Below are 1,152,182 nucleotides of genomic sequence, written 5' to 3' on the forward strand. Positions count from 1 at the left end.
TACTATCCGCCCTTTTGTGCTCCCTGTCCACCTCAATATTTGGGGCCGTGATTTACTTACAAAGCTGGACACCACCCTCGATATTAATATCTGATGGCTCAAAACCCTCCCTCACCCACATTGCCCTCCGCATTACCCTTGGTATGGCAATCCTTAGAGCCCGTCTGGATTGACCAGTGGCCCCTCCCTCTAGAAAAACTGAAAGCGCTTCATTCGCTTGTGCAGCAGCATTTGCAGGCACAGCGCTTGGAGTGCTCTACTAGTCCCTGGAACACCCCGGTGTTCGTTATTAAGAAAAAATCTGGTGCTTGGCGGCTGTTACATGATTTAAGGGAAATAAATAAACGCATCCAACCTATGGGCCCCTTGCAGTTTGGCTTGCCAAATCCAAATTTAATTCCTCAAACCGATCAGCTTTGTGTGTTAGATTTAAAAGATTGTTTTTTTACCATTCCCCTTTGCCCACAAGATCGCGAAAAATTCGCGTTTACGGTGCCACAATATAATAATCAGCAACCCTCTCAAAGGTATCAGTGGAAGGTCTTACCCCAGGGAATGCAAAATAGTCCAACCTTGTGTCAGCTTTTTGTGGATCGGGCCCTCGCCCCTTTTCGTGCCCGGTACCCTACGCTAAAGGTCTACCATTATATGGATGACATTTTGCTTAGTGGTCCCCAGGTCACGGAACAACAGATTGACTCTTTGTCTCAAATTCTCGGCCAAAATGGCCTGTTGGTGGCACCAGAAAAAATCCAACGCTCTTATCCCTACCACTACCTCGGCCATAAGGTTTTACAAACCTATGCTGCTCCGGTTCGTCCGGCACTAACTCTACCTCAACCCCTAACCCTTGTTAAATTACAACAGATTTTGGGTCATTTAAATTGGATTCGGCCCTATTTTCGTCTCCCCACCTCAATGCTGCAGCCGTTGTTCGAGCTCCTACGTGGAGCCCGGGCACCGGGTGCAGTTATTGCCATCACTGAAGAGCACATTGCCTGCATTCGACAAATTAATGCAGCATTGAGTCAGCAGTTTGTGGACAGACCCCCTGAGGTCCGTCCCCTACGGTTGATTCTTCTTGCCACCCCTCATACGCCCACTGCGGCTCTGTTTGTACCCCGTACGAATGCAGCCGTCTCTATCATAGAGTGGCTGTACCTCTCCTCCACTCCTCCTCGGAATATTTACCCCTATCTAGATGCCCTGTCTGATCTTGTTCGTAAAGCCCGCCACCGTGCAGTGCAACTCACTGGCACTGATTTAGTTGATATTGTGTTCCCCTTGTCCCGTAGTGAATTTGATTCCTTGTGCCACACCTCTTTGGCTTGGCAGGTTGCTCTTTGTGATTATGTGGGAGAAATTTCTTATAACCCCCCAAAAGATCCTCGGTTGGTAATTACCCAAAAGGTGCCTCTAATTGTTCATCGTCTTAGCCACTCTCAACCCATTGTTTCTGCTGTTACTCTTTTTACTGATGGCTCTTCACATCGAGGTGTTGTCACCTATCAGTCCGGTGACCCCCCTCGCTGGCATTCTCGTTTTACACTGCCTCAGCGTTCCGCGCAGCGCTCGGAACTGGCTGCTGTTATTTTGGCCTTTCAACTTTTTGTTGATTGCCCCTTTAATTTAATTGTGGACACCCATTATGTTTATCAAGTGATTGATCATTTACCCCTTACCCTCATTACCCCTCAGGTCGATGCGGACCTCCTTCGCTTATTTTTGTCTTTGCAATATCTTATCTCCACTCGTAATTTTCCTTATTTTGTTGCTCACATTCGCAGTCATACCCCTTTGCCTGGGTCACTCACTGAGGGCAATGCGCGCGCCGATCGCGCGCTACGTGGTCAGGTAAATTCCCTTTTTTCTGACCCCATTGAAAGCCATGCCTTTTTTCATCAGTCTGCCTCAGTTTTGGCCCGGCAGTTTCACATTCCTACTGATCATGCACGTTCCATTGTTCGTTCCTGCCCCCACTGTGCCGCTGCTGCCCCTACCTTTTCTTATGCCGTTAACCCCAGAGGTACCGCAGCGAATCAGCTGTGGCAAATGGATGTCACTCACGTGCCACAATTCCGCCCCTATTCCTTTTTACATGTTTCTGTTGACACTTATTCAGGATTTCTCTGGGCAACCCCACAGCGTGGGGAAGCCACTGCCAAAGTGATTCACCATTTGCTAGCCTGTTTTTCTGTTATGGGTCACCCAAGCCAGATTAAAACAGATAATGCCCCAGCCTACTGCTCCACAGCCCTCTCCACCTTTTGTGCCCGATGGGACGTCCGTCTTAAACACGGGATCCCTTATAATTCCACGGGCCAAGCCATTGTTGAACGTGCCAATCGCACGCTCAAAACCTTGCTTGATAAACAATTAAAACAAGGGGAGCTGCGTCTCCGAACCTTAGGAGACATTCAACAACAAATGCATATCCTTTTGTTTACTTTAAACAATTTAACGCTGAACGCAGATCAGCAGACCCCCGCGGATCGGCATTTTCACAAATCTGAGGTACTGGAAAGACCGCGTGTCTTTTACCGTCAGCTGCCTGATCCGCAGTGGCTGGGCCCAGTACCTCTAATCACTTGGGGTCGGGGATATGCTGCGGTGTCTCTCCCTGCAGGACCGTTGTGGGTTCCAGCCCGGTGTGTGCGACCGGCACTGAAACAGCATGGCATGGCGCCAGGGGCTGCCGAACCCCATACCGGAGTTTCAGCTGACCTTGGAGGAGAACGCAGTGCCTCCCGGGTCGACAACGGCAGGACGGAAACGGAGGAGGCGTAGCGCCCCAAGCCAGCCCGTGACATGGGGAGCAGTAAAAGCATTGGTCGCGGCGGCTCAACGAAGACTGGCAGCAAACCAACAGCCAGACTCCTGAGACTTTGTTTGTGGCGATTCTCGCCCAAATCACTGCTAACTCTGTACTGATTGTATGCTTTTTGTGCCTGCTATTTCCTGTAGGGGTTGGCTCGGAAGTGCATCCCCCGTTACGGGCCCGAATGACATATAACATATGGGAAAGATTGGCTTCAATAGCAAATGTTACCCACTTTTGCTTGTCTAATTCTGTAGAAGCCGGAGAATTGTTAGGTACATGCCTTATTCCAGTATGTCATCACCCTGAGGAGATAGGGAATGAGACGATGCTCGCTGCTTACGCGAATCTCTCTTCCCAGTACTCTGGCATGGCTAATTGGGGCCCGGCCTACTAAATCTTGCCTCACACGGCTATATCCCTCCACACACCGTACCCGGCCGGGGCCAATGATGTCACCTGTGCGCGTGTGGTTAACTGCACTAGTACAAGCCATCTCTAGGCTGGCTGCGACAATTTTTCGGTTATGCTGTGTTTATAATCATTGGGCTTAATTTTTGCTGCTGCTGTGTACAATGTATTCCCTCTTTGCTAAGGCTTTGTAGAGATTCGCCCTGGCAAGTTCCCCGAGTTATGTCCTTGTCTGTTTGGGAGTTAAATTGCTCGCAAAAGCAAATTGACGGCTCCCATGAGAGGGCCGAGTATAATTAAACAAAAAGGGGGAGATGAAGGGCCCATGTTTGGTCCATCCACCTGCAAACAGTCAGGGCACACCCTGACCGTTGTGAGGAGCAACACATTGCTCCGTCCAAGGACGAGGACCAGATATGAACCCTGGGAACTTGATTAAAGGTGGGAACTTGATTAAAGGACAGTAATCGTGGGAAGCTTCCTTGGCTTGGCCTTAAGGCCTGAGAATTAAGAATGTAGTAGATAGAAGCTGAAAAACAAGAATATTAATCAATGTCATGCATTCCTTTGCGGTGAAAGTAGGTAATGTGCAGGGGGGAGAAATATAATAAAGGAGAAGGTGGAAAGCTGACAGGCAGCAGCCCATTTCAGCTGACCAGCTTGCTTGCTTGAATAAATCTGTGTTCTGTCTCATCATTGAACCGCCACAACATGCTATGTTTAATGTGGAGCAGTACTCTAATAGTAATACATGTAATGAAATTGGGAATTTCAGTATAATGTACATTTCATGGTTTGCTTCACTGGAAATTATAATTGCATTTCTAATTTCTTTTTAAATAAATACAGAGTGAATTACTTCAAAATGATATATTATTGCTTCCTTACCACATACCAGGTCATTGAGTTCTTGCGGTAAGATGTTTTGTATTGTACTTCTGGATTATGGGCAATAAATGTGGTATTAAATAAGCGATTTGTAACATTTATAGCTAGCAGTGATATAATTTCCCGTGTTGCGGGTTTTCAGTGAGTTCAGTGCATGCAAAGGAAAGTGGAATGTGAACGATAAAAATAAAATGCTACTGTCAAGTTACGTTGTTAGTGTAACTTGGAAGAATACATTCTGTATTGAACTGATCAATGATTTCACAATATGCTTTCCTCTTGTGTGTTACTGGGACATTACAAACGAGAATATGCTAATTGCATAATTTTTGATAAATCAGTATAAAATTTTTGAAAGAATGACACTACCAATATAATTGGTGAATGTATTTACACTTACAGATAGCCTCGATGAAAAAAAAAACGAATTGTTAATAATTGACCCCTTGTGTGATGAGATGAGATATGAAAGAACATGCCTGAGGAATTGGAGGTGATTTATTAGATACTTACTTTTACAGTGGACATGAACTGTTCCGCTGAAAATTTTTTTAAAGGGAATATAACAATAGTGAGACGAATATCTTCCTGTTAGCTACAAATAAAAATTGAAACAACATGTGCTTGTACTAAATATGCTTAGTAATGGACTTTGAGTGAACTTGTGCGATTTGACTCTGGGGAACGACTTCACAGAATGTGGACACGAAACAGTAGCATGTTGCCTGATTGAGAATGTGTTATTATCAACATGGGGCATGGCAAATCAGGTGATACATTGTGTAAGAGTGAGACAATAATATGAAAGCAAGTGTGTATATATGTGAGCAATAAGTCATTTCAATCATTAATTAAAAAGAGAGAGAACTGATTTGTATCTATGTCCAAAAACCGGAGGGGGAAAAAAAAAGGAAAGAAAAGCTCATTTACGCAGTCCGCTAATGTACTCTCTAAAAATTTCAGAAACTTCATCAAATGATTAACTAGAAAATCCTCATCTGATTGGAATAGTAAAATTGTTCAGCATCCCAGACAAAGTGATGGCCACAACTGCAGACCACTCATCTTAAAGGTATTGAACACCAAATTGCCATTATCATTTGTTATGTATGTGTAATTATCCAGGGTGAAAGTAAATGCCAGAGATTACCAGTGGGCACTGCACCGGCGTCCTTGCCAAGGTGTGTAGGGTGGGCTTGTGGCCCCCAGAAGGGATGGGGTCTCTGGCGGAAGGTGCGGTGCTGGGGGGGCCAGATTCCATCAGACAGCCCTTCCTGACAGCTGCTGCTGCAGTGGCCAGGAGCACCAGGCCCTTGTAAATTGCCGGAACACAGGGCCCCTTTTGCTCCCCAACTGTCAGCAGCCCTGCTAGCAGCATGCAACAGCGTTGCCGGACCCTATGGCAGGGCCGCTGATGTGGGGGGGCGGGGCGGGGGAATGGGATAAAGGGGGCAGCGACGTTAAAGCATAAAGCACTGCCACAGCGGAAGTGTAACATCAGCCGTGTACGGGCCGGTACCGGTGGCCGGTTCTTACCGGTATGCTGGACCAGGCCACTCTCACCTATGGTAATTATGATGTTTATTCTAAATATCAGTGTTGTTAGTTTGCAGAAACGTATTTGCAGCACAAACAACACAAGAGGCTAATACTGCGTTTAGAAGACATATAGCAATTCTTCTAATGAAGGAGTCAGGTAATTACTTTCTACCATGTACTGTGGACTCATTAGGCAGATGTGAAGACAACAGGAAGAGTGGAATTATGTCACGTAGCAGACAGTTATCTTAATACCCCTAAAGTGGGATATCTCACAGGTTTGGTTCTGTAACGGTGACTATGAATCAATAATATCTTTAAGTACACAAAAATTTGAATGGGGTGAATGGTTGCTATTGATCGACCAGTTGAATGAAATTGGTATTTTTATATAGGTGCAGTAAAGTAAAAATTTGAGAAAATATGACTCCCAAAAAAGAAAAAGGTATGTTCAAACAAGTGACTGGATTAAAATATTGACATTAATTAATAAATCAAGATTTGCATTTTCAGTGTTGGTCGTAATGTATTCATCATTTCATCGCGCTATATTTATTTTTCAGAAAGCGTGGAGGACTCCTGCATCTACCGCAGCCTTGTCAACTGTGAAAAGGAAAGTGAGGATTGCACGATGGTAAGAAGCATAGAATTGTATGGGAAATAAATGCCATAAACTGCCTAAGGATCATGATTCTTGTAAAAATTCCACATCAGTAAACATTTTTATCATGCTGACATGTGGAAGGAATAGCATGAGTGAATGCAAAGTATGTGTAACCTTATAACTTCTGTGATTTTATTTTCTCAGTTGTTACATATCAAAGGTCCAGTGTGATTCTTGCAAGAGGTGGGCACATATGCCCTGCATTCCAGAAGGAACCAATCAAGACTACCTGACTGATGAGAAGAAAGAGTACAACTGCAAAAAATGTGCATAGTTCCCTTCTTTACCAGAAAAACAACAACAAAACAAAACAAATAAAAAACAACAAAACAACAACAACAAACCATTGTGTTTAAATGCCTCTTGTTCAAAACATAATGCAACCAAAATAAATGTGTTAATTTATATACCAGATTATAATAATAGTTTTGTATTTGAAAAAAATTATTCTCGGTATTTGTGTCCATGTGTATAATGCAAATTATAAAAGCAGCAAGGAGGAAGCAAATCGTGAGTGTTTTCGACCAAAAACCCCATCCCTCCTGATTCGCAACCATCCCTGGCTCAGTGACAGATGCATGGGCAGCAAAGGCATTGGAAATAAGCAAGGAGGAAGCCAGTGAAAAAAATCAAAGGGACCACTCTGGAATCACCTTGGGCTCATGGGCATGCTCCGGACCCCCAAACCTTACCTCCCTTTTCACATACTCACACACAAAATGAAGCAGCACGCCTCAATCATCCAATAAATCAATTTGGCACATTAGCAAGGAGAAAGCAAATCGTGAGTGTTTTCAACCAAAAACCCCATCCCTCCTGATTTGGAACCTGGCCCAGGTGGTAGCAAGTCCCGAGAAGTAGCCAAGATGGTCACTTTTGCTGCACAGAAAAGTGCACCTAGATGCAAAAGGGGAGAGTTACTATTTGTGTCGTCTCACCAGGGTTGCCACCTGCACTTGGGCTCCCTGGCGTCGGCTGGGAAAATGCCTGGCTGAGCCTTTTGTTACCAGCGCTTCCCGCGTTCAGTGAAGCGCAGGGTTCTCTGCTGGCCCTTGGGGCAGAGTCCGTGTCCTGCCCCTTTCCCCCTGGGCACTAGGGGATGAAGCTGGAGGCCTCCTTTCACTCCTCCAAAATGGTCCCCATGTGCTTCACAGCGCGTAGCTTTCCTGCCAGACTCGCTCCCACGCAGTGCAGCACGGTAATTGCTACCAGATTTTTTGATAGGAACAAATTCTTCTATTACCCGAACAAGGTTGAGCGTAGCTTCTCAAGTCCCTACCATAGTGATTTCCTCTCTTGAGATAAAGGGCATGGCTACACTTGCAGACGTAGAGCGCTTTGAGTTAAACCAGCCTTCAGCGAGCGCAGTAGGGAAAGCACTGCAGTGTGTTCACGCTGACAGCTACAAGCGCACTGGCGTTGCCACATTAGCAGCTCTTGCAAAGGCCACAGAGAGCAGTGCATTGCGGTAGCTATCCCAGCATGCAAGTGGCTGCAACGTGCTTTTCAAATGGGGGGGGGGCGTGGAGTGTGACGGGGATGTGTTGTGTATATGTGTGGGGGGGGAGAGAGTGGGTTTTGGTGGGGGCTGAGAGCATGTCAGCATGCTGTCTTATAAGTTCGGACAGCAGCAGACCTCCTTCTCCCCCACCTCTCTCTCTCACACTCAACATTCCACACTAATGGTTGCTTTGTCTCTGAGCAGATAAGCAGCCGGCTGTTAGAAATGGAGCTTTCAAAGGGCATATCCGCATTCCTAGAGCGAATTCAAAACAATGAGAAGAGTGGCCACTTGACTTAAGAGGATTATGGGACGTTTCTGGAGGCTGATCAGAGCACGGTAATGCAACACCTCGTTCACACTGACGCCCAGGCATTTCAGCCAAGGTGCAAGAAGCATTAATCTTCTTGCCCAGGTGGAGTACCAGGAGCGCTCTAGCCATGGAGTCAGAGTGCTCTACGTGCCTTGCCAGGGTGGATGGGTCGTGAGCTAGGGCACCCAGGGCTGCTTTAATGCACTCTAACTCGCAAGTGTAGCCAAGCCCTAAGTTTTGTTCTAGAACTAGAGTCTTCTTTAAGTGGGCAGAGGTGTCTTGCCTGTTTGTCCATTTTGTATACAGTACACATTGTTTCTGTTCTTTGTGCCTTTTAAGTACATGTTGGTCTCTCTCAGTGATTTGTGCATTTGTTATAGGTCTTTTGTCTTCTCTCTTTTTATTTATGGTGTACTTTTTCCTTCCTAAATGCTTTGAGTTAGATGGTGCACAACTCTTCAACAGGTTTCAGAGTGGTAGCCGTGTTAGTCTGTATCAGCAAAAACAACAAGGAGTCCTTGTGGCACCTGAGAGAATAACAAATTAATTTGGGCATAAGCTTTCATGGGCTAAAACCAACTTCATCAGATACATGGAGTGGAAAATACAGTAGGAAGATATATATATATAGTCCATGAAAAGATGGGGGTTGCCCTACCAATTCTAACAAGACAATTCAATTAAAGTGGGCTATTATCAGCAGGAGGAAAAATCACTTTTGTAGTGGTAATCAGGGTAGCCCATTTCAAACAGTTGACAAGAAGGTGTGAGTAACAGTAGGGGGGAAATTAGCATGGGGAAATTTAGTTCTTAGTTTGTGTAATGACCCATCCACTCCCAGTCTTTATTCAGGCCTAATTTGATGGTGTCCAGTTTGTAAATTAATTCCAGTTCTACAGTTTCTTGTTGGAGTTTGTTTTTGAAGTTTTTTTGTTGAAGAATTGCTACTTTTGTCTATTAATGAGTGTCCAGGAAGGTTGAAGTGTTCTCCGACTGGTTTTTTAATGTTATTCTTGACATCTGATTTGTGTCCATTTATTCTTTTGCATAGAGACTGTCCGATCTGGCCAATGTACATAGCAGAGGGGCATTGCAGGCACATAATGGTGTATATCACATTGGTAGATGTGCAGGTGAACGAGCCCCTGATGGTGTGGCTGATGTGGTTAGGTCCTATCATGGTGTCCCTTGAATAGATATGTGGACAGAGTTGGCAACGAGGTTTGTTGCAGGGATAGGTTCCTGGGTTAGTGTTTGTGTTGTGTGGTGTGTAGTTGCTGGTGAGTATTTGCTTCAGGCTGGGGGGCTGTCTGTAAGTGAGGACTGGCCTGTCTCCCAAGATCTGTGAGAGTGAGGGATAGGTTGTAGATCCTTGATGATGCGCAACTAAAACCTCTCCAGCACATCATCAAGGATCTACAACCTATCCTGAAGAATGATCCCCCTGCCAAAGAGATGCACCCTTATATAACCTCCTACTAATTTAGGTGTTGTGTAGTTGTCCGTTTCCTAGCAGGCCACGTGAAGCCTAACTCAAGGCTCAACTCTAATATGCTAGAAACCACAGGCTAAACAGATCACCAAATAAATCACTTGGAACTGTCTTGGGACCAGTATGGTCACTCTTCAGAAGGCCAGGTGTTTTCTTCATTGTTCTGTCCCTTTGGAGTGTCTGCTACCTGTTTATTTCTCCCTCATTGCGCACAATTGGGCAGAAACAGACACCTTTTAGATGCAGAAATGAAGCAGCTAAGGAACAGAATGTATTACTAAGCTGAGTGGGAGGAAAGGAAAATTAGGAAAATTGCCAACTCCCTTTCTCACATGGGCTAGCCCTACTCTGACATCTAAGGCCTTGTCTTCATTGGGGAAAAAAGGTATATTCTAAAGGTGAGTTAACTAACTCAGAGTAAAATCCTAGGGAAGACAAGTAAGTTTTCAGTTTTCACATGAGTTAGCAGGTCGACATGGAGATGCTATGAAGACTCACCTCTAGTTTCCTTTTAGAGCAAGCAGAACACTTCTTACTCTTGACCACTTGAAGGTCTAGGAGAGGTTCACTACTCATGATTAACTCAAAAGTGCACTTAAGGCCTAATCCAAAATCCACTGAAATTAGTGGAAAGACTTCCATTGACTTCGCTGGGCTTTGGATCAGGATTTTTAGTGGAAAAAATGAGTGATCATTGGAGATGACACTTGGTAAATAGCACTGTATATGATCTAGAAAATAAATCCACACATGGCAAATATAAAATCAGTTCAATGGAAGTGAATCAATTCTGGCTCCAACTGAAACTTTATTTTTATTTAGGGCTTTATCTATTGTACATACAAAATTGATTTGAATGACTAAAGAAGTACATTTAACATTGAGAGAAGAGTTATTGCATCTGATTTTGACACCAGAACACTGTTCTGTTTCCACACTTTAAAAATCAGGTTTTGAAGAAGACAAAACATCTAAAGACTTCTGAGTTGCATTTGTTTTCATGCAAAATGACCACTGACTTTTCAAACTCAATGGACATATTTTAAATACTAAATAAAACACCTTGTACTAAAAGATGCAGTATTTCTAATTTTGCTCGATAAGATTTTACTCTTGCCATTTTCATCAAGTGGATATTACATGAAAATGAAATTTCAAAGGATAACAGGATAAACATTTGTCTGCCCTTTTAGGGAATAAAAATTAATATATACTAAAAATCAATGGCTGTGTAAAATAAAGGCAAAATGGATTGATATTGGAGAAGTAATGTTGACATCACAGGACACTGGAAGCTGAGCAGGGAAAGGTTTTTAAGTCAAACTAATTAAAGCACTGGGGCAGGGTTGGGGAGCTGTTTGTTCTTTTTGCCTGCACCTATATAACAACATAATGGAAACACTCCAACAAGAGAACACCCCAAACTTCTAATGAAGAACTCACAGTACACGTCAGATATCCGCAAAAAGTTCTCCAGCAAAACCAGAACTGACATTTTATGACCTAAGGGTTTTTTGGTTTTTTTTTTAAAACCCAATAGATCCAAACACTTTTTGGTAAAATTAACTCTTCTAAACTGTCTACACCTCAAAGAAGCAAAAAGGGATAAAAACCCAATTATTTCAAAATGCTTTGCAGGAACTGATTTGTAATATATTTAAGCATTTTGAATGGTTAGGCAATTTGATTCTCTGTGCACAAAAGCAGGATATAAATGATTTGCACATTTAAGTTTGATAATAGAAACTGGAAAGAAACTGTAAATCGCTTTCTTTGTTTTAAATACATTACAAAGGAACAGCAAGGCCTTGATCTTCCTTCTTTCTCAACCCAAACTCATTCAGTCATGGGTACATAGGAATGCAAAACTGAGCCATAAGAAGACACTTTTGTGGTGGATAACATTTTAAAAATTAGTGTTAAAACCAAAGGTCTGGTTTTAGTAATCATTTTGGCAGACCAGGGGTAGGGGCAGTTGTTATTCCTACTTGTTTGGGTAAAATCTCCATAGAGCAATAGGATAATTGGATACTTACTATCTAATGTATTTTCTAACATTATATAGGTACCTGTCTTCCCTTGATTGGAAACAGACAAGTGACTGTAGTTAAGTTTCTTGCGATTTCTGCATAAAGAATATTGATCTTCACTGCTTAAATTCTAACCCTTCAAGTTTAAGTCAAAGACAAATAAATTACAAACTAGAAATTCACAGTAAGGAAAATCTTCTGCAACATAAATTACAACATTGCAGTAAAAGGCATTACCACAAGAATAATGGAAAAATATGAGCAAAAGAGCACTAGCCAACCAAATGCTGTTTCAAACATTCTTGCTAAATTTTAGTCTGCTCAGCATACTTATTTAGCACTCAGCTCACAAATTTTTCTGGAACAAGGTGACTTTTGGTCCAAAATAGAGCATCCACAAGTGGAGCTAATCCAGAAAGTTTCCCTGTGTAGACAAGCCTTTAGCAAAGGGGGGAAACCAACTATAGCTGGAAGTGATCTACTTTATATGGGGAAATCAACACCACACACACACAAAAAACTTTTTTGGCCTGTTTCTGCAGGTAGGAAAGGTACTGTTTATGTCCAGAGCACATCAGGTGAGACACAGCAATAATTATTGAAGAATTAATGATGATGCTTCTTAAAAGAAATCGCAAGTTATAGTAACATATGCAATTGTAAAGATCTTTTACTACCAAATGCGTAAATGTTTCAGCATATTTAAACACACTAGTCATCTTTCTGATGTTTATCAAATCGTTCCAATAGAGCTCTTAGTATATTTCCTGGTGTTTTTTGGTGCCTGTCTCTTAGAGATTGGATTGCAGTCTTTGTCTGTTAAGGGAAAGAAAGAAGAAGGAACAGAGAATTTTACTTCTTTATAAGAACACTGCAGCTCACAGAATCACTATCATACTTGCTAAAGATACATATTTTTAATAGGTTTCAGAGTAGCAGCCGTGTTAGTCTGTTATTAGTCTGTATTTTTAATAGTCTCTGGAAAATGCTGTTAGGAGGGAGAGGAGAGGAATCCCCCTCAAAATCCTTTAAAACCCATGATGAGAAAGTATTTCATATTTAGCTGTTAAAAGCCTCCAATGCTGATCCCAATCCTGCAATGGGGTATGCCCTCACGGAGCTCACTGTGGGATTGTGCCCTATATCCTGTTCACGCCCAGCGTTAGCTATGCATGTGAACTCTTTGTCAGGCCATACTAGCAAATAACCTAGGAGAGAATGGAGAAAGAAATTAAGTAAAGGGAGGCTTGGAAAGTCTGGAGGGAAGCAGACCATGCCTGTACTGAATTTACTGACTATCTGAAGGGAAGATAGAATAATGTATATTCAGATTATTTGTTGTATGGAAGTAAAAATTGTTAGAGCCATCTGTAAATAGTAGTAGTAAACATTTATACTATGTTAGTACCAAAGGCCCCAATCATTACTGAGACCTGTACAAACAGAAAAAGAGAGAACCTTTGCGCTGATTTATTATCTAAAGAGACAAACACATGAAAAGTAGGGGATGGGGATATGCACAAAGCCAAATGAATAACAGGAAGAATTGGTTCATCTTTGCTTACAGTTATGTGCATTTTTAAAATTGGTTTTATAGGAAGGATGTAGGAAAAGGATAGGTGAAGAGTAATAATCATAGCTTGTCATCTAACTAGCTATGATTAGCATGCTGGCTTTTGTAAGCATTGTGGCAGTGGAGAGTTTTAAGGAGGAATTTGAAGAAGGATGAGGTTGTGGCTGATCAAATTTTGTCAGGGAGTTATTCCCCCATGCAGAAGAGGCAACCTGGGAGGAAAAACTGAAATATTTAAGGGAGCAACTGAGTGGCAGACAGTAACGGTTGGGAATGCTGGAATTCAGTAGGTCCATATATTAAGAACTGAAAAATGTTTATCGTTTTCAGAGGTGTGATAGTCTATTTTTGAAGGCAAAAATAGACTATGGATTCTGGTCCTTTGCTACACATTTTGAAGGGCTCTGCTATGTATTCATGAGGTTTAGAGGTAGGATTTAAATAGTAGAAGTGTCAGATAGGCCAGTGGTTCTCAAAGCCAGTCTGCCGCTTGTGCAGGGAAAGCCCCTGGCAGGCCGGGCTGGTTTGTTTACCTGCTGCGTCCGCAGGTTCGGCCAATCGCGGCTCCCAGTAGCCGCGGTTCGCTGCTCCAGGCCAATGGGGGCTGCGAGAAGGGCAGCCAGCACATCCCTTGGCCCGCGCTGCTTCCCGCAGCCCCCATTGGCCTGAGCGGCGAACCATGGCCACTGGGAGCCGCAATTGGCCGAACCTGCGGACGCGGCAAGTAAACAAACCGGTCTGGCCCGCCAGGGGCTTTCCCTGAACAAGCGGCGGACCGGCTTTGAGAATCACTGAGATAGGCTGAGTTGTTATGAAACCTTTGCCTATTTCTGCCCTGTGTAGTTCCAATCCCAGACTGATGCCTCTGTCCTTTTATAAGGCTCAGGTGCTTAATAGAGCATCAGCTGGCTTCCTTATCTCTACCCTTCAGTCTGGGAAGATGCTAATTCATTATTGCACAGGTGGGGCTGGCCTCATCTCCCTTTAAAGAGGCCAGTTGCCTGCTGGCAGTATTCAAGTTGCCTGAAACTGACTGCCTTTGCATCATGTTTTCCACTCCACTGAATAGTATAAAATAGGTTTCCCAAACCCTTTCACTCTGAGTCATAATTATGTGAATCACCTCCCTTCTCTTTTGAAACCAGATAACTTGTCATAGGGATGTTAATAGCTTCCATGGAAAAGAAATTGGGAAAGCTTTTAATGAAATGTTTACTTCTTTCAACGTAATTTAGCAGCTGGTAACAAGTCCAACCAGCATTGGTGATAGCTCTGCATAAATAACCAGCAAGTACTTTGTGTATCACTGTTTGGAAACCTCTGGTGTAAATTATGAGGGAGAGTGGCAGGGAGGAGGGTTATGAGATTAAAACTAGAGCTGGTTGAAACTCAATTTCCATTCCACAGGAAATTATGACATTTCAAAATTGCCTTTTGTCCCAATTGGAATGAAGAAAATAGAAATTTCAAACTTTCCTGCCAAACAAAAATTTCCATAAACCCTTTTTCAGAAATATCAGCACAACCATATGAAAATGTTTTATAGCTATAGCAAAATAATCAAGTCAAAATGAATTGCTTTGAAAATATTGTCAAAAAAATTTATGAAATCGATACATTCCCACAAAAGTTTTTGATTTAGTTGAATCAGCATTTCCTATCACAAAACTGTTCCATCATAATTTTTTTTTACCTGCTCTAATTAAAACAATGTACAAATCTATGAAGAATTATGACAATTTAAGACAATGAGGTCAGGAGCCAATGGCAGCCACAGATTACCAATTACAGTCACTGGAGTCTGTTAGTGGGCAACAGTTCACTATGTAACAGATGACATGACTATAAAAAAGATTTACTTTACAAAAAACTAACAGACATTTTATTTTTGCCTTTTACCCTTGAAAAGCAACAATTTAAATACAGAATACTGGAGATTTGACTATTCAGAAAATCAAATTACTTTTCAGCTAGTACCTTTTCAGCTAGTTCCGCAGCAGTTACATTTGGATCATATGGTATGGGATCTCCAATATATGTGCGAAATTTGACTGGGAACCCTCCGTATAGGGGAACTACTGGCAGTCGAGAATATTCATAAAGCCACCTAAATGACCCTGTGAGTTTAAAAACAAATTGTAAATGGTAAGCAATAGGTTAAAAGCTAGCTGAGTCCCTGAATCCAAATAATGCCTGGATTGCTTAGTTTGCAAGTGACAATTTTACCAAAGCCATGACAAAATAAGCAAGACAATTTGCAGAGCATAGAATCTTGGGTGGTGGTGCTGAAACAAACCCTCTACTTACCCTTGCTTTATCTCATGCATATTTGGTATGCACCCATATTAATACAATAATAATACAAAAAAAAAGTTACCAGAGTTAAAACAGAACAGAAGTCTCCATAGTTTTACAAGTATATTTCTGACATATAGTAGATATTGCACATATTTAAAAAATTCTAAACTTTAAGGGATACATATGTATTATATCTTACATATTTTTCCAAGTGTCCTATATCCTTCCCGAAGATTCTGTGTGAACATAGGGATGATGGGCTAATAAACGAGAAAAAAGTGGTGAGCATTTGGACAACATTTCACTCTAATTTTTTTAAAAATTAGTTCATTTTTTTTTAATTTTTAAAAATTTAGTTCATTTCTGAACTAGAGAGGCATTCCATCTATATCACATGGTCATAGCAAATGTTATCATCTCACTAAATTGAAATGAAACTGGTAAATTTGTATTAGTAAATGAAAGTAGTATTGTGTTTGCTTAGAAAAACTACAGCTAGTTATGTACCATGGGCCTGATCTAACTTAAATGGGGAAATTCTGAATCAGAATCTTTCCATTGCTTTAAAGGGGTGTTGGATAGGGTCCCCAAGTACACAAACACTAAAACAACATTGGTTATCAGCATAACATTTAGAAGCAGAAAGAACAGATTCCATAAATAGCACAGAACGATTCCAAAGAGACTGCTTCAGAGATATAATACTGGTGGATTTTTTTTTTTTGGTGGTTTTGCCTAAAATGTCAAGACTATATAACAAATGAGACTATTGCTTTACAGGTAAGTAATATATGACTTGATTGGAGATCATTAATTGAAACACTGAAATGTTCTATTCAGATTGCTCTTGTGTACACAAAAGCAGTCTCAGAGTTTGACAAGCCTGCTGTTGTGCTTGCCGCAGAGTTGTGGTTGTGTATTTATCAAGCTATGTTGCTATCTCTGTTCAGGTTTGATATGAAAATAAAAATGTTAACTGAGTTTGAATTTCATTTATGTCACTGACATTACCCAGGGTATAATCTGGACCATGAACAGCTGTGTCCCCTCAGTTCTCCACCCTGGGGTGCCTTTTACACTACTTTGCTCTGCGAGTTACCACTTCTGGTCTGCTCACACACAGCCTACAGCATGTAAGTTACTCCCAGTTATAGTGTATGAGTACTATAGCCAGCCGCTCACGAATTACACTGCAGAGAAACACCAGCAAGTTCCCAGTCCTAGACTTTCCCAGAAATTACGTCTTGAACTGCCCACCTCGCTCTTTAACAATACATGCTCATATAAAGTATGTCATTTTATTAATAGAAAATGATATGCACAAATCCCGTTATCCCAAATGGAGTTTCCCAAACATTTCAGTCCAAACACACTGGTTTAGATCAGGGGTTCTCAAACTGATGGTCAGAACCCCTCAGGGGGTTGCGAGGTTATTACATGGGGAGTTGCAAGCTGTCAGCCTCCACCCCAAACCCCACTTTTCCTCCAGCATTTATAATGGTGCTAAATATATAAAAAAGTGTTTTTGATTCATAAGGGGGGGTCGCACTCAGAGGCTTGCTATGTGAAAGGGGTCATTAGTACAAAGTTTGAGAACCACTGGTTTAGATAAAACAAATTTATTAACTACAAAAAGATAGATTTTAAGTAATTACAAGTAATGAGGCATAAAAGTCAGAACTGGTTACAAAAAAAAAAAAGTAAAATGTGACTAATGCCTAACTTAACAAGCTAAGTGAATTCAAAGCCCAGGTCTCTCTCACCACATATTTCAGCAGTTTTACCAGCTGAATTTCTTTCAGTCCGGAACCTTCTCCCAGTCCAAAGCTATTTCTTTTTTTCTTCAGGTGTTGTGGATGGTTAGAGAGAAAGGGAGAGATAATTTTGGGCACCTGCTCTCCCTTCTTATAATTTTTCCCCCTCTTTGAGGATCATCTCCAGCTGAGGTTCAGGAGACAAAGTCTGGGTGGATAGGAACCCCCAGCTGTTTCTTTGTGAAGATATACATTTTTTCACACACCCTCTTTCCTGCCAAAGTATGACCACTTAACCAGCTGATGGTCCATTTGATTTTGTTGACACCCAGCTGAGGCATCGGCTAGCCTTTTGTCTCCGAGGAACTGGTTTGTGGCTGCTCCCCAGACATGGAACATGTCAGTGACACCACAGAGAGGAATCTTATAACTTGACATGCAATGTTGCCACACATATTTTACCAGGACAATAATGATCAGCAAACTGTGAGTTTTCAAATGATGCCTCACAGAGCATATTTGGTACAAAATTTATCATATTTTTGTAAAAGGGGTGAACATGAAGGTATAGACTGTGTGACTGCGTGCTGGCTGTAGTCCCCTGTTCACTGAAGGTGCTGCAGCACAGAGAAGGCTGCAGGTTTGACTGGAGTCAATCAATATGTTCATAGGGGGGATTACTGACCTTTGGTGGTAACTACTGGGCTAATGAGACAATTGACTCAGTAACTGGGTGGATATATATTTGGGAGGAACAGGCAGTCATGAAAAGCTCAGAGGGTGAAGAAAGCTTTTTGACAGGCTCCTCCTGCTCAATACCTGTGCTATGTCCAATACTGTTTAGAAAACAAGGATTAAAGGTTCATGTGGTGGAAAAGAAACAGACTGTCTGTGTGTTTTTGAGTGAGAGGCCATGAAAACAGGCTAGTCAGCGCTGCTCATGGGATAGCCGAAGAAGCGCCCTCTGACACTGTGGGCAAGAGAAATCCATTATTTTATAATACATACTTAAAAACAACTATTTTGTTAGTCTGTGGATCCCATGTTCAAGAAGAAAATATGTCTGTATGTACATGCAGGAGGTGGTACTTACCACTTTTGCATCTATAGCCACCTGAGCAAAGCCTTTGCGATTACCCCACAAGAGGTTGTAGTTTTCATCACTAAAGAATGCTTCTCGAACTCCGCCTGGCGACACACCCAATAAGTGGCCATTCTTCAGAATTTGAACACATTCTTCTCTTCCACCATGCATCACACCAAAAATATCTAAAAGCAGTTTAATACCTGTAAGAAATGTGTCCAGTTTACATTATAAAGGAACTCTAGACCACCTTACATTAAGAACTGCTTACCTTACCAAAAAAAAAAAAAGTGGCTAAACATCATGTGAAGTAGATAAGCCTGCATGTGAAAACTGAACCCCAAGCCATGATTTGTAAGAGTAACATACCTTTTTTTCTGATAGCATTAGTCTAATCTTTCCCCCAGATTTATGTCTTACGGAATTTTGTTAAAGTTGAATTGCTGATAGTCAATGAGAACCAAAATATAAAGAGAGAAGTTAAATACCTGTCTGTGGAAAAGAACAATTGCTTAGTCATAAAAAGGGATTTTCTTTTGTGTGCATGACTGACTGACAAAGTAAGTGAGGATGCCACGTGTTAACTAGACTGCACATGCGCTATCCCCTCAGAGCTATTTAGTATTCTCCATCCTGGAGCTGAGCAGAACTCTTCCTGGAGCTGCTCACTCCAGCTACTGGCAATTGTTGTGTTGCTAGGGATTGAAATTGAAGGCAAGGATATCGTCTTGCCTGTACTCTCAATCTCCCCACTGCTGGTGCTCAGGCAGCATGGAAGATAAGGAAGTTGCTGGACTAGACGCAGAGGAGTGAGGAGTTTGGGTGGGAGACAGACAGAAGCTGGGATGGAAAGGGAGCCGAGCGGGAAACAGGCTGGAAGGTGGAGAAGGCTGGGGAAAGGCTCGGCTGGAGGGGACAGAAATAGGAGGTTTCAGGCTAGATGTAGAAAGATCTGTTACCACTATAACAAACTCCTCACCAAAGCCTGGACTGAAATGTAAAATTCCTGAGTCTCAGTATGTCTCTGCTGTCAGCAAATATCTCTAAAACCACCTGGCAAAATGTATGTCTCATTTCCCTCTAGTGGCTTGTCCACTTAAAGGATGACAACCTACTACTGCTATCAGTTACTCTATTAGCTCAAGTGGCAGAAGTCTATACTGTAGATCTGAAGGATCCAACCATGCTGATGACCTGTGTGCAGAATTTGATGACTCCTAATGAAATTTCTATTTATTTTGAATTGTGCATTTGTAAAACCTCAGGGAATTACATACAAAAAAATGCTAAGTTTGCAAAGTCAAGCACTAATAAAGAAATGCCACACTTAAGGATGCCTCTGAAACCTTAATTTGCTCCCCACCATAAGTATACTTATGATACAGTCTCTAATTATGTGACCACAAACTATTTTTTTCCCAAAGGACTCCTGCCTCAGCATGTACAGCACAGACTCATTGGCTAGGTAATTATTCAGTATTTTGTTTTAGCTGTGTCATCATTCAGTTAATGGCCACATGACTTACTCATCATGCATTCTTCAGACCCTGCTCTGAATACTACATTATAAAAAAAGCCCTGGGAAAATTCATGGCATTGCTATTGGGGTTGGTCTCCCATAGTGCCCCCTTAGGGTGTGACAGTGTGTTGAATACACCCAGCCTTTGGTCAGCAATGCCTGGCTGGTCAACAGCATGGATCTGGGTGTGGGAGACTCAGCCCTCTGACTGAGTCCTGTGGAAGTCTGCTCTTTCCTGGGCTATCAATCAAACACAAAAGATTCTTTTCCTTCAGGAAGCCTCTGGCAGGTCATAGGCCTGCGCAGCCCCCACAGGTGAGTCATTGGTAATAGTGCCAAAGTAATCATTCTGCATCAGGCCCACCTTCCCCTCAGAGGGCTCCAGCAGGAAGTAATTGTTTGAGCAATCCCTGCTCTTAATTAAACTTTTCTCTGGTAGATAGTCTTCTCCCAGATATGCCACTACTTTAGCTATGGTTCTCCCCTTTAGGCCATCCCACTCATTGAAGATTGAGGTGGGGCTGAACAGTCTGGCCCAGAGCTGTTCATTAACCCTCACTTGGCCAGTGCCAGGTTTGTATACCCATCATAGGCATTCATCACTTCAGTATCTGAGTGCTGCACAGAATTTGAAGAATATATCTTCATAATAATCCTGTGAGATGAGGCACTATTATTATCCTCATTTTACAGATGAGGAACAGAGGTACAGAGAAATTAAGCTCTGAAGTGTCCACTAATTTGAAGTGCCCAATTTGGAAAAGATATGGCCTGATTTTTCAGAGTATTTAGCATTCTATATCACTTTATATGTTCAGAGCACAGTTCCCAATGACTTTAGATGAGCTGTGAATGCTCAGCACTTTTGCAAATCAGTCCTAGGATCTCAAACTGGGTGCCCTGAAAATGCAAAACACACAATTAGTGACCCCCTGTGAAAAGTTTGGTTTAAATGACTTGCCCAGAATCACATAGGAAGTCTGTGGCAGAGGCAGGGATAGAATCTAATTCTCCAGAGTGGTATTCAGCTGCCTTAACTAGGAGACCTCCCCTTCTCTTTCTGCAGCCCCCTGCCTCCTTCACAACACAACTTCCAACATCTGCAACAAATAGGGACAGGGTCTTACAACCAACAGCCTACACAACTCTAATGCATTTTCAGAGCATAATCTATTTTGTGCACTGAATAAGGCAGAGGTCTTGTGGGAAAATAGTATATGATCATATAATTAGAGACTGTATCATAATGTGTATACACAAGGAGGACAAAGTAACGTTGCATGAGCAACCTTAATCCTGACATTTCCTGACTTTTAACTGCTTGATTTTTCAACCTTAATGTTCTTTTAACATAGCTTTTTTACTGTAATATCAACAGGTCTCGAGATTGATAGTACCCTGTTATTTTAAGGCTGATAGCTAAAAAAGGTATGCCACCTTCCCAAATTATTAGATAAAGCAGATATGGAATGATTGTATTTGGCAGTAATTAACCTGATAATTGGTAAATTGATACTAACTTGATTAATCTTAATTTGATTTGTTTATATTTTATGTTATTGTTTGATTTTTGTTTATATACAATTGGAAAGTTGTGTGAACTGGATGTTTCTTATCCAGACATCAGTGCCTGGGATGACCAGACACTCAGGGTAGTAATGAAGACAAATCTAATAAGCCACCTGTTGGTAGTCCACACAATCTGCCCCTTTAGTCCTCACAGTCAACCAATTTTGTATAGTTGGCTACACTTTAAATATCGATCAAACAAGACATTTTGTTATAGTCAGTAGCAACAAGTCTAGCATAACAAAATCCTCCTATATAATTGGCACTGACACTCTGACATGTTCAGCCACCATTGTATGGAAAGGCATTTGCACGTCAAACTATAGCAAAGTTCTGGCTACAACCTGGGCATGAAGCCATCAGTCCTTAGGGAAATTCAACTAATATGGAATGCTCCAGCACATCTCTTCAGCAACATGGGCTACAGTGATCACGTCAAACCTATCCTCCACTCTACACTGGCTTTCCGTAGAATATCAAGTCACATTCAAGGACTCAGTTCTTATCTTCAAGGTGCTCAGTGGCACAGCTGAAGACTGTGGTCAGCAATGTCACTTCTCAGCACAATGAAACATTCCACCTTAAAGGTAAAACTCATCTGTGCAAACCAGGCTTTCTTGAGGGCTGGTCTGAGACTGTAGAATGAACTCTCATAGGAACTAAGGACCATTACAGACCTCCCCATCTTCAGAACCAAGTGTAAGGTGCATTTCTTCCACCTTGCTTTCTCTAATATAAACAACATAGCACTGTGTAGATTAAAAAAAAAAAGAGAGAAACAACAAAAACCCCTACTGCAACAGAACACTACACTGTACACAAAATTGTTCCCCTGAGAAGAGTGTGAGAGAATAAACGTGACAAACTGCAAGCGATGTTAGTCACACCACTTAATGCACTACTGGAAGGCACTTAGACACTATGGTGGTGGGGTCACTATAAGAACCTATATTGTATAGAACAGCAGAGATGGCCAATGCCTGCTGATGGCGGCGGGGGGCACAACCATGGAACAGCTGGAGTCACGCTCCTTGAGGCTGCATCCCCACCCGGAAAGCAGTGCCCCCCTCCCGGAAAGCAGCAGCCCCTCCTGCAGCTCCCAGGCTATTCTTTCACCTCTGCTTCTCCCTGCCTGGTGCAGCTCGCAGCTCACTGGCTCAGCTGCCCCGCAGGGAGGGGGCCTGGCTGCACCATGTGACTGAGTAATCTTGGGGGGGGGCATGAGACCCCCACTTCTCCTCCTCACATGTTGTTTCTGTTGAACAGTATACTATAGTATGATGGACAAGGTTACTGTCAAGAGAGGCCTTTGTCCTACAATGAATAAAACAGCTAAGATGGCTAGAATACTACAGAGGAATTTGGTAGTGAGCAGCACTGATCAGTGCAAGCTGATGTCTTTTAGAACATCAGCTGAAAGATACAATTCAACAAAACTTGAAATATACCTATTCCAGAAAAAGTGCTGACATATATAAAAAATTGCCAGGTAAATTCATCCCCACTCTATTACTGGTGGTTTCCAAAGACTTAGATGAGCGGTGAATCAAATGCACAACTACAAAATAGGGAATAACTGGCTAGGTGGTAGTACTGCTGAAAAGGATCTGGGGTTTATAGTGCATCACAAATTGAATATGAGCGAACAATGTGATGCAGTTGTGAAAAAGGTTAACATCATTCTGGGGTGTATTAACAGGAGTTTCTTATGTAAGACATGGGAGGTAACTGGCCCACACTACTTGGCACTGGTGAAGCCTCAGCTGGATAACTGTCCAAATCTGGATGCCACACTTTAGGAAAGATATGGATAAATTAGAATAAGTCCAGAGGAGAGCAACAAAAATGATAAAAGTCTCAGCAAACCTGACCTACGAGGAAGGCTAAAAAGACTGGGCATGTTTAGTCTTGAGAAAAGAAGACTGAGGAAGAGACCTGGTAATAGTCTTCAAATATGTTAAGGACTGTTGCAAATAGGACAGTGATCAACTGCTCTCCATATCCACTCAAGGTAAGACAAGATGTAATGAATTATCTGCAGTAAAGGAGATTTAAGTTAGATATTAGGAAAAACTTCCTAATGATAGGGGTCATTAAGTTTTGGAATAGGCTTCCAAGGGAGATTGTGGAATCCCCATTACTGGAGGTTTTTAAGAACAGGTTGGGCAAACACCTGTCAGGGATGGTCTAGGCTAACTTGGTCCTGCCTTAGCACAGGGTGCTGGAATTGATGATCTCTCAAAGTCCCTTCCAGCCCTACAGTTCTATGAGTCTATGAAGACCTGGCCTCAGTTATTCATGCGTTCATCACCTCCTGGCTGGCTAACAGAAATGCAATATACCTGGGCATGAAAACGTCAGTATTTAGGAAACTCCAACTAGTACAGAATGCCACAGTGCATCTCTTCAGCAACACAGGCTACTGGGAAGATATCAAATCTGTCCTCCACTCTCTAGACTGACTTCCAATAGCATATTGAATAGAATATTGAATCAAGTTCAAGGTCTCAGTCCTGATCTTCAAAGAACTCCATGACCTGGGCCCAGGATATGTGAAAGACCATCTAAAGTTCTCGAAGTAAGACCATGGCTGATGACTGCACTCCTCTGGCACAATGGAATTCTCAACAATAGGAGTAAAACTTGTCCGTGCAGGAGACAAAACTTTCTCTGGGGGGAGTCTGAGACTTTGGAATGAACTCCCCCAGGAACTAAGGACTATCATAAACATCATCAATTCAGGTGCAAGGTGCATTTCTTTGACTTTGCCTTCTCTAATATAAACACATAGTAACACGTATATGTGTGTGTGTGTGTGTGTCTGTGTGTATATATATGTTATGTATGTGTATATATATATATATATACACATACACATATATAAAAAGTCACACCCTACCAAAATAAGACACTCCGCTGCACGCATTTCTCCCTCTAGGGAGATGATGAGAGAACAAACAACATGTGACAGATATGAAGTGACATGGCTTAATGCACTGCTGGAAGGCACTCAGATACTAGTGATGAGTGCAGTATAAAAACATCTATTGAATAGAATAGAAAGTGAACAGTTAATATGTACACTTGGAGGACAGATGTCTGAAGGGGAAGAATGTTGATACATAGCACACATTCCTACATAAGTAAAATATAACATTTTATCATGCTGATACAGAAAGTTTATTTATTAGAATAGTTTCTATATAGGACCCTACCAAATTCACGGTCCACTTTGGTCAATTTTATGGCCACAAGATTTAAAAAACCATAAATTTAATGATTTCTGATATTTAAATTTGAAATTTAAAAGGAGGTTGTCGGGGGGGGGGGGTTCACAAGGTTAATATGAAATAAGGTGTGGTATTGCCACCCTTACTTCTGTACTGCTGCCGGCAAGGCACTGCCTTTGGCGCTGGGCGCCCAGCCAGAAGCTGCCACTCTCTGGCCACTCAGCTCTGAAGGCAGCGCAGAAGTAAGAGTGGCAATACCATATCCTGCCACCCTTATTTCTGCGCTGCTGCCTTCAGAGCTGGGCGGCCCCCTGTACATTAACCCTATGACCCTCCCCAAGACCCGCTTTTGGGTTGGGACCCCCAGTTTGAGAAACGCTGTCTCCTCTAAAATCTATATAGTATAGAGTAAAAGTATACAAAAGACCAGATTTCACAGGAGATACCAGATTTCATGGGCCATGAATTGGTAGGGCCCTATTTATATATAGTTTACAACTTTGAAAGTTAATAATAAAACTAGTTTAATAATAGATTCTTTTCACTTACAACAGCCTTAATTTTACCAAAAATATTAAGTGGGATACTTAAGAGAAGAAAGGACACTGCCTCTTCTTTATGTTAATGCCACATGCAAAGTTTTTGGAAATCTGTGAACCAATAGCTATTACAAACTTCAGGAGACCTCAGACTTCCTCAAACATTTGTAATTACACTATTTTTTGTAGTACACACTGGAAAGCAATCTGAATGCCTACACTGATGTACGTATCTCTAGTATTAATGTATGAATTTCTCCAAGTATCTTTGAATTTAAAATATTTTTAACTCTCCTCCCTTCCCTTCACCTGCCCAGTACAATGAAAGTGCTTTACCTGGTATTTTAAAGGTGAAATGATCAGCTACTGAGTGGCAGAGTCTGCCCTTCTGGTTACATAATCTAGCCATAAAGTACAAATAGTCTATAGGAGTGGCACCATGGTAATAAATAATCAGCCCTGGTCCTTCTGGGATTTTTTCCACACCATGAAGCTCATAACCTGTCAAGTACACAAAGTGCAATTAGTGTTCCACCTGTCATGCTGTGATTTAACATAAGTTCCTTACTAGATACCAGCAGGAAGTTTTAGAGGAAACTGTGCCAAAGATTAACTTCTCATTTGTTATGTCACTGATATCAAAGTAATGTTGATTATAAGGTGATGTTGTTACTGAAGGAACTGTGTAAGAGGGAAATAAACCTGCACAGCAAACTGTCTTGGCTTCACAATAGCTATTGTGAAGCCATCTGCTCAGTGCGCTCCAGCCTTTATGATTTAGTGAAGTGGGGAAGGATAGGAAACATGAATATGACCCTGAGATCATTGGGATAGAAGAGATCCTGCCTGAGAGACCTGGGTTTCTGGGAATCATGAACAAGATCGGGGGTGGGGGTGGGGTGAAAGGTTAACCATTCATTGCGAGAGGCAAAGAGATCTAGGTGGATATTGCCTTGCTTTTTACAGAAACTGGGGGTTTGGTGTGGTGAACCAGGTCGAAGAGCACCTTTCTTTGGGGCCCAAAGTGTTTGTACCACCCACTACATACCTCCCCACTTGGATGGCTGGTGTTCTACTCCCCATAAGCAATCTCACCAAGATGTCCATACCTGCACCTGGAAGGCATACAGCTGCAAAGCTAGATACCACTGGATCACCCAAGAATCGGTGTCCTTTGAAATATTAAGCTAATGCAATGGGGCACGATCTGTAAAAGTTGTCATTAAAAGACAGTACTGGAGGGATACCATATTAGCCCTAGGACTGTTAAATGCTCCTTCTCAATTCTGTAAAATTTAGTTTCTCAGGGAAAGTGATTTCAATTCAAATATAGCAGTGAGTGTTCACGATACTGAAAGGCTTAAGCATCAGTTTGGAACACAGATGTCTGAGTGAATGACAGGGCACTGACACAGGATTTTTTTTTATCATAAAAAAGACCTTGTCACACTGAACCAGCCAGTGAATAGTTAAAGGAGCAGCCAGCATGGCAAAGTTGGGTAGGAAGTAGCCAGCTAGTATTTGTTTGGAGAACCAGGGTTTTCTTTAGTGCCTTCACTTTATCTAAGAGGGTTTGGATTTATGTTTAAAGAAAACATCTTGCTTACCATGCCATAACTTTCCATACAAGTCCCAGAGGCATACCACCATTTGCCTCCCATTGTCCCATAACTTACTGGAATAATCCCCCTTTAGGTGATTCTTTCTCTTGTAAACATGAAGAAGAAGACTGGAAAGGTAGAGAACACCAAACAGAATGATATGAAATGCAAGCAGCATTATAAATGGAATTAACTGCGACAAGAAGTAGAACACCTAATCCAGATAGTCTTAAGGTACTCCAGACCAGTCAATTCTTCCAATGTGTAAGTCAGATAGGTCATATAGTTTACAAGTTTCTGCCCTGAAATACTGGATTTACTTCTGCTTAGCATCTCCTGGTAAAAAGAGAATGAAACAAACTAAGTCCAAAACTCTTCATAATCATAGCAGCTTTCTTAGCTTTTCCACTAGAAAAATATGACATTATCCTTTATTCTTACTACTAGCAAAGAAGTTCCAAACATTTTTATTTCATTTAAATGGTGTTCTTAACATTAACTGACTGTCCTATATAAACTAGGACTTTGAGATATGGCTAATACTATGGTTAATAAATACATGTTATTTTTTATTTATATTAGATAGCGTTCTATTGTACTGGGCACTGTAATTAGGCACATATTAAGACACTGTCTCTGTCCCAAGCAGCTTCCAGTCCAAAGCTCTGATCCCACAAAAATGTATGCTTGACTTCAATAGGAATACTCAGATGCTTAAAGTTAAGCATGTTCATAAGCATTGTCAGGATCAGAGTCTAAGACTACAAGTGATATACAAAATATGTTCCATGTTTATATATATTCTATACATAGGTGTTTGTTATTTAAAAATAATAGATAAATACATATTAACTGTATCTCTAATGCCCCCAACCTATCCTTAAATCTTTGGTAATTTCTTGTAGCTTTCACAAAAGAAGTGAGTGTTAGAGAGGGTTTTGAAAGAGAAGGTAATGAATAGACGTAAGGTGCAGTATGGGGATGGAGTCACACACATGGGAAGTGTGGGAGATAGTTGTGAGAAAAGCAAACAAAAGAATGGACAATGCTAGGATCAGTGGAACTGTGAAGGGGCAGTTGGTTGGCATGTGAGAAAGCCTGGTAGTGGGCTGGGTCAGAGGGTCTTGAGGCAGATTGGTGGGAGGATGTTAGTGGGCTGGGTGGGAAAGTGCCTGGGGCAGTTGTGGGGGAGGGGTGTTGTGGGAGTGGGACAGTTGGATGTAGTGGGGCAATTGGGTGGGGCTTGTGTAGTTTTGGGCTATCTGGCAGAAGACTGGGGCAGATGGGTGGGGTGGGGGTATTGGGACAGGCTGAGTTAATGGTGTCTGGGGTAATAGGGTGTTGGGGTAGTTAGGCAGTTGGGTGCGGGGTGCTGGCAGAGGCTGCTTTAGTTGAAAGCAAACTAGGCAGCTGCCTAGGGCAGCAGATTTCTGGGCACTCAAATTTGGCCTGGCCACCCCTCTATCATAGTGGAAGTATGGCCAGGCCAAATCTGCTGCCCAAAGCCTGTGAGGGAGGGGGGTGTTGGTGCAGATAGGCAGTTGGGTGGGTGTGGTTGGGGCAGGTGTGTTGGCTGTGTTTGGGCAGTTGGATGGGGCTGTGTGTGGTGGTGGGTTCTGGGACAGCTCGCTGGGGGTGTCTGGTTGTGGGTGGGATAGGTGGGGGTGTCAGGGTATTTGGGTGGTGGTGGTGGGTGGAAAATGTCTGTTGGTGTGTGAGGATGTTGGGGCAGTTTTGTGGGGGTGTTGGTGATGTGTGGGAATGTCGAGGCAGATGGATTAGGGGTGTCTGATGGTGGGTGGGTGGATGGGATGGATGGGGTTGTCTGTTGGAGCAGTTGGGTGAGGGTATCTGGTGGGACACTTGAGTGATGGATGAGGGTGTCAAGTGGTGGGCGGGTGCATTGGGGCAATTAGGTAGGGGAGGAGTAGTTAGGTAGGGGTGCCAGGACATTGGGTGGGACTGTCGGGTAGCTGAGTTGGGGAGCAGTTGGTGGGGTTTTGGGGCATTTGGATGGGGGATGCCAGGGCAGATGGATTTCAGGACACGTGGGTGAGGGTGTTGGGGTAGTGGGGTGAGGATGTCAGGGCAATTGGGTAGGAGTATTGGGGTTGTTGGGTGGAGGTGTTGGGGAAGTTGGAGGGTGTTGGGTGGGGGAGTGATGGGGTGGTTGGGATGTGCTAGGGCAGTTGCGGGGTCCCGGGGTAGTTGGGGAGTGCTGGGGCAGTTGGGTGGAGGAGCCGGGGCAGTTGGATGTCAGGACAATTGGGTAGGGGTGTCAGTGGCACTTGGGTGGGTGGTGTTGGGGTAGTTGGGAGTCAGGAGTCAGGACAGTTGGGTGGGAGTTTGTCGGGGGCAGTTGGGAGTCAGTACAGGTGGGTGGGGGCGTCGGGGGCAGTTGGGTAGGGGCGTCGGGGGCAGTTGGGTGCGGGAGTCGGGTAGGGGCGTCGGGGGCAGTTGGGTGGGAGGCGTCGGGGGCAGTTGGGTAGGGGCGTCGGGGGCAGTTGGGTGGGGGCGTCGGGTAGGGGCGTTGGGGGCAGTTGGGTGGGAGGTGTCAGGGCAGTTGGGTAGGGGCGTCGGGGGCAGTTGGGTGGGGGCATCGGGTAGGGGCGTCGGGGGCAGTTGGGTGGGAGGTGTCAGGGCAGTTGGGTAGGGGCGTCGGGGGCAGTTGGGTGGGAGGTGTCAGGGCAGTTGGGTAGGGGCATCGGGGGCAGTTGGGTGGGAGGTGTCAGGGCAGTTGGGTAGGGGCGTCGGGGGCAGTTGGGTGGGAGGTGTCAGGGCAGTCGGGTAGGGGCGTCGGGGGCAGTTGGGTGGGGGCGTCGGGGGCAGTTGGGTGGGGGGCGTCGGGGGCAGTTGGGTGGGAGGTGTCAGGGCAGTTGGGTAGGGGCGTCGGGGGCAGTTGGGTAGGGGCGTCGGGGGCAGTTGGGTGGGAGGTGTCAGGGCAGTCGGGTAGGGGCGTCGGGGGCAGTTGGGTGGGGGCGTCGGGTAGGGGCGTCGGGGGCAGTTGAGTGGGGGCATCGGGGGCAGTTGAGTGGGGGCATCGGGGGCAGTTGGGTAGGGGCGTCGGGGGCAGTTGGGTGGGAGGTGTCAGGACAGTCGGGTAGGGGCGTCGGGGGCAGTTGGGTGGGGGCGTCGGGGGCAGTTGGGTAGGGGCGTCGGGGGCAGTTGGGTAGGGGCGTCGGGGGCAGTTGGGTGGGAGGTGTCAGGGCAGTCGGGTAGGGGCGTCGGGGGCAGTTGGGTGGGGGCGTCGGGGGCAGTTGGGTGGGGGCGTCGGGGGCAGTTGAGTGGGGGCATCGGGGGCAGTTGAGTGGGGGCATCGGGGGCAGTTGGGTAGGGGCGTCGGGGGCAGTTGGGTGGGAGGTGTCAGGGCAGTCGGGTAGGGGCGTCGGGGGCAGTTGGGTGGGGGCGTCGGGGGCAGTTGGGTAGGGGCGTCGGGGGCAGTTGGGTGGGAGGTGTCAGGGCAGTTGGGTAGGGGCGTCGGGGGCAGTTGGGTGGGAGGTGTCAGGGCAGTTGGGTAGGGGCGTCGGGGGCAGTTGGGTAGAGGCGTCGGAGGCAGTTGGGTGGGAGGTGTCAGGGCAGTTGGGTAGGGGCGTCGGGGGCAGTTGGGTAGGGGCGTCGGGGGCAGTTGGGTGGGAGGTGTCAGGGCAGTTGGGTAGGGGCGTCGGGGGCAGTTGGGTAGGGGCGTCGGGGGCTGTTGGGTGGGAGGTGTTGGGGGCAGGCGGGAGTCGGGGCAGTTGGGTGGGGGAGGCGAAGCGTCGGGCTGGGAGTCAGGTGCTGGTGCCGGCGAGGCCTGCGCTCTCCTCACCGTCGCTGGCCATGGGTGTGCAGACGCCCCTCCCCACTCGCTGAACCCGGCATCAGCATGAGGTGAAAGAAAGGGGGCACCTAGCCACCTGTAGCTGTGCACTGCCACAGCATCCCCTGGTGTGCGGGATGACGTACTGCAGAGGAAATCTCATAGGACTGCAAGACGAGTGTGACATCCCAGCTGGACTGCAGGAAGGTGTGACAAGGCTGCTGACTGTATGAATGTTATGTGAGATTCATGAGACTTGGGAGCCCTGCTCATCAGCCCTCCTTGAATTCCTAAAGCAAGCCCTGTGCACAGTGGTACGGACAGAATGGACAGGTGTTGGTTATATTGGGTAGTGCAGGGCTCAAATTTGGTTAGGGCGAATATTTTTTAAAGCAGGTTTATCTTTAAAATTTACTTTCCTCGCCACTATTAAATCCACTAGAAAGGTAGGTGAAATAGGAGATATCCTTCTGTAAATATATCAGTGTTGAACAGTCCATTACTTTTTATGAAACAAAGGCTTTTTTCTAAACACAAGTTTGCACTAATTCAGGTATGGTCTCCACTAGGAGATTAGGTCAGTATAACTACATTACTCAGTTGTAGGAAAAATCCACACCCCTGATGTGTACCTCAGCAGTTCTGACTCTTGTACTAGAAATGTATCCCCTCTGGAACTGTGGCCCCTGGCTCCTTGGGAACAGTAGGCGTGGTACCAAGGGTATGTCTAACACCGCAAAGAAAACCTGCAGCGCTGAGTCTCAGAGCTCGGGTCAATTGACTTGGAAAGATGACCATATGTTTAAATTTACATATTTTGTTGTAAAATATTGAAAACTACATAATTTACTCTAACTTTTACTTTTAAAAGTTAAAATTTTTCTTCCCACAAGATATTACAAAATACATGCAGGAAATAATCATATAATTTTTCTTAAAACGTATGTCTTATCTAGTCTGGACATGGGCTGTCTTTCTGCCATCAACAAGGGGAAACAGATGTAAAACCAATTTTATGATGCTGACTCCCTCTATAAACTCCAACTATAATCAGCTTTCCACTCTGTTCTCCTAATGTTACATAAGCTCTAACTTTTTGTCAGGATAAAGTTGTCTGCTATCATGTGGTTAAGTATCTCCAATGGATTTCTCTCAGTTTAACAAACCTTTCCATCTCCTTTTATTATTTGGATTGAAGTTGCCTATTGGGGAGTTTTGCTTCTTTTTGACTTGTTTAGTTTGAGTGGTTTGAGGGGGAAGGGGTTCCCTTCCTGTCCTTCTTTCCTTCCCCCACCCCCACCCCAAAAAGATAAGATTTTGTTATTTAAAACATCTAAAGAAAGCTGGAAGTCTACAACTAGAGAGGACCTACCTGATATAGCCCTGGTGTCACAAACCTTTTTATGGTCTGTCTCCAGTTGCTGCTTCAGACCACGTCAAGAATGACTATGAGAAGAAAAACACACCTGATAGAGGAAATTAACTGTAGATATAGCCTTAAATAGCTGTTGGTTTGTGACCAAGGGGTGTCACAGAGTACCCTGTTGTCACAGTACAGCCCTGAAGGTGTGCTGCCCTCAGCTCCCTCTTCTGGCTCTTGCAAAGTGCTTCATTTCAATGTTATCATTCTGACTTTTATATTATAATATAAATAAAAGTTTTGATAAAGTAGTGTTGAAATTTCCAAAACAAACATTTCAAAAATTTTGTTGTGCAGGAAATTTTGAAATTTTTACTTTTTTCATTCTGATTCAGGACTAAAAGAGATTTTAAAATGTTGGAATTTCCTGTGGAATGGAAATTTTGAGATTCACCAGCTCTAGTTTTAATCTCACAACCCTCCTCCCTGCCCCTCTCCCTCAGTAATTTACACCTAAGGTTTCCAAACAGTAGTGCATAGAGTACTTGCTGGATACGAAGGGAGAGCTGGCTGGTCACAGGTACTGGTTCGACTTGTTACCAGCTGGTAAATTACACTGAAAGAACACTACAATAAAAGCTTTCCCCATTTCTTTTCCATGAAAGCAATCAGTTTAATTGTCACAGGGATGCAAAAGGGAAGGGAGGTAATTCACATAAACCTGACTCAGGGGGAAGCTGATCGTTGAGGCATTTATTAACATGTAAAGGGTTGGGAAACATTTTAGGCTTGGTGTATACTTAAAAGTTAAGTCAACAAAGTTACACCCCTGACGGATGTAACTATGCCAACCTCACCCCCAGTGTAGACACAACTATGTCAATGGAAGAATGCTTCCATACATGTAGCTATCATCATTCAGGGAGGTGGTATTCCAACACAGACAGAAGCACCCCTCTCATTGGTGTAGGCTGCATCTACACTACAGGGTTATGCTGGCATAGCTACTCTGACATGGCTATGCAGGCACAGGCTCTGTAGTGTAGGCACAGCCTAAAGAAAAGATTTGGAAAACCTCTCTTAGGCCATGTCTATACTAAAAACTTTGGTCGACGCAAGTTACATTGGCGTACAGCCACCAAAGTTAATAAATCGCTCGTGCGCAGGTATACTTGAGTGCTTAACATTGGCACTTCTAATATTCACCAGGAATGCTTGTGACAATGAAGTGTGGTGCATTATGGATAGGTTTCCCCGTGTGCCACTGTCTGGTGCAATGCCATTTGGGAAATTTTTGCAACATGTTGTAGGGTAGGAATGAGTCACAGAGGGATCTAGGCATCATGTTCCCATCATGTAACGTTTTCCATCCTCTAATGCCAGCCACATCACCTAATTTTCACAACTTTTTTTAAAGCCCACAAATCCGCCTGGCCCTCTTTTGTTGTCCGCCATCTGTTGTCAGGTATATGGGCCTGAGCAGTTTCAGGGTACCAGCAGCACAGTACCGCTCTCCAGCCCCAGCCATGGTGCGCCAGGAGTGGGGGGAAGGGGGTGCATGGGGGAAGAGGAGGAGGAAGAAGAGGAGGAGGAGGGGGAAAGATTTTTGATTGTATGAAACAATACAATTTCATTCCCTATTTCTGTAGGTACAAGTATAGGAAAATGGCACTGAATATTGGCACTATTTTCCACAAGTGGTGGTGATTCTAGCTAATCTCACTCCCGAGGGTAACAAAGGCACAGAGAGCACCGCTGCCGCTAGTGTGCCAAAACTACCAAGACCCATATGCCACTAACCTGTTTACTGACATGATGTCTCTACATTCACACTGCGTTGACCTCAAAAGATTGACCATGGTTCCATGTTTCTGTTAGAAATGGCAGACAACAAAAAGTGATGAGCAGGTTGGTGGGATTTAAAACAGAAAGATATACAAAAATCAAATGCAGTGTTTCTTCTCTCTAGATATTAAATACAGTTTCAGCTGGAGCCGGAGTTGATTCACTTCCATTGAACTGATTTTATATTTACTATGGATCGGTTTCTTCTCCAGGCTCTTTATAATGATATTTGCTTTAATGACTTTGGATTAGGCGTTAAATACACTTTTGAGTTAATCATGGGTAGTGAACCTCTCCTGTACCTTCTAATGGTAATGAGTAAGTAGTGTCCTGCTTACACTACAAGGACACTAGAAGTGAGTCTTCATAGAGTCTCTTCCCTCTCTTCAAGTTGATCTGATAACTCATGTGTAAACTGCCTTGTCTTCCCTAGGATTTTACCCAGAGTTAGCTAACTCATGTTCTAGTGAAGACAAAGCCTTAGAGATGTCAGAGTAGGGCTAGCCCATGTGGAGAAAGGGAGTTGGAAGCTTTCCTAATTTCCCTTTCCTCCCACTCAGCTCAGTAATACATTCTGTCCCTTAGCTGCTTTGTTTCCTCCTCTATAAGGTATCTGGTTTATGCCCAGTTATGAGCAGGGATCATAGAATAGCAGAGTTGGAAGGGACCTCAGGAGATCATCTAGTCCAACCCCCTGCTCAAAGCAGGACCAATCCCCAATTTTTTTTGCCCCAGATCCCTAAATGGTCCCCTCAAGGATTGAACTCACAACCCTGGGTTTAGCAGACCAATGCTCAAACCACTGAGCTACCCCCCAAGGGAGAAGGAAATAGGTGGCGGACACTCTACAGGGACAGAACAGTGCAAAAACTGGCTTGTTGATGAGTGACCATAATGGTCTCAGGACAGTTGAAGGTGATCTATATGGTGATCAATTTTGCCTATAGCTGCTACTGTATTAGAGGTTGGCCTTGAGTGGATAGCTTCATATGCCTGTTAGCAAACAGACAGCTACACATTGCCTAAATCCACTGTTCTCTTTGCGTTTCTTCTAGTTCAGATAAAAATGTTAAAAATTATGGACACAGATGACCATTTTAATGCACAAATACAAATAAATATGCCTATTAAAGTTTAGACTGTTGGCAAACATTGATTGCCCATGCATAAAAAGGTAATTACACCAAGAGTTTAGGGATGCCTAATTTTAATAATATCCTATAGGCTTTAAAATATCCAATTTCTTATTTTAAATTAAACTTAGAATGTGGCTGGCAGTGGCAAAAACAAAGTGAATCAGTAAATCATTCAGCTGTAATTCAGAGTAAATATATTATGTACCAGTAACTGTCCATCATCTTCCCTCCTCTTTTTCTATTCTTCCAAACAAAATTCCATATATTAAAGTGTAATAGCTCCCTCTTCCAGCAATCAGAGACTTCCAGTCACAGGTAGTGTGTATGTACCCTGTAGCCAAGCCCCTGGGCACTCTGTGGCAAACTGAACATCACCATGAATTGATCTCAGTATATGAAGCAACCTCAACCCCAGCTGCAGAGGGAGCTGCACCATTACTTTTCTGAACTCTTGTTGGCATCAGCTATGATCTCTCCCCCTGACACCCCCCTCCCCACCCCCCCGCTTGGTGCTTTGCTATTTCGCAGCCACAGTGAGTCAGAAATAATCATGGGACAGATGAATAGTTGTGGAGAAAGCAGGGATGAACAGATGGATAGTTTACAGGGTGGGGTGGAGCAGAGATAGATTAGACAGAATTAGTACATATCTGATGGTATGTAACCCACACACCTTCTGAGTGTGGTGCTCCATCCCATCTAGTGGCACCAAGACCACTTAAAGAGAAAGAGATTAATGAGTCTGCTCTACAGCTTTAGTTAACAGCAAGCTGGCTTTTAGCTCATGCAGTAGACGCTCATGCACTAAACTCCAGAGATCTCGGGTTCAATCCCACCCACTGATGACCAGAGTCTGTCGGTGTTACAGATACATTATAGTTCATGCAGGTATAATTTTGTCTCTTAAAAGAATCTCAGAATGGTGGCTCTGAAGATTTTCCCCAGGCTATCTAGGTCTGCTAAGTTGGTCTTGCTGAGAAATAATGCGAAGGCCACAGTGCTATGATCACAGTCTTTCCCCAAAACATTTGTTTTACACTGACTGGAAGTTCTACCTAAGCTAGTCTGGGCTTCTGAATAGGAAACAGTTTCAGATACAAGATTCTGTATAGGAACATATCTGTTGCACAAAGCAGTCATCTGGTACGATCAGAGCTTCAAAATCTGCTTTCTACATGAGTTTTTGAGTTGGGGTCCTGAGAACTGTGGCATTTAAAAATTGGTTTGACCTTGGAAGCAAGGAGAGCAGGAACTATCCATGGGGAGTGAGCACAAAGCAAGGGTGATGGGACTTGATAAGACCAAGGCTGAGGTATGGAGTCTGATAGTCTGAGCCTTTAGTTAAAGCTGAATAGAACATTAAGGGCCTAACCACAACCACCACCAAAAACAGTGATTTTGTGACTAGTTAGTACAGTCATATTATCTGCTCAGAAGTCATGGGTTCAGTCTGGGCCAGCGCAGCAGCTGATCTGTAAGGTCCTTAGTTTTCAGTTTTTATTTTATTTAATTTTTCCCAGGAATTTATCAGTGTTTGTTATCACCACAACAAAAACTGGTGAAAATCAGTGCAAAAAATTATTAATAATTTTTCTGGGTAAATATCAGAGTTTATTTTGGTGGATGGAAAGATGGGTTGGGGGGGAAGTATTCAGTAGATGAATACTTTGAATTCCATTAATCAATGTGGTTTGCTGCAGAACTAAAACAGAACTCAAAACACAATGCCACCTCTGAGTTTAAGAAAACAATATATCTCTGATCCCCAAATAAAACTTTTCATTTGAATAAACAGTTTACTGTTGTAGACTTAGAACTTTTAGCCTATAAATATTTACATTTAATAATTGGGCCACACCATTTGCAGCGCATACACTCAACTTCATCCTTTTCTTCTGTTTTGGGGTTGTTTTTTTTTTAAATTTCTGAATATTTCCTTGTGTTCTGAAATGTATTCTGATACAGATTTTTTTTCTTCCCATTTTAGTGTGTCAAATCTTTAAACCGTTATCTGCTAGCAGCTTGAAATGTATACATGGTGGGTGTAAGATTCATCAGTACATTCAGATGCACACACACTTCATAGATTGCGTGTGTGCCTGTTTGTTTATTGTGTGTATCTTCTAGACTAATACATAGCCATACTTCAACAGGCAGCTTTGCATCTGTACACAAATTAATGTATTATCGTTATATATGATGCAATGTATTGAATTTTCCTAATAAAACAAGTTATTTTTTATATATTTGAATGATACAAAAGTAGGGTGAAAATCAGAAAAAACTGAATAATATATTTGATAAAACTTGGGATTTTTTTGTAAAAATCAGTTTAAACTGAAAATGAAAGGGCTTACTTATCTGCCACCATATTTTACATAGGTGCATTTGTGGGAGATGCGATTGCTTTGCAGTGCCCCTTCAGGGTCACGTCTGGTATTGCAACCACTCCCCACCTTAATCTGCATGGTTTGGCTGCCTGCTTGGGGCAGCGTAGCCTGTGCCATAAACTTGGCATCAGCCTCTAAACAATCAAGTGTCAAAATAGCAACTCAGGATTTGGCTGTCTGCATCTTTAAACAAAGACAGGGGAAAATATCCCTTAAAAATGCAAGTGTGTAGGCCAAAACCCCGGTCTTGGCCTGGGTTAGCCCTGAGGAGATCTTCCTCTGTCCCAGACTCACCCAGCTCTGCCCCTGAGCAAAATCAGGCAAGTCTTCTTAACTAGCCTGATGGTGCTTGATTGGTCAATATTTCCTCCTGGCCCTTCTAGACCTCTGGAGGACTGTCTTGTTGGTCACCTGATCTGAGTGGATTTTCCTTGGTGTCATGGTGGTGATGCCTCCAGCAGGGATCAGAGGATGCCTGATAGACCCTGTCACATCACTACTTTCACCTCATTGCCAATCCATGTTTGTGCCAGTGCTTTTTAGGAAAGTTTGGGCAGCTAGCATATATTGCTTCAGCAGACCAGAACCAGCTGCACATGGGACGATGCATTATGGTATTTCTTACTGCAGGGAGAACTGGGAGAAAGGAAAGCCAATTATATGACCACTTAGGTCTATATATGCACACAGTGTGCACACAGGTGTGTCAGAACACACTCCTAAATGTTAGTACTGGAAGTCTATCAAAAAGTGTCAGAATGACATTCCAGCACGACTCAAGCCCTAATTCTGAGCCACAAACCAGCCTTGCCTCTAATAGGGGTGAAATATGATTAACTGCCAGAGACACCCATCCAGTATTAACCATGCCATTGTGAAATGGGGTTTACAAACCCCATGCAGAACACAGAGGAGAGCATCTGTAACACTGACAGACCGCGGTCGTCGGCGGGTGGGATCAAACCTGGGACCTCTGGAGCCAAATGCATGAGCCTCTACTGCATGAGCTAAAAGCCCCAGGGCCCTTAGCTAAGGTTGTAGAGCAAACTCATTAACCTCTCTCTAAGTGGTCTTGGTAGCACTCGATGGGACAGAGCATCACACCTAGGAGGTGTGTGGGTTAAACATCCTCCACTTGCAGGCCACTAGGCTGACCACATCTCAGCACAGCTGTCAGAACTGCTAATCGTGGAGAGACACACCACAGCTGAGATCAATAAGAAAAACAAGCCCAGCTATAAAGGAAGGAGAACAGAGAGTGATGGGAGGCAGAAGAGCCTGGGATGACAGAGGGGCAACAGCCCTGCACTAGGCTGCCTCCAGGGACCTGATAAAGTCCAAAGTGCAATTCCTGGAGTTTAAGGGCTGATTGATTCATTTTATCTTAAGTTGATGGACTGGGCTAGCAGGTGTTAAATAGAGGAGAGCCAGTTCAGTGAAAATGTGCCACCAAAAGGGACTTCACACAGACCCTGGACTTCAGAAAAGCAGACTTTGACAACCTCAGGGAACTGATGGGCAGGATCCCCTGGGAGAATAACATGAGAAGGAAAAGAGTGCAGGAGAGCTGGCTGTATTTTAAAGAATCCTTATTGAGATTACAGGGACAAACCATCCCGATGTGTAGAAACAATAGTAAATATGGCAGGTGACCAGTTTGGCTTAACAGTGAATCCTTGCTGATCTTAAACACAAAAAAGAAGCTTACAAGATGTGGAAGACTGGACAAATAACCAGGGAGGAGTATAAAAATATTGCTCAGGCATGCAGGAGTGAAATCAGGAAGGCCAAATCACACTTGGAGTTGCAGCTAGCTAGAGGTGTTAAGAGTAACAAGGAGGGTTTCTTCAGGTATGTTAGCAACAAGAAGAAAATCTAGGAAAGTGTGGGCCCCTTACTGAATGAGGGAGGCAACCTAGTGACAGAGGATGTGGAAAAAGCTAATGTACTCAATGCTTTTTTTTTTTTTTTTTTTTTTGCCTCTGTCTTCACGAACAAGGTGAGCTCCCAGACCACTGCACTGGGCAACACAGCATATGGAGGAGGTGACCAGCCCTCTGTTGAGAAAGAAGTGGTTCGGGACTATTTAGAAAAGCTGGACAAGCACAAGTCCATGGGCCTGGATGCACTGCATCCGAGAGTGCTAAATGGGTTGGCAGATGTGATTGCAGAGCCATTGGCCATTATCTTTGAAAATTCATGGCAATCGGGGAGGTCCCGGACGACTGGAAAAAGGCTAATGTAGTGCCCATCTTTAAAAAGGGAAGGAGGAGGATCCTGAGAACTACAGGCCAGTCAGCCTCACCTCAGTCCCTGGAAAAATCATGGAGCAGGTCCTCAAAGAATCAATTCTGAAGCATTTAGAGGAGAGGAAAGGGATCAGGAACAGTCAGCATGGATTCACCAAGGGCAAGTCATGCCTGGCTAATTGAATTGCCTTCTATGATGAGATAACTGGCTCTGTGAATGAGGGGAAAGCAGTGAAAGTGTTATTCCTTGACTTTAGCAAAGGTTTTGACACTGTCTCCCACAGTATTCTTGTTAGCAAGTTAAAGAAGTATGAGCTGGATGAATGGACTATAAGGTGGATAGAAAGCTGGCTAGATTGTTGGGCTCAAAGGGTAGTGATCAATGGCTCCGTGTCTAGCTGGCAGCCGGTATCAAATGGAATGCCCCAAGGGTCAGTCCTGGGGCCGGTTTTGTTCAATATCTTCATTAATGCTCTGAAGGATGGCATGGATTGCACCCTCAGCAAGTTTGCAGATGACACTAAACTGGGAGGAGAGGTAGATACGCTAGAGGGTAGGGATAGGATACAGAGGGACCTAGACAAATTAGAGGATTGGGCCAAAAGAAATTTGATGAGGTTCAACGGGGACAAGTGCAGAGTCCTGCACTTAGGATGGAAGAATCCCATGCACCGCTACAGACTAGGGACCGAATGGCTCGGCAGCAGTTCTGCAGAAAAGGAACTAGGGGTTACAGTGGACGAGAAGCTGGATATGAGTCAACAGTGTGCCCTTGTTGCCAAGAAGGCTAACGGCATTTTGGGCTGTATAAGTAGGGGCATTGCCAGCAGATCGAGGGACGTGATTGTTCCCTTCTATTCGACATTGGTGAGGCCTCATCTGGAGTACTTGTGTCCAGTTTTGGGCCCCACACTACAAGAAGGATGTGAAAAAATTGGAAAGCGTCCAGCGGATAACAAAAATGATTAGGGGACTGGAACACATGACTTATGAGGAGAGGCTGAGGGAACTTGGATTGTTTAGTCTGCGGAAGAGAAGAATGAGGGGGGGATTTGATAGCTGCTTTCAACTACCTGAAAGGGGGGTTCCAAAGAGGATGGATCTAGACTGTTCTCAGTGGTAGCAGATAACAGAACGAGGAGTAATGGTCTCGAGTTTTAGTGGGGGAGGTTTAGGCTGAATAATAGGAAAAACTTTTTCACTAGGAGGGTGGTGAAGCGCTAGAATGTGTTATCTAGGGAGGTGGTGGAATCTCCTTCCTTTGAGGTTTTTAAGGTCAGGCTTGACAAAGCCCTGGCTGGGATGATTTAGTTGGGGATTGGCCCTGCTTTGAGCAGGGGGTTGGACTAGATGACCTCCTGAGGTCCCTTCCAACCCTGATATTCTATGAACCTTTGACAGATGCTAATCTATATTAAAAGCCAACCATGTTACAAATTGGCTTACACACAGTTAAATGTTGGCATGTGGATGTGCCCTTAGACTGCAAAAAAAAATCTAAGGAATGGTGTAACTCACAGAAGGGGGAAAAGGTGTATTTACACTTCATGTGAAATGCAGATAAAACTTTTAGGAGAAAAGTAGAAAAAGAATCACTGGCTTTTCACCCAGGAGGTTATCTGCTAATTCACCTGTACTTCCAGTGCATGCAATAACTGCTAGGAAAGCAATTTTAAAAGTTAAACTGTCTAAAGAAAAAGTAGCTGCATTTTCAAGGGGGGGAACACAGAGGGTTTTTTCAAAGATTCCAAAGGGGAGAAGGAGAATTAAATCTAGACTTACCCCTGGGGGAAGGGCCGACCCTAGACATTGTGGTACCCTACGCAGCACCCCCGTGGGGGGGGCTGGTCCCAGGCCTCTGCGAGGGGGGGAGGGGACGGACGACTGCACCCAAGGTCTGTGGGGGCAGGAGCAGGCTTGGGGGGGATGGGGCAAACTGCCCCCAGCACGAGCCAGCGACATGGAGCGGGTTGGGGCCAGGTCGCTCCACTTCCTGCCACCTGATGATTGCAGGGTGGGCCTGACCCCACACTCACGGGGCAGCGGGAAGTGGAGCCACTTCCCCCTAAGTCCCAGCCTTGGGACTTAGGGGGCAGTGGGGAACTGCCCTCCAGCACCAGCCAATGGAGTGGAGCGGGCTGGGTCTGGGTCACTCCACTTCCTGTTGCCCAGTGAGTGCAGGGCATGCCCAACCCCTGCTGCAGTCCCCCGGGACATAGCTCAGGGGAAGGGGTGGAGTGGGGGCGGGGCTGGGGCAGGAAGAGGTGGGACGCGGGCAGGGGCTATGGGGAAGGGGTGGAGTGGGCGCAGGGCAGGAAAGGGGGGGAAGCTTTCCTGATTGGCTTAGCTGGCCAGGGGATTGGGCTGGCCGCTGGAACAGAATGCAGCTGCGTAGGGCACCAGGAAATTTGGGGCAATTTGGTGCCCCAAATTTCCTGGTGCCCTACGCAGCTGCATAGTTTGCGTATGGGTAAGGACGGCCCTGGCGGGGGTGGCAGGGTAGGAGGAAGAGACTAAAGCTTTCCTTGGAAATCACACCAAACTTCTTAAAGAGTCTTGGATCTTTAAGGTACTTGAAGAATTGGTGTTTTCTTAATTTAACCCTTCTTGCAATAAAGCTAGACTCATGAGCCCAAACCGATGGCTAGAAACATTTCTCTAGATAGAGAATTCTACAAATTCTGTAAAATACTTTAGAAGTGGTAGGGCATCAAAATTTTAGCTGAGCAGTAAGGACTTGAGGGAAATTCCTACTTTTCAATCTCTGTGGTCAACATCCATGCCAGGGGATTGAAGCGTTTAGATTGCTGTGGAACAGGAAATTTGAGGTTTTAGGAAGCAGTACTGAATCTCTTATTAAAAGCATGATTAGTTCATTGGGACAAGAAAGGCCAACCAAAAGCTACAGAGAACTATCTGGCCTTGTATAAGAGTCTATTGAAGGACCTTTAGGATCAGAAGAAGAGGAAAGGAGAGGACCATCTGACCAGGTCTCCAGGCCTGACGAAGAGCTCTTGGCTATCGTGCTCAAGGCGTTCAACTTTGTCAACAGGATGATAAACAGCAATCTAATGTCCTCAATCTGCTCCCTGTTCTCCGATGACCTGTTTGCAACCCAGATCTGCCAGACCCTGAACAATGTGGGTACCTGACCTGACTCCAAGTTCCGACTACAGAATGGCCTCCTGTATCACAAGGACTGTATTTATGTTCTGGAGTAACAACCTCAGCTTCAGGTACTTGCATCTATACCAAGATTCAAGGATAGCAAAACTGCCTCATCTGTGGAAATGGGTAAGGATGCTATCACCCAAATTCTATCCTTATTTACAGACTGTCCTTTTCCCACAGAAACTCCTAAATATTAGATTTGGCAATCTGTGGCTACTCTAGCAATCACAAATGGCACTCCACAGGAAAGTGTCATCATCCCTATCTTAGTGTAATGATAGATAATCTCCCACAAAGGATGAGTGCAGGAATAGGCATTGCCTTGTTTTCAAATGACTGTGCCATATGGGATAAAAACAGAAACCAGGAAATATCAGAGAAGCAAATTAATGAAGCACTTAGGAAGCATGCAGAATGGGGAAGTGTGGGGCTTTATATTTTCAATTCTCAAAACTAAAGGAAAATTTAAAAAGATTGTAAACTGTCTCTGTATGGACAGCAATTACGTAGTTAAAAGCTACAGATTTCACGTTGGAGTCTGGTTTTGAAGTTTTTTTGTTGAAGAATTGCCACTTTTAGGTCTGTTATTGAGTGACCAGGGAGATTAAAGCGTTCTCCTACTGGTTTTTGAATGTTATGATTCCTGATGTCAAATTTCTGATGTCACGAGGTGGATGAGGTAATATCTTTTATTGGACCAACTTCTGCTGGTGAAAGAGACCAGCTCTTCTTCAGGTCTGGGAAAAGTACTGTGGGCTTGGCTACACTTGCAGATGTAGAGCGCTTTGGGTTAAACCAGCCTTCATACAGTGCAGTAGGGAAAGCGCTCCCGTCTGTCCACACTGACGGCTGCAAGCGCACTGGCGTGGCCACATTTGCAGGACTTGCAGCTGCATTGGGAGCTGTGCATTATGAGCAGCTATCCCAGCGTCCAAGTGGCTGCAACATGCTTTTCAAATGGGGAGGGGGTGGGGTGGAGTGTGTTGTGTGTATGGGGGGGGGAAAGGAGTGGGTTTTTGGGGTTCTGAGAGTGTGTCAGCATGCTGTCTTGTAAGTACAGACCCCCTCTCTCTCTCTCTCACTCACTCAAAGCAAACATTAGCTGTTTGTTTTTTTCTCAGAGCTGATAAGCAGCTGGCACTCCCAAACGGAGCTTTGAAAGGGCCACTTCCGCATTCCTGCCGGAGTTCACAACAAAGACAAGAAAGGCCACTTCAGTTAATGGGATTATGGGACGGTTCTGAAGGGCAATCAGAGCGCTGTAACGTAACTCCTCGTTCACACTGACGCTGTAGTATCTTACCCAATATGCAGCAAACCTTATCCCTCTCGGGGAGGTGGACTACCAGCAGCGCTCTAGCCAGGGAGTCAGAGCGCTCTACGTACCTTGCCAGTGTGGACCGGGAGTGAGTTAGAGCGCTCTGGGTGGCTTTATTGCGGTATAACGTGGATGTGTAGCCAAGGCCTGAGTGTCACAACTAAATACAAGGTGGAACAGATTGTTTAGCATAACTAGTTAACATGTACTCTAAGGGACCACCCCTGCGGTCATAGGACAAAAAAAAGGGATGTTATTGGGTCACAGATTATTGTAATAAACCATAAATCCAACGTCTTTATGGCCATGATTTTTAAGGTCTAGCAGTTATGAATTCAAGCTCCCGGGCTCATCTTTAACATGTTGTGCAGGTTTCCTTTGAGGACTGAGAGGTCGGATATGGAGTGATTGTTTTGTGAAAAGTGTTCGCCCATGGGTGATATGGTGTTTTTGCCTTTTAGGATATTGCTGGGTGAGTTCATTAGAGAGCTTAGTGATTGTTCGGTTTCACCCACATAGTTGTAATGCACTAGATGAGGTACACCACACATTGTGATAGGCATGTGTATGACCCTGTCACAGGGCTACTCTACTCACCGCTGGGTGGTGCCTCCTTCTGGCATAGGCATAGTTTGACTGCTATATTTGGAGGTTCCAAGCCAATGGAAGCTGCGGAGTTGGCGCTTGGGGCAGGGGCAGCGATTGGAGCCCCCGTGACCGTCCCTATGCCTAGGAGCCAGAATGATGTGCCGGCTGCTTTTGGAAGCTGCGTGGAGCCGGGCAGGCAGCCAATTTGACTTTTAATGGGGGCGGGGCAAAGGTGTTTGGTTTTCTGCAACTAGAAAGTTGACAACCCTAGGGGCAGCATGGGAAGAACAGAGCTCCTTCTCCTCCCTGCTGGCTGAGCAGAGTAATGCACTACCCCTATAGTCCCCCAAACTATGCCCATGCCTTTGGGCCACATTTGGGGACTAGCTCTGAGAAGCCAATGCCCCTGCCTGTGTGGCACTCTGTCACTCTCTTGGTGTCTTGCGCTCTCAAGGCTCAACTACCTTCACTTTGTGGCTTGGCCCTCCGGTCAGGTCACTGTAGTCTTCCTCCTTCCAGGATATCAAAATCTCTCCAGAGTCACTGTCCTAGGAAGTCTTCCTATTCACTGCCCCTTAATGGTGCCATTTCCCCAGGGGCTGGTAGGGGAACCCAGGCCCACTCTGTAGAGTGGGTTCCAGCCCAGGGACCCTACAACCAGCAGTCAAGTCTGCACATTCCTGAACCTCGCTGCTGTATTCCTGGGCTATTTCCTACTTCAGCTTCTCACCTTGGTAGTGACTGCAGTGTCACTCTCTACAGTCCCCTTCTCTGCTCAGCTACTAGGCTTTATACAGGCCCCTCTTATTCCTGTCCAGCTGGGCCTTGTCTCTAATTAGTCCTCCTTGCTCCCTGGGTCCCCCTCCAGGTGGAGCAACTAATTGCCTAGGCCCCACATGGCCATCTTAACCCTTCAGGCCTTGTGTGGAGTAGAAACCCCATCACAGACCATGGATCTTGAAAGGTGTGTTGTAGAGATATTGATCACTGTAGCAGTGATATATGGCTGCAGATTTTGCCTCTGTTGTTATGGCAGTCTGGTGCCATTTTGTGTTGGTGGGTCCTGGTCTGTGGGAAACTTGCATCTGATGATGATCTTGATGAGGTAGGGGGGTTGTCTGAAGGCCAGAAAAGGGTGTTTGGGAAATATTTCTTTCAGGATGTGGTCCCACTTGAGTATACATAAAGGCAAAATTTACTGATTAAGCCTAAATTGGATGGACTTGTGACTCAGTTTCCCAATTTACCCACAACATTCCTCATAGCAGTAAATCTTGACAGTAACCGACTGCTCAACTGTACCCTCACTGCAATATCTGCCACTACATCCAACAACCACAGAGGAGAACATTAGGGTGATATTTTTGGTAAAACAATCAGCAGCCAAATATTTAATATAGAAATTTGAAGTGTCATCATTAGGATTCAAAGCTGACATTCCATTGTGATGCAGGGGGCAGTCCACAGCTTCAAGAGAAATTGTTTCAAGTTGTCTTCAAACTCAAGCAGATGCCCCTATATCACTGTACATTCAGTTCAGATTTTGAAAATTATCTTAGTACCACAAAAACTAGAGACTTCTTCAATGAAATCTTAGATTCGGTAACAAAATTATGCAGCAGTGTATGTGGCTGTATAATTCTATTACACAGGGGGCCTTGACTGTAATGTAATCTTGATGTAACAAAAGAATGGATATCTATGACCTGAGTGACAATGCATACAATGTGATATAATAAATTTATGGATGCAGTTGAGCCTGACTGTATGTTTACACATGGGACTAAAGTGGGAGTGGGAATTGCTCATACTCCCTTGCATGGATCATGTGCCTCATCAGACTTTCCATAGGGTGATGCAGAGGACAGTAGCTGCTGCTCCTCTTCTCACTGATGGGAGAGGAGGCTTGGCTCCACCACACCCAGTGCACCTGCCACTGCAGCCAGCACAGCTGAGGTGGCATGGAGGAGAAATGCAGGGGAAACTGCCTTCTCCTATGGAACAAGGGGGAAACAGGAGCTACACTGTGACTTTCATAGGTGCTCCTGGGGCAGTGCAACTATGTGCTGTCCATTACTTGCACAATCCAACCTCTGTGAAGGAGAGATTTGTAGGAGCCCATCTCACTCAAGGCTCAAAAAGCTCACTCAGTAAAACGAGTCATTGAGGCCCCAGTGGAGCAAAGCATTCAGGTATCCAGTAGAAATAGTTACCTGCTTAGAGTTACACGCATGCTTAAATGCTTTTTGGGTTGGAGCCCCAGGGTGTTTCTTAGCAACGTAACACTCTTCTGGCCATTTGGTAAGCAACTCCACATGACAGGATTTAAGTGTCAGTGCCAGAAAGCATTACAGGGGCAGGCAGTGCAGTCAATTCCCACAATTTAAATTGTTACTTTGCAAATGTCACAACAGTTTGTGTTTTTCTTAAAGCCTTAGCTCACACAGTCCTGCAATTGCATAAGAATCTGTTCTCATTTTTAATAAAAGCTTCTAGCACTCAAAGTTAAGGAAAAGAGCTTGAAAAGAGCATCATTATTAAATATAATATATCACAAATGGAAGAAAGGGGAAGTTGATAGTAATGAATATAAATCAGAAGCTAGGAGCTGTAGAAAACTGATAAAGCAAGCAAAGTGACACAAGGAGAAATCTTTGTCTAGCAGAGTTAAGGACAATAAGGCGTTTACGTATATTAGAAAGAAAAATAATCCTGACAATGGTAGTGACCCATTAGTAGATGGAAATGGTAGAACTAGCAAAACAATTCAGAAAAGGCAGATGTGTTCAATAAATAAATATTTGTTCTATATTTGGGGGGAAAAACAGATCATATAGTCTCATCTCAGGATTATGCTAAATAGCAACTACTACAGTTAGACATTTTTAATTGAGCAGTTCCGTATAACTTGCATCCAAGAATTTTAAAAGAGCTGGCTGAAGAGTTTGCTGGACTGCTAATGTTGATTTTTTTACTAAGTCTTGGCACATTAGGGAAGTTCCAGAAGACTGGGAGAAAGCTAATGTTCTGCCAATATTTTAAAAGGGTAAACAGGATGATCCATGTAATTATAGGGCTGCAATTACATCAACTGGGAGTGGCTGATAAAGAATTAAAAGAGGGGAATATGATTGATAGCAATAAACATGTGTTTATGGAAAATAGATCCTGTCTAACCTGACATCTATTTTTGATTAAATTATAGGTTTGGTTGATAAAGGCAATAGTGTTGCCTAAGTCTTACTTAGACTTCTGTAGGGCATTTGACTTGATACTGTATGACACTTTGATTAAAAAACTAGAACAACATAAAATTAACATGGCATGCATTAAATGGATTAAAAGCTGGCTAACTGATGGGTATAAAATGTAATCGTAAACAGAGAATCATCATCGAGTGGGTGTGTTTCTAGCGGGGTCCTGCAGTGATATATTCTTGGCCCTATGCTATTAAATATTTTTACCAAAGACCTATGAGAAAACATAAAATTATCACTGATAAAGTTTGCAGATAACACAAAATTTGGGGCACTGGTAAATAATGAAGAGGACTGGTCACTACTACAGAGCAATCTGCATTGCTTGGTAAACTGTGCTCAAACAAATAATAGGTGGTTTAATATGGCTAAATATGAATATATACATCTAGGAATGAAGAATGTAGGCCATACTAACAGGGTGGGGGTGAGGGGCTCTATCTTGGGAGGCAATGACTTTGGGAGTCATGGTGGATAGTCAGCTGAACATAAGCTCCCAATGTGATGCTGTGGCCAAAAGGGCTAATGCAATCCTTGGATGCATAAACAGGGGAGTCTTAAATAGGAGTAGAGAGGTTATTTTATCTCTGTTTTTGGTGGTATTGCTTCTGGAATACTATGCCCACTTCTGGTGTCCACAATTCTAGAAGGATGTTGATAAACTGGAGAGAGTTCAGAGAAGAACTACAGTTTATGAGTACCTACATGAAGAACAAATATTTAATAATGAGCTCTTCAGTCTAGCAAAGAAAGGTTTAATACAATTCAGTGGCTGGAAGCTGAAGCTGGACAAATTCAGACTGGAAATAAAGTGTAAATATCTAACAGTGAAAGTAATTAACCACTGGAACTATGTGCCAAGGGTCGTGATAGATTCTCCATCACTGATAATTTTTAAATCAAGACTGGATGTTTTTCTAAAATATATACTTTAGGAATTACTTTGGGTCAGTTCTGTGGCCTTTGTTATACAGAGGTCAGACTACATGGTGACAATGGTCCCTTCTGGCCTTGGAATCTATGAAAAGATGAGCAAAGTAACCTAAAAGCTCAGAAGGCAAAAAGAAAGGAACTCACAATGCCTTATGTTTTAAAAATCTCATGGATTTTTAAACTAATCGTGATTTCAGTATTGCCAACCCCAAATGTTCAAAAATCATGAGTCAGGCTCACCAAAAATCATGAGATTGGCTTTAAAATGATGAGATGATGTAAAAATAATAGACTTGGGGTCTTTAGTTGCCTTCTGCTTGTTGAAACTTTAGGGAACACTGGTGTCACATTTTGACGCTGTCTCCACAGCCACGAGGGCTAGAAACTTATTTTTTCTTTAAGAATGAAGGTTGAAAGCATTACATTTCCACTTGACTCCAGGAGTTGAGGCTTTAAGGAAAATAATAATTAGCAAGAGAATCATGACAAAATCATGAGAGTTGGTAACACTCTGATTTTGGAGGTGTCTGATTCATTATTTCTGAATGATTGGGGATAGCAATACAGGGGGCCAAGTTTTTATTTAAACAGTTTATTAGCACATTTCAAGAAAATCTAAAGAAAGGCATTTGGGTGTGTCATAAATATAAAGGGAAGGGTAACGACCTTCCTGTATACAGTGCTATAAAATCCCTCCTGGCCAGAGGCACAAAATCCTTTTACCTGTAAAGGGTTAAGAAGCTCAGATAACCTGGCTGGCACCTGACCAAAAGGACCAATAAGGGGACAAGATACTTTCAAATCTGGGGGGAAGGTTTTGGTCTGTCTGTTCTGTGTGCTTGCCGGACACATCAAGGAAGCAAGCAATCCAACTCCATTAGAATTAGTAAGTACTAGCAAGGGAATGCATTAGCTTATTTTTGTTTTGGCTTGTGATTTTCTCTGTGCTGATAGGAAGGTGTACTCCTGGTTTTCTTTTTGTAACTTTAAAGTTTGGCCCAGAGGGAAATCCTCTGTGTTTTTTAATCTGATTGCCCTGTAAGATTATCTTCTATTCTAATTTTACAGAAGTGCTTCTTTTACCTTTTTTCTTTATAATAAAGTTCTGTTTCTTTTAGAATCTGATTGGGGTTTTTTTTTAGTGTCCTAAAAAAACCCAAGGTTGGTCTGTGATCATCTTGTTTATTCTCAAGCCTCCCCAGGAAAGGGGGTGTGGGGGCTTGGGGGAATATTAGGGGGGAGTAGGAACTCCAAGCGGTCCTTTCCTGGAGTTTGTCTAAATCACTTGGTGGTGGCAGCGTTACCTAATCCAAGGTACAAGGGAGAATTTGTGCCTTGGGGAGTTTTTAACCTAAACTGGTAGAAATAAGCTTAGGGGGTCTCTCATGTGGGTCCCCACGTCTGTACCCTAGAGTGCAGAGTGGGGAGGGAACCCTGACAGGGTGTGACAACAAATGAATAAAATAAACATACAGTCACCCATGCCTTGCAGAATCATCTGGCCAAGGAAGCTTTTCCCCAGTCACTGAGGAAGGCCCTTGTGATAAAAATTCAAACAGATATCTTATTTCCACTTGTGATCAAATCAAAGCAAGGGTAGAAAAGCAGCTAACCCCTCAATTTTTGGCTTTATCAGCTAAATCAACAATGTTTCTTTTTTACAAAATGGAAAGTGCATTTCTCCTATGCCACTTCCAGCTGAGGAATCCAGTTGGTCAAAGAAGCCACTCAGCATTGACAGGTTGTTTTCCTTTGGTTTTTCAATCCCTCTTCTCAATGTTAATCATATTGCCAAGATTTTAGTAGTTCTTAGGCTGTCTCTGGAAAGAAGTACTGTAATATGTGTGACCATTTCCCTCTCTCTCCTTGCTTCAGCCAGAGTTGAGCCGTCGAAACAAGATACCTCACGCGGGGGTATGTCTACACTACGAAATTAGGTCAAATTTATAGGTCAATTTTTTAGAAATCGATTTTATACAGTCGACTGTGTGTGTCCCCACTTAAGACCATTAAGTAGGCGGAGTGCGTCCACAGTACCGAGGCTAGCGTCGAGTTCCAGAGCGTTGCACTGTGGGCAGCTATCCCACAGTTCCCGCGGTCTCCGCCACCCGTTTGAATTCTGGGTTGAGATCCCAATGCCTGATGGGGCAAAAACATTGTCGCGGGTGTTTCTGGGTACATATCGTCAGGCCCCGCCCCCCCTCCGTGAAAGCATTGGCAGACAATCATTTCTCGCCTTTTTTCCTGGGTTACCTGTGCAGACACCATACCACGGCAAGCATGAAGCCCACTCAACTCACCGTCACCATACATCTCCTGGGTGCTGGCAGACACAGTACTGCATTGCTACACAGCAGCAGCAACCCCTTGCCTTGTGGCAGCAGACGGTGCAGTATGACTGGTAGCCTTCGTCATCTCCTGGGTGCTCTTGGCCGACCTTGGTGAGGTCTGTCAGAGGTGCCTGGAAATAAATGGGAGTGACTCCAGGTCATTCTCTTAAGTTTTGTCTCATGGAGATTGTCTGCCTAGAAACGATGATGGCTACAGTCGTACTGCACCGTCTGCTGGCGAGCACCCAGGAGATGACGATGGCTAGCAGTCGTACTGCACCATCTGCTGCCAGCCTACCCCTTGCTCCCCCCTCCCTCCCTCCGTGAAAGTAACGGCCCTTTTCCGTGCAGGCGCCATATTGCTGTCAGCATCGTCATCCACCCGCTGCCACTCTGCTCTCCTGCAGGCGCCATACCATGGCAAGCATGGAGCCTGCTCAGATCACCGCAGCAGTTATGATTGTAAACACCAAGCGCGTTATCCAGCAGTATATGCAGAACCAGAACCTGCAAACGCAGGTGAGGAGGCGACGGCAGCGCGGTGACGAGAGTGATGAGGACATGGACACAGACTTCTCTCAAAGTACGGGCCCTGGCAATTTGGACATCATGGTGGTAATGGGGCAGGTTTGTGCTGTGGAATGCTGATTCTGGACCTGGGAAACAAGCACAGACTGGTGGGACCGCATAGTGTTGCAGGTCTGGGACGATTCCCAGTGGCTGTGAAACTTTCGCATGCGTATGGGCACTTTCATGGAACTTTGTGACTTGCTTTCCCCTGCCCTGAAGCGCAAGAATACCAAGATAAGAGCAGCCTCACCATTCACAAGCGAGTGACGATAGCCCTGTGGAAGCTTGCAACGCCAGACAGCTACCGGTCAGTCGGGAATCAATTTGGAGTGGGCAAATCTACCGTGGGGGCTGCTGTGATCTAAGTAGCCAACACAATCACTGAGTTGCTGCTATCAAGGGTAGTGACTCTGGGAAATGTGCAGGTCATAGTGGATGGCTTTGCTGCAATGGGATTCCCTAACTGTGGTGGGGCCATAGACGGAACTCATATCCCTATCTTGGCACCGGAGCACCAAGCCAGCGAGTACATAAACCGCAAGGGGTACTTTTCAATGGTGCTGCAAGCACTGGTGGATCACAAGGGACGTTTCACCAAAATCAGCATGGGATGGCCGGGAAGGATACATGACACTCGCATCTTCAGGAACTCTGGTCTGTATGAACAGCTGCAGCAAGGGACTTTCTTCCCAGACCAGAAAATAACAGTTGGGGATGTTGAAATGCCTATAGTTATCCTTGGGGACCCAGCCTACCCCTTAATGCCATGGCTCATGAAGCCATACACAGGCAGCCTGGACAGTAGTCAGGAGCTGTTCAACTACAGGCTGAGCAAGTGCAGAATGGTGGTAGAATGTGCATTTGGACGTTTAGAAGTGCGCTGGCGCAGTTTACTGACTCGGTTAGACTTCAGCAAAAACAATATTTCCATTGTTATTACTGCTTGCTGTGCACTCCACAATATCTGTGAGAGTAAGGGGGAGACGTTTATGGCGGGGTGGGAGGTTGAGGCAAATCGTCTGGCCGCTGATTACGTGCAGCCAGACACCAGGGCGGTTAGAAGAGTACAGGAGGGTGCGGTGTGCATCAGAGTAGCTTTGAAAATCAGTTTAATGACTGGCTAGGCTATGGTGTGAAAGTTCTGTTTGTTTCTCCTTGATGAAAACCCGCCCCCTTAGTTCACTCTACTTCCCTGTAAGCCACCCGCCTTCCTCTCCGCCCTTTGATCACCACTTGCAGAGGCAATAAAGTCATTGTTGTTTCAAATTCATGCAGTCTTTATTAATTCATCACAGAAATAGGGGATAACTGCCAAGGTAGCCCGGGAGGAGTCAGGGAGGAGGGAAGGACAAGGCCACACTGCACTTTAAAACTTATTGAATGCCAGCTTTCTATCTGGGCAGTTCTCTGGGGTGGAGTGCTTGGGTGCCCGGAGGCCCCCCCACCACATTTTTGGGCGTCTGGGTTAGGAGGCTATGGAACTTGGGGAGGAGGGCGGTTGGTTACACAGGGATTCTGTCAGCAAGCTGACACCATCTATCATCTTCAACCCGCCACTTGTCCTCGCGTTCATATTGTGCTTTCCTGGACTCTGACATTGCTTGCCTCCAAGCATTCTGCTGGGATCTTTCCATGTGGGAGGACTGCATGAGTTCAGAGAACATTTCATCGCGAGTGCGTTTTTTTCGCCTTCTAATCTTCGCTAGCCTCTGGGATGGAGATGATAGTGTGAGCGTTGAAACATTTGCAGCTGCGGGAGGGAAAAAAAAGAGAGAGAGTAGGAGTTAAAAAGACACATTTTAGAGAACAATGGGTAGACTCTTTCATGGTGAACCTTGCTGTTAACATTACATAGCACATGTGCATTCGGTACAAGGTCGCATTTTGCCTCTTATATTGAGGGTCTGCCGGTTTGGTGTGAGAGATCACACACGCAGGGCCAGGCAACAGAATTCGGCTTGCAGGCAGCCATGGTAAGCCACAATCTTTTGGCATCTTTAACCTTCATAACATGTGGGAATAGTTTCAAACAGCAGCGCCCTCATTTCCCATACCAAACAGCCATTGGGTTGGCCATTTAAAATGGGTTGGCAATTTAAAAGGAGGGCTTCAGTTTTCAGGTTAACGTGCAGCACAATTAAACAAACCCAATTAAACACCTCCCCACCCATACACCCAATTCTCTGGGATGATCGCTTCACCCCTCCTCCCACAGCGTGGCTAACAGCGGGCAAGATTTCTGTTAGCCACAGGCACAAAGCCCAGCAGGAACAGCCACCTCTGAATGTTCCCTTAATAAAATTACCCTACTTCAACCAGGTGACCATGAAGAATGACCATCCAGGAGAGCTTTATGGAGATGGCCCTGGAGGATTTCTGCTCCATCCCCAGACATATTAATAGACTTTTCCAGTAGCTGTACTGGCCGTGAATGCATCCCAAGTCTTCAGGGCAAATCAATCATTAAACACACTTGCTTTTAAACCATGTATTATATTTACAAAGGTACACTCACCAGAGGTCCCTTCTCCGCCTGGCGGGTCCGGGAGCCCACCTTGGTGGGTTCAGGGGGTACTGGCTCCAGGTCCAGGATGAGAAACAGTTCCTGGATCTCGGGGAAAATGACTTCTCTGCTTGCTTGCTGTGCACTATCTTCAACCTCCTCCTCCTCTTCATCTTCCTTGTCCCCAAAATGTGCATCCCTGTTGCGTGATAATCCATTGATGGAGTCAAAGCACAGGAGTGGGGTAGTGGTGGCTGCACCCCCTAGAATGGCATGCAGCTCATCATAGAAGCGGCATGTCTGGGGCTTTGATCCCGAGTGGCCGTTTGCATCTCTGGTTTTTTGGTAGGCTTGCCTGAGTTCCTTACGTTTCACGCTGCACTGCTGCAGGTCCCTGTTATAGCCTCTGTCCTTCATACCCTTTGGAGATTTTTTCAAATGTTTGGGCATTTCGTCTTTTGGAACGGAGTTCTGATAGCATGGATTTGTCTCCCCACACAGCGATCAGATCCCGTACCTCCTGTTCGGTCCATGCTGGAGCTCTTTTGCGATTCTGGGACTGCATGGTCACCTGTGCTGATGAGATCTGCACTCACCTGCAGCTTGCCACACTGGCCAAACAGGAAACGAGATTCAAAAGTTTATGGGCCCTTTCCTGTCTACCTGGCCAGTGCATCTGAGTTGAGAGCGCTGTCCAGAGCAGTCACAATGGAACACTCTGGGATAGCTCCCGGAGGCCAATACCGTCGAATTGCGACCACACTACCCCAAATTCGACTCGGCAAGGTTGATTTCAGAGCTAATAATCTCATCGAGAGAGGAGTATAGAAATCGATTTTAAGAGTCCTTTAAGTAAAAAAAAATGGCTTTGTTGTGTGGACGGATGCAGGGTTAAATCGATCTAACACTGCTAAATTCGACCTACACTTGTAGTGGAGACCAGGGCGCTGCTATCGGAGGCTTATGAGCCTCGGGACCAGGTTTTATCATTCGGGGCGGAAGGAAGAGGAATAGTGGTTGTCTACAATGTGACCCTCACAACAGCGCAGCTTTGGTGTTGCACCCACCCGGTTGTAAGGTGGATGGCCGCTCTTTATCGCTGGGAGCCAGCTCTCCCGTCCACAGAATAAAACCACCCCCAAGTGGGGTGCTAGCTTCCTCCAGCTCCCAGGCCAGCGCTCTTCATCGCTAAAACTTTTGTCGTTCCCGGGGTTTTTTTTTCATTCCCGGTTCATGCTCACTCCCAAGGCTGGGGGCCCCGGGGACCGGGCCCAGGATGGGGTGGGGGTTGGGTGGGGGCTCTCGCTTGTGCCTCTGGGCGCTTTTCACAAGCACCCGAAACTGGCACCAGCCCTTCTGCCGGGTGCCGCCCCCGCCCCCTGCTAACCCTGGCCGGGACCCAGCGGCGCTGGAGGCGGCCTGTGCTGGAGACAAAAAGGAGCTCAACGCCGGAGCTGCCGTCGGAGCCAGGTGAGGAGCAGGAATCGGACCCGCGGGCGGGCAGGGCTGAGCGCGGGGCCCGGCTGGTATTTACCAGCGCGGCGCCGGGGAGCGCGGGGGACGCTCGGTCCCGGGGGACGCGTGTGGGGACGGGCGGGCTCCACGCGGCGGCTGCTCCCCTGAGGCGAGCGCGCCCAACGCAGCGTGACAGCGGCCCGCGCAGCAGCCGCGGGGTTCCCGTTCCCCGGGCTGCGGCGCAGCCTCTGCCCTGCGCGGCCGCCTCCCTCCGCCTTGTGCCCTGCGCGGTGGTGCGGCTCGCGAGCTCGGAGCAGCCCCTCGGCAGCCTGCGGCGCCCCGGCCTCGGGGGTTCCCGGCAGAGCGTCACACGCGCTATCTCCGGTACCGTCTTCACCTGGCGCGGGGCGAGCCACGGCCAGCGAGCGGGCAGCTGAATTTGCTGAGCTACTTTCGGGGGCATTTTGTCTGAAAAATGTTTAGTGGTGGAGCTCAGATTACTGCTGGTGACAGCAACTGAAGACGCGGCTACAGCAGTTCCTTTAGTTTAGTTTGTGCATTTGACAGAAGGGGGGCTGAGCCAGGGGCAACAAACAAAAATGACGCTGAGAAGCCGGGGAAAGCTTGTGTAGGAAGAGAGGTTGGGAAGATTGGGACTGTTAGAGATGGAGGCAAAAGAGGCGATAGTTTGCTAAGCTTCTCTCAACCCTATCCTCTCTCATAAGGCAGCAAGGGGACTTCCAAGGAAATTAACAGGCTCCAATTCAAAAGGCATAAAAGGATCTTTTACCTAATGCATATTTAGCACGTGGAAACTCTGCCACAATATATCATTTAGGCCAAGAGTTTAGCAGGCCACCCAGACACACACAAGTTAGATGTTTATATGGATTCAGGGAACATCTGCTGGAAGGTTAGGTAATATTTAAGAAAAATGGAAGTGATCAACTCTTATTCTTCAAGGATTAACTAACTTCTAATTGATGGGCACTAGATTACCAGAATGTTGGGTGTTCTGTAGAGTTTAAAGAGAACAGAATAGGATCAGGTATTCCATAAATGCCCACTTCAGCGTTTCTTGCATCTTATAATGGTCACTGATAGAGACAGAACACTGGACCAAATTAAACACTGGCCCATCTGACAATTCCTATGTTCACATGATTGCATTTTGTGTATAGACAGTTTCACCAGTCCCCTTGTGCAGCCAATCAGGTTCTCTTGGTTGGGTTTTCCATGGAGCAAAGGGAAGAAAATATAATTAAAGACTAAAATGTGATTGAAAACTCACAAACAATGGCATATGGGTTCAGGTGCACAGCTAGGAGCTGAAACTATTTCTAACTGACTATTGTTGGGGCTGATATGATTTAAAGTTGACAGTGTCCATATAAGGATATTTGTCAAATACAATGGCAGGTTTCCAATTTAAGAGTTGTGGGAGTTGCAGTTTTATATCAGTTTATTTGGTTTATTTATCTTTCAGTCATTAGCTTTAGCATTTGTAGAAGCTTCTGACCATTGAATATTTGCTTTCCTGTAGTCTTAATTTTAGAAATATTTCCTATGACAAGACTATTAAATATTACCAGCCCAAAATTGCGGGGGGAGTCCTGCTCAGCCATATACGGGAACATGCTCAGTGCAGATATTATATTAGAGGAGTTTGGCTCCTAAACTTGAAGTCTCTACTGAGCATGGATGAACTATGATTTTTCAAAGGTTTATAACTTCACCAAATTTGGGTGGATTTTCATGGGGACAGCAAAAGGCACCTTACTGACACAAAGGCTGCACCCTGCCAAATTTTAATCCCTAGCGCTAAAGCATGGAGGGGGTTGGATCACCAGAATATTTTTTTTATATGGGAAAAACATCTTCCCCTGAACTCATTCTGCCATGGCAGATAAATTGTGTTGGCTGAAATTTTCCCAGAACAATTTAGCCTGAGGCAGATACCTGGCATGGAAAATTTCATCCCAAACTGTTTAAGTCTGGCAAAGTTATAAACAACCTAAAACAGGGTTTTATCATAGGGAGTGTCAGGCAACCTTCATAGGTGATACTGCCAGCCCCACCTTAGTAAACCATAAACACCTGGGGTTCTAATCTGTCTCCACAATCATAGGTGTTTTCTTGAAATGCAGCTGCAAGCCACTTTGTTATTTATCCTATTCTTGTGTGTTACCGGTGTATTGAATTTTGGATAGTACCACTGCTGGCACAAGAGAAGGAGAGCAAAGTATTCGGGAAATTAGCTACCTTTTGGTCTGATAATTACTATAATACAGGGCATGGCTCTGAATCTAGGGTGTTGTTTTTTTTAGTACCACTTCATATCAAAGTCCTTTGCAAAAATTTGCTAATCGGTCCTCACAATACCTAAAACAATTGTAGAACAACCTGATACCACTGAAAGTTGATGTGTTAAGCAAAGACTCAAAGATAGCTGTATTGACGCTGATATTTATTTCCTTTTATTATAGCAGCACCAAGCACTATAGTTAAGGTTTCATAATGGCTTCCAGTGGGAGGGAGAGAAGCAAGTGGGGAGAGGACCATCTAGGAAGGAGCAGGTTCCTTATTTTGGTACCTTGACCACCTTCCTCTCTGATTGCTAGTTTTCCCTCTGCCTCGATGCAGTCCTCCTTCATACTCTTTGAATACACTTTCCGTGTCCGTGTCTCCTCTGACCCATTAGTTGCTGCCTCTTCAGCCTCATTTCCTCAGCCTCCCCTCATTTGATCATCAGCCCTGGAACAGCTCTTTTGCTCACCAAGATTACCACTCACTGAATCTTGTTCTGAATAAAAACTCTTGCATCTCAGGTCTATTCTTTCAGCGCTCCCTCTCTCTAACCATCACCTAATGCCCATCAATGTTGCTCCTTATTCCCCTTGCACGGGCCTTCCATGACACTTCAGTCCATCACTGGCCACTGCCAGGATTCCTCTGCTGCGGTCAGTCCCTTCTTCTGCTGATTTTCCTCTGGCACTACTGCAATGTGTTTAAAAATAGTTCTATCGAAGTCCTACTTCACATGAGAAAAACAGGATATTAAGAACATCATTTAAATACATTGAAAGCATGTCTGCAACTTCTCTGGTAGTAGTAGGAATAAATGAACAATGTGTTCTCTCTTTCTAGGGGCAAGATTAAGAAGCTGCTTTGATTACAAAGAGAGTTTGACTCCGTTTGCCTAATATTTTTAACAGAAGATGTTAAGTAAAAGTGAATCCCTTACTTCATGGCAGGAATCAGTGATGAGTTCGACCTGGCTGACTTACGTATTAGAACAATGGACTGGTGTGGAGTACCACTATTTATACTATATCGCCTTCATCTTCTGGGTGTTAAACATAATATTCTTTGCACCTCTTTTAATTTTCATAAGCGTTAGTTGCTTTTTAAATCTTCTCCTGCACATTTACAAGAGAAAGAATGGCCTAGATGAGGATTTCTCCAGTAAGTCATGGGACAACGGAAGGTTCATGGTGGCATCCATACTTAGTATGTGTGGAAAACTGTGGCATGGTAAGACATTTTTCTCTCTGAACACTATTGTACTGTGAGATGCTATCATTTGATTATTAAAAACTGGTATCCTGAACTGTACTTGCACTCAGATAGGGATCACTGATAGATATGAGAATTTGTTGACATTTCCTGGGCATTTTGAGCCATCATAGATAATAGGAATGATGGAGGCTTTCAGCGAGGCCATTGGTTCTTCTCCAGCCCAAGTTGGTAGTAACAAAATGTACTTATTGTTTATGTGGCCCCCTTCTTGTAGCAGTGGTGGGAAATTATTAAGAAAAAGCCTACTGTAGAAAAGGAACATAAGTACTGGTATGGGTTTATAAATATTAGAACTGCCAGGCACATGATAGATTGTGGGTTTTTTGCTTAAATTAGAATCATAGGCATAGTGGATGAAGTTAATGCAGTAGATACAGAGCCTGAAAAACTCCCCCAATACAGAAAGTTTTAAATTTCTATGACTTCCCTTATCTAGAGGCTGATATAAAAGATGAAACCCACAAACAGAGACTACAGTCAGCATCCCAGGAGAAACCTCTGCATCCTCCCCTTTCCCAACAGCTTGGGGTTAGGGGGCCTGGCCTTCTCGGTAACACCTTACCTCTGCATCTCACATGCAGGGATTTAGCTAGTTGTTTATATTTATCTCTGGCTAGTGGGCAGCCAATAAACAATTTCAAGGCCTGCAATAGGTGCATTGGAACTAAATTCTGCAGTGGCAGCCCCTAAATTTGGTGCCAATATTAATAACTTATTCACTACTAGAAAATACTCTTCATTCTCCATGTCTTCCCCTGCTCTCCAAGGGCAGGTCTTCACTACCCACCAGATCAGCAGGTAGTGATCGATCCCCGAACGTGCTCCCCGTCGACTCCGGAAATCCAGCACATGAGAGGTAGAAGCGGAGTCGATGGGGGAAGCGGCAGTGGTCGACTCGCCGCCGTCCTCACGGCCAGTTACGCCGACTTCAGCTATGCTATTCGCTTAGCTGAAGTTGCGTATCTTAGGTCGACACCCCACCCCCGTTCCCCCCGTGTGGACCAGGGCCAAGTGACCCAGCTTGATTCCCAGGATTTTGGCTCCTACAATGTTGGCAAGGCAGTCTGAGTCAGAATGTCCCTCTCCCACCCCCAGTGTGTATCGGGGAAAGTGGCGCACATAGCTGGCTTCGTTGTGCCTTGGCAGTCAGCCCACCATCCTACACTTCTGTCTCCTTCCACTCCTGGGGATAGAAGGAGACAGAGTTCATGGGGCCCTGATTGAGATGAGCAGAGCAGGGATGAGATGAGCAGAGGAGAGAACACCTCTTACGGGTGTTGTTTCAGACTCTCTATAGACTCAAGAAGACATTACTGCATTGATTTTCTCACTTCACATTGTCAAGGTTATCTCTGCAAACATAAAGGCTACAAACAATTAAACAAGAGAGCGCTGAGATTCTGGAGTACAATTATGTTACAAGGAGTAAATTCTGCATCAGATTCTCTAATCATGGAATACACTGGACCCTGCTTGGGAGTGAAAGTGGGCAGCATATTTTGGATGTAAGTTTGCGATACAATATGGCAGCACAAAAGACCAATGCATCACATCTGAAACAGGGAATTGTTAATATTCCTTTCCTGTATGGTTTGGAGGGACTATTTATCCTATTACATGCTGCTCAAAATGCACAGGTTTTGGTGTGGGTGAGAGTGGAGTGTTGAAGCTTCCAAGAATTTCCAGACACACATTAATTTTGAGGGGTAAAACTAAGACACACAGGCATCAACACTTGGGCTCGGGCTCAGTGGCTGTTTAATTGCAGTGTAGACATTCAGGTTCGGGCTGAAGCCTGGGCTCTGGGACCCTGTGAGAGGGGAAGCCAGCACTTAGATTCTGTACAAATAGATGGGAAAGCCACTTATTCCTTTTTTCTAGTTTTAGTTTGTGAGTAAGATGCTACTTTTACATTAAAAAGAAAAGGAGTACTTGTGGCACCTTAGAGACTAACAAATTTATTTGAGCATAAGCTTTCGTGAGCTACAGCTCACTTCATCGGATGCATAAAGCTTATGCTCAAATAAATTTGTTAGTCTCTAAGGTGCCATAAGTATTCCTTTTCTTTTTGCGAATACAGACTAACACGGCTGCTACTCTGAAACCTGTATTTGTATAAAGTGGCTGCATCCTCTACTGGCAGTTGGGGTGAACTGCCTACATGTTATGTTACTGGAACTGTGTCTTTGTGGGCTGAGTGTCCCAGTCAGTCTGGGCAAGGCACTGAACCTATTATTTATTATGCACAGCCAGCTGGAACAGGATACAGAACAAACCAGATCTCTTATAAGCACCATGTAAAGTATTCAAGCCAGGGGACGCCAAAACAAATTAACGAAACAGATATGTCCTCTTCAAGAAGGTCACAGTGAAGAAGCCATCTTTTAAACAAAGTTCATAAGGCCCTTACCTCAGGGCCCTAATTCAGAGCTCCTAAAATTAGCATCAGACAAAATCTTTGTGCCCAGTCAGGCTAGTTTCCTGGTGCCTGAGAAACCTGCATGACTTCTGGTCTCCTGCTCAGTCTTTTTCCTATTTAAGTAGTCCAGGTCCAGGCCGGGGCAGGGGACTTCCTTGATTATACCTAGAGAATTTTGGTTGTAGGCGCCACCCTGTTCCTTCAAGGCTGGTACAGTCCTTCAAATACCTTAAGCACTGAGTGATCACTGAATGCTATACTTGACCACCAAGACGACTTCTTTGATGGGAGCAGCAACAGATCCTTTCCAGCAGTGCTGTGGAGTTTTGGTTCCTTTCCTCCTCCTCCATCAACCCCTATCTTTCCATCCTTTTCCTCTTTCATCCAGAAGAAAAGAGATCCCCCTGCTCCCAGGCAAGTTCAATAACTTAGCTATTAAAAAATATTGTCCCATTTGGCTGAATGAGTGTATTGTATCCACTCCATCTTGAACATGTCAAAACGCTCTTCTCCACACCTTCCCAAATAGCTTCATTTTGAAGGGGGTTGTCATAACCATATAGCTAAGGATAGTCTAGAATTCCTCCTTACTTGTAAGGGGTTAAGAAGCTCAGATAACCTGGTTGGCACCTGACCAAAAGGACCAATGGGGAAAGAAAATACTTTCAAATCTGGGGTGGGAGGGGAGAGGCTTTTTTTGTGCTCTTTGTTTGGGTGTTCTCTTGGGAAGCAGAGAAGCACCAGGTCAGAAAATTCCTTCTCCTATAAACCATCCAAAAGTGAGTCTCAGTATTGCAGAAAGAGTAAGTAAATAAGGCAGGGCGTGTTAGATTACATTTTGTTTTCAACTTGTGAATTTTCCTGCAGGAAATTAACTACCCTGCCCTCAGACAGAAAAAAAAAACTCCAGGTGCTCACAGCTTAAAAAAAAATCCTTAACAAAACCCCACAAAACCTCCCTGCTTTCCAAGCAGCCAAAAGGAAAAAAAAATTGTACTTTTAAAATCCGACTGTGCTTTTGGTTCAAAATGATCCCACCGCTCTGCCACCATGTCAGGGTTCCCTCCCCACTCTGAACTCTAGGGTACAGATCTGGGGACTCGCATGAAAGCCCCCTAGGCTTATTTCTACCAGCTTAGGTAAAAACTTCCCCAAGGCACACATCCTTTGTCCTTGGACGGTATGCTGCCACCACCAAGTGATTTAGACAAAGAATCAGGGAAAGGACCACTTGGAATTCCTATTTCCCCAAAATATCCCCCAAGCCCTACACCCCCTTCCTGGGAAGGCTTGAGAATAATATACCAACCAATAGGTAAACCAGATCCTTAAAAAACGGAACTTTATTATAAAGGGAAAAAAAGTAAAAGAAGCACCTCTGTAAAATCAGGATGGAAGGTAACTTTACAGGGTAATCAGATTCAAAACACAGAGGATTCCCCTCTAGGCAAAACTTTAAAGTTACAAAAAAAACACGGATAAACCTCCCTCTTAGCACAGGGAAAATTCACAAGTTGAAAACAAAAGGTAATCTAATGCGCCCTGCCTTATTTACTTACTCTTTCTACAATATTGAGACTCACTTTTGGATGGTTTATAGGAGAAGGAGTTTTCTTACCTGGTGCTTCTCTGCTTCCCAAGAGAACACCCAAACAAAGAGCACAAACAAAGCCTCCCCCGCCCCCCAGATTTGAAAGTATCTTCTTTCCCCATTGGTCCTTTTGGCCAGGTGCCAACCAGATCATTTGAGCTTCTTAACCCCTTACAAGTAAGGAGGAATTCTAGGCTACCCTTAGCTGTATGGTTATGACAGGGGTCTAAGAAGGTTTTCTCCTATTACAGCATCATTGGAGAAGACGTGGGTTAAATAAATCAAAGATCCATCAACTGAGAGTTACTAACGTGATACCAAGTCCAATAGGACTTGAAGCTTACACATTTTCTGCAGTTTCAAAGACCAGCTTTTCCTTCCTACACCTCAGCTGATGTAGCAGGAAGTCTTTTGGAGTTCCCGATTTGTGGCTGTAAAATTTGAACGTGTGCTCACAAATGAGAGTTTGGATCCTCCTCTCTTGCTCTGAGAGCTACCATTGCACACATAGCCATGGTCTGAACTGCCCTCTGTCATTCCTCAGCCCCAGCCCCAGAAGAAGTCATCAGCTAGGAACCCCCACTGCAGAAAAACATCACCAGCCAATCAAAGACAACTCCCAGCATTGTTATACAGCTTGGCCTGTGTTGCTCCCAGTTTCTTGGCTAACTCCTATGCAAAATTCTGGAATCTAAGAACACAGGGCAGGCAGCACCAGATAAAGATCCTACCAGCAGAAACAACCTCATCCAAGCATCCTTTGATGACACTTTTATTGTTTGGAGCATCTCTAGAGAGAGCTTTAAATGATTTGGACAGAGCTTTTAATGACTTCTTTGGATCTTAGTCAAACATTGTCTCCATTTCCATCATCTAGAGCAGTGGTTCCCAAACTTGTTCCGCCGCTTGTGCAGGGAATGCCCCTGGTGGGCCACACCGGTTTGTTTACCTGCCACGTCTGCAAGTTCAGCCGATCAGGGCTCCCAGTGGCTGTGGTTCGCTGCTCCAGGCCAATGGGAGCTGCTGGAAGCGGCGCAGGCCGAGGGACATATAGAAAAGGTACCAAGAAGGCTATTGCAGATGATTAGAGGCATAGAAAACTTCAGCATGATGAAAGATTTCTCAGATTATAGAGTTCTTCAAGTGGCTCTGTATATTCCCACTTATGGGTATTGCTCTGCCTAGTGGTATCTAAGTAGGACCCTCTCCTAGCAGTGTACCTTAGAGCACACTCACGTGTCCATTCCTCCCCCCCCCCCCCCCAACATATCCAAATGTTTTGAAAGTGAGGATATAAGGGGTGGGTTGACCTGAGCTCTTCACCACCTCAGTTCCTTCAAACCGCATGCCTGGATGGAATTGAACCGCTCCAGTCTCTTTGGATCTGGAGTCCTTTCTGCCTGAAGTGTTCTTTCTTGTAGCTAGTTAGTGTTAGTATAGGTATAGTCAGTTAGTGCATAGCTCGGTTCCAGGTTATGGCAGAACTGAAGGAGAAGATGGGATTCAAGAGGTCCACTTCATGTCCCACTGTCTTCCCTGTGTCTGACGACCACATGTGGTACCTCAAGTGCCTGGGAGAGGGCTTCTCTCCTTCTAGGTGTTCTATTTGACAGACTTTTAGACTCAGAGTCTGCAAGGACAGACAGGCTCAATTATAGCTCCTTCTTCTCATCCCTCTGGATCTGGACAGTTGTTGGATCCAAAGTCCAAGAGGCCAGTCTTGACTCCTGTGGCTTCCGGTAAGTCAAAACTGTTGAAGTGCTCCAGGAACTGGAGCCCCATCAGGTCCAGCTTTGGTTCCCTCTGCTACCTCTGAAGCTACCTATGTCAGAACCGAGGGCCACGTGGTTGGCTTCAGCTGTCTTGCGTCCCAAGAAAAAGTCGAGGGCTAAGATGACCACTCTCAGCTGTGCTGTATCCCATGCATCAGACTTCTCGGATCCATCCAATTCCAACGGAGCCTCCACAGCTTCGAAATCCTGGTTGTTTCCAGTCTCTTCTTCAGAAACTAGCAGCATGGATTTGAGTCTTGTATTGGATGTGATGCTGTCCATGTCTTTGGCTCTGACTGTTACTGTTATAAGCAAAAGAGGCCTAAGGACAAATCAGCCACTGTTAGCAGTGCCAGATCCCATGCCTCGGATTTATCAGATCCAGCCCATATGACAGAACTGCTATGATTCTAAAATCTAGATTTTCACCTTCAGCTCTGGCTGCTAGGGAGATAGATGGCACCAGATCCAATGCAGGATACAAATCTAAGTCTTTGGCTTTGGCAACAGTTCCATCAGTTTTGATTCCAGGTCCATCTTTGGTTCCAAAAGATGCAGTGATGGTGTTAGCTGAAGTTCACTGTTTAGCTTCTGATTGTTCCTTGGATCCAGCTGTGAAACAGAAGGTCTCCAGAAAGAGGCAAGAATCACCGGTGCTTCTTCTTCATCTGAAAGAAAGAAAAGAACAGAGGACATTGTTACTGTTTCCCCAGAATGTGGCTAAGAACTCAGGGCTTCCTTTAGTGCCTCGGACTCTGCTGCTAGAACATTGACTCCTGCTATGAGGAGACATGCTTGGGTTTGCTGCTCTTCTCTGGCCCTGGATACCAGACTTAAACTAGAGGATCTGTCCTTCAAAGGGGATGATCTCAGAGAAAAGACAGATGAGTTGCTGGAATAGCTAAAGGAGGCAAGATCAACAGCCCATTTTCTGGGCTTGATTTCTTCTGAGACGAGGAGACCTTCTACTCCTTCTTTTCGTTATCCTAGACAATTCTGTCCCAAGTCATCGTTATCCTATTTTTCGCCTAATATAAGATGTCAGCAGTACCACTAATTGACATCCTTCCAGAGCCAACATAAAAAAAAGGTCATTTAAGTCAAGGCCTAAATCTCAGCAACCTGCTGCCTCCATGACGTCTTTGTCTTGAAACACTGGGGCTCAGAATTGATGGGACGATTGTTGGAATTATTTTTTAGGCAGCGTATTACAACACTAATTTAATCATAAATTCCTTTATTAAATTCAGAGGCCAAATGGTATTGATACAATTGCTCTAAACATGCCTAAAAAGTCTAAATAATAAGCAATTTACTACATCCAAACAGTAACACAACATTTGTAAGCACTTAATCAAGATACTTACAATTGGGCTAAACTCAGGGGTGCTTAGGTCCATATTGGTCAGCTTCAATATGGTCAGGCAGGTATTGGCAATGAACCCTTTAAGAGTTTACTTTTTTATGTCCTTTCACAAACAAGGGATGTCATTGCCAATCACTGACTTCAGCTAAAATCCAGTTTGAGACAGTTCACCCTTATTTCCAGTTTTAATCCAGATAAGATTTACAATTTCCTTTCTCCCCAAAGGCCTTTCTTCCCTATCTCTTCCCCTCCTTCTTCCTGACCAACAGTTTTTCCGTTGCTCCTGGGTTCACATAGGCCCTAATTTCTGAGATAACACTGGTGTGTGGGGTGGGAAGGTCCATGCTGGCTCCTTCTACGACAGATTCTCTCTGTCTTGTTTAAAACCATCTGCAATCACCCCTATTGGTCAGAAGCCTTCTTTTTAGAAATGTCCCTTTATTTTATTAGGTTTCAGAGTAACAGCCGTGTTAGTCTGTATTCGCAAAAAGAAAAGGAGGACTTGTGGCACCTTAGAGACTAACCAATTTATTTGAGCATGAGCTTTCGTGAGCTACAGCTCACTTCATCGGATGCATACTGTGGAAATTGCAGAAGACATTATATACACAGACACCATGAAACAATACCTCCTCCCACCCCACTCTCCTGCTGGTAATAGCTTATCTAAAGTGATCATCAAGTTGGGCCATTTCCAGCACAAATCCAGGTTTTCTCACCCTCCGCCCCCCCACAGACAAACTCACTCTCTTGCTGGTAATAGCCCATCCAAAGTGACCACTGTCTTCACAATGTGTATGATAATCAAGGTGGGCCATTTCCTGCAGAAATCCAGGTTCTCTCACCCCCTCACCCCCCTCCAAAAACCACACACACAAACTCACTCTCCTGCTGGTAATAGCCTATCCAAAGTGACCACTCTCCTTACAACCTGCATGAAAATCAAAGTGGGCCATTTCCAGCACAAATCCAGGTTTTCTCACTCCCCCACCCCCATACACACACAAACTCACTCTCCTGCTGGTAATAGCTCATCCGAAGTGACCACTCCCCCTACAATGTGCATGATAATCAAGGTGGGCCATTTCCAGCACAAATCCAGGTTTTCTCACCCCCCCCCCCCCGGGGTGCTGGAAATGGCCCACCTTGATTATCATGCACATTGTAGGAGGAGTGGTCACTTCGGATGAGCTATTACCAGCAGGAGAGTGAGTTTGTGTGTGTATGGGGGTGGGGGAGTGAGAAAACCTGGATTTGTGCTGGAAATGGCCCACTTTGATTTTCATGCAGGTTGTAAGGAGAGTGGTCACTTTGGATAGGCTATTACCAGCAGGAGAGTGAGTTTGTGTGTGTGGTTTTTGGAGGGGGGTGAGGGGGTGAGAGAACCTGGATTTCTGCAGGAAATGGCCCACCTTGATTATCATACACATTGTGAAGACAGTGGTCACTTTGGATGGGCTATTACCAGCAAGAGAGTGAGTTTGTCTGTGGGGGGGCGGAGGGTGAGAAAACCTGGATTTGTGCTGGAAATGGCCCAACTTGATGATCACTTTAGATAAGCTGTTACCAGCAGGAGAGTGGGGTGGGAGGAGGTATTGTTTCATGGTGTCTGTGTATATAATGTCTTCTGCAATTTCCACAGTATGCATCCGATGAAGTGAGCTGTAGCTCACGAAAGCTCATGCTCAAATAAATTGGTTAGTCTCTAAGGTGCCACAAGTCCTCCTTTTCTTTTTTATTTTATTAGTTATTCTTTGAACCCTACTTCATTCTGTCTGGCCTTCTAACTCATTCTTTTCAAGGACTTTCTTTTACATGCAAATTAGGGCCCTTCTTTACAAAATATTCCCTTAACCAAACTTAAGATGACTTTAATTTTGTATTTATTCTACAATGATTGGGTGTCAAGATCCAACCAGTCAGGACCATTTCCTCCCTCAGTTTAGAGAAAGGCTAGCCCATTTTATAGACACTTGAAGGCAAATTACATTAAGTTTCACAGACTATGCCCTTCCAATTTTTCATGAGGCTATTTTACTTTCAGAGGTGGAAAAATTGCTTCTGATAGGGGGGAAGTCGAGGAGGTGCCCAAATACAAGAGAAATCAAGGGTGTTATTCCCAGTACTTTCTGGTTGTCTGGGCTGGGGCATGGGCACAAAGCTGGCACTAGGCATAAGCAGAGTAAACAATTTCTTAGGGTCTCAACCAGCTCAAGGGAACCCCCATTTCCTCTTTATTATTAGAATTAGCCTGTTTCAGTATTATGGGGGGATGCCAAAAATATTCCTGCTTAGGGCCTCCAATGGACTAGCACCGGCAATGCATGGGCGGCCTGTCCTAGGGGTTAGCATTGGGTGCGGGCCAAAGGTCCAGTGACCAGGAGGAAATTACCAGGAATCAGGCAAGTCTGGAATGCCAAGAGATCAGAACTGAGAGACAAACTGGAGGACAGGGATCAAGAGACAGTTACCAAGACTCAGGCCGAATCAAGATGCCAGGAAGTCAGGATCAGATGAGAAACCAGAGGGCAGGAAACAGGTGGCAGTTACCAAGAGTCAGGCCAGATCAGGAGGTCAGGATCAGGAGGCAGGAAGAGGTAAATATCAGACCAGCATTCCATGGCAGGGTGAAGCTTAATTGTATGTCCTGTTTCCTTCTCTCCCTCTGAAATAGGGGCTATGGCCCAATCAGGAGCCTTGGAGCTCTCCTCATCAGAGTGTAGGGACGTGGCTTATGCCGCCGTTGGGCTTCATGGACTCCAGTTCCAGCTGTTGTCTGTGAGCTGCTAGGTGGAGGACTGGAGTGAGATAATTCCCAGGACTCCTGGTTTCAATACCCGTGAGGCCTGACACTGGTACAGAAAAAGGATGGGGAATTCTGTCCAATTTTTGATTTAAGGAACCTTAACAAATACATTCAGAAGTTTTGGTTCTGCATGTTAACTTTGGCTTCCATAATTCCTTCACTTTCAGTTATGGATTTGTTGACAGTTCTCGATTTAAAGAACACGTAATTGCATATATTGATTCATCACATTCATCGCAAATACGTTCATTTCATATCCATCAGAGAATTAATTTGCCGATATCTTTCCAAAAGTCACTTTCTAATAAGGAAGAATTTATTTTACATACTTTGGATGTGAGAAAGGCCCTTGCTGATTAGCTAGATAGAACTAAAAGTTTTTGAAAATCATGTATATTATTTGTGTCTTATTCTAAGAATCATATGGGTTTTATGGTTTCTTCTCAGATTATTGCTAGATAAATTAAACAATGTATTGTTGAATGTTACATATTAGCAGAAATTCCTGTACCTACTTCAGTACAATCACATTCCACTAGAGCTGTAGCAACTTCTTTTGCTTGCCATAAGCAGGTCCCTGTTGCTGAAATATGAAGAGCTGCAACCTGGAATTCTGTACACACTTTTACCAGGCATTATGCTCTGGATTTGGTCAGTAGGGCTGATGCTACATTCAGGAGAGTCCTGCTTCAGTCACTGTTCAATGGGGATTCTGTTCATGCCTACAGATTATTATTAGCACTGCTTGTAAATTGAAACCATAAGTGAGAATATAGTAGAAATAAAATAGGTCCAAAAAAGGACACTGCAGATGATAAGCCATGGAAAAGCTTGGTGAAAGATATAGAATCATAGACTTTAAGATCAGAAGGGACCATTATGATCCTCTAGTCTGACCTGCTGCACAACGCAGGCCACAGAATCTCACCCACCCACTCCTGTTACAAACCCCTAATCTATGTTTGAGCTATTGAAGTCCTCAAATCGTGGTTTAAAGACTTCAAGGTGCAGAGAATCCTCCAGCAAGTGACCTGTGCCCCACGCTGCAGAGGAAGGTGAAAAAGCCCCAGGGCCTCTGCCAATCTGCCCTGGGGAAAAATTCCTTCCCGATGCCAAATATGGCCATCAGCTAAACCCTGAGCATGTGGGCAAGGCTCACCAGCCAGACACCCAGGAAAGAATGCTCTGTAGTAGCTCAGATCCCACCCCATCTAACATCCCATCACGGGCCATTGGGCATATTTACTGCTAATAGTCAAAGATCAATTAATTGCCAAAATTAGGCTATCCCATCATACCATCCCTTCCATAAATTTATCAAGCTTAATCTTGAAGCCAGATATGTCTTTTGCCCCCACTGCTCCCCTTGGAAGGCTGTTCCAGAACTTCACTCCTCTGATGGTTAGAAACCTTCATCTAATTTCAAGTCTAAACTTCCTGATGGCCAGTCTATATCCATTTGTTCTTGCATCCACATTAGTACTGAGCTTAAATAGTTCCTCTCCCTCCCTGGTATTTATCCCTCTGATATATTTATAGAGACAATCATATCTCTCCTCAGCCTCTTTTGGTTAGGCTAAACAAGCCAAGATCTTTGAGTCTCCTTTCAGAAAACAGGTTTTCCATTCCTCGGATTATCCTAGTAGCCTTTCTCTGTACCTGTTCCAGTTTGAATTCATCCTTTTTAAACATGGGAGACAGGAACTGCACACAATATTCCAGATGAGGTCTCACCAGTGCCTTGTATAACGGTACTAACACCTCCTTATCTCTACTGGAAATACCTCACCTGATGCATCCCAAGTCCGCATTAGCTTTTTTCACGGCCATCTCACATTGGCGGCTCATAGTCATCCTGTGATCAACGAATACGCCGAGGTCCTTCTCCTCCTCTGTTACTTCCAAGTTATGCGTCCCCAGTTTGTAACAAAAATTCTTGTTATTAATCCCTAAATGCATGACCTTGCACTTTTCGCTATTAAATTTCATCCTATTACTATTACTCCAGTTTACAAGGTCATCCAGATCTTTCTGTATGATATCTTCCTGTATGATTTTATGAAAGATTAAAATTATTAAGAGTATGTAGTTTAGAGAGAAACTATTGAACAGTATAAAGAAGGTAAATCATGCTTCTAGGTACATTTTCACCACAATACAAGAAGGGAGACACAAATGAAATTAAAAGCAACAAATTTAAAATAAATAAAGAAAAAATATTTTTAAACAATGCATCATGAAACTGGGGAACTAAGTGCCACAGTATTATGAAAGCAAAAAGGATCAGACAGTTTTATCTGAATAAGTATATCCACAATTCTATGATGCTGAAAATGTGTTAAGCACATAAACTTGTGTGCTTCAGGACACAAGCCAACTTTTAACTGCGTGGTTAGACAAAACACTTTCTCCAGATATGCTTTTTGGTAATGGCTCATTGTGGAGGTTTGGAGCATCTTCTACTGATCACTGTTAGAAACAGGATACCGAACTGGATAGACCATTGGTGTAGTCCCATGTGGCATTTTCTATGTTACCACTTTCCAGCAGCTCCACTCTTGGGATTAAGTTGTGCAAAAGGCTTGTGGAGGCCTTCCAAAATGAATTTCCCACTATGGGTACTGACATAAATGGGGCTTCTTATGTTGACTTCAAAGGCTATTGCATTAGGCCCCATGTGTGCAAAATTATCCTAAGAGTCATAATTTAGGAATAATGATCAGCCTAATGCAGTTATACTTCATGTTGCAGCAAGAAAAATAACTAGGATAGTACTTAATAAACTAAAGGATGTAAAAGAAAATAATTTTAGGTTTAGTTGTAAAAGTAAATTATTGGGGGGAAAATTAGCCACTTCAGAGTATAGACAAGTATAGTTTCAGGTTTCTAATGTGGAAAATACAATATAACTGTTCAATATAACTAATCAAAAAAGATATAGTAGTGAAAGCTAACAGGGAAACAATACCATAGTTTCTTTCTGATGTGGTAGATTTGATAAGCAATTTCCATGACAGCTCATTTTATTGCAACTGATCTGGATTAGCATCTGAGCCATCAACTGTGTCTCACTCAGTGACTGAAATTTATCATGTTAAACCATGATCTACCAAAAGCATTTTTTCCATCTATCCTCTCTATCTCTGAGTGAAGAAGGCCAGTTTTTAACTTGATGGGTTTTCTGTTTACATCACACTTGAATAGGCACAAGTGACCAATGAGATTACTGAATTTTTGAAAGCCAATTGAGACTTTGATATCAAGCCTCTTCTTAGCTCTTTATTCTCACATTGCTTTCCAGCGAATAGAGTGTGCAAGAGCTGAGCTCTTCCCCAGTGTTCCAGACCTCCTGTAGTGTATTTTCGTAAGGCCTCTCTGCAGTCATGAAAATGGCTGAGAAACAACTGAGACGGTGTAGAGGAAAACTATGGTCCTTCACATTTCTCTGATTGTCGCTGATCTCTGAGCTGTCATCCACCAATCTGAAGCTGGAGGAAATAACCCAGCATCTCCAAAGCCAATACTTGTGCTGGTGCATTGTTAGGTCAAGTCGAACAGTTAAAGATAGTTAATAGGACATGGTATTTTTCAGTTCACTAGGCCTTTCTTTGTACTTCCAGCCCTATAGTCATTCTAATTATGTGGTGATTTTTCTATTGTTTTATTACTGTTCTAGTCTTTGACATATCCTTTCAATGAACATTGGCTTCATGGTTATATTTTGTTTTGGGGTTTGTTTTTACTCATGATTTCACTTTCAAGTTCTAGATATATTTTTTTCCCCACTTTAGATTTTCCTTGAGTGCAATTTTTTTTTTAATCCCATCCATATGTGTCTCATCTAGGTTTGAATTGTTTTTAGTTTTCCCGATTTGTGTATGCTAAAGCTCTAAAAACTAGCAGACCGCTTATTCATTTGAATTGATGCTCAACATTCTGTAGTTTCATTGGTTGCTAATAACTATCTGTGACGTTCCCCTCTGGTGTTATCTGGACCGGTGATCTGCTAGGTCACTCCAATCCTTAACTCTGGGAACCAGCCTTACCCTGCTCTGTTGTGAGAACCCCCACTCCTGGGCTGTTCATGCGCAGCTTCTAGCATGTGAGCTGCTCCTTGGATTGTGCAATCGAATGACACTAGCCAATATCTCTGGTCCCAGACAACCCTAGGAACCCCCATCTTGCAGTGTCCAGTTATGTCCACTGGACGCTGCAAGCTTATACGAGCTTGACAATTTAACAAAGACATTGATATGTACCAGGCTCGTTATCTCAAGGGGAGTTTCAGACACACTTCAAACCAAACGCACTGCTTCAGGTAGAATAAATAAACATTTATTACCTATGAAGATAGATTTTAAGTGATTATAAGTCAAAGCATAACAAGTCAGATTTGGTCAAATGAAATAAAAGCAACACTGTCAATGCCTTTACAAACTTAGATGCTTCTCACCACAGGCTGGCTGGTACCAAACCTTCAGCCAGGCTCTCCCCTTTGATCAGCACTTCAGTCACTTGGTGTGATGTCTGTAGATGTAGGTAGAAGGGGGAGAGAGAGCGAGAGAGCATGGCAAATGTCTCTCCCTTTTATCCTGTTCTTTCTTCTCCCTTGGCTTTTCCCCCTCCCCCTTCAGAGTCAGGTGAGCATTACCTCATCGCAGTCCCATACTGACCAAAGGAAGGGAGGTGACTCACTTGAACAGATCCTTTTGTTGCTGCCTAGACCAGTGTCCTTTGTTCATGTGAGGCTGGGCTAGGTTTTCTCATACCTTTCCTGATGAAGTGTGAACTGCCTCTCTGTTCTTGGAGAGTTTTTGCCTGGACTTATTTTAAACCATGAGGATACATTTTCAGCCTCGTAACAATATAGATGAAATTAAAACCTATAACATTATTGTAACAATTACTATAACAACAACGCTCAGTGCATCATGAACCTTCTGAAGACACCCAACATGACAAACTTTGCATTGGATACCACACAGTCATTTTACAAGGATGAACATGGGAGTGCTGGGTGTTACCCCGAAGTACAGAGCGTCACATTATCCAAGTGTGACATGAACAAAAAACCCATCAAGTTAGAGAATAGCCTGGATCTTTAGTTGAATACTGTGATGGACTGTACTCCTGTATTTACACTATTATAATAATCTTTGCACAAAGTATGCCTTGTGAGGTATCATTTGAAAACTCATAATTTGCTGGTCATTATTGTCCTGGTAAAATATGTGTGGTGATATTGTATGTGAAGTTATAAGATTCCACTGTACGATGTTACTAAAACATGTTCCAAGTCTGAGGAGTGGTAAAACCAGTTCCTCAGAACAAAGGTCAAGCTAACGCATCAGCCAGGTATAAACAAGGTCAATGGGCCATTACCGGCTAAGTGGCTATTCATTGGCAGTCAAAAGGGCATGGACAGAAAATTTACAATTTAGCAAAGAAATAGCATGGGGTTCCTGTCTACGCAGTTTGCCTGGCAAAATGCTCCCAGGTAAAAATGCTTCTCAAATGGAGGACAGGACTATAAAAAAGAAGGGGGCATACACCCCACAGGAGCCCACCCAGCCTCCTCTCTCACCCACTCTGTCCATCAATTCACTGCATCAGAAGGAACAAAGGAAGCAGCCATTACACAGAAGAAGGGGTCCTAGCCTTAGGAGTTTGGTCAGTAAGACTGTTAAGAACACATGGTAACTTTGCTTTGAATTTAACAAAGTTTGTTAAATTAGGAACTATTTGCATTTTATTTTTCTTCTAACCATTTCTGACTGTTATGCCTTATTCCTTGTATTCACTTAAAATCTATCTCTTTGTAGTTAATAAACTTGTTTTATTGTTTTATCTTAACTAGTGTGTTTGAATTGAAGTGTTTGGGAAACTCCACTTGAGAGAACAAGGTTTGTGCATATCATTTCTGTTAATAGAATGATGGACTTTCTATAAACCTGTATTGCCCAGAGAAGGGTTGGGCAGTAGAAGACATACATTTCTGGGGAAAATCTGGGACTGGAAGTATGCTGGCGTCACCCTGCAGTTTAATTCAGGCTGGCAAAAGCCTAGGTGTGACTGGCAGACTGCAAGTGCACACATACATCGCTGGGAGTGACTTACATGCTAGAGACACTGAGCAGTCCTGATGGGAAGCTACAGCAGCAAAACAGTGTAAAGGAGGCTTGAGGGCAGGTGTAGCACAGCTACTCACCACTCTAGATTGTACTGTGGGTATGTCACAAATGCCATTTACAAGTAAGAATTTGTTTCCTTGATTTCTGACTCCTTTTAAATCAAGGTCACAATTACAAAAATAAGAACAATGACTCAAGACTGCACCAATACATTAGGCCTCTGTGGGCTGACATAGGGTTCAGTGATGCAGGAAATCAAGAATAGGGTTGCCATTTTCTCACTACATTTTGACTATCAAGTGAAATGTTTGACTATCAGATCCAAGAGTTAATTGTTATGCTAAAACTTACAGTGCAGTTTCCCCACATATCATCAAGAGTTTCCACAGCTCTAGTAAGGAGTTTTTTTTTTTTAAATCAAAGCTTGACTGGTATAAAGTTGGTATTGAAACTGTTGTACTTTGTACTCTTGACAGGTTATGAGCTTCATGGTATAGAAAAAATTCCGGAAGGACCAGGGCTTATAGTTTATTACCATGGAGCCATTCCTGTAGACTACGGCTACTTTATCAGTGATCTTTATATACAGACGGGAAGACTCTGTTACTCAGCAGTTGATCGCTTCTTTGCTAAGTTACCAGGTAAAGTATTTTTATTATAAATGAGAGAGTTAGTAATATTTTGAATTCAGAGATTCTAATTCATGCCATGTTACAGATAAATACATTATTACAAATATTAAGACTTAAACAAAATGCTTTCCAGGTATGCACTACAGAAAATAGTATAATTTCAAGCATTTGAGAAACTCTGTGGTCTTTAGAATTTCATTATAGCTAAAGGTTTCTAGATTTCAAAAAACTTTGCATGTAGCTTTAACATAAAAATGAAATATGTTCTTTCTGTTCTCTTATTATTGGTATGATTGACTGTTATAAATTGGAAGAATGCATCATTTAACTAGTTTTATTATTAGCTCTTTTAGAGCCAATCCTAAAATATAAACTATTTTCACAAACTTATTTTCTCAGTGTGGTAAATTGCTGCATTGTTCTTAAATAAAAATCCTATGAAGCATCCAATTCTCGTTAAGATTGTCATTAGGATCCAGTAACTTGCGTTGCACAAGCACATTTGGACTTGGAAGGCAAAATCTATCCTTGATGTAATTCTATTGAAGTTAATGAAGTTGTACCAAGGGTGAATTTTGCCTATAGTCTTCCAGGACATTTTCTTTAATAATTTTGTTTTCCTGTCTTCTTCTAATGGATGTTCTGAAAATGAAGACTGGTTACTTATAACTGAGATTCTTCAAGATGGACTCTGCATATTCACAGTCATAGGATGTGTGATAAATAGGGTAATTTCCTGAAATATCCTAGATGAACTTTACTGAATTAAGTTTTAAAATCTGTGGACTCTATTGTATTAAATGAATTGTTTATGTATCCTCGCTGGGCAGGGATTGGGTGTATTTCCACGGTAAGCATAAATATAGCTCCCCCCCAGAACTAAGAACAATATGGAGTGATTAGTCAAAGTCACACAGGTTCCAAAATCTCTAGAGAAGCACCACCCGCAGGAGAGATTTGCCTAAACTAGTTCAAACTGGATTCTTCAGGGACCAAGAGACAAAGAAAGGGTTTTTGGTTAAATAGTCTGGTGGTAAACTGACTCAGGGCCTTCTTTCTGATCCAGCAGACGGACAGGATCTGTGGTCCACGGAAGGTCCCAATCCTTAGGAAAGGGTTGGAAGGACTTTGGCCTACTTAGGCCCCAAAAGACTGGGTTTCTGTTCTGAGCAAAGGGTGTTATGAACTTGAAACCATAGGGAAACTCCTGTGTGCGGTTTGAAGGACTGCTCCTTGCAGAGCCCTTACTGGATTTGGAGTGATGTCCAGTAAGCTTATTAGCACATATGTAGGTCTTTTTCTGTTTTTAATGTGTTTTTTCTGTATCGCTTTTGTGTTAAGACTAAAACAAGCTTGTTTAAAAAGAGATGTTTGGTAGATTAATAGTGGTAATTATGTAAGCGGGGGAATAGTCCCGCTGTTGTGGGGAACTTTCCTGGCTTCTGCACTACCCCAGTGAAGTGGGCTAGGGAAAGGATCTGAGTCCTTGCTCCCACTTCCTTTACCAAGTGGCCTCCCTGCCCTTGAGGACTCCCCTTCCACTCTCCTGTCTGGCAGAGTCCTCGTAACCCCAACAAGGCTGGGCCCAGGATTCCTAGGGGGCTCAACCCCCAACCCTGCTGTCGTCACCTAGGACAGGGGCTAGGGTGTCCCCACTCTGGGGTACTCTCTCTGCACTGGGCACTTCTCTGACCCACTGACCATTACATACAAGTTAAAAGAAAAGGAGTACTTGGTGGCACCTTGAAGTGAGCTGTAGCTCACGAAAGCTTATGCTCAAATAAATTGGTTAGTCTCTAAGGTGCCACAAGTACTCCTTTTCTTTTTGCGAATACAGACTAACACGGCTGTTACTCTGATACAAGTTAAAGCAAATGCAAGTTATTAAATCAACAATTAATTTTAAAAAGAATAAGGAAAAATGGGAAAGGTTAAAGGAAACACATCAACCCGCTCTGCGGCAGGGAACATCACAAACAGTGTCTCTGGAATGTCAGGACAGTTCACAGTCTGTTCCTTGTAAGTCCCAGGCCGCCTTCTCAGGCCCTGGCTGTGCTGTAGGGATGCTGTGGGTTGGACACTTGCTCTGGTGGTGGCCACACGCTCTCAGGCTCTAAGCGGTAGGACCCTTCTTCCCAGTGTCACCCCCGCGCTGTCGGGGTTATGATCCAAGCCTGGCCTGCAGAGCCTCTTGGCTGATGCGTCTCCCTGTGCTGGGCCTGCTGCCCAGGGTCCCCCTCGGTCTCCCCAGCTGCTCACCGCACCCAGCTCCGGACTGCTCCAGCCCCAGCTCCAGCTCCATCACTCTGTCTCTGCGCTGCTGCTGCTGCTCTGCCTCCAGCTCCCTGGGCTGCTTCTTTGGCCCCTCTGGCTCTGGTTGCTGCAGCTCTGCTCCCAGGACAGGTCTGCTCTGCAGGTTGCTTCTGTGACTCTGCTCCCAGCACGGACCTGCTTCCTGGGCTGCTTTTCTGGCCCCTCTGGCTCTGATTGCTGCAGCTCTCCTCCCAGGGCAAGTCTGCTCTCTCTGGGCTGTATCTCTGGCTTTGGGGCTGCAGCTCTGCTCCCAGCACAGGGTCTGCTCTCTCTGGGCTGCTTTTCTGGTCCCTCTGGATCTGGCACAGCTCTCCTCCCCAGCTTAGCCTGGGCCCCTGCTTTCTCCTTAGCTCGGCCCCACTCTGTCTGACCCAGGCAAATCCAGCTGACACGGAGGATGGGACCCCCCTGGCCTCCTGACTCTCTGATTAGCCTGCCCACCCTGTCATTCATGCTGACTTGGAGCATTGGCCTCTCCCCATTGTTCCTGGGGACTATCAGTCTCAGGGTCCTGGTTTCCCATAGACCCTTCCCCTTTTTGTACTGGGAGCTAGCCAACCAAAACACCCCCACTGAATGTTAGTAAGGGGGCAACAGTCCCCTTACAATTACACTGTTAACCATCTCTGAAGAGAAGGCAAAACAAGCTGCTTAGGCTGCCTGTGTTTTGTCAGGGGTGATTACAGTAAAGACAAGGAAGGGTTGAGCCTGGAAATAACCTGATCAGAAAGGAGAGAGATGCATGTCTCCACCCAGTGGCTCAATCCAAGGGCAATGGCTGGGGAGCCGGAACCTCGAGAGTGGGTGCCCTTGCTGGACCACTGAGGGGATATACAGGTGCCCTGAACTGTGACATATATGATGGCAGTGTGTGTGTGGGATCTGTATCAGTGTGCATAAGTTTCCATAGCAGTGGAAGTAGGTACCCTAGAAAGGAGAAGTACAGAGAAAAGTCTCAATCTTTTCGGGAAAGTCTTTGTGAAAAGAGGCAGGGGAAGATGATGATGAATTATGAACAGCGGAAGAGACATTGGCTGGTTGAGCTGTGCACAGAAAGGCAGCTAAGCATTGAGGACCTGATAAAAACACAGCTAGTAGGTTTGCTGTATTCTAATGAACGGAAGAGGAATAATGGTTCAGGTCTGCAGGGAACGTCCAGGCCACTGGCAGAGGGTACAGCTGGCAGGGTAAACCTTGGAGCCAGCTCTTGGAGGGAAGCAGGTAAGAGACTGGCAGAGGCACTACCTCTTTTTTATGCAGTCTGAGTGCATCACTGCAACTGGGATCGGAGACGGATCTACAAATAGATCAGGAGAATCTGCAGCTGGAAAGGGAGAAACTGCATTTGGAAATGCAGCAGCTAGCAGACCGGGAGCAAGAGAGAGAAGACCAGGAGAAACAGCAAAAGTACAAAAGAGAAGAAAAGGAATAGTACCAGCATGAGGAGAGAGAGAAAGACAAACAGCTTCAAAGTCCTTATGCAGTAGGAAGAACTAGTCCTCAGGTACTTGTCCTGGTGGGTGGTATAGACTCCAGATTACTTCCTCATTTTAGGGAGGGGGATGACATAGATGTGTTTCTAAATGCTTTGGAAAGGGATTGTGAATTAATAGGTCTTAAAATGTAATTGTTAACAGGGATTGTCATTGAGTGGGTGTATTTCCAGTGGGGTCCCACAGGGATCGGATCTTGGTCCTATACTATTTAACATGTTTATCAGTGACCTGGAAGAAAACATAAAATCGTCCGTGATAAAGTTTGCAGATGACACAGATTGTGGGAGTGGTAAATAATGAAGAGGACAGGTCACTGACTGAGAGCAATGAGGACCACTTCATAAACTGGGCAGAAGCAAACAATATGTGTTTTAATATGGGTAAATGTATACTTCTAGGAACAAAGAACATAGGCTGTACTGACAGGATGGGAGACTCCATCCTGGGAAGCAGTGACTCTGAAAAAGATTTGGGGGTCATGGTGGATAATCTGCTGAACATGACCTCCCAGAGTGATGCTCTGGCCAAAAGGACTAATGCAATTCTTGGGTGAATAAACAGGGGAATGTCGAGTAGGAGTAGAGAGGCTATTTTATCTCTGTATTTGGCACTGCTGTGACTGCTGGTGGAGTACTGTGTCCAGTTCTGGTGCTCACAATTCAAGAAGGATGTTGATAAATTGGAGAGGGTTCAGAGAAGAGCCACAAGAATGATTAAACGATTAGACAACATGCCTTATAGTGAGAGACTCATAGCTCAATCTATTTAACTTAACAAAGAGAAGGTTAAGAGGTAACTTGATTATAGTCAATAAAAGTACCTAGATGGGGAACAAATATTTAATAATGGGCTTTTTAGTCTAGCAGAGAGGGGTATAATACAATCCAATAGCTGGAAGATGAACCTAGACAAATTCACACTGGAGATAAGGTGTAAATTTTTAACAATGAAGATAATTAACCATTAGAGCAATTTACCAAGTGTTGCAATGGAGTTTCCATCACTGAGAATTTTCATATCAAGATTGGGTGTTTTTCTATAATATATGCTCTAGGAATTATTTTCGGGAAGTTTAGTGGTCTCTGACAGCTCATGATGCCCCCAATATAATAACCTTGCGACCCCCCCGAGGGGTCCCGATCCCCAGTTTGAGAGCCTCTGCTCTAGCAATTATTTTCGGGAAGTTAAGTGGTCTGTGTTTGGTGGCCTGGATCTGAATGTCTTGTATCCGTATATGTTCCTCCTCTTCAGACAAAATGTTTGCTGTCACAGAAGGCAATTGAGGGTGATAATTACCTTCCATAGTCAGATCTGAGAACCTCCGATTCAGAAAAGGTAGTTGTAGTGACAGGGGCATGGCCTCCCTCTGAGACTGATGGGAATGAACCACTCTCCATCCCATGGTGGGAAGAGCTAGGTAAGCCATACCCACCCCGCAGGAAGCAGAGGGGCAGTACAGGAAGTTTAAAAGGCAGGTCCTGCAGCTCAGTTGCATGAGAACTGGAAAAGGAAGCAGACGTTGCTTGCCTGCTGCCGAGCCCTGTGCCTGAGATGGAGCTCTGCTGTGCTGAGGACCCAGAGGACGTACCAGGACTACTGACAGACCAGGACCTGGTGGAGCTACTGGGACTGCCATTGGCTGTGTACCCAGGAGAGATACAGGAATCCCAGGAGATAGAGGTACACGCCAAAAGGGTAGTAGGAAGTAGCAGAGGGACACCAGATGATAGTCCAGTTTTGTTGGCAGAATTCAGGTCAGCGTGTTTTGGACGGATCCCTGCTGAACCAGTGGCAGAACCATCCGCCACTGTTAGGACCCTGGCCTAGGACCTGGTGGAGTAGGGTGGGCCCAGGTCCCGCTACCCATGCAGCTGCCTCACCTTGGGGTGGCCGCCTACCCACTTTGGGCCAAGAGGGCAGTGTTTTCTCACTATCCTCCTGAGCCTGAGGGTAGGCAATAGACTACTTAGTGCTCTGCCCTGCCCAGAGGGCCAGAATCCTGAGACTGCTTCGTGCTCTGTCCCGTCCCAATGGCTAGAGCCCTGATACTGTTAATTCCCCAATCAGCCTTGCCTTTATAGCTATGTGGTAGTGTGGGGCACGTGGCATCCCTCCAAGACTGATGGGGACAGATGGCCACAGACCCCTACAGTAGTTATAGACATCCTTTGTGTGGTCTCTTGAGTTACAGGTAATATGGAGCCAAGCAATAGGGCTCACTCAGTCAATGCCATTCTGGCCAGGATTCAGTCATTGGATCTGATTAATACCCTTGACCATAATGCCGAAAGGATTTAGGGTTCTGATATTTCTTGTTACGATTAGGCAGTCGAGAAGGGGATGGCGGTATCTGCTGATCTGCCTCTGATAGCTGTTCCGATCTTGTATCCGATGGTGAGCATAGAGGTGACTGTGGTGGACCTGGTAGAACTGATCACAGAGATAATACATTCAGAGACCTGAAGGGTGTCTTGAGGGGCAGAACCGGTGGTGAAAATAGCTGTTCGTCTCTTCTCTTCTTATCCTCTGGAGGTAAAGAAGGGAGCATTGGAGAAGAGCTCCTCTTATTTGCTGTTTATCTTTTGCTGGATCCAAGAGTGATGAGGACTCAAGCAAGATGGATGTAAGCCATTACTGTGGGATAATGAGTAGGGGGTGGATTCAGAATGTTGCACAAGAGCAGTTCTCATTGGCTGTGGTTGCGCTCCCTAAATCGCAGGTTTAAGAGTCAGTTCCAAAGTACTGGGAACCTGGTTATGCACTGTTCCTGAATGGTCTCATATATGTGTCTTAGCTCTGCTCACAGAACTTCTGTGTGCCATAATCTTATTGAGATTTGAAAGCCCTGGATCTGATAAAGTTCTCATTCTCGGAATGATTCTGCTAACAGAGGCCATTTCCAAAGCACATTTCTCTCATCTTGATTCAGATCCACAGACTTGGAGAACTTCTTAGCCACATTCTTCCCTTTTTTTTGAAGGTAGCACAGCAGAGGCTGCTGGAGTTGAAGGTACCATCAGAATGGATGGAAATCCATAAGGTTTCTATTTATCCTGACCCCAAAGGACCTAGAACTGAGGATGGTCTCTGCTTATCCCCTGTATCTGATGTCTTTTCAGCTTCTGTGTTAGCTGGCTCTCCTTCTTAGCTCTTGGAGTAAACATGACACAGATTGAGCACTTTGATGAAGGGCATCCCTTCCCAAAGGAAGCAAGGCATCCAGAATGTGCAATTGATGTGGAAAACACCTCCAGACAGGAGACATGTTTGAATCCAGGTTTCCTCTTCAGAGCCACCATTTGAATTCTTCATTAAAATTCTTACTTTAAAACTAAACTGTCCTAACTGACTACACTATAAATTAACTCCTATCCTTAGCTCCACCTGACGAACTATGTGAGGGGTTTTAGCATCTGTATCAAATGTCCGGAGAGTCTGTTGTTGCATGTGTTGAAAGGAACTGAGGTGGCTGTCGCTCACCATGCCCCTTTTATAGCCTGGCCCCTAGACTGTTCAGGAACCAGGGAAAGGAAGGGTAGGAAGGGATAACGTGAGCTCTCCAATGGGCACTGCTAGTTATTAAGGCTGGAACTCTGCCACACTTGGAAAGTGCAAGTACATTTCCATTCTACTGTGGGTTGAACCTGTAACCCCTAATTATATCTGAGTATTTATACCGGATTTATTACTGATGACTATGACATCTCCAGTTTGATCAGATATGTAATATGCAGACACATTTAAAATTGCTGAAGGGGTGGGTGGGCGTGTGTGTGTTGGAGAGTTTTTGACTGGGTTTTATTTTGAATATGTGTAAGTAATAATTATGTAATGAAGTCTAATATACCATATTGATCTCTACTGGTTATGTTTATTGCAGGAATACATCTGCTTTTTAACCTGTTACCTGCAGTGCATAGTGGAAGAAATGAAAGTATTGAAATTCTGAAGAAAGGCAACTTATTGGGTGTCTCACCAGGTGGAGGTCGAGAAGCATTCTTTAGTGATGAAAACTACAACCTCCTGTGGGGTAATCGCAAAGGCTTTGCTCAAGTGGCCATAGATGCAAAAGTGGTGAGTGGTTTCTTGTGTGTGTATATAAATATGTTTAACCCACTGATCATTGTGTGTTACAGGCCCATCTCTGTGCCCAAGCCACGAAGAATGTGAGTCTATTACAGCTGCTAGCTACAGAGACTAGCTCTTTAAATGAGGCTTTCAATACTCATGCTTTTCGCTCTGGAAGGAGGCCAGTGGCAGGCCAGGGGGTGAGGAGGCAGGTGCCAGGCCGGGGGTTGAGAAGGCAAGTGGTGGGCGCAGGAATGCGGAGGGCCGCAGCGAGCCAGCAGCAGGTGAGGAGGTTTCACAGTGGTCGGTGGGGGGGTCTGGCAGTGGGTGGGAGAGTGAGGAAGGACGCAGCGAGCCAGCAGCAGGTGAGGAGGTTTCACAGTGGTCGGGGGCGGGGGGTGTCTGGCAGTAGTCGGGGGAGTGAGGAGGGATGCAGCGAGCCAGCAGCAGGTGAGGAGGTTTCACAGTGGTCGGTGGGGGGGTCTGGCAGTGGGTGGGAGAGTGAGGAGGGATGCAGCGAGCCAGCAGCAGGTGAGGAGGTTTCACAGTGGTCGGGAAGGGTGTGTGTCTGGCGGTGGGTGGTCGTTGAGGAGGGATGTGGTGAGCGACAGGTGGGAGGGTGAGGAGGGACGGTGCAAGCGGCAGCGGGGGGGCCGGGCCTGGGGTCGAATAGCAGTGGGGTCTGGGGTGGAATGGGGGTGGAGTATAGGCGTGGCTGAAGGTGGAAGAGGCAGGATAGACAGGTAGCATTCCCCAGGAGAAGCTTCAGCCACCACCAATGATTTTGCTGTGGTGTTAGGAATACCTTTACAAGACCCGAATAAGAGCTCTGTGTGGCTCAAAAGCTTGTCTCTCTCACCAACAGAAGTTGGTCCAATAAAAGATATTACCTATCACCCTCCTTGTCTCCCCAATGGAATAAAACAGTTTGTTAATCTTCCCTTAGGTCTGGTCTACACTACCGACTTACATTAGTATAACTGTGTTGCTCAGGGGTGTGGAAAAATCCATCCTAACTCCCAGTGTAGACAGCGCTTTGTCAGCAGGAGGGCCTCTCCTGTAGACATAGCTACTGCCTCTTGAGCAGGTAGATTAACTACGCTGTCTCCCATTGGCATAGAGTGTCTTCATTAAAGTGCTACCGTGGTGCAGCTGGCTTTACCAATGCAGCATTTTAATTGTTGACTTGCCCTTAGATCCCTACCCACGTGTAGTTTGTGATAGGGGTCTTTAATTGGGTCCTTGAACTAAAGATAGCTTAACTATTTTTAAAAAGAAGTAGAGAAATGTGAAAAAGAATACGCAAAAGCTAGCACTAAACTGCAATTAATGATGTTATGGTTCAAGCTACATTCTAGAGAGAGATTATAATTTTACTCAAATAGTCTGTATTCATGCTCCAGAACAGCGTTTATGTATACAAACCATAAGAGCAAGTGTGTGCATTCTGTGTATAAAAATATGATGAATAAAGTTGGTATTGACAATATTATTGTATCAAAACATGTCCTTGTGTGGGCTGTTGTAGAAGCAGTACAGATCTCCAATTTTGAGAATACTTGGTTTTCTATCTCAAAAATTTAAAGGGTTAGTACTAACAAATTTTTTAGTGGAAGGGACTAAAAAATAATTTCTTAAAGGGTCCATTTTTAATTATATTCTCATTTTATAAATGATCAGATTGGGTTTTCTGAGTTTTCAAGTCAATCTTTAGTCACAGTTACATGCTGTAAATTTGGGAGTTCTTCCTACAAATCAAACAGGTTGAATCCTTGCTTTAAGTGGAAAACTGAGCAGATGTCCTAGTGTCTGTGTCTCCATAACATAGATTCTATCATGCCCTACAGGACTGTTGTCCCTAAAATTACTGCCACATAAGTAGTGCAGTGTGGCAGGAGACTTCGAAAATATAATTTGGCATTATCTGAAAATACAGAATTATTGACAGAAAATTGTAAATGATACCGAAAACATTAATGGACCGAGAAAGGTAAGTTCTCCCTGCAGGAGGCAGTTTTAGGAATAAACAGTAACAATCTAAACGCAAAATCTCAAAACCTTTCTTAAAAATTTTGGCCCAGATCTTAGGCTGTATCTGATCTTTGCTCAGTGGATCTCAACATGGGAGGTGCAAAGGTAGATTTGTCATCTTTGCACTCTCCTGATCCTGGGGCTACAGGGCCTCGGTGTTGGTGAAGTTTTGAGGATACTCTATTTTAAGTAGGCTGCCCTTGGCCTCAAGGGACCAAAATGGCAACCATGGATCTCCAGGGTGTAGTCATGCTTCCTTTTCCCCAGCTACTTCCCCCCCGCCCCCAGCGCCCCCATGCTGGGGGTTGGAGAAGAAGGTGTAATGAGAGCTAACTGTTGCAAAAGAGGATTGGGCCTGTTCTTTCTAGCAGGCAAATATACTATAGTAAGAACGTGGAAGTTGTGAGTCTCCCCGCACCTTGTAGTGACTGGTTATGCACCAGTGGGCATGTGATGGAAATGGAGCATCGGACTTCTAACTTGAAATTTTTGAAAAGATTGTAGATTCCCTTCCCAAAAGAGCAAAGGGGACAGAGTGACTAAATTAGTCCAATTTCCAGTTTAAATAAATTCAATATTATATCAGTGGAGTAGAATGAAGAATTCTTCGGGTGCATAATTGTACAATAGTAGGTTGTCACAAGGTGCCTCTTCAGCTACCCAGTGGGCAGTGCTGCCCAGCCCGTTTTCATGGTCTCTGTCAGAAACTCACTCATGCTGTTTCCCTTTCACCATGTGTACATTTATTGTTCAGTTCCCAAGCAAAACAGAACATGACACAGGTATACAGGAGAGGGGGACTAATACACAGCCTTCTCTTCTCCCCACGGTCACCCTCTGAGCTCCCAGGCTTCCTGTTCCTCCCAGTTACTGAGCCATCAGCCCAACAGTTAGCACCCGGGTGTCATTAATCCTCCCACCAGAAACGGGTTATTTGCTTCCAGTTAAGTCAGCAGCCTTCTCTGTGCTGCAGAAACCTCCATGGTCAGGGCGCTTCAGTAGCGTTTTGTCACATAGGTGTTACAGTATTCAGCAAATGGTATTCTGGCTTATATTTTTTACTGCAGCTTTGTTTGACTAATGAAGAGTAGAGCTGTTATGACAGAAGAAAGGCGAAGAGCAAGATTAATGCACAAATTCAATCTGTCTTGGAAATATGAAATGTGGTCCAGGGAACATCATCCTTCCCCTCTGTTTATTAGTCAGATTTCTATAAAGCTGTATAGATATGACTTGAAAGAGATACATTTTAAAGAAATAAAAGCAGAAGAAAAGAAGGAGAAGTCATCTTAGCTGTCTCCACTATGGGCTGCTGCTTCAGAAGAAGAGAGGAAATGGGAGCTGCCTTCTGGGACCAGAACTACCAGCAGGAGTGGAACTGCTGGCAGGAGAGGACCTGGAAGCTGATAAATAGGAGTCCAGCCATCAGTGGTAGAACAGAGCCAAGCAATATTTGCAGGAGAGAGGGTGACAAGATGTTCTACAGTGTGAGAAAAGAAGGTGACCTAATGCCAGAAAAGCCTAATCAGGATAAGCGAGAGATTTGGAACAGATGGCATGATGATGAGATTAAATGAAAAGTTCAGATAGTGTGACTTTAAAAAAAATTAAATAGTTTAAATATAACTAATTTCCTGATGTTACTTTTCCCTCTGAGCAGTTGTTGTAGGGATGTTGCACAAGAAATACACTCTCTGTTAAGATGTGGTCTACACTATAAAAAAATGTAAGAACCCTACTCTAATTCATATCTCTGATAAACCTCTTGGCATGAGAACTAAAGGGGAAGCAAAATTCTGTGCCACGCCATGTACATGGTTGGCACTCGATCTATAATATCAATAATGAAGACACTGTCACAACATAAGGTTTAGGAAGAACCTCTACTGTGACGTGATGAGACCTATACTAGCTCAATATGTGCTTCAGAGAGACGATGATCTGTATCATATTTGAAGGAAAATAATTTTCTGAGAAATTACAGCTTCTTAAAGCTATTTAGTACTAAGGCATAAGAAAGGAAACATTCAGTTATGCATGATCATCCTTTCTTGTCCTCTGCCCCAACATTTGCAGGCGTTTCATAGTAAAAGTGGGATTCTTAAATTGCATAGTCTGTTTCTATAGGACTTTTGCAAGATTTTGTTACCAAAATAATACGTGTGGATGATTTTTTTGACTAACTCACTAGTACTCTGACTTCTTAGGCACTGAAAAAAATTGCTGAACAAACTCATGAAACTGATAATTCTGATATCTGTGGAATTATTTTTTCTGCTTCTAAATGTGATCCTGTCAGTGTTGTTTTGGTGTTCATCATGATAACAGCAACATGAGACAGAGGTTCTAAGAGATCTCAGAAAATTGAGCCTCACCTGGTACATAACTAGCTGTAGGTTTTCCTGACAAACATGCAGCTCCTTTGGAGTTTCTAGTCATGATAACTTGTCAGTCCCATTTTTATTTAATGGGATGGTAAAGTGGACTATAACCATGTAATATAGATGCAGAAGGTCCCTCTACAGAGATGATGAAATATTTAAAACAAAAACGGAGGCTGAACTTAAAGTCTTTCCACTTCTTTTTCCTCATTTCTTAGCCCATCATCCCTTTGTTCACACAGAATATTCGGGAAGGATATAGGATGCTTGGAAAAATAGGTAAGATTTACTTCATATGCATCTTTTCAAATTCTTGGAGTTTTTCTTTTATTTATATTTTCAAAATCAGCTGTTTCTGGGAAATACTAGTCTTGTGAATTTCTTTCGAATCTGTTGTTCTCTTTTAACTCTAGTAACTGTTTCTTTGTCATGTAAACCAAAGTGCACATGGGTTATCTAATCTAAATATGCATTTATTGAACTAAGCATTAATTGTTCTGTACATGGTGAGCCATTTAACCTGATATTGAATATGCAAGAGGTAATGAAAGAGTAGATAATTATTTTCAAGATTATGTGTGCAGCATATTGTTTGACCTACTTCATGTAGCCTTTTATCAAACACCCATATCATTTAAAATTTGTTTGTTGCAATCCAGACACCATTGTGATTCAGGGACTCTGCTGACTTCTAAAGGTTCTCTCTCAAAATGTAAACCTCCCCTCCTCTTTTTCTAATTCACAGGGTTTTTTAGGTGGTTCTATGAACGTTCTCGATTGTTACTCATTCCTGGATATGGAGGGTTCCCAGTCAAACTTCGCACATATATTGGAGATCCCATTCCATATGATCCAAATATAACAGCTACGGAACTAGTTGAAAAGGTAAGTTGGATGTTCTTTTTGTAATTTCAGGGAGTCTACGGTCTTAATTTAAATGATGTTAGTTAAGTCTGAAGTATTTGACATTAAATTCCATGTCTGTTGTTTCTTATGAAGTAAAACTTTCTTACAGTACATTGGCCATCTTACATAGTGTACTGTTATTCGATAACGTATCTCCGGCTGAAATATCTTTTTATCCTGATAACATTATCTTATACTGTTAGATTCCTCCACAGATTTGTGCATTGTTCTAATCTCATCACCATCCTCCCTGGCCTTCTCCCTCAATACTTTACACCAGAGGTTTCTGAACTGTGTTCTGTGGAGCACTTGCTGTTGGTCGGTGAAGAGTTGGCTAATCACAAGGTCCTGGCTGTGCTCCTTGTTTCCAGATGGGAAACTGTCTTAAAAGAAGCTAAAATACATTGCATTACATTACATTATTTAAACTGATGTAAATTAATAACTTTTATAAATGCCCACACAAGGCTCTGGTGCCTAACACATACTTAATATTACAACAAAACCCCAGCAGCATTAAAACAATCTTTCAGAGAAGAACTCTCCCAGCCAGCCACCCACAGAAGAGCTTCTTTCCACACATTCCTAGTTCCGGACGGTATACTTCAGCCCCCTCCAAAAACCCATCTAACAGATGTCTGGCAGCTATTTAGAGCAAGTTCTAAAATCTTAGAGCTCTCACAGAGAGTGCCCTGCTATCCACTACTCTCTCCTTTCTAGTGAAGGGGATTCAGCTTGAGTGCCTCTGGTGACCACAGCTGTGGCATTATGGCACGGGAAGAGAGGCAATTTCTCAGGTAGGCAGGTCACAGGCTATTTAAGGCTTCCTAAGTCATAGCCAACACCTTAAATTCCACACAGAGACCATTACACAAATGCCAGAGCACTGATGTCATGTGTTCCCAGAATGATGCCTTACTCAACCAGAGTTCCACTGTTTTCTGCCCTAGTGTTCCTCTCTGAATGCTTTTAATGTGTAGCTCTAAAGAAAGCACATTGCAACAGTCTACTCTTGGGTAATAAGGGTGCAAATGACAAAGGTGCGTCTTTAAAGGATACAAGGTTCTAATCAGACAAAGAAGGTAAAAAGCTGACCGGGTTACTACTGTCATATTATTGTTCAACAGCAGCTGAGTGTCTGCAATCACTCCTGAGTTCTGAACCCTGTGAAGATGCACTCCCTCAGTTAAAGAGATGGAAATACTTCTGTGAAGTTACTTTTGGATGTAAGCAATCAGCTGTGTTGCTAGTGGGATATTTTCTCAATCATCCCTGAAGGGGAAGTGGTCCATGAAAAAAATTCTCTGCTAAGGTGTGTCCTATCTTAGGGAAAAGATTGGGAACCTATGTCTTGAATCAAAAAAAAAAAAAAAGTCCTGGGTGGCACAAAGTAGGTTGAATTTAGGTATCTTGATTATAATACGTCTCATTTTATTTTGATCTGAGTGAAAATACTTCTTAGGTTCTGTCAGGGTTCCCTCCCCACTCTGAACTCTAGGGTACAGATGTGGGGACCTGCATGAAACACCCCCTAAGCTTATTTTTACCAGCTTAGGTTAAAAACTTTCCCAAGGCACAGACTTTGCCTTGTCCTTGAACAGTATGTTGCCATCACCAAGTGATTTAGACAAAGAACAGGAAAAGGACCACTTCGAGTTCCTATTTCCCCAAAATATCCCCCCAAGCCCTTACACCCCCTTTCCTGGGGAGGCTTGAGAATAAAGAAGATGAGCACAAACCAGCCTTGGATTTTTCAGACCCAAAAAAACAAATCAGATTCTTAAAAAACAGAACTTTTATTAGAAGAACAAAAAAAGATAAGAGAACAACTCTGTAAGATCAGAACGGAAGATAATCTTACAGGCAGTCAGATTCAAAACAGAGAATCCCTCCAGGCAAAACCTTAAGTTACAAAAAGACACAAAACCAGGAATACACATTTCCTCCAGCACAGCGAATTTCACAAGCCAAAACAAAGAAAACCTAATGCATTTTCTAGCTAGATTACTTACTAACTTTACAGGAGTTGGAGGGCTTGCATCCTTGATCTGTTCCCGGCAAAGGTATCACACAGACAGACAAAAGCCTTTTCCCCCGCTCCAGATTTGAAAGTATCTTGATCCCTCATTGGTCATTTTGGGTCAGATGCCAGCCAGGTTACCTGCGTTTCTTAACCCTTTACAGGTAAAAGGACTTTGCCTCTGGCAGGAGGGATTTTATAGCACTGTATACAGAAAGATGGTTACCCTTCCCTTTATATTTACGACAGGTTCCAATATCAGACCCCAGTCCAAACACACCTATAGTCATCTGAGCTGTGCCGCTCCTGAACGACTGTGGGTGTGAACAACCCAGGAGAGACTCATCAAGTTAGGATGAAGTTCTTCCTCTGGGAGATCCAAAGGAGAGAAGAGAAAAGGATCTACTGCTGCAGACTGTGGAACACAGTGGGCAGTGGAGAGCTAACACAGGCTTCTTATCTCTAACCACCTGCTCTTACTCCCATTCGACTCCTCACCTCTGCTCTGCCACACACAGTGCTTCATCTCCAAATAGGAACAGCACGACTGTGTGGCCAGGGATAGGTAGACAAGCTCAGCAGATGGGTTTTAGTTTTGTGGTGATGTTAATATAAAAAACGCCTTGCAGTGCTTTGGGGCATGAGAAGGGGCATAATTAATATGTGATTTATTTCTTTATTTTTTGGTTGCAAGTGGTTAAACTTGGAGGTCAGATACAGTTTCCCCCACTGCACTTTCTTGGCTAGTCACTCATTCAGGAAGTCGTTTAGGGCAAACATTAAGCATGACGTCCCCAGCAGTATTAAAGGGGTTTTTAATGGTCCATGGCTGCCAAGTCTCCTCTTTAACAGCTTAGAGAATGAGTGTAGAAGCCTGAAAAGAACAGTGCTCCTGTATTCTTCCCTCCCAGACTTTGCCTCTTCCAGCCCCCACCCCCGCCCAAATTATAATCCGTACAATAGGGAAGAAAAGACTTACCCTGTTGGGTTGTCTGGAATCTGGAAACTATGTGGCAACTGTATTAATGCAAGGAGGCAGTGTAGAATAGCTATATAGGCATTCCACAGCCATCAAGAAGGGATAAGCTTCCCTGTAGCCTACACCCCAAATCACAGATTACCTTGCAAAGGCTTTGTCTGCTTAGCTTCATCAGAGAGGCAGGACCTCATCCACAAAGCATGGAGGCAGCAGAAGTGTTGTTTCAGGATGTCTTGCATCATAGCACCTTGCCTTCAGGCAGCTTCTGTAATCTTTTTCTGTGGGGGCTACAAGGACTGTATAATTATTGCCTCTTTCCTCCTAGTTTTTTTATTCCTTTTCTATTTTGTGGTATCTTTTTGATTCTATAGTGATAAGTGAAGCGTAAATGCTTATCTGGATAGAAGATGGTTGAGGAACTTCACAAAGCTGTTTCTAAAACCAAAAATGACTTCAAATGCAGGCAAGCCTGACTTCCTGAAGGAGCAAAATACCTTTTCTGCTCCCAGGAGCCATTCATTTGGATCTGGGAATACAGGAACAGTTAGATTCCCACACCAGCATAAACATGATTTCGACCACTTACAAATTCAGAGAAGCATTTGTTTTCCCTTAGATTCAGATCATCAACGTCCTGTCTCCCCTTTCCCCTCACCACCACCACAGAGGGGAAGGGCATCCTGAGTGTACAATGGGAAAATCCAGGGATAAGGGAAAAACACACATTTTGCGCTTTTAAAAATTTTCAAAGAACAAATCATCTAATCATCACCTTGTTCTGTCCTGTAAAATAGATCCAGAAGCCAAAGAGAAGGTCTGAAAAGGAAAGGTGACTTCTTTTCAAAGGAACAAGGGGAAGGGGTAGAAGCCTTACTCAGACAAAATGACAAATCAGCTCCTGGACTTTAGGAGGTTTCCATGTTCTCCTCCTATATTTGCTTGGTAAAGGGGGACTCCTGCAGAAAGCTGAAGCAGCAGGCTTTCAGTGGTCTCTTCTTTGACGACAATGGGATTGCAAAGGTGTATCTGAGGGCATAATTTGACCTGCAAACTCTTTCAATAATGAGGATGCCTGAGAAAGGGACAGAGCTTGACTCTAAATCCAGGAGTTTGCAGGAGTGGCTATTAGTGAAATTTCATGCCATTTGTGACATGGGATTACTATTTATCCCAGATTAAGTTGTCCTGTGAATTTAAATTGCTGATGAATAGCTGACCGTACTATTTGATAAACATCACTTTGAACACGTAAGATCCTGCAGGCTCCTAATATTTGTAATACTTTAAGATTGGGCAGTGGCAGAGGAATATCTTAAAGGTTCTCTGCAGAGCAAAGGCAACTATTTGTTTTGCCCTGTACTTATCCCTCCTGCCTTGGAGGGATTACCTCACCGTTTTTTTCCAAAGATGCTTTTCAGTGGCTGTTAAATTTGTTTTGCAATAGAAATGATAATTGTCTATAGTCTTTTCTTCCCTTTCTTTGGTATAGGAACTGACTAATGATCTCTCACAAGGCTGTATCCTAAACTGAAACTCTTCAGACACAATCCCTATTTATATAAGAAAAAATCTAGCCTTTGTTTGATTTATGGGAGAGAGGAACAGAGGGAACAACAATTTGTGGGTAGTCTCGGGGACCGTTTGGAGGGAAAACAGAAATTTAGCTCAGGATATCACTTAAGGCTGCAATACTAATTTAATCTTCTAGTGATTTTATCAAAGTTCTCCTGTAAAGAATGGAAAAGTCTATTTCCAGTGAAAAATATATGGAAATAAAATCCCTGAGTCTGGTTTATTTACTTATCCTAGAGGAGCAATGTGTTAGGGCAATGCTCTGTTCCCATCCTGTGCTGCCCCAGAAACTCTCACACCCACTTTCTTTTAGAGTTCACTCTGTATTTTATTACAAACCATTCTCCCAACACCAGTGTAGTGCAACATCACCGTTTTTAATTCCTACAGTTTTTAGTCCCTCTTTACCAGGACATTAGGAAATGAGATATCCCTTTTTGGGAACTGTTTCAATCTGGCTCAACTAGTCCAGTCGTCTCCTCTTGTAACACTTCCTTCCTGGTTTATCAGGTTAGCCATCTGAGGCCTAATTAGTTCCTTACCTCCCCAGCATTACTTTCTGTTTAGCTGCTTACTCAATCAGCCATCAATGGGAAACGAATTCAGGCTACAGTGATCAGAGTGCTGATCCACCTGTCAGGCCTCAGCACTCTGTCGCAAGACACTAATAGCAAAAAGGTCTCGCTTTGCAGGTCATCTTGAAATATGTAAACTCAGAGGCAGTTTCTCTTGATTTTCCATTTAAAAAAAAATCAAGAAAATATATTAATACAACATGAAATTAAAGACAGAAAAATCAGGAAAAGGTGAATGTTTTCACAGTGACTTGGGGAGATCTTCCAAGAGATAAAAGGGAATTAGATGCCAGTTCCCATTGACTTGCATTGACTGCCCTTTGTGCATTTTGAAAGTCTGCCCTGATCCTGTACTACTATTATAGTCAAATCCTACTCTTCAGCCTCCTAAACATGAAACACCTCGCAGAGCCCTTCAAAATGTGTAAGAAGGAACCACATTCCAGTCACTTTTTCCCTTGCATGGACACATGCAAAATAGCGACAAGGTGGGTGAGGTAATATCTTTTATTGGACCAACCTCTGCTGGTGAAAGAGACAAACTTTTGAGCTACACACAGCTCTTATTCAGGTCTGAGAAAGGTACTCAGAGTGTCACTGCCTAATAAAAGGTGGAGCAGATTGTTAAGCATAAGAAGTTAACATATGTTGCAAGAGACCATTGAAGATGAAGTGGACAATTACCACATCTGCAGTCTTAGGACAAAGGAGAGTTAGTGGGTCATAGATTGTGGTAATGAGACATAAAACCAGCATCTCTATTGAGTCCACGATTTTTAGTGTCTAGCAAGGTTATGAATTTAAGCTCCATGTCTTGTCTTTTGATGATGTTATTCAGGTTTTCCTTTTATTACAAGGACAGAGAGGTCAGATATGGAGTTGATCATTTCAGGAAAAGTGTTCGTCCATGGGTGATAGGGTATTTTTGTCTTTTATTATTAGGACCAACACAGTTATAGCAACACTACATACAAGATATATAGTTAGACATCTGCAAATGATAAATGTTATGAGACAGATTTTCAGTTGGCATGAATTGGCTGAGGTTCTGGCCTTACTGGAGCACAGTGGGGGTTAATGCCACTATCAGAAATGTTTTTCATTTCCTGACTCTCATCCATTTAAATAATTTAGAAAATTTTGGCCAATATATGTGCCTAATCTTAGGCTCACTAATCCGTAGTTAGATGCCTAAATAAATAGTCTGATTTTTTTCCACAAGTGTTGAGCACCCAAGAGCTCCCATTGACCTCTTTAACTAAAACATTTTTTTGATGCTGAGGGGAAGCCGTTGTATCACTTTGGGTGGAATAAATGGGCCTAGAGAACAGGAGGTGTTAACATGATTGTTGTACAATATGAACCATTTTAAACAAGGTTTGGGGTCTTGAATACAGAGACCTTAGGCTGCTTAGTTATTGTGGCAAACAACGAGAAAACTCCTGGCAAAGGCTGAAATATATTGACTGATATACACGAAAGGAAAAGAATCAAAACAAGGCGAAAAGCATTGGAATTAAGTGATTATGCAAAACAAACAATCCCTTTTTCAGAGATAGCAGATATGAGTTAGAGTCTCTTGCTCTGTCAAGCAGCCCATCTTGGTGGGGAAGAGTTAGTTTTGCTGTTCAATTTTCAGTCCTGCTTTTTGACAAAAACAGACACAGGAGAAGAGATGGAATAGTATAAGTAGGTGGAAATACAGCTTTTGTTGATGTGCTCAGGATACAAAGAGGCTAGTCAGGGATATCATCTGATTGGTCTGTTTGTTTCCAGGTGTTCTTTCAACCCAAAGCTCTTGGTAACTTTTACTCTGTGCAAGGTGGTGTCAGGAAATAAATCAGGGGAGACACGGCTGTCCGACCGATAGATGGCTGGCACAAACAGGACAACACAAGAGTGCTTTCACTTAAAGCTAAACTTTACTTAGTCTCAAGCACTTACACACGTCTGCAACAGGTTAGTAAAACACCCCCAACCCTTGATAATTACCAAAGCTGAGTGTGGCTCTCGAGTGGCACAAAGGCAGCTCGTCTGCCAGTGGGGAACACAAGATGCATCCAGAGGGAGAGTCCAGTCCTGGAGAGTCCCTCTACCTCAAACTTTTTCCCCCTTATTTATACATTAGTAATAGAATGACATGTCCCTTAAAGCAAACTTGTTAAGTGTAAGCAGAGTCAGGATGAGCTCCACCCTGACATCTGGTGGTGAGGTGTGGCAAGTTGTGGAAAAATAAGATCAGGGGCCGATCTTATTCGCATAGGCACACCCACCCCGCCTAGAAATAGGCCATAGCTGCCCAAATGGTCACTTTGGCTGCTATGGGATCCCCAGTGTCTCTGTTATTGGGGCAGGAAGAATAAATGGTTATTACCCTGATTATGGGAATCAAGGACAGTGGAACTGTACTTGGCCTTTTGTTATGATGGAGGGACTCGCCATCAACTAAGTAGCACTCGCTAGGCAAGGGACATGGGTTCCAAAACTCTGTGAATGGAGAGAGGCTGGGGACAGGTATTAATACTTGGTGGCATGGGCCCCCTGGTGAGGGCCTTACATGCTAATTGCACTTCCTCCTCTCTCCACTGTGGAATATCAGAGCTAATTTTGATTCCATTAGGAGTCTAGTTACACGCTGCTGAGCTGAATTCACTTTGGGCTAATGGTGCACCAGCACTGAGGCTCCCCTACTACAAGCTGAAATCACAAAAGAGTGAAACTTACTAAGAGCTGAAATCACTGAGTGTTGTGTTAAGTAGTGGGGGAGCCTGAAGATATATGGTGGAGCAGTTTGCGGGACGTAGAGCAGTTTGCGGGACTGCGAGCAGAGCAGCTGGTGGAGCAGAGTAGTTTGTTGGATGCTTAGAGCAGCTATGGGGTGGCTGGCAGAGTGGAGCCCCATGGAGAGGTGGGGCCATCAGCTTTGGACCACGTAAGGTGCCCCTTAACCCTCCCCAATCTCCACCCAGTTTGGGAGGTAAAACTCTGCAGATAAACTTTCGAACTCTGGGGTTGCCCTGACCAGGGACAGAGACTTTTGGGTCGTTGGACTTTTGGGACTTTGGGTGATTTTGGGTTGATGGACTCAAGAACCAAAGGGAAAGGACATGCCCCAATTTGCTTGGGGTGGGTTTTTTGCTCATGGGTTGTGTTATGAATCCTGTTGGCGGTGTTTCCCCAACATAATGACACATTGTTTCTCTCTGTTATTAAAAGGCTTTTTGCTACACTCAGACTAGGTGCTTGCGAGAGGGGAAGTATTGCCTCTTGGAGGCGCCCAGCGGGGGTGGTATATATTTGTCCCAGGTCACTGGGTGGGGGCTCGAGCCAGTTTTGCATTGTGTTATTGGAATGGAACCCCTAGATACTGAACCCGGCCCTTGTTGCTGCCAACTCTGACAGGCAGAAGGGTTACATGAGTAAGCAGTTTCAATGGTCAAACGAGAGGTTCCTTCTGATGATCGATTAACCAGGTGTGGGTTTTTCCAGAGTTCGCAGCCTTGAGGCCCCAATAGACATTCCTGGGGCACATTCTGCTCTTCTAAAATGCATGTATCAGCAACTTCAACACAATTCTTATCAGGAAGGACGTGGGGTCAAGCTGCCCTCTCTGTGGCACCCAAAACCCCCCCTCCCCTCCTGCCTTGGTTAAACTGAGACTGCTGAATGGCCAATTTACAGCCTGCTGACTTGGCTGCTTTTAGCAATAAGCCATAGGGGTTTCAGGCACTTTACTGGTTTGCCAAAGTCTCCTTGTACAGGTTCAGGTCCCTTGCCTTTTCCAGTCGTTCTCTGACTGGCAGAGTTGGATGGACCATCTCACCTTGTTATGCTGGGACCGTGTGATGCTTTTGGTCTTCAGATTAGGCAGAAAGCTGAGAGAGGACAGGAGGTAGATGGTGAGAGACAGGAAGGGAGACACGAGAGAGGAGGACAGAGTTGGACCTCATGTATCAAGTTGGGGTCCTTGCTGGGGCGGTGGTGATGGTTAGGCACAGGGCCGTCCTTAGGGTTTATGGGGCCCTATGCAATATTATTAAACTGGTGCCCCTATGCCCGACCACAGCCCTGGCTCGCAGTCCGGGGGGGAAGGTGGAGGGATGAGGCAGCAAAGGGTACCAAGCTGCCCAGCCCGCCTCATGGCAGCAGACAGTCACAGTTCACAGCAGAGTCCCCTGTATCCTCTCCGTCATGCAGAATGCACCATGCTGACACATTCAGCTCTGTGAATACGGCCCCTGCGCACTCAGTGTGTGGGAGCCGACCTGCTCTTATCTGCTGTCATGGGTGGTGGGCGAAGCTGCGGCTTGGTGAGGCTAGCTCCCCAGCCCTCCAGTGGCCCCGCCCATACTCCACCCCTGCTCTGCTCCAGGCCCTACCCCACTCTGTTCAGGCCCCGCCCTCTCCCCACTGTCTCTCTCCTCTTCTCTCCCCCTCCCTGATCACCCCCTTCCAGCCAAATCCCTGAACCCAAATGAAGCAAATGACATTTGAAAAAAACACTCTTCTCCAATTTCTTTGTAAAAAAGGTGGAGCATGTTTTCCACTGCATGCCAGAAGGTGAAGACTGGACATGCAGAAGGGACCTAATTAAAAGCACTAAATTTGGGAATAAAAAATGTCAGTCATGGGTTTTTTGATATACACTGAAGTTTGTCAGAGATTTATTTGCAAAAACTGTGTATAAGGGCAAGTCAGCTGTTGTGCTGAATACAACTTTAAATATTATGGAATACATGGTGCAGCTCTTCTCCGCTTTATATTTTCTTAATCAGTATTTCTAAGATGATTTTATATTTTAAGTGTACTCTTAAGCCTTCATAAGGTAATAATTCCAGATTACTACATATTTAACTCACTAAAACAAAGACATGATTTTAAATTAATCAGTCATAGAGGGTTAGTGTGTTCATAGCAATGTTCATTGCTTTTAGAAAAAGGGAACACTAATTTACTTTGTGTGATCTCCATAACAATAGACATGTTTATGAAATTTCACCAACTTTAAAAAATATGTTTCTAAAGATGTTAGGCATAACACAGGATTTTATGACAGGTTTCAGAGTAACAGCCGTGTTAGTCTGTATTCGCAAAAAGAAAAGGAGTACTTGTGGGACCTTAGAGACTAACCAATTTATTTGAGCATAAGCTTTCGTGAGCTACAGCTCACTTCATCGGATGCATACTGTGGAAAATACAGACGATGTTTGTTTTTATACACACAAATCATGAAAAAATGGGTGTTTATCACTACAAAAGGTTTTCTCTCCCCCCATCCCACTCTCCTGCTGGTAATAAACACCCATTTTTTCATGATTTGTGTGTATAAAAACAAACATCGTCTGTATTTTCCACAGTATGCATCCGATGAAGTGAGCTGTAGCTCACGAAAGCTTATGCTCAAATAAATTGGTTAGTCTCTAAGGTGCCACAAGTACTCCTTTTCTTAAATGATTTTATATCTTACTTAGGTACTGATTTTGCTAGAGGGTTCTCTTAAAACTAGTTCCTCAAATAGTCAGAAGTAAAGAAAGGTAAACTTGTTTGTCCTGGTATCTCTCAGGAAAGGGGTGTTGTCCCTTGGGCTCTCTTCAACAGGGGTGTGAAGGGAGAAAGGGGTGGACAGAAAGGATAGGAAGACTTTGGAAGCAAGTTTTTTGTATTATAGTAATTAAAATTAAAATGTGTATTTTAGATAAGGGTGATCCTTTGAAGGATTTATTTAAAAAACTATGTCTGAAGATCCAAGCATTTAAGGCTAAAGATGAATACTCAGATAGTGCATCTAAAAATCTATGCAAGGATTTTTTTAGAGATGTGATTTTATCATCTTTAGCAACACATGAATGAAATATTTTTAAAGCAAATTTTAAACTAAGGTCCTGTAGACTAACATGTTCTGAGTAAATATGACAGTAATGCACAACTGTTTTTGTCAGTAAATTCAGAAACTGACAGTATATACCTGGGGGTTGGCAAATGCCTGTTAAATGGCTTCATTACCACTTGAATGGCTCTTTAACAGTTTCAGTGTTGTGCTAATCGGTCTGGCAGGCTGGAAGTCTTTGTTACTAGATCCCCTCCAGAGTAAGAGTCATCAGGCTGCAGCAGCTAGCTGTGGGAGCCTACAGGGAGGCTCAGAACAGAGATAGGAAGAGGCAGGTGGGTGGACTGTAAGACCCAGGGGTGCCCCAAATTTTCGGGTGCGCAGCCACATATGTCTAAGGACAGCCCTGGTTAGGCATCCCCACTGGTGTGCCAAGGTCCATGTGTCAGATGAAAATCCCCCAGCAGCAGCTGCAGTAGTGCTAATGGTTTTTCCTTTCTCTCACAAAGTCTCTAAAAGAATCCCAAAAGGGGGTGATGGGCAGAATAGCCCACCTTTATTTTGTCCACCAGTTAGGACTAATTTCTGAAGAACCAATTTTGGTCCATTGAGTTCCAGTCCCATACTCCTCTTGTTTACCAGACATGATGTTAAGTACAGCCCTTGGGTGCTATCAGTACATCCTCTCTGTTTAATTCAATCTCCTTTTTCCTTTTCTTAAATAATGTTCTACAGCAAGGGATTGTGACAATTTTGAACTTTTACCCACTTTCCACATGTTAAGCTCATAATCAGAGAAGGCCCTCTGGGCCCTAATCATTACAACAGAGCAAGGGAAAGGGTCGAGGCTGAATATTCATCAGATTTTAGTCTGAGCAAAATTATTCAGTAGATGACATTTAACATGTCTGAAAAACCAGGGTTTGTAAACTGCTTAAGGAACTATCCTTTTACATCCTACACCTCTCTTTATTTGATGCATATGTTTATGAATGGTAAACATTTAAAATAGGGGTTGAAAAGGTAGTAGCTGTTTTTGAAGGAGAAAACTGCCTTCTACACCTTGCATCAGAGGTTTTACATCTGAATAGGATTTCCGCAGTGATAGCTTTGTTAAAAGATCTTTATAACAACTCCAATTGAAAAACTGTGAAATTTAAATATGAAATTATATCGAGTCACACAGTTTAAGGACTCAAACCTGCAAATACAGGTGAATAATTTCACTTACAGCTATAGTCCTATTGAAGCTAATAAAATTAATCTCCTGAGTTATGCATATGCCTAAGGGTTTGCAAGATGGAGTAGTAGTGAGCTAATATTTTCATGTCACTTTTGCATATGTAGATCTGGCTGTTTAGTATGCTTGGTTATCACAGGGGAAAATACACAGGTGTGTGGGAATGAGACTATCCCTCAGCATGGGCTTCATGGGATCTTGTGAAGAATTTAGCCTTCCTGCCTTCTCCTCCCCCAACATTTTCCATAGAGTTTTATGTATATCTTTAGCATCCTTGGGAAAACTAGAAGAGAATGATGATTGAAGTGGTGATTCTTGAAATATAAAAGGTTTCCCCCTCTTTCTTTCTCTTAACAGACAAAGATTGCCATTGAAACGCTAAGAGACAGACACCAAAAACTACCAGGAAGTATACTAAGAGCTCTGTTGGAACGATTTGATAAACATCAGAAAGAAGACTAGTGTATTTAAATATATATGTTGTTGTTAAGTGTTAAAAACTGTTAGTGTAACTTGTGGGAAGAAAAATTGTAGTTTTCTTAAAAGGACAAGAGAATGCAAACTACATGCATCAAGCATTCAGTCATATCACTGCCTTAAAATCTCTCTCTCTCTCATCTGGTCTGACAACTTCATTCCAAATAATAAAAGAAAAGGAATTTAAGAGGATCATTATACTTAGAGAAATTGATTAGAGATTCTTAAACCACATGAGAGCAGACATTATTCTGACATAAAAGTTAGAGCTCATGTAACATTAGGAGCACATTGTGGGAAGTCAATTATACAGGGAATTGACATCAGAAAACTTTTGTGTTTGGTCTGTTTCCAATTGTTGATAGGAGAATACAGCCCATGTACAGACCAGATGAGAGAGAGAGAGACAGAGAGATATTTTGAGACATTCTGAGTATAACACACTTGTAACTATATTTTAATATTTAATAAAGGTGCACATAAATGTATAAAAGGTAAAAAAGTTACGATTTATCAATGTTGCCTTTGCATTAATGTTGAGTGTTTCCCTTACAGTTTTTTCCTTTGAACAAAAAGCCTTTGATTAATTTTTAAAAATTGCAATTGAATTATTGATTGAGGTAAACTATATGCACATATATTTCTATTGGAGGTCCTTATGCGCTCTCCAAAAAAATGATGGTACTCTGGTTAACACCCAACCATAATAATTAAATAGTGTGATACCACTGTGACACTACACCCCATATTCATCATAGTTGTATGATTGTGATATGATATATCTTATGAGCTGTCTATGGAAAAGTTATGATTTGCTGAATATTATTATCCTATTTGTGTGCATGTATCTTTTTTGTATCTAAAGTTATGAGTATTGACTATGTATCTGTATTTCGAATGTGCTTACTCTGGGTAACACCCACAACTAGCCTTTCGGGTATAACAATGAAGAAGCTATACAGTGCTGGTGGCTCATCAACAAAGACAATGGACAATGGAAGAACTTAGGCTTCCTGTGACTGTTTCAGCCAGGCTATAAGTAATAGCTGCTATGACTCAGCAAGGCATGGAAGGGCATGTGACCAGAGCACATGACACTGAACTCCATTTTGGTACCTGTATTTTTTCACAAACTGGGCTGGGACCTTAGCTTGGAACAAAGGGTTTCCACCATATGGAGAAACTATATAAGGTGGGGAGTGACATCATGATTTGTCTTCAGTCTCCTGCAACTCAACACCTGAAAGAAGCTCTGAAAGACAAAGGGTTTGTAATGGGGGAGGGGAACCCAAGCTGCACAGCAATTGTGATCTGTGCCTTAAGAATCTGCAAGCCTGCTTGTATCATCAGTCAGGGTGAGAAATTGCTAATCTGCATCCTATCTATCTAATACATTAGGTTTAGTTTGTGTTTTTGTTTATTTGCTCGGTAATCTGTTTGCTATAACTTATAATCACTTAAAATCTATCTTTCTGTAGTTGATAAAATTGTTTTATGCTCTATCTTAACCAGTATGTTTTGAATGAAGTGTCTGGGAAAATCTCAGCTCTGTGAACAAAGGCTGTTGCATATCTTGCCCACATCGAGGGGGAAGCAAATATATTAATAAGCTTACATTGTACAAATCCCTGTGCAGTGCAAGATGGTACAATTCTGGGTTTATACTCCAGCTAGAGTGCAAGGCTGGGGAACTGGGAAATTGGCTGTCTGTCCTTGAGTGGTTTAAGTAAAGCACTCAGGTAGCTCAGTTGGATGTGTGGTGGCACCTGCTGTCATGTTGGGTGACAACAGGGCCTGGAGAGGCTGGCTGAATCACCAGCAAAGCAGTGTGAGAGAGACCTGCCCAGCTGGGGAGTTAGGGGGCACAGTGGTTCCCATAGCTCCCAGACTGCACCCCAGAGGTGATAACCTGTCACAACCACTCCTGTTAAAAATAAATTATAATTGAATGTAAAACCTCCGAACATCTGAAGAAGAAAAGATAAAGTGTGTTGTACATAACAGACCAGTCAACTATACTTCAGCCTACCATATATGGACAATTGAGTATGCAATTGACTAGAGAGACATTATAAAGACCATTAGCCTGGCCAGGTCTAACTAACTTTATATTAAGTATGTACCTGTGGTTTTAAATCTCTCATTGGAATATAGCTGAATTTGGTTGGTGTGAAAGAGCAAATGTATCATTACTGTATACAACTTTCTTAATTAACATGATAGCATCTTATCAGGAATGTGCAGAAGACTCAATGGCTGGGCAAAAAAAGTATTCCCCAGTCTGGTACCTTTCAAAATAGGAGACTCCAAAGTCTAGATGGAATAATTGGTTACATTTCAGAATTATTTGGAACTGGAATGTCTATTCAGAAAATGGGTCAGATGAAAAATATATTTAAAAAACCCCGTTATCTATTTTGAGCACCAGACAGTGGAAACCATCTCTAAATGCCTAATTCATGATATTGAGGGCTAGCTACTAAAAAAAACAATAGTATATTGTGTATAATATGTATAACATTGCTAAACTGTTTAACCAAACACTAGCAAAACTTGAATAAATTAATTGCAACAAATAAAAAGGTAATGGAAAATCAGGAAGGTAAAGCAATTATTTGTATCATTTATGGGAGTTACATGTTAACTACTATAACGAACTCATTAGGAAACACTGAAAAGGGAAAATTGCTTGACCTTATTAGTGATAAACAATCAGCTAAATGTTGTCCTCTGTGCATAACAAAAACTGTGTTAAATTGGCAATGTGTTAAATTGTGTGGACAGATCTCCTTTGTACCATTCATCCGAATCGGGGCACATTTTATTCAAAACAGTCTTGCTCAGTGTCTGGTCCCAGGTCAATTTGTTTATGGTATCACTACCAATATTGGATCTTGACAAAGTGGTTACTGTCCATTCAGTAGGTTATCTGGAAGACAGCATCCACACAAAATAACTGGACTGAGGTCAACTACTGGTGTGTCACGCACCAATGCACACCTGAATACCTCTTCACATAGCTTCTTGTGCCAGGTTTGTTTTTGACATCACAACTCTAGTGTGTGGCCATGATGGCTCAGACCTGTACCATCAGATAGAGAAGCTAGCCACTGCTGTCTCTTACCTGGGGAAGCTTACCAAATGATGACAACCAGAAGTAAGGGTAACCTATAATATGAGTGGACTGTACTGTGTAATAACTACTTACAAGAAATTTATATATGGAGACCTCACTTGTAATGTTGCTACTCCAAATTTCTGTTATACTCCTCATGTATGCAGCACGGTAGGACATGCTATAATAATGTCTATCCCTGTTTTTCAGAATAAGTCTATTATCCAAAATGAGCCCCAATATCAGGAGGCAGTTGAAATTTACCTACTAGTTATTAACATGCATATTAATCCTCTTACTTTATATTTAAAAACAGTACTAGATCGGAAAGACACACACATTATTCAAATTGGAAATGAGGTGTATAAGGCAAAACAAGCCTTGAATGACCTTATCCATGATGGGGATCTTGAAATACTGGTTTCCTACACTTAAAGCAAAGTTGCATTTAAAGCTGTGTATTGATATTAGCTGTTTTAATTATATATTGTCACTTATATGTTTGGTAAAACACTTAAAATCACGTATAACCCCCCCCCCCCCCGTTCATATATTAATTTGGCAAAGGTGTCGTCTTAACTACAACATTACCAAGGCAACAAGTGGGGATTTGTTGACCAATATGCTGGTGAGCATACATACATATGTTTATATATATTATCCTTACCATTACACATTAGGATTTATTAAGCAAAATAGTATAGCAGTTATAAAACCTAAATTGTCCTATACCTTTACTATAATCCCATTCTTTTATGCTAAGTGTCTCATAACATCTTGCATTACCTGACATAAACTTTGGCTTAAGAAGCTTTGGCTTAATATCAGGGTCAGGACACATGATTATTTTACCATAGCAACAGGTAGGGAGTTATTTTCACATGCCAGCATTGGAATGTCCTAAGGAAGAGGTCAGGATTTAGGATAGTTCTACCTAGGAGGTGCTTTCACACCCGGAATGCATATGTTCATGGGTACACTATGGTACCAGAAAAACAAGATAGAAAGCTGATTGGTTAAATCTCATTTCAGATGACATGTACATGAACTTGTAGAAAGGTAGGATATGAAAAGATAGCTTTAGGGTAACTCTGGAAGCACAAGTTCTACATAAGGTGAATGTAATAACTCTGCATGAGATGGCTTCCCAGAGACTGATTCATATAGAATTTTTTTGGTACTATATTATTTTTGGCTTATAGCATCAGCCTGACTGACAATGGTTATTTGGTCTCTTAAGTATATTTCACAACAAACCAAAGTGTGGTCAAGAAACTGACTACGCAATTTATTAACAGTTTGAGAACCCAAACCACCAATATTCTATATTTTAATTGTTACTTTTCAAAGGTAAAAGGCAACAATAAATTATGTCTATTAATTTCTTATAAAGTAAAACTTTCTTACAGTAGCTCAGTCATCTCTTATATAGTTAATTGTTGCCCACTAACAGAGAGCTGGAGCTTTCTGTCATTGACTTATGATCTCCTTGTCTTAAATTCTCACAATTGTTTTAATTAGAACTGGTTGAAAATTTTTTGATGGAATAGTTTTCTATTGGAAAATGCTGATTCAATGAAATCCACACCTTTTGCAAGAAGAACTGATTGTGTTGCAATGTTTGATGAAACACTATTGAAGTGCTGCATTTTAATGTTATTTTGACTTTTTATTATAATATACGTAAAATGTTTTGATTAAATTTGTTTCAAAATTGGCAAAAAAAATTGGAAATTTTTTTCAGGAAATTTTGAATTTTTTTACTTTTTTCGTTCAGATTCAGAACAAAGGAAAAATTTAAAACATTGTCATTTCCTGGAGAATTATAATTTAATTTCAACCAGATCTAGTTTTATTCTAATAACTCTACTCTCTGCTACCATCCCTCAGTAATTTACATCTGAGGTTTCCAAACAGTGGTGCAAGGAGTAACTTGTTTATTATGTATGGAGAGCTGGTTGAGTACAGGCGCTGGTTTGACTTGTTACCAGCTAGTAAATTGCACTGAAAGAATATTAAAAGCTTTCTCAATTTCTTTTACATGAAAGGAATCAGTTGAATCATCACAGGGATATTATCTCCTTGCAAAAGGGAAGGAGTTGAGTCATATAATTATGTCTCAGAGGGGAGCTTCTACTTGAGCATTCATCATCAAAAGAAGGTTTGGGAAAACTATCTTGTACTATATTTTGTGGGGAAAGTGTGATGCAAAGGAGGTCAGTTTTAGGCAACCTGAATACAATGACCCCATTCTGGGTTGCCTGAAGCACTCTGGAAACACTCACTTGAGAATTCCCAACAGAAGGAGATTAATTGGGGGGTGTATGAGGCCCCACACCATGCTCTCAGCTCCCAGCCTTTATGGGTATGCCCAAGGTGTGGCTGAGATAAAGGTATGGCTGGAGAGCTGCCATGCTGTGGTTATTTCACTACCAAAAAACCCTCTGAAGCAGTTGTGTCCAGGGTCTAAATCAGAGTAGCTGAGAACCAGATCATTCCTTAGCTGACCCTAGAATCTGTGTGTAATGGGTAGTCTGCCCTTAAGGTTTGTAGGGCTTAGTGGTCAGCCCACCCTGCCATGTGGCATGACCTTTTAAGGATTTGAAAGGCCCAAAAGATATATATTTATACAAGTACCTATAGGGGATATGGACAGAGAGGAAGCAGTCCTGTGAATGACTGGTGCTTGGGAAGATATCCTGTCACTGTATCTTAAAGGACTTGGGGCCAGGTGCTTTGCAGAGCGGGTGGAGCAAGCTCCCTTCATCCCTCAACCACTTGGGGATGAACTGAGTGAAGATTCATAGAATCATAGAATATCAGGGTTGGAAGGGACCTCAGGGGATCATCTAGTCCAACCCCCTGCTCAAGGCAGGACCAATCCCCAACTAAATCATCCCAGCCAGGGCTTTGTCAAGACTGACCTTAAAAATTTCTAAGGAAGGAGATTCCACCACCTCCCTAGGTAACGCATTCCAGTGTTTCACCACCCTCATAATGAAAAAGTTTTTCCTAATATCCAACCTAAACCTCCCCCACTGCAACTTGAGACCATTACTCCTTGTTCTGTCATCTGCTACCACTGAGAACAGTCTAGATCCATCCTCTTTGGAACCCCCTTTCAGGTAGTTGAAAACAGCTATCAAATCCCCCCTCATTCTTCTCTTCTGCAGACTAAACAATCCCAGTTCCCTCAGCCTCTCCTCATAAGTCATGTGTTCCAGTCCCCTAATCATTTTTGTTGCCCTCCGCTGGACGTTTTCCAATTTTTCTACATCCTTCTTGTAGTGTGGGGCCCAAAACTGGACACAGTACTCCAGATGAGGCCTTACCAATGTCAAATAGAGGGGAATGATCACGTCCCTCGTTCTGCTGGCAATGCCCCTACTTATACACCCCAAAATGCCATTGGCCTTCTTGGCATCAATGGCACACTGTTGACTCATATCCAGCTTCTCATCCACTGTAACCCCTAAGTCCTAAGATTGCCTGCACAAAGGCTGCCTCCTCTCTCTGTAGCAGGGAAGACACCAGGAGTTATCAGCAGGAAAAGGCTGACTTGCTGAACACCCTGAACTGATGCCTAGTTAAGGAAAAGGGACAGGTGAAGGAGAAGCTGGCAAAGGCTCTACAGCTGGCTAACCCACTACTCAGGTCCAGAGAGATCTGGGAGGAATCCTCTTTCAGAAGAGAGTGAGGGACTAACTAACGCAGCCTACTTCCAAAGATGAGCTGGGGCAGAGGTGGGCAAACTACTGAGCACAGGCCACATCTGGCCTGCAGGACCATCCTGCCCAGCCCTTGAGCTCCTGGCCAGGGAAGCTAGCCCCTGGCCCCTCCCCTGCTATTCCCCCTCAGCTACACCACTGCGCAGGCAGTGCGGCAGTTTCCAGCAGGGCTGCGAGCTCCTGGCGCTCTGAGCAGCATGGTATGGGAATGGGGGGAGGGGGTGTTGGATAAGGGGAAAGAGGTCCTGGGGGCAGTCAGGGGACATGGAGCAGGGGGTGGTTGGATGGGTTCTGGGGGGAGGGGCAGTGGATAGGCATAGGAGTCCTGGGGGGCCTGCCAGGGGGCGGGGGTGGATAGGGGTCGGGGGGCAGTGAGGGGAAGGGAGCGGGGGGGGTTGGATAGGGGGTGGAGTTCCAGGGGGAAGTTAGGGGCAGGGGGTACTGGGAGGGGGCAGTCAGGGGACAAGGAGCAGAGGGGGTCGGATGGGTGGGGAGTTCTGAGGGGGGCAGTCAGGGGGTGAGGAGTGGGAGGATAGGGGGCGGGAGCCAGGCTGTTTGGGGAGGCACAGCCGTCCCTACCTGGCCTTCTATACAGTTTCGCACCCCAATGTGGCCTTCGGGTCAAAAAGTTTGCCCACCCCTGAGCTGGGAACTTCTGCTTTAGGGAGGATTGTAAAGGCACAAAAAGGAGTAATGCAGAGAAAGAACGGGGAAGTGTTCCAGAAAAAGAGATTGTTTCCCGGTGCAGAAAAGAAAAGTCTCCTGAAGGAAGGAGCCAGAGATTGCTAGTTGGACTAAACCAGAGACAACGAATGTCCCTGGGTGTATCTAAGTTTCTACTTATGCCTATGGCTCTTGTTAATAAATAAGATCCTTGGAAGGTGGGGAGCAAGGTCTGTCTGGATTTGTTTATAATCTGGATCAAGGGAACTGAGGCAGGGCGCACCTGCGGTGCCACGCTTGACCAAAAGTGGGTGAACCAGGGTGACTTCCAGCCATCACAATATGGTTCCAGGGCTGGGGCGCAAGATTTCTTCCCATCAAGGAGGGATAGCTGAGCAGCAAGACACAAACACCTTCCCAGGGAGTAAGACATTTACCCTCCTAAGTCTGCGTTTGGAGGGCTAGCTCCCGCTTTTTGCATGCATCATGCAATGGGAATGGGACAGTCATTGAAAACATTGAAAAGGAAGAAGGCATGGGCTCATGCAACTGTGTGCACTGACTGCAGGTAAAGAGGGCATGTAAAATGGATTGGTCTCTATGGGAACAATGCCTCTGTGGCATACCCCTTTGACCAGAGTACTGAGAGAATTGGGAAGTTCCAACTAATAGAGAGGCTGTGCCCCAAAGTAGTAGAACTCAGACTACTAGAGTCTAAACCAAAGGATGCAGTTTGGGGTAAGAAAGTGTGAGGCCCTAGTGGCCACACGTTTTGGGAGAGGTAGGCCTGAGGTTTTGAACTCCCCATTGCTCATGGGAGGTACCTTGACTCCATCCTCGCCCCAGTGGGTAAAAACTTCGGGACTTGAGCTACCTTATTATAGGAACCAGATCAGATGCAGGAACTGGGAGGGGCTCCATGCAATATGGGGATGGCCAACTGTTATAAAGGAAAGCAGGATTACAGGGCTGGGGGCACCTCAAAGGTGAGTGACTCCAAGGTTCTAAAGAGCCAGTGAATTGCTGGCAGCAAGATTATGAAATTGTTCAACAATACTAAATTGCAGGTCCAGAAGAAGCATTTCTACCTAGATTTGGATGGTTAGATAAAAAGGTGCAGGAAGTCCAAATCCAAGAGTTAAAGGAGAAACTCCTGGGCACTCCTGAAGGGGCTGACTGAACTGCACCAACAAACAAAGCAGATAGAAGCAGATCTGGAAAGGGCAAGACAGACATGAGAGAACAACTATTCTATGCTGGTCAATTAAGTGAAGATGATTCTACATGGCAAAGGAAACATTTTTCATGTATGGGGACAAGTAACAGAATTGCTACTCAGTTTGAAAAGGAGCTCAGGAAGGCCAAACCAGGAGAAGAGCAAAACTTTCACCCACAGACATTGTGGGGACCCAGCTACAGAGGGTTCATGAATTGTTACAAGAAAAGATGCACCAGAAACTAACTCTCAGGACCCAGATGGAGTGGGTAGTGGCTAAGAAGAACCACTTCAAAGAGAAGCTATGTGAAGGGGCTGATCTGAAAAGAGACTGTGAGAAGATCATCCATCAACAGACAGGAGATGGAATATCTGTTAGTTTTGGAGAAGAGCTGCTCTTCTCACCACACAAAGAAGTGGGAACATGCTGTAGCTGAAGTTTAGGAACTAGAGATGCTCAATCTGATCCTGGAGTAGCAGGTCACCAAACTGGAGACTAAGACCGGTGAGCTTTGGGGGTTGTCCAGCAAAGCAGTACTACTGCACCCCTTGGTAGAAGAAACTGGGTTCAGGGGAAAGTGAGTCTGGAACCTTATAAGAATGCGGGGACCAGGGCACTAGAACATTTGTGAAGACATGTGATAAGGTGCTGGGCACAAAGGTGACGTTCCGAGAAGTTGGTGTTAATTCAGAAGAGCTGATTAACATTTCATATCTTGAGGAAGACTATTCTGATGGGAGAGGTGATGGTTCAGCAAAAGACTGCATATTCCCAAGGTTCAAACACCAATATGGTATTCAAGTTAGAAGCTGCAGTATTGGCAGTTGCTTCTACAACTACACAGCAGACCTGTACAGTAATGGACTGGGGTGAATTAGAAGAGAAGGCAACTTCTGCAGATAGTCTCCAGGCTGAAACCTTATGCTACAATCCCAGATCCGGGAGTTCCAGTGGTAGCTACAGAAGACCTGTTTGTCTCTTGGAAAGATCCTAGCACAAGCTGTCCAGATACGTCAACAATGTTTCTTTCTAAGAATTTTACAGCATGGGAAGTTAAGTTCTCCTATGACACTTCCAGCTAAGGAATCCAGTTGGTCAAAGAACCCTGTCAATGCTGAGTCGCTTGTTTCCCTTTTTCTTAAACCCTCTTCTCTGTGTTAATTGCACTGGCAAGGTTTTAGCAGTTCTTAAGCTCTCTCTAGAAAGAAGTAATATTTGTGACTATTTTCTTTCCTCTCCTTGCTCTATAGAGCTGTATCCTAGAAGCAAGATACTTCATGCTGCTATCAGAAGCTAATGATTCTCAATCCAGGTTCTCTCATTCTGGGTGGGAGTGGAGTAGTGGTTGTAAGGAGCTAAGACACCTTTCTACATGTGTGGGGTGGGGAGGAGAGGAGAGGAAAGGAAAGGAAAGGGGGACAGACTGAGACCCTTTTCTCAGTTCATGTTGGGGATGGAGGGGTTGTAAGTGTAAGGGAGCTGAGGTTACTCTCCCAGTTCATCTGCGGGCAGGGGCTATAAATAAATGCATAATGGGTTCTGTTCAGTTTCTAAATCTGTGACACATCAAATAGTAAGTTCAACTTGGTTTATTCAGTCAGATTCTTCTTATTACAGTAGAACCTCAGAGTTACGAACAACTTGGGAATGGAGCTTATTTGTAACTCTGAAATGTTCGTAACTCTGAACAAAATGTTGCGGTGGTTCTTTCAAAAGTTTACAGCTGAACATTGACTTAATACAGCTTTGAAACTTTACTATACAGAAGAAAATGCTGCTTTTGACCATCTTAATTTAAACGAAACAAGCACAGAAACACTTTCCTTATCTTGTCAAATCTTTTTTTTCAAACTTTGCCTTTTTTTTTTTAGTAGTTTACGTTTAACATAATACTGTAAAATATTTGCCTTTTTTGGTCTCTGCTGCTGTCTGATTATGTACTTCTGATTCCAAATGAGGTGTGTGGCTGACCAGTCAGTTTGTAATTCTGATGTTTGTAACTCTGAGGTTCTACTGTACACCAAGTACAGCATGTACAGACAGGTGATGCTGACCACGCAAACTGGAGGCCAGTCTGCAGCTCACCCTTACCCACATGGGTTACAAAGCTTTTATAGACCACTTTTTAAAATCTCATTTTATACTTTGTGGTTAGTTACACACCTAACACCATTGAATCACCATCAAATGCCACCCTTGCAGTCCAGATAGCATTGGTTCCAAGTTTCCACCTTTATATACAAAAAGTAGGTATATATGTATGCTTTGGCCTGATTAACGAGACAGTACTAGGTTATGTAATTAGCTGTGTAACACTTTTTAACCTATCATTTCATTTTGTCCTTTACTGCTGGAACATCTTATTCATCATCCATTCTGTAATACAAAGTTCATCTGTTGACAATGTTCTGCTTCTCTTTGTTAGGGCTTCCATTACCACTTCATAATTTGTTATTCAAGGAGAACCAATCAGATTTTAACAAGCACATAGGCTTAAAAATACTGTTTGCAATTATGAAAATAGGTTATGAAAATAGATCACACGTTTCCATTCTATAAGCAGTATAAGCTTAATATACCCAAAGTCATATTTACTTTTAGTTTCTTGCAATAACTGTGTAGGATGCTGGGAAATGGAGGCTTATATGACAATAGTCCCTTAGAACAACTTCATAACTTTTTATGGACCTTTGGCCTAACATGGCTGAGCCATCTTTCCTGGTTCAGAGGGTAGGGTGCGTGTGTGTTGTAGGTGTAAAGGGCCGAGGACCCTTTTCTAATTCATGGAGAGGAGAGAGGAGCGAGGTCTAAAGGGCGTAGCCCTCTTTCCCATTTGTGTACCTTCTACTACTATCAAAGACATGGCTCCTTGTGCTAAGTTTTATAACTGAAAAAAGTCTGAACTTTGGTTTATGGAATTCTCAGAGCTCCCTCATTCCCATCTCTAGTATTTGCAATATCAAGGAGCAGTTGTCTTAGACCACACTCACCCAAACACACCTTCATTAGACACCATAGGTACATATATAACCTTCTGTGGACTCTGTACTTGGAGGGGGGCTTCTGTGTAAGCTTCTGGCATGTAAATCATCATGAGCCTGTACCAGAAACCTTTTAGTGACCCTTCTGCGAGTACTGCTCTGGGGGAGTTCCCAGTGTCCAGAAGAATGCAGAAGAAATAGGAAACTTTACATGCCACTCCTTTAGTTTCATCTGTTCCCCTATTAGTTCAGTTTTGTCACTCATTCTGTGTGTAAATGCTGAGAGGGCAGAGCATTGCTTTTACATGAGGTTTGTTTAAAACAAGCCAACAATTCTTGCATTGTATGATCTGTTTTATCCATGATCTCTGAGTGCAATAAAAATTGAACCTATAATTTCACCACTTCACCTCCCCCCTGAAGTGCTTAAGGCAAAATAGATCATAAACACAATTCAGAATACACTTCCAATAATTAAATTACAAGACTACCGTATAAGCCTCACCAGTAGTTAGCCTCTTTTTAAAGTTTCCGTAAGTACCATTTACCATAAATTGTTTTGGTTTTAAGAATAGCCAAGTCTCACCTTTTATATAAAGGAGGAGAGAAACAGGCAGTCACATTGTAACTGCACTGGTTATGCTTTTTGATAACTAAATCATACTCAACTTGATAATTCACTTCATGACTGAGAATTGGTTTAAATACAGTTTTGTTAATACACCTGGATCCTAACAGAATATGCATGAAGAACACCAACTATGTAACAAGTAAATCAGACATGTTTTTAACTGTTGGTTATGAATTAGTAGTAATTACGTACTGAAAAGCAGAACCAGGGTGCTAACACTCACTTCAATGTAATTTCACTGATTAGAATATGGTGCATTTTAAAACATTCTTTTTGGCTAATCTTTAAAATGGCTTTCAGGTCAATTAATTGAAACATTAGGAATATATTACTGAATCACTCTAAAATTCCTATTAAGATACTTATAGAAAGCATTTTCATGGGTAATAGATGGATCACAGTGTTTCAGACTACTGAGGGCCAGATCCTGCTCCCTTCAAAATACAGGGGAGATTTGCCACTGACTTAACCCAGGGGAAAAAAATGAATTTTGAGCTGGTGGTTCCAGGCTTAAATTCATGGTGCTCTATATGCAGAGCAAGACAATGTGCTGTCTTTTCTGACATGTCTAGCACAATAATTACACTGTTTTATAATGCAATTTCACAATATCTCAGGTCTGATTCTTATCTTGATGCCTGTAAAAGACACACTTTTCAAACAAAAAGAAAAGGAGTACTTGTGGCACCTTAGAGACTAACAAATGTATTTGAGCATAAGCTTTTGTGAGCTACAGCTCACTTCATCAGATGCATTCAGTGGAAAATACAGTGGGAGATTTATATACATAGAGAACAGGAAACAATCGGTGTTACCATACACACTGTAACGAGAGCGATCACTTAAGATGAGCTATTACTAGCGGGGGGCAGGGGGAAACCTTTTGTAGTGATAATCAAGGCGGGCCATTTCCAGCAGTTGACAAGAACGACTGAGGAACAGGGGAGGAGGAGCGGGAATAGACGTGGCGAAATAGTTTTACTTTGTGTAATGACCCACCCACTCCCAGTCTCTATTCAAGCCTAAATTAATTGTATCCAGTTTGCAAATTAATTCCAATTCAGCAGTCTCTTGTTGGAGTCTGTTTTTGAAGTTTTTTTTTTTGAAGAATTGCAACTTGCAAAGGCTCTCCTGCTGGTAATAGCTCATCTTAAGTGATCACTCTCGTTACAGTGTGTATGGTAACACCGATTGTTTCCTGTTCTCTATGTATATAAATCTCCCCACTGTATTTTCCACTGAATGCATCTGATGAAGTGAGCTGTATATCACGAAAGCTTATGCTCAAATACATTTGTTAGTCTCTAAGGTGCCACAAGTACTCCATTTCTTTTTGCGAATACAGACTAACATGGCTGCTACTCTGAAACTTTTCAAACACTTACTGGATTTTTTGCTACAGGGTGTTTTAATTAGCTTGTAAGGTGGGGTGTGAAATTCTTACTGCTTAGGAAGTTTGTTGTAAGGGCTTCCTTATTTGGAAGCTGGATACTACTGTGTAACAGCCTACCTAGTTGGTCATACAGGTCTCACATTTTGTGTTTTGTGTTTTTCTTAAAGCCCCTGTTCCTGGACTCCTGTGACTGAGAGTCTGTTTTCATTTTTTTAAAATAGTAAATCTCTAACCCCTAGGGTTGCAGAGAAAACCTTAACAAGGTGACCTAGACATAACCTGAAATCTCAAAACACAAAAGGCAAATAAAATGTTCACAAAACATTTAGTGTTTAAACTCTCATTATTTTTAAATCAGTGGCATGATTCTTAACACTTTAGTCAAGATTTTTGAACATGAGGTGATAATAATATTACAGATCGCTGAGAGAACAATAGCTTGATATCTCCTTTGCTTATTTGGGCCCCAGTGAACAGGGAGCCATGGTGGAGAACGGGGCCCTACGCCGGACCGGTGTCACCAGAAAGTCCCCTAAAAAGAGGCAGGTGTGATACAGCTATGTAGACTCCTGTGCTGCTGGGAAAGGCCATTTCCCCAGCTTAGGCACTGGACAGCACAGTGCATGTGAAGGACTGTGGCCCGTTCCTGGTTCATGCATGGGGGGGGGGGGCACAGAGGGTTCAAGCCCCTTTCCCAGTTCATGGAGGGGAGCAATGAGTATAAGGGGCAGAGGCCCTTTCCCAGTTCATACGAGAGGCAGAGGTCAGGAGGTTCCCTGGGGCTCCGGCCTCTTTCTCGGTTCATGCTGTGGGGAGGGCGCTGAGACCCCTGTCCCGTTCATGCGGGGGCGGGGGGGGGGAAGCACTTGCTCGCTCCCAAGTCCTAGGAGGGCAGGGCCCACGGTAGGGCGGGCTCCAGCTTGTGCCTCTGGGCGATTTTCACAAGCTCCCGAAACTGGCACCAGCCCTTCTGCCGGGTGCCGCCCCCGCGCCCTGCTAACCCTGGCCGGGACCCAGCGGCGCTGGAGACAAAGCGGAGCGCGGAGCTCAGAGCCGGAGCCAGGTGAGCTGCAGGAATCCTTGAGCGCGAGGGACTCTCGGTCCCGGGGGACACGTGTGGGGACGGGCGGGCTCCACGCGGCGGCTGCTCCCCTGAGGCGAGCGCGCCCAACGCAGCGTGACAGCGGCCCGCGCAGCAGCCGCGGGGTTCCTGTTCCCCGGGCGGCGGCGCAGCCTCTGCCCTGAGCGGCCGCCTCCCTCCGCCTTGTGCCCTGCGCGGTGGTGCGGCTCACGCGACTACAGCAGTTCCTTTAGTTTAGTTTGTGCATTTGACAGAAGGGGGGGGCTCAGCCAGGGGCAACAAACAAAACTGACGCTGAGAAGCAGGGGAAAGCTTGTGTAGGAAGAGAGGTTGGGAAGACTGGGACTGGTTTAGAGATGGAGGAAAAAGAGGCGTTAGTTTGCTTCTCTCAACCCTATCCTCTCTCATAAGGCAACAATGGGATTTTTCAAGGAAATTAAAAGGCTCACGTTTGAAACGAACAAAAGGATCTTTTACCTAATGCATAATTAGCACGTGGAAACTCTTTGCCACAATATATCATTTAGGGCAAGAGTTTAGCAGGATAAAAAAAAGTTTGACCTTCATGTGGATTCAGATAACATCTGCAGTAAATGTAGGTAATACTTAAGAAAAATGGAAGTGATCAACTCTTAGTCTTCAGGGATTAACTAATTTCTAATTGATGGGTTTTAGATTACCGGAATGATGGGTGTTCTGTGTAGAGTATAAAGAGAACAGAATAGGAGCAGGTATTTCATAAATGCCCACTTCAGCGTTTCTTGCACCTTCCTTGAAGCATCCTGTGGTTGGCTAGTGTTGGAGACAAACCACAGGACCAGATGGAACACGGGTCAATCTGGTAGTTCCTGTGATTGCACTCTGTGTATAGACAGTGTCATCAGCTCCCTTACACAGCTAGTCAGGTTTCCTTGTTTTGTTTTTTTAGGGAGCAAGATGGGAAAGAGAAAACTATAATAGTAAACTGTGACTGTAAACACACAAAAACTGGTATAGGGGCACGTCTGAGAGCTGAAACTATTTCAAACTCTTAAAAATTGATTTAATGTTGACCGTGTCCATTTAAGGATATTTGTCAGATATAATGGCAGGTTCCCAATTTAAGAGTTGTGGGAGTTGCAGTTTCATATCAGTTGGTTGTGGTTTATTTATCTTTCAGTCATCAGCCTCAGCATTTGTAGAAGCTTCTGAGCATTGAATCTGAGCTTTCCTGTAGTCTTAATTTTGGAAATATTTCCTCTGATGAGATTATTAAAGATAACTGACCCAAAATACCAAATGGCTTAATAATTGTGTATTTACTTTATTATTTTACTGGTTTTAATAATATAGCACACAGAGGCTGAAGTCAATGGAACTACTCAGTACAAAAAAATAAAAACATTCTTAAGACTTGATCTTGAAAAGACTTGTGTAACACAATCCTTTCAATTCTGGAATCTCTTCTTTTCCCCTCTTCTCCCCTCTTAAAATATCTGAGGTTCTGCACTGCATTAGATTGTAAACAATTTTTAAAAAAGAGAGAGGAAATGTTTAATATCATGTTAAAAGAACATTATTAAAGATGATAAATCAAGCATTCAAAAGTTAGGAAATGCTAGAATTAAGGTTTCGTATGCAAACTTAGTTTGGCCTCCTTGTGTGTATGCATTATGATAAAGTCTTTAATTACATGATCACATACTTTTTTTCCTCAGGACCCCTACCTCATTCAGTGCAGAGGATGGGTGATTCTCACTTAATGGGCAGCTGTTCAATATTTTATTTTATCCTCATTGTTCAGTGTGTGCCCCATGCCTTATTTACTGCACGCTATTCAAACACTACTCAGAAGACAGAATGATTAATTTCCTCATGGGTTTATCTGTGGTGTTCAACACTATAGTATATGAGTGCTTCACAAATGTTAATTTTCACAACATCCCTGTGAGATGAGGGCATAGTATTATCCCCATTCTAAAGATGGGGAACTGAGGCCCAGAGAGATTAAGGTAAAAAATTCCATTAATTTTGCGTTGTCAATTTGAGACACCCTGATTCATCCTCAGAACAGGTCTATCCTATTCACTGAATGAGGCAGGTGACTTATGGAAAAAAATTGCATATGGTCATGTAACTAAAGACTGCACCATAATGCATATACACAAAGGGGCTGAATTAAGGTGACACAGGCACCTTAATTCTGGCATTTCCTTACTTTTGAGTGGTTGAATTTGTAACCTTAATATTGTTCTTTTAATAGTTTGTGCATGTGGCATTGTACTGATGCCCACATGAGTCATCAGCAGGGTTGCAATCTACAGGTTACATCTGCTCTTGGAGCTAGAAAAGGAATACTTGTGGCACCTTAGAGACTAACAAATTTATTAAAGCATAAGCTTTCGTGAGCTACAGCTCACTTCATCGGATGCATACAGTGGAAAATATAGTGGGGAGATTTTATATACACAGAGAACATGAAACAATGGGTGTTACCATACACACTGTAACAAGAGTGATCAGGAAAGGTGAGCTATTACCAGCAGGAGGGTCGGGGGTGGGGGGGGGAACCTTTTGTAGTGATAATCAAAGTGGGCCATTTCCAGCACTTTACAAGAACAGTAGGAGGGGAGATAAACAAAGGGAAATAGTTTTACGTTGTGTAAAGACCCATCCACTCCCGGTCTCTATTCAAGCCTAAGTTAATTGTATCCAGTTTGCAAATGAATTCCAATTCAGCAGTCTCTCGTTGGAGTCTGTTTTTGAAGTTTTTTTTGAAGAATTGCCACTTTTAGGTCTGTAATCGAGTGACCAAAGAGACTGAAGTGTTCTCTGTCTGGTTTTTGAATGTTATAATTCTTGACGTCTGATTTGTGTCCATTTATTCTTTTACGTAGAGACTGTCCAATTTGACCAATGTACATGGCAGAGGGGCATTGCTGGCACATGATGGCATATATCACATTGGTAGATGTGTAGATGAACGAGCCTCTGATAGTGTGGCTGATGTGGTTAGGCCCTATGATGGTGTCCCCTGAATAGATATGTGGACACAGTTGGCAACCGTCTTTGTTGCAAGGATAGGTTCCTGGGTTAGTGTTTTTGTTGTGTGGTGTGTGGTTGCTGGTGAGTATTTGCTTCAGGTTGGGGGGGTGTCTGTAAGCAAGGACTGGCCTGTCTCCCAAGATCTGTGAGAGTGATGGGTCGTCCTTCAGGATAGGTTGTAGATCCTTGATGATGCGATGGAGAGGTTTTAGTTGGGGGCTGAAGGTGACGGCTAGTGGCGTTCTGTTATTTTCTTTGTTGGGCCTGTCCTGTAGTAGGTAACTTCTGGGTACTCTTCTGGCTCCGTCAATCTGTTTCTTCACTTCAGCAGGTGGGTATAGTAGTTGTAAGAACAGGATCTAATTCCCAGCTTGTGCAGATATACTACCACTAGTTTTCTTTGAGCTAGTGCACTAAAGATAGTAGTATAGTCATTAGGGTTGCCAGGTGTCCAGTTTTTGACCAGAAAGTCTGTTGAAAAGGGGACCCAACAGTGTCTGGTGAGTACTACTCACTGGACACTAAAAGTCTGGTCACTTGAGTAACTGTCCACAATTGGCTTCCATTCTCCCACCAGGAGGGTGGGAAGAGCAGCTGCTGCTGGAGCTGGAAGAGCATTCAGGAACTGCCGGCTCTGGCGCAGAGAGGTATGGCGGCTAGCGCTCTCAGGGAGGTATCCTGAAGCATGCGGCATTTGAGGAGTGGGGCCAGTGACTGGGTTTACTACCTAGGCCTCCTTCTCAGCCTCATTTGTGCTGGTCCCTGTCCTGACCTAGTCACCCCTCCACCCCCGGAGCGTGGCTCTCACTTCTCCATCCTGCCCCAATCATCCCCCACCATCTCCGGCGCGTAGCTCTCCCTCCCCCGTCTTGCCCCAGTCATTCCCCACCCCCAGAGTGCGGCTCTCCTGCCCCAGTCACCACCCACCCCTGGAGCGCGGCTCTCCCTTCCCCATTCTGCTCCCATCATCCCCGACCCCTGGAGCGCAGCTCTTCCTCCCCCGTCCTGCCCCAGTCATCCCCCACCCCTGGAGCGCGGCTCTTCCTCCCCCGTCCTGCCCCAGTCATCCCCCACCCCTGGAGCGCGGCTCTTCCTCCCCCGTCCTGCCCCAGTCATCCCCCATCCCTGGAGCGCGGCTCTCCCTTCCCCATCCTGCCCCGGTCACCCCCCAGAGCACGGCTCTCCCTGCCCCAGTCACCCCCACCCCTGGAGCGCAGCTCTCCCTCCCCAGTCTTGCCCCAGTCACCCCCCAGAGCATGGCTCTCCCTTCCCCATCCTGCCCCAGTTACCCCCCACCCCTGGAGCACGGCTTTTCCTCTCCCGTCCTACCCCAGTCACCCCCCAGAGCATGGCTCTCCCTTCCCCATCCTGCCCCAGTCACCCTCACCCCCACCCCCAGAGTGCGGCTCTTCCTCCCCTGTCCTGCCCCAGTCACCCCTCCACCCCCAAAGTGTGGCTCTCCATCCCTTATGCTGCCCCAATCACTTACCCCGGAGCAAGGCTCTCCCTTGAACGTCCTGCCCCAGTCACCCCTCCACCCCTAAAGCCCTGCTCAGCTTGTAGGGGGAGGGAGGTGGAGAGAGCAGCAAGCGATGGGGGTGAAGAGGTGGAGCAGGGGGAGGGCTTTAGGGGGAAGAAACAGAGTGGGCAGGGCCTTAGGAGGGAAGAGTCAGAGCATGGGCGGGGCCTCGGGGGGGAAGAGGCGGAGTAGGGGGCGGGAGAGGTTCCGGCACTCAGTGTCCATTTTTCACAAATTAGAAAGTTGGCCACCCTAGTAGTCCTGATAGCATGGGCAGAGGCTAGTGGTGGCACGAGTTAGCCATCCTGAGCACATACCCACAGGGTCCAGGAGGGTTTGTACTCTGGGCAGCTAGCTGTTTGCTGCTGCCTGCGCGACAGTGGCTATACTACTATTTTTAGCAGGCTAGCTTGACGAGAGCTAGTGTGAGTATGTCTACGTGAGTTGGAAATCGCACCCCTAGCTACAAGTATAGACGTACCCTTAGATCCACCACGCAGACCTCTGCCATTTTGAGCTAATGGACTAACTGATAGAGGATGATAACCAGTGTCTGCTATGTGGACCGGCACCAGAGCAGAATGGGACACTTGCTAATGGGTTTCACAGACATTTGCTGACAGCAGAGGAATGGTGGGACTCAGCAATCTTGGATTCCACTCTAGTGGGCACAGATTCTTCTGCCCATTCCCCTAGGTGTGACCCTTTCTGCCCTGTCCTCTCCAACCTATCTCTTCCCCAGTTCCATATTTTCTGGCATGGAAAATTTCAGCCCACAAAGTTAAAGTCTGGCAAAATTATAAATAGCTGAAACAGACTCTTACAAGGGTGAGTGTCAGGCAACCTGGGTGCTACCAGTCCCACCTTTAATGAACCATAAACCTCTGGGGTTCTAATCTGTCTCCACAATTGTAGGTGTATTCTCGCAATGCAACTGCAAGCCACCTTGTTATTTGTTCTATTCTTGTTTGTTACCAGTGTATTGAATTTTGCTGACACAGGAGAAGGCGGGCAAAGTACCTCACAAATTGGCCTCCTTTTAGTTTTATAATTACTATTATACAGATAGATATTACTATTATACAGAGCATAGTTCTTAATGTCGTTTTTTTTTTTAAGTAGAACTTCATATCAAAGTCCGTCGCAAAAATTTGCTAATCAGTCCTCGCAATTCTGGTGAGGTTAAGAAATATTATATAAAACAATTATAGAACAAAGGCACACCACTAAACGTTGGTATGTTAAGCAAGACTCAAAGATGGCTGTACTGACCATTATTTATTTCATTTCATTATAGCAGGACCAAGCACTATAATTAAGGTTTCATAATGGCTTCTGGTGGAAGGGAGAGAAGCAAGTGGGGAGAAGATCATCTAGGAAGGAGCAAGTTCCTTCCTTATTTTGTTACCTTGACCATTCCATGTTCCTCTATGATTCTTAGTTTTCCTTCTGCCTCTGCTCACAGTCCTCCTCTTTAACACTCTTTGATTTAATCTTCCACATTGATGTCTCTTCTGACCCATTAGTTGCTGCCTCCTCAGCTTCATTTCCTCATCCTCCCCTCTGCAGTTGATCTTCAGCCCTAGAAAGTTCCTTCACTCACCACGATGGCCACTCATTAAATCTTGTTCGGGATAAAAACTCTTTCTTCTCTGATCTATCAGTTTCAGTTCTCCCTCTCTGACCAACACCGAATCTCCATCAGTGTTGCCCCTAGCCCCATGGCACAGGTATTTCACGACAGTTCAGTCCATCACTGGTCAGGGATTCCTCTGCTGCTGTCCGTCCCCTCTTCTGCTGATGCTCTTCTGGCACTACTGCAATGTGTTTAAAAATAGTTGTGTATGTATCCATAACCATATGTCAAAGTCCTACTTCACATGAGAAAAACAGGATACAGTAGATGCTTGTTTGCAGCAACACCTTGTAAGCGCAACATTTCCCCAGGAAACACGTTTCCTACTATAAATTGTCAACACTCCCCATAACAGCAACAGCTGCTTAGAAGCAACATAGCAAAAGGGCACCGATACAATGAAATTAATTACATACAATGAAAGCATGTGTGTAACTTCTCTGGTGGTAGTAGTAGGAATAAATGACACAGTGTGTTCTCTCTTTCTAGGGGCAAAGTTAAGAAGCTGCTTTGACTACGAAGAGAGCGTGACTCAGTTTGCCTAATTCTTTTTTAAACAGAAGATGATAAGTAAAAGTGAATCCTATACTTCAGGGCAGGAATCTGTGATCAACTCAACCTGGCTGATTTACATATTAAAAGAATGGATTGGTCTGGACTACCACTATCCAAACTATATGGGCTCCTTCTTGTGTGTGTCACTCACAATATTCTTTTTTCCTTATTTACTCTGGTTTATCAGTTGCATCTTTTGTAATATTTTCCTTCACATTTACAAGAGAAAGAACGGCCTAGATGATGATTTTTCCAATAAACTATGGGACAATGGAAGGCTAATGGTGTCACGCATAATTAGTATGTATGGAAAGCTATGGCACGGTAAGAGATTTTTTTCCCCTTTAAACATTAAATATGTATTACTGCAACAGGTGACTACATGGCAGGGGTTCCTAAACATCGTTCGCGGCTTGTTCAGGGTAAGCCCCTGGCAGACCGCGAGACGCTTTGTTTACCTGAGCGTCTGCAGGTACGGCTGCTCACAGCTCCCAGTGGCCACAGTTCGCCGTTCCCAGTCGATGGGAGCTGCGGGAAGTGGTGGGTTGGCCCGCGCCGCTTCCCACAGCTCCCATTGGCTGGGAATGGCGAATTGCGGCCACTGGGAGCTGCGAGCGGCCATATCTGCAGATGCTCAGGTAAACAAAGCATCTCGCGACCTGCCAGGGGCTTACCCTGAACAAGCCATGAACCAAGTTTGGGAACCCCTGCTATATGAACATTTTGAAGACTGACAGGACCAAAGTTTGACCTACCTTTTCTTTTATCTGTTTAAAAATTCCATTCCATGTACTTTTTTTGTGCATTCCTTTTTCAAAGCAAATTTTATAGGGGAGTAAAAAAAATATTCCAATAGCTCAGCAATGAAAGAAGGAGGAAAATTCAGTTAGGAAACAAATTTCAGTTTTCAGGCTGAAGCAAGATAGTTTATGAATATTTTTGAAAGGGGTCTTTAAAATGCTGTTAACAATAATTTTTTATTGTGTATTGTGAGGTGCTATCATTTTATTATTAAAAACTGGTATTCTGAACATTTTGGGGCTGAACTATAGCTACACTCAAATGGGGTTCACTGATAGCTATGAGAATTGGTTGATATTTCTGAGGCATTTTGAGCCATCAAAGATAATACGAATGATGGAGGTTTTCAGCTCTAGCCCAGTGGTTCCCAACCTTTTCTCTTCTGCAACATACCTTGAATTATTTTGAGGAACACCATCATATAGTCTCCAAATGACCTTCCCTTCTTACCGCCTCGGTTTAAGCTGTTTACCACCCTTGTCACAGTCTGTAGTTTCCAAATCAGTTCTGCGCCCAGCCCCCATCAGTTCTGTCCTCACCCTCCACCAGTTCAGCGCCCACCTCACCCCAGTTCTGCCCCACCCCACCCAGCCCCCCATCAGTTCTGTCCTCACCCTCCATCATTGCAGCCCCCATCTCACCCCAATTCTGCCACACCCCACCCAGCCCCCACCGTTCTGCCTCTCCAGCTCCCCTCAGCCCCCACTAATTCCATCCCCCCACCATGGGCGGCAGTTGAAGCTTCCCCTTGGGGAGGCTAGCCCCTTCCCCGTCTCTTTCAGCCGAGGCCCCACTCCTTCCACATGTGGCCCCCCCCATGGCCCCTCCGCACCTTCCCTCACGACCCTACCCCCATTCTGCCACCACTCCGCTTCTTTCCCCTGAGGTCCCACCCCCAACTTGTTCCTTTCTACCTCTCCCCCCCACACCGCAGCTACAGCCCTAAGACTGGAAAAGCTCTGAGCCCCCACTGCGGCCCTGGGCTGCAGCAGGGAGCAAGAGCTCCTCCAGCCCAGGGGCTGTGGTGTGGGGAGATTTTTCCAGGGGCTCCAAACTGGCCAGGGTCCCTGGGCATGGGCCCCGGGGCCCATGGGTAATCTGCTTCTGCCCTCCCTTCCCCCCACCCAGTGGTGTGAGGTTTGGGGAGGCTTAGCTTCCCTCAGCCTCTGTTACGCACTACCCATACCCCTTGCCTCACCTCTGCTTCTCCTAGGGTTCTTCCCCACCTCCCAATGGTGGGGGGTTGCACTAGGGTCCCGTTCCACTTCCAGGCTGCAGCAGGGAGGAGCAGAGGACCCAACCCATTGCTCACACAGGATATGGGGGTGGGGAGAGGGAGATTGAGTTCTGATTGGTTGCTCTGCCCATGGAGGCGGTGAAGCAATGAGGAAGATAGCCAGTCAGAAGGTGGCTTTTCCCCCATTCCTTCCCTCTCTCCTTCCCCCACTCCACAGGACTCAAATTTGCTATCTTAACCTTGGTTTGGGGAATGGAATGTGACACATGCATAATATTTAAAAGGGGCCTTGCCCTGGAAAGCAAAAGTACAGAATGCGATCTGGCTCTGACACTACAATACAAGGGAAGGTATTTTTGTTCTCATGTGTAGTTTTTCAAAAAATTCCGCAGCACACCTGTTGGGAAACACTGCTCTAAGCTATTGGTTCTTATGCAGCCCAAGTTGGTAGTAATGAGCTCTTGACAGCTGATCCTGTTTTACTCCTTGGCTGTCTACACTTGCTTTTATGTAAAAATGTCTCACTGTTCTTATCTCTGATGTGGCTTCACCTATAGTACCAATGGTGGGAAATTTTCAAAGAAAAAGTGTACTGTAGAGAAGGAACATAAGTACTGGTGTGGTCTTATAAATTTTAGAATTGCCAGACACGTGATGGATTGTGAGTTTTTTGTTTAAATTGGAATTAAAAGCATAGTAGATGAAGTTAATGTAGTAGACATAGGCGCTGACTCCGTGGGTGCTCAGGTAAACATTTTGAAATTCTACAGTATGTGTAATGGAACTAAATTCTGAAGGGAACAACCCCTAAATTCTGTTCCAATGTTAACTTATTCTATTGCTAGGAAATATTCTTCATTTTCCATGTCTCCTGTCCGTTCCCCCTGTCCACACCCACCCCCCCCCCCACACACACACACAGAGTCATTTATAGCTGAATTGAACACACACACACACACACACACAGAGTCATTTATAGCTGAATTGAATAGTGATTATTTGAGGCTGTGATTTTGATGAATCCTGAGAGTGGACCCAGTTTCATTTCCAGATTTTGGCTCCTATGATGTTGTCAAGGTGGCCTGAGTCAGAACGTCCACCCCCATGAAAGTGGAGTATGAAGCTGGCTTCATTGGATCTTGGTTGCAGTGCCTTGGCAGCCCAGCTCACACTTCTGGCTCCTTTCACTCAGAATCCTAGAATCGTACAGATGTAGAGCTGGAAGGGACCTCAAGAAGTCATCTAGTCCAGTCCCTGGCACTGAGGCAGCAGTCCTTGGCTCTCATGGGGAGGGAAGGAGGCAGAGTTCATGGGGTCCTGATTGAGATGAGCAGAGCAGTTTACACCTCTTACAGGTATTGTTTCAGACTCTCTGTAGACTCTTGAAGACATTACTGCATTGATTTACTCACTTCACATTTTCAAGGTTTTCTCTGCAACCATATAGGCTAGAAACAATTTAAAAAAGAGAGTGCTGGGATTCTGGAGCAGAATTGTGTGCAGAGGAGTAAATTCTGCATCAGATTCTCCAGGCGTGAAATACACTTGACCCTGCTTGGGAGTGAAAGTAGGCAACGTATTTTGAATGTAAGTTTGCGATACAATGTGGCACCACAAAAGGCCAGTGCATCACATCTGAAATGGAGTTGTTAATAATACATCTCCTGTATAGTTTGGTGAGACTATTTATCCTACTTGTTGCCAAAGTGCACAAGGTTTGGAGTGGATGACAGGGGAGAGCTGAAGCTTCCCAGAATTTCCAGACATACATTAGTTATGAAGGGTAAAACTAAGACACACAGAAGCGAGAGGCATAATTAAATGAAGTGTTTCATTCCTTTGGCCTTGAATGTCACCCCACCCACGACTGTCTAAGACCTTTGTCGCGGAATGTACTTCAGCTTCTCAATGGTGGGGTAGGTTTAGGGAACCTATGTAGTGGATAAGAAGTGGAACTGCCATATCTAATTACTTATCTAATCCAGTAGCCCTTCTCTGACAGGGGCAACTACCAAATGTTTCAGAGGAAGGTGCTATAATGGATAATTATGAAATAACCAGCCCAGAGGGAAAACTTCTTCCTAAGATCATCACATAATGGTTGCCTTATTCCCTTAAGTATATATCGATCTATATCCCTTACTGGGGAATAATAAACTATCTTGTATAATAATACTGTAAGCTGTTCTCTTTATGCAGATGCATGTTGTCATAAATATAAAGGGAAGGGTAAACACCTTTAAATCTCTCCTGGCCAGAGGCAAAACCCTTTCACCTGTAAAAAGGCTAAGATAAGAAGCTAAGATAACCTCACTGGCACCTGACCAAAATGACCAATGAGGAGACAAGATACTTTCAAAGCTGGATGGAGGGGAAACAAAGGCGCTGTCTGTGTGATGTTTTTTAGCTGGAACCAGAGCAGGAATGCAGGTCAGAACTCCTGTAAAAAGTCAGTAAGCAATCTAGTTGGAGATGCGTTCGATTCTGTTTTGTTTAAATGGCTGATAAAATAAGTTGTGCTGAATGGAATGTATATTCCTGTTTTTGTATCTTTTTGTAACTTAAGGTTTTGCCTAGAGGGAGTCTCTATGTTTTGAAACTGATTACCCTGTAAGGTATTTACCATCCTGATTTTACAGAGGTGATTCTTTTACTTTTTCTTTAATTAAAATTCTTCTTTTAAGAACGTGATTGTTTTTTTCATTGTTCTTAAGATCCAAGGGTTTGGGTGTGTGTTCACCTATGCAAATTGGTGAGGATTTTTATCAAGCCTTCCCCAGGAAAGGGGGTGTAGGGCTTGGGGGGGGATATTTTGGGGGGAGACGTTTCCAAGTGGGCACTTCCCCTGTTCTTTGTGTAACACTTTGGTGGTGGCAGCTTTTCACCTAAGCTGGTAAGAATAAGCTTAGGGGGGTCTTTCATGCAGGTCCTCACATCTGTACCCTAGAGTTCAGAGTGGGGAAGGAACCGTGACACATGTCCAATATTTTTTATTCCTATTAAGCTCTTGATCAAAATTCTCTTCCAGAGAATTCCATAGGCTAATTATGCACAGTCTTTAAAAATGTCTATTTTCAGTTTCACTGTCTGTCTCTTTGAAAAGGTAAATAGAAGATTTACCTTTCCTATACAATTAATTATTTTGTATATCTTTGTTGTGTACCCTATTATACAATTCAGTCTCTTCTTCATGGAGGAGGGTTTAAGAAGTAGTTTTTTTAGGTCTTCAGATACTTTTGCCATCTGTTTCTGGATCTTTTCTCTTTCTGGTATATCCTCTTTTGTTAGGACGACCAAACTTGAACATAGTATTTTAGGTGAATGTACCATTGATCTACAGTGGAATTATAATATTCTCAGTATAATTTTCTATTTATTCTTTATGCAGTCTAATGTTTTCTTTTTTCACTATTGAGCTTTGAACTGAGGTTTTCATTGAGCTGTCCATATGATACTCAAGTCTCTTATCTGAGTGGTCACAGTTTACTTAGAACCTGGCAATATGTATGAGTAGCTGAAATAACATGCAACATTTGCAAGACATGGGGGCCAATTAGGGACTTGCTTCTACACAGCAGTAACTGGGGAAGTAGGGCTGAATATCAGCTGCGATGAAGATCTACAGATCATTCCACCCCACACAGAGTAGGCATAGTTGGCGAAATATAACTCCAACCTTGACGCTTCAGCAACAGCTAAAGAGAAGCTTTGCTGCCTCAGGAAGATCTGATGGAGGTGAAAGGATGATTTCTTCCCCTCACTTCTCAATCTATGAGGACCTTCCTTGTAAATTTACCATGTTATTTATATATAGTTGTGGCTAGGGCCAGGATTTGGACTTTTGACAGTTAATGCCTATTACTTCACGTTGTTTGTCTACAGATTTGGGAATATAACACTTGTCATGTTATTTGCAACAATAAGTGCCAGAATATTTTCTTTTGTAAATGAAAATGTAGGGCTGGTTTACACACAAAGTTGCACTAAAATATCAAACTTGGCTTTCATTATTTTTGTTGCAAATCTGTGTGTGGATGCTCTTATTCTGGAATAAGGGTATCCACATAGGAACTTGCACTAAAACAACAAAAGGTGTGAAATGAAGCAGATTTAATTATTTTGATTTAACTTTGTGTATAGACCAGCACTTAGATTATTCATAAACAGAGTGGAAAGCCCCTGAGTCACTTATTCCTTATTTCTACTTTGAATTTATGAGTTAGAAGCTGCCATTTTTATATAGTTTTTTTGGGCTAGAATGGCACTTTAGGATGAATGGAGATGCTTTTTTTTATTTATCAAATCCAAGGGAATAGTTGAGATTCTAAACCAATAACTAAATATATGCAAATACAATGTAAATTAACATAGCTGAAAAATCACTTCTTATTCCATATACCCATCTGGAACTCAGCTCAGTGTTGTGTATTTCTTCTGCAGTGTTTGTAACATTGCAAACACCTACAGCAGAAAAGGGAACTGAAATATTTAAAGAACTCTTGAGGTGCTGTCTGCTTTTGCAGGAGAAATGCAAGACTTTGAACCTACCCTTGGTATGTTAAAACAAGCAAAACTTCCAGTGTAGAGTGTGTTCCTTTATTAGGCAACCTCCTGTCTCAAGAAAACAGGCCTAAAATATCCCCACCCTTGGAGTATTTCTTTTATTAAAAGGCCATCTTTTGTTAAACCAACCAGCTTTTGGCAGATACTTGACTGATCGCTATATTTTAGGGCTGTCAATTAATTGCAGTTAATTAATCAAGCGATTAGCTCAGAACAAATTAACTTGATTTAAAAAAAGTAATTGCAATTAATCACAGTTTTAATTGCACTGTTTTACAATAGAATACCAATTTAAATTTATTATAAATATTTTTGGATGTTTTCTACATTTTCATATATATTGATTTCAATTACAACACAGGTTTCAGAGTAACAGCCGTGTTAGTCTGTATTCGCAAAAAGAAAAGGAGGACTTGTGGCACCTTAGAGACTAACCAATTTATTTGAGCATGAGCTTTCGTGAGCTACAGCTCACTTCATCGGATGCATGCTGTGGAAATCGCACAAGACATTTTATACACAGACACCAAGAAACAATGCCTCCTCCCACCCCACTCTCCTGCTGGTAATAGCTTATCTAAATTACAACACAGAAGACAAAGTGTACAGTGCTCACTTTATATTATTATTTTTATTATCTTTTTAGCGTAAATATTTGCCAAAAAAATAGTATTTTTCAATTCACCTTATACAAGTCCTGTAGTGCAATCTCTTGATTGTGAAAGTGCAACTTTCACATGTAGATTTTTTTTGTTACATAACTGCACTCAAAAACAAACAATGTAAAACTTTAGCGCCTACAAGTCCACTCAGTCTTACGTCTTGTTCAGCCAATTGCTAAGACAAAAATGTTTGTTTACATTTATGGGAGATAATGCTGCCTGCTTCTTATTTACAATGTCACCTGATGGCGTTCACATGGCACTGTTGTAGCTGTTGATGGGTTCTGCTCAATAACGATCCAAAGCAGTGTGGACTGACACACATTCATTTTCATCATCTGAGTCAGATGCCAGCAACAGAAAGTTGATTTTCTTTTTTGAGATTCAGGTTCTGTAGTTTCCGAATTGGAGTGTTGGTCTTTTAAGACTTCTGACATCATGGTCCACAAGAAGGACTTGTTGGCTCTAAAGTTTTATACTATTTTATTTTTTAGTGCAGTTATGTTAAAAAAATCTATATTTGTAAGTTTTATTTTCACAATAAAGAGATTGCACTACAGAACTTGTATTAGGTGAACTGAAAAATACTATTTCTTTTGTTTTTTATGGTGCAAATATTGGTCAAAAAATAAATAGAAAGTGAGCACTGTACACTTTGTATTCTGTGTTATAACTGAAATCAATATATTTTAAAATGTAGAAAACATTCAAAAATATATAAATAAATGGTATTCTGTTATTGTTTAATTGTGTGATTAAAACTGTGATTCATCATGATTTTTTAAATTTTGAGATTAATCATGATTGATTTTTTTAATCGTTTGACAGCCCTACTATATTTTAAAACATGTACTTTTTGTAAATTTAAAGTGGTATGTCTATTCTGTTAGTAATTTAAATCCTTAAATATTATTTTGTATTAATAAAATCATAGAGTCACAGAAGATTAGGATTGGAAGAGACCTCACGAGGTCATCTAGTCCAACCCCCTGCTCAAAGCAGGACCAACACCAACTAAATCATCCCAGCCAGGGCTTTGTCAAGCCAGGCCTTAAAAACCTCTAAGGATGGAGATCCCACCATCTCCCTAGGTAACCAATTCCAGTGCTTCACCACCCTTCTAGTGAAATAGTGTTTCCTAATATCCAACCTAGACCTCCCCCACTGCAATTTGAGACCATTGTTCCTTGTTCTGTCATCTGCCACCACTGAGAATAGCTGAGTTCCATCCTCTTTGGAACCCCCCTTCACTCTTCTCTTCTGCAGACTAAACAAGCCCAGTTCCCTCAGCCTCTCCTCATAAGTCATGTGCCCCAGCCCCCTGATCATTTTCATTGTCCTCTGCTGGACTCTCTCCAATTTGTCCACATCCTTTTTGTAGGGGGCCCAAAACTGGATGTGATACTCCAGATGTGGCCTCACCAGTGCCGAATAGAGGGAAATAATCACATCCCTCGATCTGCTGGCAATACTCCTACTAATGCAGCCCAATATACCCTTAGCCTTCTTGGCAACAAGGGCACACTGCTGACTCATCTCCAGCTTCTCATCCACTGTAATCTCCAGGTCCTTTTCTGCAGAACTGCTGCATAGCCAGTCGGTCCCCAGCCTGTAGTGGTGCATGGGATTCTTCCGTCCTAAGAGCAGGACTCTACACTTGTCCTCGTTGAACCTCATCAGATTTCTTTTGGCCCAGTCCTCCAATTTGTGTAGGTCACTTTGGATCCTATCTCTACCCTCCAGTGTATCTACCTTTCCCCTCAGCTTAGTGTCATCCTCAAACTTGCTGAGGGTGCAATCCATCCCATCATCCAGATCATTAATAAAGATGTTGAACAAAACTGGCCCCAGGACTGACCCCTGGGGCACTCTGCTTGATACCGGCTGCTAACTAGACATCAAGCCATTGATCACTACCCATTGAGCCCAACAATCTAGCCAGCTTTCTATCCACCTTATAGTCCATTCATCCAATCCATGCTTTTTTAACTTGCTGGCAAGAATACTGTGGGAGACGGTATCAAAAACTTTGCTAAAGTCAAGATATATCATGTCCACTGCTTTCCCCATATCCACAGAGCCAGTTATCTCATCATAGAAGGCAATCAGGTTGGTCGGGCATGACTTGCCCTTGGTGAATCCATGTTTACTGTTCCTGATCACCTTCCTCTCCTCCAAGTGCTTCAAAATGGTTTCCTTGAGGACCTGCTCCATGATTTTCCAGGGACTCAGGTGAGGCTGATCAGTCTGTAGTTCCCTGGGTTCTTCTTCTTCCCTTTTTAAAAGATAGACACTATATTTGCCTTTTTCCAATCGTCCGGGACCGCCCCCGATCGCCACGAGTTTTCAAAGATAATGGCCAATGGCTCTGCAATCACATCAGCCAATTCCCTCAGCACCCTCAGTGCATTAGATCTGGACCCATGGATTTCTGCATGTCCAGTTTTTCTAAATAGTCCTTAACCTGTTCTTTCACCACTGAGGGCTGCTTATCTCCTCCACATACTGTGTTGCCCAGGACAGCAGTGTGGGAGCTGCCCTTCTCTGTGAAGGCCGAGGTGAAAAAAGCATTGAGCATTCAATATTTTTTTAAAAAAAAACCTTGGTTAATCCTTTTTTAAAGTAAAAATCACTAATGAAAGCAGGTATCCCTGGTCTCTTTGTTTGGAATAAAATAGGAAGAGATGCTCCTTGAAAAACAGCATTTCTCATACACAAAGATCTACTACTCCGGCCATTATAGCTGGGTTATCCTGCCTGCTCCCCACCGTTGGGAGGCTGCTACCAAATGTTCCTCTGGCATATTTATTTTTGTGAATTGGCTATACCTTCTGCTGGCACTTGGAGGGAATTGCCTACACGATGTGGTGTTGGAACTGTCTTTCCAAACAGAGTCTGGGTAGGACACTGTGAAACTCATGTGCAGCCAGTTGGAATAGGACACAACAGATCAGATCTTTTATAAGCTACTGCGTAAAGGATTCAAGACAGGGGAAGTCAAAACAAATTAATAAAACACATATGTCTTCTTTAAGAAGATCAGGGAAGTAACAGTCTTTTTAACAAAGTTCATAACAGGGGACCTCAGGGCCCTACCTCAGAGCTCCCCAAATTAGAGTCAGCAAACAAAGTCCCTGGGCCCAGACAGGCCAGTCCCCTGGAGCCTGAGGGAAACCAAAAGCTTTCTTTTCCTGTTTAAATAACCCAGAAGACTTGGGTTAACTAAATCAAAGGTCCATCAACTGAACTTTACTAAAGTGATACCAAGTGCAATAGGACTTGATGCTTATGCATTTTCTGCAGTTTCAAAGACCAGCTTTTCCTTCCTACACCTCAGCTGATGTAGCAGGAAGTCTACTGGAGTTCATGAGTCAATGGCTGAAAATTTGAAAGTGTGTTCTCAGATGACATTTTTGGATCCTCCTTTCTTGTTCTGAGAGCTGCCTTTGTACGCATAGCCATAGTCTGCACTGCCCTCTATCTCATTCCTCATCCAACCCCAGAAGAAGTAATCAGCTAGGAACCTCCACCCCACAAAAATGACAGAAGGCAATCAAAGAGAACTCCCAGCATTGTTATACAGCTTGGCCTGTGCTGTTTCCAGATTCGTGGCTGATTGTCTCCAAAGTAAAATTCTGGAATCTAAAAGCACATGGTGGGCAGTACTAGATAAAGATCCTACAATGAGGAGCATCCTCATCCAAGCACACTTTGATGATACCTTATTGTTTGGAGCATCTCTAGACAGAGCTTTAAATGACTTCTTGAGACTTGGATCTCAGCAAAATATTCTCTCCACATCCGACATCCAGAAAGTCAAGAAGGACGTACAGACCCTTACCAAAACAATGAAAATTAGTGTGTATAACTAAAGATTTTTTCTTTGCAGATTTTTAAATTTTGAGATATGAGGGCTTTTAGTTAGGATTGTTTTTGTGTGCAGACCTCTTTTTTCCTCCTTTCTCTGAATTTACAGTTGATTTATTATTTGATATCTTCCTTCTGTGCAATTCTTGCTACTGATCCCTGCATATGCTAAACAAACAATTTAATTTGAATATATTTGTATTATTTAATATAATATATGTGATCCAACCCTTCCCGCTGCTCTTTTATGCCAATTCTATAGGGTGTTGAGTTCACCAACACCATTTCTTGTTCCCCTACCTGAGCCATTACCACAGTCACTTAAGCACTAGCCCATGTAAGTCCAGAATGGAGAGTTCTGCATAAACAAATGCAGAAGTTGAACTACATGAAAGATTTCTAAATAAACTGTAACTAGTGAAGAAAAAGGTGTCACTCTGGACATCTGGACAGAAATAGATGTGCAATGTTCCCAGGCTGGATGGCATACTCTCATTTTGAATATGAAGTTCAATTCCATCCACTGCTTCTTCTCAAAAATAATAAAGCAGAAACAAAATAGGCCCAAAGAAGGACACCGCAGATGACTAAAGCCATGGAAAAGCTTCCATATGATGAAATATTAAAATTATTAAGACTCTTCCACATTGAGGGAGGTTTCATGAGTTTAAGCTGTACAGTTCCCTTTGCAGCACAAGATGGTATAATTTTGGGTTTACCCTCCAAAGGGAGGTGCCTGCCTTAGGAACTGGGATGTGCGCTAGCTGTTTAGCCTTTCTATGCAGGAGCTGGTCAGAGATCCTGTTTGCATGTTACTACAGTTGGGTGTGTCCCTCCCTACCTGTGTGTATGCTGATTGAAAGAGCAAGGTTGGAAAGCCTAGCAACTTGTCACAGCAGAACAGTGTGAGAGGGAGCCCAAGCTGGTGGATCAGGGGGGCTCAGTGGTACCCCAATTCCAAGTGGCTCCCCAAGGGAGCCTGAACCCATCACAGAAAACAACACTGCAGATTCTTTCTGATGGGGTAGATTTGATAAGCACTTTTCAAATCAGCTCACTTTTATTGTGCTGATCAGGATTTGCATCTGAGCTATTGACTGTGTTTCACTCAGTCACTGAAATTTATCGTTTTAAAATCTGATTTACCAAGAATATTCTTCCCTATAGCCTCGCTGTCTCTGAGTGAACAAGGGCAGTCTCTAACTTGATGGGTTTTGTGTTAGGTCATACTGGACATGACCAATGAGATTACTGAATTTTTGAAAGCCAGTTGAGTCTAGATGATCTCAAACCCCTTCTTAGCTCTGCATTCTCACTCTGCCTTCCAGTGAGTAGACTACAAAAATACTGAGCTCCTCCACACTGTACCAGACCTCCTCTAATGTAACTCCTTACACTAGGCCTGTCTGGACTCATAAAAATGGCTGAGAAACAACTGAGAAGGTTTAGAGGAAAACCATGGCCCTTCACATATCTCTGATTGTCACACTGACCTCTCAGCTATCAGACTGAGGCAGGAGGAAATAACCCAGCATCTCCAAAGTCAATATTTGAGACAGTACATTGTTAAGTCAAGTTAAACTGTTAAAGTTAGTTCACAAAAAATTGTATTTTTCAATTAACTAGGCCTTTCTTTGCATTTCTGATCCTACAGATCATTCTGATTATTTGGTGATTTTTCTATTGTTTTATTACTGTTTCAGTCTTTAACATACTCTTCAATGAGCAGTGGCTTCATGGTTTTATATTGGGTTTTGAGGTTCCTTTCACTCATGGATTTCACCTCCAAATTCTAGATAATTTCCCCCTCCCCACTTCAGATTTTTTTAATCCCATCTATGGGCTTGTCTATGCTACACATCTTTTAGAGACAAGGCTGTGAATGCTCCTTTGTGGTATTTTGTCAGGACTTTTGCTGACAAAATACTTCCAGCCCTGCGAGCGGCATAAGCTTTGTCAGCAGGAGCCATGTTCACACTGCCGCTTGCGTCAGCAAAACGTTTGTCTTTTGTGGGGGAACTTTTTTAAGTACCCGCGAAAGACAAATTCCCTTGTTTGAAAGTATTTTTAGTTTTTAGTTTTTAGGACTTTTAACATATAAAAGCCTGGAAAATTAACAGACAGTCATTCCCTTGTTTGAAAGTATTTTTAGTTTTTAGTTTTTAGGACTTTTAACATATAGAAGCCTGGAAAATTAACAGACGGTCATTCCGCTGACCTGGTGCTCAAACTTCTGTAGATTGATTGGTTGTTAACTACCCAACTGTGACAAACAAAAAACCCATCAAGTTAGAGTGGGGTCGGCAAACTTTTTGGCCCGAGGGCCACATCAGGGTACGAAACTGTATGGAGGGCCGGGTAGGGAAGGCTGTGAACATGTCCCCAAACAGCCTGGCTCCCTCCCCCTATCCGACCCCTCCCACTTCCCGCCCCATGACTGCCCCCCTCAGAACTCCCCACCCATCCAACCCCACCCCCTTGCTCCTTGTCCCCTGACCACCCCCTCCCAGGACCCCCGCTCCTAACCGCCCCCCGGGACCCCACCCCCTATCTAACCCCCCCATTCCTCGTCCCCTGCCCCCCCAGAACCTCTGCCCTATCCAACCACACCCCCAAACCTCCGCCCCATCCAACTGCCCCCTGCTCCATGTCCCCTGACTGCCCCCCAGGACTCCCTGCCCCTTATCCAACCCCACGGCCCCAGCCCCCTTACCATGCTGCTCAGAGCAGCATGTCTGGCTGCCGCTCCGCCTGGCCAGAGCTAGACATGCCACCACTCTCCCCTGCAGGAGCACGCAGATCCGCTGCTCAGAGCACTGCCTGCGTGGTGGCGTGGCTGCAGGGGAGGGGGGACAGCAGGGGAGGGGCTGGGGACTAGCCTCCCTGGCCGGGAGCTCAAGGGCTGGGTAGGACGGTCCTGCTGGCCGGATGTGGCCCGCGGGCTACAGTTTGCCCGCTTCTGAGTTAGAGACTGCCCATGATCATTAGATAAATTGCATTTACAGGCAAGAACCTCCCTCCCCCTCTTCCTCCCCCCCCCCTGCAATTCCTGACTTCTTTTAAATCATGGCCACAATTACAAAAATAATAAATAATAACACTGACTCAAAACTGCACCAGTACTTTAGGCCTCTGTGAGCTGACGTATGATGCAGTGATGCAGGAGATCAAAAATAAGGCTGCCATTTTCTCACTGCATTTTTAACTGTGAAGTGAAATGTTTGATTGTCAGAGCCAAGAGTTAATTGTTATGCTAATCACTTCTTGACTAACATTGGATGTCCTAAAATTGACTCCTAGAACATCTTCCCCATATACAGGAAGGAGTTTCCTGTAGTGAGTAGCTTTATGTTAAATCACAACACGACTTATAAAAAGCTAATATTGAAACTATTGTACTTTGTATTCTTGGCAGGTTATGAAGTTCATGGCATAGAAAAAATACCAGAAGGACCGGGGCTTATTGTTTATTACCATGGAGCCGCTTCTATAGACTACCACTTCTTTGTCTGTAATCTCTATATACAGAAGGGCAGAGTCTCCTATTCAGTAGTTGAACGTCTCTTGTATATGATACCAGGTAAAGTACTTTTATTGTAAATGAGAGGGTTAGAAATACCTTAAATTCAGAGACACAAGTCTATACCACAATACTAGACATAAGTAGCTTATTACAAATATTAAGACTCAAACAAAATGCTTTCCAAGTATGCACTACAGAAAATAGTATAATTTCAAGCATTTGAGAAACTCTAAGGCAGGGGTGGGCAAACTTTTTGGCCCGAGAGCCACATCGGGGTGCGAAACTGTATGGAGGGCTGGGTAAAGAAGGCTGTGCTTCCCCAAACAGCCTAGTCCCCGCCCCCATCCGACCCCCCCCCCACTTCCTGCCCCTTGACTGCCCCCCTGAGAACTCTTCACCCATCCAACCCCCGCCCTTGTACCCTGACCGCCTCCTCCCGGGACCCCCGCCCCTATCCGCCCTCTGGGACCCAGTCCCCTGCCCCACCCAGAACCTCTGCCCTATCCAACTGCCCCATGTTCCCTGTCCCCTGACTGCCCCCCGAACCTCCGCCCCATCCAACTGCCCCCTGCTCCCTGTCCCCTGAAACCCCTGCCCCTTATCCAACCCCCTGGCCCCAGCCCCCTTACCATGCTGCTCAGAGCAGCATGTCTGGCAGCTGTGCCGCCCGGTCAGAGCTAGACACGATGCTGCTCTGCCCTGCAGGAGTGCGCAGCCCCGCCGCCCAGAGCACTGCCTGCACGGCGGCATAGCTGTGTGGGAGGGGGGACAGCAGGGGAGGCGCTGGGGACTAGCTTCCCCGCCCAGGAGCTCAGGGGCTGGGCAGGATGGTCCTCCCGCACACCGTAGTTTGCCCACCTCTGCTCTAAGGCCTTCTGAAGTTCATTATATCTAAAAGTTCTTTGAGCTCCTGGCCATGTGGATCCCACATATGGTGCACTTGCGCCCTCTGCATAGGAGTTTGGAAAGCTTTTCTCTAGCAATGTCCAGCAATGGGTTGCAGACGCACCCTGTATGCTCTCATGGTCCCTCATAAATCCCTTTTTAGCCACCTATGAAGAAAACCTTTTTCAATTTAACAGATAGTATTAGAAGTCTGCTTGGGCCTAATTTTAAAGCCAAACCCAGACCTGAACCTGACCCCAGCACAGCTGACCTGAATGAAACCTGAGAGCATCAACTTGTTTTCAGACCCAACCTGGACACAACACTCACCCCCGAACCTGTGTCAGTGCCACCGCCGCTGCCTCATCCTTGGGTCTCAGTCTCGTGGTGCTCCCTGCATCCTGTGCCCATGATCGATCTCCAGCCTCCTCCTGCTTGTGGGGTTGGGGAGCAGAGGTGGCGTGCCTCACTCCTACTGGTCACTGCAGCCTCACTGTGCTGTGTGTGCAGCGATTTGTCATCATACTCACTCCACTGCACATTGAGACAGTGGTGGCGGCTGGCAGGAGTGGGGCATGCAGCCACCACTGTGCTGACATCACAGGCAGGCGGAGGTGATAAGAGCTTACCTGACCTGAGTCCTAGAGGACTGGGTTGTTTTCTGACCTGACCTAAACTCAACCGCTGTAGTTGGGTCCTGTTAGGTTGCAAGCCTATGGACAGCATTTACTAGTTGTCTTCTTTTCTAGAGTTCATTAAAACAAGGTGCACATACGTCGAGAGAGACAATTCCAAGTCACTTAAAAATCTATTGTCCATGCTGTTAGGTGAAGGAAGCTTGGGTCTGGGTGGTAACTCCAGCCATTCTGCTGGGTTAATGAATCTAGAGAGACAGGAAGGGTCTTGAAATTCCTTGCTGAGAAGCGGAGCATAATTGGGAACCACTGTTGCTGGAGCCATGCCAGGGTGAGCAGAATAATCCTTGCCTTTTCCTGCTTTATCTGGATACCATTTTCTACACAAGTGGAAAAGAAGGAAATTTTTACAGTAGCCCTTGAGTCCACAGTATCAAGAATGCATCTGAAATTAAGAAACAATCCTTTCCTGCTCTTAACCATTACCTTTGGCATTTTGTGTTTTTCCTGGTGGCAAATAAATATACGTGCAGGTGACCCCATTGAAGAAAACTATCTCACGCCACTGACATTTTTGGGACCATTCATGTGAGTCTATATTAATCCTGCTTAGATGATCCACTAAGAGTTTGTCCTTTCCTGCTAAATGAATTGCAATTGGGGTTTTGTTGTGTGCTATACATTCCTGTAACATAGTCGCTTCCTTGCGCAGCTGGTAAGAATGAGCTCCTCCCTGCTTCTTTATAAAATAATCTGCTGTGGTATTGCCTAATACTATTTCAGCTTTTCAGGCCCATTTCAACTTTTCAGGCCCATTGAATTGCCGTGAGCTCTAGAAGATTTATATGAAATTTTGTTTTTTTCTGTGACCAGAGACCCTGTGCTGTGAGTGCAACACAGAGAGCTCTCTATCCAGTATTGCATGTATCTGTTGTGAACACCACTGGTGGAACTGGATATCTGAATGATACTCTCATCAGAATATTCTGTGGCTGAGTTCAGAAGAGTAAATCTGACAGAACCTTCACAGATTTTGATACATGGAGTGTTTTCCCTGTTTGTAGTTTGTTGACAACAGTGCTGGAAGAGGGTTCTCATTTTTAGACAGGTGTGCACAGTTACATAGGCCATAGACACTAGGAGATTCATCAACCTGAGGCAGAATAAATTTTTTTTATGAGATTGATGACTTTTTAATCTCTGTGGTCTTCTTGATATTCAGGAACCTATCTCACGGAAGCATAGCTTGTCCCAGACTGGAGTCCAATCGAGCTCCTATGAAGGATATGGTTCCAAATGGGACTTTTGATTTATGAGGAATCCCAAACTCCTGAAAAGAGTACATGTGTAGATAACAGCTTCACAAAGAAGATCTTGCAACTGTGCCTTAGTAACCAATAGTCTAAATATGGATACACACTTATCCCTTTCTTTCTCAAGAGAGCTGCCACCACTGATAGGTACTTTGTGCAAACTTTGGGAGTGGTAGCTAGGGGTCAAAATGAAGGACCAGTACCATTTCTTATTACAAACCTGAGGTTTTTGCGAAAGTATCTATGTGGAAGTAAGCGTCTTTTAGATCAAGAAATGAAAATCAATCAGTCAACTAAATGGAAGGTAGAATGGAGGCCAAGATTAACGTGAAACCAGAACTTCCTGATGAAGGTATTTAGAATCCTCAGATCTGATATGGGACATAAACCACCATCTTTTTTGACAATCATGAAATATTGTGAGTAAAACCCTTTCTCCCTGAATATTTTTGGGACTTCATCTACTGGTCTCATCTCTGAAAGTTTGAACTTCTGATCTTAGAAGACTTGCATGGGAGAGGTCCCTGACTAGGTGGGAGTGGGGTAAAGTAGAGTCTCAAACTATATGGCATACCTGCTGTGAAACATTTCCAATATCCACTTGTCCATAGTTATCAAACCCCAATGGCAGGAAAAACTGCACAGCTGGTTTTCAAACAGTTGATTTCACTTTTGTTGAAGTCAGACTGCAGCTGCCTAGCAAATTGTCAAATTTTACATTTAGAACTAGTCTTGAAAAGAAGGTGGTTTCCCTCTTGATTTAGGCTTAAAATTTCCTCTACAATGTTGAGACAAATGTTGGGATGGGTATTGAGGATAATATTGTCTCCTCTCTGAAGAGTGTGACAAAAAAGAAGAAAAGGGATACTGCTGTCTTTGATATCTGAAAAACGACATTCCAGTTCTCTTCCTCTGCTGTTGCTGGTAAAATCCCAGAGACCTTGCAGTATATCTTGTCTCCTTCATTCTTTCTAATACCTCATCAGGCTTAATATTAAAAAACACCTCACCCCTCCCAGGGGAGATCTTCAGCCCTTTCTTTAGTCTCTGGTTGGAGACAAGAAGATTTCAACTAAGCAAAGCATTTTAAGAAAATTACAAATGAAACTGCTGTTGTTGGAAAATCTGAAGAGTCATAGCATGCCCTCAAAACATATTTAACAATCTGTTGGCCATGTGAAGCAATAATATTTGCTAACTTTCTCTCATCTTCTGATAAAAATTTGATGAACAGCTCTAATTTTTCCCATGAATGATATTGTTAGCGGCAATGACTGATAATTTGGGGCCCAAAGTAGATGACCAAAATAGTTTTCTGGCTAATATATCAATTTTCTTATGCTCTTTATGAGAAGGAATAGAATGAGTGGTGTTGCAATTCTTCTCAAGACCTTAACCTCTCAGTTCCCAGAAACTCAGCTCTATTCTGGACTCATCACTCAGGTTTTTACTGTATGCCAATAAAGAACTGTAATGAGTAGATCAGGCTCAAGCTTAGAGGGTGGGTACAGGGTATATCACTGTCATCACAATCACAAATCCCCAGAGAATACAGTCACTGATTACTTTATATACAATTTTAACCATACACTGACACATATCTTCCAGCTGCAGCAGCACAGGAGCCAGCAAACAGAGCTGTAAACAGGGGAGTCTGAGTGGGAGTTCTGCTGGAGGAGAAGGTAGTTACGAACAGGACTTAGGTGAGAAGGCGATGACAGACACAGAGGCAGCAGTGGTAGTGACCCAAGCAGTGGAAGACACAATGAAGGTGACTGGATGTGGAAGCTGTGGCATGTACGTGATCCTGGAGGGGGTACCTGAAAAGAGTCTCATCTGCATGAAGTGCCGCCTGATAGAGCTGATGGAAGAAAAGATCCACGGATTGGAGATGCTGGTGGAAACTCTGCTTGAGTTTAGAAGGGGGTTCGAGCGGATCATGGAGCAAAGACATGAGGAGGCTGAAGGGAAAAGCTCAGACTTGCAGATGGAAGCAAGGTCAAAGAACTCTGAGAGGAGACTGCTGGGTGAGGAAAGTGGACAGTGGAAGCATATGACTAAGAGAACCAGACAGAGGAAAAGACGGGCAAGTGAAGGAGAAATAGAGCTCAGGAACAAGTTTGCAGAGTTTGAAAATGAAGAAGGGGCACAGCAGGTGGTCACTGAAGGTGAAAGGGCAAGGAAGAAGAGAAGAGCAGCTAATCCTATAGAAAGAGGGGAAGAGTCAATGGAGATAACAACACCAAATATGAGCCCCAGGTGGATACAGAATGGGTTGCAGAGGATTGGAAGGGACAACAGGAATTGAGAGGACCTGCAGCCAGAGGGAACAGGGGATAGACAGGAGAATTGCACCATCACCAGGAAAAGGCAGGTCTACATGACTGGGGACTCCTTACTGAGAAGAATAGACAGGCCTGTAACCAGAGCTGATCCAGAGAACAGAAGGGTGTGCTGTCTGTCAGATGCTATGATATGGGATGTGGACCTGAGGCTGAAGAGGATCCTAATGGGAGTGGGAAAGAATCCACTGATTGTCCTTCATGTGGGAACAAATCATATGGCTAGATTCTCGCTGGAACGTATCAAGGGAGACTATGCCAGGCTGGGGAAGATGCTTAAGGAAATCGAGGCTCAGGTGATCTTCAGTGGGATCTGCCTGTTTCTAGAGAAGGGCAACAAAGGTGTGACAAGATTATGATGATCAACAGATGGTTCAGGCAGTGGTGCTATAAAGAGGGCTTTGGGATGTATGACCACTGGGAAGCATTCATGGACAGAGGACTGTTCTCTTGGGATGGACTTCACCTGAATAGGGAGGGAAATAGACTTCTAGGATGGAGGCTGGCACAACGGATTAGGAGAGCTTTAAACTAGGAATTTGGGGGAGATGGTTGGGAGATGTCCAGGTAATCTCCATGCCGGATTTTAACATTGAGAGGGAAGAAAACGAAGTAAGAAAGGATACAGCCGTGGGTAGGAGAATGGACATAAGGAGGAAGGGTAGTGTAGATACCAGTCTAATAGGTGATACTGGCAGTAGAATGTCTGTGCCTAATTGGGTAAAGAATGTGAGCGAGGCCAAACAGCAAAAATTAAGATGTTTGTACACTAATGCGAGGAGCCTAGGTAACAAAATGGAGGAACTAGAGCTATTGGTGCAGGAAGTGAAACCAGATATTATAGGGATAACAGAAACATGGTGGAATAGTAGTCATGACTAGAGTACAGGTATTGAAGGGTATGTGCTGTTTAGGAAAGACAGAAATAAAGGCAAAGGTGGTGGAGCAGCATTATATATCAGGTAGACTGTAAAGAAATAAGAAGCGATGGAATGGATAAAACAGAGTTTGTCTGGGTAAAAATCACATTGGGGAAAAAGGCTACTAGAGCCTCCCCTGGGACAGTGCTTGGGGTGTGGTATAGACCGCCGGGATCCGATATGGATATGGATAGTGACCTCTTTAATGTTTTTAATGAAGTAAATACTAATGGGAATTGTGTGATCATGGGTGACTTTAACTTCCCAGATACAGACTGGAGGACAAGTGCTAGTAATAATAATAGGGTTCAGATTTTCCTGGATGCGATAGCTGATGGATTCCTTCACCAAGTAGTTGCTGAACCGACAAGAGGGGATGCCATTTTAGATTTGGTTTTGGTGAGTAATGAGGACCTCATAGAAGAAATGGTTGTAGGGGACAACCTTGGTTTGAGCAATCATGAGCTAATTCAGTTCAAACTAAATGGAAGGATAAACAAAAATAGATCTGTGACTAGGGTTTTTGATTTCAAAAGGGCTGACTTTCAAAAATTAAGGAAATTAGTTAGGGAAGTGGATTGGACTGAAGAACTTGTGGATCTAAAGGTGGAGGAGGCCTGGAATTACTTCAAGTCAAGGTTGCAGAAACTATCAGAAGCCTGCATCCCAAGAAAGGGGAAAAAATTCATAGGCAGGAGTTGTAGACCAAGCTGGATGAGCAAGCATCTCAGAGAGGTGATTAAGAAAAAGCAGAAAGCCTACAAGGAGTGGAAGATGGGAGGAATCAGCAAGGAAAGCTACCTTATTGAGGTCAGAACATGTAGGGATAAAGTGAGAAAGGCCAAAAGCCATGCAGAGTTGGACCTTGCAAAGGGAATTGAAACCAACAGTAAAAGGTTCTATAGCCATATAAATAAGAAGAAAATAAACAAATAAGAAGTGGGACCGCTAAACACTGAGGATGGAGTGGAGGTTAACCTTAATATTAATAATAATATTGGCCCAATATCTAAACAAATACTTTGGCTCAGTCTTTAATGAGGAGCTTAGGGATAATGGTAGGATGACAAACGGGAATGAGGATATGGAGGTAGATATTACCACATCGGAGGTAGAAACCAAACTCGAACAGCTTAATGGGACTAAATTGGGAGGCCCAGATAATCGTCATCCAAGAATATTAAAGGAACTGGCACATGAAATTGCAAGCCCATTAGCAAGAATTTTTAATGAATCTGTAAACTCAGGGGTTGTACCGTATGACTGGAGAATTGCTAACATAGTTCCTATTTTTAAGAAAGGGAAAAAAGTGATCCGGGTAACTACAGGCCTGTTAGTTTGACATCTGTAGTATGCAAGGTCTTGGAAAAAATTTTTGAAGGAGAAAGTAGTTAAGGACATTGAGGTCAGTGGTAACTGGGACAAAATACAACATGGTTTTACAAAAGGTAGATCGTGCCAAGCCAACCTGATCTCCTTCTTTGAGAAGGTAACAAATTTTTTAGACAAAGGAAACACAGTGGATCTAATTTACCTCGATTTCAGTAAGGCATTGGATACAGTTCCACATGGGGAATTATTAGCTAAATTGGAAAAGATGGGGATCAATATGAAAATTGAAAGGTGGATAAGGAATTGGTTAAAGGGGAGACTACAATGGGTCATACTGAAAGGAGAACTGTCAGGCTGGAGGGAGGTTACTAGTGGAGTTCCTCAGGGATCGGTTTTGGGACCAATCTTATTTAATCTTTTTATTACTGACCTCGGCACAAAAAGTACTAATAAATGTGCTAATAAATTTTGTGGATGACACGAAGCTGGGAGGTATTGCCAATACAGAGAATGACTGGGATATCATACAGGAAGATCTGGATGACCTTGTAAACTGGAGTAATAGTAATAGGATGAAATTTAATAGTGAAAAGTGCAAGATCATGCATTTAGGCATTAATAACAAGAATTTTTGTTACAAACTGGGGACTCATAACTTGGAAGTAACAGAGGAGGAGAAGGACCTCGGAGTATTGGTTGATCACAGGATGACTATGAGCCGCCAATGTGATATGGCTGTTAAAAAAGCTAACGCGGTCTTGGGATGCATCAGGCGGGGTATTTACAGTAGAGATAAGGAGGTGTTAGTACCATTATCTGGAATATTGTGTGCAGTTCTGGTCTCCCATGTTTAAGAAGGATGAATTCAAACTGGAACAGGTAAAAAGAAGGGCTACTAGGATGATCCGAGGAATGGAAAACCTGTCTTATGAAAGGAGACTAAAAGAGCTTGGCTTGTTTAGCCTAACCAAAAGAAGGCTGAGGGGAGGTATGATTGCTCTCTATAAATATATCAGAGGGATAAATACCAGGGAGGGAGAGGAATTATTTAAGCTCAGTACCAGTGTAGGCACAAGAACAAATGGATCTAAAGTGGCCATCAGGAAGTTTAGATTTGAAATTAAATGAAGGTTTCTAACCATCAGAGGAGTGAAGTTCTGGAATAGCCTTCCAAGGGGGCCAGTGGAGGGAAAAGACATATCTGGCTTCAAGACTAAGCTTGATAAGTTTATGGAGGGGATGGTATGATGGGATAGCCTAATTTTGGCAATTAATTGATCTTTGACTATTAGCAGTAAATATGCCCTGTCATAAATATAAAGGAAAGGGTAACCACCTTTCTGTATACAGTGCTATAAAATCCCTCCTGGCCAAAGGCAAAACCCTTTCACCTGTAAAGGGTTAAGAAGCTAAGGTAACCTCACCGGCACCTGACCCAAAATGACCAATGAGGGGACAAGATACTTTCAAATCTAGAGGGGCGCGGGGAACAAAGGGTTCTGTCTGTCTCTGTAATGCTTTTGCTGGGAACAGATCAGAAATGCAAGCCTTCCAACTCCTGTTAAGTTAGTATGTAATCTAGCTAGAAAATGTGTTAGATTTTCTTTTGTTTAATGGATGGTAAAATAAGCTGTGCTGGAGGGATTGTATATTCCTGTTTTTGTGTCTTTTTGTAACTTAAGGTTTTGCCTAGAGGGATTGTCTATGTTTTGAATCTGATTACCCTGTAAGGTATTTACCATTCTGATTTTACAGAGGTGATTCTTTTACTTTTTCTTTAATTAAAATTCTTCTTTTAAGAACCTGATTGATTTTTCATTGTTCTTAAGATCCAAGGGTTTGGGTCTATGTTCACCTGTACCAATTGGTGAGGATTATTATCAAGCCTTCCCCAGGAAAGGGGGTGTAGGGCTTGGGGGGATATTTTGGGGGAAGACATCTCCAAGTGGTCTCTTTCCCTGTTCTTTGTTTAAAACGCTTGGTGGTGGCAGCATACTGTTCAAGAACAAGGCAAAGTTTCTACCTTGGGGAAGTTTTTAACCTAAGGGGGTAAGAATAAGCTTTAGGGGTCTTTTATGCAGGTCCCCACATCTGTACCCTAGAGTTCAGAGTGGGGAAAGAACCTTGACATGGTGGCAGAGTGGTGGGATCATTTTGAACCAGAAGCACAGCAGGATTTTAAAAGGTTTTGTAAAAGGTGATTGCAGCTGTTGATTCTGTCTCTCTGCCTGGGGGACAGAGCATCAGGCATAACAAAAAGATTTTTCTGTAGGCTGAGAACAGCTATCAGAGACAAAAGGTATCAGGTTACAGGACAGCAAAATTTTACAAGCCAGGTATTTTTTTTGTTTTCTTTCTAACTCTCGGGTGTAAAGTTAGTTAAAAACAGAGAGGTTAGGATGACAGAATGCAATGTTCAACAGAAGCTGGAATTAGCCAGATTTGAGGCTGAGGAAAGACAAAAGGAACATGAAAGACGGGTAGAACTCAAACAGATGAAAATGGAGGCAAAAGAAATGGAGGCTGCCCACAGGAGAGAAATGGAGGCAAAGGAAAAAGAAATGGAGGAGAAGGAAAAAGAGAGGAAGCATGCACTGGAGATGGAGAAGGCAAAGGCTCAGCAGAATATACCTAATAACCCTAACAATTCTTCCCCAACAATCCACAAATGGGAGCGACTATGTCCACAGTATGATGAATCCAGTAATATTGCTGAATATTTTCTCACCTTTGAGAGATTGTGCACACTCCATCACATTCCTGAAGCTCACAAGATGACCACATTGGTCGCAAATTGACTGGAAGAGCTCTGGACATATTCAATAAGATGCCTATTGGGGAGGCTTCTGACTATAATACATTCAAGGATATGGTTTTAAAAAAATTTCAAGTTACACCTGAAACTTACAGAGTAAAATTTAGAGCCCTTAAGAGAGGACCTGGATGAAGTAATGTGGCTTATGTAAACCAGATGATAGATCTGTTTGATAAATGGCTCAACAGACAGGATGTAACTAGCTTTGGAGGAATACGGAATTTGATGATACAGGAGCAATTCCTGAATATGTCCAAGGATGATATAAAACAGTGTTTATGGGATAAGAAAATGGAGTCAGCAGGAAGTCTTGCTTCTTATGCTGATAAATACGAGCCGTCCCAGACCACCAGAGAGACGGGGCAAGCCAGAACAAAATGGGTGGAGGGAGGAGAGAGGAACAACCCTGGTCACAGTTGGAGTGGATACCAGAAGGGACAACCTCAGACCACACCCTACTACGGGGGGCAGCCCAAGGCCCCAACTACACCCCAAGAAACACTCCAGACACCTTATTGTCCCACCACACCATTCTCCAGCAACCCACCTCACCCCAGTGACCAGTCAGCTGGGTGATGTTTTAAATGTAACAAGCCGGGGCATGTAAAGGCCAACTGCCCCAAGAACCCCAACAGACTACAGATCATTGCACCAGAATCACACCAGAGGCCCTCAGGCCCAGATGCCTCCCAGATACCCTCAGAGCGGAGGAAAACTGTGAGTGTGTGCAGGAAGAAGGTCACAGCATGGAGGGACAGCGGAGCACAAGTGTCTGCTATCCATGCTTCCTTAGTGGACCCCAATTTAATCGACCCAGAGGTCCAAGTGACGATTCAACCCTTCAAGTCAAAGTCTTTTGACTTGCCTAGCCAAGTTGCCGGTCCAGTACAAGGGCTGGTCAGGAACGTGGACTTTTGCAGTCTATGATGATTATCCCATCCCCATGCTGTTGGGGGAAGACTTGGCCAATCATGTAAACCTAGCCAAGAGAATGGGAATGGTCACCCGCAGCCAGGCTAAGCAAGCTGTCACAACTAGCTCTGTTCTGGAAACTTCTACCAAGACCCGGTCGGAGGTGATGGAACCGGACCCCATGCCAACGTCTGCAACAGCAGTAGTGGATCCAGTCCCAGAGACCCAGATAGAGCCAGTCCCAGAACCGGTGGAACAACGAGCACCAGAACCATTGCCAGCACTGAATCCAGTACTTGCAACCCCAACACCAGAGGACCCCACCGAACCTGCACCGGCAGCAGCAGATAACCCTACACAAGAGGCTCAGCCGGAGCCTGAAACCCAACATAGTGCACCAGTGGAGAGCGGTTCAACCGAAACAGTCAACCCTATCACCTGCATCGCTTCCAGAAGGACCAAGCCCACATCCACAATCCAGTGAGGAACTGATGTCTCCAGCATCAAGGGAACAGTTCCAGACTGAACAGGAAGCAGATGAAAGCCTCCAGAGAGCTTGGACGGCGGCACAGAGCAACCCACCACCTCTCAGCTCTTCTAATCGATCCAGGTTTGTTGTAAAAAGAGGACTTTTATACCAGGAAACTCTTTCTGGTGGACACCAGGAAGACTGGCATCCTCAGAGACAGTTGGTAGTTCCAACTAAGTACCAGGTAAAGCTATTAAGCTTAGCCCACGATCATCCTAGAGGCCATGCTGGGGTGAACAGAACCAAAGACCATTTGGGAAAGTTGTTCCACTGGGAGGGAATGGGCAAGGATGTTTCTACCTATGTCTGGTCTTGTGAGGTGTGCCAAAGAGTGGGAAAACCCCAAGACCAGGTCAAAGCCCCTCTCCAGCCACTCCCCATCATTGAGGTTCCATTTCAGCGAGTAGCTGTGGATATTCTGGGTCCTTTTCTGAAAAAGACACCCAGAGGAAAGCAGTACATACCGACTTTCATGGATTTTGCCACCCGATGGCCGGAAGCAGTAGCTCTAAACAACACCAGGGCTAAAAGTGTGTGCCAGGCACTAAAAGATATTTTTGCCAGGGTAGTTTGGCCCTCTGACATCCTCACAGATGCAGGAACTAATTTCCTGGCAGGAACTATGGAAAGCCTTTGGGAAGCTCATGGGGTGAATCACTTGGTTGTCATCCCTTACCACCATCAAACAAATGGCCTGGTGGAGAAGTTTAATGGAACTTTGGGGGCCATGATATGTAAATTCATAAATGAGCACTCCAATGATTGGGACCTAGTGTTGCAGCAGTTGCTCTTTGCCTACAGAGCTGTACCACATCCCAGTTTAGGATTTTCACCATTTGAACTTGTATATGGCTGCGAGGTTAAGGGGCCATTACAGTTGGTGAAGTAGCAATGGGAGGGGTTTACACCTTCTCCAGGAACTAACATTCTGGACTTTGTAACCAACCTACAAAACACCCTCTGAACCTCTTTAGCCCTTGCTAAAGAAAACCTACAGGATGCTCAAAAAGAGCAAAAAGCCTGGTATGATAAACATGCCAGAGAGCGTTCCTTCAAAGTAGGGGACCAGGTCATGATCTTAAAGGCACTCCAGGCCCATAAAATGGAAGTGTCGTGGGAAGGGCCATTCACGGTCCAAGAGCACCTGGGAGCTGTTAATTATCTCATAGTATTCCCCACCCAACCGAAAGCCTAAGGTGTACCATATTAATTCTCTAAAGCCCTTTTATTCCAGAGAATTAAAGGTTTGTCAGTTTACAGCCCAGGGAGGAGATGACGCTGAGTGGCCTGAAGGTGTCTACTACAAAGTGAAAAGGGATGGTAGCGTGGAAGAGGTGAACCTCTCCATGACCCTTGGGCTTATGCGGCAACAGCAGATCAAGGAGCTGTGCACTAACTATGCACCGATGTTCTCAGCCTCCCCAGGACTGACTGAACGGGTATACCACTCCATTGACACAGGTAATGCTTGCCCAATTAGAGCCCAACCTTAACGGGTGTCTCCTCAAGCTAAAACTGCTATAGAATGGGAGATCCAGGATATACTACAGATGGGTGTAATCTGCCCCTCTGGCAGTGCATGGGCATCTCCAGTGGTTCTAGTTCCCAAACCAGATGGGGAGATACCGTGGACTTAATGCAGGAAGGACCGAATCAAGAGTTCCATCCTGTCGTGTTTCTCAGGAAGAAGCTGTCTGAGAGGGAAAGCCACTGGTCAATCAGTGAAAAGGAATGTTACGCCATTGTCTACGCTCTGGAAAAGCTAGGCCCATACGTTTGGGGACGGCGTTTCCACCTGCAAACTGATCATGCTGTGGTACAGTGGCTTCATACCACCAAGGGAAATAACAAAAAAACTTATCGGTGGAGTTTAGCTCTCCAAGATTTTGATTTCGACATACAATACATTTCAGGAGCTTCTAATAAAGTGGCTGATGCACTCTCCCTTGAAAGTTTCCCAGAATCAACTGGTTAAAATCATCCTTAAGATGTGGAAAATATTGTTAGTCTTTATGCAGTTAGTAGTATATTATGTTGGGTTGGACCAAATAAGTTTTGCAGGTTGTGGTAAACCAATCAACAAAGGTAGAGGAACTCTGGAGGACAAGTGGGAACCAAGAATATTCAGTAGAGAAGGAGAAATTTTCAAGTCAAGGTTTGTAACTTTAAAATAGCCGCCATCCTTTCAATCAATTCTTGGAAGCTACTGCTTCCACAGATGGAGAGTAAGTGGTAGTTTTTTAAGTCCTTTACTTGGTCTCATGTGTTCTCAGTAAGATGCATAATACAGATCCAGTCAATAAAGCCAATGTGACCAAGGCCATTCTGGCCAGGATTCAGTCATCAGATCCGATTCATACCCTTGACAGGATCTTGAGTCCCAATATCTCTTGTTATGATCAGGCAGATGAGAAGGAGCCAATGGTACCAGCTGATCTGAACTGGATATTACTCAGATAATGGTTCTGATCCTGGATCTGATAGTGAGAGTAGAGGTGACAGCAGTGGATCTTATAGAACGGATCATAGAGATAATATATGTGGAGATCCCAAAGGTGTCTTGGGAAGTGGAACTGGAGGTGAAATCACCATTCCTCTCTTCTCTTATTCTCTGGAGGTAAGGAAAGGCATGCTGAAGAAGAGCTCCTCTTATTTGTTCTTGATCTTTTTTGTGCATCTGAGATTGCTAAGGACTCAAGAGGGCTGGATCTGAGCTATTTCTGTGAGAGAATAAATAGGAGGATTGGAACCAGAATGTTGCACAAGAGTGGTTCTCACTGGCTACGGTTGCACTCTGTAAGCCGCAGGCTTAAGGGTAGCTTCCCAAGTACTTGAAACTGGCAAAGTACCTTGGTTACACACTGATTCCAAAGACTTTGATGCCTGTATCTTAGCTCTGCTCACAGAATTTTTATGTGCCATAATCTTATTCAGATTCATAGACTCTGGATCTGACGAATTTTCCATTCTTGGAATAGTTCTACTAACAGAGGTGGTTTCCATAGGTAGATTTCTCTCATCTTGTCTCAGATCTGCAGACCTGGAGACCTTCTTAGCCTCATTCTTCCCTTTCTCTGAAGGTGCCACAGCCGATGCTGCTGGAGTTGAAGGTGCCCTCAGAATGGACAGAGGTCATTATGTTTCTGTTTAATTTTCTGATCTGAAGGACCTAGAGCTAAAGATGGTCTGGACTTATCCCCTGGATCTGATGTCTTCTCAGATCCCTCTGAGCTGACAAATGCCTCCTGAAGGAATACATGCAATCTATTCTGTCTCCCCTTCTTAGTTCTCAGAGTAAACATGATGCACGTTGAGCACCTTGATGGAGAATGTCTCTCTCTGAAGTAAGCACGACATCAGGAATGTGCATTTGAGGCCAGAAACATCTTGGGTAGGAGACACAATGTTTGAATCCAGGGTTCTTCTTCAGTTCCACTGTTTGAATTTTTCCATTAAAATGTGTACTGTAAAACTTAACTACCCTACCTATGTAAACTAGAAACTAACTGCAATCCTTAACTCTAACTTCATAACTACTAGAGGGCTTTTAAAGGATCAGAGCAAAAGTCCAGAAATGTTCAGAGTCCATCATTGCAGGCCGCAGGAAGGAATTGGAGTGGCTATGGATCGCCATGGCCCTTTGTATAGCCTGGCCCCTAGAATTTTCAGGACAACTGAAGCAGGCTCTGAGCACTGCTAGCTAGGTTTCATTGTCAGAGTGGCTTGGCTGATACATTTCACAAGTGGTAATATGCAGAGGCCACTGGGAGGAGAACTGTTTTCTTTCTTTCTTTCTTTCTTTCTTTCTTTCTTTCTGAGATTGGCTTCTTACTTCACTGTACTTCTTTGGTGTATAAGGAATTATTTTATATAGTATATTTCTTTATTACTGTAAATTTATGGGTGAATGACCATACCTTTTAAAGTTTAATGCTTCAAAAAAATTTCTGGTCATTTTCCACCGTAATTTGGCTACCATTATTCCACTGGTAGCTGGAGGTTTGTTAATGCAATTCAAATTTACCTAGGAGCTAGTGGTTTGTTTGTCTATGCTATTCTCCTTAGAGGCTGTTTCAAAGTATAATCCCCACTTCCCATACTGCTCAGCATAATGTGGATGATTCAGTTTTTGTATTCATTTAAAGTTAAACATCTTTGTAAGAAGTTTCTTTAAACCAGCTGAAGATAGTTTGAGGAACTGAACTTTAGTAATCTTTATTTCATTTGCAACCCAAAATCTCAGAGCTACATTTGTGAACTCAGAAAGAAAAAAGGTAATAAAATTTCCTAATATACATCTGTAGTGTCAAAAATTCTTACTATCCTTAACATAATTTTGTTATTGGAGCAATTTGGAAAAACAAAAAACATTTTTAATCTTGGTATTGGTCTCTTGGTATTCTGATATATACCATGTTTCCCTGTGTTGTGACTCTTTGCCCCTGTCCTCAGACTACAAGAAGTTATAGTTTATAACCCACTCAAAAGTTCTTAGCTTCTCAATAGGGTAATGGTAAGTTAGGCTTATTTTCAGGTGTTGTGTATATATTCTGGGTAAGCAACTGTGACTTTTTTTAACTCATTCAAATTAAGTGAGGGTGTTACCCAGGATTCTCTCAACCCAAAGCTCGGAGTAACTGTACTCTTTCGAGATGGTGTCAAGAACAAATCAATGGGTGACACAGTGCATCCATCTGATTAAAGTCTGGCACAAACCCAAAGTGCTTTCATCCAGAATTACTATTTTATTAGATCTCAAGCACAAAGATATGCAAAATGTTAAAGTGCCCCTAAATAATAGTTACCCACGGTCTGAAGGGGTCTCGAGTGGTCAGATGACAAAGTTCAAGTGGCCAGTTGAATGCCTGTCACTTTGGATTCCAAGAGATGTCCAGAAGGTCAAATCCAAATTCCTCAGACCTGTCTACCCCTTTTAGGTTAGTAACTACTACAATTATATCAACAACATGTCAATCAAAGAAAAACCATTAAGCAAGCACGTTTTAAGCTGTTAGTCCTGCAGCTGTCTTTCACACAACAACAGTCCAAAGATATCTCTAGACTTCCTGTTTTTTTTAAAAGATACAATTTCAGCACTTTCAAAGAAAGCTTAAACAGGAAGGCAAGCAGGGTCATGCCCAACTCCCATGGTCACTCAGCTCCCACCTTCCAGCTCATTTAGTTATGCTAAGGCTGCTACAAAGGCCTACTGGCTAGCTTAGCTATTTTTAGCAATGAGCACATTAATTGATATTCCAGTTACTGGCAATTGCCTAAAAACATTAGGCATTCTGCTGGTTGACAAAATGTCTTCTAACAAAAGGAGCACACAAGAAAGGGCTGTTTAGTTTCAAGCTGTAAATTTATAAAACAATTCAGGCAAAGTCTCCGAAGTTTTTAATGTAAAAGTGAGAAAAACTATGGACCAAATTCTGCAACCACTAAAGTCAGAATTTGGCCTTAAATTTGTATCCATCAACAGATGCGGTAGTAGTGACTGAAAGAATACAAAGACCATTCAGCACAGTCATGTCACCCTGCAGTAACTTCCCTGGTTTTATTCTATCTACTTTGTTTGTTCTATGTCTGGATAACTCCATTTATTGTGAGGCTGTTGAAGTAGGGTGAGCTTGAGCCTGGGATGGTTTTGGGGGGGAAATAGAAAAGAAAAGAAAAAACAAGAGGGGAAGAGCAGGTGGCAGTTTCCTTTCTGGAGTGCTGCTGCAAGCAGGCTAAACAGACAGTGGTAGAAACAGCTGGTGGAGTCTGGAGGGAGGTTGGCCAGCACTGGGAGAGAGGCAAGTAGTGAGCAAGGCAGCAACCAGGACAGGAAAGAAGGGATGCAGTAAGTGGAGAGCCAGGGTGTACGGGGAGACTCTGGCAAAGCAGTAAAGTGCCTGAAACCACTATGGCTTATTGCTAAAAGCAGCCAAGTCAGCAGGCTGTAAATTGGCCATTCAGCAGTCTCAGTTTAACCCAGGCAGGAAGGGAGGGTTTTTTTTGGGTGCCACAGAGAGGGCAGCTTGACCCCATGTCCTTCCTGATAAGAATTGTGTTGAAGTTGCTGATACACTCATTTTAGAAGAGCAGGATGTGCCCCAGGAATGTCTATTGGGGCCTCAAGGCCTCAAACGCTGGGAAAACCCACACCTGGTTAATCAATAATCAGAAGGAGCCTCTTGCTTGCTCATTGGAACTGCTTGCTTAACAAGTTTTCTTTAAGGGACATGTCATTCTATTATTAATGTATAAATAAGGAGGAAAAGTTTGAGGTAGTGGGACTCTTCAGGACTGGACTCTCCCTCTGGATGCATCTTGTGTTCCCCACTGGCAGACGGGCTGCCGCTGTGCCACTCGAGAGTCACACTCAGCTTTGGTAATTATCAAGGGTTGGGGGTGTTTTACTAACCTGTTGCATATGTGTGTATAAGTGCTTGAGACTAAGTAAAGTTAAGCTTCAAGTGAAAGCACTCTTGTGTTGTCCTGTTTGTGCCAGCCATCTATCGGTCGGACGGCCGTGTCTCCCCTGATTTATTTCCTGACACCACCTCGCACAGAGTAAAAGTTACCAAGAGCTTTGGGTTGAAAGAACCCTGGGGAACAAGTGTATAGGAACTCCAGTGGCTCAGGTGTGTCATTGAAGCGGTGCTAGGAACAGAGCTGAAATGGAATAAGGCCCGTTCAGGAGGGACAGGAAAGACAGAGATACTAGGAAAGTAGGGATAATCACAAAAGGGACAGGACCTAGGAAAAGGAAAGACAGTAGTATAAGGGGAAAAGAGGAAATGTTAAAGGAAGAACAGTATAGCTAAACAAGAGGAAAAATAGCTAAAGAGTCTCTAAGTAATCTAAGAAATTATTAGAAAAACATTGTTAGAAAACTCTGAGAAAAGTAAAGCAAGAATGAAATGTGAACGAAATAAGATGTAATAAAAGAGAAACTGTAATTAAAGAGAAACAGACTTAAGAAATATGGAAAAAGTGAGCTGTAGCAAAAGTAAGAAAGTAGTAAGGACTTTAAAACAAAACATCCAGACAGAATCTTAAGGTGATGTGACAGGAATAGAGAAATTGCCAGAGAGGAAAGGAACTATAAGCCAGAAAGTAACAGAGGGATAATCAATCTTCTTCAATCAAAAAGCCAACACCACATCAAGGAACATAACCCTTTATTTAAGCTGGAACTCAAAACAGTAAACAAAGATTGCACAAGAGGATTGCTAAGGATATAACTAAACATCCTAAGAACTCTTCCTTCATATGCTGGGCTTCCAGAGGCTGAAAACTGAGAAACTGAAAAGTGAACTTATAACAGTGGGGTTTATGTTCTAGTGCATTGTATTTTCTAATTCAAAATTCTGCTATTTCATAAATGTAAATTATTACCTATACATTTAATTATGTTTAATTAAGATAATAGTAGTTAATATACAGGTAGATAACAGTAATAGTTTATGGTGTAATCCCAAGTAGTTCCTGCTAAAACAACTAACTCTGATTTACTAGTGATTATTTCCCACTTAACTGATTTCTCCTTTATCCCAGCCGATTGAGATAAAACATAATTTGGCCTCTGCCTCTCTTTGTTGCTCTGTTTCAGAGCTCCACTCCATTGAGCTCATTATACTGATTATGACATCTCCAGTTTTTTCAGATATGTAATATGTAGCCACAATTAAAAAATGCTGAAGATATGTGTGTATGTTTGATTGGGTTTAATTTTCAAAATATGAATTATATAATGAGTTTAATGTACCATAATGATCTGTACTGGTTATGTTTTATTGCAGGCCTACAACTATATTTTAAACTGCTTACTGCAGTGAATGGGGGGAGAGAACAATGTGTTGAAATTCTGAAGAAAGGCAACTTACTGGGTGTTGCACCAGGAGGAGCTCGAGAATCATTCTTTAGTGATGAAAACTACGGTGTCTTGTGGGGTAATCGTAAAGGTTTTGCTCAAGTGGCCATAGATGCAAAAGTGGTGAGTGGTCTCCTGTGTGTGTGATGTAAATGTGTAACCCATTGATTGTTGTGTGTTATATGACCCTCTCTGTGCCTGAGTCATAAAGGACGCAAGACTAGCTACAGGACCTGGTCTGACACTTTCTCAGGATGCCCAGGAATATGAGTCACCTTGTTACCTCCCTGTCTCCAGCTAGAGGAAGAATTGCTTGTGCTTAACTGGGTTTCAGATCCCTGACACCACCAGTCTGTCAGTCACCCAAACAGTCTTCTTGGGGCAATGGGAGCCCTCACTATGGTTTGCAGGCTAATAGTAGGTGCATCCCAGTTCCCGAGCTGTTTTGAAGCATTCCCGTGTGATATCCAGCCCCTGTAACTAACCATTAACAGCAATACCTGGTTTGCTGTCTTCAAGAGGACAGCGTACATGCCAACTTGTTTGATTCATGTGAGGATCGGCTCCTATATAATATCACAGCACCAAGATATATTTATAGTGAAAACAATCATACATTTACTATCAAAGGCTAAGATTTCAGGGAGAGTGAGTAAGGTTAATGATGGAAACAGAAAGGTTGCATATAAAAGAAAATCCCTATATGCTTTCTAGAGACTAAACTTAACTTTAACAGGCTAACCATCTGTCTAAAAGCAGTCATTTCTCACCTAAATGTCCTTTACAGTGTTCCCAACCAGGGCAGGTTGGGATCTCATTTTCATGAATGTAATCATACTGCCCAATTACATCCTCAGATGCAGGAAAAAGTGGTGTCCTTTTTCCTTCTCCTTATATCCCTCCAAATCCATTGTTTGTCCCCCAAGTATGGATGACCTCTCTTTTCCTCCAAGGTTTATTCCCTGGTGAGCTGACTTCATGTTAATGTCCTTATGTTGACTTGGTATGCAAACAGGGATTCCATTGTGTTGCTTCTAGAGATGTAAATTAATTGCAGTTAACTGACGCGATTAAAAAAAAATTAATCGCGATTAATTGCAGTTTTAATCGTACTGTTAAACAATAGAATACCAACTGACATTTATTAAATATTTTTGGATGTTTTTCTACATTTTCAGATATACTGATTTCATTTACAAAGTGTACAGTGTACACTTTATATTATTATTACAAATATTTGAATTGTAAAAAACAAAAGAAATAATATTTTTCAATTCACCTCATACAAATACCATAGTGCAATCTCTCTATTGTGAAAGTGCAATTTACAAATGTAGATTTTTTTTGGTTACATAAGTGCACTCAAAAGCAAAATAATGTAAAACTTCAGAGCCTACAAGTCCATTCAGTTGTACTTATTGTTCAGCCAATCGCTAAGACAAACAAGTTGTTTACATTTATGGGAGATAAAGCTGCCCCCTTCTCATTTACAATGTCACCTGAAAGTGAGAACAGGCATTTGCATGGCACTTTTGTAGCTGGCGTTGCAAGGTATTTATGTGCCAGATATGCTAAACAGTCATATGCCTCTTCATGCTTTGGCCACCATTCAAGAAGACATGCTTCCGTGCTGATGATGCTCGTTAAAAAAAAATGCGTTAATTAAATTCATTATTGAACTCCTCGGGGGAGAATTGAATGTCTCCTGCTCTGTGTTTTACTGACATTCTGCCATATATTTCATGTTATAGCAGTCTCAGATGATGACTCAGCACATGTTGTTACTTTTAAGAACACTTTCACTGCAGATTTGACAAGCCTCAAAGAAGGTACGAATGTGAGATTTCTAGAGATAGCTACTGCAATCAACCCAAGGTTTAAGAATCTGAAATGCCTGCCAAACTCTGAGAGGGACGAGGTGTGGCGCATGCTTTTAGAAGTCTTAAAAGAGCAACACTCTGATGTGAAAACTACAGAACCTGAGCCACCAAAAAAGAAAATCAACTTTCCGCTGGTAGCATCTGACTCAGATGATTAAAATGAATGTGCGTCAGTCTGCACTGCTTTGAATCGTTATCGAGCAGAACCCGTCATCAGCATGGATGCATGTCCTCTGGACTGGTGCTTGAAGCATGAAGGGACATATGATTCTTTAGTGCAGGGGTGGCCAAACTGTGGCTCGTGAGCCACATGTGGCTCTTTTACCATTAAAGTGCAGCTCGCAAGCCCGCCATGCAACCCCCCCCCTTGTGCACCTACCAGATTGGGAGGAGGGAGCTCAGGACCTCTTCCTTGCAGTGGGGTGGTGGGGTAAGCGCTTCTGTCCAGCAGGAAGGCGGGGCTTCGGGGCTTCAGCCCTGTGGGGTGCACCATCTCCTGGCAGATGTGCCCCGGCTCTCAAACTTCTGAAGCTTGTCTTATGCAGCTCGGAGAGCCAGTAAATTTAGCCATCCTTGCTTTAGCACGTCTGGCACATAAATATCTCACGATGCCGGCTACAAGAGTGCCATGTGAACACCTGTTCTCATTTCTGACGCTAAACTGGGAGGAGTGGTAGATACGCTGGAGGGTAGGGATAGGATACAGAGGGACCTAGACAAATTGGAGGATTGGGCCAAAAGAAATCTGATGAGGTTCAACAAGGACAAGTGCAGAGTCCTGCACTTTGGACGGAACAATCCAATTCACCGCTACAGACTAGGGACCGAATGGCTTGGCAGCAGTTCTGCAGAAAAGGACCTAGGGGTTACAGTGGACGAGAAGTTGGATATGAGTCAACAGTGTGCCCTTGTTGCCAAGAAGGCCAATGGCATTTTGGGCTGTATAAGTAGGGGCATTGCCAGCAGATCGAGGGACGTGATCGTTCCCCTCTATTCGACATTGGTGAGGCCTCATTTGGAGTACTGTGTCCAGTTTTGGGCCCCACACTACAAGAAGGATGCGGAAAAATTGGAAAGAGTCCAGCGGAGGGCAACAAAAATGATTAGGGAACTGGAACACATGACTTATGAGGAGAGGCTGAGGGAACTGGGGATGTTTAGTCTTCAGAAGAGAAGAATGAAGGGGGATTTGATAGCTGCTTTCAACTACCTGAAAGAGGGTTCCAAAGAGGATGGCTCTAGACTGTTCTCAGTGGTAGCAGATGACAGAACAAGGAGTAATGGTCTCAAGTTGCAGTGGGGGAGATTTAGGTTGGATATTAGGAAAAAATTTTTCACTAGGAGGGTGGTGAAACACTGGAATGCGTTACCTAGGGAGGTGGTGGAATCTCCTTCCCTAGAAGTTTTTAAGGTCAGACTTGACAAAGCCCTGGCTGGGATGATTTAGTTGGGGATCGGTCCTGCTTTGAGCAGGGGGTTGGACTAGATGACCTCCTGAGGTCCCTTCCAACCCTGATATTCTATGATTCTATGATTTCGAGGTGACATTGTAAACAAGAAGCTGGCAGCATTATCTCCTGCAAATGTAAACAAACTAGTTTGTCTGAGCGATTGGCTGAACAAGAAGTAGGACTGATTAGACTTGTAGGCTCTAAAGTTTCACATTGTTTTATTTTTGAGTACAGTTTTTTGTATATAATTTTACATTTGTAAGTTCAACTTTCATAATAAAGAGATTGCACTACAGTACTTGTATTAGGTGAATTGAAAAATACTATTTCTTTTGTGTTTAACAGTGCAAATATTTATAATAAAAAATAAAGTGAGCACTGTACACTTTGTATTCTGTGTTGTAATTGAAATCAATATATTTGAAAATGTAGAAAACATCCAAAATATTTAAATAAATGCTATTCTATTGTTTAATAGTGCTATTAATGTGATTAATCATGATTAATTTTTTTAATCATGCGGTTAATCACAATTAATTTTTTAATCACTTGACAGCCCTAATCAGAACCCTTTTAAATAAAAACCTACATTAAAACATTTACTCTATTGTAATCCCACAACAGTGTGAAGCTTTAGTAGAAGGTATATTTTGTAAACCAGATTATTGTATATAAAAGAAATAGAATGGATCTGCCCCTAGAAAAGGAACAGTATTGAGGAGAGACTTAATTTGTATGCTTCAAACAGTGTTCCTCCAAGATTTCATTTTAGGACGTAGCTAAGCCATTGAACAGTTTCAATGTATGCCCGGGGGGCCCTATGTGATCCCAAATGGAGCATCTGATTCTGCAGTGGTCTGTGTGTTTGAACTGTTGTCTACATCAGAGTTTCCTATACCACATTTCACAGGTCAGAGACAAACTGTACCTGCCAATAGTGTCGGGGGATGGAGTGAGGGTGGCAGCTTCAGCAGATGTTACTGAGCATGCTCAGTCTGCGTGAACATGCTCAGTACAAGCCAAGCAGCAACTCTGGTGGGGCATATGACCCCGCATGCCTCCTCACTCATCACCTCTGGCACACAGAACTGGTAAAGTGGGTGAGGTATCATCTTTTATTAGACCAACTTCTGTTGGTGAGACAAGCTTTTGAGCTATACAGACTTCTTCCTCAGGTCTGGGAAAGGTACTTAGAGAGTCATAGCTAAATTAAAAGAGAACATGATCATGCTAAACTAAGGGACCATTCAAGGTGAAGTGGCCCATTAACATCCTTGTAGTCAGTTGACAAAAAGGGGGCTAGTGGATTACAGATTGTTATAAACCATAAATCCAGTGTCTTTATTAAGACCATGATTTTTAGCGTCAAGCAAAGTTATGAATTTAAATTCAATATTATGAAAAACATAAAGAGTTTGAATCAAATGTCAGCGGAGTAGAATGAAAAATTCTTCAGATGAATGTTTGTTTTACAATGTACAACAGTAGGCTGTCACAGGGATGTTGCACAAGAAATACATTCTCTGTTAAAGTGTGGTCTACACTATAACAAAATTTCAGAACCTCTGGTCTAATTTATGTCTCTGATAAACCTCTTGGGATAGGAACTGATGAGGAAAAAAAGTTCTGTACCATCCCAGGTGGGTGGTTGGTGCTCAATCTGTAATAATAATAATAATGAAGGAGCTGTCACAACATAAGGTTTAGGAAGGATATTTGCTTTGAGGTGATATGATCTCAATGTGTGCTTCTGAGAGACAATAACTTATATCATAATTTGAAAGAAAAATAATTTTCTGAAAAATTACAACTTCTTAAAACTATTTTAAATATTAAAGGCATTAGAAAGCAAACATTCAATTAGGCAAGGTCATCCTTTGTTCTTGCCCCCTCCCCTAATATTTGCAAGAGTTTCATAATATAGATGAGACTCTTAAATTGCATAATCTGTGTATGTTTTATATAGGACTTTTGCTGCATTTTTAGAATCTGCTTGCAAGATTTTGTTACCAAAATAATATCTATATCTGGATTTTTTTTGTGTAACTCACTAGTATTCTGACTTCTTAGGCACTGAAAAAAAATTGCTGAACAGGATTCCTGAAACTGATAATTCCAATATCTGTGGAATTATTTTTTCTTCTTCTAAGTATTATTCTGTCAGTGTTGTTTTGGTGTTCATCGTGATGATAATAGAAACATGTGATTTAGGTTCAAAGAACCCTCAGAAAATAGAGCCTCACCTGGTACATAAGTAGCTGTAGTTTCTCCTGACAAACACGTGACTCCTTTTGAGTTTCTAGTCATGATAAATTAACAGTTTCATTTTGATTTAATGGGATGGTAAAGTGGCCTGTAACCACATGATATAGATGCAGAATGACTCTATTCAAAGATGATGCAAGATTTAAAAGAAAAAACTAAGGCTGAACTGTTGTCCATAGTCTTACCACTTCTTTTCCTTATTTCTTAGCCCATCATCCCTTTGTTTACTCAGAATATTCGGGAAGGCTATAGAACACTTGGAACAACATGTAAGATTTACTTCATATGCATCTTTTCAAATTCGTTCGTAGAGTTTTTTTTATTTATATTTTCAAAATCAACTGTTTCTGGGAAGTACTCAGCTTGTGAATTTCTTTCTAATCTTGCATGCATCCAGCGAAGTGGGTATTCACCCACGAAAGCTTATGCTCCAATACGTCTGTTAGTCTATAAGGTGCCACAGGACTCTTTGCCGCTTTCTAATCTTTTGTTCTCTTTTAACTCTGGTAACTTTCTTGTGATGTAAACTCTTCTGGGTTATCTAATCTTAATATGTATTTATTGGACTAGGTATTAATTGTGCTTTACATGGTGACACATCTTAAACTGGTAATTGGTATGCATGAGGTAATGGAAGAGTAGATTATTATTTTCAAGATCATGTGCCCTGAATATTGTTTGACCTTCATGTTGCCTTTAACCAAATCACTTAAGATTTGTTAGTTACAATCCAGACACCATTTTGATTCAGGTTTCAGAGTAGCAGCAGTGTTAGTCTGTATCCGCAAAAAGAAAAGGAGGACTTGTGGCACCTTAGAGACTAACAAATTTATTTGAGCATAAGCTTTCGTGAGCTACAGCTCACTTCATCGGATGCATTCAGGGACTCTGCTAGCTTCTAAGCTTATCTACTATGTCTCAAAATGTAATCTCCCCCCTTTTTTTATAATTCACAGGGTTTATTAGGTGGTTGGATGAACGTTTTCGATTGCCATTCGTTCCTCTATATGGAGGGTTCCCAGTCAAACTTCGCACATATATTGGAGATCCCATTCCCTATGATCCAAATATAACAGCTACAGAACTAGTTGAAAAGGTAAGTTGGCTCTTCTCTTTAAAGCTTCAAGGAACCTACAGTCTTAGTTTAAATGATGTTAGTTAGGTGTGAAATATTTAACATCAAATTCCATGACTACTGGTTTCTTATGAAGTAAAACTTTCTTACAGTACATTGGCCATCTTAAATAGTGTACTGTTATTCAATAACATATCTCTGTCTGAAATATCATTTTCTCCAGTCCAGACAACATTATTTTACACTGTTAGATTCCTCCACAGATTCGTGCATTGTTCTGTCTCATCACTATCCTCCCTGGCCCTCTCCCTCGATACTTTACACCAGAGGTTTCTGGACTGTGTTCTGTGGATCACTTGCTGTTAGTCTGTGAAGAGTTGGATGATCACAAGGTCCTGGCTGTGATAAAATACATTATTTAAACGGAAGTAAATAAATAACTTTTACAAATGTGCATGCAAGGCTCTAGTGCCCTAACACATAATTAATATTACAACAAACCCCCAGCAGCATTAAAACAATCATTCAGAGAGAAAATCTGCCTTCCACCACCCACAAAAGAGCTTTCCACACATTCATAGTTCTAGACAGTATATTTCAGCCAGCCCTCTCCAAAAACCCCATCTAACAGATGTCTGGCAGTATGCCTAGGTCACCAAATCTGTGCTATTTTTGACTGATGGAGAGCAAGTTCTAGAGTCTTAGAGCCCTCACAAAGAGCATCCTGCTATCCACAACTCTCTGCCTTATGGTGAAGGGGATTCAGCTTGTGTGCCTCTGGAGAGAGGCAATCCCTCAGGTAGGTAGGTCACAGGCTATTTAAGGCTTCCTAAGACATAACCGAAACCTTAAACTCGACCTGGAGTCAGATAGCACTATTACACAGCCAGTGCAGATCCCAGAGCACTTATGTCATGAGTTCCCAGAAAAATGCTTCACTGAGACAGCTGCTGTGTTCTGCCCCAGTGTTATTCTCTGAATGCCTTAAATGTATAACTCTATTTAGAGCACATTGCTATAGTTTAATATTAAGGTAACAAATGTGTAAATGATGGTGGAGAGGTCTGCAAAGGACAAGTTTCTAGCCAGACAAAAAAGGTAAAAAGCTGACTGGATTACTGCTGGGTTCACCTGAGGGTGAACACTTTTTACAAAGGTTTCAGAGTAGCAGCTGTGTTAGTTTGTATCCGCAAAAAGAAAAGGAGGACTTGTGGCACCTTAGAGACTAACAAATTTATTTGAGCATAAGCTTTCGTGAGCTACAGCTCACTTCATCGGATGCATTCAGTGGAAAATACAGTGGGGAGATTTATATACACAGAGAACATGAAACAATGGGTGTTACCATACACACTGTAACGAGAGTGATCAGGTAAGGTGAGCTATTACCAGCAGGAGAGCGGGGGGTGGAGAGGAACCTTTTGTAGTGATAATCAAGGTGGGCCATTTCCACAGTTGACAAGAACGTCTGAGGAACGGGGGGGGGGGGGGGGGGGAATAAACATGAGGAAATAGATTTACTTTGTGTAATGACCCATCCACTCCCAGTCTTTATTCAACCCTAAGTTAATTGTATCCAGTTTGCAAATTAATTCCAATTCAGCAGTCTCTCGTGGGAGTCTGTTTTTGAAGGTTTTTTTGTTATAGAATTGCCACTTTTGGTAATCGAGTGACCAAAGAGATTGAAGTGTTCTCCAACTGGTTTTTGAATGTTATAATTCTTGACATCTGATTTGTGTCCATTTATTCTTTTACGTAGCGACCTATCCTTGCAACAAAGCCCATTGCCAACTGTGTCCACATATCTATTCAGGGGACACCATCATAGGGCCTAATCACATCAGCCACACTATCAGAGGCTCATTCACCTGCACATCTACCAATGTGATATATGCCATCATGTGCCAGCAATGCCCCTCTGCCATGTACATTGGTCAAACTTGACAGTCTCTACGTAAAGCTTATGCTCAAATAAATTTGTTAATCTCTAATGTGCCACAAGTCCTCCTTTACTTTTTACAGAGTGATCCCTCTATATTTGACCTATCAGTCCTCATCCTCAAAGGAAGCCTGCACAATACTTTCAAAAGACAAGGCTGGGAGCTTCAGTTCATAACTTTGTTAGACACTAAAAATCATGGATTGATTAGAAAGATTGTTGTAATGAGCCATAAATCCAATCTATAACACACTAATAACTCCCCACCCTCAGCTGCTTTCCCCCCTCATCCTTCCTTTCCTCCCTATGACTAGAGGGCTGTTAATGGACCACTTCACCTTGAATGGTCCCTTGAAATATGTGTTTACTACTTTTGTTAAATGATCTGTTCCACCCTGTTTTTAGCTGTGACACTCTGATTAAGTTTCCCAGATTGGAAGAAGAGCTCTGTATAAGTGTGATAGCTTGTCTCTCACAAAAAGAAGTTGGGTCAATAAAAGATATCATGTCACCGATCTCGTCTCTCTGGGTTACTGCTGTCATATGATGTCCAACAGCAGCTGAGTTTATAGAATCACTCCTAAATTGTGAAGACTGCTAACTCAGGGCAAATACACTCCCTCAAAGAGGCTGAAATACCTCCCTGAAGTTACTTTTTGCATGTAAGTAATCAGGTTAGTTGCCACAGGGATAGTATTTGGATCATCGCAGAAGGGGAAGGTGGTCCATAAAACAAATTCTCTATTAAGATGTCACTTACCTTATGAATAACTTTGGGGACCCTAGTCTTTTACCATATTTATGGTGGAAAAGTTGTTGTGTGGCACAGAGGATCTTGATTTTAGGTATCTTGAATATGTTTCCTTTTATTTTGATCTAAGTGAAAATATTTGTCTTAGGTTCTGTGGTGGAACAGCTTCCCACCCCAGTCAGGAAGGGGTTAACGAGGGCTTATGGGCACAATATGGTCCAATCCAGCGTACCTGTGAGATCTGCTGCACCTGGAGGAGGGCAGCTCCTTAAAAAGAAGTAGCCTGTAATTGAAGTCTTTAAATCATGATTTGATGACTTCAGTAACTCAGCCAGAGTTTGTGGGTCTATTACAGGAGTGGGTGGGTGAGGTTCTGTGGCCTGCAGTGTGCAGGCGGCCAGACTAGATGATCATGATGGTCCCCTGTGACCTTAATCTCTGTGAATCTATGAGCCAATCTCAGTGATAGGCAGCACTCAGAGGGACACAGAGCTAGATCACAGAGCTCCTTGACTCCACACAATACAGGGATTGTTGGCTAGGAAAGCTGGTGAAGATCCTCTGCCTATGGATAAGTAGGGAGATCTTCTTTACTTTGTTTTTGTACAGCCCAAGAAGCTTAGCCTGGGTCCAATATCCTGACAAGAGACTAGAGAACCCAGCCCTAGCTCAGGAGTTGTTGACCTGTTTGCTTCACAAGAAGAGGGAGGTCAACCCTGTCTGTTTTTGGGTTGTAAGACTGTTCAACTTTACCTTTTTCACTTGGACTACTGTTAACCCCAAAATGGGGGGCAGGGAACTGTCTCCCTGATACTTGTAGCCAGAGAAACACAGCACATCTTCAGACCAACTCTATAGTAACTCCTGCTGAAAGAGAAAGCCACTGGGGACAAAGGAAGCACCTTAAGCTCCCCTCCTATGACAAACAGGAGAACATGGGCAGTTGCTCTCTGATACAACGATAAATTAGAATGAACTGGTAAAACCCCACAAGCATGAGTGACACTTAACACAAGTAGTATGGATCCAGAACAATGGTGCAAGTGACTGCTGAAGAGCAGCAACAGTGGGCAACCCAGCAAGAGCAGTTTCAGCAAAATAATTTGCAACAGTTGGCCACACAGCAACAGCTACAGGGGGTCAACAGCAACAGCTATTGCATGAAATGGCAACACAGCAGAAAGAATTACAACAGAACCTTGACCAAGAGTTGCTGATGAATCTACAGCCTCTTGGGATATCTAGTGGTCTGGTAGCAGGAGCTGTGAGCCTAGGGCCTCTGCCCACACCTGTATCTGTAAAACTGGCTAAAATAGGGCCTGACAGCCACTCTGAAGCCTTCCTGACTACTTTTGAACAGGTGGCAGTAGCCTCCAGTGGTTTCTGATGTTGGCCCCTTACCAGCCTGGCCCAGTCCGGGCAGTCTACTGAGGGCTTGACCCTATGTCTGCAATGAATTACAAACTGTTTAAAGCAGCCATCCTGAATTATCTGCCACCACTTCTAGATGGAAACATATCTCCAGGGAGCCTGACCATGGGTGATGACCCAAAGACAGAAGGAATATTGGTGATTACAGCCATGGCAGCAGATGGGAACCCAGCTGGCTAAGTTAATATTGACAAAGCAGTTCATACAAATACTTCCTCCTGGAGACCCACGTGGATTCTGAGGCACAGCCCAAGGTGGTGGTGCAGCTGATGGAGAACTTTATGGCTGATGAAGAGACCCCAGAGACAGGAGAAGGGAGACAACTTGTGGCTAAAAAGCTGACCCATACCTGAACCTCTGCCACTCAAGGATGAGTACCCTAGTTACCAGCCGCTCAACTGTCAGGACAACCACCCTAACTCTGGGCAAGCCACAGTAACCAGGCAGGAAGAGCCTGGATGAAACCTCACCAGGTCTTTAGAACCTTGGCCCCATCACCAGACTAAGCTAACACAGACGTGGATGCCAGACCCCTACGACGGCCAGGACCAACATTGTGTGAGAGAAGAGGCTCAGACCACAATATGGTGACCTGCTACTTATGTGGGTAACTGAGGAACGTCATAGAATCACAGAATATCAGGGTTGGAAGGGACCTCAGGAGGTCATCTGGTCCAAACCCCTGCTCAAAGGGAACACCCCCTTATGAAATGCCAATATGCCTGGTGTGGACAGCAGAAAGCAGGGGCTTCCAAAATAACCATCCCCATGTGGATCTGGGGGATGAAAGTACAAAATCTGTTGGACTCTAGGTGCAGTCAGGCCTTGGTGCAAACGCCATTGGTCAGGACAGGAGGGACACCCCCCAGACAGTCTTCCCCTAGTGCATCCACAGGGATGTAAAGGCCTACCCTAGCAGACAACTGAAGTTTACCATGGGATGACATATAGAGACTCTTCCAGCAGTTCTATCCCCAAAGCTAGCCTATCCCATTATTATTGGTCAGGATTGGCAAGACTTCCAAGAAAATATCAGTGAGTTGGGAAAACCAGAGACTGTAGTCACTAACCAGATTCCAACACCTGGGGAAATCCTGGACTGATTTGAAGTAGCTGGATGAGGAGAACCTGATGAATCTCTTGAGGGGGATTTGAAGACTATAAGACATTCACCTGGGTTGCAAATGGGAAGAGTATCTAGGAGGCTGCCGTTAGCTGATTTAGAAGCTGTGACCTAGAATTTGTCCATGAACAAAGGCAGGACCCTGTGCTGAGTGGAGTCCACAACCAATTTGCTGTTGTAAATGAAGAATCCCGATGGCATCATCGGGTGGCAGAATCCCGATGCCTGAAACAGTCACTCCACTTTATACTCAGGGGAGAGAGCTATATCACATTGAATGCAACAAACCAACCAGTGAGGTAAGGACACAATTACAGATACCCTGGTTGTCCTATGGCTAGGACATGGTATCCCTTGTGCTGGCCACTTAGGCCAAGAAAATACCTTGTCCTGCATATCTGCCAGCCTTTACTAGCGTGGTATCCACCAGGAGGTCAGAGAATACTGTGGGCATGTCTAAACTTACCTCCGGAGCGATCGATCCAGTGGGGGTCGATTTATCACGTCTAGCGAAGATGCGATAAATTGACCGCCAAGTGCTCTCCCGTCGACTCCAGTACTCCACGAGAGTGATAAGCGTAGGCGGAGTTGACGGGGGAGCGTCAGCAGTCGACCTACCACAGTGAAGACACGGCAGTAAGTAGTTCTCAGTACATCAACTTCAACTATGCTATTTCCGTAGCTGAAAAGTTGCGTAACTTAGACCGACTTAGCTTGCCGCCGCCCCCCACCCCCCCCCCGCCCCCCAGTGTAGACCAGGCCATGTGTCTCTTGTCAGCATACCAATTAACCACCACAAAAGTTGTCTCAAAGGCCCTTCCCTCCGATTGAGACTCCCTTCCAGAGGATTGAGCTGGATATTGTGGGACCCGTGGAGAAAAGAGCTGCACGATATCAATATATTCTAGTAGTTGCAGACTATGCAACCTGATATCTAGAGTCTATTCCACTGAGCTTCACAAAGGCAACATCAGTTGCTCCACAGCTCCTGGAACTTTTCTTAGGTAGGGATCCTGTGGGACATTTTGTTCAGGCAGTACACTTGTAGCTACTCGCTACAGTAAAAGGCAGACTGTGACCATGCTTGCACTGACAGAGCCTTTCCCTGCTGCTGGAGCCTTTCATATTGCTAAAAATAGCAGTGTAAACGTGGGAGGCACTGCTTGGGCATGTAGAGAGCCCATGTATGTAGTCTGAGGGTTCTGGAATGTAGGACACTCTACTCTATCCACCTAAGCTGTGCCTCACTGTCTACACTGCTGTTTATCTCCATGCTAGCTGGGTGTGCAGTGTCTGAGTTATAGGCAATACTTTCCCCACTCATGGGTACTAAGTCTGTGTATAATGAGAAAAAACTTTTAAGAACAGAAGGGAAAAATACCACAAAAATTATTCAAAAGCATGCAAACCATAAGTAAACCCCTACCCTACAGTATCTTGGACAGTAGTCCTTTGCCTCAGTTTTGGTGTGAAATTCCAACTGACAAATGTCCCTTTAACACATCACTCCCGTTTCCCTCTGCTGCACCCTACTCACTGGTTGTCTGAGGTCAGCCAAGTCCCAGAATTCAGGGGTGCGTTCCTGTGGGTTCACCTCCCTCCTCTGGGAGCAGAGTTGGGGGTCAAGCAATGCCTCTGCTTCTGCTCACCTTACCACTGTCACTTCCACCTTTGCTGCTGTTCACCGCTGTCTCACCGCTGCTGCTTGCCGCTCACTGCCACTAGCTGCAACGCCATGTTCTGAGATTTTACCACATAGCCCAGTTCTTACGGGTTTTAAATCTTAGTGATTTCACTGGGTAGTGAGGAACTCTGCTGCTGCATCCTCTGTTGTTCACTGCAATGCTGTCCCTATGTCATGTCTAAGATTTAGCCTCCTAGAAGTGCCCATCATTGATTTCAGCTCTAGTGATCACTGAGGAGGAACAAGGACTCTACGGCTATGTCTACGCATCAAACTTTGATTTACATATTATGTTGGTGTAAAGCCACCACAGTTAATATATCGCTTGTGCATACACACTTGGCTGCTTGTGGCAGCACTTTGTGTACTCACCAGGGGGTTCTTGTGTCAATGCAAACTGTGGTGCACAGTGGGTAGGTATCTGAGTGTGCCATACCACCACCCTCTGGCACAATGCTTTTTGGGAATTTTGGAAATGCGTCGTGGGGCATACATGAGTGTGACCAGGATCCCAAGGGGGCCATGCTGTGATTGCTCAATCAGGGCAAACTGCAAAGAATGGGGCAGACGATCCGCAAAACTGGTGGTTACTCTACTATTCAGATTTACCAAAACAGCGTCTACAATACCTTACTGGTTACCCAGAAGCCAAAACACAGTTCCCTTAAAGCAACCCAGCTTTGAGCTCTCACACAGACAGCCAAGTCAAGTATGATGAGGATTCCTGAAAATCTTGATCATCATACTAAAAGCTCTACCACTCCCAAAGGATCAGGCACATTACCCCCTAGGTCAATGAATATTTCAGACCTTACCCAAATACACTTACAGCCAATTCTTATTAATTAAACTAAAATGTATTTAGAAAGAAAAAAGAGTATTGGTTTAAAGATCATTATACATACAGACATGAATAGAGTTCTTAGGTTAGTTTCACAGTAGAGATAGAGAGCTTGAGAGTTGCAAAGAGTCCTTTTCAGAATCAGTTTATCAGGTTAATAGTCCAATGTCCATATTCAATATCAGGGTGATGCAGAATAGCACTGGAGACCACAGTTTTGTGACTCAAACTTCCGCTGATGAAGGTTAAGCAGATTTGAGATGATTTGGGACTGGCTAGCTTTCAGTGGAGTCTCTAAATTATCCTCGCTCACTGGATAACTGGATGCCCCACTTTCTTGACACGTCACTCCTCCTCTGTGCTGTTAATGGCAGGGGTCTGTTTATTGCGTGCATTGGAGATATCCACAGTGGTTTGCAGGGTGCTGGTAGGGTCCCCTCCAAGAATGGCATGTGGCTCATTGTAAAAGCAGCAGGTCTGTAGCTCAGCACCAAATTGACTGTTGGCCTCCCCAGCCTTGTGGTATGCCTGCTGCAATTGCTTCACTTTCATGTGGCTGCCGGTCCACGTTGTACCCCTTCACCTGCATCCACTGTGCAATCTTCTCTTATATGCCCATGTTTCTATGGCTGGTTTATAGCTGTTCCTGCACAGTCTTTTCTCCTCAAGGCCAGGAGATCCAATATCTCCTGTCTATTCCAGGCAGGAGCATGTCTAGAGCATGTAGCTGGTATGTTTGGTTGGGCAGTTGCACAGAATGAGGAAGACCTGTTATGTGTGCTTAACAAGTTGGACAATCAGGAAAAGGCATTTCAAAAATATGGGGTTTAAAGTTGAGGGGGAGGGGAGGGGAGGGCAGGGCTATGCCTTCCAGTCTCTATGACCCCCTGGGCAGTGGAATTCACAATTGTGACCAGAGTGGTCACTGTTGGGCATTATGGGATAGCTCCAGGAGGACAGTTAAGTTCAACATAGCTCACGCACTCTTTACACTTGCACTGTGTCAACCACGGCTCACCATAACAGGGTGCTTACATCAGTGGGATACAAATTTGAGTATAGACACATGAACAAATAGGTTGACACAAAGCAACTTACATCAACCTAACTTTGTAGTGTAAACCAGGCCTAAAGTGAGTCTGCTCTGCTCTGTTTTTAAACATGGAGGGCATGAGGGGCGGTGAAGGCCAAATGGTATCTAAGGCTCTTTAAACAGAGTCCTCACCATTAGACAAAAACACCTAACCCCGTTCCAACTTGCACTTGGATTTGACATCACTATCTCCTGCTTAGTGAGTGAGGTTCAGGTTAGGATAGTATCCCCTAATTGAGGGGGTTAAGTACAGTTCTGCTGCCCTTTGGACATACAATAAGAATAATATTTCATTATCCCATGCATTAAAGACTAAACTGAACTTTAATCCAAAACAGCCAAAACTGATCACTTTGGCAAAGCAAATCTGTCTTCTATGACCTAGGCAAAGTGTGTCTGTGCAAATCCGATCATCTCCCTCAGTTAATCAATGCCAGGGGAATGCTCATTCAGACCCTGGCTTACATTTGCATCAGAGTGCCTTTCCCTGAGGCAGTTTCTTGAATCTTTTTATGCTGTTATTTTATGTGGGGGCTAAAGGGACTGTATTATTAATAATTCTTTCCTCCTGCTTTTTATCCTCTTCTATTTTGTGGTATATTTAGATTCCACAGTGACAAGTACAGCATAAAATGTCTTGAATGGCAGAAGACTGCTGAGGAGCTGCACAAAGTAGTTTCTAAACTCAAAAATGACTTCAAATGCAGGCCTGACTCCCAGAAGGAAGAAAATACCTTTTCTGCTCCGAGGTTCCAGACTGAGCCACTAACTTGGATGTAAAAAGAAAAGGAATACTTTTGTTAGAGACTAACAAATTTATTTGATCATAAGCTTTCGTGAGCTACAGGTCACTTCATCGGATGCATTCATCTGATGAAGTGAGCTGTAGCTCACAAAAGCTTATGCTCAAATAAATTTGTTAGTCTCTAAGGTGCCACAAGTACTCCTTTTCTTTTTGCCGATACAGACTAACACGGCGGCTACTCTGAAACCTGTCACTTGGATGTGGGAATATCGGAGTGGGAATTCCTCCACCAACATAAACTTAATTTCAGTCACTTAAAAGTTCAGAATTATTTGCTTTCCTTTAGATTCAGATCACTAATATCCTGTCTCCTCTTCCTCTTCCCCTTCACCACCACCAAGGAGAAGGACCTCCTGAATGTACAATGGAAAAAGCCAGGGAGAGGATTACATTACATTAGAATCTCCCCTCTCTCTGCAGTACCTGCCCTTCCTCAAAACACATGAACTTTCCAAAGTCCCTCAGGCCTGAGCCCCCAGAGCCCCCTTGACATGCTGAGAAATCTGACTCAGGTGACCCAAGTATGGCTTTTGGCTCCATTACACAAAACAGTCATTGCTCCACTACGGTGGGAGACATGTAGCCAAAAAGAATATGTTCATCCATTCATCCACAGGAAGACACTTCCAAAAAGAAGGAGAAAGGAAACACAACTTACCCTAAATCCAATGAGAGGAATTAATTAAAGAGGACTGAAAATTAACAGTAATGTGAAAAAACACATTGTGCTTTAATAAATTTCCAAAGAACAAATCCAACCTTGTTTTATCATCTAAGAGAGATGCAGAGGCCAAAGAGAACGTCCACAAAGGAAAGGTGACGACTTTTCAAAGGAACAAGTGGATAGGGTAGAAGCCTTGCTCAGGCAAAATGACAAAACAGCCCCTGGACTTTAGGAGGTTTCCATTTTCTCCTCCTATATTTGCTGGTAAAGGATCATTCACCAGCTTCAAAGGCTGTAAGGACACAAAACTGAACCAGCAAGATTTCAGTAGTCTCCTCTTTGAGGATAATGGGATTGCACAGGAGTAAATGAAGGTAACTTGATCTGCAGAATATTTTAGTACTGAGGATGCCTGAGAAAGAAACACAGCTTGACTCCAAACCCAGGAGTTCACAGGTGTGGCTGTTAGAGACACTTCATTTGTGACACGAGAGAACTTAATCTAGGATAAACGGTACTCATGTGAATTTAAATTGCTAATGAATAGCTGACAGTGCTATTTGATGAACATCACTTTCAATACATAAAAGCCTGCAAGCTCCTACAGTTTGGAGAGGAATATTTTAAAGGTGCACTGCAAGCAAATGCAACTGTTTGTTTGTGTCCTCCATTGGTTCTTCCTGATGTAGGATGTGGATATGTAGGATGTAGCATATTTTTTTCATGACATATTTATCTCTGGCATGTTTAGGGTGGTTGTTTTTTTTTAAAAAAATAGAAATGACGAGTGGCTATAGTCTTTCCTTTCCTGGCTTTGCTAGCAGCCCTGACTAGTGATCTTTTACAAGGATGTATTCTAAGTTGCATCTCTCCAAACACAATCCCTTTCTCTCTAGGAAATAGAATCCACACTTTGCTTCATTTATGGTGGAGAGGGACAGAGAGAGTAAACAATAAATAGTGTTAAAAAAAAAAGTCTTGCTTTGCAGGTCATCTCTAAATACCAAAACTCAGAGACAGTTTCTCTTGTTTTTCTTAAAATGGAAATTAAATCCAAGAAAATACATGACAACAACATTAATTTAAATACATAAATTCTAGGGAAAGGTTAATGTTTCCATAGTAACCTGGGGAGATCTTCAAAAATATAAAAGGGAGTTAGATGCCCAACTCCCATTGACTGCTCTTTGTGCCTTTTGAAAATCTGTTCCTGGACCTATATTGTACACATTATAGTTCAAGTCGTACCTCTCAGCCTCCTAAATACATAAAAGAGCCCTATGTGAAACAAGGAACCAGACTCCAGTCCCTTTTTGCCTCACATACATACAAAACATAGTTACACCTCTGAAATTGATAAATATAAGTCAGATCCTTAGTAACTGTAAACTGGCTGAGGTTTGGGCCCTGTTGGAGCACTGTGGATGTTAATGTTAGTACGAGAAACACTTTTAATTTCCTGACTCCAATGCATTTATATGTATTAGCCAAGATTTTCAAAATTATGTGCCTAAATTTAGGCTCATTATTCCATCTTTAGGCATCTACAAAAATAGTCTGATTTTTCCCCCCCAAGAGTTTGAGCACCAAAGAGTTCCCATTGACCTTTTTAACTAAATTAAAGTTGACCTGGTTTATAAACAAATTCTTTAGCGTTGGTGAGGTGTAGAGGAAAGTGTCTTGGCTGATTACCATATTTTAGCTGGAGCAAAATTACCAGTATATAGTGGATGAGATTTAATAGACCTGAAGAAACATGATTTATTGGGGAGAGTACATTTGAATGCTGAAGGAATTGCCCTTTTACATCCTAAACCTCCCTTTTTATTTAGCCATGTCATGAATATTTTATGACTAGTAAACATTTAAAATAGAGTTTGAAAAGTTTATAGCTGGTTTTGAAGGGAAACTGCCTCTTGAACCTTGTGGCAAAGGATTTTACGCTGAATAGGTTTTCCTCAGTGCTGGCTTAGTTTAGAGATTATTACAATTGGGGCTTTAGTGCCTAGCTAGATATAATTGTTTAGTGGGCTTAGTTATCACAGGAAAATACACTAGCATCTGGAAATGAGACTCTGCCTTAGCAAGGGTTTGATGGGATCTTGCGAGGAATTTCCCTTTTCTGCTCCCTCTGCCCGCACCCTTACCGCTTTCCATAGAGTTTTAGACTTTTTGTATATATTTTGCAACACTGGGAAAACTTGAAGAAAACGATGACTCGTCATTCCTGTAATATAAAAGGTTTCCCCCTTTCTTTCCTTTTCTTTCATTCAGACAAAGATTGCCATCGAAGCGCTAAGAGACAGACACCAAAAGCTACCAGGAAATATATTAAGGGCTCTATTGGAACGATTTGATAAACATCAGAAAGATGACTAGTGTGTTTACATATGTGTTTAAAATGTACATACCTTGTTGTAAAAGGTATTAAAAGCTATGTTACTGTACTTTAAACTTTTTTTTAAAATTACAGTTTCTCCCAACAAGGGCTGTCTCTCTTATGTCTCCAATCAGCAAGTAGAAATGGGCCAAAACTCAAATTCTTAAAAGATAAAATTGCTTTACAAAGGATTTTGAAAAATTTAGGCTTGTGCTCCTTTTACTAGTTTATGGTACATGAAGATGGCCTTAATTTTCCACCCCACTCAGGCTTTGATCTTGGTACCACTGAAGGCCATGAACCTGATCCAAAGCCCATTTTAAGTCAATGGGAATAAGACTAGACATTTATTATTGGCCTAGTCTGGTTTTGCTAGAGGACCCCTTGGGGTGTCTCAGATATTTCAATTAAAGTGAGCCCACAATTACTGACAAGATGTTGTTTAAAACATAACTTTTAAGGAGGTGCTTGCAAAAACAAATGCTAATCCAGAGTTTAACAGCCTAAGAATTCTTTGACTGCTCAATAGCACAGCTCCCACTGTGCTAGTTCTCCAGTCATCACAGATTCTTCCAGGGTGGACAACACCTAAAATTTTCTAATATAAAAAAGAAAGAAGAAACCCAAACTCTGACAAGGAGAAAAACTCGTCAGGCCTTTCTTCAGAAAGAATAATAATAAAAAAAAAAGCACAAACCTATCTTTTCTCCTCTGCAGGTTACTTTTACATTTTTGGGGTTTCACCAAGTTTAACAGTAATTTGCTTGGCATAGATGCTCTGATACAGAACATCATATTAATTCTTTCACAGCAGAATTACTAACTTATTCAGACATTGTAAAAAGTTGAAGCACTGTCTAATGTTTGAATTGTTTAGATTGTAAACATAAGGAGTGAAAATCCTGACCCCGCTTAGGGTGACCAGATGTCCCGTTTTTAAAGGGACAGTCCCATTTTTTGGGACTTTTTTTTAAATATAAGTGCCTATTACCCCCACCTCCTGTCCTGTTTTTTCACAGTTGCTATCTGGTCACCTTAACCCCACTATACTCAATAGTAAAATTCCTTTGACTTTAATTGGACCAATGTTTTAGCCAAGAATGTTAGAAATGAACTCCCAGTTGGTAGCGTCAGAAAACTTCCCACTCAAAGATGCATTTTTTTCCTTTTATTTCATGCAATTATTGCGCTTATAGTATTTGCTCTTTAATGACTCCAAAAGACTGAGCAAACATTTATCCTTTTGTGCTTTAATCCTCTTGCAATAGCCACTTGTCTACTATTACAAGAGGAAAATCAGAGGAAAATTTGATCTGAAGAAACAACTCCAGTTGGTCTTTTTGTACAGCATCATGGTCTCCTTAATTTGGTATTAAAGTGTGTAGTGTACAAATGTTGGAATTATATCTATGTACATAAAAACAAGTGCACTGAAGCATTTAGATTTCTTGTCTTCTTGAAAGCTCAATTTTAAAAGTAAAGTATATTGAGTACAGAAAAGAATCAAAACTAAATGCCCTGTTGCTTCTCTCTACATATTCATGTATTTAGTAACTTAAATCTATATTTTAATTTGGTGTATGAAATCCTGGAAACAAATAAAATTGGAAGTTATACTTCCCACTCACTTTTAAAACTGACAAACTTCTGTGTGTGGATTCCTTCTTCAAACACTCTTTCATAATGGTACTTTACCAAATACGTTGCCACCAGTGCTCATACTCATGTTTTCCAGTTGTGTGCACTTCTGAACCTCCTCCCATACCGGTAAGTGGCCAAATTTAAGCTGTTTTGACAAAAAGAAACCAGAAGTAAGTCTTGTAGCCTCTCTCCCTTTTCTTTAGAGCTCCCAGCCCAAATGGAGATCAGTGGTTTTCCCCTTGTGGCTAATACAGTATAGCAGGTTCTCATCTAGTACCCTCAAGGAATCCAATAAATTAAACTCAAACTCTTCACTTCTATCCAAGCTCACTTCTCTGCACTCTTCTTTAGCTCTGCAGCATTGTCCTACTGCCCTTGTACAGAGCAACACCCTGTCTTCCTGGAGGCCTGTTTCCAAACTCAGTAGTCCTGCTCATCGTTGTCAGGTTGTTTATGCACCACCTTTTCCGGTGGCCACACCCTCCCATGCCGCTGGGTTCTAGTCCAGGATCCCAAGAATGAGTAGACGAAGTTGGCTCCATCAGACCCCTTGTTGCCATATCCCTGGACTCCTTCCCACCATAGCAGCCCCTTCCTGGGCTCTTTGTACCAGGCAGAAGCCTTCCTGTTCCCTTCAGGAATCTCCACTCTCTAAAACCCAGAGAATGACTACATAATTCTTCTCTTTCTCCTGTAGGCCCCCCCTTTTTTTTAAATAGCAAAGCAAACTTGACTGAATAGTCTACAGCAGTAATACTCAGACCTCACTGGTTCAGGAACCAAATTAGTAATCAACACTACCCAAAAGAGCTACAGTAGTGTGAATTCATTGTTTCACATATGAATAAAATAAAATAGTCTCACAGCAAAATGACTAAGTATTATTTTATCAACTGCAATTGGATAATAACTTAATAAAAGCATCCTGAGTGTGTGATTTAATTATTAACCAGATTTTTAATGTCAGGGGCTACAAAGAACCATAGGAAACACATTAAAGAGCTACTTGTGGCTCCCGAGCCTCACTCTGAATATCACCGGTCCGTAGCCACCACCAACTATAATTCCTAAATGCTTGTGGTGGTTTATATGCTCTTGCTCTGCCCTATCTTCCAAGTAATGTAATAACACCATTCTAAGAATACTCCATTTCCCTGATACTTTTACTAAATATCAGTGTAGCTTTTGTTACCTTAAGATATTTGAATTCCTCAGAAATCTTTTCCCTTTCTTTAGCAAAGGCTTTACATACCCATAAAAAGCAATCAACTGTTTCTTCCACCTTACTGAACACAGTTTGTCTTTATTTATTCTAAAAAAGATTTTTAAGTTACAATAGCCAGTTAGCATTCTAAACAAAATCACTTCATTTCTTCTATCCAGGGCCTGCTACATAGCATTATTTTCAACTCTAACAGTCCCCTTCTTTGTCTGAGTTTTAGCATAGAAGTGTCATACTACTACCCCCACTGCTTATCTTTATAATAACTATTCAGTTCCTCCCCAGCTGTGTTTCATCTTTCATTAGGCCTGCCAGATGCAACCAGGTGCTTTAATGGAGGCCTCCAGCCCACATTTATCCTTTCCTCACCTATGTTGGGCTAGATACTCTATCACATTCCTCAAAAAGGATGTCTCCCATTTCTATTCAGTTGTGTGATCAATGAGAAGGAAATAGGTAGCAGATACTCCACCTAGACAGAAGAATGATGGAGAACCTGGTCTGTTGGTGAATAACCAAGGGCTGGTGAGTGACTAAGCGTTATTGTGGTAACCTGCTTTAATCTTTCATTGCCACAGTATCAATAGCCTTGAGAAGATGGCTTCACATTGTTGGGTGAAAAGCACAATCCACACCAATACTAAGCTTAACTAATTTAAAGCTTTAATAGTAATATATTGTCCCAAAATTTTCTTATCTTAATTAAGCAAAAAGCATAAGTCCAGAAGATAGAGCAGACAACATAATATAGCATAGACATGAACAACAAATCTCAAAGAACAACAGTAATGAAATGTGAGTAACCGTTTCTTAACTTTTTCTGGAGTGCAGGTAGGATGTTTGCTAGTGTTTAGATGAATGCTGGTCCATTCTGGTGAAGGTCCTGCATTGCTCCACCTCCCTCTGTTAAATACATGTTCTTTATGTCTTGTTTTGTAACATTATGCAGCTGCACATTAAAATTCTCATTTATAACTATTTTATTCTAAATATAACCCCATCATAATCCAAAATCCTTTTAACTAATACATTTTTACTTATCCTGCTAAAATTGGTGCCTTTTTATTTATCTATTTTTAGCCATTGCTACCATCCTCAGTCCAACTGTCCTTTCATGCTTTCATGTATTCCATTTTTTAAAATGTATTTATTTATTTATTTTACAACACTAAATTATTACAACAATTATTCTTACTTCTTATGGCCTTGGAGTTGCAGGTTGGCTAGTTTTGTCCAGTCAGTATCCATTCTCTCTAGTCTGTTTTACTAGGGAGATTTGTACCTGGCTAGTAAATTCAGGGGTGAAAGTAAAATTGAAAACTTACTGGTATGGGGGCTGGGGCAGCATCTCCCAGCCAGCCCTTCCACGCTGCCCGGCCAGCGTTGCCCAGGGCTCCAGCGGCGATTTAACTTCCCTGTGCAGGAAATCTGCTACTGTCCATCATGGGTAGTATGAATGAACCCCACAGACAAGTCCCTGTGTATTGCATCTTGGTTGTCCAGTGAGGCCTTCTGGCTTCTTAATGGTGTGGAGATTGTGTAGCAGCTTCAAATAAACTTAAATATGGAAGTTTTAATTTTCACATTTGTCAGTAAACAGTACCACTACACTATTCCTTGGCCTATTTTGATATCGAATTCCCATTTATTAGTTATGCATTGCCAAGTCATAACTGCATAGTAGAAATTTTTTAGCGTGATAGAAGAGCTTGAGTTTTAATAGCTGGGTAAGGAGACATGTGGGGCCTTTTTGGCAGCCAGAAAGGTGATGGAGGCAGCTCGGGCTCCTGGCATCCAAGAGGGAATGAATCTCCTCTTTCCTTCTTCTGTAAGCAGGGTTGGAGTGACTTCAGTTTTTTGGGTGGGAGGCTTGGACTCTTAGTCCCCTACAATCAGCTGCTTCATTGCCCTCCGTGTCAATATCTCTACTTCATCCATCAGAGGGGAATAAGCAAGCATGCTTGTTGAATGTTTCTACTAAAATGGTCTGCAGTGAAATGGGTAACCATACCAACATTTATCATTAGGCTTTACAGTAAACACCCAAGGAGATGATTGGGGAAGCAAACACTGCTGATACACTATTATTTCAAATGAGCAATCTGCAAATCCAGTTGCTGCTGGTATAAATAACAGCAAAACTGTCACATTTACCCATTGTATGAAGTCTCACAAATAGGCTCATTTGAAGAGAAGAGGTTCTTTAGTTAGCAACAGAGAAGGACTATTTTTTTATGTAATAGGTCTACAGGTTGCAAAGTAATCTAATGGGATTACATTTATTGGGACAGGTTCCCGCATAGAACTTGTGATGGAAAGCAGGAAGTGTTACTACTGAATCAGGGTCAGTCTCAGGCTTTGCTAACCTGGCATACAGTACTATGTCTCAGTACCAGAGCAGATGAGAAGGAATCAAATGAAGTGTCTCTTTGCTTTCAAGAAAGATGTGCTGACCTGGACTAAATCAAATTAAACAAAACCCCTGAGCAGACTGATGATAAAGAAGTCCAGGTAGCTGCATAAATGAATCCCCTTTGACCAAATGAACACTGCCACCACTTGGAGAATGCTAGTAATTAATTCCTTCTGGGGAATTCAAAGTCCTTCTGGACCTGCTGTCTAGCTGGTGTCTCCAGTGCCCTTGCCAGTAGATAGTAAGGGAACCCAAGCCAGCCCTCTTCACTTGGTTCCAGCCCAGGGACCCTATAATAAGCAGCCACGGTCTCTGCACAGTCTGACCCCCTTGCTGCTGTTCCCCTGGGCTTCTTCCTACTCCTCTGACTCCCCCCCCGCCCTTGCCAGTCTCAAACTCCTTCCACTCAGGGAGCAACTACAGCCTGCCTTCCTGCAGTCCCCCTGCTGATCACTGCTCCTGGGCTTTATACTGGCCCTGCCTTCTGTTCAGATGACCCTATTTCTAATTAGTGGCATACTCCCTGGCTCCTCCTCCAGGTGCACCAACTGGAATTAATGGGCCTGCCTGACCACCTTAATCCCAATTAGCGCTGTGTGAGGCACATGCCCTATCACAGAAACTTAAATTAAAATAAATCCAGTCCAATCTTCAACTTATTCTGACATTATGGAAACACTCATGCTGTCCTGAGAAGCAGTACGTCTAGAATGACACTCTCCAAACACTGGACAAAAACTGCCTTTTAAAAATGCTTGTGTAAAACAAAAAATGAAAACAGGAGAGGTGTGCATGTACATATCCTTATTTAAAAATCCCCAACACAATAGTTAGACAACTTTTCCATCATTCAATGTTTTTGTTTTAGAATGCATGCTTTTTGGGGTCCGTGACTTGTCATATGCATGTACAGCTCCCAGCACATTTTTATACAGCATATAAATTATTGTAAACAACAGAATAACCTAAAAGGGACATTAAGGTTGCAAAGCAAAATTCTCAAAAGTCATGATATGACAAAGTTAGGGTGGCTGCTGCAACACTAACTGCTCCCTTGTGTATATGCATTACAACACAGATTTCAATTAAATGAACAAATACTATCCCTTCCCCACACAACATCTGCAGTGCACAGGTTCCACAGTACATAGTGACTTACACCTGTTTGATACTTATTTTTATCCTCGTTGTTTAGTGTGATCCTTGCCTCATTCCCTATGCAAAATTCAATTTCTGCAGTGACACATTCTCTATATACCCCCGTCTCACTTTCCATCCAATCTGTGCACTACAGTCCTGATTGAGAGCCCTTCAATGAGTTTTGGATTAGACCCTGAATGAGAAATGCCACACAGCTTTCATATGCACATGTGTCCAGTGCCAATAGTAAGAGATTATTTGCTGAATGAGAATTAATGCTCTCCTAACATACAAACCTGTAGTGCCAGTAGAATATTGGAAGATCTTTAGTTTTTAAAAAAATCCCATCATATGATAAAAATGTGTACATGCTCAAAGTTTCTTTTTAAAATCCTTATAATTCAGGCAAATCTAAATGGATTTTCATTAGACCAAGGAAAACAGCATCTAGATTACTAGTGTAACTCCCTGGTAAATTTGAAGCTTCTTTTCTCAAACCCCAGATGTGTTAAAGCTATTTTTTTTTTAAAGTCTCTCTTTTTTTTCCGAATGAACGAATGTATATTTAATACTTTATTATTGAAAATGGCTTACCTGGTTTTGCTCAATCTTTTAAAAAAAAAAAAAGAAAAAGGAAAAAAAAAGTCAGGCTGTAACTAATGGAATTTTTAAGCCTGAAAGATAAAAAATGTGAGGAAAACTTTAAATTTTTGAAAAAGACGATATAGAATGGAACCAGTTACAGATGTTGCTCTACCTATGATAATTAAAAAATAACATTTCCCCATCTGGGTGGAGATATGGAATGAGGTGGTAGTTTTGCACAATTTTGATTAATGTATTTCTTTACCTAATTGCAGTTCAATCATATAGTGCATACTCGGGTGAAAATCCTGTTGGCTTCAGTGGTGGTTTGGCCGAGTAGGGGTTGCAGTCGGGGACCCTAGATTTTAGTTCAATTAATGATTTGCTCTCTCTCACTCTCTTACCCCAATGATTCTGAGACCGTGTGCTTCAGGCCAAATTCCAGAAAAAGCAGACTGTCCAGGACACATTCACACTTCTGTTAGGGGGCTTTGCAGCCACACCCTATTATTGGGGGGGCATTTCTGACAGTGCCTTTAATTAGCATATATGTACACTACATTTCTGAAGAAGGCTTCAAAGCCACAGCACAACCTAACTGAATAGACTTGTCAACGGTCACTGTCCAGTGTTGAGGAACACTTTTAAGAGTGCCCTTAAGTAATAAACAAATATATGTATTTGTATTTATTTTGATTCATACACCCTTTCATAAAAAGGACCCTCTATCCTTTTCTCTAAACATTCCTTGCCACAATTATAGAAAAATAATTACCACCCTCTTCACCCAATAATTAGAATATATAATAACCGAACAATTACACATCTTTAGATCTTTCTAATGTCCTACCGGAGTCCTCTTACCCTTGAAATAAACAAATGGGCTTTTGCTGAGCAGAGAGCCTCTGAAAATCAATAAACTAGGACTATTTCAGACTTATGACATACACCACATCAAGGATGTAATTGCCCTGAGAACAAGCAAGGTCTCAAGATTCTAATATATATAATTTAAAATGGTTAAGGTAGTTAGACAAATGTATATTTAAACTGCATATATTTGATAGTCCCCTTTTCCGCCTCCCTCTGTATGTCACTTGTGACAGTGTAAAAGGCACACATATTAGAGGGGGGAAAAAAGGCCCCTTTATAATGCCAGAGAGGTGTATAGTGGCTCTATTGTAAATTCAAAGTCCTTGAATTTGATCAATTACTAAATAGGTATCTGATGTCGGAACAAGCACTACACATTGTGTATGTTGAACTGAGTTGATTAATCAGTGCTGCAGTGTATCAATGTACTTAGTCTGCTTTTGTCCTGAAAAGTGTCTACTCAAAAATGACACCTCTTACCGAGCAGAGATCCTCTTCTATCTATTCAGAGTCACCAGTGCTTAATTTAGTGACAAAAATAATTTGCACTAATATTTATTCCTGTTAAAACTGCAAAGTCAACACACCTAAGACAGTGATCTTGACTCTATCTCCTCTTATATGTCAACAGAATTCTTACTGAGCTCCAATCAATTACACCTGTGCAACCCTCTTGCCTTCAGTTTTCTTGCATAGATATTAAGAGTACAACCTGATAGTAATGGGTTTGAACAGGTGAAGGCCACTAATTGTGAAAATCTGTCAATTGAATGAAGATCATAGAGTGTAACTCAAAAAGAAAAGGAGGACTTGTGGCACTTTAGAGACACTAACACATTTATTTGAGCATAAGCTTTCGTGAGCTACAGCTCACTTCATCGGATGCATTCAGTGGAAAATACAGCAGGGAGATTTATATACACAGAGAACATGAAACAATGGGTGTTACCATACACACTGTAACAAGAGTGATCAAGTAAGGTGAGCTATTACCAGCAAGAGAGCTGGGGGCGGGGGGGACCTTTTGTAGTGATAATCAAAATGGGCCATTTCCAGCAGTTGACAAGAACATCTGAGGAACAGTCGGGGGGGGGGGGGGAGAGGAAATAAACATGGGGAAATAGTTTTACTTTGTGTAATGACCCATCCACTCCCAGTCTTTATTCAAGCCTAAGTTAATTGTATCCAGTTTGCAAATTAATTCCAATTCAGCAGTCTCTCGTTGGAGTTTGTTTTTGAAGTTTGTTTGTTGAAGAATTGCCACTTTTAGGTCTGTAATCGAGTGACCAAAGAGATTGAAGTGTTCTCCGACTGGTTTTTGAATGTTATAATTCTTGACATCTGATTTGTGTCCATTTATTCTTTTACGTAGAGACTGTCCAGTTTGGCCAATGTACATGGCAGAGGGGCTTTGCTGGCACATGATGGCATATATCACATTGGTAGACGTGCAGGTGAACGAGCCTCTGATAGTGTGGCTCATGTGATTAGGCCCTATGATGGTGTCCCCTGAAAAGATATGTGGACACAGTTGGCAATGGGCTTTGTTGCAAGGATAGGTTCCTGGGTTAGTGGTTCTATTGTGTGGTGTGTGGTTGCTGGTGAGTATTTGCTTCAGGTTGGGGGGCTGTCTGTAAGCAAGGACTGGCCTGTCTCCCAAGGTCTGTGAGAGTAATGGGTCGTCCTTCAGGATAGGTTGTAGATCCTTGATGATGCGTTGGAGAAGTTTTAGTTGGGGGCTGAAGGTGACGGCTAGTGGCATCTGTTACTTTCTTTGTTGGGCCTGTCCTGTAGTAGGTAACTTCTGGGTACTCTTCTGGCTCTGTCAATCTGTTTCTTCACTTCAGCAGGTAGGTATTCTAGTTGTAAGAATGCTTGATAGAGATCTTGTAGGTGTTTGTCTCTGTCTGAGGGGTTGGAGCAAATGCGGTTGTATCGTAGAACTTGGCTGTAGACAATGGATCGTGTGGTGTGGTCTGGATGAAAGCTGGAGGCATGTAGGTAGGAATAGCGGTCAGTAGGTTTCTGGTATAGGGTGGTGTTTATGTGACCATCGTTTATTAGCACCGTAGTGTCCAGGAAGTGGATCTCTTGTGTGGACTGGTCCAGGCTGAGGTTGATGGTGGGATGGAAATTGTTGAAATCATGGTGGAATTCCTCAAGGGCTTCTTTTCCATGGGTCTAGATGATGAAGATGTCATCAATGTAGCACGAGTAGGGGCATTAAGGGATGAGAGCTGAGGAAGCGTTGTTCTAAGTCAGCCATAAAAATGTTGGCATACTGTGGGGCCATGCGGGTACCCATAGCAGTGCTGCTGATTTAAAGGTATACATTGTCCCCAGATGTGAAATTGTTATGGGTGAGGACAAAGTCACAAAGTTCAGCCACCAGGTTTGCCGTGACATTATCGGGGATGGTGTTCCTGAAGGCTTGTAGTCCATCTTTATGTGGAATGTTGGTGTAGAGGGCTTCTACATCCATAGTGGCTAGGATGGTGTTTTCAGGAAGATCATTGATGGATTGTAGTTTCCTCAGGAAGTCAGTGGTGTCTCGAAGATAGCTGGGAGTGCTGGTAGCGTAGGGTCTGAGGAGGGAGTCTACATAGCCAGACAATCCTGCTGTCAGGGTGCCAATGCCTGTGATGATGGGGCGTCCAGGATTTCCAGGTTTATGGATCTTGGGTAGCAGATAGAATATCCCAGGTCGGGGTTCTAGGGGTTTGTCTGTGCGGATTTGTTCTTGTGCTTTTTCAGGGAGTTTCTTGAGCAAATGGTGTAGTTTCTTTTTGTAACCCTCAGTGGGATCAGTTTGAAACACCTAGCTGTTTTTTCTAAAGAAAGAGAGGATTTGAAGATATGATTAAAAGGAAAGATGGGATTGAGGGCAGCCCAAAATGGGCAAGCATTTTGTGTTGGATTGTTACTATTCCTAATATAGTTTATATTCTAAATATAATATTGTCTATACATTTCTTTCCAGCTCCTTTTTCGGATTCTTTTGTCTCCATGTCAATGTCATACTATTATTGTGTAATAGCATGTGGGACCTACTATTGTTTTTATCAACAAAGATTACATCCTACTGGCTGCTCCTTAATCACCCTAAATTAAATATTCTTTCATATGTCAAAAATTTAAAACTGTGGCACGGCAACTACACATATAAATGTGATCACTAATCATTTAAAAAAAAAACAGTTTTTCATCCACTCCTCTTCCAAATTTTGTTTTAAAATACACTTCTTTAATACTTTGCTATCTGTATGTTTCACAGAAGTGCTGTAACAAAATAAATGATAATCCTGTAGTGCTGTGTGATTAAAAACCATACTCTGGGAAACTGTTGTTGGATCATTCCCTCCATTTCCGTATGTGGAAGGGGCTCATATAGTGCATTTTCTTGTGGGAAAAGGAGCACCAAATGGGAGATCCACCATGCCCCTCCCCCTTCTTATGCCCCTCTCTAGATGCTTTATGTGAATTGGGTTGTGAGTTGTAAAGGTATTTAGATTTGGTAGATTAAAGATTGCAAACCCAAACTGCTAATGAAATGGAGCTAAAGGAGGGGGTAAGGGTCTGCTGATATTAACTAAGGCTAAACAGAGAGGAGCGTGCGTATACACTATATTTTTCAAATGTTTTAGTGATACTGGGTCAGATATCTGTTACACGGGTGTAAATCTGAAGTAATCCATTTATGCCATTGTAAGTATTACCCTAGTAAGAGTGTGCTGTTACAGTTCTTAAAGAGTCTGATCCAAAGTCACTGAAGTCTATTTTCAAAAAAAAAAAACTTCCATTGACTTCAGTGGCCTCTGAATCAGCCTAGAAGTGAATCATAGCTTGGAGTTTTTGTTTGTTTGTTAACAGTGTCAAGGTTCCCTCCCCACTCTGAACTCTAGGGTACAGATGTGGGGACCCACATGAAAGACCCCCTAAGCTTATTTCTACCAGCTTAGGTTAAAAACTTCCCCAAGGTACAAATCCTTCCTTGCCCTTGGATGGGTACTGCTGCCACCACCAAGTGAGTTAGACAAAGATTCAGAAAAGGACCATTTGGATTCATGTTTCCCTACAATATCCCCCCAAACCCCCTCCCCCCTTTCCTGGGGGGGCTTGAGAATAATCTACCAACCAAATAGGTAAACCAGGTGAGCACAGACTAGGACACTAAAAACCAATCAGATTCTTAAAAAACCAGAACTTTATTACAAAAAAAAAAAGTAGAAGAAACACCTCTGTAAAATTACCTTCCATCCTGATTTTACAGGGTAATAAGATTCAAAACACAGAAGATTCCCCTCTAGGCAAAACTTTAAAGTTACAAAAAACAGGGATAAACCTCCCTCTTAGCACAGGGAAAATTCACAACCTAAAACAAAAGATACTCTAACGCATTTCCTTGCTATTACTTACTATTTCTGTAAGTTAGATGTATCCTTCAGTAGGAGCTAGATTATTTGCTTGGTCTTTCTCCTTGTCTCTGAGAGAACACACACAAAGAGACAAAGCAAAAGCCTTCCCCCCATAGATTTGAAAGCATCTTCTCCCCTTTTTGGTCCTTTTGGTCAAGTGACAACCAGGTTATCTGAGCTTCTGAACCCTTGACAGGTAAAAGAGGGATTTTATGTTACCCTTTGCTGTATGTTTATGACACGCCCCCCAAATCACAGACAGTGCTGGACAGCCTGCTTCACACTGGCTGTGTTTTCTTCCTGGAGCTCTAGGAGAAAACAGAATTAATAAGACACATGCACCTCTAGATATACTACTGATTATATAAAAACTAACAATATTTTCCACATTTCAAGGACTATTTTAACCAGTTGATTCTGGGAAACTTTCAAGGGAGAATGCATCAGCCACCTTGTTAGAAGTTCCTGAAATGTGTTGTATTTCAAAATCAAAATCTTGGAGAGCTAAACTCCACCGAATAAATTTTTTGTTGTTGTCCTTGACGGTATGAAGCCACTTCAGCATGGTCAGTTTGCAGGTGGAAACACCGTCCCCAAACGTATGGGGGTAGCTTTTCCAGAGCGTAGACAATGGCGTAACATTCCTTTTTGCTGATTGACCAGTGGTTTTTCCTCTCAGACAGCTTCTTGCTAAGAAACACTACAGGATGGAATTCTTGATCTGGTCCTTCCTGCATTAAAACTGCTCCCACACCACGCTCGGACACATCTGTGGTTACTAGGAAAGGTTTGTCAAAGTCTGGGGCCCTTACCACAGGGTCAGACATGAGTGTCACTTTAAGCTGGTTAAAGGCCTTCTGACATTCTTCAGTCCACCAAACTGCATTTGGCTGTTTCTTTTTGGTTAGGTCTGTCAGTGGGGCAGCGATTTGGCTATAGTGTGGTACAAATCACCTGTAATATCCAGCCAAGCCTAAGAAGGATTGGACCTGTTTCTTTGACTTTGGGACAGGCCACTTTTGGATAGCATTTACTTTGGCCTGTAGGGGGTTGATAGTTCCTTGATCCACCTGGTGTCCGAGGTAAGTCACTCTGTTGAGGCCTATTTGAAACTTTTTAGCCTTAACAGTTAGTCCTGCCTCTCTTATGCGCTCAAAGACTTTTTGCAGATGCTCCAGGTGTTCTGCCCATGAATCAGAAAAGATGGTCACATCAAGGTAGGTGACTGCAGATTCTCCCAATCCCGCTAGGAGACTATCTACAAGTTTCTGGAAGGTGGCAGGTGCATTTTGCAGCCCGAAAGGGAGCACATTATATTCATATAGCCCTACATGGGTGATGAAAGCTGACTTTTCCTTGGTGGATTCATCCCGCAGTACTTGCCAGAACCCCTTGGTTAAGTCTAAGATAGAGATGAACTGGGCCCGTCCCAGTTTCTCCAATAGCTCATTTGTGCGTGGCATTGGATAGTTGTCTGGGTGAGTCCCAGCATTTAGCTTATAGTAGTCCATGCAAAAGTGTATTTCCCCATCTGGTTTGGGAACTAGAACCACTGCAGATGCCCATGCGCTTTTAGAGGGGCGGATTACCCCCATATGTAGCATGTCCTGGATCTCCCGTTCTATAGCAGTTTTGGTTTAAGGAGCCACCTGGTAAGGTTGGGATCTAATTGGGCGAGCATTACCTGTGTTAATGGAGTGGTATGTCTGTTCGGTCTGTTCTGGGGTGGCTGAGAACATCGGTGCAAAGCTGGTGCACAGCTCCTTGATCTGCTGTAGCTGCATACGTCTGAGGGTCATGGAGAGGTTCACCTCTTCTACACCACCATCACTTTTTTCTTCATAGTAGACACCTTCAGGCCACTCAGTGTCATCTCCTTCCTGGGCTGTGAACTGACAAACCTTTAATTCCCTTGAATAAAAGGGCTTTAGAGAATTAACATGGTACACTTTAGGGTTGAGGTGGGGGATGCTATGAGATAGCTAACAGCTCCCAGGCACACTCGGACCGTAAATGGCCCGTCCCACGTCACTTCCATCTTATGGGCCTGGAGTGCCTTCAAGACCATGACCTAGTCCCCTACTTTGAAGGAATGCTCTCTGGCATGTTTATCATACCAGGCCTTTTGCTCTTCCTGAGCATCTTTTAGGTTTTCTCTAGCAAGGGCTAAAGAGTTTCGGAGGGTGTTTTGTAGGTTGGTTACAAAGTCCAGAATGTTAGTTCCTTGAGAGGTGTAAATCCCTCCATTGCTGCTTCACCAACTGTAATGGCCCCTTAACCTCACAGCCATACACATTTTCAAATGGTGAAAACCCTAAACTGGGATGTGGTATAGCCCTGTAGGCAAACAGCAACTGCTGCAACACTAGGTCCCAATCATTGGAGTGCTCATTTACGTATTTATGTATCATGGCCCCAAAAGTTCCATTAAACTTCTGCACCAGGCCATTTGTTTGATGGTGGTAAGCGTGGCTCACCCCATGAGCTTCCCAAAGGCTTTTCATGGAAATAAGTTCCCGAATCCATAAGGATTCTGGAGGGTCAACCTACCCTGGCAAAAATGTCTGCTACTGCCTGGCACACACTTTTAGCCCTGGTGTTGCTTAGAGCTACTGCTTCCGGCCATCGCGTGGCAAAATCCATGAAAGTGACATTTCTGACAAAAATAACTCCTGAGAGAAGAAGGGATGTGAAAAAGGTTAGGTAAAGGGAAAAGACAGTGATTGACAGGATAAACTATGTGGGAAGAGTTATAGTAGAAAGTGGACCAAGTGGAAGAAGAGAGGGGAAAAAATAAGAGGCTTGAGGAAGTCATTGTGGAACAAGAGAATGGGAGAAGAGCTATAACACAGTAGAGAAGATTAGAGAGAAATCTTAAGAGAAGGAAGAGACAAAAGGAGATTGAAATACCAATATCTGACCAGGGCTTTACTGCTGGACCTCACTGGAGCCTAAACAGAAGTAATTCCTATGGTCAAACCCTCCCCCCCACCCCCACCCCCCATTTAATGTGTGCAGCTAAAGATCCCACATTCACAAAACTTATCACCGCTCCTGCTTGCCTCCTCCTGTGTTAGCTACCCTGACTGGCTCCATCATCTCTTTCTTGTCTGCCTGCCACTTGCCCACCTCTCCTGCTTCTGCTGTCTCTTCCTCCAGCCACCTGGATTACCAACTACAAACTGTTCCGATCCCTAGTTCTTTTTCCCATTGATCTTTTATGCTTACATATGTACCTATTTGGTGACTCAGCCCATCATCTTCTAGACCATTTAGCATTTGAGAGAGTTTTTAATGTAAGACTTTTTTAAAAATGAGGTGGTATCTGCTGATACTTTTAAAAGTGTTTTGCCTCCAGTGTCGCTTCCTGCTGCTGTTGTGAAGTGTCCCAGTTATCAGGCCAGCTGCCATCCATCACCCCATAGTGGGAATTTTCTGCCTAGTGCACTTTGTCCTGCTGTGATTCTCTGTGCATCTGCTTAATAGCTCTTGCACCAGGAGCATTATCTTCTCTTCTGCAATGCTGCGCCGCTTGCAGCAGTGAACCACTAGACTCTTATTACCACAATCCAGCTCTTTCAAGGAAACTGGACAGATTTCAATGGAGAGACTGCTTTGGCCAGAAGAGATTCTTGCATGTTTGGATTACTTGTTTCAGCCAGTGTTAAAGCATAGACAGTGCTAATCTATTTTCCAGTTGTGTGATTCAGTGACTGGAGCTTCAAGAACATAAGAATGGCCATACAGGGTCAGACCAAAGGTCCACCTAGCCCAGTATCCTGTCTTCTGACAGATTTCAGAGTGGTAGCCGTGTTAGTCTGTATCAGCAAAAAGAACGAGGAGTACTTGTGGCACTTTAGAGACTAACAAATTTATCTGAGCATAAGCTTTCTGGGCTAAAACCCACTTCATCGGATGCATGCAGTGGAAAATACAGTAGGAAGATTATATATATAAAAACACACACAGAGAGAACATGAAAAAATGGGTGTTGCCATACCAACAATAACTAGAGTGATCCGTTAAGGTGAGCTATTAAAAGCAGGAGGATAAAGAACCTTTTGTAGTGATAATCAGGATGGCCCATTTCCAACAGTTGACAAGAAGGTATGAGTAACAGCAGGGGGAAAAATAAGCATGGGGAAATAGTTTTACTTTGTGTAATGACCCATCCACTCCCAGTCTTTACTCAAGCCTAATTTAATGGAGTCCAGTTTGCAAATTAATTCCAATTCAGCAGTTTCTCGTTGGAGTCTGTTTTTGAAGTTTTTTTTGTTGTAGTGCGACTTTTAGGTCTATAACTGAGTGACCAGGGAGACTGAAGTGTTCTCCGACTAGTTTTTGAATGTTATAATGCTTGACGTCTACCAATGTGATATATGCCATCATGTGCCAGCGATGCCCCCTGCCATGTACGTTAGCCAAACTGGACAGTCTCTATGTAAAAGAGTAATTCTTGACATCTGATTTGTGTCCATTTATAACTCTGGCAAGGAGTTCCACAGGTTGACTGTGCATTTATGTGAAAAATACTTCCTTTTGTTTGTTTTAAACCTGTTGCCTATTAATTTCATTTGGTGACCCCTAGTTCTTGTGTTATGAGAAGGAGTAAATAACACTTTATCTATTTTCTCCATACCAGTTATGATTTTATAGACCTCAATCATATCCCCCCTTAGTCGTCTCTTTTCCAAGCTGAAAAGTCCCAGTCTTATTATTCTCTCCTCATATGGCAGCCATTCTATAACCCTAATCATTTTTGTTGCTCTTTTTCTGAACCTTTTCCAATTGCAATATATCTTTTTTTGAGATGGAACGACCACATCTGCACGCAATATTCAAGATGTGGGCGTACCATGGATCTATATAGAGGCAATATGATATTTTCTGTCTTATTATCTATCCCTTTCTTAATGATGCCCATCATTCTGTTCACTTTTTTGACTGCCGCTGCACATTGAGTGGATGTTTTCAGAGAACTATCCACAATGACTCCAAGATCTCTTCGAGTGATAACAGCTAACTTAGACCCCACCATTTTATATGTATAGTTGGGATTATGTTTTCCAATGTGCGTTACTTTGTATTTATCAACATTGAATTTCATTTGCCATTTTGTTGCCCAGTCACCCAGTTTTGAGAGATCCTTTTGTAGCTCTTAGTTAAATCCCAGGCAGACTGCAATCTTGAGTAGTCTTATATCCTCTGCAAATTTGGCACCTCACGGTTTACCCCCTTTTCCAGATCATTTATGAATATGTTGAATAGGACTGGGCCCAGTATAGACCCCTGCAGGACACCACTATTTACCTCTCCATTCTGAAAACTAAGCATTTTTTCCTACCCTTTGTGTCCTATCTTTTAACCAGTTACCAATCCATGAGAGGACCTTCCCTCTTATCCCAAGCAGCTTACTTTGCTTAAGAGCCTCTGAGGGACCTTGTCAAAGGCTTTCTGAAAATCTAAATATATTATTCTATTCACTGGATCCTTCTTGTCCACATGCTTGTTGATCCCCTCAAAGAATTCTAGTAGATTGGTAAGGCATGATTTCCCTTTTACAAAAACCATGTTGTCTCTTCCCCAACAAATTACATTCATCTGTGTCTGACAATTTTGTTCTTACTATAGTTTCAACCAGTTTGCCTGGTACTGAAGTCAGGCTTACTGGCCTGTGTAGTGGGGTGGTCACCCCCTCTGACCCTGAAGGTGTTAAAAGCAGCCTTGGAGAGGGCTGCGGCTGTGAAAGGCTAGGCTGGAGAAGCAGCTACAGCTGTGGCCAGCTCAATCAGGGCCCAGCTGGCCCTTATAAGAGGGCTGGGAGCCAGGAGCTGAGGGAGTCTCACTCTAGTTGTGGAGTGGGAAGGGCTAGCTGCCTGGGAACAAGGTACCTGAAGCAGTGCAGTGCTGGAGAAAAGGGCAAAGGGAACTGGGGAGCTCCAGCCTGGTAAACCTCCAGGCTGCAGGCCTTGGTGAAGGCCTACAAAGGTACTGGGGCTACAGAGGTGCAGCCTGGGAATAGGCAGAGGCAGCTGGTCCAACCTCCTTGCCAATTATAAGTGGCCATGACAGACTGCAGTCTGCCCCAGTGAGTGGGGGCTAGAAGATGACTGAGGCACTGTCAGTAGCCACTGAGGCAAGGTGGGGATAGAGGGTTGGGGGTTCCCTTGGGAGGGGAGACTCAGTGTGGGGGCAGGACTCCAAGGTAAAGGGGCACCAGGGTCCAGGAGGGACATGTGGGGCCAGTGGCAGGTGAGACACTGGCCTGGAGGAGGCGCTCTATATGCTGGAGAGCTAATTCCTGAGATTACCAGCAGGAGGTGCCACACCGGTGAGCTGTCATTTCGCTACAGCCTGTAATTGCCGGGGTCACTTCTGCAGCCCTTTTTTAAAAATGGGCATCACCTTAGCTATCCTCCAGTCATCTGGTACAGAAATGGATTTAAATGATAGGTTACAGATTCCAGTTAGTAGTCCTGCAATTTCACATTTGAGCTCCTTCAGAACTCTTGGGTGAATACCATCTAGTCCTGATGACTTATTAATGTTTAATTTTATCAATTTGTTCCAAAACCTCCTCCTAATGACACCTCAATCTGGCATAGTTCCTCAGATTTGTCACCTAAAAAGAATGGCTCAGGTTTGGGAATCTTCCTCACATCCTCAACCATGAAGACCGATGCAAAGAACTCATTTCTCCGCAATGGCCTTTATCGTCCTTGAGTGCTCCTTTAGCATCTTGATTGTCCAGGGATCCCACTGGTTGTTTAGCAGGCTTCCTGCTTCTGATGTACTTTGAAAAAGTGATAGCAAATTTTTTTAGTCTTTGGCCATCTGTTCTTCTTCAAATTATTTTTTGGCCTTCCTAATTCTATTTTTACACTTTATGTTCTGTTTCCCAAAAAATGGTGAGAAGCCAGAGTTTTGTTCCTACGTAGGATAGGCAATTAGCAGATGTTAAAGATCATTACTTATGAACCTTTTAACAGACTCCAAAAAAGCAATCCAAGTGCCTGGGTAATCTTTTAGGGATTACTACCCAAATATAGTCAGCTGGTGGAATTCAACCAGTAATTGCCAGACAACACAGAATAGACATAGGCGCTTGAAGAGTAGAGTTGAAAGGACAGCGTTTAGTTAATTGTCCCTCTCTTATTGCACCCCAAAATGACTGAAAACAAACTTTATTTTGCTGTTAGTCAAAGTCAAAAAGGGGCTTTTTTTAAAAAAAAAAAAAGCCTAAAAAATGTTAGGCCCAGATTCACAAAGGTACTTTGGTATTTAGGTACCTAAATATCTTTATGAATCCAGGCTTTAGTGCCTATAACAAATAATTCAATATAAAGTGGCAGTGAGAATTTATAATCCTAAAACTCAATCCAGCCATCAGATTGGTGTGGGCAGACCCCATTTGACTTCAGTGGGCTCCCTGCAGGTGTAAGGGTTTGCCCACATGGATCCAGTTGCAGAATTGAGACCAAGACCATATTTTAGATTTTTTTTTTTTTTTTTTTAAATGAGTATCTAGTTGGCAATGGCATTAAACTGATGTGGGTTACCTTTTTTAGGCCTTATAGATGAAAACAGCATGCAGTACTCTATAGTCAGAAGTGACGACATGCAATATCATCTTGTTTTATTTCTGAATATTAACCTTTACTTGTACATGACTCAAGTTTGAACAAAAATGGCGTCCTTCTCCTCTTCAATTTTCTAGTACAAAAAGCTGATAAAAACTGGAATAAAATACTGAGAAATATCAGTACTGTGGTGAAATTAATCAATAAAAATAAGTTGATTCTGTGACAGAATGGGGTATATCAGCTTGTGTTGTAGTGTAAACTCCATGTATGTGCTGAGCACGTCTAACCTTGCTCAAGACAATTATTGTAATATATTCCAGACACATGCCCTACCCAGGAAAGATGCTTGCTGTCCTGATGAAGGACCCCATAACTGAGCAGCCATCAACTCGATTTCTCAACTGGAGGCCCAATTCCATGGAACAATGGCATTTCTATACAGGGGAGACAGCCTGGTTAGTTGAACTGCAATTTCTCAGTTTAGGCACTTGGCAAAAGAAGACAGACTGCATTGTCAAGGGGGAGGATACAGAGGGGTAGATGTAAGCAGGACTGGCTGGAGAGAGATTAGACAGGAAGGATTCTGCCTAGTCTGAAATGCTGAGAAGCCATGGACTCAAGGAGGGGTGAGGTCAGACAATGGGAGGCTGCGTCTCAGGAGTTTTGTTTTTTTTTCAAATACTTAGCACTTTTAAAGAGTAAACTGTTAATAAATTCCCTAGCTAAGCCTGTGTTCCTTGCTTTCCTGCACTGTTTTCCACAAAAGGGTTAAACTATAAGCCCAGTGTCATCGCACCTGAGGTGGGACTCTTAAGGAGCGTTTGTAAGCAAGATGGCTCAGGAGGTTTGAGGGACTACTTTTCAGGGAGCAGGGCTTCTAGACTGCAGTCCTATGCCACAATGAAGAGTTCAGACAGAGAATTCTGCCCAGACCCCACTGGTTTGGAGGCCTGTGGAACCTGCAGTTGGGTCCATTTGCAATAGACTGCTGATACAGAGAGGTACTGGGAATATAGTTAATGGGAGAAAAATAAGGATAATGGAAAGTTAAGTAGCAATATGTTGGGTAAGATAGGCCTGGAAGTGGACAAGATGTTTTTATCAGGTTGGACTCCATTATCCTGATAGCAGCACTTCTGGTCCTTAACCAGTAAACCAATGGCACAAGTAACATGAATGCTGGCCGAGTGGGAGAATCCTAGGCTGTAATAACCTCTCTAGTAAGCCATTAAAAGCAACCTGGAAATGTAACTCATTAAACAGAGTACCAAGGAAGGTAATTGTCCAGTTTGAGCAATCACTAATGGATCACCCACTCACAGGAAACATTACAGATGGGGTGAGAAAGCAAAGTAATGCTAGCTCAGACCACAAAAATGCCAGGGTAGGGTGAAAATTTTTAGCATAATATGGAACTGCAGAATGAAAACTTCTTCAGAGTATCCCTGTAGGTGCTTCACTTCTGGTGAATGTGCGCCTGTGTGTTTGATCAGAGAATTTCAGCAGCAGTGCTTGCCTGGGTCACGCATGCGCTGTCCCTATCGCGCATCATTGTCGGCATCTATCTACCATGCCTGACCAGACGCCACTCAGTTCCTTCTCAGCTGTCCTCGCCCTGAGAAGGTACTTCCAGCAGTGTGAAAAATAAATAGCTTTCTTCAGTGCTTAAAATAGTTTTTTAGAGTGGTTTTAGAATACTAGTTAGATTTACTTACACTTTTTCAGTTTATTTTTTTCGTTGAAAAGAAATTAATACATATTCTCCTATCCCTCAAATAGTTCGTGTTCACCCTTGGGCTGAACCGCCATAATTTGATCCATGCCCAGTTCACTGGGCTTCAAGTGGTGCCCTTCCTGGTAGGAGGCAATCTTGGTATTGGATGGACACTCTCAATACGTCCGATGCTTAGGTAAGACACACATCCCACAAAAGTGTTCTCACTGCAGCAAGTTGATTTAAAGGCTCACGCCAGAAAGGACAGACGTGCATTTCAAACTTATACTTATGGAGAAGTACAGCATCCAATCGCGGCCAACACACTCCCTCTGGACAACAAGCTCCAGAGACTCTACCCTCTTCACAGAGGAAGGCTCACTTCACCAAAAAGGTAGCGAGGAAAAAAGCATCAACTTCCCCCTGAAAAGGCTCATTCTGTATCCTCAGTACTGACCACACCACAGCTGAATACATATGAAGCACCAGGATCCGCTGGTACCATGCGTATTGTGAAAGCCAGTGACCACAAGGAGGCAGGCTTGGAGTCAAGAGGCGAACGGAAGCCCACCTCCTTTGCTACGACATTGAGGGACCCGCCCAAAGCTGCAGCACCAAGGTGCTCCCCACAGGCTATGGCATCACCATCTGCTCCAGTAGCACAGAGCAATCAGATGTCTGCACCGATGCTTGTAACTGCAACAGCGTCATCAGCTCTGACCATTTTGGTGCTAAAACCACTGGATCTCTTGAGATAAACTTATGTGTAGTGCCGGGGAGGAGCTGGTGTTTGTGGTACATATAGGTACCAATGACACAGGAAAAGTCCTGGAGGCCAAATTTAGGCTGCTGGTGAGAGATTGAAGTCCAGGACCTCCATTCTCTGAAATGCTTCCAGTTCCACATGCAGGGCCAGCTAGGTAGGCAGAACTGTAGGGTCTCAATGTGTGGATGAGACAATGGTGTAGGAAGGAGAGGTTTAGATTTATTAGGAACTGGGGAACCTTTTGGGAAAAGGGGAGCCCATACAGGAAGGATGGGCTCTGCCTAAGCCAAAATGGAACCCGATGGCTGGTGTGTAAAATTAAAAAAACAGCTCTGACCTTTAAATTAAGGGCTGGGGGAAAGCCGACAGGTGCAGAGGAGCACGTGATTTGGACAGACATCCCCGAGGGGAGGATCTATTAATGGAGATTCTCTGTCCTAGTAAGGAGGAAAGGATGGAAAATAAAATACAGGTAGGATCTGATGAGACAGTCAAATGAAAGAATCCCATTTAATTACATCAGGTAATGGCAGCTTAAAAAGAAGACACATATAAATGCTAGAAGTCTAAATAATAAGATGGGTGAACTAGAGTACCTCATATTAAATGAGGATATTGATGGAATGAGGACAATCAATGGGACACAGTAATACCAGGGCACAAGATATATCCGAAGGACAGTACAGGTAATGCTGGTGGAGGAGTGGCACAATATGTGAAAGAAAGCATAGAATCAAATGAAGTAAAAAATCTTAAATGAACCAAACTGTACCATAGAATCTCTATGGACAGTAATTCCATGTTTGAATAATATCACCAGGGATATACTACTGACCAGGATGGTGATAGTGACTGTGAAATGCTCAAGGCACTTCAGCGAGGCTATAAAATAAACTCAATAACGGGGATTTCAACTATCCCTATATTGACTGAGTACATGTCACCTCAGGATGGGATGCACAGATAATGTTTCTTGACACCTTAAATGACTGCTTCTTGGAGCAGCTAGTCCTGGAACCCACAAAAGGAAAGGCAATTCTTGATTTAGTCTTAAGTGGAGCACAGGATCTGGTTCAACAGGTAAATATAGCTGAGCTACTTGGTAATAGTGACCATAATACAATTAAATTTAACATCCCTGTGGTGGGAAAAACACCATAGTAGCATTTTATTTCAGAAAGCAGCACTACACAAAAATGAGGAAGTTAGCTAAACAGAAATTAAAAGATACAGTGCCAAAAATGAAATCCTTGCAAGCTTCATGGAAACTTGTAAAAGACGACATAACAGAGGCTCAACTTAAACGTATACCCACAAATTAAAAAACACAGAAAACCAAAAAAGTACCACTGTAGCTAAACAACAAAGTAAAAAGCAGTGGAAAGGCAAAAAGGCAACCTTTAAAGTGGAAGGTAAATCGTACTGAGAAAAATATAAAGGAGCTCTTGGCCATGACTGCCTTTTTTCATTTGCACCTAACTACACTATATCCACTAGCTCACCCTTGTCCACATGCTTATTGACGTCCTCAAAGAATTCTAGTAGATTGGCGAGGAATGATTTCCCTTTACAAAAACCACATTGACTCTTTCCCTCAACAAATTGTGTTCATCTATGTGTCTGACAGTTCTGTTCTTTACTATGGTTTCAACCAGTTTGCCTGGTACTGAAGACAGATTTAGCAGCCTGTAATTGCCAGGATCACGGTTGGAGCCCTTTTTAAAAATTGGCATCACCTTAGCTGTCCTCCAGTCATCTGCTACAGAAACTGATTTAAATGATAAGTTACATACCACAGTTAGTAGTCCTGCAATTTCACATTTGAGTTCCTTCAGAACTCTTGGGCGAATACCACCTCGTCCTGGTGACTTATTACTGTTTAATTTTATCAATTTGTTCCAAAACCTCCTCTAATGCCACCTCAATCTTAGACAGTTCTTCAGAGTTGTCACCTACAAAGAATGGCTCAACTCGGGAAATCTTCCCTCACAGGCTTAGCTGTGCAGACAGGTGCAAAGACTGTAGTTAGTTTCTCCCCACTGGCCTTATCACCTCCCTTGAGTACTCTGTTAGCACCTTGACTGGCCAGCTGCCCCACTGGCTGCTTAGCCCCCTTTTCTGCTTCTTGGGCACAGAGCTGAGAACCCGGGCCACCTGGCGGCTGGCCGGGGCCTCGGGAGCGGAGCTGGGCAACGGCCCGCGCCCGGGCTCTGCGCACCGCGCGGCGGGGAACGCAGCGGTCCGGCCCCGTGCGCGGGGCTCAGGGGCGCCCCCGGAGCTCCCGCGATCGGCTCCGCCCTGCGCCGGCCACCGCCTGCAGCACCGCCGCGTTCCTTCCGCCGGAAGCGGCGCCTGCCGCGTGTCGCACCCAATGGGGTCCGGAGGATTTTGCCTCGGAGACCAGGTGGCGCTGATACTCCCCTGATCCGGCCCCCGGGGCGGGGGAGCCGCCCTGGCGGGACCCGGCCTCCGCGGAGGCGGCAGGTGGAGGAGAAACCCCGAAGCTCGGGACAGAAGCACGGCTAGAGTCGGAGCCGCTGCCGGAGCAAGGTGAGGAGGCGCCCGCGACCCGCGGGTGGGGCGGCTGGCGGGGCCGCCGTTGGGTCTCTCCGGGGGGAGCCGGTGCCGCAGCCCGATGCAGGGGGGCTCATCCCCCGCTTCGCCAGGCTGTGCGGCCGCTGCCTCCCCAGCCTCCCCGGGCAGCGGCCCCCAGGCTGGCGTGTCCCGGCCTCCTCCACCCTCTGCCGGCTGCAGCCAGTCTGGGAACGGCCGCGGCTTGGAGGGAGCCCAGCCAACCGGGGCCCGGGGCACATGTTCCCTCCGGGTTGGGGAGAGAGACAGGTGGAGGGTCATCGTCGGCTTCTCCCCACTCAGGCACTATTGACCTCGACCCTCCTCCTCCTCCGCACACAACGGAGCGGTGAGGTGGGATTTCCCCCCCTCCCCCCTTTCTTCAGTGTATGTGTGAAGAAGCCCAACCTGTGTCATGTTCCCTGGTGCTGGCCTGTGACCCGTACCGAAATCAACCGTAAACCCACTAACCCATTAAATGACCCCAGCACAACCTATGTAGGCCTTAAAATCTGGACATAATGTAATATTGAAACACAACTTTGAGTCATCCAAAATACTTCTGTTCACAAAAGTAACAGATCATTACACATACAGGAAAGCCAGATATGGTGTCCTATAAATAGAAGTATTTGCTAGGAGAGCTGCACAAGACCCGTTGTAGAATATTTTTATTGAGTCAAATTATTTAAAAAGAAAAGGAGTACTTGTGGCACCTTAGACTAACAAATTTATTTGAGCATAAGCTTTCGTGAGCTACGGCTGACTTCATCGGATGCATTCAGTGCATTCAGCGGCCAATGGGAGCTGCGGGAAGTGGCAGCCAGCATGTCCTTGTGGCCTGCACCGCTTCCCACGTTATTGCTGAAGTGCAGCACCCAAGATTGAACGCAGTGCTCCAGCTGAGGTCTCACCAATGGCAAGTAGAGCAGGACAGTTACCTCCCATGTCTTACATACGATGCTCGAGTAGGATTCTCGCTTAGGGTCCGAGAGGTCCCGGGTTCATATCCCGGACAAGCCCTCCCTGAGGATGTGTTTCAGGGGGGAAGGATAACTCAGTGGTTTGGCCTGCTAAACCTAGGTTTATGAGCTCAATCCTTGAGGGGGCCATTTAAGGATCTGAGGCAAAAATTGGGGTTGGTCCTGCTTTGAGCAGGGGGTTGGACTGGATGACCTCCTGAGGTCCCTTCCAACCCTGATATTCTATGATTCTATAAGAGTCCCTTTTTAAAATATGCATTCATTAAATATCTAGACATCCTGTATAACACAGGCCATAAAACTTCCTCAAAATTATCCTAGAGTATATTTCTTAGAAAAACATATAATCTTGTTGTTTTAAAAAATTGTCAGTGATGGAAAATCCACCTTGACACTTGGTAAATTGTTCCAGTGGTTAATTATCCGCACTGCTAAAAATGTACACCTTATCTACAGTCTGAATTTATCTAGCTTCAACATCCAACTGTGGATCATATTATACCTTTTCCCTGCTAGACTGATGAGCTCATTATTAAATATTTTGTGGTTATATATAGACTATAATCAAGTCACCCCTTCACCTTTCCTTTGTTAAGATAAATAGATGGAGCTTTTTGAGTCTGTTGCTATAAGGCATGTTTTCTTATCCTCTAATCATTCTTTTGGCTCGTCTCTGAATCTTCTCCAATTTATCAACTGATAATGATTTGTCATCACTTTAGATAAGCTTTAGATAATGATCACTTTAGATAAGCTATTACCAGCAGGAAAGTGGGGTGGGGAGAGGTATTTTTTCATGCTTTGTGTGTATAAAAAGATCTTCTACACTTTCCACAGTATGCATCCGATGAAATGAGCTGTAGCTCACGAAAGCTTATGCTCAAATAAATTGGCTAGTCTCTAAGGTGCCACAAGTACTCCTTTTCTTTTTGTGAATCCAGACTAACACGGCTGTTACTCTGAAACCTGATTATCCACCATGACTCCCAAATCTTTTTCAATCACTGCTTCCCAGTATGGAGTCCCCCAGTCTGCAAGTATGGCTTGCACTCTTTGTTCTTGGATGTTTACATTAACATATAACCATATTGAAATGCACATTGTTTGCTTGTGCCAAGTTTATCAGGCAATCTGGATTGCTCTGAATCAGTGACTTATCCTCTTCATTATTTACCATTCCCCCAGTTTTGTGTCATCTGCAAGCTTTTATCAGCATCAATGATGATTTAATGTTTTCTTCCATGTCATTGATAAAAATGTAAAAAATAGCATAGGACCGAGAACAGATCCCTGCAGGATGCCACTGGAAACACACCTGCTTGATGATTCCTCATTTACAGTTGCAATTTGAGACCAATCAGTTAGCCATATTTTAATCCATTTAATATGTGCCATGTTAGTTTTAGATCATTCTAGTGTATTAATCAAAATGTTGTGCAGTATCAAGTGAAATGCTGTACAGAAGTTTAAATATATTATGTCAACACTATTTCGTCTAATCAACCACATTTGTAATCTCATCAAAAAAAGATATCAAATTAGTTTGACATGGGTTCCATAAACCCATGTTGATTTGCATTATTATATCACCCTCCTTTAATTTTATGATAATTGGGTCCCATATCAGCCACTCCATTATCTTGCCTGGGATACATGTCTGACAGGCCTAATTTTTTTTTTTTTCCCCTCCCCACCTTGCCTCAGCCTATGGGCTACTGCCAGTCACCATCTAGCCCCCTTTCACTGTGGCCGACTGCAGTCTGTACAAGCCAGTCGTCATAGGCAAGGGAGGTTTTGACCTGCTGCCTTCCCCTGCAACCCAGTACCTCCAGGGGCCTTGTACAAGGCTTGCAGCCTGGGGAATTGCCAGCCCGGAGCTCCTCTGGCCTTTCCCCAGCCCCGCTTTACTCCAGTACCCCGGTCATCCTGTTTACCCTTTTTACCCAGTGCTCCAAGGATTATTGAAAATTTTGTAATACTCCTGGATGCAAGTTATCTGGACTATCTGATTTAAAAATGTATAATTTTGGTAGCTTGTGTTGAACATCCTCCAGAAATACTAGTGCAGGGAAAGAGTATTATCATCCGCATATGATGAGACTATATGTACTGTTTTTTCTCCATATACAGAATGGAAATAGGTTTCAGAGTAACAGCCGTGTTAGTCTGTATTTGCAAAAAGAAAAGGAGTACTTGTGGCACCTTAGTCTCTAAGGTGCCACAAGTACTCCTTTTCTTTTTGAGAATGGAAATATTTATTAAACACTTCTGTCGTTTCTACATTATTATTGCTAATTCTACCATTTCCTTCTAGTAATGGACCAATACCATTGTCAGGATTCTTTCTAGTCCTAATATATTTTAAAAACTCCTTCTTGTCCTTAACTCTGGTAGCCATAGATTTTTCCTTGTGCTGGGATGGCACTAATTGCACTGATGGATTTTGCCCATGGCCATGCTAATTTTGCTTGAAATATCAGATGCAGCTGATGACATCGTAGACAGCAAAATGCTGCTCTTTGCAGGTGTGGCTCTGAATATGTTAAGCTGTTTTAGCTAACTTCTCTTAGATTGATTCTAGAGATTTGTGAGGAGCATCTGCTGCTTCTCCTCTCCAAAGAGGAAATCTTAATCCTAACCTTAATCTTGTCACCAGTCTTATTCAACATCAATTAAAGTAATTTAGAAAGATTGTAAAAAGACAATGTGCAATACCATTATTGTGCAGATGACACGCAGCTGTGTGTATCTTTCTCATCCAATGCAGACAATGAGCTCTTCAAACTATTCCACTATATGAAGGAAATTGGAATCTGAATGAAAAACATGTGTCTGAGGTTAAATGTGGGAAATATGTAGATGATTCTAGTTAGAAGTGGAAAGCACTTCAAGGACATAATAGCTCTGTCGAGGAAACTTGCCCACAAATAATCAAGGTGTATCATCTCAAGGTCAGTTTGGACTCATTGTTGCAACCTGGTCAGAAGTAGCTGGCACTGTGCGACCTTTGAGTTTGCTATGGCTGGTGACCACAGGATGAAGTTTTTAGAATGGGATGTAGAGCATTCTCAGTGGAATGCTCTGGGCTTTGGAACTCTGACACTCATGGTCAAGACAGATCCTAGACTTGTTAGAGTGAAAAACAAGACTGTCGTTAATCAGGCTCTCTCACAAAAATGAAGTTGCAGAAGGGCCTGAGAATATGCTCCTGGATAACAGAAAACCACCCTGCTGGGTTTGGAGTTGGGTTTCTGCAAGGAGAAGTCTATGCCAGAGACCCAGTAGCCCCATATACTAGTGATGAAGGGAGTGGGGCTTAGGCACCAGGAGGGAAGGTAACAGTAAGGCATTTGGGTTCTAATATGAACAGAATTTGCAGTAATCCATAGTTTTGTAAGTAGCACCTAGCAAATTTGTGGTTGCAGCAGAAATATTACATATTATGTGTGACAAGGTAGCCAGATTTTTGCAAGGGTCACACATGCAGACAAGTCTTTCAGCTCAACCCATAAGAAATTGGGTTTGAAAATGCTATGAGTAACTGAAAGAGAGGTGTTGTAATGGAAGTTAGACCTCAACTCTTAAATAGACTTTGAATGGATGTAGCCACAGATAGGCTTTGACAGGACTTCCAGACCACTACAAGCCAGAGATGGATATGAAAGATGAGTTTGGGAGGGAGCATCAGTGAAGTCCAGGGGTAAAAATCTGGTGTGCAGCTTGACCATCTTGTGGTAGGGACTGTCTCTGGACACTGATGTGGTTCATAAACTTAAACTCTCTTAAACTAGGTGCAGGCTGACAGATATGTGATGGATACTGAAACCCTGCTTTGGCTGTTGGAAAGGAAAAGGAACTCTCCCTCCTTCTCTCCTCCTCTACCAGGGCCTCTGATCCCTTCAGTAAGGAGGTCTACAGCTACAAGCACAATTCCAGTACTTCGGTGCATGATAGCCTAAACCTCAGCTTGTCTAGCTGCACCATCTCTTTAGAATGCTGCTTTCTTAGTGGCTTGTGGTTGGTGACATGTTCTCTGAAATAACCATGATTTTAACTGTTTGGGGCCTTGCTAAATTAGGATTACAATTTTGAATTCAATCTAAAAGCAAACGTGGAGTTAATGGAGTATGCAGACCACTGGGGTGATGTGTTCACAATTTCTTGCATAAGAGGCCGGCTATTGTTCACGTACTCAGGAACTCCATGAAGAGTGGGTTGCAGTAGTCTCACTTCAAGGTGACAGGCCTGGATCACAGTGGTAAGGTCCTTTGCAGAAGAAACAACACATGGTAGAAAGCTGTCCTTTGCCACTGTTCTACCTCTTCCCTCTAGCACAGCAGACTTCAAACTTTTTTGAGCTGAGACCCCCCTTTGAGTTACAATTTTTGGTTGTGCCCCCCGGCCCAGACAAAAATAGACACTTGCAAAAGTATGCTTGATAGCCTACTCATAAACCTAACAAGACCTTAATATAACTTTAATTAAATTACCTACAACTGTAAGTTTCAAATACACAGACCTTTAATGGAACAGCCCAGATTTCCTCAGCTGCAGATTGCTTCTACCTTGCAGCCAGGCTGCACCGCTAGGACAGGGCCAGTACCTTCCCCTTCGGGTTTTCTGAGTGGGGCAAGGCATGTGCGATTAGACTCTGGGTGTGGAGGCTGCTGGAAGTGGAAAAAGGTGTGGCCGCAGTGGGTGTTGACACTGACTCTCAGGCTGGGTGGCCTGCTGAAATGAGTCGGGGTGGAGGTGGTGCTCCCTTCCCGCCCCCCACAGGGGGCTGGCCCATATCCCGCAGCACTGGCATGAGCCGCCTGGTGTCACCACTCCCCTCCTTCTGAATGTTCCTCCATGCTCCCCAGGAGGGCGTGCCCCACAGTTTGAAAACCACTGCTCTAGCTTCTAGATACAGAAATGGGGAGTTTCTGCTACTTCACTTATTCTCCAGTCTCTTATTTATTTTTTTAAATGGTCTTCTATAGAAAATAGTTCCAGTACCTGCCTCAGATGCTCACAGCTGTGCCAAGCAAAAGCTGAATGAAAGTGACCTGTATTTTTTGGCCCTCAGGATTCTGAATAGCAACCATGAAACTAGCTAGCATGTTATAATTTCAGTCTGTCACTTGGGAAAAGCGTGAGCAGCAGTGGAGAAAGGTTGGAATGATGTCTCTTCAGGCTTACTAATTATTGTACATTGTAACTGTATGTGCTGTAAACTACTTTAGTAAAAGCATACATTCTTTCAGAACTGGTGGATCAGGAACAACCTCTCCCCCACTGTATCTATATTTTACATGACAGAAACAGTTTCTTACTTGCCACTGTCAAGTAGATTTATTTTATTTTCCAAGCTGTTGTCACTTATGGTTTGTCTAGACTTGGATAAAAGGTATATTTTAAAGATGCTAGCTAACGTGTTTTAAAACACTAGTGGAGATGAAGCAAGTGGTATTTTAGCATGTGCTGGCTGAATGAAGTGAACCCTAGTCTTCCCCTTATATACGCTAAAAATTTAGGGCTGTGGTCTCCAATCTTTTTAAGACAATCACTTTTTGAATTTAAGTGCAACCCAAGACGTACCTCAAAGAAAATGTAGAAATAACAGTTTGTTATATAAAGCTATGATCAAGTGCATAATATGCATAATTATACATTTTCCCTACTTACCGAGTCTCAGTATGACACTTGTGACTGCACATTATCTGCCAGTGTCTTGAAATTTGGGTTGTAATTTGTCAGATGCAGTCCTGCAGATGAGCATCTGTAAAGTGGGCGCAATACTTGATCATCTTCATTTGGGAGAACGCCGTCTCACACAGATAGGTGGAACCAAAACAAGCTTTCACTTTTAAAGCACAGCACAGTAGAAGGGGGTTGTGACGAGTTGGGTCACAGAGACTCCCTCAAGACTGTCACTAGATGTACTGTGATGCCACTGAGAACAAACCCCCCTGCCAGAAAAGGCTTCCCTCCACTCCTGTCTTGCTGAGCTAGTCACAGCTGTCGGCTTCAGCACAGACCCAGAGGTTGGGCCATGCCCCCCCCCGTTCACAGAAATTAAGATTCACTTAGCCCAGCGGCTTCTCAGTTAACAGGGACTTTCCCTGCACCCAGTATTCAGTCTTTCTGGGAGCCTAAACTCCGAATAAATCCACACTGTCTGCAAAGTCCCCAGATAGTGCTGGAGTTTGAGACAGCAACTCTAGCACTGTTTAGCTGCCGCTTAACCCTATAAGTGCCTAAACTCACTCATTGCTTAAGTTTTTGTGGTAAAAGTAACTTGCCTCTAAACGTGTCCACTGCTGTCTCGCGGTAGGTGTCCAGGCACTTGTCTCTTGCCTATGCCCCCAAGCAATCTGTGAACCAGGGGAAGATAAATGTTCCTGTACCTAACTCATGTGCTGGGTCTGATCCAGTAGACATGCTCAGACACCTGACTCCACGCACAACAGCTGGGCGATTGGAGAGGAGGACCTCTCTTATAACTTCTAGCCTAGTGGTTAGGATACACACCTGGGATGTGGGAGTCTACCCATTCTGTTCCCCTCTTCTGCCTATTGAGAGGGGATCTGAACAGAGAGCTGCCACCTGTAAGGTGAGTGCTCTAAATGCTGGACTGTGGGATATTCTGAGGTGGGTCTCCCCCATCTCTCCTATTGAAGTTGCACTTTTTAGTTAAATATTGGGCCAGAGAGAATGAGAATCATTCTAGAGCTCAGCAGTTGGCGCTCTCACCTGAAATGTAGCAGATCCCTTGTCAAATCCCTTCTCTTCAGGGTGGGGAGGTGAGAATTGAACCAATGGCTCCCACATCCCAGGTGAGTACCCTAATCACCGGGCTAAAAGATCTAATTAGGGTGGTTCCATATCTCCCTAGGTGGGGCTTTTCTGTGGAGTTAGGCAGTCTCTGAGCACATCTTTTTAGACCAGGCCCAGTGCACCTATCTTCCTCCAGTTCATGGATCACAAACAGATAAGCACCTCTCTGTAGATCAGATATAGGTGCATATCTCTGTGAAAGGGGCAAGGGCTTAGGACACACATCTCCCAATAAGAAAAGGAGTACTTGTGGCACCTTGGAGACTAACCAATTCGGATGCATCCGATGAAGTGAGCTGTAGCTCACGAAAGCTTATGCTCAAATAAATTGGTTAGTCTCTAAGGTGCCACAAGTCCTCCTTTTCTTTTTGGGAATACAGACTAACACGGCTGTTACTCTGAAACATCTCCCAATGGCTACCTTAGGCAGCTCCCTGCCTAACATGCTGGGTTTTGTAGATTGCATTCTAAGGTGCCTATCTTTGCCCATTCATTGTATAGGGAGATAAGGCACTTAACTCAGGCTTTGTGGATCTCGCTGTTCCTGTGACCTTTTTTCCTAAGCAAAAAGTTAGGTTTTACAATGCTGAGTGTTGCAACACTGAAGTATCTTTGTAGATCCAGGCCTTTGTTCCTATTTCTTGGAGAGATCCCGGTGGCTAGTTTTGGGCAAATGCTCTTCTGCCCCAGGATTCTCTCATGTTTCCACAGGGTTCCATTGTGGTTGTTCCCCCCGCCCCAAATTTTGTTTATAGTTTATAAGGGGCTGGTAGGAAGATTTGTATGCAGACATGAGTTGCAATGTCTTCAGTATGCTGACAATATCCTCTCTGCCTCAGTTTCATAGGACCTTGCTTGTCCTTAACCAATGTTTGAAACCTTTTATGTGATGTAAATGATTGCCAGCTGAGGCTCTGTCCAATTAACATTAAAGCAATGGTGTAGGATGGGGGAAGCAACTGAAAGATATGAAAATATTTCCCTCTTTAATTTAGGGTGTGTATCTGCCATTTGTTACTCAAGTTGGCAGGCTGGGATTACTGTTGGATCTCCAGTTCTGTATAACTATAGAAGCTCTGACAAGGATGGCTTTTTATTTCCATCGGTATTTGACTATGAGGTTGCAACCAGTTCTTTCTGATGCATGCACATTGTTACCATCATTCCTGCTTTTGTAACATCAAGGTTGTAGTATGCAATGCATTCTGTACGGGGCTATGCCATAAATCAACTGGGAATCTAAAGTTAGTACAAAAAGCAGAGCTCAAAAAGCAGAGCAATGAGCAAAAAGCAGGCTCATTTGCCCTGGAGTTTCTCGCAAACTGTTCTTTGTGACTTGGTGGTATTGGTTATCTGTAGGTTTCCAGGTGGACTTAATGGTTCCTAAATAACTTTAGTCCTGTGTCATACTGCTGTAACTGTGGTCAGTAGATTATTTGTGAGCTTCAATGTAAGCATTTGGGTAATTTGAAAGAAATTAAGAAATTTCATTTTTGGTCATTTTGTCGCACTTTGCGGATAGTCAGTTTAATTGTTTTTGCTGAATAGTCAAATAGTGTAGTTTTCTGTTTGAAAAGACCCTTTATTAATATTAACAGGGAAATAATTTTATCTTCAAAAAAGGAATTAAAACAAAACTAATATATTACATAAATTGTGGATTTTTTTAAAAAAAATAGTCTATTTCAAATAACTGAAGATGAGTGTCCCTTTTAAGTTCTTGCCACTGTGTCAGTTTTGTTACAACCTCTGTCCACACTGGGTGCAATGTTATGCCAGCAAATTTCAATTCTTAGTTTTCATTTGCTTTATTCATTCTTTTGTGCTATGTTACATGGAATTTTACATGTCCATCATCCTAATCATATATCCATTCTGCTTTCCATGAGGACAATTGGGGGATATTATGAATATCATTTAAATGAAATTTTTAAGTTTTTATTTTGTCTGATAAATTAACACTCCCCCTCCCCCACCCTAGATTAAGAAGCTTTCATGACCTGGAGACAGTTTGACTTGTTTTGTTCTCTCTTTTAAATAGGAGATGATACATAGAAATGAATCCTGTACTTCAGGGCAGGTACCTATGAGCTACTTATGCTGCCTGATTTACATATTGGAAGAATGGACTGGTGTGGAGTACCTTGAGGACTATCTGAATTATGTGGCATACCTTTTATGGGTGTTTACTCCACTCATAATAGTTTTTATACTTCCTGGACTTATCCTCCTCCTCCTCTACATTTCCGTTATTTTTCTTTATGTTTATAAGAGGAAGAATGAACTAAAGGAGGCTTATTCCAATGATATCTGGGATGGTGCAAGGCAAATGGTGGCAACTTTATGGGATGGACATGCAAGAATATGGCATGGTAAGCAAGATTTGATTGTTTTGTAAGTACTGAAACTATTGTCACTGTAGTTTAATGACTTAGGCCTATCAGGCTTCTTTTTCTTATTTGTTTGGAAATTTCATGTAACTCTTATTTGCTCAGAAAATAAACGTGTGCTTAGGATTGACAGTGTGCTGTGTTGTAGCTGTGTTGGTCCCAGGATATTAGAGACAGAAGGTGGGTGAGCTAATATATTTTATTGGACAAACTTCTGTTGGTGAGAGAGAAGCTTTTGCGCTTAAACAGAGCTCCTCTTCAGGCCACCTTGTGTCTCTAATGATTGACAAGACAGGATAAAATTAAGAGCCGAAGCAGCACCTTAGTTTGCTTTCTGCATGACTGTCTCCATCTCCCCCACCCTTAAACCATGTTTGGAGGAGGGATTGACTCCCCCACTTCCCAGCTGCAAGGCAGTACCAGATCCTGGTTGCATTGATTAGGCCAGACAGGTTTCCATCCATACTTGGGTGTAACTCTGTGTCCTCTTTAGTCCTTAAGACTGCCATTGCAGCAAAGAGCCTAGCAACTTCTCTACCCTTCTTCCCTTTCTGACCCGCCCAGCTTTCTTACAGCTAATGTTGGATGAGGTGCCTGCTGACAGAGAGGCCTTATATTCCATAGAGAATGTGCAAATGGACTAGTGATTTCCTTCCAGGTGAGATGGGGAACTAAGAACTTCAGTGAACACTCAAACAAAAGAAAACCATTACTTCAGTCACTACAGAGAATCTTTCTGCAGTCTGACAGCCTTTACTCTAACTGACCCATACCAACCTGCAGCAGTTTAAACAGCTGTATTTGTCTTTGAGAAAACAGAAAGCATTTGTGCCAATGGAGATATCATTTCCTTTCCTGCCCAATTAAATCTCAAACTGACATCAGACTAGTAAGCGTCTCAAATATTATATGTAATAAACAGGGACTCTGATTTGAATAATGCCTCGTGGCCCAGGTAGCGCTTAGCTCAGGATGCAGATGCCCAAACCTGTAACTGTGGGTGGATTGTTTTTTCTTGGTTTTTGTAAGGATTAGTTCTTCGAGTAGCGTCCCTGTGGGTGCTCCACTCTAGGTGCATCCATGTTCGTGCGCCTCAAGTCGGAGATTTTAGGTAGCAGTGTTGATTTGGCCCACACATGTGCATTATTCTCTGTCTCATGCCCTACTTTGAGGCTATGTAGCATTGCGTGGGTGAACCGCCCTCAGTTCCTTCTCAGCCGCCCTTGGCCTGAGATGAAGCAGAGCAGAGTCCGATAGATGATTCGTTCTCAATCTTGTTTTAGTATATAGAGTAGCTACTAGAGTTTCGTTATTTAGATGTTTACTACTCCCTTCCTCTTTTAAAATATATACTAAAAAAACTTTAGTTTTTAAAACTTTAGTTTAGTTTTAGCTGGCTTCAAAAACAGTTAATCTCCCTGTCTTTATTGGTTTTTTTTTTTTTTTTTTTTGGTTATCTTCTCCCCTTGTAGGGAAAGAACCCCAAGAAGGGGCATTTTTGGCTCTCCCAGGTTTAAATGCTGTCTCTCCTAAAGAGAGGCGATTCCGGTCAGCAATGGCCATTCACTGCTCAGGAGCATCCCATATATCAGAAGTGTCCTCATCTTCTTCAGTTTTTGAGAGAAGGTATGAGAAAGAGCTGTGAATTAACATTCAGACTTCTGATGATAGAAAGCTCTCTGAGACCAGCTTCCAACTCCTGGTCCTGGGACTCCCCCAGAGCAACAATCCCTATCAACATCCACGGGACATCAAACTCTGGTAGCGCCAAAGAGGAAATCTATGGATTCCTCTCACAAAAGCACAAAAAAGATGGCTACAAGTCCCCAGACCAAACAGTTGACTGGAAAAAAGAGATCCCTGGAAAAGTCAGCCACCTTGGTACCAACGGAGCTGCAGTGCGGTACCCCTGAGGCATTTGGTTCCTCAAATACTGGCACTGCGCCTAAAGACCTGAGGGGCAAGGCTCAGAGTGTCGGTGCTATCTGATGAGCGGCAGTAGAGACTAGACCACCTCTTCTAAAACAGCACCACTGGAGACAAGGAGAACCGCGGTACTGAGCGCTTCCACGCAGCAGTGTGCGTCTCCTTTCCGGGGACATGTGCACTGCTTGAACACACGAGCGTGACCAGGGACAGCTGCCGGTGAGCCTGGTGCCTGCCCAGTGGGTGGGGCTGCAGACGGTACAGCCGTGCCACAGGAGCTGCTGGTACGGGGCACTGGCTCCTGGGAGTAGCTGCCCCACGTGCTTCTCCTTTCGCTACTGTGGTTCCCCGTACAGCCCTGCAGCTCCACGGATACCAATTTATATCTGCGGATATCTGCATCCGTGGATATAAATTTGTATCCATGCCGGGCTCTACCCCTGACTCCCAGGAGGAGACCTTTGAGAAGCAGGGGGCAAATCTGAATAAGGAAATTACTCCAGCTGGAGAGGATGACTAAATGTTTTTTGCTGAAGCTGTGGATGACTTAAAACAGTTTCAGGATCTCACCAAGAGAGTGATGGCTACACTTCAGATCTCCCTCGAAGAAGTAAAGGAGTTGCAACACAAGCTGCTGGACATCCTCCACGTGTGCTCATCAGTGAGTATTGCACTCCCAATTAACAAGGCCCTATTAGACCCAGCCAAGATCATCTGGCAAACGCTGGCCTCGATAACGCCCAAGTATAAAAGATGTAGACTTTCTTTTTTCCCCCACACCCATCACCAAATTCCCTTGTGGTAGATGCTGTAAATGAACATGGCAGACAACACCATGCTAAATCAACACCCTGCCACAAGGACTGGAAAAGATTGGACTTACTTGGCAGGAAATCTTACTCATCAGCAACTCTGCAATTTAGGATTATGAATTATCAGGCCCTGATGGCGAAATATAATCATATGAATTATGGGAATCTCATTGCCTTTATTGAACATCTCCCAAATGATCAAAGGGAACAGTTCCAAGCCATTGTTGACAAGCACCAACTTCTAGCAAAGGCAGCACTACAGACTTCATTAGACGCTGTGGACACAGCTGCCTGCTCCATATCAACGGCGGTAATGATGAGGAGATCTTGGTGGCTTCACCTTTTTGGTCTCCCAAGGGAAGACCAAACAACTGTGGAGGACCTTCCATTCAAAGGATCCAAACTCTTTGCAGAGAAGACAGACATTTCACTCCGGACACTAAAGGACTCGAGCCATGCTACGCTGCTTGGGGGAATCTGCATGCTTGCACAGAAAAGAAAGTATAGTAAATCGCATATGTCACAAAGATCCCGACCCTGTTCCCTCCATCCCAGAGACACTAAGAACCTCAGTGGAAGAGACAGCATGGCCAAGACAACATGGTTCCCATGCATTGCTCAATTAGTGGTATGCCCACCAATCACTCTTTAGCCCCTTCATCTCTCAGAACGCTAGACAGATCTACCATTCCAACATACAGATACTCCAACTCAAGGCATGGCTCCTTGATGGTTCGAAAGCATAGAAATGTCCTGTTGCAGAGGTGCTGTTGCAGAAAAATAATGACTTGTCAGACACATGCAGAAGTGGAAAAGATGCCAAATCTGATGTGACTCAAAACACATTACCCATATATCCTCTCCCCTCCCACTAGTACTGAACTACATCCTAGATCTAAAAAAGTCAGGATTATCTCTAAGTTCAGTAAAGGTACATCTTGCAGCCATAGCCGCATTTCATCATAAGATAGATGACTACTAAGTATTAACTCATCCTACAATGAAAAGATTCCTTAAGGGTATTGGTAACCTCTTCCCATAAATCAGACATCCTACACCAACATGGGACCTTAACCTGGTTCTCAAGTGCCTTACAGTGACCCCTTTTGAACCCATAGCCACATGCTCACTTATGCATCTATGAAAACATTATTCCTAGGAGCCATCACCTCAGCTCAGAGAATTGGAGAAATGGGGGGGATCTAATGGTATACCCAGTCTTCACAGTTTTTTTTAGGGATAAGGTCACACTGAGACCTTATCCCTAAAAAGTTCCTCCTGAAAGTATCCCATGCCTTCCATATGGATCAATTTATTTACTTCCCAACTTTCTTCCCAAAGCCACGCCTTGACAATAGAGAATCAATATTACATACACTCAATGTCAGGAGAACTTTGGCGTTCTATTTGGATAGAACAAAGGACTTCAGAAAATCTCCTAAACTATTTCTTTCGATCGCAAAGGATCCCCCATCTCAAAACAAAGACTCTGTAGATGGATATTGAACTGCATTAACTATTGCTATCATACCTGCAATCTTCAAGCTCCGTCTAGAGTTTGAACTCATTCCACCAGATCAGTTTCCACTTCTGTAGACTTCAACAAAGACGTTCACATTACAGAAATATGCAGAGCAGCAACTTGGGCATCTGCTCATACTTTTGTGGAACACTATGCAATCACCCATGACTCAGTGTCAAGATGCCATGTTTGGCTCCACTGTATTATCATCAATATTAGACTCTACTCCAAAGTCCCACCCCTCCATCAGGGGTACTGTTGTAGAGTTCCCTACAGTGAAGCACCCACAGGGACACGACTCGAAGAAGAAGCAGTTATTCACTTTGTACACTAATTGTGGTTCTTTGAGATGTGTGTCCCCATGGATGCTCCATGACCTATCCTCCTCGCCTCTACTTCAGAGTTCTTAATAATGGGTTCTGCAGTAGAGAAGGAAATGAGGGCCATTTCCCTGTGCAGTGCTAGATAGCCTTGAGGCAGATCATGAGACAGGGAGAGTGTATGTGTGGGCTGAATGGACGCCGTACCTAAAATCTCTCATCAGAGGCACGGGGACATGGATGCACCTACAGTGGAGCATCCATAGGGGGACACATCTCAGAGAACCACAGTAACTACACAAGGTGAGTAACCACTTCTTTCCCCAGCAGTTTGGATGTATGGTTGATGGAAGGCAGAGAATCTCTCAAATGATTCTCATCAGTCCTCTTTCCCATTTGATTTCAGTGGGAGGTGGGGTATTCAGCATACTTGAAAATCTGTTTGTTTGGTTGAGTTTATTCCGTGCTTACTCCTGGTGGAATTCTGCGCCACTGCACATGTGCAGATTTCTTTGCTGCCCTGTCAGAAAGTCATTTTTCTGCAGGGAAGCAAAAGTCATGCACTACTCCCTCGCAGCGCAGGTACATCGTTTCAGGCACCTGGAGCAGCCGCTGGAGAAGTAAATCACTGCGGGGCTGGGGACACCCCAGCCAGTGGCTCTTACCCTGAGCCAGATCAGCTGCTAGACCTGGCTGGACTGGAGGCAGTAGAGGACGGGACTTCCTCTTCCCCTGTAAGGAGTGGCTGGGGCTGTCAGATCTGCCCTCATAAACCTCCCACAGCTGCAGGAAGCTCAGCATCCTCCCTTGCTTCCTGCGCCCGTCACTCCTCAGCTGTGGTGGGGAGGTGTCACTGTGTGGGGAATTGCTCCCTCATCCACGGAACCTGTATGCATCTGGACCTCCCATATCCAGACACCCCTGCCAAGCCTTACCTGCTACATCCAGAACCCCCCTAGCCCTCCAGACCTGAACCCCACCTCACTAAACCTCAACCCCTGCATCTGGAGCCACCCTGCACCCAGACCCCCTGCCTCTGGACCCCTATCCCTGCACCCCCACTGAGCTCCCTGCACTGAAACCCCCACTCTGATGTCCCACCCTCTGCACCATCCTGAGCCCCCACATCCAGACCCCTATGCCACTGACCCCCAACTAGCTGCATCCAGACCCCCTGTCCTCGCTGAGCCCCAACCACCTTCACCTGGATGCCCCTGCAGAGTCCCATTGCCCCTGCACCTGGAACGCCTCAATGAGCCTCTGTGCATCCATATCCCCCTCCCCCCCCCCCCCCCCCCCCCCCCCAATCAGCTGCCTGCACCCAGATTGTCCACACAGAATCCTCTGACCCCACACCTGGATCCCCTCCATGCTTGAATCCTGTCTGGCTGAGCCTGCCTGCCCCGCACCTGGTGCAGAGGGGCAGGGTCGCAGGCACAGTTGCCAACTTTCACATGGTAAATAAGCACCCCGACTTTCACAATAAGCCAAAAATCAAGGTAATCCCATTTCAAAACAAGGCCAAGCCAATTCCTAAGAACCCCAACACCCTATGTGACTAGATACCCCATCGTGCAGTCTGGGACTGTGGGGGGGCCCGTTGTGCACCCCGATTCTCTTCCCCCCCCGACCCTGTTTGCCGGAAGCTGATTAAAAAGAAGCAACAAGCTGCAAGCCAAAAACTAGCCCACAAGCAAATTAAGCCAAAAACAAGCCCAATTTCTGCTGTTTTTTTTTTGTGGGTTTGGCATGTCAGGGTGTTTCAGCCCCAGGCCTTGTGCTGCATCAGGGTCAGGTGCAGCCTCACCGCTGAGTCCATGTTCCGGGGGCGGAGGGTGGGAGGCTGCACGATGATCTCCCACCTTTGTGCAGCCAGTGGCCTGTGCACCCCAATGCCATGCTGGAGCTTCTGCATTTATTTATTGACAAATAAAACTTTCAGAATTTTAAAATATTGTGCACAGAATTATTAATATTTTGGCACAGAAAGCCCTCAGGAGTACATGATGTATAGAATCCTAGCACTGATGATCAGATAAGCATATTGGATCAAACTAAAATGCTGCTTACAATTCCTTCCCTTTTGTATTATCATTGAGGCTAACTGCCATTTCCCTGAAAGTTAACCATTCAGGATTTGTTAGTACAATTTTTTCAGACAGAACATGTCATGTCTCTTCTAAGCCTCATGTTAAGAGATTCTTAAAATCAGCACTTAACTTCAGTCTAATTCACTTTTCCCACCCATTACCTTAACTTGAGCTTGGAGCCATTAAGAAGTCATAGGTCACCTTGTTTTTTCCATTAAAGAAGTATTTTTGACCGCTATCAATTCTGCTAGGAGAATGTCAAAACTATGGTCTCAATCCGTGGCCCCTTTACTACTCCTACTATAAATATAAAGAAATGTTAAGAAATTATCTGCTCTTTATATATAAGAAAATCACCTATTTCTGAGCCTTTTTCATAACCACCCTGTCTAGATCCAGCCAAACCAAAAAAGGATGTTTGAAGAGCAATTTACATAAAGAACAAATCCTTCCTGAAAATCATTTGCACTTGTTCTCTGCCATTCAGTCAAAGGGAAGTGAGTTTCGAAGGCATTGATAGCTAGATAGTGCAAAGCCTGCATCGAAAAGCTTACAGAGCCAAAAATGCAACTTTAAATCCATTAAACCATATTGGACCAAAACCATCAGCTCTATAAAGAGCAGAAAAAGGATGTGCATGTATACGTAATTGCTTTTTTTTGTAAAGAAAATGATCATTCTCAGAGACGCTTGCTCTTTCTTCCTCATATCATATCTAAGGTTTCGTAAAAAGAAAAGGAGTACTTGTGGCACCTTAGAGACTAACCAGTTTATTTGAGCATGAGCTTTCGTGAGCTACAGCTCACTTCATCGGATGCGTAGCATATCGTGGAAACTGCAGAAGACATTATATACACACAGAGACCATGAAACAAAACTTCCTCCCACCCCACTCTCCTGCTGGTAACAGCTTATCTAAAGTGATCATCAAGTAGGGCCATTTCCAGCACAAATCCAGGTTTTCTCACCCTTCCCCCCCCCCCCCCACACACACACATACAAACTCACTTTCCTGCTGGTAATAGCCCATCCCTCTTTGAAACCTCTCTTTATAATGCGCATTATAGTGCTGGAAATGACCCACCTTGATTATCATGCGCATTATAAAGAGAGGTTTCAAAGAGGGATGGGCTATTACCAGCAGGAAAGTGAGTTTGTATGTGTGTGTGGGGGGCGGGGGGGGAAGGGTGAGAAAACCTGGATTTGTGCTGGAAATGGCCCTACTTGATGATCACTTTAGATAAGCTGTTACCAGCAGGAGAGTGGGGTGGGAGGAAGTTTTGTTTCATGGTCTCTGTGTGTATATAATGTCTTCTGCAGTTTCCACGATATGCTATGCATCCGATGAAGTGAGCTGTAGCTCACGAAAGCTCATGCTCAAATAAACTGGTTAGTCTCTAAGGTGCCACAAGTACTCCTTTTCTTTTTACGAATACAGACTAACACGGCTGTTACTCTGAAACCTATCTAAGGTTTGACACTTCTGTGTGCACAGCTAAAACTCTTTCCAGGCCCTCATCTACGGTCTGAAGTTACTGTAAACTCATCCTCCCTGGTCTTTCTGACACCTCTCTCCCCTGTGCACACCTTTAGTTATTTCAAAATGCAACTGTACAAAGAATCTTCTTTCCACTTAAGTAAGATGCACAATTTCCCACTGTTTCTCTGTTCATCTGAGAGGTCTTATAATATCATGAAAGTAATAAAGTTATTTGTACATGACGATAGCCTAATTCTGCTAACATTATTGTCTTAGTGTTTGTATGGGTTTTAGGATTGGGACTGGCAGCAGAAGGGATTTCTCTTTTTTATAGTTAAAACTTGTATGTAGAATAAAGGAGTTAGAGGACTATAGTCTTTGATAAGTGACTTCATTTCCTCTTTCTAGCTTTGAGAGCATTTCATCAAATAGACAAGATCAGCGTGCCAGGAAACCAGATCATCCTTTCTTTACATGTGATGTTAAAGCTCCTCAAATTTTGAAAGGAAAAGCTAATCAAGAGATGAGGCAAGAGTATAGATATAATCAAAGAGAGTGGGAGGTATGGAAAAGAAAAAAAAAATGCAGAAGAAAAATAAAAGGAAAGCATGTAACTAAACTACAGCTGAGCATTTTACACATTTAACCTGGATGGGCAGAAAATTACCATTAGAAATGGCTACCCAATAAAAGAAAGGCAAGAGTGAGAGAGTGTGTGTGTGTGTGTGTGTAAAACATATTTCAACAAAGCATTTAAATAAACATGTTTCAAACTTCCGCACAAGTCCCAAAATTGTTTTTAGTACTTTCCTCTGCCACCACCATCTCATTAGTTCTGCAGATACATTTTTCCTAAGAAGAGATTTTGTTTTTGGTTTTTATATAGAATGCCTGTAAAGAAAAAACTGAAGGGGACATTGTCAAGTCAAAACTTTTTCCTGTCCCCATTTACATAAGGTGGTAGTTCTTGATCGCTGATTTGTCACTGTTTCAAACTGTGGTTTACCTACCAATCCTCCCCACCCCATCTGTTCCTTGTTTTAAGTACTTTTTAAATAATCACAATTACATAAGTGATATGAATGAGCCGTAAGACTTGACCAATATCATAGATTTCTTTGGGTAAAACATATGTTAAAATGATACAATAGTTCAAGATAGTAAGGTAGCTTTTGTATTATTGTAAACTTTGTTTTTAGTTTTCAGAGTAGCAGCCGTGTGAGTCTGTATCCGACGAAGTGAGCTGTAGCTGACGAAAGTTTATGCTCAAATGAATTTGTTAGTCTCTAAGGTGCCACAAGTCCTCCTTTTCTTTTTGTGTTTAGTGAAATTCTTCTCACTCTTTCAGAATAAATAGTTAATTGCTGTGAAATCAGATTTTGTCATCTTTGAAGTCACCAAGTATTGAATGGCAGCAGCTCTTGTGTTCATTGTTCTCTATAACATGTTAACTTTTCTCAAGGTTGTTGTTATATTGGATTTTGAGTGGTATAAAACATTGACACCATTGTACCTTGTACTTCTAACAGGTTATGAGGTTCATGGTCTGGAAAAAATACCAGAAGGACCTGGGCTTGTTGTTTTTTATCATGGCGCAACTCCTATAGACTATTTCTACTTCTTGGCTAAACTCCTTATACTGAAGAACAGAATGTGCTATACAGTAGCTGATCACTTCGTCTTTAAATTACCAGGTAGGAGTCTTTCATGGCAAATAGTGAGCTTGGACCATTTAGTTGTAGACACACTTTTTTTTTAGTGATATAATACCATTATATTACTGACACACATTAATTAGCACAAGTATTCAGATCGTATTTGCCAATAGTCCTATGTTGGACAGGACTTCCTTTGGTCTGTAGTAGCCCAAGGCCAACATTGTCCCAGTTTATAAATACCGTTGTATGGATTGGATGGATTGTGTGGTGACCATTCCTACCTCATCTGTCCCATCGAGTCTGAAAGCAAAGCAGAGGAGATCACGGCACGAAGTAGCCATCTTGATTAACCAACAGCAGCAGCTTCCATGCCTCCTTCCATTTAATAATGCAGTCAGTGATTTGGGTGACTGACTGGGGCGGAAGGGTATGAAGTGACATTCCATAGTTGGGGGCATGCCCCTGAAGTTGCCAGAGGCAATAAAAATGTCTTTAATATCCTCTCCCTGAAAAGAATGTGTAATGTAACTGGGCCTCAACCCAAGAATACAACTACAAGTAGGATTGAGCCTCTTTGACAGAAGTACTTAGAGGTGGTCGAGGTAGGGATCCATTGGTTTAGATAAATATATATGAACTCCTAAATGTTAAGGTCCTCCTGAGCACTAGTATAGAAAAAGTTAAAGAGGGTAAATATGGAAGCTTGTGATAATTCATTAAACTAACTTTTTATATTTAAGTAACCTAAAATTTACCTAAATGCTGATGAGGAACAAATTCCACCAGATGCCATCTTTTGTCTTGTCCTTGAATAAATGGTGCAATTTTCTATAAGATGTCCCTTCTTTCTTCCTCCCATCTTTTCTTTCAGAGATGTCCTATTGAATAAATGTTTGAATAAAAAGTTCAGCATATTTTAAGGTGCATAGATTTCAAAATATTTGTACACGTTTAAATAGATGAGGCAGTGTTCTCTTCTGAAGAACTTAGGTTTTTGGTTCTTAAATGGAAAGAACTGCCATGCAGTGTTAGAGTTGTTCAGTTAAGATAAAACAACCTTAAGTCAGCCACCCTGCCTATCCTGTATATTATACGGATTGGATTTAACAAACAATAATACATTAAACTACACATTTATAAAAATAAATACAAAACAACGTGTGCAGTATAGCTGAGTTCATAGTACCGTAGGAACCTTACCTCTTCCATTTCCCCTCATTTTACTTGTACATTAATTTTTCATAAACATAGGTTCTTTGCATGTAATTTTAAGATTTAAGAAAAACAATTGTAAATCTTAGGCAACTGAGTGGAGTCCATCTTGGTTGACGTGTGCCTCTTAACATTTGTGGGAAAATGGGCAATTTGGTGTTTGTTTGTGCTGCACATATACATATATTATGGGCCAGATCCTCCGCTAGTATAAATTAGCATAGTCTCATTGAATTCCTGCTGAGAATCTGCATGTTTGTGGACTTAAATTATTTTTTCACTGCTTCAAACTGCGTTTTGAAAGAGTCCTTTTTATGAACTCAGAACGCAGTGCTCCTTAGCAAAGGCTAACTATGTAAATAGTTTGAACTTTCAAAGTTAGACTATGCTTGAGATTATTACATGGGAAGCGGGAGAGAATCAGTTTTATTTTTTTCATCAAACCCAGGAAAATCCATTGCTCAAATTTAAACTTCAAAATTAGGATGAAGCCTGGGGCCGAAGGAAAAATTTTCTTAAAAAAAAATTAGACAAATATTCCACATGGCCAGCCATAATATTGCCCTGGCTAACCTCAACACTAATTACAGCAACTTTGCAAAATGTGCTCTGAAAAAGCAGCTGATTGTGCATGTTAAATCATATCAGTTAGAAATATATTCTATTTTTTAGCTTCTAGAACAGAGATGGGCAAACTACGGCCCGGGGGCCACATCCGGCCCGCAGGACCATCCTGCCCGGACCCTGAGCTCCTGGCCTGGGAGTTTCGCCCTCGGCCCCTCCCCTGCTGTTCCCGCTCCCCTGTAGCTATGCCGCCGCGCAGGCAGTGGGGCTGCAAGCTCCTGGCACTCTGAGCGGCATGGTAAGGGGGCAGCACATGCGCGGCGGTGGGGGGGTTGGGTAGGGGGTACCGGGGGTGCAGTCAGGGAACAGGAAGCAAGGGGGCAGTTGGATGAGGCGGAGGTTCTGGGGCAGTCAGGGGTCAGGGAACGAGGGGTTGGATAGGGCGTGGGAGTCCCAGGGGGCCTGTCAGGCGATGGGGTGTGGATAGGGGTTGGGGCAGTCAGGGGACAGGGAGAAGGGGGGTTGTATAGGGGGGTGGGATCTCGGGGGGGGCAGTTTGGGGCGGGGGGTCCCAGGAGGGGGCAGTCAGGGGACAAGGAGCAGGGGGGTTGGATGGGTTGGGGGTTCTGAGGGGGACAGTCAGGGGGCCGGAAGTGGGGGGGGGCGAGTGGGGGCCAGGCTGTTTGGGGAGGCACAGCCTTCCCTACACGGCCCTCCACACAGTTTCGCACCCCGATGTGGCCCTCGAGCCAAAAAGTTTGCCCACCCCTGTTCTAGAAGATATAATTAACTTCTGTGTTCTTCTCCAAAACTTTAATTTTAAAATAAAATTCTTAATCCCTGCACTCCTATTGTTGTTCCTTTGTTTTACTTTTTAAAAAAATGAATTTAAAAAATAAAATCAGATGGCCTAAAAACAGTGTTTCTCTTCACTCAGTTTGCTCAGGTCAGGTCTGCACTAGGAGTGTCTTGCTATGTCAGTTAAAAAGAGTAAGCTGCGTTCTTATTGCTATACCTTAAACCACCCTGTATCGCCCCTCCCCCATCCTGTGAAATGACTGTGCAAGTATAAAACACAGCTTTGCTAGTATAGCTGTGCCCACAGCAGTGCTGTCAGCATAGTATTCTGGCATTCCCATACCAGTAAACACTCCTCATGTGGACATGGGCTCAGCTTTCATTTAAAAATACAGCAAGTTGCAAGTTGTTATGGTTGGGTAGGGGAAACGCTCAAAAATATGAGTTGAGTGTAATCAGTGAAGAGAGAGGTATGTAAATCTGCAAAGAGGCTGGAATAATAGCTCTGAGAGGTGCCTCATTCATATCAGTGAGGAGGCTAACTAAGATGCCTAGTGCTGATCATTTAAGTGTAGTCATTGTTAATTATTTCATTCTCGTGTAAGAAAAGATGGGATCGCAGATCTACACAGTTTTCTGTGAGCGATGTCGCATTTTGGTGAATTCTACCACTCCCAACTCCCCCCCACCCCCCATCCCCCTTAAAAGAGCTAAGCCCAAGGTACATAGCAGAGCCCGTGGACATATTCAAGCCCCGCCAAGGGGAGCTAAGCTCAAGGAGCCCAAAGAACACGTATGATCATGTTTTGAACATCTGTATGATCTCCTGTGCCTGGCAGTTCATTTTGGCAACTCACATGGGTGAAGCTTATTTTGTGAGCAGAGCTTGGAAGAATACCACTACTTCATCTCCCCTGTCCTTCCCTATTTGACCCCTGGGTAAAAGTACTGAAAGGTTCTTGTCAATTTGAAAAATGAATAATAATTAAATTAAACCAACTTTTGTAATTCTAAACTAAAATGTAAGTTGTTCCATTGGTCTGTCGGAATGTTTAGCTTTCAGCCTTCTCCTCCTTTAAGGCATATTCCTTCCAAGTATAAACAACTGGAAATACAATCCTGCCTACATGAGGAAGTCTATTATATAAATGCCCCAGAACTTCATTAACACAGAGTTAAGGTTGCCTGCTGGTGCCTTGTGTCCTTTCAGAATGTGGAGAGTGGCTCAACGTAAACTTCTGAAAACCAGGAAATACAAAGTTAAGGTACATGCCCCCAACTCCTGCAACACAACCTTAACTCTGCCCTCTGCCAAGCATGCCAATAACACACATACTAGCATTCTGACAGGTTTCAGAGTAGCAGCCGTGTTAGTCTGTATCCGCAAAAAGAAAAGGAGGACTTGTGGCACCTTAGAGACTAACACATTTATTTGAGCATAAGCTTTATGCTAAGCTTTTTCGTGTAGCTCACGAAAGCTTATGCTCAAATAAATGTGTTAGTCTCTAAGGTGCCACAAGTCCTCCTTTTCTTTATACTAGCATTCTGTCACTTACAGAGAACATTTTGGGAACGGAGCACATGAGCATTGTAGAACAAAATCCAACAGTTTCTTTTTGCTAAGACAAAACTCGTGTTTAGGTCTGGCATAGCTAACAGGAACTATCTACACTTAAACATCGAGTCTGTTTCACACAAACCATTTTAGACTTGCTAAATTTAAGCACTCTTAGGATTCCTTACCTTGAGGTTTCCTTCTGAGGCATTGCCTTGTCCCTCACTAAGCCCCAGAGACGGCTGTCACATAGATCACCGGGCAATCCACACAGCAAGAACATGCCTGCGCACCTCTGCTGACGCAACCTACGGAATTCTGTGCTGAAATGATGCAGACTTGGACACTTAAGGTCTGCATGCACCACTTGTCCTGTCACAGTGCCAAGCTGCTCTAGCTAATCTCTCCACCATTCAGCACAGCTACACCTAACACAGTGAATGCAACTGGAGTTCACGCAGATAAATGCTGTAAATCGATTTGTGGAATGCAGCACAAAAATGGTGTATTCCATTAGTCCTTTCTCAGTCTGTTTTATTATAGATTGACAGATTTAGGGCTAGAAGGGATTATTAGATCATTTAGTTTGTGCTCCAGTACATCACAGGCAATAGAACTTCATCCAGTTACTCCTGTGTTGAAGCTAATAACTTCCAGAAAGGCATCCTGTCTTGATTTGAAGACTTCAAGAGATGGAGAATCCACCACTTTCCTTTGGTAGCTTGTTAACCGTTGCACTCCCTTACTAGATGTTTCCCAGAGGCTACTGTCCACTCCAGAAGGGGTGGAGTTAAGATTACATTGCAAGGGTGGGGTGGGAGTGGTAAAGTTTGACTTGTATCATGTGGTGGTGTGTGCCTTTCTGGTTAGATCGGAATCTGACTTAAATCATTTGAAATTCAAGGATGATGCAAGACGGGAAAGGCTGGCATAATTTTAATTTATAAAACATGTCCGATACCAAATTGAATCTAATGTGAACAAAATTAGGCTCACCATATTTTTCTTTCACGGTAAAAATTTAGTCAGTATTTTAGTTACTGTTACTGAAAATGTTGAGGGTCTTTTTTAGTTTCTTCATCCATATCAACATGCTCTTTGACCATTGAAGGGAAAGAGCTTTAAACAATTCCCATCCATTGCACTGGTGGATTTGGTCAGAATCAAGCCACTTTTGGAAAGTTTGGCTTGGTAAGGAGGTGATGCTGCTGTTAAATCATCTCTTCATCATACTTGATTGACCTGGTCAAAGGCATCACTGTTTATTTTTGTTTGTTTGTTATGATTGAAGTTGTTACTACTGATTACGAGGTAGCACCTAATTTGATTAGGTGTGATGTACAGCGCCATTAAAAACAATCCTTTAAAGTTTCGATTTTATTGGCCAGGATTTTCAAAACCTACTGGTGATTTTTTGGGGGGGTGCCCCATTTGGAATGCTTCTAAAGGGGCTGACTTTCAGAAAATGGGTGCTCTATACCTTCTGAAAACCAGACCCCTTTAGAGGTATCTCAAATTGGGTACCCAAAATCACTACTGTTTTGAAAATCTTGACCAATATATTTTGTTTTGAGAATGTGTGAAATCAATAGCTATGTAACACATCTTAAATGTTCTGTGTTTGATAACTTATTTTTTACATCTTGCAGGTTTTAAACTTTTACTTGATGTGTTTGGTGTTATGCATGGACCAAAGGAAGAATGTGTTAAAGCTCTGAAGAATGGCCGCTTGGTGGCTGTCTCGCCGGGTGGAGTTAGAGAAGCACTCTTTAGTGATGAAACCTACGTTCTTGTATGGGGTAATCGTACGGGCTTTGCTCAGGTGGCCATTGATGCAAAAGTGGTGAGTGTATGTGGAGGATCACAGAACAGAAGCAAAGAAGGTTAGATTTTTAGGTCTTTCTCTGGGGCTAAAGCTATTTTTCTCAGCACTGTAAAGCAAATGTTTATAAGTTTTATAGACATATCATAAATATTCTCTTACAAAAGTTAAGAACTAAATTATATGATTCTATCTCCTCTCCTGTTTCTCAAAGAAATACTTAATGCATGTTTAGTTGTATAATTTTTTAATTTCTTTTTTGTCTGATATTGAAATTCAGCTGACTTTCATTTTCCACACGCTGATGTCACAAACTTTTAATAGTTCGATAGTGTATGTAGTATTGGAGTATCTTTCCTTAAAATGCTAAAAAACTATTGGTGATATTATCCTATCATTTGTTTAATTGCTAAGTGTCAGAGTCCAGTAACCAAAATCTGAGTGCTTCTGTGGCTCAAAATTATTAGTGTGACTTAACTAAATGACTTCTATCTTTCATACAGTACTAAACTGTTCTACAAGATGTTACAGATGTTTATCTAAATTCTTAGGAAATGTGAGACAAAATATTTTGTCTTACATGTGAAAAATATGCTCATGTAACTAATGCTGGTGTAATAATGAGGGGTATAGTAGTCACATGTGGCTACAAATGCTAGCTAATGGTGTGCGTGTGTGTATTTATGATGTGGGTATATGATAAGAGAGACCAATTTGAGATTAAATAACTTGTAACAATAAAGGCGTCCAAAAGCTTTTGTAATCTGACAGCCTTATGTCAGTTTCTACAGCATCATTAACAATGTATGGATAGCAAAAAATGTTAAATGTTAACATAACACGGCTGCTACTCTGAAAAATAACTCCCCATAGTTTGCCCCAGCAAATGATTCCTTATATCCCTAGTCATGATGCTCTACCCAATTTCATTTAGGTCTGAGACAATAACAATGCCTACACATATATTAATCAAGCACCCTAAGGTCCTGATCCTGCAAATATTGCACATGTGTAATTGCTAATTTAAGTCCAGAAGGCTACTCAAATGAGTAAACTCACACATGTGCAAATGCTTGCAGTATCCCGTTCTAAGTGCTGCAGGGGTTCTAAAGCAATATGTGATTTTAAGAAGATTGACCGACTAACTCTACATTAGCAGGTGGTATCTTCCAATTTGGACCTTTCAGTACTATGGTAAAATAACATGTAGAACATTGTGTTGCTCACTGAAAAATCAGCTGTCTGCCAAATGTATTTATCAAACAAGTTACACATTTGCTTTCAAATAAACACTATGTAAAACAGCCTTCCACATATTTACATTAAATTCTTACCTTTCTTTTTTCTCATAGCCCATCGTTCCTATGTTCACACAAAATGTTCGGGAAGGAATTAGGACATTAGGAGGAATAAGTAAGATATAAAATATCTATTTTTCTATTTTTAATTTCCTGTATATGTTCAATCTCCTTACCTCAGTAGAAATACTCTTTTTAAAATCTGTGTTTAGGTATGTCATATGGTCTTATTTCTCGGGGGGGAGAGAAGTCACTATGCTTTAGTGGTATAAACTGAGGTGGAATTGTATTGTCAAATCTTAATATTGGTACTAGCATTGGATCAGATGATCTACATTATTCTTTGCATAGTGACAGGTGTTGATAAAGGAACCTGCTGCTGAATTTGCATGTAGAAGAACAAGTTTTTAGAATAATACATTTCTCCTACATTAACATGTCTGATATGCCTACTGTGAGTTTTCTGTTCCCTGCTGGGAGGTAGATCAGCTCTAATGGTTGTCACCAGACCTCCTGTTCCTCTAGAACATTTGCAAAAAAAAAGTTTTTAATGCTGCCTACATTTATTTAAAGGTGGGGAAAAAAATCTAAACAGTTCAACTTAATTTTAATCCATATCTAGTTTCTAATCAGGCAGAAAACGTGTGTGAAAATACATATGCGTTCTGCCTCTCTCTTTCCACTTACCCCTCCCCCTTCAGTTGTTCCAAAACACACACGGAGTCTGAACAGTCTCCTCCTAGGACAGATAGATGACAGGGTCCCTGCTGAGCCACTAGTGCAGGTTGCATTAGACACACCTCTCCTCCAGGCTCCTCCATATTTGTCTGTGTAGTTCCTTCGGCCTCAACCAGAGCTGCTCCTTCTCCTATTTCACAGTACTACAGGCAAAAAGCAATATTTCCTCCTGACATTGTCCCTGATCATGACTGAAAGCAGAATTCTGGGCAGAGAGAGCATGGGCATCAAATGGAGAAATGCAAGGTAGCCACATGTTCTCCATGCACTATAAAATAGACATACAACCATTAACTGATGCAGTATTCAAGATTCATAGGCCAGAAGGGACCATTATAATCATCTAGTCTGACCTCCTCCTGTAAAAATGGCATATGGTAGAGGTGGGATTCAAACCCACCTCCCCAAAAAGACTGGAGCCTCTATCCAGTGCCTTAGGCCAGGCTACCAGCATAGGAGAGAGGCCAGCTCAGGAAGGCATCACTGGGAATGAAACCCAGGAGCTCCTTTTCACTAGAAACACGCTAGCTAAGCCATGGTGCTACCCTCTGTAATTCTAAAGATACAGGCCCAAACTTGGCTTTTGCAAAAAGCTCCATCCCTGGAAGTGCTACAATCTGTAGTGCCTTGGGAGTTTATTTCTATTCTAGGAAGAAATGGGGTAGTTTCGATCTAATATTTTTCCTGCTATTTGCAGTAGGATTAGTAGATATCTTAGAGAAATTTAGTTAACTTATTATTGGTGTATTTTGTCCTTTTATGTCTACCAGTCGTTGCTTTCATTACATTTGGACTTTCTTAGGTCTTAATGCTCTGTACACAAAACTTAAAAATCCAGTCACTGATGATTTTCTTATCCCTTTACACTGTGTTAAACTAAGTTCTAGTCTAAGGTCACAGGTCTAGTACTGTCACAGCTTTGAGATGACTCCACTCTGGTGCCCTTGAGATAAGTGCTTTAAAAAAAAAAGTAAAATAAATAAGCATATGATGGAGGCCACTTAATGCTGTCTACTGCATCTGATTTTGTCTCCTAAAAATCAAAATATAATATGCCATATACACTCTCACTAGTGCAGGATGACTCTTTGATCTTCCACATGGTGGGGACCAGAGCAGTAGGTTTTTTGTGTGTGCAACTCTCCTCTCTCACCCAGGCCTCTTCCGATTGAAGGATTCCTTTCCCTTCCTTTCAGACCCCAAATACCTGAAATTCAGGTAGCTAGTTCTATTCTAAATTTTAGTCTTCTATAGGTTCTTATATTGCCCTTATTACCCTATTATCTTTCAGTAGTGTGTTAAGCAATGTGATTAACTTCTATCATGTGTGGTTCATTCTCTCCTTCTCCTATTTTGGGGGCCAAGGGGAAGAGGTAGGGGTGTGTGCGTGCACGTGTGCATTTTAGTTTGGTAGGGAGTTGTTTTGAAGGTTTTAAAAAATAAATATTTTACATCCCCCCTGATACGAATCGGTTGAGGAGGGTCTCCTGGGGTGCCTGTTTCCTTTTCTCCTGTTAGATATTTCAGGGGAGGGATTGCTGTCCTGTCTGCACCCTTTCTTCCCTCCAGCCATACCCCCCCACCACAGGATTTTGAGGAGGCTATCTACTAATCTGAACTCCCATCTAAAGTAGCTCTCCTTGTCCTTACAGTGGCAGTCACTGGATTACCTTCTGCTGTTGGCAGAAGAGAACTCTAAAAAACTCCCTTCCAGGCATCATAGCAGAGGGTTGAGATTATTCTTGTTTTGGCTGTGACTCTTCCATTTTTACAAAGTGAAGATCAAGGGTGGAATAGCACTTCAAAGATACTGTTGTTCATTTGGGAACCTGAGATCAGAGGCCTGGGTTCTTCTTCGAGTGATTGCTCATGTGTATTCCACAATAGGTGTGTGCCACGTGCACCGATGCTGGAAGTTTTTCCCCTAGCAATACCCGTAGGGGGGGAGCGCCCCCCCGTGACTCCTGGAGCGGCGCCTGCCTGGCGAGGTATAAGGGCGGCTGTGCTCCCCCCACCCTCAGTTCCTTCTTGCTGCCAGTGAAGGTGCGTCGGAACTGCTCAGCTCCAGCTTTGCTGCAGCTTGTCCCCCGAACTCATTTGTTCAGTAGTACCTGTAGTCAGTTAGCTAATTCAGTTAGTTTAGTTAATCATTTGAGCCTGAGCCGGGGCATGCCCCGTGCCCCAGGCTTTAAGTCGTGCAGCTCTTGTAGGCGCTCTATGCCAAGGAGCGATCCACACACGGATTGTCTGCGCTGCTTGAGAGAAACCCATATCAGCGAAAGGTGCAAGATCTGCAAGTCTTTCAAGCCCCGGACTAAAAAAAGAAAGGGACATAGGCTCCGGGCCATCCTGATGGAGTTGATGCTGGCCCCGACCCCAGCACGCCACTCCGAACTGGTACCCGGCACAGCGGCTTCAGTACATGGAGACCCTCTGGTACCATCATCCAGTCAGCACCACTCCCCAACCACGGGGCACACCAAGAGGACTGGAAAGACTCCCTCTTCGCAGTGGCACTAAGGGAAATCTGGGACAGAGGCTACGCCCATGTCGGATAGTCCTCGATCCCCATCAGGCCCTAGGCCTCTGACTCACGTTAAGCGGAGTAGCCCTGCCGGAGCAGGCCTCTCCTGATGTCCAGATGCCATCTACGCCCGAAGCCCTCTAGGCAGCCAGGGATGTCATGTCCATGCCGGTGCCTGGAGCTCTGCCGATGTTAGCCCCACACTCCAGAGGCAAGCCGCTGCTGGGATCACTGCAGTTGCCACCGGCCCGGTACTGGTCTCGGTCGAGGGAATGTTCCCGACACCGCTCACCGCCCAGACTGTCCAGATGAGTGCTGTCCGACCGGGACTCCCGGCACTGCTCATATTCGCAAAGCAAATATCAACGGGACCGTGGCAGACGCCGCCAACGGTCCTTGTCTCGCAGGAGATACTGCAGTCGGTCGCGGCACGATCATCGACGCCATTCCTGCTCGGACTCCCGTTCCATGTCTCCGCCAAGGAACCGTAGCCCCAGGCGTCGATCGCCGGCGTCTCTCCGACGCAGGTCCGCCCGTTGAGGCCGTTCGCGGAGCAGCTACTACCATCGGTGCCACTCCTCTGCTTCGAGATCACGGTCCCGTGGCTGACGTAGATCCCGGCACCGGTCCAGAGGCAGTGGCGGATCATACGCCAACCCAGCCTCCCCTCACAGCCGCCCGTCTACAGGCCAAGCTAGCCAGCCCGGATAGCTGGCCCCGCCAGCGCCTCAGCAAGCGCAAGCGCACCAAGTGTCGTGGCCGGCCCAGTGGTACCAGTGGGCACCGTGGCCTCCGGCGCAGCCCCTGGTGGGGGCTCGCTCGGTGGCAGGGGCCTCGGAAGCACTGTCAGCATCCATCTTTTAGACCGCCAGAAAAAAGGTCGGTGGGACCTGTGTCTTCGGTACCGTGCCCGGAGTCTGACCAGGTGTTGGATCCTCTGGTGCCGGACAACACCCAAAGCACCGCACCAGCCTCACCCCGTCCGGAGGAGCTGATTGCGGCCCTGCCCTCCTCCGTCCCACAGGAGGACTACCAGGCTCACCAAGACCTCCTAAAAAGGGTGGCAGCGAGCCTCCACCTCCAGGCTGAGGAGATGGAAGAACCCTTAGACTCCCTGTTCAATGTGCTGTCCTCTTCAGCACTGGGCAGGGTAGCCTTGCCACTCCATGAGGGGGTGGCAAGAATTTCAAATGCCCTGTGGCAAAGACCAGCCTCATTGGTTCCCGTCTCTAAAAAGGCGGCACGCAAGTACTTTGTACTCACGAAGGGACACGAGTATCCGTATACCCACCCGACGCCCAACTCCTTGGTGGTTGAGTCAGTCAACCACAGGGAGCAGCAGGGGCAACCAGCCCTGATCCCCAAGAACAAAGACTGTTGGAGGCTGGATACTTTTGGGAGCAAAGTTTATTCGTTGTCAAGCTTTCAGCTACGAGTAGCAAACCATCAGGCTCTCCTGGATCGCTATAAGTTTAACCTCTGGGAATCCCTCCCCAAGTTTGAGGACTCCCTCCAGGAGCGTGATAAGAACGAGTTTAAGGCGCTCGTGGAGGAAGGGGCGGCAGCCACAAGGGCATCCCTGCAGGCCGTTTCGGATGCAGCTGACATGGCCGCATGGTCAATGGCCTCAGGGTGTCCATGAGACGGGCATCATGGCTTCTGCTCTCTGGGCTCTCCAGCGAAGCGCAGTCGTCAGTGCAGGATCTCCCTTTCGACAGGAAGGCTCTGTTTGCTGAGGAAACAGACACAAGGCAGCATGGCATAAAAGACTCCCGCAGAACCCTCCAGACCTTGGGCCTCTATGACCCTCCTCTGGCAAAACCGAAGCTGCAGCAGGCTCCCACCCAGGCCGCCTTCCTGAAGTACGAGGCCTCCCACGAAAAGCAGTGGGACTGTAGAAAGCACCTGCAATGGCAATCCTGGTCTGCCCCCCAGCCTGGGTCTTCTAAGGTCAAGCAGGTGGGCAAAAGGTGTTTTTGACGGGACGCTCGGGGGTACCCCGCCAGTTCTCAGCATGGACCTACCCCCAATAAAGCTCCCTTTCTCCAATCGGTTGTGTGCTTTGCTCCTGGAATGGTCGCGGCTCACCTCGGACTGATAGGTCCTCAACACCATCTCCCGAGGTTACACCCTTCAGTTTACCTCCTCCCTGCCCAACCGCCCTCTGCCCCCGTTCCTCTTGGGGGACCCCTCTCACGAGGCTCTGCTTGAGCAGGAGGTGGGGTGGCTCCTGGACCTAGAAGCTATAGAGGCGGTGCCCAAGGAGTTCCTGGGCAAGGGATATTACTCCCGGTATTTCCTTATCCCGAAGGCCAAAGGGGGCTCAGGCCCATCATGGTCCTACAAGGCCTGAACCACTATATGGTGAAACTCAAGTTCCACATGGTTTCCCTGGCCTCCATTATCCCCTCCCTGGATGCTTGGGACTGGTACGCTGCTCTCAATCTAAAAAACGTGTACTTCCACATCCACGTATTCGGGGGGGCACAGACGCTTCCTCCGTTCGTGGTGGGACAGAGTCACTACCAATTCACGGTCCTACCGTTTGGTCTGTCCGCTGTCCCCAGGGTCTTTAAAAAGTTTATGGCGGTGGTAGTGGCCTACCTCAGACGCCAGGGGGTCCAAATATTCCCATATCTGGATGACTGGCTAATCAAAGGCACCTCCCGGTTGCAGGTGAGGGATCATGTGGCTCTCCTCCTGTCCACATATACTGCCCTGGGCCTGTTTGATAAACAACGCCAAGTCCACGTTAGTCCCGGTCCAACGCATAGAGTTTCAGGATGCTGCTGGATGCAACGTCGGCCAGGGCTTCTCTCCCACCAGACAGGTTCGAGACCCTGAAAGGGCTCATCGACTCGGTCACAAGGTTCCCGGTGACGACAGCCAGGGCTTGCCTGCAACTGCTGGGTCACATGTCTGTGTGCACAAATGTAGTCCGTCACGCCAGACTCAGAATGAGGCCCCTCCAGCTCTGGCTGGCCTCGCAGTTCTCCCAGCCATGGACAGAATGGACAAAGTCCTCACCGTGCTGAACTCGGTGATCACCTCCCTGCGGTGGTGGTCCGCCCCAAACAACATGCTCCAAGGGGTCCCATTCAGGGACAGGGCCCCGTTGTTGGAGCTGGTGTCTGACGCATCAGACCTGGGTTGGGGGGCCCATGTGGGGAACTTTCAGACCCAAGGCCTGTGGTCTCTACAAGACCTACCCCTTCATATAAACGTCAAGGAACTCAGGGCAGTGCAACTGGCGTGTATGGCCTTCCGCTCGCACCTGGAGGGCAAGGTAGTCAGGGTCCTCACAGACAACATGGCCTTGATGTTCTGTATCGGGGTCGGCAACCTATAGCACGCTTGCCGATTTTTAATGGCACGCTGCTGCCTGCCGGGTCCCAGCCCCCGGCCCCGCTCAGCCTGCTGCCGAACCCAGGCCGGGACCCCGGCAGGCAGCAGCATGCCATTAAAAATCCTGCCCGCCCTGGCCCGCTCTTCTCCGCCACCCCCCTGCCACCTTACGGGGGCAGGGTGAAGAAGCTTGGTCCTGCTGGCTGCTGCTGCAGGGCAGGCAAGGTCCCCCCTCCCCCGCCTCTTCCCCCAGCATGCTGGGGTCCTGCCCCTCCTCCTCTCTCTCCCTGCTGCCGGTTAGCTGATGGCCCTTGCGAGGGAGGGGGAGAAGCAGAGCCGCAGCGCGCTTGCTGCTTCTGGGAGGAGGCGGAGAAGAGGTGGGGACGGGGCCTTGGGGAAGGGGGGTGGAATCAGGGCATATCCCCTCCAGCCCCCTGCCGTGAGCCGCTCTGGGCAAGGGGCTGGGAGCACCCCCACGACTCTAGCCCACACCCCCAGCCCTCTGCCTTGACCCCTGCATCCCCCTCACATACCCCAGCCTCCTGCCCTGACCCCTGCACCTCCCCATGACCCCAGCCCTGAGTCCAGCGCCCCCCCCACATACCCAGCGCCCCCCACCCCATGCCCTGACTCTTGCACCCCCCGCATTCCCACCCCCAGCCCGAGCACCAAACGGGAGCTCCTGCACCACCCCGACCCCCACATTCCCATCTGTACCCCTCGCACCAAATGGGAGCTGCCCTGGTAACCACTTCACACCCAAACCTCCTGTCCCAACCCTGAGCCCCTTCCCTCATTCTAGCTCCTGGCCAGACCCAGTACCCCAACCCCCAGCCTGCTCCTTCACCCCCAACTCTGTGCACTCCCACCCTCAGCTCAGTGCAGAGAGAGAGGAAGAGAATGCCCTAGAACCAGGGAGAAGATAGGTACCCACTCTGTGTGGGCAGAGGTGGGATCCCTGGGATCCAGCAGCGGGCTAGCAGGAGCCGGTGGACGGAACCCCACAGCGGCAGTGGGCTGAGCCGCTCAGCCCACTGCTGGTCTGGGGTCCTGGCCGCTGACCCCGCTCAGCCCGCTGCTGGTCTGGGGTTCTGGCTGCCAGCCCCTTGCCAGCTGGGGTCCCAGCCTAGGTGAACGGAACCCCAGTTTGGCAGCAGGCTGAGCGGGCCGGCAGCATAAAATCAGCATTTTAATTTAATTTTAAATGAAGCTTCTTAAACATTTTGAAAACCTTGTTTACTTTACATACGACAATAATTTAGTTATATAATATATAGACTTATAGCGAGAGACCTTCTAATAAAAGTTAAAATGTATTACTGGCACGCAAAACCTTAAATTAAAGAGAATAAATGAAGACTCGGCACACCATTTCTGAAAGGTTGCCGACCCCTGTTCTATATCAGTGGGCAAGGCGGGGACCGATCCTCTGCCCCAGTCTGTGGGACTTCTGTATAGCCCATGACATCTACCTAAAAGCCTTCCACCTGGTCAGGCCAGTTCCTCTACACCTTTCCCCCATTCCCTCTGATCAGCAGGGCCCTGGAGAAAATAAAGAAGGACAAATCCAGGGTCCTCCTCGTTGCCCCGGCATGGCCCAGGCAGCACTGGTACAGGACCCTCTTGAGGCTGGCGGTAGCTCTGCCATGGTAGTTGCTGCTCCGCCCAGACCTGCTCTCTCAGGACCAGGGCCGTCTCTTCCATCCCAACCTAGCAACGCTTCATCTCATGGCGTGGCTGCTCAGCGGCTAGGTGGCGAGGAAAGGACATTCTCGGAACAGGTTCAGCGCGTCCTCCTCGAAAGTAGACGGCCCTCCACTTGCCGCTCCTATGTGGCGAAGTGGGCTCAGTTTTTGAGGGGGGCGGCAGGCCAGGGTGTTTCCCCGATGGCCGCCCCGATCCAGCTTATCCTTCATAACGTCCTCCACTTGAGGGCTCAGGGACTGGCGCCCTCGTCAGTCAGGGTACACTTAGCGGCCGTATCAGCCTTTCATCCGCCGGTGCAAGGACACACAGTATTTCCCCTGCTATGGCCGGCCGGTTCCTTAAGGGTTTGGACCATGTCTACCCATATTCCAGGCCCCTGGTTCCACAGTGGGACCTAAACCTGGTGCTGGCTCGTCTCATGGGGGCCCTGTTTGAACCACTGGCCACGTGTTCCTGGTCTCACCTCTCGTGGAAGGTGGCCTTCCTGGTAGCTATCACATCGGAAAGGCAGGTCTCTGAGCTCAGAGCCCTAACCTTTGAACCACCGTATACGGCTTTTCATAAGGACAAGGTCCAGCTCCACCCACACCCCGCGTTCCTCCGAAGGTGGTCTCCGCCTATCACATGGGTCAGGACATTTTTCTGCCAGTCCTCTGCCCCAAGCCTCACGCAACTAGTGAGGAACGCAGTCTCCACATGCTCGACATGAGGCAAGCTCTGACTTTCTACCTCAAGCGGACCAAGCCGTTCAGAAAGTCTTTGCAACTGTTCGTCACCTCGGCTGAGCGTGTGAAGGCTCAGCCGATTTCCACTCAGCGGCTTTCTAAAGCGGATCACTTCGTGCATCCGTTCCTGTTATGAGCTGGTGGGGGTTCCTCTGCCTCCCACTGTGAGGGCATAGGCCTCATCGGCTGCCTTTGAGGCCCACGTCCCCATCCAGGACATTTGTAGGGCCGCCACTTGGTCTTCGGTTCACACGTTCACCTAGCACTATGTGATCGTCTCCCAGGCCAGGGATGATGCTGGGTTCGGCAGGGTGGTACTCTGTCCTGAGAACTTGTGAACTCCTACCCACCTCCAACAGATATAGCTTGGAATCACCTATTGTGGAATACACATGAGCAATCACTCGAAGAAAAGACAGTTATCTTTTTCGTAACTGGAGTTCTTCGAGATGTGTTGCTCATGTCTATTCCACATCCCACCCTCCTTCCCTTCTGTCAGAATGGTCTGGCAAGAAGGAACTGAGGGTGTGCGGAGCGCAGCCCCCCTTATACTGTGCCAAGGGTTGCGGGGGGTGCTCCCCCCTACAGCTACTGCTAGGGGAAAAACTTCCAGCACCGGTGCACATGGCGAGCACACACACCTATTGTGGAATAGACATGAGCAACATATCTCGAAGAACACCAGTTATGGAAAAGGTAACTGTCTTGTACTTTACAAGTTAATTTATCTACTGCCTCCCAAAATGCAAATTAATATTCTTTTTAACCTAAAAAACAGGATTATTTAGGTTGATGTATGAACGTCTTCGATTGCCACTCGTTCCTGTATACGGAGATTTTCCAGTCAAATTTCGTACATACATTGGAGATCCTATTCCATATGATCCAAATATAAATGCTGCAGAACTGTCTGGAAAGGTAAGGTTTGGGGTTTATTTTCTACTTGCAATATTGAAACCGTTATGATTTAAAATACTAGTAGTCGAAAGTCCTTGCTGTCATGAAGCCGCGAGTGTTTAAAAAAATAAATAAATAAAAAATAGATGAGAACTCACAAATTTGACAGTAAGAGATTGTGAATCACAGTGATGATTGGACCTAGTGAACCAAGAGATCCACCATCTATGCAATATCCCTCAGACAGCCTATGAAATTATTATATGCAAATTACCTGTAGAGTAAGGGTGGTGATATCACAGTGGCAGAGGATTCTTGGCAAAGCTGTCACATGGGTGTAATTCATAAAGTCAAAATGGCTGAGAACTTAAAAATTGGACAGTAACGGACCACAAATCCCAGTGAGGATTGAAACTGGTGATATTCTAAACAAAGAGATCCATCCACCATGCTTGTAGCTGTTTCTATCCCTTCACACTGACTCAGCAGAAACTCTAGGCTTCAGAGCGACATAAGGAGAGAGTGACAATCCTGGAAGCTTATTACAATAAAAGCTGTTTTATCCAGCATGTTGGGGGAATCGGGGGGGTGGGGGGTGGGTGTGCTGGTAAATGAAAAATGCCGGTTAACTAAGAGGGAGGGAGTTTGGGTGGGGTGTTGGGGAGAGGGTGGGGGTGCAGGGCGTGGGCTCTGGGAGGGAATTTGGGTGTGGTGGGGTGGGAGGGCATGTGGGGTGCTGGATCCTGGGGGCGCTCAGTTCAGGTGGCTCCCTGCAAGCGACGACCTGTCCCAGCTGCTCCTAGGTGGAGTCATGGCAGGTGGCTCTGTGTGCTGCCTCAGCCCACAGGCGCGTCCCCTGCAGTTCCCATTGGCTGCAGTTTTCGGCCAATGGGAGCTGCGGAGCCAGCGTGCAGAGCCACCTGCCGCGCCTCTGCCTAGGTGGGCGCCCCCCTGATCCAGCACCCTGAGCCTCCTCCTGTGCCCCAACCCCGTGCCTTGAGCCCCCTCCCACACCCAAACTCCCTTCCAGAGCCTGCGCTTCACATTCCTCCCATGCCCCAAGACACTGCTGGCCCTGTGCCAACTGGAGTATAAACCGGACTTTCAATGAAGATCAGAAATTCTGATTTATAGAGCTTTCTGGTTGGTGAAGTGCTGGATAAAACAGCTTTTACTGTATATATAGATACTGGAAGTACTTGTTTTCAAGTTAGTGATTTTTATCGTAGAGTATGCTAATTAAGTGTTACATAGTGCAGTGAGGCCCTCTAACACACATCTATAGTTGTTACATCCCTGTCTTATGTTGTCAGAATTCATGATAGATTTCTTCATTGTTTGATTCTTGGTACCCTCTTCTGTCCTATGCTGATAGCTATAATATATGAAATGGATGTAAGGAAGTTCTGACACAGAAATAGGTTCTAGGCCCCTTGAAACAGTGTGTGGTGTTTATTTGGATCAGAATGACAGCTTTTCTTAAGTTCCAGTGTGAATTCTAGTCTGATGAAAATAGCTGTAGTTACCTGTTCATGAAAGTCATTACATTTGTCCCAAAGGAGGTCCCTCTATTTCTTCGCTTATGTAAAAGAAAGCTACTAAAAAACGTTAAACCCACCAGATCTGCTACTGAGAATTATGGATGTTAACAGGAAGTAAAATCACATTAAAGCGAAGTGATCTCTTCGCCTCCAGCTACACATTCTAGTTCTTTGTCATCTTAAGTGTCTGACCTACAACCACACAACATGCACAAGCTCTTCAAATTTAGTATGTTCATAGATGACTAGTTCAGTCATCTTTTTCTGTTTTATGGTCTATTACTGTTTTATGTTCACATAATTATGACTAGCTTTTGTGAGTGCAGAGTACGGGAGGCCCTCAGATCTTTGGTGAACTGGCAGGTATGAATGGTGCAGGCAATGTCGATTTTAGGTCAATAATCACAAGTTCTTCAAATATGTACTTATAAGCATTCTGAAAGGAGATCATTCACTATCTCATGAAAGTTTTTGACTGTGTCAGTATCAAATTGGTTGGTCTCATTAGCTGGTTTGCTCTCCTTGAACATATTTATTGAAAGATGACATAGCTGATAAATGTTTGACTGTGTGACTTGAATCCCATTTAACTAAAGCTCAGATATTTTTCCCCTATGGTTTGCCTAAAGCACTAGTCCTGTAAAGCTGAAAAGCTAGTGGGATTTGGAAAGGGAGGCTTGCTATTTGTCATTTAAGGGAGTTGTACGTCAGGCTTTGATATCTTTTTACTTAGTGCCTGCCCACATTTCCTCCAATCCTAAATGGAGACTTCAAAACCTGTTGGACTGTCTCCCATGACAACTTGACCAATTAATCAAAAGGGTTCGGATATCGCCTGAAAGCTTCAGATAAACAATGTACTGTAGGTGTACTTTCCCATTATGATAGCTATGAGACATCATTAGCTTAATTTCTTTATATTTTTATGGAAACTTTACATGTTTAGACACTTAGGTGAGTGAGCATGTACTTTTCACTGCTGCTTTGCCATTTATACTTCGTATATTTACTTATCAAAGGTAGATACATCAAGGATCATTGGCATCTGTAAAGGAATAAATTGTAAGTGGTTTCTTTGTAAAAGATCCCATGCACGTTTCCCCTGGTTTTAATTTAAAAGTAGGTATTGCACCCTGGATTCTGGAATCTTTAGTAGGATGAAAATTTATTCTATGAATTACTGTATTCCAACTAGTGTAATATAAAAAGAACAGTTAATTTCCTTGCAATTTCTTTTTCTCTTAACAGGCAAAGGCTGCAATCCAGTCTTTAATAGACAGACATCAGAAAATACCAGGAAACGTATTTAGGGCTTTAATGGAACGATTTGAGACACAGCAGAAAGAAGACTAGTGTATGGTGTATAACAAACTACACATTTACTTGTAATATTTTCAAAACTGTTTGTAACATATTATCCTCAAAATTAATTATTAAATGCATTGTCTTAATATTTCTTTTTTAATGCAGATGTTTTCGGTATAGTTTAACAAGAGCTGTGAGCAATGATTTTTTTTTTTCCTTCCCCCAGTGATCAATATCAAACTTGAGCCCAAACTTGCAGTCTTACTCAGGTAAAAATTTCACTAAAGTAATTAGCTTTCAAGTGCAGTCCTATACTGAAAAATAACTTCGTAAAAATGACGTTGGAGGCTTCCATATTCATAGTCTTTTGATAATTTCCATCTCAAATTTGCAGGTAAAAAAAATGTTTTGTCTAACTGCCAAGCCTGCAAGCTCATGGCGGATTCTGACATGCAAGCTAGATTCTTTCTATCTAAATACCATTACCAGTAATAGAGGTTCTTCCAGCCAAATAAAGCCCTGAACTACACCTATGAAAACCCATTTTCTTTAGATTATGTCCTTGGCTACACCTGTACAAACTTAAATTACATAAGAATGGCCATACTGGGTCAGACCAAAGGTCCATCCAGCCCAGTATCCTGTCTACAACAGTGGCCAAAACCAGATGCCCCAGAGGGAGTGAACCTAACAGGTAATGATCTAGTGATCTCTCTCCTGCCATCCATCTCCATCCTCTGACAAACAGAGGCTAGGGACTCCATTCCTTGCCCATCCTGGCTACATTCAAAGCCATAGACAGGTGTAACTAGTCGCTTAGATTTCTTTACATGCAGAACCTGTAGTCCTGGTGGTAATGCTTCAGCTGGAAGGTATCCAGCTTTATTGTTGGAGCCCAGAAAGAGTTTGTGGGGCTGGAGCTTTATTAGAAGAAAAAGAAAGAAAGAACCCCCAAGAAACTGAGCAAACTTCTTACAGAAACCAGTAAGACACAATACATACAGAATCCCATAATGATATTTTTTATGAAGTAATTTTTCAGGGTAAAACCACATGGCTTTTTTTGTCCCTGACTAAAGACTGTAGGCCCATAAATCTGCGAACAGAAAACCAGATCTTTTTTTGGCACAGTGAACTGAATGCTTAATCTTTTAGAAAGAAGGATTGAGTAATATTCAAAACTGCAACAGTCAGAGTTTTTAATTTTATTACAAAATAGAATGCAACTTGTAATGTTCTGTTTTCAGAGTTTCTCCATATTCAACAGTATAAACAGCCTTTATAATTTTTGTATATATATATCTCACTAAACTGTTTTTGTAGAAAACTATATAAATTTTTTTTTACATATCAGAATTACAAATTGACTCGCCCCCAATTATGCAACTCAGCTAATACCCTCATTGGAATGAGTGAGGGGATTTGCCTGAAGAAGGAGTTGCTGGATTGGGCTAGGTTTGTTCATTGACAATAAACTGAATTTTTATCTGAACTGAATCACTGACTAATGTATGAATTGTCTGAATAGCAAAATACCTTAAATATTTCCTGTAGATAAGTACTCAAACTGTAAGTGACTGTAAAATCAATGTCTGGAAGTGTTCTTTAGTTGTAGGAGGCCATCATCTCCTGGTAGGCCTTTTTAAAAACAAAACAAAACACTTTTAAAGAGGTGAAGAGCAAATCTCTTTCACTTAACTGTAACAGTTTGGTTAATTCCTGCAAACACTTATATGCACATGCCTTACTTTACACACAACTTAGTCACATTGATTTAAATGGGACTTATGTGCATATGTTTGCAGTATCAGGGTTTTATATTAAGTGTAGAGTCATTATATGGGGGAAACAAACATCATCTGTACATTATAAGATCTGCATAAACAATTCATCTCTGTGTACACTGTAGTGTTCTGTTTGATTTAACATGTTTAGTTAAAATGTTTAAGCTTGAAAAAAATCATGTCATGTGAAAACAAATGCCCTTTCCAAAGTCTGTTGATTTGTGATCTCCTTGAAAACTTAAGGGGACACTATCATGATCTAAGAATAAATTTAATGTCTTGTTCTGTTTAATGCATTAGACCATTAAAGCTGAGAATTTTTACTAAAACTTATTTTTGTGTAAGTTAGATATTTTATTTTTGCATTTTTCTCAAGGTGGACAATGAAAACAGACTAGCTAATTTGTAGTTACCTTTCAGAATGCACTAGGGCAGTGTTGCACTGTTGGGGTTGCACACAGTATAGGGGAACACTTAATTTTTTTTTCATGGGAATTAAATGAGAGAGGGGGAGAGAGAGAGAGACCTATTATGTTGATCTTAGATTTTGAAAAACTTGCTTTTACTTCACATGGGGCCAAATTTGACCTGCCTTTGTCCCTTTAATTTAAGAAGTATTCAAACCTGAGTGTCAAATCAAATGCAGTATCAGTACTCTTTAGATATTAAATATACTTTTTGTTTATTTAGGCTTTTCATATTTAATTCTCTGTTTGTGATATGTACTGTATAAACATACCCTACAGACAAATAAAACTGAAATTACAGCTGGAGTAAACTCTTGAAATTACTTTATGCTCACTGTATATGGATTAAGTGTGAGAGTATGTGTAACCTGGGCCTCTGAAACTACCAATGGATCTGAGCAGCAGAGTAGAAAGTGCCCAGTTGTGGGGGAGGAAAAAAGAAATTACTAAATTAAAGGAATAAGAGAAGATTGAAAGAATGGATGGGAAAAACATTGCTAACTCTTCTGGGACTGTGCAGTAGGTATTGCCAGGGGTGACTAGTGATAAGTACCTATTGTGTTGTGTGTCGGGAGCAAGTTATTAAAAGAATGCTTTAGTTGCCTTCAGGCTGGATGGCTAATAACTACAAATATTAATTGCATAATCTGCTGAACAGAAGGTAGGGTTTTTTTTTCCCCTCTTTATTTCAACTGTAATTTCAATTTATAAAAAAGACAGGAATTTTCATACAGGTAGAAATGTAGTACTGTCACACTATAATGGAATTAGCACTCTTTCCCCTGAAAATCCAAAACCTTTCACTGGCCAGTTTATTGGCTGCTTTTTACTGGCAGTTAATACTCATCAATAGCAGATTTAGTGACGCCAAGATTACTGTAATTTTAATATTGTATCTCTAAACTAAAATCATTTATATTTTGACAGAAGATGGAAGCTGGAGCAATTCATCATGCTACCAATGTAGATCCTGTTTAAATAATGAATTATGCAATAGATTTTGTGTTGGGTTTGCTGTACAGTATGCCAAGGTGGCAGTTTATACCACTATACTCTGAAAGATTTGCCAGGGCTAAAGTGGAGTTTTTCCCATTGCAATGATAAATTTTACACAGTTGATTATTGCTAACCTCTATAAACTTGTCGTAAGCGGTTAGCTTGAAAGACGAAAAGTACACAAGTGATGAAGTAGGTGAGGACGGACAGCTCCTCGCAGAGGAGTATAGAACAAACCATACTTAAATAGGGTTTGGGATTTTCTTTTCAATTGCTGCAACAAATACAGTTCTTTGAATGTGTGTCAGTGTGGAATCCACTGTAGGTGCACGTGCACCTCATCCATACAAGACTGGATTTTTTTGATTAGCAGTGTCTGTTGGGTCCGCACATACATCCTGTGCTACCTCATGCTGTCACACAAGAGCATAAAGGGGGACCTGGCCATCTCTCGATTCCCTCTTAGCACCCATGGGAGCGAGACAACCTGGGGAGTGTCCAACCTGCTAGTTCTTAGCTCAGGCTGAAATTCAAAATCTTCTGCAAATCTGCAAAACCCTTTCCCATCTCTGTCTGTTCAGCAACCATCTGGACTGAACTTTGTTGGTCAGACTCCCCTTTACAACCTCCCCCATACAGAATCCCTCCTAAACAGGGTTTATTAAATGGCCAATTTGAAACCTACGCCCTTCAAGCCCAGTCCTTCCTGTAATGGACTAATCCTCCTGAAAGATGGGCACAGTAGGTATTTCTTCTGCCTGGGGGAATCGTACACTCCAAGCAGATGTTGTGTATGCTTATCCTTCTCCACGACGACATAGAAGTCCTGAGATAGGAGGCTGAAATTCCACCTTCTGGAACAGTCCATGAAGCTCTCATCAGAACCAGAAGAAATTAGGTCCAGAATCCTACTAATAGTCAAGGCAGAATCATCTAATGCCCCATGGAGCAGACAGGCAATGCCTAAGATTACAGTGGAGAAGATGGCACCAAGGAAAGACTTGACATTGGCACCAACAGCGGTAACAGCACAAAAGCTGACCTCCGCTTCAACACCAAAGCCAGCACCAACAGCTCAGGTGATGAAGTCAAACACCAAAAGGGTCCACTCCGACCACTGAGGCAGAAGCCAAGGTCAGTAATAAAAATGTTAGATAAAATTGGTCCCAAGAGTGATGCCTGAGGAGCTCCCCTAGTAACCTCCCTCCTGCCTGACAAAGAGAAGTCCTGCAAGCTTCATACCCACCCAGGGATGGAGAGAGAGAGAGAGCAAGCTGCAAAACAGCAGCTTTGGGAGATGAGATTCAAGCAGAACCAGGTCCCGCATTGGTATTCCCACATCCATTGGCACTGATTCAGATTCCAGTACCGAAAGCACCTTATACATCAGTGCTGCTCCCAGAGGACAACCCTGATATTCTAGGACATCTACCCCTCACCATCACTGCAATATGCATTCTCCCTATCATCAAGCAGAGAACCTTCCCCTTGGAGATCTTTCTACTCTGGGAAGTGTGCCAGATGTGTACTTGGCAACTGCAACCCAGCAATATGAGTTTTCTGCTAGATGTACTTCTAATGCAGAATCTGTCATGCCTTTCTGGTGCAGGAATGATGTGTTCTGCAACGCCATCCCATATACAAGAAAAAGAGGCCCTGATCTTAGTTTTGGCCTTCTGCGCTACGTGCTCTGCATAAATATAAGAAACAGTCCCTGTCCTGCTAATCTTACAATCTAAACAGACAACTCAGAGAGAGAAAGATAGTATTCTGATTTTACAGATGAGGCTCAGAGATTTTAAAAGACTTACCCAAGGACACATGGGATACCTATGGCAGAGCCATGTATTCAGTCCAGTTTTACAGACTTCTAATCCAATGCTTTAATGATAAGATGAGGCTTCATTTTATAGCATTCGCAGAGAGGGAGGGCTTGATTCTGCTGAGATACCACTGCAGGGTATATCAGGGCAACTGCACCTTTAATCCTCCTTCCCCTCTGCTCAAGAAATGCCTTTTCAGGTCTTGGGCCTCTAGCAGGCCCCTCACCCTGGGCAGGGACCCATGTCCCTTTCCCTCAAGACAGGAGTTTTAGGTGCAGCCTCCTTGCACTCACTGTGATTCTCCCCAAACATTTTTGACTAATGTCTCACCCCTGCTCTATGCTTTCTCTCCGTGGGCTATGACCAGGGTGTGCCAGTGGTTACAAGTGACCCAAACAGCTCTTTCAGAAGAGATCATTTGTTTAAGGATAAAAGCATACAGAGAAAACAAACAGGATCTAAACGCTTTACTAGTAGCTCCCAGTCAGTCCTGTGGAGACTCTAGCAGGTTCCAGTCTTTCCAAACCTTCATCAGGCTTTGGTCCTCCCTTAGAAAAAAGATCATGTATGTTTACTGAATCAAAAAGAAGGCCCTGAATCTCTTTAAGCTCAGTCTTTATATCCCAAAGCCTTTGTCTCCCAGCCTCCTGAAAACAGGCAGCCATTGCCCCCTTCCCCAGGGAGTAAGGCTTCAAAGGCTGGGTATCTGCATTAATTACCCCTCCGGTCATTCCAGATTCTACAGGAAATCCCGCCCCCCCTCAGTGAGGCAAGACCACACAAATACATATAACATTTATTGATCCAAAGGGTTATAATTATTCCACAGACTCAGTACCAATGTGGACACAAGAACAAATGGATATAAACTGGCCACCAGGAAGTTTAGACTTGAAATTAGACAAAGGTTTCTAACCATCAGAGGAGTGAAGTTCTGGAACAGTCTTCCAAGGGAAGCATTGGGGGCAAAAGACCTATCTGGCTTCAAGATTAAGCTCGATAAGTTTATGGAGGAGATGGTATGATGAGATAACATGATTTTGGCAATTAATTGATCTTTGATTATTAGTGGTAAATAGGCCCAATGGCCTATGATGGGATGTTAGATGAGGTGGGATCTGAGTTACTACAGAGAATTCTTGCCTGGGTGTCTGGCTGGTGAGTCTTGACCCACATGCTCAGGGTTCAGCCGCTCGCCATGTTTGGAAGGAATTTTCCTCCAGGGCAAATTGGCAGAAGCCCTGGGGGTTTTTTGCCTTCCCCTGCAGTGTGGGGCACAGTCATTTGCTGGAGGATTCTCTGCTCCTTGAAGTCTTTAAACCATGATTTGAGGACTTCAATAGCTCAGACATAGGTGAGAGGTTTATTGCAGGAGTGGGTGGGTGAGATTCTGTGGCCTGCGTTGTGCAGGAGGTCAGACTAGATGATCATAATGGTCCCTTCTGACCTTAAAGTCTATGAGTCTATCTGGCTCATCTCAGTATAATGGTCACTGAAGTTTACATGCTTTGGCTCAATTATTTGGATAATATTCATAATGCTGAATACAATAGTCTCAAGAGAAAAACATATCTGTCACAATCACCACTCAGATCTTTCAGGACCAGAGCAGATGTTGAGTTACACTTCTTCCTATTCATCACTGAGTTTGGCCAGTAGAGTTTCCAGAGTGTGTGGATGTAATTTTCTTTTGGCCAGTGTTTGAAGAAGAAATTGCCAGTCAGAGCTCTCAAGAACAATTCAGTACTCTACACCCACTAACTATTCATTTCTTGTAGTATCTTGTCCAAGCGATAAAACTATGTTCCTATGTGACATAAAGCATTATAATGGGTAATTGCAGAAGCACACATTTTGTTTTTGGCAGATACCACTAGTAAATTCCAAAAATATCAGGTGCTTTGCAGATGTAACCGTGCCTTTGTGGGTCACAACCTAGAATACCAAATTCAGGACAAACTGCAGCGAAGTAGGATTATTCTGGAGGTTATTCTCCCACGAAATATACCAAACCAGCAACAAAAGTAAATTTCTGTTTCACCACACTGGCTACCAAGAAGTTATAAAAGCAGTTTCCTTAGGCATTCCAGTATTTGTATCACTACCAAAAACACTAGACTTGGAGAGGAGTGGTTCTTTAAAACCAACTCAAATAAAAGGTGCTTCTGATCCCCAAGGACCAGCCACATACCCAGGTCAATATACAACTCAGATCTTACCCAAAAGTCACCCTGATGCCAATCCTTTAGTATCTAATATCTAAAGGTTTATTTATAAAAAGAAAGGTGAGAGTTCAAATTGGTTAAAGGAGTCAAATACATGCAATAAATGCAAAGTTATTGGTTCAGGCTTGTAGCAGTGATGTAATAAACAGCTGGCTTGATAAGTCTCTGGTTGCTTCCAAATCACTGGAAGGTCCTCAATCCATTGGATAGAATGTTCCCATTAGTATAAGTTCATAGTCCAGAGGCCTGAGCAGGAAAGAGGCAAAATGGAGGTGTTTTTAGGGCCTTTTGTAGCTTTTGCCATGTGGAGGGAATCCCATTGTTCTTACTGTGGAAAATTACAGTAACAAGATGGTGTTTGGAGTCACATGGACAAGTCACATGTCCATGCATGATTTTGCTTAGTCGCAGGAGGAAATCATTACCTATACCTCAAACAGCACGTTCACAGGAAAGTCCCTTCAGGATAGCTGGGCGTCTTCCATAGTGAGTTAAATGTTCTTTTGATGAGCCACTCACTTTGAATAGTCCCTTCACGATGTGCTGGCTAACTACCTTGTGGGTATTACCCCAGGAGCAAATATTTGAAATCCAAGTACAGAGCCAATACTCATAACTTCTAATACAAAAATGATGCATGCATACAAATAGCAGAATTATATTCAGCCAATCATAACCTTACCTTACGTGACCACCTTTGTACAAGATTTGTTACAAATATATAACAGTGGTTGCAACAATGATTTATATGGTCATATTTTAATCAGATAACATCACAGCAGGTTCATACAATTACCATAAATATTAATTCAGATGAACAGAGGGAAAGTTTGTTTTGGCTTTTCTTTTGCTTTTTTTTTTTTTTTTTTTTTAGATTTTTGGGAAATTGTTGCTTGACACCTAATAAGCAAATGAGTGATTTTAGCAAAGTTGGTACCCCATGATCAATGTTCCCTCTAATTTTTGACAGGCCATGTGCACAAAAAATGTATGAAGAATTGTCTACTACTATGATTGAGTTTGTGAAAGTCATTAATGTTGACTTCTACAGTCATTCTGTTTTGAATAAAAGCATCTGAGGTAGGGTCTTTTTTTATTTGTTGTTGTTGTTTTTTTGCAAAAATAAAGTTGAAGGAAATAAACATCTGTATCTGCCACAATTCGATAAACAGATTCTGTCCAATCCTGCTTCAGAGGGAAAGAAGCCCCAGAAAAGCTAGATAGCAACCTGCTGGATAATAGAGGCCTGACAGTGGGAAGGGATGCTAGTGTGAGGTGGGAATCTGATATCTTCCTCTCAGCAAACTTGGGGGACCTTATGCTGCTTCACTCTTGTCAATGACAGTGTTCCAACTAACTTCAGTAGGATTTGGCCCCACCTTTTCTTGTCAAATGCCAGCAGTTGCAGCATGTGCATGCTAGGTTGTAGTAATCTGTCCCATAAGCCTTTAAAACCATCTGTGTCATTAAGAGGCTGAGCACCCATAACTTCCAGCGGTGGTTCTGGCTACTCCATCCTCAGTGGGACACTAACTCAGCCTTGCAAAATTCTAATAATCTGTTCACCTAGTGGGAGTACAATTTGACAGGAGCATAAAGTAGTACATTTGCTTTCACTGTTACCTAGAGGAAGGTGAGTAAGGAGGATTTAGTGCGTGTACTGCTAGATTTTTGTGAATATTTTGCCATGCTGCCCAGAGAACACTACAAACAACACTGGGACAACCACAAGGCTGGACCAGAAAACAGGGCAGAGTGGTGACTTCCAAGAGAAGGACAAAGATGACCTACTTTGCTGGTGAGTTAATGTCTGCAAGACCAAATATACACTAATTTGTATATGTGGTTCTATTTCTTCTCTGTGGGTCTAGTTAATAGAAGTAGAGCACCTCGCATAATGGGACTCCCTTTAGATGCTAATGCAATACCAGTCGTCTTCTTTGATTCCTGTCTGTTAGGATATAGATATTCAGGCCTGTCTGTAAAGGCCTATACTCTTAAGAATTTAGGTGTATTCTTATCACTTAGCTAGTTATAGAGGTATAAAAGAAAGAATCAAAATCACTGTCTGCCGGTGTAAGAGCCTTCTCTTACTGTGACAGTCTGAGGCCCTGTTCTTAAGCTAAGATCTCTGGCTAAGCAGCAGAGGCAGTCATAAGCTGGGAAGCGAACGGTCACATCGTCACATTCCAAACTAGTCCATTGAAATAAGGCAATCTGGGGCTGTTAGAAAGGTGATCTGATCTATCACCTCCAGAGAACGGGTAGACCCTAGAGGATGTAAAAGGAAGTTTAGTTTGATAGTTTTCTGTTCAGTAAGAACTCACTTATCAATAGACACAGCTGGGAAACCCTTATATCTTTATAGATGTAGTTGTGAAATCCTCATTTCTGTATTGTTTTGTCATTATAGTTCCCACTTTGCTATTGTTTATTTGCATGGTCTCTGGTTCTGTGATTGTTTCTGTCTGCTGTATAATTAATTTTGCTGGGTGTAAACTAATTAAGGTGGTGGGATATAATTGGTTAAATAATTATGTTACAATATGTTAGGATTGATTAGTTAAATTTCAGTAAAATTATTGGTTAAGGTATAGCTAAGCAGAGCTCAAGTTCTACTATATAGTCTGCAGTCAATCAGGAAGTGGGGGGGGAGAATGGGAACAGGGAATGAGGGTGGGGAAATTGGAATCATGTCCTGCTAAGGTCAGGAATGGGAACAGGGACACAGGTAAGGCTCTGTGGTGTCAGAGCTGGGAAGCGGGACACTGAGGAAGGAAACTGGAATCATGCTTGCTGGAAGTTCACCCCAATAAACATTGAATTGTTTGCACCTTTGAACTTCGGGTATTGTTGCTCTCTGTTCATGCGAGAAGGACCAGGGAAGTGAGTGGGTGAAGGAATAAGCCCCCACCACCGTCCATCATCTTAGCAGTGACAATAGGACCGAATGAAGTCTCCACTGTTCTGTCTTGTAACAAATTCATGGCTTTGTTCATCTTTAAACCTTTTTGTTCTAGGTCATGCTTCAGTGTGTCTATCCAATGCATCATCAGTCTTCCTCTGTTTCTAGTTCCTTGCAATCTGGTACTTATCGCCATACATGGTATCCTTTCTGGATCCATTCTTGACACATGTCCAAACCATCTGTCATCTTTCTTAGATCTTCTGTAACAGCATTGTTTCTTGCCCTAGCAGTTTTCTTGTCACTTCATTTCTTAATATTTTTTGCAGTCTTGAAACTTTCCGTATTCCCCTCAGTCAGTTCATTTCTGCAGTCAATGTCTTTTGTTCGATGGCTTTCCTCATACTCCGACATTCTGACTTGTACAACAGTAGCAACACAACAATTGTCTTTTATGTGCTGATTTTCATTTGTATCTAGAGGTCTGTAGCTTTCAAGATCTTACAGAGTTTTCCAAATGTAATAGCAGCTAAGGTGATTCTTCTTTTTATGTCATCTTCAGAATTTCCATTCTTCAATATTACTCTTCTAAAGAACACACATTTTTCCACTTACTCTAGTTCTCTGACTCCAAGTTTGATCTTGACCTCTTCCTCTTGCCTTCCAGTCACCATAATTTTTGTGGTCTTTGTGCTGATCTTCAATCTGAATTTTCTGCTTTCCCAATCTATCTTGTTAGTTATTCTCTGCAAATTCTTCTTGGTCAATGCATTTGAGGTCAATATTGTCTGCAAATCTAAGGTGTCCTTTCACATATCATAAGTCCTCTTGTTCAATCTCTCAGTGCTATGGCCATTACTGCTTCCAGTACCAACTTGAACAAATCTGGTGATATGTTGCATTCTTGTCTCACTCCTACATTTGTCCTGAACCAATCTGTCAGTTTCTTGTCTACTCCCACCACACACAGATGGTAGTAATAATTCACCCTGTTTATAGATTTGAGGCTATGGAGTTGTATCTTTTGTGCTAATTATTTTTATTATCATTAATAACATTGTGAAATTGATTCCAATTAAACTATAAATTTTCCTAAGCAATTTCTGTATCTGCCCTACTGATTATCTTATAGACTCTTCAAGTCTCCTGAATTGCAAAAGAACAAAGATTTAAGATTGTCTCAGTCTAAATAAAACAAATGCCTTTCATTTCCCACCTGCCTAATTCCCAGAAACCAGGTAGAGTGGAAACAGGAAACATTTGATTGATCTATTTACAGCAATGAAAACAGGTATGTCCAAAGGTATGTGCTGCAGATGTTGCTTTGCTCTCATGCAAAGGAAATTTAATTTTGTACCATCTTATGTTGTCTCTTTGAAACCAGTGTTGTTTCTTTGGTGCCTTTCCTGGTCTGACATTGGCTCCACCCTTATGTGCAGGTTACATGTCATGGCCTAGAGGATAGTCAGCCAAAAGAAAATTACTAAGTATAAAATTGGATTTTTGAAGATCCCATTTAAGGTGAGAATCTGCTACAGCTTACAGCCTGAAGCAGGCTTCACTTTTAAATTCTGGAAATAGAGCCCATTGTGGATTTTGCCAAATGCAATTGTTGTTTGGTGACCTGTTGTGGTTATTGCCTAACTCAGACCTTTTGAGGGAAAAAGGCATACTCAGTGGCCCTTACATCCCTTCCTTCTGGAAGTTGGTGAAGGTATTATCTATTTCTCCTCAGCATGTGTCTATCTGGGGTGACAACATCTAGATCTGCTCTAGGAATTATTTTTGGGAAGCTCTATGGCCTGTGTTTATACGGGATGTCTGACTAGATGATCAGTGTTGCCATCTGGCATTGGAATCTATGAATCTATGAAAAACCTCATAAGACCGTGAGACAGTGCTTAATTTGTTCCCTGCACCTCTAGGCTTGGCAGTACATAGCCCCAGCACTTCTGGGCTTGCCACGTCAGTTATGAAAGTAAAAATAATTGCTTGAGTCCCAACACCTCATTCATTAAAAATTAAGCACTGCCGTGAGGCAACCTCCTATGACACCACTGCTGTTTGTGCCCCTTGATTTCCATCATAAATGTGCACTGCGTCAATTTCATGAAGTGGCTGCCCTGAAGACGTCAAATCACATGGATTTTTTTTGTTAGCTGTTTCTGTCTCTTTATGTCTCTGCAAATCCCCAGACATCCGCTTTTGCCATTACAGATATTTTGTTCTGTTTTCTGTTAAATAGTATGTCTGCAGGTGACAAACTATGTTTCATTGCTGCTGTCCTGTAATTTAGCAGCGCTAAGTCTGATCTGACCGCCTTTTGCAGCAGGTGCTTTATTATTTTAACACCATTTTCCCACCAACAAGTTGGACTGAGGGTAATGGGGACTAGTGGTTAAATGTCTAAACCCAAACTTCACTGCAAACTGCTTCACTGCAAACTCATACCCACTTAACTGTGGCTCATTGTCAGACATTACTATGTCAAGCAAAAAATAGTTTTGACATGCACAATCACCTATTTAACTAGTATCTTCTAGTAAAAACTATCTCAGGAAAGCGAGAATAATAGGCGAGACTGAGTACATAGTGTGTTCCAGTCAACATAAACAAATCTGTCTACTTTGCTCCAGGGAGGCTATTTTGTTTTCTTGTGTCACCAACATGGGCTCTTCTTTTCTTGACTTGGTCTGTATTTTGGCATATGTGACGCACCTTGACAGCTTCCTCAATGTTGCTGTTCATTTGAGGCCAGTATAAAATGTCGCTGGCCTTTCTCTTAGATTTTTCAATCCCCAAATGACCATCATGTAGCCTTTAAACATATTTGCATATTTCTCTGAAACACCTTAGGGATCCACCTGGTTTCTGTAAACAAAATCGCATCTAGGACTGAGAGCTACCCCCTAAAATGATGATAGGGGCTGGGAACTTGCTATCCTACCCACCCTGTACTAATAAATTTACTCACTTTCTGCAGGGTCTCATCCAGCTCTGGCAATCAGGGCCCACATTTTGTCTGAAACCAATTTTTTTTAATGAAATCAGCCTACAAAGTCTAGCTTTGGATTTTGCTCCACTGTACTTTTATCAAATCCTCTAAAGAGTGTGTGTCTCTCTGCAACGACCAAATCTCTCCCAGATTTGGATTTCATTTGCAAACTGTACATTTGTAACTGAAAAAAAACCTTTATATTCTTGGGAGGCTGTCTGCAAGGTGCCTTATTACAATTGCCATAAGTAATGTATGGTCAGTTTCAGCTAACACCCATGGACTAAGGCCAAAGAATCCTGCTTGAGCATACTTATACTCAGTTTTTTGTTAGTGCTACGTGATGCATAAACCATTTGTCTCCAGTTTTGAGCATAATGTGGTAAGAGAACTGCGCCAATACCCTCTTTGGAGGTGTCCATGGAACCTTTGTTGCATGCTTACTGTCACAGTACCTCAGGACTAGGACCTCTATAATTAACTCCTTTGGTTTCTCAAACTCTTTATTAAGATTTGCATCTCATGTCCCTTATGCATCTTTGCATAATAATACTATGATGTTGGGGGTTTGGGCAGCTGGATTAGGCACAAATTTCTGTACATAGTTCATCAAGTTAATCTATTAATGGAGATTTTCTATATCCTAGAAAAGAAGAGAGGATAGAAGTTGATAAACTACAGATAACCACTGAAGAGAAACTGTCAAATGAGAGAGTCCCATTCAATTACATCACATGAAAGCAAACAACTGCATTTTGATAAATGTTGCAAGTGCTTGGATACAAATGCTAGATGGCTAAATGCTAAGGTGAGTGAACTGGAGTGCCTGGCATTAAATGAGGATATTGATATAAAAGGCATCACAGAAATTTGGTGGAATGATGATAATGAGACCTGGTAATACCAGGGTACAACATAGATAGGAATGACAGAGTAGGTTTGCTGGTGGGGGAATGGCCCTATATGTGATAGAAAGCATAGAGTCAAATATAGTGAAAATCTAAAATGACTCAAACTGTACCATAGACTCTCCATGCACAGAAATTCCATGCTTGAATAATAAGAATATAGCAGTAGGATTATACTTCCAACCCCCTGACTAGGATGGTGATTGTGAAATGCTCAGGGAGATTAGAGAGGCTACAAAAATAGAAAATTCGCTTACCAGTTCTTTAAGTTTATTAAAGTCTTTTAAAAACATAAGAATGGCCCTATTGGGTCAGACCAAAGGTCCATCTAGCCCAGTATCCTGTCTTCCGACAGTGACCAATGTCAGATTCCCCAGAGGGAATGAACAGAACTGGTAATCAATCATCAAGTGAACCTTTCCCTGTCGCTCATTCCCAGCTTCTGGCAAACAGAGGCTAGGGACACCATAGTATCATAGTAGTATTTTGAAGTCCACTGTCCTTATTCTGTTGTTCTTACTCCCTCCTCTCCTTGGAATCATGAAATCTATCATTTCATGATCACTTTCACCCAAATTGCCTTCCACCTTCAGATTCACAGCCAGTTCCTGTTAGTCAGAATGAAGTCTAAAATAGCTGTCCCCCGGATACTTCCTCCACCTTCTGAAACAAAAAGTTGTGCCCAATACATCCAGGAACTTATTGGGCATTTTGTGTTTGGCTGTATTACTTTTCCAACAGATGTCCGGGTAGTTAAAGTTCCCCATTATTACCAGGTCTTATGTTTGGGATATTTCTGTTATTCTAGAAATGCCTCTTCCACCTTCTCTTCCTGATTTGTTGTTCTATCGTAGACCCCTATCACGACATTGCCCCTGTTATTTTTCTCCTTTTAACTTCACCCACAGACTTTCAACTGGTCTGCCTCTCACCTCCTTCTGGACCTCAGAAAAAGCAGATATATTCTCGATGTATAATGCAATACCTCACTCCCTTTTTTCCCTGCCTGTCCTTCCTGAACCAGTAGTACTACTCTATACCAAAATTCCAGTCATGAGATTTATCCCACCAAGTTGCTGTGATGTCAATGGAGTCATAATTTAGCTGATGTATTAATATGTCCAGTTCTTCCTGTTTATTCCCCATACTCTTTGCATTTGTGTATAAACATCTGAGACGTGGCTCAGATTCCCCCACTTTATTCCCTCTTGTTGCTCCTTGACCCTATTGTAATGTTCCGTTTCTCCTCCCTTAACTTAGTCCTTTGTTAAGGTTGCCTAGTTTTATTCCTAGCTGTGGGCTTTTGTCACCTTCCCTCTTTGAACCTAGTTTAAAATCCTCCTCCTAGGTTTGCAAGTTGGTGTGCAGAGATGCTCTTCCCCTTATTTACGGTGAACCTCGGCCACTGGGAGCTACGGGGGGCTGTGCCTGCAGATGGTCAACATAAACAAAACGTCTCATGGCCCGCCAGTGAATTACCCTGATGGGTCACGTGCCAAAGGTTTCAGATCCCTGATTTGGATGATGAGATGGACTGCAGCCTCAGCAAGTTCGCGGCTGACACTAAGCTGGGGGGAGAGGTAGAAACGCTGGAGAGTAGGGATAGGGTCCAGAATGACCTAGAGAAATTGGAGGATTGGGACAAAAGAAATCTGATGAGGTTCAAGAAGGACAAATGGAGAGTCCTGCATTTACATTACCTATCAGCTCTGTGTTCTTGGGGAACCAGGGCACATTACCCAGCCTGTCTGACTCATGAAAGACCTTTCCCCTCCCCCACAGCATCTGCTTGAACCAAAGTCAATCAGAAGAAAGACTTACAAAAAGCAATGAAAAGGCAGTGGGAGACTCTCCTAAACCCCTCTGGACAAGGGTGACAGGATTAAGGCAATTCCCCGAGCCTCATTTGCATCAAAGATGGGACAGGGAGGCATTTCCATTAGCATACAGAATGGAGAACAGAGCTCCCCAGGCAAGAACTGTACTGAACTCTGGGACCAGAAAAGCAGAAAAGCACTGCATGATGGAGAAGCTCTGCTCCGGATGTTAATGAACCCACACCTGCACACACCCGACTCAGTAGTTATCAGACCAATTCTAGTAATAAATCCTTTATTGGTATCCAGAATACTGAAGCTGCCTAATTGCATTGTGAGCTCCCTCGAAGGAACACTGCCCATAGCCAGGAATAACCCATTCCTATTGTCTAGCCTGAACAAAACAACTTTGGTATACTTCCTTGAGCCATCAGTTTACCCACAAACAAATCTAGTGTTCTCCCTCGGACCATTGTTCTTTCCTTACAAAAACCCCTACCTATGCTTAAGCAAGTGCTCTGATGCCTGGATCCAAAATCTGCAACACTTCCATTGGGACTTCATCTTCTCCTGACTGATCATGCTGGGAGCTCTGTCTGTCTCCAGCGCTCCAGACCCTCAGCTACCACCACCACCTGGGAACCCCGATCGATTCGAGCTTCACAGAGTGGTGAGAACCCATCTCTCTCAGAATAGCCTTCTGACCCTGACTTGTGTGATCAGTTATAGTTTTCTAAATCTGACTTTTATAATCAAATTTAAGTTAGATTTAATATTATAACTGTTTTGTTTGTTTGGCTCCCCTTGTATGGTTTTTGTGTAGACTGCGTAGACAGTCGATCCTTCATCAGTTGAGACTGAGCCGATCACGACACGTCTTCCAATCTTCTCTTGCTCTGTCCATCCTTCACCTTGCTTGTCCATATCTCCTTGTTAGGAAATCATCCCACCTCTTTGGGGGGCCAATCGCGTGGCTGTTTCTGTTCTCGCGGATAGCACTCAATATAGCTGCAGTCCATCTGTTGTCGCTGAGTTGGGCCACATGTCCCACCCGCCGCATTTTGCTGAGCCTGCTTTCAACAACAACGTCTCGCACTCCAGACTTCTGCCTAATTATTTTGCTGGAGATGTGATCGTGGAGCGAAAAGCCCAAAAATGTTTGTTCCATCGCCCTCTGTGTGACAGACGGTTGATGTTCTTCAATCTTTGTCAGTGACCATGTTTCGCTGCCATATAACATCGCTGGAAACACAGTCGAGTTAAAAAGATTCGCACGAGTTGTTTTACTGATCTTTCATTGGAGGATGTCCTTGATGTCATTGAATGCGTACGATCCAGCTTTTTTTCTGCGCGACAGTTCGCCTTTCTGATCATGGCGCATGTTGACTTCCTGGCCAAAATAAACGTATTGGGTCTGCTCTCCTCCAAGAGTTATTGGGTTCTTGGCAGAACATCTGATCTCTTGTATTTCATTTTCTACCAGTTCATTTTTAATCCAACTTGACTACTTTTCATGTTCAGTTCTTTAAGCATTCTCTCAAGCTGGGCTGTATTTTCGGCTATCAGCACTATATCATCTGCGAACCTGAGATGATTAGCCGCTCACTGTTGATATTAATCCTACCTTTCAAGTCTGCTTGTCAAAAAACCAATTCAAGACAGCCTGGGAATAATTTGTAGCTCACGAAAGCTTATGCTCAAATAAATTGGTTAGTCTCTAAGGTGCCACAAGTCCTCCTTTTCTTTTTGCGAATACAGACTAACACGGCTGTTACAGTTTCACCAAAGGTTTCAGAGTATCTCCTTGTTTCACACCTTTCTCGATGGGGATTTGGAGGGGAGTATCAAACAGTGATATGTCTGCTGCAGCCAGAGTTTGCTTCCTTTAGTAATGTGATATATTTCGCGCTGATGCCCTGTTCTGAAAGAGCTTCAAGAACGGTGTTCGTCTCTATGCTGTCGAACGCCTTCTCGTAGTCCATGAAGGCAATGCATAAAGGGAACTTGTATTCCCTTGAATGCTCTAGTAGCTGGTTTAAAGTGAAGATGTGGTCTATCGTGCTGTAATTCCTTCAAAAGCCAGCCTTCTCTCTTGGTTGCTGTTCATCCAGGTTTCGCGACAGTCGATTTGTTATTATTTTAGTAAACAATTTATAGATATGCAAAAGCAGGCAGGTCGGGTGATAGTTCTTTAGATTTTCTCGATCGCCTTTCTTATGCAGCAAGATGGTATTGGACTCTTTCCAACTGGACGGTATCTTCTGGATTTCAAGGTAGCGGCTGAACCTTTGGGTGAGAGCTTTCCAAAGTTCCTGACCTCCCGCCTTAAGCACTTCTGCTGTCAGACCGTCCTTGCCTGGAGCCTTCCCCTCTTTCATTTGATGGACTGCGTGACTAACTTCACTGATGAGAAATGGGAGTATGTGTTCATCGGTTTGTTGAAGTGATGGCATTGGGACATATATATGGGATGCAAACAGCTGGATATAGAAATCCCTGCAGATTGCCTCCATCTCTGTTCGATTGCCTACTGATTCTCCGTCCCTGTTCTTCAAAGCTGATAATGATGACTTGTACAATGCCAGTTCCCATTTGCATTTTTTGAGACTTTTACGATCTTCAGAAGCCTTTAGGAGCTTTTTGGTTAGAAATTTCTCGAAGTCTTCCTTCAACTTCATTCATATGAGCTTGCAGAGAAGGGAGTACTCAAGCCTGTTGCTGCCATTTTTTTCATTGTCCTCTTCTCCAATAAAGTCTTTGTATTCTCCGAGATTCTTCCGCTAGCTCTTCTTGGTCTTTCACGCTTAGCTGATTTCACACACCGTTTCAGTCTCTTACTGAAGTTCTCATAATTGTCATTGCAGTCGTTCAGGAGGCTCCAATCTTCCCTAGAAATGTTTTCCTTCATGATTGCCTAGTCGAAAGCTGAAGGTTATGTGGTTATTATCTGGCAATAAATAACTTTTATGGTTAAGCTGGTTGCTTCTCTCTCTCTCTCTCTCTCTCTCTCCCTCTCCCCCCTCGTGGGTGTTTTTTGGCTTCCCCATTCACTCTGCAGTAACGCTCCTCATACCTAAGCTAAAAATCCCTGCAGTGCCCAAAAATCTTGTGGGGTTTGCTCATCAAGTGGGTTACTACCAGAACAATCGTAACGTGAAAGTGGGGATAGAGACTTACTGAATCTGGAGCATATGAGGATGGCAGCTTGAAAGTGTTGCTCAACCCAGCCTGCTCAGGTGTACTCTATTCCAGTGCGGTGCCCAGGGCATATGAGGGTGGCAGCTTGGAGGTGCTGTTCAACCCAGCCTGCTGAGTCCAGGGACATATAAGGGAGTGCGGATTAACTCGCTCCTCTCAGACGCACTCTGTTAGTGTGCATGTGTGTGTGTGTGTGTGTTCATCTGATTCTGGGGCTGGAAGAACCCAGCCCTGGGGAGCCTAGGTCCTGCAGGATAGCTCCATGGGGAGGGTGTGACAGTGCACCCATAAAGCTCTAGGGAAATATGCTTATGAATGTATATATATGACATAACTGGAATATGTTTTATGCTACATATGCCATGTAACAGATCTCTGTAAAGGTTATGATCTACTGAATCTATTCCTCCTATTTGTATGCCTGTATCATTTTTGTAGTTGAAGTTATGAATATTGGCTGTATATTTGCTGGATTTCTAAATAGCCTTAGTAAGAAGCATTTGGTCAGCTTCTTGAGAAAGGAATGTGCAAGTTAAGTGCCCAATCAAGAAGCACTTATCAGACAATAGAACTTGGAGACACCAATCCACGTCTGAGCTTTCCCAGGAATGTGGCTTGACTGGTAAGGAACTCAGTCTTGCAGGGACATGTGACTTTCCCATGTGACTTTCAAACTCCATTTTGTAGCTGGACTTTGCATAGAAGAGAGGACAGGGTCTCCACCCACAAGAGGAAGTCTATTTAAACCCCTGGGAGACTCCTCCATTTTGTCTTCAGCCGGCTAAGGAGATAGCCTCTCCACCCCCAAGGATACCTGAAAGAAACTGGAACAAACGACAGTAACTACAGGGGGCGTCAGTGATTGCTGGACCTGGACTAAAAGGAGATTAGTCTGTAAAAGGAAGCTTACGGGAACTGGTGAGGTTTTGTCTGTATTCAGTTTTATTAGACATAGACTTGCGGGTTTTATTTTATTTTGCTTGGTAATTCACTTTGTCCTGTCTGTCACTACTTGGAACCACTTAAATCCTACTTTCCGTATTTAATAAAATCACTTTTTACTTATTAATTAACCCAGAGTATGTATTAATACTTGGGGGTGGGGCAAACAGCTGGGCATATCGCTCTATCAGTGTCATAGAGGGAGAACAATTTATGAGTTTGCCCTGTATAAGCTTTAGACAGGGTAAAACAGATTTATTTAGGGGTTGGATCCTATTGGGAGTTGGGCATCTGAGTGTTAAAGACAGGCACACTTCTGTAAGCTGCTTTCAGTTAAGCCTACAGCTTGTAGGGGACGTGGTTCAGACTTGGGTCTGGGTTTGCAGCAGGCTAGTGGGTCTGGCTCAAACCAGGCAGGGTGCTGAAGTCCTAAGCTGTCTAGGGCAGGAAAACAGGGGCAGAAGTAGTCTTGGCACATCAGGTGGCAGCTCCCAGGGGGTTTCTGTGATCCAACCCATCACAGAGGGAACTTGCAGTAGGGAGAAGTAGAGCTCCGTATGAGAACACAAGTGACACAAGCAGTACATTGACAGAAGTACAGACGCCTCCCCAGAAGAGTAACCCTAATAAATGAGCGTACCCCAAAGTAACAGGCAAATCTGGTAACACTTAGGACGGAATAATCCCTGCCACTGATACAGGCTGGGGACTGACTGGCTAAGCGGCAGTTCTGCAGAAAAGGACCTGGGGATTACAGTGGATGAGAAGCTGGATATGAGTCAGCAGTGTGCCCTTATTGCTAAGAAGGCTAACGGCATATTGGGCTGCATTAGTAGGAGCATTGCCAGCAGATCGAGGAAGTGATTATTCAGCACTGGTGAGGCCACATCTGGAGTATTGCGTCCAGTTTTGGGCCCCCCTCTACAGAAAGGTTGGGGGCAAATTGGAGAGAGTCCAGCAGAGGGCAATGAAAATTATTAGGAGGCTGGAGCACATGATTTATGAGGCGAGGCTGAGGGAACTGGGCTTATTCAGTCTGCAGAAGAGAAGAGTGAGGGGGGATTTGATAGCAGCCTTCAACTACCTGAAGGGGGGTTCCAAAGAGGATGGAACTCAGCTGTTCTCAGTGGTGGCAGATGACTGAACAAGGAACAATCATCTCAAGTTGCAGTGAGGGAGGTTTAGGTTGGATATTAGGAAATACTCTTTCACTAGGAGGGTGGTGAAGCACTGGAAAGGGTTGCCTAGGGAGAGGGTGGAATCTCCATCCTTAGAGGTTTTTAAGGCCTGGCTTGACAAAGCCCTGGCTGGGATGATTTAGCTGGTGTTGGTCCTGCTTTGAGCAGGGGGTTGGACTAGATGACCTCGTGAGGTCTCCTCCAACCCTAATCTTCTATGATGAAAACAACCTCTTTATTCCTATTTGATATTCTCCTGTGTATGCATCCCAGGATTGCATTAGCCCTTTTGGCTACAGCATCATACTGGGAGTATCCACCACCAAATCCAAATCTTTTTCAGTGTCATTGTTTCCCTGGGTAGAGTCCCTCATCCTGTAAGTATGGCCTATATTCTTTGTTTCTAGATATGACTTTTACATTTGAGCATTTTGGGGAAGTTCTGACTAGACTAGACTAGATCACAATGGTCCCTTCTGGCCTTGAAATCTATGAATCTATATATATCATTTGTTTGCACCTGAACGCTTTGTATCAGGAATCTGTCCTATTCATTATTTACCATTTCACCAAGCTTTGTGTCATCTGCAAACTGTTTTATTCCAGGTCATTGATTTTAAAAAAATGCTAGATTGCTTAGGGCCAATAATTAATCCCTGCAGGACCACACTAGAAACACACTCGCTCAGTGATGATTCCCCATTTACAATTATATTTTGAGAACTGTCAGTTAGCCAGTTTTAATCCATTTAATGTGTGTAATGTTAATTTTGTATCAAGTTTTCTAATCAAAATGTCAGGTAGTACCAGGTTAAATGCTTTATAGAAATCTAAGCATATTACATCAACACTGTTACCATTATCAACCAAACTTGTAACCTCTTCAATAAAAGATATCTAATTAGTTTAACACAATCTATTTTCCATAAACTCATGTTGACTGACATTAATTATATTACCCCTCTAATTTTTTATTAATCGAATCCCATATCAGCTATTCCACTATTTGGCTAATGATCAATGCCAGGCTGACATGCCTACCATTACCCAGGTTGTCCTGTTTACCCTGTTAAAATATTGGCTCAATATTAGCTTTCGTGTAGTCTTCTGCAACTTCCCCATTGTTCCACTGAATATCAACATTGACTGTACTGAGAGTTCCTTGGCCAGTTCTTTTAAAACTCATGAATGCAAGTTACTCGGACCTGCTGATTTAAACAATATCTCACTTTAGTAGCTGCTGTTTAACATTCTCCTGAGTTACTATTGAAAACTGTTTCATTACCATGACATCAGTCATAACATGACTACATCCTTTCCCCCCCAAAATACAGAATAATCCTCTGATTCGGGGGCACATCTCAAAATTCTTTTATTCATAATACTGTCCCTTATGAGGAAGCCTCTCTAAATTATAATCTCTCAGAACCATATGTATCTACAAGAGTAGCAGCTTTGTGGAAAGTCCTAGATAATAAAAATGAATGATACTGGGGTACAGAACAGTTGGAATCATGGGAAGGTTTGAAACAACTGATGCAAGAGCCAGTGCTGAAGTTTTACACACCATGAAGGCCTATTAAAATTTCAGCAGATGCTTCACAGTCTGGGTTAGGTGCCGTAATTTTACAGAAATAAAATGATGGTTGGCAAACAGTGGGGTATGCATCCAAATCACTGACTGATGAGGAAAACACATATGAACAAACTGAGAAGGAACTTTTAGGAATATTGTTTGCCTGAGCAACTCAATCAATATATTTACAGTCAGACAGTGGATGTTGAAACAGACCAAAAGCCCCTGATAGCATTATTTGGCAAACCACTAAATGACTGTACCTTACAGATTCGAAGAGGGATGATAAAACTGCAAAAGTATTATTTGGTTATGATCTACATGCCTGGTAAATTAATGTTTAATGCAGATATACTCTCTAGAGTGGTGACTCCCACTATGCAACCAGAGAAGACTTTGGAGATAGAGATGCAAGTCTATGTAGATCTAAGTGTAATATCAATTCCTGTAGCTAACACAAAACTACAACAAATAAGCGCGGAAATGGAGAAAGACAAATCATTGCGAATCCTTAAAGAAGTGATAATTAAAGGGTGGCCTGAAGAAATAAGCAGTTGATGTTCAAGCATAAGCAACTATTGGAACTGCAGACATGAACTTACTGTGGGAGATGGGGTGATTTTCAAGGGCAGCAAGGTTTTAACACCAAGGAGCCTTCAGAAAGAAATACTACAGAAGATCTACAAGGGTCATTTAGGAATTGAGAAGTGCAAGCAATGCGCATGAGAGATGATGTATTGATTGTGGATCAATAACAGCTTTATGAAAGTGGTAGGAAACGGCTTTTCATGCTAGAAATACAAGTCATGCCAACACACAGAGCTGCTGAGACCTCAGCCAGCTTCACAAAGGTCTTGTGAGACGTTAGGCACTGATTTATTTACCTGGCTATCAAAGGACTATGTAATAGTCCCAGATTATTATTCTCTGCATCCTGAAATTCGCCCACTGCACGGTACTAGTAGTAAGTCAATGATACCCAGCATGAAGGGGATGTTTTCCAGACATGGAATTCCAGATGAAGTTTTTAGTGATAATGAGATGCAATTTTCCAGCACAGATTGTAGACAATTTGCCATAGATTGGGATTCATCACAAAACATCAAGTCCAAATTACTCCCAATTGAATGGATTTGTAGAAGGTCTATACATATAGTAAATAAGCTTACGAAAAAGACTTTCAACAGTGGGGGTATTTGGATAAAGCTTTATGGGTTTACCGAAGTACATATCTAGAGAATGTTTTTTATCCATGTTAGGATATAGATATTCAGGCCTGTCTGTAAAGGCCTATACTCTAAGAATTTAGGTGTGTTCTTATCACTTAGCTAGTTATAGACGTATAAAAGAAAGAATCAAAATCACTGTCTGCCGGTGTAAGGTCCTTCTCCTACTGTGACAGTCTGAGGCCCTGTTCTTAGGCTAAGATCTTTGGCTAAGCAGCAGAGGCAGCCATAAGCTGGGAAGCGAATGGTCACATCCTTACATTCTAAACTAGTCACATTGAAATAAGGTGCTATTGGGCTGTTAGGAATATAATCCTGTCCTGATAATGCCTATCACCTCCAGAGAAAGGGAAGTGCCTAGAAGAAGTAAAAGGAAACTTAGTTTGATAGCATCCTGTCTGGCAAGAACTCACTTATCAATAGCTGGGATGTGAAATCCTCATTGGGATGTGAAATCCTCTGTGTTGTCCTATCACTGTAGTCCTCATTTCCCTATTGTTTGTCTGTATAATCTCTGTCTGGTTCTGTGATTGTTTCTGTCTGCTGTATAATTAATTTTGCTGGGTGTAAACTAATTAAGGTGGTGGGATATAATTGGTTAAATAATCATGTTACAATATGTTTGGATTGGTTAGTTAAATTTCAGGAAAATGATTGGTTAAGGTATAGCTAAGCAGAATTTAAGTCTGAAGTCAATCAGGAAGTAAGCTGGGGGGGGGAATGGGAACAGGGAATGGGGGTGGGGAAATTGGAATCATGTTTTGCTAAGGGGGGGAATGGGAACAGGAACACAGGTAAGGCTCTGTGGTGTCAGAGCTGGGAAGGGGGACACTAACGAAGGAAACTGGAATCATGCTTGCTGGAAGTTCACCCCAATAAACATTGAATTGTTTGCACCTTTGGACTTCGGGTATTGTTGCTCTCTGTTCATGCGAGAAGGACCAGGGAAGTAAGTGGGTGAAGGAATAAGCCCCCTAACAATCCAGCTTAGCTATTATTGGAAATAAAGATTAGGACTAATTTACCTATCACTGATAACTTGATGAAATCTCATGACTATGGAATATGAAAGAAAATCAGAAGTGGAAGCAAAAATATCATTTTGACACAAGGGCCCATGATCTCCCGTCTCTTAACCCATATGATAGAGTGTTCCTGAGGAATCACACCTCTAATACTTGGGGCCAAAGGGGAAACCATTAAAGAATAGCTGCATCCAAAGTCTAATGTTTTCCAGGCAGACAAGGGAACACATTCTGGCATAACTGACGGGATCTAAGAGTACTCCCAGAAAGTTCCAAAGTATTGACAGTAGATGTGGACTCTGGCATTTAGCAACTGACTGATCCTTTATCATCAATGGACAAAAGAGAAACTGGCAAGCAACAAGAGAGCAATTCAGAGTCTGATGAAAGGCTGATGCTGAGCAGATCAGAGAAGGAGATCAATAGTCCTGAAATACGCAGTGTGGTAAACCCAGGACAAACAGCTACAAAAGGGGGGTAGTAATTAGTCCCAGGGGATTAAAAGGCCCCTCCCTATCCACTGAGGAGAGAGAACCACTGGGCAATAAGGTTCAGCTGGAAAAGGGGTTGCTAGGGAACCAATTAGGTTCAGCTGACTCCAACTACTTGGGACCTTTTTAAACCCTCCCCAGGTGGTAGGAGGGGGAGAGTGAGGGAGTGAGAGGAGCAGGGAAGTTGCCAGTAGGCTGTTTGCAGCAAGACACCAGACCTTCCCAGTAGGGAGGCTGCACTCACTCCCCAGAAGGGAAGGAAAACAAGCACAAGGGACTGACTAAGGAGAGGAGTAGCAGGACCCTGTGCCACCTATAAGGATTCGCTTTGCTGCAAGGCTAAAAAGGGCTGAGCCTACTGAGGCGAACAAGGTATTTTGCCACACGTGGTGTCAGAAGTGGGAAGTGGTGAGTGAGTAAGGCTCTGTGGAAAGCCATCTCAGGGCAGGGTAAATCAAACAAAAATGGAGGATGTAGTAAAGGCATTGATAGAGGCCACTGCGGCCCAACAAGAGGCTACCAGGGTGTAGATGCTTGCCCAGCAAGAGTCAGTACACTTCCAACAGGAGACGAACCAATTACTGATGAATCAGGTGGCCCAAGATTGAGCCACCCTGAATGAAATAGTGAACCAGTTAAAAGCCCTGACAACGCTGACACACTGGCCCCAGGGGATCCGGCCGCTGCGGGCAAGCAACTATTTACAGAAGATGACTACGGATGACGATAGAGAGGCATATCTCCTCGCCTTTGAGAGGACGGCACTATGGGAGGCCTGGCCCCAAGACCAGTGGGCAGGTATCCTGGCTCCTTTTCTGTGTGGGGAACCCCAGAAGGCGTATTTCGACATGACCACAGAGACAGCTATGGATTACCCGCAGCTGAAGGTGGAAATCCTGGCAAGGTCAGGTGTGACATCAGCCATACGGGCCCAGCACTTCCATGAGTGGAAATACTGGGACAGCAAACTGCCGAGATCCCAGCTATTTGATTTAATAGCCCTGAGACCCATGGGCCAGAGAAGATAGTGGAAATCCTCGTGTTGGACAGGTACATGAGGGAGTTGCTGCCGGACATACGGGGGTGGGTCCGCCAAAATGATCCCTCCTCCTATGAAGAACTAGTTGCCCTAGTAGAGAGACACCTAGCAGCCCAAGAACTTTCGCGGACCACCGGGGAAGGAAGGTGCCAGAATCGGAGACAAGTCTCTACACCGAGGCCCCGGTTTGCCCTAGCACCAGGCCGGACTATGGAGGGGAGGAAGGAGGCTGAAGAGCAGCCAGAGGTCCCGGAGAGACTTGAGGACGGGGGGAGAAAGGCTCAGGGGATAAAGCCCAGTAGCCCAAAAAATCGGGGGCTGCCCCGAGCTGGGTACCGATGTTATGCATGTGGCGAATTGGGGCATATCGCTGCCCAATGCCCATATCTAGAAGAGCCCATGCAATGCGAACTGGGAGATATAGGGGGACCATGTGATCTAATAAGTCTAAGGGGGTTGCAATGGTCCCTCATAGATACACTAGACCTGTTAAGATGAATGGTATAGAGACCACCGCGTTAGTAGACTCGGGAAGTGCAATCACGCTGGTCTCGGGAAAGCTGGTCGGGCAGGACCAACCATCCCGGGCCAAATGCTCAGGAATATCCTATGTGCATGGGGATGTCAGTTACTACCCGACCATTCCCGTAAAAATAGAAGTTCTCGGAAACCCCACTAAGATGACGGTGGGAGTAGTTTCGAAACTCCCCTACCCAGTTCTTATTGGACGAGACTTCCCAGGTTTTGATAGCCTACTCCCTGGGGAGAAGGTGGAAGAAAATAATGAACCTGGGACCCAGGGGGTGGCCCAGATAGATAACCCCACCCCAGCCTTCCACGAATTTGGCCAGGATTTGCTCTCCCTGCCGGGAAAGTCCCGGAAGACTCGGAGGGAACAGAGGGTGGATAAAAGGAGGGGAACAAGGATCTTGACCCAGTACCAGAAATCTATGCTTGTAGGCGAAAGAGGTGGCTCAGCAGACAGCGGGGTGGGGCAGGAGATCAACGACCTAATAGCCGGACCTTGTTCCTCGGGGGTTTTCCCTGAGGGGGAGACAAAGCGGTAGATCCCCCTGAGTTTGGACAAATGGGGACCTCATTCGGTAATTTTGGTCAGGATCAGGCCAATGATCCAATATACAGCAATATTCGTAAAGAAGTAGTCGAGGTAAATGGGGTCCCCGTGGAGGGGAGAGTCAAGGGCCCAGGGCCATATTATGTGATTAAGGGTGATCTGCTATACAGAGTAGTCCAGGTCCAAGAACAAGTCATAGAACAACTCTTGGTCCCACAGAAGCATCAGAGGGGCGTGATGGATCTGGCCCACAGCCATCTGTTTGGGGGCCATCTAGGGGTAGATAAGACCCTTGATCGGATTCTGCAGAGGTTTTTTTGGCCCGGCATTTATGTGGCTGTCTGGCGATATTGTACCTCCTGTCCAGAATGTCAGTTACAGGGGCCCCGACCACACCTAAGGGCCCCTTTGGTACCTCTACCAATTATTGAAATCCCATTCGAGCGAATAGCTATGGATCTAGTAGGGCCACTGGAGAAGTCAGCCTGGGGTCATCAGGTCAGGTCATTACCCTTGTCACGGACCATGCCCTTCTGCAGTGGATGCACCAAAATAAAGACAAAAATGCCAGAGTGACGAGATGGTTCCTGTCGCTTCAACTCTTCCACTTCAGACTACAACATAGGTCTGGAATCCAACATGGCAATGCGGATGGCCTGTTGAGAGTGCACTGTTTGCCGACTCAAGTAGCCCAACCCCGTAGTGTTGAGCGGGCGGGGGGGAAGGATAAGTGGTAAACCCAGGACAAACAGCTACAAAAGGGGGGTAGTAATTAGTCCCAGGGGATTAAAAGGCCCCTCCCTATCTACTGAGGAGAGAGAACCATGGGGCAATAAGGTTCAGCTGGAAAAGGGGTTGCTAGGGAACCAATTAGGTTCAGCTGACTCCAACTACTTGGGACCTTTTTAAACCCTCCCCAGGTGGTAGGAGGGGGAGAGTGAGGGAGTGAGGGGAGCAGGGAAGTTGCCAGTAGGCTGTTTGCAGCAAGACACCAGACCTTCCCAGTAGGGAGGCTGCCCTCGCTCCCCAGAAGGGAAGGAAAACAAGCACAAGAGACTGACTGAGGAGAGGAGTTAGCAGGACCCTGTGCCACCTATAAGGATTTGCCTTGCCCCAAACCTGAGTCTCCAAGGCTAAAAAGGGCTGAGCCTACTCAGGCGAACAAGGTATTTTGCCACAGCAGAGAGACTTGCTATCCTGCCCAGAGAAGGGGTCTTAGAAGAAAGTGAGGGGTAAAGACTCATTCCAGAGTGATGTGCTGGTAACCTCTCCTCCCTAGGTAATTGACCTGTTGGGTATATGGATGGTAGTTTATGGAAACGTTCTAGCTGGGTTGAGAATTTAATGTATGTACTATTAGATAGTTGTTAGTAGTTTATATATATTTTTCAGGAAGAGAGATGTAGAAATATGTTTATCAAAGATTATAATTTAGAGAGGCTCCCTCATAAGGGAGAGTATTATGAATATAGGAATTTTGAGATGTGCCCTGGAAGCAGGGGGTTGAAACCAAAGGAAACTATGTGCAGCAGTTCACCATGTATGCTGTCTAGTTCTGTAAGTTTTACTCCTCCTTATTCCCTGGTTAGTTGTTTAATGAACCTCAAGATCATTACAACTACCTTACGCCACTTACCTAGCCAGCCCTTCACTTCCAGAATCTTTTGCCTTCTGTTTCCCTTCGCTCACAAAACAGGAAGGATCTCTGAGATCACTTTGATATTCTTCTTTTTCAGTGTCATTCCAGGTTCCCTCATGTCATCAATTATTTGTGAGATATCCTGTGACAGTGTTGTTAGTTCCAATACGCACCATCACCAGTGGATCCTTGCCTATTGACTCAGAAGCATAGCCAATCTTAGCGTCATGTCTCATGTCTTGGCTCTGGGGAGGCACCTCACTGTCCTGTTGTCCATAGGGTTACTAACCCTCCAGGATTGGCCTGGAGACTCCCGGAATCAGCATGTCGCATGAGAAAGTTATGTCAAACTAAATGTACCCTTGGTAATTTAATCAGCGGAGTTCACAGGAAATTCATCCTGAATTGGGCTTGAATGAATCGACATTGATAGCAGATGACAGTTCAACAGGTTCCAGAATAATTACATAGTTGTTTGTTCAGTCTAATTGTAGCAGAAGCTGAAGTACAAGGTCCTGTACTTTGTAGAATGACTGCTGGAGTAACTGGTATGCACAGCTGCTTGATATGAATCTGCATATGTACTCAGTTGTTAAAAATGCAAAGCCAGTCACGGAATTAGTTTCAGTTAATCAGGAACAACACATAAATCAGATGAAAATATTATTTTTTTTCCCTTCCACATTCACTTATATCCAAAATTTTCAACAAAGGCAATTTTGACAGGGGATTGAATAGAATAGAACTGCAGAATTTTAGCATCAGTTTGCCATGTCCTCCACTTATAGGAACTAACAGAATCTCTATGCATACACATGTATCAAGGACAGTATGAAACAGATACAACAGAAAGGAAATTCAATGTTGGTTGCAAGGTTTCCAATAAAACAGGAATTTTGGGAGAGGGGGTGCTCCCCAAATGAATTCCTGCAGGGAGCTGATGACATGAATGTAAATTACATTTCTTTGCAAAGTCTGGGGAGATGAGGCATGTGAGGTGAGAAACCAAACCCCCCCCCACAAAAAAAAACAAAACCCCAAACCTGTATTTACTGAGCATATTTGATAAGCAGACAATCTCAAAATGATTTATAGAATTTTGAAAAGTGCTTTCCCAGATATAAAGTAACAGAAAAATAAGACCTTAATTTAGCTTTAAACCTACCAGTGGACTACTGATCCTGATGTCCAGAAGCTAAGAATTTCAGCATTTTGTGATATACCAAGCAGATATTCAATCCCCAAAAGATTTTATCCTGTAAAATGGAATAAGCAAAGTCCATATATACGAGGAATGCCAGAGCTAGCAGTAAAATAGACTAAACATTGGCCATATGAGCACAGGGCATCCCAAACTAGAAACTTGGAATCTGAACCCTTTGGTTTCCTGGACGAGGAGGTAGGGAAGCATTGGGGTTAAATGTCTAGATGTGACCCCTATGGCTATCGTTCTTTGGTACAGCCAAAACCAGAAGTGACCTACTTTCTATTTCTGACCAGTACCCACATAGTACAGGGTTATTTCTGTCCCACACAATCACCCTTACTCCCCACTTATTATCTTTGCTCCCTGACTTCAAACACTTTTCCACACCCCTACATGACAGGGGAAGCTGCAAAGGAGCCACACCTGCCCCCCCTTTCGTGGGACTATAGACTCAGAGTGATTACAAGAGCCCATACAAAACTGCTGGCAGAAGATAACACAGCAAGCAGATTAAACAATGGATGTGGTAAAACATGATCAAACAAATTGGTTCAGGTTTGGTTTGTAGTAACCATGAAAACAAAAAGGACTTTATGCCTCTGATAAGAAGTAAATGACAACTTGGAAAGACATCATGTAACTGTTAAGTCAGTTTTTATTCAGCTGTGGCATTGTCACAGTCCATTAGATTCAAAGTCAGCACAAATAGGTTACAGTAATTGAAATTTAGTCTCATCAAACACTCCAGATGGCAAAATACAACTCAAAGCAACAACAAATCACAAAAGCAAAACCAGAATAAAATAAGAGACAAGCGTACTTTTGGAATCTATAAAGAAACTAAAGGAGAACTCTTGGCAGAGAATTACAAACATTATCAGACAAGCAAAAAAGACCAATAAGAATGGCCACGTGTAATTAGGAATGTTGAAGCGCACAATGCTGCTCATTTAATATGAAGGAGTCGTTAATTGTACTTGAGATAAGTTATCAAATAGTTATTCTTCATTTGTATTGCAAAAGAAAAAGAATTAACCTTCTGCCCAAGATTATGCAGTCTATATTCTAGGTGATAAATAGAGGAGCAAGACAATCCCCAGGTATAATAATAAAAATAAAATTCTTCACAATAAGGATTTTTCTTCAGACCATGTTACAAATATTAACTAACTATTTCTGGCAATATCCTGTTTCATAGGTAAATATGAATTTGCACTTCGGAAGACTGGGGCTAAGGCACATAAAGGTCAATGACTTATATTTTCACAAGTGTTCTGAGGCAATGCTGGATGCTTCAATTTCTGGGTGTCTAATCTGAGACAATTAGGGCCAGATTTTCCAAAGTTACTGAGCACCCCCAGTCAACTTGAGCTACAGGCACTCAGTACCTCTGAAAAATCCAGCCCTAGCAATCTCTAGGTGTCCATCTCAAGATAGAGGGAACCCAAAATTAGTGGACACGTGAAAATTTAAGCCTCTGGTCCTGATCCTGCAACTTGTTCCATGTGTTGGATCATATTAAAGAAGTTCTGTATTAAAATCACAAATGAGTTTGATTCCCCATAGTTTAAATTCCAGGGTATTACTAATTAAGAGGTCTCTTGGTTTTTGGTACCATTTCTCTCCCTCTATGCATGAAACTTGCAAGCTGCTAATTGTGTTAGTACATTCTAAGACAGAGTCTGTTCTCAAAGCAATTCTTTGTAACAACAACTACTCAAACAGAGAGATACTCAAAGCAATACTCTGTAACAACAGAAACAGCACCCAGAGACTCCCCGCCCTTTTGTTTTATTCATCTCGCTTTGTTAACAATTGTGATTAAAATAGAGATAGAGGATGTATGTGGATGGATGCTTGGTGTGGATAATAACTGAATGATCAGGGAGGTGCCAGCCTAAGAATCCAGTGTCCATTGGCTGAAGAAGGCGTCAAGTGGAAATAACCAGAGGACCCCCGGAGGGCAGACTGGAATCCACCCAACAGCCTCAAGAATGGGAGAACCAAAGAACAAGATAACATCTGGCAGCTGTCAGGAATGTGCCATCTGCTGATTGATTCAGCAACAGCATGATGAAGCAATTCCCATAGACTGGCATAGGAAGAAATTCCTATAAAAATGGACTCTAGAAAGTGAGAACTTTGGGGTCTGATTCTGCAAACCAACTTCCAGGAGCATCAGATGAGCATCTGACAAGGCCCTGCTCCCTCCTCATGTCCAGGCCACCTGGCCAGTGGCTTGGCGTGAGCAACTCTAAGGCTGGTGACTATGATAAAAACCTTGCAGAACCTGTGTGTGTGTGTATGAATGAATGTGTGAATAAATATGAAATTGAATGGAATGTTATAGCTATAACTAACTGCTTACTATGATTCCTTCTGTATTCACAATAAATGTGGCATTTTGCCTTTTCCCCTTTAATAAGATCCTGCTGGTTTTTATTTTATTGGTATAACACATGCAGGCAGACGCCTTCACCGCCACAGAGCCCCATTGACTTCAGTGGGCTTCCACATAGGTGTCTGCCCCGTAGAACCGTTTTTATTGCACATGATGTCTGAAAAATTTCTGAGTATCATGCTGTTGCAGCCTTCAGTTTTACTAAGCAGTGGAATGAGAGCGCGTGTGCCTGATTTATATTTATGTCTGTCTTTGCTTTGCTGGAGAGTAGGTAGGAAAGTTTAATCAGTCATTAGTTATGTCTGCAAAAGATGCTCACTGTCACCTTGCATCTAACAGGGCAAAGAAAAATGTCACTGTTTATTTGAAATAAAAATATAATTTGACACATTTAATAAAAATAACAATCAGCCAGCCACAAGACAGTGACAGGAGCATGCCTTTTGCAATGGTTTTGGTGAATGGACAACTTTATAAAACTTCAGCAACTTCCTGGGTACATACTGGGGTGGTAAGCCCGAGCCAGTGCGTGTGGTGCTGTAGCCATACTGTTGTTTTCAGCACACTAACTGAGAAGAGGTAGTGAGTGTACATCCACCCAAAACAGGACTTACACCGCCCAGCTGCAGTATAGAAGCACCCTTTGTTTGTAGTCGCGTGTTTATGCCTTCTACTGATGTGTAAGAGGGGTATTTTTAGGATGAATTTTGTACCTTCCCTGAGAGGAAACTGTGGTGCCCAGTGGTTGTGGCCACTGTAGCATCCGAAGGCCCGGGGAATGGTGGTGATGGTTGTGGTTCTTCATTCTCTCTTGTAATGGCGAGCAGGTGACCAGGTAGGAAGAATCTGTGACAATCAAGGAGTTTAATTTCAACAATATGGGTTTCACCTGTGGTTAATTCTTGAGAGGCATGGGTGTCAGCAGATGTCAGTTCTTTTGGATTTGTGTAGTTAAATGCAAGATGAGTGATTACTGTGTCAGCAGACCATGAGTTAAGAATAAACAAGGCCCCTGGTCTTGCATGTATAAAAGAATCCTGGTTGGATGACACTCTTGGGCTGATTTTAGTGTAGTCGATACCATCAGGCAATGGGACCATAGTGCTTCCAGATGGACTTGAGGGAAATTATGGTTCCTCCACTCTATTGAAGGTTTGGTTGGATTTTATAATAATCTTTTATCCTTCACCATCAATAGGGTGGACCTTCTTCTACAGCTCAACACTTATTGGTCACTTTTGTTTTGCCTGCAACAGGCATGAGAGCAGCTGGCCAGAGCAATGGTGGTGGAGACTTCAGGACAATTCTGACCAGTAGCTTTATAAAGACTTTTTGAATTCTTATGTTATGGCAATGCTGGAGGAAAGAGGAGGCCCTTTCTCCCCATACCAGTGTCTGCAAAATCCAGTACTGTCAGTCCCAACCATTCAAAAATCATGAACCAAGCCTAAGAAAAGCATGAGCTTGACTTACAAATCATGAGTAGCTCTAATTTCAAATTTGGGCGGATTCAAAATTAAATAGATTCCAATTCTAAATCCAGGAATTGGCAAATTGACTTAAACTTATTTCATGCTCCACTCCCCCATCTCCTCCTCCTCCAGTGCTGTCTTGGTTTCAAGTAGATTCAGCTTTGATTAATTGCATGTCCTGTTTCATTTCATTGTAACTCCAAATTTTGTTTCCCTGGATTTTAGGAGACATTCCATGATCTTGCTTGAATGAGAGGGTCTTCTTGGGTAATAATATATTCCTGGGAGAACAGAAGTAAAACTGAATTTACATAGATGTTATTGGCTTTTCATCATATAAACATACTCAGGGCCAAGCAGCTCAACAGCATTGGGAAATCTTGGGGCTGGTTAGCTTTACACATTTATTGGGTGTTCCCGCAGGAGGCTAGTATATGATATGACAACATATTATCAGAAATATGAATTAAAAATAAATGACTAATTGTTGCAAAGCCCAGTATATAAATACAGCTCTTTGTCTTCAATCTCACATGCAGATACAAGTAAGCAAAATAACTGCTCTTGCTTGTAAAAAAAAAAAACCAAAAAAACCCAAAAACTAATCAACATTCCTGTGCTCAGTACATTGGTCAGATTCTGAGATCAGCCCAGTCCTTCGTATCTCATTGTATTTACATATTGCAGAAGTCGCTAAACAGATAGGTTTTATACATACACAACACATAGGTGAACCTAGACATAATGAACAAAAGATAATTTCCCATCTGTCTTCACTGAAGCAATTGTAAAGTAACTATCACCATATTACAGAGGTTCTCAAACTGTGGTCCACAGACCACCAGTGGTCCATGAGCTCCATTCAGGTGGTCCACAGATAGTTCCCTCGAAGGTGCATGTCTGGGCGGCTGCACACAAGATAACAAAGGACTATCCACCTAATTAGTGGAGCCGTGCAGGTGTGGCTCCACTAATTAGGTGCCTGGACCCTGGAGAAAACGCACATGTGAGGTGAGGTGGTGGCCTTGGGAGGAATAAGGGGTAGGTGGGAGGGGGAAGTGGGGTGAAAAGGGGGGCGGAATTTGGGACGTGAAGGGCTGCAGCGGCCAGAGAAAGCGGCAACTTTCCTCAGCTCCAGGGCTGCGGCTGCTGGACAGATGGCCCTCCTTCCCAGCTCCAGCTCTGTGGCTGCTGTGATGGGGGAGAGACCCTCCCCTCCTTCCCAGTCCCAGCTCAGGGGCCACTGGGGCAGGGGAGAGAGGGAGAGATGCCCCCCCTCCTTCCCAGCCCCAGCTCAGAGGCTGCGGCGGCGGGGGAGAAAGGGCACTTCCATTGCATTAGAAAGGTAAGACTACTGATATTAAAATATGAGTTGTGTGCTTTTATTTGTAGAACAAAAAATGTTGTTTATTATTAAGTTTTTTTTATATAGCACTTTTATCCAAAGTGCTTTACAACAGTTAGCTAATGGTACAAACAACATTTGGAAAGCTCATTAAGTGGTCCGCCAAGACCCTCAGCAATTTTCAAGTGGTCCGTGGAAAAAAAAGTTTGAGAACCACTGCCATGGTATCTATGCACTGCTTCCACTTACAATACCTTGCATTGAAATATCTCCAGGTGCTATACCAGAAGTAATTATTTAGACCCCATGACACTTCTGTGAGATGTGTAAAATAGGTGAATAATTTTGCTTGGCCTAGTTTCAGACAGGTTCCTAGGTGCATTGATATTTACTTTTTTCATTTTTGGCTTGGTTGTTTTTGGCTTCACCCATAAGCATGCCTTGATACTCCCCCTTAGGAGTGACTCAGATGAGCAGTGGCATGAATAACATAAGCTCACTACCCTGCTTTCTCTGCTTTTTTTTTCTCATGTATTTGGATAAATGGCCTGCTGCCTTTGGTTGGTCCAGAGCAGGGGACAAGTTTAACTTCCTTCTATGTGGGAAGTACACATTAAGAACAGAGGACTAGCATCATGTTGAAATATTTTCTCAAGAAGACCCTGTTCAGAAGTTACTATAGTCTCAGGAATGCCTCCTCCTCCCAGGAAGCCTGTTTTTCCCCCTGACAGAACCCCAGACCAGCTGAATGCTTGCTATTGGGTCCAGAAATGGGTGGAAGATAGTGTCATGAAGGCAGCAGCCACCCAGGCCCAGAGCCCCAAAGGTTTACACACCCAATTCCCACTGATTTTAATGGGAGTTAGGTACCTAACTACCGTTGAGGGTCTGGGTTGCACTCCCTTTCACACAAACCCATACATATAGGGTAAGGTCTGTATGTGGCGAATCCCCTCCACTTACTGATCTTAGTGGGCTCTAAATAATTTCTCTTTATTGTTGGGTCCAGGTCATTCCCTCTGTGGTAAAATGCTCTGAGAATGTGCCATCGCCATAGCGATAAGGAGGGAAAAACGGAGGGGAGACATCAAAGGAATTAAGAACCATCTGAAAGAGAGGGTGATGCAGCAAGCCAAAGTTACCAGACAGCCACCTCAGGCCTGCTGCTGTCTGTCTCTGCCAAATTTAAGTGGCTAGCTTCCAGAAAGGTGTGCTGGGAAAAAATTCCTACACAAGGGCAACCGTACATTAGGAACTAGTCTATTATAAAGGAAGCTATTCCTTGGAAAGGGGAGGCTGCTGCACGTTGTGTACCACACACTGTATTTTGTGTACCAATCAAGCCGTCTCGAGGAAAGCGCCCCATGAGACTTCTCTCATGCAGTTTATCTTTATTAATCCTATGGGAGATGTAGGGTTTTCACCCTGTGGTCACCTCCAGACCTGGATGATCCAAGCAAATCGAGGGGCAGTCAGGGCAGTTGACGTGGAGGCCTTGTGCTACCACAGATCACTTTTGGTTCTTAGTGGGGGTGGGCAATAATGCGGTGGCTGTGCTCCATTTGCATGGTAGGAGCGGGATAGGCATATTGAGGATCTGTGTGTTGAGCTCATGGAGATGATCTTGGCTTGGGTGTTCACACACTTATGGCGAATTAGTATATAACCTCAAGTGTTCAAAAATCAGGAGATTAAAAATAACGTTGGGCTCTTTTTATTGACCTCTTTGAGCCTTTAGGGTGCACGCTGGTCACACTTTCAAGCTTTTCCTGGTAACCAAATGGGCTAGAAAATTATTTTAAAAAGGCAGAGACTGCCTTGTAAATCATAGGATTCTGGGAGCTGAGGCTTTAAGAAAAATTCCAAATATCACAAGATTTCTGCTAGACTCATGAGGGTTGGTAATATTGTTACTATTTTCCTCCATTGTCATGTAGCCATTTTGAAGCTTTTCAAAAATCTTTCCAAATAAGTCAACCCCACCACCCCCTGATTATTTTTTAGGCTTCTTTTCTCGTTGGACTCCACCTAGATTGGGCTGTCTAGCTCTCTGCCTTCTTTTATGCAGTGCTGTCCAGTGACATTAAAAGCACGAACCATGTAGGAAGAGAGGTAACATGGTGTATTCTAGTGGTTAAAGCATATGAAGGCTTGGAGATTTGGGTTCTAGTCCTTTGTTCTGCCACAGACATCCTGTGTTACTTTGGGCCAGTCTCTAAAGGTATGTCTACACTCCATGCTTCTTTTGGTGGTGTGTCGTGTCCCTGAGCGCGTAGCCCCGTCTAGCACAGCCAAAAATAGCAGTGTAGCTGGTGAGGCATGGCATAGGTGAGTAAAGACATGCCCGAAGGATGCGGCTATGTATGTGAGTACATATCCTACACAGCTCTGTCCAGACCCAAGCCGTACCTCCCTGTCTACACTGCTATTTTTAGCAGTGCAGTGTCTGGCTGCCTTCCCACTGCTGGAGCCTATCCCCTCAGGGAAAGACTCTAGCAGCGAGGAAAGGCTCAGGCATGACGGAGGCCGTGGAGAAAGTCTCCGCTAGCTCCCTGCTGCTGGAGTCTTTCCCCTCCTCAGGGAATGACCCCAGCAGCAGGGAAAAGCTCTGACAGGGTCTGACAGTTTCCTTCACCAGGAAAGGCACCAGCAGTGGGGAGCTGCCTTTTCCCATTACCTGTGTCTTTCACTGACACATGTAATGACATGCCACAGTATGGACACAGTTGGCTTTTTTCTGCGGCATGTACCTATCCGCTGCCAGAAGTGGTCTGAAGTGTAGATGTAGCCTAAGTGCCAGATTTTAAAAACTATTTAGGCACCTTGTGGGATTTACTTGAAAGCAATGAGAGTTAAGTGCCTAGGTGCTTTTGAAAATCCCAGTAGGCACCTAAATATCTTTAAAAATCTGGCCTTTAGCCCATTTGTGCCCGAACATCCCCATCTGCAGAATAGGAATAATATCACCTACCTTACACATGTTATGAGGTTTAATTCATTAATGTTTTGAAAGAGCATAGGGACACTTGTATGGAAGTTGTACTAAATTATTATTAATAAGGGCCAGATCTTACAATCCATACTGAAGAAAACCCTCCGACTTCAATGGTCTGTATTCTGTTCTCAGTTACTTGGTGTAATTGCAGAATAAGTCCACTGATGTCAATTCAGTTATTCTGGATTTATACAGATGTAACAGAGCAGATTTTGGCCCCACGGGAGTTTTGCTTCAGTGAGAACTGCAAGATTGAGTCCAAACTATGGTGCATTGCCACTGCCCCATCATAAATCAAATAAGACATGCATTAAACTGAAACATAGTACTTTTTAAAAAAAGAAAAAGAAGACGCAGGAGGCCTGGTAAAATGACCACAGTGTACTTTATTTAATGATTTTGGTACCTTGTGTTGCAATAAAATAAAAAAAAATCTACAAAATCCAAATATATAAAATTTTCAAGTTTTTCTTTTAAGTTTTACAAGAAAAATCAAGTTGTAACCAAGGAAATTTGTTAGTATGAAGCACTACTTTCAAATTCATTTCATCACAAATTGCAACTTACTTAACAGACCAAAAGAACTATGGTACTGTAGTACATCAAATACTTCACACACTGTGTTCTTTACTATAGCACATGTAACCACTGCCACGTGAGACAGCAGTCTCTAGCCAATAAAGACACTCTTCACAATCTGGACTCTAAAGGAATGTTTGTATACATGGAATCTGAATATATATATTTACAGGAAGATTTTTTTTTAAATAACTATTTTGATTCTTCATTTCAAATAAAATACCAAATACATTTGTACAATGTTTACAAGTCAAAGCACAAGTACTGCCATGATTATCAGTCAACTCAAGTCACTGTGCTTGTACTGGGGGGAATATCTACACTGTTCCATAAACATAAATGTGATTTTTCATAACTTACTTCTGTAATGGTGGCTAAGGAATAGAAGCACAGTAACACTTATTTAGCACAATCAGTGTATAATGCAACAGTTTACAACAGACAACTGAGAAACTATTGGTCCATTCTGTTCCTTTTGCTATTCATTTGCCAACTGTTACTTTAGTTTTTGTGGTTTAAATGTGTACAAGATAGAGCTAAAGAATACAACTTGAACAGGAAAGAGCACAAATCTTTTAAGGCAAATTAAGCAAATATAAGCAGCTTATATGGGTTTTTTTTTTCTGGATACTTAGCTAACACCCCAACAAAACCTAGAAATAAAGTGCATGCCCTGCAACCGTCAGCAATTATGTTTTGCTAAATGTCTTCTATAAATTGATCAACATGGCTTTGTTTGAACCAGCTTTTTGCAAAATGGAAAGCAAACAAACCCTGCAAATTACAAAGTGCTTGACTTAACATGCTCCAAAACGAAACTGAAGGCAGCTGAGGTAGTTAGATGTAAAATTCATTTACCTAAAATAATCAGAGAACCAAAACTAGGACATAGAAAATAAAAAATCCCACTCATTTGGAATTAGTTTTATATCATGCAATGACTGAATGCCAAGCAAGAATCTATATAATTTCTAAATGAAAAGGTTCCTAGTATGTTAACAGAGTGAGCATGGACTATTCTATTTAAATTTCAAGTATTTGTGTCTATTTTCATGTACATTTTTCACAGGCTTTTTATCTCAGGGAGCCATTTTTTGCGGCTGACATGTCTTGTCGTCTTCTGGGACTTCAGTTCCTGAATGGCAGAAATATCACAAGCCCACCAGATCTCATGTTATTCTGGTTTCATAAGTGGTTCTTTAAACTATTAAAAGTACCAGTGATAAACATACAGAAACGCAAACACTGAGATATTCAGGGGTACTGGACCAGACTGGAAGCTCTCTGTGGCAGGGACCATATTGTCATTTTCAGTGTGTACACTGCCTTGCACAAAGGGGCATCTAATCCCTGACTGGGGACTCCAGGTGCTATAGCAATACAAATGATTAATCATATTAAATAATAACCATGTTCAGCTTTGTATGGGTTTGTGTGAAACATGCACAGACCTAATTAACAAATGTGGCCTATTCTTCTGATTTGTTATGGATCCTCACTATATTACTGACTGAACCCCAATAACCCAAATGGTCATTTATGTAATTAATGTTTCTGCAATGATGCTCGTTCGTTACAATGGCAGTTAGCACAAACTTTCAATCCAAATAAAAAATAATTGGGAGAGGAGCCCCAGTTCAGTAAAGCACATAAGCTTAAGTGGAAGTTGAAGGTGCTTGGGATGAGAGTATTTGACCTGCAAGAATATATGTTTTATACTTCTGAGAATGTTTATCATTGACCTTAGCCATAAATTCAGTACATAAGGTTTAAAGGTAACCTATGCAGGGAGAAAAACATGTTTGTGCCCTTTTTGTTTGCTTTTTGATGAATAAGGAAAACCTGAAAAGGGTCTCTTCCCGCCCCCCGCGGCTAGTTTTTACCTTCAAAATGTTAGGACTACAGGCCAAGATTTTCAAAGCGTACCTCCACTTTTGGCTGCCTAACTGGAGGCACCTTAAAAGGCCCTAATTTTCACAATGTGCTGAATCCCCCTACCCCTCTGAAACTCAAGGCTCTTTAAGGTGTTTCAAGTTGGGCTCCCACAAATGGAGGAATCAAAAATCACCAATTGCTTTTGCAAATTTTGGCTCTAAAACTTTCCTGCTATTGCCAGAAGATTCAGTGGAATCCTTGAGAACCGGAGTGTGATATAGCTTAGCTGTCAAATGAAAGAGTGGAGTGTTGACACATTCTCTCAGCAGTTTGTCAGGAGTTCTTTCTCAGTTATTCAGTTTTCATTTTCTTGTGATGCTCCACTAAGCTCATTATTTTTTTCAGTTGTTCAGCAAATACAGAGAAGTCAAGACTTGATATGTCTAATGTAAAAACAAGCAGGAAAAAAATCCTTTTTTGGGGTTGTGGGGGAGAAGAAAATTCCTCACCTTTCAAATCACAAAGAAGCAAATGGACACACCTTTAAAACTGACAGATGTCACAAATGGAGAAATCAAGATCTTTTTCCCATCATGAAACAATCCTGAGCATGAGGCTCTGGTTTTATAGTTTTTCTATATTCTCGTCCATATAAGTATGAATTTGCAAAAGAAGAAAAAAGATCAACTGCATCTTTGTAGGCTATATTATGTGATCACTTACCAGGCAGTAGATGTTTTCCAGTTGCTATCACCAAGGTCTAGATGCAAAGACTAGTATCCAGCTTGACATTTTACTATAGTAGAGCCTGCCATTCATTAACTAACGTGTTGTAAGCATCCTCTTAAAACAATGCTTCATAATTTCAGTTCCATTCTTTCGCTTTTCACAAAGTCATATTAAAGGTTATAGCATGACACTAGCCCATGCCTTAAGGCCCAGAACTCAAAAGTAACATCTACCCAGGGAAAAATGGGATCCTTCATTCACCATGGATCCAAACTTTACCAGTGGTAGCCATACTAGAAACATTAAGACAGACAAAGGGTAGAGAAGCTCAGGCACGTTCAAACATTTTTACTACTATGTCATTTAACCTTGCTCTGGGCAGATTTAGATGGTGGTAAAAATGCTTGGGTTCTATGGGTTCCACTGTTGCTACCACCAGTGATGCATCACTGGGCCCATTTCTACCAGTGTAGACAAAGACAAAGAAAGTTTGGCGTCCCGACTGATGGCAGGATGGAAAACTCATTCTTCTAGGGTAGGTCAATGTTCTATACTATGGGACTAAAATGCCAGGCAAACAAATGGACAGACTCTACTGAGCTAGATAATTCTTCTCAGTGGTTTAGGGCTATTTATGTTTGACTCTCAGAATTGAAAGTACACAGTGAAAAGTACCTCTCAGCAATTTTTAAAATTACAGATTGGATTCATTGTGCCAAAGCCTCAGCTAGTAAAAACTGGCATAGCTCCATGACATGCCAGTTTACACCAGCTGAGGTATAATGCATAATATTCACTTTGATGCAACATTACTCCTATGCACACAAAGCTATAAATGTCGTACAAATCCAACTTTCCTATGTAAATTCAGCGGTCTGGTGTTCAGCTGAGTTTTGGGCATTAAAGTGTCAATGTTGATAGATTAACCCCGTAAAGTAACTGGCTTAGCATCATTCATTGATTAATCAGATGAAGTAATTGTGTATTGACTTAAAGAAACAGTATATTCCCCAGGAATTTCTACTGTAATGCATTACTGTATTGATAGCTATGTGGTTACTCTAACATGTTACCATACCAATCTAAATTTAGGAAATAACATAGAAAAACCATGCTCGATATACTACACTACCTTCTGGAACCACTTATTTCACAAAGTGGGTTTAACTATCACTCTATACCCCTTTTCTGGTTCTATTCTCTTTTTCTACAATTGTACAGACACCCTTAATGCAAACTCTAAAGATCTGTTATGCTCATTTGAAACATATTAATAAAAAGACAATTAACTTATTCAGGAATAATAGACAGCAAATGCTGCTTTGCATTCATTAGAGAACACTCCTGGAAGGTGCTTCCATAGACCTCAGAAAAGTTCTTAAGAGCTGGTCAGGGCCTTATACAACTGAACCCTTATTGAGAATGCCTTAATTTAAAAAAGAACTCATTGTTGCTTCTGAGCTCAGATGAACTAATTACAGTATGTTGGTTCCTTCAGTAATTTTAATAGGGCAGGCCACATTCCATCTCCATATTACTCCATGGATCATGGGTGTAACTGGGAACAGAATTTAGCCTAATTCTGTGAACCAAGAAAAAACAGTGACTTGGAAATGTTTATACTCATGACCCTAATTCCCGCATTATGTTGCTATGCCACGCTCTGTTAAAAACGTTAATGGGAGCTATGCGTGTGAATTCCCCACGCCTCCACGGGGAGAACAGAGCTTTTTACACATTATATAGATTTAAAGCATGGTGTTCCATTCCCTCCCCCTTGCATTCAGGTTTGATTACAAGTTGAAATTACAGTTACATGAAATGCTGGTGTGCCAATGAAGACTAATGTGAAAAGGATGATTTCTTTGCTTTTTACTTGTTATTTTCCCAGCCCAATAAAAAGAGGTTTTAATATCAGTAAGTTACTATTAAAGAAGGTAGTCTTTGTTTGATACATTATTGCTCTTGTGTTACCCACAAAGCCCACTGAAATCTCACATGGGGGTCTATTCTGCCCTCAGTGCCATTACATAACTTCCATTAGAGTTTAATAGAGTTTAATGTAGGCTTCTGCACTGAAAGTAAAATTCCCTTGGGCCCTCCACACCATTTAAGTCTCATACGGGTTTGTGGCCCAGCCACAAAGTGCACCACAGCAGGGACCTCTGTGCCCACCTTGCGTAATCTAGCACAAAGAGTTATGATGGAGCGGATCAGGGTCAGAGTACTGGATACACGTTCATGTGACTCTGGTGCCTCCAATGTCCTGTGCAAGTAGTGTGGAGGGCTACAGCTGCTTCGCCAACTCAGAGGCTGACGTTTGGCTGTGGGGTGCATGGCCCTGGGTGAGGGCAGAATTTTACCTCCAACTTGCCCAACCTTCTCCTGCCTAGAGCCCATTAATTCAGGCTTTAGATAGGAGACTTGGATTCCTCTTGAAAGAGAAGCTTATAGTTGAAAACATAATCCTTACCAAAAAAAAGTTTTCAATTTTGATCAAGAATTTTAATTTACTACAAAACTCTGAAGTCCACCCAATTACCATTTATCCAGCTATTAAAAGAACATCTTTCCCCAAATGTTTCAATTATATTTACAACTGACCCTTGATGATATAGAGACCAATCCCTTCTTCCATAGAAGGCAATGTAAAATTCCCATTGACGTCAGCAGAAGTCAGGAATGGGGCCCATAATGAAACCTGACTACTGTCTGGTTTCACCTGTTGGTAAAATTAAAGTGAGCTGGTTTTTGGAAAAGATTTTACTTAAAAGATCCCATATAAATAAAATTAATTTGAAGACATAGTGGATTTAAAAACAAACAAATCCTTATTTAGGATCTGATCCAGTGCTCATTGAAGTCAATGGAAAGACATCCATTTATTTCAGTCAGCTTTGGGTCAGGCCCTAAATTGCCTGGCAAATCTGTTGCTGTCTTACAATGCATGCAAATCCTACCACGGTACAGTAAGTGAAACAGTACTTACGTGCCTACCAAACAGCATTTCTCAAGCAATTCAGCTATTTTTGCATAGTTGAAAACCATTCAAGAAGCCTGTGTATGCATGCAACATATCCAGGTCTCAAACTCTTACAAAATCAACTGCCTCAAATTACGAGCTGCTTTGGAAGGCACGCCTGTCTTACTGCTAAGCTAGAAACATACACACAAGTATACACTAAAGCAAAACAGAACCCAAAAGTTCAATCTGAACAGCAAAACTGTAGGATGCAGGTTTCAGGATATACATGGGAGAAGCAGGCACAAACCAGTTAAGGAAATATTGAATTCTGTGCATGAGTTTAAATGTCACATTTGGATAATGAACTTTTTGGACACTTATTACTGGATTTTTCTGTATGGGCCAATTTGAACTGCCTACAAAGGAAATACTAGTATTCCAGTATGAATTGACTAGTTATACTGTACTTGTCAATTTATTTCAAGAGAATGGTATCTATACATCGGTCAGGCTTTGAGCAGGGGGTTGGACTAGATGACCTCCTGAGGTCCCTTCCAACCCCGATATTCTATGATTCTATGATATGATTCTAATATAAGAAGATTGTAGAGGGCTACAGGCAGTGGCGGATTAGCTCAGCTTGGGATCTGAAAAGTCAAACTGGGTTCGTCATCATAAACATAGTGATTCTAAAACTAGTATTTCCTTAACAATGCTGCCACTGTTCAAATGTTTTTGAACTTGGAATACCATCCAGGGGAAATACCATCCAGGGGAAAAGACCAACTTTAAGCAATGGTCATATTGTTAGTCACCTGTGAACAATATATGACTTGAAGACTGAACAGCAAAAGCTCTAGTCTGGCTGAACTTTATTTATAGGACAAAATTTACAGGGCCAGAGTCAGCCATCCCATTGGATTCAGCGGGAACTGTACCCACATCAGTGCTAAATTGGAACCATCGTGAGGCAAGGTTTGCTGATCAAATATTATCTTTGTTTATTGAACCTTTCTTTGCTGTTCTGTGGTTGTAAAAATGATCTCAGAGACAAAAGCCATTTGCTATGAGCATCTTTCTTTCTTTCTTTCTTTCTTTCTTTCTTTCTTTCTTTCTTTCTTTCTTTCTCTCTATATAATACAAAACAGATGTGGTGCATTAAGGTACAGTTGTTCTCTTTAAAAACTTGCTGGTTTTTGCCTTGAATAAAATAACTACAATTACTTCAGTATTTGTAGGATTAACTAAACTTTCCTATTCTCATTACCTCAACTACTACAAATACTGAGGCAAAGCTATCAAAATAACTAAGGCATCATCTAAGGCAACTGGCAAGTTTGTAAGGGTAACCATGGTATATTCAGCAGTAAGTTATAAGAAAGCAAAGTATTGTCAATGGCATAACTTGTTTTCTCATTCTCTCATCAACATGCGTTTATGTGATATTTCTAACCAGGTTGGGGATATGTAGATTGTGTGTTTTGCAGGAACAAAACCTCCCAAAGAAGTCAAAATAATAACTGATAAATCTTGTGATCTTGTTTTTGTGAATTTGTAAACAAAACAGACTTGTGATGACAGCACTGCAAACTTAGAGGAAGGTGGTGCATAAAGCTGTGGTACCCTGAAGCGAATTGCTGGTTCAGGCTGGGATGATTCAATTGCTCATTTTATGAAAGAAAGACCTCGTGACACAGAATAACATGCTGCAAAATTCTTCAGCAGTGCTTTCCACGCTGAGCTGACCAAGCAGCAGAACATCAAAGAGAAAGGAGAAATATCATTAAGGGCCACCTACCCTATAAGACGATAAGGCTATCACCTAACCATAATAAGGCCATTACCATCTAACTTCTTATTCCATTGAACTCCATAATTGATATGTTTTGTTATTCTTTTTGGCCTATACACTTAAAAGTGCATGCACACTTTTACATTCTCCTGAGCTGTACACAGAAAACAAGCTGATGTAAGTGTGAAAGTGAGGATTGTGCTCAAACAAGATATGTGCATGTGCAAATTCAGAACCTAAAAGCACACATTGGGTACAGCATGTGTAACTAGAAGCATAAAAATGCACAAGCACTTGAAAAACATTGAGCCTATAGGTTTCAGAGTAGCAGCCGTGTTAGTCTGTATCCGCAAAAAGAAAAGGAGGACTTGTGGCACCTTAGAGACTAACTAAGTTAGTTGAGCATAAGCTTTCATGAGCTACAGCTCACTTCATCGGATGCATTCAGCCTATAGTGTCTCATGAAAGGAAAAGTCCATTTTAGCAGTCTAGCTTAAAATTATGAGATGGCAGAAGCCATCTTGAATCTCTTCTCAGTAAAAGAAACAATAACAACTTTTTTATTGACCTTTAACTTAATGTGATCTCTTAGTTTTCTGTAAATCTTTGATTTTTACATTTAGCAATAATCAACACACCCACACAAAATCTTTGCTGCTAATGAGCATGGTTTGCAAGGACAGTGTTGCATTTTATTGTTAATAAGTAACCACTGTCTATAGAAATAAAGTGACATTTTAAAGGCTATATTTTATATCCTGTCTTTCTTGTGCAAATTAATTACAAACATTTAGAAACCTAGCGATTTCCTCAAATTGAAATTAGCAGAGGAAGCAGCAGTTGCATCTTAAAATAAATAACCTTTTGGTACTGGGGCCATTTTTTATTGCTGTTCAGAGAATCTAGGTGCTTCTCTACATTGCCCCGCAGTTTTCGCCTATGGGTGTGTGAATAGTAGTGCGCAAGAAAGCGTTGTACTGTAACCCGCCCCTTCCTCCCCATCAGGCTGCCGCAGGAGTGAACTAAAAGGTTCCTAGCTCGCATTAATATAGGCCTCTTCCAACAGGACTACCTGAATGTCAGCTGGGAACCTTTTAATTTGCATCCACACGGGGGAGTGACAGTGCAGCACTTCGGTGCACACTGCTATTCGCACGTCCATAGTCCAAACTGCACGGCAGTGTACCTAAAGCCTAGGTCTAATGAAGGGGACCAATTTGAGAGCTCTAGAGACTGAACTCCTCTCTTTATTCACTGAAAGCAGCAGTGCCATCTTCCCCACACTGCTCTACAAATGTGCCTTTATCTTGAATGGAGAGAGCATTTGTCTTCCTCTATGTCCTTTCAATCCTATGTCTCTCTGCTGAGAGTGTCAGTTATGATGTGGGTATGTTTCCGCAATAAACTAGATTGAGGTGAGACCAACTTTAAATCAGCAAATAGTAATGAACATTTTCAGTCACTACTGATTTGTGCTAGTTTCATCAATGCTCTTTTTACAAATTGCATTGAAAATTTACCATCCTACCATTTCAGTGCTTGTGAAAGGTACTAGAGTAAGCACTTTGCTGAGTAAACGTCTTTGCTTATTCACAGAACAGGTATGGTAAAGGCACCGGTAGAGACTTTCCCCACTCTGCCCCATACCAAAGTGCCTACATCCTGATCTGGTGTTACCACTGCTGGGCTGAAAGTATATTCTCCCCAGGTCCATTCAATCCTTGGCCTCAGTGCTGAGGTTGCCACGTACTTCTGTTATGTGGACTTTTCTCCACTAGGAACTGATCACTTCACAAAGGCTGATGAAGTCATGAGCTAGAAATGCCTTTTTGGTCATTGTTGAGCTTGGCCATAGTTGAACAGATGATCTAGTGGCAAGGTTGTGTGTCTCATTCCGAGTACCCTGAGCCATTCCCACCAATCCATTTTTAATACAACTTCTTACGTGTATGAAACAAATCAAATGGCTGAATGATTCATAAGATGAATGATGCGAAATTAGGCAGTATGAATTTATTAACATATTTCTTGTAGGCTTCTTTCTCTCTCCAGCCCTAGGCACAGTATGGCACAAAACTAACAATGGTGTTCTTTCCTCCTAACTGATTAATGTTTGCTTGCAGTAACTTGATTACGTTATTAAAAGTCATAAATCTGCAAAATTAAAATGTCTCTTGAATTAATTAACTGCAAATCACCTTGAGTAACACTTGACAAGTTCCAAGGTGTTTCTGTAAAAATAGAAAAGCGGGGATCAATACATGCTGGCACCATGAGTGTATTAATAGTGACGGGTGCCCTTGCTGCTGAGATAAAGAAGATTTTTTTATTGTTCACATAGCGCTGACTCTGGGCTAAACCCTGCCCTGACCAGGGCAGAGAGAGGAAGCACAGAGGAACGTCTTGTGTCGTCAGTGAAATGTCTCCAGCTGGCCAGGGAAGTACTCCATGAGGAGTTTTGGGGCAGGGAATGAGCTATGAAATATACCTTGATTTTCCTATGAGCAGGAGCAAAGTGTGCCTATGGCTAGTATTTGCTGCTGACCACAGCACATGCATTAACTGGCTGGAGGGGAAAAGGCTACCTAAAATGGACACCTCCATGCTTCTGTGTGTTATGGTGTGCAGGCTGGTGTGTTAGCCAGTTTTTCCCCTTGTGCTCTGTTGAGTTCTGCTACAGAGATTCTGCCTCTCTGTTTGTGAGTGCACGTGTGTGCGCGAGAGGAGGTTGGGGCCTCCTTCTTTTGCCCTTTTCCTTCCCTTGCATGTTACAGCAGTATTGGGCCACTTTCACCTTTCATATATATATAATTCAGATCTCATTGGAAAGCTACAACATCTTTTCAACTCTGTCATTAATATGACCATTCAGATCTGGAACTCATAGGTATTGTACACATAAAACTCAATGCAGCAAAGCTCTTAAGCATGCACTTAACTTTAAGCATGAGTTATCCCATGCCTTCAAGAAGACAATAGGCCTACTCGTGTAAGGGCTTTCTTGATATACATAATGTAACTGCAGACTCAAGAGTCTTTAGCGAGCATGCCAGTGGTTTCCTCCTTAGCTTTATAATATGTGTTTTAATTCTCATCAAACAGGTTAAGACACAGGGGTGCGCTGAAAATAATGCAGAATAAGAGAGAATAAAGACATGGCTCTTTGATATGTTAGTGACCTGTGGCTTAATTATATTAGTTATACATAGATGCAATAGTAAGACATTAAAAATATTTTTGAAATATCCCCTAATGTGCACTTGTGTTGCATTTAAATTGGCAGATGTACCATTCCCTTAAAATATATGCATCTGATATTTTCCATACTACATAATGCATAGACTAGCACCTCTCTCCTTTTAAAACATGTATGTCTGGCAACAGTATCTGCGTTTGACAACAAATCCTTATAGTATTCTGCAATCAAAATTAAACTAAAAACACACTGGGCCTCATTCACCACTGGTTACTCCAGTTATGCACTGTAGCTCTATTGATTTTAGTGGCATTCCAGGGGCATTTACTGGAGCAATGCAGTGGGGAATTGGGCCTCCTAATGTCTCTGCTGATATTTGTCCTGTTTTCTTTGACTAACCAAATTTAATATTTATATTTAGCGCCTAATCCTGCAACCCCTGCATGGGAGTTGTGTGCATGGACAGCTTGCAGGAGTATTTTTGATTCTTTCACTGTTTTCTACAGGTTAGTGTGCATTTTATTTTACTTAGCATTTTAGATGATTAACTATAACTGGAGGCATCTTCTATTCCCCATCTTTTTTATTAAACTACCAGCATTAGATATTGTACAACAGTCTCCCCAAAACGCTAAAAGTGAACTATGCTCTCTCTGTTGCAGTTATCACTTTATTATTCCTAGACTTAGAATTTAATATAGATCAAAAACAACGAGCTGTCAGAGCCTTAGGGCCTGAGTCTCATTTACATTCAGGCCCCCTTACACTGCATAAAACGGCCTTAGTGTAAATGAGAATCAGGCCCTGGATTTCCCCCCCACATATTCTACAATTTGTAAAACAGAAATAATCATAATCATTAATAAGAAGACGATGATGTTGTAAATACAGAGGGAGAAATTCATTGCTGTGCAAAAGCCTGCACAATGCACAACTTTTACGATTGACATCAGTCAGAGCAGGATTGAGTCCTAAGGGGCAACTTCTACTCTCAGTTGCACAGACTGTACACTGTTGGTGTGCAGACAGAATATTGCCACTAATGTATACATAATGCTTTCACATTTGTATTTAATATAATCTATATATTAGGAAGCTTAGGATGGCTATTTGAACTTTCAAGGAAACCAAGGATTTGTGAGGGCTTGTCTATATGTTATATATATGTTTAATATAATCTAAACATATAACGGCATTAAGATCTCCCAGATAACTAAATTCACAGTTACCATCATTTTAAATGTAGGGTGTGATCCAGCACGATTCTGAGCACATCCTGCTGTGTGCTCTCAGCTCCTGCTGACTTCCATGGGAATTGAGGGGGTTGAGCACTTCTCAGGATTGAGCAGTACTCTGTGGGATTGAATCTTTCGGACCTGATCCAAAGGCCACTGAAATTAGCCAAACGCCTCCCACTGATTTCAGGGGAAGCTGGATAAGGTCCTTAGTGCTCAGGCAAAGGTAAGAGTGCTGGAGCATTAAAATTAGTTTGTTATGTCAAATGCTGAGGTCCAGGAGAAACATAAAATGTTTTCAGATGCTAGTTACCAGCCAATTCATACCCTGTAGCTCTTCAGTTTGCCAGAAACACTTCAGTGACTTCCTATAGCACACACTTGTGCTAAAGAGCGTTTTTACAGTGAGTAAAAAATACAACATCAAGGAAGAAAAAAAAAAGTGTAATTCTATTACAAATTCTGTGTGTAAATCTATTTCCATTGACAAATGTTCCCATCCAACACTTTGGGAATTGCAGAACAGAAAGTGTGTGTGTGTGTATACACTCGTTATCCCCACATGTATAATCCAAAAAAAAAATTTATACTTGTGTGTTTGATATAGCCCCAATGTGAGCCCATTGTTTGTGTAAGAAAAACAAACAAAAAATCTTCATAAACAGTATTGTTCAGGGTAAATATTCAGGCCTATTTATTACATACTCATGGAGTGAGTCATTTGCACGCAACTTCCACAGGCCATAGGCAGACTTCCCAGTGGAGCAGTGACTATTCCACATGCTGCACTAGACTGTACAGGGTCTGTTTACCTTTAAACCAGGTAAACCTTTCTGACCGCTGCCAGCAAAGCAGCAAAGTGGGCACATTGTGGCTGGAGTGGAAGTACATCAGAGCTCCAGCTAACTTGTTCCGCCTGCTGGAAATGCAGAACAGTTGCATAATAGCCACTGATTGGATCTGGAGGTTTTTTTGCTCCCAGACCATGAGTAACTGCCCATGGACTAAGAGACCAGAAGCCAATATCCCTGTCCAGGGGCTGAAGTAAGGGGATGCAATATACCTGTACAATTGAAGGGCATATCTATTTTAGGCATAGCTAGTGCTCCGCTACTGTAGTTTCCACATGTATTAGCAGGTACATTTTAAATTGACCTTGTCCTAATCATTTCTGAAGAACAAAGTTTTGGCTAAGTGTTTTTTATGAATAGTGAATTGTTTTTATCTATTACATGTGAATTTTCTGTTATTTGGTAATTTATCTTACCAAATCCTAGCAACCCCCTAACCCCCAAATGTGATACCCACAACTCTTCTATAATATAGCTAAAATGCCTTGGTCCCAAAATTACCCCATACCATAAATTCTAGACGTGTGGATGGCACAAATTACTCCGTACACATGCTGGAGAATGCATCTTTCCGTGCCCGCAGAGCTTACCGACAGACATCTCTTTCAGCCCCCTTGTGTCCCTCCATCAGCCAGATACTTATTTGTTTCAGAGTAGCAGCCATGTTAGTCTGATGCATCCGATGAAGTGAGCTGTAGCTCACGAAAGCTTAGGCTCAAATAAATTTGTTAGACTCTAAGGTGCCACAAGTACTCCTATTCTTTATACTTATTTGTGTATCTGGCATCTTCCCTCCAGGATCCAGACTAGACATGTGGCTTACTAGTGTGTACTAGATTTTCCCAGCACAAGTAAGTAACTCCTAATAATGAAATCTAAAACCTAACTGCAGGCTTGAACTCCAATATTTACATGAAGTTACTTTTGATAAATTTGTTAGTTCTGTTCCAGAGTAAACCGTACAATGTTAATTTGAAATGACTGAAGTTGGATAGACATTTTTCAAAGTCCACTTAACAGGAATAGATCAACAAATAAAAAAATGTCAACCAGACAAACTACAGCTATATTAGTGTCAGCACTGAAAAGAGAAAAATGATAAGCATCACTAAATCTAGAGTGCAGTTTTCTGCCATAGTTGAGCGATATTAAGTCCTGATCTTGCTGTCATCAGAGTCCGCAGCAAAGCTCCAGCTGACTTCAGAGTGGAGCCAATAATGCAGACTGAGGGCCTGATCCTGCAAATCCTTACCCAGAAAAGTCATCCTTACTCATGCAAATTGTCCACTGAAGTCAATGGCCCTAATTCTGATCTCTTTTACATCAATGCATATCAGGAGAAATTCCACGAAAGACAATGAGGTTACCACTGTAAAACAAGTGAGATCAGAATCGGGTCCAATGGGCTACAAAAGTCTTTGCAAAATATCAACATAGAATTTAATTCAGTGAGATTATTCCTATAAGGACGATTTGCATAAACAAGTTTTTGCAGGATCATGCCCTCAGTTCTACGGTGAAATTTGCGTTTGATTGAACAGGTAAATCATCTTGGAAACAGATCACTGCAGCATTTTAGAAATGAGTAAAACTGATACAGAATTTCTCTAAAAATTTATTCATTCATACTAATTGCAGTAACCTGTTTAAAAAAAACCAAAGTGAACACGAAGAAATATGGGAACAGTGCAAATGCAGAATTGCGTATTCAGATCTGACTGTTCTTAGATTTAAACTGATCTGTTCTCAGTTTAAATGTTATCTGTTGTAGCAGAATAAAGAGGAAAGGATCCATATGTATAATAAACAGACATTTTTTCTATAAACAATTGAGGATGAATTTCATAACATGTTGTTTATAGTGTATAAATGTATGTTTGCCACTTATTCCATTTGGCTTTCTGCTGAGAGCGCAGGCTTCATGTGAGTTAGCCTAATTGCTACAATTAGCAACATTTAAATGGCTCATTGTGTTTTATATAATTCTTCCCACATTCTGTGCTGTTGTACTATAGAATAGTAATTACAGTGTTGAGCCTGTTAATTCACGGGCACATGTTGTGATTATTTTCGTCATGCACCTTCTGCAGCAGCTCAGCCGAAATAAGCTTGTTCAGATGGATTCTTGTCTGTCCGTTCAGTTTGGATGAATGCAATTTACTCCGCTTCCTACCACGCACAGGGGCAACAGAGGCAGCACGACAACCCCAGCACTCTGCTGAAGTCATTTCCTTGGCATTGTGCAGGCCAGTGCAAGAGGCGGGACAGTCACAGGGTAAATTGCGGCATCTCAGTCACATTGAACTGCACCACTTCAGAAAGTGAGCAGCAAAACAATAGCAACTTTGTTAGCTGAAGCAATGATGTAGCCAAGTACCACTCCAGGAAGTGTGTTGGTTTTTTTTAAGGCTTTTGATGAGCTTCAAGGAAAGATGAACAATGAAGAATCACTTGAAAAGCTTTTTTAGAAACAAATAGGCAAATGGTGAATATTTATGATAACAATGAAAACTAAATATTTATATAAAAGACTGCATGTTAAAATGATAAAGAATCCCTTTCAAAGATCAGTGTTAGTGCTTAAATGACTGGTTTGCAGTTATTTAAATTGTCTTTTCTGAAACATATAAACCTACAAACTTTAAAATGCCCATGTTTCAGGACAGTGTTTAAACTGCTCCATTTCATTTAGATCTACTGGTAAATGTGCACAGCTCACTAGACAAGGCTAATGTGAAATTAATTTCTAACACACAGAGACAATACAATACTTTTCCTCCACCAGAGCATAATTTTGAGCTTTCATTTATTTATGTGTTTTATGTCATTTTCCTGTTATTCTGCAATGGAATGTTAAAGAATTGATTTTTGATTACTTCAAAAGCAAAAACTTAAGTTTTAACATTTCATTTTTCCTATTGCCATCCTACTTGAACTTTATTGGTTAATCCTAAAACTATCATTTGTGGTAAAAAGAATAGTGCATATCCATTATTAACTATGCATAAGGTGTACTAAGGTTTCTGGAATGGGCTGTGTTTAACAGAGAGAACTCCTAAAAAAATGTTCTTACCACTATTTAGCTTGACTGTTCATGGCAAAACAGTCAGTCTATGTAGTTCATTGCAAAGATAGATTTTAATGTGTATTCTGATCGCTTTCCAACTATCAGTGATATTGACGAATGTGACAAATGAAGTTTTGGGGGATCAAAATTTTACTTACTATAAAACACTTCTTTCTCCATGAACACAACTGGATTTATTTCTAGAGAGAGGCTATACATGCTAGAAAAAAAAATGGGTGGCAGACTGGAGAAACTGAACTCTAGAAAGTAAAAAAACCCAAAGCAAAAATCTTGTGATGCAAAGTTTGGACTTTGACAAAGTTCCTTTAAACAAAGTGCTTCTGTAAGCCTCACCAAAACTTAGATTTAGGATCTGGAAAAGCACGGTACACTGTTTTCACATGTGCAGGTTTTTAATTATTCCAGTAAATGTCAATATCTAGTATCGTTTTCAAAAGACCTGGAACTAGATTCACAAGGCAGACTTAGGAGTTAAAATGCTCAGCATTGCAACACCTAACTTTTAGGCACCCTGCCACCTAGTGGAATGCACAATCCCATGGTAGGCACTTATTCAATGAATGGGGAGAGTTAGGCGCCTAAAGAAGAGATTAATAGAAGCCAGCAAGCAGAGCAGGGAGCTGCCGAAGATAGCCAGAAGGAAATGCTAAGGAGAGGGGTGGGGCTTCAGAGAGACTTAGGCACCTAACTCTGGGCAAGAGGAAGGTGCCTGTCTCCACTTGGGATTTACAACTGTGAGCCCTCTCCTTGAGTTAGGCACTTAAACCAGATTAGTCCTTTCTCAGGAATAACCCAGGAGGAGGGAAAGGTGGTGGAACAGGTCCAATAGAAGAAATTGACAGACTCATCCCAGAATACCCTATAGTCCAGTGGTTAGGGCTCTCATCTGGAAGAGTGAAGACCTGTGTTCAAATCCCTGCTCTACAGCAGGTAGAGCACGGATTTGAACCTTGGTCTCACACACGCAAAGTGAGCGTGCTGACTACTGGTAAAAGTAGGGGGAACCACCTCCTCCACAGGTTGTCTTTTTTGTGAGGTTAGGCATACGCTGAACATGCCTGCCAGCTTGAGTCAGCTGGGGAGAGCCTAGTTTATGAATCCCACTAGGGCTTATGATGCCAAGCTGCTCAGTGGTGTCAGAACTTAGGTGACTGTTTGCATGCCCAGCAGAAGAACGTGAGGGACCTCAGGGACTTTAATAGCTGAAATGTAGGTACTTAGGGATTTTAGCACCTTCAGGACTAAATGGTAGCTGAACTGTGGTTTTGTGAATGCCAGTGGGGCTTAAAGGCTGGACATAGCCATTGTGAATCTAGTCCCTGATGTTTCAGGTAAGAAAAACTTGGGCTGCTTGGTTTGTATAGACACCATTTCTTTTACGTGTTGATCTGGTGTGTGCTTATGGAATGAAAGCTCTACTGAATTTGATTAGACAAAGGACTTGATTCCCCAAAAGTTTTTAATTGGTTGTAGCAGCAGTGTATTTTCTGACAAATTCAGAATAATGTCTACTGAATAATCAGGTGAACCCCTGTGGAAGGGGGAAATCACTTCTTATAAGATTTCATGTTCTAACTATCAAATGATCATTTCATTTAAAAATGACCATGCATGCAACTGGCTACTGCTTAATTTGCAAACATCTATGCAAATCTTCGAACCTGGGCAATTTTTCTGGTCACAGTAAAATTTTGCTATTTTTCTCTCTTGCAGATTCCTGCCCTTTCAGAGATATTTTGTTTTGAGGATCTTGCCCCTACCAAAGAACAACAGATTTTGAACATTTCAGCAATAAAAAAATTATGTAAGTACTGAAAATGGCTAATTGAATATATACAAAGAAACCATATGCGATGTAACTTCTGTTATTTCATATTACAAATATTATAACAGGAAAGACTGAACGTATCCAGGAACATATACAGCAGTGACTACACTTAATATACCTGACAGTGGTTAAAATATCAAAATCACAGCTCTTCTCCACTCTGACAATGCTGCTTAAAACAGTTGTGCTCCACTTTCCTAAAATGGATGGACATAGTTATACCGAGTTGTTTCTCATGGAAACCCTTTGGTGTCTTTATAACCCACCTATACTTGAAACAGGATTCACTTTTTATGGAATATTCTAAAAGTACCCATGTAGGCTTTCATATGGCATTACACTGCAAAATAAATCCATAATGTGTGAAAAACATGTTTACATCAACCTGTGGAGGCCAGTTGATATAATTTGTGGACCAGTTCTTAAATTCTATCTTATTAAAGAGAATGAGATGTATTAAAAGATTTGCGGTTTATAAAAAGTAACACCGTTATATACCATATTTTTACTTTACAAAAATATTGAAATAATCCATGAGTTATTCACTCTGCACCAGCTTTAAAAAAAATACTATCAAATTTTGACTTGCATCTTTAATGCAACTGAAAGCACCATCAGGGGATACTTTTAACAGAAAGAAGGATACCATTGACTTGATCATACCCTAGGGAGGTACAGTATTTAAAACCCAGAAGCTTGCAGCAAAAACACTCATTTTACAAGTGAGTCAACATCATTTTTAGATAGATATGGAACCATGTCTTGAATAGTTTCAAGAGGGTCTTCCACGTAGCTTGGTTTAATTGTACTTGACTGTATATACTTACTAACAGGTGGCTGAAAGCCTCTAAAAGACATCACTTTCACCTTGGGTGGGGGAAAAAAACAGAGCTGTCTGTACATGTGGAGAACTTGATTGTTCTTTCCTGCTTCCTGCTGTTAGTAGGCCTCATGCCATTCATTTTCTGTCCCTCAGGCAACAATATCAATCTTGTAGTTATACAGTGTTTGGCACTAGAAGGATATGGCATGTTGCGTCTCTTATCACACCTGCATACATTCACACACAGAGCCATGCATTCTGAGTCTTGAAACAGATTTAAGTTACAATGTGTTCATATCCTGATGCCTTCCTCTCAGAATCTGAACATCATCCTCAAAAGTTCAGAGTATGAAACCTACACTTTCCTTGTTCTTTCTTTTCTTTGTTCCAGTTTTTGCAAATTGAACACTGAATCATGATTATCATTTAATTTACATCACTAAGGGCTAGAGCTCCTTGTTCCTGCTGAAAGCCAGAGGTGACCTGCATAGGATTTCTGTCAAAAGTAACTGAAATTTTAATTAAAATGAATCTTGAATTCTATAGAAAACTAGCAGTTCTGTTGGTACTAATGCTTATTACCTGATTAATCAGACTCTAGTTTACTCTCCTTTGATAGGCTTGCAAACATGACAGTGTACTTTTTTGATTGAGAACTATTTTGCAAATCTATTCTAAACTGAATGGTGTATCAGCTGGAGATTTAAGGATTATACTCCTATCATTTTTGCAGAAACCAGAGTTTCTATAACAGCAACACTGCCTGGTACAGCTAAGCTATTTTGACAATTTTTTTTGTCATTAAATAAGCAAATATCAATCATTCATTTCTAAAGTAAAATGCACTACTGGTTAAAGTTGAAAGCTCTCATCAGAATCTTCCTGTTGATCGTAAGTATGGTATAGCAGAGTTTCATAGCAGCAAGGAGTCATGAGCTGGGTCTATTTCCCAGGTAAAGTAATAGGTTTTTTGAGGCTCTCAGGTGATGCTGCTTTATAAGTGAACTGCAGACAGACTGCAGACAGAGGATCAAATGATAATCATGATGATAGCCAGACTATGAAAACTACCGCTTGCTGCTCTGTTGTAGTATGCAGTTTAGTTATTGCCACAGCCCTACTGTCAACCCTTAATTTGGACTGTAACTTTGTAGCTTCTTCAAGTCTTTATTATTTTTTATAAAGTGGTTTCATATTCCAAACGCTCCTGAATAAGGGCATCGTCTTTATACTGTAGCCGTGGAGGAGCGGGGGAACATTCAAAAGCTAAGATAGCCTTCCTCAGGCTTCTGTCCAACACGTGTCTCTCCCAGGCTGGGTATCTGTTCCTGAACAGATCAATTTTAATGACTGACTCTTCAATCCTTGGCGGCCGGGATGAAGGTGTTGAAGGTGCAGTGGGCCTTACCTGGAAGACAGGCACGCACCCATCCCTCTCGGCCAATTTCTGATCCCGATCACTTGTGACACTCCGATTGTTAGAGATAGACCTTAGAGTGTTTGTTGCCACTTCTGGGGGCATGGTGAAGGCAGCAACAGGGTCCTCACAAGCACAGCTTGGTGACTGCCCAAATCTTGGTCCATTGGGATGAAAGAAGGCATAGTACATCAGCATAAAAACAATGCCGGTTAAAAAGCTGCTGAACACCACACACAGTGCTGGTATGGCGAAAGCATCAGAGATCAGTGGGGCCTTGTACAGATACCAGAGAGCACTCAAGGCAGTGTTTTCCAAAAGGATCACGAAGTAGTATATGAAGAGCCTGCAACGTGTCCTTCCTTCCTTGACATTGAACCAGCTAAAGATATAGATAATCCCAACAACCATATCAAACACTATCTCTTCCCATTTAGTGATACAGAACTCTGTTTCACAATGAACAATCCAGAAGGTCATGATACACCAGTGGAGGACTATGAAGATCCCAAAGTACAGCTGGAAAACTGAGGCAAAGAGAGCAAAAGTAATGACCCTAGCTGCAATTGTGAAGAAATGCCAGCAAAACTGGATTATAACAGCCATATAACTGATGGGTTTCTTGTCATCGCGGGAGTCACGAAGGGCTTTCTGGTAGGAAGCCAAAGCCCAAGCCAGGGACACAAGAGATGCTGCAGCTGTAAGACCTAGAAAAAATAGGAGATGCAGTAAAGGGTTAATTAGTGCATTAGAACTTGGTTGGAGCCAGTGAAAATACAGCAGAACCTCCATAATCACATTGTGCTAAACCGCACCCTTCATAATTAACACAAAAAATTCAAACGGTATCCCAATTGCTCAACAGTCAGTTAGGGACAGATCTCATATTACTGAGATTTCATGTTTTTACAAAGTGGACTGCATTATAGTTGCTTGTGTACCATCACATGTTACAATGAGTGCAATTAAACTAGAGTTGACAACCTAAACAAAAAATATCCTGTGACACATTATCTTTGCCTTTCCAACATGTCTGGTGACTTGCTAATTCACAAAATTCAGTGATTTGCAATAGAGCTCTTTGTCACCCTTCCCCTCTTCCACGGCCACCTCTGCTTTGTCTACACCTTATCTAGTTACTCTCTCCTCCTCTCTCTCCTTTGTGCTTCTTCTCCTAGGTCACTGTCCCCATTTCACCCTTTCTTCTCACATAGTCAGTGCTCCTTCTACCTGACCCCTTTATCCCTTACTTTTCTTCCTACTCCGATCTCTCCGCTCTTGTAATTCTGTTCTTTGTTCTATGTTGTAGAAGTGCCATCTCAGATCAGTCCTCCACTCTGTATGATGTGAAGTGTGGGGAGCTGAGTGCCAATCACAGAAGCGCTCCTTCAGTTCTGTGATGATCATGGAGTCTAAAGATGGGGAAAGTCCCACTTAGCCGTCAAGTTCATCTCCCTTTCTAGTATTTTGTCCTGCCTCGTTGTGTCAGGTGGTGGCTCCTCTGTCCCTTCCTTTATCAAATTGTTTGATGGGTTAATATATCTGACTGAGACTTTCTTGGTAGCCTAAATATCTCTTTTAAAATTTCATCACATCCATCCTAGTCATACTGACTTAATATACTAAATTTTTCCTCTTTCTTCTAGGTGTAAACATCCACCAAGCATTCATAGACCGTTATCATGCCCTTTAGTCATTGCTTAGTCAAACTACATTTTTTTTATCTGTTAGTCTTTTATCACAATTCAGCCAGTCCAACAACCTGACAATTGGTTATTCTTCTCAACTTCTACTGTCATGGATAATGAGACACTTGAACAGCATAATCTTCTTGTGCTCTGAAGATTCATCTTTGCACGCTGTGTCTACTCTTTCTCTTTCCTGATTTTGAGAAGTACTGCCTCCAGAACAGTCCCAGAATCAATCAGCATTTTCCAGTTTAGAGGTACCAGGATAGCTGACCTAAGCAAGACCCGCTGAACAACATCACTTTTTCCTGCCACCTTGAGTCATTGTAGGTAGAATGAATAAAAGTCTTTCTAGGACAGTGACAGGTCCTCTGAGATACTGTATTAAACTACTCTGAAAAAGTGTGTCTGCTGTAAATAGATTATAATGCTGTCATTGTGTAGTATAAGGAACATATGGGAGGGAACTTTCAAAAATCAGCCTTTAAACTTGCCTCTCCAACACTACAAATGCAAGTGGTGAGGCATTCACTGGTTTGTGCATACATGCTGCAATAACATGCACATAATGGACTCTGAATTCATGCTAAAACTTATATGGTGTTTAGGAATCAAAGACATTATTATTATGAACAGGAGTCAATATAACATTTGTATAACTCTGCTTAATGGAGGAAAAACCAGAGCTGTTTATAGTGGGTTTTATTTGTTTAGTACATGATGTTATTTGCTTCTAATGTTCTACAGCATCACAGTTCTCATGTCTTTCTGCTGTATCTCTTCAAAGAACTTCAAACACCTTTTTCATACTATTGATTCTCTTGCAATCTGAACATACCTCTCAGTTGGTAAAAATTGGAATATAAGTGACTTAATAGATAAATGGAGCTCCTTGACCCACAACTGAGATTGTGCAAGAGGGTTTTGGAAGCAGGGAATGATCAGATCAGTTTGGAAACAGGAGCTAAGGAGAGGCCAGTGACTAAATATTAGGAGAGGAACCATGGTACTAGCTGCATAAAATTCACTCTTAACCTACGTGCTCTCACGCAGGTAACAGAATACACTTCCTAGTAAACAGATGGTGGAAAGATTAACCTTATACTGTCAATACCTTATAACCTAACTTATACTCTAATTTTCCACATGGTTTTGGTTGTTTCATTAACACTTAGCTTGTGACCAGTTGGAGTTATTATTAGGGTGGGGAGATATTTGTTATAATACATTGTGACATGTTTCTATTAGGGCTGTCAATTACAAAAAACTAATTGCAAGATTAAAGAAACTAATCATGATTAATTGCAGTTTTAACCACACTGTTAATATTAGAATACCATTTATTTAAATATTTTTGGGCATTTTCTATATTTTCAAATATAGGGTCACAGCTGGGGGCTCTGGGTTTCAGCCTTGCTCAGGGCTTCAGCTGCTCTCAGGGCAAAGGGCTCCAGCCACCCTGCTGCCCAGGGAGCGGCAGCCAGGGGCTGCTTCAGCCCCTCTACTGCCAGTGCCTCGTGCCCCATCCACAGGTATGCAATTAACATGTTAATTTTGCGTTCAGTTAATCGCAGGCATTAACTGTGATTAATTGACAGCCCTAGTTTCCATAATTCTTACTTTTGATCAGCTTGAAGTACTCAACACTGTGCAGGACCCCAAACTTTTACACAAACTGCCCTGCAAAACTCTTGTCTGAATGTCTAATTTGGACATTCAGAATTTCACCTGGGAGAATCCGGGCAGCAGCCATGTTGGACAATTTTAGTTTGTGGCTAGAGGACAGAGATCTGTAGTCATGACCACATCATGTGCCCAGACTTGCACCAAATAGGTTGGGACAGAGGCAGCCAAGGACGATGTATGCATGCTGAAATGACCTCTAGCAAAGAACAGTTCAGTAGCGAGCTCTGTGCCCCAAAGATTCTACACCACAAGGTCCAGTCATAGTGGAGCACTAATCTGAAGTTCCAAGATGGTGGTGGGTGCACAAGGAGTGGCAGCGTCTGCTGGGTCTTTCTACCAGAGAGAACGGGCAGCAGCACTTTCCTATCACTTTGGAACTTCTCTCAGTCAGTGTGGCTGGGGGTTTGAATGACGGCATGCTCGAATTATAGGACAGAAGACACAGGACCATTCTGCCACTGTACAGCAGAACCAGCTTTGCCTACAGTGCAAGGGGTCAGGATAGTCATGAAGCAGAAAACCGCCATTGTGGGCACTCTTTATGCTGCAGTGAAAACAGTGGCCTTCTAATCTGACCCTACCAGTGATCCTCAGTGGGAAAGATGGAAGCCAGTAGAAGAGCAATGTGACTTTAAACCAAAATTTGCATAGACAAAATGAGGAAGGGGAGTCTGAGGTTGTAGACACAATGTATGTTTTTAAGGTGTGACAGCAGATAAGCCAGCGTGTTTCTTTCAAAGCCCCTACAGCGGGTCCAAGTCTCATCACTGGTACTGTCTAACAAGTGGACTAAAATAAAAAGTCCAAACCACGCTAGAAAACAAATCAACTACAGGTTAAATATAGTAAATCACTAGCACTATACTAATAACAGCAGCCATTAATAAAGTGATGGGAAACTATGGAAGAAAGAGCTCCGAAAAGTAACTCTAAACCCATGGAAGAGCCCAGTAGACCAACAGTCTTCTTTCATGCATCTCTCTGGTGTTGTCCTCATGAAGAGAGAGAGACCACTGACCAGCTCTCTGACTTGGGTGGCTTTGGTGGATGGGTTGCTCTCGCTGCAAATGTTTTTTGGGGTTGCTGTTCCTCTTAAAATCTTTATAGTCTTTGGCATGTGTAACAATACATGGCCTCCATTCACAATGCAGTAAGAAGTATATTCCAGCCACACCAGAAGAAATACCAGATCCAATGGATATGGTTTAATTAGGCCACAACTTTATTCACATAAAATATCTGGAAGTACCTGGCAATACAGTGCAGGTCAGAGCCCTTTCCTTAATTATTTCCACAAAATGCACAACCTGGTCCCAGCTGTCCGTTACCTGGGACCCCATCGCCCTCCCTTGTATAAGGTTTAGGGGGGCTTTATAAAAGGAGGGGCGACTCCCTGCTGTTCCAGTTGTGGGAGCTCCAAACCTTCCTTCCTCGGCTCCCTTATGGGATGCTTTCTTCTAAATCCTCTTCCAATCCATTTTGTCCAATAACCATATCCTTTCCATAATGAGTACCTGCACTGGACATGTGCCACAAGGAGGTGCCAGCAATTTAGTTTGGCTGGCTCACTCACCAGGTTCCTGGATATTTACTGATTCCTTACTTAATATTGGACACAAATATATCTGCTCCCTCATTGGATAGGTGTACCCCATCCTCCCTGAATAACCTGGGTGTCCAGTAAGATATGTCCAGATGAGTAATTGCTTAACCCTCCTTGGTTACATATGAATCTAGCTACCTTCCTCTTCATGTGGCCCCCCTACCCTATCAACCTGAGGAGGTTCCATGGCTCTCCATCATACCTTTCATTGCAACACTTCAAACCAAATAATGAACCCCCAAGAAAAATCATGGATCTCCCCAAATCTCCCTTAGCTCTGATCATCAATTCAGTCCCCTTACACATTCCTAAATTGTTTTCACTGCGGTGAAAAAATAAATCCCATCCAATGTTTGCTAAAGATGGTACAAGGACCCTCGGCTGTTCCCAGAGCATGCTGCTCCTTGATCCATTCCTTTGCTCCCTCCATCCAGGCCAACTCAGAGCTGTCTCAACACTGAGCCCCAGCAGTGAAACTGTGGGCCAAATGCACACTATTATGCCCACACATCTGGGTACAAATTCCTGTGCCTGTTCACATGAGCCTGAAGGCAGGAATAAACACTATGAGTTTTGCACATAAAAATCTTAGAATTCCCCTCCTTATCAGAAGGTTCTAACCATGTATGTATTTAGATGTCACCTACTGACATGCCTGATTTGTTGGGCTCCCATTTGTAGCCTTTTATTTTATTTAAAGTGAATTTAGTAATGTGGTATTACACCTTCCTGGGTTCGGCTCTGGTGGCTACAGTGAAAGTCACCTCCAGTAGTTGCTTCAGATTTACAGTCTCTGGGAACACAAAGACCAATGATAGTGACCACACATACAGTCACAAGAACACGGTCTAGTCTGTTTTACAAGTTTTATTAAAGTTACCAGCAAAGTTATGAATACCCAACCATATCGAAATTCCATACAGATCTATGCACAGTTTATTGGTGTAGTTATACTCACATCCTTCTAGGTCAGCTGTTCTCTAGCTGTGGGTCAGGATCCCAAAGTGGGTCACAGCCCCCTTTGAATGGGGTTGCCAGGGCTAGCTTAGATTTGCTGAAGCCTGAGCCCCAGGGCCAAAGCCAAAGCCCGAGGGCTTCAGCCCTGGGCAGCAGGACTCAGGTTTCAGGTCCCCTGCCTGGGGCTGAAGCCCTTGAGCTTCAGCTTTGTCTGCCCCCACCCAGAGCGGTGGGGCTCAGGCTTTGGCCCTCCACCCAGGGCAGTCCTTTAATTATATCAGCCAGACTTCTTGTTTGGACTAATTCAGTCTTTCTGTCTCCCTTTCATACCCTTTCCCATCGACATTTGTTGTTATAGGTTATTACGACATCTTATGAATTTACACTCCTCTTACAGTAGAGTGCATAATTAGGCCAGGTGAGGGTGAGTGGACCCCTTAGTGGACTAGGGGATTGCAGTGGTGGGAAAGGAAACATATGTGGGGGCGGGGAAGGGAAGCCTAGAACAGCAGCAGCAGTTGAGGAGGAAGGGAGAGTGGCTCCTTCCAGGGGCAGTGGGGGTGACCCCCCATACCAGATGACACAGCCTGCTCTGGCTGAATCCACACACCACCTGGGATGGCAGACTTCATCACAGCCACCTGCCTCTCCACCCTTGTGTCCTTTCTCTACCCCATCCCTTCTCGGTCCTACCCTTCTGCTTTTTCCTTCTGTCTAATGAGAGTCTGGTTTAGCCGGCCAAGACTATATTTTGTAACACTCCTCTAAGCCTGTGACCCCCAAAAGGCTAAAAGCAATGTCCTAAACAGCCTGATGCTGGTATGAATTTACCATATCTGATATGCCTGATAGGACGGTGTGCCTTGCCTGTGTTCGTGCAGCAGTGAGGTTGCAAGTGAATGTCAACACCAGTGACAGATGCATTTGCTTTTCTTTTCTCTCCCCTTTTGTGTGTATTTGTCTTGTTTTGTCTCCTGGGAAAGGGGATCGGACTTTAACAACAACAGTGACAGCGACAGCTCCAGTCCATCTCAACTAACTTCTTCCCCACAAAGGACGGTTATTACTCTCTTTGTTACCATCTAAAAGACTCTCAAACAAGGGTTTTTTTCCTTCTAAAAACACTCTTCAGCTGAAGGGAAAAGGAAAAAAGGTTTGTTGTTAAAATGAAAGCCTTACTTAATACTTTGCAGTTCAAATGCTTTAGCTCTTTTCCCTTCTCTTCTGCATTGCTAATAAAAGGTTACAGGATTTTAGTGGTGTGTTTGCCATGGTTACTAAGTAGGCTGAGCAGCAGCGTAGCCAAGTGGAGGGAACAGGGGGAGCGATCCAAAAAAAAGGCACCACCCGCGGCAGCGCTTTTACTCACCCAGTGGTGCGCCGGCGGCAGGCCCTCACTCGCGCCAGGTGTCTTCGGCACTGAAGGTCCCACCGCCAAGGTGCCGCCGAAGACCCGGAGCGAGTGAAGGTCCCGCCGAAGACCCGGAACGCCGCCGGGTGAGTTAAAGCGCTGCAGCAGGAGAAAATTTAAAAGGGGCCAACACATTGACAAGGCGCCACTTGTGCTCAGTTTGGGAGCAACCGCTGCCCCCCTAGCTACGCCACTGAGGCTGAGGTCTCTGGATGCCAAACCCCGAACTTTGTTTAACACTGTTTAATGTTGGGCAGTGACTGGGTTATGTTTACACCTTTGGCCCATATATTCCATCTGCCTTAATACAACAGTACCCACCGGTTTCAGGCGGGGTTGTACTTGGCATAGCTAAGCCATGCCTCCCCTGCTGCTACCCATGCTGATGCAGCTACACTGCTATTTATACCTGTGCTAGCTTAATGAGCGCTAGCACGAGTATATGTACACAAGTGGGGGACTCACACCCCTAGCTTGTAGTATAGGTGTAGCCTAAGATGACAATGTTTCCCTTGACATCCATATTACATTCCTTTAACTCAGGGGCGGGCAAACTTTTTGGCCTGAGGGCCACATTGGGTTTCCAAAATTGTATGGTGGGCCGGTTAGGGGAGTCTGTGTCTCCCCAAACAGCCAGGCATGGCCTGGCCCCCGCCCCCCCCCCCCGACAGTCCCCCCCAAACTTCTCGCCCCCTGATGGCTCCCCCAGGACTCCTGCCCCACCACCCCCTGCTCCCTGTCCCCTGACAGCCCCCCTGGGACTCTCCACCCCTGACTGCCCCCTGCCACCCCATTCAATCCCCCCTCTCATTCCTGACTTGCCCCCTGGGACCCCTGCCCCATCCAACCCCCTGTTCCCCGCCCTCTGACCGCCCTGACCCCATCCACACCCCTGGCTCCTGACCTCTATCCAACTCCCCCTGCTCCCTGCCCCCTTACCGGGCTGCCTGGAGCACCGGTGGCTGGTGGTGCTACAGCTGTGCCACCCAGAGCACCGGGTCAGGCTGCGGCTCTGCAACTGTGCTGCCTGGCCGCCCAGAGTGTTGTGCCGGCGGTGTGGTGCACTGAGGCTGTGGGGGAGGGGGAACAGCATGGGAGGGGCCAGGGACTAGCCTCCCGGGCCAGGAGCTCAGGGGCCGGGTAGGAGGGTCCCGCGGGGCTGGATGTGGCCCGTAGGCCATAGTTTGCCCACATCTGCTTTAACTCCTTCTTGGTTGGCAACATTATAATCCTCACAGAATGTGTCCGACTTCCATAAACATGCTGCTTGGATATAGTGTGATTTTAATTCTAGCACCTTTCATTCAAGGATCTGAAAGTGGTCTGCAATCATTGAGTTAGTTAGTCTCACAGCAGCCCACTGAGGTAGGTGAGTATTAGACCAATTGTACTGATGGGTAAATTGAGGCAACGATTGGTTAACTGATGTGCCCGAAGTCACAGAGCAAGTCTATATCCAACTCAGGTGTAGAAACCAGGCTTTCTAAATCAGAGGCCATTGTTCTAATCACTGCGTACACTTTTCCATTTGGGTATTAGAGTTCAGTATGATTTTGCCATCTTGAATAACTGGGATTTCAAAGCAGAATCTTTGATAAAACTGTCTAGCAATTTTAGTGCAAAGCAGATTGATCTGCATCAGTTTTCTCTCCATAATCAAGCACTACAGTCAGTGAGTTCAGACTGGAATACAGTTTGTGTCTGTTCTGTAGTAGTAGAGCCTCTCTGTGCATTTGGATCTTTGCAGGGCTACATGCTGGCAGACCAGCTTATTAAAAAGACAAATGGCCCTTATATTTGGGAGCTACTGCCACCTGAGTCCAGCTCACTTTACAGAAAGTGGTCAAGCTTTGAAAATAGGTCAGAGTAACTAGGACAAAATGTTCATGAATTAGCTGTCCAGCAGTGCTGTGGTATGATAAAGACTGTTTTGCCACAAGCACCAAGTTACCTGGGTATTGCAATTAGAGTTCAGAGCATTCCTGACTAGTTGTTCCAGGGAACTATATCACACACAACTTTCTCTTCTTTCTGTGGGCCTCCACACCCTATGCTAGATCAGAAAGAATGGTGGTAGTTCCTTATGTGTGTGACACAGTGTGATGGGGCGCTTGTCCCACTCTGGGTTCTCAAAGGTTAATAGAGCCCAAGGAAGGCTGCGCAGGAGGCAGCCAATCACAGAAGGGCTTATAGGAGCAACCAGTCACGGTCGGGCAGGCCCATATAAGAGCTTCAGTTCAGAACAGCATCAGTCATTCCCTGGAGCTTGAGAAGGGAGGTGGACTGGCTGCCTTGCAGGCTGAAGGCAGCAAGCACCCTGGACAGAGCACTACTGCTTGCAGAGACCGGGGGAGCTAAAGCCAGCTCCTGGCAGGCTGCAGGGATCTGCAGAGTGAGGCCCTGAGGCCAGGACAAAGAGAGTGCTGGGGCCCCAGAGAAGTGGCCCAGGGAAATCTACTGAGGAGTCGGAGGGGACACAGCAAATGGTGGTCAACTTTAGGGTCCTTGGGCTGGGACCTGGAGTAGTGGGAGGGCCTGGGTCCCCTCTGCCCCCACTTGCCACTGAGGAAGTATCTGGACTGAGGGACTAAGACACAGTTCCCTGGAAGGGAGGTGCACAGAGTGAGGCACAGCTGGAGAGCTGTGTCCTGAAGAGGACGTCACCGTCCTGGGCGTGATGTGAGTCCCTGGAGAAGAAGTGATGGTGGCAAGACATCACCAGAAGAGAGCGCACTGGTGAGAAGAGCTAATTCCTATGACAGCCAGCAGGAGGCGCTGGAGTGGTGAGGTCGAACCCCGTCACACACAGGTTGTGCGTGTCTGCACAGCCGAGATAGATTTTGATTACTATTTTTGGAATATGTCAAGGCCTATTAGACAGTTGAATGGTCATTGTTAGTGCTGCTAGCACCTTGAAAATGAGCCTCAGAGATGCTTTCAGAGTCACACCTCACCAGTTTTCCTAACTTTAGTTGTAGTTTACAAGACTATCTTGACAAGGCTAGATTTGTTCAAGATTATACCCCCATCCAAACAAGTGTCCAATGGTTTCCACTTTTAGTTGGTGGCCATGATTGTTAACTGAGTTTATTCACCTGTCCCCAGGTAGTAGGCAGCTCTGTGTGCCTTGTGATCTAATTTCAATCCAATATTAGGTTTTGTCATCCAGAAGTAATGAAAATTTAAAAAGAGAAGACAAGAGACCTAATTCCTCAATCACTTACATCAGTCTTACACCAGTGCAATTCTATTTATTTCAATTACAGGCCCAGACTTTTAGCAGGAGATTTTTAAGAATCCCTAAGTATTTAGAAGTACAAGTCCAATGGAAAAAAAATCAATGGAATTTTTTTCCCCTCCATCACCTGGGGTGCTTTTGAAAATCTCCTGCTTTATAAATTTTGCAAAATTACATAACTCAACATCATGTACTGAATCGATGCATTTTGGCTGATGTCACTTTACAATGCAGTCACCCATGTTTGTAGCTGTAATAGCTACACTGTTTAGATAGCAGTTTAAAAGTAGCATTTCCTGACACATGTTTTCCAAGCCAGCCAAAATAATTGGATCCTATTGTGGGCCAAACATTTATTACATGTTTCCAAAAAAAAATTTTTTGCATTAGAACAGAAATCACCATGACCACTAAATTGCTACTTTATCAACATTTTTAATAGATCAAATACCAAAGATTTCCCTTACCCCACAAAAATAAATGTATGGTAGGTGTCATCCTGAACTGAATTTTAATTTCAGAGTAATAAGGACCTCAGAATAACAGTATATAATGTAAGTGCTTAAACTGCCAAAATATATGCAAGAGCATCATACAAATGTTTCTCTGCAGAGTGTATAAACTGCAGCAAGAGGAGACTATTTCAGGCTTGGCAGTTCACCTGTTGGTGGCCTGTTAGTAAGCTTGACTGGCAGTTACACTGTGAGAGATTTTTTAAACCCCTGGGGAATCAAGGCAGGCAGTCACTTTGAGTGATAACTGAAGATAATTTAATTTCAGACTGTCACCCTACCCTGTGTTTCAGACTTAGAAACACCATCCGGTGTGTGGCTTTGTCATAAATATAAAGGGAAGGGTAAACACCTTTAAAATCTCTCCTGGTCAGAGGAAAAACCCTTTCACTTGTAAAGGGTTAAGAAGCTAGGATAACCTCGCTGGCACCTGACCAAAATGACCAATGAGGAGACAAGATACTTTCAAAGCTGGAGGGGGGAGAAACAAAGGTTCTCTCTGTCTGTGTGAGGCTTTTGCCAGGAACAGAAAAGGAATGGAATCTTAGAACTTAGTAAGTAATCTAGCTAGATATGCGTTAGATTCTGTTTTGTTTAAATGGCTGACAAAATAAGCTGTGCTGAATGGAATGTATATTCCTGTTTTTGTGTCTTTTTGTAACTTAAGGTTTTGCCTAGAGGGATTCTCTATGTTTTGAATCTGATTACCCTGTAAGGTATTTACCATCCTGATTTTACAGAGGTGATTCTTTTATTTTTTCTTCTATTAAAATTCTTCTTTTAAGAACCTGATTGCTTCTTCATTGTTCTTAAGATCCAAGGGTTTGGGTCTGTGTTCACCTATGCAAATTGGTGAGGATTTTTATCAAGCCTTCCCCAGGAAAGGGGGTGTAGGGTTGGGGGAGGATTTTGGGGGGAAAGACGTTTCCAAGCGGGCTCTTTCCCTGTTATATATCTGTTAGACGCTTGGTCGTGGCAGCAATAAAGTCCAAGGGGAAAAGGAAAATAGTTTGTGCCTTGGGGAAGTTTTAACCTAAGCTGGTAAGAATAAGCTTAGGGGTTTTTCATGCAGGTCCCCACATCTGTACCCTAGAGTTCAGAGTGGGGAATGAATCTTGACAGGCTTGAAGTAATCAATTTATGTAATAAATGGCTTAAAGAACCATGCCTGCAAACAGAGCTGGGAAAAAATGTGATTCCCAAACTTTAGGCTGCTAAGCACATGGTACTGACACCTTCTATACAAAAAAGCAAACTGCTGTCTCCATCAGTTGTAGCAAACATTTATTTATTGGAATTATATTTGATGTTTCTCTGGAAGAAACTTATTAAAGCACCATGCACACCTATCTAGTGGTAAACAATAATAATTATATTTCATAGAAAACATAGGCCGTGATCCTGGACTACAGCCAGAGAAGAGAAAGGGGACATGTGTCATTCTGGTCTCCTGCAATAAATCAGAGCAGTTTGATGGGTGTTCTAGGTCAGTGGTTCTCAAAGCCGGTCCGCCGCTTGTTCAGGGAAAGCCCCTGGCAGGCCGGACTGGTTTGTTTACCTGCCGCATCTGCAGGTTCTGCCAATCGTGGCTCCCTTGACCTGCGCTGCTTCCCACAGACCCCATTGGCCTGGAGCGGCGAACTGCGGACACTGGGAGCTGCGATTGGCCAAACCTGTGGACACGGCAGGTAAACAAACCGGTCCGGCCCGCCAGGGGCTTTCCCTGAACAAGCGGCAGACCGGCTTTGAGAACCACTGTTCTAGGTCATGCCACATATCTAATGGTTGACTAGGCAGCTTGGCTTCAAAAAGGGTAGCGATGTGTCTGCCACATCTACTTTTCCCCAGCCAAGCTCCCTGTGCTGGTGTTGTACATTGGTAGTTCCTCCTACGGCCACTACACTGGCACAAGGGCTGCTCTGCTCTAGTAGTTAGGCACAAAATAGCCACTGGTCATTGCAGGATTTAAGCTGTAATGTTAAAAAGTGTAAAACCTTTTTTAGAGGCAAGATCTTGACTAAGGGTAAAATTTTAAAAAGCAGCTAAGTGACTTAAGAGCCTCAGTCCCATTTCAAAAGTAACTTGGGCACCTAGGGGTGGGTTCATAAGGGGGCTTCAGTATCTACCTGCCTAAGTCCAACATTTTGGTGCCATGGGCATTCACAAAACCCCTGTTCAGCTGCCATCTAATCTTGTAGGTATCTCAAGCCCCTAGGCGCCTAAGTTTCCACTGTTAAAGTCCCCGAGATGCCTAAATTTCAGTGGCTGGTCATGTGCTGATCTTCGCAGTGCTTTAAGTCCCCCTTGTGAATCTAGCCCTTAGGGATCTAAGTCCAATTGACTTCTAGTGAGATTTAGGAGGCATCTTATACCATGATTGGAGGTGTGCCTGCAGCATGCGTAGATATACTTGAGCTAGCTTTGATCTGTCTAGCTTGAAGCCATGGCAATACGGGCAGCAGCATGGACTGTATAATCGTGCCTGAGACCTGGAAGTGTTCTCAAGTGGTTAACCTTGTACCTTCACAGCTATTGTTATTTGAGCGAAGTAGATCAAAGTTAGCCCAAGTATGTCTACTTGTGCTGCAGCCACTCCTCTGATTGCAGCAGGCATACCTGTAGGCTCCTAAGTGCCTAATTCATTTTTGTAAATGGGACTTGGGTGCTTTTGAAATTTTGACCATAAATTTCCTGACTATCTGTAAATATGGCTACTCACCTGAGACTTCGCTTCTGTGCCTAACTTCTATCCAGTGTGTTCTGCTGTAATAGACAATGAATTTCTATCCATACTTTGCACCATATTAAACAATAACTCCTCGATCACTAATTGTTTAAAGCCAAATCCTGCTGTGATTTGTACAATCAGGGGAACAGATTCTCTGTCCGCTGCATCCTCTGTTAGAGGAATCCTCCCAGTCAGGGAAATATTCTTCAAGTTGAGAAGGTGAATGGATTTTGGAATGTATCTTGCTGATGCACTGAACAGAAGCAGCAAATACCCTTGCTGAAGACATATCCACTATGTGGCTGGGAGTGAGGCAAATTCCCTACCCCTCAAACTAAATCCCTTAAGGCCAGGTCTCTCCCAATACTCTTGAATGCTACTAAGAGAGCCTGCTCTGCTGCTTCCATGGGGTGAAGAAGAGGTTCCATATTGTTGTAGGTGCGTATCCATGTCCATATGCCCTCTTCTCCTTTTGGGCACCACTTCACACTGGGTAGATTTAGCTCTTAATGTTAAGTATTTGTGAATATGTTGTGTCCATATCTGTTGTAAACTACGTGGAATGGTTTGTGCTTGCACAATATTTCCCTGCCAGAGATATTGTCAGAGTGATGTGGTTATTTACTATCTGCTGGAATTGTCTGGGTGAAATTTAACCAGCATATGTGAACTTGAAAAGGTCATTGCTTTTCTGCTGTACTGCAGCGTCTGTTTGATCAGCAAAATTAAAAAAAATAAAGCTGAGGTAAAAGCATCATCAAGCATGCTAGGAGGGAAAACAACTACTCCTTGAGAGACATGGGTGTTTATGAAAAAATCACCTTCACATACATACATTTAAAACTACATATACATTAAAACCATGAAGTTGCTTTTAAAATGCAGACCTTTTTCTCTCTGTAGGATTTTTTAGCATGCTAAAAATGTGGAAAAAAGTCTTAACAGAGATTTTCAAGAAATTGTTCCCTGTTTTATTTAAGAAAATGTGTGTCTGAAAGAGATAATATTTTTTCTTTTATTCACTATAGTTATTACAAAGTCCATTTTCAATAATTGCTGCTTTGCTTGGTGATGTTTCCTAAGGGCTCCATTCTGCCCTATTTCAAGTCCATAAAGGAGCAGCTTTCTATTCCTCTGAGGTAGAGGATTACGTAGGTGGGTAGATCCAGCACAGGCTTAGTAAAGGTGTTAAGGGTGAGTACTGTTCTCTAGCGATTCTTGCTGGCATAATAGACATTAGGGGGTTGTTAAACTCAACAGAATTACAGCAGACTGTTCTAACTTGTGCTGGTGTCCAAACTGGTCCTTGGCTGTGTGGGCACTGGGGGGAAAGTGGCATAAAACTACATTTGCCCTCCCCCTTACTTGAACCACGTGGGCCGTTGCCTTGCCTGAGGATCAAGCCATAATTTCCAAAGGCAGCCTTCCTATCTTCTGAAAATATCATAGAAACTATATTCCTTAAATTAAACACCTTCAGAAAACAAGGGCTTTATTCTGAGAGGTGTGGTGCACCCACAAGTGCTATGGAAGTAGATATTTGCATATCTAGTTAATAGAAATATTAGAAAAATAATACTTGTTAATTTAACAAGTTGTATAATTATTTCAAAATTTATAAAACGCTCTTCAAAGTATCTAACAACAGCTGTGCTTTGATGCAGACTCCTTATTTTAACATTGTTTATAGTCCCATGGCAAAATTAAAAGTTTTGTTAATCCATTAATAAAAAATGAGGAAGATTTTACATTTCAGATTTAACTACATTAAAATGTTGGTGTTCCCCATTTCCCTTCCCAATAGGAGGGAAGTTTCCTTTGAAGTAAAACCCCCGCAACACCTACCAAACCCCAGTCAGTGTGACAAAGGTAGAACACAAGGCTGAGTGTCACTGATCCACACTATCAGCTATTTGGTGCACAAATGTTTCAATCTTTTTCTTTTAAGTCTTACACACACCTATAGGATGGGTGCAGGCAAGTTTTTCCACGCTAAGCATCTCACTGGAAAACTGTAAGGAACCCAAAGGTTGTATCGAACATGTATAAAATGGGGCAGATTGCATTGCCTTTGTTTTTATTACGTGATTGGTACCTCTGGAGAGTACAGCTCCCAACAACTCAGTCATCATCTTACTAGCCAGTGTTTAGTGTATGGTTTTTTTCACTATCTGCTCACCCCAATTCAAAAAGTTCTATGGCATAAGTCTTTTAAAAAGATATGACCAAGTGCTGTCATCCTTCAGGAAAATTTGAGCCTACCTGGTCCTTGATGGTACTGTAGGCTACACGTGGGAGCAATCAGGTGCTCCAAGGGGTGCTCTTTAGCTAATTAGTAATGGAGCTAGAAAGAGGCCGCTAGAGCAGTATAAAGAAAAAGTTGTATAGCAGGAAAGGGGAGAGAAAGGGAGCTCCTTCTAGAGAAGCCTCGGGGGTTTGCAGACTGGAGGACCCACTGGATGAGGGTTCAGAGGTGACACTAAGAGCCCTATGCAAACGATCAGCATCCCTGGGGAAGGGAGACAATGGAAAGCTCCTGTCAATAAGCTCTGGGAAGAGAGCTGGAGTCTGCCTGTACATGACAGAGCTGAAGCCTAAGGTTTGAGGCTGGCTCCTGGGAAGGGAGCAGAAAGACCCCCCAGGTAGTGGAGCAGGCTTAGGGTCTACAACAGAGATGGGCCTCTCCCCTGCTGTTCCCCCTCCCCCGCAGCCTCAGTGCACCGTGCTGCCGTGCAACGCTCTGGGTGGCCGGGCAGCCCAGCTGCAGAGCCATGGCCTGACCCGGTGCTCTGGGCAGCGCGGCTGTAGCGCCGCCAGCCACCGGTGCTCCAGGGAGCACGGTAAGGGGGAAGGGAGCAGGGAGCGGGAGAGTTGGATAGAGGTCAGGGGGCAGGGGTCTGGCTAGGGGGCAGGGCAGTCAGAGGGCGGGGAACAGGGGGGTTGGATGGGACAGGGGTCCTGGGGGGGCAAGTCAGGAATGAGGGGCGGCTTGGGGCAGTCAGGGGTGGGAGGTCCGGGAGTGATCAGGTGACAGAGAGCAGGGGGTGGTGGATGGTTCAGGCGTCCCGGGGGAGCCGTCAGGGGGCGAGAAGCAGGGGGGTTGGATAGGAGGCAGGGGCTGGGCCATGCTTGGCTGTCTGGGGAGAGACAGCCTCCCCTGAATGGCCCTCCACACTATTTTGGAAACCCGATGTGGCCCTCAGGCCAAAAAGTTTGCCTGCCCCGGTCTAGAATGAGTAGGGAAAAACTCATGAGGAGCAGATTAGGCTCCTCTCGGGGAAGATAGGACTTATAAGTGGACATTGGGAGACCCCAGAGATAAACAGCCAGAGGCTATGGGGAAGGGAAGCAGAAGACTTTAGTAGTCTAAAGGCAGAAGACAAGTTATTAGTTTGCAGATTTATTTTTGGTCTTTCATTGGACCTTTCTGTTACCCCATAAGCGGCCTGAACTTTTATGTGATGTGGTGGGAGGGCCAGCCACGGATGACCCAGCGAGAGGCATATGGTCTGCAGGAGGTGCCGGAGCTGAGGAAAATGGTGATGTTACACCCTGATGCCAGTGGGTGTTCTAAGGGTGGGTGTGCTCCTATAACACCAACATAAACAGATGTGGGGTATAACAAGACGAAGACACCAACCTGAGAAATTCAAGGACAATTTTCTGTGTACTGTGAATAATGTGGCCAAAGTTTTCTAAGAGGAATAAAAATTAAAATCTGCCCTTTAGCAGATCCTGTGCCATAGGCAGTGGGGTTGGTATTGTAACTGCCTTGGGGTTTAGAGAGCATGGCCTCTTTAAAACCTTGTCCTGAGGTGGAGGGAGTGCTGGTTGTTCCAGGGGCATGGAGAGAGGGAGAGCAACAGGGTATGTGTATGTAGCTTCGGACAAGAGGGCTAAGGCTAGGGTGACCAGATGGCAACTGTGAAAAAATGAGACAGGGGGTGTGAGGTAATTTGTGGCTATGTAAGAAAAAGTCCCAAAAAACAGGACTGTCCCTATAAAAATGGGACATCGGGTTACCCTAGCTAAGGCTCTCACAATGTTGAGTAGCTGAGAACCCATGAAAGCTTATGCCCAAACAAATTTGTTAGTCTCTAAGGTGCCACAAGGACTCCTTGTTGATTTTTGCTAATACAGACTAACATGGCTACCACTCTGAAACCTGTGAGGGACAAAGCAGCTGACTGGGGATGCTTCAGGACAGGAGCCAGGAGGAGCACTGTGCCCGGTAGGAATCACCGGAGAAGGACAAACCAGAGCTGGGCACTGTACCACTGTTGCAGGGGGCTGTGAGTACTGAGGCTTGTGACTTTGCATTGGGAATAAGGAGGGAGGCTGTAACTAGCTAAGTATGGAGATTGTCTCTTTGTGTGGGTTTGCAGAGAGCAGCAGAAGAGGGCACCAGAGGTGGTGGTGGTTGACTGTTTACTGGCACCGAAGATGACCAGGAACACCTAAGACTGACTGCCGTTGGAACCCTGCGTGCAGACTCATTGCTTGGTGTCTGCCCTCTCACATTGTGGTACAACTGGGTCTGTGGGCCTTGTGATTAATGTAACCCTATTTTACCACTCCCCCTATCTTGCCCCCTGTTTTTCTTTGTTCATCTCTCTATAAATAAATATTTCCATTTCCTATATTCATTGTACTATTCTGGTGTGTGTGTGTGTGTGTGTTTACTCCAGGGAGTGTGGAACAGGTGCCCCTGGGGTGGAAGGTGCCCCTGCTGCATGCCTGTACACGCCTTGCAGGCAGCTTAGGCCAAGAAAAAGCAGACTCCATCTTGGCCACAAGGGTGCTAACATTACAGTAGGTATTAACTTTAGGTGAGAAAACTGAATCAAAAGCAGCAGAGGAGAGTATTCCTGCTATACTAGGGAGCTATAAGGCAGAGATTCAGAGGAAAAGACAGGATACTGGTGGCTGCTGCTACCATGGTTTCAATTTGAGAAGGGGGGAAAATATGTTCCAAGCGTCTCCCAGTTGGGACGCCAAAATGAGACACGACTTGTGGTAGAATGTACAGATGATATTCAAAACTTGATCACATATGATTTGCTGGGCTCCACAGGGCTGGCTCCTTCTCAAAAGAAGCTACACCCACAGGCAGGACTGAATTAAGGCATAGACACAACAGGCACATGCGTTGGACTCTGACTCCTAGAGACATGTTGTGAATCTGTAATCTGAGCTTTCATTAAAAAAATGTGGCTATAGTTCATGGTTGTGAAGGAAAGGCTGCAAACATGATGTGTGTGTTACCGATGCAGTGACATTTGAGTCTGCTAACATGCACCAGCAGAGGGAGGAGAAGCAGCCAGCCTCATACACACCATTAGAGCAGAATAGGCACCTTGGGTCAGGGCAGGAGTTCGGCTATCCCACTGGGCTCAGCAGGATTGACTTTTCCTGGGTAGGACTCAGATAAATGCCAGGCTCTGATCCTTCCTCTGGCTTCTAGGTTCAGATCAGATAGAGGAGGGAAAAGAAGGAGTACTACTCTCCCCAACCGCCACCTAGAGTCATAGGACCAAAATGAAATGTCATGCACAATACATGGTACAGATGCTCATAATATGATCACCTTCTCCTTTCTTCCATGCTGTGATCCTCAGTGAAACAGTTAATGTTGTCATTTAAATAATCATCACGGAGCATCTGGGTTACTACAACAGTGATATGAAGAGGACATTTCACACCTCTCAGTGTTATTGTTTCAGGTCCTCTGCATTCTCAGGCAGACATCACTTCATCGGTTTATGCTAGTTTCATGGTTGGTTTTCTTCACAATCATGTGGGCTAGAGACTTCCATTTAAAATAAAAGTAAACCAAGGTTCTGAAGAATAAGATGCCAGTCTTAAAGACTACCAGGTAGCCTTTCCAATTCATCCCAGTTCAAGTTCTCGCTGCAGACTGACATGAATTTATTTTGTTTTGGGGCTTTCTTATTTTCTTTTCTGTTGTCTATGCAATTATTAGAACAGTGCTAATATGCAGAGAGATGAGTTTGGATGCAGGCTGTTAATGAAATATAATCCCTCTTCAATTTACGTCCTGGTGCTATAGAGGCATTGAACAATATTATTTAAGAGGAGTCACAACAAATGAAGAGAGAAGTTAAAAGTTTGAGCCTGTTCTTTTGCTCAACCAACTGTTTTGATCAGAAGGCAGAAAGAGGCTATTAGCCCTATCCAAAATTTCTCCTTCTGAACATCTTCCATTACTAGACTTTCTGTTCCTGCCCCTAACAATTCTATCTTCTTCTGTGAATAACCATCTTTACTGTATGAGTTAAACATAGCGACAGGCTGTTGGACTGGAACTATAGAGTTCCAGCAAATGAATTGTGTAGGCAATTTAATTGTGAGTTATCACTGGTGTTGTACCAAGGGTTGAGTGTTACGTGCTTTGAGCCTAATTCTCCACTGCCTTCTACATTGGGCAAGTTATTTATATCTGTGCAAAGTAGGTGCAAAATACTGCCATTCTATTTTGAGTGTGTTTTAGGCCACCTTTGCTCATATGTAAATGACTACCCAAGGTGGAAAGCAGTGGAGATGTGGGTATGTGCCACATTTGCTCAGAGAGCCTCCATCTTTGTATGTATTTTTCAATTCAATAAAGTTATAATTCAGGCCCAGTTTTGAAATAGGAAAAATACTAAATAAAAACAAAATAACAAACCCACAACACCAGTTTGCTTATTCTTTTTATTTTTTTATGACCAGGTTGAAACACAAGTGTACATTCCTTTACCACTTTCTGTAACATTACTTGGTTCAAAATCTGAAAAATTACCATCTTCATACATGAAGGCAGTAGGGTCTGTAGGATCAGGTACTGAGGTAGGACTCATGAGTTCTAATCCGATCTCTACCACTGATTTCATGCATGAAATTCATCTCTGTGGCTTACTTTTCCCCTCTGTAAAATGAGGATAATAATTTATCTGCCTCAAAGGAGTGTTGATAAGATTAACATTAGTACAGTACTTTCAGAATGGAAAGGATTATGTGAGTGCTAAGTATTAATCTTATAAGTGATAGGTTAAATTCGTTTAATTGATTTTAAACCAGCTATATGCTATATTAGAGAGGTGTGGTGACTGAGTGGTTAAAGCAAATGAATGCAAAATGAATACCTGATCCATAGGATTAGGGAAGTCAGCTATGATGCTAACCACATCATTCTCTTATGTACCATTAGCTATGGAAATGGACATGCCTTAAACCATATCAGCCTGATGAGCCTTCTGTGGTTCAGAGCAGACTTTGTCTCTTTTTTTTTTTATTAAATTCACTATATTAAAAAGGAACCCCACACTTTTCACTGCCTTGCCTCTTGTGAAGTCATCTGCATGGGTGCTAAGTGGGTGTAAAATATTACCATTTTGATTTGGTAGTGTTACTATAATTATTTTCCCTTGTGCAAAGATATGTACCATGCAATATGCTACCAGATCAAAATAGTAATGTTTCCCACCAATTTAGCAGCAGTGTAAGTGACGGAACAAGATGCAAGGCAGTGGAGAATTAGGTACTTTGTGATTTACCTAGATCGGTGGTTCCCAAACTTGTTCCGCTGCTTGTGCAGGGAAAGCCAATGGGAGCTGCTGGAAGCGGCGTGGGCTGAGGGACGTACTGGCCGCCGCTTCCAGCAGCTCTCATTGGCCTGGAGCAGCGAACCTGGGAGCTGCGATCGGCCGAACCTGCGGACGTGGCAGGTAAACAAACTGGCCAGCCTGCCCGCCAGGGGCTTTCCCTGCACAAGCGGCGGAACAAGTTTGGGAACCACTGATCTAGATACAAATAGAATTCTTTGAACTTCTACTTCTTTTATCAACAAATGTGATTAACCACAGTTTTCACGGACACTAAGCAAATGTGAACTGGATTTTTTAGCTACAATGCATCTATCTCAGATCTACAGACAAAACCATGTATAGGACTCCAAAGGAATGTCAGCTAAAAAACCAAAACACTAAATCCTATTCTAAATTCTGAAGAGGGGAAAGTTGCTTCTTGGCAAAAATTGTGGTGTGCTGCTTGTATGTTTTTCTGTACTCTTAACAGACACCTCTGAAATGACACAGTGTCGATTGCCATATGTGCTTGTGTGTGTATATATATATATATATATAATTACTTCTTACCTTAAATCTGCAGCAAAATATTCCTTCTTCAACAGGCAAGAGAATTATTACTTAATCACTTTTACCAATAGTTAACGGAGACATCAAGTTTGTGCTGACTATGGATGGTTCTGTACCTGTTAACAGAAGTGCCCTCCCTCATGCTTGAATCAACACACTTGACATTCAATATAACATGTTATTTAGTGAAGAAACTCAAACAGCCAACTCTAGGTATCTCTTCAAGCCAAGCCACCCTTCTTTGGAAAGAAGCACTCAAGCAAAACAAACCTGGGTAAAATGTTGTTACAATTCTACAGTCCCTGTGCATGCAGAACTCCTATTGAAATCAATGGAAATTATGGGCACTAGAAGATCTTTCTGCATGATAGATAGATACCATCCTCATACTCAACAATGCCAGTACATCACTGCTCTCTCTCTCAATGACAGGTTTCAGAGAAGCAGCTGTGTTAGTTTGTATCCACAAAAAGAAAAGGAGGACTTGTGGCACCTTAGAGACTAACAAATTTATTTGAGCATAAGCTTGCGTGAGCTACAGCTCACTTCATCGGATGCATGCAGTGGAAAATACAGTGGGGAGATTTTATATACACAGAGAACATGAAACAATGGGTGTTACCATACACACTTTAACGACAGTGATCAGGTAAGGTGAGCTATTACCAGCAGGAAAGAAAAAAACCCTTTTGTAGTGATAATCAAGGTGGGCCATTTCCAGCAGTTGACAAGAACGTGTGAGGAACAGTGTGTGTGGGTGGCTGGGAATAAACATGGGGAAATAGTTTATTAAAGAGCCTTTTCAGTAGGTTTGTTGAGTAACAGACTTTTGACCATAACCACACTTTAAAGACAAATTAAATAAAAATAAATAAAAATTGAATAATAAACTATATTCAGCCCTATCACTTAAGAAGTCAGCAAATGATCATGATTGGTGAAACTGAAATTAATAATGTTGCTTTCAAATTTTTTCCTTCTTTGTCTGTGAACTACAGCTGCAGAAGTGATTGCTCTGTTGATCCCTTTATTCTTATTAACATTCCTTCTTTTGAATTTAGTTGAGCTCTCGAAGCTTGGATGAGTAAAGCATTCTGATTGTTTTTTTTTTTTCTAGCATAAGAGCAACAGCTAATAAAGCATACGTAATTGGTGAATCTCCAAAGGTTTGGAGTTTGAGTTCAATCCAGACTGATTCAATCCAGTCTTTTCCATTTTGGCAGGGAAACAAAGGGTGGCAAGATTGGTGGTCATAGTCCAGGAGCTAGAAAGGTGGGCGAAGACAGTACTAGGAGGTGGAAGCATTGAGAAAAAGGAAAAGACATCTACAGAGATTCCAAGTTGTAGAAAAGACAGCAAGCATGCCCACCTCCCACGATGACACCAGAAAGAGAATTGGGCTGCTATAGACTAGAGGAAGAGGCTGGCCACTAGATTTCTCTCCAAGAAAGAGTAAAAGGAAGTTAATGGCTGCTTGCAAGATGGATGGTTATGTTGAGGAAGGCTGAAGGACCTGGTAAGGCCATCAGAATGTCCACAAATCCCTACAGCTGCTGGGGTTACAAAGTCACCAAACTGTGGCTTATTTTGACAATTGTCCCTGGAAACATTTGTCATGTATTGGCAATTATGCTGCTGTTGTCGGTGTAAGCCCCTGAAGAGTCATGCAGTTGCATTCTCCAGTAGGGAATGGTCTTGAAAGGCGCAGGTGTCTGTTTTTAGTGTGGTCCATGCAACTCAGGTAACAATTGCTTTCAGAGTAGCAGCCGTGTTAGTCTGTATTCGCAAAAAAAAAAAAAAGGAGTACTTGTGGCACCTTAGAGACTAACCAATTTATTTGAGCATAAGCTTTCGTGAGCTACAGCTCACTTCATCGGATGAAGTGAGCTGTAGCTCACGAAAGCTTATTCTCAAATAAATTGGTTAGTCTCTAAGGTGCCACAAGTACTCCTTTTCTTTCAGATAACAATTGTTATTTTTTATCACAGTCCTGCTGTGAGTGCTGCTTTGGAAATTCACTGATTAATTTGCCTAGGGGATATAACTATAATGTTATTCTGGAATAGTCACTGTTTTTGTGCTAAGGCCTACTGTGGGCAACTTTTTATATTTTTTTTAATATATTTTGCAGAATTTCATTGCAACTTAATAGTACCTTTGTCATGCCATATGAACAACTTACATAGTCATACACTAGTATGCATGTTGTGTGAAATAATGTGGTGAGACTATGGATAGCTACAGTAAAGTATAGAATACCACTTACCTCAGAAAACCTTGTCTTAAATTCAGAAAAAGCACCTGACACTCAGAATTTACAACATCATTCATTTCCCATTGTATGACGTCTGAATGATTTATTGTTTGAATAAAAACCATTATGTACTCTTTATTAAAGCAGACATTCCCACTATAATAAACACAGCACATTAGTTTGCTTGTAATAAAGAAACAAAAGGCTCTAAAAATGCTAAAGGACCTTTTTCTGCTCTTGCTACATTGGCAGGGGAATGTACTAGGTGACACAGGGGATGTTTTCTCGCTCCCTAATTCCTGAAGTTCTATCCTTTATGAGTCGACATATATGCTAAGTGAGTAACTGGGACATTCAGTGCATTTTCTAGAGCCCTGCAAATCCATGGATCTCCGCTTTATATCTGCAGACCATTTTTGCGGATCATGGCTCAGATGTGGATGCAAATTTTGTATCCACGCAGGACCCTTGGCTGTTACCCAGCCCTCAGTCTCAAGCTTGGCTCTCTCTTAATTACTCAGCAGCTGACAGTGATATGTGGCATTGGGTTGTTGGGCATTGTGGGAGTTGTAGTCCGCAGCTTGCTCAGATTGAGGAAGTAAACTACAACCCCCAGAAGGGAGTGTGACCGTGTGTTCCTGCATAGTGAGTCAAGAGCTATGTGGGCAAGAGTTGCTGTGACTGTGTAGGGGTGTCTGATCCCCACAATGGGAGGGTGGTTCTGCACATGAGGGCCCAGGAGTGTAGCCTCCCTTCCTGGAGAGGGTAAGGAGGTATGGTGGCGAGAAGTGGGGAGCAGTTGGAGGTCAGGGATTTGGAACAGCCCTGCATCACAGGCACACTGTGACCTGTGGAGCTGTTAATAGAGCCCTGCAAATCCATGGATATCAGACAATTTTTGCAGATTGCGAATTGGATGCGGATACAAATTTTGTATCTACACAGGGCTCTATCTTTTCACTCTGTATGATGCCTCGTCATGTATTAAAAGAGGTTTAGATCATTTTTAAATCAGTTCTGAAACATTCATAAATATCTGCACTGTATATATCTTTTAGAGAAGTTACTTTTACAGCATCTCCACATTTGCCAGTAGTTGAAAACTATGACAGCTCTGATTCAAAGGGATATAAAGCATATTTCAGTAAGAGGAATTGTACATTGTTATAATTGGCAAAAATGTAAGCATTGTTCAAGGCTATATTTTCATATTTTCTTTACTTATTATTTTCTTTATTTAGATTTATAATACAAACAACTTTTCATCCATGCGTGGGGTGTTCCTACATAATTTAATTTTACAATTATTATAATCCCATTCCATCAGCAAATAAAAATGCCCTGGCATAAATAATAATTAAATAAATTCTCTCCACAACAGGCATAATAATAAAATCCCTTCAACCCTTATCCCATCTCCTACACAAATGCATCGGAGCAAAGACAGGCTTTGCAGTGAGCTCAGAAGATTACTAAATCTAGACCCTGGTGGACCAAGTAAGAAATGTATTCCAAAGTTAAGGACCCTTCATGTTCTTGTTCATGAAGAACATCCTGAAGACAGTGCCCACTCATCTATCGAGGGAGGACTAGTGTTTCTGCTGCTGTCACCTGCAGAAGGATGGAGTGGGTTGTTCAGGTACCCAGGCACCAAACTTACAGGGAATCAGTGGAGATCCTGGAGCATTGGTGTAATATGGTTCTGGCATGAGATGCTACTTAACGGGCAGGCAGTTTAATTTCTGAGTGGTCTCAAGGTGCAGCCACACATTACAGCACTCTAGTCTGAGGTGACCAGCCCATCGATAACAGAGAGAAGGTACACCATGATGAGTAGAGATCACCTTCTTTTGGCCAGTCCCAAAAGAAAGAAAGTGCATGCACTTGGCTATTGCCACTATCTGAGAATCCAGAAGCAGCCCTAGGATCAAGTAATAGAACTCAGGAAGTTCACCTATGTTACATATCACATCACTTTTCCTCAGTTAGGGACTTCAGTATAACCTTTGTCAACTTCTTCAGCAGCTTCCCTGGACTGACTAACATTAACACAGTCTTATCTGGATTGACTCAGAAAATGCCTCCTAAAACACAGAACAGAAGGGAGTGATAAAATAGTCCCCTCACACAAGAGCACTCAGGACAGAAAAGCAATTGCCTGCAGTTACTTGTTTGGTCAGCTCAGAAAACAACAACACAACAACTCAAGGGCAATGCTGTTCATCCCATTAGTGTCTGCAACAATACCTTTTGGTGACTGATATCAAAGGCTGCTGATGGATCCAAAAGAATCAGAGCAGAACACTTTCCTCCTGCCATTGCCAGAACTGATAATCAGCTAACGCAACCAGTGCAATTTCTCCTTCATACCCAGGTTTACATGCTAATCAAGAACATAAGAATGTCCATACTGGGTCAGATCAATGGTCCATCTACCTTAGTATCAGAGGGGTAGCCGTGTTAGTCTCTATCCACAAAAACAATGAGGAGTCCGGTGGCACCTTAAAGACTAACAGATTTATTTGGGCATAAGCTTTCACGGGTAAAAAACCCACTTCTTCAGATGCATGTAGTGAAAATTACAGACACAGGCATAAATATACTGGCACATGAAGAGTGTTACCTTACAAGTGGAGAACCAGTGTTGACAAGGCCAATTCAGTCAGTTAGATGTGGTCCACTCACAATAATTGATGGGGAGGTGTCAATACCAAGAGAGGGCAAATTGTGTTTGTAGTGAGCCAGCCACTCCCAGTCTCTATTCAAGCCCAAATTAATGGTGTTAAGTTTGCAAATGAATTGTAGGTTTGCAGTTTCTCTTTGAAGTCTGTTTTTGAAGTTTTTTTGTTGAAGAATGGCTACTTTTAAATCTGTTACTGAATGTCCCTGGAGACTGAAGTGTTCTCCTACTGGCTTTTGTATGTTACCATTGCTGATGTCTGATTTGTGTCCATTTATTCTTTTACATAGAGACTGTCCGGTTTGGCCAATGTACATGGCAGAGGGGCATTGCTGGCACATGATGGCATATATGACATTAGGTGACATATGAAGGTGAATGAGCCCCTGATGGTGCGGCTGATGTGCTTGGGTCCTATGATGGTGTCGCTAGAGTAGATATGGGGACAGAGTAGGCAATGGGGTTTGTTACAGGGATTGGTTCCTGGGTTAGTGGTTCTGTGGTGTGTAGTGTAGCTGCTGGTCAGTATTTGCTTCAGGTTGGAGGGCTGTCTGTAAGCGAGGACTGGCCTGCCTCCCAAGGTCTGTGAGAGTGCGGGATCATTTTCCAGGATGTGTTGTAGATCGTTGATGATGTGCTGGAGAGATTTTAGCTGGGGGCTGTACATGATGGCCAGTGGTGTTCTATTATTTTCCTTGTGGGGCCTGTCCTGTAGTAGGTGACTTCTGGGTACCTGTCTCACTCTGTCAATCTGTTTCCTCACTTCCCCAGGTGGGTATTGTGTTTTAAGAATGATTGATAAAGATCTTGTAGATGTTTGTCTCTGTCTGAGGTGTTGGAGCAAATGCGGTTGTATCTTAGGGCTTGGCTGTAGACAATGAATTGTGAGATGTGTCCGGGATGGAAGCTGGAGGCATGTAGGTAAGTATAGCGGTCAGTAGGTTTCCGGTATAGGGTGGTGTTTATGTCACCATCACTTATTTGCACTGTAGTGTCCAGGAAGTGGATCTCTTGTGTGGACTGATCTAGGCTGAGCTTGATGGTGGGGTGGAAATTGTTGAAATCCTGGTGGAATTCTTCAAGGGCCTTCTTCCTGTGGGTCCACATGATGAAGATGTCATCAATGTAGCAGAAGTAAAGGAGGGGCACTAGGGGACAAGAGCTAAGGAAACGTTATTCTAAGTCAGCCATAAAAATGTTGGCATACTACCTTAGGTTCATGTTTTCGAATCATGGCCAGTGCCAGACGCCAGGTGCTTCAGAAGAGGGCAATTGAATGATCCATCCCATGTTGTCCAGTTCCAGCTTTTGGCACTCAGAGGTTTAGGGACACCCGAAGCATGGAGTTTCATCCCTAGCCATCTTCCCTAATAGCTATCGATGGACCTATGCTCCATGAACTTCTCATTCTTTTTTGAACCCAGTTATACTTTTGGCCTTCACAACATCCCTTGGCAATGAGTTCCACAGGTTCACTGTGTGTTGTGTGAAGAAGTACTTCCTCCTTCCCTGAGGAGGTCAACAAAGACGTGGACAAGAGTGATCCAGTGGATATAGTGTACTTGGACTTTCAGAAAGACTTTGACAAGATCTCTCACCAAAGGTTCCTAATCAAAATAAGCTGTCTTGGCATAAGAGGGAAGGGCCTCTCATGGATCAGTAACTGCTTAAAAGACAGGAAACAAAGGTTAGATGGACAGTTTTCAGACTATAGAGAGGTAAATAGTGGTGTCCCCCATGGAGCTGTCCTGGGACTAGTGCTGTTCAACATATTCATAAGTGATTTGGCAAAAAAGGGATAATCAGTGAGGTGGCAAAATTTGCATATGAAACAAAATTACTCAGGATAGTTAAGTCCAAAGTAGACTGTGAGAAGGTACAAAAGGATCTCACAAAATTGGATGACTGGGCAACAAAATGGCAGATGAAATTCAGTGTTGATAAATGCAAAGTAATGCACATGGGAAAACAAAAATCCCAACTATACATTCAAAATGATAGGATCTAAATTAGCTGTTCCCACTCAACAAAGAGATCTTGGAGTCATTGTGGATAGTTCTCTGAAAACCATCACTCAATATTCAGTGGCAGTCAAAAAAAGCTAACAGAAGGTTAGGAACCATTAGAAAAGGGATAGATAATAAGACAGAAAATATCATAATGCCACTGTATAAATCCATGATACACCTATACCTTAAATAGCGTGTGCCGTTCTGGTCGCCCCATCTCAGAAAAAGATATACTAGAATTGGAAAAGGTTCAGGGAAGGGCAACAAAAATGATTGGGGCTATAGAACAGCTTCCATATGATCTTGTTAAAGACTTTCTGAAAGTCCGAATACACTACATCCACTAAGTCACCTTGCCACATTTTTGTTGACGTAAGAATTCCAATAGATTGGTGAGGTATGATTTCTCTTTTAAAAAACCATGTTGACTCTTCCCCAACTTGTCTTTTTCATCTAAGTGTTTGATAATTCTGTTATTTACTATGGTTTCAACCAATTTGCCTGGTACTGAAGTTAGTCTTATTGACCTCTAATTGCCGGGATTGCCTCAGGAGCATTTTTAAATAATTGGTATTACATTATCTTACAGTCATCTGGTACAGAGACTGATTTAAACAAGAAAGTCTGATATCTGCCAGAAGTCAGAGTTGCCTTGGCATCACCATCTTAATGATCTCTCCTAAAAAGAGAGGTTAGGAACAGGTCAACAGTTACCAAGATTGTCAGCATTAGGTGATGGTTTCTTGTACAGAGGCCTGAAATCAGGTTCTGTAAGAATACAGTAACTCCTCACTTAATGTTGTCCCAGTTAATGTTGTTTCATTGCTACATTGCTGATCTATTAACATACTCATTTAAAGTTGCACGTTTGCTTATAATGTTGATTGGCCGTGGGGGCTTGGAACCAAGGTGGCCAGCTGCCACCCTATCAGCTCCCCTCCACCTCCCCCCTGCAATGCCTCCTGCCTGGAGGCTGCCCCGAGGATCAGCAACTCCTCCTTCTCTCCCCGTGCTTCTCCCTGCAACAATCAGCTGTTTTGCGGCATTCAGGAGGCTCTGGGGGGGAAGAGGGGAGGAGCGAGGACATGGTGTGCAGCCTCCCCCCTCCCTCCAGCAGCAATCAGCTGTTTCGTGGCATTCAGGAGGCTGGGGGTGGGAGGATAGGGGCAGGAGTGAGGACGTGGCACGACTGGGGGGGAGGGCGTGGATCAGAAATAGTCCTTAACCTGTTCTTTCACAACTGAGGGCTGCTCACCTCCTCCCCATACTGTGTTGCCTAGTGCAGCAGTCTGGGAGCTGGCCTTGTCTGTGAAGACCGAGGCAAAAAAAGCATGGAGTACTTCAGCTTTTTCCACATCATCTGTCACTATATTGCCTCCCCCATTTAGTAAGGGTGCCACACTTTCTCTGACCTTCTTCTTGTTGCTAACATACCTGTAACCTGCAACTCCAATTGTGCCTTGGCCTTCCTGATTACACCCCTGCATGCGTTAGCAATATTTTTATACTCCCCCCTAGTCATCTGTCCAAATTTCCACTTCTTGTAAGCTTCCTTTTTGAGTTTAAGCTCACCAAAGATTTCACTGTTAAGCCAAGCTGGTCGCCTGCCATATTTGCTATTCTTTCTGCACATCGGGATGGTTTGTTCCTGTGCCCTCAATAAGGCTTCTTTAAAATACAGCCAGCTCTCCTGGACTCCTTTCCCCCTCATATTAGCCTCCCAGGGGATCCTGCCCATCAGTTCCTTAAAGGAGTCTAAGTCTGCTTTTCTGAAGTTCAGGGTCTGTATTTTGCTACTCTCCTTTCTTCCTTTTGTGAGGATTCTGAACTCAACCATCTCATGGTCACTGCTGCCTACATTGCCACCCACTTCTACTTCCCCTACCAATTCTTCCCTGTTTTGTAAGCAGCAGGTCAAGAGGAGCATGCCCCCTAGTTGGTTCCTCCAGCACTTGTACCAGGAAGTTGTCCCCAACACTCTCCAAAAACTTCCTGAATTGTCTGTGCATTGCTGTATTGCTCTCCGAGCAGATGTCACTGTGATTGAAGTCCCCCATTAGAACCAGGGACTGTGATCTGGAAACTTCTGTTAGTTGTCCAAAGAAAGCCTTGTCTACCTCATCCTTCTGATCCGGTGGTCTATAGCACACGCCCACCACAACATCACCCTTGTTGCTCTCGCCTCTAAACTTAACCCAAAGACTCTCAACAGGCTTTTCTCCAGTTTCATACTGGAGCTCTGAGCAATCATGCCACTCTCTTACATAGAGTGCAACTCCTCCACCTTTCCTCCTGTACCTGTCCTTCCTGAACAATTTATACCCATCCATGACAGTGCTCGAGTCATGTGAACTGCCCCACCAAGTTTCTGTTATTCCAATCACACCATAGTTCCTTGATTGTGCCAGGACTTCCAATTCTTCTGGCTTGTTTCCCAGGCTTCTTGAGTTTGTGTACATGCACCTAAGATAACTAGCTGATTGCCCTACTTTCTCAGTAGGGATCATGAGGCTTCCCATCTTGTACCCTCCTCCTTGGGTTTCCTCCCGGTATCCCACTTCCCCGCTTATCTCTGGGCTTAGGTCACCAACCCCCAGCGAACCTAGTTTAAAGCCCTCCTCACTAGGTTAGCAAGCCTGCCTGCAAAGATGCTCTTCCCTCTCTTTGTTAGGTGGATCCCATCTCTTCCTAGCAATTCTTCTTCCCAGAACAACGTCCCACGGTCAAAGAATCCAACCAAAGAATTCTCTCCAACACCACCTGCGTAACCACTCATTCACCTCCACAATTCGACGGTCCTTACCTGGGCCTTTTCCTTAACAGGGAGGATGGACGAGAATACAACTTGTGCCTCAAGAGCTTCTCCCTATCAAAGGGAAGGTCTTCCACTTTGATCTGCAGCTCTTCAGTGATACCAGAGGCCTGTAGCCAGGACACCCTCCGCATGACAATGGCTGTGGCAGTTGCTTGGGCAGCGGTATCTGCTACATCCATAGAAGCTTGAAGGGCTGTATGAGCTATTAATTGGCCCTCCTTGATGATGGATTGCAACTGGGGGTGTTTGTGCTCCTGGAGATCGCCCATGTGTCCCTGCAATTTGGAATAGTTGAAATAATCATAGTTTGCCACTAGAGCTGAATAATTAGCAATTCTAAAATGAAGAGTGGCAGACGAGTATATTTTGCATCTGAATAGGTCTAGTCGTTTGTGTTCCTTGTTTGTAGAGCAGAACTGTGGTTGTTTGGTATACTGATTGGCAGCCTCAACCACCAGAGAATTTGGTTGTGGATGGGAGAATAAGATGTCCAGTCCCTTCACTGTGATGAAATATTTTCTGTCAGCCCATTTATTGGTGGGCAGTGTGGAAGCGGGCATTTGCCATATGGTTTCAGTGGACTCCATTATAACCTCATTGATAGGGAGGATCTTTGTAGCAGTGGAAGGTTGAAGGATCCGCAGTAACTTGTGTTGTTTCTCTTGCACCTCCTGTAGAGCGATGTCCTGACTAGAGGTTACTCTTTTGAAAAGTTCCTGGCACTGGTTTAGGTCATCAGGTGGTGCAGGGGTTAGTGGTATAACAGCATCGTCTGGCAAGGAAGAAGTGTGATTGTCAGGGTTTTCTTGGTCTAATTGAGCGATTACCTCCTCTTCTTCAAATTCCTCACCTGGAATGTCAGAGATTGCATTGCTTGGCACGGGCGGGGGTGATCTAACTGCTCGTTACGCTGGAGTGGTTGGGAGAGCATGGTGGCTCCTGTAATGTGCCCACGGATCCCATGTGGCCCATTGCACTGGGTAATGTGGTGGTGAGTAGGGCCAAGGTTGCCCATACCCAGGCTGTATATGCCCCATGGGGGTCTCCTCTGTGTTGGGGAGGAGTGCTGAGAGGAGAAATGGCTTCCTCTTCCCTCTGTTCCCACATTGTTGTGTGTGGAGAGGGCAGGGAACAGAAGGGGTCTTTGTGATCTGTGGCTCAGAGATCATTCAGACCCAAGCAGGGGAGACTGCGGTACCAAGGAGACAACTATGTCCCGCTGGCGGAGGAACTGGACCGATGCTGGTGAGGTCAGCACCGCTGCAGGTCCATGGTGAGCTTTAACAGTGGACGCTGGTGCTGGTGGCGTTTGATCTAACCGCCTGAGTGGAAAGCAAAGTCGGTGCCGGCGAGGGTGGCTTTGTCATTGGTGCCGCTGAGGAGACTTGTTGTCTCGGCTCCGTTCTGGTGCCTTTGGGTTCAGCAGAGATCCGCAGCAGGATGGTGCCAGAGAGTTCGGCAAAGATCTGCAGCAGGACGGTGCTGGAGTCATGCTGAGTGCCAAAGGAGCTCTCTCTGAATAAGCTCGGCACCGTGGGCAGAGATTTTGCCGAAGAAGCTCTCTTTCTGTGAGTGTCTTGGCTCAGAGGAGACGCAGCTCACTTCCTGTCAGATCTGGAAGTCGGAGCCTTATCTCTGCAGCGGGGTTTGTGAGACCCTGAGGAAGATCTCTCCTGAGGTGGCTGTAATGACCTCTCCATGAAGATCATTTTCAGACACAGGTCCCTGTCACATCTCGCCCTCATTGTTAAATTAGCCCAGTGTGTGCATTTTTGGGAGACACGGGTTTCTCCCAGACATCGTATGCAGGATGAATGGCTGTCAGAGACTGGCACAGGCTCCTGACAAGATTTACACTTTTTAAAGCCAGGGGACCCCAGCATAGTGTGCTTCCACGTGAGGAAAAGGAAAAATGTTGTATTTTTGTTTTGTTTTTTGTTTAGGAGGGGTTTAGGGAATAGGGATGGTGATTAACTGCTCAATATTGTTGTTTTCTTTCAGAAAAAAGGGTGAAGATGTAGAACTGCACTGGGCTCCATCTGCAGCCAAGGACGGTGGAGAAGGAACAGAGGGGGGTTGGGTCGCAAGCACAGCTTAGGGTGTCAACAGTGCTTTCAGATGGCTACTGCGCAAACATGACCCAACCAAGCACTGCCACAGAAAAATCTCCAATCTCTGGCGCAGGGACGCACCGACACCGAGCGTGGCGCATCCACAGGGACACCGCTTGAAGGAGAAATAATGCTTTATTTGGAATAAGCTATGTTTGAGTCACTTTTATCCGCCACTATCACAGACTCTCAGGGGAAAGGGGCTTACAGCTGCCAAACACTGCTGAGCCTGTCATGTTAACACAATTGAGAAACTGGGTGGCTGCTACCCAGAGATTCAGTCTCAAAGCGGTTGGGTTGTGGGAGTGAAAGAAGCTTTCACCTTGAAAGTAGATGAAAGAAGTTAAGCTGGTCGTATGAAGGGTGCTCTTCAGAAGGACTAAAAGTGATGTAAAGCACAGCTTGCCCTGCAGCTGTGACAATTAGCACTGAAATCGTGCTAATCTTCAAAGTGCTGTATAGAATAATTAATCCTTGCAACACCAGATACTACTGTGCAGTACACATGTTTAGGCAGGGTAAATACAGTGGCTAAAGTTACCACCCTCATTTTATATTGGGGAAAATAAGTCTCAGAAGTTAGGAGATTAGCACAAGGCTTCAGAGTGACTCAGTGGTGGATATAGTACTAGCACTCAGGAATTCCTGACTCAGAGTGTTATGCGTAAGTCTCCAAACTATCCTACTCCCTAACCACTCCTGAATTACATATAGATCACTAGAGATGGGCACAAGGTACCAATTTGGATCTAGATTTCAAACTTCCCAAAAGTTCAGGGAAGTTTGGATCCAGTTTTTGGCTAAATCTATTATAAAGACAAAGTTCAGTTCAGATCAGGTCCAGGCTTCGATTTCAAGACTTACATTCTGGCTGATCTCTCTGAGCCACTAATAAGAAAATGGCTGGTTTTTCCTTAATGAATAACAAACAACATAAATTACAAAACCAAACCATCCCATTGGACATACAAGAAACCAGTTCATAAAGAGTAAAACACCCCCCCACCTGAAATAAGCAACTGATCGTCTTCTAACTTCAGCTTCTAACTCCCATATATCCCAAGTACGCTCCAGAAGAATAAAATTAAAGAGTTATAATCCCGCATCAATAAAAGAGACATTACTGAATATCAAGGTATCTTCTTTTGCCTCTCATAATTACAACAAAATGGGTTATTTCTGAAATATGAGCTTTTGGTTTCAAACATTGATATACTAAAATATAATTCAGGTGATTTTGTATTTGATGATTAAATCTTTATATGAACCTGGTCATATTTAACTAACACGGTTTTCCCATTAAATCAGATTTTCTCTCTCCACCAACTAGGAAGGAGTTTTGAATGACAATATCTTTCGCTTTCCTAGTCTGAACAAACACACAATAGAATGAGGCTTTGAAAATAATTTACTTATTGTTGTCTGTGGATCTCTGTGTGAAGTAGTTTTTGGGGTTTCAGCTATTTCATTTTAATGATCAGAGACTACTGTTACCTGAAAGATGTACACTTCCTGTTTTGACAGGGCTAAAGCTTCTGAACAAAAACATGAAGAAAAAGGCATCTGTAAAATAAAAAATTAATACTTTCTGTCCAAAAGATGTGCTTAAAAGTCATTTAATTATACATCCCCCACCAGTTAACAATAACAGCTAAGGCCATCCCATTCTGCAATGCACTAAAGCACATGTCTATCTTTAAACAACTAAATAAACCCATCCCTATTAAGCCAAAGCATGAAAGCATGTTCTTCGAATGTTTTGGGGGAAACTTTTTGTTTCAGAAGGTGGAGGATGTAATGGGGGAGCAACTATTTTAGATTTGATTTTGACAAAAAGGGAAGAACTGGTTGAGAGTTTGAAGGTGGAAGGCAGCTTGGGTAAAAGTGTTCACAGAATGTTAAAGTTCATAATTCTAAGCAAAGGAAAAAATGACAGCAAAAGAATAAAGATGGTGGATTTCAAAAATGCAGACTTCAACAAACCCAGGGAACTGGTAAATATGGTTCCATGGGAAGGACATTTCAGGGAAATGGGTGTTCAGAAGAGCTGGCAATTTCTAAAACAGACAACATTAAAGGCACAATAACAAACTATCCTGATGCCAAGAAAAGATGGAAAGAAAGTAAGAGATGAACACGGCTGTATCAGGAACTCTTTAAATATCTGAAGATCAAGTAGAAATCATATAAAAAGTGGAAAAAAGGACAAATTGCTAAGAATGAGTACAAAAGAATAACTCAGGTATGTATGGACAAAATCAGAAAGGATAAAGCACAAAATAAATTATGACTAGCAAGGGACATAAAAGAAAATAAAAAGCGGTTCTATAACTACATTAGAAGTAAGAGAATGATGAAGCAAAGTATAGGTCCACTACTTTGTCGGGAAGGAAAGTTAATAATGGACAACACAAAGAAGGATGCATGTTTAATGCTTTTTTAAAATTTCATTCTTCACTAAAGAAGTTATTTGTAACCAGATGCTTAATACAAATAATATTAACAACAAGGGAGAAGGATCTTCTGTCAGAATAGGGAAAGAACAAGTAAAAGAATACTTAAATAAGTTAGACGTAGTCAATTCGACAGGGCCTGATAAAGTTTACCCCAGAATACTTAACAAACCAGCTGAAGCAAATTCTGAACCATTAACAATTATCTTTGAGAACTTGTGGAAGATGGTTATAGTCCTAGAGGACTGGAGATGGGCAAATGTAGTACCTGTCTCTGGAAAAGGGAAAAAGGAAAACAAAGGAATTATATACCAGCCGGCCTAATTTTGATATCCAGAAAGACGCTGTGACAAATTACTGAACAGTCAATTTATTCAAATCTGGAGGATACTAGGGAGATAAGTAATAGCCAACATGGATTTATCAAGAACAAATCATACCAAACCAATCTAATTTCCTTCTTTGACAGGGTAATTGGGAGAAGCAGTAGACATGATATATTTGGACTTGAGTAAGGCTTTTGGCACTGTCTCACATAACATCCTCATAAGAGATGCAGAGAGCTACAGCCAAACTGGGGCGGGGGTGGGGGCTGGAACGCTGAGTGGCTGCTCTTTTCTCACCTCCTCCTCTCCCACTTCTGCCTCTCTGGGGGCAAGGAAGAGAGCCTGGGTGCTCAGCCAGTGGAGTCTGCCTGGAAAGCTCTTGTCAATTTCACTTTTGGCCTGCAGGTATGAAGTGAAATTGACAATAGCCTCCCAGATAGACAACTGGCAAGTGAAAAAAATATCCATTTCAGTTCTCCCAGAAATAGAATGGTTCTGAAAATCACCTTCATGTGAAAACTTCTGCAGTTCTGAGTTTTCATCTGAATTCAGGACAAAACATTTCTCAAAAACAAGACTTTTTTTTTTTTGCAAGAAGGGATTTCCATTTTCCAGCCAGATCTTGATATCTCTGGAATCTGTAGTCCCTGTATCCACCACACAGGAATGAGAGGGGGAAACAGCACAAAAAGTCATGTCTAAGGTTAAGAGGGCAGTCAACTTTTCAAGCTGGTTCAGTCCTTGGCCTCTATGCTGGGCCTGCCAATAAGTGTGCCAATTATAGTGGTGGCTATTATGATGTGGATTCATACATTGGATACTCTGGGAATCTGATTGTGCCTCCAATACTCATTTCCTATAGGCCACTGAACAGCAATCAAATGTATGAATCTTTATTTTTAATAGACAAACCATGAGAGAGGAGAAAAATAAGTACACGGATGAAAATATAAGCCACAGCACTCTGGGTCCTTTTCCAGTTTCAAAGATTTCTAGCTTTCTTACAATTTTTCTACTTTTGCGGACTCAGACGTTACTGATAAGCAGGAAGCATTCAGCCAAATGTCAATCAAAAGATGGACCCAAACAATAAAGAATATGGAGAGATTCACAGATACTGTTTAGGGCTTCTACATGCTGTAATTTAAGGGCTGTATTTAGACTCCCTGACAACATATAAATGGGAAACACCATTGTTTAACAATAGAAGCCTCAGGGTTTCCACTTGTGTGTGTTTGGAAAGACACGGGTTCGTCAGAATCAAAAGACAGTAAAAAAAAACAAAACAAAAGAACAACTACCATTGAGAAGCAGCACATGATATAAAACATAGTTGCCAAATATGTGGTTTTTGACAGCTCACATGTGTTACTGTAATCCTGACTAGAAAGGCACTCTTGTATGTTTGAATTTATGTAGCAACAAGGGAGGAACCCTGGCACTGCTAAAGAAACAGAACAGGTTTATATTTGGTGGAGCATAATCAGAAAGTGATCTCAAAACTGTTGAAACAAGTGCTTTGACTGGTTTGCTAACAGATGAATTGTGAGTGTGTGTAAGTAGAATGTTGTGCTACACCCCTGACAACATCTAAACCGATCTGTACAGACTTGTTCAAACAGGGCTTTTTTCGGAGATCAAAACAGGTTAGTACTCTTCAGTAAAGAGTATGGCGGGGTGGCCAAACTTACTGGCTCTCTGAGCCTCGTGCAACAATCTTCAGAAGTTCGAGAGCTGGGGCACACCTACGGGGGTCTGGGGCTCAGAGCTTCAGCCCCGCGGGAGGTGCCTGATGGGGTTCGGGCTTCAGCCTCACTCCTGCTGAAGCCCCAAGCCCCAGCAGGTATGCCCTGCTGGGCTTGAAGCCCCGAGACCCCCTTCCCCACTGGACAGAAGCCCGAGACCCCCTTCCATGCTGGACAGAAGCCCCTACCCCACCACCCCAAAGCAAGGCAGAGCTCCCGAGCTTCCCCCCCGGCTAAGTCTGGTAGATGGGGAATGGGGGTGGCATGGGGAGTGGGGGTCCGTGAGCCATACTTTAATGGTAAAAGAGCTGCATGTGGCTGGCGAGCCACAGTTTGGCTACACCTGGAGTATGGGCACATTTTCTAGATTTCTCCATGCTCAATATTCATGTGAAATTGCAAAGAGAAATTTACAGTCATGCAAATATAGCTAACTGTCAAATTAACACTGCTGCTTGGCTTGCACATGAAGCTGAGAGATAGGCACTAAGAGGCAGGTGGGATGCTGGGATTTTGGGAATGACAAGTAAGTTCTAGGAGTAGACCACAATTCTCCCCCGTCAAAACATCTACCTATGGCTTTATTTCCTTGCTGCTCTTTAACTTCCAGAAACATCACTTAACCTGCTCCCTCCTTAATGACAACAATTCACTTGGAAAAGGGGCAAAGCTTCTTGCAAGATGTTCTGGGAGCTAGACTTCTCATAGCCTATGTTTCTAGGAATGCGCATCAGGAAACTCATTGCATGACCCAGGAGGAATAGGAGCTTGAAGCGAGGAGGCAGTGGTGCAGGCGCTCGAAACAAAGATTGGGAATAAATATTATACAGAAGTGCAGGACTATTCTGTTCAGATTAAGAGTAACCAAAAATGTTCAAATCACTGTTTCTTATAAGTATAAAATAAATAGAAATGTTGCAGAACTTTTGCTCATTTGTTGGTGAATCTCAACTGCTAATCTGATTTATAATGCTAAAGGTCAAATGTAGAAAAAATGATTTCTTAGGTGAACCCACAAGAAGGACACTTCACCTACAAAGAAGTTTTATACCTAACATAAGGTTTTATAGTTGAGGCACTGAGTTGGGACGTGAGCAATTCAAGTTCATTTCCTGGTTCTGTCCCAGACCTCCTGTTTGACCTCTGGCAAGTCTCCCTCCAATTCCTTGTCTTGTCTGTTAAGATTCCATGCTCTTTGGGGAAGGGACTAGCTCCTACAATGTTCATATTCAATGCCAAGCACAATGGGGACCCAAACATGGTTGGGTCCTCTAGGGATTCCTGTAACACAAGAAATAGCAATGGTGGTAAATGAATGCATTCATTTGCCATAACTGCACACACTCATCAGACACCTGTAAGGCCAAAATCCTTGATGCAAATATCTCAGCATCCTATTTTGTGCTCAGTTGTTTACTTGGAGTGGCCAGCTGCAGGGAGTGTATACAAGAACATAGACATGCAAACTGCATTTCACTAGAGGGGCCTCATGGCTTAAAATTTAGCCCTTAATGTCAACCAGAGCTATCGCTTATATCATGTCAGCAAAAGAAATGTAGCATTTTTTGCTGTTTATTTCCACTGAAAAGAAACAGCACAATACAGTGCATATGTAAGCGGGGGAATAGTCCCGCTATTGTGGGGAACTTTTCTGGCTTCTGCACTACCCCGGTGAAGCGGGCTAGCGAAAGGATCTGAGTCCTTGCTCCCACTTCCTTTACCCAGAGGCCTCCCTGCCCTTGAGGACTCCCCTTTCACTCTCCTGTCTGGCAGAGTCCTTGTAACCCCAACAAGGCTGGGCCCAGGATTCCTGGGGGGCTCGACCCCCAACCCTGCTGTGGTCACTTAGGACAGGGGCTAGGGTATCCCCATTCCAGGGTACTCTCTCTGCACTGGGCACTTCTCTGACCCACTGATCATTACATACAATTTAAAGCAAATGCAAGTTATTTAATCAACAATTAATATAAAAAAGAATAAGGAAAAATGGGAAAGGTTAAAGGAAAACACATCAACCCGCTCTGCGGCAGGGAACATCACAAACAGTGTCTCTGGAATGTCAGGGCAGTTCACAGTCTGTTTCTTGTAAGTCTCAGGCCCCCTTCTCAGGCCCTGGCTGTGCTGGAGAGATGCTATGGGTTGGACACTCGCTCTGGTGGTGGCCACACACTCTCAGGCTCTAGGTGGTAGGGCCCTTCTTCCCAGTGTTGCCCCCTCCCTGTCGGGGTTACCAATCCCCCACTGAGTCTGGCCTGCAGAGCTTCCTGGCTGAGGCGTCTCCCTGTGCTGGGCCCACTGCCCAGGTCTCCCCTTGCTCTCCCCAGCTGCTCACGACACTTGGCCCTGGACTGCTCCAGCCCCACTCTGCCTCAGCATGACTGCTGCTCTGCCTCCAGCTCCCTGGGTTGTTTCTCTGGCCCCTCTGGCTCTGGTTGCTGCAGCTCTCCTCCCAGGACAGGTCTGCTCTGCAGGCTGCTTCTGTGAATCTGATCCCAGCACTGACCTGCTTCATGGGCTGCTTCTCTGGCCCCTCTGGCTCTGGTTGCTGCAGCTCTCCTCCCAGGGCAAGTCTGCTCTCTCTGGGCTGTGCCTCTGGCTTTGGGGCTGCAGCTCTGCTCCCAGCACAGGGTCTGCTCTCTCTGGGCTGCTTTTCTGGTCCCTCTGGATCTGGCACAGCTCTGCTCCCCAGCTCAGCTTGGGCCCTGCTTTCTCCTTAGCTCGGCCCCACTCTGTCTGACCCAGGCAATTCCAGCTCACACGGAGGATGGGACCTCCCTGGCCTCCTGACTACCTGATTAGCCTGCCCACCCTGTCATTCATGCTGACTTGGAGCATTGGCCTCTCCCCATTGTTCCTGGGGGCTGTCAGTCTCAGGGTCCTGATTCCCCATCAACCCTTCCCCCTTTGAGTACTGGGAGCTAGCAACTAAAACACCCCCTCTGAATGTTAGTAAGGGGACAACAGTCCCCTTACACATACACACATGTCATTACTGGCCGCGACAAGCAACACTGTACACTCTACTTGGTGGCATGTCTCTGTTTGTCTACTTGCTTTCATATTTTTATTTTAATTATTTCTTAAAGTGTATTTATAGGACATAGAAATGATTGATAGATATAATATTCAGTAACTATCCTGTATACAGCATTTGATTTTGTCCTTCCCCAAATGAATGGCTCATCCAATGGAGTGGGGATGAGACCACAGGAAGGAGTCTAGTATATCAAATTTTTGTGTGCACCTATATTGGGAGATTGCTAAGCCATTTAGGGAAAGTATCAAATAAAATAAACAATAGCAGTTCTTAGCAATTATATTGTATCTTCTGCCTAATGATTAGAGTATGGATTACAAACATTCCCTTCACAGATCACCTGTAAGGCAGGTAAGTATTATCCTCACTTTGCAGATGAAGACACAGACACAAAGAGATTACAGTGAGTTGCCCAAGGTTGCTTGTTAAGTCTGTGATGAAACCAGGGCTGCATATCTTGTGCCTTAATAAGAGCATCTTTCATCACCTTGTTATTTAGATTGCCAGCTGTTATGCTATAAACTATAAGCTGTTTGGGGGCAGGGAACCTGCTTTCTTACATGTCTGTGAAGCACCTCGTTCACCAATTCCAGTCTGTCATAACACTAATCCCTTCCTCCAGCACAGGATCCATGTAGCAATATGTAGTGTAGGCTCTGAGAATGTGTCACTGTCCACCCTTCCAAACACTGCCTTTCACTGGAATCAGAGTAACAGCCGTGTTAGTCTGTATTCGCAAAAAGAAAAGGAGTACTTGTCGCACCTTAGAGACTAACCAATTTATTTGAGCATAAGCTTTCGTGAGCTACAGCTCACTTCATCGGATGCATACTGTGGAAAGTGTAGAAGATCTTTTTATACACACAAAGCATGAAAAAATACCTCCCCCCACCCCACTCTCCTGCTGGTAATAGCTTAACTAAAGTGATCACTCTCCTTACAATGTGTATGTATGTATGCTGGAAATGGCCCAACTTGATTATCATACACATTGTAAGGAGAGTGATCACTTTAGATAAGCTATTACCAGCAGGAGAGTGGGGTGGGGGGAGGTATTTTTTCATGCTTTGTGTGTATAAAAAGATCTTCTACACTTTCCACAGTATGCATCCGATGAAGTGAGCTGTAGCTCACGAAAGCTTATGCTCAAATAAATTGGTTAGTCTCTAAGGTGCCACAAGTACTTCTTTTCTTTTCACTGGAATGCCACTGTTGAAGCTCTTCAAGTGACTGTGATCATACCTCCCTCTAGTGGTTGCAGCCTAGTACAGGGGGAAAGGAAGCAGAAGAAATGAAGGTTGAAAAGGAGAAAGAGGAAAAGAGACAGCAAGGAAGAAAAAGGGAGAAAGGAAAAAGCAGGGAAGAGAAATGAAGAGCAAAGAGAAAAGTGGAGAAGGAAAGAAATGTGGAAAGAGAGAAGAAAGAGGAAGAGGGGGACAGGGAGAAAGGTAAAAAAGGGGAGATGAAGGAAATATTAAAGGGAAGCAAATGAAAAGGGGTGATAGAAATAAGGGAGAAAAATATGATGAGAAGAGAAGAGGGAAAAAGGAAGATCTTCCTATGTTGTAGCCAACAATGCCACCAGAACAGGAATTTTCATGTGTGTCAACACATATGCAATAGTTTAAAAAAATACTAAAGGGTATTAAATCTTCAGTTGTACTGGAACAAAGTAGAAAGTATGGAAGGCAAAGGTGTCTCCAAACTACTTTTCTACCCTTCTGATTCTGGAGATCGTGGGGGGCTGAACTGGCCTTCAGGCTGCTCTAACTTGTGCACCCTTGCAGTGGGCCCCGGAGGCCAATATGCCGGAAAGGACAGCCGCACCCCTGTGCACTCTAATCTCAACCTCTCCGACCCCTCCTATTTCATCCATTGCCTCTGTGCCAGAGGAGATGACATAGAGACAAATAGGCCAGATTTACGGCAGCCAAAAATTCCCTCCATCACGAGGAAATCCTTGGCTGCTCATTTGTATTGCTCTGGGAGTGCAAAGAGATGTTCGTATGGGCCAGGATTAGGCGCAAAATAGTCATTTACAGTCCAAACTAAAATATACAAGTAGACTGTTTAATGTATTGTCTCTTTATTAATAAAATTCTGGTTTGTGAAATGCGCTTTATCAATATCTATCTTCGGGTTTTTATACAGCCAATCTCTTTAAGAGCCAAGCATTTCATACCCAAATTTGGTTTTGGGAAACAAACTGGTATTTTGTGAATGTCTATAACAAACTATTCAAGGCATACTGTACTACTTACTATATCTCCAGTATGACAGAAATCACAGGTATAATGTACTCTGAAAAGGATACCACATTGCATGGCTGTATGGAAATAGTGGCATACGTACTCCAAGCGCATCGTGTGGCAGTTTTTTGACACTCCTATTGGCTAAACTGAAAATGCCTTAGCAGCTATGATACAAAACAGAGACACTGTGATATTAGTAATGTTAACTTGTTTTCAGTTGATAATTTCTGATGCTGTGACTCTCAGTGGGAGCTGAGTGTTTTAAATTGATTGGTCACATAATTGTCTCTCATTTCAGCAGAGCAATCATTAAAGAATTTTGAGATTTCCCCTCCCCAATCTCTCATACTTGAGCCAATGCATCTATGTAATGTATTTTCATTTGAGGGACAGAGTCATGTTCATTTTAATATCATGTACCCAATGTAAGTAAAAAGGAACTATTCTACCTCCAAGAAATTTAAAAATTGATATAGTAAAATGAATTGATCACAATCATATTGGGGCATTTAAAAATAGTAGTCAAACAGACAGCAGGCTACAGAGATTAGCCATCAAGTAATGTAAAAGTTGGATATAATAGGCAAAGAAAACCTACTGTATTTTTCCCCCAGTCTCACTTTCTGCTGACACTGTGCTTTGTTCATTTTTCTGAGGATTTCTCACCTTCTCACCCCACCCCCCGCCTTTTCTGGCTGCTGGACCTGTTTCAGTGAGTCATTCTTTCCATCAAAATCTTATTTGCTCTCTCTCCTTCCCCCCCCCCCCCAAATATAGTTACTAAGATCAGAAATTGCACATCTCTGTTTATCTTCAGGCTGTAGGTGGTGGCAGTGTGTCACTGCCTTTGGTTAAGTTTAGTGTGCACACGTTTCATTTTTTACTTTTCCTATTTAGAAGTATTGATTGCTTTCATACTTATGGGTAAAGCACTGCCTTTTTCTTTACAAGGGCAAAGACATTGGCATTGACTCTCCTGAAGCTGTACATATAAATAGGGGCAACATAATGGAAACATTATTTATATGCATGCCCTCTTTCCCTCAATTCCCTGAATCATCATAATGGCAGATATTAAAGGAATGGTGTTCTGGACAAATCACAACTTTTGTTTTGTCTCTCTGTCACATGGAATGTGGCCTGGGATCTGGAGTAAAGCAAAATCAGGGATACAGAACAATCCTAAAGCATATCAGCCTACTACAAACTTCACTGAATTGACTTTCTGGAGATAGCCCAGCACAATTCCACTATCAGAGTTGAAGTGTAGATCAGCTTCTACCTGGTGACCTGGTTCATAGATTTTAAGGCCAGAAGGGACCATGAAATCACCTACTGTGAGCTCCCGTATATCACGGGTCATAGAACTTCACCCAGTTACCTCTGCATTGAGCCTGTGCATGGTGGGGGAAAGAGAATAAGCTTTTATTTGTATCACTGCCCCTGGATACCCTTTTTCTTTTCATTCCAGTAAAAAACATCTGGCACAGAAATGAATACCCGTGTACGTTAATAACTTTGCAACAGCCGCATTGCTGAGGAACGCTCTGAGGGAAGGCCTTTTGCACCACTTAATCTATGTAGAGGAAAAGCGTGAGGATCCACTGGTTACATGGCGCTACATGAATGCCTCTGCAACATCAAAAACCATCTCCACGCTGGTTCCATTTTGCAGATGAGGAAAAAGACAACAGCAGAGGCATACCCAGGTCATCCTAGTGGAGTGGCTGTACACTGTGTTTATGTGGATCCAGTGGCCCCAGTACCTTGCACAACTGTCACCGAAGGGGCTGTGGCTACTATTACAGTCCCTTACACTGGGTGTGAGGGAGGGGATTCTAACTTTGGAAATGCCATGCACTCTACCCACCTAGATCCTGATTGTTAAGTTTGATGTGGGTGGAGTGAATATCACCTTGAGTGGGTGCGTTCAGTAGGAATCAAAGTCAAACCTGATCCTAAAATTAAAATATCAAGACTCATCACACCCGAGAAGTGAAATTATGCCATTTTATAGCTGATACTTACTGTATTTGTTATAAATATTACTAGATGCTTTGTGCATTTAGTTGCTGGTTGCCCGAGAAAGACCTATGACTGGAGCTAGAAAAAACATGAAAAAAAGGTCCATAAATATTTTCTCAATTTATTTGAAACCTATGTTCAGTTTTGAACATGTTCAAACCACCAATTCCCTTCTCCTTTGTTTTATTACAGGTGCAGTGGTGCAACCCACTTTTTGTTTCGATGTGTGTAAGCAGATGAAAATGCCCTAGTGATGCCAGAAAGATTCACGCAGCCAACTTGTCTGTATTAGCTCAGTTTGGGCAGAAGGCGGGGGGAGGAGAGAAGAGAAAATACTTGCAGTACTCGGTTCATGAGCACTTCATAGGCTGAAATATGTTTGAACAGTTTCAAACAACAAATTAGTAAAAATCAAGGTCTGTTTTCAAATGACTGCAAAACAGAAAAAAAGGCTAAATGTAACGTTATTAGATGTGAAAAATAGGTACAATTTTCAAAGTGCCGAAGCGACTTATGGGCATGTCCACACAGCCCATGGCAGCAAGCCTCCTAGCTTGGTCAACAGACTTGGGCTTGTGGGGTGCGCACTAGCTGTGTAGGCAGGGCTCTGAAGTTTCAGCTTGGGGCTGGAATGTGGGCTCTGAAGCTTAGAAAGGGGGGTGGGCTTCAAAAGTGTGACCTATTCTGTCTGAGATAGACAAAATATTACCTATCGGAGTCAAATTTGATAGATGTTTTTTTGCAGGGGGGTGTCTGAATTTTCAAAAGTTAGCATGTCACATGTATATGAAAAAGTTCAGGGGTAATTACACAGACAGAAATGGACAGAATTAGACACATGACATGTAAAAAAAGTGCAACCGCAAATATATACACGTAGATACAGTGTAGATTACTATTTTCACACCATGATAAGGATGGAGAAAGAATGGATAGCATTATGATTCCAGTTTTGTACATCTAAGTTTCAACGGAAAACTGTGTGGGCGGTTTTAATGAATCTGAAAGCTGGGTAGACAAAATTAATGTAACTACTGATTAAAGACATTCAATAGCATGTACACACACATATGTATATATATGCATAAGCACTCAGACACACACACACACACACACACATATATAAATACACACATTTATGTACAAATACAGATTATGGCTGCAGGTTTGTCAGGGTGGGAAAAAAGTCATGGATAGCATGGTTTTCCCATTTATCTGTGATTCATTTGTGTCCGTGACTCACACCACCGTGGTAGCTCTTGCGGCTCCTATCCCACTGAACTAAGCCTGGCCCTCCACCCCAGGCATTGTAATCAGGCATGAAGGGTATCAGCGCCACTGAGGTTTGACCCAGCTGCACTTCAGCCATGATGGAGGGGCAAGCCAAATCTGAGTGGTGCTGCAACCTGGCACACCAGGTAACAGCACCTGGAGAGGGGAGTCAGACCCAGCCCAGGGGGACACAGGAACTGATGCTCCTTGAAGCGAGTGCAGCATGAGCTCCTTCTCAACCCCGGGGCCCCATCTGGAGCAAGGTGTGAGGCCCAGCGCCAGGGAAAGTGCAGAGAGGGCTTGCTCTCCACGGCCCCACCTGGCCTGGGATTAGGTTTGTAGTGCCAGGGTGGAGGGTGCTGCTGTGGTGGTAGGTGCTCCCTCATTTGTCAGGGCATTTTAAAATCAGAAAATCACAAAGCAGTCACTACACACGTGACTTTTACTAAATTTATCATGACTACTCCATGATTTTTGATAAAAATGCTGTGATAAATCTGCAGCCCTACACACACAAACACACAAAGAATCGTAGGACTGGAAGGGACCTCAAGAAGTCTTCTAGTCCAGTTCCCTGCACTCACGACAGGACTACGTATTATCTAGACCATCCCTGACAGGTGTTTGTCTAACTTGCTCTTAAAAATTTCCAGTGATGGAGATTCCACAACCTCATTAGGCAATTTAGTCCAGTGCTTAACCACCCTGACAGTTAGGAAGCTTTTCCTAATGTCCAACCTAAACCTCCCTTGCTTCAATTTAGGCCCATTGCTTCTTATCCTATCCTCAGAGGTTAAGGAGAACAATTTTTCTTTCTCTTCCTTGTAACAACCTTTTATGTATTTGAAAACTATTATCATGTCCTAAGTTTCCTGAAAGCTGCGTGGCCACACAGCCATGCAGCAGCCTATTTAGCACCGTGCAGGTGCTCAGGGAACCCGCCAGGGGACCTGCTGTGGCTGGGGCACCCCTCCGCCAGCCCCAACTCTGTTGCAGCCCAGCGCTACTGCAGCCGGAGTGGCCCCGCCTGACTCCAGTCACGGCCGTGATGGCACGGCGCGGCCCGGATCCAGTTGTGTCTGGAGCTGCGTGGCTGGGGCAGCGTGGCCTGGACCCAGGCATGGCCAGGGTGCCCCTCCCCCAGCCTGAACCCAGCCCCGGCCCAGACCTGCTGGGGCCGGGAAAGGGGCGCCTATCCTGCAGCCCCAACCCCGGAGCTGCTGCAGGGAGAGGGAGCTGGATGAGTGGAGGTGGGAGAGGGGGAGGGGCGGGGAGTGCTCTCTCCCCGCTGTAGCACTGGAGCACCCTCCTGCACACCAAACCCCTCATACCTGGCCCCACCCCAGGGCTCGCATCCCCAGCTGGAGCCCTCACACGCTGCACCCCAACCCTCCGTCCCAGCCCTGAGCCCCTCATCCCAGCCCCACCGCAGAGCCCGCACCCCCAGCTGGAGCCCTCACACATCACCTCCATATTGGTTCACATAACAAAATTCACTTGGCACATGGGTAAGAAAAATTAGAGGAAACATTGATCATATCCCTTCTTAGTCTTCTCTTCTCCAGACTAAACAAACCCAGTTTTTTCAATCTTCCCTCATAGGTCATGTTTTCTCAACCTTTAATAATTTTTGTTGCTCTTCTCTTCACTTTATCCAATTTGTCCACATCTTTCCTGACATGTGGCACCCAGAACTGGACACAATACTCCAGCTGAGGCCTAATCAGCGCAGAGTAGAGAGAAAGAATTACTTCTCATGTCTTGCTTACAACACTCCTGCTAAGACAGCCCAGAAAGACATTGGCTTTTTTTGCAACAATGTTACACTGTTGACTCATATTTAGCTTGTGATCCACTATGACCTGCAGATCCCTTTCTGTAGTACTGCTTCTGAGGCAGTCATTTCCCATTTTGTATGTGTGCAACTGATTGCTCCTTCCCAAGTGAAATACATTTGTTCTTATTGAATTTCATCCTTTTTATTTCAGACCGTTTCTCCAGTTTGTCCAGATCAGGCAACAGTTGAGGCAAGAGATGACTAAGACATGAACAAGTGATTTGATTGCTGAGGCAGACAGGAGGGGACAGAGAAACTGCTGCATGTGTGTCAGAGCGGTAAAGCCACCACAGCAGGACTTTCTGCGCACTCTGTATTTCAGAGTAAGGGAAAGTTCCCTAAATACCAGTGCTCCTGCCTAGGTCTTCTAGTCTCCCTCCTTTTTATGCTTTATATTTATGTTGTTCTTTCAATTAAGTCATGGACTAGGTCAGCAGTGGAGAGCTGAAGAAGTTTTCCATCCCTCCTAAGGTCTTGTGAGTCTTGAGATAATATTACCTTGGCTAGAATGCTGGAGTCGGATGGGGACCTGGAAGATTGTTACCAACTTACCCTCAGAGTTTCTTCCACCTTAGGAGCAACAAAATAGGAATTTCTCCCAAATCTGTACATTTTTAGTAGGACCTCTGACCAAAAGGAAAAGGAATCTGTTCTGTATATTTCCTTCTGTCATGTGTGGAAATATATTTACTAATATGTATTTACAATACTATTGAGCTCCTTTAATGGAAAAAATTGAGGAAATTTTGATTTCATGGCAACATGGGCAACAAATGATAATATCCTCCATCATTTCAGACAAAGCTACCTTAAATTATAGTGCAAAATGGGGACAATGGGGCCCAGACCCAGGGGCCTCGGCCAATTGGGGGGACCCTGGAAAAGTGGGTGCTCCCATGCCTCCACCTGGCGCTCCTGACGCCCCTATGCCCTGACAGCGCTTCCCAGCAGGAGCACCGGGCGGGGGAAGTCCCTGCTCCCTGACCCTGCTCCCCAGCAGGAGTCCTGGGCGGGCAGAGTGGAGCAAGGCCCCGTGCCCTCACCCTGTTCCCCAGCAGGAGCACAGGGAGAGTGTGTAGGGGTACTGCAGGCAGAAGGGGTGGGGAGGGGCCCCCACTTGCTCTGGCCCAAGGCCCCACAAACCCGTAATCCGCCACTGCAACTAGCCACAGAGAAATCTAAAATTCCTGACACACATGTCAGCATTATGATAACATCATTCAGTGGCGCTATGTTATTTGGACAATCCTTTAGAGAATACTCAATGATCCATCCAAAAGCTTTGCTAGTTCAGCTATTCCATCAAGGATGTATCAAAGGTAGATACATGTTCCCATTCTAATTCTTGCTCTAATTTCTATTTTTCATGGATGCTCATGCAGGAGAAAGAGAAAATGAGTGTTCTTACCTGCAATTTTTATTTCCGATAATGGAGGGCATCCGCTGGTTTGAACAGAACCTCCCTGTATAGCGTTGTTCCTTGTGAGATTAGGTTTTTATCTATTGTACTTTTTACTCTATTAATGCTATAATCTAAAATACATTTTTAAAAATAGTTTCTACTAGTTAATATAGCTTCTTTGGAATTCATCTCCTGGAGTCAGTGGAGGGAGTCTACATTTGCCCTCATTGTGGTGGAGTGAACAGATATGATGCATGAGTCATCTCCAGACCATTGGATTATGAGAAATATTATCATTATTTATTATTTGTATTACTGTGGTGTCTTGGAGCCCCAAGTCTGAACCTCATTGTGCTAGAAACTGGACACAAACAGAATAAAAAGAGAGTCCTGCCCCAAACAGCTTACAATCTAAGTGTAAGACAAGAGACTACAGATGGATACAGACAGATTGGGGAATAAAAGGAACCAATGAGACCATATTGGTCAGCATGGTTACTCCAAGTAACCATAGTTGTCATCTGTGATTTTTTAACCAAGGCTGTTGAAACAGTAAGCACTGCAAATATACTTGAAGGAGAAACTGTACTGTAAAGTACTACAGTTGTACAGACTCTCACAAAACAGCTGACAGTCAACACAGCCGAACTTAGTCTGCTGGAATGTCTCCCACCCACATGAACGGTGGAAATAAATTCTCTACTGTAGTTCACTTGTAAATTTCTCTCTTGTTGACCCTCTACTAGCTCAGTGAGATGCTTTTCCTTCGATGTCCCCTGAAGTGCAGGCTTTATCGCCCTTACATATATGTTAGCACTAGGTGGTAGTGCGGTAAGAGAAATGGTTGGATGAATGGATGCCTGCCTCGGTAGCAGCATGTTTTTTCTTGTGTATGGAATTAAAGCCAGCTGCAGTATTGCTGTTCTCTGCCCACTGAATTACTCCAAGCTGCAAGCTAGCCCCAGCATCTCTCTGCTCATCAGCTTGCCTATGGAAATGTCCTGTGCTTTTTCGCCTACAAGTTAGGGCATTTGCAAGTCTCACAAAGGAGGGCTCATTGGAAGCCAAAAGTGGTTGAATTGAGTAGAGATGAGGAAATTAGGAAAGCCTGCCCGGGCTTGTGAGCTGCTGGGAGGCACTACCGTGAAAATGCATTTGACTGGTTGTTAAACCAAATGACTTGGGTGGCTGTTGTCCTTGCAGGTGTTTATTGCTTTAGAACTTTTCGCAGAGGGATAAGCAGCACAGCTCCCCTGCTTCTACTAAAAGCAGAGGGAGATTGTCTCCTTTCCTGAACCCTGTCCTCAGAGCTCCTTGTCCTCACTGGTGAGGTGAAGACTCATTCCCTAGGCAGGGGAATCAGAAATGGGAGCAGCAGGAAAAGCAAGTGCCTAGCAGGAAAGTGTCTGGGACTGCTTACTACTCCTGCTTGCTGCTTACTAGTGGAGAAGCAGCTCATCTGATGAAGGAAAAAAAGTTGTCCCCAATCCACATTCTCTCCTCTCAAGAAAGATCTGTCCCCCTGCTGGCTCCCCCTCCTGCAGCAACCAGCCTGTTTTCTCCTCTAGAGGACGGATAAACAAGTAATGCAACATAGATTTTATACAAAATCTGACTTTTTGGTTGCCTTAGTATCTTCTAAATGCATGCGAGTGCTTTGGGTATTGTAACATTTTCTGAGGAAGAATCCTTATGGGTTTTTGCATCAGTACAGATTCTCCAGGGTGATTAAGTCTAAATGACACAATTTATAGAAGTGGGAGTAAGGAGCACCAGGAATATATGAGTCCCTTCACAGTGTCAGACATAGAAACACACTTGTGTCTGGCTGACTATAGGCCTGCCTGGAGACATGAATCCCTTCTGGGGAAATTTCTTCTCTTGTCCCCACTCTCTTCCCCTTGCTGATGCATAAGAACATAACACTGGGACCTGTGGCAACAGCCACTGAACTGAGGAGCTCCCCTCTTCGTCCGACTTAGCTTAGCCATTGTTTTTCAGTACCCAGGGTGCACTTTATTTATACATGCAGTAGTTATCAGTATAGGTTCCACTACTACCTCTAGGATGCTAGCTCCCTTTCTATACACAGGACCTTTCTCCCTCTGTTCAGCCTCCCATTTCTGACTGTTTCTCAGACATTTCATTTTGAGTGGTTCACTTTCAAATGGAGCATAATATGGCCAAAAATGAGCTAATTTTTTTCTCCTAATCCCTCTTCTGCCATTCTCCACTGCTGTCAACACCATCACTACCCTCCCCCTCAGGCAGGCAGTTTGGACTTCTTCCTCTCCTTCACTTCTCATTTCTAGGCCACAAACACATTTTGTCACTTTTTCTTCCACAGCATATATATCTGTCCCCTCCTGTCTGCCTCAGCAATCAAATCACTTGTTCATGTCTTAGTCATCTCTTGCCTCAACTGTTGCCTGCTCTTCTCTATAGCCACATGGCTTCTTCTTGCCTGTTCTGCTGATAAACTCAATCTCCGCACCTATGGTTCTGGCCGTGGCTCCCCAATGCTCTATCTATCACATTCAAACTTCTTGTTCTGGTTTGCACCCGGCCCCGGCCTTCATCTCTAACCTTGTCTCCTGTGGCATTTCTGCCATACACCCCACCAATGATGCGACCCTTAGCACTTCCTTTGTATGCATCTCCAGCTCTCATTTATGTGCTTTCTTCTATATAGTCTCCTATGGATGGAAGACACTCCCAAACCCTTTTCATTAAGTTGCCATCACCTCCTCATTCAAAAGCCTTTCTGTGGGTAGCCAGCCGAGGTGCTGGGGACATATGCATGGATGGGGGAAGGGTCCTCCCTTTCAACTTGTGCAGCAGTTCTGAAGATACCCCACCAAGGAGGCTTCAGCCCACTGTCTCAAGTAGATCAGGTAAAACAATTACAGCCCTCCCAGTATATGGGTGTATGGAGCGGGAAGAGGAGGATTTTCCACCCCCGCATTCACTGTATGCTGCACAGCAGGGTTTCATGTAGCCAGTGTGTGAGGGGGTGCCTCTCACCCATAATACTGGCCCAAACCTCTACATATACACAAGTTGCAAGCAGGGGAAAAGCAGAGGGGCAAAGAGGGATGGTTGCCTGGTTGCTATAGAAACATGTTATCACTTGTGTCTGCACCACAAAACTACCTGCACCTTTCCTTCCCTGTAACACAGTCTTATTTCAAGCTGTATACTCACATTCAATTTCCTGTTCTCAGGCTTCAGGATGGGAAAATATATTCACCTCTCTACTTACAAAGTAGAGTGTTTGTATTTCTCACTAGTGTGTGATCAAAGGAAGCCTAAGGTGGTTGAGGCTGAGCAGAAACTGAAAAAAATCTGGAAAGCCCATCTGTGCTCATGCTGCAGCTTGGAGGTACTACAATGAAAGTGCACTTGATTTTGTGTTAAACCCTCTTACTGCCTCTGTGTTGGCTTTGTAAGTGACTCTTCACCTTCGTTCCTTCATACTGACCTTAACAAGCTCTAGTCAAAGGATTTGATAAGGCCGTGGAACCATTTTCAAGAAATCATAGCATCATGGAAACGTAGGGCTGGAAGGGACCTTGAAAGGTCATCTAATCCAGCCCCCCGAGGCAGGACCAAGTACACCTAGACCAGTGATACTCAGACTGTGGCTCATGAGCCACAAATGGCTCTTTAATGTGTCTCCCGCAGCTCTTTGCAACGCATGATATTTAAAACACAGGGTGATTTAATTATTAACCAATCTAAGTTATTAACCAATCAGGATGTTTTTATTCTATGTTATTAACCAATTGTAGTTGATAAAATAATAATACTCAGTCAGTCATTTTGCTGTGATAATACTAATAACAATTATGTATATACACACATATATAACTAAATATTTTCTCTGTCATACTGTTTAAATATGAATATTAAACAATGAATTCACACTACTGTGGCTCTTTTGGGTAATATAGGTGAGGTTGTGTGACGTTATGAGTGTAATATATCTCATTGAAAGGTGACAGGGCCAGAAAGAGTTAATTAACTCACAGACTGACCTGACCCATGGCCTAACTTTAAAGACTGGTTAGAAAGATATGTAATTGAATAGAGCTTTGAAATGCAAGTCTGCATTGTTAGAGGTCGAAGGGTAGATGTTTGCTCAGGTCTTGTGATGTAAGCAAACAAGTCTTGTCTATTGCTATAGCTTTGATTCAAAGATCAAAAAAAGGAATATTAACATTTAGAAAGACACTTAAGTGAAATAGTATTATTGTCTATGTCTCTTTGAAGGTTGTGATAACCTGTATCTGAACTGTTTAATGGATAAATTATCCTGTGCTAATTGCCATGATGTTTGGAAGAAGGAAAGTTAAGCCTATTGTTTTCTCAGGCCAAAAGGCTGCAGGAAATGTATAAAAAACTTGGGACACGATCTTTCTTCATCTCAGCTCTGCTTGGGTTTCAAGAGGGGGAAACCTTAAGCCATAAGGATTGAGATCCCCAGTTACTGATTGGAGTCATCCTGAATATGGACATTGGACTCTAATCTATGGACTATTTCTAAAAGGACTTTTGGCAACTACAAGCTCATCTCTGCTATGTATCTGAACCTCAAGAATTGAATTCAAGTCTGTATGTATATTGATCTTTTAATCAACACTTTCTCTCTTTTCTTTTTAAATAAATTTTAGTTTAGTTAACAAGAATTGACTATAAGCGTATATTTTGGGTAAGATCTAAGTTATTATTTGACCTGGGTCTGGGCTTGGTCCTTTGGGATCAGGAGAACCTTTTCTTTTATATGATGAAATAAGATTTTCAGAATTTATCATCATATGTTTGACATGTGTGTCTGGATGGAGGCCTGAGGCTGGGTACTTTAAGGGAACTGCATTATTTGGACTTCTGAGTAACCAGGGAGGTACGATAGAAGCTGTTTTGTGCTGGCTTGGCAAATCTAAGTATTGAAATATCCACCAGCGTTTGGGGTTTGTTTGCCCCATTCTGTTTGCAGTTCACCCTAATTGAGTGACCTCAGCTGGCTCCCACAGGCAGCACCGTTACAGGTTGTGATCTCTGTAGTTTATTAAATCAGTAATATATGGAAATGGGGACACCTTTTCCCACACAAATTTCCATATCTGTTTTCCAGTGCTTATTTCACAGGTGTGTTTTTTAACTATTCTATGGGCCAGACCTTGGTGCAGCTACCTCCCCTTTGTACCAGACCAACAGCACAAAGGGGATGGAAAGATGGCTCCAATAAGCCAACCAGGGAATCTCTGGATAGCAGAAAACCAGCATACCAAGCTCCGCACCACCTGCTCCTGACCCCAAATATAGAGGGTAAGAGTGAGCATGATTGCACATGCTATGCTCCTGTGATCAAAGTTAGAGTAGCCCTAACTTGTGATGGAGGCCAAACCATCCCTAGCCAAGCTGATCCCAGGATTGGGTGATAAGGGGCAGAGAGATTTGAGAAAATCACTTATGCTCCCTTCTCTTCCTCAGGTGTCCTAAACACTGGTCCAGTTCAACTGAGAATCTGGCCCTATACTTTAAATATTAACTTTCACAGAAACAGAAAGGGGATGAAATCAGTAAAAATTAACACTCCATGTAATCTCACTGAAATCAATGTCATTGCATGGGACTCAGTCGATACAGAATTTGTCTTATTAAGTGGAAACTTGAGATTCCTACATTTTAAGATGGGTACGTGTGGCTGATACTGACTAGAAACAGTCACTGAATCAGCAATTAGGGACTGCAAAAATGGCAATATGCACCAAATGTCAATCCATAAGACCATTAACTGAATGAATGCATTCTCAGTTCAGCAGTATCCAGACCATTAGATGATAGGGCAGGATTAAAAAAAAAAAAAGACTAATCAGTGATTTGTGAGGTGTGCTAATTAGCTGCTGGAGACAAAAAGCTGCAATGAAAGATCATAGCTAAAACTCTCCTTCTGAGGTTGTTGAGCTTCCGTTCGGTGTGCGTGCACAGTGCATTTGGCAGGGACTCTGGGGTAAACCTAGAGTAGATGCATTTGGTGATCAGTGGACTGTGTAATGAAGTAGTGATGCAACACACTTCTCTGTTTCTGGAAAGGGAGTCCCTTTGGGTTTGGATACAGCTAAATCTGACATGGTAAAGCAATTTAAATTAGTGATAAATTTGTTCATATCCTTTCCTATAAAACAAGAAGAATTTTGATGCACTGAAATTTTATTATGCCTGGGTTTTTTTCCCTAAGCATTTTATTTTTATGCAACAAATCTGCCTTATTAGGCTTCCTTTAAGCAGCCCGGGATTGTATTATACTTGCAAAATTTATTAGCAGTAGCAAGAAGATAGTATTTCAACAATTACATGGCTAAGAAGTCATGGGGGATCACTGGGCCCAAACAAACCTGTCCTTTGGAAACTCCTCTCAACCTTACATGGCTGCTTTTTCACTGTAGCTGTCTACCCATACCTCTCACCTCATTGTGGCTTTCAGCTACCTCTTAAAACCACTCTGTACTGCTTGCCTCAATGTTTTTTCTTGGCAACACGTTTACTAGCTTTGAGTGAGAAAGCTTTGCCTGGAATCCCTGTTCGCTCTCTTAGTTTTCTAACCTGTAGATAACATCACCATATTTTTTCAACCTCCTTATCCTTCTGAAGACAGCTATTAGCTTGCCTCAAAGTCTTCTCTTGTGAGAATAAGCCTAACCTGTTTCGACTTTCCTCCCAAACAAATGTTTAAAATAAAATAACTAACAACTCAGAATCTCCAGAGCTGCCCTCTATTGCCCTGTCTTCAGGCAATTATATGTTCTTTTGAAAAGATGACTAATACTAACCTCAGTAGGGCCCAGTTTTACTCTTAGTTGCTCCTGTTCTACAACTGTATAGCTCCAGTAATCCAACAGAGCTATTCCTGATTTACACTGGTGTCAGTGAGAAGACAATCAGGCTCGGTATTCTACATGAGGCTCACCCAATACTCTATTACCATAAAAGTAGCAAGATTGATGTTTTAGAAAAATATTTACATGGTGCTCACAGCCATACCACCATTAGCTATAATTGCATAAGCAAAGCAGGGTCAGACATGGTCAATAATTATAAATAGGAATAATTTAATAATACAATGTAATGGGGTTACTGAAAAAGCTGTGGAAACTTGGTTCTAATATGCACTTCTCGCTAGATGGCACTGCAGTGCAATTTTGCTTCTGTTTAAGGAAAATGTAACTTTTGTAATGGTTGACTATATTTGCCATAAATAATATTAGAGGGTTACATCAACCTAAAATGGTTACATTTTTCGTGCTTGCTCTCTCTGTCTACAAGTTTCTATAACTTAACTATAAGTGAAGGAGGGCAATTTTCTGCATAATTTGAGGGTGAAAGAAAAAGCATGAATTGAAAATGGGACTTGGAAGAGAAAGGTTTAGCAGCTAGTAACACCAGCTGAACAATCTTTTATTTGCACTGAGTGTATAAAGCACCCAGAGCAACATTTTGTATGTTCCTTGTAATATGTGGACTCTGTAGTGTAGGTTTCTTTCAGCCACAAAACTTTGAGGAGGAATGTCTCTATTGTTAATAAGGTTACCCTTGAATCCTACTGTGGATCTGTAAAAGTGGCAAATGGACCATAGCATGAGATCGTGGGACACTTATCTAGGATAGCCTGGAATTGTGCAGTCGCCAGAGAGTTAGATCAATGTATCTTAGGGTGCATGTGTACTCTTAGCAAATTGGAAGTTAGATGGTGAAATTCCCACTTTCAGAGGGCCAGCACAGAACTTGTGCATTACTTAAATTAAATTTAAGCCTCAAAATAGGGCTTAAAGAGTACATAGAACTCATTCGCAGAAATGAATTATGAATATGCCTAAAATAAAAAACATTGTGATCCCTGATATAAAGGAGAGGGGTTGGGGGTATGTGCAACTTTGTGATAACACGGCAGCTAGAAATGAAATGCTTGCTACTGATCATGTGAAAGGAACTGCACCTCACCATGAAGGACAAGTGGTTAGAAACAAGCAGGACTCTACTGCAAGTGCAGAGAAAGCACCTTTGTTTGAAATAGGCCAGATCATTGCTAAACCAACAGCTACAGTAAAGTCAATGCCAGCTGACTCTGTCCTATCTCACTGCTGAAAACAGAACAAAGAAAGATGCAGTGTTAACTGGGCTTAAAGCCTGGAAGGCAGAACAGAACCCTCGGAAGAATTAGATATTAATCCTGAGTTTAAGCCTTACACAAATATGTGGGATTAATTGCATATATGATCTAGAAATCTTAGCCTAGAAGCAAGGCACCCTGAGATTAATGAAACTGTCTGGAGAACCTTACTACACAGATACACACTTTTGTGCATGGTGAGTAAACATTTGATTATTTAGGGGTAAGTCATATGTTGATTAAATAAGATCTCACATCTACTGACCTATTTGCCAAAAGCTATGAAGCAACGTTGTGTAAACTGTGCTGCTCAGAAAACTGCTTGCTGGGTCATCTTTGAGGACATCCAGTACGGGGTCTCTCTTGGCCCTGGTCCACACTATGAGTTTAGGTCGAATTTAGCAGCGTTAGAATGATTTAACCCTGCACCCGTCCACACAACAAAGCCATTTTTGTCCACTTAATGGGCTCTTAAAATCAATTTCTGTACTCCTCCCTGATGAGGGGATTAGCACTGAAATCGACATAGCTGGGTCAAATTTGGGTGCAATTCGACGGTATTGGCCTCCGGGAGCTATCCCAGAATGCTCTATTGTGACTGCTCTGGACAGCACTTTCAACTCAGATGCACTTGCCAGGTACACAGGAAAAGCATAGCAAACTTATGAATTTCATTTCCTGTTTGGCCAGTGTGACGAGCTCATCATCAGAAGTCACCATGCAGAGCTCATCAGCACAGGTGACCATGCAGTCCCAGAATCGCAAAAGAGCTCCAGCATGGACCGAATGGGAGGTACTGGATCTGACTGCTGTATGGGGAGACAAATCCATGCTATCAGAACTCCGTTCCAAAAGACAAAATGCCAAAATATTTGAAAAAATCTCCAAGGGCATGAAGGACAGAGGCTATCACAGGGACCCGCAGCAGTGCCGTGTGAAACTTAAGAAGCTGAGGCAAGCCTCCCAAAAAAACAAAGAGTCAAACGCCTGCTCGGGGTCAGAGCCCCAGACATGCCGATTCTATCATGAGCTGCATGCAATTCTAGGGGGTGCCCCTACAACTACTCCACACCTGTACGTGGACTCCTGCAAGGGAGTCTCAACAACAGGGATGAGTATTTTGGGGATGAGAAGTGGGAGGTTGAAGATAGCACACACCAGGTAAGTGGAGAAACTGTTCTCCCCAACAGCCAGGAACTGTTTATCACCTTGGAGACAGTACCATCACAACCCGGGCTTCCGGACTTTGAAGGCCTCTGGTGAGTGTACCTTTGTAAATATAATACAGGGTTTAAAAGCAAGCATGTTTAATGATTAATTTGCCCTGAAGACTTGGGATGCATTTGCGGCCAGTACAGCTACTGGAAAAGTCTGTTAACGTGTCTGGGGATGGAGCGGAAATCCTCCAGGGACATCTCAATGAAGCTGTCCTGGAGGTACTCCCAAAGCCTTTGCAAAAGGTTTCTGGAGAGGGCAGCCTTATTGCGTCCTCCGTGGTAGGACACTTTACCACGGCAGGCCAGTAGCATGTAGTCTGGAATCATTGCATAAGAAAGCATGGCAGCGTGTGGTCCTGGTGTTTGCTGGCAAGCAACATCCGTTCTTTATCTCTCTGTGTTATCCTCAGGAGAATGATATCATTCATGGTCACCTGGTTGAAATAGGGGAATTCAGAGGTGGCCATTCCTGCTGATTGCCTGTTGCTGAAAAGAAATCATCACCCTTTTAGCCACGCAGTGAGGGGAGGGGTGAAGTGATCATCCCAGAGAATTGGGTGTGTGTGGGGGCTTAGTTGGGTGTGTGCTGCACGTTAACCCGAAAACATCAGCCCCTCCTTTTAAATGGCCAATGTGTCTTTTTCAGTTTTACTCTCCCTTTTTTTCCTCCTGCAGCTGCAAATGTTTCAACGCTGCCACTAGCATCTCTGTCCCAGAGGCTTGCGCAGATAAGGCGGTGAAAAAAATGCACTCGCGATGAAATATTCTCTGAGCTCATGCAGTCCAAACTGAAAGAGCCCAGCAGAATGTGTGGAAGCAGACAATGGCAGAGTCCAGGAAAGCACGAAATGAACGCAAGGACAGGAGGCGGGAGCAACAGGAGAGGTGGTGGGATCAAGAGGAAAGGTGGTGGCAGCATGATGAGAGGAGGCAGGATGCAATGTTGAGGCTACTGGAGGATCAAACTGATATGCTCCGGCATATGGTTGAGGTGCAGGAAAGGCACAGACCGCCACTGCAGCCCCTGTGTAACCAACTGCCCTCCTTCCCAAGTTCCATAGCCTCCTCACCCAGATGCCCAGGAACGCGGGGTGCGGGACTCTGGGCACCCGAGCACGCCACTCCAGAGGACAGCCCAAGGAACAGAAGGCTGGCATTCAATAAGTTTTGAAGTGCAGTGTGGCCTTGTCCTTCCCTCCTCCCCTCCTCCCCCACCTCACCCGCTGCTTCCCTCCTCCCCCACCCCTCCCGGGCTACCTTGGCAGTTATCCCCCTATTTGTTTGACGAATTAATAAAGAATGCATGAATTTGAAACAACAATGACTTTATTGCCTCTGCAAGCGGTGATCGAAGTGGGGAGGGGAGGGCTGTTGGCTTACAGGGAAGTAGAGTGAACCAAAGGGGTGGGTCTTCATCAAGGAGAAACAAACAGAACTGTCACACCGTAGCCTGGTCAGCCATGAAACTGGTTTTCAAAGCTTCTCTGATGCGCAGCGCACCCTGCTGTGCTCTTCTAACCGCCCTGGTGTCTGGCTGCACGTAATCAGCGGCCAGGCAATTTGCCTCAACTTCCCACCCTGCCATAAACGTCTCCCCCTTACTCTCACAGGTATTGTAGAGCACACAGCAAGCAGTAATAACAATGGGAATATTGGTTTTGCTGAGATCTAACTGAGTCAGTAAACTGCGCCAGCGCGCTTTTAAACGTCCAAATGCACATTCTGCCACCATTCGCACTTGCTCAGCCTATAGTTGAACAGCTCCTGACTACTGTCCAGGCTGTCTGTGTATGGCTTCATGAATCATGGCATTAAGGGGTAGGCTGGGTCCCCAAGGATAACTGTAGGCATTTCAACATCCCCAACGGTTATTTTCTGGTCTGGAAAGTAAGTCCCTTGCTGCAGCTGTTCATACAGACCAGAGTTCCTGAAGATGCGAGCATCATGTACCTTTCCTGGCCATCCCACATTGATGTTGGTGAAATGTCCCTTGTGATCCACTAGTGCTTGCAGCACCACTGAAAAGTACCCCTTTCGATTTATGTACTGGCTGCCTTGGTGATCCAGTTCCAAGATAGGGATATGCATTCCGTCTATCGCCCCACCACAGTTAGGGAATCCCATTGCAGCAAAGCCATCCACTATGACCTGCACATTTCCCAGAGTCACTACCCTTGATATCAGCAGCTCAGCGATTGTGTTGGCTACTTGGATCACAGCAGCCCCCACAGTGGATTTGCCCACTCCAAATTGATTCCCGACTGACCGGTAGCTGTCTGGCGTTGCAAGCTTCCACAGGGCTATTGCCACTCGTTTCTCAACTGTCAGGGCTGCTCTCATCTTGATATTCTTGCTCTTCAGGGCAGGGGAAAGCAAGTCACAAAGTTCCATGAAAGTGCCCTTATGCATGCGAAAGTTTCACAGCCACTGGGAATCGTCCCAGACCTGCAACACTATGCGGTCCCACCAGTCTGTGCATGTTTCATGGGCCCAGAATTGGCGTTCCATGGCATAAGCCTGCCCCATTGCCACCAGGATGGCCAAATTGCCAGGGCCCGTGCTTTGAGAGAAATCTGTGTCCATGTCCTCATCACTCTCGTCACCATGCTGCCATCGCCTCCTTGCCTGCTTTTGCAGGTTCTGGTTCTGAATATACTGCATGATAATGCGTGAGGTGTTTACAATGCTCATAACTGCTGCGGTGATCTGAGCGGGCTCCATGCTTCCCGTGGTATGGCGTCTGCAAGAGAGCAGAATTGCAAGGGAAGTGGTGGTTGGATGACCAGTTTTGCAGACCTACTGCACCATCTGCTGCCAGGACACAACAGCTGAGTGGGCTGCACGCTTGCCGTGGTATGGCAAGATAAAAGCAGCCAAGCAGAGTTGCAGTGGAAGCGGCCCTGCGAGACCACCAGGAGAGCAGAGTGCCAGCGGAAGCGGTGGAGGACGACGGTCATCTAGAGGACCTGTGAGGTGGATTCATAGCATCAGGAGAGCAGGAAAGTGGAGTGGCAGTGGAAGCGGTGGATGACAACGATGGTTAGCAGTCCTACTTCACCCTCTGCTGAAAGCAGTATGGCGCCCGCACGGAAAAAAGGCGTGAAACGATTGTCTGCCGTTGCTTTCACGGAGGGAGGGGCGACTGATGACATGTACCCAAAACCACCCGCGACAATGTTTTTTCCCCATCAGGCATTGGGAGCTTAATCCAGAGTTCCAATGGGCGGTGGAGGCTGCGGGAACTGTGGGTTAGCTTCCCACAGTGTAATGCTCTGAAAGTTGACACTAGCCTTGGTACTGTGGACGCACTCCGATGACTTAATGCGCTTAGTTCATTAGTGTGGGGGCACACACTATCGACTGTATAAAATCGCTTTCTAAAAAAATCAACTTCTATAAATTCGACCTAATTTCATAGTGTAGATATACCCTTGGAAAGAATAATTATATTACGTGCTACCTATGATCCTCAAAAAAAACAACTGCATCTTAGTGCTGGCAGATTGTTTAAATGCTGGGCACTAGCTTACTCCGTTGCAAACCAGGAAATTGATACTGTGGCAAAAGGCCTAGTCTGTTTGAATGTGCCATATGATTAGAATCCCCAGAACAGGAAAAGGAGGAGGACTACAGGCTCTCACACCCAAAGACAACATCTCAAAGATAAATTCTATGGATACTTGTGTAGATGGGAAGTTTCTGGAAGAGAGGGCCACTTGGCTTGTGGTGGAGAAGAGGTAATGTATGGTAGGGCAGGTCCCTAGGCAGTCCCAGACAGGCCTCACATTTCAGGTTTTCAGAGCTCTGTTTATTTATCGTACATGGCACATTTCTTAAGATTAGTTTCCGATAGACTGTCATCATGTAGGCAGTTCAACCAATGGCTCAAGAAAGCAGTCCTGGACATCCTTTGCAAATGTGTTCCCCTCTGTAGCTTTTGTATAATTTTCAACCTAGTCAATAACTGAGTAATTGAAATCCTGCATGATCAAAGATATGACCTTCTGACTGCCCTCTCTGCTGATCTACTTTCTCTAACTCTCAAAGTATATAGCAACACGAGAGTCATTTGACTATATTTATTGTCCTTACTTCTAACCAGATTGCCTCTGCTATGTTAGCGAGAATATATCCTCTCCCTGCAAACTCAATATCATCCCCTCATTTTATGTTTCTGAAATCCAGTATATTATTTCATTCATTAAAAAATGTGCACACAGGTACTTTTAACAACAGAAAAAAACAAACACAAACAGGGACTTAACTTATCATAATATCATACAACAGATAATATTTTTAGGCTCAACACCTTTAATTATTTTGAGAAGAAAAAAAAATTCTACCCACCCATCTTGATTTCAGATCTGTTTTTGTCTCTATTTGGGTGAAGTCCTGGTTCCACTGAAGTCAATGGAAAACCCCCAGTTGACTTCAATGGGTCCAGGATTTCTCCCTTGATAGGACTTTTATGCTATTAAATAGATTTTGACAATGGCTGAGATAAAAAATGTTTTTCAAAGGGACTACTGAACATGCACAGTAATTTAATTTAATTTTACTGTTATATAATATCAAGGGTTGAACTTGATGAACTTTAACAGAAAATAAACATAAGGGTTCCCCATAGACATTTGATTAATATTTTTAGATTTTCCAGAAATGTTCAAGGTACTTTACAGAACAGAGAAGAAGAAAAGGTCTCTGCTCCACAGTGCTTGGAATCTAAGCCTCCAGTCTTGCAACACGGTCTATGTGTTTGGACCCCTGCACCCATGTGGAGCCCCAATGAAATCAACAGGGTTCCACATTAGTGTAGAGGTCTGTCTGCACAGATCCCACAGCAACATTGGTGTCTAATTTTAGATGTGATGAAACAATAAATAAAGTGAGGATAAAAAAGTGGGATGGGGGTTAGTAGCATAGATGTGGTCAGGTTAGGAAAGGGTTGCAGTAATAAGATTTTTTGTTTTGCTGTATATCCACCTTGAGGGTTCTTTTTTTTATTATTATTGTTATTCATTGCTTGTTGCCTACCCTGAAGTGCATTCTTATAAGGGACTGCAGTATGTAGAAGTTGGTGGCTCAATGAATGGGGATTCGGGGGTTGTTCCATGCATCAGGGACAGAATGGAAAATAAAATAAAGCTCCGAAGCAATAAGAGGAGAAAAACCAATGAGGCATCAAATCTGGGTTAGTCTGCAGAATGGAGTGGAGGGGCAAAGGAATATGACAGGCTGTAAGCATGTTGAGCATTTTCATGCATTTCCATTGAGCACAGTATAGCTCCAGAGGACATGTAACGTGGTAGTGAGTCACATTTAACGGTATGCTTTTTTCAGATAAGAAATATATAATTTTTAAAACAGACTTGCACTTTGATTAATTAGCTCTCTATGAATTTTATCTTATCAGTTTTTGTGGTTAACTGTATTAATACAAGTTCTTCATTTAAGCTATTCATAAGCTTTGGATGGTGAAAACTTTCTACAGATCAGTTTGAGAATTTATCGGGTTTCTAGTCATCATTACCTGCTTTTTCTGACACCAGCCCTAAGTGCCTTTTCTTTTAAATCCTTGTCCTGCAATGCCCTATGAATAGCCTGAAAATCAATCACTTTGACCAATCATCATGGTGCTGTTGGACAAATGGAAATTCAGCTAATTAAGGACAGGCTCACCCGTGTTGGAACAGACAGGGCCTGTATAAAGCCTGGTACCTGACTGCAGAGAGGAGCAGAGCTGCTGCTGGTGGGAAGTAGGCTACAGTCACTCCCTGAGTAGAGGGAGGCAAACCCAGAGAGGGGGGAAGCCAGATGTGTAGGAAGTAGCTCATGAAAACAGCAGCAAGAGGTAGGATTGTACAGGGACTAGGGCTGCTTGTTATAAGGTCTCTGGACTGGGACCCAGTGTAGAGGGCAGACCTGGGTTCCCCTACCAGCCACTGTGTAGTGGCAAGGGCACTGGAGGTGCCAGCCAGCCAGCAGGTCTGGAAAGACTGAATTCCCCAGAAGGCGAGGTCTCTAGTAACCTCGCTGGAGGGCCAAGCTACAGAGAGGAAGCTGCAGACCTTGGAGTGAGCGGGGCATCAGAGCAAGACAAGATGGGAGAAGACAACACTGGAGGGAGAGTGTAAGCTGGAAGAGCTAATTCCCAGGACAGCCAGAAGGAGATGCTGCTTGCGGTGAGTGGACCCTGTGACACTGAGAGAATGTTCATTATAAAGACACAGCGCACAGCAAGGCTATGTCTTCACTGCAGAATCAACCTGGACTCTTTCCTGAGTTTTGCCTGAACCCCCTTACTGTCCACACATACAAACATTTGACCTGGGTTTGATGATGCTTTAAACCTAGGCTAGCTGACGTGGCTGGTGAAAGCCCAGGTTCCACTTTAATTCTGGCTGTAACCTGCCACTTTGTAGTTTGGATGCAGGCTACTTACCTCAGGTGCTGATAGTCCTCCAATGTCTTCTCACAATTCTCCTGAGGCCATATTTGCCTGCCTTTCTACCTGCTCCCTTTGTTTGCACCAGAAGTCCCCTATCAGTGTATATAAACCCATTCAGCATTTAAACCAGGATCATCATTTGCTATGGGGCAAGGGAGCAGTTGCCCCTCAGATCTTGGATTGCCCCCGATTTTTCATAGTTCCTCCCTAGCTGGTTCAACCTTGTCTGTGCCAGGCTTGCAGGGGTTGCTGGGGAGGTGGGGGGCAGGCTGGGTCTTCTAATCACAATGTTGTCAGTGTAACTCCCTCTTCCTGCCAGCTGGACAGGAAGCAGCAGTGGAAGCCTGGGCCAGAGCTGAGCACAGATTGAGCCTAAGTCAGATCCCGATCCCTGCCCCAGGCTGGCCATTGTTGCGATATCCCTTCCTTCTGGCCTGCCACCCCCTCCTATTCTCCAGGATAGGACAGGCACACCACGTCCCTGGCCCACCCTGGGATTGGACTGGCCCCTTCCCTCCACCACTCCCTCAAGCAGCCATAGCCTGAGTGGGGAATCAGAAGTGGGGATATTGACACAAACTTTGCTCCCCTCTGAATTTTTCTGAAATGATGCCCCTGATTTAAACCCCACATTCCATGCAACCTGTTACATTTCTACACAGAGATGCCATCCAGGAAATCCTCTTCCCAGCATGCTGCTAGCTGGCCAGTGACTCTCACCAATGGTGGACTTCTAGTATGAGGTCAGTGAGGAGCATGATTTGTGGAGATGTACCTGCAATCAGCCTATCTACAGGAATCACTCCAAGAGGCTGGATTTTTTTGGATGGGAATTCAGTGAAGGGGAAGACTCAAACTGCAAGACCATGTACCGCAAGGCAAAAGACTCTAATGGCCCGTCGAGCAAATCACCATCAACCTGCCCATACTATAAGGAGTTTGACTGGGTGCGTGGCACTGTCTTGAGCCTGGAACCCCCTGATTTTTGGACGGTATTATTACTAGACTCAGGGCAGAGGGAGTGGAGGAGCCAGAACAGACACCAACTGTTTCAGGACTCACCCCGTACAACCTCAGACTAGGGCCCCAGACATGTTCAGCAAGGAGATGAGGAACAGGCTGGAGAGGATGCTGCAGCGGAACCAACGTCGAAGCCATCAGGTAAGATGTGGCCACCATCCTTGTTGCTGTTATGAGGGATATTATTCCATAAGGGGGCCAGCTTTGTTATGGGAGATGACCCTATGACCAATCTCATTATTGTTATGGGAGATGTTACATGCTGTGGGTGGTTTTTGTTTCCGTTGAGGGTGGAAGAACCTCCATTTTCTGTCCCCTAGACCCCCTTCACTAGGCATGTGAGATCCAAGATGGATTCCAAGTGTGTGGGGGGGAACATTTAAATGTATAACTAGTGATTTATCAGAGGTTTAGTTGCCTGTACCGGGCCTGTAAACCATCACTCTCTTTGACCACATCTGACCAAAGCTCTCCTTTGTATCTTCACATATGTTGTGCATTGTACATTATGTCCCAATACTATGAATAGCATTACACACCCTGGCATCCAAACATGTTTGTAGGCAGCAGCATCTTGCCTTCAGTCAATGAGTGCACAGTCTACCATCCTCCTGCAATTGCTCAGGACATAATTAAACCTTTTTCTGCTAGTTCTTCTAAAATCAGAGTTGGGCTTCATGAGTCACCACTTGGTTTCTTAAAATACCAGTGGGTACTTACATGCCATTGATAACCATATTATTGGGAGAGAATAAAGTCCCAGCTTATACAAATTTGAAAATACCAGATCACTGAAATACCCTGGAGTCTTGCACCCTGCCAGTGAATCCCACACTGGTGTTCATGAACCTCCTTCTGTGGTTGACCAAGGCCAGCATAATGAGCAAGGAGTATCGTTTCCAGCTGACATATTACTGTACACTTTGGTGGGGGATGTGTGGGTAGGGCAAACAATGGTCACATTATATATCAGTAGTTTGGGAACCTCATTTACTCAAAGCCCACCATTATTTTGAGGACATTAAAAATCTTCACCACTCAAATCACAGCAATAATCACCTCACACACCTATCATCATAGCACTGACATCTGGCCAACACCAAACAGACTATCCCCCAACCTGTAGCAGTCTTGGATAGCCAGCTTCTAGATGGCAACCCACTTCTGGACTAGTATGGGCTCTTTCATCTGCATATCCTGGTGTGGAGGGTTGGGGAAAACTCCACACACAACTCCAGGAAGGTGGCCTTCCTCATGCAGAAGTACAGGACATCCTGCGTCTTCATGATGATGGGAACCCACCAGTAGCTGTGGCCCAGCTACAGTACTGCAGGTGAACGGAAGTGGAACACACAGCTATTATGACTGCATTAGCTGTCTCCACTCTGCCGTGTCTGCATGCAGCTTGCGGATCTTCTCAGCAAGGCTCACCACCTTCTCAGGGCAACAAGTTGCTGCTGAAATCCCTCCACCATGTCTCATGTCCTCTATCTGCCTTCTCTTGCCAAAATGAGAGTTGCATTAATGCCAACAGCTGAAACAGGTCATCCTCCTGAGCTGGATCCATGCCTTGCTACTGATTAGAATGGTGGCCATTGAGAGATGTGAAGTGTGCCAAGCTGGAAGTACTTTACTTTATTGAGTTGGCTGACTAACAACATTCTGCACGAGGACCCAGGAAGGACAGACAAGTTCTCCTACAATATGCTGCAAAACAATTCATAGAGCGGGGGAGCTTAGTGCAGCACAAAGAGCCATGGGATAATTCCCCAAAAGTCCTAGCAGCCCACTTGGGCTAATGCAGTGCCAGTGTAGATGTGGCTACCCAGCTATGACTTGAGTGTGGTTTAGTAGTATGAACACTCACACCCTGTATTTGTATTGTATGAATAGAATGTTGTTGGCACTTAATATTCCAAATAAAAATCTCTTGTTATATTTTTGAGCAGCTTCCATCTCTACAGAGAGCAATGTTTCCCTCACTTGAGAATCCAGAGAGACTACTTAGTGGGCTGACACCTCACCGTATGTTCTGGTACTGATTTAGTGAAAATTTTTCTTCTCTGATTGCCAGCGCAATATATAGTCTGTGCATATCATGCCAACAGCTGACAATGAGAGTTGTGCGTGGAACAAGTGCAGGCTATGCAATATGGAAATAGTATCAGGAATGGGAAAAAAGGATCAGCTCCTAGATCAGGTCCTAGATCCACAAGCACAGATCAGAATAGAGAATTTTGCCCTTATTAACTGAAAGCTTGATTGAGACAAGTTGACGTAAGGCAGAAAACCAAGCAAGCCAACATAAATTTGATCCCATTTGATATACAGATGAGAAAGAGTACCTGAATGCACTGATCAGCAAAGCCCCCCAAAACAGACATAATCCACTAAGGCTAGTTTACAGTGACCACCTACAACAACACTGTGAGAATGGGGGGATGGGGTGAAATATGACATGAAAACAAATAATTTGCTCTGTCTTGTTTCTATTGCAAATTAGGATTTATTCAAATTTCTTTTTAAAAGTGTCTAGCCCATGTCTAAGTCCTTGTACAGTAATTAAATATATAAAATTCCATTAAAATACAGTGACATGGTCAGTGTAGTCAATCTCAGTTGACAATATACAAAACTGCCCAACAACAAGGCTTCCTTCACCAACCCCTCAATAAAATCCCATGAAAATCCATGAGCCTTACAGCATTCCCTGAAGGGTAGATTTAGGCACTTTGGACTAAATGCTTTTCAGAGGTGAGGACCCCTCATGTAGCTTGCTGAGGCACCTCAGACAATTCCAACTGTAACAAATCAGGATAGAAATTCCTTTTTAGTTTTATTTTTCTGAGTCAGTACAATTAATTTCATGTCACATTTTTCTGACATTAGATCAGATATGATTCTTAATTCATACGTCTAATACTTCATTCATGCTAGTCAATTAGGGCCAGATTCTGTCACCCTTACTCCTGTTGATTTCTATGAGATTACAAGCAGCACACAGTATTACACAACTGGAACAACAATGGCAGAATCTGCCCCTGAAAGAACACTAGTTTAAAAGCAATGTTAGATTCCAAAACATTGTCTCTACTAACGTTGTACCGTTTTGTCTCCCTATATCATGTCAAACACATCCATGCAGGGCCAGTTCTGCAGTGCTTGCTCAGATGAGTAGTCCTAATGGGGCAATTGAGTACTCATAAGTAATGACTGCAAGATTGTACACTCAGTGGGCCATCGGCCTGATGCTGTTCCCACTGAAATCACAGCTTTTTGCCATTGATTGAAATGGTAGCAGGATTTGCCCTCAAAACCTGCTTATCTTCTTACCACATGAGTTCCAGGGAAGTCAGTTGGGGGCTTATAATGAGAACATGACCCAATATCTGTGAGATATTTTGCAGGTTTTCCATTCAGCAGAGGGTGAATTTTAAGCTCCTGTGGGCTGATGTGGGTGACTAGATATCAGTCACATGTTGCCATTGAGGTGATTGTTTGGAAAAGCCACCTTTATTCTTTTGCCTGCTTCTGAAAAAATCTAGATACTGCTCTTATGGATTGCTAGAGTATGAAGTTACAATAACTACCAAAATCAATCCCATCAGGGCTCCAAAAAGGCATCAATGGAAGCTTTTATAGTTCTGCTGCAGGATGAGAATTAAAATGTAACAAAAATAACTGCATTAGGTTTAGTAGGTCAGTCTCATACTTGCACTCTGCTAACCCGTGACCTACTAGCTTTGCTTATCTGGTATAAAGTACAGACAATTTCTGTTGTGATACTTCAAAACTGGTGGTTCAGTGCCCTCAGATTATGCCACTTTATGGTAACAAGACTATCACACCTAATTTCAGCACATTTTAGTTTTTAGTCTGTGCTCTCTGCATTTCTCTAACTACTTTTCTTTTGTTCTTCTTGTAATAGCCGGAAACCCAGGACTGAAGAAAGTTAATATTGCTTCATGAGACCAAAACGTATAGACAAGCACTGCAGTCAGCTTTCATTTGTATTCTCTGGTGAAACCTTGACTCTGACTAGGATATGGAAAGACGCTGCCTAGAGCCCTGAGGAGGTACAACTTATAGACACACATGCAGCTACTTGTCCGTCTTTCTGTCTTTTTTTTCTTTTTAAACTTATGAAGATAGAGGGTGAAATGCTGGCCCTGTTGAAGTCAATGGGAGTCCACAATTTCAGAGCTGGGGCACCAGAACCCCTCATGAGGTTGGGGTGGAGTGCCATGAAGAACCCTGATGAATTCAACTAACTAGGCTGCAGAGTTCAAATGGTCTCAGCTAAGCGGACATTCTTTGAATAGTTCTCACCATCTCCTGCATGAAGTTCATCTCTCACTGCTGGATGCAAAACATCTTTGGTTTGAGACAAAGCTCAGGATCTATCAAACCAGCGTACCATGTGGTATTGCTATATGAGTCAGAAACCTGGACCCTCTTACAGGCAGACATGGAGAGGCTAGAGGCATTTCAATGTGCTCTCAGCACCAAATCCCGAGCATAACGTGGTTTGCCTTTGTGCAAAATATTAGTCTCACAAAGATTTGGCCTTCCTTCAATCACTCATTATGTTCAAAAACAATATAGTTATATTGCCAGGATGGACAAAAACACCTCGGCACACTGTGCTGTCACTCTCCATCGATGTGTGAAGTGGTGTATGCCCTGACACCTTACCTTGCACTGTCCATGGGGCACCCTACAGATTCATGGATTTGCAGGATTGAGCCAGATCTGGGAACTTCACTATGATGCCAGGTGCTCACTTCACTATGATGCCTGGTCACCTGGTGCTACAGCTCACTTCATCGAAAGCTTATACTCAAATAAATTGGTTAGTCTCTAAGGTGCCACAAGTACTCCTTTTCTTTTTTCTCTATACACTGATACTCAGCAGCTAAAGTGTGTCTCCTTGTCACAGCAGAAATGCTGGCTGATGTCACGTCATCTCACCTATCTCTGAAATCTATGTTCACGGGAAAATTATTAAACTGTCTTTCAAACAAACATCTTATGCCTGTGGCAGGGAAAAGGTAGGGGTATTTTTGAGTGAGGGGAGCTGGTAGGGGACAGGAAGGAGGACATGGGACTTGTCAGTGTAGACGAATAACCCACAAAACTGATGTTTGGGCATTAGTGTTAAATTAAAGCTAGCACTGAATAGACACTGGGAAAATTTTTAGCCACAAATTAACAAACATTTTTGCATTTACTGGATAGGTGCTAATGAGTTTGTATGTCAGTTTTACTGTCCATTCAGAGGAAGCAATCAAAAGATAAATATTAGGTAGATAATTACGTAGGATCTTAGTACATAGGATTCACACAAATTTTGTTTATGATTGCCTAGTAGCTAGTACATCTATAGAGCTAATGATAAATGCATTTACAACCTGATAGCCTCAAGATGCTATTTATTTCAATAACAAAATAAAATAGAAAGAAAATCAAAACATGTTTATAAGACATCTCTTTTTAGAAGAAAAATGTTTTAAGTTGGAAGAATCTTGGATGCTTGAACTGCAGGACCATATGTAAAAGGATTTAAATATACAAACTCAAGCCCCAGTAATGATTATGGTGCTACCATTTCATAAATGGATTCAAAGTAGCATTATAAAGCGCAACACTAGAGACGGACAAATGCCACAAACAGATGATTCACAAATGTTTTCATGAATAAAAGCTATGAGTTCAGTTCTCTGCTATTCCTGTTGACATATTATCAGACTTCACAAATATTCAGATAACTACCAAGTATACATAAAAATATTAAATAACTGCAAAAGCTCATCACGTTGCACCACAAATGACTGTTCATCTGGAAGATGAGACTGCTTAGTTCGTTGCCTAAAAATGAGTTTAGTTTCCTAACTTTAGGCTCCTGAGTTTGAAAATGTTGGTCAACATGATGGGCTGAAAGTTACTCATGCCAGTGACAGAGCTCGGACTCACATTCCCAAGCCTGCGCTCTGACCACTTAGCTAATTCCTCCAGACTCAAATACTTTTGTGTCAATTTCTTTTAAAAAAAACATCAAACTACACTGAAGGCATTTTACAAACTCGAGTGTTTGTGTAGGTTTGGCAGATTTCAATTTTTATTTTTTTGTAAATTCAATAGTTAGTATTGCTTGTTATTTTTAACCTTTTTTCCATTTTTTATATATTTTAATACATTTTCACAGTGGTGCTGCATGCAGCTCCCTGAGCACCTACAGTTCTGTGACAGCAGGGCTGCCGGGAGCTCCCTGTGCACCAGATCAGTGCAGGCACAAAGCAGAGACCCCCAGCCAAGGCCATGAGGTGGAGGACGAGACCGTGGTCACCGGGGAGGCCACCTGCTGCTGAACAGCTGCTGCCGAACAGCTGCTGCCTGGGGACAGCCCCTGCACTTCCCACCACTGAATGAGTGGGACCGTGACAGCAGGGCTACAGAGGGCTCCCTGTGCAACCGTAGCGCTAGTTACACAAGGTGCGGGAAGGCGGTGCTTGCTGACTGTTTCCTATGGATATATATATTTTTTGTCGCTTTCAGTGTGTCAGGTGAAATTGATGTTTACTGAAGACTAACTATTTAAATTGAATCCTGCCAAGCCAATCTGTGTGTGAACAGAAATTTTCTATCTGACTATAGTACCTCCAGCGGAGGCTGGGGGGTGTTTTGTTTAATTTTGTTAGGATAACTAGTGTGTATAAGGATATGTGATAGATAATCTCCTACTGGAATTCTCTCCAAGAAGCTGAAGGGATGTTCATGCAAGTTGTTGTGATACTATGTCTTCTATGAGACTTTGTAATCTGACTCCTACTTCTCTTTTATATGCATTGATTTGTTTATTTCTGCTTGCAGGCTACGTATAGTATGTCTGTTAGCCCTTTATTTCTTCCTATATGTCTAAGCCTTCAAGTCAAAATCAAGTTTGGATGTTGGCTTGCATATATGCAGCTGTGAAGATGGTGTCACAGCTGGAAATATTTATGAAAATCTGACGTTTCTAATTTGCATTTTGGGGGAAGGGAAGTTGTTCAAATAATTTTAGATCTGTTAATCTGAAAGAACGGGTCTCAGTGAATCTGTTTCCCACTATTTGTGATGTCCTGAGAGATGCAAGGTGTCAGTCTCAGGATACTGGAATTATGTAATTTTTTTTTGTAAAGTATCTCCTAAGATTAGTAACATATAAACATAGGAATATTCATATATAGAACCATGATCCATCTACTACATTATTCTGTCACTGACAGTGACCAGTACCAAATGCTTCAGAGGAAGGTGCAAGGAAACCCACAGTAAACAGTTCTCATATAACTTGTCCAAAGGGAAAGTTTCTTTCCAACCCAGAGTATTTAGAGCCTTGCAGGGTAAGGTTTATATCCCCAGTGATATCTTGTGGCAATGAGTTCCACAGTCTAATTACATGTTGTGTGGAAAAAGTATTTCCTTTGATCAATTTTGAATTTTCTACCTTTCAATTTCATTGAGTGTCCCTTTGTTCTCATATTATGAGAGGGTCAATAGAAGTTGCTGATTTACTTTTTCTGGACCATTTTTTATTTTGTACACTTTTAGCATGTCCCCTTTCATTAATCCTCTCTAAATTAAACAGTCTCTCTTCATGAGAGCTTTTCCAAACCCCTATTCATTTTCATTGCCCAGGTAGGGTCTTTGGTTTAGTGACATATAGCATCATATTATCTGTGGATAACACAATTTTGTTTACTACCCTTTTATATTTATGCCTCAGAGCAGGCATTTCACATTAAACAGAACAGGGTCTAAAACTGACATCAATATTTCTTTAAAAAATGCTAAGAGTTTTTGCCCTTGTATTTCTTCAAGCTTCTGCTAAAAGTGAATTTTTGCAGCTGCTTGAAGTCATTGATAATTGGAGTTTAGAACTGAAATGCTGACAAAACCTTACCCATTATTGCATTTAGCAGCCCCTGCCATACTGCAATCAGCCCTATATTGTGCATTTTTGTGTTGTGAATCTCTCTGATCTAAACATTTGTTAGCTTAAAATATCAATTCAATTTCAATCCATTATGCTCTTCTCAGAACTCCCATCTGGCTTCCAATGCCATGCTGTGTGATATGCTCCTTAGACTCCAAAGGCTTGATTCTCTCCTCGCTTACCTTGTTGTAAATCTGGAGTAATATAATTGAAGGCAATGGAATTACACCATTCTAAAACAGGTGTGAGAGGAGACTAAACCCCAGAGTACAGCTACATAATGGTCTCAATGTATTCTTTACATCTTGCTTCCACAATTTTGCTGCTGTATCAATTTCTGGAGGAAGTGAAATTCAATGTAAATAAAATAAATACACTCCCCTACCCCCCTTTGGACTCTTTCAAGCTCTGTTTTATTCCTGCTGAATCATCACTCAAGACATTTGCAGTCATTTCCAAGAAAGCTCCTTAAAATAAAATTGACTCCATACGAATGGAAAATAAAACTGTTTTCTAAAGGAAATGCCAAGAAGGGGAAATAAAATATTTATCACCTGGAAAAAACACGTTTACTGCAAACTACTTGAGGGTTTCTTGTGATTGGAGTTGACAGTAACTGATTAAAGAGCTGTGTGAGAGCACTCTGGTCACATGCTGTGCCTGTGTGAATTGCTAGAACTACAGTGGTTTTAAAAAAATCCTGTAGTAAGCCATTTTCAATTTGCTGTTAACTTGGGCCCATTTTGCTTGCTTTCTGCCTTCCACTCAGCAAAGACTGCAAAGATAACGGTTACCTTTTAACGTAGTTATTTTTAGTGCCTATGAGTAATAGGAAAGAAAAGCCTTCTGCACTTAGCCAGAGAATAAATGCCAGATCTGCAGTAAGGTCAGTGGCAGGTAAAAGGTCAAGTACACCATGATACATTTGGACTTCAATTTTCTTATGGCTTCCCTTCCTCTTCTTTATTAGGCTTCATTACCAACAGTGGCTAAAGTGGGAGTTTAAAAAGGAACTCTCGGAATAATCTTTTGTGTCATAAGACAGCTAGGATACCTGGAAGCTAACTAGACAGTGTATGCGCACCAGGAGACTGGTGTTACAGTAGGAGCTCTTTCTGCAGGCTGGTGCTTCTCCAACCCTCCTTGCAGTGTTGTCCCTTTACACTCCCACTCAAACATTTTTAGAGAACAGAAAAGTGAACATAAAAATATGTATTTGTTTTCAGTGTTTGTTAAAGCCTGAAAACGGCCTAAAATTTTATACGCTGTCTAAGAGGAAAGACTCCTGTTAATGTAAGTGGGCTACGGGATCAGTCCCTAGATCATTCCGCTGCTCATTTCGCAACAGAGATCTGTTCCTGATCTTGACCATCTCCCCACTCACCACCTTAATTGCCTTCCTGCTGGGTTCTCAAAGCATTTCATTTTGTGGAGCTCTAGGAAGGGCTCTGCAGAGCTCTGGTGGCACTATCTGAGTATTTATGAGGCACTAGTCAAGAATCATTGCCACAGATTATTCAAACTGAAAGCTATTCATGGGTGTTCTGGGGCTGATAAAATGAAAGAGATTTTATTTCAAGCATTTGACTTGATTATGAGGGAATGAAAGAATTCTTCTGCACTGTGAAGTATATGCAAGGTGGTAAGAAGCACACAGACTCTGTGCCCATTAAATGTAACAGAATGAGATCAATAATGTTACATTCGGTAGGCTCATACGATGTGATTCTTCCTGCCAAGACTATTTAATTCAGTAGAACAGGATGGCCAACCAGGCACGAAGGCTGTGCTATAATTCTTAAATTAAGACTAAAATTGGAAATTGTCTCGTCATTCGTAGCACAAAAGACATTAATGATGTGTTTTTAAATTGCATTCATGATGAAGAGTGAGCAGATCATAGGTTTACTGCTTTATTAACCGACACACTGCAAAAGATAGAGGCTACGGAAAAGTAAAATAAAATATTTAATGCCGTTATAATTTAGCTATTTTATTTTACTTTGTAAGACCCTGGTTTTGCAAGCCCTTACTGAAGTAAGTAGTCTTTGCTCATGCAAGTAGTTCCATTTACTTCTATGGAATAGGACTACTCACCTGTGGAAGACTGGACCCATAATTGGGGAGACATTTTACCCTACATTTTGCACAAAATTCCCATTGCCACTAATGGGAATACTGAGCACAAAATGAGGATAGACTATGACTTGTGGATGTTAAAGTCATTATCCTTTTAGCATTTTCCTACTGTAATATGCTAAGACTTGCAATATGTTTTATAGATACTTATCTCTGTCTAATTAAGTTCTTCACCAGTTTTTCTTGAACAATTATACTAAGTCTGAAGTTCATGCAATTTATATTGTTAATATATGCAAATCCAATTTAGTCCTGTAACATTCCAAAAATATCCAAATCATTCCCTTCTACCACTCATTGCACAATGGAACACTCTTCTGGTACACAGGTGTACAAAACACCAAAACCCTCTTCTGGTACCTCACTTATCAATGGTTCACAGTCAAGCTGGAAAGACATATCAAGTGGAGTCCCACAGGGATCACTTCTGGGTAGGGTGACCAGATAGCAAGTGTGAAAAATCGGGACAGGAGGTGGGGGGTAATAGGAGCCTATATAAGAAAAAGCCCCAAATATCGGGACTGTCCCTATAAAATCGGGACATCTGGTCACCCTAGTTCTGGGTCTGGTGCTGTAAAATCTTCATCAATTATTTAGATAATGACATAGAGAGTACACTTATAAGTTTGCGGATGATACCAAGCTGGGAGGGGTTGCAAGTGCTTTGATTATAATTCAAAATGATCTGGACAAACTGGAGAAATGGTCTGAATAAAATAGGATGAAATTCAATAAGGACAAATGCAAAGTACTTCACTTAGGAAGGAACCATCAGTTGCACACATACAAAATGGGAAATGACTGCCTAGGAAGGAGTACTGCCAAAAAGGATCTAGAGGTTATAGTGGACCGCAAACTAAATACGAGTCAACAGTGTAATACTGCTGCCCTCCCCCAAGCAAACATCATTCTGGGATGTATTGATGTGGACAAATTGTAGAAAGTCCAGGGAAGAGCAACAAAAATGATTAAAGGTCTAAAAAACATGACCTATGAGGGACGATTGAAAAAATTGGGTTTGTTTAGTCTGGAAAAAGAGAAGACTGAGAGGGGACATGATAACAATCTTCAAGTACATAAAAGATTGTTACAAGGAGGAGGGAGAAAAATTGTTCTTCTTAACCTCGGAGGACAGGACAAGAAGCAATGGACTTAAATTGCAGCAAGGGCAGTTTAGGTTGGACAGTAGGAAAAACTTCTTAATTGTCAGGGTAGTTAAGCACTGGAAGAAATTGCCTAGGGAGGCTGTGGAATCTCTGTCTTTGGAGATTTTTAAGAGCAGGTTAGACAAACACCTAGATAATACTTAGTCTTGCCTTAAGTGCAGAGGACTAGACTTGAAGACCTCTTTATGATACATAAAGGGTGAGAATAATTCTGAGTTGGGGCAAAAAGTGAGCTAAAATGTGAATAATGGGGGAGACCATCTTGGACTAACATAGGAAGCCAGCCAATAAAGTTCATATCTAAAAGCATCTGGAGAATAGTTGGATGTTTAATAGTTTATTAAATTCATGTTCTTGTAGCTTTAACTGTCTGTTAGGCAACCAATAACCCAAGAGGACTCAAACCTTTGCAGCATTGAGCAGTCTTTTAGTGTAAGGAAGACTTGTCACAGAAAATTCTCTTTAGGCTATTAGACACAAGCAGGTTTCTTTCCGTGTCAAGCATGCATGCCCAGTTCTTCCCCCCCTCCCTTCCCGGTGAACAAACATACCAATTGTGGAAAATAAAGTGATCCAATTGGCATATCGACTAAATGGAGCACTAGCTCAGTGATATGCTACTCCCTATTTACCTAAGTAAAATTCAGTGCATACACTACCTATACTCCTATATGTAGTGTTGCGTCACTGGGACCACTCCAGTTGTATGACCATTGGAGCAGCCCTATTAAAAAAACAACTCTCCCCACAAACCTGCCAGAGAAATGTGTTTTTTCTTTTCCCGCAGTGTCTCTATAAAGTACACTGGGCCTGGGTGCAGGAGAAGCAGGCTGTAGTCCTGCACCAATGACAAGTTAAGGACTGATATCTTTCAACCTATTAGCGTTAGAAATAGGAGTGTTATGCTGTGAACAGGGGAGATTGCTATCTTTCTAATGGAATAGGCCGCACTTGTTTCTTGCACTCAAATCTTACAGTCATTAATAAGTATACAGAAGCTTTCTGATGTAATTTTTAGAATGTTCTTAAAGAAAATTGGTTATTATTTCCCTCTTCCTTTGAGGTCTGTATAGTTGGATTCAAAGGCCAAAACATTAAAAAAATGTGCCTAAAGTTAAGCTTCTAAATCCACATTTAGTCACATAAGTGGTCTGATTGTCAAAACTTCAGTGGGAGCAGCTGGCTGTTTGGTACTTTTGAAAATCAGGCCACTCATTTAGCTGCTTAAATAATGATTTAGGAGCCTAACTTTAGGCATTTATCTTTGAAAAGTTGGCCACAGTACTTTAAACAGCCAGAAGGAGGCTGGTTATAGTTCTAACAAAATTATAGTTCTAACAAAATCTGTATGAAATTTTCCAAACCATTTTTAATGATCTTTTTTCTAGAAAAGTAACATATGTATAGATTACATTGGGACGGGCAAACTTTTTAGCCACATGGGATTTCGGAAATTGTATGGAGGGCCGGTTAGGGGAGGGGGGCATGGCCCCCCATCTCCCCCCCCCCCCGCTTCTTGCCCCCTGACAGCCCCCCCGGGACCCCTGCCCCATCTAACCCCCTCTGTTCCCTGACAGCCCCCCTGGGACCCCTGCCCCATCCAACCACCCCTTCTCTCTGTCCCCTGACTGCCCCCCCTCCACCCCATCCAACCCCGTCTCCTTCTTGACTGCCCCCCGGGACCCCTGCCCCCATTCAACCCCCCTGTTCCCTGCCCCCTGACAGCCCCGACCCCTATCCATCTCTCCACCCCCTGACCATCCCCTCTGTCATAAATATAAAGGGAAGGGTAAACACCTTTAAATCCCTCCTGCCCAGAGGAAAAACCCTTTCACCTGTAAAGGGTTAAGAAGCTAGGATAACCTCGCTGGCACCTGACCAAAATGACCAATGAGGAGACAAGATACTTTCAAAGCTGGAGGGGGGGACGACAAAGGGTCCTCTCTGTCTGTGTGATGTTTTTGCCGGGACCAGAGCAGGAATGCAGGTCAGAACTCCTGTAAAGAGTTAGTAAGCAATTTAGTTAGATATGCATTAGATATAGATTCTGTTTTGTTAAAAGAAAAGGAGTACTTGTGGCACCTTAGAGACTAACCAATTTATTTGAGCATAAGCTTTTGTGAGCTACAGCTCACTTCATCGGATGCATATGCATATTGCTTTGCTGGTGCCTAGAGCCGGTCCTGCCTAGAGCTCAGGCTCCAGCCTGAGCACGAACACCTACACTGCACTTTTACAACCCAGTAGCCTGAGCCCTGTGAGCCCAAGTCAGCTGAAATGAGCCAGCTGCAAGTTTAATTGCATCGTAGACATATTCTGAAAGTCCCTGCTAAAGCTGGGGCTCTAAGGACTTTGAGGCTCCTGACTCTGCAGCACAAAGTCTGGAAGTCCAGGGTTCCCCCCAGCCCCAGGGCAGTTCACATGACAGGGATGCCCTGGAGCTGTGGACCCTGGAAGCATGTGGTCCCTGGCAGCCCACCAGGCAAACTAGCAGGAAATCGGACAGGGTTTCATTGGAACCCTATCTTTGTTTGGCAAAAGTTCATTGAAACTGTAATGTTTCTGCAAAACATTTTAGTTTTAACAAATCAGCATTTTATGATGAAAATCCGACCAGCTCTTATGCCATGGTCACATGTGCCCCATGGGGAAGGGGCAGCAGAGTCTCTCACAGGGGGAGGAGGGGTGGAGATGTTCCACCTGAGCCATGTGCAGTGGGATCAGACTGCCAGAGCAGGGGCTGATGACGGAGGGTTTCTGACTTCAAACTGCAAGTTCTGCAGCTCTCCTTACTGCTGATCCCATGTGCGGCTGGGCTTAGGCTCGGGGCAAAGCCAAATCCTGCTCATGCCCCTGGCCCCATCACACTGCCATCGTGGCTGGCACGGACCTGGTGCATGGAGCAGCAGTGTGGGGAGCTGGCTGGTGAGTCTTGCTCACATGCTCAGGGTTTAGCTGATCGCCATATTTGGGGTCGGGAAGGAATTTTCTTCCAGGGCAGATTGACAGAGGCCCTGGGGGTTTTTCACCTTCCTCTGCAGTGTGGGGCACGGGTCACTTGATGGAGGATTCTCTGCACCTTGGAGTCTTTAAACCACAATTTGAGGACTTCAATAGCTCAGACATAGGTTAGGGGTTTGTTACAGGAGTGGGTGCATGAGATTCTGTGGCCTGTGTTGTGCATGAGGTCAGACTAGACGATCATAATGGTCCCTTCTGACCTTAAAGTCTATGAGTCTATAACTGGCTAGTATATATTGACATCCATTTGGAATGGCTTTCACAATTTGCTCTTGGCTTTGCTAGTCTTAAGTATTGTGACCATCCAAAACTCACGCTGATAAACCTTTGTACTCTTAGCTGACCTTGTGGTCTTCTCAATGGGGCTTAACACAAGCAGGCAGAATCCCTAGAATAGTGACAGTCACAAGTTCAGTAAAAACAGAACCACCTCTATTTATTACTGAAGGAGAGTACAGATACATCTCCACATCAGCTTCAGCCCCAGGTGGTGAGGCTTGGGCTAAGGCTTCAGCCCAGGTGGTAGAGCTCAGGCTTGGGCTTCAATAAATTTGTGATTTATTGCCCGTGTACTGTCCATGACTTTTAATAAAAATACCTGTGCCAAAATCGTAACTCATTCATCACATGTGCGCTCTCTCTCTTTTGCGCATACTGCTCTACACATGAGTGTGTGGTAATAGTAGTTTTATTGTCATGAGTGGGAGATAACATTTAGATACACACAAAGGAGACACACAGATCATCCCAAACTAAGTGCTGATGACACATTTATTCCACCATTTACCATCTTTGTCCATGTCACACAATTTACTGAAAATCTGCATTAGATGGTTTAAGGGAAATTTTACAATTTTTTTTGGCACTATTTTTTGTCTTCCTCTGCCTGCAAAGCTAGGCTGTTTCATTGCAACAGTGCATAACCTTTATAGTACTGAGGAGGGCTTGACAACCTGCCCAGAGCCCAAGTGCTGCACCTCATGTCCACATAAATGTACATAAAACTCCATAGGATTTTAATCTTAATGGTTTTTATTTGAGTACTGTAAATGTACTCAGTGCTATACACAGCAAATATTGCTTTGAGGGGTGCAAGGGAAGGAGAATCAATCAAAAGAATAGCACTGAGCCTCCAAACTCAACTTCTGGATGTCCAACTTTGTATGTGAGGTGATGCAAGGCGAAGTGGCCTGGGCCCTTAAAGAAGGAAGCTCTGAACGCTATGCCCATTGCCCCACTGTTCCGAGTGCCCAAGTTGTGCAGCATAGTGACAACTGTGAAGATTTATAAGACTACAGATTTGTTACCCTGTGTGAAGAGAGAGTTTTGAATGACAGATGCTCAAGGATAAGCTTGAAGTAGGGAAGTATGTGATGAACTAGCTACTATGTACAGTATGCCTATCCCTTCCTTCTACTGGATAAAATCAAGACCTTTCAACTATATGCCATAAGACCTATCCTGCTAACAGTTAACTGAAATATACGAATGGCCTGTGTGGTTGGAGTAAGAGGACGTGAGTTTTACACCGGTTGCCACTCTGGAGTTCTGAAGGGTGGCCAGCTGCGTAACAGTAACAACTCTAGAGTTCCTAGTACTGCTGGCTGACATATTTTTTGGTGGAACAGCTTTCCATCAGAAAATGAAGTTTCATTTACAAGTTTACATAGGAACATATCCATTCCAACAAAAGTTCCCAATGAAAACATTTCAGAATGATTCAAAATCAACCAATTTTGGCGTAGTGTATCAGTCTTGTCACATCTTGCCCTGTGGGTTCTTTCATTGGATGAATACACATTGTTTCAGATGAGACACATGAAGTGACAGTGTGACTGGCAGCTCTCTCTTACTGGCTGGCCTCAAGTCTGGGACCAAGTTTGTGTGATGGAACCTGCATCTGTGGCTAAAGGGAAGACAGAGTCTCAGCAGTAAATACCGTGCATGTCTCTGACCACCACTGCTGGCAGGTACTGCTGTGACGCAGGACATATTCTTTTATTTCACATCACAAAGCCAGCCCACCCGCCCACCTCCGTTCTGGATAATGAAAAGAGGGAGTGGAAGAAGTCCAGGTCAGTCTCAGTCAGCACCAGCTGTCTGACTCCCAAACAAATTATGTTTTTTCTGATGCTGCTCCTGCTGCTACAAGCAATACTGGACAATCCCTCTCACAGCTCCGCCCCTCTTCCCCCACTCCTCCCACTGGCCCCGAGAGTTCTGTTAGAGGGACTGTAAGACCCCAGTGCTAGGCTGCTCAGAGGCAGCATTCTTCTATGGAGCAGTTCAGGGTTGGAAGAAGACAGACCAGCAGTCAAGGTTTGGGATGGCTCAGTCAAGAGGCTCTTATGGAAGCTTTGCACCAGGAACCCCAGGAAAAGAAGGGAACCAGATTATCAGAAGGAGGAGTCAGCAGAATTCACTTTTCCCCAAGGCAGACTGTGTCCTCTGGAAAGGAGTATTACCCCTGGGCACAAAAGAACACCAAGATGCAGGAGATGGTGATAGTAGTGATGATGAACAGGAGGAACTTAGCAAAGCTTCAGTTACTCCAGCAGCACAGGAGGTTGCTACTATTATAGAATGCTTAGAGACCCTCAGTTTCCTCTAAAACTTTGCTTCAAAACTTCAGTCCTGGAAAGGATGTGATTGGTGCAGGCAGTCACAGCTCCCAGGCGCAGGGAAGAGGCACTGTCTCCATCTTTGCTGGACGTGGCTTTGGTAGGAACACGGTGGGGGAAGGGAGTACTCCCATACTGCATTTCTCTCAACAGCAACTGTCACTGGCTACTATCCCCCAACCCCTTCCTTCAGAGTGCATTAAACAGGCAACTGGCCAGGTTTGGCATCATTTCAAAGTTCATGCTGGGTTAAGAGCACTGCCATTTGTCATAAGGTCAGTCTGGGCCATGACCGCAAAAGACTGGGGACATCAGGTGTTCTGAAACATATGGAACACAGTCACGGGGCTACCCTGCAGCAGCTCGGGAGAAAGGCAACCAGGCACTGGCTCTACTACAGAGCAGAGGCTGACACCACTAGTGCTTTTCCATTATATTGTCAGCTAGGTCCACCAGCATCACTCAGAGCACAACGGAGTGTGTTTAGAATGGGGCCAAAATGCGATCTCAAGCATCCTAGAATTGTGTTGCTGACCACAGCATGTGTGGGGAGGGTGGCTGTGGCCATGTTTCCTTTCACCTTTGTGGAGGGTGAGCTTCTCAGAGGTCTTATGGCTGCAGCTGCCCCCCAGCTGCCACACAACTAATGGCTCCTATTTTGCTAACAAGGAGTGCCAGATGTGTGTGCTGCTGTAATGTTGTCAAAAGAAAACATTTCAATCTTTCCAAAACAAAATATTTCAGCTTATTTCATTCCACAAAAAATATTGAGGTTGATTTTTCATCCCAAATTGGGACAAAACAAGATTTTGAAATCAGGATGGAAATAGTTGCTAGAGCAAACAAATCCCTGACCATTTATCTCTAGAGGATATTTATACACACAATCACACCCTCTGTGCTGTTATGTCACCACTCCGATCACAAGGTACCAAAATGTAATGAAAATACCACTCTCTAGTACAAGTTTATGTTATCATACCCGCATACTTTTTGTTGTAATAGTCACTATGGCACACAATTCTTACTTCAAAGTCACGTCTCACTTTTTAATTCAAAACCCTAGTGACCCCAAATAAGTGCGAGTGTTACGTGATCCAGAAATTGCATCCTCTTGGCGTTTGAAATTGATGGTCATTTTTCTGTGTAAAGATTCAGAGTTAGTGTTTGTGTTGTCAGCAATTTTGTGTGCTCTTTTTCTTGTGCTCTCTCTCTCTCAGCTATTTTGTTCCAAATTTTTTACTTTACTAAAGACAGTTTATCAATAAAAAAGAAAATGTGTGATAGAATCTGAGTATGAGGAAGCAGCATCTTAAAAGACAAAAAGAACCAATAATCTGCATCTTGTAACAGTATCACCACAAAAACAGATAAATTATACTCATGCTAATCATAATGCCTTGACTTGCCTACTTAACACACTGTACTTTAAACATAATCCATACCTCAAGTCTGTAACCTGAGTTTAATGCCATATTTTTGTACATTGGGAAAAAAGTAACAGGTGTATAAAATATTCAATAGCTTTTCTTGTGGTCATTAATGTCCTGATTGTAAAAATACCCTGTCTATGTGCCAAAGAATTTCCAGTGTCATTCACTTCCTACCACAAATTTGTGGTTCATGTACCCTGAGGAGCTGAGAGGAAGGGTTTTGACACTCTATCCATCTTCAGGATAATTAGATCCCTTAGGGACAAAGGACAAATTGAGTAATAACAAAACACAAGCATCAATCTTCTAAAGAAAAACAACTGTATGTATTGACCCCTGTTGGAAACCTGTAAAATAGGCAACAGGATCACTGAACAGCTAGCCAAAGAGCAAGCCATACTGGTGATGCTTGGGGATTTAAAAACACAAAACAAAACCCAGCTCTCGTAGGGCACTGCTGTGAGAAATTATGCTTTACTTATGCAGCTCTACAGTAAGTCTGTCAGCCTACAGCACAATGCGTTATCTTTAACTTATTTCTTTAATAAGTAAAGAGAACAGAGGAAGGATTTTCACAGCTGGCAGTATATTAGCACTGCATCAGTTTTCGTTAAGGGAATACAATTTTTAAGGTTGTTTTAAGTCTTGTTTAATTTTCTTAGTTTTTTTAAATGGGGTGTTTTCCCCAGGGAGGATGGGAGAAAAGGGTTGGGTGGGAGATCAGAAACTGTTGCCAGCCCACACTTAGTTATGTATCAGACACCAGAAGGGGTCTCACCATAAAATTCACACAGCTCACTGATTGCAGGTCTCAGGAACCTTCTTTGCTAAACTGAAGTCTTTCAGATATTTTAAGTAAAAAGCATTTACAGGGTATTTCACAGGTTGAATGTCTCCCCACTAGTCACATTTCTCATAGACACCTATTATTACACCAAAATGAAGGTGAGGATCCTTCTATATTAAGGATTTATGAAGATACCCAATTTACAGCTAATGGTACAATATTCTGGCTATATTTCTCTAACTAAATTTCTCTTTGACTTTTTTCTTAGAGAGCCAAAGCACAATCAGTTAACAATGTATTTCTTAAAGTGACAGTACATTCTTCCAAGTGTAAATAGCTTTGAATGCTTGGCATGGGGTGATAAGCTTTTTTTCAAAAAAAGTTTATATCTGAAGTACTTCAGCAGCAATCAAAGAATAGATAACAACCTATGGACTGCCTTATCCCACCTATTCTCAAAAGATGTATGCAGAGAGGTTTCCAATTTCTCGACAGACAACTCAAGAGCTATCTTTACTCTTTGTCTTGTACAGTGGCAAGCACAGTAGTTGTTCTTAATAATAAATAGTAATAATAATGTATATCTGTGACAGTCTGTACCCGTGTTCACCCCCTTTTATAGGACTGCAATACATTTTTTATAAAGTATGCTTTGTGAGGTATCATTTGAAAACTCATGATTTGCTGATCATTACTGTCCAGGTAAAATATGTGTAGCGACATTGTATGCAAAGTTGTATGATTCTACTGTATTGCATTACTAAAATGTGTTCCAGTTCTGGGGAGTGGCCAGGCTCTGGTAGGAAAGAGGGTGTGGGTGAAAAATCTATATCTTGACAAAAACAGCACGGGGTTCCCATTCGGGGTTCCCAGGAGATATTTTGTCTCCTGAACCTCAGCTAGAGATGCTTCTTGAAGAAGAGAAAGAATTGTAAAAAGAGAGAGCAGATGCCCCAAAATATTCCTCCCTCTCTTTCTGACCGCAGCATTCACAACACCTGAAGAACAAAGGAAGTGACATTGGACTGGAGGAGGGGATCCTGACTGAATGTAGTTCAGCCAGAAAGATTGCTGTAACATGTGGTGAGAGAGACCTGGGCTTTGAATTCATTTTAGTTTGCTAAATTAGGCATTAGCTGCATTTTAGTTTAATTTTTCTTGTAACCAATTCTGACTTTTAATGCCTAGTTACTTATATTCACTTTAAATCTTAGAATAAACTTATTTTATCTAAACCAGTGTGTTTTAAGTGAAGTGTTTGGGAAACTCTTTTAGAAAATATGCACAAATCCTGTTACCTCAAACGACGGACTTTATATGAGCTTGTATTGCTTAGGAGAGAGCTGGGCAGTACAAGATGTACATTTCTGGGGAAACTCTCGAATGCGGAGTTTGCTGGTGTCACTCTACAGTGTAATCCAAGAGTGGTTGGCTGCAGCACTCATACATTGTAACTAAGAGTAACTTACATGCTGGAGGCTGTGCATGAACAGACCAGGACTGGTTGCTTTTGCAATGAAGCAGTGTAAAAGGTACCCTAGATTAGACATCTGAGGTGACACAGATGTTCATCAATCCAGATTGTACTCTGGGTATGTCATAATATCCTTCCCCACATAGTCTGAGTTCACTGGTCCCCAGGATCCCGAGGTGCCCTCTCCTGGCACGAGCTTATGTATTAATGCAACAATAAGGCACAACAATGCTACAGTAAGAAAGGAAAGCTAAGAACGGGCAAAAAGAGTATTAAATAAGCATTGGAGAAAAGGGTATTTTCATTGGTAACAGAACTGTATCACTGTACTGCCAATCCATAGAGAAGGTCTGCATCAAGGATGCATGTTTGCATTTACTATTTTAAAGTAATAAAAAGGCCTGCTGCACAAAATCAAACCTAAGTAAGAACTAAGCATAAAGCTTCAAGGACTTGGTCTATTTGCAAAACCCATCAGTCAAAGATACTATTTCAGGTACACCTGGCTGAGAACTGATGGCCAAACATTTCATAAGACTTTGACATCTCCTTTCCAAAATCATTGCTCTCAGCTATGCCATTTTCTCCTTTGCACAATATCTAGATGAACCTAATCACTGGATTTTTTTTAAAAAAAGTTTGAACATGCCCAGGAATAAAGAGAGGGAAAATAGTGCTGGTTTTATTCCCTTAAGTGGATAATCATGAGGGCGTCTTTCTATTTATGGTTGAAAATTTCCCAGGAAAAACTACTTTAGGACTGGGTGCTGGTAAATACACTGTCTTGACCTTGGTTTAAACTGGGCAAAATAATTGCTTCAGGGTCTAGCAAGTTCAGCACGCACAGAACAAATCTTTTCAAACTTTGGATATATCCATTCAAAAAACTTAGGAGAAGGCTTGGTCTAGCCACTACATCAAAGTTGGTCCTCTCTACAGAATGCTGCGTGACCAAAGAGACCTGAACTGGTCATCTGTAACCCTGCATGTTTCTGATCGCAGAATGCTTCAGGCTTACAACTCTGCATTATTGTTGTTTTCATATAATCAGATGTTTTTGACTGTTTATATAATATTGAAAACTGAATTATAAGACATGACATGTATAACTTTGTTGAGAAAATACTGAACCAAAATGTATACAGACATTCTGATGTTCAGCATTATAATTACATATATTAGTATTATACTCACTGCAATTTCACTTGCATTTGTACAACCCTGAATTAATCTGCAAATCTACTGTCTTATGTAACCACAATTTGAGTATGTACCTAAATTAAGTGTAATGTGGTATGCATTAACAAAACAGTTTTTAAAATAGAAAATGCCTTAAAACTGGGACTAATTAGTTTTTCTTGGAGCGGTGAAAACCATGATTTTACCTGGTAAAAACCATCTCTGGTAAATACAATGCCATCCCTGTTTCTCTTAAAGGGTGTAGATTGGGCAAAACAGAATAGTAACTACCACTAACCAGGAGTGACAAGAAGTGCTGAAGAAAATAGTGTGTTTTTGACACAGTAATTGTTAAAACAATAATAGAAGTCAGTAGGGAGACCTCATTCTTATGAGGTGAGAACAACATACACAGTGGCTGGCTGGAAAGAACAGAGCATGCATGTCCATATATGACATCCTCCTAAATGATGAAATTACCTGAAATGACCCCTTACCTTGGAGAGCCTGTAGAGTACGAGTCTGTACAACAATACAGAGCTGCAGAACCAACTGTGGTGCACTTTCCAGAAACGTGGCTAGCAAGTGCAGCATACTCACATCTGCATACTCATATACCATTTTCCAATAAAACCGCCATCTGTCATTCTCTCCACTTTGTCGACTGCGGATACCTAAGTATATCGTGTGGAAATACCTAGAAATAAAAGAGAGATTAAGAAGACACTGCAGAATATTTTACAAGCACCATTTTTACTCTAAACTAACCCACCTTGTCCCAACATGCTTCAGGATAATGGATAGAGGGGACTATATTCAGAAGGGACACAATATTCTAGTCCATAGTATTTTGTTCAGTGGAAAACAAAACAAAAACTTTTCTTAAAAAAGCCATTTTTGAAAGCTTAGCACTTTTGTCTAATTTGTTAAATGCATTCTATTACTTTCAAAGATAAGGCATTTTAGAAACATAGAAAAGCTGAGCTCATCTATGGCCTTCTGCAAAACCCATTGAAGGAAATGAAAAGATCTACTAACTTCAGTCCAAATGTCCTAAACCTGCAACAGGCTCTGCTTGGGCAGACCCTTATGCTCACATAGACCCATACTGACTTCAGTGGGACTCTTTGTGGGCAGAGGAGTCCAGCATACATGGAGCTAATTGTAGGATCAGGGCCTTAAAGAGTTGCTGTGCTTATTAGCCCTGTTCTCCGGAGTGAGAGGCAGGATGAATAAAATACTAACCTTGGCCAGCTTAAAATATTTTTATGGTAGTCTGGATATGTTTTGAAGGGGGGATAGCTACAAATTCCCTAGCCCATATTCAGATGGTTTCTATATAACAGCTGCAGAGGGTGGGACCAGAATCAGCACCTGCTTGAAGACAACAGACTGCTGCTACAGACAGCAGTCACCTGAAGATGAGCAGAGGTGGATGGAAAACACATGGGCCTACCAAGGCATCCAATAGGCTGAGGGAGCAAGAGGAAAAGCACCAGGCTACCAGCCAAATAAATGGAAAGCTGCAGGTGTAGGAGCAACTGGTTTTGTTGGAGGCAAAGGGATGGTTGCTGATGGACAGTGAAGTTACCCAGTCACTGAGAAACCTTCCATGTTCTTTGCATAGACTATAGCAGCTGCTGGGACACCTGTGCTCTCTTCTGGGTGGCCTTTGATCTGCTGTCAGGAAGGAAACCTTGAGTCTTTTCTACCAGCCACCTCTCTTACCTGAAGGAGAGGATGTTTCATTCAAACAGAGGGCTGGAGGCAGATGCCAGGATGAGAACAGAAATCAGTTGACAGCTGCTGCAGTATGTGCTGGGGGGTGGGGCAATGTGACACAGGAAGGAGTTCAGTGGCCAAGTGGTTTCTCTGTCAGCAGGGTCTCGCCCAGCTGCCCCTGTCTATCTCCTCCCTCTTGCCCAGATTGCTCCTGCTCCATAATCATTCCATTTATTAGGACAGGAAAGCTTCCCCTCTTGCTGACTGAGCAACACCTGAGAGCGTTCTTCTCCTTACTCCCACCCCAATTTTACTCAGGTAGTTTTTGCTACTATGAAGCATCAGCATCTTGTCATCTTTATGCAGGTGCTGCTGACCTAATTTCTGCTGCTGCTGGTCCTGCCCCAGATGGATCAAACTACCCAAGCAGAAGGAGAGGTTGGGGGCGGGGAGGAAAGAGAAGGGAAGCAAAAGGGACAAAAGGGAAGAAAAAGGTAAAATTAATCAGTGATCCCAGAGCAGTTAAGTTACTTTGTTGTTAATTTATTTTCAAACTGACCTAAATTAGCCATTTACTCACTATGACCCTCTTTGTTTCCAAATTGGAGACTCAGTTAAACAGTGAGTCCAGTAATACTTCAAATGTTACTGCCTGAATAGAACTTTCTGACATGGATAACAGGGGTGCATCTGGTTACCCACAAAATTCATGCGTCCCATGAAGGAGGAGGTATCTGACTAGATGCGAAGACTTTATACCATTCACTTGTAATTGTTATGAATCACAATATCCAACCAGCCAATCATGCTCTTGTAATTAATAACTATTAAATATTAATTAACCATTTTAATTTGATGAGATAAAACAAACACTGCAACACCCATCCCGCTTTCCACTCCCCACCCCGAAAGCCCCAACAACAAAACTGAGTTAGCACAGCGAGACAGGGTCTTGATATACAGGCAACATCCAGCCTCACTTCACTCTTGGGCTCTAACTTCAGCTGTATCTGACAGGATTTATGAACTCTGTGACATAGAATATTCCAGACACAGTCACCACGGTGTCAGTTCACATAGAAAAATCACTGCTGTCACTCTCCCCAATGGCAGGGCTGTGCAGTGAGTGGAGCTCCAGCCTGCCCTCAGTCAGTGCACACCAAACAAAAACAGGGGTGTAGTCTAGAGAAATGTGGGTGTGAGCAAGGATGAGTCTGCAGTACTGGGTGCTCCTCAATGCACACCACAGGGATGTGTGAGGAAAGTGTAGCTTAACATTGCAGCTTTGGACTCTGCCCACGTTGAGTGTTGTAGTGGAGGCGGGACAAAGCAGCAATTAGCCAGACAGGGATGGTGTAAAGTGGCAATAAACTACACGGTGATTGACTGGCAAAGAACACAATCCAGGAAGGACCAATGAGGCAACAGAAGGCATTGGCAACATCTAGTGATGATCAAGACAGCAACCTTTCTGACATCCCAAGTGACTTAGAGAAGGCAACAAAACAACAAGGACTATGTGGGCATGAGCATGATGAGATAACTGGATGCACAATGCAGTATTATGGTAAATGTTGGACAGAGTGAGGGATGACATCAATATTAAGGCTCAGAAAAACAAGCAGTAAATGGCTTGATTCCTATATCCATAAGCAAATTGTTCAGTTCTGTTAACACAGTCAGTCCACTGGCTGACAAGACACTCAGTCACAGTAGACACAAGGGCTCCTGGACCAGACTCCAGAACCCTGCAGCACAACACAGTCAGCTGTGTCTCTTGTACACCATATACTAAAAAAGTATAGCCACTGGTTTCTTCTGCTGTCCTCACCTCCCTCCAAGGAGCATACGTAGATGTACTGCACACCTTTCCAAACACCATCTCCAGCATCCCAGTAGTAACATCACTCACTCACTTTTGGAATCGCTAACAGGAGCCATCAGCAGCCTTCCTTTTACAGTAATGGTGTGCTCCTAGTGGCAATACCACTTGCTGTTCTACATTTGCCTTATGACCAGTGATTTATGAGCACTGAACGACATAATTCCTCTCCCTTTGCCCTTTATGGGCAGTGAGGTAGGTGATTGGGTAGCCATCCCCCAACCCTCCCATATTTAAACAAGAAGCAGAAACAGAAAATCTGTGAAAGATCACTATTCTTTTCTTACAGATTAGAGGCCCAGTTTTTAAATGAGGCCCCAACTCGGACTGTCTTTTTGCACCGGTATCACCATTGGCCAAACTAATTACAGGCAGAAATAAGCATTTACACACATACCTACTATTCCTGATTTAGGGGTACAATAAGGTAGTAGACATCTAAAAATTATCCTTTGCATTCACCATTATATCAGCAATTGATGTAATAGTCCTGGATGTGGCTTCACACTAGCAATAACTGGAATACCACCCTTTTATTATTTGTGCAGCAGTAGCACCTAGAACAGAGGTGGGCAAACTATGGTCTGTGGGCCACATCTGGCCCGTGGGACAGTCCTGCCCAGCCCGTGAGCTCCCGGGGAGGCTAGCCCCTGACCCCTCCCCTTCTGTCCTCCCTCCCCTGCAGCTGCAGCGCACCGCGCCGCCAGCGCTCTGGCCTGCTGTTCCTGCTGCTCTGAGCAGCATTGTAAGCGGGCAGGGCGGGGCAGGGGTTGAATAAGGGGCAGGGGGTCCCGGGAATCAGTCAGGGGACAGGGATCAGGGGGCGGTTGGATGGGGAGGAGGTTCTCCAGGGGGCAGTCAGGGGATGGGGAACAGAGGACATTGGATAGGCATGGGAATTCCGGGGGCGGGGGGGTTGTCAGAGGGCGGGGGTGTGGATAGGGGTTGGGGCAGTCAGGGGATAGGGAGCAGGTGAGGTTGGATGGGGGTGTGGTCCCAGGGGACAGTTAGGGGCGGGGGTGTGCATAGGGGTCAGGGCAGTCAGGGGACAGGGAACAGGGGGGTTGGATAGGCATGAGAGTCCCGCGGGGCCTGTCAGGGGGTGGGGGTATCGAGAGGGTGTGGGGCAGTCAGGGGACAGGGAGAAGGGGGGGTTGGATAGGGGGTGAGGTCCGGGGGGGGTTAGGGGCGAGGGTCCCGGGAAGGGGCGGTCAGGGGACAAGGAGCAGGGGGATTTGGATGGGTCAGGGGTTCTGAGGGGGGCAGTCGGGGGTGGGAAGTGGGAGAGGGCGGATTTAGAAGTGAGGAGACAACTGCACAGAGAGAGAAGGAATGTAGACTTTGCTGTACAATGTCCGAAGTTCTATGGCCTGTGTTATTCAGGCGGTCAGACTAGATGATCACCAGGGTCCCTCCTGGCCTTGGAATCTATGACTCTAACCAGTGGTCCATATAGTCCTGCCTCTAACAGAGCTTAATACCAGATGCTTCAAAAGAAGGTGTAAATCCCTAATGTACATATATGCTGTAGTCTTTTTTTATGGAAGGAAGCCTCTTCCTAACACAGAGCTGATAGTGGTTAGTTTATGAAGTGTAAGAGTTAATATCTTATCATTTTTCAGCCAACATGTAATTTAAGAGATTTGGGCAAGCTCACATAGAATGTCTGTGGCAGAGCCAAGAATAGAAACAGATCTCCTGATTCCCAGTGCCTTAACCATTAGAGCATTTCTTCCCCTCTGTTACAAATGTTTCCCCTGGCCCCAGGCTATGTCTTAGACCAAAGCAACAAGCTCAGTAGTGGATGAAACTCCAGGGGTTTGCTTTGGATAGGCATGCCAAAACTTGGGAGGCTTAGATGAAGTTTAGCCAAACCTTTTGGGTCATTAATATTCATTCGGAAATGTCAAGAGAAAGAACTTCTTGTGATAGTTCTAGTACCTCCTTCTCCTAGTCAGGCTCTGCTCATGGGGTAACTTGGATCTTCAACTCCTGCGTCTGGCTGGAGCAATGGTGTGCAGGGGTGCAAGAAAAATAACATTAATGTGGATAACAAACTAACCAATGGGGTTTTTGAAATCTCAGTTTGAATCTGTTGTTGTTTTAGTCAAACTGCTCAAGCCATTCCATGGCAATTCAGCACTAGGCACCAGATTCAGCCTTCCCACGGTGTTGACCCTGGCAGAAGTCCCCGGTGGTGGTCAGTAAATTGCAGCAATGGAAAAGGTGTAAAACACTTTCATTGGGTGGCATGTAGGCTGGGAATCATAGGGAAAATTCATAGCCCTCAAAATGGGCTGCACTGGCCAGGAAGAGGGTGTGCTGAGGACAGCCTGGGGATGTCCCCAATTCACCTCACCACTTTGGTGAAGTTAGCTGAAAGAGCTACTAGCAACACTGCCACAACTCATAGCTTCCATTCCCTGCCAGGTTACATCTCTCCAAAACAGCTTCTTTGAACCTGGGCCTACGTTTGTTAAATTGAGTTAATCCACAATTATTCAAGCTGCTGCCAAACTGATCTGTAATAGCATGGCACAGAGTGGCTGTGTGTATTACGACAGGTTTCAGAGTAGCAGCCGTGTTAGTCTGTATTCGCAAAAAGAAGAGGAGTGCTTGTGGCACCTTAGAGACTAAGTACTCCTTTCTTTTTGTGTGTATTATGTGCATTAGTCTTCACTTCCCATTTTTAGGAATATCATCTTTGGAAGTGGGGCATTTTAAACATTCTGTGGAGCTGTATTAAAAACTCATTATCACAACAAGGTTATCTGGAGTCAAGTTAAATCAGATACATGCAAATGAGTGGAGTGCAGTTTTTGAATAACAACATTCAGTTTGGATTACCCAATGTATGATAAGAAAATCACAGCAGATGCTGCTGCAGCAAAGGTGGGAGATTAGGGCATAGCATGCCAAGAAATGGCAAATCTATTTTGCAGAAACCCCAGAAATTCGCTAATTTATGTCAGTGTCTTTTATTTTGTGTGCCATCATTCTGCAACTAATTTTTCCCTAGGAAGTTGTAAGGTCACACTGACCTGTATGTTCAAACCACAGTCAGGAACAAAAGAAAAGCTAAATGCATTTGTTAAAATACTTACAAAAATTGATACAAAAGGAGCCCTTTTGCACAGGAATAGCTTTTCCACTGGCTTTTTCAAACTTAATTTCAAAAGCAAATTTAAAGGGCAAGTTACTGCCTCTGACTTGATCCGGAGCTTCATGCCATTCTACAGCATATTCACAGTGCAAGGGCAGAAATAATCATCATTAGAGCTGGTCACGAAGTTTCCAGCAAACCAGTTTTTTGTTGGAAAAACACTGGTTTGTTGAAGCCTAAACTTTTCATTGGAAAAGGCTGGTTTAGACAAATATTTGTCATGAAGGTTTCTGGAAGGAGAGAGAGAGAGACCCATCAAAGAATAGCCAATAGCCCAGCACTTAGGGCACTCAGCTAGGATGTGAGAGACCCAGATTTAATTCCCTGCTCTTCCTGATTTCGAGCCAAAGACCTGATTTGAGGAATTGCACTTTTATTTATTGGCCACTTCGTTATCCCAAAAGGAGTAGGGCTAAATTGTGGCCTGTCCAGAAGGCTGAGTTAGGGGAAGAGAGACCATCACAGAGGCAGAGCAACTGTCAACAGGGGTGCTAGAGAGGAAAGAGCCTTCCACACCATGCTCAGCTCCAGCAGTAAGTCCACTTATCTACACAGACACAAATAATTGTGACCACCAGCATGGAGGCTAGAGGCATAAAATCTTCCTTCCGGTCATTCTAACAGTCTTTCTTGCACAGAAAAAGACAAATCAAGATGGCAAAGAGATGGTGGCAGAAGAGGACATGTCAAAGCACTTAGAAAAACAAGAGAATTCAAAACCCCTTGGATTTGAGAGAGTAATCTTTAAAAGGTGCTTCATCTCCTTAAATAGTGTTTCTTCAAGACTGGTTCTCAAACTTCATTAGCATTCTTTAGACATAAAAGACCTTATCTGACATAGGAAATAGTAAAAGATATGTAGCAAGCACAAATGTTACCTAAGCTAACTGTTTGGGGTGACATTTTAAATGCAGAAAATTAAAGCTGGCAGGATAATACTGACCTTTCAGCCTGAATAAATAAAATAGCATTTGCTAAATCTAAATGGCTGCCTCTAGCTGCAGCAAATGTTATGTCTTTTAATACTACTACGCAGGTCTTTGGTAGAGTTAACTTTTAGTAATCGCTCCTCGGCCTAAATACACTCATCTGCAGCAGAACGTGGAAGGAAGAAAATCCCAGGAATGTGGTCCAGGGGCCGGGGCCGGGAGGGGACGACAGTAACACATAGGGGGAGAAAACACATGACCATACAAACCCCCATTCCTCGGAAGCTCTATGTGGCCAGGGAGGAACTAGGGAACAGCCATTCTATGCAGTATGTATTCCCTCCTATAGGTGCCCATTTTTTGAGTGCACTAAAATACAACACAAAGATTGGGTAATGCTCTTCTAAGCTATATTAACGCCTCTCTGTGCTTTGTGAAAACCTCCTCTTGTCACCGGTGAGCCAATGGCAGCTGGACAGACTGTACTCTAAGGCAAAAGGCCTAAGGGAACTATGAAAGGACTCCTCTTCCTCCCTCTGCTCTCCAAAGGAAGATGTGCTTCATGTCATATAACTATTGCTGTGTGGGAAGGGGAATAGGCTATATTGGTGTGAGGCACTTTTATACTAATATAATTGCATCCACATTAGGGATTTTTAGTGGTATAACTATTTCAATTTAAAAAATTAGCCCCCTAACTAAAATAGTTATACCTATACCAAAACTATGTATAGACTAGGCCTTATTTAAATTGGTGGACAGTCTTATTTTAGGTTTCAGAGTAGCAGCCGTGTTAGTCTGTATTTGCAAAAAGAAAAGGAGTACTTGTGGCACCTTAGAGACTAATAAAGTCTCTAAGGTGCCACAAGTACTCCTTTTCTTTTAGTCTTATTTTAGCATGACTGGTTTGTTTCAGTTTAGATTAAACCAAGGTTTGTGCTTGTTTAATTAAGCCAGTTTAAATTCACACCTTTAAATTTGTGCAATTCTCTCTACAGACAAGCCCATACTGGTAAAGTGGGTCAGTTTGGGAAGGATGGCCTTTTCTCAGTTATCCCTTTAACTGGACTCCCACAGGGACAACTACACAGGACATCTGAGTGCGAACCCTTCCCACTTAAGACATAAACAAGGCTCCAACATTACCATCTATCATGAGCCACTCTTTGCATATCCACTACATTGTTAAGTTCCGTAAATGTTCTATCTTTAATACTGTTTTACAGAGGGATTCCTTTGGTTGGCCCATCTTATGTGTTCCTCCAGCTGCCCAAAGGCACATCTGCCACAGCAGATGCTCTGGCTTAATTTTTAATGCATATCCCATGTATTTCCATCTTCTTTTCTCGGTGACTTTGTAAATAAGGGGTTGTTGAACTCTCTTATGAGTATTGGCATTTGTTATAAATTTACTCAATTTAATATCTACTATTTTCCTGTGGCATTTGCTTTCAAAGACATTTAGCTGTCTGTTGGTACCTGTGGCGGATTTCCAGCTTTCACATTCATATGCTGAGGTGGACATACCAGCTGAGTTGAAGATTTGAAGTTTGGTTTTTAAGTTGTAGATTTGCAATGTTCAAATTACATTTAAGCTGGTGAATTTAGCTGCCACTTTGCCAATTGATGACATTATGTTGTTCATGTCCCCATGGGCTTGCACATTACTGCCGAGACATGAGAACTGACTCACCTTTTGTAATGCTTGAGTTAGGACAAATCTGGAGAAAAACTCATTCTGAGCTCATCAGGCTCATCTCTAAGTTAGGGCTTTTGGATTTGGCCTGAAAGAACTGAGGAAAGGCTGAAACTTTAAAATGCTGCCATTCTGATGACCTTTACCCTAAACAAAACACAAAGCCAAAAACCCTCAGTACAAAGATTTATGAATGCTACATTTATGAAACACACAGAAATAGCCTACAGTTCAATGTTCAAGTTCATAGTCAAGATCATTCCTTTTGTGAAACTGCTGTTGAGCATTGTTGATGTGTTAGCTGGCAAATTCACTTTTGAATGGAATGATGTACCCAATTCTTCAAACAGGCAACACTAAAGTGCACTATACAGTAAGTTCTGAATAACAGAAGCACCAAAAAGTTGACAATCTGGAATTCTGTGAAGCAGGTTTTAGCTGTTGGGTTGGCACGTGAAAGCATATGAGCACTGCCTGTGGATATCCCAGTAAGTAATGACACCCACGCTGTTGCCTGAATGTTTATAGACTGTTTAGTTGGAATATCAGCCCCCTGTTAGGTTTAGAATATTGCTCTGAGCATTCTGTTTACTGAACTTTTACATCAGATGGTTGAGTGACATTTTTCCCGAAAAAATAAAACCTGAAAGCACAGATAGCTGTATAAATAAAATTTTAAAAATGTATAGGGAAGGTGAAAGTGGCTATTTCCCCTAAATTCTTGTTTCTGTCTTTTCAATCCAGGAATTAGAAAGGGCAGGCAATTCCCACTACAGTGTCTTTTGTTGTTGTGGTCTGGCAATAGATAATCTGGATAATGAGCCAGATAGCTCTTGCTGCTCCTATGTGTGAGATTAGATGCTAGGACTCAAGTGACACAGACCAACTCCAGACACCGGTACATATTAGTGTAGTGAGGCTGAGAGTGAGAGGGAAAGATGTATGTACTGAAGGAAATGCATTACAACTAGAACTGTCAATTAATCACAGTTAACTCACATGATTAACTCAAAAAAATTAATCACGAATAAAACAATTAAATTTATTACATATTTTTGGATTTTTTTTCTACATTTTCAAATATATTGATTTCAATTACAACACAGAATACAAAGTGTACAGGGCTCACTTTATATTATTATTTTTGATTACAAATATTTGCACTGTAAAAATGACAGCAAAAGAAACAGTATTTTTCAGTTCACCTCATACAAGTACTGTAGTGCAATCACTTTGTCGTGAAAGTGCAACTTACATTGTATATATTTTTTGTTTTTGTCAGCATGGACACATGTCCTCTGGAATGGTGGTTGAAGCATAAAGGGACATATGAATCTTTAGCGCATCTGGCACATAAATATCTTGGCTACAACAGTGCCATGCGAATGCCTGTTCTCACTTTCAGGTGACATTGTAAACAAGAAGTGGGCGGTATTATCTCCTGCAACTGAAAACAAACTGGTTTGTCTGAGCGATTGGCTGAACGAGAAGTAGGACTGAATGGACTTGTAGGCTCTAAAGTTTTACATTGTTTTGTTTTGGTACACAGTTTTTTTGTACATAATTCTAGATTTGTAAGTTCAACTTTCATGATAAAGAGATTGCACTACAGTACTTGTAACAGGTTTCAGAGTAGCAGCCATGTTAGTCTGTATTCGCAAAAAGAAAAGGAGTACTTGTGGCACCTTAGAGACTAACCAATTTATTTGAGCATAAGCTGTCGTGAGCTACAGCTCACTTGATCGGATGCATTCAGTAGAAAATACAGTGAGGAGATCTATATACAGACAAAACATGAAAAATGGGTGTTATCATACACACTGTAAGGAGAGTGATCACTTAAGATGAGCTATTACCAGCAGGAGAGCGGGGGTGGGGGGAGGAAGAAAACCTTTTGTAGTGATAATCAAGGTGAGCCATTTCCAGCAGTTAACAGGTGCCCACCCCTGCCTTAAAGGAACACAAACATGTCAATATGGCTGACCAGCAGCCCAGGTTCCTGTAGGGACTAGAGCTAGGACTGTTAGAGCTCTGCCCAGGGTGAGGTTCACCAGCAGTTCATGAACTCAAAACTGAAGGTTTCCCTAACAAAACTGGCAGTGAACTATCCCATATAGATTTGCTTGAGCTCTTGAACTGACTAACTCAAACCATTAAGGGTAAACCTCCCTCCACTCAACCTGTCCCTCCAGCATCTGTATTTCCCATTTCTTACCTTATGTTAGATGTATCATATATCAGACGACCCCTCCTCACCCTCCCAAGGTACTGTGGGGTTGCCACTCCTCTACCAGAAGAGTCTTAGGAGCATTTCAGAGGGACAGCATGAGTCTGTCACCATAGTGGGGAAGGAACAGGGAAACAGTCCAACTACAAACACTGGTTCTAGTGAATTAAGATGCCCTATAACCATGAATATAATGCCCTGCCTGCTGCACTGTAGGGGTTCTTGTGCATTGCTCCGAGTAAGCATTTGCTAGGGAATGCTTGGAGTTCCAGAGCTTGCCTCATGAAGGATTATAGGGAGATCTCTGCTCCTGGATTCTGGTTGACACCCCCAGCCAGGGACAATTGAGATGAAAACCGGGATCGAATTATCTGGACACTTTAGGATGACTAAAGCATAGGCAATCAGAAACCACTGAACATTTGGTAGTGAGAAGAAATTGGAAAATAACTCCAATGTAAGCAGATATAGTACAGGGGAGAAAAGTTATTGTACAGAGAACAGACTATTCAAAGTCTACCTCTCACACCCCCAATCATAAACCTAATGAAAAATTGCTGAAATGCTGCTATAACTGTGCATGAACACACCTTAAACATCAAAAAAGCTATAAAGGTGGGTCAGTGAGCCACAAATAGGTGAAATGGCTTGTCCCTGGTCACATAGGAAGTTTGTGACAGACCAAGAATTGAACCCCTACTCTTCTGAGGTCTAGTGTAGGGTTTTAACCACATGACCATCTTGCCTTTGACAGCTTGTTATGCTATAATCCAAGACTGTAGTTTAGGAGTTTCATACACACCATTCCAGAGAGACAGAACAGCCTTCACCCTCTTGGAAGAGGTCAGGTAGGGATGGTGTCTGGACCCTATCCTGCTTGGGCTTCTCATTCAAAAAAGGTAGCCTAAAGTGTCCTCTCACACAAAGTGTGTCGCTTTCAGGACTTCAGCCAAGTGATACATGGGAGACATCTACTGACCACAGATGAAGGCAGAGTTATGGGGCCTGTGATGACAGTGGGAAGAGGATGATTGCGATTAATAAGCATCCAGACGGAGAGCTAGGTGAGTATTTTTTCAATTTGCTGGCAATGTTAAAAAAAATATTGTTTTGGGTTGAACAAAAATAGAATTTTTACAACACATTGAAAAGGTTAAAAAAAAAAAATCATTCCAGGCCAACCTTGTCATTTCATTCAACCTGCAACAAAACATTTTGTTTCACTTCAAGCATTTTTAATATTTTACATTAAAAAAATAAAAGTAAAGAAAAACTCTAAATGTAAAGTTGTTTAGAATAGAAAAATCAAAACATTTTGGATTTTTTTTAAAGGTTTTCTTGACTGAAATAATTTGGCAAAATTAACGCAACTTCCCAAAACATTTCAGTGTCACCTAATCTGCACCTCCCCGCCACCCCATGTGCGTGCGGAAACAGATTTCAGCTGAAAAATTTCACCCAGCTCTATTCAGCTATTCAGCAGCTCATGGGCAGCATCAGGCTGGTGCAGTTTGTCAGTCACTCTATAAGCATATCTAAAGGCTGGTGTTCTCCCTGATTAGAACAGGAGAACTAGCTGTACAGCAGCATCAGTTGCATTTTTTCCATTTGCTTAGTCAAATTCATGTTGTAGGGTGAATGCCTGGGGATTTTTCACTTACTTAACTGTTTTTTTTAGTTATGACTCCTAATGGGTTGTGCTGGGAGTGTGTTGAAGTTGACTCTTAAGGAGTACCAAGGCAATGTCATCAGGAATTTAGGCATTTTCAGCTCAGTGGCTGAACCAAATTTTAACATTAAATCACCCTTGTGGCACTCAGTACAACAGCCCAGCTGGTTCACTGAAGCTAAGCTCTGGCTGGTTCTGCGCAGGTGCACTAGAGAGGAAGATGCTTACACAAGTATTACACCCGTAAAGGAGGCAGACATATTTTGGTTGACAGCAATTGGCGGTGTGAGGAATTGGGGCCAGCTAAAGATGCCACTGACCTCCAGACAGAGCTGGCCAGGATCCTGGGGGATGAGTGGAGTGCATGCTTTGGATGATTAGACTCTCAAAATGCAGTCACTGAGGCACTGTAGCAGGAGGTGGGCTTGCAGGGCCAATTTTTTTGGAAATCAAATTGGTTAGGTGGCAACATATGGCAGAGTTGGTGTGGGGGCATCCTGGGAGGTAACAATGCACAGAGTTGTCTTGGGGGAAATCTTGCCAGCTCAACAGAAGGCCAGAATATACCTGGGAGTTTAAAAAAAAATGGACAAAACTGTTATATAAATCTGCCAGGGACATCAGGACAGGCCCTAAGAATGGAAATCTTCATTGTTTCCAGACACAAAGTCACCCTATGCACTTGCATCCTTCTAATGAGGCAGTGAGACTTTCTCCCCAGTATCCATGAGAGGTGTCATGCCTTACACAGGTGTAATGCCTCCCCATACTATTGCCCTATCCAACAATCAAGAGGATTACCGGTCTAGGGTTTGGCCCTATTACTAGTACATAACATTATGAAGAAAAAAGGTTAAATGTGTGTGGTAATGGGTCACAACAGGCTTGCTCAAATGGCAGCCAGCAGGCCAAATGTAACTCATGGAATACTGCTTTAATACTGCCTGTGCCCAACTGTCAGGATGTGTGTATTATTCATGAAATCTCTAGCTGGAAGCCAGACTATGAGGTGACTGGGGAATGTTCTAGGCTCTACGGGAAAGCAGAGAGAGAAAGAGAGGACACATTTTAAGGATAATAGCACTTTCCTTGTTCGGTGTTAGAAGAAAGTGACTCTTTGTGATGCTTCACTCTTGCCACAAAACCTTTGTCTTTAACACGGAGGTGTATCTCAAGACAGATCACGGTCTACTTGGTTCAAGTTGGAACATTTCATGCTGGGACCTGAAGTCTTCATGGCCCACAACACAATATTAATATTAAGGACATCTGCAGTCTTACTTCTAGGTAAATTTAAGTGCAGACTTCTAATGGCTGGCACATTGCCAGCATGACCTTTGGGCAAATTTGGAGCATTCCTCTGCTACAGAATCTGTTTCAATTTCCTTTTCTGCATTAAACATTAATGTTCCTAATGAAAAAATAATTTGGAAGGAAAATTAAAAATCACCTGCTGAAGCCTTCCTTGTGAGATATAGGAATCAAAACTGAAGAGATTTACCCTGTTCTCCAGAACAAAAAGAAAAACATTAGCATGTTCCTCGTATGGAAACAAAGCTTTTTGTTTTTGTTTTTCAATATTCAGACACACCCAATAAAAAGGTACATTAAAAGCAAAATGTCTTGTTATTTAACAGCAGCTATTGTTGAGGTAAAAAATATAGTAAAGTTTTCTCTGGTAGCTAGGCAACAGAAGAAAATACCACTTATTTGAATTGCTGTTTATTCTACTATTTTTTAGGCGTTGCTGTAGAGATTCTTACTCTCCATACTTCTCAAACAGTATAAAAAGCAGCTGTTTATGATACAGATAAATTGTTTAATGTACTGTTTGATCCAGGAGGCAAATTAGACATCAGAAAAAATGTCTAGAATAGCTACAACCGGCCATCTTCCTGTAAGTGTTTCAGTAGATTATGTAACACAAGCAAATGTCCTCTGCTGACACAGACAATTGTCACAAATATGGATTATATGAAGCATGAAATCAGTACATTTCCATTTTTTCAAAGAATGCAAATGTTGTCTCAGTCATGTGTATCTTCCTAAAGACTTTTCAGATTAAGCACATGGTAGCAATATACTATTTGACACTTCCGAACTGAAGAGTTCTTTCCAGAGCTGCATGTATTACCCTCAGATAAATGGTTTCATTATGGAGAAAATCTATAGTAGAAAACACTCAGAGCTATAGTCTGACTGGAATTGCACTGAGTGGCTCACTTTTTTCAGAATCAGAATGAAAAGCAACTGAATAGAGCTCTTCTCTCTAATTTCTGTGAAATCTGACATCTTATTTCTGACCAAACATCCGCAAACAAGGTAGAGGGTTGTCTGGATGGGACTCAGAACATTGGAAAATGATGATCTGGCAAACTACCTGCAGCAAGATACACAAAATTCTACCCCACAAGCATAAGAAAAATTGATGGCATTTCATATTGTAACACATCCATGAGCACCTTGAATTTGGATTTTTGCTTCAAAATATCAGGCCTTTGCTATTTGTGTTAAAGGGGAATTATTCTTAGCAGAACGGCGACTATTACACACTGTAGAGCAGCTCTGATATCATCCATTAGAGCAGAGGTGGGCAAACTACGGCCCGCGGGCCACATCTGGCCTGCAGGACCGCCTGCCTGGCCCTTGAGCTCCCAGCCAGGGAGGCTCGCCCCCCAGCCCCTTCCCTGGTATCCCTCCTGCCCTGCAGCCTCAGTGCGCTGGGCCGCCAGCGCGGGAGGGGGCTACACTGCGGGGGCAGAGGAGAGCAGGGAGGGAGGCTCACCTGCAGCCTCAGGGGAGCAGGCGGGTGGTGTGGGTGGCGGGAGTGCGGCGAACGCGGGCGGAGGACTCAGGAGGAGCACCGGGTGGCTGCGGTGCTTTGAAGGGGAAACCGCCACTTCTCTCCGGCTACCCGGCTGCCCCTGCTCCTCCTGAGTCCTCCGCCCATGTCCGCAGGGCTGCATTCTGAAAGGGGCTTTGGGGGGGAGAGGGGGTTGGATAGGAGGTGGGGTCCTGGGGGGCCTGTTAGGGGGTGGGGGTGTGGATAGGGGTTGGGGCAGTCAGGAAGCGGGGTGGTTGGATGGGGGTGGGGTCCCGGGGGCGGTTAGGGGCGGGGTCCCAGGAGGGGGTGGCCAGGGGACAAGGAGTAGGGGGGGTTGGATGGGTCGGAGGTTCTGAGGGGGCAGTCAGGGGGCAGGAAGTGGGAGGGGGTGGATAGGGTTAGGGTTTGGGGAGGCACAGCCTTCCTTTCCCGGCCCTCCATACAGTTTTGGAACCCCGATGTGGCCCTCAGAACAAAAACTTTGCCCACTCCTGCATTAGAGGGAAGCGGTGTGTACACCACTAGCCATTTATTACAATACTGTGAGGCAAACTATGGATAAATCCTAACTCTGTTAAGTCAATGGCAAAACTCCCATCAATGTCAGTGGGACCAGGATATTGCCCCAGGAGAGCCTTTCTAAGTTATGACAGCCTATTCCTGCTACATGTGGGCTTCTAAATTGGGACTGTAATATCGAATCATCTTGCAGGGTGTGTTTTGAGGCTAATTTAATTTAATTTAATTTGAGGCAAAACACTGAGCTCCTTCGATCAAAGATACTATCTAAGCGAAAGATATTCGTATTCTATTTAAAATGTCATGTTAACAGGCAGATGTTTCTTTGGAAGATTATTTCACAGAAGCCCTCAGTGTGTTTGAATTAGAAACTTAAATTACCAAGTTGCCAACATTCAAAAATAAAGAAAAAGAAAATAATCACAGAGCGGGAAGTGTCCAGAAAGACAGGAAAAATAGAAGAGAATTAAAAAAAAAGGGGGGGGGAGGGAATCAAAAGAACAAAACGAAGCCATAAAGAGAAGGTCCTTTCTAAAATGACATGGAACATCTTATTTTTTATATTTTCTTTAGAGAACCTCCTAGCAGCCAAGGACAAATGGATTATCCTGAGACAATGGGACAAAACCCCATCATGCCCCTGAATTTTAAAGACTCATTTTTACTCATGTTCTGCTTTAGTAAATGAATGAGGCATAACAGCACCAATTCCCGTTCTTCTAAACTAACTGTATTCAAGTGAAGACTGTACAGATTTAATTTCTGTCTAAAACAATAATTACTTCAGAGGAGACACTGGTTATGGATCTAGCCTGCATGGGTCCTCTCACCTTTCAGCAAGTAAGGATACAGTACCTTATCTACTCCATAAAATCCGAATCAATCTCATGCTGTTTCTAAGGAAGACTGTTTCTACTGCACGTCTCTCCTCTCTCTCTCTATGCCACGTTTTCTGACACTTCTCTTTTACTTCATTCAAAATCTATAGTTATTAAATGCATCCTGGCCAGCTATTCTTTTAAATTAGCATCCTCCATAAGATTTGATATCTTTCTGAATTCCCCCAAGAACCATTCCAGACATAATCTGCACTTAATATTGAATCTGTACCAGAGACATTCATTAGCTATGAACAGTACACGATTTCCTTTATGCACGCTTTCATTTCATTCAGCCAAAACCACTACAGCTCTTGGCTGTAGGAAACAACTTTGGCTTCTTCCCAATAAAATCAATTGTTTAAAAAGTCCAGTGTATTCAAAAATGGATTAGTTGCAGCTTGGATCCCAGTCCACCCCATATAGATTTTGTACCCTATCCCACCGTAGATCTTCTTCAGCCTTGATGTCTAATTTTACAACAGCACTTTGGTTAAAAAATACAATAAATAGAGTATAACACAATAAAAAGTTGTTTATAATATATGCTACAGAAAATATGTGTTTGTCTCGTTTCCAGAACAAGTTATGGGAATTTTGCACAGAAGTGACATCATATTTTTGGAGTTGGAGGGGGTGATTATTGAAATCAGGATTTAGCTACACATTATTTATGTGTTGTAGAATTTGACTATTCTTGTCCTTGGTAATTGGCATTCTGCATCAGGGTCGCAGACCCTCTGTGGGTAATATTGTGGGTGTATTTTTTTGTTTGGATAGCACTCGGATGCTATGTCATAAAGTCCATTAAAAATAAATTATTTGAAACCTCTGTAAATTGCAATAAAAGTTACTTAAAACTAGTTTAAGTTGAAATCATAATAAACAATGAAAGGGATAGTAAAGGCTAGCTTCACATAAAAAGCTTAAACTGAGCAATAACTACTGATGAGGATGCGGGGTCTTGAGCATTGTAGATTTATGAACTGAGTCATTTGTCATTGTACGTCTTTAATGAATAAATCAGGGCAGCAATGGAAATGTGTTTGTGCTTTAGTAACTTTTCCGTATAGCATAAGGAATTAATTACATAGGAATTCTTGAATCCTCTTTTTTTTAAAGAAAGTGAAAAGCCCATTCATTGCATGCAGTTTGGCAATGTTTGTGCATAGACAAAGCTGCTAAAAGCAACATCATAGTCATGTAAATCTCTCTGTAACTCACAACAGTTGATGTAGATTTGCACATGCTGCCCAGTATGCAGCTGATGAACCTAAAATGTTTGGTATTGCTCAATTTGACTCCTGTAACTACAATTAAAAGCCTCATTTAAAATAAATATATGAAAACACCTCACACCCTTCTTTTCCAAGATTATACTCCCATGGCTCAGTAAATATTTTTGGATGTTTTACATCAGCAGTTTCCAGCTTTTTTTGTGGTTACCCTCCTTGCAATGGATATGCAAACTGGCACCTCATTCCATGTCCTCTCATCCTGTGCATGCCCCAGCACAGTTAGGCCATTTTTTATTTTTAAGTCTAGTTTCTGTCCTTTTTCACTGGTGTTTTATTTTTGTCTCTGTTTTTGCTCTGTTTACTGTGCCTATTGCTCTCATGACTCCTCCTTTCTCCTCCGCTGGCTCTCCAACTACATCCCATTTACCGGAAGGCTACATGCTATGCAGAGTAGCGTGTGGGAATTCAGCCATGTCTTCACAAAGTCAGGCATATGTGCTCTCCCAGCGGAGTGCGGCAGAAGCAGAGAAGAGAAGTATGGACAGGCAGGCTGCTACCTCAGCCTGACATCCTATATCTGTGAGCAGCTTCTGCAGCAGCCTCCATTACAGACCACAGAAGAAACGAGGAGGAAAAGAAGGTGACTTTCAAGGATGCACCTTCCATTTCTCACACAGCTGCAGAAACATATTTGCAGTAGGAGATGGGAAGGCTCAAAAGTGACCTCAAGACCATTGCTATTTAACTCTGTCCTGTAGTTTCCTTAGATATCCCCATCCCATCCCACCCCACCCGACACTCAGGAAGCAATCTCCAGTTTGTGCAACGTTGCTGCAGTGAACAGACCATAGGACACTGGCATCACTGACAGCAGCAGCAGTTCAGCATCTCTCAGAATTAAACCACTTGTATTTCAGTGGCTAAATATCGATTTAGGTGTTTGAATGTAGGCACTATGTTAGAATATTTTTGCTGACAGTACAATTCCACCAACATCAAACCAGTGTTAGAGTAGAATTAAGCCCACTTTTGACTCTATGCTTAATTTCTTGCTCTTCCATCTGAATTTTTTTGTTCCTCATGACTGCTTAAAATTGCTGACTTCCAGATTATCATTGTCCTCTCTACATACTTTCTAAATCATAAGAATTTAAGAAGATATTCTGAAGCTTAAATCTGAGTTGGAATTCTATTTCTGAAAGACCTAGTACTGCTCCAGAATCTTGTTATCTCAACAGGGGATCAATCTGTGACCTTTTTACATATGCATTCCTGGTTCATTATCCTTCATTAATGCTCTGAATTCTCATTCAGACAGGATCCCAATAATGTGGTTTCACAGTGGCATATTTGATTAGTCTTCCAGTCCACATAAAAGTCTATTACAGTCAATTAGGTAAATGGATATAAAAATATAAAAATGGATAATTCAACAGAACAACTGCATTTTAAAGATCATCATAGGAATATGGTAGTTGTTAAGCAAGAGGATTAAAAGTGTTACTAGACTAGCCAGTCCCCAGACAGCTACAGGCTCAGTGAAATTAGGTAGCAGCAGTAAAAATATCAATTGAACTACACATTATTAAACTAGATGGGCATTATTTCTGAATTTTAAACACCACTATTTTGTGTGGAGAGGTCACTGAAATGTACATTCAGTGAAATGTCCTAATCACAAGTCCCCATTCAACCCTGGAATTACAGAACTGCATCAGGGACACAAAAGGCCACATTTAGAATGAAGGAAGCACAATATATGGATATGGTTGATAACTCACTTGTCTACTTGACATCTTAAGTTCACATTTTCAAGGTTCACTATCCTAGGGCAGTATTTGCAATGATTTTAGCTCTTAAGGAGGCCAAAATGTATCTGGGTCAATCTACCATGTTTGATTTATAGTAAGAGTAGGAAAAATTCTGCTATTTTGTGCACTGTCATAGATTCCAAGGCCAGAAGGGGCCATTGTGATTATCTAGTCTGACCTGCTGTAGAGCACAAGTCATAGAACTTTCCCAAAATAATTTCTAGAGCATATTATTTTGGGAAAACACCCAATTTGGATTAGAAAATTGTCAATGATGTAGAATCCACCTTGGCCCATAGTTAGTGGTTTAAATGGTTAATTACTCTCACTGTTAAAAAATTATGCCTTATTTCCACTCTGAGTGTCTAGCTTCAACTTCCAGCAATTGGATCGTATTATACCTATGTCAGCTGGACTGAAGAGCCCATTATCAAATATTTGTTTCCTGTGTAGGTACTTATACATTGTAATCAAGTCAACCTTAACCTAAACAGATTGAGCTCATTGAATCTAACACTGTAAGGCAGGCTTTCTAATCCTTTAATCATTCCCCTGGCTTGTCTCTCCCCAGTTTATCAACATCCTTCTTGTTTTGCGGACACCCAAATTGGACAAAGTATTCCAGCAGTGGTCGCACCAGTGCCAACTACAGAGATAGAACAGCCTCTCTACTACCAGTTGAGAGTCCCCATTTGCGCATCACAGGATCACCTTAGCCATTTTGGCCACAGCATCATGCTGGGAGCTCATGTTCAGCCAATTATACACCAAGACCCCCCAACTATTTTTTCAGAGTCATTGCTTCCCAGGATAGAGTCCCCCCATCCTGTAAGAATGGCCTACTTTATTTCTTCCTAGATGTATTCATTTACATTCAGTCATACTAAACACATATTATTTGTTTGTACCCAATGTACCAAGCAATCCATATCACCCTGTATCAATGATCTATCCTCTTCATTATTTACCACTCGTCCAATTTCTGTCTCATCTGAAAACTTTATCAGTGATGATTTTATGTTTTCTTTCAGGTCATCGATAAAAATGTTAAGCAGTATAGGGCCAAGAACATATTCCTGAGGGACCCCTCTAGAAACACACCCACTCAATGATGATCCCTTTTTACAGTTACGTACTGAGACTTATCAGTTAGACAGCTTTCAATTCATTCTATGTGAGCCATGTTAATTTAATATCATTCTAATTTTTTAACAAAATGTTTTGTGGTACAAAGTGAAATGCCATATTGAAGTCTAAGCATATTACATCAACATTATAACTTTTATCAATCAAACTTGTAATGTCATCAAAGAAGATATCAAGTTAGTTTGGCAGGATCTATTTTTCAAAAGCCCCTGTTGATTAGCATAATATATATTCCCCTCCTTTAATTCTTTATTAGTTGAGTCCCATATCACCTGCTTCATTATTTTGCCTAGGCCTGTCAGACTAATTACCTGAGTCATCCTTTTTAAATATTGGCACACCATTAGCTTTCTTCCAGTCTTCTGGAACTTCCCCAGTGTTCCAAGACTTATCAAAAATCAACATTAATAGCCAAGTGAGTTCCTCAGCCAGCTCTTTTAAAACTCTTGGATGCAAGTTATCTGGACCTGCTGATTTTAAAATGTCTGACTTCAGTAGATGCTGTTTAACATCCTTCTGAGATACTAATTGAATGGAAAAATGATATGATATGACTACATCATGTTTTTCCCCAAATACAGAACTGAAGTATGTATTTAACTCTTACGGATTTTCTGCATTATTACTGATAATTCCACCATTTCCATCTATAATCCTACGATTGTTAAGATTCTTTTTGTTCCTAATATAATTAAAAAACTCCACCTTATTGTCCTTAACTCTCCCAAGTGCTCCTCATCCCCACTCCTTCCCCTTCCCTCCCAATGCCTCCTGCATGCAGCGGAGAATTTGACCAGCTGGGCTGCTGGTTGGTAGGAGGCACTGAGGTAGAGGGGGGAAACTGGCTGCTAGTGCGTGCTAAGCACCTGCTAATTTTTTTCCATGGGTGCTCCAGCCCTAGAGAATCCATGGAGTTGGCACCTATGAATTGCTCAATACAAAATCTAGAATGTTCGGGTGCACAAGTGCAGCACATAGGTTTAACGGACTGGTGTGTAGGCCATCTGGCCTAGCAGTCACAGCTGGGCTCAGGTCTGCCCACAAGGTAGTCATTGGCCAGGAGTTGGAGGAATCACAAGAGCCAGGTTCTGTAAGCAAGACTCAGGCCATGGTCGGAGATCAGAGGTAGTATCAGGTTAGAATCAAGAGGCAAGTGTCATGGCCAGAGTCTGGCTGGAGTCGGAGACTGGAGATCAATCAAAGTCTGGCATTGCAGCAGGCCAAAGTCTGCGTGGTTGCCTAGACAACTTCCTGGGGCAACCTCCAAGGTTAAATAGGGTGCTTGGCCAATCAGAGGGCCGCAGCGTACCACTGTATTTGCAGATTACATTATTAATTTGCTTGGATAATAAGAAGTAAATTGATAACCCATACATTTGAATGAGTAGTTCAAATTGTTTCTTCTAATGTGAATCAGTGGGGGTTCCACAGGGATCTGTTCTTGGCCCAACACTATTTAAGATTTTATCAATTACCTGGAATAAAATCATCACTGATAAAGTTTGCAGATGACCTAAAAATTGGGGGAGTGGTAAATAATGAAGAAGATAGGTCACTGATTCAGAACCAGGGACATGAATACGAATTGAAATTTGACCCCTTTATGAAGGGCACATTCTGTGCCCCCCCAGGAGCTTGTTCCCCCCCCTCCCCACACCAGGCCCCGGGAGGAGCTTGCTGTCCCCCACTGTCCTAGGAGGAGCTCACTCTTCCCTTCTATTGTCACGGCAGGAGCTCGCTCTTCCCTTCCCCCCCCCCACTACCCCCCCTCATCTCCACCCAGGCAGGAGCTCACTCTCCCCTCTCCCCTGGCCCAGCAGAAGCTCACTGTTCCCCATCCCTGCCCTGGCCCCGGGAGGAGCTTACTTGTTCTTTCCCTGCCCTGGCAGTAGCTCGTCATCCCTGCCTCTGTGGTCCTAGGGCTGGAGAAGTTCTGTACCCCCGATGATTACTGGGGGGGCCTGTGCCCCGGCTTGTCCCCCCTTGTGCATGCCCTGGTTCAGAGCTATCTAGATTGCTTGGTAAACTGGCCACAAGCAAACAATATGTATTTTAATATGGCTAAATGTATACATATACATCCAGGAACAAAGAATGTAGGCCATACTTACAGGTTGGGAGACTCTATTCTGGGAAGCAGTGACTGTGATAAAGAGTTGGGGGTCGTGGTGGATAATCAGCTGAATATGAGCTTCCAGTGAGATGCTGTGACCAAAAGAGATCTTGGGGTGCATAAGCATGGGACTTTCGAGTAGGAGTAAAGAGGGCATATTACCTCTGTATTTGGCTTTGGTGTGACCGCTACTGGAATATAGTGTCAGCTCTGGTACCCATAATTCAAGAAGGATGTTGACAAATTAGAGAGGATTCAGAGAAGAGCCATGAAAATGATTAAAGGATTAGAAAACATGCCTTATAAAGGTAGTGTTACCAGATTTGCCCATTACTTTGGAGTACGGTCATTTATTATGGTTACTCTTCGGGGTGGGGGTGGGGTGGGGAGGGTTCTGTAATTCTATCAATGTACTGCTTGTGTCACTTGTGTTTTCATATGGAGCTCTACTCCTCCCTTCTGCAAGTCCCCTCCCAATGGAGCTATCTTGCAGGACCTAGGTTCCCCAGGGCTGGGTTCCTCCAGCCCCAGAACCGGATGAACACACCCACACACACACCCACACACACAACAGAGCAAGTCTGAGAGGACTGGGTCAATCAGCACGTTCAAGCTGACCCCTTATTTGCCCCTGGGCTCAATGGGCTGGGCCAAGCAGCACTTTCAAGCTGCCACCCTTATGTGCCACAGGTACCGCACCGGAATAGAGTACTCCTGAGCAGGCTGGGTTGAACAGCAGTTCCAGGCCGCCACCCTTATGTGCACCTGGACTCAGCAGACTGGGTGATGGTGGTAGCTCAGGGTCCTGAGTGCTGGAGACAAGCAGAGCCCCCAGCACAATCAGTCAGGAGAAGATGAAATCCCAGTGGAACTGATACAGAGTTTGGATCCATGCATCAGAACACTTACTTGAACATAGGTAGGGGTTTTTGTAGGGAAACAACAATGGTTCAAGGGAGAACACTAGATTTGTTTATGGGTAAACTGATGACTCAAGGGCTTTCTTTAGACCAGACAATAGGAGCTGATCACTCTTGGCTATGGGTGGTGTTCCTTCCAGGGATCTCACAGTGCAATTAGGCTGCTTCAGTATTTTGGATATCAATCAAGGATTTATTACTAGAACTGGTCTGATAACTGCTGAGCTGGGTGAGTGCAGGCATAGGTTTATTAACATCTGGAGTAGAGATCCCCCAGGATGCAGTACTTCCCTGCTTTTCTGGTCCCAGAGTTCAGTGCGGTTCTTGCCTTGGAAGCTCTGTTCTCCATTCTCTATGCTAATGGAGATGCCTCCCTGTTTCATCTTTGATGCAGATAAGGCTAGGGGAGTTGCCTTAATCTTATCACCCTTTTTCAGGAGGGGTCTAGGTGTGTCTCCCACTGCCCTTCACTGCTCTCTGCAAGTCTTTTCCCTGATCGGTTTTGGTTCAAGCAGAGGCTGCGGGGGGGGGGGGGGGGGGGTTGTCCCTCATGAGTCAGACAGAATGGATACTGCGCCCTGGTTCCCCAAGAACACAGAGCTGACTGGTATCAGTAGACTCAAGGAGCTCAATCTATTTAGCTTAACAAACAGAAGGTTAAGGAGTGACTTGATTACAGTTTAAGTATCTACATGGAGAACACATATTTAATAATGAGCTCTTTGGTCTAGCAAAGAAAGATATAACACGATCCAATGGCTGGAAATTGAAATGAGACAAATTTAGACTGGAAATAAGGTGTACATTTTTAAAGGTGAGAGTAATTAATCATTGGACCAATGTATCAAGTTTCCTGTGGATTCTCCATCACTGACAATTTTTAAATCAATATTGCATGGGTTTCTGAAAGATCTGCTTTAGGAATTATTTTAAGGAAATTCTATGGCTGGTGCTATAGAGGAGGTCAGACTAGATGACCACAGTGGTCCCTTCTGGACTTAGAATGTATGAACAGAGAATCTAAGAATTTTGCACATGTCCATGCTGAATTTCACCATCAGCTGTGCTACACAGGTACCTCCCTATCTGTGTAAAGTCCTTCTGAAGTTACTCACAATCCTCTCCAGTCATGACCAGCCTCAGTAATAGTAAATCATCCCAGTTTTGCCAGCTCATGTTTCATGCCCTTTTCTACATAATTAATAAATCTGTTAAATAATACCAGTCCTAGTACAGAGCCTTGGAGAACTTTACCATTAGCCTCTTTCCCTCTGAATATTGACCGTCTGTATTGACCCCGGTTTTCATCCTTACCCAGTTCCTAATCCAAAACAGTATTTTACCTCTGACCATGTGAATCTTTCATTTCCTTAATACCCTCTTGTTAGAGACTTTGTCAAAGGCTTTTTGAAAGTCCAGATAGAGAAGATCTGGAAAATATAATTTATCTACTATTTTGTTGACCCAATCATATTCTAGCGGTTAGATAGACAAGATTTCATTTCACAGATGCTGGACTGGTATCTATCATATCATTTCTGTCCTCAGTGAAGTGCTTCATAGCACGATCTTAATTTTTTTCAGGTAATGTTCCTGATACTGCATAAGAGTCATTCGTTTGTGGTTCTCAGTATCGCCGCAATGCATTTTTAAAGATAAGTACAACATAAGTCAGGTAGTTGAGTCTAATGTGAGATTGCATATTTTTCTTAGTACCTCAGCCACTTCATTTTTAAATTCCTTCAGTATTCCTGAATTAATGTTGTCCAGTCCCAGTAACTTATTTCAATTTATCAGTTTATTCTCATGTTTCCTCTTTTGACACCTCAGTCTCTGACAGTGCCTCATTGTTATCTACACAGAATAGCTCTAGAGTAGACATCTACCCATCATTGTCTGTGTTAGGAACTGATGCAAAGAAATCATTAAGTTTCTCTGTAATATCCTTATTATCCCTGATCACTCCCCATACTCTCTGACAGTTTAATAGACTTTGAAAATAATGTTCCTTTTTTCTGTTTGTTTAAAGCAAACTCTGGAGTTGTTGGTTAGTGCTTTAAGCTTAGTCTAAACTTTCAAGGAGTCTGAAAGTCCAGCAGACCTTACAAGCACTTCTGGAAGTCAAGGATATTGTGAAAGAGGAGCAGCAGATGTAGATGAAAAAACAAAAGGCTATAAGCCCAGTAATTGAGTTCCTCCCTAACTTTGATAGATAGCCATTTTAATAATACTTTGCATGCATATAGCGGATTACAAACATTTTTAGTTAGGCTGCACAATAGCCCTCTGAAGTAGGTTAATATCATTAACCCCATTTTACAGATGGGAGAATTGAGGGTTAGAGAGGCCTTCTCTTCAATTTTAGAGCACCCAGCATAGATACTTAGCACCTGATTTTCTGGAGTGTTAAGCATACAAAGTTTCTAATGACTTCAGCTGCTCAGTACCTCCAAAAGTCAGTCCAGATGTTGAAGTACCTAAATTTAGGCATCCACATCTTCACATTTTGGGCTCCTAAGTATTTATTCCCATTTTAAAGATAGGGAAGCACAGAGAAAAGTTAACAACTAAAATGTTTGACCATATGAGCCTCAGGTTGTGTGGTCTTAGAGCCTGATTTAATGGCCCCTGAAGTCTAAGAGTCTTTTCATTGACTTCAGTGGACATTTGACCAAATCCTGAAATCAATATTTAAGGCATCTAAATCAAGGTGATCTTATTTTCAAAGAGTCTGAGCACGAACAGTTCCCATTAAATACAATGGGAGTTGGTGTTCCACAGCCCTTCTGAAAATCAACCCACTTTGATCTAGTATGGCCAAGTATGGATTCAGGATTCTAACTTTACACACCCAGGATTGAAAGTTTTGACTTAAATATGACTGGCCTTGGTCACTGGGGTGTAGCGCATTAGAAATGAAACTTGTAGTTATGTGATCTCAGTTCTAACTCTGGTTCTTACCATGACTTGCTGTGATTTTGGGCAAGTCATAACTTTGTATTCTTTTCTGTAAAAGGGAGATGATAATTACATGTGATCAGAACTGGGTGAACACTTTTCACCAAATTTCACACATTTGTCAACCGACTCCATTATTTTTCAGTTCTCAAAACCTCTGCACTGGCCATTCCTAGGGTTACCATTTGGCTAAGCAAAAACGGAAATAAAGTCCACCGTTAGCCCTACAAAATGGCAGCAGAGCTCAGAATAAGGGAGGAAGTTTTACTCTTGACTATGAAATGAATTTTATTTCTCTAAACTATATCTAATAGTTATATTTGTTACGGATACTACTGATTATACTATTTACATTTTCAAAGTGCCACGCAACCACGAACAAGTCCATGTCCACAGCCCCCTTCTCCAGTACAATAGATAAGTATTTATCCATATTTTAAAGATGGAAAAGTAGTCTTACCACTAGCCACATTTGGGCCTTTAAGACTTTAGGTTCAGCCTTGAGAAAGTGACGGTACTGTGCTCCCCAAGTGGGGAGCTGCAGGGAAGTCTGTGCTTCGAGAGACACAAATTCTCCTATGGGTCCCTGCCATTTTGTATGGGCTCTTCTCTCTGGGGCTGGCCAGCTATGCTGTTTGGTGGTGAAAGGCCATGGCCCTATCTCCTCCCCACACCTTTTGTGGATGTAGCAACCTGCATGGAACTTAGAGGGAGGACCACAGATTGCACATGGGAAGAGTTTGGAGGATGCACTAAGAAATTAGTCTGTATGCACATGGCTTAAATACTAGTTGCAGTTGTAGCATTTCTCTAAATAGTTCTCTAAATAAAAAGCCAGCTTAGTTTTACAAGATAGAGTTCTCTTATGTTATTCTCCAGCATGCAGTACCTGAATCGTGCTGGCAGCAGTCATTCGAGCGAGACCCACAGCAAGGAAGAGAGGATAATGAATAGGAAAACAAAGCTTAGAAACAGAGTAAACAGCTGGCATGGAGGGACTCCGATCACTGGAAAAGCTGGATTTCCAGTCAAAAAATCTTGCACAAGCATGGAAGCAGTAGAGGCAGGAATTGATTCTGTATAGAGCAGTGGCGGATAACCTGCAGCCCGCGCCACTTCCTGCAGCTACCATTGCCTGGGAATGGCAAACTGCGGCCACTGGGAGCTATGGGCAGCCGTCCAAATATAAAACAAATGTCTGGTGGCCAGCCAGTGGATTACCATGATGGGCCGTGTGCGGCTCGCAGGCCACAGGTTGCCCACCACTGGTATAGAGATCTGACCTTGGGAAATAAAGATGGAAAGCATGGTGTCCTTTCATGTTATTATCCATCATGCAGTACATGAAATGGGGTATCTTGCATCCCGGAAGTTGCTAAAAGGGAGCACTGACTTGAATAGTAAGCAGTATGGTCTAGCAAACTGAGAGTTTTGGATTGAGACAAAGGAAATCTGGATTTTTGTCCCATCTCTGCTGCTGATAGGCCTGGGAAAAGTCAAATGTCCTGTATAACTGCTTCTCATTTGTAAAACTTGGATTGAGATCCTTGGATGAAACGTGTTATAAAGCAAAGGACTAATAAAGCCACATGGGATGGCAGAACTGTGATTAAACACAGGAATGCCTGGCAGCCAGACATCTACTGAATCCAGTAGACCATACTGTTTCTGTAGGTCTCTGTCTCTCACTCTGCCTCATCAGACCCTTACTGGATTCTGAAGAGTTTGATGCTCCTAATTTGGTAGCGAATAGAACATCATGCAGCCCCACTTCTCCAAAATGTTACTGTGCATGAGCTCTTGCCAAGAGAATTTGACTAAAGCAAGTCTGCACCTAAGCCCAATAAGTATTCTTCAATACAGCTCCATTTGTTCAACACTTTTGCCTCTGGTCATACACACAAAATTTGAAGCTCAAAAGACCTTTCCTGTGGGTTCTAGAGCACTGTTCCTCAACCAATGGGCTGCGACCCCTAGAAGGTCATTGAAAATGTTATTACAATATAAAGAACAGAGAAATCTCATTCCTCCTTTCCATGCACCCCCTTACCCTTCCAGTCAAGTATTCTCTGTCAGCCTTTCAAAACACACTCTCAAATGAATTATCTGGGTTATTGTTATCACTGATGCACATTTTACTTTTACAGTAAATATAAGGGGGTCATGACATTTTTTGACTTTGAATAAGGGGTTGACAACCTAAACAAGGTTCAGAAACACTGTTCTAGCGGGCATAGACTGATACAAGAAATCCTGGTATAATCTGAACTGTGGAGAAAGTAAAACCATTCTGTCTTTTTGTTTCAGTGTTGCTCACATGTGCTGGGCTAATGGGATGAATTATTTTATTCTTTTAGGGAGTAAACAGGCTTAACGCATTTTAGGAGAAAAATGGGCATGAATAATAATGATTAATAATAATAATAAAAAGACAGTTTTGCAAACAGAATTATAAAAAGTAGGTCAAATAGTGATGCTTTAAGGACTGTATATGCAAGACAGCAGCGAGTACAGTTTCATTATGGCATGTGGGGACTTTGAGATGTAAAAGACGTGTCTAAATATTCTATGTAATGTACTGAAAATGTACCCCTTAACTTAATGCATTACATTAAAAAAGCCTTAAATACAGTAAACAGAAGTGTACAAGATACCTAAGTCCAGCTGGCCTTTCACTCCAGCTGAGAAAGGTGGTTACATTGCTGCCCGCATACAAGACCCTGCAGGAAGCCAACCAAAGATCAGAACTGCTGTTAAAATATACCTTACAAAGCTTGGCATCTGTTTGTTGCAGATGCCACACCAGCTGGGCTGGAGCTGAGAATGAGGCCAAAGGGGACTATATTCCACACGATAATCATCAGGAAAATAGGGTGCCAAGTGAGTATTTGAGTCACATTCACTTACTTTAGAACTGTGCTGCTATTTTCAATGTAGAGGAATGAGCCAAGGAAAAGTGAACTCATGCGTTAATGGATATATAGATCTATTCTATTAGCCTAATCTTTTCCCTAAGGCTCCTGAAACTCTTTGAGATGGGGATCAAATTCAGCCCTGGTGTAAGCAAGTTCAGCTCTGCTTAGAGAAGTGGTAAGGAGGAATTCTTGGCCCAAATTAAGAGCTTTTTGGAAAAGCTACCTCTTCCTGCTTTGGATAGGAAAGTTAAATTTTTGGATGTTTTAAGGAAAGAGGGTGTTTTTTACTTCACAAGTTCATTTGGAAAAAGAGATGGTTAAGTGACCCAGATCTTCACCTCAAATTTGAACTAAACCTGAACCAAATTGGAGTCTTGAAGAAAGTGAGAATTCATACATTTGGATTTAATGTTACATGTCTGCAGCTCTAGGTTTTAGCTGAGAGTGGAAGAACCAAAATACCACAAGAGGGGATGTTTTGTGTGGTATTTCAACCCTAGCCAAAATAAGGAAACACCAGAAATTCCAATTACTTGACCAAAGTGATTCATGATTCATTAGAATAAACTTCTGGCATCCAAAACTATGGATGCCTATCTGAATTCATTCCTTTGGAGGTACCTCAATTTGGAATTTTAATTACTTAAAAAAATTAATTTTTAAAAAACATACAGTTTTAGAAAAGCTGATGGAAGTGCCTGGATTTACACAACAATCACCTATTAGATCTGATTTAAAACCCTGTAATGCTCTTAGGCCCCAGTCCAAACTCCCACAAAAGTCAATGTAACGACTTGCATGGATTTTCAGTGGGAGTTAGATCAGGTTTATCTGAATGAGCTTCTCAACATTTTAAAGTGTTATTAATTTTACGTGGGGGGGTTATTATTGCACTATTCATGCCAAGGCTGATTCCCCACTCTAGCACTTTGAGTGCAGAAGGTGGGGACTCGCAGTGGTTCTAAAAATTAATACTGGCCACTCCAGGCTTGTATTAAGCTCCCAAAGTTACGGCTTTTCTCCGACCTTGGATGGGTAGATGCTGCCACCACCCAATTCCAAAAACCCCTTTGAGAACCCAGCAAGGCACACTTGGGAATTCCTTCCTGTGGGTTATCCTCAAGCCCTTTCACCCCCTCTGGGGAAGAGCTGAGAAAGAAAACAAAGGGAAATCAGCTGTTGGCACCAGCTAATTAAACAACGTATGCACAAACTGCTTAGAGACACAAAAATCCAATCCTGTTTTTTAAAAAGGTAAATTTTATTAAAAACAAAAAGAAAGAAAATACATCTGGAACTTAGGCTTTTTGCTAGGTTTAAGCATCAAGATAGCTTCTTGAGGTCCAGCTTAAAGGTTACAAGCAAAATAAAAGCACCTGGGGTTAGCACAGAGGAGTCCACAAGCCATAAAAAAATAAGAGATAAATCCAATCACATCTTCCTAGACATTTCCTGATCTACTTACATATCTGGGGTTTCAAATGAGTATTTCTCGGTATGATCTGATGATTTTCATACCTGGCCCAAAGCTTTTTACATAGTTCCAGCCCTGTCTCTGCTCTCTGGGAGAATACCACAGACAGACAAAGGGGAAGCTTTTTCCCAATTTTAAAAAGTTCGAGCCTTCCCATTGGTTCTTTTGGTCAGGTGCCCACTCCCTTCCTTTTACCTATGGACCTTTTAACCCTTTACAGGTAAAGCAAGTAGAGACTTGCTACTAACAGGGGTTTTATAGCTAGCTGGCTGGCTGGGTGTCCATAAAAGGGAGCTACCCACCCCCTTCATTTATCACAATTCAGTATTAATCAAACTACACACTTGTGACGGTAAAGTGAACAGTGGGTTGGAAGTACGTTTTCAAGGTGAGTAAATGTGAGCAAAATTTATCAGATTATCCAGATCCCGCAAGGTTCTGACCAGCCTTAGCTCTCACTTACTGCCTGATCCAAAGACCACTGAAATCAATGGAAACACTCTTATTGACTTCAATGGGCACTTTTAAAATTCCTATTAAATACTGAGATAAATGACAAAATCTATGGGCATAATTTGTTCCTGAGATGTAATCATAACTCTTACCATTCCAAGGCCCAAATGTGGGATGAAATGTGTGATAAAGTCCCAAAATGAGAGAGACAAAAAACATGTTGATGCAGGAAATGTAAAGTGCTGGGGGATTCATTTCTTCAGTGTAAATAGATTTCTATAATCTCATTTTCATGATTCTTTATTTCTGGGATAAATTATCTTCAATAATAGAAGCAAGGGGACACCTAATTTATGCAGAATATAGGTAACCTTGGGACTAAAATGAGCAATGACCCTCAAAATGAGAGACATTTGAGAGCATGGATGTAATTGCCTATAGCAGTTAATGAACTGATTCTGAGATTATGCTTCACAGTTCACCTATAAAACACAGAGAAAGATTAATATTGTACAACCTCCACAAAATGTACTGTACAGCTGTGAGGGATCTTTTCACAAGCTAAAAGTAGAATGAATGTTTTTGTACTATCTGGGAGAAGTACAAAGAATTGAGCAATATATACTTTCTCTGAAAGGAGCAGTCATTACAATACATATTACTCAGTATTGCAACTCTGCTTTTAATGGTATAGTCCCTATTGATGTCAGTTTCAGCTATTCAACAGTAAATAAAGTGGATGGAAGAGATTTCTTAATATAAAATGGATTACATTGCACTTCATAGGTTAAATCTCAGGTAATTCAGTGGTTAGATAACCAAGACTACTACAGCAATTCTGGAATTGCTTGACTTTGGATGAAGGTTTGATTTTCCTGCTCCCTCCACCACTGCCACCCTGACTTTAGTTAAGTATCTTACGGGCCACAAATATGAATTGGTAGTATCAAGACAAAGTCAAAATGCCCTCTCGGAATCACTGCAAAACTGAATCATGTACAGTAATGTCTGCCTTCAAATCTTAAAGTAATTAAATTGTTCATTCTTTATTGATGCACTGTAAACAAAACTAATCCTGCCATCTTTCTGCAGGCTCCTAAGAAGGCACCTGGAGTCTGAGCTGGTGCCATTCCCAACCTGCTCTATAAACACAGTCCACACACTATGTAAAGTTCAAACTCACCTCCTCTCTGGGAATTGGATATATTAACAGAGTAAAATTGCAGCAAGATGAACATCAGCTCAAGACTCTTCTTCAGGCGTGTCTCCCTGAGGGTCTGTGCGCTAGGGGTGTGATTCCCAGCTTGCGCAGACATATTCGTCCTAGCTCTCACTGAGCTAGCACACTCAACATAGTAGGGTAGCTGTAGCGGCACAGGCAGCTAGCCATGCCAAGTACAAAACTGCTTGAACCTTGTGGGTCTGTACTCAGCACAGCTAGCTCGTACTGCCGGTTGCTGCTGCTGCCCATTCTGCTGTGGCTACTCTACTATTTTTAGCCTGCTAGCGTGATAAGAGCTAACACAGGTATGCCTACACCGGGTGGGAATCACACCCCCAGCTCACAGTGTACATGTAGCCTTAGGGCTGGGCTACACTTGCAAGTTAGAGCGCATTAAAGCAGCCCCGGGCACCCTAGCTCACTACCTGTCCACACTGGCAAGGCATGATCCTGGAGCGGGTACCTGGTAAGAGTTTTGTCTGCATGAAATGCCGTCTGATAGAGCTGGTGGAGGAAAAGATCCGAGGTTTGGAGATGCAGGTGGATCATAATGGTCCCTTCTGACCTCAGTATCTATCTATGAATCTATGTAGAGCACTCTGACTCCACGGCTAGAGCGCTCCTGGTGCTCCACCTGGGCGAGAAGATTAACGCTTGTTGTGCCTTGGCTGAAATGCCTGGGCGTCAGTGTGAACGAGGTGTTGCATTACTGCGCTCTGATCAGCCTCCGGAAACGTCCCATAATCCCCTTAAGTCAAGTGGCCACTCTTGTCATTGTTTTGAATTCGCTGTAGGAATGCAGATATGCCCTTTGAAAGCTCCATTTCTGACAGCCGGCTGCTTATCTGCTCCGAGACAAAGCAACCATTAGTGTGGAATGCTGTGTGAGAGAGAGAGAGAGGCGGCTGGGGGGAGGGGGAGAAGGGGAGTCTGCTGCTGTCTGAACTTACAAGACAGCATGCTGACATGCTCTCAGCCCCCCCCCCCCCCCCCAAACCCAATCTCCCCCCCCCCCCACATACCCACAACACACTCCCTGTCACACTCCACAGGGTTAGTATCAGCATCCACAGTTTAGAGATGAGAAACTAAGGCTCTCATAATTTGCCCAGGGATACACAAGAAGTCAGTGAAAGAAATGGGAACAGAACGCAGATGTCCTGACTCCTAGAGCAATGCCTTTGCATTAGACAACATTTTATTTAGGAATTGCCTGTACAGAAAGGTAAATTTTGCATCATGTTCTGCAAACAGTCAGGCCAGAGCTCATTCTGATCCCTGGTGGTAAGGAGCTCCACTGTCAAAAGATTTCTGTCTAGGAAAAAGCAGTAAGAAACATTTCACAGAGTGCAGAGTAGCAGCTGTGTTAGTCCGTATTCACAAAAAGAAAAGGAGTATCAGTGGCGCCACTAGTACTCCTTTTCTTTTTATTTCACAGAGTGACACCTAGCTATTATCTAACCATAGAAAAATGAATAAAATGTTGTTTAAAAATTGGCTTAAATAATATCTGGTACTTTTGTAACACTTTACATATACAAACAATGCAATTAATTAATCCTTTGTTCATCTTTGATTCTCTAAATGTAAATTAGAGCTCAAAATAACATCATCTTTGATTTTGTTATATCCTGGAAATGCACAAATGATTAGGACTGGATACTAGTCTCTTTAATTTCAGACTGGAAAATGGCCTGAACCTGAATACCCCTGATAAGAATCTGGGATCCAGAGCTGAACTTTGGGTTCTGGTCAATTTCTAGTTCAGTCACTATCAGTGGAGCCGCACTGCATTAGGCACGGCTCGTGTCCTCAACCTTTGTTTAACACAGGGGTCAGCAACTTTTCAGAAGTGGTGTGCCGAATCTTCATTTGTTCACTGTAATTTAAAGTTTCGCGTGCCAGTAATACATGTTAACGTTTTTAGAAGGTCTCTTTCTAGAAGTCTAGAATATATAACTAAACTATTGTTGTATGTAAAGTAAATACAGTTTTTAAAATGTTTAAGAAGCTTCATTTAAAATTAAATTAAAATGCAGAGCCCCGCGGACCAGTGGCCAGGACCCGGGCAGTGTGAGTGTCACTGAAATCAGCTCGCGTGCCTTTGGCATGCGTGCCATAGGTTGTCTACCCCTGGTTTAACATCATAATCAAAGTCATAAGTGACATGATAGGGACTGTAGAACAGCATCCTGACTTGATTTAAGTAGGTAATAAGGGAGTTTTAAGAAGGTATCTAAATTTATTGAGGCGGATAGAAGGAGAGAGTTGCAAGACTCTTCCGTAGTTTGTCAGAACTGGGGCACATAACTCAGTCTCATTACTTCAGTTCCATTGGGCAATTTTATTCAACTCTGAACGAAACCCTGGGCCATAGCCTCATTAGAGAATGGTTACTCTTCTATACTGTGTATGTAAACAGTTTACTTTTTAGTTATTTCTTAGAATAACTGAAAGATAGATTAATTACATTAATGTTAATAACCTTTCATTCAGAGGACTGGGACAAAACTAGACCAGTTAAATAGATAACTGATGTAACCATTTTTTTTTAATTCAGAGATTTGCCAGAAGGAAAGTTCAACAGAATTCAAACAGGCGCCCTACTGAAATGACTGTAGGCATGCACCAAAATTGCTTGTGCCAACAAGATGATATGCACTCCTTCCCCTGCTGACCCAGTTATAGAAAAGAGCCACAGGCTGGTGTGAGATCTAATCATCACAACAACCACTAATGGATGGATTTCCTGACACAAGCTCACTTTAAACTAATTAGACCTAACACAAGTTCATTAACATTGTTTCACTTTTTAATAATATCAGCTGAAAAATTAAAAATAAAAAAAAAGTAAAAAAAATTAAAACTCCTTGTTGTGCTATTTTCTTTCCTTTTGCAACTGAAAATAAGGTATGATCAGTAACTCCACACCTCTCTGAGCACTGCCCCATGCTGAGACTCATTCTTTGGGCCTGGATCCTGCAGGGCGCTGAGCTCCCTCAACCGCCACTGGTATCCGTGGGAGTTGAGGCTGTATATCACCAGAAAGGATCGGGCCAGATAATGTCACCTTTGCTTACACATACTCACCTTGATAAGGCACTTCCATTCCAGTTTTAATTTTACTTTCACGGGTGATGTGCTTTCATTTATACTGAATACCACAATGTTTCCACTATATTTGTTAACTCAGAGCTCTATTCTGCCTCCCTTACTCATGTTGTGCAGAACTTTCTGCCACAAATCATCCCCTTGAGATGGGTGGCACTACTTGCCATGTAAGATGTGGCTTGCTAACTCTAAGGAAGGAAGGCAGAATTAAGCGCTCACTAATTACTTTAGAATAGCTACTGTTTAACAAAGTGCTGTGAGGGTACAAAGCACCATAGAAGTGCTCCGTGTTATCTTTGAGACAAACCCCTGTTAAAAAGATATCACCCATTAATTAGTATTATTATTAATTAAGCAGTTAAACTTAATCATATTTTTGTGTGCCTCAAAGCCTAATAAGAAAAGTCACTTCAAAAGAAAGCTCCCAGACACTTCCCTGGGGATGTGGATGCACAATGATCCTTGACTTCAATGAGAGCCAGCATCCAGGGGCAAAATTTGATTTAGAGAGTCTTACTTATCATAGAATCATAGAATAACAGAGTTGGAAGGGACCTCTGGAGGCCATCTAGTCCAACCCCCTACACAGAGCAGGACCAATCCCAACTAAATCATCCCAGCCAGGGCTTTGTCAAACCTGACTTTAAAAACTTCTAAGGAAGGGGATTCCACCACCTCCCTAGGTAACGCATTCCAGTGTTTCACCACCCTCCTAGTGAAAAAGTTTTTCCTAATATCCAACCTAAATCTCCCCCACTGCAACTTGAGACCATTACTCCTTGTCCTGTCATCTGCTATCACTGAGAATAGTCTAGATCCATCCTCTTTGGATCCACCTTTCAGGTAGTTAAAAGCAGCTATCAAATCCCCCCTCATTCTTCTTTTCCGTAGACTAAACAATCCCAGTTCCCTCAGCCTCTCCTCATAAGTCATGTGTTCCAGACCCCTAATCATTTTTGTTGCCCTTCGCTGGACTCTCTCCAATTTATCCACATCCTTCTTGTAGTGTGGGGCCCAAAACTGGACACAGTACTCCAGATGAGGCCTCACCAGTGTCGAATAGAGGGGAACGATCACGTCCCTCGATCTGCTGGCAATGCCCCTACTTATACAGCCCAAAATGCCATTGGCCTTCTTGGCAACAACGGCACACTGTTGACTTATATCCAGCTTCTCGTCCACTGTCACCCCTAGGTCCTTCTCTGCAGAACTGCTGCCCAGCCATTCGGTCCCTAGTCTGTAGCGGTGCATTGGATTCTTCTGTCCTAAGTGCAGGACTCTGCACTTGTCCTTGTTGAACCTCATCAGATTTCTTTTGGCCCAATCCTCCAATTTGTCTAGGTCCCTCTGTATCCTATCCCTACCCTCCAGCGTATCTACCACTCCTCCCAGTTCAGTGTCATCCGCAAACTTGCTGAGGGTGCAATCCACACCATCCTCCAGATCATTAATGAAGATATTGAACAAAACCGGCCCCAGGACCGACCCTTGGGGCACTCCGCTAGATACCGGCTGCCAACTAGACACAGAGCCATTGATCACTACCTGTTGAGCCCGACAATCTAGCCAACTTTCTACCCACCTTGTGGTGCATCCATCCAGCCCATACTTCTTTAACTTGCTGACAAGAATACTGTGGGAGACTGTGTCAAAAGCTTTGCTAAAGTCGAGGAATAACACATGCATATAACAATTATATATGCACTTTCACTAACACTGCTTTTAAAACCACTCTACAATAGAAACATACTGCTTTACGAGTTCCTTTTCTATAGAATACTTTGTGAGGATTTCCTATAGACTCCTACTAACCTGTCAGTGACACCTTATACTTTTTACCCCTACCATCTCTGTAACTTCTGTTGGGTTCTTCTTTAAACAGTTGATTCACATTAACTTAAAGACACCACAACTTTCTTAGCATCCTTGACAGTCTCATGATTTATGTTTCAAGTCATGTTTTGCAAACAGGTTCGCTAAAAAACTGTATGTTCACCCAAGTGCAAGAAACACATTTGGATTTCAGTATGCCCACTCCCTCAGTCGTCCTGATTCATAGAGAGAGCGCCGTGTGTGCAGATGATATGTGCCATCCACAAGCGACATAGGCAAGTGCAAAATCATGAAGAAAGCTAATATAAACATGGAACCTGCCTTTTCACCAAGAGTGGACTGAATGCATCTTTCCATAAGCAACGTGCATGTGAACTACTTCAAATACAAAACTGCATACTAAGTTCATATGCTTACAGGCATTATTTGTATGCTTACAGGGATTGCTGGAAATAAAGTAGAATGGTCAGATGCAGCATTTTGTACTAATACAACGTGACCGTTGTACCATATAAAAATTGTCCATCATATCATATTAGTATCATCACATTTCTATTAATATGATGAGACTTATGTATCACATATGGGAAAAGAAATACTAACAGTGTATGATGGAAAATTGCTGATCCACGTTGAATGTGTTATCATAAAACAATGACCCTCTGGAAACTTGAACTGATATAGTTTTCATGCACTGGGAGATGCTGAAATCACAGTCTATATTGTTCTTGGTCTGCTGAAAAAGAGATCTTCAGGGTTTCTGATGCTGCTTATTTTTCAAACCTTCCTGAATATAGAATCATAGAATCATAGAATATCAGGGTTGGAAGGGACCCCAGAAGGTCATCTAGTCCAACCCCCTGCTCGAAGCAGGACCAATTCCCAGTTAAATCATCCCAGCCAGGGCTTTGTCAAGCCTGACCTTAAAAACCTCTAAGGAAGGAGATTCTACCACCTCCCTAGGTAACGCATTCCAGTGTTTCACCACCCTCTTAGTGAAAAAGTTTTTCCTAATATCCAATCTAAACCTCCCCCATTGCAACTTGAGACCATTACTCCTCGTTCTGTCATCTGCTACCATTGAGAACAGTCTAGAGCCATCCTCTTTGGAACCCCCTTTCAGGTAGTTGAAAGCAGCTATCAAATCCCCCCTCATTCTTCTCTTCTGCAGACTAAACAATCCCAGCTCCCTCAGCCTCTCCTCATAAGTCATGTGCTCTAGACCCCTAATCATTTTTGTTGCCCTTCGCTGGACTCTCTCCAATTTATCCACATCCTTCTTGTAGTGTGGGGCCCAAAACTGGACACAGTACTCCAGATGAGGCCTCACCAGTGTCGAATAGAGGGGAACGATCACGTCCCTCGATCTGCTGGCAATGCCCCTACTTATACATCCCAAAATGCCATTGGCCTTCTTGGCAACAAGGGCACACTGCTGACTCATATCCAGCTTCTCGTCCACTGTCACCCCTAGGTCCTTTTCCGCAGAACTGCTGCCTAGCCATTCGGTCCCTAGTCTGTAGCGGTGCATTGGATTCTTCCATCCTAAGTGTAGGACCCTGCACTTATCCTTATTGAACCTCATCAGATTTCTTTTGGCCCAAACCTCCAATTTGTCTAGGTCCTTCTGTATCCTATCCCTCCCCTCCAGCGTATCTACCACTCCTCCCAGTTTAGTATCATCCGCAAATTTGCTGAGAGTGCAATCCACACCATCCTCCAGATCATTTATGAAGATATTGAACAAAACCGGCCGCAGGACCGACCCCTGGGGCACTCCACTTGACACCGGCTGCCAACTAGACATGGAGCCATTGATCACTACCCGTTGAGCCCGACAATCTAGCCAGCTTTCTACCCACCTTATAGTGCATTCATCCAGCCCATACTTCCTTAACTTGCTGACAAGAATACTGTGGGAGACCGTGTCAAAAGCTTTGCTAACGTCAAGAAACAATACATCCACTGCTTTCCCTTCATCCACAGAACCAGTAATCTCATCATAAAAGGCGATTAGATTAGTCAGGCATGACCTTCCCTTGGTGAATCCATGCTGACTGTTCCTGATCACTTTCCTCTCATGTAAGTGCTTCAGGATTGATTCTTTGAGGACCTGCTCCATGATTTTTCCAGGGACTGAGGTGAGGCTGACTGGCCTGTAGTTCCCAGGATCCTCCTTCTTCCCTTTTTTAAAGATTGGCACTACATTAGCCTTTTTCCAGTCATCCGGGACTTCCCCCGTTCGCCACGAGTTTTCAGAGATAATGGCCAAGGGCTCTGCAATCACAGCCGCCAATTCCTTCAGCACTCTCGGATGCAACTCGTCCGGCCCCATGGACTTGTGCACGTCCAGCTTTTCTAAATAGTCCCTAACCACCTCTATCTCCACAGAGGGCTGGCCATCTCTTCCCCATTTTGTGATGCCCAGCGCAGCAGTCTGGGAGCTGACCTTGTTAGTGAAAACAGAGGCAAAAAAAGCATTGAGTACATTAGCTTTTTCCACATCCTCTGTCACTAGGTTGCCTCCCTCATTCAGTAAGGGGCCCACACTTTCCTTGGCTTTCTTCTTGTTGCCAACATACCTGAAGAAACCCTTCTTGTTACTCTTGACATCTCTTGCTAGCTGCAGCTCCAGGTGCGATTTGGCCCTCCTGATATCTTTCCTACATGCCCGAGCAATATTTTTATACTCTTCCCTGGTCATATGTCCAACCTTCCACTTCTTGTAAGCTTCTTTTTTATGTTTAAGATCCGCTAGGATTTCACCATTAAGCCAAGCTGGTCGCCTGCCATATTTACTATTCTTTCGACTCATCGGGATGGTTTGTCCCTGTAACCTCAACAGGGATTCCTTGAAATACAGCCAGATATGAACAAAGAAATGTAATAAGGAAAAATTGACATGCTTAGGACAGAGAAGAAGCAGAAGACAAAGAATGATCATCTCAGGGAGAAAACTGGGCTGCCCACTGAAGATATTCATATATGTATGTACCAAAATTATTAATCTCTTCTTTCTGAGAATGCCTGCAACAGCCTTAATACCTCTTCCAAACCCATCCAAGCTGCAAAGTATTCCAGCAAAAATCCTATTACTCTTAAGAAAACAAGCAAACAAACTTAAAAATTTTCCCTATCTGAATTTGTTTTTGTCAGCCAATTTTCTACACCATTGTTTATTCCACTGTAAAATCCATAACTGTGCCAGTGAAGTCATCCATCAGTTAGATACAGTGTGAAAAACTGATTTGGTGGATTTCTGTCAGGTGCCAAGAGTGTTTGCTGGATGTCTGTAACATGTCCCAAACGTCTTTATTTCCACAAGGGGAATTACCTTGTCCTAGCATCCTTATGATTATCCTTTATAGACAGCTCCACAAAATTCGGGACAGCAATAACTGAGTATCGAACAGATTTTACATAAACCTAAATCTGTAGCTGCAAATATGTGAAAGAAATATTTAAAGCCACCACCAACAGGGGCCAAAATAAAGCTGTGTATGTGTAAGAGAGAGAACACACACTTATCTTCAGCAAAATACTTTTGAAAAAAGTCTTCTGAAAGGACTATAAATGTTTTTATGATTTTTTCATACTTTTGCCTAACTAAGCTATTTTCTTGCAGAACTCTTTAGTCAACTTTGTACAGGAATAAAGCAAAAGTCTTATTTCAGTAACTTTGGCATCAAGTTGGTAAGGACATACAGTACAATAGTTTAACTTTGGTTTCCCCTTCCTTTCCTTTTGAAATGCTTTTCATCTTTTCCTTTTTGATCAACAGGGAAGAAAAGAGAGAGGGCATAGGACTATCTTGATTGCTGACACCATTTTCAGATCAAGCACTATGTATTTACTGGCTATTGTTTGATTCTGCAGACTTGTGCCCTCAGCGGAACCTCTGGATGTCACAAGTCATAACCTTGACTTTAGCAAAGCTTTTGATACAGTCTCCCACAGTATTCTTACCAGCAAGTTAAAGAAGTATGGATTGGATGAATGGACTATAAGGTGGACAGAAAGCTGGCTAGAACGTTGGGCTCAATGGGTAGTGATCAACGGCTTGATGTCTAGTTGGCAGCTGGTATCAAGCGGAGTGCCCCAGGGGTCAGTCCTGGGGCCAGTTTTGTTCAAGATCTTCATTAACGATCTGGATGATGGGATGGATTGTACCCTCTTCAAGTTCGTGGATGATACTAAGCTGGGGGGAGAGGTAGATACACTGGAGGGTAGGGATAGGGTCCAGAGTGACCTAGACAAATTGGAGGATTGGGCCAAAATAAATCTGATGAGGTTCAACAAGGGCAAGTTCAGAGTCCTGCACTTAGGACGGAAGCATCCCATGTACTGCTACAGGCTGGGGACTGACTGGCTAAGTGGCAGTTCTGCAGAAAAGGACCTGGGGTATACAGCAGACGAGAAGCTGGATATGAGTCAGCAGTGTGCCCTTGTTGCCAAGAAGGCTAATGACATTTTGGGCTGCATTAGTAGGAGCATTGCCAGCAGATCGAGGGAAGTTATTAATTATTATTATTATTATTCCCCTCTATTCATCACTGGTGAGGCCACATCTGGAGTATTGCATCCAGTTTTGGGCCCCCCACTACAGAAATGATGTGGACAAATTGGAGAGAGTCCAGCGGAGGGCAACAAAAATGATTAGGGGACTGGGGCACATGACTTATGAGGAGGGGCTGAGGGAACTGGGCTTATTCAGCCTGCAGAAGAGAAGAGTGTCATAAATATAAAGGGAACAATAACAACTTTTATGTGTGCAGTAATATAAAATCCCTCTTGGCCAGAGGTACAGAATCCCCTTACCTGTAAGAGGTTAATCAGTTCAATAACCTGGTTGGCACCTGACCGGAAGGACCAATGGGGAAAGAAGATACTTTCAAACTGGGGGGAGGGGGTAGGCTTTGTTTTTGTGCTCTGTGTGTGTTCTCTCCGAGACAAAGAGAGAGACCAAGCAAGTAATCCAACTCCTACTGAGAGATACATCTAAACTTACAGAAATAGTAAGTAATAGCAAGGAAATGTGTTAGATTATCTTTTGTTTTAGCTTGTGAATTTTCCCTATGCTCAGGGAAAGTCCCTCAACTTATTTGAAACAACTTTTTGTTTTGACTTTTACTTCAATTTTATTTTTTTAAATGGCAAAAACCTCTCAAAATAAAACAAAATGTTTCTTTTCATGTCAAACAAGATATTTCATTTGATCCAAAAGGAATTTTTTTTCAACTTTTTAATTTCACTGAAAAATTAGAATTTTTTTCTGGTTCAGCCACCTAACCAAAAAATCAGTTATTGTCACAGATCTATTGTTGAGTAGCCATGTATGCAGCACCACACTTTGAACAGAGGTCAGCCCACCAATACTTTAACTGATGAATACAATCCACTGTAGAAAGGAAGCGTGGTCCAATGGTAAGGGCATGAGCTTAGGACTTGGGGAACCTAGCTGAATTCCATCCCCGCCACAGACCTTGGGCAAGTAATTTAATCTTTCTGTGCCTCAGTTCCCCACCTGTAAAAAATGGGGAGAACAATAACTTCTTTACCTGACAGGCGGGTTGTGTGGAGAAATACATTAAATAATGTAAGGTAATCAGAGACTACAGTGATAAGGGCCGTATGGCCTTTTCACAAAACTGGCATTTTCTGCAGCCTGCCCGCAGATGTACAAAAGTTAGTGTGGAAAACTTTGTGCCTTGAGTAAAGTCTTCCACAGTGATGAAAACTGTGTGCGTCCTGCGCATTCATTTTGAAGGATACCAGACTTCTACAAATTCACATAGAAAATACACAATCTCAGCACTTGAAATTTCCTAAGCTGAAAACTTTTGCCAAGCAAATAGTTTTTTCCAAGTGCAGTGGCATAGTGAGTGGTTCCACAAATGCCCTTGCCTTACTCACTAATGACACTCACTACATTTTTTGCTGTGCAGCTCCTCCACAGCATGGCTTTCCCTTAGTTGCGTATCTTATCAACATAGCAAAAAAAGGCATGAAAAATGTATTACATATTCACAATGACAAGTTTTCAAAGGCTCATAACTCACTTTTACTCAAAGACTTCACAGTATCAAACTTAAACTTTCTTCCCCACACGGTTTCAGTACAAAAGCTTGGGTAAGTGGGTTTCTTCATTGTTTGTTCTGTTTTTCTCATTCTCAGAAATAGCTGAACCATTTTTACCCTACCTTTCAAAAAAAAAAATTCCCGTGGGCAGAAAGTAGCCTGGAAAATATCAATTTAAAAGGTAATAGTTTTGGAAATTTTTTGAGTGACTGAATATAGGTGATTATGAGGGAAACTATTATCTAATTTCTTTAACTATACAGTTTGCCCTCTTTTCCACTGTAATATGCATTAGTTCAAATAGAATTATGGCTCCTATTCTTCAGTTATGATACAGAGCTCAAGGTATAGTTTATTAGTTTTTTTATTATTTTCATTATACTTTTTCCTAGTGACATCAAACAGAGATTAGGACCCGATGTGCTAGGCATTATGCAAACACACAGTAAGAGACAGTTCCTGCGCCCGAAAACCTTCAATTGAAGTAGACCAGACAGACAAAGGGTGGAAGGGGAAACGGAGATCAAGTGACTTGCCCAAGGTCACACAGCAAGTGACAGAGCTAGGACTAAAACCTAGGTCTGCTGAGTCCCAGTCCAGTATGTTATTCTCTGGACCACACTGCCTCATTTATTTATTCTACCTTCTGTTCTGTACTTGCTGATTGAATCACATCAATCTGGTTTACAAAATGGAAATAAGCTTTTCAAAGTTACCTTATAAACACACTTCCATTAATGATTAAAATAAAGAATTCAACCATCTTGTATTAGTTCTTTCTCTAAATACAATCTTGCATTGCTTTGATTTATTAAGTATTATATTACTGTTAACCATTCATTTAAATCAGGGAAAGGCTACATTGCACTCAGGATGACAAAATCAATAGCTGTAAACAATTTCAGCTATAGCTCCTTGTAACGGTAAGTCATTCATTAGTTTACAGCCAACATATAATGAGAATCTGAACAAAGATGCAGTGGCTTTTAACCTTAGATTTCCTAATCCTCTTTTAATTGTATCTATGGCCTACTGCTGACCAGAAGAGTGGGGTGCTGAGATTTCACTAAAGGGAAGTACTATATCCAACTCCATTCCTTATATTTTACACTTATGTGCTGGAAAAGGTAGTTGAGAGTAAGACAAGATTAATCAAAGAAAGCTTCTATACACCCACATAAACTTCCTCTGCCCTTCTTTATGTTTTATCCTGTTTAATCAAAGGACAACCTCATTCTGGCTCCTATGCAGTAAAAAAGACTTCACTAAGAGTAGAATAATACCACTTCAAGAGAATCCTATTATGCCTTGAACTGTAGAAGGGGGGCCAAAGTATAGCCCATAGGCCACATGTAGGGCACGCTTCCGTCTTCTTTAATACTGAGACATGAAACTGCAGGGCATAAGGGTTCCAGCACGTCAAGTTCCATTTAGATCTAAGCAGAGGGTATGCCTCTTGATTTGAATAGGCATTCTGAACCAAGACACATGCTCCAAATATATAAATAAGATACAAAGGGAAACCTGAATCTGAACCCATTTAAATTTGTGGTTGGGGGAAACAACTGGATCTGAATCCCCAGAACTAAACCTGTCCAACCTGGGTGTCAAGGTTTGTCATAAATATAAAGGGAAGGGTAAACACCTTTAAAATCCCTCCTGGCCAGAGGAAAAACCCTTTCACCTGTAAAGGGTTAAGAAGCTAGGATAACCTCGCTGGCACCTGACCACAATGACCAATGAGGAGACAAGATACTTTCAAAGCTGGAGCGGGGGAGAAACAAAGGGTCTGGGTCTGTCTGTGTGATTCTTTTGCCGGGGACAGAACAGGAATGGAGTTTTAGAATTTAGTAAGTAATCTAGCTAGATATGCGTTAGATTCTGTTTGTTTAAATGGCTGAGAAAATAAGCTATACTGAATGGAATGGGATATTCCTGTTTTTGTGTCTTGTTGTAACTTAAGGTTTTGCCTAGAGGGATTCTCTATGTTTTGAATCTAACTACCGTGTAAGGTATTTACCATCCTGATTTTACAGAGGTGATTCTTTTTTACTTTTTCTTCTGTTAAAATTCTTCTTTTAAGAAACTGAATGCTTTTTTCATTGTTCTTAAGATCCAAGGGTTTGGGTCTGTGGTCACCTATGCAAATTGGTGAGGATTTTTATCAAAGCTTCCCCAGAAAAAAGGGGGAAAGATTTGGGAAGATTTTGGGGGGAAAGAAGTTTCCAAATGAACTCATTCCTAATAATAATAATACTGGTGTTAGACGTTTGGTGGTGTCAGCGAAAGTCCAAGGGCAAAGGGTAAAATAGTTTGTACCTTGGGGAAGTTTTAAGCTAAGCTGGTAAAAGTAAGCTTAGGAGGTTTTCATGCAGGTCCCCACATCTGTACCGTAGCATTCAGAGCGGGGAAGGAACCTTGACAAGGTTCTTCTGGTGATTCCCCTAGTAGCAGATGTTGGAACCCTGCAGGGAGATTCTGACTGATTCCTGCTGACTCCTTGTGACAGGTACAGCTCTTTAATTCCAGCTTGGACACAAGAGAGATGGTATAGCTCTCCGAGCAGAGGGGAACTGAGGACCTAGACGAGAGGTATATGCAACGAAGCCAAGATTTGGAATAAACTGTAGGCTGAGATTTCTACATTTGTTGCTGTCCTCATCTGAGTCATTAATAAAGCCAAGCCCAAGGTAGGAGTTAAGTATGGATTAAAACCAGAGTAACAGATCTAGTTTGCCAATGTACTGTGTAAACAGCACAAAGTGAACTTAAACTAGTTGGAGATTCCCTCTGTAGAATTCCCCCTGTGTAGCGGGTAATCTCCCGCCAATGTAAAACCAGAGTCACCACTTTCTACATGAGCTGCCTGCCATAAACCAGGCATAGGTGCCAGAACGAAGGGTGCGGGGGGCGCTGCTGCACCCCCTGTCTTAAAGTGGCTTCTATGATATACATGGTTTACAGTTTGATTCAATGGCTCTCAGCACCCCCACTATACAAATTGTTCCAGCACCCCTGAAGCCAGGGTAGGGGTCATGTCAGAGATGGGGAAGGGAGGCAGGAGATGGGAAGAGAGAGGAAGGGGCATGGCATTGTGATGTTTTGCTATGTCTGGGCTGCTGAGTGGTGTGGATTTGAAAACTCACCCTTATCCAGATCTGTAAATTTAGATAATTGGATACAATGGGTAGACTCCTGGATAAGTTCCACGGATGTAATAGTGGAAAGGGTATAGGATTGTTCAGGAATTTTCTGCAAAATGTTTTGTTGTCAGAAAATGTTGATTTGTTGAAACCAAAACTGTTTGCAAGAAAGATCATTTTTGATTAATCTCCCAATTCAAAAAATGTTTGGAAAAGTTTCAGAATTGTGGAGATGTTCTATTGTGACATTTTCTAAACAAACCATTCTTCAATTCAAAACGATTTTTTCATTTAAAAGCTATAATTAATCTATACTTGAAAAAGGTCAAATATTGAAACCAAACATTTAAAAATTACATAAATGAAACATTTTGATTGACGCAATCCAAAATTTCGGGTTTCAAACTTTTTGTCCCATTTCATGAGGGGAAACAAAAAATTAAAATCTCAAAAACTCTCACAGGAATGGAAAACCATTTCCCACTCAGTTCTAAAAGGGAATATTACCTAAATGCCAAAAGATATATTTTAAACTTAAATCAATTTGACTTTGTTACTCCCTGATTATATGAGGTTCCAATTCATGTTTGTTTGTTTTTTGGAGAAGAAGCCCAAGGCTATAAGGGCCAGTATATAAGAGTGAATAAAACAGTATTATCGGGATTTATGGAACGTCACAACATTTCTCAGAAGAATGGGGGGGGGGTGTGGAGGGGGGAGGGAAGTAGGGGCTAGACCATTTGCCAAAGAATAGAAGAAGAAATTTTTACACTAAAACTTGGTGGATAATGACGAAACCTGACCTAAAAGAAACGTATCTTTAACAATTTTAGTAAGTAGCACATCTGACCCTTTCCACTAAAGCACAATACATTAATAGACATATGTTAACTTTTCTTGACAGGAACACTTACTTTTTTAATCATAACGAGTTTGGGCTTGGCCTCCCAGCTGGATGTACAACCATTTTCTCAGAAGAGAGAGAATCCAAATCTTCAATATGGAGCAGGTACATACTTAGTATTTTTTTCCCTGACAGTACAAGTAAAGGGATATGAACTCACTCAAATAGTACCATTGCTAGTCTAAAATATGAGCATTCAAATTAAGCTTTCTTATATCAGGCCGTGCCCATATAAACTAATTTGAGTCTTGAGTTTCAAACAGACTTAGAACCCTCAACTCCATTTAAAGCTAACAGGAGCTGCATGTGCTCGGCACTTCTGACACATCAGGCCCACAATGTCATTAAGGATTTACCACTGAAGTCCACTCAGAAGTTACAGCTACAGTAGATGGCAGCTACCCAGTTAGTGTAACTAGCCACAGGGTGCATATTATATTTATTCTCCTAAACTGGGACTCACTCCTGGGAACAATGTAAGCATCATTTTAGAAAAAATCAGTGGGAGGCAAGGGGGCGGGGGTAAAGTTGCTATGACTTTATTGCTATGATGCTGTATAATTAATTTTGCTGGGTGTAAACTAATTAAGGTGGTGGGATATAATTGGTTAGCTAATCATGTTACAATACGTTAGGAATGGTTAGGTAAATTTCAGTAGAATGATTGGTTAAGGTATAGCTAATAATATTACTATATAAATTAGGGGCAAACAAGAAGTAAGTTGGGATTCGAAAATAAGGAAAAAGGGACTTGGATTTAAGCTTGCTGGAAGTTCACCCCAATAAACATCGAATTGTTTGCGCCTTCGGGCTTCGGGTATTGTTGCTCTCTGTTCATGCAAGAAGGACCAGGGAAGTGGGAGAGTGAAGGAATAAGCTCTCTAACACTATGCCTACGCTAGGAATTAGGGCTGTGACTCCCAGCTCACACAGACATACTCAGGCTAGCTAGATGAGAGCTAAGGCAAGTATAAACCGTAGTGTAGCCGCAGAAGCATAGGCAGCGGCAGCATGGCCTAAATCCCATGGGTGCATACTCGGCACGGCTAACCCACGCTTCTGCTGCCCCTGCCTGTGCTACTGTGGCTACCCGCCTAGTTACACGCGTGCTAGCTGGTCTTCACCAGACCAAACAAAGAGGCTGGGCAGAAGAATAGGTGGAGACTGCTAGAATAATAGATGAAGTATATTCAGAGAGTAAGTTCTTCTTTGTTCTATCTGCCAAATGTGCAGCTTAAAGGTCAAAATAGCCTGGGTAGGTGTGGAGAGCTAAGGCAAGCTGGATTTGTGTGTTACCTTTGGATTTAACCCTAGCCTCTTCTTTCCACCCATCTCTTTCTTCCTTAAAGGCAGAACTGTTTTAATATCAACAGCATAATACTCATCCCAAGAATTCGCCATTTGATACTGTATATTATATTACACTGAAACTCCTTATTTTAGATAGTTTACTGAGATAAACCTTTAGAATCCAAGGAAAGTTAATGAATACACACTGAGGTACAGCTGGGAGCAATTATGCAAATTACATCAAGTACTATACTTCTCATATACAGTATATATCTTAGTGGCACTTAACTTATTTTACAGATGTATGTGGCAGATCCCCAGTTACCCATCTCCAGCAAGATTATGGTATTCAATACGTCAGGACAAGTGCTACCTTTACTTCAATTCTATTTATTGGGAGATGTCCAAGTGTTATTTTGCATTTCTAACAAATTGATTCTTAGGGCTAATTTTAACATGCATAAGCTATAAAGTCATTATCAGGACTATGGCAAGTCAGACTCTCTCCTGAATGAGTACTATAAACTTCTCCAGACTCTACGTTTCTATTTGGAAAGACAGCATGGCACAGTGAGGCCTGTAGGCAATACTGTAATTCAAATAATTTAATATACATATGTAATTTCTCAGTTGTAGCCACTTATGATTTATTCATATTGATCAGGCTATATAGATGCATAGAGGTATGTTAATGCAAAGTAAACATGCATTTACCATAGTGGTGGTACCACAAAGCTGGAATTTTTGCACAATCTGTTGCCTGTTTGGGCACAATACAACCACCAATAAGTCATCAGTTTTGATAGTATTGTATGTATCAATTAAGCTGTTGAATCAAACAGTTCGACTGTGCTTTAAATTAATTTTGGCCTAAAAGTAACATTTACTGCTGCAGGGCAAGATTGCAATTTAGTCACGGCCCGCAGCCAATCTTCTCCAGAGGAGTGCTGTGTGACATTCTATCTCAGAGAGAAAACCTCCCTGACTCCAACTGGGTGGTGTGATGGCAGCACATATAGGCATCCTCAAGCTAGCTCTGACCGAGTTAGCTCACTAAAAATAGTAGTGAAGCTGCCACTGCATGGACTAGTCACTTGAATACATGTCCAGGGTCCCACTGGGGCTAGTACTTGGCAGCTAGCCCAGGCCATGCTAAAAAGCATTACTGCTTTTTTAGCAAGCTAGCAAAATCAAACCTAGCTTGGGTATGTCTACAAGTGTTACAGTTGCATCTCGGTTTTCAGAGTAGCAGCCGTGTTAGTCTGTATCCGCAAAAAGAAAAGGAGGACTTGTGGCACCTTAGCGACTAACAACTTTATTTGAGCATAAGCTTTCGTCAAATAAATTGGTTAGTCTCTAAGGTGCCACAAGTACTCCTTTGCTGATTGCAGTGTAGATGTTTATTCTGTGCCTCAGTTCCTCCCCAGTAAAATGGGATAATAGTATTTCCCTACTTCCCAGTGTGCCATGAGGATCAATATATTGGGGGAGGGAAGGAGAGGAAGGGGTATATAAGTACGTAGAGAGATCATATGCTATTTTAGATGAGCAGTTAAATGTAATGTGCAACTAAGGCCCATGCATAGGACACTACTAAATTCATGGTCCATTTTGGTCAATTTCACGTATAGGATTTTAAAAATTGTAAGTTTCACAGTTTCAGATATTTAAATGTGAAATTTCACAGCATTATAACTCTATGAGTCCCACCCTAAAATGGATGGGGGGATGGGGGGTGGGGGCCACAAGGCTATTGTAGGGGGGTTGCGGTATTGCCACCCTTACTTCCGTGCTGCTGCCTTCAGAGCTGGGCAGCTGGAGAGAAGCTTCTGGCTGGGCACCCAGCTCTGAGGGCAGTGCAGAAGTGAGGGTGGCAATACCATGCCATGCCATGCCACCCTCACTTCTGCACTGCTGCTGGCGACAGCAGCACCGCCTTCAGAGCTGGACTCCAGGCAGCAGCCACAGAGCTTCCTGCAGCCGGGGAGGGTCCTAAAGATGGGTCTGACCTCACCTCGGGAGCAGCCCATGCAGCAGAAGAGGAAGTCCTGTCCCTTCCTAGCCCCTCCAGGACTAGCAGCTGGAGCTCAGCGCTTGGGAGTTAAAGGGGCCTTGGGCTGGCTCTGTCGGGGGCGGCAGGGGATGACCATGGCACCCCAGGTGGTCGCCAACTCACCCACCTGTAAGGCCAGCTATTCCCCCCGCAAAACTAATGATCCCCTCATACCATGCCGCTTCACTTTTGCGCTGCTGTTGGCTGTGCCACCACTTTCAGAGCTGGGCTCCTGGCCAGCACTCGCCGCTATCTAGCCATCCATTTCTGTGAAATTTGGTCTCCCGTACAATTGCCAAATTTCATGGGGGAGATCAGATTTCCCAGTCCATGACATGTTTTTCATGGCCATGAATTTGGTAGGGCCCTACCCATAGATCCATAGACTTTAAGGCCAGGAGCCATTTTGAATTATAAAAATTTGAATGGATGACACTTATGCAAACCTCTAGCGTAATATAAATAGGCTCACTAGCACAAGGTGGGGCTGTCACATGTGCAGTTTAATTAAGAAATTTACACCAATTTACTCCTCTGGATCGAGGCCTCAATTTCTAATTTACCAAAATATTCATGGGTAGCTTTTCCTACTATTCACTCAGCTCTGTCAATGAATAGAGTATAATGAAAATGAGCAGTGAGCAGTAAATACTGAGTAACAGAAGTTGGAGGGGGAAGTAGTACAAAAAAGAAAATCTCTGAGGAGGGAGAAACACCTGCAAGTCGTATTTTCTGGCAGATTTTGAACTATATGTGGGGAGGGGAGATGAGTGAAAGATAGGAAGAGATACCAAGAGCTTCAGAACCTCATCCCTAGGAAAGGTCTGAGGGCCAGTGCTGTCCACTGTGCCTTCTGAAACATTCTGTTAATTTGATGCAATCCGGAAGCATTTCAGTGTCAAAGGAACCATTGTTGCCTTCCATCTTGTCTTGGTTTTCAGTTTCCTGGGTGAAGCAAGTCATCCCTTGCCCTAAGATTAATGCTGTCCTTGAATGGACTCTTTCTAAAGCACAGTTTCCTCTTGCCTGTGATTACAACTGTATGAATAATTTGCAATGAATAATTTAGCCCCTTTTTTCTGCTCACAAAATATTTTGTGAGCAGATTGTAATTTCCTTCAATTTATTATTCAAATGTATTGGAGGATCATTTTTCTTTTTTAAACACTACATGGATTGATCATGAATAATTCGCTGTGAGTATCTGAAGTTCATGTTGTGCTGTGTGGTTGCATCGGTCACGTAAGTCACATAGAATTGTTTCAGCTCCCTGGCGGGAGGAGTGATCAGGCACGTGAGGTGCAAATATTCACATGTGCAAACGTAAGATCAGAGAACTGCAGACACTCAGGCATGAGACTTTGAAACTCACTTGTTGAGAAAAGCTATGCCAGCAGAATTTGATTGCTCAAATATTCGTGGGAGCTGAACATGAAGCGGGAGTGAGTATGGCTGAAGCAAATTAATTAGAAATTGAATCAGCTATTCATCTAGAGTAGTCACCAAGTCTAACTGTGCCTGACAGAGGGTTCTGTTTCTGGTAGGATGGAATTCCTCAGTCTCCTGCCTAATAGGAGGCTGTAGATCTTGATTATCATCTCCTCTCTTCAGTGCATGCTCTCTCCCCCCTCCACACTTTTGTTTGGCTTACTCTTGCACCTAGTGCCAGTCTATCCTTTCATCCTCCTTTATTCTCTCAGCTGACCTACTGATTCTCCCGTTCTCCTCCTTTCCTTTTGCTCCCCTACTTGTTCTCTGTTCTTTTTCCCAATCTCATCCCCACCACCTTCTGTCCTCCCCCTTTTCCTTCCTATAACTCAACACACCTATATCCCCATCCTTTTTCCCCCTCCTCCCTCCTAGATTCCACCAACTTGTTCCTCCTTTCTCCCTCACTCTCCCCTCCTGCTTCCATCTTTTTCTTTCCTTTCTTCCTCTGCCCTATTCATAACCCACCCGCTGATGCTGCATGCAGACTTATCTGAGGTGGAAGAGGTGTCCATTTTTACACTTCTAGCCTGTCATCACTATTCCTAGTATGTACGTATGAGATGAAACAGAGAACAGAGCACTGATCAGAGACCCCACAGGAGTGGAGGCTGGTGTGCAAGAACTTGCACACTCTGGGTGAATGGTAGGAAAGATCACAAGGATTCTGAGAGATAGAGCACCACTGCACCACAAATGGAGCCCAACAGAATACTTAGGGACAAATTCTCATCTAGGGTTTGTCTTCACTAGAGTTCAACCTTAGGGCAAGCTACCAACACCTACAGCCTGGAACAAACATTTGGGGACTCTCCAGAGTAGCCGTTACAAAAACATTAACTCTCTCACATTAATTGGCAATTGATTAATCAACTTGATGCATAACACTATAGTGACGTGAAGCCCTTACACTAAGGGTATGTCTACACAACAAGCACTACAGTGGCACAGCCTCAGCACAGCAGCTATGTGACACTACAGTGGCAAAAGGGGGTTTTCTGTTGCTGTATTAAATCCACACCCTTGAGAGGTGGTAGCTGTGTCTACAGTGTGGGGGATTAAGTCGACTTAAATACAACAGACTGGGAGTGAAGTTTTTGACAGCCCTGAGCAATGCAGTGAGGTTGACCTAAGGCCTCTTTACACCACTTTGGCAGTAAAAAGGGATCTTTAGGTAAGGGTATGTCTACACTACGAAATTAGGTCAAATTTATAGAAGTCGGTTTTTTAGAAATCATTTTTATATAGTCGATTGTGTGTTCCCCCACACAAAATGCTCTAAGTGCATTAAGTGCATTAACTCAGCGGAATGCTTCCACAGTACCGAGACTATCGTCAACTTCCGGAGTGTTGCACTGTGGGTAGCTATCCCACAGTTCCCGCAGTCTCCGCTGCCCATTGGAATTCTGGGTTGAGATCTCAATGCCTAATGGGGCAAAAACATTGTAGCGGGTGGTTCTGGGTACTTCGTCAGGCCCTCCCTCCCTCCGTGAAAGCAACTGCAGACAATCGTTTCGTGCCTCTTTTCCTGGGTTACCTGTGCAGAAGCCATACCACGGCAAGCATGGAGCCCGCTCAGATCACTTTGGCAATTAGGAGCACATTAAACACCACACGCATTATCCAGCAGTATATGCAGCACCAGAACCTGCCAAAGCGAAACCGGGTGAGTAGGAGATGTCAGTGCAGTGACGAGAGCGATGAGGACATGGACACAGACTTCTCTCAAAGCACGGGCCCTGGCAATGTGGGCATCATGGTACTAATGGGGCTGGTTCACGCTGTGGAATGTCGATTCTGGGCTCGGGAAACAAGCACGGACTGGTGGGACCGCACAGTGTTGCGGGTCTGGGAAGATTCCCAGTGGCTGCGAAACTTTTGCATGCGTTAAGGACACTTTCATGGACTTGCTTTCCCCTGCCCTGAAGCACCAGAATACCAAGATAAGAGCAGCTCTGACAGTTGAGAAGCGAGTGGCAATAGCCCTGTGGAAGCTTGCAATGCCAGACAGCTACCGGTCAGTCGGGAATCAATTTGGAGTGGGCAAATCTACTGTGGGGGCTGCTGTGATGCAAGCAGCCAACGCAGTCAAAGATCTGCTGATATCAAGGGTAGTGACCCTGGGAAATGTGCAGGTCATAGTGGATGGCTTTGCTGCAATGGGATTCCCTAACTGTGGTGGGGAAATAGACAGAACCATATCCCTATCTTGGCACCGGAGCACCAAGCTGGCGAGTACATAAACTGCAAGGGGTACTTTTCAATAGTGCTGCAAGCACTGGTGGATCACAAGGGACGTTTCATCAACATCAACGTGGGATGGCCGGGAAAGGTACATGAAGCTCGCATCTTCAGGAACTTTGGTCTGTTTCAAAAGCTGCAGGAAGGGACTTTCTTCCCAGACCAGAAAATAACCATTGGGGATGTTGAAATGCCAATAGTTATCCTTGGGGACTCAGCCTACCCCTTAATGCCACGGCTAATGAAGCCATACACAGGCAGCCCAGACAGTAGCCAGGAGCTGTTCAACTACAGGCTGAGCAAGTGCAGAATGGTGGTAGAATGTCCATTTGGACGTTTAAAAACGCACTGGCGCAGTTTACTGACTCGGCTAGACCTCAGCGAAACCAATATTCCCATTGTTATTACTGCTTGCTGTGTGCTCCACAATATCTGTGAGAGTAAGGTGGGAGACATATATGGCGGGGTGAGAGATTGAAGCAAATTGCGTGGCCGCTGGTTCCATGCAGCCAGACACCAGGCGGTTAGAAGAGCACAGGAGGGCGCACTGCACATCAGAGAATCTTTGAAAACCAGTTTCATGACTGGCCAGGCTACAGTGTGAAAGTTCTGTTTGTTTCTCCTTGATGAAACCACCCGCCTAACCACCCTCCCCTCCCCCCTTCGATCACCGCTTGCAGAGGCAATAAAGTCATTGTTGCTTCACATTCATGCATTCTTTATTCATTCAACACACAAATAGGGGGCCAAGGTAGCCCAGGAGGGGTGGTGGAGGAGGGAAGCACCGGGTGGGATGCGGGAGGAGGGAAGGACAAGGCCACACAGCACTTTAAAACTTATTGAATGCCAGCCTTCTGTTGCTTGGACAATTCTTTGGGGTGGAGTGGCTGGAGGCCCCCCCACCGCGTTCTTGGGCGTCTGGGTGAGGAGGCTCTGGAACTTGGGGAGGAGGGCGGTTGGTTACACAGGGGCTGTAGCGGCGGTCTGTGCTCCTGCCTTTGCTGCAGCTCAACCATACGCTGGATCATATTAGTTTGATCCTCCAGCAGCCTCAGCATTGAATCCTGCCTCCTCTCATCATGCTGCCGCCACCTATCATCTTCAGCCCTCTCTTCAGCCCACCACTTACTCTCTTCAGCCCACCACCTCTCTGCACGTTCATTTTGTGCTTTCCTGCACTCTGACATTGTCTGCCTCCACGCATTCGTCTGTGCTCTCTCAGTGTGGGAGGACAGCATGAGGTCAGAGAACATTTCATTGCGAGTGCGTTTTTTTCGCCTTCTAATCTTTGCTAGCCTCTGGGAAGGAGAAGATCCTGTGATCCTTGAAACACATGCAGCTGGTGGAGAAAAAAAAAGGGACAGCGGTATTTAAAAAGACACATTTCATAGAACAATGGGTACACTCTTTCATGGTAAACCTAGCTGTTAACATTACATACAAAGCACATGTGCTTTCGTTACAAGGCTGCATTTTGCCTCCCCACACCCCGTGGCTAACCCCTCCCCCTCCCCTCACCCTGTGGCTAACAGCAGGGAACATTTCTGTTCAGCCACAGGCAAACAGCCCAGCAGGAACGGGCGCCTCTGAATGTCCCCTTAAGAAAAGCACCCTATTTCAACCAGGTGACCATGAACGATATCACTCTCCTGAGGATAACACAGAGAGATCAAGAATGGATGTTGTTTGAATGCCAGCAAACATACGCTGTAATGCTTTGTTCTGCAATGATTCCCGACTACGTGCTATACTGGGCTGGCGTGGTAAAGTGTCCTACCATGGTGGACGGAATAAGGCTGCCCTCCCCAGAAACCTTTTGCAAAGGCTTTGGGAGTACATCCAGGAGAGCTTTATGGAGATGTCCCTGGAGGATTTCCGCTCCATCCCCAGACACGTTAAGAGACTTTTCCAGTAGCTGTACGAAGGCCAGGGCAAATTAATCATTAAACACGCTTGCTTTTAAACCATGTATACTATTTAAAAAGGTACACTCACCAGAGGTCCCTTCTCTGCCTGGTGGGTCCGGGAGGCAGCCTTGGGTGGGCTCGGGGGGTACTGGCTCCAGGTCCAGGGTGAGAAACAGTTCCTGGCTGCCAGGAAAACCAGTTTCTCCACTTGCTTGCTGTGAGCTATCTACAGCCTCCTCTTCCTCATCTTCCTCGTCCCCAAAATCTGCTTCCCTGTTGCCTCCCTCTCCATTGATGGAGTCAAAGCACAGAGTTGGGGTAGTGGTGGCTGAACCCCCTAAAATGGCATGCAGCTCATCATAGAAGCAGCATGTTTGGGGGTCTCACCGGAGCAGCTGTTTGCCTCTCTGGTAGGCTTGCCTCAGCTCCTTAAGTTTCACGCGGCACTGCTTCGGATCCCTGTTATGGCCTCTTTCCTTCATGCCCTGGGCGATTTTGACAAATGTTTTGGCATTTCGAAAACTGGAACAGAGTCCTGAGAGCATGGATTCCTCTCCCCATACAGCGATCAGATCCCGTACCTCCTGTTCGGTCCATGCTGGAGCTCTTTTGCGATTCTGGGACTCCATCGTGGTCACCTCTGCTGATGAGTTCTGCATGGTCACCTGCAGCTTGCCACACTGGCCAAACAGGAAATGAGATTCAAAAGTTCGTGGGCCTTTTCCTGTCTACCTGGCCAGTACATCTGAGTTGAGAGTGCTGTCCAGAACGGTCACAATGGAGCACTCTGGGATAGCTCCCGGAGGCCAATACCATCGAATTGCGTCCACACTACCCCAAATTTGACCCGGCAAGACCTACTTCAGCACTAATCTCCTTGTCGGGGGTGGAGTAAAGAAATTGATTTTAAGATCTCTTTAAGTTGAAAAAAAAGAGCTTCGTTGTGTGGACGGGTGCAGGGTTAAATCGATCTAATGCTGCTAAATTTGACCTCAACTCCTAGTGTAGACCAGGGCTTAGAGTAAGTTACCTTTACACTGAATGTAATGTCATGTTACCCTGCCAGATTGCTGTAAAGGCCTTAGGGTAAATGAGATTATGGCACTTGTCTTAGAAAAAGCAGAGTATTGTTCAGGATTGTTCTGGCACTTCCACCCCAGTGAGCAGTGGAAAAAAGAGCCAGTGGTTGTGTTCAGCAGGGTTCAGAATAGTCGCTGAACCTAGAGTAGATGGGATTCCTAAAGGTTTAGCAGCCTAAATTCTGAAGAACCTAAAAGTCTCCTATATGATTTGTCCTTCCTGTTGTGCATCCTGAAGGAAGCCAGTGTGGTCTCCCTCCAAACCAGAGGGTGAGGAGCCCCTCTCTCAGCCTGAGTGGGCAGAGCCACAAAAGGCAGGGCCCTTAGCCCAGTCAGGGCAGCACCAGGGAGGGAGACAGACACTGGCCACTGGCTGCTCCCTGTGGACCCTGCTGCCAAACCAGGGGACATCATGGACCAGGGGAAACCTGACTCAGAGGAGGGACTTGGGTTACCAGAACTGCTGACTGCAGACTACCCTGAGGAACTGGAGGAGCCAGGCAGCAACCTGAGCCCAAGTGAGCCCGATGCTGAGGGTGAGCTGAAGCTACCGGGCTACTGGCGGCTGAATACCCCAACGAGTGGGAGGAACCAGGGGGACCCACTCAAGAGACCGGGTAGGAAGTAGCCCAGGGGCTGAACTGGACAGTGTGGTGAGTTGGTGTTTGGTCAGCATGTTGCAGACGGATCCCCACTGACCCAGTGGCGGTCCCCACTCGCCACTGTCAGAGCCCTGGGCTGGAATGCAGTGAAGTTGGGCGAGCCTTTGTTTCCCTACCCCTGCCACCCCGCCTTGGGGTGGCAGAACCCCGATAAAGCATCACAGACTCTTGCCGGGCTCCTCTGCCTGAGGGGCGTGCCACGGACTCTTGCCGGTACTCCCGTGTCGCACCAACTGTGACGTCACACCTCCCTCTGCTAATTCCCCATCAACAGAGAGGTATGACATGGGCCTTACGGCGATGCAGTAGATCCTCACCGCCCCCAGTGGCTCAGTGGACCAACTGAGACTGTGCTACACATCCTATTTCTCCTCCTCAGCCCCAGGTGTAAAACTCTCAATAAAAACAAGGTACTTACTCTGCCCCTAAATGATAGGGGGAGAGTTTCTCTATCAGCACAGTGACTTACCAGCATTTTACAGTGTTAAGTAATCCTGTCTCTGGTCACATGCTTTCTCAGTCTCTGAAGTGTTTCTGAAGATTGAATTCCATTTGCTCTTTCTGGGGAGGTAGTGGTAAATATTTTTCTCCTGATTTTCCTCTCATATTTGTATGTACAATTCCTTCACTTCTGTATCTAAAACCATCTTCCAAGTCTGACATTTTTAAATGGCGACAGAACCATTTTACTCCTGAAGTGGTGCATTACACTTCAGGGATAGATTTTCTCCTTTTTCTCTGTTAGTTAATAATCATAATCACACTTCTTTTTCCATTTATGCTTATTGCAGACATGATCTGCAATTCCCTTACAAATCTAAATCAGTTTTTCTGGTTACAGCAGATGGTCAGATTAAGGGCAATGGCAGGCAGAGAACATGGATTCTTAGGGGCACAGTGACTATACGTCCCTTTTTTAAGCTGTGTCCCAGACATCCCAACTTTTCTGGCAAAAGTGGGCATTTCTCCTGTTTGCTCTGGCCGAGCTGATCAGTTGGCAAGAGCAAACAGGGCCAATGCCCAGTTTTGTCAAAAAAGTGGGGTGCAGAGGAATGTGGGGTGAGTGATAATGCCAGTCCCGCGCAGTGGGGGAGGCAGGGCTCAGGTGGGTACAGGCAGGGTTTGTGTGAGCAGAGACTTCAGCGCCAGCCTTGTGCAGGGGGCAGGTAGGGCTCAGGTGCAGTGATGCCAGCCCAAGCCCCGCACTGGGGGCATGCAGGGCTTGGGTGAGTGGTGACGCCAGCCCCAGCCCCGTGCTGTGTGTGTGTGGGGGGGGGGGCCCTCGGGTGAGTGACTCAGGCCAGAACCATGACAGGGCAGAGGGAGAGCTTGAGCCAGCACCATGTGGTGTCCTCTTTTCCCTTTGGGAAATATGGTCACTCTACTTAGGCGACATGCTAGGGTTGCCAGCGGGGCTAAGGCGGAAGCAGCAGCATGTCCCCCCCTCTGGCTCCTACATGTAGGGGCAGCCAGACAGATCCACATGCTTCCCCCACTCCAAGCACCGGCTCTGCAGCTCCCGTTGGCTGGGAAACATGGCTAGTGGGAGCTGTGGGGGCAGCGCCTGGCGGATGGAGTGGTGCGCAAAGCCGCCTGGCCACACCTCCGCATAGGAGCCGTAGAGGGGACTTGCCACTGCTTCTGGGGGCTGCTTGAGGTAAGGACTGCCCAGAGCATGCACCCCCTCTTGAGCCCCAACCCCCTACCCCAGCTCTGATCCCTCTCCCACCCTCTGAACTTCTCAGTCCCAGCCTGGAGCACCGTCCTACACTCCAAACCCCTCATGCCCAGCCCCACCCCAGAGTCTGCACCCCCAGTGGGAGCCCTCACACAGCCCTGCACCCCAACCCACTGCCTGAGCCCCCTCCTGCACCATGAACTCCTCATTTATGGCCCCACCCCGGAGCCTGCACATCCAGCTAGAGTCCACACCCCTTCCTGCACCGCAACCCCCTGCCCCAGCCCGGTGAAAATGAGCCGAGTGAGGGTGATGAGAGCAAGAGATAGAGGGTGAGGGGATGGAGTGAGCATGGGGGTGGGGCCTCAGAGAAGGGGTGGGGCAGGAACGGCTCCTTGGAGGAGGGGCAGGGCAGGGGGTGGGGCAAGGGTGTTTGGTTTTGGGCGAGTAGAAAGTTGGCAACCCTAGGACATGCAAGGAGATAAATGTTCAGAGACATCACTCCCACAGAGGAAATCACTTATACACAGTGTGGTAAAAGTGAGTTAGTTAACACATTTCTCCAGCATGAAATTCTTTGAATATGTCTATCTCGATGAGTAAATATATTTATTTCAGACCTTAAGCCTAAAACAATAGACATATTAAACACACACATTGGCCAAATATGAAATATATCAGTAAAATAAGACTAATTTTAAAAAGATAGCATGCAAAACAATTTTTCAGCCATATACAAGGTCTCTATTAAAGCTAATGGAAATTTTTTTATGGAACAGTTTTCTATTGAAAAGCTGTTTAGGCTAAATAAATGGGAAATTGTCAATTTTGACAAATTTTTTGCTGGAAAAAAGTCAAAACATTTAATTTTAGTAGTGTGGATTTGATTCATTTACATTATTTTTTATATTTTTTACAATCTTTAATATTATATATAATGAATCATATTTAATAAAACAAAGTCTACATGAAATGAACTGAAATTATATGTTCAAAACAAAATGGTTTGAAGGATCCTGAATCAAACATGATTGGAATTTTCATTTCAGAGAAACTTTGAAATATTGACTTTTGTTCTGAATCGGCACAATTCTTTCCCCCAAAATGTGGGAATTTCCCATTGAACAGAAATTCTCGTTCACAACCAGCTCTCCTCTTTATCATTACCTCAATCCAACCCTCCCACCCACTGACTCTCACAAAAAGCCTGATATAACAGGAAAACCTTTCGTGAGCCACTAATGGAGGGTCCTAGGGAATTCAGTTGTAAAATCCAGAGCCCATGATCCCGCTCTCAGAATGCCTTTCAGTCAATCCCCTTCCTGTTTAAACCAGAGTGGGTGTTAACTTGAGCACCTCAGATGATCTCAACTATCACAGTATTTTAGGGAGAGGGAGATGCTTTCTGAAGTATATGAAATCCAAACTATTTAAGTGATCCTACTTGCAGGCAACAACAAATTAAACTGTAATATCCATCATTTTCACTCTTCTTAATTGGGGTGTCCAGCTAGATTTTTACATTGGGGATTTCTAATTTCATCTGGTCAATTTGTAATCGAGATTGTTTTTACAATGTAATTATGCACCATATGAGATGGGTAATCTGATGCTGAAACACAGTATTTATGGAAGAATACAGAAAGCATTAGTGTCATGCATAAAGAGAAGGCAGAGAGCTTAAAAACAGGGTTTGCAAAGGGGAAGCATCAGGAGAGGCTTCTCAAAATTTATTTTTCATAATTCCTAACATATGCTGTGCTCCTCACTCAGGCAAAACTTCCATTGTCATCAATGGGGATTTTGCCTGGGTTAGGGGTGCAAGACTGTGCCCCTTCTAAAGGCTATTTCACTTGTCCTAAGAAGCATAGTACTCTAAAGCTTATGGGTCATATCCTGCTGCCCGTACTCAGTTTAAGTACTCAGTTTATTTCATGACAAGTCTCATTCAGTAGTGCTCATGGGAATAAGGTACTATTCAGCATGAGTAAGGGGGTCAGAATCTTGTCCTATCCGGGTTACACACATTGCTTTAATTGTAGAATATCCCCATAATCATCCACTTATATTTATTTATAATAATTAGTACTAATAACATCACCAATTTTCAGCTTTGTATTACTTTTTACCTAAGGTTCTCAAGAGCAGTTTGTAAACATTTATTAAATAAGCCCCTGTGAAACTGGTAAGAGATATTCAGAAAGAGCATTGAAAATGCAGCCAGTACTGGAATGGAATATGACAGCTGTTTAAATATTGGCATCTTGGGACAGACACATTATTGCTAGAGACAAGGTGGGTGAGGTAATATCTTTTACTGGACCAGCTTCCAGTGTGCAGTCCCTAATATGCTGGGACCAGCAAAACTCCAAACATTATTCCTATTTGATTCTAAAAATTTAGGCCCACTGTAAGAGAACTGAGGGAACAGACATGTACCTTGACTTTCTCATCTTCACTGATCTTCGCATTACAACCTCTACTTTTCCTTTGGGGATCTAAATTCACTGGCTACAATAAACCGGAATTCACAGCATAGCAGAGGAATCACAGGATCTTTCGCCCATTTGTGATGTGACACATTCTTTCAAAATATTGTCAGAGACAAATCAAACATGGAATAAATCTTTTGGACAATCTACTGTGATCCTGATCTCACATCATAACTATGAATGCACTCTAGGTAATACTAGTTCCAATGTTAGGATGATATATTGTATACATTCCAGCTAGAATACACCTAAGGAACCCTCTTTGCATTCAAAACAAGATAGTTTGAACCAGAAATCTTGGCTCAATCTGGCAGTCCTTATTCATGCAGGCAGTTGCACTGATGTGCTTGTATGAATGAAAATTGTGTGTGTGTGTACACATGCAGGGTTTAGATGCTTAAATCTAACATTATATATGGGATTAGATAATGGTTGAGGATTGATCGTGTGTGAGCAGAATGGACCTGGAAATTCTTCCCACAGCCAAATCCATTCACAGAGACATAGACTGCTGACAGGGCAGCATTTGGGTTGATTTTCATTGCTTTATTTATGCACAGAATCTATACACAATTGACAGAACCACAACAGCAGAATTTTCCTCTATTAGTGTGATTGAGTCATTTTTAAAAGAAAGATATAGGAAGCAGAGCATTAAAGCCCACTCTTTAGAGTAATGGCTCCCTCTCGTGATTTTATATCTTTTATGATCTTGGTAGTCTGCAGAGATGGAGACAATTTTAAGGATAAAAATTCTCTCTCTTTTGTATAGTGATTTACAGCTGCAAGTTATTTTAATGCCACACGTACTTTAGAGTCTCTTTGATGCTACAAACAGGAGGACTATTGTTGCTGATGGATTTTATTTTACAAAACTTCAGCCACCATGCATTTGTTCCACAGACACAAAGCCAAAATGAACCTGGTTATGGATTTATAGTATATGTAAACAGGGAACACTTTACACTTTCCACATTTCCCCTTCAACTCTCCAACTGAAACAAGCTGCCTTCTTTCTTTAAATAATTTATAAGCATGTACAACATATATTTATTTATATAAGGTGTAAGTTGGAATCTCAAAGCCCTTCATTAGGAGTCATGTGTGTCAAAATAGGGAATTTTCTTGATACTTTGTATAACTACTGTGTGTGTGCCTCAGTTTCCCCTATGTGGTGCAGGTCTAACCAGGTGGTGGGAGAGGTTATTTATTGTTGCAGAGGAGCCAGTGTGACCCTACCTAGCAGCCTGAACTCTAGACCACGGATGGGACTCTTTGTAACCTAGCCACTGATGATGTGAGGGCTCTTCCCCAACATGGATCCAGAGGCCCAACCCAGCCTGGTGCCAGCTGGTTTTGGACAATAGAGAGAACAAAGAGCAGAAGAGAGAGAGGGTCACCTGGCAAGCTGTTTGCCCGGGGAAAGAAGACTAAGGACTGGAAGGGCTTTTGGGGAGGTGATATAGGGTGGCTGGCTAGAAAGGGGGTCACTTCTGGACTAGGAACAAATTGGAATCTGAGCCCACCTGGATGCTAGACAGACCCAGATGAACTGTGCTGTGATTTTCTATGCTTAAGGCCCAGAGAACTTTCTGTACTGTGTTCCAGACATACAATAAACCCTTCTGTTTTATGCTGGCTGAGAGTCATTGTAGTTTAGAGATCGGGGTTGCATTGCTCCCTCTGGGTGTGGAGATTCCTCAGGGGGTCCAGAGCGAGTGGACTCTCGGAGATAGACAGGCATGCTAAAGGCTCAGAGGTGTGGTTCCAGGAGGCAGACGAGCCCAGGGCTTAACCCCTCAAGAGAGGGGTGTGACTCCTAAGGAGGGATGCCATGCTGAAGGGGGTTCCTCCCAGGGACCGTATGGAGCCGAGAAAGCACTGGTATGGGAGTCTGTGACACCATCTACTGCCAGTCTTACTCACATTGAGCAGTACCTTACTCTGTACGTAGTCTCTGATTTCAATGGGACCTCTCAAGGAGTAAGCTACTATTCCACATGTGTAAGGGTGGCAGAATTGGGTCCTATGAAGGGTAAGTATTTTACAGATCAGGAAACTAAAGTCAATGGGAATTGTGGATGCTCAACACTGTGGAAAATCCAGCCTTTTTACCTAGGTGCCTAAATGTGGTAATTTATGCCAAACCTTGATTATCTAAGTCTGAAAATGTCCTAAATGACCTGCCCAACATACCATGAGTCAGCAGCAAAGACCAGAACAACAAAAAGGTCTCCTGAAACATAATCCTGTGTTCTACCCACTATCAAAACTTCCCCCAGAGAGAGAGAGAATTACATTACACGCTAGGATGTAAAAAATATAAACAATATTGTAAGTAAAAGAGATAAGGCTAATGTTACTGTCAGACTCAAATTTCACACCCCCATTTTCACATTCTCATACCTTGCTCAGATATTTTCCTTTTTGGCTGAAAAATGTATACATGCTTTGGCTCAACCTGGGGGGAGGGAGGCAATAAATAAAACAAAACCAAACTTCAGGAAAGTTTGAAATAAATGTATTTCTCTTTTAGCTATGAAAGAGAAAAAGTATATTTTTTCGACTCTGGCAAAAGTTATTATGCTCCCCCATTGTGTATTAACACAGAAAGCAGCCAGTTGGTCTCTAGGTTATTTCGCATAAACAAACATAGTACACAGTCTAGCCATTATACTACAGGACTATGAAGTGGCAGAAATTCATACATTATATAGTTCTGTAGTTCTGTAGATGGGGCTTTTATTGGTACAGTAGCATGAAGTTTCATAACTTCATTTGTGGAAACACACACTGAAATAAGAAACATTAGTGTTTCCATCTTCTTTTTGTCCCTCCCCAACACATTTTTTTCTTAAAGAAACACACAGGGAACGTGTTACGGTTAAAAATAAACAAGTCAAGAAATGCAAACAGTATTCTCATAGGTTTCAGAGTAGCAGCCGTGTTAGTCTCTATCGGCAAAAAGAAAAGGAGGACTTGTGGCACCTTAGAGAGACTAACAAATTTATACTTTCATTTCTCTGGTCACTCGATTACAGACCTAAAAGTCGCAATATTACAATAAAAAACTTCAAAGCAGACTCCAACGAGAAACTGGTGAATTGGAATTAATTTGCAAACTGGACACCATTAAATTAGGCTTGAATAAAAGACTGGCAGTGGATGTGTCATTACACAAAGTAAAACTATTTCCCCATGTTTATTTTTCCCCCCAACTGTTCCTCACACATTCTTGTCAACTGCTGGAAATGGCTTTTGATTACAAAAGGCTTTTTTTCTCTCCTGCTGGTAATAGCTCACCTCGTTACAGTCTGTATGGTAACACCCATTGTTTCATGTTCTCGGTGTATATAAAATCTCCCCACTGTATTTTCCACTGCATGCATCCGATGAAGTGAGCTGTAGCTCATTAAATTTTTTAGTCTCTAAGGTGCCACAAGTACTCCTTTTCTTTTTGAGTATTCTCATAATAATAGTAACTAAGCGTTCTTGCACATTTTCCAGTCAGGTTTTTCTTTTGAAATGGGTCACTTGACATACTAAACTAAAGCCAACTTCTGCCATCAGTGAGGGGTTTGCTTGCTTGAGGATTACAGATTTTTACTAAGTATCCAATCTGTTATGTATAGATAGGGCCCTACAAAATTCATGGTCCATTTTGGTCAATTTCATGGTCCTAAGATTTTTAAAAATAGCAAATTTCACGATTTCATGTATTTAAATCTGAAATATCAAGGTGTTGTAATTGTTGAGGTCCTGACCCAAACAGGAGTTGTGGGGGGATCACAAGGTTATTGTAGCAATACTGCTACCCTTACTTCTGCGCTGCTGCAGATGGTGGTGCTGCCTTCAGAGCTGGGCAGCTGGAGAGCTGCTGCCAGTGGCTGCGCAGAGGTAAGGATAGCATGGTATGGTATTGCCACCCTTACTTCTGCACTGCTGCCTGCAGAGCTGGGCACTCAGTCAGCAGCTGCCACCCTCCAGCTGCCCAGCTCTGAAGGCAGCGCAGAAGTAAGGGTGGTGTGACGGGTTGGATCACAGAAACCCCCTTGGGAACTGCCAACTGATGAGCTGAGACTACTTCTAACCCATTTTCTGTGCCAGCTTGGGACTCCAGAAACTTGCCTTGTTTGAGCCAGACACTCTTGCCTGCTGCAAACACAGACCCAGGTCTGAACCATGTCCCCCAAAAGCTGCAGGCTTAACTGAAAACAGCTTAAGAAATGTTCCTGTCTCCAACGCCCAGATGCCCAGTTCCCAATGGAGTCCAAACCCCATATAAATCAGTTTACCATGTATAAAGCTTATACAGGATAAACTCAAATTGTTCGCCCTCTATAACACCGATAGAGAGATATGCACAGCTGTCCCCCTCCCCCCCCGCAGGTATTAATACTGACTCTGGGTTAATTAATAAGTAAAAAGTGATTTTATTAAAAATAAAAAGTAGGATTTAAAGGGTTCCAAGTGATAACAGACAGAACAAAGTGAATTACCAAGCAAAATAAAATAAAACACACAAGTCTAAGCCTAGTACAGTAAGAAAACTGAATACAGATAAAACCTCACCCTCAGATGTTTCAATAAGCTTCTGTCACAGACTGGATGCCTTCCTAGTCTGGGTACAATCCTTTCCCCAGGTACAGCCCTTGTTCCAGCTCAGGTGGTAGCTAGGGGATTTTTCATGATTACAGCCCCCTTTGTTCTGTTCCACTCCCTTATATATCTTTTGCACAAGGCGGGAATCCTTTGTTCCTCTCTGGGTTCCCACCCCCTCCTTCTAAATGGAAAAGCACCAGGTTTAAGATGGATTCCAGTACCAGGTGACATGGTCACATGTCCTGTGAGACCCCAAGCCTTCATTCCTCCCAGCCTGACTCCCAGGAAGGCCTGCAAGCAAACAGAGCCATCAAGTCAAATTGTCCTGGTTGATGGGAGCCATCAAGATTCCAAACCACCATTAATGACCCACACTTTGCATAATTACAATAGGCCCTCAGAGTTATATTTCATATTTCTAGTTTCAGATACAAGAATGATACATACATACAAATAGGATGACCACACTCAGTAGATTATAAGCTTTGTAATTATACCTTACAAGAGACCTTTTGCATGAAGCATATTCCACTTACATTATATTCACACTCATTAGCATATTTTCCTAAAATCATATAGAGTGCAACATCACAGGTGGCAATACCACAATCCCCTCTAAAATAACCTTGTGACCCCCCTGCAACGCCTTTTTCGGTCAGGACTCCCAATTTGATAAACTCTGGTTTCCCCTGTTAAATTGATATAGTATAGGGTAAAAGCACACAAAAGACCAGATTTCACAGGGAGAGATTAGATTTCATGGTCCAGGATGTGTTTTTCATGGTTGTGAATTTGTTAGGGCCTTATGTATAGACCATAAGACAAATATACAGGTTTTGCACAGCGATGTGTTACAGGGTGAGGTCCTTTATTAGAAGGGCTGATCGTGGAAGTTGCCAGTTGTCTCCTCAGTGTTGCTGAGTGCCCTCAACTCCCATCCACCACTGAGAATTGGGCCCCAATAGCTATAGGAAGACAAGTAATTCCACTTTCCTGCAGGAACAGTTCAGTCTGTTTTGACAGCAGAACACCCATCAGTGGGTAATACCAGAGGAGATCAATATGCAAATTTGGACAATCGTGGATGCACATACCCACAGTTGCTCCAGTTTGGAATAAAGACACCACAACGTAATAAAGCTGTTGCGACTGAAAAAAAAAATCTTTTGTTTTATAAGACGACAATCTGAGGGTTCACTGAGACTTCTCAGAAATCTAAGAAATCTTATCATTACAACAATACAGCAAATATTAGGCAAACAAAAACAATAGTATCAAACATACAAACTTCTTCAGTGCCAAACCTGCACACAGGTCATAAATCCTATGCATTTAAAACATGCACCATTGATTTGACATTTACGTCACCCACACCATCCTGACCTGTACAAGCAGCAAGTGCCCAGTTCTTTGACCAGGCTGGTATCCTTCTACTTGTGGTTATCTTCTTGCTACGATTAGTAAAAAGCAGGCCAGTGAGGGCAGAGATCTTCACCTTCCCAATAGTATGGCATTCTCCCTCCGGGGCTGGCTGACCTGACCTGAAGAGTTTGACTTTTTTTCCCCCCAACACTTGGGAGTGGAATTGGCCCCTACCCAAGGAGATGCCCTACTGAGCAAGTGCCAAGGGTTTGTGAACTTTTTTTCTGCTAGTCCCAGACAAACTGGAGTCGATGGACAGCTGCTCCCCCTTTCTGGCAACCCCCCCCGGGTACTACTGTTCAAAGGAAGCATGGGTTACACAAGCACTAACAGCTAAATATGAACTCTGTAAACAGACCAGTGTTGCTGATATGCAAAATGAAATTTGATACCCTATTTAGGGTTCATTTACAGAAGTTGTTGAAAACAGCTACTTTGAATGCATTCCTTCTGACCTTTGATGAGTTTTGGCTACTTGTAGAACATTAATCAGAATCCAATAAGTCGCACTGGGTAGAAAAACAGTGGTGAGCAACAACTTTGCAGAGCAGCATCTGTCAATAGACAATCTTTTCATACACATCCCTTTTCCCTTACCTTACTGCACACTATGTGATAATCAATTCCTCAGGCCATATAATAGGGGCACTGCATTAAACATGAACTGATACTGGTCCTATATTAGCAGCTATGAAAAACTAATTACAGCTCGAGTTTACTTATTACAAGCTAAAGGATCATTAAGTCATTTACGTGCAATTTTAATTGGGTTTATGAAAGCTGAATAGCACAGCTGGAGTCATGTTTCTTTGTAATTCTAGCACATAATTGTCATTCTATATTGAAACACAAAGGAACTGCTCAGAACATCATGGAAAACTCAGAGTAGTAGTGCCCCCTTCTAGTAATATGCCTGGTCATTTGGAACTAGTGATGTGGCATCCCTAAAATAAAAAGCACCAAATCAGGACTGTTACAAGACTACACACAGATTTTATTTATTTATTTTGTGGAGGACAGTAGGCGATTTGGGTTCTATATGAAGCATTACAAAATCTTCTCTGATTATCAATTTATTTTTATAATAAGACAAAGGGCAAAAGATTAAATGAAGCTATGCAGAACAAAAAGAAAGATGTATTTATATATCATCCTTCACAAAAGGAGAGCAGGCCTCTTAACAGCAGCATCAGTTCTTTTAGAAAGAGTCAAAAGCAGCAACAAAACTGCATTTCTTTGCTGTAATTTTAAATAAAGACAATGAGCCTTTTAAACTAAACAGGAACCAGAAGTGAATTCCACAATCAATGGGAAAAGATGCTAAAATCCTTAGTGTTGTATCTCAGGCAGACTAAATAAACATTCAAGTCTTACATTAATGAATGGCCAGGAACAGATAACAAAAGATGTCAAATACTTGGGACAAGAACCATTAAGTGCCTTAAAATGTAGCAGTAAAACCTGTGAGTCAATACGTAAACTTGAAAAGGAACAAGCATGAAGACTGTAAAAGAGGAGTGATGTGTTCGACAGGACAGCTACTTCATAATGCTATGTGATGACGGAATCTCAAAAAGAATTGGGAACGCCAAGTAAAAGGTTACAGTAATCAAATAAAGAAAACAAAGATGTATATTAACAGTAATTCTAAGTGTTTCTTGATTTAAAAAGACTTCAAATCTAGCAATTTCTTGTAAGAGCTAAAGGGGGTAGAGGAGAATAAAATGTCCTAACACTTATCCCTGAGGGTCACCACAGCAAGGAGAATCCTGCTCTGTTCTCAGATGACCTATGAAGACTGTCACTGAATCAAATATGATTTGAACCACATCAAGGCAGTATCTGACAACCCAACAATAAACTTTAAGTTTGCCAACAAAATACTACAATCAATATGCCTCAAAGAGAGGTCCGATAGACTGAGAGAGAGTGAAAGAGCACATGACTAAAGCTTTACTCAGCAGGCCGTGGCACACTTAAAGCAAATGTGTGTGTTAAGGCACACTGTAAAACCCAAATGAGATATTTCAAAAATAGGTTAAATTGAACAAGATGGGTCTGTAATTTAAAACTGGATGATTTTCTTTGTCCCTTAAATAGAAAGCAGTGGATGTATTGTTTCTTGACTTTAGCAAAGCTTTTGACACGGTCTCCCACAGCATTCTTGTCAGCAAGTTAAGGAAGTATGGGCTGGATGAATGCACTATAAGGTGGGTAGAAAGCTGGCTAGATTGTCGGGCTCAACGGGTAGTGATCAATGGCTCCATGTCTAGTTGGCAGCCGGTGTCAAGTGGAGTGCCCCAGGGGTCGGTCCTGGGGCCGGTTTTGTTCAATATCTTCATAAATGATCTGGAGGATGGTGTGGATTGCACTCTCAGCAAATTTGCGGATGATACTAAACTGGGAGGAGTGGTAGATACGCTGGAGGGGAGGGATAGGATACAGAAGGACCTAGACAAATTGGAGGATTGGGCCAAAAGAAATCTGATGAGGTTCAATAAGGATAAGTGCAGGACCCTGCACTTAGGACGGAAGAACCCAATGCACCGCTACAGACTAGGGACCGAATGGCTAGGCAGCAGTTCTGCGGAAAAGGACCTAGGGGTGACAGTGGACGAGAAGCTGGATATGAGTCAGCAGTGTGCCCTTGTTGCCAAGAAGGCCAATGGCATTTTGGGATGTATAAGTAGGGGCATAGCGAGCAGATCGAGGGACGTGATCGTTCCCCTCTATTCGACACTGGTGAGGCCTCATCTGGAGTACTGTGTCCAGTTTTGGGCCCCACACTACAAGAAGGATGTGGATAAATTGGAAAGAGTCCAGCGAAGGGCAACAAAAATGATTAGGGGTCTAGAGCACATGACTTATGAGGAGAGGCTGAGGGAGCTGGGATTGTTTAGTCTGCAGAAGAGAAGAATGAGGGGGGATTTGATAGCTGCTTTCAACTACCTGAAAGGGGGTTCCAAAGAGGATGGCTCTAGACTGTTCTCAATGGTAGCAGATGACAGAACGAGGAGTAATGGTCTCAAGTTGCAATGGGGGAGGTTTAGATTGGATATTAGGAAAAACTTTTTCACTAAGAGGGTGGTGAAACACTGGAATGCGTTACCTAGGGAGGTGGTAGAATCTCCTTCCTTAGAGGTTTTTAAGGTCAGGCTTGACAAAGCCCTGGCTGGGATGATTTAACTGGGACTTGGTCCTGCTTTGAGCAGGGGGTTGGACTAGATGACCTTCTGGGGTCCCTTCCAACCCTGATATTCTATGATTCTATGATTCTATGATGAAAGTATAAAACTGATGCTGAATGAAAATGCAGACATATCTTCAGCTGGGGCCAGTTTTTGCTCACATAATTTACAGTAATTCCATTGATGTACTTGCATAAGTAAATTTCACAGGACTTGGTCCCTGACAGAGGAACATTTAATCCAAACAGTTTAGATTACAGGTTGTTTTGGGAGAACAATTCCAGGTTCCAAGGATATATTCATCTTTAGCCTAGGTTAGCTGTATTGTAAAGTGATCACTCTATATCTGACCTCTCAGTCCTCATTCACAAAGGAAAGCTGCAAAACACCTTCAAAAGACCTCCTAAATTCAGAACTTTGCTAGACATGAAACATCATGGACCGAATAGAGACACTGGATTTATGGGCTTATTACAACAATCTGTAACTCACTTAACAGGGGGCACAGATAGAACACGGGTTTGCGCATTGGCCTGCTAAACCCAAGGTTGACAGTTCAATCCTTGAGGGGGCCATTTAGGGATCTGGGGCAAAAATTGGGGATTGGTCCTGCTTTGAGCAAGGGGTTGGACTAGATGACCTTCTGAGGTCCCTTCCAACCCTGATATTCTATGATTCTAGGAACCCCCCCAACACACACACACTTTTTCTCCTCCTTTCCCTGTCTATGACTGGAGAGGTATTAATGGGCCACTTCACCTTGAATGTTCCTTGAAATATGTGTTAAATACTTATGCTAAACAATCTGTTCCACCTTGTATTTAGCTGTGACACTGGGGGCAGGGCTACACTTAAAACACTGCATTGGCACAGGTGCACTGCTGTAGCCCTTTAATGAAGATGCTCTATGCTGATGGGAGACAGCTCTCCCACTGGCATGGTTAATCTACCTCCCCGAGAGGCAGTAGCTATGTCAGCGGGATAAGATCTCCTACCAATGTAGCACTGTCTAGACGGGGGGTTAGGCTGGTATAACTGCATCGCTCCAGGAGGTGGATTTTTCAGCCCCCCACCCCGTGAGCGACGTAGTCATACCAAAGTAATTTGGTAATGTAGACCTGCCCAGAGTACATTTCCCAGACTTGAAGAAGAGCTCTGTAAGCTTGAAAGTTTGTCCCTCTCATCAATAGAAGTTGGTCCAATAAAAATATTACCTTACTCACCTTGTCTCTCGAATATCCTGGGACTAACACAGCTAAAACAACACTGCATGTTCATAACAAATGAACATTTGCCCCAACAGGCAGGTAGGACTAGGATTCAAATCACATCACTGGCTTTAACACCTTGTATTACATCAAAATATACTAGATACAGACAGAGGATGTTGCTCAGTGAACATCATGAAAAACAAAGACAATGGAGCATAGTCAGGAGACTGAGCTGATCTACACAATTTACTTTCAAAATCGAAATTAATGGAGGAAAAATAATTTTAATAATTTATTACAGACAACTGAGTCAACTGATAAGAACGGCCAAACGGGGTCAGACCAAGATCCATCTAGCCAATGATGAATTAGTAACTAGGCTTGCTGGATGTAGCAGTTCATATACTGTCTGAAAAAGGGTTGTAGAGTGACTCCTCCATATAGCAATGATGCCTGAGATATAAGACACGTCTGCTTTGGCAAGGATATCACAAAATTTTGCTATATGCAATTCTCATACATTAAAAGACTCAAGCCATTTTCATTAAGCCATCTAGTCTCAAGACATTGCCTCTCAACTTTTAAAGGCTTTAAAAGAGGGAATGACAATGGATAGGATAAACTACAGTCCACAAAGGAGTTAGCTCACCTCATCTGGGGGAGGGTGCAGCTGGGCTCCGCGGGGGAGGAAGTGTGAATGTCTAGGCCGGGGCGGGTGGGGGGGGAGGGTGCAGGTAGGCTCTGGGAAGGAGGAGGTGTAAGTGTCAGGGTGCGGGGCACAGCTGAGCTCTGAGGCGAAAGGGGGTGTGAGTGTCTGGCCCCTTGGCTGGGCTCTGGTGGGGAGGGAGGGGGGCAGAGAAGCAGGAACCGAGTTGTGAAAGGGGTTTCTGCAACACTCTACTCCTGGAGGAATTTTTTGGTGTCTGTATTGTTACAGACATACTTGCTGACAGGTATTTTGAAATAAATTAACAAAATAATTGAAACTGGCATAATTATAAAGTAGAGCTGTCAAGCGATTAAAAAATTAATAGTGATTAATCGCATGATTAAAAAAATTAATTGCAATTTAATTGCGCTGTTAAACCAAAGAATTCCATTTATTTTAAATATTTTTGGATGTTTACTACATTTTCAAATATATTAATTTCAATTACAACACAGAATACAAAGTGTACAGTGCTCACTTTATATTTTAATACAAATATTTGCATTGTAAAAAACAAAAGAAATAGTATTTTTCAATTAACCTCATACTAGTACTGTAGTGCAATCTCTTTATCATGAAAGTTGAACTTACAAATGTAGAATTATGTACAAAAACCTGCATTCAAAAATAAAACAAATGTAAAAGTTTAAGCCGACAAGTCCACTCGGTCCTCTTCTTGGTCAGCCAATCACTCAGACAAACAAGGTTGGTTACAATTTGCAGGAGATAACGCTGCCTGCTTCTTGTTTACAATGTCACCTGAAAGTGAGAACAGGCATTCACATGGCACTGTTGAAGCTGGCATGGCAAGATATTTACGTGCCAGATGCACTAAAGATTCATATGTCCCTTCATGCTTCAACCACCATTTCAAAGGACATGCTTCCATGCTGATGATGGGTTCTGTTTGATAACAATCCGAAGCAGTGTGGACCAACACATGTTCATTTTCAACATCTGAGTCAGATGCCACCAGCAGAAGGTTGATTTTCTTTTTTGCTCGTTCGGGTTCTGTAGTTTCCGCATCATAGTGTTGCTCTTTTAAGACTTCTAAAAGCATGCTCCACACCTTGTCCCTCTCAGATTTTGGATGGCACTTCAGATTCTTAAACCTTGGGTCGAGTGCTGTAGCTACTTTTAGAAATCTCACGTTGGTACCTTCTCTGCCTTTTGTCAAATCTGCTGTGAAAGTGTTCTTAAAACGAACATGTGCTGGGTCACCGTCCGAGACTGCTATAACATGAAATATATGCAGAATGCGGGTAAAACAGAGCAGGAGACATACAATTCTCCCCTCAAGGAGTATAGTCCCAAATTTAATTGATGCATTATATTTTTAATGAGCATCATCAGCATGGAGGCATGTCCTCTGGAATGGTGGCCAAAGCATGGAAGGAGTATATGAATGTTTAGCATATCTGGCATGTAAATACTTTGCAACACCAGCTACAAAAAGTGCCATAAGAACGCCTGTTCTGACTTTCAGGTGACATTGTAAATAAGAAGCAGGCAGCAGCATCTCCCGTCAATGTAAACAAACTTGTTTGTCTTAGCAATTGGCAGAATAAGAAGTAGGACTGAGTGGACTTGTAGGCTCTAAAGTTTTACACAGTTTTGTTTTTGAGTGCAGTTATGTAACCAAAAAAATCTGCATTTGTAAGTTACACTTTCACGATAAAGAGATTGCACTTCAGTACTTGTATGAGGTGAATTGAAAAATAATATTTTTTATCATTTTTACAGTGCATATATTTGTAATCAAAAATAATAATATAAAGTGAGCACTATGAAATTTGTATTATGTTGTAATTGAAATCAATATTGAAAATGTAGAAAAAATCCAAAAATATTTAATACATTTCAATTGATATTCTATTGTTATAAGTGTGATTAATCGCGATTAACTTTTTAATCACAATTAATTTTTTTAAGTTAATCACATGAGTTAACTGTGATTGACAGCCCTATTATAAAGTGTTATTTTGACAAATAAAATTTGAAGAATTTTGAAAAATATTAAAATATTGTGCACAGAATTTTTAAATTTTTGGCACAAAATTCCCCCAGGAGTAATTATAGAAAGTGAAGGGGAATGAAGGATGCAGTGCAAATGTGTGGAGGCAAGTTTGAGAATACAAGATAAACTAAGATGGGGACAGCTACACACCCTCCCTTCCATGAAACTCCCTAAGTTCCAACATCCTGACCATAAGGAATTCTACAGGCTGTTCATTAAATCTATACTGTGGATATTAAAATACTGGCAAATGCATTTAAAATTAGGAGTTTGCAACTGTAAATATTAGACTATAGGAAACAAAGGACTGGCAGTACAATGCTCTCTAGTAGCCCTTCTGCTACTAGAGCTGCTATAAAGGGCTCTGGAAAATTACCTATTTAATACTCCGCAGATTAGCGTCTCTTTGGCCATCCCTTCCCTGTTCTCCCCTTGCACCTTGGTTCCTTCTCAAATCTGTCTCCCCTTCCTGTGTCCCCATTCCCCCCCTCCACCCCCACTGGTTCCCAGTCCCAGTCTCCTTTTCCAGCCACTTCTAGTCTCCTTTTCTCCCCTCAGCTTCTTAAATGATCTCTGTGTTCCCACTGCCTCCCAGCTCGCATGTCCCTTATCAGCTGCCAGTACTAGTCTCACTAGGCATCTTGTACCAAACTCCTTTCCCTCTCTCCTTGTTCTGACTCTTGTCCCCTCTGCATTTGAATCAGGCAGATCCTTTCTCCAAGCTACCTGGGCACCAGCTTGGGGGAGGGTCATCGAGAGCATAGGACAGGGACTTTTCCTGCTCTCAGTTCTGGTGCCAAATTTGGGTAATTTTCAACAGGAACAGCAAAATGTCCATCCCTGAAACAAAGTCATTCACCCCCTGCCAAATTTCAAGTGCCTGCTCCCAAGCATGAGGGTGCTAGAATTTTTTAACATTGCAAACCAACATATTTTTCCTTAGTCGCATGCTCAGAAATGGGTCAGTTATTTTGGCTGAAACTTAAATTTTTCATGCTAGGTGTCTGCCTCTGGCTGATTTTTTTTTAGTTAAAGCAAAAATTATTGAGCTTGATGAGTGTTCTCAAGAAATGATACACTTAATGATTCCAAGGAAAGGAAGGAGTGAGAGCAGCAGAATATAGACAGTGGACTTAAAGTCTGCTTTTTTTGTTTAATTTTTTTTTTAAACAACTCAGAGCTAATAAGTCAGGTCCTTTGGGAATAAAATCGAAGAGGAAAAGGAGTTCAGGAGAACTGGCAGGTTTTCAGTGACAATACTAAAGGCACAACTGCAAACTATCCCTATGCGAAGGAAAGAAACAAAGACTAGTAAGAAGCCAATATGGCTGCATCAGGAGATCTTCCACGACCTGAAAAAAAAAAAAAAAAGAAATCCTACAAAAAGTGGAAAAATGGACAAACTGCTAAGGATGAGTACAAAAGAAAAGCATAAGCGTGTAGGGACAAACTCAGAAAGGCTAAGGCACAAATGAGTTACACCTAGTAAGGGACATAACAGGCAATAAGAAGAGGTTCTATAAATATATTTGGAGCAAGAGGAAAAATGAAGGAAAGTGTAGGTCCATCACTTAGCAGAGAAAGAGTGCTAATACCCAATAACACCAAGGCTGAGGTGTTTAATGCCTATTTTGCTTTAGTCATCACTAAAAATCATTACATCCGATGAAGTGAGCTGTAGCTCACGAAAGCTTATGCTCAAATAAATTTGTTAGTCTCTAAGGTGCCACAAGTACGCCTTTTCTTTTTACTAAAAAAGTTAATTGTGATCAGATGCTTAACACAATTAATATTAACAACAAGAGGGAAGGAGCACAAGTCAGAATAGGGAACGAGCAGGTTAAAGAATATTTAGATAAGTTAGAAGTATTCAAGTAATCAGGTCCTGATAAAATTCACTCCAGGGTACTTAAGGAACTAGCTGATGTAATCTTAAGCCATTAATACTTATTGTCAAACATTCATGGAGGATGGGTGAGATCCCAGAGGACTAGAGAAAGGAAAACATAGTTCCTATCTTTAAAAAAAGGAACAAAGAGGAATTATAGACCAGTCATCCTAACTTCTATATCTGGAAAGATACTTGAGCAAATTATTAAACAAAATGTAAGCCCCTAGAGGATAATAGTGTGATAGGTAATAGCCAACATGGATTTGCCAAGAACAAACCATGCCAAACCAATTTCATTTCTTTCTTTGATGGGGTAACTGAGCTAGTGGATAGAGGGAGGTAGAAGATGTGATTTACCTTGATATTAGTAAAGCTTTTCACACACAGTCCCACATGACATTCTCAAAAACAAACTAGGCAAATATGAGCTAGATGAAATTACTGTAAAGTGGGTGCACAGCTGGTTGAAAAACCACACTCAAAGAGTGGTTATCAATGGTTTACTGTCAAACTTGGAGGACATATCTAGTGGTGACCCACGTCTGTTCTGGGTGTGATTCTATTCAATATTTTCATTAATGTCTTCAATAACAGGGTGGAGAGTATGCTTATGCAATTTGCAGATGACACTAAGCCTGGAGAAGTTGCAAGCACATCAGATGACAGGATTAGAATTCAAAGAAATCTTGATAAATTGGTCTAAAATCAACAAAGTGAAATTCAATAAAGACAAGTGCAAACTACTACACTTAGGAAGGAAAAATCCAATGCACAAATATGAAATGGAAAAATAAACTGGCTAGGGAGTACAAATGCAAAAAAGGATCTGGGAGTTATAGTGGATCACAAATTAAATATGACTGAGCCAACAATGTGATGCAGTTGCAAAAAAGGCTAACCTAATTCTAAGGTGTATTAACAGAAGTATTGTATTTAAGACACAGGAGGTAACTGTCCCACTCTCCTCAGCACTGGTGAAGCCCCAGCCGGAGTATTATGACCAGTTTTGTGCATTGCACTTCAAGAAAGATGTAGACAATTTGGAAAGAGAGTCCAGAGGAGAACAACAAAATGATAAAAGGTTTAGAAAACATGATTTACAAGAACAGGTTAATAAAACTGGGTATGTTTAGTCTAAAGAAGAGAAAATTGAGAGGGACCTGATAACAGTTTTCAAATATGTTAAGGACAGTTATCAAGAGGACGGTGACCAATATTTTCCATGTCCACTGAAGGCAGGACAAGAAGTAATGGGCTTGATCTGCAGCAAGAGAGATTTACATTAGATATGAGGAAAACTTTCTTACTACAAAGGATAGTTAAGCTCTGGAGTAGGTTACCAAGAGAGGCTGTGGAATCCCCATCATCAGGGGTTTTTAAGAACAGGTTAGACAAACACCTGTCAGGGATGGTCTGAGTATACTTGGTCCTGCCTCAGTGCAGGTGGCTGGACTAGATGACCTCTTGAGGTCTCTTCCAGCCCTACGTTTCTATGATTCTTGAAAACAAGATAGGGGAAAATATGCTGGTTTTTCCCATGTTAAAAAAAAATTACAACTGTGTAATTGAGAATTTCTAGCTCCTCCAGGTTTTGGAGAAGGAACTCAATGTTTGACAGGGAGGTAACCTTTTTGTGAGGGATATGCCTTGAGTTGTTCACATGGAAACTGTCCAAATCTGTCCAAGTTACAAGCCTTTGAAAAATCTCAAATTGTACATGCTCAGTAGAGACTTGCTAGAGACTGGCAGCTAAGTTATCTGAATATACCATCTGCACTGAGCATGCTACAACCTAGAGTTGTAAGGGCTGAGCAGGACTTTCCCTAGAACTGCAGGTCTGAGTTGCTGAGGTTACAGGCACCAGCACTGAGAGAAACCTTAAAATAATTTGTGTGCAATTTATATAGATATTCTATTACTCTTACAATTCATATTTTAGTTAACAATTTTGACATATGAAAATTCACCTTAAACATTCTGGAAACATTAACCAACCTACTGTCATACCAACTCTTTCAATCTATAGATTTCTGACTATGTAAAGTATATAGTTATTGGCACATATTTTGATAGAGTCCATAAGCATGCCTTGGGGATTATTTTTAGAACACACTATAGTAATCTAAAACATAAAATTTGATAAAAGAAAAGGAGTACTTGTGGCACCTTAGAGACTAACAAATTTATTTGAGCATAAGCTTTCGTGAGCTACAGCCTTTAGCTCACAAAAGCTTATGCTCAAATAAATTTGTTAGTCTCTAAGGTGCCACAAGTACTCCTTTTCTTTTGGCGAATACAGCCTAACACAGCTGCTACTCTGAAACCTGTCAAAAAATTTGATGTGACTTCCCCACAAAAGTTGATATTATCTTATGTACAGTTATATATAAAACCAATCAGAAAATAAAACTCATGATACATTCTTCTTTTTCTTCATCTGGGGAAAAAAAAGAGATGGTATTCTGGTCAGTATGCTCCTTAATGTAAAGCTCCTTTGAAAGAGTACTTTAGACCTCTGCTGGGGCTAGTAGGCTGTAAACGGAAGTCATGGCCCTCCCTGAATATCTGCTGCTATTGTGAAGTCCCATATTGGACCATGTGCTTACAAAATCAGGGACAGTATGTCAATTTCCCATGCACAAATCCCATCTGTTAATTATTGTAAACGTATGAATTGTAATGAAGGTGCATTTGCTATGCTTTGATTGGATTTGAGGTTTCATTTTTCTTTGTGGATCAGTGCCCTAGAGAACTGCCACTCGTGCTACGGTTCATCGTGTAAGGAAACCTGCATTCACACCGGCTGCGTTAATACAGCCTTCAAACTGGTACCATACAGTGGAGCAGATCACAAATTTGACTCTGCCCTGGTCTACACTAGGACTTTAGGTCGAATTTAGCAGCGTTAAATGGATGTAAACCTGCACCCGTCCACACGATGAAGCCCTTTTTTTTGACTTAAAGGGCTCTTAAAATCGATTTCCTTACTCCACCCCTGACAAATGGATTAGCGCTTAAATCGGCCTTGCCGGGTCGAATTTGGGGTACTGTGGACACAATTCGACGGTATTGGCCTCCGGGAGCTATCCCAGAGTGCTCCATTGTGACCGCTCTGGACAGCACTCTCAACTCAGATGCACTGGCCAGGTAGACAGGAAAAGAACTGCGAACCGCGAACTTTTGCTTGCCGTGGTATGGCGTCTGCACAGGTAACTCAAGAAAAAAGGTGCAAAACGATTATCTGCTGCTGCTTTCACGGAGGGAGGGCGGGAATGGGGGCCTGACGATATGCACCCAGAACCACCCGCGACAATGCTTTAGCCCCATCAGGCATTGGGATCTCAACCCAGAATTCCAATGGGCAGCGGAGACTGCGGGAACTGTGGGATAGCTACCCACAGTGCAACACTCCGGAAGTTGACGCTTGCCTCGGTACTGTGGAAGCACTCCGCCGAGTTAATGCACTTAGAGTATTTTCTGTGGGGACACACACACTCGAATATATAAAAATGATTTCTAAAAAACCGACTTCTATAAATTCGACCTTATTTCGTAGTGTAGACATACCCTCTAATTGTGGCAGCTGTGTTCAGTGAAGTATACAAATTAGAAGTGACCTATGAAAAATGACGATTTTCAATAGGAATATGCTCTGAGGAATTTCAGACACAATGGAATATTTTAGGACACTTTTTCAAAGCAAGAAAGGAGATTTCATACATGTGCACAGAAGTGTGAGTGCCACTTCATCCCTATATGTGATTGACACATGTAATGACAGCATCTGCCTGCACACAAATGCATGAACATTTTGCATGGGTATTTTTAAACATAAGTGGTTCTTGAGTTTTTAATACTTTTGGAAAGAGCCAAACTGTGAGTTTCAAGTTTTATTTATTAATCTGTTCCTATAAGATTGGCGGAAAGGGGACCTGACTAAAGACAGAGAAAAAACAACATGCAGATAATTACTGTGGAAGCTGAAATAGAAACTCCTAAGCAGAGATAGTCAAGACCAGAAAGTACTACATCACAAGGAGATCTGACTGCAGGAGTTCCAGGCAACTTGCTTGACTAGCTGGAGGTTTTGTCAATTGACTGTTAGATTCATTCATAAATGAAATGTAGATTCCTTACTTATCCTGCATTAGTTTCACTAACACTGACTGAAGGATTTGTTGCAAGTGCTCCACAGGAATCAAAGCAGCTCACCATGTATTTATTAGACATTTGAGTTTGTTATTTGATATGCTGCATTAAAAATAAACAAACAAAAAAGCCACACAAATATAGAACTCAGTCTTGGATTCCCAGAAGTGTCATCATTCTTTAGAATGGGGTTTTCCTTATTTTATATCACCTCAGTATATCCTGTTCCACAGTGATAATCTGCTACTTGTCTACATGCCAGACTAAAATACTTATAAAAGAAAACTGATTTAAAGTTATTGAAGCATCTCTCCTCTACCAATGTACAAATGGATTTAAAAATTATTGGAGTTAATCAAAATTTTGAAAAGGGTTTGAATATGAATCTTTTTGAAGGGTGCAGTAGATTTGTTGTATAAAGATTTAAGTAATAGAACACACTTTGTAGCTCAGTGTGGTGGTATGCTGGACAGTTTTTAATGACTTCTAAAAAACAGCTGGACTCTTCCATCTCGTGAACATCAATTTCACTCTTAAACTGGTCATTACTGTTAATTTGTATAAAGCAAATCAAAATGTAAAGAGCAATAATCTCAGATGTAAAATTTACTGTGCATGCCGTAAAAGAACAAGACTATTAATGAAAAAAAAATAGGTTTACAATCCAATAGATTATACTTTATCCAGACAGAAACATTCCTATGTTAGGATTTTATCAAAAAGTTGTATTCTACCAACTGAGTAGCCTTTCACAGACACTGCATGTTATATTGAAACTGCAAAGCCCCAAAATACAACTTAAAAAAAAAGGGGTGGGGGCTTCTTCCACTATATAACTGAATTGTTATTCTGTTTGGCACCAAATTCTCTAAAGTTGTTATAATATTAATATTTAAAGCAGTGAATCAATCATTTGGGTGCTCAAATAATAAATTTGACTTTGGGTGCTCACCCAACAAGCTAGTTAGGATTTCAAATACATTTTTTCTTTTTCATTTCAATAGGAGTTTAATTGAATGATTTTAAATGTCTTCTAGAAGGCCAAACATAATTTAATAATGCCTTGAGCATACAGATGATGGGCTTTTGAAAGGCTGTAATATCTATGGGTTCTCCATTTGCCTAATACTATTTCCCTTTAACGTGGGAAATTTCCTAACAAAGGGTGAAATTTTACTCTCAATTCCACTGGTGCCAACCCAGAGTAACTATTGAAGTCAATGGAACATATCCTGATTTTAGAGCAGGAATAAACCCCAACAGTCTGACACAATGAAGCTAAACTTTTTAAATCATCCCATATTAAATTTTTCACTAAAATATCAGTTGGGAAATATGGGGGAGATACAGGCTTATCCTTTATCCAGGCATCTACAAACCTGAAGAGATCCATCATTTTGGCCTAAAGTTGACTTTTTCTGTGGGAAACAAACACACACAAGTACCCGGTTTCGCATCTTAGGGGGGGAAAGTTTGGCATCTTTAGAAGAGAATTGGAAGATGCAGGAAAGAACATACAGATATTTTTATTTCACCTAAGTGACAGAGGGTCCTGGGATGAAAACTTCTTTTACAGTCAGCAGAAACTAATGCCAAGGAAGATTTAATTATTTCACATAACAACAAAGGCATAACTGATGGCTCACTGTCTAGCAGCAGTCAGCACATGATAATGGTTAACTGTGAAACTCAGTTGAGAAAGAGGGCAATTGGCATCAAACCAGTCCTAACACCCAATTCTCCTCTTACATATATCTGGCTAAATCAGGAGTAATTCTGTGAAATAAATCCAGTTGTATTGGTATGAATAAGAAAAGAATCAGGCCCAATGTATTATTGAGACTAGGACTAACCTTCAGTGCCTCCAAGAAAAAAAATGGGGGAGGGGAAAAAGAGAGGACTGTGGCATGGAGGTGCTGGATGGGCAGAAACCAGCCAAAGATTTAAGAAGCTATTCAGATGTAGCTGGGGCAGTTGAAGGGAAGAGAGGTCTTCCTGGGTGTCTACCCTGATAAGGAGAACGTAGATACACAGCTTGTAGTGGAACATCAGTCTCACTGCTGGGAAGAGTTCTCTCTTTGGGCATGAAAGAAACTTCGGTTATCTCACCACGTGTGTGCCCGTCAGCTATCCAAAACAGACTCTGCAGCATAGGCACCGTGATTAAGAAAAGCTAAGTAAATTTCGGTAACCTTTTACTCAAATCCGGATAGGGTTTAAATATTGCTACATTAGATTATGTGTGTTAACCTCTCTCTCTGAGTGAAATGCTGTTTCTTACCAGGCTAAACAGGCCATTTTGAAATTCCACCAGGACAGAGCTGTGTGATGTGTTGGGTTTGTTCCATGCATTGATCGTTGCCAGCTACAGATTGGCTATACCTCTTATGAACTGACTTGGTGAACTTAGTGGTGGTGACGTCTTAGTAATCAGTGTGTAGTGTTTGCTTGGGGTGGAATTCATTTATTTATTACATTACAAGTGTCACAAAGTATAATAAATTTATATTTTTAATGATTTCGAAATGTTTTATCTGTTTTTTTATGATGAATAAATGTGTTTTACACACCATATCACTCTCTGTTGGGTGGGAAAGAGGTATAATTTTGCAGTTATCAGTGAAGATCTGTAAATACTATAATTCTGTAAAAAGATATTCTCCAGTTGTATGATCAGTGCAATCACAAAACTAACCCTCACTGTAATCCATCTCACGAGAGAGAAAGCATCAGTCATATTGTACCCTTGATCTCTGCATATAAGTGCTCATTGATGTAAATGGGGTTCCATGCAAAGAATGAGGGAAGAATATAACCTTGTGTGTAAAAAACAGTATCCATCAAGGTCAGGAGAGCTCACTGGCAACCTATCCTTGCCTAAACAAGAGGAATTGTGTGCTTATAATACAGAGTGCAAGGCAAGCACTCAAAAGGACAAGATACATTAAGAGAAAGGGAGAAAAATTCTCAGCTCTTCACTGTGCATCTTTATTGGCAGCACACATCTCTTGCTTATTCTGCACTTGTTTGATGCCTGGAACTCCTATTAGCACTGTTCCATGCCGGGAACTCCCAGTCACATCGCTGGCAGAACAATGTGTGGAACCAATGAAGAATATAAAAGAAATCAACAGCATAGATCCAGGAGGAAGATTTCCTCCCTGCATTTAATAAAGGTTGGAATGGTAGATTTCTGGCACACACAGATCTTATTCAAAGTTAGATTCTCTGCAGTGGCTACAACATTCACATTGGATATCACCGTGTGTCTGCTCAAGAAAAGAGTAGGTTTTGCTAAATCACTGAACTGACTTGGGTTTCCTCATGCATGAATAATAGACAGACTATTTTTGCCTGCAGCTGATATTCTAAGGGCAGCACAGAAAATGAAAAAAAGGATTGAAATGCATAGCCTGTGTTTTGTAGTCTTGTTACAAAAAAACCATCCCATATAGCTACTTTTAACTGGCTGCATACAGAACTGAAGCTACATAAATATATATTCAACAATTGACTAATTACTTTATCAACTTAATATTGTATTATAATGAATGCATGTAATTATAATGCATTATGGTCAATTTGTCCTCCATATTATACTTACAACAGTAATAGTTTTCCACACTCTGACATAACTGAAGATTTACTTATACTGAAACGTAATCTTTGCTGGCTATTCTCTCTCTAGCATGTAATCATATATCATTCAAACATGTTAGACTGCTGTCTATTCCCCCATGTCCTCCAAGAGATGTAATGGAGGACCTTGCCCTATGTCCATTTGTTCCAATTTGGAAACATATTGCACCTAATAATACACATCTCCATCTTACTAGTGGGGAACAATATAGAAGTGATACAGACATTGGGATTATTTCATCTCACTTCCAGTAGTACTTTTGATCTGATACAATTCTAATTGACAAGATGCTCAATTATGTGAGATTAATTTGTCAGCTGGATTTGATTTCTCCTTACAAAATTTGTTATAAAACTTGCTTGCTTTCCTTTCTACTGAGCTGTCAGTTGAATGGCACATACAGAATACAACAGTAAATGTAAATCCATACTCATGCATATGAGGGTAATTTCTTTGTGGTTTTTGTTTCTTTTTACAGTGGAGCAACATTTAAGAACAAAGGAAAAAGAATTGTCTTTGCATTTCCTCAATTAGCCATCAATAAGTGAGATAACATTTAACACAATTTTGTGCTACTGTGGCAATTAAGATTTATGGTGAAATCCTGCCCTCATGAAAGTCACTGAGAGTTTTGCCATTGCCTTCAATGGGGTCAGGATTTCACCCACAGCAAATAGCTGTAGGCCAAAAATATGATTTTCCTTACATGTTAACTTTTTTTATAGGGCTTATATCCTTGAATTCCTGCATATAGTAGGGCTAATTTTACACCAATGCAGAGAGAGTGTGAAGTGTATGCAAAACAATACTCTGGCAAATCAGCAAGTGTGAGAGCCATAGATATGTGGAGAATGCCCCTGCCAGGCTCCATCCCGACTAGCAAAATTTACCCTTCCCAGGCCTGAACTTAAGATCAAAGAGGATACTAAACTCTTAAAGGATCCCAGACCTAGAAAAGGGAGGAAGCGGGAACTGAGTAGGTTGTCAGAAGCAGTCGCGATGAGGCTCTGACAGGGAGAGAGACAGAAACCGCAAGTAGGCTCTCTCTCCCAAACCCAGAGACGGACATAACTGGGCTGAACGGAACTTCTTAGATAAGAGGAACTAGGCACATAGTGTATGTATAAATAAATAAATGCCTTTGTTCTGCATACCATACACCTTTGGGTGAAATAATGCCTTGTTCTGAAGATGATGTTTTTGAGTCACTTTAATCAGCTGCTGTCACGGGCGCCTGGAAGTAAGGAGCTTACATGTGCCAAACACAATTGGGCCTGTGGTTTAACAGGGTTGGCAAACAGGGGGATGCAGTCCAGAATTCTAATCTCTGAGTGGTTGGGTGGAACCATGGCATCCTGAGTGAGATGAAGGTAGCAAAATCTGTCCCTAAAGGGGTACTCACAAGAGGGACTAAAAGGGGTCTAAAGTGCCGCTTGCCCTGTACCTGTGACAAATGGTTTCTGTGCTTACTGTTTCAAGTGTATCTTAGAACTCCAGGGAAGGAACCTGTGCCCTTGTAAACAACCTTCTGAGGCCCTGTCTATACATAGAATTTGCACTGGTTTATCTTAAATCAGTTTAGCTAAACTAGTGCAACTTTGTATTTAGACTAGGCCTAGGACAGAGGGGAAACAAGTGTGTCCGGACACATGGAATGGGGTAATCAAAAATCATTAGGGTACAATGGCAATTCTATCACCGATGCTTTCGACTATATGGTTGTTGGGGCAGGGACAGTCAGTTCTGTGTTTGTACAGCACTTAGCACAATGGGGTCCTGGTCCATGCCTAGGGGTCGTAAGCACTATGGAAATACAAATAATATTCAAATGATAGTTGGAGCCAGCTTTTCCCCAGAACTGGAATAGCCATTCAGGAGCATGGGGAAGGAGATATACCCACACATCAAAAGTAAAGTCTCCATGAGAGAGCACTGTGTGTATCTCTCTTCTACACAGGTTGCAATAACTAACAAACAAAACCGCGGTTGTCCCTGCAGAGTCAAAACACCTCAGAAACATAAAGATACATTACACTGAACTGCTCATAATTACTGACTGGAGTTAAATAAACTGTATTCCTCAAACAGCCTGTCTTGTGCTTCATTGTCTGTTTTTGCTGCAGCCCCATTCAAGCATAGAAATTATATATATTTCCTTCTCTTCTTACTCAAAGTGACTGAGGCACATGTGAACAGGGGTTAAAATGTTCTGCAACCCTTAACAAGAGGGTGTAAGCAGTGACAGCTAAAATAAAAAGCAATATTTTCACTGCATTTTCGACTTCCACTGAACATTGCAATATGTGTGCACAGCTCCCAGTGATGTCAACTGGAGATATCCAGGTGTCTCTTAGGGCAGCCCATGGCCCTCTCTGTTTAAAGCAACAATGCCATATTATATTCCAGCAGCCTCTAACTCAGATTTAACTGCCTGTGAAATATATTTATTTTTTCTCTCACGTGGTCTCTTATATGATGAGTGGTAGTTTTATTGTCACTCTGAGAATCCTTTTTCTCTAACAATTCAAAGCCACCTCTTCTCCTCCTCGCCGTAAAAGGGGGGTTCTAATTAGGTAATTTTGCATCTGTTTGTAAATCTGTGTTACAATATTACTGGTCATGATTAATGACTTGAGTAGCTGTACTTGGTACCTCAATATTCTCTGTGGTAAGAGCACTTCAGCTGTATTAGTCAGCTGTTCTTTAGAGCCTTTTGAACAGGACTTGTACGAATATCAATGGCATCAGCAGTTCCTTTATTAACATAAAATCCTTATGTTGTTCATCTTGCCCAAAGTTGAACATTTGGGGATGAAGAGTCTGAAACCATGTTTGCTTTTATTGATTTTTAAACTAATTCCAATGTCACAAGTGATCTGACCCTTCACTGGCACTTGGTGGGAAAAGATGCACTCTCAGGGTAGGCCCACATTGCATGCTCATGACAGCAGCATGTAGGGTATGTGCAGCTACCTGCCACAGAGAAAAGCAGACAGTGACTACCTTTCGGTGTGTAGCTATACATGGCAGTGAAAAGCTTCGACACAGGGAGGCAGAAGGGAAAGACTTCAGCAGCCAGAGCCTTTCACTGCAGCAGAAAAAGGCTTCGGCCACTCCCTGCAGTGGGGAAAGGCTCCATCAGTGGGGAGCTGCCGCAGCCTTCCCTACTGCCAGAGCCTTTCCCTGCTGCATCAATGGGGAGGCAGCTGTACACTACACTGCTAAAAACAGCAATGTAGACATGGGAGGAGTGGCTTGGCATGCAGAGAGCTGTTTAGGATACATACCCTAACATTATGGCATGCCTTTACTCTACTCACCTAAAAAGTGCCTCCCTGACTATTAGGGTTGCCAGGTATCTGGTTTTTGACCGGAAGACCCGGTCAAAAAGGGACCTGGTGGCTCTGGTCAGCAGCGCTAAACGAACTGTTAAAAGTCTGGTTGGCGGTGCAGTAGGTCTAAAGCATGCTCCCTGGCTCCATGTGGCGCCTGGAAGCAGCCGGCATGTCCGACTCCTAGGCACAGGGGCCAGAGGGCTCTGGGTGCTGTTTGTGCCTGCAGGCGCTGCTCTCGCAGCTCCCATTGGCTGCGGTTCCTGACCAATGGGAGCTGCCGAGCTGGCACTCAGGGCGGAGACTGCATGTGGTGCCTCCTTGGCTGCCCCTGAGCCTAGCAGTCAGACATTCCAGCCGCTTCTGGGCATTGCAGGGAGCCTGCCTTAGCCCCGCTATGCCGCTGACCGGGAGCTGCCTGAGGTAAGCGCCTCCCAACCAGAGCCTGCATCCTAAACTGCATCCTGAACCCCCTGCCCCAGCCTTGAGCCCCCTCCTGCACTCCAAACCCCTCGGCCCCAGCCCGGAGTCCCCTTCTGCATCCCAAACTCCTCATCCCTGGCCCCACCCCAGAGCCCATACCACCAGCCAGAGCCCTCACCCCATCCCGCACCCCAACCTCCTGCCCCAGCCTGGTGAAAGTGAGTGAGGGTAAGGGAAAGAAAGTGACAAAGGGAAGGTGGATAGAGTGAGTGGGGGACAGGGCCCCAGGGGCGGAGCAAGGGTGTTTGGTTTTGAGTAATTAGAAAGTTGGCAACCCTACCGCCTACACTGCTATTTATACCCATGCTAGGTGGACATGCACTGTATGTACTCTACATGCCACTGTAAGAAATGTGCAATATAGACATATCCTCAGGGGGCAAATCTCGCTTTCTCCTTCACAGGTGACTACGGGTCTTTGTGATGGAATCAGCGTGGTTCCTATATGAGTGTGTATGTCAGAAGGCGTAGGGGAGGAACACAAGATTTGAGGACACTATATGATGTACATAGAGCAAGACAGCAGCAAGCCGAGGGAATCACAGCTGCAGTGTCCCTCCACTCCTTTTCCCTCTGTGGAGAGGCACTGAAGAGGAGCACTAGAGTCGCGTAGACTTTAGACTAGAACAGTGGCTACAGACTGAAAACTCTTCTCTCTGCCCCAGGAAAGTTGCCTTTCAAAAATAGTTTTTCACATGTACCATCAATATATAAAAGTACAATATGCACATCCTTCAAAAGACCCTTAAAATATCACACTTAAATACAGAGTAGCCATAAAGGCAAAGAAAAAGTTTCAAATTCTTCTCACACAGATTAAGATTTACTGGCATCTACTGGCTGCTCTGAGTCATGTTCGCTCATTTGGTGGTGGAGTTATTTGAGACATGGGTTAAAACTTATTCCCCCCACTGTTCCTCTATTGATTTCAATAGAATTAAACCAGGGAAAACTTTGATCCATGTAGACCCTATTTACAATCCAGCAACTCCAGTATTCTCAGCTGACTTCTGGAAATCACGGGATCTTAAAAAGGTAGTAATCTTTATTTATAAGTGAGCTATCAATTTGTGTGGATTAGCAATTGCAAGCAGGAGGACATATACAGTAGAGTACCGATGTGGTTATGCCTAAATTCAATATCAATCCCTCTTAAAATATCCTCCTGTGGGATCTCAAGAAGAAACAAAATTCAAAATCAGATTACCTGTTCTAACCAGGCAACATAAATACTACAAAGAAACTCTGCTTGAAGAATATATTTAATAAAAATGATCTATTGGAGTATAAGTGTTAATGATGTTATATTGATATAATGTCTTTCATCCTAACACATTTTACAAACTTATATACAAACTATACGCAAGGATCACTTTATCCAATATTTTAGCATTATGTATAACTGTACTGTACAGCAATTTAGGAATAGAATACCTTCTCCATGTAACATAGCTGGGGAGATTTTAAGTGGGCAGAATAAAACCAACTGAAATTAGAACTTGACCAGGAAACTGGGGATAACAGCTCTGCTCATATGACAAATACCACAAGATCTTTAGCAACCAAAAGGACCTCAGTTTTACATCTCACGCAACTGGTAGCACCCTCATTTATTGTGCCCCCTACCACCATACCATGACATTGGTTCAAAATAGTCTTTGGAGGACACCACTTACTGAATCATCAATTACAGCTAAATGGACTGAAAACTGTCCGGAGGATAGAAAGGTGGGAGAGGAGTTATGAATGTTGGAACTTGGAGCAATAGGAATAATTATGATATGAATAAGAAAATTAAAGCCCAGTCTCAGGAAAACTTCCCAACAGTAAGATTCATTAGGTCGTGGATTAGTCCCCCAAGAGCAGTAGCGCAAGTCCGATCATTTGGGGCATTTAAAACTAGGCCCGATAAAATGCTAATAAATTATGTACAAAAGGAAACAATTACACACTGGCAGGAAGATGAACTGGATGATCTAATAGGTCTTTCTTATCTCTAGCTTTATGATTCCATGACCTTCTTTTTAAAATACCTATGTGTTCCCAGAAGGTTATTTAACTAAGTACTATCTGACAGGTTTCAGAGTAGCAGCCGTGTTAGTCTGTATTCGCAAAAAGAAAAGGAGTACTTGTGGCACCTTAGAGACTAACAAATTTATTTGAGCGTAAGCTTTCGTGAGCTACAGCTCACTTCATCGGATGCATTCAGTGGAAAATACAGTGGGGAGATTTATATACATAGAGAACATGAAGCAATGGGTGTTACCATACACACTGTAAAGAGAGTGATCACTTAAGGTGAGCTATTACCAGCAGGAGAGCGGGGGGGGGGGGGGCAGGATGGGGACCTTTTGTAGTGATAATCAAGGTGGGCCATTTCCAGCAGTTGACAAGAACGTCTGAGGAATGGTGGAGGGAGGGAATAAACATGGGAAATAGTTTTACTTTGTGTAATGACACAAATTGAATGTTATAATTCTTGATGTCTGATTTGTGTCCATTTATTCTTTTACGTAGAGACGGTCCAGTTTGACCAATGAACATTCAAAAACCAGTTGCAGAACACTTCAGTCTCTCTGGTCACTCGATTACAGCCCTAAAAGTTGCAATTCTTCAACAAAAAAACTTCAAAAACAGACTCCAATGAGAGACTGCTGAATTGGAATTAATTTGCAAACTGGATACAATTAACTTAGGCTTGAATAGAGACTGGGAGTGGATGGGTCATTATACAAAGTAAAAATATTTCCCCATGTTTATTCCCCCCCTTCACTCCCCACTGTTCCTCAGACATTCTTGTCAACTACTGGAAATGGTCCACCTTGATCATCACTACAAAAGGTTCCCCCTCTGCTCCCTGCTGGTAATAGCTCACCTTAAGTGATCACTCTCATTACAGTGTGTATGGTAACACCCATTGTTTCATGTTCTCTATGTATATAAATCTCCCCACTGTATTTTCCACTGAATGCATCCGATGAAGTGAGCTGTAGCTCACGAAAGCTTATGCTCAAATAAATTTGTTAGCCTCTAAGGTGCCATAAGTACTCCTTTTCTTTTTAAGTCCTATCTGACTCACTCCAAACCTGTGGATTCATTCAAGAGGAATGAAGCAAAGATTCCCACAGATTGGGGCATCATTTTCCAGTAGTTATGTTATGCTAGCTGCGAAATATACTGTGCTGAAATCTTTGGATGAAATTGTTCTAAGTGCAAAGTATTTATTAATTATTACTATTCCCAAAGCGAATAAACTAGTTTAGAGGATGAAGGATAGACATGGTGTGTAAAATTCCTCTCCACTTTAACTCAATTGAAGGTTAACAGAGTTACACCGTGGGGGCTTTTCGCCTGGGAGCTTTCTCCAAATCCGTAGGGAAAGGACTCAGGATTATTGGATTATTTAGGCCAATTTCCCAAATTTCAGAGAGCAAGCTAGAACTGATCTCTCGTTGATAAAACAAAATATATATTTCTGTAAAAGAGTTGAGAAAATATGCAAACATAAGGAGAAAGATAGGATTTATGAGACCCTAATTTCTTAGGGATCCAGGATAGAAGAAAGTCGGTACACATGCTGGACAGGTGACTGTCAAAAGAAAAAAAACCCTCCACACACACACACAACTTTGGTTCATACTTTCAGAGTCTGGAGATGAATCAGAAAAATTCCAATTCATTAATATTCCAGTAGAGAAAATATGTGCACGGGGGCATATTTGTATATTCTGTTGGAATGGGTTTTCAAATTTCTGATCTCACCTTTCTCTAGATGTACTCTTCAGCGGTAAAATGGAAACATCTTTACAAAATTGGACAATACAGAATGTCACCAGAATGTTGCAAAATCCTCAGTGAACTGTATCAATTCCAAATAAAACTCCTCTGTTTTTCTGTTCTGTCAGGTGTTATCCAAAATGGCAATGACTAATGAGATAACTTGCAATATATCACAGTTAAATGCTCCTTTTTAATATGGAAATGTATTATACAGTGCCCAAAATAAATTCTCAGATGAACACACACATCATCCTGTGAAGTTTATTAATTAATTTTTTTGAAAGCACTTCCTTTCCAACAGCATATTGCCGCTTCTTTGGTTGATCACTGACATGTTCAAAATTTCATCCTGTATCTGTGAGCAAGATCAAGCTGCATTCTGAAAACTGTGTGTGTGTCAATTACATTAGCACCAAAACATGATACTCATGATGATGATGATGGATATTTTATTCATGGAAACTCACTTTTTTTTTTGTAACTTTCTAAACATGTTTCAATTGGGGCCTAATCCTTCTTCCACTGAACTCAGTGGAAGCTTAGCCATTGACTTAACTGGAAGCATGATCAGGCTTACTGGGCCAAAATCCAAAAGTGCAATTTTTGCCTTTCATGTGATATTTTTGTTTCTGAATAACTTTCCTGTTATATTCCTTTTAGTCGCAAGGCTGAAATTAGAGGAAATATTATTTAAAACATTTCCTATATCTATAACAAGTCTGAGTATCTGCAAAAAGTTACTGGTTTTAAACACAAAAGCTAATGCTGTCCAGTGTGTATTTATTTCAATTTTCCTTGTTTTAAGATAAAGCTCTAAAAAGGCATATGCTATTTTTATGTAAATATAAAATATTTAAACAGAAAGCTACATTTGTAATTCAGATGATACAGATCCTTCTTGTTTATTAATGAAAAGAGAAAATAAGACCCAGAATCTTTACTGGATTAATTTTAGAGTATTTTGTGTGTGGTATGGATGACAAGAGTGCATAGCAAGACCATATGGCCTCGGTACCCACCTGACAAATGGCAGGGCACTCACACTATTCAAGAGAGTGCCATTGAGGTGCAATCACTTCATACACCAAAAATATAATCTAATATGTAAGAAGCACTTATCCAAGGATACACAGAACTGTGTGATCCTTATAAAAACATTACATCAAAAGACTAGAAGGAGGCCTCCCTGCCCACAAAGAATAACTTTTCCTGTTTAATTTACCCTAAAACCCCATTTTTAACTTCACCCTCAAGAAAAGGAGCCTTGCAGCATTCAGTGAAGGTCATCAACTCTGAGATCTGTTAGGTAGGAGGAAAGGGGATTCTGGGGTCAAGGGCCGTTCACTAAGAATCCCCTGCCATAAATTCCCATCCATTTCATAGACTCATAGAATATTAGGATGGAAGAGACCTCAGAAGGTCATCTAGTCCAATCCCCTGCTCAAAGCAGGGTCAACACCAACTAAATCATCCCAGCCAGGGCTTTGTCAAGCCAGGCCTTAAAAACCTCTAAGGATGGAGATTCCACCACATCCCTAGGTAACCCATTCCAGTCCTTCACCACCCTCCTAGTGAAATAGTGTTTCCTAATATCCAACCTAGACCTCCCCCACTGCAACTTGAGACCATTGCTTCTTGTTCTGTCATCTGCCACCACTGAGAACAGCCTAGCTCCATCCTCTTTGGAACCCCCTTTCAGGTAAAGTTGAAGGCTGCTATCAAATCCCCCCTCGCTCTTCTCTTCTGCAGACTAAATAACCCCAGTTCCCTCAGCATCTCCTCGTGAGTCATGTGCCCCAGCCCCCTAATCATTTTCATTGCCCTCTGTACTGAGGGCGTCTAAAATAGCCAGGATCCAAATCTATTTACAACTTAAACTTCAACCAGAAATCAGTAGGTAACCAGGGGAGACTATGAAGTGTAGATGTAATCTATCTGCACAGACCACCGATTACAGCCAAATCGTGCAGTCTTTACTCATTATGAGGTGTCCTTTACTCCCCATTGATTTCAGTGGCATGACTTGTCAAGTACATTATACCTCACCATGAATAAGGAAAGCAGAATTTGGCCCCTGTTAGCGGACAGCTACATTCTGAAATTCTCTTTATAGATTTAGGGGAGCCTTAATAGGCAGCAGGTTTAAAACAAACAAAAGGAAGTATTTTTTCACACAACGCACAGTCAACCTGTGGGAGTCTTTGCTAGAGGCTTTTGTGAAGGCCAAGACTATAACAGGGTTCAAAAAAGAACTAGATAAATTCATGGAGGATAGGTCCACCACTGGCTATTAGCTAAGATGGGCAGGGATGGTGTTCCTAGTCTCTGTTTGCCAGAAGCTGGGAATGATCGCTTGATGATTACCTGTTCTGTTCATTCCCTCTGGGGCACCTGGCATTGGCCACTGTCGGAAGACAGGATACTGAGCTAGATGGACCTTTGGTCTGACGCAGTATGGCTGTTCTTATGTTCTAGGGTGTGGACCCAATGTAGAGCACCAACGTGGAGGAGAAAGGCACAGATAACTGTGGTGAAGTCCACCTTAAAAAAAGAATGGTCAACATTTTCTTGCTAACCACAAATGACTAAAAGTGCTCGTCAACCTGGACATCTGAAACCAGCTGGAGATCCAATGAAATCTTCAAGCTGAGAACCTGAGTAACAAGTGGTAGGTATACCATTTTAATATTTGAGCTGGCCAGGAAACTGTTTTCCCATCCTGCGAAAATTTTCCAAAGCAGGACAAAACCAAGCCCTTTAGAAGTATAGCCAATACCCTGGTGGTTAGAACCATGACTGTGGGAGACCCCGGTTCAAGTCTCTACTCTACCTGATTTGAACCAGGGACTTGAACCTGGGTCTCCTACATCTCAACTGAGTATCATGACCAATGGGTTATAGTTTCTGTCGCTTTTTGCAGTTGCTTCCCAACCTGTTTGAATGATCTCAGTTTCCTCTGGGTTGGGTCAGCCAACTAATTCAGGTTCTGCCCTAGTCTCCATTGGGCATTGGTAAACTGTTCAACTTCACCAGCCAAACCGATTGAAGTTGAGATGGAGAGCTGGACGTTACCTGCCCACTGAATGCAGCCTAAGCCAGCCCATCTCACTCAACTTCCTAAGTGCCCCATATAAATTCTGAACAGAAGGGGAGCCTGAACGGAGTGCCAAGTGACAGAGCCATTGGGATAGAGGAGCTCAATAACCCCAACCTGGGATTATATATTAAATTACTTGGTATTTTGTTTGTTTTTCTGGTTAATAAATTTGTTGAAACACACAACTCTGCTATTCTTTGTTATAATAATAAATAAATAAATAAATAATAACACCATCAACTAGCTTTTATATCGTGTCTTTCATTCATAGATCTCCAAGTGCTTTAAAAGGAGGTCAGTATCATTAGCCATATTTTTCCAGATGGGGAAACTGAGGCACAGAGGGGGAAAATGACTTGCCCAAAATACTGGAATTAGTTTCTCTTGAGAAGACACAAAAGGCCTGTTGTGAAGGAGATTGAGATGAGATACCGAGGGCATGATCTGTAAGTGAGATCATATGATCAGAGCTATGAAAAATGTTACCCAAATATCAGGATTTCTGAATTTAAATTATCCAAATCTGAGTTATTCTGTTTGCCCAGCCCTAGTAGGTGTCCTTTTTGCACCTCGTGGAGGAACGAACTATAAATAACTGATAAATAGCATGTTGAATCTCTGCATAGAATTTGTAAAGTCACATCTATGCAACACGCTTAAATGAGAGTGGCAGGAATGACAATCTAGCTTTTTAGCAGCAAGTTTATTAACGAAGATTAATTGTGCAATGATATTCTAAGGCAAAGTAGTTACTGTATTTTGTTTTTAGTAAACCATGCAGGACCTTTGTGCGACATCATAATGTTTTATCAGTTGAAGGAGTTATGAACTCATATAAACCTTTCTCAGCTTTAAAATGTTATATTCCTGATAATAACTTTGGAAAGGTGCCATGTTTTGTTCCATGTTTATTGTCTCTCAAGGACTGCATATCCAATTTGTTAAAAGTCCAAAGACAGCTTTTCTAAGGCCATCCTGCAAATTCAACCTGGAATCTGAAAGTCAAGCTGTGTTCTTTGTGACTCACAGAGCATCGAGTTTTGCACTCAGAACTTCATTAATATTTCTGTTGATGACAATCAAGGCAGAACAGAATCTAGCTCACATTCCCATAGCCTTGTAAAGCCCACACAGATAACAGGGACACCAATGTGACAAAATAATAAATCTTTTGCTACTAAACCAAGCAGACACAATATGACTTTACCCAATAGGTCTGCTCCTCATGTGTATTTAAAAAGTGCCCCTAAAAAAACCCAACCAACCCATCCCCCACAAAAACACACCACCGTATTTTACAATTATTATTTGCATTGTAGTAGCATCCAAAGGCCTCAATCGCAATTGCAGCCTCATGGTGGTAGGTGATGTATAAATACAAAAAGACATGGTTTCTGTCCCAAAGAGTTTAAAATCTAAATTAAACTGATAAATCGCATGAAAAAAAACTACTGTTTTAACTAAGAATTAGCAAAAGACTTAATTCAAGATGTCATGCTTTGGATGTATGAGCAGGATTCAGTCAGTCAGCCAGCCAATTACAAATGGTTATTTAGCAGATATTTGAAGGCAGACAAGCTGAAAATGTATTAAATGATATAAAAGGTTTACAGTACACTATATCAAACATCTACATTTATCTTTGAAAACAGACCTACTGTTCGTCCAATACAAACAGATTACAAAATACCTGAAACACTAGGTTATATGTAGCTGAGAGAATAGCCTACTATTATTTGTAAGTTAAAAAAAAGGAATGTGCAATATGTGCAAATTTGCAAACTTATTTGTGCAGTCAGACATTCATGGGAATACAAGATATTAAGAACTCTCACCATAATTGTGAAAAACAGAGTTTCTTACGATGTGCATAAAAATGCATATATAGTAAGTACTGCCTTCCTAAAAGAGACTTATGCATGATTTTTTTAAGTTGTAACCCTCTGAGTCAAACAGATGTTAGATTCTTTTTGAAAATACTCAACCCAGCTGAAGACCACTGTACTCCCTTTTCAGTTTCACAGGATCACAGAATTTATTTCAATTGAGCACAAAACACACAGTGTGATGAGCTGGCTAATATTTAGATGCAGTACAGATGCATTCTCAGATTAGATAGCTGCTATTGATTTAAACTGCAGGTAGCCAAAGGGACAAATTATGCTCAGACATGCAATTATGATTCCCAGCGAAGTCTAAGAAATAAGAAAACGGAGTCAGTGGGTGCTGCACAAATAAAAACCAGAGGACAGACAATCACGAGTAAAAGTTTAAGAACATGGTATATGTGGGGCCAACTTTTGTGTAAGAAGCTCAGGGCCTCATTTCCAAGTGCTTAGTGCCACAAATGGGCCAGATTTTCAGAAGCGGCTAGCAAATCTTTTGAAAATACGGCCACTTATTTTGTGTCTAAATGAAAACCTGGCCTCTGTGGATGTTGAGTTCTTTTGAAAATTCTGGCCAACATGACTAGAGACAGGCACCTTTTGAACTACGTATCATTTAAAGCAGTTGTCTGTGGTGAAGTTTGAAAATGACTCTATTTTTGTTGTTAAATACTTGTTTTAGGATACCCCAGAAGTACCACACTCCTATGTGAAATAGAGCTAGAATTCAGATATTATCCTAACACATAAATAAGGCAGAAGCCACGATCATCCTAACAAGTATACAAAATAAAAAGCTGTTCCATCAATATAGTTTGATGATCCATAGTATTCACTATATTAATAGCCAACCAGAGAACTAAAAAACATCAATCGTTTAAGAAGCAACACCTGTTGGAATCCACAGCTTATCCCTGTCTCCTAAAATCTGTGTCAGGAGAGCATGCTGCCTACCAGTTAAACCAACCTTGAACTGAGTAATAGACACACACTTTGGAATTACAATATTAAGGTGATGTGCACCATAGAAATGCTTATAAACAAAAGTATCTTTTAGCGGTCAAGAAAGACATGTAATAGGGCTGAATCCTGTGAGGTGCTGAGCCTGACTACCACAACTCTTCAACTCCCATTGCGGTAAATACCTCCACTCCCCTTAGAAGTAATCAGGAGGGAAGGGTTTTCTATTGGATTTCACTGTAAGTGACAGTCAGAGGAGCTAAATAATGTGCACCATCTCACTTGCTGTACTGGATGTCTTTTAGAGTTTCATAGGCTTGTCTCTGAGTTACTTTGGGCTGAAACTTGCCAAATAAAGGTCCTTGCTCTGAAAGAAGGTGTTAGTTTTTTCCCTACAAAGATTTTTAAAAGACACAAACAGTATGTTTCGATCTTTTAAAATAATAGGTAGAAAACTATTTGAATCCTAACTCAAAACAGGGTTGTTCTGGGGGCAGGGGGTTAAACCATCAAGCACAGCCAAAACATGGATTTATGGCTGAGTCCTACAAAGATCAGCCAAAACAAACAATTTTGTTATTTTAAATAAAAACAAACCCCACAAACTAACAACTCCCCCTCTCCCCAGCTACTTCATTTAAAAAACAGGTTATTGCGCATGAGGAACACAATGAAATTCTCAGATAAAAATGTATGTTTTCAGTATACGTGTTAGCAGCTGATAAATTGGGCTACCTTAAGCTTTAATCTATTCCCCTCAGTGGGACTCCGTTTGAGTTAACTTTGCAGCAAAGTTTTCACTAGGAGGGTGGTGAAGCACTGGAATGCGTTACCTAGGGAGGTGGTGGAATCTCCTTCCTTAGGAGTTTTTAAGGTCAAGCTTGACAAAGCCCTGGCTGGGATGATTTAGTTGGGGATTGGTCCTGCTTTGAGCAGGGGGTTGGACTAGATGACCTCCTGAGGTCCCTTCCAACCCTGATATTCTATGATTCTAAAGACAACTCCTCTGGGTATCACAATCTGGTCCTAACTGTTTGTTTTAAAAACAGCAAGGGAAGTTCCAAGCCTACTCTGAAAGACCATGCTGATGGACCTTACTTCTCAGCTTTGCTCCACATAATGGTCAAAGATAATAGCCATCTTAGGTTAGATTTTAAACCTTAATTCAGTGTTTCTGGGCTTGGTTGGGGAAGTTAATTCAGAACCCCCAAATTACTAAAACATAATTCTGTTATACAAACTGAATACTGTGACATAATGATTATTATTTTCCTTTGTAACAAATGTTTCCTGCAAGTACATTTATTTATATTATATATAATCACTTGTAGTACAACAAATAATAGTTAATGATGTGAATACTTTGGTGACATTTGTCAGATCCTCAGCTGACAGAAATTGACATTGCTCAGTCAGAGTCAATAGAGCTGTAGAGATTTACATTAGGAGAGGATCTCGTCCATTGCATTTGATTTCTTATTAAATGATACAAATTAATCATACTGTTTACAAGCCTTATAGACATTTTTCAGTATATGATATACTGTTTGCATTAAACACAAAGTCACGAATCTGATCTATGTCTATTAGCCCCTTAATTCTCTCGCTTTCTCAAAGTCAAGCAGTTTTATATCTGCTTACAATTTAATGTATATGTTGTGTCTATACTGTAATTACAAACCAGCATCAAGGGTGCACAAACTGCTCCTCACAAGAATAATTAGCACCATTTGCAGACTTTTTTCATAACTTCCACTCAATTGGCTAAATGATGTACCTTTCTAGAGCTCAAAGAGATGTGGAATAGAATGTGTTCCGTAAAGCAACTAATTCTGCTCTACTGAGATTCTCAGGCGACTTTTGGCTAAAATACTATTACTAGCCACGAAAAGAAGTGCTTAGATTTCTAACCCAGTTTTCTTGTCAGTATACATACGTGCTGCAAAAGCAAGTCAACTCCAGCAGAAGACGCATAAATATGTTGTTGGAAGTACAACAAAGTTTACAAAGCCCTGACATGTTTATAGCTCCAAAGGAAGATTACTCAACCCCAGCCCCATAGGTTCAATATCAAACTCCACAGTATTATTATGTATAGTGATGACCTTCGCCTGAGTGGTTACATAAGACACCCACAACACCAGAGGCTGCATATCACATTCACACCCATTTTGTCATCCCCAATTCTCTGTTTTCTGTTTTATCTAGCTCTGGTACCACTGGGCCAGGGAATCCTAGTTCTGCTATAATGGACACTAAAGGTATGTCTACATTGTAATGTAAGCTCAGGGTTAATGGGACTCGAGTCAGCTTCCCCATGTTAAGGTACCCTGGGCTTGAGCATCTACACAATATTTTAACATTATGTTAAGATTTTTCTAACCCATCCTCAAACCTAAGACTTTGGTGTCCAAACTACAGTGCGCAGACCAGAGTCAATGTAACCATATCCCAGAATTTTTAGTGCGCACCCCCACCCCCTGAACTGCTCTAGCCCTATGACTGCGGTGCACTGTGGGAAAACTTTACTGCCCGCTCTGCACATTACCAGGAAGCAGCTCGCTTTGCAAAACACTTGATTGATTGGCTCTCTATTGCAAACCATGGAGGCTCTCTGATTACTGTGCTTGCAGATTAGTGATCAGAAGAGAATGGGTTAACATTGACCTGAGCTGCTGCTGTTCAAAGTGGGAGTGGCTTCCGTTTTCAACAGAGTGGATTGCAGATTGTTGGGAGAGAGAGGACTAAGGAAGTTGTCTCATGGAATCGTGGGATACTTACACCTGACTCCTGGGACCAAAGTCAAGCGGGGCTGCGTCTACACGGCAATGCAATAGGGCTCTGACCGTAGATCCCAGCTTAACTCGAGTTCGGAGCCTCCAGCCCTGATGTCCAAGTCCTGGGTTAGCATAATTGAAGTGTAGACGCCAGGGGGGTTAGGCTTGAACCCGGGCTCAAGCATGAGCTTATGTTGCAGTGTAGACATACTCTAAATAACTTTCACTTCAGTTCCTTCTCTTGTCTCTAGGGGATGACTAGAAGCTGTGGGTACATATACACTGGTATAGCCCTGTAAGCAAAGCTATACTGGCATCACCCTGTAGTGTAGACACAGCCTACATTTACAGAACGGGTTTTTGTGAGAGTGTAGGAACACCACCTCCCCCAGACCAAGTGAGCTATGTCAAGGGAAACCCTCTTCCATTGACAGAACCCCCCAGCGTAGACGCAGCTATGTCGGCACCGCTACATCAGTCAGGGTGTGGTTGATTTCCCACCCCTGAGTAGCACAGCTATAGCAATATAACTCTTTGGAGTAGGCCAGGCCTGTCACTGAAGCCTCACAAATGGGTAGAAATTGACCACCACTTGAGAAGAGCCCCATTAAGGCAGGAGTCTTCAGGGGCATAGAGGTGTTTTGTGTGCAGCACTAGGGGCACCTAGTTATAGACAGACACAGACACACTTCCTGACAGGCTGACAAAGAGGTGGGATGGCACAAGAACAACAATATGAATTTCAATTGCTCACTCATTTGAAGTCTGAGATTTAGCTTTTCCCCCGCCCTGCAAATATTCAGTATTTTGAGTTTTTAAACTGTTGTGAGCTCACAGTATTTGAGACTGGTGACGACCTACAGTGATCCAACTTATTAATATTTAATAACTTGTTTGTGGCTTTGATTAGAACTGGTGAAATGTATTTGTGGTTTTATATACTAATCCACTTTGTTTTGAGGATTTCTACATTGTGATAAACTGAAAAGATTGCACTGTACAAAGACTGCCAGCACAGTAAGCCCAGGAGATAAATTCTCAGGAAACCCGCATTAGAACAATCCAGAGTGGAATCAGGAATAAAAGTAGCAGACGTTGAGAGGGGTACTTTGGGAGAGTGCTTCCCATGAAGGTGGTCCTGTACCACTTGAGATGTAGCAGCAGTAGGTTTATATTGTAACCTCAAAATTTGTTATTCACCCCTCAATACAGGTCAGATCCAAAGCCCACTGAAATCAACGGGAGTCTTTCCATTGACAATGAGCTTTGTTTTAGGATCTCCCTAATTTTCCTTTTTTAAAAATTCCCTAATTGAAAAAAACAAAGACCACCCCAACACACACACAAGTTACTGTTTTACATTCAATGTGTGTCCAATCATCTGATAATATAGACCAGTAATCATTTAATATACACCCTGACATAGCCCAGTGCTAATGGAGTATATGGCTTGTGATTTTCAAATTTCCATTTTCAAAATACACAATAAACATTTGAGAACACTGGAAGCAGAGGCGTGCAATACATGCTTCCACTTTTTTTAAGGGCAAAAAACCCCAAAACATTTAAGGGGTCACAGATTGCAGGACACGGTAGGATAAGAAAATAGAGGCAGCCTTAGGGAAAGCTTGACACTTGGGAAGGAAAGAGGAAGGGGAAATGTGGAGTGTGTCACAGGGTTTAACTTGACAATTAAAGAACGGAAATCGTAAAAATAAATCACTAAAATATTTGTATTCCTACTTTATCCATTACATTTATCTGCAATTCATGTATATAAGGATTTTGGTCCCCCGCCCCCAGCATAAAATCCTGTGCCCCAGTATCTTTTCCTAATCAAATAAGCCCAACTGACCAGTTTCAACAGGTGTTTGTACAGTCAGTATCACCAACTATATTCTAATATGTAATCTTGTACTGGTATATCTGGCCAGATTCTTTTCTCAAGTTACACTGGTGTAAATCAGGAGTAAATCAGTGTCTTCCTGTATGTTCACCATTCATTTGGCTGAGTAATGAGTGTGAACCAGCATTACACAGGAAACTGTCAAGATGTCCCGGGTGGCAAGGAAACCAGATTGAGCTCAAGAGAAGTAGTTGATAAAACATATTCCAGAATGGACAGAAGAACCACGCTTAAGGGTTCCCTTCCCTCCCCCACTCTCTCTTCCTCTTCCCCTTCCAAAATACAGACAAAAAAATAAAGTCCAAATTTCAAACTAATTGTAGAAATAGCTACTGGTTTACCCAAATGATATGCAGTAGTGTTCATTGTGGGATTTTAAATAAACATACAAAGAATGGTTTGCAATTGGAACTTTTAAAATACATGGGAGCAGGAAGAGGGAAAAGAAATTACACACACACACGTGCACACACACAGCTGAAAATTCTAATTTTTTTCCCTCTAGGCAATGTAGAAGAATACAGTTCACCTGAATGGCTCCCACATGATGCTGTTGCCATTTATTCTGCAACTGAAGCTGAATGAAGACTAAAAGGAAGATCTTTTTATCTAGCCTATAGGGATTAGGTTTTGTAGCATGCTTTAGACAGGAGGCAATTTCTAATAGGCAACAGTTAAAGGCATTAAAACCTACAATACAGGGAATCATTTAACTGACAAATGCATCACATTTTACTACTTTATCCTGCTAAGAGGCAGATTCTGGAGTAGTAGTTATTTCTAGCTTACACTCACCTCCTTGCAAAGCTCCAAGACATCACTGTGTAATAAACCTTAGTTCTCCCTTACCTATCAGGAATACACAGAAATAAAACATAAGAAAGATTCCTGCCAGCCTTCCCATACCCCCTCAATTTACTAGTGGAGACTGGTAAGATGCAAGCCATGAAATAGTGTGATAAACACCATACAACAATTTTTTAAAGAGCAGAATCAACTAAATACACATATATCAAACCAGGCAATCACATGATCTTATATTTTTGTAATCCTTATCCTTACTTCTTCCTAAGCCTCCCCTACTTCTGCTTCCATCGTTCATAGTGCTATATGTGTGGGCCTAATCTGGCAAACCCTTTACATCAGGTGTAGTGCTTATTGCAGTAAACAGTATACCCAGTAATGTTTTCACGATTGGGCCTTTAGATTGTAAATTCAGCACAGGGACATGTCTTATCCAAAGTGTTATGCACATTTATAGTGCTGAGAACCCCTCTCCCCCGCTACACACATGCACACTAAGAATTATATTACTATTTCTTTGTATTGGGTTCCTTTAAAAAAATATTCCTTTCCTTTCGTCTCAGTCTTGGGTTTAGAGCAAAGCAATGAAGACTAGAGCAGGTGGTACTTGCCTAACCTATTCTGAACCAGCCCCTCTAGTTATAGTGAATGGCAAACTGCAACACTATATGACAATCAAGGTTATTACTAATTACTTGTTATATCATTTATACTCCACTAATGCCCAGAGGCCCTAATTATGTTTGGGGCCCCATTATACTCCACACTGTACAAAGTAAGAGACAGTCCCTGTTCTGAAGAGCTTGCAGTCTAAGAAGACTAGAACCAGATGGGGGAAGTAGGAGGAGAAGATAAAAATACAAATATACATTCAAAAGCACGGATTCCGAAATGCAGCCTACCCATGCAGAGTCCCCTTAGCCTCAGTGAGACTCTGCATAGGCACAAGGGTCTGCACTAGCAGATCACATTTCAAGATCAGTCAGTGACACCAGGGAGAAAACAGACAAGAAGTGCAGGTTCCACTGGATTTTTTTTCCTCAAAAGAAGCAAAATGCAAAGGATGGAGAGAGATAAAGGGTGGGATTTTCAAAGGCATCTAACTGCTCTTAAATCACTTATGCACTTCTGAAAACAATCTCACCCCAGTGAAAATATGTACAATTATTATAATTTTACTTTGTGAAAATATGTGCTTCAAAATGTTCCTATATTATTAGGCCAATATTAAAACCAAAACCCCAAATCAGTAATTCTGTCTGGTTTACATAAAGAATCAAAGTCTGAAGTATTCTAATTCTTGCATTATTTGGTTTTGAACAGCTTAAGTAATTCTAGGTAATGAAATCAAACAAATATAGTTTATTAGCACATAAAGACACTTTGTTTTAATTAAATGTCAACTTAGGAGCCATTTATTAATATAGAACCTTCCATTTGAGATCTCAAAACAATTTTCTTAAGTTAATTGACTAAGCAGCCAAACGACACCATTTCACACGTCAGTAAACCGATGCACAACATATTTAAGAGTGACCACTAATTTTTGGTACCCAACTTGAGACCTCTGGGTACAATGTTCAGCGGCGCTGAGCACCTGTATATGCCATTTACTTAAGTTAGAGTTGTGAATGCTCAACAGAGAAAAAAAAATCAGGCCTAAGGTATCTAAAGTTGAGTGTCCAAAAATTCAGTGACCACTTATTGAAATTTTACAAATGGGAGTGATGGAGGTTTAGAGGATATCTACTTCCATCACTACATACTCTCTTCCATAATCCTACTTATAATTCTTGGAGCCTTTCAAACCATCACTTTATGACCAAATACTCTTAACTGCATACCACTCTCCATGAATCAAACAGCAAACCTATAAACCTCTATTTAAGCTTTCTCTGTAGCTAACTCTCAATCCTCAATCCTGCGTTCTATGTGGTCAGAAAGCCACACCACATCCCTTTTATACAGGGTGGAGTTGATGAGCTATACTTGCCATAATAAGTCAGCAGGACTCAATCTGCATCTCTCTGCAGGGTTCCCCCCGCCTGTTAACGGGTGAATCAACGTAAGAACCTTGCCATTCAATTACAGAAACACTAAGGTTCAAAACTGCTCTTAAAAATCTTCTTGTATCCTGTTTTAAAATACACATCTTTTAAAAAAAAATAATCCACAAAAACAAAAAGACACAATAACCAGCACTTACAGAATATAAACAAGATCCTAAAGACAGAATTTTTTTTAAGCAAACCTTCAACCAGTAGTAAGTAGCCTAAAGCCACAAGTAGACCCAATTTTTCAGCTGAGCTTGATTAAGTTAATAGCTTTAGGGATATTTATGCAGGAAAATGGTTTGTCTGTAAGACCATAATAGAGTAAAATCAACAGAGCTTTGAGATAGTTGTTTAAAAAAAACAACTAACAAATCATCCAAAGCACAGAACTTGGTGGTGATGGGGGGCTTCAACTACCCAGACATCTGTTGGCAAAATAATACAGCAGGGTACAGATTATCCAACAACTTCTTGGAAGCATTGGAGACAAAAAAAATTATTTCAGAAGGTGGAGAAAGCAACTAGCAGAAAGGCTGTTCTAGATTTGATTTGGACAAATATGGAGGAACTGGTTGAGAATTTGAAAGTGGAAAGCAGCTTGGGTGAAAGGGATCATGAAATGATAGTGTTCATGGTGCTAAAGAATGGTAGGATGGAAAACAGCAGAATAAAGATAATGAATTTCAAAAAGGCAGACTTTAGCAAACTCAGGGAGTTGGTAGGTAAGATTCCATGGGAAGCAAGTCTAAGGGAAGAAACAGTTTGAGAGAGTTGGCAGTTTTTCAAACAGACATTAACGAAAAGCACAAGAGCACACTAGCCCACTGTGTGGGAAAGATAGGAAGTATGGCAAGAGTCCACCCTGGTTTAACCAGGAGATCTTCAATGATCTGAAACTCAAGAAACAGTCCTACAAAAAGTGGAAACTAGGTCAGATTAGGAAGGATGAATATAAACAAATAACACAAGCACGTAGGGACAAAATTGGAAAGGTCGAGGCACAAAATGAGATTCAACTACCTAGAGACATAAAAGGTAACAAGAAAACATTCTACAAATACATTAGAAGCAAGAGGAAGACCAAGGACAGTGTAGGCCCATTACTTAATGAGGATAAAAGGCAATAATAGAAAATGTGGAAATTGCAGATGTGCTAATGACTTTTTTGTTTCAGTTTTCACCAAAAAGGTTAGTAGCGATTTGATATCTAACATAGTGAATGCCTGTGAAAATGAAGAAGGATCTGAGGCTAAAATATGGAAAGAACAAGTTAAAAATTACCTAAACGGGTTAGATGTCTTCAAGTCAGCAGGGCCTGATAAAATACATCCTAGAATACTCAAGGAGCTGATTGAAGAGATATTTGAGCCACTTGTGATTATCTTCGAAAACTCATGGAAGACAGGAGAGATTCTAGAGGACTGGAAGAGGGCAAATATAGTGCCCATCTACAAAAAAGGGAATAAGGACAACCTGGGGAATCACAGACCAGTCAGCTTAACTTCAGTACCGGGAAAGACAATGGAGCAAATAATCAAGCAATTTATTTGCAAACATCCTGAAGATAATAAGGTGATAAATAACAGTCAACATGGATTTGTCAAGAACAAATTGCGTCAAACCAACCTAATAGCTTTATTTGACAGAGTAACAAGCCTTGTGGATGAGGGAAGCGGCAGATGTGGTAGATCTTGACTTTAGTAAGCCTTTTGATACTGTCTTGCATGGCCTTCTCATAAACCAGGGAAATACAGCTTAGATAGAGCTACTGCAAGGTGGGTGCAAAAGTGGTCGGAGAACAGTTCCTAGAGAGCAGTTATCAGAGTGGTTCACAGTCATGCTGGAAGGACATATCAAGAGGGGCCTGCAGGGATCAATCCGAGTATAGTTCTGTTCAATATCTTCATCAATGATTTAGATAATGGCATAGAGAGTAGTACACTTATAAAGTTTGTGGATGATACCAAACTGGGAGTGGTTGCAAATGCTTTGGAGGATATGATTAAAATTCAAAATCATTTGAACAAACTGGGGAAATGATCTGAAGCGCGTAAAATGAAATTCAAGAACGACAAATGCAAAGCACTCCACTTAGGAAGGAACAAATTAGTTACACACATACAAAATGGGAAATGACTGCCTAGGAAGGAGTACTGCAGAAAGAGGTCGGCGGGTTATAGTAGATCAGAAGCTTAATATGAATCAACAGAGTAATAGGTTTGCTTTTTTTGCAACAATCACTGTGGGATGTTTGTTGTCAGCAAGACGTGAAAAGTAATTCTTTCACTCTACTCCTCACTGGTAAGGCCTCAGCTGGAGTACTGTATCCCATTCTGGTGCCACATTTCAGGAAAGATGTGGACAAACTGGAGAAAGTCCAGAGAAGAGCAACAAACATGATTAAAGGTCTAGAAAACCATGGCCTATGAAGGAAGATTGAAAACATTGGGTTTATTTAATCTGGAGAGGAGAAGACTGAGAGGGGACATGATAACAGTTTTCAAGTCCATAAAATGTTGTTACAAGGAGGGAGAACAATTGTTTTCCTTAACCTCTGAGGATAGGACAAGAAGCAATGAGCTTAAATTGCAGCAAGGGAGGTTTAGGTTGGACATCAGAAAAAACTTCTTAACTGTCATGGTAGTTAAGCACTGGAACAAATTTCCTAGGAGGCTGTGGAATCTCCATCCTTGGAGGTTTTAAGAATAGGTTAGATAAACACCCATCAAGAATGGCCTAGTTATTATGTAGTCCTGCCTTGAGTGCAGGGGACTGGATTAGATGACCTACTGAGGTCCCTTTCAGTCCCACACTTCCATGATAGTGCTCACCAAGAGTAAAAGCGTTATGAAGACATAAATCCCTGGTACCCGGGAGCCACTCTTTCCAGACAGACACACACTTCTCTCCCACCCCCAGGTATAAATGTTTACTACTTAATATCTATTCTCCACTGGTTGAGAAACCTGAGCAAACTTTTATTGAAATTATCTGTGGAACACCAGATAAAGCTCTGTTCCTATCATCAGTAACACTGACACTTCAGTTTTCCCATTTTATGTATAAAGTATACTTGCAAAACTAAGATGGAATGAATTTTCTATTGAGAAGTCCATGTTTCATTTTAAATTTAGTTGTTTGTTCATTCACAGTCCAGAGGTCCCACATGTGATCTGCATGGCTCACTGACCGGTCTGCCTACTTCAGAGCTGAAGTGGCCAGCTGTGAACTGAAAAATCATCAAAAATACCACAAAATAAATATTATGGCAGCTTTTCTTACATTAACTGTAGGGGAGGGGAAATTCCTCATCTCCAGACATTTCCTTTCATTCCTCGAACTCAGTTTTTATTCCCGACACTAAAGTTAACTAGAGAATTTTTGTCTAAGATTTGTTTTTAAAAATATCTAGCTTTTTTGTCCCATCAAGACACTTTAATGTATCAAGTAGTATGCTTAGGTACACAGTCTCACATTTGAAATGGTTTAAAACATGATTAGCTTAGACTGGCTTATATACTTCATTGTACTTCAGAGGTTATCTTTACCTTTTCGCTGTCTTAAAACAGATCTATTTTTTTGTGTGTCAGATTCTATGAAGAACTCAGTAGAATATGCACTATGCCCTATTAAAGAAGTTTACATGATCACAAGAGTAAATTGTTTTTGATTTTTCTCTGTGGAGACTTGGAAGCTTCTTCCAGATAGGAAAACACACACACTAAAACCCTGATCCTGCAAACACATATGCAGTCACTTAACTTGATTACTGTGAGTAGGTTGCATTGACCTGAGACTGCTCATAGTAGTAAGGTTAGGCATCTACACAAGTGTTTGCAGGATCAGGACCTAAAGACCCAATCCTGCAAGCTGCTTCATGGGGTGGATCCTGTGCCTGTATGGAACCCATTGGACCTAAAATATAATAGTGCTTTCTTGCTACGTATGCAATATCAGAGTGTTACTGTTTATGGGTAAATGGGTAAAAGGATTACCCACACAGAACAAGTTGCTGAACTGGGACTTAGGTTGCATTTGCCCCAAATGAGCACAATATTTCTCCAATATTGTTTACAGTAGTTTCTCACAGGATTCTTTGTTCCTGGAGAGCATCCTGGGTCTTGGTTTTGGAGAATCTTTATCTGTATACTTATTACATTACTACAGTTATTATCTATCACACCCTTAAGGATAGATGGTGTCAATGCTGTAAACAGCAAATTTGTGAAACAATCCTTTATCTATTCCATATAAAGGGTCACTCATAAAACTATATTTTAATAGTAAACCAACAAAAATAACTTTCACTTTATATAAAGTCTTTCATCCAAGGACCTCAAACTGTTCTAAAAAGTTAAGTACTATCGTTCACATGTAACAGAAGCTGAAAGTTAGGCACACAACGGTCAGGTGACTAGCCCAAGGTCACACAGATTCAGTGACAGATTTAGGAATAAAACACGTCTTGTTCCCAATCCCATAGGCTATTCATTAAACCATGAGCTCTCCCTGAAGTATGGACTAAAATTTTAGATCCTGGCCCTGCAGTCTGAATGGAAGATCCTGTACTTGCATTGACTTTAGTTGGATTCTGTCACCAGTGTGGATCAGATTACAGAGTCACGGCTTCAGGAGAGTGCTAAAATCTGGTACACAAGTTGAATCTCTTTGTTGAACAAAAATACAATTTAGTTATTTAGTATACACAGCACAAAAACTGTGCTGGATACCATAAAACAAGAAAAAAAATATTGGTGAGTACCAAAATTTAACTTCTGTAGGGCTTTTGACAAATAACTAGAAGCATTATGCACATGCACTATAAACATGACAGGTTATATTCTTCAGTGCCATACCGTATGCCTCCAGTCTGTGCAATTAAGTAAAATATTGATGAAAATAATGATGCAATAATATCTAGCTACAAGTATAAGGTGACCTATTTCTCTGAGTAGCGTGTCTCACATGCAAAAAATAGACAGGAGTATGCCATGAGTCTCAGGCATGTTAATATATGGTAATAATTTAAGCAATAAATTAGAGCCACAGTTAAACAGCTGGCTGCAAAAGGTATTCCTTGTGTCTTCTTTGCACTGGATTACACCTGTCATTTTATGAAATGCCTTTTATAGGTTATTTCCTGCTCAAAAGCTCCATTTACATTATATTTCTAATTCTGAATTTGTTAGTGTTCTGTAATATATACCCAGTAAAGCCTATGTGAAACTTTTTCACTAGCCATCACAAATGTCCTCAATTTGACAATGATCCATCAATTCCAATATGCAGAGGTGCTCTTTATACCAGAATAGCTGAAGATATGCAAAACCCTGTCAAATGCAACATATGCAGACATTTTACCGTTTGATGCTGAGGCCAAATATGTTTGAGTATTTCGGTCATACGAATGTACTGATTGTCAGTTTGTCCTTTGCTTTAATGTAAAAAAAACCCTAATATTTCATTCCTTTTAGGAGGCTTTTGAGAAGGTAAAATGCCAAAGGATAAAACAAAAACAAATGAAATGGTGGTGAGAATCCCAAGAGGAAGCGTAATTTAGTTTACATTTCTTTGGATTTTAATTGCTGGCAAATTATATTTTTCAAAATCATATTCAGAGAACGAAATGGCTTCCACTCTGTTTTATAAATTATTTTCACATTTTTCAGGGATGTACCCAACTGAGTGTAATGAGATATCAAACCCTACGTCCCACACTGATTATACATTCATTGGTTTAAAAGAACGGAACAAAACATCTTGTATGATTTAAAAAAATAGCAACCTCTTGACCTGCTAATTTATTTATTTTTGTTCTAATCTGAACACCTGCTCATCTGTACCCTCTTAATTCAACACCAGTTTTCCAAGTGAAAAAAAAAGTCTTAATTACTCAGCATCAAAAACAAACAAACAAATGAAATCAAACGCCACTGTGTTATTGCAGGTGGGGGGAAAGATTAAAATGGGGGGGGGGGTGTTAAAAAACAATCTCCAAAACGTTTCCAGCAGTTTACATTTGGAAATACTTTCTACTGCTTGGGTATATTAGCATTATTCAAGGCCTGATCAAAGGTTCAGCTGTTCCAAACCTCAACCCTCCCACTCTGCTCCTCCTCTCATCAGATAAACTTTTCCTCTCACACTGTCAGGGTTGATTATTTTCTTCTTCCCATCCAGAATTCTTTTCTTTCATTGCAAGTGGCTGGTCAACAGCAATCAGCTCAGCAATACACAGCCAGCTTCTGTCTATGACTCACTGTTGCAAATACTAGAATTTGCTTCTGAATTCATTTTCTGTAAACATTTGTGCCAGTAAGATCAAGATCAGGAACAAGATCACTTGAATGTTTACTGAAAGTGAACACAAGAAGAGCAAGAGCATAATAAAACAAAATTCATTAAAATATGAAGTAATATTTGGGAACATTTTTACACTATTTACCCAGCTCTACCAGATTATACGTGGAAACAGTGTATTTGAGAACATGTAATGAGTGGGGTGAATATTTCCTAGGGACTACCACTGTTTTACAATTGACTGGACTGTTAACTGGTACCTTGTATTTTGGACTAAGACTTCATTGCCCTTCATATTCTGGAGGAGCAACTGAACTTTCTCTATCAAGGAAACTTGTTTTAATTAGAACAGGAGGAATGGGAAAGAACAGAGCTGTTTCCTTGTTGGGTAGCACTGTTATACTAGCATTGTTGGGCAAAGGAGAGCCAACTGGAGTCTAACTGTGTTAGTCAACCAGAGGAATGGAGGAAACAAGACGACATGTTTCCGTTTGGTGAAAAATTTCACTATTTTGAAATTTTGTTTCATCCCAAAACGGGACAAAAAGGCAAAATTTCAGTTTTTCATAAAATCACATTTTGAAAAAAGGCCTGTTTTGATGATATTTTGTTTTGACATTACAACACGTTTCAAAACATTCAGCCTCAGAAGAGGCAATGTCCAAGTGGCCATTCTGATTCAAACTTTTGTGGCATCACTCAGGACAGGGGAGGGGAGAGAGAAGCTTTGATGCTGAATTCCTCCCCTCCCCACTCACACACAAAAATCTTAATGAACCTTAAGAAAGGGAGGAGGGTGAAACAGAATGAGTGGGGATGGAGGTGGGGAGAAGGAGGGATCCCCTCAGTGCTTCCTGAAGAGCCACTGGCGCTCTGTCATCAGGGAGTACTTCAGTGTGGAGCCAGGCCAGCCAGATGTGGCCACCTGCCATGGGTCTATTAAGCAGAGGACTGAAACGCCTATCGGACCCTTCCCCACTGCACGTCTTTCCCTTGGCCAGGTAAAGGGAAGGTCCTGAACCAGGAACTGACTTGGCTCAATATTGGGAGCAGCAGCCATGTGGCAAGCAAGGAGGAGCTGCAGAGAAGCTAAAGAGGAGCCACCTGGCAAACAGGGAAATGCCTCAGGAACTGAGGAGACAGCTGCATAGGGAACAGGCTGTGGTTACTGGACTTTACAGCCAAGTGTGCGTCTATGTGGGAATTATGAGGGAGCAGCAGCAGCTGGGCAGGGGACCCCAATGAGAGACACTAGTTGAGCTTGAAAACCTGCAAGCCCCTCTTTGTTTAATAGAGACTGGACTGAAGAGGGTACCCCATGCTCTAGGCCTGAAGAGCCCTGACTCTCCATTGGACTGACCCAAGACGCAAACAAAAACTGCTGCTGTTCACTTTGAACTGTAACTGTCTAAGCCTCTGGACCTAGACTATCTGCAACCTTTTCCCTTTCCTAACAGCCTTAGTAAAGTGCCCTTTCCCTTAGCCATGTGTCTGAGTGCTTACTGGGACCCACCAAGCTAGTGTCTACAAGACCTAGCTGTTGAAGCCCTGACAGTGCTTGCCTCTGAGTTGTGTTACATTACTGGTACCTTACAGGTTTCGTGTACTCGGCAGCCCCACTAATTATGCACCACTGTGACAATGACTCTCCAGTGTGCCAGGGGAGGGAGACAGGGTCTCTTCCTCTGTGGTCTCGACTGAGGCCACAACAGACAGAGGTGCGCGGGGAGGGAGGAAGGGGAGTGTATGGAGGGAACCAAGCACCCCATCTCACAACTGCCAGCCCTTGCCTCCTTCCATCACCTGCCCTACCATCAGGCCTGCAGCCCAGCACCTTCTCCCCTACGTGCGCAGGCATAACCTGCACCACCTCACAAGTGGCTCAAGAGAGGCGACAGATGCAGGATGATGCCAGGTTGCTGCAGGAACAGGAGTGGGCAGTTGTGGCATGGGGGTGGGGTGGGCTGGGAGCACCTCTGGGCCTGGGCAGAGGGAGGAGTTCCTCTGACAGTGGGCTGAGGCAACAGCCCTGATTCTGGGCGAGGCTGCAGCGCTGACATTCTGAGCCAATCTGGCCCCAGTCCCACACACTGAGGAACAGGAATAAATGAGTCCTCCTTAACCTTTAGGTTGTTAGCTGTTACTTGTTACTTTGGGGGTCAGGGCCTATAACACCGCTGTTCCATGCTAGATCCCAACCATGCATAGCATGCACTTGTGTGCATTATAATGAGCATCTGCTGCAACACCGCTGTTGTGCGTAGCTTAGCATCTTCTCCTGCTTTGGGGTGTTTGTGGGAGTGTCCTCTTTATGCTCCTAAAGATATTCTAAAGAAACTGTTCTGGAGTCAATAATTACTCATTTTCTACAAACTTCTGTTTTATTTAGAAACCTGTTTTCAAAAAAAAAAAAAAAAAAAAAAAAAGATTTTTTTTAATCCATATTACTCTTTCCCTGGGGACAGTAGGAAGGCTTGTCTCGGGCGGCCCCGAGAGCCTCTGGTAAGGTCACTAACACCAGAGAAGAGTAGGGAGAAGGCAATAAGCAGTCCACTGGCCCTCCAGGGTGGGAACTGAGTGATAGGCCAACAACCCATCCATGTGAAAGCAATAAGCTACAGAAACACAACAAGGTAGCCATTCTGCCAAACAGCATAACTTCCCCTATTGATTTATGGACTATGTTAAAACTTACATTACAGGTGATCTAAAAGCCTCTTCCCAGTACTCCCCACTTAGGATCTGTGTAAATATGCCCTGCATACAATTCTCCCTCCCACACTCTGGGTAATACACTAAAACCAGAGCCAGACCAGATGAGAAATTATGCATGTCTACACATGGAATTGTTATGTGTGTTTCATGTTCACAGACCAGTAAACAAAACCAATGTCCTGCAAAACCTGAATTAAATAAATGGGGATAAATGTGTTCCCTCAAACATACCCTTCCAACTCCCTCCCCACTCTTTAGGGGACCTAATTTACAAAAATCCTCTCAGCATTTTCCTCCTCCCCTTCTCAAGACATAGCTTCTGAGTCTTCCAACAGGCTGCTGCTAGTATTCTCTGTCACGCATGGGGTGAGTGCCTCAAGAAGCCGCTGTCCATTCCGTGATAAGCCTCTCCACATTCCGATACTATAGCACCTGCTGCACTAACGAGGCACTCCAAATAGAGTCCTAATGGAGGGCAGGAGATGTGGATAACAGCCAGCTAATACAATGCTTGCCATACACCCTCTCTCAGCTGCCATTAAGAAAGAGGGTCCGAATCAGTGGACACCAGCATCTTATCTTGAAAGCATCTCTCCACCACCCTCTCTACTGCAACAGCTGTGCACCCATCCTCCTAACAGTGGGAAGAGGCAATGAAGACCATTTCAAAGTCCTCCAACCTGTGCCAGAAGAGAGAAGAACCTTTTGCTCTCGCTCTCACAGCAGCATCCACAGCAGTACTCCCCTTCTGCCACAGCATCTACTGGAGTGTTATCTCCTAGTTGTGATGGTGATTTGAATGACCACAGACAACTAGTTCAGCAACCATGTCTGTCAGTCTCTTTTTCAAATGCCATATTCTTGCTGGACTTCACTTCTCTCAGCAGCACAGAAATCTGGCACTGCCTTTTCCACAAAACAGGAGCAGATAGTGATCTGCCACTTGGGGGGTCACTGTATCCACAAAGTGTCTGAAGTCCTCACCCTCCACATGAAAGGAAGCAGGTCCTTGCTCATTCTCTGGTCAGTTCCGTGGGCAACAGGACAGTTGCATTCATATTTTTGCCCTTCTGAACACATTCCACTAGGATCTGTTGAGTGATGCTGCTGGATTTAGCTGACCCAGCCACGGAAAGCTTTGGTGGTGTCACAGTCAGCCTCTGTTCTGTAGTAGATAAATGCCTGTTTGCTTTTATGCAAGTTCTCAGCTAACTAACTGCAGCATGTGATAGTTGTCTATATGTTTTACCATCCCTGATGTTCACACCCTTTTTGGGTCATGGCCCAGACTCACCCTCCATTTGTAGAGCAGGCAAATGGCACAGCTCCTGTCCCCTGTACCAATTTGGCAATGTTTCCAGACCCACAAATAGGCTGCCTCTTCGCATTTTGTAGGAAAGGGTTGGGGATTGTACCTGGTAACAGTTTCTGCATGTCATCATGTCACCTTACCCCATATAGGGACTACCCTGTTTTTCCCCCAATACATGGACTTTTTGGCATTACATTTTCTGTATCTAACTTCCTTTTGGCTGTGTCCTCCAACTCAGTACAAAACATCACGTTTGCCCTGTACACTAGCCATAAGTATTATTAACTATTTAAGCAAGTCCACGGCAACACATGTCAAGCACAGCCTAGGCCAGAACCCAGCTAGCTTGGCATAAGTATTATCCTTGTCTGTCCAAACTCATTCACTATACATGTGTATGACATTTCCATGTGTATGATATTTCCACCACCAAGGACCTCCTCCTTCTCATGACCATCTCATGCACCCTGAGTGCTCAGCTGAGTCCCAGAGAAATATTCCTCTTCAGAGGAGCTGTCTGCCTCAGGCAAAGTAGATTCTGCTGGTTCCCCTACCTTTACTTCAAGTTATTCATGCCACAAAGCTTTTCCACTTCGATCATTGCTGGAAGTTTGCCCCTTTTTTTTTTGCACCCTAAAGTACTCCATGGAAGAATGCTGCTTGCAGTCTCCCAGCTCCACTAATGCAGCTATCAGCAGCAGCAGCTGTGGGAGCAATGAGGAATGTAGCCATCTGAACTGGCAACAGCATCAGAAAAATATTATTTTTCTTCTTTTGGGGTGGGGAAGGGGCAGAGAACACTGCTGCTTTACAGTGCCTCTTTTCATCTTACAAAACCAGGGGATAGGGATCAAGGAGGGCAGAAGAGAGGCAGGGTTTGTAGGGGTGATGTGAAATCAATGAATTAAATAATTACTGCCCCACACAGCAGTAGGACCTCCACAAGCTCAGGGGAAGATTATCTGTAACCTGCTATGCCCGGGGAATCCTCTCAAAAAGCTGCTGCTACAAAAAGAAACAGTGTCTTGTCTCTGCTTGCTGGTGCTGCAGTGAGCAAACACAAACCTTCCATCATAAGCAAGTGATTTAACTGGACCAATCAGAAAGAAAGAATGTGACTCAGCCAATCACAGAAGGCATGGAGCAACATGTGACAGACTCAAGGGAAACTGAACAAATGCTAAAGTGGAAACACTAAAGCCCACAGCTAGGTGTCCATGAGAGAAAGATTGTTCCTAGCTTTTGCTTTTCCTGATCATCACTATTCAGAAAAACTCCTCACTACTGTAACTGACAATGAAGACCCAACACAGTAAGGCCCCAATCCTGCAAATGCTCATGCAAGTGGTTAACTTTATTACTTTGACTAATTCCATTGGTTTCAATGGGGCCATTTATGGTAGCAAAGTTAAGCGAGTGCAGGATGTATGCCCTGGTGATAAACACAGAAATTCATGTGCTTTTATATGGCAGGCTGTGATAGGGCGTAAGGGCACCCTCTTGTCTCATATGAACATCTGGTTCATTAAAGCTCAGCTTCCCCCTCTCCTTGCATAAGTGCTCAGAGAAAGGGCAACAAGATCAGCTACTTGAGAAACAGAAGGGAGAAGGCTGCTCAGGAGAAGGAAGGGCTCCTCATCCATGGGTTGAGACCTGTTCAGGGGGATTTTTTTTCCTGTTAATGTTTTGATTATGTTAATCTATTATACTTTTTTGTTACAGCCACTAACCCTCAATCCTTAAGACTTCGCTAACTGCAACTGTCGTTCAGCCAGCCTACACGGCCTTAGTCTCCTATTATGCATTTTCAGCTATTAAAGACAAACACAACCCCTCCCTCCCCCAAGCCATTAGTTATTTTTAAAATCGGTTTTATACAAATTAAAGGAACCAGAAAAAATACACATTATGGTAAGTTAAATTTCATTGCCCCTTAACCATATAAGCATTCATTTGCTGAGTTAATGACAGTGTGTCTGCTAATTTAGAATGCATGGAGGAAAAGGCCTTTTGATCAGAGCTCTCATTTTTCAATCACTTTGAGTGACAACTATCCTAATTATTATAAAAACCATTGATCATCCTTTTCTGCTAACTAGAAAGCATTGACATATTTTCTGTGACATTATTTAACATGCAAGCATATGAAGTAGGGATGCAGTGTCTAATAGGCTAGTTTTTTACATCCATTTTACTTAAGATATGTTCAGCAGTTGCTTGAAGAAGGCATCTAACAACTTTGCACTGTCCATGAAAATATCAGGATAAGTTCCCTGAGGAAATATAAACAAATGGGAGACATTTTTACACTGCCAGAAATTCCATCTTGTTTATACTCAGTAGGACATCTCTTCTGGAAATTAATTTCCCAAACAAGTTCAACTGCTCAATGAAGTTCCACAAATTGTCCTGGAGGCACCTGATTACAGAAAAACCTGTTTGAGGGAAGAAAGAATATTTGTGGGACAATGAACAATAAAAATCTCTATTTTAGCATAATTTTCGTCAAACAGCATCTGATAACACCTTTCCAAAAATTACTTTTCTTCAATACAAAAATCAAACAAACAGGATTTCCAAACCTGTATGGTAGGTGTTTACCATAAAACCACCAAGCCCTAACTCCCTGTGTTGACTCAGAGCAAAGACTGCTTTTAATTTATAATTTTCCTTTGGAAAAGTACTTACTACCTTTCAGTGAAGAGACTACAGGTCTAATTCACCCCTGGTATAAATGGGTGCAATGTGACACCTTGACTCCAATCAGGTTGTACCTACTTATACCAGTGATGAATCTGGCCCCATGTCTTTGGGCCTACAGACAACATATGTAGGAACACATTCCAACATTATTAAGCCTTGTGTACCTTGTCAACATCATTGTAAGGGTCAAAATAAATAACTTCTAACTGACTCTCTAATGTAAAATATAGGAGAGATTCTTTGGGATATGAAAAAGGTTTTTAAAAGTACAATAAAATACATTTGGGCCTTGATTCTTACATTATCTCCTTAAACAAAACACAGTTAAGCCTATGAACTACATGAGGCATTGTCAAACAGCTACCTTGTTAATCCTGTCCCGCATGGACATTCTGTCAGAGTCAGAGGGTATGTCTATACAGCAAAAAAAAACAAACAAACAAAAAAAAAAAAACAAGCCCCCCCACCCCCCAAAAAAACCCCCACAGCAGTGAGTCTCAGAGACTAGGTCAACTGACTCAGGCTCATGCTATGGGGCTAAAAATTGAAGTTTAGAGGTTTGGGTTTGAGCCTGGGCTCTGAGACCCAGCGAGAGGGAGAGTCTCAGGGACCAGGCTCTAGCTAGAGCAGGGAAGTCTACATTGATTTTTTTAGCCCCATAGCATGAGCCTGAGTCAGTTGACCCAGGTTCTGAGACTCACTGCCATGGAATTTTTTTTTCCTTCAGTGTAGATGTACTCCTACAGTTTAAGGCCAGAAGAGACAACCAGGCCATCTAATCCAGGGGTGGGAAAACTACGGCCTGTGGGCCAGATCTGGCCCCTTGGGGCTTTGGATCCGGCCTGCAGGATTGCCACCCCCGTGACACCGCGCCACTCCGCTCCGGGAAGCAGCCACACCACATCCCTGCAGCCCTGGGGGTGGGGGAGCAGAGAGCTCCGCATGCTGCTCTTGCCTGTGGGTACTTCCCGCAAAGCGCCCATTGGCCAGGAACGGGTTACTGCGGCCAATGGGAGCTTCGGGGGAGGTACCCACAGGCAAGGGAAACACGCAGAGCCTTCTGCGCCCCTCACCCCCACACCCAGGGGCCTCACAGGGACGTGGTGCCGGCTGCTTCCCAGAGTGGCGCGGGTCCGGGGCCAACAGGGAGCCTGCCCTGGCCCCGGTGTGCACCGCTGCCACTCCAGAGGCACTCTAGGTAAGCGGCGCCAGGCTGGAGCCTGAACCCCTCCTGCACCCCAACTCCCTGCCCTGAGCCCCCTGCCACATTCCACACCCCTCCTGCACCCCAACCCCCTGTCCTGAACCCCTTCCTGCACCCTGCACCCCTCCTGCACCTCAACTCCCTGACCTGAGCCCCCTCCTGCACTCCACACCCCTCCTCTGCCCCAACCCCTTGCCCTGAGCCCCTTCCTGCACACCACATCGCACACTCTGCCCCTGCACCCCAACCCCCTGCCCTGGCCCTACAAGCAATTTCCCCACCCAGATGTGGCCCTCGGGCCAAAAAGTTTGCCCACCCTTGATCTAATCTGATCTGACCTCCTGTATATCACAGGCCACCAACACCACCCAGCATCCACAAACTAAATCCAACAACCGAAATTTGACCAAAGTATTACAGCCCATAGGAAACTAGATAATGGACCACAGGCAGAGAACAGGAGGGGCCAAGATGCACCAGTGCCCAAGGCCACCACAGTGGCAGGGAAATGATTAAGTGAGATATGCCTAGATAATCCTGACAAGTGATCCCCACCCACAGGCTGCAGAGGAAGGCAAAAAGCTGCCCATGTCTCTGTCAGTCACTTGAGGGAAAATTCCTTTCTGACCCCAAATATCATGATCAGTTAGAGCATGTGAGCAAGAACCAGCCAGCCACACCTGAGCGAAAGAACGCTCAGTGCCACATCAGAGCCTGGCCCTCCCTGGAAATGCCTCATCTCCAGCCATGGTCATCCCTGAAGCTTCAGAAGAAGGAGACTTAAAATAAAAATAATAAAAAAATCACACTCACAGCTCCAGAATACTTTTTGGGGGTGAGAGAGGGGGAAGAATCTTTTCCTGACGCCTGTGGAAACCCTGAAGCATGAGCTTTTAGGAGCCCCACAGCCCTGTCCCACCCCATCACAACAACCTTGTCATATAACTGAACTCATAAATTTGTTTCCAATTCTCTCAGTGCTGAGTTAGCCCCTTCTAAATGCTCATTTCCACTACCTGGACTACAAACAGTCCCTCCTGATCAGCACAGAGGTTACATCAGGCTCTAGAAAGTGATATCTTGTGAAATCACAAAAAACAGTGGGCCTGATTCTCCATTGCTTTGCACTTGTGCAAAACAGATGTAAAGAGTTACCAAGTCAGAGGTACACATGTAAATTATTAGATCAGGTGCAAACAGTGGAGAATTAGGCCCAATTATCTACCTCAGGGGGCCACAGGTCAAAATAGAAACATATTTAAAACACCAGTAATTTAATATTACAGGTCTCCATTAATAACCCATTCAAATATTGCATGAACACTTATTGAAAATCGGAGACTGTCCTAAACATTGTGACTTTAGTCTACATCATATTTAATAGCAGGATCTTGTGCATTATTCAGCACATAGAAAGTAAGTGATGTGCAAAAGCCCATTGGTATTGCAGTACAACAAAATTCTTGTGACAGCATGAAGTGAATGGGAGAGCATTCAAAAAGAGAGGTTTATAGCAAATTAAATAATAACATTAATATTATCAATATTGTATTGACTGTGTTATTTTAAAAATGAGATTCAACGGAAGCTTCTCTGAATGTTTCTCCACTTATTGATGCTGTCATAGCAATAAGAGTGGACACTAACAGTAGATAGATAAGGTGACGAGATAAGGTTGTATGTAACGTGGGAAGAGACCCCACAGTGGCTGAGAAGGGACTAGCACCATCTGTCCCATGCAGTGAACTAGCTACAATACTCCATGCATGCATTCTCACCATATATCTAGTCCAGTCTCTTCCCCCTTCCTCTCCAGTTCCTGCCTGCTCCTGCTGAATGCCTGTCATTTCCCACATCCCAACAATGCTAGCTCCCTCTCTCATGTTAACCCCCCTTCTCTCATGCCGCCTTATTTCACAGTGGATAATTAAAGTGAAAAATAAATAAATCAGGAAACTAAAGCTCACCTGCTTTAAATGACTCAAGCTCTGTGCCCAGCCACAATTCACAAAAAAAAAAAGAAGAGTCTCACTTGTGACTGCTTAGGACACAAACAATTGGAGCACTATTCTTCTTGGGCTTGGTGGGGATTTAGATTGTGGTGAAATCTGATAGCCTCCCAAAAGGAGGATTTAGACAGAGGAAACAGCTCAAGAATGATACACCTTAGCCTGTGTGCTCTGCCTGGAGAGAGGAGAGAAGATAAACAGCCTTCTGGCTGGCCCTGTGTGGGACCTGGGATCAAAGTGAGACCATCAGCCTAATTCTCCTCTCAAAAACACAGGTTTCAAACTGATTTATCTCCACAGACTTCAACGTAATTACTCCTGATTTAGATTGGGTTATAAGCAAAGGAATCTCAGAACTCATGTGAGTGAGGGTCCGGGCTGGCTCCAGGCACCAGCGTTCCAAGCAGGTGCTTGGGGCGGCAGTTAGAAAGGGGCGGCAGTGTTTCCACGGCGGCGGCAATTCAGTGGCAGCTCCTCTATCCCGCCGGCCACGGCAGCAATTCGGCGGCAGCTTCTCCCTTTTGCCGTCCGCGGCAACGGTTTTTTCACTGCGTGGGGCAGCAAAAACTGTAGACCTGGCCCTGGTGAGGGTGGCATGGAAAGGATTTAACTTGCATTTTTGCAACGATGTCACTTGATCTCTCCAACAGCATTACTATTCTTCCTGTTGTAAAAAGATCAAGCAGTCTAGCTGAAAATAACGTGATGTCATTTCAGATGTCTAATCACTTTAAATAATGATCCTGAGGTTTATAAATTCCAAATAATGCTTAAAAAACTGCAAGTTTTTTTTCAAAGAACAACTTTTCTCATTCCTCTGAAACTACAGTAATTATTGCTGTTTAATTATGTGATTTCCAGCAGCAACTACAGACTTCAACCAATACTGGGCCCCCCTTGAGTTGAGCATTGTACAAGCATAAAATAATAATACGTAGCTCTTTTAATCAGTAATTCTTAAAGTGCCTTCTCTGCCCCAAAGAAAATACAACACTGAATAGGCAAGACAAATATAGGTTGGGAGGGAAAACAGGCACAGCACATGAGTAACAGATCAGGGAGCAAAACCCAAATAGCCTGACTATTGGTCTAGCACCCTATCCACTGGGCCATACTGCCTCCTAATTGCATTATAGATAGAATGTATTTCTATCTGTCACTATAGATGGATCCACTTTCATCTCTGATCAGAATATTCAGTTTACAAAACAAAGATGCAAATGGAGAAGAAAGAAAGAAAGAAAGAAAGAAAGAGGAAGCCACTTTTGGAAAAGAATTAACACCTCAATACTACCCAAGCTGTGCTGGAACTACAGGCTGCACTCAAATTAGTTCTGAGAGAACTGTTCCGAGTTGTTTATATGATTATATTATATATATGCCTTTGTTTGGAAAGATTCTGCAAATGAGATTGCCTTGAGCAGTATAACCAGGAACCCTGTGTTTCTATGATCCTTTTAACTCAAGTAAAGCTATTAAAAATAAATTTGCTTGGTGTCACTGAATAACAATGTAATTTCTCATCAGCTTCCAGTATATTAAAAATACTGTTTAAAAATTCACAGAAATGGTATGAGAAATTAACTGTAATTGCTACTTAATATTCATCCCTGTACATTCCTTTCTAAATATTCTATTTGCCTTCACATCCTCTTCCGGTTCTATACTATTTTCATGCTGCATGTTTGTTTGTTTTTTTGTGTTGCTACTTTATGACAATTACTTAAGACAGAATAAAGCAAGTTACAGATACTCCTTGGAAAAGCCTGGAACGTTTTCTCTCACTATAGTACATACAAACACAAAGCCAGATCCTGCTCTATCCCCTTTCTATTGCTCCTGCTCATTCTTCTGAGATGGGAATCCCAAACTGGTGTCATCTATACCATTCCCACTCTCCACAGCACTGTAAAGTGCAGTATAAACATTTATAACCACAACTGAGCTATGCAGGTAATCCCAGACAAGAACTTTTGGTCCACACCACCTTGCATTCTGAATGTGTTCCATGTTACAGAAATTTTTGCATTTTAAGAAATGTCATACAATTTTTTTTTTTTAAATGTTGGGGTTGTTTTTGTATCCCTCATGTAAAGCCAGATGCCAAACTTCTACAGCTGGCCTAAAATAGCTTTTCCAGAGATAAAACTTATATGGTTTTAAGATCTAATAATTCACAACCTTCTACATCTAGTAGAAAGGTCTGAATCACATTTAGAAGCTGAAAGTTTCCCTTTCAGTTATAAAGATCCTGTTTGGATTGTTGAATCAATGGGCAGATATGGCAGAGGAGGCGAAAAGTGAATCATGCTTGTGGCCCTGCTATTTGTCACATAGTTCATCAGTTCATCACTTTAATGTCACTTGCACATGGGGAAGTATATGTTTGTGTGGATGCTTTTAAAATAGAATATTAGATTAGTATACAAACATAGCATCTATAGTATGTTTGGAATTATTAATGTTGAAGTTTATAGTGGCAAAACTATTGCTATCTGCATGGAATAAGTGACTAAGAGTAAACCTTATAAAAATACAACAGTATTCTTTAATAATTGTGCAAAACACTATAGTGCAGTAGCAGTATGGTTAGTTGTAGTATTTTGGCTCATTACATTTGAGCACTACTTTTATAGTTAGTTATTTTCCCTACTGGAGGTCTTTTGTTAATAACCCAAGGAATACCAGTTCTCCCATTAAACTAAAGAATTCTATTTCAATGCTATTTGTAATTACTTTGCAAATTTTCTTTTGCCTTAAATGTTCTGTGGTATCATTTACTCACTGTTTGGGCATCTTTGTTTTTGCTTGCAGAGTTGTAGGATATCAGAAAATAGCTGAGTGCCAGCAGTAATAGTGGGAGCCATCTTGGCTAAAATTAAGTTTAAGATCTTTCAATATTTATAATTTCTGATCCTTACATATGGCATCATTATGCACAACGTTGTTTCAAAATTCCACTCCAATACTTCTGTCAAGCTGTAGAATAATTTAATTTAAAATAAGTGTATTTTGGAAATTAGGAGAGGTTGCCACAGAGAATCTAGAAAAATGCACGAGAACAGACTTCTCAGGAGCTAAAAAGAGAGGATGAATGAGACAATCCCTTAAATGGCAATATTTACATTTTTGGGTATCCTGTAAATTATCCATCATCTTGCTGAGTCTTTTGTTCCCTTCATGACAACATATTTTATGCAGGGTTTTGCTGGTTTTTTTCCCCTGTCAGAAGCTTAGAGTTAACTTGTTAAAGGAAATTTGATTAGAGTAAAATAAGCTACTTGTTATTTCTCTACAATGTGGCATTAATGGGAATAATGTGAAGAATAATGGAATTAAGAACTCTGAAACAGCTCAAACAACATCCCATTACATCAAGCTAATTCCACTGTTTCAGTGGTAATCTGTTCCACACCACTCCAGTGGGTTATGCAATCAAAGGAAGAAGTTGTTACCAAGGAAACCAATCAACCCAAGATACTTTGTGCATGAAAAATTCAGATATTTAAAAAAAAAACAAAAAACCCTAAAACCACCCTCTAAACTGGCTATGCCTCCAGTATTTGTGTGCTCATTGTGTGACTGATGTCCTTAGACTGGGCTGGGGATCTCTGATTTAAAGCATGAGTTGCAACAGCTTGAGCTAAAGATCGAAGCCTCTGTTGATGGGGGCTGTAAGGAACACATATTCTCTGTGGATTAGCATGAGGGCGACCTGTAACATACACTCACCAACGGGTTACAGTTGCAAATCTGATCATTACTTTTCTGACCTTTCAGTTAAACCATTTAACAAATGATAGATAAAATAAGAAAACTGTCCTTTACTTTTAAAGTACATGCTATTTTCTATTGGTCAGTGACACAAAATGGTTTACCCAATATGATCAATTAAAACCAAAGAGAGAGTGAAAGCAAGTCATTTGTGGAGTGTATTCCCTTTTGTTCTCACATAGTTTGCAATGGCAAATCGGCAATACTTCGAAGCTTGGTCAACATTATGGGAAGCCTGTTGCACAGTATTAACTGACAGTACCAACCCTCTGTATTAATAGACTGGTCAACAATCTAAAAGAGTCTTAATTCTTAGTATGACAGATAAAGAAGCTTGTTTGAGAGCAGTTCCTAATTGCTAGCTGGCAACACTGGCAAGAATGAAATGCTGGAGCATCTGCATTGGCATTGTCCTCAGCACTACAGGTTTACTATAAATGGCTATGCAAAAAATGATTGCAATGAAAATGACATAGAATGTTTAGGAGATGCAAAACAATCCAGCAGATCTCAGGACATCTTCCTGAAAGGGTCTGAGAATGTAAAGTTCACAAGGGACAAACTGGAATTCATCGTGATGTACAGTATCATGGATTCAGAGTAGCAGCCGTGTTAGTCTGTATTCGCAAAAAGAAAAAGGAGTACTTGTGGCACCTTAGAGACTAACAAATTTATTTGAGCATAAGCTTTCGTGAGCTTCCGATGAACTGAGCTGTAGCTCACGAAAGCTTATGCTCAAATAAATTTGTTAATCTCTAAGGTGCCACAAGTACTCCTTTTTCTTTTTGAATATCATGGATGTATTCATGCACTTAGGATGTAACGTACTGTGATGGAGCGCACTCACCTCTCACTGGACGGGGAAGGGTTAACCCTACATTGTGGGTTGAGGAAACCATGCCCACTTTACTCTACTGGGCACGCTCCAGGTGCACTGGTATAAAAGGGAGCAGCTCGGCTCAGTTAGGATGGACTGCTGTGGAGGAAGAATGTGCTCTGCCCTCTCCAGCCAAGGCTCAGCAGAAGCCCAGGACTGTAGCAGCCAGGGATGCCGCAGCCCTGGCAGATGCCAAGGCAACCCCAGAGGCCTGGCAGGGTTCAGAGGCACTGGAGAAAGGGAAGACCAGAAAATCTATATGTAACAGGGATGCTCAGACCACAGCAGCAGGGATGATGGCAGGAAGCAGCCCAGGGGAATCAGACAGCGGAGTGATGAGTGAGCCGAAGCCTTGAGTCACTGTGTTTCGGTCGGAGCCTTCGCCTGCTGACTCAGTGACTTGCACTACGGCCACTAATAGGGCCTGGGCTGGGGTCCGGTGGAGAGGGAGGGCCTGGACCCCCCTGCTGGGGCTGCAACCCCTCCCCCTGTGTCTGGCACTGGCTGCTAGACCTTAATGCCCTGCTAACAAGGGCAAATGTATGGACTCGGGCCGCTAGGCCTCACTGAGCTGCTGACAAGGGAGACTTTATTGACTCTGGCCACTGAGCCTTATGGCCTTGTGGACAGGGATGAATGTAGTGACTTGGGCCATGAGGGCTGGCCACCTTGCAAGAATGGAGGGATTTCCCAACTCTGGCCATTGGGCCTTACTGTTCTGTGAAAAGGGGAGAAGTTATTGACTTGGGCCACTAGGCCTTACTGCCCTGGGACTGACACAGCTACAACACTATGTACAATAATCATGGATGTTTCTGTCATGTTAGAATGACTCTAGCTATAAGGACATACTGTAGATAGAAATATTCAATAGGAAATTAATTTCTGACTGAACAGAAGCACTAAAATGGAAAGGTCTTGAACATATGGAAATAACAAAACACTAATTAAACCTAACAAAAACCTGCTTGCTTCAGGGGCCTTTGCTATAACTGTAATTCATTTGTATTACTAAATAGAGCACACACCACATTATATAAATCAGTCTTTTAAGGTAACTTTACTGGTTCTGACAAAAGACACAAAAGACATACTGTAGACCTGCTATTCGCACTTGCAGAGGGTAATTGCCAGAATTATGTATCAGATACCCAAAGCCCCCCAGACCTCTCATTTATTTTGTTTAAATGAAATACTTTTTACATTGGTGGCCATTACTTACATTTTGGGGTACATTATACCTTTGAAAATGTATCCACATTTTTCCAGGGTGTTTAATTAACTTTATCTAAACCAGGGCTGTACATTTTAATGACAGGTTTTATTGTTATTAAATAGAATGTTGTATATAAAAACACACACAAGGTCCTCAGGTTTCCTGGAAGCTATGTTGGTGCTGAGTGACCCTGTGGTGCTGTAGGATTCTTCTGTTAACTCAGAACAGGGATATATATTTCTTACCTAGTAAAAACAGGTAAATAAGACTGGTAAAAGGACAAAGTCACAGATCCCTTCTAACTCCTCCTCTTATGCAGTACTCCTCCTCATTCCATATACTAGAACAGAATGCAAGACCAGTTTTATTTCATTATATCCTGCCATCTGTCAGGCAGTGACCCCTAACTTAACCTGAAATATTCTTTTTTTCTTTCCTTTTAAACCTCTGGAGGAAACTTCTCAAAAACAGCAGCAGGTTACACCCCACTCATTACCTCCATGCTCACCCCACGGGAGCACACTAATTCAACAACATTTGTCTCACTCTTCGTAAAACATGCTGCCCTGCTTGTCTTTGAAGTTCATAACAGGACACCAGAAAACCTGCCTTGACTCCTCTTTCACCATCAGAACAAGAATCTCTGATAGGAGTGTTGTTCTAAATATAAACTACCCACTAACAGGAAGGTAGCTTGTCATTTCAAACTTCAGGATTTGGGGTTTAGCTACAGGATGTTCCCATTTGTAAAACATCAAATACAAGAAAATGTACACAAAAGATGCTCTGTAGAAGACGTAAAATTTAATGCATTCTTAAACCTCTGTTTTCTCAGAAAGCTGTTGTTAAAGAGTTGGTTAAGTGAGTAGATGTAAGTCTTGCTCTTTTAAAGCATTAGTTTCCTCAAGAACTTCCAAAGCATTAACAGAATTTAATATTGTGTCTATATGAAATATGGTTGATAGTTTACCTGTGGCATCCCTTGCTATTTCCACTTTGGTATCCCTCTCCCCTCCTACACCCATGATAAAATTTCAATTTATTCTGCGTTTTGAGATCCAGCTGACCACTTTGCCACTTGTTACCAGAATGTGACCTAACAAACCATACTCTGTTGTTACACACAATCATATAAGGCACTCAAATGTCACACTGATGAGAGCGATAAGAACTTAAGTAGACAAGCTCTTGTTGCCAACATTTTTAATGGATTTTTATTTCCATTTGCAACAGAACCATCAATGTATCTACATCTAATTTACAGAAGAATTCAACCTTTTGTAACAGTTATTTATGTTGTTTGTTTAAGATACTGACAATCCAAGTGGTTATACCCTGAGAATTGATTGCAAAAAAGGCCGCTTTGGGAGTGCATGCTTCGTGTCTCCAAATATTTCTATAGAAATCTTGCTCAATTTACACAAATGATTTTTTTTTGTTTTATAACTGCCAGCCCTGCAACTCAGCCTGGGATCTAAAAGTTGAGGTTGGCTCTTTCTAGCTCACATATCATCATCCACAGAAATAGCAATTCTGATTTCAGAACTTAGTTAAGAAGTTGATGATGCTTGAGCCAGCCTAGACTCCAGCTCAGTTTTCTGCATTTATATGGGTTCTACAGTGCTAACAGAAGGAGAAAGCAATCAAAGGTATTTATTTCAGTACAGTACATAGATGAGACCTGGAACACTTACAGGGCAAAGATCTGTTAATTCACCTTTACACTCTTTATATTTCTGTTTGTTCCGCCATCCTTTTTCAGTCCAGTTAAGAACCAATGTAGCACTACCATAGAAAGATATTCCCATTGTAAATCAGAGCAGCAAAATCCACTTACCTTGTCCATGTGTTTTAACAAATACATACAGCAATAAGAATCCGTTTACCTCCCACTGATCTTATCTACATACCAGATACTAATGGATTCCCATTATAGTCAGATCTGACTACATATAATTACCTTGCTACATCAAAAATCAGTGGAACTACTCATAGATTAAGATATTGTTCAAAATAGGAAGGTTATTAGAATTTGGCCCTATGTTAGTAGAAGTCTATGAATATGCCTATACAGCAAAAAAAATCTGTGACAAAGAGGCTTAGAGCCCAGATGAACTGACTCAGGCTTGCAGGGCTCAGGCTGCAGGGCTAAAAATAGCAGTATAGAAATTTGGCTTTGGGTTGGAGTCCAGGCTCTGAAACCTCAGGCTCCGAAACCTCAGGCTCCAGCCTGTGGCCAAATGTCCACACTGCTGTTCTTAACCTAAAAAGAAAAGGAGTACTAGTGGCACCTTAGAGACTAACCAATTTATTTGAGCATAAGCTTTCACGATGCATCCGATGAAGTGAGCTACTCCTTTTCTTTTTGCGAATACAGACTAACACGGCTGCTACTCTGAAACCTGTTTTTAACCTGTAGGTCAAGCCCCAAAAGCCCAAGTCAGCTGACTCAGTCTCTGAGACTTGCTGCCACGGGTTTTTTTGAATGGGGGATTTAAATACAAGTATGTTATCACCATAAAAGTCCAACCAGAACAGGGTTTTGGATAATAATCAGAGAAATGAGCAGCAAAAGCCAGTAGGGCTCAGGACTCACATGCTGGCTGTTGAAATCCTAGCAAGCAGGAAGGCTGACTTACGGGCACCCAAAATCAGCAATCACTTAAAAATTAGGCCTGATACTCTACCATGAGGGACAATAAATCCTGAAGATGCCTAAAACACAAAGTCTGTGTTCAAGGTATTTTCACATATGTACAAATTTGCTTCAGATATATCCCAAGATCAATTTTTTATGGTGATGAATTTCTTAAATGTTAATTTTGTCTTGCCTTTTTTTTAAGACTAACATTAAAAGGAGAAGATTAGAGAACCAGCAGGAAAAAATAAAAGTATTATTGACTTCTGATGATGCAGAACAAAAAAAATTAAGATGTACATATGTGAGCCAACTGGCTGAAGACAGAGTTGAGTGAAATCTATTTCACTACTGACCAATGATAAGCTAGACCAGGTGCATCCATTTGCATTTCTATTCTAACTGGTTAACATCTTCCAGGCTTCACCAGGTGATCAATAGAAACTTACTGAATCACTGCATGACTCCAGTCAGCCAATCATAAACCCGGATTTTTTCATATATAAAATAATAGCAACTGACGCACCACCATGTGTGGTTCAAAGGATAAACATAATGTAATGGGAAATATGTTCTAGTCTAATTCATCTTTCTAGCTCAGTGTGCAAACTTGAGAAATTACGAGCAAAATTTATTTAATAGGAATAAAAATATTTCAAACTTTATCTTACATTTTTTTAAATACAAGTGGTTAGACATGAGAAAGTAAAAATACAGAATGAAGGGTGTGTATATCTGAAATGGAAAATTGTAACATATCCATTAAAGGAATTACCAACAGCTAGAGAACCACACGCAGAGAAATGCAAAAAATGTCAGAAATAAATTATTTGTGTTGAGAAGTGCAAAGTAAGAGAAAGTATGAAATAACTTAAGAAAGATAATTGATGTCAAACTTACATCTACCTATTTATAATTAACAGGCAGATCTGCTTGTTACCTACTTTCTGACTATTTTTTAAAAAAATATTCACCCAGGAATTTACATTTTGTTTTTGTTGCACTCTGTATAAGCTTTGCTTCATCGTTAGCCTAGTTTTTATACCACACTGCTTCAAAATGTTGTCAGATTCATGAAAAAATAATTATATGTTCAGAACATTTTGTCCACATACATTTTCCACTGTCATATCAGGGTGCACAATCTGAGCAATTTAAAAAAGGAAACTTCCAGGCTTACTTGGCAATGCCATGACAAATGGGTATGATTTATCTAAATTAGGCATTGTGGGCTTCATTTTCAAATGACAGAGAACCAGGTCTGCATGTAAAAAGCACTTTGGTGATCACACATGCAATTCAATTGCAGGTGCATTTTTGCACCTGGGCCTTGGAGCTGCACTTTTTAAAATCTGGGCATTTTTAAAAAATATTCAAATATGGACATTGGATTTAGCCTTTTTAGGCAAAACGTACATACAATTCCCTATAAAGAAAGTTCCCGGTTAGTTTATTGACAATCACCGCAAAGCATTGAATGACAGAGAACTGGAAATAGAAAAGATTTGTAAACCTGTGACATGCTAAAGCCTTGGCACAAACTTTTAACCTGGACCAGATTCTGATCCCATACTGGTTTCATGCTAGTGTAACTCCATTGGCTCCAATAGGGTTATTTCTGATTCACTCTCACATAAGAGAGATCAGAGTTCAGTTCAGTCTATTAAATACTTGTCATTTGCCAGCTCTTTTGCCAGGGACAGCAACCACTGCAAGCAAATTTAAATTGAAAATGTTATTAGTCATAGTATGTGTATCTATATTTGTACAAATATGAAAAGATGGTAAGCATTGTGGAAGCAGAGGAATACAGGATGATAGTGGAGGGCAGCCACGTGTGTCCCAGCTTCCTTGGGACTTTTTTGATTCAGAGACACATAGAAGTGTCCTTTAGTGAGGAGGGCACCTCCAAGATTAAAACATGTTCAGTGATACTTCAGCAGCAAGTCAATTACTATAGAGACAGCAAGAGTTACACAGATATAGGAATCAAATGACTCAGCACTTGGCAAAAAGCAGAGGCCTGCCAAGTCAGTGGTCATATGAAACTGAACACTGGGATATAAAGGAATTAGGCACATCTATAGCTCCTAGGTTCTAGTGGACAAAATGACGCCTTATGTCACCTCACTCTCTACAAATAGTTAATAGAAAGTGGAGAAGTCAGAGGCAAGACCAGTTTGATCTTGATGATGACAAGAAAAACAAAAAGTTATCACATCCCTCTTTATTTTATTAATTAGTTGACAATTTTTTCATAAACTGAGTGCTTGTGAAAGTTATTAGGCGAACAGTGCTAGAAAATGAAAACTCATTTATCCACAGAATCCGTGCAGCACAAGACAAAAACTGCAAGCTTCTTTGCATTGCCCAACTAGTGTACTTTCATCACTGACCTCAAAAGGATCATAAGCATGGGTCACAGATTAGTTTAGTCTCCATACGTTTTCCATCCTGGGCTTGTCTGCAAGAACATTAATAAAAAGAAATTTCCAACACCGTCAATTGCTATGAAGACACCTGTCCACTTGGAACTGTACTAAAAATACTAACTCATTAAATAGACAAGTGCAAAAGCTATCAAATGGTAATGCTTTTGGTTACTATCAATCTGGACTAGACTGAAACCAATGACCAAAAATAGTGAAAACCTTGACTCCTTTCCATTATGGAGGCCAGCTATATTGATCCTGGTTTGCCACCTCTGAAAACATTTGGGAGGCTGTCCAAGGTTTAAGAGAAGAGCTACTTTTGAAGAGTTAGAGAAACAGATCAGCTGTTGGAATACAGCCTTATACACTAATAACCCCCATAACAACTTCTATATGTTCAGTGCTGGGGAGGATGAATATCTTAACTAATGAGAGATTCTGAAAAAGTGAGGTCATTTCTAACAGAAAAGTAATACAGAAATAGGGGTCTTCATACACTTTAAGTACACTGACTACACTGTGTGCTACTATTTAACAAAGACAAGGAGATTGAATGGTAAAATTTCAACATAGCACACACTTAACTATATGACTCCCATAAATGTTAATGGGAATCATGTGGCTACATCTTTGCGCAGCACGATGAAAATTAACCAAGGAGTATGAATCATTTCTCAGACGGGGAAAGGTATATTAAGAAAGTTGAATGCTGACATAAAGGAAGGCATGCAGTGTGCACAGCAGTGAAAAACATTAGATATGAAAGTTGGTTTGGAAAAGTGTCCAAAAGAATATGAAGGGACTAAGTCTGCCTTAATATCTAAGGGGCCGAGTTGAGGACAAGAGAGAAAGTGAGTATACAAACAGACTGGTTTACAAAATTAGAAAGCAAAATTAGGTACCAGAGTAACAGCCGTGTTAGTCTGTATTCGCAAAAAGAAAAGGAGTACTTGTGGCACCTTAGAGACTAACCAATTTATGTGAGCATGAGCTTTCGTGAGCTACAGCTCACTTCATCGGATGAAGTGAGCTGTAGCTCACGAAAGCTCATGCTCAAATAAATTGGTTAGTCTCTAAGGTGCCACAAGTACTCCTTTTCTTTTTGCGAAAATTAGGTACAAGTAGGATCTTAAGAAATGAATTAAATATGTTTAAGCATGCTATACCCAGCTGCTAGCAAAAGAGAACAGGTTGTTCAGGATGGAAAACAGAAAGGGGTTCTGAAAGTTTAATATCAGTACCATCCTTACTTATCTATATAATATACTGATTTGTTCATATATGTGGATCACTGTTCTCTGCTGGATAGAGAAATAGACCTGCTTGCAGTTATGCTGCCCTCTAGTACCTGATTTACAGAGATTAAAAATATTAACAACTCATGCAGCTGGAGATTCTGCTTTAGTTCAAGTAGTAAGTGCCTGTGCGTTTTTTTGGCACACAAATGTCTTTAATTCTATCCCTGATGATGATCATAAAGTCTGAGAAACCAGTGTGCCCTTTCTGGAGAGAGCAACTTACTGGAGTTACACCAGTATAAAACCAGTATAAGAAAAAGAGAATTTGCCTGAGAACGGCAAACAAAGAACTCCCCTGCTGATGAATATGCAGGATGTTACTCTTAGCCTTTTAATGCAGGAAAATGTCAACTACAAAATTAGAATTATAGTTCGTTACATCACAGGAGCATTGTGAGGCAAAACTCATTAATGTTAGTGAATTGCATGGAGATCCTCAGATGGCAAGTATAATTTGTTACATTAAAAGTTCGTTTTTATAGCAGTTCTCTAATATAAAAACCAACTTAGACTTCAAAGGTTTGAATTGTGAAAGAAAGCTCTTATTTGATGCAAATCCTAAAAAAGACTATTTTCATTGCCTCTTTTTTTAAAAAAAAAATCCCTTTCCACAACTGGCATTATCACCCAACTAGAACAGAGCAGAAATAAAACCACCACCAAAAAGTTAATCATGATTGGCCCTTCTTCAGATCTCATTTTTATAACTATCAATTGACTTGTGATCAAAAGGAGAATGTGAGCACTTGATTTCCATGCTGATTCACCAGCTAAGTTCCCAGCTGGAACAGCCCAACAGGCAGCCAAAGAGCCGCTGCCCTTCCACCAATGCAGGGTCATTGGCCTAGGCACTACCTCCCTTCAACATCATTCACTAGTGCCCCCAAAACCAAGTAAAATTTGGTGGGGTCAACTTTTTGGGATCTACTCTCACAATTAAAAGCAAAATGGTGTAAACCCCATGCAAAGAAAGTGGGCCTGATTCTGCCAGGTATTGAGCGCTTCCTGCAAAGTACCGAGTGCCCTCATTTTCTACTCTCCATAGGAGCTGCAAGAGTTCAGTCCTTGCAGAACGAAGATCTGGGAGCTGAGCTCTGCACAGCGCTGGTGATGTCATTTTCTCTGTGCATACTACGATGTTACACTAAGCATGAAACGGAGATCATAGGACAAGGAGCACTTGGGACCTGAAGAAAGTAGTAAAGAGACACTGGAAATTTAAATATCTAAGAAAATGCCCTTACGTCACTTACCTGGGGCACTGAACTCCTCTTACTATAAACCCCTGTCCTGCAACCCACACTCACATGAGTTAACTTTAGCCATGCAAGTAATCCATTTGAAGTCATGAACTCTCCAACTCCTTTCTCCAGTGCAGGGGATGTGTTTGGAGGGCACCTGAAGATTGCAGATGTGCTTTGTGTCCTTGGAGAGCAAGGCTTTGGTCCAGTGACTTCAGTGAGGCTATTCATGTGACTAAGGAGGACTACCAATGCAAATATGGGTGCACAACTGCAACATTTCAGCTTTAATGATAATCCTATTTTTCTGCTATGATCTGCTTCCTTATTTTTATAGAACTTTTTTCAAGTGCAACATTGGGGGAAAAAACAAACAAACAAGACTTATCCTTCCAGAGAGACTAATAATCCCTCACTGCTCTGTGATGGGTATACCAGCACTACCATTAGAGCACTGGCTAGGATGTCACACCAACCAGGAGCAAACAATGGTAGGGGAATTCCAGGCTTCATGAACCCACAAAAAAATGATCATTTAAGTTGCTAAATATGCTTAAAAGTCTGTACATTGTTTATTTGGGTTAAATGTACCTATTTAACCCTCATAGCCTGTTTTGTTTCTTCCTTCATATTTTTTACTGTCTTTAAACACCATTTGAATATTTGTACGAGACTTTTCCAAATTTACTTTCCCTGAAAATAAACAGAGGATTCCAGCACTGACCAAATACTGCAAATACACAATGTGACTCTTAGTTAGCACAAAGCGCTATGTATTCCCCGAGTACAAAGAGAGTCAAAGTATTCTGAGAGTAGCTAAGCAAGCAAAAACTTTGCCAAATATTTACCACTACAAATATCGCATGGTATTTGTGAAGGTCCTGAGATAAAAGTGAAATTACTTTACAATGCTTGTGGTTTGATTAGCCATTTTCCGCCTTGTCTTCCTTCACATAGATTCATTAATATACCTCTGACTATCATTATCCTAATGTTTAGAAGTTCTTTTTAATTAGTAGTTTAATTCCAAATAAAACCAGTTCTGCAGTTTGTTTTCTTATTTGAAAAGGAATTGCTGTGGTAAATGCACTAGCTTTTTCATAGGACCTGCCTGAAACCCAGTCAAAGAGAAAATAATGCTAAACTAAAGAGGATAAAAATAATATGCTTCCTATTCCTCCTTGCCATTAAAATTTTATTACTATTATCATCATTATTGGCATTATGGTAGCACCTGAATGCCCCAGTAACGATTGGGGGACTCCACTGTGATAGGCACTATACAAACACATAGAAAGACACAAATTCTGCTCCAAGGAGCTTACAGTCTAAAGCATAAACCATCTGTCAGCCTGTAGCACAGTCCTGCAGTCTATAAGCTCATAAAACTACTATTTGCATGCACAAGAAATACAGTATTACATTTATTAACTTTACTGAATCAATTTATGAGGCATACCAAAAATGATATCCTTACTACAAAATTTACCAAAAAAAAAAAAAAATCTAGGATTTATCATCTAATTTCTTGTGGAACTGCCAGTAATGTCATAGCTATATTTACATTTTCCTTGTTACAATGAAATGACTCCTCAGACTCCGGCTTTTGTAGCTGTGCCAGTTATTTTTTTTTTCCTGGCATATGTTAAATTATTATTATAAACGTAAGCAAACAGTAGACTCTGGCCCATTAACGTGCAAGGCAAGAACTTTGTCATCTTCACATAAATGAATAATCAAAGTTAAATTAACGATAACTTGGAAGTAGATGGGTTAGAAGACACTAACTGTTGATGATTATTTTTAAAATATACAGGTGTATATGCGAGACTGCATCCTTCTTCATGTATCATTTGTCTTCTTCAATTGTAAGCACTTCAGATCAGATACTATTACAGTATGTGTATGTACAGCACTTATTACAATAGGACCCTCATCCTAACTGGTCCTCTCCATACTTCTGTAATATAAATATGAATATAAAATCACAATACTATTACTAATTTATAATGTATGCAACACAGAATTTAGCAGATTTTTAGTACATTTGATAGCATCCTGATTTTGAGCAGTCTTCCGAACAGCTACGATGCCCAAGCAATGGAGGATCTGGTTGAAACAACAATGGTATTAACACAAAAGCAGTGGAGTTTTCAAAAATGCTCAGTGTTGGCCTAACTCTGATCCCATAGAAGTTAACTGTAAAACTCCCATTGATCTGAATGTGAGCAAAGTTAGACCAACAAATTATTGGTTTTGGAAATCTCACCCACAATTATATTTCTGCTACTTAATATCAAAATGCAACTTAGAGTGTAAGAATGACAAAAATGGTGTTACCCTCTTGTGTGTAGTTTTAATTGCCCAGACTTCTTGGGTGAGATTCTGATCTCTTTTGTGCTGGTGCAAATCTAGGGTAACCCCAATGTAATCAATTGTGTCACTTTGGGTGGGATCCACAAAAGTACTAAGTCCCATTTTTAGGCTCCACTGGGATCCAGGAAACCTCCTGCTTTGCTGCTGTCTAATTCAGTAGGTGCCTAAGCTCATGTGGAGCCTAAGATTTTGTAGTAAAAGTTCCCTGAGTGCCTATGTTCCTGCCTTTGAATGTGCACCCTGCTGCCTCACTCTACGCCTCCTATCTTCCACCTAAGCTCCAGAGTGACTCACCAACCAGGGGAAAGATAAGAGTGCAGCTGCCTAAGTCTTGTGCAGGGCTCAATCCAGCAGGCATGCTCAGAAGCCGCCTACGGATCAGGCCCCTCAGGCGAGTTCACACAAAACAGTGTGGGAGGAGGAGGACCTCCCTTATCACCTTTAGTCTGGTGGTTAGGGTATTCATGAAAGATGTGGGAAATCCACAGTTCAAGTCCTCCCCTCCACCTGATGAGAAGGACTCTGCCATCTCTCAAATGAGTGCCCTAACCACCAGGCTATGCAGTCATTTTTACTCTTTCACTGGACCAATGAATTAGTTATTCAATTATTTAATTGAAGTGGAACACCTTCAAACAGGAGATACTGAGGGAGTCCCACATTGGACTATCCCTAACTTAATGGTTAGGGCATTCATGGGATTTGAACAAGGATCTGCTGTGTCTCACATCTCATCAGGGAGGGGGTGGTCTTCCACATTGAAGGTGGGTACTCTAGATTCTACTCTAACCAGTAGATTAAATGTTATAAGGCTGCTGCTGCCCCTGAAGTCATCTGAGGGGCCTGATCCAGTGGGCAGCCTCTGGGCACACTTACTGGACAGGGCCCCACATGAGACTTACGCGTCTGAATGCCTATCTTCTCCTGATTTGTAAATCACAACCAGAGATCGGCATCAAACTCGGAGAGGGGCAGGCTTCACGCATACTCCTCGTCAGGATCTCCCCTGGCTAGCTTATGTTGCTACCCGCCTAGCATGCTGGCTTTGTGGATCGCATTCTAAGGCGCCTCTCTCCCCCCATTCATTGTATAGGGAGCCTCAGCTCCTAACTTAAGCTTTCTAGATCACGAGGTTGTTCCTGTGATTTTTCTAGGTGTTGTGATCCTTAGTGTTGCAACACCGAAATCCCTTCATGGAGTAGGGTAAATGACATTAGCTTTTGGCTCTGTTTGTCATGCCTTACTTACATGGCATATACCCAGGAGGTAAGATGCAATGTATGATGAAATCATAAGGAACTTTGATTTGCAAACTGAATATTCATTAGTATATAACAGTTAAAAATATTTCAGAATTAAGGCAAATTACCTAAGGCTCCTTACTTTGAATTAGGGTGTAAAAAATAAATTAAAGAAATCAGAGTATTGGGAGACGCTTGAAAAGACTTCTGTGAACAGTAACATGGTATAAGACAATAGGTAATCCAGAAGGAGAAGGCTTATTTTTTGCTTTTATTTTGTTTGCTCTATGTCCTTTCCCACCCCCCAACTCCAAGTTATGGATGCACTGAGTATCACGGCCTCCTCAATTACCTTTCTCAAAAATGGAAGATACAGATAAGGGTCAGTAGTTGTTGATATCATCAATATTAAATGACAGTTTTTGAGCCACCTTCAAATAATACATAATTAAAATAATTGTGACCAAGGGAGTCCCTCAATGCCAACTAGCAGAGGCACAGCATACTATAAATCACATCAGGCCTGACATATTCATTGCCCCAAAACACTGTTGTCATGGTCTCTATCTAAATTTGTCATGTAAAGTATCATATACAAACTGGTAACATGCTGGTCCTCAAAAAAAATCACTGTGTGGTATGTATGGGGCATGCACAAAGAGTTATAAATGTGTGCTGGAATATGTTCTTAAAATGTGCTTGGCAGACAGCACATAAAGCCCAACCTGCCTTAGACAAAGGAATGTGTATTTACTTGTCTTCTGCAATCAAGCTGGTCAGACAATGAAAAGTATATTTACATATAGGGTAAACAAAGCCATCAAGCTATCAAGTAGGGGAGATGACTGCTTAACAATGCTGATGAGGGATGGAGTCTGCACCCTCAGGAAGCCTGCCTGACCCTTGAAACCGGGACTATGATTTTTGGGGTAATATAAGGGTAGCAAAAAGACATTCAAGTTATCCATCATCTAAGGGGCAAAGGGAAGCAACACCATGAAAAGAGAATCCTCTTATTCTGGGAGGCAGGAATAGCTGGAAACTGACTATAGGTGAGAAACCTGCTTAGACAAAGATTGTAACTTGCTGAAATTAAGTTTTAATTGGTACAAAGCATGTTTTGTTTTGCTTTACTTGTAACCATGCCTGTCTCTTTCATTCTTACCTATTGTCATCTAAATCTTTTTTTTTGTTAATACATTTATTCTTGTTTTATTACAAAACCATATCTATGTTCTAGACTGTAAAGTGAGTCCTCAGCTAACTTAGCAGGCTGGTATGCATACTATCTCTTTGGAGTCAGCAAATTTAACTTCGAGTGTCCAGTGAGGTAGGGTGACCATACGTCCCGTTTTGGCCAGGACAGTCTCTTTTTTAAGCCCTGTCCTGACTTTTTTGGCAAATGGGACAAATGCCCACTTTTGTCAAAAAAGTGGGGTGCAGAGGGGTGGGCAGAGATGCCAGCCCCATGCAGGGGGGAGGTTGGGCTGGAGGTGGTGGGAGGAAGGGTTCCAGTGCATGTGGGACCGACAGGGTTAGAGTGACCAGTGACCACCTCAAGCAGGGGGCCAGCAGGATTAGAGTGACCAGTGGCAGTTGTGTGTGGTTGGGGGTGGGCGCCTTTGGTGAGCAGCTGTGGCCAGCCCCATGAGGGGGCCTTGGGACAAGCAGCTGGGGCCAGCCCAATGGGGGTGGGGCTTGGGGCCAGCCCCACACGGTGTCCCGTTTTCCCTTTGGGAAATATGGTCACCCTATAGTGAGGGGGATCTGAACACAGCAAAAAAAAAATCTTTGGGGAACTTGGGAGTTGGGGTTCACTAGCTGTTACCTGCAAAGCAAGGTTTGGACTGGCAGAATCCAGTAAGCTGTTTGAGTTTGCTGGCAAAGCAGACAAGTTTGTGTGTCAGAAAGCTGACACATAGCTTAGCAGCAGCAAAGCTCTCTGTTGCTGAGGGTGAAATGGGTAACAAGTGGCTCACACTTCAGAGTGCCCTAAGAGAAGCATCACATCCACATACTGGAATTATGAGATTACATGAGACTAATATCTTGAAAGAAAAAGATTCTAGCCTTCATACTGTGAAAAAAGCATGAAAACATGGCTGTAATGTATTCTTAAGGCTCAAAAACAAAATAAAAATAGGTGGTGAGTAAAAGAATCCAAAAAATTATTTTAAAAATATCATGGTTTTTAGCTAGTCATGATTTTTTGGGATGTGACTCATGACTGCTGGATACTGAAATCAATTGAAATAGGAGCCCCAATACCTTTGAGCCTCTGAACCCTAATGCCTAGCATCAGTCTGGTTGGTTTGAGTGGGGCTTCCAGTCCAAACCCACATCCAGAGCATATGTGTTTTTACTAACTTTCTTCCTCTCCTTTTTGATCACTGCAGTGCTGGGTGATTACAGCTACATTAGTCCTTGCATATTCCAGGCTGAGTACCTACTCTTGGGAAAATACTTTAATTTTGACATTTTATCAGAATTCTAGAGTTTGACAGTCACTTCCTTACCATCGCTGCTGGGTATGCACATTTAGGGATACGAACTACAGGTTACCTCCTCTCCTCTATAATGGGAGGAGGTGTTTAGGGAGGGGAGAGGAGGGCTGGATGGATTGTTGGGCTTGGGGAGGAGAAGCCAAGGACTTGCTCTGTTATTTTTCAGCATCTGGGGAGGGATCTGGGAGCAGCAGTAGGAACTACGACATGAAAGGGTGGTTGCCCAGGGTGGAGAGTAGCAGCACTGACAATAGGGGAAGTCGTAGTTCTAAGATATGGAACACTTCCAGTAGTCCATACCACACACTGGTTCTGATTGCATTCATACACAATATTAGAACTACTGTATCATCTGTTTTATTTGCTGTATATAGTAAAAAATATATTTAAGTCACACAATGGAATGCGTAACAACAATATCAATGTACACATCTTCTATACTATTATTTTGTACAGCAAGTAAAAAGAGAGACCCTATTAATTTTCTAGAATATGTGTGTCATAACTGCTCATTTAATTTTAAAAACAGTTGCAAGTAACTTATTCCAATTAGCCATATCTTTGTCACCAAGTACTGTAATGTCCACTACACAGGTCAGGCTCTACCAATTTTGCCGCCCCAAGCAGTCGCCACCGAATTGCCGCCGTGGCGGGAAGAGCGGCGGAGATGCGGCCGAATTGCCGCCCCATTCTAAATGCTGCCCCAAGCACCTGCTTGGAAAGCTGTGCCTGGAGCCGGCCCTGACATAGGTCTACACTTTAAAGCCATTTGGAAGTTAAAGCTAGCGCAGACTGCAGTTGCATATTTAGTGAGTTCCCATATCCATACTGGCTTCCAATTAGTTTCCAGGTGGAATTTAGGATGTTGATTTTGATTTATAAAACCATATGTGCCTTGACTAACTGAAGAATCACCTCTCCTACCAAGAGATTCTGTCAGTTGTGACTAGCTGAAAGTGCCCCAGTTTATTAGAGATACCTGCAGGGCATTCTCCATGTGGAGTCCTGAAGACCAGAACTCGCTTCTGTGTCTGACAGAACCTGGATCTGGTAACCTTAGAGCAGGTTGCAGAGTAGATCTATTCTTCTGCACTTTTCTGCAAGGAATTTGAAGTAACTGCTTACAGGCTTTGCTCCTGGTGGGCTTGTGTCTATTATGTTAGGGGTGAACTGAGTGTTATGTAAACTATATTACAGTTCGGTAGAGACATCTTGTATTTGTATTTTAATTTTGTGCAGTGCCTAGAACCGGGATTAAATTCAAATAACTGCAGGGAGTCTGTCTTCTGTTTCCCATAGTATTTTCCATAATGCCTATTGCTATAGTATCTAAGCACTTGTACTTCATAACCTACATAATGAAGGGAGCACAAATGATCCCAGATCCAAATGCAAAGCTCATTTTCACATTAAATAGGAGTAGCATTGTGAATTGAGGAACATCTCAGTGACTTTACTATAGCTGGGAATACTACTCATCCATGCAGCCCACAGGCCTCTATTTCCCAAGGACCCTCTCCCCCCCACCACCACCTTCGAGAAGATTTACATGTTGAGACTGTTTTCAAGAACAAGTCCAGAAGGATATATTAGAGGGTATTTATCCCATTGATTAATCCTAGACAGCCATTTAGGTTCTAATTCTCCTCTCACAACTGTTTTACACTGATTTAACTCCACTGACTTCCATGCAGCTAGTCCTGATTTATCCTAGTTCTGACAGGCGGAAAAGGTCTTTCATCTACTTTGACAGCTTTATCTGTAAAGGGTTTTAAAAGTCCCCCAGATAAAGAAAAGGGAATGGACACCTGACCATAGAGCCAATGGGAAGGCTAGAACTTTTTAAAATGGGGAAAAAAGCTTTCCCTTTGTGTCTCTGTTGTTGTCTCTGGGCTGAAGAGACGGGGGCAGCTGGAATGCTGTGTAAAGTTTGGACCAGGTATGAAAATTCATTGTCCATACCTAGAAGGATTCATTGGGACAGGGAATGTTTTGATCAGTGGTTCCCAACTTGTTCCGCCACTTGTGCAGGGAAAACCCCTGCCGGGCCGGTTTGTTTACCTGCCGCATCCGCAGATTCGGCTGATCGCGGCTCCCAGTGGCTGCGGTTCGCTGCTCCAGGCCAATGGGACCTGCTGGAAGCGGCACGGGCTTTTGTTTGCTTGTAACCTTTAAGCTGAACCCCCAAGAAAGCTATTTTGGGTGCTTAAGTTTTGGAATTGCTCTTTTAAAATCTACCAAAAGCCTAAGTTCCAGATGTATTTTCTTTCTTTTTGTTTTTAATAAAATTTACCTTTAAGAACCTGATTGGTTTTGTGTCTTAAAAGCTCTGTACATATGTTTTTCAATTAGGGGGTGGCAACAGCTGGGTTTCCCTTTTGTTTGTTTTCTTTCTCGGCTTCCCCAAGGGCGGGGTGGAAAAGCCAAGGGGCCTCAGGGAAAACTTCCCAAATGAGTTTTTCCAGGATTTGCAAGAGGCAGTTTTTCCACTTTGGTGGTGGCAGCATTTACCAAGCCAAGGTCCGAGAAAAGCTGTAACCTTGGAGGTTTAATACAAGCCTGGAGTGGCAAGTATAAATTTTTTTTTAAAATCCTTGCAGGCCCCCACATTCTGCACTCAAAGTGCCAGAGTGGGGAATCAGCCCTGACACCCATATTTATCAAGTACACTTATGTCAAATACTTAACACTGGAAATGAAATATCATGAAAGTCAATTTTTGCTCCTTGTGACAAACTTAATCGGTATTGAGTTTTGCTTACAGAAAAAGCTATGTTTTAAAGTGTGAATTACTTTGCTAGAGAGAAACTAAGCACTTCTAGTGAGTAGTTGCTTGCATTTGATTGATTGAAATAAATAAGTTGAACAAGAGGCCAAACATAATCTATGCTTCCTGCCTCGTTTGTGTCATACAAATGGACATGTCAGCAGTTCTTCCTCTTGTATATCCTTTTCCATGTCAAAATTGCATTTTTACTAATGAAAGTATTGGCACCCTTATGTTTTGTACTCATGGCACAGTGACAGGGCAAGCTATACCTCTGATGCATCAATGGTGTCTCCTGAGTCTACCCTGCCTTCTCCTGTTCTGGAACCTAGGATTCTCCCACTCATGGACCAGTTCCCTAGTTTACAGTATCCTCCTTTACCAATTGTGATCCCTCAGCAGGTTCTGTTATAAGTAGTTAAATGCAGTGACTTAGAAAACCTTCTTCACAACAAAGTAGGGTTTGTTTATCCATAGGAACATGGCAATCAGACAACTGTTCAAACAACAAAGAAGACTGCATACAGCTTCTCTGAAAGCTTAATCAGGCCCAGTTTATCACAGGATACCCTGATTTCTAGGCACTGGGTTTGTGCCTACTTCCCTGAAGGTGCTGACTGCCTTTTCATCTCCTTCACAATTCCTTTGTCAGCTGTGGGTCTCCTGAACCTGGTCAAACCAGTTTATGCACCCCATGGAGAGAGGGAGTGTCAGGATAAGCTTCAAAGCAGTTTGCTCTCTGTACTGTCTGTCAAGTACCAGTGACTGGGTTATCTAAAGTCACTGCCTGGTTCCTGCAGATGTGAAGTGAGTTCCTGCAGGAGTTAACTCCTTTGAAACCAAGTGGCAAATAGCATAACGATAATCAAATAAACAGGTACGCATAATACTTATAAGAATTAGGCAGATAACTCCCATGTTCTTCACTGTTCCTTACAATATTTAGTTATTTCTGGGCTGGCAATTGGGATTGTGGATATATGATCTTCAGAAGCTTAGAGAGCTTTCTGGTGAATGTTCTACAAAGTTGACCTTATGAACAGACTGGCATTTTTTGTTTAGGTTTCAACTGTCTAAAAAAACCATGACTGCCTTACTATCATAGGCTAGAACCTGGAAAAAAAAAGTCAGCTAAGGAGTTATTTCAACTTCTGATATTCTTTACACTTATAAATAGCAAAAATTGGGAATTTTATTCAACTATATTACATCATAACAGTATTTTCAGAGACTATTTTCTTAATGCTCACCTTGCAGCGAGTACTATGTAAAATTCCTCATTCTTTGAAAATTGTATAAATGATATATTACAAAACTTCTTAACAGGCTTTTAATCAAATCTAAAACTCTCTAGAGAGCATTGTAAAATTACACAGAATCCCTCATTTAGCTTAAAACCCAGGAATAAAATATGAAGGTAAAGAATTTAAGAGCTTGCACTGAATTAGCCTCCAGTGCATTTATGACAGTGGCTCTCAATATTTCCAGACTACTGTACCCCTTTCAGGACTCTGATTTGTCTTGAGTACCCCCAAATCCATGGGGCGGGATGCACTGCATCTGAGAGTACTAAAGGAGTTGGCGGATGTGATTGCAGAGCCATTGGCCATCATCTTTGAAAACTCATGGCGATCGGGGGAAGTCCCGGATGACTGGAAAAAGGCTAATATAGTGCCCATCTTTAAAAAAAGAGGAGGAGGATCCTGGGAACGACAGGCCAGTCAGCCTCACCTCAGTCCCTGGAAAAATCATGGAGCAGGTCCTCAAGGAATCAATTCTGAAGCACTTAGAGGAGAGGAAAGTGATCAGGAACAGTCAGCATGGATTCACCAAGGGAAAGTCATCCCTAACAAATCTAATTGCCTTCTATGATGAGAAAACTGGCTCTGTGGATGAGGGGAAAGCAGTGGATGCGTTGTTCCTTGACTTTAGCAAAGCTTTGGACACAGTCTCCCACAGTATTCTTGCCAGCAAGTTAAAGAAGTATGGGCTGGATGAATGGACTATAAGGTGGGTAGAAAGTTGGCTAGATTGTCGCGCTCAACGGGTAGTGATCAATGGCTCCATGTCTAGTTGGCAGCCGGTATCAAGTGGAGTGCCCCAAGGGTCGGTCCTCGGGCCGGTTTTGTTCAATATCTTCATAAATGATCTGGAAGATGGTGTGGATTGCACCCTCAGCAAGTTTGCAGATGAAACTAAACTGGGAGGAGAGGTAGATACGCTGGAGGGTAGGGATAGGATACAGAGGGACCTAGACAAATTGGAGGATTGGGCCAAAAGAAATCTGATGAGGTTCAACAAGGACAAGTGCAGAGTCCTGCGCTTAGGATGGAAGAATCCCATGCACCGCTACAGACTAGGGACTGAATGGCTAGGCAGCAGTTCTGCAGAAAAGGACCTAGGGGTTACAGTGGATGAGAAGCTGGATATGAGTCAACAGTGTGCCCTTGTTGCCAAGAAGGCCAATGGCATTTTGGGATGTATAAATAGGGGCATTGCCAGTAGATCGAGGGACGTGATCATTCCCCTCTATTCGACATTGGTGAGGCCTCATCTGGAGTACTGTGTCCAGGTTTGGGCCCCACACTACAAGAAGGATGTGGAAAAATTGGAAAGAGTCCAGCGGAGGGCAACAAAAATGATTAGGGGACTGGAACACATGAGTTATGAGGAGAGGCTGAGGGAACTGGGATTGTTTAGTCTGCGGAAGAGAAGAATGAGGGGGGATTTGATAGCTGCTTTCAACTACCTGAAAGGGGGTTCCAAAGAGGATGGATCTAGACTGTTCTCAGTGGTAGCAGATGACAGAACAAGGAGTAATGGTCTCAAGTTGCAGTGGGGAAGGTTTAGGTTGGATATTAGGAAAAACTTTTTCACTAGGAGGGTGGTGAAACACTGGAATGTGTTACCTAGAGAGGTGGTGGAATCTCCTTCCTTAGATGTTTTTAAGGTCAGGCTTGACAAAACCCTGGCTGGGATGATTTAGTCGGGGACTGGTCCTGCTTTGAGCAGGGGTTGGACTAGATGACCTCCTGAGGTCCCTTCCAACTCTATGATTCTAAGTTTCACCTCACTTTAAAACTACTTGTTTACAAAATCAGTCACAAAAGTACAAGTGTCACAGCACACTATTACTGAAAAATGGCTTACTTTCTCATTTTTACCATATAATTATAAAATAAATCAATTGGAATATATATATTGTACTTTCATACACAATGACTTGTTTAAACTGCTCTATATACTATACACTGAAATGTAATTTTAGTTTGTACTAAATTCACTAGTGCTTTTTATGTAGCCTGTTGTAAAACTAGGTAAATGAATTGATGTACCCCCTGGAAAATCTCTGAGCACCCCCAGAGGTATGTTTATCCCTGGTTGAAAACCACTGATTATACAGATTTTCCTTTCATAAACTTTTTACATTTGGCTTCAGAAGTACCTTATTCTTTTTACATGTCCTTAGCTGAGGAGACACTTCAAAAAAAAAAAAAATACCTTGGATGTACCTGAAAGGTTATATTTTCTTTCAGTTACATCCAAGATGTTTCACAAAAACAATCTCAGATTGATTAACAACAAATACCACCTAAGTGGCAAAATTCCCTGAACAATACCCAAGACAATCTGTCTCTAAAGAGACAGACAGACTTGGCAGAATTCAATTTTTTAGTAATTTTGACAGAATATCGATGGGTTTTTAAGCTTTTTACTATTTTTATCTATTTAAATTTTCATTGTGGAAAATTATGATTTAAATTTTCACAGTTGCTGGAAATTATGTGGGAGAAACTAGACAATTATTTAATGACAGGAGACTTTGAGATTCAAAGAATTAAAACTTTATAACCATTAAAATACCAATAGCCAATATTACAGGTCAAAATATGGAAATATCCTTAAATCAACCTTTAATAGATTCATAGATACTAAGGTCAGAAGGGACCATTACGATCATCTAGTCTGACCTCCTGCACAACGCAGGCCACAGAATTTCGCCTACCCACTCCTGCACAAAACCTCTCACCTATGTCTGAGCTACTGAAGTCCTCAAATCATGGTTTAAAGACTTCAAGGAGCAGAGAATCCTCCAGCAAGTGACCCATGCCCCATGCTACAGAGGAAGGCAAAAAACCTCCAGGGCCTCTTCCAATCTGCCCTGGAGAAAAATTCCTTCCCGACCCCAAATATGGCTATCAGCTAAACCCTAAGCATATGGGCAAGATTCACCACCCAGATACTACAGAAAATTCTTTCCTGGGTAACCCAGATCCCACCCCATCTAATATCCCATCACAGGCCATTGGGCCTATTTACCATGAATATTTAATTACCAAAACCATGTTATCCCATCATACCATCTCCTCCATAAACTTATCGAGTTTAATCTTAAAGCCAGATAGATCTTTTGCCCCCACTGCTTCCCTTGGAAGGCTATTCCAAAACTTCACTCCTCTGATGGTTAGAAACCTTCGTCTAATTTCTAGTCTAAACTTCCTGGTGGCCAATTTATATCCATTTGTTCTTGTGTCCACATTGGTACTGAGCTTAAATAATTCCTCTCCCTCCCTCTGATATATTTATAGAGAGCAATCATATCTCCCCTCAACCTTCTTTTAGTTAGGCTAAACAAGCCAAGCTCCTTGAGTCTCCTTTCATAAGACAAGTTTTCCATTCCTCGGATCATCCTAGTAGCCCTTCTCTGTACCTGTTCCAGTTTGAATTCATCTTTCTTAAACGGGAGACCAGAACTGCACACAGTATTCCAGGTGAGGTCTCACCAGTGCCTTGTATAACGGTACTGAAACCTCCTTATCCCTACTGGAAATACCTCTCCTGATGCATCCCAAGACCGCATTAGCTTTTTTCACAGCCATATCACATTGGCGGCTCATAGTCATCCTGTGATCAACCAATACTCCAAGGTCGTTCTCCTCCTCCGTTACTTCTAATTGATGCATCCCCAGCTTATAACTAAAATTCTTGTTATTAATCCCTAAATGCATAACCTTACACTTCTCACTATTAAATTTCATCCTATTACTAATACTCCAGTTTACAAGGTCATCCAGATCCTCCTGTATGATATCCCTGTCCTTCTCTAAATTGGCAATACCTCCCAGCTTTGTATCATCCGCAAACTTTATTAGCACACTCCCACTTTTTGTGCTGATGTCAGTAATAAAAAGATTAAATAGGATTAGTCCCAAAACCGAACCTTGAGGAACTCCACTGGTAACCTCCCTCCAGCCTGACAGTTCACCTTTCAGTAGGACCCGTTGTAGTCTCCCCTTTAACCAATTCCTTATCCACCTTTCAATCTTCCTATTGATCTCCATCTTTTCCAATTTAACTAATAATTCCCCATGTGGCATGGTATCAAATGCCTTACTGAAATCTAGGTAAATTAGATCCACTGCATTTACTTTGTCTAAAAAATCTGTTACTTTCTTAAAGAAGGAGATCAGGTTGGTTTGGCATGATCTACCTTTTGTAAAACCATGTTGTATTTTGTCCCATTTACCATTGACTTCAATGTCCTTAACTACTTTCTCCTTCAAAATTTTTTCCAAGACCTTGTATACTACAGATGTCAAACTAACAGGCCTATAGTTACCCGGATCACTTTTTTTCCCTTTCTTAAAAATAGGAACTATGTTAGCAAATCATACGGTACAACTCCTGAGTTTACGGATTCATTAAAAATTCTTGCTAATGGGCTTGCAATTTCGGGTGCCATTTCCTTTAATATTCTTGGATCAAGATTATCTGGGCCCCCCGATTTAGTCCCATTAAGCTGTTCGAGTTTCGCTTCTACTTCAGATATGGTAATATCTACCTCCATATCCTCATTCCCATTTGTCATCCTACCATTATCCCTAAGCTCCTCATTAAAGACTGAAGCAAAGTATTTGTTTAGATATTGGGCCATGCCTAGATTATCCTTAACCTCCACTAAATCCTCAGTGTTTAGCGGTCCCACTTTTTCTTTCTTTGTTTTCTTCTTATTTATATGGCTATAGAACCTTTTACTGTTGGTTTTAATTCCCTTTGCAAGGTCCACCTTTACTTGACTTTTAGCCTTTCTCACTTTATCCCTACATGTTCTGGCTTCCATAAAGTAGCTTTCCTTGCTGATCCCTCCCATCTTCCACTCCCTGTATGCTTTCTGCTTTTTCTTAATCAGCTCTCTGAGATGCTTGCTCATCCAGCTTGGTCTACAACTCCTGCCTATGAATTTTTTCCCCCTTCTTGGGATGCAGGCTTCCGATAGCTTCTGCAGCTTTGATTTAAAGTAATCCCAGGCCTCCTCTACCTTTACATCCATAAATTCTTTAGTCCAATCCACTTCCCTAACTAATTTTCCCTAATTTTTGAAAGTCACAGATTCATAGATATTTGGGTCAGAAGGGATCATTATGATCATCTAGTCTGACCTGCTGCACAACGCAGGCACAGAATTTCACCCACCACTCCTACAAAAAAACCCTCACACCTATATCTGTGCTATTGAAGTCCTCAAATCATAGTTTAAAGACTTCAAGGAGCAGAGAATCCTCCAGCAAGTGACTCGTGCCCCATGCTACAGAGGAAGGCGAAAAACCTCCAGGGCCTCTTCCAATCTGCTCTGGAGGAAAATTCCTTCCGACCCCAAATATGGCAATCAGCTAAACCCTGAGCATATGGGCAAGATTCATCAGCCAGATATTACAGAAAATTCTTTCCTGGGTAACTCGGATCTCACCCCATCTAATAGCCCATCACAGGCCATTGGGCCTATTTATGAATATTTAATTACCAAAACCATGTCATCCCATCATACCATCTCCTCCATAAACTTATCGAGTTTAATCTTAAAGCCAGATAGATCTTTAAAGTCAGCCCTTTTGAAATCAAAAACCCTAGTTGCAGATTTATTTTTGTTAATCCTTCCGTTCAGTTTGAACTGAATTAGCTCATGATCACTTGAACCAAGATTATCCCCTACAACCATTTCTTCTATGAGATCCTCACTACTCACCAAAACCAAAATCTAAAATGGCATCCCCTCTAGTCGGTTCAGCAACTACTTGATGAAGGAATCCATCAGCTATCGCATCTAGGAAAATCGGAGCCCTATTATTATTACTAGCACTCGTCCTCCAGTCTATATCTGGAAAGTTAAAGTCTCCCATGATCACGCAGTTTCCATTAGTATTTACTTTATTAAAAACATTAAAAAGGGCTCTATCCATATCCAAATTAGATCCCGGCGGTCTATATCACACCCCAAGCACTATCCCAGGGGAGGCTCTAATAGCTTTCTTCCCCAATGTGATTTTTGCCCAGACGGACTCTGTCTTATCCATTCCATTGCTTCTTATTTCTTTACATTCTACCTCATCATTGATATACAATGCTACTCCACCACCTTTACCTTTATTTCTGTCTTTCCTAAACAGCACATACCCTTCAATACCCATACTCCAGTCATGACTACTATTCCACCATGTTTCTGTAATCCCTATAATATCTGGTTTCACTTCCTGCACCAGTAGCTCTAGTTCCTCCATTTTGTTACCTAGGCACCTCGCATTGGTGTACAAACATCTTAATTTTTGCTGTTTGGCTTCGCTCACATTCTGTACCCTATTAGGCACGGTCATTCTACAGCCAGTATAACCTATTAGAGGTATCCAAACTGCCCTTCCTCCTTATATACATTCTCCTACCCACGGCTGTATCCTTTCTTACTTTGTTTTCTTCCCTCTCAATGCTAAAATCTGGCGTGGAGATTACCTCGACATCTCCCAACCATCTCCCCCAAATTCCTAATTTAAAACTCTCTTAATCAGTTGTGCCAGCCTCCATCCTAGAAGTCTATTTCCTTCCCTACTCAGATGAAGTCCATCCCGAGAGAACTGTCCTCTGTCCATGAATGCCTCCCAGTGGCCATACATCCCAAAGCCCTCCTTGTAGCACCACTGCCTAAGCCATCTGTTGATAGTCATAATCTTGTGATTTTCTAGTGGGGTCCTACTGGCCCAACACTATTTAGTTTTGGCCCAACACTATTTAGCAATTCTATCAATGACCTGGAAGAAAACAAAATCAATGATAAAATTTGCAGGTTATATAAAGATTGGAGAACAGTAAATAATGAAGAAGATAGGTCCCATGGATACAGAGCCCACTGCATCTCTTGGGAAACTGAGCAGATAAACTATATGTGCTTCAATATGGTCAAATATAAACTCATACATCTAGAAACAAAGAACATAGGCTGCATTTACAGGGGATCTCTACCCTGGGAAGCAGTGCATCTGAAAAAAAAGACGTGGGCATCAGAGATTAATCAGCTGAAATATACTCCTAGTGTGATGTTATGGCCCAAAGGGCCAATGCAATACTTGAAGTATAAACAGAGGAATCTCAAATAGGAGTAAGGGAGGCTATATTATACCTATTTTGTGACTGCTACAAGAATACTGTGTCCAGTTCTGGTGTCCACACTTCTAGAAGGATGTTGACAAACTGGTGATGGTTCAGAGAAGAGCAGTCTTAAAGGATTAGAAAACATGCCTTAAAAGCGGTAGACTCAAGGAGCTCAATCTACTTATCTTAACAAAGAGAAGGTTAAGGGGCAACTTGATCACAGTCTATAACTACAGACATGTGAAACAGAAGTTTGGTAAAAGATGGCTCTTCAATCCAGAAGACAAAGAAAACAAGATCCAATGGCTGGAAGCTGAAGCTAGATAAATTCAGACTACAAATAAAGGGGCAATTTTTTTTAACAGTGGTGATAGTTAACTACTGGAACAAGTTTGCCAAGGATCATGGTGAATTACTGGTAACTTTTAGATCAAGATTGGCTAATTTTCTGAAAGGTTTGCTCTGGCTCAAAGAGGAATTAATTCAAGGAAGTCCTGTGGCATGTATTATATAATAGGTCAGACCAGATGATCACAATGGTCCCTTCTGATTTAAAAATCTCAGAATCCATCTATTTTTATAAAATTTCAAAGTAAAAAGGGAGGCTGAGCTGCAAGTTGCACTACAATTCTCTTTAATTACTATTCATTTGGCATTATTCATTTAAAATGCACATCTGGGAAAAAAAGCAAAAATATTTGTGGGACAGTTACCCACTACAACTCTATACTCTAATCCCAGGGGAAATAATGAAGCATGGAACCTTATGCCCAGTCAGCAGTAGTCAGTTATTGACTCTGGGTTTGGATCACAATTTCACATAGATCTGAATCCTTGAATTCATTAATAGAACATGGGTTTATCACAACAAATGGTCACTTGGATGTCTAATACAATTAAAACTTAGTGACAGCAAAGGGTTCTCACTTTACTTCTATTATCACAATGCAGTGTTCTTTTAACTCATCACTCAATGCTGTCAACTTGAAAAATCACATTTCTATCTGAATGTTTTTAAAACTACTGTTATCACAAATAAACCCTCGGAATATAATTATTGAAAGAGATTAAAAGGAATATTTTTCCTCTTTCTTCCATTTGCATACTTTGTGTATTGGACAGTATTTTGTGAATAGTCTTTTTTTTAAAATGGTTTGGCCATACATGACTACTCCAAGAGGTCCTTCAAGAGCATATTTAACAAAAGCAGCAACATGTAACGAAACAAACTTCATTATGGCCTCAATGCATAGCTCTAAAACATGTACTTAGCTTTAAGCATCCAAGCAGTCCAACTGACTTGAAGTTAAGTACTTGCTAAAGTGCTTTGCTGAATCAGGGCATACTTGCATTATCCAAGCATTCTGAGCCCTGGTCTAACTAGGACTTTAGGTCGAATTTAGCAGCGTTAAATCAATGTAAACCTGCACCCGTCCACATGAAGAAGCCCTTTATTTCGACTTAAAGGGCTCTTAAAATCGATTTCCTTACTCCACCCCTGACAAGTGGATTAGTGCTTAAATCGGCCTTGCCAGGTCGAATTTGGGGTACTGTGGACACAATTCAACAGTATTGGCCTCCGGGAGTTATCCCAGAGTGCTCCATTGTGACCGCTCTGGACAGCACTCTCAACTCAGATGCACTGGCCAGGTAGACAGGAAAAGAACAGCGAACTTTTGAATCTCATTTCCTGTTTGGCCAGCGTGGCAAGCTGCAGGTGACCATGCAGAGCTCATCAGCAGAGGTGACCATGATGGAGTCCCAGAATCGCAAAAGAGCTCCAGCATGGACTGAACGGGAGGTACAGGATCTGATCGCTGTATGGAGAGAGGAATCCGTGCTATCAGAACTCTGTTCCAGTTTTCGAAATGCCAAAACCTTTGTCAAAATCTCCCAGGGCATGAAGGAAAGAGGCCATAACAGGGACCAGAAGCAGTGCCGCATGAAACTTAAGGAGCTGAGGCAAGCCTACCAGAAAACCAGAGAGGCGAACGGCCGCTCCGGGTCAGAGCCCCAAACATACCACTTCTATGATGAGCTGCATGCCATTTTAGTGGGTTCAGCCACCACTACCCCAGCCGTGTTGTTTGACTCCTTCAATGGAGATGGAGGCAACACGGAAGCAGGTTTTGGGGACGAAGAAGAAGAAGAAGATGATGAAGTTGTAGATAGCTCACAGCAAGCAAGCGGAGAAACCGGTTTTCCCGACAGCCAGGAACTGTTTCTCACCCTGGACCTGGAGCCAATACCCCCCCGAACCCACCCAAGGCTGCCTCCTGGACCCGGCAGGCGGAGAAGGGATCTCCGGTGAGTGTACCTTTTAAAATACTATACATGGTTTAAAAGCAAGCATGTGAAAGGATTAATTTGCCCTGGCATTCGCGGCTCTCCTGGATATACTCCCAAAGCCTTTGCAAAAGGTTTCTGGGGAGGGCAGACTTATTGCGTCCTCCATGGTAGGACACTTTACCACTCCAGGCCAGTAACACGTACTCGGGAGTCATTGTACAACAAAGCATTGCAGTGTATGTTTGCTGGCGTTCGAACAACATCCGTTCTTTATCTCTCTGTGTTATCCCCAGGAGAGTGAGATATCATTCATGGTCACCTGGTTGAAATAGGGTGCTTTTCTTCAGGGGACACTCAGAGGTGCCCATTCCTGCTGGGCTGTTTGCCTGTGGCTGAACAGAAATGTTCCCCGCTGTTAGCCACGGGGAGGGGGGAGGGTTGAGGGGGTAGCCACGCTGTGGGGGGAGGCAAAATGCGACCTTGTAACGAAAGCACATGTGCTATGTATGTAATGTTAACAGCAAGGTTTACCCTGAAAGAGTGTAGCTACTGTTTTATAAAGTGTGTCTTTTTAAATACCGCTGTCCCTTTTTTCTCTCCACCAGCTGCATGTGTTTCAACGATCACAGGATCTTCTCCGTCCCAGAGGCTAGTGAAGATTAGAAAGAAAGAAAAAACGCAGTCGTGATGAAATGTTCTCTGAGCTCATGCTGTCCTCGCACACTGACAGAGCACAGACGAATGCGTGGAGAGTGCAGAAAAGCACAAAATGACCGGGAGGAGAGGTGGCAGGCTGAAGAGAGTAAGTGGCGGGCTGAAGACAGGGCTTAAGTTCAAATGTGGCAGCAGCGTGATGAGAGGAGGCAGGATTCAATGATGAGGCTGCTGGAGGATCAAACCAGTATGCTCCAGTATATGGTTGAGCTGCAGCAAAGGCAGCTGGAGCACAGACTGCCACTACAGCCCCTGTATAACCAACCGCCCTCCTCCCCAAGTTCCATAGCCTCCACACCCAGACGCCCAAGAACGCGGTGGGGGGGGCCTCCGGCCAATCAGCCACTCCACCACAGAGGATTGCCCAAAAAACAGAAGACTGGCATTCAATAAATTTTAAAGTTGTAAACTTTTAAAGTGCTGTGTGGCATTTTCCTTCCCTCCTCCACCACCCCTCCTGGGCTACCTGGGTAGCCATCCCCCTATTTGTGTGATGAATGAATAAAGAATGCATGAATGTGAAGCAACAATGACTTTATTGCCTCTGCAAGCGGTGATCAAAGGGAGGAGGGGAGGGTGTTTAGCTTACAGGGAAGTAGAGTGAACCAAGGGGCGGGGGGTTTCATCAAGGAGAAACAAACAGAACTTCCACACCATAGCCTGGCCAGTCATGAAACTGGCTTTCAAAGCTTATCTGATGCGTACCGCGCCTTCCTGTGCTCTTCTAACCGCCCTGGTGTCTGGCTGCGCGTAACCAGCAGCCAGGCGATTTGCCTCAACCTCCCACCCCGCCATAAACGTCTCCCCCTTACTCTCACAGATATTGTGGAGCGCACAGCAAGCAGTAATAACAGTGGGAATATTGGTTTCGCTGAGATCTAAGTGAGTCAGTAAACTGCGCCAGTGCGTTTTTAAACGTCCAAATGCACATTCTACCACCATTCTGCACTTGCTCAGCCTGTAGTTGAACAGCTCCTGACTACTGTCCAGGCTGCCTGTGTACGGCTTCATGAGTGTCATAAATATAAAGGAAAGGGTAAACCCCTTTAAAATCCCTCCTGGCCAGAGGAAAAATCCTCTCACCTGTAAAGGGTTAAGAAGCTAAAGGTAACCTCGCTGGCACCTGACCAAAATGACCAATGAGGAGACAAGATACTTTCAAAAGCTGGGAGGAGGGAGAGAAACAAAGGGTCTGTGCCTGTCTGTATGCTGCTTTTGCCAGGGATAGACCAGGAATGGAGTCTTAGAACTTTAGTAAGTAATCTAGCTAGGTATGTGTTAGATTATGATTTCTTTAAATGGCTGAGAAAAGAACTGTGCTGAATAGAATGACTATTCCTTTCTGCGTGTCTTTTTTGTAACTTAAAGTTTTGCCTAGAGGGATTCTCTATGTTTTGAATCTAATTACCCTGTAAGGTATCTACCATCCTGATTTTACAGAGGTGATTTCTTTACTTCTATTAAAAGTCTTCTTGTAAGAAAACTGAATGCTTTTTCATTGTTCTCAGATCCAAGGGTTTGGGTCTGTGGTCACCTATGCAAATTGGTGAGGATTTTTACCAAACCTTCCCCAGGAGGTGGGGTGCAAGGGTTGGGAGGATTTTGGGGGGAAAGACGTGTCCAAACTACGTTTCCCAGTAAACCCAGTTAGAGTTTGGTGGTGGCAGTGGAGATCCAGGGACAAAAGGATAAAATTAATTTGTACCTTGGGGAAGTTTTAACCTAAAGCTGGTGAAAGTAAGCTTAGGAGGTTTTCATGCAGGTCCCCACATCTGTACCCTAGAGTTCAGAGTGGGAGAGGAACCTTGACAATGAGCCATGGCATTAAGGGGTAGGCTGGGTCCCCAAGGATAACTATAGGCATTTCAACATCCCCAACAGTTATTTTCTGGTCTGGGAATAAAATCCCTTCCTGCAGCTTTTGAAACAGACCAGAGTTCCTGAAGATGCGAGCATCATGTACCTTTCCCGGCCATCCCACATTGATGTTGGTGAAATGTCCCTTGTGATCCACCAGAGCTTGCAGCACTATTGAAAAGTACCCCTTGCGGTTTATGTACTCGCCGGCTTGGTGCTCCAGTGCCAAGATAGGGATATGGGTTCCGTCTATGGCCCCACCACAGTTAGGGAATCCCATTGCAGCAATGCCATCCACTATGACCTGCACATTTCCCAGGGTCACTACCCTTGATATCAGCAGATCTTTGATTGCGTGGGCTACTTGCATCATAGCAGCCCCCACAGTAGATTTGCCCACTCCAAATTGATTCCCAACTGACCGGTAGCTGTCTGGCGTTGCAAGCTTCCACAGGGTTATCGCCACTCGCTTCTCAACTGTGAGGGCTGCTCTCATCTTGGTATTCATGCGCTTCAGGGCAGGGGAAAGCAAGTCACAAAGTTCCATGAAAGTGCCCTTACGCATGCGAAAGTTTCGCAGCCACTGGGAATCGTCCCAGACCTGCAACACTATGCGGTCCCACCAGTCCGTGCTTGTTTCCCGAGCCCAGAATCGGCGTTCCAGAGCATGAACCTGCCCCATTAGCACCATGATGCATGCACTGGCAGGGCCCATGCTTTCAGAGAAATCTGTGTCCATGTCCTGATCACTCACGTGACCGCGCTGACGTCGCCTCCTTGCCCGGTATCGCTCTGCCAGGTTCTGGTGCTGCATATACTGCTGGATAATGCGTGTGGTGTTTAATGTGCTCCTAATTGCCAAAGTGAGCTGAGCGGCCTCCATGCTTGCCTTGGTATGGCGTCCGCACAGAAAAAAGGCACGGAACGATTGTCTGCCATTGCTCTGACGGAGGGAGGGGCGACTGACGACATGGCTTAGAGGGTTGGCTTCAGGGAGCTAAAATCAACAAAGGGGGTGGCTTTACATCAAGGAGTATTTCAGGCAGGACTTCACGGAGGGTTCCAATAAGAAATGGTGCACCTAAGTTATTGTTCTTATTGGAACAAGGAGGTTAGTCTGGCCTCTGATTGATACATGGCTAGATTTACCTTGCTGCACCTTCTCTGTGAGTGACTGCAGTGTGACCTAGAAGAATGAGTCCCCTAGATGGGGGGAAGGGGGAAGCAAATGAGTACAAAACAAATCTGGTCTATTTCTTGTTTTGATCCACTCCATCTATCTTTTACATCTTTGGCTGGCAGCAGATGGTGAAGAAGGACTGCATGCCATCCACATCTCATGGCTGCTCGGCAGAAGATGGTGCAATACGACTGCTAGCCATCCTCATCTCTTGCCTGCCCAGCAGAACATGGTACAGTACGACTGCTAGCAATCCGTATTGCCTGCCAGCTCACCATAAGACGGTTCAATAGGACTGACTGCAGGACTAAAGAGAATGACCTGGTCAAGTCACTCCAAATTTAGTACCTGCGCCCATGTCTGCCCAGGCGCTCCTGGCCGACGTGGCCAGGAGCACCTCGGACGTGACGATGATGGCTACCAGTCCTATTGCACCGTCTGCTGCCACAAGGCAATGGGTTGCTGCTGCTGGGTAGCAATGCAGTACCGCGTCTGTCAGCACCCAGGAGACATGCGGTGACGGTTACCTGAGCAGGCTCCATGCTTGCCGTGGTATGGCGTCTGCACAGGTAACTCAAGAAAAAAGGCGCGAAACGATTGTCTGCTGCTGCTTTCACAGAGGGAGGGAGAGAACAGGGGCCTGACGATATGTACCCAGAACCACCTGCGACAATGTTTTAGCCCCATCAGGTATTGGGATCTCAACCCAGAATTCCAATGGGCAGCAGAGACTGCGGGAACTGTGGGATAGCTACCCACAGTGCAACACTCCGGAAGTCGACGCTTGCCTCGGCACTGTGGAAGCACTCCGCCGAGTTAATGCACTTAATGCACTTAGAGCATTTTCTGTGGGGACACACACACTCGAATATATAAAACCGATTTCTAAAAAGCCGACTTCTATAAATTCGACCTAATTTCGTAGTGTAGACATACCCTGAGGATTCAGTCAGGGGTCTCATTGTGCTAAGTAATGTCCAAAAACACATATGAAGAAGCTATCCCTGCCCTGAAGAGTTTACAATAAAACTTAAGAAAAGACCCAATAAGTGACTGTAATGAAGGATGAGGTTACATAGGTAAGCTATTGCTCAACCTGATAGTCCCAAATAATCATGATGATGTACATAGGATATAAAATTGTTAAAATATTTATCCTCTACCTAGCCATTATTGGTGGGAAACCAGTTGTAGGCTTCAAAGTAGAAGTGGGTCTTTTAGAGAGATTTGGACCACTTAGGGAAGGGTGTTCTAAACATAAAGGGTGATGTTGAAATGGAAGGTAAAACTGAAAGCAAACTGACAGCAAGCATCAGGAAGGCGCATGAAGAGCCGGAAAGAAGGGGTGCACTTGAGTGTGTTTGGTGTTATCACTCTTTGGACTGTCCGAAAGACCCTCAAACAGTGAAGAAGAAAAACCCTTAATTTTTTTGAAAACCACACATTCCAGACATACTATTTATAGGTATGGTATGTCAGAAAATTTCACTTTTAAAATTAGTGTATTTTTAAAAAAGCATGTTGATAATACCTGTTTAAGAAATAAACTAGTATTAGCCATACTGTTTCCTAGCAAGGAATGATTGATCACCTACTGGCAGAATTCTAGTTGTACATCTTTATAAAGAAACCCACTGCCTTGGAAGCAGTAATGTTAAAGTAACATAATAAAGTATTTGTAGAAAGGCTTTAAAGAACATTGAAATAATCATTCTATACTTCTTACTATCAAATGCTATTAGAAAATGCTACTTTTATGTAGGATAATGCCATCAAAAACCAAATTTTCCTATCAAGAGCTCCAATGGGGATTTTTAATGCTTTGTAAGTACAGATACAAAAATTGCTTCAAAGTGAAACCCATCTATTGGAATTTAATCATTAGTGGTAGTAGCAGCAAAACAGTAACAATGCCATGAACATCTTCAACAGACTCGACATTCAGAGCTTTTAAAAGTACAGATTGTGGTCAACTGGACTTTTTGCCAGGCTGATACTCATTGACAACTGGCAGCTGTATTTAAATGATTGTCAAGTAAGATGACTTGTTCAATTTTTTTTTCAGATCGGCATTCAATTATGCTCTTCCTGATTTCGGCATGTGAAGGAAAAATACTTCTTTTATGGAAGTCTGTCACATCTACTATTGTAAGTTGGCAATAGAGAGAATGATTTTAGATTACTGGGGTTTTTTTACATCAACCAACTTTCCCATAACTTTGCATACTTACCAGTCAAAGAGTTAACTTTTCCCCTGAGGAATGTAGTAGTGGGCACATGAAATGCATGTAGTTGTATCAGAATTGTGATTTATTATATTTTCCCCTCAAGGATTTTCAGAGGGGCTACTATAATTCTGAGCTTCTTAATGTACCTTTAGATTCACCTCTAGATACTATAATAGCCTCAAATCTCACTTATGTTACAAGTCAAAATCAGTTGATTGTTCTCATCTTAGTCGCCATCACCAATCTGTCACACAATTTTATGTTGTGTTACTACACAAAAGGGAGTTATAATTGGAATAGCAGGCATCTCTCACATCATCACTGAGGTGAACCAGCAGAATTGTCAGTTTGCTCAGAGCCTACTCGTTTATTAACCATTCCCAACTCCAGACAGTGTTGGGAATATTATTATGCATAATTTCTATTGTTATAGCACCTAAAGATCTCGACCACACCAGGTCTCCATTGAGATATGCACTGTAGAAGCACTTAAATATCAGTCACTGCTCAAGAGAGAATACAATCTGATCCTGCTTCAGTTGGACTCCATGTGGGTGCAGGGGTGTGCTCATATGCAATCAGTTGCAGGATCAGAGCCTAAAAGACAAGCCATACCACATGGATGAAACAAGTACACAGGAAAAGGGAACTGGAAGAGTAAGGGGGTGGAGGGACTGGATAACAGTGATTCCCTGTTGCCCTTCACCTTAGTAGTCATTTACAACACTGTAAAGTGGATGTAAAACACTACCATTCTGTTTTGGTAGCAGATTACACTTTCCACTGGTGTAAATGAGTATCCTAAATAAATATCAGTGGAGACACAGGTCCAGAAGGCTTCAACATAAACTAGCTGTGTCCTAAACTCATGGCCAGTCAGAAGCATTAATCACAATTTGTCTCCTGTCTGAGTTATACCTTTTCCATGAGACTTCAAATGCCTCACATATTATCTACCAAAGTATTACAAACATTGTTGTATCAAAATTCTTAATGGTTGAAAATGCAGCATAAATAGAATTTTGTGCACTACTGCTTAATGGAACATATCCATACATTTTATTGGGTTCACAGTTTTGACTTTCAAACCTATCTTGATAATATTTTATTAATACATCTAAAACATATAATTACCCCTGAAACATCAGTAAATTCCCCAAGAAATCCTGGAAAGAAAAATCCATTCATACACACTGTATTTGACCATTGAAAGTTATGAAATCTACCAATTAATTGGCATTACCAGCTCCACACATTGTTTTTATACACACAGCATTTATCTTTGCATTGCTGGGCAAGACTAATGAACTATCATGTCAATTATTTTTACTTTAGTGAAAGTCATTGTCCTCTTTTTGTAAAGACAGAGTATCTAATTTATCACTGGAAGATGTACATTCTGTGCAAAAAAAAAAAAAGAAGAAGAAAACAGTTACACATCTACAGTATAGATTAATGATCTTGTGCCCCTGATATGAATTACACGATTAATCTCAAAAGCTATCCTAGGCAAGCAGGAATAAATACTGGAGATGGGCCAAATCTGGAAAAGTTTAAGTGCTACCCAGCCACCTGTGAGCTGCATGGGAAATTTTCCCATCTGTACACCAGCTAATCGTGAACAAAGACAACGGGAGCATGAGAAAAGAAAGAGTGGAGAAAATGGTCAAGGGCTGGAAAGACACAATAAGTGCAAGATAGAGGAGGAAATGACATGCAAGTCACTTAGGATAGATTTTCAAAAGCGCTTAGCAGTGGGCTTACCCTGCTCCCTTTGAAGCTGATGCTAAAAACAACTGACTTCAATGGGAGCATAGTTTGGTCAATACTGAATGCTTCTGAAAATCCTACCCTTAGTCTCTTGGCGCTTCAATTCCCCAGTGGTAAAATGGGAGTTATATAATAATAGTTCCATCCATCACAGGGGAATTGTGAGTATATAGTAATCAGTATTTGCATGATTATCAGATATTATTTTGACAAGTGCCATTGAAAATCCTATAAATAAGAGTCGGGGAGGGGGAGGTTCTCTTTCCATGTACTGAATATTTGACCTGGTCTTTCTGAGTACTGTACCAACAGTATCTTCTCAGTTGGTTGCCTGTAGGTACTGTACATGCATGTATTGTACTTACCTAGTTACCTGTCGGTCCTGAAGATACCTAGGGTTCCTGGAAGACTACAAGGTAGATATTACAAAACTCACTAATCTCTAGAACATATACCTATTTTACAGAATAGTATTGGACAAATTCTGGCCTCAGTCACACCCATCTACCATTAACATCAATGAGATTGCACTGACATAAATAAGAGCAGAATTTGGCCTTGTGAGTCTTTTCAGATATATCGGCTGTTTATTCTGGTCAAGTACTGCCCTCATTGTGGGGTTTGGGTGTGTGCTTGTTTTAAGTCGCCTTGCTGATTTTACTTTTCTATAAAACCCATTGTTGTGTATCTTGTTGGATAATGATCCTGCTTTTCTTTTAACTTGGTTATAATGATAATCAATTTTCTAACTTTTAAAGTACAATAGCTTACTGTAAAAATGAGATCTAGTAAAAAAATTTTGACAGTTAACTCCTTCATCTCCCCCACCAGTCAAAAAAATGTCATTTCACTGAAACCAAAATGTTTTGCGGAAACATTTTTGGTGGGGAGAGGGAGAAGGAGAAGGGAATGACACCCACCCCAGAGTAGCCAGCAGTCTGAAGTTGAGGAATGTGGGACACCCAGGTTCAAATCCCTTTTCTGAATCAGGCCTGACTTGAACCTGGGTCTCCCACACCCATGTGAGTGCCCTAAGCACCGAGTTATTGGCTATTCTGAGGTATGTCTTGCTCACGGTTCTTTGTGAAGAATTTCAAAAGGTGCCATGTTCCTTCCAACCCACAGATTGAAAGTTTTTTGTGAAACAGAATTCTTGTTTTCCATCCAGCCCTATTAAAAATACAAAAGTGAAAGAGTTTTTGAAGGTCTTATTTCTTCCGGGAGCTTTAGATATTATTGTCCTTCCTGCTTTCCCAGACAATCCATATCCAAGGACAATATAGCTCTATTAACCTTGCTATAATCAGCCAGAATGTCAAAATCTGTGTTATAAATCTTCAACTAAATCACTTGTGATTAAATATTCAGATGAAATTATGTGCAACATAATGTTATACATCCATCTCCTCTTCCTTAATTGATGACAACAACGGAGGTGTAGAGTGAGGGAGGGGAGAGAAACAGGACCAAAACCCTTTATGTATATCAACACAGCTAATACAAGTCTTTGCAGACAACTTCCATCTTTAGGCATGCCTGTAATTTCATAAGCCCCGCAACAAGAAACATTATTCTAAATAATAAATTAGCATTCAGTAAAGCAGTGGACTTTTAACTTTAGATATTCACTAGAATAAACCATCAAATATTGCCATCTTTTACAAACACTGCCCCCAGTCCTGAAGTCAGATGCCCTGGCATGAACCCCTGTGCCTTTTCAGAGGCTTATTGATTTCAGGATCAGGGTCTATAACCTCTGCCAAAAGCAGTTATAGAAGTACTACATATGAGGCACTTTTCAGTGCTCAATGGGTGAAATTCACCCCTGTGCGCAAGTGTAGCGCAAGGCCTATGCACAACTGAATTCCTCTTAAACCTGATTTTAGTCAAATTTAGAAATGCCTACTGATTTTGCGTGATGCCTCAGTGTTTGAGCACTCAGTTTAAGATATTTAGAGCCTGATTTTTGGAGGTGCTGAGCATATGCAGCTCCCACTGACTTAAACTGAAGTTGTTGTTACTCAACACCCCTGAAAAAAAAACATGAAAGGTGTCCTAAACGGGACACCCAAAGTCAGGTGGTCACCTTTGACTTATATGTACATAGTAAGAAATTGTAGATGGAAAGGAACTAATTGATCATCCAGTCTATCCTCCTACCAATGTCTAACTATTCCATGCAGTAGACTTTAATGATTTAATTTTTAAATGACACATACAATTGGTCTTCCACCATTTTCCTCAGGTGATTATTTCACAGTCTAACTAATCTCATTATTAAGCTGTGTCCTGCTATTCAGCCAAAATGTTCTTATTTGAAAGTGAATGCTTTTTTTGGTTTGGTTTGGTTTTTGCTGACCTTGCTTTCTTAAAACTGGATATCAAGATGGATATCTCAACAGTACATAGACAGCTCTGGTTGCTTTACCAGTGGAAGTTTACCTGCACTGCTGTCCAATGAACCTCATCATGAATTACTGACAATCTAGTTGTGTGGGTAAGAATGTGCCATGCTCAGGTCATTTAATTTTTTTATCTCTGTACATGATCACCAATGCAGTTACTGGATTTCATGCTGTAAAGTCTTATCTATTAGAAATTAGACTGCTAACTTATTTCACCTAGCCCATTGAACAGTCATTCAAACATTTTTTTGTCAACAATATTTTGATCTAGACTTATATCAGTGGTCCAGGGACAAGATGCAACATTTCAAAAAGTGATTTTATTAAAAAAAAAGTTCTGCTGAATTACACACTCTTCATAACTGAAGAGTTTCATTATAGGCTTCTCTGGCTCACAGAGTGCAGTTTAGGTTTCACTAGAGCTGATCAGGAAATTTTTGATGAAGCATTTTTTGCCAGAAAATGCTGATTTGTCAAAACAAATTTTCATCAGGAAAGATCTGTCAGGTCTGACATGCCAAAGAGAGACAGAGGGAGAGGGAAAAACAAAACAAAACCCACCCAGTCGAGAATAGCCAATACCTAGTGTTTAGAGCAGTCACTTGAGATATGGGAGACTCAGGTTCAAGATCCTGCTCTGCCTGATTCAGACCAGGGACCTAAACATGGGTCTCCCCACATCCCAGATGAATGCCCTGCCTACCAGGCTGTCATTCTGGGGTGGGACTTTTGTTTTTCATGTAAAACTTCAAATGGCCTCAGTTTCATCCTGAAGCAAATGGGAAATTTTTTGAACTCTTGAATAATTTCACAGGATGGGAAAACAGTTTCCTGCCTAGGTCTAGGTTTGACAATCCCTGGCCCTGAGCCTGCAAACATGCAAGTGTTTAACTTTACTGCATAAGTAGACTTACTGAAGTGTTTTCAGGATTGGGGCCCCTCTATATACTGCTGCATATCTGAAGAAATGCAAGTACTTACATAAGAATGGCCATACTGGGTCAGACCAAAGGTCCATCTAGTTCAGTATCCTGTCTTCTAGTAGTGACCAATGCCAGGTTCCCCAGAGGGAATGAACAGAACAGATAATCATCAAGTGATCCATCCCATCACCCATTCCCAGCTTCTGGCAAACAGAGGCTAGGGACACCATCCCTGCCCATCATGGCTAATAGCCATTGATGGACCTATCCTCCATGAATTTATCTAGTTCTTTTACTTACAGAATAAAAACAGCCATCTACAAGAAAAAAATATTCTCACAGTGACTGAGTAATGCATTTTTCACTTATTGTTAGCAAGCTTCTACTAAAACTTACAGGCCTGATTCTATCATTCTTACTCATGATGAGTAAGGTACTGCTTACTTTATAAGTAGTCCTGGTGAAGTCAAAGGAATTAATTCATTAAGTAAGGTACTCACCATGAGTAAGAAGTGACAGAATTTAGTCAGAGAGGTCTGAATGAAACAAATAGGAGCAAATTTTGCAGTAATTTTGATTTTGAAAAAAACACACAGCAGAGTTTTACTTCACAGTACTTCAGAAATGGAGCTCATCGCATTTACACAATATCATTCTATACGGTACAAGAAATAAGGCATCTTACAACTCTGAGGTATGAAAAATTCTATATTATATTCAGCACACTGGTATGGTACATTCTAAAGTGGCTGTACATTAAGTAGTTGTTTGTTTTTTGACGCACACTGTACAATCTAGCTCAATGAAATCTGATCTTCTCTTTTTCCAAGTTTTGCATTATCTGGTTCTTATGCTTAGGCTGCAATGTTTGTAGTTACAAATACTTCAGAGGAAAGTACAAAATGAGAAAAAAGAAAACAGTTTAACGTTATTTGATTTAAAAATTTTACAAAACAAGACAAAATCCTAGATCTTTGGCCTGGAGGTACTGAGTGTCCCTTCAATAAAGCCTAAATGATCCTCAGGGCAGGAGAAGTTCTCTTTATTTGTTTCTTCTACAGTTCTGAACACATGGTCAGTGCCTAATAAAATATTAATAAGAGATTTTCTTTGTTTTGACTGACTTAAGTTATCCCAACACACCAGATCTCCATTATACAAAATTAGTCAACTACAGCCACCATAGATCCAAACCTAAAATTAGGTTCCTAAATCCCTATTTAAGTGCTCTGATTTTCAATAGCGCTGAGCACTCAGTAATCCCTGATAATATTATGAACCTAATTTTTGGCTCGTAATTTTGAAAATATTGACCTACATATATGCTGTCATAGTGAAGAATAACAGCTGTATGGCGTGCTGCATCACAGAGCTCTAATTTAACTAGTCTCAGGGAAAGCCATGTACCCAGAAGCTTGAATGTTATTTGAGGAGGTATTTAATGGAAGCTTAAATCATTGACTGTGAAACTTTTAAGCCTCTTGACTTCATAGCATGTGACAATATATCTCTGTGGAACAAAATCAAAATTTTGAAAGTCTGAATTTGTTTTGACTAAATTTCTACCAGCAAGTTTTCTATTTGATCATATCATGCCTGGAGAATAAACAATATTCCATCAGACTTAGGCTGGACTATAAAATGGAAACTTCTGATTTAGATCTTCTTATTTTTTGGGAGTCAAAGCAAATGTAGCTTGGAAAGTCTTACAAAATGTTAGTTTAGCTGTTCTGACTTAATTGTACTGTGAGCTGATGGAAAGATTTTCTTTATGACTGCAGGGTTAGAGAATCTAAAGCTTTGTGGTTCTAGATCTTGTGTGTATATTCTTTACATGCTTAACTGCAAGTTATATTTAGCAGCAAATACATTGTTTTACATCTTAGGGCTTGATCCTGCAATATTCTGAGCAATTCTGAAAGGTCCTGAGCACCTGGATCCTTCATTTACATAAATACACCACCTAGCATTTATAAGGAATTTTTCATCGGCAGATCTTATAATGCTTTATAAAGGAGGTAAGTATCATTTATCCTTTTTTACAGATGGGAAAAGTGAGGCACAGAGAGGGAAAAGTGACTTTCCCAAGGTCACCCAGTAGGGGATTCCTGCACACACTTACTCACATGAATAACTTGATGCACATGAGTACTCTCCTTGAATTCAAGGGACTACTTACATCAAGTTACTCACCTCTATATTTGCAGGAAAGACTCCGATTTATCTCAGTGGATACTAGTTCTGGCCCTATATCCTCTGTGGGACATGAACATCTTAAATATTTCTCTTGAGCTGAAACTTATAATTGATGACCTGTATCTTCCACTGATTTAGTCTCCTCATTATAATACATCACATTTACATGCACCCCGTGTCACTAGCAGACTATTTATAAAAGGAACATAATTAGCAAGATTTTATAATTATGTTTTAAAATATGGCAACTATCAGTTCAGATTAGGTGTTTATATTTTAATTACACTCCTCCATTTATGGAACCTTTTTATATGTATTTTTTATTGTTTCAATTCTTACTTTTTGGTGTTCTGAAACAGCCAGAGAGGGCCTGGTTCTGTAGGACCATACAGAGTCCTCAACTCACATGGACTCAGAAGTTCAGGGTGCTGGGCACCTCATATGGTCAGATCCAGAGTTACTCTCCCACCCTAGACTCCCACTGAATGTAAGATCAGGCTGACAAGCAGGTTCAGAGAACTTCAACAGATCACATGATGTTGTCATCAGGGCTTTGGAGCTGTGCTCCAGCTCCGTTCCAGCTCCAGGCAAAAACCTGCAGCTCTACTGCTCGGGTGTTGCTCCATGCTCCAGCTCCGGGATCTGCTCCAAATCCCTGGTTGTCATAATGATCAGCTAAATCACATGGGATTACATGGCCACAGCCCTCTACGCCATGCTGGGGAATAAGGCTCATCTTGTCTTGCTCCCCTGTTAAACCCTACTCAGATTGTAACTGTAGCCATGGGGATAGAAGGTTGCCTGAAATTCCACAATGTGATAAAGTGAGTGGGGAGGGCTAGAGAGAGGTGGGAACCCCAGTTCTATCCCCTCACTCGCCAGCCAGAATAACTGGGGATATGCTACAGGGGATATGCTACAGAGAAGGATGAAATATTCCCAGAACAAGGGAAAGAATTGTTACATTCAAAATCAGAAATTTGTTCATTCCTGGCATATTACAGCTATCCATTGCCTCTTACCCCAGAGCAACTTGTAAAGTTATACCCTAGCCCATGATTTTATATAAATAGGGCACTGGGCCTTCAGACAAATGCACATGTCCCGGTGCACCTGTTATGGCTCTAAGACCTTTAAATACTAGGCATCCTGGGAAATGTAGTTCCCAGAAAGTACTGAAAATCCAGAGATCATGCAACCAAGGAAACAGGTGACAGTCTGAGATCTCTATTTTACGAAGGCTAGGGACTGGCTGGTAGAATGAGAGAGACCTATGAGGAGCAACAAGTGCCAAGAAATGTCAGCGGAAGCCACGTTACAAGAGCCAAAAGGACTGTTGAGCCCTGAGAAGGGCTTAAGGATTTGTGTTGCTGGGGTAGGCTTTCTATGGTGGGCTAAGAGGAACCAAGAACCTTTCAGCTTGAGTCCTGATACAGGAGCCAAATTAAACTGTTTAGGTTTATTTTGTGCTGGGGCTTCAGGGAGAAGACCCCAGGAGGAGGGTTTTTTTTTAATTTTAGTCATTTACTGTGCAGTAGATGCATATGACCTGGCCTCAGAGGGGGAACTGAAGAATAGCAGAGCTCACAGATTGTGGAGGGAGCAGTGTTCCAGCTTGAGTATGAAATAGATATTTTAAAGAACTCTGACCACAGTAATGAACATGTCTTGTTAAATATCAAATTTAATTTATAAAGTTAAGAGTGCTTGTGATAACAATGCAGCAGCACTAACTATCAAAAACTAAGAAAACGCACATTCCCTCACAATACCACAACCTTAACACATGGATTGTTGTGTGTCAGTGTGTGTGTTCATCTATGGAGATGAGAGGGTTTAATATATTTTAGTCTTTAGGTCTATCTAAATATTTATTTTGGTAACACTCTTAATGCATAGTATCAGTCCATATATATCAAACGATAGTATCATTTTTGGTAAAGTACTTAGCTGCTGTTTCTTGAAAATAATAGTTTAGTAGAAAACATACAACAAAGTTATGCAGTGCAAACCTCTAAGATAGGAAGATATTTGTAGACGTGCATTTCAGGCAGATCTGTGTGTGTCATTAATATGTAGATACATGAAATGTTTCTTTTCATAAAGACTTTCTATGCTTATTTTTGAGATTCCTGGGGAATAATAGTATGTATTTGGGGTCAGAGTTAAGGTTCTTATGGTCTGATGGAATATGCAATTAATACTTCACAAGAATATAATGGTCCTGATTGAGAGATAAGCTTAGGGCAGCTTGGTTAGGGACAAGGGAGAGGGAAGAGATGGCTGCACGCCACCTTGGCGACCCTCCTGATTTTGGGGCCTGCCAATATGCAGATCCCCAACATAAAATGGAACATCCAGAGAGCTGCTCTTGCTTAAGTTCCACAACTGACCAAAGGGGGTTTTCTAGTAGCTCACAATACCTGGGACACCTCCCCTGACTAAGCCCCAACCCATGTGCTATGAGCTACTGGCATAGAATACCACCTGTTATTTCCCTATAGGTTGAACATATATATCCCTTAAAATACAAAGTTGTCAAGAGCTGGTCAACTGCATTGACCACATAAAACAAAGAAACAGGAGACAACTCATTTCAGCAAACAAGCACCCTGTTATAGAATCAGTTTGTCAGCAACCTAATAAAAACAGCGATGGATCAGAACAGCAACATGAGGTAGCCTACTAGCATTTATTTCTGAGCATACTCACACAGAGGTCTGTCCACTGAGGAAAACTTCATGGATGGTAAACAGCTCACGAAGGCTAAGAACAGACTGTCAACCATAATATAAAACAAAGTAAGTTAATATACTGTAACTTTGTTTCAAACTTATTTGACAAGTTTAAAAACAGACAGACATATTTATGAAGGAAAGGCAAAATACCCACATACTCTAAAGAGGATCATAGGCAACAATTTATATCCTGAATATAGCTGGGAAAATTCTGGTTTTTAGCATCTGAAAACTATGAAGTTGCAATACAATTACGAAAGTCTCTTTGAATTATGCATTTTTCATTCAGTTCCTCCAGAAGATATGAGAGCACTGCAACACTTTGCCAAGTCTGATCCTAATATGCCATAGGGTGAATACAGACCCTGAACTGTCATACTCCATTTAAATCATATGTGGGGAAGAGCTAAAGCGATTGCTCAGGATGTTAAGTACTACTACTGTGTTCAGGACAAAATATCAACAATCTAAAATCTGAATTATTTATTAAGGAGGAAGTGCCTTTTGAAGTGAACATTATTTATCTCTTCTCAGAACTAATGCCTAAATATGATGAAAAAATAGTTGCAAGGAGAAAAAGGAATTTAAAAGGCACTTTCATGATTCTTAGCCTGCAGATTTTACATGCCTTTTTCATGTGTTTCATCTCTTTTCCAGGGCCATGTACAACTTTTTGCCATGCCTAGATACTTAGTTGATGAGCATCTTAGAAATCCCTGTAATAAACAATGGAACTGATCACCTCCTCACATGGGAAAACTCAGGAGAGGAAACTGTTTGCAGGAGACAGTGATCACCTATAAGCCATGTGGTAGGGACCAGCTGGATCCCAGGACCATCCCCATGGAGGGTCTGTGCCTCCATTATGGCTGTTTGTCCCTAACAGCCCATCTGGTGCCCTAGCAACATAGCTCTTGCAGCCATGATGCAAAGGTTTCCCCCACAACCACCGAGAGAGGTGGTCAGCGAAGTCAATACAGTCCAGAGCTGTACCGTAACTTTGATGGACTTTAAACTGGGAATGGGGGTAGGGGCAAGACATCCTACATTCTATGCCTGTGAAAATCTCTAGACACACAATGTGCCCTTGATGAGATCTGTGGAAAAGGGTGCATACTGCTGCAGCAATGGCAAACTCACACATTCTCGAGGAAATGAAGTTCAATATGACAAATCCTACACTATTACTTGATAAGTCTCTGTTTAGTCAAATGTGACTTTTGTCATAATAAATACAGTCTTGAGTTCTGAACAGTACCTTTACAGTGTCATTTTAAGTGGGATAGACACTCCTAAGTCAATGCAAGCAGTAATATGCAGCTAGTACCCATTATCTCTCTGCAGGTATTGTTCTGAAGTTACAAATTAGGGGATAAGCCATTCTGAGATATTAAGATCATATATTTACACAAGCTGATATTATATTAAAATATCATATGTTCAAAATTCCAGACAATTGATTGTTTTATGAAAATATTGGCCATTTAAGACTTAAAATTTTATACATTAATAGGTGACAAGAAAATATTCTGAGAAGTCTAAAATATTATACTTTTTCTTATTTATCCTTAGTTCTTTTCTGGATTGTGTACATTTTCAAAATGTTGTAACACATTTAGTGTCGCAGAAATAGTCAATATTTTTCAAAAAGCTCTTAAGCTTTTACTATCAAGTACTTTCTTCACTGAAAGAAGTAGATGTGAGCCCCATGGTAGTTAATATCAAGAAAGGTATGAATGTATCTTTATATTTTGCTACAGATACCACTGTATTTTGTAAGACATTGAACATGACTACATATTAGTCTGAACTATATATTAGGACAGTTCAAAAGTCTGCAAGTGTTTGCCTGAAACACCCACCCTCTCAATAGATATTGGTCCTTTAGGGAAAGGGTTAAATGGGTTATCCTGACTCATTGAGGCAGATGGCTTGTTACTCCTGGGCATAAGGGAGGTAGAAGTGGCTCTCTTGTGAGAATCTAGGGTACAGACTAAAACCATGAGGTAAAAAGCCAAGAAGCGTCCAGTCCTGGGGAGGAGTCAGCTGGCATAGACTTTGTTTTAGAGCAACTTGGACAGGCACCTGCTCAGAAATGCATCCATATTTTGAAAATATTTTCAAGATGCTTTTAATAAAGTATAATTATTATTATTACAGTGGCACCTAGAGGCTCCACATGAGATCAGGATCCCTTTGTGCTAGGGACTATTCAAACAGAAGTCCCAGCCTCAGAGAGCTTACAGTCCAAATAGGACAAAGGGTAGGAAAAAAGAAAAAATCCTATTTTACAGATGGGGAACTGAGGCACAGAAAGATTAAATGATTTGCCCAAGGTTTCACATAGCAACTCTGTGGCAATACTGTGAACTGAACCCAGATCTCCTGAGTAACACTCCAGTACCTTAACCACAAAGACTCCTGTCCCCATTTCTAAGACTGATTTTATATAGATTGTATGTACTGAGGGAGGAGAAAATATAGTGACAGACACCTTGTGGAGGCAAGAGGATTATGATCCAAAACCTACAGATCACCCATTGGCTGACCCTGCTGCATCATTGCAAAAGGGGAAGTATGACCCTTAGAACCCCTCAATGCCAAATGGTAAAGGGGGTTCCCAGATACCTTAATCCTAGTCTGTACATTCTGGTTCACCAAGGCATGTCATGAATGATCTTAAATGAAAGCCATGATCATGTTGCTCATTAATGTCATTGTAAAATGTATGTACAGATACTATGTAAAAAATTATGAAAATATGTCCCAAAATCTGAATCAAAGCAGGTTGACAAATAGGTTTCTATCACACAAAGGATGTACGTTCACCTATCTGTCTCGGTTCACATGTAAATTAAGCATTGTAAGCCCACATGACGGAAGTCATTTACATGTGATGTCAATGGGGGATGGGAAGCCATCAAGGAGGCAGGACACCAGAGACTGAACTGTCCTGTCTCTGGGGCCAGACAATGAACTTTGGGGATATAAATAGAAGACAAGGAGATACTAGGTAAAGGATGAAGGGGTAAGTAAATGGACAACATGTGTACATTCATGAAAATGTGATCCCAACCTGCCCTGGTAGAAACGTGGCAAAAAGGCTTTGGGTGAGATAAGACTGCTTTAGACTGTTAAATTTAGTGTCTAGAAATCATGTATTGATTTTGTTTTATATGTAACCCTTTTGTTTCCATTTTCCTTACTCACTACCTCTTAAATCTTGATCTCTGATAATAAACTTATGATTGTTTTCACTATAAACATATCTCAGTGCTGGAGTATTGTACCAGGAGCTGATCCTGAGTTGACTCATTCAACGTGGTGTGTATGTTATTCCCTGGGGGACCACACACAAGGTATTACCATGAGTGTCCTGTGGAGAAGGAGCTGAATGCTACAGGGGAACATTTCAAAAGGCTCAGGGGCTGGGGTACACCTATTGTTAACATGCAAGGCAAAGGAAGGGCTGGCAGAGCTCAGAGGAAAGTGCTTTGGTGGCTAACAGACTGGAGATGTCAGGGAGCTAATACCCAGTTAAGCACCAGCAAGTCTCCCCCTTTCTGGAAGCAGGAGGTAACAAGGTGACTCTCAGTCCTGGGCACCCCAAGAACCATCACAGTAGTCCCATATCACTACATTCTAAAATTATTTTACTAAATGGGGAAACTGAAGCTGTAATCTAGTGAGTCTATTTAAAAAGAAGAGAATAAAGGGTAGATTTTACATATTATACCTGCTTTTGAATCCCATACCAATTTTTGTGGTTTTACTATTTTATTTTCCCTTTTAAAAATATATATAATATTTGTTATGCAGCCCTTGGGGCTGTTCTAACTTATTCCAAGGACTACATAAACTCCTGGCATGGGCAGAATTTGAGTGGCACAGTGGTAACTTAGGGTACCTTTACCCCTTTCCTTATCAGCTGTGCCTTTTGTGCTGAAAAAGTGCAGCACAGAATCTAGTCTACAGGGGTTATTATAATAAATCACTAAAGATTAGTCATATCACACCAGTAATTCACACATGAGTCTCCCCATTAACATCAGCAGGAGTTGTCACGGGGTATGACTACACTGTAAAGAAAAACCCTGTTAGCTCCAAGTCTCAGCCTGGGTCATTTGACTTGGGCTCGGGCTGTGGAGCTAAATATTGCTATGTTTAAGGCCCAGGCCTGAGTCAATTGACCTGGGCTCTGAGACTCGGTGCCACAAGCTTTTCTTTGCAGTGTCCACATATCCAAGGTTGCAAGGCTAGCTGCACATCTGTCTTCCTCCCAGTCTCTCTGAATGCACCCCACTCAGGTGTCAGGCCTCATGCCTTTATCTCTTCTTGGATAGAATTCTGCAGTTCTCCCAGGCTTAGATCAGACCCTGGGCTACAGTAGCCTATGTATCAACCATACTTCCCTAGCAAATCCAACTGAATTTAGCAGCTGTGCTTCTTCCCTTCAAGACTCTGTGACCAGGGGTGAATATAGTGACCAGAGAGACTTACTAAGAAGTATATAGCTGAGCAAGTAATTGATTTTTCAGTTTGGTGGCCAATTCATTTTGAACCAAAACTGACTCTCTCCCCTGCTGAAGTGGGGGTGGGGGGGAACCCTGTGTTCAGGTCAAACGAAACATTTTGAAATGAAAAGAAATGCCTAAACAGTTTGCTTTGAAAATATTGAAATGTTTTGACATTTCTAACGAAAATTCTTTTCCAGGTCCTCTGGCCAAGACGGTTCACCAAAGTCAATCTGAATTTCCAAAAAGTTTCGGTACCTTAAAAAATTGCAGTTTGGCAAATTTACTATTCACCAAATTTTTTTTCACCCAGTTCTGCCAAATCATCATTTAAGCATTTAAACAATATGTTTTTTAAAACAACAGTCTACACATATGTCTCTCTTCCCTAAAGGGCTTCCCATCCCTCAATGAAGAGCAGGCAGGCCTAAATTCTCCAGGCCCTCAGCAGATGTCGGTGCCAATCTGAACAGCTCCCCAGCAACTGCCTCCTTTCTGGTAAGAGTGACGTTATTTTAAAATCCAGCCAAACTCCCTTTGTCCTTTTTAGTTCCTGGGTGTATGGTCCTGCCTGTCCAAGCCAAATTGTAGGCTCCACAGGGGGTCAAGTCAGCACACTGAGAGCCAATGGCTCTGCCACGGTCCATAAACCTGAAGAGTTTACCTTGTGGTGACTTAGTTGTTTCCCCTTCCTGCTTGTTTTTTTTTTTTTCAACCTGTCTGTATATAACTATATAATAAACATCCCAATAAACAGTCAACCTATAGTATTCATAAGTTATTACAGAACAGCTCCATGTCTGTCACAAGGAGTGACACACATGAAATGAGGACAGGTTACGGAATCAGTTATATCTAAACTAGTCTCTTCTTTAGGCACTTGAACAAAAACAGCGGGGGTGAGGGAGAATGAATGGCACACTTAAATACCACATGTAGCCCTCTGTTCAGTGAATTAATCAGTATACTCTTATCATGAGTTCCTAATTAACCTATGTGGTAAAAATTCCTAGCAAATGGTTGTTGATTGTAAATGTAATCCCTCCTTTTGACACATGCATTAATGCACTATTGTTAAAGTTCAAAGTGGTTATTATTGAGTTGTCTCAACCCCATTAATTATCCTCTGCACTATATTTGGATTCACTTGGGTAAACCTTTTTAATTGCCCAGTCTTTACTTACAGCACATCTTTGCTTAATATGCTATGAACTCTATTTATGTTTATGCCTTTTCCAATAAGCCTATATTAAATGTAGTTTTCACCATTATTACTGGAAATGCTAATGAGAACTCTATAGCTTACTACTATCATCATAAATGTTCCTCTGTTTTACCAATCAGAAATATCAGGTTCTTGGATGCTCTCAACTGAATTAAAAAATTCTCTCCGCTATATCCTGCCATCTACTATGTATAAGTCTTAGGTGAAAAACATTTTTATATTAAACTTTTACTTTAGTGTCCACATGTTTCCATGCAGAATATATCTGTTCTGAAAACAGGTTTAACTTAAAGCATGATACATAATGCACATTAAAATAATAATATTAATAGTTGGCACTTACAGCACTTTGCATCAGATCATCTCAAAGCACTTACAAACATTACAGAACTGAATTTCACAACACCCTTGTAGTGCAGTTAAGTATTACCTTCATTCTACAGATGGGGAAACTGAGACAAAGACTACAGGGAAACATTTTCACAAGTAGCTGTAGCTCACGAAAGCTTATGCGCAAATAAATTGGTTAGTCTCTAAGGTGCCACAAGTACTCCTTTTCTTTTTGCGAATACAGACTAACACGGCTGTTACTCTGAAACCCATTTTCAGAAGTGTCCACTATTCTGAGTGCCCAATTTGAGGTATCTTATATCCCTTTTCTCTGTTAAAAAGACAGAGGAAAAAATAAGTTATTGTACTCTAGTGAAGGTAAATGGGTGTTGCGGTTGCTCTCCATCCCTGAAAGTCAGGCATTAAGTGTTTCATGACATGCAGCTTAAGATTGAGCCAACCCAAGTTATGGACACATCAAAGCTTTGGCTTATCTAACTTGCTCAAGGACACAAAGGAAGTTTGCAACAGAGTCTGGAGAGGGGAAGAGACAAGGCAGATTTCCTAGCTTTTTCTTTAGCCATAAGCCTATGCTTCCTACTTCTATAGTTATCTAAAGACTCTGAGGAAAGCAGACTGAGAATCTGCTATATGCCCAAGAGAAAAGCATATGCAATGTGTTTTTTAAACCCCAAAACTACTTAAAAAGAAGACAGACATTTTTAAAGCTTCTTTCAAAGCTACTTCCTATTCTACCAGACATATCAAAAACCAATGCCAGTCCTCTTCTTTTCTTAAGTCTTATGGGACAGAAAAAAGTTGAACCACCAGCCCCTCAGTCTCAAACATTAGGCTGTCTAAATGTGCTTCTCTGAGCTAATCGGGCAATTGAACATACATGGTCTATTTTATGCTCCTGTTGGTTATATTAGCAATAGAAATATGTGGAAACAGAACCATTAAATATATAGTGGCAACATGAGAACACCTATGCAATTTTTTTTAAGATAGAGACAGAGGATTCCAAAATGAAATAACAAAAATGATGAGAGACAGATTTCCATATTAAAAGAGATTGAAGAGATCAGAAAGGTTTCCTTTGAAATGAGTCAAAGGAAGGGGAGACGTACTTATTTTCTCATAATACAAAAAAAGGAAAGGCAACAAATTTAAACTGAACGAAAGGAAATAGTTTTTTCTACATTATGCATTATTAAACTGCAGAAGTCATCACCTCAAGATGCCATTGAAGAGCCTTGTAGAATTAGAAGTAAGGATTTGATATTCATATGGTTAATGAGGACATCCACAGTTACCTTAGATAAGGTAAGTTATAAGGAATACAAACTTTTCTTTGAAGCACAAACCCACCATTAACTAATGGGGAATAACCTACCCACAGGAAAAATCTCTTCCCAATCCTTAATTGTCCACAATGTGGTTCTCACACCTTCCTTTGAAGCACCTGGCACTGGCCCCTAGTACAATGGTCTTGATGAACCACCAGTCTTATCTGGTACAGCAATCCCTTTGTTACCATCTTTGGGGAGGGAGTGACCCTTAGCACCCTTGTATTCACACCCTAAACCGGAGTGGGCAAACTTTTTGGCCCAAGGGCCACACTGGGGTGCGAAACTGTACAGAGGGCTGGGTAGAGAAGGCTGTGCCTCCCCAAACAGCCTGGCCCCCACCCCTGCTCCCATTCACCCCCTCCCACTTCCCACCCCGACAGTTCCCCTCAGAACCCCCGACCCATCCAACCCCCCTCCCCCACTTCTTGTCTCCTCCTGGGACCCCACTCCCATCTAACCCCCCCATCCTCCCCCCAGACCCTCCGCCCCATCCAACCACCCCCTGCTTCCTGTCCCCTGACTCTCCCCCAGGACTCCCGGCTCCCTTTTCATGCCGCTCAGAGCAGCATGCCTGGCAGCTGTGCTGCCCAGCCGGAGCCAGACGCGCAGCCCCGCTGCCCAGAGTGCTGCCTACGCGGCAGTGCGGCTGCGGGGAAGGAGGGACAGTGGGGGAGAGGCCAGGAGCTAGCCTCCCTGGCCAGGAGCTCAGGGGCTGGGCAGGACAGTCCTGCGGGCCGGATGTGGCCTGCAGGTTGTAGTTTGTCCACCTCTGCCCTAAACGTTACTATAATAACCTTTGTGCAAAATATGCTTTGTGAGGTATCATTTAAAAACTAATAACATACTGATCATTAATATTCTTGTGTGATGTATGTACAAAATGCATATTAAGAGTTATGAACATAAGCTGAAATTATGACTAAAAGCTATTTACCAGTATGGGAAGGGGGCAAACCTCTTTCTCAGAGACAAAGGACAAGCAGACCCCTCTAGCCAGGTGTCAAAGTTGATTGGGAATCACCTGTCAAGTGAAAAGAAAAGGAGTACTTGTGGCACCTTAGAGACTAACAAATTTATTTGAGCATAAGCTTTCGTGAGCTACAGCTCACTTCATCGGATGCATGCAGTGTAAAATACAGCGGGGAGATTTTATATACACAGAGAACATGAAACAATGGGCGGTACCATACACACTGTAACAAGAGTGATCAGGTAAGGTGAGTTATTGCCAGTGGGGGGGGGGGGGAATTGTATGGTAACACCCATTTTTTCCATGTTCTCTGTGTATATAAAATCTCCCCACTGTATTTTCCACTGAATGCATCCAATGAAGTGAGCTGTAGCTCACGAAAGCTTATGCTCAAATACATTTGTTCGTCTCTAAGGTACCACAAGTACTCCTTTTCTTTTTGCAGATACAGACTAACACAGCTGCTACTCTGAAATCTGTCAAGTGGACATTCTTGTCAAAGAAGGGGGGCAGGAATAGATTGATCAGCATTTTAGCAAACTAAAACAGTTGAACCTCTTTCACCATTAGACTCCATGTCTCCTTCCTCACAGCAGGAATCAACTTTACATAGGGGTAACCCTCAGAAAAAAAACATTTCAAAGGGTGAGTGAACTGGAAAGTGAGGGGCAAAAACTTCCCAATTCATCTCAAAGAAGACAAAGGAATCAGCCCTTTGAATTTGGGGTTGGGGAGATCCTGACCTGAGAATTTGGTCGGCTATGTTCCTGAGAACATGTGGCAAGGATTTTATCTTGAGCCAAGTCTAGCTTGTTAAGTTTTAGCTACTAGAAAGCATTTTATTATTACTTCACTTGTAACCATTTCTGACTTTGATACCTTATACTTGTGCTAACTTAAAATACCTCTTTGTAGTTATATAAACTTGTTTTATTTTTAAATCTAAATTAATCCAGTGTTGGTTTAAACTGAACTGTTTGGTAACACCAGTTAAAGTAGCAAACTGTTGAATATTGACCACTGACCAAGGACAACAGACCTTTAATATGTGACCTGTCCAGAAGAGGGCAGAACACGTTTTGGGGAAAATTCAGGACCGGGAGTAGGTTAGGGGTCACCCTGCAAGAAGTAACCAAGGCTGGTGGAAGTCAAAGTGTGACTGGAACACTGAGGGTGTTACCTGCATGCCAGCTGTTTGTGAGCAGCCCAGGTTGGGTGCTTCAACAGCAAAGAATTGTGAGGCACCCCAGGCTGCGAGACACACAATGACAACCCCTCACTGGTCTGGACTGCACCCCAAAAATATGATGGGGGGGGGAGGAATTAGTCAAAAAACAAAAAGCTTTCAAGGAAAATGTAATTTTCAACTAAAGGAATTTTTAACATTTTAAGTTACATACTTCATTTCTAAATTTTTGTTTGGGGTTTCAAAAACCAAATTGAAACAAGTTTTCAATTTATTTTGAAATAACCTATTAAAAAAAATTTTTTTAAAGAGTTTTTCAAAATTGTGGGGAGAAAAGCCTGTTTGAACAGTCATAATGTGTATTTTTTAAACAAAAAACTAAGAACCAAACAAGCACCAGATATTGGAAGAAAGTAGTAGTGTGACCTACAACTTTCTGCTTTAGGACACCAAGTTGGTGGTACTAAAAATCTGTTCCCAAGGCAGTTCAGTGCCTTTGTGAAATCAGTTGATCTCATGTTAGTTCCTTAGGAATTAAGAATTGAATAGGCACTGGAAATGGAACTACCCACATCCCTAGGGACGGATCTGCTACGCAGGGCTGAGTTTCATTAGCAGAGCAGTATGGGGAAGCTTATATTGCTATTGGTGATGATAGATCTGGTATGTGGACAGATAGAATGCTTCATTTTCCTGGACAGTTATTCTGGCACCTAAAATTTCTACCAAACTTGCTTAAAATAAAATTAACAATTTCAATATTTTAAAAGAAACTAACTGCTGTTATCATATTGTTGGCTGCCAAACTTTCTTTACACACACACACTAATTTAGTTCCATTATTCCAGATGGTGTCCTCCATCACCTGAAATTTATGGTAACCACCACATCCACTGATTAATTCTGCCAATCCAAAGGAATTATGTGACTCTCCAGGGAAACATTTCTACCAATACCATTAGTATACTGATTAGACCAATAACATCCCAGCTAACACATACAGAAAAAAACACTGCAACAAAAATAATGACATAGCATAGCAACACTAGCTACTGCACTAAAGAAAAAATAAACTTTAAAGTGTATTTTAATTTAAGTCACAGTTTGTGCCTATATATATATATATATATATATATAAATAAATAAATGAGAGAGAGGGGGGATCACAGCGTTTAGAGATCAGAAGGAGGTATCTGGGCAGAGTAAATTACGCTGCAAACTCAGGGTAGAGGATATACCTTGTAGAGGATATATGTTGTATTAGTTTGGTTACTGGTGTAACACACGGAACCCATTCTATCCTTATTCCAAAATTAACAAAAAGGACATTTGAGGTATACTGGTGACTTTTCTACTTCTGAGTTCTCAGTTTTTTTAAAAAAATTAAGACAAATAGAAATTAGGGATAGAAGAATGCACCCTAGCTTTTTTGGAGTTTGTATTTATGATTATACAAGAGAAAACTAACTGCAAGTTCTAGAACTATAATTTTATTTCAGAGTGTTAGTGGGATTCAGTCCAGTCTCCAGGTGTGGAATCCTTTCATCTCCCCAGTCCCTAAAACAGGAATCAATCTTGTTGCTTTTCACTGGTCAGTGGGTAGGAGAAGACGAGCTGGAGTTAACTCCTTGTTCACTATGGACTAAACTGTACCACTGCATCCTCTCATACTCCCCACTTTTGCTGCCCAAACTCTATTCATATCCCTTCTTATTGCTGCCTCCCTTCATTTTTTAAAAAGCCTACTTTTGATGGGACTAACACTTCCACACCTATTTGTCTGTTGGATATAACACCCTAAATAGAGAATGTTGATACAATGGGCAAAAGTGGTATTACACTTTATAAACAAGCTTCAACAAAACAAAACAAACTCAAACCTTCAACTGCAAACAAAGGTACTGTTTAATTTTTTTATGCATTGAAACAAAGTATCCAATTAAAAAAAACCCACCAACCTCTTTATTTAACTGTTATGACTGACATGTTGTACAAGAAAATTAGTTTAAGTGGAAAGAATATTAAAAAAACCTATTATTACATAAGTAAAATGAGAGTGAACTTGTCATGTTGCTGGAAACTGCTTCTCTTTTAATGAAGTTTGTCCTTACAGTCCAAGATTAGGGACTGGAGCAAGTTGGTAGAGATAGAATATTCTTTTAGACTACCAGGTAAACTTTGCAGCAAAGTCTAGCAAAGCACTAGAGCACAGACGAGAATAAAACTGGAAGCCATAGCTCACTTTAAGATGTTATTCGGTCTTCCATTCCACAGGAGATTGGTATATAGAAACTGACCTTTCAGCCATAAATAGTCTTCCAGTTGTAAGTAACATGGCATCAGGTAGTTTTAGTCAGAACATCCATCTGTTTGCAGAAATCTTCTGTGAGAATTAGGAATAAAGCATCCAAAAATGAGCTATGGGCCTGAAACATTGTCTTTTTTAATTTGTTTTATTTACTTATAGCCACTTCTGTATTTGTACTAGAGAGCTCTAGTATTCTTTGTATGGCAACATGAAATCCTCTAAAACACAAACTCTTAAAAGGTGAAAGATGTATACAATTACGAAAACCCAAGTACTAATTCCTCCAAATACAAATTGCTAAAAACATCCTTTTGGCAAACAACAATAAGTTCACCTACTTGGACCAAATGGACTGGCAAAAGTATTAGTGTTTACACAGTGCTCTGAAAAAGCAAAGTCTTATATAAGTACTAAGTATTCCTATAAGAGAAACTTGTTTTTAATTTTCAGTTTGTGGTATCTTTCCTTCTAAAGTCTCTCAGCAACATTTATATGCAGTTTGGGTTGTGAGGATAAACTGAACAGGGAGACTAATTTGGAATCATCTTTTAGTAAGTGATTCCAAAGAACTGTAATGGAGCTTCACATTAATATCTCAAAACATAACATTCATCTACATATCACTGTGTCTCAACAACAGACAAGAAATATTTATTCTACTGAATGGATTAATAGCAACTAAAATGCATTAGCATAGATAAATTCCCTCTAAGTGGAACTGCCCCTTCTGCTGCTGCTCTGTCAATCAATCACCACTCAGGAGCACTTAAGTCAAAGAAAACAATACAGTTAGCCAGAGGACTTAAGTCAAAAACGCCTGTGGCCGCATGGAAGAAACATGGTACTTCTGAGTTGTAGCCTTCCTGTGCATTAACAGAAACAGATGGGAAGGCTATGCAATAATCTTTTCTAGAAAACAAGTCACTCATGAATTTGGACTCAAATGTAACAAACTGACAGATTTCAAAACACTGAGAAAAATTAGTGACAGTTTGACATGTTATCATGTGAGGTCCAATGACAGTTGGAATTACTGACCATCTAACTCCTACACTGTAACAGGACAGAAATATCAGAAACATCACAGTGAGATGCGAGAAACACATGTTGGGAATACAATCTTTTGGTTACTGGAATGAGAGGAAAAGAGACATCCTTCATTTTTTGAAAAATCTGGGACCTAAATATACAGTAGAAGATAATCAAAGTATCATTTATTGGCCTTACTAAGTATCCTAGATGTGCCCTAAATCTGACAACAAGGGCCAGATCCTCAGATGGTGTAAAGTGGCATAACTTTAGTGAGGTCAATGAAACTATGCTGATTTACACCAGCTGAAGACCTCATCCTGAAGACAGTGCAGAAAAAGTGACTGTCTTTAAGACTTGCAAGAGAGAGCAAGTTCTAGTGGTAAATTATAAACCTAGAAATACCAAATGGTAAAGAATAAAAAGCCTCATTTTCCCCACATCTGAGTAAATAAAAACAAAAACCTATCACCACCAAACCTATTACTCACCTCAGGCCAGAAGCAGAGAGTTCCTTCCTTTGAAAAGAGCACGTGTCACCAGTTAGTTGATGCACCTAGAACTTGACAGCGATTGCTCTTCCACCATGGGGACTGCCTTGTGTGGGAAGCTACAAGGCTTTATTCTGTCACTCCTCATTCACTATGTATGTTGGAACTGGATAGGCAGTTTGAGCTGCATTGCCATTAATGACTATGACACATTCTGCTCGGTTTCCTTTTCATCAGATCTAGATGATGCAGTTTCTCAGCATTTCCAATGTCTAAGTGTGATAAAGAGTTAGATAAGGAGGTAGCTGATTACACTCAGTGTGGAGATGACAGAAATTATACTCATTGGTCCCTTTCTAGAAAAAAAAAGTGGGAGAGAGAGCAGTTCTCTTGATAGAGGGGTTGAATTTGCCTTTTGTTAGTAAGGTGCACAAAATAGACTGGATCTTATTAGAAGCAACACTTTCTTTAGAGGATCAAATAGCAGTTGTAGTCCTGGATGCTTTCTCCCTCCCCCCACAATCTCAGGTGAGGAGATAGTGAAGATGCAAGAAACAAACAGGATCCTTACCTTTCGCACCTCTAGGTTTAATTACTATAATATATTCTACATAGCACTACACATGAAGATGTCTCAGAACTTTAGCTGGTACAAAATGCAGCAACCCAGTTAGTACTGTTTCTCTCATGGAACATATTATACTATATAATATTACGTATTATATTAACCTGTGTATAATAATTTGCTTTCATTCCTGTCTACCTTACAGACCACCTTTCTGCTCATGTTCCTTCTGGATAGAGGTGGTCAGTTAATACACTTGAAACAACAACTCCAGATTTAAAACAAAATGCTGTTTCAGCTAACTTAAGGCAGTGGTACACAGGTCTGGGATTCACTCCCCCTGCCAAAGTTTATTAACCTTCAGGGCACAGTGCAAAGCGCGTGCATTCAGGACTTTATCTTATGGGGTGTACTGGAAAAGATGGGATGTATCTTTTGTAGAAGGAGACTTTATAGAAACCTATAAGTTGGATTGATTCTTTTAACTGGTTGTGAACTGGCCTGCTGATTGATTGATTGATTGTGTGTGTGAGTGAGAGAGAGAAATCAATGCTTTGTGAATGTGTATTTAAAGCACATTTTTATAAATCTGCAAAAAAATTAAGTGGTTTTGGTGCTTATTTTTGATTCAGAAATGGTTAGCTCTAGTATGTTCATCAGACTCCCCTCAGCTCTTGGGAGCTCTGAGCATGGAAGATCAAGAATCTTGAATTCTTCTAGAACAATGCAGAGAGGAAAACAGAATGGCGTTTGGACAGACATTTATTTAACATGGTTGTGCTGCGTCCCTGCTGTTTGTTTCATTTCTTACATCATTGCATGGTAACTACCATTGCTCTTTGTGACAAGTTGTTATAAAGCTCAATAAATAAAAGTTTTAAAACCTAATTCTTTTCATACACAATTCACAGGTTATTCATGCTGATAGGTGCTTTGCCTGTTTCCTTCCTTTCCCCTCCTAATATCTTTTGAACTTCCAAAACTGCTAGCTAAGCAAAATGAGTAAAAAAAAAAAAAAGTTTTAACTGTCTCAAAAACTATGTGTGAGAAAACAGTGAATAACTCATACAAAGATTAAGACATGTTTGCAACATTTCCCAGCATGCTCCATGCTTCTCAGATATAGAAGATACAAATTCAACACTACATGCCTTAATTTCACCAAATCAAAAGCTGTATTCACTTTCTGCATTGCACTTGGAGTCTTCATTTTTACAGTTTGAGAACTCTAAATCTCTGGCCTTTGTCCTGAAACACTATCCATGGATATGTTGATTTTGCAGACTCGTTACTCAAGTTGAAATAAATATATTAACAAAATAATGTCTGTTGCTATTTTTGTTAACTTCTATTATCTTTTTCTCTATTCCAACTCAAGGGTCCAATCATGCCGTCCTTTACTCAGGTGCACTTAAGAAAGAACTGTAGGAATAAGCCCTATGTACAGCATCCATTAACTCCCTTGACAGCTACATTCCTCCTCAGAAATCATGCAACTGTCAACTAATTGTGAGGGTGAGACTCATGAGGAAAGGCATCCAAACTTCCTTGGCAACTGACCCAGCTTTACCAAGCTCATTTCCATAGAAGATCAGAAGTATTACAAAGCCCACCGCTTTCAGAACCAAATGTCACTTCCAAATCACTTCAGCTTAACTTTTCCACAACAAGAACTAGGAAGGAGAAGGAAGAGGAATGAGTTTTAGAAGTTACACATCTGGTCCTTTGGAAGACATGAAATGCCTGGGCAGAGATGCCTGAAGGAGAACAAAGAAGAGGCGGTGAGGAGATTTAAGCTGAGGGTGGCTCTTGCTCTACCCATTAAAAAAAAAGGGAGACACTCTGTGCTTCTTCCAGTGTGCTCTGCAGGCAGGTGGGGCTGACAAGTCCATGGACATACACTTACCCTGAAAATACATGACCTTTCTAAGACTACTAGCATTGCAGGCAGTGCTAGCTACACTCCCATTTTACCTGTGCTTCCCAAAACCTGTAGCCAAATGTCTATCTCCAGCAGCAGATGTACTTGGAGGACAGGGCTTCATAATTACTTCTAGATGCACATATGCATGGGTGTGACCCTAACAGCCCCATTATGTCAACTGGCAAAGGGTGCATTCAACACACTGTTGTCAGAATATTTAGCCAAACAATATCTTGTAAGACATCATAAAAACTGGTGACATGCTGCCCATGAATATGTATTATGTACAGGTTGTGTACAATGAGTTATGTATGTGTGCTGGAAATATGTTCTTAAAAAAAGTTTTTAAGGCAGTCGATAGACAAACCTGCTTTAGACAAAAGAATGTGGATTTACCTGTCTGGGTCGAGCTTTGTAAGCCAGGGACAATGAAATTACATTTACATATCAAGTAAACAAAGCAATCAAGGTAACAAGCAGTGGAGGAAACTGCTTGGTGATCACTCCAGCGGGTCTGAACCCCCAGCAGGTCTTTGTGGTTCTTGCGGCAAAGACAATGAACTTTGGGAAATATAAGGGAAACAAAGAGACAGCCTAAGGCCATGTCTACACTGCACTTTCACCATTAAAAAACTTTTGTCACGCAGGTGTGTGAAAAAATACCTCCCTGAACAACAAAAGTGTTAACGATGAAAAATGCCAGTGTGGACAGCGCTTCATCGATGAAACTACTGCCCTCGTTGGGAGGTGGTTTATTTTGTCACTAGGAGATCTCTTTCCCAGCAACAAAGAGTGGCTACGCTGCTCACCTTACAATGGTGCGGCTGCAGCGGCATAGCTGCGCCATTGTAAGGTGCGCAGTGTAGACATAGTCTAATTTTCCATCACTTAGGGACTGAAGGGGATAGAACCCTTTGATTCTGGAGATGCTGGTAGCTTGATATAAGTGAGAAACTGTATTAGGCAAAGTCATAGCTTGCAAGAATTAAGTTTTAGACACTAGCAAGCATGTTATTCTTTTCTGTAACCATTTTTTATCCCTTATTCTTGCTTGGTATCACTTAAATCTATGTTTCTATTAATAAACTTATTCTTGGTTTATTACAAAACCGTCTGAGTGTTGTTAGGCAGGAACTCAGCTAAACTAACAGACTGGTGTGTGCACTGCCTCTTCGGAGGCAGCAAACCTAATTTCTGCAAGTGCCAGTCAGAGGGACTGGACACAGCAGAGATACCTCCAGGGAACTTGGGTTCACTGGTTGTTACCTGCAAGGCAAGGTTTAGACTGGCAGAGTCTGGAGGAGTCTGCTAGTGAGACTAACAGACTGGTGCAGCAGGGAGCTGTCTCATAGTGTAAACTCCAGCAAAGTTCTCTCTTGCTAAGGCAGAGAGGTAACACAGTAGTTTATGGTTCTGAGTGCCTTGAGCAGAGCATCACAATGGGTATCAGAATGTATCAGAGGCATGGATAAGAAAACATATCCACAGCTATGTCTGCATGCAGAATTTTTAAAAACCCAAAGCAATTAGCAGATTATAGTATAAATTCAACTGCCTACACAGAGCCAAAAATCTACCCTCAGTTACACTCAACCAACCACACTAACTTCACTGGGACTGTAACCGAGGACCAGTCCTGGCTGACAGTCTGCAGATATCCGCCAAATCTTTTCACAGATGGCGTTTTTTCTTCCAAATGGCAGAATTCAATCCTCAGTACAATGGTTTGTAGAAATTAGTGACAAAATACAAAAGAAAGAAACCTAAATTTTTATTCATAAGATATTTGTGGCTCATCTGCAGTCACACCATATTTTTTTGTTTTGTTACACTGCAGGAAAAGTTCATTTTAAATCACTATTTCACAGCATCACCCCAGACAGTATTAAAACCCCCATCAATTTCCCATTAGCACACTTCAATTAATATGCAATTGCTTTTAGCAATCACACTTATATTTGTAAGAATGTAAATGTAATAATGTATGTAAATAAGAATGAATCTTGAACATAATATACAGAAGGCCAATTTCTAGTAATTCAATATCTTAACAAAATTAATAATTTGATCCAAAATATTTTCTTTATGCAAAGATATTGAGAAGTGAAGTCATATCAAAATATGTATCAAGGTGGGCTACTCATATATGTACCCAAACCTACTGGGCTCAAAACTGGCTTTCATAATGTCCATACACAACTACTGCAATTCTCTATATTTAGGATTGAAGCTCCATGCTCTGAGATAGTTCCAGAGAACTCAGAAAGCAGCAAGCCAACTGCTCAGCAATATAGAGGTCACCAGGAACACATCACCCCAATTGGTTACTCTCAGTATGAACTCCCTGTTGAATTCAGAGTCCATTTCCAAGTTACCATTTCAACACCCTTCATGGAACCATTTCTAGCTCTTTGAGCGATTGTCTCTCCACACGACCACCACTTCCTTGATATCTAAGTTCCACTGCAGCAGTAAATCAGATGGCAAATAAGGGATGGCTGATGACCTCTGGAGTCAGAAACTTCACAAGAGATGGACCTCACTGCCAGATGCAATGAGAATGAACAACAGCTTCCATGCTTTCACAGCTAAGCACAAAACCCACTTCTTATATCCTCACATTCATAGTTATATATATATCTGGCCCAAACCAACTAAACAACAAAAAAGCAACCTCAACACCCAAGTCTACTTGTTGACAGGAAAAAAGCAAGATATAATTGCCATTTTTAATAATTGAAATTGCCCAGATATTATGGGTAGATGGGGTAGATTTAACCAGGGCCAAAGGAAAATAAGTAAAAATTGAAAACTAAGAACCCCCAAGCAAAGAGAAGAAAGTAGCAGAGGTTTTCAACAGCAGGGACTTCAATCCTTAGACCATATGTGCACGTAGGACTAATATGACACACAGACAACATGCAGTATACCACTGTGGCCTGCCAAAGAAGGAACTCCTAGTGAATGCAAACCAAATTTCACAAAAATGTCAGCCTGCATTCTGAGTGCTTACATGACAACCTCTCAGGCCAGCATACATGCTTTGTCAGGTGGGAGAGGTTTCAGTTCCATGGATTTCCTACTGGAATTGTGCTTAGTTTTCCAGAGGAAGTACCTATTTTCCAGAGTTTACACTTCCTTTGGACCCATGACTGCACTGAGAAGTGTTGACGTAATATATTTAGATGTCTGTAAGATGTTTAAGTTGATTAAAAAACTAGAATATAAACTATGGCACACATTAAAGGATTAAAAATTGGCTAACTGTAAAAACAGGGAATCATCACTGAGTAGGTCTAGCTCCAATGTGGTTACCTAGGGACCAGTTCTTGACCCTACAATATTTTACATCTTTATCAATGACCTGAAAGAAAATAAAATCATCACTGATAAAATTTGCAGATGACCATAAATTGGGGGAGTGGTAAATAATGAAGAGGACAGGTTACTGATTGAGAGCAATCAAGATTGCTTGGTAAAATGAGCACAAGCAAATAATGTGTGTTTTAATAAGCTAAGTGAAAACACACATATCTGAAAACAAAGGATGTAGGTAATAGTTACAGGAAGGGAGACCCTATCCTGGGAAGCAGTGACTCTGAAAGAAAGCTTGGGGGTCTTGCTGGATAATCAGCTGAACATGAGCTCCCAATGTGATGCTATGGTCAAAAGAACTAATGTCATCCTGGGATGCATAAACAGGGGAATCTTTAGTGAAAATAGAGAGATTATTTTACCTCTATATTTGGCACTGGTGCAACCACTGCTGGAATGCTATGTCCAGTTCTGATGCCCACAATTCAAGAAGGATAGTGATAAATTGGAGAGGGTTCAGAGAAGAGCAGTGAGCATGATGAGATTAGAAATCACTATAACAGTGATAGACTCAAGGAACTCAAGAACATACATAGGAACAAATATTTAATCATTAGCGCTTCAATCTAGCGGAGAAAGGTATAACACGATCCAATGGCTGAAAGTTGAAGACAAATTCAGACTGGAAATAAGGCATACATTTTTAACTGAGAGTAATTAACCATGAGAACAATTTACTGAGGGTCATAGTGGATTCTCCATCACTGACCATTTTTAAATGAAGTTTGGATGTTTTTCTAAAAGATATGCTCTAGAATTATTTTGAGTAAGTTCAATGGCCTGTGTTACACAGGAGATCAGGCCAGATAATCATAATGGTCCCTTCGGGCCTTTGAATCTATGGGAATGGTACAAGCACACCTCTCCTCTCATATCATTCACTGCTGATGACCATAAGGACTCTGACTTTCATGAAATACGTTGGGGAGGAAAGGAACAAATTAGCCAAATGGACTATAAACAATAACTATGTAAAATACTATAAACTATCGGCTATAAAATGACTAGTCTTATGAAAATATAAAGAGAAATAGTTAAGTTACCAATTAACAGCTAACCAATTGATCAAACAACATGGCATGCTAAAACATAAATAAGATTGCTGAGTTGGATATTCATGTTGGTTTTATGGCATTATAATGGACACAATTTATGAAGAAAAATTATAACAATCAAAGGATAGTCAGCAAATTTAAGGGCAAACTACTAAGCACTCTTCCATGAAGCAAAATCTTATGCACAAAGAATATAATTATCATAGAAGAATAGCCAAGGGGCTGAAGAACCCTCAATCCCAACTCACCATGCTTCCTGCACCGCCATGCAATGTTGGACCATATCCAGCTCAAGTCACAAACCCTCCCCCTACCCTGCATGTTCTAATCCAGAGAGATGTCGAGGAGCTCTGTTCTGTGGCACTCAGGGTGATGCAGACTCTCTTTGTCTTGCCTCTTTACAGACTGCCACCACCCACGTACAACTGAAATGCTTCACTCCTGCCACTTTGACCATTCTGGGGGTAGGTGGGGCAGGCAATTTGTTCTGAGTATATTAAAATTACATGGTATCAGATCATGCTTACTGATCTGCAAACAAATACACATGAGCAACTTTACACACATGAATAGTGTTATTGTACTTAATTACATTACTCATGTGCATAAAGGTACTTGTGTGGTTGCAGGATTGGATCCAAATATTAATTATTATGCATCTCACTAAGAGTCCCGAGTTCAGCCCCACATGGGGGAAGTACACAAGCAATCTGGGAGTCCAAATCTGAAACAAATATTTAAATGATTCTTACTAAATGATATGACCATGATAGGAAATCCTTTTACAACATATGCTAATTAAAAACCTCTTCTAAAAATGTACCTTCCACCAGTCAAAAAAGAAACTTCAATAATACTTTCAACTGTTGCTTCAGTAGATGGCTACATTCAGCATAGCTCAAACATTGTTTTTGTATACCATAATTTTATTCTGAAATTGTAACTGCATACATTATGCTTTCCCAAAAGTAGGTTGCTTAAAGCACTGGTAAAATTCACTTGCAAATGACTATGCCTCAATTTAAAACCTATTCTTGAACAAAAATTATATTCTTAAAAAACATCTTTCGGGGATGAAGAAAAGACAGTATCTATTAGAACACATAAGCTACATAGTACTTAATAGCATTGCACTATTTGAAACTATACAGTTACTATGGCATAGTTTTTTCCAAAAACGTTAATACTAATTATGATATTCAGTGTAAGTAAGTATCATATCCGCTATAGACTATTATAACGTGGCCTTTCCACGAAACGAAACAAAACTATTTAAAAGTTTGTTGTCTGAAATATTTCTTCACCATACAAACTGTATGATAAATGGAAAACATAATTTGAGAACTAGATGTTATATAAATAGATGTTATAACAACAGGACTATACATCCCTAGACAATGCATCCCTTTTCTAGCTATAATCTTTACTCTCTCTGAAGTTCTCTAATCACATTAATACTGTGCATATACAAAGAGAATTCTAGATAATATGAATATGGTATATTTTTCTCAAAACACTAGTTTTTTTAACTTCACTGAGAAAGTTAATGTTTTCCAGACTTTGGGATAATATAAATCTGGAGGTGTATCATGTTTTAGATTGCAAGTTGATGTAATCTGGGTGTAATGAAACTGTTTCCCATGTGTAGCAAATCAGAAGACAACTAAACAACCAGTTTAAATGCCCACTAGCATTAAAACTTGGGAAGGTTAATAATCCTTACCACTGCCTCCCTTTTAAAAGGGCTTTTACATAAATCCTCCTCTTTCGGTAACCAGCCATCCTGATATTATCAGGACTGTCCAGATATTAGGGGCTTTGTCTTATGTAGGACCCTATCCCCTCCACCCCAGGACCTTATTATCCCCCAGCCTGATTGGTCATATTTGCTATCTGGTCATCCTACCTCCTCTAGAGCCATGCACAAGGATACAGCCATCCAAACCACCTGAACGCATTGCAACGGAGGCAGGTTACCAATACTTTTTGCAGGATTGTCACACTGCATATTTAATACCAATCAAATCAAAAATAGTGTGCGAGCAGGGGTGTGCAACCTATTCATTGCCTGCCTACCCAGCCACTCGGAAACAGGTAGCATTGCCAGCGGTGGCAATGGAAGGGAGTTATCCATGTTCCCTCACACACGTAGGAGCTACCTAGTTTGGAGAACATTTTAACCCAGTGCGAGTGTGTATTTGCACGCTCACGCATCCACACTATAGAGAACTGCATACACCCAAACTACATTATTTACACGGTCACTTACTTCCGGAAAAGAAAGGGGGAAAACTTAATAGCAATGCAAGTTTTCGCTCAATTAATTACACACAAGAGGAGCCCCTCCCCAGCCTCCCAACATCATCACCGGGCGGGTAGGGGCCGAGCCCCCAGGGGAGCCCGGGGAAGCTGTGGCCGGTAGGTGGGGGTGTAAGCAGGGTAAAGAGGCTGTACCTCCAGATCTGCCCGAGCTGCAGGATGTGGATGAGGGACTGCAGGAGCCAGATGCAGAAGGCGCAGGAGGCGGACCGGCTCTTGCCGGCCCTGCCGCCGCCGCTGGTGCTGCTGCTGCTGCTGCTGTTGGTGGCCGTGGTGGCGTTGCTTTTGCTGGCGTTGGACGCCTGCCTCTGCGGCGTGCAGGGGCGAGGGGCGTCCATGTCCCCGGCCGCCGAGCCGCTGCTCACCAACAGTTTGCTCTCGGCGGCCGGGCAGTGGCCGGCAGCGGCGGCGGCGGCGGCACTGTCCTCGGTGCTGAAGTCGTGCACGAACCAGCGGAAGCTGAACACCTGCACGGAGAGGGAGCCGAGCAGCACGAAGAAGAGGGTCAGCCCGAACCACCAGCGCTGGCCCCGCACGTAGTAATCGACCGCCAGCCAGACGTCGGTGCCCACGTCGGCGAAGTACACGGCCAAGGCGGCCAGGATCCACAGGCAGTCCCACAGCGAGTAGCGCCGCTGCTCCCGGCCCAGCCGCAGGCACAGCGCCGACGAGCCCCCGCCCGAGCCCCGGGAGCCGCCGCCTCTTCCCCCGCCGCAGCAGCTGGAGCCGCCGTCCCCGCTGCTGCCGCTGCAGCAGCCGCCCCCCGGGGCCTCGTCGTCGCCGCCGCCGCCCGGCCCCGCACCCGAGGGCAGCCCCGGGGCCAGCGCCTGCACCGAGCCCGAGTGGTCCGAGTTCTGCAGCGGCGTGAACGCCACCTCGCCGCCCTTCTTCATCTTCAGCCGCCCGTCCGACTTCGCGGCCATGATGCCTCCGCCCCGCCGCCGGGGAGAGCGCGCCTTTATCCCGCGCCTCCCCCTGCTCCTCCCCCGCCGCCGCCGCCGCTCCGCTCCCCGGCCCGGCTCCCGGCCGCCGGCTCCTCCCGGGCCCGCCTCGCCTGGAGCGCCGCCTGCCTGTGGGGAGCCACGCTCAGCCCCGGCGCCCCGCCACCCGCGCGCTCCGCCCGAGCCGGCAGCAGCCGCGGGACCGCTCCCCGGACCGGCGCATCCCTCCGCCCGCCGCCGCCACCCAGCTGACTGACGCCGGGAAAGAGGATGACCTCATCCCTTCCTCCTCGCTGCCGCCCCCAGCACCAGCCGCGGCGCGCGGGCGGGGAGGGGGCGGGGCACCCAGCGCCGCGGGAGGTAGGGAGCGAAGGGGGGCGGGGGGCGCGGAAGGGAGCAGCTACCTGCCTGTCCCTGGGTGCGGGGACAGGGAGCGGCCAGGAACTGCGCTGGGGAGGGGCAGCTCAGGGGCCACGGGGTGAATGGGGGATCACTGGGGCGGGCGGGGTTGGGATGGAGGCGGGGGTTAGGGCACAGGGTGAATGGGGGATCACTGGGGAGGGCAGGGGTTGGGAGGGGGGCGGGGGGGGGTTAGGCCACGGGGTGAATGGGGGATCACTGGGGCGGGCAGGGGTTGGGAGGGAGGCGGGGGGGTTGGGCACGGGGTGGATGGGGACCACTGGGGCGGGCAGGGGATTAGGCACGGGGTGGATGGGGGATCACTGGGGAGGGCAGGGGTTGGGATGGAGGCGGAGGGGGGTTAGGACACGGGGTGAATGGGGGGGAATCACTGGGGCGGACAGGGGTTGGGATGGAGGCGGGGGGTTAGGGCACGGGGTGGATGGGGGAATCACTGGGGCGGGCAGGGGTTGGGAGGGAGGCGGGGGGGGTTCGGGCACGGGGTGGATGGGGGAATCACTGGGGAGGGCAGGGGTTGGGAGGGAGGCGGGGGGGGGGTTCGGGCACGGGGTGGATGGGGGAATCACTGGGGAGGGCAGGGGTTGGGAGGGAGGCGGGGGGGGTTCGGGCAGGGGTTGGGAGGGAGGCGGGGGGGGTTCGGGCACGGGGTGAATGGGGGAATCACTGGGGAGGGCAGGGGTTGGGATGGAGGCGGGGGGGGTTCGGGCACGGGGTGGATGGGGGAATCACTGGGGAGGGCAGGGGTTGGGAGGGAGGCGGGGGGGGTTCGGGCACGGGGTGGATGGGGGAATCACTGGGGAGGGCAGGGGTTGGGAGGGAGGCGGGGGGGGTTCGGGCACGGGGTGGATGGGGGAATCACTGGGGAGGGCAGGGGTTGGGAGGGAGGCGGGGGGGGTTCGGGCAGGGGTTGGGAGGGAGGCGGGGGGGGTTCGGGCACGGGGTGAATGGGGGAATCACTGGGGAGGGCAGGGGTTGGGATGGAGGCGGGGGGTTAGGGCACGGGGTGGATGGGGGATCACTGGGGCGGGCAGGGGTTGGGATGGAGGCGGGGGGTTAGGGCACGGGGTGGATGGGGGATCACTGGGGCGGGCGGGGGTTGGGATGGAGGCGGGGGGGGGGGTTCTGGCACGGGGTGAATGGGGGATCACTGGGGCGGGCGGTGTTGGGATGGAAGCGGGGGGTTAGGACACGGAGTGAATGGGGGGATCACTGGGGCGGACAGGGGTTGGGAGGGAGGCGGGGGGTTGGGCACGGGGTGGATGGGGGATCACTGGAGCGGGCAGGGGTTGGGATGGGGGCGGGGGGGTTAGGACACGGGGTGAATGGGGGATCACTGGGGCGGGCGGGGGTTGGGGGAATCACTGGGGAGGGCAGGGGTTGGGATGGAGGCGGGGGGGTTAGGGCACGGGGTGAATGGGGGATCACTGGGGCGGGCAGGGGTTGGGATGGGGGCGGGGGGGTTAGGACACGGGGTGAATGGGGGATCACTGGGGCGGGCAGGGGTTGGGAGGGAGGCGGGGGGGTTGGGCACGGGGTGAATGGGGGAATCACTGGGGCGGGCAGGGGTTGGGATGGAGGCGGGGGGTTAGGGCACGGGGTGGATGGGGGATCACTGGGGCGGGCGGGGGTTGGGGGAATCACTGGGGAGGGCAGGGGTTGGGATGGAGGCGGGGGGGTTAGGGCACGGGGTGAATGGGGGATCACTGGGGCGGGCGGTGTTGGGATGGAAGCGGGGGGTTAGGACACGGGGTGAATGGGGGGATCACTGGGGCGGACAGGGGTTGGGAGGGAGGCGGGGGGTTGGGCACGGGGTGGATGGGGGATCACTGGAGCGGGCAGGGGTTGGGATGGGGCGGGGGGGTTAGGACACGGGGTGAATGGGGGATCATTGGGGCGGGCGGGGGTTGGGGGAACCACTGGGGAGGGCAGGGGTTGGGATGGAGGCGGGGGGGTTAGGGCACGGGGTGAATGGGGGATCACTGGGGAGGGCAGGGGTTGGGATGGAGGTGGGGGGGGTTCGGGCACGGGGTGAATGGGGGATCACTGGGGCGGGCAGGGGTTGGGATGGGGGCGGGGGGGTTAGGACACGGGGTGAATGGGGGATCACTGGGGCGGGCAGGGGTTGGGAGGGAGGCGGGGGGGTTGGGCACGGGGTGGATGGGGGATCACTGGGGCGGGCAGGGGTTGGGAGGGAGGCAGGGGGTTAGGGCACGGGGTGGATGGGGGATCACTGGGGCGGGCAGGGGTTGGGAGGGAGGCGGGGGGGGGTTAGGGCACGGCAGGGAAGGGGTGATAGGAGCAGCACTGGAGAGGAAGGGTGGGGGAGAGCGTGCGTGGGCTTTCGGCCCAAAGGCGCTGCAGCGCAGGGTGAGGAGCGTCGCTCTGGGAGCAGCCAGAAGGGGAAGCCGGGGGAGCGGGAGCTGCGGGGGTGGAGAAGGGGGCGCGCAGGGCGCAGCCGCCGGGAGGGGTCGCACTGCGCTCGGACAGCAGGAGCTCATGGCAGCAGGAATGAGGCGGGCGGGTGAGGGGAGCGGTGCGTGTGCAGCTACCTCTCCGCTTGCTGCTGCCGCTACCGCGCTGAGGGGGGAGAGCCCTGGCCAGGCTGCCCCCTTAGGTGCTGCTGTGTCACTTGGGCCCGTAGGGAGGGTGGCTGGCGAGCGTCTCCCCGCAGCGGGTGAGAGGGAAGGAAGGCTGGTCTCAGGGGGAGCTGCGCTGGAGTCAGGAGAATGGGGCTGGTGTAGCAGGAATGATCAGGACACAAGAAGCCGATGCTGGAAGAAGCGAGCAGCGTCCTCCCCAAGGCATTGCCCAGCCCGGCATGACCGAGTACTTGTTAGCAATCACCCTCCCCCGGCCAGCGCTCAGAGCAGAAAGCCACGGCCGCTCCCGCGTAAGTGGTTTGAAAGCACAACGAAATTATACGTCCCACCCCCCCGCAGGAAATGTTTTACCTCCGTTAACTTTGCCACGTGTAAGAGCGAGCGGTGCCCTTCTTCAGTTATACCGAGATTCACCGGTTGGCAGCGGCGCCGCGGGGAAGGTGCGGAGACCCCGCTCTATCCTGCCCCCCAGAGCCAGCGGGGGCTTAATGTCATTCACGCGGCCAAGGCGGGAGAGAGTTCGCCTCCCCCGTCGTCTCCGAGCCGAGCTTCCGCTGCGAAAATGGTTCCAGAGCTGCGTGAAGTGTTAACTTTACCGCTGTGCCTTTTGCCTAGAACAGCGCACATGGCCACACGGCTGTCCTTTCCATCTTACAACAGAAGCACCCCCAGCTAGGCTAGGGGGGGTAGCACAAGCATGGGTTGAAATGGAAATCGCTCCTTTGCCTAGTTATTCAGCCCCGAGCGCGCACTCTCTAGCGATCTAAAGCCTGGGCCGGGCTCCCCTCAATGTTTTCCCGCGCCAGCAATCGCTCTCCCTTGGCACTCTAGCCAGTTCAGCCCTTCCCCTGCCATTAAGCACTGCTCACCTCCAAAAGAGGCCTTGCTGACTTGGCCATGCGACTGAGCTACAGCCCGGCCTCTTAAAACGCTTGGCTGTTCGTTATCCTATTATTCTCCGTGCAGCAGCCTCATATTGCTGTAATTGCCTCGCACTCAAAGGTGGCAGCGTATGCACAGTGGCTTAGTTAAGTTACATCTGATTAATCGTATCTCTCTAAAATTAACAGTTCGGCTACATAACGATGTGATAAACAGCTAAACAGGGCTCAGTTAAACAAGCAGCACCTAGAGATAACTATGGCATAAGAGCTCTGAATTCGGCATGGGGAATTGGGAAAGGAAGGACAAGTCTGTTCTGTTCCACTTGTAACTCCTCTGACATCAAGGGGGTTGTACAAGCGAAGATCGCTATTTGGCATGACTGGTTTCTTTAACGGTCATTTTTAGCGGTGATATATTTTGTTAACTATATTTTCACTTTCTAAATAAAACAGCCAAAATTTAATCGTATTGCTAGAAAAATCCTAATAGAAACATTCATGAAAACGGGATGCGAAATTCCAGTGGTAAAATCTGCTGCTTAACACCGCCCATTCCAGTCCAGGAATGAAATGGAACCATTTATATTGACAAATAAAAATACACAGTAGCTATGCCTTCAACCTCTTAATTGAAGGATGAGTATAAGAGCAGCTTTTGGTTCTACAGACAACCCTGTGCATAAAATCTCTGAAAATAGTGTGTATTACTGCCTTAAATTATGTGTATGAAGAGACTGTTAAGGGCTATATAATTGAGCACTTAAAAGTCAAGGAATGACAAGGTTATGATTGCCACACATAAGATCAACCTTGCCCCCCTTGTGCATATGCATTACAATACAGTCTTTAATGACAGGATCACATAATGTTTCTCAAATAATGTACACTTACTCTACAACCTTAGACAGACAGGTATGGCCCTGCTTTTAATTTCTAGTCACTCTTGTAAGCCTACACTGATTTCAATTCTCAATTGTCCAGCATATGGTTACCACCTTAGATTTATGTAAATTCACTTCTTTCTAAAGATATCTAGTTTAATAATTTATTCAGCACCTATACAGAATACAGTGACTCCACTAGATTCCCATGTCAGCAAATAATGCAATGTATGTAGCCAGTTAAGCTACCATATATCTCAGCAGATCGTCACTATTACTGTATTATACTTGTGCTCTAATAAAATCAGTTTAGTGTGGATTTTTAATATGTGACTTTAATTGACTGTTTGGCATATACAGAGTAGTACACAGTACTACAAGATGCTACAGGAATTGGCGGATGTGATTGCAGAGCCATTGGCCATTATCTTTGAAAACTCATGGCGATCGGGGGAAGTCCCGGAAGACTCGAAAAAGGCTAATGTAGTGCCCATCTTTAAAAAAGGGAAGAAGGAGGATCCTGGGAACTACAGGCCAGTCAGCCTCACCTCAGTCCCCGGAAAAATCATGGAGCAGGTCCTCAAGGAATCAATTCTGAAGCACTTAGAGGAGAGGAAAGTGATCAGGAACAGTCAGCATGGATTCACCAAGGGAAAGTCATCCCTAACTAATCTAATTGCCTTCTATGATGAGATAACTGGTGCGGTGGATGAAGGGAAAGCAGTGGACGTGTTATTCCTTGACTTTAGCAAAGCTTTTGACACGGTCTCCCACAGTATTCTTGTCAGCAAGTTAAAGAAGTATGGACTGGATGGATGCACTACAAGGTGGGTAGAAAGCTAGCTAGCTTGTCGGGCTCAACGGGTAGTGATCAATGGCTCCATGTCTAGTTGGCAGCCGGTATCTAGCGGAGTGCCCCAAGGGTCGGTCCTGGGGCCGGTTTTGTTCAATATCTTCATTAATGATCTGGAGGATGGTGTGGATTGCACCCTCAGCAAGTTTGCGGATGACACTAAACTGGGAGGAGTGGTAGATACGCTGGAGGGTAGGGATAGGATACAGAGGGACCTAGACAAATTGGAGGATTGGGCCAAAAGAAATCTGATGATGTTCAACACGGACAAGTGCAGAGTCCTGCACTTAGGATGGAAGAATCCCATGCACCGCTACAGACTGGGGACCGAATGGCTAGGCAGCAGTTCTGCAGAGAAGGACCTAGGGGTGACAGTGGATGAGAAGCTGGATATGAGTTGACAGTGTGCCCTTGTTGCCAAGAAGGCCAATGGCATTTCAGGTGTATAAGTAGGGGCATTGCCAGCAGATCGAGGGACATGATCGTTCCCCTCTATTCGACATTGGTGAGGCCTCATCTGGAGTACTGTGTCCAGTTTTGGGCCCCACACTACAAGAAGGATGTGGAAAAATTGGAGAGAGTCCAGCGAAGGGCAACAAAAATGATTAGGCGTCTGGAACACATGACTTATGAGGAGAGGCTGAGGGAACTGGGATTGTTTAGTCTATGGAAGAGAAGAATGGGGGGGGATTTGATAGCTGCTTTTAACTACCTGAAAGGTGGATCCAAAGAGGATGGATCTAGACTATTCTCAGTGATAGCAGAAGACAGGACAAGGAGTAATGGTCTCAAGTTGCAGTGGGGGAGATTTAAGTTGGATATTAGGAAAAACTTTTTCACTAGGAGGGTGGTGAAACACTGGAATGCGTTACCTAGGGAGGTGGTGGAATCCCCTTCCTTAGAAGTTTTTAAGGTCAGGCTTGACAAAGCCCTGGCTGGGATGATTTAGTTGGGGATTGGTCCTGCTCTGGACAGGGGGTTGGACTGGATGACCTCTGGAGGTCCCTTCCAACTCTGATATTCTATGATTCTACAGATGTATCTATGAAATTACATTGCGATATATTATTTGAAACATAGCCTGTAATCAACAACTGTTTAGGGCCCAGCTGGTGTTCCGACGATCCAGGTATGGAGGGGTCTCCATATGGAGGTCTCTTCACTGCACAGAAGGGGGCTTAGATGCCTGTACAGCAGCGTTCACTCCTTCTATGGACCCTTGAGAGATCTTTCTGCATGGTTTGTGGTCCACCTGAGGGGAAATGGCTGGAGTTGTCGGGGGGATGTCCCCATTAGGCCTGACAGTGGATATCTGTAAAGTGAGGACTGTATTAATGTATCTGCCTATCCTCTCCTGGGTCCTCAGAAGCCGCTGGAGTCAGGCAACTGAAAGACATGGAAGGTGGAGGGATGTGGCTGTTGGGATCCAGAGCTACTGCTAGTTTACAGAGCTAGGGATCCCTTGGCATCCTCTATCAGGTTTGAGGGCAACTTTTCTGTGGAGAGAACCTCAACAATGAGGCCTTGAAGGACAATCTCTGAATAAAGGTTGCAGGGTCAGGGCATGTAAAGAGGTCATCTATTTAGATTATCAAGTTTAAAATATTGTAATTAGGAATAACTTGATCCCCTCCCACCTCAGTTTAAAGCTCTTATGTGGTTTATGAATCTCACCAAAGAGAGTCAAAATTAGTCCAGATTCTGTTTTGACTTCTCCATTTAAGTAACCAGTTCTTTTCTAAGAGGTTTCTTTTTCTAATTATTGCATCAACACCCAGCTGAATATTTTCTAACTTGCTTTTTTGTATGCATTGAGTGGCTGCCTGGACTTACCATACAATATTGTGTTTCATGGAATTTTGCATAACAGCGGTTTGTTTCTTATAAGTTTATTACTAATAGTTTTCTGTACCTACATCATAAAGGACCAGCTTTTCTCCCCGTGGCTTCAAAAGGGGCAGGATTGGACTCTAAGCTCATTGAAGTCAAGAGAAAGACTCCAATTGATCACAGTGCACTTTGGATCAGGCCCTTAGTGTTGGAAGTCAGTAAGAGACTTTTTTCCTTTGACAGGATACATTTCCATTTCATTCACTGTTCTAGCTATGGAACTGTGCAACTGGAAGAGATCTCCCTCTTCCCCCCCCCCACCCCTTTTCTTTCTCCCCTCCCCCTGTGCATTAGGCTAGTGCTCTGGTTCTGAGTGGAGTAGTATAGTTCTCCACTTTCAGCTGTTGGCACTATGCACTGGCTTTTTCATTTACACTAAGTCTCCTTTGGGGTGTAAATGAGGCCTTCTAGTGGGAGTAAGCATAAATCTACATCTACTTTAAGGCCCCTAGAGCAGTTTGTTTCTTTTCTTCTCAACTAGATACATAATGGAAACATCCCAAGCAATATGTAAGTGCTGGAGAAGCACCTATCAAAGTATTCTTCACTGTTATTCCAGTGCACCTTAAATGGGGTTACACCAGTATAACAAGATAATTTGTATACGCACAGTATATAAACAAGTGTGCATTCAGCAAGATCACTTCTGAATCCAATTCTATTAATTACAAAATATAATTCAAGGGTAATTACTGTGATTGCAGCCATCGCTACACCTGCTTCATAAACCATGCAAAGCTTCTTCTTTTCAAAAATCTCACTCTTCTAGGGCTGTATTTTCTTGAGTGCAATAGCTTTTGCTTTGTTATAGGTCTCAACAGCTCCATCTGCTTCTTTCTCTTTCCCATATCATCTATTTTAAGGAAAAACAATTATTCCTGTGCTTTTATACTTGGTTCTCTGTGTTCCTAAACAGGGGGCCTTGACCAAGTCAGCTCCAAAAGTCAAGGAAATGCTCTCTCTCGTTCCAGTCTTCCAAAGAATATATCTTCTTCCTTTTCCTTTATGGTATTTTCTAACTTTTTCAGATACTCACACACGAACTCTCCTACAATCTTATTTAGCTATACCAAGGAGGTCTATCTATTTTGATGCATTTGATTCCTGGTTTTGCTCTCAGTTCCCTCACTCTGCCTTAAGATTCGTCAATTTCTGCATGCACAGATGAATACCTTTACCAAAGCTGTTTCCCTTTGTTTCGCAATACTTTTGACAATCATGACCTCTTGCTTCAGGGTGATATTCCTTTCTATCTTTTCTTCGAACCTATAAGGAAGCAGCTTTTTCCAGATCAGATACATTTGTTGGGTGATTTCAATTGTACCTCAACTAACATTCAGCTTTTGATACTTATAACTGGGAGGATCAGACATTCCATTTCTTGTTGCTGGATTCTCCACTGCATTGCTCTGGTCTTCTGCTAGTGTAATTCCAGTGCATGAAACTGGTGTAACATTATGGTGAATCAAGCCTTCTATCCTCTTGTGTCATTGGTTTTCTGTCTTACCTTAGAGCTTCAATAGCTTTTACATAGTTAAGATAGTAAGTAGGATTCTATTTTGATTAACATCCCTCTATCAACCGCAATTCTTTTTTAAAAAGTTTAATGTTAGAAGCAATAACCATGTTACAAAATTTTCACTAGTTTGGGACCTTTTAATCTGATTTTTTTAATTAAAACTACAAATTTACCACATGTATAGATAAGGTAAAGTCAGCAGAATAGGATATGTGTTTGCCCCTGACAATCAACTCACCTATATGAGCAAATAGGAAATCAGAATTCACATGACGACATTAATTCTGACCATGTACACAGTACTGTTTCTTAGAATATTTTACTTTAAGGAATGATTAATAAATTTCTAAATTACGTATATTATTTGGAAAGTAGCATACCATATGTTGCTTACTCTAGACCAATGTAATCTTTTTTTGTAGGACCATATGCAGGTTGCAGGTTTACATATGGAAACATTTCTGAAACAAAAGCATACCTTTAAAGTTCATAAAAACAGGCATCAGTCAGACGTGTCTATATTGTAATCCTTTTATAGATTTACAAAGGTCTTCCTGAAATTTTTCTTATGGTTTCAGAAACTGTTTTGTTTGGTAATATCCATACATGATGTTTGCAGATATATCCATTACTTTTGTGTAATTCCATTTTTCATACCATATGTATGAGTATACAAAACACACAGGCACATATTATACACACCCAAATGATCTATCTTGTAAGGATGTAGGCCCCAGACCAACAAGGTACTTACGCACATGCCTAACTTTAAGCATGCCAGTGGCCCCATGGATGTCAGTGGGACTACTCACGTATTTTAATTTAGGCTTAAGTACCTTGCTGGATCAGGCATATAATGTTAATATGGAGTTCAGAAACCACCTATGCATATTTTAAGCATCTAAATATATTTAATTATATGCACTGAAAAACTAAACTCATTTTTGTGATCTCAGTAAAGGCTGTAATGTGAAATATTATTTCTCATTCCTCCTTATGTGAGCACATTGACAGGAATATTGCATATGAAAGAGGAAGTGACTTCTAAAGTTTTAGTATACATTCTTTAGACGGATGTCAACAACCTTGACTCCATGTTGACTTATCTTTTACATTGAAATATATAACTAGAGATAGCAGAAGAGGCAGGCATGTGAGGGGGCATTACAGGGACTAGGTATATTTTCAGCCAAAATCTGTACCATGTTATAAACGTTTTCACTGCCCTCCCCACTCCAAAAGCAGCAAGCAAACATTAGATCAAATGGGAAGGAAAATAGGAAGAAAGGGGAATGATTTTGACTTTCTATTTCTGTTTTGTTTCACTCATTTTACCTACTTGGTAAAATAATGGTATTTTATTTTTCATTTTGGTGAAGAGGTTCCAGCAGTGCAGTGCTGGGAGCTAGTGTACAGCTGTGACAGCATTAAATGGCCCAACAAGACAATCAGAGTTTCCAAAGTCATAGACCTTCAAGTCCTTTTGCCCCCTAGCAAGATAAGCCTTAGATATTCCTGGACCTGAAAAGGGCTACAAAAGTGGCTGTAAGTTATATCAGTGTACAAAGAACGAATACAGTATTGTAATTCATATAAACACCGTGAAACTTAGTTAAGGAAGAAAAGTGAGGTAAGGAGCAGAGTTAAAGTTGGGTGTTATCATAATCTTAACTGAGAATTTCCAGACACTTAGATTTTATGGGGCACAATGTTCTAATTTTCTGGTGACACGTTTGTTTTGTTTTTAATCTTCAATATAAGTAGTTCCTCAATTTTTAAAAAGTACTACAACATCCTAGCACTGTTTAAAATTAATAGTTCTCTACTGATACATACAAGCTTCATTCTCCCTTAACCAAGTTCTTTGTCTCAGAATTCCTCAGCACTAAACACCATTCCCTCTTAAGCATTCAGGCCAGAGACAGGAAAGGACTTTCCCAACATTGCACTTAATGCAGTCACACAGCACTTTGACAGAAAGATTCTCCGGTCTTTCAGAATCCTGCATTAGTAGAGGCAGAATGCTAAAATTCTTCTCCATGTAAATGATCCTAGATATTCAGGCACCAGGAGTAACATTTTTGAAAGCTTCTAAGTGATTAAATACCTTTAAAAATCTGGGCCTTTGTCATTGTCTACTTAGTATTGCAATGCCTAACTGACTTAGGAGCCTACTCTGCATTTTCAAAAGAGAGTTAGGTACCTAGGAGTCTAAGGCCTAGGCTTCACTGCAGGGGGAAGGGGTCATCAGCTGACAGGGGGCTTAGGCTCCTAAATGCATAAATTCCTTTTGAGAATAAGATATATACACCTCAATCAGTTAGGCATTGCAATGCTGAGTGCAACACCACCTAAGTACCTTTAGAAACCTGTGACTTAGGCACTTGGGAGCCTAAGGCCTGGCCTACTCCTAAAATTTAGGTTGACTGGCTACATCACTCTGGGGTGTGAAAAATTCACATTCCTTAGAGACACACTTCTAACGGAACAGAAGAATTCCTCCATCAACCTAGCTAACACCTCTTGAGGGGTGGCTTTATTACACTGATGGAAAAACTCCTTCTGTTATTGTAGTAAGTATCTACAGCAGCATAGTTGCAGTGGTAGAGTTGTGCCACTGTAGCACTTGTAGTGTAAACTTAACCATAGTTTCATAGTAAGTCAACAGATCATTGAAAGTAAAGATCATTAAAAGTAAATGAGACTTAGGCTTCTAACTCACTTAACCCAGTGGTCCTCAACCTTTCCAGAGTACTGTACCCCTTTCAGGAGTCTGATTTGTCTTGCATACCCCCAAGTTTCACTGCACTTAAAAACTATTTTCTTACAAAATCAGACACAAAAGTACAAGTGTCACAACACACTATTACTGAAGAAGGGTGTACTTTCTCATTTTCCCCATATACTTATAAAATAAATCAATTTGAATATAAATATTGTACTTACCTTTAAGTGTACAGTATATAGAGCAGAAATAAGTCATTATCTGTAAGAAAGTTCAGTTTGACTGACTTCACTGGTGCTTTTTTTGTAGCCTGTTGTGAAACTAGGCAAATATCTAGATGACTTGATGTGCTTCTTGAAAAACCTCTGAACACCCTGTGATACAGCAGAGCCAGGGAGCAATGAAAGGGTGGGAGAGGAGAGATACATAAACCCTAGGCTAATTAAGGCGTGGTTCCCCGTAGGCTTGGGGAGGTTACTACAGGTTAATTGGAGCACCTGTAGTCAATTAAGGCCCTGTCAGGAACCTAATAAAAAACAACCCTCCTTCAGGCAAGGATGGGGGAGGGGAAAAAAGAAGAATTGAAAGTCTAGAGGAAGGGAGAGTCCCTCCCCTAGTGTCAAGGACTGAGGGTAACTCTACCCAAGGGGGAAGAGGGTAAGAAACCCACAAGGGTTGAGAAGGGCTGGGGCTCCGGCCCAGACCCCTTCCACCACTTCCCTCCTCTAGCACCTTCCGGGGCCATTAGTGAGGCCCTCAGTGCCCCAAGAGCAGGGGCAAAGGGTGGCGTCCTAGCCCCTTTACCAAGAAAAGCATGGGACCCACCATAGCAACATTGCCATTTTGCCACAACCCCCAGGGGTATGTGCAGCCCTGTTGAGAACCACTGACTTAATCAATGGGAGTTAGGCACTTAAATATCTCTGAGGGTCTGGCATTTTTGAAAATTTTACTCCAGGGCATTACAAAACTCCAAACTGGGCTTATGAAATTATAACTTTCTATTGACCTGTCGCTTTCAAGTAAGGTGTTGAAAGAGATTTAAAAACAAACAAATAAGTTGACCCACTATGAATGTCTATACTGGGCCTGATTCACTTCCAGGCACTGTGGCATGCTCCACAGTGCAGCGCTTGGAACAAGTCAGCAAAGCCCACCATGTAGGTGAGGCCAAGTCAGACATAAATTGTACTAAGCACATCTTCCAGGCAGCCTCTACTACTAAGACTCTTGTGATATTTAAAGCAGTCCTGTCAAGGTGGAAGGTACCCTGCCATGCCTTTGTATTCAAGCACCTTCCTCCTGTGTTGCTGCCCCCGCCATCACAGGGGGTATAGTTTGCATTCCTCTGCACTCAAAGGAGTGAATCTAATCACTTATTTGTACACAGTACAGGTAGAGGAAATCATTTTCCAATAAAGAAGCCAGCTGCTGAAAGAAGGTATTCACCGTTAGTAATGGAAAACAGATTAGGATGGCACTGTTTACACTTGATAAATCAGCAATGGCATCAAAGAGAGTAGTATTACAAACTATTAATGAAAGACATAATAATGAAACAAATCACATAGTAGATCACAACAAAGTGATTCAGTGTAATGAATACTGATACTAAGTAGCGGAACTGTGCACTCTGGGAATACAGTTTTAAATCCATTCAAGTGTGCATGCTAGCAATGCAAGCACAAAGAGGATTTTTGAAGAGAGAAATTGACCCTGTTTTCTTGCTCAGTCAGATCACATCCTACATTAGATCTTCTGCATGATGATCTAACAAGGCATATAAAAACAGAACTCAGCTTGCAATACCCATAATGTGTTTTTGTTGTTGTTTGTTTTAATCAAAATAGCCACTTAGGTTTCATTTCCCATGAACATATCAGCCAACATACCTTCTTTGAAAGAATAACATAAGAAAATAAACACAGGACTTTTAAAAAATGAAAACATGGAAATACTTCATTAGAATACATGAAAAATAAATTTAATACCTACAGTTATGACAAATGCATGTGATCACTGAAAACATACAATCTAACAGTTCTCTGAAGGAGAGAGAGGCCCATGCTATAAAATTCAGATCTAAAAACAGATTTTAAACCCCTCAAAGGATATGTCCACACTGCACCTGGGATCATGATTCCTAGCTCAGCTAGACAGACATGCACTAGCTCTGCTGGAGCTAGCTTGCTAAAAGTAGTAGCATCGGTGAGGGTAGCATGGACTAGCTGCCTGAGCACAAATCTACCCACATATGTGGGTGGCTAGCCTGAGCCCTAGTCTACAGTACGCGGTTATTTCGGAATTAGCCAAGTTACTTCAAAATAAAACTGATTCCGTCCACATGACCAAACCAGTTTTTTTGATTTAAAGGGCTCTTTAATCTGATTTCTGTACTGCACCTCGGCAAGTGGAGTAGCGCTAAAATCGAGATCGCAGTTCCGGGTTCCGGGTACTGTGGACGCAATTCGACGATATTGAGCTCCGGGAGCTATCCCAGAATGCTCCCTTGTGACCACTCTGGACAACACGCTGAATTCCAATGCACTAGACAGGTAGGCAGTAAAAGCCCTGGAAATTTTTGAATTTTCTGTTTGGTCACCATCAGCAGAGGTGACCATCAGCACAGTCCACCATCACAAGAGACCACGCAGTCCCGGATTCACAGATGAGCTCCAGCATGGTCCAAACAGGGGGTACTGGATCTCATTGCATGTTGGGGAGACGAATCTGTTATGGCAGAACTACATTCCAAAAAAAGAAAGGCAAATACGTACACGAAAGTCTCCAGGACCATGACGGAAAGAGGCTACTCCAGGGACACAGAGCAGTGTCGTATAAAAATCAAGGAGCTCAGGCAAGCGTACCAAAAAGCCAGGGAGGCAAACGGGTGCTCTGGGTCACAGCCCCATACATGCCGCTTCTACTGTGAGCTGCACGCAATTATGGGGGGTGATGCCACCACTGTCCATGGACACCTGCAAGGGGGGAGTTGCACGGAGCAAGGAGGATGAGTTTTTGGAGGACGAGGAGGAGGAGGAGGAGGACAGTGCACAGGCGGCAAGTGGGGAATCTGTTTTCCCCCTAGCCAGGAACTATTCTTAACGCTGGAGCCAATAGCCCCTCCCCACTCCCAAGACATGCTCCTGGACCGTGACCCTGGAGAAGGCACTTCTGGTGAGTGAGAGCTTGATTGGAGCCACGCGGTGGGGAGAAACCCAGCCTCGCTGGGCTGTTTGCGTTTAGTTTAAAGGGCTCATCTCTGCTCAGACCCTCATTGGAGCCACACGGTGTGTGTGTGTATGTGGGGTGGGGGAGGGTGTTGTGTGAAGCGATCATCCCAGAGAGTCTGCAGGCCCTCCTTTTATATGGCAAACCCACCAGGCATTGCTTGCTATGGGAAAGGGGGCCCAGCAGTTTGAAAGCATTGAAATGAATGTGGAAGAAGCAGAATCCCACGTGCCCCTAGGGCTTACCATGGCTGCCTGCAAGTTGAATTCTGTTGCCTGGCCGCATGCAATGGCTTACTCACACCAAAGTGGCAGGCACTTCAGTATAAGAGGCAAAATGAGACCTTGTACAGAAAGAACATGTGCTGTGTACTATGACAGGTTTCAGAGTAACAGCCGTGTTAGTCTGTATTCGCAAAAAGAAAAGGAGTACTTGTGGCACCTTAGAAACTAACCAATTTATTTGAGCATAAGCTTTTGTGAGCTACAGCTCACTTCATCGGATGCACACTGTGGAAAATACAGAAGATGTTTTTATACACACAAACCATGAAAAAATGGGTGTTTATCACTACAAAGGGTTTTTTCTTCCCCCCCTCCCCCAACCCCACTCTCCTGCTGGTAATAGCTTATCTAAAGTGATCACTCTGCTTACAATGTGTATGATAATCAAGGTGGGCACAACCTGGATTTGTGCTGGAAATGGCCCACCTTGATTATCATACACATTGTAAGGAGAGTGATCACTTTAGATAAGCTATTACCAGCAGGAGAGTGGGGTGGGGGGAGAGAAAACCCTTTGTAGTGATAAACACCCATTTTTTCATGGTTTGTGTGTATAAAAAACATCTTCTGTATTTTCCACCGTATGCATCCGATGAAGTGAGCTGTTGCTCACGAAAGCTTATGCTCAAATAAATTGGTTAGTCTCTAAGGTGCCACAAGTACTCCTTTTCTTTTTGTTTACTATGAGTTGCCTGTTTCACTGAGAAAGGGTCCCCTTTGTTCTCTAAGACGTATATTTTAAAATACTACCCTCCCTTTTTCTCCTCCCGCAGCAGGTACAAATGTTTCGACGCGGCCCCTATCTACTGTGTCCCATAGGCTGGTCCAGATTAGAAGGTGGAAAAAACGAACTCGGGACGACATATTTGCCGAGCTCATGCAGTCCTCCCGCACTGATAGGGCCCAGTTGAATGCGTGGAGGCAAACAATTGTGGAGTCGCGTAAAGACCACAGACTGCCACTGCAGCCCCTGTATAACCGCCCTCCCTCCTCCCCAAGTTCCATAGCCTCCTCACCCAGATGCCCAAGAACACGGGGTGTGAGAGGGGGAGGCTACAGGGACCCACACAGTCAACCTCAGAGGATTGCACAAGCAGCAGAAAGCTGGCATATCCTAAATTTTGATTTGGTTTCTGGACTTGTCCTTCCCTCCTCCTCCGCTCCCTAACCCAATACCCCCACCCTCCCCCATCTAGCTTCTGATTTCTCTCAATGTTTTGTGCAACAAATAATAAAGAATGGTTTTTAAACAATTGTGACTTTATTTCCTTTCATATATATAGGGGGCGGGTAACTTTAAGAGAAACAAACACAACTGTCACACCGTACCCTGGCCAGTCATGGAACTGGCTTTCAAAGCTTCTCTGATGTGCAGCGCACCCTGCTGCGCTCTTCTAATGACCCTGTTATCTGGCTGTGCAAAACTGGCCACCAGGCAAGTTGCCTCAACTTCCCACCCTGCCATAAATATCTCCCCCTTACTCTCACAGATATTGTGGAGCACACAAGGAGCAATTACAATTGGAATATTGGTTGTGCTGAGATCTAACCGAGTCAGTAAACTGCACCAGCAGGCTTTCAAACGTCCAAAGGCACATTCTACCACCATTCTGCACTTGTTCAGCCTACAGTTGAACTGCTCCTTACTACTGTCCAGGGTTCCTATGTACGGCTTCATGAGCCATGGCATTAAGGGGTAGGCTGGGTCCCTGAGGATAACTATAGGCATTTCAACATCCCCAAAAGTAATTTTCTGGTCTGGGAAGTAAGTTCCTTCCTGCAGCTGTTCAAACAGACTAGAGTTCCTGAAGATGCGAGCATCATGCACCTTTCCCGGCCATCCCACGCTGATGTCGGTGAAACGTCCCTTGTGATCCACCAGTGCTTGCAGCACCATAGAAAAGGACCCCTTGCGGTTTATGTACTGGCCGCCCCGGTGTTCTGGGGCCAAGATAGGGATATGCGTTCCATCAATCATCCCGCCACAGTTAGGGAACCCCAGCGCAATAAAGCCATTCACAATGGTCTGCACATTTCCCAAAGTTATTACCCTTGATAGCAGCTGGTCAATGATTGCTCTGGCTACTTGCAGCACAGCAGCCCCCACAGTAGATTTGCCCACTCCAAACTGATTCCCGACTGACTGGTAGCTGTCGGACTTTGCAAGCTTCCACAGGGCTATGGCCACTTGCTTCTCAACTGTGAGGGCTGCTCTCATTTTGGTGTCTTTGTGCTTCAGGGCAGGGGACAGCAAGTCACAAAGTTCCATGAAAGTGGCCCTACGCATACGAAAGTTTCTTAGCCACTGGGAATCACCCCATACCTGCAACACTATGCGGTCCCACCAGTCTGTGCTTGTTTGCCAGGCCCAGAATCGGCATTCCATGGCATGAACCTGGCCCAACACCACCATGATCTCCCAATCGCCACATGCCGTGCTTCTAGGAACGTCTGTGTCCATGTCGTCATCACTATCGTAATCGCTCTGTCGTCATTTCCTTGCCCAGTTTTGCAGGTACTGCACACACTGCTGGATAATGCAGACAACATGCAGAAGCTCGGAAGCGCGGCATTAGCAGGAGAGCAGAGTTGGCGGTGGAAGCTGTGCTGCTCGGTTCACAATGGCCAAGCAGAGTTGGCAGCGGAAGCGTTCAATGGGGGAGAGAAAGAGTAGATAGTAGAGATTACATAGGAAGATGAGAGGAAATTAGAGGTGGATTCATAGTAGCAGGAGAGCAGCGGTGCACCGTCTGATGAAAGCAGTATGGCGTCTGCACGCCAAAAAGGCATGAAACGATTGTCTGCCGTAGCTTTCACGAAGGGAGGAGCGACTGATGACACACACCCAGAAACACCTGTGAGAATGTTTTTGCCCCGCCGTGCACTGGGAGCTTAATCCAGAATTCCAATGGGCGGCGGGGACTGCGGGAACTGTGGGATAGCTACTCAAAGTGCACTGCTCCAACATTCGATGCTAGCCTTGGTACTGTGAACGCACTCGGCCGAATTCACGCACTTTAGTGGGGACACAGAAGACCGAATGTATAAAATAGCTTCTGAGAATTCGAACAGAATAATTTCCGAAATAATTTCATACTGCAGATATACCCTGACCCTGCCTATGCTACCATGGACTACACTGCTGTTTTTAGTGTGCTAGTGTAACCTCCACAGACTCCAACAGCAGGCAGGATTGAACCAGGGACCTCTGGAGCTTAGTGCATGAGCCTCTACCACATGAGCTAAAAGCCAAGTAGCTATTAGTTAAGGCTGTAGAGCAAACTCATTAATTTCTCTGGTTTCAGAGTAGCAGCCGTGTTAGTCTGTATTCACAAAAAGAAAAGGAGTACTTGTGGCATCTTAGAGACTAATCAATTTATTTGAGCATAAGCTTTCGTGAGCTACAGCTCACTTCATCGGATGCATTCAGTGGTATTTTCCACTGAATGCATCCGATGAAGTGAGCTGTAGCTCACGAAAGCTTATGCTCAAATAAATTGGTTAATCTCTAAGGTGCCACAAGTACTCCTTTTCTTTTATTAATTTCTCTCTCTTTCTAAGTGGTCTCAGTGCCACTAGATGGGACAGAACACCACACCCAGGAAGTGTGTTGGGTTACACTAGCTTAAGCAGAGCTAGCATGTCTGTCTACCCATTCTGGGAAGCATGCTCTCAGCTGCGGTGTAGACATACCCAAAGTTTAGGAGTGTTAAGAGCCAGGATTTGGGGTTGACCTTCAAAAAGGAAGGGGCACCTTGCAAAATTCACATCTAGAACTGGGTTTGTATTCTGATCAAGTAGTGTTCAATTCATGATTTTGTTTTAGGCCCATCTCTTCTATGAACACTAGAAGCACCAACACTAGTAAAGTCAAAATAAACAGATAGTGAGTTCGTAAATGACAACATATTCAGCCATAAATGCATTATTTATTATTATTATTTTGAGCATGTGGCAATTCAGAATTGTGGGAAAGGGAAGGTGTTAAGATATTTCTCTGACAGCAGTTAAAAGCCAGAAAGAGGATGTAATGACTATTACTAATGACAGCTGATGGAAATTCTCTTGTAGGTTTCTCAGTAGGTAGAGCCTTGGGATCTAAAGGTTCCTGGATCAGTATTCTCCAAAAGATTATGCATCAAATGTCAATGGGAGGCCTGCACACACAGGGAGAACTAAATAATGGGTGTGAATTATTCAGTGAAGATAGAGCCAAGAGGTCAATTTTTTCCATGGGTTTAGTATTGTGGAGGTACAGTAATGGGACACAAAATGCATGGTGGTGTGAAAGAGGTGTACGTTTTGTTTAAAAAGTGATGAGAAAATATAAATTTTAATAAATATTGATCCTGAAACAGATTTTACGCAAGTATTAACTATGATTAACACACTTACACAAATCACCAAACAAAAATTGTTTTCCTAAATGCTACTACATATACCGCATCCTGTGAATGCATGTATCAAATTCAGAAAACCATGGTGTAGCTCTAAATTTCTGCTTTATTTACAGTTCAATTGTGCAAAACTGTTAAGAATTCTTAGTAGGGTTGCAATGTGTTGTTCACATTAGACCTGTTTAATCTCCACTGATGTTTTTAATCTATTGTTTTGACAGTTCTCCATAATAGTTACAGTACCTTCATCATTATGAAATACAAATAAAACAAATCAGCATGAATCTGAAGAAGCAGCATATTCACTGTGAATCCTAGATTATGCATAAAGCTGCACTACAGTGCGTCCATCATTTTCATCCTCAGCAAGCCACCTTGAAGGAAAAATATAAAAAACCCTAATTGGTACATTAGGTACAGTATATTTGAAACCCAACAAACAGACAAGGAGTAAGGGCCTGCTTCTGCTCCTTCTGATTTCAATAAGAAATTTGGCATTGACTTTAACAGGAGCAGAAGTGAGCCAAAAGAATAAAAGCACTGTATAGATAAGCTATAAATGGATGATTTCACTGAGTGGCACAAATCTTGGTCATTTTAGATTAAGAAACAATATTTTAACAGATTATTGTATATCATATCATATTCCTAGGGCTAAGAATGATACTATTTAAATCTGATGCCTCTTTATTGGCCCCCCCACCCTGATTTCCACAGTAGCCCAGTTCTTCTCCAATAAAGCCAGTGGAAGCTTTACCACTGACTTCAGTGGAAACAGGACTGGATCCAAAGTTAAAATGTACAGATGAAATACTAATGTTAATACATACTACTTTATAGGTAGCAATTTTTGTCTTCAAAAAGCTTTAAAAATAACTAAGACTTTCAACCCTTTTGTGAAGTATGTTGGATGGGCTAGATTCTCTTGGGTGATCTGGCCCCTTTGTTGCTCTGGTATAGCAAAGAGGCTGGAATTCCCTGGAGGCAAAAAAGGGGTGTTACCAGCTGCTGTGGAGACAATTAATCACCAGTTACTGGTGCAGCTGTGTCAGGGAGTAGAATGAGACTTGGCTGGAGTGCTATTAAGTGCCTTCTAATATTGGCTGGAGTAATGGCCCCTGGGAGCCATAGACGTGACTCTGCTGTAAAATGTCAGGGCCAACGCCAACCTCAGAATCAGGACACTACAATCAGCCCAGTAGATGATGGACACAGTCAGAACCTGGTCCTATACCTATATACATAATCCATCCATGTTTCTTTAGTACACCCATCACCATGGTATCTTATTTTATATAAGGAATAACTGGAAAAGAGAGAGTAAGGCTAACCTTTTTACAAGACTCCACTAATTTTGGATGCTCAACTTGAGACACCTAGGACTTTTTCACAACCACTGTGAACTCACAACTCCAGCCAAAGTCAATGGGAGTTACAGGTGCTCAACACTTCTGATAATTAGACCCTACAAGTCTGAAGCTAAATATCCAAAAGACCAAGACATCTAAAATCACAGGATATGTTGAATTTTTTGGCCTTAGTGACTTGTCCAAGTTCACAGAAGTATTTAGAGTCAGGATCAGAATCGGACTTTCTTGGCTCCCAAACCTGTTTTTGGACCACTACACTATAACCCTCTCTCTAAAAGCAGGAAACTTGTCTAATTTTTATACTTCTTTGTTCTGAGACTACATTAAAATGATATTTTGCATCTAAAAATGGAGGAACACAAACATAAATCTTTACTCGTGTTTGTTTCTGTTTAATTTGAAGCTCTACAAAAATGCTAAGAATTCAGTGTATTGCAGGGAATATCACACTAAAGATATCATTCAGTTATAATTTCAATTCTGAGAAACAAGTGTATGGCTTCAATTTATCTGGCACATATTTATGAATAGCTGTAAATTATCAGTATGTTCATTAATAGTTAAGGTTTAGGATAGGTTTCTGCTTGTACAGTACTAGTCTTAACCAATCCCTTCACCGCTTTTTCAGATCAACCCCCAAATTAGTTTTATGATTCTCTGTGTGTCCCACTTGCATGAAAAAGCCTTCCTTTTAGCTTTAACCTTGTATGGCTAAATAAATTTCATGGCCCCTCTTCCAAACGGATAAATAGACCCTGAAACTGAATGTTTTTTAAAAAAGCAATTGTGAAAATATACAGTACAGTTTGCAGTATATGTTATTAAGAAAATAGCTTTCCAGATAATGAAGACATTTAATGTATTGGCTTACAGACCTGCTGCAGTTGAAGCAATACACTTCATTTGTAGATGCATCTGTGATTTCTACTTTTTCCAGAAACCAGCCACTTGCTATAGAAGGGAAAAAAGAGAGCAAGCAGACATTTAATGTAACTCAAATGCAAACAAAGTATAGAAAAAAAGTTTCATTTTCCAGTCCTCCTGTGATTCAGCACAATCACACGTATCCAATATAAATAACAAAACTGAAACACAGATAATCCAAGTTATTACCAACTCTTCTTCATTTTTAAAGAACATTCCCTTGATGTTTTTGACAGAAAATAAAAAGGTAAGCTTTGATTACATCTAAAATCATTTTTTTCAGCACTGAAAGGAGCAGTTAGTAAGTTAAATGAAGCAGAGTGCACAGCCATATGGCACAAATTCTTGAAATTAGATTTTGCTGTTTTTTTCCAGTGTGAAATGTTATCTAAGAACATACTACATGGCTAATGTAGTTTGATCTACATTGGCTGCCAAAGTAATAATAAAAAAACGGAGAGAATTTGTAAGTAGAAACAATCCTTAAGGAAATACAATGCTCTTAATAAAGCAATGGGAAAACAAGGCTTTTTGGATGTTTTTTTTTTCTTTTTAATGAATTTATTTAGATTTGTGCAAACTAACTGGCGAGTATGAATGTTAGGTCTAATTCAGAAAATCACCCTATTCAGGAGAACACTCAAAGATGTGGTTAACTTTAAGCATGTGCATAAGGTCCACTGAAGTCTATGGAACTTCAGTGGAGGCCTATAGCAACAGAAGGCAATTAAGGAGTTCATGATCTTCAGAGGTGAAGAACTCTGCACATCAGACTTTGAACAAACATCTTTCAAGTTTTCATTATGGAAGTTTTCATCTTTAAACAAACTGGTGCCTTTTGGGAATGTTTTGCCAAATTGAGAAATATCTGTGGTCCTGCTGCACAGTTGACTTATGCCACAGAGCTCCTTGTTTCATTTAATATTACAGTGTGAACACTGTTTTTACTGTAGTGAATACACCATTACTGTCTTGATGTTTGTTCTTTAGAAGTTGGGTTTGACTGTAGAAGTATTTCATGTATGCACTTGGAAGCCAAATAGAAAAAATACTATTATTTGTTGAAATTGTAGATGGGTGTCTCTGTGCATAATTTTTATGTTTTGGGAATAAGATACAATTTTATAATCCTTTAATCTGATTTGCAGAACCATAGACAGGAGTATAAAACAGGACAAAAAATCCTTCACAAAATGTTTTACAGCATCTCACCTATTTGCATAAAAAGGTCAAAGCTTGCCAAAGTTTCTTATTGCTCATGAATGGTTATTAATTGATAGTTATGTAGAACCTAGGATATAAGGATGCCCACATTCTCAGTCTCCAGTTCCCAAGAGTCACTTATAGAGACAGTGAAGTACTTTTGGTACTCTTCTAATTACATCTTCTGAATTGTTTCATATATCACAGACACTACTCATAAGATCTGACATTTCATGGAAATCTCTGTGACTTGTGCACATTATTAGTGATTATTAAAAATCTCTCTCTCTCTCTCTCTCTCACACACACACACACACACACACCCCCTTAACAAACACAAAGGAAGGCCTTGCTGCTGTCCTGAAGAGTTTACAGTCTAGGGCTTTACTGTGATCCAGGGAACTCCAATTGACTTCAGTGAGAGTTCCATGCTTGGGGGGCTTGTTGAATCTGGGCCTATATTAGACAACATCAACAAATGTAAAACAGAACACTGTGTGGCATTTATGTTAAAGGAGAGTGTGGGGGTTACAGATAATGTGTAGCAGAAAGGAAGTGTTCTCTTTGGGGTAGGAACAGTCTTTTTGTTCTGTGTTCGTACAGGGCCTAGCACAATGGGGTCCTGGGCCAGGCCTGGGGCTCCTAGACACTATGGTAATATATGTAATAATAATAAACATAAGTGTTGCTTGAAGAGAGTTTTAGGGAGAGATTTGAAGGACAAAGTGAGGGAGTTAGGTGGGATGACAATACAGCGACTGTTCAGAGCATAGGAGTCAGCACTATCGAATGTGGCGTAAGGTGCAAGGACAGAGAGAGGAAAGATAGTCTTGTTGTGGAGGTGCTGGACTGGGATTCAGAAGACATGGATTCAATTCCTGGCTTTGCAATGGACTTCTGTGTGACCCTCTGTGAATTTCCCAGGACCTTAGTTCCCCATCTGTAAAATGAGGATAATAATCCTTCCTTTCCTTTGCCAGACTTGTCTATTTACACTAAATTATTTAGGAAAGGAATAATTTCTTACTATGTGTGTGTATTCAGCACCGAGCACAATAGTACCCCAAGTTCTGTTGGAGTCTCTAAGCACCACTGTAACATTATGATTATTATTATTAATATTAAATAAAAAGGAGTATTAAGATGAAAGGTTGAGGGAGAGAATAAACAGCAGGAGGGGGAGTAGTGGGATTTTATTTATTATAGATATTTTAATAGATACTTTTTTTAAAAATTCCAAATTAGCCATCAGCTCACTTTGATGAACAATCACTGCAAAGTTTCCAGGTCATACAGCTTCCAAAAGATAATGATACAGTGTTCTGTGGGTTGTGACAAAGTTAGCAAAAAATTGTCCAACCTTGGAGTCAGAAGGACCTGCCATCATCACAGATTTGTCAGTACTTCCTAGTTATGATAAACTTGTGACCTCTTCTAATGGCCCACGTTGTCAAATAAATGTGAATTTCATTTGGCTTTTTAATTAAAGCATTGGGATCAATATCAATTGATTTTTGTCACATCAGATAGGGGAGTTTTAGCTGAGTGATCTGACCAGAATATCTCAGATTTCTTGGATTCAAGCTATAGGTTGTTCTCTGATTCCAATTTTATATTTCTAGTGTACTTTTTTTTTCACTAGGACTGTTAACTAAAACAATATAAGTTCAAGACAGTATATCCTGGGAGTATTACTTCTTTTGCTTTGTTAACGTCTGGTCTTAAGGAATACTAATGTTGCATAGTTAAGTATGGCTTGGTGTTCTCTCTCTGGTGCTACAAGTTATCTTCAATTCAAACTTCTAAACAAACCAATTCTTACAGTCTCTCTCTTTGATTTTTTTAGATAATGCACCAAAATATACAAATATTTCAATCTAGTCTTTACTTTTAGGGCTCAATCCTGCAGTATTTAGTAGGAGTTTGGGGTGAATAATGACTGCAGGATCAGACCTTGAGAGATGCAGAAGTATGCCAATGTGATAGGTTTCTTTTATAAACCATGGGCTAGATCCTCAGCTAGTGTAAATCAGTGTGACTCCATTGCTACATGGATTTACTCCAGCTAAGGAGCAAGCTCTATATCAGTTGCAATGAGTTTACAGGCATTTCCAAATGTCAAGCAGATCCTTAAAATCTATATTCTGCTTACAAACATATTGAAAACATATAGAGAGTACTTACCAAATCCTTTCCCATCATGGCCAATTTCAATTGAACGCAGGCTTCCTAACCTCTTTGTTTTAATCCTGAATATGTCAGACTTCAAAATTGAAAAAGAGGCAGCTATTAAAATATAATAAGTCAAAGTCTGTAAAGTAGCATGCTTGCCTAGCTCAGTTTTGAGACCATTCAAATGTAACCAAATGGAAGAAAACTAGATGGCTGACAATCTAAATGCATTACTACTAATGTAGGTCTTTTGGTATAGGCTTTGTGTTGCTAGTCTTCCTTCAGTTTAACATGAAAGATGTACTACTCAAGTTATATTCGAATGATTCTTACCCTTTTATTGGTTTCCACACACAAGAGAGATGTTTCTGCTTGGTACATTATGAATTGCCAAGCAGATAAAGTAATAAGACCTTTTATTATTTTTGGTTTATGAGACACAAACATGCCTCTGAGAATATAAAGATAAGTGATTTTTATTCTGTTTACTGTCAGACCTCTCAAATGCTCCACATTTTGGTTCAAAATATGTGTTTGTTTCACAGGAAGGAGAAACAGCAACTTTTCCCATTTCGGCATTTCTCCAAGAAATCAAAAGGCGACCATGGCACCCATCTTCAGGGAATGCAGTTGGATTGCTCCAAGGTTTTCCCTCTATCTGCCCCCATGTCCCAGGGGACCAGGAGAAGTTGGTGAATGTTAGTATCTGCTTGCTCCTGCAGATTTAGTTTCTCTATGCTCCTTCTGCCTGCAGCAACCCCTTTTCCCACCTCCACTAACCCTCTGCCCATGGAGGATGCCATATGGGTGAAGATCCACCAGAAGACATTGGCAGGCAGCATGGCCAGAGCTACTCAGGACAACTGTAAGTGAAGAAGGTCTTGGAATGGTTGGGAGTTCAGCTACAGGGTATGAGATAATGATTTAGGACTCAAGAGTAAAATACCCAGACTAGACTCAGTCATCACCTGTCAAGAGTCATTAAGGAGAAAATCGGAAGAGGGAAGATAGTCTATTTCCTGTTTCATGGGAAGCTCCAAGGCCAGGCGTGATCAGCATGACACCACCAAACAGTTCAAGGTAACCTTGGGTGGACAACAGGATCTATGCTTATGTGGTATTTGCCAATGTAATGTGTTAAACAAAGGTGGTGGGGGGAGAGAGGAAAGAATATTTTATTCATGTATTTGGTCATGATGCAGATACTTTGTGGCTATGACATGACATGGATTTTCAGCTTACTGTAGCCAAGCACCTGACAATGTCCTGGAGTAGAAGGACATCAGACTCTGACCGGAATGCCTGCTGTCCTTTTATCTGGTTATGTGGCTGCACCACATTTGTGGCTGACAGGACTCTTGACAGTGCCAGCTTCCATGACAAATTTGAATGCTGGAATTTAGTAGGGTAGTATACTTCCACCCAGTATGCATATGCAAGCACTAGTGTTCCAGGTTTGCACAGAAGCAACACACACACAAACACACTTTGTATTTGCATGATGCCTGTAGAAAAGTGGGTTCATTCAGATGCCACAGCAATGGGCCTAAGAAACAGAAAGGCCCCAGAGGCACTTAGAGTCACTAGAAGTAAGAGATTCTTCACTTCTATTAGAATAGAAGTCCTGGAATAGCTACTTTATCACATGATCATTCTGGTGAGAAGGTTAAAATGTAGGATTGTGTTTGTTTTGGTGGTTTGATGAGATTTTTTTTGGAGACTTTATCAAGGGTTTAATATACAATTTCTAGCCAAACACTTAAAGATGGCTGGGCTCATGTCTCATGTAGTGACTTGGAAAACAGCAGGAGGCTGCAGTTCCTTAAAAGTCCTGACCATGAATGACCCGTCCAATCTGGAGACAAACACATCATATAACATAGACTCTGCAGTTCTTACCTTTCCTCTTTCAAAAGGATCTTGATGCTGCAGTGGTTTAGTGAGCTGAACTAATTCAGATGAGTCCTCATCCCCAAATAAAATTACATGCACATTGGCATCCGTTCCTGCTCCCTTCTTGTCACCAGTATACACTTTAATTATGTAGTCTACCAGACTTGTCGGAGGGCTTTTTTCCTTATTTAAAGCATGATCTATTTCATTTTTGAGTTTAAGTCCTTCCCTGCTAACAAAAGATACTGGGATCTCTCTCCTTATTTCAGGTTCCTGGGCATCCAGAGAGAACACTCTGCAAGGCAAAACCATATACAGTAATGTGAAACTGTAGTATATGTTAAGTTAGAAAAATATGAATTTCTATCTGAGTGCTAAAGAGAGGCTCTAGCATGGATATTTTTGCTAAATACCCAGCAATTAACATACTATGTAACAAAAGTCGCTTTTGATCAATTGCCTGATTGATGTTTTTAAGATTAGCTTAAAAAGACCAAGCTTACTCATTCACTTCAAATATGTACACAGGTTCTTGTTTTAGTGCTTCCTTCAAATGTAAAGTTTTAACATCCAGTTTGCAGTCTACAAACAGAAAAAATAAAATTAAGATACTCAATTGTACAGCCAGGATTTATGTGGAATCTGGCAATGATATAGTTACAGTATTCTTATTATACTAAAAATATAGCTTCTTAGTCAATCAAAATACAACTAAAGTGCCCGCTTCACAAGTTTTGCACCATTATAGCTTCCCCTATTGAAATGCTCTAATTGCAGGATTTCCATTCTAAACCTCAACTTTCAAGTTTAGGGCAAGATTATTCTCTGATCCTAGGCAGATTTGAAAAAGCATCGGGCCCTCCCCATCCCCTGGATAGGCCATGCAGGTCTGACTCTGAGCATGACTGGGTGGTGGTGGGGGAGCAAGAGCTGTGCATCTGATACTCTCCCTGCAGGTAGTGGTTGAGGAGAGCTCCCTCGTACAACAGCTAGAGGTATTGGCCAGACAGGAGGGGTGAAATGAGCTGCATCCCAAAAAGGGATGTTGCAACTTACTTCCCACCCAGCACAAAAGGGGAGAAGAGGAAGGATTGAACTCTGAGTCACAATTCCTTCCCAGGGCTGCTGCTGTGACACTGCAGCAACATAATGCCCATTATTCAGGCTGAGTTTATTGGCTCTATTTAGCTTTTAATGATTAAAATATATTTTCCTCCCTTTGCCCTAGTTCGGTAAACTAGGAATCCCAACAGCTTTAATGATCTTAATAAGGCCACTAAGCACTTAGTCCATGGATGATTTTATAAACGTAGTCCAAGGAAGATGATAAACTTGAGGGACCAATTTGACCACCCTTACTCACGGCAGTTATTACTTTACTACATGAGTAGTCCCTCTGAAATCAGTGATACTACTATAAATCAGTAAGGGTGGCAGAATCTGGTCATACTTAAGCTTGACACTGCCTCTCTGAAGTGTGTATTACAGCACACATTTAACTGATGAGAGATTTCAAGCCTTTTGTGCAAGATCACAGTGAGTCAATGGCTGTCAGGAATAAAACCCAAGAGTCCACACAGACAGTTTACTGATTAACTTCTAGACAGTCTGACTCCTTCAAAATGAAAAATAAATTAGACAGATAATTATGAAAAATAAAGTCTCCTGCTTTACCCCAGAATCTTGCATTGCCAAACAGTATTTTCAGACATGCTTGGAAAAACCTTTTTCTCTTGTTTTGCCTGTCACCCTTTGGCACAGTTTTAGTGGACACATTCAGTGATTTAGAACAGTCAGTCCCACGGATGCTCTGAGCTGTTCAACAACTTTTATTATTGAGATGGAATGCAAAACAGAAGTGTTGAACCAAAAAGTAGTTCCCTGCATTAGTAATCATTAATAATACCTTGCTCTGATCCCCAGTGACTGGTCAGCAGAGCTGGGAATATAAATAAAAAGTACTGAATCCTTGTACTAACCATTAGACAGACAGTGCTCCCCTCCCTATATTTTCATGAGCTATATTTAATATTTTCCTAAATAATTTACTGGGATAACAGAGAATTTGCTTCATTTTCTTTTCTTGGGAAAGGAAATAGTTTACTTCCTTGATGCAATCAACTATGTGGTCTTTAATTCCTTGGATTTTAGCTAGTCAAGACCTAGATCTTTGCCATGTCAGATTAGAACCTAACAACAGCCAGAAGAAATCTTTATGGACCTGATCTCACAGTCTGTGCACAGTAACCCATTACCTTAAATAGGAGTTTTGCCTGTGCAAAGACTGCAGAATCAGGCTCATTGGATATCAGCTGTATCTGGCAAAAGTAACTTACTTGTTTTGCTGCTGATGGAGAGGACAACTTTATGCAGTTCTCCCAGGTCAACAGCATCCATTTGAGCTGTAAATGACTGCAAAAAACATTATCCAATGATACAATCATAAGATATATTCAATACACTATATTATATAGGAAGAAAAGAAACAAAGATTACAAATAGAATATAAATGAATGAACTTAAGGAGAAATTTCCCATAACTTTGAAAGGAAATACCTCATTGTCCTCTCCTTGCTGGGGATTCTGCAATGGCCAGCCAAGGATTCTGTCTCCTGTGTCACCATTGATTCCACACACACACACAGTCACAAGTACTACATTCCTCTTGTTCAAAACATTGCTGGAAAACACTGTTACATGATATGTAATCACTGCAAGATCAAAAGGAGAGACATCCTGTCACTACCACAAAACAACTTTCCATAGGTATTTAACATTGCAGCAACATACAGTCTGCTGAAATAAGACAATTCAAAAATTGATAGAGATAACAAAATAGTGAAGCAATCAAACTGTTTCCAGTTTTTTTCTTAATGTTACTCTGCAACTCCCTTTGACAAACATTAGTAATTGTCATAAACCCACAAATGAATGGTCTGCAACTTTTGGTTAAAACAGTAGACCCCGGAAGTTTAATTTGCCTTTTCACATGGTTAAGGACAACACCCACATTCTGGAATGAATAAATAGCTCCTTTTTACCTGGGAAATACATAACGAGTAAAAAAAGTCAATGAGTTTCAGGCTCCTAAGTCACTTGGACACTTTTGAAATTTTGACTGAATGTGGTTTGGGCCTTGGATATAGTCAGCATGGACACTACCTGAGTACATTTTAAACTGTTTGAAGTTTATGGACCAGATTCTCAACTGGTGTAAATTAACAAAGGTCCATTGAAATCAAAGTGGCTATGTCAAGTTACACCAGCTGAGGATCTGGCCCTACCCATTTACATTTTCTTAACAGAACTAAATTATCTTAAAGTACTGGATATTCAGCTCTCTTCAACTTTCAATCACATTGTTTGCTGCTGCTCCTGCACTACTGGAGAAGCAGATGCATCTTGTTCTTCCAAAAGGCTTTTGTAGTTTCGGGGTAATAGCTCAGACTCATCAACCCCCTTCAGCCTGCTGGCACAGAGTGGCCACCTACATCCTTTGAAAGGCAAAGAAGCTATCCAGGTTCAGGATGACCAGAAAGCATGTTGTTTCCTCTGACAGCCTCTATGTCTAGTGAACACTAAAACGTGCAGGGTTCACTATATGAACCAAACTTTGCACAGGTCACACAGACCTAGCTTCACACCTGGTATACAGGGGCCATCTTTAGTGGTGAGGAAGTAGTTCTTGTTCCATGCCGAATGGATAGCAGCATCTCCTCAGAAGACTATATCAGTGGTGTAGGATTTCATAATCCCATTTTATAACATGTATCCCTTTTAACAATAAAACTTATAATTTAAACAATTTGAAATAACTGTAATATCTTCAAAGTTTGGTTTATCTGATGCTATACTTATGGTTCCAGAACTGTCATTTATCCTTATTAGTTATACTATAGTCAAAACAATATTAATTGGATTAATTAATTACTTAATTAGCAATGTGACAATTAGCCACTTTTTAGATTGGTCACCTCGGGTGCAGGAATACCTGTGTACTTCCCCATCTCACCCACAGACCAAAGTGGTGGGAGGAGCACAGTTGGGTTTAAAATGGACACCAAGAGTTGATGTTAACTATGGAGCTGAACCAACCACTTAGTCATAAAATCTGTTATTCAGGCAGGAAGGAAGGGAGAGCAAGAGACACAAAGAATGTATGCAATAGGGAGGGAGGAGCATGAGCAGCCTTCTAAGGGGAGCAATGTGAGCAAAAAACCTGACTTCAAGACTGAGCTTGATACATTTATGGAGGGAATGGTATGATGAGACTGCCTACGATGGCATATGGCTGATCTGCGACTGCTAGTAGCAAATATCCCCAACGACTGGTGAAGGGACACAAGATGGGGAGGGCTCTGAGTCACTATAGAGAATTCTTGCCTGGTGTCTGGCTGTTGGGTCTTGCCCACATGCTCATGGTCCAACTGACTGCCACATTTGGGGTCAGGAAGGACTTTTCCCCTGGGTCAGATGATCAGAGACCCTGGGGTTATTTTTGCCTTTGTCTGCAGCATGGAGCATGGGTCACTTGCAGTTTTAAATTAGTGTAAATGGTGGATTCTCTGTAACCTGAAGTCTTTAAATCATGATTTGAAGATATCAGTACCTCAGCCAGAGGTCAGACTAAGTGATCATGATGGTCCCTTCTGGCCTTAAAGTTTATGAGTCTGTGATTTAAAAATATGGCAGAGATGCAGGGCTGTTTTGCACACTAAATTCTGTATAACTTTGTGCATCAAGGATCACTTTGAACTCCACATGTGCTACCTGTTGTGGAGCTGTTTAAAGCACTCTTGGACATAAAAAGGGAAAGACTTGGGGGGGACTGTGCCTCATGCTATACGGCCTTTCTGCTTCACTGTGATTACAAAATATATTTACAAATCCCTCCTTGCAGATTTCCGAGGCATATGCAGAAACAGATAAATACAAATGTGATGCAGTCCTTACCTGGAGAGTTATCAAACAATATGTTCTCAAAAGAGAGTAGTAAATATTATATACACACATAAAACATACACTATTTTATATAATAGTAGTAATACTACCATTTATGACACATCAGAAGGGCTCAAAGTGCTTTACAAAAGAGGTTAGTGTCATTATGTTACAGATGGGGAAACTGAAGCACTGAAAGGTGACATGAGTTGCCCAAGGTCACCCAGCACACCAGAGGCAGAGCTGGAAACAGAACCAAAGTCTCCAAAGTCCCACTCCAGTGCTCTCTACTCATAATTCCACACTGCCTGACTGTGTGTGTATGTGTGTGTATATATATATACACACTTGTGTGTTTTAGGGATTAGTCTCTTCCATGAGGCACACCTGAGTGTCTAGATATTTTTAATAACCATTTGGATTCTGTGTATAAAAGGTGAAAACAATAGACCTTATTCTGCATTCCTGCAGAGAGCTCTGAGAAGTATGAATTCTGATTCCCAATTCTGGCATTTAAGCGTTTAGTGCTAGCCAAAGCATTCAAGAAAAAGAACATGATCATACTGAGATTACTCACTTAAAGTTAGGCATGTCTCTGAGCACCTTGCTGAATCATGGGCATAAGGGCAAATAAGGTCAATGGAAGGACTAGCACTGAATTCAATAGGCTTTGGATCAGGTCCTTAGTGAGCGGACTCAGTGTCCACGCTCAAATGAATGGATGCTCTTCTGAGTAAGAACTAAATACAAACTGATTAAATATTAAATAAAAAAATTATTTGGCCTGTTTTGCCAAGGGTATATTCTGATAAATACTAAATCTGAGGAAGAGCTCTGTGTAGTTCAAAAGGTTACCAATAAAAGTTAGTTCTATAAAAGATACTACATCACTTACCTTGTGTCTCTCATATCCTGGGACCTACAACAACACTGCAAACATTTGATTTTGTGTCATTTGGGATTGTACAGGTACTTACTATCTCACTTGTAAAAATATGAAAGAGTGAAAAGACTGTTTCAGATTAAAAGATCCCTTCTGCTTTGCTAAAACAAAGATGGTGTCTGTAAGACAAATTTTGAGCTAATTTTTAACAAGCATAATTATCTAGACTGAACAAACATAAGAAAAATAAAATCACTTGTTGGAAGGTGAGCTACAATAAGTAGTGTTGTTAGCACCACCAGCAGCAGACCAAACAGAGGAGAAACAAAGAAAGGAACATTTCCTAATGCTGTTCTGTATGACTCACAATGTTCATAGACAATAAATAAAAATATATTTCCACTGCATACTTTATAGTACAGAAATTAAGAGAAGTGAATAATATTTTCCCTAATAGATATATTTTGAATTCTGATCTAGATTTTATTAAATGTTAAATGAAGACAATAAAATATCCTGCTTTGATAAAGATTTCAGTTGTATTATTAGAACTTGTTAACCTTCTGGACCATTCTACCTCTTTAATATAGATTTATACCTACCAGAAAGTGCTGCTTTTAATGGCCACTCTACAGGGAGCTCAATCCATCTGTCTCCATTAAGAGAAGAAGAAAGTGTTTTATTTATAGAGAGACTAAAGGTATCCAGGGTTGCTGTGTTCTGCATTTTAAAGTGATGAAGAGACAACTGGGATGTGTTATTTCCCAAACTCTGAAGCCCAAATCTCACTTTATAAAGCATCCCTAAGTCAGATGGGAAATGTACCTAGGGAGTAACAAAACAAAAAGTTAACATCCAGAATGATAAAAAAAAAAAGAGTGGATTTTCAAAAGCTCTCAGCATTGGCTTAATTCTGCTCCTACTGAAGTCAACGGCAAAACTCCCAGTAAGTTCAAAGGCAGCGGAGATCAGACAACAGCGAGTGCTTTCTGAAATCCCATATTTATCCTTTAGTGTTAGGGTGACCATACATCCCGTTTTGGCCAGGACAGTCCCTTTTTTAAGCCCTGTCCTGACTTTTTTGGCAAATGGGACAAATGCCCACTTTTGTCAAAAAAGTGGGGTGCGGTGCGGAGGAACATGCTGGGGGGTGGTGTGGGGATGGGGGAGCGGAGATGCCAGCCCCATGCAGGGGGGAGGTTGGGCTGGAGGTGGGAGGAGGAAGGGTTCTACTGCATGTGGGATCGGCAGGGTTAGAGTGATCAGTGGCAGTTGGGGGCGCCTTTGGCGAGTAGCTGGGGCCAGCCCCGTGAGGGAGCCATCAGGCAAGCAGCTGGGGCCAGCCCCATGCGGGGGTACTTGGGGCTGGCCCCGCATGGTGTCCCATTTTCCCTTTGGGAAATATGGTCACCCTATTTAGTGGTGTTCCTTATATGCTAATAAGAAATCAGTCCAGACTCAAATTCAAATTACTTACTGTACTGTCTATTAAATGTAAATGTTTAATGTTAATACAAATTGCTTGGATATGCGTAATTAATTCTGAGTAATTGTTGACAAAGAATATGCTTTATAACCATGAGCTATGAGAGTATAAAAGAAGCAGAAATTAATTATGGTATTCAAGTTAAAGGTCAAATTCTGCTCTTCTTGAATACCCAAAGGGATGTCAAATTGTTATGAACATGGGATATTACAGTCCCTATTTGCTGATCTCTATTTTAAAGCAATTTCAGAAGAGATGCTAAAAAGGTAAGGAAATGTATATATATTTTTACATCAGATGTTACTTGATCCTCAGCTTGATGGCCCACTTTATTTGCCATGGAAATTGGGTTTGACTTGCCATTGCTTCCATAAAAAACCATGATCAATTTAGAAATATTCTTCACTGACTTTTCAAATTCTTCTGTTGTTTCTTCACAGAGTTTTGTGAAATAAATTCTCCATGTGCCTTCTGAACAAATGAAATAAGGAACATGATGAAGGAAAGACAGATTATAAATGTTTTTCCTTTCATATGTTCACCAACAGAGCCAAAATAAAATTTATAAACAGGTACATTTATTTTCATTTTAATTGGGTATCAAAATTATTTAGCCATACTTTGACCAACTAATATGCAGGTATATTTTTATTTCTTAATATTACACAGAGGATAACATTGCCAGCACTGGTAAACATAATTACAAGTTTGTGATGAAAAAGCTTCTATATAATCATTTTTAAATTGGTGAATACAATATTGGGTCTGGGGCATCAGATCTACCTGATTTCATTTGCTGTTTTTTTAACGGCAAGACAGCTGTGCTCCTCCTCTCCTGAATTTCTATTTGAAAGAAGATTGAAAACCAAATTAATGCTTTTGTAAAACAGTGTCTAAATTATAATGAATGTCTGTATTCATCTATGATGAAGCAGTTGACTGAGCACTGTTTCAGTTAGATTAAAGATTTGACTAGGAAGAGTGCAATGAGATTTTCTACTTCATCTTCTTTTATATACTGTTCTGTATAATGAACTGGGCCAAAACCAAACACAATATTATGAATGGTTGTGATCCAGACAATTTTTTTTTCATTTTTAAATAATTCATACTTTGTTTATACAAATTCTGCTATCAGTGATTTGGGTGTGTCTGCACAGATCAGATATTTTTAAAGTTGATCTAACAGACTAATTCTGCTCCCACTGAAATTAACTCTCACTAACATCAGTGGGAATGGATCAGATCATAAGTCATTAATTAAAGATAAAGGCCTGAACCAAAGCTCACTGAAGTCAATGGAAAGCCTCCTACTGATGTCAATAGGCTTTGGATCAGGCATAAAATATTTTCTTCTGTGAAACCAAGGAAAGACATTTGTGTTCCTGTAGAAGTTCAACAATATCCATTCTTTGACTCCATTTATAACATTATGCAATCTTGAAGAGACTAAATTATTCCTTATTATATTTTGCCAAGAATGTTTCAATTTTTTTTTCAGAGCAAAAGTTCAAGCAGCTCACGTATTATTGGCTTTTATAAAGGTAACATTTTGTTTCCTTTTATTTCCAGAATCAGAAGGCTGGAGGATTCGGGATGATCCAACAAAGGAAATACATTGTCATGGTACTCTGTTACAACAAATTAATAACGGCCTTTGGGCCAAATTCTGCTATGGCCAATGCAGCTGCAGTGCTTGTTGTGGCTTCTGCTAGAGTCCTGCTGTCAGCGGGGACAGGATATTTCATTGTAGACTAAGGGACCAATTATGGAGTGTACTTTACCGCTTTTCTGAACAGGAGCATAATATGACTGAACCTGTCTCTGGCTAGAGACATGCTCTCTACACCCACCTCCAACATATCATATTCTATATCGTGAAAATGTGCTGTCTGTTAGACAGCCATCTTGAATACTACATAGACATTCTCCTCTACTACTTGAATGCAGTGGGGACAGCTATATAACCCTATCCTTCTTGCTTGGCAAAACAGCAGAGGGCAGGATTTAAACATCATGGGAATGTAGGCAGCGACCTTTAAAAACATTATCCGGTCATAAGGGACAAAATATAACTGGTACTTGGGGAGACAGCAAGTTACAGAGAGTGGACCGGATTTTGTTCTCATTTGCCTCAATATAAATCTGGACTAACAGAGGAGAAATTAGCACCCTGTAAAACACTGGATTATCAAACAGTATTAAAACTGAACAGTTTCAGAGATTGTCGTTCCTGCTTAATTACAATGAGATACTAAAGTATCTGATACTATGACTTGTTATGGGAAGAGAAAATGTAACTGCATTTGGCAGTTTTGAATTAGTTTCTTAGTAAATAATATATTTCTAAAATAATATTTACCTGTAGCTTTTAGAGCTACTGAGGCAGATTTTTTCCCATCTTTTAGCCATGTTTGAGCCATAAACAGTGTCTTTGTCCCAGCAAATGTTGGCTCGTGCACAATAATCTTCTCCAGGTGCCAGTCAGAGCCTTTTCCTTTATCTACAACCAACTCCTGCAGAGACCCAACATCTACTGCTTCCACCCGGAAAACATCCACCTGAAACAAGCAAAGTCAACAAATAAGCGAGTATGGAACCAGAGGCACCAATGTGAAATACACTGAAACAGAACAGCGAGTCAGGCGAAAGTGAGAGGAGACTGAGGCACTGCATCTTCAGGCTAATTCAGTAAAATACAAACTGAATCAGAGACGACAGGGCTTAAAAAAGCCAAACTTGTGCAAGGAGCAAGAGCACCACGTGTGTTTTGTCTAATCTACTGTGTGCCCGCAAGGGCTGGGAGGAAGCGGGGGGAGAGATACCAGTGAAAGGATGACACTCAGACCTGAGAATAGTAAACGGTGCTTTATTGAAGGAAGAACTTACGGTCCAATCTGCGCGGGGAGCCCCTAGGACACGCGGAGGGGCTGCAGGGGACTCTGGCCGTTCGGGACAGCTGACCAGGCAGGACTCTGCCGGGGGGGAGTCCTATGTGGTGTTATATTCTCCGTGCTTATCTCGGGGTCACATGGGGTCAACAGCTGGTTACATTCTTACATATATAATTTATGCTTGTGATATATCCTGACTTGTTTACAGGCAAAAAATATGCTGAGCTATGCTACGGTATCTTTTGGCAGGGTCTGTCGGATAAAGTTCATTGAAACTGCCTGCATCCTCCGCTTACATCCAGTCACATACTCAGTCCACCGCTTAGCTCCTCGCCAATCTTCTGCAACCCCCTTGCCCCTACATACTGCTAAAACACCTCCGCCTTCCCAGGCACATCATTCGGATGCCTAATATCCCTCACGGCTAAGATTTTCTCCTCAAACCTCTAACAATATTTTCTAGAGGTGCAATTTAAAAAAATATCTAGCTGTGGGCAAAACACACCCCAAGATTCACAGTGTGGAGAAGAAAAGGTAGGGCTGGGGGATAGGAGTAGTGGAAATAAAGGCCTTTGGGGTGGGGTTATTTTACCCAGGGAGGAAAGTATATTCAGCTTGTAGTAACTGGCGTTCTTTGAGATGTATTGCCCCTATCTATGGTGCATTATTAGGTTGTGCATACGCTCTATGCAATCAGGACTGAAGAATTTTTCTTAGTAGTGTGCATTTGGTCCACATATGCATCCCTACTCTCCTCGTGCTCACACTCACGGAGTAAAGGGGGCTGCCAGACCTCCATCATTTCAGTTCCTTTTTCTCCACTAGGCCACACTAAGGGAACCGAGGCAGTGGGAAAGGAGGATGGGTAGTGCACTAGACATAGGGATACTACATCTTAAACAACTTTACTTACTACAAAAAGCGCAACCTTTCCCTCTTCTTCAAGTGCTCGTCCCCATGTGTAGTGCACTTCAAATGATTCACAAGCAGCGTCCGTCCTGAAGAGGGGGGTGCCTGGAATTCTATATCACTACAGATTGCAGAACTGCCCTGCCCAGGGAGGCACAGAAGCCATCTGCATGTACCAGTGCATAGCATCTGGTGAAGATGTGCACGAAGCCTCAGGTTACTGCTCTGCAGAAGTTAACGATAGGTACATTCTTAAAGGAGGCTGATGAACTGGGTGGTTTCCCTAGTCACAGTCCAGCCCCACTCTCATGAACTTCTCCACGAGGAATCTTCTGAGCCAAAACTCTCTCAGCTGCTTGGTCCTCCTCAGGAATGATCTGCTGATATTGCACCCGGAAGGGGCATAGTCTTACCCAGGCAGTACAAATAGACCTCATGATCATTCACTACCATGAAGGGCTTCTGACAGTCCACGCAGCTCTTGAAGCCAGGGATCATTGGCATGCTCTTCTTGCTGCCAGTGAAGAACACAGGGCAGGAGGAATGGGGACTGCTCTCCTACCCCAAAGAGGGAGGGGGGGGGATGAGGGACCAAACCCTAACAATCTGTCCCAATAAGTTAGACCAAAGTAACTACAACTAACTAAATTTTTAACTGTTTACAGAGAAAGGGCAAAGAAGTTACTACAGATACTCAGTGTCTGTTCCAGACCACGAGAGGGAAGAAGGAACTGAAATGGTGGTGGTCCAGCAGCCCTTTTATAAACCCTTGGTGTGGAGCACAAGGAGAGCAGTGGCCCATGGGTGGACCAAATGGTCACTGCTAAGAAAAATTCTCTGGTCCTGGGCATATGGATTGCATGCACAACCTCAAGTGCACTACACAGAGAGACAAGCACTTGAAGAAGAATAAATGTACCAAACAGCCACACTTAGAGACTTTCTCTTTAGAAACTGTGCAAGAGGAGTGGGAGTTGGTGAGCTCATCATCACTGGATGATGGTTTCTTGGCCAACACATATTCAGAAGGCTGTTGATTCTGAGGGAGTTATTCATAAACTCAGAGCCAAATGAACCTTGGTGTCCCCTACTATGCATTATTAATTAAGAGAGGAATATAACAAATTTCATTTGGCAAATGACTCACTTCCCTTATTACTTTCAAACCTTTGTTTATGGGACAAGACCAAATTTATAAAATATATGTTGAAAAATACAGCCCTGATCTTGGAAACACTTATGCACATGCTTAACAGTGAGCATATGTGTAGTCCCATTGAAATTACACGCGGAAGTGTTTGCAGGATCAGAGGCTTCAATTTAAAGGAAAAAGTCTTCAATATGCTGAAGAACTCAGCAACTCTTCCATTATTGTCTCAGGGAAATATAAACTAATGATTTATGACATTCATTTCCAAATCACCATTTTTTTCTGAAAAGCTTTATATCTTTAGGCTGCCTCAGTCAACCTGTCTGAATTCACTGAAGTTCATTTTGGGTTAGTCATCATATTCCATAATTTCTCTATCCCCTTGTGGTCAGACGTGGCCACTCTGTAATGCGCCCCACCAGCTGAGCGTGGTGCTTCCGGAGCTCCTTGCCTCAGTTTCCTTCCCCAAGGTGGGTCTCCTCAGCTCTCCACACATTGAATTGTGTGTGGTGTTTGCTCGAGATGTGGCATAGACCTCCAGCCAAGTCATAGACAAACTTAATTCCTTCCAGGGTAGCAAAAAGTCCCCCCCAAGGTCCCAAGAAACAAAAAAGGTTCTTCTGCCCTTTGGGGACTTCTCTTCAGCCTATTACCTAGGTCTTGTTCCCAGCCCCTTTCTGTACTTCCTGTGCGAGTCTTTCTGGCTCTGGGATAGAGCGGCAGCCCTGAGGCTAGTTCCACTGGAGTACTGTTTTCAGCCCCTTCTGAGCTCTCTTCCTTACCTCCTTCCCTGCCCCAGTATAAAACAGGGGGCTCACAAAGCTGGCTTTCCTGGAGTACCCAGCCCTCTGCAGGCACTGGCTCAGGGCTTTCCACAAGAGCCTATTCATTGCCCACTCCCAGACTGACCTCACACCACTTTTTTATAAGGCCCAAGTGTCCATTAAGCTCCCTCCCAGATCCCTTAGCCCTGTCCCTCCAGCTGGTAAGCAGCTAATTAATTATGGCAGAGGTGTGGGTGGACCCATCTCTCCTTAAATGGGCCAGTCACCCTGTGACATCCCTTTAATCCTGATGCACTTGTCTTAAAATATTCAGAATCTCAGGAATCCAGGGATGGTTAGATCAGCAAGAGATTCAGACACTTAATAAACTGTGGGCTGAGCAATTAATACGTAGAGCTGTGAGAGCTGGAGTAAACTCACATCATAGACAAGAGCACATTTTACCTTTAGGTATACTTTTGAAAGCTTGAGTGACAAAATAAGCTTAAGTATAGTCAAAAAACAAATTAAAAGTGAGAACAAAATGGCCAGCAACTATCGTTGTTAGAGGTGAATGAACACCTTGCTAGAGACAAGGTGGGTGACTAGGTAATATTTTTTACTGGACCAACTTCTGTTAGTGACAGAGACAAACTTTTGAGTTCCTCAGAGCTCTTATTCGGGTCTTGGCAATTAGCTCAAAAGCTTGTCTCTTGCATCCACAGAAGCTAGTCTAACGAAAGTTATTACCTCACCCACTTTGTCCCCCTTATATCCCGAGTCCAACTCAGCTACAACAACACTGCAAACAACAATATGCTGGAGACAATTTTATCCGGAAGATTTAATCCAGTTTTTTGTTCATGACCATGATTGACATTAAAGGACATTTTAAAGAAATAAGTCACTATCCACAATTGTTCAGCAAATGTTTTATGTGGATTCATTTAATCTATGGATTGCTCATGACTTGCTCACTGAGACTGTCCCTTTGGATACTCAATATATGAACTGTGAGACTTGTCTCCTATGCCACGTGGTGTTGTTTCTGTTCCTTAACTTATGAACAGGAAATAGGATGTTCATTTGAACTTACTGGAGATTTGATTCTTCCATGAAGAAAGTGAGGGACAAAGAGCACGCAGGAGATAGGGAATTTTAGGAATTTTTAAACTTTTTCTTTTAGTTTTTTCCCAGAAAAAAAGTGCACTGTAGTTAACTACATAATTGGACCTCAGACCCGAATGGAGACAAGTTGTGTTAACCACTGAAAACTAGACATTGTCTATTGAGCAGAATGTACATTCATTTTTATCAGCACATTCACACCATGCAATTGTGCCTACATGAATAATTCCACTTAACATCAAAAATTAAATTTGGAGAAATGAAGTCTTAACTGAAGGTTGAGCAGCCCTGAATTAAGGTACAAGAGCTAACTCTATACATCCTCTAAGACCCAGAACAGCTCCTCCAGCAAAACCAGGAAAGACCAGAATTGAAAGTCCTGATATTGTTCAGATAAAAAAAAAAAGTAAGCAGCGAAGAGAAGAATGCCTTCAAAAACAAGCAAACAAGCAAGCAACCATTTCAGGCCTTCTTTTATCCATTGTAAACAAGCAAAAGAGAATGCAAGCCCAATTTTTGTGAAATCCTTTGCAGATCACCTTTAAGTGCTGCTGTGTTGGTCTAGGATTCAAATTTTAAACTTTGTAACCTGAGTTAACTTCACCCAGCGCTCCTCAATGTCAGCACTGGAAGCTTTATTACTGTTTGTAGTAGTAGCAATAGCTGTTGCAACAGCAGCAACAGCTTTTGACTAAATAGTCTCTGTGTAATGTTTACCTTTATAAATGCCAATCATTTCATATTCTCAGTAGTTCAGACTTGATGGTTGGTTAGTGACAACATTCCCAGCAGAACTGAAAGTGGCAAGTCAAGGCACACCATATGCTTAATTTAAAAAATGTGCATGCACAGTGATTTCCCATCTTCTTAATGTTACTCATTTAAATAGGCTTTCACTAAAGAAGAAGCTGGGAGCATCTAAAGGAGGAACGTTTTCTGTTGAGATTTGCAAATCCATTGATTTGAGGCCTGATTATTCTGATTTCACTTGTTCAATCTGGAGGAGCTTCACTGAAGTCAGAGTTTTACTAGTTTGAGACACATCGAAATCAGGCCCTTACATTCTGAATCTCAGTGACTGTGAAATACTCGTACACGCAGGAAACTCACAAGAAGGATTTGTTCTTGCTAATCCCTCACTTTTCAGGTTCTCACTGATTTGTACAATGTTTTCTTTTAGAATCTGATTTTTATTCATCCCCAGAAGATCCAGACATTATCTTTCCCAAACTCAGAGTTGTTTGGGTTCAACTTTCATCCAAAGTTACCTTAAAATGTTTCTCTCCCAGTATACAAAAAAATCAAAACCCTTTAAAGTGAAAATTAGCGGCTTCTGCATCCCTATCAGTATCTCAGTTCATCTGTCTGCAACAAGATAAGAGGAAAAAAAGAGAACCCTGAACCCTTTGCTTAATTTGACAGACACTGAATCTTTTTTTAAAACAAGATTTTTCTCATGATAAAACCAACAATAATGTTTCAGAAGGAATCGTGGCACATTACAATAAGTGGCAGTAATTGCAATCCAACTACATTATAAAAGCATTTGGCCCAGGATTTAAGTAAAATGAATTTACTATAATATACAGATCCTCAGATTTCCAATATCTTTAATGCCATAATTAATTCCAGCATTTTGCCTTTCATACCTACAGATTATGTTACACAAAAGAGAAAAGAACAGAACTGAAAGAAAATAGAACACAGGTGTCAAAAGGAGCATGAAGGTCAGGCTCAAATGAATACAGTCCCCTACAAAGTCATTCAGTTTGTGCCTGCATCTGCAAGACTAGGAGACTGTATGTGGCCTCCCCCTTCATCTGTCTCAAAATCTAGTGTCAGGCCAACTATGGAGTTTGAGTTATCCAGGATCTGAAAAGAACTAGTAATGAAATATATCAGCAATGGTACGTGTGTTTGTGGAGAGAATAGTGGGGGAAGGTTTCTGATTAAACAAGAACATGCAGCAGGTCCCATTCAGGGCCATGAGGAGGAGACATTTTTATTGCACAGGAGGCTGACATTATTGACTAGAGCTGGCTGGAACCTGGAATTCCCATTCCACAGAAAACTCTGAAATTTAAAAAAAAAATATGTTGTTCCAAAACAGAACGAAAATGGGAAAGTGTGGAATTTCCCACAGAACAGGAATTCCAACATTTCGGTGAAATGACATTTCATTTAGACTTTTTCAAAATGTTTCCAAAGCTTTCTCAAGCTGCTCAGAGCCTGAGTAGCTTGCCACACAGGGAGCTGGGGACTTCTAGGCTGCTGAGGAGCCTGGGACCCTGAAGCCCTGAGAGACCAGAGTGCCGAGGAGTTATGAGCCTGAAAGCTTGGGAGCTGGGACATTTTTAGGGCCTCCATGCTGGCACAAAGCCAGTCAGTTGCTGAATTTTCCTGACAGGCAGGGTTCCATCAGAAACATGCTTGTTTCCATTAGAATTTAGTCAAAATTGATACATGCCTGCAGAATGTTTCTAGCTAACAAATCATCATTTTCCAATGAAAAAAACATTCCTTAACTCATTCTTAACATCAGATGGCTTTGGAACATGAGCAGTAAGCAGCTTACTAGAATCTGTGGTTCAAGAAATTCTTTAAATTACCTAAACACCAATTCTAGGCATCTGGATAACAAACAAGAGGAATTGGAATTGCTCATTTATGAGCACAAATTTGTTCTAGTTGGTATTACTGAAACCTGGTGGGAAAATTCATATGACTGGGATGTTAAAATCCCTGGTAGAAAGGACAGAGTGGGTAAAAGTGACACTCTATGTCAAAAATGGCATTACCTGTTTCTGAGTCACAACTCAGAAACAAATGATCTTGAATGCTTATGTATAAAGGTCCTAACAGATAAAGCACAGAATAGGGTTCTAGATGGTGTCTGCTATAGAACACCAAATCACATGAGAGAACAGGAAGACACACACCTATTTATAATGTGTAGGGGGAAAAAGTTCATGGGAGACTTCAATTTGAGTGACATAAGCTGTAAGTCTCAAGCTGCCAGTATTAAAACATCCTGGGAATTTCTAAAATTTAACTGTGACAATCATCTAACTCAAAAAGTATTGCATCTAACATGGGGGGACTCTATATTGGACCTTGTCTTGATCATAGAACTAAACATTAGTGGTTGCTTAGGTGTTAGTAATCAGGACTTGATTACATTTATTATGTGAGAACACAAAGTACAAACCAATAATAGCCATACTTGGTACATTACAGGGGCCAATTTCACAACACTGAAAACAATTATGAGCCAAATCAGCTGGGAGAAAGAATTTAAATAGAAAAATGTGAATGATAATTGAGACCTATTTAAGAACATTCTACTAGATGCCCAAAAAGCCACAATAAAAAAAAGAGGGATACACTGCTTAAAAGACCAGCCTGACTTAGAAGGGCAGTGAAATCAGTTATAAATAATACTATTACATATATAATAAAGGGAAAAAATGGGGAAGTTGATAGCAATTAATATAAATTAGAAGCTAGGAACTGTAGAGAATTAATAAAGGAAGCAAAAGGACACAAGGAGAAACACGTGGCCAGAAGAGTTAAGTACAATAGAAAGGATTTTTAAAGTATGTTGGGAACACAAGGAATCCTAACAACAGTATTGGTCCATTACAAAACAGAAATGGTAGAATTGTCAATAATAGTGCAGTAAAGACAAACGTGTTCAATAAATATTTCTGTTCTGGTTTTGGGAAAAAGACAGATGGTGCCATCAGATCATTTTGATGGAATACTTTCCATTTCAACAGTAACTCTGGAGGATATTAAACAGCAGCTACTAAAATTAGACTTTTTAAAATCAGGAGATATGGATAACTTGCATCCAAAAGTTTTAAAAGAACTGGGCAAGGTGCTTTCTGCACCATTAATGTTGACTTTTTTCCATTATATCTTGTAACTTGGGAAAGTTCCAGAAGACTGGAGGAAATCTAATGTGGTGCTAATATTTTTAAAAGGTATAAATATAAAATCTGATAACATTTACAGATTACACAAAGATTGGAGAGCGGTAAATAATGAAGAAGATAGATCATGGGCATAGAGCCTTCTGGATTGCTTGGTAAACTGGACACAAGTAAACAATATGATTTTCAACATGGTCAAATGTAAAGTCAACCATCTAGCAACAAAGAATTTGAGGCTTATTTACAGGTTGAGGGATGCTATCCTGGGAAATGGTGATTCTGGAAAATACTTGAGGGTAGGGGGCAGTCACAGCAGGTAACCAGTTGAATGTGAGCTCTCAGCTGTGACTAAAGGGTAAATGGGATTCTTGGATGTATAAACAGGGAAATATGGAGTGGGTGTAGAGAGGTTATATTACCTCTGTACTTGGCACTGGTGCGACTTGTACTCCCTACTATCTTTCACTAACTATAAGGGGCACAGAACCATTTGCTCATGGCAACAGAGACTCATTTTCCCCATTGTTTTCAAGCCTTTCCCTGGAAGACTGGCCCAAACTGGGTCAGTGTAAGCAGCACCGTTTTCCCTTGCTGCTCTGGCTCTACATCCACAGTGCTGGACTGATTATCTCAGATTTGATTAGGGTTTTCTGTGATTGAGGAAGAGAACTCCCAATAGCAGGAGGTATAAAGAGCATGAAATCATATGAAGAAGTTTTGGGTTAGTTAACCAACCATCCTGAACAGTTCAGCTGGCCCAGATTTTGCAGAGGCTACAGTGGAAGAGAAGGAGGAATGCTTTTTGTCTTCACTAAGTTGTATAGAGTTGTATGAATTCCTTATCAGGTTATCAATGGCCTGGTCTAGTGGGTGACTGCTCTACTCCAATAGAAGGGGGTGCACTACACTGTCAAATTGCGTGTTGCTGTGAAGCCTGGCAGCGGCCTGACTTTTTGCACAGACTCCTATAACTCTGGACTTATGTTTGCTGTAGTTAAAGTCTCTATCTTTCTTCCCCTCCCCAAATAATTTTTTTAACAACCACCTTCCTCCACCATCCTACCCTCCATTGTGCCTGTTTCATAGTGATTCCTGGCCTCTGTCCTATTATCCATTTCACTCAATGGCCTGGAATCCCAGCCATCATGGTTGCTGACTACTGTAACTTGGGCCATACGTGACAATTGGATAAACAGCACTTTGCAATTTTACAGTTATTATACTGGGTACACTTCTCAGAGAGCCAGCATGTTGCCCATGGTTAGCAAACTGTGGTATCTAAGGATACGTCTACACAGCACCTGAAAGCACACTTCCCAGCACGGGTAGATAAATGCAGGCTAGCACTACTTGAGATAGTGCACTAAAAACAGCAGTGTAGCTAGGGCAGACTGACAGCAGCTCCAGCTAGCCACCTGTGTACATAACTACAGGATCTGAGCACCTTTGTACTCAGGTGGCTAACCCAAGGTGCTGCCCACACTACCGTGGGCTACTCTGCTGTTTTTAGCCCACTAGCTCAAGCACGGCTAGCACATCTGTCTACATGTGCTGGAAAGCATGCTCCCTGCTGCTGTGTAGACATATCCTGAGATAGATCATGGTATGACACTGCTGACAAATGACGACTTTTTAAGGGTGACCATCATTGTGCTTCCGATATGATGTCCACTTTTTAGTCCATTTCCACCAGGTGTGCTTTTTTTTCCTAAAGTAATATTTAAAAGTTGACAATTCTTAATCCACAAACAAGCAATGAAACTGAACACCAACAATCACCTCTTGCTAACAATTTTTGTGTGTGCTGCAGTTTCCATGGTACCAACCTGAGTGGTTGGTGTCTAAATATAGGGCAGGAGAAAGGATATAATCTCCTTCCAACAACCAATAGAATAATACGAGATAAAAATGTTCATGGAGATTTTCCTTTTTCAAAAATTTAAAGTAGTTTAATCCCTATATCCATTGCACATGAAAGTGGTGGATCTTTAAATATTTGTCTTAATCTCAATATATGATGTGTAACCTTTGGATTATTTTGGGGTGCAGGATTGGTTTGAAAAGAAATCACATGCTGAAAGACAAAAATATGGATAATTCTCAGCCATCTGACTGAACATATATCCAACCTGCAGAACAGTGCATAGAAAGGACCCCAGGAGCCCATCAGCTCAAAATGGCAGACTTTAGAAGGAAATAGTAGTGGGGCTGCAGGTCAAAATCAAGCTGTTAGGACAGAGCTGGGCACTGAAGTTTACACAATGTCTGCACATGGTTCAAGACAGTACTAATAGCCTGTAAAATCTGTGAGAATTAAAGTCACTCACAAATGATGAATAAATAGTATTAGGCATCCAACAGACTACTGTATAAAGATGCATGCAGACCAGAGAAAAGATCAGGCCGACTCCCTGTTTGGCACGCACTTACTGACAGGATGGCCCCTCATGTCAGGACATGGTGTGGCAGGGGTGCTTTTACTCTGTGGCCTTGTCTTTCTGCTGCTTCTGGAGCCTAGTCCTCCAACTAAGTCACCTCTCAGTCTCATCCCCTTTTGAGTTTAACAGAAAAGTCCAAAATAAGAAAAACCCAAAGTCTTGTGGCTTCTAAGGCAGGCCCTCAGCCTCTGTCCAGAATTCACATGTTTTTTTGTCCTCTTTCATTCCTGAGACCTGTACTTCCACTCTTGGTCTGAGGGAGATGTAGGAGAACACAGGCCTGCTCTCTCCTCTGCATTCCAGGACCTGGGACCTTGTTTTAGGTGGCTATGGATTGTTCCTTCAATCCCTTTTCCACTTCCTTGGACTGCTCCTACTTTTTCCATGCTTGTTAGTGTCTTCACCAGTTCTGTGGACTCTGCTATCCCCATCTTGGGTCTATGGTCCCTCACAGCTTCTTCTTAGCTAGCTATGGAGGTGCTTTTTCAAAGCTGCTCTCAAGCCCTGCTCTGAAGAAGCTGGGTTGTATTTTGAACAGGCCTTCTGCCTCTTGCCTTAGGGCAGTCAGTATCTCCCTCCTTCAGACAGGAATTTCCCCAGCTCTTCTTCATGGAGCTGGAGTGGTGGTTCAAATCAGCTGCAAGGCTTCAGCCAGCTTCTCCTGCAGCTGGGCACACATTCTCAATTGGCCATCCAGTTTAGAGGGCTCAGCAGGACAGCCTTTTCCTGCTGGTGTCTGCCTTGCGAGGAGGGAGGAGGCAAAATATTTGCTGGTCCTCTTCACAAAGCTCATCCCATTTAGCTGGGAAAGAGGGGAGTTTTGACCTGCCCACTCTGCAAGGTTTCTGGTTCCAGGCCCTTAATGAGTACATCTACACAGCCCGCAGTAGCGAGCCTGCCAGCACAGATTGAGAGACTTGGCTTTGCGAGGTTTGCACTAGAGCTCTAAAAATAGCTGTTTAGACAATGCTTTGAAGTTGTGGCTCAGGCTCTGAAGCCAAGGGCAGCGGGAGGGCATCAGAACCCAAGCTCCAGCCTGACTGCAATTTCAAAGTGCTGTCTACATAGCTAGTTTTGGAGTGCTAGTGTGAGCCCTGCTAGCCTGAGTCCATTGACCTGGGTGGGAGGCTCACTGCTGAGATCTGTGTGAACGTACCCAAAAAGGGATTCTTCCTGAACTCTACTTATTCCCAGGACCATCTTCCTCTCTCCCAATATCTCTCCAGAATTTTTAGATCAGACATCCCAAAATCTAAAAGGGACCATACCATGTGATGGGGATGGGCTGACCCCTGGACACCACTATCCTTAAGGTGGCAGATTACCCCATCACATTCCCCCACCTGGATCCTTCTGGAGAGGACATCAGACACCTCAAGATATCGAAGTCACAGGGAGTTGAGGACACTCAGCTCCTCACAGAATCAGATGTTTATTTACTTGAAGGGATGATTAAAGATCATCAGAAACTTGGCTCTACAACTGAAAAAGTTTTCCCCCTGGGGCATGTGGTCAACTGTGGGAAGCTACTGGAAGTGAGGAGTTCACGTAAATGAATTTCTCTACCACCTGATCAGTTCTTCATTTGATTCATAAGGGTAAAAACTTGGCCTCTTGAAAGACACAAAGGCAATTTTCGAAATTTTAAAAATTAATCCAGCCTTTAATTATCATGTAACCAACAGATGGTGTCCAGCTCCGGTGAAGAAGAGATCTGGCTGAATGAGAGATCCATGTCTTCCATCCATTGGCAATCCATTTGAATACTTTTTATTTTCTGTACATTTTTGCATCACCTAGCTGTTGTTTATAATCATCCTGACACTGTGTTGGACTAATACCATATTTTGATCTGATTTCTAATAGAAATACTATTCCAGTTCACCGGCAGATACTGTATCGTCAGGAGGGGAAATATTGTGAGGAAAAGCATATTTAAAAATGTCAGACTAACTGTTAAGGTTCAGCATACAAATTTCATGACTGTTGTATTCCAAAATACCACACCCCACTATGCCCAGATTCTGTAACTGAAGAGATGCTCTCAGCACAATATGTGACTGTGTTGGTCTAGAAAGAGGCCCTCCACATTTGACAGTCTTATTTATAAGTGGAAGAAAACATGGAAATTTCCAAGAACATGAAATGAACAAAAATATTGCTGCTAAGGCAGGAAACTTACCTACAGAATCCATGTGTCCTTTCTTGTTTACAAGATTCATATACCACCTCTATTGCAACAATTTTGTTTTCACTGGACATGAAGCAAAATCAAGAGAATTGGATTTTTTATAGTTATTAATCATTCATCTACTGACATCATAATTTCATGCCAGGCTCTAGAATAAACATATGTTAATATTTACCAAGTTTCACTAGAAATGTATGAACACTATGTTACATTTATACATTCCTCCTACACTATGCCAAATCAAATAATGAAACAAAAGGAACATGCTTGCTTTGCTTCCTGTGGTAGAAAACAGGCATATCTTTTGCCACCCTGCAGCATAGGCAAACACCATGAAAGCTTCCCCCATGCAGTGAAACTCTGCCAATTCAGCCTCCATTCTGACTTTCAACATTTCTGCTTTTTCAGTTCTGGGCCTCTCTTTAGCCTACCAAATGTGTCCACTCAAGTAGTGGCTATATGATGTACAGTAGAGGACACACCAAATTCATTTTCACCTAAGAGCTAAACAGGATTTAAACTCTCAAACGTGCTGGCCCAGGAAATCAGCTATCAGTGAACCACATTCTCAGTTTCAAAAGCTAGAAGACAGGACTGCATCTGTCGCAACCCAGGACATTGATCTATAACTGGCTGCTCCCAACACTGACAAAGATTCTCTAAACCTCTCAGGCGGTCTTGTGAACAACTGTCTCAAACAGGGCCCAGTACAGCAATGTACTGAGCACTGAACTCCCACTGAAGTCAATGGGATTTGAGGGTTCTCAGGAACTTACTGGAGAACTTTCCCACCATACAGGATCATGCCAATAGATTGGTACTGATTTCCACTACTTATCTAGGTCTGCTTTTTCTCAAACTGGTCTCCACGGTAGAAGCTCTTATCCTGTGGGAGGCTGAAGCCAGCAGAAGGACATGGAACAAAAAAGCCCTATATTTTCTTTATTGCATAATATTTTTTAACCTAAGGGAGAAAAAAAGAATTGTGCGCTCTACACTGAAGGTTCCGGAAGGTAGATCCATGTCCATAATATTATAGTTGGGGTTCATAACCCCTCCTAAGTTTGCCCAACACTTCCCATTATAAGAACCTGTTTTCAGTTGTTACTTACTTTGCCAAATCTGATTTGAAACTTTCCATGTTGGGTGTCTGCCTCAGGGTGATATATTTTGGAAAAACTTAGCCAAAATGATTCAATGTCTCCAAGAATAAGGGTAGGAGAAAATAAGTTGTTTTTCCCATGTTAAAACATTCGGATGATCATTTCTTTGAACAGCTAACACACTCCCAAGGTGAGGAGCAGGGACTTAAAATTTGGTCCTTATGTCAAGGATGTGCTTTTTGCTGTCCCTGTGAAAATCTGCTCAAATTTGGCCAAGTGATAAGCCTTTGAAAAGAGTAACTGGAGGTTCTTTGAGTTCATATCTGTATTCCACTGTAGGTGTGCACATGCACTCCATGTGCCCAAGTCAGAGAATTCTTGCAAGCAGCATCCGTTGATCCACACATGCGCCCTCCCTTACCTCATGCTTCTAGCTGAAGGCATAAAGGGTGGAGTGGACTGTCCGCCTTTCCAGTTCCTTCTCTACCTCAAAATCACTAAAAATCTTCATGATCCTAAACGAACCTCAGCCATACCTGGCAGAGGATAAAAGAATCTGATGATGAACACATCTGATGTATATAAGCAAGCTCTATAGCCAGTCCATATCTTGTACAGAAGTACTAGACACGGTGTCAGGAGTAAACTAAGAACAGAAACGGAAGGAAAACAGAAACAAAGATTGCAGGATCTCATCAACATGCCACTCTTCAATACCCCAGAGAACTTTAGCTTTGACAAACCTTCACAATGGACAGACTGGAAGCAGCATTTTGCAACATTTCAAACTGCAAACAAACTCCATGAAGAAACTGGAGATATACAGGTATCTTCTTTAATTTACACTATGGGGACAGAGGCAGAGCGTGTTTTCACTGGACAATTTAAGAATCAGGGGGAAATGTTGAATGTTTTATAAGAGAGCTCTGCATTCTGAAGCTGAAAACTGTGATTTTGGCAATGCAAAACATGAAAGTATCAGAGGCAGGGTCGTTATTGGGTAAACAGAAAAAAACCTTTCACAGCAGTTACAACTGAAGAGAGATTTAACCCTAGCCACAGCTATTCAAATAGCAAAACTGTGTGAACTGGTGAAACAGCAAAACCTAAAGAAACTTCACAAACTTGAAACACCTGAAACTAGCTTAGAAACTGTACACAGACACTTGACTTTTAAAAGTCATTATTGTAAAACCCATGAGGCAAGGAGAGAGAACTCCCAGTTCAAAAGGGCCAAATTCCAGCCTACATGCACAAAGTGTGGAACATATCCCAAAGAGATGATGCATGTCCAGCCAGAGGCACATCATGTAATATATGCATGAAATATGGACATTTTGCAGCTGTTTGCTGAACCAAAGCAGTCAGGGAGTTGACTCATATTATACACAATCAAGAGCCACTGTTTCTGGGATAAAAAGAAAAGGAGTACTTGTGGCACCTTAGAGACTATCACTTGTGATGATGCAGAACCTGCTTGGAGCGTGAAACTGAATATTCATGGTAAGACTATTGAATTTAAAATTGACTCGGGGGGGACATCAGAGTAATCTAAAACGGGACTTGAAATCACCTTCAACCCCACCTCCTGCCCCAGAGCTGAAGTCACCTGACACAGCCAGTTCACCACAGGAACAACCTACTAAGACAAAAGCTATGCATTCAGAGTGTATGTGATCAAATGACCACAGACCAACAGCGTTCTCAGCCGCAGTGTGACAATCATGATGGGCCTAGTGAGATAGGCAGAAGAACTGGATGGGATATTTGGTGATACTGGGCTTTTGAAAGGAGCTCCAGTACAAATAACCTTAAGAAACAATGCTAAATCATATAGTGTATACACACCTCTCAAGATTCCTATCCCATTAGTTCACAAAGTGGTAGCTCAGTTAAAGAGAATGGAGCAGATTGGCACAATAGAAAAAATCTCTGAGCCAACAGCATGGTGTGGTACTGGTTATAAAGAAAAATGGAAAAATATGAATCTGTGTGGATCTTAAAAGACAATGAAGCAACTGTGAGAGAAAAATATATCCTCTCAACATTGGATTAATTCCTCCCCAAAGTGAAGGAAGCTACAGTATTCTGCAAGCTGGATGCCTTGAGCAGATTCTGGCAAATTCCTTTTGCCAAAGGAAGTGCTAAACTGACTACATTTATCACACCCTTTGGGAGATTTTGCTTTCAAAGATTACCTTTTGGGATTACCAATGCATCTGAAAATTTCCAAAGAAAGATGGCAGAACTGTTAATGAACACAAATGGAGTTGTAGTTTTTACTGACAATATTCTGATATCTGGATCTTTGATGTAAGAACACAACAAATTTTTCAGCGAAGTCCTAAGCCTAATTAGTCAGTCTGGACTGAAGATAAACAAGGAAAAATGAGTTTTTTGCATCAGACGATAAAAAACATGGAATCAGTTCTAGCACTGAGAAAGTACAAGAAATTTGAGAATTGAATGCACCAAACGAATGCACCAGAACTGTGATACATACGGCAGATGGTAAATTACTTTGATAGACACCTACAAGGCCTTTCTACAGTGACAAAACCATTGACTGAACTGTTAAAGTCCAACACATCTTGGCTATGGAGGCCAAATCAAGAAATTGCCTTCAAAAGGGCAAAGGAAATTATCTCAACAGCTCCAGTTGTCGGATCATATTAAAGAAGTTCTGTATTAAAATCACAAATGAGTTTGATTCCCCATAGTTTAAATTCCAGGGTATTACTAATTAAGAGATCTCTTGGTTTTTGGTACTGTTTCTCTCCCTCTATGTGTTAAACTTGCAAGCTGCTAATTGCGTTAGTACATTCTAAGACAGAGTCTGTTCTTAAAGCAATTCTTTGTAATAACAACTACTCACACAGAGAGAGACTCAAAACAATACTCTGTAACAACAGAAACAGCACCCAGAGACTCCCCGCCTTTTTGTTGTATTCATCTTGCTTTGTTAACAATTGTGATTAAAATAGAGATAGAGGATGTATGTGGATGGATGCTTGGTGTGGATAATAACTGAATGATCAGGGAGGTGCCAGCCTAAGAATCCAGTGTCCATCGGCTGAAGAAGGCGTCAAGTGGAAATAACCAGAGGACCCTCGGAGGGCAGACTGGAATCCACCCAACAGCCTCAAGGATGGGAGAACCAAAGAACAAGATAACATCTAGCAGCACAGAGCCATCAGGAATGTGCTATCTGCTGATTGATTCAGCAACAGCATGATGAAGCAATTCCCATAGATTAGCATAGGAAGAAATTCCTATAAAAATGGACTCTAGAAAGTGAGAACTTTGGGGTCTGATTCTGCAAACCAACTTCCAGGAGCATCAGATGAGCATCTGACAAGGCCCTGCTCCCTCCTCATGTCCAGGCCACCTGGCCAGTGGCTTGGCATAAGCAACTCTAAGGCTGGTAACTATGATAACTACCTTGCAGAACCTGTGTGTGTGTATGAATGAATGTGTGAATAAATATGAGATTGAATGGAATGTTATAGCTATAACTAACTGCTTACTATGATTCTTTCTGTATTCACAATAAATGTGGTATTTTGCCTTTTTCCCTTTAATAAGATCGTGCTGGTTTTTGTTTTTATTGGTATAACACAGTTCTCAAGTACTGTGATGTGAACAACCCATAATGGTCTATGAGGATGTAAGCAGCTCTGGCCAAGTGTTGTATTGTTACAACAACATGGTTCTGAGTGGAAGCCTGTTGCATTTTGCTCTTGCACACTCACAGATGCAGAAAAATGATATGCTTAGATTGAGAAGGAGTACCTGGCAAGTGTATGGGCATTTGATGAACTTCTACAGATATCTGTGTGGACTGGATTCATTTACACTGGTAACAGACCATAAACCACTTGTAACCCTCATCAACAGACAAGACCTGGATCAAGCACCACTGAGATGCCAATGTCTATTTCTAAGGCTAATGCGATTTAACACACTTGCTAAATATGGTCCTGGAAAAAATCTGGTTGAAGCAGACACTTTGTCATGGAGCCCAGCATCACACTCAATTACCCGTGAGCTCAAAGATGACATAAAGACATGTGTCACAGACCTGTATCAGAAAAAGATTATATCAGCTACAAGAAGCAGCCCTGACAGAAATGCAACTTCAAGGTGGTCTAATTTATATTAGGGCCAGATGACCCAACTATCTAAAGGACACTAAGGAAAGGACAAGAGACAACTTTGAGGTGCGTGGACAATTATGCAAGTCAAATGGACTAATGATTAAAGGCAATTCCATCATAATTCCAAACAAAATGAGAGGAGAAATCCTAAACCTCATCAATGAAGGATATCAAGGATTAACTAAATCCTGTGAATGGGCAAACCAGTCAGTGTGGTGACTGGGCATAAGCAAGGACTTAAAGAATAAAGTATCTGAATGTGAATGTTGCAAAACTAACAGAGCAACACAAAGAACCTTTAATAACAACATCCCTACCAGACAGACCTTGGAAGAGACAAGTTGCAGATTTATGTGAATTCAGAAGATATCATTACCTCGTCGTTGTGGACTATTTTTCCAGGAACATAGAAATAATGTATTTGAAAAGACATAAAATATTGCAATGTTATGAAGAAATTGAAGTGCACTTTTTCACACTTTGGATTTCCAGCACAACTAGTGATAGACAATGGACCACAATTCATTGTAGGAGAATTTCAGTTATTGTGAATGAAATATTATTTTGATCATACAGTAGCAGCCCACATTACCCTCAATGAACGGAGAGGATCAGAGACAGTACAGACGGCCAAGAAAATCTTATAGTAGAAAGATCCCTTCCTTGCTCCTCTGAGTTACAGATCAACACCAATAGCAGCTACTGGATATAATCAGCACAACTACTGTTCCAATTTTGGAAAAGACTTGTGATTGAGACCAATAGTTGAGAGTTCAACCGAAAATGTCCACATCTATAGTTTGCTGCTCAGAAAGAACTATCAACAGAGCAAACTCTGCAGATGGCAGATGCAGAACAAGACAACGATGACTCACTGATTCCAAACCGACTGTGGCTAGTCATTGCAACTAATGGACAGCTAGCTGATCAAGTTGTTATGGATTCAGGTTGTGTCATTAGAAAGCCATTACAGAACCTAACAGACTGATATGTACTGAACTTCAAAGACAGCATTATAGTGTAAATATTGTAAATGGTGGGAATGTAGAACTGAAAGGGGGAGATGTAATGAAATGATAACCTGTATTATACTGTTCAGCCACTAGATGGCCCTGTGTGTAAAAACAACTTATTTAAATGAACCTCAGCCATACTTCGGAGAACACAAAAGGATCTGATGATGAACAGATCATGGTGTGTGTGACATTGCACTCCATATGTTTTACGGAAATATGCTTATGAGTATAAATGAAATATGCTTTATGCAAAAGGTCTCTTGCAAGGTATCATAACAAAGGTTATAAACTACTGAATATGTCCCTTCTATTTGTATGCATGTATCATTCTTGTATCTGAAGCTAGAAATACGAAGTATAACTCTGAGGTCCTACTGAAATTATGTAAAGTGTGGGCCATTAATGGTGGTTTAGAATCTTGATGGATCCCATTGACTAAGACAATTGGTTGTAAATGGTCTATTTACCTGCAAGCCTTCCTGTGTACGTGTGGGCCCACCCAGGAAGAATGGAGACTAGGTGTCTTACAGTGACATATGACCATGTCACATGATATTGGAATCCATCTTAAAGCTGGTACTTTTCCATTTAGAAGGAGGGGTGGGGACCCAAAGAAACAAAAGATTCCTGCCTTGTGCCAAAGCTATAAAAGGGGGTGGAGCAGGACAAAGGAGGCTGCCAATCATGAGAAAACCCCTGCTTACCACCTAAGATGTCTGCTGGAACTAACAAGGACTGTACCGGGGAAAGGATTGGGCCCATACTAGGATGGAGTCTAGTCTGTGAAAGAAGCTTATTGGAACATCTCTGTGGGTGAGATAGTACCTGTAATCAGTTTTTTAATGTATTAGGCTTAGACTTGCGTGTTTTTGCTTTATTTTGCTTGGTGACTTAATTTGTTCTGTCTGTTAGTTCTTGAAACCACTTAAATCCTACTTTCTATACTTAATAAAATCACTTTTGTTTATTAATAAACTCAGAGTAGGTGATTAATACCTGGGAGAGCAAACAGCTGTGCATATCTCTCTATCAGTGTTATAGAGGGTGGACAATTTATGAATTTACCTTGTATAAGTTTTATATAGAGTAAAACTAATTTATTTGGGGTTTGGATCCCATTGGGAACTGGGTGTCTGGGTGCTGGAGATAGGTAACCTTCTGAGCTGTTTTCAATTAAGTCTGCAGCTTTGGGGGCATGGACTGGATGCTGGGTCTGTGTTGCAGCAGGCTAGTGTGTCTGGCTGAACAAGACAGGGTTCTGAAAGTCCCAGGCTAGCAAGGAAAATGGGATCAGAGGTAATTTCAGCACATCAGGTGACAGTCCCAAGGGGATCTCTGTGACTGAACCCGTCACAGTGTGCATAAGCAAGCTCTTTAACCCATGCATACCTTTTACAGAAGAACGTGACTGGCAGATGGAAGAGGGGATAGGATTTTATTAAAAGCTCAGGAAGAGCAAAGACATCCTCCAATGTAGTATAAATTTCTGACCTCCCTGGAGTCCTATCCATTCCTGCTGACGGGGTCAGAGGAGGAAGGCTCTGCGTGGCTGGAGTGCAAGACAGCAATGGTACCATCAGTGGTAGAAACTTCTGATCATGCCAGAACTGATGGATCCCAATTTTTTTACTTGGATGTTACTGGTGGAGATGGTGTTACTGGTATGGGGTCCAATACTGGTAAAGCCCTGAATTTATGGGTGTTAAAGTCATGGCCCCGGGACTAAGTGTTTAAGGGTTGAATGAACAGATTTGCTCAATTCAGGCAGAGTTGTGTTGGATGTCTTTGAAGAAGACTGAGAGGGAAGCCTGCTCTGATGTTTGTGTGAGCATTCTCTGCCTTCCCGAAAAGACCCTGATAGGGATGGGGGTCCTGTGGATATGGATTCCCCTGCAACAGAGTCAGACCTTGTGACGGGAGGTGCACTCCATGTCAATTCAGGCCTATGTATGGGGGAAGCAGTCCCTTGGCCTGGGTCTGTCTGAGGCTTCATGGCCTTCTCATGAGGTGTTTTCTAAGTCAAAGTTCTCTCACCTTATGGGTATGGCTAGGGAAAGAGCAGCAAATATCACACCCAGCCATGACATGGTGCCTCCCCAAGACAATATAAACAACTCTGGTGGTCATCACTGACTGACAAGGAATAGGGGGAGGATACAGAGTTTCAAATCACAGTTTGTACATGCTCAGCATAGACTTAGATAAAAGTAGCTAAATTCCCCCAAAGATTCCATCAGATACACATACACCCCAGGACTTTCCCTGCAACTGGAACTCTGGGCTGTTATGGGCAGTGTTGGATCCAGGTCTGGTCCAAGTAACTGAACAGAGAGCTGGGAGACTGTCTCCCCTGTGCTCTCAATGCCCTTCCCCGCTTCCCCCCACCCCCTTGCTGAGCCCAGGTAGCCTGGAGGAGAAAGCTGCCTGATTTGAATGCAGAGGGGACACGAACTGGACCAGTGGGGAATGGGTGAGGGGAATAGGTTGGTACAAGAAACCTGTTGGGGGAGAATGGGACTGAAGGCTGGTGGCGGGGAGAGGGAACCTGGGACTGGAGTTGGGACAGAGAATGAGGCTGGGACTGGCTGAGCAAGGAGAGTGTAGCTGGAATTAGGGAAGGAAGACTGGCACTGATAACTAAGAGGCTGTAGGGAAGAGGTGAGGGGAGGACAGACTTATCTGATGAGGACCAGGATGCTGGGGGGAACTGGGACTGGCTGGGCAAAGAGATTGGGACATGGAACTGGAGGATGATGACATCGAGATTGGATGAGAAACTCAGGAAGGGAAATTGGGACTGGGAGCACCAGTGGGAATGGGGAATGAAGATGTGGGAGGAGGTGACTGGAGGTTAGAGTTGGGGAGAAAGGCAGATTTGATGAGGAGGCAGAAGGGGGGCTGCAACTGGCTGGACAATGAGAATGGGCACAAGGAATGAAGGTAGCAGACTAGGACTTGTGCAGTGAGTGCGTAGAGTGAGACTAGGACTTACTGGGCAAAGAGACTGGGATGAAAAGTCTGAGGCATGGAGACTGAGACCAGGTAGGTGAGGATAATGGAACTGGGATGAGGAGCAAAGGACGGGAAAGAGACAGGATTGGAAAGGGACAGGTTAGAGGGGATGGGGTAGAAGGGGTCACACTTACAGGGAATGGAAAAAAGCGTCTGTGCCCACTTGGCCAGGAATGGGGCAGAAGGGTCTTGACCCCAAAAGCATGTTTCCTTCCATAGCCTGGAGTGGAACATGTGATTTCTGAGTCTCACCATTCCTCTGCTGTCAGCAAATATTCATGAGATTGACTGGCATGTAATTAAAGTCTGTATCATAATGTATATGCACAAGCAGCCAAATTAAGGTTGCACAGGTAACCTTAATTCTGGTATTTGCTAATTTTTGAGCGCTTGACTTTGCAATCTTAATAATGTTTTTAATGGAGTTCTATTGTGTGTAATATTTATATCTGTGCGTGCCTGCGCCCACATATTTTAAAAGCCACAAGACATCACAGGCTAGAAACCAGAAGCCCTGTCCAACTCTCAATCAAGTCAATCAGAATTGGATCAGGCTCTAGAAGAGCAATATATCCTTTAGAAATGATAACCACACCTTTCCCTTGGTGAAAAGATCCTCTCCTTTCCTTGTCAATTTTCTTCTTCCTGTGTCTCCCAAGAGCCCTCGCAGAGTGACATACACATCTGCATCTGTTCCTGACTCCAGGGATGCTGCCGTAGTAATGTACAGAACATACTCTTTTACTGTTTGAGGGGGGAGGGAAAGAAAGAAGTTTTGAAGCTTGGACATTTAAGAAATACATTTAATTTAATATATTATGATTATATTTTTATTTCTGGAGCATTCCTGGCCAAACTGATCTAAGTGATCTAAGAATGGTATCACTTATAACACTACACTGTAATGAAAATAAAAACCCAATGTAATTAAAATTAACAATCAAAACAATTTTTGAGTTGGAAAAAGAGAATGAGAGTAAAAAGTAATAAACAGATCAATACTGATCACTCTAAAATAGCAAAGACAACATCCCTGGGAAAAACAAGCTTTTGATTTATTTAATTAATTTATTTATTTACAAGCATAACAAACATACAAAACATCCATCCTAAACTCTAGGTGACCTTAATAATTATTCAGAACCACAACTAAACATAAAAGGCTCCATTCTGAGCTTTGCTGAATCCATACTTAGCACAGTTTAGGGAGTGAGAGAGGAGCAAACCTTTACACTTCCTTTGAACCTTGGCCACTGGTCAAAATGCACCCCTGCATAAACCAGAGCACCCCCAGGGCTGCTTTAAATTGTACCATTTTCAGTAATCCCTTAGGGAATGTGTTGACAGCCGAGGATCTGGAGGACCATTGTATGTTTCTGTCCCATTCCTCTACTTCTAACCAACTCCCCCTCATTCCCCTTCAACTGAGGAATCTTTGGTTGTCTTGGTTAATGTAGCTTTAAGTGCTCTTTTTTGTGTCACTAGAGCAATGCAAAAGGCATTCGGTAAGGGCTGAGGATCCGGCCCAAAGACAAAACCAGAAGCAACCACTACACTGATAGCAGGAGCCAATAAGACCCCATGTAACACAAAGGGATCAAAATTATGGAAAAAACATCACTTCCTGCGTAACATTACCACTCAAGCAATGTCCCTCTCACCAAAAGAAGAGCTGTGCTGCATTCCCCGAAAGTCAACACATTTGTGCTACTTTGGAGCAAGAGTTTGGGGGAAAGAATTTCAAAGTCAAGTGGCCCTCATAGAGAATGTCCTGTCAATAGCTTCCTCAATTTTATATCAAGGGTGCTCTGGATGAATGCCTTCACTGATATTAAGTATGGCTATAGGGCTGATGGAGAAAGATGATCTCTCAAGCAGGAAGGTCACAGACCATTTAGGTCTGATAGTTATAACTAATACCTTAAGCTCCACCCAGGAAATACAGGAAGTCAATGCAGCTGAAGGAGCATTGAGGTAATGTCCTTAAGTCCGGGTACCTACTTAAGATACCATTTTCTGCACTAGCTTCTGTTAATGAATGGGGGTTTAGGCTCAAAGCAAAGCATATTACAAAAATCTAGTCTTGAGGTGAGAGAGGCACAAATCACAGCAGAAAGTTTCTGGGGAAACTTGGTAATTGTATCATAAATGAGGAAGGCTTAAATTCCTAGGAGCACAAGCATATATGCATCTTCTGTGAGGTACTATATAACTTCTCCTTATCTAAAATTGCAGCACCAAGAGTAATTTCCCTTGGAATTTCCTTTGTTGTTTGGGAAGGGAAACAAAGTAATATTGTCAAGATAAAAATTAACTCAAATGAGTGCTACTCACAAGATTTTTAATCTTCTCAGTGCTCAGGTTCTGCACTTCTTTGTATTAGAAAATGGAATTAATCATACTTGGAAAGCAAAATGCACAACTAAATAAATGGACTGAGTTTCAAAGCAGTGCAGAGGATTTAGTTACCTTAACCCATTAAAATGAATGGAAGATGTACGATGAAATAGCTTGCATTGCTTTGAAAATCTCAACCCTGACCCTTGAGCAAATCTTTAGTGTTTTTGTCAAGTAACAAACCTGTTGAAAAATGAAAACCAGCTCGGAGAACTGGAAGTTCAGCTACTGTGCATCCTTCAGCATCTGTAAAGTTCCAAAGAAATGGAAATTCTAGAATTTCTTTACTTTTTCTATGTTGAAGTTTCACCTGCACATAAAAAAGAACATAAGCCAATCTCAGTATCTGTGTTCTGGGGTTCTCATGTAAACTGTGATAGACAGATAATCTGTAACTTAAAGAGCCATGATACTGATTAGAGAAAAAGATGAATACTATTATTCTAAACTGGCCTTTTGAAACTGGTCTTTAACAAGGCGGAAGAAGGAAAGGTAGCCTATTAGAAAGTCATTAAGATCCTGTCAAAACTATAGTTGAAAAAAACAAACAAACCTATTTAAGGGAGTTCTGGGAAAAAATGAAAATGTAGAAATCTAGCACATCAGTACCATCTGAATCACATGATCTTAAGAATATTTGTTAATTAGTGTATTAAATCTCTGTGAATTATTGTATAAATGAAATAAAGGGATGATAGTGAACAAAGAAAACTGTAGACTGAATTTTAGAAACAATCCTTAACAATGAGGGTTATGAGATTGTGGAATAGCCACCCATGGTAAGTAACAGAAGTTCCACTGAGTCATTTAAAGCTAGACTGGAAAAAGCACTTGAAAATATACAGAGTAATCCTGTTTTGACTAGGAGATGAAAAAAATGGTCTAATCTTTCATTTCTATATTATCTATCTCACTACCTTTGAAAAAAAATGGCCAAATACTTCTCCCACTAAGCTCAATGTCTTTGGTTAGCAAAAATCATAGGTATGTGGCATCATTATGTAGGCCTTCAAAGGGCTCCTATATTTTCCATGATGTGATAGAAACATTGAAAAGATTAAAAAATGAAATGTAGGCTCTGGTATAGAGTTAAACTAAAGAGAATTCTCTCTTTCATACTAATGTCTGTATGTCTGCAAAGTTTCTTGGAAGTCAGACCTCACTTACTGTGCTTTCCTTCTTCAAGAAGTGGGAAGAATAAAAAACTGTTCTTTTATTTTGGCTAATATGTTCTCCAGAAATGAGTAATCTATTATAGTTATTTCATGTACTGGATATTGTACTAGAGTGATGTGAGATAGTTTATTCAAAAAACATAAACAAAATTATTTTTCAGTGCTTTTAATTACAACAATTTTAATTCTCAGTCCTAATGATAAACAGCAGAATGAAGCTCCTGACATTTCCCTGTATTGTGAGGGCAAAACCCCTAGACTGTGAAGTCCACTATTGTATCATTTAAATAAATAGCAATAGGAACACAGGAACTATCATACTGGATCAGATCAGTGGTCAAACTAGACTAGTATCCTGCCTCTCACAGTAGCCAGTACTAGATGCCTCACATGAAGATCCAAGAATTCCTGCAATGGGTCTATGAGGGCAAAATCCACCCCTAATGGAAGGGAAACTCTTTCTAATCCCAGACAGCTAGCATTCTGCTTATGCTCTTTGTATTTTTAATCCTACCGAATGTGACTATGGATATTCTCATTATCCACATAAATGGTAGCGATCTTCTTCTAACTGAGCTTTGAGTCACTGCCATGACTTAATGAAGTAAAGCATGCTAATGGCTATCACTGTTTGTAATTACCAAGTTTCTATCCTCAATGCACAAATTTCCATTGTGATCCACCATGTTTCACAATCTTCCAAAGGCAGTTATAACTTTATCAACAGACTTACTAGATGAATATTTCATTTGGAAAAGAAGATGAAATTAACAACTGGCGGAGCAGATAAATGTCAGGTGCTTCATCCTGCAGCGTAACTTCGCATATTTAGACTGAGAACTAACATTTTCCCACTTAATTTTGTTATGAAAATGAAACACAAATATTAATGGATTAAGGTATAATGAAAACTGAAAGTGGGGGGATTCTTTCTTATACCCTTCCTTTTATTGTGCCAGCTAGAGTTGATAAGGATTTTTTCTGTGCAGTGTAGTGCCACAGCAATTTTGATGTGATGTGAGGTTTTAGCTTCAGCATCTTAGACATCAGAGGAAAGAATGTCACTTTTGCTATTCATTTCTTTTTCTAAGATGCCAACTTTAATGGTAGATATTTTTGTCAAAAGGCATTTCCAGTGTCTCACTTCATTAGTGGTCTTGGATCATAGGTCCATAACATGTAATAGCCAATTTGGAATTATGTAAACACTGCCATTTATGCCAGTGGCAATAGTTATGAAAAGATAGCACGGGAAAAGCTATAGACTACGGCACCTCTGTTAGCTGCCCTCTAGAACTCCAACATAAGTTTACAGAATTTTTGTTGTTCAAACATATTCGAATAAAAAATGTTTTGAGCACATTGTGAAATCACTGCACCAACACTGTTAGCAGATCTACTTACTTTGTAAATAAGAAATGTTATGTAATTTTGAACGTAACTGGAAGCTGCTTCTGGAAATAACTGTGGCTTATGAAAAGAAGAGAACTTTAAAATAAAATAAAATAAAATAAAATAAAATAAAAAGATCTGAGCTTGCTTTTTAGTGGTTTTTACCTCATGACAATGCCAGATCTCTCCATTTCTGGCATCTTCTATTTCCAAGCGAACTTTGCATATAGAGGTGAATTTCTTATCTAGTTCCACTGATGTCTGACAGATCTCAGGCTTTTTAAGGGATCCTTTGGGAAATAAGACTGGAATACTTGTACCTTTTTCACCACAAATAGTTAAAGACATTTTAGGGCTCATGCTTGAAGCATCACTAGTTGTAACAATGACATCCCAAGTCCCTAGTGAAACAAATCAGTAAAAAATAATTAATTCATTAACTGCACTTAATATCCAATATAGTACAGATGCTTGTAGCACGGTGAGTGAGTGAACGACTAACAATTGACTTTCATTTTCTCATTGAACCAGAATCTAGAAATTTGTTAAACTCATTCATTATCATCCACTGAGTACACACAGAAATCCTAGATTAGAGCTTTGACCTTTCTACCAGAGGATACCAATTATCAATCTTTTTCACTGAATTTCAACTGTTCAAGTACCCACTTAAACTAGACTCTTGAAATTTGGTAGGTATATTCATTCACCAGAGGCCACTGAGAAACACCCCTGACTCCACATTTGACATTTTTATTTAGGTCACCACAGGACATCAAGTCCTTCTTCCACAAGGTGGTCATATTAGTTACTCTCCAATTTGAAGAAATCATGGTCTTTTGGGTTCAGCAGTTACATTGATCAGATTTTAACAGATGTGTTGTTCATATTGAGACTCCTAATTATGGCCCCTATTCAGGAAATCATCTGTATTCAGGACAGCATATAAGCATGTGCGTAACATAAAGTTAAGCATAAGTACTGTCCTAAATAGTGATGGACTTGAGCATGTACTTTCCTGAATTGAGGCCACAGAAAACACTCAAAGCAGTAGCTGAAACAAGAGATATAAAAGAACTGGAAGATTTCACTGGATATTGAAAAGGAATAGTAATTACTTTTCAAACCAAAGGGGTAGCCTTTCACACTCAAAACTCCCACTGAAATCAACATCAGTTTTGGGTGCAGAGGGAATGCAGGATGAGACATCATAGGTTCAAAGTTAACAATAAAATTTTACTCTAATATGAGACACCACCATTTGGTTTGAATTAACTTGTTTAATTTTTGTAATTAAGCCCCCAAATTGCATCCCTATGGGGAGTCCCACTGACATCAATGGGACACCACATGCTGGCCGAGTGCATTGATGGATCAGGGCTTAAGGCTGTATGTTTGTCATGGCCATGATTTCTATGAAAATAAACTTGACTTTTGAAGAGCTTTTTGGTCACCTGGGCTGGCCCACTACTGAGTATGATTCAATTACTTTTTTAATTTGGCTCTTTATATGCCCAGTGAGCGAGAGTATGGACTGAACCATTTAAAATCATTTTTATTGTAAAATAAAAGATACTTTGCTGAAAATAATTCAGTCAATGACTTCCTGTTTTTATTCTCAGAATTTCCCTGAAAGCCAGACTAGGCAGCCTTAACACAATAGGATAAATCCTGAGCTGGTGTAATTTATCATAGTTCTATTAACATCAATGGAGCTATGACTATATCTATTTTTGTACATAGACATAAATGGAGCTAGATTAGTTATACCACCCGAGGATCGGCTCCCATGAGTTCAAATGTACAGACTCCAGTGAAAGAGAAAATTAGCTTTACCACATTCTTAAAATTATCCAAAGTAACTTTTCTATAAATTAAGATGTTGTGATTTGAAGGCTGACACAGCCAACTTTATCAAAGCTACAAATAAATTAAACCAAAGATAGCAATGAAAAGTGAATGAAAATTTCCTACATCTCCACTGGCACATGGAATATTGTTTTTAGACCTTATGGTTATTAAAATACTGAATGTTACTCGTCATGGACTTTGGGAACTATTGGTAATTCTCAATCTGGATTTGGGGGGATAATGTTACACTCTGTAACAACATAAGAAGGCAGGTCCTTCTTATGTTAAAAATGGCAACTATGTATTGATGAATTCACTGAGGTTTAGGAGGTCAGTGTTTGTAACTGCTGGTCCTACACTCATGTTTCCAAGATATTGAAAAGGAATAGTAATTACTTTTCAAACCAAATGGGTAGCCTTACACACTCAAAATTCCCACTGAAATCTGCAGCAACATTTCTCTGATGTTCCAGTGTTCCCTTAAATTATGACAGAAATCTGCCTACTGTACCAAAAGCATGCAGCTCAGACTGAAGGATGTACATTTTGCTTCTCTGTGCCTATAACAAACACAGCTAATGTACACAAAATACTCAGAGCATAAAATGGAACATCCATAGGTCATAGCATGTGTATAAAGTAACCTAAGTTCTATTAAAATATTGCAGTTTTTGAATGCAATTTCTAATGTTCAGATTGGTTAGGTCTGGGCATGGAGTCATGTCTGTCATTTGTGGTTCAGATGCCATAAATGGACCCTGATCAATATTTTACTCCCTTCCAAAAGAGATTATGGGAGAGAGCCAGGTACAGTGACAAAGGGTTAAAGGCTTAAAACGTTTTCAGTGTCCAAATTCTTTCTGAAGTTTCGTCTTCTGTTCATTTCAAATTCTGAATAGAATTCTGGGTTCCACTGACCCCTAAGATAAATACCATTGAGAATTGGTACCACAGACGTACCTTTCAAATGAAAATGCAACGCAAACAAGAGCAAAGCCAATGGCAAACATTCACGCATACGGTAAAAACACTATGTTCTAAAATAAATGTTTCATGTCTCTTCATGTGACAGTGCTGCGAGAGCCTTCTGCTCTGCATTTCCCGACATATGGCACAACCTACTTTCTTTCTGCCTCATCAACTCAACACCTATTTTCAAATTCAATCTGAAAACATATTTGCTGAAAAACAAATACTTCTTAATCTCCCTCTTTGTGCTGTTATTTTTTTCTTTTAGCATTATAACTGTATTTACCAGCTTTGTACAGTGCTGGGAATACAGTTTGTATAAAAGAAGCTATTCAGAATAAAGTGGTACTGTATATTAAGTCTCAATTTACCCATCCTGGGGAAAAAAAACATAAAATACATCAAATTAGAAGCCCGAATGTGTTTTGATGATTTTGCATCTCACCCTGAATATTTCCTGCCAACCTCTCATTTCTCACTTTTCCAAGAAGTCTCAACTTTCGTTCCATCCGTCCGTCACCAACTCCGCTGTCTAACCATTGCTGGCATGAGAATACATATTGGCAGTCACTCTTGCCTGATTCTTGGATGGTGATTCGGTCCAGGTACCATCCAGCTCCATAACCCATATTCTTGTGTTCAGCTAGCACTTTGATTAACATTCCGAGGTCTACGGCTCTCACACTGAAGCTATTAACCTGATGGGAAAACAAGTCACAGTGAATTGCACATAATTAATACCACCAGTTATTATTAAAATGTATTTACCAAGGTTGTGCCAGGTAAAATGGATTCGTTTCCATATTAAATCATTCATTTTTGTGTTGGCACAACAGAACGATGGGGAATTAGACTGATATGCATAATAGGCTGATGTTGACATTTGGAGGTCTTATTATAAAGGAAATATTTGGATCCTTGCATCCGTATATTTTCCCAGTCCCTACCCAGAGAGTCCATCCCCTGGGTTGCGAGGAACAGAGAATCTATCACTAGCGACCCTCGCTCTGGTGTGCTCCTCCCTTGGCTGGAGAGAAAGAGGGAAGCATTAATTTACTTGCATAAGACCCAGGCGTGTTGCTGGCCCAGCCCTCCCACTCCAGGTCAACTCTCCCCACACCACCCAAATGGAACTCCATGGAGGCTGAGGAAGTGACAGAGGCCAGTACTAGGATGCACCAATTAAACAGAACTTTATCTTAAATGAGGCCTTTTGTTCTTAAAATGTTTCAAAGCCTTGTAGACCCTAAGTCTTCTTAGCTTCTAGAAGGGAGAAGAAGCCACATTATAACACCACCAGACAGAAATAGTGATGTTTTTATGACTGTGCAAATGAAAGACGACACAGACAGCAGAAAGTATAACTAAGGCTGTTCATGCAGGCAAATGAGAAGAGATGTGCTCTTTAGGTGTAGGGACATCTGTTAAAATATTGCTACAGCTACCAGTAAACAAAAACTAAATAGCAGCTGCACAAGTGCATGATGGGATGAATAAATTATGTGAGCAAGAGAATGAATATGTTCTGTGAGAGAACGTGAGTGGGAGGGTGGATATATGGGCTTGTGTGTGGGTGTCATTAAAAAAACAGATGGATAGCAGAAACAGACGCTATAATTTTACTTGTTGCCAACCAATGCACCACCAGGCAGGGTAACACAGGAAGACCAGAAAACATCAAAGGGAGAGATGATTTAAAACAAAATAATAATAGCCCAGCTAATCCATGCTCCTGTGAGTGGGGGATTATTCACTGCAATTTGCTCAGAAAGAGGAAACCTCAGTTGTTATTCCTACCAGAGTTTTTAGGACTTTTGACATTTTTGTCTTGACATATCCTTGATCTTCCCCAAACAGATACAATGGCAAACTATAACCCTTAGTGTAATGCATAAGAAACCTAAAATAGGAGTTAGCTGAGACGAACATTTAAATAACTTTTATTGGGAGCATTAAATCCTTTTTAAATTTTATTTTTTTGCAGTTTCAAGACAATTTTTTTTTGTCAGTGTATATTACCCTTAACTTACAGAAACTAGCCTGTGCTGGTCATATTCATGTTCCTTCACTGCTAACTCTTTTCAGAGGGAGACCTATCATTAGCTTCATTCTTTGGGACAATAATTCATAGTCATTAGACAACAGTGGTCACAATCACCCATTGTTAATCAATGAATTATCATCATAATGCATTAAATTACCCACTTCCTCAGCATTAGCAAGAATATACTTTTGTCTTATGTCATTATCCTTCTTTTTTGTTATTTTATTTTTTAATCTGTGTAAAGACATTCAGATCTGTATTATACACTTCATTGGAAGTGTAATTGATGAAAACCAAAATAATTTTATTTAAATTAGTTTGCCTGATTTAGATTCAGTTTTAGCTAGACAAAATGACAATTTCCCACTCATTTAACCCATTAAACCAGTGAGATCAGTTAGCTAGAAAGAGAATTACTTACATAAATATAAACTAGCCTTACTTTCTGCAGTTTAATTCAATTGGTTTAACTTATTTTACCATGCAGTAATAATAGGAATTTGTTACAAGTAGCTCATTTAATTCCTTTGCATTTTACAGAAGACTGTTCCTCAATCTTCATTTCCAAAGGTGCATCCTTGCTGCGTCTTTCAATCCATTCTTTTTTCCTCCCACCCAGCTTGCCCAGCATTGCCCTTTACTCAGCCAAGTGAGATGAATTCCCTTCTTTCTTTCCATCTAACATTGCTCTTGTTTGCCATCAAAATTTCTGTAACTTCTCCTTCTGCTCCTCTTGATTCCATGTCTTCCAAGGACATATCTGACATAATCCTGTCCTTTCAGAAAACTTCTTGCTCTCTTTATACCTTTCATCTCTTTTTGTTTCACCCTGTCACTAGAACTAAATTTTCTGACAAAACTCTAGCAGGCAGGATTACCTCCTGTCCAGGTTTTCCCATGATTGACCTTTTATTATTTTTTTGAGGAAGACTTCGGAAATCTGTAAATCTTCCTGAGATATTAGAAGTTCTGTGTTTTGTCTCCCCCTCCCCCCCCCCCCCCCCCCCCCCACAAAGGGTCACCATTGGTTTGCTGAGTCTGTGCCTGGGAGTGGGAGGAAGCATGTCCCACCTCAGAGTGGGGTGGTTGGGGTAGGGCACTGCCTGAGGGGAGGCCAGGGAGGAGGAGACTCAGATATTCTCCTCAGGCATGGGTCGATGGGGGGAGGTGAGAATAGCAGACTCATCGATGACTCAGTGGGGAAAGTGAGGCCAGGCCTGGGTGTGCTGGGCTCATTGATGGCTCAGTGCTCTCCCCTCTATGTGTTGCCATTTTAAATGATAGAACATGCAGGACGTGTAGAGAACAATCAGCACTGAGCCCCACCCCCCGCCCTACTAGTCCTAACTTCCCCCCCGCCCCCTATGTCCTAGTTTTTTGACCTTCAGAGGTGGCAACCTAACAGGGGTTCTCAATGTATAGGCTCCTGGCAATGCAGAAGGGCCTGGAAACCCTGAAACCCTGGCTTGATGGTTTGAGATGGGGCTTTTCAGGCTTCTAGATTCTCTGCACCACAGCTGGGAGCTTGGCACTGCTAAGTCCCAGCTTGAGCAAGGGCTCTTGGGGCTTCTGGAGTCTCCATTTCACAGTAGGGACTCCCCAGTGCCTGAACACTTCCCAATGCCTGGAGACTCCCCATGGGTAGCTGTCATAAAAATAAAGGGAAGGGTAACCATCTTTCTCGATACAGTGCTACAAAATCCCTCCTGGCCAGAGGCAAAATCCTTTCACCTGTAAAGGGTTAAGAAGCTGAGGTAACCCCACTGGCACCTGACCAAAATGGCCAATGAGGGGACAAGATTCTTTCAAATCTGGAGGGGGGCGGACAAAGGGTTTGGTCTGTCTATGTGATGCTTTTGCCGGGAACAGATCAGGAATGCAATCCTTACCACTCCTGTAAGGTTAGTAAGTAATCTAGCTAGAAAATGCGTTAGATTTTCTTTTGTTTCATGGCTTGTAAAATAAGCTGTGCTGGAGGAAATGTATATTCCTGTTTTTGTGTCTTTTTGTAACTTAAGGTTTTGCCTAGAGGGATTGTCTATGTTTTGAATCTGATTACCCTGTAAGGTATTTACCATCCTGATTTTACAGAGGTGATTCTTTTACCTTTTCTTTAATTCAAATTCTTCTTTTAAGAACCTGATTGATTTTTCATTGTTCTTAAGATCCAAGGGTTTGGGTCTGTGTTCACCTGTACCAGTTGGTGAGGATTCTTATCAAGCCTTCCCCAGGAAAGGGGGTGTAGGGCTTGGGGGGAAGGAGGATATTTTTTAAACTAAAATGACTGCAGTGGACATGTTATTCCTTGACTTTAGCAAAGCTTTGGACATGGTCTCCCACAGTATTCTTGCCAGCAAGTTAAAGAAGTATGGGCTGGATGAATGGACTATAAGGTAGATAGAAAGGTAGCTAGATTGTCGGGCTCAACGGGTAGTGATCAATGGCTCCATGTCTAGTTGGCAGACGATATCAAGTGGAGTGCCCCAAGGGTCGATCCTGGGGCCGGTTTTGTTCAATATCTCCATTAATGATCTGGAGGATGGCATGGATTGCACCCTCAGCAAGTTTGCAGATGACACTAAACTGGGAGGAGAGGTAGATACGCTGGAGGGTAGGGATAGGATACAGAGGGACCTAGACAAATTAGGGGATTGGGCCAAAAGAAATCTGATGAGGTTCAACAAGGACAAGTGCAGACCCTGCACTTAGGATGGAAGAATCCCATGCACTGCTATAGACTAGGGACCGAATGGCTAGGCAGCAGTTCTGCAGAAAAGGACCTAGGGGTTACAGTGGACGAGAAGCTGGATATGAGTTGACAGTGTGTCCTTGTTGCCAAGAAGGCCAATGGCATTTTGGGATGTATAAGTAGGAGCATTGCCAGCAGATCGAGGAACGTGATTGTTCCCCTCTATTCGACATTGGTGAGGCCTCATCTGGAGCACTGTGTCCAGTTTTGGGCCCCACACTATAAGAAGGATATGGAAAAATTGGAAAGCGTCCAGCGGAGGGCAACAAAAATGATTAGGGGACTGGAACACATAAGTTATGAGGAGAGGCTGAGGGAACTGGGATTGTTTAGTCTGCGGAAGAGAAGAATGAGGGGGGATTTGATAGCTGCTTTCAACTACCTGAAAGGGGGTTCCAAAGAGGATGGATCTAGACTGTTCTCAATGGTAGCAGATGACAGAACAAGGAGTAATGGTCTCAAGTTGCAGTGGGGAAGGTTTAGGTTGGATATTAGGAAAAACTTTTTCACTAGGAGGGTGGTGAAACACTGGAATGCGTTACCTAGGGAGGTGGTGGAATCTCCTTCCTTAGATGTTTTTAAGGTCAGGCTTGACAAAGCCCTGGCTGGGATGATTTAGTTGGGGACTGGTCCTGCCTTGAGCAGGGGGTTGGACTAGATGACCTCCTGAGGTCCCTTCCAATGCTGATATTCTATGATTCTGGGGGAAGACATCTCCAAATGGTCTCTTTCCCTGTTCTTTGTTTAAAACGCTTGGTGGTGGCAGCATACTGTTCAAGGACAAGGCAAAGCTTGTACCTTGGAGAAGTTTTTAACCTAAGCTGGTAAGATTAAGCTTTGGGGGGTCTTTCATCCAGGTTCCCACATCTGTACCCGAGAGTTCAGAGTGGGGAAGGAACCTTGACAGTAGCCCTGGGGGAGTCCCCCAGAGCTGGAGTCCAGAGCAGTCAACTGGTCTGCTTTGTTTAGAAAAAAAATTGAACCCATACTGTTTATTTTTTAAACTAAAATGACTGGAACGTTCTTTCTGCAGGAAATGTCAACACTCCTAGTTTTAATTCCAAACCAAAACCAAAACTTTTTCTAAATGTCAGAATTTCCTGTGGAGTAGAAATTCCGAGATCCAGTCAGGTTTGCCTTTCACTCCAGCCTCATGCCCTATGTTACAGACATTGTTATTAACCTCTTTTCTTTTAGTATCTTCCCCAGTTCTTTAAAAATCTGCCACTGCCCACTCCCTAATAAAACCTTCCCTTGAATTTGAAATTGAAGGAAAACACTTTGTCTGATCTCTTCAATGACATGTAAATAAGAACATAAGAATGGCCATCCTGGGTCAGATCAATGGTCCATCTAGCCCAGAATTCTGTCTTCTGACAGTGGCCAGTGCCAGATGCTTCAGAGGACAAGAACAAAAGAGGGCAATTATCAAGTGATCCATCCCATCATCCAGTCCTAGCTTCTGGCAATCAGAGGTTTAGGGACACACAGAGCATGGGGTTGTGTCCCTGGCTATCTTGGCTAATAGCTATTGATGGACCTATCATCCATGAACTTACCTAATTCTCTTTTGTAGTTGAGGCTCACCTCCAGGCTATGTTGTTGCAAATTCTTATAGCCTTTAGGGAGGCAGAAATTCACCCAGGAATTGCTCCAATGCAGGATCTTTCAACCAGTTTTGTACCCTTTACAGTAATTTCATCTAGACCACATTTCCCTAGTTTGCTTATGAGAATGTCATGTGGGACTATTTCAAAAGTCCTACTAAAATTAAGATATATCACATATACTGTTTCCCTTCATTCACTAGTCCAATAAGCCTGTCAAAGAAGAAGTTAGGTTGGTTTGGCATGATTCGTTCTTGACAAATCTAAGCTGGCTATAACATATTTAGTGAAGACTGAAGCAAAATAGGGACTAAACATCCCAGCTTTCTTGGTGTTGTCGGTTATTCGCTCTCCTTCCCTGCTAAGTAGAGGATCTACACTTTCCTTCGTCTTTCTCTTGCTCCTCATGTATTTATAGAACCTCTTCTTATTGCCTTTTATGTCCCTTGCTAGCTGCAACACATTTTGTTCCTTAGCTTTTCTGATTTTGTCCCTTCATACTTACACTATTGTTTTGTACTCAACCTTGGCAATTAGTTTTCACTTTCTGTGGGATTTCTATTTGATTTTCAAGTTGTTAAAGAGCTCATGGTGCAGCAATATTGGCCTATTAGTATTCTTCTTGCCTTTTCTTAGCATCAGGATAGTTTGCGGTTGTGCCTTTAATATTGTCTTTTTGAGAAACTCCCAGCTCTCCTGAACAACTCTTTCACTTGGATTTTCTTCCCCTGGAATCTTACCTGCCAGTTCTCTGAGTTTGTTAAAGTCTGTTTTTTTAAGTCCATTGTCCTTATTTCTGATGGTCTCATGCCCCTTTTCCTCAGAATAATGAAATCTATCATTTCATATAATTTCATGATCACTTTCACCCAAACTGCCTTCAATAAATTCACAACCAATTTCTCCCTGATAGTCAGAAACAAATATAAAATGGCTGGTCTCCCCCATCCCGGGTTACTTCCTTTATAAACAAACAAAAAGTTGTCCCCAGTAAATTCCAAGACCTTTACTGGACACTTTGTGTTTTGCCATATTTCTTTTCAAACAGATGTCTGGGTAGCTAAAGTCCCCCATTATTCAGTGTTCATGTCGCATTCCCTGTCAGTACCCGGCCTGGGCCAGGGAAGCTAATCATAGAATCATAGACTTTAAGGTCAGAAGGGATCATTAACACACATACATTTAACAGTGGGTTACACTTTCATCTCCTCTTTATTGCAGTGCTTTTTCATATGATCTCCCCAGGTCCTTGTCCTCCAAACTCCAGTAGGTACAGAATCCTGCTGCTTGCCTTCTGACATGTACAAGCTGCGCTTGAGTAAACACCACCATCTGTTCCAAATCCATCTCATGATCCAATTCAAAACTGTCCAAAAAACCAGAACACCACCAGACGCTTTCCTCAGAATACCTTCTAGATCTTGTTTTCACAACTCCCCTCTCTGCTTCTTTCATTGCTTTAAAACTGGCCTCCTTTCTTTTCTTTCATGTAAGATCATCAACCACTGTTGTTGCAAGAACCTTCTCCACTGCAGGAAAATTCAATATGGAATAGCCTTCCCATCTCATTGATTCTCCATCTCCTTCAAATCTTAGCCAAAAACATATTTTCTCCCTTGCCTCAAGAAGTTTCTCTCACTCACTGACATTTTTATTTTAACATTGTAATTATTATTAAACTCTATAAAGAGCTTTGCAATGCAGTTTGCATGGAAGATGCAATTCATAGTGCAGGCCCAGTCCTGTGATTTTGAAGGCGGAGGAGAGGAGTCTGGTTCTAGACAGACAGAAGAAGCGGTAAGGGGGATACAGGGACAGAATCTGTGATGGGGGTTGGAGACAGGATTTAAAAAAGAAAAGAACAGCAATTTTAAACTGGATTATGAAATTGATATGGAGTCAGTGGCACTGATGTCATTGGGTATGGTGTCAGAGGAATAGTAGTGCACAGCAGAGTAGTAGTTCTCAGCATCTCCCCCAAACAGGGACTGTATTTGAATTGTCTTGTTTAGCACTGATTGAAATTAGCACAATATTTCAATTTAGTATGTGTGTTCTTTAAGAAAATATTTTGTATCTCACATAGCAAATATACTCATATATGATGTGACAGTTGCTATAGTTACAAATACATTTTACTAATAAAAAGCAGATTAAACAGTGAAGTATGTAACCAACAAATATTGTTTGCAAATGAGGGAGGCATTGCTGTCCTGTGGTTGTAATAATCATGTGCAGAACACTTTTCCTGTTAAATTTCCTCATCAATACTCACTTCTCACATGTGAGACATGTCCTTACCTTTATACATGTTCCTTCTCTTCCCTAGCTCTGCCATATCCTCTTTCCTTCTGCTTTTATTTCTCACACATCTTATTCCCTCAGTGTGTCTTCTCATCCATTTCAGTCTCCTAAATTCCTCTTTGATGGACTGCTCTGTGTTCATTTTCACTTCCTCTCCTCTCTTTACCAGTTTTACTCAACTCAGAACTCTTTGCTCTTCTCCCTCTTATAAAAGTATTGAAAAGGTCTCCCACTTACAGAGCAATCACTGAACACTTCTGGAAGTGCCTTCCTTACCAAAGGTAATGTCTTCCAAAGTGCATCTGCTCCAGAGAGTGGAGATGTCAATAAGGCCCTAATCCTGAAAAGACTTCAGCAGCTGCTTAACTTTATACACTGTGAGTAGCCCCACTGTCTATGTTTGTAAATTTGCTCTTCTTCCTCATCAGCAGTATAAACTTGGAGTGACTCTTGATTTTCAGAGCTATGCTGAGGATCTGCATGTCTCTGGCAGCTGGGAAGAAGACAGCAGCTTCAATTTCAGCTAAGGACACCTGAGACTGGAAGGAGAAGAGCCATTGCCAAATTGACTCACCACTGAGATGACCTCCCGGAAGACACTGTACATTTTGTCAGAAATTTCTCAACCTACATGAGTTTGTATGCAAATACTTTCACTTCTCAGTTTTTTAGCTGCAAATGTTAAGATCCTTGCAAATATCTGTCAATTTAATCCAGACCCAGATGTTACCAATTTCTCTAAAACAAACAGTTTATCACAGTGAAGATGGTAATAGTCTACTCCTCAAAAAAATCCTGAAATTTTGCACATTTACCTCAGAGGAAATTAGCTAATTTCATTGAGAAATCACACCATTTACCCCTCTGCAAAATTGACTTTTGTAGGGAAAAAGAAATAAAATGGGAAAGATGATTGTTGTCAGAAAATGGACATTTGAGGAAAAAAGTTCTCATTTCTGATATAACTTATACTGATGGTCACATTGATTATTTAGTCACAGGTTTCAAACTGGGAAACACTGTCATGGTTCTGTTTGGGAATTTTTACAACTTTTTTTTCCTGCATTCAGTCTTTGTCTTTTGATGGGTGATGTATTTGACCTTCATAAAGAGTTTCATAAAGATTAGGTAATTAACTTTTTCCCTTGGTAACAACCTTTTTTTATATTGTGTTAGTTAAAACATGTTAATATATTTTTCTGACATGATACATTTTCTCAGCATATGCAAGACCTTAGTGGCCCTAACTCAACCAACACATAACTAACACATTTCATTTAAGTGGTTTCTAAATATAGGTTAGCACCTAGTGTAGACATGTTAATTGTTAGAGGAGAATTCTAGCCTCCTTCCTATTGTTCATCTTCAGCTGCTATCCTATTTTACTGTGAATCCATTATTTTTAAACTACTTTCTATTACTGACATTGTTCTTAAATTGGCATCCGCATTGATCTAAAATATCTGTTCTTAGCAAGTGACTGGAGTTGATTTGCAGCTTCCACTGGCTCAACATAGTATCCTCACTAAGGTTCTTGCTGTGCCTTTAGATTTCTAGAATAGACTATGACAAGTTCCTATATACACCACAGAACTGGTTTATGCCTCAAGCTTGTACTGAATCTTCAGAGAGAAAACAGGGTTTGGAAGATGACAATACCCCCCCCCCCAAAAAAAAAAGACGAAAGAAGAGAGAGAGAAATGCATAAAAAAATCCATACTAACCTGACCTCTTTCAAAACTTGTATGTGAGCTAGAATGCCTAAGTTTTCTTTTGCAGGAGTCTCCATTCTCTCCATATATTGTAATAAAAACATCTGCATCAGTTCCTGATGCAGGTAATGTTCCTGTGTGAACACTGACTGAGTAAAGAACTTCTGCCATGAAAAATAAATAAAAGAAAACATGACTAAAAATTCGATGCCAAATAAATAATTAATCTGAAAGAGTACAGGATAAAGTGAATATTAATTGATCCCCCTTCATGTACCTACATTTTCCATCCATTTTTAATACATCTTGCTAAATGCTTCTCAATGGCATGTTTCAGTGTTATAAATGGAATGTCAGAGCTCATGTTCATATTCAAAAGAGAAAAAAAATCTCTTAGTTATTGAAAGCCTGATCCAATGCCCACTGAAGTGAGTTGAAAGCCACTCACTAACTTCAATGGGCTTTGGATGATGCCTGAGTTCTCTTTATAATAAATACAGAGCTTAATTCCAGTTGGAACTTGCTCACTGCAGCAACATTTTATGAAAGAAATATAAAAGATTGACAATGAAAATATCCCCCTCTTTGTTCTTGGTCAGCTGCATTCAATGTTAACCTGTCAGGTAGATAACTACAACTACAACTAATTTGGTCTGGGGAAGTGGCTTAACTATTTACATCGATGTGTATTAATATCATTCACTACAGACGGTAATCATCATCTGGCATGATTTTTCCTTAACAGCATGACAAGAACATTTTTTATCCAAGGTTGTGATAACTCTGTAGAACTAAATGCTGTAATATACTCCCAACATCTAATTCTACATACAGTCCAGCTTTGAACTGGAAGGGAAAGGAAACAGCTTTTAATGTTTGGATGAAGTTGACTTTTGATTACAATGTTTAGTGAATTAGACTTTTTTTCTGGTAAATACTGTATAAAATACATCTAAAGCAAAGGAAGATCTTATCAGAGTTTTAAAATCACGTTCATATTAAATTTTATATGTGTATTCCTGTTCCTACAGCATAGCAATTAGATGACAACACAATACAAATATTGAGGCACATCTCTGGTTTGGCCTGAATTTCAGCCTTTTTTTTTTTGTTAAATATAAAGCCATTGATCTTTTCTTTGTCTATAAAATTTTCAGTCATCACTTTACCATGCATTTTAAAATACATGAGCCAGGTCCCTAGTTGGTATAAGTTGGCACAGTTCTAATGATTTCAGCGGAATTGCACCAGTTTGTCCCTCTATATTTTGAGGTGTTCAAATTGACATTTGATGTAGTGGAAACATTAAATACATTTGTTATTTGCCTTAAAGAGGAAAGCAGTTAAACATTTTTAAGCCCTCTTAGGCTTTGTTATAGATCCAACATTTCACACAAGTGCCTTAACCAAGGATGTCAAAAGCAACTAGGAATGACTTTTCTAAAATGATTTATAGTCTTTCCCATCATCATGTTTATTGTAGTTGATTTACTTTAGAAAAGATTTTTTTGCTTGTTTCTTAGTTCAGCAGCATACCCCTCAGCGGTGCCTTATCTGGTCTGACTGCCGCTAGCTCTGTCACGGTCTCTGACCCATCTTCTTTAAAGAGCCACTGGTCTGCACTGTAAAAGCCCAGTTCTTGCTTAGTGTCCAGGTCTTTCAGCCGAAGCTGCAGGCAGAAGGAGAAACAATCATATTTTTTATGAAATATTTTCTTATTCCCCTCCCAACAAAAATTGACATTTCTGACACTCATTTAAAATAATATAATAGTTTCATATATAAATAATGCCTGATTTAGCATGCGGAGGAACAACTATTGCAAGGCCCAGATCCTGTAACTGGGTGCTCCCAAGTGAGCTCTTTCATGGGGCTTCATACAGACATAAAGACCCTCTGAGTGAATCCAGCTGAAGGATCAGGGCCTAAATCCATATGCTAGTCACTGCTGAACCAGAATTTTGAGTGTCTGTGTAAAGCTACAGCAGGCCTATCTGTATATACATATTTGCCCAGAGGTATTAGGGGTGATGTTCATTTACCACTATTACTAACTCTTTTATTGTGCTTTTCGTCAATAGGTCTCAAAGTGCTTCACAATGTTTAATGTATTTAACCTCACAACACCCCGTGAGGTAGGGAAGTATTAATATCCCTATTATGATTCAACATATTTTTGTGTTAACTGTTTATATTTCCTTCTGCTTTTGGTTTGTTTGATGCTTGATGCTGACATTGCATATACCATAGCTGGGATTTTCAAAGGTGTTTATGGGAATTAGGTGTCCAACCTCCTTTGAAAGTTATTAGGATTTTCTATGGGAAATGGGCATGTAAGGGCTCACGTCTACACTACAAGGGTTTATCTACTCTGAGGCCATGTCTACACTACAAACTTTGATTGATGCAAGTTACATTGTCATAAAACTGCCACAGTTAGTTTATTGCTTGTGTGTGTGCATACTTGGCTCCCCTGTTGCAGTGCTGAGCATACTCACCAGGAATGATAGCATCAATGCACAGTATGGTGCACCATGGGTAGGTATCCCAGTGTGCAACATGCTACCGTCCAGCGCACCGTCTTTCAGGAAGTTCTGGCAATGCATGGTGAGGTAGAAATAAACCATGCAGGGCTGACTGGGGTCAACTTCCCAGAGTGCCCTGTCTTCATCCCATAATGTCATCTATATCCATAATTTTTGCACCTTTTTAAACCCACAAACCCATGCAGCCCTCCTTGCAGTCCACCATCTCTGACAGAAGCATGGAGCCTGCACAGCTCTGCACTATTGTCATACGCATTGTAACCATGGGATGCATGATCCTCCAGTATTTGCAGAGCCACAAGAAGAACCAGATGAGTGGGGAACATGATGATACCTTGGAGGACAGATTAATGTAGGACATAGCGAGAACCAATTTCAGAGCTGTTGGTGGCATTCTTGGAGCAGCTGCAGATGGTAAAGTGCCGCTTCTAGGCCTGAGAAATGAGCACTGACTGATGGGATCACATCGTAATGCAGGCTTCGGATAATGAGCAGTGGCTGCAGAACTTTGGGATCTGCAAGGCCACATTCCTGGATCTATTTGCCAAGCTTGCCCCAGCCCTCCAGAGCATGGACAGCAAAATGAGAGCTGCACTGGCAGCAGAGAAGAGAGTGGTGATTGCACTGTGCAAACTTGCAATGGATTGTTACTGGTCAGTGGGAAACCATTTTGGAGATAGAAAATTCACTGTGGGGGGCATTGTCATGCAAGTATGCAGGGGCACAAATCATCTTCTGCTACACAGGACTTTGATTCTCAGCAATGTGCAGGACATCGTGGATGGATTTGCAGCAGTGGGGTTCCCAAAATGTGGTGGAGCAATAGATGGCAAGTAAACCCCTATTTTGGCACCAGACCACCTTGTCACAATGTACATTAAGCATTGGTGGATCACTGAAGATGCTTCACCAATATCAATGTTGGCTGATCAGGGAAGGTGCATGCTGCTTGCATGTTTAAAACCACAGAACTATTCAAGAAGTTGCAGATTTCTTACCTGCCCAGCAGATTACGATTGGCAATGTATGTTGAAATGCCAGTAGTGATTCTGGGGCACCCACCCTACTCCTTTTTCCCCTGGCTCATGAAACTCTACACCAGCCACCTCAACAGCACCAAAGAAAGATTCAGCTGTTGGCTCAGCAGGTGTAGAATGGCAGTTGAATGGACATTTGGTAAATTGAAGAGACACTGGAGTAGTTGACTCAGAACATTGGATCTCAGTGGCAAAAACATCCCAATGATTATAGCTGCCTGCTGCATCCTGCATAATGTCTGTGAAGCAAAGGGGGCAAAAGTTGCTGCCGGGGTAGAGGATGGAGATGGAACAGCTGTCCTCTGAGTTTGAACAGCCAGACAAAAGGCTAGTAGAAAAGCTCAATGCAGAGCTATGCAGCTCAGGGCGGCTTTGAAAGAGCACTTTAACAGTGAACCACAGTAACATGTTGTGGTGTACTGCACTCTACTTGCTCCTGATGTTTTGGAACCTATTAGGAATGGTGTTGTGCTTGGTGTACAGCTATGAATATAACAGTGTCAAGGCATCTATTAATTTTGCGATGCTTGCTGTACATTTATGATTATTACACTGTGTTGTCATTGATTTTTTGAGTTGTGTCCTAACAAAGTGGGTTCTTTAAGAACTGCTAAGCACTCTGCAGCATCTGTTGTGAACTAATAAAGATGACTTATTTTTCAAATAATAGAATTTTATTCGGTAGCAAAACCAGTGCAAAGAAAAATCTGTTCAATTTAAAAGCAAATACATTTAAAACTTAATAAATTAATGGAACAAAACTTACCATGAGGAAAGAACATTCATGTCCATTTTACCTACACAAACACAACCATGGATTTCATAGAGCAGTGTATGTGAAACTGTGCTTGTCCTTAATATCCCCTGAGACGGAGTGGTAGGGCTAGGGATGTGGCCCAAACATCATGTGGAATGTTGCAGTGGGGTGTAGAAAGGTGCTGTAATGAAGTTCTCCGTGGACTGCAAAGAGAGGTGAGCCCATGATTATTGAATCTGTGGGTCCACAAGAGTCTGCAGCATCTGTGTTTGCTGCTGAGAAGCTCCATTATGTCCTGGTGCATCTTCCTCTCCTTTTCTTTCTGGGACTTTCTCCTGTCCACTCTTTCCTTCTCCAGTCTGTCTGCAATGTTCATCCTCCAGGCCCCTTGCTCGCCATCTAATGCAGCCTTGGCTTGCAGGATCTCATGGAAAATGTCCTTCCAAGTCCTCTTCTTTCTCCTTCTGATCTGGGTCAGGCATCCTTTCTCCTGCATCTCCAGTGAAATCTGGTTATAGATGTCCATGTTTCTATGGCTTGTCTATAGCTATGCTTCCACAGCCTCTTCTTTCCATAGGCCTAGGAAATCCAATATCTCCTGCCTACTCCAAGCTGCAGTGCATCCGGAGTGTGTAGCTGGCATAGTTAGCTGGGCAGTCGCACATAACAATGGAGAGTTACTAGTTGTGCTCACCAAACTGGACAATCACGAAAAGGCATTTCAAAAATTCGCAGGGTTTAAAAGGGGACAGGAGCCTTCTGATCTCTGTGACCCCTGGGCAGTGAAGTTTACAATTATGACCAGGAGGGTTCAGTGTCAGGCATTGTGGGATAGCTGCTGTTAGGGTTGACATAAGTAACACTGTCTGCGCTTGCTCTGCATCGACCTCAATACATCAGTCATGACTCTATGCCACTTGGGAAGGTGGTGTTACTTAATTGCTGTAATGGGGCACTTACATCAGTGGGAGACAAATTTAAGTGTAAACACATGTACAGCTAGGTTGACACAAGGCATTTTATGTCGACCTAACTTTGTAGTATAGACCAGGCCTGGGACACTCAGGAAAATTAATCTAAATTAATTAAGGTGTGAATTTAAAGTGGATTATTTAAACTGCTTTAAACCCCTGTGTGAACACTCTCATTCAGAATTCAAGTGGCCTTAATTCAGTTTACTTTAACCACTTCCAAAATGCCAATGCTCTTTAATGAAAACTGGGCACTTAACTCTTTTAACTTCTTTGAAAAACGCATCTTATTGCTTTGGCAGTAAATACTATAGTAAAGGTTATGTAGGGCCCTAATCATAATCTGACATTTTCAGTTGTTCATATATTTATTTTTTTCCCTTTAAGTAGAAATTATCCATGTTTGGTCTTAGCCTGAAAGTGAAAATTTTGTAAAAATTTTGTAAAAGTGTTTGAAGAAAATCCATTTTGCCCATTTCTGAGTTTTTGAAGAGAAAAAAAGTATTTTACACTAATTTTTTAAAAACACACTCTTTGACTCCAAACACAAAATGAAAAATAGCTATTGGCTAGCATATAAAAATATAGTTCCATCCACATGCATACAAACTTTTCTCTAAGGTTCAGAGTTACAACACAAGGTACAAAACTAGCATCTACAGAGCTCCAGAAATTATTTCTTAAGCTTTAAGCATTCCACAGCATGAATTTCTTTGTGTAGAAACTTTATATGCAAGATATTAAAGTTCTCTACACAGAAACCTTCAGCCTTAAAGATCTTAAGTGACTAAGGACTGTAGGTATACATTTCTTTTTGTAGAGTACCTGGAATGCGGATCATCAAGTACATACCAAACTTTATGTACTGGGGTCCTTAAGCATTTAAAAGGCCCCAAAGCTGAAGAATTCCATGTGGCTAAGTTTATGCCCTGAAGTCCCAAACTGTTAAGCGTCTTCATTCTGCAAGGTGCTCCACGTCCATTAATGTCAAGCATTCAGCAACGTGCAGGCTCAAGCTCAAGGAGAGAGAAGACATTGTCCCGCAGTCCCATTTCCATTTCCAGTACATAACAGTTAGCTAGCCATGAGAGAATTGACTGGATTCTTTTAGGAAGTTTAAAAACTAAAACTGTTGCCACTTGTGCACCTACTGCCCTGAATAGAGGTTGATTTATACATGGCCTTGAATGCTTTCCTGAATCGGGGCCACTGTGAATCAGCAGAAGTCAGTCACTCTTTTCATACAGGACCCCCTATACCTGCTAAAAGTATGCTTCATTAGAAAATATTGCTCCCCCCACTACATAATGGATTTTGTGATATGCACTAAATATAGGACTCAGCAAATATCAATTAATTTAACATATTCTGTCAGAAATTGCATATTATGGGCAAAACTCCCATTGACTTTAATGGGGCCAGAATTTCACCTTCTATTTCTGACACATGCTAATAAATAATATTGTTGCATTACAAAGAAGTGCTCTACATTGTATAAGGTAATGTACTTCCAAAAGATATTTTTCTATTGTTATTATGCATGGTGCATCCAGGTCAAATGTAATTTATGTGAAATACCTTGTGAAGTTTAATTCCTCTTCTTAAACGTGGGCCAGATAACATGAAGGAAACTTTTGTTACATCACCAATATCATCAACAGTCAACTGTGAAATAATAATAAAAAAAAGTTAACTGAAGCATAAACACCTTACACAATAATTTTGATGGCACAAAGCAAGTCTTTTTGGATTTTGTTTTGTTTTGTTTCTCTTAACTTGTTTGGAAAGATGAGTGAAGAAAGGAGAATGCTGAGCAAGGAGTTTGCAAAAAGAAAAGGAGTACTTGTGGCACCTTAGAGACTAACCAATTTATTTGAGCATGAGCTGTAGCCCACAAAAGCTCATGCTCAAATAAATTGGTTAGTCTCTAAGGTGCCACAAGTACTCCTTTTCTTTTTGCGAATACAGACTAACACGGCTGCTACTCTGAAACCAAGCAAGGAGTTGTGAATGTTACGGTGAATAAACCCCAATGGTAAATCAGAAAATGAATCTGAACTCATATAGTACAGTATATATCTCCCACAAAAAACGTTAACTTTTAAGTTAAAGCATGTAGGCTACACAGCCCACCCCAAACTGTAAAAAGCAAGGAAATTACAACTAAGCCATTCAACTACCCAGCTACATTCCATTTATCATTTCCTTTTCTCAACCTTAGTTACCTCCATTCCCCTGCTCACAGGCCACAGATCTCCATCCTCGACCTGAGCAACCAACAGGCACCCTTGAACTCTGACCAAGTTTATTGGTTATATTTCCAGATGTTTTCAAGATCTGGATAGGGTTGGTGGTGGCTTCCATAAATTACTTTGTACATAATTGTGTAGTAGTTTTGTATTGGTGTGAGTAAATAAAAGATAGGGTCAGATTGGAAATGGTGGAGATGGCATATATTTTTCCTTCATGTTTATGAAAAAACTTTAGTGAAGAGATGATCTATATTCTAGCAATTGTTTGGAAACTTGGTATTTATTTTTATGTAGAAATTAGAGAACTGAAATTTACATATGTTTAACTGTTTATATTTAAATTTACACTTGTGGTTGGAATTAATGCTACCCTTTGGTTGTTCGGGCTGAATATAAAGATGTGCGGGCTGTGGGTGGTTGAAAGGGACTAGCTGAGGTTGAGAAGTAAAGCACAGATGAGGAGTTGAATCCTTTAACTGCTTTTTTTTATTTGCATTAGTGGTATTGCAGCAATATGTATTAGCCCCTATATGACCCCCTTGAAAGAGTGGATTTCCCAAGATACTCATAGACTCTAAGGCCAGAAGAGAACACCACTAATCTGACTTCCTGCACATCGCAAGCCACAGAACCTCACCCACCCCCTCCTGTAATAGACCCATAACCTCTGGATGAGTTACTGAAGTCTTCAAATCATGACTTAAAGACTTCCAGTTACAGAGAATCCACAGAGAATAAACCAGTGAGTGACCGGTGAGCCATGCTGCAGAGGAAGGCAATAAACCCCAGGGTCTCTGCCAATCTTATCTGAGGGAAATTCCTTCCTGACCCCAAATATGGTAATCAGTTGAACCTTGAGACTGTCTGCAAGACCTACCAGCCAGACACCTGAGAAACAATTCTCTGTAGTAAGTCAGAGCCCTCTCCAACTAGTGTCCCATCTCCAGCTATTGGCATTTTTGCTATTAGCAGTCGCAGATAGGTCACTTGCCAATGTAAGCAATCTTATTATACCATCCCCTCAATAAACTTATCAAGCTCAGTCTTGAAGCCAGTTGGATTTTTTGCCCGCACTGCTCCCCTTGTAAGACTGTTCCAGAACTTCACTCCTCTAATGGTTAGAAACCTTCATCTAATTTCAAGCCTAAACTTGTTGATGGCCAGTTTATATCCATTTGTTCTTGTGTCCACATTGGCACTTAACTTTAATAACTCCTCTCCTTCCCTGGTATTTATCCCTCTGATGCATTTATAGAGAGCAATCATATCTCCCCTCAGCCTTTGTTTGGTTAGGCTAAACAAGCCAAGCTCCTTGTGTGATGTTACACTCCATATTCTTTATGGAAATATGCTTATGATATGGATATGACATAACTGAGATGTACTTTATGTAAGATGGGTCTTGTACAGTATCATTTGAAAGGTTACGATTTATTGAATGTGATTATCCAATTTGTATGCCTGTAACATTTCTGTATCTGAAGTTAGGAATATTGACTATGTATCTGTATTTCAAATGGGTTACTTTGGGTGTCACCCCCAACTAGCCCTTCAGGTACAACAATGAGAAAGCCAGACAGTGCTAATGGCCCATTATCAAAGACAATGGACCGTAAAAGAGCTTAGTCTTCCTGTGGATGCTTGAGACAGCCTATGAGTAGTGGCTGCCACAGCCCTGCAGAGACACCTGGTAAGGGACACCCCTCCTCCCATTTTGGAATGCCAGTGTTTGTCCCCTGGAAGACAAAGGGTTTCCGCATTACACAAGAGCTATATAAGGCAGGGGAGTGACATCATCAGGATTCTCCTCTGTCTCTCCACCCAAAGAGAGGCTGTGAAACACCTGCAAACAAGAACTGAGCTGATGGGGAGAAGAGTTGAGTCCAAGCTGGAAGGGCGTCTAGCTTGTGAATAATAATACTTGAGTTCTCAAACTGGAGACCAGTGCAGCTGCCTTTCAAAACTTTCTGTACTCTGTCTTCAACAATTTGTAACCAATTTCTTTAGTGAAACAAGCTTAGCTTGCGTGCTTTGTTTTATTTGCTTAGTAATCTGCTTTGTTCTGTTTGTTATCTCTTTAACCACTTAAAATTCACCGTTTGTAGTTAATAAACTTATTTCTTGTTTATAATATAACCCCATTTGTACAATTCATAATTGGAGGGGTGGGGGTGGAGTAAGAGGCTGTGCATACCTTCCTCCACATTGAGGGAGGAGGTGGATTTCAAAATATACCTTTGGGTCTGCACTCCAAGGGAGGTGGACACATGAGTGCTGGGGAAAGTCCCTTAAACTGAGTCTTCTCAGAACTGATCTCAGTGTCTGCGTCATTCTGCAGCTTGGTGTGGCCCTGCCTGTGTGTGTGCTGGAGGAGGCTTAATAGCCTGGCTCAGCAAGACAGGTAAAAAGGGTGCTTAAGCTGGCAGAACAGGCAGGCTCAACAGTATCCCAGTACATCAGGTGGCATCCTAAGGGGGGCAACTGGTCACACCTTGAATCTCCTCATCAGGTAGGTTTTCTGTTCCTCTGATCATCCTAAGAACCCTTCTTTGCATCTGTTTCAGTTTGAATTAATCTTTGTTGAACATGAGAGACCAGATGTCTAGAGTATTCTAGATGAGGTCTCACCCGTGCCTTGTATAATACTTCCCTACCTCTACTGGAAATACCTTTCCTGATGCATCCTAGAATTGCATTAGTCTTTTTCACGACTGCATCACATTGCTGGCTCAAAGTCAATCTGTGATCAAATAATACAGCCAGGTCTTTCTCCTTCTCTGTCACTTCCAATTGATAATTCCCCAGTTTTTAGCAAAAAATCTAATTTTTAATCCCTAAATGCATGACTTTGCAATTTGTACTACTAAATTTAATCCCATTTCTATTACTCCAGTATTCAAGGTCCTCCAGCTCTTCTTGTATGATATTCTGGTCTGCCTCCATATTGGCAATACCTCCCAACTTTGTGTCATTCACGATTTTTATTAGAACACTCCCACTTTTTGTGCCACGGTCATTAATAAAAATGTTAAATAAGATTGTTCCCAAGACTGAGCCCTGAGGAACTCTGGTAGTAATCTCCCTCCAGCCTGACGGTTCACCTTTCAGTATGACCCATTGTAGTCTTCCCATTAATCATTTCCTTATCCACCTTTCTTTTCTCATAATGATCCCCATCTCCTCCAATTTAACTAATAATTTCCCATGTGGAATTGTATCAAATGTGTTACCGAAATCCAGGTAAATTATATCTATTGCATTTCCTTTGACTAAAAAAATCAGTTATCTTCTCAAAGAAAGAGTTCAGGTTGCTCTGGCACGATCTACCTTTTGTAAAACTATTGTGACAAAGTTCCTGCTCTACCTTGGTGGGTCTTGCCCTTATTGGCGGATTTGCTCGCCTTGGAGCTTCACAGCAGCCCTCAGCTTGGCCATTTTTCTGAATTCATAGTCCAGGCCGACTCCTCCTGTGTCTGACCAGGAGTTGGGAGGATTTGGGGGGAACCCGGGCCCGCCCTCTACTCCGGGTTCCAGCCCAGGGCCCTGTGGAATGCAGCTGTCTAGAATGCCTCCTGGAACAGCTGTGTGACAGCTACAACTCCCTGGACTACTTCCCCATGCCTCCTCCCAACACCTTCTTTATCCTCACCATAGGACCTTCCTCCTGGTGTCTGATAATGCTTGTACACCTCAGTCCTCCAACAGTCTGCGTTCTCACTCTCAGCTCCTAGCGCCTCTTCCTCCCCACTCCTCACACGCACACTACAAACTGAAGTGAGCTCCTTTTTAAAACCCAGGTGCCCTGATTAGCCTTCCTTAATTGATTCTAGCAGCTTCTTGATTGGCTTTAGATGTTCTAATAAGCCTGTCTTAATTGTCTCCAGAAGGTTCCTGATTGTTCTGGAACCTTCCCTGTTATCTTATCCAGGGAAAAGGGACCTACTTAGCCGGGGGCTAATATATCTGCCTTCTATTACTCTCCTATAGCCATCTGGCCCGACCCTGTCACACTATGTTGTGTTTTATCCGAATTACCATTTACCTCTTTGTCCTCAACTACTTTCTCTTACAAAATTTGTTCCAAGACCTTGCATACAATTGAGGTCAAACTAATGGGCCTGTAGTTTCCTGGATCACTCTCTTTTCCTTTCTTAAAAAATAAGTATTATATTAGCAAGCAGTCGCAGACTACAACCGCCAAGTTTATGAATTCATTAAAAAGTCCTTGCTATTGGGCTTGCAATTTCATATACCAGTTCCTTTAATATTCTTGGATGGAGATTATCTGGGCCCCCTGATTTGGTCCCACTAAGCTTTTTAAGTTTTACTTCTACCTTGGATGTTGTAATTTCTATTTCCATATCCTCATTTCCATTAGCCACCCTGTCACTATCCCTAAGCTCCTCATTACCCTTATTAAAAAATGAGGCAAAGTATTCCTTTAGGTATTAGGCCGTGCCTATGTTATTTTTAATCTACATCCCATCCTCAGTGTTTAGCAGTCCCACTTATTTCCTTGTTTTCTTTTCATTTATATGGCTATAGAACGTTTTACTATTGGTTTTAATTTCCTTTGCACTTCCATATCTACTTGGATTTTTCTCTATACTTTTCACTTTTTCTCTATGCTTTCTGATCTCCAAGAGGTAGCTTTCCTTGCTGATTGTTCCCATCTTTCATTCCTTGTAGGCTGTCTGCTTTCTCTTAATAAACTATTTGAGATGCCTGCTTGTCCAATTTGGCCTGCAACTCTTCCCTACAATTTTTCCCCTTTGCTTGGGATGCAGACTTCATATAGTTTCTGCAACTTTAACTTAAAGTAATTCCAAGGCTCCTCCACATTCAAGTCCTTGAGTTCTTCGGTCCAGTCCACTTCCCTAACTAATTCGCTTAATTTGTTAAAGTTTGCTCATATGAAATCAAGGACCCTAATTGCAGATCTGTTTTTGTTTAGCCTTCTATTTAGTTTAAGATGAATTGGCTCATGATCACTTGAACCAAGGCTGTCCTCTACAACCAGATCTTTTAGGAGGTCCTCACTACTTACCAATACCAAATCTAAAATGGCATCACCTCTTGTTGGCTCAGTGACTATTTGGTGAAGAAATCTATCAGTTATCACATCCAGGAATATCTGACCCTTACCATTATTAGTAGCACTTGTCCTCCAATCTATATCTGTGAAATTGAAGTATCCCAGGATCACACAATTCCCAGTAGTATTTATTTAATTAAAAATATTAAAGAGGTCTCTATCCATATCCATATCAGATCTTAGGGACCCCAAACACTATCCCAGTGGAGCTTCTGGTAGCTTTCCTCCCCAACGTGATTTTGACCCAAACTGATTCTGTTTTATCCATTCCACCACTGCTAACATCTTACAGTCTATCTCATAATTAATATACAATGCTACTCCACCACATTTATCTTTATTTCTGTCTTTCCTAAACAGCACATACCCTTCAATATCTGTACTCCAGTTGTGACTACTATTCCACCATGCTTCTGTTATCCCGATAATATCTGGTTTCACTTCCTGTACCAGTAGTTCTAGTAGTACTGTTTTCTTGGTGCATGGGAGATGTCAGATATCAACTCTGACCAATAAAGCAATCTGTGTACACAATATGGCACACAGAAAACACAATGTACCTTTCCCAGTTACACATTGTTAAGATCCATATAAAATATAATAAAAAGAAACTAACCAAAAAAGGGTCATTTTTCAGATTTTGAACCTTCTGTGCAGCAGATTTCCCTTTTGTTCCAAAGGCAACAACTTGAATATCAGGAACTTTTTCTGGTATGTGTGTACAGTACACCCACATTTGCCACCGTCCTCTGCTTTTAGTATCAAAGTATTTTACTGGATCAGATGTCATGGTCATTTCTATATTTATAAGAAATAAATATTCAGAATACATATCTTTCTTATAAGTCACCGTAAATCATTACATTAATTTATAAATTGAAATTTTCTCAAAAATACTTAGTCATACAACACTAATCTGTGTAAGCAAAAAAACATTTTGTTGGCATTACCTTTCAGTGGAATTACTAGTTCTGTAAAATCTTTCTTTGAATGTTTGCTGATCCAGTCATTGTGTGCAAAGACATGCGTGGCAAAAGGATAACTTTCTTCTTTTATAACAATTTTTTCCAAGAACCAGTCATCTGATTAAAACAAATATATTAATTTATTTCATTTCAAGTAACAATGACAAGCTCTGCCTACACTGTCTGAAGCTTCTGATTTAAATAAGAATGCAGAGGACTCAGCAACTCACAGAAGACATATACTCCCAGGCTTGGGGCTACAGAGATTTCTTATTTGTGATTATAACTCACGTAGCTCAAGAGTTTTCTCCTCCTCCACAGGAGGAATATTACTCACCCAAGAATGCAATAAATACATGTTACACTGTAACCGTGTGACATGACTTGTTTGGCAACATAGGAAGGAAACAAAAGAAAACTAATATAAAGAATGTTTTAAAAATGGCCCTTTCGCATATAACAATGAATTATTCCAGGACTGGTGTATTATCATCAGCCTTTGAGGATTAGAAATGAGAAAAGTCCACATACATCCCCACTGAAACTGAAGCTACTGGCTTGAGGCACTTGAACCGCACTTGGTCCTGACATATCTCTGACTGTTTTTCAGCTAATCCTAAATAGGAGGAAACTATTTTGGCAAAATCCTGGCCTTACTTAAGTCAATGGCAGTTATGACTCTGACTTCAGTGGGGCCAGGATTTCACCCTTTCACTTTAAGCAATAAGAGGCAAATAGCACCCTGATATGGTTTTTCCTATATAAATGACTTGAAACTCCATGAATTTGGCTCCTGAATTTTCCACATGTTCTTGCTCTCAATGGTGGGCGTAGGGACGGAGAACTGGGTTTGCCACTCTCAGAGATGGTCTGCAACTTGCAGATCTCAGGAGATCTGGAGAGGCCAGGGCTACCTGCGTCTCTTCTCTGTGTCTCCACATGGTCACTTGGTCCGCATGGCACTGAGAGTCCTGAAGGAGCCATGATCCCACACAGTCCCCAACTGTTACTACCTACTTTGAAGTTCCAAGCATTATTTACATTGAGAATCGGAGGGCAGCTGGGAGAAATGATGCTGCAGAGAGTGTAGCTTTCTCTGCCTGCCACCCCACCCCAAATCCCCTTAAACACCTGTGAATGGATTTCCATAGGAAACGAGGACAATATTTGGGAGCCAGCAGGCCCCCTCTTCCATGCCCCTCTTTTTACCTCAACTGATTGATCTTTGTTCCTCTCCCCTGGTGGCAGGGGAGGAAAGCATTTCACCCTGAGTGATTAAGGATTTATTTTATACTTAATAAAAATGTCGATAATTTTAAAAATGGAAAATTTAAAACAGTGTATGTGTGTATTGGGGGTGGAGAATGATAGCCAAATGAGATGCAAAACAAGAAAAAACAACATACTTTTGCTGGAAAACAAAAATATATGCTGAATCTACTGGCAGAACCAAATATATCAAACAAGCCACTTATTGTAAAAAACAAACAAGAAGTGCCTCATAATTTTTCACTGTGTAATTCACTGGATACTGCTTATGATTCTCCTATAGTACACTGAGCATTTAAGTGAAACCAGGTTATATACAATCTAACACAAAACACAGAAAAAACCTGAAAAGGTCCAGCAATTTCAATTTTTTTCACTAGTTTCCAAATAGAACAGACCTCATTAAACATTTGATCTGTAATCATAATTTTAACAGATGTTTTTCTGCATTTCTGACCCCCATTACATCTGATGATAATCAAAGTTATTATATGGTATTTGTTACAATGCAATGCTGTATATTCCAGCACATAGTTTATTTTAAAATAATGTACCTTTTTTAAAACTTTTAAATCCAACAAGAACTTGATTCAGCTTGCCAAGGTGAACTGCTTTGATTCTGAAAACATCCACCTGCAATTTGAGAATAATTTAAATTGTGGTTTTGCACTGGTAGGTATGTATGACTTATGAATTTACCTCTGCATAAGTGGACATTGCTTTGTCTGTTAGTGCACTTTACTTTACCCTTGTCATGTCATTCCATTTCTTTCAAGTGCATAATAAAACAGTATGTGCTGTAATTGATATTTCCAATGTCAGTGACTAGTGTGACTTTTCTGATTAATTTTAAAGTATCACTATCGTTAATAAACAGTATTTTCAGCAACTTTGATGCTCAGCTTGAAGTTCCAGTAAGATGCTGATTTCTACTAATCTTGTAGGATGAAATAACTAAATCGGATAAATTATGACTGTTATAAGAAGTAACATTATACCTATGTATCTATATTAGGGTTTTCTATGGAAGTCATCTCCATCACACAAAAGAGCTTCTCAGGTACCTTAGATTTGCATGGTGAAGAGCTTAGTGAACTTAATGGAGTCTTTTGATCTTCTTTCCTGGTATAAGACACAGACACAGACACAGACACAAAGTTCTTGGTTTGTTTGTTTTCTCACTCTTTTTTCAAACACCTCTCTTCAGTCTGGTTAGAGGTGGGAAAGTTCTCATAAAAGCACATGCTTAACTTTAAGCACATGCGACTTAGGTAGCTGCTTAAAATTAAGGGCATGTTCTATTGAATATAGACGGGATTACTTGTGCTTAAAGTTAAGAATGTACTTAAATATTTTGCTGACTCAGGCCTCCAAGATCAGGATCTTGAAGCATGCGATAAATAATTGAATTAGTCTGACCTCCTTGGGAAACTTGTTCCAGAACAAAACCTCCACAACTAAGGTTGCTTTATCTCTGGTGCTCATGAACTTCTCCCAGGCTTTGCTCTTCTAGAGAGGAACAGTTGTCCAAGTGAGTTCTGAATGAAGATGCAGTTGCTGATGTAGCTTGATTCTGACCCAGTAATGGCTTTTAAGATCAGGCCAGAGACTTGAACTGGCAGTGGAAACCCTGCACTGCTACCATGTTCAGTGCCAGGTACAATGGATTACGACAACCCAGCCTGGAGGCGATGAACACATGGATTACTGTGGCCAAATTCTCATCTGAGAGGAAGGGTGAAGTATCAAAGTCAAAAAAGTAGGTGTTTTGTCAGATTGTCATCAGGGAAGATAGGGTAAAGAATACAGTAAGGAGAGTAGTGAGCACCATTAATCCAAAGAGTGCTGTGATTACTTGAGCTCTAGAATCTTTAAACAATAAGTACAAGATCAAGATACTGGACTCCAGTAGATGGAAGAGTCCTGCTCCAGGTGACGTAGTTGCTCCCCTAACCAAACATATCCGAGAATGGGAACAGAAATTAGATATGCAAAAAGAAAAACTTGAGGACTCAAAGAACAGGAGTCTCTTCATTGTTGGAGTCAGTCAGCTGAGTCAGCACTCAGAAAATCAGTGAGTCAGTCCATGAGTTTCCTGTCTCAATGCATTATTCTTAAAGGATACTTTAAAAGTGAATTTATTGCAAGGAGAATAAAGAAAACGCAGAAGCCTTATATATGCAGAAAGAAAACAGAACCACCTCCCTTCTCAGCCAGCACTAATATTTTATGTCTCTACCAACTGCTTGTGGAATCCTGCTTTCTCTAAGTATCATCCGCACCTACCTACCAAATAGATGGCCCCACTGCGTGCCGTACATTCTCCTTCAAAGCCTGGGTAGCCCTACAGTTCTAAGTCCTCTTTAACTACTGTCTCCTGATTTCCTTTGTAAAGTCTGAGCAGGGAATTAACTCCATACTTGTTGGATATCAGGCAGGGCTTTACACTCTGCTGCAGAACTGTACAAATTAATTAGCCTAACTGGAAGGCTGAAATGAGCAGCAAGGATCCAGTTTGTTTTTCATAAAACCTGGCTTCTAAAACTTTTAAGAATGAAAATCAGCAGACAAAATGAAGAGAGGAGGGTTTAGAGCACAGAGAGAACATATGTCAAGTAGAAGATTCTTTGAGGTACTTCAGCTACAAAGAGCAGACTAATGTCTATCTATTAAAGTAAAAAAAAAAAAAACCAGCAAAAGGTTTTATTTCATATGTTCTTGTGGAATTGTTATTATTAGTGGATGCACAATAAAGATGGAAAAAATTCAAAATACAAAAGTAGAGAGATAATACAGATGTATGAATCAAAAAGACAAATGTCAAAAGGACTTTGGTAGGCATCACATATTTTAGTCCTTCAACAGCTGATAGATCAGCACACGGTAAGAAGCCATCAAGTAGGTGTGCAACGTTCTCAACAGCACAAGAGTTTCCCAGGTCCCCAGGTGTGGTCATTTGCTGTACACCTCGCCACCCCGCCTTTGAAACAGTTGAGCTTGCACCAGACAGAGCATGGCAGCTCAAAGCCAGGCAGTCTCTCATCAGGCGAGTCATGAGGAAGGAGTTTCTTACAGTGGAAGCAGCTCGTTCCCATTCTGTTCACCACAATGTGGAAGCATCCGCTGTAGAGATGGTCGGTAAAGTAGTCCAGATTGGTTTTCCGCTGATGATTTGGGGTCAAGATGTCTCCCATATATCTTTGCAAAGTGGCAGTCATGGCAACTCCTGGATTTTGACAAGGAGGTTCTCCTCATCATGCCCTGGGGTGACTAAAGCAGCAAGCATTAAACAGAATCTGGATAATCTGGATTCTAGTTACAGTGATACTGGAGCAGTATTCATTGGTTCTTCACTTTCCATTCTTCAGCATTCGTTCAACACCACTCAGTGTTGAGGAGCTGTCAGCTGCAAAAAGCTTAGTAACAGAGAAATGCATGTAGGTTCCTTATAGAGTGATTTTACATTGACCTTTGATAAAAATGTAACTATGTCTTGCAAACCTGAATTTGTATCAGACACTGAGGTCTAACAAGGTATCTGTAAGATTTTGATCTGAAATTTTCTTTAACTGTCCTATGTGCTATTCTCTTGCCAACAGTTGTTTCAGGATTTTTTCTGCAAAAGTTTTTGAATTCTCAAAAACCAAGAAGATTTTTGCAAGGTTAATAAGGAATTTCTGAACAGAGGAACTAAAGAAGGCAAATGAGGACTGGAATGAGACATTTGCCTTATTATTATTTATTGTTTATATTGCTAGGTAGGGGTTCATGATGGTTCACAAAACACACAGTGCCATATTCATTTAATCAGGCACAACACCAAGATATCTTACGGAGAGCTATGCACTTCCACCAATGGTGCAGTTGGCCCATAGTTTAGATAAGTCACTGCACCAAGGGGTTTGTAATCTAATTTTCTGAACAAAAATACTTCATTAATTTAACTATCTTTCTGTTGTGCAAGTTGATGGTACAGAAGAGCAACCACATTTCATCCCAGAGATGGTTGTCACTTAGTAGTAAGTAAAATGATCCCTAAATGGAATGGGCAGGCTGATCAAGTACTTTTAACATCCTTGAGCATGAAAAGCTCTAATGCAAATGTGCGGTATTATTAAGGAGACATTTACAATTTCAATTATTTTTCCTCAGTTCTTTTACCTGGCCTCTGGCAAAAGTGATGGGTCCACTTCTTGAATTATTAAGCCATCTTTTCCCGGAGTCACCTCTTGCTCCTTGAATACAAAGATAAGCCTCTCCACTGGTATCTGCTTTCTTTATGTCTCCAGTGTGCACATGAATGGAGTATTCCACAACTAAAAGAAAATTTTTAAATCAGTCAGTATAAAAAGGGAAACTCTGTGTCATCTTGTCTCATAATTGGGTTCCTTATGAAAATGCTTAGGTTATGTTGTATTGTTTTATGTGAGGATCACTTGATATATTCTTAAAAAAGGAAAGGCACGGTACCACAAAATGGCACCTTAAAAGTTTTTAATTAGAGGCAGGGTCTGTATAGAATGCAGTTATGCAGCTCCACAGATAGCTACTTAGTTCATCTTTTTGTCAAGTTATTAAGTATTATTTGTATTATGGTTGTACCTAGAGGCTTCTACCAAGATCAGAGTCCTATTGTGCTAGGCACTATACAAACACACAATAAGGTATGATCCCTGCCCCAGGTAGTTTACAATCTAAATATACAAGACAGACACAGCATGGGAAAAAGTATTATCCCCATTTTATACAAGGAGAAGTGGGTCACCTCAGATTAAGTCCCTGCCTACATTACAGAAATTTGCACAATTGTAATTTAGTCAGTATATTTACACTGTCAATATAGTTACATCCTAATGGAGTCACCCTGCTGTGATGTAAGGCAGGGTTGAAACCAGTGCATCTTAATCCAGTAGATTAATGGAGTAAACTGCATATAAACTGGTATAAATTAATCATACAAAACAAGGGGATTTAGCCACATTACTAATAATTCCAACGAGAGTTGTGTGGCTAAATCTAATATTCAGCTTTGAAAATCTCAACCTTAGCTCCTGCTTACTATAGTTACACTTGATTTGGAAGGGGTGGACAGGGGAAATCCTTAAACAGAAGAAGCAGCTAATTGTTTCCTCTGTTCAGTATCTGAATATTAATTATTATTACTTGTATTATGCCTAGAAACCCAAGTCTTGGACCAGAACACCATTGTGTACAGACACAGAACAAAAAGATGTTTTTAGTTCTGATAGAACAGTATCCTAGAGCAGGGGTCCCCAGTGCAGTGCCCGCGGGCACCACAGTCTTCTAGGAATAGGAATATGGATGTTTTCAGAAAGGTTGAGAACCACTGTCTTAGGCAAAGTAATGTAGCAAATCTGTGGCCAGCTATACACCCAGGCTATTAGGAACTACAGGGAGGCAACAATGACTAACTATCTCAGATCCTTCTGCTTTAGAAGCATCAACTTGAGCTAAAGAAGAACCTGTTAGCTTTAGCAATATGACACTCAGATTCCTTTCAGAAGGGGAAGTGGTATATTTGTAATTAATTATCATTATTATTATTTTTAAATAATAAGCCATTTTATACCACAATTGTCACACTTTAGGTTGTGGGTTCATCAACCAATACACACATACTTTGGTGTATGGAAGGGCAAATAAGCTGGCTGATGAACTCACATCCTATCACAATTATTGTTTAAGGCTTGATTTCAGAGGTGCTGAGCACCCACAAATTCAATCAAAGTCCACAGATCTGCCAGGATTTCAGAAGTTTCAGCTCCCACTCATGCCAAAGTCATCACCAGTATGCTGCAGAAATCAGAGAGGCTACAGAATTTAGGTCCAGAATGCTACAGAATATACAGGAATTGTATTAAAATTCACAGAAGATCATGAGGTCTTCATTACAGCAAGTTTCTTGGATTCCCCATAATACATTTATGGAAGGTTTAAGAGTGATTGTTAAAAACACACTGTGAAAAATTAAGTAACCACAAGCTAAAGCTGTCGTTTATTCTCATGCGTAGGTGATGGCAAAAGAGAAAAAAAGAGTGTTCTGCAAGATATTTATTTTTAAACTTTTCCTACAGCTCTTTTCACAAGCTGGTGCTATTCAGATTGAGTGTTATAAAAAAAAAGGGTGAATCCAAATATTGTGACATCTTATACAGTCATTTTTCTAATCCTTTTAAAATATAAAAAGTTCATGTCACTGAAGTAAGGGTTTTACAGGCCAATTTTGCATACTGACTGAGTTTAACAAGTAATAAGGGCTGTATCTATCCACACTGGTAACATTTATGTACATGTTGCAACACATTTCTGCTAGGTGGAAACATCTTTGTTTCTCTTCATCCTTTGACTGTGCGGGGATGGCATGTAAAGAAGCCTCTTTTGTGAAAAGTAACTTTCATTTCAGTGTGGCATTATTTATCGTATTCAAGGACTCCCCCATCACTTTTAAAAAAATTAGTCGAGGTCTTGATCCAGCAAAGCTCTTGATGTCAACTGGACTACTCATGTACTTGAAGAAGGTGCTTAAGTGCTTTGCTAGATTGAGCGTACTCTCTTTAAGGTGCCTAAATATGCTTAGGGGTGTAAATTAGCCTACCTATACTGAAGTCAATGGAGCTGCACTGATTTGCACCAGCTGAGGATCTGACCCACACATTTTAAAGCAAATGATCTGCCTAGGTGATATTTTGGCAGCAAGTTGTTCTGCCATTGGAAAAACTAGGGTTTAAGATGCAGGATTCTCTGGGTCAGCAGAAACAAGATATGTCATTGTTGTGATGCACCCAGAGCCTAGTCCTGCTTACCTTGTTCATGCAAGTAGATCTATTGAAGTCAGTACACCTCTTGTTTGAATGAGGTGAGAAGGATTTTTTATTCATAGATTTCAAGGCCAGAAGTGACCACTGTGATGATCTAGTCTGACTTCCTATACAACAGACCATAGAACTTCCTAAAAATAATTCCTAAAGCAGATCTTTTAGAAAAAAAATCATCTAATCTTGATTTAATAATTGCCAGTGATGGAGAATCTACCACAATCCTTGGTAAATTGTTGCAATGGTTAGTTAACATCACTGTTACACATTTACAACTGATTTCCATAGACTACACATTAGCTTAGACTATGTCTCAGATTTCCAAAGAGGTCCGCACCTCCATTTGAAATTTTTGAAAAAATAAATGAAAACGAAAAAAGGTTGAAAACTACTTGTTTAGCACTGTCGTAACATTGGAGCTGCCCACCGTTGCATGTGAGGGGGCACTGTGTTAAGGAGATGGAAATGGTCCTATAGCTGGAAGACAGGGCAAGGTTGAACTCTTGGGAGAATCCAGTCCAATACTTGCTTTTCCTCCCTGGTACTGGATGAGCTCTACACTCCTAATGCTGCTGGCATTCCTTCAGATCAGGCCATAACAGGAGAAAGCATGACTCTGCATTGGAAACTGAAACTATGAATGGGATAGACTGGACACAGAACCAACAACATGTCCAGCTGAGGCTAATGGGGTGACATAGGAGACATGAACACAAAGTGTAAGTCTCCCTGCTCTCTTGCTAGGAAGGGTTTAGATGTGTATATGGGGGGGGGGGGAGTTACGTCTGGGACTGGATATTACTTACTGAAAGACTGCCTCTGAGTAAAGATCAAAAAGATGAGGGTACTTTTTTCCTGGAAAATTTCCATGAAAATCAGAGTTGATAATGGATGTCGTGATACTGATATGGCCTCTATTATAACCAGGCAATTGGTGCTAACAGTAAAAGTGGTTGTGTATTTTGGGGTTTACCTTTTATCTTTAACTTTGCTATCTAAAGTGATCTTTCTATCCATCTTCTCTGGGCGGGGGGGGGCCTAAGAGGTTGGGACACAATGATTTGTTTATTTTTAAAGTGTTTTATTTTATTTGGTCTTGTGCTATGAAGGGATTTATTAAAGGCATCTTCATGTCCTGCTGTCTCTTTCAGCCCATGAATGACTGCAATCAAATAAAACTCTAGAATATCTTTGTCACCAGTAAGCAAACTGGTATGCAAAGAAAAGCTGCCTGTTTGTTAGAAAATTTAGATTGATTTAGTACTGTGATGCTGAAATATAAAACACTGCCCCAGAAACAACACTTTCCCATATAGAAAATCACATGTATAGTACAGGGAATATGAACAGCATTGGCTCTGATCTTGAAGACACACATAAGCCCAGTGGGCCTATTCACATGCATAAAATTATTCACATGCAGAAGGTTATGTAGGATTGAGGACATATTCTTTTGGTTGGGGGCTCATGAGGCCTATAATACAGAGGTGTTACTCACAGCAGTGCCTGATATTTAGGAAATTACTCAAAAATCTGTCTCAGAAGATGAGGAACTGAAAAATAAGAAGTGGATGAAAATAAATGCCTCATAGACATCATTTCTGCTTTAGACATTCTTGGGGTTATGAATTAGCACATTTGGGAATTTGTTTGTGTTTTATGTAGTCACAAGAATTTTGATAAGTGTTTAAATTTTGATTTTTTTTTTAGCATTTCCCTTTTGTGGATGGTTTTAAATCAGTAAGTCATCCCTAATACCACTGAGAGGTTAAAGGAATCCTTTTACTCAGGAGATAGGTGCCTGTGTTTTGTTCTTAGAGCAGGAGGTCATTTCCCCAGGATTCATGCTGATGATTGTAGTGTGTGTGTGTGTGTGTGTGTGTGTGTGTGTGTGTGTGTGTGTGACCTTCTGTTACTTTGAACCTGGATGATAAAAATCCTAGGAAGAACAATGTTTTTTGGTGAATGGATACAGGTTGGGACTCCCAATCATACAACATTCTGCATACCAACATGCAGTCAATGATTAAAAGAGTTTGTTTGACTGTGTTTTGCTGAGTTTGTTCAAGTTCCATTTGGGATAAAATGGTTAAGAAAAACTGCTTAGGATTTTAAATTTTCATGTGGAGTATTTTATTGTCTTTTTCTGAGTGCAGAGAGACTTCTTTTTTTTTCCCAGCAACTTCTGTTTAGCCAATACAACATCCTCTCTACTGTAGCCTCAGTCAATAAACCTCTTCACTGTTGCCAATAGTTTCAGGACATGATCTGTACTACCCCTATCACTTCTCTTTATTCTAATGAATTGGATAAATGGGAAGCTTTTTTCTTAAATGGCCACAGATGAAAGCTATCAATATGCAAAAGGCTGCTCTTACCAATATTTTCTGAAGTAACCATCATTTTGTCATGTTTGTGACACCATACATCTAAATAATTTACTTGTGTTACTATTTGAAAAATGTGCAGAAAAACTGAACTTGTGCAAATTAATATAGCTTTTTTTGCTGTAGTAATATTTTCTGTACCGTAAATTCCTCATGAACATCAATAAAACACTGACTAAGGCAACTGAAATTTCTGGATAGCTCTATGCTAACTGACCCTGGCAGGTTTTTAAAAAAAAATCTTGCCACTGGCTTGTATTGGGTCTTTGCATATCTGACATTCCTAAAAAAAACCAAACCTTTTCTATAAATATAAATCTATTCCTTATTTACAGAAGGGATAGCTTAATATTATACACTACATAATACATCATACATTTATTCAGTTGATTCGTTATGACCAATTTTACTCTTTAGGATCAATAAATCGATTTTTTTAAATGCCACATGCTATTGTCTGCTTGATATAATATGAAAGATTGAAATCTTATATCAACAAGGTATGTTTAATTTGGCGTCAGCTGTTGCAAAGGTTGCCCCAAGACTGACTTCACTGGACTGACTTCCTTTCTATGGGAAAGAAGTGTTGCCTTCTCTAGCTTTTGATGTACATTTATCCCATTAGATTCTTAGGACAAAATTCTTGTCTTGGAAACCTGCACATAGCACGTACTGCAATCAACATTAAAAGCGCATGTGCATCCAAGGACAGAACCTGACCCTCAGTGAGGAAAAAGGGCTGAAATTACCAGGCAAAGGATCCTGGTCTGCATAGAGAGCTGGCAGTTCCACACATTTGTCTTCATTATGTTTGAACGAGCAGTCAAAAGCTAACCACATCTCCTGGTTCATGCCTGTGTGCTTCATATGCAGCAAGTCTAGGTGCCAAGGCTGATTTAACTTGGTGTGTGGGCCAGTTATCTGAATCTTGTAGATTGAGCCAATGTCTGCCAGTTCATCCTATGTGAGAAAAAGAGAAGTCAGATGCAATCTCACTATAGCAGTGCCAGATCTAATATGTTTGTCAGTTATATATAATTTAACAAATCTCAGAGATTGAAAGATTGTGGCAGTTTTAGAATTGTTTTTTTTTTTTTTTTTTTTTTTTTTTTTTTTTTACACACACACAGTACAAAATTGATTTGCTAACTGCATGAGCTGAATGGCTCTCTAGAGGTTTGAATACCATAGAATTGGTGACTTCTCATAAGAGTCACTGGGGAAAATTGCATACTGAACAAAATTAGACAGTATAATTCACAATGATGCAGTGGACTGTTTGCAAACATTATTGATTAGAAAGTGACCAAATGGCTCATCTCAACTTGCTAACAATACAATGAAAAGCTCAAGTGTTCTTTAAATTTCAGTTACCAGACCATGAATCCCCTGGGGGAAAAAGTGTTTCCTACAACATACAGTAAAAACAACTGCTGTAATTAAGTGTGAATTTTAAAGTCAATTAATTTAATTTTGAGTAGGTTACGTAGTTAGGGAAACACATTAATTCACTTCTTTAAAGGGTTCTCAGACTTCTTCCATAGTGTGAACCACATTTTAGTAGACAGATTGTCCTCTGGAGCCCTTCCCCTTAGATTCATGATCGAACAGATCCCCACAGCTCTCACTGCATGGATAAGTAACACTAGGAAAGCGCTTATGTAATTTGTAACTAAATTTAAAGGCAATAAATCTCTTACCCTATTGTTCCCTCAAAAGGACAAGCACATTGTCTCTTTTTACTCTTGGATTCATCTCTACTTCCCCTCTGTTTCCCCCACTCCCTCCTTGGCTCCCCTCCTTCCCTTCTTTACACAAGCTGCCCAGCTATCTGGTGCCCTGAACATGTGGCCTGGCCACTTTGCTCTCTTCACCCCAGGCATCTCTACTTTCATATCCCTTTTATGTAGCAAAGGGCCCTCAGTGGAGACAGCCTGATTTACTCCTCCTTGTTTTCAGCTCATATTTAGGCTCTTCTGGTGCCTATAGAAGCAGCTGGGAGCAAGGAGGAGCAGCAGCGAGTGAAGTATGATGTGCCTGCTTTCTATCAACCACCAGCAAAAGCTCCACAGACCACAGTTTGAGAACTATTGCTTACTTGCTCTGCTAATCAAATTAGACCATCCCGATCAGCCAAAAAGGCAGTTCATTCAATGTGGCACTATGCACAACCTTCATATTATCCACTGGGAAATCTGAGAATATTGTTGTCCCTTGGCCCAAGCAGTTAGCCAATATTTGGGGCCTTGTTGGGCTTTTTCCATTAGGAAGAGAAACTGATGATAGATTCAGATAGTTCCTTGGGGCAAATCCTATTCGTTTACAAAGAATGTGCACAAAGTCCTGCTGCCCTGATCATAGTAGAAACAAACACCAGGAGGCAGTTTCCTTGCTCACAGATCGAAGCCAACTTTCCAGCCAGCCCAGTTCCTAAAAGAAACTCTCTCCCCTGACTTCCTCCCAAGGCCACACTCACCAGTGCTCTCCTAGCTTTTTGATCCTGAGTGCTTGTGACACCCACAGCTCCACCAATCAATGCCCCAGCCCCACAAGCCCCAGGGAAACCACTCTGATTCTCCCTGAATTAGTTCTTGCTCAGGTCTTCCCAGGAGGTCAAATGCCTTGGACAGTGGTTTCTATTGTTTCAGCTATCTCTGAACAAAGGGGTATTTAATTGCTCCCTCATTTAAACTGAATGAAAAGTGACTAGCATACCCATGAGTTTCAGTGAGACCTGTGGTTACTGACAGATCAAAGATATGCATGCTGGCAGCCACCAACACTCATCAACCAAAAGTATAAAGATTGTTTATGCTGGAAACTCACCAATAAGGCACTTCAAAATGTCCTGCTTTCGAGACACACATTGGGGTAAGTGATATGCTCAGATGGTTAGGAGCAGTATTCATTTGAATCTGCCTTCTACAGAATAAAAAAGAAATGCTCCCCCAAGCAGTATTAGCCTGCCTTGGTAGGTGTGGTGGGTGGAAATTGTTAGCATCGGTGTAGATTAAAGGGCAGCAGACAAGAATGAAATATTTCAGTTTTTTAAATTAAATCTGTAAGAGTTCCTCTTAGTGGATTATGCCCATAGTGGAGGCTCTTTCCCTCCTTTACAGCCAAGTTAGGAGCTACTCCAATTCTGGGTCTGCTTCAGCAGCGTTCATTTTAATTACTGTTCCACTCCCCACTGTGTCTGTAGCACATGCAGAGCAGAGTGGAGTGTCAATAAGAACTATAGGAACAGGAATAGCCCCCCATCAGAGAAGGCAGTATAATTCCCAAAAGGAAGTGAGGATGTGGAGAAGTGACAGGCTCCCTACTGACTGAAGGTGGGTCTCAAAGGTTTGTTGATGTTTTAATTCTTTGGGAAGGAGAGGGAAAGGAGGCAGAAAGAGAGGGGGAAAGGATGAAAGAGTGGCATAAGGGAGGAGGACCCTGATAGGGAAACAAGGAGTTGGGCAAAGGTAAAAGAAAGGAGGGGCAAGAGAGAGAGAGATAGAAAGCAAAAGAGGCAAGGGAATGGAATGGGTGTGAATATAGGATGAAGAGAGAAGGCAGTTAGGAAGGAGAAACATAGCAGAAGGGAAGAAGAATTAGATAATGAGGTTTAGGGAGGAAAAGGGACAAGGGCATTTTACCCTATCATAGCCTGACCCCAGAAAAGTCACTTGGAATCTCTGACTTTATACACCATATTTGTGGATTAAAATGACGAAGTACCACATTTTCAAAAGGGCTTCAAACTGGCCTGTATATCTGTGCCTGCAGTCTGACATGCACAACCATATTCACTAGCAAATCACAGAATTTTCATATGCAAACACAAAATGCCTGAAAATCAGGCAGGATTTGTTCATGAAAATGCCATTGTGGATGTGCAAATCCTGTCATTTGTCGACAAAAATGACTGTGTGTGACAATTTGCACAGACAGGTTTAGAAATCATGTTGGAAATTTGGCCCAAATAAACGATTTCTACAGGAATTAAAAGGATTAAGTACATGATTCTTAGAAGTTCTGATAATAGAGAAAGATTGAACTACTTTGATTTGAGTTGCTTTTCCTGTAATTTGAAGAGCCAACTCTTTGTGATTCAGGTCTCCATAAAAGATGAAAGAAAGGTGTATTGGATCCATTTCAGTGTTGACGTCAGATCCAATGATGTCCATTATCCACAGACCTGAGGACTGCATGTTGATTTGAGGCAGTTTAGGACTAGAAATCAATCTTTTACCTTTAAAAAATTATCAAACAGAAAGAGGAAAGAAGACAGCATGAGAGAAAGGCATAATATATTAGGACCACAGACTTTACAGTACACAAACACAGCTGTATTTGAAGGTTATGTTGTATCTATGGCAACAATTCACTAAGAATAACACATCAATACCTTTACTGCATTTTTTCATCAAGATTTAACCTTAATGTTCTTTTGTGTTTCAAACTTTAGATTTACAGAATATTTTCTGGATGTGAAGTTGTTTTTACTGTCCTTTTTGGAACTAATTATTAAAGAACATGCAGCCTCCTTCATAACCCTAATTAACTGTTTTGACAGAAGTAATCAATGTCACCAACTCACTAGCTCACCTATATCATTTATCTCATTTAGAAACAATAGTAGCCTGAAGCATAACACCTGGTATATATCCATGAAATCCCCACTTGCAATCACACCTTAAATAAAAATATGTTGTATGATACTGAGAGCTGAACATATATAAAAAAAGTGCTCTAAACCCACATTAGCCAGATCCACATACAGCAATGCTAAAAATCCTCTAAACAATTCCAGGTCTGCTACATTTTGACCTTTAATTTTTGAATCTGTTTAAACAATCTTATGTAAACATCCTATGCATGTTTAAATAACACAACACAGAGAAATCTACCTTTAATGAGTCTAGAAAACTAAATGGTGGGTTCTAAGTGTATCTGATACAGACACATTGCTTCTCACTTTTCTACTTATTTTTTTTTCCCCCCTTACGGATCTAACTTGGGAGGTTCATTTCCACTGGTGCATCTATCTTCTTGGCATTATTTTAATAGGATACAACACCTGATTACAGCGATCTTCTTTCCTCTTATTTTTAAATGGGATTGATGAATTTTACTTCTTGTTTGGAAGTGAGAGACTGCTGTGAGCACCTCCCAATGCCTTTCTGCCACATGCACGTAGGTTTTGACTTGCAATCCTGCCACAATGATGGGCTTCAGCCAAACGGAGCGACAGCTCTACTGAACAGTGCAGTAGCTCTGTGGGTGTGGACTAATGCCCTCAGATAAGGACTAAACTGAGACCACTAAACTAACTTTTCCCTAGACTTAAAACTGGCTGAAAACTAGTGCATTAAAACTCTACTTTAAGCCACTTATCCCCCATGAGGCCTCTTCTCACATTCAAATTTTAACATGCTAAATTTAAATTCAGAGGGCTATTGCTTTGTGCACAGTGCACTATGCAGCATTAGATTATATTATCTCTGACCTTACCAGTGTGTTTGCTATTATAGAAAAATAATGTTGAAAATGTTTGTGATGTTTACAGCCAAATAAAGGTATTATAGCAATTATAAAGACCTTCAGTCTAATTAACATCTGATGTAAGCAGGTGGAACTCTCATTGACTGCAGTCTTGTTGCAGAAGGACCTACCTATTGTTATAATCTCACAAACAGTCTCATGTATTCCCAGATGAGTATCAAGCCAGTTCCAACATGGAAAGATCCATTCTTTATCTGAGTCCTCTGATTCCTTGATTGTTATCATCTTGAGGTACATTCCAGCCCCATATCCTTCTCCATCATGTCCTACAACTACCTTTCGCAAATGGCTCAGAGAAACTGCCTCTATTAAAAATGAATCCACCTGCAAAAAGGAGAAATACTTTGAAAAGCAGCAAAAATGGAACACTTGTTCTTTAAATATATAAACACACACACAGCGTAAATGCAAAGTGTTATAACTAGAGATGAACTTAAACCAAAAGCTTGGATCTGAATATGCTTGAACTTCAGAGGAAACTTGGACCTGGATCTAGATCAGGATCAGGATCTGAAAGTCAGGACTGGCTTATATCTATAATGGTTGAAAAGGAAATCCCATCTCTGAACAGCATATTTCAGTTCTTGATTAGATTCCAAACATTGTGGCTTGGGCCCTTTATTAGTAATGACTGCAGGCTCATTTGATCTTTGGCTCATATGGGACATTTAATCAGTCATTCCAACTTATGCTACAATATGCTTCTGGATACTAAAATATCACTAGAAAATCTTGGTTCTGATATACTCATTGTGAGTTTCTGGCTTCCAGGATCTATTATGCAAATATACATTAGTAGGGTTCCAGAGGGAAGTTAACATTCTGGAAAAAGCTTATTCATTAGGAGACAAGGTTTTCTATAATCCTGAATTCTCTTAGAAAGCAGAGAAGTCTGTCTTTTGTTTTCTGTACAATATGAGAAAAAAGGAGGGAAAAGAAGACTGAAAAGGAGGTGATGGGAGAGGGTAGGAGAGAGAAAGAGACACAAGCAGAGATGAAAGAGAAGGATGGGAAAGACAAAGTCGGAAGAGGAACAGAATGGAGAGAGCAATGGGGAAAGAAGGGAAAGGAAAGAAGTAAAGGAAAGGAGAGGGCAAATGGAAAGAGAAGGAAAAGAGGACAATGGCGAGCAAGGAGTCAAAAGAGGAAGTTTAATGCAGCACTAAATCTATATGATTCAAGGACAGCTTGGTGCAATGCATTCTTTTCATTTTATAACAATCCTATCTGCTTTGTACACTACCCAAATGAGGGCCCAGTGGGCCTCAGTGTGGCTAACAATGGTCAATAAGTTTTGATTAGCTGGAAGCGTTTGCAGCCTCTTTACTGAATCAAGGTGAAAACAATTGGAGTTTTAATAATAACCGTGTTTCAGATAAAAATTATAAATAGATTTATGTACTATGGGATCCTAATAAATAAAACTACAAGGCACTTAGAATGGATATATTAGCAAACAGCTCTGTGAAGAACAACTCTTCGGTTACCAAAGTGCTATAGAACATCATAGCTATTTTTGTATAAAAGTAACACAAAAGCAGTTTATCTTACACTAATATTAAAAACGCTTTCAGGTGATAAAACATCCATTTACTAGAATTCCAGACTTGGCAGCCAGATTGCAAGTACAATTAAGTAACTGGTTCTTAATTAAGGCAATACAGGGAAAAATCTGTGCATGAAGGAAGAGTTACTCACCCTGTGCAGTAACTGTAGTTCATGTGTGTCCCTATCGGTGCAACACTTCAGGTGTGCATGTGCCTTTTATACCCTTGATAGGAGATTTCTAGCTAGCGGCAGCGGTGGATTAGCCACTAGGCCAATGGGACCCATGCCCAGGGGCCCCAGCTAATTGGGGGAGGTCCCGGAAAATGGGCGCTCCCACGCCTCAACCTGCACAGGACGGGAGGGCAGGTGGGCTGAACAGGGCAAGCCCCTGCGCCTTGACATGCTGGCAGGGAGGGAATAAACTGCAGGCAGAAAGGGTGGAAGGGCCCCCATTTGCTCTGATCTAGAGGCCCCCCACAAAACCCTAATCCGCCCCTGGCTAGCAGTTCAGCCCAGGCATGTGCCCTATGCCTCCTCATGGCAGACACCAAAGCTATACATGGGTGCATGGGCAAACCTCCCTCAGTTCTCTCTTTACCTAGGCATCTCCTAGGGAACAACCAAACCAGAGGGGAAGGATGGGTAATAGAGAACGCATAGGGACACACATCTCAAAGAACTGCAGTTACTGGATAGGGTGAATAACTTTTCCTTCTTCTTTGAATAGTGTCTCCACTTCACTTGACTTTTGAGCAGTATCCCCAGGAGGAGGAGGGAGCTTCAGAACAGGATCCAGAACTGAAGCTAGTACTGAAGAGCCAAGTGCTGCATCAGATCCGATGGCATGAAGCAGGGCTTAATGCTTTGAAACTGTATGGATTGAAATCCAAGTGGTGGCTCTGCATATGTCAGATACTGGACCATTCTTAAAAAAAATGCAGATGTTGCTTATTATGTGGCCTGAGAGGGCGGGGGCTGAGCACCTGCAGAGTCATAAAAGGCAGAGATACAATCCGATAGTCATTTCAAAAGTCTGAGCAGAGATAGGATCCCCCTTAGATCTATCTGCAAAGGAGAAGAAGAGTCTAGGCGATCTCCTAAACTGCTTATTCCTGTTCAGGTGGAAGGCGAAGTCCCTTCTAACATCCAAGATATGGAAATAGGATTTCTGCTGAGAACTGAGGTTTTGGAAAAAATACTGGCAGATGGATAGAATAGTTAGGATGAAAATCCTTTGGTAGGAACCTAGATTGTGGAACTTTAATGACCTTGCCATAAAGAACATTGTAAGGGAGGCAGGGGGGAAGTCTGCCATCAAGGCTCCAATCTCCCTGACCCTAGGTGCTGACATGATGGCAACTAAGAAGGCCATCTTCATTGACAAATGTAGTAGGGAACAGATCACCATTGATTTGAATGGAGCTTTCATGAGGTGGTTGAGAACCAGGCTGAGGTCCCAAAACAGGGTCAGGGTCTAATGTGGGGGGAAGAGATTAGCCAGACACTTAATAAATCTGGATGATACTGGGTGAGCAAAAATTAAGAATCTCTTGCCTGGGGGTTCAAAGGCTGACACTGTGGCCAGGTGTACCTTGACTGATCTGATGGATAACCCAGATGTCTTTAGATCCAGCAGTTAACCTAGGATGGGAGAAAGGGGAACCAACTCAGGCTAGAGGTAGCAACAACCAAACCAATGGACAAAATCTCTTCCATTTCAGTACGTAGGTAGTGCGGGTGAATGTTTTTCCACTGTTTAATAACATCTGCTGCACATCCATAGAGCCATCAAGGAGCCACACCCTGAGACATGGTCGGGAATTTGATTGATAGTTGGATACTGAGTTGAAGCAGGTAAGGGTACCAAGCTTGTCTTGGCCAAGTAAGTGCTATGAGAAGAAAGAACTCTGGCCCTGTCCTGCCTGATCTCGTTCAGCCCCCTTAGAATTAGTGAGGTGGGAGAAAGGCATAGAACAGACTCTTCTTTCACAATAGAAGGAAAGCACCCTCAGGGAGTGGTGACATAGATCCTCCCCTGGAACAGAAGAGAAAGCACTTCCTGTTCTCTGAAGCGGCATAAAAGATCGATCTCTGGCAGTCCCCATCTCTGGGGCATGCTGTGAAGAACCTGGGTGTCCAGGTCCCATTCATAGTAGTGGGAAAAATCTCTGGCTGTGGTGTTCTGGGTGCCTGGGAGTTAGACCACTAAAATCTGGACCAGTTCCTGAGCTTTATGGCTTCAGTACCCAAGGAAGGGGATCTTGCTCTTCCCTACTTGTTAATATAAAACACGCAGGACATGTTGTCCAACATTACCTTGATTGCCTTGCTCCAAATCCCTTCCTCCAGCAAAGGACTTACAGAGTCACCATCCTGAACTTTTGAGGCTTAATGAACTTGTTCAACAGTCTTAGATCTAAGATCCGGCTCCAATCACTGTTCTTCTTTGGCAGTAGGAAATATTTTGAGTAGAACACCCTGCCCCTGTGAGATGAAAGGACTGGTTCTATTGCTCATAGTTGGAGGAGAAAGTCCACCTTTTGCCTCAGCAGAAGCTCATGAGAGAGGTCCCTGAGGAGGGACAGGGAAGGGGTGGAAGGAAGGGAGTGATATAAAATGAATGGTATAGTTGATGTTATGACCTCCAAGACCGTTGGTCCATGGTGATCCACTCCCAAGCCTGGTAGAAATGGACACGTGGTCCCCAAAGAGAGGAAGGCTAAAGGGCACAACCATAAATCCAGAGGAGCAGGAGGATTCAAACCTTCAATCAGCCCACCAAAACTTCTGTTTAGATGATGCCTGGGCAGTCATGGAGTGTGGTTGGGTGGCCTTCTTACTCTAAAACCTCTGTCTCTTTTTTGGGAGGTGTTCCATGGGTCTGTGGTACCCTGAGAACAGAGCAGGGCATGACCTCTGGGCAGTCCGTGACCTACTAAAATGTTTCTTGCTTGTAGGTGTGTGTGACGAGGTCAAGACTCACCACCGCTGGCGCCTCCCACTGGTTGCTCCGGGAATTAGCTCTGTTCAGTCATGGAGCACCTTTTGCCTTGGTGCCTTGCCCTTCATCTGCTCTGCTGCTTTGGGGACCCGCATTGCTCCCTTCTCGGCAGCGTCCTCTTCAGGACATTGCCCTCCGGCAGAGCCCACTGCTCCGGTCTCACCCCCTTCTGGGGGTTTGGTGCAATCAGCAGTCTTTGCTCTACACTCACCCTAGTGGCCAACTACAGCCTCAAAGTCTAGCCCTTTGTCACAGGGGCCAGCCACAGCCTTTATCAGGCCACACTCCTCCTCAGCCAGGTGTAGTACAGGTGGGAAGGGGGGGACCCAGGCCCACCCGCTACTCTGGGTCCCAACTCAGGGACCCTCTAGCGGCAGCCTCTCTGCTCTCCTTCTCTCCCCTTGTCCTGCTATTGTCCCTGGGCTGCTTCCCCTTCGGCCCTATGCACCTGCCCAACCCTTTGTAGCTAGGCCGGCAGCCTGGGGTTTTCCTTGGCCAGAGCTTCCCAGCTCCTTCTGCCCTTCCCCAGCACTGCTCTGTCCAAGGTACTACCTTTCAGCTCAGGAGCCAGTCCTCCTCCCTTGCCCACCAGGGAGAGACTCCCTTGCTCTTTGCTAGGCAGTCTTTATAGAGGGCCTATGCCGGCCCTGATTGGCTGCATCTCCCTCTGCCCTGATTGCTCTCCCCAGGCCTTCTTTGATTGGCTGTGGGTCTGCGCAGCCTCTCTGGCCTGGTTCAGCCCTTCTTCTCGGGGGGCGGGGCGGGTAGCCCTGGAGTCCCTCAGCATGCGCAAGGAGTTATTTGTGGTCTCCGAGAAAAGCTTATGAGTGTCAAAGGGGAGGTCCTGCTGTGCGTTGAACCTTTCTCAGAAACCCTGAAAGTTAGAGCTACGCACATAACTACCATTGTAGAGATGGATCTGGCAGTAGCATCCACAGTATCTAGGGATGCTTAGAGAGCTGTTTGGACAATAGTTGGCCCTCTGCAACTTTGGACCATAATTGCTCTCTGCAGTTAGTTGTGCGGCAGCTGCTCAATAAAGACTGTGAGCTTGTTGTATTTGGACATGACCGCCTGATAATTTTCGCTCCAGAACCACAGGACTGTGGACAAGTATGACTTTCATCCAGAGAGATCCAGCTGCTTTTTGTCCTTGTCATGGGGGGAGATCTCAAAAAGTGCTGCCTACAGCATTCGTTCACCACATCCAACACTAGGTTAGTTGGTCACAGGTTTCAGAGTGGTAGCCATGTTAGTCTGTATCAGCAAAAACAACAAAGAGTTCTTGTGGCACCTTAGAGACTAACAAATGTATTTGGGCATAAGCTTTCGTGGGCTAGAATCCACTTCATCAGATGCATGGAGTGGAAAATACCTGCTTATGTATAAATATACCTGCTACTGTATTTTCCACTCCATGCATCTGATGAAGTGGGTTCTAGCCCACGAAAGCTTATGCCCAAATACATTTGTTAGTCTCTAAGGTGCCACAAGGACTCCTCATTGTTTTTAGGTTAGTTGGGTGGGGGATGGGAAAATAAAAAGTCAGAATCCTTAAGGGGCACTTAGTATTACTGATTTGCCCTTTTGCATGTTGTTGGAATAGTAGAACGTGTTTGCCAGACTGTCTTAGCCAGAGCCAGGACAATCTCATCAATAGGTATCACCACCCTGGAGTGTGTTGCCGACTGCAAGATCCCCAGCAGCTTGTATTGCACATTCTTGACCTCCTCAGAGGGATCTGCAGGGTGTGGGCTATCTTTCTAATGAGGTTCTGAAACTGCCTGAAATTGTCAGCCACGGAAAGTGGTGGAGGCATAACCATCTCATCCACTGATGATAATGAAATGGGAGTCTCAGGCATGGCTTCTTCATCTGCCCCTAGCCTCGTGGTCCTCAAACATTTCCTCCTGCGGGGTGGAGGATGGGGAGAGGGGGGATGTGAAACTCTGGTCTCCCTGAGGGGCAGTACTGGTGGTCTGGTAAATTGCTACTGATAGGCGGCCCACAGATCCCAATGTAGCCATTTCAGGGGTCCATAAAGAAGTGGGGGTCACAAGCAAGGCTGGTTCCACCACCATCCTTGATGACCTGCATGGTCCTCCCTATAGCTGGCCAAAAGCAGATTCCCAAAGGGGTATGTAGGAGTACCCCTAACCAAAATCAAGGAGACTGATTAGGAGTCCTCTTCCTCCATGTCCTCCCATGGGGATGTGGGGCAGCCATTGAAGAGAGAGTGGAGTCCTGTGCCAAAGGATGGCCACTTGGAGACTAACGCCATAGACAAGGTAGAGGTAGCTGAAGCTGCTGGTACCACTGATGAGTGCATCACTGACATCTGGCACCATTGCTTGCTCGATACTGAGGATACCCCTGGCTGAGCTGCTTGCATCAGTACTGATGGCTGGGTTAAGGTGCATGACTGCATTAACAGAATGGATCCTTTGGTGCCAATAGCAGGGTCAAGCTCAATGGTACCCTGTACTTATCCTCATTACTGGTGGATGGTACCTGGGCCCTATTGGAGCCATGCTTCTTGTCCTTGGAACTCCAGGGCTTCACAGGCCCACCGGTACTGGAGGAAGAGCCCTTGGCCTCGGCAATACCTTCAGAGACTGAGGACCTTGATGGGGACCTGATCTTTTTTGGCTCATGGTTCCCTCCCCACTCTAAACTCTAGGGTACAGATGTGGGGACCCGTATGAAAGACCTCCTAAGCTTATTTCTACTAGCTTAGGGTAAAACTTCCCCAAGGCACAAACTTTTTGCCCTTGGAGGGTACGCTGCCACCACCAAGTGATTTAACAAAGAATCAGGGAAAGGACCATTTGGAGTTCCTATTCCTCCAAAATATCCCCCCAAGCCTTTACACCCCCTTTCCTGGGGAGGCTTGAGAATAATATCCTAACCAATTGGTTACAAAGTGATCACAGACCCAAACCCCTGGGTCTTAGGACAATAGAGAAATCAGTCGGGCTCTTAAAAGAAACAGAACTGTATTAGAAAGAAAAAAGGTAAAAGAAGCACCTCTGTAAAATTAGAAGGGAAGCTAATCTCACAGGGCAATCAGATTTAAAACACAAAGGATTTCCCTCTGGGCAAAAACTTTAAAGTTACAAAAAGAAAACCAGGAATACACCTTCCTCTCAGCACAGAGAAAATCACAAGTCAAAACAAAAGTAAATTAACGCATTTCCTTGCTAGTACTTACTGATTCTAATGGAGTTGGATTGCTTGCTTTCTATATCTCTCTCTGGCAAGCACACAGAACAGACAGACAAAAGCCTCTCTCCCCCACCCCCCGCCAGATTTGAAAGTATCTTGTCCCCTTATTGGTCCTTTCGGTCAGGTGCCAGCCAGGTTACCTGAGCTTCTTAACCCTTTACAGGTAAAAGGACATTGTGCCTCTGGCCAGGAGGGATTTTACAGTACTGTATACAGGAAGGTTGTTATGCTTCCCTTTATATTTATGACAGGCTTCTTAGAGTGAGAGTCCATGCTTCTCTTTCTGGGTGTCTTCCTAGTGACCTCCAAAGATTCCCTTCTTTAGGGGAAGAATGCCTTGAGGTTTTCAGGGTGCTGAATCCATCCAGAGACAGATGTGTGGGATAGGTCTCCTGACCTGGCTCAGAGAGTGTTGCAGGCAGTGTTTTACGGTTAACACTCTGAGCTTTATCTCCTTGGTCTTTTTTGTCCTGGGCTTTAGGGCCAAGGAGAAGGAATACTTCTGCGATATGTGGTAATGCCCCAGACACACCTGGAGTGCTCATTGCTTACTGGTATAGCCTCCCGGCAAGAAAGGCAGCGTTTAAAGCCTGGCGAGCCAGGCATGCTCCGCTAGGAGAAGACAAGTCTCCCAGAAAGGAAAAGAGAGGGAAAAACAACCCTCTCACCTAACTTGCTAACTAACTATAAACCGCATAACTGCAATAAAAAAACAGAAGGCTGAGCATGTTCTAGGTGGAAATGCTAGGACTCCACCTCAGGCCGAGGCAATAGAGAAGGAACTGAGGGCAGATCGCTTGTTCACCCCTATATAATCTTGGTGTCTGCCACATGGAGGTTTACGGTGCATGTGCGAGCCAAACAGACACGGATAGCTAGAAATCTCCAATTAAGGGCTCAAGAGGAGCATGAACTCCTGAAGTGGAGCACGCATAGGGCCACTACTCGACGAAGGAGCTAAGTTAAGTATGGAATAATGCCACCTTGTGGACCCTGCAAGTAACTAACAGGAAGTGGGCTTGAGACACACATAGAAGCAGACAGGTTAGGGGTTCTCTAAGTTAGACATTGAATCTCGTTTCATCCTTTATGTTGTTGATATGATTGTTAAATGAAATAATTTCACAGAAATCTAAGACTCTGCTTTCTTAAGAATACTATAGCTTGGTGATGAGTAAGTATGAAAAAGGATTATCTTATTTTTAAACTCTGTCAGTGCATTCTCTTCTTTAAGTAAAATTTCTCATCTGAGGTTATACATTAAATATCTCTTCTTTCAGGGGGTGTCATTTGTTTTAGTCCCAAAAGCTACCTACGTTCCCAACAAATTTGGCTCCCCCTCACTTTTGTTATTGAAAATTATCAACAGAAATAATATTTAAGCTATGATTATCAAAACAGCTATTTACATTTAAAGGAATGAATCTCACAGCAATATAAGTTTCCTGCATGAATCATTTTTATGACACTAATTTTGGTTCTTTGTCACACACTGCATCCCACATTTGGGACATAAAAAGTTGAGAGGCATGATCACAAGGGTTATGACTCAGATAAGCTGCTTTACACATGCAAATGTAGAACCCTGATTATCACCTATGGAAAATCTAGGGATAAAGCTGGAACAGAATACTGCTACAAAAACCTATAAGGAGAATTTTGTTCTTACAATCAAGAGCTGGTGGTAGACATTCAGAAAACAGTGCTATTGTTTGAGTTTGTAAGAAAACTTAACATTTGTGTCTTTTTACCTTGTTCCTTTGAAATTTTCCTCCTTTTACCAATGATTCGTGCAGTTTCCTCACACCTGTGTCCCCTCTTTCACCATACAGAGTGATATAAACATTTGCAAAGGTTTCTGATCCCCAGTGGTCACCAGTGTGTATAGAGACAATATACTTGTGGACTATACAAAGAAAGAAGATTGTTTGAACAAAACAGATTGAATTGAAAGGGTAAGCTTCAAGGAAAACTGCAATATAATTTAAAGATATTCTAATAAAATCAGAGAAACTACAACCAAAAAAAGAACACATTACATGGAGATTAGAACAGAAAGGGAGTGGTTCTTCTGTATGAACCTGATCCAATTCCCACTGGAGTCATTGACAACAGTGGGAACTTGATTGTCCCTGTGTGGCTCTTGTGCTAGTACACTTGGAAAAAATCATTCTGTTTTATTGTATGGGACTCTGGAGGAACTAAGGAGAAGTCAATTCTTGCCCGTCAGAAGAATAAATGTCTCCATGATAATAATGATAATAATAAAAAAGTAACCATCAAAGAGGAAGGCACTTCTTGACATGAAGCAAATTAGAGCAGAGGGGATGGACATAACGTAGTATCTGAATTCATGACAGTGTATGTATTATATGACAAGCTAATGAACACATTTAACATTGTAAGGTACATGATGCCTTTTAAAGTCTTCTGTCTTTATAATGCAGCCATATGACTGCATTTCGCTGGTCCAGTCTACACTGTCAGAGAGGCCTTCTTCTGGGAAGTATCAATAAGGCTGCAGCCCTATGTTACGCTTTATGGAGATAGTGACATAGTAACATGAACTCCTAAATTTTTTTTCTATATATAATTTTCAATATACATTATTATTTGGCTAATATTTAGCTATATATGAGGTCATAATTAATCAGTGTAGTTTTCCTTTAAGATCCAAAGTAATTTTCAGATGCTCAGATAGGAGCAAACCGTGTTACCATGTTAGAACATTTAGGCTATGTCTACACTACAGACCTTACAGTGGCACAGCTGTACCACTGCAGCAGCATGGTTGTACGGTCTCCTGTGTAGCCACTCTATGCCGATGGGAGAGGGCTCTCCCGTCGGCATCATTAAACCACTCCAAATGAGCAGTGGTAGCTATGTCAACAGGAGATGTTCTCTGGCCAACATAGTGCTGTCCACACAGGCGCTTTTGTTTGTGAAACTTATGTCGATCAAGGGGTGATTTTTTCACACCCCTGACCAACAAAAGTTTTACCAATGAAAGTGCTAGTGTAGACATAGCCTCGGTTTAGAGAAACCATGACAGTTGGGCCCTTAACCAATTGACCTGCACGTGTAATGCACAGATGTGAAGCTCTCTATTCTTTAATTTTATGGGTACAATTTTGGAAGGCCCTCTGAAAAAGTGGGACCTTCCCACATTACAGAAATGCTCTTGAAATTACAGCACAACTTTAGTGTACAGTAATGATTATTTCTGATATTCACTTCAGTAACTCAAGCTATGATAAGCTAAAGAATTCAATACTAAGTCTACCAAAATTGACTTCCATAGCTTTGATTTATGTCTTATCTTTTACTAGCATAATTAGATTTTTCCAGTTTTGCACACTTAGGGTTATGCACAAAATTTAGAAAATGTTAAACCCAATTTGTCATATAACTAGGAGAGATTTTAAAATGTGCAGTATTGTCACAATGCATGCGCAAACAGAGTCACTGCGGAAGCACCATAGATTTTAAGTACGGAGAATGATTAAATGTCATATTTGCTGAATTTATTCTTTTTCAAAGTCTGGTTCACTTTGTTCCTGTCTCCTTTGCTATTTTTACCTGGTAAAGGTTTCTGGTTCTCATTCACTGCAGGGAATTCTTTCACCAGCTCTCTGTCTTCCCTGTTAACAGAGAGCCAGCAGTTACAGTCAAAGTTCACTTCTTGTTTAGTATGTAGCTCTTGCATGTGAAAGGACTTCAGATGCCAGCCCTCAAAACCTGGCAAATCATCACAGCTGATCCGAATCTTGTACACATCCCCCACATCTCCAGTTTCAACCTGCAATAAATATAATGAAGAAAAGTAGGCTATCAAGGCAGCTTCATGAACAGAGACTTTTTCCAAATGGCATAGGACAGATGAAGCTAATGTTAACAGACAGGAAGGATGATTTTGTGGTTAAGATAAAGGAGATGAGGCAATCTATTCCTCGTTTTCCTATAGAATTCTGGTGTGACCTTGGGCATGCCATCTGAATCTGCCTTCTCTGTTTCCTTATCTGAAAAATGGGGATGATACTTTCCCCGCTAAGGTGCTGTGAGGCTAAATTCATTAATATCTGTGCACTGAGGGCCTGGGATGGAAGCTGTTATGTAATGGTCTGATCATGCTGGCTGCTGAGTGCCCTCAACTACTATTAAAATCAATAGGATCAAGCCCTAAGTGTTAGGTATTATGGGTAATAACAAGAAGTAATAATAAAGCCTCGCTCAAGTAGTTTTAATGAAACATTCACTTGTATAATTATATATTTCATAATCCAAATGATTTCATATCCACTTCATTGGAAAACAGGAGCCGTTTTGTTCTTTTAAAAAAAAATCATTAACCTTATACATCTAGCTTTGCACTCTAGGGTTGCCCTTCCCTGCTGTCAATGATGTAACCACATTGGCCTGATGATCGGGAATGGGAAAGTCGAATCCCTTGATACTTTTGCTGGTTAACTTCAAGTCCCGGTGGGAACTTTCCACTGCTCACTACCTCCATGGATCTCTCTGAGCCCCAGTTTATCCATCCAATCCACAGCTTGAGGTAGTGGAGGAGCCGAGGGTGAATGATATCGATAGCAAAAAACCTGGATAGACATGGCAAAATTTGCAGTCAGATCCCTTCTCATTAGTTTCTGATTTCCATAGTGCCTGTGGGGCAGGGAAGAGAGAAGGGAACTGCTGAACCCACCAGCCTCTCCTCTCCCCACCTCTCATTCCAGGAGGTAGTTAGCTGCAGCCTTCCAAAGGTGTAAAAGTTGTTGGATTGGATGGAGAAAGCAACCTTCATTCACAGCCATCAGGCCAAAGCAGCACCCACATCTGATTGTTTCATCAGCCTACTGCTGGAAACAATAGCGGCTTCAAGAGAAACAAGAGACGAAGCTCGTTTTAAAAGGTAACAATTAATTTTAAGACAGGACTAAGTAAAAAATGTTGCCAAGGTCTTGTATTCCATCAAAACTACCTTCTCTCATTTTATAAGTTAATATTTTCAGTCCAACCACAACATAAGGCTTTGTGACCAGTGCCTGAGTGAGTTAACCTGTTATTTAGAGACAGCAGAGGAACATTTTATATTATTTTGGGCAGAGGACGGTTAGTTGCCCTACTCTCATTAACATCAACAGAAGTCATGTAGCTAAAATATGGTGGAGTGTTTTGAATATTCGGCGGAAACTGTCAGTTAAAAAGGTGGCACCTATTAAAATAATACTGCAATCAGAAGAGGAAAATGAGTTAATTCTACCTCCAAGCTAAATCCCAGAAGTCAGAGGGCAGTTCATAGGGACTGGGGCATGAAATCCTCCTCATTGTCCACGTATTGGTAGCAGTGCTGCTCTGTGGCTGATAATGTGGCCTTGAGGCTGTAGTTATTCACTGGAGAATCCACCAGACTTCCCCCTCTCTTTCCTTGGCCTGCACCTACTTGCCCCAAGCCCTGCTATATGGGGATACAAGAGCATCCTTTGTGGAGCTGTACTCTGAAGTACACAGTGGGTTTGCAGCCCTTTGTGGGTTCACCATATCCTTCCCAAGTCTTGTGTAGTGGAATCACATTAATTCCACTGTGTTTAACGATATCGCAGTGTCCATGCACGGGGAGACAGAATTTCCCCATTGCACGAACAGGGTTTTATTTCAAGAGTTTTTCATTCAAGGTTGTGGAGGCTGCAAAGGGTATCATGAGGCATGGCTATATTTGTTGTACTAATCCATCTAATTCTTCTCAGAGGTGTGTGTTTTTCTCTTATTCTCAAGGGGAGAACGTACTGTTCTTCTACATGTCCAAATTGTGCCTTCTTCAGAAGCAATGAAGTCATAAGTTCTGCTTTTTCACAGCAGGACTTTCTGTTTTTAAAATTATTGCCTGCAGTTTTTCCTTCTTACAGATGGACCCCTTGACTCCATTTATATCACACAGCTACTTAGTTGTACATACCAAAGAGTATTTACTGGACAAAAACTTTGTGGTTTAGAATTGCAAAAATACAGCACTCGGATATTTTTCTTTTTACTTAAGGTGGCAAATTGTACCTCACCTTCTTATCTTGTCTTCTGCTACCCAGCCCTCTGCAGCCCTCTAGACTTCTAAACAGTTGCAAAGAAATTCTAATGACATTTTAAAAAATACATATTGCATTCCTTGCAGCAAATGTGAAGACAATATACATTGTAGATGTAACGTACAGGAAGACAGTTTCAGAGACTATTTCACTACTGTTTAAAGCGTGACTGCTCTACAACCATTGTTTTCCCTTCATTTCCCATAATCCTGATTTCAATAAACTCTATGACTATGCCTCCAACCAGAATACACCTGCAACGAGACTTCTTCCTGATCTACTGAATTAAACTGCACTGGGTAATCTCAATTGAATTCAGCAGATATTTCTCTCCTTTTAACATTTTTTCCTCTCATTCAATCATTATTATCCTCTTTTCTATTTCAGTCTTTTGGTCCATCACCGTAATGCATGTTTTTATTACATCAATTCTAACCCTTTCCTGAGCAACTTACCATGATCACCTTTCTATTTCAGAATTGGATTCCTACCTTGGCTCCAATAATTTTCTTTCTTCACCTTCTGATCCCTATAAGCTTCAAATTAATGCAAAATATCCTAAATAGAGCTGAGCGAATAATTCTTAGCAATGCAGCCTCTCTCCTCATCTTATGGAGTATTTGCAAGTAGAATACTCTTTCCTCATATTTATTCATGATTCAAAGTTTGCTAATTAATTTTGTCACATATTTTTCCTCTCTCAATCACAGTTTGAGCCAAGTATTCTATACTTGGTGCTTGAAATTTGAGCTATGTTAGTTGTGATTGGTCATATAGTAAGTAACAGGTATTGCTTGTGTTCCAGGATTGAATGAGCATAACTCTTATAATCAAGAGATGGCTTTGAACAAGCCACTGGGGCTTTGAGTCTCTCAGAGAAAGGTACCAGATAAAGGAAGATTAGGTAAATTTGTAATATTTTGAGCCTTTTCCTTTCTTGGCTACACAAGACTTCTTCAGAGGAACCAGTTAGAATAGTTAGGCTACTCTAAGATTTATTGTCTGGATGCATACCTTAACTTTAATTCATTGTCACTTTCACATAAAGCATATGTGCATGCATGTGTCATCCTAGGTACAAAGGGTGTGGTCAGATCATTGTAGGATTCATGTAATTGCCTCTGTATCAGAGCTCTGGAAACCCTGGCTTCTAATGTGCTAAGCAGTGACCCTTCTCACAGAAAATATACAACGTGCATTGCTTCTTGTCTTAATCTATAGATGTTAACGAGAACAATATTTCACCCTCCTCCTTGTAACAAACTTTTATGTACTTGAAAACAGTTATCATGGCCTCCTCAGTCCTCTTTTCTCCAAACGACATAGTATTTAATATTCTGCCATTCCCACAATTGCTGACACAGAGTAATCATGAATGGGTGCATGGTCCTCTTTGCAGAAGTTTGTGGTCACATCCTTATCTAGCTCATTTAATACCACCTGTTCCAGCACTCTGGAGATTGGTTTTAAGAATCCCATCCTCATGATGTCTAGCAGTGCTACTTCTCATATGATAATTATTTGGATTACAGTAGCATGCACAATGTGCTAGGTGCTTTCCAAATACATAATAAAATACCATTCATGCCCTGAAAAGCTCACAATGTAAGAAAACAAGATACATGCAGAGGTTGGGGAAAGGGATAAATATACCATATAAATATATCCCTTCTATGTGAGCTTAGCAGGTCTTCTATGAGCCCTCAAAATTTCACAAAAGTAAACCCAAAAGGGATGCCTGGAGAGCCAAAACAAATCATATTTGTGGGCGAACATGGATTTATTATTATTATTTTATTATTTATCTATTTTTGCATTATGTGCCCAGCTCCACTTTCATAGATTCTATGGCCAGATGGAGTGATTGTTATCATTCGTCTGATCTCTGCATAACCCAGACCATAGAACTTCCCTGAATTAATTCCTTTTTGAACCAGAGCATATTTAAAAATTGCCTGTGATGGAGAATCCACTACATCCGTTGATAAGTTGTTCCAATGGTTAATTACCTTCACTGTTAAAAATGTACATCTCATTTCCAGACTGCATTTGTCTAGCTTCAACAAACTTGTTTGTGCCTTTACTGAAAATTAAGATATACCTGCCAGTATGTTATAGCCAAGATGCTTGGAAATACAACAAAACATATGTTTAACTAGTTAGGTTACAGAATGTTAAAACTAATGAAAAATGTTCCAGAATGTTTCTGCTTCTAATTCCCAAGAACAAGCAAACATCAAGATGACAAATCATGTAAAATGTCCATGTTTTAAATAGAGGCATAATTGTAAAAAGGAATGTATGGTGTGTTATCAGAGCCTTAAATCTAGCTTGCAAAGTGGCCATGCCAACCCCTCTCCTTTCCAAAGGAAACATTTCTGCTTGTGTTTTTGAAACTCTGTGAAAAACTTGTGTAGTTGGAAATTTTAAACTATTGTTTATTTCTTAAAACACTGAAATGGCAAATACCTTTTGAGATGTATAGTTGCAAATATTTTGTATCTAAATGCAAGCTTTCATATAATAACTGCCTGAAATCATTGTTATAGGAATAGCAACATGTTTATGTACAAATATGGCAAAATCATTTGATGTTATAACTGGTCACCAATATAAGAAGCCACTTAAGTATAGAATGTTTATATTAATGGCAATGAATTAATTACAAGCTGTGTGCAAGCAAACCCTCTCCCAACTCAGGAAGACAAGAAAATCATCATTCCAAAAATTGTCATGTAGAATCAACAACTTAAGCTAAAGATTTTGTAAAAGTCTATTTAATTTTAGAAGACTGGGGAACTGAAAACTCTTAAATAAAGAACAAAGAGTTTTGGATTTTGAAGACAGAATTTCATTTCCTGACAAACTAACAAAATTGAGCAAATATCTCAGAGAATAGACTCAATAAAAAGAATGAGTTAAAACTAGCTTTGAAAGTTATCTGTTGCCTTCCTGCCACAAGAAGAACAAAGGCAATTATGAAATGTAGCATATTCATTAAGCAGACTGCATGTTCAGGACCTGAAAATTTCACCTAAGACAACCACAAAGGCATGAAGCTAATGAATGGGTGACAGCAACCAACACTGAATCTAAACAAGCCTGAAAGAGAAGTGTTTTCCTATAATTTCATGAAAATAGGAAGCAGAAGGGTACAAAATACTGAAGAGAGCATCCCCATACCCTCTGCTACCCTGCTCCAGCATCACACTTCCTAAGCAAGCTGCCACAGATAGATAAAAAAAACAGAGAAGATTCAAGAAGAAACCAGGCCCAGGAGAACTTCCCCAAGACTTCACTATGGATTGGTGAGAGGAAGTTAACTAAGATTCTGCAAAGGGATTAGATTTAAAACTCTCACAGTGATTTTGTTGGAATATTAAAATGCTGTTGTAACTTAAAGGGCTAATTTTCTCTTTTTAATCACCAAGTGGTTAGACCATATATTTCTGGAGAGGAGACAGGGGCTAAACATTGGTAAACAGAGAAACAATGGATGTAACTGGATTTACAATTGTTAATATTCGTAATTGGCCTGTCTTAAATGACTTTTTTCTAAATAACTAATTAAAATATCTTCTTTGATTTAATAGGATTTGGTTCGGATTTCTTACTTTGCCCAACTATAAACTGTTTAGGTTATTATTAATAACTAGACAGTCTAAACTTGCCCTTAAAAAAAATTATTCTGCACATACATAAAACAATTTGAAGAATCTAATAAAATACTAAAACTGAACACAATAATTTTGGGAAATTGTACACTTTGGTCTTAACCTACCAAGAGAAAAACACTCTCGGAAGCAAGACACTCTCAAGGGTGAAATCTGTTAGAAGCTCTCCGGAAAGATACATAGAGAAGAGACTATAACGAAAGTAACTAGTTTATCATTTGTGTTCAGCCATTTGTGTTGTTTTGTTTTATGTTTTATTTTCCTTTTTTTTAATACTAAAACAGTCATAGTTAATCATTGTGATTATTTTAGAACATCAGAATGGCCATACGGCATCAGACTAATGGTGCATCTAGCCCAGTATCCTGTCTTCCGACAGTGGCCAGTGCCAGGTGCTTTAGAGGGAATGAACAGAACAGGCAATCATCGAGTAATCCATCCCCTGTCACGCCCAGCTTCTTGCAATCAGAGGCTAGGGACAATCAGAGCATGGGATTGCATCCCTGACAATCTTGACTAATAGCCACTGAGGGACCTATGCTGCATGAATTTAACTAGTTCTTTTTTGAACCCCATTTATAGTTGTGGCCTTTGCATAGTCTTGGTCATGGTGTCCCCAAGGTATGTAAAAGAACCTCTGTGACTAAGTCATCACACCCCTAAGTTGACAGAAAGAGAAACACTTACTAAGAGCTGGCCTACCATTTCTTGTTTCTTTAAACTACATATTTTTAGTGATGTTTAAAATAAAATTACTTGGTGTTCAGCAATTTCAAACTATCCCCTTAAACCCCACGCCTTTCATTTTTCTTAGTATTTCTGTTCCCTGTTGTTTTCATCTCTCCCTCTTTCCTGCCAACTCTGCCAGTCTCAGAGGACACCACCACCATAAACTTGGGGGTGTATTAAGAGGAGTATCATATGTAAGACACAGGAGGTAACTGTTCTGTGCTACTCTGCACTAGTGAGGCTTCAGCTGGAGTTCTGTGTCCAATTCTAGGCACCTCATTTTAGGAAAGATGTGGACAAACTAGGGAAAGTCCAGAGGAGAGGAACAAAAGTGGGAAAAGGTTTAAAAAACCTGACCTATGAGGAAGGTTCAAAACCTGAGCATGTTTAGTCTTGAGAAAAGATGACTGAGTGGGGACCAGATAACAGTCTTCAGATATGTTAAAGGATGCTAGAAAGAGTACAGGGATCAACTGTTGTCCACGTCCAAGAACTAATAGGCTTGATTTGCAGCAAGGGAGATTAAGGAAAAACTTTCGAACTATAAGGGTAGTTCAGCTCTGGAATAGGCTTCTAAGGGAGGTATGGAATCCCCATCATTGGAAGTATTTAAGAACAGGTTGGACAAACACTTGTTAGGGATGGTCTAGGTTCACTTGGTCCTGCCTAGGATTACTTAGACTTGATGATTTCTCAAGGTTCCTTCCAGGCCTATGTTTCTATGATTATATGATAAACACAACTTCTTATTACTCAATTTATTTTCTACATTTCATGTGTAGTTCTTTAACTTATTTTTAATTGATAAGCCCACACAGTACTATTGTTATCAAAGTTTAAGATCAATGAAAGCAAGTAGGTTTAACTTGTGCATTCTCTATTATTTATATATGTGACAAAGTGGGAATGTTCTTAATGTTTTCTCTGAACACTGTGTGTGGGTGCCTCAGTTTCCCCTATGCAGTTCTGAAGTATCTTGGTGCTGGGATAAGCTGTGTTATTGTTGCAGAGCCTTAGAGGGCCACTGTGATGCTGTCTGCACAGAGAATGGCCGATATCCTGTCTCCTGGCAACTGATGGCCTGGGCCCCTCCCCTGCAAGGTGCCAACTGAAGGTGTTGGAGAACAAAGGTGGGCTCCTGGCCCGGGAAAGAGACAAAGGCCAGAGGAGCAGCTGCAGAGTTTCAGTTTGGAGCTGGCTGGGGAAACGGAGGGGGGCCCAGAAGGGGCTCTGGCCTCCTTGGTCCCAGGATGGACTTGACTTAGGGCTCCTGTTTCCTGTACCAATAAGCTCTGTTTTGGACTGCGTTCCTGTCGTCTGATAAACCTTCTGTTTTACTGGCTGGCTTAGAGTCACATCTGACTACGGAATTGGGGTGCAGGACCCACTGGCTTCCCCAGGAGCCCCGCCTGTGCGGACTCGCTGTGGGAAGCGCACGGTGTGGAAGGGGATGCTGAATGCTCCAAGGTCAGACTCAGGAAGATCGAAGCTGTGTAAGCTTCTTGCCCTGGAGGTATGCTCACAGAGAGAAGGCATGCTCCCCCAGAGTCCTGACTGGCTTTGCATGGAGTAGCTCCAGAGCATCGCCCGGTGACTCCATGACAATATATTTCAGTAATTTGTTCTTTATATTTGCTAACAATCTGTAATTAAAATGAGAGAGCTGCTGACATTTCATAGGAGACTTTTCAAAATAGTTTGGACATGATTGTCAACTTCAAGGTGTGCATGCATTTGTGGCAAACTTGTGTGAGTGCACCTGGAAAATCAGGGATATACATACTCTCTTGCCATGATGTGCACATAAGTGGGCACGTAAATGGGCAATATGCAGATTTACATGGATTTCTGGGATCAAAATTAAGCCCATTGTTTCAAAACAATGAATTTTGCATATACTACATTATCTATGGTTCTTCCTTACAGCATTGTATTACTAAAGACATTTGTGTAAAACCATAATCTTTGTTTTATTAAGAGTTCATCTGTTCCTGCTTAGTGCTCATCAGAATTCATAACTCTCCGTTCATTGTGACATCATAATCATTCCCACAGCAAATAAGTATGCTGCCACAAATGGGAGCAGATGAACTCACTTATGAAACAAAGATCCTGTGTTTATTCAAATGTCCTTGGAAATAAGGAGGAAAGGAAGAGAACAACAGAAACCATAAGATATATCAGTTGAATTGTTTCTAAAGAGAAAGGTTTTCAAAGATTCCCATGAAACACCAACCACTATTTAAAATCAGGGCTGTTCCTCTGATTTACTTAAAATGCAACAAAGCTTGCAAAATAGCGTGACTCATATTGCAAAAAGACAAAACTTCATGCACAACAAACAACTTTCAGAAAATATTAAGGTTTTGACACAAAGCAACAAAACCAAGGACATGAACAGCCAAGGGAAAATATAGCATGTTTCCATAAAACTAAGCAAGTCAGAAAAATGGAAATGTATTTAGAAAGCTGTCAGTGTGGCACTGTGGAAAAGTGAAGGCCCCTTTAATGAAGACCAGAGAGGGAGCAAAGCCCCACTTATGTCCTTTGGACACACGGTCCAACCCTCTTCATCTTCAGCGTTCTGAAAGAAGGGAAAGGGACAGGTATTGTATCTTACACTAAGTTCCCAGCCCCCCACTTAAAATACTAGATCCCGCAATATTAGAAGTATCAAGATCTTAAGTTCCAAACTGGCAAGCAGTAAAACTTGTGAGTTTTTGAGGTGTTTCTGAGCATCCACCTAGCCAGACTATAGCCTCCTTGGAGATGGATTAGTTCCAGGGGGAGATACAGGGACTTTTATCCCTTTGAGGCCCCAATCATTTCCTACTCATAAGGCCACAGCAGAGTTCCAAGTTTGGTATGAAAAAAAAATCCCTCCAAACTGTCTCTTTTCCATCTATTCTCATCCTCCTGCCTCTGTGTGGCCTGTGTGAAGGAGAAGCAGAATTAAATTCACTGCACTCAAGGAAAAAGAGGGGCTTCTTTGTTCTCACTCCCCTGGGGACAAATAGCAGGCAAAGCCATGGCTGCACTCTGAGCAGCCACGTGGGGGCAGCAAGCTACCTGCCACAAAAGTAATGGAGTAATGGGTGCTTGGATTTGGCCTCAGGAGCTCCAGTAGGTGTTCTGCCTTCCTGAGGGCTCTCCTGAGGCAGTGCAGCCCCATGTTCCCCTTGGCTACAGGCTGTATCTCAATGGCACAATCTAACACTAAGAAGTTTACGCAGCCCTCATTACTGCAGGGTGCAAGAACATGTAGTAAAGCATTAGGGCCTGATACTTTACACATTAGCACCAATGGCAAATTACCCAGTGATTTCAGGGTTAACAGGATGAAGAGAATAAAAAAATATACAAGGCAATGAGCAGCATATGCTATACAGTACAAGAATGGAATCATGTTTCTTGTTGATTTACATCCTTGAAACCCACTGGAATATGATGACATTACACTGGGGTGTGAACACTATGTAGTTGAGCAGGGTTGCAGGAAGAGGATGGCCCAAGATCTAAAGTTATATCACTCCAGCTCTGTAAATCACTATATCATTTGTAGCAACCAAAGCAGCATTTCAAATATATCCTTTGGCTAGAGCAGAATGTCATTATAATCTCAGTGCAGTATTGTATAGTGATGACTTACAAGGAATTCATCCGTTGCTCTGGGTAGAAAGCACACATATTCTGGGCTTTGTGGAGAAAGGAGAAGGTCACCACTTTTGCCCATTGAGCCATAAATCACAAGGGTTCTTTTACACTTCTGTGGCTCTGGGGAATCTCTGGCAGTTTTAACCTGCACTCTCCATTGTCGTGCTAAATAAAAGAAGAAAAAAATCACATTTTTAACAGTGAGTGGGAATACACAGGGATTTGTTCATCATTATTACTACAAAGCATTTGAACAGTGTCATAAATTTACATGGTGCTTTACAAACAATGGACAGCCACATACCCTCTGCCTCAAAAAAGACATGACGTACGCAGGACTGCAGTTGAGGAGTGGATATATAAGGGGATATTAATAATAGGGCCAAGGGAAAAGGAATCCTTGGTTATGTGGTTACATTCATTATTTTTATTACTATAATAATAGTATAATAATTTATAATACATTGGTTGGTATAATTAATTGTATTTATTTATTTAAATATAATTGATTTGATTTATCCATTAATTTAAATTCTTAACGTATGTATGTATTTCACATGAAAATTATTTATCTATTTAAGAGATGGTAGATTATTTAAAATGGAAGACATTAACATAGGAGTCATATGAAACAACTGAATACTCGAACACACAGCTGCTTGAATAGTACAAATTAAACCCTGATTTTTAAATATTTTTGTCAATAAGAATGTTCTACTCAGTTGACTATGATTTGAGGGATCAAATTATTCACTAGCGGTCCAATTTAAAGACCAAAAAATTCAGTGAGAGTTCTTTCATTTTGCTTCAACATGATTTGGATTGGGCCCTCTTAGAGTGTATTTGGATAGTTGCCATGCGTTAATGAAATTGTTTGCAAACCATGAATTCTAGCAAAAATATACCCGGAAATCGTATCAAAGTTATGAATTATTCTCCTGTTTAAAAAAGTTGCAGAAAACAAATCTGGGAGCTGAAACAATACTGTGTGACTTAAATAGATGCTAGTGACCAAAAGAGTAGTTTCAACTGGCTAGATGGAATTTGCCCATGATTTCAAAATGACTGATACTTGAGGGAACATACTGATCCTAGGTGGCAAAAGGAACCTAACAGAGATAGGAAATTAAGAATCTGTGCTTAGATTGTGATGTGTACTTCTATAGTGTTGTCATTTGCTGATGATTTTAATAAAGAGGAAAACTATTTCGGGATCATGTGTCTGCTCACAATGCGTGTTGTCAAGAGAAATTTTAGAGGCATTTAATTCACTTCTAAACCTGGAGGTATTTTTTCCTGTTCTTAAGTTGCATTTTTTCCTGCTTATTTTTTCCCCCCTCCATCTGTTTGTTCTAGTTTCCTTGGCTAATGCTTTTTCCCTGTTTTCTGTCCCACTCTGTGTCACAGCTGATTGTTCTGTGGCTCTTTTGGGTTCAGACACAGAACAGCAGGCAGATATGCAGCTCACAGTCAGTCTGGTGGGTGACAGGCTAGCTTTTGTCTTTTTAAGGTTATTTCCAGGGATGAGTCAGATGCAATATGTGACAGATACAAACCTTGTCTAATGAGGAACTTTATTTTTTAGATATGTATGGCCAGCTTAGCCCTGCTGAGGCACAGAGATGCAAATTGCAGCTCCCTGTGCCAGCCTGGCATGTTGAGCCCCTTAGGAATTCATGCTGGCAAGGGAAGTCATTGCTGGAACTGTTGCTTTTTTGGGTAATCCACTGGTTTCTTCAGTTTCAACCAGGTCTTTGCACAGTAATCCCACAGGGAGAGGGGCTGAAGCAGGGCTACAATGAGTCAGATCATCCCTTGGCCACCCAGGCCATGCCCCATCTACAGTAAGCACCACTCTCTTTGAGGGCTGCACAGGCTGCCCCTAGAGCCTGATGGAAGGGAGATTGTGACCACCACCTTATATCACAGCGCCTCCCTGGTAGACTTTCCTCCACCTGGGCCCTGCTGTACTTGAGTAGAAGGCAGATAAGCCAGGGGTGAATCTGTCCCAAGCTGAGAGAAGGTGGCGGTGTATATGTAACACCGACAGATCCCAGTCATCAGTGGGCAGGATCGAACCTGGAACCTCTGGAGCTTACTGCATGAGCCTCTTCAGCATGAGCTAAAAGACAACTGGTTCTTAGCAAAAGCTGCAAAGCAGACTCATTTTATCTCTCTCTCTCTAAGTGGTCTCGGTGCCACTAGATGGGACAGAGCACCACACCCAGGAGGTGTGTGGGTTACACACAGTTGCAGGCTTTCTGCTGCAGGGTGCTGAGCACCCAGGAAGCTATTCTGAATACTGTGATTTATTTTAATTGTTGCCCATGGTTGTATCTTTTCTTGACTATTGTTTCCAAAGAAAGGTTAATGTATCAGTGATCAGAGAGTTGGGAGTTTCCCAGGAAATTAATCAGTGGTTAACAGATTTAAGGCCTCTTAGGCATCTGCGACTGCTTGTTCTCAAGCGTTTACTTTTCATTCCTTCCACAGTCTAGTGTCCTGGCCAAACCAACCTAATTGCATTTTCTCTTCAGTTTGGTAAATTCATTTCCATCTGCTCACTCCAGAGTCAGAAGAAATGTTTGTCTAACACTTTAGCTCCCTTGGACATTTGCTTATTAAAAAATGGCTACGTTAGAAAAGAAACTAGTTGCAAACATGAATTGGTTGATGTATAATGCGATGGTGCTTGTGGTGGTGGCTTTATATTTATATTTGTCTTTTGTCCAAATCTGGAAGTTCTCCCGTCATGTCTTTCAGTCCTTATTCAGACAAATCTGCCACGAACATCAGTGGAAGCTCTGGGTGCTTAGCACCTCTGAAAATCAGGCCGTTATTTAGGTGCTTCATTTTAGATACCCAGGATTGAAAATTTTTGACTTTGTACCTACCCTGCATGGCCACATATAAAAAGATGCATTTATTTAGTATGTTATGTACCGTTCACTCTGTTAACGTCAGTGGATTGTATTATCTGTATGTTATGTTTATTAGCTATGGCCCTTTTCTTTTGAAAAATCAGTCTGCGGCTTGTTAAATGAACCAGGAAGGGGAAGTGGAAAGGCTGTTTCTCAACACAGAATCAAAATTCTCTCTGTCTTCTAAAAAATCAATGTAACGAAGGCTTTCATTTTCATGTTAGCCCAGCAACGCTGCCAGTGCATGAGCACTTCGTTAACTTTAACAAATGAAGCCGAATCAGCCTTAATGCCACCCTCCCAACAAACCTCTGACCCTGTGATGCACAGAAGAAATGCTAGCTGCAAAAGTGGGGAAATCAAACCTGCAGTGACTTCTGCACAAAGGATCAAGAACTTTTAAAACAGACACTATATTTTAAGAGTGAAAACTTTAAATCAAAAGACAATACAGGGGGCTACATCTTCTTATGTAAGCAATCTAGGTAATTGTTGGTGTTTTGTAGATATTGCTCTCTGATTTTCCAACATCAGTGCTGTATGTTCTCAGGACTGATAAGGACATACCACTTTGCTAGATGTAGCAGTTGCTTAAATTATTTTACTGAGGGAATGCACAGAGATCATGGAAATGTCATGGTCTCTTAGCTTACTTACTTTGCTTGTCTTTCAGTAGCTTGCTATAGAGTTTGCCAGCCTGCTTGATTTGTTTCTTCAGTAACTTCAGAGTCCACCTGGCAAATGGCATTGTCGCTGCCATTTATAAACAGGGCTGTGACAGGGCACTATCAGTAGCACTCGGATCATTGGCATTGCTGCAGCCTGGAGAAGACTGCAGGCCCATCTGTAGGCAGTTTGCTGGGAGATTATGAGCACTGATAATCACTGGGCTCACAATATAACTGGGAGGATATAAGTGGAAGGAACAGGAAGCAAGGAGGAGCTCAGAGGGTGAGTCTGGCTGAGGAGTGAAGGCTGTGGGGAAACTTCTCCATGCTCTAAGCCTGCATTACACTGCGATACTTTGTAATGAATGAATTAATGAATAAATAAATAAATACATGGTGAAACCTGGTGTGTGTTCATGACCGTGAGACCACCCATACTGGCCAGGCAGTGGAGTCCACTGGGTAGCAACAGAGGTGCCTGTGATATGGACTAATATTAATCTGCCAGGAGTCTGTGGACTACCTGTGATCATTTTCACCCCATCAGCAGAAATTTGAAGGAGGAGAAGGGACTATGTAAAATCTGAAGAATTTCTGGGGAGAAATTCTTCTGTATTTTCTATTTGTTTTTATATATTTATCTGCCCAATATGCTTGCGTGGCACAAGAAGAGCCAATCTAAAAATATCTGTTCGCTGAACTGCTTTCACGGCTGCTGAACCACATTCTGTGCAACACCCGTAAACTCCTGCAATACCCCAGAGCATCTCATGAACCACACTGCCGGAGACTAGCTCCTTTTATCTGACTGCAACATAAACAATATTGTGGTACACTATATCTTGCCTCTTCTCTTATTCTGCATTATTCTGAGACTCACGAGGCATGGGGGCAGGGAGGTCGGGGGAGAGAAAAAAAAAAGAAAATCATCCCTGCTGCCCTACTTGGTTTGAGAGAGTCTATCTATGATCTGCGGATGCTCCGGAGCTTGGTGTAGTTGCAGGCAGAACCCTTGCCTTAGGTAGCTCGTGGATATCTGTGTTGTAGCCCATTTGCTGGTATCTAGAATGAATACTTCATTTATAGAAAGTAGAGTGGCAGCCTGACTGAAAAGTGCCGAGATTCAACTAGTGCTCAGGAGACCTGCTTAACAATGATGATCAGCTCAGTTTCAAATACCCCTGTTTGGGGAGAAGGCAATGGGGAAGATGATGGCTGAGCAGCATTAGCCATATCCAGATAGAGGGAGATTCTCTGGGTTTCGAGAGTGGCTTATTATCTCTCAACTATTTTGATGTGGTGACCTTTGCTTTCAGACAGTGCTCCATGCTCAGCACAGTGTCCATGCCTCTGTGACCTTGAGGTAAGGCTGGATTACTACAATGCCTTTTTCTGGTGGCTTCTCCTGGAACTCACTTGCAGGCTGCAATTACTGAAGAATGTGACATCTTAACTGCTCAAGGGCCTTCACTTGTGAGAATCAGTAACACCAGTGTGCTGCCACCTGCACTGGTTGTCTGTTATTCTGTGAGCGTGTTTAGTGTTTAAAGCCTTAAATACAGTCTGCAAGAGGGTGTATACCTGTCATACTATGATCTGCAGTACCAACTGAGATCAGCAGAGTTGAAACTGCTGGGTGCAGATTTGAGAGGTCAGAACAAAGGTTTTCTCCAGCAAGGGTCTGTGGCTCTGGGGAGTTCTCTCTACTTTGACATACACCCAGATACTGCACATGAATGGATGGATACCTGTGGGTTGAGTTCAAGACCTCCTTCCTAACCCCTTTGTTCTGTTAACCTCCCACAAGCCTTGGTCTTGTCTCTCATATCATTCAACAGCTATATGGCATAGCTGATTAGATAACACAGGCTGAAATGTCACCAGTACTCAGATGACACACAGCTCTACATCTCCTTTACATCAAACAGCACCATCTCCTGGCTTTCTCCATGCCCAGCTGAAATCAGCACTTGGATGAAGAACAGATGGCTAACGATGAATCCAGCAAGATGGAAGTGTTCCGATAGGCCGAGGGAGGCTTTTCAAAAAACTTGCTTCCTCTTTAACACTCCCATTATTGAGAACATCTGCCCTCAGACTGACTAATCAGCTTTTGTGTCCTTCTGGACTCCTCAATGCTACCGAAGGCTCAGATAGACATGAGATAAAGAACACCTCACTACCTTATTGGCTGGCCAAAAGATTGTGCCACAACCTGTCAGACACATGCATTCACGCTTGATTATTGCAATGGAATACATCTCAGAATGAAGTCACAAAGCCTGGTAAAATTCAGACTAGCACAAAAAACAGTAGTCCATCTGCTTAGCAACACAAGCAGCCATGAACACATCTCCTTGATGCTCCAATATGAATGGAAAGCTTACTGAATGCAGAGTCCACTTCAAGGTCTCTGGTGTGATAATCAAAGCTCTCCATGGGAATAACTCTAACTACCTGAGAAATTGCCTCTCCATCCATGAAAGCTCCATTCCACTAGAACAATGCAACTGTTGACCAATAGGGGAGACTTTGAGAGCAGGACACCAAACTTGCTGAAGTTGGACCTAGATTTAGCCTATGGGGCATACCCCACAAAAGATAAGTAACCACACAAGTAACCATTTTCAAAACTAAATGCAAAGCTCAGTTCTTTGACTTTATTTTCCCTCACTAAGATTTTCAGATACAGAAACCAACTCACCCACCACACTAACCCACAAATGTAAATCAAACACCTATGAACTCATCAAGTTATTTCTCCGTAAAGCTGGCAAGGAAGAAAAAAAGAGGTTATTTATAGTGTTAAATACTTGAGCTACTAGAATGATAGGCGCTATATCTGTGGATAGGTAAGTAGACAGACAGATTTCTAATATTCAGATTTCATTAACTCAGCCAATTTTATTCAACCAAATGAAGATACTGCATTTAACTACACTGACCAATTTTATAGCTTAAGTCTAAATTATTTCTGGATTCTTTTGGAAAAACCCTTCTGAACTCTGATCTGAAACTGTTTCCACTGTCACTTCACAATACATTTTTCAACTCACTGATGCTTGTTGGGGGAGCTGTCCCTGTGTATTAAATGACAGTGGCATTGGGTAAACAAACCATTTCTTGAAATCTGTTCTCAGAGGAATTTCTGACTGATTTCAGGACTGAATAATAGAAATGGGAAGAAAACCAAAAATGGTTTGTGTGAAGTATCTCCTTTGCTCAATTCATTTGAAAAGACATAACAGGTCACCTTTATAGAGCATCATCAGCCAAGTTCTGTGCATTTCCCCTAATACTTGAGACTTTACGTAAATGATTACTGTCTAAGGGAACTAATTTGCTTCATTTATTTGTTCACTTTATATTGAAACTGAGTTTAATGTCAATGTCAAAGTTCTGGGAGGAGAATATAGAGTGTTTCTCACCTTTGGTGGATGCCTTCTGCGAATTACCATTTTCTAAAATAAATAAACAAATAAAAAAGCTTTATCTTAAGTAGCTTTATCAGCAAACAAGTATGTCTAAATTTATAATCACATTCACAAAGAATTTTCATATTCTCAGCCATAACTAGTCATTTGATATCTAGAATATTGTTATAATGCAAATTCTCTGTACTGGAATACTTACTTTTAGCAATTAGCTCTCGCTCAGTCTTCCCATCATCCTGGTACTCATCTAACCATCTTTCATTGTAAAGAGATAATAATTAGAGTTACGGCAGTTAGTAATTAATCTTTTTATGAGGAAGCTCAGCATTTCCCCTCCTTTCACCAATGTTTTTTGTGCATCTCTTGTCAAGCTAAGTCTTGTAAACACTTACTGGGCCAAATTCTCGGCTGGTATGAATTGGCACAGCTCCGCTCATTCAATGAAACCATGCCAACTTATACCACAGGCAGTGGGATTACTCATGGTGTTAGCACTACACCTGGTAGTTACTAGTAAGTATTGGCAGGTTCCTTAGATTCTAAGCTCTACGAGGCTTCTTGAGATTCTATGGACCGGGCAGCTATGAAGGTGAATTTCACCTCAATTTTGCCCTTCACTGTACATTACAGAATTTAAGGGCTTAACCCTAAACTTGACGTGCTACAAAAATACCTTCACATACTTCTTCAACTGATCCCCCTATAATACATTAGAATATTTTACAGCTATTACATGGGTTCTCTTTTTTAAAAACACTGATAATCATTATAAGCTTCCAACTTAGTGGCTCCCTTTTGCTGTACCCTTTGTTTAAATCTAAACAACTGCAATTCATTTTACTCTCCATATACAAAGTAACTATGTGAATAAATCTCTTGTGCATAGAGAGAAGACGAGACTCCATTATGTTTAAACTATTGTTGCAATAAATACCTTAATTAACCTTTGTGAATTCTCTTCTAATCCCCTCCAAGGAAGCAAAAGATCACTAACCATTTTTAAAAATAGACAGGAAACTTTGGTTCACTGTTAGCACTTACTGCAGGCAAAGAATTACAGAGCCCCTCTAGTTCTATAGATAATGTCTCTAACCTTTTTCTAGTGCTCAATAAGTTCTTTTTGACACGGCAGTTTTATAGCAAGTCCACAGTCTTAGTCAAGTATTCCTCCCTTAGGAGGAATCTTATAAAATCTCTCTGACATTACAGAAACAATTGTCTACTCTTCAAATAATCAACTTTAATGTAAACCAAACTAATTAAACAGTCTAATAGATAAAAAACTAATCATTACAATAATGGTTTTAGAGAAGAAAATAGTTATTAGCTAACAATTTGCAGGATTTTTGCAAATTGAATTTTTTGTTTAAGCTAGAGGGCAATTTTCACTTAAAAACAGACAATGTTTCCTTTCTTAACTGAATTTCTAATTGATAATCAAGATTGTAAGACAACCCCCACCCTAAAAATGATTGAGCTGACATGAACAACTATTTTGTAGCCAAATGTGTATATACTTCGAGTATTTGAAAGCCTGTACTGCAATGCATAATCTGCTTGATTTTAAAATATGCTTCTCTGAATCATTTCTATATTGTTAGATATAGATATAATACACACATTCACATATATTCATCTATAACTCTGTCTGCTGCAAAACTATCTAAAGTTCATATGGTGGTTGCTTCAACATACAAACTGCTGAAGGCTAGATTGTTGTCTAGGGTGGCAAAATATCTGGAGCAAAAGAATGTTTAGTGGCTGTGACTGGAGGCTGAGAGAGTTGGGTATTTTTCAATTTTGCCTACGGCAGCAAAATTCTAGAGCCAGCATTGAGACAGGGAAATAGACCTTTGATAAGTGAGCAGAAACATTTTAACCATCCTCTAAGACAATATAAACTAATTTTTTTTTTGCATCTAGATATAAAGTTCTCTTCAAAGTTTTCCAATATATTAGGTTCATGCTAATGACCTTTAGTGACTGGGAAATGCAAAATGAACTGGCCTAAATCCGTATGATTGGAAACTTTTAATGTAATATCTTTTAAGGAGCAGAGAATTGAAACATTATTTAGTTTTATATGGTATGTACGTGCAAGGTAAAGGAAAAACTATTGCACTTTTCACCCACAGAACACTTGGCTTTTGACCTTTTTCATCTTACTCCATGCCCTTCCATGCTGATCCAGCAGCCTTTTCTGCCTGGCTTGGAGCAGTGAATTTTGTTCACCCCTTACTCCCTGGAAGACTGCTGGGCAGGATTCATATATTCGGGCTTTGTGCAGGCAGCAAAGTGGGTTTTTTTAAGTGTTTGGCTCCTGTCTTGCAATGTTTTCCTTAAGCTGCTTGCAGTCTAACAAACTATAGCTCTGATTTCCCACGAATGGCATACCTGTTACAGGGAAACACAACTTCTTGGTCATCGTCTTCCTCTTTAAATTTGACAACAACCTTATCAAGGAACCATCCATTGCCTGGGTTGAAATGACAAAAGTTTACTTGCAAGCTTGTATTTTTGTGGAGGAAAAAAATAATATCTTTAAGAGAAAAGTTGAAACAACTGTTTTCCCAACAGCAGATTTTATTAGGTCAAAACTCAGCTAAAGAAGTGAAAACATTAACCTAATACTCTCACAAGATTCCCATTCTACTACTAAGGCACAATATTCCTGTGCATGGGAAAGAGACTATTTTGATTCCAGCAGAGTATTCTTTGTGTGGAGACAGGAGTGTACCAGCATCTGTAAACTGCCACCCCCACTTCCACTTCAATCTATGCTCTTCTATTCCTTTTGTTCAGGTTCAGATGTGGGGACAACATTCTGCTTGTGCAATTTACCATGATTCACTGTAAGAACCAGAAACCTTGGTCCTTTGGGAATGAAGTACATGACATTATGAATTTGGAGAGCATTGGATTAATATATAACATCCTCATTCATGTGTGATCTTACAATAGCGTTATACGGTCTCTGAAAAATATAAGCTTTCAATCTTGAAAAAAGTTCAATAAAAATCCCTTTAAATAAACCACCAAGGCAAAGTATGGTGTAAAAACTGAATGACCATTAGATTGACTGGAAAAAAAAAATATTGAACAGAAGGGGTTCTTCTACTGAGGTGAAAACCTCTTCACTAAGCCTTTCAAATTTGTGTTTTCTTTAAGCCTTGGTTTCAAGGGCACATTTTAGTTCAGCTTTTTCCTTCTATGAAGAGAGCAAAGTGCGCTCTTAACTAAACTTCTTAAAAGTTATTGCCCAGCGTAATCACATAACTTACATTTATGTAACACTTCGATTGTGAAAGATCCAAGCATTTAACAGATTATTCATATAGCGTTCACTTACCTATCACTGAACTGCACCAAACTACCACTCACCAACCACCACTCTCTGGGGCAGAACACAGCAGCCATTCTCTACCAGCAATATCAAACTAGTGACTAGCACACTTTCTGGGCAAGATACACACAATAACCATCAGTATAAGGAGAGGAATTGAGTAATAAATTAGTCAACTGAAAACACAGGACGGATTTAGGTAGGCTGAATATAATTCCGTAATTTAGAATTTGGCCATGATGCCCAGGTTAACACTAGCATTCTTGCAAAAAGGACAAAAGGTATGTTCAAGACCTTGTTTTTCATATTTTATCCAAAAGATATTTCCCACGGGATAGTGGGCAGGGCATTGGCCCAGTACTGACTCAGAGGGAAGAATGCTACCTATTGAATTATCAGAACACCTCGAGGTGCACCAGGTTTTTTCTTAGGCAATGCCCATTCCAGCCAAGCATTAGGAGCAGAAGGAAATTATTACTTTAAAAGAAAGTGTAAATGATTTGAAGCCATCAGATTGTGCATAATGCAAGATTAAGTAACTGTGCAAACTTATTATTGTTTGCAGCGCTGTTGTAGCCATGTTGGTCCCAGGATATTCGAGAGACAAGGTGGATTAAGTAATATCTTTTATTGGATCTGACAAAGAGCTCTAAGTAGCTCAGAAGCTTGTCTCTTTCACCAACAGAAGTTGGTCCAATAAAAGATATTTCATTCACCTTGTCAAACTTATTAATATAACCCTTATCCTCCTCCCCACCTTCCCTCCAATTGCTTCTTACATTTACCCATTGCATCTGGTCATTAATTAGATTGTAAACTCTTTGGAGCAAGGACCATATGTTTACACAGAGCCTAAAACAATGCAATCTGATCCTCAATTATGAGTATTGACTAGGTTTGACCCGGCTTAGCTAAGGAGATCCAATCTGATTCTAGTCTGCAAATACTTTACTGTAGCCACTTCAAAATGTCAGCTCTGTTCTTTTACACTATGCCAGTGATTCTCAACTGTATTACAGATTGATACTGATCTCAGGGCCCTGCAGGAGGCTCTCTTCTTATCCGCAGATATGATCAAGGCTACTCTCATTTTGTTTGAGACCATGCAGAGTATATATAATGCCATCCGCAGGAACAATCCCACACTGCCCAGTACACATGAAGCAAATGGCCTAGTGCTGCCAGATTTTCTCTGTGTCCTCCTCACCGCTAGGATGTTGTTATTATGGTTCTCTGAGAGTCTGTCTACACTACGAAATTAGGTCGAATTTATTGAAGTTGTTTTTTTAGAAATTGATTTTACACAGTTGATTGTGTGTATCCCCACTTAAGACCATTAAAGACCATTAAGTCGGCGGAGTGCGTCCACAGTACCGAGACTAGCGTTGACTTCCGGAGCGTTGCACTGTGGGTAGCTATCCCACAGTTCCCGCAGTTTCCACTGCAACACGGGAATTCTGGGTTGAGATCCCAATGCCTGATGGGGCAAAAATATTGCCGCGGGTGCTTCTGGGTACATGTTGTCAGCCTCCCCTCTCCATGAAAGCAATGGTAGACAATCGTTTCGCGCCTTTTTCCTGGGTTACCCGTGCAGACGCCGTACCATGGCAAGCATGGAGCCCGCTCAGCTCACCGTCACCGTACGTGTCCTGGGTGTTGGCAGACGCGGTACTGCATTGCTACACAGCAGCAGCTCATTGCCTTGTGGCAGCAGATGGTGCAGTACGACTGGTAGACGTCGTCGGCATCGTCTCCTGGGTGCTCTTGGCTGAGCTCAGTGAGGTCAGTCAGGAGTGCCTGGGCAGACATGGGGGTGACTCCAAGTCATTCTCTTCTTAAGTTTCATCTCATGGAGATTCAGTCTGCCTGGAAACAATGACAGCTACAGTCGTACTGCACCCTCTGCTGGCAAGCACCCAGGAGACGACGATGGCTAGCAGTCGTACTGCACCATCTGCTGCCAGCCTACCCCTTGCTCCCCCTCCCTCCCTCTGTGAAAGCAACTGCCGACAATAGTTTCGCACCTTTTTCCATGCGGGTGCCGTATTGCTGTCAGCATCGTCATCCACCCGCCGCTTCTGCTGCGACTCTGCTGTCCTGCAGATGCCATACCACGGCAAGCATGGAGCCCGCTCAGATCACCGCAGCAGTTATGAGCGTTGTAAACACCAATCACATTATCCAGCAGTATATGCAGAACCAGAACCCGCAAAAGCAGGCAGTGACGGCAGCATGGTGACGAGAGTGATGAGGACATGGACACAGACTTCTTTCAAAGTACGGGCCCCGGCAATTTGGACATCATGGTGGTAATGGGGCAGGTTCATGCTGTGGAATGCCAATTCTGGGCCCAGGAAACAAGCACAGACTGGTGGGACCGCATAGTGTTGCAGGTCTGGGACGATTCCCAGTGGCTGCGAAACTTTCGCATGCGTAAGGGCACTTTCATGGAATTTTGTGACTTGCTTTCTCCTGCCCTGAAGCACAAGAATACCAAGATGAGAGCAGCCCTCACAGTTCACAAGTGAGTGGTGATAGCCCTGTGGAAGCTTGCAATGCCAGACAGCTACCCGTCAGTCGGGAATCAATTTGGAGTGGGCAAATCTACTGTGGGGGTTGCTGTGATCCAAGTAGTCAATGCAAACACTGAGCTGCTGTTATCAAGGACAGTGAATCTGGGAAATGTGCAGGTCACAGTGGATGGCTTTGCTGCAATGTGATTCTCTAACTGTGGTGCAATAGACGGAAGCCATATCCCTATCTTGGCACCGGAGCACCAAGGCAGCGAGTACATAAACTGAACGGGGTACTTTTCAATGGTGCTGCAAGCACTGGTGGCTCACAAGGGATGTTTCACCAACATCAACATGGGATGGCCGGGAAGGGTACATGACGCTCTTATCTTCAGGAACTCTGGTCTGTTTCAACAGCTGCAGCAAGGGACTTTCTTCCCAGACCAGAAAATAACCGTTGGAGATGTTGGAATGCCTATAGTTATCCTTGGGGGACCCAGCCTACCCCTTATGCCATGGCTCATGAAGCCATACACAGGCATCCTGGACAGTAGTCAGGAGCTGTTCAACTATAGGCTGAGCAAGTGCAGAATGGTGGTAGAATGTGCATTTGGACGTTTAAAAGTGCACTGGCGCAGTTTACTGACTCGCTTAGACCTCAGCAAAACCAATATTCCCACTGTTATTACTGCTTGCTGTGCGCTCCACAATATCTGTGAGAGTAAGGGGGAGATGTTTATGGCAGGGTGGGAGGTTGAGGCAAATCGCTTGGCCGCTGATTATGCACAGCCAGACACCAGGGTGGTAAGAAGAGCACAGCAGGGCACGCTGCACATCAGAGAAGCTTTGAAAACCAGTTTCATGACTGGCCAGGCTATGGTGTGAAAGCTCTGTTTGTTTCTTCTTGATGAAAACCCGCCCCCTTGGTTCACTCTACTTCCCTGTAAGCCAACCACCCTCCCCTCCCCCTTCGATCACTGCTTGCAGAGGCAATAAACTCATTGTTATTTCAAAGTCATGCATTCTTTATAAATTCATCACACAAATAAGGGGAAAACTGCCAAGGTAGCCCGGGAGGGGTGGGGGAGGAGCGAAGCACCAGGTGGGGTGGGGGAGGAGGGAAGGACAAGGCCACACTGCACTTTAAAACTTATTGAATGCCAGATTTCTGTTGCTTGGGCAGTACTCTGGGGTGGAGTGCTTGGGTGCCCAGAGGGCCCCCCCCCCACCACCTTCTTGGGCGTCTGGGTGAGGAGGCTATGGAACTTGGGGAGGAGGGCGGTTGGTTACACAGGGGCTGTAGTGGTGGTCTGTGCTCCTGCCTTTGCTGCAGCTCAACCGTACGCCGGAGCATATCAGTTTGATACTCCAGCAGCCTCAGCATTGCCTCCTGCCTTCTGTCAGCAAGCTGACACCATCTATCATCTTCAACCCGCCACCTATCATCTTCAGGCTGCCACCTGTCCTTGCGTTCATATTGTGCTTTCCTGGACTCTGACATTGCTTGCCTCCATGCATTCTGCTGGGATCTTTCAGTGTGGGAGGACTGCATGAGCTCAGAGAACATTTCATCGCGAGTGCGTTTTTTTCGCCTTCTAATCTTCGCTAGCCTCTGGGACGGAGATGATAGTGTGAGCATTGAAACATTTGCAGCTGCGGGAGGGAAAAAAAGAGAGAGTAGGAGTTAAAAAGACACATTTTAGAGAACAATGGGTAGACTCTTTCACGGTGAACCTTGCTGTTAACATTACATAGCACATGTGCTTTCGGTACAAAGTCGCATTTTGCCTCTTATATTGAGGGTCTGCCGGTTTGGTGTGAGAGATCACACACGCAGGGCCGGGCAACGGAATTTGGCTTGCAGGCAGCCATGGTAAGCCACAATCTTTTGGCTTCTTTCACCTTCATAACATGTGGGAATGGTTTCAAACAGCAGCGCCCTCATTTCCCACACCAAGCAGCCATTGGGTTGGCCATTTAAAATGGGTTGGCAATTTAAAAGGAGGGGCTGCGGTTTTCAGGTTAATGTGCAGCACAAACCCAACTAACCCCCCACCAATTCTCTGGGATGATGGCTTCACCCCTCCCCCCCATCGCGTGGCTAACAGCGGGGAAGATTTCTGTTCAGCCACAGGCACACAGCCCAGCAGGAACGGCCACCTCTGAATGTCCCCTTAATAAAATTACCCTATTTCAACCAGGTGACCATGAGGAGTGACCATCCAGGAGAGCTTTATGGAGATGGCCCTGGAGGATTTCCGCTCCATCCCCAGACATGTTAACAGACTTTTCCAGTAGCTGGACTGGCCGCGAATGCACCCCAAGTCTTCAGGGCAAATTAATCATTAAACATGCTTGCTTTTAAACCATGTATTATATTTACAAAGTACACTCACCAGAGGTCCCTTCTCTGCTGGCAGGTCCAGGAGCCCGCATTGGGTGGGTTTGGGGGGTACTGGCTCCAGATCCAGGATGAGAAACAGTCCCTGGCTCTCCAGGAAAACAGTTTCTCTGCTTGCTTGCTGTGCGCTATCTTCAACCTCCTCCTCCTCATCCTCCTCGTCCCCAAAATGCTCATCCCTGTTGCGTGATAATCCATTGACGGAGTCAAAGCACAGGGGTGGGGTAGTGGTGGCTGCACCCCCGAGAATGGCATGAAGGTCATCATAGAAGCGGCATGTCTGGGGCTCTGACCCCAAGCGGCCGTTTGCCCCTCTGGTTTTTTTGTAGGCTTGCCTGAGCTCCTTAAGTTTCACGCAGCACTGTTGCAGGTCCCTGTTATAGCCTCTGTCCTTCATGCCCTTGGAGATTTTTTCAAATATTTGGGCATTTCGTCTTTTGAAATGGAGTTCTGATAGCACGGATTTGTCTCCCCATACAGCAATCAGATCCCATACCTCCCGTTCAGTCCACTCTGGAGCTTTTTTGTGATTCTGGGACTCCATCATGGTCACCTCTGCTGATGAGATCTGCACTCACCTGGAGCTTGCCACGCTAGCCAAACAGGAAATGGAATTCAAAAGTTCACAGGCCTTTTTCTGTCTACCTGGCCAATACATCTGAGTTGAAAGCGCTGTCCAAAGCGATCACAATGGAGCACTCTGGGATAGCTCCCGGAGGCCAATACCGTTGAATTGCAACCACACTACCCCAAATTCGACCCGGCAAGGTTGATTTCAGCGCTAATCCCCTCATTGGGGGAAGAGTACAGAAATCGATTTTAAGAGCCCTTTAGATTAAAAAAAATGGCTTCGTCATGTGGAGGGGTGCAGGGTTAAATCGATCTAATGCTGCTAAATTCGACCTAAACTCGTAGTGTAGACCAGGGCTGAGATTCCACTTGGTGGCAAAGTGGCAGTCAAAGCACGGCTCTAACTTTATTCCTGTATCTCATTTTCATTCACTATCTACTGAAGAATCGTTTCATCTAGCTCTGTCTGAGTTACCCTTGTGAATTCTTCTTTGGTACTTCGTATGACAAATAAATAGCACTCTGTTATAAATCAGCTTGAAAACCAACAGCTAACTGATGTTATTTGATACTAAATCCCAGTTGCCTTTTGCTGCCCATTACCATAGCTTTCCATAATCCCACCAATGTGACTAGTCTGCGGGATTAAGTACTTGTGTCTTTTTTTTATTCTTCTCACTGCAAGGTCTTTTGTAACACTTTGTATGAAGGATGTTATGTGTACAAATAAAGAGTATTGTGTTGTAAGATAGCTCACAAAACAGATTAGTCACTAGAAAATTAACTCCTACCTGGACCAGTTCCACCATGGCTAATCACAAGTTTCCTCAGGTCTCTTAGTGATACAGCCTTTATGAAGAAGATATCCACCTGCAGAATCATCAAAATGAGGTTGATAAAGGACTTGATCATGTAGGTCCTTGCATGATGTTCAGGGGCATGGACAAGATTGTTGCTTCCAGATGTAGCTTAACACTGAACCCTCTGTTCTGAGTGGTAGCAAGGAGGGTAAAAAAGGGCAAAGTATGGCTGGGGAATGGTTATTTTTCAGGACATCTGGCATAAGCATGATTCACCATATTAATGAGATATTTAGCAATGAGTTCCCCTCTTGGGTTGTACACCTACTGCTGATGAACAGAGAAAGAGGATGCAAAGTAGTGTTCTCATTCATGCAGAATCAGGTTTTGCTGAACTTCCTGTGCTGATCATTGCTTTTTATTTGGTGCCTATAGCTACGATGCTGCACATGTCCAAGGCAGGTTCAAGCACAAACTGCTTGAAGTAACATTAATATACAAATAAAGGTGGTTGTTTACTGCAATCAGAGTTGTGATGACAGATGTGTAGACATACCTGAGCTAGCATTGATTGAACTAGCTCGAATAACAAGAGCCACAGAGCAGCACAAGTGGGAGCATGGGCCGTACAACTCCACCTGGGAGTGGCTAGCCTGTGGCTAGCCTGTGCTGCCATAGCTTCACTGCTGTGGTTATTCAAGCTAGCTAGATCAAAGCTAGCCTGGGTATGTCTACATGTGCTGTAGTCACACCTCTGATTGCAGTGTCGACATACCCTTAGCAGCACAGAACTGGCGTGGCCAGCTCTATAATACCTCCTCTAAAGCCTACTGTTTAGTGTATTGGTTCAGCACGCCCCCAGTGTGGGGAGTGTGTCGGGGGCAGTAGCAGAATGTAACTTGATTCTTAGAATCATATTCACCTCATCCTAACCCCGTGATCCTACACTACCATAACTACACTACCATAGAATCCCATTAACCTCATTAACTAGACTACCATCAGGTAGTTATGGTCGTGAACCTCACCATAACCCCGTGATCTACGTGTCCAATCAAAACTAAACAGAACATGAATTCTGAATATCCAATACTCACAGTAAACTATTCATTCAGAATCTACAGGCCAAAAATTATTATTAAATTACTAAATAATTATTAAATAAATTAATTCTGTGAATAATTTTGAATAAATATTTGAGAAAACTGAACTGCTCAAGGATAAATGTGGAAACAGAAAATATCTACATATGTTGAAAAAACTATTTGCTATAAATAATTTGCTAGCATTGATCAGTTTTGCACATTTTTTCCTTTACCTGTCCATGCTGAAACTTGACTTTATTATTCTTAGCTCTACGGAGCTTTCGCTTGCCAGAATCTCCTCTTGTTCCAATGAGAGTGGCGTATACATTAGAATCTGTTTCAGCACCAAGTTTAGACCCAGTATATACATGGAGTTCATAAACCACCACTAAAAAAGGACAAACATTTGCATTATTTTTCTTTCTTATGTATGAATATATGAACTTTTCCTTCTACAGCTGGCCAGAGGATGGCACACCTTCTGACCTGTTTGTAATCAGCCACAGCAATCCATATATTCATCACTTCCAGGCTCAATCTGTAATACTCTGTACCTAAACATGAGACTACTGACCTTAAAAAGTTACAGTTTGTTCTGAACAAAGCAGCCCAACTGCTACAAAAACAGGCCATCAAGTGTGCGTTCCCCAATGCCCTATTTTCTTCACTCTCTCCCTGCTGAATACTAGGCCAAATATGAAGTTTCAGTACTATTTTTCAAAGCCCTTTTTGGGATTGGCTTAAGTTACCTGGGGACTTTTTCACTCAGACAAAGATCTATGTTCCACTGGAAACCTGGGACTGTCATCCACAAGAGTGAAATTAGTGCATGAAAAACCAGAATTTCACCTCAAGAAGAGATCAGGATGATCATGAACCTCATGCAAAACCCACTTCTTTGACTCAGCCTTCCCACAATAACATCACAAAAGCAAAGCAAACAAAAAACACGTGTAGTCCCTGCTGACGAGACAAGAGAAAGTAATATATGTGACGTGCGCACTTCAATAATTTTGGGATTTGACCAAATATCATGATAATGCCACCTTATGAGAACTCACAGATACATGCATATGCACATTGTCTGTACTAGGAAATCAGATTGACCATGGCCAGCTAAAGGTGGTAAACTCTATTTACAGTAGGTGCTTTAGAGTTATTTTATTTAGATATTTTGAAATGCAGTAATATTATCATAATTGTCCAAATAGTACTAAAACTTCTGTTTCAAAATAATTATTTCCAGAAATTACATACTACTGTATTCTTCTACACTTTTCAGTTATTAGGGGTTTTTAATATATATATATATATATATATATATATTTGCTACTAGTTACATCTTAGTGGAATTTATCCATGCAGTGTTTCTATTCTAATCACAGCTGGTCATAGTTCTGCTACCTAGTAGACAATAGGAGAGATTACTGTTCCAGTAATGGAGATTTTTAATAGCTCTCTGGAAAGAAGAAAAGTATTGGGGGAGCACGGGAATATACATTTAAGCGCAATCTTTAAGAAAGGGACAGAGTAGAAACCAGGAACATATAACAAACTACTTTGACCTTGGTATTAAACAATATACAATAAGCATAAATTAAAGATACTACTATTATTAAAATACTAGTCTTACTTCTAATAATAATGTGACATTTTTATAGAACTTTTCGTGAAAAAGGGTCCCAAAACACTTACACACACACACACAAATCACTTCACCCATCATGGAAATGTAGCCCTTTCCAGGGTGGAATACAGTGGTTCCTTAACAGTATAGAACACTTCAGAAGAATTTAGGACAGGAAGTTAAAAATACCAACATGTATTTGTAGCTGCAAAAGGAATTTAGGTATTAGAATTTGGCCATGACACTTAGAATAGTGCCTGTAACTCTTGCAAAAAGTGCCATAGGATTTTTAATTACCTTGAACTGGAGTCTAAGCCAAATAACAGTATCTCCAAGTCCAACACTCGACCACCAAATAGGGTGTAGGATAAATGTGAAATTATAGAATTCGAGTTAGCTTATGTTTGGCTCAGGAAATATGTGTGTGGTAAAGAAAGACCCTGACTAGCAAGGAGAAGGAAGGCCTTGAAAATAATAAAAGTGATAAGGCCAAAAGGAATGAAGCAAGGAGCCAATCAATACGGGTCTGAGCATCCTGGGGTTTAACCCATTTGATTAAATGCTTATCAATGTTTCGTTATTGTTTGGATGTACTATTATTATACTTATTATTTTGGCTTTTTAGGCATGTTTAGAGCAATTGTATAAGTACCATTTGGCCTTTAGATTTAATAAAGGCATTTATAATTAAATTAGTGTTTGTGGTTTCCCATATTAATATTAATAATTTCAGATATTATTAATAATTCCAACATAGGACATTGGTTCAGTGCTGGCTCAGAGGGAAGATTGCCACCTCCTGAATCGCAATCGCTACTTCCTGCAACATCAGGGCTTTCCTGGGAGCTCCACCATCATGTTACGAAGACGAAGCCTACTTCATGAATGACATATAAGACCTCATCCAGACAAATACATAATTGAGAAATTTTCAGTTCATTTCAAAATGATTTTAGCACAATACCTTATAGCATATTAATAGGGAACTGTTCAGGTGATGGAGGGCAGAACGTAATGGTAGACCACTATACTGGGGAAATGGTAGATCACTATATAGGACCACTATACAGGGGGGAAAAGCAACTTGTAAAGAGCAACAGTGATTGGTATTGTACACAATACTTTTTGGGTCAAATTTCCCCAAAAGCATCTATGGGTTAGATTCTGCCATTCTTACTTATATTGAGTAAGCAGATCTCCTGGACTATTTGTGGAGGAAGGTACTACATGTAGTTAGCTAGAGTGGTGGAATCTGGCCCAAAGACTGAACTTACAATTTTGCACCCTAACTATTCACACCCAAAATGCTGAAAATGCAAACCACTTGCAGGTGCTAACAAAAGGATGCAGACTTCTAACTACATAATTGTGCCAGCAAATTAGGCAAACGTCTATATTATTTGCATCTGCAAGTAATTTGCATTCTTAAAACTGCAAAGGCAAATAACTGGCACACAGTTTTAGCAGCCTATTTGAAAAGTAAGCCCTTCAATAACAAATGACTCACAGGAACAAAGTACAAACAAGTTACTTTGGGGGTGACATCAAACTGAATGAGCAAATGCAGGATGTACAGGAAGAGAATTAGAAAGAATTGCAGTATAGCACAGGAATATGAGCAGATCAATGGCTCATATATTAAATGTATTAAGTAAAACTGTAAAACCATGAGATAACCAGAGAGAATATAATAAGAGTTGAATATAACTTTTCAGTGGATACCTGTCTGAATATTCCACTTAGAGTAAGAAAGATGTGTATATTGAGTAAATATAAAGCCAAAACAAAATCTCTTCACCTCTTTGTAATAGACCTTCATCTCACCATCTAGAGAGTTTTGGCTCTGGTTACATACAGACTATCTACTCTGTCTAATTTAGAATGGAAGCTCTAAACTCTTGGGGCAGAGACCATGTCTTACTCTAGGTTTTGTACACACTAACAATGCTCAGTAAATAATATTCTTATAGTAAAGTTAGTAATGGAATGCATGTTTTGATTAACTGATATACATGTTATGGTGTACTTGATAGAAAGATCTCCATAGAGAGCGTCAAGCAGAGATGATCTCATCAAAGAATCCAACCAGGGATAACTACAGCAATTCCATCCAGTTGGTCATTGAGTGGATTGTGAATAGTAAGCGTCCTTTTGCCCAGATGGAGACTCGCACAGACACCAGCTCCAATGGACACTGGCTATAGTCGGACCTACTCAAGTTCCTTTGTGTTATGGAGCAGCTGGGTAAAAGGGGATGTTAATGCTCAAGCCCACCTGAGCTAAATTTGAGAACAATGAGGATCATGTGACTCTGTGATAAGGGGTATAGCAGACATGGATCCAGGGGAGAGACACGATACTGCAGTGATTTATTGAAAGCTGGAAACCCAGGGCCAGAAAAGGAAGCTGCTTTTATCTACAGGCTGGACACAGTGACACCTTAGCTGCAATTTCTAAAAGCGAAATTGCCTGTGTGTAGTTTTGCTGTTTATTTGGCCATGTCTGTTCAAGGTAAACTGGGCTTGTTTGCGTACTATAGATCAGTGGTCCCCAAACTGGCCCAGGCTTCCTAGGGCAGCAGAGAGGAACGCTCGGGGGGGGGGGGGGAGGGGGGGAGACATGTTGGGGGGGGGCCTGGGCCAGCCCCCATGGGAGACAGGGAGGGAGCGCCACGCTTCCAGCCCCGCTCTGCCCCTAGATCAGCTCTGCCCCCAGATCAGCTCTGCCCCCAGCCTCGCTCCTCCCCCATTCCAGTTCAGCCCCCAGTCCTGCTCTGCCTCCAGGTCAGATCTGCCCCCAGTCCCACTCCACCCCCAGCCCTGGTTGTGCTCCACCCCCAGCCCAACTCTACCTTCATTCCCTCTCTGCCCCAAACCATCTCCACCTCTAGCCCCAGCTCCTCCCCCATCCCCAGTTCCACCCCTAGCTCCGCCTTCAGCCCATGCTCTGCTGCTGAAGAAGCCTTGGTTGTGCAATAATGGAGGGGGGGGGCGCAGCCATATTCCGTTAATGGTAAGGCGAGGCAGGGGGCGACTGGAAAAGTTTGCACACCACTGCTGTAAATAAATAACTTACACTAGGAGATATCCGAAATCTTTGCATCATTAGCTTCTCTTCCTGACATTCTCCAAAGATCCAAATCTGCTGCTACTAGTCAGCAAAGGGCCAACAATATAACACATTTAAAATTGCTACCTTTTTCACATTGCCATATAATGTCAGTCATAAAATTATCATAATTAGAGCCTGATGGGCTTGGCTCCCCAGTCTAGTGCAGCAGTTTAATTCCAGTGTAATTCCATTGATTTCAGTGTAGTTATGCCAGGAAAAAACTGCTGTAACAGAGTAGAGGATCAGGCCTTTGCTAAAAAAAAGCAGAGGAAATATTGGAAAATACACTCTAAGCAGAACCATTGAATGCAAACCAATAGACATTACTTTAACATTATGAGAGGGATTTGTTAAACTGAGTTTAGACTGCTGAATCTAATATGAGGGCATTAAAAGGATAGAAAAAGGTCTAGAAAAGGGCAACATGATTTAGGAGGATTAATTAATACAGAATGGTTGGAAAAACGAGGATAGCACTTGCTACTAAACTGACCTTTTGGAAAATATACGATTGAAATCTTCAAGTAGCTATATAAGGATTCTTTAAATAAGCTCTAAAATCAAATGGGAAACCCCAGGACCTAAGGTCATGGACTGAAAAATTGAAACAAGGGAGGTAAAATGCTTTCATGCAGAGGACGGTGAACTTCTGAGAGCCTCCATCAAAGACAGATGTAAAAGCAGGTACAATAGACATGTTCAAAAAAGAACCTAATGGTTACTTAACATTAAAGACTATTACAGGAGTTCAGTGAGGAGAGACAGCGCTTAGGTACCTAGTTTGTACCTTTTCAGGCCATAACAATTCAGTGTTTTGCTAACTATTGAGATTTTATCATGCACCTTGTGTTATCTGGTGTTTTTCTTAAAGTCCCAGGTCCTGGATTACATGAGAAACTGAGTTATCATTTAAAAAATAAGTATCTATCTCCTATGATTGTGGCAAAAAAGCTTGAAAGGTGATCAAAGTGCATCATAATGTCTCAAAAACACCTGTCAGGGATGGTCTAGATAATACTTAGTCCTGCCATGAGTGCAGGGGACTGGACTAGATGAGCTACCAAGGTCCCTTCCAGTGCTACACTTCTATGAAAAAAACCAGAGAATCCAAACTGGATTATTTTTTAACATCTAATGATTGGTGGGGGGGGTCTGACTCATGGTTTTTGAGTTATGTGGGATTGGCAATACTGTTTGATCTCAGGTGATCAATGAGAGTCATTATGGTCCCCATCCTGCAAGCACTCTGCATGTGGAACTCCTATTTACTTCAAAGGGATTTACCTGCATGGATGGCTTGCAAACTCAAACCCTAGAGGTCAACATTATTTGTCAGTTTTGCCCACTGTATATATTTAAAAGTGTTGCAGCCAGTTTTGTTTGAAAGACTAAATTGATGTTGACATCTTAACATGTTTGGGAAGGTGGAAGACGCATATCTGATAGTATTAAAATGGAAGAATAAGAAACTAAAAGTCACAGCTCTGTAACTGTTTGTCTTTTCTCTCCAAATACTATACTTCATCATTTCAAACTCAACACTATTCAGAGTAACTCTATTATCAGAGTTTTAAAATGGTCGCCCTCACTAGTTTAGACTCCTAGCTAATAGCAGATGAATTTAAGATGAAATATAACTTACATTTTGTTCACTCAGTCTGCATATGAGATAAGCTTTTTTCAACATTTACAGTTGTGTGATCATAATGACACAAATTGCCCAAATTATTTTCAGATCAGGTAGCTGCTATTAGTTTACATAGCTGCTATTTCATGTGAAATTTTCAGCAGACTCAACGATTGTTCCCCAAAAGCTGTAATTTCCTCACTATCTGGCAAGTGATAAATGCAAACATTATGGCATGGAGACATTTCAGTCATGACTCCTCTTCCACTTCTTCATAATTTCCTCTGGTATTTTATTTCCTTGATTTGAACTGATACTGTAAAACATACCTGCAAACATACCAGGCAAACACTGTATGCAAAAATTATGCTGAGAGTTTAAGTATTGGAGGTTTAGGCCCCAATGCACTACTCATACGCATAAAGTGATTAATGCATAAATGTTTGCAAGATCAGGGCCATAGACTGATATTAAAGTTGCCCACTAACTGTAGCTGTGGCCACAATAGTCACTGTAACCAGTGATGAGCTGCCAAAATCTTAACAACCGGTTCCCTCCTCACCCTACGAGGGGGTCGTGGACCGCCCCCGCCCCCCGGAACTCCTACCCCATCCAACCCCCCATGTTCCTTGATGCCCCCCCCGGGACCCCTGCCCCATCCACCCCCCTCCCCTGTTCCCTGACTGCCCCCAGAACTGGGCAGGAGGGTCTCGTGGGCCACTGTAGTGGGTGCCCATCGCGCCCCGCCCCTAAGAGCCAGAGGGACCTGCCAGGGGGCGAGGTGGGGAGTCCCGGCAGTGCTTACCTGGGGCGGCTCCCAGGAAGATTCCGGCAGGCCCCTCTGGGTCCTAGAGGCAGGGTAGCGTAGCTATGGGGGGAACGGGGGGAGTGGCTGCTCTCCCCACCGATCACATCAAAAGTGGTGCCTTAGGCACCGACTCCCTGGGTGCTCCGGGGGTGGAGCACCCACGGAGAAAATTTGGCGGATGAGCGGTTCCCCTGCATGCCCCCCGGCTAACATGCTGCAGTGCGGGCGGCCCTCGTCGTGCCCCCCCGCCCCTGCTCACCTCCGCTCCGCCTCCCTGGGCCTGAGCGTGAAGCTGCCACCTGCTTCTCAGCCCTCCCAGGCTTCCCGCGTGAACAGCTGATTCACGGGAAACCTGGCGGGGGTGGGCGGAGAAGTGGAGTAGGGCGGTGTGTTCAGGGGAGGAGGAGGAGCAGAGGTGAGGTGAGCTGGGGCCAGGCGAGGAGCTGCTGGTGCGTGCTCTGCACCCACCAAATTTTCCCCGTGGTGCTCCAGCCCCGGAGCACCCACGGAGGTGGCGAACCGGCTCCAGCTCACCACTGACTGTAACCATTATGTTTACAATCTCTTTCATGACAGCACCATCACTGCTGGCAGGGCTTCTGGAAATGACGCTAAAGCAGTAAAGAACCAACATTTCTAACACTGTAATACAATGGTATCAAAAGATGCTAGAAAATCAGATATATTGCATTTTTCAAGGGGTTTGAGAATATAGGAATTCCCATACTGCCTCAAACAAAAAGTCCTCTATGCAGTCAGGTATCCTGTGTCCGATAATAGTCACAGTTTGAGCCAAATTAGTTCAACCATTTTTGATGTATTCAAGCATGGACAAAATAGATTTTTCCCCTTTATGTTCACATTACACAGTTTGCAGTTAGATAATTTGAAAACAAATAAAAACATCGACATTTCTTGTACTGTATAGATCTTTCAGATCAAAAGCTTAAGCCATGTTTGAAAAGCATTTTGCAGTTTTAAAGTCATGAGTATTTAAAATAAAATTGTGAGCACTTACAGATTTTTTTTTATCTTCTAGTTCATTTTCTTTTTCCTTTTTTTTTTTCTTTTTTCTTTTTTTTTTTTTTGCATGACACAATTCCGGCCACATATGTCAGTCTTAGGCATCCGTCACTTTAATGACTATTGAACAGATTTTCTTTGAGTTTGTTTAGTGTGACCAGATGCCCAATATTAGGGGCTTTTCTCTTATATGGCAACTATTACTCCCGCTCCCCCGTCCTGATTTTTCATGCTTGCTATCTGGTCACCCTAGTCACAACGGGATCAAACCAAGTCACGTCTGAAGAACGCTGATTCAGTAGATGTAAAATGATGAACACTGGAAGTCAGTAAGGCTGTCCTGAACTGCAAGGAAGGAGTCCCACGTGTAATAGGAGTGATATGAGAGAAGGCATGATGAGGAGATAGGAGAAGGAGATAAGAAGAGGCACTCAGATGTGAGGGCTAGTAGGTTGGGAAGTGGGGGAAAAATAAAACCTGAAGCGTAGAGGCAAAGGCAGAGTTATGCAGAACCGTGAAGGGTGAAAAGTCTGAATTTGACACGGAAAATGAAGGGAAGCCAGTGAAGGCTAAACAGGGATGAAAGCATCACTCTGAGCAGGAAGATTATTCTAGTGCCAGCATTTTGAACTGACTGACCTCATGTAAGGAGACAAGCAGGAGGAAAAGTTGTCAAAGTCAGAAACAGAAGGAGATGAAAGAAGAGATTTTAGAGATTGAAGGAAGAACTGACAGTAATCGTAGCAGTCTGGATTTGAGGGAATGGATTGGGCAGGTAGAAGGTGGCAAGGGAAAGAGGAATCAAAATCAACTCCAAGGTTTCAAGTCTGTGTTGGGAGGATAATGGAGTTTTGAATGGAGAAAGCAGGGAGAGGACATCATTTAGAGGGAAAAGATGCGTAATAAAGATCAGTGGCAAAGAACAGCAATAAAAAATGCAATGAGTTTAGATTATAAAAGTTCTTTTCCATTTGGTTTAATGTTTTTGGCAAATTATTATTATTTTTTAATTAAGTGAATTTAGTGCTGGTGAAAGATACCAGATTGATTTGAAAGGACTGGAGACAAATTATAAAATCGCATCAGGTTGTTGTTAGGTAATATGCCGCACATTATTTGTTTGGTTGGGTAAACGACTTGCGATGTGGTTTGTCCAGTACTTGTAAGCAATTACCCTTGTAAATTGGAAATGCAAATGGCTAGAGTTTCATTTTCTGGTTATGGAGAAATAGAAAATCCTTGGGCAGCCCTGCTGAGTTTATATTGATGTTCAATTTAAATGAACCCCAAATCAATAGTTAATTTGTAACTATAAACTTAAAAAAATATTAAATTTCTAAAACCCATATAATGAATATTTTTTACTCGCTGCATATATTTTAACAAAGATGGTGACCCTGTAAAGACAACAATAGCTATAGTGTACCACCACTTTTAACAGGGCTGTACTAATGCCCTGTTTTGAGCATATTCTCAACAATATTCACAGTAGACATGATTCTCCACTACCTTGCATCTTGTGTAGCCATTTACAACTGGCCAAAGTGAGTGTACATATCAGAATGGCAGTATTTTACACTTCCTTGGCACAGTTGTAAATGACTGCCCAGGAGAGAATCGGGTCCTGAGAGTCAAATTCATGCCTGACGCAACTCCACTAAAGTCAGGCATTCATTTTCTTATTGCACCAATATGTGGCATTTATGTCACTAGGCGTTCCCAAGAGTGATACTGTGGTTCATGCGAATACTGTTTCCAGATGATATGGGCCTCAGTTCCACCTGCTCAATCCTAATTTATGTAACACTTTAATCAGTGAGGGTGTTATTTAAATTGCATACTATTCTGGAAATGGGGAAAAGGGCAAGGGGGTGAGGGGGAATGAGTTTGCATCTCTGTCCTTCCCAACGTTTCGATGGCCTGTGCTGTGTAGTAGATCAAAACAGGTGATCTAAAAGTTCTTTCCGGCCTTAAAAATCTATGAAAAAAATTTCTCAGTTCCAATCTAGATTGCTTTTTGGGGAAAATGGATTACTTCCTAAAACCATTAGTTTGTTTACATATGTTGGAATTAGTTGATTGTCACTGACTAAGTGTGGGATGACCCTTCTATACATTGAGACACTAATTCCTTGCATTCCGACTACCTCATCTCACATGCAAGTTGCCTGAACTATAACACACATAAAGTCTAGTTCAGGGGCCTATGATGCCAGATCATAGCTGAACCATCATCCTGTTAATGTCAAGGGAATTCTATAAAGAAGTGATAAATTAAATAATTTTTCCAGCTCCCTGTGCCACTATAAAAGCCCAGAAATGTGTTTCTTTGTTCTTTTTAATTGTTGTATGTGTTTTTTCTGCTCCACTTATAGAGAGTCGTGGTGTCATCAGAAATGTGGATAACCTCTGATGTCCTTCAAAAGATCCATCCTAAAGTTATACATTGCAATTTTAAAGAGAGTAGCTCAAATCTGGTTTAAGCAACAACTACTCATTGGCCCAGATCCTGGGCTACAACTACAAAGCATTTTGTGCAACTTAGGAGTGGGTGACATTAACTGTATTTCAAGCTATCTTGGTGTTCCCTGCTCCTCAGTCAATGTGTGCCTTTTGGTTGCTTTAAGTAGCACCACTTGCCAGTGTTAGGGGGCAGTTGCAGCAGCCAAGCACCACAGGAGCATAGGGATAAACTGACCACATCCCTTGGCCTCTGGGAGAGAAGGGGTTTTGTCAGAACCATCACATTGGCTCTGTGTTGGGAGGGATTGTCTTGTGGCTGGTCACAATGGCTTTCAGGCAGCTTTGCACTGGGAGGGGTAGGTATGAACAGCTCACAAAGCAACCCAGAATACGGCCCTTCAGGTTTAATAAACATTTGTTATAATGTAGGCAGCACATACTTGACAAAAGCTCCTTTTCAGACATTCCAATTGCTACTTCTGTCCAGGTGTCTCCATCATCCTGATCTTCAGAGAGCCAGCAGTCTACAGCCAGACGAATCTCCCGGTCAGAGGTACGGGCCATTCTTTCAAGTCTCACCTCCTCAAGGTACCAGCTAGGATCATTTCCACTGTTGTCATGACCAATGCGGATTTTATACAGTTGCCCAAGACCTTTGAGATTAATCTTGAACAGCAAAAACAGAAGGAGAGTCTGTTATAACATTTCCTTGTATTAGTTCATCTTGTATTGATAACTGTGCTTATAAATTGAGCACACAATTAATATGTGGCCGTGGGTTTGTGCCTCTTGGAAAATGAGCCCTTACTCCATACTGAATGAGACTGTGAGAGTGGTAAAACATGTCAAGCAGTATCTGTGACAATCAGGGTCCAGACACCCCAAGGGGAGAACAGGGGGTCTGAACCCCAAAGAGTAAGAAAGACTTTGATCGTCATGGTACCTAACTGCATAAGTAAGTTAATTGACTACAGTGGTCTATGATATTTTCAGAGTGAATAAGGGGATTGGACAATCTGGTCCATTTTTTAGATCTCCAAAAACCATCTCTTTTTGTGGCTGAGGATTCAGAGTTTCTTTTTCAAAATAAAACTAAATAAATATTTAAATAAAAAGGCATTTTCCTAACCCTGCTGCATCAGCAGGTACATTTTGCAAGGCACTTTGTCGGCAGGGCATTTTTAACTATTTCTACAACTCATCAGTCTTCAGTGAACCCTTTTATCTTAATTTTTTATTTTTATGTGCGTTGGTGTCAGGGGTTAGCTGTTTCTGCGAGTGCTGACACCCACAATGTAGAGAATTTAAACAGTAAAACACAACCATTATGCCTCACAGAATATTGCAATATTGAAATAAGAGCCACTTTGTCTGTGGCTGCAGGAGAAGTTTGCTGAGCAATGCAGAAGGCAGCAACCTAAACATAAAAAGCAGGGTTAAGCACTTTATGGTCTCTTATCTTCCGTGATGGCTTTGACAGCTGTTGATATGGAGAAAAATCACAGAGAACAGTCTGACAGAAAAATACCTGGTTTTCTTTCCCTGTCATACCAAACTGATAGTGTTCAGCATAAAGGCTAGTTAGGGCAAACTAGTTAAGATAAACATGATCCTATTAGTCAGCATCACTAAAAATGATGAGGGCTACATTTTATCTTAAAGGCACAGCCAGCACTACAGAGGACTGTGTAATAGTCCTACCCCAGCGCTCCTAGAAGCATTATTCATCAAGCAGACATAATGCCCTCCAGGAGCACAATGGGGATGGTTGCCACTTCACCATCTCTTCACAGGATGCAGGTTGTGCTTCCTCCCTACATGGGGCCAGCTCTTAGGATCTGGGCGGAATAGGGTCATGTCCCTTTCACTCTCCCTCTTGAGAACTTTGCACTGTCAGTGACACTAGGCTGGCATACCCTGGTGCTTCCTGGGCACAAGGACTACAGTTGTGCCTAGGTTCAGCTCTGGGGCTCATGGATGGGGTAAAGATTCCTGAATCCTCTTCCACCTCTCTTGTATTACAGAGCCAAGCCAGACACAATTAAAGTCATGTATGGCTTCTAGGACATTCTGACATGTGCAGCAATGGCATTATGTATGACACTAAATCTATACATGTGGCTGAAGTTAGCAGTGTGCCCACATTAGCATCATATGTTTAACCAAAAGTGTTACCTGCAGCAGAGAGCTATGGCATTTGAAAGTGGGTGGCCAAAACTGACAGAGATATGGGGTATGGTGCTGATACTGAGAGCCAGTGGATGGCAGCAGGCAAAGATCACACAATCTGGCACGAAGGAAGTGCAGGATATAAAGTGAGCTGAGTCTAACAAGGTTGCAAACCTGTCATCCAGCCTCTAAACTTTAGACTTCTAAGGTGAGGGAGTATTATAAACATATTTAACAAAGTGTCTGAGCTCCGACATTTTGTTGTGAAGTATGTAAATTGCATTGTTAGTCAGAGACAGACCTAGCACTTTTTTGAGATCATTTTAAGCACTAGGCAATGCCTGTTATCTGTGGTGCAATATTGTTAGAGGGAATAAAACAGTTTCAATCCTACAGCTCCTGTACCAGGCTTGAACTCTGGCTCATCTCCTGCATCAAGCTCTGAGGCAGGTGTGAGTTCCATCTCTAAACATGATACTCCCATGACTCTCATTCTTCTCACTGGAGGTGCCTCTGGAGTTGGAGTCACTGATACCAAACCACTAAACAGCCCATCACTGATATTTTTTTTTGAACAACTGAAGCAGCGAACTGACTGTTAACCAGTTGGAACTGTTATTGAGAAAGTATGCAATAGACTATTATTGCTATCTTTGTGTAGTGCCACAGAAGAATGAAGCCATGCCTTTGTCACTGATGTTTAATTTTATCTGTAGTGCTATTAATATCCCAGAATCAATGTTAAATTGAGTGTTTTGTTCAAAGGCAAGGTTAACGTGGGAGACAGAGTTCCAAACTGGACCACTGTGGGAAGCTGTATATTGTGATTCCATTTGGGCAGGCCGATAGCACAATGGGGTAGGGAGGATTGGGGAGAACGGGTGGGGACAGCACAGGAAAGCTGACCAAGGAAAAGAAAAAGGGCCAGTGTGAAACAGAGACCAGTAAGGGAGCAGGGGAATGATGGGGCCTTCATCTTGATGAGGGGAGTAGACTCTTCTCCATTACTGGGTAAGCATCTGAACAGTCAGACAGACAAGATGAAAAGGTGGTTCAAGGCAAATGAAGGTTGGGAAGAGCTCTATGCAGAAAGGAGAGCCCAGGGCTGTCAAAAGCACGAGGTGAAGATCCTGGAAGTGACTATTTCAGTCTGTTTCCACTAAAGTTCTGTTTAGCTACTCAAATTAATGTTTCTGCTTATATGTGCTGGAAGTAGAGGTGCTCGGGGTGCTACCACATCCCCGGGCTTGAAGTGATTTCCATGATACACAGCGTCTACAGTTTTGTTCAATTGCTCTCAGCAATTATAAAAATTGTTCCAGCACTCCTTTTTCTGTACTTTTATAGTGCTTGCAGAACTCCCTGACATTCAGAGTGAAACATAAGGGGGCACAACTTCACTGAAGTCAAATTGCATCCATGCATGCCAACTGTGAATTTGACCTGTAGAGTTAAAAAGCAAACAAATGCAGATGACTTGACAAAACAGCAGAGGACATCTCTATCCGATCTATTCAGAAAGGACTGGAGCGGAGGTGTTGGAATTTTTGCATGCAGGACCTAATAAACACGCACAGACTATATCTAAAATCAAGTTTTTAAAATTTAAAGGTTTGTTAAAGAGTAAAATTCATGTAAAGTATAGAGCATTGTCACTTTAAAATGTGCTTAATATTCTTTCCACATTCAATGAGTGGATTATTATAGTGCATTCTTGTGCTAAGAAATTCATGTTCATTTTTTTCTGGAAACTAAGGCAGGAATGCTAATGACAGACCAAAAATCAGGTTATGTATGATGTTCTGAAAGGACATACAAAAACTTTACAAGTTTAGTCCATCTGTTGTTGTAGTTTGGGGTGGGATCAATTTATCTTGCTGTCAGATCAGATCTCACATCGGTCTCACAGCGGTACTGACTTACTAAAATGTTGCTGTTTGCCAACTGGAATGCTGTCAAACATATGTCAGATTTAGCTCTTGCGGTGCAATGCAGATAAAAATGCTCTCACAATCACACTGTACTGCTAACAATTGGTTTTTTTCCATCTTAAGGACTGCATCTTGAAGTTGTTCCTTCATTTCCAAGGTTGACTAAATCATCTTGAACTACTGCACGAATCAAATGCAAACTGGCATTTACAAATCTACTTCCACACCCAGAACATTTTGTAAGTTGTTGTAGAGTAAAGTTGACTTGTTTCCCTAGTAACTAAAATGCTCACAAAAACTCTTCTAGTCTCTTTCTATTATGGTACAATGGCTGCAAAAGTAACAGTCAGTTTTATGTGGCGCTTGTCTTTCTGGCACAGCTGCAACAAAGGGTCTCAGGGAGCAGAAAGGATGGGTCTTGTGGTTAAAGCAAAAGACTGGGAGCTAGACACTCAGGATTCTATTCCTAGTTCTGTTCCAGACTTTTTGAGCAACGATTCACAGCCCGTCATGCCTTGGTTTCCCAACCAAGCAGGCTAATAATACTTACCAACCTCACACGGATACTGTGACACTTCCTTCATGCACTTTGAGATTCTCAGGGGAAAGGCACAGTGTAAGGTATTCTTATCTGTTAATATTAAATATGCAGCTTGTTTGAATTTCATTGGGGCCAAGTCTGATTTTCACATAGTTTGAATGACAGAATAGGAATAATGGATGGTTGCTCTCCCATTTGACTTCTGCAAAGCAGGTGTTATTGCTCAGGGATAATGTGACATCACATACAGGTTTCTAGTCTCCCTCTGACATATACATAGAACCCCTGTTGACACCAGTGGCCTGGCATTTGGTGATTTAGGAAGTAGGGTTGGCAAAATGACTGAGCTATAAGAACTTTTCACCCAAAAGCAGAACCAAATCATCATAGAGGTTCAAAAGTCACTTGGTTAAACAGTACTAAAAATGTGACTGCAAGCCCTCTCTTTCTGTGAAATCTCCAGGCTGGATTCTAGTAGAGTTTGCATTTGGATTTAGAGCAAAATTTCCCCACCATTTAGTAAGTACGGATTTTTGTTTGTTTGTATGTATCTGGGATTTTGATGTGGCCCATAATAGCCAAGTATGGATCTGGATCAAGATCTAAACTTTCACAAAGATCAAGTGTTCTCAGATCTGGGGTTAGAGGTTCCAATTTCTGGGCTAAATATTCTGAACCAATCAGATCCTCCAAACTTTGTAGGGATTGTCTATCAGTAGTTACCATAACAGGTGCCATGGAATCTCCCCTCATACAGTAGTGTCAAAGCATCTAAGTCTTTATCTACAGCTCATTTATTTATTTCAATTTTGAAACATTCTTAAGCATAGACTGCCAATTGTGTAGATTTCTGCCAAACTGGGTGATGAGTGCTGAAGGTGACAGGAAGTTTAACCTTATGCAGTCACTGCTCTTGCAAGACATAGTGTCAGCACTTACAAACCTTAACAACATCGCTGTCAGTGCAATGACAATAGAAATCCATTCTCTTTATAATATTTTTCTTCAGTGTTACATGTAATAAGTGCATTTACTCATCCATCAGTCACCATTCTTTACATTTTAACAATATTTTTAATACAACTATGTACTATGCATGGAAATGATGGACAATACTTCTGCACAGCTCCAAATGGACAAATTTTCAAATATAAGTGCCTCATTTGCACCTACAATATAATACACATGCAAATGGCTAATGGATGCATGCAAATACATAGTCTGTATACATAATTCATTTTTATTCCATACAAATGCACATTTCTCTTGTTAGTGACTTGTATTACTCTTGGACCAAATTCTGTTCCCACTGAAGTCAGTGGAAGCTTTGCCATTGGCTCAGTGTAAGCAGCTTTGGCCTTATATTTTTGATAGTGAAACTTATTGAGATTGCTTATAGCTGAAAACTTGATCCTAAACCTTACCTGAGACCTTACTTTATGAATAAAGGTTAACTTATCCTAAGAGGATGCAAGGACGTTATTTATCAAATACTATACCTTTTATGTTTTAAAAAGATCTACATGGTTACTAGTACACAAGTAGTATTCTCACTGAAGTCACCTGGACCTGTTCTCATGTAGCTGAGGGCAGAACTGATTCCATAACATTTAAGGAACTGAAAGCGAAATTAACTAACTCTCATTTCAACAGGAACTTGTTCAGTAGCAAGGGACTTCAATATAAGGATGGATAGTCAGTGCACATGAAGATTCCTTTTGGATAGGAAAGCCATGTTTAGCCTCTCAGATCTGGTGGGGAGAAGGATAAGACTACAGAAAGTATGCTGTAATTAAATACAGGCATTTTGCAAAGAGCTAGCACAGGACAACATTCAGATGAGTCAACACTCCAAGACAAATTCATCTTTTGTATAACTCCCCTGAAGTCCCAGTGCCTAACACAACTAATAGAGTTTATGCTCGACAGGCAGCTGATGAATTTCCCATAAGGCTACATCATCAACAGAATGGCAGAGAAGTCATATGTAATGGCTGGATTCCCAAAAGTAATAGAAATCATTGACTGTGCTAATTTACCTTCTGCAGATAATGAAGAAATCTATGGGAATAGAAAACATTTCCACATTGTGAGCATGCAGCTGGTATGCAATGCCAGAAATATTATAACTACTGTACCGGCAGAGTACCCAGGGTCCGGCTGATTCTTGTGTTTTCCATGTCTGAACTCAGCCAGATTCTTGAATTGTGGCTAATGAACTTGGCATAGATACACATTAATCTTAGAATTAGGACATGTTGCTGGTACTCCCAGAGAGACTCAGGGGTCTCTGAGCAGAAGGTAATATGGACATATGAGGAATGGGCTGAATCATCACATAGGGGTCAATTTGTAAAATTTTCCATGTTCATACAAATCTTGTTCCTAAAATTAGGTCAGATAACAGATACTTAGAATAACTGTCACCATATTGCAGCAGCACATTTAAGCATGGTCTGGTTTCCTCTTGCTGCCCTCCCATCCTCTATCCAGCCGTCATTAATCCAAGAGAACTCCCATTCACTTGCTCCGTGTATAGGCTATCAATATCCAGATCTCTATCCACCAGAAATGCACAGACACTATTTGTTATCCAACAAACTAGAAAGAGTGTCTCTCTAGTACCCACTACACATTGGTTATGGCAAGGGCAGGCATTTTGATTCCTCCAAGTACAGCCAATAGAAGAAAGTTGTCTCAAGAATGACATACTGGAATTACTGTTTTGATTTTAAACTACAATGAGCCATGCTGATACTGAAGAGGGTAGCCAGGGAATTAGTTTGGTATCCAATACTACGATATTGGTCATTGGGCAGACACTCAGCCCCAGCACACCAGTTATGGGGATGTTGCCCCTTAAGGGTAGTGTTTGGGAATTCTGGGAAGTAGACTTCCCCAAGTGGGCCTGGGAGTCTTCAGATGAAATGGGTTCACTGGAAGGAGTATATCACCAGGAAGGGGACTAAAGGATCATGAGGTGATTCTGGAAGAAGTAGATGGAGGTCAATATGTGGGAATAGCAGGATTGGGGCTCTCCACAGTGGCTAAGCAGGTGGCCTGTGAACATTGTCTGAGAGGACCTTACCGGAAAAAGCAGATAAGATAGGCTGTACAGAAGCCTAGAAGGGGTCAAGCCAGGTAGGATAACACACACAACTCTACCTATTCTTTCAGCACATACGACCATGCCATGACCATCAACATAGCCAAATGCTTGAACAAGATCATCTTGTGGCTCAAGAACAGCTGGTTGAAGCTGAACTTGAGAAAGTAGAGGTGATGTTGGTGGGCAGAGAAATATATTTTGCACCTTGGCTGCAAACTCTTCAATCACCTTTGGTTGAAAGCACACTCACACACACACACTTGGTCAATTCAGTCCATAATTTGGGAGTACTCCTTGATTCCTCACTGATACTAAGCTCTCACATAGCAGCATCTGCAAGTAATGCTCTCTATCATCTCCAGTTCACTTGGAGACTCCATCCCATCCTGGCCTCAGTTATACATGCCTTTGTCACGTCCCATCTTGACTACAGCAATGCAATATATCTGGACATGAAGCCATCAGCCCTTAGGAAACTCCAGCTACCACAGAACACTGCCGTGTGTCTCCTCAGCAACAAAGGCTATCACAAGTACATCAAAACTGTCTTCCACTCTGTGATGGAATGCTAAACTGTATTATAACATGTGTAAGATACCTTACCTGAGCTGGTTAACAGCCATACCTGTAAGTGCATTAAAGTATCTCAAAGACAACACATCTCTTGTATCTCTCTCCATGATGGAAGATCTGTAGCCAGTCCAAATCTGGTACAGAAGCCTGACCTGCTAGTAATAGCCCTGCAACCTACCATGCACAAGGAGTGCATGACATGGAGTCAGAAGTAAAGGTAGCCTAACTAGTGCCAGAGGAGAACAGAAACAGAAGGGGACAGCAACAAAGGTTGCAAACCAAAGAAAAGAAAAAAGCAACAAAGGTTGTAGAATCAATCTCATCAATGTGCCCCTCTTCAATGCTCCAGAGACCTTCACTTTGACAGACCTTCAGAATGGACAGACTGGAAGTAGCATTTTGCACGTCTATTGAACTCCATCAGGAAACTGAAGAAATACTGGTATTGTATTTAATTTTCATGCTATGGGGAAGCAGGTAGAGCATATCTTTAAATCCTTTGCCTTTACTGACGACAATTGCAAAGGTGACTGTGGAGGAGTTCTGGTGATGTTTGATACATACTTCATATGTCAGAGAAATGTGGTTTATGAAAGGGCATGTTTTCACAGAGAATTCAAGAACCAGGGGAATCTGTTGAAGGTTTTATAAGAACTGTGATTTTGGGACTATAAAATTTGAAAATATGAGAGATAGACTGGTTATTGGGTTTACAGACAAAAGTCTTTCAAAGCAGCTAAAATTAAAGACAGGTTTAACCTAACACACAGCTACCCAGATAACAAAGGAGACTGAGCTACTGAAGCAGCAAAAGAAAAGGCCAGAGCAACTTGAAAAACCTGAAAAAACAGAAACTAGCTTAGAAGCAGTAAATAGACACAGCATGATTGCTAAAAGTAATTATAATAAAACCCCTGAGACATTGAGGGACAAGTCCCAGGCTAACAGCAAAACCTTTCAGACTAAATACACAAGAAGCGGAAAAATTCATAGCTCAAGAGATGAGTGTTGAGCCAAAGGTGCAAGAAGTAGTAAGCGCACAAAATATGGACATTTTGTAGCTATTTGCTGCACTAAAGAAGTCAGGGTACTACTGACTACTGCAGATAATCAAGAACCATTGTTTCTGGGATTTATCACATAAGATGACAGAGAGCCTGCCTGGAGAATTAAACTGAATATTCATGGAAAGTCTATTGACTTTAAGATTGACTCAGGAGCTGACAGACATATCAGAACTGACATATAATCACCTTCAACCCCTTCCAGAGCTGAAGTCACCTGACACAGTCCCAACTATCCCCGGAAGTATTCTAAACTATATGGGCCAGTTCACTGCAGGAACTAATTACAAAGACAAAAGCTTTGCATTCAGAGTGTCTGTGATCAAAGGATCAAAAACCAACAACATTCTCAGCCACAGAGTAGTAGCCATGATTGGCCTAGTGAGAATAGTGGAAGAAATCAAATGGAATATTTGGTGACATTGGACTTTTTAAAGGAGATCCAGTACAAATAACCTTAACAGGCAATAGAACTTGCAGGATTCCTATCCCTTTGCTTCATAAAGTGGATGCTGAGTTAAACAGAAAGGAACAGATTATGCCAATTATTGGCATAATTGAGAAAATGTCTGAGCCAACAACATGGTACTGGTTATAATGAAAAACGGAAAAATACAAATCTGTATGAATCCTAAAAGACCTAATGAAACAGCTGAGAAAGAAAAATATATCTTCCCAACACTGGATAAATTCCTCCCCAACATGAAAGGAGCTACAGTATACACCACATTGGATGCCTTGAGAGCATTCTGGTACCAAAGAGAGTGCTAAATTGACTACATTTAACACACACTTTGGAAGATTTTGCTTTCAAAGATTACCTTTTGGGATTACCAGTGCACCTGAAATTTTCCAAAGAAAGATGGGAGAACTGTTAATGAACACAAATGGAGTTTAGTTTTCAGAGACGATATTTTGATATATGAGTCATTGATGGAAGAACACACCAAAACCCTCAACAAAGTTCTAAGCGTAATCAGTCAGTCCAGACTAAAGCTAAACAAGGAAATGTGCATCAAGTTTTTGGGACAGACAATAAACAAAGATGGAATCAGTCCTCGCCCTGAAAAAATAAAAGCAATTCGAGAATTGACTGCAGCAAACAAATCTACCAAAAATGAGACACGTACTGCAGATGGTAAATTACTTTGGTTGATACCTACAAGATCTTTCTACAGTCACAAAACCACTCAGAGAAGTGTTAAAGTCCAACACATCTGGGCTAGGGAGCCAAATCAAGAAATTGCCTTCAAAAAAGGTAAGAGTAATTATCTCAGCGGCTCCAATTCTCAAGTACTATGATGTGAACAAACCCACCATGGTCTATGTGGATGTAAGCGGCTATGGCCAATTGGTACACCGGATCTGAGTGGAAGTCTGTTGCATTTTGCTCTTGCACACTCACAGAAGCAGAAAAATTATATGCACAGATTGAAAAGGAGTGCCTGGCAAGAACATGGGCATATGAGAACTTGTACAGATACCTGTGTAGACTGGATTCATTTACACAGGTAACAGGCCATAAACCATTTGTAACCCTCATCAATGGAAAAGACCTGGGGCAAGCACTGGTGAGATGCCAATATCTTTTGATGAGGTTAATGAGATTTAACCCAACTGCTAAATATGTTCCTGGAAAAAATCTAATAGTAGCAGAAACTCTGTCATGGAGCTCAGCATCACACTCAACTACCCGTGAGCTCCAAGATGATGTAGCTTACATGGATGCTGTGGAGGCATACAAATCAGTGTCCGAAAAGAGACTACACCAGCTACAACAAGTAACCCCCACAGAAATGCAACTTTTAAAAGTTCTAATTTACATTAGGGCCAGCTGGTCCAAGTATCCAGAGGATACTAAGGAAGTGACAAGAGATTACTTTGTGGTATGTGGACAATTAAATGAGTCAAATGGACTCATAACTACAGGCAACTGCATCATTATTCCAAACACAGTGAGAGGAGAATCCTAAACCTCCATTCCTGAAGGACTCCCAGGACTAATTAAATGCAATGAATGGGCCAACTGGTCAGTGTGGTGGATGGGCATCACCAAGGACATAAAGAATAAAGTATCTGCAGGAGCACATTGCAGAACTAACAGACCAACACAACACAAAGAACCTTTGATAGCAACGCCTTTACCAGACAGACATTGGAAGAAACTAGCTGCAGATTTATGTGAATTCAGAGGACATCATTACCTGGTCATTGTGGGCTATTTTTCCAGGTATGCAGATTCCACAATGGAATTTAAGTCATTCCAAACAAAATATGATTTTGATCATATTACTAGCAGTCCACATTATCCACAAGCGAATGGAGAGGATGAGAGAGCTGTACAGACAGCCAAGGAACTCCTACAGCAGGAAGATCCATTCCTTGCTCTTCTGAGCTACACATCAGCATGGAGAGTGGCTACTGGATATAGTCCAGCATAAATCCTGATAGGAAGACAGCTCAGAACTACTACTCCAACTTTGGAAATGTAGCTGTCTCCAAAGTGGCCAGTCATGAAGAGAGTAGCCAAATCAGATAAAAAAGACAAAAAAAAGCTTATGAACACTTTTATAACAGACATCACTCAGTTAGAGAACTGCCAGATCTAGAACCTGATGACTATGTTTGTGTCAAACTGGATGAAGAAAAAGGAGAACCCAGCTGTTGTAAAGAAAAATAATTCATTGCCCATATCATGTGATCAAGACCAACAGTGGAGAGTTCAGTAGAAAGCATTGACATCTACAGTTTATTCCTCAGAAAGAACAATCAACAGAGCAAACTCTACAGATGTAGGATGGAGAACAAGACGATGATGACTCAAAGGTTCCAAACTGACCAGAGATAATTGTTGCAGCTAATGGACAGAAAGATGACCAAGTTATGTGTTTGGGTTACATAATTAGAAAACTAGTATGATTTAGAGATACTTAGACTGATACAGATTGAAATTTAAAGATCATATGATAGTATAAAATTTGCAAATTATATGAATGAAAAGCTTAAAGGTTGAGATAAGATGTATCTGTATTATAATGTTCAGACAGTAGGTGGCACCATGTGTAACATACCATACCTGAGCTGGTAACAGCCATAGCTGAAAGTGCGTTAAAGCAGTGGTTTTCAACCTGTGGTCTGCGGACACCTGTCTAAGACTATGTCTAAGACATAGTCCACAGACTATGTCTAAGATTTCCAAATAGTCTGCATCTCCATTTGAAATTTTTTAGTGGTCTGCAAATGAAAAAGTTGAAAACCAGTCCATTAAAGTATATTAAAGACAACATCTCTTGTATCTCTCTACATGAAGGAAGCTCTGTAGCTAGCCCAAATCTGGCACAGAAGCCTGACCTGTTAGTAGCAGCCCTGTAACCTACTGTGTATAAGGACTACATGGCACAATCTCCATATGGACTTCCTGTAGACTATCCAGTCAAGTTGAAGGTCTTGGTCTTCGTCCTCCAGGTGCTCAGCAGCCTAGGCCAAGCATATCTAAATCGCCACCTAAAGATTTGGGATGAAGCAACAACTCCACTCCCCAGGCACAATGGAACTTTCCACCACACAGATGAAGTTTGTCTAAGCAGGAGACAGAAAAAAAGTGATCCAGGAAACTACAGGCTTGTGAGTTTGACCTTAGTTGTATGCAAGGCCTTGGAACAAATTTTGAAAGAGAAAGTAGTTGAGGACATAGAGGTAAATGGTAATTGGGATGAAATACAACATGGTTTTACAAAAGGTAGATCGTGTCAGACCAACCTGATCTCCTTCTTTGAGAAGATAACTGATTTTTTTAGACAAAGGAAATGCAGTAGATCTAATCTATTTGGATTTCAATAAGGCAGTTGAGTTCAGGTCCACATGGGAAATTATTAGTTAAACTGGAGAAGATGGGGATCAATATGAGAACTGAAAGGTGGATAAGGAGATGATTAAAGGGGAGACTACAATGGGTCATACTGAAAGGTGAACTGTCAGGCTGGAGGGAGGATACCAGTGAACTTCCTCTGGGATTGGTTTTGGGACTAAAATTATTTTAATATTTTTATTAATGACCTTGGCATAAAAAGTGGGAGTGTGCTAATAAAATTTGTGGATGACACAAATTTAGGAGCTAGTGCCAATATGGAGGAGGACCAGAATATCATATAAGAAGATCTGGATGACCTTGAAAACTGGAGTAATAGAAATCTGATGCAATGTAATAGTGCAAGGTCAGGCACTTAGGGACTAACAACAAGATTTTTTGCTATATGCTGGGGACTTATCAGTGGAAATGACAGAGGAGGAGAAAGACCTGGTGTATTGGTTGATCACAGGATGAACTATGATCCACCAATGTGATGTAGCCGTGAAAAAGGCTAATGTAGTCCAAGGATGCATGAGGCGAGGTATTTCCAATAGATAGGGAAGTGTTAGTACAATTATACAAGGCACCAATGAGACCTCATCTGGAATACTGTGTGCAGTTCTGGTCTCCCATGTTTAAGATAGATTAATTCAAACTGGAACAGGTGCAGAGAAGGGCAACTAGGATGATGGAATGGAATGGAAAACCTAACTTATAAGAGGAGAGACAAAGAGCTTGACTTGTTTAGCCTAACCAAAAGAAGGCAGAGGGGAGATATGATTGCTCTTTAGAAATACATCAGAGGGATAAATACCAGGAAAGTAGAGGAGTTATTAAAGTTAAGCACCAATGTGGACACAAGAACAAATGCATATATATTGGCCACCAACAAGTTTAGGCTTGAAATTAAATGAAGGTTTCTAACCACCAGAGAAGTGAAGTTCTGGAACAGCTTTACAAGGAGAGCAGTGGGGGCAAAAAACTGGCTTCAACACTGAGCTTGATAAGTTTATGGAGGGGATGGTATGATGCGACTGCCTACGATGGCATGTAGCTGATCTGCAACTGCTAGCAGCAATACCTCCAAAGGCTGGTGATGGGACACTAGATGGGGAGGGCTCCAAGTTATTACAGAGAATTCTTTCCCAGGTGTCTGGCTGGTAGGTCTTGCCCACATGCTCAGGGTTTAACTGATCATCATATTTGGCGTCAGGAAGGAATTTTCCCCCAGGTCAGACTGGCAGAGACTCTGGGGTTGGTTGGTTTTTTTTCCTTCCTCTGCAGCATAGGGCATGGGTCACTTGCAGATTTAAACTAGTGTAAATGGCAAATTCTCTGTAACTTGAAGTCTTTAAATCATGATTTGATGACTTCAGTAACTCAGCCAGAGGTTATGTATCTATTACAGGAGTGGGTGGGTGAGGATCCATGGCCTGCAATGTGCAGGAGGTCAGACTAGATGATCACAATGTTTCCTTCTGCCTATGAGCTTTCTCAGGTGCTGGTCCAAGGCTGTGAAATGAACTCCCATGGGAACTAAGGCCCCTCAAAAAACCTCACCACCTTCCACTCGAGGTACAAGGTACACTCCTTCAATCTTGCCTTCTCTAATATAAAACAGAGCAGCATTCACATTTAAAGAAACAATCCTACCAAACCAAAATACTGCACATGCAATTCTTCCCCAGGAAGAGAATGAGAGAGAGAACAAACCACACATGACAGATGTTAGTAATGTCACTTAACACATTACTGGAAGGCACGCAGATACTACAGTGACGGAGAGTTATAAGAATAGAATAGAATAGAATAGAATAGAATAGAATAGAAAGCCAGCTAGGGAAAAGTGATACAAAAGCTGAAGACAACCATTGCATCCTTTGGGTCTCTGGGCTGGCAGCCAGAGGACAGGGAAGGCCTGGGTTCCCCTTCAGTGCCACCTGAAACTCTGCATAGACGGGAAAAGGACTGACCAGGCCTTGAAAAGGGGACCACAGAGTCAGGCAGCCTGGAGAGGATTGGAAAAGAACTGTCGGGGGAGGGGGGGTCCTGAAACAACCACTGAGCCTTGGGAAAAGAGCTGTGATCCAACGAGAGGCAGGAAGAAGATTGTTTAGTTGTCACAGAGGTCTGGCTGAGGAGCGAAACTTGAAATCAAGCATTTGCAAGTTACCATACTAGCAAGAGAAGGCTGAAACCCCAGTCGGGGAACTATTCTACAGGAGAAACTGAAGCATGACAGTGTTTCATGCTGGAGGTTGACCTATATTCAATCACCTCATGTACTGAGGATAAATTAAGTTTTCTTTTTCCCCAGAGACCTCATAGGAGAGGTTTAGATGAGGTATTTTTAATGCTGTTCTCTCTGTGGGTCTGATTCTTGGAACTGATTAAACTATGCTTGGTTCAGGACTCAACTCATTTAAAACTAAATCAAGATGTTGAGAGCAAAATTAATCAAGCAACCAAAGGACATGAAAAGAAGAAATTCTTTAATTGCCTATACACCAGTGTTAGGAGCCAGGGTAACAAACAAGAAGAAATGGAATTGCTCATTTATAAGTACAAATTCGATCTAGTTGGTATTATGGAAACCCGGGGGGATGATTTGCATAACTGGAATGTTAAAATCAGTGGTTACATCTATTATTCCCCTCTACTCGGCACTGGTGAGGCCACAACCGCAGTATTGCATCCAGTTTTGGTCCCCTCACTACAGAAGGGATGTGGACAAATTGGAAAGAGTCCAGCAGAGGGCAAAGAAAATGATGAGGGGGCTGGGGCAGATGACTTACGAGGAGAGGCTGAGGGAACTGAGGTTATTTTAATCTACAGAAGAGAAGAGTGAGGGGAGATTTGATAGCAGCCTTCAACTACCTGAAGTGGGGTTCCAAAGAGGATGGTGCTCGGCTGTTCTCAGTGGTGGCAGATTAGCGAACAAAGAGCAATGGTCTCAAGTTGCAGTTGGGGAAGTCTAGGTTGGATATTAGGAAACACTATTTCACTAGGAGGGTAGTGAAGCACTGGAAAGGGTTACCGAGGGAGGTGCTGGAATCTCCATCCTTAGAGGTTGTTAAGGCCCAGCTTGACAAAGCCCTGGATGGGATGATTTACTGGGCGTTGGTCCTGCATTGAGCAGGGGATTGGACTAGATGATCTCCTGAGGTCTCTTCCAACCCTAATATTCTATGATTCTATTATTTTATTTAGGAAAGACTGAGCAGGCAAAAGGGGATGAGGAGTGGCACTCCAGGTCAAAAATGGCATTATTTATTTCCAAGTCACTGATAACTTGGAAGATTATCTTGAATGCTGACAGATCAATGTCCTAACAAATAAAGCACAAGTTGGGATGTAAGCAAGTGGCCTTCTCCCAGGTGCCCCCTTGTGGCCTCAGGGAAGCCCTGCAAATAGATTCATAGATATTTAGGTCAGAAGCGACCATTATGATCATCTAGTCTGACCTCCTGCACAACGCAGGCCACGGAATTTCACCCACCACTCCTACAAAAAAACCTCACACCTATATCTGTGCTATTGAAGTCCTCAAATCATAGTTTAAAGACTTCAAGGAGCAGAGAATCCTCCAGCAAGTGACCCGTGCCCCACGCTACAGAGGAAGGCGAAAAACCTCCAGGGCCTCTTCCAATCTGCCCTGGAGGAGAATTCCTTCCCGACCCCAAATATGGTGATCAGCTAAACCCTGAGCATATGGGCAAGATTCATCAGCCAGATACTACAGAAAATTATTTCCTGGGTAACTCGGATCTCACCCCATCTAATAGCCCATCACAGGCCATTGGATCTATTTACCATGAATATTTAATTACCAAAACCATGTTATCCCATCCTACCGTCTCCTCCATAAACTTATTGAGTTTAATCTTAAAGCCAGATAGATCTTTTGCCCCCACTGCTTCCCTTGGAAAGCTATTCCAAAACTTCACTCCTCTGATGGTTAAAAACCTTCGTCTAATTTCTAGTCTAAATTTCCTAGTGGCCAGTTTATATCCATTTGTTCTTGTGTCCACATTGGTACTGAGCTTAAATAATTCCTCTCCCTCTCCGGTATTTATCCCTCTGATATATTTATAGAGAGCAATCATATCTCCCCTCAACCTTCTTTTAGTTAGGCTAAACAAGCCAAGCTCCTTGAGTCTCCTTTCATAAGACAAGTTTTCCATTCCTCGGATCATCCTAGTAGCCCTTCTCTGTACCTGTTCCAGTTTGAATTCATCCTTCTTAAACATGGGAGACCAGAACTGCACACAGTATTCCAGTTGAGGTCTCACCAGTGCCTTGCATAACGGTACTAAAACCTCCTTATCCCTACTGGAAATACCTCTCCTGTTGAATCCCAAGACCGCATTAGCTTTTTTCACAGTCATATCACATTGGTGGCTCATAGTCATCCTATGATCAACCAATACTCCAAGGTCCTTTTCCTCCTCCATTACTTCTAATTGATGCGTCCCTAGCTTATAACTAAAATTATTGTTATTAATCATTAAATGCATGACCTTACACTTTTCACTATTAAATTTCATCCTATTACTATTACTCCAGTTTACAAGGTCATCCAGATCCTCCTGTAGGGTATCCCTGTCCTTCTCTAAATTGGCAATACCTCCCAGCTTTGTATCATCCGCAAACTTTATTAGCACACTCCCACTTTTTGTGCCAAGGTCAGTAATAAAAAGATTAAATAAGATTGGTCCCAAAACCGATCCTTGAGGAACTCCACTGGTAACCTCCCTCCAGCCTGACAGTTCACCTTTCAGTAGGACCCGTTGTCGTCTCCCCTTTAACCAATTCCTTATCCACCTTTCAATTTTCCTATTGATCCCCATCTTATCCAATTTAACTAATAATTCCCCATGTGGCACGGTATCAAATGCCTTACTAAAATCTAGGTAAATTAGATCCACTGCGTTTCATTTGTCTAAAAAATCTGTTACTTTCTCAAAGAAGGAGATCAGGTTGGTTTGGCATGATCTACCTTTTGTAAAACCATGTTGTATTTTGCCCCATTTACCATTGGCCACTTGCCTCAGTTTCCCTCTTGGGTCCCCAGTAACTCCATGTAAGGAGGCACCAGTGGTTAAGTCCCTCTGCTGCTCCTCCTTCCTTCAGCCCTCTCTGGCCCTTGACTCCTGCTCTCCAGCTTAGAGCCAGCAAGCATCACCCTCTGCTGCTCCTCTTGCCTTCAGACCTCTCCCAGGAAAAACCTTCCATCTCTGGAAGTTCTCTTCTTCTGCCCTTCTCCTGTCTGACTCAGTCTCCTCTGACTCCTTACATCTCTTTCTCACCAGGTCTCTTATAACCCTGAGGTGCTGCTCTGCCCTCTTAATTGACCCAACTGGGAGCTCCTGGACTGGAACAGGAGAGCTGAATCCAGTTTCATTGAATGGGTCAGCTACCCTGTTGCATGGGGTATTAGTTGGTGTCTGCTACAAACCACCAAATGACACTAGGGAACAGAACGACCGGCTTTTTATGCACCTATCTGTAATGTGTAGGGAAAAAAAGTGGTGTGATCACAGGGCACTTCAATATGAGTGTCATATGCTGAAGGTATCATGCTGCCAGTACTAAAACATCCTTGGAATTTCTAAATATTATAGATGATAATTTCCTATCAAAAAATGTTGCATCAAACATGGGAGAATTCTTTATTAGAGCTTGTCTTTACACATAAAGAGGAACAGATCACAGAACTAAGAATTAATGGCAGCTTAAGTACGAGTGATCATGGCTTGATCACATTTATAATGTGCAAACAGTATAAAGTCCAGCCCAGTGACATATATAGTTGGTGCTGTAAAAGGGTCAATTTCATAAAGCTGAAAACAATTAGGAGCCAAATCAGCTGGGAGCAAGAATTTCATCAGAAAAATGTAAATGATAGTTGGCAATTGTTTAAGAACACTTTCCTAGATGCCCAAAAAGCCACTATCCTACAATCTAGAAAGAAGGCCATATTGATTTTTTTAAATTGTGTAGAAGGGAAGTGAAGGCAGCTATAAAAAATATAAATAATAATATATAACAAATGGAAGGAAAAGGAATTAGATTGTAATGAATATAAATCAGAAGTTTGGAATTGTAGAGAATTGATAAGGGAAGCAAGGAGAAATCTAAGGCCAGCAGAGTTCAGGACAATAAGGAGGAGGTTTTAAGTATATTAGGAACAAAAAGAAACCTAACGATGCTATTGGTCCATTACTAGATAAAAGGATAGAATTATCCATAATAATATAGAAAAAATAGAAATGTTAATTAAATATTTCTGTTCTGTGTTTGGAAAAAGAACAGATGATATAATCATATCATATATGATAACACTCTTTCCATTCCACTAGCATCTCAGGAAGATGTTAAATGGAAGCTACTAAAGATAGACATTTTTAAATCGGGACATCCTTGAGTTTTAAAAAAGCTATCTGAGGCGCTCACTGGACTATTCATGTTGTTTTTTATTAAGTCTTGGAACACTGGAGAAGTTCCAGAATAGTGGAAGAAAGCTAATGTTGTGCCAATATTTAAAAAGGGTAAATGGAATGACCTGGTAATTATAGACCTGTGAGTGTGATATCAATCCTGGGCAAGATAATGGAGGAGCTGATATGGGTTCAGTTAATAAAGAATTAAAGGAAGGTAATATAATTAATGCCAATCATCATGGGTTTATGGAAAATAGATCCTGTCAAACTAACTTGATATGTTTTTTTTAAATTAGATTACAAGTTTGGCTATAAAGGTAATAGTGTTGATGTATTATTCTTAGACTTCTATAAGACATTTAACTTGGAACTTTTGATTAAAAAACTCAAACAATATAAAATTAACATGGCACACACCAAATGGATTGAAAGCTGGCTGGCTGTCTCAAAATGTCATTGTAAATGGGGAAACACCATTGAGCAGGTATGTTTCTAGTGGGGTCCCACAAGGATCAGTTTTTGGCCCCTGGCTTGTTAACATTTTTATCAATAACCTGGAATAAAATCTAAAATCATCACTGATAAAGTCTGTGGATGACACAAAAATTGGGGGAGTGGTAAATAATGAAGAGAGGTCACTGATACAAAGCAATCCGGATCACTTGGTAAGCTGGGCGCAGGCAAACAAGATGCGTTTTAATATGGCTAAATGTAAATGTATACATTAGGAAAAAAGAATGTAGGCTATATTTACAGTATGGGGTAGTCTATCCTGGGAAGAAGTGACTCTGAAAAAGAGTTGGGGATCATGGTGGATAATCAGCTACACATGACTTTGTGGCCAAAAGGGCTAATGCGTGTGTGACACTCTGGCCAAAAGGGCTAATGTGACACAGGAGAATCTTGAGTAGAAGGAAAGAGGTTATTTTACCTCTGTATTTGGCCGTGGTGTCACTGCAGCTGGAATACTGTGTCCCGTTCTGGTGTCCACAATTCAAGAAGGATGTTGATAAATTGGAGAGGGTTCAGAGCAGAACCAGGAAGATGATTAGAGGATTAGAAACCATGCATAATAGTGAGAGACTCAAGAAGCTCAATCTATTTAGTTTAACAAAGAGAAAGTTAGGGAGTGACTTGATTACAGTCAATAAGAATCTACTTGGGGAACAAATATTTGAAAATGGGCTCTTCAGTCTAGAGAACAGTATAACACGATCCAATGGCTGGAAATTGAGGCTAGACACATTTAGGTAAATAAGGCATAATTTTTAACAGAGTGGGCAATTAACCATCAGAACAATTTACCAAGGGTTATGGTGGATTCTCCATCACTGGCCATTTTGAAATCAAGACTGGATGTTTTTCTAAAAGATCTGCTTTAGGCATTTTTTCAGGGAAGTTCTATGGCCTGTGTTATACAGGTGGTCAGACTAGATGATCACAATCACCCCTTCCAGCCTTGGAATTTATGAAGCCATGAACTAGAGGAGATAGCTTTATGCCACCTTTACATCCCCTGATCTTGGCTGGGGATATAGTTCAGCTGGCTAGACTTGTTAGAGCCTCAGGGATGCCCTAAGTTGTATCCAACTGTCCTGGGACCCAAAATGTCATTTTGGCAACCAGGGATAGCCGGAGCACAGAACTGCTCAAGTCATGTCCTATCTGCTGTCCCTGAGTGCTTGGAAGTATGTGGCATAGAGCTGGTATATTGGATTGATATCATTTTGGGGGTTGCCCCATTCTAGAGGAATACTCAGCTAGCTGGTTAGAGCACCAGAGGGTTAACTCAAGCTGCTAACCTTAGTTAAAAGCCAACGTGCCATGTTTTCACTGCTATTTCTAATCCTTTTTCCCAATGCAGACATATCCTTAGATCTGATCTACTAATAGCTGATTGAGTCTTTTCTCTTTTGAATCATCCCCATAGGAATATACAGTTACTTAAACAGAATGCAACCAAAATGAAAAATTAACAAATAAACATAGCACTATAATTCAGTGTGCAGTGCAATAAAATATAACTTTATGGAAAGAATAATATCATTTACCAATAAATCACTAATAATTGAAAGGGAACAGACAAATTTTAATACTTTGCTACAATACCGTCATACTAACAATATATTCATTAAGTTTTATGATCAAGAGTCTTTGCAAGTATTGGGAAAGGCCCCACAACAGATTTGTGCTTATTTCTAAAATCAGGCACTTTGCCACAATAGACTGTGACAGTGTTTCAAACAGGCTCTTCATAGAAAATCAAAGGACTCTAACTACTGCAAATGGAGAGAGATGCAGTGTTGTCAGTTAGAGAGGGGGCCCATGCCACAAAATTCAGATCAGGATTTGATCCAGATTTCTCAGTTCTCCCCCCAAATTTTGAGGTTTTGTGATAAGGGGATTCAGGTGGGCTTGTTATAAACAGAGTCCAAATTGTGACATAAAGGCTAATGCTGCCCCAAAGAGCTTGCCATCTAATATTCTGACAGAAGAGGCCTGGGGAAACCCTTAGTAAGCAACAGCCAGATTCTGCCACGGTTAGTAACATTTAGGGGTGCCTTACTCTGCGAGCAGACCTATTGGACTAGAATCTCAGCCGGTGTAAAACAGTGCTGCCCCACTGAAGTCAACGTTGCTAAGGGTGGAAGAATCTGTCTCTAAGTCTGTGTGCTCATTCCACAGTGAACTAATAAAGCCTGGGAGATTATAGCTAACTTGCAACAAAGGTAATAGCTAATGTTCCTCTGGCCATTTCTCTTTGGAAGGGGGAAGGGGATAGAGTGCCATAACCAAACCCTAGAAGAAATCACACAGAGAAATCACACAGCAGAATATGAGGAAGCATCGTCATGTATCATAGGGCTAGCTCTTAAATATAATTTACAATACAATAAAAGTTTAGTTGCTCAAGACATTGCCAGGATCAGTATTTTGGAAAACAGTTTGGATACTGTGGAGGCAGCAGAAGCGAACAGGGGAAACCAGATTAAAATTTTGAAACAAGCTGTAAGCCCTTGGCAAAGCATCGTTCTTTATTAGAGAAAAATGTGATTCTCCACAGAATAATCATTCACTGAAAATCATGCATGAATAATGCGAAAGGCAGAAAACCATCCCCAAGAAGTAGTATAGCCTCTTTCAGCCCATGGGGAAATTATCAGAACCACTCAGGGAAAACCTATTCTTGTAGAATAAAGCATACCAGGTAGGGCAGATATTGCAACAGTAAATCTTCCCATCGGCCTATGCTTGGAAAGAAAAGCACTAGACAGCTACTTCCAATGTGGTGCAGCCAGTAAACAGCTACTTTGTGAGCCCAGAACCTTAGACTCCAGCCAGAAACAAGGATGTTTCCCATCACAAGACAATAAACTATCTCCATCAAATTTCTTCTGCTGCAGTTACATTGTTAATATGTTAGGGAAAGATCCTTGCCATACTTTACACCTGTAAAGTGAAATACACACCCACAACCTGATTTTGATCTCTCTTATAGAGCTGGGCAGGAAATATTTTCCCCATCCCGTGAATATTTTCGAGAGTTCAAAATTTCCTCCCATCTTGAATCAGGACAAAAACTCAAAATCTCAAAAATATTCATGAACTGCTCTACTCACTTACACCAGTGTAAATCAGAAATAAGTGGAGCTGGCCCACTGTGTAAAGCCCATGTAATTAGGCCTCATATAAATCAATAAAGTCTTGGTTACAGATTTCTCAGAAAAGATTTTGATTTTAGTTACCTTTGGACTTCACTCCCCTTTTTTCCCCCATGTTTGCTTTCTTTGATGTTCTTGAATACTTGCTGTGTTGGCTTTAGAGAGAATGTTCAGATACTCCACAAACTGCACTAGTGTATATGAAGTTAATGTTACTATCTGTGAGCTTATAATTATAATCTTGATTATTTTGAGGATTGTTCTTTTCTATTTCGGAGTCTGGCTCAGCTTTTTATTTCATCTCATTCTCTTTTTGTGGGACTTATGGCCAATTTCCCTGCCACACCTTGTTGCAGCAACTGTGACTAAGGTACATTAGAAAACAGATGATATTTTATTGTCCTTCTGCAGGACACGTGTGTATTGTGTTTTTTCCATTAAGTTTAATGATACATTCTTATGGTTTTCTGTAAAAATCAGTAACATGGTTTATAAAAACAAAAAACAAAAACAAAAGCCCCACTACAACCCCAAAACAGATATTAATGCTATAAAAGTTCAGATGCAAGTTAAATGGCCTTCAGAGACCACATATAGTAGATTCTAAATGAGGGATGAAATCCTGGCCCCACAGAAATCAACAGGAGTTTTGTCATTTACTACAGTGGGGTCAGGATTCTCTTAAAGATATTTAATGGATGAAACAACCTATGTGTAAAAAATAGCAGTAGGTAACATCCTACTTTCCAACAACTCCACAGCTTTTTGTGCTATTAACAACTGACACTAAATTATTATAGAATGTTCTTAGAATACAGCACGATAGGTGGATGCCTTGCAATACTGAAAAATACGAATACATTTTTGGAGAGAATGGTTTTCTGTCTTGTGGATTATTAAAAATAAATCAATGAGTTTATTAAATCCATCGTTTAAGATTACGAAAGAAATCAGTTTAGGGAAAGGGATGCTGCTTACATTTATCTGCTCTCTGATTATCATCACCATTTTTTGTCAGTAGCAGCTGAACTTGAGAAGAGCGGTTCTCATGAGAAGGTGGGATGGATCTGGCCAGCCTGCAGGTTTTGCTGTTTTTGGTGAATTCTGGGTTGTACGTCAGGCAGAAGCTTCCCCAAGGGTCACTAAAGTTTAAAAGGCCTGATTTCTCACTTACACAAACCTCCCTGTACACCACTTGGATCCTAAAATGGGTGTAATTTTTATACCCTTTGTTTAACTGGGAATCTGGTCCTGCTGAGAACAGACCAGCAGGCCTCGTGGTCCAGGTACCAGGTCTTGCTGCACTGCATGGAGGAACAGGACGAGCCCTGAACAGCAGATCCACCTAGCGGGAGCAGCACTGATTCCTTACTAGGAGGAGGAAAATAGGTTAATGAGCTGGTCACTACCCTCCAACAGACTGAGTAGGCAGGTAACAAGCTGTTAGCAAATGGCATTAACCAAACTTACAAAACTTCAGAAAGGTTTAATTTAAAGGATGGGTAAATATTCAAGATGATATTTTAATTTAACTGAACCTGTTCACTTGTCCTGAGTGACATGTACATGAAGGGTTAAATTTTGCCTTCAGACAGACATGAATATCATCCATAATGTTGACTCAAGGCCTGATTCTGACCTCACTGACACCAGTTTTACATCACTGTAACTGCACTGACTTCAGTGGTGTTATTACTGATTTACATCAGTGTAAGTGAGAGGAGGATCAGGCCCTGTGTGCAACCCTTCACTGGGAGAATCTGCATTAGTTAATTTTGCACTTCAGACTGGAAAGCACAAGGTATAATTCACAAAGAAACCACCTCCTATTGCCATGTGACAGGTAGTGATTCTCCATCATCTTTTTCCTGTGCTTTATCCTACGTTGACCTAAGTAACATACTGTGGACTAGGTGATGTTAGGCACAACCCTGATATGGGCTCCTGTGTAACTGCACCACCCCAAAGAGAGGCCCTGTGGAAGCACTGTGTCCCTGAGACACCCTCGGAGTCACAATTCCTTCCCTTCCTTCCTCATTGCTCCTGGGGTGTAGTCAATGCCTGCTGGCTTTTACCAGCAGCAAATTAGCACACACACCACTCTGGCTCACCTGGGGGCTTGGCACTAAGCTCTGCCCATTCCCCACTCCTCCCTGACCACCAACTCCAAAGAGAGACTAAGAAGGCATACAGGTGCTTACTTCTGTGCCCCTGGACCCAAGGTCCAGGTAGCTCATGTAGGAGTACTGGGTATAAGGTGGGGAGAGCAACTCTTACTCCCCTTAAAGCCTGTGCAGCACAAGCCATAATCTAGCCCTACCCTACTAATATGACATCCAAGGAAAGGAAATGATTTTCTGCCTTGCACATGAACTCTGCCAATTTAAAATTAGAATTTTAGCCACAGGAAGCAAGTTCCAAGAATCTTCTGCTTGATGTGCTTTTCCCTGCATATGCTGACTTGACTATCCCCATAAATATACGATGCCACCATTCTGCCAGGGAATTTTCATGCAGCATCCATGAACAATTCAGCAAAACAAAAACGAAACCAGTTTATGTACCTGTTGCTTGAGTCCTCTTTATTAATATTATCCGCTGTTGAGTAAACCCATTTTAAATATGTCTTGTAAGTAAATTCTCCAATGTTTATATAAAACAGTACTGTACCTTGAATGTATCTGCGCTGTTGGGATTAAACAGCTGGTGCTTCCCAGATCCCAGAATAATAGGACCAGAAGACTTGTTTTCTCCATAAGCGTAAAAGGACACTGTTGCTGTTGTGCCAGCTGTTTGGAAGCCCCCAGTGACTACAGTAATCTTCCAGTCTCCTTCTGCAGAGTAAAAATAAAATGGAAACACTTTTATCAGAGTAACTGCTATGTGGCTGGGAAGCTGCCTACTGCAAATCATGCATGACCAAGTCCAGGGGACTGTAACTATTGTGCACCTGAGAAGCAATGGTATTCAGAGACATGCTGGCTGAATTGCAAAATAATGTTGGAAATTCAGGTTCAGCTTGGATAAGGATCCAAGAGCTCAGATGCTTATCTTGGCCGCTCCTCAAGTCTGCAAAGTTAGGCTGGAAATCTCATGAGAACTGGCTGCTCTCTTGAGATTTCTGGCAATTTCCCACCTGAAGCATCTGTGATGGATGCGGGGGGATCCTTTCCTGCAGGATTTGGGTCACAATCCTCCTGGCTGCTGCCCACAAATTCCATAGGAACAAAAAGTATCAGAACATTTCAAAACCTTTACAAATATTTGAATTAAGTCAACATTATCCTCATCTTGTCTCCTTATCCCTGCCCAAATATTAGTGCGTCATGTAACCAAGCACGCTAGTTGCCAGAGGAAAAGTATGGGATTGAGATCATTTGTGAGTGGATCTCTGTGTCAAAGGAAAGGTCCAACAAAAGTTTGTGAACCACTGATATAAGGCATCCCTGATCTCTGTATACTTTAATGCCATTTCTTCTGCAATACACTGCATACATGTTACATAAATATCTGCAATTGGATATTAATACAAATCTCATTAAGAAGATCAGTTCACAAAAAGAAATTGTGCTTCTACATCTGAGAAGCAGGAATCATGAACTCTCTGCCATTTCTTTTATTGTGGTTTTTTCCCTGTGTGTGCAACAGGTTCCACCTAGTGACTTTAATTCATTTTGGAGAAAGCAAAACAGTTTGGAGAAAACAAAATAAAATCCTAGCCCACAGAGTTGTTGTAGATAAATGCCACACTATATACTGCAGTTTTATTAATAAAAAGCCTTGGGTTTGTTAATTGCCACATGAGTCAAGACTCAGGAATCAGACAGAAATGTTTTTTCTTGGGCCATGGTTCTACTGCTTCCTCGGGGAGGAGTTGGGATAAGCAGTGTGATCTCCTGTTTTCCGTGCCGGTAAGGGCTGGGTTCCCACTGAAAATGATATAACAAGTTTCTGTGGGGAATAAGGACCTCATGGGACATTTTCAAACACACGGGGGAAGCTAAAGACCCATTTCCCATTGAAAGGCAATGGGAGTTGGGCAGCTAATTAACTCCCCTTCGTGCCTTTGAAAATTTTCCCCCTCATGTCAATTTCTAGAGACCCACTTTCCTAGAAAAGGAACCACATTTACAGGTGGCAGGAGATACATTCACCTCCATTGGAGGAAGGATTACCCCAAAAATACTGAAGGTAGAAGCATTAAAGAGGTGAAAAGGTGGATTCTGAAGGACTACCGACTCCAACACTGGAGTCTCATCACTTAACAGATAACATAACAAATAAAGAACATTATTGACAAGATATAAAATGCAGCATGTTGTACCTTAGTTCAAATTCTGAGTTCCAAAATTCTGTGGAAAGACACTGCAGTGCTAAATTTTAAATGTGCTAAAAAAATATTTTTTTGCCTAGATTTCTATGTTGCCTCAATTATAGTGTTCCAAAAGTCTTTCCTCCTACATTCTAAAGACTGTTCATCATGTTCGTATGATGTTAGTAAGAACTTTCTCCTAAAATCTACTTAAATGGTGTGGGAGTGTTGTGCTTGGGTTTGGGAGTTTGGGGGGCGGGAGGGGATGAGGGGCAGTTATGATCCTCAATCTGTGTCCTTAAGGCAGACAGTGCAGTCCCGAAGTATCATTATTAGTGCTCTCAAGTCTGGACATTCTGCCTAGCTTTGGGAAACGCAGGGGAGACATCCCTAAAGGAACCCTTTACAAGTAGAAATGGGCCCAAGCAGTGAAGTTCAGCTATGCCTCCTGAGCTGAAACTCTCGAAAGATAGGGATATTTGGATTCAGGTTTAAATTTGGACTGTTATGCAGTATGGGGCCATCACTGAAGTCCAAATCCTAATCTCAACCAGGTGTGAATTTTCCCGGAGGCATGCTGGGGGTCTTGGTTTGCACCCATCTTGCTTGCACTGAACTCCTAAAAGTTTTGAAATGTGATTTGTTGTTTGGTATAAGAAGAGATGCAGAAGTAAAAGGAGTGTGTGGCAGTGGAGAAGACAGTAATAAAGACAGACAAGGAGAATGATACAGTGATATGTATGTATGGGATAAGGATCTCAAGAATTTCTAATCCCCACCTGGAACCAAGTGCGCTAACCACTGGGATGGGCTATAAAATCAGTCAGTTTCTCTCTTAATATTTCCTGTTGGAGCTGTTCCATTGTGTATAAATAATTGAGCATCCAATAGAACAGAGAGAGACTGACTCTATAGCCCAGTCTAACTTGGGATGTTGGAGTCCAGGTTCAAGTCCCTGCTCTGAATCAGGAACTTAAACCTGGGCCTTCCAAGCCCCAGGTAAGTACTCTAACCACTGGGCTAGTGGCATTCTAGGATTGGCTCATTTCTCATATAGCCTAGAACTGAGGATATTTTCATCAAAGCCAATAGGTATCCACAAAACATTTCCGTTTCAACAGAAAAAAAAAAGGTACTCAGATTTTTATCAACCAGCTCTACCAGTCAGCAAGATGGTGCTTCATTCTGGTTCTGGATCAGGGTCAAAATGCTAAACTCGGAGTGCTCTTTGCAGACCCAAGCCTGTGATGTCCACTGAAAATAAGTGAACTGAATGCATCATGAGCTTAGAGCCCCACTCCCCATCATTCTTCTAGATGTAAGTGGCCATTGCTATATGCAGTGATTTTACTGCACAGTCAGACACACTTGGCTGAATTGATACAATGTAGTGTCCAGTTCTGTGGACGCAGGAAGGACTAGACAGAGTTCCTTCTAAAATTGACTAAAGGCTAGGAACTGGTTTGGTGGAACTATGGCAGTATTAACGAGGAAACCTCAGTACAGAGCCTGGTAACTGCATAGAAAATATTATTTCTGAGAAAGGCAATAAAAGGATTAAGGCAAATGTAGTTGTTATTCAAAATAAAATTTATACAAGTAAAATGTGGATTTGAATATAATTTGTATAATAGATACAAATTTTATAATTAACGATTTGCCTTAGGGACACCACTTGAAAAGAGGTAGTTGAGTCTCAGTGGATATCTTGATTGCTACCATGAATTATGAACACATTTTAAAACTTTCTCCTGACATCTTCTAAATTGTTTCTCAAGCTGCAGCATAAACTATTCCTTACAGCCGGGGGGAAAAGTTGTGTGTTATTCAGATATATGTAACATAATTGTATCAGGACAGAAAAGTCAATCTGGACAAACAAGAAATTGCAGGCAGAATTGGAAAATGGAGAACTAATAGAAAGAGCTAATTATACATGGCCTTGGGTGACAAAAGCCACAGAGCCATGATGGAAAGATTAACTAAAGAAAGTAAAATTAAGAAGGATCATCATTAATTACCAGGAAAATTATAAATGCCCAGATAACCAGTGAAAGACCTCAAAATTATTGGCATGAAAAATGATAGAATAAGGAAAAGAATTTGCAAATAGCACCGTTGAAGTGATTTATCATTTAAATCAAAATGAAGAGTTCATGGCTTAGTCAAATTGCGTATTGTAATTAAAATTTTAAAAGCAAATAAATAGGCAAAAAATGTGCAAGGCAGGTAGTTCTGAAACAGAGACACTCTTGATTAGAATACAGAAAGCAGCAGCAGGATTTACCATTTGCTTCATCTTGCATTTTCAGCTGACGATTTATTTGCAGTTCTGCCAAAAATAAAATATGAAGTGCAGTTAATAATAGACCTGGCTGGTTACATTAAGAAAAGGTGGAGGGAAAGACAGCATGATATTAACCCTTAGGCTCCTGCATAAGCAAATCGTCCCTCTCTCACCTCATAATAAATATTATATAATATATAAACACACACATATATAAAAACTTGCCTGGGAAATGGAACTGGGGAAGCTGCAAAAGGGTTAAGGTTAAATTGTAAGTATAATTTCAGCACAAAGATTCTAAGCAAACCATACAAATTATTTATTTCATCTCCATAGTGTAACAATAACCCTTACCTTCCGGGTAGAGCTCAATTTCTGAGTGAATTATTCCCTGGGACATAAATGGAAGCCACCTGAGCATAAGCAAGCAAATAAGAAAGAAGATTGGAATCAATTTGTTCTTCATTGCATGTAACTGAATGATCGGAGGATTATTTTGAATGTTGAACATGAGTAGTAGCAGGGGCATTGTCTCTTGAGCAGGTGCCTTATAGTTTGATACATAGTACAACTTCAGGCCTCGATCCTACAAAGGGACTGTGCAGGTTTAAGAGCCCTTGCTGACATTAACTGCACCTTTGCAGGATTGGGGCCTAAAGACAACATTCAAGATAGCAGAGAACTGGTGTGGAAAAAATAAGAGCCAGCTTCACCCACAACAGCTGAATCAAAATCAAAGGAGTCTTATTTTAAAGAGTTGGGATAAGGACTGCCTACCCCATAACTCTAGCCTTGTTACCCCTCAAAGAGATAGTTATTTTTACTTAAAGGTAAACTCTCAGTCCCTGGACCAGAAGTGCATACAGTATTTGTTCCATTTGAAGAAGAAGCCAACCTATGGAAAGCCCCATGACATGACGCCCCAGTATGGGAGTATCCACAGAGATAGTTGGTGCATATTAGAAGTTAGAGAAAACGAGCTGGAATTAGCTCAGTTTACTTATCCCTAATCAGGGGATGACAGAGGGCCATTAGTCTACTTTCATATACCACCATTTTACCCTGGTGCACAGCATTGGGTCTGTTTCTCATGTGCATTTATGGCTGTAACTATCAGGGTCCAGACAGCCCAAGGGGAAAACCAAAGGTTTAAACCCCCCAAATGAGCAGCTGAACCAACTGATTGCAGACTGTATTATTGTACTATAAGCATACTGAGTAAGGCCTTTCATGCAAGCCTGGAATGTTCTGAACTTGATCGTCATTCTGAGATATGTGTACATACTGTGGTTACGAATCTATGTATTTATGCATATAGAAAACTGTGCTCATAACCACACCTACAATTTCAACTACACATCACAGCCCAGAGGGCACCTTCCAAGACAGGGATTTATATGACACCGGCTCCAAGCAACAACCCACTGTCTAGCCAGGAAAAGACAATGGAGTTAATGGAAAGTTGTCGAGACATCCTGGCTCTCAGGTAAGGGGGGGATTTCTTCACTCTGAATAAACATGAGTCATCATGGACTGAGAGAAAAAAAAGTAGACACAAGCCTGCTTGTAAAAGGCTTTTTCCAAGGTTTTCTGACAGTCACTTGGCAAGTGCTGTCCATGAAACACTGGATTCTATTACAGCTAGGGGTAGGCTGGGAAACTGTTCAAAGGCAATAGATAACTTGTATTAGAAAAGGGTTGCATCTTTATGTTTCTTTTCTGTGTCACCTGTATATCTTTGTTCTCCCTTACTACTTCATCTTTGAATCTATGGCTTTTCTATTACTTAAGCCTTTTTTTATCTTTACCGCAAACAGGTCTCTCATGTGCTAACTGTGTGGAGAGTGTGCCCCAAAGTAAACTGGTGCCTGGGGGGGGCTGCGTTCATGCCTTGAGGGGGTGATGAACCAGAGGAAATTTGTCCAAGTGTCTGGGAATTAAGAACTTGGGAAGGATGGATTTGGGAAGGCCTGGGAATGAAAGAGTGTTGGTGTCACCCTACAAGGAGTAACTTGGCTGGTGAGAGCCAGGGTGAGATCTTGGGTAAGCGGAACAGCACCAAGGTATCTAAGTACAGGGTAGGCAGTGACAGCGGCCCTTACTGGTCCAGCGGTCCCCAAAATGTCACAATGTCCCTTTACACTTCTCTGAGTACATGAGAATCAGGCACTAAGATTTCCATGAAACTACTCTTGATTTGCATGGGTGTGACAGAGAAGAACCAGGCCCAAAGCATTGTTCAATACTTTGGGAAGGAATGCTATGAAAAGTTAGGGAAATCCTGCAATAGATGAATAAGAAGTCCAAAGCTGAGCTTTAAAGATGAAGACAGAGGGCCAGATTCTGCCTTTTTTACTCCTGCAATCCCAGTGGAGTGCATGGGTTGCACAGATGTACTTGAAGGCAGAATTTGGCCCAATCTTTTCAATAGGAAAAGACTGAACCAAGAGCGCTTTTGACACCCTAAACTTTGGGACCCACTTTGCCAACTTTTGTTTACTTCCTGCTCAGCAAAAATGAATATTTGTTTCTATGTAGATCCACCGTTGAGCAGGCTTCTGGTTTATTTACATAGTTTCAGTTTAGTGAACTCAATTAACCTCTAATGTGACCCAAACTTCCATGGAATTACACTGGGGATGAATTTAGCTGAATGGGGTCAAATCTGGATGCCTGTGCCAAACCCAATTAATCTGGGATTGTGCAGGGTGGTTCCAGAGAGGTCAAGTGGGGTGGAATCTTCCTCCACTCGCCTGTGTTCCTCCACTGTTCCAGCCTCAGAGCTGCAGTCACCACTGCCACTGTGTAACCCATGCCTGCTTGGTGTGGCACTCTGTCTCCCTCTAGAGGCAGCCAGACCAGCTAGAGCAGGGGTGGCCAACCTGAGCCTGAGAAGGAGCCAGAATTTACCAATGTTCATTGAGAAAGAGCCACAGTAATACATCAACAACCCCCTATGAGCTCCCCCCAGCTCCCAGCGGCTCCCCCCACCAACAACCCTGCTGATCAGTGCCTCCCCATCCCGCCCCGATCAGCTGTTTCATGGCATGCAGGAGGCTCTGGGGGGAAGAGGGGAGGAGTGAGAGCACTGCAGGATCAGGGGAGGGGATGGTATGGGTGAAGTGGGGGCAGGGCCTATGGCAGAGCCAGGGGTTGAGCAGTGAGCACCCCCCCAGCACACTGGAAAGTTGGCACCTGTAGCTCCAGCCCTGGAGTCGGTGCCAATACAAGGAACTGCATATTAACTTCTGAAGAGCCACAGGTTAGCCACCCCTGAGCTAGAGACTGATTAACCTGCTAGAGTTTTGGCTAAGAGACTGCTGTCTTCTAGCTCATGCTAAAGAGGCTCATGCATTGATTCCCAGAGATCCCAGGTTTGATCCCGGCTACCGAAAGGTTGTCGGTGTTACAACTGTACACTCAAATGGTGGGAGGTGAGATTTAGCAGTGATATCCACAAAGTTGCAGGTGCATACCCCTCCCAACTCATGTCAAATCTCTCTTATGTGTCAGGGTAGAGGAAGCCCCTCTGATGCTCAGCTGTGAGGTATACAGGATGTCTGCACTCCCTGCAGGGGTTCCCCTCCTCCCACATTCTGACTGCAGATCTGTCATAGTTCTGCTACCGATCAGGTGGTATACGCATGCTTGGTGTGTGCAAAACATTCTTTGCCTCATAGGAAACAAAAATGATTCAGCTGAAGGCACAAGAGAAAATGTTCAATTTCTCAAATCTTTGCTACCTGCCAGAAAATCAGAGCTGCATCTGGGTGTCTCATTCTATCTGTTTCCAAGCGCCACATGTCAGTTTCACACCAAAGAATAGCATGAAACTGACAAAGAAAAGGAGCAAGGTCTGCAACAACAGGAATAGATGCTGAGATAACCAGAAATGATTAACAGTGGCACCTGAGGAAAAAGGTCAATTAACCCCCTGCTAAATATCCAGCTCTTTATTTTCAGAAAACAGGAGCTTTGATTTAAAAGGGGAGAATATAACCATTTTCTAAAGATGTGTTTTATGCCTTGCTGACTAAAAACAGAGAGCGTTAAACACTGATCCATTTACACATTGCTTTTCACATTCTTATTTCCTCTCTCTTTTCTGGATTATCCTTAGAGGAACTTTTTCCTTCCACATAGTAAGGCTATTGCAATCTCAACATGAGAGCCTCTTCATTAATCAGTAGTTATGGACTGCTGTAGTGAGGCTGCTGGGGCCTGATCCTATATGGTTCTGAGCTTCCTAGCCCAGATCAGCAAAGCACTTGGCATGTGCTTAACAACAAGCACACACATAGTTCCAAGAATCAGGGCCAGAGGGCAGGTACCTTGGTACCTTCCCACCAGCTCACTAACAGGCTAAATCCCAGGAGGTGCTGAGCACCTTCAATTAACCTTGAAAGAAGCACTTAGCATTTCATAGCACCAGATCCTAAGAACCTTAATACATTAACTAACTGACCTTCTAGTTTTCAGTGCTACAGCACACACTGGGCTGTTGGCTTATTTATGCTGCTCTCCTGTTAAAAGCAGGTTATGCAGATATATTGTGTAATCCTAAATGCTGAAAACATGTTGATGTATAATTTTAAAACCCCAAGACAGAAATAACATTTTAATTGAAATCCATGAGAATGGCTGGATTTTGCCTGTGCAAAATCAAAAGTCAGGATTCTATTAAATCAGAAAAAATGTCGACATTTCCCAGATTAACTGAGAGAATTAAGGAATTTGGTATCTTATATTACAAACCAGAAAAAAAAATCAAGTCTTCCAGTATAAAATGAAAATAAAGCCATGAGGCTGTGAAGATAAAGCATATCAGAAGCATGTCTGAGGAACAAAGCATTTTCCTTCCTTGAGAAGAGCATTGTGTTGCAGCTTCGTTGGCCAATAAAGAAGCCATCCCTTGGTGGTCCTGCTGCCCTATTTTAAACTCTCGTCAGTAGCAATGTTCTTTTTATAGCAGTCGCAAAGGCAGGAATGATATAACTTCTCTTTCCTTTTCACCTTTAGAGCCTCTGCTGCTGAATATTTTCTGCTGACCAGCCTCCTAGGTGCTAATTATCACAGAATGAATACGCCGAAGTGCCCTGTCATGCATGATGTCTGAGCCATGTGACTGAAGGATGGATATGATACTGAGCTGATCTTTCTTGCTTGAGGTAGGCAGCTGGCCTCATTTCTCTATAGAGCCTTCTGTCTGATTAATGTCAGAGAGCTGTTTGTATCTTTTCACAAACAGATATAAGATATTGATGAAACACCAACTAGTATGTGACCAAACCTGCATCCCTTACTCACATGAGAAATCCCTATTCTCATCAGTATTAATAAAAGTAATTATAATAATTCATAGGGTTGCCTTAATCTCAAAACATTTTACAAAGGCAAGTGAACATTTTTATTCCTATTTTAAAGATAGTGAACCTGAGGCACAGAGAGTTCAGCAAGTTCAGCAAGTTGCCCAAGTTTACACCAAATCAACAACAGATCTGGAAATACAAACTAGGTCTCAAAAAAAAAAGGAGGACTAGTGGCACCTTAGAGACTAACCAATTTATTTGAGCATAAGCTTTCGTGAGTTACAGCTCACTTCATCGGATGCATTCGGTGGAAAATACAGTGAGGAGATTTATATACACACAGAACATGAAAAAATGGGTGTTATCATACACACCGTAAGGAGAGTGATCACTTAAGATGAGCTATTACCAGCAGGAGAGCTGGGGGGCGGGGGGAAACCTTTTGTAGTGATATTCGATCACTATCATCAATCATCATCGATCAATCAATCATCGGATGCATCCGATGAAGTGAGCTGTAACTCACAAAAGCTTATGCTCAAATAAATTGGTTAGTCTCTAAGGTGCCACTAGTACTCCTTTTCTTTTTGCGAATACAGACTAACACGGCTGCTACTCTGAAGCTAGGTCTCCTGACCCCAAATCCAGAGACCTGTCCACTGGGGCACATTGCCTCCTATCAATCCACTAATTTCAGTGGGTCTACTCACATAAAGTTATTCACATGTATGAGAGTTTGCAGTGCAAGAATATGTATGTGCTTGAGCAGGTCTTTGGTTTCCACAGCTCTTCTTTTTGTTAAATGTAAAAAGGCTGGATGATGTGGTATTTCTCAAGTGACTTTAGCTATGCTGGTGTAACCCCTGCTTGCTGAGGGAGGGTAGGGGGTTACACTGATTTAATAACTTAAATTAGGTAACCACCAGAAAACTTTCCCCTTTTTGGCATGTCAGCCATCTCTTCGGCAAGAACAAATGCTACTCCTGGATTGCGCTCCTCGTGGATTTCCCATGGAGAATTAGGCTTTAATTTAAAAACCTGTTTGTATGATTTATCTTTGTTTCTTTCATGGGAAATTCTCACCCACCACCTTAGAGCATTGCTCCACATGTGACACAGAGACACTTGCACAATCAATCATATAACATAATGAAGTACGGAGTTACTTTGGCACACACTACCTGGTAATCACTAAATTAAGCAATCAGTCCTGGAGTGATAAGTAATATGAGTTTATCTGCCTGGTCCTGGAAAAACCAAACTGAGCACATCTATTGGCTAAATGTTTCACATAGGTATCATCTAAAGGGTATGTAGCCTTAAAGGATTATATGATATTTGGGAAGACAAAGCAAGTTTAAAAACAAAAGGGCTGTAGTATATATACAACCTCTCACAGTTGAAAATATATTCAGATGTCTTCCCAGCTTTTCTGATGATTACTTTCTCACAGTACCAGTACTGCGCCTCGTTACTGGCCTCGCAGTGCAATAGCACCTTCTGCAGTTTTCCAAGAGATACAGCTTCCATTTCAAACATATCCACCTAGAAGACAACAGTTCAGACAACACTTCATAACAGCAGTAAGAAAGGCTAAAAGCTGCTCAGCATTTTAAGGACATTGATCCAACTCTCCTTACAGCCAAGGAAAAGATTCCAATTGGATATAATGGGAGTCAGATTGTTCCCAAAGGGGCAGATTCAAGCCCATCGAAGTTAACCAGTGTCTTTCCATTGGCTCGATGGATTCTGGATCAGGTAATAAGTGGACAAGGGTTACCCAAAGCTAAAAATCTGAATGTAATAATATTGGCAAAAACCTCATGTAAATTACCTTTACGATCCTTCCCCAAAAGTAGTGCAAAATTCTTCAGTACTGATCCAGTACACCTTACAATAATGCTTGAGCAGTGTTTGGGGTGATTACTTTACAATACCGTAACACTATTTTCTTAGTAAGGGACATAGTTGCTTCATGGGAGGTTCCCCCCTCTATTTAAATGCCACTATGCTGAAAAAGCCACTTTGTTCTGCTTATCCATTTAGATTTGTGCAAAAGTTTGATGAAGATTGCTTTAATGGAGGCATGCAGCTGATCAGGTGAAAGATTCAGGTTGGCCAAGTTTTGACCTCACGAAGAGCACACAGTTCTCTTGTGCAAACTCTCTCTCTCTCTAAGTTTAACAGTCTGAATCATGTTTAACAGAAAAATTCAAAGGGAAGAGGTGAAAAGTATAAATTTATTACACACACGCAGAGATATAAAAAAAACAACAACGCTAAAAGCATGTTAAGGTTGTAAAGTCAAGCACTCAAAAGATAGGAAATGCCAGAATTAGGGGTGTCCATGTAACCTTAGTTCAGCCTCCTTGTGCATATGCATGATGAGACATTCTTTAATTATATGATCACATACTATATTTTCCACAGGACCACCTGCTTCATTCAGTGAACAGGATGGACAGAGCTCACTGATGGGTAACTCTCCAATATTTATTTTTATCCTCCTCGTTCTGTGTGGGTCTGCCCCCTCCAGCGCCCGCCACTTTATTTACTGCACAACAACCAAACCTTGCACTGAATACAGAATTGTTCATTTCCTCATTGGTTTTTCTGTGCTGCAGTCAATGAACTGGTGTTCACAGTACTCTGCTGAGGTGAGGTGAAGTGGTGTTATTATCTCCATTTCATGATGAAGTTGAAGAACAGAGATTAAAGCCAAAATTGTCATCTAATTTTGGGTGCTCAATTTTAGAAGCGTAGGGCTGGATCTTTCAGAGTACTCAGTATTTCATAGCACTTTACATGTTCAGAGCACAGCTCCCATTAACCTCAGTTCCAGCTATGAGTGCTCAGCAAGTTAGTAAATCAGAGCTCAAGCATCTCAAGTTGAGTACCCAGAAAATGAGGAACACCACGGCCACCTGTGAAAGTTTGGTTTAAGTGCCTTGCCCAGCATCACATTAGGAACTCTGTGGCAAAGGCAGGAATAGAATCCAGTTCTCCAGGGCAGTATTCAACTGCCTGAACCAGCAGATGCTACTTTCTGTTCGTGCAGTCCCCTGCCTCATTCACTACACACCTTCCAGCTTCTGTAACAAATGAGGTGAAGAATAGAATCTCCTCAATCTTAGCCTTTTTGTATAAACTATATAATACAGGACACTCTCATCAGCCTACCCAGAAGAGATCTCTTTATGTCTTGAATTTAAACTCCTTTGTGCAGTATTTTATATCTAATGCATTACTAATAAGGCAGATTTATATTCTATGCTGTTAAATTGGCACAGACCACCTGCAGTTTCTCAGTGTATCTGGGATGTTCTACTGTGCTGAATAATTTAGCATTTACATACGCTTTGCATTTTATAAGTATTCCTCAAATATGTCAATACAACCTGTTAGGTTAGTAAGCATTAAATTTCACCCATTTTACAGACGGAGAAACTGAGACACAGTGGAGACCAAGTGACTTACCAAGAGCACTCAGAAAGTCAGTGTATGTCAACACTACAATAAAACACCTGCAGCTGGTCCATGTCTGCTTGCTCGGGATACAAGGCTATAAAATTACAGCATAGTCATTTGGGCTCAGGCTGGAGTCCTGATTCCGGGCTTACACGAGATCAAACAGCTACACTACAATTTTATAGCCTTGCAATCTGAGCCTCACAAGCCTGAGTCAGCTGACATGGGCCAGCCAGTGGTGTTTTATTGCACTGTAGATGTATCCTCAGTGACAGGACCAGAATTAGAACTCAGTAATTTCTGAAATTCGGTCTCTTGCTCAGTCCACTAAACTATGCTGCAGAATGCAGCTTGTGTATTTTGCTTATGGTGAGGCTCTTAGGTACATGAAAGACAAATTAGATAGTTTCTTTTACACCTGGATTGCATTAATCAGTATCAAAATGCTTTCCAAAACTGTCATGTGTTAGAAGAAATAGACAGCAAATGTTCCTACTGAGATTTGAAGCCATGAAACGATTTTTGTGCACTCATTTGTGTCCAATTTTGATCTTTTATGTTTTGACTGAAAATGTCTGTATTTTCCCTTGTGGCTTTTCTTTTTCTATTCTTTTATTCTCCCTAATGTTCCCTCCCCCCACTTCCCATTTTTACTCTTGTTCCATTATTCATTTCTGGTTTACTAGGTCCTGTTTTTTCCTCACTTGTATTATTATCTCCCAGAAATGGCAAGCACCAAATGTACTGTATTATATCTATGAAAATCTTTAATAAAAGAGTAGCTAAATAAAGTGAAGTGTATCTGTGTCCAAGATTTTGATTAGTTCCCCTCAAAACCAATTTTAAGCATGTATAAGGGCTACTTTAAACATGTCTCTGTGAATATGCAAACTTCCTTGCTCAAACTTACCATTCCTCTCTGAAATTTCACTGGCATATCAGATTTATGCAGAAGTCTTAGACCAGAGTCACCTCTCTTTCCATATATACATAGGTAGATCGGACAGTCTGTTTCAGCTTGCTCCAAATGGCCAGTGTAAACATAAATGTGGTATCTCACAACTTGCAAAACCGAGAAAGAAAAACACAAGTTAGTTATTCATACAGAGAGATCACAATTCATATGTGTTCAACCTTCAGTCACAATGAAGACACTACCACAAATCTGGCTTGCACACATTTGCAGAGATTATATTTTCAAGAACTAAATTTAAGTGTTTTTTGAGATTACTAACAATACCTTTATGAATATACTGCTTGTGGAATATAACTCAGATAACCTGAATCCAGTACACCTAAGTGTGTACTTCTGAAGTATACACGTACTTGGATAAATGGGTTTTCCTGCTTCCTCTACTGGGAGTTCACATATAATATCTCCATCTCCACGGCTTCTTGACAACCACTTGTTTGCTGGAAAGTTCAGAGTCCTCCTGCTCTTTACATGTTGCAGTGTCACCTAGGGGAGAAGCAGTAGCAACAACCATGATGCAATGCAGTTTCTCCAGTTCTGCAGTGCCCAATACTTAAGAGAGACTTTTTTCTTCATTTTACATTTCTAATTTTGTTACTACTTTACCAATGTGCCTCCACCTGGAACTAAAAAGACCATCTTTAGAGAGAATCTTTATACTCACTCATTCCTTGGTATCTCTGCTGTAACTGCCAACATCTATTATTTTGATCTGCTAAGAGTTCTCAAAATATGTCTTATTTTTGGCATGAGCAAACACATGAATTAAATTTTCCTTCTTACCTTACTAAACATCACTGGTTCTGATTTTTGTCCATGGATAAATTCCATGGAAAACTGCTTTCTGAACTGCAGAATGAAAACATTCTGAAAAATGAGCAGAGAGACTAGGTTTTTGGAAAGGGACATGGGTCTGTTACAGCACCTTTCCATTATAAATGGAAATGGGCTGAAACCAAATTTCTGAATCTAAATCCCTCTGAACTTTGGTGGAGGAAAGCATGTGTTTTCATAGATTCTAAGAAATCAGTTTGTTGAAATTGGTGGATCCAGATCCAAATTCTGTAGCTGGCTCCTGCTTCTATAATGGAACAAACCAAAACCCTGCATCCAAACACATTTACACATTCACCACTTCAAGATAGTTCAGGATCCAAATTTTGAGCTATTTGCTACTGAGTGCTATGGTAATAACTGTCTTATTTGTTGCTTCATGTTATTAGAGGAGCTTTTTTTCCTTTCTTTCTTAGGGATGGTTATTATTGGCCTTCGATTATAGCAGTACATACTACAGTTTTCCCTTTCTCAACCTTCATTAGCAGCAGGCATTCACTGCCAAAACCATTCTCTCTCTCTACACTCTTGAGGCTGTTTAAAAGATGGTATTCTTAGAAAAAGCTTTATTATTAAAATTATGAAATTAGATATTTGCACTCAAATTCTAAACGCACATTTTAGAGGGGGAGAAAAGACTCCTTTAAGTTGCTTCCCCATTAAAGTGGACATGTATTTTACTTAAAATAATATTCATTTAAAAGAGAGTATTTGGGTTCCAACATGAAATACTTCTGCAGCAGTGATTTTCAATCACTAATTGAATTTACAGGACAACCTCAAATAGTTATTGGCACACCTCCCCCTGCAGATTCAGAGCAACAACAAATGTTAGGTGCATTGACAAAAACAACAACTTTCAAGCTAATTGGTTTCCTTAAGTGAAGGGAATTATTTGAAATCCCAGAGTTGCCCTATGAAGTTTGGACTAAAATATTAAAGAAATGTGCTGTAACCAACAGGTTGGGAAATAGATTTCCTGAAATCATTTGAGCAAACTGAAACATTTAAACTTCTATTCAGGTTTGATATTCCTAAACTTCAGGCCTCTGAGCTAATGTCAAAAATCTGCTATTGCCATGCAGTTCTGGTTTTAGGATTCAGGCCTTGTAAAATGAAATGACAGAATAAAAGGCAGGCATGTGTGTTTCCATACATGTAGGATAGGAGACAAAGCACAAGTACTTGGTCTGGAGTTCTGAAAGGAATATTACATGATAGGTCTGTGCTAGTATGAATTTATTCTACCAAGGGTTATTTAGCAAAATAGAGTGGAATAGAACATAAGAATGGGGCCTTACTGGGTCAGACCAAAAGTCCATCTAGGCCAGTATCCTGTCTTCTGACAGTGGCCAGTGCCAGTTGTCCCAGAGGGAATGAACAGAACAGGTTATCATCAAGTAATCCATCCCCTATCACTCATTCCCAGCTTCTGGCAAACAGAGGCTAGGGATACCATTCCTGTCCATCCTGGCTAATAGCTATTGATGGACCTGTCACTGAATTATGTCACTTAGTAGCTCTGAAATATGTTTTTCCAAGCATGGATATTATTGGGTGCAAGGATATCACTGGGGTGTTTATAGCCAAACTTTGGTCTTTTTCCCCCCATGAAACTGTCGATGGTGCAGCTGAAATTCTGTGACCTTTCACAGCCAATTTCTAGAGGTAATATAAGAGCAATCTACTGCAAACTGAAAAATACAGTTCCATTTTTTAGGATGCAAAATTTGACAGAGTATCAATACTTCAAAATTAGCACCTAGGTACCACAGTGATTGGCACATTAGAAAAAAAAATGCTAACAAAGCCAAGTTTGCGGGAGTTTAAATGCAAAATTTTGGCTCTGGCCCATCCCTTTTATAAACTTGACAGTGATAATACATTTATGTAAATGCTTTGGTGGCATGTATTTTGGGATTACACAATCTGTCAGTAATTTCACCTTCTCTGAATGCCCTGGCTAACTGCAAAATTAGGTATTTTTCCCCCAGAGTCAAAGAATTTCTCCTTGGCCCTGGAAAGTAACTATTTACATACTCTAGGATGTACAGTATATACCATGATCAAAGGACTCTGTGGTTGCATACAACTAGAAATGTGCCAAAAAAGTTGAACCAGAGGAAAAATCTCAAGTTTTGATTGTTATTGAAAATAAAACATTCCACCATGTTGCCTTGACATTCAGATTGGTCTTTCATTGCAGGTATGCATGTCAGCTAGTCTTCAGCTGTCTTATGCTACAGATTCATTTAACCCAGTGGTTTTCAACTTGGGGTCCGTGGACCCATGGGGGTCTGCAGACTCGGTCTAAGATTTCCAAAGGGGTCTAGATCTTTATTTGAAATTTTTTAGGGGTCCACAAATGAAAAAAGGTTGAAAAGCACTGATTTAACCAAAACAAATCAAGTTTGGGGATCAGTGATGAGCTGAGTGAATTACCCCAAACTATCACCACACCCCAGAAAATGCTTTGGGTCAACTTCCTTATAATTATTATTATAAATTATTAATTTATTTTCTAATGCATTTGGATACTTTAATGAATAATATAGGCCCATCTGGTGAGCACCAGGGATTAGGTTTATCCAGTCAAATTGGTGCAGCAGTAGTTTAATGAACAGAGCTCAGAGTGTGTTCTGTTCCTGACTCTGACACAGACTTGCCTACTGACCTTGGGAAAGTCTCTTAAACCACTTTCTGCCTCAGTTATCTCATCTGTAAAATGATACTTACTCTTCTCTATAAAGTGATTTGAGTTGAAAAGTGCTAAATAAGTATTAATTATTATTTTAATTATCACCCAACCTGTGCCATTCAGTTTTTACAAGATTTACTATAAAGTCACAAAGCAATGAATTAAAGCACTAATTATGCTGAAGAATGATCAGCAAATTAACCATAAAAATCTTACCTGTTCTAACTTCCATTCTGGGTGTTCATTTATTCCATCATGTCCTATCCTTATCTTATAGAATTCTCCAATATATTTTATTTCAACCTGAATTTAAACACAAAACAGCACATGTAAATAAGGATCAAGCATAGAAGCTCTATACTTCAGGCTTGCTTGGCTTGTGATGTGAAGGTTAGAGGCTGTTTAACCAAAGCCCCCATTGGAGAACTGACCCTGCAGTTGATTCAAGATTAGAAGGCAGCCTTACACAATTCTATTTGCCCACACATACTGCGTGCGAAGCTTCTTGACAATAAGAGTGGGCGTGTGTATTTTGTGCCCAGGCTGCTATCTTTTCATGATTGTTTTGCAAAAAAACCCAACCCTCGAAATATTTCCTTTCCTGTGTCTTAGCTTATTGCAGGTGAAAGAAAAAACTAATGTTTTTGTTTTCACCATTTGTGCTGTTTACACTTTTTGCCATTCATTCAGCTTGGCTAACGAGGGCCACATTTTTTAAAAAATTAGTCCACGTGCACAACTGTCATTCTTTCCCAATTTCCTTGAGAAAGTGAAGTACCTATGTGTACAAAGATAGGCATGCAACAATTCATGCATATTTTCAGGCAAACCTTGGACTGCCCCTTTTCAAAATCTGGCCCTGAAAATAGGCTATTCAGTTTCTCTTCTGCATAGGCGCCAATATAATTAGATGGGTTCCACCTTAGCCCCAGTGGAACCAAGATACTGGCACAGAAAATTAGCAATATTTTTGAGATGGTTTCAACTTGCAGATTGGGGAAAAAAATGGTTGGACAAAGCTGAACGGTGAGCGACACAAACGTAAATCTGTCCAGTAAAAGATAGATCAGAAATTACAGCTGAGCTGGAGGAGGGACGATTTACATCAGAGGTACATTCTGGAAAAGTAAAAGAGTGGCAGATTATAAAGTTGAATAACAATAGGCATGCCATCAAAAGTGAAAACTGAAACATGCTGGATCAATGTGAGATGCTTAAAAGCAAAAACAGATGAACTACTATACTTGGCAGTGGAAGAGGACACTGATGTAATTGGCATTATTAACATATAAGGGCGTGTCAAAAAAACTCAAGGGGATCTAGTAATACCCGGCTAGGTAGGACAGATTAGCTGGTAGAAGTGGGAGATTAGTACAATATCTAAAAGAGTCCATTGAATCTAAGAGCCTGATTCTCCTCTCACTTATACCAGCCTAAATCAGGATTGACTCCATCAAAGATAGGGGAGACATCTTGGTGTAAAACTAACGTGACAAGGGAATCGGGCTAACAATTTCTGAGCAGACAGGACCATACAATAGAATCTGACTACAAATCCCAAATCATATGAATACAAATGTACCATCAACCTCCTGTTGAGGAAAAAGGTATTGAGTACACAGCGGTGAAGGAGATCAAAGAGAAACCTCAGGCCTCACTCCGGCATTGGGGTCTCCTAGAGTGGAACCCTGCACATGCGCCAAGTCCCACTGACATATGCACAGGCATCTGTTCAAGCAGATCCCAATACAGGATCGGGTCTATAGCTAAAAAAAAAAAGACCCAGTGAGCAAGTTTAGTTACCTACATATAGACTGGCCATTTGTCACAATGAGAGAAGCAATTTTATGACACTTTAAACACTTGCTTCTTGGAACAGGTATGTAAGAAGAAAGGCTACTCTTGACTTAGGGCTAAGTAATACACATGGGGTTGGTTCAAGGAGCAACTGTAGTTAGGCCACTAAATAACAGTGACCTCAATACAATTAAATTCAGCATCCTTGAGGGGAATCTTAATCCCTCAATGTTGGCAGTCTCCTTTTAACTCAGGTCAGAAAATAAACAGTAGAGATGCCAGTGTAAGTATATGAATTTGCTGGACCTTCTGAATCCCAGATCTAGGATTGGAACAGACAAGGCATGGAATAGAGAATCCCCTTTCTCTTCTGGAATATACCAGTGAATCAAAGTGCAGTCAACGCTCAGAGGTACACTTAGACCTAGGAGTACTTTCCAGAAATTACTGCCATTTTGCAGAGTTGTTTTGACAAATATTCAGAGCATCTGTCCAGTTCGTGAATATGAAAATGTAAACCATGCAGCAAAATAACATCTCTCAGGATGTATTAGAGCAACACGGTTAAAAAATGATAGGTTTTCTAACATAAAACCTAGTATTAGTCATAAAATTGTACGGAGGATACAAAAGGCCTAAATAATCCAGCTCCAAAAAATGGCATAGAGAGATCTGTAAACTGTTAGAAGTCACTGATGTATTCTTATCTTTTTGATTGAATACAGTTTGTATTTCACTTGCACCTTTACTTTATAAAGCATTTTGTTGCACCGTTAAGTATAAAGGATACTCTTATAGCCCAACTCTATCCCATTTTTCAGGTTGTTTTGATGCTGAACTGTTATCATTATTTAAATTGAATACAAATCATTTCACATCCTATATATTGTAGTACAAGTAGAGGTTCTCAGGCACTTGAAAGGCAGATTTACTGTCAGATTATTTCTCAGTGAGTGTTCTTCTGACTAAAAGGCTTATGGCAGCATCCTCTGTCATATTCTCCTTTTTCCTAGCCCAGCTCACTGCTGGTTCAAATCCCAAAGAGCTATTTACATTGTTTTAAATAGTTTTCTTTTTACCCTTTCTGTTAAAAATCCCTACTCATATATTATCCACCTACTCTCTATTTCCATTAATAAAATAAAGTTTCCTTGTCTCCCCTCACAGCTTAATATTTCCCCAACTCTTATTTCTAGGCCCAGCGGCCTTTATAAGAACACTGTACTGCTCCCCAGAACACTTTGCCTGGCCAATACAAAGAATGTTTAAGAAAATAATGACAGGTTTCAGAGTAGCAGCCATGTTAGTCTGTATTCGCAAAAAGAAAAGGAGTACTTGTGGCACCTTAGAGACTAACGAATTTATTGAGCATAAGCTTTCGTGAGCTACAGCTCACTTCATCGGATCCATTCAGTGGAAAATACAGTGGGGAGATTTATATACACAGAGAACATGAAAGAATAGGTGTTACCATACACACTATAATGAGAATGATCACTTAAGGTGAGCTATTACCAGCAGAAGAGTGGGGGGGGGGAAACCTTTTGTAGTGATGATCAGGGTGGGCCATTTCCAGCAGCTGACCCTCAAATAAATTTGTTAGTCTCTAAGGTGCCACAAGTACTCCTTTTCCTTTTAAGAAAATAATGTTAACTCATATTCCTGTTTTCCTTGATGTTGCCACAGGTTGAGCAGCTCACAGGGTATAGGTGAGAGTTGGAGGATTCCAAGTCATTTACTGAGATCAGTGGGAAGATAGGGAAACTTAAATTATATTAACAAAACAAAATCTATCACCACACTTGGAAGATGATGATGTTCTCCATTTGAGTCAGCAGTAATTTACTTCTGTGGGCTCAGATCCTGATACCCTCACCCATGTTGTGTAGTTCCTTACTCCATGAGTCAATAGGATCATATGATATGATGATATTAGAGTAAGGATGTCATAACCTGGTTCTGAGTCAATAAACTTGATATATTATCCTTTCATTCAAAAACTCTGAATATGTATTACTGTCATGTTTTATGCCTATTTTGATTATCCTTTTCCATCCCATTTGGTTAATGGTTCAGCTGGCCGGTCTGCCTGCCCTCTTTTGTGTCAGTGTTAATAGGCAATGTATTGGCTTTGTGGAAATGCAAGGAGTGACATCTGCCTAGAACAAGCTTCGCACCTATTTGTCTGGCCAAAAGAAGGATTCCCCTTGATATAATTTTTAGAGAAGGGTATAGCCAATTGTGTCCATTAGTATAGTACGTATAATATGCCCAGGCAATCTTTTCTCATGTTAGCAGCCTCAAAGGGGATTCAACAGGTAATGTCTACTTACGTGAGTAAGGGATGTGATTCCTTTTATTTCTAGAGGCAAGGGTATTTCCACTTTCTGATAGCTGTCTGCATGACTTTGGCAATAGGGAATCATAGAATCATAGAATATCAGGGTTGGAAGGGACCTCAGGAGGTCATCTAGTCCAACCCCCTGCTCAAAGCAGGACCAATCCCCAACTAAATCATCCCAGCCAGGGCTTTGTCAAGCCTGACCTTAAAAACATCTAAGGAAGGAGATTCCACCACCTCCCTAGGTAACGCATTCCAGTGTTTCACCACCCTCCTAGTGAAAGTTTTTCCTAATATCCAACCTAAACCTCCCCCACTGCAACTTGAGACCATTACTCCTTGTTCTGTCATCAGCTACCACTGAGAACAGTCTAGATCCATCCTCTTTGGAACCCCCTTTCAGGTAGTTGAAAGCAGCTATCAAATCCCCCCTCATTCTTCTCTTCCGCAGACTAAACAATCCCAGTTCCCTCAGCCTCTCCTCATAAGTCATGTGTTCCAGTCCCCTAATCATTTTTGTTGTCCTCCGCTGGACTCTTTCCAATTTTTCCACATCCTTCTTGTAGCGTGGGGCCCAAAACTGGACACAGTACTCCAGATGAATCCTCACCAATGTCGAATAGAGGGGAACGATCACATCCCTCGATCTGCTGGCAATGCCCCTACTTATACACCCTGAAATGCCATTGGCCTTCTTGGCAACAAGGGCACAGTGTTGACTCATATCCAGCTTCTCATCCACTGTAACCCCTAGGTCCTTGTCTGCAGAACTGCTGCCGAGCCATTCGGTCCCTAGTCTGTAGTGGTGCATGGGATTCTTCCATCCTAAGTGCAGGACTTTGCACTTGTCCTTGTTGAACCTCATCAGATTTTTTTTGGCCCAATCCTCTAATTTGTCTAGGGCCCTCTGTATCCTATCCCTACCCTCCAGCGTATCTACCTCTCCTCCCAGTTTAGTGTCACTTGCTGAGGGTGCAATCCACACCATCCTCCAGATCATTTATGAAGATATTGAACAAAACCAGCCCGAGGACCGACCCTTGGGGCACTCCACTTGATACCGGCTGCCAACTAGACATGGAGCCATTGATCACTACCCATTGAGCCCGACAATCTAGCCAACTTTCTATCCACCTTATCGTCCATTCATCCAGCCCATACTTCTTTAACTTGCTGGCAAGAATACTGTGGGAGACCGTGTCAAAAGCTTTGCTAAAGTCAAGGAACAACACGTCCACCGCTTTCCCCTCACCCACAGAGCCAGTTATCTTGTCATAGAAGGCAATTAGATTAGTCAGGCATGACTTGCCCTTAGTGAATCCATGCTGACTGTTCCTGATCACTTTCCTGTCCTCTAAGTGCTTCGGAATTGATTCCTTGAAGACCTGCTCCATGATTTTTCCAGGAACTGAGGTGAGGCTGACTGGCCTGTAGTTCCCAGGATCCTCCTTCTTCCCTTTTTTAAAGATTGGCACTACATTAGCCTTTTTCCAGTCGTCCGGGACTTCCCCAGATTGCCATGAGTTTTCAAAGATAATGGCCAATGGCTCTGCAATCACATCCGCCAACTCCTTTAGCACTCTCGGTTGCAGCACATCCGGCCCCATGGACTTGTGCTTGTCCAGCTTTTCTAAATAGTCCCGAACCACTTCTTTCTCCACAGAGGGCTGGTCACCTCCTCCCCATGCTGTGCTGCCCAGTGCAGTAGCTGGGAGTTGACCTTGTTCGTGAAGACAGAGGCAAAAAAAGCATTGAGTACATTAGCTTTTTCCACATCCTCTGTCACTAGGTTGCTTCCCTCATTCAGTAAGGGGCCCACACTTTCCTTGACTTTCTTCTTGTTGCTAACATACCTGAAGAAACCCTTCTTGTTACTCTTAACATCTCTTGCTAGCTGCAACTCCAGGTGTGATTTGGCCTTCCTGATTTCACTCCTGCATCCCCGAGCAATATTTTTATACTCTTCTCTGGTCATTTGTCCAATCTTCCACTTCTTGTAAGCTTCTTTTTTGTGTTCAAGACCAGCAAGGATTTCACTGTTAAGCCAAGCTGGTCGCTTGTCTTATTTACTATTCTTTCTACACATCGGGATGGTTTGTCCCTGTAACCTCAATAAGGATTCTTTAAAATACAGCCAGCTCTCCTGGACTCCTTTCCCCCTCATGTTATTCTCCCAGGGGATCCTGCTTTAGGAAAGAGATTCAAATTGCCCTGGGTTACCGTAATGCTGTCTGAGACAGTTTTCTTCCTAGAACTCCTAGCTAGACCTCTGAGGAAGTCGATCATTTTAAAAATGAAAAAGTGAAGTCTCCTGCTTTAACAAAGTGCAAGTGGAAACACGTCAGGCTCAAGCACACAAGCAATAAAGAGAATCAGTAATAAAACCAATCTTGCATTCCTCGCCCCATTCTCGTCGACTGCTATACTCACACTGATCCACAGGTACAAAACAATTTCACTTTTGAAAAGAGTTCTTACTCATTAGCTAGCTTTTGATGGATTTGTCTACTGCAGGCTAATGAGAGGAAATGTTTTAATTGATATTTGTTATGTCAGGCCTGAAAGCCAGAGCGTCAGTGTGTGGAGTGTAGCAGCCCATGCTGCTGATGGAGAGATTCTTCTTTTCTTCAAGATCAATATTCATAGACACGGCTATAATGGATATCTATTTTATAGCAGGACAATTGGTCCATATCTTAGGGAATCTATGGACAGGGAGAGAAGTTAATATTGCAGACATGCTATTACCCAAAACTGGTTATAAATTATTCACTAGTGAAGAGAAAGGAGTTCCCAGTGGGTCGTAGCTCTGTGAAATATACACTGTACATATTTCCAAAACTAACATCACAGCTAATAGCCTCAATGCTTAAGCCATATTAGTACAAAGTACTTATTAATTATTATTATGGACAATAAGGATCTTGGTGTGAGTCACAACTACACTAGTATAGAAGATGCACACACAGCAAGTTCTAGTACATGATGGGAAGTATCATTTCTGGTGAATTAATTCATACATGGCTTCCAGCTGGAAGACAACAAAAGAGGATATGTCCCTCCTATAAAAGCTTTGTGTGAGAACCAAGAGAAGCTTTAGCCCTTTGTTAATAGTAATTTCTTCCTTCCATTCTATCTGGAGGTAAGCTCCTTTACAAACTGGATCCTAATAATATTAATAAAGTCAACGGCAAAACTCCTTTTGTTTTCATTGCAGGATATAAACAGGATCAGATCCTGACAATGTAACATGCATGTTATTGTAATCTATTAATACCATGTATAAACCTTTTACATTTCAGTCTTTTATTAGGGCATTAGTTAGCTGGAAAACGGTGAGGTTATGACTCTTAGCAGAGCCAACCATGCAGTACTCATTTTTGAGCCATGATTACAACAGTGTATTCAAGAATGCATTTCATTTCTAAAGATCCTGTAAATGATACTCATCTTTCAGTGGATATGATTTGTGCAGAGGTAGATGGTTTCTAAGACTAGTTTCAAACCAACTGCCTAAACTAATTGCCTTAAAGAAAGCAATTTACTTCCGCAGTTTCCCCTGCTTGTCTAAGATATGAGAGAAAAGAGTATTTCCTCTGCCATGTACTATATATATTTAGCTAATTTAATACAGAATTCAGAGACATTAGATATAGATTTATTTTATGCAGTAAGTATAGGGAGAAAACATTTTCCCTATCACATGAGAGAATTATCTTTGAAAAGGTATTCACTAAAATAATGTTCCCAGCCTTCATGAGCTACCTGAAATTCATCCTCCTGCCTGGGAAGAAAGAGTTGCTCCCCGTTGTCCTTGCCAAGAGTTATTGGTCCAGCTACTCCTTTGTCTCCATATATCCAGAGTGTGACATTTGCTTGAGTTCCTGCATTTCCTGTCAGCACTGACACTTTCCATTCATCATCTAAAGGAAGGGGATACTTGGTACCTTGGGTATTTTTCATTTCCTCTGTGAAATACAGAACATTAGTGGTAAATCAAAATTGACATGAAACTGACAGTCCCTGTTGTAACATCAGCACATAAAGGAAACATAACAGAAAGAGGATTGTATTTTTTCACTGTAAGTGAGGGAGGCTAAAAAGATTGATTTATGTTTTTTGTCTAGTCCAAAATGTTCTGGTTAGCTGAAATTGAACTACTAAAATCAAACTGGAAAAGACCAAGCAACTCAAATGTGTACTCCCCAACCCTACAATGTGCTTCCCCATCCCTGCAATGTTCTATGATTCAATGGAAACACCAGCTTCTAAGATCTCTTTACCTATCTTCATTGTGGAATTACGCATTGTCACAATCAGAAGATGAAGTCAGAAATTTAAAAATGGAGAGCAATAAAGTAAAACTGAAATAGCTGTCTGTTGCTTTAAAATATGTGCAAGCTAAATAGGGGTGAGTTGAATCATATATTTCTCAAACAGCTATATACACTGGTGTTCAAGAAATTTCTTATTCAGGATCTGTTGCTGTCAAGGGTAGCAAAATGAAACTGACAAGAGATCCTGTATGAAGTACTTTACTGCGCTGCTTCCAAATAGAGCCGGGGAGGTGGGGTGCAGAAACTCTTCCTGTGTGGGACCATGTCATGTGCTATACTGGTTCCATTGTTTTAGAGTAAGTTGGTTTCTACTTCTTTAGAGGGGTGAGACCATGACAGTAACATTTTTTGTGGTGTGAAGGCCCTCACTATCTGTTTAAAACAATTGTATATAGTGGAGTACTTTTCATTTCTTCCAGCATTTAGGATAATTCAGCACTGGTATCAAAAGGATTTCTCATGTGCTTAAAGCTAAGCTTATGCTTAAGTATTTCCTGGATTGGTGCCATAATATTCAATTTGACAGAATCATTAATGCCTGAAAGCAGAGTCAAATTAAGTTTCAAATAAAAAAAGTGACTATCTGAGGAAATTAAATGGAAGAACAGCTTTGAACTCAGTACTTCTTTAAATTCACGCACTCACCCAGTTTTTATTTTACCCTTAAAAAAAAATTAAACTTTTTACTGTGTTTACAGGTCAGATTCTAACTCACAAGTCACAAAATGAGCATAACATACCACAGATCATTAGCCCCAAAGCACAGACCTCTGCCATTTAAGTTAAAGAAAGTAACCCTATTGGCTTTCAGGCATAGTAAGCTGTTAGCCTCTATGTGGATTAGTCACTAGAGAGGAACACAACTTATTACAAGTAAATTTCACAAGCTGATGGCCTGACCAAATTTAATTTTGGAAGAGAGATAAATTCACTTCAATGATTGCCTCCACTGATCTTTTGCCCAATGTTGAGGATAAAGATGTACTTGCAAATCTCAAACGACAAACCTGGAAGTGAAGCATGAATGAATGGAGTCTCAGCAGGGAGGAACATAATTTTGAGTATTTCTAATTCAAATGGATTAGCAACTGTCATATGCCTGAAATATTATTCCTTCATGGGGTAGTGCTGTCAGCTAAGTGCTGTCCACTTGCACACCGGCCCTGCTCGGAAGAGTTTGCAATCTATAGCTAACTGTTCTGGCCCAAGGGGAAGATACTGCAGTCAAAGAAAAGGCTGATAAACATTCCATCTGCAATCCACTACTGGAACAATAAGATAGAAAACATAAATAGCTGAAGAATATGTTCTCTAAGGGCCTGTCTACACTTACTGGTAGATCAGCACGGATTGCAGTGAGTGTCGATTTAGTGGGTCTGGTGAAGACATGCTAAATCGATGGGAGAGCACTCTTCCATTGATTTGTGTACTCCACCTCCCCAAGAAGTGTAAGGGAAGACAACAGGAAATGTTCTCCCATCGACACAGCGCAGTGTAGCCACCGTGGTAAGTGGATCTAACTGCGAAAGATAGATCGATTTATCGAGGTAGTGTAGGCCTGCCCTAAGAGAGTTCCCACCAACATAAAACTCTCTTTAGGTTCCACATTGGTTAAAAACTATAGTACCTCTTGATATCTGGGTATATTGTTTTTTTATACCAAGGACAATTTCCTTTCTGTTTGTTAAACAGAAGAAGAAAAAGAAAATAAAGTATTATACATGACAGACACCAGCAAAACCTCTGAACTTCAAAGTTATGTTTGAAATTCCAGCCATAACTCATCTCATTCTATATTTCTGTTAGTATTAACAAAAGTACTTAGTGAAAGACAAGACTTTGACTCCTTTGGATTTGTTTCTTATTAAGTATATATAAGCAAAAAAAATTCCACATTAACTTGAAATGTCTGTGAAACAAAGTGGTTAACTGAAAAGAAGATGGATCAGTTTAACACAGTCCTGATTTTTCTTAGTAAGTTCCTCAGATGTCACTTTTATTATATCGGTAGCTGTTTTATGAAAAGCAGTGCAGTGGTAATCAAGAAAAATTATATAGTCAATTTTATCAAATGTATATTCTAGTTGGATCCAAAATACATTTAACTACAGAAATATATAGAGAAAAGGTTCTTCCTTTACCACATTAAAATCTCACATTTAAACCAAATGATTCAGGTAACTAAAGACCTGGCTCTGCATTGGGATCGACTAATACTCCCCGGTGGGGAGTCCCACTGATGCCTAAGGAATTTGATACAGAACCAAGGGCCAAATTCTGGGATTCTAACTCAGGCAACACTACAACACAAATAAGTCAGAGGATCACCCTAGAGAGGACTGCTGAATTTGGCCCAGAGATCGTAAGCTATTTCAAGCAAAGTCTGACTCTTTTTTGTTTGTTTGTTTGTGTTGTATATTAGTATTTGTTTGTAAGGTACCAACCAAGTTATGGCACTGTAGAAATAATAAATAATGTCATAAGAAATGCTGTTTTTATGGGATTTTCAGCCATTTGGCGAGCAGCTGATAGTCACTTGGCCGGGGTTGCAGCTGGTTATGCAGCTCTCTGATCAAGGGCGTAGCCACAGGTGGACCTGGGTGGGCTGCAGCCCGCCCACTTAGCATCCAGGCCACCCAAATCTGAGCAGGAGTATAGTGCTGCCACAGCGGCCTGGCGCGTCACTCAGGCACCTGAAATTCAGGACAGAACTGTGCGCCCACCACTGAGAAAGCTACGCTCCGGCAGCTCTGCCTTGCCATTTTCTGTGCTGACCCATGCACGTGTGCTCAGCTCCGCAGGTGAAGACCTGTGTCTGGGGGTACCAGGGCTGGGAAGAGGGTGTGGCATCGGGGGAGAAGCCTAGCTAGCACAGTGTGTCATTGCCTGTCCACCTGGAAGTCAGGGGCCACATAAATTTCCACTCCTAGTTATGCCACCGTCTCTGATAGCGGCCATTTAGCCCCCTCTTTCACTGTTGTACATATTTATGTTTCCACCACAGGAATTTTTAATGATGATTTCAGAAACACAATGGTGAATGATGAAGATCAAAATTCCCGCATCAATTCCCACGCTTGTGAGATCTCACAGGATTCCTGTAATCTCTCAGGGAAAACTTTACTGTGCAGAACCCACCAATGAATACATCATTGGGCCTAGACCTGCATTGTCAGAGAGATGGTCTGAACAACTTAAAGAGTTACTATAGATGTTATAAAGGTGAATGTTAGGGGCACAGCTGGGGACATACACTAAACATCTACTTACAGAATCAATTGCCACCCTTTTATGAATACTAACTTGAGGATTTAAAAACAAAATCAGTGTAATAGGCCAATGTGGATTAAAAATCTTTCAGCTTTCAATGATTCCCTCCTACCCCCACACCCCCAAAAAAACCCTGTGAAAATTGAGTCACCTGTTAAAATACTCCATAGGAAAATATTCTTCATAAAAGAAACATTTTCTTTGAAAGATACAGTCAACTTTTGTATTTCCATTTTAGTTTGCATTGACATAAAAAGGACCCCATAGTTATTACTGCTCATAAATACTTCTTACAAAGTGTTATAGAGACTTTACCTGAACCATTTTTAGGGTAAATATCTCCTCTGGAAAACGATCCTGAGTACCAAACCCTAAAAACATTCTGCTTTGTTGAAAATATGTATAATGATGTATGTGTTATTGCCCTATATTTTAAATTCAACGCACTGAACCATTTTCTGACAATCTATGACACTTGCAGGTGGCTTTTGGTGCCACATAATAGTGCAATACCAGATAAAGCCTAAGGGATCAGAAACTGAAACAGTGTTCTGAAATGAAAACAGCAGTGATGCTGCCACAAAGATGTCTGTGCTATCTAAAAATAATTAGTAATAATTAGAAAAAATAGTCTGCACTGATTTTAATTAAACCAGGAGAGTTTGGTGCAATCCTAATCCTGCATTTAAAGTCTCCTCTGGTATAAAACATATTGCTCCCAGTTTTCAGATCTGGGTACCCTGTAAATTAGCATGCCAAAATTTGGCATTTTGTTTATATAGGCACAACGGTACCTAAAATCCAGCAATGTCAATCAAAAGCAGAATTGGGCAACTCAATTTGAGGGCCCTAGTTTGACAATTGGGCTCCTCAATTTATTATCTGTTGTGGGGGGAGGGGGGGAAGCTGTCCAGCCAAATAGTGCACAACACTAGAGGCTCTACAACCCCAGCATGTCCCCTCTACAGAGGTAGGGGAAGGATGGAAGAATTGCATAACTGTGGATTCTCCATCCTCCCCCCCGGCATCTGAAACATAGGTGAACCACACAAAGCAGAGGTCTGTTCCCCTACTCCACCCCACCATCCTGACCCCTTTCTTGAACAGGGGAACGTTGCACCACTGAGATAAGAACAAGATTTTCCCTTCAGAGAAAGTTCGCACTTGGGCTGCATGACCTTGTCCTGCTAAATCAGAAATCTTTAGACTTTGAAGAGAACATGAAACTCCTGCAAACTGAGTTCTTGACTGCTGCAAGTTTATTTATTTTATTTCGTTCCATAGTAATCCGAGGACCAGGGCAAGAATTACTATCAAACAGCAATCTTTGTGGTTGAAGAGCAGACATTTCCATTTAGTTAGAAATACAGGGTGGTTTTTTTTGTTTTGTTTTGATTATTAATCCCTTAAAAAAAACATGGTTTAAATGGAATGGGGGTGGAGGTGAAATACTGAAACTTTAAAAAATACCAAAATACCTGAGTTTTCCATCTCAAACACTTCTCACTGTAAATGGTATCACTGGTGAATCACTGTTATTGTTTATATTATGGCAGTGTCCACAATCTGCTAGGCACTATATAACACACACTAGAGAACCAACCCTGCCCCAAACAATATGATCTTAATCCCTTTATGCCACTCCCAGTGTAGCAGGTTACTGGGGGGAGAGAATTGCTCAAGGCTTCAGCAATGCCCAGCTGATAGATGACTCCTTGCGGGCCACAGATCAACATTAACAACTCCTCACCACATCAGTCCTGGGAACAGGGCCTCCTCATTTGCATCCCATGGATACTGGGGGCAACAGAGTACTGAGGCCAGTATGTACTGGGTCAAGAATCCTTACTCCCTTCCCCCAGTAAATTATACACAACAATATGATGCAGTCATATCAAAGTCCGCTAAAGTAAATGGAAAGACTTCCACTGACCTCAATGGGCTTTTGTATTGGGCCCTACATTGTATTAGCGCAGTGATATAGAATGTAGAGTGGCTCAGATTAGTAGAGAAAAGAGCTGGGCTATGTTATAATAATGTATTCAAAATCAGCACAGTGAAATTAGTCAAATCGGTTATATGCTGACTATTGGCTAACCAATATGATAAACTTCACTGCTTCTTCAGATAACAACAAGTCTGTTAAAGAGCAGTTCATATCCACACTGTACATTGCAACAGTCTAGAAAAGCCATTTGGTGTCGTCCCTCGGGTAGGCCATCACAAAGAAACATCAAAGGCAGACAAATCACAGTACTGCAATATAGGTTTTTGAAAACTATTCCTTACTTGGGGGTGGAGAAGCTGATGGGCTCTGAGCCACTGGCTTCTGGGCTTTTGCTGGTTGATGTTCAGATTCTCTGATCCCTCCCTTTGGTTGGGTGGGTGTCGCAGATGTTCCCATAGGCTTTTCCCTGCCAACTAAAATAACAAAATGTAAGATGTGACACTACCAAAAAATCATTGGCTTCTCCTACTTAAAAGCTACCCATGTATTCAATGGCAAAAACTAGTAATAAACCTTGCAATTGTCAGACAAATGTACAAGATATACCAAAATCTTTTCTCTGTGCATTGCATAGATGTAAGTAATAGGTTTTTATTGCTAGCAGCAAGCATAAAAAAAAAAAGAAAAAAGAAAAAAAGATGGCATGCCAACAAAATCCATTCACCGCTTTGCGATTCTAAGCAACAATTTAACATTGATGTATGAATCAAATGACTCGTTCAAATGCAGTTTTCTTGACTTTAAGTCCCTCCACTGATGTTTTCTTTCTTAAAGGGGGCCATTGCTTTCTTTCAAACAGAACTGCCAGTGGCCATTTCTGAACTATGAAATAGCAAAGAGACAAATCTTGGCTGCTCTGAAAAAAGCATTACGTCCTTTTATCTTCTTTTATTAAGAAGCAAGGTATTTTAGGAACCAACTTTGATACTTGAGTCTATAATGGAGTAGCTATTAGTTTTATTATAGCGATGCCAGTTAGCATTGCTTTAGTTAAGGCTTTCCATTGAAAACCCTTTTCTTCATGGGTTTAGGAGGAAAAATTCTTCTCTCTCATCTGCATGGTATATAGTGACTCAAATATTCTGCCCCCTTCACCTCCAACCACACGCATGGTGCATGCACTGAACTTCCAGTGATGCCATGGTTATGATTACATTTATTATAAAGCTTCTGTGTACCTTTGGAATTGTTTAAATAATATAAACGGTGTGCTATAATACAGTCTCTGTCTGCTGATTGAGGTATTTTTGATGAGTTTATACAGCTTTTTTGTATCTGGGGTTCCCAACTTATAGCCAAAGCTTGATGGTCAATTCCTCATTTTCATGGGCTCTCTCATTTTTTATCTGAAATATCTTTGAGCTAACATCCACAAGATATAAAAAGCTGTGACTGTACTGGTTTCTGCCAGGCTCTCACTGGCCAAGTGACTATCAGCTGCGCGCCAAATGGAAAATAAAAAAGGGCTCTGAATGATATAATTCTTTATCAACTGGCTCATATATTTCATTATGGGGTGCATCAAAGCACTCTATGGAACTTTTAGTGCATGACAGTAGGGTCCACATGGACACTTAGTGAGTAGCAGGCTAGTGCAAGGTAGATTTACATCCCAGCCAGCCGCAAACTCAGTGTTTGCATAGACAAGCCCTGAGTGTGATGAAAATTGGATAATGTATCACCCCATTAAACTACCAAAATTAGAACCAAGAACTGGTCTTTTTAGGGAAACATGAAGGCTGGGATTTGCAAAGGACCTTAAGGGAGTTAAATGCCTAACTCAACAGGAATTGGGAACTTAAATCAGTTGGGCCCAGATCCTCAAAGCTATTTAGGCTCCTAACTTTCATTGAAATCAATGGGAGTTAGGTGACTAAATACCTTTAAGGATCCAGGCCCCAGTTCCTTTGAAAATCCCATTATAAAGGAATAATCATTAAAGCATAAGCAATGTGAATTTAGAAGAAGGCCATTTTAATCATATGAAACTATTCCCATTTTGTAGATGGGATTATAAATGTCATATGAAGACAAGGCTGTCTCTGCAATTAAAACTCCATTGCCTTCAAAGATATGGGAGTTCTGCATGAGATGGGGTTGTAGGAGTGAACCATGGAAAGTTTTAATCAATCTATTAAACTGCTTTCTCTGTGGGGAAAAAAGAGGTTTAGTAGCTCTTGTTATCCATCCTATGATTCAACATCAGAAAAGAATCAGTAGATGAAATTCCAAAAACTCACAGTCTGAATTATGTCTGTCCCCGTGTGGGAGCACTAGAGGGGGAGAAATTACAGGGAGCTATTTACCCTCTACTACATCTGCTCAGGAGACTTCAGAAAGCTAATTTACAGCTCTCTGCTGCCAAGGTGGTTAGAACAGACTGGCCCAGTGAGGGAATGTTTAGATGGGTGTGGCTTCCACATCTGGCCATGGGATAGTACTAGATAGGCTGCTCTGGGGGAGTACAGCCTAGCTTTTTTTATACCATTCTTAAATAGGTAGGAAGGACTACCTCTTACCCATATAACACCCTTCTCTCATAATAATAATGACAATGACTCTGGTGGCACTGGGACCTAGACAAGTATGACTTCAAGCACTGCCACTTAGACAGTCCAACATTCCGCCCCCCACACACACACATCTCAGTGTGTCTGTGCCTAATGCAGCCCATAAGGTACAGCAGTTGTATATTAATTTTAAAAGGCAATCCCAAATTAATGTCTTTTAGTTCCTGAAGACTGGTTTCATGTTCCCATTTGTCTGAATGTCCATGTAAAAAGCATTTCTGTTTTAAACTTCTCCTTCTTTGCCTCATAAAAAAGAGGACATTAAGTGAAAAAAGATAAAAACTGATCAACAATTTCTGGTCATTTACTCCAGATTGTCCGCATCACAGAAATGTTATCAATATTTAGCAAGATTGCCACTACCAGTAGACATTCCAACAGAAACTCAGAGATGTACATTTTCAAATCTATTCCATAGTTTTTACTTATGATGAGACTTTGTACTGTGCTTTGTACTGTTCACACTTTCTGACTGTTGAGCAGAAGTGCTTATTTTCTTTTGAACTGGCCTGCAGACAACTACGGTGTTTGTTAAAGCTACAGTTCAATGAAGGGGACAGATACTCATGAGGAAGTACAGCTTTGTGGCTCGGACAGAGGACTCAGAGATCTGGGTTCTAACTCTTGACAGACTTTCTGTGTGGAAGTTCCCCATCTGTAGAAACAGGGATAATAATATACCTCACAAGGATGTTGTGATACTTAATTCTTTAGTCTTTATGGAGGTGCTTTGATGCCATAATTAAAGCAACACAGAAATGTATAAAAACAAAGCTGTCAGGTCTGCATAGTTAGCAGCCACTGACAGTGGAGCAGATTCTCCACTCCGCTCCATTCACACTTTGGGGATTTCCAAAGTGAGAGAGTCCACTCCAGATATACAACTAGCCTACCTGGCTCCTATGCCATATTTCTTGCAGTCTCCAGCAGTGAGGGGCATATTGAAGTTAGAGAGGGGGTATGGCCAGAGCACATTCAAGTTGTATTCAGCTGGGGAGCAGTTTCTTGGGAACTGCTGCCAGCTGGCTCATGGTAGAGCTGCCCCCAGGCTGCTCTAACCAGTGACTGGAGTTGGGCAGAGAATCAGGGAGCTGTAATAACCAGATGTTATGACCATTGTTTTTATCCACATACTCAAAGTTTCATTTATTCAGCAAAAAAGCAATTTTTTTTTTCTTTTAACTCCTGAGTTGGTAAAATGAGGTATAAAAATTACCAGTGTATATGGGAGGAATTAGTTGCAAGTAGGATATGTTTCTCATTTAAAGTACTAAAATGTTCAAGAGCAAATTTTCAAGTCTGGTCTCTATATTTTTGCCTTAAACTTTGTGGTCATAAATATTTACATGTACAGCTATAAATATGTGAAATACTCAGTGGTTTGTTTAGTATTCAAAGTTGCATACATTTGATGACTCGTGGGTAGAACAAAACGTTTCTGTCTCCAGTGTGAACAACTGGCTTGGTCTGGCCATCTGGTTGGAGACCAACATACATTCCTCTGTTTTGAACAGATTCTAGACTCACAGATCCACTTTCTAAGTTCTTCTCAATTTTAAAGTGACAGTACACATCACCCGTCCCCTAAAAAAAATGAAATATAGAAATGTGAGTTCAACAATTGAATGTGATACACAGTTGGAAAACTTTAAAATAAAAACTTGAATATTTGTGTCAATTCAGTTTGTTTTTTAAGTTTTTAGCATACTGTTAAGTTGTCTAACTGTTCCATCCTATAAATATAGCCTCATGTTTGGACCTATTTATTCCTTTGTGATCAGAAATAGAGATATAATGATCCGAATAAGGGAAATATCATGCATGAGACAGAGAGTTCTGATTCATGTAAAGGTTTAGGCAAAGGCTAAACTTCTTCAAAGCAGAGTTTCCCAGTTCTGCAAGTTTTATGGCTGCATGGGAGATGTAAAAAGTCTCTATTTTAGACAACAGAGAGTAATGCAGTTTGATTATTTTACTGACTTTAAAGATTTTATTCCTTCCCCTCTGGCATTGGCAAGTTACTTATAAAAATTTTAAAAGGCAAATATGAACACGAACTGCTTACTGTTCCATTACACTCGCCATCCTTGATCCTCAGATACATTCTTGGGTTTTTCAGACTCTCAATCATGCAAATTCCAGAGCTGATTTTATGCACTTTCCAATAGGATTCTTCAGATTGCTTTCCTGCTCCACTGCAGCTCCCATCAGGCCTGAGGCAGAGAGCCTGGTAGAGACTTGTGGTGAGCAGAATTATGGCACCGTTGTGGAACACACCCTACAAATCGATAGATAAAAATATCCATTTGTAAATTACGTGGCTTCCCCAACCCCCTTTGATTTGTCACCTTAATACACTCCATCATTTGGCAATAGTTGTACCTTTACATTAGCAATTAAGCAGAAGATGTGAATTATTTTTTTCAAACCACTACAGGCACATTTCCATGTATAAGGTGGTAAGTGACGCAAGTACATTTTTGTCACAAATCATATAAGTGTTCCTTCGACTAGCAAGCTGTTCTCTCTTATGCAAACAATTTTCCATCCGGCTCTGTTGTGTGTACCACCCTGGTTTTGGAAGGTATTTTGACTATCTGTGACTTCCCCAGGGTTCACATCATGATATGGCCCTGCTAAACTGTAGTCGCAGTCTTTAGCTCCACCTAGTGGGAGGAGATCACTCTTTCAACTTTCAGTTTGCTGGGATGTGTTCAAGTCCAGTGGGCTTTACAAGAAAAAACTATTTGCAGTTTAGTTTCCTTGATCTCCCTCCCCCAACCTTACCTTCACATGCACACCAAATTCTTTCAAGAGTCCTGCATAGCCGACTGTGTCATCGGCTACTTTGCCTTGAAGACTGAATGTAATCATGTGCCCTGGATTCCGGGCTGATTCCAGAATTGCACAGCGATTTGGCTGAACATGAACTTGAAGCTCACAGAGAGTACCTTCATTGTTCTAACACAAGAAAAGCAGGAATAATCAATTATACGAACCATTAGATATAAGTAATATGAAAGAGAAGTCACGCCATGGGGTCTCTATTTCTGTACCTCTATTAATTCCTCATGGTGCCAGAAACATATTGCTATTAGCCATAAAGATCAACCTAATATGGAAATTCTCAAATTTGTTTTTGAGCTTGAAATTCTGAAATTAAGAGGCCTGAAACTGGGGACAGAATCTTGAAATAAGACAAGCCTGTTATTTATTCGTAATTATGTTCATTGGGTACAATTTGTTTCCTGGGTTCTGCTAGAGAAAGTCAGGTCAGGAACTGCCAGAGGCAGAACTTCTGCATTAAGTGCAGGTAAAACAACTAAGATACCGAGACTCCTTACTGCGGAGGTCTGGGGTCACCTGGTGCAGCCCACAAACTGGACTGAGTCAGAAGAAAGGGTGCAAGGCCAGGGCTCCCAGGATATCTTTCAGGGCACTCAGAATATCTTTCAGGTACCTTTCACCAGCAGCAGCAGCACTGTGGCCCCCCACATCAGGGTTTATATTGCTCTCCCTGAATAAACATCTAGGGAAGGCAGCAACCCACAGGGATCCAACCAGATGGCTGAATCAGGCTTATTATTTGTATTTGTCTGGTCAGAGTGTAAAGGGCTGTGGATTAATTCCTGGTCCTTTTGCATGAAAGACACTATACACAAAAATACACATTGTATTGGATTTATAACAGAGCTGGGCAAAAATGAAAAGTTTCAAGATTTCAAAGATATTTTCATTTCACATGGTTCAAAGTGGACTCTTGCTTTTTCAAAAAAATCGTTAAGTTTTTTAATCTAACACATTAAGTTATCTCTCATTTACTGAAAACTCAGGTTTAAGAAAATGAAAAATGTCAATAGCCATTTTAATAACAGTTCTGATAACTTTTAAAATAACAAATTAGATAAAAAAGGTTGTTTCCAAGAAAGGCCATTTTTGCATGAAAAAAAAACCTTCTCATTCAAAACATTTCAACGTGCTCTAACTGAAGCTTTTGAGAATAAAAGAAATCATCAGGTGGAGTTTAAATGAGACTGTGAAACAAGAGAGCCACAGGACCTTTGATTAAATCTGAAACCTATACAAATGATTACAGTATTACAGTACTGTTTTACTGTTTCTTCGAAGGATCACAAAATGCTTTAATAATTAATTAATTAATCCTCACAACTTCCTTATGAAGAAGTGTTTTATTACTATATGCAATTTAGAATTGGTACACTGAGGCAGAGACTTTAAGTGGCTTGCCCAAGATCCAAAAGAAAAAGTCAGTGACAGAGGTGGAAATAGAAGAATGGTATCCTTTCACAATATTTGTAATGATGTCGAGAACAAGAAAGAGCTGTTCGTTGCTGTGTAGAACAGGAACAAGAAGAGTTTGCACCATTTGTTCTGTGGCTTGAAGCCATTCCCAAATAGGTGCCCAATTCTGCAAGGTGCTGAATAAACTCTTCTCCTGCTAAAGCCGATGCATATTATATAAAGGAGGCTTGTGGCCTGTTTTGACCACTAGGTTTCTTGCTTCTCAAATAAGGGAAAGCAAAACACAGTTGGTTCCATACTCAGTAAAACACAGTTCTATCTTCCAGAACTCCACTTGCCTAATCACATGCTGTGAGTGCTGTGACAGAGTGATGCTGGGCTTGGCTTCCAGGAGGAAGACTCTTTCCCGTTGAGCTCAGTATCTCTACAGGAGTTGGGAGAGGAGAAAGAGAAAGAAAAGGGACAGAGGCCATCTCTTCTGCAGTGCAGAAAGTCCACTGGTGAAAACGTTAGATAAAGGAGGGAGCCAAAGAGAAGGATAGGAAGGAGCCTATTTCCTGAAGATCTCAAGAGTTTACAGGGGAAGATGGAGAGACTCCCTTCTAAAGGAATCCTGGGCTTCATGGGAAATGGGATGAAAGTGCCTCTCTCCTGCAGCACTCAGGAGCTCCATTCTTTAAAATCTCTCTAACATAGAGCTCAAGAGCTTTGCAGGTTGATGAGGGGATGGAGCAAGGTCTCTCCCTTTCCCACCTCCAAACTGATGTTGCCTAGGCTGTATCTTCTGGCCCTTGATCTGCTTGTTGATTTGACCAGGGCTGTGGAAGAACCCTCCCCATAAGTTGACTAAATGGGATCCAGTTTCTTTGGTTCACACCTAGTAGGACATACAAGGTTTCATGTGCTTGACTTTCCAAGAAGCTTGAGGTCAGGAAAACATGTACACAAGCAAGCAAGTAAAACCACTACTAATCTGTTGCTGTTGACAAAAATCTACCTTTGAGGAGAGGATGAGAGAGCAGGGATCAAGCTAGGCTTGGAACATTAACTTGCAACAAGCCTTGAAAGGCAGGTTAGTTACAAAAAGTGATAGGGAAATAAATGGATATTTACAATTAGCACTTGGCACTGATAATTATCCAAGGAGAGGAGATGCCAGGGCATGCCAGATATGTTGTCAACATTTGACTAGCTGGTATAAACAATGAAACACAACTCATAATGTTTAAGGTTGTATAAATCAAATCCTTCTCAATGAGCCATTAAATATATTAAGTGAGATACTAAGTGAGATGCAGGAGGAAAGAGTAAAAATATAAATAGATAGGCACCACAGCAGAATCCAAACTTTCCAGATCTTTGGCAAGTTCAAACTTCAGATTTTGGTTTTGCAACTTGGCCTCATCTCTGATTGGAAGTACCTGCTACTTATTAGTACAGAGAACAAAAGCTGCATTGTATTTAATAAATTTATAAATAATTAATAAATAATAATAATCCTGAAACCATTAAAAGCAATAAGGCAATTTCATACCGTTCCAGTGACATAGCCATTGTCAAGAGCAAGGGCAAGATGTGGCATCTGATGACTCTTAAACACATGTGCGTTTCTTTTGACAGTCACGTCAAAAAGACCTAAAGAGTTTTGGGGAGAACAAAAGTAAAGCCACAGATGTATTCAAACTCATTTTTACATCTAATACCCACAAGTGACTTCTGATTTGGCAAAGACATTATCTGACAGGGAAGAGGCTGAATTAAAAAATTTAGTAATTAGAACTGAGGAAAAATTTGGACTCTGATCAACAGATCGCCTCCCAGTTCATTTGGGGAAGCTGATAAAGTCACTGCCTGAGAGCTATCAGCGAAGCTCAAAAATCTCTCGGTAAGAGTAGATTTATTGTTCGTAAAATATCAAAACGAAATAATACCCCATCCCAATACCCCAAAAAGGGAGCCAGGGACTCGATGAAGTGTACTAGAGGCCTCACTATGGCTAATTGATTTTATGTGGAAGACACACAGATACCACAAAAAGAAAAGCAGGACTTGTGGCACCTTAGAGACTAACAAATTTATTTGAGCATGAGCTTCCGTGAGCTACAGCTCACTTCATCGGATGTATTCAGTGGAAAATACAGTGGAGAGATTTATATACACAGAGAATATGAAACAATGGGTGTTACCATACACGCCAGCAACCACACACCACACAACAGAACCACTAACCCAGGAACCTATCCTTGCAACAAAGCCCGTTGCCAACTGTGTCCACATATCCATTCAGGGGACACCATCTTAGGGCCTAATCACATCAGCCACGCTATCAGAGGCTAGTTCACCTGCACATCTACCAATGTGATATATGCCATCATGTGCCAGCAATGCCCCTCTGCCATGTACATTGGCCAAACTGGACATTCTCTACATAAAAGAATCAATGGACACAAATCAGACGTCAAGAATTATAACATTCAAAAACCAGTCAGAGAACACTTCAATCTCTTTGGTCACTCGATTACAGACCTAAAAGTGGCAATTCTTCAACAAAAAAACTTCAAAAACAGACTTCAACGAGAGACTGCTGAATTGGAATTAATTTGCAAACTGGACACAATTAACTTAGGCTTGAATAAAGACTGGGAGTGGATGGGTCATTACACAAAGTAAAACTATTTCCCCATGTTTAATCCCCCTTCTCCCCCCCCTCCCCCCGCTGTTCCTCAGACGTTCTTGTCAACTGCTGGAAATGGCCCACCTTGATTATCACTACAAAAGGTCCCCTGCCCGCCTGCTCTCCTGCTGGTAATAGCTCACCTTACCTGATCACTCTCGTTACAGTGTGTATGGTAACACCCATTGTTTCATGTTCTCTGTGTATATAAATCTCCCCACTGTATTTTCCACTGAATGCATCCGATGAAGTGAGCTGTAGCTCACGAAAGCTTATGCTCAAATAAAATTGTGAGTCTCTAAGGTGCCACAAGTCCTCCTTTTCTTTTTGCGGATACAGACTAACATGGCTGCTACTCTGAAACAGATACCACAGTGAAGGGCAGCAGTATACAATCCTAAGATAGGGAGATAAAAATCTATTTCTTTCAGCAGAATTCTATTTATTATTTGTAAAAACAAATTTTGCAGCATGGCTCTGAATTTCCATATTCTTAAGGTTTACCTCTTCCATGATGCCTCCAAAAGCCTTGACAATGGTGAAGCAGTGAAGTGCTTACTGCATTAGCAGTGACAGTTGTTTATTAATTATACTTATAATAATAGCCTTGCCAACAGGGGAACACAAGGTAGCTCCCTGTTGTCTCTCATCATATACTTAGGGAGAGATTCTCACCCCAATTCTGGCACCTGTGGACCTGATAAAAGGGCTGAAGCAGCATAGCCTCGTATATGTAAGGGGAGGATTCCCCCAGCACAGGCAATATGGAAGATAATTCCCAGTATAGAGATGTGCTAGAGTGGGCCTGGGGGCAAGAGGTATGGGTTTGGGGCAGGGTGTAGCACACAGCAGTACAGAGATTCTAGACATCACTGTGGCTCATAGGGCACCGCAGGGGGCTGCCATAACTCAGACAGGCTCCAGGGCCATGTTATTCCTGGGGCCTCTCCAGTCCCTGGAGCAGATCTGGATCAGGAGGGTGCTAGGGTGACTGACAGTCACCTTATCCCCTCCCTCTTGGGCTGAGAGTTCTGGGCTGTGCTTCTTAGAGTACAATGTTCAGTGCTTTTCACAATGGAGCCTTGATCCCTAACTGGGGCCTCCAGGCACTACCACATTATAAATATATACATAAATAACATTGTACTTTCCCTAAATGCATGTAGCTCCCACTGATAGCAATAAATACCGTGAGTCAAACTCAACCCTGGTGTAATTCCACTGTGTGTCATTTCTCTCCCATAGGCCTTTTCTATCACTCTGATGGGCCCACTTGCAGTGCAAGGTACTACTCAGAATGTCAGAATCTGGCCCAGAGATTTTATCTATTGACTAATTTTGTTCCATTCATAATAAAATAGATCTGTTGCAACCTGCTGTTTAGTAATTAAAAAATTAAGCATATTCATTCAGTGAAGCAAGGCTGCATGCACTGTATGCCTGTTTAAACTATTGTTCTAACTAGATCAATTAAATTCAAGGTAATTATCTCATACATGGGGGCATCTTGAATACTGGCCGTGTTCCTACATGCCAGAATCAAACCACATCTCAGAAAATAATAATCACAATGGCACTTCTCTTAATGCTTCCAGTTAGGGATAAAAAACCCTGGAAAATTAATAATGGCCTGAGCCAAATCCTCAACTGATGTAAATTGCCATTACTCCATCAAAAACACTGGAGCTAACCTGATTTACACCAGCTGAGGATCTGGTCCGAAGTTATTAATACATTGTTCCTTGTGATCCCACCAACATTTGAAAGACAGGAAAGTTTCAGCCCAAGTAGCTTCCACTAAAGTTGCTTACTATGAAAGATAAGTAGATGGTGCTTCTCTTTGGAAACTTCATTCCTAACTGTGAGTGCAAGGAACAGTTCCCCAAGACGAAAAATTAAGCCACAAGTCTCACATCAGCTCCTGTATAGAGCTAGTCTAAAGTAATGTGCATGTGTTTAACCCAAACAAACATTCAAGGGAAATTTTGAGGGGTAGAGACGTGTTCTTCATGCCAAGAAGTGTACGTAGCTGCGTGCCTACATTTGACATCACAATTGTGCTAGCTGCATGCTTTATTTACATGGTCATTTGCAGTAACTGTGTGTGCAGTTGTGGTACCTGCACAATTACACACAGATTGAAAATACTACTCACTGAAAATTAGAACATGACATGCATGATGATTTTACTTCTAATGTGTAAAATTAAATGTACAGAAAGTGCTATAAATTTAATGTGTTTATATGTTTAAAAAACTTCCATGCAGAAGTCCACATATGCACATGAAGGAAAGTGTATGCAGATGCAACAGTCCACAGTGAAGCAGACAGCAGTGTAAATTTGGATTCTGCATGCAAAATGATTATGAACTCTGTGGTGTCATGTGGAATTGAATCAAACATAATCCATCAGTCCAAGCTATAATGTTAAAAATTGAACAGATTTGCTTATTGCCTCAGTGCAGACTAGGAGACCTGGTTCATGTAAGGAGGTTGATTTGGAGGTTTACCCAGTAGTTCACAGTTTATAATCATAAAATGAAACTCCCTGAAACTCCCTGGATTTCCAGGACGCTCTCATGCTGGGTAACTGCATTTAGGGATTTGGAATTTCCTGAAATTTAAGGCAATTCTTAGAGATTTGATTAATTCAACATTCTGAGTCACTGAATAATTGCACTCCAAGAGCAACCATGATAACTAAAAAGGGATCGTTATGAAAATAAAGTAAAACCCATATTCCATGCCTATCAGATTTTATTTATCTACCGGTGGACAGTCCTGCATGGAGAAGATTACTTGAGGAGTTATTCATATGGGGGTTTTCTGCCCCAATTTCTCAGAGACATCCCACAGGTAATTGCTGGGAATTTGCTCATTGCCTTGAAGGCTCTCTCAAGTATGTCCTTCAAGGTTCTGTTCTGTTCAGAGCATAGGAGAGGCCACTTGGGAGAGACCTGAGACATTTTGGGTTACACTGCCATAATGTACATGACAACAAGCTCTTAATCCCATTTTCTCAAACACTTGTAACACAGTACTTTCTCCTTGCCAGAGAGAGCTGAGGCTTGAATGGGAGTGAGTTGGCTGAAGCTAAGCCAGATAAGATGGAAATGATACTGGTTGAGAGGGTTTTACACCCTTACCATGGAGATTTGCATTCTGGATCACTAAACCATCATGTGAGAACTAGATTCTATTTAATAATGGGAAGCCATTGTGAGATGTTCTTTTACAACAAAACCAAGTGGCTTTTACCGTTAATAGTTTTAAATGCTTTCAAGAGTAAGAACATTCATGGTTGCCATTCTCTGCTCCTGTTAGAATTAATTTTGAATCTTATACATGACACATGCAATGATCTGATGATGCCCTCCTTCCTCGTGCTGTTCACCCACATGTCCCCATCTGGTAAATATTTTACCATATTTGTCCTTCTTGTCACCAAGTGCATCAACTGTGCCATCTGGACTGAGGCGTATGAAACCACGGGTAAGCCTGCTGTAGAACTGAAGAGTGTTGCCTTTCTGAAACTTCCATCTTTCAGCAGCCCACTGGTTATATTTTTAAAAGAAGGAAGAAAAGAGCCCTTATGAGAAGATACAGGAAGAAAACTTCACATACAGAAATAACTATTGACCTGATTTTCCCTAGAACAGACTATGTATACTGCCAAATCAATTTTTTAAAAGAGAAAAAATCTTTACGTTTTCCTCTCTCTTGAGTTCCAGCTCTTGCCCTGCAGAGATAGAGAGAATGTGATCAGTTTACACAGTATCCTGGCCATCCTTTGACACAGTCACAGTGACAAGGGACTCTCTTCTGCATTGTTTTATGCTTACTTGCAGAGAAGGTGGTGGTGTCAGTGATATTTAGTTCTCTTACAATTTTACCATCCTCTTCCCCTTGATCTAGCCATCTTTGGAGAAAAACAGAACCCATTCTGATTATATAGTTTTGATCTCAAACCCAGCAATATTTTTGTCACAATGTTTACACATTACATTTTAATATTTTGTGCACTGAGGCCCTGAACCAGCAAAGCACTTAAGCATGTGCTTAACTTTAAGCATGTGAGAGTTTCCATTGCTCACTTTTTTGAAGTTATATGTGTGCTTAAGCACTTTTCTTGATCAGGACCTAAAGGCCCAAGCCAGCCTGCCTACCTGGGGATCTCAACTAGTATTCCAATGCTAGGGATCAGTAATAGCAGATCCACTGACCACACTGTCTGCCCCCAAAAGGCTACTGCGGGGAGCCCAGCTGTACAGATTCCTAAAATTGCCTCTCATGAAGCAAATTTCTTGCAGGCAACACCATCCTCCCTACCCCCAACCCATTCAGTTGAAACTGTGCCATTAAAACTAAAAAAGGCTTTATTGTCTTCTCACTTACACTCAATAAATTAGAGATAACTCAGTTAAAATCAAAGGAGTTGAACCATTGTAAAAGTGATGTCAGTGAGAGGTGTATCAAGCCCTACAACCACACAGAGGATTTTTCTGTGTGAAACAGATTTCAACAGTCCCTGAATTATTTATGAAACTAGCATTGTATTTCAAGCTCTCTCTGTAGCAGTTCATTTTACCTACAATACTGAATCAAAATTAGGTCACGCTAAGAGGAGGTGCTGTATCAGACGGGCAGAAAGCCCACACGCACACATAAATCAATTTCAGGGTGCACATCAATCACTCAAAGCTGACTTGGGCACTTATTTATTCACTTGTAGAAGTGAAAGGAGGACACAGAATTGAGGTGCCATTGGCAAGTTGTAGCTGGATTCATACATGACTGGACTTTACAAATTCCTAATATTTGTACTGATTTTTATTAATATGACTTTCCATAAGCTATTTGTGAGTTACTTGATAGTAGATAAAATTAGAAACGAGCACGGGAGTAGCAGATTCAGAGCAGAAGAGACCACAGGGGAAGCAGCAGGGAAATTGGGATTGCTTCTAGTTCTGCTGCTGCTCAGTGACAGGTTTGGGGTGGACAGGGGAAGGACCAGCCACTCAGATACACCTCATGAGAACCGAAAGCCTGATCCTGAGTCCACTGAAGTAAATGCCAAAGCTCCCCTTGATATTGGCAATGGTGCAGAATTACCCTTAGAGAGAGAGCAACCCACTCAACTGAAAAGTGTTGCCTTGGATATAGGGAGAGGTGGATCAGCTGATGTCAGATTCAAAATGTCAGATGAAGGGATGTGCCAGCCAGCAGCTGCTGAACTTTGTAGCAGCGTGGGGTGGAGACACCTTATATAGAATGTTTCAATGCTCAGTCAATGGTTAAATGTATCACAGGTCTGAAGTGACCAGACTTGTTACCATCTTATGACTGTTTGGCAGAGTATGTAAAAGGAGTTGGATCATCTCAATTCGATTCTCGGGGGACAAGCACCTCACAAATCACCCCTGACTGGAGAAGCCACGAACAACTAGTTGTTATTACAACATAACCCATTTGAAAACACCACCAACCTGTGACAAAGAAAAGAATAATCCAGGTCTGTGACAGGATCCTTGACTACAATCTTCTCCAGAAACCATCCATTTCCTATGAACAAAATAAAAACAAAGTACATCCTAAAATAAAAATTTTCTGTGCGTGTGTATGTGTGTGTGTGCGTGGATGCACGCACGTGCATACACACACACACACACACTCATATATCTGGCCAGATTCTGATTTAAGTTACACCATCTTAAATCAAGGGTAACTCCACTGAATTCACAGAGCTATGTCAATGTCAAACCAGTTTAAGTCAGATCAGAATCAGACCCAGTAACTTTAAATACAAATGAATATAACATCAGCACCATGGAAGGAGTCACTCCCTGATATACAGTAGTGCTCATCATTTTTCTGTAATTACATTAAGGTCCTTGTCAGGGTTGAATGCTTTCAGAGCAACCCCTCGTGAGCCTGCATGTGTATTGCTCATAGCTCCCACTCAGACTCCGTGGTTTGAGCACTGGCCTGCTTAAACCCAGGGTTGTGAGTTCAATCCTTGAGGGGGCCATTTAGGGATCTGGGGCAAAAATTGGAGATTGATCCTGCTTTGAGCAGGGGGTTGGACTAGATGACCTCCTGAGGTCCCTTCCAACCCTGATATTCTATGATTCAGCAGGCAGGCCTTCTCTGCTATTAAGGAGGAGGTAGCATATACACTGCTCCCCTTTCTAAAGCTCATCCCAGTTGGCTGGGAGAAGGGGGAACTTTGCCCCACCTGCTCTACTAGACTCCTGGTCCTGGGCCCTTAAAGAAACAGTAGCAAGATTTTCTCTCAACACTACTTATATGCAAGACCACTTCCTCTTGAATCAATATCTTCTAGGTCCTTGCATACCAGACCTCCCAAATCTTTAAGAGCCACACCACATGATGGAGGTAGGCTGACCCCAGGCACCACTACCCTTAGGGAGACAGACCACCTCATCACAGTACAAGCTATTGTAAGGAAAGAAAGATTCACTTCAAAAACTCTCCATTTACAGTCACATATGCTAGAAGCACCAGAGGTGTTAATAGTGGACGGTTGCAGGCTAGCACAGCTCTTTATCCCTCTCATTTAAAGCATTTAATTTATGTATTTGAGAAGATATTTTCTGAGTCTTTTCAATTCTTTAATATTTTGGTCAAATTATCAATAAAGATGAACATATCCATATTTTGGATACAATTTGGCAATAACACTGCATCCATTTTTTTAAACATTAATTATCATTGCCAGCAAAGGTACTATCCATTCCCTGCTAGCCCATGGTATTAAATGATGCAATATTCACTTGATGAGTATAAATTGTGAGAGACAGTGCAACTCCATGGAATATTTCAGAAGTTCAGGAAGCTGACAGTTTAATCATTAACCAATCTGAGAGGCCCACACTGCCAGCAATTCTAAGGGACTGTATTGACTAGCTCAAAGCAGAATGAAGAAAATTGATTGTTTGACACTACTGATCTGGGCACATGGCTGTTTCATCATTGCAAAACTCCACGACAGAGACCCATGTTATAATGTGCAGAAACGTCAGAGGATAGCAGGCATTTTCCTGAGAGACACTACTGCAGAGGAAGAGTTGATGAGAATGGAGTTCATACGAGAATGGAGATTTTAAGATACAGTTAAACCTGCCACGAGCAACAAGCCAAATGATTAATTTAAAAAATCAATTGCTTAGAGGAAGTGGGTTTTCCAATAAAAGTGAATTAAGATTGCAAGTCTGCATTCAATAGGTCTGCAGACACTTCCTTTGTCTCCCACTCATTTGTCCGGCTTGTCTACTTAGATTGCAAGCTCTCTAGGGCAGGGAATGTCTCATGATGTTTCTGTACAGGGCTTAACACAATGGGCCCTGATTTAGTTTGGGGTTTCTAGGCATTACTGTAATACAAATAGATAAAACAAATAATAATAGTACTAATAGTAATAATAATAAATAATAACGGTGTGGTCTCTTAAGACAGGAGGCTGCAAAATAAAGACTGCCACTGAAAAACCTATGAGAGGTTGTCTGGAGGAGTGGAAAAGGGGAAGTTACTCACCCTGCAGTAACTGAGGTTCTTCGAGATGTGTGTCCCTGTGGGTTCTCCACTCTAGGTGTCGGTGTGTCCCAGCGCCGTTGATCGGAGATTTTCGGTAGCAGTGCCTGGTCAGGATGCAGGCGCTCAGTTGGTATCTCCCATCTCGTTGGAATCTTCCTGAGCACCTGGGTCCCGCACCCCCCCACCCCCCGCCACACAGTTCCTTCTCTACCATGGAGCAATTATACTAGTACTCCAAAGTAAAGGGGAGGAGGTAGGGAGTGGAGCACCCACAGGGACACACATCTTGAAGAACTTCAGTTACTGCAAGGTGAGTAATTTCCCCTTCTTCTTCGAGTGCTGTCCCTGTGGGTGCTCCACTCTAGGTGAATGTGTAGCAGTTCCCACTATGGTCGGTAGGACTTTGGAGATGTGGCAGTGAGTACTGTATGGCCTACTATGGTGTCTGCCATGGTATCTTGTGTGATAGCATAGTGTTTGGCAAACGTGTCTTCAGATGACCATGTAGCCACTTTACAGATGTCAGGAATGGGTACGTTATGTGGGAAGGCAACAGATGTCGACATAGCTCGAGTGGAATGAGTTCTAATGCCTTCGGGAGGTTGAATATTTTGAATAAGGTAAGAGGATCTGATGCAGTCAGAGATCCATTTGGACAGACATTGTTTAGAGATAGCCATACCTTTCGATCTTTCAGTGATGGAGACAAAGAGTTGTGGAGATTTATGAAATGGCTTAGTCCTGTCTAAGTAAAAGGTGATTGCTCGCCTGACGTCAAGAGTATGCAGGGTTGCCTCATTTGGAGTCTTGTGAGGTTTGGGTAAGAAAGTAGGTAAGTATATATGTTGGTTAAGGTGAAAGGTGGATACCACCTTAAGGAGAAATTTAGGATGTGGTCTAAGGGTGACTTTGTCTTTGGAGAAGATTGTGTAGGGAGGATGGGCCATCAAGGCATTTTGCAGGCCTGTGGGAAATCGTTTTATGGTGGGGTGGGTAAAGAGTGAATAACCTTCTAACAGGTGATGGAAGGTGGTAAGTGCTGCCAAGTGTACTTTGATGGAGCTGAGCTGTTTTAGTTTCAGGAGGTAGTCTAGAATGTTAGGGAGGGTCACCGTATTGGGCATTCACTAGAGGGTGAAACGCTTTCACTTCTGCAGGTAAGTTTTACTAGTGGAGTCTTTTCTACTGTGCAAGAGGACATATCTGGCTTGCTTGGAACAGGCTAGTTTATGGGTGTGGAACCATAAAGGAACCAGGCTGTCAGGTGGAGCTTTTGGAGTTGGGGGTGAAGAACCCATCCGTTGTCCTGGGAAAGGAAATCTGGCCTGTTGGGGAAGGCCCATGGATGAAGGGAGGACATGTGGAGTAGGTAAGGATACCATGTCTGTCTCGGCCAACCCGGGACAATAAGGATGACCCGGGCCTTGTTGTCTACGATCTTTCGAAGAACGCTGTGTAGCAGAGGGATTGGTGGGAAGGGGTACAGGAGAGAGCTGTTCCACGGGATGAGGAATGCGTCTCCTAGGGATGCAGTCCCGAGTCCCGCTCTGGAGCAAAACAGCCAACATTTTCAATTCTGGGTTGTGGCAAAGAGGTCTATTGACGGGGTGCCCCAGAGCGAGAAGAGCTGTTGAAGTGTTGCGGGGTGAAGTTCCCATTCGTGTTCTGTCAACAAGTGCCTGCTGAGTGTGTCAACAGTAGTGTTGTGGCAGCCTGGTAGGTAGGAAGCAATGATTTGTACTTGATGTTGTATGCACCAATTCCATAGTCGGATGGCTTCCATGCAAAGGGAATGTGATCGGGCTCCCCCTTGTCTGTTGATGTAAAACATACATGCTATGTTGTCTGTTAAGACCCGAATAGATTTGTTCTTTATGAGGGGAAGAAAGTGAAGGCATGCTCGCCTCACTGCTCTGAGCTCTAAGAGATTTATGTGTAGGTGCGTCTCTGATGCGGACCACCGGCCTTGGGCCCTGTGTCCCCCTAGATGCGCTCCCCAACTGATTAGGGAAGTGTCCGTGGTGAGCATGAGCATTGGGGATCGTTGCTGGAAGGAAACCCCCGTGCACAGGTTTTCTGGTCTTGTCCACCAATGTAGGGAAGCTAGAATATTGGGAGGAGGAGTTAGCAGCGTCCCTAAGGTGTGTCTGTTGGGTTTGAAATTCGAACTGAGCCAGCCCTGAAGACATCTCATGTGTAGCCTGGTGTGCTGGACCACGAAGGTAGTGGCTGCCATGTGACCAAGGAGCTGTAGACAGATTCTTGCCAGTGTCCTGGGATGAATAGAGAGCGTGCATATGAGCTGTGTAATTGTGAGGAATCTGTGATATGGGAGCAAGACTCTGCTCTGGATTGAGTTGAGATGAGCTCCGATGAACTCTATCTGTTGTGTAGGTGTCAGGATGGATTTTTGGATGTTTATTTGGAGGCCTAGGCTGTGAAAAAGGGAGATGGCGAAACGGGTAGCTTGAAGTGTCTCACCATAGGAGTTGCCCTTGATGAGGCAATCATCCAGGTAGGGGAAAAGTGTGATACCATGTTTGTGGAGGTGAGCCACAACCACAGCTAGAGTTTTGGAAAAGACTCTCAGCACTGTGGAGAGACCGAAAGGAAGAACTCTGTATTGAAAATGGTCGTGACCGACTGTGAATAGTAGGAAGCGTCTGTGAGCTGGATGAATTGATATATGTAAATAAGCATCCTGTAGGTCCAGGGCTGTGAACCAATCCCCTTGATCCAGTGCAGGAATTATTGTGCCCAGTGTGACCATCTTGAATTTTTGTATCCTCACAAATTTGTTCAGTCGGAATAGATCTAGTATAGGCCTCCATCCCCAGGTCTTTTTCTGGGTCAGGAAGTAATGGGAGTAGAACCCTTTCCCTCGATGTTGTGTCGGCACAGATTCCACTGCGCCTAGCTGGAAAAGGTGAACCACTTCTACGCGAAGTAGGTGCTCATGAGAGGGGTCCCTGAAGAGAGACGGGGAAGGGGGAAGGGTAGGAGGATAGGATATGAATGGGATAGAGTAACCAGACTGAACTATTTCAAGGACCCAGCGGTCCTGTGTAATACACTGCCAGGCATGTTGGAAACTCTGGAGGCGGTGGCCAAACAGGCAAGTAGGCTGTGGAATCAAGGGGTGGTCACGCAGACCCTCGACCAATGTTTCAGAATTGTTGTTTATTCCCGGATGGATGGGAGGTGGTTGCTTGAGCTTGATTTTGTCTGCACTTAGGGGGCTAGCACAATTCCTATTTATATCGTATGGTTTGGGTTGAGGCCAATCACATTGTTGTGTGTGCTGCCTTTGGTAGGGTTGGTATTGTTGTCTCCTGGGAAGAGATGGGTGAATACCCAGAGTGCGCAGTGTCGCTCTAGAATCTTTCATGGTGTGAAGTAGTTCATCGGTTTTTTTGGAAAACAGTTTGTCTTTATCAAAGGGGAGGTCCTCCACTTTGGTCTGCAGATCTTTAGGGATGCTAGATGCAGAAAGTCATGAAGATCTGCGCATAACCACAGGAGTTGCAAAAGTACGGGCTGCTGTGTCTGCCGTGTCTAACGAGGCTTGTAGGGCCTTTCTGGAAATCAGTTGGCCCTCGCTCAGAACTGATTTAAAGTCTGCTCTCCTATCCTCTGGAATGTAGGAGGCAAATTCAAAAAGTTTATTGTAGTTATCAAAGTCGTAGCTGGCGAGGAGTGCAGGGTAGTTTGCAATCCTGAATTGTAGAGTGGAGGATGTGTAAACCTTGTGACCCAAGACGTCAAGGCATTTAAGGTCCTTGTCTTGCGGGGTGGGCTGATATTGTGGCTGTTTCGTCCTTTGTGCAACTGCATCCATGATGAGAGAGTTCGGTTGTGGGTGAGAAAATAGGAAGTCAGCATCCTTAGCAGGAACATAATATTTATGTTCGGCCTTTCTGCAGGTTGGTAATAAAGAAGTTTGCCAGAGAGTGTCAGCTGGTTCTGGGAGTGCTTCATTTATAGGTAGCGCGATCTTTCAGGGCGCAGAGGGTTGAAGGATTCTGAGGAGTTTGTGCTGTGTCTCCTGAACCTCTTCTAGGGGGATGTCTTGACTGATGTTCCACCCTCTTGAAAAGCTCTTGAAATTGTTTACAGTCATCCATGTTCTGTGGAGGCGGGAGGGGGAGGGCTCCGTCTGGAGCAGGTGGAGAATTAGGGTTCAGTGAGTCAGGTTATGGTTCGTAGCTCACGTTATCAGCAGGGGGTTCAGGTACTCTAGAAGTGGACGGAGCTGGAGATCGAGGCACAGAAGCAGGTAGTGGTTTCGTGGAAGAGGTCTGAGGATGAGTGGTAGGAGGATGTGGCCAAGCATACCACTGAGGCCAAGGCATAGTGTAGGAGAACCCAGGTGCTGTCCACGGGGGGCGAAGTAGGGAAACTGAGGCTGGTGGCTGTGGACCATAGCCTGAGGTGGAAGAGGTTCTGGTGGAGGAGGAGAGGCAGGTGAGGAGAACTCCGCCTACTGCTGTATATCGGGTTTGCTGTCAGTGAAGGTACCCAGTTCAGGTGGTGAGAGCGGCTGTTTGAAGAGTGAGCCCTGTGTATCCAGGAGCGGAGAGTTAGGCTCAGGTGGCACTGAGAGGTCACATTCAGTGAGGAACTGTTGCTCCTGTTCCCTGGGCTGCGCTGAGCCTGGACTGTGCTCTAGCGCATTAGCAAGTGAAAGTGAAAGTGTCAGCGGTGCTGTGGGTCTGTTGGAGGTGCCCTGCAGGGGGTCAGCTGCTGGTGCCGGGGCAGGAGGCAGGCTCGGTGCCGACGTTTTTCCCGGCACTGGGGCAGAGCGCGCAGTCGGCACCGCGGCTATTTTTAGCACAGAGGGAGTCAGTGCTGATGTCTTTGTCGGCACCGGGGCAGAGCGCGCAGCCGGCACCGTGGCTATTTTTAGCACAGAGGCGCTCGGTGCCACGGAAACCTTCCTGGGATGGGAGGTCGGGTTCCTGCCTCTGCGGTCTGTGGGAGCCGCGGCTGAGGCTTTCGGAAGAGCTGAGGCACCTGCCTGTGGCGTTGTCAACACAGAGGGTAAGGATCTCGCGGGAGGCCCTTTACCCTTGTCGGAGTCTCTCCCAGGAGACTGCTGTGCTTCTTGCCTCTGCTCCAGAGAGGGTGAAGCAGCGCTCCCAACTGGTTCAGATCTGGCCGGGGACCGTGTAGGAGCGGGTTTAACTTTCCCCATCTCCGGAAGCGGCTGCAGGGATTTTTACATCAGAAGCCTTTTAAGCTGCAGGTCCCTGTCGCGCCGAGCCCTTGACTTGAGGCTCGTACAGTGGAGGCACTTTGCAGGGATGTGGGTTTCCCCAAGGCACTTCACACAATGTGCATGCCCGTCCGACCATGGCATGGAGTCCTGACAGGAAACACACTTTTTGAATCCTGAAGCCCCTGGCATTGTGAATTAGAAATGGCAGGGGAGAGTGTCTCAGCGAGAGACAAGCCTGAAGCAAAAAGTTTTTGTTGTTTGTTGTTTGTTTGGGTTTTTTTGTTTGTTTTTTTAACTAAGTCACTAACTATGTAACTACACTAAAGGAAAGGAAACAACTGGGATGTAACTAATAACTATTTCTATATTCTTTGTTACTTTTTTCCTGCAGAGACCAGGGAAGAGAAGCAGCACTGCCCCGAGTCCCATCTTCAGCTGGGGATGGTTGAGAAGGAACTGAGGAGGGTGCGGGACGCAGCTGCTCAGGAAGATTCCAATGAGATGGGAGATACGAACTGAGCTCCTGCATCCTGACCAGGCACTGCTACCCATGAATGGCGCTGGGTCGCACTCACACCTAGAGTGGAGCACCCACAGGGACAACACTCGAAGAAGAACTCAAGGATTTTCCCCACAGAGGGTTTTTCTTGAGCCATTTTCCCTTCTAACCCTGTGGTTCTTAGGGATGTATCCGTAAGAAAAGGAATTGCTGGGAGGCTACTTTCTTGTGGTCTCCCTTCCATTTGACAGCCTGGTTCAATAACAACTATGTAATCATTAACTGGGTCCTTTCTCAGCAGCTTAGAAGAAGCCAAAGAAGGGATCCAGAGCAAAATATCACAGCTCCCATTCACGATTTTCCTGGATTTCCATGTGAAAATCTGGGAGCAAAGAGGGAACAGTACTATGGAAAGAGACATCTCATCTAATGTGCTCCACCCCTTCCTCTCCCAAAAGTCACCACGCTCTCTACTTGATGAGTTCCAATCCAGGGGCATCTGTGTAAGGCCAATGAACCAGAGAGACTGTGTGACAGAAGTGCCACTTCTCCCCTTCCATTTGGAGAGGGGTTGGGATGTCCTCCACAAGTGAATTAATGTGGGATGATCTAGTAATGAGTGATATTTGGTACACATTGGAGGGATGGGGGGGGAGGGAAGGGAGATGGGGAGGTTAACTGTATTACTCCCTGTATCTAAAATATCAAGACAGAATAAATTGACACCTCTACGAGACACTCTGGCTCAGACTGTCTAGCATTGATCTGTTACAGAGTTTGGTATTCAGCGTCAAATAAATCCAAGTCTTGTGATTATTGGCAATTTGGTTCATAGCCCATATCTCCATTAACTGTGTGTGTACAGCACCTAGCACAATGCCCCTCAAATCCCTGGTAGGGACTTTCAGGCACTACTGCAATTTAAATAATAATGATACTAATAAATTTCATTTACAGCGATAGCCCATCTCTGGAAGACATACAGAATATAAACTGTACAATGAAATATTTGAAGTGCAGAAAAGATAAACAAATTAATTTTTTTCAAAGGGAAATGACAGAACTATAATGTTCAGTACCCTTTTTTTAAAAGTAACTTTTTAATACAATTATTTGGACTACAATAGAGGTTAAGGATGATTATTTGGAATTTGTGATGGTACCAAAATGTAACCTTTTCATTTTAATGACTGGTATTCTTGGAACCCTTTGCCTCCCCCCATAAAATGCCTTGGTCACATTATTTCATATGAATATTTTCTAAATACCTAATCTAATTTCACAGAAAGCTGTGGTCAGTATTCAGTTATTATATGTAGCGATTTCTCACCTGATCCAATTCCACTGTGTCCTATAACAATCTTGTACAAATTTCCAAGGTGCACAGCTTCAAGTAGGAAGAGGTCAGTCTGCAAACCAGCCAAGAAAAGTGCAATTAAATTTCTAAAAGAACTCCCCATCCAATGGGACCCATAAAACCTACTGTAGAAAACCTGTGAAACTCTTCTATGAAGTATGAGCATCCCAATATGCTCTATGAAATAATGTATGATAATGTCAAAGCAGACAAGCAAAGTTGGTTTCCAGGACCAACGATTATGATTAAAGAGCTAATCCTGATCACTTTGTTTATGTTATTCTGTATGTTTAGTCCTATTCAAATCAACGCAATTACTAGAGTGAGGAGAGCAGAAACTAGCCCAAAGTTTAGTTAACAAAACAATCACAAATTGTAATATAACTTAATATCAGAATATAGTAAAATACATATTTTACTGAAGTTATTTCTTCTCTTCATATATATTATTTAAATAATTAAGAAATTTAAAAAACAGTATGCACTTTACCTACATAATAATTATTATGGATTATAATTTTCCCCAAAATGTCAGTGCAAATGTTTAGAAAATAATTTTGGCTTAGCGGTGCAGGTTTTCTACAAACTTTGCAGTCTACCAGTGATTTTTGTTAGTGTAAGTCCTACCTTGGCCTGTAACAGCCTCAGATCTTACAAGGTAGAGAGCTAGAAAGGACAGACAAATGGATCGGGATGTATGCTTCCTGTCACTCACTTGTCCTTTTAGAAATTTCCTAGGCTTCTTTGGCCTAAGTAGCTGTCTGGAGCCTGTATCGCCTTCTTCCCCATGGATCGAAATATAGACATCAGCTTCTGTTCCGGCATTCCACAGCTCTCCTGTTGTCACATGCACCTCATATACAGTCACTGACAGTAAAAGAAGACAGGTTTTGCTCACGAAAGCTTATGCTCAGATAAATTGGTTAGTCTCTAAGGTGCCACTAGTACTCCTTTTCTTTTTGCAAATACTACTACATTTATAGCAATATCCAGTTGAAAAGCAGAGTGACTATATAGTCCAAATACATCTGTATCAAGAATCAGCTATCACGTACTTTTCAGTTCATAAAAATTCCATTTAATATTAAGTAAAGTGACACACAAACTTGTTTTGATTTTGTGTGCATGCTGTTTACCCCAGGTTGGTATTCCCAGTGGCGAATGCAAATTGAAAATCAACTCTAAAAATGCACAACAGTATATCTTTCTCCTACAGCACCACTTACAGTCATTATAAAGCAGAAAAGTAAACAAAGTAAATCCAAGATTAGTGTCAACATAAGCAGTCAGACCACAAATATGCCAGACAGCAGCCATCAACCCTTTAAAAGCACTGGTTAAAAAATAAATTCTAGCACCATTGTCTCCATTTTACAGCATCAAAGAATGCTTCACTGCTTTAATATTTCAGTGCTTCAGGCAATAATAATATTAGATTATTCCTTTATTGCATTTGATGGGGAATCTTCTTTAATCACTTTGTAAGTTTGGGAGGGAAGGGAAGGGCTATAAATGAAAACTGTAACACCTTTGGGTGTTTAATACAAAATATGTAATATGACATAAAATAAACTCCCAGGCAAAACACTGTTAAACTGTAGTTAAGATTGGGAATGGTAACTTATGGGCTATATTTACGCAGCTATAAATCTGAAAAAAAAGGCAGTGACATTAAAAACCAGATAATTCAAAATTAAGATTAAATATAAAGAAAAGATAACAGGTGAGAATATAGAATAACATTGTTCAGGCATCCAAAACAACCTTAACTCTATCCTCTAGGCACTGCCATCTTCCCTTCTTTGTTTTATTTTTGGATCAAGGACATTTTCTATGGACTTTGGGCAGTCGACAGCCTATGGTTGAGAACATTTTAAATTAAGACAATAATTGCTCCAATCCCTGATATGGTCGAAGATGTTACTGTGGGCCTGTGCGCAGACGTGAGCTGCGTGCGTATGGGAATGTGAACATTCTGCCATCTACCCCTCTAGCCCTCTGACTGGGAAGATGCAAGCTTCTTTTGCCATTTGCAGATTGTAAGCTCTTCTGACTTGAGACCTTCTGTTTGTACAGCTCCTAATACAACAGGGTCATGAACCTGACTGAGGCCTCTAAGCATCTGTCTACACTGCAATAAAAAACCCATGGTGCCGTATGACAGCCCAAGTCAGTTGACTCAGGGCTCGGGCTGCAGGGCTAAAAATAGTAGTGTAGATGTTTGGGCTCAGGCTGCAGCCTGGGCTCTGAGGTCCTCTGGGTTTCAGAGCCTGGGCTCCAGCCTGAGCCTGAACGTCTACACTGCTATTTTTATCTCTACAACCCGAGCCCCGTGAGCCCAGTCAATTGACATGGATTCTGAGACTCAGCACTGTGGGTTTTTCTTTGCAGCGTAGGCATGCCGTAAGGTGTTAGTGCAATATAAATAGCAAATAATGATTTGTCTCCCCCAGCAGCGGGTGCTGGTGCTAATAGATATTCCAATGCTGCCTGCCTCCTCGATGCAGGAGCTGAAAATTGGCCTGCCATTTGTGAGAGACATTGAGGATTCTGCTACCATTGAAGTACAATAGCGTTCATGCCCTTCTGCTTCTGAACAGATACTGCTGAAACATGTTTATTTGTGGGGGGAGGAGGAGAAATCGCTGCTTTCTCTTCATTCCAAATGTAACAATGGGGTGAGGGAGCCTCATTTCCCAAGCTTTTCTCAGCACCCTTCAGGCCAACCCAATGGGACTTCATTTCCTCAGGAAGGTCTCAGTAACAGTTGAGCTGGTCAGGAATCAGGGGAAGGGAATTAGATAGGATAGTCCCCTGGTGGCACTGCTGTTACAGTCACTGAGGCCGAAGGCAGATATCTGAGGGGAATGAAGATTCTGTTGGGGTCTGTCCCATTTAGGGACAAATCATGACCCAGTGGTACACGGGAGTAAGGCTGCATAAGGCATTCTTAGGCAGCAGAGTGGGCAGGAATCGAGGTAAGCCAGCTCCAGAGCATCATTACATTGTCCTCACCTCTCACAAGTGGGCAGCAGGGGTGGAAGGAGGTATATCGGACAGCATACACTATGACAGGTAGTGACCAGTTTATTCCTTTCCCAGAGCAGCAGGGAAACTGCAAAGGAGCTTGTGAATCAGGGTGTTATAATGGGAAATGTCAGGCAACTTTAAGTATAGGTGGTGCTACCTGCTCGGCCTATAATAGATGCAAAATACAGTAAACATAAGATTCAAATAGTACCTGAATTTCAGAGGTGCTGAGCATTTACAAGTCCGAGTGAAGTCAATGAAAACAGAAGGTGCTCAGCTCCACTGAAAGTCAGGCCCACAATGTCTGCTGGGTTTTATTTAATGAATACATTTATTTTTGTGATTACAAAAAGCCATTACAACAGCTAGTGCCTCATCCCTGTTTTCATTCAGAATATCAGATTTAAGAGTTCCCCCAGATCCTCTCACTTTCATACTGAATCCAATTCTCTTTACTTCTTCAGTGTTATCAAACCAACCTCTCAGAAGTGAAAAGCCTGTTTCTGAAGCAGAAATATACCCGTAAGAAAAGTTTTAGTTAAAGCAGAAACCCAAAATCTTCATCATGACCTCTCTTTTATGTGGTTGGCAGAACTGTTTAGGTTTAGAAGCTCTTCACTCTCTCTGATTTGAGAAGAAGGAGAAATTGCCAACCATAGGATACAGCATGAGATGGTATTTTAAGTGTGGTGCTAGGCTTCAAGGCATAACAAGATAAAGATTATCTGACAACCAAGATATCAATCATTTATTTGGTTCGTGAATGAACTGCTCATCTATATAGAGGGAAGGGGTTGAAAAGTGGGAGAGTAGGGTTAGGGTCATAGAATCTGAAGCTGGGAATTGTTGGGGTCAGGGAAGAGAGCTGAGTTGTGAGGGAGAGGAATGCAGCCTGTTTAGAGGTATGTTATTTTTTTTTGTTAAATTAACCATGATTACTTTGCTTGTCTGTTCCCTCTCTTTCCCCCACTCTAATAATATTTGGATGGTGGGAAAAGAAGTACAGTCTAAGTAGGGGCCCCCAAAGACATTATATCTCTGCAACAGATTCATAGATTATAAGGCCAGAAGGAATCACTGTGACCATCTAGTCTGACTTCCTATATAACACAGGCCATAGGACCTCTCTAAATTAATTCCTGTTTGAACTATGGCATGTCTTTTAGAAGAATGAGTAGGCATAATGCCTGTGTGGCATTGGGGAGAGTGGATTTAAGAGAAGCAATGGCCATACCTATTTTATGGGTTTAGCCAGCCATGCCTTTTGGTGTTTCTCTGCAGCAAACATCCAGTGTATGGGGGTGGGACCATGGTCATGCCTACTCAGAATCCTGGAGCACTGTGGTTAATGCTGGCTAGCCTTTCTACATAGTCCTCCCTGAGACGGTTATGGTTATGGTTTTATTTGTTATTTGCACCCAACAGCTATATGGTTGTATTGTTGGGTGCAAAGGGACAGAAAGGACTTTTCTTTCACCTCAAGGGCAGGTACGATTAAGCTTAAATATTGTGTTAGGGTCCCACACTATATGCCTTTTTCATGTCCTTCTGCCTCCTCCCCCACCTTAGCTCAGCCATAGATAACACAAATAACACAGCTCCATACCATCCAGTCCTCTATTCCCAGCCCATGTCTGTCCCAGTGCACCGCCCCCCTCAACATGCCACCTTTGGGACTCCTGGTCCTACATGTCACCCATCTCCCACTTCCCCAGTCTATGTCTGGAGTCAGCAGCAGATCCACTTAAATTTATGAACATTTTAAAGTATTGTTTAGCTTTGCTTCTCACACCCATTAAAAAGCTCTGAATGAGTGTGGTCTATGCATGTCTACAGGTAACAGAAAAGAAAAGAAAAGAAAATAGCAAGTATATTAGTCAAATACATGACATATTTACAAAACTGCAATTTCCATGATATTCCTAGTACTGTTTGTGGTTTGTATGTGATGGCATCATGACAGTTACATATGTTTTTTGTTTCCTGATCTTTTTTATAAGTAAAAAGACAAACAAAAAAACCTTGTGAGGTTTATTCACCATTGTTTGAGTTTCCAGGTGGAAAGTAAACAGGGCTGCCTTTATCTGTAAAACCTCAGTGAGATGATCCTAAGTCTAAAGGACTTTTGAAATTCAAGACATTTGATCATAGACATTGCAGGTCCCGTCCCTGTTACACCTCCAGCTTAGGGGCTGTGCATGCCCAGCCTTCACAAGGGAAAAGACCAGAGAAAACATATTGCAGCTGTCAAACAGCAGTAGGTAATCGATAAAAACCAATCAATTGAATTATCCGGGTGGCAGTTTGTGACTTGAATTGCCTGATGCATTATTTCACCTACCTGGAAGAACAGGCTGGCCCCGTCGCAAAACAGGAAGCTCCCGACAGATTTCGCCATCATCCTGGTCCTGCGCCAGCCATCGGTGGGCAGGAAGAGAAAACTGTTCTCCTGTGTAAAGGTTCTGCAATTGCACCTATAATAGCAATGACAATTATCAGTTGTTTAAGTCACTTAGACTCCAATCCTGAAGTCGGTTCTGCTGGGACAGATCTCTCAGCCTGTGCCAAGTCCTACTAGCATCAGTGGGGCTCCAAACAGCTGCAGGGTTTTGTGCTAGCAGATGTTATTGCAACATCTGGAACTAGGATGAAGAGCCAGATTCTGGCTCTTGCTCTGGCCCGTTTGCAGCTCTGGTGCCACAAGGGAGCCATGAAGCCCCGCCTGGGGGATAGCCCCTGTTCAGAGGTGGTGCAGGAATGTCATAGGCAGTCCTATGCTACCCTCCTATGCAGCCTCTGATATAGAACAATAATAGGGAAGGGGCGCCAGGAGTGGAAGGGAAACAATCAGTGTTTTGTGCTCTGACTATTCTGAGCTGCAGACTGTCCCAAAGGCAGCTGGCCAAGGCTGCCATATATTAGAGTAGCACCATCAGCTCAGCATCCCCCTGGCCAACTTAAGATTAAGGAGGTGCAAAGATGACATAAAGCCACCTCTGCCCACTCCCCACTCTCCTGGGCTGAGCCAACTGCAGCTTCACACCATTTGGTCTGACATGTCCCTTTAATTGTAATAGAAGGGAATCCCAATTATTGGAAAGTCTTACTGCTGTCCACTCTTCCAGAGCTGGAATACTATATTTAAAAGAAAGTGACTGCAAGAGGTTCACCACAAATGCTCGTGAACCAAACTCTCTAATCTTGCTTGAAGAAAACTGGAAAACCCAAAGCCTATTGTTATCTCCTGTGGAAAAACATGTGGGAGGGGAACACTTACTGCACATGAGCGAGGTAGCACCCTGCTTGAGGGAGGTGTTTGTAGCCTTGAATAGACCTCAAACCATCTTAACGCTGGGAGAGCCATAAGGAAAGCCACAGATGTAAGGGTTTATGCAGGGAGGGCTAGCACCTCTGTGGGGCTGCCCAGCAATATAGCTCCTTACTGAACATTTGCAGCACAAAAGTAATGCAATGTGATCTCTTGGTTTCATATCTGCGGGAGAATGCATGGGTTTCCCAGAAGATAGCGCTGACCATTTTGTCTCCCCAGCCTACCGCGTTGTTCCCCTCTCCCCAGATTCCGTAGCAGTAAAGAACAATACTGTGTTAACTCTACTGCACAAAATGTGGGGGTCTTTGTAGAAGATATTCTACTCTGTTGGCCTCTCCCTACAAAGCTGATGGACTGCTGCCTAAAAGCTGTGGTGGTTTGAGGTCTTGATCCAGCCGTTTTTATTTCAGATGAGCCCAGGTAAGTAGACAAAACAGGCTTTGTGAGCCAAGAATCAACAGCGTACACTGAAGTGCTATTGATTTTAATTAAGATCGACCAGCTTGCATGCGCGCAGGCAAGGCGAGGAGAAAAGAAAGAGCCCAAGCACCTTTTCTTTCCTTTTTTACCTGACTTCTTTAGTTTCTCAATTTAAATAGATGCACTACACAGAATGCGGACCTTGCAGGGTCTGTTCACCGAGCCTGGTGCAGGGCCCACACCTGCAGATTCACTTAATGGGTCAGATTATATATGACCCAAATAAATAATAAGTATATAATAAATAAATAAATAAATATATCAATAACCATTCCCTGGATGACAGCTTCTCCCCTCTTCTAGTACCCCCCTCCCCCAAACATTGTTTAAGGAGGGCTGGTGGCCTGTCCCTCCAATCTTTTCTAGCATTTGGGTTGGGGGCATGGAGTGGCTGCTCTCCTTCATTATGAGCTCCTGCCTTCCGGAATCCTTAAAGGGTCTTCTGGCAGCCAGGAAACTTCAGGCCGCCCAAAAGCCAACAGGAGTTGGGAAACACTTCAACTCTGACTGTCAGCAACTGAGCTAGAAGAGATGTCCCATAGATCCTAGGCCACAAGCTAAGGAACCACCTGGACTCCCTGGCAACCTAGTAGTTATACAACTTCTCCATCCAGGCATGCAGTTACTAGGGAAATGTACTCAAAAATCCTGCCCATACATGGACCTGGTGTACAAGATTGTAACTAGGTTTACTTCAGTGGAACTGCAACCATTGATACCACATCTGAATCTGCCCTCAGACATGAATTATAATGATAAACTCTATTCATCTGTAGCTCTCAAAGTGCTAAAGGAGGTTAAGTACTGTTATCCTTAATTTACAGGTGAGGAAACTGAGAGGTGAAATGACTTGCTCACGGCCACACGGTAGGTGATTGGCAAAGCAGAGAATAGAAACCAGGTCTCCTTACACCCAGACCTCTGTCCTATTTCCTGGGGCTCACTGGCCAAACCTTGTCTCAATAAGGGTTGGAAATGGAACTAGGGAATTACTAATACTATCTATGCTACAAACCACACCTCTTATAAACCATGGGAATACTCAGTATATAACTTGTAATTTAGAAGGATCATAAATATTCAGCGGACATCCTTTCTCCTTAGAAACTGAAAAGGGAAACTTTAGCAATATGGCTCTTGGGCCGCCAAAAACTCCTCACAAGAACTACCCACAATAAATATTTTTCTCAGTGATGCAATAAGCATCAGAATCTGACTGAAATACTTCTCCCAGGATTTTTTATTATTATTTATTTTGATTGTTTGGGCACAACAATTGTTTTTCAGAAGATAAAACTCCTGCTCACGGTTCTCACCTCTTCACAGTGCCAAGAGGGGGATTTTCCAGAGTTATTGTGTCCTATGCGTATTTTATAGAGCTCTCCTATGTCTCCAGTGTCAATCTATAAAGGAAATAAATGGATAATTTGCATCTAGCTCCTTAAAAGAAAAATTCCAAAGAACAATTAGTTCAGTAGGTATCACTCGTATGTTACATTCCTCTTTTAAAAACTGTTTCCTGGAGAACAGTAACAATCAGGTATTGTGTTGCATTTAAAATGCAGCGTCTCTTGATACAAAATGGTCTACTTTCATTATCTATGTTTGGAAGGTTAGTTCTTGGCAGTGCTGGGTGCATGCTTCCAACTCTAAACATGCTGCAGCGATCTCAGTGATCTTTGCATGCAAGTCAGTCAAGCAGCAAGGTGTGAACCAGGGTGCTCTTATCAATAGAGAGAGCATCATTTGGGCTTTGGGAACTTACTAATGGGCATCTCTCATCCTGTGGCATATGAGTTTTCTCATGATTTAGTCCACTCACTTTACTTTACTGCTTTACTCCCACCACAGCATTCGGAGAGTTCATCTTCTGAGTTCACTTACACTGCAGAGATGCATGTGAAGCAAACCCTTGGATGCTAATTCCCCTGGACTTTGTGAAGTAAACAATAAAGAACTTCCTGCCCAGAGATACACAAGGACAAATGCATGGCTTCCCTTCTCTTCCCCTCTGCTTGCATACCAGTCAAAAGAAGAGAGCCCAAGCCAAGACTTGGCCAGAGGGTGATAAAAAGGTTGTTCCCATGACAAAACTCAGATGCAGCAGAGAAATGGGGTGGGGGTTGGGGGCAAACAAAGACAGGGAAGAGGAACTGTGTTTGCTTTTGTTGTAAGGCAACCCTAATCCACTTGCTCCCCGGAGCATCTTTGGAAGCATCCTCCAGTGCTTCTGCAGTTCGTCAACTAGCCATTGCTAGTGAATGAAATTTGCTCTTCTGTTGATAATTTGGCTGCTATTGTACTATTGCCATTTTCTTTTTCCTCCAGGTCTCCTAGATACACTTGGAGTTCATGTCTATTATGTTTTTGTGCAGATGGTTTTGTGTTAAAATATCCATCATAGATACTTCTATGGTCCCCCATTACTGTACTATTTGAGCATCTTGCAGTCTTTAATCACCCCTGGAAGATAGGGAAGTATCATTATTCCCATTTTACAGATGGGGAACTGAGGCAGAGAGAGACTAAGGTCCTGATCCTCAAAGGTGTTTAGGCACCTAACTTCCATCAAAGCCCTACTACTTCATTTCAGATTTAAGGTCTTAAAAATGAACCCAAATGTTTGGCTTCTCTATCCTTTGCAGTTAATTATTTGGTTCTATATACAGTAGTTGATATTTCTTAATGAAATATACTGAGCTTAATTGGCATTTAAGAAAAACAATTAGGTTTAGCTCTATATTTTAAAGTAGTATTACTTGTTTCCCGGTCTACTGTACAAAAACTGACTGTCCCTTTTATCACACAGCTTTACACATTTTATGTAATCTGGTAGGCCACTATGGACAATAAAGACAAGATACTGAATATTTATTACTTACAGTGAAGATGTCTTCATTGCCCCTCTGAAACAGTTTCTCTTCTTCTCCATACAGAAAGATAGGCCCTGAATTATTGTAATCCCCATACAATGTAATATAAACCTGTGAGCTGGTTCCTGCAGATGGCATATCACTGGTGAGGACAGACACCTTCCATTTGCCAGCTATGAAAACACAAAAGGGCACACACAATTACCTGAACCCATGACACCCTGGAAAAATTTGTTTCAATAATCAAAATTCTAAACATAATGCAGACAAATATAAATATACACATCTCTCTCTCTATATATATGCCATAAAAAAGCATCCATTAAGTGATTATTCAGTTTGCATGGTTAAGCATTCAAAAAAAACCCAGAAAAGTCAGACTGAATGCAGATCCTTTACTGTGCTCCTTTGTGCATATGTAATATGATACAGCCTAATTCATTAATGCACTTTCTCAAATAATATGATATATGATATAGCATCATATAGTTATTTTCTGTGACCTTACATCCACATGGAGAGCATCTTGTTTTTTCACACAACCTAATTCCATAGTTATAAAGGTCCAGTATATCTTTATTGGTTTAGTCTTCTTATAAAAGTTCTCTTCAACCAAAAGCATGTATTTTAATAATTAAGTCAGCAACCAGATGCTATGTATTTTTGTTTCAGTAACCAGTACAGCCTTCTCAGAGTATGTCTACATTGCAATTGGAAGTGCAATTGCAGCTTGTGTAAACATATCTGTGCTAGCTTTATTCTAGCTAGTTTGAACAATAATAGCGGTGAAGACACAGTTACACAGGCTTCAGTGTGAGCTAGCAAAACGAGTATGTACCCAGGACTCCAGCAGGCTTATGCAGCCCCTGTGGAACCTTTTCCACCACTTCTTCGCTGATATTTTTAGGCATTCTAGCTAGGTTAAAGTTAGTGTGGGCATGCCAATCCACGCTGCAACCACAAGTCCATGCGCAGTGTAGAAGTACCCACAGTGGCAGTCCAAATAATGAAACAGTTAACTATGAAGAAATGTAGGTGAAAACATCGGTAGCCCATAGATGCCAGCAACTGTCCACTATGAACATAAGAACGGCCATATTGGGTCCATCTAGCCCAGTATCCTGTCTTCCAGCAGTGGCCAGTGCCAGATACTTCAGAGGGAATGAACAGAACAAGCAATCAAGTGCTCCATCCAGTGTCGCCCATTGCCAGCATCTGGCAAACAGAGGTTAGGGACACTTCAGGGACACTATGATTATTATAGTTAAGCCAAACTACAGCGTGGCCACCGCCTACCCTCATGAATTTGCTGCAGGTAATGTGATTTGGCCCCTACTGCAAGCCATCTTGTGATGATGCAAAAGGCTGCAGCCTTCATGTGATTTTTAGAAGCAGTGAGCAATACCCCCATGGTGTCCTGTAGCGTCATAGAAACCACACTAAAAAGCAAGGCCATATGTGCTAGTCCCAGCTCTTCCACTGACTGGAAATGAACTGCTGTTGATATTTCTGTGTCTTTTGCAGCCCTTATTTTGAGCCAAGGTTTCATACCTTGGAGGTAATTATTATTCATCATATTCACAGATAAGATAACTGAGAACTTGCACAAAGCAGAGCTGGAACTGGAATCCATGGTCTAATATAATTGAGCCCAATCTCAACTACTGTGCTACACAGGCTTTCAGAAGAAACATGTCAAATTAGGGGCTTGTGCAATTGACACCAATACAGTGTGGCTCCATGTCCCCCTCTAGCAGCTAGACCACATAGAGAAATGTATAACTCTTCTAATATTTCCGGGCTAAGAACTGGTTCTTTAGATGAAGAGATAGAGATTCATTTTTTTACATCAAGAGGCCTTGGCTTCACGCCCCGCAGATGACCCAACAAGGGACATTGTTACATTTATTTACGTTGTCTGTAACCCGTACACCACAATCAGCTCCCAGAATCACAAATAGAAACCAAGGCTCCTGATACCCATCCTTGTCACTGCTGTCTCACAAATACTAATAGAACTCATTGGCAATGTATGTGTTGTGGCTCCCTATACGGGCGGCTCCACGTGGAGGTAAGAGCGTGATTATCCCTCCCCAGTTGCACCTATCCCTGAAGTAGAAAATGGTTCTGCTGTGGAAAGTTGTGGGGTCAAGCCCTGTTGATGAGCCAGGTGGGGGCAGAAAAATATGCAAATTAATGCAAATTAATTACTTTATATTGCAAAATGTATTTAAAGATTAATCTGGATCTTGTGTTAATAGTTGGACTGTTGCTTTTTAAATTCTTTGTACTTGATTAATGGGTGCTCTCCCCGTAAGATCTGGATGTGGCAAACTGAGTATATGCTGGAGATCAGGAACAGTGTGCCGGAGATTGTGCCTCTGTGTCCAAAGAGTGGGAGACCCAGCCTAGGTTAGTAAGTCAGATCTTGATTTCATAAACTCCTCTTTTCAGAAAGCAAGCTGCAGTCTCAAAGGTGTAATATTAGCATGTATGGGGGACTGTATGCCTCAGGACATTGGTAATGAGCAAGAGAGCATGTCACATATGGGTCACCTGTTTGAATTCTGCCCAAATCAGCAGGGGTTAAAAGTCCCTATCTAATGGAAGTCTGATAGCCTTTCTTATCTGACTTTGGTGAGTCCCAATTTCAGTTCCCACTTCCCAAACTTCACCATGCTTTGCCCTAGCTTGCAAGCTCTTCAGGGCAGGGACTCTCCCTTACCGTAGTTATGTCTACACTTCAACCTAGGGCTGTAATTCTCAGTTTAAGGAGACATACCCATGCTAGCTCTGATTGAGCTAACACACTAAAAACAGAGTGTAGCCGTGGCAGCGGGAGTGACTAGCCAACACGTCAGACCTGTCCGAGGCATTAGGCATGTACTTGGAGTGGCTAGCCTGTCCCGCCACACCCACACACTACGTTTAGCACACTTGGTCAATCTGAGTTAGCTCCGGGGTTTCCTTGAGCTGAAAAGTCACACCCCCAACTCGCTGTACAGACATACTCTTTTCATCACACATGCATTGCAGGTGAGCTGGGGGAGTTCAAAAATCAGAAGACATGCCAAAAAACCACATTTTAAAAAAAATGTGTGATTTTTTGGGGGTCTGACTTCTGATTTTTAAATGCTTTGGGCACATGTGAGAATAGTTTACTCTTCTACCTCTTGGCTGAGGGATACTGCAGGTATCACAATTATGGCAGGCCCCTGCATGGTGGGAGGCATTTGCGTTAGAAGCTACTTGTACCCTCCCTGCTCTCCTTGGGCACCCACGTAAGGGTCAGCCATCCGGCCCTAGTAAGCATAAAAGTGTAATGTAAACTATATCCTTACAAATATATAGACTCCACTCTGAAAAAAATTATGAGATAATCTGTTTGGGAGGGAGTGGAGGCTGTGGGAAGGGGTGTGTTTGCTAACTCCTTTGTGACAAAGCCAGTGCAGAATATATAGATTTGCTACATCACCTGTTGTTTACTAAGTATATGATCCGCACTGGAACAGCTTTGGTTTGTGGTCTTGGGGTTAAATATTTTGTTACATTCGGGGCTGAAGTATGAAAGGGTTTCACTGTCTAGTGACAAGAGACCGGAGAGAGACTATCAATGTTCATAATTGCCTTTACTTCAGATGAAAGTGTGTAGGAAGATCCCCAGTTACAATCCACAACAGAAGTGAATTTCTCACACAAAATGGTGTGGTCATACTGAGATATATATTTTCTGCAGCCATGTGGTAAAATGGTTAGAGTAAAAGACTAGTTGGGAATAAGGGCTCCTAGATTCTATTCCCATCTCTAATTAGTAATTTAGGTGATGTAACTTGTCCATTCTGTGCCTCTATTTAACCATCTGTAAAAGAAGAGGTACAGTAATTCTGTCATGGCTTCCCAAGTCATGAGGAGGATTTAGATTACAGCACTGGCTATTTTCTCGTATGGACACAAATAAATAGACATAGGTACAGAATAATAGCCTAACCCATGTTTAACTACAGTACATACATAGCTCCCGGCTTTTGCACTGAGCATGGACGGAAATGGAAGCTTAAAAGCAGCAGCAAAACTTATTTCTCAGAGAACTCCAGAGACTAGTTAAGTGCAAACTCCCCTAGCCATTTTGGTTCACTGCTTCTCTGACTGACAGTGTTCTGACTGTAGTATGAGTCCGTGTATTTATCACACCCACAATCCATTAAATTCTTTAAGAATATGTGCCATGGCTGTCACTCAGAATTACATCGTGTAATGGCGATGTCATGCAGAATGACAACTGGGGGGCTGAGACACTAGCAACTATGTTTTAGGGCACAGAGTTGTATTTTTAAAATTCGAAGTAATCAGTAAATAATATACATTTTATTCTGTCACACCCTTACCATCTTATACCACAATCCATTTTTAGCTTGTGTGGATGGGACTTACTCTGTTATTGAATGGTGAAAAAGCCGGGTCAGATTTTGAAAGGGATTTAGGTGCCTGAACAGGCAGATAGGCTCCTAAATCCACCATGGTGGTGCCATTGACATTTTAAAAGCTGCAGCTCAGGTGCCACCTGAGCTCCTAGGTGCTGAAGTCCCCAGGCACCCAAGTTTCCACTGGTCAGCAATTTCAAAGCGGCCTAAGTACCTTGGAGATGGCAGCAGCAAGGCTCAGGCCAAAGCCCTGGAGGTTCCAGAGCAAGGTTTTTAAACTAGACAGGGTACTCCTTCTTCTGAGCACACCTAAGACCCAGTATCTGTCAGAGCCCATAGTAGGAGGGCTGGATGCAGGCCACCAATAGGTGGGGTGGTACAAGGAAACACACGATGAGCTTGAGAGAGGCATCTCATGTGACTAGGAGACAGAGAAAAAGAGAGACGGTTTCACCCTGTAGGGCATCAACTAACTAGGAGTGACCTGGCTCAGATGCCTAAATCCAGGAGAAGGTTCGCAGCTGAGAATCTTGAGCAGAGGGAAGCACCTACCTCTGGCCTGCCAGCCAGATGCATCAGGTCAGCAACTTAAGTGCCTAAGCCCTTTGCCTCTCCTCAACCCTTTCTCAGCATTTCACTCCTGGCTTGCTTCCATGGCTCCCCACGCAGCTGGCTGGCGGGCTACTGAAAAGCCCTTTCTTAGGTGTTTAACTATCCCTGTGCAAGCAATACCTAAGTTCTTTTAAAAGCTCTGGCCCTCAGTCAACAAAACATTTTGACACTCAAAAACCCCTTCATTCTGTTTTGCAGTATTTCAAAGGAAGCACTGCCTTGAGACAATAGATGCTGTAAACCAATGGTGCAAATGACACACACAAAAATGTTGGGAGAAACCAAGAGTTCTTGCTTTCAGACAGCCTTCAACAGGATAACAGAAATATGGAGGGGGACATGTCTCTCTCCCCCTAGTAGTTATGCTGCTGCTGTAAACTCCCCTTTATTAAAGACAATGTGGTACAATTTGTCTAAATTCCTAATGTAAGTGACTGAACAAATTGTATTTATTCCACAATGGCTGAGTAAATGGGATATGCACTAGGTGTTGTGCAAGACCATTACAGTAAAGCTCCTGATGTCCAGTGATTGACTACAGAGCCATTACACAGCACTCTTGTAAGCTCGAGGCTGCAGTGACATCTTTGGCTGCTCTGTCTCAATATGTGAAGGGGATTGGCTGGTGGCACCTCCTAGTTATGAATGCTTTGCTCACAACACATTTGGTACCCTTTGCTGTCTCCATTCCAGCTACATGATTCTCCCCATGCTTCAGTGGATGGACTTTCCCCTAGCTCTCAAAGCACTAGCTCTATTTCATACACCTGCACCGCATCTCCACATGCTACTTCACTCAGTGCAACAGAACCACATTTGTTCAACTGTATTTAGGACCTTCTGCTGCCTTCACCTTTGTCTGAGGATTTGGCCTTCAGGATTAACCCTATTTGGATACCAGTAGTGGCTTTTAACCTCTCCCAGGGAGGCTATATCTGTGAGATAGCCTCTCTTAATGAATTTATTCTTTTCATAGTTTTGCCTCAATATTCACCCCACAGCAGTGTTCTAGGATTAAGTTATTGGTTTCTAACGTGCTTTGAGGTCCATGGTGTAAAGATGGCATAAGTACAAAGTATTAAAATAATGTATAATGGAACAGAAATTGGGAGTCGTTAGATTGCTTAAAAATAGGGATCTAAAAAATCTCACTCTTGCATGAGGTATGCACTTTTTATAAGAAATAAAGACTGCAATCTAGCATTCATTAATTTTTGAAAGAGATGCAGTTTGCCCCTGAATATCAGCTGAGTTTTCTGAGTACTGTTATACATGTGTGAGCCAAAGGCTCAGCTAAATAATTATATTGTCATTATTAAATTATAAAACAAACTGCTGAATAGACACTCAATGCCAGGTTAAACTCCCATCCTTCAAGAACTGTCACAGTTTGAAGACATTAAACTGAGATAGTGGTGAGAACAAATAATAGCTTCTGAACCCAGGATACACTACTAAGGGTATGTCTACACTATGTAATTAGGTCGAATTTATAGAAGTCGGTTTTGTAGAAAGCGTTTTTATACAGTTGATTGTGTGTGTCCCCACACAAATGCTCTAAGTGCATGTAGTCGGCGGAGTGTGTCCACAGTACCAAGGCAACCGTCGACTTCCGGAGCATTGCACTGTGGGTGGCTATTCCACAGTTCCCGCAGTCTCCGCTGCCCATTTGAATTCTGGGTAGAAATCCCAGTGCCTGATGGGGCTAAAACATTGTCGCGGGTGGTTCTGGGTACATATCATCAGGCCCCCGTTCCCTCCCTCCCACCATGAAAGCAAGGGCAGACCATCGTTTTGCGCCTTTTTTCTTGAGTTACCTGTGCAGATGCCATACCACGGCAAGCATGGAGCCCGCTCAGCTAACCATCACCGTATGTCTCCTGGGTGCTGGCAGATGTGGTACTGCATTGCTACACAGCAGCAGTTTATTGCCTTTTGGCAGCAGACAGTGCAGTATGACTGGTAGCCGTCATCGACGTAGTCTTGGGTGCTCTTTTAACCGGGCACCTGGGCAAACATGGGAGTGACTCAGCCAGGTCATTTCCCTTGTTTCGTCTCGTGGTGATTGAGTCCTACTGGCAGTGCACTGTCTCTTAACCTCCAGCTAGCAGAAGATGATGGCTAGTTGTCATACTGCACCGTCTTCTGCCGAGCACCCAGGAGATGATGATGGCTAGCAGTCGTACTGCACAGTCTGCTGCCAGCAAGATGTATAAAGACAGATGAAGTGGCTCAAAACAAGAAATAGACCAGATTTGTTTTGTATTCATTTTCTCCTCCCTCCCTCCCTCCGTGAAATCAACGGCCTGCTAAACCCAGTTTTGAGCTCTATCCTTGAGGTTTTGAGTTCTATTCTTGAGGGGGCCATTCAGTTTCTCGCAAAGCCACCCCCTTTGTTGATTTTAATTCCCTGTAAGCCATGTCGTCAGTCGCCCCTCCCTCCGTCAGGGCAACAGCAGACAATCATTCCACGCCTTTTTTCTGTGCAGACGCCATACCACGGCAAGCACTGAGCCCGCTCAGATCACTTTGGCAATTAGGAGCACACTAAACACCGCACGCATTATCCGGCAGTATATGCAGCACCAGAACCTGGCAAAGCGATACCGGGCGAGTAGGCGACATCAGCGCGGTGACGTGAGTGATGAGGACATGGACACAGACTTCTCTCAAAGTATGAGCCCTGGCAATGTGGTCATCATGGTGCTAATGGGGCAGGTTCATGCTGTGGAATGCCGATTCTGGGCTCGGGAAACAAGCACAGACTGGTGGGACCGCATAATGTTGCAGGTCTGGGACGATTCCCAGTGGTTGCGAAACTTTCGCATGCGTAAGGGCGCTTTCATGGAACTTTGTGACTTGCTTTTCCCTGCCCTGAGGCACAAGACTACCAAGATGAGAGCAGCCCTCACAGTTGAGAAGAGAGTGGCAATAGCCCTGTGAAAGCTTGCAACGCCAGACAGCTACCGGTCAGTCGGGCATCAATTTGGAGTGGGCAAATCTACTGCAGGGGCTGCTGTGATCCAAGTAGCCAACGCAATCAAAGATCTGCTGATATCAAGGGTAGTGAGTCTGGGAAATGTGCAGGTCATAGTGGATGGCTTTGCTGCAATGGGATTCCCTAACTGTGGTGGGGCCATAGACAGAACCCATATACCTATCTTGGCACCTGAGCACCAAGCTGGCGAGTACATAAACCGCAAGGGGTACTTTTCAATGGTGCTGCAAGCACTGGTGGATCACAAGGGACGTTTCACCAACATCAACGTGGGATGGCCGGGAAAGGAACTCTGGTCTGTTTCAAAAGCTGCAAGAAGGGACTTTCTTCCCAGACCAGAAAATAACTGTTGGGGATGTTGAAATGCCTATAGTTATCCTTGGGGACCCAGCCTACCCCTTAATGCCATGGCTCATGAACCATACACAGGCAGCCTGGACAGTAGTCAGGAGCAGTTCAACTACAGGCTGAGCAAGTGCAGAATGGTGGTAGAATATGCATTTGGACGTTTAAAAGCGCGCTGGCACAGTTTACTGACTCAGCTAGACCTCAGCGAAACCAATATTCCCACTGTTATTACTGCTTGCTGTGCGCTCCACAATATCTGTGAGTAAGGGGGAGACGTTTATGGCAGGGTGGGAGGTTGAGGCAAATCGCTTGGCCGCTGATTACGCACAGCCAGACACCAGGGTGGTAAGAAGAGCACAGCAGGGCACGCTGCACATCAGAGAAGCTTTGAAAACCAGTTTCATGACTGGCCAGGCTACGGTGTGAAAGTTCTGTTTGTTTCTCCTTGATGAAACCCCCTGCCCCTTGGTTCACTCTACTTCCCTGTAAGCTAACCACCCTCCCCTCCTCCCTTCGATCACTGCTTGCAGAGGCAATAAAGTCATTGTTGCTTCACATTCATGCATTCTTTATTCATTCATCACACAAAGAGGGGGATAACTACCAAGGTAGCCCAGGAGGGGTGATGGAGGAGGGAAGGACAAGGCCATACAGCACTTTAAAAGTTTAAAACTTTAAAACTTATTGAATGCCAGCCTTCTGTTGCTTGGGCAATCCTCTGGGGTGGAGTGGCCGGGTGGCCGGAGGTCCCCCCACCGCGTTCTTGGGCATCTGGGTGAGGAGGCTATGGAATTTGGGGAGCAGAGTGGTTGGTTACATGGGGGCTGTAGCGGTGGTCTGTGCTCCTGCTGCCTTTCCTGCAGCTCAACCATACGCTGGAGCATATTGGTTTGATCCTCCAGCAGCCTCAGCATTGAATCCTGCCTCCTCTCATCACGCTGCTGCCACCTTTCAGCTTCAGCCCTCTCTTCAGCCCACCACTTACTCTCTTCAGCCCACCACCTCTCCTCCCGGTCATTTTGCGCTTTCCTGCACTATGACATTGTCTGCCTCCACGCATTTGTCTGTGCTCTGTCAGTGTGGGAGGACAGCATGAGCTCAGAGAACATTTCATCAAGAGTGCATTTTTTTCGCCTTCTAATCTTCACTAGCCTCTGGGAAGGAGAAGATCCTGTGATCCTTGAAACACATGCAGCTGGTGGAGAAAAAAAAGAGGGACAGTGGTATTTAAAAAGACACATTTTATAGAACAGTGGCTACACTCTTTCAGGGTAAACCTTGCTGTTAACATTACATACACAGCACATGTGCTTTCGTTCCAAGGTCGCATTTTGCCTCCCCCCACCACGTGGCTAGCCCCTCAACCCTCCCCATGGCTAACAGCGGGGAACATTTCTGTTCAGCCACAGGCAAACAGCCCAGCAGGAACGGGCACCTCTGAATGTCCCCTTAAGAAAAGCACCCTATTTCAACCAGGTGACCATGAGTGATATCACTCTCCTGAGGATAACACAGAGAGCTAAAGAACGGATGTTGTTTGAATGCCAGCAAACATACACTGCAATGCTTTGTTCTACAATGATTCCCAAGTACGTGCTACTGGCCTGGTGTGGTAAAGTGTCCTACCATGGTGGACGGAATAAGGCTGCCCTCCCCAGAAACCTTTTGCAAAGGCTTTCGGAGTACATCCAGGAGAGCCGCAAATGCCAGGGCAAATTAATCATTAAACATGCTTGCTTTTAAACCATGTATAGTATTTTAAAAGGTACACTCACCAGAGGTCCCTTCTCCACCTGGCGGGTCCGGGAGGCACCCTTGGGTGGGTTCAGAGGGTACTGGCTCCAGGTCCAGGGTGAGAAACAGTTCCTGGCTGTCAGGAAAACCAGTTTCTCCGCTTGCTTGCTGTGAGCTATCCACAACTTCATCATCATCATCTTCCTTGTCCCCAAAACCTGCTTCTGTGTTGCCTCCATCTCCACTGAAGGAGTCAAACAATACAGCTGGGGTAGTGGTGGCTGAACCCCCTAAAATGGCATGCAGCTCATCATAGAAGCAGCATGTTTGGGGCTCTGACCCGGAGCGGCCGTTTGCCTCTCTGGTTTTCTGGTAGGCTTGCCTCAGCTCCTTAAGTTTCAGGCAGCATTGCTTCGGGTCCCTGTTATGGCCTCTGTCCTTCATGCCCTGGGAGATTTTGACAAATATTTTGGCATTTCGAAAACTGGAACGTAGTTCTGATAGCACAGATTCCTCTCCCCATACAGCAAGCAGATCCCGTACCTCCTGTTCGGTCCATGCTGGAGCTCTTTTGCGATTCTGGGACTCCATCATGGTCACCTCTGTTGATGAGCTCTGCATGGTCATCTCTGGTGATGAGCTCTGGCCAGCGTGGCAAGCTGCAGGTGACCATGCAAACAGGAAATTGAAATTCAAAAGTTTGCGGGCCTTTTCCTGTCTACCTGGCCAGTGCATCTGAGTTGAGAGTGCTGTACAGAGCGGTCACAATAGAGCACGCTGGGATAGCTCCCGGAGGCCAATACCATCTAATTGCGTCCACAGTACCCCAAATTCTACCCAGCAAGGCCGATTTAAGCGCTAATCCACTTGTCAGGGGTGGAGTACGGAAATTGATTTTAAGAGCCCTTTAAGTCAAAAAAAGGGCTTCATCGTGTGGACGGGTGCAGGTTTACATCGATTTAACGTTGCTAAATTCGACCTAAACTCCTAGTGTAGACCAGGGCTAAGAGGGGTTTTTGTCCCCCACTGTGCATATAGATCCTTATTTGAAAGATCGCATTCAACTAAAAAGATCCAAAAAGTTCAAGAATAGCCAACAGCACAGCAACAAGAACAGAAGCTGCAAGAGAGAAAAGGGAGGAACAGAAGCAAAATAGCAGAATTACATTCTGCAACAATAGAGGAAGATATGGTCCACATTAAAAAATGGTGTAATATGCTTTCACCATGTCTGAATTTGTCTCAGAGTCTATAAAGTTTGCACAGTTATCAGAAATGTTGTCCTTTCCTGTGGTTGCATGAGTATGGACTGATTACAGCCAAACATATTGCACCCCTCCTTAATCCTACATGTTGGCCTCATTTATAAGCATTAAGTCAACATATCTGTACAATGTGCAAGTCAGGCTATACACGTGTACCTGACAACTCAACTTAATTCCAATGATTAAGGTTGGTAAAGCTTTGGCTTCATTAAATAATCCCCTTAATTCTTACAGTGGATTAATATGGTAATTGGACTAATGCCATTTGACAATATCAGTGCTATCAAAGTTAAAGGAAACGTGTTTAAGAATGATAAGTTAAGCAATAAAATTGCATTGGCTCCTTTTGACATTCATAAAAGTAATGGGAAACATGACTTTGTGAACTGGGTATTGAAAACTGATAAAATATAGCAAACCATTCATTGAGAACATGTTCTGTGTTCTCAAACTGAATATACCATTTCTGAGAAATTAGTAAGTCTTCATTAGCTATTGTTTGTATTACTTATGATTTATATACACACAGCCATCTTACCCATCAGCAGACTTTACCTCCAATTTATCATAATGGGGGGTAGCAGTGAACATTATAGTCCACGATGTGTGGTGGTTTCAATTCTAGTACCCTATTTTCAGTCACCCAAAACTTTTCAAGCTAACTTTGTCCAGGCATTGGTCTTTGGAAAGTATGAGCAAAAACTCTTCAGCCATTTTTGAGAACAAAGGAAGTGAAAACAGCCAACAATCATTTTAATACCCAACCATTTCAGTCTTAAGGCAGTTACCCAAAAAAATCATCTTCTGGGACAGACAAATGGTGGAAAATGTCACCTGTAAAATTGAAGAAAAGTTAAAAATAATCAAAACCAAAGAATTAGATTGGAAACCGTTGTGCAACCAATCTTAACCAAAGTGATTGCTGCTATTCCCACTATATTATCAATTGATTGCTAAATGATTATTAAAACACATTGAATTAAAACATTCTCCATGCCTCCACCTCCAGAACCTAGTTTTGCCCACACTTTTGTTGAGCCTTATAACCTGTTGAAGTTCCTACGCCCCTAGAAACGGAGTAACATAAAAACTGTCACACCAGTAGTTCATCTAGTCTAGAATCCAGTCTCAGGCTGTGGCCAGTACCAGGGGCTTTGGAAGAAGGTTCAAGAAACTCTTTAATGGACAATTATGGCATAAACTGCCCAACCAGTTAGTGGTTTCTTGTGCCCTGAAGCACAAGTGTTTGTATCTGTTAATTTTTTTATTCTTAATCATATAAATGTCTAATCCTTTTTTAATCCTGAGAAGCTGTTCATATTGATATTGGATACTTTGTTGCAATGAGTTTAATGGGTTACAAATATTCCCTGTATAAAAGAAATATCCATAGCTTTAAATGTGTTTCCTTTCAATTTTCTTGAGTGTTCTATTGTTCTTGTAAGATGAGAAAGGGTGAATAGGAGCATCCTATTCTCAATGCCAGTCATTGTTTTATATATCTCTACATGTCCCTTCTTATCTGCACCCTCTTTAAACAAAGCAGCTCCATCATTTTCAAACCTCTACTCAGCTCAGCCCTCTCAGCATTTGCACCACACATCTCTGGGCCTTTTCTATTCCTGCAACTTCTTTTCTAAGGCCTCGTCTACACTACAAAGTTAAGTCGATGTATAGCCACCACAGCAATTAGAGCAGTGGTTCACGTTCACACTGTGCTCCTTCTGTCGGTGGTGCACATCCTCACCTGGAGCGCTTCCACTGACTGAAGTGGGCCATTGTCGGGTACTGACAGCTGGAGGCCTGCAGCCCTGGTGCTGACAGCCCAAGTTGTCAGCTGGGTGCTGGGCTCACAGCTGGACTCCCCCTCCCCCGGTATTGACAACCCAAGCTGTGAGCCCGGCGCCTGGCTGATAGCTCAGGCAGTCATCTCTGGGGAGGTGTGGCCTAGCTCTGTGAGCCCGGCACCCAGGGCTGTCAGCACCAGGGTGGGGAGAGGTCCAGCTATGAGCCCCATGCACAGGGTTAACAGCCAACAGTTGATGTAAGCAACATTGTGTCTACACAGACACTGCGTTGCCCAAACTACATCGTCCTAAGTGCCACACCTCTCACAGAGGTGGAGTTATTAGGTCCGTGAAGTGGGTGAATTACATTGGTGGGAGCACCATTGTAGCGTAGGGACTTACATAGTTAGGTTGACGTAAGATGCCTTATGTCAACCTAACTCTGTAGTGTAGAACAGGCCTAAGACAGGCTGAGCAGAACTGAATATGGTGTGCTGGATGAGGGTGCAGTATCAATTGATATTAGGGCTGTTGATTAATCGCAGTTAACTCATGTGATAAACTCAAAAAAATTAATTACGATTAAAAAAATTAATCATGATTAATCACAGTTTTAATCGTATTGCTAAACAATAGAATACCAATTGAAATTTAGTAAATATTTTTGGATGTTTTCAAATATATTGATTTCAATTACAACACAGAATACAAAGTGTACAGTGCTCACTTTATATTGTTATTTTTTATTACAAACATTTGCACTGTAAAAATGATAAACAAAAAAATTAGTATTTTTCAATTCACCTCATACAAGTACTGTAGTGCAAGTACAACTTATCGTGAAAGTGCAACTTACAAATGTAGATCTTTTTTGTTACATAACCGCACTCAAAAACAAAACAATGTAAAATTTTAGAGCCTACAAGTCCACTCAGTCCTACTTCTTGTTCAGCCAACTGCTAAGACAAACAAGTTTGTTTACATTTATGGGAGATAATGCTGCCTGCTTCTTATTTACAATGGCACCTGAAAGTAAGAACAGATGATTGCATGGCACTTTTATGGCAGGCAGTGTAAGGTATTTACGGCCAGATATGCTAAACATTCAACAACTATTCCAGAATACATGCTTTCATGCTGATGATGCTTGTTAAACAAAAATCATGCGTTAATGAAATTTGTGAATGAACTTCTTGGGGGAGAATTGTATGTCTCCTGCTCTATGTTACCCACATTCTGCCATATATTTTGTGTTATAGCAGTCTCGGATGATGACCCAGAACATGTTGTTCGTTTCAAGAACACTTTCACTGCAGATTTGATAAAACGCAAAGAAGGTACCAATGTGTGATTTCTAATGATAGCTACAGCACTCGACCCAAAGTTTAAGAATCTGAAGTGCCATCCAAAATCTGAGAGGGACGAGGTGTGGAGCACGCTCTTAGAAGTCTTAAAAGAGCAACACTCCAATGCAGAAACTACAGAACCCGAATCATCAAAACAAAAAAACCAAAAAAACAATCTTCTGCTAGTGGCATCTGACTCAGATAATGAAAATGAGTGTGTTCGCACTGCTTTGGATCATTATCAATCAGAACCCGTCATCAACATGGATGCATGTCCTCTGAAATTGTGGCTGAAGCATGAAGGGACATATGAATCTTTAGCGCATCTGGCACATAAATATCTTGTGACACTAGTTACAACAATGCCATGTGATCTCCTGTTCTCACTTTCAGGTGACATTGTAAACAAGAAGTGGGCATCATTCCCTCCCATAAATGTAAACAAACTTGTTTGTCTGAGTGATTCGCTGAACAAGAAGTAGGACTGAGTGGAATTGTAGGCTCTAAAGTGTTATATTGTTTTAATTTTGTGTGCAGTTATTTTTTGTACATAAGTCTACATTTGTAAGTTCAACTTTCATGACAAAGAGATTGCACTAAAGTACTTGTATTAGGTGTACTGAAAAAAATATCATTTCTTTTGTTTTTTACAGTGCAAATATTTGTAATAAAAATAAATATAAAATAAGCACTGTACACTTTGTATTCTGTGTTGTAATTGAAATCAATATATTTGAAAATGTAGAAAACACCCCAAAAATTTAAATAAATGGTATTCTATTATTGTTTAATATCGCAATTAATCACGTGATTAATCGCGATTACTTTTTTTAAATGCTTGACAGCCCTAATTTATATACAGATATTACAATATTTTCTGTATTGTTTTCTATCCCATCCTTCACATATTTCATTTGCTATTTGATTGCCACTTCACATTGAGTAGAATGTTCACTGAGCCATGCACAATGACTCTCAAGTTCTTTTTCAGTTACTTTACAGAGCCAAGCAATATATATGAGTAGTTCAAATTATTCCTAACAGTCTGCTGCAACTTAGAATCATAGAACCACGGGGTTTGAAGAGACCACAAGGGTCCTCTAGTCTAACCTCCTGCTAAGATGCAGGATTTGTTGTGTCTAAACCATCCAGGGCAGATGGCCATCCAGCGTCCTTTTGAAAACTTCTAGCGAAGGAGCTTCCACAACATTCCTAGGCAGTCTGTCCCATTGTCCTACTGTTCTTAGTTAGAAGTTTTTCCTGACATTTAATCTAAATCTGTTATGCTGTAGTTTGAACCCATTGCCTCTTGTCCTGCCCTGTGTGGCAAGAGAAAACAATTTTTCTCCATCTCTTTATGGCAGACTTTCAAGTATCATGCCCTCCCTTAAGCTCCTCTTTTCCAAACTAAACATACCCAGTTCCTTCAGCTTTTGCTCATATTGCTTTGTTTCTTGCCTCTGGTTTCTTTCCAGTTTCTCTACATCCTTTCTATACATTGGTGACCAAAATGGACACAGCACTCCAGCTGAGGCCTAACCGGTGCCGAGTAGAGCAGTACCATCACCTCCCTTGACTTGCATGCTATGCCTCTGTTAATGTAACCTAAAATTGCATTGCTTTTTTTGCAAAAAGAAAAGGAGTACTTGTGGCACCTTAGAGACTAACCAATTTATTTGAGCATAAGCTTTCATGAGCTACAGCTCACTTCATCGGATGCATACTGTGGAAACTGCAGAAGACATTATATACACAGAGACCATGAAACAATACCTCCTCCCACCCCACTCTCCAGCTGGTAATAGCTTATCTAAAGTGATCACTCTCCTTACAATGTGTATGATAATCAAGGTGGGCCATTTCCAGCACAAATCCAGGTTTTCTCCCCCCGGCCCTGACACACAAACCCACTCTCCAGTTGGTAATAGCTTATCTAAAGTGACCACTCTCCTTACAATGTGTATGATAATCAAGGTGGGCCATTTCCAGCACAAATCCAGGGTTTAACAAGAACGTCGGGGGGTGGGGGAAGGTAGGAAAAAACAAGGGGAAATAGGTTACCTTGCATAATGACTTAGCCAATCCCAGTCTCTATTCAAGCCTAAGTTAATTGTATCCAATTTGCAAATGAATTCCAATTCAACAGTCTCTCGCTGGAGTCTGGATTTGAAGTTTTTTTGTTGTAATATCACAACTTTCATGTCTGTAATCGCGTGACCAGAGAGATTGAAGTGTTCTCCGACTGGTTTATGAATGTTATAATTCTTGACATCTGATTTGTGTCCATTTATTCTTTTACGTAGAGACTGTCCAGTCTGATCAATGTACATGGCAGAGGGGCATTGCTGGCACATGATGGCATATATCACATTGGTGGATGTGCAGGTGAACGAGCCTCTGATAGTGTGGCTGATGTTATTAGGCCCTGTGATGGTGTCCCCTGAATAGATATGTGGGCACAGTCATTGGTTTTTTTGCAACAGCATCACATTGTTGACTCATGTTGAGGTTGTGATGCACCACAACTCCCAGATCGTTCTCAGCAGTGCTGCTGCCAAGTCATTTATCCCCCATTCTGTATTTGTGCATTTGGTTTTTCTTCCCTATGTGTAGCATCTTACATTTGTCTTTGTTTAATTTCATGTTGATGTCTATAGCTCTGTTCTCCAATTTATCAAGATCCCTTTGAATTTTAGCTCTGTCCTCCAAAGTGTTTGCAACTCTCCCTAAATTTGTGTCATCTGCAAATTTGATCAGTATGCTCTCTATTCCTACATCCAGGTCATTAATAAAGATATTATAACACTGGCCCCAGAACAGACTCTTGTGGAACCGCACTTGAGACCTTCTTCCAATCTGACATCATTTCATTAATCGTAACTCTTTGTTTGTGGTTGTTTAACCAATTATGTATCCACTTAATAGTAGTTCTACCAAGCCCATATTTCTCCAGCTTACTTATGAAAATGTCATGGGGAACTATGTCAAAAGCCTTGCTGAAGTCCACGTACATTATGTCCACCGCATTCCATTATGCACCAAACCAGTTCCTTGTCAAAGAAGGAAATCAAGCTGGTTTGGCATGATTTGTTCTTAGTAAATCCATGCTGGCTGCTAGTGATCACCCCTTAATCCTCCAGGTATTTGCAAATTGAATGTTTTAGTCCTTGTCCTAGTAGCTTCCCAGGTATCAAGGTCAAACTGACTGGTCTATAGTTCCCAGCTCCTCTTTTCCCCCTTTTTAAGATGGGCACTACGTTAGCCCTTCTCCAGTCTTCTGGGATGTCTCCTGTCATCCATGAATTTGCAAATATTATTGCTGGTGGCGCCAAGAATTCTTCAGCTAATTCTTTCAGCACCTTGGGGTGAATAGCATCAGGTCCAGCTGACTTCAATTCATTCAAGTTAGTCAGAAGATCTGTGACCTGTTCTTTACTTATCCTGATCTACATCCCTTCCCCTTAACTGTCTACAATAACTTCACTCGTAGTCTAGTCATGGTATTTTTTGTGTGAAGACTGAAGCAAAGTAGGCATTGAGCAACTCCACCTTTATCATCTTTCATTACCAGCTCACCACCTCCATTGAGCAGCAGATCTACACCATCCCTGATTTTTCTTTTTCTTTGGATATATTTGTGGAACCCCTTCTTGTTGTCAAACATTTCTTTCCAGTTGTAACTCATTCCTTGCCTTGGCTTTCCTGATTTTGTCCCTACACACTCGTGCTATTCCCATGTATACATCCTTTCATTTCCCATATGTATCCCTTTTGGTTTTTACATAGCTAAAAAGCTCCTTGTGCAGCCACATTCGTCTCCTGTGGCTCTTCTTATCTTTCCTCTGCATCAGAGTAGCTTGATGTTGAGTCTCTAGTATTACATCTTTTAGGAACTGCCTGCCCTCTTTGACGCTTCTTCTTCCTAACTGGTCTCTCCAAGGGACCTTGCCTACTATTTCTCTGAGTTTGTTGAGATCTGCCTAATACAGATTCTTGGAACATCTCACTGTTAGTCTTTGGCCACGCTCAGAATTGTCCATTTATTCTTTCTCTTTGGGTAAAATTCTGTCCCACTGAAGTCAGTGGCAAAAATCCCATTGACTTCAGTGAGGCCAGGATTTCACCCTTTGTTTTCAGTCTTTTTGCCAGATTCTAATCCATGACAGGACTTTACCTCTCATCCCCTGACTACTTAGTTTGCTCAGTAATCTCTTCAGAGCAACTTTGTAAAAAGCTTTTGGAAGTCCAAATAAATTAAGGTATGGGTGACTGAGTGGTGTAAATCCAGGATTTGGGATAGTATGTGATGAAGGACTATATGACCATGAAAATGTTGCTAGATTGCTCAACTCTTCATTTCCAGCCATTTATATACATAAAATAGACTATTGCTTTTGAGTACTGGCTGGATTCCACTGAAACATTTTCAAACAACATTTTTTTAACAATGTTTTGTTTGTGAATGAAGATGTAAACAGCTGAAAAACATCTATGCTCTTCATTATGCAGTCCGAAAAGACTTTTGAGGAACCCAATAGAACATGGTGATTGGCAGCAGAATTGGGGGAAAGGACAAAATAATTTGAGAGTTAGTCTGTTATTTAGTGTCTTGGATTCTTCTTCAATATATTAGCCAATAGCACAATGTTCTTTCCAGTTATTTTAATACTGATTTATTTTACAGAATACAAAGAAACTCAAAGATAAATATAGCTTCAAAACAATAGAAAAATATCAAATATATACAGAAAGATATAGCTGCCACCGGACTTTCAGAGAGTATGAACAGGCCAAATTCTCTTACTGTGACCCCTGTTCAGTAGGGCCTTCCTCCACAAGTGGTACCGCTGACTTCAGTGGGAGTGCACTGGATAAAGGTACTGTTCAACATGAGTAAGGGTATTAGAATCTTGCCTCCAATATTCACTATAGTTATTATGTACATTAAATATTTTTCCAGTTTTACATTTTGAAATTACATGAAAAAGCAAAAACATTCTATAAACAGGCATCCATATTTCTAAGAATAGAATGCAACATCCTGAAATACATTAAATTATACTCCTATCCATCTACTAGTTTATCATATTTACAAAAGAAAAATGAGTATGATCACATTTATAGGACAGTTCATTAGTGAAATAATAATCAAATGAATGGCAATTTAAAAAGAACAATACCCAGTGTTTCTTGCTAGGATTAGCTGCACTAATATATTTTAGCATGCTCTCGTACTGGGCCAGATTTATCTTTGGTAACGGTTGATGCAGCGCCATAGATTCAGAATGAGTACAAGAATCCAATTTGCAGTGGTAAAAAGGTTCAGATCCACTAAGGAACTTAGGCCATGCAATGCTGGGTATCAGGGCACCTTGCACAGAAACCCACTGCTATCCACAAAGCCTAATTTGCACATCTAGGCACCCTAGAATGCAATCCACAAAAGTCAGCATGCTAGACAGGGAGCTGCCTAACCTAGGCAATGGGAGATGCTGACAAACCCCTCTCCTCTCTCTCTGAGATAGGCACTTAAGTTGGGGCTGCAAGGAGGTGCCTATATATGCATCCGATGAAGTGAGCTGTAGCTCACGAAAGCTTATGCTCAAATAAATTTGTTAGTCTCTAAGGTGCCACAAGTCCTCCTTTTCTTTTTGTGAATACAGACTAACACAGCTGCTACTCTGAAACCTGTATCTGCTTAGCAATCCATAAATCAGAATCAGTCTCCTGGAGTAAGGCGACTAACTCATTTAGCTCAGTGGTTAGCGCACTTATCTGGGAGACCCAAGTTCAACTTCCTGTTCAAATCCTGTTAGACGAGTGTGCTAACTACTGAGCTGTGGGATATTCTGATGTGGGGCTCCTTCAGTCTCTCCTGTTGAAGCTGTTCCACTTTGGATAAATAATGAAAGAATGATTGGAGCAGGGGGAAAGGACCCTGGGTCTCCCATCTCCCAGGATGGGCACCTTAACCACTGGACAATAGAGTCAATCTCTCTGGCCCAAAGTATTTGCTCCACTGTGGGCAAATACTTAAACAGTCACAGCTTCTTGGTCAGGCCCTGCGTGCATGTTAGGCATTTGTGGATCTCTCTGGAGCAGGAGATTGGCACCTGGATGTTGAGCAAGGCAGCAATGCACATCCTGCAGGCAGAAGCTTGGGCACCCACAGTGTTCAGCATGAGTTTTGTGGATCACAGTGGAGCCAAAGGACATAGGTACCAAAACATGTACCTTTGTGGAGTGGGGCCAAAGTGACTGCATCTTCACTTACTACAGGCAGAGGGCTGTACGGAGCTAGCATAGCCTCAGAAGAGGGCAGAGCTGCCTGAGAATGGGGTGAGGCCAGGACAGCCAGGAAGTCCACTAGCTACAGCATCTTCCCTCAAAGGTTCCTGCTGGTGAAGCCCTGTGGAACTCCATCTGGTTTCAAGGCTGTTCCCCTTTGTAAAATCCTAGTGAATAAGAGAGGCAGAAGCATTGCTCCATTCCCACAGAGGCAAATCTCACCTAAGATATGGTGGTCTTAGATGAGGCAGAAAAGTTTATTTTACTCACCCTGATGCCAGCTCTTCTGAGTTTGGTCTTTAACAGACATACATGGCTGGCCTTTCCATTTGAACCTTGGTTTAAAAACCCACACACAATTACCATGACAATCGTCTGTTACTTTTCATTGTAATACAACATTTGAACAGTACTTTTCTACTTTTCATTGCAAATTAACCACTGTATTTTATTTTGCAGTTTAGTCAGAACAGTCTGCAAGATCATTCCCAACTTTTCTCTAAAAACATTCTAAACTGTAAGAAGTTTATCTTGGAGTGTGGGTGGATATGTGGTTATAAAACTCTTCATTCTAACAGGTACTGGTTGATTTTTCTCAGAGAAGACAGTTGGAATGTTACAGACTCTTTCTAAGCAAAAGATACAACAGAATTAATGAGTAAAACTGATTTTTTTTAAAAGATGACAACACTGTCATAGGAGGTTAGTTACTGATTCTGCACTATTTCCTACCGCCCCACCCCAAAATCTAGGCAATTACCTGTATTTCTGCAATGCTGTAAAAAAGTGTAAACATCTAGGCCTGTGCATCACACTCAATGGGAGTTTGCTTAGGGCATGGTCTGCAAGGGTGAATTATATGATTATTTTTTTCTTACAGATGTCCCAATATCTTTATTATGTGTCTTTCTCTTCATTGCTGCTTTTATTGCTTTTATTTATTACACAAAAGAGAGTTTCTTCTTCTGTAGCAAAGGCATTTTCCTCTTCCAAATTTTCAGAAGCATTACATTCAGTATTATTTAAGATAATGTCACAGTTGTGAAATGTTTCAGAATGGCAGCCCTCTGCTGGATCTGTCAACAAGGGAGCAGATTTTTCTTCAAGAATTTGAATTAGGCTAACTCTCGAGCTTTGGGATATTTTTTGCTTTGCATCAGGTAGCTTATTATTGGTACTTATATCTTTGAGTACTTGTTTGGATACATTATTTTCATGATTGCTGATCTCCTGTGCATTTACATTCATATCCTCCATCGCATACAACATCTTTAATTTGTTTTTTAATCCTAGACCTGGGGATACAAGAATCTCAAAGCTATTGTTATTAATGAAATCTAAGGTATTATTAGCATAAAATCTATTAAAAATATTACTGGCAATCTTATTAATACAGTTGTTCTTCAGCATCACATGATTATTTTCATCTATTATTAAATCTTTGCTTGGCCAGCACAAATGTTGACATTTTTTGGTCATTAAATGTAGGTCCAATTGGTTCTCAATGTCAGATGCTTTTCGGTAGGCATATCCTCTGTCTTCCTCATTAACTGGTTTTATGATGGCCATCAGTATTGGACAATGTTGTCCACAAATAGCATGAAGCTTATCCAGAGAATCTTGTTCCTCCAGAGCTCCCCTGTTGGCATTACTGTCATTAGTTGGTTGGGCTTGTATAGGTTCATCATTTAAAGGCTGTTTCAGAGGATGCACCTTATTATCAGGTAATCTAAATTCCACAGATGTAAAGGCTGGATAATTGGTATTAGCCTCTGTACAAAGATTCGTGGAAGTGGTGCATATCGTGAATGACAAATTGTTGTTTTCTTTCTTTACTGCATGAAGAAAAGGGGTATCATCACTGAGGGTAGGTTTGCTTTTCAGACTCAAATCAGGAAAAGGCTCTGAATCACTATTATGAGGCATAATGAAGTAGTTGCATCCACTTTCAGAGGGTTTAGCTGTGTCTTCAGGTTCTGAAGAAGATATTTCACTGTGTGGTGGATACTGATTCAAATTTGCGAAGTGGGAGTATGGAACATCATCACTATTGTTGTCAAACATTGTGTCTGCTGAAGTTGTGTCCAAATTGCCATACATTCCAGTGTTTTCAGGTGGTGATCGTCTCACCAAATGATTTTCTTTAAGAAGCCACTTGCCTTTATCAATCAATATTCCTTCATCATCAGCAGCAGGTACACCACACTGACAATATTGCTTTGTACATCGCACTGAGCAGTTATCACTGTGATACACCTTCTCTCCATTAAGACTGAACTGTGGTGCTGGTGAAGAAAAATTCTCTCTCCTCCATGTATTGTTGTCTTTTTTTATTTCTTCCAGACTTTCGTTAGATATAAGTGAAGACCGTGACATTTTCTCAACAAAGCAAGAATTATGTTCCTGACACAGGGAAGAGTTTTCATTCATAACTGTACATTGGGATTCTTCAGCATCCTTTTGAAGAACAACTTTAGGCATATACGGAAATGCAGTGTGGAAGGTAGGCTTAAAGGAGGCTTCTGCTTTACCATAAAGCTGTTCAATAGCTCTTTTAACATAACCAGTATTATATTGTTTTTCATACATTGCTTCCTCCCCACTTTCATTGGTGAAGTCACTGGATGCCCTATAATTGTAATCACTGTCATCAGTATCTGGTCTATAATCTGACCAGTCAGAAGTAGCAGGGCTTTTAGAGCATTTTTTTAATTCAAAAGAAGGATGTGAACGCGTTCCATGCTCCAGTTCTTTTACTATCAGTTTTACTTGCAATTTCTGTTCTACTTCAGTTATGTCCAATTCTGTAATTTGCTTAGACTCATAACTAAAAGATAATGGTGATGGTGTAGATAGTCTCTCAGGGGTTTCTTCACAAGTCCCATTTTCTTTCTTTTCTTCTTGTACAGAATCTTCCTCACACTCACATTCTGTAGAGGTTTCAGCAACTAATTTATAGCACTCATTTGGTTTTTCTGTGCCATCTTGCTCTCCTGCATTTTTATTGTTGCCAAGATGCATAATGTCTTTTTTATCTTCTACTTCAGAAATTTCTAGATCTAAAATATTATCTTTATCATTAGAAGTTATACTGTGAACCGTTGAATTAGGCTCTTCTGAAGTCCCTGATTCTTCATTATTGAATGATGTATCTGTGGTTTTATCCTGCGATTCTTGTAATGAACTATCAGCCTCTTCTTCATTTTCTTCAGATAGTTCTACATTTGAAGTAAGACTACAATTATTTGAATTAGCATTCACGTATTTTCTCTCTGACAGTATTTTGTGAACATTCAAGTCATTTAGATCTGAAGTCTCTGCTGATGCATTGAGGTCTTTCTGTACATCAGAGCATTCAAATTCTTCAGTCAGCTCTTGTAGATCAGCATTTTCCTCAGAATGTCTAGTATCCTCTGGAATCTTATTTGAGTTTTCACTTTCATGAAATTTTGGCATGTTCTGAATTTCTACTATGAAAGGATTTTCATGACAATGTACAGAGTCCTGCTTTTCTATTCTGCTCCCAGAGTGTAATAAATTATTTGATGTCGATTCTTGCAAATTTGAGACAGCATCCTTCAAGTCCTCAGCTTCTTCTGTGACTGCAATTTGTTTTAGAAATTGTAAGAGTGTAAATATTTCAGAACAGCTACAGGTAGTTTTTAGCATATCACCTTTGCACATGCCATTCAAACTCTGTTTTAGATTCAGCACAAGTAGCCAAGCTAAGAGGAGATTGGGGGAAGATCCAAGTAATGAAGGAGAAGAAAAGTCTGTAGGACCACATGAGTTTTCTGTACATCCAGTATGAGCCTTTTGAATGCCGAGCATAGCTGATTGTAGTTGGTGTAACAACATACTAGACACACAATCCTTTTGGGGAGCATCAGTTTCAGTCTTGCTGAAATTTTTGGAATCAACTTGGACAGTAACCTCAGCACTTATTCTTTGATTTGGACTTATATCTTGAGTGTCAATTTCTGATTGCAACTTCTTTTTATCATTTTCATGCATTTCATTAAACACCTGTAGCTTAGTATCATGTTGGAAATCTGACTGTAATAAATATTTGACCTCTTTCATTATACTTGTATCAGCATTGGTCAAAGAGCCAATTTGTCTTCCATATAACCATTTGGCTGATTCTTCAATAGCTCCCATTTCACTGAGAGGTTCCATTGGCTTTTTTAGTAGATGATGTCCAATCAGGTTGGGTTTTCCAGTTATGTGCACGTTATTTGCTGTAACCTTAGTTTCTTGATCTGAGAGAGTGTTGATATTTTCCATAGGAGAATGACAAATTTTACTATTTGCTACATTCCCTTCCTTTTTATTTATGGGGGCTAATTTTTTTGGAGGCAAAACAGCATTTGGAAATGTGTTTTGCAGCCAGTTTTGGACATAGCTTTCAAGTGAATACTCAGCAACCTCATCTGTAAAATCCTCTTGTTTCAGAACATCCAATGCATTACCGCCATCTGACATATGTATTTTACTTTCAGTTGCACTTGGATTTTTCTTTTTTTTTTGTTTTTTCTCTTTCTTTGAAGATTTGTATGAACTGTCTGAAATAACAGCGTCCTTTTCTCTTTCTAGGTTATTACCATTAGCCACTTCTGACAATGGCTTTGATGTCATTAAAGAATTGTGTGTCTGTTTTATAGAATTAATGCTGTGACATATGCCTTCTTTTTCAGTACCTGGTGTATTTTGGCTGTGTTCAGTTTCACTTTTTGAATCAGCTCTTTCCTCTATCAGGCCCTCTTCACATTTTGCAGATAGTGGCAAGCTAATTTTTTTGGCTGATCTGGATTTTATGTTGGTCAGTTGTCTATTAGATTTTGTTTTCTTACTAAATGCTAACTCATTTTGTTGGAGCTCCACAGAAACCTGGGGACATAAGTCATTTTCAGGACATAAGTTTTTGTTTGAATTGATAGATCCATCACCATTTCTGACATGAAATGTCATTGCTCTTTTCTGACATGTTTCAGAATAAGTATCTCTAATTTGCATTGCAGATTTCTGCACACTTTCGCTTTCCGCACTCTTAAAAGTTCTTTCCTCTTCAGTCTCCTTATATTGCTGATTTTGGTGTGAATGTACACCTTGTTCCAGATAATGAGATGGTGATTTTCTCTTTTTCTTCTTCTTTTTGCTGTTAGACAATGCAGGTTGGCTTATGTCAGTGAAATGGGTTGTATCACATTCAGTGCTATCACGGAATTGTTTCTCATTCTCAGCAGTGGTAGGAGAGGATCCTGTTGTCAGGTTTATTGTCTCAGGAGTAGCATTAGTACATGTTGACATTGTCATCTTAGTTTGTTTGTTTCCAAGACAGGCTGAGTGAATGGATCCTTGAGAAGAAAGTAATAAATCAGATGGGTTACATAGTCTGTCTTCACTTTTTGATTGAGACAATTCTGAGAACCTGATGAAAGAACTCAGTGATCTTTTTATTCCTTTAATCCCACATTGGTCATGAAGAGAGTTGATAGTGTCTGCTGAAAGTGGCCTATCTGTCCGGTAAATTGTTGAGGAAGGTATGAAGCCAAGGATGTTAGCTTTGCAGCTTGATAGTAAACTATTATACATGCCTTCCTCCACAACTGATTTCTCCAGAATGTTCTGTAACAATCCATCTTCATCAGGCATATCTAATGTCTTTGTATTTGTAGTTTCTTTTAAACCATGACTTTTATGGCTTAATTTAATCAGGGTTTCTTCTTTTTTCTTTTCTAAAGAAAGCTTTAATAAATCATTGTTGCTTATTTCACTAAGCTTTGAATTGTTAGTACTTGATGTTTTGCTGCTGGAATGAGTGACCGTGCAATACTCAGATTTGCTTTCCCCATCTTCTAATTCCTCGCTGTAGGAAAATTGTCCTATCATCTTTTCCTGAACCTTTTTGTCAGATATTACAGTGACACTTTCAACTAATGCTTTCTTTTGTCTCACTCTTCTTGGCCCAGGTGTCGGAGGCCTATGAAAATGAGATTTGACTTTATCCTCTGATACATTGCATACATCCATGTTTGCAGAAGAGTTCTGCCAGATTTTATAATCAGAAGTGCTTAAATCAGATTCTGATTCTTTGCTTGTTGCTTCTGTGCTAATCTGCTGCAGTGCGTCACTCTCATCATTACTGTAGTTCTCCAAGACTGGAGCCTCTGTAGGTTTTATATATGCTGAAATATTTAAATCAGATGAATGATCTTCTTCACCTACTGCAGAATTGAAAATCTTGATATTTTTATCAGCAGAAACACCAGCACGACTGACAGTGGTTGTCCATTTTATGGTTTCTTCCTCTTTTATCCTGAATCGAACTTTCATCTCTACTGTCATACTGCCATCTTGATTAACATGAACAGATTTCTCAATGTCATCTTCAGAGCGCACCATCGATAAATCTTCACCAACATGTGAATGATTTTCTGCTAAGCCCATGTAATTGTCAGGAATGCAAGAAGAATCTGAGTTATCATTGCTGTAAGCTTTATCAGAAGAAACTGAGTAAATTTGAGCTCCTGAGGGCATTTGTGTACTCACTTTCAACATTTATATTGAAAGCACCCAAATTCACAATATTAGATGGAAAGTGTAGAAGATAATCATCATACGTAAGAATCCAGACGGAAAGACAGCAGGCAGGCAGCAAAGATAGGAGACAGAAAAAAAGAAAAAAAACAGAGTATGATTAGTATAAAGGAACCCAATGAAAGGTTTGGGGATTTTTTTTTTTTTTTGGTGAGCATTGGGATTGAATAAATTATTGTAACATAAAGAAAAACTTTTACAGTAAGGGGTCTATTTTCTCTAACCCATTTCTAAGAACTTGTTAAAAAGAAAAAACAGAACTTTTGTAAAGAGTAAAGACTGAACTTTACTGCTGGTGCAATTTCCTTTATTTTGTTTTGCAACATGACCCTTCTAACACCAGTGTTACAATCTTTAAGGCCCTAAGCCTGCGAAGTGCCGAATGCTCCCAGTTCCATCAACTTGGTTGTTGAATGTGCTTCACTTCCTGCAAGAGGCACACAGGAACCTCACAGGATTAGGCCCTAAAATATTAAGCATGGAACCTGCTTTTTCCTTTACTACTTGATGATTTAACAGTAATTAATGGATCCAAATGCATATGCAGTACATAACCTGAATGTTAATGGATGCTACAACATGTGAATCAAAAACAAATCTCTCTGGACTTGATTCTACACCCTTCACTTATATGACTAATCCTTAGTTATCTGAGTAGTCCCACGGATTACTCGTGTATGTAAAGGTTGTAGAATTGGGCCCTTAGATTGTACTTCTATATATGTTTACATTTAAATTTTGAGCCAGACATTTATAATAAGATTTTTACATCATGCCTTTTAATTTACATCATGTAGTTACAATGTGAATATATGCTACAGTTCTCTAGGACCTAGTCCAAAGACCACTGAAGTCAATGAGAATATTCATATTGACTTCAATGGGCATAAAATTAGGCTTCTAATGTGTTTGTCTGCACAGTTAAGTATTTCTAAATGTGTTTGTATTACTTTGTAATAACTTGACACTGTCACAGGGGTGCTGGAACAATTTATATAGTGGGGGTGTTGAGAGTCATTGAACCAAACTGTAAACCCCATATATTATGGAAACCACTTCAAGCCAGGGTTGTGGGAACGCCCCTTGCATTCCTAGTTTCAGCACCTTTGTACTGACAAAATCTCATCTATCTTTGAGTGTCACACAGTGAAAAGAAAAGGTGAGAGACCAAAAGTACACCATGAGAAATCTAAACAGAATTTTCTAAACTGTGCTCCTTCGTTAAGCTGTGTGTGTATTTATATGTATATGTAAAATAATACATGCACACAAACACGAATTCAGAAAGACATGCATAAGGACATAATTGGTAATGACATTTCTAGAAGAAGTATTCAGTCATTTTATATAGTGGTTTGGAATTTATATTAAAGTTACAGTCCAGCAGAGCACTTGAGCATGTGCTTAGCATTAATTTGACTTCAATAGAACTATTCATGTGCTTAAAGTTAGGCATGTAGTTTGCTGGAGTGGGCCCTAAAAGAATTTGTGTGACTCTTTTCATGACTACCCATGTTACTGTTACACACACACACACAATTTCAGATTTGTTGCCTCTTTCAAGTTTCCATTGTAGAGGCTTTTCCAGGAACTGAATGAGAAATGATGGTAAATTCAGCCTGGCTCTCATTCCAGAGACCAGACCTTTCACTTCTGTAAATAAAAATCTCATCTTCACTCGCCTCTGGAAATGGAATGAAAACAACAGAAGTCGCCCAAAACTCTGAACTTTACATTCATATAACATGATGATATCTCCGACATGGGGCAGTTTTGAATTTTTAAAGGAAAATACATAAAGAGTTATTCCTCTTGCTTTAACTGCATTTGACCAATATTAGCTGATGAAACTTTCCAGCTCTGTCAGCTACTTCCATATTCTAACGCTACCAACTTGGCCATGACTATAGGCAAAATTTAGATGGAAGAGAAAAACTTATTGACAACTTTGATTTTTGTAGTCATTTCATTTGCCTCAGAATGTTCCTATTTGTTCTCTTAACTCATCAGCTATCCTGTACACACAGCCCTGGTGACCAAGGAGACGACACGTGGGGCAAGAGACATCAGGGTGGGCTGCAGAGTGGAAGGTGGGAATAACTAAAGAGAGGGGACTTGGGGACATGAGATATTCAGCAGGGGCACTGGGCGGGGGGCGGGGGAGTGAATGGGAGCTTAGTGATTCTGTGAGAGCCGTTGGCAGTTGATGCTGCCTAGGCTGCTCAGCACAGCAAGACAGGAGCACCATGGAAAATTAGCAGAGAAAATTAGCTCCTCCAGCACTGCCTCCTTGTCTCTCCAGAACTTCAGGAAGCTTTACTGAGGCATCCAAAAATCACTAATCACTTTTATAAAGGTAACCCTTTGTCACAGAGAGACTGTTTCCTGTCTGTACAATGGGGATGTTAGTACTTCTCTTTACCTCTCTTGAGTATTGTGTGGATGAATACATTAAAGATAGCGACATGCTCAAATATTATGGTGGCAGGACCATATAAGAACTTTAGATAGATTAAATATTTAAATATTCAGCAACCTGACAGTGTACCTCACTTACACAAACCAATACAATGTACACTGTAACTTTATGAAAGTCACACCACACCTATTTCAAATGAAAACACATGAATACATGGCCAATAAACAGAGTGAAGGCTACATACTAGGGTGACCAGAGGTCCTGATTTTATAGGGACAGTCCTGATATTCAGGGCTTTGTCTTATATAGGCGCCTATTACCTGTCCCGATTTTTCACACTTGCTATCTGGTCACCCTACTACATACTGACTATTCAGGATGAGGGGGGAGATACATGTGGGCATAGAGTGGTGGAAAGGAACTAGGTGAGGTTGAAACGCATGGAGGGCACCTGGATACTGAAAAATTTAACTGCTTATTTCCTTGCTTTTCCCAGTTTGCTTTAGTTAGGTATGGGCACATATGGAATTAAGGATATGACAAGATATCCCCATTCATTTTCTGAGCTAAGATCTGAACACTGCATGGTAATACATTTGCTCTGCTGTAATACCATCAGAAAGTTCAACTAGAAGGGAGATATACATTTGCTCTCTGTATCAAACTGTGTGCTTTCTGTTACCCTTGCTGTAATATGCACAAAGCATGATGTGGATAGATTAGCAACAATCAGTCCATTTTAAAATAAGTCTTGATAGCTTTACATACAAGTCCAAATAATTCTGTTTGAAAGGAAATATGTAAGCCAGCTGAATTTTTAACAAAAACTTGAATTCCAAAATGAAAATTAATGCTTTCATCTTCTGATGCCTACTGAGGAAATCTGACAAAAATAAATAGTTTTGTTTCAACTGACCTTCTTGAATACCCTTGATCCCAATCAGATTGCTATGTTTTCATTTTTTTAACATTAAAATGTGGAAGAGATAAATCACTTGAGAAAATACAAAGTAATTAAAGGGACTTACTATTTCTGCTCTCTGATTTGGCATTTGCTTTGGGGTACACACGATTGGAGAGTCCCGGCAATTTAGCAGGTAGTGAATACCTGTGAGGATCATAATTCCCTGGTTTAAAAGGCTCTCTCCCAGCTGCCACAATAGCTCCAGAACACAAGATCAGAGACTGAAGGTTAGGAATCTGGAAAAAAAAATACAACAACAAATCAATTTCCCTGCATAAGTAACAAATAGTAATAATACAACAGGTATAGTTTTTCCACATATTTTTTCTTCACTTTCTACCCTAAACATATGTAGCATTGCAGCAGGCTATTACAAAGGGCTGGATTTTATTCCAGAGTGGAATTTAGTTCAACATTGGGTAATGCACTTCCTTTGTCTTTGTGAATAAGTGTGTAAATATATTGGATCCAGATAAATATTTCCCTGAAGTTAGGTTTGGATTTATCCCTATATAGAGACAATCAACAGCCATGAAATGACTGAATGAGAGTGTGTGTGTATAAGTCAGTGAAGGGAAGAATCTTCCGCCACAAAATATATTACCGGACTCTTGTATGGGGCGGGGGGGGGGGTCTGTGGCTGCATATTGCCAAATATACAGAATTAGTAGTGGACCTGGCTTCCTGCTCCTCCAGTTACAAGGAATTTGAGCCTCATGGTTGTGCTTTGCTAGCTTGTAGGTGATATGCCCTTTTCCCTCTTTCATGTCTACCTGTGGAAACTGAACACAGAAATCACATCTTCACCTGATGGAAGGTGAAAGACCAAGGGCCCCAAGCAGTCGCCACCGAATTGCCGCCGTGCCAAGAGCCACCGCGGCAGGAAAAGCAGCGGAGCTGCCACCGAATTGCCACAGCAGGACACGGACTGCCACCCCATTCTAATTGCCACCCCATGCACCTGCTTAGAAAGCTGGTACCTGGAGCCAGCCCTGTGAAAGACTCACCCTGCATCGGTGTTCAGTTGAGCTGAGTGTGATTCCCCTTTCAGTTATACCAGTGTAAACCAGAAGAAACTCCATTGTAGTTAATGAAGTTACAACAATGTAAAACTTGTGTAAGCAAGAGGAGAATCAGGCCCATTGTTTCTGGAAGTTTCGGGCTTTGTAGGCTAGGATTTGGTCCACAGTTTATAAAATGTAAGATAACCTTTAATGAGGTTTTATAGCCATAACTCATGGGTGGCAAAGACAGATGAAGAACATAATATTGTTGAATGTTGCTCATAGCAATTTCATCCTTTGAACATTACAAATATAGAGAAATAGGGATAAAAATCAAGATTACTTAGTTTATTGCATTGTGAGCTTTCCTCAGCAATGTAGTAGCCATACAGGAAATCTGACTTTGAGTTTTGAGTATAGGAACTTTTGCTCTTCTACTAGCAATTACATTGTCATGGAATCACAGATATGTAGGGTTGGAAGGGACCTCAACAGGCAGAACCAACTATATCTAGATCATCCCTGACAGGTGTTTGTCTAACCTCTTCTTAAAAACCTCCAGTAACAGAATTCCAATACCTCCCTTAGAAGTCTAGTCCGGTACTTGATTATCCTTATTGTTAGAATGTTCTTTCCTGATATATAACCTAAATCTTCCTTGCTGCAGATTAAGCTTCAAGAGACATGGTGAACAACTCTCTTTATAACAGCCCTTAACATATTTGAAGACTTATCAGGTCCCCAGTTAGTCTTCTTTTCTCAAGACTAAATATGCCCAGTTTCTTTTAACCTTTCCTCATGATCAGGTTTCCAGACCTTTTATCATTTTTCTTGCTCTCCTCTGGACTCTCTACAATTTGTTCACATCTTTCTTAAAGTATGGCATTCAAAACTGGGCACAGTGCTCCAGCTGAGGTCTCATCAATGTCAAGTAAAGCAGGACAATTACCTCCCATGTCTTACATATGACACTCCTGTTGATACACCCCAAAATGATATTAGCTTTTCTTACACCTGCATCACATTGTTGGCCTATATTTATCTGTGATCCACTATAATCCCCAGATCATTTTCAGCAGTACTATTGCATGGTCAGTTATTCCCCATTCTATATTTGTGAATTAGATTTTTCCTTCCTAAGTGTGGTACTTTGCATTTGTCTTTATTTAATTTCATCTTTTTTATATTTCAGCCATATTTATCAAGGTCATTTTGAATTCTAATCCTGTCCTCCAAAGAGGTTGCAACACCACCCAGCTTGGTGTGATGTTCAAATTTTATAAGCACACTCTCCACTTCATTATCCAAGTCATTAATAAAAATGTTGACTAGTTTTGGACCCAGAATAGACACATATAGGACTCCACTAGAGTCACCCTCCCAGTTAGACAGTGAACCATCAATAAATACTCTTTAAGTTTGGTTTTTCAACCAGTTGTGCGCACACCTTATATTAATTTCACCTAGACCACATTTTCCTAGTTTATGTGGGATTCTGTCAGAAGCCTTACTGAGATCAACATATAACACATCGACTAGGAAAAGAAGGAATTTAAGTTGGTCTGGCAAGATTTGCTCTTGACAAAATCATGTTGGCTACCACTTATAACCGTATTATCTTCTAGGTGCTTACAAATTGATTGTTTAGTAATTTGTTCCAGTATCTTCCCAGATATTAAAGTTAGGCTGACTGGTATGTAATTCCCTGGGTCCTCTTTGTTTCCCTTTTTAAAGATAGGTACTATGTTTGCCTTTTTCCAGTCCTCTGGTACCTCATGGTTCTCCATGAGTTCTCAAAGATAATTGCTAATGGTTCCAAGATTACTTCAGCTAGTTCCTTAAGTACCCTAAGGTGAACTTAGTCCGGCCCTGACAACTTGAATACATCATAGTGAAGATGCTCACAACTCCTGTGGGATGAGTAGGTACAGGAATTTGTTCTACTGCATTAATGGACCATTATCTCTTAAGGGAACAGAGGTAGCATTCCAAAGGACCTCTGCCTAATGCATGTCCTAATTGTGGGACAGGGCTGTGGAAGGGTTACATGTGATTGGATGAGTGGACATATTTTGAAGGCATGCATAAGAAAGGACTAGAAAAGCATCCTGTCCAGGAAAAGTTGTCATTAGAAGACATGGAGAAGGAAGTTGTTTAAGAGAAGACTGGTGGGCTTCCATGAAAACCTAGAATTAAAATTCCCCCGCTTCAGTCACTACAGTCCCAAGATGAGTGTGCATCCCTCCACAAAACTGACTACTTTTTTTGAAGGTCCATAGGTGCCCAGAGGCAGGTCCACAAGGAAGGCAGCAGGTAGCTGATGGTCAGGACACAGGGGACCTTACACTGGTCAGAGTGCGCGCCAGCCATGTAAGCAACCAAATCATTTGATTACATTGGTAATATTATAAAAGCAAACATTGTGAAAAGCATATCTGATGCCACTGTTTATTCTCACCTTTCTGCCATCAGTAGTGTATAACTTCACAACTGGATACTGCATTAACTCACTTATGTAATCCAGAAAGGTCTCAAAGTTTTGCATGTTCTTCTTACTCAGAACTATAGTGCACCTGATTCTCACGTCACCATTTTTGAAAACAAGCAGCTTTTCAGGGGTTCTTATTTTGACAGTTCTGTCTTCCTGAACAATGCCATCTTCTTTCTCCCTGGCTAACTGCACAACTCGGCGACGAGCGCTAACTGGCCTGCTGATCTGCCAGGGCAATGGCTTCTTACTGGCCCTCTCCAGATTAATGGGCTTAATTTTCTTCTGATGGGAACAAATATAAGACTTTCCATCTTCAAGGTCCTCCAGATTGGTGATACTGTGTATCCCACGTGGTGTACTAATATTCCTCACCCCAAATGGTATTGGGACTCTTTTGGACAAGTTATCCAGCAAGGCATCAAATGTTTTGAAAGATCGATTATTAATGACCATTTTGATCCCATTAAACTGAGGGTCTCCACTTTTATAGAAACAGATTCGTTTGGCCACAACAGGTTCGGTGACATTGAAGTGACGTGTAGACAAAGTCTGTTCACTCTCAGAGGAGTTTGGCTGAAGCACTGAATAATTAGTTGATGGTGTTTCACTCATTTTCACAGTACTCTGGAAGGAGGAGGAGATGGATGTAAAAGTTTTCTCACAACTGCAGTAACAACATAGTCCTCATTCTGAAAAATGCAAAAGGAAAATTTGTAAGAAAAATCAACAGCAGCAAATCTTGCCAAAAATCATTGACTTAAATGGGTCCAAGCTGTTATCTCAAAATTCCACAAAGACTCCAGTACTGTAGAATTAAGTTAGCATAGCTTTACTTTCAAATACTCTCAGAACTCTCCATTGTAATTTCACATCTCTTATCATTTTGGTATAACAGCATTTTCTTTAGAAAAAGGTACTTTGTCAGACTAGAATGGCAATTAGAGGTTTTCTTTTTTAAGGATGAATGTAATGACAACATTTCACACATTATGTATTAGGGAAATATTCATGGGGAGGGGAGAGTTTATGCAGACGCTTGAGCCATAATTCAGTCCAAGATAAACAAAAACTGAAAGACAATGGATTTGATTCTGATCTCAGATACATCAGTTTTACACCAGTGCACTCCAGTGATTTCAGTGATGCTACTCCCAATTTACTACACTGTAAGTAACATCAGATTAGTGTTTAGAGCATGTGTCATAAATATAAAGGGAAGGGTAAACACCTTTAAAATTCCTCCTGGCCAGAGGGAAAACCCTTTCACCTGTAAAGGGTTAAGAAGCTAGGATAACCTCGCTGGCACCTGACCAAAATGACCAATGAGGAGACAAGATACTTTCAAAGCTGGAGGGGGGGAGAAACAAAGGTTCTCTCTGTCTGTGTGATGCTTTTGCCAGGAACAGAAAAGGAATGGAGTCTTAAAACTTAGTAAGTATTCTAGCTAGATATGCTTTAGATTCTGTTTTGTTTAAATGGCTGATAAAATAAGCTGTGCTGAATGGAATGTATATTCCTGTTTTTGTGTCTTTTTGTAACTTAAGCTTTTGCCTAGAGGGATTCTCTATGTTTTGAATCTGATTACCCTGAAGGTATTTACCATCCTGATTTTACAGAGGTGATTCTTTTACTTTTTCTTCTATTAAAATTCTTCTTTTAAGAACCTGATTGTTTTTTCATTGTTCTTAAGATCCAAGGGTTTGGGTCTGTGTTCACCTGTACAAATTGGTGAGGATTTTTATCAAGCCTTCCCCAGGAAAGGGGGTGTAGGGTTTGGGAGGATTTTGGGGGGAAAGATGTTTCCAAGAGGGCTCTTTCCCTGTTATATATTTGTTAGATGGTTGGTGGTGGCAGCAATAAAGTCCAAGGGTAAAAGGTAAAATAGTTTGTACCTTGGGGAAGTTTTAACCTAAGCTGGTAAAAATAAGCTTAAGGGGTTTTTCATGCAGGTCCCCACATCTGTACCCTAGAGTTCAGAGTGGGGAAGGAACCTTGACAGCATGTTTTGGTAGCTAAAGTTAATGGTCCACTTTATAAATTGTGACAGATCATTTGCTTTTCTATTGTAAGCTTTGCCTTTTCGGATACATAACTCTACCATTTAAATATTTGCATTTGTGCTGAGTGAAATCTTGTTGATCAAGTGTGAAATTATTTTTTCCTAGGAGAAATAGGCTTAAATTAGGGTAATCTTTTATAAAGACAAAGCCATTTCCAGTGCTTTTAATTAAAATGGTGGTTTTCAGTAGCTAAAACTTTGGAATGAGCTTTAAAATTCTAGTCATCTAAGTAACATGCTATTTCTGAAAGCAATGTAAGCATGGGCCATGATCTTTAAAACAGGGACCACTCCCCCTGTGCATTCTCCACATGCACCTGCTCTATTACTTAATTAATTTAGTTACAATCCTTTAATAACAGTATTTTATTTTAACTGTTGTGTTACCTGTCAGCTCTGTGTTCTTGGGGAAACAGGGTGCAGTATCCAGCCTGTCTGACTCACGAAGGATGCCCTCTTACCCCCCAGCCTCTGCTTGAACCAAAACCAATCAGAACAAAGACTTACAAAAAGCAATGAAAAGGCAGTGGGAGACACACCTAAACCCCTCCGGACAAGGGTGACAGGATTAAGGCAACTCCCCTCGCCTGATTTGCATTGAAGATGGGACAGGGAGGCATCTCCATTAGCATACAGAATGGAAAATAGAGATTCCAAGGCAAGAACCACACTGAACTCTGGGACCAGAAAAGCAGGGAAGCACTGCATGATGGGGGATCTCTGCTCCAGATGTTAATGAACCCATGCCTGCACACACCCAGCTCAGTAGTTATCAGACCAATTCTAGTAATAAATCTTTTATTGGTATCCAAAATACTGAAGCTGCCTAATGGCATTGTGAGCTCCTCAAAGGAACACCACCCATGGCCACGAATGATCAGTTCCTATTATCTAGCCTGAACAAAATAACTTTGGTATATTCCCTTGAGCCATCAGTTCACCCATAAACAAATCTAGTGTTCTCCCTTGAACCATTGTTTTTTCCCTGCAAAAAACCCTATTCATGCTCAAGTAAGCGTTCTGATGCCTGGATCCAAAATCTGCATCAGTTTCATTGGGACTTCATCTCCTGACTGATCATGCTGGGGGCTCTGCCTGTCTCCAGCACTCTGGACCCTCAGCTACCACCCCCACCTAGGAACCCTGACCAATTCAAGCTTCACGGAGTGGTGAGAACCCAACTCTCTCTCTCACGCTCTCTCTCTGTCTGTTTTTTTCCTACTCTAGGTATAGCTTTCTAACCCTGACTTGTGTGATCAGGTATAGTTTTCTAAACCTGACTTTTGTAATCAAATTTATGCTAGATTTAATATTGTAACTGTTTTGTTTGTTTGGATCTCCTTGTATGGTTATTACCTGGCAATAAATAACTTTTATAGCTAAGCTGTTGCTTTCCTCCCTCTCTGTCTCTCTCTTTTTTGTGTGCTTTTGGCTTCCCCATTTGCTTTGCAGCAACGCTTCTCTTACATAAGCTAAAGATCCCTGTAGCGCCCATAAATCCTGTGGGGTTTACTCATTAAGTGGGTTACTACCAGAACAAGTGTAACATGAAAATGGGGATAGGGACATGCTGAACCTCTGGCATATAAGGGTGGCAGCTTGGAAGCACTGCTCGATCCAGCCTCCTGAGTCCAGGGACATATAAGGAGTCAGCTTGCTGATTGACCCGGTCCACTCAGATGCACTCTGTTAATGGGTGTGCGTGTGTGTGTATGTTCATCTGATTCTGGGGCTGGAGGCTGGGGAACCTGCAGGAGAGCTCCATCAGGAGGGAACTTGCAGAAGGGAAAAGTAGAGCTCCAGGTGAAAACACAAGTGACACAAGCAGTACATTGATAGAATTACTGAAACAGCCCCCCCCCCCACAAGAAGAGTAACCCTCATAAATGAGCGTACCCCAAAGTAATGGGCAAATCTGGTAACAGTTGGCTTGCCCTGACCACAACATACACTGGAAAAAAGCTGGCTTATAAACTAATCAGCCTGAAGAAAAGATCTCTCTACTAAAACCAATGTCCTTTCCAAAGGCACTTTTCATAAAAAGGTATATTGCATACTTGTGGACTATATGTGTGTTTTTAAAAGTAAAATAAAATAGACTAAATGAAACTCTGTATCACTTGAATGCAGATGGCAGACTGAATACAGGAACATGCTACCTCCTTCAGCTATTAAACATTTTTCTTCATGAAACTGGGAAAAGTGCCTTGTTTTAAAGAAAATATTTCACCACCTAAAGACATCAGCTCTGGGACTGATAAGAAAATGTTCGCACCTTTAAAGGAAGTTGAGGATCAAGGTAAAAATCACATTTGACAGGACTGGTTTAAGGTTTGGGCCTTAGTTCCTCCTGTCAATTCATGTTTTGTTTTGTTTTGTTTTCTTCTCTTTAAATATAAAATAGCCAAATTCTTTTATTTTGAAAAGTGAATGATATGAAGGAATAGAAGTTACTTTGCATTATATTATCTGTGCTGCAAAGGACACACATGGTATGTTGAAAAACTGAAAATAACCCTCAAGATTGAGTTGGAACCAAGATTGATCTTGTATATTCAAATTTTCATGATGTCAACAGAAAAATGTTAACTGTTCCATTAAGGTCATACGGGCCAGAATTTTTAAACATGGGTGCCTAAAATTAGACCTCAAAATCCATATTAGGCACCCAATTAAGTGGCCTGCTTTTCACAGGTTGAGAAACTGCACGTCCCACTGAAATCAATGAGAGATTTGGGTGCTCAGCACCTCTGAAAATCAGGCCCATTCATATAGATTTTGGTGTCCAACAGTAGGCACCCAAGTTTGAAAATATTGGTATTCGAGTTCAAAGTAGTTGCAGGCTTCATACAAATATGAACAGGAGTATCATATACAATTTTTAATTAAAATGTTCCCACTGCCTCTAGAGGCCCATGTGTTCCCATGTTTAGGGCAGCACAGGAAAAAAAGCAAGCTAGGGTCCTAAATGAAGGGAGAAGTGCAGCCAACATCAGATGCTTTCCGCATGCTTGCCAATGTCCCGTCACTTGGTTGCAAGGTGAGTCAGGACTGGCGATGTAACTGAGGTATAGCCATTTTACACACTGTGCTTCCCTCCAAACACAGTAATTTTCTCAGGGGAAATGCTTGTGGGAGTTAATATTGCTCATAGTAGCACAAGCTCTACCACTGTGGCTTCAGGGCAAATGTGCACATGTAATGAGAGAACCAGTGGCAACATGGCTCATAAGCACCCCGAATAACCCCAAAACCCCACCCCACTCAGCTGGCAGACAGGAGCTCAGATTACTATTCCAGCCCATGTGGAATAGCAACCTTGATAAAGGGGTGAAGGCTTCACAGCAACCCAATACCCTGAACCCAGGTTGTAGTGAGTGGCTTTACCTCCTCAATCCTTCTGCACACGACTTCCATAGAGTATGATTACTTGGGTGGAGTGGATTTTGCCCCAGTTACTTAACTATTGATATAGTTAAGAAATTAATTCAGGAGGCAGTTTTTTTCGTGAGGTTTCCAAAGGCCACTCACAACAACTTTTAAAACACTGTATGCGGTTTTGCAGTTGTCCAAAGGTTGTTTTGGAAATTTTTAGTCTGGTTAGTTATTCAGTTTTGGAAACTGATCAAGATTTTGAATAGAAATAATTTAAATTACTATTTTATACATAGATAATTGTTACTGGTCTGGGTCTGGACACTAGAAATTTATAATCCTTAAACAACCAACCAAACCAAAAGCACACAAGATAATGCATAAACACAAATTCCAATGATTAACAATTACAAAATAATTATATGCACAGAAAGGTAATTGACTAGCAGAAAATCAGGTCTTCGCTATGAAATATAAAATTAATACAATAATTATCATATATTCCAAAGTAATTGAGAATTTAATCAGTTATTGCATTAGTACATTGCATGTGTTTTTAATTTGCACAGGTTTTAGCAATTAAAGCTAATCAAATTAAATTTTGGATAACAACATAGGGTTTCTTATGCATCTTACACAATTTCAAAAAATGGATAATCAACATATTGTGTAAGACCTTATTTCACATCAGAGGTCATAGATTTATCACTATAATATCTTCATTTTGGCTTAATTTCATTAAAGATTTTTATAGTTTAAGAATTTTCCTTGAGAATTGTTAAGTAACAGTTGCTTTTAAATAACCAAAAATGTCTGTTTATATCATATGCATTTCCATTTTGTAAAAAATGCTCCTCTGGTAGAAAACAAAACGGAACCCAGATTCTTTTGTTTCCACAGTGAACACCTCTTTCAATTGAAGAATTTATAATGCTGACGCTATGCTTTAAAGAGAGAGATTAAATTTAAACAGTTTATCCAAAGCTAGAGAAAGTAACCATTTTTCACAACAGTTAATTTCTATATTGTAGCATTTCATTACACTCACCCACAGTCGCATCCTCTGTAAATAAAAGGATAATCATCTTGTTTTCAGAGATCTACATTATTGTAGGTGCAATTGATCATGCTACATGAAATGAACATCTTCAGTCTTATTCTAAGGAAGCCCAGCTACAAAAACATCACAATCAATTTGCTTAATCTGGGTTAATGTTAATCCATGACTGGGTTTGCTTTAGGTAGCCATTGTTCAAAGCAGAGAACCCAGCATTTCATTCAGCAAGCCCTCTCATTATTTTTTGGCATTCCCTTTACCTTTGTAATATTTATGTCTAATGTGAATGTTCTTATTCAAATCCTTTCCCCTTGCAATGCTGTTACAGAATCAGAAGTTAAAGATGGAAAAATCTCTTGGGTAATTCAATCCATCTCCAGGCCAGTGTTGTCCTCCAAAGTACATTTTCTAGTGCTTTTGGCTTCAAATGTCTCCCGAAATGCAGATTCCATCACTTACCTTGGAAGACCATTCCACACTCTTATAGATCTCAGTGTATGGAAGTTTTTCCTGACATTCCTTCTCCCTCTTAATTATGTACAGTTGTCAAGTGACCAAACCTCCTTCTGTTTGTGCTTAAGGACAACTGGACTGAATGTTTATAATCTGGTTACTTATCATTTAGTCATTGCACTGTAAATAATTCCATGGTTTTCCTCCCCACAGCATTCTTCCTTCATGAACACTTTCCAAACCAGTACAGACTGCTATCCATGAAGAGTTCTACTGTTCCAGAATGGACATTGAAACAAGCATTATAAAACTGAGTGAAACTATATTTTCTTTCTGTAGCCAGAGAAGATTATGTCATGCTGTGGCTTCATTATTCCATGGATTGATTTTTTTTCTTAAGAAACTACTGTGTCCCCAGATGGTAACTGTTCCATCTAATTACTACCAAAGGTATAATCTGATTTGAAGCTTCTTTACTTAATCGGGACTCCAGCAAGATTTCCATACTAACTCAGTAGGGAAGCTACAAGAAAGGCTGCTCAGCAGATAGCACTATTACATATCACAATGATTTTTTCAGAATGCCATTTACTTGCTATGCTGTAAATTAGGTGTTTGAACGAGTATTAAATACTGCTTCTGACTGACTTATCCTGCCTTATACAATATATACCCACAAACATGATATGATTATATTGCACAGACTCTTTTTTTGCTATAAATACTCGTTTCTTAGCTTAAACAGCTTATTAAAATAATCATTTAAGTCTCAAATAGATGTCAACTTGTGTAATTGTACTGCTCACCTTCCAGGCAACATTCTGTTATTTATACTTGGCTCTTTTCCCCAGTAGTTTATACTAGCTCCTGGTTTATTAAATATATTTATCAATATATAGTCAACATGCGAGCATTCATAAATAGTAAATAATCTTCTGATGTCTCTAAATTGAAGGATAGGCTTGGAAATTTTGATAGAGTTTACTTCCTTTTAAGTATCTGACTTAAAATCTAGACTTCCTCTGAACAATGCACTTTCGATGATGATCACTTCAGCCACTAAGCTGCATCTGTGCATCACCGGAGTCGCTCACCAGATTACACTCCTGTGTCTCTGGTGAAGATAAACAAGCATCATTGATTGACACCACAGATGCACCTTCATTCAGCAAGACCTTAAAAGACTCACAAAGCTTTCGTCAAGGCAGCTGCAAGTTAAAGGATTCATTACTTCCCTCCCTGTACTACAACACTACATGTTTTTTTAAAAGCAAAACAGACACAGGTTCCAGTCCTACACTTCTCCAGCCTCAAGGGAGGCAGCTAGAGAAAGGCTCCCATCAATGAGACCTATTCCTGATTACACTGTATAGAATCAGACTCAAAACTAACAAGTTATGAAAAGCCCTCACTATCCTACAGGAATCAATTCGCACACAAATCTTTCCCGCTTTACTCACCCAAGTACCTCCAATGACATTCATGTAACTATTCATTCAAGTAAAGTGAGCCAAATTTGGCCCTTGATATTTGAAAAATGGATACTATTTTTGTACAATATTTGTAAAAGAATGTAGAAATACAAAATTAATCCCGGAAAAATCAGACAATGTTGCAGTGATTAAACAGAATAGTTAGAGGTGGTATTACAATTTGTTGGATAGCTATCATGCCCTCTTCTATATTACATTGTCTTCCTGCTTATCTCCAGATGCTTTCATTCCCAACACGGCAATTTCTTCAACCTGAGCACCACATCTATATTGATCCCAAACTTTCTTCAAAGGAGCCATGATCTGGCCAAAAAAGATCAGTATTAAGCTGCTATAATTTTGCCTTTAGTGTTTAAAAATTCCTGCACTTTGTATTTAAGAGAGTCTTGTTGGGTTCTTGGTATATACAAGCATTACTGTTATTTTGCATTGATAAAGCACCACAGATATGGTGTTTTATACAACACAGAGTCCATGCCCCTAAATGCTTATAATCTAAATTTAGATTAGGACATCAGGAAAAGATAAATAACAAACACAGGAAGCCATAAACACGTGGAAGGAGGAACTGGGACAAGGAAGATTAAGGTGCCCAGCCACTGCAGTGATGAGGGGCAGATAGATTAGATAGACAGACAGGCATGTGGTTGCTTGAGTGAACAGGGAATGCATCTAGAGTGTTACACAGTGGGTTGGCTAATACATAAGGCTATATTTTCAAGGCTCCATTTAGACAGAACCACTTATTAAGGTTGTTCGACACTTCTCTTTATAAGACTGTATAACTGTCAAACTTTAACCATTTAAGCTAAAATTTTCCAGGCCTCAGGCTGAATTTTTCAGAAAATTTCAGCCAAAATGATTCAGCCATTTCCAAGAACAAGACTAGGTAAAAATACACTGCTTTACCTGTATTAAAGAATTCTGGTGACATTTTATTTGAAAAGCTCTAATGCACCCATTCTTTGGAGCAGGGACTTAAGGGGGAGGACTTAGTGTCAGGAATGCTGTTCACAGGTCTTCTGAAAATATGCCCAAATTTGGCCAGGTTATAATCCTTTGAAAAATTACTGTTCACACAGGATCAGTAGAGACTCACTAGTGATTTCATTCTCATTCTGCTTCATTTTCATTCTGCAGAACCAAGAGCAATGAAACAATACTTTAGTCCCTCCCAATGCCTCAGGGATGCTTAGGATTCAGGTTGATCCACCTACCTTGTTCATCAAGAGCAGCAATGTCAAGAAAAAGAAGCGGAGCCTAAAAAAGAAATATAATCCACCACGTTTACTGACACTATTCTGCTGTGTCACGGATATCCCCAGGCTTCAGATGCTCAAGGGGGCAGAACCAAAGCTCATTGAAGTCAATGGAAAGTCTCCAATCAACTTCAGTGGTCCTTGGATCAGACCCAGAGCCCCAAAATGTGTAGTGTGTCAAGGTAATTTTTGAAATTGAACAATGTTGATTCATTATTTCTGCTTGTTTACAGAATTTGTCATTTCAGTCATGAAAAAAGACCTTGTAAATCTTGATTACACATTAAAAGTACTTATGTATGACCTGATACCCCTGACCCGCCTTATAGGTCCTTGGTTTTTCTCAGCATCAGCATTATAGTCTGGAAATTGATGTCCAAGTAAGGAAAAAATATTTGATCAATTATTCTACCATTTTCACTGACATTTCCTTTTTTCTTTAAACAGATAAACTAGCATCCCAGGTTGAGAAACATAAGCAGCCCTTTTCAGGGCATTATCACAGGTCAGAGTGGGGTCAGAGGTGTGCGTGACAGGGTTCTCCCTGACTGGCAATCCTATGCCCCTGGAATGACACTCTTTGTTTAAGTTTGAGCCATCTGGGGCAACAGTTAACAGTTGAATATATTCACGCAGATATGAGTTACTTCTTTAAAATGAGCCGTTGCTATAGCAGTTATTACCATTGGCCTCATGACCCAAGCAAATGCTGATAGCGTGCCTTACATTTCCAAGTCCCTTCAACCTCTTACACCTCTATTTTTTTTAATTGGACTGTTCAGTAAGGTATGGAACTAGGAAATTGTTATCAAGTTGAAAAGGAAATTATCACATTAGCGGCAGGGGCCTGGGTTAAGTTTCTCTGAATGTGCCCAGCCTGTTTACATCCTTTCCAGTAAAGCCTTCCAAAAATGTGCCATTATTAATATGCTACTGCTGATAAGATTGAGACATTTAGTTAGCATAGCATTTCAATGTCTGATCTCCATTAACTTTTTATCAAGTTCATCCCTACAAACATTTGTTCATGAAATACTGCAAGAAAAAATTTGATAACCAACAACTAGGGATCCAGAAGTGAGAAAAAAGGGGAAAAAAGTCACTGGAGGGGGGAAAAAAATGGATGGTTAGAATGGGCTCAGTATAACCAGCTTTGAAAGCTGTTACTTTGGCTGGGTTCTGCTGTTTTCCCACAAAAACTGGCGAACGTGAACCCAAATCTGAATTTCTGTCTGAACTCCCATGCTGGGCTCTGGATGTAAAATCCTGGCCCCGGTAAAGTCAGATGGAGCTCTCTTTGGCCACATCTACACTACAGCCACTGCTAGTGGCAGTGCTAGATCGACAGAAGAATCTTTCCATTGACCGAGCTGCGGCGAAAGAGTTGGCCTTCTCCACTCCACTTTCTGGGGAAGCGCTCCTGAAACAGTGGGCTTTCCTGGGCCAGCTTCAGGGAAACATTTGCCTTTGTCTGTGTTGCAGTTACATTATCAATGCAGTGATACAACATCAATGTCTACAAAATGTCTCCTGACCCAAACCCTTAAGGTTAATTCAACAGACGCAAATGTGGCAGGGTGGAATGGTCCTATCTTTCCAAACAAACCATTCACCAAATTCTAGTGTTGTTATCCTAAGATGTCCGTGGATTTCACATTCTTTCACACACAATCAAATAAACAAAATAGGTTACTTTTATCCTCTGCTGAACTTTTAACTTTATGATTTTCAATCAGTTGCTTCACCTAAATAATATTGTAGGTGTCTTTATTAACCTTAGCTCAAGCATTACACTGAGTCATAGGAAACTGTGGTATTAGAGACGTAGGCATTTTAATTGAGGGTCAGAGTTCATTAAGGAACCACTTTTTTCCTATTGAGGTTTCACTATGAGGATCGTAATTTTCCACTGAAAATTACTGACATTTAAATCATGATTTAAGATTTCATTACACCTCGTGATGCAATATTTGATCCTTATCTATATTTCTTGGTGTGTCATAAATCTGCTAATCAGTTTGTCTACAAGTGCTTGCCTCTTTCAGAGAGTGTGGTTAGACGAGGGGACTACAAAGGTAGGACACGAGTTCTTGTAATCAGCTTACCACTTATCCTCTGTGTGACCCAGTTTATCTATCTGTAAATGGGGAGTATTGATATTTGCCTGTATCCTTATTTCAAAGGAATATTGTTCAGCTTAATTAACAATTGTAAAAATGTTTCAGACTGTGAATGACAAGTGATTGTGATGGGGCATATGGGTCTTTTGGTGCCCCTGGAGGACAACCCTAAGCCCTGTTGCATCCTGCCTCAGTTGTATCCCAAACCAGACAGTAACCTGGGGTTGGTGTTATTTCCCTGCCAAGGTTTGGAGGCAGCTCACAAAGGCACTATGACCAGGGAGCTAAATAGAGGCAGCTGAGCCACCCAGTGGGGAAAGAGACTAGGAATTGTGCTAACCGGAAGTCAGAGCAAGAAGCTCTGGGGAAATATAGGAACTACCGTCATTGTCAACTTAAAAAAAATGCAAACCTGCTTGTAAAACTGCATATATATAATGTAGCTAGAGACTTTTACCAAATAGGTGTCACCTAAGTAAAAATCACAGCTTCTACAATAAAACCTCAGCCTCAAGACAGTGATCTACATTTAAACAAGAGCCTCCAATGAACTTCTTTCCACCTCTGACTTAAGAGCACTGAACTATCCACATATATATTAATTTTATATACATATATATTTATGTATATGCACATGCAAATACACACATACGCACAGTTTCTTCCATTATTTTTACTCCCTTTGTATTATATTACTCACCAAGCCTGTGTACTGCTTATTGTGAGAGCTATTTGTTTTTTATCCCCCTTTCCATTTTGTTTTGATTATGGGGGGCGGGGCGAGAGCTGCACTCCAGACTGACCCAGACCTGGGTGGCTGTAATGTATGTTTTAACAGTGGATTGGTTATATATTTGTATGAGCTTTTAAACTGAACAGGTTAGGAAGAAAGAAATTCAAAGACTACATTTTTTTCTATTTTTTCTATCCAGATTGTATTTCTGGCATCCTGCCAGTTTCTCAGTTCAGGAAAGCAGTAAAACATGGCACATGACAGATAAAGGATCATGGACAACTGGTTGAGGACATGATATATATAAAGTAATGCTGGTGTCTTCCAATCTAACAATATCAGGTTTCAAAGATACATCATCTTTCTGACAATTACTCCTTTACCTATCTATAAATAGCCGTCAGATATCCTCTTCTCAATGCAAAGTTTCATACAGATGGTCACATTAATTAGAAAATTATACACAAAAAAACACTTCACAATTTTTAATTAAAGATAAAGAATGAAATGATTTATTGCTATTTACTTCTGTTTAGTAAAAATTACTATTGAAATTATTTGCATCCATTTTTCAAAATCAATTAGTAAAGCTTAATTACCTAAAAGTAATAAAAATATTGATAAGTAAAGAAAACTTCCATAAAGTAGGTGGGGTGAAGATACCAGTTCTGTCCTTAGATGGCTGTACTATCAGAAGGATATGTAAGAAAAATACTATAAAGGCTCATGGAGACATTTAGAACTAGACTGGATAAATATCTGAAAATATACTGTAAGGAGCAATCCTACATAGGCAAGGGGATGGATTAAGTGACCTACTAGAAATCTTCAACCTCTAGCTTCTATGGGACAATCCTGTGCTCCGTACTAGAGTTTCCTAACCAGTTTTCTTTGAACCCATTCATCAGTGTACGTGAGTGTGCCCAGACATTTGATAGCATCATTGACATCAATGGACAAAATCCCTCCCATTGACTTTAGTGGGCATTGGATCAGACTTAGAAAGGAGAGCAACATTAGGCCTAGTGATTAAATGAAAATAAGGTCCCATAAAAAAAAAGCTTTTAAAGCAATAGGAAAGGATACCTTGTGTATTTATAATTGCTCAAATAGATAATTTTTAATAAGAAAATTCTTAAACTTCAGGCAGCTTTCTTACTGAGTACCCCTTCACTCATTTAACTGATAATATGGAAAACCTCAGAGTTAAAAGATCATTCTCCAGTAAAGGAGGCAGCATGAGGCCAAGAAAGAAGATACTTTAGAATCAATAGGTCACATACCCTTGAATATCAAGGAGAGCTCAGTGGTGTGAAGATATTTCTATTTACACATTTTTATAATGCTTCTACTATTCCATTGCTACAACAACACTGATGTGTTTTCAAACTTCCTTCCCCAAAGTTCACAAAAATACTATTCTCCTTAATCTTTTGGGCTACTTTTCCACAACAATATACTGATGAAATCTTACACTCATCCAAAAAAAGGGGGCATTTTTTTTAAGGTTAACAAAGTTAAAACATGAGCTCTTTATTGTTGCCCCATATACAGTATTCAACTCTGCTCTCCAGCCAAAGACAGTTCATGTTATATCTCCTTTAAAATAAATGAACATGGCACGAAAAAAGCTTGGAAACCTTATTCAGATGCAGTATCACTTTTTGCCTTACATCACTTACAAGGATGACACTGGTTCTGCATCAGCAGTGGCTGTCACAAGCGTCTAGCTCCCAATTGTTGTAAAGTGCCTGAGGAACAGAGTTGCATCTGGCAAAGAAGTATAGCCAGACACTCCATTCTCCATCAAGATACAGTTGTAGAACAAAGCCCTATTTTTTTTAAAAATAGTCCTACTCTCGTTCACTTATCTTCAGTGCACAGGAAAGCTGAATAATATCGATTGCCCTCTGATTTTGTAAACTAACCACAAACCCATACTAATTAATTTTTCATTTAATTTTGCCTCTATATTGCAATTTTAAAGCCCATGTCAAGCAAGAAGACTCAGATTTTCAGGCTATAATGAAATGTAATAAAAGAAAGTAATGTTCTGAAACTTGTAAGATACATAGTTAAATACCTTGGAACACTAAACTGTCCACACACACACACACACACACACACACACACACACACACACACACCGGATTAACTGAAGGCCTGTTTTTAAATTTAATTAAACCAGGGCAAACCCAGGGCATGCTTAAATAGATTTAAATCTGGTTTAAATTGATTTATCTTAATTTGGTCTAAATTAAGCTAAATCAATATAATTCATGTTTAAATCCATTTATACATGTCCACCCAGGGATAAACACCATTTAACTATACTGATTTAAAAAGTGATTTAAAATTTAACTGGTTCAACTTCTGAAAACAGAACAAAAACATTGAGCATTTAATGCAAACAGTACTTCAAAACTCTGTACTCATATTAATAAAGGATGAGGTTCTCAAAGTACTCAGTGTTGGGCTAACTCTGCTCTCTTTAAAGCCAGAGTTGACTGTAACGGGAAGAGGGTTAGGCCACTGCTCAGCACTTCTAAAAATCTCAACATAACCCACTCTGGGGATGTTATTTCTATAATAAACCATAGATCTGAGACAGAAAGTTTACAGAGATACTGGTAACTTTAAATCAGTCAATTTTGTAAAGAACTATCTATCTTCAGCTGCTACCCCTGCCAATTTTGGGGGTTGTACAATCATAGGCCCCAGTCCTGCAAACACTTTTGCATGTGCTTAGCTTTACTTCTCTGAGTAGCCTTGTTGAACTTAATGGGATTACTCACAATAGTAAAGTTAAGACCTTATGTAAGTGTTTGCAGAACTGGGTCATATTTTCCTAATGAAAGGCACCCACAGTCTACTTCTTTATTCCCCAAATGCCCAAGGGTCTTGATGGTCATGCAAAATTCAAGGGACATTTGGGCAGAGACCTCTGCCATCCAACAAACTGCTGTCCCCTGTAACCACTACTCTTGCTGGAGCTGTACTTCATTCCTATTCTATTCTATTCTATTCTATTCTATTCTAAGTATTTACATGGCCCATATCTCCACAGTATCTGAGCACCTCACAACCCTGAACACAACCCTCAGAACAGCAGAGTGAGGTAGGGCAAGATCATCATGTCACAGACAACAGATTAAGTGATTTACCAATGGTTACATGGGAAGTCTGTGGCTGAGTGAGGACTAGAACCCACATTTCCAGCATCCCAGTCAAGAGTCCTATCCACTAGAACACTCCTTTCTTTCTCTACTGCTCCTATTAGAGAGGACATTAGTGCCAGTTAATTGTCATTGGGAGGGACAGAATCCAAAATATTGTGGCCCACTCTCTCCAACTCCTCTAAGGAGTGGGGGAAGAAAAGAGCATCCAGTAGAAGTCCAATTTCCCCCTTCTGTAGGTGCAGCCGCCCTTGTCTGTGGAGATGCTGAGGTGGACACGCGACCCGTAGAAAAGGTCAAAATAATGTAGAAATGCAGTATGCCCTCTGGACCAGCCTTGCCTCAAAAATCATAACCCTTGTGGCTTTGGCTCTGATTTAAGTGGCGGGGGAGAAACACAAGTTGCAAAAAGTTCCTTTGCCGCAACTGAAATAAAACTAGTCTTTGTAAAATCATCACAAGTAAGTTTACCAGCCAAGGTCAACCTACAACAATCATTCAAAAATCATGACAGAACAATAGAGCTACTGCATAGAGTAAACAGGTAGGCACTAGGGTTGTACTTCTCTATCTCAATAGATAAGCTGTTCTCGAGACTTCAAATAAATCACTGGGAGCAGCTAGCGGAAAGAATGATGTAGGATAGATCTCCCCTCATGTTTTTCTTAGCAGACTGCCACAGGGAAATACTTAGATGCTGAAGAATGCCTGTTTGCATAGAAGAGACTGATCTAAAAAAGGACTGACACACTGCTATAATCTGAGCATGCAAACTGTCTCTAAGCAATTAGATTGTCTTATTGGTTTAGTGCTATTTTAGGCTTATTTTTGCTTTTGAGGGTTAGACCTGCTCTTTAAAAAAATACAGTTTGTGTTGTGCCATGTCAGAAATCTATTTATCATGCTATAGGAGTATATTGTATTCACAGTACAATTTTTCAAACAAAGGATATAATTTTGAGCTCTTTTGAATTTAAATGCTCTCTTGCCATCTTGAACTGCAGAGGACAATCAGCATTAGGATTCCCTCTCCAGGGTTTCCAGATGCTAATTCTTAACATTTTTCTCCCCTCAGAAACATTTTCTGGGGTGGGGCAAGAAAAAAGGAAGTGGTGTATGGCCCAGTTTCAGGACTGGAAAATAATTATTGATTTAGAATTATTGCTTTATTATTTGTAAGAGTGTTGACCATTTTAAATTACAAGATTTTACAGGTTTTTATCACAGCAAGAAGCTTTCATTTAAAGCTTTACATTTCTAATGTGCACATGTTTCTTTATATAATAACTAGTCCTGACAAATTGGTTTGCAACTGTAATAAAACTCTTTATCAAGATGTGAATTAAGGCTACTATTACTGCAATTTATAATAGCAGCAGAGGCAAGTAAGCTAGATGAAAAAGTGCTGTTTAATAGCATTAGGTTTGTAATTTAAGAAACTATCACAGGTGTACTTAAAACAGATTGTTATTCAATACTATATGAACAGATATTCTTGAGGATCATTTGCACGCTGGTTTGCCAGAACAATCTGTTAAAAACAAGTATGAAAATTGGGAGGGGAGGGTTGAGGGGGGGAATGGAAAGCCCATGTTGGCATAAAAAATATGATGGAAGAAAGACTACATGAAAATTTTGGTTACCAGAATCACAGAAGTTAAAAATTCACAAGACATACTCATTTATCTTGTGCATCTCCCAGCCACTGCATGACTGTTCATTAACAGTACATTGTGGAGAGCTTTGTTCAGTCTTTTTCAAATGGCATTCATGATGGGGATTCTACTACATTCCTTGGGAGACTTTCCTACTGCGAATACAACTCAGGAAATTCATCAATTCAGCAGATATTTCTCTTAGTTGAATTTCATCATATTACTTGTATCCTCTAGCCTTGTATTAATATACAGTTCTTCTGGCTCCTTGGTTCTTACAACCTGCAGTATCATATATCACTCAGGGCTCATTTACTGTATTTATTTGGATTTAACATAAGAAACCTATAGGTGAACATTAGGCACCCTGACTACACTTAAATTCACATCCACATCAGAATAGCACCATGACTCAAAACATAACATAACATAACATACCAACCAGGAAAGCCCCAATTCAGCAAAGCATGTAAGTACTGTAAGTAAGTATTTAAATCCATCCTTATTCCACAAATAACTTACATATTTGGGACTCATCACATGAATAAGGGTTTACAGGATTAGGCCATTAGACCTGAGTTGATGGTTCAGGACTTCAGTGGAAATACTCATGGTAGTCAGCACTGAACCCAATATGTATTTAAAGGATCAGGCCTCTAATTTCTAAATCTAGAGTACAGATTGTAGCAGTCTGTTCTGCTAATAATTTGGGACTTTGGGCCAGATGCTCACCAGCTGAAAACTGATATAGCCTCATTGATGTCAGAGCTATACCAATTGACCCCAACTGAGGATCTGGTCCCTTAAGAGGATTTTTGTGTAGTTTTATAACCATGTCAGTTCACTTTTATAAACAATTCAACATCACTGAATGTGTGAAAAAATTAAAAACTTGATTTTGATTCTTCAAAAATGAAAATTTAATCATAAAAAGGTCAACTAACAAAGCCCCTACTGTCCGTAGCCACTAGAAGTATTCCTGTGACCAAACTGCATGTTTCTGAAAGACAGGTTGATGTCTTTAATCTGGCAAACAACAATAATTTCCCTTTATGGCAAGCAAAGTGCATATCACAAAAATTATTTCAAATCTTTCTCTGTTTACTGAAATGTCAGTAATTAATCAATAGTTTTCAAGAAAAAAAGGAGAAAACTCTTGATATTTAGGAGAAAGATGGCTTTAAGGTCATCTGGAGCCAATCTTGTCTTCAAATTCACACAAGAAGCTGGTGCATAAAAATAATGTGCTCTCCTTAGAGCAAACTTTGACTATTATAAAAGCCATTGTAACCTGGTCTGAACACATACATTATTTAAAGGCTACTTGTAATAATTTGAGAGAAAGTAGAACAGTAGATTTCACGTACTTGCAGAACCAATGTCCTTTGATTTATATTTCAATTAGCATCTGCAGGGCATTTAACATTTATTATCTCAGAAATCCTAATTTCAGATCATTAAGCAGCCAGCTCGCCTCATTCTTTAGCCATGGCCATTCTAGGCAAATCCTGCTTTATTAACACTAATATTCCCATTGAAGTCAATGGGATCGCTTGCATGTTCTTGTGTGTATTACCGTAGCATCTCATGGACCAGGACCACATTGTGCAATGCACTGTACAAGCACAGAACAAGGGACTGTCCCTGTCCCAAAGAGCTTACAATCTAAGTAAGAGGGTTAAACTCTCCTTGAGCCTTTACCTGATTATTAGAATCCCAGTGCAGAGAATGATATATTCTAATTATTTGAAAAGAAAGCTGTGGCCCCCTACTAGAGAAGGAAAAAAAGCCATGCTGGTTAGGAGGTGAGGGTGATCCCTCATGAGGCCCCGAGCGATCCGTGATTTCTGAGGCTCAAACCTCTGTCCATTCCATGGCAGGATAGCTGGGGAGAACATAGCAAACCTTGTCTCCTCAAAAGAATAATCAGAAGTAAAGTCTACAAGAACCTCATTTCTTTCCTCCTGTGTGTTTCTCCATGGCAGCCAGAAATCAGGCCACAAGGAGTTACACCAGGGATGAATTTGGCCCACAGTTAACACTGAACTATAAAAGACAAACTTTTAAGAAGTACACTTGCTCGCTAAAACACGACCCTTGAAACATTTCTGGGATTAGTTTTGTTACAAAACGTTCTGAATCTTGCGATGCCAAGCACACTCTCAACCACCCCCACCCACAATACACACCTTGAAATGCTTAAATACCATAGTTCTTTTTCAGTCATTTGTGATTCTGTATTTGCTCATATTTGTAATTTTTAGACTGATAGAACAGCTGCAAATGGGTACTTCTAAAATGTCGCATAAAATTATTCATATCACTTAACTTCATCAAGTAAGATATTTATAACTGATGATCACATTTGCTCTGGTGCTAGTGCTGACTAATATTGTCTCCACCCATATGACTTTTACAGCTCTCATTCCAGTTTGCTTATGGTGGCAGAGTCTTATCTATGAAATAAAACCCATGAATATCCAGACAAAAACTGGAAAAAGATTAACTCCCTCCCTACTGAGATAAATCACTTCCCAATGTTTTCACTTGCAGACTTTAACATTTTTCATATGGCTTTTACTGTGACTAGATCTGTAAAGGAATGTTAGTTGCAAAGATTATTAATTACTGTGTGATATGAACTTGAAACTGTGGCTCAGATTTTAGAATCTCTTGATAGTATTATTCTTTAACCTTTACATACAAGCAGTTATTTAGAAACAAAGATATTTTGAACAATGGCTTATAAGTGAAAAGGGGACCTGATGTAAGTTAGCCTACAGGTAAGTGATCTGAAGGGATACACGATGCAGACATACTTTTGCAGATGTTAATACCAAGTTGACAGTGTTGTGAAGGACGACTGCTGATATCAATCAGCTCTAAATATAGATTTACAATTCTGCCTTGGTACCAAACATTGTGGTACAAACCTGAGCACACAAGCTATTTTAATTGTTTAATATGTATTGTACAGTAGCACCCAGAGGCCCCACATAGGATCAAGGTCTCTATTGTGACGGGCGTTCTACAAATACATATGAAGATGGGGGGCCCCCCCATCTCTGAAGAGCTTACAAGGAGACAAGGACAGATGAAGAATTTTGGTAGAAGGAGAATCAAAATATATACAATTTTATATACATTGATACATTTTCAATTTTTTTATTATAAATAAAATAAGTGCCAACCATGCCCATCTGCCCCCCAACCTAAATTGGCTGCCCCTCAATCATTAATTGGTCATTTGTTACAGCTGGATCTTCAGATCTGAAGGAGCAGAAGGGCAGTGGCCTTTTGGATCAGTTCAAGGGAGATCATTCAATGAAAAGGTGGTAGCATGGAAGAAAAGTGCAGAGACATTTGTGTGAGAAGCAGACAAACGGGTAGAGGAGGCCTGCATAATTGACATAGCGCGATAAGAGACATGAGTGGATCGAGAGTGGCGGAGTCATGAATGGCTTGAATGTAAGGACACAAGTGAGACAGGGTGAGCCAGTGGACAGCTTCAAAAAGGACTGAGGGAGGAGATGTGATCAGAATCATGGGCAAGGAAGATGATCGTAGCAGCTATTCTTTGTAGGGACTGCCGGAGGGTAAAGTTGGTACAATAAGGCTGCAGGGGAGAAGGCAATAGCAGTCAAGAAGGGAGAAGGTAAGAGTTTGGCTGTTTGGATAGAAAGAAAAGGTTGGATCTTAGCAATGTGGTGGGGGACATGTTATCCTTCTACCAAACTATTCATGGGGTATGGCTCTTTGCAGTCCTTCTGCCCTATACAGTTGTGTGTCTGGTCATTCAGAAAGCAAAGTATGTGCACAGCTCTTGTATTCAAGTGTCTGATGAAAACTGCATTTTGTACCTGACAAATTTATGCATTTATTAGAGGAATAAAGGAATAATAAAGGAAACTTTTTTTTTCAGTTTGGATGTATGGAGTTTTATTTCACAGGCAAAAATTTAGGAACATGTAGTAAACCTTGGCCCGACCTCCACCAGTTGCAGAAAGCCCCTGGTAGCAGAACTGGTGCAGATCTACTACATAAAGAATGTGGGAGGAAGGAGAGAGAGGATGGACATGTAGGGGTGTTTACGTCTGCCTGGGACAGAGCTCTGCTGTATGGCAGCTCCCTGTCTATCGGTGCCCAGAGGAAAGGCTGCAGTGGGAGGGCTGTGGCAGCACTCTTGAAGAGCACTCTGAAGAGCTGCTCCCTGGCCTCAGGACTGTGAGAGGGATGGATTTTTCTCCTCCAGTCCCTCAGTGGAGCTACCCATTATCAATCTGACTCCTCAGGCTGGGCACTAGGTTGAGGATTTACACACAAGTATTCAGAGTGCCCTGAGAGGGGCAGTACACAAGAAGGGCTAGCAAGCCTGTTTGAAGATTAATGAATTCAGCATCCCACAATTCCAATAGGTTCATCAGTAATCCATAATCACATGCCAACATTTGGGGCAGGGGTATACTGTTTGTGTTTTTAAGCATATGAAATAAGGTGAGAACATTAGTTATTTGGCTTAAGCCAGAAAGAATTTAGTCTGAACAAGGAATCCAAATGTAGAACTTTTGGTAAGGGGGGGTATGTTGATTATTTGTCTGTTAAAAATTTAGGTCTAAAAGTGTTTCAAACAGTTACTCAGTTCAAGGTCATCAGACTTGCTTGTGATCACAAAAGGCAAGTCTGGAACCAAGTTTATTAGCCAAGTATTTTTTCCCCTGGTTGTTATTTTTGGTTCCAATATTAAACAGTATGCAGACACCTCTCCTGGCAATCTGACCTCAGTTTTTCATTGAAATAATCAGTCTCATCCTCTAGGACTTGCTGCCTAACCAGCTGACACAACAGGGCTAATGCACTTTCAAATCCTGCTTCTGTTAGCTTTGGAAAGATTGAGCGGAAAGCAAAAACTATGCATCACCCACACTGCTATATGTAACACTGCTTTCAAAAAAGGTGATGAGTGACTTATCTGAATGTGGTTAAGACATCTGGCTTAGCGAGCACCCTCCCTTGTAATCAGAGGTCAGAGTTTTACGGCAGAATGAAAAGAAATAGAGGACACCATTGTAGTGTTACAATATACAATGCAAATGTACGGTTTTGGTCTAGCTAAAGTTTCCCTATTAATAGACAAGACTAATTTTAGCAAGACTGTCTGCCAACAACTATCAGGAAAGATGAATTGTGTTACTCATACACTGAAGAGACAAAATGTAATGTATGCAATGTAAAATAGCTTTAACTTTCTGGGTTTTGCACATGTAAAGAGGACAAAATTAAAAGGCTTTTTAAAAACAGGAAATGTCCCTCAGCCACCAGACTCTCTTTTTAGAGGAAGCCTAGTATGGTCCCCCACGTGACTACTTTTGGCTGTCTCTTATCTCAGCCCCTCCTTATCAAAAAATCTGCAGGAGATGGGCACAAGGTAGAAAACTCAACCAGGGTCACCCCACAGTTTTCTGGAAAACTTTCCATCAAGGGAAGGGGTTTGGGTCCAAGGAGTGGAGAAGTGAGGCCTCCTAACCCTGTAGAGGCTAGTGATACACAAGGCAGGAACTTCAGAGACTGGAGGCATCCTGCATAGATGGTGCCCATCAAAGTTGTTTCTCTGCCCATCCTCTCCCCAGCCAACATGACTTTACTGGTTGATTTCAGAGTAACAGCCGTGTTAGTCTGTATTCGCAAAAAGAAAAGGAGTAATTGTGGCACCTTAGAGACTAACCAATTTATTTGAGCATAAGCTTTCGTGAGCTACAGCTCACTTCATCGGATGCATACTGTGGAAACTGCAGAAGACATTATATACACAGAGACCATGAAACAATACCTCCTCCCACCCCACTCTCCTGCTGGTAATAGCTTATCTAAAATGATCACTCTCCTTACAATGTGTATGATAATCAAGTTGGGCCATTTCCAGCACAAATCCAGGTTTTCTCACCCTCCGCCCCCCCCCGCCCCCAACTCACTCTCCTGCTGGTAATAGCCCAGCCAAAGTGACCACTCTCTTCACAATGTGTATGAAAATCAAGGTGGGCCATTTCCAGCACAAATCCAGGTTTTCTCACCCCCCCCCCACCTCCATACACACACAAACTCACTCTCCTGCTGGTAGTAGCTCATACCAGCAGGAGAGTGAGTTTGTGTGTGTATGGGGGTGGGGGGGTGAGAAAACCTGGATTTGTGCTGGAAATGGCCCACCTTGATTATCATGCACATTGTAGGGAGAGTGGTCACTTTGGATAAGCTATTACCAGCAGGAGAGTGAGTTGGGGGCGGGGGGGGCGGAGGGTGAGAAAACCTGGATTTGTGCTGGAAATGGCCCACCTTGATTATCATGCACATTGTAGGGAGAGTGGTCACTTTGGATAAGCTATTACCAGCAGGAGAGTGAGTTTGTGTGTGTGTGTTTTTTTGGGAGGGGGGGTGAGAAAACCTGGATTTGTGCTGGAAATGGCCCACCTTGATTTTCATACACATTGTAAGGAGAGTGATCACTTTAGATAAGCTATTACCAGCAGGAGAGTGGGATTGGAGGAGGTATTGTTTCATGGTCTCTGTGTATATAATGTCTTCTGCAGTTTGCACATTATGCATCCGATGAAGTGAGCTGTAGCTCACGAAAGCTTATGCTCAAATAAATTGGTTAGTCTCTAAGGTGCCACAAGTACTCCTTTTCTTTTTACTGGTTGAGTTCCTATTGAGTAGCATGCGTGGAGGGGACCCAGCAGGAGTTAATGCCATTCTAAGCAGCATTCACCCCACTCAGATTTCAGAGTGGAAATCCCCTAGGGTCAGCAGGGAACAATGTCCTAGAGAGACTGATTGCCTGCTCCATTCTCTCAAGCACTGTTGAGGAAGGCCCCTATAGCACCCACAGGATCTTGATCAGAATGGGGGTGAAGAATGATCCTCTGCATACCCCATGAGAATGATCTGACCACATTAGGACATCTCCGCTTGCACGAGCCATTGGGATGACCTGGGGCTCTGTTTTGTTAGACTTCCAGCCACAAAAATAGGAACTAATTTTAGATGTAATTAAAATGTATGAATTCAAAAGAGTTCCATTAATTTTAACCCAAACCCAGTTACTCGTAACTTGAAATCAAGGGTCTATTTGAGCAAGTAAGGTGAAGAGGATTTGAATCTAAATCCCATACATTTAATTCAGACCAAATATAATTAGTATACATGGATTTGCCACATGAGAACACTTACAGTTGAATTTTTAGTGAATGAACTTCTGTTCTACGTAGGTTCTCTACCACACCCATCATCATAGTATCTGAGCACCTTCCAGTAGTAGTTAAGCAGCATGACTATGCATCTGACAAGTGTTTGTTCTCATCCTTTCCCTAGGGGGAGAAGTATGTGCTATGGAATATCTTGTTTGGAAAGGTTTTAAAAAAAAAACCACACAAATATACCTAGGGTTACGTGTTTATGTTAGAGAAGGCAAGGTCAAAGATATGTGTCTTGCACTTGGAGTGGAAAGTGGTGAGATTTGTGATAGTCCTTAGTTTTGGGGGGAGTTCATTTCACAGTCTCTGACCAGCCCCTGAGAAAGTTCTGTCTCCCGTGCAGATGAGCTTTAGCCTTTGTCTGGAGACTATATTTGATTCCTTAGTATCAGAGGAGCAAAGTTGTCAGCCCTGGCCCTCATCCTAGAGCTTTAGGCAATCTTTTATATATTCTGTGCACCAGCTATAGAGGACCTTGAAGATAAGGCCCTTTGAACTTGATTCAAAATTCTACGGGAAGCAAGCAAAGAGGACAAAGGACAGGTATGATGTGAACAAGGTAGCCCACATTGCTGAGGAAATGCAAAGCAGCATTCTATGCCACTTGGAGTTTCCTAAGTGCTGATGTGTTCATGTCCAGAGATATTGCATTGCTGTACTTCATCCAAGAAGTGACAAAGGCATGAATAACTGAAGCCAGGTCACAATCCACCAGGATGGGACAAAGTCTGCTAGTCAACTGGAGAAGATCAAATGCACTACTCATGGATGCTGCTATGTGACAGCTTTGCATCAGTGAGAAATCCAGGAGTACTCAAACTACAGCCCAAACTGACCAACCATGGTTATGTACCATTCCACCAAAGGAAACTGCATGTGGGCTGCAAAGTCTTCAAAAGCTTTCCTCTGCCCACCATCACCACCACTGTTTGCTTCAGTTCAGCTTCAACCAGGTGTTTTGAGTTGATCTTGTCCAAACACGGGGCCATCTTAGAATCATAGGACTGGAAAGGACCTTGAGAGGTCATCTAGTCCAGGTCCCTGCACTAATGGCAGGACAAAGGATTACCTAGACCAGTCCTGACAGGTGTTTGTCTAACCTGCTCTTAAAAATTAAAAATCTCCAATGATAGAGATTCCACAACCTCCCTAAGCAATTTATGCCAGTGCTTAACCACCCTGACAATTAGGAAGTTTTTCCTAATGTCTAACCTAAACCTCCTTTACTTCAATTTAAGCCCATTGCTGCTTCTCCTATACTCAGAGGTTAAGAAGAACAATTCTTCTCCCTCCTCCATGTCACAACCTTTTATGTACTTGAAAACTAGTACCATGTCCCCTTCAGTCTTCTCTTCTTCAGACTAAAAAAAACCCAATTTTTTCAATCTTCCCTCGTGGGTCATGTTTTCGAGATCTTTAATCATTTTTCCTGCTCTTCTCTTGGTGGTAGTGGTTTAGTCACACATCGTGAAGGATGTGTAGAGCTGTGTGTTAGCGGCAGATTACTGGTCCTTGAGCTGTCTGACCAGTCCACCTTCTGACCAGTTCACAACTTCTATTGTCATATCCTAATAGATATGTTTTCTTATGTGTTGCCCATTAAAGACCCAACCCAGAAAAGTGCTAAGCACATGCTTAACTTTAAGCACGTGGAGCAGCCCTATTGAAATAAAAAATGAAAGTAAGATTAAACACTTGCTTAAGTGATTTTCTGGATCAAAGCCTAATGTTCAGGCAGGTCCTGTGAAGTGCTAAGTACCTTCTACTTCCATTGATTTATATAGAAATTAAACTTTAAGAGGAAGCAACTCTCAGGATTAGGCTCTAATAGCATTTAAAAACAAACAAAAAATTCAAACTATCTCCCTAGAAAACTCCATCAGAGTGTTATTGTTCTATCAACAGATTCTGTAAAATCTTCTCTTTATTTATCTGTTTGTCTAATAGGATTTTTATGATTTCCTCTTATAAAAAGAACAACATGAATAAAAATGGTCAGCAAGTACTTAAAGGGGAAAAAAAAGCTACAAACCAGATTTTGCCTTCAAAGATCTTCCTGTTATCGGAACAGAAACAAGTAAACTTTTTCCAAAATTCAGAAAGAAAAATTATGCATAAAAATATAACTAAGCAGAGAAAACATGGTTCAGAAAAAATTATGGAGAAAACCTTAGATTTCTGAAGTGTACCACAAATTGGCTACTTAGGTTTAAGTGGGCAAAAAAGCTGGTGATCCTTTAGTTACTAGAAAAATACATGGAGAAGTATTATAAAAGTTTAATACCTGAAAATGTACGAGCATTGCAAAATGTGTTTATCTGAAAGTCTACAGTGCAGCTTAAGGGATGTGAAAATAATTCCTTTGAAAATAATTGCATTTTAAGACAATCAGAATGAAAAAGTGTTTCATATAAAATGTCTTATAAACAAAAATTTTTGTTTGTTTTTTAAAAAAGCAGTTAGTTCTTATTTCAATCTTTTCTTCAGGAGGAAAATACCTAGGTCTTCAAAGAAAAACAGGTGACCAATTTGAGTTTGAATTCTATTAGTTGAATAAAGCCCTCAGCACACTCCTGAAGGAGTGCATTGGATTGAGGTCACAATAAATCGCAGAGTAAAGTGAAAAGTTATTGTTGCCCATAGTAAATTGGCTCTTCTACCAGCATAAAATACAAGTTTGCTATTGAATTTTTCAAAATGCACTGTATGAAACTTGGGAACCTAGATCACTAGGTAACGATAGTGCATTCACTGACTGGAGAGATTGTAACAAAAGATGCACAATAGATACTCATTTAGATTTGGGACCAAGCCATCCTCACTTTGAGAAGAGCACCACTGTAGAAGAGAGCTGTCAAAGGAACAAAAAGACAAATCAAAGGCAATCTATTTTTAAGATGTGTGGGCCTGCATATTCAAACAGCGAGAAAAAGTACAACATTTTATACAAATGTAAAACTCCATTGCAAAAATCTGTATTACAAATTTGCCATTTTCAGCAGCAGATGAGGAGGCAGGAGGAAAACAATTTTCCAATGTTGTTGCATTATCTTGGTTGCCTCAGTCAATGTTTCCCATTACATTTCATATTGATGCTATTACATTATTTACGAAGCACAGGAGGCCCTGCCCTGAAGAGCTTACAATCTAAGTAAGGTAAATCACCAGTAATAATGACATGCAACACTGCAGAGGAGGATAGGACGAAGGAGCAGGGGAAATAGGTATATAACAGAAGTCAAGAGGCTGGGAGAGAAGTGCTGCTTTTCAGGGGAGTGTTAAATTTAAAGACTGAAATTGATTTAATGGGTGTAATTTCCTATACACAGCAGGTCCTGAGAAGGTTTTACAATAATCATACCGGGTAGCCCTGGACCAGCTCTACATCTGCTACAGACAATGAGCATAAGGCCATCAGCAGTCCTGACCCACTACAAGATGCTGAACTGTTTCCACCATAATGAAAGACTGCTAGTGAATAGCTTGAAACCTCTCGAAAACAGAGCCCAGTCCTACAGTTGGAGCTCAGTCTACACTTGGGAAAAATGGGTAAGGACTGGGTCCCTAACTACTATTCTAACATTCAACCTAAGATGCAGTGCTGGCAATTTATGTCACTGAATATTACACAATTATCATCAAACAAGTCATGCCTGGGTGATCTTTGTAGTATTTTGGAATGTTAAAGGCAATTAGAAGCACTGCAGTACTGAGTATGTTTCCACGTTCAGTTTACAGTTTCTAAGGACACTATTTATTTTTTCATGGTTTGCCAATACAAGCGATACCAGGGCAGTAATACACATACAAACACTCAACGCATATTGCCATGGTGCAAATGATAAATGAGTTTAACAAGAACTTCAGCTAGACTGAGATGTGCATTGTGAAAGAGATAAAAATGTAACTGGACAAGCAATCTAGTTTACTTTTTGAAACTCTTTTGCAAAAAGAATACAAATTGTACTGAACAAAGTAGGGCAATTAAAGCAGTGAATTATGTGCACTGTTACCATTAGTTAAGTTAGCACTTTTTCAGCACAGTACATGGGGATTTAGCTATGTCACTATTGTTAATATTAATCATCATCACTAGGCATAATTAACCTTAGTACTATTTAGTATACAATAGTCTTCTTCTTGACTATGTCAGTAAGAGACTCCAGCCCTAACCAGCTAAGCACTTAAACATGTACATTTAAGGATGAGAGTGAAATAAATGGGACCACTCAAACACAAAGTTCTGTGTGCTTTACTGGATTGAGGCTTTATTGCACTCGTTCAGCGGTGCTCAAACTATAGGTCAGGACCCCAAAGTGGGTCAGGACCCCATTTTAATGGGGTCACCAGGGCTGGCATTAGACTTGCTGGTGCCTAGAGCCAAAGCCCAAGCCCTACTGCCCAGGGCCAAAGCCGAAGCCCTCAGGCTTCAGACCTGGGTGGCAGGACTCAGGTTGCAGGCTCCTCGCTTTGGTCTGAGCCCTCCTGGGACAGCTGGGCTCGAGCGGGCTCAGACTTCGGTCCCCACTCCTGGGGTCATGTCTTAATTTTTGTTGTTAGAAGGGGGTCGTGGTGCAATTAAGTTTGAGAATCCCCGCACTAGTTAATACCTGGTATAATCAGCAGTGTGAAAGTTTACCCAAGACCTACCCAATGAGCCATGATCCTAAACTACAATTGCCTCTGCCATTCCAGTCCAGAGCAAAGAGCATCATTCCAAATTTTATGCTGTGGACAAGTGTCTACTAGAGACCAAACTCATTGTCATTCGTAATATAGGTCTGGTTTGAGCCTAGGTGTCCCAAAGTGAAAAGTTAATCTCCCTGACACCTGCATTTCCCTCACTACAACATAAAGTGAGGGGCAGATCCCTAGCAGAAGTGTGCTCCTAATGTATTACATTGATTAGATTTCATTTTCAGTCAATTTAAATTATATTTTGGAAAAATATCTAAATCCATCCTTAAATGTGTTCTAAATGGACTTACATTGCTAAATATAATTTCAGCATGGCTCAAATGCTACAATTCATAAGTTACTTATCTATTTTCACTCATTTTTCTGCAGTATATTTGTCCAATGGTACAGTGTTACCCAAATATGTTTGGGCTAAATGCTCACCTCCAACCCCCGACAAGAAGACGACCAAAAAGTGGCATCTCCATGCAAAATAGGTCAGGCAACAACTTGGAGGGGGAAAAAAGAGATACAGTTTGCTCTAACTCACCACGTAGTAAGCTAATCTCTGGGCTTGTCTACATGAGAAAACTGTCGTTAGTTAACTACCTGGGTTTAGAAATTGCTTTAGTTAGATAGGTGCAACTGCCTAGGTGGACACTCGTATTTCAGTCTAAAAGCACCATATATTGATTTACCATAACATCAATTCCCTACTGACTTAAGCTACATTAATACATGGCATTCTTAAAAATAAGAGTGTCTACACAAAAAGGTTGCACCTGTTTAACTACAGCAGTTTCTAAACCAATTTAGTTCATCTGAGAGGCATTGTGTGTCCAGTAAATATAGTACCTGGATGGGAGCTTAGGAGACCTCAATTCCATTCCCATCTCTGCTGTGTGACCTTACCCATGTCCCTATACCTCTATATCCTTTCTCACACTGCATTCTCCTTGTCTGTTTAGACTTTAAACTCTTGTGGGTAAGGACTGTATCTTACTATGCCTGTTCAATGCCTAGCACAATGGTACTCTAATCTCATTTTGGATTTGTAGGCACTTCTGTAATACAAATAAATAATAAGCCACTTTAGTGAATGTCGTATGCTTTTCTTATGTAGACAGCACTGGTGTGCCATGCTGTGTGTCAGGATAAGAGCTGTGACCAGCCAGAGATAGGGAGAGCCAGGGAAACATGCTGCTCTATGCATGACCCCTTCTGAAACCAGCATGTGGAATGTTGATCAAAGCTACAAAAATTGCTGCATGCCACATAAGCCCCTGGGAAGGGTCATAGCAGGACAAGCAGTGGTGGGCTAACTGCTGGCAACATAGACTACCAGTGCTGGGAGATGTGCAGAGTCATGATTTTTCTTCTACTAATCTCACCAAAGCTCAGGGTTTGTGCATTTTGCTGGAGCTGCAGAGGCCTCCCACAGGTGACAATGCTATGGAACTGAGCACTCTCTGGAGATGAGCATTGTGAGGTAAACCCTCTCCATCAATGCCTTTCTATTCAGAAAAGAGAGGAGACACTTGAAGTTTGGTTTTCTCTCGTGATGCAAGAAGTACTCTGAAGAATTACCTAGCTACTGTTATATTATCTATAGAGTTTAACTCTATAGATTATGGATATAATACTGTCAATTGTAAAACTATTCCTTATAACTTACTTTCATGGACTGGAAAAACCATGAAAGTAAATGTATAGCAATATTTCTGCCTCTGCTAGGGACTCTGGCAGTGCCAAAAGAGGTCACTTCCCCTGCTCAGTATTGTATATTGATCTGCAATGGAGTGACCCCACCATTTTCCCCAGAAACAAGCCTAGAGAGGATAGCAGTAGCTGACATGAATACAGAGGACAGAGTGGCTGAGTTGCTGGGCTCAGGGACATCTCCAGCACCGTTGACATGACACATAATTTCCATCAGCTGAGTAAAACAAGGGGGAATACCCACAAAATAGACAATGTGTGTCACTGTCTGATTTTACAGTCTGGCTATAATCCCACAGGGCTCAAACTGCTGGCACAACTCTATTGACTGCAGCTGAGTTCCGCCAGCATGAAATTGGCCACAAGTATGGGAAATAGTTTTAATTTTCATAAGTTCAAAATATTTCACCTGGATTCAAAAGAAAAATGAAGGACCAGATGGGCAGGTTTAACAACTACACAAAGAAGTCCAGAACATTTGTGAAACCTTTCCTTCCTTATCAAAATATTTTGCTCTATTTCTCTGTAGCTCTATAGAACATGCTATTCCCAGGTGTGCAAAGCTACTTTAAAATGACATTACTAGTCTGACCTGTTAAAGCCATTCAATTATAAATACAAGGTCACAATTACTAGTGTCAAAATTTCCACATGTAGGTGCCTAAAGTTAATTACCTAAATAAAAATTATCTTATTTGCAGAGGCACTGAGCACTCATGACTCCCATTGAAGTCAAAAGAAGCTGTAGATGCTCAGTCCGTGTGGAAAGGAGGCCAGTTGAGAAGGTAAGTTTATCCACATAAGTTTGAAAATGTTGGCCTAAATGCTTCCTAAAACTGATGGGAAAAGATGCAAATAGTACAAAACCAAAAAGACAAGCAAACATATGTATCTGTCACAAATCCTGCCACAGACAAATCAGCAATACTACATGCCCCAATCTAATCTCAGGACAATTTGCTCCTCGAGTATAAAAATTCTATATAGAATCATTCACTAAGAAAAATTTTAAACAATTTTACCTCACGCTTCCAGGATGCAGTTGAATTTTAACCTTTTATTGCCACCAAGGACTTCGCAATGCTATAGAAAACGGCAGCAAACAAAAATCAAAATGTTATAGATGCTAGTTCATTAAACTGCTGCTCTAAATTCACATGTACTCCACCTATGATGCATCCTACACACAAACTCTTGTTGAAAGGGAACGTTGATGTTTGTTTTGTATTATTGGCTGAATTACCTATAGCAACAGCAAACACTTTATACAACTCTTAAGCAACAAACTGAAAACAGTGGAACTGTTTGTTATTTCCTGATCATAATTGCAGTCATTAATCTCACTGTGCTATATGAATGAATTGATTATATAAAGGACTGACACTGCATAACATTTATCTCCTCTCTTTTAATTTCGTCCCAGCACAAATATTTTCTCCTTCACAATACAGTTCAATACACTGTAACCCTTTATATGGGCTGTTTCTGTGAGCCCAGGAAGTAGCATATTTAAGGCCTGATCCTGAGAGGTGCTGTGCGTTCTCAACCTCCACTGAAGTCAACAGGAGTTGCAGGATCTCAATACCCCTCATGATCATTATCTATTAATTATACTGACTGGTAATAAAGTAACGTACATATGCAAAATGCTGCATGAGCATTAGCTAATGAATCCTCACACTACCTCCTGAAATTATTATTGTTAGTCCTGTTTTACAAATTTGGAAACAGGCAGAGATTAAGTTCCTAGTCCAGCAAAGCACTTGAGCACGTGCATGATTTTAAATGTGGGAGTAGTGCCATTGACTGCAATAGCACCACTCATGTGGTGAAGTTAGACATATGGTTAAATACTTTGGTGTTTCGAAGCCTATGTGACTTGCCCGTTGTCCAAGACCAGCGAGTCAGTGGAAGAACCAGGATTAGAATTTAGGACTTCATTCCAAATCCTCTATCTAGTCCACAGTAACTAAGCTTATTATAAAATTATGTAATAATAAAACTCTCATTCATTACTCATCCTCTATCACATGATAGATTAAATAAACTATTATTGAGAGGCCAAGTTGAGAAGTACTGTGGTCTAGTGGATTTTTCATTTCATTGATTGAGTTACACAGCGATGAATTCATCCCATATATGAAGCATTAGTGACAAAAACTAAACCATCAGACAAAAGAAATGTGTGACCTGATTTACCACTGTATTACTCCAGTTTAATGCCAATGTAACCCCCTGAAAACAGTACAATTACACTAGCAAGAAACTGGAGTGAATCAAGCTCATGATATAATTTGAACACTTACACATTTAAATTTCACTATTATGTAGGTGAACAAACTCATCATCTGACAATTTACCTTCAAGAGCAGTGAAGTGAAAAATAAACAAGTAGATGTTGTTACTGATCTCAGTCACTTGTACAGTGGATCAATCATGGAGCTTTTAAAACACACACACACACACACACACACAGAGGTTCTGTGCAAGTTTTCTTCCTGGCAACAGGAAGGAAAGGAGAAACTCTATGGGGGGCAAAAAGGAGTTAAAACTAAAAAATTTTTTAAATATTCCAAAATTAGTCTCTACTCACCATGACCTACAGCTAAATTAAATGAATAAAAGATGGCTGCCAACAGGCTCTGCACTGAAGATTTCCCTATTGGGTACGGAGGGAGAAATGATTCCTTCTTCACAACTTACCCATTCCCGCTCCTTCTCTTCTCCCCCCTCCCCCCAACCCCTGCCTCTGCCCCGGCCCATGGAATGACAACACACTGCTATTTCAGCTGTAAGTCTAAATGACTGAAAGGTCCATGTAATGGCAGACCCACTGATCCTGCCCCCAAACTCTTTCCCTGTTCAGTCACACACTCCAGCAATTTTATCATGGGTTTCACAACAGTTGATGTTTTTTCTTAAGGACTCAGCTCCTGGAATCAAGTCATTAGATGAGAATCTCAGCTTTCATTTAAAAAAATAAATTTCTAGCCCTCATACTTGTGGAGAAAAGCTTGAAAACATGAACCCAAGGGAACCCTAAAAGATTTTTTTAAAATGGGGTTCTTATTTATCACATGGGATTTTTTTTTTTAGTGACTCATGGATTTCCCATTCTGGCTTCCCTTTCATAGTTTACCACCAGAACGCTAATGGATTATGAACACTAAAGTACATGTCATTCAGTATTGCATAGAATGTAACGCCTTCTCTGTGGAAATCTCTAAAGAGTAGCAGACAGCAAAACAGTCATAATACTACAGACATAGCCACAACAGAAATCTGAGCCTTTGGGTTGAGGGAATATAAATAAATAGAAATGCTCTATCTTCGAAGTAAACGTTGAACAATGAGGCAAAAGGCAATCTCTTCTTGGGCTTTTAGTGACAAAGCTTGATCTTTGTGGCTTATGATATCACTAGAAACCCCTCACTGGAATTCTATGCTTCCCTTACTTACCTGTTTATCTGTTACTCATATTAACGGATTCTGAGTGATGTGAAGGAAGCTGCTGCCAAAGGAAGAACACTTTTTATGCAGTGCCACCTGAAGGCAAAAAAGAGTTTTTCATGTGTTATAAAAACAAATAGGTAAACTTTGAACAAAGCTTCTGCTGTATACACATCTGGTGGTTCTGATGACATCATAAAACACGAGAATCCCTTGAGGATCTTAGAGCTTTGCAATGCACAATTCCCTGTCATTTATATTTGGTCCATGGAATTAACCTGTTAGATTTTAGGAGTATACGCTTATTGAACCTCTCCCAGGTGCAAGGCCTGAATTAATGGGCTTAGCACAGAGGAGTTCCAAAGTAGTTAGGAGCACAGAATTCCATGGGTTGCTAGCCCTCATAGCAAATCAACCCCCTCCTCTCTGTTAAGTGGTTTGATACCTGTTCTGTTGCAAACTCAGCAGCCATGCTTTTTGCTCCTCAAACACCCCTCCATGTGGGGCAAAGATGTGTGAAGTCAGGGAGCACATGCCTTCAGGGGGATGACTTGACATGTCATGGTTTGCCCTTTCATGGGCCTACTGCCTTCCAGGCTTTAGCTGTCCATACGTGAGGAGGAGGAGTACTCAGCCATGCATATAACTCTCTCTCCCTTCCTTCTAGAAGATGTACCTAAATCCCCATGCACTGAGCTGAAAGCACACCCCTTAACTTTTGCTTTTCTTTGCATTTGTCAGAATAATCATTAGATTTTCATATTACTACTCTGTTTTAATTATTTTCACATCAATTAAACTAAAATCAAGTGAAAATTCAAATCATGTTGCAGAGATTGCAACAATTTGTGAAGTTTATTTTCACAAGACTTTACAAATTTACAAGGGTTCTGAATAGAATCTTACAAACATTCCTCTTAAAAAAGAGAAGAAAATCACATATGTCATTATGGCACCAGAACAACATACGAAAGCCAGCTCTTCATGTCTGAACAAACAAAATCATGAGACTGAACACATTATTATTCCACGAAGCTCTGATTTTGTGGCTTATACATACATAAACTTGCCAGGGTGGCTCCTATGCTTTGGCACATCCCAGAAACAGAAAGTGCCAAGCAAAAAGGATGACAAAATTCCAACTGAACAGGATAAGATTTGGAATTGTACACATATATTAACATTACGATCAAGTCTAAAGGCAGAATGTCCATGAGTCACATGCACAACTCCTGATGAAACCAATGGAAGACGGAAATGAGCATAGGAACTGCTATAATGGATCAGAGCAGTGGTCTTCCTTGCTTCTGACAGTAGCCAGTACCATATGCTGCAGAGGAAGGTGCAAGAAACCCAGATAGTAGTCATTTATTAAGCATAACCAATCTGTAGAGAACAATTCTTCCTAACCCTGTCAGTTAGTGGTGGCTCATACCCTGAAGGATGAGGATTCCTACCCCTATCTTTTTAACCTATGTAATAGAACTGTAGATGTTCTCACAATCCAAGTAAGACTTTTATCCTTTTTAGAATTCTACTAAGTTCTTGGCCTCAGTCTTATCTTTGGCAATGGGTTCCATAGGTTAATTATGTATTGAATAAAAAATTATTTTTTAACAGAGTAAAGGAAAGAATGAGAAAGTTCAGGCAGACACGTTTGGGTTTTTTTAGAATGCTGGAGGAGGGCAGTCAAACTCACGCTTATAATAGAAAATCTTTCACTAAGTCACGATGGGCCCTACAATACCTCCTTCTCTGGAGTAGGAGGAATCGAGTCATGACAGCTCTCTGACTAAAATCTGAACTAAGATAAAATAGTAGGTCTATTGAACAGGAACTTTTTACATGTGTTAAGTCAAGTGTAAGAGAGCTGTCTCAGGATATCCTATTGTGGCAAAGTGTGGCCCTCAGCTTCCTCTGGGGCCCTTGTAAGAAGGCACTTTAAACTAAAATATCCCAGGCACGGAAAGTCTTAGAGCAAATCAAACTGTTCCTTCTCCCGTCAAGTCCAACCCTTCCTCTTCTTGATTCAGGGATAGCACAGCTCTCCTTCTGAGGTCTGTGTGATACTTTCGGTAGACTTCCTCTCAACCAGGAGTCCCAGAGACTTCCTCCTAGGGTCTGTGCTGCTAATCCACATAGGTTTTTCTTCCTTCAGTCAAGAGTACCACTACTGTCCTTCTTGAGTCTGCACTGATAATTAGGCCAGCTGCAGCCCTCACCCAGCTTCTCCAAGCTGGCCTCTTTCAACTACATCCTTTTTCCCTGGAGTGGGAGAGGTCAGAAGGCAGCCATCCTCTCTCCCCCTTTGTCTCTCTGGAGGCTTCTCTTATCTCCAGGCCTGGACTGATTTACCCACATGGTCCACCTGTCATTATACAATCTGCCAGGTATATAATGAGTCACAGGTGGGGTTGGACCCATTATCCCTTGAAGAGTCTGAACCAAGATATCACAAAAAAGCAGTGGAGAGACTAGTTCATCATTTTGCTGGACTTCAATTCGTACTCAGAGACAGCACTGTGCAACCCCACATGACAATGAGACTTTCTTTTTTCCATGCAGTACTATGCATCCTTTTTACTGTTTCCTTTTTGGAATTTACTTCATTTTGTGCTACAATACTGAGTAACTGTATAAAGGCTAGGTATGAGAGTTACGGAAAGTTGCAGATTTTAAAAAAAGTCTTTATCTTCTGTTGTAAAATATTTTATATCTTACATAATTAAAACTGAAACACAAATCTAATTTATTTTATAGCACTTATGTTGTTTGTTTACTCATGCATTTTATTCAGCCTGAGGAACAAATGATGATAATTAATAATACCTAACTCTTAACTAGCACTTTTTATCCACAGATCTCAAAGTGCTCTGCAAAGAATGTAATTATCACTATCCCTATTTGACAGATGGAAAAACGGAGACGGGAAATAATTTGCTCAGCAGGCTGGGGGCAATGCTGGGAATAGAACCTAAGGTTCCTGAATCCCATTTAGGTGCTCCATCCACTAGGATACTACCTCCCATTAGTCTAAACTGGAAACTGACTAATCGGTTTCTCTTTAATTTGCATTCATTGTCTCAGTGGCATAGTGTCTGGGTTATGAATACTGTGGAGAATGAATGCAACTTCAAAAATAAACGAAGACAACGAACATTCATTGTATTTTGTTAATCATGAAAACATTGCTAAGGTTTTGTAAAACTTTTTTCTCAGTATTGACATCCACAATTGTTTATAAATTATGAGTCAATCCTCAAGAAAGTCAGGAGATTGGCTTAAGCCAATTATGAGATTTTTTTTAAAATGAAATTTGGGGTCTTTTTGTCTCCTGTATTTTGAGTCTTTAGGACACACTTGGGTCACATTTTCAAGCTTTTCTTCTCAACATCTTCATTTAAAAAAACAAAACAAAAAACAAAGCTGAGATTCTTACCTAATCAACTGACTCCAGGAGCTGGGACTTTGAGATACCAAACAGCACAAGACTAAAGATAAAAATAGCAAGAGTTTACAATCTTCTTTTCCAAAATTTAAACTCAGTCCACAACTATCTGATAGTAGATGTCCCTTTAAGTAAGCGATTATTTTAATTTAGTTTTTTGGCTTGGAATAGAGTCAACTTGGAGAGTAATTATCTGTAATTTAAGGGTAAAAATAAATTACAGGGATGCTTTAATTATATCAAACTCAAGTATTACAAATCCAGGAAATTCAGAGTTAATGTTATCATTCAAAGAAAGCCAAACATGGTAGTGTATGGAAATTAACAGTTAAGGCACCCAAAGTTAATTCTTCCCTGTATTGACTAGAGCTGTGTAAAGAAAGCTAATGCAGTTTCATGAAAGCTTTCAATAATTCCAATTTTAGTTTTGTTCCAATTTATAATGCAAACCCAACATATCTAATTTCTCCACAAAAGGGAAAGTCCAGTGGACCCTGGAAGCCCACTGGGCTGGCTACTGAGGAACCAGGTGGGCAAGCTGGCAGGAAACCAGACAGGTTTCTAACAGAACCTTGCCTGCTTTCTGTCGGAGAACAGCCAGCCTGAGAGTAAACTGATTTTTAAATAGATTCAGGGTTTTTTTCCTATTTCCCTTCTCATCATGTCACTACAGTATACCCACAATTGAGCCGGGTGCTGAAGTTTGCCTTCCTGAGGATTGCCTGTAGTTTACCAGTACTATGTAAGAGAAGGTTGTGAAAGGTAGTTATTTTTGTCTTATTATCCATTTGTTGAGTGCTGAAAATGTACTCAGTGATGTACACATCCTGGAGTATACCAGGTCCCTGCCCACAATCCTATGTTAGACCTCAACCCTAAAAACACTTACTGCTAAGCATACCATTTAATACCATTTAATAAGTGAGTAGGATCAATAACCCCATGATTATTACTAGAGCTGTTGATTAATCGCAGTTAACTCACGCGATTAACTCAAAAATATTAATCATGATTTAAAAAATTAATCGTGATTAATTGCACTGTTAAACAATAGCATACCAATTTAAATTTATTAAATATTTTTGGATGTTTTTCAACATTTTCAAATATATTGATTTCAATTACAACACAGAATACAAAGTGTACGGTGCTCACTTTATATTATTTTTATTACAAATATTTGCACAATAAAAATGATAAAGAAATAGTATTTTTCAATTCAGCTAATGTAAATAATATAGTGCAATCTTTTTATCGTGAAAGTTGAACATACAAATGTAGATTTTGTTTGTTACATAACTTCACCCAAAAAACAAAACTATATAACACTTTAGCGCCTACAAGTCCACTAAGTCCTACTTCTTGTTCAGCCAATCGCTAAGACAAACAAGTTTGTTTATATTTATGGGACGTAATGCTGCCTGCTTCTTATTTACAATGTCACCTGAAAGTGAGAAAAAGCGTTTGCATGGCACTTTTGTAGCCGGCATTGCAAAGTATTTACTTGCCAGATATGCAAAACATTCATATGCCCCTTCATGCTTCGGCCACCATTCCAGAGGACATGCTTTCATACTGATGATGCGCATTAAAAAAAAATGTGTTAATTATATTTGTGACTGAACTCCTTGGGGGAGAACTGGATGTCTCCTGCTCTGTTTTACCCACATTCTGTCATATATTTCATATTATAGCAATCTCGGATGATGTCCCAGCACATGTTGTTCATTTTAAGAACACTTTCACTGCAGATCTGACAAAACACAAAGAAGGTACCAATGTGAGATTTTTAAAGGTAGCTACAGCACTCGACCCAAGGTTTAAGAATCTGAAGTGCCTTCCAAAATCTGAGAGGGATGAGGTGTGGAGCATGCTTTCAGAAGTCTTAAAAGAGCAATGCTCCAATGCAGAAACTACAGAACTAAACCACCAAAAAAGAAAATCAACCTTCTGCGGGTGGCATCTGACTCAGATGATGAAAATGAATCTGAGTCAGTCCGCACTGCTTTGGATCATTATCGAGCAGAACGTGTCATCAGCGTGGACAGGAAGGGTGGTTGAAACATGAAGGGACATCTGAATCTTTAGCACATTAGGCCTGTTAATATCTTGCGACACCAGCTATAACAGTGCCATGCAAACACCTGTTGTCACTTTTAGGTGACATTGTAAACAAGAAGCAGGCAGCATTATCGCCTACAAATGTAAACAAACTTGTTTGTCTGAGCGATTAGCTGAACAAGAAGTAGGACTGAGTGGACTTGTAGGCTCTAAAGTTTTACATTGTTTTATTTTTGAATGCAGGTTTTTTGTACATAATTCTACATTTGTACGTTCAACTTTCACGATAAAAAGATTGCACTATATTATTTACATTAGCTGAATTGAAAAATACTATTTCTTTTATTTTTTACTGTGCAAATATTTGTAATAAAAAATCATTAAGTGAGCACTGTACACTTTGTATTCTGTGTGGTAATTGAAATCAATACATTTGAAAATGTCGAAAACATCCAAAAATATTTAAATAAATGGTATTCTATTATTCTTTAATCGTGCAATTAATCGTGATTACTTTTTTTAATTGCACGATTAATCGTGATTAATTTTTTCTAATTGCTTGACAGCCCTAATTATTACCCAGTCTAGTAAGCACTGCACCCAGCAGGAAGTGTTTGCAGGACTCCATCCCAAAATGACAGTTGGCCAAATCCTGTTCCTCTTGAAATCAGTGGCACTTTTAACAATTTGAAATGACCCCTTTAGGGTCTGTGTGCTGTTTCACTAACAAGCAATCAGTGCGTTTAAGGAACGGGGCATGGACAGTAGAGCTCTTCAAACTTTGTCCTTCCCAAATGCAAGCATTGCATGCATGATTATGAAGGTGAATCCGTTCTTTTTTTTTTTTTTTGAACAAGAACAAGTGGTTTACCCTCAAAACTATGACTTGTAAAATTCTAAAATATGAAGATTACAGTGTTTGCTAAACTATTTGTAAACTTACCACAAGAAAAAGGCAACCTTTCAAACTTAGATACCTAAATCCAAATTCAGGCACCTAAATCAATGAATGACTTGATTTTCTGAAGTACTGTGCATCTGCAGCTCTCACTGAAGCCAGCACGCAGGTGGATTCAACTCCTGTATAATGTAAAGGTCAGAAGATATGCCTTGGATTTTCTCACTGAATAAATTTCACAAACTGATAAGAGGAAGGCAGAAGTATCATGAGGAAAAGAGTCCTTTGTCACTGTGAAGATTAATTGATTTTTTTTTAATTCCAAACTTCTAATCTGTACAGTTGTTTTTTTGTTTATTTTACAAAGCGTTCTGACTCATTTTGCTGTGTGGGCAGCTACATTTAAAAAAAAAATCCAGACTGCTTCTCCAATCCTGTAAAAGTACAGCACCAAAAATAAATGTGTTAATTATGTTCAGCTCCATCTCAATAAAAACTAAAAAGGAGAAAATCAAGACAGGTCGATAAGACATAGATTTTTATAAATCCTGAAAGAAATCTACCTTCAAAACATAACCACACTGAAGTCATAAACATTTAAATTCAGGGCTTCATCTTGCACACATCTAGAGATGGTCCTTACACAAAATTTTGATATGGATTTTTAATAACCCCTCTCTGCCATCAAAAAGTTTTGAGTGGGTTTAGGCCCATTTCAGTAATTAGTCTGCCAGAAGTTATATAGACTTCAACATTGATACTAGTATCATCATTATTTGAAACTGGTTTTCTTCAAGAGCCAGAATGTGATCTTGAATTCATTTCTTGGGTATACAGCGACATCAACAGCATCAGAATATGAAGACAGCAGTTTTAGGCACATGACAAATGGCAGCACTAATATAAGCATAACATGTTGAGACTGTTCATTCCATGTTTCCTTTTCCATGAAAGCAAAATGCTCTTCTTCACCACAAACTGACAGATGCTGGGTTTTTGTTTTTTTATAAATAAAATGTAAAGAGTACAGTGTGATGATTCCCAGGAGGACACAGGGTTGTGAGGCTCCTTGCTACCACCTGCCCTTCGCGAGAGAAATCTTGATTGTGCCACCATGGGTCAGTTCCCCAGTTCCAATAGGTAAAACAAGCACCCCCTCTAGGCATCACAGGCCCTGCTGTTACTCTGCAAGTTAGAGACTGGCACACTGCAACCCTCACATCCTCTAAGCATCTCTCTGGAGTGTCTAACCCCTGGTCCACTGGCCATTCGCAGTATTCACATATTTGCTGCTTCCAAAGAAGCAGAACATCTCAGCATACCAATTCCACATCAGATCACTGCTCTGCTTCACACACAACACTTAGACATGTTTACAGTCAAATTAAGTGTAAGTTTGTTTAACAAAGCATAGTGATTCAAGAAGTAGCTGCAAGTAGAAGTACTAGAAACAAATGATTAGATATATAATAAAATCATAATACATATTCTAGAGACTAGACTTAATTAGCAAGACATTCTTATGTCTTATAGAGTATTCCTCACCCAAAAATCCCTGCAGCGCTTTCCAGCCAGGCTAGTGAAGCTGGGTGGCGGGTGAAGCTTCCCTTTGGGGAGACTAGCCCCCTGTCCCACCTCTGCTTGCTGCTGTCAGCCTGGGCCACGGGGTGTGGGGGCTGAGAGATCAGTTGGGGCCATGTGGGGGAGAGGGGCTAAGAGCTCAGTCCCGGCCAGACTCAAGCTCTCAGCCCCAGCCGGGACCACAACAGAGCTCTGAGCCCAGAGCCCCTCAACTTTTCCATGCTCCAGCCCCAGGGCCATGGCAACGTGACATTTTTCTCGGATCCACAAATTGGCCGGGGTCCATGCAGTTATCTGCCACTGCACCCCCTGGCAGTATGAGGTTTGTGGAAGCTTAGCCTCCCCCATCCTCCATTACACACCATCCATGCTGTGACCCTCCTTTCATAAGACAAGAACATTGTCAGCTTGCCTCTTAGGTGAAGGGTTCAGTGTGTCCCTAAGCCCTATTTGTGGCCTCAAGAGGTAAAAATAGACAAGACCATGAGATGCTTATCAGCCATACAAAACAAATGTCTTGGTTGGTGGGTGAATGCCTCTCTTGATTAACTATCTGCTGGGGTATATCTTGGTTGTCTGCCTTTACTGCACCACCTAATTGCTGTTATGGGTGCTCCTCCCTATTGTCAGAATACAGGGTTCCTCCCCCACAATCACCATTTACTTCTGAGTAAATAGGACAGCTGCAGGGAAATCTCAGTCTGAAGGACTTTTCTTGTCTCCGACTGCACTCCAAATCACATATCAACTTAACATCTTTGGGTCAACAAGTTCCTATATGGCAGGCAGGCAGGCAAAAATCTTGTTCCCGGTCAGGATTCCACTATGTGATTCCCATGAGTCTGGCATGGTTCTAGACTTTTACGTATGAAAAGTGGCAGCCCTGACTGGCAGCTACTGAAAGATCTCCTTGAAATAGGGAGCAGCCTCCACAGCTATGAATCAGTCCACAGAACTTCCACAAGCCAGCAACCACAGAGGCTGCTTTCTCTCCTGGATGGGGACCGTCACCTGATAGAATAGTTCAGATTGGATAACATGAGATAAAATTGCTATTTGTTTTTAAAGTAAGATGTTGGTAATAAAGAAAAGAAGCAATACAGATCACTTCAGTCCAGTAAGTTATGAAAAATACATTCCCATTGTTCTCTCCATGTATGTAAACTTTGCTCTAAGTCATGTGATTGATATTTTAGCCGCTTAAATCAAACATAAGTTGGAAGAAAGTGGAATCTCCCCTACCTCACCCTGTCTTGCTGGTCCCCCTATTTCTTCTGTATCTCAGCCACCACAGCAAAAATGGCAGCTGCAGGCCCCTTTCCCCACCTAGTTCTGACAGGTTCAACATCCTTGACCTGACCCCCTTACATGCTCAGCTTCACGGCTGCTGATCCTAGTAAAGGCAGACTTGCCCAACAGCATGCACAACAGCTGACTGAGCCATGCCATGCGGTCAGACTCAAAATGGTGCCTAAGCAAAGGGGAGCCTTTTTTAAAATTAGACAGAAACCATACAATACAAAGTGTACAAACAGGTTAAATCTGATGGACTGAACCGCATGCTGTGCGCAATGGATCCAACATCTACATTATAGATTGTCATATAATTGTCCACGTTGGCACATAAGCCAGGGCACCTCTTTAGCAATTTGCTCTTACCAAGATGCAATTGCAGTTCATGCTGCTTTCTTTTTAATACATAAATCACGGGTATAAACGTTATTTGATAGCAAATGCCTGTGCAACCACCACAAACTGGGAGAAGGCAAATCCTTACAAAGCTCATCCAACCTTCTGCCAGGAAATTTAGTGGAGAAACTTATTAATCTTATTCCTAAATTTCCCCAGGCCTTACGAATGATGTCTGAAGACCTTTGATAAAGCCAATGTTCTAGCCTGGCAATCAAATTTGGGAGGCAAGCAAGTTTTCTTGTGCCATCACAGAATTTCACACCCTGTCCATTCCTGGAACTGGTCCTACAATATCATCCAAGTTAATCTCTATCCATTTTATCAGCCCTGTACCCTACTCTCCCAAATAGGACCTTTCAGGACCATCAGCGCAGAGTTATTACCAATTCTTACTTAATCCATTTGAAATGAACCCCACCACCCCTTTCTTTGCCCACTTTGCTCCCAATCTCCCAATAATCCTACCCCATTCCCAATCTAATTGTTTTTTGTGGGGAAAGTGTTACCTTATGTCTCTACCATTTCTAGGCCCAAGACACAAATTTGCAAGAAGGTACTGAAATTTTAAATTAAACAGAAATTGTTAGTTTTATCACATTGCATGATATACCACAGGATGGAGGAGCCACTGTTATGCTTATTAACGAGATCATTTCTTGTTTCTCACTAGCATGACCGGGACAGCAACAAGAACCTAACTGAGAAGGCTAGGAAGCAGAGATCACAAGCAGTCAAATGTTTGACCAAGCTGAGGGCAAGGTAAAGAAAAACCAGAGAGATTTGGTTTTGCACATGCAGGGACATGAAAAGGGACTGATCAAATGTTTAGGTTTGAAGAGGAAAATAATCAAGAGTGTTGTTGAAACATAGGACAGATTTAGGTAGAAGGACAAAGAATTTATGAACAACCATCCCACAAGGAACTATTTAATGGTGATGTGAAATCCAAAACAGAGATTGCACGGCTATCCCAGCAACACGTCCCTGGAAATGCTTATGTAATTCCTCCATAGTACAATACCAGGACATCACCACAGACTGGTGCTCCCCAGTTTCCCCCTATGCTTTCCCATGGCATTTCGTCCCTGCACACATACAGGGAAATAGACATGCGTTTCATGTTCTTTTAGTACAGAAGTTTTCCTTTGTTTTCACTGTTACCCTGATTACATATTGCAGCTGATCTGCTTGCTTGTGTTACTAAAAGTTTATATTGAAAAATTATCTGCATAAAGAGTTTAAGGAGCATACAGTATTTTAACATCAATACATTCACAAGTTGTTCCTCAACTTTAAACTCTCATTTTAACTCATACGGGCCATATAAAAATTACGATTAAAAAAATGCATACCTGCCACTTAAGCAAATGCAATTTTGGGCAACAATGCTATCATTTAATGTTGCATCTATGGATCCTGCTTCACTCTTCTATATACTCCCTTAAGTCATATAGTATATATAAAAGATTCAAAGAAACTCATACCTGCTCTTAAGGATAAACCACCTCCAGAGAAAGCAATGATTTTTAACAGCAACAACTGCTAACATTTACTTCTGCCTGCATCAGGCATCTGTATCCTCCATCCCCAATTCCCTACCTGCACCTGAGAACCATGTGCACAGAGCATTTCTAATTTGGACAGCAGGTCCACTGCAGCTGTTTAATATAAGTCACAGCCTCAGGTGTCACATCTTGTCTGTTCCATTGTACATGATTTGTCACAATGCCTTCTCATCCCCACAATGTATCAGTGTATTGAAGACCTCCTCTTTGTTTTCACAGATATTTTGACAATGACAAAAGGCAGATACTACAATCGTTGTATTGATCACTTATCACACAGTCTGTGGGATACCAGAAGGCCTTTCAAGATCTCTCACAAGCCACTGCTTCAGGAAAATGTGTCATGAACTCTGGGTTTGGTACTCAGTTCAAAACAACTATAAGGATAGAGTAAAGTGCTGATGTGAATATGTGGCAAAACTGCACACGAAACAGCATAGCCAGTATAATTCTTTGCACTGTTGATGCATACACTGGTGCAACCCATCAGTTCAACTTACTAACAATTCAATTTTCTAGTGCAAACACAGCCTTTACTTTGCATGAATTTATAATGTTATGCTTCCTAGACTAGCAAGCTCTCCTCAGTGTACCAAGGAAAATCTGCCTATTTAACAATGTCCATTTGCCATGAAGACCTAACAAGCCTCAAATTCTCTTTAAAATCAAGTGTTCTAGCAGGATTCCTGAGCTGTGCAAACTGCAGCAAGTGTTCCACCTGCTGGACAAAAGGCAGCACTAAGCTTCCTTAACAGGAAACAGATGCAGCAAATATCTGTGACCTGCACAATGACCAAAAAAAATCCCACCAACATCAAGGTTTCCCTGTTCTTGACTGAGTGTGCTAAGTAAATAAATAAGGGTGGAAATACAGCCATTTGATGCAAAGGATACAAGGAGGTCAAGCATTTGTTGTGGAGGTTAGGGGGACCTGTTCTCCATTTCCAAGAGCCCTTTTAATACATGTTAGTCCAGCAAGGTTATTGTTAGTTTTTGCTCTGACAAAGGACACAGGATCTGCAAGCAAATCTAAATACAAGGGGCCAGATCCTCTGTATCCTGCTCTTGAAAGACAAGTGCCTGAGAAGGCAGCCAGGGATTCCCCTAGCATAAAGGGACTCTTCAGGTGGCATAAATCTCTCTTCTTGGGCATAAGGGATGGGTGGGTGGCTGAGCCAGAGAGGGATGTGCTCCTGTGATCCTCAGATAAGCAGTCCCCAACCCAGCCAGCCAGCCAAACAGTTAGCCCCTAGCTGCTGGAGACCTCCTGCTCTTACACCTGCCTCTCCAGACGGGGGGACGGTCCCCTGCTATTTTCCAGGGGATTGGGCGCCCTGCAGATGCTCTTGGGGGAAGAAGTGGCTCCCATACTTCTGCCTCTTCACCTGTGGGGGGACGCTCCAGCCACCACCATTCCAAAGAGGGGGCATGGCCACAGAGGTAGAACCATGAAGGGCCCCATGTCCTGATACACTTAAAGCCCCAGAAATCTCTCAATACAGCTCTGATCAAGAGTTTCAACATTCCTTTCAGATACAGTCCTTGCTACGGTAAAGCATGCATCAATCACTTTGAGATTAAATCACTGCAGTGTGATCATGATGGGCCTACATCCTCAATAGAGTGAAAGCTGAGGCTAGGTCTCCTGTCTTTAACAGCCCTACCGCATTCCTTCTCATTTCCAAACAATACTGCCTCCTGCTTCCCAAACCCACCCTTCACACCCTTCAGTCTTCTTCTCTTAACCCTCCCCAGATAAGCACCGATCCTCTTGGTTCCCCACCTGCAATACCTCAGGCTCCAGCTTTCTCTTCACCACAAAGCCACTGTGGGTTCCTTGCCAGGGAGTCCTTTACCCTAGATCATAGAATCATAGAATATCAGGGTTGGAAGAGACCTCAGAAGGTCATCTAGTCCAACCCCCTGCTCAAAGCAGGAACAGATCAGTGGTGGGCAACCTGCTGGGAGCTGGGGACAGCCATGCCAATGTAAATAAACTGTCTGGTGGCCCGCCAGCGGATTACCCTGCCCTAGATGCTCACAGGCCATCCACCCGCTGCTACTTTCTGGAAGGGAACATGATTTGGCAGCAGAGGAAAGCAGGGTAGAAAGGAAGGGCCCCTCTGAGGAAGAAAAAGAAGCTTACTACCTACGTAACATCCAGGAGGGTGGGATATATTGTCTAGATCCGTTGTTCTCAAACTTTTTGGACTCGGGACCCATTTGTAAATGTTTATGGCCTGTCGCGACCCAGTAAATAGTCGGGAGGATGGCAGCTCCTGCAGCTCCTGTCTGTGGGGCTGGGTGGGCTTGGCTCTCCGCTCCAAGCACTGCAACTGTCGGCGTTGTAGCGCTGCTCAGGTTTGGCCCCTCCCCCATAACTGGATCAAGGGGGGAGGGATAGCTCAGTGGTTTGGGCATTGGCCTGCTAATACCAGGGTTGTGAGTTCAATCCTTGAGGGGGCTATTTAGGGATCTGGGGCAAAAATTGGGGATTAGCCCTGCTTTGAGCAGGGGGTTGGACTAGATGACCTCCTGAGGTCCCTTCCAACCCTGATATTCTATGATTGAAATTTGTGTGAGTGGACATGTGATCTGGCTCATGGGGTTGCAATGCCACTCACTCAAATTTGGCCTACCTGAGCTCCCATCGTCATGCTGACAGGGGCCAAACATGAGCAGTGCTTAGACCCCAGAGGTTGCAGTGCCTGGAGCAGAGGGGCGAGCCCAGACGGCCCTGTGGCACAGGAGCTGCCACACAACTCTTTGAAACATCCTGGTAGCCCAATTTTTGGTCCCAGCCCATGGGTTGAGAAACCCAGTCTAGATGACCTGCGCTTGCCACTCCTCCTGACAGCTACTGATCCTGTTTTCTCATTTCCTGGGGATCTTCCCTCAAACTAGCAATGGCCTTTGTCTATTCAACCTCATAGGGTTCTGCTCTTCCATGTGTGACATTTTATGCAAATTTTCAGATTGGCCCAATAAGTAATTTGCAAGTTATTTTGCATCTGACTACACATCCTGCCCCAGCAGAGGCGAGGTAGGACATGGAGCTGCACAAAACTTGTCAGCTGTGGAAGGTAGGTGGGTGCTAAAAAGTAACTGGGGAGTAGTGGGGCGCTGAGTGGTGGCAGTCTGGAATTGAAAGGTGGGGCAGCTGCATTTGTAGGGGAGACTGGGAAGATTAGATGGCTGGGGGAAGCATAGCTGGGTTTGTGGGAGTGTCCAAGGTAGTAGCTTAGTGTAGCTGGGAATCTGAGTTTCTAGGGGTTGCCACAGGAATAGGGACAGCTCAGTGGCTTGAGAGTGATGTCTGGGGAAAGAAACTTGGGAGGGGGGAACAACTGGGTTTGTGTGGGTATCCAGATGGAAGATGGGGTGGATGGGATTGGGGAGGAAGGAGCTATGGGAGTGCTGAGGGTTTCTGGGAAGAAGATCGGGCCAGCAAGATGGGATGACTAAGGTTTGGGTGGATGGAAATAAGTGTAGGAGAAAGGGTGGGATGAGATCAGGATTGACCTCCTTATCCTTCTCCCTGATGCTGCTTCCACTTCCTGCCACTGCAGCTTGCCAGCTCCTCTCAAGTGCTCTATCCCTGCTCAGATCCAGCAGGGGGCACAGCAAGACAGAGCTGCTTGGAAGTCTGCTCAACAAGCACAAACAGGAATGCATGAAGGGTGACCCACATGATATCACACAAGATATGTGACAATTGTCAAGTCTAATCAGATTGTGGGTCATCATGACCAAAGGAGGTTCATAACTAAGCAGAAGGCAGCTAGAAATGAGGGTTGGATGTGTTGTAATGCGTATGCAGAAGTTAAGGCCAATGACAAATTGGAAGGAAGCTGGTTAGAGTCCTCCACATGTTATTTTGCACAGGGCCCCACAAAATAGTTACTTGGTGCATTAACAGGGCCAATTTCACAAGCGGATAATAATTATGAGCCACATCAGTTGAGAGAAAGAATTTAAACATAAAAATATGAATGATAATTGTGAACTAAGAACATTTTACTAGATGCCAAAAAAGTCACAACCCTTCAGTCAAGAAAGGCCACAATGGTTAAAAAACCAACCTAGCTTAGAAGGGAAGTGAAAGCAGCTATAAAATAATTAAATACATTTAAAAAAACCATTTATAACAAATGGAAGAAAGGGGAAGTTGATAGTAATGAATATACACCAGAAGCTAGGAATGTAAGAAAATTGATAAGGGAAGCAAAGGGGCACAAGAGGAAATCTATAGTCAGCATAGTTAAGGACAATAAGGAGGAAATTTAAAATATATAGGAGCGGAAGGATTCCTAACAATGATAGAAATGTCAATAATAATGCAGAAAAAGAACAAAATGTTCAATAAATATTTCTGTTTTGTATTTTGGAAAAAGCTAGATGATGTAGTCATATGATGATGATGATGAAATAATTTTCATTCCAATATTAACTCAAGAGGATGTTAAACAGCATCCAATAAAACTAAATATTGTTAATCAGCATGTCTGAATAACTTGAACACAAGAGTTTTAAAAGAGCTAGCCAAGGAGATCTCTGAATTGTTAATGCTGATGATTTTAATTATGTCATGGAACTCTGGGGAAGTTCCAGATGACTGGAAGAAAGCTGATGTTGTGCCAGTATTTAAAACGGGTAAATGGCATAACACAGGTAATTATAGGCCTGTCAGCCTAACATTGATCCCAGGCAAAATAATGGAACTGCTGATACGGGACTCCTTTAATAAAGATTTAAAGGAGAGTAATATAATTAATGCCAATCAACATGGCTTAATGTAGAATAGGTCTCCTCAAACTAACTTTTTTTTTTTTATGAGATTACAAGTTTGGTAGATAAAGGTAATAGTGTTGATGATGTAATATACTTAGACTTCTGTAAGACATTTTACTTGGTGCCATTTTGATTAAAAAACTAGAGTGATACAAAATCAACATAGCACACATTACATGGATTAAAACTGGCTGATAGGTTTCAAAATGTAATTGTAAATGGGGAATCATCTCTGAGTGGATTTTTTTCTAATGGGGATTCACAGAGATTAGTTCTTGGCCTATTCTATTTAACATTTTTATCAATGACCTGAAAGAAAACATAAAATCATTACTGATAAAGTTTTCCCTCAATCTTTGTTTTAATAATAAAGCGGACAGGTCAGTGATACAAAGTGATCTGGATTGCTTAGTAAACTGGGCGCAAGCAAATGTTTTTTCATACAGCCAAATGTAAAGTCACACATCAAAGAACAAATAATGTAGGAACAAATAATACTTACAGGATATGGGGCTGTCCCAGGAAGCAGTGATTCTGAAAAGGACTTGTCATGGTGAATAATAACACAAGCTCCTACCACCATGTTGTAGCCAAAAGGGCTAATGCAATCCTTGGCTATATAAATAGAGGAATATGGAGTAGAGAGGTTGTATGACCTCTGTATATAGCACTGGTGCAATCACTACTGGAATACTGTGTTCACAACTCAGGAAGGACGTTGATAAATTGGAGATGATTCAGAGAAGAGCTATGAGACTGATTAAAGGATAGGGAAACATGCCTTATAGTGAAAAATTCAAGGAGATCAATATATTCAGTTTATCAAAGAGAAGGTTAAAAGGTATCTTGGTCATTCTATACCTACCTATATGGGGAACCAAAATTTGATATTAGATGGCTCCTCAATCTATCAAACAATGGTATAATGCAACCCAGTGACAAGTAAATTGAAGCTAAACAAATTCAGACAAGAAATAAGGTGCAATTTTTTAACAAGGTGGGTAATTAACCAGTGTAACAATTTACCAAGAATTATGGTGGATTCTCCATCACTAGAATTTTTTTAATCGAGTTTGGATGTTTTTCTAAAAGATATGCTCTAGTTCAAACAAATTAATTCAGAGAAGACCTACAGTCTATGTTATATAGAAAATTAGACTAGATCTGTGATTTTCAATCTTTTTTCATTTGCGGATCCCTAAAAAACTTCGAATGGAGGTGTGGACCCCTTTGGAAATCTTAGGCATAGTCAGCAGACCCCCAAGTGTCCATGGACCACAAGTTGAAAACCACTGGACTATGTGATTGCAAATGGTCCCTTCTGGTTTTATAATCTGCCAAAACCTAATCTGGCCCTCAGTCCAGAAAATTGGACAGTTCTGGACACATAAAACTGCTCAGGGGAGATTGTCAAAGGTATAAATGCCAGCAAGGTGACTTTCCAGAGGAGTTAGGCACCTAACTAGTGTCTTAAGGAGTAAGTAGGGCTAATGCTTTCATATCCCTGGGTCACTTGTTCAGCCCTCTGTAGAAGTATCTTCCCATTGGAATCAGTTTGTACATCGCCAGGCTTGCATTATGTTACAGGTTGGCTGGTTTATTATTGTTTTTCCTTTTATAATTCAGAAATGTGTTCAATATGGATAAACACACTTAAGACCATAATGTTATTTGGAGCATTTGAGCTAACATAAATAACTTGTTATATGTTCACAAACAAAAGTTTAGCCTATCCCTCAGAACAGCATGTATTGATCAATTACGTCTTCCTATACAGTTATGAAAGTGATACTACAGTACTTAAAAGTTCCTTCGGACTAGATCGGTGGTGGGAAACCTGCAGCCCGTGGGCTTCACGCAGCCCATCAGGGTAATCAGCTGGTGGGCCACCTGCAGCCCGCGGGCCACGGTTTGCCCACCACTGGATTAGATTAATAAAATTGGATTGTATTGTATCTAATGGTCAAAGTTGGCTTCTTTTTTTAAGATGTGCAGATAAAGCATGACTCTTTTGCAAAAATAGTTCACTGAATTCTAGAAGGGGAGAAGAGACCATTATCAAGGTAAGCTTATTTCTTGGCCTAAAAGTATTGGCAATCTTAAGGGTAGACTGTTTATGTTCCAAACAAACAAAACCCCATCCTCATGCAGAGACCAGATCTAGAAAATTATAACCCCAAAGGTTAAAGTTTGACAACATTATAAGCTACTGAAAAATGCCCTTTACAATGGATAGATTTAAGCAACCTTAACCGTAGCTGTTACTATGCACTCCAGATGCAGTATAAATTAGAGAATATCACCAGCATGTGTAGACTGAACTGAACTCCCAGTCCTTACATAAGCAAAATTCCCATTTCTATAAGGACTGAAAAATTGGGCCCCAAACTGAAACAAAACAAAAGCAAAAATTAAGAAGTTTTATAGTACTGCTCTGTCCTGTGGTACAGTACTGTGTGTTTTTGAAAGCATTTACTAATAGCATTTACTGAGCAGTTTACATTATTGTATATAATTCTACATTAAAATTTAAATAAGAAAGTTAAAATTAGAATATCATTCTCTCTCTCAAAGATCAATTGTTTTGCTTTTTTTAAACTTCCTGTTTTGCTGAATGGTAACTCTTCTTTATCACACTTGATTCACAGAACACCATTGTTATTTTGCTTTGCTTTACTCCCAATCAGCAAAAAACTACTGCACCTGAACAAGACACTAAACCTTCTTTTCAGGCACGTTTTCTCACAGAATAAACTGACATAAGTAGATTGTTTTCTTTTAACCCTGACATTTCCCCCCTACAGATCTATTTTTGAAACAAATTTTATTTTAGGATGTCCTGACTGATACCAAATTGGAAACCCTGGTGTGAATTTTATAGAACACTATTTCCTTTTATAAAGGATGTTCACAGCTAATCTGTCATCTACATGGCAGACAGAGGCCAGAAGGCTAGGAAACCAGGACAGGTGGTCTAACAGAAGCTTGAAATCTGACTTTTCATGAATTTTTGTTTCTACATTAAATTGTGTATTTCTCAATAGATAATAAAACTTACTCTGTTTCTGCCACACTTAAAATTGCTTCATTATTTAGCACCTGGGCCTGTTCTCCTTATTCAGTTTCAGCTGAGTAAGGAGTGCAGGGTACAGTCCTTAAAAGTGTATTTTTAAAATTACATAACTTTCAAAACTGTGAGATATATAGTACCCAAATATCCCCAAAGAGTCTGAACATACATACTCAAACTACACAGTCAGAACTGCTGACACATAACTACTGAGATAATAGAAACTCTGCAGTGCTGAACAAGAAATACAAATCTGTCTAGAGGTGAAAGGAGCCATTTCACATCATGAATCCTGAGGCATCCAGTATAATTGTATATATATTTCAACAAAAAGCAGATTTGGGGGCCTTGCAGTCAGTTTCCTGTTAGACAAGAGGTCTGTGATGCAGAGTATGAGTGTTTGCTTAGGCTAACTTGTTTTATTTCATTCTACATAAGCCAGTCCTTGAACAGAGATGGTTAAACAGCATGCAGGCAGTCCCCTCTTTCAGGGCTCACAACCCACACACCAATACCCAGGTTCCAGGGACCAACTCTGCCCCAAGAATAGACTCCAGTTTTTAGAGGGATTAACAAAGGAACCATGGCTATTGCTACTTACAATATCCCTGCCCCCTAAATAAACTTTAGTTAAGGGACTGCTCAGTGCAACAAACATAACATTATTCTCACCTGACTGCAGGTTGGAGAACTTGCTGTTTTATTCAACTGCAGCACAACAAACAGAGAGAGCTAGTGTGAGGGGAAGGGGAAGGGAGAATGCTCCCAAACAGGAAGAAGGGAGAGATGGAGCATGGCTCCATCCCATAATAATCCTTTGAGTAACCCAGTTAACTCCATGATGGCCACTTTACTACATAAACTACCTTAGAAAACTAACAATCCAACATTTCATCAAAGACTGAACAAAGCTTGCACCGTTAGAAAAATAACTATCAGCACCACCTGGTGACATCCACTATAAGAGTGATATTTAATATAATACTGCTAATAATAATAAATACTCAGGGCTAGTTTGGCATCTTGTAATCTCCCTTGAGTAAGGGACAGAAGCAGAACAGGGACCCCATTGTGACTCAGAGATCCTTGACTCCACCTCCCACAATGTGTCACCTTTCCAGGGCATGTATACTGCACCAGGTACAGGGCTTGCACAATGTACATATCTTCCCCACACACACCTTGATGCCACAGCAGGGAAAAGGGAGCCAGACTGTGACTGAGTGTCACTCTGCTCCCCAGTCTGCTCCTGGGGCAGTGAAACTCCATGCCACTCCATGCACAAGGCTTGTGACAAAGCCACAACTTAGCCCTTTGTTAGCAGCCATTCTGCTGTAGCTATATAAAATAATCCTTGTATTGGCTATTCAGCAAAGAACCCTTTTTTAAACACACTTTCTTTAAAGCATTGCAGTGGAATCCTCCCCCACCAACAACCCCTGCTGAGAATCAGCAGCCACTATGGCTTCACAGCCACAATAGCCACTGCAGCAGCTGTGCCCCTTCAGCCATGTGGTTGTATGTAGGGTTACCACCTGTCGCGAATTGGGTGGGACACAGTCCCAAAATGCAGAGTTCCAGTCCCAGTCCCAAGCTGAATGACTGTGGGACAGCATTTGTCCCAGATTCCCTGCGGCGTCTCTCCGTGCCTGCCCGAGGCTCAGGAGTAATGCCAGATTCTTCCAGGTGTGGGAGGCTGAGGGTGGCCTTAGCCACACCCCTCACCACAAAGCCCTACCCCCTGTTCCTGTCTCCCCTCCCTCCTGAGGCCACGCTCCCTTGCCAGGCCAGAGCTGGGCTGTGGAAAGAGCCCAGGGAGCCTGAGCTGCTGTGGGGAGTCCTGGACCCTCTACCTGCCCTGGGGGTGGGGACATAGGTCAAGGGCTGCTTTCAGGCCCCCTGCCCAGGGCAGCTGGAGGGGTCTGGGCTCCCCACAGCAGCCTGGGCTCCCTGGGCAGCTCTTACCACAGCCCGGCTCCATCTTCCAGGCTGGCCAGAGAGTGGGGACTCAGGGGAAAAAGAGGGGCAGGGGATGAGGTGGGGTGGGGCCACAGAGGGGGCAGGGTTCCTGCATGTGTCCCACTTTTGCCTTTTGAAAAGGTGGTGACCCTACTGCAGGGAGTTCCCTTAAGAGCTGATCAGAGGGCTGCAGACTACTTACACAGGCTACCAACATCATGTCCACCACTTTGCTTCCCTCCAGCCATTACACTGTATTTCAAGACTTTTCCTGGGCTTCTAGAATGAGGGCATCATCCTGTGATCCTTACCTTAAAGTTAAACATATTTAAGTGCTTGGCTGAACTGGGGCCTAGGTGAAGGAAATCTCAAAGAAGCAGGGTTTGGTGCTATTCGAAACTGAGCACTCACAACTCAGTATTGCAGAGTTTCTTATTTTCCATATAGTGTTCGTCACAAACACCAAAGTAAAGCCACATACCACCGTGGAAAACAGTCATTTAATGACCCCCACTGTATGATAAAGCATTTATTTATTAAACGTGGGAAGAATACATAGACATTTATTTAGAAAATAAAGACAGGGCAAAAATGTCTGTATTGACCAAAGTAGCTACCATTAATACAAAATATAAACTCCTTCTATGTTACATGGCTGCTATTGCCTATGCAATGGAAACAAAAACATTTTAGTACAAATTATATATAGATATAGAAGACCATGTACAGAAGAAGGAAATATGGTGTCAAGGCTGAATCCCCACTCGGCTTTAATCTTGCGTTTTGTTGGACACAAGAAAATGACATCTGGTGGAAGACAAACTTTATGAAGCCAATACCACACTACTTGCTTGACCCAAAGGATTAATAAGGCATTTAGTCGGGATTCAAGGTTTGTCTCTTTATTTCTGATGTCAGAATCCGCTTCAAAGACTTCGTCACCTTCTTAAAATAAACAGTAAAAAGTACAAGGTTTTTGGAGGGCTACGAATTTGGAAGTTCCACGTTCTATTTCTGTATTGGTTTTGTCCCTATTTTATATGTTTGTTCTATACCTTATCCTTCCACAACTTTTTAAGCTAGTTAGTTATAATTTGTCAGCAGTTATGCCCTGAGGTTGGATAAGCTTGTCCTCTGTTAATTAGTGAAGTCACCTAACAGTAATCTTGCTGAGTATTTAGCTCTGGAGCCTGGTAGTCCCTGAGCTATCATCAGCTCTACCAGTTCCTCAATTTACACCTGCTGGGATGGGATCAGCAGACTTTGGTTTTGTTAAATAAAGATTCCGTTTGGATTACAGACCAACATTGCCTACATGGGGGTATACAGGTCAGGATATACAGCCACAGTGGGTGGCCTCTATCAGCAGTGAAAACAGTCCATTAACAAGGGATGCTACCTGTATAGATACAAGAAAACAAATCAAATTATACGATCGGGCATACATTTGTCTTTAGTACATTTTAAATTATATTAAAACTCATTTTACTAAATTCCGAGTTGTTCAGCCACAAGAAATCATAGAACAGAGTGTTTTAAAGATAATTTAATTACAAGAATGTAGTTTATGTATGTGTTTGTACAAACATATATAGCCAAGATTTTCATAACTGAATAGCAATTTTTGCTTGTCTAATTTGAGTCAACTTAAGGAAGCCTGATTTTCAAAAACTGGGTGCTCATTTTTGACAATTTTGACACACAGAGAGAGAGAGAGAGAGAGAGAGAGAGAGAGAGAGTTGAGCATATTTTAAGATTAGGAATTTTATTCTCATTTTTCTAAGAAACTTTAACTCAGAGGATGGTGCTTGGGTTTTGTGACTCTGTGCCAAAATGGTCACATACGGATTTTTTTTAAGCATGAGAAAGTGAAAAAAAACCTGTAGTTTACAGAAGATGCCGTGATATTTAAAAAATTTAGAAAGCTACGAAAAAAACCTTTTTTTCTTTAAATGGAAAAGAGGGGGCATTAGATTCATGTTTCTAGCTATATGAACTCAACATTACTGAAAACACTGTGGCATTTTCACTTTTTCTGTGGAAATACATATGATGAAAATTAAAATTATTCTATTTTTACTTGATTTAATTCCCCTGAAGTATTTAATCCTGAGGTGGACACCATCCCCCTACATTTAGTAATCTTACATATTCCACAGTGACTACAATGTATTTGTAATATATTACACTGTGGACTTTCTAGTATGAAACAACTAACTTGTTTGGTATGGGGATTTGCTCACTACTGCAATGTAGTTAGAAAAATTGGCAGCTGGAAACACAATATGATAGCCTGGTGATGTGAAAGGTTAAAGTCAACAATAATAGAGCTTTTAGTTGTGAAAACACAAGCAGTAAATCTTGAGGCAGGCAAATAATGTTTTCTTCTATTTTCTCACCAATTATGTAAGATCCTCTTTCCTAGCCTGAGGTGCAAGCAGGTTATCAGGTGTGTGTGTACTTTTAGGATTAGCCATGTTCATGGCAATGCAATTACCTTGATGAACTGGGAGCGAATGCACAGCACAAGCCCAGCCTTTTAGTTAATTCTTCCGATATCACGAGGATACTGCAGCCAAATTTCTTTGTTTAAGTTTGCAAATGATTCTGTAATTTCAGATCTGTGCTTCTGAAGATAGGAATACTTAATCTCAAAAGAGCATGAGTCCTCTGTACATTATCAGGAGCAGACATTAGGGACTCAGATATGGTGCTGTCACAGAATATTGTAAATACCTGCATGGGTGGATAGACAGACAGGAGAATTTCTGTCAGTTATGCCATCTGATTTTCTTGGACTGCTGCTTGTGTATTTGCCTGCAGGAATAGTTATCATTCATATCCATGGTAGTGTCCTATCCAATATGCTTAGTACTTTTGTCCCTAAAATATGCCACATTGTGGATTCTAATCACAAAGTGGACCTTAGTCATTTCTTCACTAAAGATAACAGAGAAGGCTATGAAGAGGGACCTTTGTTTTTTCCTTAAATTCATCCATGCTTCTCTAGAAAAGTCTGAAAGGATCTTGGACCTGTTTTCTGCTCATGTTATCATCTTGCAGATCACTAACCAGGACTGCATAAGAGACTGATACTTAAGAAAAGTACTGAATAATTCCTGGAGTCAGGATTTAGCCCCAGAAATGAATTATCTGATGGCTTTCCACCCATGTCATGGAAGGGAAAAAAGCTGATGGTGAATTTTGTCTTTATACACACGCTGTTGTAATGCATGCAGACTACTGCAATATAATGAGAGCTAGGAAGGTGCAAGTTGCGATTACCACACCTGATTGATTAAAATTTATGCACATATACCTATTTTTGTTATCCCATCACCCGTAAAACCCCTGTCTCACTTGTTTGTCTCAGACACCTGTTACCTCTAGTCTGTTAAGCTCTTTGGGGCAGGCATTGTCATAGTCTATATGTACAGTGAAAGTCAATGGACATCTTCAAATCTGCACTAGCAGTTGTGCAGTAGATGTCTCCAGCTTCCCAGCCACTGTTAGGGTTGCCACCTAAAGCACAAAAAACCAGGACATCCAGAATGATCGTGACCCCATAAAACTGGACAGCTGGCAGGGTATACTGAGCACTCTTCCATATTTCTCAGGACTGCTTCCTCAAAAAAGGAATGATCCTGAGAAAACCTAGACAGGTGGTAACTGTCACCACCATGGAACTTCAGAGCACATAGCTGAGTTATCGAGCTCTGCTCTGTGAATAGGATTTGTCCCTGAATAAATGGGTCTTCATCACATTGATGGCAAAGGTATGTATATATATAGTGTACCGGGTTAAAAAAGAGTCAAATCTATGGAGCATCAGATATTCCTATCAAGTACACAAAACAAACAAACAGTAAGTGACTGTCGTGTTGCTGAATGCGCTACTGGAAGGCACTCTAATACTATGGTAATGTGCAGGGTATAAGAACCCTATAGAATAGATAACATTATAAATCAAGCGGTAGTGGTGTCTAATGCATCTCCTAACTCAGATTAATTTTGGCATTTGTTTAGCTTCCTAAATGCTAAAGTTCCAAAATGTTAAAACCTGCCTCCCACCTCACCTTGTGCTGTGATCAAATTCATAGGTTCCAAGAGCAGAAGGGATCACTGTGATCTAGTCTGACCTCTGTATAACACAGGTCATAGAATGTCCCCAAAATAATTCCTAGAGTGGATCTTTTAGAGAAAAAAATCGACTCTTGATTTAAAAATTGTCAATGATGGAGAATCCACAATGCCCTTTCATCGATAATAATTAACCATTGGAACACTCACCATTCAAAATTTACACCTTATTTCCAGTCTGAATTTGTCTAGCTTCTACTTCCAACCAGTAGATCGTGTTATACCTTTCTCTACTAGACTGAAGAGTCCCTTACTAAATATTTGTTCCCCATGTAAGTACTTATAGTAAACTAATCAAGTCACCCCTTAACCTTCTCTTTGTTAAGATAAATAGATTGAGCTCCTTGGGTCTCTTGGTATGAGGCATGTTTTCTTATCCTCTAATCATTCTTGTGGTTCTTCTCTGAACCTACTCCAATTTATCAAAATCCTTCCTGAAACCAGAGCTTGACACAGTATTCCAGCAGTGGTTGCACCCAGGCCAAACACAGACATAAAATAACATCTCTATTCCTGCTTGAAATTCCCCTTTAATGCATCCCCAGATTGCGTTCGCTCTTTTGGCCACAGCACCGCACTTGAAAGCTATGTTCAGCTAATTATCCACCATGACCACTTCTTCCAGAATTACTGCTTCCCAGGGTAGAGTTCCCCCATCTGTAAGTATTACTTTCAATTTTTTGTTCTTAGATGTATACATTTACATTTAGCTGTATTAAAATGAATATTTTTTGCTTGGGCCCAGTTTACCAAGTGATCCAGATCATTCTGAATCAGTGGCCTGTCCTCTTTGTTATTTACCGTTTCCCCAAAATGTGGATCAGCTGCAAGTTTTTCTTCCAGGTTATTGATTACAAAATGTTAAATGACATAGGGCCAAGAACTGATCTTGGTGGAATCACAATGGAACCACACCCACTCGATGATGATTCCCCATTTACAATTATATTTTGAGAGCTATCAGTTAGCCAATTTTTAATCCATTTAATGTGTGCCATGTTAACCTTTATATCATTCTAGTTTTTTTAATCAAAATGCTATGCAGTACCACAAGAAGTCTAGAGAAGTCTAAATATCTTACGTCAAAACTATTATGTTAATCAACTAAATTTTTTATATCATCAAAAAGATATCAAATTAGTTTGACAGGATCTGTGGTCTATAAGTCCATGTTGATTTGCATTAATTAGGTTGCTCTCCTTTAGTTCTTTATTAATCCAGTCCCGTATCACCCATTCCATTATCTTGCATGGGATTGATGGCAGGCTGACAAACCTATAATCACCTAGATCATCCTGTGTACCCTTTTTAAAAAATGGCATTACCTTTCTTCCAGTCTTCTGGAATTTCCCGAATGTGCCAAGACTTATTGAAAATCAGCATTAATAATCAAGTAAGCTCCTCAGCCAACTCTTTAAAAACTTTTGGATGCATGTTATTTGGACCTCTTGATTTAAAAATGTGTACCTATAGTATTTTCTGTTCATATCCTTCAGAGATACTAGTGGCCATTTATAACTCACAAGCTAAACAGGGTTGGGCTGGGGGAGTACCTGGATGGACAACAGCCAAGAACCACTTAAGTGCTGCAGGAGGTGGTGATGACAATCCAATAGCACTGATGATGAGCTTTGTGCAGCTTGATGTGGGAAATTTTATATAGATTATTTAACATGCTAGTTTGCATAAAAACACACGCTTCCCCCAAGCAGTGTCAGGAGTCGGATATGGAGCTGCACCAAGCTTGACAGCTGTATGTGGGGAAGGTAGGTGGGTGCTGGAGGATATCTGGAGGTGCTATATTTTCTACAAGTAAGTGGGTGCTGAGTGGAGATTGGAGAAAGGTAGGCAAGGGGGTCTGGAGTAAAGCTGGAAGAGAGAAGGTGACTGGGGTGGTGGGAAAGGGTGAGGGAAGCCTCGGGCTAGTATGGGTGCCACTTATGTTCTGTCCCCACAGCTGCTGTGAGTTAGCTGTTCCTTCCTTCCTTCCTTCCTTGGATGCAACAGGGAGAGCAGAAATAAGGTGGCTACCTGCGGAGCAGATACCACAGCAGCCCCCAGTGGCCAGGAGGAGTGCTGTAGACTGCCCTTGCAGGCTAGCTTAGGCATGTGTAAGCAGGTGGCCTGTATCCCTGCAACCCAGGAAGGACTAATGCCATGTCCAAGGCACTTTCAGGTCTCAGGGCATGTTTTATGAACTCAAACAAGATACTCAGAGTAAAGCTATTCCCCTGACCAACACAGACTGGAGGGGCTTTCACCTTCACTCCCCCCTTTCTCACTCCTCCCCTCCAGGGCCAATCAGAAGAACCAACCTTCCTCCCACAGCTCTACCTTCAACTGAGCTCTCCCAACCCTCTGTAGAGAACACCTGACTCCCTCCCAGCTGCGTCTGATAATGGAACAGAAGTGGCTAGACCTCTTCACCCTGAAATGGCAGACCACCTTATTACAGCATGACATTTTAGTTGGGCTTCAGGGATGCACAACACAGCTGCCAAATGTGAGAGTGTCACATGAGATGCCTGACACTTGACAACCCAAGAGTAGGTGGCACTCTTCCCTATCAATTGTTTCTAACTGGGGGCCTGCGGGGCCTGTTGCTCCCTCAAACTGAAAGCCTCCAGCAGGCATGGAATTTGCCCCCCACACACACGTGGCCCCATTAACCTGGCTGGAGCTGCACCACCCCCAAATATAGAAGTCAGACTACACCTATGGCTTCGCCATGGTGTCAAGAAGCACCGTGCTGCTAGAGGTCATGTACTTTGCATGAGACATGAAACTGAACTCCTGACCACTTCTGGTCACTAAAGAGGCTGTGTACTTTTTGTAAGATCAAGGGTGACAAGCCAGCCTGACTAAATTCCGATTTGGATGATTACATTCTACTTCTCTAATTTTCCCCTACAGTTTCAATTGAATATAATATTCTAAAACTACTGTCCTAAATTGATGGATGGTGTTACTCGGGTTGGTAACACATCTCCTGAATTCCATGCTGTATTGCTGATATGGGAATTTATCTGTGTCAAAGTAGAGGGGAGGCAGTGTGACCTAGTAGACAGAGCACTGGACTGGAACTCAGGAATCTGGGTTCTATTCCCAGCTTTGCCCCAGGCCCGCTGGATGACCTTGGGAAAATCATTTCACTGTTTTGGGCCTCAGTTTTCCTATCTGTAAAATGGGGACAATGATCTTTACCTCCCTTTGTAAAGCTCTTTGAGGTCTACTGATGAAAAGCACTATCTAAGAGCTAGGTGTTATTATACATGCCAATCTCTGAAACATAATTTGCTGATTTTGAGAATATTGTATATTATGCAAGTATTTGTTTATATGTGGGTATAACACCATTGATGTTGAAAAATATTTTTAAAATAGCGCTCTATTATAATTCTATTCTTTAAAAAATAATGTGCATTTCTTATGTTGTATCAAAACTTTCCTTGTATCAAAAGTGTTGCTTTCACATCAGTATTAACAGGGATTGTTGTTTTTTTTAATATACCTATATTTTTGTAGGACATAACTAATATTTCTCCCCTAGAACTGGATTTGCACACTTAACAGCATACTAGCCTCTCCTTTCATTTACTATTTTCAAGCACACAAAAACAAGAGTTTACTTTTAAATACATTATAAAATGATTAACACCATACAACTAGGTTTATAATCTATTTATCTATAAGTGTTCCTAAAGTGCTCATCCCAGTAGTATCTATGATATCTTAAACAAAGTAGAAAGACATTATCTGTGAAAGGAGATCTGAACTGTTTGATCTTAAGCATGGGCAGCAGGTATAATAGGCCAGGGAAGGCTTAGCCTGGCACTGCCATCTACCCACCACTGTACACCTGGGCCGCTGTGGCTCCACCCTTTCACTGAGGCCCCCCATCGCCTGCTGCTACTGCCTGCCTGCCATGTCTCCTCCACTCCACCCCCGCCCCCCCACTTGAGAACAGGGGAGTGAGGAGGGACGTGGAGAGTCAGAGCAGGCAGGAGTGAGGAGGCTTGGCTGGGCACTGGGGTCAGTGGCTTGGCTGGGGAGAGTCTCCAGGGGTGGGAGTGTCTGGTGCTTGGGGGGCTGGGCCAGTGCTTGGGGGATTGGTGGCTCGGCCCGGTGCTGGGGGCCAGCAGCTCGGCCCAGCACTGGAGCCAACCTGGAGCTCGGAGGGGCTGGCAGCTCGGCCCAGCACTAGAGCCATCCCGGCATTCAGAGGGGCTGGTGCCTTGGCCTGGCACTTGGGGAGAGGCAGCATATTGGGGGGGCCGGTGGCTTAGCCCAGTGTGGCTGGGACGGGTGGGCCAGGGCTCCTCCAGTCGCAGGGGGGCCCCTCAGGCCTTCTCCTGTTATGGGGGGAAGAAGGGTTTGGGGCTCCAGCGTGGGGGGGTGGGGCCTTGGGAGGAAGGGACGGGGCCAGCGGGCTAGCCTCCCCAAAGCAGGGGTTCACCCGCCACCCATGTTCAGAAGTTATAGTTAAGGCTGCAAGTCTGTCACGGAGGTCATGGAAGTCAAGAATTCCATGACTTCTCGGGACCTCTGGGACGTCTTCAGTGGCTGGTGCAACTAACCCCAGGGCTTCTCGAACAGCTTGAGTGGCCCTTGGGCCCCACTGGCCGCTGCTGGGGCAGTCTCGGGCCACTGTGCCCTCCCTCCCAGCACCGGCAGGATTGGACCTATGTTTGTACAGCTCCTAGCCAACAGGGCCCTAAATCCTGATTGAGACTGTTAGGCATTACCAGAGTATAAATATTATATAATAGCAACAAACATACACTAACAGAGAGACAACTAAGTTACAGGAGAACTCATGAAGGATGGGTGAGATTCCAGAGGATGGGAGAAGGAAAATACAGATCTGTCTTTATGAAGGTGGACAAAGAGGACCCAGGGGATTATAGACCAGTCAGCCTAACTTTGATACCTGGAAAGATATTGGAACAAATAATTAACCAGTTTGTAAGCACCTAGAGTTTAATAGGGTTATAAGTAATAGCCAGGATGGATTTGTCAACAACAAGTTATGCCTAATTTCCTTCTTTGACAGGGTTACTGGCCTAGAGGATAGGGGAAAGCAGCAGGCATGATATATCTTGATTTAAGGCTTTTGACACAGTCCCACATTACGTTGTTATAAGCAAACTAGGTAAATGTGATCAAGATGAAATTACTAAGAAGTGGGTGTACAATGGGTAGAAAAACCATACTCAAAGACTGGTTATCAGTGGTTTGCTATCACACTGGGCAAGGCATATCTAGTGGGGTCTCACAGGGGTCTTTCCTGGGTCTGGTACTATTCGCTATTTTCATTAATGACTTGGATTACAGAATGGAGAGTATGCTTGTAAAATGTACAGTTGCAAGCACTTTGGAGGACAGGATTAGAATTCAAAATTACCTTGAAAAATTGGAGAATTGGTCTGAAATCAACAAAATGAAATTCAGTAAAGACAAGTGCAAAGTCGTACACTGAGGAAGGAAACATCAAATGCATAGCTACAAAATGAGGAATAACTGGGTAGGCAGAAACACTGCTGAAAAGGATTTGGCGGTTATAGTGAATCCTAAATTGAATGTGAATCAACAATGTGATGCAGCTGTTAAAAAGGCTAATATCACTCTGGAATGTATTAACAGGAGTGTCGTATGTAAGACATGGGAGGTAATTGTCCCACTCTACACATGGCACTGGTGAAGCCTCAACTGGAGTATCGAGTCCAGTTCTGGGCACCACACCCAGGAAAGATGTGGACAAACTGGAGAGAGTCCAAAGGAGAGCATCAAAAATGATCGAAGGGTTAGAAAACTTGACCTCATAGGAAAGATTAAAAAACTGGGCATGTTTAATCCTGAGAAGAGGGACAGCCCTGAAAAACAGTCTTCAAATATGGTAAGAGCTATTATAAAAAGGATGGTGATCAATTGTTTTCCACTTCCACTGCAGGTAGGACAAGCAGTTGTCAGCTTAATATGCAGCAAGGGAGATTTAGTTTTTTCCTAATATCTAACCTAACGGTAAGGATAGTTAAGCACTGGAATAAGCTTCCAAGGGAGGTTGTGGAATTCCAGTTATTGGAGATTTTTAAGAAAAGGTTAGACAAACACCTCTCAAGAAGAGGTAAGACAAATACCTACCTAGTCTAGGTGTTGGTCATACCTCAGCACAGGGGGCTGGATGAGATGACCTCTCAAGGTTCCTTCCATGATTGTACATCCCTACACTTCCATGATTGTAAGTGCAGCAATAGTATGAGTTTTGCTAACAAAATAATAAGCACTCTGGTCAAAGAGATCTTAGACCTGGGGACTTTAGACCCAATTAATTGCCCTGACTTTTAAAAAGTGCTGAATAGTCAGCAATTCCTATAGCTCTCAGCACTTTTGAAAATTACCTCACTTAGAGGTATATAAATATAGACTTAAGAACCTAACAGTAAGCTATTATTACTGAAAATTTTGACCAGTCTTATGGAGTTTACATATTGTTTATTGGTGAGAAATTGCTAGCAATTAAAATAAAAAGGTACAAAACAAAAGTTATTAATACCATGGCTGCAGTATAACTGTCAAAAATGTGTCAAAACGGACACATGGATGAGTGGCCATATCCCAGGCATTCCCTCCAGGCTTGGGGTCACCCCAGGCAGCCTGCCTCAGTTTCTTCCTCAAGGGGCTTCTCTAACTCCACACCCCGTTTGTCCATTCACAACACCCCTTCCTGGCATCTGGGTTTATTCAGATAAAAATAAACTCAAAAATAAAACTCAAAGTCCCAAAATAAAGTCTATTCATTTTACCCTCTTGTTGTGTCACTCCCAGTTCTTTCCTGTCGATAGTCTGCTGGAGCCTGCTCTCTTAGCAGTCTCTTATCTCCTTGAGCACTTTCCCCTTCACCATAACCTCCTGCTGCTCTTTATAGGGAAATCACCTGATCCATACATAAGTGTTGCTCCTTAGTAATCAGGGTTGGTCGGCCCGAGGCTTCCAGCCTTTGAGGGGCAAGCTACCCTGTTATAGGACACATTTTTTACCGACAAAATTCTTAATGTTCTGTGAGTGCTTTCAGGAAGCAGAAGGTGAATGGATTTGAAGCGTTCTGTCTCCTTTCCTCAAATCTTTGTTCTTAAGCACAGAGACTCCTAGCCCTAGAACTACCAGTAAAGATGTTGCATCTGTATTTGCATTACATCATGATATAATGATCATGAGCAAAGAATTGACATTTTATATAATCATTTTTCTAAACCTTTCGCTTTGGATATGGAAAAAGATCCACACACTTGTCAACTCATGACTCGATTTCTGCCATGCCATCTACACTGATCTCCCACAATCCTTCTCTTAAACCACTTCAATGAATCCCATACCACACATACATTTATGTTTAGCCTCCTTATTCCCAGATCTCTCTTTTCTTCCTTTCACTCCATTGACTTAACCATCTGCAACACTACTTTAAAATTCTCTCTTATAAGTAATCCCCTGAACTGGTTCGTCCCTACCTGCTTCCCTTCACCTCAAGTCAGACTCTATGCCTTCTGCCCTCAGACGTTCTTGTTAAACCCTGGATTTGTACTGGAAATGGCCCACCTTGATTATCATACACATTGTAAGGAGAGTGATCACTTTAGATAAGCTAGTACCAGCAGGAGAGTGGGATGAGGGGAGAGAAAACCTTTTGTAGTGATAAACACCCATTTTTTCATGGTCTGTGTGTATAAAAACATCCTCACTATTTTCCACTTTATGCATCCGATGAAGTGAGCTGTAGCTCACGAAAGCTTATGCTCAAATAAATTGGTTAGTCTCTAAGGTGCCACAAGTACTCCTTTTCTTTTTGCTTCCTTTGTTCATCTTCTTTCCTGCCTGTTCCCTTTGTTGTACTTCTCCCCATGATTCATGTCTATATAATGTCCTTTTTTCTTCTAGACCCAAATGTCTGGCACTCTCTTCTCCTTTCTCTTCATTTTTCTGTTTGTCATTTTAAGACTCATATCAATACCTCTCTCTTTGCCTCTTCTGAATGCTGCTACTGCTAATGATTTGATGCCTCCCCTGTTGTGCTTTTAAAAAATGAATATTTTCTTCTCACTTAGAAGAGGACTTTGTCTTTACTGTTGGTTATTGTTATTTTTTGTGTTAATTCTTTGTTCTTCTGTTAACCTTCAGTGCTTTGCATGTAGAGGGCTATGAATACAACATTTAAATGCAGGGTCTTTTTGTGGTAGTATATTGGGAGGGAGGCAGAGAGGGAGGGAGAACATGTTGTACAAATGGGATTTGCCAACCTCTGACAGCAGCAGTTAAAACTGACACTGTTTGTCTTCCTGCTGTCAAGGGTAATGCAGAGAAATTTCTGAACTGTTTCCTTTCCTCTACTTTAAAGTGAATCATGAGAACTCAGAGTTTACTGATTCTGCAAAAGAAAATGAGAATTCCTGGATATAACGGTAGTTCTAATTTAGGAAACATGAAGAGTCACACCAGTGTGGTATGTTTATATGGGACATCACAATATTGTTATTGTTATTCATCACTTGGCACAAAGAGAAGCTTGGATTATTTCCAGAGGATACATGCACTCAACTAATTTCACATACAGGGCCGAAGTCTCAGCTACACAAGAGCTCTGCTTGACACAGCTGAGGAGTAGAAGTAGCCTATGCAATGTGGTTCAGGCCCAGATGTAACTCAGAACAGCCGCAGGACTGCTCTAAATTCTGCTCCCTTTGGATCTGTTATTATGCTGATTGAGGAATGCCGAGTACAGCGCACTCTGGCCACAGCCTTTTCTGGTCCCAAAACATCCCCAACTTGATTCCTAATCAAAGGGAGGAGCCCATTAGGCTGGCTGGTCCCACAGGATTCTCCAGTTGCCCCATTGAGACAGATTCCCTCCCTTTGCACCACCTAAATGCCTGGTGTAGCTTGGAATGGGAGCAAGACTCATGCATAGGCTACAACATGACCAGCTAACGATGCGGTAAAGGTTTTAAGGAGTATTTCAAATCATGTTAACTAATTAAAGTTAGCTTAACTCCATTTTAAAAGCACCTTTTTTTAACCTACTGCTAGTCTAGCCTGGTCTGATGGGCCCAGGGACAGTAGTGGAAATAATATGGCAAAAGCAGAGGAATTATAGGACTCTGCAATTTTAGCCAAGGTTAACTGGAAAACTCCTATAATGCCACTAATGCAAGAGAGAGTGTCTGTCTGTATCTACCGTGATTTCATGATTCCCATTAATCCAACTTTTCATGTGGGCCAGTATCAGTATCTTTTACCTAGACTAGAAGATACATTTGCCTCATGAGCTAGTGGTAAACATTTCGCCAAGATCAGCCTAGCCCAAGCCTACCAGTAAATGGAGACTGAAGACAGTGACAAAAAGTTCTGATGATTAACACACATAAAGGCTTATTTCAATAAAACAGGATAGTTTTGGGAATAGCATCTACACTCAGTGTTCAGCAGAGAGTGCCGGACCAGGTATCAAAGGGTATTCTTGGCACTTGGTGTTACTTGGACAATATACTGGTCCCAGAAGCTGACATTAAGAGTACCTTGGGAACCTCCATAAGCTACTTACAAAGCTGTCTGAGTATGGGCTTAGTGCCAGCAAGGAAATATTTGAATTTTTTCAAAGACTCGATGTATTGTGGCCATACCATTGACAAAGATGACTTGTATAAATCACAAGAAAAAATTTAAGTGATCCTTAGGGCACCCTAAACACAAAATATGATACAATTATGTTCTTTTTCTGGGGATGGTCATTTATTACCAGATGTTTTTGCCTAATATAGCAACAGAGTTACATCCTCTAAAAAAAGCAAAAGCAAAAACAAAACAAAAGCAATGGACAGACATGGTGTTGGTCCACACACTATATCAAGGATAGGCTTTTGAGGAGGCCAAGAATCTTATAGCATCTGAAAAGGTCCTTACATAACACAATGCATCATTGCATATAAAGTTTGCTTGTGACACTTCCACATATGGAATAGAAGCAGTAGCTTCACATGTGGTGGAAGATCTTACTGAAAGGCCTACTGCCTTTGCTTCTAAATCTTTTACTTCATCAAAATGTAACCACACTTAAATTGATAGAGAAGTTCTGAGTATGGTCAGATTAATTAAAATATATATATATCACCAGTATCTATGTGAGAAATGATTCACTCTGGATACAGATCATCAACTTCTAGTTTCAATTTTTAACCCTAAGAGGGGAAAACCGGTAGAGCTGACACCACAATTAGTCATTCTTGTTATTATACTGAGTTCAAAAGTACCAACCAGCACGCAAATACAAATAGCTTGTCATGCTTGCCATTGGAAGGCGCAGGTAGGAATACTGAAGTGGACCCAGAGACGGTCAATATGTTCTATATGGCACAAATTGAACCATTGCCAGTGACAAGTGTCATGGTATGATATAAAGCTACAAACAATCCAGTGTTGGCTGAAGTATATGACATTACAAAGAATGAATGGATAGATGCACACAAACATCTCTTTCCAGTTTTCTTTCAGCAAAATGGACAGCTAAGTGTAAAATGAGGCTGCATAATGTGTGAAACCAGAGTGGTTATTCCTACAAAACTCAGCTCACGAGTATTCAAGAGTTGTATGAAGGCCATTTGGAAACTATAAAAATGAAATTTCTTGCCAGAAGTCCTGTACTGTGACCAGAGATTGATACACAAATAAAGGAAATGGCAAAACATCAGGGTTGTCATCAAAAATATCACTTGCCTAAACAGGCTCCTTTGCATTCTTGGAGTGCCCAACTACACCATGGCTGTGATCCACATAGACTATACTTGTAATGTCCAAGAATCAGGCAGGTCAAAGGGCAGACTCAAACAGTGGTCAGAACTCTAACAAGAGGTCACATTGACAGGAGGTCACATTGACCAATCCAAGGTGAAGGTGCAACAAGGTCAGGTTAAATGGGTCTAAGTAGCAACTAACAGGCAATAGCTTGTTCCTCATACAAGGCCAGAGCTAAAGCAGGAAGTTTATATATAGTCACCAGCCAGACAGGGCCAAGACCATGTGGCCAATGAAGAAGAGGGTTGTCTTCCAAAGTCTAGGATTCCCAGATAAGCTAATGTGTTTGTGTGCCATGATAGCCAAGGCTGTTTCCTAAGCACCTAGGAAGCTTCAAGGTCAGGGGGCTGATAATACTAGACCATTTACAGGAGATATGTTTTTGATTGCAGTAAATGCCCATTCTAAGTTACCTGAAGTATTCTGTATGAATTCATCTAGTTCAGCACAGCTGTTGGAAGAGTTAAGACTAGAGCTGAGAGACTAACTGTTTTTTTCAGTTCACTGGCCAAACAGAAAAATAAAATAAAAAAATTGCTTCTTTCAAACCGAATCTGAATGTTTTGCTTTTTCTCACTAAAATGAAAAACCAAAAAATGTTCCTCAGATAAAAATAAATTTTTTGAATGTGGATTCAAATTGACATTTTGTTTCAAAAATGTCACTTCAAAATGAAATGTCTAAATGGTTCATTTTGACATTTCTGAAAAAAAAATAGGGGGGAAAGGATTGGCTAAAACTGAATTCTCAAATAGTTCGAGAGCTCCAAAAATGCATTATTCAGAAAATTTACTAGTTGCTGATAAAGCTTCACCCAGATCTAGTTAAGACTATTGCTTTCAAGGAGTGGAGCTCCTGAAGTGATTGTAAGTGACATTAGAACTCAATTCACATCCGAAGAGTTTCAATTGTCTGTCAAAAGAAATGATACTCAATATATCACATCAGCTTTCTACCATCCTGCCGGAACAGATTAGTGGATAGATTTATCCAGACATTCAAACAAGTGATTTGTGCTATGGCTCATGCTAGATAATTTATTACACAAAAGACTGAGAATTTTCTATTGATTTATAGAAATGCAGCCCATGCTGCTACAGCAATATTGTTTATGGGATGCCTGGACTTGCTAAACCCAGATCTACAAAGGAATGTTCTTAAGAAATACTGTGATCAAGTGGCCACAAATAGTCACACCTAGCTGCACAGCTTTCACCTGGGTGAAAGAGTCTTACAGTCAGAGACTACCAAGGTAATTTGTGGAAATCTAGAGTGATTACGTCACAGACTGAACCTCTCTCTTATCAGATAGAAGTGGCACCAAACATCTTATGGAGAAGACACATAAATCCGCCTTTAAGTACAAGTTCAGCAGGATTTCAACACCAGTATGACGCTTATTGAAAAAAACAACCCTACAATCCAGCCATAGACAGCAACTTGTGATAGTAACAGTGAGCCTCCTGTCCTGATTTCTTCTACAAGTGACCCAAACAGAGGAGCAGGAAGACATTGCTGTTTCTGATAAACCAGAAAGTAGAGACACTGTTCCAGGTACTATTGAGATGCCTATGAGACATTATTCTGAGAGAAGTTGTAAACCACTGCTGAGACTTAATTTATAGCATGCTGTATATTTAGTGATTGTAGTTTTGATAATAAGGTATTTGTCACTTTTTATGTCCTTTACATTTAAGTGAGAGAAGTATGTTGTCCATAGATATCTGTAACATCGCTTTAAATAGTTTGTGAGTCATGATCTATGTTTTAGAAGGTGCCAGAACCCAACCAGAACAGCGATATATATGTGTGTCGGGCCTTGCATGTTGTGTATGTTCAGTAAACACAATGACGTGGACCCCCACTGTGCATGTGTGGTTCCTTCATATTATATTTGTTGTGTAAAGAATAAAAGACACAACAAATGAGTTGTGAATGTTACATTCCCAGACCAGAGACCCTTTTAAAACTAGGGTTTTATTAAAATTAGTATATTAAAAAAAACCAGACACAGTTTACACAAGTTTCATTGCTGCTCTGTTCTTTCCGAGCACCTTCAGCTCTGCTGCTGCAATCTGAGCTGTCCCCTTTGACTTCCTCAGCAGACTTTCAATCCTTAAAAGAACATAGCACAGGTAAATCTAATCCTAACATTGCCTTATGAGTACTATATTTCCCCCCCCTTTGTAAATATCATCCTGACATTTCTGTTAACAAAATGTAACATACAGACCATCCATTTGGTTTATTATCAGTAGTCCATGAGTTCCACAAGATCATGACTCTTATTCTCATTGAGGCTTTAGGGCTCTCCTCTTTCACAAGTACTAGTAGCAATGATGGAAACTTCTGCATCTCTCTTCAGTTATTTCACATTAAGCAGAAAGTTTCTGTGACAATTGCAGTTCCAGTATCCACAATCCAACTGAAAAGCCAGTTCCGAACAGCTTAAATTCCCAAACATATTAATGTCTTGTGAAATAACAGTTCCTAGATCATCAATGGTATAATCATGTAGCTCCAAGTCACTAAGCATATGGCAAGCAATTTAGAAAAATAAAATCTACTAAATTAACATAATTACAAACTATCCAGAACTATATAAAGCTTCATTTAAAGCAGCATCCCATATTACTTCGTTTACTCATATTATAACAGTCTTTGATAGAATGCAGGATGAGGTACAGAAATAGGTACTGAGTATGGAATGTGACAGACATGAGGACAACCCCATGGTGCATTCACCAGTCCCATAGTTGGATTTAGACACCGATAAGTAGGTGTCCATAAAGTTCATATGCCAATGTCTGTGCAGTTCGTCTCTCTCTCATCGGACACCCTTGCATGTCCAAGGATTGCTCCGGTGATCTGTCCTCTTGTGCACTACTGGTTTCAGGCTTCTTGGTCACTTTTTGGCATTATGACTGTCAACAGTTTGTGTGAATATCACATCAGTCTGATCAGCAGTTTCCAAGTGTACAGATCAACAACATCCTCATTTCCGAGATGTGGTTAAAATGTTTCTGCCTCTGGATTCAGGGTCTCTATGCCATGGGCAGCATGTGATACCAGCACATAATGTAGTTCATCTTCACTCTCATTGTCAGAATCACAGAAATCTGAATTCCTGTCCTCATTTTGATCTCTAATTATGCTAGTTTGCCTTGTTTCCTGTGTCATCTGCTGTGGTGGTTTAGAGGGTGGTGTTATATCCAAGGGTCAAAAGTCACAAAGAAGTAAAAGATTGCAGTGAAGAACACCTAATACACCCTTTTTCATCTTCTGCTTTTACATCATAGACTGAACTATCCCCTTTTCTTTTAAGTAGTAAATGAATTTTATCTTCCCAATAGGATCTTAATTTGCTTGGTCTGCCTCTCTCTGAAAGATTCTGGACCAGTACTATGTCATCAGTTATGAGAGCAGCACCAGGCCCTTTCTGATCATAATGATTCTTTTCATGACCAACAGATTTTTGAGAACATTTTGATGCCAGTTCATAAGCTTCTTTCATCTGCAGTTGCCATTTCTCTGTGTCCCCAGGTGCAGACCCATAGTTTACAGGTAAACCAAATGCAATGTCAATGGGCAAATTTGATGATTTTCTATATAATGATTATAAGGGTGAGAATCCTGTAGCTTCATTTCATATACAGTTATAGGCTTACATGACCTTATTAAGGGAGTACTACCAGGTTTTTTTCATCTGGCAAGGTTCTGAACATAGACAGCAGAGTGTGGTTCAGCCTTTCTACTTGTCCATTGCCCTGTGGGTGATATAGGATTATGCGACGTTTCAATTTTACCACAGCGCTGTAAACTTATGAATAAATTATTTTCAAACTCTGCCCCTTGGTCATGACAAATCCTTTTGGGAAAACCAACTTTTAAAACAAAGTCATTGAAGATATTGTCTGCCACAATCTTGCCTGAGTTCTTGGTGGTAGGGTAGGGTAGGCTTGGAAAAACGTACCAAAGTGATCCACTAGGACTAAGATGTATTCATTTCCTCTTTGGCTTCTTTCTAGATTCAAGAAGTCTATTGATACGAGCTCGGATGGCTCTGTTATAACTATATTACTTAGTGGATCTCTGATAGGTTGGTTGTGTTTCTTTCATGTACAGACCCTAGTGACATAATGTTTGATATTTCTCTTAATCTGCAGTCAATAACTGAATTCTCACAAGACTGTTTACTCACGCTGCTCCAAATGTCCCATCTCTTCATACACGTCTTGTTATACATGCCTTTTGTATTTTTCAGGTAATACCAGTTGATTTCATAACTTGATTTCTGATAAAGTATTCTACCTTTATCCATATGGAGCCACATTTACATATCAAGGCAGAGATCTTACCACATCTTCCTGTGTTCTCTCGGTTATTAGGTTTGCACCCCAAGGACTTGAAAAAAGAAGAATTTTAACAATAACTGTATCTTCCTTCTAAGCTGCCAAAATGTCTTCTTGGGGAATCTCTTCTGTGCATTCTGTCAAATATTTTTTGATATTGAGGGGTATCGTGAATAAACTATCTGCCTTGACATTAGATTTCCCTGAACAATATTTAACTTTGAAGTTAAAGTCAGCCACAACCTACCAGTGTGCTGTGATGTTCAGAGAGGAAAACAGGTTAATGGGTTGTTATCACTATACACCACGAAGGATTGTGTGTAATAGAGGTAATTACAGAATTTTTCAGTTACAGCCCATTTCAACGTTAGAAACTCCAGTTTTTCTGAATGAAGGAGTTTATTCATCTCAGCTGTAGTTGGTGTTCTTGACCCATGATTTATAACTCTCAATTTACCTTCCTGACATTGGTATAAACCTGTGCTTAGGCCCTTATTGGAAACATCTATATGAAGGATAAAGGGTAAAGCAAAAATCAAGACAGGCTATTATTGGTGGCTGTACTAAGCAATCAGCTGGTTTTAAACTGTTGGGTGTTGCTCAGTTGAGGTAATTGGTAGTTAGGAGGGTATCCATCCAGATTGTTTCCCTTGACTTTTGGCTTTCCTCTTTTTCTGAGTCCAATGTAACGGGCAAATCTTACAATGGCTTTGCTATTGGAGAAAAGTCTTGAATGTACCTTCAGTAGTAAATAGGAGGCATAACAGCTTACAGAGTTCCCCTATGGTGTTTAATGGTTCATCTACAAGAGAAGAACAGCCAACATGTCAGCTGGATTCATTTTATAACCTTCAGCAGACACTAGTTCCCAAGTAATGTACCTCTTTCTTAAAGTGATCACATTTAGAAGCTTTCAGTGTAATATCATGCTTCTGTAACTGTTGCAACATTCTTTTTATATTCTCCATATGTTCTTCAAAGGTGCCACTGTACATAAAGACATCATCCAGATATGGAATGTATACCTCATCCCTAAGTTCCGCAAGGCACTTTTCTATACTTCACTGGAAGGCCACAGGTGTATTTGTTAACCCAGATGGGATTCTAACCCATTCATATAGATTTCATGAAGGTTGTGATGTGATTGTTCAGCCATGAAACCTTGGTTTTAGGCCTTCCCTTGATCTAAAAATGAGAACCAAGATTTACTCCTCATCCATTTAGAACATCTTGGATTTGAGGGATGGAAGTCTGTCTGACATAGTTTTTCTATTAAATTCCTGATTGTCTACAAAGAGTCTTAGACTACCATCCTCTTTCTAGACACATACCACTAGTGACAAATAGCATGACTTTGATCAGGACCCTGTTTAGGAGATTTTTAAGCCATTCCTTTACTTCTTTATATAGTGGTTGGGGCTCGGAGAAGTAAGTCTTCTAGTTGCTGGTTGTGTACATCTGCAGACTAGAGATCTGCTCTGTGTCGCCATCATTTCTGGAGAAAGCGTTGGACTCTTCTTTTGGCATGTGCTGGGCCATTTTCTTTTGCATCTCTGACAAATGGCTCATGTTCACTGCTGGTTCAAACAGATCTCGGTCATCCCCTCGGTTTAGAGAATGTTCTCCTCTTCCTGGCTTAGTCCTGGATCCTTGGTACTCCCAACTTTGTCTTTTGACACTGATGCAGCCTGTCACTATTTTATATGATGAATACTGCCAGGAATTTCAGATTTAATCTGCTGTAAATTTCCTAGCACAGTTTGTCCTTTCAAAATGATGGTATGTTTTGATGGGTTATTGACCGGTATATGGATCTGGAAAGATTATTCTTGAGATATTTTATGTCCAAACCTTCAGGCCAGTGAACAGCAGCATCTGGTTCAAACATTACTGTCAAACTTTCAGTATCTAGGCCTGTATGAGCCCAATAGGTTAAATTAGTGGTTTTTCCTTTGGGGATAATTACATCCCTTCTCTCCATTTTAAGAATGCACAGATTGTCTGAATTGCTGTTTTGATGAAGTTCACAAGTGCTTCCACTTTTGCCATACCAAAATGAGGAAATATACATTTCATATTGCTAATGAGGCTAGGTGCTGGTGCCTCATCAGGTGAATTACAGCAGTGGTTTTTGACTATCTCCTCAATTGTAGCCAATGATCAAGTTCTCTAATTTGTGTGGAGTGACCAGCAACAAAACATTTAAGATGTCATCATATTTACTTAATTGAAACTGGACTTCAATCCATTCTTTGTAAGGGGTTTGAGGTCCACTGATAGCTTTCAACCCCATCTTCTCTTTCCAGTAGCTCTTCAAGCTTTCTAAGGCATGTCCCTGAGAGATTATTTTCCACCCCCACTGACTCAAGACCAGGCACACTTGTGCATGTGTCCTACAGGGCTTGAGTTTTGTTGAGGAAACACCACATCGCACATCTCTTTCCAAATAAATTAGCTACTCTGGTTTGCTGCTTGGGTATAAGATGGCAAATGTAGGCTGCTTCTGGTAAATCAGATGCAGTGACACAGCTTTGTCTCTGTTCTCTTGTGATTTTCCTACATGACTTCCTGGCACATCTGAAACGGTGGTCAAGTATTGCTTCTTCCAGATGGCCTGCAGCTAGCACATTCCTTTCTCTGGGGTTGCCTGTCTATTCAGACCATTAAGAGTGCTTTTGTTACATGTCTGGACATCTTGCTTTAATATGTTAATTTTGGCTTTCACGCCTTTGATCTCATTAATACCGGCCTTTAGTTCCCTGATTTCATTCATCAGTGAGTCACCTTTTGTTTCTCTGCTTCATCACTTACAGTAGTGTGCAGTTTCTCCAATAAGGTCTCTCTGATTATCTTTTAAATAAGGTTGCATCACAGCCCGAATATTGTCATTCTGCAATTCTGTCAGGATTGAATGGAGAAACTTGCTTTGTACCAGGGCAGGGTCAAGGGTCATATCTTAGCTCAGAGTCAACTTCTTGTGAAGCAAACAATATCTTCTGTTTCAAATCAAGTGTTCAAACTAGGAAATCCTGAGGTGCCTCTTTTGGCTCTTGTGCTGCTCTTGAGAGCTGCAGATAAAGTTCAGTTACATATTTTTCCTGGTAACAAAACCATAAAATGGTCCTCAGTTTTGCAGGCTCAGATTAGATTTTCTCACCAAGTAGCTCCTGAGGCTCAATCATGGGCAAACTGCCTTGATTACAGTTTGGGTTATCTAGCCTCAATATACCCCTTTTAAATCCAGCTTTCAATTTGATAAATCAAACTGTTTAGGCTTAACCAATCCTTTTGTAGAGAGTTCCCTATCTGTCCTGTCATTTTAAAGTCTTCTTTTAAAATGGGTTCTATTGTCTGGAGTGGGTGTGACGATTTTTACGAGGGTTTACCTTTTAATTTCTTTCATGCTTTCCTAAAACGGTATGTCAAGCACTTTTAATTTGTCAGCATACTGTTTCTGAATTGTCTCTACTTTAAGTGTTTCAGTGGACTCCTCTTTTGCGGTAGGAATTAGATGCAAAATCTTATCTTTTAATGCTAGTAGTGTAGACAATCCCTGCTCTTCTAACTCTTCACTATAAAATAGCTTCTTATACATTTGATTAAAGCAATTATTATTGTTGTTATTAATTTTGCTGCAACTTGTCCCAAATATGCCAAGAGAGTCACAGGGTTCTCTTAAAAGCTCATTCTTCAACTGATATCAAAGTCCCCCTTCCTTCAGGTGAATGGGCTCTAATTCTCTCCCAGCCATCCTGCTGGCAAACAATCAAATCTTCATGGGCTCCTTTTCCTGGACAGTCTGCAGCCACTTCTAGGTAGATTTGTCTCACAGAGAGGTCAGATCATTGCAACTGAGCCTCTCCTGCCTATGCTCGCCACATGTTGTACTCCCAAGAGCAGGGACAGTTTTCAAACTGGGATTTTATTAAAATTAGTATAAATCACCCCAAACACAGCTTGCACAACCCCCATTGCTACTCAGTCCATGCCTTTCAGTGTACATACAACTCTGCTGCTGTACCCAGAGCTTCCCCCCTTAACCCCTCTGCAGACCTTCAATTCCTAAAAGGACAGAGCACAGGTAAATCTCACCCTGACATTCCCTTATGAGCGCTACATGAACTCCACTTTCTCCACACTCCATCATTATGAAGAGTGAACTTCAAAGTGTAATTGGGACCGTTGGGCTTCTTTTACACTGGAAACATTTACGAAAAACAATTCACTTCAGCTATACTGGTGGTAGAGCGAATGAGAGCTGCAGTGTAGAGAAAGCTCCCAGGGTTGGATCTGTTCTTCTATGGCACTCATCACTGTAGTAGCTCACAACCATTAAAATACTTTATCCTCACCCCTCGATATAGGGTTGTGTTATGTGGGACGGGGAACCAAGTAGATTAAGTGACTAGCCCAAGGGCAAACAGGAAGTTTGTGGCTGAGCTATGAATGCAGCCTAGATCTTCTAAGTCCTACTCCAATGCCCTATCCACACTAGACTATCCTTTCTACCTCTTTCCCATACTTCCATTTCAACTATGCTTGCTCTTCACCAACAATGGTGAAAACTGATCTGGCTGCTGAAGCCTCATTTACACTACAGCTCCCATCAGTTCTAACACTGTAAACATGCTGCACACTGATCTGTTGTAAATTTCCCCACAGTAGGCATGGGCCTTACATGCAAACTTGCACAGGCAGTTTCTTTTTCTCTCCTTTCCCCCCATTTTCTAAAAAATAAAAATAAAAAGCTGAATCAACCATAATACCTGAGTAAAGGAGAAAAACACCAACATGAAGACAGAGCTAAAGTTAAACATTTAAAAATAAGTCAGGGAATAAAAAAGTTAGATTATTTATAGGCACTCATCACACCTGATCTGAGAGTAACGTCTCAGAGTAACATTAACTAGCTCATCCTGCACATATAAAATACTGTCAATAGCTAGTTAAGCTAATAAATATCTGACTTCAATGGAGCAACACCAGGGGAGGATGTGATTCCCTATGTACATACTGGACAAGTTTACTTGTGCATGCCCTGACTCTTTTGTATTTTAAAATGTAATCTTATTGTTGTGGTAACATGGATTCCAATTTATAATATATATATAAACCTTGTTCCAATATTGTGAAAACCTATTCTTTCTGCTTGCCAGGGCTCAGAAATTTCAAAAGACAACCTTTCAAGGAGTGACAGAATGGATGGTGCCCCAGAAATTAGGGTGAATTTCAATGTTTGAAGTGTGAGGATGAATTTGGGAAGATACAATTCATTTTCCCAACTCCTCCAAAGTAAAAGGCTCCAGAACACTCCCCTACACAAACACACCATATCGCTGCACTGCTATTCCAGCCTATCATCTGGAATTTCTGCTAGCTACCCTCCACGCCAGTTGTGTACATGTAAGGGACACTGTATCTGTCGGCGAATTAGTAGGTAGCCATTTCTTAACTAAAATCAGAAATGATAATACCACCATGGTATTTCAGGGGCACTTAAATTTATAAATAATTAAAGATCTCATTGTACATTTCACATAAGGGTGAAACTCACTGCCCTTTCATGCAGAAACTAAGAGGGCTTGAGGAAATTATGCAATGGCTCTTTTGTGGACACTACTTCAGTGTATGGCTTAGAATGATGGTGTTCCTCCTTTGCATCCTTGATAGCCGGGGGGGGATCCAGATTCTGAATTTGAGTAGGCACAGAAACAGTAGCTTCCTTCCTCCCCTCAACACAGAACCACCCCTCCTTCCTTGTGTAGCAGTTCTGCATGTGCCTCTCCCATCCCCCCTTCCAAGAGTAATTGCACTGAAAATAAGGTGGTGGATTTCAATCAAGATAGAGGTGACAGCTCTTGTATCCTACAAATCCGTGATTAGGTGATCACATTTTACCTATCTAATTATCCCTCTGTAGCTTTAATTGGATGACATTCTTAATTTCCCATCACACATCAAAAATGTTTGTTGGTATTGAACTGCTGCCATATTCCAAATTAGCAGTGAGTGAAGTGGTTCCATGTATAAACTCTCTAAGTGCTTTCAGATCATTCTGAAACAAAGTTTCTACATAAATACAAGATATTGTTATTAACTGGTGTTTTAATAGCATTTCATTTACATATCCAATAAGTAATATATACCCTGTTCATAGTTATTACAAATGAATAAATGTTTGCCTTACTCATGAAAAGTTCTTGTTGATTTCTGTTGCTTTCACATAAGCACGGTGAGCAGGATCTCACTCCCTGACAGAAGAATGTTCTCTGAATACACACAAAATGCACAGAATCACGGAAATTTTCTCTAATTCGTGCTAGCTTACAACCCCCCCACCCTTGCCCCAATATTCTTGGGTAAAAAATTCAAAAGGTAAAACAAAATAATGATGGCACAATATGACTAAACCTAAGGCCCAGTTTGCAAGTGAGAAATAACAACCTATATATTTGAAATAAAAAATTGCATCATGCCATACGATCAGTTCATGAATCCACAAATATTGGTTTACCTTTTTAGCTAATCAAGATGCAACCTTTAGCTGCAAAAACATATTCTAATATTCTTTATCTTTGTTTAACAGAGGAGAAAAATTTCTTTTAAACAGGATGTGTGCAGAATAAATTTTGTTTCTAAACTGCCATAACAAGAAGCTTTAAAGTAAATCAGACACTGTAAAGTAATTCCACAATGCCTTGGAAAGAGCCCAAGATTGCTGGTTCCTAAATATATTCTCTATGGGTAAATGGAGCTGCCACCCTTTACATGAACAATAACTATATTCCCTTGATAACTGCAAGGAATACTCTATGAAACAAGTTTTTACTCTGATAAGCAAAGGCATGGAAATATATTTGACTTTCATTGAATTGTTGTTTGTTAAAGTGTTACAGAAGATGCTACACTCCTACGTCTGAAAACTATCAGTTGAGTTTCTTGTGTTTTTTAAAGCTGTAAGAACTTAGCTTCCGATAACATTATATTTTTAACTTACTTTGACATTTCCCTATGTCAGACAAAATAATATTACAAATGCTATGTATTACAATACAGCTGGGATAACAAATATATTATTTTATATTGAAAGGAGGGGTATTTGAAATTTAAGGCCTGGTCTACACTGCCTCTTAAGTCGATGTAAGTTAAGTTGCTTCAGGGCTGTGAAAAAGTCACTCCCGTGAGCGACATAGCTTACATTGGCCTACTGTGGTGTCTACACTGTGTTATGTAGGCGGGAGATGCTCTCCAGCTGATTTACCTTCTGCCTCTCGAGGAGGTGGTGTACTGAAGTCAATGGGATAGTGCTCTCCGATCAACTCATCACGTCTTCACCAGAGCCACTAAATCGACAACGCTGCAGCGATTGCAGTGGCATCGATTTAGCCTGCAGTATAGACAAGCCTTAAGACAATGCTGACACTTTCAGTTCAAGCACCTTAACCCTGATGATTAGCTATACAGTATGTGAAAACATTTCACACTTTTCACATGTTCCAATAATAAATGGTGTGCTCAAATCATTCAGAAACTACTGAAAGTAGAAACAGTACACGAGGCTGGTTTGTGGAACTCATAGCGACTTTAACAATGAGCCAAGTTTGTGGGCATTTGACAATTTTAAATTTATGAACATTTAAACTAGCATTTTTTGTACTGAGCATTAGAATTTTCTGTTGTTCTCATGGTGCCCTAAAGGTAAAGCAGTTTAGGACACTGAGCTTAGCTTTGCAACATTTTATACTGCTTATGGCCTTAATTTTTTTTTAAGTTACTCAGGTTATCTGGGTTCTCCTCTCAGTTCTGCCACAGACTGTCTGTGACATTGAACAAGTTCTTTAACCTTTCAATGCCTCAGTTTCCCTCTCTGACATAGCTATTGTGTGACAATTCATTAATGTTTTTTAAGTCCTTTGCTATCCTGAAGTGACAAGTACTAAAGTACAGTATTACTGAATCCAGAAGCCATTAATAGCTACACCTCAAAGCTGAATCTGATCTGAAATTCTCAATAGCTTCTTCATCATCTTATCCCATCAATCGGGATCAACAGTCTTGTTTTTCATCTCCAAGTGTTCTTGTCAAGTGTGTCTTCCATGCTGACACCAACCTTATTCATGTATTCAGCATCTCAAACCACCTTTTTCTAGGTTGTTCTTGTGGTCCTTGTCCCACGAAAACTCTTGTACTCTCTTGCCAACATATCCCACATCTTGTCATCTCATATGACCCAACCATCTCAGCTGATACTGCCTCAGCTTTTCCGCGATGAGTGTTACCTGCATCATGGCTCATACTGTCTCATTGCATAGTCCATCAACTCTCATCTGACTCAGAATGCTCCTGAGCAATCTCATTTCGGTAGTATGAAATAGTTGTTCTTCTCTCTTCCTCACTGGCCAGCATTCTGACCAATGCATCATAGAAAGGTTTAATCAAGATATTTATCACTTGGCTGAAATTCTCAATATCATGTGAGAAAATAATGCAGATTTATTATTTAAAATCTCTGAGCAACTCATAACTACAAGATGAAGGAATAATGAGTACACATCACACAAGTAGTCCCTGTTTTCTATCGGAAAGGTCTTCAGTGCTGTCAAGTTCAGCAAAACAGTTGGTCAGAAAGCCCGGATCTATACACAGATATGTACCAGTTTAATTAAAGGTGTGTTTAAAGTGTAAACCAATTTAGTTAAAGCAGGGAAAATGCCTGTGAGGACACTCTTAAACTGATATTTAAAATATGTATATTGATTTAGCTTAATTTGGTAAGCGGTCTACACACAGAAGGCACACTGCCTCAACTAAGTTGGTTACTAATAATTTAATTACATGGGTCCAACCCCTTTACCAGAACCCTCCTCTTAATCTGAGAATGTTTAAAATCTTCAGTAAGCTAAATTGATTTAATTAAATTGGTTTCTAAATCAATTTAGTGAAATTGGTGGTCTTCTTGTGTGGACACTTATGAACACGTTTGTGTAAAATCAATGAGTTTTCTGAGTAGACCGATCCCAAGGAATTGACTAACTAAATGAATATAAGTATAACCCCTTTGGGGTTTAGAGAGCATGGCCCCTTTAAATCTTTTTCCTAAGTGGGGGGCGGGAGAGCAGTGAGAGGAAGGAGGGAAACTCCAGGGTGTGACTCTGGAGCTCCAGGGAGAAGAGCTGCAGCAAGCAGGCCCTCCCAAAGTGAAGCAGCAGAGAACCTGTCTGAAGCCTGGCAGGGACAGAGTGGCTGATCGGGGACACCCCAGGACAGGAGTCAGGAGAAGCACTGTGGGAATTGCCAGAGAAGGACAGGCTGCAGCTGGACCCATGCTGCATGGGGCTGTGAGTACTGGGGCTTGTGACTTTGCATTGGGAATAAGGAGGGAGGTGGTAGCTAGTCAAGTGGGGAGGTGGTTGCTCTGGGTGGCTTTGCAGAGAGCAGCAGAAGAGGGCACTGGAAGGGTTTGTTGGGGAAAGTTTACAGGCACCGAAGATGACCAGGAGCACCCAAGACTCACCCCTGGACTGGAACTTTGCTCAGGACTCCTGAACTCTGTGGGCAGATACATTGCTCAGTGTTTGCCCTTTCAAACTGTGCTACCACTGGGCCTGTGGGGCCTTGGTTTGGACGCAACCCTATATTTCCCCTTGTTTTTCTCCTCTCATCCCTCTGTAAATAAATATTTCCCTTTCTTATATCCATTGTACTTTTCCGGTGGGTGGGTGTGTTCGCTCTGCAGGGTTTAGAACAGATGCCCCTGGCGTGGAAGGGATTTTTCCTGCTGCATTTCTGCGCACGCCTTCTCCTGGCCAGAGCTGCCTGCAGAGTAGACTCCATCTTGGCCACAAGGGCGCTAAAGTTACATAAGCCATTTTAAAAAATGATTTAACATCATCTTCACAGAGGCTTGCTCAGTTTTAATTAAATTAGATTTAAATAGATTTTAGTTAAACCAGTGCTAGTTTGTGTGTAGACAAGGCCAAAGTCATTATACTGAACTAGTACTATAGGGAGTGTAGATAGCAACACCTCTAGTTACAGTTTGTCTGACCCTCTGCATGAAAAGACCCTATTTTCAGTCACTAATACTCACTTTGAAGACTTAAACAATTTGGGCTGAAATTTTCTAAGGCAGGTGTCTGCCATAGGCTGAAGTGTTTGAGATACCTTCAACTAAAATGGTTGAGCCATTTCGAAGAATTAAGCCAGGGGGGAAAACATTGTTATGGTCATGTTAAAACAACTCTTACAATCATTTTATTCTACTCGATTCTTTGGAACAGAGACTTTCAGTTTAGCAGGGGGGTTGCTCAGTGTCAGGGATATGCCTTTTGCAGTATCCATAAAAATTTACCATTTGGCCGTTATAAGTCTCGGAGGGTGAGGGGGGAAACGGGACTCAGTTTGAACATGTTCAGTAGATTTGTTAGAATTCTCTGATTCTGTTCATACTCAGCAAGCCCCATCCCAGAGATGCAAGGGCTGAGCTGCATTTTCGCTGTAACTGCTCCTTTTACTTCAGGAGGTAAGGGCCACTTTACCGCCTGCTGCTCGGGCCTCTCTCGACCGGGTCCTGCGAGAGGGTGTCCCCCACACATCCTACAGCCCAAGCCCTCTGGACCTTTTCATCAGGCTCATGCCCTGGGGACGCATCCGGCCACCCAACCCCTTCACTGTGAGCCGGCTGCATGACTTGCAGCCGGCTCGTTTCCAGACCGCGCCAAGGAAACATCTGTACACACTCGTGCTCCACACCCTTCACGTCCTCACCCCAGCATCCCACCCTGACATGAAGTGGCGGGATGTCCTACCACCTCTGGAGGGTGAGGAACCCCAGTGGGCCAGCCTATACTCCACCCTGGTCCCGAGGCCCACTGGGGATATCAGTTGGTGGTTCCTTCATGGAGCTGTGAGCACAGGCATGTTCTTGGCGTGGTTCACCCCCATTCCAGACACCTGCCCCTTTTGCGGCGTGAGGGAGACCCTGGTGCACGTGTATCAGGCATGCGCCAGGTTGCAGCCCCTGTTCCGGCTCCTCCAGAACCTCCTGTTGAAGTTCTGGCTGCACTTCTCCCCACACTTGTTTATATTTGCACACCCTATCCATGGCCCCACTAAGTCGTGAGACCTCCTCGCCAACCTCCTCCTGGCCCTAGCCAAAGTAGCCAACTACACCACCAGGAAAAGGATGGTAGACGAGGGGGAGCTCTGTGACTGTGGGGCCTACTTCTGCTCCTCCCTGGTCTCACGCATCCGGGCAGAGTTCCTCTGGGTGGCATCCGCTGGCTCCCCTGACACCAGTGGGGGCTGTCTGGGGTTCTCTTCTCAGTGTCCCCGTCCTGTTCCCTCCATTTAGCCCTGTGACCTCACTCCTGTCCCTGTTATGTCTTTAGTTGTCCCCCATACTTAACTGAGATCCAGGACCTTGTGGATCCTCCCCTTAAGCTGGGGGAGGTCCTTTAGCAGTGGGTGGGCTCTGCCCGCCCATTTCCAGGATCCCAACCAGCTACCATCTGGGAACCACTGTAGCACTGAGAACTGGAATGAACAGCAGGGAGACTCTTTCTCCAGTGCTCTTAATGGTCCTCCTGCTGACACACTGGCAGTGAGGAGGTGGCAGTCTTACCTGAATGCAGGTGGGAGTACATCAGGGAAGGGAAGAGATGTAGCAGGGGGAACAAGGGTAAGAGCTTGCAGGGAGGGAAATAGAAGCCTGTGGAGGGAAAGAAAGATCAGGGCAAGGGCAGAAACAGAAGGAGGTTGGAGAACAGAAGCAGAACATGGGCAGAACCAGAGGTAGGGGATAGAGGAAGAAGCTGGGTGGAGACATGAGAGGAGACGGGGGCAGGAGCTAAGGACTGTGGAGCATGGCGGGCAGTCGCTGTGGACAGCGGGAAGCAATGAGCCGGGTGGGAGCTGAGGGAACAGAAGAGAACAGAGAGAGGCTGGGGGATTGGGGAAAAAGGTTCTGTGGTCACAAGAAGACAGTTCCCTGCAAAACTTGGAACTGAATCAATTATTCCAGCAACTCAGTATTGCTTTGCTATTTAACAAATGCCTGTGAAACCTAGTGGCTAGTATGAGTCTCCATCCACACATATGATGCCAGCTCTACATAGAATTTAACAGCCTATTACTGCAACCAGTTACTCATTACCTCAATGAGGAATTCAGCAATTACTGCCTCATTCAGTGAGAAACTGAACAGTGCTCTGGGAATTAATCAGGGTTGTGTAATGATTGAAGCTATTCTCTGTAGGACCCCTATCTCATGTGTGGTAGAAGTTGGAAGTGTAGTATATGAGGGAGTGGGCTGCAGCAAGAGAAAGGGTAGCCTTGTGGTAGCCTCCTATGGGATGCTAGGCAAGTCATATAAACCAAAATTTTCATAGGTTGCCTCTATGTATTCCTCATTTTTTGGGTACCTCAGCTTGAGAAACCTGGCATCTGGCTTGCAGAAGTGCTAGGTACTCACAGCTGCAGCTGAAGACAATGGGAGTTCTGCTCTGAACAGACAAAATGGCAAATACTCTGGAAAAAAAAAAAAATCAGACCCCAGGCATCTCAAAACTTGACACTTTTGCCTGTAGTCTATGCCTCACCTCCCCATATGTAAAATGGGGATAATACCACTGCCTCACCTCATGGGTGATGTGAAGATAATTCATTGTGTGTAAAGAACTAAAATATTATGATAAGAGCACAATAGAAAAGCCCATGCAGAACTTAATTTTGTGTTCACTCCAAGGTTTGGCTGGCCTGCAATAAAAAAATGCCTGGGGCCAAACACTGAATGATGAGGCTAAAAAGCAATATTGAATAGCTACCCATTTAATGGACACCATTCATCCTATGCACTGAATGAAGCAGGGATCCTGTAGGAAAGAATGGTTTCAAAGTAATGACAGGGCAAGAGTGGTAGCAAGAATGGTAAATTTCAGGGACCAAGAGCACTGATGTGGCCTGTATGTACTTTCATGCATCCTTCTAAGGCAAAGATGGTATACTATGCCAGTTTCTCTTATGCAGTGTTGGTGGTGAAAACAATGTAAAACAGAAAATCTAGAATGATCAAGTACAATACAATAATACAATTTTTCTTTGTATTAGTTTTTCTTCTCCAAAATTGTTGCAGATATCGCAAAACTTAACATTTTACTGCTACATTAGTAAATGGTACAGGTGCAGTTAAATACACAAGTTTTTATATATATAATAGAAAGAAGAGCATGTGATCATGTAGTTAAAGTACAAAGGGGCTGAACTTCCTACTTTTTGAGTTTTTAAGATCACAGCCTTAATATTATATATATATATATAAACTTGTGTATTTAACTGCACCTGTACCATTTACTAATGTAGCAGTAAAATGTTAAGTTTTGCGATATCTACAACAATTTTGGAGAAGAAAAACTAATACAAAAAAAATTGTATTATTGTATTGTACCTGATCATTCTAGATTTTCTGTTTTACATTGTTTTTACCACCAACACTGCATAAGAGAAACTGGCATAGTATACCATCTTTGCCTTAGAAGGATGCATGAAAGTACATACAGGCCACATCAGTGCTCTTGGTCCCTGAAATTTACCATTCTTGCTACCACTCTTGCCCTGCTGTGTTGTAGCTTGCCACTATGTACTAGAGCATGGGTTCTGTGCTCATCTTCACTGTTGTTCCATTAAATGCAGTAGAAAGCACTTTAGAATAATTTGATCCAGATTATGATTTGATTTAGACATGAATAACTCTATTGGAAGTCTATGAACTAGCCAGCTCCACTGATGTCAATGAGTTTATTCAGGCTTTATGCTGGCCGAGATGAGATCAGAATTTGGCCTCTTGATCACCAGATACTACATAAAATTATATTCTCTTGCTTAATATTTACCAGCCCATGTGTATTAGTAGAGTATTTATCTGAAATTAAATTAATCTGCTTGTGTACATTAGGTTATTCCCAATTATCTGAAGTTGAGCTGCTAACACAGGCCAGAACTAGAGTTATCTCTGTTGGTAATAAGCAGTAGTGGCCTTCCTGAATTGCAAAGAAGAAGATCAGTTATCCAATCTGAGATTCCAGCTCACCAGGAGGTAACATTAGTTTGTTCCACAAAGACTCCTCTAGTATGTAGGTACTTTTATTACATTTGATCTTTTGTTTGCTTGATGAAATATTTCATCAGACACTCCAATCAAAATCCAAGGTCCTTTCTAGAAATGTCATTTGACTTTGTGTTTTACAGAGGTGGTTTTGATGCATCTATTTTTTTTCCTTCTGGCGGAGATGTACCTAAACAGGAACGTTAGATCTGAAGCTGAGGGGAAGTTCACATTTGAAGTTATTTGCTAGGCTGGGATCCACTTCTAGTAATAAGCACCTTACCTTGAAATCTTGTTTGTTACTTTTCCTTCAGCAGCAATGGCTTCTGAGGCCCTGAGCAACTGCCTGAAGTTCATAAAAATAGAATAGCCTAAACCCAGCTGAAGGATCAGCCTGAACTAGGTATTACGCTATCTCTGAAGAGGACCCAAGTACAACAAAGAAAATATTTGGCCGAAGGATATTAGTTTGCTCTTCTAGACTGGTAAGAAGTACTGTTTACAAAAGCCAGTAGTGTGTCCCAAATTTTGGTAAATAAGTGCATAGTAGGTCTGGTTATTTCAGCACTAAGAGTCCAAACTTGGCAAGTAAAAACCTCGTTTCTTTCCAGAGATTCCTTTGCCCAAGTTAATCTAATGGCAGGAATGGCTCACAGGCCAATAATTGCATTTTCCCCACTCCCTGATTTCTCTGCTTAGAGCAGGATTGAAGTTTCCATGGTCGACAAAGGAATGCTGCTAGTACAGAAAAACAAATGCATAAGAAATCTTAGATATTTATTTCTAAAAGTACAAAATGAGTCAATCTTTTAAGGGGGCATTTTAAAAAAAGTTTAACTAGTAAAAACGTTGTGAGCAAGAGGCACCACTTTTATCATTACTCTTACAAAGCAGACTAAGACATTGACATATAAAACAGATGAACCAGTCGCAGGTCAGCCAGACATAGAAGTCCCTTACCTGTATGTTATAATAACCATGTTTTATCTCAAACAGATGAGTACTTTTCGAGCCAGGTTCGTTGTCGGATAGCTCCAGTGAAGATTCCAATAAATTACATAAATAGGAGCAAAGCACACACCCTTCTGTCCAAGGCTTCCCAGCGCCAGGGAGTCCGCCACAGTCCCCGCGACTGCGAGTCTTAGACGTCTGGGTAAGTGCAGTAATACACAGCAGTACTTGCATCCGAAACCACCGAGGAGATGGGCCCGTGGGCGTCCGGCGCGGGCAGGCCGGCTTCGTGGCCCTGGAAGTGGAGCCCGAGCTCGGGCTTGCAGGCGAAGTGCAGGTACTGCTCGAATTCGGTGCGATCCACGTCGCCCAGCAGGTCGTCCTGCGACAGGTGCTCCAGGGGCTCCCTGCACTGCTGCGCCTCGGGCGGCGGCGAGGGCTGGCAGGGCTGCGGCGGGAGCTGGGGAGCGCGGGCCGGGCCGGCGGGCTGGCACAGCTGCCCGTAGTAGGCGTGCAGGGGGCCCTGGCAGCCCAGCAGGCTCTGCAGGGAGCTGAGCTGGCCCAGCGGCTCGGCGCGGGGCAGGTGCCTGCGGAGCGCGCCGCCGGCCTGGCTCTCGGCGCCGTGCGCGGGGTACTCGGCCGCGGGGTAGGCGTAGGGCGCCAGCTGACACTCGTCCTGCAGGGGCGGCGTGAAGAAGGCCGGCTCGCTCTCCGCCGCGTCCAGCGGGGAGGGGTCCGGGGTCGGCAGGTTGTAGCCGTCGAAGGCGGCAGCCAGGGGCTGGCAGTCCCGGTAGTGGCCCAGCGCCGGGGGCAGCGCGCTCTGCACGGCGGGGTAGCCCTGCTCCGGGTAGGGCAGGGCCAGGCTCTCCACGCACATCCTGCTGCCCTCGCTGGCCAGCCCGGCGCCCGGCGCCTCGGCCAGCCCGTGCGGCAGGAAGCCGCTTTCCACGCGCTTCAGGCGCTTCACCTGCTTCCGCCGGCGCGGCCGGTACTTGTAGTTGGGATGGTCCTGCATGTGCTGCACCCGCAGCCGCTCCGCCTCCTCCACGAACGGCCGCTTCTCCGCCAGCGACAGCGCCTTCCAGGCCTTCCCTGCGGGGCGACACAGCGCGTCACCCTGCGGCTCTTCCGTGCGCCCCCAGCGAGCCCCTGGCCGCCTCCATCCAGCCAGTGCGCTCCCCACCCGGCACCCGGCCGCCTCCGTCTCCCCCACCCTCCCCGGGCGCCCCCACCAGAGCCTAGCCGCCTCCATCCCCCCAGTGCGCCCCCCCTGCGCACACACACGCTCGGCCGCCTCCATCTCCCCTACCCACCCCGGGCGCGCCCCCCACCAGAGCCTAGCCGCCTCCATCCCCCCAGGGCGCCCCCCCTACACACACACACGCCCGGCCGGCTCCATCTCCCCTACCCACCCCGGGCGCGCCTCCCACCCCCAGGCGCCCTGCCGCCCCCAGGGCGCCCCACACCCACCACCTGGCCGCCTCTCCTCCCCACCCAACTCCCCATGCGCCCCGCACACAACCCCCAGCTTCTCCATTCCCCCACCCCCAGCCTCTAGCTCCCCTCGCTAACCCAGCCCCCTCGCTAACCCAGCAATTTCTCCCATACCCTCTGCCCCCAGCGCGCCAGCCCGGGCCCCGCAGCCGCCGCGCCCTCGGGGCAGGTACCAGCAGCACTCGCTAAGGTTCCCGGCACGCCGCTCGCAGCCTGCGGGGACCGCCCAGGGCGTCCCAGCTCCGGGCCGGTGGGAGGGGAAAAGCCCCCCTGGCCCGGCTCAGGTGCCGGGTCACGAGCGGACACTCACCCAGCATCTTGCTGAGCTCCGCGTTGTGCAGGTCCGGGTTCTGCTGCGCCAGCCGCTTGCGCTCGTCCTTGGCCCACACCATGAAGGCGTTCATGGGCCGGCGGATGCGGGACTCGCTTTTGGCCCGGCTGCTCGCAGCCCCCGCCGGGGCCGCCTCACTCTTCACCTTGGCGTCTGCGAGGGGGCTCAGGGACTCTGCCCACTGGCAGGGACCCAGGGCCGGCATCATGATGGGGAGCGAGCACCTTGCCTGCGTCTGGTCGTCGCTGCTGGCGTATCCCGCATCGGGGCTGCTCATCTCGGGGGAGCCGGAGCCACCGGGAGGAGCCGGGCTGAAGCGGACCCGCCTCCGACCCCTCCCCGGGCACAGCTGGGAGGCAAAGGACCGTCTGCTCCGAGCAGCGCCCTCTCCCCTGGCTCGGCTGGGGCAGCAGGGACAGCGCCGCTGGCAGGCTGGGCGCGCGGGGTCTGGGCGCGGGGACGCCGCTGGTTGAAGCAGGGTCTCGGGTGGGGGGTGGGGGGCACCCGGCTCACTGCTGGCAGCTGTCAGAGCGCGGCCCTATTTACCCGGAGCCGCGGCCAATGGCGGGGCGGGGGCGGGGTCTGGGCTGGGAAGGTGACAGGGGGCTCGACGCTCCGAGCGGGGAATGGAAGAGTCCCAGCCCCGCCCTTTCCAGCTCCTCTTTACCTGTGCAGGTTACAAGACAGACAGCGCCGGGCGGCGACCGATTTTTCCGGGATTCAGGGTGGGAGGAATTATTCGGCCAAGAAATCGTCCATGTGAGCAGATTTTCAAGCGATACTTAGCTGTAACCTCAGCTCTGGAGACACTGGAGGTGGCTGTATAATGGCATGCATAACGAGAGATCTTTTGGATGGAATGTTTGTATTGGCCCTGGAGATCATGTCATACATGGACTCTCTTCTGTGTCTTAACTTGACAAATCAACTGCTTCATGTTTGGTGTCCCAGTATTAGAAACTAAGCAACACTCAGTTTATTTAACGTGAAACGTGTCCCTGGTTGTGTTTTATATCGAAAGGTGTGTAAGTGACGTTAAAATTATACCGATTTCTTTCTGAAATAAGTGCTATAGGGTGTTCTAAAAATTGCCTTTTAATTGTCTCTTTATGAAATATTTTTGTTTTTTAAATGTATTATAATTAAATATATCAATGCTGTCAGAAAACATCAAGTGTCCTTAAACATTAGAGTGTGAGAGATTCTTATTTAGATAAGGAAGTCTGTTTGGATCGCTCTCGGCAAATAAATTAATATTGAATTTATGAATGAATCATGCTTTCGGTTAATTAAGTCCATCTGGCAATGAAGCACAACACTCCCCCCCCCCCACCCCCCCAGATAAAATATACAACTCTTTGTCAACTCCTCTCCACCAAATCGCTGGCAAGGGTGAAAGAGGAAATCACTGGATAATGTTAAACATATGCAGTGTTATGACTGGCTGCAGTGCCCAGAACCTTAGAGTTTAGGTGCCAAGTACCCATGATGACCAAGGGGATTGTGCGTTCGTTTGTTTGGGGTGGTGGGGGGGGGGTGGTTTTGGTTTTGGTTTTGTTTGTTTTTTGGTCGTCTTCTTCTCTAAAAGCAAATATACTAATTCCTTTGGCTTCTTTAGATTTCTTCCGATGCTTCTGTTTCCAATGGTAACATGCAAGCAATTTTGTGTATTTCTTATAAAAGAAGGTATCAGAGTAACAGCCGTGTTAGTCTGTATTCCAAAAAGAAAAGGAGGACTTGTGGCCCCCTAGAGACTAACCAATTTATTTGAGCATAAGCTTTCGTGCATCCGATGAAGTGAGCTGTAGCTCAGGAAAGCTTATGCTCAAATAAATTGGTTAGTCTCTAAGGGGCCACAAGTACTCCCTTTCTTTTTATAAAAGAAGGTAATTTAACCCATTAATTTAGCCCTTAATCTACCACAAAGGACCCAAACCATTAGCAAGTGAGTAGTGTAAGGACGGGCTCCACAAAGAGAAACCATTCCATCGAATCGTTTGCTGGAGGGGAAAGGATTTGGGAATGGAATACACACTGGTCAAGAAGGATCAAGGCCAGCGGTGATTGAAAGGGGTCGTTGTCGGCTTGTTTGGCAGATGTTACAGAAACCACTGCAGACCAAACCCATCCGGAAATATATATATATAAAACCTTGACCTGCAGAGTAGATTTGAACAGCGATTTAATCTCCCAGCAAATCATCTATATTCTTTAGATTAACATTACTCTAAACGACTCAAATCTCAAATCAGGAATTTGCCCCCTTCTTACATCTTGCGGCATTGTAATGAGCAATGGATTTTTTTTTATGTACAGAAAAATTCAACGGCTTGACAGGCGCAAGAAAAATATTGTTATTTCACAGCCCGACATATTGTCCCTACATTTTCTGCCTCCTGGTTTTGCAATGATTTCACAGGACGGTTATATTACATGGAATATAGAAATGAATGGTACAAGCACTCCGATTATGCTATTGATGCTGATAGTCAATCCCGTTTATTTTACCTTGCCACTACATTTTCAAAGGTAGCAGATTTTGTATAGGCAAAACGTAATTGCATCTTAGAAATGGTCTGGGGAAACTGGAGGTTTTGACAGTGAGACGCTCAGCATCCAGCATGCTGTGGGGGACGCTGGTGCTGGTTTTGCCATCTAAAGGTAGATGATTTTCCTAACGGGGAGGGGATGATCCTCTTGTCTCCCCGTTTTCTGCCTGTCCTAAGAATGGGTGTAGAAGTGACTTTCAGCTGGGGTAGGCTGAGTTTCTGCATCCCTAGCAATATATATCTGCCTCAGTTACAAACTTTATCTTCACAACCCTAAGGACTAGAAACACTGTTTGTTTTAAAATTGTAAACAGAATCTGCATCACAGTTCTGCAGTGCAGGGACGGCAGAATACTTGGGAGGCTGGCTGTACATAGTCCCATGGAATTTACATACACTTAGGAAACAGAAACTTTGGAGTAATACCATAGTTATAGTCACAGGCCAGCGCATTACTTAAGTCACCTTTTGGTGACTACAGGCCAAAGCCTGTCATTCCTTCAATGTGCTCTGGGCACTGCTGGTAACAACTTCATAGGATTTGATGCTCCACATGCTGAAATCAATGCAGATGGAGGAGCTCCTGTTCTGGATCACCACCACCCTTCCTGTATATTAGTGATATCCAAGCACAAAAAAGTAGAGAATAAAGAGGGACATAGGATCTCATTGAGGGAAGGGTAGATATGCCCCATGCTGCCTCCAAAATATACAAATAAAAATAAAATTGGTTGTTCTGTACACATTTTAGAAGTTATATATCATAAACCTACCTTAGTCACAAGGGATGCTGTGAGGCAAAATTCATAGGCATTTGTAAAGCACTATGAGATCCTCAGATGGAAGAGCCTTGTACAGGAGCAAATAATGTATTATTAATACATTATTTATTATAGATACTTGCCAGAAGCAAGATGACTCTATGCAGTTCCTTCCTCTAACAGGTAGGCACTAGGGAGATTGGGCCAATAACTCAATTGTACATGGATTTTGTGTGCACAGCTGAATACTTTGCTGTATAGACATTTCTGGGTTTTATTCCCACTACCAACTTTTTTTTTTTCTTCCTGTAAACATATGACGAAAGAGCAGCTGGGACAGCTTCTGTACTAACAGAAAGTCACTCATGACTTTAAATGGAAATACTGAAAATGACATGAATAATTAAGGCACTAGACCAAGATCTAGCTCTTGGTTCAGTTCCTGACTCTGCCACCGATTCCCTGTATGGCCTTGGTAAGTCACTTAGGCCCAAACATTTAGAGAGGTGGTTAACATTAAACACCTGTGTAGTCCCATTGACTGGGAGCCCCAGCTGCACAGTACACTGTGCTAGATACTGGACAAATAGTAGGGCACAGTCCCTGTCCTGAAGAGCTTTCAGTCCAAACTGACAAAAGAGAAAAGGGGTATGGGAAAGGAAGTAACATTATTTTCATGTTACAAATGGGAAACTGAGGGAAAGAGTGACTCCCCCTCCCCAGTCTTGCAAGCACTTAATTATTCCTGTGGTTAAAGTTAAGCTTGTATTTGTTTACAGAACTGGGGCCTCTGGTCCTGGCTCCAGTAGAATTTGCAGGAGTGTAATTACATTGAGGTAGTTGATCATTTCTCCTCCTACCATTTGTCATTGTTGTTGATTTAAGCTATAAAGTCTTCAGAGCAGGGACTGTCTCTTGGTATGTGTCTGTATGATGCCTGTATGATGCCTCCTACAATGAGGCTCTGATTAATGATTATTAATCATATTTATTATGGTAGTACCTAAAGACCAACCAAGAATGGGGCCCTCTTGTGCTAGGCACTGTACAAACACAAAGTAGTAGATAATCCCTGCCCCAAAGATTTTACAATCTAAATAGACTGACAGACAGGGTAGGAGTTGTGGGAATGGATAAAACATACTCTCCCGCTCCCACAACTTGCCCCAGCTTCTACTGGCTCTAACTTCCCATGCTACCCCGCCCCCATACCTATTCCCTGTGCCAGCTCCTTTGATCCCCACCCATTCCCTAGCTCCTACTGCTCCCACCCCCTCAATCCTACTCCCACCCCAGCTCCTCTTTCACCTACCCCATCCTAACCTCTGCTCAACTCTCCATCTTTCCTCACCCCATCCCCCAGTCCTACCCCAGCTACCTCTGTCCCTGCCCCTGTCAGGCCTGATGCTGATCTCAGACGCTGCCTCTAGACACTGGTGAAATAACAACAAATTAATAATGGTGTTTACATTACAATAGCCCCCAAAAGCTTTCAAGAGACATATAGGAGAGCTTGGTCCCTGCCAGAAAGAGTTTACAAGCTTAGACCTTGTCTATACTAGAAACAAAGTTGCTTTGGGTGAAATTGAATTGATTTTAAATCTACCTGGTAAAATCAGTGCAAACCCCTGCTGTACAAACCAATTTAATCCTGTTTATATCAAATTAGCTTAATTCATTAAAGTCTGTGGGAATTGTGTTTAAAGGATCAGAGCCTTTAATCCATAGCCTCTATAAAATCAGCTCACTGATTTATATAGTCCTGAAGTGAAGACAGATCTGATTTAACTGTTCTCCCTAGCATGGTTCTTTGTATAGTTTAGATTGAGCCTAAAAGTAAAAAAAAAGGGCAAGTCTGCATTCAAGGCCTCATCAACACTAAGGAATTTTAATAAAAATGTCCCATCGTTGCTAACACCACTGTAACTACACCAGTATTAGCGACCCTGGGAGCCCTAGTGCAGCTGGGTCTGCAGCTCCAGCTGCCATTTTCAGCACCACGCTGATTTAATTGACCTGCTGCTGTAAATGGTCTGTCAGAGCCCTCTACACCCTTGTATCTGTATAATTGGACACTCTTGTTCTGCTGTGAGTACCTTTTTGGGGTGAAGTTAATACAACCATTTCTCAGGCAACATAAATCAAACTGTAAAAAGGCTTTAGGGCTTGTGAATTTAAAGCAGAATAGCTGTTCCTGATTTGCACATGGAGCTATTCAGGAATAACTATTCCACTTTAAATTCACCCCCTACCTTAATCTGAATTCATTTCTTTATGTAGACAAGATCTACTCTTGAAAATTAATTTGAAGTAAGGTAGATTGTGGATATAAATAGCTATTCTGGAATAGTTTTTCTGAATAAATCCATGTCTGGAATAATCTGAATGCCTTTTTCCTCTTTTCTTAAAAATATATTAAACTAAACCAGAACCAGGCACTCTTATTCTGGGATAAGAGAGTCCACACAGGAAGTTATTCCTAAATAACTTTTCTGTAATAAGTCCCTGTGTAAACAATCGTTTATACTTAGTATAAGGGTGTTCACACAAGGGACTATCCGATATAACTATATTGCTTTAAATTCACACCATAGATTATACCCTCAAAACTTTCCTATATAGACATAGATTTATAGTATAGATTTACTGAAATCTGTGCAGAACTGGGAATACACCAGCTCTAACAGGGAAATTGTAAAAAATGTCAAAACTCACATGTACTTACCTACACAACACGGTATGTGCTTTACTGTGTCACGTGCTGCGATTAGGAACCTCAACAAGGTAGTTTTGTATAGATGAGTCATTACTTGGTGTGGGAGTTTTAAATAGGAAGAAGCCCAACCTTAATAACCTTGGGGTTTAAGTGATCTTAATTAGGTTTAGAAATCCTAGGACAGAGTTCACACTTCGTTTAAATAAATGGATTTAAGAATCTGACTTGCTAACGTTATTGTTTAGCTGAAAACCTTTCCACACACACACACCCCAAGGCTAGGTTAAGCTGATTGTTGCATCCTGGCAAGTGAAAATATGAAAACTTCAAATTGCAAGATCTTTTTCCTGGGCCAGGACTTGCTTCTAATCCTGATGTTAAGGCAGTGGAGAGGCCTTTGTTTTTGCTTAGGAGGGAGGGGGAGGTGGTAAGGATGAGCAGAAGACTGTGTATGGTTCAAGAGAACATTTAACATAGTATTTATGTAAATTGTTCCCCCATCAGCAGCAGATCTGGTCTCTGACAGGATGGACCCAGAGAACGTGAACTAAAGCAGGACTTTAGAGTCTGCTACAAATGTGTTGCAAACGCCTTCAAAGCATGATAACAAATGCTTAAGTGATTACATGTTTCAACAAATTGTCCACGAACATTCTTACCAATCAGAACTAAATTCACTTGGGCTATTTTCCTGGGCTTTCTATAGTCACTTTCCATAAATAATCCTAGAGAACATTGTGTAACATTGTCAGAAGTGGCTACGTGATTTAGGAGCCTAATTTAAGTCTCATGTTCTGAAAGTCAAGGCACAGGCACTGTTAGAAATGTTACCCGGAGTGCTGGGGTAGTTCACAAACGTGCTACGTTTTAAACTAACTTGTCCGAATATTCAGAGTCAATTTTGAACTCCTAAAAGGGAGTACTGGGCGCCAGAAACCTGATTCTTACTCAAATGGGAAAGAGGAACTATATCAGCTAAACCATGTATCAAATCAAACTAAAAGGCACGTCCCAAATTTCAGATGTCAAATACTGTAATCGAACTGTTGAGGAATTATCTACATACCAAAAAATATTCATAGACGCGATCTGTCAAATATGTTTGATTAGTGAATAAACGTGTTCATAAACTGTACAGTTGCCATTCTCCCCCCCCACACACACACACAGTACCCCTCCCTCAAAAAAAAGAGGCGAAATGTATAAAAGAACACTCACCGGTAAGTATTCCCAGCTCTATCATTGTTATGTAAACTATTCGCACATTTGGTCATGGACATAATTTATGCACATGACAAATTTCAAAGTTCACCCATTTTTGAACTATGTGAAAAGGGGGTGGCAATTTTACGGTGAGGGTGGAGACAAGGAAAGGGATTCAACGGATACCTCGAAAACAGCTAGAAATGTTGCTCTGACTTTCAAAAAACACAAAAAGTCACCTATTTATTTCCAAGCAATTTCAGACCGAGGGACGAACCAGGACAATTTCTGCCAAAAAGGACTGGTGAAAAGTGATTAATTGAAACTATTTTCCATCCCTGGCTGGCCTGCATTATTAAAGGCACGGTAATTCAAACAAACAAAATACCACCGCGGTACTTTTCCAGCATATTTGAGTGGGTATCGTATATATCAGTCCTTAGGAACATTTCTCTAAAGGTGATTTTTGGTCAGATATGAACGTCTAATTTTCTCATTGAGATTGCGGGGAATTTGACTGTTTTCACTGAATTTGTCCGATTAGCTTAAATATATGTGCAGGTTGAAAGCTCTATTACAGATACATTTTTATGCTTAAGTTTTCAGGGGTCTCTGCATGGGATCAGGGCATCCTAATTTATACCGATTTCTGCTCTGGGATCTGCTTGGAGAGCTGCTGGGCTGATCGCAACAGCCACGATTCTACCAACCCCAGCTGGCGCTTCAACCTTGTATTATGCCTAGCTACTGGCGAATAATATGTCCTAGTCTTGCTCTAGACAGCCAGTCCAAAATGGACTTCCTGCTAATTTCTTTACCTAACAGAAGATATTCAATGATATTTGGCTAAAACTGCAAGGTCCACGTAGCTCATTCAATATAGTCACATCAAAAACTGGAATAAATAATCCCCCTCACACACACACTTCTTAATATCAACTAAGGACGTCTAATATCCTTCTGTAGCCTTTCTAATGATAAAACAGATCTATGATTTTGCACGTACACAAATGAAGCAGAAAAAGATCCTGATGGCCTTTCCCAAAAGGCAGCATAGGAATAATTTGACATACTTTGAAAATTTTACCATTTTTGGTCAAGTCATGACCCTTTTCACACAGGGCCATCATCTGGAAGTGGGGCTCTAATTTTTAGAGTAAAGCAGAATGCCAGTGGATTGTAAGGAAAAGCAATGAAAAGTAAATTAATGCATCTTTTAAGTAGTATTTTCCCTTTCCCTCAAATATCACACTGATATGTTTCTGCAAAATCTCTGCTAGGCACCTAGGCAATTTAGAATATTTAAATCCAACTGCATACACAATCAAGTATTTGGAAGTATAAATTATCTAAATTGTGCCTGTAATTTCCAGGTGCAAAAAATGTAGGCAAGCAAAGGTATGGTAACATTTGAAATCTGGTCCTAATTAATTTGTTTGAAAGGGCCTCCCCCTAATGATATGTACCGAATTGTATTATTACTGGTAGGCAAACCTTATGCCCAATGTGGTATTTTTTCAGATATTAGGACAAAATAATTATCTGTATAATTCCAAACACAACGGATCTGCTCTCAGCTAACCTGAGTGAGGAGACACAGAATGGTGTGGAGTATACAGCACACATCATAGTCACACCTCCACTGCACAGTGAAAAGAACAACAGGGAATGAAGCCCATTGTTTTACGAATCTTGAGAGTAGAACATTGTACAAAGAAAGTGAGGTTTGTATTCTAATTCAAAAGTTGCTACGATGATGAAGTAATATGCTACATTTCATATGCCATGATACCACATAACTGCTTTCGGGCCTGATCCAACATTCATGGATCAGGCACTATCTTGCTTTCTTTCATCAACAGAGCCAAAACCTAATTAAATTGAATTTGAAAAAGGACACTATTTCATTTCACTGTCCAGATAAAAGTCAAGTTAATCATAGGATAGCTAGACCTTCTCTCTCACCCCATCTCCAAGGGCTCTGTTCTGCCCCCCGCAGTACAATACTTCACATAGTGCCATTGATTTCACTGGGAGTGAAGTGTTACTTACGATGAATGAAGGAAGCAGAAGCCTGCCCTAAAACTGAATATGAATTTATAAATCTAATGGAATCATTTGATCCACCCCTACTTCCTCTTAGTTGAAACTGTTTTCTGAAATTAAACATTTCAATCCCATATAATTATACATGCGTATTTAACAGTAACACTGGAAGGACCGCACTGAAAGACTTTTCTGGCTGAAGTGGCACTGGCATATTTGCAAGGTCAGACCTAAATGGAGAAGTAATGCTTCTCAGTAAGAACACTAACGTCTAAATGCCTATTTTGACTTATTAAAGGAATGCTCCGTTGCAAAAGTAACAGCTTCCTGAATATTTGGGAATCAGCTATGGAAAATTGAACTCTAGAAGGCCCTGATTTTCACATGCGTGTTACAGTGTGTTCACTAAAATACAATGTCCAACTTATGCTTGAGGGGACATTGACTCCCCTCAGTCTTTTCCCATAAGTGAATCCTCTTCCACACATACTGAAGACAGGTATTCAGTCGCAGACTACATTATTTCTACGCGAGCTGGTTGCATTTGGCGATTGGCACTTTTAAAGAACGATCCTATTCCCAATGAATTCAAACGTCTGGATGATTCATCAGATGCACAACCAAGAACTTAAATATTTTGGTGTCATCTTTCCTTTCCGCTTTAACTTGGATTTCACTACAAGCATACAGATAAAAGAGGTTCTATTAACTTTTTAAAGTTCAGTCAGACTCTTATTAGTCTCTCCAACCCAAATCCCTGAAAATTCAGATATTGATTTTTTAAGAGAAAACAATATTTTGAGGGGAGAGATATTTAGCATTTCCCCGCCATTTACTGGGGAAAAAAAGTCGTTTGACGTTACCTCCGAAGACTTATATTTATGTATGATGGAGTTCTCACTGTAAAGGTTTGGAATGAAAACAGGACATTTATCAAAGTAGTTAGCTACCAAAGGGAACAATCCAGTAACTATCACATACATTAAAATACTAGTAATCGTAGATGTAAGGGGATATAAAAATGAACAATTTTATTATTTTTCCCTTTATTTGTAAAAGTGCAAAATTAGTCTGTACAAAACCCAAATTCCATATGTATAAAATCGAACAGTCACAACATTTAAACAGCATCGTGAACTCTTCCAGGAGCTGATAAGTTACAGTCCAACTGTGCAGCTATCTGAAGTTTAAATAGTTTTAATGTTCAGTTCAGGATGAAACACCAGAATTGCACCACGTGGGGATCAGATGGAGAGCTGTCTCTCAAACCTTGAGCGGGTCTCTGTCAACTGGCAGTTCTCAAGATTCCAATAAATTACATAAATAGGAGCAAAGCACACACCCTTCTGTCCAAGGCTTCCCAGCGCCAGGGAGTCCGCCACAGTCCCCGCGACTGCGAGTCTTAGACGTCTGGGTAAGTGCAGTAATACACAGCAGTACTTGCATCCGAAACCACCGAGGAGATGGGCCCGTGGGCGTCCGGCGCGGGCAGGCCGGCTTCGTGGCCCTGGAAGTGGAGCCCGAGCTCGGGCTTGCAGGCGAAGTGCAGGTACTGCTCGAATTCGGTGCGATCCACGTCGCCCAGCAGGTCGTCCTGCGACAGGTGCTCCAGGGGCTCCCTGCACTGCTGCGCCTCGGGCGGCGGCGAGGGCTGGCAGGGCTGCGGCGGGTGCTGGGGAGCGCGGGCCGGGCCGGCGGGCTGGCACAGCTGCCCGTAGTAGGCGTGCAGGGGGCCCTGGCAGCCCAGCAGGCTCTGCAGGGAGCTGAGCTGGCCCAGCGGCTCGGCGCGGGGCAGGTGCCTGCGGAGCGCGGCGCCGGCCTGGCTCTCGGCGCCGTGCGCGGGGTACTCGGCCGCGGGGTAGGCGTAGGGCGCCAGCTGACACTCGTCCTGCAGGGGCGGCGTGAAGAAGGCCGGCTCGCTCTCCGCCGCGTCCAGCGGGGAGGGGTCCGGGGTCGGCAGGTTGTAGCCGTCGAAGGCGGCAGCCAGGGGCTGGCAGTCCCGGTAGTGGCCCAGCGCCGGGGGCAGCGCGCTCTGCACGGCGGGGTAGCCCTGCTCCGGGTAGGGCAGGGCCAGGCTCTCCACGCACATCCTGCTGCCCTCGCTGGCCAGCCCGGCGCCCGGCGCCTCGGCCAGCCCGTGCGGCAGGAAGCCGCTTTCCACGCGCTTCAGGCGCTTCACCTGCTTCCGCCGGCGCGGCCGGTACTTGTAGTTGGGATGGTCCTGCATGTGCTGCACCCGCAGCCGCTCCGCCTCCTCCACGAACGGCCGCTTCTCCGCCAGCGACAGCGCCTTCCAGGCCTTCCCTGCGGGGCGACACAGCGCGTCACCCTGCGGCTCTTCCGTGCGCCCCCAGCGAGCCCCTGGCCGCCTCCATCCCGCCAGTGCGCTCCCCACCCGGCACCCGGCCGCCTCCGTCTCCCCCACCCTCCCCGGGCGCCCCCACCAGAGCCTAGCCGCCTCCATCCCCCCAGGGCGCCCCACCTACACACACACACGCCCGGCCGGCTCCATCTCCCCTACCCACTCCGGGCGCGCCCCCCACCCCCAGGCGCCCGGCCGCCCCCAGGGCGCCCCACACCCACCACCTGGCCGCCTCTCCTCCCCACCCAACTCCCCATGCGCCCCGCACACAACCCCCAGCTTCTCCATTCCCCCACCCCCAGCCTCTAGCTCCCCTCGCTAACCCAGCCCCCGGGCAAGAGGCACTGGCAATTTCTCCCATACCCTCTGCCCCCAGCGCGCCAGCCCGGGCCCCGCAGCCGCCGCGCCCTCGGGGCAGGTACCAGCAGCACTCGCTAAGGTTCCCGGCACGCCGCTCGCAGCCTGCGGGGACCGCCCAGGGCGTCCCAGCTCCGGGCCGGTGGGAGGGGAAAAGCCCCCCTGGCCCGGCTCAGGTGCCGGGTCACGAGCGGACACTCACCCAGCATCTTGCTGAGCTCCGCGTTGTGCAGGTCCGGGTTCTGCTGCGCCAGCCGCTTGCGCTCGTCCTTGGCCCACACCATGAAGGCGTTCATGGGCCGGCGGATGCGGGACTCGCTCTTGGCCCGGCTGCTCGCAGCCCCCGCCGGGGCCGCCTCACTCTTCACCTTGGCGTCTGCGAGGGGGCTCAGGGACTCTGCCCACTGGCAGGGACCCAGGGCCGGCATCATGATGGGGAGCGAGCACCTTGCCTGCGTCTGGTCGTCGCTGCTGGCGTATCCCGCATCGGGGCTGCTCATCTCGGGGGAGCCGGAGCCACCGGGAGGAGCCGGGCTGAAGCGGACCCGCCTCCGACCCCTCCCCGGGCACAGCTGGGAGGCAAAGGACCGTCTGCTCCGAGCAGCGCCCTCTCCCCTGGCTCGGCTGGGGCAGCAGGGACAGCGCCGCTGGCAGGCTGGGCGCGCGGGGTCTGGGCGCGGGGACGCCGCTGGTTGAAGCAGGGTCTCGGGTGGGGGGTGGGGGGCACCCGGCTCACTGCTGGCAGCTGTCAGAGCGCGGCCCTATTTACCCGGAGCCGCGGCCAATGGCGGGGCGGGGGCGGGGTCTGGGCTGGGAAGGTGACAGGGGGCTCGACGCTCCGAGCGGGGAATGGAAGAGTCCCAGCCCCGCCCTTTCCAGCTCCTCTTTACCTGTGCAGGTTACAAGACAGACAGCGCCGGGCGGCGACCGATTTTTCCGGGATTCAGATCAGAATGCGCGGGGAAAGAGCTCCTAGGGGTATGCTCTATATATTGTGACAAATCCCCTTTTAAGGATATGTAAACTCATTTGTAATATAGTTGAATATATCCCGGTAATAAGTATTATGTTGGTGATGACTTGAACTGGGGCCAGACAAGAGCAGCACCTATTGGCTAGGCATTGTACAAGCACTGAAGCCTAAGCAGTCCCCAAGAGCTTGTAATATATAAATAGTCAAGACAGAGAAATATTAGGAAAAGCAGAACCATCAATAGGATGGCACAAGCTTCATGTTGGCCCCACAGGTTTTTAATTTGTAGGTCGGGTTTGGCTGGGAGGGGATTAGCCAAATCATTAGCAATACTTGATACCTCTCTTCTCTAACTTTCATAACTAGCATGGAAATATCCAGCTTAGTAGCCTCGAGAAGGAACATCTTTCACACGTAGGTTAAAGGGGCATCTCAATACTTTGCATCCAATGAATAGCGCATTAAATACCCTCACATCAACGTTTCCTTCTTGTAATCCGTACAAACAATAGATTTTCAGTGATGTGTTTCCCATGTATACAACCTGGACGTGGTAATACAACGCTCAGTACTTGTGTTGACCTTTACAAACAATCTTTTCACCTCAGATGCTTTGGGTATTTAGAATTACGGTGAACATACCATGCTCGTAACATGAATATATGAGGTAAACAACTGTTAAGTAAATATACGTAGCTGGGTATTTTGCAAACATAAACATAAAATCAGATCACATAGCGATACATGAATTATATTTTATATATACATATATATTTACATATTAGATTGTGTCTTCATGTGGCATACAAGGTAATCAAAATTACAACTTCTTATAAAGGTCTCAGGTTAATGTTTGCATTGTTATATGGCGCTATTAAATGCATGAATGCTTATCTTAGAACAGCGCCGAGCTTTAAACATAAGATCAAAGAGGCTTATTTGGTTAAGGACACCTTTGTTTGGACAACAGCTACAGGCAAATAATCTAACACTACATGAATCCTCTCCTGGATTCATGAATGAACTCAGCCTCGCCTTTAATGAAATCCAGCATTTTATTTCATGTTTCTTGTAAAATTGGAATCTATTCCTTTAAAATTGAAATATGTCGTAGAGATTTAAGAAGCAATATCTTGAGATGCACTACTGTGACCCAAGTAACTAACTTTAGTGATTGGAAGCCTTTTGTGTCCCCTTTTCTAAAGCCATAGAAATGCTTAGATTTCTCATGTGTCTGTTATAAATTCTAGTGTTCAAATCCTAGTGTTAGGACGTTGTGTATTTCGTACAGAAAACGGCATTTATCCATGTCGCAAAGATTCCAACCCGCTAGCAAAGGGCTAGTTTCAGTAACATCCTTAAAAAGAAAAAAAAAAACCCCCACATTTTGGGATTTTCCCCATGTGAATGTTTGCTAGAGCCGAGAAAGTTTGGGAACAGAACACACAAAACTGAGAAGTATCAAGGGCAAGAATTTAAATGTATCTTTGTCTCTTTGGCTTGTGTGGCAGATGCTACACAAATCGTTACTAAAATAAGCTGCTTTTTATAAATAGCCGCAAACTGTCCCAGTACCAAAATAATATTTCCACAACATTATATATTTAAAATTAGCTTTACAATAAATTCAATAATATAGTTATTTTAATTTTCAAGGGTTCAAATACAAATTATATTGCGCTAACCCCGGTTCTCTCTCCTTAAGCCTTTCTCCCTTCGTGTTCTTTCTTTTTTCTTTTTTTTAAATATGGTCATCATCCAAGATTTTTTATATATATATTTGTGGCTGCGGCTTTAATATCGTGCCCAGTCTGGATGTGCTGTTGACACTGGACCCCTCAGAGTCCTCGGCTAGGGGTTTAGTCGTTTCTCAGCAATGAGTCACATATTAGTGGATTACTGGGAAAAATATCTTTTATCTGAATTTAACGCGACGGGAAATTTTACATCCCTTTTATTGCACCTTGGTGCATATTCAGAGTAGGAAGGGGAAATCAAGATAACTTAAAATTAAAAGAGAAAGCGAACTATTAGCTCCCAACTGATCTGCTGCTGATTGTTTTTCAAGGGCTGATTTAAAACCTATTGGAGTGAATAGACTTCCATTGACTTCGGATCAATCCCCCACTGCATTGGGGCCCAGTCCTTATGATTTAGCTCAGACAAAATTCCTACCTTCTGCAAGATCTGACCCCTGGACAAGGGTACATTCAAGCAGTCCTTTTCAAATTCAAGGACAGCACAAGTACTTTTGGGAACATCCAACTTGAAGAGGAAGAAATGCTGCGGAGCAAACATTTTAATAGCTCTGCAAATTTAGTGAACGACTATACATAAAATTCACGCCAGCGTTTATGCAATTTCTGCAATTCCTGTGCTGCAATTTCTAGCATAGGAGAAAATGTCTTTTCATATAGTGAACATGAGGTCATGAAATAAGCAAACCGCCGCTGACTTTGTTTGGGAGCTTTGTGCAGTTTCTACAGCTCGTTGATCTGGGATCAAAGGGAATATAAGGCGTGTTTTGAACCCAAGCCGAGAAAGTAAAAGCGTGCTGATCTGTATGGAAAATTTGGCAGCGTGTGACCCTTCCAGGGCGTCTGGTGTCGTGGTGTTTGGATAGATGACCCACCCTCCCTCTGTTCTGTTTCACCGTGTGCATGCTTTATTCCCGAATTCCAAGCCAGCCTATTTACACCAAACCATCCTGACGGCTGAGACTGAATTGAATTAGAAGGCATCAAGTTGTGCCCACTGCTAAACTTCGTTTTCCGTAGGAGTTACTAAAGCAGCCTGTACTTGGGACATGTGTATCCAAAAACCTTCACCCTCACACGAACCGGGGACGGCAGGGGGGGTGCCATTCGTTAACTTTCCCAACCTAACAATGCCACTGAGAGTGCAGCTTTCTGATTTATTGACCTTTTAAACTTGCGAATCTAAAAGTGTGTGTGAGGTAACGAACGGGAGGGATTCTTCAACAAAGATGTGTTTCTATTTCAGTTCCATTACAAAAAGTGGTGTTGGAAGTGGTGCTCCCAGCGTTATCAGAGTCGACCACAAATGCCACATGAAAAGCAGCAAACATCCGGAGGGTTTCCTGCAAATCGCGCTGTTTCTCAAGACAAGAACTTTGTGTGCGTGTGTGTGTGTTTAAAAGGAACAATCGTGCACCTCGGGACAGCACTTACAGTCGATGCTCCCAGCAATCCAAGTAACAGTGCCTGAAAATACTGCGAGGCAGAGAAATGCCATTTTGGGGTTGTCAAGTTAGAAAAATAAGAGGGGGACGACATACGAATGTTAAAATGTTAAAATCAAAGCGACAACCATTTGTTCTTTGCCAAACAATGAATGAAGCGGGATGAATGATTAATTTTAAAGTATATTCCCCAGCAGTTTTGTGTGTGTTTCAGCTGGTTGGTGTAATCTCTCTGTCTTTCACACACCACGCTCTCTCTCACTCACACTCACACACACACACACACACAGAGCCAGGAGCTGTCTGTCCATGTCTGTATATCGCTTCCAGAAGGAACGCAGGGCTTGGCCGTTTGTATGAATAGACAATAGGTCGGCGAACAAGCTAAAACAATAACGTCCTTGCACACATGCAAGTTTGTTGGGTGTGGGTTTTTTCCCCTTTTCTTTCTAAAATAAAGAAACCGTCTCCCCTTCGGGTTGGGAAGGAAGGGCCTTTGCAGAGGGGAGCAGGGCACGGGTCCGCGGCGGGACTGCCTACCCCGAGGTAAACGCACTTTCCCACCCCAGGAAGGACTGGGCTGGCCCCCAGGTACACTCAGCAACCTGCACGTTTACAGTCCTGCACGGTCCGCCCAATGCCAGCGGCTCTCGGGAGGCGGCTCTGCTGGAGCTCCGGGTCAGACAAGCCCCGAGCCTGGCTGATCGCGATCCGGGCGGGGGGCCCCATAACGCGTCCAGGCGCCCGGCCCAGCGGGTACATCAACCCCCCCCCCTCCCGCCGCCAGAGATCACAGAGCCGCGGGCAGGCGCGGCTGGGAGAGGGACGTGCTCAGGCCAGGGAGGCTGAGGCTGTCTCGTCCCCCCGGGCGCCCCCCGCCCCGGCTCCCCGGTTCCGGCCGGCCTGGGCGCTGCCGCCCGCTCCCGTTGGGCGGGGAAGGCGGAAATGCGCGTTCCCGCTCCTCCGGCGGCTTGACGCTCCTTGCCCGGCCCTCGCCGCGGGGCTGCCGGGCCCTTCCCAACCCAGCCCCAGGCGGCGCTGCGCGGCCCCCTTTCCCTCAGCGTGTCCCGGAGGGGCCGGGGGCTCGGCTCCGGACCCCGCTCACACTGGGGTCCCCACTGCCCTTGCCTTCCTCAAGCTGCTCCCGATTGACACCGCTGTAAGTGCGGATCGGGCTGCTCCAGGGCGAGGCACTGAGGAATGGCCACCCACCCTAGCTGCAGCTCCGCCAGCCCCGAAGCCAGGCTGAGCCTTCCCAAGGCCGGAGCCAGCCCAGAGGGGAGCTGCGCCCTTCTTCTGCCGCCCACGCTGCGGCTCCCAGCCTGCCTGCCAGCGAGCAGCTCTCCTGCCTGCCAGCTGTAAAATAGGCTACCCTCAGCCTGGCCAGTTCGCTGCTGTTACCAGCTGGCAAGTTGCAACCACACACCCTGGACCAGATTTCTATTGCGATTACTGCGGTGTAAATACAGAGAACTTCCACTGACTTCAGGTGGGTTCCTCTGGATTTACACCAGCCCCTCGGTGCTACAATCTCTGCCAAATCCAGTCACCCATTAGCCAAGCGTATGTGTCCCATTGGATTTGGTGCTGATCCACAGAGAAGAATATAATAACCTCCTTCCTCCTCTTGGTAGCATTACACTCCTTCTCTGGTAAAGGCAAGGAGCCGATCTGGGTGGGAAGTGATTTTCTGGAAAGCTATTCTGATCAGTTGAAGTCCAATCTTGGATATTTTGGAAGACTTCATGTGCCAAAGAGCTTCTCCCTTTTCCTTTTTCTCTGGGGATTTGATAACTTTATAGTCAATCAATTTTTATGTTTACAATGAGGGGCTTTTAAAGAAGGAGGCAGATGGAAATGGCCAGGTCCAGGCATATGAAGCAATTCTAAAGCAGAGATAGGACAAAAGAGAGAATTTTTCCCCCTGAGATCTGAGGTACATTTTTCAAGTGCCTAAACAACTTAGCCTAAAGTTCCACTTTCAAAAGTGACTTAAGTACCTAGATTAATGAAAGTTTTAGGTGCTTTTGAAAGTTTTATCCCAAATCAATTATATTTAAAGCCAAGGTATACCTTATATTTGGAGCCAAGGTAGTGCTATGTAAGTCATTGTCAAAATTGTAATTAACTTAATTGTGGGCCGGATCAGGCCCAGAAATAGCAACTCCAAGTTGGTGACAGATACATCTAGTCCCAAGGCTCATCCTTCATTTTATTCTTAAATGTACCAGTTAGCTCATTCTTATTCAATCTGAATACATTTTGTAAACTTTCTTTTACCACTGCTGTCCCACTGTCCTTCAATTTGGGAATTGGTCTTTGAGAGACTGAAAGGTAATGGAAGATTTGGGGCCCATGCAGAATGTTACCATCAATCAAGTTATATTTTTAAATGCATTTCTGCTTCTGAAAATTAGATTTCACACTCAAACACCACTAAAAATGATTGCCAAAATGAACGTATGTCTTAATTTATTAGCCAACCCCAGTTTCACTTAAACAAAGCTGTGAAAGTTAGTGGTTTCAAAAATTATTATTCTTAATATATCATACAAGTCATAGGCTATTGTGTATAATACAGTAAATAAATATAATTTTTAAAACACAACTCCAAAAAACAGTCACAATTTTTAAAAACAAATGAAAAGCCACAAGATTAACCCTCCCCTAGAATTCTACACCCTATAAAAATTAGTTTAAAACCCCCCGCACATATGGCCATACTCTGCTTGTTCTTACACCAGTATAAATCTGATGCTAGTGGAGCTACTCCAGATTTATGCAACTGTACCTACAATCAGAATCTAGCCCATGTACTAAACTTTTTCAGTTAACAAATTGTTTAGTTTATGGCTTAGAGAAATGCAATTCAAATAACTTTGTGAAAGTGAAAAGTTGATCCGGATTCCATCGATAAAGTATATAGTCTAAGGTCTATGCTATCAAAGAGGAAACTAAATTCACTCAAAAGTCACAAGAATTAATGTTCTACAAAGTTCACTGCAAGGTCTGCTGTACTATTGATAATCCTATACTGTACGTTTATCACTGCTTTCTTTGGCAGACAGTGACACTTTTGCAATATATGTTAAGTCCTCTCTGCTGTGTCAAAATGAAATTTTCATCTAATAGACAGGGGGAAAGGAAATGTGTTTTGAGTGAAATAGTTGCCATTCTATTATGCAGTTATTTAAATTACAGAACAGGTGATCTGCTGCTGGTATTTTAACTGAAGGGTGTAAGTGATCCCAACAAAAATGCAACATTTGGGATCATTGGTTCAAATCCTTAGATGGCTTACTGTCTTCTTTTTGTTGTGATAGTCACTAGGGCTGAGCATGGGATCAGAAGAAAAAAGAATAGCTTTAAACCTTCAAAGCTAAAACAGAAACAAACCTTTCTACAGTTTGGATAGTATTTAGATTGAAAAATATTTTTCATTATCCAATAAACCTGGTTCTAAAAAGTGCTGAAATACAACAATAATAATAAAAAAGATTTTCTGGGGTATTTCTTGGTCAGAAATTAGAGATATTGGAAATCTCATGAAAAAAACTGTTTTTACATTTCCAGATGAGCTATGTATACCCAAGAGATTTGGACAAGAATCCATTTAATGCTGTAGGTTACAAATGAAACCCAGAACAGGTGCACCATGGTTGAGAATTTGTTTTTATGTTGTGATTCCAATGAGTAATTTAAACCATTCTGAGCCCTGACATTTATTGTATCTAAAGAATTAAATATAGGCGTCTGAAAAATCAGAAAGGTGTTCTTTTCTTATTTTTGTTACTGTTGAAATTATGAAATATTCTATAGTTTTTGGTAGTTCTTAAGTATCAATACAGTGAGTTATTTCATTTTATTAACATCAATATAACTCCTTACTAACAGTTTCCAAGTTTTAATGGTTATAGTGAAATGATACATATTGTTAAAAAGGGAACATACATAATTGCACACAAACTCTACTTAAACAGTAAAATTGATCACATTCCCATTACAGTCAATTGCCTAATTCCGACTGATTTCAATGGCCAAACATCTACTGACTTCACTGGATGCAGAGTCAAGCCCAATGTTTCTTTACAAAAAACCCAACATTATTTGAAATGTTCTAAGTATCCTCAACTTTCATTGGTTAGTTCGAGCTGAGGTAATGCTACACCTCATAGGATCATTCCCAAAGCAGCCGAGAAGTCTCTCAAAAAGAGTAACAATTGCAAAAGCTTCCAAAATAATTTGGGCCACTGGAGTATTTTAAACTAGTCATTCGTTAATTGGGTTTTAGATTTTTCTAGAAATCATCTGGTTGAAGTTTGCATCTACTTCCCTTCCATGATCTATTTGTGTTTGAAGAAAGTCAGGGGGTTGAAAAACCCCTGTGTCCACTCCCTTCAACATCACCTTTCATATCTGCACAGTGCTCTTTGAAGGGTGTTTGCAGAAGGGATGAGACAGCAATTATCACATGGAGCCACAAGCTAGAAAAGAGGAACATAAACAAAACCCACTCATTAGCTACCCAGAGAAAAAAAAGAAAGATAGATTCCCCCACTCCAAGTGCAAATAACCTGCAAGTAGATTGTCTTTACACAACTATCTTCACTCAGTTTACTAATTCCAACAAGATAGGCCGCCTGGCTCAAGATGAAACTACTGTATTATCCTCAGTTCAGAGTCTAAGGGACATGATTAATTCACTGGACTTTCAAGTTCTGGTGTTTTAGGCTCATAGCCAATGGTGTCACAAATAAAAATGAATTTGCTGTCAACTTCTGGTCCATACAGAATATAAGTCTAGATCACAAAACCGAACAATTTAGAACAGTTGGTAGTGGAGGTTCCATTGTCACAGATCCAATTGAAGCTGCTTTAGGATAGAATTTACCCAGTGCATAGGTGTAGTATGGATAAAACTCAGCCCACATTGTAAGACGTGGGGCACTTTGGATTCACAAAGCAATGGAGGTAACTATAGCATTTTAGTCTTTGGAAGTATAGTTGCAGTAATATTCATGCTATGAAGGGCAAAGCAGATCTCTACCAATTACTTCAAAGCATCATGCTGTAAACACAGGAAGTAAATAACACCTATAAGCATGAGATCAACGGAGTAATGGATATATCGATTCATTTGGCCAGGTAGTGCAAAGCATGGTGGCGAGTTAGTGATGTGGGAGCTGGAACTGCAATGCATTAAACTCATCTCATATAGGGCCCAAATATCTATTAGATGCTCCCTCCAAATCTCCACTGCCACCTGGGGGGGAAACTGCTCTTCCTTTAGCCCTTTGCTCCAGCTGGGGAGACTGCCAGCACAGCCCATCCCAGCAATCAAAGAAGATGCATTCCCTTATATGGTAGTTGATAGTAATGTCACTTTAAAGATGTTCTGAAACCATGATAAGCCCTGTATAAGAATCTAGACAGACAGGTAGACAAACCGTTCAGCCTCCACCAGAGGGTGCCCACTGCCCCAACAAACTAATCACCCCACAGACAGAGATTTTTCCACTGAATGCATCCGATGAAGTGAGCTGTAGTTCATGAAAGCTTATGCTCAAATAAATTTGTTAATCTCTAAGGTGCCACAAGTCCTCCTTTTCTTTTTGCGAATACAGACTAACACGGCTGCTACTCTGAGACCATAGTATGACTAAAGAGATACCAGCAGAGACCAAAGAGCAGCCTATCTACAACCACTATTGCTGCTGAGCAACAGATGCAGGCACCACGTAATGAAGTACTGTGGATGGGGAAACACCGCGGGTTGAATAATAGGAATAGATTGATGGATGTTGGTACCTATTGAAGCACAGGGAATAGGTGGCTGTGGGCCCACCACACCTAAATGCTCCTCCCCCCAGCTTATTGAAAGGAGCCACCGGACCCAGGCATCAACTAGTCACATGGGACAAGAAATGAAAAACCAGGTTCAGCCTATATTGGTGAAAAAAGTGTTTTTATAGCAGTATAACGGTGTCTACACTAGGGCTTTTGTCAATATACAAATATCATTAAAAAAATCTAACTGATATCGGCAAAAGTTTCATGTGTAGACCTGGCTCAGATACTTCTTTGTTGTTGCGTGTTGGGTTTTTGTTTGTTTGTTTAAAGAATGATCGGCCATACGTGCCCATTTCTTAACTAATTATTAAATAATATATTTCTTTAATGTCTTGTCTATATATTTTGGGATTTAGCTACTGCTGGCCAGCAGCCAGTATAGCTGTACCAGCACAAACCTGCAACATAGACAAATAAAATCACAAACTCCATTGGTTAAGTTGACCCCAGTTTCAAGCAAAAGTAAGCTGCACCAGTGCAGATCATAGTTTTCCTTCTGTATATCCCAAGTCTGCACCAGTGCCACTACGCCTGTCGTTGGCCACTACTGGCCAATGGTCTAATTCCAAGTACTGACAAGGCCTAAGAAGCAAAAGAGACTTGGTTCTCAAGTCCTCAGGCAACTGTTGCACAACTATACCTAATTCTTAAGGTTTGCTGTCCAGACCAAAGTCCATGTAGCAACTCTGAAATACAACACTAGCCAAAACTCACTTTATTTAAATTAAGTGTTTTTATAATTAATTCAGCTCTGCAGCCATCTTTGGAAAGGTGCAACAGCTGTTAAAATATATGTAGCTTTCACTCATTTCCACCTTAGCTGTCCTACCAACTTTCCAATTCTTTGAGTTTGGGCCCTATGCTATGCTACTATCTAGCCAGCACAATCAGTCCCTCACTTTCAGGAGCACCAAATTCATCTGAAATTAAAACAAAAAGATAAGATAAAGTTACTTAGTTACTAAACCACATACAGATATGGGTAGGGAATGTGGAAAAACCATCGAACATTACTGCTTGTTAAGTTTAAGTCTATGGGCATCTCTCAAGTGAGCTTCTTATTGAGTAAAAAAGATTGTGAAATATTCGAGGGACAGATTTTCCACTGAATAATTAAAATACAAAACACGTGGTAGTTATCCTTACATTATAGCATCCTTGACAATGATCCAAAGCACCATACTAAAACATTTATAAGCTGTATTATTTTGGACAATTAATGTAGAATATTGAGGTATATTTCCGAGGGGAGTTGTGGAGGAGAATATGTCCCTAAAACAATTTTCTGTAAGTTTTTTTGGGAAAGAAATGTAAAGTGTCATTCTACTCTAAAAAACAACTTTGTAAAAATGACATAATATCCATGTTACAGTTTATCAATTATTTTTGGATCAAAACTGCTCAGTTTACATGTAGATTTTTTTTTCTAGCTGCAAGCCACACAAACTCAGCCTGAAAGTCAAGCTGGGTTCTTTATGATTCATGTACCATCAACAATAAAGATTCCACAACAAGAAATAAGCGAATACTCTGTTGATGATGCATGAGGCAGAATAAACTCCAGCTTACACCTTCATAACAATGAGCTAGCTATTAAGACCCCTGTATATACTGATCCTTTTGAATCACAAAAGAAGGAGCAACATTAATAAATAATAAATAAATATAATAAATAATATAATACATATAGTGTGTATATATAATATTGTAGGATTACTTAAAAATCTAAAACTAATAGTTGCAGGATTAATACAGACAACAGTAGTTCTAACAACACCTCATTTATAAGATCAAATGCCTCTGCCTCTTTTGACAATTCATTCTGTACTAGGACTGGATAAATACCTCAAACTATATTCAAAGATTTGCTCAAATAAAAACTAGACTTCACTTAGGCTGTGTTAAACACCTTCTATGTTCACTTTCTTCAAATATTCTAGTGAGCAAATTTATTGGCAGAAATGGTTGCAGAAACAGCGAAGTAAACAAATTTTAGAGAATATTCATGAAAAGAGGATTCTGAATTCAAATACAAGTATTCACATTGACATCTGATTCAAAGAGTTTAGTTCATCCAATTAAGGAACAGAAGCAACAATGAGACCCGTGTGGTGTGTCCATAAACTAAGCTAACCAACATACCTCGAATTTAGAGTACTGAATGCTTGCAAACTACTTGCAAACAATCTACAAACTTGAAAATATTTGTAGACATCATTTGGCAAATAATTTCAAATGAATAGAATAATAAAACACAAGCTGCTCATAAACAACTTGCAAATAGAAAAGTGGATAAATTAATCAAGTAAATTATTCCTCACTGATCCTTTGGTCAGCTCTCTGGAACACTAACAACATAACATTGTAGAGAAATGCTTGGAGAGGCTATAGAGTAAGTTATGGGGAACAATTTGATGTTCTTATGCGGTTAGGATGAAATCCTAGCACTACTGAAGTCAATGGGAGCTTTGTCATTGATTTCAATGGTATCAATAAAACTATTATGTGAGCAAAGGCGGCCAGATTTGGCCCCATATTTATATCCGACTGAGTGCTATTTGGTAGCTAAAGTAGAAATTTACCATCTGACACTTGAACTGTAGTCCCACTAAACTTCAATTATGTCAAACATATTAGCTGAAACTTGAGACCTGGTATTTTTATTTTAACAAATCATGATTTCCTTAAACTGAAAAAATATCTGTGCTGCCTATGGTTACCTAGAAATGATTAACACTTATGCCATTACCCATTTTCTCGTTCATCACAACTGAAGTGAAATTATTTCTCCCACTACTAGAGATTTAAAATAAAAAGACTATCAAAATTGCATTTGATTTGCAGGGCTCTTTGGAATCAGGTACCTTGATAAACACAAGTGGATGATTCACTGAGCAAGCCAGGTAAGAGTATCTGCCAGGCCTGCTATGTATGCACTTGACACAGGTCGTGTTTGTTGGATTAGACCCAGACTCACAACAAAGAGATATGCAATGATAAGAGAGGATCTATGAGAGAAGGCTCAAATTTCCTCATACAGCACTAAAATAAAGAAATACTGTATTATAATGTTGCTGCAGTAAATAATTAGGTTGCTGTCACAGAACAACTAATTTAAAAAATATTTATACTGTGCAATATTAAAATGTGTAGGTGCCTAGACTGGATCATTTGATTAGAATAATGATGTTGTAAAGACCAGAGACATTGACTGCTGATGGCAATGGCTACACCAAAGCATGGATCCTTGCCTGTCTGTAACTATACCAGATAAGTGTGTCAAAGCCTAGTTACACTTAACATGACTCTGCACACAGTGTTTTTTGGGGTTTTTTTTTGTTTGTTTGTTTTTTGTTTATATTAAACTGGAACTTTATTTGACTACTGACAGTTTATGCTTTTTTGGAAGTTTGCTTCTGGAGCTTCTTTACTTCATGCTTGATGATCCTGTTCCTCATTTTCTTTGCCTTCATGACCTTGTAGTGATCAAAGTCTGTCATCTTGGCTTTCTTTTCTCTGGCTTCAATCTTCTTTGCCCACCTTGTACCTGTCCATTTTTCATTAATATTTTTTTTCTCCCAGGCATCTCGCACATGCTTCTGACGAACACTGTGTGGGAATTTGAGTACAAAATCGGTTAGCTGCCTGCACTTGAAGGGCATAGCCTACCTTCTGTCACCACTGCAGGGGCCATCAACTAGCACCCTGTTCTGGGGCTTAAGAGAACTATAGTCAGATCAAGAGATCAAGAGCTGCCCCATGATATTTGAAATTATACAAGACAGATAGAAAGATTCTTTTTTATGAGAGCATTTGATGCCAAAATAATATGAAAACGTTTCTTTATTCAGTTCTCTGTATGGCAGTGAAACACATTTTAGTAGAGAAAAGCCTATCTTTCTGTTAAATTTTTTTTTAAATGGACTGTTAAATACAATGATGTGATGAATCAGATACTGTACACTGGCACCAGAAGTAACTGGAAACCTCACTGTGAACATCACAAAGTGTTCAAGGTTATGTTTCACTCGGTTGCAGCCAGAATCAATAAATCTATCCTAGTTACTTTACTGTACGTGTTGTACTGCTTACTCACATAAATAGCATGACACACTAGTCTTAAAGAAAGTTGTCTTCCAAGAACCAATTTTTAACCACTATACTGTTGAAATTTGAAAAGCAAAAGAAACCTGCTTATGTCCTAAAGTAGGATACAGACTCAGATACATACATAATTTTTCTGACCGTTTCCCAGAAAACAATCATGCCAACTGAAAATTTACCTCATGGGCTGCACAGCCAAAAATACTTAAAAATAGGGGGTTTCACCTGGGGTTGGTAAACCACCCTGTCTTCCCCGTATTGCTAAATGGGAGAGGTATCCTGACTAGATCCCATCTAGATGGGACAGGTGTCTGAAGAGACGAGGGTCCTGTTAAGGACAAGGTTAAGAATCACTGTTTGAGAAGATGCTGAGGGGTGCAGACCCTACTCTGAGGCAGTCACACAAGCATTATATGATGACCATCCAACCTCACGCCCTCCCTAAAGGCTAGAATAGGAATTCCATATAGCTCAGCCACCTGTATCAGGTACTGGGGCATGATATCACAGGAGGCAGAAACAAGTTTGCACATTCCCTACCTGATGTCCCAGGAGAGTGGCGAGTTCCTCCCTAGTGACTGGATGGGCCACACAGTGTGAAGACTTCTCTGAGGCGACTTCTCTAGAATGAAACTATAATTCAGAAAGAGACAGACATCAAATTCACTTAAATCTACCCCTCTCCTTCCAGGTAAATGAGGAGGTTCACGAAGAAAGAGCCCATCATTACTCCCTCCAAAAACAGCCTCTACATCCATCATCATAATACCACACACTTATACAGTATTTTTCACTTGACAATCTCAAAGTGCTTCACAAAAGTTAAACATATTTTGCAGATGGGGGAACTTGGGACAAAATAATACTAACTGACATGTCCAAGGTCACACAGCAAGCCAGTAAGTGGACATATGACTCTGAACCCTGTGACTTACATTCCATGTATAGATCTGGGTGTTGGTCCCAGGCCCTCCATCTCCTACCACCCTGGTGAAGCACCATAGAAGTCACTGCATCATTAGGTTCTTTTGGCTGATTTTCTTTGACAAAACAGATTTTGTTCTAGGATAGACTGGGCCTTAGACTTCACCAGGAGGAGGTTAGTAACGATACTGGTAAGAATGATTTCAGGGGAGTGGAGAGTGCAGAAGCTGGTAATCCAAGAGAAAATTAAAGGAGAGGAAGTCAAACCAAACTCCAAACCTTTATTTTTAACTTTCATTTTGGGAACTAATTTTTGGTATTACAGTAGACTCTGATTTTCTTCTGAAGATGAATTTGATTAGTCACTTCTATTTTGACTAGAAGGAGACAGTGAAGAGGCAAATCATTCAAAGACAATACACAAATTACTAATTGCTCAAATTGCATTAAAATAATAGGATGTTAATGGAAAGTGTAATAATCTGGAGAATTTTCAGTTCTCCACCTTATTTGACAGTACTAAAGATCTTTTTTAAAGTAATATTTCTTTATAGCCTTGCTTATAACTTTTTGTTTTGTTTTGCTGATCCCTAGGTCAAGTCCTAGCCTCCCAAAGTCCTGTCCCAGAAATTAACACTGAACAAAAAAATTAAACAAACTCTTCCTAAGAGCTTTTTCACAGTATAACAGGTAACAAGTTGAGGGCAGCATCCAACACATCAAAGGTCCTTTGTATGCTAATTTTATTTTTCCCTTTATATAGCAGCACATTTACCTATAGTTATGGTTTTCTCTGAGTGCAGTGAAGTGACTTATTACAGTATTTTTGCAGTATCTGAAGAAATGACCTTTTCTGTACTCACAGCATGTGTATTAAAACATGCATTAGTCTAACATAAGCAATAATTGTACCTGACTATTCAATTCAGTAACTTGTTGAATTTGAGTGTATTAAAAAACATACTTGCATGTGTTATACACAAAGGCCATGATTTTTTGGGAGGGGGAGGGGTTCCTAAAACTAGGCTTCTAAATCTATATTTAGGCATCTAAATAAGTGGTCTGAATGTCTCTACATTTGTACAAGGTAGAGACAAACTAGTGTATAATGCATAATTAACTGTAACTTTTTATAGACATTCAATTAATCAACGAGTGGATAAGGCAGGTCAAATTATTCCTTTTATTAGATCAACATGTTTTAATACAGTGTATGCACAAAAATACTGTAGAATATAAAACCACTGCCAAAAACAGAAATTAAGAAATATTTCAAAAATGTTTTTAGTGTCCTGAATTTGGATAAGACATCATTTTAAGATCATTTGATAATTTTTTTTTCACTTTTCAAGAATAAGCGTTTGAGTACTGGTAACCTGGACAAATCCAGTTTGAGTAATTTCTACTGCCTTGCTGTAATTTCATTTACGAAGAGTTACACTATTCTTCATGACTTTATGTTCTTAACTATGGGGTAGTGTTGCTGCCCGCCATCAACCTGCAACTGTATTCCACTGCATTTTTGTGGTCAGTAAAGTAATTCCTTTATATGTGATTTGCACAGGGCTTTGAGATCCTTCAGGATAAAAATTCCTCTATTACTGCAAATATTATTAGAGATATACAAGGTACTTGCAATTCAAAGATCACCCCTTACCCTGCAGTAAAACCTACAGGGAGGAAATTTACATGATGAGTCCTCCATGGAGATTTCCCCCACATTGTCCCATCTTGGGTGAGAAAGCAGAGGAAGATTTGCTTCTGCTGGGAAAAAGACTGCAGGGTCCATGTCTGCCAAACCTGGCAAATCCCCACGGACTAGCATGGATTCTGGGAGCCCAGGATTTAATGACTGCACCTGCTTTGGCCTCTGGAGTCTCTCTGAGATCCCTGGCAGGGCAGCTCCATTGCTACCCACTCTCATTTCCCAAGCTCGCCTAGTCTCCATCTCTGGCATGGACTAGACCAGAGAGCACCCTTCATGGGCTTCAGAAGTGAAGTTTATAGTGCTGAAGAGATGGCCAACAACCTACTCCAACACAAAGGTGAAAGCTCCATGCAGAGATGGCCCCCTCCAGGGGCAGATTTATTGGAGATGGCCTAAACCAAAACATTCAAAGGTCCCATTTTTATGAAAATTTTGGTGCCAAAATGGGACTATTTTCAGTGAGAATAAGACCATTTTATGCAAAATTAGCTCTATGTTCGTGCAAACTTGTTTTAACTGGTAAAGTGTTAATTTTCCTGATTTCACATGCTTTTATAGCTGGATTACCATTTTAATAACCTTTGTGAAAATGCAAGATTTCAGGGGCTTGACGGTTGGTGATACAAAACTGCAGAGAGGGCTACCACAAAGTGTGAACAACTTTTCTGAAATTCTGCTTCACCCTTAATAATAAATATTGTTTAAACAGAGTGACAAGAAATATTTTCTCTATATATATTATTTCAGAATTTCACTGAAGTCACTGAGCTGATCTTCAGGTCAGTATTTCTTGCACAGATTTAGTAACAAAACCTCACAGAGATTTCAAACAAAAATTTGACTCAGGAGGCAAGGAGAAGGTATGCAACTAATCTGCATAATTAGAAAATATCAGAGAGAGACTTCCTTTTGTGGGGGAATTAATGAGAAGGTTGTAGCCCAGCAATTTTCATTTCATCTGGAGTTCTCAAATCAGTCTAATCTCTCACAATCTGATTTTCAGCCTGGGACACAAACTGCATGAGTCAATGACCTCCTTGTGGACAAAAGTCAGATGGCCCTGTTTATTTCAAATGAAGCAGTCAGGGACCATGATGTTTCTGATTTACTGTACAGAGCAGATCTCATCACAGCATTATCACGAGCTATGCAAAAATGGAATGCTGTGTGCCAACTACTATTTGAAACTGTGAGGGATGAAAAAGCCTATTTTTCAAATATTTTCCTGAATCTGAGTCTAATCATTTAAACTTGAATCCAATCTTCAGGAAAAAAACCCACCTGAAGCTAATTTTCTAAGCAAGTTTACACATCCTGTCAAATTTTTTTATACACCTATAACCACCAAGTCCTACCAAAAAGTCATATGACTAGATTAGCCTATTGCAATCCAGGATTTTAAAACCATGTTCTAATGAATAATTTGCTTCAATGTCAGACTAGAAATCATGGGGCTAATTTTCAGTGATTACACTAGGTGGAAGAGAGGATGTCAGAAGATTTGTCTCTCGCTGTTACTCCTGTTTATACAAGGTGAGATTTTGTTCACGAATTCAGCACAATTACTGATGAAGAACTGAGCCCTCTTTACTGGATATGTGGAATATATTCAGTTCTAGTATCTGTTTGTTTTTAAACTCTCAAATCCTGGTGCATTAAGCTTAGTTTTATCATAATGGCTCTTTTAGCAAACATTTGGACACAATTCTGCTCCCACAGACCTACATTATGGATCAAATCCCGTTCACTTTATTCACACAAGTATTCCCATTGGAGTCAATTGGCTAACTAGTGTCAGTATAGTGACAAAGATTTTGCCAAATACATGAGCAACTCAGGCAAGTTATCCTTACAGTCAGGGATGGTGGAACTAGGGGCGCTGGGTGCGGCGGCACCTTCTGGCTTGAAGTAGTAATAACAGCCAAATACGTGGTTTCAGCTTTCAACGCCCCCATTATAAAAAGTGTTCCGGCACCGCAGCTTACAGCGTGAAAAGATATATGAAAGGGACAAAAAAGAGAAAAATGGATGCTGTATATTGACCCTGCAATATATGCTGAGGTATATGACAGATCACAGGGATTAACTTCTCTCTTAGCATCTCAAAGCAAACAAGGTTCTGCTTCAAGATATTCTGCTGTATCCCAGACTACTCCTTTAACCCTCACCCCCCATCCCCAAAAAACTTTGCCAAAATCTCACAAAGGTAAATAGTTGGGACAATAGCCAATGAGGGCTGAATGAGTGTAAGAACATCAAAGCTTCTCTCAGGGAGCTGAACTACAACAGAGGCTTTGAACCTGGGTTAAAATGTCACAGAGGGGCTACCTGAGAACTGCGTTTATCAGCTTAATTCCTTCAGAATCAACAAATAAACTTTGTGAGAAAGAAGATAAAGAAAAGTTGCAGAGTGCAGAAGGGTCAGTGTTTCCAAACACATTTTTGGTTCCTGAAAGTATCTTTAAAGTTGCTCCTAGTAGTGTGCATTACCATGTTAAAACCCCATTTAAAAATAATGAAAACTTGCTTAGCAACATAGTAAAAGGGTGCAATCATATTTGCTCACAAAATTATGCAAAGCAAAAAAAGGTGCATTTTATGTCAGCAAAAGTGGCGGCATTATGGGGAAGTAAACACCATCTTCCTACTTACACCATAACTTTCTCTTATTTAGAAGAATAAACAATGACAGACATTTCAATGTACCTAACATTATTCAGATTTCATATAAGAAAAATCATTAGCTGAAATTTAACTAACAAGCTAGCAACTATTGCAGAAAATTCCTAGATTTTTAGGCCAACATTTTCAGGAATCAGAACCTAAAGTTGGGCTTCTAAATCCAAATTTAGGCAGCTAAGGCCTAGTTTACATAGAAAGTTGTACCGTTTTAAATAAACCAATTTAAGTTAAATGGGTGCAACATTTATGTGTGTACAAGCCCTATGTAACTGGCATGATTTTCAGAAGTGCTGAGCATCCTGCAGTTCCCAAAGGCCACAATGGAACTGGGTGTTCAACATTTTTGAAAATCAGATTTTTTGCTTTAGCTGTCTAAAAAAGGATTTAGGAGCCTAGCTCCAGGTTAAACTTTTTTTTAAATCTTGGTGCTAGATTATTCCATGAAATAATGCAATGTTCCAAAGTCTGCCCCTTTCACACAGTGGAAGGATGGGCAGAAACAGCTCCAGCAATTGTTCCCCCTCCCCCTCCCCTCTTTTTTTTTGCATGACATTGTCTGAACTCCAGCAGATAAGAATTCTGGCTTTTACCGTACAATGAGGAGGGTGAGGAAAGGGAAGGTTAGCTTGCTCATGCTTCCCATAATTAGAAAGACCAAGAGCAAGAAAAGTGCAATTCTTGACGTTGTTTGGAAATGTGCATTTGTAAATTTACAAAAGTTATGATTATTTTTAAAGGAAAAAGGAGGGAAAAACCAGTTGCATAAAGACAACATTTTAAAATTCAGCAAATATATGCACAGTATTGAACCTCTTGTCATAAGACTTAATGGCCAAGGTTTTCCAAAGTGACTAGTGATTGAGAGGACCCAACATAAGACACATTAAGGGGCCTGATCTTCAGAGGGTGGATGTGCAGAACCTTCTGAAAATGAGCCCCTTTTAAGATGAATCAAGCAAGCACCCAAAACCTGAGGCTATGTCTACACTACCGCAGTAAGTTGACCTATGCTACACAACTCCAGCTACGCGAATAATGTGGCTGGAGTTGACGTACCTTAGGTCGAGTTACCACAGGGTCTACACCGCAGGGGGTCGACAGGAGAAGATCTCCTGTCAACTTACCTTATTCTTCTAGTTGGGGGTAGAGTACAGGGGTTGACTGGAGAGCAATCTGCAGTCGATTTGGCTGGTCTTTACTAGACCTGCTAAATCGACCACTGGTGGATCGATCTCAGAGCGTCGATCCCAGCTGTAGTGTAGACCTGACCTCTGATACTCAATCACTAGTTACTTTTGAAAATCTTGGCAATATTCCCAATTCTCAGGACTCAGCTCTGCACTTCGATATATACATTCATAGTGCCAAAAAGTAGAATAAACTATGAATTGCCAGGCTAACAGCTTTCTCTATACAAAAATGTTGCTTTACTAAGATACTGCAGTTTTTCAAAGAGAATTACACTAGATATGCATGTCTCAGGCAACTGAGTCTCCAACTAAGGTGACATTGGGCTAAAACAGGGAAGTTTAAGCCTTATGCAACAGTTATTATTCAACAAATATCTGGAATAGCCATGCCCCAAACAAGTTTCTGGGATTCTGTTTATTTCACACCACTGCCGAGATAAATAACACATATGTTGCTCCAGAAGTATGCTTTATAAGGAATTGTTTGAGTGCATGGCATTTTACAAATTCCAGTACTTCAGAGATCAAGTGCAAAATCCAACATGCAGTCATCTGTATTTGTCCTTAGAGAACTCTTGGTCCATATACAAATTAAGGCCCTGATCCTGTGAGCTGCGAGGGCCTTGAGCACGATTGGAGAGGTAATCGAAGTCAAGGGAGCTCAGCAATTCAGAGGATCAGGCCCTAACAAATTAGGGCCAGTATAAGGACTGCAGGGAACTGTACAGCTCCTCCCCAATTTTGGGGTTTTGGAGGCCGCTTCAGAACAAGGATAGGGCAAACTGAGAGCTGCTCTAACTTGCACTTCTTGCTACCACAGCCTCCTTATGGGTGTTGCAGCTGTGAACAAGGCCAATGCCAAATTCTTTACTAAGGAACTTAAAAAAAGAGGAAAACAAGCCCACAGCTAAGGATTTATTTTCCTTTGGAGAGAAATAACATTCATAATAATTGATAATTCTCCCTAATAATAGTGGGAATTATGCAGTTGGACTCATAGATGGTAAGAACTTTGGGGCAAGGATCATGCCAATCAAATTAAAATCAAGAATCCTCAGTCAGGTCTTTAAGCATTATTGCAATAAAAATATTACTACTGCTACTGATATATTCCAACTCAGACACAGTGTTGGGAGAACAGATCCCAAAAGCATATCCCCATAAATACCAGGGTTGGTGTATTTCTAAGTTTGAATACACAGTGTGATTTATGTTATTAAAAATCTCTGAAATTTACTCTTTCCAAAATCCCTTATACATTGGGTTCTTTCAGAGAGACACCACTAAGCTTTAACCTCAGGAGCTTATGAACGACATCATATATGTATTCTTGTTTGTATAATACCTGGCAACAAGACTGTATAGCAGCTCCAACCAGACAGTCTTGTGTAAAAGATAAGCAGATGTATCCACACCTGCCTTTATCCAGCAGTGGAATGCACCAAAAAGAATCCTGAAAGACTTCCGACATCATACATTTATCTGTTGATTTTGGAGCATCTATACCAATAACAGAAAAACACATTGCAGAGGTGGTACCTGCTCCGTCTGCCATACTCCGTTATAAAGGCATGTTTTGCTTTTAAACAGAGACTGAATAAAATAAAAGGAAATGAAAATAAAATGTCATATTTAGTTCCAAAAGATAAATTAAATTCCTTTTGTCCACTCGTCACCAGTTACACAGAAGAGTTCATTTTATCTCAGTAACAATTCTAGGATGTTGTTCTGAATTTTCTACTTTTCTAATCCTTGAAAAGATGGAAACCGTCTCTGAATATGAAAAAAACAAAACTCTGTCAATACCAGTCCATAGATATTCCTGAATCCTACCCTTATCTCAGAATTTCTTAATTGCAATGTTATTTAGGGAAAACTGATCGTATTAACCACTTTAAAGACAAGTAACATTTTAAATGGGAGCTATACCTACAGAGCAGCCAAAAGAGTACAAGATATCCTGTCTGACTGACTGCTGGGGGAGGCAGCCATGGGCTGGCTGAGCAGCACCTGCCTCGACTTTCCAAAGCATCAGGGTCAGCTACCAACTCTGAACATGACACCCACATAGTGTAAAGATGTGTGTGAAGGGCAGAGGGAGCCAGAAGAAGCCCCAACCTCCCCATGTTCCTCCCCACATGAAAAGTCTGATGATTTAATCCCAAGTCTTGCAATATTTGGTCTTTTACTTAAAGCCCCAGCTCCTTAACACAATTAATTACAAAAGATTCTGAGCTTTTGTTTACAAAACAAGCCCATTTCTTGCCCTCAGAGTTGCAGAGAACAGCTCAAAAATATTCACCGATCAAGCATGAAAAGAGAACATGCCAAGGCAGTGCAACATTCAGATTTTAGTCCTTCCTCCACACATGCTGATGAAGTCTCTAATAAGTTCCCACACATAATCACACCACAGCACCCCCTGCTGAGAAGTTATTTATTGTAACATCACTTCTATTACATTTATCTGAGATAGCAAAGTTAAACACGAATACCATACCCGGCTTACATAGCCAACATTCCACTATACCCCCATGCACTCTATAGCATCATATATATAACTTAACACCAATTCTTTTCATTTTTAATTTACAAATTCTTAACTTGCTTGGCAATTAAGGTAATTTCCTCTGTGTTTGGCAGGGTTATACGATACTAAGGAATGAAAGGAAGACTTGTGTATACCTTGCAGGTGCCTTGATGTTGGAGCAAGTGCAAGTCTTTGTTACAATGGGTGTGGTGTTTTGAGAGTCTATTCTGACATCTATCAATCACTCATCGGCTTAAATTCCTTCCGCTTCCTGCTAATCAAGTCACTGCATATTTTACCATCCTCCACATCTGTGTTTTTGACTTGTTTGCAGTGGGCAAATGTATTTGCAGTTTAGATGAAATATATGCCCACTCAACACTATGTTATACAAACAAGGATTTATCTATTCAATACATGTAGCTTGCTTCCAGTGCACAACTGGTCCTAAAGAAATAGTTTGATCCTCACAGGATCTTCCATTTGTACTTCTGGAGCACGTCCCCTTCTGGCACAGCACGGCCCTGCAGGCATGCTGCCCTGAGTTCCCTCCTGCTTCTCCTCAATAACTTGTTTGCAGCCCAAATTACTTTAAATAATATGCCCTTTCTTGGAGTCCAATTTCTTAAGTCTTTATTAATATTCCGTCTCCTTTGGCCTCTCGGACCCAACCCCTTTCCTCGGGGCTAAGGGATTCCATAGCCCTCCCTCATAGCTTCTCCCTTGTTAAGGGCATTTCAGTTGTCCTTCCAGGGGCTGTGTAATAGCTGCAGCCAGCCTTGCTTCATAGCTCTGGTTCTTAGGCTTCTGTTTTAATCCCCACCCCAGAAGGCCTGATTTACCCTCATGAGGTGCCTCTCATGTGACTTTGCTTATTTTCTCCACCTGAGGAGGCAAGCCAAGTGTGTCACCCCTAAAGACCCATCACCCCTAAAGAGCCAGTCACCTTGTGATAGAGGTCTTTAGCTTGTCAATCAAAATACACTTTGGCCTTTGTCTCTCTCTTCCTTTTTTTCTCTGTTGCTCCTTCCACTGCTGTCCATTGTAGTAATGCTGGGACTATAGGGACTAAGGTACACATGAATCTTAACATCAAGTGTTGTACTAGGCTGCTAGTAATGCCTTCCATGGGAGTGTTTCTCCATACAAGGATGGCTTGCCATATATTTTCTTTGTGTTTTGCAGCTTTCTATAATAGTGTCTTGGTGAATTTAACTGCCAGCTCAGCTTTTCCATTTAACTGGCTGCGATATGGTGATGATGTGGTATAAATGAATACCTATTCCCAGGTAAACTGAGCAACTCACTGCAAGAAAATTGGGGTCCATTGTCGGAAACTACACAGTTTGGGACACAATGCTGCCTGAAACATTTCATTGCTTTGTCTATAATGGGCCTTGAGGTAGTGTCTGACAGTTCATCCAGTTCCCAGAAGTCTGAATAGTAGTCTACAAAAATGAGGTGATTTGTGTGGTTTGTGATGAAAAGGTCCATTCCTACTTTGCTCCAAAATCTGTTGGGGATGTTGTTAACATAAGAATGGCCATACTGGGTCAGACCAAAGGTCCATCCAGCCCAGTATCCTGTCTGCCAACAGTGGCCAATGCCAGGTGCCCCAGAGGGAGTGAACCTAACAGGTAATGAACAAGTGAACTCTCTCCTGCCATCCATCTCCACCCTCTGACAAACAGAGGCTAGGGACACCATTCCTTGCCCATCCTGGCTAATAGCCATAAATGGACTTAACCTCCATGAATTTATCCAGTTCTCTTTTAAACCCTGTTATAGATGTTCATTTTCACTGTCTCTTTTTGCTGCTTGGCCTGCATTCCCCCACACATATTACAACTGCTCGCCAGCTCTCTGATATGCTTGGTCATATTTGGGCAATGTATGGCAGCTCTAGCTTTCTGGAGACATGCTTCTGTTCCAGAATGACGCTGATGTATTATTGACAGAGAGTCTGTTCTCAGTGATCTGGGTATTGTGATTTGACTGCTTTATATCTGATGCCATCTTGGATGCTCAGCTCGACTTGGTAGTTCCGATATCATTGGGAGGCAGGTGGGGCTTCTCCCCTGGTGTCTGGCAGACCTGACGGAATGATCGATATGAGCATTTGTAAATCTTTGGCTTGTAAAGTTTGTTCTCAGATTCAGTCTAGTCCCCGTTTTGAAACTGACACATAACTGGCTTGGCCGATGATTTCTATGTCCGTCAGTTTGAGGATCTCATATTCTTGTTCAGTTGCCAAATTCTTATGCTCAAGGCTGCTCTGGGTAAGTCAGAGAGGTACATCTCAGTCCCTTTCTGGTAGTGTATTTTTAAGGTGTAGTGCTGCAGTTTCAGTAGCGTGAGCAGAAAGAGTTTTGGGGCTATCAGCCCTGGCTTTTTTAAAATGGTCTCTCGTGGTTTATGGTCACTTTCTACTCGAACAGTTTCCTGCCCTTTAGTATGCCCGTCAAACTTGTCACACGCGAACACCATTGCAACACATTCCTTTTCAGTCTGGGCATATCTGTTCCATTGACTATGGTGACCTTCATGTGAACCCTACCAGTCGTCCCTTTTGCAGGAGCGATGCCCGAAGCCCCATCTCACTGGCATCACATTGTATGTTTTCCTCTTCATTCACATCATAAAGTTTCAGGATGGGATAGCTCCTTGATATGTGTGACGGCTGCATCATGTTGAGGTAAGTATGTCCGTACAGCATCTTTGTCCAATGATCACCTTAGGGGTTTGCAGACATCTGAAAGGCTTCAAAGAAATTTTGTCAGATAGTTCCGAGATTATTAGGTTTTGTAAACTGATTTAATGTCTTTCAGTGTGGGCATCTGCTGTACTGTCTCAACCTTTTCAGATCAGGTTGCAGCCCTTGGCCGGTCAGCACGTGTCCCATGCATAGTATTGCAGTCAATAAAAACATGACACTGCAATTCAGTTTAGATTTACTTCCCTGGCTCTTTCTAGCAGATAGATGAGGCTGTGGTCATGATCTACCACAGCTGCCGCTATTCTGTCTCCACGTCCGTCACTAGAATGTCATCAGCTATTCCACTGGTCCCTGTGAGTCCCATTAGTAAGTTTTGCTGGTTGCAATTATATTCTTCTGCTGCAGGCTTGGTCCCAGATGATTCTCAACATCTGAACCTACCTGCTGGTTCCAAAATGTGGTGAGGCAGCTGCTTTCCTTATCCAATAGCAGTTGTCAATATCCATCTTTGGCAACAAGTACTATGAATATTTTTGCTTTTGCCAAGTCAGGTAAGATTTCTTCAATATTAGGGTATTTGGTAGCGAGCTCTTTTTAGGACTTTAAGTTGCTTTGATCTATGCAAACCCATAGTTTGCCTGGCTTCTCAGTGCTACTTACCCAATTTGTGAGCTCTATGACTTTAACAAGCCACTTTCAGTTGGCTTTATTGCTCCCATTATTAATTCTCTTCATGTAATAAGTAGCTGCTGTCTCTGTCTGTACACCGGAATGTCGTCAGCCGGGGCTTTAAGAAAAAGACCAAATATTGCAAGACTGACAATTAAACCACCAGGCTTTTCATGTGTTTTTGAGAGGAATGCGAGGGGAGGTTGGGGCTTCCTCGGGTGGGGCAATCTGGGGTGTCATTTTCAGAGTTGTCAGCTGGCCCTAATGCTTTGGAAAGTCAAGGTGGGTGCTGCAGCAGAAGAATATCAATGCAATCAACAAGACTTATTAACAGGAGTCACAGGGATCAGTGTTATAGCTGATGTTACATAGCTTCTGGAGCCAACTCACATATGACACCACATTCGGAATTCAAGCATAAAGAGAGAGAGAGAGACAGAGCCAAGACAGTGCATCATTTAGGCTTTATTACTTCTTCCACTGAGTATGCAGAAAGTAGAGTTCTCCAGGTTCCCATTCATAATCATAGGTTTCAGAGTAACAGCCATGTTAGTCTGTATTCGCAAAAAGAAAAGGAGTACTTGTGGCACCTTAGAGACTAACCAATTTATTTGAGCATAAGCTTTCGTGAGCTACAGCTCACTTCATCGGATGCATACTGTGGAAAGTGTAGAAGATCTTTTTATATACACAAAGTGTGAAAAAATACTTCCTCCCACCCCACTCTCCTGCTGGTAATAGCTTATCTAAAGTGATCACTCTCCTTACAATGTGTATGATAATCAAGTTGGGCCATTTCCAGCACAAATCCAGGTTTTCTCACCACCCCACCCCACCCCCACACACACAAACCCACTCTCCTGCTGGTAATAGCTTACGTAAAGTGACCACTCTCCTTACAATGTGTATGATAATCAAGGTGGGCCATTTCCAGCACAAATCCAGGGTTTAACAAGAACGTCTGAGGTGGGGGAGGGTAGGAAAAAACAAGGGGAAATAGGTTATCTTGCATAATGACTTAGCCATTCCCAGTCTCTATTCAAGCCTAAGTTAATTGTATCCAATTTGCAAATGAATTCCAATTCAACAGTTTCTCGCTGGAGTCTGGATTTGAAGTTTTTTTGTTGTAATATAGCAACTTTCATGTCTGTAATCGCATGACCAGAGAGATTGAAGTGTTCTCCGACTGGTTTATGAATGTTATAATTCTTGACATCTGATTTGTGTCCATTTATTCTTTTACGTAGAGACTGTCCAGTTTGACCAATGTACATGGCAGAGGGACATTGCTGGCACATGATGGCATATATCACATTGGTGGATGTGCAGGTGAACGAGCCTCTGATACTGTGGCTAATGTTATTAGGCCCTGTGATGGTGTCCCCTGAATAGGGCACAGTTGGCAACGGGCTTTGTTGCAAGGATAGGTTCCTGGGTTAGTGGTTCTGTTGTGTGGTATGTGGTTGCTGGTGAATATTTGCTTCAGGTTGGGGGGCTGTCTGTAGGCAAGGACTGGCCTGTCTCCCAAGATTTGTGAGAGTGTTGGGTCATCCTTCAGGATAGGTTGTAGATCCTTAATAATGTGTTGGAGGGGTTTTGGTTGGGGGCTGAAGGTGACGGCTAGTGGCGTTCTGTTATTTTCTTTGTTAGACCTGTCCTGTAGTAGGTGACTTCTAGGAACTCTTCTGGCTCTATCAATCTGTTTCTTCACTTCTGCAGGTGGGTATTGTAGTTGTAAGAATGCTTCACAGAGATCTTGTAGGTGTTTGTGTCTGTCTGAGGGGTTGGAGCAAATGCGGTTGTATCGCAGAGCTTGGCTGTAGACGATGGATCGTGTGGTGTGGTCAGGGTGAAAGCTGGAGGCATGTAGGCAGGAATAGCCGTCAGTACGTTTCAGGTATAGGGTGGTGTTTATGTGACCATCCTGGCCACTACGGATGTAGAAGCCCTCTACACCAACATTCCACACAAAGATGGACTACAAGCTGTCAAGAACACTATCCCCGATAATGTCACGGCTAACCTGGTGGCTGAACTTTGTGACTTTGTCCTTACCCATAACTATTTTACATTTGGGGACAATGTATACCTTCAGATCAGCGGCACTGCTATGGGTACCCGCATGGCCCCACAGTATGCCAACATTTTTATGGCTGACTTAGAACAACGCTTCCTCAGCTCTCGTCCCCTAACGCCCCTACTCTACTTGCGCTATATTGATGACATCTTCATCATCTGGACCCATGGAAAAGAAGCCCTTGAGGAATTCCACCATGATTTCAACAATTTCCATCCCACCATCAACCTCAGCCTGGTCCAGTCCACACAAGAGATCCACTTCCTGGACACTACAGTGCTAATAAACGATGGTCACATAAACACCACCCTATACCGGAAACCTACTGACCGCTACTGACTGACAGGCCAGTCCTTGCCTACAGACAGCCCCCCAACCTGAAGCAAATACTCACCAGCAACCACATACCACACAACAGAACCACTAACCCAGGAACCTATCCTTGCAACAAAGCCCGTTGCCAACTGTGCCCACATATCTATTCAGGAAACACCATCACAGGGCCTAATATATACACTACAAAGCGTGAAAATAGGTATTTTTTCACGCTTTGTGTGTATATAAAAAGATCTTCTACACTTTCCACAGTATGCCTCCGATGAAGTGAGCTGTAGCTCACGAAAGCTTATGCTCAAATAAATTGGTTAGTCTCTAAGGTGCCACAAGTACTCCTTTTCTGTATACTTAATCATGTTACAGTGCTCCCTATTGGGAAGTTATTTATCGTATCGAACATGACCAAAGTGTGTCCCAAAGGTTCAAAAAAACCAAAAAGGAAATAAAAACAACCCCAAATTTGTTTGTTTAGATGTCCTGATTTTGGGGGGAGCTGACTCATGATTCTTGAACATTTGGGATTGGCAATGCTGCTGTTCACACTGAACTCCCATCCCTGGGTCCCTCTCTCCACCCATTTCCCAGGGAGGTGCTACTGCTGCTCTTTGCTCTTGTGTGGAATTTCCAACAGGAAGGCTAGGATCCATGGAAACCCAGTGAGTTCACAGCAAGCTCCTTTGGATAAGTTCCCTGCCTCTTCTAGACCTCCAAAGGGCCCTTCCACTCAGCGTCCGAGCAGATATGGCATGTCCTCAGCTACACCAGCCTGCTCAGTATCAGGATTTATCAGCCCCCTGCAGAACTCCCCTCTACCTATAGGACAGAGTCCCCCAGACTTCAAGATTTAACCCTGAGTCTGTACTCCCAACATACCATCATGAAATCTCAGTTCATCTCAGACAAATGACTATATCAGAATGACATCTTCTTACTGAACAATCTGGCTCCATGCATGTATTCCATGTAATTACTGAGGACGTTAGTGGCAAAAATAAGTTGGTCCTGATTTTTACTCCTGTTAACCCTGTAAACCCAACACAACTAAAACAGACTGAGCCAGAGCCTCCATTCACCAAAGGGTTCATTTAGTTCCAGCCACTTACATCTGTGCAAATCAGCTGAAGGCAATGGATAGGTGTCATTGTGGACCTAATGCAGAACCTTCACTACTGATGAATAAGTGAGAGGGAAATAGGGTGACCAGATGTCCCAATATAAATAGGACTGTCCTAATATTAGGGGCTTTGTCTTATATACGCAACTATACCCACCCACCTTCCCTCTCCCCAAAAAAGTGTCCCGATTTTTCACACTTGCTATCTGGTCACCTTCGAAGGAAAGAACATTTGCTGAGTTTGCAGGGCTGAAAGTTAGGTGGGATCTAACCTCTCTTTTAAAGTGAGAATTGAGCACATTTAATCTGGAAATAGTTGGGATACAAATAAGGCACCCCACAATGGCCTTGTAGGAAGGCAATTTTTTTGGAAGCAGAACTGCACTTTATTTTTTTCTGGCAATACAACCACTCATGAATTTGGCTGGGGAAGGGATCAAGAGGAAAAAAGGACATTTGCACCCTTAGCCACTGAGTATCTCCCAGGAGCAGCTACTGTACAACAGCCACATACACTTTGGGAAATGGTACTAATTGAAAGGTAATTAATAAATCAATACACACTGAAGCCCTAACGGCCCATTAATGCCCTACTTTCACCACTCAATTCCACTTGTCCTCTGAGCTCCACACAGATGAATAATTCTGCCAGCATCGTGTGGAAGACGGAGAAACAGGCCCTGCTAGAGGGCTTGATCCTACACGCACTGGTGTTAATGGTGAAGCTCCCATTAGACTTCCAGGGTGCAGGATCAGGGTCAACTCCAGAGAGCAGTGCCCTGCCTCCCGGCAAGGGGAACAGCAGCCCTTTGTGGCAGAAGGTTGCAATTGCAACTGCTACCTTGCCACTCAGCCAAACAACTCCTAGGCAGCAAGGTCACACTGCTCCCTCCTGCCTTACCCCTTCCTCTCAGCAGGGAAAGAAATACACTGTGTTTCCAAGATAAAAGTTGGGGAGGAGGCTAGAGCAGAAGCCTCCCCATCCCCTAAAATCAAGCCTAGGGCCCCACACACCATCTTTCTGGCTGACGGTCTGGATGGGCTAAATCCACAAAGGGACTTAGGCATCACAACACTTAACTTTTGGGTGCCTTGCTACCCACTGGAATCCTCAACTCAGAGTCAGGCACCTGAGAAAGGGATTCACATGGACTACGTCTCCCCTGCACCAGTGGGGTGCCCTAACCACTGGGCTATAGAGTCAGTCTTTCTCTTTTGCTTTCTCTCTTGCCCAGCGAATCTTTAATCATTTCATACAAAATGGAACTGCTTCAGCAGGAGAGATCGCACAAGACATGGTGCAGAATCCTTAGTAGCCTAGTAATTAGGGTCCTCACCTAGGCTGTGGGAAACCCAGGTTCAAGTCTATGCTTCACTTCAGGCAGCATTAGGGTCTGAAAACAGGTTTTCAACGTCCCACTATACTGGGGAATGCCTGCCTGAAAAATTTCTGCCTATCTTTCGTGTGGGGTAGGCATGCTCTGACCATGCCTACTGGATCCGGCCCAAATAGGTGGGGGAACACTTAGTTTGTGAAACCCACCCGAGTGAGCTAGGGCATCAGGCAGTTCAATGGCATTAGGACTCAGGAAGTTTTGCATGTACCCAGTGGCAGAAACCAGCACCTCAGGGACTTTACCTGTGGAAATTTAAATGTCTCCAGGTAAGGCAGCCGCTGAGTGGGGGGTTTTAAGGATCTCAGTGGTTCTTAAATATTGGAGTTAGGCAACTAAAGTGTCAGTTAAGTGCCTAAGTTCCTTTATGGATGGAGCCCACTGGGACTCCTTTTGTTATTCCTTAATGGATCAGTGGTGGGGAGGGGCGTTGCTGAGAGCCACACCAAAGCACTGAAATGACTTAACTCTGAAATACTTCACAAGGCAAGGGAGTCACCAGGAAATGTAACATGAATTCCCCTAGGACTGCAAAGATTTCCAAAGGAATTGGTAAAAGATAAAAAATGAATGATATAATCTCTGTCACTGGAACCAGTGAAAATATTCCCAACCATTTATTACAAGAAGCTGTTTGCATCGAAAACCTTTTATTGACTCGCGGGCTCAGCATGTTGGAATAATAAGGAAGTTCAGAATTTCCTCTCTTCAGTTGGTATATCTGTGGAGAAATGTCAGCTGGTAACTAAATCAGACTGTGCTATGTATAGCCTTGTGGATTTACGTGGGCCTCTAGAAAGCACACACCCAGGGTTTTGTTTCAAATGAATAATGTTAAAAGACAAACTGTCTAATAAACCTGAAATATTATCTTGAGAGGCGAAAGGCAAATGAGATGCCTTTGTTTAGATTTCAATCTTTCAGAAGTGTGGTGTGTCTTGTTTTTGTTTTGTTTTCTTTTAGTTTTGTTTTTTGTAGTATCAACATGAAAGGAAGGTCATTTTATATTACCCAGCTAGGACTGCTCCTGGATTTGGAAACCAATGCCACGACCTATTGTAAGGAGAAGGGATCCTTTAAGTGCCGTATATTAACTCAAAACCACCAGACAATATGGGCTGTATCACAAAGAGAGAGTAAAAAGAAAAGGAGTACTTGTGGCACTTTAGAGACTAACAAATTTATTTGAACATAAGTAGTTCTCAAACTGAAAAGTAATGCATCATCTCAGTGGTTCTCATCCAGGGGTACGTATATGCTTGGGGGTACGCAGAGGTCTTCCAGGGGGTACTCAACTCATCTAGATATTTGCCTAATTTTACAACAGGCTACATGAAAAGTACATATTAAAATTTCATACAGACAATGATATTTTTATACTGCTCTATATACTATATCAGTGTTTCTCAAACTGGAGTCGTGATTTATTTTATAATTATATGGTAAAAATGAGAAAGTAAGCCATTTTTCAGTAATAGTGTGCTGTGACACTTTTGTATGTTTATGTCTGATTTTGTAAGCAAGTAGTTTTTAACTGAGGTGAAACTTGGGGGTACGCAAGACAAATCAGCCTCCTGAAAGAGTACAGTAGTTTGGAAAGGTGGAGAACCACTGCATTATCTCATTCTCAGTGACACACTGATGAGATGTTTCTTCTTTACCTTTTGAAAATATATTTCTCGCTAAGTTTTGAATGAAAATGTTTCCCCTTTGAGCTGCTCTTTTGGTTTCCAAGATCATGTTGTAATGAGGTAAGCAAAAGTAAAATAGTTTCAAAGTGTATCACTGCAAGTATTGAATAAGCTGTACAGTTAAATCAGACACTTCAAGTGTCCCTGACTGATTTTGCATCCAAAATTATTTTAGTCTCTCAAATACTAGGTGTATTGCAGTAACACCGAAAGGTCTCAGCTGGAATGGCACAGGTACATAATAAGAGAATCACAGAATCATAGAATATCAGGGTTGGAAGGGACCTCAGGAGGTCATCTAGTCCAACCCCCTGCTCAAAGAGTTTCTGCCCCAAAGAGCATACAATCCAAATAGGGGGAAAAAAGACAAAGAATGGGAGAAATGAAGTACTATTACCCCTTTTTACAGATTGGGGTCTGCGGCACAGAGAGATCAGTTGATTTGCTCGCACTCAGGAAGTGGGTGGCAGTGCCAGGAATTGAACTTAACTCTGATAAGTCCCAGTCAGTGACGTCATTACTCATTAAGTCCCTGATCTTCTGGATAGCTATGCTTAACTTTACTCATAAGTAGTCCCACTGAAGTCAATAAGACTATTCATGTACTTGAAGTTAAGCACTTGTACAAGTATTGGGGGGACGGTGGCCTAAGTGACAATATGTGTGCTCACTTAAGGCCCCTTCCCACTTTGCACCATTTTTTGGGTGGGGGAGAATAGCAACATACATCCTGCAGGAGTGGGAGCTTGTGATAGTGATAGTTGTTAATTAAGACTGATGATGTGCCAGATAATAACTGAGTTTGCTTTATAATTTAAGAACACTCTGTTCTGAAGTAGCCTCCTAAAAGTGTTATGCCTGGAATGAGTGATTTGGGCCTGACCCAGTGGAGAGATGCTCAACACCCTTAATCCTGCTCAGCACCTTGCAGGGGCCAGCTCTTTGTCTGCAGTCTTTTAAAAAAAATCAATGCTCCAGCAAGCTTCAAGGAAAGAGATAATCAATCTACAGATAATAGAAAGATTTCTGAAAAGCATGTGCAAGATTCCTTCACGATTCTATAATAACCCTGTGTGTATGTGCAGGGTTTACTTTCCCAGAAATACTTATGGGACTTAAAATTGCACAAAAGGACTGTGAAATGTGTTTCCCTCAGTTCTGGCTCTTTGGTTCCTGGAGCCTCAGGTCACATACAGCTCATAGTTCCTATCAAGATTTTCCCAAAGGACCTCTGGGCTCCTGCAGTAGCCAACACTACCCTGGAACAGGAAACTCTATTTACACTGTGGTCTTTTAGCCTACTGCTCATCCATAAAAGGAAAAATAATACTTTTAGGAATTGTATTGTATTTTTCTTAACCTTTAAATGACACATATATGGTTAAATCTGGCCCCCAAATGGATGTTTTATAAAAGTAATAAATTTTACAAAATCTAAGGCCAACCGAAATAGTTCTGTGAATTAAAAAAAAAAAATCAATGGAAACAGTTTATTTTAAAACAAACAAACATTCCCTTGCAGTGCTTGCTACCCACACCTTGAGCATTCTACTGGCACATAAGAGCCTAACAATGAAAAAACATAGAAAAAAATGTGAAATTGACTCTGCTATTTTCATTGTCCAACATGAAAGAAATTCAAATCATAAGCAAATGCATAAAATCTAAGGTACTTTTCTGTATTTAAAAAAATCTTTTAATTTTAACAATCTAGGGGAGTGTTAGTAACCTACATAAATAATTTTGTTTTTAGACATGAGAATGGGGTTTGACCCCCTCATGACCAGCATCTCACACATACAAAAACATGCAGGAAGGGGCCCTGGAAAGAGAGAGAAACTCTGTCATGGAGTTGAGTGTTCCCCAAGTAATTTCATCAAGGTGCTGAGTTTCTCCCCCACACTAGCAATTTGGCTGCTAAAACACATGGATCCCCTGAGATCTTTCTCTTCTGTTATTGGGGTGGAAGATGTTGCTGCACTCATGCTTTTTCATGAACGAGATGTGTGTGAAGTGGCCCTTCTTCAGTTGCTTATATAATACAATAATATTTTGCACTTCTGTAACAGCTATTTGGGAATCACAAAGCTCTTTCCAAATATTAGCAACAAAGGTAGGTAGGCATTATTAACTCCATTCTACCAAAGAAGAAACTGAGGCAGAGATTATGTGATTTGCCCAACATCACACAGTAAACTGTGACAGAACCAGGAAAAACAACTTCCTATCTAGCCATCAACAAGAAAACAAAATCTAGTATAACGGAATGCAATGTTACAATAGAATATTTTTAACAAGTGGCTTAACCCTAGAATGAAGCCCAGAATTTAAACTTCTAGATGAATGGTGACACCTGAAAGATATAAGCACCTTGCCTAATAGGGCATTGGCAAGAATATAAGTAATAAAAACTACCTTCATGATCATGTCCAGGACATGTTTAAATGACAGACATCTTTTATATCTCTAATTTCCATGATTTACTCTGCAGGTAAATTGCTTCTTCCGAACCCCTGAACAACTCCTGGTGCCAGAATGGGATGCTGAATGCATCATAACTATCCCAAGGACACTGAAGAAAGTGCAGTGAACAGGGGTTTTCAATAACTTTCTTTTGCTGTTAATGAGTGTTTGGAAATGCAATGAATATCTGAATATTTCCTATCTGGCACTTAGGAAATGAGTAAGGTCCCTAAAAATAATTGGGTGTAGCCTAAGGTGAATAAGTGTATGTCTCTTAAGAAATGGTATTGTATTTCTTTATCTTGGCGTTTGTCCATCTCTCTGTCTCATTTGTGTAGTGCATTCTCATAACTGTCTCACCCTCATCATCTGAATTCTATATGCTTTTCAAAGAGTCTAGTTAGATTTCTCATTACCTCATAGTACTGTATTCTTATTACAAGGTGAAAATTTAAAGTGATGGTGATGTTTGCTAATAAGAACAAGGGTTATTTTGATAAGCAAAATAGCTAATATTTGTGTTCATTAATTTTACTCAAGGTTTTAGATTTCACTGATGTTGTGTCTTAAATAGCAAACTTTATCCACTACTGTGTGAATTTTATGTTTCAGTCAGCATCAGTACAGAAAATAATGTATTTGGCTCAACAAGAAGAATTGGCCGCTACTGGATTTCTGTTTATTTTCTTGACTTTCACAAATAAAATCTCTAAGATGATAATCAGTATTATACTGATCTATACTTCCGATTTTAAATTACAGCCTCAGGCACTGAACCTGAAAACATGTATGCAAGTGCTTAACTTTAATCCTGCAACAGATGTGAGGTACAAAGTGATATAGTACAATCATTTAGGCCAGCGGTTCTCAAACTTCATTGAACCGTGACCTTCTCTGACAACAAAAATTACTACATGACCCCAGGAGCAGGGACCGAAGACCAAGCCCGCCCGAGCCCCGCCACCTTAGCTCCGCCACCCTGGGTGGGGGGGCCAAAGCTGAAGCCCAAGGGCTTCTGCCCTGGGCAGGGGGCATGTAACCTTAGTACTGGTTGGTAGGGCTTGGGCTTTGGCTTCTGCCCTGGGCAGTAGGGCTTGGGCTTCAGACTTGCTGGGGCCCAGGGCCAACACCAGCCTTGGCAACCCCATCAAAGTGGGGTCGGGACCCACTTTGGGGTCCTGACCCACAGTTTGAGAACCTCTGATTTAGGCAAATTGGCTATCTGAGGGGCTGACTCAGTCTGATTGAGAAAGGTAGCCAAAAACTGCATGAGTGGTACCAACTGAAACTTGAGTGGACTTTGACCCAAGTTACCCCACAGTAAAGATGGGAACCTGCAGAAACTGAGAAAAAAGAGAAGGGTTTTCTTTAAAAGAAAAAAAGCTTTAAAGAAAATTAAACATAACAAACAGGACAATATTTTACAGCTCTTAGAAAATGGCTACTTTCTTTCAAGTATCTTCTTGGTAGAAATGGGGTGCTCAGTTCAGAGCACCATGCTTTCTCTGGAAACGAAGAGTTAGTGATCAAGTGATGAGTATAATGGCAAAGATTTAAAGATTGCCTAACTATCAGAAAGTCTTCTTCATCCAAACTGATTTTAGTTGGTTTGTTTGTTTTTAGTTTTAGATTCCCTGGGAGCAAAAATAAGACAGTAGATCATTCACTTGGAGATGAAAAGTATGGAAAAAAAATAAAAATAAAGTAAGAAAGATGAAAGAAAATATATAAACCGTTACAGAATTTTCAAAATGGTAACACATTTACTTAGGCATTGATTTGCAGTGATGTGGCTCCTCACCCAGTTTTATAGTTCAGCCGACTGAGCAACCACCGACACTGCATAAATCATCTTGTTAGGGTTCTTGTGGAACAAAATAGTGCCCCACTGTGTCATAATACGATTTGGTTCAACTTGTGCAGGCAGAACCAAATCACATTATAACTCCTATAGGCAGACATGTGTGGCTGCTACAATGGAACTATTCAAGCACAAAGTTATTAATGTAAAGTTTGCAGGATTGGAACCTAAGTTTTTAAATGCATAGCCAGGACATGTTATTACCACAGGAACTTTATTTTTTGCATTTCCTACCTTTTAAAACATTACAATTGCATAGCTGTTGTATTAATGTACATTTGGAAACTTAAGTTAAATGGTGGTGCTGCCAAGTTAACATAAAGTATCACAAAATAGCCTCCCACCAAAAACCAGTAGCAGAGGCCTAAACTTAGGACTCTCCTACCCCATATACCACGCTGACGGGAAAAAACAGAAACTCCATTGGGACCATTTAAATGTTTAACATTATTAAGCATGGGAAACATTTTTTTTTTAACTCCCATAAACTTAATCACATGCTTACAGTTAAGTACATGCTTAAGTATCCGGTTAATTCTATTCTAGCTTTCAAGAGAATGACATCTATCAAATACATATCTGGCTCAAGCAAAGTAAATGGAGCCATTACATTTTATACCAGCTGAGAATCTGGTCCATCAGATCCTGAAAGCCACTTTTCAGGATCATAAAATTGGATTTTCTAGATTATCTACCTCTTTAAAATAAGACTTTCCTGATTAGTTATATCATTTATTAAATCAGAGTATTTAAAAAGGATATTTCCATAGTTTTTAATATGCCCACCATTATTATTTCAGTGACTGGGACTCTATTTCTCTCTGGTTGAGGCTAATCACTGGGAGACATAATGCATTTCAAGAACAATACACAGAAGCATAGCTACATACACCACAAACAAGATACTGGCTCCTTTTTCATTGTTAATTTATTTTTAAATTATATTTAAGACAGTTCAAATTTTCTCGTGAATTGGTCGCTTTGGTACATAATTGTAGGGATCAGAATCTCTTTCTTTATATTATACGGGAGTTTTCCTTTCATTTTGTGCGTGATCCCTTCCTTTTCTTTTTTAAAGGCATGTTAGTGGGTTTTATAGAAAGCATAGCTTATGGATAGTGAGCTCTGGAGACTGGTTTGCTGTGACTAGGACTTCACATTTTTAAAATACAGCTACAAGAGCCCACGCAGCACTCAGGGTGCTTATCCACAAAATAAAAATCACAATAAAGAAAAGGACTGTCCCTAAATCTAGCTCATCTATATAACTAGTATTGATATGATGCTTTCTTGCACAAAACATATCAAGTGATACTAAAGACTTTTTACTGTAAAAGCTGATTTTGCTGGCCTTACAGAAACTGAACAAGGAACTACTCCCTTTCCCCATGTGACTCATGATCATGTTGACCATGACAGAAGGGGATAAAAATACAATAGATTACTGCATGCAGTGTCTGGAAAATCCCAGGAAAGAAGTAGCTTTAGACATTTATACAGCTAGCCTGGCGACCAAGTGCTGGTGAGTGTGTCAGAAAGTGGTTGGAAAGCGGACAGTTTGTGCTGCTACCATAAGGACAGGAAGCATTGAGAGTTTCTGCAGCGGTGGTTGGCCTGAGATAATACCATTGTATAACCAGGCTGAGCGACCTCTCCCAGTGCTGAGAGCCTGGAGCCTGGCGTCTGACTGCTTGGCCCATTGCCAGTCTTAGGTTCTCCAGTCTGGGGGGAGCGCGTGTGTCCCTCCCAAGCAATTCCACACACACAGTGCAGGCCACACCTCACCTTGCAAAGGAAATCTGGCTAGAGCTCCAGACTTTATGACTTCTTTGCAAGTCCCCCCTCTTTTTAATTTTGCTGCCGTGGTGGTGGTGGTGGTGGTATTCACACTGGGGCTATGAGGGAACTATTTAAAGTCACAAGCAATAAATGAGTTGATGACAGGATTATTGGTGATGAGCCTGCTTTGCTGCCCCTCAGTGCAAATTATGTTCCACTCACACTTTTTAACAATGACAAACTGCTGTCATCACTACTCTCAGCCCTGAATCAAATATTCACTGTAGATGACTAGTGCTTCAAAAGGTTTTCATTTTCTGTCACCCTGAATTTTATTAGATTTATTTAGGAGCTATGTTCTCTGTTTAAATGCAACATTGTTCTTAACACACAAAAGAGTTCAAGGATGTGGCATCAGTGTGTTTCCCCATGATCTGAGGGTGTCAGACTCTCTGGGAAAACATGACAAAAATGGTTGTTAGTGACCTTTTCAATAACCAACATACTAAATAGGTTTTTAAAACATACACTTCAGTAACAGTAAGGTTATAACTCAGATCTAGTGAGGACAAGACAATGAAGGTTTGAACTGAAGCTTTTCCTTTAAAACTTAAACCACAGAAAAGATCAAAACAAATGCTGTGTAACGTGGCAGGCATCTGCTACCCTTACTCCAGTTAAGCAATACCCTAAACCACAAGCCCTCAGTAAAGCATTTAAGCACATGTTTAAGTTCATCCCTGTTCAGTAAAACACTTTAAGCATGTGCTTAAGTCCCAGCAGAGAGGATTTAAGCACATTCTTAAGTGCTTTACTGAATACAGATGGACTGTTGAATTGGCCACAGTAACGTACTACTCAGTATAAGAGTGGCAAACTCTGACTCTTAAAGATGAGAGTATCAGCCTAATTTACGTAGTTCTCAGTTTCAGTATATTTCTATTATTCTCTTAGATGAGCATAACATAGTTTTTGAAAAAGCAGTGAATATTCCTATTTTGTTCAATTCTGGGTATGTCTACACTTCGAGCTGTCTATAAAGGCAATGATTGAAACATTTGTTATTTAACTTCCTTGTTCAGTTTTTTTAAAAGGAGGAAAAAGAAGAACACACCTTTTATAGAAGGTGATTAAATTAATATATTTTCGTGGATAGGAATAGCCTCTCCAAGTTAGGCAATATCATCCACATATTCAAGATCCTCTAAAGACTAAGCTTTACATTTCACACTTCCTACTTTGGCCTCAATCAGCTTTGTGCTCAGAAAGTCTATTAGAACATTAAATGACATAGGTCAGAGAACATATCCCTGGCATACTCCTCATTCTACTGAAAACCAGTCTGTAATACAACTGTTGAGCCTCACATAGCTAAATGTAGAGCCGTACAGTTCCTCCACTCCGCTAGGCACAGTAAGTCTTCAGGTACCCCATGCTGGTGTAGCCATATCCACAATGCTGACCAATGCACTGAGTCAAAAGCAGCTGCAAAGTCTATAAACATGATGTTAACTGCCTTTTGTCATGCTAGTCGTATTTTTAATAACATCTCCTTATGTGGAGAGTGTACTGACTAGCTACAGCTAATGTTGGCAGAAACTGCAGAATCTGTGGCACTATAACATAGAAAATAAATGACCTTCTGATGCTGCATGTAGATGGCAATGAGCAATGATGCTGAATGGGTGAATAGTTTTGTCTGGGTAATCAGTTGACAGTAGGATTGAAGCAGTCACACATTGGATTGGTCTTGTGTAAGTGGCATTTCAGCATCTTCAAAGGCATCTGTTTGGGCAGCAGGATGTCTGTGCAACCACAAGATACAGGTGTTCAATGTGGTAGTGATAACAAATCTCAGATGGAGCAGAAACTTGGCCATTAAAAAGTAACAAGGAGAGGGGAAACTAAACTGTTTTCTGTGTCAAAATTTACGGCATAGTCTTAACATCCGTTGGTTTGATTTGGTCACAAATGAGGAGATGATCCCAGCAAGTTGCAATCTTGAATCACAATCTTGCAATCTTGAACAAGGTGACAGCAGTGTTTTGGGTCATGTCCAATGTGCAGAAGAAGGTACACTGTTATAGAAGGTTTATAGAGCTGAGGCTGAAGGAAGAGGAACATGAGTCCACCATGAATAAGGCTGGAAGGTGCATTTTGAGGAATTTAAGAACCCTAAATCCTCCCATACTGACTCTTGCGGAGGAAGAAGACTTACAAGGGACTATTCAAGGTGGAAGTCCATTGTGTGCTCCACCACAGCTATGTTACAGACATGGGAATCTGCTGCAAGATAGAAATAACTCTTAGGGACAATTCTGGTGTTTTGAGTAATAACATATCTGGACCTATTATTTATTAGTTTTATTTTAATTATACTAATTATCACCCATTATTTTATTATATCTAACGCAGGCATTGCCATATTTTCAAACCTCCACTTGTACAAAGAAGTTCAGAATGATGGTCTTGTATTTAAGGCACCGATCTTAACTAGACTAGACTGTAAGCCAGGGAGGGGCTTTCTGGGTTGAGGCCTAGTCCACCAGAAGCATTATCCCCATAGTTCACAGTATTGACAACCCCAAGCATTCAAAGAATCTTGAGTAAGGCCCCAAAAATCATGAGATCAACTTAAAATCATTAAATTTTAAAAATAGATTTAAAAAAAAAATTGCCTCCTGGGCCTTTAGGAGTTGCACTTTCAAGCTTTCCTCTGCGACCATGCAAACCACTGCTTGCTTGTGAACATTTTGACCATAGATATTTGATAGGTTTTAAACTTTTCTTTCGTTATTGTGGGAGTTTTCATTACAGGAAAGTAAAGAATTCCATAAGGGGTTAAGTGAATTTCTCCCTTGTCACAACTATTGTTTTTATGCACTAACAACACACAAAACCTAGTAGCAGTCCACGCTATGACCCTTGAGTGACCTTGCAGTACTTCAGTGATTGTCTCCTTAGCACTCCACCTGGTTGTCCCCACAGTCAGTAAATATTTGCCTGCACAGAGTAAGGAAATGGCACATTCTGCATGGAGCTGGTAACAAGACACAACAGCTCAGCTTTCTATGTCAACACTGAAAAACAGGCTGCTAGCGGAGAACATTCATGTGATAGACAGTGTGTAGCTACTCATGACCGTGACCTACACACTTTATCATCATTCAGTCTGCATTGTGAAGGCTTGGGGCTCTGTCAGTGAGCTGGCCACAAAACAAATAGTATAGGCTCTTCCCCCCTCCTTCCCCCACACACGTACACTTCCCACCCAGAACCTAAAAGAAACCTTTTTGCTAAAAGTCCCCTCTGATTTTATCTATTTGATTCTCCTCTCTCTATGTTGTTAACTTTTGTCTATTATACATTCTACCCCTTTGAGAAGTTGAGGTTGAAAGTTGCTTAAGCCTCATTTTCTCATTTTCCATCATGTGATTTCTTTTTAAAAAGGTGTGTGTCAGATCTAAATTATATCCTGCAACTCGCCTTTCAGATCCTCTCTGTGGCAGCTGCAAAAGGAAAGGGAAGGAAAGGAAAGGAAAGGAAAGGAAAGGAAAGGAAAGGAAAGGAAGAAAGAAAGAGCAAGGCTCCAATCAGCTATTATCTTGGGCCACAAAAGGTGCTACTAATTTAGCACTAAAAGGGTTAAAGTGAAAAATGGATCTTGTACCTCCGATGAAAGGTGTGACTATACTTTCTGATGATATACACCTGTTCCTGTGAAAGGTATTCAAAACGGGAATATTATTATAATATCTTTAGTAATGGCACAGCTTTTTCTAACTTGGCTAAAGGTTAGGTTAAAGGTTTTATCCCACTAAGGTTTTATCATCCCCTCCCACTGATCAAAGAGCTGAAATACATGGGAAACTCTGAAGTAAATGGTGTTAACTCACAATGAGACTTAAGCATGTCCTTAAGTACTTTCCTACATAGGGACAGATTTCAGCAGGTGCTTAATGTAAAACAGGTGCTTTGTAGGATCAGGGCTTATATGACTTACCCAAGGTCACAGAGACAGGCTGGCAGAGCCAGAAATTGAACTCAGGTCTCCCATGGGTTTTAACCAAGGCTGCATGCATAGCCCTCATAAACCTTCATGATTTCTACCTTCCTCCACAACTTTCTGTATGAAGCACTTTAAATTTCCGCTTCATATAGCCCTATTCACAGGCTGCCTTTCAGCAATAGGACATGTTATTAAACCGTAATAATACCTATGTTTTGTAATTCATTTTCATTCTGTTTAATTCATTAAGAACTAATTTCAAATTAAATGATAGAAAAAGAAGCAGAAAATGTTAAAAATACAAACATAAAAACCAAACACAAATCAGGCAACACCCTTGTATTTCTGTGTTGGGACACCCTAGACATAGTCAAACCAAAACATATCAAAATTGTGCAATAGTGACTGGCGTGTTGAGAGATTCCCATCTTTTCGCTACTGAGCAGAGGGAGGTCTCTACATTGTCTCTTTCCTTTGCCTAAGACCTTTCAGCCATCGAAAATCAAGTTTTGCATTATTTCTGCAACCTGGTTCAGCCCAGGTTTGTAGAACTCAGTGAACCCATAAGCCTTTGGGCCAACCAAGTTTCAAATTTCTATTTTAACGCCCCCTCCCCACAAAAAAGTTTTCATCTTCCTTCAAATGTTAAGCACAGCTCTACTGATCATGCACACTAAATTGATACAACTTTGACAAACAAATATAGCAACCTATATTAGCTTGTACCATCTTCAGCTCCACAGAATTCCGTTTAGAGGAAATTACAAAAAAAGTAAAAGGAGTAAGAGGACAGGTGTAAACAGAAGTGTTCTGGTCCCTCCTGGGCTGATTACAAACAATCAGTATTGGAACGCTTTCATCTCTGACCTTTCACCTCTGCAAGCTTCAGTAAGGTATTACAGGGCTAAGGTGTGATAGCTTGAGTGTTAATTTTAGAGGAAGCTGGCGACAGGGAGTTTTGTGATCAATATGTCGCAGTACTCGGTGGCTTCAGAATCTTCAGGAAGTGCCACACTGAGGTGCAGAAATCAATATTCAGGTCTGCGGAGGATAGAGATCACATGACCTTTCAGTAGCTAGCAGAAGCACTGCTATAGTTAAGAGAGCATGTCATAGTGTGGAAACAAAGCCATACTAAAGACAGATCTCTGAGGTAATGCACTGAACTGGGATTCAGGCAATTTGTCTTCAATTCCCAGACTTCTTCTGTGACCTTGGACAAGTTGCCTATGGCACTTAGGCTAGAAAAGCAGGATGTGATCATATGACTCTATCATAATGTATATGCACAAGGAGGTGGAGATAAATTTTCAGAAGCAAACTTGATTCTGGCATTTCCTAACTTTTGGCTGCTTGACTCTGTAACCTTAATGCTCTTTTAACAGTTTCTTCACTGTCATTTCTTTCATTTTTTACAAACGGTGAAAACATAAATTCTGTCATGTGGAACTAAGTTCCCTGTAAGTTGCGTGGCCACCCAGCAGCCTATTTAGTGCCGCACAGGCACTGAAGGAAAGAGCCTGGGGACCGGTCAGGGGATGGGAGCCCCACCCCTTCCCCCACCTAGCCCGGTCCCCAACCTGCCACAGCCAGGGCACCCCTCCCCTACCCTCCCTCAGACCCAGCTCTGCTATGGCCATGGCACCCAGACCTGCCAGGGCGGCACACCCAGAGCGGCCTGGCCCCAGGTGTGGCCCAACCCCAGGCGTGGCCCTCCCCCGGTCCGGAGCTGCTCAGGCCAGGGGTCGGGGGGGCCTATCCTGCAGCCCCAGCCCCAGAGCTGCTGCGGCGGGGAGAGACGCCTGCTGCGGCGATGACAGACGCCTGCTGCTGCGGGAAGATAGAGCTGTGGGGAAATCCTCTCTCTCCCCACTGTAATCTCCTGCACCCCAAACCCTTCATCCTTGGCCCCACCCCAGATCCCACACCCCCCGCTGGATCCCTCACCCCCTGCAAACCAACCCGCTGCCCCATCCATGAGCCCCCTCATCCCCAGCCCCACCCTAGGGCCCACACCCCCAGCTGGAGCCCTCACACCTCTGCACCCCAACCCTCTGCCCCAGCCCTGAGCCCCTCATCTCCAGCCCCACCCCAGAGCCCACACCCCCAGCCGGAGCCCTTACCCCCTGCACACCAACCCTCTGCCCCAGCCCTGAGCCCCCTCCCATACTCTGAACCCCTTGGCCGCACCCCTACCACATGAATTTTGTTATGTGTACACCGATATGAAGGTGATGTGTCACACATCACCTCCATATTGGTGCACATAACAAAATTCATTCCACACATGGGTGGGAAAAATGAGAGGGAACACTGATGTGGAATTATATTGACCTCCAACTTGACATCCATCAGCAGGGTTGAAGAAGAGGAACCCACTATATAAAGGGAGACACAAAAGAGCTGGTGACAAGTGCTTCCATGAGGATTGGTAAAGGGGAAATATTAAGAGTGCAAAGAGATGCATCAGTACCCATCAGGTTTATTGCCAGCTAAACATTATTATGTTTAGTTAAATCTATAGAATGGGGCAAAGGTATAACTGAAGAAAGAGAGAGGCATAAAGGAAGATAAGCTATCCATGTTATAAGCAACCAGAAGAGTAGACACATGTAAATCTGAATGATCATTAAGGTAAGCAAAACTGAGGGAAAGACAATGAACCCATTACATGATTTGCATCTTTACAGGCAGAAATAGTAAGCTAAGAGAAGTTAATGTACAGGAATGGGAGTTTCTGCTATTCCACCCAGTTTAGTGCTACACATCATCACATTCTTCAGTACCTGGGTCAGGCTTTCACTGGGTATAAACCAAATTGAACCAAGCCAATTCATACTAAATGAGGATCTAGTCCTGTGTTCATTGTGTGTATTTTTATATCTATACATATAAATATATATATTACACACACACACTCACATATTGTGTTCATGTGTACAGTATAAATATATATACTGATCGACTCACATCTTCCAGTACAGTAGCTGATCTGAAGATATTGTATCTGTACAGTGAAATTGGGAGAGTGGGAGGTTGACTCTCCACTTGCTGACAGATACTACAGCACCACAATGTAAGGAAATAAAGTAATGCACAAGCAGCGAGGTCTCTTTACAGCAACCAATCCAAGGTTTTTCCTGACCCTAAATAGCACCTATTAGAAATGGTTAGATTAGAAACCAATCTAATAGCACCTATTAGAAATGCTGAGCTGTTCTTATTATAGGTTAGTTATTATATATTATATATTATTATATATATATTATATAATATATAATATATAATATTAATATATTATAATATTATATTATTATAATATAATATTAATATAATATATAATAATAATATATTATATATTATATATTATTATATATATTAATGTATAATATATAATATATATTAATATATATTATATATTATTATAGGTTATTATAGGTTAGTTGTTCAGTGACACCCTTCCACTATTCTTTCAGAAAATTGTCATTTATAATTGAGTCTTTGGTATGGTTTTTTTTTTCTCTGTTTTTTGCTATTTACCCAGATTAATTAAGTGGGTAGATATAAACAGCACATTGTTCTTCAAGGCTATTTTCCAGCATGTCCTGGGTTAACGACGCTTAAAAAACAAACAAGTAACAAAAATAATAGTTTCTGAATAGAATGTATGACTTGGCTCTTATTTAATGGAGTATATTAAACAGTTCCTGGCTTAGTGCAGTCCATAAGTTTTAGAAACAGCACTTCCAGTTACACAGACAACAGAGAGTGCTTGCACTTGTTTGGACTCGATGTCATGTTTTGTTTGTTTGTATACATACAACCTCTAAACAGCACCTCTGCACTTAAAAAAATATTCTTAGTTAGAGGGAGAGATTCAGGTAAAACAGACTTTACTATGATATGCACACCATCCAAAAAAAAATTGCACCACAGCTAATAATAAGCATTTCCTTAAGAGCTAACTGCTATATGTCCAGATAAACAGAACAAGCAAGACCATCTGCAATAGCAGATCTGGAAATTTCCACAAATGTTGCCCTACATACACAAAATTAATTTTCCCTATTCATATTACTCAATATACTATGAAACACATTAAAAACAGGGAGCATTATACCTGTGGATTAAAAATGGCCTCTTACCCAGTCCTGGCAGAATACTAGGCCTTTTCCACACTAGTAATTTGGTTAAAATCACATACTAGGGCAGTAGCACCAGGGACATTAGTGAGGACTGGCCACCAGTGACTGTTGGTGTTTTAAGCAGAGTTTTTTGCCTGAATGTTATATAATTTCACAAATTTATCACCATTTCCTAAATTCTGGGAGCCCTTTCATGAAATTACACAATTCTTTTTGTAAACTCAGAGGCTTAATGCAGGCATTAGCATAGTAAGCCCCACAGTTGTACAGGTAACTTGGTAGTTCTCCTTACTTTTAAGCTATGTAGTTCCTCTAAGAAAATACTTTTACATTTTCAAATAACATCATTTGAATACTTTTTAAGAAGTTCCTTGGTCAATTACAGCTTATTTCAGTCCTGCGTGTAATCTGTCTGGTTTTCTCAGGACATGGTCACTAACATGACTCAATAGCTGAGGTCTTGTGGGAAACAAAATCTCTCTCTCTCTCTTTCTACCCATTGGCATCAGTATTGTAAAAGCCAATCCTCTTCATTCTTCATCTTTAGTGTCAGATTTAACTTTCTTTAATACATTTCTCTGCATGCCTGCATCACTCTCAGACATCCCATTAGGCTGTTGCTATTTTGATGAGGTGCTTCTCTCGCTCTTTTTAGCAAAATGTTGTCCTCATCCTTAGTTTCTTTCCAGAAGGGTTAATATGGTATGGAAGCATTTTGGGATTGAGCTATGATCTTTCTTTAGACTATCTTGCCAAATTTTTGATTGCAGTTCAGTAGTGGTATTATGATGATAGTGCCTGAAGGCTTCATTTTGCTAGAAGCTCTACAACTGTGTAAGGAGAGACAGTCCCTGCCCCAAAGAGCTTACAATATATATAGATGAGACAGATAAAGGGCAGGTTGGGAAACAAAAGCACAGAGACTTGCTCAAGGTCACCCACAAGACTGGTGGCAGAACTAGGAATAGAATCCTGCTCTTTTAGCCTCAGTCTAGTGCCCTCTTCACCAAAACACAGACTGCCTCTCATTTATGCCTCCCCATTTATACAAAACGAGGTCTCCATGTTATTTAAAAAGGCTGCTAATTTGGAAGAAATACCAGGCATGTGCCCTTCAATACTAATTTCTTATTCTTGAATACTTCTTCCAGGTGGTGTTGATCTGTTTCAAGCCCTGCTAGGATATTCATAGTAGCATTACATCAGCTTGTTTGTACAAACACTCCCATACTAGTAAACTTGACACCTATCCTTACAGAGCTACATGTACAAACCCTGGCACATGATCAAGGCGAAGGCCTGATTTTGTAATCCTAGCACAGGAAAACCTTCCAGTAACTGAGTAAATGGGCAGTTTGCCTGACTAAGAAGTGCAAGATTTGGCCGACACAGTTAATTTAATTATTACAAAACAGACAAAAAGGAGAGCTGAAAATCCTCAGTCCAACTTCAGACCTCCCAATGGAATGGGGCTAGAGGGAGGTGATATAACTGTTGGAATTGTAACTATGTATAATGACAAGATGATCAATGTTTTGATCGTAAGTCCAGAGTTCGAAGATATGCCTGAAATCATAAGGAGACCAGAAGCCATTATTTTATTTCAAAAAATGGAATTGGTGTGGGGAAATTCTAAAGTAATGCTCCCTAGACTTTAAGAAGTACTGCCCTGGAACAGAATTGCATGAGGAAACAAAAATCCTGAGACTGCTCATACCAAAGTGAGCATGTTGACATTTTCATGTGGTTCACTAACTTTTCTTTATGGCGTCCATAAATTCAGCCTGTTATAATTACTGTCAATAAAAGTAATGAAATTACAGGCTGCTCAACAAAAGGAATATCAATCTGTAGCTTTTCATTAGGTCAGTAAGACCTTAATTTATCATAGGTATACTTTGTGTAAGGCAGGGGTTTGGCTCTCCATTTGTAACTGTTGTAATTTCTTAAAGTTACATTCCAGGATCTCAGAAGTGTTCCAAATATTGATTCTGCTTGTTTGATCACAAATGGGCTTCTGATCACAGGTGCCGACTCCGTGAGTGCTCTGGGGCTGGAGCACCCATGGGGACAAATTGGTGGGTGCTCTGCACCGCCCAGAAACTCCCCGCCCCCCGCCCCAGTTCACCTCTGCCTCCGCTCCGCCTCCCCCTCCTCCCCTGAGCACACCGCGTGCCCGCTTTTTCCCCTAGCTCCCAGCGCTTGTGCCACGAAACAGCTGTTTTGTGCGGCAAGCACTGGGAGGGAAGGGGAAAGAGGGGGAACATGGCGCGCTCGGGGAAGAGGTGGGACCGGGGCAGGGATTTGGGGAAGGGGTCCAATAGGGGGCAGAGTTGGGGCGGGGACTTTGGGGAAGGGATTGGAATGGGGGTGGGGCAGGGAAAGGGTGGAGTCAGGGCAGGGCCAGGGGTGGGGGGGGCACAGGGGTGTGGGGGGGAAGTTGGCGCCTATGCTTCTGATGTTAAGCAGAACTTCAAGAAACTGGTTTAAAAAACTCAGACCACCTTCAATTCCAGAGTCAAGTATAAAATATAATAGCAGTTCAAAAACAAAATGAACCAAATTTTAATGACTGCCCAGTGAGAAAAGTTCCCATCCTTCTGAAAGCTGTTTGTAAGAAATGCCTTAATACACCAGAATGAATGTTTACTGTTTTCTACTTGTCATGAAACTAACGTGGTATGTATCCTTTAATACAAGCTATTCAGGATGAAAAGCAGGCAATGTGGAGAGTGTTGTATTATGTTTATTTCTTTTCATTTGTTATAACCAACCTGAGGTACTGCAAAGCCTTCTATGCAGGATCTTTAGTAAAAGCTTGAGCAACACAAATTCACAAAGCAAAGCAATGCAACCATTTATAATCCTCTCTGTAAGTACCTACAAAAAACCCACTGTGACGTTGCACTCCATATGATTTTATGAAAATATAATAATCAGTGTGAGATATAATGTAACTGGAATATGTTTCATGCAAAAGGTCTCTTGTAAGGTATCATTACAAAGCTTATAATCTACTGAGTGTGGTCATCCAATTTGTATAAATGTATCATTCTTGTATCTGAAACTAGGAATATAAAGGTTCTATTGTAGTTATGCAAAGTGTGGGCCATTAATGGTAGTTTAGAATCTTGGTGGCTCCCATCAACTAGGATAATTGACTGTAGATGGCTCTGTTTACTTTCAAGCCTTCCTGTGAGTCAGGCCGGGAAGAATGAAGGCTTGGGGTCTCACAGGACATGTGACCATGTCACCTGGTACTGGAATCCATCTTAAACCTGGTGCTTTTCCATTTAGAAGGAGGGGTGGGGACCCAAAGAGACAAAAGATTCCCACCTTGTGCCAAAGTTATATAAGGGGGTGGAACAGAATGAAGCAGGCTGCAGTCATGAGAAATCCCCTAGCTACCACCTGAGCTGGAACAAGGACTGTAACGGGGAAAGAACTGGGCACAGACTAGGAAGGAGTCCAGTCTGTGAAAGAAGCTTATTGGAACATCTCTGAGGGTGAGATTTTATCTGTAATCAGTTTCTTAATGTATTAGGCTTAGACTTGCGTGTGTTTGTTTTATTTTGCTTGGTAATTTACTTTGTTCTGTCTGTTATTACTTGGAACCACTTAAATCCTACTTTTTATATTTAATAAAATCACTTTTGCTTATTAATTAACCCAGAGTAAGTAATTAATACCTGGGGGGAGCAAACAGCTGTGCATATCTCTCTATCAGTGTGATAGAGGGCGGACAATTTATGAGTTTAGCCTGTATAAGCTTTATACAGAGTAAAACAGGTGTATTTGGGGTTTGGATCCCATTGGGAACTGGGTATCTGGGTGCTGGAGACAGGAGCACTTCTTAAGCCATTTTCAGTTAAGTCTGCAGCTTTGGGGCACGTGCTTCAGACCTGGGTCTGTGTTTGCAGCAGGCTAGTGTGTCTGGCTCAGTAAGACAGGGTTCTGAAGTCCAAAGCTGGCAGGGAAAACAGACTCAGAGGTAGTCTCAGCATTTCAGGTCCCAAAGGGGTCTCTGTGACCCAACCCATCACACCCACAATTGTCCTTACTTTATTCTGTGAACAACTGAAGAAGAGCCCCCCTCTGCAGACAAAGTGATTAACACTGTCTGACTAGCAGAAAAAGATCTTTCTGGCCTCAGAATTTAATTCCCACCCAGCCTTGGTGCAATCTGACCCCTACTGAAGTTTCATATTTGAAATTTTGGGTAACCTTTTCAAAAGTTACTAAGTGACTTAGGCACTTGGAATCCCAAGTCTCACTGAAAGTCAATGGGATTTAAGTGCTTAAGTACTATAGAAAATTTTACCCATCCTCTTTTGAAAGGTAAATTGTTTTTGCAACATCTGACTAAGAAGCACAATCTGTGGGACTCCCAGTTTCCTCAAGAGAATTTAACTTATTTACTCTTCTAGAACTTCCTCACCTTGTTTAAGTAAAGAGAGAAAACTTTGGCAATTGACAACCAGCCAGCACAAACGTCTATCAGCAGTTGGATCTCTCCACGAAATTGTTTACATTACCATAGCAGCTAGGACTCCTTGTCATTAACCAGGACCCCACTATGCTAGGTGCTGTAATAATGAACTGTTGACCTGCTGAATATGTAGAGGCTTAATCATACACTCAGGCCTTGTTTGCACTGGTGATTTCAGCCATCTGTGTAGCAGCACTGGTGCAAATCCTTAGTGTAGGCTGGCAAAGCCACAATCGTCAGCACAGTGAGTTTACCTTAGTTTCAAGCTACGTAAGTGGCATCGACATAAATCATTACTTTATGCACTAGGCATTTACACTGGTGTGGCTATACGGATGCCTGACCACGGACGGCTGTATCCAAGGCTGTATCCAGGGCTGTATCCGGTGTAGAAAAGACATTTGTAATAGACAAAAAAAAAAAAACTATCTCCCACTTCTCCTCCACCTAGATAGCTCAGAATGAGTTATATCTAAAGCAGGTTTGCTTAGCGTCTATCAGTCACACTACTGGAGAGAGGTTTCCTCTGAGCCGTGCAAGAGGAAACATTGGTAACATGCTCTTTATGGTTTAAGTTTAATGAAAATAACGATTTTGAGCCTGATTCTCTGTTGCACTCCATCTTGTATAGACATTTAAACAAATACAAAATGGGTGTCAAATGCTATCAAATCAGAATTAGTTGTGTTAAACACCTACTATGTGTAAAGGAAATGATTACATACATAAGGTTGTCGTGATAGTCAAATGTTCCACTTCAACTCTAGAACCCACCCATATGCAAATCTATCAGTAGGGGAGGTAATACAGTGCCCTCACCCAGTGGGAAAGGGGAAATAATATGGCTGGGGCTTGTTTTATTCAGTGTAATTTGTTTATATCTACTGCTGTGGATGCTTCGGAAAAATTCCTTGGCGGGGAAGTTCTCTTTCTCTTTTTGTGTATTTTTTTAAACTCTCCAAGGCCATGAATCTAAGAAACAGAGGCCTGCACCAAAATCCAAGCCACAAGTGCCCTCAGATATTGGGGAAGTTCAGAACTGGATTTAAGCATTCCGTATTCTCTATTAAAAACAGCTTAATAAAATGCAGCTTTCTCTTGCTCCTTGGGAAGGCAATAAGGGAGTGCAGAGCTCCTGGAGGAGGGAAGGCTTCATGCTGCACTACAGAAAGCCTTCTGGTTGATTAAGGAGTGGTTCTGACAGCTCTGAAAGGAGTAACCCCCTTTCCTCTTGGCCAGAGAATAGTACTCATGATATGAGGCCCTGCTGACAACCAGCAATGCTGCAAAGGAGTAAAGGACAAGTGCATAAAAAATATGGGACAAAGTTTATTCTTAAAGGGAGGCCACCTCACAAGTGTTCATGGTACAAAACCATGCAGCTGTAGCATAGTGCATGATCCTTTGCATGATTATCACTTGAAAACATTTTTTTATCTGATCATCAAATGCTTCTCAACAGCTCTTTATGGGACACCAGGCCCCAGATAAGGGACAGACATTAAAGACCAGGTAAGTGGTCACTCTAACAGAGCATATGTGTGCTAGTTAAATGGAGGAACAGGATGATGCCCTTAGGGTTCTGGAAAAGATGGGGAAGAGCCCTTGGGGGAGGGATTGCAGCTAGATTCTGAACGTTTTTAACATATTCACTTACACCCCAGATGTTTCTTCCAGATGAGGCTCCTATTCCAAGAAGCTCTCGGAAAGTTTTTGCTTTTCCTAGGCATAGGCTTTGGGGCTTGGGAGAGTTTATCAAGAATGATCACATTAAAAACACTGGGTTACGTCCTCAGATAATTATTTAATTTAGAACAATGAGGCTGTGTTTGAAAATTAGACCTGTCACTTTAAAATATGCCTGCTCCTGATTTAACACCGGAGTCATGGCACAAGACCCAGTTTCAAAATTACATCAGAATGAGAGCAGTGTATTTTAAAGTGACAGGTCAAGTGAACCTCAGAGCTTCAAATGAAATGACGGTTATTTTGTAGACTTCATCAAAAACTGATATTTCTTTAAACAAAAACAAAAAACAATAGCTCCCCCTCTCAGTGGTCATCCTAAAGCCTCATAGGTTTTCTCTTAGGAAAAGAAGGGAACCCACAAGGTAGCTTGAAAGTGGAACCTGACCAACATTATTTATATTGCAGCAGTTTCTAGGAGCCCCAGTCATGGACACAGAACCCCATTCTGCTAAATGCTGTACAAACACCGAACAAAGACAGTCCCTGCCGCACAGAATTTACAATCTAACCTTCTCTGGAAGATCAAAAACACACCCTAACAGAGTTTGTTCTTCCAACATGTAATCTCAGGTCAACAGCACACTGTAGTTCTGCTCATGACTACACATGGTGTGAAATTCTGAAAATTTGTTACTTGCCATTGTAGAATATAATTTCTCTAAATGATTGCTGTTGGGGAACACCTGTGCCATAGAAAGAATATCTGAAAAGAGGAACCTAAGTACAGCAACAGAAATTTCTAGTCTTTCTATATATTTGTCATGACCTAAAGATGTACACAATGAATGCTAAAGGCTGAAGTCTGTCTTGCCATAAATAGTGTGTGGCAGGTAACTTAATGCCTATATTTACACAGTTGCTTAAGATGCTAGCTGGACATTTTGTAGGAATGTTCCATTTTAGGACTTGTACAATGATGGTATCATGGTTGCCACAGGGGATTGAAGCCAGGACGTCCAAAGATAAAGAATGAGACTCCCTGTCTTGAACGAAAGGACTAAGACTCCTAAACTTTCACCTGTCACAGGCTCATATCCTCTGTGGATCAGGCCAAGAGAGGAGGATACATATCAGACACTGAACAGTAGGGTTACAGTTGCACTAATAGGCGTATACCAACAAACTGCTGCCTCTCCACTTATTCTATTATTTTAACATTATCCTATTTTCCTCTCATATGTTGTAACTACCATATTTCATCAGCATATCTGAACAGTATACAAACAGCCCCTAGGACTAGATACCATCCACCACACTCCCATAGGGCTAAATTGGCACTGTCCCATAGGGTCAGATCCACTGATTTCAATGGGAGTGGAGTGTGCTCAGCATTTTACAGAGTGGAAGGTGCTTAGCAGTTTGGAAGACCATTCAGCACCTCATAAGATCACACCATTGATTGGTCCTTTCTTTTACAGACAGTAATTGGAACTGGATGGTAATTTTAACTCTGTTCAGCTTGAAGACAGACCAAGATCTCAAGGCTTGTCTATATGAATATTTAGTTTGTAGCAAGCCGGGGTGTGAATCTAGCCTGCACTAGCCTGCCATGATCTAACTGTGCACATTCACCCTGCTGATCCACATTAACAGTCTGCTAATGCACTTTGATGTAATCCTCTTTCAAAGATGGATAGATCTAAATGCTCTAGTGAACTGTTAATGCATAGGGTACACATGAACAACTGGACTAAAGCAGGCTAGTGCAGTGTAGAGTCACACCCCAGCTTGCCACGGTCTAACTGTTCCTGTAGACAAGTCCTCAGTTATACCTATATAAATCCAGAATTGCAATGAATAGTGTTACTCCAGATTTACACCTATGCGACTGAGATCAGAATCAGTCCCTAACAATGTAAGAAATTGTTTTACATTCCTTTGCCAATGGGAATTTGGCCTGTAAGACCTGCTTTGTTATATAACAGATGATCCAAACTGTTCAAATAGTGAAAAGACAGACAAGATATGTTGTGCTGACATGACACATTCACTGCACATCCTCTGGCATGCTGACCCCTCCTCCCACAAATTTTCTAGACACACATAAACAAGTGTCCTTTTACAGAAAGGACAGAATGGCTCCAGTCCCTGGCCATAGCTCTCAGTAACAAAGCAGGGAAGTGAAAACTCCAGTTTATTTACAAAGTGTACGTGCTACAAGTGAAGAGATAAAGACCTTTCCCACAGGGAATTCAGAGAGCCTATTAACATGTACCCTGCTGTACTCCCTTTGGCTTGTGGGTTAGTAATAAAGACAGAGGTTTGTGTACACACACACACACACACACACACACATATAGATGTCTATATGCCTACATGCCAATAGTAACTTCTGACCCCAGTTAAAGAAAGCTTCACATCCACCCAGAGAAGGAAGAAGAAACTCCCCCATCTAGTGAACAAGGCAGAGAATAGGGTTGGACAAAATAATGAGATACTTTTTTGGCCCAATAGCTTTATGGGTGAAACCAGGGCTGGATTTAGGGGCAAGCGACCACTTGGGGTGCCTGGCTGGAAGGGTGTCTGGCTCGGGATGCTGTTTTTGTTGTTAGCAACAAAAGCAAAATGTTTGAAGTAAAATGTTTCAGGTATTCCGAATGTGGATTCACTTTTCACTAACCTCCTAGAATGTTCTAGACCTGTGCAGAATCTCGTGGAACCTTCCAGACATTCTGAGAATCACATTTCCCTTGAACCACCTAGAATGTTATCAGCCATGGGTATAAAAGGGGCAGGGTATCACCTGTCAGTGAGATATAAGAATGAAGTGAGCCCAGCTGTGATATTGTGAACCTTCTTTTATTGTGTAATTGTGAAAGTGTATGTGTGTTTTAAGACTTGAAGAGTGTAAGTAATATGCGATGCCAGAGATATCTATCGAACCCCTACCTACACAACAATATAAAAGAAATACTATAACTTCTTTTGCTATGCTTAAGACGTAGTATTTGATGAATTTCTAAAATTGCGGAATGTAGACTTTTGCTCTCCCTAATACTGTCTGTTTTTCCCCTTAGAAAATAAAGGATGCCCCGAAGAAGCCTTCAGGAGCTCAGTATAGGAAGCAAAAAGCTCAATTGCAATCTAGTTTGCAATAAAGGGTAAATTTGATGGGAAAATATCTGAAACAGAACAGTGCAGAAGAAATTGAGGAGCGAAGCATACATGATGGAAGTCCTGTTGCTAAGGAATTAACAGATTTACCTGAAGATAAGTAATGGAAATGTGAGGAAAGTGATGGAGAATTGTCCAGTTTTCCCTGGCGACATAAAGGAGAGTGATAATAAAGAAGAACGTGACTCACATGAAAAGGAGAGTAATGACAAAGAAAAATCTGGTTTACATGAAAAGGAGAGAAAGTATAAAGAAGAATCAGCCTTGCATGATAACAGAAACAGCAGTGAGAAAAATTGCACACCACAAATCGATACATCAGATCCTGCTTTATGGCTGGCGATCCTAAACTCTGCCAATATTGATCACACAATTTTGACCGGGCTGAGCAAAACTGAGAATATGACATTTCCAGTAAATGAGCAGAAGCAACCCTTCTCAAAAATTACCCTGCGAAAGAGTGCTTGAGAATGGTGAGAAACTGTATCAGCATTGGCTCATTTACTCAAAATCAACTGACAAAGTGTTCTGTGTTTGTTGCAAAATATTTGACAAGAATGCCAAATCGTTGCTTGCACCTTCTAGGTACAATTACTGGCACAACTTAGCTGAGTCTCTGAAGCATCATGAAAAAAGTCACCCAGCCATTTTACAGCCTACTCCAAATGGATGGAGGTCAAGTCCAGGCTAAAGCTGAATAAATGCACAGATGCAGAAAACCAGTGCACTATTAATGTAGAAACCCAGCATTGGAGGAATGTGCTCAATCTGATCTCAATTACCCCCTTCCTTGCAAAGATAATTTGGTTTTCCAGGAATCTGACATGAGGCACAAAGCCTGGCAAACCAGATCACTGACTTAAAAGTTCTGGTCTCAGTTGTGGTTTGGCATGGTATCCTGTTCCATGCACATGTAAGCAAGGCATTACAAACTCAGTGGATGGACATCATGACCACTACTACTTTGATGAAAAGCTGACTTGATTTCATTGTGGCCTACAGAGACAACATATTTGAAGATGCCATCACTGCTGCCAAAGAAATGACAGAAAGCTTAGGAGTTGAGCCTGTCTTCAAGGAAACTTGTATTCATCGGAAGAAGACACAGTTTGGTTATGAGGGCAGAAATGTGGTGATGGGAAGCTCAGAAGAAAAAGTCAAGAAGGAGATCTTTTGCTCACTTGTTGACACTGCTCGAGTGTCCACCAAAGAGAAGTTTGGACAAATGAAACACCATGTAAAGACGTGGTAGTTTATGTATGACCTTAGTAAGCTTCTGGCAGACCGGAAAACACTCTTGAACAGTTGTATGGCCTTTCACTGGATACACACACATGGGGAATGTTCAGACATCAACGACAGAGACTTCTATGTCGAATTGGACAACATCCATCGCGTTTTGCAACATGGGAAGCACTTTCCACTTCAAGTTCTGCAATTCATTCATGATGCAGAGCTGAAGGACACTTTTCCTAATGTGTGGATAGCTTTGAGGATTCTGCTCATGCTGCTGGTCACAGTCGTGAGTGATGAGCACAGCTTTTCAAAGTTCAGGCTCATTAAAACATATCTTTGATTGATGATGGTCGATGAGAGACTGACATCGCTTGCTATTTTATCTCTTGAAAATGCCATTGGCCAGTCTTTGGATCTCTCTGACTCTGTGCTTCAGTTCTCAAGGGCAAAGGTGAGAAAAGCGACCTTTTGAACTAAAGAACTAGGGTTAACATGCTAAGGCTGTCACCTACTGTATCACTATTTAATACTGGTCCACCCAGCACAGTTCAGCTTCTTGATGTTAGTACATTTCAGTTATTCTTAAAATTAAAAAGTTTCTATCAACTTAGAGGAAACAATTTTTTAATTTGCTTATATATGGCATACAGATTTACAGATCCTAGTATGCAAATTTATCATCTTATATGACAGGGATAAACCATGCATACAAATAGTGCATCAAGGTCATGAAATGGGCTAAAAGAGCAATACAAAAATAAGGAATTCAAAAGTTTAACAAATGGAAGGGGGGTGCCAAAGATGCTCCTTGCCAGGGGCAACATTTGGTCTAAGGCTGGCCCTGGGTCAAATGCCAAATTAATATAAATGACAATATAAGTTTTACACAGAGATTGACAGAATGGGTTTGTAGCAGGAAAAAGCAACACACAGGAGGATATTATAAGAGAAACTAGATGGACTTGCTTTAGCTTACCTCTTCTTAAACTATCCTGGGCATTGCTTTTCCTTACTGTAAACCTACCCTCCATCACTCTTCCATGCCCTTGGCACTGGAATTGCACAAATTTACACCCATTTGCATTAATAGTTGTCAACTCTTAATCTACCCCAGGTAGTATAATTTCTTAATGATAAAAATGATGATTTTCTGAATATAAAATACATTCTTTACCTTGTCTACTTTTCAGTGTAGCATCTTTCTGGCAGGTCCATGTTCCTTTTTTGGACCAGAAGGCCCATAGTTCATTTGGAAACTGCCTTTACAGAAGGTCCTATAGAGGCGTATGCGGGGACATGGCTAAAGACTCTGATTTATGGCCTCAAGTGTCATAGTCTGATTTTGATCTCACATACGTTTTACACTGATGTAACAACTCCACTGACTTCATTGGAGCCACTCCTGATTTATACTGGAGTCAATGGGATCCAATTCAGTCCAAGGGTGTATGTCAAACTGAGGTAAATCCAAGGATATATGCTTGATGAAAGAAACATGTTAGCACCTGAACATAGGACCTGCCTTCCTGGAGCAGACCAGTGGTCCTTCCAGTCAAGTAACCTGTCTGAAGCAGTGACACTTTCAAAGAAGGGTGCAGTAGGCAGTTATGGGATAAGCTGCCACCAGCAAATGTACCTCCTCATCCCCTATAGTTAGAGGTTGGCTTGTGCCCTGAAGCAAAAAGTCTGTATCTCATCCAAAACTCATTGATTTATAATAATTACTATCACAATTCTGAATATTATTGTTATCCACAGAAAGGTCTAATCCCTTTTTAAATCTTGACCATAATAGGTGGGGGATTGCTTGTTTGTTTGCAGCTCAGGTAGTGGCCAGGAGAAGGAATAACAAATTCAGTATGACTTTGACGGCATATGAATATGGAGCAGTTGTAATCATTGAAGATATTGCGGGAGTACCTGCAGTTTCAGCATTAGCGAGCAATAACCAAGGAGGATCAGTTAGTATTTGAACCAACCAAGAGGTGGTCAAAAGAAGAGGTGCAAATTGTTTTTTTTATAAGGAGGAAGAAAGACAGCAAATGGGAAGAAACAAGTCAGCCAAAATGCAAGCTTCTTAGAGTCTCTGATCTGCTTACTTAATGCTCCAGTAAATGGTCTACATTTTAAACAGAATGACAGATTAATTTCTTTTGTATTGTTAGCAGCAAGATTTTGCATTGCACATTTTTTGAAAAACGTCATTACTCTTCCTGTAGAATTGCAGTATAGTAAAATATGGACTGCTCCTGTAATGGAAAAGCTTTCACACTGAGTAGGTACACAAGAGATGTGCCAAAGAGAGGATAGGTATTTGGAAATTTAGTCACCCTCTTTAATGTATTCAGAAAAACAGGACTCCTCAGACAGCAAGCCAGAATCTGTAGTCAGGTTCTCTCACTATTAACCTGATCCTGAATAAATGTAGCACCTCCTCTCCACCTGGTTACCTCCTTTAAGTAATAAGCAATGTCTGATGTCATATATTATTTTATTGTAACTTTGCCATAATAAAAAAGTTTAAATAAAAAGAAATTGGTCAACCAGAGACATCAGACATATGACATACTCCTGTCCCAAGGGACATATTCTGTAAATGAGAGTCCTGCTTTCAGACACACAAGAAGAAACACCTAGGAAGAGCAGAACCTTTCCTCCAGCCTGAAGATGATCCAAAAGTAAGGTCAGATGATGAGTAATTATTGAATAAGCTCAGGGTTTGCAATGAAGTTTCACTATTCTGTTAAGGAAGTTCTACTGTAGGTAATATAGGGATTGTGAGCCACATTAAGAGCCTTGAGGTGGGGTAGGAAAGGCATTATGGATTTTTAAAACAAGACTGGAAGTGTTCCTAAAATATGTGATCTAATTCAAACAGGAATTAATTCAGATAAGTCCAATGGCCTGTGTTATGCAGGCAGTCGGACCAAATGATTATTAAAATCCCGCTTCTGGTTTTATAATCTCTGACAATGACTATGGCAAAGGTTCTATAACTGAGTTTTACAGTTGCTTTGTTATTAAAGTGTTTCTCTAAGTGGGTCTGAGAACAGAAAAATGGTAGGAAAGAAAATAGATATATAGTGGCCAGATTTCTGTGCTTCTTTAAGTTCTTCCGTGCCACTGGGGGCCTGATTGGAGCCATTTCAACCATAAGTTCTTTTTGACCATACTTTAAATTACGTATCTCAGTATTTAAAATGTAACGTGTCAGTAAGCATTTGGCATTTAGTTAAATTTGACTAACTATGTCTATTGAAGTGTCATAGCAATGCTAAGAATCTGTTAGAATGCTATGATCTAGATTTTATAGTTAAAAACTCATAAAATAAGTGACAGACTTTATCTTCTTTCACACTTGGCTCTCAGACTATGAAGTCACTTTCCAGCAGAAATTCTCTGTTATAAAAGCTGTTAGCCTTTGTTAACTATCACCTTATTTTTGGACAATTGCTTGTTCACTCCAGCTGTTTTATAGGAAACTATGCTTAATAATGGTAATTTATATTTAAACTATTCCAAGGGAAATGGCCAAAAGAATAGATAAATGACAAGGATATTCATCAGACACTGGCAAAAGCAAAATGGATGTTGTGATTGGGATTTTAACATATTTCAGAAGCCTGCTGCCTCAGATAGTTTTGCGATGACGTACCCACTCATCTATTTCCCTTCAGTGTTTATGTTGGAAGGATAGTGTGTTATTTTGAAAAATAATGAAGAAATGAAGAAAAAATTATATTGCAAAGGAAACTGGGCACTGTGTGGACCAAGTTAATGCAAGAATTTATTAGTTGGATGCGCAGCTCAAGGGTTAACATAAGGAACAATGCATAATAAATAAGAGTTTCATTCTAATTTATTCATTATGGCCTACATTGTGTAGTATAGGTCTGAAATCTAATGAAGTCAATGGGAGTCTTTCCATTGAGTTCAATGGGTGTTGGATCAGGCCCTAAATCAGGCCCGCGGGCCACATGCAGTCCGTCAGGGTAATCCGCTGGTGGGCCGCAAGACAGTTTGTTTACATTTGCACAGCTGCCCACAGCTCCCAGTGGCCATGATTCTCCATTCCCGTCCAATGGGAGCTGCATGAAGTGGTGGCCAGCACGTTCCTGTGGCCTGCACCACTTCCCGCAGCTCCCATTGGCCAGGAACGGCAAACCATGGCCACTGGGAGCTGCAGGGGGCCGTGAAAATGTAAACAAACTGTCTTGTGGCCTGCCAGCAGATTACCCTAATGGGCCACATGCGGCCCACAGGCCGGGGGTTGCCCACCACTGCCCTAAATTCACAGCCCTGCAGCTCTCCGCTTGCACTGAGGGGAGGGGGAAATTCACTACACCTCTTTAAAGGGTGCAGCTTACTCTCTTCATACTTCTGGCTAACTCTCCTGGTCAGTGCATAGGTGAGTGTAGCCATGGATCTACCAACTCTCTTTCCCCCAATGGTGCAATGTGGGAGAAAAGGGGAACATCTCACTAGCCGTCCCTGCATTTCCTCCAGCGCAGAGACTGATTCCTGATGGCCCATATTTGAGTCATGTGCTGAGGCAGGATGTGAAAAGGGAATCTTTATTCTCTTCCCCAACCACCATTGCATGGCACAGGGCATAGTCTAACCCTTAATAAACTCCTCTACAATGCTCATTGCAGTGGAATCTGAACAGTTTACAGTATTAGAGACACACCAACATTACTTCAATATGGTAGGGCTCTCCTCCCTTACCCTGTTGTTTCCTTACAGTAACGGAGGCTGCTCCTGGTTGACTCCTTCTGCTCTGGGTGTCATTACTACATGGGCTATCTGCAGAAATCCTAGCTTACGCATATATCCTACAGTGTGCTCTGAAAGGGGCAAGATTCAGGCTCCTTCTGATCTCTTAAAGAAGTTTGTTCCATAATTGTGGGACTTTTGCTGGGAATATCTGACCCTCACAGACACAAAATGAAACAAGGATTCTGTCCGCTGATATGAATAATAAGATAAGATAATACTAATTAATATTAATTTGCACTTCCATATTTCCTTTCATCTGACAGTCTCAGAGTTTACACACACACACACACACACACACGCACACACACACACTCTGAATTAATTCTTCCACCAGAGTAAGATATTATTATCATCCCCATTTTGCAGTTGAGGAGCCCACCGCACAGAGAGGTTAAGTAACTTGCCAATGATCTACCTTTTCTGAGAATAATCCAAGAGGTGCATGGAAAAATCCTGGTTAACACTGAACAAAGTTATTACAGCAGCTTACTCTTGTGAGCAGAGCTTCCCTGTTCCCAATACAGAAAGTGTAGAGAATGCAGTACCGGACTCATTCTTCACTCCTATTATTTGGAGAGCCACTTTATTTTATCCCAAAAGCCTAGCCTCTGGAAATCCTTTATAATCTAGGAATGTCAGCTTTTTGTAGCTAGCTCACTAGCTAGTCTGCCAAACTGATAGCATTCAGGCAACATGTTCGCCATTCTGGAGGTACAGAGCTCAGACTTTTGCATCATGAAATCCTAGGATTGGCAACAGTGCAAGTCTGGAACTGGAAAATGCTCTAGGATTCTGATTTTCAGAACCCCACTGTTACATTTCCGAGTGTGTATATCCCCAACATTTAATATAACTCTCCTTTTAAGTAAAAATACCCGCAAGACTGTTTTTTCCCCCTCTCTCATACAAACAGCGTTCCTGAGAGTCCCGTACAGATATCCTGGGAAATGCTTTGTCTAACAAGCCAAAGTGACTACATGTAACAGAGAATGATGTGATGCCTTTGAGAAGCGACTCACGTAACTTCCAGGCTCTGGTTAATATGCAGTGTGTCTATTTCTGAAATATCAGTGCATGCTTGTAAAATTGTAAAATTTCACTGGGCAGTCACATATTCTTGTTGCCTTGTGCTGTCTGTACCAAACCTTTGGAGGCAAGGCCCATTTTTCGGTTCCATGATTGTACAGCTCCTAGCACAAAGGGATCCTGGTCCATAACTGGGGCTTCTAGGGCTATCACAATACAAATACTACTAATAATAAATGTATCACTGGAACTGCATTTTCTCTTTAAGTCGCTAATGAAGTGAATCCTCCCCTGTATGTCACCTCCCACCCAAGATGTGGGTGTTTATTAGCACTTGCCCACACTCTGGCATAGTGCTTAAATGATACATGGGCTGTTGTGTTAAGCATCCTATAGTCCTTGTGAAGTACATTCATGAATTATAAGAATCCAGTTATACCCACAAGTAGGAATTCAATTGGCCCTGTGGTAATTGGCTGCACACTCTCTGATCCAGATGCTGTCAGTCCCTAGATGAGTGTGCACGATATAAGGGTGAGTGTACATACATGTTCCAGGAAGGAGGACTGCTAAGCAGAGATGGGGTCCACATATCGAGGAAGGGGAAGAGCATATTTGGATACAGACTGGCTAACCTAGTGAGGAGGGCTTTAAACTAGGTTCGAAGGGGGCAGGTGACCAAAGCCCACAGGTAAGTCAAGAACATGGAGACCTGGAGGAAGGTTCAGAATGTAGAGGGAGCATTGGCTGTTATAGCAGGGATAAAGGAGAGACAAGACAGAACTGGGGGTGGGGGAAAAGGAAATCAGTATCTTAGATGTCTGTATACTAATGCGAGAAGTTTGGGGAATAAGCAGGAAGAACTCAAAATGCTTGTAAATAAACACAACTATGACATAGCTGGCATCACAGAAACCTGGTGGGATAATACACATGACTGGAATATTGGTATAGAAGGGTACAGCTTGCTCAGGAAGGACAGGCAGTGAAAAAAAGGGAGGAGGTGTTGCCTTATATATTAAAAATTTATATACTTGGACTGAGGTTGAGATGGAAATAGGAGACAGATTTGTTGAAAGTCTCTAGGTAAGGATAAAAGGAGTAAAAAACAAGGGTGATGTCATGGTAGAGATCTACTACAGACCACCTAATCAGGAAGAAGAGGTGGATAAGGCTTTTTTTAAACAACTAACAAAATCATCCAAAGCGCAAGACTTGGGGTGATGGGGGACTTCAACTACTCAGGCATCTGTTGGGAAAATAACACAGCAGGGAACAGACTATCCAACAAGTTCTTGGAATGTACTGGAGACATTTTTTTTATTTCAGAAGGTGGAGAAAGCTACTACGGGAGAGGCTGTTCTAGATTTAATTTTGACAAATAGGGAAGAACTGGCTGAGAATTTGAAAGTGGAAGGCAGCTTGGGTGAAAGTGATTATGAAATGATAGAGTTCATGATTCTAAGGAATGGCAGGAGGGAGAACAGCAAAATAAAGACACTGGATTTCAAGAAGGCAGACTTTAGCAAACTCAGGGAGTTAGTAGGTAAGATTCCATGGGGAGCAAGTCTAAGGGGAAAAACAATTGAGGACAGTTGGCAGTTTTTCAAAGAGACTATTAAGGGCACAAGAGCAAATTATCCCCCTGCGTACGAAAGATAGGAAGTATGGCAAGAGACTACCTTGTCTTAACCAGGAGATCTTCAATGATCTAAAAATCAAAAAAGAGTCCTACAAAAAGTAGAAACTAGGTCAAATTATAAAGGATGAATATAAATAAATTCCACAAGTATACAGGGACAAAATTAGAAAGGCCAAGGCACAAAACAAGATCAGACTAGTTAGAGACTTAAAGTATAACAAGAAAACATTCTACAAATACATTAGAAGGACGGGGAAGACCAAGGACAGGGTAGGACCGTTACTCAATGAAGGGAGAAAAACAATAACAGAAAATGTGGAAATGGCAGAGGTGCTTAATGACTTCTTTGTTTCAGTTTTCACCAAGAAGGTTGGCAGCCATTGGACGTCTAACATAGTGAATACCAGTGAAAATGAGGTAGGATCAGAAAAGCCTAAAATAGGGAAAAACAAGTTAAAAATTACTTAGACAAATTAGCAAAAAGAAAAGGAGTACTTGTGGCACCTTAGCGACTAACAAATTTATTTGAGCATAAGCTTTCATGAGCTACAGCTCACTTCATCGGATGCATTCAGTGGAAAATACAGTGGGGAGATTTATATACATAGAGAACATGAAACAATGGGTGTTACCATACACACTGTAACGAGAGTGATCAGGTAAGGTGAGCTATTACCAGCAGGAGAGCGGGCGGGGAGGGAGGGGGGCCTTTTGTAGTGATAATCACGGTGGGCCATTTCCAGCAGTTGACAAGAATGTCTGAGGAACAGCAGCGGAGAGGGGAGGAATAGACATGGGGAAATAGTTTTACTTTGTGTAATGACCCATCCACTCCCAGTCTTTATTCAAGCCTAAGTTAATTGTATCCAGTTTGCAAATTAATTCCAATTCAGCAGTCTCTCATTGGAGTCTGTTTTGGAAGTTTTTTTATTGAAGAATTGCCACTTTTAGGTCTGTAATCGGGTGACCAAAGAGATTGAAGTGTTCTCTGACTGGTTTTTGAATGTTATAATTATTGATGTCTGATTTGTGTCCATTGATTCTTTTACGTAGAGACTGTCCAGTTTGGCCAATGTACATGGCAGAGGGGCACTGCTGGCACATATCACATTGGTAGATGTGCAGGTGAACGAGCATCTGATAGTGTGGCTGATGTGATTAGGCCCGATGATGGTGTCCCCTGAATGGATATGTGGACACAGTTGGCAACAGGCTTTGTTGCAAGGATAGGTTCCTGGGTTAGTGGTTCTGTTGTGTGGTGTGTGGTTGCTGGTGAGTATTTGCTTCAGGTTGGGGGGCTGTCTGTAAGCAAGGACTGGCCTGTCTCCCAAGATGTGTGAGAGTGATGGCTCGTCCTTCAGGATAGGTTGTAGATCCTTGATGATGCGTTGGAGAGGTTTTAGTTGGGGGCTGAAGGTGATGGCTCGTGGCGTTCTGTTATTTTCTTTGTTGGGCCTGTCTTGTAGTAGGTAACTTCTGGGTACTCTTCTGGCTCTGTCAATCTGTTTCTTCACTTCAGCAGGTGGGTATTGTAGTTGTAAGAATGCTTGATAGAGATCTTGTAGGTGTTTGTCTCTGTCTGAGGGGTTGGAGCAAATGCGGTTGTATCGTACAGCTTTGCTGTAGACAATGGATCATATGGTGTGGTCTGGATGAAAGCTGGAGGCATGTAGGTAGGCATAGCAGTCAGTAGGTTCTCGGTATAGGGTGGTGTTTATGTGACCATCACTTATTAGCACCGCAGTGTCCAGGAAGTGGATCTCTTGTGTAGACTGGTCCAGGCTGAGGTTGATGGTGGGATGGAAATTGTTGAAAACATGGTGGAATTCCTCAAGGGCTTCTTTTCCATGGGTCCAGATGATGAAGATGTCATCAATGTAGTGCAAGTAGAGTAGGGGCATTAGGAGACAAGAGCTGAGGAAGCGTTGTTCTAAGTCAGCCATAAAATGTTGGCATACTGTGGGGCCATGTGGGTACTCATAGAAGTGCCCCTGATTTGAAGGTATACATTGTCCCCAAAGGTGAAATAGTTATGGGTGAGGACAAAGTCACAAAGTTCAGCCACCAGGTTTGCCGTGACATTATCGGGGATACCGTTCCTGACGGCTTGTAGTCCATCTTTGTGTGGAATGTTGGTATAGAGGGATTCTACATCTATAGTGGCTAGGATGGTGTTTTCAGGAAGATCACCGATGGATTGTAGTTTCCTCAGGAAGTCGTGGTGTCTCGAAGATAGCTGGGAGTGCTGGTAGCGTAGGGCCTGAGGAGGGAGTCTACATAGCCAGACAATCCTGCTGTCAGGGTGCCAATGCCTGAGATGATGGGGTGTCCAGGATTTCCAGGTTTATGGATCTTGGGTAGCAGATAGAATACCCCTGGTCGGAGTTCTAGGGGTGTGTCTGTGCAGATTTGTTCTTGTGATTTTTCAGGGAGTTTCTTGAGCAAATGCTGTAGTTTCTTTTGGTAACCCTCAGTGGGATCAGAAGGTAATGGCTTGCTTTTATCCAGACCATGCCACACGATCCGTTGTCTACAGCCAAGCTCTACAATACAACCACATTTGCTCCAACCCCTCAGACAGAGACAAACACCTACAAGATCTCTATCAAGCGTTCTTACAACTACAATACCCACCTGCTGAAATGAAGAAACAGATTGACAGAGCCAGAAGAGTACCCAGAAGTTACCTACTACAGGACAGGACCGGACCAACAAAGAAAATAATAGAACGCCACTAGTCATCACCTTCAGCCCCCAACTAAAACCTCTCCAACGCATCATCAAGGATCTACAACCTATCCTGAAGGATGACCCATCACTCTCACACATCTTGGGAGACAGGCCAGTCCTTGCTTACAGTCAGCCCCCCAACCTGAAGCAAATACTCACCAGCAACCACACACCACACAACAGAACCACTACACAGCAACCTATCCTTGCAACAAAGCCTGTTGCCAACTATGTCCACATATCCATTCAGGGGACACCATCATCGGGCCTAATCACACCAGCCACCATATCAGGTGTTCGTTCACCTGCACATCTACCAATGTGATATGTGCCAGCAATGCCCCTCTGCCATGTACATTGGCCAAACTGGACAGTCTCTACGTAAAAGAATCAATGGACACAAATCAGACATCAAGAATTATAACGTTCAAAAACCAGTCGGAGAACACTTCAATCTCTTTGGTCACTTGATTACAGACCTAAAAGTGGCAATTCTTCAATAAAAAAACTTCAGAAACAGACTCCAACGAGAGACTGCTGAATTGGAATTAATTTGCAAACTGGATATAATTAACTTAGGCTTCAATAAAGACTGGGAGTGGATGGGTCATTACACAAAGTAAAATTAATAAGGTAGTAAGTAACAGTCGGCATGGATTTGTCAAGAACAAATCATGCCAAACCAACCTGATAGCCTTCTTTGACAAGGTAACAAGCCTTGTAGATGGGGAGAAGCAGTAGATGTGGTATATCTTGACTTTAGTAAAGCTTTTGATACTGTCTTGCATGACCTTCTCAGAAACAAACTAGGGAAATGCAACCTAGACGGAGCTACTATAAGGCGGGTGCAAATCTGGTTAGAAAACCGTTCCCAGAGAGTAGTTATCAGTGGTTCACAGTCATGCTGGAAGGAAATAATGAGTGGGGGTTCTGCAGAGATCAGCTCTGGGTCCTTTTCTGTTCAATATCTTCATCTATGATTTAGATAATTCCATAGAGAGTACACTTATAAAGTTTGCGGATGCTACCAAGCTGGGAGGGGTTGCAAGTACTTTGGAGGATAGGATTAAAATTCAAAATGATCTGGACAAACTGGAGAAATGGTCTGAAGTAAATAGGATGAAATTCAATACTGACAAATGCAAAGTACTCCACTTAGGAAGGAACAATCTGTTGCACACATACAACATGGGAAATGACTGCCTAGGAAGGAGTACTGCGGAAAGGGTTCTGGGGATCATAGTGGACCACAAGCTAAATATGGGTCAACAGTGTAACGCTGTTGCAAAAAAAGCAAACATAATTCTGGGATGTATTAGCAGGAGTATTGTAAGCAAGACATGAGAAGTGGTACTTCTGCTCTACTCTGCACTGATTAGGCCTCAACTGGAGTATTGTGTCCAGTTCTGGGCACCACATTTCAGGAAGGATGTGGACAAATTGGAGAGAATCCAGAGAAGAGCAACAAAAATGATTAAAGGTCTAGAAAACATGACCTGTGAAGGAAGATTGAAAAAACTAGGTTTGTTTAGTCTGGAAAAGAGAAGACTGATGGGGGACATGATAACAGTTTTCAAATACATAAAAGGTTGTTAGAAGGAGGAGAGAGAAAAATTGTTTCTCTTAGCCTCTGAAGACAGGACAAGAAGCAATGGGCTTAAATTGCAGCAAGGTCGGTTTAGGTTGGACATTAGGAGAAACTTCCTAACTATCAGGGTGGTTAAGCACTGGAATAAATTGCCTAGGTAGGCTGTCAAATCTCCATCATTGGAGGTTTTTAAGGGCAGGTTAGACAAACACCTGTCAGGAATGGTCTAGATAATACTTAGTCCTGCCATGAGTGCAGGGGACTGGACTAGATGACCTCTCGAGGTCCCTTCCAGTCCTATGATTCTATGTGCATGTGCTGTGAAGCAGGAGGGCTCAGGGAGCCATCATACAATCTATGTAAGGCACAAGCATGATGCTCCAATGGAGAGAAGATGGAGGTAGGACCTTGGCTCCAGTGGCCTATTCACTGCGAGCAGAGTAGCACAGCTGGGGTAGCAAGTTGCACCCCTTGAGAGGTTCAAATAGTGGGTGTACTCCCCATGTGCAGTTGGGAATTCCTGAGACATTTCACCTCCCAGCACCCGCTGAGGGCAGTGTGCATGGCTCTGAGGGTATATCCTCCCTGCTGTGACTGGGGTTTTAGCTCAAACCCCCCTACCATCCGCACAGAAAACCCTCTGAGACCTGTTTGCAGGTGCTCCAAGCCCAGGGTAGCTTACCTGGCTGGGGTTGTGGCTTAGAACCTGGACTCCATTTTTACTAAGGCTGGAACCTACGCACTTTGCAGTGAGGATGCAGGGAAAATATCTTGAGTGCTGATAGTCTACCCCCTCCAACCAAGGTGTTGACAAGTTCTCCCTCGACTGATGGGGGAGATTCATAGCACATCTCAGCACAAAGAACCATAGGACATACCCCAAAATACACCCTGGTGAGTGATGTAGGGAGGGCTGTGCTTGCACCTGGGCTAGCCTAATCCGCATGCTCAGACCTTGGCTAACTGTGCAGCGAAGCCATTCCCAATGCTGCCTCAATTTGAGACTCTGTCTACAAGGTGCAACTCAGCCATTTTTCATCCATTCATCGTCATTAATTTATTCAGCCCCAAAAGTTGTGCTAGACACCAATGCCTTGGGGCACACTCCTGCAACTCCATTGCCATAGAAGCACAGCGTATATAAGACCCAAAACATTTTGAGGGATGTTTACTGTGAATTCTTTAAACAAACAAGAAGCCTATAAAAATTAAAGCTGCTACATAGGATGCAGGATTAAAGATGCACAATCTAGCCTGGGGTGGTCCAACTGGTGCCCCAGGGCCAGATCTGGCATGCAGGATGATTCTGTCCTGCCGTTGAATGATTTTCAGCTGTGTTGGGACCTGCCCCAGTATCGGGGCATGGTGCAGCCTGCGGAGTGTAGCGGGAGCTGGTACCCTGCGGCCCCAAGAGCCTTCTGTTCCCCGCTCCTTATGGAAAACCCTGGCATTTGGAATGCAGGTCCCTCCCTACAGATGCCCCACCTAGGGCAGGGGGCTCGGGGAAGTGCCATGGCATCCAGTCGCCTCCCAGCCCACAGCTGCAGGACTCTGGCAGGGGCTTCTCTGTTGGGCAGAGATGCAGCACCCCGGCCATGACTTGCTGTGGGGAAGCGAATCCCTCATCATGGGGCTGCCTGTATGGCTGTGTCAGGCATGGACAGGAGCGGAGATGGTGGCTGCTCAGTCTCTGCAGGTGGTGGGGCGGGACTGGGTCCTCTGCCCCCACCTCCTTTTACGGTCCATGCAGTTGGTACCCCCTTCCCCAAGGCAAGGAGGTAGCAGGGGGCCAGAGAGGCTCTTTACCACTGCATAGGCCAAAGGATTTGAGCATGTGCACTGACTGCAGTGAGACCACTGCTGCCAGAGTCTCTTCCCCGAGTCCAGAGGGGGCGGGACATGCGTGCCACTGGAAAATGTTTGGGGGGGAGGGGCCTGCCTTGAGATGTTACTGAGGTTCAAGTCAGAGGTGAGCTATTCTCTAATTTAATTTATTACTTCTTAACCCCATTGATGCCTTAACAACTAAATCCTAAACAAAGGATCTAGAACGGGGTGGGCAACTTGTGGCTCTTCAGAAGTTAATATGAGGCTCCTTGTATAGGCACCGACTCCAGGACTGGAGCTACAGGCACCAACTTCCCGATGTGCTGGGGGGTGCTCACTGCTCAACCCCTGGCTCTGCCATAGGCCCTGCCCCCACTCCACTCCACCCCTTCCCGCCCCTCCCCTGAACCTGCCGTGACCTCGCTCCTCCCCACTCCCTCCCAAAGCCTCCTCCACGCCAGGAAACAGCTGATCAGGAGGTGCGGGGAGGGAGGAGGAGGTGCTGATAGGCAGAGCTGCCAGTGGGTGGGAGGCGCTGGGAACAGGGTGCGGGAGATGATGGGGGGCTGCTGACGTATTACTGTGGCTCTTTGGCAATGTACATTGGTAAATTCTGGCTCCTTCTCAGCCTCAGGTTGGCCACTCCAATCTAGAATCGGGAACTGTATTTCTGTACTTCGGCTGCAGCAATGCCTCAAAACTAGGATCCGTCCCACAGGATGGAGAGATTAGACCACCCTGATAGTCCAATAAATAAAATACAAAACAAGCAGAACTGGGATGCGAGGAAGATGGCTGTCCCTTTACCACAGAGCCCTGAAGAGATCACAAACCAGATTTGGATCATGTCCTGTTAGCAATTCACTCAGAAAGTTTTGCCGTTCAGCTGAATAGCTGTTTAAAAGTCAGTGAAAAGTGAAATAGCTGTCTGAACAATTACAGCAAAAGACACTGGGAGAAGGTCTTAGTTAGTGGAAGGTTTTCTAAATATAATCACTGTAAGTCAATGTACACATTCTGCAAGGGAAATGCTTCAGGACTGCTCACAAATGTTAAATGCTGTACATTTAAACTTAAAGGACCTTAGATTTCACTTAGATTAGCGTGACCCTACTGACTTCAAGAGAGTTTGCCGTGTTGTAAAATTGGTGTGAGTAGAGATCAGAATCAGTCCTGAAAGCCACTGTCCTTGCTCAAATGCTGAAAATAAGTCCGACTGTAAAACAAAATTTAATTATGTCTCTGCAGGAAGGAACACATCCAGAACGATCATGAAGTTGGTTGTAATCAATGACCTCTTCCGAAATACCTTGAACTCTTTCTTTTGTTGGTGGGACCTTCTAAAAGTAAACTGGGAGCCATACGATTCTGGCTTGTACCCATTTTAAACAGTGCTTATCACCCGCTGCTACAAATTGTTATCAGATGACCCTGTGCTCATACACAAACATAACCACTATCAGGCACAGACAGGCCATAATCTGGCAATAACTTTACAAAACAGAAACAAATACAATGTTTAGGGAATATTAATAAACTCAAGGAATTCTGGCACAGAATAAGATTACTAATAAGCATTCAGAGGGGAGTACAGTAGGACATGATAAAAGTGCATATGAACCTCAAACCTATCCCTGATTGCAAATATATATATATATATATAAATATTAAGGATATAGATATCCTTAATAAGTACCAGGATATTAAGGCTTTTTAAAAAATGCTCTAAAGTCCTAGATCTTGCAGATAGTTACCTCTGTATTGTTATAGGACTTTAACATGCCTAATGAGTTATTACATGCAGTGTTGTTGTAGCCGAATTGGTCCCAGGATATTCAAGAGACAAAGTGAAGAAGAACTCTATGTAAGTGTGAAAGTTTGTCTCTCTCACCGACCGAAGTTGTTCCAATACAAGACATTACCTCACCCACCTTCTCTCTAATGAGTTATTACACATACCTTTGTGGAAATCAGTGTCATTTTCTATACGCTTTCCTTTCCCTGTTTTGGAAGAAAATAAGATTTACAAGAAAGGCAGTTATACCAGATATCAGTCAGAGCAACAAGCATCACTGCATAGATAGACTTTAAAAGTCCTCAGCACCAGCAATGGGAGCCATGTTTTTAAGAGCAATCAGCTCCCATTTAGGCTCCTAAGTGAAGTAATCATGTTTTCAGAAGCAGTCAGCATTTAGCAGCTCCTGCTGTTATTAACAAGGACTGGGAATTTCAACAGGGTCTAAAGGACGTGGGACGGGAAGATTATAAGGTCTCTCATTATAGTGACTCTCTCCCATAAGGATGTCACTCCTGTACAAAAGATGCTTATGTAGGTCCTAGTCCTGCACATGAAGTCACTGGGAGATTTCTCATTCACAGTAAATTGGGGAATTTTATATCTTCTTTATATCACAGGAATGTTGTGAGAATAAAATCCATTAATGATTGTGAGGCAGTCAGATACAATACAGTGATTGGGTCCGTACCTGGATAGACAGATCAGAACAGAGATCCTAATTCTTTAGCTGTTCTGTGCTAAAAAATAAGAGACCAGGAAAGTACAATGAACTTTTGGTTAAATCGATCAATTGCCTGTATCAGAAAAGTGTATTTTTGCTATACGTGCAATATAAAGACAGTAAACCAATGTTCATTTAGGACTATAGTGAACTGGGCTGGACCTTGCACACAACAATTCGTTACTTCCCCTCATGCCCGCTCAGCTCCACTGGCCAGTGTGGTGCTAGAGCCAAACCACGGCTCTGCCCACTCTCCACCGCTCTCTACCTACATGCTTGGAAGTGCCACGCATGCACCCCTCTTCTCACACTGCATCCAGACCCAAGAACCAGGGAGCCCTAATGTAGCCATGCCTCTGGACCAATAAGGTGCTGTCATGCCAGTTCCATATCTTACAGAGCAGATGATAGCAGCAGTTACTGAAGGGGTTTAAACCCCCTTTCCCTCATTCTTTTGGATCAAACCAGATATCAGATTCATTTTAAATCATCACCATCAAAATCCAGAAGCCTTGCTTGGCAAGCGTGCGTGGCACATTAGTAAGGATCACTTAGGAATTAAGTGTAACGAGTATGGAAGTAAGTAGGATTCTGCTTAAATCATGCAAGTCTTTCTAACCTTATCCCTTAACTTGATGCAAGGGCTCCTGGAAAGCTTCAGGCTTTGACATTTTAGAGATAAGCTTATTTTATAAAGCATGGAATATTTGAAGTTACACCGTACCATTTTATTTGAAATTTCAGTCATATTCCGGTCTTGTCAGAAGAGCTGAATAGTTCATCTGTCCAAAGTAGCCAAATACTATCACTGATTCAGAAATGTAAAGATCATTCGATGGAAGTATTCATCATCTGGATACTTTAATACAGATGCTCTTCCCCTGAAAACCTCATCATCACCGTGACATCACTGATTATGGTATTCCAACTAACTAATCAGGAAGCAGGCCATGCTGAAGTTGGCTGATGTTATGACTCCAAAATGTTATCTTTTTCTGCTAGGAAGAAATTGGCTGGGGAACTCTCACTTGGGAGTTCTTTCTCTAGCAAATTGAAGGGAGGTGGAGTTTCCCATTTGCTTGATCACACAAATTGGTAGCCTGCACTCATTCTTAGACTATTAAATGAATCCACTTACCTCTTGTTATTACTATTTAATATTTCTATTACAGTAGCACTCAGAAAGATGGTGGAGAACAGGGATATAGCCACATAATGATATCCTTTTTTAAAAAAACAACCAAAAAAACCCCAGGAAACAGGATTGCCAAACTCAAGTGTTCAAAAATCATGAATCAGGACCCAAAGATAATTTGATTGTCTTCAGTAGCATGAGACTTTAGATAACAAATTTGGGAGTATTTTTATTTACCTTTAACTTTCCCATTAGCAGAAAGTCAGCATTTTTAAAAGTTGCCACTGACTTTGGTTGCCTAACCTAAGACATCTAAGTATCAAAATTGGTCACAGAAAAATTTGATATCCAAAACCAGTGGCCACTTTTGAAAATGTGGACGTTAATTTTTTTGTGCTTCAGTTTCCCCATCTGTGGCTAGGATCAACCCTGCTTCCCCACCTTTGACAAGCATTTGGGGATGACTGCATTTTATAGCCAGCATCTTTTCATGCAAAGAATGATCTCGCAAGAATGAAAAATTAAGTTTACCCCTGTGAGGATTTCAACTTGTGATTTTAAGAAGCCTGGTTCATTTTTTGACCACTGAACTATCCCTCCAGCTTATACAGGAAATCACATTGGCAAGACCTTCATCCTTGCTAACCCTAAGAGTCTTCAAATGGGGAATTCCAGATCCACTGTACAATATGATTTTGTTAACAAAGTTTTTTTTAACTGAAAAACAACAGAGCCAAATTCTTCTGTGATTTATATTGGAGTGTATCTGGATCAACTCCATGAAGATAAAGGGTTTACTCTGGATTTATACCGGCAAAACTGAGAATATAATTTGGTCCATAACAGCTATATACTTACAGATAAGGAAATCCCTTTAGCAACTGTAAACTACAGGGACATCTTAAAGAGTATGCGTACAAACATTATTTTGATTTTAAAAGACAAGTAAAAAATAGAATAGGTCTTTGAATACTTGTTAGCCTTACACTAATCCAATCAAATTAATGGCAAGGCTGATATGGGACGCTATCAGTAAAGACTTAAAGGATGGCAGCATACTTAATGCCAGTCAAAATGGCTTTATGGTAAATAGATCTCGTCAAACAAACAAACTTGATATAATTTGTTGATGAGATTACAAGTTTGGCTGATAAAGGTAACTGTGTTGACATAATATACTTAGACCTTGTAAGGCATTTGACTGAATCCTGTGATATTCTGATAAAAAAAAAATTAGCACTATAAAAAAATCAATGTAGTTAATATTAAATGGATTAAAATTTGGTTACCTGATAGATCTCAAAAAGTGGTTGTAAATGAGGAAACATCATCTTAAAGGAGTGTCACTATTGGAGTCCCACCGGGGACTCTTCTCGGCCTAGTGCTATCTAATATTTTTATCAATGATCTGAAAGGAAGGACATAAAATTATTGTTGGTAAAATTTGAAAATTACAGTGGAGTGATAAATAATGATGGGGACAGGTCAGTTATACAGGTCAATCTGGATCCTTTGGTAAAATGAGCTCATCTGAACATGTGTTTTAATGCAACCAAATGCAAGGCCTGACATCTAAGAACAAAGATTATAGGTCACATTTACAAGATAGGAAGCTATATCTTGAAATGCAGTGACATGGAAAGGGGCCTAAGGCTAATGGTAGATATCCAGTTGAACATGTGCTCTCAGTACAACGCTGTAGCTAAAAGCGCTAATGGGATCAATGGATACACAAGCATGGGATAATGAAGTCTCTGTATATGGCATTAGTGAGATCTTTTCTGGAATACTGAGTCCAGTTCTGGTGCCCACATTTCAAAAAGGATGTTGAGAAATTGGAAAGGATTCAAGAAAGAGTTTCAAGAATGATTTGCGTTTCGGAAAACATGTCTTAAAACAAGAGATCAAAGAAGCTCAGTGTAATTTAGTTTGTCCAAAAGAAAGTCAAGAGATGACCATATTGTGGTCTACAAGTAGCTATATGGGAAAGAGATTTCTGATATAAGACAGCTCTTTCACTTAAGAGAAAAAGGCATAACAAAATCCAGTGGTTGGAAGTTGAAGCTAGACAAATTGAATCTAGAAAAAGAGGCTTTTTTTTTTAAAGTGAGGGTAATTAACCATTAGAAAACCTTATCTAGGGCTGTGGTGGATTTCTCATCACTTGAAATCTTTACATCAAGACTGAATGTCTTCCTAAGACATATACTATAGCTCAAATAGAAGTTGAAGGCTTGATGGAGAAAGTACGGGATGGGTTTTATGGCCTGTGTGATGCAGGAAGTCAGACTGGACGATCAGAATGGTCCCTTCTGGCTTAAAAATCTGTGACATAAACAACTATAGGAAGCTCCTTACAAGTTCCTTCCCCACTGAATTTTATTGGACAATGTATCATTTTAATTGCCATTCAGCTGCTTATGACATTAGTCTGCAGAAGAGAAGAATGAGGGGGGATTTGATAGCTGCTTTCAACTACCTGAAAGGGGGTTCCAAAGAGGATGGATCTAGATTGTTCTCAGTGGTACTAGATGACAGAACAAGGAGTAATGGTCTCAAGTTGCAGTGGGGGAGGTTTAGGTTGGATATTAGGAAAAACTTTTTCACTAGGAGGGTGGTGAAACACTGGAATGGGTTACCTAGGGAGGTGTTGGAATCTCCTACCTTAGAGGTTTTTAAGGTCAGGCTTGACAAAGCCCTGGCTGGGATGATTTAGTTGGGGATTGGTCCTGTTTTGAGCAGGTGGTTGGACTAGATGACCTCCTGAGGTCCCTTCCAAACCTGATATTCTATGACACTATTCCACATGACTCAGTGGTGAACTTATCAGAATGTGAAATTGAATTGGCTCCTCTCTTCAACAAATTCAAATGTTTATTTTTTAATAACTAATTATTCAGATCTCCACATTAAGGGCCTGATCTACTGCTGTCAGTGGGAGTCTGCTTTGATGTTTGTGAGGTCAGATCAGAATTTAAAATACCATATGTCACACTTTTCAGTAGGTCTGAGTGAAACACAAACTTTGCGCTGTAATTGCAGAGCTGTGTGTGCAGAAGACTAAACTCACTGGAACTTCAGTATCATTATAAACAGATGAGCCACCTGTATTTCTCATAAAAACAACAAGGAGTCCGGTGGCACTGGACTCCTTGTTTTTGTGGATACAGACTAACATGGCTACCCCCTGATACTTGTATTTCTCATACTTATTCCTCCTTCCTCCCATGCCTCTGTCTTATTTAAACACTTGCCTTAATTGGCCAGATCCACAGCTGATATAAATTGGTGTAACTCTTTTAAAGTTAATGCAGCTATGTTGGCTTGATTGTAACACATTGGGCCAGATTCTTGGACGCTATCACATTGAGCTTAAAAGAGAGGAGACTTTCCCTTTTTCCTTTTTTAGTAATTTAAATATTGACTGCACCTACAAATGGAATGAGAGTGGCAGTAGGAAATAACAGAGTGAGCTCTACAGATGATAGTTGTTTGCAAATGTAAAGGCGAGGAGATTTCCATTTATGGAATTTAAGTGCATTCCAAGTGGCATGGCCAGTACAGTGTCAAGTTTTTTGCCGTGATAAGGCTAGAAGCAGGAAGTCATGAGAGGTCAGGAAGGAAGTACTATCAGGCCTGAGAGGGAACAGAATAGTAAAGGGAGCAGCACAGTCTCTTGTATCCAGGCTATGTAACAACTACACTGTTTGCCAAAGATAAACAAAGTTACAAGTAAAAAAAAAAAATCTGCACAAGTACCCCTTCAAGCTTACTGAAAAAAAAAAACAAAAAACTTTGATTGCTGGGTTTGCCTTTTGTTTTTACCAGCTTTGTGAACAGCAAAAGTGGGGGGGAAAGAGTACTATGCCATATAAACATTTGTTCTACAATGCAGATCAGCTTGCTTATGGCAATTCAATTTGACCCTGGGCATTCTGAAGGAAATGGCTTTAATACTGAATTTGATCCATTATGCCACAGCTGAAGAAGAGTGATTTAGATTGTGCTGGCATATTTCCAAACGTCACCTGTTTCCCAGTGCACTGCCTGATGGGAAAATGGTCATAGAGCCAGTTAAGAAGAAAGGGAAAGCTCTTATAAATTTTATTTTACAAGAGAGCCAATTAAAGACACAAACTAATTTGCACCAGATTACAACATGAGGATTGAGATTTTCCACAGCATTTAGGGGAGGCAGGCAGCCAGACATCTACCATTATCAGATCCTCTGCACAGTTCAACCTTGGTGTTTTATTAAAATGCTATGTGTTATGGTAGTTTACCAAGCTATACTGAGCCATCAGTACTCATTAAAAAGAAAAAGGTAATGCTTAGCAAATATATATAGACTTTAGATTTATTATAATTATTTAACATTTATATTGCAGCATGCCTAGAGGTCCCCATTGTACTAGGTACTGTAAAAACATAAATGGTGACATCCAAGCTTCACAAAAGTGAACAGCAAGACTCCCATTGACTTAAGTGAGACCTGGATATTAAACAAAAGTCCCTGTTCCAAAGATGTGATCACTAAAAATGTTATTACTCATGTGAGTCACGTGCTTAAGAGTTTGCAGCATCGGGGGCCAGGTTAGGAGCAGGAATCCTAGCCCCCAATCCATTGTTCAGACCACTCAACACACTCCCTTGTGTTGTTATATGCAGAAGCTAGGGCTGCAATTTTTTCATGAGAATTAGGAAATGTCAATGAGTGGATATGGTGGAGCTAGATAAAGCCACAGACATATCATTAATAACTGCAAAAGTTCAAAGCCATTGCTGTTTTTGTAAGCAAAGCATCTTTATTTTTTTAGAGAAGACAACAAGAATACCGTGTGTTCTGTAAAGATAAATAAAAGCATTGAACATAAACTGTTGCAGCTATCAGATCCAACTTTTGCAAATCCAGCCTGGTTCTCCAAATTTATTTTTGAAATGGGTATTATTTACTTATGACTCCTTGATTAATTAAAGCCCTTATTGTGAGTTCGGTGGTCTGCTTCTTTGTTGCTTCCATAGGGTTGTCACTGATTTCCTACTCTCTATAGCCTCTCTTGCAGTCCAATGTTAAACTTTTTCCCCTCTCACTAAAGTTTGTTAAGCAATTTACAGTTATATCCACCTAGACACTCACATGGGAAGACTCTAAATGTCATGGAGTTTTTCCATTTAAAAAAATATGAACGTAAAACCGTATGTTTGAATTCCATTAAAGTATGGGAAAAGTCCAACCTGTATAAGGGAAAAAAAGACAAGGTTCCTTCCATGAGGCACTTAAAAGCAAGCAAGACAGCACACAAATCGGAGTCAACACACACTAGGAGACCCATGGGAAACGTCTCAGGGTTTTGTTGTGTGTTTGGGTTAGAGCTGTTGTTTGTGTTTTTAACTTGTGTTTGTGACATTCTTACTGACCCGGGTTAGTGTCTGAGTTTCATGGAAGAAGCACATTTTGAGGAAGTATTTGGGAAAAAAGGGGGTGGTGGGCCCATAGCACCCTGGAATAGAGAGATTTCCAAGCACTGGAGCAAGATAGAAGACACACAGGTAAAAGCACAAGAAGATGAAGTGAGAGGAGAGTTGGAATCCACTGGTGGAAAGAAGAGACCCTGACCTCTGCCAGGATGCCTACAAAATGCTGCCATGTGACAATGACTAGGCAGGTGATGTGTTGAGCCTACTGCCAACTACATAAACCATGCTTCTTCCCCGTTTCATCCTGCACGCAGTCCATCTGTCTGTCTCAGCCACCTGTTGTGTCTTGTTTTAGGCCTAGATTGTGAGCTCTTTAAGGCAGAAATTGTATCCTGTTATGCTTGTACAGTGCCTAGCACAATGAGGCCCTGACCTTTGACTGGGGCCTTAATAAGTAACAATGATTATGATAAGAGAAGAATAGAGCGGTCTGTGGCGGAAGAGTTGTCCTTATCACCAAGACTCTGTACAAGAAAACTGGACTTGTTGTGAGAGGAATACAGTGGACATATTTGATGAGGGGAGTAACAAGGTTTGAGCGAAGGACATGAAAAATTATTTTAGCCACTGAATTCTGAATGGGCTGAAGGGAGGAAAGATGGCAAACTGAGGAGGCCAGAGAGGAGGTGGCAGCTATAATGACCCAACTCTATTTTATTCCAGATGTGTTGCCAATGCTCTCGATATTTGGTGTTTTTCTTAAAGCTCCAGCTCCTTGAATCTTGGGATTACATGTGAATCTCAGCTTTAATTATTTTTTTAAAAAAGGTGTAGGCCTTGCGGTTGCCAAGGAAAGCTTGAAAATATGATCTGAAAGACTGAGAAGACAGAAGTCAAATAAAAAGAACTCAACACTTATTAATTTCCAAAATCTCCTGATTTTAAGCCAATCTCTTGAATTTTGGGGGACCTGACTCATGATTTGACAAGTTGAGGTTGGCAGGACTGACTTTATTTCGAGGTAGGCCTAAACTGTAGAGCATGGATCCAGACTGCAAATCTCCAGAGACTGGGGGGCTTGGGTCCAGGTTTTTACTCAGAACAATACTTGTATGGTGAGGCCATGGGAAAAAAACAACAGGAGAATTAATCTCTAAAAGGAAAAAAGGAAAAGATACAAAGCCATTCTTGTGAAGTTGGGCCATTCAGAATCAGAACTGATCATGGAACAGTCCATTTCATACCAACTTTCAAGGTTTCACCATTTGTTTTAATTTTCCATTGGAATAAAAACAAAACTTTGAATGTTTTTGAGAGAAAAGAATGGTGCCAAAACCTATGCTTTTTGAAGTGGTGTATGTGTGTCTTGGGATGTAAGCTTCAAGTCTCTGCTCTGCCTGATATTTTTTCTCTTTTTCTCTCTCAAACTTCATGAACTAGTAGGTCCACGTGAAACACTTCAGCTTCAACAAAATTTCATTTAATCAAAAAATTCTAACCAACTGTATTCAGAACCAGGATGCAGAGACCTGAGAGCAGATTCAGTCCTTGACAAGACCGAAAATAGAACTTGAACAATCTATACCTTTCATCCCTTCTAAGAGTCTCAGCCTCTTTCTGCCAAGTGAAATGGAGAAAGGTTAAGAATAGTTCATCTCTGAAAGATTATATGACCTATGTAAGGCTGCCATGGTTAGTGAAACCTCTGATGATCTGAATAAATATTGTTGGGGCAAATTAAAAAGAAAAGGTAGCTTGGTAACTTATAGAATGCATAGGGCTATATTCTGTATCACGTACACTTATGTGAGCCCGTTGACTTCACCATGGTTGCGGGGTATAACTGAAGGAAGAATTTGGTCTGAGCCATGTAGCTTGCTTATTTAAAGACAACTCTTTGTTTCTACCATTACCAGCAGACCTGTGTGACACTTTCATAATTGGCTAATTTGTTGAGTTTGGCAAATTAGGACAAAATTTTGATCAAGCCTGCATCAGATTCAGAGCAGACTTGGGACAATTCACAATTGGGGTGGAAGTTATTGGTTTTGATACCAAAAAATCAGGCAATATTTGGTAGTGTCAGCAGTTTCACTTTGCAGTTTTACATTTATTTGAACCCAATCTCAAAGTGAAACTTAGGGGGAGCCAAAACAAGTGAAGAGAAACCATGTCCATTAACCTCTACAAACCAAACTATTGTGGTTTTTGTACAACTCTACTACCCACCTTTTGAATATGTACTTATCTCTTCATTTATCTGGCCATTACACAGTGTGGAGTGGCAACAATTTATAAAAAGAACAGTGTTTGTGCACAATGGGTGGCATTTTTCAAAAGCCCTAAGTGTTGGCCTAACTTTGCTTCCCCTGAAGTCAATGCGAGTGCTTTAGAAAAGCACAGCTGGTGCCTTTCTACTCACATCATATGAAAACCAAAGATAATCATTGTGCAAATAAGTGGAAAAATGGAGCTCTTCCTAGGGACGATGCATAATGCAAAGAAAATCCACTCTCTGCAAGTGGTTTCCCCCAGGTCCCACTGACATTACTAAAGATCACAGAGAAAAGCATATCCTGTAAAAACTTATCATATGTCTGCTTTATAGGCCCCCTTAGCCATACAATATCAGATAGGGGTTCTGCATCTTGTGGGCTGTAATCAAATGGCTTTTTGTCATGTGGAGAATTGGAGAGTGTTCTTTGATCCGCTACCTATGTGAACACATCAGCAACAGATGCAGACCTACTTGAGAACATCTATAAACATCAAGTACATATGATTAAAAGCTACAGTGAAATCAGATGACCAGTCAAGGGACCGAGGTGGGTCTAAGACAAAGGGAACAGAACTGCATTCAACAGTTAGGGTATGTCTTCACTGCCCATGTTACAGCGCAGCCGTGGTCGCGCTGTGACATGAGCAGTGTAGTCATGTTTTATCGCTGGGGAAATCTCTTAAAACAGGATGTTACATAGAGGTCTCTCTAAAATGGGTTTCACTATCCTGAAGTGAGGCTCGTTAGCCCAGTGACAACAAGGGCCCTGTCCTCTACCTCTTGCTTTTGTGCATGGTCCTTAAGGAGAAAAAAAAATCTCAAGCAAAAGTTGATTTTGGAATCAAAAGGATATTACCAATGAATATCATTACACAGCAAAATTTCAGGGTAAGATATGCAGTGACGTGAGCTCTGCTGTAAGACATGCACACATAAGCAGCAATAGTGAAGCCACTTATGTGTTACTATATAACTGATTTTAAAGTCATAACTCATGACACTGACTTGTCATCTTCAATGATAGGATTAGAAAAAGCGTCTGAGCTGGAAAACTATGTTTTAAACATGTATTTGCCTGATTATGCATTGTTATTCCATTACTTTGCCATATTATGAAGTACAGAGCAATTTCACTCACATTCCAATAGACGTATCTTCATTCCTCTCGTTTACTACAGAAAATGAAATCCTCTTTCCTTCTGCACAGAGAGTGGGGTTTGTTGGGGGAGGAGTGTAAATACTGAGGGAGGCAGATTTAGAGGGATGTTGTTTACCATTAGAATTTGATTTGGAATTTAGGGAGCTTTCAGGAGACTTAATAGATAATGATCCGAAGCCACAAAATTCCTCTAAGCATTTCTTCATTCGACTGGCATTCTGTCAGGTATTTACACCAACTCCTGTGCATGTTGGTCAGTTCCATGCAAACAGACTTCATCTTTAATCTGTTCTTTAAGGTCCTAGTCAGTAAGTTGCTTTATGTTTTTAAATAGGGTGAATTTTAGGACTCATGAGAAGTGTAAAGTTGATGTTGACCCTGGAAACTGAAGACTTTTCTCTAGTCACAGAATAAATAGCAGCAAGTGCAAGCAAGCATCCCATAAATGCGCCTACACTGTTTTCTAGAGGGCTCATCCCCATAGCTCTTTCCATACTGAAATTAGAACTCTGCTAGCTACAGCCATGCTGAAACGCAGCTGCTGACAGTAAGGTTCTGACACCATTTCCCTGGTTAGTCTGGGCTAGCATTTTTTCCTGGGAATTGCACTAACTAAACCATGCTATGGGTCCTGATTACATTTCTATAAGGGATCAGGGAGTAGGCAGTCTAGCCTAGCAGTCAGAACTGGGCTGGAGTCCATACAACAGGGACCGTAGTCAGTGGGTGGGGGTCGGAGGAATTGCTAGAGCTGGATTCAGTAAGAGTCGGGGTCAAAGTCAGGCCAGGGTTGGAAATCGGAGGCAGGCAGTAGTATCAGGCAGGAGTCAGGATCAGAGACAGAGCCAGCTCTGGGTTTTTTGCCGCCCCAAGCTCCAAGAGTGCAACTGCCCAAGCAAAAAAAAAAAGGTGGCCAGAATGCCACCCAAGCGGAAAAAGGATGGACGGAATGCCGCCCCTGGAATTGTGCTGAGAGCTGCTCCTGATCAGAGACCAGAAACCAGGTTACAGTCAGGAGGCCAGAGTCAGGGTCAGAGTCAGGCGGGGATCAGAGCCAGGAGTCAGAGCAGGCCTGAAGTCTGTGTTGTTGCCCTGGCAACTTCCTGGGGCACCCTCCAGGGTTAAATAGGGTGGCTGGCTAAACAGAGGGCCGCAGAGTACTTTCTGAGGCGCCTTTTCTCCATAGTGCTCGCTGGCTGTGGCTCTGTCTGGCCTCCTGGTGGCACGATAGGAACGTAAGCCATCCCAGGTTCTGCAGACCCAGGTTCTAGTGCCTGCATTCTTACAACTTCAAATCCAATAATTTCTCCCTTGTAATAGTCAAAACATGGTTATGTCTCTAACTGGCACATGCATTCTAACAGCACTCTGTGCTTTTCATCCATAAATCTCAAAAACACTTTGACAAAGGAGGGTAGGCATAATTACCTTCATTTAACAGATGTGGAAATTGAAGCACAGCAAGATGAAATTACTTGCCTATGGTCCGAACCATGTTGTTATTAGGTACAGTCTCATCTACACTGGAAGACAGGGCCATGCTTTGACCACATCAGAGGACAACCATGTTGTAATCAGATCTCCTGACATGGTTGAATTTGTACTGTAGATGTGACACTAGGTAATATACTATAAAATATTCTTATAACGCAATGCTTAGTCCACACTAGTAGGGGGACCTGCGACAGCACAGCAAGCATCAGCTGTGTTTAACCATCCTTGTAGCTACGGTAGCATTATTCTGCTCACAATGTTGACATGGCCTAAACAGACCATCAAAACTGAGTGATGACTAGGATTAGAGCACAGCTCTTTAACTTCTTCATCCACTTCTAGGAGCTACAACTTCCAGTGAATTATTTACCACTCATAGGGATAGCAATAGTGGTTTCTACACAGCCATCTTGTATAAGCTGGATCACCTAGGTCCCCATTCCAACAGAGACCAAAGACTGAGATCTGCGTTGTAAAGTGGACAATGAGAAACAGTTTCCAATTGCCAAGACATTTGGACTATTTTAAAGTTTCTGGGGAAAGATGGGGAGAAATCATATAGTGCGGGAGTCACCAAAAACTTCATGACTGTGTTATTTTTCTTATTTTATATTATTGCTAAATCGATTTATTTTTGTTGTATGTATTAAAAGAAATTAGATTATTAATGGAAGCACACAATGGAGTGAGGGGCATGGATCAAAACTGGATCTGAGTGGATTGGGGAACAACTTGATTCTGAACCAGTGAATCTTCACACCCTAGATTAATAATTGTATATATATGTATATTAATAAACAAAGTAACCCCTATCCCAGACTCCAGGCCATCAATTAAAAATAGGAGCCACAAGAATCATACCAAAACAAAAACAGTAGTAAATTCCTCCAGCATGCAACTAAGTTAGCAAGAAAACAAACAAAATCCTCCCACTTCTCCAATTCCCCCAAAAGATGCCTGTATCACACAACACACAAATTTGAACCCTGTCCAATACCTGTTCAGAAGATATGGCTTTTGTAATATGTCCAAAGGTCAACAAATGTGGACTATTGCAGACCAAGGAAGGCAAGGAAGTGACTTTCAAAGGTGAGAGGTTCTCACAGAGAAGGCCCTGACAGGAGCTCTCACTCCTATAATTTATAAAAAGCTCTTGCTAGAGCGCCTTTGCTGATTGCATCCCTGGCAGCATGGCACTGGCAGAGAGGTGGGCTCTCCCATAGGCAACACTGACACCTTAAAACTCAACGGTGTCATGTGCTCATGGGCAGTGCACTTAACAAGCAGGCCACCACATTCTGCATTAGCTTCAGCTCCCGAATGGATTTAAAGTTCTAGCCCGATGCAGAGAACATCTCAGTAGCCCAAGCTAAAGTAAACACATGGATCACAATAGCAGGGTCCGTATCTGAAAGAAGAGGCCACCACTTCCCGGCTAGATGCAGACTGAAAAAAAGCCACACTGATCACTGTTGCTATTTGGTCTTCTCAAAGCAGCAGGAAATCTAACCAGACCCAGGCATTGTGAAGTACCGTAAAAAAAATGGGCAAATATCTTTAACTGGGGTGGAGAGACAGTGGCTTTTGGAATTTCACCCCAAGTCTCAGAATGAGCCTTAGCCACCGTGTTCTCTCATCCATGCTCCAATTTACCCGGATGGGGAAATACACTTAACTACATTCTATGGGCTTGTCAAGATGGAGATATAGAATCAAATGCCCTAACCTTCTCACTAGCTCTCCTAATGGCTTCAGACATAGAGAATAAGCTGGGCGATGGTACAGAACAATGTGGTACTCCAGGAAAGAAGTCTCCAGGCACAAGAACAACTGTCTAACAATACTTTCTGGGATCTCTCTGAGAAAAGAAACAGAAGCACATAGATTAATACATTCCAAGGTCAGAAGGGATCACTGTGATTAGCTAGTCTGACTTTCTGCATAATACAGGCCACAGAACCTCCTTGAAACAATTCCTATTTGGAACATATCTTCTAGAAAAGCAGTCAATCTTGATTTAAAAGTTGACCGTGATGAAGAATCCACCACGACCTGTGGTGACCTATCCTCACTATTAAAAATGCATGCCTTATTTCCAGTAAAGGCATCCCCTCTCTCTTCCACCAGAGATTTCAGGCACATGAAATCTCATGAAATATATCATGATATCTATTATCAAAAGTAGCTGATACATCTAATGATATCAGCATGAACACCTGGGGTAAAATTCTGCTCCACTGAAGGAACTGGGAGTTTTTCCACTGACTTCAATGGAGCCAAGGTTTCACCAGGAGATGGTTACTGTCCAGCACAGCCGATGCAGTCTCTGTGCCATGTCCAGGTTGGAGTCCCCATTAACTAAGTTCAAGAGAATCAGACATCAATATACAGTGTGCATTGTCTCACCACAGTCTTGTCCATAATCTTCTTAACCAAATGTGTAAAATTAAAGACTGATCAATAATTGGAAAGATTGTCAATGCCTCCACTGCAGAGGTCAGGGTGCCAATTGTTTTAAAAGGACATGTTAAATCTGTGCTCAGAAAGCCATCTTTTGACACTGACAATTTCCACCAGCAAGGGATCTAGTACTTCCCCATCTGTCCTTACTGGCTGGTGAAAGCAAGGTTCCAGCTAATATTTTTCAAGGGTCTATTTTGATCATTTAAAAGCTTTTAGGAACATTGTACAAATGCTATTACTGAGGCTGAGTGACTGCAACTTCATAGAAAAAGCTTGGTGAGTAGCAAGGGGAAAACAATTAATGAATAAACGTACCAAGTTTGCTTTGTTGGGTTCCTCATATTCATTATTATCTAGTATTTGAACAGTTTCCAAGTATTTGTGAATATATTCATGAATCCTTAGAGCTTCACAAATTTTAGCACAAACGTTTATTCATCCCCAAAAAATCTGTACTACACATTGATAAATAGATAACCATTTTCTTGTGTAAAAAGTTTCAATCACCCAATCAGGGAGTACAAACAGTATCACGTGATTTGTTGAGGTTATTAAACACAAAACATGAAGAAGGAACAGCAAACAGTTCACAGATAACCCATAGGCTAGAAAATACCTAAGAAATGCTTAGGAATAACAAATTCATCTGAAAAAAAAGTCAGAATTGATTTGCAAAACAATTTGAAATAAAATGAGAGCTAAGTATTCAAACAAATTGTTCAAGCTACTTGAAGATTATGAGTCATGAGGAGACAGCTGATTTTTGTAGCTCTGTTTTCATAGAATCATGCATGAAGCTTAACTACTTCCAACTCATACCAACTTTCACATGGGAACACAACGCACTACCACTTGTTTGTTGTTTGGTATTGAACTATTTGCTGTGATATATTTCTGAGAACTTTAACAGGAAAAGGCAGCAGTTGACGTTTGGCAGAAATATAGATATTTATGTAGATTATAAGGAAAATGATCTATCACTGTTAGCAACTATATACCAGAACAAAAGACATTTACTAGTAGCTTTAATGGCAAAGTGTAGATGGCAGGAAGAGATCAAAGAAATCCTGCTCTTTGCTACGTGAGTAGAATTGGTGTAATTACTATACAAGGAAGAGTCTTATATAAAATTAGCATTGATATGTTTATCCTTGTTTTGAATGCAGCTTTGTTTGAATTAAGAACGAATCACAAAGCAGCCAACAGTGCCGGAGAGTGGGTGTCACTTACTGCTGTATTATGTTTGCAGGAAAGATTAGTTTCTACCCCCTCTGCTAGTCACTCCCCACCATTAAACATAAAAAAATTATTCTGACAAATTTTCATCCATTTAATAGCATCACAGAAAAATCTCTCTTCATCCCTTTTATCTTAATTGCTTTGTTAAAAATGGATATAAGTCTATTGCTTTTTAGACAGGAGAAAAGACTGAAAGCAAAAGCCCTCATTTTATTAAAAAAAGATCAGCCACTTTGGTTAGATCAGTAGCTTGTTGTGAGTTTCCTTCCTCCAGTTTTCCTCCTTTCACAACCCACAGTGTTCCCAGGTAACATTTCTTCATCTACTGTTTTTCTGAATATAATTCACAGAAGCCAGACTGTTAAAATACCACAATGGCCCAGGCCAGCAGATGCAGCTGTGGTGCCAAAAACAAATGCCTTTCATCAGATAAACTTTGTCACTGGAGAAACTTGAATCAGATGTAAACTATTACTTTAAGTTTGAAGGCTGCATGGAGAATTATGAGTGTCCAAGTGTGTATATATACAGTAACGCCTCACTTAACGTCCTCCTGCTTAATGTTGTTTCAAAGGTACGTCGCTGCTCAGTTAGGGAACATGCTCGTTTAAAGTTGTGCAATGCTCCCTTATAAGTCGTTTGGCTGCCTGCTCTGTACACTGCATGTAAGATTTTGTGGAAGAGCAGCGACTTTACAAGGGAGCACTGCGCAAGTTCCTCTTCTCCACCTCCTCCCACTCCCTCCCAGTGCTTCCCCCACTGCCAAACAGCTGTTTGGCGGCACTTAGGACTTTCTGGGAGGGAGGGGGAAGAGCGGGGAAGTGCCTTGTCTCCACTCCTCCCCCTCCCTCCCAGAAAGTCCTAAGCACGAAGCACTGGGAGGGAGGGGGATGAGTGGGGAAGTGCCACATCTCCACTCCTCCCCCTCCCTCCCAGAAAGTCCTAAGCCTGCCAAACAGCTGTTTGGTGGCCCTTAGGACTTTCTGGGGGTGGGGAAGGAGCGGGGATGTGGCATGCTCCAGAAAGGAGGTTGAGTGGAGGTGGGAAGAAGTGGGCCTGGAGTGGAGCAGAGACAGGAAGAGGTGGGCCTGGAGCATCCCCCAGTAAAGTCGGCGCCTGTTCTTCTCTGGGTAAGCTGCCACTGCTGCTGCGAAGGTGCTTCCTAGCGTCCTTGCCTGCAGTGGGCTGAGCCTGTGTGGGGTAAGCCAGGGGCATGTCCCAACCACAGTACAGTACAGTACTGTACAGTATATAATGCCTTTTGTCTGCCCCCCAAAAATTTCCTTGGAACCTAACCCCCTGCATTTACATTAAATCTTATGAGAAAATTGGATTCGTTTAAGATCGTTTCACTTAAAGTTGCATTTTTCAGGAACATAACTACAACGTTAAGTGAGGAGTTGTGGGCCTGATCCAGGTGCCCTTAGTTAGCCAAAACTCCTATCTTTAGTTTTGACTTTAATTTTACTCCATTAAATTGATTCAAGTGGACTGATGGGACTTCAGTTAAGAGGCATAGCTGAAGTATCCTTTATCAGGCAAAACTATTAACCAGAGTGGGATTTTTGCCTGAGTGAAGACGGCAGGAACAGGCATGTTAATTGCAGTCATCTCAGCACACTTGAATCAGTTTCAAGGGAAAAAAGTTAATATAGAGGCCTCTGATGAAAACACTACTATGGGGCTTTTAAGTGACTTGGTAAAGGTCTGGCAGGGATTTGTGGACTCTGAAAAATCTGATTTTAAAATAAGCCTTCTTTTAGGAGAAACTAAAAATCTTATACAAGTAATTTATTGTATCAAGGATGTTAATTCATCAAAAATATGAAGGTGTAAGAAGGATAACCCCATTTTGGGACAATGAACACCAAATTGTGTGCCATACAAAGTGTATTGTAATATGCGCTACTTTCAATGCAGTAGTACTTCACTACTGAATAGCAGGCCTGATATGAATGATTGACTTTTGCCAATCAGTTAATAAGCAAAAGGTAACAAAAGCAACAAGCTCACAAAATGCCTTTTTTCATTTGACAAGCGTAGTTTAGCAAATGGCCTTTCAGAGGAAGGCTCAAGAAATCCTGCAGTACATAGTTATGGGATAACTGGCCCATGGGAAAGCTTCTTCCTAACCGCCATCAGTAAGAGGCTGGTTTATGCCCTGAAGCATGAGGGTTTAGATCCTTTTCAAAGCTCTCGGGATTTTGTTCTTGTTTGTTTAATCATTAGAGCAGCTCTGGAACTCTTATTTATCCAGATAAAATAACTAATCCTTGTGTCTTAATCACGCTATGCTCTAAAGCCTAGTTACTGTTATTTATAATCATACTTCATAGCATTTATTACTAGAGCAGGTCAAAAATTTTCCAATTGAATCTTTTTCTTTCAAAACACACCAATCTGTAGTAATCAAAGTGTTCTGTGGGAATCTGTTGACTGACAAAATTTCAGTTAGAAACAAATAGAAATGAGGCATTTTGACCTTATTGGAACATTTAGATGGCACATTTCAAAATGACTTTTCTTTAGAAATGTATTTTATTGTGCATTATGTTTATATTATTTTTACTGTATTTTTTATTTTAAATTTTATTTTAACTTGATTTTATAAAATATAAAAATAAGTCAAAATTGAAACAAAATGTTTCAATTGACGCAAAATGAATTTTGGGAAAAAAAAAAGATATTTATTCCTATTCAGAACAATTCTTTCACCCTCACCCCACCCTCCCACAGCTCCCTGCAATCACAGAATTTCCTGCAAAACAGAAATTCTGTTCCCGACCAGATACATTTATGACCATTATTATTATTTGCACCATGGTAGGGCACAGAGGTTCCAATCATGGATCGGAGCATCCTTGTGCTAAACAAATACAACACAGAGACTGTCTCTGTCTGGAAGAGCTTAGGGCACATCTACACTGCCCTGCAATATGGTCTAAGAGGATGTGAATAGCAGTGTGCAGTGAAGTGCTGAGCTGTAACTCCCCCATGTGGATCCTGCGGGGCACAAACTTAAAGGTCCCTAGTTCACAGTAATATAGTCCTCTTATAGTGCAGCACTTGGCTACACATTGCTGTTCACACCCCCTTAGACCAAACTGTGGGGCAGTATAGACATACCCTTACAGTCTTTACTGCAGAGTGTTTCTTAGCATATTTTGTAAAACTAAAGTCTTAGCCACATGCTAGAGTGAGGTCTCATTGCTAACAAGTCTTTGCAAGGGAGTTTCCTCCTCCTTCTCACTGTTCTTCTCCCACAGTACCACTGTGCCAGTTGGCTAGAACTTCCTCCCGCCATCTCCAGACCTCTAGTACACACTGGGTCCCAGTCACACAGCAACAACTGGTTTAGACACACTGGAAATCTGGTTGTTCCAGGAAGACTATGCTTAAGAGAGGGAGAGGACAGGGGCAAGTGTGTGTCTGTAGCTCCAGACAAGAGGGCCTACAGTGAGCAGGCCTTCACATAGCAAAACAGCCGAGAACCAGCCCCCGGCCCAGGAGGGACAGAGCTGCTGACCAGGGACATCCCAGGACAGGAGATAGGACGAGGACTGTGCCAGGAAGGAATCACTTGAAAAGGACAGACTGGAGCCAGACCCAGAATCACGGATTGTGATGTGCGGATGTATGGGGCTGTGAGTACTGGGGCTTATGACTTTCTGTTGGGAATAAGGAGGGAGGCTTAGCTAAGTGGGGAGGTTGTCACTGTATGTGGGTTTGCAGAGAGCAGTAAAAGGGGGCACAAGAGGGGACCTTGGGAGAAAGTTTATTGGCGCCGAAGATGACCAGGAGCACCTAAGACTCACCACCGGATTGGAACTCTGCCCAGGATTCCTGAACTGTGGGTCTAGACTCAGTACTTGGCATTTATCCTTTTTTATTGTGGCACCAGTGAGACCGTGGGTCCCCATGGTGGATGTAACCTTGTCTTACTGCTTCCCCTATCTCCTCCACCTGTTGTTTTCCTCCATTCATCCCTCTGCAAATAAATATTTCCCTTTCCTATATTTGTTGTACTATTCCAGGGGTGGGAGGTGTCGGGAGGTGGTTTGGTTTTTACCCTGGGGGGTTTGGAACAGGTGGTGGAAGGGAGAGTCCTTGCTGCGTTCCCGCACGTGCCTTTTCTTGGCCAGCACTGCCCCACAGATTGGACTCCATCTTGGCCACAAGGGCACTATAGTTATATTCTCAGTCTATGACTCCATTGACTCTTAGTCTATGACTCTATTAGTGGAAGCAATTCTTTAGGCTCACTATAAAGCCTCTAGTACTCTTGAAGAGCTCCCACCATTCATTTAAGAATAAAGCCGATCAAATTATTTGTCATGAATAAGGCTGCGAGTCTGTCACAGAGGCCATGGAAGTCACGGATTCCGTGACTTTCTGTGACCTCTGTGACTTCTGCAGCGGCCAGCAGCAGTTGGGATGTGTGGGAAGGGGCTAGGGGCACGGGGTTAGGAGGTGCGGGGGGGCACTTACCTTGGGGTGGGCATCTCCCAAGCTCCCACTGGCATGGCCCTGCAGCTCCCTAGGCAGAGGGGACAGGGGGCTCCATGTGCTGCCCGCGCCCTCAGGCCCCACCCCCACAGCTCCCATTAGTTGCAGTTCCCAGTCAATGGGAGCTGCACAGCCAGCACTTGTGGCGGGAGCAGCGCGCAGAGCCCCCTGGCTCCTCCGCCACCTAGCTGCAGGGACACGTGGAGCCGGGTATGGAGCCCCTGCCAGTCCTCCTCCCCCAGCACCAGCTGGGGTCCTGGACCACCTCCTCCAGCACCCACGGTGCCCCTGGACCACCCCCCCCAGAGCACCCGTGGTCCCCCCACCCACGTTTTAGTTAGGGGTATATAGTAAAAGTCATAGACAGGTCACGGGCTGGGAATTTTTGTTTACTGCCGCTGACCTGTCCATGACTTTTACTATATACCCCTAACTAAAACATAGCCTTAGTCATGAATAATCTATTTACCAAATATGGGCCTTTTCTGTTTGTGGATTATCACAATTCAATGATTGGAGCCAATGTCCCTCTTTTAATAAAAGCGGATGTTACAAGCAGAAGGTTCCGAAGTTCTGAATATAACGTAAAGCTTTAAGGAGGATCATTTTTCTATTTGAGCCCATGGTAAAACTTCCAGTAATCCAAAGTAGGATTGGACTCTCAGTATTAGAATATAATTGCACTCTTTAGGAGCTATTGACCATTATGAATAATTTGTGAAATTTCAAATTAATAGGACAACGAGGACAACATCTCTGTTGGATGAAAATGCAACATTTAAGCACCATTAAAATCCACCCATTGGTTTACTGACACCAAATCCTTCAAATAGTGTCACAAACCCCCATAATGGCTCTGTCTGCTCAATTTTACACTTGAATCAATGATTAATCGAAAACGTATGCAAAACCTAATTTGGCCAGATAGTTCTTTATCAGTTACACTTACACATCTGAGGGAGTCCAACAGTGAGAAACTATGCCTTCCTAAATCAATTGTAATTTATGCTCATTTAATTAGCTCAAGTTTCACATAGTTTAATTAGTTTCACATAGTAGCACATAACCAAACTAAACTATCAGCTAGTAGGGGCTCATCTTTTAATTAACCAAAACCACTCTGGGAAATCTACCACCACAATTGCAGAAGAGGTGCATGTCTAAGGACACACATATTTTAGATTAGGGACAGAACAGTGACTTTGGTCAAAATTTTCACACCTAAGAACTTAAAGTTATGCTACTAAATCCACATTTAGGCACCTAAGCAAATGTTGGCTGATTTTCAGAGGAGTAAACCAAGCCCAGTTCTCATTGATTTAAGGGACACTGCAGGGTTTGAAGCACCTCTGAAAAAACAGCCAACGTCTGCTTAGATGGCTAAATATGGATTTAGTAGCATGAATTTAGGCTTCTAGGCTGGGAAATGTCAGCCTTTGTAAATTAAGGATAAAGGCTGCTCTTACCCCCATTATGTTTAACTTGATTCACTAATCAGAGATCTGGAGTGTGTAATTAAGGAGAGAATTTATGTAACTGTATATCTCATCATTGCTTTTAAAGAGCATCCTCTTACACTTAATTGAGAGAGCTGCTTTTTTAAACTACCACGTTAGCACAAATAAATTGGTTAGTCTCTAAGGTGCCACAAGTCCTCCTTTTCTTTTTGCGAACACAGACTAACACGGCTGCTACTCTGAAACCTATTCATCCACTGTGTCTGTTGAAACAGAATGTTGGTATGTGACTGCCCCCAAAGATATTTTGGTGCGATCATCAGTTGTAAAACTGTAGTCATGTGTACAACTGTAAAATGAATAGAAATAATCCTGGTTTCTACTTAGAAAATGCCCAATTTAAACAGGAAAAATGTGAATCATTTTATTTTAACAGCTGATTATTTATTTTATTTGTGTATTTTATAGTAAAACTTACTCCCTAATATCCGAAAATTTCATTTAATCCTTGGTCCAATCCCAGTAATTGGAAGGCAAGATTAAATGAACTTTAAATCCTCTTGAAAATACAATATGTTATTGTAGAGTTGAGGAATGAGCAAATGGGTTTGGATAAAATAAATCTTCCAATCCCTGCAAAAACAGCTGACGGTTCAACCTAAATTATTTTGAACTATTTAGCTCATCCTCTAGCATCATTTCCTACAGCATGGATAAAACTTCTTTACCCGCTGGACTGGAAGGAATCAGAAGCTATTCCATAATAGACTTTCCACAGACTTCTTTGCTGAGGTTACAATAGGATGTTGACTAGGAGCATGTGTTTGCTACTGAAAATGAAACAATCCAATTTCTATTGATTAGATCTGGCACAACAGCTGGGTGATTCTGTCTTGATAAATATCTTTATTTTAACAATCTGAAAAATATAACATATACTTAGGGTATGTCTACACTCTGAAAAGTATCTTGGCATAGCACTGTAGACACAACCTACACTGACAGATGTTTTTTTTCTGCCAGTGTAGGAACACCACCTTCCAAACGATGTTACCTATGTGGATGGAAGCCCTCTCCACTGGGGGCTAGATTGGCATACCTATATTAGTCAGGGATCTAGCTATGCCAATATAACTTTTCAGTGCAGACCAGATCGTAGATTGTGAGCTATTTGGGACAGAGAGAGCCCACGTGATTGGGCTTCCACTCATTCCTATAAACGGCCTATTTTTTTTTTTTTTTTATAACAGGCACTGTACAAACACAGAACACAAAAGATTGTCCAGCTCCAAAGACCTTACAATCTAAGTATATGTTACACCTTTCAGATTGTTTGAACACTTATATTTATCGAGCTAGAATCATCTAGCTCTTGTGCCAGTAGAAACTGGATTGGTTCATTTTCAAAAGAAAATGTGTTCCCAGCCAACTTCATACTGTTCCTTCTGCACAGAAGTCTGTGGAGAGTGTATAATGCCACAGCTTCTGACAGTTGATGATTCCTCCCTCCACTTAAGCCACAGCCTTCCTCAGTATCCAGCGCAGTTACTGAGTCTGGGCATCAGGGAGAGCATGTGGCTCATTGTGTTGAAAGCCATGAGCTTAACACAATTACCTGGGAGCACAGTATTTAATAAACAGGGAAAAATGCATTTGATAACTTACCATAAACAAAACATACATTTGCCTGTAAGTTCTTTTAAACTTTTCCCAAATCATTTTGTGAATAATCGCTAAAAACAAAATGGTTATCGGCACAAGGTCCTGACCTCTTGTGGTCAATAAAGATCCCACAATACCTTGCATGAGCACAGGATTGTTAACGTTGGTGTGTCTGGGCTGAAATTCATCAGTTTTATTCTGCATACATAAAATTGCTCCTCCATTTACAACTGAATGAGACGTTCTTCATTTTTGTCTTGAACCATCGTGTGTGTTGCCATATAATATTAAACAGTTACCCCAGGTGGCTCTGAAGATGGCTGCAATTCAGGGATGGAGGAAATAATCCCATTGTATAGTCTGCATTTCAGCATGTTAAAATTGTAAAGCATTTGGAGATGAAATGCACTGTATAAAGATATGATGATGATTTTTTTAATCGGAAAACTGAGAGGAAGATTTCTGCCACCCCTACACACAAAAAAATCATTGTGAATAGATACACTTCTCAATTTAAAAAAAATCATTTTCCAGATGGCATCTTAGTGACCATTGAATTAGTGACCATGATTTCAACAATTTCCATCCCACCATCAACCTCAGCCTGGACCAGTCCACACAAGAGATCCACTTCCTGGACACTACGGTGATAATAAGCGATAGTCACATAAACACCACCCTATACCGAAAACCTACTGACCGCTATTCCTACCTATGTGCCTCCAGCTTTCATCCAGACTACACCACACGATCCATTGTCTACAGCAAAGCTGTACGATACAACCGCATTTGCTCCAACCCCTCAGACAGAGACAAACACCTACAAGATCTCTATCAAGCGTTCTTACAACTACAATACCCACTTGCTGAAGTGAAGAAACAGATGGACAGAGCCAGAAGAGTACCCAGAAGTCACCTACTACAGGACAGGCCCCACAAAGAAAATAACAGAACGCCACTAGCCATCAGCTTCAGCCCCCAACTAAAACCTCTCCAACACATCATCAAGGATCTACAACCTATCCTGAAGGATGACCCATCACTCTCACACATCTTGGGAGACAGGCCAGTCCTTGCTTACAGACAGCCCCCCAACCTGAAGCAAATACTCACCAGCAACCACACACCACACAACAGAACCACTAACCCAGGAACCTATCCTTGCAACAAAGCCCGTTGCCAACTATGTCCGCATATCCATTCAGGAGACACCATCATAGGGCCTAATCACATCAGCCACACTATCAGAGGCTCGTTCATCTGCACATCTACCAATGTGATATATGCCATCATGTGCCAGCAATGCCCCTCTGCCGTGTACATTGGCCAAACTGGACAGACTCTATGTAAAAGAATCAATGGACACAAATCAGACGTCAAGAATTATAACATTCAAAAACCAGTAGGAGAACACTTCAATCACTTTGGTCACTCAATTACAGATCTAAAAGTGGCAATTCTTCAACAAAAAAACTTCAAAAACAGACTCCAACGAGAGACTGCTGAATTGGAATTAATTTGCAAACTAGATACAATTAACTTAGGTTTGAATAAAGACTGGGAGTGGATGGGTCATTACACGAAGTAAAACTATTTCCCCATGTTTATTTCACACACCCCCCACCCTCCACCCCCCGCTGTTCCTCAGATGTTCTTGTCAACAGCTGGAAATGGCCCACCTTGATTATCATAGCTCACCTTAAGTGATCACTCTCGTTACTAACAAATTTATTTGAGCATAAGCTTTTGTGAGCTACAGCTCACTTCATCGGATGCGCTGCTACTCTGAAACTCTGGTTACAGTGTGTATGGTAACACCCATTGTTTCATGTTCTCTGTGTATATAAATCTCCCCACTGTATTTCCCACTGAATGCATCCGATGAAGTGAGCTGTAGGTCACAAAAGCTTATGCTCAAATAAATGTGTTAGTCTCTAAGGTGCCACAAGTCCTCCTTTTCTTTTTTTCATTGAATTGTTGTGTGTGCAGGTGATTTTGTTAATTCTTCTATATTTTAAATAAGTTTTTCCACTCCATACTTCACAACATGCCTGTTCAATAACAATTAAATAGATTTACCTGAGCAGATACATTTCTCTTTTCCTTCATAAAGGTATTTATAAGTTCATTGATTCACAACCTATAATCATATTTTCAAGTGAAGGACAAATAAATCAAACTTCTGACAAACAAATACTTCAAAGCCTTGTGAATGTCTCCTCACCCTAATTTAGTTTTCTAGGCTGGTTCCCCTTTTGAAAAGTTTAGGAGATGAAAGAAAAGCTAATCCGCCCTATGCTCTCCCTCCTAGTTTTGCTTGCAGCACCAATACAATGCCATCTTGATTAGAGGTAAATCAGGTATGGAGTGCAGTAAGAGCTTTCCATAAAAGAGATGTAGATTAGTATTGTTTTAGGTGGGACTCCCATCAGACCTAATCTAAACAGTGCTATCAGGTGCTAAAATACTCCTTTCCCTTCAAACAGTATAGCAGCAAACAAACACAACCTTATTGTACTGCTCCAAATTGTCTTCGATTCACTTGTGACCACACAGGGTTACAGGAGGAATATGAAACAATAACGTCACATCCCTGGGACAAACACTCACAAGATTTACCTATCATGAGGCTATTGCATTTAAAGGCAGAGGTGATTGCCCATTTCCTTTTGTCTGATATTTGTCTGATTAAAAAAAATTAGCAACATTTGGTTTTTCACTGTTTAAGAGAACGGATGGAGAAGCCTCCCCCTCCCCCCACATCAAAAACCTGTGTATAATGCTGCTAATAGAATTTCAGTCCCTCAGAATACTTGGCTATCCTCAACATAAGGCAAACAAAGTATATCATCGACTTGCTCAGTCATTTTAACCCTACCTATGAATCTGAGCATTCAATTATTGTACTGTCATTGCACACTGAACAAATAACTGCTCTGCACAACCATTTTCAGTGCCAGAGTGTCATCTGTTGTAAATTGGCACAAAGAGAGGCAGAGCTGAGGTGATTTATATCAGCAAAGGATTTGACCCGTAGTCTTTATGTGTTATCTTATTGTTTTGAATCACAGTTGACTGACTAGAATGTCCAGGGAAATATACAATAATGCACAGTTTTCAGCTGACACAGTACTTTGAATGTAGAGAAGAGTGTTGCCTAAATACATTGCACTGGACTTGTGAAGACCAGCGAAAAAGGGATTTTAAAACTTCTCTTCTTCAACAACTGCTAGTCATGGAATAAAGTAGTAAACTCCATGAGAACTCAATTGGTCCTGGACTCCTTATTCAGTTAACACTTGCAGGTGAAGCCAGAGGAAGGAGGATTGCAGAATTGAGCCCTTGATACTCAGTCTCTCTCTTTACTGCCAACAGAGGTGGGTTTTTTCACAGTCAGGTAACTAATGTGCATTAGCTATCCCACTGTAAAACCCTAGTGGAGGTAAGGCTCTGCAGTGTTTACTGTGACGTAACTAAGCAAGGTCAACTTTAAGCACATAAAGAGTCCCATTGAAATCAATGGGACTTTTTCATGACTTCGAAGTTTAGCAGTTGTTTACAGGATCAAGGCCTTAATTCAGGGGTGTTCAATAGGCAGACTGTGGGCCAAATCTGGATCGCCAGATGCTTTTGAACGGACCTTGAAATCTTTTTTTTTTTTTTTTTTTACTTATTATCATTATTGTTATTTTTTATTATTATTATTTTCTCTGGAGTCTGGACCTTGACCATACCTTGACCAAGAAATTTGGACCTTGACAAAAAATAATTGACTACCCCTGCCTTAATTCTTAAGGAGTGTACAGAGAACCTGAGAATATACATTACAAAAAGAATAAATTAAAAACACAACAAAATTCTATATATTCATGGCCCAGTCCTTCAAATATGTATTACCTGGCATAGTGCTTACTACTGAGTAGTCCATCCCCACCTTTCATAATTGGTGTCTCTTTCTCCTCAGTTTCCTCTCCTTTATTTGCTCTTCATTGCTCCTATTATCCATCCTTTTCCTCACTCGTATTATTCAGGAGCTCTCTTCTTGGATCTTTATCCTGACATCAAACTTACACTTGCAAGTCCCACATATGTTCATCCTTACCTCTACCAGCCTCTGTCCCAGCTGCATGGCTTGTCTGAGCCTTCTGACATTGCAGGAGTGTATGTAGCTTTGGGCAAGTTACTTGCTGTCACCAGGCCTCCATTTTACCCATCTGTAACATAATAACAAAAATAACAAATTCTTACTTCTTACTTTTGTGAGGCCTGCTACAAAAGTTCCTATTGATTTCAATGGGTTTTTGAATCAAGGCCCAGTTCATTAATATGTTTGTAAAGTGCTTTGAGATACTTGGATAAAAGGTGCTATATAAGCCAAAAGTAACATTACTATACTCCATAGTACATGAAACGTGGAGCTGGTCACCAAATTCAGCAGTAATATGATGCTTATTTGTTGCCTTATTTCTTTATAATTGCCTTTCTTAGGTCTGAAAGTTATTGGTATTGATTGAGGTTACTTGTGGCAGAGGTGTCTTGAAGATATAAGTATACAGGAATTGTCATATAGCATCAGACCAGTGGTCCGTCCAGTCTAGTTTTGTGTCTCTGACAGTGACCAGTGGTAGCTTGAAAGTTCATAGAGGACAATAGCAGAAAACCTGTCCACAGGAGAAGTTTCTACCTACTCCTATCAGAGGTTGGCATAAAGCCAAAATGATGAAGGTTTACATCACTTTTAATGTGACTGTGGATGTTCTCATTTTCCATATAAGTGCCAATCCTTTGACATATGGGAACACAAAGATGAATAGAAAGTAAAGATTGTCATTGTCCACGGAAGATCTGTTTATTGATAAAATAAATAGAAAGGTGGAAAGAGAGAGAAGACATGCATGCCTGCTGTTGAAGAAAAGCCTATTTGCACATAATACTCTGGAGAAATTATAGAACATTTCATCCATACAAAATATGACCCCTGTAATTCTGCCAGGGTCAATGAGACCTGTGCTAATTTACTGAGTCAGTTCTAGTTATGCAAGTTAAACGGTTTAGTGGTTGCTTTAATTTCAAACCATTTTTTTTCTTCAAATTTTCCAAAAATTGCAGCAAAGAGAATGTGTAACATGGTCATGTAAACCAGCTCCTAACCTTTTTCTAATTCTCTCGGCCTTTTCTTAGACATTTCCTTCCCTCCTCTTCCCACTCCTCCCATACATGCCTGGCAAGTGTCCAGAGATTCATTCCAGTTACTAAGTGGGCAAAGAATACAGACTACACATAATTGTATATAAAGCTGTATATAAAACCTATTTTGTGAAAATCCCATTAAATGCAGGTATAAGAAGAGGTGGATGAATTCCCAGAGTTGTAAAGAAAACAAGGGGAGGTAAAAAGAGCATTTTTTTAAAAAAAGTGATTCACATATTTTACTACATCTTTTAACAACCTAATTGCAAAAGTTTTCATAATGACACCAATTGTCCTTCACATCATACCCCTTTCATCTTCTTATCTCACAAACATATGCACACCTTCTTCAATGCTGCCCTGGATGAGATTGGAATGACCTTCCAAAAATCTATTTGCCAAGCCTCCACCCTCACCTCATTCAAATCCCTGCTAAGGACCCACTTTGCAGCATCACTTACCAAAACTAAACATGTTTACACTGAAAAAAGAAACTAACCAAACACTCTGAACCACTAAGAGTGATGCAGGCCAAAACTGGGTAGTGATGTCATCTTATATCTATAGCCAATGTCCTTCTCACTCCCCAACACACTCCCACTCATTTACAATGACACGCCTCTCTCTTTCACCACTGTAAATTGGGAGTAACTTAATTAAATTCAATGGGCCAAATTCTCAGCTGATGTAAACTGGTGTAGTGTCATTAACTTTTCTCCTGGCCTTGAGATCTTTTCAACATGGCCTATACAATGCTGTACAGTGCACACGAAGAACTGGATACCTGAAAAAGGCTCTGCTCAGGTTAAAAAAAAAAAAAAATCAGTACATCATGTTGTGTCCCTGCTTATTATGGGATTCTTTAATCAAAGCACTCATAACTGTGAGCTTTACTGACCACGTCTACACTGACTACATTCCTAGGTGCACTAAGGCCACTTTGTGCTGGTTCCCCAGGGCTTCCACTTTCCGTGTGCCTAAACAGAGTTTGGGAAAGGTGGCAAATCTGCCCCCCACTCCACTGCCCTCGAATGCTCTAGGCTCAACATAATACCTGGGATGGATTTTCTTGAGGTATTCTAAACAACTGTTCCAAGGGCCAGTTAGGGAACCTGGAAGAGAGATTCCCCAGATCATTGCAAATTAGACAATTTTTGTTTGAAGTTGGGAAACACAGCCTGGACAATGCAAATGTCTCGGGTAATAAACATGCACTACGACTGCATGCTCGAGTAAGAATTTGCATCAACACAACCTGCAGTGTTGCAAACTCTTGTAATTTTATCACAAATCTTGTGATATTGTGTTTCCTTCAGAGCCCAGCTCCTGCAGTCATGTGATCATAAGAATCTCAGCTTTCATGAAATAAAATAATATTTTTAGTCCTTATGGATGTGGAAACAAAGCTTGAAAACATGAATCTTAGGCTCAAAAACCAGAAGGCAAATAAAAATTTATTTTTTAAAAAAATCATGACTTTTAAGCCACTTTCATGATTTTTGGGGCCTGACTCATATGCAACTGACTTTCAATTGCATCCAGTTTTAATTTCATCTAAGAACCTCAGCATGCCTTACAAATATTAATTAATTAGGTAACCATTACAACACTGTGAATAGAAAACACTTCACTTATCCCACCTCAGGTAGAATGAGGCAGCTGTTTAGCAGCACACAACAGTACTTAATAGTATAGGACAGAAAACGATAGATTACCGTATTCAATTAGGATTGAAAAGATTTGAGAATAGTTTATTGGAAATAACCTTTGGATAATTCCTGCAGATTTCACAATGATACAGACAATTAAGCTGAAGAGAAGCAGCAAAATCAGAAAATAACTGATCATTCCAGCTCATTAAATGTTCCACCTGCCAGCGCTGAGTGTTTGATATGACTTCTGCTAGTGAGAAGCAGGACCCCTTGCTGAGATTTAAAGCCAGACCTGTCTCAGCTAGAACAAGGCTCTGTGCCAGGACACCATAGCAGAATGTTCTTTTCTCGGTCAGGCAAAAGCATTGTTAAAGGACACTACCAAGTGTTCTTAGGATATATCTACACTGCAATGAAAGACCCACAGCATGGTTAGAGCTAGCATGGGTCAGCTGACTCAGGCTAGGCTGCTGGGCATAGACGTTCAGGCTCAGACTGGAGCCCAGGCTCTGGGACCCCATGAGTGGGGAGTGTCTTACAGCCCAGGCTCCAGCCTGTGCATCTACATTGCTATTTTTAGCCCCGAAACCCAAGTCCTGCAAGCCCACGTCAGCTGACCTTGGCTCTGAGACCTGGGGCATTGGGTTTTTTTAATGGCAGTGGAGATGTACCCAAAGTCTCTTTGTACGTTCCATGGAGTTATTTTTTATGTGTTTTTGCCCCAAAGCAAAAACTGTAATGTTGTTTTATTTAAAAACAACAACAGAAAGTCCAAAAGTTAGTAACCCAGCACTCCTGGGCAAATCTGTGTATGCGATGAAGAAAAATACTATCAACAGACAGATTTTGGAGAGAGTCAGTTGACTGTGTCCTTTTAAGGTGCAGAAAATCTCGAGTGACAAGACATCATCTATTGGCAGATGAGTTATTTCAAGGGGCAGAAAGCTAAGCTAAGGAAACCAGGCCCCTGTCAACCTATTTTGGTAGCCACGTGATATCTCTTACAAGACTTGCTCCTGCACCAGTGAAGCCAATTGGAGTTGGGTCGTTGATTTCAATCGGGACAGGATCAGGCCAATAGTGGGGATGACAGCTTTGAGGAAGAAACATGCTTTACAGAAGGATCTGAACGAAGAGGAGGCAGTCATTTAGAGCTAAACAGTGCCTCCCCTCTCCTCCTTCTACAGCTGAAGGGCAGGGAGGGGAGGAACAAACAAACTCGCATGGTATGAATAAAGGGGACCCAGAATTGTACCTGGAGTAGGGTGCAGAGTAGGCGGAGCCTGCCCCTATAAAGGGGTGTCACAAATTGCACTCTCGGTGCAGCCCCTGTGCAGCAGAACTGTGTGGATTCCACTGTCCATTAGGCTTCATGTACCCATGCAGAAAGTGACAGGTTTTATCCCAGGAAGATGAATTATCTCACTCTCCGACTGCTTCACCCTATGAAAGATAACTACACTGTGCAACAATTTAGGACATGAAGTGAAGAAGAACATGGCAACCTACTAAAATTTTAAAGGGCAATTTGTTCAGGAAGAATCTAGCTACACACATTGGAATTCAGCCAGACCCAAAGTAGAGTGACCATTCGTCCAGGAACATCCTTGTTTTCAGGGCTTGTCCCAGGGTCACCCTAACTTTACAAAGGACACTTTCGTCCTGGATTTTGTAGCCCATGAAGACTGGCCACCTGACAGAGACACCAGCCAGCTAGCTAAGCTAGTAACAGTGGCATTGTTGACAGCAGGTTGGCTGCCATCTCAAAGTTTTCCTCCTGTTCAGACCTGTCATGTGTTCACACTCAACCTCTGTGGACAGATTTTCCAATGAATCCCGCAGACCTTCTTCACAAGTCTTTGAACCAAGCCTCCCTCATCCCCTGGTCACCTCCCTGATGCCCACCAAAACCTTCCCTTGTGTGCCCTCACACCCTCATGTCAGATGTTCTGGTTTTATATTTTTCCTTAACTTGGTCACCCTACATCAGATCTAAATTCCCAGGCTGTTACATCAAAGTACAATAGAATATTTACTTCTCCTCTGAAAGACAACGCATTATGTTAAAGCATTTGTTCAATACTGACACAGAGAAGAATCCCAACTACTGACTCACCAGGACAATATCCTACCATCACCCAGGAAAATCCAGGGTGATCTCCCACCTGAATATTGATCAGTCTCAGCCCTTTCTTAGTTTTTGGATCCAATGGGATCATATCCCCAGGTGGCTTATTGCACTATAGTCGTAGTACTATTTAGCCCTTGTAGAGGGTACCATTTTCAGCATTTGAATTGATTTACATCACAGATATGATGGGAGTAAATACAAAAGAATTCACAACAAATGTTGAAAACCATCTGCAGACTCATCATCATCATTCTTCACACATACTTTGCAAGTTAAGCACTCTGTCTTTTTTCCTGCATGCGGGACAAGTCTGTAGGCCTCATTGAAACCCTGGATGCATTGCCCTCCTTAGGGTGGGTTGCTTCCTCACATACTGCATTTAGCAAGCAGAAGGTGGACGGAAAGCAGCGGAGGCCACAGAACAGCAGGTCCCTTGAAGAATGGAGAAAACTAATTGTGTGAAGCCATAGCCATAGCTCCCCAGGGAGGAGAAGGATGAAGGGGGAGGAGAGGGGAGAGGAGGGTTGGTGAAGTCTGAGTCAGATTAAGATCTCTCTCTCTCTCTCTCTTTCCCTGTTGGCTGCAGCTGGGTCTCACCCACTCCCTGCTTCTAAACTGTCAGCAAGCCAGTGCCAGCCGCTCCGGCCAAGTAATTACCGATGACATGTGAGCTGTATTTTTTCCAGATTCGCTTTCCTGCCTTTCTGCAAGAAAAACAAACAAAAGCCGTACCCCAACAAACATGACAGGAAAAATAACACCACTTGTATGGGACTGATACTGGAAACGTGCTGCTCCTCTGGCTGCTAACTGGAGAAACCTCACTCACACACACTCAGTCCCTCATCCTCCCCCACCGCCGGCAGCTGCAAAGGGCGAGATTAAAGACAGGCTGGCAGTCGGGCTTGTTTCAAAGGTCACCATCTCCCTCCAAGCCAAAAACCAATCACCACACCAAGAATAATAAAAACAACAATAAAGCCAAGAGGTCCCCAAAGCAAAGAAGTGGGTCACAGTAATTGAAGGGCAGAGGCGGCACAGCTGACGTTGCTCGAGGTACATTTAGACTCACTGGGAAGGAAGGTGAGGGTAACATTCAATCACCTTCTCTCCTTTCTACATGCAGCTTTTGGGTCCCCTGACTCACTCCATTGCCCATAAAGAGGTAGAAGGGAATGCGTTTCCCCAAAACTTCATAACTACGTACACTTCAAGGTTACCATGAAAGCAGCTGCTCCATGATTTATCACTGACACAACATTATCCCTTCATAGGGCCAAATTCTGATCTGTCGAAGAAGTGGCTTAAGTAGAATGACCAGATAGCAAGGGTGAAAAATCAGGACAGGGGGTGGGGGGTAATAGGAACCTGTCTAAGAAAAAGCCCCAAATATCGGGACTGTCCCTATAAAATCGGGACATCTGATCACCCTAGGCTTGAGGAAAGTGGAAGTGGGAAAGATACACTTGTCGGGGGGGGGGGGGGGGGACACTTTTCAAAAGTGCTGAGTGTTAGCCTCTCTCTGCTCCCATTGACTTTGATGGGGGCAGAGTTAGGCCAATACTGAGAGCTTTTGAAAATCCCTCCTTTATGCTGCAGAACTGGCATTAAATGTGGGTACGTCTTCCGATTGTCACTGTCTCACAGGCCGCCACAGCACCCCGATGCAGACTATCCCCAGTAGGAGCACTGATCATCCGCAGAAGGGTGGAGGTAGGGGTCCCACTGCCAAGCTAGGAGGATGTACATGTGCAACAAACAAGCAGATCACACCCCTGCCCTGAAAAGGCCTTATAATGCACCTTCTCCATACATTTTGGCAAGAGTCACAGCTGAGTGAAAAAAAACTGGCCCATACTCCGCACTTGCCTGAGGGATTTCTGGCATATAACTCTGTGCACGAACCATCCAGAATTTGGCCCCTGGATTGAATCAATGTTTTAGACTCATTCCAAAGTCTCATGATTATTTTTCCCCACTTCAAAAAGCTTATTTTCTTTCATAGAATCATAGAACCATAGGGCTAGAAGGGGCTGCCAGCGTCATCTAGTCTAACCCCCTGCCAAGATGCAGGATTTGTTGTGTGTAAACCATCCAGGACAGATGGCCATCCAGCCTCCTTTTGAAACCTCCAGTGAAGGAGCTTCCACAACTTTCCTAGGCAGTTTGTTCCATTGCTCCATTTCTTCCTTCAGTACCCTCCAACCACAGAATCAATAAGCTAGTGACGGAAAAGACCTTTTGGTCATCTAGTCAAGTATCATGCCAACACAGTAATGTTCCCTACACTGAGTTTATTAGTGCTTTGTTCACTCCAGTGTTAGGTGACCCAAACAATGAACCCACCCTTTGTACAATACAGCAAAGCCTAAAAAATCCTGCACTGTCATATCCTGGATCCAGGTGGCTTGGGTGTTTCTTGTGGGAATGAGTTAGGCACCTGCCTCACTCCACATCAAATGGCCAGAGGTGGTGGTGCCACTTTATAACTTCTAGGCCAGAAGTAAGAGCATTCACCTGGGATGTGGGAGATCCAGATTCAATTCCCCCCTCTCTACCAGAGGAAAGGAGGAAAGGATTTCAACACAGGTCTCCCACCTCTCCAGTGAGTGCTCCAACACTGAACTATGGGATATTCTGATATGGAGCTTCTCTTAATCTCTCCCACTGAAGCTGTTTCACTGTGGATAAATAATGAAGGAACAATTGGAGGAGCACTACTCCCACTACCTCTCGCATCCTCTTCCTGGATTGGGCCTTGCACAAGAGTTAGGTGGCTAAATGCCTATCTTCTGCAGAGGCAACTTTTACCCTGAAAATTTAGGCACTTTTCAGTGAGGTTCGGTACCTACCAAGTGCAGCAGGAGCTTTGTGAATCTCAGTGGAGCCATAACTGGGACCTAGGTGCCTAGCTACCTTTGTGGATCTGGGGCCAACAACTCACTAGAAAGTGTTAGCAGGATTGGGCCATTGGTAGTTAGCTGGATCTGTCCCTAAAACCTAGCCTCCCTGCCCCCTTGCAAGGAAAAGGGACTGACTGCATTGGGTTAATAATGCCTAACTGTAAAGACATGAGGAAGTACCTTGCTGAATCAGGCTCTAGATGAGCAATACATGCTTTGCTACATTGTGGGGCAGTGGGGGGAGGGGGAATGTTAAAAGATCCCTAGACAAAACTATGCAAACTGTTAAAATGTGGTAATGAAACAATTATAAAAACATTATAAAAAACCCATAAAATACTAAAAGACCAAACATAAAGCTCAACAAATAACCAAGCAGGAACAAGGACTTGTGTCCGTTCTTGTGGCAGAACCAGGTAACATGGCCAAAAAGTCTATTCTGCAGCAATATAGGATGCCATTTGAAACTCACAGGGATGCTTTTTTTGTTTGTTTGTTTTTAATTTAAACAGAGTTTGAAGTAAACTGAATTATATTCCAACAGGACACCCCCCCCCCCCATTAACGAAATAGCTATACTGAAAGAAAACTCTTTAATAAATACACAGGCATGGTCTACACCTAAAACTTTGGTTGACCTAGCTACATTACTCAGGGGGTTGAAGCTGACCTAAGCCCCAGGGGAAAAAAACCCTTCCATCACTGTAGTAAGTGTCTACACCACAGCAGCATAGCTTACGTGCTGTAGCTGCACTGCTGAGTATAGACATACCCCGTGTCTTCTTCGGGAGGCCAGGCATTGGCTGCAGAAGCACTTTGATTATTTAATAAATAATAATAATAAACACATAAATGCCGCACAGCTATGTGACAGTTCCATCTTCTGGTCACTAAGGGTATGTTTACACTGCAGCTGGGAGTGAGCCTCTCAGCCCGGATTTAGACTCACACTAGCTCAGCTCAAGCTAAGGCGCTAAAAATAGCAATGTGGATGTTGCGGCTCGGGCAGCAGGTTGGGCTCTCAAGCCCACCCTTCTCCCCTGGATCTAAGCTCAGCTGGCCAGCCAGAGTCTCTGCTAGACTCACAATGTCCATACTGCTCCTTTCAGAGAGCTAGTGCGAGTCTATCTACGCAGGCTGGGAGGCTTGCTCCCACTTGCAGTGTAGACACACCTTCAGCGTTGTGTGCACCTGGTCTGTCATCTTTTGCTCATCTCACACCTCACAGCAGGGATTGTGTCCTCTTCTATGGTCCATATAGTGCTGAGTCAGCACCAATGCCCAGCAAATGTTAGTAATAATATACATAAAAACTGGGTTTACACTGGAAATAGAAACCTCGGGTATAGCATTGTGACTACAACAATGTGCTAAAACATGCCCCAACCCACAGGCTTCTCTCTCTCTGTAATCCTAGCTTCCCAGCTGCTCGAGCACTATGCACACCAGGACTCAGGGTGTTAATAAAACAATGAGTAGAAGTTTGGAATCTGTCCAGTTCTTCACGCTACCCACATGAATACCTGGAAGCACACTGTTACCATAGTTATCCTGTCAGACTGAAATCAAGTTGTCAAAATTTGTTCCAGTTGAGGCCAAGATGGCCTCCACAGCAGGTAACTACAAGGCCAATACACAGGACTATATGGTTTAAGATTTCCTAGCTATCTGGTCAATATTCTCATTTCACTGAATGCACCAATTTGTGCTAGGACCACACATATTAGAGGCAAGTCTTACTGATGTCCATTTTCAGTCTGTTTAAAATGTGCCATTTCTAGAATACTTGTCTTTCCTTTTTTGTCAAATCAGCCATTGAGCTAGCTATGCTAGTATTTTGACAGTGTGTGAAAAAGAATTGTATACGAATAATCCAAAATGGACTGATATGTAGAAATGCTCAAGCCCCCAATTAAACTAGGATGTCAAAGTGAGAACAAGGTGTATTACCCAATGTCTTTACCTTGCCAAAGTAGACTGACTCCAAAAGGGTTGGTTAGTTTGTGTTTAGACCCTGACCCCGGGTACATGTACAAGGAGCTTTCCCACTATTAATGCCCCTCACACAAGTGTCAGACTCATTGACAGCCCCTATGTTTAGAGGTGCACAAAAGCACTTCCTCTGAGTGCCCTTGAGCTGCAAGCCACCCAATGGAGGCACGGGCTGTTACCTCACTACATTACTCCCTCTTCTGCACCAGGTGACAAAGCTGGCTGGGATAGAGGAAGGAGTATGCTACACTATCCTAAGAGGTGGTGCAGTCTGCTCATTAGTTCTGTGTAACAGAGAACTCAGAAAGGACTATACTTTTTGAGACACAGACCCTCCCAGGACTTCCCCTGTGGCAATGGCTTGAAAATGCACCCAGAGTGAGCCAGCATCTATGTGCATTAAGTTGGATTTTTTGACCTAGCCCTGGTCTATCCCTAAAACTTAAGTCAACCCAACTGCATTGCTCAGAGCTGTGAAAAAAGTTTATACCCTGACTGCCATAGTTAAGTTGACCTAGTCCCTGGTTAAGATGCAGCTAGGTCAATGGCCGAATTCTTCTGTTGACCCAACCACCACTTCTCTGAGAGGTGGATTAACTACATCCATGGAAAACCCCCTTCCGTCGATATAGAAGCATCTACACTACGGAGCAGAGTGGCACAGCTGCAATGCCACAGCTGTACCGCTGCACTAGCTGTAGTGTGGACAGACCCTTAGCGGTCCACTGTCCTGTTCAAGCTGGGCTGTTTTCTAGATCAAGCCAATGCAGAGTGACCCATATCAAAACAGGATGTCCCAATTCCACATTGCGGACCTACCAACTGGCACTTCGGCACAAAGAGCACCCCTGTAACACTGGTGTAGATCAGGAATAGCTCCACTGACGTCAATGGATTTTCACTGGTATCAGGCCAAAATAAGATCAGAAACAGGCCTGTAACATCCACTGCATGCACCTCAAATAAAGCCCAGTTTGAAATGTCCAAAAGGTATTCTATTTAGGCACCTTTTGTAAACTGGACTCTGTGGATCTGATTCTGATCTCACTTACATTGTTTTTTACACTGGGGAGATTCCATTGACTTCAGGGAAATTACTCCCTAGTTAGAGGCAGGTGTATTTTTTTTTTTTTTTTACCATCTAGCAAATAGTTTGAAACCTGATTCTCTCCCCACCAAACATCCCCCAGATTTTTCAGCTCAGCCATCGAACCAACCCCTCCTCCTCCCCAATTATTCACTCAGCTGTGCTCCTGATTTACATAAGTGTGGAATCTGAATTAGGCCTTTTAATAGCTGAATGTGCCAGCATTGTGCTGTCTCAGTCCCCAGATGGGTTGTTCCAGTTTTAATGTATCATATCACCACCATCTCCCTTCCCAATACCTTACGCTACCACAACCATTACAAAAGGGTCCCATAGTAGAATGGTATATTCTTGTAAAGCAAAATAGATGAGGTCTGAGTAGCATAAACAGCAAAATGCTAACCCAGTTCATCACATGATCCCAGGCTCTAAACAAAAGGGCAGGGGTGGGGCCCACAGACCAGTCCAAGTGTCGGGTGGGCCTCTGTTTTACAAAAGATAAGAACTTTTTTTTTTTTTTTAAAGTATTTTGTACAGCTGCTTTTTGCTACACTGAGGGGGGAAATAATGCACACATAGACTTCAGTCACATGGGGTGGAAAATACACACAAAACACACAAACTCTGAGTTTGGGGTGTATATATTATTCACAAGTATTTGCTGCCAAAAGCCAATAAAAGCTCCCAAGCACCCCATACAAAAATACACAGGTAGTTGGCTTATCCTACATATTTGTGTCAAGTTTTTTATTTTTACCTTTGGCCTTTTTTTAGTCTCATTTACTCTAAGTAATAGGTCAGAGCTATTGTCTCTACCTAGCCACCTATCACTGACATTTACAAGGATTAGACATTTATATGGATGAGAACATCCAAAGTTAGAATACACAGGATAAAAAAAAAAGGCTCTCCAGCTTCAGGGCATAACACAACCACTCACTCATGGCAGGTAGGAAGAAACTTTCCCTCTATGCAGATAAATCCTGTACTGGACCGTTATGGAATTCTTTTGAGGCCTCTGCTACTGGCTATTGTCAGAGTCAGAATTCTGGACTGTGTGGATCACTGGTCTGATCCAATATGGACAATTCTTATATTCCTGTCTATGTACTTATACTGGGCTCATAACAGTATCATCTGAATTGCAAAGTGTGGATCCGCATCTAGATCTGGGCATGAGCTTACCAAAGTTCAGGGAGGCAAAGTCTGGGATTTTGTGTCAGCAGCAAAGGAGTCAGTCATGAAGTTTGGATTGAAATCTGGATTCAAACTTCTCAAAAGTTTGTGATTGCTCAGATACAAGATTTGGTTCAGGCCCATCTGTGGGATTGCCATAAAAAAAAAGTGTCACTGAGACAGAGATTAATGCTGCCTTTATGAAGTCAGTCTAAGTAAACATTTGAAATTTATACTATGATTTGTTTTTTGTCTTGTAAGAGCAGGGGACTGGGAATTGGGTTCTATTATTGACTTTTTGTAATCCATATACTATCCTTAGCAATTCAACCAACTGCAATAGAACTGGTTTTACTTCTGCTGCTATTCCATTTCCATACCTTTTTAAAAGAGATAATTCTCCCTAAAAGACAAGAGTATTCCTTATGATAGGAATTTAACAGGTAGATGAGAAAACACAGGACCCCTTTCACCCTAAGAAAGATAGTTAAACACAATGATAAGCTATATTCTCCCTAACTGATGCTAAGTAACTATCAAACCATCTTTTTCTATGCTTGTTTTGTATTCATTTGCCATTATCTTTATTCTGGTTCATATTTTCTTGAGTCCTGCAAAGATATAAAATGAGGCACAAGTTGATTTATATTATTCTTCAGAGACATTTAATAATTTTATGGAGGTTAAAAAAAAGGTACAACATTTCCAAGGGCTTTGTCCACTCAGCTAGAGGAGAATGGCATTCACAGGGTTACAATCTGCATTAGCTTAAGTTTCTCCTGTTGTCCCCAAGGAGAGGAAAGAAGCAGAATACTTCCAGAGACTAATGAAACATGGAAACAATTTGTGTACAAGCAAAAAAACAAGTCATGTCGTTTCTCACTGCCAATAATAATACTTTATTTCCTATTTGTACTGTATAACTTTCAGGATGAAAAACAAGTGACACTATTCAGTAATTCCCAAAGATGTCATTTTACAAGTAATGTAACCATATCACCGAGTTCATGTTATGTATGCATTATTCAGAGTCCACATTTATGGGGATTGAATAAGTATCTGTTTTGCTTCCCTTTGGGCACCTTTGAAACCTGATTAACTGAAAAACATAGGCACCTCAACTTCTTTGAGGAATCAGACTTGCAAATCTAGTCATCATAAACCCAATTAGAGCTCTTTATTTGCAAAGTAAATCCAATTAAGCCTCCTTTAGTCATAGCATTTAGAGCCTTGCTATTGTCCAAAGAGCAAAGAATGTGTATGTGAGGTGTGTGTGTGTGTGTGTCATATCAGTAGTGATTGCTCCTGATGCTTTTCTAATAAAGGGGTAGATGGCCAGCTCTGGAGTAAGTGGGGTAGGGCTGAATCTTTTGGTAAGGCTGAATCTGGCCCAGGAAAAGGCTTAGACAATTGAGTTTCAATCAGACTGCCTGCCAGAACAGTGTGTCAAGTGGGACCATTCAGACCTCCTGTGAATTACTGCAGGTGCCAAAATCCCTAAGAATAGCTGAGAAATAGCATCTCCCCACCCAGCTACAGTGTTAGATCAACACAGAGATAAAACAACAATCCGATGAGTTCTCAGTGGGGCTAGCCCAGTGCCTCATGCAGAGCTGAGTCTCCCTATGTGGTCTTGTTTATGGCTGCCTAAAGCCAGCTTCTCTGCTGGCATTTTATGTTCGTCAGCTGCATACGTCAGTTTGACATGCTCTGCCGCACGTGAATTCAATGCAAGGGCAACAACTGTCATGTGATGTATTTTCAGAGTAGAGTGTGGAACACTTTTTAAACTCCAGCTTCTCACGTGCAATGCCTGTGCTCCTTCGGTGTATGACTCACACTTCTACATTTTAAGGAGGCTGCTATTCTCATGCAGGTTTCAAAGGGATTTACTTTGGCAGAACAGTGTATAAAATTATAGTACCATTTAGACCCTCTGAATTGCTGTTCTGGTGCAGCAGGTGCCAAAATTCCTAAAAATAGTGGGGGAAACGCTTTGACAGATCAACACTGAGATAAAATGTCCATCTGATAAGTCCTTGGTGGCTTTAGCCAGGTGCCTCATGCAGAGCTGGCTAAGTCTTAAGACCTAGATCCAGTAGTGCTCATGTTCTTCAGATGGTTATCTGTTTGGCAGTGAATATTTCCAGATACATTGGCCAGAACCTACCAGGGTTGCAAAACTAGCCTCAATGTTATAGGCATTGATTTAATGTTCCATTCAGTCAGTAATTCCAACGGTCAAATGCATGGAAGCAGCAAGTTGTTTCATTGTCTGCCAGAGTGGAAAACCCATACCTGGTCATGGCTTTGAACACGCTTAGGCCCTGTTTATACCAAATTAGGAGGCCTAATTACAAAATTGCTGTCTCCCGACTCAGTTACAGCAGGTTAAGAGTTGTAGTGCAGATGGTATATAACTGTATCAATAACTAGCCAAACAGCAGACAATCCAGGATGTTAACCAGGTTACAGGGACGTGGTTAATTCCCATCTGCATTACAATAGGGAAATAGGTAGTTCTAACCATCCATCCCTGCCATGCTCATCACTGTAACATTTTTATGTCATGCCCTGAGTGTTATCAAATGTGGAGAAATCCAGAGAAAAACTGGGGAGCTAATTACAGAGCCAAGGACCCCTTCAACCAATGCCCCTTACCGTCAGTCCCCCACTCTTTAAACCAGGACAGAGCTAGTTAATCAAACATACTGGAAGATCACAGTTGCTGTAGTTTCACATGGGAAGAGAGCAGCTTCTCAGGTAATTGGGACCCAAGTCATTTATGGCTTTATAATTCAAAACTAACACTTTAAACTTTACCCAGAACTCACTAGCAGCCATTACAACAGTATAACATGCTTATCACAAGAAGCTTTTATTATGGAACTTACAAAAGAAGAGGGTCCCAAGCAGTCACTTGTCTTGCTGTGATTTAGCTCTGACCCTGTTTGGTAGCATCTACCAAAGCTATGAGGTATTAAAGATGGCTCTAAGGCCAAATCCAAGCTTTACATGCCCACACAGGCCTAGATTTTATGGAAATGAATTGCTAACACTGCTGACCAGCTCCATTGTTTAAAGCAGTGCCCTCTCAGACTTCAGTAATAATTCAACAGTGAAATAAACAGCCCTGATCAGATAGCTATGGAAATTAGATAAAGTGCACAATAGCTGTGAAGATAGGAATATTTCATGACAAGTCATATCAGTTTCTTCCTAATTTAAGTTCCTTCTGATTACTCTTTGTTAATATCTCACATTAATATGAAGAGCTGGAAAGAAAGGCAAAGATATTTTTCAAATAGAACCTCTTTTCCCCAACTTGAAATATGTACAATTTAATAGTTCTCTCATGTCATTGTAATATAAGGACTCAATACTTTTATAAGTGACTTCCACCATGCCCTACAGTTACTTGGAGATAATCATTGCACTTCTGGGCTTTTCAGAAAGAATTTCTTCCACATTAACTTTTATGCCTCAGTCTGTTCCTGCACTAATAAGCTATTGTTCCGCACTTGTTGAGGATGCGATTTGCAAAAGTGACCCACACTGGTCTAACTTTGTTTCCATTGTCAATGGATGGCAACTCCCTTTGAAGCAGAGTTAGGCAAATGTGGAGCACTTTTGAAAATCCCATCCTACATATGTATGCTCAATGTATGACATAATGCTGCCAAGCTCAGTTGTGTACATCTTATGCAATAGACAGTTTTTAAATGAAACCATAATTTATTTCAAAATAAGTTAAGCCCTTTCAACAAGGTAAGAAAAAAAATCACAGGTAAATATGGTTAACGTGATTGCCACTTTTTCTTTTTTAAATAGAACACAATCTGGAAAAGTTATTAAGAAGGCCAGCTGCAGTTACTTTAAATCAAAGTAAAGCAGCAGATAACATGAGTAAGCATACATCAATAGGAAAGAAGTCTGATGTCACCAGAAGGAATCTCAGACCTTGTAAAGTGAGCTACAGTGGAATCTGGAATGTACCATGCACATAGCTGGTTATAAAACTCTTTAGACCATCAAACCCGACCTATCACACAGAGTAAATGCTTCTATTTGTGTTTCTTGTTGCTCTTATCAAAAGGTAAATAGGTTTGGCATTTTGTAATTTTCTGGGGGTGGAGGATGTTCTCCAAAGGCCTGATCCAAAGCCTCTGGAAGTCACAAGGCATCAGTCCTGCAAACAGATCTGTGCAAGTATAAGGATCTGCTCAAGCGGATCCATTTGCAAGCTTGGGGGCCATTTTTTAAAGTTGTTACATTGTGAAATATATCTGTTATAGGTTTAAATGGTGAATTGCTACTAAATTTAAAACATACAAATCCAAATTTTAAAAATCACTTGCACTTTAATCTATTTCAGAGTGGTAGCCGTGTTAGTCTGTATCAGCAAAAAAACAACGAGGAGTCCTTGTGGCACTTAGAGACTAAGAAACTTATTTGGGCATAAGCTTTCGTGTGTTAAAACCCTCTTCATCAGATGCATAGAGTGAAAAATACAGTAAGCAAAATATATATTATAGCACATGAAAAGATGGGAGTTGCCTTACCAAGTGGGGGATCAGTGCACTTGGTAAGGCAACTCTCATCTTTTCATGTGCTATAATATATATTCTGCTTACTGTATTTTTCACTCTATGCATCTGATGAAGTGGGTTTTAGCCCATGAAAGCTTATGCCCAAATAAGTTTGTTAGTCTCTAAGGTGCTACAAGGACTCCTCGTTGTTTTTGCACTTTAATATCAGTTTAATTATCATAAGACATCCAGTATTAAATCCTTTTAACTAAATAAACAGATTTAATGAGAGAGAAAAGAGCTGAAGGGATATTTGGTCTAGGATATTGTATTACTGTACCTGATTTTTCATAGCAGTGAACAAAGAGTACGTTATCTTTCTGCCTTTAATATGATCATTCCGCTCAGCTGTCTCCCAGTATCCCATCCAGTATTTTCTGTGGCCTAGTTTCAATCTGATGCTGTGACTCTTTAAGAGCTGGGCTTTAAATAGCAATAATTGATGCCTGTCTTTAAAGTAATAATTCAACTTTAAAAACAAAAAATCCTGCCTCTTAAATTAAAAGACACCACAGAACCTTAAAAGTCTCCTAAACAACTCCCCTTGCTTCGGAGCACTGTTCTTTTATTGTTACAAATTCAGGCCTTGCTTCTGCACATGGAGCCACTTGCCCTCACCCAGTAATTTCAGTGGGAGTTTTGGTACCTTAACTATGAATGTCCTTGCTTTCAAATGTTTGGGTTTCCCTTCAATATACCTTAACTGTGAACTTCCTAGCTTTTTAAAGGCATTTTATTATATATAACTTGCAATGTTCTTGTAAGGATTTTTACCCTTAAATTACCAATATGTGCTCTCAGTCTTAACTCCTCTTTAATGAGGATTTTTGTTTCGGAATTACCTTAGTTTTTCAAAACAGTCTTAAGGGCAGTTCACAGGAAGGAACGAGAATGCTCCCTGGGTCTGGTAGTGACCAAGTCCTAAGGGTTGCTGAGGATTCTCCTGACCTTCAAAACCTTAAGAGAGTCACAGGAAGGGCGAAATGTCCCTGACTTCCCTTCCAACCCCAGACCTCTGCACTCCTCTGCCCTGCCTCCTTTTTCTTTCCCCCACCACCAAGCCACACATATCACAGACCAAGAGATCTGCAGGAATTGGCTCCCTTTCTTCTCCAGACCTTAAGTCAGTGGTGGGCGACCTGCAGTCCACGGGCCGCACGCGGCCATCAGGGTAATCCGCTGGCAGCCCACCAGACAGTTTGTTTACATTTGCATAGCTGCCTGCAACTCCCAGTGGCCGTGGTTCACCGTTCCCGGCCAATGGGAGCTGCGGGAAGCAGCGCAGGCCACAGGGACGTGCTGGCCGCTGCTTTCCACAGCTCCCATTGGCTGGGAACGGTGAACCACGGCCACTGGGAGCTGTGGACGGCCGTGCAAATGTAAACAAACTGTCTGGTGGCCCGTCAGCAGATTACCTTGACAGGCCACTTATGGCCCGCAGACCTCACGTTGCTCACTACTGCCTTAAGCAGCAATGGGGAGAGGAGTACTAGGGATAGGAGAGGTCAACGGTAAGTGGTGCAGCAGAAGAAAGAGCAAATATCAGACTTACAATGGATACTCCGTTCCAACCTTAACTATGGAGGAGCTACCACTGCTCAATCATAACAGGGCCAAATGCTGCTCATCTACTCTGGTCTAAATCTAGTGTAGATCCAAAGATTGGAATGGAGTTACTCCAGATTTACATCAGTGTAACAGTGTAACAGAGCAAGATTAGTATTTCTTCTTGATTTGAACCCTGAATAAACCACTTTTTATTATATGATGCCTATAAAAATTATTTACCTTCTGCCCAAAGTTATAAAATGTGAAGTCAAACTTGATTTTAAAAAAAGGCCACCAAACCACAATACTGTTGGAGTAAAAAGAAAATTTTGCTGTCTCAGTTTGTAGGAGTTAAAAGTGAATGGTGTTGCTCCAAATTTACACTTGTGTAACTGAGATCAGAATCTGGCCTACTATGTTTATGCTTATCAACAGGAAAGCAGCTGGACTGACCACAATCAAATCTTCTGTGAAAGCCCCCCTCAACCAAATAATATGGCAATTTTCTGAAGAATAAATTAAAGATTAAACAACATTTATTACAGAGTAATGTTCTGGAAGTTATTTTTCACAATTACCACCAAAAAACACACTGGATTTGCTCTTAAGTATTTTCCATGTATTATATGTTAGGGAAGAGTTACATACTAGAAGGAGTACTTGTGGCACCTTAGAGACTAACAAATTTATTTGAGCATAAGCTTTCGTGAGCTACAGCTCACTTCCTCGGATGCATGTAGCTCACAAAAGCTTATGCTCAAATGAATTTGTTAGTCTCTAAGGCGCCACAAGTCCTCCTTTTCTTTTTGCAAATACAGATTAACACAGCTGCTACTCTGAAACCTGTCATACTAGAAGGAATCGTTTTATTTTGCATATATTGCACTGTGGCCAAATCTTGCAACTGTTACTCACCTATGAAGTCCCAGTGAAGTCAATGGGGCTACTCATGTAAATGCTGCAGGACTGGGCTCCTAATAGGTTCAGAATTTGCAGCACAAGATTCCTCACAATACTGATTATTCATTTAAGACTACTTTAATATATAGCATTTAAAGTGAATGTGAAGAATATCTTGGGTTGCATCATTAGCTGCAGTTTCAGGAATTACTAAAATCCCCTTAACTACAATTTGCCATGATGCTCATTATTGGGAAATCCTTTAAAGTAACTGTTAAAGTAATTAAGCTAGTGTCCTCGATTTAATCTTTAAGGCTGACCAGCCAGCATTGAGTCACTGTAGTCTTCTAGGTCAGACAGGAAAAGAATTGTCGTCATTACAAAACGCCACTGCGTAAGTATCTCTGAAAAAATGGCAGCCAAGTGTACACAGTTGGATAATCAGATGCTGTGAATAACATTATGTTGGACAGGTGAGCTTGGGGAATTTGGCACTTCAGACTTGGACCAATGATGTCCTTGTGTGCACTATAAAAGATCCATGAAACACTTTCTCTGACATAACACATTTAACAAACTTGTCAAGATGTTTCCTCTATCCAGAAAATCATCCAGCCTATTAGGAATGATAATTTGGCACACAGTATGCTCGAGGGACAGATAGGATAAGGGATGTTTCATACAAAGGGGCTTCCACCACTAGCCAGCTATGTCAACTTGCAACTAAAAACAGAGATGCATAAAAATAAACTTTAACTCTTCACCCTGTACAATTAAGCTGTTTTCTAACAAAATATTCACAGTCTAAACAGACACTAAGCTAGCCAGCTTCAGTGCTTCAACTCTTACTGTTAAAAAGAAAAACAAAGCAGCAGAGTAATCAACATTAGATATTTTCCTATTCAAAACTTGGAATTTTAAGCTCATATCAAGAATTTTGAGTTGAGTCAGAGTTTCATAGTTCAGAACCAGATCCAGATCCCAGCCTTCTCAAAGTGCAAAGGTCTTTGGGTCAGTGGTTCCAGGTCAGGCCCATTTTTAGAAGAAGCACCAGTATAAAGTGAATGTTCTGCTAGCCACAGAGGCAGACAGTGGAAGGATGGCCCAATGGTTAGGACAGTAACTTGTATGACTGAGGTTCAAGTCCTTGCTCTTTCACATACTTCCTCTGTGATCTTAGAGAGATCACTTAGCCTCTCACTCAGCTCCCCATTTGCAAGCATAAATGTGCTGGAACTAGGGTTGTGGGGAGGGGGTGGCTGCTGCACCACTTTGCAAGATAGCTATATTAAAATAGATCCTAGACAGTCCTACTTCCCATGGGTGTTGTGAGAATAAATACATTAAAGATTGATACTTCAGTAGTGAGGGCCATATCAGTACCTAAGACAGCCACCCAAAAGTTGCAGATTGATGCTCACTCACTTCAACGTCTGAATAACATAAAAAATATCATTTACCTCCCCCGCTTGATTTTACCATCCCTAAGGAATACAGACCAACCGGCTGCTCACAGGCAAAAGCTCCCCCTACACCTCCTGAGCTTTAGCGAACAAAAAAAAACCTGTCCAAAACACCACCAAGAGAGGACATTGCTCCTGTCTCCTCCCCACAATGGCAGTCAACCAGTTCAGGGGAGATCTATCATATCCATGACATAGGAATGTCTGCCACTAAACAAATCTAAAAATAGAAGTGTAGCCTAATTACTCCTGGATTATCTCTTTGTAAATTCTATCCTATAGGCACTGCCCTGCCGCTCGTATGGCTGCATGTGCCAATACACAGTGCATGTGTCTATCACCTCTCTAAGCACCTTATTTACATACCAATGACATTTGCTGTCTCAAGTCTCAAATGATCAGGCGCTTTGGCAAGTGGGGACAGACCCCGGGGTGCCAGTTCCACAGGGAACCTCAATACTAAATTGCAGCCCCTGGTTAAGGAGGGGGGGATGTGGATGTCCACCTCACTGCCTTTGAGCAGGCTGGCGAGTTGAACCAGGGGGACTCTGCGGAAAAGCCCCGGTGTCTAGCTCCCTTGCTGGGTCCCAAGGCCATAGACTCTGTCAGCCTGATGGGTTGGGTGGTGGACAGGCTCCCACTCCTGACCCCAACCTATATGTCTGTGTGGAGTCTCCTGGGCTCAGAAAACAAAAAACAAAAAAAACCACAATAACTTCAGTAATGTGTAAAAGGCAGGTGTTTTTTATATTTTTATTTATATTTATATTTTTTTCAGGTATCAGAGTAGCAGCCGTGTTAGTCTGTATTCGCAAAAAGAAAAGGAGTACTTGTGGCACCTTAGAGACTAACAAATTTATTTGAGCATAAGCTTTCGTGAGCTACAGCTCAGAAGTGAGCTGTAGCTCACGAAAGCTTATGCTCAAATAAATTTGTTAGTCTCTAAGGTGCCACAAGTACTCCTTTTATATTTTTCACTATCAAACATGTAAATACCGAAGGTCATTTTAAAGCACTGTAGGAGGGAAGGGATAAGTGGAAGGTATCAAAGGATTCGGAAATAGGTGTAAGATTCAGACTAGCCTTTCCCTCACAAATACACAATATCTAGAGCAGCAGCGAATGTGAGCATTAAAAGGGGTTTCCAAGAGCCTGTGAATGATGTTTCTTCTTATCCAATTTTGAGCTAAGATTCTCATTTCTCTTCCTTTATGACATAGCTGTGACATATTTGCTTCCAGGAGGCTCAAAGGCCTTTTTAATTCACACTTCTGTGTCCAATAATTTTTTAGGACAAGTGCGTGTGGAAATAGACTTCTTACTCATCAAGAAGACATCAGGTCAAAATCAGTATTCATGCAATAGGGCTTTGTACACATCTTACATCCCCTTGCTCCAGCTAATAAGCAACTCATTATATTCCTATTACCCAAGGCTTCCTCCCTAAACACAGTTAAGCTTGGCATTACAAGTACAAGTATTGTGCAGCCTGTCATCTGACGACCATCCAAAATGGACTAGACCAGAGGACAAGAATGGACTTGTTCCATTAGCAGAGTCCTTCAATGTGCTGTGTGTGTGTGTTACACTTTATTGCAGCTGAGAGATGAATCATGAACCTTTGGGCCACAGGCAGTACTTCTCACAGGGGAGCTAGAAAGTACTTACCTCGAGTAGAGGCTGTGGTATACTGCTTGGCTAACCTATGGATGCAGAAAGTAGTTCTCCCAAATTGCAACGTCTCAACATTCCAACCGAGCCAAGAAATATTTCCCCACATTCTGTAGTGCTGCCCTCAAAGCCTATATTTCAAATAAATGCAGTAGATAGCTGTAACTTCAAATATGCACAAATTTTTATTCTAAAAGTTTGAAAACAACCAACATGTTCACATTTAATTTTCAGAGTAACAGCCATGTTAGTCTGTATTCGCAAAAAGAAAAGGAGTACTTGTGGCACCTTAGAGACTAACCAATTTATTTGAGCATAAGCTTTCGTGAGCTGTAGCTCATGAAAGCTTATGCTCAAATAAATTGGTTAGTCTCTAAGGTGCCACAAGTACTCCTTTACATTTAATTTTGAATATGGTTCGATTGCACCTTAAAATGGGGAAAATTGCAATGTTTCACCCCCAAAATAGTCCTATTTTCCAGGGAAAGATGAAATTTGCTTTGGACAAATAAAAAAAATCAATTTATATAAGAACCATGTAAAATGTGAAATGCTTTTGTTGTGAAAAAGGCCATTTCAAAAGAACTTTGAGAGAAACGAAATGTCAAGATCATGAAACAGCAGAAAACAGTGGTTTTACGCAAACTTTTGCAATTTTTTGCAACTGTCAACTGTAGTTTTAACAAAGAAATGGTAGATTTGAAAATGCTGTGTGTGTCTGTGTTCTGTAATGAAAAATCTGTATGAATGGCAGAGTACAGAAAGTACAATGGGGATATTGTGTCCTGGATTCTCATATTTTTTCCCGCCCTAGAAGCCTAGCTATCAGCCTGCAGTAATAGGAGGTGTTTAACCGATTGCTAATAACAAACAGTACTTTTGGGTCTTAATGTTTAAATCAGTAACAAAGTACAGTATGTGCTGTAAATAGCACTTGTTATTCAAAAGGAAATACTGTCTTGAGAGTGCTTAGAAGGTATGTGCCAAAGCCAACTGGTCAGTAACAGGTTATGTTCATAGAATTCCCTTGCACCATTTTTAAACTTTAGCCCAATACATTCCAGTGTCACCTGACCCATCTCACTGATAGTGGCAAGTTCAACAGCTAGTGACTTGCAATACCATTGATTTAAAGGACCCATATTAAACAGTTTCAGCTTTACAAGAGAGAGTAGGTAAGCCTGTCAGTAATTTGAATAAAATAGATGAATGAATGTAGCAGTCTGTCACATGTGCATTGTGTGCAACAAAGGTAAATTTAGGTTGAGCTAAGGATGTTTTAAGAGCAAGTGTGCAAAGCTGAGCTTCTGAATAGGTATTATGTCCTATCAAGGACTCATTGTTTAGCAGATCCTATACCTAACAATGCCTCATTGTGAAGGCTCCAAAGATCAGTGCATTAAATACCAGTTTTTCAGACCACCTTCACATTTTCAGTGGCCTCTAGTGCTGCACACACTAGGATATTCCTATTACAATCATACCTGGCTATTGTCTGCGTAAGTAGTGGGCACTTTATTAAATGGATGGGATAAGCATCTCAGATCACTGGTTTTATTTCTTCAAGAATTTTATTCTACCCCTTCCCAGAGAAATCTCTTTTTAGGTTTTTGGAGACATGCTGCTGTTACAAACCTGGAAAACTAACCTTGGACTTATCAAACTTTTCACTTGGATGGATATTTCACTCAGAGACCTGGAGGGAGATCACTGCTTAAGTCACGACTCATGATTAACATGCATTTAAGATGTCCAGTTTCTATGTGCAAAATTGTCGGTTACGGCCTTCAACAGAAGGGAAGATCCTGGTTCACTGTATAGTGCGAAGTGTACATGTGCAATGGTATTCACTTGGAAAGACTGCTTTACAACAGGAGCTCAGAGAAACAAGTGGTGCTCCTTTGTTGGCAACCAATAGTATCCAAAAATGCTACATTTCTACTTACTAGAAATCAATGGACTATTACAGGATGGCATCATGGTTCAGAACTGCCAGTGGAATGAGCTGCTAATCTTCACAGCTGAGAAGGTGAGACCTCACTAGGACTTTTAAAACCAAAGTAATAAAACTTCAGTGAATGCCTGATTCTCAGCCATTCCAATTTTCTGGGCAGGGGGTGGGCCTGGAATAGCTCTAGCTTGGGGGAGGGCACATGGTCCCTCCCCCCAGCCAATAGTAGTAAATTCAAACAAAAGTTAATGTAACCATGTCTCCTTTCTTCTGTGGTGTAATCCCCAGCATGGGAGTGTCATGGATCTGGGAATTTGGGGGTAGAGGGCAGGCAGGAGAATCCCTGATGCCATTCCAAAGGTTCAAGGATTCCATTAGGCCCCCTATGCCTCCAGAGGCTTTGTAAGGTTTGCACAGATATCAGGGAATCTACTGGGGCTGGGGGGGATGCGGGGGACACTGCCTCTTTTATGGGCAGGGAAAAGGAGGAAGAGAATCTTTCTCCTCCCTCCCCATGGAAGAATTTGACAGATGCTAGGCATGGGGAACCACACGGAGGCTTCATTTTCCCAGAGAGCTGCTGAATAATTGTTGAGTAGCCCTAATAGTCTAAGCCTAATAGACACTAAGGCTACAAGGATCAGCAAATATGAGTATTCATATAACCCGTGGAATTACAGGGAAAGGGATTACTGTAAAAATAGTAATTAATAAACCCAATAGTGTGGTGAGCTTGACAAAAAGATTTCCCTGGACCACTCTGTTTAAAAGCTGGGACTTTTAGTACTGATCTCAGATGCTGTAAGAGACTGCCTGTACCAGCTTTCTGTCAAGAACAAACTAATCTGGATGCATGTATTTACAACCCATTACAAATTGATTTATAGGCCATTGGATGCATAAAGGTTGATAGGACCTTGGCTCCATTGAATTGGACACACATGAGTAACTGGGTAGGGTATGCTGTGACAACTGTATAAATGTAATGTATTAATTATCACAATCTGTACATTTTACACATACATGACATTCCTCCAGACAAGCTGAAAAATAGGGATACCCACAAGGAAGCTCCATGCTCGTATGAACAAACTTACTGTGGTCTGTTACGGTTTGTAATTATAAAACATCTTTTTACCATAATAGGAGGAATTTGGCCCCATCCACAGAAGGGCCTCTAATTATGTTTGAAAGGCACAATTGCAACATAATTTGATTCTACACACAACATGGTTACAACTGGGCTATAATACGGACCATGTTAGCACACAGCTAGGGAATGTGATAAAAGTAGTGGTTAAAGGATGTTTTCCTAATCTGATTCTAAAACATTTTGGTGCCAAAGCCGCATCTCCACTAGGAAACTGCCCATTTTTGACAATCAGTGCAGCTAAACCAATGTTCAAGATGAGTTAGCTATAAGCAGAAACAACACTGAACATGGTTTATGTGCATCTGCATTTGCAGCTGAACCATGTTCAGTACTTGCTCAACTTGCACCACTTGCTAACACTGATAATCAGCAAAGAGTAATTTTCCTAGTGCTGGTGGATCCAGATTCAGAACTCATACTATAGATATAACTAGATCAACCAGCGTGGAATGTACCAACAACAATAGTGCTCAGAAAAATATTACAACACGGTTAGGTCTTTACTGTGCAAGTGTGACTAAACCATGTTACCAAATTGCAATAAAGAGCAGCCCTATAAAGACCTGGGACCAAGTTTAATTCCTTTGACTTCACTGAAGTTACCCTGAGGCTGGATTTCCCCCAGAACTTTCCAGAGCTGGCATATGGCATGGTTAAAATAACTAAAACAACTGTTGCTCCTGACTGCACAGGTAAGACCAAACAACCTTTACACTGTACTTGGATCCTACTATGTTTGAAACTGAAGCATTGGTTTGTTTTGTAAAATAGGGCTTTGTGGCCGTCCACAATGGCAACAGAAACCATGTTTAAAACCCGGTCAGAAAAGATCTGCTCTTGCTTGGGAGTAATTTTGGGAGAAATTTCTACTCTTCTTCCACCGTCATTTAGTTCGGACTTGATGAGAGCACAGGGTGTTCAGCACTGAAGAAACTGTAGCAAACCCACCTTCACTCTCTAACTATAAACTATGCTGATCAGTGGGGAAGAAGATTCAGTCTGAATTGAGGGAAATGAAAACTTAACATGGGTGGAGCCTTTTCAAAACTTCATGCTTCAATCTGGAGAAAAAATTGTCTTGGCAAATATTTAGGGCCTGATTCAGCTACTCTTACTCCCATTGTACTATTTGTACCACTCAACAGGTCCAATTAGTGACATATTCTAAATTGCACCCGAAATATTTTTTTGGCCAAAATTTTACTCAAATTTCTTCTTCTCCTGTAATGATGCTCCCCGATCTCTTTCCCCACTCTTTACTGGGGCAGACAAAGTCCCTGACTTGAGTTTTCAATATAAATGTACACATATCACAAATGATCACTTAGGTAAGGGAGAATGAGGCATAGGGTTGCTAGATAGTAACCTTGATGGTTTCATTTAAATGAATAAATAACTGTTTATAAAAGTGCGTGAAGTGGAAGGTTAGGACTGGGATGGGGTAAGGTGACCAGCAGGGTTTAGTCAGGTCTGAGATTTTAAGAGGAAGGAAACCGGGAAGGGACCTGGAACAAGGGTAAGGAGAGATCATCTTCTCTCAGTACTTTTCATCAGATTGGGCTGAAATCTTGTGAGAACAGCCACAAAACAGAACTATACTGGTTTGGGAACCAAAACCATATAGCAAGTTCAGATCCAGAGAATCGAACCCAATCACCATCCTACTCACTACACATTAGAAGGGTTCCAAATTTAAGGTTCCAGTTTTATCCAGTCTCAACTTTAAAGTACTTTTGGTGTGGGGTAGGAAAGATGTTCTGGTTTGGTGTTGGGATCTAACTCCAAATGTCAGCAAACCCAAACCTGTTTTGAACTCAAGTTCTGGCAAGATACCATTTGTATGAGGACACTGATGTTTTCATATAATTCCAGAGAATGGATACCCAAAGTAACAAATATAATTTAGTTTGGATTTTTTCCCCCAAGATGCTTCAAATGGAGTGAGAAAGGGGGAGGCAGAAATTTATCACTACAATTGTGATCTCAAACATAAAAGAGCCCCAATATTTAAGGCAAGAAATTGCTTCCAGAGGTACACAGCCATAAGAATCTGGCCCTTCATATTTTGAGACAGCTGTGTGGAACTCAGCAGTTTCACTTTATAAGCCTCTGGTGGTTGGATTCTCCCATGAGGCGCGCCGGGGATATCAGTTGGCGGCTCCTTCACGGAGCCATGAGCACGGGCATTCAGCCCCGTCCCAGACACCTGCCACTTCTGCGGTGTGAGGGAGACCCTGGTGCACATTTACCTGACTGCGCCAGGTTGCAGCCCCTATTCCGGCTCCTCTTAGATATCCTGTTATGTTTTTGGTTGCACTTTTCCCCTCACTTCCTTATCTACACACTTCCTATCCATGGCACCACAAAGTCACGGGACCTCCTGGTCAGCCTCCTCCTAGCCCTGGCTAAAATGGCCATCTATAAAACCAGGGAGAGGAAGTTGGCCGATGGGGTCTCCTGTGACTGTGGGGCCTATTTCCGATCCTCCATCCGCTTACGCATCCGTGCAGCGTTCCTCTGGTTGGCGTCCACTGGCTCCCTTGACGCCTTTGAGGAGAAGTGGGCGCTGTCCGGGGTTCTCTGCTCGGTGTCCCCATCCGGTTCCCTTCATTTGACCCTTTGACCGAACTCCTGTCCCTTTTTCATTAGTTGTCCACCGAAATCACACGTTTAGCTTTGAATTTCAGGTTCAGAAGGAAACTCGTTCAAAATTGCTGAGTTGTGTCCGGTTTTGGTACAAAACTGTAAGTCAGCCGAGGTTAGCTCCAGCCTGGGCTGGTTTAGCCCAGTTCTGATTGTGAGTTAAGTTTTATTACCACAGAAATAGCTGTCTGTTTTGCCTCCCCTGACATTAAGTGGCCCTGAATTTATTGTGTCCCTCCCCCCAAACTGTAGATTTTTTAATCTGATTATTTGTAAATTATTTTGATAACTAACCACCCAGTGATTTTCCAATTGTGCAACTCAAGCTATTTCTCTAATTTGATACTAGGAGATCAAACATTGCACTGCTAGGACGTAATCCTGCTCTAACGAAATCATGGGCAAAACTCCCATTGCCTTCTGTGTGTGCAGGATCAAGTCATCAATCCTTGAAAAGCACATCACCCGATTTCAAATTGCATTATAATCAGTGGCACCTTAATAGTCTGAGATTTAAATTCTATTACATTTCAACAACTTGCATGTGACTCTAGGCCTGTGTGATAAACTTTTTTTTTAGAGCTTGATGCTTGGAGGGAGGGTCGGTTTCTTGGAGTTCATGTCACTATCTATTGGCCCAGTACACAAAACACACAATGGGAGTGATACTGCCCTGCCTGCAAACAATGCCTTTGAAAAACTTCAAACAATTTTGGGGTAAACAATTTATCAGTGTAATTACATTTTCTAATCTGAAATTGTGCTGTGACTTGTTTCAGGTAATGTGTGAATCATGTTAAGGAGTTTTTCCCTCTGCTAGTTCCCATTAGATTATCTAGGCAGTGGCTAGTCTAAGGACAGAGACCTAAGCCTGATGAAGTATTGTACTGGCACTGCAGGAAGTGGCTCCACTGACTGCCCCTCAGACACACACCTCTAATTTGCTGCTACTGTTAGGTTGCCAGCTAATCAGGTAATTAAAAAAAGAACTGAAGTAGAATTGACACAGTATCTAATGCCTCATGATCCTGACTCATCCCTTTTGGGACAACCTGGCTGCCTCCCCTACTGCATGTCTGACTGCTGCTGAGGCAGAGTGAGAGCTACCCCTTCACTTAGCAGGAAAACACAAACATGGCTTTGAGGCCTTTGCACTTGCTAATGAACACAGATGATTAAACACACAACGAGATTGTCTTCCAGCACCTTTTAGCTGAATTCCATTGTAATGAAGTGGCTGTCAAAATCCTCACCACAAACTGGGATTGTGTTAACAAACTAGTCTAAGAGCGTTAGACACAGCATGATTAAATGGCTATTGAGCAGGCAGTGTTTGTTTACTATTGCTGTTGACGTAGAAGAGTTATATTTACTAACCCCATGCTACTGTTTTAGTCTTTACTCTCTTTTCATATATGCAGTCTGTTCATAGCTTAATTTTTATTATCATTGCCTTGGATATCTACCAGCAGTGAGGGACATGATAGAGTTAATACTGATTTAATTACAAAAGTCTTTACCCAAGATAAACAGTAAAACAGGGTTCCATAACAGTGAGAATTGCAGTGTTGCAGACGTCTGGCAAATCCCTCTCAAATGCTTTGAAACATCTTTTCCCTCCCTTCTTGCATTTCAGCCTTTAAAAAAGACTTAAGTCTAGGTGTATTGATTTTGTCAAATCCCAGGAATTAGTTCAGTCTATCACCTCCTGGTCTGATGTTTGCAGCCACACTGATTTATGTTTAATTTCTGTCTATGCCGATGGCTAACATCTACCAATGCTATGTACAGTAGCTACATTTTCAATTCTATCCCAACCTCAAACACACTAAAAGAGTCTGTTTCCATTGTGTCAAATACTGAGGTTCTTACTCAGTGGTTCTCAAACTTTTGTACTGGCGACCCCTTTCACACAGCAAGCCTCTGAGTGCAACCCCCTTTATAAATTAAAAACACTTTTTAAATATTTAACACTATTATAAATGCTGGAAGTGAAGTGGGGTTTGGGGTGGAGGCTGACAGCTCGCGACCCCCCATGTAATAACCTCGTGACCCCCTGCGGGGTCCCGACCCCCAGTTTGAGAACCCCTGTTCTTACTCATTCCTTACTCAGACCATCCTCCCAATGAAGTGAGTAGAAACTGAGTAAAGACATCAGGATTCAGCCCATTAGACATACTCATTTCAGGCCCTACTATACGATACAGCATCACAGTATCATTAGCACAGTTTTGACTGAGGAATCACTTTTATTCTAACTCTCGTTTCCACCCCTGTAAACCTTGCAAAGGTTTCATTTATGATTTAGGGACTGAATCTGCTCCCAGGGACTGTGAAATCTGTCACAAAACTAGTCCCATGGATTCCAATAGGAGGAACAGGCCTTTTATAAGTAGAACTATCAATCATATACTGCAAAAAGAAAAGGAGTACTTGTGGCACCTTAGAGACTAACAAATTAATTTGAGCATAAGCTTTCGTGAGCTACAGCTCACTTCATCGGATGCATTCAGTGGAAAATACAGTGGGGAGATTTATATACATAGAGAACATGAAACAATGGGTGTTACCATGCACACTGTAACAAGAGAGCATCTATACACTATGGACTAACACGGCTGCTACTCTAAAACCAATCATATACTGTTGGCACAATTAGAGCAGTTGTAAACCTTTGTAATCAGGCCTCTCAAAAGATATTTAAAACATCTCCAATGATTCCATACATTAAGTGCATATGAAGCACATCTTTGCTTCTCAAATTATGCTTAAGAGACAATTTAGAATTTCAGGAGTTTTTCATAAGTTGTCTAAGGTTTGCTTGGAGCTCAACCTAAGCTCCGTCCAAATCAGCCCAGGTTTGCTGAAAGGTCTGTAAATAAAAGTCAATCTTTCATTGACCATTATGGCTGCCACCTCTGAGATGCTAAAACCAGGACATCTGGGAATGGTACTGAGCCCATAATACCGGACAGCTAGCAGTGTACACTGAGAATCCTTACAGACTTCCCAGGGCAGTTACCTTACAAAAGGGCAGGTTTCAGAGTGGCAGTTGTGTTAGTCTGTATCCGCAAAAAGAAAAGGAGTACTTGTGGCACCTTAGAGACTAACAAATTTATTTGAGCATAAGCTTTCGTGACCTACAGCTCACTTCATCGGATGCAAAAGGGATGAGCCCTAAAAAACCTGGGCAGCTAGCAACTCTAGTTACTGTGGCCTGAGTTTTAGGGCCTGTGATTCATACCCTATGATTAGACATTACCTGTTCTGCCATGAGGAGCCTGGCAGGAATGATGTGCTCTTGACTTCCAAAAATCTACCCTCCCCATAAATTCCACTGCTTCCCCTCTGGATACTACAAGCAGAAAAGGAAAGATGGCCTTCCAAAGAGAATTTAGACCTCTACCTTTTCTAAAGATGAGGTCAGAGAAAAGGTATTTCACAAATACTGAAGGTACTTCACAGATTTCTCACATACACACAGACCCAGAAATTTCTCCTGTCCCCAGCAGCATGTACAGGATCTTTTCAAGAGAGCCACTCTCCCGATTCCACTAGAGGAGCAGACTCAGGTTCTACCTTTGGTGCAAATCAATGGAGTGGTGGGGGATCTGGCCCATTGTTGACTTTTGCAGCCTCAACAAGTGGCTGCTAATGCAACTGCTGTTGATAGACCTGGAGGTTACATATTTATGGACCTATTCTTCCAATCCAGCAGACAGGATCAACAAGAGGCAGATGACCCCAGAGGAGTCAGCTGACCTTGCCAGTGAACAGGAAGGGAGCAACATAGGTGCCAAATTTTCTTTTTCCCGAGGGTACTCCACCTCAACTCTGCCCCAAGGCCCCACCCCACTCCTCCTCCAAGACCCTGCCCTCACTCTGCCTCTTCCTGCCCCCTTCCACCTCCTCCCCAGAGGCCCCACCCTGGCTCTGCCTTTTCCCTCCCCCACTCCACCCCCTCCCCTGAGGCCCCACCCTTGTTCTGCCTCTTCCCATCCTGCTCCAACCCCTCTCCCAAAGTCCCGTCTGCCTGCCCCTCTCTGCCCTACTCCAAGCGCCTCCCCAGCCACCGCTGTGGCTGGTGGGTGCTGAGCACCCACTACTTTTTTCCAGCCCCAGAGCATCCATGGAGTCGGCACCTATGGGGAGAAATACCACCATCCTAAAGTCATCCAGACAGGATCTCCCCTCCTATGCATCTCCTAAAGGAGCATGTTACAGGATGACTGGCTAGGGGTCAGGTGATTATAAAAGCCAGCAAGTGGCTAAACTGGAGTAGAGAGCTGCTCGGCAACTCCTGGGTCAAGGCGGGTGGGGGAGCTACAGCCAGCAGGTTGGCTCCTGTAGCAGGCCGATTCCCAGGCACAGGACTAGGAAAGTGGGAATCTGTGGGGAATCGATAGGCCCCCTGCAGAAGACCCCAGGTTAGGGAGGAAGAGCCAAATGATGTGCTGAATTTGTGTTAGCTGGATGAAATAAAGTGGAAGCACTGAGAAAAAAGGGCCTGAAACAGACTTGGGTATGGCCCTGGTTCTTCACTGGGTTGAGGGGACAGGCCAGCAGCCTACAGTGCCTCACTACCACAGACATCCTAAGGTCTGCATGTTTGAAAAGCCACTCCCAATTCACTCCTGTATCTGAATGTGCATTGCACTATGGAGCTCCTAAATTTCTTTCAGAGTAGCAGCCGTGTTAGTCTGTATCCGCAAAAAGAAAAGGAGTACTTGGGGCACCTTAGAGACTAACAAATTTATTTGAGCATAAGCTTTCGTGAGCTACAGCTCACTTCATCAAATGAATTTATCTGTTTGTGTGGAGTTTGGAGCTCTCTCAGTCAGGCATCTTTTCCTCTAACCCTCAGCCCATTCCCATTTGCTCCAGTTTGCCAAAGGGGCTTACCTACAATTTTAATTGTAAGGGAAAGTGCTGTAGTTTGGGTTGTGCTCAACATTTCTGTTGATGACTAATAGTCTACATAAGGTCCCTGGTGGCTCTCTGGCATTAATTAACCAGTTCCCAGAAATCTGTTTACACCAGTGATGATGTTGGTGGTGCATAAACAAAATGCATCAGATTAGTACCACATAACCATTATCTTTAAGCAGAGGCTTGATAAGACCACCACATAAGGAAAAAACAGACAAGAAATGTTGTCATACCTTCCCCATAGCTGAAAATGTTATACCTGGGAGAAGAAGCAGCCAACTGTGTTTCAGCTACTAGAGATTGACTAGAAGGTGTTGAATCAGAGTGGGAATCAGTTCAAGAAAGTAGAGTTTTCCCCACTTCAAAAATATAAAACAAATTGGTGGAATGTGTCTTGTTATTGGGGAATGCTCTTACCTATTTTATGCCTTCTATTATAAAATTCTTATCTGTCTGTTCATCCCCCTCGTTCTTTTATTGAACCAAATTAGCCATGTCTGACCAATTAAAATGAAATCCTGTACAGATTGATCAGCTGAGGTCAAACTGCATTTCTTTACTTTGCACAACTCACCTCATCATGAATGTCCCTTACTAAAGCTATAGGGCAGTGGTTCTCAACCAGGGGTATGTGTACCCATGAGGGTACGCAGAGGTCTTCCAGGGGGTACATCAACTCACCTAGATATTTGCTTAATTTTACAACATGCTACATAAAAAGCACCTGCAAAGTCAGTACAAACTAAAATGTCATACAGACGATGACTTGTTTATGCTGTTCGATATACTATACACTGAAATGTAAGTACAATATTTATATTTTGACTACTTTATTTTATAATTTTATGGTAAAAATGAGAAAGTAAGCAATTTTTCAATAACAGTGTGCTGTGACACTTTTGTATTTTTATGTCTGATTTTGTAAGCTAGTAGTTTTTAAGTGAGGTGAAACCTGGGGTACACAAGACAAATCAGACTCCTGAAAGGGACACAGTAGTCTGGAGACGTTGAGAGCCACTGCGATAGAGGGCAGCAACCAAGTAGAGTTTTGTTTTGATTTCTTTATTCTATTTCCATCTTCCGGCGAATATGATTATATTGTAGTAACTATGGGCCTGATCCTGCAAACACTTACATAAAGGAATAACATCTTGCATGCAAGTGTTTCCATTTACTTCTGTGGGACTACTCTCATACCTATGCCTTTGGGTAATGTTTGCAGGATCAAGGCCCAAAAGAATAGCAAACAGGAAGGTATGACATTAACAAGAAAAGAGTAGGGCTGTTTCTTGTTTTGGATGGAGTTTCATGCAATACTTTTCACTCTGTTGTTTCATGTGGATTTTAAGTCCTCCAACTTTCATTTTTTGTGACTTTTTAAAAGAGCCCACAGTTTTTTCCAGGGATTAGATTGCCAAATCCAGATCTAGCTCAAAGTTACAATGATTGCTTAATTCCTTACGTTTGAAATTTGGCACCGAAAGGCCACAGCAGCCATTTTTGGTTTGTGGAGGATAGTCAGAAAGGCATAAATCAACTCGGATAGCCTCACAGATTTGAATTCCATAGACAGACACCCCAGATCAAGTGCACTCCAGTTACAAGCTCAACCCTATTAGCCCAGTCTCATTAAAACATTTGTTATTGAATACATTTCGTTTTTAGCTAGATGATGGGTTCAGTTTCGCAATACATCTTATTACAGAGAATATAACCATCCTCTCATCCTTACTAGTGTGCCTACTCTCTGTCCAACATTTTAGGGGCTCAAGTCCACATTTTCAAAGTTGACTAGTGATTTTGTGCCCCTTAGTTTTTGGCCCAACCTGAGACAACTTGAAGCAGGGGCACAAGTGGGGAGGGCTGAGCTCTTCCATAGCCATAGGTAACAGAGGCCGCAGAGGCAACAGCTGGAAGTGGTGGCCCCTCAGTATATGGAAGCACAGCACAGGCCCGGCTGCTGGGGTGTGAGGCAGGGAGTCTCGTGGAGTCCCGAGTCGGGCTTCAGCCACTTCGATCAGCCGTGGCCTCAGCCACCCAGCTCCAGGAATCATGGCCCTGGGGCTTCCATTCCCTAGGACCTTTCAAGTCACATGGGGCAGGGGGAGCTGGCCTAGCCTTCAGTCAGCCTTCCCCAGGGGAGAGGAAGCCTGGGGGCCATGCTTCCTGAAGCTGGGTGGCTCAGGCCTTGACTGCCTGGGCAGGGTGGGGACTGGCAGGCCCCAGGAGAGACCCCCTGCCCTACATCACGGCAGGCTGGGCCCCCTGTGCTATGCCAGGCTCCAACATGCTGAGACGCCCCAGTTTCCAGAGGCTGTGGAACTACGAAGATGGAGGGTTGGTGCCTGCACAATGGCAATATTGTTCAGGGTCGATCTATGTTTTTGCCCCTGTGCATCATTTCCTGTAAAACTGTGTGCATGCGCTGGGGAGTGTAGTGAGACTGGGCCCCAAAAGGACCCACAGGAACACTTGACCCGAGCCCCTCCCTTAGTAAAATTCTGATTGCCCCTCTTTCTTGAAGGGGCCTGATTTTCAGAAGATTGGGTGTTCAACATTTTCTAAAAATCAGGCCCCTAAACAGTCTCAGGTTGGCAACCAATATTTACGGCACACAAAAATCACTACTCACATCTGAAAATCTTGGCTTAAATATGGCTGTCTTGTCCCTAAATGGACTGCAGGGTTTTACCAGCCATACGAGTTTGAAAACACACTGCCAAATCCCAGCCCCACTGGAATCAATGGCAAAACTCCCACTGACTGCAGCAGGACTAGGATTTGGTCCAAAGTTAGTAAACTTAAAAACCAACAATAATAATGCAATGACTTCATACAGTCTTCACATTCAAACAAAAAGGGAATTAGCGGGTCTACATTTTAGAAGTGAAAACTGGGCCTGGACTTTTAATTCCAGTCTTGCACATTGCTACTAACCTTTATGCCAGTGTAGTTAGTCTCTAAGGTGCCACAAGTCCTCCTTTTCTTTTTGCGAATACAGACTAACACGGCTGCTACTCTGAAACCTGTAGTTAGCAGTTTCTCTAAATACAATAGAAACTCTGCCACTTTGAAGATAAGCCCTCGCAGTTAGCTTAAAACAATAATTCTGTACTTTCTTTCCTGTTTCTGGATTTATTTTAAGTATTCATATAAAATGTCAGAGAGTCTGATAGCAGCCAGATCAGTTTGTATAAAAATCGACTGCCTGTTTGTAGTATATTATAGGCTATATTTGACACAGGAAAGCATTTAATCATGAAAGCTATCAGCACACCACACCCATCTTTGTAAGTGCCTTATAAACTAGATTTATCACCACGAACTTGAACTGAATAGAGACAAGTAATAATGGATAGTGCAGACCCCTTCTGAGGAGTTAGGGTTAAAAGTGTACTATCCACAGTACAATTGCCAAACTAAAGGTTCTTCAGCCATATTATGTAATTATCAGCAATATAGAAACAATTGACCCAATTCTCCTCTCACTTTATCAGGATGTAAATTAGGATTAAATCAATTGAGTTACACCAGAGTAAAAGAGAGAATACACACAATTATGCAAAAAAAAAAAAAAGGAGTACTTGTGGCACCTTAGAGACTAACCAATTTATTTGAGCATAAGCTTTCGTGAGCTACAGCTCACTTCATCGGATGCATGGGTATGCATGGGTATGCATGGATATGCATCCGATGAAGTGAGCTGTAGCTCACGAAAGCTTATGCTCAAATAAATTGGTTAGTCTCTAAGGTGCCACAAGTACTCCTTTTCTTTTTGCGAATACAGACTAACACGGCTGTTACTCTGAAACACACAATTATGGAGACTCTCTCTTTTTGATTATTTTAAATTCATTGTATCATTCTCTTACTTACATAGCAGTACTGCGAATCCTATACATTCAAAAATAATCACACAAAAAACAGACACAAAAAGCCTGAGTTTAGTTGAACAGTCATGAGATTTGATTTGACTTTAAACATTTTTTGGGGGGTCTACTTTCTGATTGTGAGCTCTCAGGGGGATCTGCACCTTTTGCACATGTGCATTTCAGGAGAGAACCTGAAATACATAATATACATACAAGGAGGAGGGGGAATAGGGTTGCCAACTTTCCATTTGCAGAAGATCAAACACCCTTGACCCGCCCCCTGACCCATCCCGCCACCTCTCCAAGGGCCCCCCCAGCTCACTCCATCCCCACTCTCTCCGTCACTTGTCGCTCGCTCTCGCCCACCCTCGCTCACTTGCTCATTTTCACTGGGCTGGGGTAGGGGTTTGGGGTGCGAGAGGGGGTGAGGGCTCCAGCTGCGGTTGCGGGCTCTGGGGTGGGGCCAGAGATGGGGGAGTTGGGGGTGCAGGAGAGGGAGCCAGGTTGGGGCAGGAGGTTGGGGTGCAGGAAGGGGTATGGGCTCTGGGCTGGGGGTGCGGACTCCAGGGTGGGGCCAGAAATGAGGGGTTCAGGGTGTGGGAGTGGGATCCAGGCTGGAGCGGGGATTGGGATGTGGGGGGGTGAGGGGTTTGGGGTGCAGGAGAGGGCTCCAGGTGGGGCAGGGGGTTGGTGTGTGGGAAAGGGTGCAGGGTGTGGGCTCTGGAATGGAGCTGGGTTTTAGGTTTGGGGAGTGGGCTGAGGGCAGCGCTTACCTCAGGCGGCTCCCGGGAAGCTGCCGGCATCTCCCTCTGGCTCCCAGGCCGAGGCACGACCACGTGGCTCTGCAAGGTGCCCGCCCCTGCAAGCACCGCCCCCTCAGCTCCCATTGGCCACGGTTCCTGGCCAACAGGAGCTGCTGAACTGGCATTGTGGGCGGGCGCAGCACACACAGCACCCATGGCCATCCCTCTGCCTAGGAGCCAGAGGGAGATGCCAGCAGCTTTCCAGGAGCCGCACGGAGCTGGATAGGGAGCCTGCCTGCACCGCCAACCAGACTTTCAATGGCCTGGTCAGCAGCACTGACTGGAGCTGACAGGGTCCTTTTCGACGGGCGTTCCGGTCAAAACCAGATGCCTGGCAACCCTAAGGAAGAAGCTCCTTCCTTTACTACTGACTGATGGGCAGGATACTTCCCCAGCACCTCCTTGCACCGACCAGCTTCCTCTCCCCAACCCTAGGGACTGCCCCTTCTCTCTTCCCAGCTACCTCCCCTGCTTCTGTGTCTGCCCTCAGCCAACTGCCTCCCCCGAACACTGTTCCTTTTCCATTCCCCTGCCCTTGTAGTGGATCCCAGCAAGCGTGGAGGAGGGGGAGAGGCAATTGGCCTGTAGATGGCAGGGCACATGATCTTGGGGTCCTTTCTGCCCTTCCTGTCCCCACCACTCACCTTTGCTGCTTCCCTATGCAGCACTATACAGGGAATAAAGGGGGTGAGTCGGACCTGCCTCTGCAGCAGGACCACAGCAGCCTTGCCACCCACCCCACCCCACTCCACTCCACTCGGTGCTTCTTTTCCCCTCTGCACAACCAGCACAAGAGATTATAAGGAACAGGCCAGACCAGCAGCCTCTGCTGGTGGCAGTCTGAACTGCACTCAACATCAGCATCTAGTGTCTGAAGACAGAACTGCAAAACCAGTTTCTCCCCTGGCCTGGAAATTCGGAGGGACCAAGAATGTCTAGCACAGTGGGGCCCAAACATTTCCTATTGTGCCCCACCTTACCAGTAATGGAATCTGTCCCTGCCCCCTCCCATTACTGCACAGTTGGCTCAGCAGAGGAGCTTGGGCTGATGGTGGAGCTGAGGGTGGAATGGGGGATGGGGTAGTCGCTGGGGCTAGAGGCAGGGCTGCCCCGGGGCAGAGAGGGAATGAGGGCAGGGCTGGGGCCGGGGCCAGAGCTGGGCTGGGGGTGAAACAGGGCTGGGGGTACTCAAGGTGTGAAAAATTCACAATATTACCCTGATGTAGACACAGCTTGGTCAACAGAAGAATTCTTCCATTGATGTAGCTATCGCCACTTGGGGAGGTGGATTATCTAGTTTGATGGGGGAAAAACTCTTCTCAATGTAGGAATCATCTTAACCAGTGGTCACCATCCAGTCGATCGCTGTCTCCAGAAGTGGCCAGCATGGCCCCATGGGTGGGGAGCGCAGGGGGGGGTCTCGGTGCCCTACTCCTGCCTGCAAGCACTACCCCCCACGGCTCCCATTTGCCGGGAACAGGGAACTGTGGCCAATGGGAGCTGCAGGGGCAGTGCTTGCAGAGAGGGGCAGCATGCAGAGCCACATGTCTCCCGCCCCTCCCCCATCCTGGGGCAGCAGGGGTGCGTTGGCCCCTTCCGGGAGCGGCATGGGGTCAGGGCAGGCAGGGAGCCTGCCTTAGCCTGGCTGCGCCACAGCACCGCTGATTGGGAACCACCAGCGGTTAGTGCCGCCCAATGGGAGGCCGCACCCCAAACCCCCATCCCTGATCCCCTTCCCGGACCAAGCACCCCATGCCCCAGCCCTGACCCCTGTCACAGAGCCAGCACCCTGCACCCCAACACTCTGCCCCAGCCCGGAGCCCCCTGCTGCACCCAAACTCCCTCCCAGAGCTTGCACCCCTCACCCCCTCCTGCACCCCAATCCCCTGCCCCAGGCTCAGCCTGGAGCCCCCTCCCACACTGTGAACCCTTTGGCCCCAGCCCAGTGCCTGCAACCCTTCCTGAACCCCAACCCCCTGCCCCAGCCCCAGTAAAAGTGAGTGAGGGTGGGGGAGCGAGAGCGACAGAGAGAGGAGGGGATGGAGTGAGTGGAGCAGGGCCTCAGGGAAGGGGCAGGGTAGATCCTGTGTTGCCCTTAAATTCAAAAAGTGATCTTGGGCGTAAAAAGGTTGGAGACCACTGCTCTAAACTATGGCACTGCACCCCCATAGCGGCAGCTGTAGCGCCAGTCGTGCAGACATCCCCTCAGGCACAGACACCATAGCTGCTTAACTCCTCACAGCAGTCTACACAGCAGTTGAGGAGAACCGGCAAAGAAAAATACTAGAGCCAAGGGAACTATCGAGAAGACTTAAGGCGGCAGAATGTAATTACTCGTGCTGGAATTTGGTCAGCCACTGAGGTTTGCACCTCAGTTCTTGTGAAAAAGCATCATGGGGTCTTTCATGATCAGTTCTCTCTTTTTCTCATCTAAAAGACCGGCTCCTCCAGCAGCACCATGACATCATCATGGTAGAACATTGGTTCAGTATTGACTCAGCGGGTGGAGTTGCACCTACTGTACTGAATCACCAACAGCATGGGCGGGGGATAAGCCCCTGGCCTGCCCCGCCCCTCCTGCCCGAGGCCCCGCCCCTCCTGCCAAAGCCCATAGCCCCCCCCATACCCACACAGCCACCAGACTCCTCCCCAACTCTGGGCTGCCCAAGCACCCCGCCACCCCCAGCGCGCTGGGCAGGTGGCGCAACCCCCTCCCCCCCTAGCCCTGGAGCGCAGGGCCGGTGAGCAGGTGGCACGCCCTGGAGCGCTGGGTGATTGAAGTGCCCCCCTCCCCCCTCCCACAGCACGCCAGGTGGGCAGCATGCCCCTCTCCCCCGGCCGCAGAGCACCCGGTGGGCGGACGGCGTGGCTCCCGCCCCTAGCCCCGGAGCACAGGCCGGCCCCCATTAGCTCCAGTCCAGACCCCCCACAGCACAGTGCTGGGAAGCAGGAAGGGACCTGGGTGTGGAGCATGGGCAGGGCCACGCAAGGCTGTTTGGGGAGGCTCAGCCTTCCCCTGCCTTCAATACCCGCCGCCCATGACCAACAGCATTTGTTGCAGCACCCTCTGTTCCAAGTGGCCCAACCCTGCTTGTCTGGGATGAGGTCGTGTGGCTGCAGACTGAAAAAGAGAGAGATCACTAGCTCAGATTCAAAGGGATAATAACGAGATCTTTTTGAAATTTTAACAAATAAATGGCACTCTTGTTTAGGAACTTGGGCTTTTTCCTATAAAGACAGCTCATCAGTTCATTGACCCAGGAGTTGTGCTTCAGTCAGTTGTCAATAAAGGATGCTTCAGAGGAAGATGAACCCTCTTTCCCTTCCTCAATGTACTTATTTATACTACAGAATTCTGGAATTGTGCAGTGCAATTCTGTACTTGGAAAAAGTGTTCTTGATACCACAAGTGAGCAGTTTATGTCCACAGGGCAACAGGAGACTGGATTAGTGTTATCTCAGATATTACTAGTGGTCATTTAATTGTCCAGCATTTTTTAAAAATACAACCACAGCATTGGATTTATAACCGCCCAAGGCAGTGAATTCTACAAGCTACTAATTCCTTTTCTGCATAGAATTTTCCCATTTATTGATTCTGAACTCAAAATAAGGAGTGGGCTGGGGAGAGAAGAATCTATATACAAGAAACAGCCTGAATTGGTGCTGAGGGCACTCAGCAGCATGCAGGATCTGGCCTTAAATTAAACAGATAGAACAATCAATACCAATCCAGACACATATGGTGGGATTTTCAAAAGTGTTGAGTATTGTCCTAAATCTGCTCCCATTTAAGTCAATGGGACTTTTACCATTGAGTTCAGGGAGCACAACTAAGGTTATGAAAATACCACATATAATAAACTGAAAGACCAAATGATGGTAAAAAAGGGAAGTGGCATGGATATCATTTGTTTCTGAAGATTTAGTGTTCTACCATGTGCCTCTTCAATAGATTATCACTGGTAAACTTCATGGAAGTGTCTCTTAAGAAGGAAGTTGAAATAAAAAATATAAATACCTACTTCTGAACGTATTTTTAAAAAACAGCAAAAATAGAATTGTCAAAGAAAATGATGTTTGTTTTTTTTCAAACAACCATCCAAATATCAAATATCTGTTTTATACTGTGTTCTAAAGAAATATTGATTGAAAATTTAACTTGTGAAACTTCACTGCAATCTTACCACTGCTTGTAAGAAACAGAAGCAGTTGCTGAAACTCTGTACTCTCTGTACCTTAAAAACAAACACAAACACACACACACTTCTGCCTTTCTCTTCTATAAAAAGAGCACTCAGGCCTGGTCTACATACAGCTTTTATACTGGCATAACTATGTTGGTGATTTTTTATCAAAATAATTATATCTGTACAACCCCAAGTGTAAATAGAGTTATATTGCTATATATACACTGGTATAGCTCATTCCACTTCCCATGCAAGAATAAGCTATACTAGTATAAACACTTTTATACTGGTGTAGCTGTATCCACACTAGGAAGGCTGTAACACTAGGGGCATGGCTACACTGGAAACTTCAAAGCGCTGTCGTGGGAACGTTCCCGCAGCAGCAGGTTGAAGTGTGAGTGTGGTCGCATGCAAGCTCCTGGTAATCCACCCCCACAAGGGGATTAGCTCCGAGCGCTGGGAATGTGGCTCCCAGTGCTCAGAGCCTGTCTACACTAGCGCTTTAAAGCGCTCAGACTTGCTGCGCTCAGGGGGGTGATTTTTCACCCTGAGCCAGCAAGTTAGAGTACTATAAAATGTAAGTGTAGACAAGCCCTTTAACTGTTAACTACCAGTGTAGTTAAAGTGGTACTACGGGTACATAGAAAAGACCTTAGTCACTCACTGAAAATCTCATCCACAGATGAATGTTTTAAGTTCAAATGCACTGTCACATCACTGGAGCCACTTCTTAGGGACAAAATGGCCTTGTGCCTAGGCCTGTGACACTGTCAGACTAGGTGCCAGCTCATGCCAAGGTCCTCATACCTCAGCTGAACACTGACAAATACACAGCGGGAATCAGTCTGGCTCACCTGTGTGTTAGTATTGTTAAAATAGGAATTAGAATTATCAGACTTTATTTAGACTTTATTGAATGCTGGTAAATTGTTGCATGCATTAATCTCTCTTATAGCAGCTGTATCCCATATTGTAAGGTAATATTTAAGTATTTGCACTATAAGCCTCTGTAACTGTAAATCACCAGACAGGAGAGAGACAAAGCGCTGGTCTCCAACAGAAGGTGTTTTCTCCTGGCCAGCAAGGAAGGCCCATCAACACCAGATGGACTAGTGCGGAACATTAAAGAGGTCAAAAGACTGTTTACGCTCTCTTCCCGCTCTCCCCCTCCCTCCCTCCGAAGTGGAGTCATGCAAGTGAATTCCTCCCAGCAGCTGAGCCCTGGTCTACACTATAGACTTATGTCGGTATAAATATGTTGCTTAAAAGAAGTTCTCCTGTCGGCATAGGTAGTGTCTAAGGAAGTGCTACAGCAGCACAGCTGCAGCACTGTAAGTGTAGGCAATCCCTAAATTTGCAGTTCAGGGCAGAAGTGGGGAACAGAATAAAAACCCATAATGAGGAGGAACTGCATCTCTATGCCATTTGGAATTCTGAGGAGCAAGTTTTCTAGGCATAAGCAAGAGAAAGCCATTGCTTAGCCCTAAAGGACATTTAGAGCTTGTTTATCATAGAAGCTTTTATTACTCTTTGAAATTTAAGATTGTACCTCATTTGTGTGTATATGTTCACCTGCTTTAACCTTGTAAATAACTCGTCTCCTTTTCCTATTTAATAAATCTGTGTATAGTCAGTTACAGGATTGGCTACAAGTGTTGTCACTGGTGTGAGATCTAAGGTGCAATTGACATGGGGTAAGTGACTGGCCCATTGGGGTTGAAAGTAACCTGAATATTGCTGTGATTCGTGACGTAAGGGACCATATATCACAAAGGTGTGCTTACCTGCGTGGCAAGACATACCAAAGTACTGTGACTCCATGTTAAGGGTGTTATAGTACCCAAGGAGTTTACACTAGATAATTGGTGAAATCTAAGCTGGAGCAGCACAGAGGGGCTCTGAAGGCTTGGATCTCCCCAAGACAAGAATCATAAGGCTACTTTCTGAAGACCTCCTGGCAAGCCATGGTGTACCAGACATGCTGTAGGAGGGTAGCAAGTGCACAGTGGGGGCAGGGTCACAGCACAAAGTGCAACAGAGGTTCCGGGCAATGCTGCACAGAGCAGCCACAGGACACTATCATAAGTCCCCACAAGTGTCTGAATTACCCCTGGGGCCACAGAGCAGCCCAAGATCATTAGGGCACAAAATTGCTTAAGACCTCTTTAGCCCCACCCCTTCTCCCCCAGGCTAGGAGTTTGATGCTGTGCCTCTCACACAGAGAATGTGTATTGTGTGCTTTTACACTTTAATGGAGGAGGCAGAGGTGTTACATCTGACATCCTTTCTTCAAAATAGTCATTACCCATTTAAGTTACATAGATTCTAACAAACAGTCAACACACCCAAAAAAATTTCAAACAGTGACTCTAAAAGTCCTTTCCCCTCAGTTGCTCAACTTTCACTCTTATGTGACATTGTTTCACTGGTTCCTGCAAGACTCTGATTAGAAGGTCAGGTCTTGTCTTCAATACAAAAAACAAGCAGTGGGGTGGAAAATGTACAAGAAAAAAAATCTCAGGTCTTTTTCCTACACTTTGAAAATAGAGAGCACGTCCAATTTTTTTCAGCTTTGTAGGTCACCTTTCACTGAACCAGGGATAGTTGTGAGCCGTCCTTGTCAGTTGGGTTGTAGAGATGTGACAAAAGTTTTCTTCCTCTCTCCCTTGGGTTGGATGTAAAGGATTCCTATCTTCATAACTGGCATTCTTGTTAGATGAGATCATTCTGTAACTGATACAGCAACATACAATGAACCCTGTTCAAACACCAGTAGATAGATTTTATTCTTTTTTTGCTACCGTGTAAACATGAAGCTTATAAGCCACAACCTGAAGAAATGTCTTAAAAATAGACTAGCCTACATTGGTAATGTAAGGTTACAAGACATATTTTGCTATTCTTAGCCACTGAATTCCATAGGTTAATTATCAACACACAAAACTGCAAGGAATTCAGTTCCACAGAGTAGCTTTAAGAGAGATGAATTCTAGAATGGTGTAAAAATTTGTAATACTGAAATGTCTCTTATTTATTCTTGCTGGTAACAATCAGTATAGCAGCAATAAAGAAGACCATTGCATTGTTTACTGTTCCTAAGTAGAAGCCCAAGGGATCTCCTATCAGAGGGGCTTAGAACAGGATGACATCCTACGTGCCATATGTGCGGCAATACTAAAGTAGAAAGAGAAGTGGATTTGTTAGTTTACGTTGATAAGTTGGAAATACAAGCACTGCTCAAGACTGGAGGTGGGCCCAACTAAGTTCCAATATTTGTGGGTCTACAAAACCCAGATCCAAATTTTGTTTCTTCCAATTGGGGTTCTGATCCAGCCTAATATACTGAGAGGCTCTAATCCTCAAATTTCAATCCCAATTCAGGTCTAGGTTTTGAGAACCCACAAATACTGGGACATTTGAATAGAGGGTTCTGGACCAAGCTAGTGTAAGGAGAAGGTCCAGTTATGCAGTTGGGATCTGGATTTTGTACCCAACCCCCTAAAAAGGCCCAAGGTTGTTGATATTCGGAATTATAGTTTGGTCCCATCTCTAATCAGGATGAGTATTTAAAATGTTTGGATGAAGAGACAAAAGGCAGAAATGCCACACCTGCTTCTCAGTACTAATCAATCAACTAATCTTGGGTTATACTGGATTACATTCAGACATTCTCAGCATACCGATCTTCTTAACTCCACTCCAGCTAAGAGCCTTTGTTCCTATAGAGACCCATGTTAGGTGGCTACACAGGAGATGACCCTCGCCTCTCTCCAGGATTTATGAAATACTTTTCACTTTCATGCTACCTGGGGGTCAAACATTTCATTCAATTATTATTTATAGTCTGTTCCTAATTTTTTTCTGAATAACCTGATAAGGCATGTTTAGAATTACAAGATAGTGACTTTATGACTCAGCTGCTAATCTATACTGGCTAGTACTTGTCCTACCAGCAGATGTGGCTCTAAGAGAAACAAATGGGGATTATTATTTCCTGAGCTATGTATGTAATCCCTTAATGGGATTTATTGGTATCCTGGTCTGTTAATGCAGTTTTAAATACTCATTTGACTGTTCTGTACATTTATGAGCTGAATAGGGTAGAGATCAGAGAGCACAACTCTGTGAGCAAAAATGACTGCATTTTAGCAGCCTTGGGTACTTTTCTGGCCCACCATCACCATAGTATCTGAGTGCCTCAGACTTCTTTTTAAATGTTGTCCTCACCACTCCCCTTGAAGTACTGTTAACCCCGTTATATAGATTAGAAGCTGAAGCACAAAGATTTGTGCACAAGGTCATGCAGGAGTCTAGGACGAAGCAGAGACCTGAAGCCCAGGTTAGCACCCAAGCCACTGGCCCATCCTTCCTTAGAAGAGATTAGCTGGACATTTTGAACCTCTGGCCACTTGCATACAAGATAGGAAGCTTTCCACTAGACCACCAATCTTCTGCACAAAGATGTGATGGCACCTCTGGCTACCATGCTGACCAATACTGTTCCACTATTTCCTTCTGCTCAGCCAGCTGTCTATATCTGCCTGTTGTCTTTTATCTTATGCTTAGTTGGACACTTTTTGCAACAGGCAAGCTTTCTATCCTCTCCAGTTGGCTAGTAGATTCCACTCTACCTTGGTGGATGATGATCTGGCCTCAGTTATTCATGCCTTTGTCACCATCTGGACTAATGCAGTGCTATACACCTGGGCATCAAAACTTCAGCCCTTATGAAATTCCAACTAGTATGGAACACTGCAGTGCATCTCCTCAGCAACACAGTCTATCGTGCGTTCATCAGACCAGTCCTCTGCTCTCTTCACTAGTGTGCCATAGAATATGGAGTTGAGTTCAAGGTCTTGGTCCTTATCTTAAAAGTGTTCAATGGCCTGGGCCCAGGATACCTAAAACATTGAGTAAAGCTCCATGATGAGGACCATGGTCCACAACTTTGCTCTTCTGGCACAATGGAACTCTCTCCAGTAAGGGTAGAGCTTGTTCATGCAGGAGCACCACAGGGGCTGGCCCAGACACTCAGTCTTCCTGTGACAGGCTCCGCTAGGGAGAATGAGCCAGTGCAGATCCACCTGTGAATAGTTAATTGGCTAAGTAACTGGGCACCAGTTAATTAGATAAGGAACACCTTGGGCCTTTAAAAGGGTTATTAGGGCTCAGGCAGGAGCCTAGAACATAGAAAGGAAGCTCCTGGGAAGAGAGCCCCTCAGGGGACTTGAGCAAGAAGCTACTCCCCCAGGTGTCTCCTGGAGAGCAGAAGCTCCCAGTGAGAGGAACAGCCTCCAGAACACAAAGAAAGAAAGCTCCAGAGAAGAGAGACTACAAAGCTATCCAAGAAGGAAGGGTCTGAAAGATACTCTCAGTCACCAGGGGAGAGACTGCAGAGCTCCAGGCAATGAAGAAGTCTGCTGGGATCTTACAGCAGAAGCCAACTAGTTTCCATATAACATTTGGTGGTTGATCAAATAAACTAGACCCCTGAGGGGGCATCAATCACTGTACACAAGCCTCTCTGAACTTTTTGAAAGCCCACTAGAGGAGACTGACACAGAGACATAGTTGTAGTTCCACACTGGGACACCAGGGGATGCTCCAGGGGTGAGTGCCCACCATTACAGGGAGACTGAGCTTTCTTGCGGGTCAGAGATGGTGGAATGACAGGAACTAAGGCTTATCACAGCCCTCATCACTTCTGTTTAGGGTGACCAGATGTCCCAATTTTATAGGGACAGTCCTGATTTTGGGGTCTTTTTCTTATCTAGGCTCCTATTACCTCCCACCCCCTGTCCTGATTTTTCACATTTGCTGTCTGGTCACCCTACTTTTGCTTAAAGTGCAAGGTGCGTTTCTTAGACCTTGCCTTCTCCAGCACAAATACATAGTAACAGGTATTGTGAGTATATACACATAAAGAAAACTTATCCAAACAAGACATTCTATGGTACACACTTCTCCCGTTGGGGAGAGGATGAGAAAAAACACACAGATGTTAGTCATGTTGCCTAATGCACTACTGAAAGGTGTGCAGATAATATGGTGATGAGTGCAATATAACTTTTGTTCTGTGTTTGGGGTCTTGGTCCACAACTAGGGCTTCTAGGCACTATCACAATATATAAATAATATTGTGATAAGATGTTCTATTGGTCACAAATACTGGGCTATGTTTTCAGAGGACTGGGTATTTAAAAGACCACTTCATGCTTGTGACATATAGACAAGATGAAGGGGATAATGTACAGAAATACAGTCCCTGGGGGAGGACCAAGGGCAGAATGCCTCTCTGAGCTTCTTGGCACACATAGGAAACACACCACTACATCTCCCTATGCACCAGTTCTTCTCCACAGATGAATCTCTCACTTTGGCATGCCATGCACACACAAAGGAATAGGAATGAAACAGCTCTTGTATCTTTTGAGCACAGGGACTGCAATTGTGCTTGGCCTTTATGTGGGCTGAACAAACTGGAGGGTGGGAGAGGGGGAAAGACATTCTCCCACAGCACTCCTGCCTAAAGGCCAGGTGATATCTGACCCTATATTTAAACCTGCAGCAATTTTTCCTCACACAGAGACCTGAATCTGTGCATGCATGTCAGACAGCTGGCTATCTTTCAACACAATTCACACATACAAATTCCATTTAGATTACCAGAGATGCAAATTTTCGAGCCAGTTCCTGCAAGTTCTCCACATACAGGCTGTCCATAGGGCCAGAACTTAGAAAACTGGGGGGTTATTTTGTTTTGTTTTTTTAAACTCGATGGGGCACACTTTCAACAACACACTCTCACTACTTTCAACCCATTTTAGAATGTAACTATTAGCACGTGGTGTAGAGGACTGTAAGTTCCACAGAACAGAGACCAGGTCTCCCTCTCTGTTTGGTAGATCACCAAGCACATTGTCAGCCCTTCGCAAATACCATCAGTTTTAAAGTACAGGTAAAACAAAGCATTTTATGGCCATCAACCTGCTGGCTCAACTGTTACCACTCAGTTCAACATCCAGCCAGCAAAGGGATCTGTAAATCCTTCTGACACAGGAAAGGGAAGAACCACCTGAGGACAGAGGGGACCTGGCTGTGAGAGAGAAAGCAGCAGGATGGAGCCTGCAGCCTAGGAAGGATTACTGGGGAGCTGGCACCAGGAAAGCTGGGTCTGGAGGACCTGGGAAGTGGGCCAAAAAACCACCCTGTTGTTGGGAAGGGACCCCTAATGACTGCAAGCAAAACAAAGGGGTCACAATGAGACTAGATTACCTTCATACTGGTTTGCACTATTTCCCCTTGTTTATTCCCCCCCCCCCCCCCCCACTGTTCCTGAGATGTTCTTGCCAACTGCTAGAAATGGCCCACCTTGGTTAACACTACAAAAGGTCCCCCCCACCCTCTCCTGCTGGTAATAGCTCTCCTTAAGTGATCACTCTGGTTACAGTGTGTATGGTAACACCCATTGTTTCATGTTCTCTATGTATATAAATCTCCCCACTATATTTTCCACTGAATGCATCTGATGAAGTGAGCTGTAGCTCACAAAAGCTTATGCTCAAATAAATTTGTTAGTCTAAGGTGCCACAAGTCCTCCTTTTCTTTTTGCGAATACAGACTAATACGGCTGCTACTCTGAAACCTGTCATTATGCATTATGAATTTAGCCGTATGGAGTGGAAATCTATCAACTTCATGAAAAAACTTGTACAGATACAGACAGACATCATCCTCCTTTCCAAATGCAAACAGATGGACATCGTACCAAAAGGACTGAAGGTAAAAAATCCATTACAATGAACATACCACACAGACTATGCTGACAGCTTGTGCCACATGCTCTCAAAGAAACTGCCGAACCACCTGATCAACATCCTCTACAGCAAACAGGGAAAGATTAAGAATGAGCTCTCAAAACTGGATACTCTCATAAAAAACCAACCTTCCACACAAACTTCCTCATGGCTGGACTTTACAAAAACTAGACAAGCCATTTACAACACACACTTTGCTTCTCTACAAAAGAAAAAGGACACTAAACTATCTAAACTACTACATGCCACAAGGGGCCACAACAGCAATGTTGTTAATCTATCCAACTAGATAGCCCAGCAGAAGAATCTGTCCTATCTCGGGCCCTCTCCTTCTGCCCCTCCACCCCCACAAACATGATACAGTTCCGTGGTGACCTAGAATCCTATTTTCGACGTCTCCGACTCAAGGAATATTTCCAACACATCTCTGAACAACATACTAACCCACAGAGACCTTCCTACCAAGACTACAAAAAGAAGGATTCTGGGTGGACTCCTCCTGAAGATCGAAACAACAGACTGGACTTCTACATAGAGTGCTTCCGCCGACGTGCACGGGCTGAAATTGTGGAAAAGCATCATCACTTGCCCCATAACCTCAGCCGTGCAGAACACAATGTCATCCACGGCCTCAGAAACAACTCTGACATCATAATCAAAAAGGCTGACAAAGGAGGTGCGGTCATCATCATGAATAAGTCAGAATATGAACAAGAGGCTGCTAGGCAGCTCTCCAACACCACTTTCTACAAGCCATTACCCTCTGATCCTACTGAGGGCTACCAAAAGAAACTACATCATTTGCTCAAGAAACTCCCTGAAAAAGCACAAGAACAAATCCGCACAGACACACCCCTGAAACCCCAACCTGGGGTATTCTATCTGCTTCCCAAGATCCATAAACCTGGAAATCCTGGACGCCCCATCATCTCAGGCTTTGGCACCCTGACAGCAGGATTGTATGGCTATGTAGACTCCCTCCTCAGGCCCTACGCTACCAGCACTCCCAGCTATCTTCGAGACACCACTGACTTCCTGAGGAAACTACAATCCAACAGTGATCTTCCTGAAAACACCCTCCTGGCCACTATGGATGTGAAAGCCCTCTACACCAACATTCCACACAAAGATGGACTATAAGCCGTCAGGAACAGTATCCCCGATAATGTCACGGCAAACCTGGTGGTTGAACTTTGTGACTTTGTCCTCACCCATAACTATTTCACCTTTGGGGACAATGTATACCTTCAAATCAGCAGCACTGCTATGGGTACCCGCATGGCCCCACAGTATGCCAACATTTTTATGGCTGACTTAGAACAACGCTTCCTCAGCTCTTGTCCCCTAATGCCCCTACTCTACTTGCACTACATTGGTGACATCTTTATCATCTGGACCCATGGAAAAGAAACCCTTGAGGAATTCCACCATGATTTCAACAATTTCCATCCCACCATCAACCTCACTGGATCAGTCCATACAAGAGATCCACTTCCTGGACACTACGGTGCTAATAAGCGATGGTCACATAAACACCACCCCATACCAGAAACCTACTGACTGCTATTCCTACCTACATGCCTCCAGCTTTTATCCAGACCACACCACACGATCCATTGTCTACAGCCAAGCTCTACAATTCAACCGCATTTGCTCCAACGCCTCAGACAGAGACAAACACCTACAAGATCTCTATCAAGCATTCTTACAACTACAATACCCACCTGCTGAAGTGAAGAAACAGATTGACAGAGCCAGAAGAGTACCCAGAAGTTACCTACTACAGGACAGGCCCAGCAAAGAAAATAACAGAAAGCCACTAGCCATCACCTTCAGCCCCCAACTAAAACCTCTCCAACGCATCATCAAGGATCTACAACCTATCCTGAAGGACGAGCCATCACTCTCACACATCTTGGGAGACAGGCCAGTCCTTGCTTACAGACAGCCCCCCAACCTGAAGCAAATACTCCCAGCAACCACACACCACACAACAGAACCACTAACCCAGGAACCTATCCTTGCAACAAAGCCTGTTGCCAACTGTGTCCACATATCCACTCAGGGGACACCATCATAGGGCCTAATCACATCAGCCACACTATCAGAGGCTCGTTCACCTGCACATCTACCAATGTGATATATGCCATCATGTGCCAGCAATGCCCCTCTGCCATGTACATTGGCCAAACTGGACAGTCTCTACGTAAAAGAATCAATGGACACAAATCAGACATCAAGAATTATAACATTCAAAAACCAGTCGGAGAACACTTTTCTTTGGTCACTCGATTACAGACCTAAAAGTGGCAATTCTTCAACAAAAAAACTTCAAAAACAGACTCCAACGAGAGACTGCTGAATTGGAATTAATTTGCAAACTGGATACAGTTAACTTAGGCTTGAATAAAGACTGGGAGTGGATGGGTCATTACACAAAGTAAAACTATTTCCCCATGTTTATTCCCCCCCCTCCACCCCCCACTGTTCCTCAGACGTTCATGTCAACAGCTGGAAATGGCCCACCTTGGTTATCACTACAAAAGGTTTCTAGCCCCCCCCCCCCCCCCCCACTCTCCTGCTGGTAATAGCTCACCTTAAGTGATCACTCTGGTTACAGTGTGTATGGTAACACCCATTGTTTCATGTTCTCTATGTATATAAATCTCCCCACTGTATTTTCCACTGAATGAATCCGATGAAGTGAGCTGTAGCTCACGAAAGCTTATGCTCAAATAAATTTGTTAGTCTCTAAGGTGCCACAAGTACTCCTTTTCTTTTCACTTAGGAAGTGTTTCTCTCTTGTTGTTGGAAACTGTTAAAGACGCTGTGCCTAGGATAGTTTTACTGTTTGTTTCTGGCAGCTCTAGTAAAGAAGCAGCCTTATCTGAAGCGTGCATTTGTTTTTTAGGAACCCACAGGGGGCTAGACCCTGAAGAACCTAGTGTTTGGAGCAACGACAGCACTTGTACCCCATGCTTGGAGACACCTAGCTCACTGCCAGACACATAATGACAGGTGTATCACCAAACTCAAAGGGACAGCCTGCAGCAGGAGCGGTTACAATGTATTAATGAAAAAAGGTCAACTAATGTACATTCGTTAAATAAACATTTTAACTAATCCTTTTAGAAATCCAAACATCATGCAGTCATTTTTGCATAGAAGAAATTCACCCACTGTTGCTCTAGCACCAGGATAGTATCACCAGTGGTAACAATGGCTGGAGCGCTAGTCTGGCCAGGCTGCCAGCATTTTCACTGCCTTGTCAGCTAAACCTGGTCTAAACAAGTTAGAAAACACAGTGGTAAAAAGCTGGCACTCAGTGTAAACGCAGCCTCCAACTATTGTTGACACTGGTGCCAATAACTCAGTGCTGGAGCAGTAATGGTAGAGATTCAGAAATCCTTTGGGGTACAGTAAGCCAAAGAATGGTGTATTTTCAGAGCAGTGTGTCAGGAAACACACCATTTTAGGGAAAAAGTGCCTGTTAATTCCCTGTGCTGAAAAGCTTCTTGTCCTAATTCAGACACCAGCTTCCTTCTTGCAGCCTTAGTATTATTCTATCTGAGACTGCATGAGTTGCAGATGATACTGTAATGCTGAGCTGTCCTGGGACTTCTCCTAAATGTTGACCTTGAATTCCAGTTCACAGAAAAATGTGGCAGTTGCACCTAGACTCCAGTGCTTGAGTTGATACATACTGACTTACAAGCAGGTTGAGGGAGCACTCTAGTGCGGTGGTTTTCAAACATTTTTTCTGGTGACTCAGTTGAAGAAAATTGTTGATGCCCATGACCCAGTAGAGCTGGGGATGAGGGGTTTGGGGTGTGGGAGGGGCTCAGGGCTGGGAGGTCGGGGGGAGGGCTGCAGGGTGGGGCCAAGAATGAGGGGTTCAGAGTGTGGGAGGGGGCTTTGGGCTGGGGCAGGGGGATGGGGTGCAAGAAGGGGCTCCAGGTTTGGGGGCGGGGGCTCAGGGCTGGGGTGTTGGCTTACCTCAGGCGGCCCCCAGTCAGCGGCGGTGCTAAGGCAGGCTTCCTGCCTGTCCTGGCACCACAGACTGCATTGCACCCCAGAAGCGGCCAGCAGCAGGTCTGGCTCCTAGGAAGAGGCACGCAAGCAGCTCTAGCCCGCAGGCACGACCCCCACCTCCCTGCCCAGCTCAGTGCTGAGCCTGTGCTCAGGGCAGGGGCAGCACGCGGAGTCCCATGGCCCCTCTGCCTAGGAGCTGGACCTGCTGCTGGCTGCTTCTGGGGAACAGCGCTGTGTCAGAACAGGTAGGGACTAGCCTGCCTTAGCCGGGCAGCACTGCCAACAGGACTTTAGTGTCCTGGTCGACAGTGCTGACCGGAGCTGCCGCGACCCAGTGACCCAGTACTGGGTCGCAACCCGCAGTTTGAAAACCACTGCTCTAGTGGGCTATTGACAATACAAATAATTAATAATAATGTACATGTAGTTAACCTCTAGACTTTGACCTGGCATGTTATTGCTATTTGGGCTATTTTACTTCTGTCTTAGGGTTTAAGACAGAAGTAAAATAGCCCAATGGATCTACAACTTTTTCATTCTATGGACCATTATGTGAGAGCAATTCTTGTACTGATCACTTTCCCCTTCACCCTGTGGTCCCTATTACTTGGTTATCAAACTGTTTACAGAACACTGGTCATGGCTTGAAAATCACTAAGCCATGAACACATATTTGATATCTTGGTGGGAGTTACAGGCAGTATTGCCTGGTGATATGAGAAACTCTAGATTCAGGTGCAACCAGGAGGCTTTTGATTCTCAAGCTAGTAAATGGAGGAGTCATTGTAGGGAGTCCAACATTTTTTCTCTTTTAATAAAAAGACACTCTCAAAGCCTGTACATTTTAGACTAAACCTCCCAGTTCTGTTTAGTCCATAAGGATGTGTATCCTGCACTGTGCAGCCACCACACTCTGCTTATCTGCTTCATCTTCATCCTTGTGAAGAGACAAGTTACTCAAATATCCAAGAATGGAGCAAAAGGATGATTCGACATGCACACAAGTGCTAAAAAGGCAAAGGAACTTGACAACCCTCGGCTGGTTATTATAGGACCACCCAGCAGGGAAGAATACGGTTTACTAATCATGCCTTCCTCATTTGTAAGGTTACTTGTTTTTAAGACTGTCAAGTTTGACAGGCCCAGCTTTGACCTGTGTCCTGCTCACCTTTGAATAAGTCAGTAACCTAAGAGTAAAGAGCCAGTTTAGAGTCTCTGGTCATTATTTTGGTTCATTGTGCTGATGAAATGCTGTGGTGGCTCTTTTAATATACTTCCAGTAGAAATCTTTAAAGCTTTAACTTAAGTAATTAATGATTAGTTTAGTAAAATTGTACAGCTCAGCTATCCAGCAAAACATTTTAAAAGAACCCAATGAAAAGCAGTATCCCTTTTCATGAAATTAAGAAAACAACTTTGCACAACTAGTTATTATATCACAACAAATTGATTATTTTAGATACCCTATTTCTATGCTTAAGCCACCTGAAGTTAATAAAAACAAGGGAACCGTATTAGATACTTCTATGCCTCTCCATTTTGCCATGCCACATCTTGTTGCAGAAATTTTATTTCACATGTACAGGGGGACAAACTTTCAGTTAAATCTCCGTGTCAGAAGATAATTAAGTGAAGACTCACTATACCACAGTTGTGATTTCCTCATTGAAACCACCACTAACTAGTGGTATAGAAGGGTGGACTCATTGCTAGAGCACCCCCTTGTGGCTGGGTGCGACACCGGCACTCTCCCTCTCTAGTACCCACTGCCTACATTCCTTTTGGACCTGCAGCGCTATGCTTCTTTTCAGAACTTAGCCCTCCAGCTAGATCACATTTTTGTCCCACTCCTTCCAGTGGAAAGTCCAATGAACAAATGTCCAACAAGTAATTACAAGATCTTGTCTCAGGTCTCTGGATAAGGAAGGACCACTGGACCCAGTGTTGGGGTCACTTTTCTCAGAAGTTTAAATCATTCTTATCCCCTTGTGTCAAAGGGGGCTTCACACACCACCTTCATGGCTGGTAGGGGAACCCAAGTCCACCCTCTGTACCTGGTTCCAATCCCAGGACCTTAGGATGAGCAGCCAAGGTCTGTTTAATCAGACACCTGGCTGCTATTTTCCTGGAGTCCTTAGACTTTCCTTGGGCCTTTTCCCCAACTCCTCCCTGAGCTCTTTGTAACAATCACCACCTCCTAGGACTTCCCCCAAGGACTAGTTCCCACCCTTATGTCAGGGTCAGTCACAGGAGCTTGCTCCAATCCTGTATCTTCCCTGGACTTTTTCCTCCCCCTGCAGGAAACTGCCTGTTTCTCACAGATCTCTAACTTTTCAGGGCCAAGAGTGTGATGCAAAGTTTTTACCCTCTCTCCTTGCAACCCCCTTGTGGTCTAGCAGGTTTCTCCCTTTATAACATAACCCAGCTGCTCCCCAGCCAGGCTTCATCTTTAATTATGCCTGTCCTCTCCTCCCCCAGGGGCAGTCAGGTAGGTTAACTGGTCTCTAAGGCCTACATTAACCCTTTCATCATCTGATCACCATCACAGATGGGCAAAAGATGCAAAATTCTGATTTGGACCCAAACTGCTCTACAGTTGGTGGGAGGGCGGGGGAGGATATCAGATCTGGGTGCTTAGTTTAGTTTAGTCTACTACAAAAATGCAAACAGCCACAAAGTTTGGCTCCAGATCCAAACTTCCCTAAGATCAGATCTGTAGTGTAATCCTGACCGCACTGAACTTCAATGGAGCCAGGATTTCACCTGTGGAGTTTAGTTCAGGATCTTCTCTACTATCAACAGAGCTCCACTAAATCCAAGCTCACGGCAAGCAGATTCAGCTGTGTAAGAATGATGGCAAAACTACTGATAGGTAATTTCCTTCCAACTGTTATTCTGTAATGAATTGAAACGACACTTGCATACAACAGATCTTTAGTGCAGTTTCCCTTCAAGAAAAAAATACAGTGGTGCCTAGGTATAAATGATGAGCACATCACAAATGCCTCCCCATGTTATGGATGGATTTGACACTGCTGTAGCTGCAGCTTTCATCCACAGAAGCAGCAAGTTACAAGACAGCTGTACTTAATAGTTAATACTGTTGACCTAAACAACAACAACATGAACTACCTTTCTTTGTTACTGTGGGGGGACAGGGAAAGGAACAATACTACTGGCTTGAACGAAAGGAGCTGATTTTTGAACGCTTCTCTTGGAAGCTGGGAGATTGATTTTCCTGTTTCACTGGTGACCTCTCCCAATACATACATTTATTAAATTTCCATGTATTGTTGTTGATTGTATGTGCAGTAGCCTCCAGTTTATCTGTGCATAGAAAATACCATGCTGCCAACAGAGAAGCCTGAAGACCAATTTTGATTCTGTACACTGGTTTTTGCAGTAATTTCATATTATTCATGTGATGCAAACCATATGCTATGATTTGGGCTTTCATTTTTATGCAAATGACATTCCAAAATATTTGTCCCTTTAAACTCCATAGAGCAGTTTTGGACAGTCAGAAATAGGTCTTGCCTTAATCCAGACATGCCTGAACTGCTGTTTATTAGCACAAGCTAAAAGGGAGCGGTACAAATGTCCATGTCAGTATGCTGCCCTTTGGTGAAATAGATCCCTTGACCAACAGAACCCAGAGATCTGTCCAGTCCCATAACGTGTCACCTTATGACAGCTTTTTTTGTTCATACCATTACAATTAGCCCTAACAGACCAAATACTTAGTGTAAGTCCATAGATTTCAATAAAGTGAGACTAGGAATGAGTTTGGTATGGTAGGGTAAACTTCCAATGCTCCTACATACCCCTTATATTAGGTTCAGAATGAGGCAACTTAGGCTTCTTAAAATAACCAGATTTGCCACATGTAACTCCTGCACTACAGTCACAGCTCTGACTACATGGCTATGACTATCCCACTGTAGCAATTCTGGTTTGTAGTAGCCCGTTGCACATACACCAAAGGAGAAATAGGACTCCGTAACTTCCCCTCCCCCCCAAAACTTTTCCTTTATGTTCTCATTTAATTTTGAAACTCAAACCAACACCCTGCCAAGATATCTTATAGCCCTGCCTCTGTTTTGCCATGACCTGAGAGATTCTCAAAAGTTGGTCCTTTAAAAAAAAACAACCTCTAATTAGTTCAAGTAAAGACTTCACCTACTACTTTGCTGGGTTCTTTTTGCTCTTGTTCATATATAAACCCTTCCTTAAGCTACCACTATCCTATTTAACTTCTCCAGTCAAGTATTTAAGATTGTCTAACTGCTCCCAACATGGCGTTTACCCCTGTTAGACAGGCCTTCTGTACTACTTGAGTGCTGTTGCCAGTAAATTATATGAGGGACAGAATGCAGGCGGGGTTCTGCTCCAGGTAGGTCACCTGAAGCCTGTCCTTCTCATGGAAATGCAGTGAAATACATCAACAAAGGGAAAGAAAGCTTTGATCAGGCATTTGCTTATTTATTTCATACTGACAATGGCCTTGATCATAAGTCGTGTTCCAGCCTCCTTGCACCATACTGTTGGTGCACTGTTCTGTCCCCTGGATGATCTCTCCTATGCAGGGGATCCTCAGGTGGCATAGAGTTGCCATAATAACTCCCATACACACTCCTCTCCCAGCTCCTAGCACAGAGGGGGGGTTGGCTGAGGAACAGGGTGGCTAAGACTCAGCTCTTCCATAGCAATTTTCCAGCAGCCTTAATAGCCCCTTGGAGGTGGTGAAAGCCTTCAGGTTGCTCTAATCTGCACTGAGGAGCCAGCCCATAGCAGATTAGATAGAGAATTGAGGGCAGCACAAAGGTCACCTTTGTTTCCAACTTCACAACAGCACCACCTGCTTCTTGGCTGATGCGAGGTTCCAGGCCAATGGGTTCAATACAATAAGAGAAAATAGATAGCTCCTGTCCTAAAATGCTTAGGGTCCCTCCTCATCTCCACACCACCCCTCCCCCAAAGAAGAGTTCTCTCAGGAGACTTCCCTACATAGCATTTTTAAAAAAGTTTTCCTTTTGTTTTGGTTTATAGCTTTGCTGTGGTAGCTTTTTTTATGTTTTGGTGCTTTTGTTGGGTTGTATTGTGTAAGGTGCCTTGGGATACTTGCATCCTGTATATTGTATGGCATTGTGTTGAATAGGAGGTGCAAAAACTTAACACAGGTCTCCTCCTATCCTAATATGCCTTTTCTTTTGCAAGTTTTCCTGGAAGTTGTGTGTGAGGAGGGAAGGGGAGAGGTAGATTATAGCTTGGCTGAGACTGCAGGATGCTGAATCAGCTGCTGCTGCCGCCTTACATTTGCCTCTTTTCAAATAAGGGGTAAAATTTTCAAGTGCCTACATGATTTAGAAGCCTCAGTCACACTTTGAAAAATGACAAAGGTACCAGTCATTTTTGAAAATAGAACTTTCCCTTCTGGGGCTTCAGGCTCGCATTAACATGCTGCAAGGTAACACAATGCTTATGACCACTCATGCCATCCACAGAGCAATTTCCCCACTCCCAGACCTTCCCTTCATTGAGAGGTTGAAGAAAAACACAGCAGAAAAATCAAACTCAACATATCACAAAAAAGCTGTGATAAAGTGACTTACTAGGCAGCACAGTCCCTCATGGCAGAGCACGGTGTAGCAAGGTCTCCTCAGGTGCCCCTCATGCTGACAGCCGCTGCAGTCCTGTGGTGGTCTACTTTTGTGTCTCAACCCTCTGGCTGGGTGACATATGGTTCCACTCCTCCTTGGCTGGACAAAGTGCTATTATAGTTCAGCAGCTTCCCACCAGGTCTTCAGTGTGACTTCAGACTTAATCGCCCTTTCCAGCTCTTATCTATGGGGCCTTGGTGCCCTTTCTCGATGGGCTGGTAGGGGACCCAGGCCTTCTCACTATTCTGGGCTCCAGCCCAGGGACCCTGTAATAGAACAGCTAAGGTCTGTCTGCTCAGACCCACCATTTCCTCCCTGGGCTACGCCCTACTGTGGCCTACCTCTAGGCCTTTCCACCCATGGGCACTCTGCAGATCCTAAAAGAAAAAACTCCATAGCCCCGGGGAACAAAGCACCTGTAAAAGTCCAATGCCAGGCCTAGGTAGGCTCTGGTGTCTAGCAATCTTGGGTTAGCCTCTGATCCCAGCCAGTCTTTCTTTCAGGGAGCCCCAGAACAGGCCCTAATCTCAGCCATGCCTTCTTTCAAGGGGCCAGCACAATGTTTCTCTCCTCATCAGCCCTATGCTCAGCTGGGCTTTTCCCCTTGTAGCCCTTCCCTCCAGCCTTGACATGTCTCCCAGGTGAAGTGGGGCAGCATTCATGGAGCACAAAGGCTCCTAATAATTCCTTCCTGCTAAGTGCAGGGTTTGGACACCCCATCATATGGGCCTTTTGCAAGAATCACTCTATTTTGAGGTTTTAGCCCAATCCAAAATACCATGAAAATAAGCTGAACATTTTTGTAAAAACCAAGAGGGACAGAAAAAGTTCAAACTTTTTCAACCATAAGTAGAAATTTTGGTTTGTATTTATGTTATAGGGATTGGCTAAGTTTGAGACAATTCTTATTTTATCCAGACTCCACACCTAATAAAGGTAACAGTGCTTTCAAGTTAAAAATCAAATTGCAGACCCTGCATGGTTGCTGAATTTTAGTGCTCTGGAAGTGGGCTGTAGCCCACAAAAGCTTATGCTCAAATAAATGTGTTAGTCTCTAAGGTGCCACAAGTACTCCTGTTCTTTTTGCAAATGTTGTCTATTGTTAGACATAGTCTTTCACTCCCTGAACCAGCAGGGATTGGGAGTGCTGTAGAGGCACCATACTCAGGCCCTAAAAGGAAAGAAGAGTCTCATGTCACTCAGCAGCCAGCAGCTAACTTTTGGTCAATAAGGGCATGATCCTGTGACGTGCTATGTGCCTCATGCAAGGTCCTCTGCATACTCCCTACCAATTCACTTTGATGGAAATCAAGGATGCTCATAACCTCTCAGCAGAGGCTCACTGCTCTGCAGAATTACACCCTCAAGAAAGAGGTTCATCCAACTGTCCTCAGAAGACTAACTATCCTGATGGTGTATAAAACCATGGCACGTATGCAGAGGACAATGGGATGGAGGTGAGGGGAGTTCACTGGGAAACCTACCAGGGAGATGACAAGCATGTGAAAGAAACTTGAGGGGAGAGGAATTATTGCTAATCTGATATTTTTCATTACTTTGCAGAAATATTCAGGTATTGAAAATGAGGCTAATGGTCTAATCCAACTAAGCCCCTAGGCCTTTAAAGCTGTCATGTGCCCTCTTAAGAGGTTTCTAATTCTAATTCTTCCTACACTGTTCGGTTAGATGGAGTTCCTTATAACTTCCTCATTAACATCGAGAGCTGTGATTATACAGTGGTGTTACCATGGGCTTCAAAGCCATGAAGCCTAAATATAATCTTACAGTACCTTGTTAGAATACAAAGCACATCCTCCAATGCATTTTTTTTTGTTTGCATAATATGCAGTACAATAATGGCTCACTTGACCTTTGCTCCCTGTATAGCTCATTTTAACATTGTCTGAAGAGCACACAGTTTGCATTTTGCAGGGCACAGGTGCTAGGTTCCACACTGGACATTGAGCCTCAGTCCTGGCAGTTTAGTGCAGCACTTTCCCCCCCACACACACCCCTCCCGGCAGCAGCTGCACTCAGGGGACCGCTTTTGTGGACCACCAGGAATTTCCTGTGATAGAATATCAGAAACCTACTGGTGACTAGTAGGAGGTGACTTCACAGGGCAAAAGTTCCCTTTCCACAATAAACATGTTCAGTGTTGCTGTGTAGATTTCCTACACCAATAAGCAACTTGTCATCTTGACACAGAATGGCTCAGGAAAGGAACTACAGCCATTTATAAGAATTTAATCACCCTGAAAAGTGAAGTTGTCGCTCAGCTGCAGTTATATTAATAATCTCCCCGAGAAATAGAAGAATTCACATACCAGCTATAACATTAAAACAAACATTGACTGAAGAGACAATAAAAGCAAGAAAATGTACATTTAAGGATTAATTGGACCTTATGTTTACCAGTAGCTATGGGCACAATGGACACAGTCAGGAGTTATTAGGGTGTCACCCATTTTGCCTAGGTCCTGTATTGGGAACACTGTACAGTTTCCTTGCGAATGTATGAATTTTCCTGGAAATGAAGGGTTAGAGTTTTATTCAGGGCCAGCTGAGACAAGATACTTGGTTTGAAGACAAACAGTGGCTCTCGCATCACCCCCATATCATCGGCTTGTCATGGGGTCCACTCACTGCTAGGGTATCTCCTCCTAGCTGCTCTGGGGAATAGCACTGCTGCATCTGACACCCTTTCCCATCTCTCATTTGCACACCCTGCAGCCTCTCTCTCTCTGCAACTCAGGAAACTTTCTCTCCCTTCATGACTCAGTAGCTCCGTCTCCATGACTTGGCCCTCAGGCCAGGTCACTACGTGTTTTTCCCCTCCCGGGGGGGGGGGGGGGGGCAAAGTCCTCACCATCCCATGAAGACTTCAAATCCACTGCTTTGACTGCACCACTTCTTCAGTGGCTGGCAGGGAATCCCAGGCCTGCCCTCTACTCCAGGTTCCAGCTCAGGGACCCTCTAATCAGCAGCCAAGGTCTGCAACATCCCACCTTGCTGCTGTTTCCCTGAGCCTTTTCCTATTGCATTTCCCTCAGGCTTCTGCTCCACCCCTCTTCTGGATAAACCCTTTGTGATGCTCTGTACCTCGGGGGAACACCCAGCACCCCCATGTCCATCCTTATAAAATGATTGTGTGGTATCCAATGCAAAGTTTGTCACATTGGGTGTCTTCGGAAGGCTCATGATGCACTGAGTATGGTTGTTATAGTAAGGTTATAATTTCATGTATATAGTTATGAGGCTGAAAATGTATCCTCATGGCTTAAAGCAAGCCCAGGCGAAAACTCTTCAAGAACAGAGAGACAGTTCACACCTCATCAGGGCATGTATGGGACAAACCCAGCCCAGCCTCACAGGAACAAAGAACGCTGGCCTAGGCAACAACAGAAGGATCTGTTAGACTCTCGAATGAGTCACCCCCCTTCCTTTTGTCAGTTGGGAACTGCAATCAGGTAATAATCACCTGACTCTGAAGGCGAGGTGGGGGTGGGGGTGGAAAAGCCAAGAGGAAAGAAAGGAAGGACATTATAAAAGGGAGAGACATTTGCTATGCTCTCTCTCTCGCACTTACACCTACAGACACCACACCAAGCCACTGAAGCACTGATCAAAGGGGAGAACTTGGCTGAAGAGCAAGCAGCCAGCCTGTGGTAAGAAGCATCTAAGTTTGTAAGGGCACTGAAAGTGTTAAGATCAGCTTAGAATGCGTTTTGCTTTTATTTCATTTGACCAAATCTGACTTGTTATGTTTTCACTTATAATCACTTAAAATCTATCTTTATAGTCAATAAATCTGTTTGTTTATTCTACCTGAAGCAGTGCATTTGGTTTGAAGCATGACAGAGACTCCCCTTGGGATAACAAGCTTGGTGCATATCAATTTCTTTGTTAAACTGATCAACTCATATAAGCTAGCAGTGTCCAGCAGGCATAACTGGACACTGCAAGGTAGAGTTCCTTGGGTTGTTTCTGGGACCGGAGATATTGGCTAGTGTCATTCAGTTGCACAATCCAAGGAGCAGCTTACATGCCAGAGGCTGTGCGTGACCAGCCCAGGAGTGGGGGCTCTCACAGCAGAGCAGGGTAAGGCCAGCTCCCAGAGTCAAGGATTGGAGTGACCTAGCAGATCATCGGTCCAGATAACACCACAACAGAACATCAACCCCTTGCTTCAGGGCCTGGATCCCCAGGGTTTCCACTGGGTTTCCTCTTTTCCCTCTCTCATACCCAGAGCGACTGCAGGCTTCCTCACTGCAGCCTTCTTCTACTGCTGACTGCCTGGCTTTAACCCAGCCTTGTCTGCGGCTTCTTATCTGGGTTCCATTTCAGTTAGGGATTGCTTAGGCCACCTAATTCCCCTCAGATATGGCCTATCAGCCTCATTAACGCTTTCAGGTGAGGTGTGGAGTGAACACTCCTCACAAGGCCCTATAAAGGAAGTGTTGTAACAGAGGATACTAGGTTTGTTAAGGTAACGTACAACTGGGCAGAGTGCAGTTGAGTTTGCAGACTGAAATAGCTTTGGGCAAACAGCATATTTATTTCCTGTGGAAAATATATCTGTTAAGATGGAGACTAGCCATGGCTGAGCCTAAAGAGGTAAAGCTGCAGAAAATGATATGCTGCTCCCCAACTAGCAAAAAGCAACCCAGTCAAACCCCAGTGTAGGAATCAAAGTTATTGGACAGCAAAATTAACCTATGGGCCCAGAAGCTTGGCTGTGTCCAAGCTCAGCTTGGTACAGTCCAGGGCAGGGGGAAAAGGTTGTTTTTAAGGCAACTTTGAGCTCCTCAGATACCCAGGACTGACAGGGTGCCATTGTACCCCAAGCAAAATGTAGAGCTGATCACCAGCTAGAGATTCCCCACCCTGAGGGACTCCTGGTTAAGCCATCTTTCCAGCCCCCTTTGTGTTACTGGGCAGGGCTCAGAATGTATCCCATGATATTTCCATCCTGAAAATGCATAATCATTCTTAGCTGAGGCATTATTCAGGTGCCCATCACCGTAGCTAGTCACCCAAACCCAGTGCATGCACAGCTCTCTCACATACATCCATTCTGGCACCCTGACTACTAGCCCTGGGGCCTGAAAAAACAGAACATGTGTAGGAACACACAGCAGCATTAGGGATGAGCGACGCTGCACTCATTTGCCATCAGCAAAGTGCTACCATAGTTCATTCTCAGTTATGTCATCATCCCCTTGTCATTGACCAGCCCACTCCAACCTCTCTATTTTTGTGCTTAGGTGTGTGACCCTGTGGAGCCAGCACTCTTTAGGAGTCAAGTCCCATAGCTATGCCAAAGTTATAGGAAATAGCTTTGCTTTTGTTTTGAAAAAGTGATGGGTTGCTTCTCTTCAAGTTCCCACATAAAGTTTTTCAAAACACTTCAGAGAACTTGTGGACAGCATGATTGCTACAGCAGAGGTATAGAACATCTTTGGAGGGTTCAATATAAAGAAATACAGCAAGGTGGATGCAATAACCAATTAACCTTGCACTGAAGTCGTGGGCTATTCTCCCCTCAGTGTATTAACCAAACTCAGAGTAATGGGAGTAACATGCACATACTGAGGGGAAAGTAAACCCATCTGTCAAGAATATTCTTTGTGACTAAGTTGAGATTTTTATGTTTCTCTCTCTGACTTAACTGTGCATTGGTTACTATGTACTTAGGAGGAAGGAACCAGTTTGGTTGGCTTTTTTCTGTTTCACAGCAAGCAGAACACTGTATTCCTTTTCTATGGACCGTGACATCTCATGACATTTTAAAAACTCTATTCAAATTGCAGGACAGCCATATTTTACACTCAGCAGGAGACTCTAGGAAAACCTGTGAGGCCAGGGTTATTCTGACTCTGGACAGGTTGTCAAATTGGGTGCTAGGAACAAAGATTAGGACATTCTCTGCCAATTCATATGATCCTGAAACAAATAAGAAGCCAGAAGGTTGCTTCAGCCAGGATTTTCCTTATTTTACAGGAGACATTTTTCAAGGAGAGATTTCCATCCATGAGTCATTTAATTTGCACTGGTATTTTTGTTATTAATCTCCATCTGTTTTCATATAGCATGGCTTTATTATTATGTGATATGATGAAGTTGATGAAATCCTTTTGATTAATTCTCTGAGCAGATTTTGATCTTCCTTGACCATATTGGAACTGAGCTGAGAGAACTCAACTGAGGCCAGGGTCACTGATGTTTGGGAAATTTTCTTCAAACTTGGACCATTTCTCAAATGAACATCTGCTGATTTATGGGTTTTAAATCAACACCACATTAAACCCTGACTAGAAACCAGGCAGAACTCAGCAACATTGGGTGAGGTTGGGGGTTTGTTTTCTTCAGTCTTATTAAACATGTAAGTGTAGTCTAATAGAACTGCATGGCCCTTTTCAGGAAGATAATGATTTCACTGACAGTGGTATAAATCCATAGTATCTCCTTAATCTGAATTTAATGCACTACAATGGAAAGCAACGTATGCCACCCTCTCAGAGGGTGTAGTGCCTACTCCTTTCCATGCCCCACTAGTTCTGCTGTCCAGCAGAGGGGAAGTGGTGGCATGCTCATAGCCCTACTTTCTTCCACCCCTCCATACTCCCTTTTATGTAGTTAGAAGCTCTAATCTGCAACTGTCCTGGCATAAAGGTGATCACAGAGATTGCAATTGGGCAGATCCGTGTGCCCTCCCATGTTTGCCCCCCAAAGCTAGACATGGGCTGTGGACAATCTGGCCCTTTGGGTGTATTTAATAGCAAGTCAGTTTCTTGCTGATGTTGCTGTTCATGATGGTTTGGGGTATGCACTATCGGTATGAAATAAATGAGTCCTACCTTTGCTATTTATTTCAGTTCAGCATTTTAGATTCTTAAGGGTGGAAGGGACCTCTGGGGTCATCTAGTCCTTCCCTGCATTGCTATAAGATGGGTTCTCTCTCCCATTCATAAGGCATAAGCAGGCACTGAGCTCCCCAGGGGTTTTTTCCTTTTCAAGCCAGTCACACTAATCAGTCTAGTCTTCATGGCAGTGTGAAGGAAGAATTCCTGCCTCCTAATATGAGAATACAACCTTACATTTCCAAACCACCCTAAAACAATTTCTATTGAAAAGTCTAAATCAAGCTTAGGGGAAAAAAATCAAGATCCCATGCAGTAAATATGCAGTCACGGTGTCATAGGTTAGTCAGCGCATACCTCTATTGCCCTGCTCCAAACCAGACATTGTCTGAAAGTACACAGCATTGCATGCATGATTTTGAAGAGAGCATCTTTGGCCTTGCACTTTGGCTAGCAAGTGCTTTTACTCATCAGCCAGAAGTAGAACAAATCTATATTTGTCCATGCAATGTACACTCAGCACCTATCATGGTATCTCTAGGCATACAAACAAAAGTGAGAACAAAAACCTAATACAGATCTTGCTTTGGAACTCTCTCTTAAAAAGTTAGTAAACTACCTGGCACTGTTATCAGTGGAAGGTTTCTTTGATCAAAGGCTTGTAAGTACCACAGAAAACACTTAATTGTACCAAAAACTGAGATGCCAGCTGTGATCAGCTCTTGCAAAAGTAGTTGTTCTCCATTAGACTTGCCTACAATTCAAGCCATAGTCAGAACATCTCCTAGTGCTGTTAATGATGAAGTTTCAGGAAGGGAATGTTGAGGACCTTGCTGCACTTTCTTGAAGAAAATGGAAAACATGTATGGCACACTTTTCTCTTCTAACATACATGTCCCAGTATGCGGTTTTCAGAGAGGTAGTAAAGCTGACTAACGATGACCACCATCCAGAATGCAGAATCCAAATCTTCTAGACCTCCACCCCCCAAAAAGAACTAGATTGAGTATATCTTTATAATGGACTCAAAGCAAAACCCCAAATTCAAAGCTCATCAAGCTTGGAGAAAGCTCAGATCTAGAAACGGTCTTCACAACCCAGTCCCATCTCTGCTGTGATGTATTATAAAGAGTGAGCAGATGCCTCACTATCTTTTCTGTAATGGAAGTATGGACAAGACTCTTCCCAAAAACTGCCTAAACTAGTAAATATAAAGGTAAAATACTTATGTGCTAGATAAGTACAGCCACAAACAGTGTGCCACTGGAGATCATGGAAATGGCTCTGCAGCATATGGGACCAGGCAGCATAGTGGCCCATGACAATTAATTGATTTTGGGGTGGAAAGGAAAAAAAAAATAACAGCACAGTTACATATTTTTCCTTCGCAGTGATCTCCTTGTACTACCTCTTCTTGTCAAGTGTCAGTGAAGTGTTTTCTCTTAAGTTTTCAGTGGTGGAAGTGAACATGCAAATGTCACTCTACTGTGTACCATTTGGATCACATTGTCCGATTACTCGATACCCATGGTCTGTTTGCCCTATACCCAAGGTGGTTGGGTATTTCATTTTCACCTGGGAGACTGGGTCTCAGCCAGTACATTGTAGTTAAGAATCATTCTTGATTTTGTTAGGTAATGAATCAACGACATACAGCTGACTCCCTCCAGAACTACACGTACAAATTAAAGGCTAACTTGTGTCATCTTTACTCCCAATGAGCAGTAAACTTACTTTGCAAGTAGCCTCAATGGGACTATTAGTGGAGTAATGTACTAAACAAGAATAAGGGTGGCATAATCTGGCCCAAAAACAGTTGTCAACTGTGGAATCCCATTATACAAGGTTGATAAAATGATTTCCTGCATCATATAATCTATAAAGAGAAGAGGAAGGAAATGCATCTTTACTAAGGATCTTGGTGTATTATCTTAATAGTATTTTTTTCTAAGGACTAAAAAGGTTCACTCACCATTTAATTAGTTCATTCTAATTAAAATAGTCATCTTATCATTTTTGACTGTTCAGATATCCTCAGTGATTACAATTCTTAAACACAAGGAAATACAGTGGTAGTTTACTGCAGTTAAATTCCCATTTATTCAGTATTATCTGTTCGAACCTCTCCCAGAAAGCTTATTTTCCTTATTCATCTCCATATCTGACTGAAAACGTTAAACTGTCATTGTTAATCAAAAAGCCATTTTTGGGCAGGGGTGTTAAATGATATTTGCTGAAAAATAGATTTTGGGTTGTTTTTGTTTGTTTGAACTAGACCTGCAACATATTTTAGTGTTTTTCCCATTCATAGCAATTTTTAATTAGGTTAAATACTTCATCAAAAACTAAAATAAATGCTTACCAGCATAGCCAAAAGGTAAGAACAATAACAATTCCAGACTTTATGGATGAAATAGAAAGAGCCTGGCATAACATCTCCCCCTAGTGTTCTTAATGTATTTTTTCCAATTTGAAAACATTTTCTTTTTCGAGATCATGATGTACAGATGTTTTTTCAACACTTGACCCATAATTCCTGCTCTGTATAAATGTATAATTTGTATGTATGTCTCCTCCAGTGTACTTTAACAGAAGTTTATTTCAAAGAAAGTACTGCAATCTGTCTGCCAAACTATCAAACTTTTTATGTACAAATTACCTCGGAAACAATATCATTGGGTTTCACCTGTTAGAGTTCAGAGAGAGGTTTCTCATACTGATTATAAGCAGCATGGTTTCACATCATTTACAAACACAACCATAAGTTGGAAATTCCCCCTACCTACAGCTCTATCCTTACATCTTGCCATTCTCAACCTTCGTTGTCTGTGAAAGATGGCCAGTTCTTCGTAAGCTCCTCAGGAGGCAGCCAGCTGGTCCACCAGCCTCTGTTGTTTAGTCCACCAAACTAAGCTTACTCTTAAGTGCACAGAAAAGATGTTGGGAACTGGGTGACCGACCAGCCCACCCCTTTCTACAGAAGTGAAACACAAATTGCTTCATTGGGTTCTCCTGTTCCTTCTGTTTAGCAAGTTTACCTCCTAGTTTACTGATAAGTCACAGAGGCAGGTGCATTTTGTTAACTCCAGCAAGAGTAGAAGAGGAGTGAGATCCTCTCTCTAAGGCAAATGGAAGCAAAGACAGAAGAGATCCTGCAGGATAACCCTCAGAGTATCTAAGTTTGGGGCAAAAGCTTAGGCTGAAGTTTATGTTCTATTATTGTTATTTGAGTCACTGAAAATCAAAGCCCAGGAAAGGGTAAGTTTGAACTATATCCAGTGAGAATACCCCCTTCAGAGAAGGCTGGGACTTCACCTGCTTTCAAAGATGCTCACTCAGAATAGGAGCAACCAACAAACTCTCATGTTCTCTGTATCAGTTGTGATCAACAGGTACATATACAAAAACTCTATCCCGTGCAGAGTGTGACTATGGTTGGGGAGGTATGTGGTCTTGCTGTGGTCACTGGGTCAAGGGCTCTCACTGGGTGTACTGTACTTGTGCAGCTAGATAAGAGGATGGTATCCAGTCTAATGGTTTCAGGTATGGTCAGACATTAGTGTGGGAGGGCTTAGTCAGAGATGATCTACTGAATGGGTTCTGATGACTAAAGTTCACTTGTGTCCAATGGGAATCTCAAATGAAGGGGTCAGATAGGCCAGCTCCTGGTAGGGGTGCTCCATTAATTACTCTGGATAGTTGAATTGGGAAGATGGGTACTTTTCTGAGATTATCTAGTCAGTGGAATTAGAAGTATTCTGCCAAAGACAGTGGGGTTTTTTTATTCTTATAGGACCTTTGCATTTTCTCCCCTTTGGTAGGAGTTTGCCCACTTGTGGTAATATTTTTAAGTTAAATGCTCATCAAAAACTGTTGAAGAATGAAGTCAGTCATTCTTATCCCCTTCCTTCAGTATCACTCTACTGCGGAAATTCAAGTGTACTCCATTTTAGATTTTAAATTTTGTTGTGGTTCTGAATCTGGTAAAGTGATCTTTCCATTCTAGCCATTCTGTGGGTTTAATCAGTTTTGTGCAGAGATGAAATCAGGCAGGTTCAAAATTAGTCAACTTCTGATACAGTAATGCAACAAAGTAAAGAATCACGTAAAGTGTTGCTTTCTTTTTACACTAAAGGAAGAACTTTAGTGGAATAAAGAGTAACAATATTACTTGTAAAGTCTCTCTCTCTCTCCGTCAGAATAGTATTTCAGCCTAGAACTTGAGATCTCTTTCTGCCTGGACTCCTACTAGAGTTTTAAAGAAACACTACAAATCTTTACAATGAAAGTATCATCATTTGGTAAGATGGATAAAGCCCAAGTAAATATATAATGATGAATAATCATGCTAAGAGGGACTAAAAGTTCAAACAGCCCCTTTTCAGCTCTAACTCATATGACTCCTTAATTTTAGTTAGAAACAAAGCCCCAGCAGTTTATATTTCTTAATGCATCATATGGAAAAAAAAAAAAAAAAGAATTGCATGAATAAAATACAAATACTATCAGAATTTGAGTGAATAGTTGGAACTGTCCCCCACCCCTCGCCCCACCCAATAAATTAGGATAATATAGTCAGTTAGGGCCATATCCTACATTCCTGGGTTGCTCAAAACTCTCATTAAAGCCATTTTGAAGCTTTGGGTGCACAAGGAAATCAGGAAAAAGACCAAATATGGGTTCCTGCTGTTGCAAGCCCTAATATTTTTGGCCCAATAGTGCATGCAAAACTCCCATTGATACTGATATATTTTAGAAACTGCAAGATCAGACTTTTTCTTTGTATGGGTTTAGCTTGATATTACATTGATTATGAAGAATATTGGCAGAAAATATTTTGAGCTAATTACCTAACTCCAGTATCTCTTTCTCAAATGAAATAATGGGATTATATTAGTCTGTAAATTTTGCCATCCTAACTCCTGACACAGTGTGAAACTGATCAATAATTGTGGCCTAATATTTCTGTATATAAGTTACAGAATGAGACTATCTGAATCAAAACTTAAACAAAACATGCTTCATGTAATAGTGACCATTTCAAGGTTTATGAAAGTTCACAAGTTTGAAGACATTCTTAGTTTGATAAAGATGTTTCTGCCTCATGAGTTCTTAAGTCACCTCACTGGAGAACTTGATTCTGACCATATCCAAAGCTATTAAAAATAGACAGTTTAGTTTCGGATGCCTATAGGATTTTAAAAACAAGACCCTATAGATTCTGTGCAGACTAGTGAGAAACATAATTAGACACAATATCATTGGTAATATATTTGGTTACTGATACGACACTGATCTCTGTGGTTTCTAATAACCAGCCTAAACATCTCCCTTTAGATGGATGCTACTTCATTCTAGAACAGCAAACTACTGTTGGTACAAATAATTATCTGGATGAAGAAAATATGATGGATTTTAATTGGCGACAATACAGGGCCTTCACAGGTTCTCCCTAACACTTATGAATCAGTTCAGGAAGAAAGAATCAAAATCTCCTCTAAACACAGAATTTTCCGCTATGGTTCCTTGTATAGCACAGTAGGAGAAAGTCACATTTGACAGAAGAATTCTCAACTCCAGTACTTGAAGCAGCACTTAATAGACTTAAAGGACAAATGCTCCAATCCTGGCAGCTGCTTCATGCCCACCTGGCTCCCCATTGAAGTCAGCTTGTGGACTGGAGTCCCAGTGTTTTAAACAAGGAGTTCCAAAGTATATGCACAGGAAATTTCAGGCAATTATGTGGCTGCAGTTCTGTAATTTTGCCCAAATGAGCTTTACACATTCAACAGGCAGATCCTCAGCTGGTATAAGTTGTCATAGCTCCACAGGGCTATGACAGTTTACAGCAGTTGAGGGTTTGCCCCCAAATGTCTAGTTAAGGCTCTCAGTCTTTACAGGTTCAGTCCTTATATATACAAATAAAGGCTTGCTAGTTTGCATATAATGTTACACATGAATTATAGGCCTTTTAAAAATAACTTTTAATGGACTGAACCATTTTATTTTATTTATTTTTGAAGTAAATAAAGAAAAACACAGGAAATACTACGTAATCTAGAGTGAAGTGTCTAGGAATACAAACCAGATGAGAGAGAGCTTGGGTTCAACCTCTGACTAGAGGGTATATTTTTCAGTGTTTCTGAAGCATGCTGTAAGAAGTCAACATGGGGGAAATTGATCTCTGTTCCCCATTTGTCATGTCTCTGCCTCAGTGGTTACATTTCCCTGTTCCTTAACCTCTCCCTGATGATTCACTTTGAGCCCCAAGGAGATGATACACCACAACCTTTATGCTCTGTTGTTTGAACAAGTTTCCAAAAGTATTTTAACTTGACCTTTAAACTATCTAAAACAAAGACACAGAGTATGTGTTGACAATTGTGATTCACAGAATTAAATCAAGGCTTCAGTGTGAGGCTTAAATCCTTAGGACTATTATAAAAAACAGAAAAATTTCCATTGGACCAGAAGAATTCCATTAGGAATAAAGAGACAAGGTGGGTGAGGTAATATCTTTTATTGGACCGACTTCTGTGAAGCTTTTGAGCTTCCACAGAGCCAGTGGCGTTGGGACAATTTTTAGAGTGGGGGTGTTTAAAGCCATTGAACAAAACTGTAAACCCATTATATGATGGAAACCACTTCAAGCCAGGGGGAGCTGCTGCACCCCTAGCACTCTGAGTTCCGGCACCCCTGCACAGAGCTCCTCTTCTTAGGAATAAATTCACTTGGTCACTAGGTGTCAGCCTTTCCCATACCTGTGGGAAACAGGCGGGACAAGCAGAAATATGATTCTCCACAGTTCCTACGAGTGCACTGAGCCTTGTGCCTTTGTTATTTTTGCATCAGATTGTTACATAAATGACTGTAGGGCTGTCTGCACTGAATTTGCACTGTGTAACATAAAATTTTCAAAACTCAGCTTGGAATCTCTATTACTTAAAACAAAATGTCGGGGCTGCATTTTCCTGTCACGGTGGGGAAGCTGGTTATTAGAAGTGAAAAGTTGAGACTGATCAGAAGTTACGTTATGAAACAATGAAATAGGGAGTAATAGCCAGAAAAATCAGAGGGTGTTGCCAGTGTGTGATTATTGCCACCCTTCTGAATTTTATTATGACTTAAAGTATTTGGTGTTTTCCTAAAGCATGGAGACATGCCATCATACAAGACGCTTCGCTTTTGTTTTTTTTAAAAAGTAATTTTCTAGCCCTCTGGGTTGTAGAGAAATACTTAGAAATGTGACCCCTGAAGGGTAAAAAACTAGAAGGTAATAAAAAGAACCCAATATTTATTTTTAAAGTCTCCGGGCTTTGTGGTCTGACTCATTATTTTGAACATTTGTGGTCAGCAATAGCGTAGTAACCAAAAGCAAATGAATAATTTTAAAATAAAGCAGACCTAGAGAACTATTGTCTAAAATTGTTCATATATTTACAGTTTTTGAAATCTTTTTTTAAAAGAGATCCTATTGCTTATGTTCTTAACATTGTCTGTATGTATATCCCACTAAAAACAAAGTTTCATCATGCAGTTACTTTGTGCATTGTGTTCCTAAAGGTGATGGTAAAAGAAAGACTCATCAACTGGCACACCCCTCTTGTGGCTGGATGTGGCATTGCAGGAGCCTTCTCAGTAACCTCTGCCAAATGCCAGTCAGGCTGACTGACCATCCACTTCTTGTGATTTGGGCCTCCAGCCTAGTCATGTTCTGTCCCACCCTTCTGGAATACGAGTGTCCCACATGAATAGTGGACTGTACACACTAATAATCAATAGGATGTCTTCTGCCTCTCAAGGGCTTCCTCTTTCCATTCCATGCTTCTGTCAGACTGACTGCAGGGCTTCTCCCGGTATTTCAATTAAATTTTAAAAGCAACTTCTGCCCCTCATGCCTGGGCTTGGGCATTTAATCCATCCTGGGGGCCTCCCCACTTCTCCTTTCCTCTGCAGAACACAGACTAACAATTATCTCCCTAGAGTCTTACCCCTATTTCACAGCCCTCCCCAAGAGCCAACTCTACTCCTGCAGCTTCTCTGGTGTCTCCTTCTCGGAAAAGAGAGCACCAGACCCCTTCTCTCCTGGATCTCCACACTCCTGCATCTCTCTTCACTATTCTGAGCTCATTCCTTCATGAAAAAGACACGGCTACTCCACAGCTGGATCTGATAGCATATGTAGTCTACACACCCACCAGGTGTAACCTGATGAACTAATTGAGCCTGCTGACTACTTTTAACCCTTTCTCTGCCAGTGTGGGGTGTATACCCCATCACAGAGACATGTATGCGGTCTAATGAGAGGTAAGCACCTAGGCCCACTCCTCAAAATGGTATTTAGATGCCTAATTTCCATTCATTTAAATGAGAGGTGGGCACTTACATACCTTTGAGGAGCTGGGCCCTAATCCTTTGTTAACAGATGTTCATTTTTTGACTTGTGTCTGTTTAAAAATGTGTTCCTATTATATTATTGTAGTTATCGACTATGTGCTACCCTTTTAAAGCTCAACAGAATTGTACTGCACAATCTTGGCTTTTGCTATGTAGCTCAGACTGTGTTGAACAATGCTAATAGCTATTTTTAAAAGTGCTTTGAGGTATTTTTTTTCCCTAGTTTCTATTTAAGTATTTTTTTTCCAAGCAGTATTTGCGTAAAGTATTATTGACATTCAGTGGCTTGCTGGGTTAATACAAATCATTTATTCAAGTAATGTAAAAGGAATCTTATTGTGTCCCTGCCAGAATCCTGCAGGGTTGGAATGGGTGGACAATGCCACAGAGCTGCTCATTTCCCTGACTTTGCCCCCTCCCGCAGCACACAGCCCAGTGATCACAGACACCTCTCTGTCATCCATTGGAGTCATGTGCAGTTCTGAGGGCTCTGATTTTCCCCCTGTCCACTTACTGAACTATGTAATCCAGACTAGCCATCACTGCTAAATACAGAAAAGTGCACATTAGCCACTCCTTTCCCTGAAATGTTGATGATGCTGAGGATGTCTGTCTGGGAAATAAAGGAAAATAGATGAGTATAAGATAACATTAACTTAGTTTTTCTTGTTTCTCCACATTTCTTTATGTATCCTATTCATTCTTCTTCCATCTCAGATTCATTTGACACTTTTGCCACATCTCCTTTTCTTTTTTCCTCCTTTCCCCTAGTAAATAGCTCACCGGACTGGGATTCAGGAGACCTGGGTTCTGTTCCCAAGCACTGCCACTGGCCTGCTGGGTGACACTGGGAAAGTCACTTTGCCTCTGTTTCTTCTGCAAAATGGGAATAACGATACTGACTTCCTTTGTAAAACACTTTGAGATCTGCTTATGAAAAGCACTAGAAGAGCTAGGTATTATTCTCTCACAAATTCCTGGATAGTAACATCTTTCTTCTTCTTTCTTTTCCCTTCATCCTTCATAGTCACCCTCATTCTATTTCCACCCTCTTGTTTCTCTCCCCACCACTCCATTATCCTTTGTTCTGTTCTCATGCTGCCTTGCCATGTTCTATAATCCCTCTTTTCCCTTCTCTCAGTTGGACTCCCTCTTGGCCCAATTCTCATTCTCCCTCTACTGGTGCATTCTCCCGCTAGTGGTTCTTCCTAGGAACAGTCTTCCCCTTTGCTTTATGTGGACAGCTACAGCTGCCAGACGATGAGGGGTCATATTCCTCTTCTTCTACCCACTAAAGAGAAGCTGCTGTTGTAACTGTTCAGAGAGGCGGTAATGGTGATGGCAAGGAGAAATGAGAAGATGCCATCCTGCACCTAGTGCTGGAGGCTGCACTGGCAGCTCACAGAAGGAAGTTGCTCAGCTTCAGACCCATTTACAAGGGCAGAAGCCTTTCATGAAAAAGTAAGTCAAGTTTAGCAGATACTTAGCAGGTTCTAAAAGTCATGGACAGCAGTAGCTTTCCTCCTAGGACAGCTAAGCCTCACCTAAAACCAGCAGGGAACCATTCATGACTGACCAGAACAGTCTCAATTCCAATAGAAGACCTGAACTCAGACTAATATGGTGCTTGGTGCTATTTAAATATCGCCAAAGAAAGATAGATAAATAATTGCGTCTCCACCTATTGCACCACTTATATTAAGCCACCAAGATGAATAAGGTGGTGGGCTTCAAGGGTCCAGAATAATAAGGAGCACCCGAAAACAGGCTGAACTCAGCCCAATGAGGGAGATGTGGAATTGGAAGCCTATGATCAGCTCTGAGTTGAAAAGCCTAGAGCAGCGGTTCCCAAACTTGTTCTGCCGTTTGTGCAGGGAAAGCCCCTGGTGGGCCAGGGTGGTTTGTTTACCTGCCGCGGCCGCATGTTCGGCCGATCGCGGCTCCCAGTGGCCACGATTCACTGGTCCAGACCACGAGGGACGTACTGGCTGTCGCTTCCAGCAGCTCCCATTGGCCTGGAGCAGTGAACCGCAGCCAGTGGGAGTGACGATCGGCCAAACCTGCAGATGTGGCAGGTAAACAAACCGGCCTGGCCCGCCAGGGGCTTTCCTCGCACAAGCAGTGGAACAAGTCTGGGTACCACTGGCCTAGAGAGATCAGCCTAGAACTGCTCTTATCCATAGAGCACAAGCTAGTCACATCAATTAAAGGAAGAAATTACTCAGGAGACGTGAGGAAGTTTGAACTAATCGGACAATACATTACCTGAGAGAGTTCAGTGAGTTTCTTATGTGCCTAATGTAAAGGACAGAGGAACAAACTAACAACACTTTGTTCAGAAGAAGGGACTGAGGTAATGGCATGAACATTTTTACTGAAAATGATCATACTCCAGATATTTGCTATGTAGTCTGCAATGTGCTTTAACTCTCAATCACCATTAAACTACTAGCATCTGGACACAGGAGACAGAGGAAAGTAAGTAAGCTCTGAACCTCCTAACAGTTGAAAATAGCCATGAGCTAATTGACACCCTTGTTGGACAGGGAAGATCATAGACTGTACAGCACCAATGAGGAAGCTAGAATGAATCTTAGATGTTTGGTTTCTAAGGCTGTAAGGGTTGGTTGGTGGTATGTCGTCCCCTTGCAGAACGCAGAGGTAGGCCAGCTCCTGGTGGCGGTGTTCCATTCATTACTCAGTGTTCAAAACTCCAGCTTCTGAAAACCAGGAAATGCACAGCCCAAGCAACCTTAACTCTGCCCTCTTTCAGCATGCCCCAATGCACCCCATTAATGCACACACCTTTACTCTGCCTATCCCACAGGCACTGACATCTGTACGTTCTTCACCTACCTTTACAGTCCATTCACCTCACCCAAAGGATTCCATCAAATATTATTGTGGGGGTGGGGAAGTTCCCTGGAGCTAACAGTAACCCATGGGAATTACTTGCATACAGTCAGTGTGTTAGGTTCCTATACTCAATGGTGGAGGCAGTGGTTGGGCCAGCTTAGGAAAGATGCGTTTGCAATCTGATGTGGAGCTAACTCTGAGGTGCGTGACAGAACAAATAAGATCTATATTTTGCACCCCAGCATGTGTGTGAGCAAAGGGAAGATGCATGCGTACCTTTAAGATCCAATATACATCATTATTTCAATGTAGAATTGTGTGTGTTATATAATTAGCAGGGCAGAGAGGTTTTATTATCTGCATGCTCTCCAAGTAAAATGAGCGGTCAGTCAGGTATAGCTGGTACTGAACGGTGGAGGCATAGCTGGCTGTACTTGGTAGAGGTGATTTTTGCAAAATCTGTGGATTACTCTGAGGTATGTGACAGAGTTGTGATTATTATATAAGATCTATGTTTTGCACCATCGTGTGTGAGAAAAGGGAAGAGGTGCATGTGTACCTTTAGGATAGACTCAGATTTTAAGGCCAGAAGGACCATCATGATTTAGTGACCTCCTGCACATTGCAAGACATAGAACCTCACCCACCCACTCACTCCTGTAATAGGCCCATAACATCTGGCTGAGTTACAGAAGTCCTCAAATCATGATTTAAAGACTTCAGGTTACAGAGAAACCACCATTTACACTAGTTTAAAGCTACAAGTGACCTATGTTGCAGAGATCCTATGGTGGTGGTTTTTTTTTTTTTTTGCTTATCTGATCCAGGGGAAAATTCCTTCCCAATGTATCATTTCTTTGCAGAATTGTGTGGGTTATGTCAGTAGCAAGGTATAGGGCTTTACTACAAGGTATATGGTCAGCAGTGAGATGGAATACGAGAGGATTCTAATGCTTTAATGATTAAGTGAAAACACAGGGTGATATAGTATCCTGTAAGCAAGTGTAAGGGAGTTGTAAAAGGCGAAGTGGTTCTTAAATTCCCCACGGGGT

General features: G+C 42.3%; 8 protein-coding genes and 7 long non-coding RNA genes across 26 annotated transcripts; 8 read left to right on the top strand and 7 right to left on the bottom strand.

Moving 5' to 3' along the window:
• The first annotated feature begins 5,753 nt into the window (after nt 1-5,753).
• Nucleotides 5,754-6,609, top strand: LOC122464238. The gene is made up of 2 exons (XR_006288180.1): nt 5,754-6,290; nt 6,481-6,609. It is a non-coding gene; the product is annotated as an uncharacterized LOC122464238 (long non-coding RNA).
• Nucleotides 6,610-10,416: 3,807 nt separating this feature from the next.
• Nucleotides 10,417-30,756, bottom strand: LOC102936509 (transmembrane protein 68-like). Of its 2 annotated transcripts, none has more exons than XM_043539612.1 (7): nt 30,629-30,730; nt 26,830-27,159; nt 25,559-25,723; nt 18,375-18,568; nt 15,727-15,787; nt 15,207-15,346; nt 10,417-12,472 (listed from the first exon to the last, which is right to left on the bottom strand). In XM_043539612.1, the coding sequence occupies exons 2-7, from the start codon at nt 26,999-27,001 to the stop codon at nt 12,368-12,370; spliced, it is 837 nt and encodes a 278-aa protein (XP_043395547.1). In that variant the 5' UTR covers nt 27,002-27,159; nt 30,629-30,730; the 3' UTR covers nt 10,417-12,367. The 2 variants fall into 2 exon arrangements, with proteins under 2 accessions (XP_043395547.1, XP_043395548.1); XM_043539613.1 differs by having other exon boundaries at nt 10,419-12,472; nt 18,375-18,550; nt 30,629-30,756.
• Nucleotides 30,757-32,030: 1,274 nt separating this feature from the next.
• LOC122464239 lies at nt 32,031-45,418 on the bottom strand. The gene is made up of 3 exons (XR_006288181.1): nt 45,141-45,418; nt 33,780-33,850; nt 32,031-32,065 (listed from the first exon to the last, which is right to left on the bottom strand). It is a non-coding gene; the product is annotated as an uncharacterized LOC122464239 (long non-coding RNA).
• Nucleotides 45,419-55,349: 9,931 nt separating this feature from the next.
• LOC102936291 (transmembrane protein 68) lies at nt 55,350-103,407 on the top strand. Of its 3 annotated transcripts, none has more exons than XM_037892606.2 (7): nt 55,350-55,739; nt 58,872-59,258; nt 75,865-76,029; nt 83,710-83,903; nt 88,528-88,588; nt 89,055-89,194; nt 101,786-103,407. In XM_037892606.2, the coding sequence occupies exons 2-7, from the start codon at nt 58,943-58,945 to the stop codon at nt 101,888-101,890; spliced, it is 981 nt and encodes a 326-aa protein (XP_037748534.1). In that variant the 5' UTR covers nt 55,350-55,739; nt 58,872-58,942; the 3' UTR covers nt 101,891-103,407. The 3 variants fall into 3 exon arrangements, with proteins under 3 accessions (XP_037748534.1, XP_043395549.1, XP_037748535.1); XM_043539614.1 differs by lacking the exon at nt 101,786-103,407 and adding an exon at nt 89,419-89,952; XM_037892607.2 differs by lacking the exon at nt 55,350-55,739 and adding an exon at nt 55,978-56,108.
• Nucleotides 103,408-116,455: 13,048 nt separating this feature from the next.
• On the top strand, nt 116,456-178,659 carry LOC102936057 (transmembrane protein 68). The gene is made up of 7 exons (XM_027826517.3): nt 116,456-116,696; nt 123,383-123,772; nt 137,994-138,158; nt 157,575-157,768; nt 163,450-163,510; nt 164,198-164,337; nt 176,922-178,659. The coding sequence occupies exons 2-7, from the start codon at nt 123,457-123,459 to the stop codon at nt 177,024-177,026; spliced, it is 981 nt and encodes a 326-aa protein (XP_027682318.1). The 5' UTR covers nt 116,456-116,696; nt 123,383-123,456; the 3' UTR covers nt 177,027-178,659.
• Nucleotides 178,660-201,733: 23,074 nt separating this feature from the next.
• Nucleotides 201,734-244,541, top strand: LOC102935831 (transmembrane protein 68). Of its 8 annotated transcripts, XM_043539617.1 has the most exons (9): nt 201,739-201,929; nt 205,701-205,884; nt 211,797-211,835; nt 212,028-212,127; nt 221,825-221,989; nt 227,732-227,925; nt 229,257-229,317; nt 239,020-239,159; nt 241,928-244,541. In XM_043539617.1, the coding sequence occupies exons 3-9, from the start codon at nt 211,800-211,802 to the stop codon at nt 242,030-242,032; spliced, it is 801 nt and encodes a 266-aa protein (XP_043395552.1). In that variant the 5' UTR covers nt 201,739-201,929; nt 205,701-205,884; nt 211,797-211,799; the 3' UTR covers nt 242,033-244,541. The 8 variants fall into 8 exon arrangements, with proteins under 8 accessions (XP_043395555.1, XP_043395551.1, XP_043395554.1 ...); XM_037892611.2 differs by having other exon boundaries at nt 201,738-201,929; nt 211,797-212,127; XM_043539618.1 differs by lacking the exon at nt 205,701-205,884.
• A 5,639-nt stretch (nt 244,542-250,180) lies between these two features.
• Nucleotides 250,181-270,361, top strand: LOC122464469. Its single transcript, XR_006288525.1, has 3 exons — nt 250,181-250,194; nt 262,824-262,829; nt 270,226-270,361. It is a non-coding gene; the product is annotated as an uncharacterized LOC122464469 (long non-coding RNA).
• A 10,299-nt stretch (nt 270,362-280,660) lies between these two features.
• Nucleotides 280,661-586,492, bottom strand: XKR4 (XK related 4). 2 transcript variants are annotated; one of them, XR_006288526.1, is made up of 4 exons: nt 585,668-586,492; nt 390,436-390,635; nt 299,679-301,798; nt 280,661-283,610 (listed from the first exon to the last, which is right to left on the bottom strand). XR_006288526.1 is itself a non-coding variant. In XM_043539622.1 (3 exons), the coding sequence occupies exons 1-3, from the start codon at nt 586,453-586,455 to the stop codon at nt 300,852-300,854; spliced, it is 1,935 nt and encodes a 644-aa protein (XP_043395557.1). In that variant the 5' UTR covers nt 586,456-586,492; the 3' UTR covers nt 293,599-300,851. The 2 variants fall into 2 exon arrangements, 1 of the variants encoding a protein (XP_043395557.1); XM_043539622.1 differs by lacking the exon at nt 280,661-283,610 and having other exon boundaries at nt 293,599-301,798.
• LOC114020445 lies at nt 312,698-319,516 on the top strand. Its single transcript, XR_006288527.1, has 3 exons — nt 312,698-312,740; nt 319,055-319,206; nt 319,300-319,516. It is a non-coding gene; the product is annotated as an uncharacterized LOC114020445 (long non-coding RNA).
• Nucleotides 586,493-605,400: 18,908 nt separating the features above from the next.
• RP1 (RP1 axonemal microtubule associated) lies at nt 605,401-901,179 on the bottom strand. The gene is made up of 59 exons (XM_043539623.1): nt 901,038-901,179; nt 868,963-869,684; nt 865,565-865,736; nt 834,728-834,891; nt 833,162-833,248; nt 830,376-830,508; nt 825,720-825,871; nt 824,978-825,056; nt 815,863-815,938; nt 814,219-814,295; nt 814,084-814,115; nt 813,801-813,930; nt 809,237-809,337; nt 806,227-806,400; nt 805,505-805,717; nt 804,846-805,023; nt 801,151-801,282; nt 795,020-795,222; nt 787,333-787,419; nt 783,938-784,070; nt 783,522-783,673; nt 780,534-780,688; nt 774,189-774,247; nt 773,835-773,879; nt 769,906-770,069; nt 744,334-744,559; nt 733,468-733,622; nt 732,141-732,219; nt 724,917-724,998; nt 722,722-722,777; nt 722,517-722,549; nt 715,495-715,664; nt 704,945-705,164; nt 703,117-703,271; nt 693,702-693,915; nt 692,088-692,278; nt 688,791-689,001; nt 682,980-683,134; nt 679,373-679,451; nt 677,535-677,666; nt 677,201-677,382; nt 670,816-670,902; nt 665,463-665,595; nt 663,939-664,090; nt 653,956-654,208; nt 650,856-651,091; nt 648,307-648,433; nt 646,322-646,470; nt 623,392-623,590; nt 621,813-621,872; nt 621,322-621,500; nt 620,146-620,368; nt 616,276-616,430; nt 616,056-616,131; nt 614,223-614,301; nt 613,726-614,014; nt 611,839-611,917; nt 608,403-608,478; nt 605,401-606,531 (listed from the first exon to the last, which is right to left on the bottom strand). Exons 2-59 carry the CDS (start codon nt 869,605-869,607, stop codon nt 606,477-606,479), a joined length of 8,490 nt encoding a protein of 2,829 aa, XP_043395558.1. The 5' UTR covers nt 869,608-869,684; nt 901,038-901,179; the 3' UTR covers nt 605,401-606,476.
• Nucleotides 901,180-952,958: 51,779 nt separating this feature from the next.
• LOC122464470 lies at nt 952,959-961,928 on the top strand. The gene is made up of 4 exons (XR_006288528.1): nt 952,959-953,202; nt 958,280-958,450; nt 958,962-959,118; nt 961,417-961,928. It is a non-coding gene; the product is annotated as an uncharacterized LOC122464470 (long non-coding RNA).
• SOX17 (SRY-box transcription factor 17) lies at nt 958,793-961,264 on the bottom strand. The gene is made up of 2 exons (XM_037891615.2): nt 960,721-961,264; nt 958,793-960,008 (listed from the first exon to the last, which is right to left on the bottom strand). The coding sequence occupies exons 1-2, from the start codon at nt 961,016-961,018 to the stop codon at nt 959,107-959,109; spliced, it is 1,200 nt and encodes a 399-aa protein (XP_037747543.1). The 5' UTR covers nt 961,019-961,264; the 3' UTR covers nt 958,793-959,106.
• A 1,500-nt stretch (nt 961,929-963,428) lies between the features above and the next one.
• LOC122464472 lies at nt 963,429-987,056 on the top strand. The gene is made up of 3 exons (XR_006288530.1): nt 963,429-963,440; nt 967,553-967,558; nt 986,183-987,056. It is a non-coding gene; the product is annotated as an uncharacterized LOC122464472 (long non-coding RNA).
• On the bottom strand, nt 971,023-973,482 carry LOC102929476 (transcription factor SOX-17). Its single transcript, XM_037891616.2, has 2 exons — nt 972,938-973,482; nt 971,023-972,320 (listed from the first exon to the last, which is right to left on the bottom strand). The coding sequence occupies exons 1-2, from the start codon at nt 973,233-973,235 to the stop codon at nt 971,419-971,421; spliced, it is 1,200 nt and encodes a 399-aa protein (XP_037747544.1). The 5' UTR covers nt 973,236-973,482; the 3' UTR covers nt 971,023-971,418.
• On the bottom strand, nt 977,154-986,286 carry LOC122464471. The gene is made up of 3 exons (XR_006288529.1): nt 986,150-986,286; nt 981,303-981,305; nt 977,154-977,165 (listed from the first exon to the last, which is right to left on the bottom strand). It is a non-coding gene; the product is annotated as an uncharacterized LOC122464471 (long non-coding RNA).
• Nucleotides 987,057-1,152,182: the final 165,126 nt, after the last annotated feature.

Source organism: Chelonia mydas, chromosome 2 (assembly GCF_015237465.2).
Source record: "Chelonia mydas isolate rCheMyd1 chromosome 2, rCheMyd1.pri.v2, whole genome shotgun sequence".
Taxonomy (NCBI): Eukaryota; Metazoa; Chordata; order Testudines; family Cheloniidae; genus Chelonia; species Chelonia mydas.

What these genes read in the sequence shown, in the direction of transcription:
- RP1 (XM_043539623.1), bottom strand. Translation starts at nt 869,607, where the DNA reads ATGAGTGAAACACCATCAACTAATTATTCAGTGCTTCAGCCAAACTCC. An exon ending in AGGAAAACCCATTTATCCAA is followed by an intron (nt 783,674 to 783,937) that starts GTACGTGTATAC and finishes CGGTTTTGCAAG; the next exon opens with TTGTGAGATACCACATTTAT. An exon ending in GAAAAGCAACTCAAATCAAA is followed by an intron (nt 689,002 to 692,087) that starts GTAGTTCAATCT and finishes TTTCTCACATAG; the next exon opens with GATGAACTGGCAGACATTGG.
- XKR4 (XM_043539622.1), bottom strand. Translation starts at nt 586,455, where the DNA reads ATGGCCGCGAAGTCGGACGGGCGGCTGAAGATGAAGAAGGGCGGCGAG. An exon ending in CAGCTCGGGCAGATCTGGAG is followed by an intron (nt 390,636 to 585,667) that starts GTACAGCCTCTT and finishes TTTTATTTCTAG; the next exon opens with GTATTTCCACACGATATACT. An exon ending in TACTCTACAGGCTCTCCAAG is followed by an intron (nt 301,799 to 390,435) that starts GTAAGGGGTCAT and finishes TATTTTTTCTAG; the next exon opens with GTCTTACAGCTGCAGCATCT.
- LOC102935831 (XM_037892611.2), top strand. Translation starts at nt 211,800, where the DNA reads ATGATACATAGAAATGAATCCTGTACTTCAGGGCAGGTACCTATGAGC. An exon ending in ACATGCAAGAATATGGCATG is followed by an intron (nt 212,128 to 221,824) that starts GTAAGCAAGATT and finishes TACTTCTAACAG; the next exon opens with GTTATGAGGTTCATGGTCTG. An exon ending in CTGCAGAACTGTCTGGAAAG is followed by an intron (nt 239,160 to 241,927) that starts GTAAGGTTTGGG and finishes TTCTCTTAACAG; the next exon opens with GCAAAGGCTGCAATCCAGTC.
- LOC102936509 (XM_043539612.1), bottom strand. Translation starts at nt 27,001, where the DNA reads ATGCTGCTTGCATTTCATATCATTCTGTTTGGTGTTCTCTACCTTTCC. An exon ending in TGGCTATAGATGCAAAAGTG is followed by an intron (nt 15,788 to 18,374) that starts GTAAGTACCACC and finishes CTCGTTTATTAG; the next exon opens with CCCATCATCCCTATGTTCAC. An exon ending in CTGCGGAACTAGCTGAAAAG is followed by an intron (nt 12,473 to 15,206) that starts GTACTAGCTGAA and finishes TTCCCTTAACAG; the next exon opens with ACAAAGACTGCAATCCAATC.
- LOC102936291 (XM_037892606.2), top strand. Translation starts at nt 58,943, where the DNA reads ATGTTAAGTAAAAGTGAATCCCTTACTTCATGGCAGGAATCAGTGATG. An exon ending in CTTCTTTGCTAAGTTACCAG is followed by an intron (nt 76,030 to 83,709) that starts GTAAAGTATTTT and finishes TGTTTATTGCAG; the next exon opens with GAATACATCTGCTTTTTAAC. An exon ending in TGGCCATAGATGCAAAAGTG is followed by an intron (nt 83,904 to 88,527) that starts GTGAGTGGTTTC and finishes CTCATTTCTTAG; the next exon opens with CCCATCATCCCTTTGTTCAC.
- LOC102929476 (XM_037891616.2), bottom strand. Translation starts at nt 973,235, where the DNA reads ATGAGCAGCCCCGATGCGGGATACGCCAGCAGCGACGACCAGACGCAG. An exon ending in GGAGCTCAGCAAGATGCTGG is followed by an intron (nt 972,321 to 972,937) that starts GTGAGTGTCCGC and finishes GTCGCCCCGCAG; the next exon opens with GGAAGGCCTGGAAGGCGCTG.
- LOC102936057 (XM_027826517.3), top strand. Translation starts at nt 123,457, where the DNA reads ATGATAAGTAAAAGTGAATCCTATACTTCAGGGCAGGAATCTGTGATC. An exon ending in TGGCCATAGATGCAAAAGTG is followed by an intron (nt 157,769 to 163,449) that starts GTGAGTGGTCTC and finishes CTTATTTCTTAG; the next exon opens with CCCATCATCCCTTTGTTTAC. An exon ending in TAGAACACTTGGAACAACAT is followed by an intron (nt 163,511 to 164,197) that starts GTAAGATTTACT and finishes TATAATTCACAG; the next exon opens with GGTTTATTAGGTGGTTGGAT.
- SOX17 (XM_037891615.2), bottom strand. Translation starts at nt 961,018, where the DNA reads ATGAGCAGCCCCGATGCGGGATACGCCAGCAGCGACGACCAGACGCAG. An exon ending in GGAGCTCAGCAAGATGCTGG is followed by an intron (nt 960,009 to 960,720) that starts GTGAGTGTCCGC and finishes GTCGCCCCGCAG; the next exon opens with GGAAGGCCTGGAAGGCGCTG.